The sequence below is a fragment of the Spodoptera frugiperda genome, chromosome 23, assembly GCF_023101765.2.
Source record: "Spodoptera frugiperda isolate SF20-4 chromosome 23, AGI-APGP_CSIRO_Sfru_2.0, whole genome shotgun sequence".
NCBI classification, from domain to species: domain Eukaryota; kingdom Metazoa; phylum Arthropoda; class Insecta; order Lepidoptera; family Noctuidae; genus Spodoptera; species Spodoptera frugiperda.
In genome coordinates this window covers 4,570,878-5,531,234 of record NC_064234.1, presented here as the reverse complement: position 1 = coordinate 5,531,234, position 960,357 = coordinate 4,570,878, and the positions used below count along the sequence as shown (strand labels likewise).

General features: G+C 36.2%; 31 protein-coding genes and 2 non-coding genes across 73 annotated transcripts; 20 read left to right on the top strand and 13 right to left on the bottom strand.

Annotated features, from left to right (window-relative positions):
* Positions 1-20,105: 20,105 nt before the first annotated feature.
* On the bottom strand, positions 20,106-21,799 carry LOC126912152 (uncharacterized). Its single transcript, XM_050702839.1, has one exon. The coding sequence runs from the start codon at positions 21,736-21,738 to the stop codon at positions 20,299-20,301; it is 1,440 nt and encodes a 479-aa protein (XP_050558796.1). The 5' UTR covers positions 21,739-21,799; the 3' UTR covers positions 20,106-20,298.
* A 479-nt stretch (positions 21,800-22,278) lies between these two features.
* Positions 22,279-30,906, top strand: LOC118267140 (NCK-interacting protein with SH3 domain). 2 transcript variants are annotated; one of them, XM_050702837.1, is made up of 10 exons: positions 22,279-22,453; positions 22,534-22,718; positions 22,800-23,109; positions 23,301-23,512; positions 23,857-24,090; positions 24,346-24,468; positions 24,749-24,932; positions 25,446-25,667; positions 26,030-26,202; positions 26,606-30,906. In XM_050702837.1, the coding sequence occupies exons 1-10, from the start codon at positions 22,426-22,428 to the stop codon at positions 26,795-26,797; spliced, it is 1,863 nt and encodes a 620-aa protein (XP_050558794.1). In that variant the 5' UTR covers positions 22,279-22,425; the 3' UTR covers positions 26,798-30,906. The 2 variants fall into 2 exon arrangements, with proteins under 2 accessions (XP_050558794.1, XP_050558793.1); XM_050702836.1 differs by having other exon boundaries at positions 23,289-23,512.
* A 352-nt stretch (positions 30,907-31,258) lies between these two features.
* Positions 31,259-120,173, bottom strand: LOC118266706 (transmembrane ascorbate-dependent reductase CYB561). 9 transcript variants are annotated; one of them, XM_050703343.1, is made up of 6 exons: positions 120,040-120,173; positions 104,212-104,641; positions 39,398-39,633; positions 38,194-38,396; positions 36,717-36,886; positions 31,259-34,034 (listed from the first exon to the last, which is right to left on the bottom strand). In XM_050703343.1, exons 2-6 carry the CDS (start codon positions 104,364-104,366, stop codon positions 33,884-33,886), a joined length of 915 nt encoding a protein of 304 aa, XP_050559300.1. In that variant the 5' UTR covers positions 104,367-104,641; positions 120,040-120,173; the 3' UTR covers positions 31,259-33,883. The 9 variants fall into 9 exon arrangements, with proteins under 9 accessions (XP_050559300.1, XP_050559301.1, XP_050559303.1 ...); XM_050703344.1 differs by having other exon boundaries at positions 120,026-120,154; XM_050703341.1 differs by lacking the exon at positions 31,259-34,034 and adding an exon at positions 35,670-36,387.
* Positions 120,174-126,036: 5,863 nt separating this feature from the next.
* LOC126912158 (uncharacterized) lies at positions 126,037-131,279 on the bottom strand. The gene is made up of 6 exons (XM_050702922.1): positions 131,022-131,279; positions 130,263-130,454; positions 129,588-129,799; positions 127,962-129,332; positions 127,619-127,872; positions 126,037-126,439 (listed from the first exon to the last, which is right to left on the bottom strand). The coding sequence occupies exons 1-6, from the start codon at positions 131,119-131,121 to the stop codon at positions 126,115-126,117; spliced, it is 2,454 nt and encodes an 817-aa protein (XP_050558879.1). The 5' UTR covers positions 131,122-131,279; the 3' UTR covers positions 126,037-126,114.
* A 1,071-nt stretch (positions 131,280-132,350) lies between these two features.
* LOC126912207 (coenzyme Q-binding protein COQ10, mitochondrial) lies at positions 132,351-134,104 on the top strand. The gene is made up of 3 exons (XM_050703269.1): positions 132,351-132,577; positions 132,704-132,841; positions 133,461-134,104. Exons 1-3 carry the CDS (start codon positions 132,522-132,524, stop codon positions 133,924-133,926), a joined length of 660 nt encoding a protein of 219 aa, XP_050559226.1. The 5' UTR covers positions 132,351-132,521; the 3' UTR covers positions 133,927-134,104.
* Positions 134,090-135,334, bottom strand: LOC126912208 (peptidyl-prolyl cis-trans isomerase H). Its single transcript, XM_050703270.1, has 3 exons — positions 135,070-135,334; positions 134,796-134,972; positions 134,090-134,408 (listed from the first exon to the last, which is right to left on the bottom strand). Exons 1-3 carry the CDS (start codon positions 135,151-135,153, stop codon positions 134,115-134,117), a joined length of 555 nt encoding a protein of 184 aa, XP_050559227.1. The 5' UTR covers positions 135,154-135,334; the 3' UTR covers positions 134,090-134,114.
* Positions 135,335-137,180: 1,846 nt separating this feature from the next.
* On the bottom strand, positions 137,181-207,457 carry LOC118266873 (NAD(+) hydrolase sarm1). 5 transcript variants are annotated; one of them, XM_050703264.1, is made up of 13 exons: positions 206,865-207,457; positions 203,745-203,962; positions 156,626-156,682; positions 146,072-146,227; positions 143,618-143,808; positions 142,785-143,235; positions 141,392-141,640; positions 139,910-141,231; positions 139,571-139,806; positions 139,082-139,371; positions 138,826-138,992; positions 138,512-138,706; positions 137,181-138,333 (listed from the first exon to the last, which is right to left on the bottom strand). In XM_050703264.1, the coding sequence occupies exons 1-12, from the start codon at positions 207,409-207,411 to the stop codon at positions 138,547-138,549; spliced, it is 4,044 nt and encodes a 1,347-aa protein (XP_050559221.1). In that variant the 5' UTR covers positions 207,412-207,457; the 3' UTR covers positions 137,181-138,333; positions 138,512-138,546. The 5 variants fall into 5 exon arrangements, with proteins under 5 accessions (XP_050559221.1, XP_050559223.1, XP_050559224.1 ...); XM_050703266.1 differs by lacking the exons at positions 203,745-203,962; positions 206,865-207,457 and adding an exon at positions 164,357-164,380; XM_050703267.1 differs by lacking the exons at positions 203,745-203,962; positions 206,865-207,457 and adding an exon at positions 161,936-162,456.
* A 4,925-nt stretch (positions 207,458-212,382) lies between these two features.
* LOC118266975 (putative fatty acyl-CoA reductase CG5065) lies at positions 212,383-226,917 on the top strand. The gene is made up of 9 exons (XM_035580668.2): positions 212,383-212,599; positions 218,679-218,878; positions 219,334-219,456; positions 222,280-222,465; positions 223,236-223,431; positions 223,990-224,188; positions 224,661-224,900; positions 225,484-225,741; positions 226,398-226,917. The coding sequence occupies exons 2-9, from the start codon at positions 218,687-218,689 to the stop codon at positions 226,555-226,557; spliced, it is 1,554 nt and encodes a 517-aa protein (XP_035436561.2). The 5' UTR covers positions 212,383-212,599; positions 218,679-218,686; the 3' UTR covers positions 226,558-226,917.
* Positions 226,918-227,757: 840 nt separating this feature from the next.
* On the bottom strand, positions 227,758-242,165 carry LOC118266976 (macrophage mannose receptor 1). Its single transcript, XM_035580669.2, has 5 exons — positions 241,999-242,165; positions 241,622-241,885; positions 238,355-238,549; positions 229,647-229,898; positions 227,758-229,341 (listed from the first exon to the last, which is right to left on the bottom strand). Exons 1-5 carry the CDS (start codon positions 242,054-242,056, stop codon positions 229,139-229,141), a joined length of 972 nt encoding a protein of 323 aa, XP_035436562.2. The 5' UTR covers positions 242,057-242,165; the 3' UTR covers positions 227,758-229,138.
* A 1,272-nt stretch (positions 242,166-243,437) lies between these two features.
* Positions 243,438-253,548, top strand: LOC118267044 (macrophage mannose receptor 1). Of its 8 annotated transcripts, none has more exons than XM_050702985.1 (12): positions 243,438-243,557; positions 245,302-245,562; positions 245,788-245,970; positions 246,630-246,890; positions 247,334-247,510; positions 248,219-248,479; positions 248,708-248,905; positions 249,734-249,814; positions 250,404-250,664; positions 250,890-251,084; positions 251,204-251,455; positions 252,769-253,548. In XM_050702985.1, exons 1-12 carry the CDS (start codon positions 243,503-243,505, stop codon positions 252,996-252,998), a joined length of 2,415 nt encoding a protein of 804 aa, XP_050558942.1. In that variant the 5' UTR covers positions 243,438-243,502; the 3' UTR covers positions 252,999-253,548. The 8 variants fall into 8 exon arrangements, with proteins under 8 accessions (XP_050558942.1, XP_050558943.1, XP_050558945.1 ...); XM_050702986.1 differs by having other exon boundaries at positions 245,788-245,972; positions 246,635-246,890; XM_050702988.1 differs by lacking the exon at positions 247,334-247,510 and having other exon boundaries at positions 246,630-246,694; positions 248,284-248,479.
* A 466-nt stretch (positions 253,549-254,014) lies between these two features.
* LOC118267067 (ecdysone receptor) lies at positions 254,015-515,423 on the bottom strand. Of its 5 annotated transcripts, XM_035580825.2 has the most exons (11): positions 515,071-515,423; positions 501,773-501,962; positions 464,889-464,947; positions 406,684-406,728; positions 362,267-362,560; positions 261,738-261,908; positions 260,670-260,962; positions 259,866-260,045; positions 259,015-259,170; positions 258,674-258,896; positions 254,015-258,550 (listed from the first exon to the last, which is right to left on the bottom strand). In XM_035580825.2, exons 5-11 carry the CDS (start codon positions 362,499-362,501, stop codon positions 258,249-258,251), a joined length of 1,560 nt encoding a protein of 519 aa, XP_035436718.1. In that variant the 5' UTR covers positions 362,502-362,560; positions 406,684-406,728; positions 464,889-464,947; positions 501,773-501,962; positions 515,071-515,423; the 3' UTR covers positions 254,015-258,248. The 5 variants fall into 5 exon arrangements, with proteins under 5 accessions (XP_035436718.1, XP_035436717.1, XP_035436713.1 ...); XM_035580824.2 differs by lacking the exons at positions 464,889-464,947; positions 501,773-501,962; positions 515,071-515,423 and adding an exon at positions 432,294-432,767; XM_035580820.2 differs by lacking the exons at positions 362,267-362,560; positions 406,684-406,728; positions 464,889-464,947; positions 501,773-501,962; positions 515,071-515,423 and adding an exon at positions 281,307-282,062.
* A 6,478-nt stretch (positions 515,424-521,901) lies between these two features.
* Trnar-ccu (transfer RNA arginine (anticodon CCU)) lies at positions 521,902-521,974 on the top strand. Its single transcript has one exon. It is a non-coding gene; the product is annotated as a tRNA-Arg (tRNA).
* A 4,558-nt stretch (positions 521,975-526,532) lies between these two features.
* Positions 526,533-526,605, top strand: Trnar-ccu (transfer RNA arginine (anticodon CCU)). Its single transcript has one exon. It is a non-coding gene; the product is annotated as a tRNA-Arg (tRNA).
* Positions 526,606-607,347: 80,742 nt separating this feature from the next.
* On the top strand, positions 607,348-657,684 carry LOC118266705 (patched domain-containing protein 3). Its single transcript, XM_035580204.2, has 11 exons — positions 607,348-607,672; positions 646,330-646,606; positions 647,802-648,019; positions 651,983-652,164; positions 652,674-653,017; positions 653,276-653,476; positions 653,574-653,711; positions 653,790-654,103; positions 654,261-654,473; positions 654,600-654,809; positions 654,888-657,684. The coding sequence occupies exons 2-11, from the start codon at positions 646,330-646,332 to the stop codon at positions 655,992-655,994; spliced, it is 3,204 nt and encodes a 1,067-aa protein (XP_035436097.2). The 5' UTR covers positions 607,348-607,672; the 3' UTR covers positions 655,995-657,684.
* Positions 656,896-668,110, bottom strand: LOC118266703 (telomere-associated protein RIF1). Of its 3 annotated transcripts, none has more exons than XM_035580201.2 (12): positions 667,994-668,110; positions 667,471-667,721; positions 667,145-667,378; positions 666,488-666,738; positions 665,598-666,381; positions 665,107-665,282; positions 664,529-664,772; positions 663,947-664,136; positions 663,127-663,347; positions 659,632-663,051; positions 658,730-659,551; positions 656,896-658,639 (listed from the first exon to the last, which is right to left on the bottom strand). In XM_035580201.2, exons 2-12 carry the CDS (start codon positions 667,717-667,719, stop codon positions 658,328-658,330), a joined length of 6,903 nt encoding a protein of 2,300 aa, XP_035436094.2. In that variant the 5' UTR covers positions 667,720-667,721; positions 667,994-668,110; the 3' UTR covers positions 656,896-658,327. The 3 variants fall into 3 exon arrangements, with proteins under 3 accessions (XP_035436094.2, XP_035436096.2, XP_035436095.2); XM_035580203.2 differs by having other exon boundaries at positions 667,990-668,100; XM_035580202.2 differs by lacking the exon at positions 667,994-668,110 and adding an exon at positions 667,843-667,983.
* Positions 668,111-669,111: 1,001 nt separating this feature from the next.
* On the top strand, positions 669,112-676,333 carry LOC118267221 (uncharacterized). Its single transcript, XM_035581077.2, has 3 exons — positions 669,112-669,998; positions 672,501-672,693; positions 675,265-676,333. The coding sequence occupies exons 1-3, from the start codon at positions 669,605-669,607 to the stop codon at positions 675,449-675,451; spliced, it is 774 nt and encodes a 257-aa protein (XP_035436970.1). The 5' UTR covers positions 669,112-669,604; the 3' UTR covers positions 675,452-676,333.
* Positions 676,334-676,803: 470 nt separating this feature from the next.
* LOC118266832 (tropomyosin-2-like) lies at positions 676,804-681,905 on the bottom strand. Of its 2 annotated transcripts, none has more exons than XM_050702994.1 (6): positions 681,777-681,905; positions 681,404-681,643; positions 681,029-681,131; positions 680,573-680,679; positions 679,670-679,795; positions 676,804-677,996 (listed from the first exon to the last, which is right to left on the bottom strand). In XM_050702994.1, the coding sequence occupies exons 1-6, from the start codon at positions 681,864-681,866 to the stop codon at positions 677,649-677,651; spliced, it is 1,014 nt and encodes a 337-aa protein (XP_050558951.1). In that variant the 5' UTR covers positions 681,867-681,905; the 3' UTR covers positions 676,804-677,648. The 2 variants fall into 2 exon arrangements, with proteins under 2 accessions (XP_050558951.1, XP_035436308.2); XM_035580415.2 differs by lacking the exon at positions 680,573-680,679 and adding an exon at positions 680,242-680,348.
* Positions 681,906-682,289: 384 nt separating this feature from the next.
* Positions 682,290-683,925, top strand: LOC118267043 (heat shock 70 kDa protein 14). The gene has a single exon (XM_035580789.2). The coding sequence runs from the start codon at positions 682,467-682,469 to the stop codon at positions 683,883-683,885; it is 1,419 nt and encodes a 472-aa protein (XP_035436682.2). The 5' UTR covers positions 682,290-682,466; the 3' UTR covers positions 683,886-683,925.
* Positions 683,926-684,452: 527 nt separating this feature from the next.
* On the top strand, positions 684,453-692,372 carry LOC118267212 (multiple inositol polyphosphate phosphatase 1). Its single transcript, XM_035581059.2, has 9 exons — positions 684,453-684,712; positions 684,998-685,129; positions 686,234-686,409; positions 686,732-686,857; positions 687,142-687,292; positions 688,358-688,458; positions 688,926-689,035; positions 689,471-689,656; positions 690,626-692,372. Exons 1-9 carry the CDS (start codon positions 684,559-684,561, stop codon positions 690,807-690,809), a joined length of 1,320 nt encoding a protein of 439 aa, XP_035436952.2. The 5' UTR covers positions 684,453-684,558; the 3' UTR covers positions 690,810-692,372.
* Positions 692,373-706,148: 13,776 nt separating this feature from the next.
* On the top strand, positions 706,149-726,965 carry LOC118267016 (uncharacterized). Of its 2 annotated transcripts, XM_035580734.2 has the most exons (5): positions 706,151-706,342; positions 706,454-706,538; positions 709,119-709,151; positions 715,751-715,933; positions 725,077-726,965. In XM_035580734.2, exons 1-5 carry the CDS (start codon positions 706,332-706,334, stop codon positions 725,464-725,466), a joined length of 702 nt encoding a protein of 233 aa, XP_035436627.2. In that variant the 5' UTR covers positions 706,151-706,331; the 3' UTR covers positions 725,467-726,965. The 2 variants fall into 2 exon arrangements, with proteins under 2 accessions (XP_035436628.2, XP_035436627.2); XM_035580735.2 differs by lacking the exon at positions 709,119-709,151 and having other exon boundaries at positions 706,149-706,342.
* A 23,018-nt stretch (positions 726,966-749,983) lies between these two features.
* LOC118267291 (extracellular matrix organizing protein FRAS1-like) lies at positions 749,984-753,326 on the top strand. 2 transcript variants are annotated; one of them, XM_050702993.1, is made up of 6 exons: positions 749,984-750,148; positions 750,927-751,038; positions 751,414-751,484; positions 751,632-752,330; positions 752,588-752,708; positions 753,167-753,326. In XM_050702993.1, the coding sequence occupies exons 1-5, from the start codon at positions 750,057-750,059 to the stop codon at positions 752,688-752,690; spliced, it is 1,077 nt and encodes a 358-aa protein (XP_050558950.1). In that variant the 5' UTR covers positions 749,984-750,056; the 3' UTR covers positions 752,691-752,708; positions 753,167-753,326. The 2 variants fall into 2 exon arrangements, with proteins under 2 accessions (XP_050558950.1, XP_035437105.2); XM_035581212.2 differs by having other exon boundaries at positions 751,629-752,330.
* A 1,896-nt stretch (positions 753,327-755,222) lies between these two features.
* On the top strand, positions 755,223-757,677 carry LOC118266833 (uncharacterized). The gene is made up of 4 exons (XM_035580416.2): positions 755,223-755,564; positions 755,730-756,335; positions 756,677-756,810; positions 757,150-757,677. Exons 1-4 carry the CDS (start codon positions 755,482-755,484, stop codon positions 757,218-757,220), a joined length of 894 nt encoding a protein of 297 aa, XP_035436309.2. The 5' UTR covers positions 755,223-755,481; the 3' UTR covers positions 757,221-757,677.
* Positions 757,678-771,918: 14,241 nt separating this feature from the next.
* On the top strand, positions 771,919-809,857 carry LOC118267294 (ras-related protein Rap-1). Its single transcript, XM_035581215.2, has 3 exons — positions 771,919-772,161; positions 797,434-797,866; positions 806,839-809,857. Exons 1-3 carry the CDS (start codon positions 772,073-772,075, stop codon positions 807,154-807,156), a joined length of 840 nt encoding a protein of 279 aa, XP_035437108.1. The 5' UTR covers positions 771,919-772,072; the 3' UTR covers positions 807,157-809,857.
* LOC118280913 (uncharacterized) lies at positions 800,982-803,102 on the top strand. The gene is made up of 3 exons (XM_035601305.2): positions 800,982-801,469; positions 801,679-801,875; positions 802,079-803,102. The coding sequence occupies exons 1-3, from the start codon at positions 801,339-801,341 to the stop codon at positions 803,053-803,055; spliced, it is 1,305 nt and encodes a 434-aa protein (XP_035457198.1). The 5' UTR covers positions 800,982-801,338; the 3' UTR covers positions 803,056-803,102.
* Positions 803,092-805,292, bottom strand: LOC118280912 (uncharacterized). Its single transcript, XM_035601304.2, has 2 exons — positions 804,842-805,292; positions 803,092-804,665 (listed from the first exon to the last, which is right to left on the bottom strand). The coding sequence occupies exons 1-2, from the start codon at positions 805,037-805,039 to the stop codon at positions 803,286-803,288; spliced, it is 1,578 nt and encodes a 525-aa protein (XP_035457197.2). The 5' UTR covers positions 805,040-805,292; the 3' UTR covers positions 803,092-803,285.
* Positions 809,858-850,492: 40,635 nt separating the features above from the next.
* Positions 850,493-873,842, top strand: LOC118266945 (gamma-aminobutyric acid receptor subunit delta). Of its 3 annotated transcripts, XM_050702992.1 has the most exons (11): positions 850,508-851,122; positions 864,109-864,176; positions 865,568-865,635; positions 865,811-866,031; positions 866,616-866,698; positions 867,257-867,418; positions 868,021-868,219; positions 868,914-869,124; positions 869,247-869,357; positions 870,122-872,488; positions 873,333-873,842. In XM_050702992.1, the coding sequence occupies exons 1-10, from the start codon at positions 851,031-851,033 to the stop codon at positions 870,344-870,346; spliced, it is 1,440 nt and encodes a 479-aa protein (XP_050558949.1). In that variant the 5' UTR covers positions 850,508-851,030; the 3' UTR covers positions 870,347-872,488; positions 873,333-873,842. The 3 variants fall into 3 exon arrangements, with proteins under 3 accessions (XP_035436496.1, XP_035436498.1, XP_050558949.1); XM_035580603.2 differs by lacking the exon at positions 873,333-873,842 and having other exon boundaries at positions 850,493-851,122; positions 867,257-867,391; positions 870,122-872,172; XM_035580605.2 differs by lacking the exon at positions 873,333-873,842 and having other exon boundaries at positions 850,505-851,122; positions 864,113-864,176; positions 870,122-872,172.
* Positions 873,828-875,433, bottom strand: LOC118266946 (mitochondrial inner membrane protease ATP23 homolog). The gene is made up of 5 exons (XM_035580606.2): positions 874,956-875,433; positions 874,797-874,842; positions 874,627-874,708; positions 874,218-874,442; positions 873,828-874,134 (listed from the first exon to the last, which is right to left on the bottom strand). The coding sequence occupies exons 1-5, from the start codon at positions 875,188-875,190 to the stop codon at positions 873,940-873,942; spliced, it is 783 nt and encodes a 260-aa protein (XP_035436499.1). The 5' UTR covers positions 875,191-875,433; the 3' UTR covers positions 873,828-873,939.
* A 524-nt stretch (positions 875,434-875,957) lies between these two features.
* Positions 875,958-877,884, bottom strand: LOC118267293 (protein-lysine N-methyltransferase EEF2KMT). The gene is made up of 5 exons (XM_035581214.2): positions 877,541-877,884; positions 877,106-877,426; positions 876,641-876,899; positions 876,158-876,373; positions 875,958-876,075 (listed from the first exon to the last, which is right to left on the bottom strand). The coding sequence occupies exons 1-5, from the start codon at positions 877,628-877,630 to the stop codon at positions 875,966-875,968; spliced, it is 996 nt and encodes a 331-aa protein (XP_035437107.2). The 5' UTR covers positions 877,631-877,884; the 3' UTR covers positions 875,958-875,965.
* A 147-nt stretch (positions 877,885-878,031) lies between these two features.
* On the top strand, positions 878,032-888,599 carry LOC118267001 (S1 RNA-binding domain-containing protein 1). 2 transcript variants are annotated; one of them, XM_050702984.1, is made up of 12 exons: positions 878,032-878,608; positions 879,436-879,589; positions 880,346-880,572; positions 880,673-880,918; positions 881,368-881,602; positions 881,767-881,888; positions 882,135-882,282; positions 885,669-885,752; positions 885,954-886,096; positions 886,326-886,538; positions 886,662-886,918; positions 888,346-888,599. In XM_050702984.1, exons 1-12 carry the CDS (start codon positions 878,160-878,162, stop codon positions 888,531-888,533), a joined length of 2,466 nt encoding a protein of 821 aa, XP_050558941.1. In that variant the 5' UTR covers positions 878,032-878,159; the 3' UTR covers positions 888,534-888,599. The 2 variants fall into 2 exon arrangements, with proteins under 2 accessions (XP_050558941.1, XP_050558940.1); XM_050702983.1 differs by lacking the exon at positions 888,346-888,599 and adding an exon at positions 887,537-888,011.
* On the bottom strand, positions 888,583-897,695 carry LOC118266999 (cilia- and flagella-associated protein 65). Of its 2 annotated transcripts, XM_035580700.2 has the most exons (26): positions 897,382-897,695; positions 897,059-897,278; positions 896,703-896,857; positions 896,356-896,475; positions 895,224-895,506; positions 895,040-895,121; positions 894,795-894,966; positions 894,611-894,717; positions 894,374-894,506; positions 894,011-894,174; positions 893,762-893,929; positions 893,617-893,683; positions 893,370-893,540; positions 893,045-893,233; positions 892,890-892,966; positions 892,530-892,800; positions 892,202-892,441; positions 891,927-892,097; positions 891,035-891,178; positions 890,615-890,730; positions 890,060-890,179; positions 889,767-889,899; positions 889,555-889,692; positions 889,263-889,375; positions 889,016-889,138; positions 888,583-888,738 (listed from the first exon to the last, which is right to left on the bottom strand). In XM_035580700.2, the coding sequence occupies exons 1-26, from the start codon at positions 897,508-897,510 to the stop codon at positions 888,642-888,644; spliced, it is 3,903 nt and encodes a 1,300-aa protein (XP_035436593.2). In that variant the 5' UTR covers positions 897,511-897,695; the 3' UTR covers positions 888,583-888,641. The 2 variants fall into 2 exon arrangements, with proteins under 2 accessions (XP_035436593.2, XP_035436594.2); XM_035580701.2 differs by lacking the exon at positions 897,382-897,695 and having other exon boundaries at positions 896,932-897,077.
* Positions 897,696-898,115: 420 nt separating this feature from the next.
* LOC118266895 (activated Cdc42 kinase Ack) lies at positions 898,116-912,372 on the top strand. Its single transcript, XM_035580512.2, has 11 exons — positions 898,116-898,269; positions 898,391-898,576; positions 898,728-898,978; positions 899,617-900,034; positions 900,497-900,698; positions 901,942-902,137; positions 902,657-902,782; positions 903,646-903,722; positions 906,193-906,423; positions 908,226-908,357; positions 908,711-912,372. Exons 2-11 carry the CDS (start codon positions 898,490-898,492, stop codon positions 909,802-909,804), a joined length of 2,814 nt encoding a protein of 937 aa, XP_035436405.2. The 5' UTR covers positions 898,116-898,269; positions 898,391-898,489; the 3' UTR covers positions 909,805-912,372.
* Positions 912,373-917,729: 5,357 nt separating this feature from the next.
* Positions 917,730-938,025, top strand: LOC118266635 (receptor-type tyrosine-protein phosphatase N2). 8 transcript variants are annotated; one of them, XM_050702976.1, is made up of 23 exons: positions 917,834-918,328; positions 925,463-925,552; positions 926,514-926,567; positions 927,283-927,346; positions 927,664-927,798; positions 927,922-928,018; positions 928,097-928,226; positions 928,996-929,499; positions 929,585-929,731; positions 930,031-930,183; positions 930,910-931,012; positions 931,104-931,193; positions 931,309-931,388; positions 931,485-931,552; positions 931,684-931,899; positions 932,113-932,264; positions 932,343-932,397; positions 932,587-932,808; positions 933,142-933,339; positions 933,801-933,967; positions 935,110-935,163; positions 936,107-936,284; positions 936,570-938,025. In XM_050702976.1, exons 2-23 carry the CDS (start codon positions 925,468-925,470, stop codon positions 936,684-936,686), a joined length of 3,069 nt encoding a protein of 1,022 aa, XP_050558933.1. In that variant the 5' UTR covers positions 917,834-918,328; positions 925,463-925,467; the 3' UTR covers positions 936,687-938,025. The 8 variants fall into 8 exon arrangements, with proteins under 8 accessions (XP_050558935.1, XP_050558933.1, XP_050558938.1 ...); XM_050702973.1 differs by having other exon boundaries at positions 917,836-918,328; positions 928,993-929,499; XM_050702974.1 differs by lacking the exon at positions 917,834-918,328 and adding an exon at positions 918,420-918,471 and having other exon boundaries at positions 928,993-929,499.
* Positions 938,026-939,982: 1,957 nt separating this feature from the next.
* Positions 939,983-946,167, top strand: LOC118266636 (glyoxalase domain-containing protein 4). The gene is made up of 5 exons (XM_035580108.2): positions 939,983-940,251; positions 941,008-941,057; positions 941,373-941,638; positions 943,460-943,615; positions 945,337-946,167. The coding sequence occupies exons 1-5, from the start codon at positions 940,162-940,164 to the stop codon at positions 945,627-945,629; spliced, it is 855 nt and encodes a 284-aa protein (XP_035436001.2). The 5' UTR covers positions 939,983-940,161; the 3' UTR covers positions 945,630-946,167.
* Positions 946,168-960,357: the final 14,190 nt, after the last annotated feature.

Here is a 960,357-nt window from a genome sequence, read left to right as displayed (position 1 = left end):
GCACAACTCCAGACTCCGTGCTACTATAGAGAAATTAAAAAAAAAACGAGCAATGCCCAGCCATGTTTTGCCCGACCCGGGAATTGAAACCAAGACCCCTTGCCGAGTCGTACTTGCGAGCACTCGACCAACCAGGCAGTTACTTTCATTAAACAATACCTCGGAAGCTATTACCATACTTCTATAATATCTAATCTAACTAAACAAAACAACATCACATAAACAAAATGTAGATTTAACAAACCTAGCAACAAAATGAATAAACAAATATTACCAAGAATAGACACAGATATGCATAACGTTATTATGATAATATAAACTTTGTTACTGGAACGAAACGTTGAATTTCTAAGTTAGAACAACTACGCACAGATATTCTAGCAGAAATTGCTTAAATTATTCTCGAAATATTATAATAAAGAATAAAGTTTCTGTGACTTTGTTTAGATTTTTACTAATTAGATTGGGAGTTGTGTAACAATCATGAAGTAAGAGTAAGGTCTTGTTTAACCTTGTTCTAGCTACAACACGGATGATAAAAATTACAAATCTATTTAGTCCATGGATTAGGTAATGAAGAAATATTAGACACAATACTTACATAAAACGAATTAAATCTTAGGAGAGTGAGCTAATTAGGTACGTCATTTCTACGTATAAAGCATAGCTAGATATACCGCATGCGAAATTTTAAATAAATATTTCGTACAAACTGTTTGTCTTCGTAAGACATGAAAAATTTCGGACATTAAAACAAAAATTGGGCATCAACCCTGTTCATTAAAGGGATAGGCAGATATGATCTCCGGGTACCCTAAGTGCGGGGTAGCACCCGACCAGAATCAGACTCAAAGAGCCATCAGACTACCACAGTTGAGGTCCAGTCAGGTTGATGCCGACACGGAACTGCGGACTGCCTAGCGGGTTACCGGGGCTCCGGCTCCTTAGTTTACTATATAGAGGAGGATATTGAACATAATGTTATGCTAAATCCTAAAGATACATAAGTATAAACTAATCAGAAGATACTACACAACTAGTGTAACAGTAAGGGTGCTTTTCCACCAGGGATGTGCTATGCTACGTTGCTGTGGATGTGTTTGGCTTCCACCAATTATATTCATTGGTTCACATAACTTACCAATGATGGAAACGGAATCAGCTAAGCTATGTTTTTTTTTTATATGGAAAGATGCGTGCTATGGATGGCTTCCCAACTGTCGATACATCGTATACTCCAGCAGCGCATCTTCCACGCACAGCTACATAGCTTAGTATCAGTGAAAACAGTCATATAGTTTTACAACACAGCACAGCACATCTCTGGTGGAATATCCCCCTTAATGCAGCGAGCAACCGAATGCTAGCGGTGTGTGGTAGCGCAGCTAAACTCTTTGCATAAATCACTACACCGCATCGAGTACTGCTAACTTTGTTCATTAATTGTCCACTGAAGCTAGGAATATTGCCAAGATTATTCCATTGCTGTCCCAGATGGACGGGACTTAATTACCGTGTTAAGAAACCGGTTAATGTTATTTTAAAACGAGTCCCATACATTTACTCATTTATTGTCGTGGACGCGTTTATAAATAAAGAATTTCATAAACACAAGATTCGGACAAAAAATTGTGGTTGATCCAAAGGATTATCTCTTTAATCAAGCCTGTGCTTCATGTCGCAGTAGACGAGTACTGGGCGCCCAGCCATTGCGACAGTTGTGGAGTCTATTTATAAAGAAGAAAATTTAAAGTCTAAAAGGTTTGTGCAATAATCAAATATTTTCATCTAATTATGTGGTGATACAAAATGTTAAACAATAATATGATTAGCTAATGAGACCTCTGCTATTAAAACTTTTATTAGACACCTATATATGAACCTCATTACTAAGGAAAAGTAGGTAACTTTTACTATTACAGAGAAGACCAAGGCAAAAAAGCAAGTTCATTATTTAATTATTCAACTGCCTATATTATCCTAGAAATCTCATTTCATTTCATTCCTTACCTCAAAGCCAACGAAATGCAAATACACTCAAATTACCATAATACGTATCTACATTCCTAGAATACTAGAATATTAGATTTTCAATTATTTAGTTCAGTGGACACATTGTTCGTGGATCGTGACACACGTCCCAGCTGTGTCGTCAGTCGTTACGCGTCGGTGTGATGCGCGGCTGTTTGTTGTGAGCTTCCCCCAAGCGTCTCGTTAAACTCAACACTCGCGTCGAGACCGATTTCACACCGTCTACACAATTTATACGCGCTGTTTGGTAATTTTAACGCAAAAATCTTATTTGTTTACTCTAGCTGTACCTAATAGACCACTTTCGATATTGAAGCCTCAAGGTCGATTAATATTGACGTGGTCTTATTTGTCTAATTACTTTATTGAAAATCGATCAGTATGAAAGGGAACGTTATTAATTTTGTACCTAAACATTTGATAAGCAAACAAATTTAATATCTAGACTAATAAATAAAATTGGAGTGTCTACTCATATTTGTAATTTTGTTGAAATAATCGCGTTTTATTAAATGCATAATAATATGTATTTTGTCTGTCGGTCTGTATGTTTGTAGCGGCTAATCTCTGAAATGGTAGGACCAATTTTGATGGGAATTATACTTTTAGGTATTTTTTTATAGGTAGCTAATGCACTAAGAAGTAATGTTAGTATAGTTATGCTACTTTAACAAAAAAGATTACATTTTAGAAAAAACAAAATTCTGTCAGAATTTTTAATTCTACGCAGACAAAGTCATGGGCAACAGCTAGTCACAAAGCTTTTCAAAGATAAGAAAACGATAGTAAAGATTTAAATAGGCCATCTATCCGGTCAAGAAGGATCAAAGAAAGTGAATTTTTATTGACGTTCGGAAGCGGCACGAACAAATATGTCTCATAGGATCGTAATGGGGATTCCAGTCGGACATAATCTCCGACATCTGCCATAAATAAATCATTTATCATCATTGTTGATTTTATTTATGGCAGGACTTTTTGCCATTGTTTGTTTTAATTTAGAGGACTGTGTGGTGACGGTATAGTAGATGCTTTTTTATCACTCCTACTCTTCACGTGGGTGCCAAAAGAAGCGACTAAAGGATGACTGCACAATTGATAGAGATTAAACAATACCACTATCTAAAAACTACCTTTTAAACTGTGACCTTCAAGTCATCTACCAAATATAAAGCATGGAGATTATGGTAAATCTGCTTATCTATTCTTCTATCATTACTAGCTGTTGGCCTTTACTTCATCTGTATAGATTCCACGCATTATTCTATGCCGTAGAATAATGGCGTCTGACAGAAATTGGGTTAGCCTAAGTTACTCATTAGTACATCAGCTACCAGCCAATATAAGTCTCGTCAAAATTGGTCTATCTATTTCAGAGATTAACCAGAACAAATAAACAGACAGACAAACAAAAAATATTTTGTTGTTTGTACATAACGTATGTATATTCATACCCACGTACTAAACAGTGGTTATTCCAATATTACAAACAGACACTCCAATTTCTTGTTGTTGTTTTGGATTAACATTTATGTAATTAAGTAATCAGTAAAGAAATAAATTAATACAAACTAATCTCTCATTACCTTCGTCCTACATACATAACTATATCCAGATTTCCTCACAAACGTTCAAAAAATAGTTTTATAAAAATAGACCTATAAGAATCCGGTCTGTAATTACTTTACGTAACGTGAGTACAATTTCATAGACAGTAGACACCTGTTTGGAATAAGAATCTCCATCTTATTACGTTCTAATAAGGTCTTAAGTTAATTAATTATTGCGCGACACTTAGGCCCAAAATTGTGCGCACATTTACTATAATGGATGACGTGACACTTCTATTTACTTAATTGCTATTTCTTTTACAACTACCATAAATTGTCTCTTCATCTATGCTAGTTGAACAATAGCTAAAACAAAAACATTTAAGTTCTCTTCCTTTGCGAAGCCGACAAAAAGTTTGCCATCGTCTTAAGGTAATGCCCGGTTTACATTATTCCAGTCCAGCGATCCAGTCCAGTACTGGATTGCTTACTGGAAAAATGTAAACCGGCACTGGAATGAACTGAATCCAGTAAGCATTCCAGTCCAGTAACTGGATTCGCGGTCTACTTTTCGGTCCAGTGCGATCAATCCAGTGCAACTGGAATAATGTAGACGGCCAATCCAGTGCCATTCCAGTGCTGATGAAGTACACACGTGTTGGTTGTTTTTGCGGACTTTTTTTGCGAAGAAAAAGGATTTAACAATGGTGAAGAAGTTATCTGAAGACGAAACTATAAAGTTTGTCTCTATATACAGAGATAATCCGTGTTTATGGGACATAACATCAGAAAATTATAAAAACAAAGCTATGCGCCAAACTGCTTTGCAAAATCTGTGCATTAGTATGGAAATTGAAGGATTTACAGTGGAAAATGTGAAAAACAAAATAAAAAGTATACGTTCGACATACTAGTTTACATATTTCGACATATTAGTTACTAGTGAGCACGTTTAAAACATTTTCGAAACTGATCTCTTCTTGAAATCATTGCCACTGTAGTGCGGTTCGGTAACGGCTTCTAAATAACTGGAATAATGTAGACGTAACAGATCCAGTCCAGTAAGCAATCCAGAACTGGACTGGATCGCTGGACTGGAATAATGTAAACCGGGCATAAGCGTCCACAGGTCCGCATCGTACGCATCACACGCAACGGATTTTAGTTTGTCTTGTACAGAAACTCAGACAACTGCGTCCATTGATCCGCATCGTACGAACCGCTCATCGGCAATTGCATGCGATGCGTCCCGATGACGTCATACGGAATGCCGATGCCAAATATCTGAAAGAAAGTGAGATCGGCATTCAATTGCTAATACTCGCGTCGGCAATCCGAACACTGCCGATACAGTGGACGCAGTCTGAAAAATTTATCCGATGCGTACGATGCGGGCCTGTGGACGCTTACCTTTAAAGGCGCTTTCTTCCAGCGCACCTTTTATAAAAAAGTTATAAAATATAAAACTCAACTTTGTGAGTATGAAATAGTAAAAAAATATCAGCCAAGAAACCACCGGAGACTCGTTTGTTGAATTTAAATAATTTTATTCCACGGTTGATTAAGCAAAGTTGTTTTTTTGTTTCTTTTCCTTTTGTGGGTTAAGCAGTGTTCCAACTACGTTGGGAGCATGACAAATGGTAGTAAATTTCTTCAAGTGACTTTATTATAAGTACTGTATAACACGTTGTAGTGTTTACTGTTGTAGTAATGACATAAACTAGTTACAATAGGGCTGATGACGGGGTATGAGAATTAAAAATCTATTTAGTCCGTCAGTTAGGCAATGAAAAAATATTAAACATGTTTTTTTTTGTCATATAAGTTAGCAATATTTAGATAAAACTAATCAAAGTTTAGGGTTCGGAGCAAATACATCATTTCTACGTATAAAATGTACCTAGAAGTGACGACATTTCAAATCGATATATTTTCGAAAGTATTTTTTTCCGTAAGAAAATAAAAATACGGTTCTAATATTTTAAAGTAATCTACAAGACGGATATTAAAATAAAAATTAGACATCTACACTATTGCAACATTTGTTAGGGACGAATAAATGATAACTTTTTAAAACCCTCTGCCGCATACAAATTAATCACTAATTAATCACTGAGCGAAAACAAGGTTTTCTTTTCCGTCCAATAATGCTCGTAAACCACTTATCCGGCTAATTGGAGCCGCGGGTACAGTTAGTATAATAATCTGCGTAAGTGTCCCATTTGCTCCAGTTGACTCAGCTAGAATAATAAGTTTTCCTCTACAACTGATAAACTCTGGAACTCCGAAGAATAATCCAACAAACTTAGTTCTCTAGAAACTTCTATCCGCAGATTTTCCTGCGCACTCAACTAGGGAGTTTATTAGATTCTATTTGTTAATTAAATGCTAAGATGTTACTCTCAGATGCACAGCTTCAGGCAGTATTTAGAGAAGTTGCATGTATTGTGTGAGAGCAAAGTTCCCAGGTGTCACGACCACGTCGCGTCAGCCGGGAACATAACGAAACTTGCCGAAGTTTGACGAAGTTCCCCGAAGTTGGCAACTCTCCCAATCACTCGGTGTATCGCCTGATTGATACCTAATAAAATATTATTGCCCTCATATTGTTTCTTTGTTTTTCTTGTTCTGTTATTGAAGGTATATGACGGGGAAGTAAAATGTGTCCAACTTGTGGACGTGTTGGCGTTTATTTGGACAATTATTCGAAGTTAGTTATGGCTGGGAAGGTGAACAACTTTTCTAGTTACTTCTAATTGCATCTCATACTTTATCACACGTACGTTGCTGTTAATAACTTCTGGTTAGACTGAGATAACTGTATAAAGTTGCATTTCTCCACAACTCAGTCCATTGGCGTAAATACAAATACTATGCTAAAATCACTATAATAGTAGCCACATTGGAAAAACTAGAAGAAAACTCTTACTCCTTGTTTATTACTCCGTAATGAACAAGGAATAAGCTCTTACAAGTATGTGGAGGCCAGTAGATATATATTCTCATATAGTTAAGTTTACAGCTATACAGAATGGACGCAAGTTCTCGCTAACTAAACCTATACAATTTAAACTTACTCTCCGACTGTGCTGGTGATTTCCTACTACGAGTACTGCAATGATCGTAATGCATGGATAATACTACCATATTAGGTCAGAATTTTCTTCGAGTTATAGCTTTAATTCAGTAAGAATACTTAGTCGTAAAGTTTTTGTAATACCATCCATTGAAGAGCCACTGCACCACAGATGGGGCTCAGTAGGCATCAGCCATGCCTGATCCAGAGCTACGGACTACCTCATGTGTTACCATTGTTGCAGCTCAAAGCAGGAGTAGGAACGGGGTGGTTTGTAGTCAATAGGAGTTTGACTCTCTATCTCGCCTCACCTAAGGCGGAAAAACTACTTGGAAGATCGTGCCCCCTCGAAAAAAAAAGACGTCCATAATAACATTGCGCTTTTCATCCCCGAAGGAGATGGTACAGCAGCCATAATACTAAACCATATCATAAGTTCAAATGCCTTAGTAAATAAAGTAATTTACAGTCGAAGTCATCATCATATCAGCCATAAGACATCCACTGCTGAACATAGGCCTCCCCCAATGACTTCCAGATAGGCCAGTTGGAAGCGACCTGCATCCAGCGGCTCCCTGCAACCTTAATCAGATCATCTGTCCATCTTGTAGGTGGACGTCCTACGCTGTTTCCAAGTACTTAGACAGAAACATTTATCTGTTTCATGTATAGAAATGTTAATTTGCTAAAGGGACTAATAAGTAGCCTTGGTGGAAGTGGGTGGGTGGCCCGTTTGGAGAATAATTGACATGATATTATTTGATATGAAAACTCGCAAGCATAGTTATCATGCGTAGGTGTAACTTTAATCAACGGTACAATTAAAATGGTACTGGACTTTAAAGGTCAGCTTTCAGTTTCAGAAATTAACAAAAGCCAGTAGTACTTATAACACCCTCCCACTAGTTTCTAGTAGTTTCGTACTGAAATGTCAACGTGCACTTTAATTACGAACAATATTCATGGGAAACTTTGAATTAGTTAGTTATAGGGTAATTATTACATGTTTGATCTTTCTAAATTTTTTTTAATCGTAACTAAGTACCTATATCAATATGAATACTGTTTTTTTCTGATTGAAATAATTCATTATTAAATTATATACGACTCTAGCGTGGAAGACGTAACGTGGAAGTCGGGTGTTCATGGGAGGCGGCGATTGCTTACCATCAGGTGATCCGTCTGCGCGTATACCGGCTTATACCATAACAAACATCGCATGCAATCAATCATCTGATAAGCAAAAACTTATTTATCAAAACGTTTTTTCCATCTGTATTGTAAACTGAACATTACATAACAATTATTATATTAGCTTATTTAAAGTCATCAACCTTTAAAATGCACATAAAATTGTTTGACACGTCACTCTAGAATTAATTAAAGCCGCTCGCAGCACGCAGTCCTATCGTCAAGCTAACCAAACACTCCATTTTATGCAGAAAGGGCATTTTCATTGCGCTGCATTTAATTAGTTTGCGACACAACAATGCTTTGAAAATGTCCGCTCTTTCACTTTCAAGCAAAAAGAACAAATATTCAGTTGGCTACCTTTCGTTTATTTAAAAGAAATACTTGGAGAATATTAAAAATCTTTGTTGAAACTTAGAGATAGACGTTTTAATTAATTTCGTTTCGTTTATAGTTTTAAACTATTTTCTTTTATGTAAATTGTAAGAAACTTAGTCGATTGTAAAAATTATTATAATAATGAAAATATAATGTTCAATATCATTTGTAATATATCTTTTCTATGAATCTGTGTACTGAATTTCAAGAATGTAGTTCTACACCAATCATCAACTATACCTACACAATTACACATGAATAGTTTTCCACTAATAAACATGAGATGTTACATAAAACTTTCCCTGCAGCATTAAACAGCGCTTTATTTAGTAACCTGCTACGTATTCTATGTGGGAACCATCCTACAACCAATTTACACGAACCATAAAGGTGGGGTAAGTGTTGGAGAGTGAAATTTAAGTTTAATAAGTTCGCATTGCGCCTCGTGCAGAGAGGCTAGCGCATGTAATTCCCATTAAAAATACAACAGCCCGATACTTACTTATATATTGAGAATTTTAGTAGGCACGTGTACCACGTTCTGATCGCAAATGGTCTTAGACGGGAAACGATCGTACGAGCGCAGATTTAAAATAAATGAAATTCTTTTCGAGTGTAGATTTTCCATTTTCATATCTGACAATAGGCTATGGATTCCTTGTATATTGTTCCTTCGTGCTTCTATGTATTTATTTAAGTCTTACTTTTAAGATTACATGAGCTCTTTTCTATAAAACTAGTCATTTGTCGTGTCTTCGCTCGAGTGCTTTTCCTCGTATAGTGCACATTAGTTTATTAATACCACGCCTTTGCTATAAACCGTAGTTAAACTTCATACTATTATCGATAACCTGGACTGTGTGAACTGAGTAGTTACTTCCATTTCATTTTATATTATAGTGAGCCTATTACTCAGGACGACATAGAGGAACAACCTGCTATATGTCTGGAAAACCGACCCAGAAGTCTCTCATTTAGAAAGGCTTTTGTTCTGCAGTAGATGCATGATTCCTACTGACTTGATCACGAATACAATACTATAATTGACAATTCAACAAATGGGATTTACAACATAATATGCAAAGTGGGTGTACATTGTATAGTCGTATTACGTGCCATAATGTGCACCTCTGCCTACCCCTTCAGGGATTAAAGGCGTGACGAATTGGCAATTCCAGTAAATACGTAATATACATCAATCTGAACTTTACTGAATTACCTGAACTTTCCTTGGAACCCTTAAACAATATCTCATTGTATGCACTTGCAATTTTACAAACCCGCAAATAAACTTAACATATTAGCAGGAAAATTCACAAGACCAACAAATATACATCAAACAATAACAAACTTAATGACAAAGCAAATAAGAATGAATATGAAAGCTCAATAACTGTTTGCTGTCGGTTAAGAAATCATTTGCAGTTGCATAAATTACTGCGGCTGGTGTACAATGAACGTCGCACGGCGACTCTATGCAAATATTTATTAACTTTTTTATTTAACTCCACAACGAATTGAAACATAAACAAGCCTTTGTACTTGGAAAAGAATAATTTTTATTCTATATTTGTAGTTTTTTTAACTTTGTCTCACACTAACTATGCGTAACTGTCGTAACTGTCGTGAGTCAGGTTTTCAATATTGACCTCTAGAATAGGTCAGTAAAATCTGAGAATTTATCACTAGTTTTATCATTTTTTCAATCGATTTATTTATTTATATTTCGTGAATTAAAATTAAGAAATTGTTGTTCTATAACAATCATTCATCTTCTAAACGTGTTCTTCTGTACAATGTATGTAAAATATAGGTATTTGTGGCTTGTTTCCTATTAGCAATTCAGCATATTATGTAAATTGTACCGTGTGTGACTGTGACGTATGTCATATATCTGGAATCTGAAAGCATTACAGTCGGAATATCACGATGGAAGCGCGAAAATTGAGGGTATGCAATTGTCACAAATCAATGTTTGTTATTGAGTTTATTTGGAGTATTCTGCAAACCAATAAACATTTATTTGTCAACGTTTTCTGTTTACTTTTCCGTATTTAATAATGTTTAAAATTAACGAGAATCTTTTGTGAATTAATAATAATAATTCCTCCTTAAAACTAATAGGCTTACATGCTCAGATTATAGCAGTCAGGTATTAAGTTTTGTTTTCATAAGTATCACCAGAAGATACATTTTATCTTCATTAAATGTGTAATTCTTATAATCGTCAACATAACTCTTGATTCTTGATCCCATATGTATCAAATTTACAATTGTAGAAGAATAGCCAACTTAAAAATACCAAAAAACCATTATTAAAGGAATCAGCAAACTTACGCAAATACACATACCTACATACAAAAACTTTCATTCTTATTCCACCAAGTGAGATACAGGGTCTTCAATCAAACAGACTTTACAGTCCAGTGCCCGAGCTTCGCAGCGCAGCGTGATATCCCCCAGTATCTCAGGCAACTTATTCCCAACAACTTAGAGTACTCTTTACGCCATTTATTCGTGAACTTTAGATCGACCTAGTATCCGAGTACTTTACCTAAACGATCCGTTGCCTTATTTAGGTCATACTCAACACGCTAACGTAGAAATATTTAAGGCTGTTAGCTTGATCACTTAAGAAATGCAATTTTGCAAGTATGTTGTTTAGCGATTTTCGTTTAAGATAAAAATTTTGTACTTAACTACATATTATGGAAAAATACATACATACAAGCGTACGCCTGTCTCCCATGGGGGTAGCCAGAGATAATGGAACACCAATTGTTACGAATCTTACATACTTCTTTCGCTTCATCAACAGTCATCAGTCTTTTCTTAAAAAAATAATGTGTAGTATTCATTTTCCTTACCCTGTCTTATTTTTGGGTAAGGCAAGAAGGAGTGTCAGACTCTTACAGACTGGAAAAACTATCCAATTACTACTCCTGCTTCGATCCGTTGCACCGATCACCCGTTAAATCTTCTGTGGCTCCAGATCAAGATACTAACCTACCTACATACATAATCGATATCATTAATATAAGGCTGCACACCACACTTACCACAGTAACCTAGAACAGAAATAAAAATAAAAGTAATAAGTAGCACTATTAATATTATGAGCATTGTGCGACGTCGTTGGTTAAGTGAGTCGCACTCGCTCGCTGTCAGACATTTTTACTTAAATGTGCATTTATTCTTACTCATTCCCAGCCACCATCTTGAATTTGAAATATGGCTTTAATTTCGTCTCTTGTGACCAAAAACTTCACGTGTATTGCGCTCTGACAAGAAAATCTGATATGAGAAATTGAAAAAAGTTGGCGCGAAACATTTTATTTTTGGAATGACTGACTGGCTGAGATTACACGTGCACATTCTATATTCAAATAGCATTCGAATTTTAATTCGTTTGGTACCAAAAAGTGCAATGTCATTCTTTGAATTTTAGTAACATAGGAGTAAATTGAAGCTATAAAAGAAATGATAAATTTGTGATACGGCTCAAGCGTTATATAAATTAATGTGTACACCATAAGTTTTAACACGCTTTTATTTTTAAAGAAAGGATCTAATCGCATCACCTGTCAATTTGATGTTATGAAAATCCACTTTTTTATATTTTATTACTTATCCTTATAAATACTACATATTTAGTTACTCTACACTTACACTTTACAGTCTGATGTGTTTATCACATTTGTGATAAACCGCAAATCAATCTAGATTTTCTATTTATCACAGATGGGTCTTGTTTTCTTAGCGGTTGTGTTGTTACCAATCAATAAAGTACGTTCGCCTTTCTTCAATAATCCCTCGTAACAAGGCTTGTCCGTTTAATACTGAACGTCCTGATCGACCTTTAGTTAGTTTACAAAAGTGTCTATAACTTCAATAACTTTCAACTATTTTTCACTAAGGTCGCTTAGACAAAGCGTAGTTATAAAAAAGTTATACAAAATGTATTCGCATTGACAATCCAATACTGTGAAAAAATTTACTCTATTATTCTATGACACAGTGTCTTCGCAAATGCTTTTAAAATCTACATTTCACTACAAAAGCAATTTGATTATCGTAGCTATCTATATATTGTTCACACTTTTTTATCTGTCACGACTAGACTAGACAAACATATTACAAATTCAATGACACAAAGAAATGGGTGAACCACTGAAATAAAGAAAGAACTTGTTTTGTAAATAATTGATGGAGTTTCTTTCGGAATGTGGGACAAACCAAAAAAAATATTAAATGTTTATTCTTTGTTGCAGTGTTTCTGAAAGCTCTGTTGTCTGGTTTCAACTGCGTATTTATTAAAGAACATACTTAATATTAGAATGTCCACAAATAAACTATTAATATTCAAGAAATTACTTAATAAAACATTATTGGCCGGATGATGGAGCCTCGTATCGACCCCCGGGGACTGATGCAGTCCAGTTTCCGACCACCCAACCAATAAGGCAATAATTCACAACTAGACAAAGCTAAATAAATATTATACTCATTGATATAAGGTATATTATTGTAAGTCACACACTCAAAGCATTTCTATAATTCTATCATACGAAAAAGAATCACATTTCTGTTCGGAAGAAAATGTCGCAGCATTTCACCATCAATAACGGTTACGTTGAAGATAATCTAGATATATTTGCAGTGATAATAATATGGCAGGAGTGGTGCACTTGCAGTCACGTCTCGTACTGCTGCAAAGCGCTTTAATATTGCATCGATGCCGACAACAGCTTGGACGGACGCCACCAGAATTATACTTGCACTCGGTGGACCTTCCGTAATGTCAAATATTATTATGTTACATATTTATGTGGTTTCTTTTAGAGATATGAGAACTAAAATTTTGTCATTTCACTTATTTTGTTTATTGTTCGGGTGTGATTATGATTTTTGTGTCTGGACATAGTTAGTTTTTGTTTGTGACATAGGAGGTTTTAAGTGTGGGAGAGCCATGCTTCGGCACGAATGAATTAACTGTTTTGACGTGAAGTAGTAACAAACGAATATACAAACTTTCGGTTACAAGATTGGTTTTAATTTTCAGTTGGTACCTACCTACGTTAGTTTTAACTACTTTTTTATATGTTGCATATACAAAAAAGAGGTTTCATGAAAAATAGCACACATTAAACAAGAACATAAACCATGCATTTATCGTCCGAACATTGGATAATACAAAACATGTAGTTATTTAATTGGATTCCAAGCTAATCATTGACAAACTAATTAATGGATGTCAACTACAGAATTTAACAACCTGTTTACAATGCATCGAGTGTATGCCCACTATTCGCGTTATTTATCCTACATCCAGTTTGTTACACGGTAATTACTTTTATAAATACGGGGATACGGTTCACATTTCATTGTTTGTAACTTTTTTATTGTCGCTACTATTTTATTTGTATTTACATTTGGGATTTATGTTCGTTAAAGCGTGATATGGATACAATATATTCGTATGTAATACTCTCTAGTATTATCGCGGATTACTCTTATTTCACTGTTAAGTATATTAAAATATATATACAATAATATCTGTTTTTCATTCAGTTCCACACGATTGTAACAAGTGTAGTAAGTACACAATAGTGGTCGTACTTAGTTCTCAAAACTAAACTCAATAAATAACTAACAGCAATACTAAGAAACCACTCCATCTTAGTTTCACAATATCTATACCCTTAGTACCAGTTTGCTTTACGTTGAACCAAAACGAAACGGAAACGCTTTCGGCCCATTGGCCGGACCGAATAATGCAACCAATCAAAGAGCCAAACGCGTCTCGATCTCATGAAACGTAAAACAAACTCGTACTTACCCGTCAGATTATACTGTTATTAGCTTACCTAACACTTTTAATACATTTTGTAGGTACCTATAATACTTTAAACTGTCCGTCAGTACGACTACAGAAACTAAGTAGGTACAAATATACGATCAATAACATACAATTTCAAAGATGACAATATGTTGACAAAAATGCAACTATTCCTGTATATTTCAGTACCCATCTCAGTACTTACTTTGTAGCATGTCTTTGCTCCTTAATACGAGCATAACACGGAACATCTACTTTACGACTTTTAGAAAAATAATCTTCTCACAAAGTTAGCTCGGTGAATACTCGTACGTGTTGGAATGTTTTTTACTATGTACTGTACACTTATTTCAGTATTTTTAGGGTTCTGTACTACTGGGACCAAACCGTTAAAATTCTGTTAAAAAATCTACGTAGCTACAAATAAGTGCATAGTTTTCTTCTTTAAAAAAACAGAGACATGATCGTCATGACGAGCGCGAAGTAAATACTGCCGTACCATCCTTTACTGGAACCACTTCGCCGTATTTTAGACTCCAGACCCCTATTTGACAACCTCTGGATAAGACCAGAACGTTGGCCGTTGTGTTGTGCCCACTAACGTATAAAGAATCTTCAAAGACCAGTCATATAACAGTAGCTTTAATAATAAAGAAATTGCAGCAAGGAACGTTTGACTTGGCACGATTTCATTAGGTACTTTTTAGAGATAAACTAGCAGCTCCATTGAGGCTAAGCTGGTTTTTACAGAATGTTTTTGGTGGATTGCACTGTCCTGAATCTTAATTCCATTAACTTAACTCGTGTGCATACAATGACGGCGAAGCTTGTTATGGATTTCATATTTACTTAAATCCCTTTTATATGACAAAAAGCAGTTGTAGCTTATCATCGAAAATTTAAGCAACAATAGGTCCGTTTAATGCATGTAGGAAAAGAAAAATTTGATTCTCTATTTAAAATATATTTACCTCTTTTAGGAGCAGATCACTTACCTACAAAATACATTTCAAAATGTCACACTTATTTAGGTATACTGCAATAAACTACTCATCTTTACACTACAGAACCATTACCCCTCACTAGCTACAAGGCTACTACCACTTACTCCCATCTTCCATACAAGTACACATAAACACATGGTTTTTACTGTTGCATAAACACATGGAACTTAATAAGCTGACACTATGTTCGTGACTTGCAACAAAATGAAATGTTGTGTTTTGTTGTACCAGTGAGGTTATCAGAGAACCCCCGATTCCCCAACAACCGTTAAATTCCTAACCCCCAATAGGCCGGAAACGTGCTTATGTCGCCTCTGATGTTACGGGTGTCCATGGACGACGGCGATTGCTTACGATCAGGTATTCCGGCTTAAACCACAAAAAAAACCTATATATAATAAATGCTTAAATGCATCAGCAATGTTAGCGGTGAAGTTGTAATTACATTAAGCGTACGTACAACGTGAAGTTCCATTAGTGTAATTATTATTGTAGTGACAAGTGACAAATATGTAAACAGCACATCTGCTCAGTAAATGTTGCAGTATTTGTGCAAATGATCAGCGTTGCTACTGAACCCCGTATTTAATGTAGAACTAATCATTTTAATGGAAGTGCTAACGTTTACATCGAAAATGTACCTACGTGCAAAATTATTGTACATACAAAATTAGTTTATTAACTGCGCAACACGTATAAATTGCATGCATCAGAATTCTGTAGACAGAGGATTAGCTTAAAAAGTGTGAGAGAAAGTGCAAACTAATAGATACTAACATCCTAAAAAATTAAGTTTTTAAACTGGCATGGTCACTAACACTAACATTAGAACTTAAGACGGTTAAGACTCAGTTCATCCGTGATCATGGCGCTTGCAACAGTGCCGAAATATAGGAAACTTATAGACATAAATAAACATGGTAAATATCCCGTCTTAAATTCTAATGTTACTAAAAAATTAACTCTATGCGACGAGTAAATAAACACATACTTTTATTTAGAATTTAAGCCGTATTTTATATACAGTAATTACCTTTATTGGTACGGAAAATATGTGACATTATTACTCCCAATTATCGGCAAGAGAAACTTTAATCTCAACCTATTTCGAAGCGACAGAACACAATTAAGAACAGCATCCTCAGAATGCATACAACTTGATTAAAATTAAGTCTTTGTTGCATAATATTAAACGGTGCGCCAGCGGCACCAATTCTAAATAGAAGCGGGTTCTAGAAATTTCCATCTTGAATACTGCAGCTAAGTATTTTATCGATGCAAAAACCACTAACTATGAGGAAAGCCGAACCTTTAATGGTACAGTCAGCCGAGCTATTTCAGGTAACAGCAAAGCTATTTGATACACAGGTAAGAAAATAAAGATTGATTTTGTATAGTGACAGTAACTATGGGTTGTCTTTTTACCGGGACTCCGGCTCGAAAAACAGCAGAAGGAACAGCGTGGTTTTTCGTTAATAAGAGTCTGACACTCCTTCTCACCTCGGAGAAGTAAACGAATGATTTTCCACTCTCAAGAAAAAACTGAAAAACTGTGGGAGTCTACTGAGCCAACCAATGGTTTCAAAAGATAAGGCTTTCACAAGGTACACAATCTATTATAATCACAGCCACTGTCTTGGTACTGAATCAATCATTATTTTTTTACCTACATACTAAATAAATTGGCTAACTGTACCTACGTCCACTCCCGGAACTACTTACAAAGGGTCCAATTTTCTAACCAAATCCATACCCAAAATGAGGTGTTATTATGCAGATTTTTTGTCGTAACGAATAATAATGGAAACAGTTTCAATTTGATACTTATGCACGAAATGTAAATCATGACTTCCCAACAAGATTTCGTCACGTTACGTCAATTATTCAAAAAGAAAGTTGTATATGTAAGCTTTTTATGATACAGGACGTTTTTTGTATGTAACATCAAGCTACATGAAATATGTACTGAGATAACATCTCACATCTTATAAAAACGCTGTACCTAAGTAATAAAATGTGATCCAAACAGTGATTTTGAATCTTCTTAGGTACCGTATCTACATACTTATACCTTATAAATTGCTATTGTTTTTCGCTAGGTACAGATAAGCTTAACCTTAACCTAATGTCTGAAAAACAAACACAGACAATTTAACGCTACTTACGTTTACAACAAGATAAAAACTTCACGCAAATGAAACACCAAACACCATACTTCACTATGGGTATCCATAAAACAAAGACCCATTTTTAATAGCAGGTACCTACGAACATAATGTGTGCAATTACTTTCTCGAGTCTGCGACACGAGCCGTTTGTTGTGAGCCATATAATTACTTTAATTACTTAGCGACTATTGTGTGAATTACTTCGCAATGGCAATTACACATTTCATTCAGGTGTGCAAGAATTGAGATACGTTTAATACGTGCTCAGTAATTGAGATAACTATCGGCTTTTAGTGACGCTTTCGTTAATTAATTTGTCCTTGTTCGACGTGACGTAAGGTCTATTAGTAATGTACTTAGACACTTTTAGGTACTACATCTGGACCTATATACAGTCTAGGCAAAGATCTCTATCTAAAGAACTATATCGAATACAATTTTTAAACTGACATGGTCACTAACACTAGTATTAGAACTCGAAACGGGATATTAACCATGTTTTTCTATTTCTATGAGTTTCCGATATTTCGGGACTGTTGCAAGCGCCATGATCACGGATGATGCACGTAACAGCCTGTAAGCGTCTACTGCTGCCCAAAGGCCTCTTCTCCTTCTCACACAGAGGTTTGAGCATTCAATACGGGTTGCCGATTTCAAACTTACAATTAGAAATTATAAGTCCAGGTTTCTTCACGATGTTTTCCTTTACCGTTTGTCAGTGGTGTCTAAGTAACCTTAGAAAGTACATAAGTTGGAAATTATCACATTGGTACTGGGTTTCGAACCCTCATGCATGAGAAGCGTCTTTAACTTCTGGGCCACCACGACACTTCTCCTCCACGAACTAAGCGTTACTGTGTCTACTTTCTCCAAGTATTAAATTCCAAGTCTCATTATGCGATAAACATTTTTTAAACAAAAAATATGATCCAGGAAAATTATTGAGCATCGGATCCAATTATACCTATTTCAGTGAAATGACAACGTTGATCCGAATCAAAGAGAATCTGACCCTCAAGGGAATAACCACTAAAAGGAAAAGTACATAAGAATTTGCGTATCTATAAAATATTTATCTCTTATTTACATTGAACTTTAATCTTTGACTTTAGTCATTAAGCCATATTTAATATAATCTCGGGATTAATTAATATAGATAAGATTGCCTTTATCACACTGTGATCAGAAGGAAGACCGTCCAGCGAATGATTTTGGGTTCACTTTTGGACAATTTTTTGTGACATTGAGTTTATAGAGGTGTATTATAATAAATACTTTTGTTTGTTTATTGGCCTTTGTTCAGCATAGGATGTCTCTCGGCTGATGATGATGATGATGATGATTGTAATAAATATAGCATTGTCATATGTAAAGACAACGCTATATTTATATAACATCGTATACCTACAGTGAATAGATAAATCCTAGGTTACAACTAGTACCTGTGCATATTATTTTTGAGTAGTTTTAACAATATTAGTACCTACATAGACATTGTACCTACTCGTACGTAAGCTATAAGAAAACATTATCAAATGGTACATCGTTACGTTACTCAATACATCCCAAATTCTTAATAGGTAACATGAAATAAAAAATCTCATTTTTATAATGCTATCTCGAAGTCATTGTTATCAACAATATTTGCAAGTTTATGCTATTCTTGTGCGAGGGTCCTGTCCGTTTAACCCTCATGAATAATTCAAAGAGACAGACCAAGATCTCAACTCTATACCGCTCGAACATGACCGGTCGCGTAAAAATCGCAAATGTATGAAATGGTATTGAGGTCATTAAACTAATACAAAGGATAAAGTAATGTATAGGGTCCTACGGAACTACTGAACAAAAAATCGACTGGATGTGTGACATTTTTTTTGTGTAGTATTTATAAGACTGATATAAGATGGTAACCAATTGTCTGCCATCGACACCCAAAACACCAGAGGCGTTGCAAGTGCGTTGGCGGCGTTTTGGAGGTTAGAAATTTGAGGATTGTTGGGGTTTTGGAGATGAGGGTAATTGTTCCATAGAAAACCATTTCTATGAGATTCTAGTATCACTCCGCATACACAGAGTTTTGATATCAATGTGTAATTTGACTCAATATGTAGGTACAAAACCCTTGATTAACTGTTTTTTCTTGTCTCTCAAGTTATTGTATACCTGATTGTTGGAATATTGCGAACGCCCACAAACTTGAAACATCTCTGTAACCACTGGCTTACAATAAAAACAACTTTGACTTTGACTCCGGTCGAATTACCTATTTATGCCAATATTTTAGGTACAGAATGATTTTCTAGAACATGGTTTCCACACATCACAAGGTGATAAAAGACTTTGTGCTAAAAATAAAACAAAGCTTCGGATTCCGAGTACCGCCATCTCGATGCCACTCGAGTTGGTGTGACTGAAGACGACTCTCAAGGACAGCCCGTCCTTCGTAACCTCTCCACAAACAAAAGTATCAAGATTTTCGTTTGACAGTGTCGTGGTACGATAGGTACCTACTAAGAACCTAAGTTTTATGCACGCATTAACCAAATTAATTTAGGTAGGTATATCAACCATAAAAAATGTCATAAAATATTGTCAGAAAGAGTCTGACTTTATTTATTTACTGACTAAAAACCACCCCGTTCCTTTTAGCCTCGGTAACCTGTAAGGTTGTCCGCAGCTTCGGTACCCTGTATCTGATGGTGTCCACCCCCCTGAGGTTGAATGAGGTAACAATCTCACACTCTATAGCTTCTATCCACCTAGTAACTAAATTGAAACCACAGGCATTGCAAAAGGTACAAGCAAACTTTTGTCACTAGAGTCACCACTTCATAGTTACACGAATAAGAAATTAAAAACAAGAGATTAGAAAGCAACAATTTTATTTTTCTGAAGTACCCTATGGTTATAGTGGTTAGGTTAGGTACGAGTATTACAATATTGAAAGATAATTGAATACCAATTCTCCAATATTTAACAAAACTGAAGGCTTGTAAACATAAATAATATGATGCACCTAGTACCTAGGTAATTAGGTACTAACCTGCCGAACTTCTATTTAGATATCTAGTTGTTCCACACTTCTGGCCTCACGTGCCAGTGTCTCCTGGCTATCGAGGTGCTCCTTACTGGCAGCTCCGAATTGTTCCACACTCCTGGCCTCACGAGCCAATGTCTCCTGACTATCGAGGTGCTCCTTGCTGGCAGCCCCGAATTGTTCCACACTCCTGGCGACACGTGAAAGAGTCTCCTGACTATCTAGGGGCTCATTGCTTGCAGCTCCGAATTGCTCCACACTCCTGGCGACACGTGACAGTGTCTCCTGGCTATCGAGGTGCTCCTTACTGGCAGCTCCGAATTGTTCCACACTCCTGGCGACACGTGAAAGAGTCTCCTGACTATCGAGGTGCTCCTTGCTGGCAGCTCCGAATTGTTCCACACTCCTGGCGACTCGTGACAGAGTCTCCTGACTATCGAGGTGCTCCTTGCTGGCAGCCCCGAATTGTTCCACACTCCTGGCGACACGTGACAGAGTCTCCTGACTATCGAGGTGCTCCTTGCTGGCAGCTCCGAATTGTTCCACACTCCTGGCGACACGTGAAAGAGTCTCCTGACTATCGAGGTGCTCTTTACTGGCAGCTCCAAATTGCTCCACACTCCTGGCGACTCGTGACAGAGTCTCCTGACTATCGAGGTGCTCCTTGCTGGCAGCCCCGAATTGTTCCACACTCCTGGCGACACGTGAAAGAGTCTCCTGACTATCGAGGGGCTCATTGCTGGCAGCTCCGAATTGTTCCACACTCCTGGCGACACGTGACAGAGTCTCCTGACTATCGAGGGGCTCATTGCTGGCAGCTCCGAATTGTTCCACACTCCTGGCGACACGTGACAGAGTCTCCTGACTATCGAGGGGCTCATTGCTGGCAGCTCCGAATTGTTCCACACTCCTGGCGACACGTGACAGAGTCTCCTGACTATCGAGGTGCTCCTTACTGGCAGCTCCGAATTGTTCCACACTCCTGGCGACACGTGACAGTGTCTCCTGACTATCGAGGGGCTCATTGCTTGCAGCTCCGAATTGCTCCACACTCCTGGCGACACGTGACAGTGTCTCCTGGCTATCGAGGTGCTCCTTACTGGCAGCTCCGAATTGTTCCACACTCCTGGCGACTCGTGACTGTGTCTCCTGACTATCGAGGGGCTCATTGCTGGCAGCTCCGAATTGTTCCACACTTCTGGCAACACGTGACAGTGGCTCCTGGCTATCTAACAGGAACTGTTGATGGCTGAAAGTATCTCTTGCATTGCGCCGATTGTATCCGGGATGGGTTCGTTTAGGATCTTTGTAGGGTTTATGGCCAATGCCTGCAGGTGCAGGACTGGAACTGCGTGAGCTGCGTGTCTCTCGATGATAAGAAGATTCGTATGTTGGGTGACATATTGTTTCAGCGATGTATAACGCGGATATAATTGCGAATACAATTGTTACTTTTAACATTGTAATTAACGTATCTCACAGTTTCCCAGTTCGTATCGAAATACAGTGTGCATTTCCAATGCTAAGTATTTATACTGCGGATCGGGGATTAACTATTAAAACTTTGTTCTTTGGAGAAAGGGAAGTACCTAATGGAGATAGTACCAAGTCGTAAATATTATTATCTTTTGACCTGACTCTTGAACTCTTGCCTGTGAATTTATATCATTGAATTATAAATAACGTCTTTGTAAACTTACTTATTATGTAAGTTTGTGTAGGTTTATAAATTACGATTACGAGTAAAACCAATTCTTCGCTTATTTTTGGTTGGGGTCAGCAGTAAGTACCTATTCAGACTATTCACCATGCTTCTCAAAAGACAACCATAAAACTGCTTCTAAAGTTTATCTCAATTAATTTAGACCATAATTTATGAAGAAAATATCTTCTGAAATTAATTTCATAATTAGGAGTTTAAGTTAAAGAACTCAATTTATTCGTATCCAAATATGGAAAATTTACGAAAGTAATATGTCATTTGGTCAGAGATTTCGTACTGTCAAATGGACTGTCAAAAAAATTGATTTGTTGTGTTGATTTCAGATTGGAGGTTGAAAATTGTGAGATACAAATAAAAAAATGTGTTAAACTGAACACAAATGTAACAGTAATATTGTTTATATTGTTGTGGAAGTTTTTATTAAAATGATGGGTGACCAGGCGAGTCCTTTGGGTAAGTTTCGGCTAGTTATATTTTATATTCGTATATAATAATTGGGTGTGGGTATGGATAAAAATACTGAATATTTACAGAGGAAAATGAAATGCTTAAAGCATTATATGACTTCGAGGCAACATTGGCTAAAACTCTTAGCTTTACGGAAGGAGAGTTTTTCTTCCTTCAACAAAGTAATGCGAAGCAGAGGAACTGGTGGCATGTTGTTAATAGAAAAGGTCAAGTTGGTTTCGTGCCCTCGAATTACGTCGCCGGAGTCAAGGTAATAGGCTGAACTCATTACGACAATTATCACCACACATACCTCCTGTAATACTCAGTGTTTGGTTGAATTCTGTTGTAGGTGGAGCCAGAATTCTATTTGGCATTCCTTAACGATTGTATGAAAAGTATCAGTGAGAGTGGTACCATGTCGCAGAAGCAAGAGTTGCTAGCTAAGCTAAATGAGAAGAAGAAACAAATTCAGTTAAGTATAAAGCCGCATGGGAAGAAGGCGCCGGCTCCCAAACCTCCTCCGCGGCTGGATGACTGCACTCCACCTAATGGTGTGTCGCCATGTTTTGACTTGAGACCTGTAGTGTCTCAGCAGCACATCAGTGAAGACAGAGAGTCCTCCCCATCACCAACTAAAGCTAATAATAATGTGTCTCAAGGTAAGCTTCCAATAGCTCAATAATGTTCATAAAACAAAATATATCCTTGCATAAACAAATATGAAATATCCTTGGATAATTAATATTTAGATTTTCTTAAATAAATAAGCTTTATTTACATATGTTTATCTTGATATATGACAGCAATTTCTACAAATAGTATTATAATATAATTGTAGAAACAATTACAGAGGATGATGAGGTCCGTAAGAAACCAGCGGTGGGCAAGACATCCTCCAACCAGGTGTCTTCGGACACAGACAACCAGGATGACAGCCAGGACAGCAGTGAGAGTATAAAACCGAATGCCATCTATGAGATAGTGCAGGCTGTACGCAAAGAGACACAACTTAGCCATGACATGTCCAAAGTGGCTGTGGAGACAGTGCTCATATCACTGAGAGTAAGTTATTTTTATTTTATCCATATTTTTGCATGGGAGCAGTGAAAATAATATAACTACATGTTGTCTGTTAGAATATGATTATTAATTATTGTCTGTGGACTTTCCTCTAAAAATTTAATAGTATATTATAGTTAGCATATTTACTTTTCCATTTTTCCTGATTAGTTAGTCATAAAATAGAAGGAAAGACTGTAGTTATAGGTGTTAACACACTAAACTTGGTTAGCCTGTTTTTGCGAGTTAAATTATTTTTAATAAATTATTTTTAGATGACATTTGAATTATTCCAAAGTGAATTATTACCTGTGTAAATATGATGAATTTGTAACATTTATTTCCAGGAGTTCCTACCAGGTGGAGCAGCACGATCAATCATTGATGCTTTGCTCCGAGAAGCGAATAGTAACATTACATGTCCAAAGAATGCTATTGATGCAGCACCTGACGCATTACGGATGATGACAGCTCTGAATGCTCTGTCGAAGGCTGCCAATGACGCCCAACAAAGAGGCTGGGCTCTACATGATGATGCACATGACATACAAACACAGTTGTTAGAACTTATCTCTGTTATGGTAAGTTGTTAGTATAAAATATGATATTTGTTTTTGTTACAAATAATACAAGTCAAGAGAATATTGTGTTATAGTAAAGCAATATTTGATAGCTGATGGTAGAATACCTAGATCTTTGAGTAAAATTGTATTGCTTACATATCAGAAGATATGGTGATCTGAATGTTGCTTTCCATAGAAACTTAAAACTTTTAGAACCCAGTGATTTTTAGATTGTATAATAATCTATTTTCTAAATAATATATTTTTTTACAGTCAAACGCCGACGTGAACATTTCTCAACATGTACTGAGCAGCCACAAGTATGCATATGTGACGACCTTAGTGCAGTACTACCAGATGGAAACCAGGTGGCCATTACGACAGCTGCTGCTTCAGGTATGTATGATGATCACTTAGCCTCCGCCGCGGCTAGCCGCCGGTTAGATTTCTAGTACCTTTAAGTTTCAACATCAATAGCCTGTAACAATCCTTGGCTGCACGGTTGGCACGGGTCCACGTCTAGCAGGCGGGTTGGCGATTGTAGTTCAGATTTAGCAGCTAGCGTTATTGTCCCTTTAGCCGGTGCCCCTCGTTACCAATCGATACGGTTCAGTCACTAAGAAACCGTACCTAATTGCTTTGTAAATGTAGACATTTTGTATGAAATAATTTTCAGGCATTCGGTGTAATGTGTGGCTTGGAACGCACAGCGCTTGCGACGCTAGCTCTGTCAGCCCTGCCGGCGGAGATAGCGCGCGACATGAGAGACAACCCTCGCGCCGTCAGCCGCCTCTCCCACTCCGCACTACTACTGTCCATGGTACTATCCATGGGTGATAAGCTGCCTATCACACATTTTGGTAAGTGCCTGAAGTTTTAGGAGCATAAGTATCGATTATGGACCCCCGGCGTGACTGGAAAGTAGTTAAGTATTTCGTCAACAGTTGCGCAAGTAAGTAATTTAAGTGAAAAATATTAGGGAAAATGCGATACAGGAAAAATGCATTTTATCTTAGTGAGTCACTTTTATGCTATTACTATGTAACACTTCATCACTTAATGTTTAGTTGTGTGTTTCTGGCCTAATACTTGTTGATAACAACGTAATCGAATAATAACTCATTATTTTTATCAAAGGTGAATAATTGTACCAAGAAATATGTATTCAAAGAAATCCCAAATATCGAAAAAGGTTTTTTTTATATTTATTATGGCTATGATGAGACATACTATGTCAATTACTTTCATTGGTTCTGTATAAACATTTATGACATTAATAATTCAAAGTTATTTAACAATGTTAATGTTACATTTATAAAACAATGACTATGTTATAAAACAATGTTTAAAAAAAATTAACGAAATTATTTCAGAACAATTGGGAGTAGATTTCGCTCTCTTCCTACTGGAGTTGATAGAGAACCCTCCGGAGACAGATGTGGATGAACAGATTCCAGACCTGTTCCTCACGCTAGTACTTGCTTACAATCTGCAGTTTGAAGAGTCTTTTGATAACCTCCTCCTCAATGCCTTGGAGACCAGGGAAATAGCTAAGACTTTCTGCGAGAAAGCTCTCTTGCTGCTTAATCGGGAAGGTAAGAAAAAGGAGTTTCTTTTTATAATGACCTTACTAACAACCTATACAAATATGTCGGAAATATCGAATATTGAATAAGTGGCCTTGTGGACCAAGACTTCAATACTTATTTTATGGAATCGGCAAGTAATGTGGATCGAAAAGAATCCCTTATTCATTTTGATGTAAATGCAGGAGGCCAACCGGCCTATCTGAAAGTCATTGGAGGAGGCTTATGATTAGCAGACGTGCTGTAGCTGATATGATGATGATGATGATTCGTTTAAAACAATCAAATTAAAAACAGCAGCAGAAATTAATTTATACCTCCAATCAATGTTTGTCACATTTAAATCTATAATTTTGCTTTGAATATTTCAGAGGATCCAGTCCACATTTTCGATCACGAACCGGCGCCCGCGCACTCTGTACTAAAGTTGATGATTGACGTGTTCAGTCGTAAGAAGACTGCTGAACACTTCTATACTAATGACGTGAAGGTCGCCATTGACATCATTGTGAGGCAACTAGCGGATCTCTCTCCTGGAGACTCGGTGAGTAACATGATCTTAGACTTGTGATGACCAGATACATCTGATAGCATCGACTGCACAGTTGGCGCGGTGGCTGGGCAACTGGCTGCCGTGCAACATATCGCAGGTCCGATTCCCGCACGGAACAATTTTGTGTGATCCACAGATTGTGGTTCCGGATCTGAGTGTCATGTGTATGTGAAATTGTATGTTTGTAAACGCACCAACCACACACAAATTCTAATGTGGGGCAACATAAAAAAATAGAAGCTAAATAAATTAATGTGTGTAAATTCATAGCAGGCTGCATTCTGTAGCTTATTTTTAAAACCGTGTGTCAAAATTACGGTAATAGATTAATATCGTATTTAATTGAATTAGTGATGTTAGTAATGCTTACCCAAAGTATGCATTCTTTTCACAGCGACGCCAGCAATACCTACGAATCCTTCAAGGTATAATCCGCAACACAGAGTATGGAGCGCACGTGCACCGTCGTGACGACCTCCTTCGATGCTTCGCTCGTATCTTCTGCGAGGAGGGCGAGTGCAGCCGTGAGGATCAGGCCCTCGTCAGAGCCATCTCCAACGAGTTCCCTCAGTACTTCAAACCTTAAGGCCTAAAGGTAACACTTGGCTTTGATGGTTACAGATTGTCAGATCCCCAGTGGATACATTCGAGAAACTTCGAATTCAAATAAGTTCCAAACCTCTTTTTTAAATCAATCTATTTAAGCAATACTTTATCTGTGGTCAATTTTTAAAATAAGAATGTAGTTGTTTCTTTTTTTTTATTGATGTTACTGGTCTGGCAATCTTTTTCGAAAATGGAATCTCGGAAACAAAACTGTGTTCAGATTATCGTGTGGGAGACGCTTGGATTGGCTGTGCTATTGGTAGAGGAGATTTGACGAAATTGAATTCTATGGTATCCAACTTACGAATCATATTAGCTTGTCGTTTTATGATATGATGTTTAGTGTTGTTAAGAGTTGCATGTTAAAAGTGGAAAAATACAAATGTTTTAGATTGTCTTTGATAACGATGTGCGCCTAAAACGTAATTCCTAGTTCAGGCTAATGACTATTATCTTTATAAGATTAATTAAACCAAAAATGAATCATTCCTTCTACAAGAACTCAAGAACTATGTCGTATAGTATCAAATGCAATTAATATACGTAAAAATGTTCACGTGAATGTTATATAGGTAATTTTGAAGTGAAATTTGAACTTGCTTTGCAAAATGTATCCTTATTATTCTAGTTATAACGTTGCACAATTAGAATATAATTTGCATGGCAACTTGTATTTGCACAGAACGAAACAATGCAATAGATAATAGATCTAATTCTAAAACAAATCTTTAAAGTTACTCATTGGATTTCTATTACTAAGAATAAGTAAAAAAATCTAATATTTATCAGAGATTACTGTCTTATATTTAATAGAAAATCACTTAATTAATTAAAGTACTAAAATCTAGTTCATCTCATATTAAAAAAACAGTATTTACACTGCATTTACACATTGTATTACGTCACATTAATATCTATTTTAAGTTACTTTTAACATAGGAATTTAAGCATTTAAAAAAAGATAGTATCTTTACTATCGTTTATCCATCAAAAAGCATAAAAAAATGGAACAGTTTATGAAAAACACAAGAGAATATAAGATTCGCATCCTTTAAGGTAAGCGTCCAGAAGCCCGCATCGTACGCATTCCGTATGACGTCATCAGCACGCATCACGCATTGCTGATGATGCGGTCCGTACGATGCGGATCAGTGGACGCAGTTGTATGAGTTTCTATACAAGACAAACTTAAATCGGTTGCGTGCGATGCGTACGATGTCGATGACAAACTTAAATCACCAAAAATGCACGCAGAATTAAAATTTAATTTTAAAATGTACGTATTTTTGCCATATTTCACCAAAGATATGAGGATTCCTAATAGCAGTACGCTCGTTTAACAGTCAATTAGTAATGCTTTAACAGTAAGTCCGATCCAGCGTTTGCATATTATATTTATTTCAGTTTCCTTACTATGAGTTTGCTTTTCGTTTAAAGTGTGTGCGTGTTCGACGCCCTGATTGTCCGAACGCGCTATCGTTTCGATTACTTTCAAACTCGTACTATGGGTACAGGATGTGCTACAACGCAACATAGAGAAAATATACAATAAATACCGTAGATAGAAAATTTTACTGAAAGGAGACTTCATTTAATTTTCAAAAATTATTCGACATACAATTTTATTATAGCTTTTTAAACAACTGCCTTTTTGATTCGGGCATTATTGAAATAAAGGTTCTTTCTGTAAAATTGACTATTTTACTGAATTTAAGATACTTTCCCTCAATGTCGCGTTGCTATAGGACATCTTGAATCAAAACCTCTGCAGACGACTGTAATTTATATGGGACATTATCATTCAGTCCTGTAAAACAGGCATATGCCCCTTGGTAGGGTAGTTATACCCACCTCTTTATCAGCGATAACAATTATAACTCAGGTGGTCAGTATCGCAAAAACAATAAAAAAACAACTCTCAGTATTGGGAAGTTCCAATTGCAAGCTGACGTAGCCAATTTTTTGGCCAATATAAGCTTCTTATTAAGCCCTACAAACGTACTTGCATGCATATTGCTTGCTGTCTGTCAAATTTGTACCGTCTGCAGGGTTCTATACATTTATAAACTGAACATTCGGCCTAAACAATCAGGATCTACAATAGGGACAAGGTGGAAGTATTCCTGTGCCTAGTAATATTTTGTATTTGTTTGTTTGTAGTTAGATGTCCATTAATTGAGGATAGTGGGATAGTGAGATTAGTGGTGTATCATCTTGATTGTTAGTTAAATATACTAAAATTGCTTGTTAGATGATAATATACACGGCCTTTAAATATTTTGGTACCTACTCAAATATTATCACAACATAAATCCCCACCGTGGACCCCCGTGAAAGGTCGGAAACGCTCCTCTGGAGTAGTGGATGTCCATAATATGCGATACTAATTATTTGCCATCAGTCCGGCTCGAGTAAATCAACCAATCAGTACCAGTACTTAGTATAAGTACTGATTCTGTCCGATTTTACATAGTAATTCTATATTACTTGAACTATACCCACTATCCCACTACCCTTAGAAATAAAGATATAATGTGAGTAATTAATTTAATTCAATTATGATACTCTGTGCCAAGGCTTTCGTAATGTCTGCCCCATTGTTTTAACTAGCTAAGTATTATGACTGCGTTTTGTATATCGTAATATTTAAGTAAGTATATCAAATAATTATGATATTATTATGTTTACGTTAAAACCGTGTATTAGTATTTATATGTATCATTTCAACTGTAAAGTTGTTTAAGAGCTTCATGACATTTTTATCCAAGTAATTAATTTAATTCGTTTATTATCCACCACTAGACGTGTTAAAAGCAATCAGGCCTAAATATTCATTACGTAAGGTACATACTTTAAACAATGCGTTCGTACTTATAAAACAGAGCAATATTTTTCTAGTCAATAAACTGATATTTAGAGAAAAAAAAAATAAGCATTCATTAGATGATAATTCAAAATAATCGAATTCTCTGTTATCCAGTACTATTATTCTTCTTATATAAATTAAGAATTTCTGTTTATTGTATAGACGGCGGCGGTGTCATAAATGCATCACTCTTTGTAAACGCATGTCACACAGGTTATAAAATACTTGAAAACAACGCCATCTATATTGAGATTGTGTAAACTATTTACTTAGTAAAAAATGGATTCTTTGTCTATACATTAAAATACTCAAGAATACAAATATTTTCACCGTCTATTATTATAAAAAAGAATTAATAATTATTATGATTCTAGTATACTCTTGTTAAACAAATTCATCGTCGACCAACATTTCAGGGTGTCCGTAAAAATATTACAAGTAATATTACGTAGATCATTTTAAATGTGCATGATTAAATCACAAAATATTCATTCGACAAATGTATTTATATTATAAATTATTCAAAAATAAACTCTATTGTCATACAATTTGATTGGAAATGTTATTAATGTTCATATTGTCTATTTCTATTGGAAAGTTATGAATTACACTTCGATTCTATTTAATGATGTTGGCCTAAATTAAATTTAGTATTTAATAATATTTGTTATTATTATGAGCTTAGATTTTGTTTTAAATAGCTCAATTTAAAGCCAAATTTTATTGTATTAATATTCGATCTAAATTATAAAAGTTATTTCAGCACAATATTACATTTGAGAACGGTGTTGCCAAATATTTGTATGTATTATTTGGATAGGATTTATCGTAATCTATTGATTTGGTAGATTTTTGTGGTATTCCAGATGATTTAAATATTGAAGACTTCTAAATAATATGTTCAAATAATTGTAATTGTGTTAAAATAAGATTTATTGTAACTTTCATAAATTACTTGGCAACATCGATACTGTGTTACCTGAGCGAAAAATCAATGGCAGCTAACGCTTTTTAAATGGGTTGTAACTATGTGCTGTCTAGTCAGTTGAACAAAAATGAACTCTATGTCTTATGTAATAAAAACTATGTATCATGATGTTGTCTCATTAGCTTCTTTGCGCAAATTATTATATGCTAAGTATTTATTCTTATTGAATGCTCTTTATTATTAATATTTAGAAGGAAGGTTGTCAATATACATAAATAAATGATGTTCAATCGTATTAAGCGTTTAATTTTAAAATAGTTTTAATCTCCAGTTTGTTTTACACCTTGTATTTTTTTAATAAACTTTGCCGTACACTAGTGTCTTGTGTCGTGGGTCACATACACACAAACTTACAAGTTCACGTACACATCATGACATCCAGACCCGAAACAACAATTTGTGGATCACACAAAGAGTTGCTCCGTGCGGGAATCGAACCCGCTACTCGTTGCATGTCTGCAAACTGCACGGTTAGCGCAGTGGCTTGATCCTCATTTCTCCTAGCTAATTTTATTTATGTTTCAGCTACTTAATTAGATTCTATGGGTAGGTAGGGATTCAGGAGTACACAAATAAAACAACTCATATTAATTATTACAAGTATTTAATGTACCTTATGAATGCCGTATAAATATTTCAAAATGTAAAACAGTGATAAAATTCATATTTTAACCAATATAACTTGTAATAAACGTAGTAACTAAGAATGCGAAATTATATTTCAATATTCAAAAATTAATTACAATTGAAATAGTAATTATGAAACTTATCTAACACTCGCAACATATGGATACAACTGGAAATCATTTATTGTTACAATATTATCCTTACCTAGGTTTAACATTAATAAGCAGGTACCATATTTAAATCTCATAGTGCATTTTTTTTTCAAATAAAACGAAGCGTCGGACTTGTTTGTGTTCAATGTAAATTGATAATAAACTTTGTCACTAAGTAAACTGTAACAAAATCTGCCTCAATAGTACGCACAGACAGTATAACTTGACCCCTCTGAAGTACGCTGCAAGCGTATTGTTGTCTCTTTCACTCGCTGTTACTTTAGCATCGCAGTATCCTGCTCGCTTAGTTCAATGGCTAACTTCAGACAGGTCAAGATACATTGGCCGCGCTGTACAGTTAGGGTCCATATAATGATATAAAAACTTGGCCCCAGCTTTTGAAAGGGATCCACAAAAACTAGAATTATTTAAATTTGTAAATATCATTTGCAAAAATTATAGCAAATCCTGTAATTGAATACAAAAAGACCTACTTATGCAGTCTTAGTACTGTTGTATATCCATCAAAGAACGTTTATAGACATCGAATGCTTACATGGAATGCAATTTTATAAAATTGAATTCTTACATTATACATTTTATTATATAAATTTAAATGAAACGAACGCGTCGGTACCCCTCGTATAAAATTAACACGTTGAGCGTTATCCTACAATTATTGATAAACATGCTACTTGTAATACGCAGTAATTAATTGATTATAACAAACATATGACCACTTGACTTTACATCGAATTTGGCAACTTGGATGAACACTTGTCTTACACAATCTATCATAGTACATGTTCATGTTACGGTGTCCAGATAATTCATTGAGAATTCGCTGTTTTTATTAGAAATTTTGTTCAAAGATGTTTTAGTAGTTCCAATAAACTACACAGCTACAGTCAGCGCCAATCTATTAAAATTTTAAGTATATATTGTAATACATAGTTATGTTGATACTGATCATAATAAATATTCAAATGGTATTTTGCCACTACTCCATCACATTCTACAACTATCGAACACTCGCACATTACATTAAATTAGATTAAAATTTATATACAAGTTACAACTAATATATCTTAACTAAACAACCCTACGCAGGTTAGTTTGATACCAACAAAGTGTATCATGTGTATGGCCTCTGACTTCGTTTGGAAACAATAGATTATATGGGTATATTGTTTGGTACTGATTATGTTTTGACAATCCGTTACACACTCGGTTTCGTTCCATACTTAGCTTACACGGCAATGTCCTAACGCTAACCGCTAATAATATTACTTCACAGAACAGCGAATACGTAGTTGGAAATTAAAACGAACCTATCTCCCACTTATTCGATGCTTCACCTCAATTCTCCTCATCCGTTGCATATTTTAGTTACTAATGTTCGTCAACTGCTTTCTTCATTAGCGTATAACAGCTAGGTACTTACAAAACGTTGTTTATTTGCAAAGAAACGAAATAAACACTACAGTTCCAATATCAGTCGAATTAATTTTGACTAAGACGGAATCAACTCACCCATATTTTTATCTAAAGATTTAAAAAATGGAACAACGCACAACCCCAAGAACAATCATAAATAATGATACCACAATAGAATTTGTAAACCTAAAGTTAACAAATTGAGCTAAATAATTATATTCTTTATTTCAATTAATCGAATATAGATTTCACAAAACACAATAGGAGCGTGTCTGAGAATAAATACATGTATTTGTCTTTTATTGCGCAAAATTTTTCTAGATAATAATACTTAAGGAAAATTGGAAGAATTATTTTATTATTCGATTTTATGCTTATGATATAATACTAATCCATAGTCATGGTGTTCTTTCGCGTCGAGCATAAAAACGAACTTACAAACTGATTAAAAATGGTAGAAAATTGTTTGGTGACAAATTGTTGTACCTATCGATCTCAATCCACAAAGATGTTACGCTTTTCAAATTCTTAAAACATAGGTTTTTTTTATCTCAATGACAACGCTACATTCGACAAACTAAATTGATGTGTCAAATCTTTACAGAAACGACCCTGAAATTATTTAACTATCCATGAAAATTTGACGAGTGTGATGAATTGTTAAGTGGTTTTGGGAATTCCTAACTTGCCTATTCGGATAAACAAACATGCTAATGGCAGTTTAATTGGTAGCTAGACATTTATTGCTATAATTTATCCATAGTTTGGCCACGACGTTTTTATTGCTACTACCAGATACTTCCATACATAACCACCATCCTCATATTATGAGACTAGAAATCTTTCGAGAAAAATTGCTTACAAAAACACAACACTATTGATCGTTTCCAATATCCAATTCTTTCTACCAGCAAATAGACCACACTCATCAAGTTTTCTTTAAGAATTTGTCACCAAACTGTTGTGGATTATGTCTACGGCGATAGTCCCGGGTGCTTAGCTGGGGTGCTGCGCGGCGACCTTGCGGAGACGGTAGCCACCAGTGCCGCGGACGGTGTACAGCACCAAGATGGCCACAGCGACCACCGACATCCCGATGGCGTTGACCAAGATCGACTCGTTGTTGAGCGTCGCATACACTTCGCTCCTGTACACCGCATGCCCCAGGTTAGTAAATAACGCATTAGAATTACATAAGTATCAAAATTGCTAAGGCTTGACTCTTAAATGCAAGGTCATATTTGAAAAAATTTACTTTACGCAAATTTACTGTAATAGAGTTGCAATGCCTGCAATCTAGGCAAAGATACTTTTTCTTTAAAAATCAGGCTTTAGTAGAGGGATAATTAAATTTGATAATTGTCTTCAATTCAGTCGTGATTCGCTGTAGTAGTCATGGTTTGCAGCGGTTAGCAAGAGCCATTTTTAACTGGCAGTAATTTACAGAAACTCTTTTCGCATTACTTATAATCACAGGATGGTATTGCTTATAGATTCTTTTTATTGTTAAATACTTATCATTGTTAGTATGAACTACTATGTAATAAATATTAATTGTTTCTTGAAACTTCAAAAAGATTACTTAGTAATATTGCAAGGATTAGTATCTAATTGTGCGAAAAGATTAAATATCAATTATACATAAGTTTACACTATTAGAAGCATTGTTTAATTGTAGATAAATATTTGATTGATTACGGAAATTGGAATACTATCATAAATCAATAGACTTTAATTACAAATTAGGTACAAAGAAACTTGAATATTTTCTAAAGAATTATCGTCATTAAAGCGTGAACCAATAACATCCACAACCCATTACAAGAACCTACACATGATTGCAGGAACAACAACGAATAAATAATAATTTATTGCTACAAAAATATAGTGTGGAAACACATGTTTATGTAATATGGAAGTGCAAGTATATGAGAAGAACATATAACATAATAATAGATAACGATGATCGTGCAGACACAAAACCACAAGCATGAGAAAGCATCCATTACAAAGCAGATATACTTACTGATACTTACATAATATAAAGTGGGTGCGTATTCTATAGTCGGTTTTCGAAAAGATACCACAATAATGGATCTCGATGGTATGGTCTTGGACTTTTTTTAATGGACTCTTATTAATATAGATTTAAATTATGTTCATGTAATCGAAATATGTGAACCTGATTGAAAATTAGAACCTATGGAGTTTCTTGTTCGTTCTTCTCCATAGGTATCTAGCGTGAAGCTATTTGCTCGTTCCAAAGTGTATCTACACTTTGGTACACTACACTAGAGGACTGACCGACAAACAGACATTTTGTTTTTTTTTTATACTTATTGTAATATTTGCTTTGACGTTCAAAAATGCCTTCCCGGTACTATTTGAAATAAATAACTTTGACTTTGAATAATAAAAAATCTAATTCTGAAACTCTTTTCATGTTAGGTACAGGTACCTACATGAGCATGAAAGGTTTTCTATATTGCGCGTGCGAGATGGCGCTAGTGAGCCGTAAAGTCGTATTAATCCAATCATCTTGCCGAGCGCAATTTGACTGACCAATAAGTCATTCGTCATTCAAATTATGCAAACATTCTTTTGAGCAATAGATCTAATCAAAGCGACACTAGTGGTGCCAATATCCTGGTTGAATACTTACTTAGCGTGAAGCTTTTAACAATTATTGTGAGGCAAGAGTCATACCATCGACAAATATAAACATTCCAACAAAGTGCAATAATAAAAAAGGCAGGTAAAACAAGATTCAATAAATTAAAAGTCAATGAATACTTACGTTTATTTTAATGCAACAAAAATACAGTGTTGTTCCTTAATATTACGAAGTCATTTATTTGTCCTATATTATTTTATTTCTACATTTCCTAAGCTAATGCCTAAGTTATTTTGATCTGATACAGATCAAAGCTGATACAATAAAGCCTCGTTCATATGTTTTGTGTAAATCGTTAAAAACTTTGTTATTTGTATACTTTATTTACTTATGTACCTATCTCTATAATTAGGTACGGAAAATAATGAATAAGTCAACTTGAAATAAATGTTTAGTTTTTTGTGTTATGCCAATTGCACTTATGTACATGTTTATCAGAAAAATAGTAAAAATGCAAGTTGCAAAATTTATTTAAAATATTCATAATAATGTTTTGTTACCTAATCTAAACTTGAAACTCGGATATCAGAGCCAATGTTCGAAATAAAATAACATTAAATAAGTTTTTTACATATCTAGAATTAACATTAAAATCGCATTTATTACTTAAACTAATTAACTGTTGACTCTGACATCGGAGTTTTGATAAATATGGGAAGGGATCTAGAGGTCTACTGAGGCCCTTATGTGTTGTCCGCGGGATTCTGGTGTACGGAACTTGTTCCTCGACAAGATATACATGACGACTGCCAAAATGGCGATGCAGGCGACTCCGATGGCGTTGATGATAATTCCTTCGTCGACCATCCCGCTGTATCTCTCCACGCTGTGGATACGGACACTTACAAGCAACTCACACAACACAGACAGACAAGAGACAAGAACTAACATGCTAACATAGAGGTAACGTGCAGCGTACATACACAAATTGACAGTGCAGCGCAATGATGTGGTTGAAAGGGTGAAAGTAATTTTGACCAGGAAATAACTATTCGTACTTAACAGAAAAACCCCTACACATCTTTTTCTAATGAAGTAAATCAATTGAAAATCCAAAGATATTCCAAAATTGCTCTTCTACGGTGCCAAAATTAAAGTTTGAAGCAAAAACCATGCTTTTCTGGTTTTCTTTTCTTTAACTGAAGGTTTACGTACCCGATGCTGAAGAGAGCCTTCTCAGTAAGTCCAGTGAGGCAAGCACAGACGCCAAGTACGAAGGTGAGGATTCCGAAGGCTGCGTGGATGGGTACCAGGGAGGCACGGAAGCCAGCAGTTCCCTTATTGCAGATCAACAACAGCAAGAAGCTGAAGAAGCCGACAGCGTACTGTGGAAAACATTTTCAAAATATTTAAAAGAAAATTCTTTATTTTCTAGCTTGAATGTTATAACGAGTGGACGATTATAATTTGGGTTTTACTTAGAAAAAGGTAACTCATAGTCTTATATTCGTTCTCAATATTAATTAAGATCATTTACCGATGACATAATCAGTTTCGAGATAACAGTAACTTCATTGATAAAAGCTAACCGTCTTGCAATTATCTAATAGTGCCCCTTGGAATATTAATAGTCTTGATTGACAGTCAATTTTGTTACCGACCAAGCTCCGGTGTCAAATCATTCGAAACTTAATCTCGTTTCATTAAACGTAGGGTCTGAATAAGGACTATTTGTCTAACGTGTCCTGTGTCAACATTAGCATTCTCAGTATTAAACCTACTATCGAATTCGGGATCTAAAATATCAAAGCCCTGTCATTACTTATCCTTATTAGACCTGTCGCTTCAAATATCATGTACCTAACGTGTTTAAGGTCATAGTCATCAAATTCCAGACTAATCTTTCTTTACAAAAAAAAACAGCAGCTTTTTTTGCTAATGACGTAACTGCTTTATCAATTTCGAGACAGACATGTGATCTGCAGTTAGCTTATCGCGCCCGTCGTCAATAACAAGCCAGTTGCTTATCAGCCGCTCTGCATCACTTAGCATTTATCTTCACGCTCGTTTAGCCAACTAAACTCGGTGATGTCAACTTCCAATCTCGTCCCATTCGACAAGGAAGCTATTTCACTAGTTAAGTAATGCGACGTAATATGTTACTCCACAGGCTCTTTCCTTGGTTACTATAAGATATTAGAAAGCTTATAGCCTTCCTCAATAAACAGGCTATATTATATCAGGGATATCCGTTTGACTGGATCCAGCGATTAGCGTGTTTAAATAAACCAACACTGACTTTGTAAGTTAAGTAAGCTTTTAATAGTGGAACTTTAGTTCAGAAAGGGATATACAAAAGTGTTTCAAAGATGTGCATGTCACTTTAGTTTGATTACATGTCTGAAAAGCTAGTCTTTATTTCATTGCCTCTATTTATTTAGCCTTTCCTTTTAATCCAGTTTAACATCACAAATATTCCTTTGCCCGTTTGAGTAAAAGTACTTACTTGCGTTGTGTTTCGTTGTATGAGTGAGGTTACCGGAGGCCCAATCCCCGATTCCCCAACAACCCTTAAATTCCTAATCCCCAAAAGGCCGGCAACGCACTTGTAACGCCTCTGGTGTTTCAAGTCTCCATGAGCGGTGGCGATTACTTATCATCAGGTGATATGTCTAAAACAATGAATAATCACCTGTATTCCAAACAGTCCCATAGCGACGAAGCCGATCCAGCTGTGTAGCGAGTAGAAGTTGTTGATGCCCTTCTTGTTGTGGTAGTCCAGTACAGCCAGGAATCCGATCACGATGCAGGGGAACGCCAACGCGTGGAAGATGGCGTGGAGCAACTTGACGTAGATGCGTCTGAAGCATCGGCAGATGCGGTACAGGAGCACGGCTGTTGATGGTTAATGAGAATAGAGAATCCTGGAGTTAGGAATGATGACACCAATATTTGATGGTAAAAAGTACAAAACCAAATTTTATGTCCTATAGTAGGTGTTTCTTTTGAAAATTCTAGAAAAAATGTAGATCCCTTATACGTGAACTATTTAAACAGTGAGTAAATATGGAACGAGGTGAGCTTGGACACATATACTGTACAATAAGAACTGGATTGAAGTGTTAATTTTGCGCGTGTCCCAACTACTTACAAAGTAGGCCATATCCTGTGGAACAGCCACAAGCTCAATGTGAATGCGACTAATATTGTTTATGAATAATTTCCTTTTTTTATGTCTACTTTTTTATAGCTTCTCCATAAAACATTTTTAAACACCTCAAAATGAAATATTCGTATGTATTTTAATCAGCTATTAAGTCAAATGACGGTAAAATCTACCTACCTACGTATCTAAAGCTAAACTAGTCTAAAGTAACCCTGCATGCAAGAAAACCGCTTCAGTAAAATATAAAATCCGTACCGATATTTTCAATAGCAAGAATAGGTATTGTAATATCTCCCGCTGTTGCGTTTTATCAGCAAAATGCTCCCAGCCATCCTTTTCATTCTTCTCGTCTTAGAAAACTGACTACAAAACCATTTTAGCAGACAGTTTTCAAATTCAAATATAACGAGACGCTATATTATCGTCTTTAAAGAAAACTTGCTTTATCCCTTAGGTTTACTTGCGATAATATACAGGAAAGTGACTTGCATTTAGCATAGGTACTATGGAAATTGTTACTATAGTAACAATTTTGAGAGCATTTTTGGGTATGAAGTGTTAAACTTAATTTTTTTGGTACATAGCTCATTCTTAAGTTCAGTAACTAAAGACATTTTATTTATAAGTTATCATCTGTATATTGGCGCTAAAAGTTAACCAAAGACATAACGCTACACCGATAACCTACTCCAGCGCCTAAAAACATGATCAAAACAGCCAAAATACTCACAGAAACCGCTGAAGGTGATAAATCCAGCCACCATAAGCGTAGGGTGCAGGTTGAACTGCTTGTCGGGCAGGTCGTCAGCCCAGGCATAGCCCTCGCGGTAGTAGAACACCCAGAAGACGGTCAGGGCTGACACGCCGATCAGCAGGATGGTCGCAAGCGTGATGACCAGGGCATACTCGCACCATTCGCACGCCCCCCTCTCATGGTCGTCCGACTCGTACGAACGACTGCGTTGACTGCAAAAAATAAGAAATAATTTTATTATTTACTAACCTAAGAAAGTTAATCTCGAGGTATGAAAGCCACAGTTGGGCTTTAATATAGCCATAATAAGTTGAAATGTGAGATAAGGCAGTTTGACGCCACGGGAGTAATCCGTTGAAAATAATTTTGAAACGTTTTTGTAACGAAGTAAATTCTTAAGTAGGTATGCTTAAATAAACAACCCTAATCTTAAACCCGCTCAGCACTTTTACTAATAAACGAGATGATAAATATTTAACATTTATTTACCAGCTGAACATCCGAACCAACTTTAGCCGAAATTTAACAAACTTCGAAACTTCGGCATCGCAAACAAACTGTCGTTTGCGTATCAGCGTAAATGTTTCAATTAATCCGAGCGACAGCCAAACATCCTTCCTTGATACAAGGATCGATAAAGTTATGAACTTATGATCCGCACTGAGCGAAAACCGCAGTAGATAAAACGGTTGAATTGAATAGACTAGTGCTAGGTAACGTTTGAGGCAAGTCGAGCGTTACCAAACTTAGTCAGAGCGATGAAAGCAGTCTCATTCAATACTCGGCTAAGTCAAAGCAGGTTAGTAGACAGGAAACCACAGCTCCATTGATACTGAGCTAGCCGACGTAGTTACATGTATGCAAAGTTGAGTCCTCCGGACCACACAAGGGTGTCGGGTAGCGTGAGATCGTTCGCGCGACAACGCCGGATGCCCGCCGCGTCATGCTACAGTACATTTATTAAGTTTTTTCTCAAATAACCTGCTAACTTTTGGTAATAAGATGAACAACAATTTGTGCAAAATCAATTGTAGGTGAAAATAAGGTACGTACTATTGACCATTACATCAAGTAATACTAAAAGAGTAACCTACTATAAATATCAGCATTTTCTCTACATAATATGTAGGAGTATATATGAGAGATATGTGAGACATTTCCTTGCATCTGTCTTCGTAAGGTGCAGAAAACAAGTAATAGCTGTCCGCAGAAAACGTGTCGGCGGGCGCTTGGAAAATGTTGCCATTTTTCATATCCCCTAGCAAACCGACCAACATTGAGTTATTTGAAATTCTATCCACTTATCCTCGTCTCTATTTTTCTTTTTCAAGATACTGTCCGAATAGCAACAACAGATGTGGAAATAATTTTGTCACGTATTGTCGTGTAAGGTCGCTGTGACGCAGGTGTCCATGTAACAATATTATAAATAAATACCCTTTGCTCAGGCACAGGTCACTAAGCCTTTGCGTAAACCTTTTGTGACCTATTTAGCACTTTAGAGGTGAAATATTGCTTTTCCATGGTTAATATTTGAGGATGAGATTTGTCTATAAATTACATAATAATTTAAAGCCCAAAACTTCGTCAGAACTGTACCCTTAGTATGAGTTTACTTTAGCGCGTTCGGCGCACTGATTGGCCGGCTCGAATAAACCAACCAATCAGAGCGCCGAACGCGCTCTCGTTTCGATTACTTTAAACGTAAAGCAAACTCGTACTAAGGGAACTGACCACTTTATTGTTTAAACAGACCCGACCTGATGTACAAATAAATGTCCGGCATTAGGTGGGTTCGTCAACAGGATTTACGTAACGAAAATAAACAGAAACCTGTATAGCAAGTACTGATAAAGGATTAGCAGGCCGACACGAATGACAGCGCCGACTTATATTCCTTTATTTAGCTGGCCTCGTATGCCGAAATTAAGTTGATTAAAAATGCTTGATGGAACCCTCAGAGGTAGGAAATTCTTTTACGATCCCTTTTTGCGCATTCTTTTCGTGGAAAGAGGACGGTTAAATTGTATTTTGCATGAAAGTGAGATTGGATTGCTTCAATATTTGTTTCAAATGGGATTAGATTGGGAGTTTCTTTTTGTTTTTTGGAGTCAATATTTTGTTGAATGGTGTCCTTAGATTGTGCTGATCACATCAGTACGAGTAATAAGACGATGTATGTCAGTATTACCTAGTTACAGACAGGTGAAAGTTGCGTAAAATGCAGAAGTGACAGGTGTCCTACCTTCAATGCTTGCACTGAAGGCTCCGATTGTATGTTGACATACTATAATGGTTTTGTTCGAGCACACATTGGCTTATTGCCCAAGCTTACCATAAGCCTGTCCACGACACAACTGATTTGTAGCGTTTTGACTTGGCGGCAGAAACAGCCTTATTTTAGTATCTTGCTTATACTTATATAATACAATTTAGATATGAAGATATTGTTTGAAATATGTTGCAAATAAGAAACACGCCAGATGGTTACGTCTCTACGTACCTTAGCTCGGAGTACTTTGTAACACAATATGAGCTTTCTCTGTGAACGACTGCATTCAGAATAGAAACGTTGTATAAAGAAGCAACGTACGGCTTATGTAATATAATCCAAAAGGCAATGACTCCGTATTTTCTGCTACATTTTCATACAAACTTCTCTATTGCAAAATAATACCCTAAAAGGTACCTTTTGAGAAGTTGTACACCTTTTGTTCTATTGCTATTGTCTCTAAATGAGTTTAAACTCATTCGCTCCGGAATAATGCTCTTCGTAGGTACTCACTACTTTTATTACGAAACTTTCTTCAAAGAATTGAAACATTTATTCGACATAAAAAGCTAGAACAATTTAAATAAAGCAGTAGTTTGAGTGCAAACAATAAAATCAAAACGTGTATCTTGTTGTACGTACGTAGTTGAACGCAAAATGCGAATGGAATTTGCGCGGAATTATCGGCAGGTGATTTGCAATGGCCGTAAATCGCAATGACCAGACTCGTGATAGGTCAGTCGAGAAAGTGGTGGAAATGCAGGTAGTCATGCTATGTTGCAGCCTCGGGCTTCATGTCAAACTGTACAGCTACGTACGTCTTTATTTTGTTGTAAAAACATGTATGAGACGTGACTCGACTGTTGAGGCCGTGCGTTACTGCGAGTCGTGTGCGGCCCTCGTTTGTGGCTGTAAATGAGGTTGCTCGTTTGTACTATCGACATAGCTTTATCGCACACCAAATACGAGAAGAAACGTCTCCCAGTTGAGTGTTATCTTGCTCCTTCCATAATATTTTTTCACGACCGACGCTCGAGTAGAACCCTTCTATAAAAATCGCAAACAGTAACTCCAATTAAGGAGGAAATGACCAATCGTTTGGTCACGTCGGTGCAGCCCGTGCCCACCAATCTTTGAGATAACTCGATTAACCTCGATCACGATCTGTGACCGCGTAACTTATAACTTCGTCAGTCGGCCAGAACTCGCCGAGCATCTCATAAAACCGCATAATTTGCCGACAAACTTACCATAATTACAAGGTATAAGTACTCGAACGAAAACCAACTAAAATTGAGTACTGTGCTATTAACCGACAATGGGATTCCGAAGCTAAATTGCTAAAACAGCTAAAGGCGTACACGTGCTGCACGGCTGCTTTTGAAACTCGACGCATACGCAAACGATCGGTAAAATGGACACATATGCTGTGAACGTTACTTTCTCCGACTATTCAAGCGGAGTTCACACATTACTACAACAATCAATTCATCTTTAAACGACATAAAATAACTGTTTGTAAAGATTTCTAATTAAAATCTTCGGATAAAACTAATTACTTTGGATCTGGTAGAGCTACTTAAGTGGATAACTTGCAGTGCGCCTGAGTGGAGAAATGTAGTAGTGCAGGGTCTAGAGTTGTCGCGGAGAGGAGGGGGAGGGAGGAGGTCGATGACCTCGACGCCCGTGGTACTCCTGGCCTACATGGGAAACGGAGAGCACGAACACGATCGCTCTTACCATAACTTGTATTAAACATTTAAAATGGACATCAAAGAAGAGCATTCAACTTGAATATTAAAGGGGGAAACAGAAGATCCGCGTCACAATTCGTTTGCTCAGGGATCAAGTTCTCCCTGAAACATTTCACAAGTTTGTTTTCATAATCCTTCTTCAGACAAATGTTTGCAAGATTGTGTAACTGTTAAGAAGAACCGTTAAATTAACCACATTCATTCGGAAAGTTCTTGGAAATTCGCCTCAGTCTCTAGTGTCCTTATCCAGTAATTAATTTGCCAAACGAATGAAGCCCTTAGTTACTTTCGTGAACTTTATCGGGGTGAACATAAGAGTCATATTCGAGTTTTAATTGCGAGTTCCATAAGTCATAAGTCAAATTTACTTTACTGAAGCGAATGGAGAAATGGAAAATTGCAGAAACTGTACGTTTAATAGTCGAACGTAGTAAGTTAAAACTTTAGTTGAAATTAAAGTGTTCGGTTGTTACGAAATAATTAAAATATCGATGTAACGAGTTCCGTTTTACGTTTAAATCGTGGTGTAATTTCACGAGTCATGCTCGAGACAGCGTTTGATGTAACAACAATACGACTTTGATGTGGCGGTAACAAGCATCAAATCTTGGCTCTTCTAACAAAGCTTTTCTTACTTGACATTGCAATTAAAATGTTATACAAACAAACAACGGCCTATAATTCTCCCAATTTTAAAGTCGTAATAATAAAACGCTATTTTCAGAACAGTTTTCTTTTAAGTATTTTATTATTTCTTAAATTACGTTAGTATTGTTTATTATGTGTTCTGTTCTGAGTGTTTACTATGACTGTCGCCACCCATGTTTCTCCGCAAGGGACAGGGACGGTCTGGCAGAAATTCAGCATAATATATCCGAAATACAAAATAAAAATATATTCGCAATAATCCGAAGAACTTCTTCAATCTTATTTAAACAAATAAGTAGGTTATATTCGAAGTACACTGCCTCAAAATTAATGACAGTTCAGTTGTTTCTTTCATTTTATACTTTTTTCTTTCGCCATTTCGAAACGAAACCAATTTAGATCGATACAGCCGTTCTAGAGTTATATAAAGGTGACTAGTGGAACTAAACTGGTAAATAGATATCCCCTATATCTTTCCAACTCATATTTTCAATATAGCACCTCCAAAAAGCTACTACTATTTTTGTTATTTGTATATTTCAATTGATATTATCAATAGCCCAATATCTGGATTACATAAGTGCATTACATTGACAATGAAATGTAATAAAATTGTTGTACAGTTTTTTTTGTAACTCATTTAGTAGAAATTGTATAAAAAGCAATACCGTACCAAGTACGTGTTAACATGCCTATCTTTACCTACTACAATTTTGGAGTAATAAGTTTTTACGAGTGACATTTTTACTGACAGTTTTTTTACTACAAAAATATCAGATTTATAGTTCGTAAAGTTTGTAATATTGGTACAATATAATTATGCTTGCAAGCCAATGGTATGCTTAAATAAATATTATGTTATCGGCTTACTCACGTAACTGTTTGACGAGAACCTCGACTAGTTTCAAGCCATGCTTGAGGCTCATGTTCATGAGCAGCATTCCGCGACACACGACGCGGCCATTGTCGCCCTGCTACTCTATATGAATACTTGTGGAGTAGTTTCAACAAAAATATTAAATGTTCGTCATTTAGTACATACAATATAGTGATTGCATTTTTATTTTAAACAAGTGTTACATAATTGTAGATAATACATAATTTAGTGCCGAAAAGTAATTGGTACTCGATTACCAAACATTTGTGAGAGTGATAGTATGCGTTGCAAAATGCAATGACCGACTTGACATATTTTTTAATCCGTGACTAAATAAGGTTAAATGTAAAAATTCGTAGCATATTTTATGGATATGGTCCCTTTTATTATCAATAGTAGGTACTTATAAATTGAAATCAAATTATATAATTTCGTATATCGATAAGAAAAATATAATGTATAGATATATTTTTCGTGTATTGTAAACGAGTTAAGTAAACAACAATATAAAAATCTCCTTCGTTACTGGTCATCCGTAGTCTGGCCATCGGTGACTGACTGATTGATTGATAGCTTCCAACTAAAACTATCACTGGCAAAATCCCTCAGGAATGTGAGAAAGCACAAACAGAGAATCTTTGCCTACGACAATTCCTAAGGGAACAGGAAGATTTATTAGATAAAGAATCAAATAATATAACCGAGGGATTGTAAAAAAACATTTTTGTAACAAAATAGTAACAATGGAGTTTCTTGCTCGTTCTTCTCCATTCGAAGCTACACTTTGGATTGAGCACCTATCTTCACTTTCAGTCGGACCGACGGGCAATTTAATTTGACGTTTCAAAAATGCCTAATTAAAGATTCATTGAAATAAACGCTTTTACTTATGAATGTTGCTTATTCATCTAAAAAATATTTGTTAATTTCTTACAAAGAATTATTGTGTGACTAGTGTTCACATTAGTCCGTGTACATAATACCGGTCGAATCTCACCGCTGTACTTAATTGCAACTTGTTTTCTCTTAACATTGAGTCGGAGATAATAATCTTGACACTCATATTAATGTCGCTTTATTTAAACTAGAGCAAGCTTTTGAATCATACTCGTATCTTTAGTATGTCATATGCTTTACAAGATTTGCGTTTATCAGATAACTGATATTTAATGTTACTTAAATATAATAAAGATTAGCTGTATTTGTTTTAATTGTTTTTAAGAGGCCTTTTGGGAAACCACAGTTTATATTAGGAACCAAAATATACTTATTTGTCATTTATATGTTAGCGCAGAACTCGGAAACGGCTGAACTTGGTTTAATACATTTTCACCTAATCAATAAATGCAGTTCAAATCACATCTTTAAGAAAGCACCATGAAAATAGGTATAGCAAACTTCAACGATAACTCTACATGAACGTTATTTTGACTTATTTATATGATTTATGAGTAAACCATTTCCCAACATTAAAGTTTAAAGGTTACCTCAATGTAGTCACGAACACTAATGCGATGTTTAGTAGAACGCATCAACTCAAACGGACATAGCAAGTTAGTGTCGGACGCGTCGGTCAAAGTACTATTTTCTAAGAAACGCATCTATGTTTTGTAATTATAAATATCTAGTACAGAACATCTGTTATTCTGGGAAATATAGTCGAACTTGCATTTAATGGTAAGAAGTTATTTAAGTCTTTTTTGATGGGGAGAAATTCATCCAATGACTTCTCCCGCCTTGTGAGAGGCAGTGTCAGATTCTTACTGACTAAAAACCACCCCTCTACTCTCTCCGAGCCCCGGTAATTGATATTGGGTTATCATAAGCTCATAAGGCTTTCTCCTCAAAAACTTAGTGCCTGTTGAAGATTTTTTAATCTTACCAAAATAAAGGCGGAAATACCTAGGCATACCAAACGCTAAACCGTACCTCATTTCACGAAACCTTTATACGAACTATGATCCACATAATCACCATCATAATTATCGATCGGTGAATAATCTTTTTGATTTCTTAAAGCCAGTTTTATTTACATGTTGTACTAAAAAAAAATAAACAAAATGGGAATGCACTATCTCTCCGTAGCGGCGTATGAAAGTTGTCGTGGAAAACCGATACAAACTAGATTTCCATTACTGCAGTGGAAAGCTACGGTCCTTTAAAGTTGAAATTATACTCAAATGAAAAGAACTTTGTTTAGTTTTATTATAACTTTCGTGACAGTAGCAGCGCGACAATCGCCGCGTCGTGTGTCGCGGAATGCTGCTCATGAATATGAGCCTCTAGCATGGCTTGAAACTAGTCGAGTTCCTCGTCAAAACAATACGTGAGTAAGCCGATAACATAATATTTAACTTTGTTTAGGATACGTAAAATAGTGTATGTAAGTTAAACACCATACTAAAATTCAATCTATTAAGCTAAAGGACATCACATCCTATAAGCGGCCACTGCTGACCACAAGGAGGAGGTTTAAGCGTTAATCACCACGATTACCTACTCAATGCGGGTTGGTGATTTCAAACTTTAGCTAACAGAACATAAAGTTCCCTAAAAAAGGAGGATACTCCGATCAGGCGAGGTGATCATGGCTTGCTCCTGCCCTATGGTAAAGCAGATTCACAAAATTATTCAATAAACTTTCGCATCAGAAAGAAAAAAAAAAACGGCTCACAAAGATTTATCAATGCCTTATCTCCAAACATAATAATGTAAACCTACCTATCTCCCAGTACTACAAACATGAGCATAAAGTACCTTAATTATTTGTTAAAACAACACAACTAAAGTGAAGTTATTTAATAATCTTTGTTGGTAATGTCCGTCAGTCTGTCTCCAGCTTTTGTTTCTATGCAGAGCTCGGAACGTTCAACACAACACAAAAGCATTCGTTTGCACTGCGCTGTGGTTCGTTCCATTTAATGAGGAAGTGCTCTAGAAAAACTACTCTACAATTATTATTACGAAATGCTACCGTTCCGCTGCTGTGTATAATTTGTACCGCTTAGAGTTACAGTCAAGCAATCTCCCCCATACAAGATTTGTGTTACGAGCGGAGCCATTTTTTGCATATTACTGAAATTACATGGTTACACTAGGCTACTAATGTTACACTAAAATGTTGACAATAAGTCAAGCTCAATAACTACTACTGCAAAATATGTATCTAAAAATAATATCTTAACTTTAACCAAAAATCTTAAAAACTCATATTAATTTCAAATGCTTCGGTATCAGTCAAAAAGTAAAACTATGTCAGGTACAGAATAAAGCCGTGTTCCAGTGGAAACGATTCAAACACACGCCATGCAAGCCCACAGCTTTGCTTTCCTTATCCCCTTCCCATGAATAAAGCAATGGGAACGAGCAAACATGGCGTATATTTACGACATGTCGTGCAGCCTCCCTGACCACAGAGTATCGAACAAAAGAAGTCTTCATGTTTCAATGAAATGGCCGTCTTTCCAATCGGACATTAACATTAATCATTTCTGATTCGTTGCGTAAAGCCAAAAACAAATTCCAAAGATTCTTATACATACACTAGCTTTCCGCCCGCGGCTTCGCCCACGTGTAATTCGGTTATATATAGCGTTTTTTAATGATCTCGACAGGGCTTTTTCTTCCACAGGCTGAAATCTTGTTACAACTGGAATTAAATAAAGCCTGTGTTACTCAGGGATGCATTTGTGCATACCGATTACGTCGAGATTTATGGACCGATTTACGTGATTCTTTTTTTGTTCGGTAGAGTATACTTTCAAGTTGGTCCCGTTGTTACCTAGTCAGGATCTGATGATGGTATTCCAGGGAAATCAAGGGCAAACCTCAAATTTACAGGCAATTACGTTTTTGTCAATTTCATAGATCTGTTAAAGTATTTGCGTCTGATAGTCATCATCCCATGTGAATGAGCTGATGATGGAAGGTACAACTCCTCAACGGTTAGGAGTTGAAAGAAAATTCTTACGAAGTTATACGTACATGTGAGGCTATTAGGTTGACCTGATAATAAAAAGTAAATCTCATTAACGTTAAGAATTTAGGTGAAAATGGATGCGAACAAATTTCGTCTCTTCACTTGTTTCCTTTTAGCTGTTTGTATGGGTAGTGTTAACACAAAATAGGGATTTAAAGGCGTGATGTTATTAATGTTATGCATGTATGTACATAATTATGTATGTTAAAGAGACGACTGAAAGTTGTCATACAAAGTCTTTTTTTTTAAGGATGGGAAATCATCAAATGACCTCTCCCGCTCTGGGTGGAACGGAAGGGAGTGTCAGACTTTTACTGACTAAAACCCACCTCGTTCCTTCAGTTGCCCTTTGCGTTCCGGGGCCACGGTATCTCGTTAGAACTTTCCCGCAGCCCCGGCTCAGTTTATCCCGTTTCCCCCCTTGGGGGTTGACATTTCAAAAATCCCTTCTTAGTGCTCACTTATGTTACTAAAGGAACCTCTGTTCAAAATCTCAGACTCCTATACCGAGCGGTTTCGGCTGTGCGTTAATAAATCAGTCACCCAATCGCACCCCTAAATCACGATTGGAGGGTAGTTTGAAAAAACTTATAATGTCAAACATATTTCCTTGCCTATGTACGTGTTCATGCCAAGTTTCAAGTTTATAAACCCAAGGAATAAGATTTTTCATAGAAACGTTTTTACCCCTTTTCCCCCCTTGGGGGTTGAATTTCCAAAAATCCTTTCTTAGTGCTCCCCTACATATCCCAAGGAACCTACATTCCAAATTTCAGCTGTCTACGACCAGTAGTTTCGACTGTGCGTTGTCTGTCAGTCAGTCAGTCAGTCAGTCACTCAGTCACTCAGTAACGGAAGAGTTTTATATATATAGATTTCTTTATTTGTTATCAAAGTTATACAAGAATTGCTTTTAAGGTTTCTTAATTTATAAAGGACTCATTTACATAGTGTATTTAATCATTTACGCCCCTTACGTAAAAAACTAACTATAGTACTCCATTTACTGACTATTCCATGGTCATGATCATCCTTCGCTTCTGTCTGTTGTCGTGGTCGTAGCTTTGCATGTGTAAAGTCATTTCATCTCCATTATATGCAATACAGTGACCCAGTTCTCACCTACCCATCACGAACATCTGGCGCATTTTCTAATCACAATAATTGCCAAATGGTAATGGCCGAAATATTGAAACTAAATACTTAATTGTAAGATGATGATAGATAAACGATACTTCATTTTTTGTGGAACGCAAAAGCCCCAATATTATTGAATTTTAAACACGTTATAAGTACCGTACGTTTTTAACGTTATCAAATTACTCTATCAACCGATGTATTGACGCAAATTGCACAAAGCAACAAACCTCATTCTGTCTTTCAATCCTCACTGCGCCATGTCAGTTTTTCGTATACTTTTTATCGATGTTATGAAATTGTTTTATTTGTAAGACCACCCATTATCCCGTTCACTCTCGCTTGCATCATGTCAGCGATGCGCACACTTCATTATGAATATCTTAATTACAGAATTAAATCATATTATGTAGTGTTGCGTCAGCGATGGCCGGCGACTGTTCGGACCGAAGCATGCGGGTTATAGCCGATAAACAATATTAATTGCGTGCGGTGCGACTTGTGCGCGGTCGACTGGTAAATTGAGCTCACTTCAGCATCGATATCCCACGGTCTAGCGATCTTACACCTTACAAAACACTACAGAAGTCCTACATTACACTTTATTACGTTTTCATGCGTGTAATCACATTCGCACTTGTTTCAAAACATTAATTTTCGCACATTTTTTACACGATTTAACGAAATCAGTTCTGCTAAGATCAGTCTACCGTACTAGTAACTGAATTTTAGCTGGAAAAGCGAAGTTTCAAGACTAACTTCAAAGAACTTACCTTCAAGTTTCCGTGTCCAAAGTTAGGCGTGCAGCTCACAATGGGCTTAGCAGTTAGACTCAGAAACTCGAACTTGATACACACAATTTAAATGAAATCTTTTGAAAAATCTACTTACCGTTCTGTGGCTGGCCGTATGATAAATTCGTGCTTCATTGTGACTGACTTAGTACAGAATGTAAAGATATAAAAAAATAACTTTGTGTCTAAATCTGGATTATCTTTGATTGAATGCCTATATCTGATATTGTACTGAGACTGGAGAATTCGATGTCTAAAATCTCCAGTAACTTACTACAAATTGTTTTAGCTCAGACAATAAATACTGGTGTTCTATTTGGATTTTTTCGGAAAACTGGGAATTTATTCCGTGTTTCTATACATGCTTGTATGCAAATAACAACAGTGCATCTATGATAAATAGGCTCATAACTTATTAAATGTGACTAATCAAACCACAAAGGCTTTTTATTAATCATCATATTACTATAAGTCGCCGTAGTGACATCTTCTTTCAACTTCCAATAAACTGCACCAATTTTAATAAGTCTTTATTTAATCTTTCGCTATGTTCGCATGTTTGGAACAAGGTCTATGTGAAAGTATAACTTCTGCAGCATAATTTGCATGCAGTATAGTGCATTAGAGTTACCAAATGACATTGAAATGGTCGGTGCAGCAAACAGGTTGCGTGCATTAGCAGCTTTTTATACTCAGTACTTTTAACCTAGGTATGTAATTATTTCTACCGTGGAAATACTTATGAATAATATTTCCTCTCGCTGATTGATATTATTATAACGTGCAATGTGACCTAGGGAAATAGGTTTAACCTTGATATTTTATGTAGGGGTTTTAAAGTTTTTTTTTATAAAGCTATAATTTATGGGTTTTGCGAATATTTGAGGGAGATATTGAGATGAGGGATCCCAAGTTTGTGTGTATGGAATTATGTTATTACCCAATGCATGCACACATTTTAAATTCTGACTCGGTGGTTTCACACTCACTGATTCGTGGTGGCCCAGGTTTAAGGCCCGCTTTTTATGCAGAGAAGAGGGTTCGTAACCTACCAACAGCAAGTACCTACCAAAAAAAGGAAGGAAAAGGAAACCATCGAGAGGAAAGCTCAGTTTATAATTTCTGATTATAAGTTTAAAATCGCCAACCGACATTGAGCAAGCGTGGTGATTAATACTCAAACCTTCTCCGTGTGAAAAGAGCCCTTTGGTCAGCAGTGGCCACTTAAAGGCTGATGATGGAGTTCTCACTCCTAAATCGTGGCAATGAACTCGGTCAAAGAGTGAGTGAATGAATATTTGAAACGTTACAAGTATCGTACAATATTGAATGACAGATAGGCGTGCGAGTATCAATTTATTCCAATCAATTCAATTTTAGGTTGGTGGCATTGAACTTCCCTGTGAGTAACATGAGTATTGAGGTTAGGAATGGTAAATTGCATTAAAATTGAAGTCATATTGAGTACAATTGGAATTAAACTTCGGTATCTTGTTATGATGTCATTGTTTCATCATTAGCATCATATCAGTCAAAAGACATTGTTGTATTAACAAAGGCTTTCCTCAGGGTGTTCCAAATTCTAATCGTATTATAAAACATTAGGGTGCTTTTTCACCAGAGATGATGGGTAATGCAGCTATGCTACGAAGATGTAATAGCTAAGCTGTGAAACTATGTGACTATTTCCACTGATACTAAGCCACATATGTAGCTGTGCGCAGCTCGAGTATGCGATGTATCGATATCAGGGAAGCCGTCCATAGCACGCATCGTTCTATATGAAAAACATAACTTAGCTGAGTCCATTTCCACCAGTGCTAAGCCACATAACTTAGTACCAAATATGATTGGTGGAAGCCAAACGCATCCACAGCAATGTAGCATAGCATATCTCTGGTGGAAAAACACACTTATAATTTATTTTTGTCACACGTGTAGAAAAACTAGTGTGGGTATACTGTACAAGTGTACACATAGCCTACAACTAGACAATATTCTCAAGTACACTACCTTTACTTGTATCACCTTCACTTTAATACAAAAACAAAAAGAACCCTAAGAACACAAGACGAAACAAGCCTAAACAAGATAAGTAGAGAGGATTACATTCGAAAACTTTTTCTATGTACGAATTATCGAGAGAGTGCCGAGTTCACTCACACATGAGTGCGTATCGACTCGTACATGTATCGGATAAACTCACCGTGGGACGAACGGATATTAAGCCCACTACGCAACGCTTGATGATCGTGAGAATGAATCGAGAATAACTGCAAAGGCTTTTTAAATCGCCCCAGGTCAAGGTACAGAGAAATGAACCATTTGTTTTTAAATTTCAATGTTAACATAATGCCGTAATATCAACCTTGACTTTGAAACCATATGCAGTGGAGAAAGTTTAGAAATTTTCAACTCAACACGCGAAATGCCTGTTTTTGTAGCAAATATAAATATTTCACACTGCGCTGTCTAAAGAATTTATGTGGAAATAAATGCAGCGTAACCTCTATTGTTGTTGGAACATAATTTGTACATAAAATGTTAAGTTTATGCTTAGCTAGATTGATAGAACAAGAATTAATTCGGTGCATAGGCAGCTAAATTGTTTGCAAATCTGCTTTTTGCCGAAAACGAGTCTTTAACTTTAAACAAACGTGTTTTCTTGGCCCACATTACATTAATTCTTGTTACCCAAGGAAGTATAACAGACAGTTTAGCGATGCGCCCAATAAATGGTAAAAAGTGGCCCACTGACCGTAGACTAACGGTAAAAGAAACTACGTCTGTTTTCACTATCGGTTTTGTGGTCAATCTTGCTTACCAATGCGAGAACCTGTTCAGTTGTTGTCTAGAATGCAGGTGTCGGATGCCAGATTATGCCACTTGGCTGAACCAACCAACCAGCCAGCTACATACGAATTATTTCTGAACTCCCGTCGCTCCGCATCAACCTACATTCAAGGCAGATAAAGGAAGCTGTGTGGGTTATTTATACACTGCATTACCCATATTCCTACGAAATATGTTCTGCATATTCTAAAGCAACAAAACTCCTATTTTTGCAACGTACGAGGAGTAAAATACCGAGTTCATATTTCTAAACTCTAGTCTTCTTTTTCTTATATTTACGTAACGCTACTGCTTTGTAATTCTTGCACATTTCAAAGTAGATTGTGTTGATATAACAAAGAACAAAAAATGGATACTTCATTTGCTTATTGCATTCGGTTTAACTATAGATAGGTTTGATATTTCTCTTTGTAGCACTATTCACTCTATTATAAAGAGCCAATTGCAAGATTAGCATTATTTAAATCCTATTACAGAACCAGACCGGCCCAAAAAGAAATGGCGGGATGAACTCGACATCTATAATTGGCCGTAAAAAGAAGGCTTTTGCAGCCAATTATAGATGTCGAGACACATACACAGAGAAGAGTGGAACGAGACCTTTGCCCTGCAGTGGGACGATCATGGCTGAAAATTCACATAGTCAAAAAGCCCTAAAGTCCGTTTATAATTCACCTAGCAATCAAATTTGCAATAAACAAACTAAGTATCACACAAAACACCCAATCATCAATACAAATACAAACCATTAGAGCCACATACGCAATATTTAGTCTAACTAATATTCCGGTAAAATTAAACAGAGTTGGACGCTTTTGATTACCTCTCGCTAATACCTGGATGTATGAAAAGCCAGTCAGACGACTAATTAACTATTCAGAGACACGTGTTCGAATGAAAAGGGTGAACTGCACGTGTGTTTTACACATGTACAGAGCGCTAAACATGAACTTATTACTATCTAGTATAAATTGAACTTCGAATGTGTGGAATGGTCATGCAAAGTGAGACCATGATAGGCTGGTTTTGTATAACTCTCTGTGTTGTCGTGTGTACCTATAATAAGTACATAGAAATGCTAACTGCGAAGTTTAGTTTGAAACAATATTTAATATTGGTTTCAAAATAATTTTTAAAGTAGGGTTTTCGATGCCTTTTTTAGACTAGGAGCCTGTACTCTAAGTACGAGTTGACTCTCTGATTGGTTGGTTTATTCGAGCCGACCAATCTGAGCGCCGAACGCGCTCTCGTTTGAAACTCATACTAAGGGTACTGAATTTTGTACAAATAAGATATATAATATGATTCTAAAATTATCTTTAATAACAAAGACGGGTTCACTTTTATATTACAATTAAAGCAAAATTAGATACCAAAACCAAATAATTTTACTCTGCAAGCTACAATAAACTTTACGAGCCTTATATCATACCCATATTCATATCAACATACATAATAATCTTACAACCGTATCACATAGTAAACTGACCATATTATTACATAAGCAAGCATGCATAACATAGAAATACAACATGTGTAAATAGAATCATAGTGGAAATAAAAACAAAAGAACAACGACTATAGAATACATTACATTACCATGTATAATAACGGTAATGAGATGCCAAAAGAATTCTTGTAAGGGCCTGCACAGAATACGGGGTTTTCTCTTAGTATAGTTCAAAAGTTTTTCGATATATGTAGTTCAGTAGTAGGTATAGAGTGTCTTGGCCCTATATAATTTTTCGTTTTTAAGGGCCTCCTTTTTTTGGGTGCTGGAAATTCATCCAATGAGGCTATCTGCTGTCTCTCAAGCCTCAGATATAAGACTTGTCGATTCTATAACAACGAGCCCATGATTGGGGGCCCTTGATGTCGTTAATTTTTTTGGGGGCTCTTGATGACGTTAATTTTTTTAAAGTTGCTGCCAACTTTGTAACGCATGAAAAAAATGCTTTACGCGAAAAAAAGGAATTGATTATTTGGACTTTTATAATTACTGACATTAATTTTAAAAATGGGATGTTTTTATTTTTATCTGTCCTCTTATTAATATGTATTGTATTGTATAATTGATTTTTATAACATCGAGAACAGCCAGAAGAGCGTAATAATTTATTTTACTTACGCACTATAACTACACAAAAATCGAACCTTATCCTCATGATGCAGTTAACCCAAGTTCCTAGTAAAGCTTTTTCACAATCTTGAGTTGATTTTTGACATTTGTTCTTCGTCTGCACGAGCCCTTAGAATCATTGATGCGTATAAACAGGCCGTTATAGTCGAATGTATGTTTTTTTGTTGTCTTAAATGGGATGTAGTGTGAAATGTGAAACTAAGGTCGGTTCTTAAGTGTAAGGGTGTGGATTTGAAACCTTATAGCTGGTACCTTCTAATATGACGTTATAGTTTTTAGACGGATATTTTATCTGGCTCGTTGGTTTTGTGGTGTCGAGTGTGATTTAATAAGAGTATGATTCTAATGTTTCAGGAGTTCTTATTAATTAAGTTGTTAGGAGATTTTATTAGTGATGGTCCTGAAATTTTCACCATCATCATATTCTTTATCGTACCTATTAGCCACTTAAATATATAGGCATTCCCCAATGACCATCAAATTACCTGGTTGCAAATCTACCTCTGTTAATTCAGAAGTGTAATGTTCCTAGTAAAATAGTAACGAAAAAATCTGATTGCAAACCTTCTTAGTTGGACTTGATCCTATTAGCCAGATCATTCTAAAATATTCCGACAAATTACGTATCATAAAAGAGTATAAGTAGGTACCTACTTATTAAAGTAATAATTTCCCATAGCGATTTGCTGCGTACATATTGCGATCGATGTTCAACATTCATTCTGTGTAAATAGTGACTTTTTGTGATAATGTATGGGAATATCGAACAATAACTTTCCACTTCCTATGTTACTTGGAACCGACACGTAATTACACCATGTGAGAATATTGTTCAATGAGCTATTTACACCTTCGTGGTAATTACTCTATGATTCTTCAGTCTAGTCGATGCATCGATTAGATGTGATTTATGTTTTCTGGATGTATATTAAAAAAGATATTAACTTAAAATCGACATGTATTTGGCCAACTTCCGCTTGCTAGGTAAGTAGTTTTTTATTAAAATAGTCAATGAAACGTAGACATTTCATTATTCAATCAATGCCAAGCTCTTTGAGGAATAAGTTAATATCATGATGTCCTCATAATTAGTTTAGTAATCCAATTGATACCAATATTTCCAGATAAAGTTTGAACTTGTTTCATTGCCCCAATGCATTGCACGAAGCATTTTTATTTTATTAAGATACATTAAAAGAAGTTGACGAAAGATTCTGAAAAAGGTTTTATTTAAATGTCATAGCAATTACTTTATTTTAATTACCTACAGCATAAATTTCGTGAATAACTTAAGTAACAAGTTTTACTTAACATTATTACATTTTAATTCTTATAAATGTGTTAATTTGTCTGCAAACTTCAGCAGTTTTAACTTTTGGACTAATTTAAGTAGTTTTACATGTACTTGTACATACACAAATATATGAAGAGAATGTATGTATGTATGTCTATGTAAAATGGTATCAGTTATATTTAAACAGTTGCGTCACTCAGTGGCAATGCGACGACAAACAAGCAATAAAATGTGATTAAACGACATAATTAAAGGTGTTAAAACTAACCGTGTAACTTACTGATAATAATTTTACCTGTTTTATACAACAAAAATACTGTGTAAACTGTCTGAAAACTCTTTATAGCATACCAGCTAACATCCGCAGTTTCTTTTGCGTGAATTATAGACTTATTAGTGGCTTCATTTTCTAAAATAAAACTAGCCTAAGTTACTCATTAGTAATCATCAATCAATCAGCTACCTCAAAATAAAAGTCCTGTCAAAATCAGTCCAGCCATTTCAGAAGTTACCCGGAACAAACAGACTGACACAAGTAATAAAAAAGTTAATTTGGTATATGTATCGTATGTAAGTTCTCATGTATCTAGCAAAAAGCGGTTATATCAATATTACAAGAAAATTTAAAGATCTTCCCTTTAAAAAACAAGACTGACTCTCCTGCCTTTCATATTAAAAAAAAAAAGTTTTATTAAAGCTAGTTGGCGTAAGTGTACTTTCCAAGTTTCATAACGAAGGAGTCTTAATATCAAAATGTGGAGCGACAGGTAACTGCCTTCCATAACCTATATTTAATAAACCATTAACCGTTTTAATTCGGAACGGATCATTTATGTATTTCAAACAAGCTATGTTTAAATATGATTGATGGAAACTAGATCTTATTTCCTGTATTGATAGTACCACTATTCAAGTAAGCTATGACTTGTATTTTCTTACTATTTCAGTTGACTTGCGGACTACAAGGAGTGGTGCGTACGACTGCCGGACAAGGGTTTACCGATTCCCGGGTCGAAAAGCGCTGTATTAACGGGGTGGTTTTTAGTCAATGGTAGCACGGAGTCTGGAACATAAATTGTGAAATGTGGGTGTACATTGGCATTATGTGCCATAATGTGTACCTCTGCCTACCTCTTCGGGGATTAAAGGCGTTATAATAAAAAAAATCTAGATTTCAGTATAGATAGAGTCATTTTCCTTCTCCGACGTACTATACAAACATAAATAGGTATCTACATATGTATGTAGTGCAAGAATATTAAGTTAAGGTGCAAAGTGCTAAGCAAAGGACTTATAATGGGCTGCTAATCAGTTTGTAACCTACTGCTCTCGAAGGCTGTGTACTGGTGATACCGTATATACATAGTTATAAGTACATATATTAATGCATATGTATAGTGACGTATGTATTATGTTACAGTACCATATGTACAGTGACGTATGTATTATGTTTGTTACAGTGACTATTTGCCCATCAGGCGGTCCGTTAGCTACTGATTGTAGCGCTTTTGCAGGCATATAGGCAGCACTATAATATGTAGTTTCATAGTAATGTTATTCTTTGATCTATAAATAAGCAATGCTGGCGAAGAATGTCTCCCTCAAAGTGTCCCTGGAGCACTGTCGAATGTTACTTGAAATCAAATCAAAAGGTTTTCCGATGAGGAACAAACCATCCATCATATTTTTTTCTTGGTTAAAACAATACTTGTAGGATAGTCACAGTAGGTCTTGATTCAGAGCTGCGGACTGCCTAGCGGATTACCGGTCGTTTTTAGTCAGTAAGTCTGACTGTCTGACAGAAGTAATTGGATGATTTCCCCCCTCAAAAAGGTACAAGAAGCAGGATAATTACTAAGAACCTCCCTTTATCCAATTTTACATATCATAAATATAATATTCAAAAAACATCTTCTAAACAAATTGACATACTTGTTTGGACGATTTGAAGAACCATACTAACGGTACCTATTAGCACGTAGGCCATAATTTCGAATGTAAATGAACTATTTCGTGTTCACTCAGAATTTGATTATTTCCTTAGTGGTCTCAATACAATGGTAAATAACTGAAGGCTTTTGACATGATCTGAATGTATGAATGAGGATTGTGGAGCCAATGTCTTTATTTTGTTATTTTTATGGTTGTATGTGATATTGGATTGTCTATGTGTCTAAGGTTGGTTTACCATCAGAGATCTGCTATGTAGCTATGCTACGAAGATGTAATAGCTAAGCTGTGAAACTATGTAACCGTTTCCACTGATACTAAGCTATGTAGCGGTGCGAGTAAGATGTGCTATGAAGATGCGCCGCCGCAAAGTAGCTGTGCGAGGAAGATGCCCAGCTCGAGTATACGATGTATTGATAGCATTGCAGTAATATCACCGTTAAAGGGTTCTGAAGCACAAATACCAGTAATTCAAACCCTAAATCATTAACCTGTAACCTAATTTATCGACCTCAAAACACAGAAAGATCGTACTAAATAACCTACATTACAAATCGAAATTACTTTTCTATACCTAGTTCAATAGGAAACCTATTTCTTGCCCTCAATAAGTACGTACTTAAGTATCAAAACTGGCACCCAATCGCTTCTGAACCACATATTCAATTCCCAGTAAAGACAAAAGCACTTCAAGCTATACCAATCTACCATTAATCGAATTTGAACTGTATCCCTTAAAGCGTAATGTCGAAAATCTATTAAATGACTATGCCCAATTTTATTGTGCGTCTACGTACGTATAAGTTCAATACACGCATGCGCAGTAGGACACCTGCTTAGTATTCCGAGCAAGACGAAGCGACACGGGAATCTTTCACTGGCATACCTCCATCGATGGTGAAGGGAATGTGGTTAGCAGTTGTCATGGATTGTATTGTTGTTGGTACTTACTCGAGTTTGAAGTATAAACCCGTTATTCCCCGTAGCCCTACCAATTGCCAAAAGTTTAACTATTCCGTACAGATTCAGAATCGTTTTTACTGCATAAAAATCGAAATTAATATACCATTTCCCGAACTAATAGAAGGTTCTATGTTTTTTAACAGGAGGTGAATTAACCAATAACTTTACCCGCTTTGGGCGAGGTGCGAGTAAAAACCACCCCGTTTCTTACTCCTGCTTTTCGAGCCGGAACCCCGGTAACCCTTTAGGCAGAACACAGCTGTGGATTGGCTAAAGATAGAACCTGAACCTAATCTTTAAACAAAATCGATTCAGACCAACAATACAATAATTAATCGTCAAAAATAAACATTTAAATAAAAAAATCTGCAACTCAATGTATATTGTGTCAAAGTTTCAATATCAACAATAATGTATACCTAGGTAGGCAACCAACATAAGAAATAGCCAATTCCGAATAAATAATTAGCACTGATAGCGAAACACGTCCAGTTATTTATTATTATAATAAAATTATAGTTTCTCCCAAGTTTGTAGCAGGTTGTTGATTTATTTAGACGTGCTATCATGAAGATTTATAGTCTTGAAATGAGATAAAACCTTATTCAAATAGAAGCATAAATTATAATGTCATGTTGTAGTAATTTAGGCTGTTTAAATGCTTGGGAAGGATAGAGGAATGTACTGAGAAATTTAAATATAAATCACGAGTTAAACGAAGACAGAAAATTATAAACAGGGAAATATTTCAAAGCCTTTCATGGCTTACATAGATAAACAATGAAGAACATCGCAGCTTCAAGTACCATAAGTATGTATTACTAAAAAACAGGTAGGTAATTTTATAGGTCAATCTACAAAACAAAATCTGGCTGATCGGAGTATAGGAAAACCCTCACTCACTTACACACATAAACACAACAAGATAAATCGAAATGAAATCAACGAAAATATTTATTCATACGTAAAATCGACAAAAGATTTCGTTAGAACGCTATGGAAAACACGAGACGAGATCCATCTATCACTTATATTCTGAGGTGATCAATCAAAATTGTACACTTTGCAAACAAGAAAAACTTCCTTAGTGATGATAACTAATAATACAAGGTCATGTTTCGCACACAGATTCTGTGATAAGGACCGTCGTGACACTGATAATGAACGGCCTTCGAGATAACTGATGTGTTTAAAAAGGGTTTTAGTACATTTAGTTTAGTTTTGACGTAGTTGCGACTAATTAGACCAAGGTTTTGTTGAGATTTTGTTACTTAAATACATGGTAACAGTTGTCTTACATGTAAATTGTGTTTGTATAATGTCTTCCTCAGATTTCAAGTGTAATTATGCGTCTTGTTTCAATAATAGTAGAGTTTATTTTTGATTTGGACAGACTTGTTTAATATTTTCCAGAGTTTAGAGAACTTTTGAAGTTGCTATTTTGCGTAACAGCCAAATACTAAAGACATGTTGTAGTTTTGGTTATTAAGTACAACATATTAAAAAGAAATAATCACATAATGCATCAATCTTATGAATGGAGACATTTTGCAATAAAACGCGGATTGCCAAAGTAGTGTCGTTGGCCCAGATGTGTGAAGATAAGTCCTCATCATCGTCCATCGTGGACACACGTACACACGACTGCACATGTAGCTATACACACCCAATATAAGCTGACCTTTGAAAGTGTAGAATACCTATAGAAAACGAGTCCATGCTAAACTGGTTTTGTATAACTTGATGGTGCACCGACGCATACATCAACGATTCGTGACAGATGTCCGAATTGCAACACTGCAGGCGATGTGGGTGGGACCTGCCATTGTTTGCAACCTGTTCATATCCATGTGGGCTACGTCCTCGAACTTTAAGAGAAAATACTTTCTAGGGCACATACTTGCATTTTTTTAATAATGAGGCAGGTACTGGTAATTACCGGTCGTCAAAACGTGGGTTCTAATCACCAATAGGTTGTATACGCTTGCAAAAATGCTACCATTTTTTTTGTTTTTATAATTTTAATCGTTTAAGTTTTCGTGTTATCAAGCAACATCAGCTTTAAGCAGTTAGATTACAACTATTATTACATAAAATAAATATTAAATTCCTTTTTTTTTGACGTTTTTTTCAATACCTTGCAGCGTGTGGGAGCGTTCCATTTACACCCTGTATACGACATGTCATAAATAACAAGAGCTCAATGCTCTAAAAGTGGCAAAGCAATCAAATAAAATCCTAATCATACACCTATTAAGTCTACATTAAAAGCTATCAAACGAAAATTGTCATGAAATCATAAATTACAACAACTTTGCAAAGAATATTAAAATTAAAAACAGTATTCAGAATGAAAGACCGTTTAAAACAGATACGAACAGATAATCAACTTTTTCAAAGAAATTAAGACATCGTGATTGCCTTTCTCTGGTCAACGCAATGCCCGGTCACGATCGTATCGTATCAATGTTACCGAACAATAAAAGGTTTGATAACACTATAATAGTGGCGCAAGCAGTCACTGACCTCACCAAGTCTCCGAATGGTCTTTATATTACAGATCAAAGGGATTATTTTGAGAATTACTGCAGAATGCACGTACGGATGTGAGAGGAAAGTTATGAGAAAATGTATAGAAAAAGTATCTCTATGTTTTGTTATTACGGACATGTATAAGAAGTATAACACTGGTAAGAAGACTAACACAGGAAACGACATACATCGTTGGAAAATCTGTACATTACATATTTGCTTTTCCCCATGACGGCTTACTAGAGAAAATTATGTGTAAATAAGGTTGAACTATATTATATGTTACGCCTACTTTGTGTTTCTCTGGACGAGTGTCAGAAGTAAAGCGAAAGAATAATTTTAATATGCTTATAATCAAGAAGATTTTCTATACGATGCCTTCTGCTAAGGAAAAGCTACCAATGACTTTTGGTACACTGGTTGAATTCACAACCTCAGAAAGGTCGGAAAAATGCACTAGATTCAGAACGCGCCCAATTCCCAGGTAAAAAAAGAAATAAGAAAGCAAATACAGTTTTCGCATTAAAAATACGCTATTCGCTACCGCTTGTGCAGCAAACCACACCCTTACACACATATTTTGTTAAACCCTAGACGTGATTGCCAAACACGTTCGCATCTCCACTTTATATCTATATTCCAAGTTATGTTTCAGCTTACATATGCAAGCTCTATGTTATACAATAACTATGTAGCGATGAAAATGTCTGCACATGCACTCAGTTAACTGGATTGAATACAATTTGCTTCTGAATCAGTTATAAAGTTGGTATTTTTCATTCTGGATTCTAGTTATACAATGTATCGTTTTTTTTCCGAAGGATAGGCGAAAATGCACGATATGCAAAGTCACATTTACTTTACTAGAGTATGTTGTAATAATAATTGTCTCTAATAATAATTCCAATCTCCGTAACATTACCAACAAAAAAAAAATTTAATATCGAAAAACTAAAATAAGGCTTGCCCGAACTCAAGACTCGAAACTCTTAATTATGACCAAACGGCCGAATAAGACAGTAAACACGTCTATTTGACCAAAAATGTGTTTTAAACAGAATTTGGAGACAAAAAGCAGCAAAATGACTAAGTTTATCGTTAAAAGGAGTTAAGGAGTTATGTAAAATTGACTACAAACTCGATAACAATAACGTACGCTTTACGTTTAACAATTAGTTAAGGTTAACTACGTTTCGTGTTATCTAACTCAGTTTTGTTAATTAGTGGAGATGAGTTAGGAGGTTCAACTTTTAACTGGTTTAATATAAGTTTATTTATTTGTTATAAATACCAGTTCCTTTTAGAAAATTATTCGTATATCAAGAATCACCTGCTTTGACAGGTTTTTTAAAAATAAAGCTGTAAAAATATCGCTGCTTTACGCTAGGTTTTCTCCTCTCAAACACATTACATCCAGACTCGATACAAAAATCTATGGATTACACAAATAGTTATTCCATGCGAGAGTGTAGAAACAGCGACACATTATAATATCACCATCATATAAGAATGTTTGAGCAATTCTATTCTCACAAATTAAAACGAAAATCATCATGAGATTTAAGTACAAAGCAATCTACCATAAGTCAAGCTCAAAGTCATCAACTTTACATACAAGCATAGCAACGGGACATGACGAGCACAACTTGTAAAGAGTGCTTATTTCTTGGAAAGTGAAACTGGGAGTACATAGTATGGCATTTACGTAATTACGGTACGCACAGGCCGTAGCCATCGTCACCATGGCAACGCTCTGATACCTCATGAAAGTGAAACTAAGGACGATGACCTGCTGATTAAGATGTTATACATTTTAACCCAATTAGGAAAATACGATTGTTAACATTCAGCATGGAAAATCATACTTTTCTTATTTTCTTTTCTAATAAGGTATATATAGATATGTTCAATCTTGAAAACTTTTACTAAAAAAAATCATTCAATGACTTATCCCGCCTTGGGTGAGGCGCGAGGGAGTGACAGACTCTTACTGAGTAAATACCACCCCGCTCCTACTCCTGCTTTTAGACGGAGCCGGTAACCTGCTAGACAATTTGCAGCTCAGGATAATCTCCAGAATTGGAATTCTCAATTTGAAAGGTTCACGTGTCCTGAGAATGCTGCTACCCAGTCCGAGTCTCTGTCCAATGTGTAGTTAGTCAGTTCTTAAGACACCTTCAAGAAGAGAAGGAGTGGTGACGAATTTTAATGAACATACATACATACATATCGTCACACCTTTAATCCCCGAAGGGTTTGGCAGAGGTGCACATTATGGCACGTAATGCCACTGTGTACACCCTTTTTTCACTATTTATGTTGTTAGTCCCATATAATAGGGGGTAAGTCTATTGCCATATTGAATATGCGAAGTACTCTTGTCATTACCACACAAAGCTGTGTAGTTAGTTAACGCTTAAATAATTTCAATTGTAACTACTCTAATCGTGATTTATAAATAAACTGTGCCTTGAAGGCCGTTCCGCTATTGTAGCGCAAATAAATTCAAGCAAACTAAAAGAGGAATTTGAAAATGAAAGTTTGAAAAGCGAAACTATGTGACGCGACATTTTAGAATTTATACTCTGTTGTCACTATGTGGGTGTAAAGTATCTTGCAAAGTATGCATTTAATAATCTGTGGGCGTATGAAATTTATTATTAGGTGTTACATTAATTAATTATGTGCACCTACGTAGCGTTTTATGTGGTTATTGAAGCCAAATACAAAAGAATTTGGTCTCTACAACACTAACACGACAGGTTTGCTTTTATTTTTTTGTATCTAAGTCCCCAAATCTCCAAAGGTTCTCAAGTAACTCACGTCACTATACACCTAGATACCGTAGAACCTCACGCTATAGTCACATACGACTATATCTCACAACTCGTAACCATAAATTATGAAAATCGCTGAAATCTCGATGTTTTCCCGCATCCTGTAGTCTATTATTCATGAAAACCTGATGTCATGCAATTTAGATAAGCCGGCCCGGCCTTTGATGCCCTGGAGAAATTTAATTTGCACTTTTAAGCTTCGCCACTAACAAAGCCGCGAGCTATTTTCTTCTGGGAAAGCACTATTCAAAATTCTGCCTTTTATAAAAGTGGGCGACTATGCAGACTTGTTAAAGGCGAATGTACTTGGATTAAACTTGGAGAGAAAATGTTTTTATATTTTAATTTTTCATTCAACTACATCTACAGTTTACTTCAACGTCCCGTCATAAAAATCTTCATTTTATAACTTAACGTAGATACAAAATAGATTGTAATGCTTTCAATATTCGACATCACTTTAACAGGATCATCATGAGAAGTACCTCCATCGACATAATTGTCCTCTCCCAATAAGTACCATACGGTTAACATAAATGCTTATAGGACACGTTCGGTTGACTCCTCTCCGCCGAGATCAAGGGTCAATCATAATTGAGTTTGTCGAGAGGGATCCTCCCTCACAAGTCAATTTATATACCTTTGTATGTGCTGTATTGGATTTCAAATACTATGCTCTCGGTGTATTTCCAAAGCTCAGTGTGAAGGATGCTCTATACTAAACTTAGGTAACAACTAGTTGCACATGTTTGCACGCTCAACTTTAGCGAAGTACCCCGAAATTGTTCGTGCGGGGCTTGTAACAATACGTTGAACATTGCAGAACAACGGTCGCTAATTGAGGTGTTGTAAGTAAATAATAATTGAGCAAGTCTTGAACCCTTCCCCGGGCGTCATTACCAGTACACGAGCACACGAAGCCACGCCACAGACGCATGCAGACCGCCAATAGCCATTACATTAGACATGCGCCTATCAGACACGCTCAAAACGAACGCTTTACAATATGTAGAACCATTTACGTACCGCACATAATGCTAGAGTTCTGTGTAAGCCCTATAAACGTCAGAGATTTAGCCACTTAGGCACTGGTAGTAATATTCCGACATTCCGCACTTTATAGCCAATTAAAGTAGACACGTCTAGCAGATTCGTAGTGCGGGATGGTTGCGCAAGAGTCCGCACACTCGGTCGCAAATCATCGTACACGAGAGTGCCTACGATTAGATGCTGACCTTTATCGCTGTCCAGGAATTAGCCAACGTGCAACAGCGGAGATACAGCGCACACAATGCAGTAATGTAATCGCTTCACATAAGGAAACAAAAAGACTGATCAATGTGCCAAAGAGCGAAATGGGTATGTCACGCAACCATCGAGTATGGTGTATTAATGCATAGTCATGATCTGTTTATTTAATACTCACACTGAGGTAGTGTTTATTCTATACACAGGTAGGTATATACGTTGCTGCCTCAGCTATGAATACGGATCCCATACAAAAGTAAATATTAATTTTTGGATCCGATAATTGTTACAAAGTAATAAAGATACCTAGTTCGATTATTATTACTTTAAGTGCGTTTCGTAACACAATTTTACAATCAAAAGTGCACAAATATTTATCATGACCTTACAAAATATTGTTCATATTTCGATTGTAATATTTATTCTCATAAGATCTAAAGTAACGAATCATTGTCGAAATTATAGCCACTTACGCTTCACCTGCTTGATGACATGAATTTGCGTCATTTCTGTAAACACTGGTAATTTGTCAGCAGTTATTTGTTTAGGTAGTTCACCGTAACAACATATACTAAAATGCTAAATCATGTCTGCAGCGTGATTAAGATATTTACAACATGAAGCACCAAAGAATCTTTTTTTATGGAACACTGGTAAACGAGATGGTAAGCTTGCCGCCGCCCATGGACACTTGAAACACCAGAGCCGTTACAAGTACGTTTTGGGGGTTAGGTAGGTATTTAAGGGTTTTTGGGGAATCGGGGATTGAGAAGATTGGGAATTCGGCCTCCGGTAACCTCACTCACACAACGAAACACAACGCAAACGTTGTTTCACGTCGGTTTTCGGTGAGGCCGTGGTATCACTAAGGTCGAGCCGGCCCATTCGTGCCGCAGTAAGGCTTTACCACACTTATAAAAAAAAAAATCTTAAAATAAGAAAAGATAAAATTGAATAGACAAAACACATTTCTTCCAACAAAATATTATGTGAATGTCTATATTATATTTGAGTACAATAATCAAATAACAATTTTATTACGTATCTGGTGGCCTATACGGTATTAAAAAATTCGATTCGAAATCGGCATTGGCAAGGCAAAACAACATACAAAACGTAATTCATTAACCGACTACATTCTTCCTGCGTTCACCGGTACACCTTGAATGTAGTCGATTGTTCAACGAACAACTTGCATACCGCGATTACCAATATCACAATGAAAATATTCAGATATTATCTATCTATCTATTTGCTTACGTTATCTTGTTTCGAAGACAAATATATTCTTAAATATGTTGTCGAATTCATTATTGAAATTAAATTTAAGTTATCTGTATTGTAATTTGTGCTGACCTGTGTGGTTCAAAGTTATTCTATTGTGATGCTCTTTTGATGCTCAATAGTGTTAAGTTTTTTAGAAAATAAACCAACAGATGGATCACCTGATGTTGGAGATTAGGGCATCCCATGAAGCAATGAGGAGATGCCATAATGTGATTGTACACTGTGACAAAACACGGTCCTGCCAATGACACCAATTATAAAAAAGGCGTAGATAAGTTAAAGCGCTCAGAAAGTGACATATTAAAATGTAGACAATTGGCAACGTTTTTGTAGTATAGGAATGCATGATGAAAAAGTGAGAGGGGCATGGTTTGTAACGTCCTGCGCTCCCCGTAAAGTGCCACGCATGTTAAAGGGAAATCCAATTATGACATCTCCTCTTTGTATTTGCTTCATGGTACAACCCATTGACACCTGCAACCTGCCTTTAAGCTCGCTAATTACCTATAATAATTTTTTTATGCTAAAACTAATTTGCATACATGACTTAACATGATTATAAGTTCATACTATGAAGAGATTGTCGGTCCAGTCATCAAGGATATCCGCGTTTGGGACAGACTGTTCAGTGTGCAGTCGACCGGTTCATAGGTGTCATCAGTATCTAATTGCACCTCCAGAGGCACTATCAAAGTCAAATTACTGTGTGTTTGGTATAAATGGATAGATGGCTGTGCAAACAAATGTACAGTATGTTTCTTACTCGAAAGATATCATACCTTTGGAATAAGGAAAAAGGAGATATTCAAATAAGAGTACTTTCTTAGCTTCAAACGTCTATATGGACAGCTAAGTGTAAGTTGATATTTTATATGTAAAAACAGACCAAAATGGTGATGTATTTGTAGGTTACATATTATGTTTCAATCCGAAACTCACAGTACTAATTACACGTTACCTAATAAAACATAGCAAAAGAACAAATTAAATCTACACAGTACATCACATCCATTAAACATACCCTCATACAAGATAAACAAGCCGAAACGTTACATAATATGAACATGAACACGAAGTAATTAAACTAAAGTAACTTCTGCCGAGCATCCGAACAAGGGCTCTCGCGGAAGAGCTACACGCCTCCACCTAACTATCCAACTATATACGTAGCTCCGTGGAACACAAATTAGATTTACACACTGAACTTTGTACTCCGAAAAAAAAAACAAAACGCAAAGTCCTCAAACAAAATAAAACCGTACTATAGTTTACTGGAACAGGGTAGATGACTTTTTTTTTAAAGTCCGTCTTGTAGATAATTTTTAAACATTAGACATTTATTTTTTATTATGTTAAAGACACAAATATTTTAGGAGATATATTGATTTGAAATATCATGTGAAGGCATTACTAGGTACGTTTTATAAATAGAAATGACGTGTTTGCTCCCATTCCTAGAAATTAAGGCTTTCCCGCTAGCGTCTTAATGGCAAGCAATGAGAACTAGAAGAGGTTTTTGAGTGAGTAATAAAAATGCTCGTTAACTTTTCCTTTCTTATATAAGAAGAAAATTGCCTATTACGGATTATTCTGCTGCTGTTGACACTTTAATGGAAAGTTCTTAAGACGTCTGATGTGTAGTGGTTGCTAGCACGTCTGTTCTTGTGGTACGTTTCTAAATAGAGATAAACATTAATAAAGGTCTTATAATTGTGGACCTTGTACAATTTAAATCTGTTTGCAATATAACTTACCAACATATTCAGCAATTATCGGTTATTTAAACCAGTAATTGTTTTCCATACAAAATCATTACTAAGGAATATTTTAAGTTATCATTAAATTACTCTGAGTACGGCAGTAAATGGTAATTCATTATTATTCCTCATTAAGTATTGAAGCAAAAGAAAATCGTCAAAATATTATCATATATCTTTTAATTCTTACGTTCTTTAGGACCAATAGATGCATTAACAGAATTTGCAAAGCGAATGGTGTTGCATTTGACATGGCCATTCCAATTATTTGTTTTGTGTATTATATAAAACTTATTTAATCTAACCAAAGGACGAATAATGAAGTCCAATAGCATTACGATCTGCACCACAATGACATTGAAGGTAAATGCGTAGTTAATACAGCTGCATTGAATTCATGACTCGGGTGCTCATGATTATCATTAATAACACACATCATGATTCCATGGTGCATCATAGGTAGACGGACAGGTGTGTAGGAATGTTCTCTACCTACGTAAACAAACAATTAGAATGCATTGCTATTTGCTATAAGTACTGTATGTTAAAAAAACTGTATTATCATTATAAATGAGTGTGACTGTAGGCTGTTATGACTTACATAGCCCTTAATAATATTGTAGCTGAAGAATATATGTACCTTTGTATCAAAAGATGCTTCAAAAATAATGTACAAACAATAATCATTGCAAACGTATTTAACGTTTTTTTTAAGGGGGTAAACCATTCAATGACTCCCGCCTTGGGCGAGGTGAGAGGGAGTATCAGACCCTTATTGACTAAAAAACCACCCTGAACCTACTTCTGCTCTTCGAGCTGGAGGCCCGGCAAATCCGCTAGGTAGTCCACGGAAAACGTATTTAATGCTAACAATTATTCGAAGTTTGGTAGCCATTCTCATGCCATTATCACAATATCTAAACTTAAAGTCAAATTAAGGTAAATAAAATACATCATTCATGAAATCTCAGACCATCTCAGTCTTTAATCTCGTATAAAAATGACAAACTGTACCTCAAAAAACTAACTAGGTATGTCTCATTGTGCAACGTTATTGAATAACAGACAAAATTGTTACTCGCAAAACACCTGTGCTCATACTATTTACGCCGTACGAGCATTTACGCGCATTCAACTAGTTTTACACTCGGCGTACGAGAAAATTGCTAACCCACAATAGTAGCAATTTGTCCCAAATGTTGTCTTAGGTAAATTGTAACACCTACCATTGTTGCAACTCACACACGTTTGTTCTAGCAAAAAGTGAAATAACTCGAAAAAAACTCGCTGCAATTTTTGTATTTGTCAATAAGTATATAAGCTGCTGATTCATTTATTATGATTGTTGCATTTTTGTGAAAAACCAATGTTTTGTTCATATACTAATAGACATTGTTCTTTAGCAGTGCTATGATATTTTATACTGATTGAATTTGAATACAGTTGTCAACATCCCTGTTATCACCTAATACAGACGTCAATTGCACATCAATGATAATGATTTCTTGGACAAAACCCAATTTTATACGGTATCCTGTAAGCTTTAAGTTAATTTTCGGTTTTAAGAGTTGCTCAAACGTTTTTAGGTACCTCAGTAAACTCTATGGATGTTTTTAATGTAGTTTTTATTTTTTAAATTTTCTCAGTATAAGTACAGAGTCTGAAATTGTGCCCATTGTATGGTAATAGGCTTTCCCCCTATTACGTAAGACATATTATGGTGAAAAGTGGATGTACATTGTACAGCGGCATTACGTGCTATAATGTTCACCCATCCCTTCGGGGAAAAAAAGGCGTGACGTTACGTTTTTAATAATGATGATCCAATTGAAATGGTTCGCTGAAACAGCCGGCAATCAACGGGTTTCACGGTAACTTTGATATGTCAGAGTGTTTTATACGAAACCAGTCGTTCGTTAGCGGTAATTGCTTAGATGTGAACAAACCGAACGTTCGGAAGTTTTTTACAACAATGAACTATTCACACTTGAATTGATTTTGATCGAGTTACATTAGTAATTTGCATTTTGTTTTTGTGGACACGTACTTTGTTAGTAGGAATTTGATGAAATATTGCATATTTTATAGTTTTAATACTTTTAAAATACAATAATCAGGGTGAGAATTTTCTTTAACACATTGAACGTCGTGGTGGTCACCGGTGACCGACGTTAGCGGAGGCCTTCAACAGTTTTCTATTGCCAGTCAAAGACTTAAAAAAAATATAAGAAGACGTCCAACTAAAGCACCCACTTATTATTAGATATTTTTTTTAGATTATCAGAACTCATGTATTAATTAGGTACAAAATGCAAGCCTCTAGTTAAATTTTGATAACAAAATAATCTAGAATCTTAAATAATCTAGCACTCTTATAATTTAACCACGTTTTTTATTATTTTCAACCAAGACTTGGCAACATGAAAACAAGTTAGTAGAGCTTAATTTACATATCAATTAAAACGACGCCTCGCTTGCAACCAGCCCTAATGGCTAACAACGAGCCTTTTACCGGACAACTGTTGCGAACCATTCCGCATTCTTGTTCGCAGCCACCGGCGCATGCGCAGACCCACGCTTCCCTTTACTACACTATCAAATATTTCGAAATGACTGCCCTTTAGAAAGGTAAATAGGAAATAGTATCATAAGATTGGAATAAAATATATATATTTACTTTCTTCTACTTATTATATAAAGCTGAAGAGTTTGTTTGTTTGAACACGCTAATCTCCGGAACTACTGGTCCGATTTGAATAATTCTAACTCAACTGGTTTCGAGTTTGGTTGGAGCCAATAGTCAGGAGTTGAGCATCAACCGTGTTTTAATTTACTTAAAAGTGACCAACTTTTTAACAACTTTAGCTACTTAAAAGAATTAGTTATTACTGTAAAAATTATCCCATCAACAATTTGATTACCTCAACACTTAAGTCTCAAGAAACAGTCACGTTTGCCACAATTTGACCGACAAAACAGTTAATCCATAGGAAAATAAAAAAGTATGGTCTTTTTTACTATAACAATAAGAGCTATAGAAATGACAAAATGTCTACATTGATAAGCGGTGCGTATTGTGTTTCACAATTTCAGTTACGCGCTCCATTGCGTGGTTTATTCCGAACGATTATTATCTGTTTATGTAATTGTTGCGTTGGATATAAAATTAGGTAAAGCTGTCGTGGAATGGCGTACTTTAACTCCTTATTCTTCTGCTTTACCTGCTGATCAATTCTTGCAGTCTAAATAAATATGGTACGAAAACCTACCAGCGGTAAGTACTAATGTAACTTTTTCCGAGTTACTTATATGTAGTTTTTAACATTATTTAGACACCACTGACAAAACGGTGAAGGAAAACATCGTGAGGCGAGAGGGATAGTGCCAGACTCTTACTGACTAAAATCTACCCCGTTCCTACTCCTGCTATTTTTAATATTTGATTGTATACCTAATGATAGTTCAAGTAATAAATAAAAACAAATTTGTTTTTTTTTCATAAGTAAACACTATAATGTAATACACATTCATCAAAAATATTTCAAGTACCATAACAATCAGAAACGGAAGTGACAATAACCTTGTGACGGTTTGACTCCCAGCGGAAGGTCACGGGTTCGATTCAAGTACAGGAGGGGACCAGTGAAATTACAATTTCACACAATTCATTCATTTTAGGTCTGTTCTTTCTTTTCGTTTTGGAGTTTTTATTGATGTCGCCCGCATCGAGTTTACGCTTAATTTACGTTAAGTACCTACTTTGTAACGAAACTTTTGTTTTTTTCTATATACGTAATGAATGAAAGGATCTTCTGTAGATAATAATGCAGATTTTGTGTAATCTAGTAGGTTTTGGAAAAAGAAACCTAGTTTGTATTTAAACTTTTTTATGTATTTAAACTAGGTTGTGGATTGATTGCTATTTTATTGACATCAATCATATTTACGAATTATTAAAAAAAATCCTGTCCGTGTGAAGTAAGTTCCTACTTACACAGAGAAGTATAGGAACAACAAAGGAAAAAATATTTTTAATTGTGGCAAATAATACTTAGCCCAAAGCGGAAGAAGTCATTGAATCCCCGTCAAAAAATAATCCTAAGTTAATTATTCATATTCCAAAAATTATATTTATAACCAAGGTGTTATAAATATCTATAATGCCAATTACACAACTGACAGCTATAACGACGCCATCTTAAATCTTAATTCCAAATTCGAATCAACTGAATTTAGCTGTCAACAAAGGACAGTTCAAAGCCGTGTTCGGATTGCTAAACATCCTGCAATCAAGGAGTTACACACAGGAATACTCAATTACATAATCACTACGGACTCTCAAGCTCCATAAAGTAGGATGGCCCTTATCAACCAGATAAACAACAACTATTAAAGCCATAAAAACTATCATTCGTATCGTCTAAGGCTTTATGGTCATAGTTTTGCTTCTATAATTGAAAATAGAACAGTTTTATGACAGTTTTATTTATTTCTGTTGTTAATTAAACAATAAATATTATGTATAATGTTTTATTTAATGAATAAAATGAGCAGTGTCGAGTTTATTGTTTACTTTTCTCAAGGATAAGTAGATATATTTCAGCTGAAACGTCTTTGTTTGTAACATTAAATAAATATGTTTTGTTTAAATAAAGATATATTGAAGTGCGAGGTAGATAAGATATATAAGTTTTTGTGGGTTTTTTTCTACCTTTATTCCCATTAAAAAATAAAAAAGTGTTTACTATCACAATTTTCATACAAATAAATTTACTGCCGGGTCTATCTCCAGTCCAATTGGCACAATCAGTCAAAAACTTAGACCCGAAATTACATTCGAATGAAACTAACGTGAACTCACACTGGACCAACCCAATACAGCAAGGACAATTTTATTTATTCTAATTTATGTGTAGGTAACTTCTCTAGCATACATTTTAATGGCTGCACGACCAAATTCGACCATAGCAATTAAGGTCACTTGATGCGAATAACTAACTATTTTTGTACGCATCAGATGCTTTATAATACAATAGTACGGATATTGTACATGACGTATACATGTTACATCATGTAATTTATTCATTAGAGTACAATATCTCCTTTTAGAACTGACTCGTATTATTTTATGAGATGGGTTTTGATGCAGAGTATTAAAGTGCAAAAATAACTCTTAATGCAATCAACAAATTGATTCCAATTTCGTATAAACTCTTGAAAACTAAAACTAAAGCTAGTTCGGGTGTTATTTCGACTCTCAATTCAAGTAATATCTTCTCTCTGGGTCCCCTAACGTCACGGGTGGAGAGAAAAATAAACATTTCTAAGTCACTACCGATTCCCAACCCGCATTATCTAAAACCATCAAAGTCCATATACTCCTACATCGGCAGTACATATATACAACGTTCCCACAGGCGTTGTAAATGTTGAGTAAGGGATTTTCGGGTTCACGGCTTCCAGCATTAATAATGATATCCTCAGAGAAAACCTTATCTCTCAATGGATTCAAGGTAAAAGGCTCATAAAAATGGCTATTTAATCGACACGCTCTTAAATCTTGAAGAAACATTACCAAAGAGAGTAAAAGTATAAATTCTAGTACCTACATTACTGGCCGAATTTCTTATGAAATGCGTCATGGTAATAAACTGCCTTATCTCTGGAATCACGGCGGCGAATAATGACAGTGTAAACAAACCGTCTCGTTATCAATCAAGTCTCCGAGCACTTACCTGAAACAGAAAGATACATACAATGAACAAACAAGTATAACGAAGCTGCAAGGATCCACTGCGGGCACAAGTTTCCGTGCTAATACTGAGCTCGCAGTGTACGGGCCAGCTCTGCTTTGAAACAAGACAATTATTGTTTGAACACTCGACGAAGTTTTCCGTCAAACAACGTTTCCTATTACAAAACATTCAACAACTTCACTGCTTGTAACTTTACTGTAACGCTGATTTCTATTAAAACCTGCTGACATCTCATTATTTTCGCGCATAAGACAACGTCCTGACTACCTAATTACGGCTGCTTTATAAACAATGCTCAACACTTGTTGGTTGTAACTATTATCGAAGCCAGCATCAACACTCGTAAGGAATGCCATTGTTAGCATTATCTGTGTTACTTTCTAGCCATTGTATTCAATATAGGCATTTGTGATCGACCACACGTATGGGATTTCAATGTCACAAATAACAACACACTAAAAAAGCGGTCAACCGGTCAATGTATGCAGCGAGCTTTTGTTTTAGTTGTGCACGTAAGTAAAGTATACGTACGGTCTCTGCTTCAGTTGGTATCTCTGACGCATTGTGACGACGGTTGACTAGAGGAAAGTAGTTAGACACAGTATTGCAGGCGAGATCACTATAACATGGGTTATTCACTAGATAACCGCACAGGACGCCGGGAAGTCACAAGCGGTGCCATCAATCGCCACGGGCTGCACGAGACCGCGACCGACTCGACACTGGACAACTTGTTATAGAAAATTAGCAATTAGATCGAAAAGTGCTAAATTGTCCGACAATTACGGCAAGCGAGGATGTAATTAAGCATTACGGGTGAACGTGTATCAGTCGGTGGGTTGGGCGCGCGACTGCGGCGGGCATGCGCCGGCGCACACCTCGCCCGTGTCCGCCACGCCAGCCCGTGGCGTGCAATCAATTTATGCAAATTACCGACGGGACGGTCTGCTCGCACGTCCAATTGACTATTAGCTATACCGGGAACGCTGCGAGCTGCGACCTGCGAGCCTCCGAGATGCAAACGGCATTGGTGCCTGTTATGGAGATAAATAATTTAACGCGTTTAGACAAGTTATTTATTAGGTGCAGTGAACCCTGTGAAGTGTGCCAACTTCGTGAAATAGATGTTGTTGTGGTAAGCAGAGCTGTCACAACAGTGTCCGCAATTCGGCAACTGTTCCGCTCCACTGCATGGCTAGGACTGCCGCTGAAGGCTCTACTGACACTTGTTCCTATTTCGTTAATTAGTGTTCGTGACTGTGATTTATCTATAACAGTTTATAAAAGACGGTTGTAATACAAACTCCTGAAATCAGTTTGACTGCGCGGTTGGCACAGTGGCTGGGTAGCCGGCTGCCGGGCAAAGTGTAGCGAGTTCTATTCCCGCACGAGGCAACTCTTTGTGTGAACCACAAAATTGTTGTTTCAGGTCTGGGTGTCATGTGAACTTGTATGTTTGTAAACGCACCTACGATGTACGAGAAAAATCCTAGTCCCACACTGAGATTTTCATATAAAAAAGGCAACGTTTTTTTTTTAAGAAAGGAAAGAAGAAATCGTTCTTTCGTGTGAAAGCATTAAAATTGTACCCATATTTCTTTAAATAAAACAAATATATTGTACCGTGAATGTTTGTGAAATTGATAAAGATCCGTTTAGCTTATATTTTTTTAACATTTTCACTTTTGCAGTGTAACAAGAGTCGCGACGCATGAAAATGATTTGCATCACAAAAGACCGTGACCGGGCTTTCAATAAATAATACGGACGTGAAATATTGCATTTAAATGTATGAACGATCTCTTTGTCCGAATTTCAAAGGTTTTTATAGACTTATTAAAATATACTTAGTAGTAGAATGGAATAGCTTTATTGGGATCGATGTTCTTATAATACTACTTTTAATATACTTACGCTGAAAAATAATTGTTATCGTCATTAATATCAAGATCAATGTCAATTATTTAGTTATTTAATCAAAATCAATTATTCAATCTCAAAAATATTGGCTGTTTGGCCCAAACAAATTTAAACTCTTTTAAAAACTTTAGTATTATCTAATTGACTCCCTAATGTATCACTTAAGGTTACCGATGGAAAACTATTTTTGTAATACACTCTTTATATTGTTAGGGTTATTCAAATGAATTAAGGCACTTATATCATATACCCTATGCATGTAATATCTCTGAAATCATGTCAAATACCAAAAACAAGGATATTTTTTAAATAATTAAATCCCACCCCTACTTTTTATGACATGATTGATTGTTCCCATAATGTAACCGTTAATGTCAATAGGAACTCCCCCAATGTCAAACCTCGGACTGATAATGATCACAAAGTATAAGCAGAAATGATAAATGATACGTTTTTATTGCTAGGAAGAAAACTATTAAAGAACATACTGTTATGGCACGTCTTTTATTCTCTCATAGGCAAGGAGACGTAAACATTTTCAATTTGCTTAATACCTATTTTGGACCAGTTATGTTACAAGTCCTATACCTATATTATAATAAGGTATGTGCCTATTGCCTATACTGGGGATATTTCCAGGTTCCGTAACATTTCGGAGATGCGGACTACCCAGCAGGGTTACCGGAGCTCCGGCTCGAAAAGGAGGAGCAGGAACGGCGTGATTTTTAGTCAGTAAGAGTCTGGCGCTCCCTCTCGTCTCGCCCAAGGCGGGAGAAGTCATTGGATGATTTTTCCCCTCAAAAATAGGTTCAGTAATGTTCAGTTCAGAAACACTGGACACAATTCCAGACTCTGTTTACTCCAGAATAAAATTGTACTCCAGAAAATCCAAGTAATATTTTGCCCGACATAAAAATAAAGCTGAGAATCCTTCCTCAAGGCATACTGAATATATCTAATTGTATATGGCTACTTGGCTAGATAGTGATGTAATATAAGTTAAATTAAATAATTAATCATAGCTCGTGCTCAGTGAGGTCGTGCTGACAACAGAATGCGTTCGTGTAATCGTTAATGTTATATGTGCCTTGCATACTTATTAGTTAAACTTGACTTTGTTCGTGATATTACGAAGAATAGTTTACATTAGCTTTGGCCTAATGTAAGTTATACAGCCAGAGATGTGCTATGTAGCTATGCTGCGAGGATATATTAGTTAAGCTGTGAAATTATGTGACCGTTTCCACTAATACTAAGCTATGTAGTGGTGCGATGATGATGCGCAGCTCGAGTATGCGATGTATCGATAGTAGGGAAGCCATCCATAGCACAAATCCATAACACGCATCCTTCCATATAAAAGACATAATATATCTTAGTTGAATCCGTTTAAACCAGTGCTTAGCTGTGTAGCTATGAAATAATATAATAGGTGGACCCCAGACGAATCCAAAGAAACGCAGCATAGCACATCTCTTGTGGAAAAGCACAATAAAGCCTTTATTATGTACAAGCTACCTATCTGCTAGTAAGTAAAGTGATAGTTAGTGTACATAGATAGGTGTGCATAGACCCCAAACGCTGACGTCACAAGAGCACTCACACAATTGCTAAAGTGGGTCACAAACATATCAATTGATATCTCAAATAATGCGCGTTCCAGAATAACTAATGACTTCATGATATGTTCACTTGTATAAGTTATTTAGACCAACTAGAGAACATTAAATGTAGGTAGAACATACCTATTAATAATAGTTTACTTTCTTGATATAGGTAAGTACCTTTCTAGAATAATTCTGTTAAAGATTATGAGGTCCTACTATGGGCCCGTAGGTCTATGGGATATAAACAACATTTAAAAATCTAGCAACTATGATGTTTCGGTTTAGTTCTCCAGCTCAGCTAAATTACTATTAAATTAATTGATTTGTTCCTTGCAATGTTAAGTACCTAATGCCTAAATATGTACTATCTGTGTAGGAGAGCTATGCTACGGACGCACGAATGGGCCTCACAGAAAACCGATGTGAGACAACGCGTGCGTTGGGCGTAAGGTAAGTAATTGGGCGAAGGCCCAATTACCCCTTCTTCTATCACACCAAGTCCCTGAATCTCCAACAATCCTTAATCCCTAATTCTTAACCCCCAAAAGGCAACGCACTTGTAACACCCCTGATGTTTTGGGTTCCACGGGTTCGTTTACCGGCTTATCCCAAAAAAAAACCTACTAGTAAATGTCTATCGTTTAGATAACATCTTCTATTTTTTCCCACATAACAAACCTACGTTCACTTCTCCCACAAACGGGTTAAGCCACAAAACTACAAATAAAACATAACCATAGGAAAAGTGGCGAAAACCGACAACTAGTTGTTTAGAAATAAGAGAAAGGTGACGATGAAAGTGTTTGAGAGACATCTCAGATAATATCGTAAATAGAAAATGTGTTTGTCACATGACAGTACTTTTATATTACTTAAAACTACATTTTTCATAACATGTAACATTTAGGGAACTAGTTGGGCACTTTTAGTACGAGTTTGGTGATTGGTTGGTTTATTCGAGACGGCCAATCAGAGCGCCCAACACACTCTCGTTTCTATTACTTTAAACGTACGTAAACTCATGCTGAAGGTACAGTAAGAGATTACTTTGTGCAGATTAATGACAAATCAAGATTTCTTTAACACACTTTAATCATAACCTTAATCAACATCTACACTAATAGATAAAGCTAAAGAGCTGGTTTGAATGTGCTAATCTCCAAGACTTCTGATCCTATTTGAAAATTTCTTTTTGCGTTGGATAGCCATTTATCGAAATAGATTGTAGGTTATAAAACATCACGCTACGACAAATAGCATCCAAGTAGAGCGCGTGTAACGTGATACAATGCCCATTTTTCACCACTGATTGTAAAACTATGAGTCCCATACAATAGGAAATGAGCCATTTGCTATAGTACTGGGTACATTTTCAAATTCCCAGCTACTATTGACAAAGCTTTAAGATAAATATCACAGAGGACTAGGTACCTATATTATTTTATAATCAAATCACTCCCTTGTCTCAACCACTTACTCCAACTATGAGCCAACCCCATATTATCTTATCTATTCATTTAGCATTCAAACCCTACACCACTGCACTGTAAAATAAACTCTACACATATTACAACAACGTTAAAATTCCAAGGACACTTTTAACTTGCATAAACGAGGTTAGTTTTAATTAAGTATTAAAGCAAGAGAGATGCTATTGCACATAGCATATAGCAACTGAACTTTTAATTCGAAAGGTCATTGCACGTGAAAGCAGACTTGCAGACACACACACAGACGGATGATAGTTAATGGAAGGGTTCACTAATGAACCGCACAGTTGCCAATTAACCGGGCTTCGGTCATGTAACATGAACTCAATAATTTAACACTCAAATGTGATACGTATTTAATTACCGTTAAAGTTTAGTTTCATAATTTATCAGTTATTTATTAATAAATTAGGATGATAAGCTACTACATAGTCGTTGTGGTCCGGAGGTTTAAGACAGACCACTAACAAACGATAAAGAAAAATATCGTGAGAAAACCTGGGCTTATAATTTCGAATTATAAGTTTGAAATTAATTAATGCTCAAAGCCTTCCCCATGCGAGATAGTACATTCTTAAAAGTTTCAAAAATTAATGTATTCCACACAGAACAGAGAAAAATAAGTAGAAGTAGTGTGTAGGCGGGGCACGCGTAGCCCCTGATAAGTACAGATATGCTTATGTTCGTCATTTAGACGTTTGTACGCATATCAGTCTTCGTTGGACTGTAATAACGTCAACTAGACTTGGAAAATAGCGTCAAAAATCGAAAAAAACATAAAAATGACGAAATGTGCTATTTTATAGTCAAAAGATGAAAGCCATGACAAAAATGTGCCTAGTAGTGGTATATCGTATCATCGGTAAGTGCTATTTTATTTTATTTTAATTTATATTTGGCTTAAAACTAGTGACATATATTTTTTTAAATCTACAAACTAAATATAAGTTTATGTCTAAGATGATAGGGTCTACTTTCTTTCAAACGCAAACCTGCTGTTCTAGAAGATTTCATTCGTGACATCTAAAATTTTGCTACCCGTTTAGGGATTGACATTATCGATAACAAGTTGTCGATATAATTAAAACTTTTTATTACGAATATAGATAAATACAAAAATAATGGATAATAAGTAACTATTAAACATTAATTATGTTGTTTTAGATTTCCGAAGGATCCAGAAATAAAAGGAAAATGGATCGAGATGACTGGAAGACAAAATTGGTTTCCTGCCACTAACTAGTACAATTTGTTTGGACCATGTTGTACAACAAGATATTATATTATGAGTATAACTGAAAAAAATGCGCAATTTTTTACTATAAATAATCAATAAAATTTCCAGATTGCGCAGGCAGAAATACCTAATCACGTTATATAATATTGGCCACCAACTGAAGGGAAGTAACTTTGTTTAATGTTCAGTTTTATTTTCTATTTTTTGTAACTTACGACTGTAATAAAAAAATAATTTATATATAAAGTGTGATTTTTTATTTTTGCAATACAAATTTTGTTAGAATACTACGAACGGCATGTGACTCTTTCCGAGTTATATGTACTTAACTAAGACCATTAAGACACCACTGACAAATGGTGAAGGAAAACATCGTGAGGAAACCTGGGCTTATTATTTTCTAATTACCTATTATAAGTTTGAAATCGACAACCCACATTTGGCAAGCATGGTGATCAATGCTCAAACTTTCTCCGTGCGTGAAGAGGCCTTTGGTCAGCAGTGGCCACGTTTAGGCTATTGATGATGATGATAGATAGATAGATACTACTACTTTTTCAGTCCAGTTTCAGTTTGCTGCGCCCGATGTGACTTGAAACTAGTACAGTGATAAACTAATGTAGAAAAGTCTACATTAGTTTATCAGAGGACGCTGCTTACTTCAAATACATATATACTTATTTTATTATTCTGTATACTAATAAATCTAAATCCTTCAACTATTATCTCTTTAAAATTATAGTTTAGAAAAGAAAAACATATATATTTACAGTTTTACAAGGAAAGATGTTTATTTCTATAGAAAGATAAAATATTATAATGTATACGAGTATTAAAATGTGTTGAACATTTTAATTATATCGATAAGTAAGCTTTCGATATCAGAACATTACTAGAGAAAATACAAGCGATAAAGTAGCTAGTTAAACAAATGTCAACCTTAACATGATAGCAATACAGCGTAATTGAATGCATTTATGATAGTGACATCTAGCGTCGAGTAGCAGAACTTGTTTTTGAAATTATGTTGCATTGAAAAAGAAGATTCTTTATTTTAAAATTAGTAGACAAAAGTCAACTCTATTAATATGTAATTAATGTGTTTTTTCAAAGTGGTGACGGCTGATTTAAAGGCTATTTAACACGGACCAGTCACAGAAAGATTTTGCTAGTGTGACATATTATGATTATCCTGGAGATGTGTTAATTTGGGCGTGGCTTCAGAAAAATTGCCACGCTGGTTCTGATACTAACACAAGCGGTATACTATTTCTATCTCTTCTTCTCTATTCTGTGGTATTCCACTAACAGAACATAACAAAAAATCGTTAATTAAGTTTTAAATCACACTTTAATTCAAATATTTTTGCTAAATTGCTTGTTGGGAAAAACGTAATAAAAGTACAAAACTTTGACTTTTCATAAAACTTTCAGTGGATGTATGTTAAACACAGATTTGGATTTTCATACATAATGCATAAGGTACAAAATCTGTTTGTCTGTGCATGCATAATGCATGGAAGTAATTAGGTAAGTACTCGAGTTCTCGCTTTTTAAGTTCACAACTTAAATTAGGTTTCTTAATACGAGTCCATATATTATACTGATTTTATTCATAATAGTTTTGAATAGTAGCAGCGCGACAATCGCCGCGTCGTGTGTTGCAGAATGCTGTTCATGAACATGAGCCTATAGCATAATTTGAATCCAGTCGAGTTCTTCGTCAAACAGATACGTCAGTATGCCGCTAACATAATAATTAATCATAGTTTTGTTTTTAGAATATTCGCAAGGGTGTCTGTCTTATTAGAAGTCTAAAGTTCTTAAACTTAAGTCTTGGGTAACAACGCGACCTAGGTTTGACAAAGTACTATAAGGCTTTTACGGCATTTCAGTAATAAAAACAAAAATTATTATATTTGCTTTGACGTCCAAAAGTGCCTTCTTGGTCTATCTATTCTCTATTTGATTCTATTTGAAATATAGATATTTTGACTTTGACTTTGACCTTGTAACATTTTGAGTATACAGTACCTTCTCGTACCTATCTTTCAATAATAATTTCACAGTCATTGGCAGTTACGCCATTATAGTTTCCAGCTAACTTGTGTAACATTACACTTATTGCTTGATCAGGAATGTGATCATGCGCCCAACTGTCGTTTTAATTTGTCTTACATTGCTTTGAATGACAATACTAATGTTTTACGGCTGTTTTATTGCGGTTTTGCGTTATTATTATGAGTCTCTGTTGCACATTTTTAAGATAAAAGTATGTGGAATGTATGACTTTTAACTGTATTAATTTGGTTGAGTAGAAAATTTCGAATTTTCTCTTGGACAATGGAAGTAGCAAAAGTTTATGTAGGTAATGTTAACTATGATAGTTATACACTGTACGTCCATTAAAAATAAAAGGGGGCGAAACAATATCGTAGAGCCTTCAATTTTCTTTACCGCCTCCTTGCTTTTTTTAAGTCAAGTAATATACGGTACCTAAAACCTTCTTTAAAAGTCTGAAAAATACTATGCTGAAAACCGCACCAAAATCGGTTAAGACAAACATACATATGTACATACATACAAGTGAAACTAAGAACCTCATTTTTTGCAGTCGGTTAAAATACAATTTTACCCTAATTCATGATTTCTACCTAAATTTCTACCTAATAATTTCTACCTAAATCATGAATTACATATTAGCTTGCCGTACTTTTTCTAACGTAGACAATATTCCTTACACAATTTCACTTCCAAGAAACATCTTTGCCAACTCATGATCACTTCAATTTCATCTGTAAATGAGTTTATTGCCATTTGGAAAATATTGTGGTAACAAACTGCAAAGTCTACAAACATTATGTTGTTCTCAATGTGTTTTCGCATTCATTTGTACAGCTGGTTAAAACAGCTACATACAGCATTACAGAGCTATTCTTTTAGTGACTAAAAAGTGAAAAATAACCAGAGTCAATGAATACATTTACATCATCTTCTATACTTATAATAAATCTGTAGAGAGGTCAATTCTGTACATGAAATATATTTTCAAAATAACTATCAGCGGGTGATTAGTGATCGATACTGACGCCAAAAATGCAATCAGAAAAATTTTTGTCTGTCTGTCTGTCTGTCTGTCTGTCTGTCTGTCTGTCTGTCTGTCTGTCTGTCTGTCTGTCTGTCTGTCTGTATGTTCGTTATAGAAACAAAAACTACTCGACAGATTTCAACGAAACTTGGTACAATTGTTCTTCATATTCCTGGGCAGGTTATAGTATACTTTTCATCACGCTACGATCAATAGGAGCAGAGCAGTGAAGGGAAAACAGGAGAACTTACTCCATTTTTTGAACTTCCGTCGCGTGTGCAGCCTTAATGGTTAAAGCTACACAGTAATAATGTATGACGGAAATGTTCTCCTTAAAATTGTTTAAAAAATATTCCACGACAGCAAATGTCTATCTCTTATGGTTGACTCACAATAACACGTTTTCGATATTTCCGGGATTAAGCGAAGGTTAGCAAATTTAGTATAAGTAATAACGTTTGTTTGCGACGGAATAGTAAGTAGGCATCCAACCTAAATGAATTATATCTATACATATAATAAATTTGTAGAAGGGTCAATTCTGTACATTAATATACTGAAAAAATAAATAGCAGGGGTTGTTACTGGATCGATACCAAACCCAAATATGTGATTAATTTTTTTTTGTCAGTCTGTCTGTATGTTCAGGCATCACGTGAAAACTAACGGTTCGATTTTGTTGTTCGATGAAACTTGGTATAATTATACCTTATTATCCTCGGCATAAAATAGGACAATTTTTATCTTGGAAAAATTCGTTCGTTTTATACTACAGAACGCGAGCTCAACAGCAGTAGCTCAATTAGATTATAGGCCTCGCCGTGTTTGGGTCCAATAGATGTTTATAAGATATCATTGTCAGAGTTACTCAAAATGGAGAAATGAAGCATCCACGCGAAGACCGACATCCGCGCGGACGGAGTCGCGGGCGGAAGCTAGTATTTAAATAAATAAATAAGTAGTCAAAACTATTTTATTTTCTATTACATTTTCTAGGTATATTTTTAAGAATAACATGTCGTAATTTTTAACGAATAATGCAAGCCAACGCCATTGGCAAATCCGCATTTCCATGGGTTAAAAAGTATCCTATCACCCAAGTCAGCTCATATCCTGTCTATATACCCAATTGCATCAAAATCCATTCAGTAGTTTCAGCGTGATTGACGAGCAAACATCCAAACAAACTTTCACATTTATAATATTAGTGTGATAATATAATCTATGGCATGGTAACAACCAAATATATTTTGCCAATAAGATCATGAAGATAATCTCTTCCTCATCTCGTAAAGATAAAAGATTATATCTAAATACGAATAACTTATCGAGATCGTAGAACAAGACCGAACAATGTGGAAAATGTAGGTACAGAATATCGGAAAATTCGGAAAACCGATTTTATACCCTGCTTTACTTTTCCTAGTGAGTTTCAGGGATATTGGCATGAAAATTACGACCTAGCTAGCATTGTATAGACTGGGTTCTCTTATGTGGAGTGATATAAGGTTAGGTTTTCTTAGAAAGTAAAATGTTAAGTTACTAGATACGATCGACAAAGTTGGCTCACTCATCACGAGTGATCACAGGGAAAATGCCCGGTGGAGCCAAGCTTGCCATTGGGATTTTATTTATAAAGTGTACTACCGTACTTTACCGATAGTACCTTATTAATGTCCACATGAAAATCAACAGAAAAATAGGAATATAATATTTTTCATTGCCATATTCATTGTAAATTCCGAATCCTTAAATTAGAATTTGCTAACGATTTGAGACATTATAAAGTCTGACAAAAACCACAACTAACATTACATAAAATACTCGTAAAATACACTATTCCAAAATAAGAAAATGAACAAAATATTTCAGTTTTCTAATACATTCAAACCCCGTTCTTTTATCCAAGGAGCGACGCGACGTTGTCTAGCAAGAAATAAAAAACGGAGTTTCAAAGCAGACGCCATTGTGAAGGAGAAAAGATATTTGAATACGAAATATCGTAATATTCCGGTGACTACCGCGTTTTATTTCAACTTGACAGACTTCTAAGGGAGCCTTAATTGCATGGCCACTGCAGACGGACAATAGACGAGATTGCGCAGATTTATCTTTACAACTTTATTTTTTAAAACATTCCAGTCTCCTTTTCAGATTATGTTGGTACAATAAAATTACGTCAACCGAAAGTAAAGTTAATGTCGTGTTTTATACGGTGTTTTGTTTTTTAATTGCAACCGCGGCGTGTCTCGTTTTTTTTTTTTACGGACACTTAGATACGGGGTGTATGTTTTCTGTCCACTTTTGATTTGAAGTTTAAATTATATCCGCATTATTATGCTAAGAGCCATACATCGTATATTTATACCAAAGTCCTTTTATTTCATTTAGTTCAGAGTTTGGCTTTTATTTCAAGTTATTTGGATACCTACTTCTCTATTCTTTCTTCCCCATCTGACGTCATTCATAAAAACTATTTTCTCTTTAATATCATTCCCCGCAGAATCAGCTCATCATTTCCTACGACCATCCTCTTCCTTTCTATTCTCTCACTACTACATTTCTATTACTACATTTAAATCCATTACTCACTTCCCATCCCAGGATGAAATAAAGGATACATTCCCAATCAGTTTGGTCTAGATTTCTAGATAGATGTAGGAGTGGGTGTCGGGATTTATGAGAGGATACAATTGATTGTGCCAAGGTCTGCACAATGACAGATGTCCGTCTCAATATACTGAAGTGGTTTGGATTGTCGGTCGTCCGCTGTTCAGTGCAATGTGTCCTGTATAACTATGCTATGTAGGTGCTATTTCATTTAAATAATGTAATTTCACGCCTTAGAAAGCAAGTGTAGCGAAAGTACGTAAGTAAAGGATATGTACTGTACATTGTACCGTCAGACAAGTTATTTGGTGCACAGATAGCAAAAGTAAGTAAAGGACTAAAGGATAATTAAGCCAAGGATTAGGGACGCTATGATATATATCGGCGACATGACAAGTGAATTTTCACCAGACAAGTTATACAGTATAGTATACAGGAAGAAAATAATATTGATTCAGTATATAAAACTACATAACGAAGTATTTTGTCACAAATAAACAAATCTTGCCTTAGTAGAAGACAAAAAAATATATTTTTTATATGTTTTAATTACATATATGTGTATGTGAACTTGTATGTTTGTAAACGCACCCACGACACAGGAGAAAATCCTAGTGTGGGGCAACGTTTTTTTTTTTTAAAGAAAATATATTTATATATATATATATTATACACACGCACCATTATTTGCTTTACCATAGCACCAAGACATTATAATTCGTTTTATAATGTCATATTACATCAGTTTATACCAAATAATTATATAAAATGCAAGAAAGTCGAAAGTTAACATAAATGTACTGGGAGAAAGTATAAGTTATCGTATAAATAAGTTTAGAGGTAATCTTTTGCGACGTCATTGCAAATTATATGAAGTTTAAATTGTTGCCTGTGCAGTACTGTTCGATTATATTATTATGGCATATGAAATTCGTGACGATAGGCCTATTTTAGACTAAAGTGGCTTATTACTGTGGATGGAGAGTAGAAAACATAATATGCGTACAATGCAAATTCCTGCAGTTTTTTTTTTTATGGTATAAGCTGGTAAACGAGTTGACGGATCACCTGATGAACCGAAACACCAGAGGCGTTACAAGTGCGTTGGGCCCTTTAGGAATTTGAGGGTTATTGGGGAATCGAGGATAGCGAAGATTAGGAAGGCGAGCAATTTGGCCTACGGTAACCTTTCTCACACAACGCAAGCGTAAGTTTATCGGATTTTATTTTAACTAACTTTTTATTCTAGGCACCAAAATACTAAGTAAGAGTCTCAAATGGGACCCGCAGTCTTTAGACGATAAACATTTAGCTCTATACATCTTACTATAACAAGACAAACAGAGGTCTCATTCTTGTTGTTAAACTGCAATTCAGTTCATGAACTCACTATGTAGTCTGTACTGTGTTAATGACATCAAATAGAAAAAAAAACCGTCACTTTCTTTTTAATGTCACACATTAATTTAAGACCCATCCTCTCTTACACAAATAACATTCAACCTAAACACAAGACAATAAGCTTCAAAATCCTAAAAAGCTTTCGAAACAAGTGACAAACAGTGTTCTTTGAATTTAACCGCAATTTATTATGAGCTTTATTCGTTAAAAGATTAGAGCTAGAATGGTTTGATGGTTGATTTATTTGCTGATTTGCTGTGTTTGTGTATATGATGTGAATGAGTAGTTGTCACGTTTTCAGTGACATGTTGATAGGGGGTCAGTAATGACTTTGGGGGGGATGTGACGTGAAAACTACCCTCTGGTAGTTGCAGTAATATTGTTCCCGTGCGAGTGACAGGTTATCGCACAGATAATATCAGGAACGATCCATTACGTGCAGTGTCTATGGTATTTTGAAAGGTTTTCCTTGTACATTTTTTTCAATAATTACTACTCTGTTTAGTGGTAGAATCATACTAATTATGCACTAGTACGTTACGAGGAAATTTAAAAATAACTGATTATGTGGATGGTATAATTATTAACATATTATTATGACATAATAACACGAATTTCCCCCCAATTTTACGCTGATTTATGTTTGATATTTACTCTTTGCAGCTGTTACTGTGTTATGTAGCTAATTTATGTATTAGGTACCATTATACTGCTGCAAATGATTCTTTATCGCAACATAAAATCAACAACAACAGGCAGTATAAGCCTCCTCTTCATAAGCAGATCGTAGACGGGGTGAAGACAGCACTTTTAAAAGTTCAGATTTATCAGAGAGAACCAGTGGCAGCCTCTATCAAATTTGTATCTATCCAGTTAGGCTTCTTAAGTAAGCTCGGTAAAATTCTCGCCTGTCATTGGTGGAAATTATTCTCACAACCAATGACATGGCACACAAGCTCTCGCAAGGCGGACCGCGATCGACTACACTTCTTATCTTTTGAATTGAAAGTTACAGCATACCTAGCAGCTCTTACACTGCCCACAAAAAATGGTACTAGTAACAAATGTCTCTGTCACCATATACTACAGCTTGATAAAGAATTGCATGTAAACAATACACAATGCCAAGGTCATTAAATTGCTATCCTTCTTCTAACTCAATCTACTTGTAAAAAGAGAAACGTGAACTAATATCCATTTAACTGTAATCGAACCTCCGGATACGGTTAAGCAAACAGGTGTTGAATCGATTAAGCAACCGAATTGAATCCTAATTCAATACGTTGGTTATTCGTTTACATGTCAGCCTGGGTAGGCTGGCCATTATTGTGGGTTTTCTGGGATAAATCCCGATATTATTATACGAGTAGATTTAAATATACAAATGACTAATAATCGAAATTTAATTCAATTTTAACCCATTACAGCATACAGTTTATTATAGCACTTATTATGATTTTAATTGAATTAATTAATTATTCACTACGTCATGGTATTTTCTAGCGTCCAATTTCACTGATCCGTATCGAAAGTTATGCTGTAATGGTAACCCATTACATTTCTTTTTATCATTTTCAAAGGTTTCGTTTAGGTATTAGTCCAAACCTTTGCCTTATTGCCTACTTAAGAGTTTTTTCTTTTTCAAAAAATGGGCCTGCTGTTGCTGCTAATCACATTTTTATAACCCACCTAGGTTATAAGCGTGATAATATTATTTTATCAAGCCATAGATTGCATGAACTGGTATAATACTAGCTGCAAGGCTTACATAATGTTCACAATGTTGTCGTATTTGTAAACAATTACCTTCCAATTGTGCGCGTGCATAGTTGGAAGTTATGTCAACTGCAGGTACACATGTGGTGCATCAGTACTGAATTAAAGATTATTCATTGATTCTGCTTTACAGTATCCATATTAATATTATAAATGCGAAAGTGGGTATGTCTATTTAGTTGTCTATCTTTCACGAAAAATCGGAGCAACGAATTGATCTGAAATTTTAAATGAAAATAGTTATCACAATCCAATCATTTTAGCTTCTGTAACCTATGTAGAATTGGCCTAAAATCAAAAATCTAAATTCTAACTTCATACTAACAAACAATAAAGAAATTAACACATCTTGTACTTAATAAGGGAACGAAATACAGAATCTAGAGCTCATAAATCACGCTTACAATACAACTGACCGACGAATATAAAACTGTAGCAAAAAGAATACTCGATTACTAGTTTTAATACTTTCATGACTTCACACACAATGAAGAACTTGTAGCAATTTAGCTTCATATCAACAACCCTTTTTTATGTTCTACACGCAATGTTGTAATAGCTACCTAAACACGCGCATTATTTGGTAAGAGTGCTATAAATTATAAGTGGTCATGAGACAGAGAAGCAGGATCGTCTAGTAGTTGGCTTCCGCAATAAATCAGAGCAAATGTGTTGTCAGACGAGATTTGCCGGCTTTTGCGGATACCTCCGCCTCTACTATCCAGAGACGGATCTATCTATAGGCCTTTTGAGCAGCCCAGGGCCCGAGCAAAGAAAGAGATAATGTTCACAACTGTATCTATAAACATAACTTATATGGATACGTGGATACGTATGTTTATTATGGTATTAGTTCTATTGTAACTATCGTGAGATATACTAAATTAATTATTATGTTATCGACTTATTGTACAGTAGCAGCGCGGCAATCACCGCGTCATGTTTCGCGGAATGCTGCTCATGAATATGAGCCTTTAGCATTACTTGAAACTAGTCGAGTTCCTCGTCAAACAGTTACGTGAGTAAGCTGATAACATTATAACTAATTAATATGGTTTTAGTTGTTTTTTATACCGCTATTACTTCACGTTAGACCAAAATTACACTTTAGTTATTTAAGTGGGCCCAGTCATCTATCTATGATTTAATGGTGTGGGGCCCACGAAAATCCCTGTCCGGCCCTGTTATACAACCGCCTCTAACTGCTAACTAACTACGCTTTATGCTTGTATTGTTGTGGTCTGTTCCTGAAGGCGAGCTTCGTCCTACTTGATAGTTCATCACTTTGTAACGGGAACTCAAGTTGGTATTACAACCAATTTTCTATTTTATTTTATTACTCTTAGAGTTCCATTTTGAATTCCTGTTATATTTCACGTAAAAAGTTTGTTGTCGATTTTCTTAGGCATTTAGTATAAATTCCGATAACGATAAAAAAGTGAATCTATTATCAAGCACTGGACGTGATTTCTGGCTAAGTCTTACTACTGATGATTTCGAAATCGAAAACACTAGGTATATTACATTATCTAATACACAAAACTACTATTATTACAACAAAATCATGATGTTATTTCTATGTCATAACACTTGCATTTCGATTAACCAAATCACTATACGATAGGTATTCGTGGTACATGCAATACCTTTTAAGTTTTTTATTTTCAATTTACGCTCAGGGTCAGTTTGTCGTCCGATGCAATTATGTGTTCATATTTACTACATAGAAAGGTTAGCAGTAATTTATAGAACAGGAACTTTATATGTTAGATAAAGTGCATGAGTATAAGACAAACCAGTTTTTATTTTTATTTATGTCTTAGCATTTACCTTCAAAATGAATTAGTTTATTAAACTCCTTAGCATTGAAGCACTTTAATGTATGTGCTCGATAACAGGCCAAGTGCCTAGCAATTGTATAATATGTTGTTACATTATGTATATTATCTATCAACCGAGACTAATTATAGGCAGCGTAACCAAACATTTGACGGTAGAGACTATGTTTGCACTCATGTTATTCTATGTATGTAGAAATATACGTCACGACCGCATTGTTCCTTACTTTAAGGAATATTTCGTGAAGGTTATGACATATTATGATATTAAAGCGAGGTATAGAATGTACCGTTTATATATTGACTTCCTTCAAAACAATTAATTTAAGATTTTATTATAACTTTCGTGAGACATACTAAATTAATTATTACGTTGTCGGTTGTTATCCTATAATATATAACATAATAATTAGATTAATTTAAGATTCGATTATTTTTATTTATTCGCATCTAAAAATCGATATCAATTATATTTAGTCCCATTTGAATAGGTCTCTGAACTTATACGGATAATAAAACTTCGGAAATTTCTATTAAAACCAGAAAAGCGGATAAAATATAAAACGGAACATATTGTATTACGTCAAGCGTGTGCCTACTGCCTACACGGTAGACCGATGCGAGTACCATCTCACGGTCTCATGTGTCCCGCCAGCAATAAACGGCGTCAATTTCATTCCATTTCCTGAGCCCCAGCTCCCTTCCCTGCGACCCACTCGACGAATTATTGAATTTAATAAGATAACACTTGAACAACACACCCGTATCTGTGACCGCAGTCTGTCGTTATGTGGGCTTTATACACAGAACATACCAATCAACATACAGATTCCCAATTTTTTTGTTTTCTTTCTTTTTTTTGTTTTCTTTTTAAAAAAACGTTATTTTACATTAGGATTTTCTCCTGTGTCGTGGGTGCGTTTACAAACATACAAGTTCACATACACATCACGCCCAGACCCGAAACAACAATTTGTGGATCACACAAAGAGTTGTTCAGTGAGGGAATCGAACCCGCGACACGTTCCCCGGCAGCCAGTTGCCCAACCATCGCGCCAACCGTGCAGTCAAAAAGATTCATTCATTCAGATTCCCAATTATTTATTATTTTATCGATGAAATGTTGATACTACGGCCAGTTTAGAGACGATTAATTCTACCAAGTCCCGTAAGAAGGGGTGCGGTGCCAGAAGACCTCCCCGTGGTGCACCCTGGGTACAGGTAATAGTCCCCCTAACGGGGGTGATAGGGTTGGAGAGGCTATTGCCTGTAGCGAACTTTTGGACGAGGCGGAAGAACCCGAGATGGGTCCTGGGGGCGGCAGGCTTTGTGCTGACACATGGCCTGCGCCTCCGAGGGGCGTCACTCCGCACGTCTCTCTGAACCTAGCAGAGAGCGTGGCGGAGAGGCAAGGACGGTGCTCGTTGTGCACTCACCCTGCCAACGAGCAGCATCGGGGCACAAGTTGTCCTCGATTGCAACCGTTGACATCGTAATCCGGGAAGAGGTCATAGTCATGTTTTATGACTCTGAACGGGACGAGGGTCTTGGCTTGATCGCCCGGACCGCGAGGAAGTTAACCTCTATAAAAAATTCCTCCAATACCAAGTTCTGGTGCGCGGCGAGGGTATGCGTGGCTGAGGAGTAGTGTCAGTCTCGAGCGCACCCCCAGCTAGGGGACCGGTGGACCCTCTAGTTGGGTTACAAATATACACTTACCCAGGTACAGGGGGCACTGCCTGGGTGGACTGAATATTTCCCCCACACTCGTGGGAACTATATGCAGACAGAAAATATAACCAAAAAACCACCAGAGGAGGAGAAGGTAGACGAGTTTAGCTCGTCTGCAGTTGTTTTAGCTGAGGGCCCGAGTGGCTCTGGTGCCCGTGGGGAGGCGCTGGACTCGTCCGGCAAGTCCCACACACGGGTCCCAAGTCGGAAGGGATCGGACTCGGAGTCCGACTCCTCATCCGTGTCTGGCGTGAGCGTGATTTTAAAGCGCCAGACAAGGTCAACGTTTAAACGCCCCAGGACGGAAGAAGGTCTGGGTCTGTCCTCGTCCTCCAACGCGCTGGAGGGCCCGGCCCCCCCTAAAATCCCTACAGCTGTGCGGGGTGGAGGCAGGGGGAAGGCCAAGAGGCGGGCAGCCACTGCCCGGTCTAAGCCGGCTGAGTGTCCGGCTGCGGCGGATACCACCCTGAAAAGTGCAGCTCAGTCAGACTCCTCCGTGATGGAGGTTTTGGACGTGGAGGGGTCAAAAGGTGCGCGCCTTTCTGAGACGCTTCGCCAAGCCGTCAGGGAGGGGCTCCGGGTGGTAGCGGGGAAGAAAACCCAGTCCGCGAGAGCCGCTCAGCTAAAGTTGGTGGAGGCCGAAATTATGGCGGCGGCCTTCGATGTATGCAGAATTCCCTCAGCGGGAAAAGTCCATCAGGAGTTGGCCGAAATGCGGCGAGAGCTGGCTCGCCTGTCGGTCTCGAATGCCGCTCTGGAGGCCGAGCTTCGGTCCACCAAGGCTGAGCTTGCCGCTTGCCGTAGAAGCCAACGCCAACCTCCAGCGCAACCTCAGGCGGAGCCCGATGTGCTCGGGCTGTTGCGCAGGGAGATGACTGCTTTCCAGCAGCGCTATGACGTTCTGGAAAGTAGGCTCCTCCGACCCCCGCTAGCGGCCTCAAGCACATACGCAGCTGTTGCAGCTAGGCCGTCGTCCTCTTCGGGGCAAACTGGCCGCGGAGCTCAACCGCCGGCTAGGACAGGAGCGGCTCCTCCAGCGAGGGCCCCAGCGCCCCCTCCGACGCAGGCACCAGCTGTACAGACGACGAATGCGTCGGCGGGACGCAGAAAAAGGAGAAGGGGCGCAGCGGCTCAGCAGATAGCCCCAGCCACAGGCGTGCCTACCCCAACAGCAAGGGGTAGTGAGTGGCAAGTAGTAGGCGAGGCGAGGAGGGTCGCCAAAGAAGCAAGGAAGCGCCGCAAGAAAGAGCAGCGGCAGCGGCGGCAGCAGCAGCGCAGAGAAAAGCGCGCTGCGGCCTTGCTTCTCGCCCCTAAGACCGCGGCTGTAGTTATAACGCTACAGCCCGATGCGGTCCAAAGAGGTGTGACGTATGGCGACGTCCTCGCCAAATTAAAGGGGGCGGTGACTCCCGCGGAGTTCGGGGCCCCTGACGGGTTCGCGATGAAGGTGACGGCAACAGGAGCCCGTCTACTTGAGGTCCCCGGCGCGACCAGCGGTCCAACCGCTGACGCTCTAGCCGAAAGGATTAGGGCGTGTCTCGGTGCGGACGAGGCTCGCGTGTCCAGGCCCACCAAGTGCCTAGACCTGCGAATATTGGGCCTGGACGACTCCGTGACGGAGCATGAAGTGGTGGCCGCTGTCGCCAGGATGGGAGGGTGCCCTGTTGACCAAGTCAAAACAGGCACCATCCGTCCGGACAACTCGGGGCTGCGCACGGTGGTGGTAAGCTGCCCCGTGACAGCGGCCAAAAAGATTAAGGAGGGCAGAAGGCTCCTGGTGGGGTGGGTCTCGGCGCAGGTCAAGCTGCTCGAGGTCCGGCCTCTGAGGTGCTACCGCTGCCACGTGGGCCACCACGTGAGCGTTAAATGCACCTCGGAGGTTGACCGCAGCGACCGCTGCTTCCGCTGCGGTCAGCCCGGTCACAAGGCCGGTACGTGCACCGCCCCGCTGCACTGCGACGCATGTGCAGCGGCCGGCAAGCCGGCCAATCACCGGGTCGGGAGCAAGGCCTGCTCCCCCCCTACCAAACCCAGGGGTAAGGGTAGGCCCTCCGCCGCCCCCGTCGTTTCCGCCACCGCCGCCGCCGCAGTCGCCACTGCTACCGCCGCCGCGGCCACCGCCGGCCGTAATGCCGCCAGGGAGGAGGTTGTGATGGATTGTCAGTAATGAGTCCATTCCGCCTCCTCCAGGCGAATATCAACCACTGCGCCGCCGCTCAGGACCTTCTACTCCAGAGCATGGCGCAGTGGTCAATAAATGTCGCTGTGGTCTCCGAGCCGTATTTCGTCCCGCCCAGGGATCACTGGGTTGCGGACTTGGACGGCTCGGTGACCATCATCTCGTCGGCCGCCGCCGGTACCCCGACTCTCGAGAGCGCTCAGAGAGGCCGGGGTTGTGTCGCAGCACGGTTCGGAGAGATCGCTGTGGTGGGCGTGTATTTCTCTCCGAACCGAACTCTCGCCGAGTTCCACAACTCCCTGAGGGAGTTGGTCGCCGTCGTCGTCGGGTTCCGTTCCCTCCCCGTGCTTGTCCTCGGGGACTTCAATGCCAAAAACTTGGCTTGGGGTTCCCGGCTCACTGACGTTCGGGGTAGGATGGTGGAAGACTGGGCCCTGGAGACAGGCCTAGTCGTCCTGAACCGGGGTTCTGTCCCCACGTGCGTGCGGATGCAGGGCGAATCGGTGGTGGACATATCGTTCGCCAGCCCCGCTCTGTCACCTCGTGTCGTTGACTGGCGCGTTATGGAGGAGGTGGAGACGTTCTCGGACCACCGGTACATCCGGTTTGACGTCTCCGCCGAGTCCGCAGACCCGCCAGTCAGACAGGCCCCATGTGGCCCGCGTTGGGCGCTGAGACAGCTGGACCGGGAGCTTTTCCTGGAAGCCGCAATCGTGCAGGCCTGGGTGATACCACCGGACAGGCCTGCCGACATCGACGAGGAAGCAAGATGGCTCCAGGACGCCATGTCCAGAATATGTGACGTGGCGATGCCCCGGGTCCGTCCAGGTCAGCGCAAGCGCCAGGTGTACTGGTGGTCGCAGGAGTTGGCTGCTATGCGCAGTGCTTGCGTTGCTGCGCGACGCCGGTACACCAGGCACCGCAGGCTCCGTATCCGTCCTTCAGATGCGGAGGTCAGAGAGGCGGAGTTGTACGAGGGGTACAAGGCGGCAAAGGCCGCCCTCAAAGCGGAAATTTGGCGGGCTAAGGAGGAAGCCCGCCGAGAGATGCTGGAGACTCTGAACAGAGATCCATGGGGGCGCCCCTACCGGATGGTGCGCGATAAGCTCCGCACCTGGGCTCCCCCGCTGACTCAGAGTCTCCGGCCAGAAGTTGTGGAGGAGGTAATTGGCGCCTTGTTCCCCCGACTTCGGAGGGGTTTCACCCCTCCATTCATGACTCCGCCCCCTGCGGTGCCCAATGCGGGCCACAGCGACGATGACGACGACACCGTTCCCGAGGTGACCGAGGCAGAACTGAGAGCGGCGGTGCGCCGGATGGGCGCCAAGAACACCGCCCCAGGACCCGATGGCCTACATGGCAAGGCGTGGGTCCTGGCCTCGGAGGCTCTCGGGCCTCGATTAATAGGTCTCTACAGCGCATGCTTGGAGAGGGGCCAGTTCCCGCTTCAGTGGAAGACGGGAAAACTGGTCCTCGTGAAGAAGCCGGGGCGCCCTGCGGACTCCCCGTCCGCGTACCGGCCCATTGTGCTGCTCGACGAGGTGGGAAAAGTCTTCGAAAGGATAATTTCGAACCGCCTCGTCGCGCACCTGTCTGGATTTGGGCCGGACCTCGCGGATGGCCAGTTCGGCTTCCGTAGAGGGCGCTCCACGGTGGACGCCATCATGCGCGTAAGAGACCTCACGACGGGGAATGCAGTTTCCAGGGGTAAGGTCGTTGTGGCGGTGTCTCTGGACATCGCCAACGCTTTCAACTCACTACCTTGGAGCTGCATACTGGAGGCACTCCGGTACCACCGGGTGCCTACCTATCTTCGTCGTGTTATCGAGGCCTACCTGATGGATAGGTTTGTCACCTACCCCGGTCACCAAGGTGAGTGGAACCGGCGAGAGATGTCGCGCGGTGTTCCACAGGGTTCGGTTTTGGGGCCGCTCCTGTGGAACATTGGTTACGACTGGGTGCTGCGCACCGACCTCCCGAACGGCGTCAGCGTAGTCTGTTACGCCGACGACACGCTGGTGCTAGCGCACGGGAGGTCGCACCAGGCGGCGGCCAATTTAATGGCGAGAGCGGTTGCGACAGTTGTTGCAAGGATCCGGCAATTGGGACTCGAGGTGGCGCTCCACAAGTCCGAGGCCATGTGTTTTCATGGCCGCGGGAACGCGCCACCTCCGGATGGGTCCCAAATAACGGCAGGAGGGGTTACCATCGGCGTCGAGACGACGATGAAGTACCTAGGACTCGTCCTCGACAGTCGATGGAACTTCGTGGAGCATTTTCGACGTTTGGCTCCTAAGTTGGAACGGACGGGGGCTGCACTTAAGCGGCTCCTGCCCAACCTCGGGGGGCCAAATGCCTCCTGCCGGAGGCTGTACGCGGGGATCGTGCGGTCCATGGCCCTCTACGGAGCCCCTGTGTGGGCGCCGAACCTGATGCGGCGGCCAGCCCGGGCGCTGCTCACGTCCCAGAGGGTCATGGCCATTCGAGTGATCCGCGGATATCGCACGATCTCCGGAGAGGCGGCTAACCTCCTTGCCGGACTCCCGCCGTGGGATTTGGAGGCGAAGGTGCTCGCGCGCGTCTTTAATTTGCGCGCCGACGCGCGTCGCCGGGGCGAAACTCCGCTGCCGCGCCAGATTAGTGCGTGGCGGGACGAGCTCCGGCGCGATCTCATGGCGGAATGGCAACAGCGACTGTCGCAACCGAGGGCTGGGCTCGCTGTCATTGCAGCGGTAAGTCCCCTCTTTGAGGAGTGGCTAGAGAGGCGCCACGGCGTCCTCACCTACCGCCTGACGCAGGTGCTTACCGGACATGGAAGCTTCGGTAGGTTCCTGTTTCTGATTGGGCGGGAGGAAACGCCCGGGTGTCATCACTGCGAAGACCGCCCGGAGGACACGGTGGAACATACGCTTGCGGTCTGCCCTGCGTGGGCTGAGCACCGCCGTGTCCTCAGGGATGAGGGGGAAAAAAAAAAAAAAAAAAAAAAAAAAGTCCCGTAAGAACATTAACCGGGCAATAAAATCGACGGAAGACACGATCTGACTTAAAAACCGTTACCCCGTACTGCGGCGAGCTATGAATGCCTCGTGTCATCCTCGTATCGATAAAAAACATGGTCACATCAACAGCAGCCGTACTTGGACGAGTAACTAGTAAATAAATGGTGTAATTGCTGACTTCCCGTAATATTACCGTTCTCACCGAACGTGTGGTTACCCTACCAATTATCCTGTTGCTTGTTTTAAAAGTATTTTTTAGTTTTAAAAGTTATAGTTTAAAATAAACTTTCACTTTGATATAATATTGTTTAATGGTGGATAATGATTTACATAATTGGATATAAAAATATTCGGTAATTTTTTGTGCAGAAGAAAAGTCGAATTACGTCAATAGTTACAGCTGAAACAGCCATAATTGTGACTGATAAGGAAATTTTGCCGTTATACATCCTTGAAATGAATTTCTAAGTACTTTTTATTAAGTAGTTAAGTAGTAAATAAGTAAGGTATCTAGGTAATCCTGTTGATTAACATCTAAAAAACATTAATCCTAGGTAGCACTCAAAGAATTTTTTGGAAAATCAATTACCTAAACTCAAATGAGTTAGGTATTTAATTGTTATTACGTTTGTCCAGAAACAAGACTCGCTTATCACTCACGCGCATGTACTAACTAATTTAGACAATTGAGAAACCTAAATAAAGATCTACAATTGAGACAATCACAGAAAATTTTTAGTACAACTACATATTTATTTTCAAACCTCCTGCTTTAATATTGAAGCTATGGATTTTTAGTTACGTTTCTATAAGGAATAAAAAATATTTTGACTGTTTCTATCAAATCTATTTTTTTTTTTTCTAACTACGCAAACAAATATTTTTTAAAGTCCGTAAATAGTATGACGTGGGTTTAAGTATCTACATTTATGTTACAGCCTTAAAATGCTTTATACTATATAATAATAAGTGAATTAAATAAAAATACATACGTTTGACTCTTTCCTCGGGCCATTTCTTCTTATTGCAATTCACAAATCAAGAAATCACAATGAGAACTATAAAATAATTCTTCGAAACTCACAACAAAACACAAAGCACAATCGTTCGTTTTAAAAAAATAAAAATGTCGAAAATAAAAGTTCGAAAATTAAATTATGAATTTTGGCGGCAATTCGTCATACGAGCATGTTTCCCGCGAGGTGCGTATCACCACTCTCCGAGATCTCGACTCGGTCCGGACGCGGCAAGCGCCCTACTTCAACGTAACCAGTCTTTCGTGTGAGACAGAGACGGCCAATTACAGAAACAAACGCGTTGGACAGAGACAAAAATACATTTTTTATACTCCAATAAATCCAAATATTTTGTGTTATTAAACAGTAATGTTACCTCGCCTATTGTTTAATTCACATTATTTTCTACTGTTGCATATTTCTTGAGACACCAAAATCGATCTCTAACATACTACTAGCGCCATCTAGGGAAACTACGATGTACCAATTTGTTTTACGTTTGGCTCCATCTAGCGTATATTTAACAGAGCTGTCGATTAATCAATCAAAGATAGCTGATACAAAAGTACTTTACACAAGATACGATACGTAGATGGCAGCATAAGTAGTGTTATGGAATGCATTGAGTGCACATTGTGTTGAAAAAAATATATGTACCATGAAACATGAATTTTCATCTTTTTTAGTTGTGCGAGTAAGATGCACAGTATGCAAAGCAATGTATCAATAATAGAGAAGCCATCCATAGCATTCATCTTTCCATATAAAAATAGCTATAGCATAGCTTAGCTGAGTCCGTTTCCACCAGTGCTAAGCTATGTGAATCAATGAGTATGATTGGCGGAAGTCAAACGGATCCATAGCAGCGTATCATAGCACATTTCTGGTGGAAAAGCACGCCTATTTAGCTCTACCGACACCCACGTAAAGAATAATGATAGTAACTAACATTACCTAACTAACGATAACAATATGAGAAGGTTAATAAAATTCATCGTCATTTTCTTAAATAATCATGAATTCACAGCTGTGTACCATTGAACGGAGCACCTTCATATCGGATGTTGTTCACTTAAACATCGGCTGAAGATTGTTTGATACAATAACAGCTCTTATTTATACGATACGATCGAGATCAGTTGTCAAACTGATGTTTTGGACATGACGTTCGTATTGATACTTTAGTTCACTTCACTCAAGCTGCTCAGAGAATTTACTTTAATTGTGGTACTGTTTTGTTTCATGATGAATTTGTCAAATTCAAATTTTTTAGTTGTTACCTTAGTTGTAAACCTATGCTGCGCAGATTAAAGTCTCAGAGGTAATAGGGACCGAGCCAAATACTATCTGGTGAGAGAGTACTAGTGAGATTTTCTATTTCTAAAACCCTATCTCTTTATCAGCAGAATTTGACTCAGGGCCTTCACGCCAATCACATTATCAGCCCATGAGAGTTTATTATTAACCTACGGGACTCATCTTCTCTTATTTTTGCCATAATGTCCAAAGTCCATGTTTGGTTAGCAAAAACCGCTTCTGCGGTCTTTATTAAATATGTAGTTCCTTTATCAACTCTTACGACAACCACAGAGAAACTAGAGGTTGTAACCACTACGACACAACATGTTTTATAGAGCGTAGGACATCCTATCACTTTAAGCAAAAATCTTTACAAGTCACTCAATTCTTGACCAATCAACTTTAAGTTGGTCCCAAAAGGCCAAACAGCAAAGGCTTATAACAATAATGTACCTACTAACACAACTTGATCCTTGACTCGGCTCCAAAAAACCCAATAATCTTATAATACACCTTTAGACCCTTTCCCAGAACGTAAAGAGTGCTTTACCAAAGGGATTGGTGTTCAAGGAAAATCAATATCCGGGTATATTGAAGCTCTTTTCTTATTTACCGTTTCTTAGTATTTCTGGTACCGGTAAAATGTTGCTGAAACAACGTTACAAAATACTCAGTACTTAATACTCGACACTCATTCAATACTTAGTCATTAATACTCGACACTCATTCAATACTTAATACTCAATACTCAATTCTCTATCATGAATGTTTTCGATCACTCTTTCAATCGAAAAGTAAATACGTACCGTATAGGATTAGTTACTTTCTTTATGTTTGTTTAATTCAATGTATCTTTGTTTATACATATAAGATGAAATAGCATTTATATTATGTAGAAAAATATGAAACTCTTTGACTTCGAAAGCAAAGTACATTTCTATGAAATGTTAGCATTCATTAATGGTTATTACTTATGTCAAGAGATAAATTATGAACTTGTAATTGTTAATTGAAATAACTTATAATTTATTACTTCACGCTCTTATGTATCTGTTGGGATATTATATGTCTTCAGATCATTTTTTTAATAGAAGTGTCGGAGAGTCATGCTTCTGCACGAATGGGCCGGCTCGAACAGAGTGATATCACGTCGGTTTTCTGTGAGGACAGAAAACCGTGAAACAACTTGCGCGTGTTTCGTTGTGTGAGTGAGGTTAAAAGTAATACTACACTATAACAGAAAATAAAAACAGACAGACATCTCAATAAAGTTCCACTTAAATCTTTAAGGACCAGTAGTAATTGTAAGGTACGTCAAAAATAGTTTAATGAAATGATTACTATGGCCCACATCTTACATTAACACAAAAGAACACGAACAACGGATGCCTTCTGCAGTCGACTGGAAGACTTTGTAACAGATCTGAAGTTGACTTTAAGGAACGAATGGTAGAGCTAGAAAAGGTACGTAATTATAATTCTTCAAACTAAATTTAATAGCTAATTCCCTATTAAAGCGTATTAGACAAATTAAATAAATTAATAAATTGGTCTCGCATTAAAATTACAATTATATCTATGTTAAAAAAACCTTCATCAACATCCTGTCATAATCTACTGCAGAGTCATAGTCTCATATTATACATAGTCTACATAAGAGGGCATGTCACTATGTTTAATCTCCATGCTCATACTAGAGGATTGGAAATCGCTTTATAAAAGGTAACAGCTCCCGTCCGGTCACTGAAAAATATGTACGAAATCGGCTGCTACGAATCTTGGGGCATCGACTAGGGTTAGCGACATATCTATTACTCTAATCTACCGACATCACACATTAAAAAACACTACTTGTATCTTAACTACTCTTGTTTCTACCAAGTCCTTTCATTGCACTTTTCACTCGACACCTATAGATGTCGATGTTGGTCGATCGTAACATCTATAGATTGGTTGTAAAGTTACGCTTCCCCGTCCATAAAGTATTTCTCAAATGTAATAAAAGTGTGGTAAAACATCTAGTATGAGTAACACCCGCCATTAATGTGATGTCTTACACAGACACTTCTGCGCGAAGCATTAAAATTACACTGAAGTTTTTTAGACTCATAATTAACACATATGGATATTTATGTACAATTGGATAGAATTTAATTTCATTTACTTTATCTATTTCACTATAATATATGCGCAAATTTAATTATAGTAGGTTGCCATTACCTGTATGCTAAACTTTCAAAATTAATTAATTTTAGCGTCTACTTACTCTTGAATTTCTATATACTTATTTACTACATTTTACACAATACCCACATACCTTTGTTAGCTGAGATGTGGCTTTAAAGTTTCGACTTACATACGTGAAAGATAGACATTACGACATAGTTGCGAAGTTACAGTTAAACTGTTCGTTGCTAGAACCAGGAAAACTTTAGTCTGATCTACTGGGGTAATTGAATGCTATAGGAAACCGCAATATATTTTACAATTCAATACGTAATGGATATAAATATGTACTTACACTTTAATTTTCTTCCCCTCCGCCTGCGATATGGTGGCGGGCGGCGGCGGCAGGTCGTCCATGGGCACTTCCTCGTTAGGCGGCGACGGCGGAGACTTGTCGAACTCAGCTATGGGCGCTAGTTCCGGCATGGGAGACACCGAGTTACTGTCCATAGCCGACAACTTTATGGGAGACACTTTGGCTATTTTGATAACCTTTTCACACCTCCGGGGAACCGGAGGAGAAGTTCACACACAAGTCCTTAACGCCCGCAGCAGCGAACTAGGAGCAAACAGCACGGTTTTCGCGGTGAAGTCCAAAGTTCCGTATTTAATTAAGAGCCGCGGCACTAGTACGTGTTACTGCTACAGTCCACGCACGATACAGCACAACTTTCCCGATAGAACGCCAGCAACTTTCGGGATTGGCTCCGGACGAACTTCGGGACCTGGAAGCGATTAAAGAGTTATTTATTGTTGTACTTTCGTGTTCGTTCGACGCGAGAGTGGGACTAAGTAATGATGTATTTATTGTGCGGACGTCGTTGACCGGAAAGTTGAGCGTAGAAATATTATTACGGAGTTGTATTGTTTGATGGAAGAGTTACCTGAGGGTAACATTTTAAATGACGTGGGGAAGGAAGGTAGGAAGCGCGCGTCCGCGTCTCGCGGCCTACTGGCTATTATTCAACACTCGCTTGACGTGTCGCCTCGGAAGGGACGGATCCCCTCGAATATGACGTCCCTGTTGTTTATAGTACCACCGGCTCGTTGACCACTACACGAAGGGAACAGAAATAGCTGCACACTATTATCGTGCTTTACGTTTCCACTTCTCGCAAGATGGCACGTTATGATGTTTTAAGACGTAAGACTGAAAGATAATAATTTTGAAAATAACCGAATGATTAGCGGTTTCCTCGTTAATCTCAAAAAAATAATGTTTTCTCGTGATATTTATTTGTACCAATTAACATAAATTTTATTTTATGTTCGTAGGTAGGTGGATACTTACTACATGCTACATGCTTTATGATTTTTGTCAAATCATTAGGTACAAATAGGCTCCTAAATAGTAATTCTTGTTTTAACTTTTTCTTTTTTTTATAAAAACGTTGCCCCTTTTAGATTTTCTGCTGTGCCGTGGGAGCGTTTACAAACATACAAGTTCACATACACATGATACCCAGACCCGAAACAACCATTTATGAAACACACAAAGAGTCGAAACCGCTACACGTATTCCCAGTCGGTTGCCCAGCCACCGCGCCAACCATGCAGTATAAAAAATATATTTCTATTTAATTATACATAACTAAACAAGTTTTATTACACGTAATGCATTTCTACATGACTTAACGCTGCATTAATTAATTTAATTAAGAACGATAAGGTACCTTAACATTAACACGTTAAACGCCATTGGGGGTACCAGAAACCGACGTTAGTGTAACAGTTTTCTAATGACAGTCATAGATTAATAGCGCAATCCGTCAGTAAATAAGTATTATAGATCAATAAATGGAAAAGAAAAATTATATTATTCCTTAGAAAGTAACAGCAGTGGAATTCCACTCTTACGCACAAATATTTCGTTCGATACATAATGGCATACATTCTACAATTATGACTATTGTGTAAGTAATTGTTTACTCATAGCACTATGTAAACACTAGGTAACCTTTGACTGCACTGTAGCGTATTTAATTCCACAAATTGTTGTTTCGAGTCTGGGTGTCATGTGCATGTGAACTTGTATGTGTCACGATACAGGAGAAAATCCTAATGTGGAGCAAAGTTTTCATTGAAAAAACTTGTTTATTGTTGGTATATTCGCTTCCATTCACGAAACCACATCGTCCCAGACCTTTGGAAGGCATACGAGGAGCCAAAGCCAACTCGCAGAGGCCCGTTGAACAATTTTAATTTATGTGAAATTGGGCATCAGGCGCTAACTATCCCTGTATGCACTATGGAAGTGCACCAAAGGACAATCCCATTATTATTATTAGTCTAAGTCTAGATCTATACTTAGACTAGACTTTCACTATCATCGTGTGAATACTGCATCATTTGCATTTATTGGCAAGTTCACTGATAATGTGATATTTGTTGTCAAACAAGTTTACATGAATAAACATGCTTCTAAAATAAAATTATAAATGCGAAAGTTTATGAATATGGATGTTTGTTAGTCTTTCACGCAAAAACTACTGACGGGATTGGGATGAAATTTGGAATAGGGATAGATTATCGTCTGTACTACAAATACAATAAACTGTGACGTGGTCACTAATTAGATGTTGAATCCATGATGGAATGTTCATCTGTGATCATGGCGCTTGCAACAATACCGAAATGTCGGCAACTCATAGACATAAATACACATGGTAAATATCCCGTCTTAAGTTCTAACGATGGGATAATTTATTGGTAACTATTTCTTTTTCAAATTGAAGTGTCATTTCTTTTTAAGCTCACCATAGTTGTTAACAATAGAAGGTTCCAAATATCCATTAAGAAGACGTTTACATGTTCCTTTTTGTCAATGGCGAATTTGGGTTAATAACTTGGTTACTTGGCAAAAAAAAACGTGGTCTAAATAAATAGCAGTGTTAGAGTTTTTCTTATTGTATGTGGAAAAGAGAAAATAACTACAGACATTGATGATCATCATTATCAAAAACTGAAAGAAAAATTATTATCTGAGCCAGTTATTTTTGGAAAATTTTGTCATATATTGCTTACTGCTTACCTATAATTCGATGGAAAGTTAATGCCTTTCTCGATTAGGCTTAATGATGTTCATGTATAAGTAATGCGAAGGAATGGAAATAAGACAAGATATATCCTTACTAATATGTATTACAAAAATGAAAATGTGTTTGTTTGTAAATGTGTCTCTTTCACTATTTTTTATCTAGTATGATTTTATGTGTCTGGAGAGAGGAGGTTGGAGACTGATATTGGCTACTTTTACAATACTTCAAACGTATAACCAAAACAGACTGTATATAATACCTCAGCCACTACACTTTACTAAAAAAAATACAACATCACACCTATTCCCACCAGAATTACGAAAGAGCGCATAACCGCATTTTCGCACAGGAGCATACCGGCACCCTAAACCCATTCGATACTGAATTCTCACCCCTACACATAAAGTCATGTTTACTTTGCAATTTAGTGTCAGAAGTCACACATTACTTCTTATATACAGGGGGTTGTTTGTAAGAGCTAAGAGCCAATTCGTACGAGTTTGGATAAGCACACTCGTATACTCGTACAAGAGTAGATACAAGTTGGGGGAGTAAGTAAGAATAGGGAATTATTAGCTTACATTAATTAGAAGTTGTTTTGCTTTCATAGATTGTATTTTGTTTGGTAGAATTGTTTTTGTTTTAGGTATAGACAAATTAATTGGCTACTTTCCTACTAGTCAAATTCAATACTTTTTTCGAAACGTCAAAAACGATATTTTCTATGAACTTTGTATGAAATAGTGCGTTATGACGTCATAAGTTTTTGACGTCAAATAGCAGACTTATTTCTAGAAATTTAGCTAGAAAAAATCGAAAATTAAATAGTTCATTAAATTTATGAATGAGAGTGTGATTATTTTTTAATATTTTATTGTATTGAAAAGTTGTAATAATTTATTTTTGACCGAGGATAGTACCCAATTTTGTGACTACACGGTTGGCATGGTAGCTGGGCAACCTGCTGCTGTGAAACGTGTAGCGAGTTCGATTGAAAAATCTAAAACTGATTTATTAATAATTGCTTGATAGATTTCTTTTTCGCGATAAAACTAAAGCCACTAACATTATAACGCACAATATCTTAAAACACAAACAACAAACGCTTTTAACCCATCACATCCAATTTAAATACAACACGAAAACACATGACAGTACAATTTTACACGTAAAGTAAAGTAATACAAGATATTTCACGGTGGCCTGTTATGAAATACTTGAGCAATTCCTATCTCCGGCTCGGGAGAGCTCCCGACAAGAATTGCTTAGACGTTTACTAGCATTTCTTGAGTACCTACGTACATAGAGGTATATAGGTGTTTAGGTACATGTCCTACTATGTGCCTAAGCATGTAAGTACTCCTTGACATTTATTCTAAAGCTCGTTTCATATGAAGTCGGACCGATATTTTCTTTTAAATTTTATTTTAGGTCGGAAGCTTAGTGTTTTCAACTGATGGTAAGCGATGAATCTGTCTACGATGGAGCGTTTATAAAGGTCCTATGCTTTAACATCCAGGTACTGTCAAGGGATTTATCGAAAGTTCAGCCAAAACTTCGAACGGGTTTGACTGTTTGAACTACTCGTCTCTGAAACAATGGCTTTTCTGTAATATTGAATTCGAAATATTGAAAGAAACCCGATCGCTGTAATATATATCGTTGAAATATATTGGTTGTGAGATGTTCTCGACCAATAACTGGTGAGAATGTGATTGAGCTCACTTCGATCTCTCGAATTGGACATTACAGAATAACCTTAGCTGATAACCGACTTCACATTAGATTTAAATCGGCAAAAATATCGGTCCGAGCCATTGTGAACGAGCTCTAAAGCAACTATTTTCTCTCTATGTTCCTAGTACAATTTGAAACAATTTCGTACATAATGTACTGTAGTAACTTATCAAATACAGCTGTAACTAGCCGTGAAATGCTTGCAGCTACAAAACAATGGTTTGGTCGGTTTGTGGAATTGCATCTCTCTTTGTAACGTCTTTATATTTTATTTTGTTTATGCTTTATGTAGCTATTTTTGCATAGTATAGTGTTGCTGCTAGTGTAAGTTGTGACATTTTTATATCTATGTTTTATATATATTTTTTTATAATTAATAAATTAAATGATTTTTTTATAATAATATAAAATAATTAAGAACATGTACAAAAAGTAACCCAACAATGTCAAAGAAAAGTCCTTGTTACTATTAGAAGTTAAAATTATGTATCATTTTTAACCGAATATGAAACAAACACCCATTTAAAACAAACATTTTTTTTTAGCCCGCCATAAAAAAGTAACTCGTTTAAAATAGTGTGAGGAAATGTCTACGCCTCGGAGTTAGATAATGATGAGTGCTCTAAGAGTGTGGTACGGAGGACGTGAGTGCAGAGGACCGAGGAGTGAGTGGCCAGGAGTGCCGAGCCTCAAATGAGGCTACGACCCTCGAGCACGTCGATGGCAACTACTGACTCCTTACCACCGTTTTATTACGGAAAAGCATGCAAGAAATTATGCAGGGTTTGTTTAGAAATGTAGAATTTTTGTAGTTTAATTATTGTACTACTATTGGACTAATTTATTTAAAATACATAATATAAATCTGGCCTTTTAATGGACATAAGGGCACATTATATATTAAACGAGAGTAACTCTCCTGCGATAAATCGGGCACCAAAATCTTTCATTCAAACTTTATAGTTTATACTACTAGGTGCTTTAAAAAAATCGAAATTAACTCAATACTTTAAACAAACAGTAAGTAAAAGTCATGTTGATTGATACATCAATTGATCTTACTTAGGTATAACGTGTAACTTCTGATAATTATCTCATTGGAGATAAAACCAACACACGGTTAGGTTTAGTAAAAGTCGTACAGATGTTTTTCTATAGCCGATTGATGGAAAATCAACAGCCAGTTTTAGTTTCGACTAACTAGGCTACATTATATCGCACCTGTACACACATTTTAGATGATTTGCCTTCTAAACACTCTAAAAAGGACACATTTGTAACTGCACGATGTATTATGCAGACCACAGTTCTATTGTCGCTTTATATTGGCCACGCATCATCGGACAACATCCATTTATTACGAAATAATACTCAATGAAATAAACTACGTCTGATACTCAATCATTTAAGGAAACCACTACAGGCAGTTATCCAATCGTAAGTCCGTGAAATAATCAAATTGGATGACGACACCCCTTGGTACAACCAAAATGGGTGCTCCATTGCAGTTGATTGTAATACGCCTACTGAGCACTAGGCAATTTCATCTGTCAGTAAAGCGAATTTACGAGGTATTCTAAAATCACGTCTCTTTTTATGATATTAAAGTCGAAACTGAAACGACTTTACTCACCAAAATCCATTATAAAGTCACAACACAATTGCCTAATTAAATTGCATTAGCTGCAGACATAATTTGAGCTCTAATCAAAAACAATAAACTCCAATATCCACAAATCTGAATAAGTTATTAAGAACACCTTTAAATGTCAAGTGTGAACGAGAAATGGAAGTGCTGCGAACGTATTGTGTTATTGGATCAAGGTCCCCGAACTCCGAACTAATACCGGAACAATGAACCACTAACCTCCACACCTGTGGGGACTAACGCCTTACAATCGGAATAATAAATGTTTTCCATGAAAACCGACTATTAACAACCTTACTCGGCAAAAGCACTTGGGAAATCGATAAAAGTTTTTTCCCGACACTATTCATCACATCCCATAATTCACCTATAGGTATGTATAGAGCGAATGTGTGTTACCAACACAGCGGTGCAATTCGTCATCCTGATGGCTGCAACTACTCCCGTTCCCGGGGTCCGTGTGTTAAACTAAACTATAACTTATATGCTCCTATATAGGTTCAGTAATTGAACAGCAGTGGAGCGAGGAAGAGGACAATTTGTGGTGGCCTCAAATCAGTACGCTGGGGAAGACTCCTACACGACTAGATCCGCCCTACCTCGTGTTACTTCGCAATTTATTTATGCAACACATGATCATTTACTGTGCTATAACATGTGTAACCTCTGATTGGAGATTCACATGTTTCAATTGAACCGAATGATACCAGTATTCATTTTAAACTTCGCAGGACGAATATAGACTGCAGAGTGAGATATTAAAATCCCTGGATAGAAACAAAAACTGGTCTAATGATATAGTAATGTTGATAAGTTGCGAAAAGTGAGTAAAATGTGAAGAACTAGTACGATGTTATGTCATGTGAATTCACAGCACAAAGTTATGCAATTCCACTTGAACGCACATGTATGATTGCAATAAACACGAGCGTCGACGAAGGGGAACCATCGCACGGAGCAAAATGGGGGTGTAATTACATTATATTCATATTTTATGAGATGTCAGTCCTGTTTACCAACTTTTTTACGTCCTTAGTATGCATAACTACATAGATATTTTTACAAAAAACCTCGGTTACGTAGAGGAGAGTGTCACAAATCAATTAAACGCGTTCCGTTACAGGGAGGGGACAGCGGAAGCAACTAACAGAATGTAAACAACGATTTGTAAAGTAATTCCCCCTAGCTGTCATAAAAATGTGCCCACGGAAGTGACAGGGGTCGTCATTAAAGCGTATGACGTGAAACTGTGACACTCCCGCGTGTCACACCGTGACAAACGTGACAAAGGTGCACTAGGGACCGATGACAGTGAAAATGTGACAGGTCATTTTGCTAATTAACCGAGGGATTCATTTAATTGTGTCCTTTTTTGGTCTTTAATTAAAATAGCATCGATTAATAGATGTTGTTGTGGTGGATAAATTTTGTAAGTCGATGGAATTGTCATGGATAAGTATAAGTGCAAGTAATCACTGTGTTTATTTTCCCATAATTATTTTTAAGTGATCCCGTGCCCAGTTGTGTTATTTCCTTTTGCTTATTTTCCCCACAAATCTTTATAAAATAGACGCATAAAAACTATCCCAATCTACATTCTCAATAGAGGTAACCACCGCACTACCAACATAGCCTAAATAGTACGACGACATTTAATTTTTAGCCCATATGAGAGTAATTAAGACATTAATATTCAAGGGGAAAACTCCACAATAATTCAACGAGTTCCAACGCGTAAAGTGCTGCGGGAAATGGCCATCAGAGTAAAAGGGCTCACTCAAGCTCCCACTTGATTATATTCCACTCTAAGTACCCAATCCTGGGGACCCACAACGACCTTAGCCAAACGAAAATAAAGCATAACACAAAGTTGCAAAATACATTCTCCTTCAACAAATCTCATTTAGATACTCGTGCCGAAGTATGCTTACGAAGTTCCCAGGTTATTTCATACAGAATTAAATTTGTAAATTGAGAAACATGGAGGTTATTTGTGTTAAATGTTGCTATATTGGGAACAGATATTGCTACTGTTGTTAAAATAGGGTGGAATTTTGTTCACATTTATGGGTATTTTCGCGTTTTCATAAGATTTGTTTGTGTATTCTCAACGGGGTATATAGTTTGTAGTGCGAAACTGTTACGGTACGTAAGAACTTTTATTAGACAAATCGTCGATTATTATAGTCGTTAATTTATACCTTATGTTATGCTAACTTATAAATGAGATTGGGATTATCTTCCAATACGAAATTAATGTTGCAATGTCACACTGCAGATAATTTAAAATGATAAAAAAATTACATCAGATGGCAAAATTATTTAGATTCTAATATACAATTTTTATGATCAAAACCGGAAAATTCCTGTATATTCAATAGGAGAATTAGCTAAAACAACAGCTAAATAAGTTATCAAACAAAGTAAAAGCAAGCTTCGTAAACTGAATCCTTCCTAAGTTTGACCGTCAGCGGTCATTCCATCTATTTTAGTTTCCATCATTCAATCTCCAAGACCGATCCTAGACTATGTTTCCTTAACAAAACAATCTGTAACACTAATTTAGCTTTTACTACTTCGAAATAGAATTGAAAATTAAGTGGCTAAGTTAGAAATAGCGAAGTTTTAGCCGCGGGCGTTAACTTCAAATAATTTTAACGTAAATATTTACGGAGAGAGGGCACGTGGGGGAAGGGGGAGTAATCTGTCTTTGGCACAGCTGTGTGGTCCTTTTATGACTTATTGTTTATTTATCCTTGCCACTATTTTAGTTTGTAAATGTTTATAAGTATCTACGTAAAAGTTTGTGCTGTCGATGGTTAAGTTTAGCTTATTTTTAAATTTGATACTTTACGATCAGAAAGGTACTTTATTTTGATTTTGGATAATGGACACAATATTTTTTGTAATCTCTGCTTGTTCACGTGGCTCGCGGACCGGAAAACACAACAAAAAGTTCTAATTTATAGATCACTCTGTATTATAAGGTTTTATGTAGATTCAAATTCAATAAATGTCATCAAAACAGATGAAAATTCTCAACTGATTTAACCATAAAATCTTTAGAAACAAGAAGGGCACAATTACATATTCATACATATCTACGATAGACAAAGTATTTTGCATTTACCAAAGAAGTGCCACGAATCGCATGTTTAAAACAAAAGTTTGTCTGTGGTTCGCTGTGAGAAACTATCGTTTGAGCACCTCCTTAGACATGGAAATGATCTCTTCTACATTTTGATCCATAACAGTAAACTGTGCACAAATAAGAGTAATGAGGTGTGAAAATATTTATAAGTAATTTTATATAATTACCGATAACAAACGGAACGTCACGCCTTTTATCTCCGAAGGGGTAGGGCGGAGCTACACATTACGGCACTTAATACGGATAATATTCACACTATTATGTTATGAGGAAAGATAGAAAGAACTGAATATCACCCCACTTACTTTTACTATGACTTTTACACATTACTTCGTCTTATAAAAATGTTTTTGACATGGAAAACCTTACTTAATAAAATTTATTATAATACCATGAAACGAATATTATATCAATTTCTGCGTATTATTTTTCATCCTAACCCAAAAAAAAATCCTATATTTTACCTCAAATAATACATTTACACGTCCCAAGTCTGGCGCAAAGTTAATTTACAGTAACCCACTTTCGCACAATGCGTACAAAATCAACAAAAGACCGTATGACGGTTGAATAAAACCTATAATAACATACACCTATTCACGTCGACCTTGTAGCGCTACGTAGCAAAGCCTTCCCGTACCTTGCTACGAACTACGAAATTCGTAGCAATTTGCTACGAAGACCCCAAAAATGCGTTTAGATAAAACACATACGAATCTAATTAAAGTAAATTAATCCACTTTAAAGATTATTAGATGTTGTTAAATTGACTGAAACTCCTAACAATTCCCAAAAGAATTGATAAAAAGTAGTTTCTTTCTCCTCTGCCTGAAAGTCATGATATTTCCGTAAACATTATCTCGACTTTTCCACAATGGAATAAAAAAGAAACTGCCATTGAATGAATGTGTCAGAGCACAAAAGAATTACTTCAGCGTAAACAAGACGTTACTCTTGACAACAACAGGAAATACCCGCAGACCTGACATTCTTTGAAACTTACGATATAATACAATTTTAGGTCAAAATGTAACTCCGATATGACACATAAGTTTCACACATGTAGAAGTTTAAGGAAATAGATAGGTACATTAGTCATGTGTATTTTGGGATCGAACTGTGAAATGCCAAGTCACATTTGTCCTGCGAACATTTAGGGCTTGTTTCACAAATATCAGATTATGTTTTGGTTAGTCTAACATAACTAAACGGATACGATTTGACGTGTTTTTCATGGTCGAATGTGTACAAAAATGTATTTATTACAAAAATCACACATCAACAGCCTGTAGGTAGCCACTGCTGACCAAAGGCCTCTTCTCACCCGGAGAAGGTTGGAGCATCAATCGCTTGCTCAATGCGGACATCTTGAACCTCCGGAACACTACGACATTGCCATTATTACATGCCCAAATATAATAAAATTATGCCCCTCAATAATAAAATTATATCGGTGTGGACATAATTAATTTTGTAATATTATATCGAAGTATTTGAATACAACATCTCAATTCCTTCGATCAAACAGAAAATACTATACAATCTCTTCTTACAAATCTGTACCAATTGAAACAAAGCAAAGTAAAATTTCCCTTTCATTTCTCCCAACCACTTTATTCGCAGTTCGCATGCAAATTACTTTAAAATATCAATGAAACCGTTGAGAAATACGTTCAAAGTACCGCTGGAATCTCTCCAAAACTCATCAAGCGCATTGAATGCAAACTACGATCAACAAGCGATGCATTTTATCAGATATTGCATCTTTACAGAATAAAACTTGAACTGAATAACAATACATAGTATGTCAACAGCCACCGCTGAACTATTTGCGTTCTTTTTTTAAGAGGGAAAATCATGAAATGGATATTTTTTTTTCCTGTGTGAGGTGAGAAGGAGAGTCAGACTCTTTACTGGCTTGAAACCATCCCATTCCTACCCCTACTTCGAGTTGTCTGCAGCCCCATTGAGCTTCCTAATAAGAAGCGTTTACCATCATATTAATGCTCCGTGTTCCTTCTCTGTGTGAGAAGAGACCTTAGGTCAGCAGTGGCCACTTACAGGCTGTTGATGTGAAAGATCGCGGCTACTTAGTCTCAGTTAATTACATCTATCGGCTCTTACGACATTCTTAAGACGAGAATAAATGTATTCCATTCTATGACCATACGGTATAAGAATAATAATGCAAAGAAATATACATATAGGTTCTACTTGTGATTGGCAAAGCATTCGCGAACCGAGAAAGTAAGACGCGACAAGCATTGTTTTATCACTGTATATGTCTATAGAAACTAAGAACAATGTTATGTTTGTATATGTTTTCCTAGAGCTGTCTAACTGGCAGATAACGTCGGCACATAACTAAAGGTTCCTGATAATAATACCGTGCCAGTTTTACTTTGTGAATAGACAGTAATTTATTTATTTAATTAAGTAATTTAGCTTGGACAACCAGTACTTCTTAGTTTTTTTTAAGGGGTAAAATGATCCAATGTCTTCTCCCGTCTTGAGCGAGGCGAGGAGTGTCAGAATCTTACTGACTAAAAACCACCCTGTTCCTATTCCTATTTTTTTCGAGCCAGAGCCTCGGTAAACACAATAGGTAGTCCACAGCTCCGGATCTGGTATTAGCCGTACTGGTCCCCATCTAATAATTGTTAGATAAGGACTTATATCACAAACTTGCGTAATAATTAATTGAATTGCACAAAATTTTAAGGTGTCACAACATGCACTAAATAAAGTAAAAATGTTATCTTAACTCATTGGACCTGCTTTTCTTGTTTGGTTATCTGGTAAAATTCAGTTTACGGTTTATTAAAGGAGTTTCTATACTTGCTCGGTTTTCCTTCATATAATCAAGAGTTGTGAGGTCGTTTTTTGAGTTAGAAATTTAGCTAGAAAGCCAAAATCGTTCATCATTATTTACCACCCGTGATAGTCCAATACGAGACTAGTTTACATGGCAGGGTCTGCCATTATCTCTAACCCACCTGCCAAGTATTTGGAGGTCGTACTAAAGTAATTTATCACTAAGTACATAGTAAATAACAACTCATACAAGTGCCACTTCTTTTAGATAATAAGCATTATTTATCAGTATGCACTTAACTATATTAATATTCATGAGTTCATCAAGGAAACTGAAAGAAATTAATCAATTTGATAGCTTAAGTAGTCATAAATCATTGAAATTACTCTAAGAAGACTTTTAATTGCCGAATGCATAGAAAAAGTGCACATACCTTTAAGATGAGAATCAGTTTTCACTAAATTGCCGTATAATTGATTATTAGATCCCCCTGTACCTAATTGAGGTTAATCCTTTTGCCATACACCATTTTAAACTTCGATAATCGAGAAATTTTCAAAACATTTGTTACATTTTTCGACAATACTTTGCCCAACACGAAAACCGAATACGAGACCCCTCGACAGCTAAAGCAGTCAACTGTACTCTCTATTCTATTTGTTTTATTTATTTCGATGTTTGATAACAGTCCATTCAGTTGCACAACATTGTGTTATAAATAATCACATAATGATGCACTACAGTGCAATGTTGCTAGTTTGTAACTGCAATTGACTTGTTTCCTACAGTAGTCCAGGGATGGCGAACCATCAGGTTCATATTTTCTATGAGTTTTATTGCTACCTGTACCCTTAGTACGAGTTTGCTTTACGTTTAATGAGATCGAAACGAGAGCGCGTTCGGTGTTCTGATTGGTTGGTTCATACGCACTGGCTAATCAGAGCACCGAATACGCTCTCGTTTGGTTTTCGTTCAACATAAAGCAAACTCATACTAAGAGTACTGATTCAAGGTCGTTGACCTCAAAATATATAATAAGTAGAACACTTATTAAGTCGCGTAGTAACTTTAGTCACCATCTTAGTCTTCCCACGGGCGTCATTGGTGCAGACTTAGGTACTAAAAGACCGAGCAACAGCGCTCTCTAATTAATCTGATCCTTTATGACCAATAGGAACCGAGCAGTACTGGTGAAACCGTGCCTGAGTGAGTAGTCGTGAATATGGCAAATTGGCAAAGCCTTATTTTATAGAAGATACGCATATCCCAGCAATAGACTCTAGGATGATGATGAAAAATTTTTGAAAATATGACATATCGACGGTTAAAATGAAGTAGAGTATAAGCGATAAAAAATTAAATGTTCAGGAGAACCGTTTAAACTCGTCAGTCTTGAAAGAATACTAAGAAAATGTTTTTTTTGCTATAAACGCCAAAAATGTCATCGTAGAGCCATGAGAGTAATCGCATTCAAAAGAGCGGAAAATTTTACATAGCATAGCATAATAAACTCATTTTTGACCAAAATGTCACTTCAAACCGTCGATATGGTTCCCAAGGTTCATAATACCTGATTTTTATAGCTTCTATAACACATAGACTAGGTAACATAATGTCTACGATCAATCCGCTATCTAAAGTAGTGAAAGTTATTCATTTGTGAATTTATGATGGTTACGTGGATGCATGTTCCTTGTCGCGGCAAAAAACCGGTTCTGCATCGCTTTTACATTGAATCATGTGAAGATAGGAGTCCTATCTTCATACTGGAGGAAATACTAGGTCCTATTATAGGGTCCAGTATTTCTTGAGGATAAAATTAATGGGTGGGACCCGGGTATATCCTGAAACAATAACCAGCCATGATAAAAGGGATGAATAGACAGACAGACATTTTAATTTTATTTTAATTTTATAAAAGTGACTGTATAATGAGTATTTGAAATTAATGCTTTGACTTTGGATAGCTAGCAGTATCTTTTAAATCTGTGATCGTACTGCGATCCCTCTAGTTGTCTACCAATTGTCTATTATGGCAAACTCGCTCTCAAGAGAGACGGCCGTTGTCCAGCAGTGAACGTATTTAGACTGACGTTTATAAGGATGAAAATTTTCATTTCAAACTAGGATTTCTGTGACAAGAAAAGCCTAGATCATACAAAATAAATAGTGTGAAGTGCGTTAAACGAGCGTTTCCTCTTCGATAAACTGATTTGACTGCTCCGCTACTCGCTATAGTTATTGGCCATAAACATAACTACTGTGACCAAGTCACTTGCACTGATTTTCGCGTATAAAGTTAATTGATAAACTTACATAAATGTTTTAATTCTCAAAATTATTGCACAGATTTTTTTAAGGCGGATAAATCATTCGATGATTTGCCCCGCCTTAGCCGAGGCGAGAGAGGGTGTCAGACTCTTACTGACCAAAAACCACCCCGTTCCTATTCTGCTTTTCGAGCCGGAGCCCCGGTAAACCCGCTAGCTAGTCCGCAGCTCCGGATATTGTACAGACGACGGAGTTTACTTAACGAATAACATGATTAGCAAAACTAGAGCTCATGTCACACAAATGTGTTCGATGCATAGTAATAAATCAACCAGTTCTACTATGGCTAATTTCACCCGCATTTTGCGTTTCATAGCTCAAGTTATTCGCAATATCGTCGCCCATCACACCAACATGTAACACGGAACAAGGCACGTTAATAAAAGCCCGTAGCACATGAACAATGTACCTCGAGTATTGTTTGATGTTGATTCATTCACGTAATATTTGTATGGAATCCCACACATGTTACGGATATTGTATATAAATAGAAATATTTCGCAGAAGATATCGTCTGTTCATAGGGCAGTATTAAAAGTACTTCGGTAGATTTTAATGTAGCTACACTGATTTACATTGCAATATAATTACGTATTACACAATTTTATTCTATTGTAAGTATTATAAAAGAGCTGCCAAATACAGTCATATATCAACACTGATTGCTGATAAGGAAATCTAATATTAGGTTCATTAATTACGATTATCCATTAATTTAATTAAGGAAAATTACAATAATGTTTAATAAAATGTGATTGTGTCTATAAATTCAATTCGGTACGGTCTGATGGAGAGCCATCTAATCAGTTTGCTTGTTCCATTAACCAACACGCAAGTTAAACCAGTTGCAAACTATTATTTAATGTTATATCACTTCGCTGAATACTTAAGCCATTGTTTTCTGTTTAGTGCAAATACAAGCAATTGAATCGATGTACAATATCTCACAATAGTCGCCAACTTGCTACTTCCGCGGTTAAATACGAATTCAATTCACTTTGTATAAGTACCCTGTACAGATTGCAGCGCAACTATCAGTATAAGTGCTATATAAATGTGTTATTGAATGGAAGAAGCAGTATTTATCTAATAAAGCATAACGCTAATTGAATTTCCCGGTAGTACAAGGAGGAATAATGAGATCGTTTCGGTTGCACCGCGGTGGCGGCGGGTAGGGAGAGCAACATGGCGAGCGGGCGGATGCTGCGCGCTACAGCCTCCGCCACGGGCGTAGTACGCCGAACAAAGCCGCGTCCCACCCTACTCGCTTCCTGCCTCCGTTTCAGCCGCTTCCGGTCAACTCGTCCGTAGCACATTTTCATGTATGAAACTGACACTGATTTCGATGTATATGATATGAACATTCACTTTATAATTAATATATACTACCGATATCGACGTACAGTGATAGATAGCTGTAGATGAGAGCAAGGAGCGTGTGTGCGCGTGTGTCGTCGAGAGCGCGGTCCGCGGGCTACTGGCGGCAGCCTCCGAGCGGGGGCGCGGGGGCGCGGGGCTGCGCGGGCCACGCTTTTCATTAAGGAGCGGAGCTACGCCGCCGTAGCAACGGTCGCCGCCCCGGCCACGGGAAAGCTCCCAGCCCTTGTGATTTATCTCCGAAATCTCTAACAAACCAGCGGTGTTTTCCCGAAAAGTGGTTTACACTTTCATGCTACAGTTCTGCTGAAACAGAACTGAATTTATTTTTTATTACTATCTCTTAAATAAGATGTAGTAGAATGTATTTAAAACATTATAGGTACCTAGGTAAATTAGCAAAAGTTTATTTAACATAAACATGGGCTCTTTCGTTTTACTTACATTATTTGCCACGAAGCAATTAGCGTAGATTTTATGTATAAATTAATACATAAGTATCGTACATTTATATACCTACTAAGCACAGGTAGTATTAGGAGTAATTAACCAGCATGATATGATTGCATTTCATTCAAAGCTAAATGTTTACGACAAAATAAATAAATGTTTATTTGAAGGGATCTTCTATATATAAGTTTACCTGCCAACTAAAGTACCTACTCATTTAGGTTACCAATATTTGTTCGACGTCCTTGTACCTACAACCTATACAATCAAAGAAGTAAAGAGTTAAGTTCGCCTTTTATGTGCAACCAAAGAAGTAAAAAGAGTTCTACCAATCTCAATAAATACTATGGCACAGCAATAGTTTTTTATAATTTTGACACGACCTTATTGACATAATACATTTTCCTAACCAAACATACTCAAAGTTTGTTATCATTATATTTTATATAAATATACCTATGTAATTATTTACCAACCTAAATACTGAATATGAATAAGCGGGAAGCGAACGTGTTCTTATTTACCATCGCTAAAGAAATTCAGCACTCATTCGCCAGTCCTGTGATTTTCTTTACGCTTAAAGATTATGCTGACAACGTCTTTGATGTCTACAAAAATGTTCGTACAGCTTTACTGGCAAATGAGGGTCCAGATACTATTGTCGATATTGTTTACGCGTTCCACATGGAATGGCTGCAAGCTGTAGACGAAATAGAAGATTTCAAAGAAAGGGTGAAAGAAACTCCGCGAAACGCTATTCTCAAAGCCATCAGTTTTACCATGGAATGTGTCGAACAAAGATACCTGAGCATCCGAAAATATATTGAACAAATGCAAACTTCAATGACAGGCGACGAATATACTCTGATGCAAACTGATCTCTCAATAATTAAAGACCTGCAGGAAATTGTTGCCAGTTCTCTTACTGAGAAGTATCACTATATTAATTCTCTGTCTGATCATGCGGATTACTATGCTAGAGTTTACGACGAAATAGAAGAACTTTTATTTTGGCTAGACAAGTTAAATGACAATGTGGCCGTTGAGTTCTGTAATATTTTAAACTTTAAAGTGCCTTTGGCTCCTGGTAATCTTACAACAACGCTGCAAGAAATAGTTGAAGATGTTGCAGCCAACCCAAGCCCAGAAGCCCAAAGAATCCTTGAAATAGTCCACGTTAGAGGAAGTTTGATAACTTCTTCAATACGCCTTAGTAGCACCAATGAAGTAGAAATTTCTAAAATTATTGAGAAAATTAGAGCACTAGAGAATCGTATAAAACGATTACAGACACAAAATTCTTCTGCTTTAATGGCTCTGAAGCATAAAACGACATTTTTGGAAGAACGTCTGCAGTCACTGGAAAATATAAAAAAATCAATAAAGAATATGAAGCAGACACAAGATAGTGGCGACCAACGTGTACCTGAAACCCCAATTGAGCCTAAAGATATGCATATTTTTACCCATTTACTTCCACATCGTGATCGTTACCGTCTTGTTGATAAATTGCTACAATTATGGAAGAGCGCAATGACCAATGAATCTGAGCATCAGTCGGTAATATCTATACTGAGTGTGGCAAATTTAGATGAAATGTTCACTGATGACAATGGGCAGTTCACTGTAGACATACATGGAAGAAAGATTTACCGTAATGCAGACGATGACCGATTGTATCAATTAAATGAACATAATAAACTGGTCCCTCTCAAGGATGACGATCAACATATATATTTTTATGATGCTTGTGGCAGATACTACATAAATGAGGAAAGGAAACGAATTTATAAAGATCACGACGGTGCCAGCGAATATATACTCACTAATAATGGATACCTCGTTAAGTTCTTGGAAGAAAAAGATGGAGTACAATATTTTTATGACTGGTTGGGCCGATATTATATTAGGAAAGAAGATGGACATCAAATATACACTGAAGAAAATTCACCTGACGAGTATGAACAGGACGGTTTAGGTAATTTAGTAAAAATTCACCCAGAACCCATTTTTTATGGACCATGTCCGGAATTGGAACCGATAACTATGAAAGAAAATGAATATCTACAACAGGAAGTCGGCCAAGCTCTAAAAAAATGTATATCACAAGTAATTTTAAAGCAACCTAGTGACCCCATCGGTTACTTGGCAGATTGCTTGACCCGATATAGTAAAAACCTTAAGGCACATGAGCAGCTTATGAAGAAAGAAAAAGAAAGATTTGAACTTAGCCAACTATTGCATCTTAATACTCCTAAAGATGTTTCAGTTGTATGTTCTAGTGCAGAAGAAATGGAAGATTTGAACTTCATAAACTATGGACATGACACCGATACGAGTTTTAGTACTAGGTAATTAGGTAGGCAGTTAGGCACTAGAAAATACCACATGATGTAGGTTATTGCAATCATAATTAATGGAAACAATATTATTTTTTATGATATCGTGAAATATACTAAATCAAATAAAAATTATGGTTTACTCGCGTAAAATATCAGTAAGCTCACGTACTCACGTCGCCGTTGCCCACGAGGAAGAGTCCCTCTGTAGCTCGAAACTAGTAGAGCTTATCTAAGTAGGTACCTATATTTACGTGAATAAATCGTAATTTTTATGAAACAATATCACCTACCTACCTACTTATGTACCCAGATACTTCTTCTCGCGTTTAAAATAATTAGCTTGTAATAATTATTCTGCTTCTCAGTAGATTTGTATGAAAATTTTTCTTTTTAAAATTGTTAGGTATCGACTTGTTTATTTCCTAGCTATTATTCTTAGATCTATTTATTTCCTGGAAATGTTTTGTAAAAATTTAGTTTTATCATGTAATACCTACTTGTAATTTATTGTTATTTTGAATGAAAACTAACTACGTTAATTTTCTGAGTTTTCTTAATTTTTTAACTTAGTTTAGTAAATGGGTAATAGCGACTTGTCGTTGCTTCCCACAGTTAGGGTTGCCAGATGGCCGGGGTTTCTGGGATTGTCCCGGAATGTTGTGTGCTGTCCCGTGGCCAGTGCAGCGTTTAGCGATAGAGATCTTTGAATAGTTACAAACTCAACTGTTGCGCAAGATGTGCAACTCCGTTGATAATTGTAAATTAAGATAAAATCAACTGAGGATCTTTGAGGACTATCGGTGAAAGTCTGTAAAAGAATTATTCATACTATAGCGCCCTATCTGGCTATGATTTTTAATAAAAGTATAGATGACGGGGTTTTCCCTGACCTTATGAAATATAGCAAAGTTATCCCACTATTTAAAAGCGGTGAAACCACAGAACCTAATAATTATAGGCCTGTATCTATTCTGCCAGTCCTCAGCAAGGTGTTTGAAAAGTTGATATTGTCTCAGATGCTTCATCATTTTAATAAAAACTCTATCTTCCACCATCAGCAATATGGTTTCACTAAAGGTCGTTGTACAACTGACGCCGGTGTTACTTTAATAAAAGAAATATTTGGTGCCTGGGAGGAAGCACAAGATGCCATAGGTGTTTTTTGCGACCTCTCAAAAGCATTTGATTGCGTTGATCATGAGACACTTTTGCTGAAATTAAATCATTACGGGATTAGAAACACTGCGCTCCGTCTATTGAAATCATATTTAGAGGATAGGCAGCTGAAAGTTCATACAAACGGGGTTAATTCACAAGGGTCTGAGATAAAAATGGGCGTTCCTCAGGGTTCAATATTGGGTCCTTTTCTTTTTTTAGTCTACATTAACGATTTGCCACTCATATTCGAAAATGAACCAAAAATGGTGCTGTTTGCAGATGATACATCATTGATTTTTAAGATAGGTCGACGTATGAATAATTTTGACGACGTAAACAGCTCCATTCTTCAAGTCAATAATTGGTTTACTATTAATAACTTGGCGCTTAATGAGAAAAAAACCAAATGTATTAAATTTTGCTTGCCAAACGTACAAAATAACGAATGTTATGTTGCTTTGAACGGACAAAAGTTGGAATTTGTTAAGGAGACTATATTTTTGGGTATCACACTAGATGACAGATTACAATGGGGGCCCCACATAAAAGCACTTTCGGGGAGACTAAGCTCCGCTGCTTATGCAGTCAGACAAATTAGGCAGCTAACGGATGTAAATACAGCAAGGCTTGTTTATTTTAGCTATTTCCACAGCATAATGTCTTACGGCATTTTGCTGTGGGGTCGGGCCGCGGATGTAGAATAAATTTTTATTTTGCAAAAGCGAGCTATTCGAGCAATATATAACTTGCCCCGTCGTGAATCTTTGAGAGAACTTTTTAAAACTATAAATATTCTTACAGTGCCTTCTCAATTCATTTACGAAAATATTATGTACGTAAGAAAATATCAACAATTGTTTGAAAAAAGAAGCGACAGACACAATTTTAATACGAGAGGTAAAAATAAGTTGGCTATACCGCAATTCCGATTGTCCAAAGTGCAGAAATCCTTCATGGGTTTTTGTGTTAAATGTTATAATAAACTGCCAACTACCATACTGAATCTGAACGAGAAAAAAATTAAATCTTGTATAAAGCGTGAACTGTGTAAACAGGCATATTATAAACTGTCAGATTATATTGAGGATAAAAATGCGTGGCAGCATGTTGGTCCGGCTCCACTGGACACTCGCTCACACTAGACAATGCTCAAATACGATCACTAGTTACACGTTAACTTAAAGTATTAATTTATTCCAATGCAGTCTAGGGATCCTGTGGCATCAAGCAGATATATTTTTTATGTGAAAGATTAAATTATATATTATTATTATTTGTATAGAAGCATTATTTCAAAATTGTAAGTGTACATATGTGGGCACTATGTTTGAAATAACCCGCTATTTTATTTTCTTTACAAATTGGTTTTAGTGTCCCGTTAGTTTTGACGTATTGTAGTTACATTGTTCCTACATAATATATATACAATAGATAAATAGTGTATCAGAGAAATTGTAAAAAACTTCTTTTTTAAAAGAGTAACGATGGAGTTTCTTGCTCGTTCTTCTCCATTCGAAGCTACACTTTGGAACGAGCGCCTAGCTTCACTGACAGACAGACTGACGGACAATTCAATTTGACGTTTCAAAAGTGCCTTATTTAGGATTAATTGAAGTAAATGCTTTGACTTTGACTTTGACCGTCCCTCTTGCACTGATCAATGATCGACCATTCTGACACAATTGTAATAGCAGACTAAGGGCCCAGGTCGATCAAAGTAATAGGTACTGCGAATCGTTTGGTGATTAGTTCTTGATGCCCAAGCCACTGTATGATTTTGGGAATGCCTTTAAAATTTTATAATTATGGTTTGCAACGTATTTGGACCACCTCTTATGTTGCACCTACTTATACTACGGTGTCTGCCTACTATCAGGTCAGGCCCAGCCCATCAGATCGCCAGAGGCGCTCTAGTGTTGTTTTTGTTCAAGGTAAAGCAAACTCGTACTAAGGATACAGGCAGGTATATACAAGATCGTACTAAGGGCACAGGTGTTAGAAGACTTTCGATTTAGAGTAACGGACATTTTAAATAGGTACTAAGGTACTACTCAAGAAATAATAAAAAAACAGTTATTGAAATGAAACAGTTTTATTACGAATATAATAAGTATTTATTCTTACAATTATTATCTACTTAGTTATAGTAGGTTACTTATTTGCAGGTTTGTTTTTATTTTTCTTTTTCTTTTTGCCCTGTGCATTTGGGGATTGACTGGTGTTAATGCTAGTGTTGGGGCTTTTCGCTTTATCTGTTTGTGCGGCATTCTGCTTATTCTTGTTCTTTTTATTTTTCTTTTTGCCTTGTGCATTTGGCGAAGGAGTGGTGTTAACGTTAGGGCTTTTCACAGTGTTAATGTTGGTGTTAGGGCTCTTCGCACTATCTGTTTGTACTGCATTTTGCTTATTTTTATTCTTATTTTTCTTTTTATTAATTTTGTCTGTGGGCTGGACCTTATTGTCGGCTTGTGCTTTGCTGTAACAAATAAAGAAAATTGTTCAAACATTTTTAAAAGCTTAGGTTTTAGTCGCGATTATATGCTTGCCTCTGTTCAAAGTCAAAGTCAAAGCATTTTACAGCTTATTAAGAACTACTTATTTAAGTATCGAAAATATGTGTGAAGATATGAATGACGAGAATAGCGCAATGCTGCTGATGAATGTAAGTCAAGTTACGTGAGTAAGTCGTTAGTTTAATTAGTATAATAATGTGTTGAGACAGAGCATAAGAAAGATAAGAGGATTCACAAGAAACTACATGGCTATTAATGTTCAATCTTACAAGATTCTAATAAGAATTTATAAAAGAAGTCATCAGGTGTGTCTTCTACGAGTCATCAAAATCATATTAAATGTTTTCCCAATGTCCCCTTATTCGACCTCTAGTGTGTCATAATTCTAGTGGAACTTCAATTCAAATATAAAACGTCAGGACAATAACCATCATGATTGCAAAACGACTATAGGACTGCACGGTTGGCGCGGTGGCTGGGCAACTGGCTGCCGTGCAACGGGTAGCGGGTTCGATTCCCGCACGGAGCAACTCTTTGTGTGATCCACAAATTGTTGTTTCGGGTCTGGGTATCATGTGTATGTGAACTTGTATGTTTGTAAACGCACCCACGACACAGGAGAAAATCCTAGTGTGGGGCAACGTTTAAAAAAAAAATAATCCTTACTATAGTCGTTTTGTGATCATGCCTGCATGATTTGCCCATGATTGGCAAATTATATATTGTTTCCGAGGATCTTAAATTGATGACAAAAATAAAACTCTTAAGTACAAACAACAAAATGTTATGTTATATCGAAAATTAAAAAAAAAAACACTAAATCCTGCCCAACAACTGTGTCATGGTTATACCTTGCTAGGAAATTTATATAATTTTTAAGAGATTTCGGAAGCAAATTACATTTTCAAGTGACGTTTATTGCATTTAAAACTTTCTGTGATGAACCAACTTAAATACATGAAAAATGATAAAAAAAATGAATGAAAACGAAACGACTTAAATACATATATTTTGTAAAGGTAATTGAACTTTATTGTTAAGAGTTAAGGTTTATAATGTTAGTGGGTGATGATGTTATGTATAAGGTGTTGATGATTCTATGAAGAGTTGATGTTGATGATCTATAATAAGAGAATTTTTACTTGTTTGTAGTCGTGGCCACTTGAGGGCGTTTGGCTTGTACGTTAGGTTTCGCCTTCTTATGTTGTGGTTGAGCGCCATCTGCTGGAGCGGGTCGTTTCACAGGCCCCTGTTTCTTTTTCCCTTCCGATTTCGGTTTTTCTTCCGATTTAGTTTTTCCTTCATCGGAATCACCATCCACATCGCCATTTTCTGTGGCTTGCTCTGTCGTTTTACCGTCAATTTCTTCATCGTCTTCATCTTTGAAAGGCTCCGGCTGAAATGATACAAATGTGTTATTAAAGAAGACTTATACTTGTCACATTTTGAACAAATTAACGAGTTTCTATCACAGTCAATACTTACAATAACATTGGAGAATTTCTTCAACTTCGCCACATAGAAACCATCCATGTTATGAGTATGAGGATAAAATCTTCTAGTCAGCTTCAATGAGGGATGGAACCTATGGTGCCTGTACTTCACAAAACCTTCAGTACCAAAGTCTAGTCCAGTGGGCACCAGCTTCACATTCCTGCGTTTCAGAGCATAGTTCACAACCCATTCATTTTCTTCTGGTAGAATTGAACAAGTTGAGTATACAATGTAGCCACCAGAACTAGACTTAGCGCTGCAACAGTCAATGGCAGCAAGAAGCAACTGTCTCTGTATGTTGAAACACCTCTGGATATCCTTCTGGTCTTTAGTTGTCTTCACACTAGGATCCTTGGCGATAACTCCAGTACCAGTACACGGAGCATCCAGCAACACCCTGTCAAAACCTTTCATAACATCAGGGAACTCTCTACCATCATGGTTACAAATAACAGCGTTCACTACCCCCAGCCTGTGGAAGTTACCAACAATAGCTTTTGTCCTCTCCTTATTAGCGTCATTGGCAAATAATGTGCCCGTATTCTTCATAATAGCTGCAATGTGAGATGCCTTTCCACCTGGTGCAGCACACATATCCAATATCCTCTCATTTTCCTGAGGCGCTAAAGCCATGACAGGTAAGAAACTAGATGCACCTTGTAAGATATAGTGGCCAGCCAAATACTCAGGAGTTGCACCAATGGGTACTGTAGAGCTGTATACAACCAGACCCACTTTGCTCCATTTACCAACTGGATCCAAATTGACACCTCTGTTGATGAGGGCTTGTGCCAAGTCTCGCCTTCTAGTCTTCAGGCTGTTAGTTCTGATGGTCACAGGACGCGCAGTTTCACTGGCTTCCAAGAATTCGACTAGTTCTTGTACTGGAAAGATTTGCATGAGTACTTCCATCAGAAATTCATTGTAACTGTAATATGTGCACAGGTCTTTTAGAAGTAGATCAGTGTATTCACACCGAGATCTGCCTTCTTCTTTTAGGCGGTTGAAATCTCCCAAAACTGTGACAACATCTTTAATTCTTTGATGTACATCTTGGAGGCTAGCTGGATTCTGTAGTTCCTCTTCAGATGGGAAAGCAAATACATCTTGTTTAGCAATGTTCAACTGCATTTCTTCATCAGCTAGTTGTTTGTCAATCTTTTGTTTTTTCTTTAATTTTATATTAGCTTTTTCTATGGGCAACATATCATCATCATCATCGTCGTCATCACTGTCCTTTTCCGCAGCACTTGAGTCAGAATCATATTCTAGTTTACCACCACTCTCTGCTCCTTCATCCTCAGAAGATGCGTCTCCATTCTCATTGTCTGAATCCTTAAATAAGTCGTCCAATGTTCCAACCTGAAAAAATGATTATACATTATTAGATTTAAAGTGACCCATCTTATTTATAGGTTTTTGTGCAATATATGCAATAGTTTTATTTTTTTATGGGTCGACATTTGGCCACTACTGATGGTAAGTGATGATGTGGCCTATGATGGAGCATGTAAGCAACCTATTCAAAAATAAGTAAACAATATCTTTTTGCAGTCTGGTGATTAAAGAAGATAATGTCATGACATTATACATCTGTATACACAATATCATACCAACCTTATACTTCTCTCCTCCGACTTTCTTCTTTCCTGAAGTATCGTCTTCGGAATCCACTTCCATTTCTGATCCATCATTGTCCTCATTGCCACTGTCGTCTTCATCATCATCCTCATCTTCAGACTCTGACTTATATGTTTTAGGTTTACTCTTCTCTTTTTGTTTGCCTTTCTGTTTAGGCTTCAGCCATTCTTTGTTATCATCTGTGAAACCTGTTACAAAAATAGGTACTTAGTATTAAAACTTATATATTCTATAATACAAACAATCTATAATCACCCCTAAAATAAAAGATTAAAAAAAAACTTTAACCAGAGCATGATTAAAATTCCTAATTTCAGTAAGCGCATATTTCACCACCTTCATATGAGTGCCTGATAAACTTATATTACAGATAATGCATACAAATTACATTCTTAATTCAAAGTTATCTGATACATAGCGGCTATCCAGTCATTGTGAAACAAGTCATAACTAAATGGACAATATCTTATTTCTAATTTACTGTTGTTTATTCATTTGGTTTGGGAAATAAAAACCTCTCCTTTGGACATTGACAAAAAGTCTTCTAAAGACAATAATATATGGTACTTTTTAACACTACAATTAGATTGTAGATCTCTTGGAAGCCAATTGTTCAGATAAAATCTTAAGAAGAAAGAATTATAAATATACCTTGTGGAGTTTCTTCATCGGAACTGTTGTCTCCTTCATCCTCAACAGTAACTTCTTTTTGTTTCGCAACATTTTTCTTTGCTTGTTTCAATGCCTTCCTCTTTTCTGCCAATTCTGCCTTCTTTTTTGCCCTTTTAGCTGCTCTCTGCTTTTGTCTATGAGTGAGTTTCTTTTCTGTTGTATCATCTTCCACTGAAATAAATATTGTGTTTATAAGAATCTAAATAATGCATAGGAGTGTTGTGGTGTCACAAGGGTGACAGACCACCTGATTAAGGTTGTAGGGAGTCGCTGAATTCCAACCAGTTTATCTGGAAGTCATTGTGGGAGGCCTATGTTCAGCAGTGGATGTCTTATGGCTGATATCATGATGATGATGATGAAGCATGGGAATTATGAAAACCCCTCCTATATAAAAGAGGCCTATAGTCCAGCAGTGGACAGTTATGGAGTGTCGCTGATGATAAACTAAAGTATTATAGGTTAGCACCAGTCTGAGAAGTCACATTAGGTTAAAATGCCTTAAACAGGAGTATTGGTCTGAGAATTTGTTGTAACACTGAAGGATGAAACATTTTATATTGAGCTCTAGACTTATTTAATGTACAAATAAACCGTTTTCACATGGTATTGCTGTGAATGTTGTAATGTTGCAGTCAATACTTTAAATCACATGATGTTCCAAATAAATGGCGGTGGCCATTTATCTATTGAAACGAATCTTTCTTAATAGGTTAATAGATATTCAAGTTTACTTACGAAGTTCTTTTTTGAATACGGGATCGGGCTGCTTGCGAGCTTTTCTGCCGGGTCCCTTTTTCACTTTCTTAGTTTCATCAAACTTTGCCTTGCGACCCATGTTTTGTTAGACTAAGAACACTTACAACAATAGTATTTGCTTATAATATTAATATAGTGTCAACAAATCGGTTTATTAACTTAAAACTTGATTTTTATCAATCTATCACCATGCCCGATTTCAAATTGACCACACGTGTTCTCAAACAAAATATGGTTGACAAGAATGACATTTTATTATTTGACACTGGCAGTGACAATTGCGAATAGTGTTGCTTTATCTAAAATTAAATTCATAATTTCATTTATCAAAAGTAGATTTTTGTAGACTTTATTTGATGCTACCGTAATCGATTAACATATATTCTAAAAAGTGTTTTTGGAATAAATGCAATCGTATATTTTACGTTATTTTGCATTTAGATTATATTTGTCGCCATATTAAAGATTCAAAACTGTATTTATGCACTTTTCTGTAACTCCTGTGATTTATGTTTATTTTATAGGTAAATATACATGCAGACCTAACAAACAATTGAAATATAATTTCAGTAATTTATATTTATGTAATTTAGGCGATGTGTTTTAAAAAAGTGAACACATAATTATTTCGCAAGTAATTGGTAGCATTTTTAATTTAAAAACTGGCAACAATTATTACGATACTATGCATAGTTGCCAGCTTAGGTCTTTTACCCCTAAATTTAGGACCAAGGAGTGCAAATAAGTACATTTTAGGGCCAGGAATTTTTAAAGGACTTTTTGGGGGTTACAAACTTAGGAGTCATATTTTCAGTTTTATACGTAAAACTAATACGAATAATGCGAACTGAAATTAAAATATTACAAAGTTTGCTTCAGCATTATTGACGCTGGCTGTAGCGAATACTTTAATTTGTTGAGTTGTTGTTTCTTTATTATTTTTATATTAGAAATAATCTCAGCAACAGATTTTAGCAATTCAAATGGTACTGATTATCATTATGGTGCGATTTTCCCTAATTCGACTAGAACGGTAATCCGACTTCAACTTCTTTCTTCTTTTTGTAGTCAGTTAAGAATAAAATAATAAAGTTGATTAATGTTCTAAATCCTGCTTCTAAATGTAACCAATACTTCGAGTGTAAAAATCGATCGAGTCAATTGCGAGATTATCAGGGACAAACATAAATACATAATATTACATATTGATCCAACAACCTCATTTTTTGAAGTCGGTTATAATTATATTATATGGAAGGGGGAATTTTGATGAGAGTTGGTAACATTGATGCCATGTTGCAAAATTGCGATGACAGTGACATCTGACAATCCCTAGTCAAAAAAAATCGCCAAAAGTCGAACTCCGAAGTCGGAAAGAAAACATTACTCAGAAAAAAATTAAGTATTTTGGAATTCTAGTGAAAATGCTTTAAATTTATTGTTCCTTTAGTTCACAAAAGTTATCATAATTTATACACAATGGTTTTATTAAAAAACAGCGCTAGAGTTTTATTTCAAAAGCATGGTTTATACAGGTATGTATTTAAGATTTTATAACATATTCGTTCGCTAGACAGATTTATTAATATTTTGTGTGGATTATCTTGTTGATATGTCTTATTGTTACCTTAATTTAAAGTATTTAATTCCTCTTCCTGTAGTTTTCAGGGTCATTACGTAAATAGATTAAATGATGAAATTAGATGTCAATGTCAAGGCACAGGGCAACAGAAAAGAAACTTATTTAATTTCCCTAAAAAAGAACGAGTTCGAGAATACCGGGGAAGGCAGCTGGTAGGGTAAGTAATGCAGAAAATATTATAAAAAAATAGTCTTAACTTCACCAAAAAGTTTTTAAGTACTGTCCATGTGTTATTTTTTATTGTAATAATTTAATAACATCACTTAAAGGTACTTTAAAATTATAATGTCAAAAATTAATGACTGGGATAATGACTTTAGACAATTTGAGAAGCATTTGCATAATGCCTATCTATGTAAATTATTAACATTTCAGTGAAAACAGCACAAACAAGTCCTCTGTAATAGCTGAATATGTTAATTTTCAAACAGATTTACATATTTAGTTATCAGTGAATATCTGTTTGAGATTATCATATTCAGTTATCAACTTGATTGTGCTGTTTGTTTTCTAATGCTATTTGGTTCTAGGTTTATACCCAACAATTCAAAAGCTGAGCCTCAAAAGTATTATTATAACTCAATCTAGAAGCATAAAGAATCTAAATACTAATGCCATATGACATCATTGTTGGAATATTTATTTGGATTAATAAACATACTTTATACTTCAATTTAGTGTTAGAACATACTTGGAAATACTCTGAGTTTCATAATAAACAGATAGCTCTTAATAAAAAACTATAATTTTAAAATATTCTCTTTTGTGCATTTCAGCCATACAATGGATCAAATGTTTGAGGTTGTCTCGGATGTTGATAATTACCATAAGTTTCTTCCATGGTGCAAGAGGTCCATAGTCAAAGAGAGGAATTCACAAAATCTAAAGGCAGATTTAGTCATTGGATTCCCTCCGATAAATGAGTCATACACTTCAAATGTCACCCTGCTAAAACCTCACTTGGTGAAAGCAGAATGTAAGGACGGCAAGCTCTTCCATCACATGCTGACCCTATGGAGATTTAGTCCTGGCCTCAAAAGAGAACTACAATCTTGTGTTATTGATTTCCAAATTAGTTTTGAATTCCGCTCCGCCTTCCACTCACATTTATCAAATTTATTCTTTGACCAAGTTGCTCGACAGATGGAGAGTGCTTTTATACAAGAAGTTGGTAGACGGTATGGACCTGCTTCCATACAACCTGTAAATCTACTGCTGAATACCAATACTTACAGAACTTGATGACACTACCACATAGACTATAGCTCAAATTACCATAGTGTAAATGTATTTATTGTGATTACTTGTATTAAATTTGTGATTGTGATTAAATTGTGACATTTATGAATGTTTTTACCATGAAGCTATGCTTCACCTATTGTTACTGGTTAAAAAAATAAATGTATTATTTATTTAAAAATAGTTTTTATTCACATTTGTCCACACTGAGATATTGTAACTGGTATTTTTGGTTTGTTGTTAGGTCCAGTAGGAACATTTTCTATTTTCCTCATAACAAGTAGTCCGTCAATCACTCTCCCGAACACTACATGCTTATTGTCTAAAAAGTTGCACTTAGCACATGTAATGAAGAACTGGCAGCCATTAGTATCTTTACCACTGTTGGCCATTGACAGTAATCCTGGGGAATCATGTTTTAATACAAAGTTTTCATCTGCAAATGTGCTGCCTCCATATATGCTCATAACACCAGTACCATCACCCTGAAACATGACATGGATTTATCAATATAAACTGATGCTTAGCATATAATTTTTCTTGTAAGATTAAAATTTAAGGCTGGAACTAAGCATAAGTTGTAATGCAATTGTTATTTCAGAAGTTTCTTGTATAATTTTAAGTTATTTCTGCAACTGTTACTGTGGTTGTACTGAAGGTACATTTTATTTTATTTAAGAACAATGAAACAACAGTATATTAGACATAACACATAAATGAAGTAGTAAAATAATAGATTTAACAATACACTACTCACAATGTTGTCACAGATTACATATGTAGCAATAACAATGGGGAAAACCTAAAGCTATCTACATTGTTAAGATAATGTGATTTAACAGAATGAACTCATAATTAAACCGTAAACTTACATTGACAAAGTCTCCACCTTGGATCATAAAGTCCTTTATGACTCTGTGGAATGTCGCTCCTTTATATCCTAGTGGTACACCATCTCTTCTGTATTCTCCTGTACAGAATTCTCTAAAGTTTTCGCTTGTTTTCGGCACTACATCCGCAAACAGTTCAAATATCATTCGCCCTATTTCCTGTAGGAAAATAAATAGTAAATATAAGTTTGGATTGAAATTTCTTAAATAATACATTGATAGTATGAATAATGATCATAATATTAAAAGTACTTACAGTAGTCCCAACAGTTATATCAAAAAATACAACTGGATTGTTTGGGTTTCGAAGTTGAGATTGAATTTGATTCCAAGTTGGCATTTTGTCAGTTAAAGTGGGTTATATTCGTTAATGACACAAAGCTTAATACGGTTGAATAATCATTTAAGAATAACTGCTAATATTTTCACTTTTAACTACCTATGTAAAGTTTCTTAAATCCTAACCTAAAACCGAAACTACGCTACCGACTGTCAAGTTGACAAACATGAAACAACCTCAAACTACAATTCAATCCATGCAACTTCCAAACTGTACGACGTACCTACCTTAACAAATCTTTGATTAAAAGATTCTTATCTTTTGTAATCATGCCAATATTCCCATGAGAATGAGATGTATTACATGGTAAGTAATTTACAAACTACACTTATATTTTATCGATAAAGAAACAAATAGACGATTATATAAAATCAATTTATGTTATTCCTTTCTACGCAAAACGGAACAGGATCCTCTGCTGTTTTTTAACTGTCAACTGTCATCGCTCAGTCCATGTCAAATCCGCATGCGAATGTTTTGAGGTGCTCGAAAATGCAAGTTCGAATTTTAATTTTACTTACAACAAACTGTAATCGTTCATATCTGTTGTAACTCCTGTGTTAGTCGTGTTTTGTTTTTTTATCGACTGTTTCTATTTAAAGACAGACGAACATTATTTGACGGTCAAATCCTCAAAACCATTTTATTGTTGGGGAAGTTCATTCAACAGCCTGCAGACTATAGAAAAAGAAACTGAAATCTGAAGTAAAACAACTTCTAAGCCGAAGGTACATTTTACTATTTCTCTTAGCTCAGATAGAATGGAAGAACCCTTTGTAGACTATTACAAAGTATTGGAATGCGAGAGAACAGTTTCAAGTGACGAATTAAAGCGGAATTACAAACGTTTAATTCTGTCTTCACACCCAGACAAGAGTGATAATCAAAGTGATGAGAATTTTCTTCTTATACAGAAAGCATGGTCTGTTCTAAAGGATCCATTGACCAGAAAACAGTATGATGCAATGTTGTCATGTCAGGAGAATAGTGAATCTCTGTTGTATGACTCTATATCTATAAAAGACATGGAATTTGACTCGAGTGAAGGAGTTTATACTTACCCGTGCAGATGTGGTGGTACTTATGTGTTAGATGGTGATACTATGACTTCTAAAGTCATAATTGGATGTGATGAGTGCTCATTCTCTATTCAAATTGAGAAACCTTTATGATGATAACTAGTATTAGAACCTTCTTTGTGTATACATAGTACTTTTATATTTTTTTGTTTGTGATATTGTCTTGTGACTGAAGCTACAGGTAACTACTAGCCACTTTTTGTATCATGCATGTATACATAATATTTATGTAATTATGTAACATAAACAATATAGTAAAACTTTTATTGTAACAATAACCATCTTGTTATGTTTATAGAATTCTATAGAAAATATTGTTGTAGATTAGTTAAGAGTAATATTGTTATAGTTAACATTTATGTAATGCATGTATTGTTATGTAATATAATGTTTTGAATATAGAAATATATTTATAATTGTTTTATAAAGTTTTCTTTTCATTTTAATATAGTTAACTAGCTTCTGCCAGGGGCTTCACCCATATACCTGTGGGAAAGAAAGTAGCCTGTATGTTATTCTAGACCATAATCTACTCCTGTTCCAAATTTCGTCTCAATTCCTTCAGCCATTTTGATGTGAAGGAGTAACAAACAAACAAACTTTTGCATTTTTTACATAAGTAGCATTATGTAGGTAAGTAAAGGGACAAAATAGGATAAACATGCTTTATAACAGAATCAGTTTCTCGACATATTTTATAAAGCTCTCTGAACCAATCAGGTTTAAATAGTTATGTCTTTTCGATACAATAGGTATTTGTTTTGATAAGACTGTGCGTAAGCTTTCTAATACAACAGTTAGAACTGGTTTCACAATGTCTGGATAGCTACTATATCCCAGATAACTTTGAATTATGAATGTTATTTGTATGCACTATCTGTCACATAAGTTTATCAGGCACTAGTATGAACGTGGTGAAACTGTCACTTAATAAATAAAACGATGTAGTTATATATTTTAATAATGCCATTTATTTCGTGGTTAGAACTAGGCTAGTACATAAATACAAGGTTTGACGGAGTACAATGATTTATATTAAGGTTAACTCATAAAATGACTAAAATAAAATCTACATCTATAGTAAAATTTTGTACAGGTTCAAGTAATAATACCTATTACTTAGTTTGGAAATTATTTCATGCGGAAATGAATTCATTAGGTACATACTAGCAATATATCGATATTTTCGAGAAAAATCTATTTAAATATTTTATACATTATAGAAGATCTAAGCTATCACATAATGTGAATTATAATTTCGTAACATTTTGCTTTTTACAAATACTTCATTGGCAAGATACTAATTTTACAATAAAATAGGACATAAGTAAATTCATTGTAATATCTATAGAGAGTGAAGGGATAGAGAGATAATAAAATATTACCAGAGTCAGATAAGCAATTTGCTATAGGTAGTACTACAATAGCAAACAGTCCTATTTAACAATCATACCACCACCTCGTGCGATGCTCTTGAAGCACGGCAGGGTGGTGGCATCTTCTCATATAACAGCAGTATAAAATAATTCACAAGCACTCATTGAGATTACGATCTTATTAGATTACCAATATCAATGTGTTGACACACACATTGAACATTTTAAATTATAGCCATACACAAAATATATACACATTGTGCACATCTTTGTACTTTAAAATTAGATTCACATAAATATGTAATTAAAGTCCAATAATGTCACCAATCATACACACTTTGCAGCGTGTTGGTTTGTTCATGTGCTTCCGAACGACCGTTACACCACTCAATCAACACAGTCTCACTTTGTTCACGCATCTGTCCATGAAATTTCTTTTCCTCTTCGTTTGTGTGGCAGCATCTAAAGGCGTGGGCAAAGACAGCTGTGTGTGCATTTGTTCCTCGGCTTCTAATATGCCTTCGCAGCTACGGCATCTACGTGAAGGTTTCTCTACTTCGTGACAGTCTATGTTATCACTACTTTCCGTTAACATTTCAGGTAAACTATAAAGTGATTTTTCAGGAGACGTGTTCTTAGAAGTATTACTACTAGTAGGTAATTGTTCGCAGCTTTGTGAGGAGGCTAAAGATTTTCCCAAGGAGGATTGGCGGCTTCTTCGTGGTCTGAAAAACGAAAATATTTTTTATTTTAAAGGCATTAAGATTCAATTTTCGTCACCATTAAACTCAGGTTTAATACTGGGTATAAAAATTATTGTACATTAATTATTTATTATTTACTTTTGAAAGTATGTAACTAAAAACCTAACAGCGGATAACTGACAAGCAACACATAGCGTACCTAACAGGCGGCAGTGTGTGTATGGGTGGCTCTAGTCAATCTGCTTTATCGCTTCCTCTGCTCTCGCAGGAAGCCATTCGCTGATAGTTCGGTGGTCCTCGTCCAATGGTGGCAGTTCCAGGGGTTACCGTGTCTCCACGACCTCTCAATTGCCCATCAAGTCGGTTAGCGAGATTGGATTTTCCTCGGAGGAAGCTGGAATATAATATTTCATTTAATTTGCGAACTGGATACAAAAGCACTTAGATCTTTTATTGTTTTTGTGTAAAATATTACGAACAATTTGTTGGTAGTTTATAAAATATATATTTTACCTTTCTAGCTTATCGACACATGCATCTTGGTAGTCATGTATCCATCTCACGCCGTTGAAGTGACATACTGCTCGCATATCCTCAGGAAGTTCTTCAGCTTTAGGCCACTCAAAGTTGTCGATAATTGGTACAATATTGCATTGTGATTGCAACGCTGCCACTATCTCCTGCGACATTAAATATTGGTTAATATTCGGTAAATATAGATGGTTTATAATATTAAAGACGTTTGGCTAAATAACAGATAAAAACTTACTCTGTGAACCCAGTCTTTTCTATCAGTATCTTTTTTACACCTGTCAAGTGCATTTGGTGTCAGGACAAGCAAGAAATGTTTTGCCTGGCGAATGCTCTGCAGTAGATTGTTGTCGAACTTTCCAGCTTCTAAACGTTCCACGTCTATGAACACTGTGAAACCTCTTAGTTGAAGGTGGACCTTTAGTAAACTAGCCAGTTGAGATCCGTTAGACCTACGGTAGCTAACGAACACGTCCAAATTCTTCTCCATATTTTCTTCGCCCTTACTCAACAAACATGATGCATATTCTGTAATAATAAGAATAGAAATATTACAACTTGTTACTCAGACTCATAATTGACTATATTATTAAATTCAGATATTGTGCCAAATGGAGCACCTTGTAATTAACCGATAAAACACACTGTGAATCACCTAAGCTTATATGCGAGGTTCTTTGAGATTAACTGTACTTATTACCTTAAATACTTAATTGAATTAGCTTACCTTTAATAGCATCTAGGATCCTTAATCTATGTATACTATTCTTAATTCGACACTCATTCTCTAGTTGTTCATCACTAAGATGTCGAATGCATTCTTTGTCAACACCAGCGTTTAGCATTGAATATGTATAAATGGTGTACTCTGGTCCTATGCCTTGCAAAAAGTCGTTGAGACTGCTTGTGTCCCGTGAAGTGTAATCTGCCATTTTCTTGAGTTGCTGAAGTTCTCTCGTGAATCTGTAAATATAATTGGTATTATTCATTGATTCAAATAATAGACTAAATAAATACAAAAATAATAATCATGTGTAATTTATTGCTAAACTAAACAGATTTGTACCTTTTCCGTTTGATTCCGTTTTGCAAACCGATATCTTCTTTAAGGTTTTCTTCACTTATTTGTAGTAACAAATCACCATCGACTCTACTTTCATAAAAGTTTGTTGCATATTCTGAGAAACCTATCTGTTTTACCCATTCTCTAACATCTTCAATGGACCAAAGAGGAACTTGCTGAGATAATTTATGAGGCACTTCCTCCCCTATCAGTCGTAAAGCTTGTGCAGCATATTTAGATGCAACAGCATTTGGACAGCTGGCCACCTTTTTTAACGATTCTATTGCACCAATTTCCCTAAATATTTCTGTGTTTCCCTGTTGCTTCTTAATTCCGGCCTCCATGCAAAAATGGAAAGCTGCTAGATTTCTGGCTTCTTCTCTTTTTGAACTCAATACCGGGACTAACCTTTTTAGCCAGTTCTTACTTTGACCGTGAGCGTGAGCAAGATTTGATCGTGCAAACTCAGAAGGATTATGTGAAGTGACAAATGGTTCTACTAAATCCAGTGTTCCAGACTTAAGGACGGCGGCTTCAATCTCTTTGTTTGCAACCAAAACAGCTATGGCTAGGCAAGCATAGTATTTAATGTTATCGTCATTATGGAACGCTAGTGGGAATAGCCACATCGGCACTTTCCTCTTGATCATTGCTTCTTGATTTTCAGCACCACCATACAAGGATAAGTTAGCGAGTGCTGTTGCACAATGCCTGAGAGTTTCTATATCATTCTTCCGACATTCAAATAGGACTGCATCTAAACCTCCTAGTTTGATAACGTCTCCACAAGTACTTTCACTGTGTTTGAATAGATGTTCCAATATCCCTGTACCAATTCTAGCATGAGATACTGAATTTGTGGGTTTTGTACAAAAACATGCAACGTTCACTACCTTTTCAAGACCATTTTGTACTACATGAGCTCTATTTTCAGTCGTAAGGCATTGTTCAAGTAATTTCGCAGACGAGAATTGTAATTCAGGATTGCTGTATTCCATACAATTGGCCATAAGTATATCAAGACCTCCAGATTCTCTAAGTGTGTTACATAGAGAATATCCAAGTTCGTGGCCGTAAGTTGGCACCGCCCACGCTCGACGTAACATTTCATTTAACTTGTTGAAATGCATTGATGCATTTTTCATATCCATTTGATTATTCTTAATAGATGTTATAAACGCATTCAATCTGGACGAATATTTTTGAATAGCCGTTTCTACATCTTTTTGGTTTGAGCTTCCATTTAGTTTTTCTAAATCGTCAAATGTTAAATTAGTTAGATCTTCGTCTCCTGGTTTGATTGCCCCATTCAGTAGTTGACTCATCTGAAATGATATAATGGTTTTATTTTAATAACTTTTAATACTTTTAATACGCGTCGCTGCCTGTATTGTGTAGTTACTATCACTTGAAACAGTTATAAATACACTTATGACTTTAGATAACACCAAATGAATGTAGAAAAACAACAAGAATATTACATACCTGTGAGGAAGTATGAAGAGTAGACTTGGTTGACAAGTTCTTACTGGAAATTGTCATATTAGAATGAGCGACGCTGGAGTGTTCCTTATGACTAAACATCCCACTCGAGGTAACTGTTTGCCTAGCTTGTGCCGAAGCCATTGCCATTTTCTCTGCACTGAAAGCTTCAGTCTGAAGTCTTGAACTGGAAGTCGTCATGTTGTTTGCCTCCTGTGCTGTTACTTCGCCCGCTTTCAACGACCTTTGTTCCTAAAATACACAATAGCACGTTTATTTTACTGGAAAACTGGTACTGATTATCTGTTAAAAAGTATATTTATGGAGAAAATAATTTTAAAAATTTGTTTGACATAAAAATACTGTTTTCAGTTCACAGTCGAGAAGACACGGATGTTATCACTGAAATCACTAGTGTTCTTTTAAAACAACACATGATTCACAAAGTAAATATTTGATAGTTACGGCAATAGCGATACGTAATTTAGGTCTTGAGCGACGTTTTGAAGACATGGTTGTTTTTTGAATAAAGTCGCGACACGTTCGCTCCGGAATATGAAAACTACTTTTATATTGGACAGCGGTCCGCGTCACGGCTCGGATTGTACGTCCTAATAATTCCTATTGGATATAGGCCAAACGTATGAAATTCGTGCGTTTTCTATTAGTTTTGAAGTTTGTGTACACACGTCACGTGTTTTGAAGGTCGTATGTGAAAATTTCCGAAGAAACGTACTCTCACCGAAGGATTTTGTGATCTTGGATGAAAGCGTGACAGGACGCCGCGGTGTACCGGCCACGGGGCGGACCCCCCTCCCGCAGACATTCTGTATCTATATTTAAAACCGACTATTCGAGTACTCGTGCGCGCACGCGCAATAATTGACTTCCGCGTGTGCTCGCGCGCACGACGTTCAGGCACTGACTGAGAGAAGCGTGGTTCAGTTACTTTGGCGATAAGCGCCTGGAGATAATGAGCTCACCGCTCCAGGCGATCCTCCGCGTCGCAGCATCCTGCCAGTCCACGCGAGAATTCGAGCAGCCATAGTACGCGACAAAACTATCGCGTGATTTTAAAAACATTCACATACTGGATGTTATCGTTGCAAGAAATCCCACAACACTGCGCGCTTCGCCGTGGTGGAGGCGGTTCTCTATGATATCGATCGGTCGCTTTCACGCGAGGTCACGTCCTTCGACGCGCCTTTTTGGCTCCGCAGACGTTACAGCCAGACGCCCGAATGTGGTAGTCGTTTGACCTATTGTTATGCTAACTTTTTACTTAATCACTGTTGTATCATTACAACAATCATAAATAATTATTATATTTTCACATTAATAAAAAAAAACTGATTTGACTTTTGAATAAATTACGGACAAACAGTATATTACTTACTTGAAGAGAAGCAGCGTTTTGTTCTGCAGTAAGGCCTTCTGCTTGAAGTAACCGATGTGATGCACTAGCTGCACTGCGTTCAGCATATTGTAAATCACCGTGTTGTAGTCTGCGCATTTTTGTGCTGTTGGATGCAGACCGTGATGCACTGTACCCATCAGCAACAACTCGTGTAGAACTTGCAGATGTCATACGTGCCGCACTATATTTAAGTTCATTTGCTGTGCTTGATCCAACAACAGCGCCACTGCTGGAAAGCAGGCATGGTTTCTCCGTTATGGGTGGTGGCGTATCAGACTCCGGAAAAGTTACAAGGGGACCTTCGCCGGACAATTCTCCCATGTCACTAATATCGCCCATGTCGTCCATATCACTCAGATCTCGAATAACGGGCATATTCCGATCAGCTAAGTCATCTTGATCAACGATATTCTCCATTGAGCTTCTTATTCTGGAAACAAAACAACAAATATTGACGTGGCCTTTTTTAGACGCAAACTATTTTTTTATTTAATGTATGCGATAACCGCACGAGAGCTCGAAAAGGGATGCGCGGAAACTGTAGTGTTGCTATTGTTTGTCGGCGTGGTACTGCAAACACAGAGTAGAGAAACAGCGGGTGGGAATTGGACGAAAGCCAAGGTCGCTCAGGTGAGCTCGCATGTACAGGTTCGTGGGTAATGGCAAAACTATCTTTAATGTTCTCGGGAAAACGTCTGTGTTAACACCTATTGACTAAACACGAAACACATTATTGGCACGTTATGGATTTCTTATGTAAGTAATCGTAAAAAATAATTGTAGGTAATAATTGGCCCATTCTAGACACTAACCTTTGACTGAAATTTTTCGCAGCTGTGTTGCTCAATGTCTTCATCTCAGAAATAGAGCTTTTAAGTTCAGAAAGATCAGACTTCATTGAGCTCGCTTTCCTTTCAGTGTTGGCCATGTGCGCGAGTCGCTGCGATGAACTCTGCAACCTCTGGCTCGATGAGGCACTGCTTGAAGTCGTACTTGACACCATCTGAAAATAGGAAAATATAAATCTTTGAGAAAATGACCTATATCTAGTAGCTTTTAATTGTGGAAAGAAGGGTTCGAAGTATTAACCTTGGACTATTTAAATTATAGAAACCTGTCGTAAAAATTTAAGAAGGCACAATCTACGTATTGTTCCTTCAAACTCGTTATCTAGACTAGGACTGTAGAGGAGTTCAGTGCCAATGCTAGAGGAGATTGTTAGTTGGGCGTCACTCGTCTTGGCGCACCTACACGAATGAAGTAAATAAAGCCAGGGCTATACAAAATAGAAATACAGAAATAACAGGGGCATTTTAAAATTAGCACACGTTTGAAAAAATATGCTCAACACACATTGCTATTGTAATGTTACCTAATTGTGAAGGGTACTAAATATAATTTATGGGAGTATAAGGATAATATTAAAAAATAAACAAAATTTTTGAGATAACTGTGATACTCGTCACGTAGCAGTGCTATAAAAAGCAATCTTTAATTATTATCTATAAACGAAAAGTCTGCTTATAATAGTCCCATATTTTGGCAATGAATACTGTGATTGAGAAGCGAAAAAATGATTCACCGAGTGTGGGCGGGCGGGATGCAACAAATCATGCCCTTGAACCTCACGCGTACTTGGTATACTGAATGTTGTGGACCCGTTAGCGACGGTCCTCTTAAATAGCGTGGGTGATCGTGTTAATTTTGTTGTTAGTACAGATTTTTTGTGTAGGTATTCTTATGATGATTAAAGAGAGGCAATTGGCAAGAGAAACACAATTGTTTTTGCGGCTATTCTGAACAAATGTAGAACAGCAAATTGTTCACTCTCTAATAGATAATAACAAAACAACTATCCGGAAGTACTCTTATTTTTAATTGCCTTCAGTAGAGCCAAATTACGAACAATACATAACAATTTAATGACTGCTACTATTGAATATTTGTAATGAATGGAATGATTGATAAGTTAGTGATGAAAGAAAAGTGATGTTCGAGCTAGCCCAAATATGACAAGAGGCCCTTAGGGCACGTTGTAAAACATCGTAGCCTGTCGTCCTACGTTACAACATGTCACAGAGCTCTTTGGAACTGAGCCAATTTTCATCTACCATGTCAGTTCATGTTCATTCGCAGCTAATATCAGATCGGACGTTCATTTTGTGTTTATTTTTCTATGATTTAGCATGCTATGAATGTCATCCTTTTCTAGCTAACTTTGTCTCTACTTGACCAAAATTGTTACAACTGCTCAAGTGCGAAGTAAATAAATCTTGTGATTTATTTTATACCTGCTAATTTTTAAAACAAAGGCGTACTAATTTTACACAGCTTGGAAATAATTATGCATTCTGACGACCTCGCCGTCATTAGTGCCGACAATAGGTACATCTCGCGGGCAACGCGGAGTCGCATTTGCGTTAAATTTTATTTTTCCCGTAACTCGCGTTGGATGAATTCAAAATAAACATACACTGTTTTATAAACCGAGGCCGAGACTAATATAACTCACTACCTATATTTAAACCCAAAATTACGTTCAGGGTAAAATGGTTTTCAAAATTTGACGCGAAATAAGGAATAACATACACAAATGAATAAAAATTATATGCACAGTCAGACAAAAAATATTTTTCGCTTTCTTTACAAACATGCTTGCCAAAGCCTTTTAAAGATTTTATGTGAGAAATGTGGTTTTAATCTCAACCACGGTACGACCTCCAATGCATTCTCATAATTAGGTTCAATGCAATATGGGTAATTCCAGCCACAAATGATAATACAAAACCATTATCTCAAACGTATAGAACAATACGTAGTTAATATTAATATTGTTTATTCGCATTCGCACATTTCAAATTAATAGTGCAATACACATAATACTGGCGATAAAGCAGATCATGAAATGCATATTTTATATTGTTCATAGTAAAGGAGTTTTCTGTACCAGTGATAGGTTATTATCAACTTTAAGTTCCCGTTGTGTTGTTTGTACTAATTATTCGCCACCGATAACCTTATATGACCTTCACGGCATGTTCTTCCCATCCATTGTTCTATGCTTAAATCCCAGAAGCCCAGACGTCAACCGTATGATATATTTATGGCTCATATTCCACCGAAAATTAACACAAAAACTGTGTATTTATTATTTCATCCTTGTGTATACTATGTTCTTAGAAAACTTAGAGGCAATGCCGTGAATTAGGGACTGCAATATTTGTGTGGCTTCAATCGTGTAAAATGATATGGATATAAAGACTCACCTGTTGTGTCGATGAACTGGTAGCTTGGGTGTTCAGAGTCTGATTTTGTCGAGACATGAGATTGCCTTTCTTCAAGTTTTCCATGACGGAAACCAGATCCTTGGCGCTGCCGTTTTGTTTTATACTGTTGCTCCCATCGAGCGAAAACTCTGGTATCTGTAACAAGGTAAACTTTTGTTATTTTATGCTCTTAACAAAACCAAAATGCATCAATACGGTTAAAGGGAATTGAATTTACATAACGTTACATAAAGGTGTGGTTTAGTACCTATGTCTAATCACTACAGATTGTTTTATGACCATCATAGTCTATGTTTATTATGGTTCTTGGAACGGAGTAACTACAGTAAATTCAGCACAAGGACAATTTACTGCACTTATTGAACCCGTTGAATAAGGTCAAAGGACCCATTGACGGTGTAATGTAATATCAATGCGTGAGTCATCGGATAGTCCGGTAAGAGGGCAACGCTATTAATCAGAAACTCAGCTCACGCGTCCGATTGTCGAACGCAAAGACATGCTCGACGCATATTGATGGGGCCGCCTACGATACATCCGTACCGTAGATTGTTTGCTTATGCCTACGATTTCTAAATATGTTAGTCAACAATCCTAACTCAACAATGAATATTTAAACAAGATATTCGCAATACCCTTAAATAGATCAATTAATCAAATTCTAACTTCATACAAGTGCTTCACGAGTGTACATCAATCTATATTCCTATGATCAAAGCAGATATCTTTAGGGTTGTGTAACATCAGAATTATTAGAATTGTAACGTCATCTGCCATTTATAAACATTATTCTAATTTATCATTCGCATAAACACAAGATTTAAATAATGATAACGTTGTTGATTGGCTGTGTGACACCGCGATGATTTAACCTATCATGCGGGAGAAACTGTTCGAGATTCGCACTGGATGACGCGTGGTGACGCGGCCGGTGCTGATGTCATGGCTACGCCGGCCGGCACGGCGTCATCATAACGTCTTCAAGCTTCTTGTTATTTACTAAATTATAAACATTCCTACTACAATTTGGACATGCAATTGGTATTTTAAGTTTGTGTCAATCTGCTTTATTGGGTCAATGACACAATTGCGATTCTTTACTGATCAATATTCCTATTCGGACTATCCGAGTCTTCTAATTGCGGTTAAGTAAATGCCCATCTTGTGCTCTAGAACGATCTTTGCCCCTGTCAGTTCAAACTGGAGATATAATATGAATAAAAAATGCAACAAAACTTTTATCTTTTTGGCTGCTGAGTGCTGATAAACACGTTGTATACATTACAATAAAAATAATAAATCGCTCTTTTACATAAATAATGTCATAGCTATTACGTGTATCCATTGATTGTGTGCGTAAGTGGTCTGCGTGTCTCGATGAGTAATGTCGATGCAAAAAAGAAGCTATTCAACTGGAGATATACACAACAGGTCAATCATGGTCCGTGAGATGACTCATAGTTTGCAGAAATGTCGTCACAGTTCCAGGGGCATCATATAATAGGTACCTATATCTGTTACGCAATTAGATCACAGATTTCAAGTATTAAAGTGTCGTCACAGGATATGATACAATTCATTGTTATGAAACTACTACAAGCGGCAGATAAAGTTATTTTGCATAGGTAGGTACAACATGTTGATAACGATAAAATTTCTTGATTATGGGTACATATTGAAACTCGTGTGCAATGCAAATCGCGAACGAGATAAGTTAAATCAATCTCTTTGTATCTATTTATCTGTTATTTCCATTTTAAAATGAACTTGTTAGTACTTGCACATAATCAAATATTTGTGTACGTAATTGATAATTGAGGTCTTTTAATAGTCATGTTCAGATTTTTTTATCGATGAATTAAGCATGTAAGAACTTGAAATATATTGATTACACCTGCACCGTTGTATGTGTACATATTTACAACTAAGAACTCCTAAAAACATATAATAGTCCGCAGGTCCGCATACTGATGTCTGATCTGGAGCTGCGGACAACCTAACAGATTTATTGGGGCTCCGGTTCGAAAAGCAGGAGTAGGAACGGGGTGGTTTTTAGTCAGTAAGAGTATGCTCTTCACCCCGTTCCTACTAGGGAGTGTCATAACACTCCCTCTAGCCTCGCCCAAGACAAGAGAGGCCATTGGATGATTTTCTCCATCAAAAAAAGCAATGTTTGTATGATAGGAAGTTCAGTACTTTTTTCCCGTTACCTATATTATTTCCATTCTCTAAAGTTGATCATAAAGCCATTACAAAACTCAAACAGGAAAAATACATTTGAATACGCTTGAAACATTCTTAATTAATTTCAATACATTTAAGCTAAATATAAAATAACATTATACGCACTTTGTTTATTATAATTACAACTACGAAAATGTCAAAAGGTAAACCACTCAAAAACAAGGATTAAGTTATAACTTACATCTACAAGGTTGACTACGAAACGAACTTACTACCGTACTGCTAGATATATCGACATTAACATAAGGTTAGCTTGCTTTAATAATAATTACCTTCTAAATCTACTTTATTGATTAGTAATCAAAATAATACTTATTAGTAGTTTATAATATAACGATCAAATTGAGAATAACTTATTGGTTATTTACGCAAAACCAAACAGATGCACAGCTGTCTAAAATGTACTGCAGTATCCTCGTAAACAATAAAGATAAGCAAAACGGGCCGTCGCCGTCGTGCAACAAACAAAAGTCAATAGGTACACGACATAAATCGAAATTAATGAGCAGGAAAATAATACCGCAATGCCTATGCCCATCACGTCAGTGTTCACTACACTGCTCACTTCTAAGAACAGCTTTCACGGTTAACTATTCTGCATTTTGAAATTGATTTTATTTTCTCGCCACACCCGAGCCGCACTACTTCGAAATTGCATCTTGTGCCTTCTTATATTGACGTCAAGTTCCTATGCACGGTTGACCGTCCATTTATAATGCACCTTAATGTTCTGGCTAATGCCAGATGCAGCACATTGCAGTGACCGTTGCATGCCGATCAAGGAGCATTATTACCGAAGGTCAGTTTGCATGCACAATCATTTTGTATGTAGTATTATAGGGAAAACAAGAGAGCTTTATTACATAATAAACGCTCAGTACTGACTACATGTAATTTGTATGCATACCTGTACGGAATGCAGGCTGATTATAATCAATCATCTATTACCAATAATGCCTTTGAAACTTAACGGTATTATAGAATTTGCAGAGTGTATTGTTTTAAATACAGTGCGGATTTTACGGTTACTGATTTTCATACGTTACTTTTCATTGAAATTGTCAAGGCATGTGATCTTTGAAAAGGTTTCGCAGTTGGTTTAAAAAGTTAACCTTTAGTTGTATGTAATATGAAATTGCTATATATATATATATATATATATATATAATCCAGATAGTTATCTAACATTCCAGAACAAAATATACTAATTGTCAAGCGCATTTATATAATCTCTAAGAGCTGATTCAGGTACTAGATTAAGACAGGTTTTGATATCAATTTCTACAAATTACATACTTTTAATGGTGGAGGCTAACATGTATATTTCAAAGAAACGTTTCTCTCTTAGTATCCAATCAAGATTTTAATATATTCTCACTAATTATGAGTTATTTATATGCATTTTTGTTAGGCACAAGTAAATACTTGTTACTGCAAAAGTATTTTAGTGAAACACAACCAGTACTCGATTACAAACTACCTATTTACTATGGAACCTACTTACTTTGGACATGGATTTGTTGTATCCGCTGATAGCCGTACAATGGTCCCAGTTTTAACAGAATACGAGTAGATCATAATGGCTTTACCTTGTACTGCGCCAACCACAAACACTTTAAAAACGTGGAGTCAAATGTTCAACAGTTTGATTCACATAATGGTATAACCAAAACGAGATAAAGTTAGTCTTTATCAACGAAGAGCACTGTCGATCACTTATCGTCATCACAGTCGCGTGTCTGTGTGTAAACGTATTGCAACGGTACGTGTCTCTGTGACGGCGGCTCCGGCGTGACTGCCGGCCGGCCGGCCGCAAACTTTAACTGGCGACCACAATGGGCTAATTAGAATGGGCGAGTCGAGTGAGGCGCGGGGTAGAGGGGCTCCACCCACGGACCTTTGCATCCGCCTCACGGATAACTTGATGAAAACTTGGATCTTATCAATGTCTCCTCCCATATTGACTAGTTCAAAATACAATCTCAATTATTGAAGGCTCAACAACTCAACAAGACAATAACATCTCGTACTACTCGTACTCTCTCACACAGTGCTATAAACTCATCGATTTGTTTTATTCGACAGGAAAGGTCAAACAAAAATAAAAATTCAAAAGGCAAATATGCGATAAAATGTGTACTTAGTATAAATGTGGGAAACATCGACTGTAATTTATAAGGAAAAATGGTGAAAAACTTACTAATATGGAAGTAGTGTTTTAGGTCATTGTTGTAGGTCTTGTGGGATGTAATTCGACACGCTTTTGGATTATATTATAACGTACAATAGATTATGTTATAAAAAAGCTCAGCAAGGGAAGGGAGACCCAGCCACTTCTGTCGTCCGTCGTAATAAGTCAACGACCTTTCAATGTCAGCAAGATACTCGTACAGCGAATCATCGGCACAGATAATTAAGCGAATATTATATATCTGATTTCCTTTCAAATACCGATTTCATCTATTTGATGATGACAGAATAATTTATTATTGGCACTGTCCATTTAAATGTAATCATTAGACTGAATCGTTATTACCTTATATGGGGTTTAATGTCTTTCATTAATCGATAACTTCAGTCAATCGAAATAACCTTTGTATTAGTCAAAGATAATCTGCTCATAAAATGTGTTTATCACTTGCTACTTAAGAAATCAGATAGTGTCAAAATTGGATAAGAACGAATCTAACTTATGAAAACAAATACGGACAAAGACTTTTTTTGAGAGCAAAGTTCCAATTTTGTAAACGTGTGTAAGTAGGTACCTACTTTCTTGAAAGCAATAAATGTATGATTCATAAGCCTTCATACCTGCAGCCAAAGCATACGATTCGTCTCGGATCACCGTATCAAATCAAATGTTTACTAAATTCGTGAGTAACCACGCTTGATTCATTTCTTTAGAGATTATATTTATTATATTAAGCGAAAATGTGGTTTGTTTGGTCTACCACAAAGACTAAATTGATTCTTAAATTGGTTTTTAATTAGAACTTCTGTTGATTTAGGACAAAGAAGTATGTGTTGTTGGTCTGTTAAATATAGAGAAAAACAAGTTTCTGTTAACCTAACTGTGACTTAAAATATGTGCCAATTAAACTAAGAGAAACCTGAGTAAGCCGATAACATACTTAATTAATTTAGTATGTCTCACGAAAGTTATAATAAAATTATAAGATTAACCTAATCAGATTTTATTAAACTGGCCTTTTTTTAAATAAGACAATGATTAAATTCAAATTCAAAATTAACTACATAAATACTATAAGTACCTGGACATATATTCTAGTACTTTAGCTTCTGTTTGTACAGTATAATGGAAAAAAATATGAATTCAGTATTCATTAGTTTTCACGATTCGAAGAAAATACTTATCTTGCTTGTTTAATTTAGTGAGAGCAGTCTCATACCGAGAAAAGATCACTAATTTATTTGAGACCAAAAATGACATAACCGTTTATCAATGTTATAATAAAAATATTTTAGTTTTATTTGTTACTACTTTGCGACCTGTCCCAGCTTCGGATGGGTGCAATGGTGATATACTATGTATATAAACCTTCCTCTTGGATCACTCGATTAAAAAAACCGCTTCAAATCCGTTACGTAGTTTTAAAGATTAACCCGTTGTCTGTCTGAACGCAGATCTACGCGAGACACAATGTGTTTTCTATTGTGTCTCATATACCGACAGACGAGAGGTTAAAGCATACAAAGGGACACAGGGACAGAGAAAGTAACTTTGTTTTATACTATGTAGTGATGATACGTGATGTGACACCTTATAGGATACTCAGAACAAAATTATTGTTTGTAATTACTAATATAGTTTATAAGTAATTTTATACAATATAAACTAGAATACTGAATAAATATAAGACAACAACACCTACATATACACACAACTTGAGTCATATCGAGTATTATGCATTTACAGTTCTCCGTAGAACAAAACTGTTTCACAGTCGTATGACTAAACACAGTATGAGTAGTTTCATTCATAAATGATTTTGGTTTTCCAGTCATGGCTTGAGGATTATTTACTAGAACTTTATTGTCAATGGGCCGTGAAATACTGTGTCGTGGTAGATAACATGTATTACAATATATTATTACAATAGTCAATGAGATAAGTTATTTATGACTAACACTGGATAACACATCTGGAATGCTGAATTGTTCATTCAAATTTAATAATACTTCGAAAAATTTCGGCTTTTTTTCTAAGGGAAATTATCCAATGACTTCTCCTGCCCTGGGCGAAGCGAGAGAGAGTGTCAGACTCTTACTAACTAAAAGCCACCCCGTTCCTACTCTTGCTTGTAGCCGGAACCCCAGTAAACCCGCTAGGTAGTCCGCACCTCCGGATAGTATGCAATAAAATATGATTGCAAACCTAATACCTAAGTAAACTTAAACGCAACGGTTTCCTACTAAGTTTTAAGCTATCAGCAAATGCATTTCTTGAATGCACAAGTCAAGTAAAGAACCTAGTATGGGATTTTTCATTAGTTAAACAACTTGTAGTTTTATTAAGAAATTGTATTTGTATTATAAATAAAATACAAAATACTGGGTATACACGACTCACCCATGTGTATTTATTGACGGAAAATTACTTAATTCCTGAAAATTAAGAAGGAAAATTTATATTAAGCATGAATGTCTAGGATCATTGATAAGTCAGTTATAACGTCAACTGCTATCTATGAGTATGACTGTACCATCAAAACTGTCTGTCAAAATGAACTTTAGACAGTAGATTAGGTATGAAATGTCAAACTTTATCGTTATTTGAGAAAAATATTGTACTATTTTAGTCATACCTAAATATAGATTTCGAAAATTCAGGAAAAAGTGATAAGATAAATCTTTTCAAATAACATCTTGATAGGAGCGGAGCCAATCAGCTACTGTTCTCATTTAAATAAGACAAGGCATCGTTTAAATCGGCAGATACAGCCAATATATTATTTAAATAGTAAGCTTTAAAATCTGAATTGGTTAAGATACGAGCGATATAAAATTTCACATTAATTATGCGATTGACATAATGAAATCCGGACTCCTAAGTCGCTGAGTCATCAGTTCACGTGGCCGCTTATCACCCTACATACATATTGTTATTACGCCACTTATGTATAGTAGATGTTACCTGCGCGTGCGCCGATTACAACCAGCTATGAGTCACAGTACATCCTGTTCGCCTTTGTGGGACTTTCACGAATATTAGCACCATTCGAAAGCTTTTTGTATACAACTTCAATTTATACAGACACTATTATCAATCTAGTTATCTCTGTTTCCATTATCTAACTTAGATTGTTTAACTTACTAAAAAATTAAGTAATGCACTTAGCTTTATTGACATATTATCTTATCACGTTGTTGTATATTGAATAATTGTTTAAGTACACATACGGAAATGTTTGTTTATTTATTTATTTCACTACGTATAATCTATGCCTACTTAATTTAGCATTCCAATGATTATTATACAAATTCCGTTGATAATAAAATACCTATCTCCGTTTAAAAGCACGTGTGAGTCATATAGTAGTTTTGTCGGTCGATGATGATAAAGGATAAATATTTCTACTAAGTATTTCACAAAAAAATATGAGATGAAGTCATACAATAATTGATAATGAAGTTACGCTCAATAGCATCATCGCCTGGTTTGTTGATAAGCAAGAGGCCGGGACATGTCAAAATATTACAAGATTATAGCTGATTATGGATTTACCTACAATAAGAAGTTAGAGGCGTGTCAGAATTAGCATTGCTGTTTCTGATTACGCGATTCTAATCATTTTGCATGGTCACAACAGTGTGATAAATATTTGTCACATTTTAGCGAATAGACGGTGGCTTAAGAGACTTTTGCTGAGCCTAGACCTTAAATTAAAAAACTACACATTTAATAGAGACAGTCTCTAGTTAGTCGACGTTGTCTAGTAACTCGCGGTTTAAAACGGAAAGATTATTGTAGACTCGTCTAATAGCGGCTGCACACCTTACGATTTAACTGTGCAGTTTTAACTGTTTAGTTAAATGCTCAGGTGTGTAGAGCAAACAGTTAAATTGTATAGTTTTTACTAAATCGAATAAAGAATAGATAAAACTATACAGTTCAATAGTAAGGTGTGTAGGCTGTATAGACCTACTATTTAACTGTTCAGTTCGACTGTACTGTTGAATCGTAAGGTGTAAAGTGTGAATTATGTAGAGACCTATAGTCTAACATAAGAATTTCACGAGCTCTTAATGATTTTGTTCAACAACCAAAATATAAGAATAGTATTGTATTTATCATACTTATATATCTCTATCGCGAATCAGCCTATTGTTATTGTAATTAATGATAATTTATCCAAAATGCGTCTGCGTCAAATCTAATTACCTAGAAAAGTATATTTAAAGATAGCTTTTGTATACATAGAATGTACTAGAAACGCTACATTTTAAAAGATTTTTAAACATGCTATGTTATGTTATGTTTGTAAAATAATAACTAAATAATCCATGCTGAAAAAAAAACTGTATGCCGAAAATTAAAATATGCATGCAGCTTTATTCTTAATTTATGAAAATATTTGCATATCTTTAAATTATAATTAGTTAAGTTAGATTTGAGTACCTACGTTCTATAAAATAAAGCACACAAAAATGAAATCATCTAGTTCGCTATTCGCTATATATCTATCTGCAAGATAAAGAACGTCTGTATGTACGTTCAACTACAAACAACACTTGATTTACAGAGATCTAAGGTAATTATTGACCTAGATCATTATCTAGGATAAGGAAGAATGGTATTACTAAGCGGATGTTATTTTTATCGTGTTACAGTATATAGTCATTCTTAGGAAATATGAAAAACAACATATCATTCTATTACCTTTTTCCTGTACCTTATCTTTAGTTTACGGAACAAACAATTTGACAGTACAATCGTGTACAAGCGAAATCGTGTACAAACAGGTTTGAAATAATTATCATAAACTGATTTGATAACCATTATAATATTTTTTTTATCTGTGATCGTTTGACGTGAAGGTATACAGTGTACAGTGTACACCCACATTAAATTAGTCAGTATTGTTAGCCCTTTGAATACGTGAGAGGCAGGCCTATTTATTTGTCAATACATACCTTCTTAGGTACATTTTAATGAAGAGAGAAAATGCAGTACTTTGCAGTCTTATTTGAGCAAAGCGTTTAATTAAGTAAATAACCATAAGTAAACGAACTTCATTTTGTTAATCAACTTGATATGTACCTATAATAAGCGTGACTATTTATAATTAGCACCAATCCGATTGCATAATCCATTGTTTGCTAACAATATCTACCGAATAGTGCTAATCGGGCACAGCTTACCTAATTTAAGGTATCTAAAGCAGAGGCAGAGGTGCACATTACGGCACGTAATGCCGCTATACAATGTACACCATTATTTTATGGTGGGGGTGAGCCAATTGCCTTATACTGAGCAAAATTCTCATCACTCCTTGCTACTACTGAGAAATTTTCGAAAAGCCGAAAAAAGCACAGAATACTTAGCTCGACACGGGAATCGATCCGAGACCACTTACTTTAAGACACCTTAAAAGGAATTCTTTGCTGGACACGGGAATCGAACCCGAAACCACTTACTTGAAGGTGTCTATTCTCTGCCTAAATTTAGGTTTAAAAGTGTTCAAATATAGTCTGAAATATGCAAATAAGTTTCTGGAGTTGTCCAAGTTTGTTTAAAATGATGTTAAATATACGGCCTTTGTGGCATGGCAGGCGAGTTCCACATGTGTTTGTACTGTGACGCAGCACACAACGTTTCTTGAGGTATGTTTCGCGAATATGTTACTCACTCGCCGATCCCACCGAACAAAAACTTGTTTAGTTGATATACTTAGAAGATAATAACGACGTAACTAGTTTTCGAATGATTATTTATAGATAACTACATATTCGTAGCCTTATATGGCCATATTTAGTCTAAGGTTTTGACGCTTTTGGGGGATATTACTGCTATAGGTGTTTATTTACATTTGTTTTCAAATGAAATCAAAGGCAGTTTACATTAATGCGACTGTTGAATCTTTTCCTAATAAGTAGAGTCTCTTTTATTTCTATTTTAGTGACAACAGTTGCAGGTGAGCGTGGCAATTAATATGTAAATGGCATGTGTCATAACGAATTCGGAATATTTTAAATAGCAATTAATAAAAAAATAATACGTTTGCTACTAAATTACCCGCCACCATATTATTGCAAGTCTCAACATACCCATCGTGAAGTTTTTGACGGTTTTTCCGGGGAAAGAAGGGATTCTTCTGAACGTACCTGAAACAAGAATAAGGCTTATGAATATAACAGAAGAAAATGGACTAAAATATAGCTACAATATTTTCTTCCAAACTAAGAAGACTGCTAAAAATTTCTATCACAGTTTTGTTTGAAAAATCTTGTAAATGTTATAGCGTAAGAGTATCTTCATATGGTGAGATATTTAGGTATCTAGGTACACAACTCTATAAATTATTCACCCTCCCTGTTTACCCTCGCAAGGGCTGAAAAAGTTATGCGTAGTTTTTGCACAATCCCCTAGGACTTACTACCGCCCTTCTCATTTCATTTTGCCAAAGTTGTGTAGAACGAGGGTGCCAGTAATTTTATGTGTCTGCCGATAGGGCTTGTACCACAAAAAAGAAAATTAGGAGAGTTTCCATCAGTTCAGTAACATCAACAAACCTCCGAGCGATTAATGTGTACTTTTCATAAAGGCTATAAAATAACAAGCTTAATCAAACTTGACTTCAGAAAACAAATTAGCTGCATAAGTCTTTATGAAACGTAGACAAGAAGGATTAATAGAATGTAGTAAGTATTGCAATGATTTAGTAAAAGAAAGGACAGAGATAAGAAGAAAAAGAAGATAGAATATGGATATTTCTGCATCATTTCATTATCCTACTTCAAAATTGCAATATGGTGTAGAGATAAAGGCATAAATGCATAAATTCTATTGTCTAACGGCTTAATAACCGATATTAGGGGTGAGTGCGTATTTGCTCATCTGTCGTTTCTTGTGAGTCATCAAAATATTTCTGTATCCGTGACTCATAGTTCGTTTACCTGTTAGTGTTTATATACTTCATTTGTCGTATAACAGATTTTCAATTGTTATACGAATTGGACATAGTTTCTGCCGTGTGGTATCGGTAGAGTATATTTTTAAGTAGCCCTATTCTTCTCGCGGGTTTCGTAAGTGCAGACTAAGGGACTTCACATTTATTGACAGACATCAGGTAGATAGCTGATGAAAAAAGCCTTTTCATCCGCGATTTCCAAGCCTCAAAGATTCGTTCTGAGAACTGCGGACTGCCTAGCAGGTTACCAAGGCTCCTGTTCGAAAAGCAGGAGTAGCAACGGATTGGTTTTTAGTTAGTAAGAGTCTGACACTGCCTCTCGCCTCGCCCAAGATGGGAGAAGTAAAGCCTCAAAGATTATGGCAAACCCTCTAATGGAAATAGACGACAGCATAAAGGAAAGCAGTAGGCAATCACGTGCTGTTAATGTTAATAATAATTATTGGACACCATTTATTCTGTCTTTAAATGTTCAACGCATTGTTCAGTACCAATATGGATCTTTCAAATGCGTAGGTGGTCCAAAAGCAGGGTGTGGTAATGATGGAAAGTTCATTCATCCATAATTCAGGAATAAACTAAAGTTAGTTGAATTAAGGATGGAAAAGAAATCTTTTCTCAGAAATGCCACTACAGAAACGCTGTTTGATTAATTAACGTTCGCTTAAAAAACCAAGACTAAAGCTGCTTTTACATCATACATGTGCTATGTTGCTGTGGATGCGTTCGGCTTCTACCAATCATATTCGTTTCCACCAGGGCTATGTACACGTAGCATAGTCCTGGTGGAAACTGGCTCAGCTAAGCAATTTTTTTTTATATAGATATATGCGTGCTATGGATTGTTACTGTTATCGATACATGGCATTCTCAAGCTTGTATTGATGGAAACGATCACATAGTTTCATATCTTAACTATTACATCTTCGCAGCATAGCTTCATAGCACATCTCTGGCGGAAAAGCATCCTAATCAGGAAAGAAAGTACAAAATTACACAAACATGTGATTGCCACGTGTGCTACTAAAAATGCACATGTTATAATCATGTTCATAATCATCACGGTGTCTCTGAAGTGTAATTTCCTCTAATTGTTAGTGTCACCTTTATATGTTAGCTGAATGAATTTATTTCCATCATTTGGCTGGCCAACAAGCAGCATTATTACCTCCAGTAAATAAATAAATGTAACACTTGTGTTATTTAAAACTATTACTTGTCGTCCTATATCTGACCTTAGGTGTTCTTTATACGTTCTTATTTAAGATCGAAATTGCAATATCAGCGTATACTGTACTTAATTATATCGGAAGTAACATTAAGCGAATCTTTTATGTCTGTATGTGTGTTCCAAAATGAGGATAAAAAAACAAAACCAAAGTCGTTTCTACGGAAAATTATGCATCATCGTTGCGTAGTTCCTTATTTGGTTTTATACATATCTCCAACCTACGCAGATGCAGTGTTCCGTTTAATTCTGCGATAGTATTCTACCTACGTTCTCTAGAAGCGTAAAGTTGCATATTCACTTAAAATGTTGTAATGTTCATGTCAAATAACTCACAAGCGGTTTATTGGCTAGTTTCCGTTTTATGTTCTCTTGTCGCAGTAGTTCTATTAACTAATGTATTAAAGCAATCAATTCACTGAAGGTAAGGCATAACTGGTTGCATCACTGCACGGACTATACATAAGGTCGTCCACGTTGTATCAAGTTTGCATTTCTTTGGAACTGTCTGAATGAATCCCTTAATGGACAATGATTTCAAAGTATGAGCAATTTAATTCAGCTTAAGAGACAATGCGTAGGCACATTGCAGCTCATAAGTGCGTTGTAAACTCAATAAGCGTCGAGACAGCTGTAGGCGGCCGGAAAAGTGGACCGTCGAGTGTTAGTCGACTTCCTACTTAAGAGTGCTCAGTGTTCGGGCGGAAACGCTATTTTTGGCGCCCACCGCCGCTTCCTCCGAGGAAAGTTCACTTGTTGAATGCAATCACTTTTGATCAAATCGAAACCATCATCCTTCTTTACTTAAATACATACTTAAGTCAATTACTCTACATTTTTTTTTTATTATTGTAACAGTTATGTCCATGCTCAGACAGGAATTACTGCCAGCCGGAAAATTACGATTGTGCGCACAAATGACACTGATTACATTTTCTTACACAGGAAGTACTACATTATTATTGCTTAGTTGGAACTAGACATGGTTTGTTATTATCATTTACAAAGCAATTATGCTACCCACCCACACTGATGACAAATCGTGCTGATAAAATCAAATCCTTATTAATTTGTGTATACGACGTAACTGTGTGAAATAGATAACTCGGTAACATATATGTCCTTCCTAAAACGAATAACTGTTTTATACAAAAAGCAAGGAAGATCGTCTGCGCATTCCTTACTGCATATTTGTACCCTTACGGATCCCAAGCAGCATTCCCTTCACTGTGTCCACACGCCCATAATGACGCGCGGGGAATGCACTGGGACTCCTCATTCACCGGAACACCCATTTATGGCACCACAAAAAGTAAAGTCCACAATACGGGATATTTATTATGTGAATTTCTTAATGTTGAATCAAGATTTGCAAGTTAATGATTAAACGAAACATTTGGATTGAATACCTGCTGATTGACACGTAACCCATACATATCAGGTTTTACTTTTTTTGGATGGTTCGTAAAACGACAAACGTGGCGGATTTTTTATTTCAAAATCCTTATTTTGGTAAAAGATTAATTACGTGACCAAAATTTTTATTCAATTATTCACATAGTACCTACATAATTGCTTTGCCACCTATAAGAGTTGACACCTACTTGTCTTTGCTTTTGGAAATAATGACTATTACTAGACATTTACAGAGAATTCAAAATTTTCCGATGCGGTCTATGAATAATCACGTATTTATTTAATTACAAACCGGCTGTAACGTAGTTTGGAAACAATTGGCTTTGTTATGCTTGCAAGAAGGTTTGGTGCAGATAGTTTTAGACACGTACGCCAAATACCTGCGTTAGCTATAAAACTATGATACGGCGTCCTTTGATTTCTATCTCCAGTCCACAATGCCAACCATGGCCTATATAGAAGGCAATCAATTATAATTTTGCACCATACACGGCGAGACTGCAGTTAATGTGTGCCCATAAAGCCGGAGGTCTGATGTGAATGCGCAGTTAACTCTTATCAGAGAGGGCGGTCATATAAAAGGAAACAATATTTAATAACGATTTAATTTCTTGTCATTATAACAACAAGGCCTACATTCATTTGTCTCGTGAGTTTGCCCAGATGTGAGAATGGTCCTACCCTTTGACCCGCTTGTGTGGTGGAAGAATTTAGTCCTTAACAGCGCTGACTGTGAGTTCAATCTGACGATTCAGTGCATTTGTAGGTCACCGATATTGCACAGGGGACCTTGTGTAATAACCAGTATCTCGAACGTACACGGATGCTGCGTGTGAACAAGAGCGCAGAGAAAATTAACAAACCTTAATTTAGAACAGGAAATAAGCAAAGAATATTAATGAACCACTTTATAAATGATTCGAAATGGACAATTTTGTGTCAAGTTTCAGTGCATGTGATGTTTCTGGTGAAGTATGATCAAAACCAACAATGGCTGCTGCTATTACTAAGAATCGCATCAAGGCCAAAATGTGAATATTTTTGAAGTAGGTCGACTAAGTGGAACGTCTTACACTTTAACTGAATCATAGGTTACGTGAAACACTATCATTCACACGACGATAAATATCTGTGTAACATAGTTCATAGTATCGCCATGGAATTTGTACCTATGGAGATTGTAAGTATTTGATTAAATATGTTTCATTTATAGTAGAGATTCGTGAAAGCCTCTAATAGTTTCTGTTTGTACTTAAATCAAGTGAAAAGAACTAGTTTCATAATTTTATATGGAGATTAATAAACTCGTTATAAAGCAATCTCTTTATTTATCGTTTTACTACTATATCTACATCCGCTATACGTTTGTGTTCAGATAGCAGTTCTTATGATACAATAATTTATGTAAATTTTATCCTGAAAGTTTATTTACATCAATTTCTATTGAATGTTGTTGAAGTTTCTTATTATTTTTGTGTAAATCTGCTGTCTTTTCAATCCTTAAAATATTCTGTTTTCTTCCCAACATTTAAATTGAACCCCATTAGCATAAAATTGCCACGAAATTATTAAAGCAAAGCATGCATGTTACTGAAAGAGAAAATGAAGTTTCTTGGAAAATTGCATTGTAAAACTGTCATTATTTCTAGTTACAGGTAGAACCTCTTTGATCTGCATTGACTTTAATTACTTACGCGAAACAATTAATGTAAAGGTGTTTGTTTACATCGCTTTTGTTATCTGTTACCATGTCGTTTTGAGTTAACTTGCGACTCACTTGATAAGTAAGGAGGAGTGTCTTACCTTCTTTGGAAAAAATATTTTCGGTTTTCCCGTGTATGTGGAGTATGAGGCCATGTTATCGAGTTTCGTCACAACCATAATTTGGCCAAAAACACAAAATCCGGGACGATGAAACACTAACCAAATAGAGTAATAGTTGAATAAAACGTATAATTTCCTGTATTTTCGAGAATTTTCGACGATCACGTGTTTAGCCGTGAGAGTGAATCTGTAGTAACACTTTATGATTACAATTGTACGGTACGCATTAAGATCACTACAAAAAGTTTTTGTTCGAGTTGGTTTTCGTCGCAATAAACTTTTAATCCTTGGACGCGACGCGTCCACGTCAGCGTCGTCGTCGCGACGGTCTGTCTCTTACGTTGTTACTGTGTTCAAAATTCGATAGTACACACTATAAAACAGCATTAAAATATTATTCGTAGCACTCATACAATATCGCTGTCACATCTTAACCTCGCCGCGATTGTTTACGAGCCACGTTGTACGGGACGCCGCGCGCTGTTTCTTTTCAAACTGAATTTTCGTCGCGTTCAACAGTTGCTTTTATCAATTCATACGTAGGTTCTCCCCCCGCCTGCCTCTCTGTCTCACTCGCTCCTAAATGTTGAACGGATGCGTAGAGAGTGATAGCATAACACGGCTCACGCTGCGTATTACATAACCACGACAATTGTATGTATAGAACATAATGCATGGAATATATTCATATGTTTAGTCTTTAGTGTGTATGCGATGTAGTGACGCTACGTATGGAGTTACAAAGTTTGGAATTACTTTTTAGAATACTTATTTTGAAAACAGTACAGTATTTACATTAATAATAATTGAATTCATCTTCATATGCCAATTTATTTTTGTGTCTGATTAATATTTTGGCATTTTATTGCTTGTTCGAGAGTTCTTTATTTACTAAAAATTAAATTCTAAACTTCAAAGCTCTACATCAAAACATAAAGCAAAAGTTGTTTTAACTCTATTTCACAATAGCCTTGTTTATGAAAATAGAATTAACTGCATTAAGCTCGTAACTAATGTGTATTACGAACGAAATACTGGAGACACGACCTTTTACAATAAAGACATTTTTATAGTGCACTTAGTAAACATTATAGGCATGAAGACAAAGGAAAGGCCGAAAACACGACACACTAAAAAGGTTCAAGCAAAAATAAACATTTTTAGTAATAATCAATTAGATTACTAAAATGATTAAATTTCATAGAATTAGGTACGGATATTTTATTTTGATCATCATCGCCCAGTCTTGAAGGATAAGGTGGGCATCATAGGTGGTACTCATTGGCGCCTGTTTCGAAATAGAAAGGAGTGACACATCAGAGGGGCGACGGCTGTCGGGACAACTGGCGCCGACCATGCAAGGGGACATGATACATTTGGATTTATTTCTCAGATACAACGTATTTCACTGAAAGTAAATGCAGTGTCTAACATTGACGAATATAGGAATACACTACACTCTAAATTAATACGTGTGTCTAATACGTTTTGAGTGTAAAATTGCAATTACATGTCTTATTTTAATTAGTATATTAATTCTGTCATCGTATAAGTAAAAGAATATATAAAAAAACATAGACGTAAATGCAGCGAATTATACCTAATATTGAAACTGTTTGTTTTTTTTTTAACTGACATGGTCACTGACGCTATCATTAGAACTTGAGACGGGATATTTGCTTATAGAATAATATCGGAAACTCATAGACATAAATAAACATGGTAAATATCCCGTCTCAAGTTCTAATGATAGTGAAAAAATTCGGTTGCGAAAAGTTTGCATCAGAAAATCGAATAAATTCTAGAAAATATTTCACTATAACAAATGTCAAGTCATGAAAAAATGTCTTACATTATTGGACTATTTATATAGATTAATGTAATGATAAATTACCCAATACTTATATTCACGACCCATTCAGGAATCTGATAAGATTTTACAAACGATGACGCAAATTATTAATACTGAGATACGATTTAATTTTGTGTTTAATTAGCTGGTATTATGGTGTAGTTAATATAACGTATGCCATACCTTAATTGCGTTTGATGTGGTTATAATAAACTTAGTTTAGTATAGAAACTGTTATTGCCTGTAAACCAATTTACATTTTGGTATTTAACTCGTAATATAATTTGACAACAGCTAAATGTAAAGATTTATTTTTATTATCTTTATTAATTTAGGGTCTTTTGGCCACACAAAGATAATGCCAGATCCATGGTACCCTAAACGTAGTTACATTTACTTAAAAATTAGGTAATCTTATTTATAATTTAATACATAAAATGGCTGCTTTGGATAACAGCTGTGACAAAATATTAAGTATATATTAATTAAATGTAAAGAAATGTAACGTAATTATTCTAGAGCTTACTTAAATAAGAAAGTGCAATTACCTGCGGCATAATTTTGGTGCTGTATTTAATACAGAACGAATTCCCTCTCATACAACATGTCACTGTTTTCTTTAACTTCATATTACACGATATTAATACTTCTTGAACACAAACCTCCCGTATCACGTAGTAATATACACAGCACATTTGCGGGCGACTGCATCAAATAATGCTTCGGACAATTATGTCGCTAAGTAAAGCAAAGAAAATAATCCTGACAGCGTATTTCATAAAAATCAGCGAGAATCATTTACTCGACCGACTTAATTCTGCTGTTTTGCAATTTCGCTCCTATGTCTTATGCAATAAAAAGTAGTACATGACACGAAACATGTTTTTCCTTGGAGGACAAAGGTAGCATCTTGCTACGTTGCCCAATATCATAACGGTCAAACAAGTGTTTTGATTATTGTAAGACAAAAACAGCACACAATTCTGCTGGTTAAAGTACTTCTTAGTTTTATACGTCGCGTCGCTTAAATTATAATAAAGAATTTATTTAAACACCTAAGATTGTTGAACTTTACTGAGATGGATGTCTGCGATCAAAGGAATGAATGTTTTGATTAATTTATCAAAATTTTATTTATTTTAACCACGCGTGTTTTAAATTTATTCATACGTTAGTCACGGCAGGTAGACTTCCGAGCCGGGTCAATGCACTACCTGTCATAATATCTATTACCATTTATGCATGCTTTTTGACACCCATTAAAGTGCAACTCAATCATAATATACAAATCAAAGGTGCACATAGTTCATTGACTGACTTCGTAGAATTGATGATTACTAGGTAAGTTGATATTATTGAAAAATTGGCTTTAAGCCGCTCCTTTTTACTGCAAACTGTTTTTAATTATTATTATAATCCTCATAATTAGTTTTGTACCTATTTCGAAGTAACACAATTGTATCTATTATAAGTTTCTAAGCTAAGGCAGTTGTCCCACCAACGGCGAGTGAACGACTAACTATCGGCTATTTTCTCGCTCAAGCGTACAATAGATATACTTTCCGTGTAAACAAAAGAGATGCATATACAAGGCCGGTGGGACAACTGCCTACAGTTTGATCTTGCTCGCTTCACTTGTTTGTTTTTGTTTTCAATCTATTTAATGACAAACGCAGGAAAGTCAAATATCACACACTTTTTTTCCATTTGTAAATACCCTGTTCGTCATAGGTCCATGAATAAGTAAAAATGAAACCTACCTAATTTAATTTCACTTTCCTAACAACTTTATTACTGAATATCTTGACATTAATTAGATATATCGTAGACAAATGTAGTTTCTACAGTAGGTACATAGTAACAGTATAGTATTACATGGCAATCAGGTACATATATGTAAGTATTCATACAATACACGCGTCGCCATTTCCCCGTCCATATTGTTTACGTTTGGAGTCACGTTGCTGTGGAGATGCACTACAGAGTGCAGCACAAAGACACTAGCCATCCGGAACAACTAAAGCTGCTTACTCAGTCTTACTAAGCTAATAATAGACTTATCTTCGGATCAAAGTCCTTAGAAGAGAAACTTACTAATGTTATAAATGCTAAGTTAATCTTACGGGACAATCAACGCGCCTGTTACTTCCCTGGTGTTGCGGGTGTCTATAGGCGGTGCTGATCGATTATCGTCGGGTGATACATCTGCTAGTTTGCCCGCTATCTCATAAAAATATTATTATATCCTAGTAATATTATACCTACTTAAATGACAAAGTCACTTATAACTCTTTCACGCAAAAACTACTGAACGAATTTGAACAATATTTTATCCTATCAACGCAGGGGAAGCCGCCATCTTAAGCTAGTAGTATTATGAACATGGTTTACGTGAGCTTTGCACTGTTTTGACCTCTAAGTTACTCTATATTCAGTTTTAGGTCATGCGCAAACGGTTACTATTTGCGTATGACATGAGGTACACCGTATTTTCCACTCGTTCGTCACCAACTGGTGATGTGATTACAATGACATGCAAAATGCCGTGTACCTATACCTTCTTAAATAATACCAATTATTCTTTTTGCTATTACGAATCTATCCTTAATACAAAGGAACAGGTAACATAACGCCAACTCAATCTCGGAAGGAAAATGCAGTCCCATAGGTATTTTTATTGAAATACCAATTAGGGTAGGTCAATTTTTGACCATTTATGGTAAATCACGTCATTGTGTCGCTACATACCGTGCATAATTCCAAGTATATGCTGAATAACTCTTTATATCAAACTTGATCCAGTCCCGGCATTATTTTTAATATTAAAGCTTTCTTTAAGTGAAACAACTGTCTAAATATGTTCAGTAGTTTATGAGCCTTTAGACTACAAACAAACTAAAAAAATCTTCTTTATTATATGAATATTATCAAAACCTTTAACATCACCGTAGGCATGTATAACGCAACTAATTTGATATTCCAAGCCCTGCGTAATTTGCTCTGGGCGATACGCAACCTCACGCAAAAATGTTAGCAACACAAGCAAACATGGTATCGCTTGCATAAGGAAATCAGATATCATACTGAGGACATTTGTCAAGTCTTGGGTGCGTGGGAAACAACAGAAATATATCTTTTTTAAGTAAATTGTGTAAGATTCATGTCGGGTGATAACAACACGTTAGAATATAAACAACCATCCCTATTCTTTCCGCGGTGTTGTCTAAAGTTTAGTAAGGGACGTCTACAGAGACTGGGTAGCAGTTTTCTAATAAACCTGGGGCTTACTCTTAAATACAATTCCGATCGATCAACATCCATTATTGTGTTATGCCCATACTCTTGAGTTGCAACACTAGCGCCAATGCATGCGTATTTTGTGGATATTTAGGTTTTATATTCCGTATTCTGGATATATGGTATGAGCTGACTTGGGTGATATAATACTTTTAACCGACTTTTATTATAGGTATACGAAGCCACAGGTAGAAGCTAGTTTCTAATAATAATAATTTTGTTTTAGCTTTGTAGAGTATTTCACGGACATTAAATAAAACAATAGGTATACCTATTACTAAAGAGTGTAGTGAATGGCAGAAAAAACACGTGAGTGTGTGTTGGTAACAGTTTACTGCTGACAGTTATGTTATATTATAACTTACAACTGTTATCTAAGAAGCACGTGCCTCTAATGTCAACACGGAGGGAGATCCGTGTCGTCACGGGAAGTGCCGACGGTCATTGTAAACCATTTTTTCTTCCAATATGACAGAATGACTGAGATGAGATCTTGATTAGAATAATATCTTTTAGCTAATGTAACTGGTTGCAAATGTTAAATGTATGTCAGGGAAGTATTCGATTTGTAACTTGTATTGTTTTTTTATAGTATAAGCCGGTAAACGAACTGACGGATCACCTGATGGTAAGCAATCGCCGCCGTCCATGGGCACACCAAGTGCGTTGCCGACCTTTTGGGCGTTAGGAATTTAAGGGTTGTTGGGGAATCGGGGATTGGGAAGGGTAATTTGGCCTCGGGTAACCTTACTTACCCAACGCAAGCGGTTTTCTGTGAGTAAACGAGAGAGATATCACTCCGGTCGAGCCGGCCCATTCGTGCCGAAGCGTGGCTCTCCCACTTTTGGTTTAAGTAATTGATTTACTAAGAATTACATAACGATACAAAAAGGTTTATAGGGAAGGAAAGTTTTCCTAATTCTTACTAAAGAAAAGAATTAATACTTATGTAGCTGGCGTTTTTCGGAAAAACGGTGATAGAGTCATCATTTTCTAACGAAAAAGATTAATACTTCCACGTGAAACTATATTGTAGGTAATGCGTAGCACGCATTTATATTTTCTAGAAAAAGCGTGATTAATATCTTTTTTGTAAAAGTAAGTTGAGCAATTAGTAGCGGAAACAAAAATAATATGTAAAGTATAATACTTATGTACCTATTAATAATAATTAGATGATTATTAAGTTACCTATAAGACAAATTGCTACGCCCTAACAGGATCATGTACTGTACTAGTAGTATTTAATGTGTGGAAGTGCTTCTTAAGTGTGGGAGAGCCATACTTCGGCACGAATGGGCTCGACCGGATTGATACCACGGCCTAAAACCGACGTGAAACAACACTTGCGTTGTGTTTTGTTGTGAGTGAGGTTATCGGAGCCCCCAATTAACCCCCTTCCCAATCCCCGATTCCCCAACAACCCTTAAATTCCCCCAAATGGCCGGTAACACACTTGTAACGCCCCTGGTGTTTCAAGTGTCAATAGGCGGCGGCGATTGCTTACCATCAGTTGATCCGTATGATGGTTTACCGGCTTATTCCGCAAAAAAAAAATTACGTTGTCCAATAAATGAATACATAAATAATAAAACTTTGCCACTACTTAGTCGATATCTTCACAGCTGTAGGTATAAGTAGAATTAAATTACATTAGATGCTGACTATCATATCAACTTGTTTTCTACCTAAAGAACGTATTCATTAAAAGCATTTAAAAACATCCAACGTAACAATTTGAACTTAATGTGGAACTCGACACAGTTAAATGCATAATTAAATTCTCAGCGGCAAAAAAAAACAACATTGCATTAAATTAAACGTTGTTTTTTCTACTTTATTTGCAGTTTGCGTGATGGAGAATATATATACGATTATATAAGTTGATATCTATCTGCTAAAGCAAGATTATATCTTTCCCCTCTCTTCAAATTGCTAAACTTTGACGCAGCATAGGTGAATGCGTTCACACGGACGCACAGAGGAACCGGATCGGAATTGTGAAAACCATATGACTAAATCCAACGGAATATCCCCAGGGCCTCTTGTTGTAACTTGTAACAAAGTACACATCAACTGACAATTGTCAAAACATTTTTACGTTATGAAAGGTGTAACCGAATCAAAATATAGCTACACAATAACTCTAGGCTAGCTTTGTTAGTAAATATAGGCAGATTTAACCAAAACAAGACGGTCGGTTCCACGCCTCTATCTCAATGGTGTGTTTGAGAACGGCTAACTGAATATTGATAGTAGTGAATAGTAAAGACGAGGCGCTACTCGTGTGGACTACAACAATCATTGTATTCACTGTTATATGTTTAGTATTATTTATTAAATGACTGCCTCGTTGGTAGAGTGGTCGCAAGTGCGACTGCCGAACAAGGGGTCTCGGGTTCGATTCCCGGGTCGGGCAAAGTATTACTGGGCTTTTTTCGGATTTTCGAAAATTTCACGGTAGCAGCACGGAGTCCAGGATATGGCAATTTATCGCTGCATTACATGCCGTAACGTGCACCTCTGCCTACCCCGTCAGGGATAAAAGGCGAAGTTGTGGGTGTGTGTATTATTTATAAAACTATACTGAACTTTGATATGTTCAATTTTATTCCGACGAATAATTTAGATGGATCCTTTCCTTTATCATTTTTCCTGTTGTTTAGTGAAGCACATCCGAGCCTGGCCTATTACATTGTACAGCCGAGGTTACAATTCTAAATTGAATCATTTTGTTTGACATTGCCATAGCGTCCTTAGCGAATTGTAGGCGTCGACTTAAAGCCTAAATTGTACGTAAACATAATAGCAGTCGTTTTCCAATTGGGAACACAAGTAATTCTGTGTTGTTATTACACAGTAATATGTGGTATGTAATCCGACACAGTTGTGCACAGTCGTTTTAATACGGCGTTGGGCAATAAGTACTGGTGCAAATAAACTTGTCGACCGTATCGCTGGACAGGACATCCCAATAGAGTGGACGTAAAGTTATTTGTTTAAGTTTAGTATCGTCCCACGTTGTACTCTGGGATAAATTAGAATATTATGCTTTTATCTACCACGTTCATTGTCCACTTTAAGTTTTTACTGCTCCGTCTTTGGTTACAATCGTTTAAAAAATTATGAATACGAACTTGATTAGGTAAGATGTATATGTTAATTTTTGTAAATCATTAAGTTATAGTCGCGTGAATAGCAATGTAAACACAGACGTTTTAATGAAATCGTTAAAAACGTGTTTGAAGTATTAAATTCTAATAATTAGGTACCTACTAAAATAATACTAATGTTTACGATTAGCTATATTGATTGTGAAGCATATTCGTAAAATACTCCTTTGGACGACACCACATAGTTTTCACGTAAATCAGATGATTTAAAAGAAACGATTTTAACGATTTTTAATTTTTGCGTCTGTTGTACATTCGACTCATCAAAGAACCTGATCTAATATGGAAACAATAATAAGTATAGGCTTTTTTGTAATTGACAAATTGATGTCGCATCACCACATACAATACATTTCGACAAAACTTGATGACTTCAATTCAACAAAGGATAACGAAACAAAATACCGACATTTTCCTGCTTCCTGGCTTCTTTATCGTTAAACTTAAGTAAGCCAGTATGAATGAACGTAAACTTTCACGTAATGCCCATTCATAGTAATCATAACTGAATGAGTTATTGTCACAATTTTGTGAATCATTTGTTAGTACATTGTCAAGAAATATTTCCTTGTTTTTGTTGCAGTTGATGTGATGCATGTGCTGCGTAGTGACGGCAGAGTTCACTATTTGTCACCACACCTATCGTTCCGCAGCAGATGTCATAAGTGCTACTAGCTAAGAGAGACTAATAGCTAACCTTATCGTGTTTCTAAAGGCTAAAATTATTAACATAACCGATCATAATGCGTACGTACTCAAAGAGCCATCAGACTAGACGATCCCCAGTAGGGCTGATGCCGACCCGGAGTTGCAAACTGCCTAGCGGGTTACCGCGGCTCCATCTCAAACAGCAGGAGTAGGAACAGGGTGTTTTTAGTGAGTAAGAGTCTGAAACACCCTCCCACCTCGCCCAAGGCGAGAGAAGTCATTGGATTTTTCGCCCCCATTAAAATTAAAAAGCCCTCAATTATTATAATCCAAAAACTCAGCAATCCTTCTTTTGTAAAGGAGTTTTATAGTTTAGAAGTAGACTGTCAATAGGCTGTTGATGAAGTAATATACTACTTCTTTCTAGGTAGCAGGTAGGACAAAAATCTTTGGCTCTTATCTAACTTCAAAGTTACGATAACAGAACGTATCGTATCAGCCAATCAATAGACGAATGCCGATAATTAGGTTCCTTTTCCCTGTACTATTAATATCTTGCCATAGATATATTTTTTCGATAAAATACTTCATTGCGTAGATAATTAGGTAATAGGTATATTGGTACCGCGACACTTCCTAGTAAACTGTAGGAAATGATAGTCAGTTTAAATCTAGTTATTTACTTTGAGAGTGACTTTAATTCTTTGGCTTGAAAAAGGAACTTCGCAAAACATGTTATTTTGTTTTATTTATTTTATAGTTGGTACTTATTTTTTAGCTAATTATAGATAAAATAGATGACCAAATATTATTATGTTATCAATTTCTTAAATAAGGAAATGTTTGCTAGTCTGCAGATACATCTGTCCTACTCTTTAATTAATTATGCAAATGTATACTAATAAGAATAACGATGTCTCTATATAAAACAAACTAAATCGTCACGTGGCACACTCGTATCAAAAACAAATCGTTAAGTTATGACATAAAATCTATTTTGCCTTATATCTGAACACTTTAAGACGACAAGATAAAATTCCTGTGATACCTTTGTCTGATAGGTTTGCCTTAAACACAAATATTCATGATATCATCCAATTAATATTCAGTATGCAAATTTTAGAATGTCATACAAAATGTATAACACATATAATTACTAAATTCCTTTGGAGCTATTTAAATGAATCACTGGAGCGATGATTTCATTAGTTCGTACGTAAGTTGATGTCAAATGATCGAGTTCATTCATAAACGTAATGAAATTATGTCAGTGTGCGTAAAATATGGGTGTGTCATTGTTCTTTCTATTAAATGCTCGTAAACTATTTATGAGACGTTTATAAAATCTTTGTAAGACATGCTTTAAGTATGATTTAATCAAAATTACGTTGAAGTTACTAATATTATTCCTCGGAGCTACGGACTACCTAGGAGGTTACCGGGGCTCCAGCTCGAAAAGCAGGAGTAGGAACAGATTAGTTTTTAATCAGTAAGAGTCTGACACTCCCTCTCACCTCGCCCAAGGTGAGCGAAGTCATTGGATGATTTTCCCCCCTTAAAAAACTTATATTATTCAGAAGCTATCGATTACATCTTTTTACTTTTGACGATGATTTAACAATTTTTTAACGCTCTCTTATAATATTTTTAATAAGTTTGGCAAGAAAACAACTGTACAGATTCGATCTAAACTTTTCTTGTACTTGTACCAATATTTTCGCGTTCATACATGATTGGTGTATTTTAAAGCCATGAACTGCCCACTTCTCGTTCTATTTCTAGAATATGCGCCCCGCTTTTAAATTGGCACCCATTGTCGTGGGAAAAGCAACATTTATAGCTATAAAATGATGTCTAAATGAAGTTCATATATTCTCTGCGCCTACGCGTATGCTATGATCTAATATGGAAATAACTGGTGACTTGTTTACTCACAAATTGCATCTTTTACCTGTTTGTATCGTGTATATGTTGCCGGCTTCTAAGTATTTGAGTCATATTACGATCAACTGTATCGAAATGTGAACTCACGATTTTTATGATTTCTCTGTTAAAACTTTAAAGAAAAATGTTATCCTGTGACCACATCGCAGTGTAACGCTATCGCATGATTCATGGTTACTCAGGTTTAGGATAAACCTAACACTGTTTGAACAGTTAGTAACACACACATTATCGTACGATGGTTGTTCATAAGAAATAATAAGATTATACAGTTTAGTCAAAAAACTTCTTAGTAACTGCTTCAGTTGTTATCGAATAGCATTCATGCATTGAATATATCACTCATATTCGTCTTGTTCATGTGTATGGGGTGACAAATTTCAAACTAATATGAATTTTGCAGATGCAAGATAATCATAGCAAATATTGCTGACTATCCTATGATGAGTACGTGATCGATTTATGTGAAATCTAATTCATAGTAATTCAATTTCTAGGGATTTTGAATTAATCAGTGTTTATGTTTATAGAAGTTATAAAGTATGCGTCATCTATTAATAGTTTCTCCCCTACCTTAACTTAAAAAAAATTTGAATATTTATAAATATAGAATTCTAATTTTTATATTCGATACAAATTCAAAATTAAGACTGTTTGTAATATTTACACAAATACAAATTCATTTATTTGCAAGAAATACATATTTTACAAAAAAAGAACTAACAGCCTAAAACTCATTGTATTCTGTCTGCAAGCAAGCGTGCAAAGTATTAACATTACAAATTAAAGTTACTATTACACCTAAACAGCTGAACTGATCTTGATAAAAATTGCTAAAGAAATAGACGAGATAATTAAACAATGACGGGTTGGTATTACTAAAGTATGGCAGTTTGCTATTCACGACTAGTCATAGTAGGAGCAATTAAGCATGTAAAATAGTTTTAAATTATGACATAATTGGAGATATATCTCGAAATGATAATGCCTATAGGTAAATTTTCGTATCCTACTGTTATTAAGAGGTTGATTCATATAGAGTTGCTCATGTTTTGACGTAATAATTTTACGTAAACTTTAGTCATTTTATTGGACTACCACCTGGTTTAGGTAACCTAATTTATGTCCTTATAAGGATAAAATGTATACTAAGGCATTTATGATGCTGCTACATATTTAGGTAAGTTACAATGTGAGAAAACCCGTATGAGTCTTCTCTAGAGAGAATGTCAGACTCTTACTGACTAAAAACCACCCTGTTGCTACGCCTGCTTTTCGAGCTGGAGCCCCGGTAAACCCGCTAGGTAGTACAATGCTTGGATCTAAATCTCAAAATCTTGTAATCGAAAAATCGAAGTAAAAATACTATCATATCCAATCCAAAGTCAATGAGGTCCCATTTAGAGAGAGATAAACATAATATACAGGCATTATGTAACATAAACCCAGATTTAAATTTAAATTGTTACAGGCAGCGGATTTAAAAATAAACTGTTATAAAATACATCTATTTCTACATCGGTATTTAGGGCGGATAAACAAACAGACAGTCGTCTTCCTATAGGCATTTGTTTAAGTAACTTTCTAGTAAATTCACTCTATTCTTTATATACAATTTCTTTCGATATTTTTAGATCAAAGAGCATAGTTATGTAAGTTATTTAAGAACCATCATTAACAGCCGGTGGTTGGCCAATTCTGAATTTATAGACTTCCTACTCGTATCTACATAAGATGAGAATTACAATTGTAAATTTTAAAGGTTTTGGGTCTATCAGAGAAAGCTGGTGACAGATTTTTAGAAAATGTCTTTTGATACCGCGTGGTAATGCTAGTAGGCTGTTTCTATACCTCTGGGATGAGTGATAGTACTATCGTCTTGCGGTTTATTGTACTACGACTGTTAGGAATTTAAGGATTGTTAGGGAATCGGAGGTTGAGAAGATTGGGAAGATTGGGCCTTCGGTAAGCCTCGTGTTTCACGTCGGTTTTCTGCGGCCGTGGCATCTGATTAAGCCGGCCCATTTGTGCCGAAGCATGGAACACCCACACTTAATAAATTAAGATAAGAGCCAGTAAATATTTTATTTTTACAGATAGGCAACAAATAATTACCATTTACAAACAACAAAACAAATATCTACTGATCAAAGTAAAGGAAGAAATTATCTTCTATGGTACCGAAGTGATTGTTTCAGTTCCTTATGTGGTACCGACTAGGTCATACGACAATACGGCGCCTGCGCACAAAGAAGCAACTGTTTTCTATCTTAGTAGCAAGATTTCAAGGTACATTGTTACTGATTTATAGACTAGTTAACTAAGGACTTGTGTCACAATGTCTGGATAACCACTATGTATCAGATAACTTTGAATTAAGATTGTAATTGTATGCACTATCTGTCAAATAAGTTTATCGGGCACTTATATGAAGGTGGTGAAATAGGCCTTAAAAATTAATTAATTAAAAAAGTTACTATGTTAAAATTTGTCTTTCTTTCGATATTTATTCCACGAAGGATTAGCTTTAGTGTTTGTGCAAGAGCAAAACCCGCGTTCTGTGTACCTAAGAAGGGAAAGTCTATTGCTTTCTACCTATTAGTCATATTTCTGAAGTGAATGTTAATGCAAAGAATTTTGAGAATCGGAAATCCCCCCCATCATAATAATTTTCCGACCTTTTTAGGTAAAGGTGGGAAGAGCTTTGGCACGCATGAGCCGGCTCGACCGGAGTGATACCACGGCCTCAATAGACCAACGTGCGTGAAACAACCGAAGCGTAGTGTTTTGCTGTGTGAGTGAGGTTATAGAAGCCACAATCCCATCCCTTTACTCTAATCCCAAAAAGGCCGATAATAATAAACACACGATTAAAATTCTTAGTTGCCTTATACGTAATGAACGAACATTTTAGTTGAATTATAATTAGCATACTAGTATTTAGGAAACAGAGAGTAAAGTTCTTTAAGAAAAGGAGGATCCTCCGACCAGGCGAGGTGATCATGCCTGGCGGGCTTTCTGCCCAACTGTTAATCGTTGGGATTTTCTATCCGTGTTAATTCGCAAGTAAATTTCACTTGTGCGATACAGGATATTTATGACGTCATCCGTTGATTTGCTCGTCGATAGTCTATGTGCGACTTCTGTCATCTGTCACTTGTCAGGTGTCGCCACAAGTACAAAGTACAAAAATTACCTACTATTTACCAATCAAATAGTTTTCATAAGAAGGCAGACTTTACTTAAATAGTGATAAATCAGCCATGTTGACGGAGCCACATCCTGAGTTCGTTGGCTGTTCTTTGCTTAATGACTCACCACTCAGCCCAAAACCCATGATAATGGCTACAGTTATGTTAATTTGGTTTGGTTTGGTTAGACTAGCAGCTAGCACCATGAACAATACAGACTAACCCAGTCTTTACTGACCTTCGAGTTTCATTGACTTTGGAATTGTTTAACACATTTGAAGTTCCTAATCTAAAGAATGGTCTACAAATTGAGGTTTTGTCCAGATGTTGTTGCCTAAAATGTCATGGTGTTCTCTATATGTGTCATGTAATATGTTTTATATGTATTAAAATCGCTACGAATCTTGTATCTAATCTCGTTTTAATTTAATTTTATTTATCACTAGTTTACGTGCACAAATTGTATAAATTAATAAATTTATCTTATGATAATATCTTATATGTGCACTGATTATTAATGCCGGGTTACAATCCATGTCTATTAGTTATTCAATAAATAATGCATTGTATGACAAAAGATAGTAACGCCTGAAAAATAAAGTAAAGCAAAATGTAGCTAGCGTGCACATTGCTGACGTTTGTATTGTGGCGTTCGACTGGAAAATGCAGTGGGTACGTGTGCACTATTAAAACATCGACATGTATTACTGATGAAATTATATATCAATGACTCATTTTAAGGAAAGGTGAGAATATTATGATTTACTGGTAATTTAAACTGTGAAACAAACTGCAAAACATATAGAAAATAGGAGGTAAAGACACAATAAAATTATCTAAAACTCTACAACTATCTAAAGGAAAGCCCAAAAATGATGTACAACAAACAAATCTAAGAAATCCTCTTCCTCTGGCTAAGAAGAAGTTTACTGAACATACAATGAATTAAAACATTAAAATATCCCGACATATTTAGGTCGGCACGTGCTTTGCCCAAACGAATCTGTAAGTCGGCTAATGCCCACGCTGTCCAACAAAACCGGACATGTCAGTCTTGCGCGGACGCAGGGAAATTGAATAAAGAGGAAATATGACACCGGCTGCTTGCGACAGAATTTGTGTACCTAGGTTTATAGTGCACCGGCGACGCCGCCGCCGGTCGTCAGGGGCAACGCACTTTGTTGAGAAGACAACAGACTTCTCACAATGCTGTGACGTATAATTTATATATTTTTTTTTTTTTTAATGGGGAAATCATCCAATGACTTCTGCCGCCTTGGGCGAGGCGAGAGGGAGTGTCAGACTCTTACTGACTAAAAACCACCCCGTTCCTTCTCCTGCTTTTCGAGCCGGAGCCCCGGTAAACCTGCTAGGTAGTCCGCAGCTCCGGAGACGTATAATACTTACGACCGAATACTGAAATGCTACTCAATTTTAAATTGTACTTAAATATCGTGCTATCTCTGTCATTTTATAAAGAAATGATAGGGACATAACTAGTTTTGAGAGTGTCTTAAAATTGAGTAGCGTTTGAGTATTCGGACATCAGTATTGTTCTGATAAACGATCGCTTTACGCCTGTTTAACAAATTATGGAGAAAGTTGTCGCAGTCAGTCAGAATGTCTGTTATTTCAAGACTATGTCTGTTCAACAAGTTGTAGCTATAAACATTAATTCTTTCTATTTTTATAAAAATATCTCCTCTATTTATATGTACTCGCCAATTAGCTGTATGACTGATATAGTTTCTGGTTTCATTCATCATCTACTTCAACTCTTAGATATTCATATTCTACGACAAACGCATATGTATATTTGTACTACATCTTCACTATATAAAAATGCTAAAATATGCCCAATATACACAGGCTGAAGGCCTCAGGAACATGCTTATCTCTTAATCCAGCGCAAATGGTAATGTCGGTCCAATCTCGCCTTCCGTTCCGTAACCATAATTGACAAATTACAAAACGCTCCAGTACCTACTTAAACTGTAAAATGTGGTTGCCACCGAAAATTTGTGACCACCCGAGATTTCGTAAGACGATAAAGAAATAATCTTTATAAGAATGCAATACGAAACCTTCGATTTATTATAGTATAATCGATAAACTAAATAGGATCGAATGATTTGATCAGTATCTACGATTATTAATTAATTTCATTGCGCATACTTAGACAGTGAATTGGCAGACTTAATGCCTTAGGTATTCTCTAAATGCCTTAGGTATTATAGAAAGATAATGCAAATCCATGACACACGATGCATTAAAATATTTTTTTATTGAACATTCCAAACAATATCGCTTGTTTACTAATGCAGTGTGAGATTGTGTGTGTATTATATGTTTTCATTGATTTCTATAATCTAGTCAATCAAAGTAAAGAAAATGTAATCAATTGTCTATCAAGCAAATTGTAGGGGCGAAAATCATCAAATGTCTTCTCCCGCCTTGAGTGAGGGAGTGTCAGACTCTTACCAACTAAAAGCCACACCGTTCCTACTCCTGCTTTTCGAGCCGGAGCCCCGTTAACCCGCTAGGTAGAGCGTAGTCGCATCAGTAACATCGTTTCGTCACAACTATGGATAAGGTTGTTCTATACTTACTAACAATATAATAATCAAACATCGAAACAACAGTAACATAAAGAGTTTTTTTACAACATGCATCTATCATTACTCATCTCCTCATTTCATAATAACCAATCAACAAAAACCTAACGTGACATTTACAATGGACATATAAACTTAATTACTTAATCATCATCGTCATCGTCACATCTATAATGGACCAGCATTACATTAATTATCATAATCAGATTGCCATTCATTAATCTTGTAAACAAAAGTGTGAAGTAACAATTAAGAATCATGAATGGCCGTCGGTCGGCCGACGAGCTAATTCCGACTCATAGGTTTAAATAAGATTGACACTGTTTATTAAGATCATCAATGAAACGACCTCGACACATTGTTATGTGGAGGAGGCAACCCTATTAATATTAGCCACTCGATTGTCGAGACCACACGCGGCAAAGCGGTGAAAAGTCAACGTGGTAATTGAATGCCATTTACTAAGTGCGTGTTTGTTTCCAATGTATATACGATTTGACGTACGATACGTCACGTTATTTTTAAGAGATAATAGTATTTTCGTGCCTTTATGATTCTTGAAATGTCTATCATTCAGTTATTACAGGCATATTTTTTATCAAGATGTAAAACTTAGTGCAAGTATTTACATTCAAAATAGAGCAAAACAGAAAAAATGCCCCCAATAAAATTGATCTTTATTATATCGATTGTGGGCGATTATGGAACACTACGAGATTTGCAGAAAACTTACGCGGCGTCTACGCAGCTAGTACGCGGTGTGTAGAAAACCTACACAGCGTAGGTGCTACGACTACCGCACATTGACTACGAAACACTATGAGTTACACTACGTGTCGTCTACGGAGTTACTACGCCATCTATGTGGCTACTAGAACTACTACACATCGACTACGAAACTACGCGATGTGAAGCAGACCTACGCAGCGTATACGCGGCTACTACGTCGTCCATTTCGGTGCTGCGACAACTGCACATCGTCTACAACTGCGTAGCCGCAGCGTAAACGAATTTTAAGTGGTACGTAGTCGCCGTAAAAATTATGCATAATCAATCGTTTAAATAAAGGTTTTTCTTTTGAAATAAACTGAAATTTATTAATTACATGATAATCTCATTATAATTAAACAAAATTGGTTGGTAATGAGGGTGATTGTTATATAAATGCTATAAAAAAAGGAACATACAAAACGGAACACGAGACAAAATATAAGAAAGAAATATACAACAAGTAAATTAGCCACCACTAATATTTTTGTAAACCTAAGCTCATGCAAAATTGGCAACTGTATGTAAAAATACATAAAAAAGGCGTTGTAAACATTTTCTAAGATCAAATGCCAAATGAAATGACAGAACGATGATTGTAATAAGATACTTTACGTTTTGCCGCCAAACGCATATTAAATATCAAATAGCATTTAATATGCGTATTATAGAAATTTAAATGTCTACTGTAACCTTAGCATTTACTTTATTATTTTATTTTTGTTGTATATTTATTTATATTATGCAATTTCAATATTATTGAATTTTAACTTGGCACTATAGAATATCACATTTTTTAATCCCTGAAGGTGTAGGCAGGAGGTATACATAATAATAATGATGATATGTAACACCCACTTTTCACCATTTATGTTGTGTTATGAATCCCATGTATAAGATAAATGGGATTGAGGATGAGCCTATCGATATGTATCGGGCATAATTCCAGATTCCATACCACTTCCTAACCGAGATTTTTTTTACTATTACTGAAAAGACTGATGACTGTTAATGAAGCGAAAGAGGTATGTAAGATTCGTAGCAATTGGCATTGTCTCTGCTTACCTCCATGGGCAGGCGTGAGGTTATGTATGTAATGGAAACTGAGAACAGTCAAAGAAAATAGAAAAAACAATATTTCCAAATTGCACACTCACACACTATTAAACTGACAAACAAAAATAAAGTGTCAAAGTTCACGTTGACTGTATTAGCCAATAGCAATAGTTCACGAATTAGCCAATAAACACATTGGTATAGATATGATAATTAACTACTATAATATGTACTCAACATCTGTTCGCAATGTCTTGTAATCATATTATATACGATGATATTATAAATGCGAATGTATGTGTGTATGTTTGTTACTCAATCACGTCAAAACGACTGAAGGGATCGAGATGAAATTTGGAACAGATGTAGCCAGATTATGGTCTGAAATAGCACATAGGATACTTTTTATCCTACGAAATAACGGACGAAGCCCCTGGAAGAAGCTAGTCAATATATAATCAATATTTATCAACATCATCAATAGTCCACTGCTGGAGTTTGGAACTTCTCTTCATCAGAAGGTTTGCCATAATCTCTTCGTTTGGTAGATGGGTTGAAGATTTATCAGAAAAAAAGACACGAAGAACCAGCTATGGGTTGCCATCCACTGCTGGACGTTAGGCCTCCTCTATATAAGAGATTCATAGGTCGGTTGGAGATTTATCACAGAAAAGGCATGAAGAACCAACTAAGTGGTGCCATGCACAGCTGTACTGTAGCCTTAGGCCTCCTCCATGTACTAAAAAAGGATTCAAGCTTATCACTCATCACTGCTGCCGATCTCTATTAAATATCCCCTTTAGTACACCTTCACGATACCCACTAGAAGAGCGAGGATGGTGACTGTCGATAAATGTATTACTATTTACATTCTGCTCTTTCCATAAACATACGGAAATACACTCTTACCTAAGTACTTACACTTCTACTTTAAAGTGTGAAGTAATTATTCTAATGACATGACAACGTTCGCCGTATATTAACGTCAATATACGTTGGTACTTCTATACTACGTAGGTAGGTGTCTACTAAATGTAGTGTAGTATATGTAGTACGGTGTTGTCATCGATAAACAATAGTCAATAATAATGTACAGGCAGTCATCAGTATATGTAGTTTTAAATACAAGTTCTACGAAAGAGTACACATTTCTAACATTTTACATTAATAATAAACTGTATTTTATCAATGAAAATAGGATTTGTTTGTCTGATTCAAAAATGCAGGATTTTTTGGGCAAAACTTCCAAATGTCAGACTCTTACTGACTAAAAACCACCCCGTTCCTACTACTGCTTTTCAAGCCGGAGCCTCGGTAAACTCGGTAAACGGCATCAGCCCTATTTCCATGTGTATTGAGATTGTTTTAAAATGCGCATGTATTCTTTTTACAAGAACGTAGTTATGCACTTTTCGTGCTCAAATAATTGAGCAGTAAAATTGATTTAACCAATCAAACTTCGACAATTTATAGTTTAAACAGTTTGGTAACAATCAGAAATTGTCGTATAAACGTAATTGATTCTAATTGTAATATATCGTAGTCTAGAGCACACAAGGTCGCCCATACATTATATTTATTCATTTTAATGTTTATATTGAATCGAGCAACGTCGTGGGCGGTTAATTATCTCGAACTATTTAAATTGCTCATCTATAAATATAGTAAGAGATGAATCATAATAGTAAAAGCATGAAAAACAGTGCCCTACTTACGCCCGAATACTCAAACGCTACTCAATTTTAAGTTGTACTTAAATATCGTGCTATCTCTGTCATTTTATAAAGAATTGATAGTGACAGAACTACATTTGAGAGCGTCTTAAAATTGAGTAGCGTTTGAGTATTCGGACATGTTATAAAAGAACTGTTAGTTACAATAACAAAATTGGAACGCAAACCGCTAGACGTTGTTCAGCGAACATCTGATAGAGAAATGTTGCGATCACCTGGATCTCGCGAATAGTTAGAAATAACTCAAGCCAGCCACTCGTATTGTGGAATTATATCACAGATCTATTTTCAGAACGCGATATTTGGTTCACCAACATCAACAATTCGTGGAGAGTGTACGGTTGGACTTTGGACTTCCCTACAAAAGAGAGGCAACCACAATCTTTACGATTGGCAGACGAGTTGGACATCGTAGTATAAAAGGATCAGGTATCTCAGAGAGCGCTTTGGTTTGCTCATCATCACCAACACCCTGTGAAAGTCCGTCTCAGGTCTCTGGGCCGCAAACCTACAGCCTCAACAAAAATGGTTTGGTTTTAGGGAGGGAAAATCAACCAATTACACTTCTCCCGCCTTCAGCGAGGCTAGAGGGAGTGTCAGACTCTTACTAACTAAAAACCACTCCGTTCTTACTCCTGCTTTTCGAGTCGGAGCCACGGTAAACCCGCTAGATAGTCCGCAGCTCCGGAAATCTCTGTGCCTGGCGGGTTGGCTTCTGAACGCATTTTAAAAGGATCCAGCTTTATCTTTGGTTCACCTATCGAGGTCAAAAATGGTATTCGTTTTTAAACTACGCACAACAATCTTGGCTCACATTCATTCCGTACATTTGTTTACTATGGGTTATAGTCGTAGCATGATAAGATGCATGAGTCACAGCCACTATCACGCAATGAGGATACTTCGAATCGATGACGGAATGTTTATATATCTATTATCTACATAAAAAAACTGAATGGCACCGGCTTACCGGGATCCGGTTTAGATTTTCATACCTATTTACCTAAACTAGTGGTCGCCTAGTGGTCGAAATTCAACCATATACGATTTAATTTACAATACCACTTAACATACGTTCAAGGATAATTTTTATTTAACTCAAACTCAAACAAACTCGTTTGTAAAACTCTTTTCATATGAGACGTGAGAATATCATCGCAATGTCTATAGATTTTGACGTTTTGTCAAATACGATCAGATACTATGCATGTGTGTGTAATGTTTTATTTATTGATTTAATGTACTTTATAAGCATTATTTTTGAAAAATATTAGCGTCCTGCACTTCTCCTACACATAAACTAAAAGTGATACCAAGATTTTATGCTCCTACGTCCGGACTTTTCGTAAAAAGCGGTCCAAAGTTTTCAAATTAATATATAGATAATTCAGAAGATTTGAGATTTTTTAAGACTGCCTCGTTTGTCGAGTGGTCGCAAGTACGACTTGGACAAGGGATCTTGCATACCATCTTGCATTCGAAAATTAGTAGTAGGACGGAATAAGGAAATGTGTCCATTATATGGCAATAGGCTCATCCTATTACATGGGACTTATAACACAAATGATGAAAAGTGGGTGCCCGTATTGCATAGCGGCATTACATGCCGTAATATGCACCTCTGCATACCCTTTCGGAGATAAAAAGGCGTGACGTTGTATATTAATAATTTAATATTGTTCTTAAGTAGTATTTTGTAAAGGTTTTCCTTGTCTAGTCGAAGAAATTTCTAGTAACAGTTATCCATGACTGAAACGTTATTTATTATCTTTTTCACAGTATATAGAAATTTTCCGCGTATCGGCTCATGACTGGCGTATTTATTTAAAAACCTAACGATTTTATATAGACGGCTGATTGATGTACAAAGTAAACAAGGCGATAGACATGCCATAGATTTTAAATACATCGACGAACTTGCTAGACTTCATATCAATATTGCTTATATTTAATGTAGCATAGATATTATTGACATCAACAGTTCGTGACTGTTCACTACTGGACTAAAACATAATGGGGGTATGCCATTATCTCCCTGCTTCGCAGTGCTTAGCATGTGAGTTGGTATAGATGATTCCTTATATAGATGATTTTGGTTTCATCAAAGAGCACTGTTGCTTTTTTTAACACATTGAACGCCATGGTGGCGGAGGATTTGCCTTCAACAGTTTTCTTTTAGCAGTCAAAGATTTAGGAACGTAGTGGTTTTTATTCAGTAAGAGTCTGACACTCCCTCTCGCCTCGCCCAAGGCGGGATGAGTCATTGGATGATTATCATCCCTTAAAGAGCAAGGGTAGTAGCAAATCTATGCTTCAATCATACAATCCACACGGCGTAACAAACTGAACATAACAAAAGAACAATTATCAAATTCGGTGCAGCCATTCCAGAGTTACACACGTAAAAACATTTCGACGATTATCTTTATTTAAATAGTCAGCTTAAATATTCGGTTCGCGTTCTTAAACATTGTTAATTCGTGATTTACGGATATGTAAGTCGTGTGGACAATGTGTCACCTTGTCCCTTCGCTCACTAGTCCGTACAAAATTATCACAATTACGTAATGCCACAATTATTGCGATGATGATCACGTCGTTGTCTGTACGTACGTAACTACGTATGTATGTTTGTAGCCAATGACAGAGTGCCACGTCACGAATGGTGATCCCCAGTTTGTATATGTGTGACACTAATTACCAATTCAAACAGTCGAACAGATATTTACGTATTTCTGTTGTTAAATACAGATACGAAAATGTCTTGATTGGATTTTCTTCTTAGTATGAAACACAAGAATATATTCTATGGTTTTCTCGCTAAATACAATACAATGTTAAGAGTTCTTTGTACATAAACAATGATAACATTACGTCTACTAATAGTTTACTTTGAGGTAAGTCTACATAACATCAGAACATTTTAAATATGTGCAAAGAATGAGCAGCAAATCAACCTACCCCTACTATCGAGTTTCTCTTTTCAACGTTATTGTTTTAGAATAAAGTCGGAAATTGAATGAAAAGTATTTACAGATTGGAGTAGGTTGATCTGCAGTACTTATACATCTGTGAAATTTAAAAGCAACATTTAGGCAATGTCTTCACTGACACAATTCGGGGACCGGTTCTTAGTACCTAGACAGTTACAAGGTACGAAGTGTCTTTAAGAGACACAGTATTGCTAGTATCTATATATTAATACGTGATGCAAAAACTTTGAACCCCTTTTTACGAAATTTGCGCGGAAGCAGGAGCATAAAATTTGGCACACTTATAGTTTATGTGTAGGAGAAGTGCAGAACACTAATATTTTTCAATAATAATGCTTGTAAAGTACATTAAATCAGTAAATAAAACATTACACACGCTACCATGTGTAGTATCTGATCGTATATCTGACAAAACGTCAATATCGAACGACATTGCGATGATATTCTCACGTCTCATATGAATAGAGTTTTCCTGTTCATGTTGCGCCAAAATATGGTAACTTGAATTTTACAAAACTAACAGTAATGCGTTCAATAAAAATTATCCTTAAACGTACGTTAAGTGGTATCGTAAATTAAATCGTTTATGGTCGAATTTCGACCACTGAGCGACCAGTGGGCGACCACTAGTTAAGTTTAAACACATTATGCAGTGTATAAACAGCAGTTAATATGATCATTGTCCATGACATAATGAACGTGATTACTCTATCTTGATGTATGGTTTTAGAATTTGAATGTGACTAATTAAGAGATCGGTATCTGGTAAAGTAAATTATCACTATTGTTCGAGTTTATGTCACATGTGTGACTGCCAAGATAAGAGCTCTTAGTTTAGATCCGGAGTCGTTGTCTTATTCAGTTGATAATTTACAATTATTACTAGTAACCAATAGGCTCAAGCCTATTACTGCAAAAGTAGTGAACATTAACGTTCATGAGATAATTATCATTGCAAAACAGTAACCCTTAGCACGAGTTTGGTTTACGTTTGTTTATTCGAGTCGGCCAATCAGAGTGCCGAAACGCGCTCACGTTTCAATTACTTTAAACGTAAAGCAAATTCATACTGAGGGTACAGATAAGGTATATAAAGCTTGTAATAGTATGGAATAGTTCTCTATTGCGTTTACAGACGAACTGATATCTATGATTGAAGGTGCTATTTTTGCGCTATGAGCAATTGGAAAACAACATCTATTTCTGAATAGCGTGATGGGAACATAGTCATAACATAGCAACTCTTTTCCTCGAAGGTGTAGGCAGTATGAGTAAACTTTCACATTCAATTTTCATTAGTGATGTTAGTCAGTCGACCGTATTTTGTATTTGGGATTAAATTCGAGCTATATCTATGAAATCTATGAAAATTAAAAACAATATTGACTTCTTTAACATGTTTGTTTTCAATTATAACTTTCATGAGATATACTGAATTAATTATTATGTTATCGGCTTAATCACGTAACGGTTTGACGAGGAACTCGACGAGTTTCAAGCCTTGCTAGATTTTTTATATATGTATTTGTGATTGCATTAACGAAATCTCAAAAAATCCAAGTTTTTTTGTAGTAGTAACTTAAGAAGAATCATACCAAGCCTATCAATAAAAGCAACCAAAGTACTCAAAGGCAACAAGAGAGATATTTGTAATAACATCTCCAAGTTGACATTAGAGAATTAAGCATAAACTACAATCTCAACATAATTAATAACAGAGAAGACATTGTTTCAACCATGCTTTGACTAGAGGGAACAATGGAATAAAATAGCCACTGTGACCAGATAGAAAGTTGTTAGGCCACATCTAACTTTGTTATGATTTCATTGTTACATTCTGTTCAAACATTGTGACATAACACAGCGTCTTTGAATCCCCGAAGGGTTATAAAGATATACGCTACAATGTGACACTCAGTCCCGTGTAATAAAGGGGTGCGCCTTTTGTTACAAACCGGACGGTTACAGGCTCCGTGTTGGTCGCAATCAGGACTTTTAATTAGATTTTAGCTAGATTTCGTGTCTAAAATAGAAATACGTAGTAATATGTTCGATTCTTCCTCTCGTTTTAACGAAACGAGCTAAGAGATTTCGAAACGTAAAAAGCTATACATATTTTTTTTGAACTTTGTATGATTTTTACGTCAAATAACTGACAGATTTCTAGAAAAATCGAAAGTCATCAAATCTATGAATGAAAGTGTGATTGTTTTTGAATATTTTATTGTATTGAAAAGTCGATATAATTTATTATTTACTGAGGAAACTAGCCAATTATACAGTCTTCATCTTTAATACAAAGGTATAAGGTATTAATAATTATTAAAACAATTCATGACAACATGTATAATATTATATGGGGTTACAAGAGCTAGAAGAATGACTCATCTTAAAATGAGTAATGTTGATAACTGGTCTAGTGGTGAGATCTATCAATTATTTTTTGTGGAGCTAATTTGAATAGTTATGAGTTTTTTGAGAACGACATAATAATTATTACATTAAAGTTATCGCCATTTTAATATAGTGATGAGTAATAGATGAACTAATTTTAAAATATTATATAATTTTTGTGGTTTGTCCTGTTAGTTCTGTGGTTAGTTTTTGCAAACGTGAATGTGCATTTTTCCGAGTCTAGTTAATACAGATAAATCACTAAAACTTTTTTTAGAGGTGGTAAATCATCCAATGACTTCTCCCATCTTGGGTGAGACTAGAGGAAGCGTCAGACTCTTACTGACTATAAACCACCCCGTTCTTACTCGTGCTTTTCGAGCTGGAGCCTCGGTAGCCCGCTAAGTAGTCCGCAGTTCCGAGTCGGCATCAGCCCTGTTGGGCCACATATGTGGTGGTCTGATGGCTCCTTGACTGGTTCTGGTCGGGCGGCGAACTAAATCTACCTCAACACTAGATAGTAGTTTGACCCATTGTGTTTTGTTTTTGTTTTCACAAAATGCTTTGCAGTGCAGAACACAGGGAATCTGCCTGGTTACGTGGTGCTATATCATTCCTAGATAATTATTTATATGCAAACACAGCACATGTTATTAGACAAAAACTAATCTTTCGCCACCACTTTAATTCAAAGTAAATATTTAACAGTGTCGTGCGTAAAAAACAAATATTAAACATGTAATATTAATGAGTAATTATAATGAGCACGTACATCTATAGAGATGGTGGAATTATCAATGACATCATCACAAAGGAGATCCTATTATTCGTGTTATTACCTAACCGTTTTAGACATAGCATAATACAGACGACAGCAAGTCTATCTATCCATCTGTCTGATTTTTTTTCAATGGATTTACGTCTTTATATAGAAATGGTAAAGTTGAAAATCGAATAAAGAAATTTAACAGAAAGGGGTAGGTTGACATGCTGGCAAGTGTACATTATCTAAAAATTGCGATTTAGTCATCGCATTATTATTTATTTAGAAGACCTCGTGTAACCGGTGACACAACAAATGTTACTGAATATTTTCCCCAAAAATATCTCTTGAATGTAGACTTAGTATTTAGGTACGTGTATTCTATAAAAAGCTTCATTGGTAATCTCTGAGTATTGCAGTTAAATAAACACGTGTGATTCATGTTGAACCGAAACATCCGAATTTTCCTTCATAATGTTATGAAGAAAAGATTTTCTTTAAGGGATATCGTGGCCAACGAGCTGACAGCAGATCACCTGATGGTAAGCATTCGGTGCCCGCCATGGACACACGCAACACCAGAAGAGTTAATTGCCAATCTTTTGGGGGTTACAGATTTAAGAATTTGGGGATTTAACCTTCAAAATTAAATGTTTTTTGATACAAGCGTGTAAAAGACTGGTTGGTTTTATGGCCACTATTTACAACATTTCGAAAATCAGACAGGCTTACAGCCGTTGCTGTTAGTCAGTTATTAGACAGACTTACAGCAGTTGCGGTTAGTCTGTCCGTCAGTGAAACTAGGACATAAGTTAACTAAAAAAAAACGGTTTACCTACGTAAATATACTGAAAAAACTTCTCAAGTTTTGAATCATACATGAGGAGGAAGAAAGAGGATGATGCTGACGAGGAAGAGTCCCCCTGTGACTCAAAACTAGTAGAGCTTGTCTCAGTATATTTACGTGATTAAACAGTTATTTTTAGTTAATTTACTACGTCTCACGATAGTTATTATAAACATAAACTGCCGATTGATGATAAATGTTATTCTAAAGTTATTTATCGATATGATCACTTCGAAGACATTGAATAGCCTTTTAGACATTGAATTCTTTTATTCAACAATAAATGCCATTTACAGTGCCATTTACGGATTACATAAATACAAAAACATAAGTTAATCACCTCTATTCAAATGGTATGTAGTTACAGATTTTTTTAAACACATGTATGGGTGCGGCATCTTCTAAACTGCATGCCAGTCTCAGCTGAGTATCACGATTGAATACTGATGTGTTTACCGAAATTATGACGTCATGCGCCATTGACCTGCCCTGCCTGTGTCTGTCAAGGCAGACGGACAAACGGATATTTTGATAGTAAGACAAATACATAGATTCGAGATAAAGATATGGCGAAGTAGATCAGGAATTTCCTCTGAAATTGATAAGAGATTATGCTTAATCGGTCATGTTTTGCTTGAAAGTTAGTGGTAGAAGGAAAACTGCGCAGATTTCTTTCAATGGCCTTATACACGACTACGATTGTGATTTCTTTAGTTATATCTTAATCGTACCGTGCAAGAATGGGTCTTACTTTACTTTTCTTATTTATCGACTAGCTGTTGCTTGCTACTTCTTCCGCGTAGAATAGACTTCTAAAAGAATTTGTTTTTTAAATTTCTTTTCAAAATAAAATATTTTTTACGTTACGTTACAAGTTACTTATCAGTATATCGTCAGCATTTAATACTATTGAAACTATCGCTGATGTCGTATTACGTTTCAATTTTTTTCTGCTTTTAATAATTGACTTATAACAAGATTGACTGTATAACACAATGGCATAAGCTGTGTAATTTAGTATACGTAAATTTGTAAATAAATGTATGATGTGAAAATAACGTCCAAAATTATGTTTTTACTTTACTCTACAGTTAGGAAAGATAAGCAGTGAAAGTCTAGAACAATCTTAGGTAAAACACGGCTAAACCTAATTCGATTAAGCGTAATTAATTGATTTTACGGCTGTTCTCTGTTACCAAGAATTTAGAAAATAATGGTGGCTTTCTAGAGCGTATCACAAAATTTCAGAAAGTAGTTTCCTGTTTGTGAATAACTATTTGAATGAAAGAAATATAGAAGGTGAATCCATTGTCTCTGCCTACCCCCATTGGAGACAGGCGTGAACATATGTATATACTATTTGAATGAACAGGTACAGTAGTCTTAATCCTAACCGATTGGCTCTTAAGACATTCGCGGGAAGGGTACAGGAAGCGACGAGTGATTTATTCCTTTATTCACTTAATTAAAGTGTCGCCGTCACGCCTTTCATCCCTGAAGGGGTATGCCATAATGTCACTGTACTATACCTATATACTATGTACATCCACCATTTGTGGCGGTCGCACTTGCGACAAACTCGACCAACGAAACCGCTTTAAAAAAATAAGGTAGGTAATTAGTATTGTTTGACAAATGTTTTTGGCTTTAAAAACATCAAAGTACAAACATTAATCACGATCCCAAATTACATTTCTGGACTTTCCCAAGACAAACAAAGTAAATTTCGAAAGAATACCTATTCACATGCTTCCAAGATATTAGTTGGCACGTTTTCAAAATTAATATTACGATAGCTATTTTAAAAGCTATTACTATTTTATAACTATTCATTACTAGCTTTTGCCCGCGACTTCGTTCGCGTGGAATAGTGACTTCCGGCAAATTTTTGGTTTTAACCACATAGTTCCCGATCTCGCGGGATCTCTTCAAAAATGAGATGTGGAAGATATTCCAGGGAACTCTTCAAAAATCAACATAATGAGCTCTGCGTTTGAATTTAATAGATGTATACTCACTTAGGGCATTGAAAAAATAGTTTAAAAACGGACTTAAACTAACTTAAAACTAAAGAAAGCTACGAATTACGAATTTATAACAATTAAAAAAGAAACTATATTACAACCTATCCTCTATGCTATAATAACCAAGCTTAAACTAAATAATTTAAAAGAAACGACTTAAATCTAATCTAATTAAAAAAAAATTAGACTTACAATTTTATTAAAAAAACTAACTACAGTAACTACTAATAATCGATATCAAACTCCTACGTTAAATAGTTTAACCAAAAAACCAGGAAAACCCAACAAATAAACTTATTAATTGACAAATACAACGAAACCAATTTAGAATATACGAAACAGCAGGACCACTACAGACAAATAATCATACGACTGATAATACACTTTTTCTACGATAGTAAAGCGCTCGGCCGATACCCAACCAAATGAATGTAACGAAACCATAGCGCGATCTATTTCGATCCCAACTTGGATTATTTATTTATACTCCGTTCGGGCATTTTCTTTGTACTAAAAGTTTAATTATATTGATATTATTTTTTTCATACCTTTTTACTATTTATTTACTTTTTTTCGATGAATTAAAACAATAACATGAACCGAAGTCGTGTAACGATCGACATAGAATTATCTATACTCCGTTAGAGCATTTTCTTTGTACTAAATGTTTTATTATATTGATATTATTTTTTTCATACCTTTTTACTATTTATTTACTTTTTTCGATGAATTAAAACAATAACATGAACCGAAGTCGTGTAACGATCGACATAGAATTATTTATAAATAATTTATTTCTTATTTTTATTTTTTGATTTTTGAAATAAAAATATATCTATGTCCTTTCTAAGGTTCTAAACTATATCTGTACCAAATTTCAACCAAATCCGTCAAATAGTTGCGGAGATTAATGGTATAAGCATAGAATGTTTGACGTGATTCTTTAATTTGACTAACTTTTTTATTTATGAACCGATTGACATGAAACAAACACTAAATGTAAATTTAAGCATCCCACAATATATTCGTGAAAACCGCATCCAACTCGGATCAGCCGTTTCTGAGATTAGCGCGCACAGACGAACAGACAAACAGACAAACAGACAAACAGACAAACTGACAAACAGACAAAAAAAAAGTTAATTACATTTTTGGGTTCGACATCGACATAACAATAACCCCTGCTATTTTTTTTATTTTTATTTTCAATGTACAGACAGCACTTTTCTACGATTTTATTATATGTATAGATATTGCAAAGTATTTTGATTGTAACAGCTTAACTAATATTATGAAGTGAGAAATGTATTCGTGTGTTACATTTTGGTAACTAAACTGTTGCACTGAGTTCAATTCATTTTGTGATTTATAAAGATACTAGGTTCTGACTGAGGCTTTACCCTCGTTCCCATGGGATAAATAGCCGATGCATTATTCCAGACCATAATCTATTCTTATTCCAAATTTCATCCCGATCCCTTCAGTAGTTTTTGCGTGAAAAGAGTAATAAACATCGTGTCATCGCATTTATAATATTAATAAAATATTGAATCTTAAAGATTCAATACCCTTTTTACTGTGTTCTAAAAAACTAGAGGTAGCAAGTATGTATTTGATACAGGTGCTCAAAAAACTTACCCAAAATTCAAACTAAAAAAAATAATAATAACGCATTCCCAGATTGAATTAGTATGCGATACCTAGGTATGCGAAAAAACTTACAAGATACCTGTGTCTCCATCCGGTCCTGCCGTAGATATTTTTGACCGTTTTAGATTCGTAATTAAGGAAACACCTACCTACAAGCATATCTTTACAGCCTAGATTTAAAGATATTTAATATCTAGACCTTTTTAGTCGACAATTAAGTTCCTAGTGGTTGTAGAAGTAGTTGTGTTCTAAACATCGTATGTTCAAACTAATCAATATATCAATTTGACAAGCGAGAAATTAGCTCAGTTTCTTTACATTGTGAAAAGAGAACAATCATTTTCCGAGACTTCGGTGACCTAAAAATGTTTTCTTGAAATTTCGTCTTGTTAAAATACCCGTATGTCTTAAAATTACAAGGCCATCACCGATTTACGAGAATATTATTTTCCACTGGCCTTCCCAATTCTTTGTATTTGTGGTTTTTCATGACTTTTACTCGTATGTGTAATTTTGTATATTCCTTGTTTACTTTTTTTTTCTTTGTTGCTTCAGATGTGGGGATTTCTATGCTTTTCCGGGGGAGTCCGGAATTGCGTCTCTCTACTCTCTATTACTTGGGACTCATATCATCTGTCTGGTGAAAAGTGGGTGTTATATTTTTTTTATTGAATAGGTGGCAAACTACCAATCGAGTCACCTGATGGTAAGCGATTAATTAAGTACATATAAAATAAGTACTTCTGCATTAAAAGCTGACGATACTTATGTTATGTTACTTACAATATAAATTGTGAAAAGTGTGTATAGCATTACGTGCCGTAATAACAACCTATGTCTTCCCCTTCGAGGATAAAAGGTGAGACGATATTTATTATGATTGTAATTAGTTTCATAATATCATGCAAATGGTATTTGTGTCATCTAAAAAGGAGGAAGACTGGTTTATTATTTTTGACCTTATCTTACTAGTCTGATTTTACCATACTAAAAATAGTCAATGTTGTCAGTTCTTAAAAAATAGACGGAATTTTTAATCAACCTTCATATATTAATCGTATTATTTTCCTTTAACGTCGTGGGGCATGCATATATATAGTTTAGTGTCAAGAGCACAAGATTAGTCTTAGAGTGTTTTTCCACCAGAGATGTGCTATGCTACGTTGCTGTGGATGCGTTTGGCTTCCACCAATCATATTCATGTTAGCATAGCATTGGTGGAAATGGACTCAGCTAAGCTTTGTTTTTTATATCGAAAGATACGTGCTATGTGTCGAGCTGCGCATCTACCTCGCACAGTTATATAGCTTAGTATCAGTGGAAACGGTCACATAGTTTCACAGCTTGGCTATTACATCTTCATAGCATAGTTACATAGTATATCGCTGGTGGAAAAGCACTCTCATACTTGACATTAAGTAAGTACTCCGGGGCTTCGGACAACCTTGCGAGTTACCGGTGGATTGAAGCAAGAGAAAGAACGAGGTGGTTATTAGTCAATAACGCGAAAAATATCATTTTGGTAATTTTTGTCCTTCAAAAAGCAAATAAATACTCGTAACTATCGTGAGACATAATAAATTAACTAAAAATCACGGTTTACACTCGTAAATTAATGGAGAAAAGCTCTCAGTTATTAGGCTGCGCAACGTCACCGCGTCTGTGCACGCTACTCATGATGCAGTCCCTCTGTGACTTGAAACTAGTAGAGCTTTTCTCTATTAATTTACGTGAGTAAATCATGATGTAAATATTCGTAATATAGACAGTGATGGAGTAATTCAATGGTGTTGTCGAATAAAATAAGGTAGTTGAAACCAAGTTATCGCCCAAGGCTGTCTTTATTGTGCTAAATGATAAAGCAAAATACCCTTGAGTGCCGCGAAGTGGGGTTTTTGTGTCGATTTATACCATCATGCTATTAAATCACAGTATATTGTACTCTATTACAATCATATTGGAGTGCAATTTTGTATGTAAAAGTGATTAGTTACTTGAGAATTTGAGTGTATGTAAGATTCGTTTATGTTGTTTTAAATAGATTTTGTTATCGATGAGTTTAATTGTGTTCTAGACGTCATTTGTGCGATGACGATATAAATCTACATAATATAAATATATAATTCTACATATATTATAATAAAATTCATCTGGATTTATAAACAAGATAAAAAATGTTTACTAGCAGAAAAGTTTACTATACTTTGAATGAATTTCTGGCTGATACTACTTTTTGTCATTTTTTTTGCAACGTCACGTTTTTTATCCCCGGAGGGGTAGGCAGAGGTGCACATTACGGCATGTAATGCCGCTATATAATGTACATCCACTTTTCACCATTTGTGTTATAAGTCCAATTCCGCACTCCGTGCAACTACTGAGAAATTTTCGAAAACACCGAAAAAATCCAGTAATACTTTACCCCACCCGGGTATCGATCCCGAGACCCCGAAAGCAGCAGTCGCAATAGCGACCACTCGATAACGAGGCAGACTTCAGGCAAACAAATGATCTTTAACTTAAATCTTTAAATCGCCAAACATAATACAATTATAATTGAATACATTCAATGTCCTAGACGTTGGATGCAATCAGGTGCGACCTTCTTTTTACCACAAAATAAAAATTAATATATTAATAAACCATGTAAACAAACAATTGGAAATCAATCAATCAACCTGGGATCCGGGTGTTCAAATAAAATCGCTTACCTAGACCACAGCAATACGTTTAGTTGAACAATTCATGTTACCGACCGCGACATAGCATATAAAATAAACATTTTACGACAGGTCAGCCGTTGGCGTATGCTATCGATGCACTTAAAATAATGAAACCTAGTTACACGAATAGCTAAAGTATTTAAATCGGTTCTAGTAAAGTGTTGTGATAGATGAGTCTGAGTAAACTATCAAAAGTTGTTGATGAATGTCTGATCGTGGCTGCTGAGTATGAATTTAATCAGATTTTTTTATAAGCCGGTAAACGAGCAGATGGATCGCGTGATGGTAAGCGATCGCCGCAACCCCATAGATAAGCCTAAACACCAGAGACGTTACAAGTGCGTTGCCGGCCTTTTGGCGGTTAGAAATTTAAGGGTTGTTGGGGAATCAGGGATTGGGAAGGGTAATTGGGCCTTCAACTACAGCTCAAGAGGACGGTGCGCTGTCCACCCGCCGTCAGCATTTTTTTTTGTATTGATGTTATCAAATGTATTTAAATGACAAGTTAATTGCTTGGTTGGAGCGCTGCTTGTTATGTGTGTTATAACCTTAACTCTGAACTTAACACTACTATTAACAACTAACCAAATATTTATTGTTAAAAACATACAATTTACCATAAGAAAAGCTATTGCCTCTATACAGATTCACTCTTAAATTTATTATCTGAAAACCATTTTGCATACTATACTTATGGCAGATAAATAATATGGAGTTATTATCACTAGTTAGTATAAGAAGTTATGCTAAACGTCAATGATGGACTGCTAACAATCTTTATATGGAAATGATTTCATACATATATTGTGTACCTATGTATATTTGAAGGTAAACACCGATTATTGAAAATTCTCAGTATAAGAGTTAGTAAAACTTAATACTCCTTCTTATTGGCAATTAAAATATCTTGAATGTAATTTTATTATGTTATTAGGTTTTATTCTGAATGATATTTTTTATATTTACACTTTGACCTACATTTAAAGGCACATACATACGACATACATACATAAAATATAATTGTCCTAAAACTATTTAAAAGATTCGAATCTGTGCTGTATGCGTTGATAAAATCATATTTATACTAGCTGTTTGATAGTAATAGTTATTGTGTAACAATTTAATTGGACAGTTTTAAAGAAAAATTTCCGTATCCACGCGACAATTCCGATACTACACTGCGATTAAGAAACATATGTTTTTAGACGGCGACGTAAACTGGGACGTACGCACACAGGCGTAGTAGTAAGCGGAACGAACTATTGCAACCAATGAAATCTTGCATTAAGTCGGAACAGTCGAAGTTATTTCGGGAAAACGTCTGGACTCTCTCCAAAAAGTGGAGGGAGTTGAATCAAAACCACTCGGTCACTTTCCTCGCTGTGTCAATGACATGTGTGAATAAGACAGGATCAGAAACCCTGAAATCTGTACGAGAATGTGTTTCAAAGAAACTATCTACCTATATTTAAAACCCCAGTGACGTATCCCCGTATTCCCGTATTCACATTTAATTTTTACGCCCGGCATACGCGTGGGTTTCGAGAAAATATCACATATAAGCGGAATCGGTGAATCAATTCAGATAAATAACCAGACAGAGGGGATAGAAAGCAGGCAGAAAACGTTCAGTGCATACAAATAGAAAATGTGAGTCAGATTTTTGGTAAAGATCTCACTTGTACTGAGTTTCAATGTGTTTTTCCACCAGAGATATACTATGTGGCTTTGCTGCTAAGATATAATAGCTAAGCTATGAAACTATGATACTAAGTTTTGTAGCTGATTTGCACGTAGAAGATGCGCAACCATAAAGTAGCTGTGCGAGGAAGATGCGCAGCTCGAGTATGCGAAGCCATCCATAGCAGGAAAGCATCCCTAGCACAGATCCTTAGCACCTTTTCGTACAACAACATATCTTAGTTGAGTCCATTTCCACCAGTGCTAAGCTATGTCTACTAATGAATATGATAAGTGGATACCAATCACATCCACAGCAACGTAGCATAGCACATCTCTGGTGGAAAAGCACCCTCATGTCGTAACCGTGATTTACTTAAAATTTTACACAGCTATCTACCATTACTACCGATATAAGAAAACATAGTAGATCATATATTATGGAATATGGATCATATATAATGGATACGTACATATAGAATTTGAAACCTTGATACAAAATACAAAACAACTAAGTCTCACGTAAATGCTAAGGTAATATGATAATCGATGTGTAAACATAATTATTTGAAATGACCTATGAATTGAAGAAGATAGCTTTAACTTTCTTACTGGACGTTTATCCTTAGTTCTTTACTGGTAAATAATATTCTTTTAAAAAAAGAAACAAAACCTTAGATGGTGGTGTATTTTTGTCAACTGCACCCTTAGTATGAGTTTGGTTTACGTGGAACGAAAACGAAACGAGGGCGCTCTGATTGGTTGATTCATTCGCGCCAGCCAATCAGAACACCGAAAATGCTTTCGTTTCGTTTTCGTTCAACGTAAAGTTAACTCGTACTAAGGATACTGAATGCACAACCCAAATTAAATGAGTCCTTGCCTCAAATGAAAGATTTACGAAACATTTCATCCGACATTGTGATAAATGTGTTTTTGTAATTAATTAAAATTCAGAAGGCAGCATCGTTTACACTAATATTTATTTATACTTTGATTATCTTAGTTTATGATCCTTGATAGTCGATAGTCATAATATATGCATTAGCTTTATGATTAGATCATCGTGAAACCTGTCCAGTAACCTTTAGGTAAGTACAGTATCACGAATGGTAATGAATATGTGAGGACATTTGAACGAAAAATTTACGGAAACTCAATGGCATATTATCATCACAGTTTCGAAGCGGTGTTTATATTTCTGTAGGAATATTAAAAACATTTGATTGCATTCAATGGGTTCCTAAACTAGTAATTAGACCAATTTCTACGCATTTACAGGGCTTATACCAGTGGTATAAAATGCCTCTATGTATGTATATTGCGCAATAAATAAATATATAACGATTGATCGATTTGAAAATGTCTATCACCATTGAAAGGTAGGGAGGCCTTTGCCCTGCAGTGGGACGATCATGTCTGAAATCTACATCTAAATCTAATTGGAAAGTTCACCTTTTGAGAGTATAACATTTTATCCCAATATTGCTACCAAATCAGAAAGTACTCAAAACTCTTTTTCTAAAGTCATCTTTATCTATCTAGTATTGTTTTTATTTTAATTATATGTAGCTACTGTTTGTTTTAAAGTCTAATATGATTACAATCTTGTTTCATGAGAAGCATCTTTCAAATCTCATCATATAAAAATAGTACACTTTATTATTCTAGTTACGTAAATGCATGAAAAACAATCTTTTTTAATTAACTTTAGGATAAACGTTTCTTCTTCTACTCTTCAATAGCTTGAAATAAAGATGGCATAGTTATTTCCATCTTAAGTGTTTGCATAAATAATCTATGTATAAGGAAAAAGTGCATGATATTTCACGATTTTCTCAGCAGGTATTTTCCTATTTTTCTAACGAATTATAACTGTAGATGTTGATGTTGAATTTTTGACTAGTGGACTAATGTCATAACAATTAAAATAGTTACCTAATTCTTTACAGTTTCTATTCAACTGCATCTCAAGTCTTTGCATAAATAAAATAAACGACAATACAATGTTCCGTGCCGAAATACGACTTGAGCAACCCAACCTAAACAAGTTTTGGCTCGGTTCAAAAACAAACCATTCAGACGACACTGCTCGTCCCAGAAAGCAATTAGCTTGTTATAATATTATTATGGTTAGACCATTCAACCACATGAAGGTACCACAACAACCATATGTTACAAATGAATACCTACTTCGAGATAATTAACGGAATGCCGTGAGCTATTAAATTGTACGGACGTCTTCAGATAACGCATACATCTGTTTTATTGCCGGCAGTCGATACTCTTAAGATAATGCACGTAAACAGATATCGTTCGAGAGTTATCATGAGCACAGCATTAGCTGATGTAAAGCAGAGCGACCTCCGAGTCGGGAGATTCGTTCCGCTACGATAAAGGGATTAGTTCGTCACGGCGCACGGCATTTGTTATATTCCTGTTGCTATACCTACGTGCTTTGAGGAAAACGTTTATGCTTAGATATGTCGATAAGTACCTGGCCAAAGAATCGTTCCCTCGCAGCCGCCATACTCTCCGTCCGAGGTGAACTTGATCCTGATCTACTATTATCGTTAGCCTGTTGCGTCTCGTTCTCCTCCTGCCGCGGGGACAGCCCGTCGGGCACGTCCACGGCTGTCGGAGCTGCCTGCACCAGCGTCTCCGCCGGCGCAGCTTTCTCGGAGCCGTCCTCTGCCATCGTCGCCACTTTCTGCACGGCTCCGTTACCTTTTCCACTACTCACACTACTATTCTTCTTGCTGATACCCTTTAGTCCTTTCGTCTTCTTCTTTTTCTTCGCCTCTTTAGGCGGCTTGCCCACTGGGAAGCGTCCGCTGGCGCAGCACTGCACGTTACCCATGACGGTGCGCGCGCATGTCGCGGTTTACTCGATCGGCGGGAGTCGGCTCGGTCGGTCGGTCGTTCGAAGCGCGTCGGCGTCGGCGCCGGCTCGCAGAATGAGTGCGGCGTGAGAGTCCCCGGCGTCGCGGCGCCGCCCACCCGCCCCGGAATTTTCGACGTACTTCAGAATCACACTGACCGCTGATTACGCGGATGCCGTCCGCGAAGGATCGCACCCGAAAGCCGAACCGCGAGCCGGCCGCGCTGGCGTCATCGTGCGCCCCTGCCTCCCGCGCGCCGCAAGGTCAAGGCGCGCTCATTGTTCCCGCTGGTGCTACTGGCTAGACGCGCGCCGCTCCGCTCAGATGCCCGACAACTATGGCTGGCGCACCACCACCACCTCAACACGCGACCCTCTTCCAACTGCTATCGATCACGCGATGTTTATGTTTGGCTGCCACGGGAACGGCACTGTACCTCGTCGATAGCGTCACGCCATTTGAACACCCCAGGCTTGCATATCGTTGACACGGTTGCCGTGAAAACTGTTGATTTTTGCACTAGTACATGTGTTACCGTGAATGTTGAGTTACTAGTGTTACTGCGGCGAGCAATGTTTTGTTATCGTGCGCGCGAGAGGCTGATAGTGCGAGAGGCGCACGTGTCGTGTCCGTCGCCGAGTAGCCGTAGTAAATAAACCGCTGCTGCTCGTAAACGACATGCGTCGCGGAAAACTGACGTGTAACTGCACAATGATACCATCAGTAGAGTAAATATAATAATATTATTCAGTTAATGAACAGGATATCCAACCGCGATTTGTTATATATAGAACACTGATTAGTTATTATTATGTAATTAAAACGATCATAGGCATAAATACCATTTACCTAGTACTTACACCACAACTTTTTTTAATTATTACAATATTGTCATCGAAAGTACATACTTAGACACGAACCTCAATAATAATTATTTATTAATATAGTTACATTACTTTAATATTTTCATTGATTTTACAAGAACCAAGAACCAAGACTTAAATTGAAAGAATACGGTACCTACCTATATTTAACAACTTTTAATTACGTAAACGGTTAAGGCGTTTATGTTGACGGTGTCCCAATTCCAGTTAAGATGCTATAATGTATGGGGGACAAGCTTTTAGTAAGTTTATACCGCAACCGTGACAGAAGAACACACGATTTATGAGTGCACTCTACGTTTATGTTGTTAAAAGAAAAAAAAATAAGTCTCCAAAATTAACTTCTTTGCTAATAGTGCGTTTCATCCTAAAATACTTTGGAAAGTGTTTGAATTACGCTTTTTTCATTTTGTTAAAAACCTACATAACTGAACTGTGAACTTAATACAAATATTCGTTTCACATATTAAGAAAAATCATCATCATATAAATAAAATAATTACACGCAGTATCTTAGCTTCTATCATTTTTCCTGTCAAAGGTCTGCAGGAAGAGATTTCTTCGGGAATATGCAGTGACTATAGACCTACCACCTATGTATAATATTCAAGAGAATACTTTTGAGAACACACACGGACATAATACATAAATAAATAAAAGTCCTCAAAATTATTTGACTTACTATTTTTTGTAGAATCACTTAAGGACGATGACATATTGTCCTATCCAGTAAATAAAATCAACCTAGGTTTCATCATCTACCTATCTTTAGTTAAATAATAGTACTTTAGTTTAAATTAAAACGTGGTCAACGTGCCAAAATATAACAAGGAAGGTACTCCACAGCATGACAGTACACTGTGTTCCAGTTTCTCAACTTTCCATCGCCATAATAAAACACAGCGGCGCCGACCGACGCACGCGCACACCAATACACATGCTATTTATGATTCAGATATGGGACGCGATTTGACCGAGAGCGATAATGTTTATTTATTGTGAATATTAAAAATATGCCAGACACCTTGATCGTGGTTTTATGATCGAGCTTTATACATAAGATACTGACTTATTTACATTTGTTTTGCGAAGAAATTGCGAAGGCCGGTAACTGGCCTCTAGTCTTTTGCTTTACATCATTACCGCTGTAGTAAATTTGAGTAATTAACAATGGAGCATTTCGTCCAATTAAGCATTTTTCTTTTCAATAACACTGTCACATTTCTTTTACGACAGATTACCAGATACCAGAAAACAAGTCAATCTTAAAATATCAGTACAACAAAAATCTTCCTATTCGGTGGATTTCCTGGTCCGGTGCAAAAATAGGTATAGTGTCTTATATTCCCCGAAGCTGCGGACTACCTAGCGGATTACCTCTCTCTGTCTTGAAAAGCTCTCTGTCTCGAAAAGCTCCTGCTTTTCCCACTACTGTAGAAACGGGGTGGTTTCAGTCAGTAAGAGTCTGATACTCCCTCTCGCCTCGCCCAAGGCGTGAAAAGTCATTGGATGATTTCCCCCCTTAAAAAAGGGTCTTATATTTGCCAGTTTTAATAACCTATCTTCCAAAATATTTAGTTAAGTTTTTATACAAAATGTTTTGGTCAAAATGACTGGACCAGAAATAAATACTACACCAATTCAGAAAAACGTTATTAAAGTGGGCGAAAAAAATCAATGGCGGCTTTGTATTTATATTTCTGTTTAATACATATATGAAACCTTGAATCTAATAATAACTATATTTACTGTGTATTACGGTTCAAAACACGGTAATCACCCAGTTATGATAGTTGTGGATAGAAACGTATAATATGTGGAGTTAAAGTTATATCTCTATATATAAAAATCAATTGCTGTTTGTTGGTCTCACTAAAACTCGAAAACGACTGGACCGATTTGGCTAATTTTGGTCTTGAATTGTTTGTGGAAGTCCAGGGTAAGTTTAAAAGGCGATACAAAAATGTTTGTGGCGATACGAAGTTTGCCGGGTCAGCTAGTAATAAATAAATAACATACATTTATACCTAAAATTTTCACAGAAGTATACATAGCAAAATCGCGAAAATTCATAGTATTTCGTAACTGAGGTAAAAGCGCTTCAGTACAATACACTACTACACTTTAGTTCGCTTATAACAAAGCTATTTGTGTCCGCAGTAACTACGATGTTTCTATTTTTGGATTCATAACAGACTTAGCTGAAACTCTACAATATCTAGCTACTCAAATCTTTAGCTTTGAGATATTAATCCAAACTAATATTACAAGGGTTTTATAAAAATGTGAAAGCAAATGAAGTTTGTTTTTTACCTCTATATGCTTTATCTGCCCCAATCAATCTGCTTTAAATTTTGCGCGCACCTTTTTGAGCTCGAAAAAAACCGCAAGTAAAAGCGGGTAATTTAATTTTAATAAGGTAAATTGCTACTTTTTTCTTACATTATAACGTTCAATTTTGATAGTAAAATTGTTCTAAAAAACAATAAATCGTTTGTTTGTTTGTTGAATCAACAAGTGCCTACTAATAGACTAGTACATTGTACATTTCAAGCCTTCGATCAACAATTTCAAGCAGAAAAAATCGTAAAATTCTATGGATTAAAAAAACGTAAAATCCTCTGGATTTTACTACAACAAAATATTTAAGCAAGATTAACACTAAACTCACCGTATCTGCATCACTTTCTTCAGTAGCTATAGCCACCCCTTTCTCCAAATGCTGTTCAGCATTGACCAGCTCTCTATCCAGCTCCGCAGTCTCCATCTCTAGTTGAGGAGACGACTGCAGTTCCTCCACTCCTGGAGACGGAGGATCAGGGTTTGTTTGGAGCATGTGACGAGCTGGCATCTTTACTACCAGAGGTCTGAAGTTCAGACGAGAGGGACCTGTAAAGGAACGGTATCTATTTAAAACTTGTGTGTAATATATTGATTCTTATTTTTTATTTGTAGTGCGGTAACACTCTTCCGAGAGGTCTTGCTTCCCAGAACTTATTAAGAAGATACACATTGAATAGAAATTGACCGTCAAATGACGCAACGTGGACAGTTACTCTTAAAGCTTCTATAATACATGTAGGTTTGATAGGACTGCCTGGTTGGTCGAGTGGTCGCAAGTGCGACTACCGTACAAGGCATCTCGGGATCGATTACCGGGTCGGGCCAAGTATTACTGAACTTTTTTCTGTTTTTCACAGCACGGAGTCCGAAATTGTGTCCAGTATATGGCAATAGGCTCACTCCCTATTACATAGGACGTATAACACTAATGTTGAAAGGGGTGTCCTTTACGTGCCGTAATGCAATTCTGCCTACCCCTTCGGGGATAACAGGCATGACGTTGCAATTTTCATAGTTTCTACGCAAGATGGTAAGCATTCGGTTTCCAATCTAGTCCATTGAAATGTTACATGAGCTTTACATTTTTTAGAGGACGCAATTTTATTTTTTGATCATGTAGGGGGGTCAATAGAAGCTTAACTTGAAGTTTGTGGGGTCGCCACCCTTGTCCCCCGGCCGCCATCTTGGAAAAAGGGATGGAAACCCTTTTTTTGCTATATCTCGGAAACTATGTATAGTAATAAAATTTTTAAAATCATAATTTGTAGAAAATTATTTTGCCTACAAATATGTTTATATAACTTTTTGCCCTAAATTAACAATTAAAGAAGTAAAAAAGTGAAAAAATATTAATAAAATTTTCTTTTTTGCTTTATAAGTTTTTTTTTACATTTTATAAATAAATGACTTCAGACCGATATTGTAGAATATTTATCGAGAAAAATTTTTCCCTACAACTGTTTTCAATTTCATTCATTAGAAACTCAGTTACAGCGCTCCGAAGTTAACCGGGTTCGTCAAATTAGTCCAGTCAAATAAGCTTAAATTAGGTAAGAATCTCGGAATGCGAGATGACCAGCTGTAAGTTTGTATATACTTGTATATTGACCCCCTAAAACTTGTCTCAAAACCATGGTATATATGGTAGGGTGTAAGCAACTCTTAAAATTCAGGGTCAAAGGTCGCAAAACTCGTTTTTTTGCGGTTTTTTTTGGAATTAACTAATTTCCTATGGGTTTTTGGTATTTATATTCATTATCAATATTGTAGAATACAAAATTCTCTACAACTTTTGTCTAAACTTTTTTTATATGGTGAACCGTTGTCGAGTTAGAGGGCGGAGAACGCACGGTCAATTTTCCACTTTGGAAGCGTTTATCTTTCAAACAATTGAATTTGACGAAAAATGGTTTTAGAAACTATAACGTCTTTTTTAATGTCCTATCCATAACCAACAATCACGGATAGGTTAGCTGAAAAAAAAAATGTCTGATGTGATGCAGTGACCGCGCGTTCTCCGCACTCTAACTCGACAACGGTTCACCATATAAAAAAAAAATTTAGACAAAAGTTGTAGAGAATTTTGTATTCTACAATATTGATACTGAATACAAATACCAAAAACCCATAGGAAATGAGTTAATTCCAAAAAACCGCAAAAAAAAAACATTTTTGGGACCTTTGACCCTGAATTTTAAGAGTTGCTTACACCCTACCATATATACCATGGTTTTGAGACAAGTTTTAGGGGTCAATATACAAGTATATACAAACTTACAGCTGGTCATCTCGCATTCCGAGATTCTTACCTAATTTAAGCTTATTTGACTGGACTAATTTGACGAACCCGGTTAACTTCGGAGCGCTGTAACTGAGTTTCTAATGAATGAAATTGAAAACAGTTGTAGGGAAAAATTTTTCTCGATAAATATTCTACAAGATTGGTCTGAAGTCATTTATTTATAAAATGTAAAAAAAGTTATAAAGCAAAAAGAAAATTTTATTAATATTTTTTCACTTTTTTACTTATAACTTCTTTAATTGTTAATTTAGGGCAAAAAGTTATATAAACATATTTGTAGGCAAAATAATTTTCTACAAATTATGATTTTAAAAATTTTATTACGATGCATAGTTTCCGAGATATAGCAAAAAAGGGTTTCCATCCCTTTTTCCAAGATGGCGGCCGGGGGACAAGGGTGGCGACCCCACAAACTTCAAGTTAAGCTTCTATTGACCCCCCTACATGATCAAAAAATAAAATTGCGTCCTCTAAAAAATGCATAATTCGGCCTTCAAATTGTAACATTTCAATGGACTAATCGTCAATTGACGAAAGCGTGCGTATTACATGCGGTTACGTGGACACACCCGATAGATACCCAAGAAACGTTATGTTATAATATATTACGTTCATGTTTCTTCAAGTATTAACTTGTACTGGCAATCACGTCTACTAAACTGTAGTTCTAATCTCTCTAATAACTTTGTAAACAAATTACGCAACCCACACGTTAAGTATGTTCAGTTTAACCTTGGTGTGAATTAAAAAGAGGTTAAATTGTATTCTTATGCTATGCATGTTATGCTAAGCTTCAGTCAATAACAATTTAAATGTGATTTTAAATGCAATTCTATAATCAGTAGTTAATTAGCGATTTTTCATATGTTTTACAAGTATAATATATGCGTCGCGTTGTTTAAATGCTATTAAATATCATTCCATTCTTTCTATTTTCAATATTTCATAAACATGGCCTAAAATACTTTTTCATTCTGGGGTATTATAAAACCTTTTTCTTTCAGTACCTCTACCATGAGTTTGAAGCAATAGTATTTGTCGATAGTCGCTAGCGACGACGTAAATTTTTTGTATGGCAAATTTTAGTTCCACACGTGACCGGTAGAGGCGTTGTAAAATTTTTCTTTATAAGCAGTTAGCACTCACCTTTTCCATCATCTTTTTGCAATTTCTTCATAACATCTCGTGCACTATGGAGCGTCTGTGTTGCAGTCGAGTGGATGGGCCTTATGGACACACGCTGCAGCCCACTGCCAGGCAAAATGGACGTCACCACTTTCCTAGGCTCCTCTCTTTCAGGACTCCTATACTGAGTGATCAAACCCTCATCCTGATCCGCATCTATATCTATAAAGCATTCCTCAAATTGCTCAAAGTTCTCCAGATCAGAGTCTAGTTCGCTCCTCGACCCGTGCATTTTGGGCCTGTAAAAAGAGTCCGAATTTCTCCTGTAGTCCATCTGCTTTGGGTCTGGTGTGGAGTAACTGCGTATGATGTAACCTCTTTGTACATTTTGAGGGGTCGCATCTGGATCGTTTTGTGGTGCTGGGGAGGAGTAGCTTCGCGGCAGCAAGCTCCTTGTACTCTGTGATTTGCGCTGCTGTTGCTGCATAGTCCTCGTTGAGATCAAGCTCTTCCCGCGACCTGCACTCTGGGCCTGCTGGCAACTGGAACTCGGCTCTTTACGCCGCATGGCGCAGCGTTACGTTTGTTACAGTTTGTTCGTCTCCTCAACGTGTGGAACAGTATGGATCTCGGCACCAACTGACATACGGAATAGCACGGCTGCAACTTGTAAGATAACTTTGTGATCTATTGATATCGAATTCCAGCTGATTGGATTACAGTATCGCATAACAAGGCCGGGTGCAGCCAGATGATATATCATATGCTAAGGAACAGTGAACACGATTACTTATACTTCTGTACGCAGATGATAATTTGGTGACCCACGCCCTGATTTTTATCTATGATCAGATTCATTTATTGTAATCTCTGTTTCACGTTTCACGGCTTGCTACTGGAAATGTTGTTTCAATTACAAAATGAGGTCTTATCCACGTGTTTGATATCGCACTTGTATGCACCGCAAATATTTATCTGTCACTTATCTTGGACACTTAACTGAGTATAAATATACAGACTCCTTTTGTGAACACCGATTGTTTCTAATTCACACGCACATGTTAACTATTACTGCGATAAATTATTGATATCTTGTAGCTACTTATTTATATTTATAGTACTGAAATGTTATATTATAAGTGTATAGCGTGAGATATGCAACATACAACTAAGCTTGATGTATTGAAGGTATACGAAGAACCTTGCTTACGCGCATCGTAGGCGGACAACTTTCTCTTTTTAGGCCATGCTCCATTGATATTAAAAGCATAAGAAACCACTTATGGCACTTGTTGTTCTACCTAGTAACTACACATTAACGTATTTACATGTTTATTTTATACTAATTAAATAGTAGGTACCTTCCCACTGTTTGCAATTGAATTTATAAGAAAAAACTCAAACTGCAAAGATTAAAATAACATTAAGTATAACCGCAAAGAAGTAACAACATAATTGTCATACGTGATACATACCTACATAACTTAAATCCATTTTAATCCTTGAAAGTACCTAACACCCACATCTCACCAGATAAGGCAAGAGACTCATTTAATAGAGGGTGAGCCTAATGCCATACATTAGACACAACTCCAGACTCCGTGTCATTCTTATGAGTTTTGAAAATTATGAATTCCATTAAAACCAACTTGTCTTATAAAACAATCATTTAGGTACATATTGCAATATGTCTTCTTGCATTTTACTCTACATAGAGGACACTTCATTAAATGTTGTTCTTTTACATATCCCATTATCTAGATAGTATTCTTGCATAACCTCTTCCTTTCCATCTTTCTTCTTATCTAGCTTTATAATATTCATCCCTTCTCATTTCATATTATTATGTGCAAGAAGAAACTGGCAAGTTAATAATATGTTTTTAATTAGGTACAGTTAATAACAACATAGAGTACACTTTAAAACGTAGCCATAACCTATGCCATAATCTGACCCAGTTATTGCATATAAAGCTGCTACTACACCAAGGAATGCAACGTAATGGCCTACAATAAAGTTATGGTATGTTAGCTGCCGTGTAAGGTTGGATAAGCAATAAAATACCAATATGTTCTGAATTACAATTTATTAAACACACATACAAAAGCGTTGAATGCGAGAAATTCATAGTAGTACCTACAAGTGGCTGAAATCATAAAGTGATAGGGACACGAACGCTTTTTTGATAAAGTATAGAGGAGTACCTATATTATAAGACACAGGGCCTGATGGTTGCGACCCCCTTCTCTGCGCTCTTTATAGATTGTGGAACTGTCAGGCCGGTGAGGTTTTTGACAGCATCTAGCAAACGGTCCTTTCCTGTAAACCTGACCAATAACCACCTGCTTCTCCAGTTTGTCGGAGTTTTTACGAACAATGTGGCCAAAATAGGTCAGTATTCAGTGGAGATTATCGCAAAACAAAGCCTATGTATGTCGTGGGCTTTTAATGCGATATATCTAGTTCAAACTAAGAATTTCACCACCTCATCATGTAGCATTTACATATTCCAGTATTAGGTGCTCATTCATTTACGCTATTGTTATTTAGATATTCTTGTAAACAACTGAAATAGACAAATCCATTTGAATCGTAAACATTCTTAGTTTTGTTTACCTCCTTTTCTAGTATCTATAGTCATACATACTATACGATCATTCGTGAAGAAAACTTTTAGTATTCTGCGCCATCTATACAAATATGTATGAACTACATAATGGTCTCGGTTGCTTGCTTCTATTTTACTTTTGGCAGATATCGCTAGGTGGGGTTATTTGTGTAAACTTGCCTAATAGTTCAATACACAGTATGTATGATATTATGTATGACGATGTGTGTTATGATCTCTATATATAAAAATCAATTGCTGTTCGTTAGTCTCGCTAAAACTCGGAAATGGCTGGACCGATTAAGCTAATTTGGGTATGGAGTTGTTTGTGGAAGTCCAGGGAAGGTTTAAAAGGTAAGAACAAAATCTTCGAGGCTGTACGAAGTTTGCCGGGTCAGCTAGTATTATTATAATATATAGCGCCACTGTACTGTAGCGTAAAAAATAATTCCAGTTGTTGCATGTCTTCATTAAAAAGCTACATACGCTGTCCGTCTATGTGTTTGGGTTTATTTGTGTGATAATATGATAGGTGACAACGAATATAATATGAATATACGGCTAATATTTTAATTATCAAGAAAATAATAGTTTTTTATGTTATAAGCCGGTAAACAAACAGATGGATCACTTAAAGCAATCGCCGTCGGCCATGGACACCCAAAACACCAGAGGCGCCACAAGTGCGTTACCGGCCTTTTGGTGGTTGAAATTTAAGGGTTGTTGTGTAGAATATCGCTAGGTGGGGTTATTGTGTAAACTTGACTAATAGTCCAATACATAGTATGTATGATATTATGAGGATGTGTGTTATGATTTTGATATATAGCGCTACTGCATTACTTCTTACCACTCCGGTCAAGCGGGCACATTCGTGATTCTGTGCCGAAGCATGGCTCTTCCCACACTTGTAAATATAAAGAGCTTTTTTCTACTTAAAACTCGATTCTTTTATTTCTTTTTTTACAATATCGACGGCCTCTACATAAAGTGTCGAAATTGTAAAAAAACCATTTTTGTTTTATTGCACTAATAGTAAGTAAAAATAGAGTCGCATGATTGTGTATAATAATGATGCACCATTTTTTATACACTGTTTTTCCATCGAATTGAATCGAAAGTGCGGCTTGTAGTGTATTATGTAGTCTACTTACAAAAAATATGCAGTAGATCTGTAGTTACGATAACTGTATTACCGTTTTGTGTATACCTAAGTAAAATAGAGTAGTATCCTAATTCCTTTTTAATGTCCGTCTGGTATGTTATATTGGTATTTATTTTTTTAATTTCTTACAAAATTAAATACCTACTTTCGACGATACATTGATTTGAAATATCGTGTGACATCATATCATCACGGTTTGATACAATTTATAGGGTAACGTGACGTATCGACTTTCAAATCCTAATAAATTTGCTTTGATGACCAAATAAAAAGTACCTACGTGTTTAATATTTTTCAATAATGTAACTTATTGACTAATTAGATTTTTAATTTTCATACCTTGTCTACTACCCTATTACTAACTCAATAACCAAGCTACCGGCAGTACTTAGGTACTGTAAGTACCTGTATAAAGAAGAGAAAGGAGTCTAAACTAGTTTCTTGACTACTAGAGACGTTGCTATTCATAACTATAGCATATCGATAAAATATTAAAATAGAACTAGAACTATCTGTATAAAAAAGTGTGGTAACTGTGATATAAAAATACAGCTGTTACAAATAAAAACATAACATGATATAATAAATTCAAGATATGATTTTTTTTCCCATATGGTGGAAAATAATCCAATTACTTCTCCCGCCATGAGCGAGGCGAGAAGGTGTGTCAAACTTACTGTCTGAAAATTGCCCCGTTCCTACACCTGCTTTTCGAAGTAATCTGCAACTCCGGGTCCAAGACAAGACCTACAATTTTATTGTTCTTGCAATTTTTTAGGTTTTTGAAAGTTTCTCAAATAAAAGTATGAAAGTGGAACTCTTTATGAACAATTTTTTAGACTTCCTACTACATGCAATAACATATTTTAAAAATATCACTTTTTCAGTCATTAATTTTATGATGTAGTGACATCATAGGTAGATATAGTAGTTACCTATCTACCTAATTGTTGAACTATTCTTTCGATTTAAAAAAAATATGTATTTGATTATTTATCAAGTACCCAATTACGTAAGTATCCAAAATAGCACATTACCGTCAAATCTGTATCGTCAGATGACAATGACACGGATAACTCGCGTTATTTGTTCAAGAAAGCAGTTACTAAATACTTTATACGTACTTACTCCTACACAAACAGACCTGTCAAACTTCCTCAATAGATTATGAACCTTATAACGTAACGACAAAGTTGAATATGTAATAAATATTTTTGACAGGTTTTATGATGGTGTAAGTGCATTACATCGATATACGGCTCGCCTCAACTCGCAGATCGTTGGTGTTATACAACTTAAGGGATGAGCTGTATTTATTATAACAGGTATAAGTAACAGATATTGTATAAACAATAACAAATAACAGTTATTCATTATTCTCACTGGTATATGTAAAAAACCAGAGTTGTTCTAGCGGGTGGAGCACAGCTCAAATCTCAACAACAGTCACAAATTAAATCAAAATCATACCTAAAATAGCCGCCGTTTATATCATTATCTGTAACCGTATGTAGTAGTAAGAGATAGGTATACCAATGTACTTATTCTCTTACTCTTACTACTACTACTCTTAGTCTTACTCTTATTACGAGTACTTAGGTACCTATATCTTATTTTGTATTACTATCCATATTACTTACATCCAAAAAATAACAGCCCGTTATTTAATAACAAGTATCGCATACTGTTATTATTACAGTACAGTAACAGAAATATTGTGGAGGTATTGTGTTAGACCTGTTGCAACCTAGTACCAACTTCAGTTAGCACGCGGCTGTGCCAGTCACGGCGCGTCTCGCATAGCTGGACCACTAGATGTAACCGGTGTTCACGCGTTCTGCACAATTTTCACTTTTCGTTGCGTCTGCGCATATAGTACTAGTACTAGTATTTACTTAAGTAAAGTTAAGTACACTTATACTGTTGTGCTGCGGTTTTGTGTGTGATTTTTTTTTTAAGTTGTGCTCGAATTTTGGTGTTTTTGTAAGTATTATAGAATTATGTTATGTTTAGTTGATAGATAAGTTAGTAGCTTAAATGATTATAGTACTTAATAGTTTAGTAGTTACCATACAATGATACCTGCCTCCCACTGTAGATTGTAGAGGCAATAGAAAAACAAGTGCCCTGATTTTGGCATACCTACCTCTTTTATTTTCGCCGATATAATATATATTGAAACAAAGACCATATTTAATTACAACTTAATACTCATTATAGTTTTATTAGGATATTATGTAGCTTATTGCATATTTGAATGTTATTATGCTAATACTCATAACTCTGCAATTAGGGTGTTTTTTGTATAATGTACCACATTCTATCTAGTATCGGTAAGAAATCAAATGAAAATGAAAATCTCTAATTAATTTTCTTTTGGTAAAAATAACGTTGCTCCGCACTAGGATTCTCCCATGTGTCGAGGTTGCGTTTACAAACATACCATTTCACATGCATGCATGATCACATAAAATATAATTAAACTATCTATGAAAGCTAAGAAATACGACCAAAGCGAAACTAGTAACGGACCTCTACTTAGTAACGGTATACCGTAATTGAACGCTCTCGGCGAAAATGATTTTATAATTGACTTTTCTATGGATCATCTTGTCAATCATAATTATGGACCGTCTTGTCCACCGATTCATTCATATTTCATTTGATAAAGTGGCAAATGATTGGTCTTACCAATCACTTGATCGTAGATAGTCTATGGACACCTGCATTACCAGAGGAGTTACAAGTGCGTTGCCGGCCTTTTCGGGGTTAGAAACTTAGAGTTAGGTCTCCGGTAACCTCACTTACACGACGAAATACAACGCAAACATTGTTCTAAGTCGGTTTTCTCTGAGGCTGTGGTATTACTCTGGTTAAGCCAACCAGCCAATCGTACCAACATGGCTCTTCCACATGCTCCACACAGTCTTTGTTCCATGAGCAAATCCTAATTCTTTAGCTTCTATCACTTTTTGAAAGGGGAAAATCATCCAATGACTTCTCCCGCCTTGGGCGAGGCGAGAGGGAGTGTCAGACTCCTACTGACTAAAAACCGCCATGTTCTTACTCCTACTTCTTGGGCCGAAGACCCGGTAAACCCGCTAGGTAGTAACCCAGCTACAGATTAATCACTTAAATACGTCTCGAAACATAAGCACGCCAGTTTATAAATCCTAATAATAGTTTACCCTTCCTAAAGTTTTCCATGACCTCTCGCTTAGAACAAAGCAAACAAAAAATAAAACTTAATTATTATAATGTTATATACTCGTACCTAATCCAACTAAAACTAAAATAATATTATAATGTTACAAACATACCTATTAAATTGACTATTTTTATTTAAAGACATAAACAGATTGACTGCTTCATTGTTCACGTGGTTGCACTAGTGATTTGATTTTTTTAAAGGTCGATATTACTTCCAATACCTATGTCATAGCTATCACTTTAAGAATAAAAATGCGTAAAAAACATCTACAGAACAAAAAGTACGACGTTATACATACATACAAATATACCTTCTCGATCCGGTTTACTAAATAAGTACATAAGTAAGCATATGTATAAGTAAGAAACGTCCTGCCAGAACGGAAAATAGATTCTTGTTAAATATTCCTTTAAAACTATGTACCTTCCTACATGCAAACAGTGTGTATATATAGATATGTACATATAGATAACACCCATAGCAAAAACATTCACAACAAAACCTGGGATTTCCACTTATTAAAAATACATAATTACTCGTACTTACATTCGAATTTTAAGTCTTAAAGGTACAGATGGGGCCCAGTAGGGCAGATGCCTGATCCGGAGTTGCGGACTACCTAGCGGGTTTACCGGGGCTCCGGCTCGAAAAGCAGGAGAAGGAACGGGGTGGATTTTAGTCAGTAAGAGTCTGACACTCCCTCTCGCCTCCCGGGCGGGTGAAGTCATTGGATGATTTATCCCCCACAAAAATTGTCTTAAAGGTGCTTTCCAATCATATTCATTGGTGCACAATATCTTAGCACTGGTAGAAAAAGTTTGTTTTGTTTTATCTAAGTATTGTTATCTTATATGAAAAAATAAAAAAATACGTGTCTAATATTATGTTATATTTACATTACCTAACTGATGAACTAAATAGATTTATAATTTTCTTACGCCTTTATCATGAATCAACCCTTTTTTTTGAGGGGGAAAAAATTATCCAACGACTTCTCTTGCCTTGGGCGAGGCAAGAGGGATTGTCAGAAAAGCCACCCCGTTCCTACTTCAGCTTTACAAACCAGAGCCCCCGTTAACCCACTCAGCAGTCCGCAGCTCCGGGTCGGCATCAGCCCTACTGGTTGTATGAATCATCCCTATTGACTATTAACTATGGAATCAAATACCGTAACTAAAAGTCGTGGTTAACTTGCTCCATTAACATTCATATTGTTGCAAGCTACCGTGTTATAATTCCATTACTTCACTACAATCTTGTACAATTGTGTATGTACAACTTGTGTGGAGCAATAATAATTAATAAGTGCTTTAGTTAGCGTATCGTGTCACGCGATCGACATAAATAAAACCATCAAAATGTGGCTACCGAAGATAGTGAAGAAAAAGTAAGTATGTTAAAAGATTTTTTTATGTCTGTTAGTTCATGATTTAGTTAGTTAGAGAAACATTGTTCTGAAAACTACATCAGAAACGGTTCAACAGTCGTGAGATAATTCCGAATACACACTACTACACAAGTTACTAATATTATAAATGCCAAAGTTTGTGGTTTATGCGTTTGTTTGCATGTTTGTTACTCAATCTCATCAAAATGGCCCAAGGGATCGGGATGAAATTTGGAACAGGTGTAGATTATGGTCTGGAATAACACATAGGCTACTTTTATCACAGCTACTGGTTGAAGCTAGTATGTCAATACATACTGGTCAAACATAAATCCTTATTTTGTTTTGAAGTCAACTTTAAAATTACGATTTCTTACATAAGAGGGTGACGCTTCGGCACGAATAGGTCGGCTCGGCGTTATACCATGACCTCATAGAAAACAGGCGTATTATAACGCTTGCGTTTCGTCGTGTGATGGGATGAGTCAATCATTGTGAGGTATAATAATACTCTGAATATCATAGAATCTAATATTTTTAATATGTTTTAGAAGAAGTACACTCGTTTTAATACATTGAACACATCGTAAAATCTGATTTAAAAGCAAAAATGAAAGAACGAAAACGCAAACAAAACGCGAAACAAACGCATAGCTACACGCGAAAACTGAATGTACCCATTCGGTAATAATTTAGAAAACTAACAACTCTCACAGAAGCTGGCAGTATAATAAAACTGTAGTTGAAACAACAGTTCTGTTTAAACATTAACATTACATTTGTATGGACACGTCAATAGACCATAAAATCGACGACCTAAGAAACTACGGGTTTGACCTAGGCAATTAAAATAACCAATTACTTACTCCGTTGTTCATAAACTTTGTTATGTTTTGACCTAAAAGCTAGTTTGTAAAACTGTATCCATTGTGTCTGACATGCATAGGTTCTGGCAATAATACTTACCTTGTTAGCAGATACTAGCATTTGCTAACCTGCTCAGGTGGTTTACATTTTATACATCACCTAAGCACTTCATGAAATATTTAAGTATCGTACTTTATGTGGGAGATCCATGCTTCGGCACGAATGGGCCGGCTCGACCGGAGTGATACCACGGCCTCACAGAAAACCGTCGTGAAACAACGCTTGCGTTGTGTGAATGAGGTTGTCGGAGACCCAATTACCCCTATTCCCTATCTTCCCAATCCCCGATTCCCCAACAACCCTCAAATTCTTAACCCCCAAAAGGCCGGCAACGCACTCAGCCTCCGGTGTTCCATCAGTTCTGCTTATTTACCGGCTTATTCCATATTCTAGTTAGACAGACTGGAAAATCGATTGGTACATTTTATACTTATACACAGTCTTGAAATCAAACGACACTTGACACAATAATCATCCTCTCTTATTACACATCAATTACAAAATACGCAAGCACCTGACAGATGACAATTTCAAAACGCTCGTATTAGTCGACTCGAACTAATAATGCACGCGTAATTTACCCATTTAATGATGGTATCCACCGACTTCTAGATGACACAACTGTTACGCAACTAACACAGGTAAGTTAAAGTGGGTTGACATGTATGCGGTTACGATATCTCACTTGAAATACATAATAAAAATATTTAACACCTATTATGTAATAAAGGGTAGGCCCCAAATCTCAGAGTATGATCCGTTGTTTTTGAAAAGCGTCTCGCCATTTAAGTTTAAGCCCTTTACGAAATACTCGAATGCTGTGTCGGACACGCTGTTGTTTCGTAAACAAAGAATAATGCAAGATGGATGATTTTAGTTATGATTTATGTGTGTGTCAACAAACTTCATATTAGCAGTTTTTGAGTGCGGTCAAGGTTGCTGTAGTGTATGAAGAATGGAAGATGTCAAATGAAAGTAGCTATTGTTTACAAGATTGCTGTCCACGACTTCATTACCTTTCTAAATAGTGAATTTCTTCTGGATACATACATACATATCCTATATCCATTTATTTGTAACCTATGCCAAAATATAATCTCAATTCTGTGACGATACATTTAATGTTTTAGAATAAAATAATCCTTTCACTCATTCATTCATACATTTGAATCCTCACATTCCCATCATTCATAAATGAATATTTACTTCTAGAAAGTACTTGGTACTATCAAGTATTATGTTACTACTATTTACATTTATAGTATTTAGTAACTAGTTGGAGAATGTAGCTAGACAAGCCGGTACTGGATATCGAGTTATCGAGCCCAATTCAAAACACCGTGGCTCTCCGAAGTTTCTCTTTCAACGCTTAAACTTAACTCACTTTCGAGTCTAAAATTTTTTGTTTGTTTTGGCAATTATTTCATTTTGATAACTGTTGTAACTATGAAGTAAATATGTGGGTGAAAGCAATATTAAGCTGATAGTCGTGTACCTAAATCAATCTCTGGGTCACGAAATGTATGAAGTGCTTTCTGTCTTTCGGTTTTACAATAGCAAGAAGATAGCGCTATATTAAAACATGTGCATTTAAATTTCCAGCCCGATAAATATAAAAATACTCTTTTGATGGCCAAAAAATGTAATGCGTTTAGTCGTTTCTGTTCACTCTAAATCTTAGATTTTCTATAGAAAAATAGGAACGAGGCAGATACCTACTCAATGATCACTTTCTCACTTCAGAAGAAAAATTCGTCTTTAAATTATACTTATTTACTTAATCATACAAACACTGGTTAAGTATATAGTTAAACCAAGTATTTGCGTCACGTTAAACTAAGTATTACTTAACCGTCTCTCAGATACTTGACGTTACCGTTTGTTGATGCAATTGCTCATATTACTTGAAGGTAGATTGTGGCGTTACAACTTACAAGATTGCATTACGCGTGTCCCTAATGTGATGTGCGGTGAGGTTCGCAGATGATCATCATTCAGGTCACTATAATACAACTTTGATATGACCTTTTAAGCGGTCAAAAAACATGAGCTTATGTAGAGAGGGGCACTTCTAGATCTATGGTTTATACAGGGTAATTGATAAAATATTACATATTTAACAGTCTCGCATCACATTGTAACAATTAAACTTCTAAATCCCCTCAAAACTCATTTTACCAAGTCATAAACTTCTCATAGCCGGAGCCTACCTATCGGGTTTACCGTCGCTCCGGCTCGAAAACCAGGAGTAGGAACGGGGTAGTTTTTAGTCAGAAAAAGTCGCCTAAGGCAGGCGAAGTCATAAGATGTTATTTCACTCACACGAAGCGACTCTTTGTGTGATCCACAATTATTTGTTTCAGGTCTGAGTGTGATGTGTATGAGAACGTGTATGTTTCTAAACGCACAGGAAAAATCCTAGTGTGAAGCAAAGTTTATTAAAAAAAAAAAAATTTAATCAGTATACTACATATTTATCTAAATAAGTTCATAAATAATTTCTGTATTGAAACTAAAAACATCTTTCTTAATTTCAGATCTCAAAATGGCGTCAGAAGTGAACGAGTGGTATAAAGGGCGAAGCGTCTTAGTGACAGGTGCCCTGGGGTTAATGGGCAAAGTGTTGATTGAGAAACTGCTGTACAGTGTACCCGACGTCGGCTGCGTGTACGCACTGGTACGGTCGAAGCGAGGCAAGGCACCGGAGACACGCATCGAAGAGATGTGGAAACTGCCTGTGAGTAAAGCAATGCTTATGTACTTGGACGATGCAATTGAAGTCGGTTCAGGGTTCTTTGTACTTCATTACGTAAATTGTACGATGGATTAAATATTATGAAGGATTTGAAATTCGTAAAAGTTGTTTTGAGTATCAACTATTTCTTTTTTTTTTTTGTTAGTCTAATGGTGACAGAATTTTGCTACGGTTTTCCCAAACTAATAAGGATTCAAAAGTAAGTGCTTTTATTAAAAATGTGATACTTAGTGTATCATGATATGAGCCTCACGTATAAATTAATATACCTTGAAGTCAGTACAACGTCACGCCTTTTATCACCGATGGAGTAGAGGTGTACATTACGGCATTGGCACGACACCTTGAAGAGCAATATATAAGTACCAAATATTGCACACTTATTCGGATCTGCTTAAACTGGAATTCAAATATTTACTTACACCTGATATTTACAGCTATTCAAAAGAATAAGAGATGAGAAGCCACATGTCATGAAGAAGCTGATCCCAGTAACTGGCGACATCATGTACAATGAACTGGGCATATCTGCTGAACACTTGAACAATATCTACAATGAGGTAAGATGTATTTTATAATTATCTTTTCGCACTAATAAATAGTTAAGTGTGGGAGCTCCATGTTTCGGCACGAATGGGCCGGCTCGACCGGAGTGTACCACAGCCTTACAAAAAACCGATGTGAAAAACGTTGTGTTTCGTTGTATGAGTGAGCCCAATTACTCCTCTACTCTACTTACTCAAAGTTACCGGAGGCCCAATTACTCCCCGTGGTAAGCAGAGGTGCACATTACGACACTTAATGCCACTGTACAATGTATACCCACTTTTCACCATTTGAGTTATTAAAAGTCCCATTTAATAGGGGTGAGGCTATTGTCATATTACACCCAGCACAATGCCAAACTCCATGCTACTACTGAGACGTTTTCGAAAAAAAGCCAGCAATACTCGGTATCTGCAATACTCAGTGTCTTCAAGACATATTATGTAGTCCATGAACCAAGTCTAAAACGCGGAAAAAGTAGGGGTAACGACTCTATCGTCAGCTCACTCCACAACACAAGATTACATATGTAAATCTGTTAATAAAACAAATACATTGACTTTACAATTATACAATCTATTGTCTTCTTAACAAATACTTCGACACAGTACATTGAGTGATGTCATAAGTCTGACCTCTGTTAGGGTCAGGGCTACTACAGATCCTATATTTATACACATAAACGTAAAGTTACATAAACTCTCAATAGAGGTGAACAGAGACAATAGAAAAGGTTGTTAAATTATAAACACATTGGAAGCAAGCCTGAAGGTGCTTTTGCGATGCTACGAAGATGTAATAGCTAAACTGTGAAACTGTGTGACCGTTTCCACTGATACTAAGCTACAAATGTAGCTTTGAGAGGAAGATGCGCCGCTTGAGTATGCGATGTATTGATAGTAGGGAAACCAACCATAGCACATATCCATAGCAGATATCCGTAGCACGCATCCATAGCACGCATCTTTCCATATAAAAAAGATAGCTTGGCTGAGTCTCGTTTCCACCAGTGCTATGCTATGTGTATGTTGTCTTTATTGGGTTTATAAAACACTGTGAGACGATGTTATAACCAGATATTTCTTAGAAATATACATATATATTCCTATGTAAACAGTGAAAGCGATAATGTAAAGGAAAGTGCATTTTGCGACCATATCATTCTTGATACTAAGAGAAACCTGTCCGCGCAGCACCGAGACTCGACTTCCATTTACTGATGATATCACACAATGACACAAATTATATGGTTGTCTTGATCATAATCATATCAAATTACTAAATCTTTTTTTTATTTTATATCAATTTTTTTGGAACGACGCCTTTAAAAGGAAAAAAGAAACTTTTAGGAAGAAAGACTTGAGAGTAAATCCCTTTATACATATAGACCTTTTTGGAGGTTTAGAATAATTACTTTATCCAAACTTAGTGTAATACTAGGTTAGGTTTGACCAAAAATAATGGTGGCGTTGTAGATATTATTATAATAATATCTACATATCTACCATATAAAGAAATTCCCACAGATAAAAATACATATGAATTATACATATACTTATACATATTAATTAGCACTTCTTATTATACACATAATATGTTAGACATGGATTATTATTTATATTAGGTATACAATCTAAGTTTATTTTAAATAAATTGATAAATTACAACTCTTATGGGGATTATTTTTAACCACTTTTATTCCCATTGTTTGTTATTCTTCATTCTCGTAGTACTTAATGGCATTTCACATTAATCATTCTTAAGATTTTTTTACGCGATGTAAATCCTCGTGGACTTCCTTCGTCGTGAGGACGACAGCGAGGCGTGCCGGACTCTTACCAGCTAAAGCCACCGCAGTTTTCCTCCACTGCCTGTGACCGTGATCCGGGTTCCCTTTGCGGAATCAATCACACCCGGCAGGCTTCGACCTACCACTACGTTTGTGACAAGTCCCATCACGTTAGCGGCCCAGGGAGGCTACTTGGCTACTTTTCTTCTTCAGGAACCGTGGAACACTATTCTAATGATCATTCTTAAGATTGGAATAAAACCTCTTTAATTTAAATAATTGTTAACTTTATATCACAATACAAGTGATAATTTTATGAGTTTTAATGAAAAATTCTGTATCCTAAATCTAAACCTAAATTACCTAATTATAAATTGCATGAGAATCGTGAATGAGCAGCTCTGCTATTGTTACTCTAACACGAATAGGTACCTACGGGCCAAATTCTCAACATAGAATTTGTAATTAAATTAAATTAAAAATTAAATCTGACGCACGTATAAACTACTTCTACCTAGTATGACAAAATATAACATATTTTATTTTATTAAACGACGATCAACGATTGCATTTCTCACATCAACTTATTAGACAAAACAGACAATATCATAATAATTTAGACGAAACATCATTAATTAATATGTATATTGTATAAAGCTATATAATGTTTCTCTTTTTGACGTATAAATCTTCCACCAACCATCTATTTGTTTTGTCTAACACTTTCTTGTCTACGAAATTTTCACAAAAAAGAATGCAACATTTTAAGTTTATAATGTACCTTCTATAATGTTATACCTATAGATTAGACTAGCAAACTCTCACAAACTGAATGATTTTCCGTTTTCCTGCTTTTCTCTTAAATTTTTCCTGAATTTTCTTTGAACTTTCCAACGAATGCAAAACCGTGGAAATCGGTTCGTGCGTTCTGGAGTTATAGCGTCAGGAAGGAAAACCCGATTTATTTTTATATTATAATAGATAATACCTATTTTCATATCAATTTATCTTAACCATGCAATTACTTATCCCATATCCTTGTTTCCAGGTGTCAATAGTGTTCCATTTCGCAGCCAGCTTGCGTCTAGAAGCGCCCCTGAAGGAGGGTTTGGAGATGAACACAAAGGGCACGCTCCGAGTCCTCGAGATGGCCAAGAAAATGAAAAGCCTCGTCGCTTTCATACATTTGTCTACAGCTTTCTGCTATCCAGATTATGAGAGGATGGCTGAAAAGGTAAAACTGATCATAATCACTAACATTAGAACTTAAGACGGGATATTTACCATGCTTATTTCTATGAGTTTCTGATATTTCGGCTCTGTTGCAAGCGCGAGATTACGAATGATTAGTGACCATGTCAGTTTAAAAATTGATCATCATCATCACCACATCAGCCTGTTCTCGTCCACTGCTGGACATAGGCTACTCTAATGACACGCTACTGAATAATACATGTTCAGATATACTAACTTGGTATAATTATTATTTTTTATCAAAATTCGATGTCGCTATTTTCTTTGTTTTTAAAATATAGGAGGTCACGTCTTGGTTCAAGAAAACAAAACGTAATAATCAGTAGTTTAGTCCATTCAAGGTACACGGCCGCGTAGACCCATAGAAAAGAGAAATACCATTTTCTGTTCTGTGCGTAAACCTAAGACTGTCATGAAGTTCACACGTAACTTGTATAATACTGTGTAACGTAGTCTTTATGTAAACGCACCCACGATACAGAAAAACTTCCTATGATTGGTCAAATCCCAAGTAAAAAAGTTCTCCTGTAGTGCACGGTTTACAAGCTAACAGCACTAGTAACTGTGTCTTGGTGGTTTTTCTCATGCCAAGTCTGCTATGATAGTTTTATTAACAAAAGTATGCTTATAAAATGGGCCCTTTCTCATGGTTAAAACATTTACCACCCTGTTATAGACCTGGCCCAGGAACCACTACAAGATCATATTTTGTTACTTGGGATGTTATCATTATTATTATTAAATTTCCAGGTGTTCGATCCCCCAGCGGATCCGCACGAGGTGCTCCGCGCAGCCAGCTGGTTGACGGAGGAGCAGCTAAACCTTCTAGCACCTTCCATCTACCAGAAACACCCCAACTCCTACACATACTCCAAGAGATTGGCTGAAGCCCTGGTCCGAGAGAGCTACCCGAATTTACCCACCGTTGTTGTTCGACCTAGCATAGGTGAGGGTCTGGTTCTTACTTAGTACCTACATATTACATCCCAAACTTATATGCTAATATTATAAATACGAAAGTTTTCTTAGTTAGATTAGAGTATTAAAGCACTTGAGAGTACAAAGAAGGCTAATTTAAATGGAAAATGTCACAAAACCAATGAGTATATGACCGATCAAGTAAAACCTGTAGGCCTACTCCGGTTGTCGAACTCGAAGTTTCGTTTAATCTTCGGCCGTAGGTTTTATTAATTTACTAATAGAATTACTTGAAATAACGTTTTATTTTTAATTTATCTTATTTATCTTCATTTCATTCGTTCATTTTTGTTCACGAAAGTTCGCAATAAATAGAATTGTAGTATGCAATCTGCAAAGTTTTTTCGTTCGTTCGTTGAATTAGAGTAGGCCCCCTGGCTTGTGTGTAATACGTTATACGTTTATGTTTTGTAATCTATCTATTTAGTAGGATAATATTAATATGTTCTACTATCTTACTATATACATATAATGACATCTACCACCATCATAAATTTAATTTTCACTTATCTCTTGACTTTTCCAGTAACTCCATCGTACAAGGAGCCTACTCCAGGCTGGGTGGACAACCTGAATGGTCCTATTGGCCTCATGGTAGGTGCTGGTAAGGGCGTCATCAGATCCATGCACTGCTATGGACACTACCACGCAGAGGTCATTCCTGTTGACCTAGCCATCAACAGCATCATTGTCATCGCCTACAAGACTGGCAAGGATACTCAAAGGTACAATTTCAATTATCATAAGGATCATCGCACAATAACGGCACGGCGTTTTTGCTTTGAAAACAATACGAAAATGGCTGTAAGGGCGCTGCCAATGCTCGGACGGCTCGCTTACAGCCTTTTTGATTTCTACGTTACGAAATATATCATATGACACAAGATTTTATGTTCATATTGAAATAACAAGCTTATCGCTGATTTGGACCGGTGCTAATAGAGTGTGATACCTACGTATTTAAGTGTGTATAAATAGAATTGATTATTTTCAGCACATAATATTTCGAGTACATAATTGTAAACAGCTTATTTAATTTTATTCAGCTTATATTTGCCCAGTAACACTTTGCCCGACCCAGGGTATCGAACTCGAGACCCCTTGGATCCGTGACAGTAAACTGCACTTGGGACCACTCGAGCAAACTCTTTTTCGAGACAGTATTTTAGTATAACCAGAAAAATACATATCTTACAGGCACCCAGAGATCCCAGTGTACAACCTTACGACTGGAGACGACCGCAATACCACGTGGAAGCAAGTCCTGGACATAGGCAAGGCTACCGTCCGCAAGTTCCCCTTCGAAGGTCCCCTGTGGTACCCCGACGGAAACATCAGGCACAACAAGTTTATACACGACCTCTGTGTGTTCTTCTACCACATCATACCAGCCTACTTCATCGACTTCCTCATGTTTCTCTTCAGACAGAAGCGATTGTAAGTTTCTTTTTTGTTAGGTATGTGTTGTACTATGTTTTTTCATTAATGGGTCAGATAATGGTATTATGAGCATCCTTCATCGGAACTTTTCTACCAGAGATGTGTTATGCTACTGTTAGCTATGCTACGTAGATATAATAGCTATGCTATGTGGCTGTGCGAGTAAGATGTGCTAAGAAGATGTGCCGCCACAAGAGATATGCTATGTAGCTCTAGCTATGCTACGAAGATGTAATAGCTAAGGTGTGAAACTATGTGACCGTTTTCACCGATACTAAGTTATGTAGCTGTGCGAGGAAGATACGCAGCTCGAGTACGCGATTTATCGATAGTAGGGAAACCATTCCTAGGACGCATCTTTCCATATAAAAAACATAGTTTAGCCGAGTTTGTTTTCACCAGTGCTAAGCTATAATGTACCAATGACTATGATTAGAGGATACCAAACGCATCTGCAGCAACGGAGCATAGCACATATCTGGTGGAAAAGCAGCCTCGTACATATTTGTCATATTATGTTCATTATTAGAGAAAAGTCTTTTTGACGTTAGAAGTTTAAAATGTGTCCATCTCCTTCCAGCATGGTGCGGATTCAGAACAGAATCTCTATCGGTTTGGAAGTCCTTCAATATTTTACCACTCGGGAATGGTGGTTCGATACAAACAACTTCAAGTCTTTGGTTAATATACTGAATCCTGTTGACAAGGAGACGTTCCCAATGGATACGACCATCATAGAGGATGAGCCCTACATAGAGAGCTGCATGATAGGTGGCAAATTGTACTGCTTGAAGGAAAAACTTGAAAACTTGCCAAAAGCCAGATTGCAGAATCATATGTAAGTAGTACATTATTTCATTATTATTATCAAGCTGAGAATCATCTTCTATAACTTGAATATGTGAGACCAGCACCATACCAGTTTTTCTTTTTCTTTTTCTTTAAAAAAAAACGTGGCTGGCACTAGGATTTTCTCCTGTGTCGTCTGCGTTTACGTTTACAAGTTCACATATATGTTTACATGATACCCAGACCTGAAAAACAATTTGTGGATCATACAAAGAGTTGTTCTGCCTCAGTTCAATTTTTCTTGCGACACGACAGCTGATTGGGACAGAAATTTTCGATAAATCGAAGAAAGCCCGGCAATATTTTGCCCGACCCGGGAATCGAACCAGGGACCTCTTACCCAGCAGTCGCACTTGCGACCACTCGACCAGCGAGGCAGTCAAAGGCAGTTAGTTCAAGAGACTAATTAAGCTAATTGACTGCAACACATAATACACTAGCTACTTCCACGCGGTTTCACTCGCTCCGCTCGGCTCTTATTGCGTGATGTTTTATAGTCTATAGCCTTCCTCGATAAACGCACTATCCAAAACAAAAATAATTATTAAATTCAGACCAGTAGTTCCTGAAATTAGCGCGTTCAAACAAACAAACTCTTCAGCTTTATAATATTGGTATAAATATATGTTATTGTTATTTTTCCAGACTGTACATCATGGACCGCTTGGTATCCTTGTTCTTCTACCTCGTGCTGCTGTACTGGATCGTATCTTACTTCGAACCAGCTCGGGAACTGCTCTCATACGGCGGCCCCGCCGTTCGATACCTACCTTTAGTTGGCAAAGCAGTATTCAAAGATGCGTAATAGAAGCAAAATTGTTAAATATTAGTGTCCGACCGAAAGTTCGGTTTCGGTTTCGGTTTCGGCCGAGTTTCGGCCAAAAATCAAGTTTCGGCGAAAATTTCGGTTTCGGCCAAAATTGGCCGAAATTTTTGCCGAAACCGAAACTGATTTCGGAAGTTGTCGTGCACGCTCGCCTAACGTCGTTTCTCGCAGCAACGCTTTGGCGGCCGCTGGCGGCCATGTTCGGGAATTGTCGTGCGCCGTAATTTGATTATTCATAACTAATAAATATTTTGCTATGACAACTTTATTTGAAAAAAAAAAATATTATTAATATTTTTCTATATTATATTAAATAATAAATCATTACAAGAAAATTAATATACTGTGTTGAAATAATGCAGAATAATCGATAAAATGTACCAAATTTCAGTATTCTAAGTAATTTTATACATGACCACGTGAGTTTCGGTTTCGGTTTCGGTTTCGGCCGAAACTAAAGCCACGGCCGAATATTCGGTTTCGGTTTCGGTTTCGGCTGGAAAACCAGTTTCGGTCGGACTCTAATAAATATGTATCAATTTCTAAAATAATGAGAATTCCATTTCTTGGTTCAGGTTTTGTTAAGATGGACTTGGTTAAGTCTTTGACTGCCAATAGAAAACTGTTGAACCTCCGCTAACGTCGGTCACCGGTAACCACCACGGCGTTCAATGTGTTAAGTAAACATTAAATAACTCTGAGTTCGGCGGTTAGTGAATCTTTGTGCTTAAGTAGGTACCTAATTATAATGTGGTATGCGTATATTTTAATCGTATTCGAAAATAATAAAAATGATGCAATATCTAGTACAGTTAGTTACTACTTACCTTATATATTTTTATTTTTTGGAAAATAAGATATTAGACTGAACTGGATTCGTCTTATGTTATAATTTTAAGTGTTATTCTTTCCTGTACTTAATTTTGGAAAGTACCGTAAGTTCGGGTTACTTTGACCACAGAATAATAAGTCTTTGACCCTACGGGTAACTTTAACCCAAACTTTTAGACCAATAAAAACTGATATGCGCTTTGTTCTGGATTCCTATTGGTTATAGAATTTGGGTCAAAGTTACCCCCCAGCGGGCTATATTTAATCCGAACATGGTGTATGGTTTAAATATTTAAATGTCAATAGAATGTAAGGTGATTCCGTCCACGACAACAAAAACCAATAATATATAATTATAATGTCATAGTGATATTTTTTCAAAATTATATTATACATTTTTTATAATACTCGTACCAAATATACGTTTTAACAAGTATAAATTAGTTTTACTCTACCAACTATGAAAGACACAATTAAAATTTTGTTATAAAATATCTACGACAGGTAATATGGTTTCCTTTTACTTAAGTACTACAATCATATTCAAAAAAGTATTATAACTCTCCACTTCATAAAATTGTATATAATTATTCAATGAGTATTTTCATTAATGTCCTTAGTCCTTACTAGATGGCGCTGTTACTACTTAAAGCCCTGTTAATCTTATAACTGTAGCTTACAATAGACGATAAACTAGTAAATAATGGTTTGGCAGTGGCAACTAGCCCATATATACAACCTGTAACTTAAAGGGGGTATACATATCAAGTGCACCGCTTCTATTTTTTTTATTTTTTTTAAACTGAAATTTCGTGTAGGGATTCTATTCAACCTGTATTCTTCAGCGCTTCTTGATGTATATGGTTATTTTGTTACACGTTGTATTAATGTAAATCTATTAAAATATCACTAAAATAAACAAGAAACAGTCATAAAATTGAGTTAGGTTAGGTTAGATCAAAATCTTTACACGACAGGTCGATTTTTGACATTAGTTCTGTAGAGTTTCTGTCAAAAGTGAGGATCCATCCATATTTGATGATTTTAAATTAACATCAGTTGTTTAGATAAATTAGCAGTCTGTAGAGTGTAGGTACATAGACTTTTCGTAGGTATTCAAGTAAATATAAACCATCAAAAACATATCCTGTAAAAAAGCCTAAGTCTCGCACCTCAGTTTGTCCGTAAACAGTTTTGAGATCCATGTAATACCAAGTCGGTTATTTTATTTAGTCCCTACTTAAGGGACCTTCTGTCTTAAGTTATTACGTAAATTGTTATCATATCAATATTACATTCATTTTATGTTTTAAATAAAATAGATCCGACTTGGCTATCACACTTAATCAAGCAATAGACCATCGTGATCTGTAATCATGAAATAGACTAAACAACAAATAGACTATACGATAAATTAATGTCAACAATAATAGGTACGGTATACTTGTGTTTTCATGCGATGGCCGAGTCAATCAAGTATTTTATTTAAAACATAAAATAAATGTAATATTGATATTATAACAATTTAACAAACAGCAAATGAAAAACCTGACTTGACTTGTGACTGAAATCTTAAACTAGAGTACTGAATAATAATAATAAACGCATAGATCCAGTCAAAACGAGTAAAGATTGAAATCTAGTTAGGATTGTATATCGGAACACAGATAGATCTACGCGAGACACAATGTGTTTTCTATTGTGTGTCATAAATCTGTCTACAGACCAGTTAAACCACGGCGTCTCCAAAACGATCATCCAATGAGGAACTTAGAGAATCCACCTCATGTTCACAGATGAAGAAGGCTTTCGTATCACAACTAATGTCGTTCAGCAGTCCATTGTAAAACATGGACCCACATTGCTCCAGGTCGCCTCCATCAGGCTGATTTGTGCCCCAGCACGTGTACCCAGTGTCATCTAATGCTGTACCTGTAATTGAAGAGATATTGTCATTATTAACACATTGAACGCCGTTGTGGTCACCGGTGACCGACGTTAGCGGAGGATTTGCCTTCAACCCTTTTCTATTGGCAGCTGACTGACATCTGGCTGCCTCGATGCGGCAAAATGTGGGCAAAGTATTGTTGAACTTTTTTCAGTATGTCGAAAATTTCTCAATATTAGCACGGAGCCTGGAAATGTGACCGCTACATAGCGTTTGGCTCACCCCCTATTACATGGGACTTACAACATAAATGGTGTACTAATGAAAATAAAACTAAATTAAAACATACCTCTAACAGCCTGCCAACCCTCATTAGCCCTGTTATGGAAGCCCAAGTGAACGGCACCTCTCATGAAGTTCCCTGGTACCCTGTCTTTGGGTTTGGATTCTGTTAGGGCCACGAGATAATCAGCTTCTTCTTGCGTGTTGATAACAGCTAGGTATGACTGCTCAGCATTACATACAGCATAAGCATCGGTCCAGTTCATTGGGGTTAGGTGGAACTTGTAACATCTGCCAAACTGCTCATTGTACACGTAATCTGGAAGTTAAATGATAAATGATAAATGATAAATGATATTTATTTCTGTAAATAGATTATAAAATAACACTTTTACACGTCAATATTTCAAATAGCTAGATGAGGCCGGCATTTCCTATCCGACTACTCTGAGAAGAAATGCCGAAACAAACTCAGAGGTCATAGTCTCTTTTAAAGTCCAGACAAAATCAATTAAAGATGTCGGAGAACCGTGCAAGTTTATTCTGTAGTGGTCTTTTGAGGAAAGAACCACAGCAGTTTGAGCGGACCTGTTCAGATGGCAGCACGCATGTGTCAGTTTACAATGAGCTCAGCTGACGGCTGTTGCTGAATGATCCGACGAACAATACCTACCAAAAGAACATTTGGGTAGGCCACACAAATGCTCACACTGTCAGAATATAATTAACTAAAAGTGAAATGACTAGGCAAACTCTCGCACGGTCCTCAAACTAACAATTTTAAAAATAATATGTGAAAACAAAAAAATATCGAATGATATTAATGTATATCATGTCAAATTGTATAAAAATGTAACTTGTGTTACAAACATGTCAACATGACCTGTGTGGACATTATAGCGGCTCACTCCCAAGCCTGACTATCATCTAAGTAGTCTTTAATTTTATAAAAAGCTTTACTATACAGTTTTTCTTTAATAACATTTTTAAATTTATTCAGGCTCAAACTTTGAATATCGCTGGGAATTTTATTGTAAAAGCGTATGCATTGACATCTGAACGAACCACTTATTTTCTTAAGTCTAGTAGTGGGAACAATATATTTGTTTTTATTTCTAGTGTTTATATTATGTATATCACAATACTTTTTGAATAAATTAATGTTTTTGTGAGCATACACTACATTTTCATAAATGTATTGAGAAGGAACAGTCAATATATTAATTTCTTTAAATAATTCCCTAAGAGAGTGCCTCGGACTAAGATTATAAATTGATCGAATGGCTCTTTTCTGCAGCACAAAGACAGACTGAATGTCAGCAGCATTTCCCCACAGGAGGATACCATATGACATGATACTATGAAAATAACTAAAGTATACTAATCGCGCTGTATTTACATCGGTCAAATTTCTAATTTTTTTAACGGCATATGCTGCAGAGCTGAGTCTTTTCGACAACTTATCTACGTGTGGAGCCCACTGTAGCTTAGCGTCCAGAGTTATACCTAAAAAGACAGTTGAATCTACAGGGTCCAACTCCTCGCCCTTGATTAGCACGCTGGTTTTCACATGTCTAACATTTGGTGTTGTGAATTTAATGCATTTAGTTTTTGATTCATTAAGTAATAAATTATTGGCACTAAACCAGCGTACTATTTTTGAGAGAGCACTATTTACATGATCACTGACTAATTGTCCACGTTTGAGTTTAAACAATAAAGATGTATCATCAGCAAACAGTACTATCCCATGGTTATCCTTCACAAGGTAAGGTAAATCATTAATATAAATAAGAAAGAGAAACGGGCCGAGAATTGACCCCTGCGGAACACCCATCCTAACAATAGACCCGGAGGAAACTTTTCCGTTAATGTCGACTCTCTGAATCCTATCACTCAAGTATGAAATAAGAAGATCCAGAGAGCTGCCCCGTATTCCATAATGGGATAGCTTCCTGATCAGTGTTTCATGAGAGACACAATCGAACGCCTTGGATAAGTCACAAAAAATACCCAATGCGTCGGCCGAGTCCTCCCATGCATCATAAATGTTATTAAGAAGTTCAACACCGGCATCAGTTGTTGAACGACCCCTTGTAAAACCAAACTGGTTTCCATGTAATAATTTATTTCTATTAAAGAATCTTTGCAACTGATATAGAATAATTTTTTCAAAAATTTTACTGAATGTAGGTAGTACTGAAATAGGTCTAAAGTTAGTGGGGTCAGAAGTACTACCCGATTTAAATAACGGAGTTATTTTACTATTCTTCATGAGATCAGGAAACACACCACGATCGACACAGTTATTAAAGATTAGAGCTAATACGGGTGCTACAATATCTATTACAGAGCCGGTAATGTACACAGAATTACCCCACAGATCTGCAGTCTTTTTCTTGTTCAAGGTATGGAACGTTTTGACAATATCTGTATAATCTATGTGTTCGAAAGAGAAGCCTAAATTGCAAGCTGCAACATTTTCTTTTAGTAAAGATTCTGCAACTGTGGGAGATGAGTTCAAAGACTTAGTAGTGGATACAGGAACGTCCGAAAAGAAGTTTTCAAATGCAGCTGCGACTTCTGCATCCGATTTAATTACATTATTATCAATTATAAGACTAAATTCACTACTCTTCTCTTTAGACCTCCCTGTTTCACTGTTAATAATACTCCAGGTCGCTTTAATTACATTGTCACTGTTTTTTATTTTAGAGCTCAAGTATAACGATTTTGCAATTGAGCAAACTTTTTTAAATAATTTAGAATATTTCTTTACATATTCACTAAATTCAGTTGTATTAATATATGTTCTCTCGTTATAAAGTTCATATAGGCGTTTCCTACTCTTATAGATGCCAGTAGTTGCCCATTGATTGAAAGACGCATTGCCATGAGCTGGTATGGTTTTAGGTGTGAAGGTGGACTTAAACTCGGTATGGTAAATGTTAAAAAATTCATCACACAAGTTATTAGAATTTTTATTCCTTAATAATAAAGGTATTTTGTCAGTGAGTTTAGATTTGAAAGTTTCAATGCGTCTTTCAGTCTTTGGGTTAACAATAATATGTGGTTTCGACACTTTATTTACTTTATTTGTTATTGAAATTAATTGTCCACAATGATCTGAATCAAGCAATGATATTATTTGTTTATTAGTTGGTACAATGTCAGTATAAATATTATCTAGGCAAGTGGCACTAGTAGGAGTTATCCTAGTGGGCTCCAGAAACAGGTTCGTGAGGTTAAATGAGGCAAATAAACTTACAATTTTTGTACTTAAACTAGAATTTTCTAACAAATTTACATTAAAATCGCCACAAGTAATGATGAATTTATTTGAACTACTGAGTTTATTTAGTACTTCATCTAATACTGTTTCAAAACAGTCATACAAACCAGTAGGTGGTCTATACACACTTAAAACAATAAACCGCTCTAATTCCACACAGGCTATTTCAACAGTACGTTCAACAGAGTAACTAACTATATCCTTGCGTTCTTTAAATTTAAGTTTGTTGTTTAGTAAAATTAGTGAACCACCATGTATAGCGTTCTCCCTGCTGAACGAGCTACCAATCTGATGATTACCAAAGTTGAACATTAGTTGATGAGATTTCAACCAATGCTCAGTAATGCACATAATATCAATACTATTACAATTTAAAAATAGTTCTATTTCTAATTCCTTACTCAAAAAACCTTGTATATTTTGGTGAACCAGATTGATAACATTACTGTTATATTTGCAAGAGGTGGACTCTCTTGTCTTATTTTTTAATTTAAATTATGGGGAATGTCAATACTAATAGAATTATTTTGAGCTATGTCAATATTTGAATGTTGCTCAATAGGAGCAACCTGTTTAGCCAAGTTTTTGGCTGTTATATTAATAAAATATGATAGCGACACAGCTATCTGTCTTAAATAATACCTGGAAAGATAGTACCTATCTTTCGTCAAATATACATGTTTACCAACATAATTGTTGGTGTCAATAATATGTACATTTGTGTAATTGCATAAATTATAATTTATGCAATTACACATTGCAACATTTAATTTATATCTATGGTTATTTTCTTCCTGTGGCAAGCTATTGCTGTAAGGTAATGTAAACAAAATTATTTGCTTTAGTTTAAGTGCTACAAGTGAACTATGATATTTAAGAAAATTATTTTTATTCAAACTACCTCTATTTGCACAAATAATTATGAGGGTAGCATCATGATTAAAATTATAATTAATAATTCTCTCCAAAATATTACCAAAAGTACAGCCGGGCATACAGTGATTTATTATTGATTGTCCAGGGTATTTACTTGTCAATAAGGAACCTAAGTTTTTACCAATCTCATCACTGAAGATCACAACATTATTGTTATTACAGCTAGAGTTATTATTACATTGGCTAGGAAGTAATAAACTGGCACCATGAGACAAGGTGGTATCACATGGTGGCAAAGTACAAGCAGGCAGTACATTGCTGGAATCACATTTCTCACATTGGTTCTCCTGTGATTGTGACCGCACTAACTCATCCATCGCCAACATGTATTCTCTCATTTGTTTTTCAGATGCACTATATTTGTTGGTCATGGTGTGCAACTTTGCAGTTAAATGGTCTAGTTCTAACTGTAGGTTGTTGGTGTCAGTTTCATACTTCCTGTTATTTTTATTTAATCTTGAAGAGTAAATATTTAGTTGGTTTAGAAGCGGAAACGCTCTTTATTTAGTTTAACATTTTTTATAAAAAACTTTTGTCTTTTGATCAATCTGTTGGTTTTTGTTATAAATTTATTGATCTTAATATATTTTTTTAGTTTATTATTACTAAAACAAGGATTTTTTTAGAATGACATGAATCACTTTCACCTGTTAAATCTATAGTCAATGGATTCAAGTCTATTTGTTGTGATTGAGAAGCACGGGCTGACACCAATTCGCTGAAGAGACTGTTATTCAGACTGGCCGTGATGTTGTGGTTAATCATTTCAAGGTGGCTAATTTGATTATTGGCCTCATGTAGCTGATGTTCTAGAAGAGCTTTACTATGTAATGTTTGTTCGTACTCAATGCTACACTGACTGAATCCGTCCACAACAAATTGGAGCCTATCCCGAGCCTCAATGGCTTCAGTGTGTTGAGTATGTAACTGAGCCATTTCACATTTCAGTTTCTTATTATTATTTAAAACGTCTAAAAATTCCTTCTCATTGTCATCTCTTTCCTTCAGCAGTTGATCACACAACTCTTTTGAAGCCTTTAGTTCGCTCAAAGCCAGGTTGAGTTTTGACTCCTCTTGGCGAGCATGGGCTTTGCGAGTTAGAATCATATTGAAAGTTAGAGAAGGAGACAGTAAGATGGAAGTTATGTTAATAATATGAAAAATTGATGTTGATTTAGTTAAGAAAACTGCTAGAAAAGTTAAGTAGTTTCAAACAAAGGAGTTGTGTCAACAACCGCAAAGAGGTTATGTTTACTAATATTTTTAACTTATCAGGCCTTATACTTGAATTTTATTTAGTGATATTGTTGTAAATACGATTATTATAATGCAAAATAGCCTATTTCGTTCAAATTATACAACATTTTACCTGATATTGAGATGACAGTTTAACAAATTCCTTACGCCGGTAACCGTAAATTTTCCAACTTCATCAATTTCACAAAATCACTTTAAAAATACGAAATCTTCTTAGTATACACTATATATTATGTATTTCCTCAGTGTTGAGATTGTTTCAGAGATTAATACACTAAAAAAACATAAATTAAAGAAAAAATAATACGGACAGTAACAAATCAGCTGTTTACCCCAGTGTTGCCACAGCAAAAAAAAAACGCTACGTAGTTCGTAGCTCCGAATCAAGCATCAGCCCTACTGGGCCCCACCTGTGGGGGTCTGATGGCATTGCATTATTGATATATGATTTATAACTAAAATAGTTTAACGTTTCTCGAAGATTCTTCTGTGAAATCTATACCTAAAGGAAATCTGATCATTAATGATTGTATTTTCCCACTTTATAAAAGGTTTCTCGAAACCAAAAAACCCAACATTCCACGACATAACTCAAATCTAGACTAATAAATAAAATTAGAGTGTCTGTTTGTATTATTGATATAACTGCTTTTTACTACATGCATATGAATATACATACGATACATATGACAAAATGTTGTTAATTACTATTTTTGTGTGGCTGTCTGTCTGTTTGGTCCGGCTAACATCTGCAATGGCTGGACCGATTTCGACGGGACTTTTATTAGCAGGTAGTTGATGCACGAAGAAGCAACTTAAGCTACTTTTATTTTAGAAAATGAAGTCATAAGGTCCGAAAATCACGAGCGAAGCTATGGGCATCAGCTTGTCATACATTGCTTAAGAATTTCGTGGCGTAGTTTTGTAAACCAGACCAAACAGGTTTTATAACTACAGTAGGTACCATATGTATTAGATGTAAATACGATGTTTGGTAAAAAAAAAAACGCCCAAATAGCTGAATGTAAGAGAAGTAAAAATAAGTCTGGTTTTCCTGCCTAACGCTATAACTCCATAACGAACGAATTGATTTTTTGCATTCGTTGGAAAGGTCTCGGGCTCCGTGAGGTTTATAACAAAACAAAAATTAAGGAAAAGTTTAACATTGGTGGCGAAACGGAGTTCGTCGGGTTTGTTAGTGTTCTATATGGTAGGTACAAGGAAGAGGTAAATTATAAATACCTAATAATTTGATACAACACAACACATAGTTTAAGACGCGCATTGTGTATTTTCATCAGTCATGTTATGGTAATTGAAATCAGATGTACTTTTTAGAAGAAACTACACAGGAGAATAAAACAAGAAGTTTGTGTTAATTCACATCAAACCTTTAGTACGAGTTTGCTTTATGTTGAACGAAAACGGAACGGGAGCGCGTTTGGCCCTCTAATTGGCCGGTGCGAATGACCCAACCAATCAGAGAACCGAACTCGCTCTCGTTTCGTTTTCGTTTCCTCAGATCCAGAACAACAATCTGTGGATAAATTATTATGTTATCGGCTTAATCACATAACTATTTGATGAGGAACTCGACTAGTTTCAAGCCATCCTAGAGCCTGATATTCATGAGTTATCGTATCTAGTCGTGACGTGAGTAAGCCGATAACATAATAATTAATTTAATATGTCTCACGAAAGTTATAATAAAACAATTTGTGGATCATACAGAAGTTAATAATATACGGTATATAAACGCTTGCCGTTTGTTATCAAATCTTTATATATTATTATAACTTTTAGCATATAGGTACTGCATAAAGTATCCAATCGTAAATAAAGGTCTAAGGTCAATGAACCACTGATAACAAGGTATTTTCCCTCAGATACGTAACGCCTTATATTCCCCGATTTAATTAAGAGATGGTCTAAAGTGCAAATTGCTTATCATATTTCGCACACAGTTTTCTTCTAAAATTTTCGAAAAAGATTTAAGGGTGCTTTAAAACCAGAGATGTGCTATGTTACGTTGCTGTGGCGTTTGGCTTCGATCTATCTTATTCATTGATATACACAGCTTTGCACTGATAGAAACTGACTGCATATATGCTTACAAACATTCACATTTATGAAATAAATAGTAAGTATCTATAATGTTTAGTTTATGCTTTCAAAACTTGTAATCCTTGCTGGTAGCCGCGGATTACCTACCGCTGAGTTTTTGGAAGTCTGAACGTTAAACAAAAGTTCATTCACCTCGTGTCTGGTTTGCAGTTGCATATAAGTAATATGAATATTATTGTATAATGTAATTAGCTAGTTCCGCGCGGTTTCACCCATTCTGATCGGCTCCTCTTTATCTTAGACTGATGTATTATAGCCTATAATAACCTATCCTTATAGGCTATAATAGCCTATAACCTTCCTTGAAAAAAATTTTCCAACGGACCGGTAGTAGGAGATTGGCGCGTTCAAACAAACTAAGCTACAGGTTTATATAATAAAAATAAAAGAAAAAATATATGCTGGTTTAAATTACAGGTAGTGTGTATTTCAATACGAAATCAATCTACTTTTAATTGAGACATTAGTATATGCTAGCCAATCCATTAAAAACAACTTTCGAATTAATTTATCTACGTATTACGGTTATAAAACAAATTGCAGTGCTTGCATAAAACAATGTAACCCGTTACCGGGGCTGCGGCTTCAAGCAAGATACAGAACAGGGTGGTTTTTAGTCAGTAAGAGTCTGACACCTCGCCCAAGACGGGAGAAGACTATAGATGATTTTCCTCAAAAAAAAAAAACAGATTCCACGTAGTACCAACTGCAAAAAGTTCGAAATGGAACAGAGAGAATTTGTTGTTGAACCGTGTTAGGAGACACATTCCTGAGATTTAAGAATTTTCTCCTTTTTTAAAGTCGGTAAATAATTCCAAAGGCGTTCTCGTGACTAGAGGGTAATTTTTTCGACAGAGGTCATTAAACATGGCAATGCTGCCAGCTAGCTCCGGACTGCGTAGTGGCTCGAAAAGCAGGAGTATAAACGGGGTGATTTTTAGTCAGTAAGAGTCTGACACTCCCTCTCGCCTTGCCCTGGCGAGAGAAATCATTGGATGATTTTCCCCCCTTAAAAAAAAGTCTGACATTTCCTCTCGCCTCACCTAAAGCGGGAAAAGTCATTCAATCCTCCCTCAAAAAAAAAGCTACCCGCTAACATTTTCCTTATTTTATCAACGAGGAAGAGTTACCTGCGTACCTAAAGCATATTATTATAAAAATCATACCTAAGTTGGGGAAATTGCACCTCTGATTCCATTCCAAAGATTGTAGACTCTTTTTGCATATAAATGGGAACTTCTTAGTGCATTGGTCATCATTAAGGGTGCCATCTTGTCTCAGTATCACACAGTCTTCGACACCGCCAGCATCGTTCGGTTCTCCTGGACCCCAGTTGTTGTACACGTCTGATACTGGTAGACCTGTAAAATAAAATGTATAATAAATAAATAAATAACCTTTATTGTACACCTTTACATAAATTCAGCATAAGTTAACATCGTATAGGATGAAAGTGCACAAAGGCGGCCTTATCGCTTATAGCGACACTTCCAGGCAACCTTTGGGTGGATGGAGCTGTTGAGTGGTAGTGTCAGTAATGTATGTATGCAACATCACGCCTTTTATCACGTTACGGCACGTAAAGCCACTGTACAATGTGCTTTTCACCATTTCGTTTATAAGTCCTATGTATTAGGGGCCTGTTGCCATATTTTCGAAAAACCGATTAACCCATCGTATGCCGAAACGTTGATCCACGCGAGACACAATGTATTTTCTACTGTTATACAAGGGGTTGAAGTCCATTAGTATTTTGCTTGACACGGGAATCAAACACGAGACCCCTTGCCTGGCAGTCGCAACTGCGACCACTCGAACAACGAGGCAGTCTTTTATGTATTTATTGATATATTTTAATTGTCGTGTTGGCGCGGTGGTTCCAAATATGGCAAATATCGAGGTGACTTTTATACCTTATATGTATACTTTCTAAAAATTATTTAGATACCGTGAAGGAAAACGTGAGGACACCTGGGCTTATAATTTATACCTGGCTTGAGCAAGCGTGGTGATTAATGCTCATGTCGTCACCGTGTTAGGTGATTAAAGAGAATTTACTTTATATCTTAATGTCATTCTTATCTTCAGTTTTCAATAAGTCTCTAATTACAGATTTAATAATATCGGAAATTCATAGATGATAAACATGGTAAATATCCCGCTTCAAGTTCTAATGATATTGTTAGTGACCATGTCAGTTTAAAAACTTATATATATTGTTTAGTAAATGCTGATTACATGAGACGATAAGGTCATTAATGCCTAACACGACGTCTGCTATTATTTTATGAGGTAAACTTATAGAGACACAGATCTTAGGTAAACTTAAAACCTGATCTGTTGATCTGACGAAAAATGAAACATTAGGTAAGTATTCTAATCGAGGTATTCCTCGAAGCGCACCTCTCCAAGCGCACCTATTTTATTCCTCGAAGCGCACCCGTTAGTTGCGCTTCAAGGAACTATTAAAAATATTAATTTTTATTTCCTCGAAGCGCACCTATGTTTTATTTTCGACTAGAGAGGGGATGCTAACTGAAACTATCGATAATAAGGTATCGATAATCTGATATAAGTAGCGCTATCTATGAGCAAATAAGGTTAAACCTTTAAAAATAGTTTCTTGTCGATGTATGACATCGCAAAATGAAATGTTCCGCTTGAAACCGCCAATCAACGACTTTTATTAGTTATTTTATACAATATTCAAGAACTCTGTACTCGTCGACCATAGATTGTTATTTTTTTACCCGACAGCGCCAGAAGGAGGGTTATTACCCGACAGCGCCAGAAGGAGGGTTATGTTTTTCGAGAGTATGTATGTATGTATGTATAATTGTTTGGCACGCTCTGCAGCCTAAACGGCTTGATGGATTTTGGCTTAAGAGGTCTCGTTAGATTCGTATTTACTGTGAGAGTGACACTGGATATATCAAAATATAAAAAAATACAAAGTAGCGTATTTTTGGCGCCAAATTCGAATATTGTTCACTTTATAGCCTGAACGACTCGATGGATTTCAGCTTGATAGGAGTCGTTTGATTTGTATTACTGTGAGAGTGACACTAGATATATAAAAATATAAAAATAATAAAACTAAAAGAAAATAAAATAAAAAATGTAATTTAAAAAACTAAAAAAACCCGACTGCGTTTCTTTATAAGGGGTTTTTTTAGTTTTTTCATTTAGTAATGATCCTAATGAGTGAACAAAGACCTCAACCGAAAGTATTAGTATAATACGTATAATTATTATTACTTACTTGAACATCTGTTGGACATTTCCCAAACAAACGTTGAAGTCCAAGACTTTTATTCCGTTTATTATACAGTCCAGTTTCAATATTTTTAAATTGAATATTGTATAAAATAACGTCGTTGATTGGCGGTTTCAAGCGGAACATTTCATTTTGCGATGTAATACATCGACAAGAAACTATTTTTAAAGGTTTAACCTTATTTGCTCATAGATAGCGCTACGTATATCAGATTATCGATATCTTATTATCGATAGTTTCAGTTAGCATCCCCTCTCTAGTCGAAAATAAAACACAGGTGCGCTTCGAGGAAATAAAAATTAATATTTTTAATAGTTCCATGAAGCGCAACTAACGGGTGCGCTTCGAGGAATAAAATAGGTGCGCTTGGAGAGGTGCGCTTCAAAACAGTTGCGCTTCGAGGAATACCTCTTCTAATCAAGATCTAGTTAAACACAACTTATGAATAAAGTAACCCACCGGTGCAATATATAATACCGAATCACACTAATATTAATAAAAATGTGAAAGTATGTTTGTATGGGTATTTGGTCGTAAATCACTTTATAGTTATATAGTTTTCTATTGAACGTATTTTGATGAAATTTGGTATACAGACGCGGAAGCCGCTGGCAGAAGCTAGTTATGAAATAAAAATGATGATAACTTCTTTATCGATGACACAACCGAACCCAGTGTACAGAACATAATAAAAAACCTAATGTAAGATCAGGTTTCTTTATCCCTAGGGGGTAATTTTGACCTAAATTCTATAACCTATAAGAATCCAGACAAAGCGTATATGTATTATATTTTCATTGGTCTTAAAGAAAGTTAAGAAACCCGCTCTTACGGTACTTAAATAAATTCCTCGCGTTAAATATTCACACTCGCAATAACAAAAGTAACATTTTTGTTTTGTTTTTTGAACAAGAACTTACTGTAAATTAATAAATAAAGAACTCAGTATTGTTACAGTAAAGTGACCATTACTGATTACACATAACTACATAATATAATAAGTATATGATACTGTTACTATGTACATGTACATGCCAGTTATATCTTCGGGGATTTACTAACTACAAAAGGTTATGTCGCGTCAATTGTTTATACAATAACGTTTTATTATCAACGTATAATAACAAACACAGTGTGATAATAAATATATGCTTACCGTCAATAGTTTCAAAAACTCCTTTTACTATTAAATCTGATATTCCCACGTACACCCAACGGTATGGTTGGGTAGCGTTCCAAAAGGAAAGTACCGCGTGCGCCTCATCGTCGTTTTCTGGGTAAAATAAACTGGCCCCTTCTAATGCACACACCCGCTTCGCTTCAGGCCAAGTTTTATGTAACGTGTGGATCTTATAGAAACCTTCAACTGCCTCTAAATACTTATAATCCTTACGGAAGAATTTTTTGTCTCTTTGTCCATCTGCAAATTGAAAAATGTAGGTATTAGAAAATAATATTATCTTTCTGTTAGAAAAGCGAATATGAATATATGAATGTATAACAAAATAACTTTCAAATGACATGTCTACTTACATGAATAATCCGATACAATGTTGACTATGATAAAAAATAACAAAGTTCTGTGTAACATTTTGAGGACTGACGCGACAAGCGTCGTGTATCACTCGAAGCGAACGTATGAGGTCGCGAACGGATTCTCCGCGAGTCTGCACAATTTACATAAAGATACATATAAAGACCAATGTATATAAGGATCTTTATCGCGTGTCAAATGTTATTTTACACGTAGGTATGTTTTGTAACAGGAAAAGTCATACAGTTAATCAGCTTAGAAATGTTTATGGTCATCTTGATTTAAAAATTAATTTAATTTCTATTACCTCCCATCTTAAACATATTATGTATATCCATTATTTGCAAAACGTAGGTGGGGAATTCACAGATTTAACTAAAAAGCTTACGAAAACGAATACAGTTATTCGAAACAAAAAGTATTTGTGTGGCCACTACCCACGTACAGTAACCTCAATATTCGTACTCGTATCTTTTTGGAATGGAATAAAGAAGAAATTCAAGTGTGTGAAGGTCCTGCTTCGGCACCAATGGACCTGCTAGACCATACCACGGCTTCACAGAAAACCGACGTGACACAAAGCTAGCGTGTGAGGTCACTAGAGGCCAGTAGATAATTACACCCTTCGCAATCTACTCAATCCCCGATCCTCCAACAACCCTTAAATACCTAACCCCAAAAGGCTGGCAACGTACTTGTAATGCTTCTGGTGTGTCGGGTGTACATGGGCGGCGGCGATTGCTTATCATCAGATAATGTCTCCTCGATTACCGGCTTATACAATAAAAGAAAGAAATCACAATATACCTGCCTAATACCCAGTAGTGCAGTCTCTTTTGTGCTTTAAGGCTTAAGTCATTCTGTCTCCTGCATTAAATTCACCGAGGGAAGTAGAAACTATCGTTTTGTTTTACTTCTCCTCTAATAACATCTTCTGATTTGTTTCGTTGCGGGATACAAGACAGTCATTAATTTCCCTGGGACGCGCCGGACTTCAGTGTTCCGGTATTTTCATGTTTGGATCTACGGTATGGGAGAGTGTGGCGGGCTTGTCCAAAAAAAAATACCTGCCTAATACACCTGCATATCGCTGTATATAATTTACTTCTTTTATTTCTTAGGGTTTTAGGACAAGGCTTTATATTACTTAGGTTGCATAATTAATATACTAAAGCCTCAATAAGTAAAAATGTTCAATGTTATGGAACATAATCTGCAACTACGTCATTGTTGAGATAATTTTAAATTATAAGTTCTGGTTCACTGAAACTTAAAACTAATTGCATGTTAAAAAATAGTGTTGTTTTTTTTTACAAAATGTTCAGTGCTTATAATCGCCTTGTAGTTTTAACCTGTAGACCCTGTAGTATCTTGGACATTAAAATTATTATCAATAGTATCTATATATTATAATTATATACCTATAGAATGATATGTAAATATAAATGGGATGAGACTGCGCACTTACTCTGTTGCACGCCCCACGTGCATCAATCAACAATCATGGATTCTAATAATTTGTTTATTTTACTTGTGCTTTACATTTCGGAATTCTCTGGTAAGTTTTGCAGTAATAAGTTAATAAGTATTAGCCTTCTTCTTCCTTCGCACTTTTCCACCAGTGATATTCTATGTAGCTCTAACTATGCTACGAAGTGAAACTATGTGACCGTTTCTAAACTGCCATAATTGCGTTGTTAATTTGCAACAGCGGTTAAGTGGAAAAAGAAGTTCCCGCAATTTCAGTGATGAATGAGGGGAAAGATTCCATCAAGAAATTTGCACCATGAAGGAACGATACAAGGGCAGATGGGATGTGCAATAGATTTTTAAGTGTGGGAGAGCCATGCTTCGGCACGAATGGGCCGGCTCGACCGGAGTGATACCACGGCCTCACAGAAAACCGACGTGAAACAACGTTTGCGTTGTGTTTCGTTGTGTGAGTGACTTGAGTGAGGTTACCGGAGGCCCAATTCCCCCCTTCCCAATCTTCCCCATCCCCGATTCCCGAACAACAACCCTTAAATTACTAACTCCCAAAAAGCCGGCAACGCACTTGTAACGCCTCTGGTGTTTCAAGTGTCCATGGGCGGCGGCGATTGCTTACCATCAGGTAATACGTCTGCTCGATTACCGGCTTGTTACATAAAAAAAAAATTGATGGCAGATTATGCTGGAGCTTGAAATGAGATCTCCCACATGAATCTCATGCAAGAAAATCCTTCGAACGTGATCTTTGTATCACTTTGGAAAATAAAATACTTTTTTACAAAATTATTAAGTACTAGCTTCCGCCCGCGACTCCGTCCGCGCGGATGTCGGTCTCGCGTCGAAGTTTTATTTCTCCATTTTAGTAACTCTGACAATGACATCTTGTAAATGCCAGGTCCATAATAATTAAGGAGATCCCTCTATTGAGCTACTACTGTTGAGCTCGCGTTCTGTAGAATAAAACTGAAAAATAAAGATTTTTTTCTACGTATTTTTCCAGGATAAAAAGTATTCTATTTTATGTCCAGGATAGTAAGGTATAATTATACCAAGTTTCATTGAAATCGAACCGTTAGTTTTCACGTGATGCTTGAACATACAGACAGACAGACAGACAAAAAAAATTAATCACATATTTGGGTTTGGTATCGATCCAGTAACACCCCCTGCTATTGCTGCCTGCTTTCAATATTTTCAATGTACAGAATTGACCCTTCTACAGATTTATTATAATATGAATGAATGAATGAATGAATGTGTTATAAACTTAAGAGTAGACAAATATAATCAGAAAGCTCCGAACTGCTAATAAGCTATCGGGAGTTATACGTGTTATTGTGAGTCAACCATAAGAGATAGACATTTGCTCTCCTAGAATATTATTTAAACAATTTTAAGGAAAACATTTCCGTCATACATTATTTTTGTGTAGTGTAAGTATACTATAACCTGCCCAGGAGTATGAACATACAGACAGACAGACAGACAAACAGACAAAAAAAAATCTGATTGCATTTTTGGCGTCAGTATCGATCTCTAATCACCCGCTGATAGTTATTTTGGAAATGTATTTCATGTACAGAATTGACCTCTCTACAGATTTATTATAAGTATAGATAAATATAGGTATACCTATATATGCCATGTCTCTAAAACTAAAGCTGATAGATGAAAACGACTTTTATTTTCAAAATCAGGACTCAGAATAATGATCAGGATGTCATATTATGACTACAATGAAAGCTAATTAACCGCCTGGAAAAAAACATGTGTCAATTATTTATTATAGTTTCATTGCTTCTTTTTTTCAGGGGGACAACCAATCGTTTTCCGCCCTGGTTACACATATATTGCACAACAACAAAGCTTCTACAAGGTTCACTTGTCCAGAATGAGCTGGTTTGAAGCCAAGCGCATGTGTGTTCTTGAAGATGCCAGTCTATTCTACCCACAAAATGAGGAGGAAGCCAAAGATGTCCTGTCGTTTATTACACATACTGCACCAACGATACCATCAATATATTTGTCATTAAATGATCTTGACACAAAAGGAATGTATCAGACCATTGATGGTAATTGGCTTACTTATTATTTCACATATAGTTTCTACTTCACTCTGTGTTTTATGAAGAACCAGGTTATGCCAGCGACTTCGTATACTACTAAACGTAACTGAATCACCTGCAAATCCACCTAATCCTCTATCCTCTGAGTTTTCGACCACTTTAATAGTCATTGTTTCTGAACTGAGGATCTGTGAGACAGTCTACATCAGTTATACTTGATCATGTTTGTAGGTAAACCAATCTCCGATGTATACCACAAGTGGAGTCCAGGTGAGCCAAACAATAATAATGGCGAAGAAGATTGCGTTATCTTAATATTAGAAAATGGACTATTTAATGATGGTAACTGTAACACTACGGAATATTTTGTCTGTAAGAAGCCGCTTGATTCGAGAAGCAATATGTCGAATTCAGGTAAGTAACTTATTTTATTTGTGCTTTACATTTCGGAATTCTCTGGTAAGTTATCCAGTAATAAGTTAATAAGTCGCCTTTCCTTGGAGACGGGTCAAGTGCCGATCGCATGGAAGATGGCCAACGTGCAGCTTGTGCCCAAAAAAGGTAGTCGTGCCCACCCTAACAATTACCGACCTATCTCAGTCACGTCCATACTCACTCTGCAAGAGTATAGAACGTGTACTTAACATGAGGCTCCTGGCATACCTTGAAGGTAAAGACCTCAGCGATCGGCAGTACGGGTTTCACAGCAACTGATTTACTGGGGCCCTGCTTGCGTATTGCCACTCATATTTGGAGCGAGGCCATGGAGAAACACGGGGACATTAGCGGTCTCGCTCGATATATCTAAGGCCTTAGATAGGGTATGGCACGACAGCCTCCTGCTGATCGGCAAGCTTCCTGCTGATCTGTGCAGATGGATTGCAGACTTCTTGAGGCATCGGTCAATTCGAGTAGTCATCGATGGCTACTGGACATCAACGGCCTGCTTAAATAAAATTATAAAGCTGTGGAGTTTGTTCACAAAATTAATATAATGCCCAAAATTACTGTTCTTAAGTGTTCTTCTTAAGTGTTATTTATTTATTATAGTTTCAATGATTCTTTTTTTTCAGTTGGTCAAGAAATCATTTTCCGACCTGATTACACATATATTGCACAACAACAAAGCTTCTACAAGGTTCACTTGCCCGAAATGACATGGTTTGAAGCCAAGCGCATATGTGCTCTCGAAGACGCAAGTCTATTCTACCCACAAAATGAGGAGGAAGCCAAAGATGTCCTATTGTTTATTAAAGATACTGATCCAATGATATCATCAATATATTTGTCATTAAATGATCTTGACAAAAAAGGAGTGTTTAAGACCATTGATGGTAATTGGCTTACTTATTATTTCACATATAGTTTCTACTTTACTCAGTGTTTTATGAAGAACTAGCTTATGCCAGCGACTTCGTACACTACTAAACGAAACTGAATCACCTGCAAATCTACCTAATCCTCTATCAAAGTCAAAGTCAAAATCATTTATTTCAAATAGACCAGGAAGGCACTTTTGAACGTCAAAGCAAATATAATAATATTAATAACGTCTGTCTGTCGGTCAGTCCTCTAGTGAAGCTATTTGCTCGTTCCAAAGTGCAGATTCCTATGGAGAAGAACGAGCAAGAAACTCCATAGGTTACTCTTTTTCAATCAGATTCACAATACAATTCTTGGTTACATTGTTTCGATTACTTCAACTATGTGATGTACTATCCCTGAACTGAGGATCAGTGAGATAGTCAATATCAGTTATACTTGGTCATGTTTGTAGGTAAACCAATCTCCGATGTATACAACAAGTGGGGTCCAGGTGAGCCAAACAATCTTGGCGATGAGGATTGCGCTGTCTTACACCAAAATGGGGAACTAAATGATTTAAACTGTAACATTAAGCAACGTTTTGTCTGTAAGAAGCCGCTTGATTCGGGATGCAATATGTCGAATTCACGTAAGTAACTTATTTTATTTGTGCTTTACATTTCGGAATTATCTGGTAAGTTTTGCAGTAATAAGTTTAATAAGTATTAGCTTTCTTTTTCCTTCGTGCTTTTCCACCAGAGATATGCTTTGTAGCTCTAGCTATGCTAAGAAGATGTAATAGCTAAGGTGTGAAACTATATGACCGTTTCCACCGATACTAAGAGTATCCGATGTATCGATAGTAAGGAAGTCATCCATAGCACGCATCTTGCCATATAAAAAACATAACTTAGCTGAATCCGTTTCTACCAGTTAGCTATACTATGTGTACCAATGAATATGATTGGTGGAAGCCAAACGCGTCCACAGCAACGAAAAGCCGCCTCATCCTTTTTTATTTAGGTATTTCGTTGTCATGTTCCTTGCAGTCCATCCTCATAACCTTATTTAAAGGAAGTATCGCTTTGTCATATGATTTTCCTCACTTCTTGCGTCAAAGAAGAACTCTTCTCTCATTCCTAACTAAATGGGTATAGGTACCATATCGTGATATTGTAACGGCATAGCGTATAGGTACTAAAGATGTCTAATGTTGCAACGTAAGCTTCGATTATTTTAAACGTGAAGGAAACTTGCACTAATTTAATGTCTTTCGTTTGGAAGCGATTTAGTAATCGCAGGTCGATTAAAGAAATATTATTTATTTATTTTAGTTTCATTGATTCTTTTTTTTCAGTTGGACAAGAAATCGTTTTCCGACCTGATTACACGTATATAGCACAACAACAAAGCTTCTACAAGGTTCACTTGTCCAAAATGACCTGGTTTGAAGCCAAGCGCATGTGTGCTCTTGAAGAAGCAAGTTTATTCTACCCAGAAAATGAGAAGGAAGCCAAAGATGTCCTGTCGTTTATTCAAAATACTACGCAAACGATACCATCAATATATTTGTCATTAAATGATCTTGAGATAAAAGGAGTGTATCAGACCATTGATGGTAATTGGCTTACTCATTATTTCACATATAGTTTCTACTTCACTCTGTGTTTTATGAAGAACTAGCTTATGCCAGCGACTTCGTCGTACACTACTAAACGTTACTGAATCACCTGCAAATCTACCTAATCCTCTATCCTCTGAGTTTCCAACCACTATAATAGTCATTGTTTCTGAACTGAGGATCAGTGAGATAGTCAATATCAGTTATACTTGGCCATGTTTGTAGGTAAACCAATCTCCGATGTATACAACAAGTGGAGCCCAGGTGAGCCAAACAATAATAATGGCGAAGAAGATTGCGTTGTCTTAGTATTAGAAAATGGACTATTTAATGATGGTAACTGTAACACTACGGAATATTTTGTCTGTAAGAAGCTGCTTTATTCAGTGAGACGGAATTCGGGATGCAATATGCCGAATTCAGGTAAGGAACTTATTTTACTTGTGCTTCACATTTCGGAATTCTCTGGTAAGTTTTGCAGTAATAAGTATTAGCCTTCTTCCTTCGTGCTTTTCCACCAGAGTTATGCCATATGCTACGAAGATGTAATAGCTAAGGTGTGAAACTATGTCACCGTTTCCACCGACACTAAGTTACCTCCTCACGCCCCAGCCGTCGCGAGAGACACTCCGGGCGTCGGAGATCGCGTGACGATCTCCAACCACCGTAGGTGCGGGTCTGCGGACAGCGAGCAAGGGTAGCTCGCCGTCCGACCAGAACCAAACCCGTGCGTGAGGCGCATCGCGTTCCGCGTGTGCCTTAAAGAGCCATCAGACTACCACAGATGGGGCCCAGTAGGGCCGATGCCTAATCCGGAGCTGCGGACTACCTTGCGGGTTTACCGGGGCACCGGCTCGACAGGCAGGACTAGGAACGGGGTGGTTTTAGTTAGTCAGAGTTTGACACTCCCTCTTGCCTCACCCGGAGATACGCCCCACCGAGAGAAGGCATTGGGTGATTTTCCACCCTCAAAAATAAAAGTCTCTCAAATATGAAAGAGATACTTGTGCCATCAAATGCATATGCATTTGCCCTATTTGCAAGAAAATCATTAAAAAGATCACTTTTGAAAATTGAATATTTTTATAGTATTACTTTTTTACAAAATTATACCTATATATGTCATATCTCTAAAACTAAAGCTGATAGATGAAAACTATTTTTATTTTCAGAATCAGGATGCCATATGTCTACATGCAATCTAATTAACCGCCTGGATTTTTTTTAATGTGTTATTTTTTTATGGAATAGGAGGCAAACGAGCAAACGAGTCACCTGATGGTAAGCGATCAGCGCCGTCCATGGACACCCGCAACACCAGAGGAATCACAGGTGCGTTGCCGGCCTTTTTAAAAAGGAGTATGCTCTTTTCTTGACGGTTTGAAGGTCGTATCGGTTCGGAAATACCGCCGATGACAGCTCATTCCACAGTTTTGCTGTGCGAGGCAGAAAGTTGGGGGGTGATTTTTCAAAAAACTTTAACTTTTATTAAACAAATCATTAATCTCCCGCGTTATTAAGCACCGTGTTAGCTTATTATCATCCTTATTTTTATTGAATTGGTTGAGAGCAGTGTCACAGCTTAATATATTGAAACCAAATTTTGAGTTTCAATCGGCAGAATTGTTAACTTTTGGTTGAGGATAATGACGCCGTTAACATTTTGTGTTTTTTTTCGGAAAATCACCCGCGAGAAGCTCACAGTTGTGGCCCGCCAACCATCTATGATGGGGATGGAAATGCTGTCGTGTAGGTGGATGGCGAAAAGAAGCGGCAGGTATAAGACCAAACAATTCCTCAGAGCACTCCCCGTGGTACCTATAGGCGATAGAAAATGCACAACGAAGCTACATCTCTACGCATTGCCAAAGTGTCAAGTCGATTTGAAACTTATTATAGTTTCATTGCTTCTTTTTTTCAGGGGGACAAGACATAATTTTCCGACCTGATTACACATATATTGCACAACAACAAAGCTTCTACAAGGTGCACTTGCCCGAAATGACCTGGTTTGAAGCCAAGCGCATATGTGCTCTCGAAGACGCAAGTCTATTCTACCCACAAAATGAGGAGGAAGCCAAAGATGTCCTGTTGTTTATTAAAAATACTAAGCTACCGATTCATTCAATATATTTGTCATTAAATGATCTTGACATAGAAGGAATGTATCAGACCATTGATGGTAATTGGCTTACTCATTATTTCACATATAGTTTCTACTTCACTCAGTGTTTTATGAAGAACCAGCTTATGATAGCGACTTCGTACACTATTAAACGTAACTGAACCACCTGCACATCTACCTAATCCTCTATCCTCTGGGTTTTCGCCCACTATAATAGTAATTGTTTCTGAACTGAGGATCAGTGAGATAGTCAATATCAGTTATACTTGGTCATGTTTGTAGGTAAACCAATCTCCGATGTATACAACAAGTGGGGTCCAGGTGAGCCAAACAATAATAAAGGCGAAGAGGATTGCGTTGTCTTATTCGAAAATGGACAATTTAATGATGTTAACTGTAACAATATGAAACATTTTGTCTGTAAGAAGCCGCTTGAGGCAGTGACATGGAATTCGAGATGCAATATGTCGAATTCAGGTAAGTAACTTATTCCTACGTGTAGGTACCTATTTGGCAGATTTAGACAAATGAGTTATGTTTGTTACCGTTAGTTGTGCATTAATAAAAACTAGAGAAGTAATATAGTATGTCTTTAGGTTACATATTCAGCGAGGAGACAGGCAACTGTTACAAGTTGCACACGAAGCCTTTGAACTGGATTGATGCGTATGCCACGTGTCTGCTTGAGCGAACTACCCTGGCCGTGATCGACTCCACGTCAGAAAGAGATTTCCTCGCAAATCTAGCGATACGCGCGGCGACGCATCTAATTTCGGAGACTTATCAAAAAGGAATATTTCATTTGGGTTTCCATAACAGACATAATACTGGTTGGACAACAGTTAGAGGTATGTGACGTGCAAACATTACAAATAATTGCCTTCAGTACAAGATATAAAACTATTGTTGTAAGGTATTTGTTGATTTGAACTAGTCTTATTTTATTATACCTACCGTAGGGAAACCTCTTATGACGTTATTTAAACCACATATTTGTTATCATCTTGGCTGAAAATATACGAATAAATGAGCGAAATAGGCCCAGTAGTTAGGCCAAAAGTGCATTATTCTCTTTGAACTAATTTGAACACTAGCTTCCACAGGGCCGCATCGTACGCATCGTAAGCATCGTACGCATTACGTATGACGACGTATAGGCATTGCCGACGAGCGGTCCGTATGATGCGGATCAATGGACGCAGTTGTATGAGTTTCTATACAATACTTACAAGACTAATTAAAATCCGTTGCATGCGATGCGTACGACATTATAACAGCCGCACCGCGTGTCCGTAACATTCCTAGACAACCTACAACATTACAGATCTTCTGTCGGCAATAAAAATGAAGTTGATCTCACAGAATTTAATATTTTATTAACTTTGTTTGAAAATTTAATTTTCGGTTTTCGTTGAAATATTTTCTTGCCGACAGAAGAGTTGTAATTAGGCTTACGAGTGCGGATGAGTACTACTCGTAGTTTCATTTAAATCATAATAATATGAGTGATCTCCATACTGTATATATGGAACTAGTATATAAACACTACAGAAGTTAGATTAGGTACCGTACTTTTTGTTTTGTCGGTTTTTTTTTAATTTGCCGTGCACGGCATGTTGATATTGCCGTATTCAAAAACATGTTCCGAAAACAATTGCTAATAAGGACTGAGTAAAGTAACCATTAAATGACTAGTACAGCGTTAAAAGTGAAATATTTTAATAACGGTTCATTTTAATAACGGTTCAAACATCTATCGGTTTGTTCGACAAATATTTTGGCAACGTTCTATTCTATAACTGATGCCTCGTTGGTCGAGTGGTCGCAAGTGCGACTGCCGAACAAGGGGTCTTCGATTCCTGGGTCGGGCAAAGTATTACTGGGCTTTTTTGGATTTTCGAAAAAATTTTCGGTAGTAGCACGGAGTCTGGAATTGTGTCCCAGTATATGGCAATAGGCTCACCCCCTATTACATGGGACTTACAACACAAATGGTGAAAAGTGGGTGTACATTGTTTAGCGGCATTACATGCCGTAATGTGCACCTCTGCCTACCCCTTCGGGGATAAAAGGCGTGACGTTGTGTGTGTGTCTATTCTATAACCCCACAGAAGATTATGCTGTAGGTAATAACAAGTCACTTTGTAAATATTGTTCACAGGAAATCCTATAGTAACTGATAATGAATACTGGTGGGGCGGCCACTACCCTGGTGAAGAATGCAATAACAAGTGTGGTGGTATGTTCTACGATGGATACCTGGTCAACAACGACTGTGAAGTTAAGAGTTTCTTCATTTGTGAACACCAAGGAGAAAACCATGTCGGAAAGATTAATATGGACCAGCAATCGGTTGCACTGGTTCCCGAGGTGGTGACGCCTGAGCCCTGAGGAGCCTACCTTAATAAAGCTAAGGCTTCCTTGCCCTTCGCCGCTCGTTCGGTGTGAGTTGAGCCTAAATACCCCGTCATCATCCCTACTGCTTCCACCAGCCTCTGCCAATGGCTTTGCTCTTATTCCTTATTTATTTATATTATTATTATCTCATGTTGTTCCAGTTCAGACTGTAATCTATCTCTGCGCTAAACTTCATCAAAATTCATCCAATCGTTTCTTCATTAAAGAATAGGTAGCTAACAAACATAAATGTCCTCACAAATTGAAAATATTTTAGTTTTCTCGGCCTTTTTAAGATGGAGGTTCAATTCCACCCTAATCATCCCAAACCCCGATTCCCCAATAACCCTTAAATTCCTAACCCCCAAAATGCCCGCAAAGCACTTGTATACTGTATAGCCTCTGATGTTTCAAGTGTCCATGGGCGGCGATTGCTTACCATCAGGTGATACATCTGCTCGTTTACCGTTTAACGGCGAATTCCATAAAAAAGTGATATAATCTATTTTCTTGTTTATAAATAAATTGCAATTTAGTACGTTTATTTTATACTGTTTTATTTGTATGTCCTTAAATTGGAAGAAATACATGGCACAGTACACAGTAGAAAATGACTGTACCTAGTGCGAAAAAATATCTGGCTGGGGCCAAAATTCAGGTCTAGAATATAGGTTATATAGGGTGACTGGTAATAAGTGAAGGATATTTAAACACGTGTTCGAGCGCGAGTAGCACCGAGGCAACCGCGCCTTCGTTTTTGAAAAACTAGTTCAGATTATGGAACTTTACGCGCGCGCGCTAATGAAACTTTATCGTTTTGTTATTGTGATAAAAATAAAACTAATAAGTATACAAAAGAAGTTTCTTTGGGAAAGTTGTTTGTAATCATGAGTACAAGTACAAGTCCTTCACTAATTACCAGACACCCTGTACACAAGAGTTCTGTGCCCAAAACTGTGTTGTAGGGTATTTTTTAGTTGGTTCGTTGACATGAAATAAAAGACAGAAGATATTTTTTATAATTTTATCTTGAGGTGTAAGTTTATTCGCATTTAACAATGTTTCATACAAATTTCCTCATTTTGTACACACCTTTCTTGGTTTTTGTTTTGTAGTTATTATCTTTTATAAAAGTTGTTTCTCTAAATTTTAACATGTCGTCATGTCTGTTCCCTATATCTAATTCGCTTCACCACTGTTGTTAAACCATGTAATATTAACAGAGGATTTACTAAGGCAAAGTATTAGGAGGAAAGTAAAATAGTTACTGCGGACTAATAGATTGAAGAAATAATAATTATACAAAATTATTGTGTTTCGATGAACACGGAATGGGCCCTTATCTCGTAATATCAGCCTTCCCATCGTTCGACGTGGCACTACTGTGACAGAGTCGGCTTGTGAGACAGCACTCGGCCGCCTCTATGTATTACTAGACATTGCACACATCGCACTGGTATCAGTGGACTCCAAGCCAGTCCACGAGGCTGCCAGTTACATCTAATAAGAAAATTCGTTACTAAATAACAACTAAATCACTTTAAAATCAATTCAAAATGTACATTATTCATCTTATCCATGTAAACAAATCTAATCTGCTACAAAAAATTAGCAAATTTAAATACAAAGATCACCTAGTCCGTCTATTATAAAATTAATCACTTAAGTATTAGAAAAACACAATAGTGAGAGTGTATGTTGCGACGCAACCCACTTGTGATATCGTTTATTATGCCTTCTAGTGTACATTCAACGAATGAATAGTGAAACATATTGCGTTGACACATTAAAACTAAAAAAATGACTGTACATGTTATATTTAATATGTAAATATTTGTACATATTGCACTCTGAAGTAACAAAATTAAGAAACATCTGTCGAAACGAAGAATATATACGCAGAACAAAAAATATCTCAGTAAATACAAATTCAAAGTAAATAGCAATCACAATGTTCGTAGCTCGTACACTAATCTAAGTCCCTATGGCTTACAAAGCTTACAAAAGATAAATACAGAGGTCATTTACAAAAAATATACTTCTACCCAAATAATATAAAAATAACAACAGCCATCTGTACTTTCTTAGATGAATAAAATTAAACGTACATATGTCAAACATATGACAATAGAATCTAAAGGTACCTATGTACAAGTTTAATGGACACAGTAGATTATATCAAATCCACCATATATTATTTATTAGACTGGACGTGCCACGTTTGGTCACTACAATACTCAGTGCTTCCGAACAATATGAACTAAAGTATAGATCAAAAGGCATTGAAGAAGGTATCAGCTCGTTACATCGGCTGTGAAGTCGGTCCAGTCTCCCCGCTCACCCGCTGCTGTACCACTTGTATCGTGTCTCCCACAACTACATCTCGTCATCTCGTCAAGCGATATAAACTTATTATCTTACTAATGTTCCATTATCAGCTAAGACACAAATTATATTAGGGTATCTCATTACTTATTACTTTCTCATGTGAGATTATTACATACTTAATAAATCTATTACAATTTCGAAATTGAATAATATGTATCAAATACGACCGGCTGTGCACCGACAGAAGCCGAAATCTAACAAGCTATTTATGAAACTACGCGTCGAATGATGTATATTAATTACTTATCGAATGGCAGTTATATTTGTCACAAACTTGAGATGCAAAACAGTCGCGACCGAGCCCGCGGTGTCTCCCGTACCTCCAAGAGTTTGAGGGTACCCCGCAGGTTCGCCCGTCGTGCACCTCAGTCATAAGGCAACGTATCGTAGCGCTAGATTTCAATGAATGTTCATTCCTATCACCTACAGTTCACAACAGAAACATATTCATCAATAGAAAAAACCCGCTATAACACGCATACAAGATCGCACCATGCAATAATTATACGATTATAATGGCAGTGTGTTCGTTATCAATACGCCCCTATTACACCAGAGGCACTTAAGACACTCCAGTGACGTTTGTGCTTCGTTTGCTATTTTAGAAACGCCTAATGCTACAATAAAATTATACAATGTTAATCGAAAAGATCGTTTTAAGCGGCCTAGCGCGCGGTCCGCGGTGCAAGCCCGATCGTCTCACGCTGATTTTATACGTATATTAAGAAATGCATTTCCAAAACTCCAAACACATGTTATTATGTAAATATACAACACACTTAATGGCATGTAAAGAAGACACATTCAACACGCACCAAACAGACACTTACGTTACTTATTTATCGATAATGTTATGGATGGTGAAGCTTCGCGCGGTCGCGGGACTCGCGAGCTGTGACATGGAGATGAACGTTACACGCGGCATTGGTGTTCTAACTATGAATATTGCGACAGACAGAAGGCTTCGAGACGGACGCTGTACAGAACCATGAACGAGAAATGCGCCGTCGACACAAGCTAACAAAGGTGAACCGACACGACGCGAAACGCCAAGAACGGAAAACACGTCTAACGTATTCTTTAACAACGCTTACCGGTAATTGAGATCGATTAATTTTATGTTCTATATACTATGATTTGTCGTCAACGATGTAGGTACACAACACAGGTAACGCGAAATAAAGCATTTCGTATAGGAGTCATCGCTTTACGGCAGTATTTATGTGTCGAATGTGTATATAATAATGTGTTCATATTGCTACGAGGTTCTTACTGTATGTGGACGGCAGACAGGTTCGGCCCCGCTACGGCCACGTTGCGTGCTCGTCGTCTATCAACATGTTACACTTTAGTGTCTACTACACCAATATTGTTCCCATAGAGTAAGCTCGGCCAAATCGACACTAATTCACTATTACTTTTTTATATTGAAGCCATAGAATAGAGGTAATTCAGCTGCCATTTTGTACTTTCATATAATATACATAGAATTAAGTAAAGGAATGTTGTATCTAAACAATAAAAATAAATACTTACAAAGATTAATGTTTTATTTTAGGCTCTACCGTTATTATTCCATACCTACGTTACAGCTGCCTTAGAACATGCACGCAATGTCAGGTCCGCACAACGAGTACAGCGGCTCTGTACTCGTATACAGGGACCTGAACAATTAACTGGGATTCAGCCAAACCTGTCTCCGTGTACTTAAGCGTAATGTGACACAAATAGACTATTTCACGTACGTCTAGTTATTTTATTGTATGATTATGAAAGTAACCTTAAATTGCACTGATATTTCAATTGTTACTGGCTTCAGTATCTACGTTTTAACAGTTAACAGTATGGTGTATTCGTTTAGATACCAAAGTCGTGTGATATTAGTCGTGTATGGTGAATGTACATCGATTATTATTATATTATTGCGGGCCGAGTGTCCATGTCAATTAAACACGTACTGAAACTAAATAGAGGCTTGCATGTGTGGAAGCTATCAACGACACACAGCTTGTATTGTAATAAGTCGCACTTACATCAGCCTACAGTAGATCAACATGTCATAAATGTAATCACAGCAATAAATTATAATTAGTCATTTAGTCGAGGGACGCGGGCACAGGACGATGGAACATGAATCGGAACTAAATCGACAGGACACGATAACACGCCTCACATCTACTATAATATAAACCAAGTTGTCGTAGTCACCACGGGGACGTGGCCACGGCGGACTACTCGACACAACACAGTCGACAGCCCAGTGGGCTAGACGTATTGTTCATTTTGGTAAATAAACATAATATAACTTTTCACCCAATAGAAACACCTTTTCATATATTACTTTGTCTCTAATTAAACTCTCGTAATTTATGTACGTATGTGTAATTTAGGAGGTGTACTTATCGAACGAAGTCTTATCATACAGTCGTATCCGAGTGACCAACTCAGTATCCAGTCGAAAACGAAATAAAGTCGGAGCCGCGGCGGGCGCCGGCCGAGCTGCCGGCCGGCGGCGGCGCGGGCCCGTAACGATCAACACTAATATATATTCTCCAAACGTTCAACAACACATATATTCACTAATCTCTCGCACATCATCGTCGTCGGTCACCGAATACGTACGAAATCGGGCACAGGTGTACCCTCTTAAGTGGTAAAATTCGCAGTCCTTATAAATAGGTTGATCACGTCCGACGTCAGTGTCCGTGCACTTCACTAAAACTAGCCAGTCTATGAGCGTTCTCTCCTGAGGGCGGCGGGCGCAGGCTACACGTGGCCGGGTCCCCGCCGGGGCCCGGGGGTCCGCGGGGGCCCGGGGGGCCTCGGGGGCCGCTGCGGCCGCGAGCGGCGCGGGGGCTAGAGCGCCGCGCTTTCCGTCACGGGGGCTGCCGGCGTGGCCGTGGTAGACACGTCCGCCACGTCCCAGATCTCCTCGAGGAACGGCGGCAGCTTCCTGTTCTTCAACTTGAGCGAGATGCACATGTTGGAGTTCTGCATGCCCAGAGTGCGCAGCTCCGTCAGGATGCCGAGGATCTTGCCGAAGATGACAGGGCAGCGCGGCGACGCACTGTGCTGGTTCAGGATGTACACTCGCAGCGTGTTCAGGTAATATCTCTGGATCTCCTCCACCAACAAGGGTTGCTCAAGCCCGGGCCGGTCTGGAAAAACATTCGATACATTTTCAAAATGGGTACATCACGAGTAAATAGTCTTTAGTCATAACTCAATGTGCAATAAGATGCAGACTTTAAACCCTAACTCAAACGCAATATACAACTGACCTGAGAAAATGACGATGGCGGTGAGCAGTGCATAGTGGACGTTATCCATCATCATGGCGTACATGCACCTACAGAAGTGCAGCAGGTCCTCGATGACGTAGGCCATGCCTGCCTTGCGGTAGTTGTCGCGAGTGTACGCCTGGTTGTTGGCGAACAACACGCTGTCTGTCGCCGCGTCGTACCGCCGAGCCACTCGCAACATCATCACTTCACTCGAACAAGCCTGACGATTCAACAAACACATCATATTAGACACGTCGCGCAAACATTCATGTTGACGACAAAACATTGAAAGATAATGTCTTATAGCTTGTTTTTTATTAGTGATGTCAAATTGGTACCTTTAATAACGTGATCTGATCCGACTGTGAGATCTTTGCGAAGCCTGGTAGGCCCTTAGCGAATTCTACAATGAGCTGCACTGTGAGGATTGTCATCTCGGTGATCTGACGGAACGGCATGTCCGACTCTTCTTCGTCTTCATCCGACTGCCAGGTCTGAAAGTGATAGATATCATTAACGATATAATACAGAATAAAACAAGAATGTTACTGAGGCTGTTCAACAAAACTGTTACGTCATCAATGAAAATTAAATAAAACTTAGTACTTTGTTAGTGGTACTAATTTAAAAAAAAATAATGACGTTATTACCCATAGCTTTTACAAAGCTATGGTTTGTGATTGCCAATTGTGTACAGTAAAATTCTTATTTTATTAAATTTTGAAAACAATAAAAATAATATTGTATGTAATGTATTACAAGAATGATGTCCCACGCACTGCCAAAACCGCTCTCGATTAATTTCTTAATTATGTAATTCTGAAGTATTAAAATATGAACCCAAAAATGCGGGTTCCACACAGCTTGTAACGTGTGTATTTAAAAAGAATAGTATTTTTGAAACGTAAAGCAAATAGAAATGTGTTAAATATAGTTCTCAACACACAGGTTAAATACATATAACCCGAAAGTTGACAACCAAAATTCTTATATGCACCGCACTGTTGCGGGAAGAATTAAATTTTGAAATTAGATCATGGTTCATTTATGCGTATAATGCGAAAATAAGGTGCGTATAATGTATTTACTGCGTGCGTTACTACTTGTATTTAATGTACAAAAACTAAAAAACCAGATGAGAGTCGGCTTGCGCAGGAACAAAACAAAATTATACACCAAAGTTAATTACCTGTGTGACTCTTTTTAGGTCCTCTTCTGACGGCTGTTCGTAGCCTTCTTGGTACCAGACCAGCCTCGCTATTAGGGACTTCTGGTTGGCGGTGAGGGGGGGCACATTCTTCAGCCTGTTCTGTTCCATTAGCTTCTCATTCAGGAACCGCGGCACCACCTCGTGCTGCAAACATTCCAGCTTCACGTAGGAAACCGCCGGGTCATTATTTGCTTCAAATATTAGGTGTGAGGGAAACTAACTTTGAATTTTATGTTGGTTTTGTAATGAACTTGGAGTCTAATGTGTTATTTGAGGAATAAAATGGTGTCTTAGGAATGGAATGGAACCGATGAACTCATTGAACATTTTATAATACTAACGTGGACGTGGAAGGTGTGTCTTTTTAATATGAACTTAATTTTAAATGTATTGTGTTCCTATTTGTTTCTTGGGAAGGTTTAGTTTCCTACACTGCATGCATGAGGTCATGGTAATACAAGAAGCAAAAGACATGTAGCGGGGATGTTCGTCCCGCGAGCGACAGTGACATTTTTCATTTACATTTCAAATAAAAGCTAACGATTACAATTCATAAAACCCCACAGCGGTCTCACACAGACATGAATAATGAAGCAGAATTCCATTAATTTTGCTTTAATATTCCAGATAACGTTACAAAAAAAACATGGCGACAATATTCCAAGATTGAAGATGGAGCTTGGATACCATTGAAATGTCTACAACCGTTGATATCGTAGATGACAAAATATTTCCATAACATAGACGATTATTAATGAAGAACAATATGTCGAGTGAACTTACAATTCTTGCAGCCTCTGGGGGCGGTGGATCACATTGCATAATGGGAGGCATGTGATCATCTACTGTCGTTGTACTGACGGGCAACTTGTCTTTTTCCCTTTGTGCCTTTTTCTCTTTCCGTTTCATTGCACACTGGTTTTCTGGCACCACACACTCGGGCCTCATGCCCACTGCCAGACATTTCTTCAACCGACACTCCTGACATTTTCTCCGCATATACATGTCCATCTCACATGCATGCCCGAATTTGCATATGTACACTGCATTTTTGGTTACACTCCGCCTGAAGAATCCTGTAATTAGCAAAATCACGATTATTAACATGCGACGTAATCCAAAGATTTCCTACAAGTGTCTACTTTAAAACAATGAAAGATGCCGATTTGTGGGACCTGTTTTAATGATACAGTAATGGACTCATCAACGTAAGGTCGCCTGAAAGACGAGGGTCATTGACAGTAGCACGAACGCAGATTTTATTACAAAACAAACAAGATAGATAGCTCTCAAATGACTTGAATTGAACGTAATTGGTATGAACAAGGTACGAGCCTGTACAACATAGGCAGATTACGGTCGCATTCGAGTTTTATTCAGTGATCTGAATTAAATAGGCATATTTATTCTCGGGTCGACAGTGAAGGTTGGCGGAGACGTACGGAGATGTCCGATAGGCGACTGTGACTTGTGAAGCAGACGCCCTGCAGACAGCTATTGTGACGACTAACTGTCTGTTCATGCACGCGCAGCTCATAACAACCTCGGCACAATGCGCCAATTTAAAGCTGAATTGGCACATTCGTGGGCGAGCCACACAAGGGCTGTGTATGTGTAGACCGTGTAGTAATATCTAGGTTAGCTACGCACATGACCTAGTTGCACTAAAAGTGTTAAGAGAACATTTTTGCTGCTGCATTAGTTAGGATCTGCAACCGTCTGGTGGGCGTGAGTTCGGTATTTATCGTGCTTTAAATATATTGAGTACAGAGTCCTGTTTTGCATGAAACAATGGATTTCAGAGTTATAAGATATTTATCACACTTTGCTGTCACACCAACGGTGTCGTACCTTTACACCCTTCACATGTGAGCGCGTTGTAATGGTACCCGGAGGCTCTGTCGCCGCAGACGAGACATAGCTCCTCTTGTTGCCGCGGTGCTGGGCCTTTCTTCTGCCGCCTCGCCTCGCCATCTGTGCTGCATCCATTAACACTTGAAGCCGGTGACAGTTCCTCACGACCTGAGAACAAAAACAATTGATATTTAGCTTATGTTGAAAATGCAACTGCGTAGTAATAAAGAGATCCGAGTCCGGTGGCCGTGCGGCGCCGTGTCGAGAACATCTAAAATCGGATGCTATAAAATTTGCATACATTTCATGAACCATTTGTCGTGTCGGCGAGCGAATGAAGTTCATTTTATTTTTCGTTTTTACATTCGGGGCGATGGTCCTTCGTCGAAGAGTTGTTTTCGTAACGAAATACTCGCAAGTAATTTTCGGCAGCAGCGTGGACATTTCCTGCCTAAACAAAGGTGGCTAGAGCGAACTCCGCATACTGATGAGCTCCAGTATTCAGTATTGGTATTCGACCGGTGCGGGAGCGAGCAGCACTGCGCGTTGGAAATGTAATCGGCAATTGTCAATCACGCAGTCGGAACTCCATAAAAAGTAACGATGGAATTGTTAATAATAATAACTCCTCAGCATCGTGTTCGGTACTACCACTCTTAGTTGGTATCTAGTGATAATTATCCTGAAGTTTATTAGCTTAAAAATTAAGAATTTTTCAAACATGGTAAATTAACATTCGCGGTTCTGTTTCGACGCCTAAAAAGTGTAAATTACGCTTTATTTGTAAGGGGTGAGCGGATAAACAAATGCCAATGATTAAGTCGACCACGTACCTACCGGCCTAGCGTATTAAACGGGGGTCCATTTAAGCTTCTCCTCATTAATTTTATTTACGTTTTATGGTGTCCATTAAGCGTCGCGGCCGTGGGTCGGTGGCCGGAGCCGCATGTACCTGCGTTACGCAACCGGCCGAAATAGCCGCTGCCAAAAAACTAGTTCCACGTGGGATCCGAGCCAGCGCGAGCGGCATGCTTCGCAGAACGCTTACCGCTCAGATAGACTCATCTAAATGACCCGAAAACCTCGTATTACGGACATATAATAATTCTATTAAAAGCTTCAATGATATTTGCGTAGGAAATGTTCGTGATCTATCATTGATGGCATTGTAAACATGGACGACTACGATAGGCTAGATGAGATCCACTTGCGTTTCATCCAATGTGTGCCAATTCTTTTTTATGAACTTCACGGTGATTGCTGAAATTATGTATCGTGCATGGCGGGCCGCAATAATTCACTCGATAAAAATGTCTCAATAAAGAGGTCAAGTGCGTTGTTTTATCGCAATGTTATTTACTCGACGTGAACACCTACTTGTTCAGTACAACAGTATCTTCACACACAGTACATGCACTGACCTACGCACTGTGAGTGTATGTATACATAGGACATGCAGCCATGGAGGAAAACCATAAGTCCTATATTCATTGCCCACATTTTGTGGTAAATTTATATTTAGGTTCAAAATGCTTTTGTAATTTATTTTTCTATTACTGTATATTACTGTATTTTTTTTTTTATTTCCATGCTCTTTTATTAGTTATTTTTTTAAACTTGACCGATTGACCGTTGGCCGAGGTGACACAAAACTTGGCTCTGCTTCACAGGCGCTTCCGATTAAGATTGACGACCGTTAAACTATTCATTTGATTATCCACATTATTTTTGAATTCAACTGTTGAAAGTAATATTAGCACAGTATATAAAAATATTAGCACAATATAAAAATATACTGTACTAATATTGTCATAAATAAAAGTACTAAATTGGTTTACTAATATTAAAAATGTTGAAGCTACGCCACGTCAGTTTACCAACGAATGCTAAATGTAATTTAGAAGATCTCGTCGCGTTATAGTATGCACGTAACCAAACTTCTATAATTAGTGGCACTATCAAATCATTGCCCGTGAAAAAGAAAGCTAATCAAAAGTTGAATGCACGGATGACCGAGTCAGTGTGTTATGTTATTACGTCTCAGCTGTTCAGTGTGTTGCGCTCGCGCATTGGAAGGTCTAGTTCGTGGCAGTTCGGCGACGCTCGGGCGCGGTCGGGCGTGCGAGCGAGAGGCTCTTAAAGAGCGACAAGTGGGGCGCGATCGTCGACCGGGGGCAGCGTGCGGCCTTGACTCTTGCGTCCCCCCTTCCCCACTTCCTCGCCACGCTCGCCGCGCAGCCACATTATTTATGATAGCATCAGAGCTCGAAGCAAGCTCGCGATTCTCTTCGACTAATAATAACTCGTTTTTCCTCTCACGCCATTTCATTTTTTTCAATCACCAAGTCTTTAACAGACCATGTCCTAAACTGAGTTTTTAGTTTATAAATAATGCTAACGTTTACCAAACCTATTTTTCCAACTAGAAAGTAACACAGCCGATTTTTTGGCTGCTACTATGAGCTGACGCATATTGAGATACTGACAAGCATTGATTAAACAATACGCAACTTTCACTGACCTCAGAAAACAGACAACGCAATAATTTCGCAGGCGCGCCGCGTAAGCGACTAGTGAAAGTTACCCAAAAGTAGGTATTGCACAAGCCTACATGGCACACGTAATTGAAATTCGGGTGCGGCGAAAGTAAGCTGCTCTATGTATTGTGACATCACATTTAGGGCCTGTTTAACATTCACTGAAGCTGCGGCGGACGCAGTTAAATCGTATTCTACACAAAATCCAGTGGCACTTGCCTAGATAATGCAATGGTCTTTTGTAACAAATTGCATGACCAGTTACATGGTAGATAGTTATTTAACGTAAGCACTTAGGTATTTAGTTGTATTAGATTTTTAGAGAAACGTGTTAAACATAGAGAATCGAGAAGAATTCCAGTAATCTGAAGTTGGCACGCATTGGTCTGATATAAGCGGGCAGTCAGGCGATAGAAAAACTGAAGCAGAAAAAGTGGTATACACGTGATCGATGCATCGGCTGGGCGGAGACAGAGTCGCGATGTTACTTTCTACGATACTTTCTAGCAAGAGATGTGGGCCGGAGCCGGCGCAACTAGAGCGATCGGTTTCTCCGCGCGCCGGGAAAATCGGATTGAAATAGAAATCGCATCGCGGAGAAAATCGCCATTTTCACGTCACTACACACGCCAGCGTGGAAACTTGGTAGATTAAATACATTTCAATTAGTATCGTTGGTAGTTACACAGCTCTTACAGCAATATTATAGGAATGGTGCAGAATCGTTAAATGTCAGCAGCGTTAGTAAGGAAGCTGCGCATATTTCCTTTGGTTCGTGTGACGTGATCTATATTTGAGGGGAATCAGGAAACGAGCGGCTGATGCTGGGAGTGATCTTCAGCGAGGGCGGACGTGTCGGGCGGACGCACGTGGAAGTGTTTACATCCGTCGAGACTCGAGCAGTGCCCACTGCCGAGTGCACGCCATCCGGTGTTAGCTGCATGCTCGAAAATGTCTACTGTAATTTTTTATGTCTACCTCGAACCACTGATCTACGAATATACAATGATTTTGCAAGAAAATAACTCACTTATATGACTTCCTTATTGCACAGACATTTTTCAGAAAACCTTGAATGAAAATATCGATTTTATACATACGGTGTTGAATGGTTTAGTAAGAATTTCCTCAAATTATCGCATTAAACATTGTTGGGACAGTGTCCAAATACTCCTGCTGGTTTCGACATCACCCAAGCCGTAAAATAGAAAGTGGTGGCCGGTTATCACGTCGAGGCTCACACTACGTGGTTGAGGTGAATGTAATGGATACGCCACAACTCCCCAACAATAATTTGTTGACACGAGCACTGGCACATCGAGCCCTCTTACTTCCCCATACCATACGTAATAGATAAAACTAGGTTTTTTGTCTCTGTCTACTCCCCAATTTAGTTGAGCGCGCACCCACGCTCCGGCGCGCCTTCTCGAGTAAACATGGGAATGGTAAATAGAAAAGGGAGAGAGATATAATTAGAATAAATGCTGCATACTTTCTGAACTTTACTTAAACAACTCGAAATATCTTTGGCGTTTGATTTATGAATTATATTATTTTAAACAAGTAAGGCTAGTACTTTCACTACCTTCGCGAAATATAATTACATTGTGTTTTAATTGAATATACAATAATAAAACGATAAACTGACCGCATAATAAAAATAAAACAAAAAAAGATAAGGAAATTTAATAAATAATTTATGTGTTTCTACTGCTGCCCTACTGTAAGAGTGTAAACTTCATACGTAATATAAAATTGTCATTCAAACTGCATTTGCAGTAGCTGTCTACCTCGCGTGGATGCGGAGTGGGTTAATATCTAATATCTATGGTTATAGCGCTAACAAAAAACCAGTGTCAGTTTTTACTAAGTAAAGAACTGTTTTGTGACGCATTAGGGCCATCGTGCATCAGACCGTGACTCGGTATCGCTGCCCTTGCCCTGCGCCCGCGCACCACACGACCTCGTGGCCATAAAACACAACCGCTGGCTTCAACACTGTCAACCATACTTACTTAATCCGTTCACTAACATCGACTGTTAACTTTAAATCATTATCGACAATATACGCCATTTACCTCAAAAAAATAATTTAATTATTAACCTTTTTTACCTCGGAAAGTAGGCCAAGGTACGATAAACGTCAGTGACGCCGAATCGCCTACATAATAGTCGCCTAAGGGCTAAATTAAAAGGACGCAGTCTACCAATTAGGTCAACGACACTTTGCTCTTCAAGCTGATAACTTATCTGACAAAACACGCTCTATTTTTGTACGTAAAACTGAGATTCTAATAAATAATAGAACAATATAGTTGTGTTAAATATTCGTGTTCAACGTTTAAAATCTTCCATCGATGTTGTGGTCGTCTGTTTATTGTTACCTAGGTATATCATTTCAATAACATTCTGTATGTAGGTCATTAACACTGAATTTCTGAGAAAATGGCGAACGTAAACGAGGAAAATAAAGTGACGGCATCATAATGTAGGTCGAGTAGCGCTCATCGAGGAATATCGAGGCTGAAATAACAAAATGTTTGTCCCAGTTAAGTAACCGACGCTAGTGGCACATTCACGTTTCATTGCTACGTTTATTTTTGGCAATATTCTCGATTACTGAAAATACTCATCAAATTAATTATGGTATCGCTCGCCGTCAAAAATAAGGAGCTTTACACACTGCACCGAAACTACAAAAATGCGAAACACTAAGAAAAATGTAAATTCATGAATGTCTTAAATATTCGTCCGGGTACGGTCGAGGTCACTGACCGGGTATCAGCCAAGATAAGCCAACGCCGAGGCGCTTATCACCGACAAAGACGTCTTTGTTTTCAACACATTTGACGCCAGACGACCGCACTGATTAGATCAATCACGTTGCATACCAATTGTAATTTCCAAACACTTTTATCTACCTAGACAGATTATTGGCGAATGTGCCCATTACACACAAAAAAACAGAATTTTAGGGCATTGATAAATAATTTGCCTGACTTGACCTGCCATTTTAGAGATAATGGTTAAGAATGGTAGATTGTGGTATCGATTTCTTTTTCGAGATAAGATAGAAATAGAAAGACAAACAAAATTATCACTAAGGCCGTGTTCTAAGTGTATTGCTATCAATTTTAGCAGCTGAGTTTGATACTTCATGGCTAAATGTAAGTCGTTTCATAATAAAGTGGTCATACCAGCAGAGCCTCAACCGCGTGACCAGCTCCCAGTAACGAGCAAAAACTTTGATACATCAACTATGGCGGACGCGAAGAAAAAACGTCTGACAGGTATTGCTGGAAACAAAACTGTATGGTACATTAGTGGTGAGATTAGTGACTTGTAACGTCCAACCTCGTAATTTTCTACGCTAAATACCTACCTAATAATTATTTACACAGAATTATATTGTACAATATTATTTTAGAATACTACAACAAATTAAATTGTAATGTGCAATACCAGAAAACATTATGAAACAAAAAATCTGATTTGTTAGATATAAAAATGTAGAATGAAATTAGCCATAGTGTAATAAGATGAAAGCAAGTATGTTTGCAAATATCAAGGAATTCGTTTGTAAAAGTGATGGGACAGAAATAATCGCGAGTAGTGGCACATCCCGTGAACTGTGTCATGGGCTCGGCCCACGCTCGGCGGAAGGTCACCCGCCCTCCAAGACGGACTCATTACTCAATAGTCTGCCGTTTACGACCGAAAGCCAACAGAAAATTCCATGAGTCACACAACCTACCGGACGTAAGCCATAACATTTTTGGTTCTACATCTTTCTCTCTATAGGTACATATTACTTAACAAGTCGTTAAGTACACGTGTCATTTTTTCGCGCAGTAAGTACCTATGTGAATAAAATTACACCACGCATCAAAATACATATACCTATGAAAATGAATTATGAGCCCCAACAAAACCCTTTTCTAACCCCTATCCGAATTTTTGTGAAAGGTACGCGCAAGTACGCGTTGGTAGCGCAGTAATAATAATCGCTGCTGTCAGTATGATGGATGGAGCTGCGATGACGAGGCGTGGTGGATGCCGAACTTCCCCGACCCTCCCTCGCCTCCTCAGTCCATTCAACGCCGTTACCGCTAACAAGAATATGGACGGAACTGCTAATCACCTCATAACAATCCTTTACAAAACGCGGCATCTAACTTGTAAAGACGTTTTACTGTAACGGTACCACTTCTCTTTGTCTTGACTAATTTTTGAGTAAGGTGCAAACAGTTTCCACACGTCCCAATAAGTGAATTGTCTCAAGAACACCATTTTTAACTTAGAAAGTAAATAAGGTTGATAAATTAGATTGATTTCAGTTCTTGTCCGCCGTGTAGGTACTCCTACTTTAATCTTATCATTGCGAACTTCAACTACTTTTCTTTATCCAACATTGTTTTTCGTAGCATTCGAAGGAGACATTTCCGATTAGCAATGATAAAAACCATTAAAACTTGAGTCTTCCTGCCAATTCTAACGGAATCTCCAATCAACAGCACCTACGCCTTACAGATCATGTGAGAAACATGGCCATTATGTTGTTGCATCGTACATCAAATCTGTAGTTATACAATTATACATTTTGTATTGCCGAGGACATGTTTGATTACGTATTACCTTATGAGCGCAATGTCAATTCATCAACTCTAAACAAAAATAACACTTGTCTAGGCGGCATTGTTAAAATTCGGCAAACGGCCAGGTAGGAAGGTCGTCGACATTACGAAGATCAAAGCAATATTTGTAACCTATAAGTATGTAGGTGTCGCACATAACATTGAAGGTTGGCTCCGTTTGTTGCACGCAGTCATTGTTCTCGAAACTAAAATGATAGAACATGTTGCTTCATACATACAGAAACATTTTCGCATTCTTCTAACATGCATTGGAGGTATAAGAATAAATTATTTTCTACAAGTACGTTCCCACGTTAAAATATCGTTCAAAAACACTTGGTTATTTATTAATCCTATTAGAGACACTACAATGCAACTGGCGAGGTAACGAGCTCCAATTGAACCTCCATACGGGGAGAAGTTTTATTATAGCTGCTACTGAAACAAAATACATTGTTAGCGCATTTGCAATCGCTGTCGGGCTGTGATAGCCAGTGTAGTTAGCGAGAGCAAGAGCATTCCTGTGGGCCGGCCCGACCGGTTCCAATCTGCCTGTTTATGGTTGGACCAGATATAAATAGAAGCGCTGCAAACCATCCGTCTTAATGCTACGTTTTTAAATGTTTTACACAAATATTGAATAGTGTTTCATGTTACAGCTCGATACCTATCAAGTTATAGTCCTACACTTCAGAGCAGAACATTGGTATGTGAGCGAGAGCGACCCGACGAGGATCAAGTACAAAATGTTGCAGATTTCAATTGGTCGATAGTTTGAACACAGGATACGGTTCGTGATTTATCATTTGAACGGGTCTTGTTCTCTCTGACATATTGTGTTGTTAGAGCAATTTATTCGTCTATAGACAACTACATATTATCAAGACAATAGGCCTTGTTAAGAGTTGACACGTTGACAGAGCTATAAAACAATCTAATCAATGCAGCAAGTAGTCAGATATGGAGTGACGGATTGCCACTGGCTGGACAAGAAAGCCGCGGCGGTTAGTTGCAGATCAGTATCTGCAGACATTATTACTGGCATGCGAGTAGTTCATTGCCGACACTAGTTAGGAACATTGTCGATAACATCTGTTAAGTAGAGTTACAAACGGGCAGTTGCTCTCGCGAGCGTACTCGCGGTATTCACTTTCACTGAGAATACCAATCTACCCTCTCCCGCAAACGTTTCGCGAGCGCGTTACATTCCCTGCGCTGCAGGTGACCCAATAACATGCCCATGAGCTTGTCGACTTTGAAGAGACACGACCGTTGCATAACGAACCAACCACGTGGAGAGGGGAGCGTTGACCCCGGAAAACGTGGTTGATAGACAAGCACTATCACACAGACATACGCACCTGTACTGGAGATAAGCGCAATATTTGGGTGCACGATAACGTTCGACAACAATGAACACTCCCATCAGAAACACTTGAGTAATCAAACCGAAAGTCGAAACACATCGTTCAATTTCGGGTCATAAACGCGAGATGGCCTTACTCAACCATTTCTACATTCTGTGTGCGCTGGAGTCACCCACTTTATCCGTCGTTTGCCAATTCGTTGCATAAACGACCCACTAATGTCAAAGGAGGTCATTGTCGCATTACACGAACGTTTCGCTCGCAGCCGCAGGTTGAGACTAGAGCCGTACAACGCTAGTTGCAGGTTAGATAATTATATCGATTGAACTTCAGTCTCCTTCGGCGTGTCTGTGACCCCGATGTAAATAACTTGAGGCGGTTGTACTGTAAACAACTGACGCCGCTTGCGTCAATCGCTTGCACGGTGTAGCGACGCCCGTCTCGGCTCTTATAGCCATTGATGTTCGCGTTTGACTTACTGCAGTACTATTTAAAGACATAAGAACAATATCCACCTAAGAGTGGAAAACTTAGAATACGAATTATGACGCAGTCTTATTTTAGACTGTGACCTGTGACGCCTCCGTCATTTCGTCTCATGAATCTAATGACGCTACGTCAATTTACGTGTAAATGGTTATTTTCCTTTGTAAAAATTATTCTGGCAAAATTTTAACAATCTAACATAAAAATAAAGTCGCGATTTCTTGAAAAGATAAGCTGCCATGTCAATTAGCGACATTAGTGCCACTTTACTTTGATATTAACATCAACGTTCCGTGTTGTTTCAGGACCATCAACTACAAAGCGAATGGGTATCTTTCAACGTAATAAAATGACATCGCGGTCGTTATTGTTGAGCCGCGTTCAAGGTGTAATTACTTGCTCGTATTTGTTCTGCGACCGTGAGCATTGAACGCATTAAGTACCTCTCTAGGCACTGGCACTGGGAAATTGAATAGCGCAAGTTGGAATCTTGTGGGCGCCCCGCCATGACGCGACGCGACGAAGCGCTATTTTTTTTCTTTAAATATTTTAATCAAGACCTTGAATGTACAAGCGAACACTAAAATAAAATGGATTCGGTAAATGCATAAACAGTACAGCGTTGTATATTAATACTCGTGCAGCGCCGGTGCACAGCTAGTGTAACGACTATCTACAAAGTAAGGTGACCTAAATGATAAGATTATTTCAATACCCACTACATAGGCACACAGATGTAATGTGTGAGTGTGTGTGAATTTGCATCGGGTTCGCTCGTACAATGACATTGTCGACCTTGACTACTGCCTCGTATATCAGACACACACAGACGCAGCGGTGCAAGCAATGAGTGCCCCACAAATGTTATTTGTCTGAATAAAACATAAGAGTGTTTACAGACTAGCTAAAACTATGAAAATGCAGGAAAATACTTGTCTTTGTACAAACGTGTGTGTGAGATGTATAGGTCATTTATAGCTTAGAATTAATGATTTTTTTTTAAGAACGCTTGACATATGTAATCGTAATTTTGCACTTGGCACAGTAATAAAATTCCGAGTTTGTCTAGACTGCAATGTAGGTCCGCGTCTGGTCGAATAGATACAAAACAGTTCAACACACGATAAGGCGCCCAGCAACCAAGGCCAAGCGAACTAAATTATCACAAGTGCGATATAAACGAATACTTACACTGAAATCATAATAAATGTTTACACGTAAATATACTTTTACTCTTCCATTTATTTATTGCAAATGTGTTTCGTTTTTGTAAGAAACCAATCGGCCATTTTGTTTTGTAGTAAAAAGATAAAATGGCAGGCCTTCTCATTCTTAATTTAAATGGTTCTAGTGGTACATTCTATTTTGAATCAATTGAATATCGAATAAATTCTTTTTATTTTTATTATAAGAATAGAAGAATATTTTTGTTCATAATGGACTTCAAAATGACGGAAGTTTTTACCTGTCTTTTACTTATGCCAGTGTCTTTGTGACGGGTAAAACACATTACTTATTCACATAGTGCTGTTTTTGTTTGCCTCATTAGAGCTCGGGACACACGAGGATGTTTTCATCCAATGACATTATCATTAAGACAGCAGTTAATTAATATTAAAGCAATACGATATAATTAATAAGCAAGCTTAATTTGCATTATTGACGATACCGACTCTTTGTTTGGAATTGTAACTGTGACCCTCATACCTACAAGTATTTACACGTGACGTGACACAAGTTTAAAAAAAATGAATCTACAGATATTTTACAAGAAGCCAAATTAAATTCAAAATCACGGTTCAAGAAGCAAATAGGTAATTATGCGTCATTTTATAAGCTAATGATAATTAGCCATAATAAAATTACCATAGCACATTATTCAACGTCAACGATATTTTTGTGAATTCCGTTTATTTCCGTATTGTTAATACAACTCATATGTCAACGTACTGGTCACAAACAGGTTTGGACTTTTAATAGACATTACTAGGTACGTGTTTGAAACAATTACCTAAGTTTTAGTGTGAGAACAAAGTTCGTTCGTCATAACCATAATACAGGGCGTCGCCCTCCATAATAACGTAACACTTTTTTATATTCGAAAAAAGAAGAAAGAAATAAATAAATATTAAAATGTCGGAATTAGATAAACCTGATAGTGTATCATGTGAGACTTTTGTTGTATCACGACGACATTATGCGTCATTTGTTTTTCTTTGCATTTGCCTACGTCGGTGATTGTCAAAATTCAAATTTGGAAGTCGAAATTGTGGCCAATCACGCGATATTTCGATCATTTCATCTGTCGCACTCGCACAATTATTATGTAAACGTTACTTTATTCGTTTTGACTTGGGTTTGTACGAAACTAGTCTAAAATTACACAATAATGTGTGAGGCAGGCCAACGTGTGGTGTGGTGATTGTCGTTCACAACGTGTTTTGAGAAGTAACCTCTAAAAAAATATGCGTTTAGTCACGTAAGCGCACTTAACACGACTTATTTTCAGACTGTTTGCATTTGCACAAGTTATCTCCGTATGTTAAAGCCACAATAGTCTTAAAAATATAGAAAAATAAATGCTTTTCGTTACCTAAGTATTGATCAGAGAGATCTTGTGTTGACAGTAATTGGCTAGCAACTTCTCCTTTATGTAATGGGTGGCAACTGGTGACGCGTTATCGACAAAAGACAAACGGTTTTCCTTATCATCATATCTTAATATATTTTTGTTGTTGTGGTACGCCTAAACATCTATTAGACAGTTCATGATGTACTCCGATAGCGGTTTTGATTTAAAGAACCTCTGAAATAATTTTATTGCGCACGATTCTTATTAAACGTGCTTCGTTACTGTTCTCGATTGAAAATAGGTATCCTAGGCTATAGGTTGTAGGCCTATACTTACGAAAACTGACTTATTACTTTCGTGTAACATTTTAACATTCATATTATAAATCCTAGACCAAAAAATTCTGGTTTATCGTGACTTAGATCTTATGGTACAAAATTAGCGTGTTAAAATAAATCCAATTACATGTTCTGAAGCAAATTGCAGGGTTGTGCGCTAATAAATTCATATAACAGGTTAAACTTGTGGGGCGTTACAACAATACAATGATCATAAAAGATCATCGCCCTACGTGAGCCAGGTCTCTGATTGACAATGCCTAAAGATACGCATTTTACTTATACAATGTATAGCTATGTATTGTGTACAATGACATGTAGAGAATTAGCGAGACCGTTATGATCACTCGATTTAGATCGATATTCGTGAGATCCGGGATGTGTACAGTTGAACAGTCACATCACTACAACAATGCTAACTTTGTTCAAGTGAAATCATTCGATTGATAGTATCGATTTAAAGAACTTTTTCAATTGTTTAGAACAAATGATCGTTTGACCATCTTTTAATTCTAATCGGAAAGCTATCGATGAACATCTAAAGATACCTACCTGTATTTGTAATAGATAAAAATAACAATTGAAATGTTTTATGCCGTTAATTTTTAGTTAGGTTTACACCTATCATGACCTAATATTGTGTTTAGTTACTATAACTAACAATAAGTAACAAAACAAAAAGCATGTCGTATCGTTAAAATTTATCATAGGTAAAAAGGAGTATTCAACATATCAAAGTACAAAATATAAAGATAAAACTATAATAAAATGTTGGTTTACCAAGAAATTCTAACTCCAGTGATTTGTCCTAAGATACTCGATCTCAAAGATGGTTACAGCGACCGCCTCAACTTGAGATAATAGAAGTAACAAGCGACGCGATGGCAGCGCGTGCGCAGCCGAGCGAGACGCGCGCTCGACCGCATATCCGCCGCTATGCCTCTTCCTAGATTCACTTTATCGTCATTAGGAAAAAAAGCTCTTTCTCTACCTCTGTGATTCACTTTTCAACGTAGATAACCCCCTTAAAATAATTTTAAATAGGTTTTATTGGGTTATAAGTTAAGTAACTACTGTAAGGCTAATTTTATTTATGAGGTTTTGTTAACTTTTTTAGAGAAAATAAGACAATAAGTAAAGTAAAAATTCGTCAACAAAAATACTATTATAGCTAACTATTACAGCGTCGCCGTCACAGCACCAATTACCTAGGTCTTTTTTAAGCACTAGACGAAACAATACAGCTTAGACCAAGTTATACATATTTAAAACCTTGAACACAAAATTACGTGCTCCACTCAAGGAAACGGCTATCAGAATACTCTAGTACTCTTTAGCATTTTACGTAATTGTTGAACACTTATCAACTTGTGACATCAATACGTTAATGAAGCCTTCAACGCTACTTACAAGCCACTAACTAAAGATTCCTATTAGTAACTACCTATTTATTATACATTACGGACCTCTTACATTATACTATCAAATTGAGAAAACTCAAATGACGTGTGTTCTGTTTTAAAGCATAAATATCAACTAAGTGTCAATGAACTCCACTTCAAACAGATTGGAGAAAAACTACCTACTTGAAACTGGCATTTAAACATAATTTTTATTATATTAAACGGCAACCAGTTCTCTTAATTTTTGGTATATCGATGAAAAAGTACATTAACGTCCGCGAATTAGATGTAAACCACTCCTAATTCGAGGGGTCCTAACAATAAAATAGTTACGACTCAAAAAGCGTGCTTAGAAAATAGGGGGTCAGACGGACCATTAGATTATACAGTCAAAGGGTTGCCAAAAACGTTTTTATTATTGAAAATTATATATGACCCTCGCAAATGTTGGAAGCAGCTGCCGTTTCTCTATAGAGTAGTTATAGATTAATATTATTCTAACACTAAGCCCGGCTTAGATGTAGTTAAAGCGACTAGCGACCGAGTTGATCGGATTTGTATAATATGCTAATTCTGAGACCAATTATAAATGGATGGAAACCCACATTATGGTATTAAACGAGGTATATCTATAATACTATAGATATGTATATTTAAAAAATAACACACGAGTTACGTGACTGTTAATAATGATATAACAAGTTTTATTTAAATCAGATGAAGTCATAAGCTATCACTATGTTCTCCGGCGGGTCATTGACCCATTTGATTAAGGAATCATCAATCATACATAGCTCGACAACTGAGAGGGTATCGCATTTCACACATTGAAAACGTTTGCTCGCACAGAGCAATCGTTATAAATGGGATTTTGGTGTCATGTGCTGTAATAGTAACTAGGTACAACAATTCTAGTGGTCATATCTATTATACAATAGCGCGTCACACAGCTATTACGCCTACAGCTAGAAATATCTGTGCTACAAGCAGCATACATTTATGACAAATTAATCACGTACAGATTAGTCGGGTTTTCAATAAAAAATATTTTTCTAGAGGCAGCTGTCAAACCGACAAGGTCCTGCCGAGGTCCGTAACCCTTTCGCAGCGATAAAACAAACGATTATTTATTCAAATTGAGAAACAAATGATTTCCGGCTAAGTGAGCCGGGTATATTTAGTGGCATGAAATAATTAGTGCCGTGTACACTACACTATACTGGCTGACTTCTCGACTATTTATATGCGACGTGTCAAAAAACGGCTGTGACCTTGGCGCCCCCACGCGGTCGCCGCGATACATTCACCTCAGGTGAGGCCCGTGGGGTTCTACAGTACCCTACGTTTATTTTGCAATTTATTTCGTAACTATCGATAATATAATATTCGTACGTCACTCATTAGATCGTAGCGAGAGACGAGAATGAGAGGCTAGCGATTTCTTCACAATCTTCGCCGTTTATTCAACTAGTAACATTCTGTCCTCAAAAACATACCAAGTTTAATGTACTACGAATTCGTAATGTAACAAATAAATTCTACAACACATTCCTCAGCTTCCAAGGTGATCTGAATGGGATTCGTTTGGCCTTTCAGCCACAGACAAAACAGCTTAATGATTCGGATCGCTTACTATAGAATTTACAAGAGCGTTGATTGACCCAGTTCATTTCTTACAGATGAATAGGCATCAAGGTGTTAATGGAACCTTTTTAACTAAACGATCTTGTTTGATCTACTAATTTTACTTTACAAGACGAACTTTAAAAATTAGTAAAATAAAACGGAAATTACCTATTCCTCATATTTTTTTGTATTGTAAAGCAACAATAAGTGAGTACATAAAATATAACCCATTTACTTGGATAAAAATCTGTATTGTTACCTAATGGACTTATTACATTTACTTCGCTAAAAGCAAAAATAAGTCTTTACATCGAATTGAATCAACCTATTTAGAATTAACCTTTTTAATTTGCAATTCATGGAAGAATACCGTAAAAGTATTCTTTTTCACAGATTTGAAAATGGAAGGAGTAGTACATTGTCTATGACCATAGGTAAGGTTTTAAATAATTTACATATTTTATAAACTATTTTCTATTTTCAAACAACTAAAAACTACCATTAATCTATATATTAATACGTGATGCAAAAACTTTGGACCGCTTTTTACGAAAATTGCGCGGACGTAGGAGCATAAAATTTGGTACATATTTTATAAACTATTTTCTATTTTCAAACAACTAAAAATAGTATCTACCATTAATTAATCACTAGTTATAAAAGAGTTTGTTTGAGTTTGGGTTAAATAAAACTAACTTGGTACTTCGGTGTTTGGACATTTTTACTTGGTACTTCGGTGTTTGGACGTTTTTACTTGAAAACTTGATATAACGACATTGACCGATAGTTATTAAATTATTCAGAAAAATAATGAGTTAACCACGTAGTTACTTGAAAAGTAGCTTAGCTTATATTTCAGAGCATGTAAATCTTGATGGATTGGCCGGGCTATAAAGCTATAATGACGAAGTATGTACCGACTTATTATTCGCTCAAACGTAATTTAGTAACAACACTTTTTACCCTGAGGTATAAAATGAATCATTCTTACATAAATTCTTATAAGCATATTAAATCTTGTCGGTAATATTTCAAAATACAAAAAGGGATACAACATGTACAAAATGAAGTTGGAAAGATGTAAAACATGTATCCACAATAAAATGGCCCGCATACGCGTCATTTGAAGTAAATGCGTCAATAAAACTGACTCCAAAGCCTCGGATAATAGTAACATCACAGATAACTATTACATGCGGGTTTGTTACCATAACATTTCTCAGTATTCTTTAATGAGGGAAAGAAAGCAATATTTGGAACAGAAAGAGACCCCTTAGGACCCTAAAATTGTATAATTAATTGAAGGGTTTTAGCCCCGTCGCGTCGCAAGAGGGTGACTGACCATCTGGCATTGGTCTGGCTGTGTTAACAAACCAATGAAATAAAGTTTCTGTAAATATAAACTACACCATTGTCTCAGTGCTGATATTGATATCCCAACTATATCCAAAATCTATAAACCGATTGAACAGAGACTCTTTCTGTAACTGATTTCAAATATCGAAATTGGAATCCAAAGATTCGATAATTAAAATCCGTCATAGGCCAATCACAGATCTTAAAAAATGAAGTATTGAGCATGACGTCAATGTGTACCAATTAGCACAGGCATGAGCATTTACTTTAGGACAAGGAAGGACATTGAGTAAGCTCTGCCAAACTCGGAAGACCCTGGCCAGCTCGAAATAGCAAAGCATACATTGTAATCTAACCGCAAGTTTTTACTTAACAATAGGTAACCTCTGAGTAATGTACTGTTCATCTTTCGGGGGTTTCAAATCTGAGTAACTAAGTAAATTATTTATTAGTACAGATGCCGAAGCAAATACGAAGGTAACTAAGATTCTAAGTATCTACAAAAAAGAACCTATTCTCTTAGTTTTAATAACTAATCAAATAGAATCTTTAAGGAAAATTTATCTTAAAAAATCAATCAACGACACGCTAATTTTGGTTCCTCTAATTCTAAAGAAATAACCAAAAATTGCCTCAAACTTTTTCACTTGATTGATATATTGCTTAATTTTCTAGAGAGCTGAATCTGAATAGGTAGTTAATTAATTATGAAACGTAAGCAATTATCGAGATATGTACCACGTTCGTGAAACTTGAATTTATCGCATGGCCGCGCATCGAAGAAAGTGGAAATCTGCAAGGGGTGACGATTTTACACTACAAGTGTTTCTCTTGAATTGTGCGTTGATACTTCACTGAGGCATTTAAACTAGTACATTAAAACTGTCTTTTTACCATAAAATATCCAATAGAAAATGAAAATAACTAGGTATGGACTTGGCCAATTTATAGCAAATGTATTAATGCGGGCTTTGAAGCCCTTTTGTATGGAAATGATTTATCGAATCTTGCTTATATTCAATTCCAAAAGCTTTTGAATCACTCGGGTTGCGGTACAAATTGATACAAAGAAACACATCATTCAAACAAACACTATGAAAGGTTACTAAGACAAAATTGAATTGATTTCTTTCGCGTTCAGAGATTACAATTTGGATTCTCCGACTTTTTTTATTGGTAACATCTTCACATATAGTTTGTTAAAGTATATCATGTGCATACGTGCCTTGTCAGGCGATTTACCATCAGAAGTAGTCTCGAAACCGGTTGGACCGGCACGACCGTGGTCGCTTCGACGAACCTCCACTGCAAGCTCTCTTAAATTGTTTAATACAGTATTTCTTAGCAAATTGAAATAATTTCAACACTCACTGCTGCGAGGTTCGTTCTTTATTAAGTTGTTTTCCATTTAACCTGCTGCCGAGATTAGCAAAGTTGTTCTACTCTGTAGCTGTCTAAAATATAACTTACGTTACTGCTATTTATTAGCAAAACGCTTTTAAAATATTTTCTCGAGACAAATGGACATCCAAACTTGTGTTTTCAATGGCTGCATACGCTGAATATTAAGTAGATGTTTGTCCAATAAATTCGACAAACGTAAGAACTTACTTTTGTTTTGGAACATTCTTTCGTGCCTCGTTATTTTAGTAAATAGCTTAGTTATAAGAATAGATTGTTTTACTTGGGTGAGAGGGTGCGGCCCTCTTTCCTTCCCTCATTTGCCTCCCTCGGCGATTGATGTTAGATTAAGCATTAGACGCACTTTACTGTGCATTACCAGTTTATATTTAGTGTCGTTTCTGTAAATCCTTGAAGTAGTTTTAGAGTTTGTGAAGTCATACAATTGTCGCTATGATTAGTCATCATTAGATGCACAATGACGTAATATGCATGCAATGTTATGATTTAAAAACACGTGACATAGAATTTGAGTTACGAGGTCAATTTTGATATCTACTTTAATTAGGTTCAAGCCAAACAAATCACATTAATGCATAATTAGCGTACTACATAGTGAATCATTTGTAAGCTAATTAGTTACTTTGTATTAATCAGGCAATTTTTACTGATTCTGCCAATCATTTATTGCAAAATAGTTGGCTTGTAAAGTATTTATTTATCTATGCTACATTCTAAAGATGCAGTGTTGTCATTAGGACTGATAAGACCTGTTATTGATAATATTAAAAGTATATTATTAACGTTTTAATGTTGTGGTTTGCATTAATGGTATACAACAGTTATTAATTAACTAACTACTGTTATATTAGGAATATTGCAAAGAATCCAATTTCACAAGCAACATAGGTACCTAACTAATAAATTTTCCGCTTTAACCTTGAATGTAAAGCGATAAGAATTACTCATAGGTATAGTACTGATCCTCCTACACTCACCTATGGACGATAATCAAACGCCTAGAAGATGTAAATTGTAAACTATTGTTTTCCAAGGAACAAGGTATAATTAACACAGATTAGAAACCATATGCGGAAAACATAATAGTTAACTTTTAACATAGAACTAGTAACTAGTTATTTTTGATATCATTAAGTAATAACGACTTCCTTATAAAATTAGCACATAATAAAGTGCACCTGGATGTCACTGTTGCTAATGCATACCTACGCGTTTGTAGTTTGTACCTATTAGGTATGTACTACCCAACATAAATAGATACTCAAGTATTTTTAGCAGCGCGCCCACAGTCGATCATTCCTAGATTACTCAGACGAACACTCGCACATTCAAACGTATTGTTATGGTGGTGTAATAAAATGCAATCAACATAGCTTGCGTACCTACCTACTTGCTATATTATTCGTTAAATACCTACATCGATAATGCGCACCAGCCATCACATATTTTATAAAATAAAGCGTGGCTAATTTGTTTCTTTCTACAACTCTTCGCATCAATAAAACGTACATAAAATGCACAGACGTGTTATCTAAATGCTACAACAATACTACAAAACATGATAACCCTTCCATTCGTTGGACTGAATGTAGGTAAACAAAACGATTGTGATTGTTGTAAGGGCAAGGAGACATCGGCTCGTAGCGGCCGGTCAAGGTATCCGGGCCAAAGGTCGATGACAGCCGCAGCTCGCTCACTCGCGGCCGAGCGCTATGCTTGCCGCCAAAAAATACGCAAACTTTTCGCAAGTTACCGCGTTCAAAACAAAAATAATCTACACTCTGCCTGATAATTATTTTAGTACATATATTTTTCTACAACTAACCTGATGACATCGACTCATTTTCTGATTTGGGTGTTGTAGGCGGCATGGGTAACGGCATTGATGGCAACGGCTGAGTCTGTTGGGGCTGTTGCTGCTGCTGCGGCTGTTGCTGTTGCTCCATTGTGCAAGAGCCCAGCGACTGTGCCATGCTATATGTTGTAAGGCCATCTTCATAGCCCCACAGCTCCAGGCCGCCGTATTCTGGCGACGCGAGCGATTCCGGGGACATCACCATAGCAGGAGGCAAACCTAACGCTGAAGACGAAGTGACTTCAGATGAGCTCTCCTCGAGCATTCGCAGCGTCTGGAAACCTCCGTTGTTATACCAGCGTCGTCTCATGTCTGCGAGCGTGTCACACGCTCCGGTATCCACGAGCGCCGAGGGACATCCTCCGGCAAAGGCTTTCACTTCACTTTTTCCTCGCACTAAACTATCTAAACGCGACTCTATGGACATGCACCACTCGTCTACGCAACGTTCAAACAGAAACGAATTGCTATCCACTGTCTTGACTTTCGTGCAACAATCCAATAGGACTCGGAAGTCTTGTTTGAGCGGCGACAACTTTTTCTAGTCACAACACAATCCGAGCAACAGGTGAGAAGAGCACGCGAGTCCCACGAGTTCGTCCGGTGATGTGGAGACGGGGTTAACGCGTCGTTCGAGCAGTAAAAACGAGTACGTTGCGCGCGCGCGACCGTCGTCAGCGGAGTACGTAGAGCGAGCGAACCAGCGACGCGGCCGCTCTCACTACTCACTGCCACGGTCGGCGTGACGTCACGCGCCCCGCGCCCCGCACTGCTCGCCCGCCGGCCCCCGCGCGCAACCGTGGCACAGAAAGTCAAGCCACCGGCGACAGAATGTAGCGCGCCGATAAAACACCCTCAATTTATGAAGACTCGTTCTATCAAAACAACTTCGCTGTTTGTTACGCAACTTTTGAACTTGAGAAAGTTATTTGTGAAATTATCTAATGGTAAACATTCCTGATTTCCTGTTTATCCGTTATTGTCGCTAGTTATTTTGCACGATTGAATGGGTTAATGATTACCGACGCTACCTGTTATGTTGATATCGTAATATAATGTTCTACTGCACTATACCTATTATATATACTAGGTATACTTATTTATAAGTATGAATGTGTATATTTTATAATACTGAAGTAATTAAAGCAGATCTTATGCAATATTATAATGCCATGCAAATGTAGCTCTATGTAACCTCAAAGTCACTAGTGCATTTTAAATGCTAGCACGTAGATTCTTCGTTCTTTATCCATTTGTGTGATTCTAATGACTAGACTGTAGGTATCTACGGTCGGCATTATGCAGTTTATTCTATAGACACGCATGTACTATGAACTACCTATCAACCTATGTTATACATGTTTATAAACCCAGATCGCTTGTTTTGTTGGGCACACATGCGACTATGTGACACATTGACACGGATCACTACTGATGTCCTCCACCGAAAAATGGGCCGACGGCCTCAATTGCAGCATTCAGGTTATCTGACTACTCTGACTATGTCTATGAAGGTGTGGTGATAGTTTTTATTTGCCGAGCTGGGCGATAACATCGGCGTGTTTAGATTACATTTCGTTGCGTGTTCCGTTTGGTTAGTAGCGTGTTTTCGTGTGAGCAACGATGTATAACGATTTGTTTGGGCATCGTCACCGGCTAGATTAGATTAGAAGTAAGAATGACGAGTGAGCCATGATTGTGGCGTTCGCTGTTTAGCGTCACAGCATCACGTGTCCGCGCAGAGCATTGACCCGCCATGTTTTGGAAATACACCGCCATCGCCATCGCGGTGTCCAGTGTATCCGTCATGCAATAAAAAACTATTTATCTGCATACACTAGTTGAAAATGAATAATTTATTATTTTTGTTTAGCACCCATTCTGTAAGCGAACACGTAGGTGTCAGGCGATTTGTCTACTTCTCGTTATTGATTACGTAGTTTTAAAAAGATATATGCTAAGCTAATTTGAAAATATCTGGAATAGCTACCGAACTTTGCTATGATTCAACATTCTTATTCTTGAGTAGGAAGAGGCTATTCCATCATCCCTGCCTGAGGCATTTCCTTCGATTCAACGCTATTAGAATAAAGCAGAGAACGTCTTTTTATTTATTCGATTTATCAAGTCCAATCGGAAGGATAATTTATGAGTCCTAACTCGTAAGTCGTAACACAGATTACCAAACATAGTTTCCTTTCGAAAAGCAAAACGAGTTATTTCTCGCCATTAACAGCCTCATATTATATCAGAGTTACCTCAACAAAATAATGTTTTCTATCAACGTTTTCATTTTTATCTTTTTCCATCCGATTACAAAGCGTCTACCGTGGATTGCTAAATGACAAGCCATTTTGTTTGTAGCTATGCGATTTAAAACATTTCGTCATGATTTTGTACACTCATGTACAGCAGTGACATATTAGAATAAAAAGAAATAAGCTTAAACATTTGGCAATGTTATCCCAGATATGTTCCAGGATTTGTAGTAAAGTATACACTTGACTTTAGGTATTAATTAATTACCAAACATAAAACTGATACAAGGAAACCATGTCCCATTGTGGAGGCTTCGTTTAACCAAAATGAAAAACGAACATACTCATACCCGAGGTAGCCGCAACCTTATTTACAAAACAAATAAAAATCAAGAACGTCCGAAGTCTTTTTTCCTCGTCTGTACCGTGCAAAGTGTTTGTACAGTGGAGTCGTGAGCTTCAATCGTGCGTGCAGTAAAATGCTCGAATGCTCGATTGGTTCCTGTACCTATCCCCCCAAATCGTCCTCTTTGCCAAATTGTAGCAACCTTGCCGACCAATTGATATAGATAGAACATCGGCCTATTTAAAATAATTTAGATAGCTCTAGGAATGAATGGAAAGGTATTTCAGTGAGACAATAAGAATTGGAAGACAAGAACCTTGTTTGTGAAAGAAGGTCTGGAATGTATTTTATCAAAAAGTCTTACTTAAATAAGTTTTAGCATTCATAATTATCAGATATTATTGTATAGGTATAATCCTAATCCATTTACGTAAGCACTAAGTACCTACCTTTCAAAACATTAAACGTTACGCTATGCTTATATGGGTACCAGTTCCACAATATACGCATATGAACATTGTAAGTAGGTCCAAGTTTATCAACTTTAAGCCGCACTGCAGCCAAATGGCTTCCAAGCAGTTGTTTGGCACTGATTGTAGCATTCCAGCTCTGGTTAGGATTACTAGCCTCATTCCTCGCACCTATGTAAATTGCTGCCACTGTAAAGTTGTGAAGGGGGAAATCAGGTTAATGTGGCCTCAGCCAGTTAGCATTTACATGGTCTCTTAGTGAACTTACTACAATAGTTTACCTAGCTTTCCCTTCTTTCATAAGTTCATAAAACTCTGCAAGACTTCAGAAATCATGGTCTCCTTTTAATGCTCATACATATGATGCAGACGTTAAATTCAAATCGTCTCGTTGCAATATAATTTTCTGGATTATCCTCCATTAATCACCGCAGCCCATTGTTCATCGAGCTCGAAATGCTGGCATTACCACTTCAATACGAATCCAATCAAGATTAAAGATAACGAAGTTACTTTTGAAGCGAGCTAATTACATACACTGCATGTATATTTTTTACAATTTTCTCATCAGTAAGAGTCGATTGACAAGAATTGCAAAACCATAGGAGTATAGATTACGATATCTCTTTAGTTTACTGCAGAAAAACTTGTATGGTCTGAAACGTATTCCAGCCGCGATTCGATACAGCCTTGTGTCTGTATTCCGGTAGGTACTTAGCTAGCGCTGGTTGAGTGTTGCTATTTTTTGCTATTAACTTTTCCATTAAATGTAAATTAGAGATGAAATTGATCGATCTCAGTGCTGGTTTCAAGGTTGCCAGAGATAAATACTTGTCACTTCACAGTGACGTCACGTTTACTAGTTTTTTCGTTAGCATTACCTGTTCAGGCGCTCAGTTTGTTTTCTTCATTTCCTTTTACATTTTATTGGAATTTATTTTTAATTCTGTTTTAATAAAAAGCTTTTATGGTTATCACACAAATCGATCGCTAATGGCTAATATACACACTTTGGTAATCTTGTTGGTCCATTCAAGTTTTTAATGATATTCGTGGACATAAATAAAACTTTTGTTTTCTTTTATGTTGAGCTATCATTAGTTGGTATGTACAGATTTATAAATGGCGAGTTTTACGTACCGAGGAATGATTAATATAGCCGAAAGTTGGCTGTAAGCCATCAAGCCTTTGTTGTGGTTTTCGCGAGAAAGATGGAAAACATCAAGTACTTACGAAATATATATTTTTACTTACTGCCTTCCGTGGAAGCTTACATCTACTTATGTTCTCAGTAGTTTCGTAGTATTCAGTTTCACGCTTTCATAATGTGCTTACCTGAAACAAAAAACAAATAAAATTAAATAAAAAGTCATACATAATGTCAGTTTTTATGGTTTATTCACGCTGCCCTGTCTGTTTCTACTTGAAACTTATGCCATTTCGTGATCATAATAACAAGAAAGCTGATTTATCGAGTAAGATCTGCAAAGGATTCAGAATGTCTAAGTGTGGCTTTCTCGGTAGAGCGCACTTGAGGTAAACCAACGAGTTTGAGGAGCTGTCGACCAGTTGAGTGTTGTACGAGTTATGGCACCATTTAGAGCTGGCTGGGTAGGCGTCGTTGTCGTGTTTTTACTAGCGATGTGCAGGCGCATAAAAAGTGGCCGCGGCGGAATGGTCCGAGCAAGCGCAATTAAGACCAAGGTCTCCGGGTTATCAAACCCGTGTCGGCTACTCGCGAAGCCAGCCGCACCTCGCTGCGGTCGCAAAAAAAATGTAGCGAATAATGAAGTCGATGGTATTAAAAGATAATAGCAGGGTTAACACGCCGGCTGCATAGCTTTAACTGGCCACGTCGCACCGGCCATTCGTTCAGCATTACTGCGACATAATAAGACGACAGCCGCGCCTAGACATCTCATTCCGCTTTGGACGCATTTACCTTTAATGTGACCGGAATCGAGTATGCGGGCGCCGGCCATGCTAATACGGAGCTATTCTGGTACAAGCTCAAATTTATGGCTTATTATTAAACAAAATAATACAGGAGTTTCCGAAGACGCGTAGTGGGTCAGTGAATGGTTCTGGCTGCGAGCCATGCCAGTTACTGGAGGAAGTCAAGGCTACGATGCGTCTATTGCATACGCAATGCTAAATCCTGTTCGTTGACTCCTATGCACTTGACAGCGACTGATGTCATTCGCACCAATGTGACCTGCTAAGGAACCATGTTACCGTTCCTCGCAGTCACACGAACACTTACATAATGCAACCTAGACAATGTTAAGTCGCGTTAAGTAAACTTAGACTGTTTGTGAAAAGCCTTGGCTTCACTTTCGCTTGCAAGCATTTCGCAGAGAGCTGCTCAAGTATTCGCATACGAATGAGTCTAGCAGGTGTGCTTTAGGCAAATGGAACTTTAAACTTGTTGTAACAAGCTCTTCTTTAGATCGTCGTGAGGATTGGTGTAAGTCGTTCTTGGTATATTGCTTTCATACTATCATTTACGTGATGTAACTATTGAGTCCGAGCACTGAGTGATATGAAATTGCGAGTCGGATCGAGGCCTGCAGGTTTCCGACGCATTGTAGTCCTTGGGAAATGGCCTATGAGGTATTGAAGCGTGCAGCGCACTTTGTGCCAATTACTACTGAGGTGCTTAAACGCACAGGCATCTAACTGTTATCTACCATTAACTATTTACAATCACGATCGAATATCCTATTATATGCCTCTATTTTCTATAGCTTTGCCAGTACCTACAATGTAGGTAATACACGTAAACACGAAAAAGGTTACCATCTAATTTGAAAATTCATAAAATATCCTTTTTTGACATCGCGGTATGCCTAAGCGGATATTAATCATGATTAATGTCAGCAAAATGTAATAATTGGGTCCAGCAGAGCTTTATGAGCTTATTTACGATTTCTGGGCGCGAACGCCTTTTTTCGCGAAAACAAACTTAATGTGAAATATCGGTGTTTGTTTTAGGCATTTGTAGGCTTATGAAGGTGTTTACGTAAACAGCCAAACATTAAAGCTGTTTATAAAACAGTAGCACACATGGGAGTGCGACGATAATATTATAATCTTCAAAACAAATTCTCCTACAATTCACGTTGCTCGCAAAAATACCGACTTCAAGAGATTATTTTTAGCAAGTGAGCTATTAATTGCTCCCTTTTAAACACTACGCAAGAACTGACTCATGGTGGTCATAGTATTCTGACCCATTCACTCCAATTCTAATAAAAGAACACCAAATAAAGTACAATAGTGTTTACTGGAATCAAACAGCAATTGGGTCACAGAAGCTACGATGCACCGGCGCGGCTGACCGTTGCTCGATGCGCGTGCGACGACTACCGATGCAGGCGCGCTCGTTGCGTAATGCATTGTCTTCGCTACTGGTAATATTAGGTGCGATGACACAACGATAACATGCATTTGGGTCACTTTTGTTGCTAAGGAAGCACATTCAGCACTTTTTGCACTTCAAAAATAAACAGAAATTGAGCTGGGTCGCCGGAGTTTAAATTAAAAAGTGCTTAAAATATACCCCTTAGAATTATCTTGAACAGCAATTCTTCATGATCACAGCGGAACAATGAGATTGCTAGATATTTTCTTTAATTTTAAAATCTATTAAAACAACCTATTTATTTCGCTGACATGAGCCGTGTCGACTGTCAGAGAAAACGTTGACTCCGTGCAGAGGAGGGGCTTATGCCAAAATGAACAAACTTGTGGGTTATAACAGTAACGGACTGACAGCCTGTGTCGTCTGCCACTTCCTTGCCAACTTTGTAATTAGAAAAAAACTAGCCACCAGCTCTACATTAAAATATTATATGACATGTGGGAAGTATGATAATTTGCACGTTTGCTTTAATTACTTTGAGATCATAGTTCGTATTTAGACCACCACACCAGATGTCATGCAACTGTTCATTAGAGGCCGAGCCAAGGCCTGAAGATTTTTTACAAAACTTGTTACATCTACTACGTCTTGTTAGTTCACGTTACATTATCGGGAAGGGCGAGTTACGCAATAAAAATGTAATTTCAAGCTAATAAACTTCCGCGGTAATCTGGCGAAGTTTAATTTGCGAAGGCAAAATAATTGCAGAGCTAGTCAGACATCAGTCCAGACCACAGCGAATAACATTGGTAGCAGCACAAATTGAAGGTAATTATATCTAATTGCGAGTCATGGTCATGGACAATAAGCACCAATAAGCAATAACATGGGAAGGTAGAACGAAGGTCTGTCGTTTCCTTAACTAAGTTATTACGTGTTCATATCTGTTCACATCTCGTGTCGTCGTCACTGTTATTTGTTTTACTCTGTGCTCGTCTCAGACGGATGGGTTGCCTTCCTCATAAATCCAAGAAAAACGATGTCGACAATGTGCAAACAAGTATGAAATAAGATCTACATCTTTGATGTACACTTCAAACAGATTCATAAGCGGCCGTATGCATTCATGGAATAGCTGAGCATTTGTTTTCAAGGAGCAACAGCATTTCATTCACCCGTGCAGTAACTCCTGAGTAATTTATGTAGTCAGCGTTGAGAATTCCATATAACCTATTAAGGCGATTGCCAACAAACGGTATACCGATAGTCACCTATGAGAGCTTGCCCCAGTTGTGCTGGAACAACGCCAAGGCCTTGTCTAGTCATGGCTTTGGGCATTCGCAAATATCTCTATTCGTGCGAGGTTCATATCTTAATTCCATAAATACAAATGGCAGTGAGGCGCCTCTAAGTGAGCTCCGTAAATGATGTAATTTAAATATACGACCAGTGGCAGCGCCCCAGTACAATTTGAATAGCAGAACCAGTCGAGCTTGTTCTTGTTTACACAAACTTCGAACGAGAAAGTTGTAGTTGTGGACGTAAAGAAAATCCAATAAGATTATTTCCATTTTCAGTCACGTATGCGGCTAAAGTGCGTTTATAGTTCCCAATAACTCAATCAAAACGTTGTACACAAGCAAAAATATGAAAATAGTGCGTTTAGTTAGCGTGGTGTGTTGTGGCGTGCGCGCGCGCCGGCCGGGTCACGGGCACGTCCTGCCGTATTTATAGCATCGTAACTTGCACCAATGATCGGTGGAAGGTAACAAAACCGGCTATATTACCAGCAGGCCTATTGTTCGTGCTAGGAATAAAAGTTGAATAGTCGCAAAGGCTTGCGTCGCAAATAAGTGCACTTGTTTTAACTTCTCTTCTCATTCGTATTGGTAAAGCAATAATACGTGAGCTTTACTGCCGCATTGCGCTGCATACAACTATGTTCCTGACATTTCCTATATCGCAGATGTTTTGTGTCATAGCAAAGCGGTTTGCTTGTGTGCGCAAAATGTTGAGTAACGTTTTAATTGTAAGATTTATTAGTTCAGAAATTGTAAGATGTCGTCGAACTGCAATTTATTGGTTGTGAACGTATAAGAGAGACTTGTAATTACGGGCGACCATAAACAAGGCGCGATGGTGAAACCTTTTGACTTTTAATTATTGAACAGACCCAACAATAGCTCAGCCTGAGAGCTGGCTCACTGCTCGGGGTGCTGCCCTTTAATAAACTCTTGTAAATCATTTTGCCAGACGCTTCATTCACCCAATACGAAATCAAGATAAAATTGTTGCCGTTGTTGAACATTTAGCTGACACAAAGAAATGTTGCATTAAAATTCACGCTTGTGTTGTTTTGTATTCTGTCTCTGAAATTACTGTCATATATTTTTCTTCGGCGAATTTCTGCAGTAAAATTGTTGGTATTAAAATATTGTCGTGCGCCATCCCTTGGGGCGTAGGTAGTAATTTTATCAACCGTTGGTTATTGTTGTGAATGAAATGGTATTTACTGCGCTGGCAGTTTATGGTGGCCAATCAACATAGTTGATAGTACCTATAACAGTTTTTTATTACCGTGCAACAAAATAACAAATTGTTTTCCTCTTTGTGGACACACTCGCAGAACACGTCCACGGCCGATGTCGACTTTTTACTTAAGCTTTTATACTGCACATTAACTCTGACATTTAAACGTCCACCTATCGCCATAATTACTTGCCATAATATCTTCCGTCCTTATCTTATCCTTGGTTTACGGTGTTCCGTCCTTGTCTAACGTCTAGCGTCTAAATAATTAGTCGGGGTTGTTAAATACTAACTCAGGTTACTGAGGAATTGCATTATAACTTTGATCGTTATAGTAGTCTTAATGCACCTGGGCCTAATGCATCCGTAATGCAGGAAACGTCATTTCATTCTTGTTAGTTTAAATTGTATGTAGTAAATATTAAACTTTAGTAGTGCACACTGCACTACGATACTTCGCATCTATTTATGTGGTGATATTGAAATTCGAAAAAAATTAAGGAGTCAAATTGGGTTTATTTATTTATGTGATGTTGAAATTCTATATAATATTCAGATATTCTTGTTTCCAGCCCGTGTCTTTCTGTGGACTGCCTAGTAGGTTACCAGGGTTCTGGCTCGAAAAGCAGGAGTACGAACGGGATGGTTTTTGTCAGAACGAGTCTGACACTTTTTCTCATCTAGCCCAAGGCGTGAGAAGTCATTGGATGATGTCCCCCTTTAAAAATCAAGCCAGTAGCTTTACACAGGCTGTCAAAGGATTATGTTTAATAAACGTATCATATTCGTTTATAAATTAATCAATATTTTAACAGGGAAGAGGAAAGTATACCGAGAAGATCATGTTTGCGTACTATTTTTACCAAGTCACGTCTTTTAACAGCCATATTACGCTAGGGAATATGACCTCATATTTCTTTACTTTACCAGAACAAAAATAGTTTCTTCTTTAAATAAATCCAGACTTTTCTGAGACGTGAAGTAAAGACAACTGTTCCAAATCATATCAGTACCCTTAGTATGAGTTTGCTTTACGTTTAAAGTAATGGAAACGAGAGCGCGTTCGACGCTATGATTGGTTGGTTTATTCGAGCCGGCCAATTAGAGCGCCGAACGTGTTCTCGTTTCAATCGTACTAAGGGTACAGGTACTTACAAGAATCGAATGATGATTAATAGAAATATTAGAAATAGACCATTCGCAGATATTGGCGCGCGTAAATCGGAACATTATTTTTCCGAAAATAGATTTCGTTTGGCTGTTAGTTCATTGAGGCGGAACGCCATTCGCTTCACTGAGAGTTACATTTAAGAATATCTTAAGTAGATGTTGTTTTATTGAAATTTAATACTTGTACCGCTGTCTGAAGAATATTCGTATTTATGGTGACAAACAGAATCTTCGGAAAAATGTAAGATGTAACAAATGTCTTGCAGTCTATTCCTCTTTGTCCACAAGCAGCGAAAGCCTTTCGAATCACACAAATGTGCATTTCTAATTTCTGGAAGAATTCACTATTGAATTTAATAATTATCTAGTTATTGTAATTATTTAATGCAATAGTTTGACTACACGCTTGGCGCGATGGCTGTGCAACTGGCTCTGTGTAACGTGTGGGTTCGATTCCAGCACAGAGCAACTCTTTGTGTGATCCACAAATTGTTGTTTCGGTTCTGGGTATCATGTGCATGTGAAATTGTATATTTGTAAACGCACCCACGACACAGGAGAAAATCCCAGTGTGTTGGCATTACAAGAATAGTCTACTTAGCTATGTTCTTAACAACTCTATCAGTTTGTCGGAAGTTTGCGATCATCTATCTTCGACTAGAACTCAGAACTCTAAAATAGCTACTTAAAATCGTCAGTAAATTACTCAGTAATACGTTTCCGAGTTTGTAAATCATCATCTTTACGTCCTCGTCGTAGCAGCACATCAAGCTATCCTAAACTATCAAATAGCTTCAAGATATTTTCGACTTTATTACAAAGAGTTACTGTTCAAATTGTATTAGCTTTTGTTGTTTTTCTGTGTCTCGTTTATTCTGTAACAGGAGTTACCTCGTTACGTTGTCTCTAGCATCTTATTATCCGCAAGAGCATTAAAACCTCATTTTTGATACTTTACAAATGACGTATAGGTGTACGAATCGTGGGCGGAACGCGGCATAAGTATAATAAATCACAGTATGTAGGTACCCACACTAATTATGGGACCTGACTGTATTTTTGCATCGAAGTGAATGCATAAATCTGTTTGTCAGAGGCAAACAAGCATCGCTTTCCAGTTTTTTCCATTTAATTCGTGAATGAATGTCTTTTTATTCGAGATTTATTATCTGCCGATGTTTTTAGAGTTCAATTTTGTTTATTTTCTTCGTGTCGTGCTCTAAAATGGTATGTTTGAAAAGAGACATTTTTGGTACCTCAATGTCAAGTTAATTGTGAACAGCGTCAACATTAACATTATCTATGGAATGCAGCATAGACTACAGATGGTCGTGTGTGATGACGACACACTCATGTTCATGTCATTAACAAGTTGCTGTCCTGCGCGAGCGCAGGCCTGGCCTTGAGTGCGATAACCAAGTGTTTGTCGATAGGCGAGCAAGGCTCGGTTATATAATGTTGCAAGTTACAATACATACATAAATAAATAGGTGAATGTTACGTAAAGAATTAAATGAAATACTTCAATGAACTTTGTGTAACCTTTTCATTAAACGACTACACTAAGGCAGGTACTAAGAGACATTTAATGATTACTCATTCCTTAGTTACGATTTTGTTCCTAAAATATATGCTAAGGACTGGGTTAAGTAACCATTAAATGACTGAGTACGGCAGTTATACCATGTCGTATAGCAGTAATATTATGTTTTTTTAATAACAGTTTTAATAATAATCAGCTCGTCCTGTGTCACAGTAGTCTTACTCACTAAAAGATCCTACACCTTTACCGCCCTCTTCGATGACTAACCAGATGAAGTTAAAACGAATGATTAATAGCCAAGAGACTCAGGATTCAGTTACGAACATAAATTAATAAAAACTGCAATTGCAGTCTCCAATTGATGGCACAGCTACTTGCAATACATGAATATCATTAGAGATCTGATTGTAATTTATGGCATATTCATGGCACCTACAAGGCATAGTACGATTGGTTTATGATATATTTATTATAATTACATATGAACTATTTTAATTAGTTTTAAAGTCGTTAGTCAGAAACCAGTATTTTTTTATAGAAACTTGAGACGGTAAAATGGCGTGTTTTTATTTCTTCGACGACAATACAATATATGTACAAATACGAGTAAATTGTACGTACATAAGTCATTATGTACGTACATCTTGAAGTGCAGTAACACTTTTCATTTAAATATATTTTACAATCTTTTTCTTATGTTATGTTATGTTATGACTCCTTTATTTCTACAATAACTATGGTATGACATACTAAATTAACGATTTTCTCATGGTAAATAAATAAAATTGAGAAAACTTCGTCTGCGCACGGTGCTCATGATGAAGAATCCCTTTGACTCGAAACTAGTAGAGCTTTTCTCAATTTATTTACGTGAAGTAAACCGTTATTTTTGGTCTCCTTAAACAAGAATCTTTTTAAACGTCTTGAAATAGAGGAGGTTCTCAGTTTGACCTGTATGTATGTATATGCGCGATTATTTCGCGATTTACATTTTAGAAACCTTCATGTTTTTAACAAACTAATTGTTTCATACAAATGTTTCTTTATAATCGCTTGAACTCTTTAGATTTCTGCAGTCGATAATGCAACAATACAATGCAGCCATTTTGATTCTTACGTGCCGTTATAACATCTATTTCAACGATAAACAGGATAAACGAAGTTAAATAATCTTTAGTATCTTTACTGTTAGATTGTTCTCTGTCCTGTAGAAATACACTTAAGGGCAGATATTTAATATAGAGACACAATCGTTGACAACATTTATGCTAAATAACATCTAATATTCTCTATTTATTCGCCTGCTTTATTCATATCAAAAGCAAAGTATTATTAAGTATTTTTTTTAAGTGGGGAAAATTATGCAGTGACTTCTTCCGCCTTGGGTGAGGCGAGAGGGAGTGTCAGACTCTTACTGACTCAAAACCACCCCGTTTCTACTCCTGTTTTTCGAGTCGGAGTCCCGGTAAACCCGCTAGGTAATGTGCAGCTTCGGATGAAGTCCGCACTTTCTTGTTCCAATTTTGTAAGTTATTTGGCTTACAAAATGATCAACAAGAAAAGGATTGTATTTACACACACCCTATCGAAGTATGAAAGCTACTAAGTATTTACCTATATAATATATGTTTCCCCAAAAATAGGTCAATCATATAATATAGAATAACTAACACAAATCTAGACAATTGCTCTAGTTGGAAGTAGGTAAGTACTTGGTAATTGCGAGGGGATGAAACTGGGTCACGGGTGTCATAAATTGCGATCCATTGACAAGCCAGGTCACACTCAAAACATAGCCAATAATACTTATGTTAGTAATTACATGGAGGTACTGTATTTATGTGTTAGAACGTAGTATTTATTATTATGGAATATTTCCTGCAACGCGTACCATGACGTGTTGCGTTGCAGGACATTTTTCTGCGTAACGTGGTCTAATGAGCGATTGCATCATATTGTGTCTTATGTCGTAACTATTATAGACGTGGAAATTTACTGGACAATAGAGCAAAGAAGTCTTATTTAATATACAGTTATTTTTTTCAGAATTGACACAGAAATTACCCAGTCCAAAGTTCTCAAAGATTATAGAAAAGAGATGCACGATACAACAAGTGACGTCGTTGTCATATAAGATAATGTGTCGGAGAGAGATAGCGAGATATCCCCACCACGTTGCCTGAAACTTTTCTATGAAGATACAGGACACGTTACAGGTCGTGTTGCGCAACACATCAGAGGACATTTGATCCCTTGACGCGAATGAGGCTTTATGATATATTACACAAGGAAAATAAACATGCGCACATTTAGACGTAGTCAAACTAGGCGACCATTTTATGGTCTTTTGTTTCAGAGGCGTTTGTATAAAATATGGTTATAACTGAGAATATTACCGCGGAAGTCATTTTGAGGGTAAACAAATACGTATTATTGTTCGTCTCAAACAAACGGAATTCTTTACAGACTGATAAGACGTGGTCTTAGTACGTTTAAAATTGAAGGATAAAACTTTGTTTTTCTCCTAATCATACTACAAGTAATACGGTTGTAAATGTTCTGTATCATTATCTTTCTTACTCATATCCCTCGCTACATTATGTAGACCTTATTACTTGAGACGCGACGTCACACAACCAACGTGAGCAAAGTCTACACCGAAGCGTGAATAATAAACGTAAAACGACATATTTAGGCGACTGCAACGATATTGAACTTCAGTGAAACCGGGCCAGAACTGTCAGGGCGTCGCTTGCGCAGCCTTGACCCCGCGCATGCGCCGTGAGTCAGCGGTGTCGCGCCTGCGCCGTGCACTTCTCGTGCAGCGCTGTCATCGGGCGACAGTAGCCGGCTTCCACTGTCCTGCCTGATAAGCGCCCACTCACTGACGTCAGCAATACTACTAATCAACCGACATGCACGGAGACCTAGCTACAAGTACTCTATAGGTACTACTAGGTACATATTCCATGAATAATAGCTGTAGCTCGGTTTTCCTACCTAGATGAGTATTGCAAATAATTTATTCGTTATATTTATGTCATGACCTTTGATAAAACAATCCTTGGCCAATTAATTATTTACAGTTAGGTGACACGTGAAATTGATCATCATAATTATTATCAACATGTGGTAGTTGGACTAATTACCACATGTATGTAACTAATTTAAAACGGTCTTGAGTTGTATCGAATCGTGTATCTGGCAACTGAAATCACAAGGTAAGTTCATGAGGTGCGAATTTGATGTAAGAGAAGATTCAATCAGGCCAACAAGCCGCTAAAAAGCGCATCCTGCTGAACAGAGCAGCGGTAACTGGGTCGCGTATCGGGGCCAAGGCTGGCGAGGACACATTATTCTATCAAGCGCACTTCAGCACCGCCGCCGCTATTTCTGGGCCTGCAGCGGCCTCCACGAGTACTTGTGAACTTCCATTCAACCTCACCATTTGCTCCATAAGATAAATATAAATCTCTCCAAACATTTATCGCCACTTACACTTTAGTTCGAAAACCTTTCACAAATAGACTACTTAAAACCGTTCAAGCATGACTGGATCACGTTAAAAATATCCTTAAATGCACACACACAAGTAATGTCCCAAATTATCATGCCTTATCTACGAGGTCAACCTTGGAGTTCTTTACCGACATGTTTACCGAATGTTAAACGGATAAAAAATGTGACCATACACATTCGTATCGATGTCCCACTGATAACCGTCTCTATAATTTGGCAGAGTTATAGTGGATCGATGTCTTCCGCGTCCACTTAAGGCCGAGATAAATTCTTATCAAACACGACCTCAGTATCAAGGAGTAAAAACAAATGCATTTCATGTTATCAAGACCTTCATAATTTAGCAGATTATTTTGTTAGCTATTGTAATCTGATAAAAAGGTTGTCTACTGGTTATATTTATGTAAACACAAGTTTTATTGTTACATATATGTATGTACATTAATCGATAATATTTATAAATGTAAAGTTCGAAAACCTTTAACCTATTTTTAATGTGATTATTGTGACCTGTGGCATTTAGATTCAATCATAAATTATTATTCACGGATGATTTTTTATAATCTGAGCGGTATTCGTATGGATAGGTACAATGTACAATAAAATTGGAATTTTAATAAAATTTTAAACGAACAATTTAGCTGTCCTTACCTGTCAAACGTAACCTTACCGAGATTACTGTTTATTTATGTATTCTAATGTAATAAAGTGATCAATGATCAATCATGCGTGTTTTAAATATTTTTTTTTATGATTCGTTTTTCATTGATTTAACAACTTATACAACCTGTCTTAATTATAATAAGGTGTGCCTCTTTGTGAAAAAACGATGATTTATTTTTAAAGTTCCTTAGTTTATAGTAAAAGAAGACGTTTTTACTTTGTATTTAGTGGTGATTCGTGTGGATATCCCGTTTCAAAGAAAGGTAACTAAGTGTAAAGCTTTTATCGACAGCTATCCCTATCCTTGTATCGATATAATCCTCAACTATCCTACTATTCAGAAAATAAATATCCCTAGAAACCGTTACGCAGTTTGCTTGTAGAACACGCGAGCATTCTGCTCAGATGTTATTAAATAAAGATATAGATTAACCGTATCAAGTAGTATTCAGTAGATACACACGCTCTGAGGTCAGGGGTTCACGCTATCGACAACTCACACGGAATTTATAATTTAAATTCGTGAAATGTCGACTTAAAATGTAAAATTTATACATTTGTCACTTGCAACACGTAAATTACATTATGTAACTAAAGATTTACATCGTTAGATTAATATAAGCAAATGACAATTTATTGCAAGATTATAGTGATTATTACTCTTTGTCACTAAACAGAAAATAACTAAAAAATCTGGTTATTTAGTAATTCTATTGCAATTTAAGTTTACGAGTCGTTTACCGACATAGTTGGGAATTAGACGGCGGGCAAAGTGAAGTGCACACTGCGACAACCTTGCGTTATCTGAGTCCAGTGCCCTTGGTCCACTTACAGCGCTATCTCGGGCACATCGTCGCCATCTGATAAACATTCTTGTTTGTTTGCCTCCTGTGCAGATCGTAACTCATATTTGCAGTCGTGTTGTGATAATATTAAATGTATTCATGTATCTGGTTCGGAATGCAAAATAGATATGCGCATAGAAACAATGTTGCAACCGCCGCGCTAACACAGGAATATAAATTTCAAACCACGTAATGCAACAAAAAGAATATGTAACTAGTAACTACACGTCGACACGAAATGGAATTCGTACAATGCAAGATATAATGATCACTGTATACGGAAATAACCGAATAAATAATTCAATAGGCACAAACACTTTGTTTAAATACAAAAACCAATCAACTCTACGTGATTCGATTTAGATTCTTAATGCGGTTTTTTCATCGAGTCTGTCGATTCTACATCAGATATGACTGCCGAAATTCGTCTCACAAAAAACGTACAATGACTATCTAGCCACAGATCAAATTATGTACGATTAGGGTTTTTTAGCATAATGACGGGGCTGGTGTAGCGGTAACATAGGAGTCTTAGAAATAGCGCTTGTTGTGCGCATTTCCTTAGGACATAAAGTCTAAATTCCGAAAATCCATTATGAGACGATGATTCAACTTTGGAACAATGAAGCTCAAACACGAAAAGATTATCTGACAATGAGAAGTAGCAATTAAAGCGAAGGCTGCCCAAGTGTAGGCGACGGAGGAAGCATTGTACCGTTCGATCGTTTCAATCCGACGACTTTTAACGTCTCAAAACCAATAGAGCCTTGAGCATGTTATGACAAATTCGTTAGTGAGTTCCTACTAAGGCTGCATCTAAATGATACTAACATTGTATAGTTTGTAGAACATATTTCGAGTAAGGAAATATAAATGCTTCCTGCATTGAATTTTAATTGCAATCGATAAGGATTCAATGACGGTGCAGAAGGACAGCTGAATAAAACGGTATATTTGGATTTAATTGATAATATTAATGGACTTATCAGACAAGGAACAAAGGAAGAGTACATACTAGATCCAGCCAAATACAACTAAGATGAAGTAAACAAAGCAGCTGCAATTTCTAAATCCATCGTCAGAATTAACATTCCCAGTGTAATCCCAACAGAAACGGAGGCGATATTGTGTGGAAACTCCATCAAACTTGTATGATTAATCGCCGTGTGGTGTCGTAAACAAGTGATAAAAATACACGGAGCCTGTAGAAGCTAGTAGAAACTGTGTTTTTATGCAAAGTTCATACATTGCAGTGGACAATGTGACACCTGCGCCGCCGCCGCACCTGGATGGAATTTATAAATAGTTTCAGTTAGATTGCTACTTACACGGACCGAGTTTTAGCAATGTACTACCCATTGGTTACTTTGTAGTTTTTAGACATTGTTTTCCATATTACCTATCACATCAACCGCCTGCTGACCAAAGGCCTCTTCTCGCACGGAGAAGGTTTGAGCATTACTCACCACGCTTGCTCAATGTGGGTTGGCGATTTCAAACTTATAATTAGAAATTATAAGCCCAGGTTTCCTCACGGTGTTTTCCTTAACCGTTTGTCAGTGATGTCTAATAATCTTAGAAAGTACGCATAACTCAGAAAAAAGACACAATGGTACTTGCCATTGGTAAGTTTCGAACCCGTACTCTCGTACATGAGAAACGGGCGTATTACCTATACGTTTTATTATATCTTCTCTGTCAACTTCGTTATTCACAACTAATTTGTCATTGCTATCCAAGCGTGGTTCGTTTGTTTTCATTATTTTTGTTCCAAAGTTCTTATTTTCATTTTCCATTACATTGTTTACACACGAGAGTATAAAAATAACAGTTTCGTTCAGAATAGAATTATTTGTCGAGTTGTTTACCAAATGATTGAGTCTTTTATCAACTTTTGTTTTATGTTTGAGATGTTTCTCAGAATTCAATAAAGTAGTTAAGTGGTCATATCTTCAACCTGATTTTCAATTCGTTCTATTCGTGCTATGGATTTTTTTACCAAAGAGTAAAGTTCCCTAAGAAAGGGAGGCTCCTCCGACCAGGTCTGATGATCATGCCTGGCGGGCTTTCTGCCCAACTGTTTCTCATTGGGATTTCCTATCCTATTAATGTGCGATGTAGAATTTATGACGTCATCCGTTGATTTGCTTGTCGAACGTTTATGTGCGACTTCTGTCATCTGTCACTTGTCACGTGTCGTTACAAACCTATTAAAATTCTGAAATGTTAACATGACATTTTGCCAAATTAGTGGCATACACATCATCGCATTTTTCTGCGAAAGGATGACACCCTTTAGTGGTTAATAGTCCTTAATAACAGCATAATGCAATGGCAACTTAATGGGCAGCTGTTACTTCGATATAATGTGACATTTATATTCCTTCGTCAAGACAGTTGCATCAAATGTCACTACTCATTAATAAACAGGTATCTACTTGATCCTACCTTACAATATTAACAACTTGATATCTGTCACTAAGCTCTCATATTTCACATTTGTCTACAACAACACTTATTTTGTGCCGACTTGTTTTAACACGTCGTGTATTACACCGTGGCGACCCTGAATTGCCAGTATAATTCACCTAAGTGCAACAATCAATAATATTTATAACTGGTCGGTGTGATACACGTCTAATTAAAAGGCAGTATCTGGCAGTTTGATGGACGGCCAGTCAGGGGTTGCTGACATTTGCCTATCGGCAAGAGTTTTCCACGATTCACCGTCTTATCTATTTGAGGTTACGATTGTTTACACGTTTCTTTACGTATTACATTATACACATTTAGATTATTAAAACTGTAACGTTTATTTTGCAAAGAGATTGTTAGGCGTCACAAAAATATCTTAACTTAACCTTTTTTTTATCAAAACTCACGTTTCTGCGAATTCATTCATCAATTCGGATAAAGAAATTTCATTTTCATAAATTGAAATTACATCAGCCTGTCAGTTAGAAGAAGGATATAATTTGATAAGTCTAAATATTCTCGAGAACAAGATGCACGTTGGAATCAGTGGTTATTGCGCTAACCGTACAGACGTAATCCAAAATTATAATACCTTCGTCTGGGAGTGTAACGGACCGTAATTACTAGGATTGATGCAATAACCGCACCTCGATAACGATACATCGGACGAAATAATCGCAAAACATAACTTTATGGTAGAACATTACTGCCTAAGTCCAGATAGGGTAGAGGGAATACCAATTAAGGAAGGAGCACGTCCATGAATATCTTGCTAACTAGAAACATAATTATAAACATAAAATCAAATTATAAATCCCAGCACGAATTGATATAGAAGATGTTATTATCCATTTCCCTCACGAAGAAGAATTAGTAGAATTATTTCGAAAACAACACTGGTTCAAAGTAAAAATAGGATTAGGAGATACATAATATGAATTAGTTTTCTTTGATATAACTCAAATGAAGAATATTGAGAATAATATTCGAAAGCTAATAGAATATAAAACAGTAAATGGTAAATATTCCATTAAGAGATACATGAGATGAAACAAAGTGATTTGATCAATTTCTGTTAACTTATTGGGTGTGTCTGTTGATAAGAGCTAGTTAGGAAGTCAAATCATTGGATACGGATCGACCAAAGTATAAATAGATAAAATTGATACGATACCAGTAGATGTAATCAAAATTGTATCCATATTAAAACTAAAAACGTTCACAGCACCATTTCATAGGTCAGAAGGTGAACCGATATAAACTTCACAACAGTTTTACGACTACTTTAGTGATAAAATAAAATGAGAAGACGATGCAATTGAAATGAAACAAAATGTTGCAGCAGTGTGCATAAACAAAGTATTTGTTTGTTTATTATTGGCCGACAAACTGACCTAAATACGTTCTGTTCGTACGAAACTGGAGAGGAAAAATGTTAGTTCTAAGTTTCCACCGAACAGACTATTTATATCTTAAGAAGTTTTACTGTGTCAAACGGCTCAATGATTCTCAAGATCTATATGTCACTGAAAATCCTCGAACCAAAACCAAAAGCAGTTCCTCATACCAAATCCTAGGTCCATGTAGACCAGGTGGTCATCCTATACCTAAACTCTGTAGCAATTATATGATCAATTCTAGCTTGTAAAGTGCAGACAAAGACATCACATTACCACAGGTATAGAGAACAGTCAGTCATCAGAGAATGATTAACAGAATAGGACATTACAATTTTCTCTTATTTTCTACACACACAACGAAGTACGAAAATTCAGTGCCAAAGAAAGTTGCCAAAATTCACAAGTAATGACTGACAATAGTTTTATGTACCCAGCAACTTGTTTATTTTTGGGCACAGTTATTTCAACAAGAGCTAATACAATTTCCATGGAAGAACTATGTTTGAAACTACGACACACCAAAAATTTCTATTTTATGATTTTCTGCCAAGTAAGTAAAACATATGATACAAATGTGAATATAGTATAACTGACCAAGTTACACAAGTTATCGATGTAACGGTAAACGTCTATGATATAATGGGGGCATAGCATCCAAATCTAGTGAGAAATAACCACTCACACAGTGGTTGCGTAGCCATGTCGCAATATACGCGTTGGACTCTTCTACGAAGCGAGTGTTTTATACACCATCACTTTTGTTAGATATAACTGTTCACGTGATTATGAAGGCGTACAAAATTGACGATTCTGAATACGAGAAATGGATAAGTAATTAGAAATATCAAGGATGAAGAATCAATTGAAGCTTAATGCAAAAAAAGCAATCTATAAAAACTTGTTCATGATAAAATAGATGTCTAAAAATAGAGTCCATTATAAAGTGCAGCAAATTAAGTATTCAAGGAAACTGTGTGGGCATTAGGAAGCAATGTGCTGTTATAAGTAAACACTGTGAAGTTTGCTAAAAATTGAAGGTCTCGCCAAATTTGTTCATTAACATCTCACACGTCACTGTATTTTGAGTCACGAGCAAATTGCATTGTCACACTTATTCAGAAAGTTCTAGATCTGCTGTTTGTTACTTACATGTGAAATACCTTTTCGCAGACATTTTACTGTTACTCAAATTTGATTTGCTGTGAATGTTAGGAGAATTAATGTGAGAACGTGGTAGTGATATATGCCACTTGCGACCAAAAACTTTAAGGAATGAACGAATTCTTACGGTCATTAGTAATCTGAATAATTTGTCGTCATTAAAGTAAAGTTTATTACATTCTTCGGGTTGTTTGGTGTACAAAGGAAAAACATTACAAAATGGCTGATCTTAATCGTATAAAGCTGTATCTGAGTTGCGCAAGATCATGCTTACTGACCCCAACGGCGCTCAGCCCTCCTCGTCTCGGTCGAACGCTACACGTGGCACTGGCGGACTCGGACCAATTGGACAATCATGATTTTATACTATTTCAACATCAGTGTTTTATCCAAAGCCGGCCCAATATTTGATTTTATCTAAAACTCCAGATCTACTTCGGATAGATACCGACAATATTCTATTTGATTAGGTAGAGGACTTATTGAGTCAAGTTAAGGCGTGAATATTTAGGGACCTGTAATTATTAGTAATGCCGATCAAAGCCAGATTCGGACAGTATTCCTTCAGGAAGTATGAAGTTAAAGGAAGTAGACTGTAGAATATTTGAAGGATGACAGATTAGATGACGAAGGTTTAAAAGCTGACGCAATGATAGGCAATGGCTTAAATTTTCACAAGGTTAACAGTGGCAGTATTACTTGTCGTAATCAAATTGCTTAGTCCACTTCCGAAATGGGAGCTGTTTGGTATAATGCGTGTATCTTTTTCATCCAACCACGGCAATCTCAAAGGGGGAGGTATGATTTAGTGTATCGTATATGTAGTGTATATGTACGATCATTTGTTCCCATATATCTCAAGAAGTACTTCTCATAATTTGACAAATTGTATCCGTTAGTTTAGGCTACATGACGTCAGCACTACACCAAGATCAAAATTGAGTGCTAGAGGACATTAGTTTCCTTTTTTTGGACCATGAACGTGTTTACTGATATTATTTAAAGTTTCAAAGATTTCGCTCGGAGGCTACAGTAGTCGTATGATTCGAACCTAAGCTATGCTAATCCATTGAACTGTCAGTCATGGTGAACACTCATTTTGTTGTAAAGGTTTTTTCTAGGAAATCACGCACGATATTACTAACCTTTGGAGCTAGTTAAGTAGATGGTAAAAACGAATATCATGGAGGTAGAGTAATTAATGAGAAAGGTCTTTATACCATCGTTAGTTTTTCTTTACCAAAGGGTCCTTAGAAATGCCAATGTGAACGAAGGCGCGGGAAAAGCATACATACCTGAAACAAAGAAATAAATAATGTTTAGTAAGTCGTAAGGAATTGTACAATAATCTTTTGGTAATAATTTTACATTCAGCTTGATAGGAATATGATACATTCATTCTTGAGTAATTTGAACTGTTCTTCAATTCAAAACTTTATAGAACAAAATTGATAATATAGCCTAAGATTGGAGTGGACAAGAATGGCCGAATGACAAAACTATTAGGCCGTATATGAAACTATGCCTTAAAGACACTTATGGCGCTGCACGAAATCAACTTCTCTGATAAGTTAGTAGCAGTTTAGCGCCATTATTATAATTGACAGCCACGTAACAATGTCCGCAATGTATGTCAAATTAATGAAACAAGCCATGATTTGAAGTATTCGAACTAAGTGGTGATGCAGACAGATTTATGTGTATTTCTGTACACATTGTTCCACATCAGGCTAAGCAACCAGTATAAACTGAGCTTTGAATGTGCGGTAAGATTATACAAAGTAAGACCATGATAAGCTGGTTTTGTATAGGTTGATGTGTTGTCGTCTGTACAGGATTCGGCAGCCATGTTTTTATCTAAACCTACTGTAATTAGTGTTTACAAAGCTGTTGTGTTTGTTTTTTTGTTGCATAGCGCTAATTGCGGTATTGTGGGTCTTGGATTTAAAGAAAATATTTTTGTTAATCTTGTGTAAGATTAAGTGTTCATATGGATGGGGAATAACATAGAAGCGCATGGGCTTTCCACTGTGGACTAGTCAGAAAATTATGGTAGTCTTATGAACAGTAAAAAGATCTTATAAACTTTTTGTAGTTATCCGACCCTGTCTTATCCCAGTATTTTATGGATAATAAGGGATGGGCAGTCTTCTAATGCCTTCAAAGCGTGGTTAATATGGGAAACCAATGACTTTTGGTGGAAACCTTAGATAAGAAGTTACTTTCAGCTGTCGATAATGATGATAAGAACCCTCTTTAACAGGAACTTAAAGAGATTGATTACAAAAATTTAAAAATGAGTAACAATTCCGCGATTCCATACAAAGACAATCACACATTTCACGTTGACTCTGGAGCCCAGACTGTGATTCAAGAGATAAATAGCTCACAACACAAGGGCAATGAATGTATAATACCCATTTTTTATCAAGTACTTAATCCATTTCGCAGCAATGTAGGCAGATAGAAAACACATATCAATAATGCATACGTGTAGATAGTGATGTGACATTCGTACGTTGTGTGTGTGTGTCTAGATATCGCGTCCGTTGCCCCCTAACAACTCGGTGACATTGGCGGAGCACAAATAAAGTGATAACCGCACATAAATAATAATGTACAGAGATATCTCGCATCTCTGTCTATAAACAACGTATGTCATCATTATTCATTCCGTTCGTCTATTTAATTTTCCCATGTATGAAATGAACGATTCTGATTTACTTATGAGCGTATTTAGATTGGGTATGAATATTTTTAGACACCCATCCATTTTACCACCTCATTTTTCCAATACTGTCAAGCCTCATAAAAATATTATAATGTGAAAGAAATTGTTCACTGATGTATGAATCGATCCAAACCAGTTTTCATGTTCGCAATACCAATCGACTCGAATATTCTCGATTGGATAAATTTAACTTACAATTCATCCACATTCATCTCTGGGCGAACGCAATGATCGTTAACGTTAACATGGATTTTCGAGTTAAAATTACTTGAAGTTACTCGAGCTATGTTTAAACAACTTTTCATACTAAACTTTGACAGGAACGTCCACTCAATCCAATCCAAAATTCAAGTTTTTATGATAGATGCTGCTCATACGAGGCTTTTCAATTAATTAAAAGTAATGTATACGTGTAAAGTCATGTATCGCGGCTAAGTGTACGTGAGCAAACTAAATAAACAGCGTCAAGGTGCGAGATCAAACTGTTTGTTTTTCACCAATAAAAACGAGTGGGTGCGAACATGAAAGACGAGATGATTGAATAATGACTAATGTGCTCCATCCATGGTGGTGCAATGATCTCACAACATAACGCAAGAACGCAAACGGTCTGTTCGCTAGTGTACAAATTCGGTTATTATGGCGTCACTCAGTTTACATATAATAAAGGCACTTGGCTAACGTACGACATAACAAAAAACTCGGTAATATTTAGAGTTGCGATCATAGAACTCTGCTCAGAGGCTATTCATCTAAACACACCAAAATACAAAGTGACGTAATCTGTAAAGTTTAGTGAACGCTCGCGGCGGTACTGTGCCCGCGCGCACGTTGCCTCGCTCAAGTCTGTGTGCTCTCAAGGTCTGCGCGCGCGCTTGATCAAGGCCATCAGTGGCAGGAAGGCTCGCATCGTGGCATTCGTGGCCCAGCCTGCGATTGTTTCTCCGTACTCGCTAGTAAGTTACACCATACTACCTCGTTGCCTTCACATATTGTATCTATTCATACTATTGCATACTTCACTGGGATTTTCTTAGAAAATTTTCTTTGATATCTCTTTATAGATATTTTTGCACAATAAATACCTACTTTACTGGCAATTATTTTAGAGGCGCGCTGTTTTTGAGCACGGTCTCACGTAGAATTGCGTCATTCGAAACTCTAAAGGACAGGGACGGATAAAATTTAATCAAATGCCAACAGAGCGATGCCAAAAAACTGCATGGAATGTTGTTTACACACTGCTTGCTGCGAGGCGACATTATGTGCGGTTTTAGAATTAAATAATCTATTCATATATTTTGTTTGTAGGTGTTTGGAGGAAGCGATTTCCGATCGACTTCCTTGTCCAAAAAGAACTTGAGTTTTATACAAGTTTCCAGTAGCCGGTGTGAACCAACCTACGTATATTTTTTGTTCCACTAACTTCTTTGAATTTCGATGTAAAAGGAACAATGGTTTTCTTTCTGAACAAATCTATAGAGTCTATAGAGTAGGCATTCACTTCACAAAACTTTAATAATAAGTTCATCAAGTTTTTGCGACTACTTTAATTTTATTTTAATCATGTTTTATTGAAACTTGATTGAGCATGTCTTACCACATTTTATGACGATATTAAGTAATAAATTGTTACATAATTATGTGTTAGAATTTAATATCTGCATTGAATTAATTTTCTGTGGTTTCGTTCCAATAAATCATGTTTAAAGTACTTATTATGAACTGATTAAAAACATATTGTATAGTTTAACGAAGCTACTGGGCTTATAATTGAATAGAACGTGATTAAAATAATCCAACATAGTATTTCAGTCATGGGAAGTGAGTTTTAGTTTTTGTGGCGTCAGAAACGTAATTATTGTCAGGTAGCGATGGATACGCGATTATGTGGCTTTTTGTTTTTATTTCCTCAATGGAACTAAAATGGGAAAAACCGAGTGATGTGCCTTTCAATTTAGGATTCGTTGGTTTAATACGAAGGTCAAATTGGTGCTCTCTCTCTTTCTCTCTAAGTAATACATACACTTTTATGTTGGCAGTTTGGGGTTCTCAAGACTTATCTGCTAGTTTATCTTCGTTAATAAGTTCATAATAGGTAATTGATAAAATATTCAAAGTTTGAAAATGATTTTTGGTATTAAACATAGCAAGTAGCCTTTGGCGTACAAAGGCGGAGGATCTTTTGACATGCGCAATTGCAGTTGTTAATATTTAATTGTTTTGCTTTTTTTCATATTTACAGCAGAAAATTAAATAAAACAGCGGGCTCCTGTAGTTAATGTTTATTCAAGCTGAAGGCGTTACTTGCCTCACCAGATTTATCGCAACGTTCTCGTTAAAAAAACACGTATAAACTATATTGAAAAATACTGGCCAAGTAGTATCTGCAAGGCAGTCGTTAAAAAAATAAATCCTCAATAAATTTTCTTATAAATGATTAAGGAAATTTCTATGCAAATATATTTCACGCTTATCTCAGCAACGCCCACGGGTTAAGGCCATTGGTTGGGTCAAATTGGCCTTATTTTCTCCTTTCTGTTCGGCAAACATTCGGCGTTCGGCCTTTCGGCACTGATGTACGATAAAATTGAAACGCCAATATACACGGGCGAAATGAGCCATCATTATTTTAACATTTACGTACACGTTATACGAAGGTTGAAGAAAAAACGAGTAAAAAACGAAATCTTATATGAATTATGAATATCGGTGTAAGAAGAGAAGTTTTTTTTATGGAACACGCCAGTAAACGAGCAGACGTATGTACGATGGTAAGCAATCGCCGCCGCCCATGGACACTTGAAACACCAGAGGCGTTACAAGTGCGTTGCCGGTCTTTTGGGCGTTAGGAATTTAAGGGTTGTTGGGGAATCGGGGATTGGGAAGATTGAAGAACCTCACTCACACAACGCAAGCGTTGTTTCACGTCAACGGTTGGGAAAAACGATAAAATTGTCGAGTTTTCTCGACTGTATAGAAAACTTTTTCTATTTCTATTGTAAGCCCTAACTATTATATGAACGATTTATTGTGTAGTGCCAGTGAAGGTTCAGCTCTTTATTGTGTTTTTGTATCGACTGGAAATTGGATAAAGATGTCTTAAAGAAGAAAAGGTTTTTCTCAAAATAAGTATTGAAGTATTGAAAAGTTTTAGGGTACTTAATTCCTCCAGAGATGTGCTACGCTACGATGCTGGACCTTAGCTAAGCTATGTTATTTATATGGAAAGATTCGTGCTACGAATGCGAGCTATGGCTTCTCTACTATCGCATACTCGAGCTGTGCATCCTCCTCGCACAGCTACATAGCTTAGTATCGGTGGAAACGGTCACATAGTTTCACAGCTTAGCTATTACATCTCTCATGGAAAAGCACCATTAGTCACAGTTTGTCTTTATACTTGTAGGTATCTTAATAAAAATAAACGTATCTGTCCGCAAATAAATCACATTATATGTAGAGTATATCTTAAAATATCAAAGTAAAGTCATTATTATTCTTGTATTTTTATCTCAACCATGAAATTACCAAAGAAAATGTAATAATAAATGAAAGACCTGATTATGATATTCAAGCTTTCATTAAAATTATATTATATAAAATGTAAACCCATTTTATAAAATGTTAAATGTAACGGTCGAGTTGATATAAAATATGAATAGTTTTCTGTGAATAAATCACTGGAATTTTTGGATTAATAACGCTAGAGTACGTGTTTTGACATATTGTTGGCAATGTAAGATTAAAAAGATATTCTTTATTTCATCTTTGTCGCATATTATGTTAAATGGGGCTTCAAAATCAGAACGCCACATAAAACCCACGATATTTTACAAAAACTTATTTTATTTAACCGACTTCAAAGAAGGAGGTTCTCAGTTAGATCTGTATGTATGTTTGTGCGCGATTATCTCGTGTTTGGCTGAAGCGATTCTGATGCGGTTTTCAGCATAGTATTTTTCAGACTTAGGAAAAGGATTTACGGATATTACCTGACTTTAAAAAAATGGAGGCCGTAAAACCCTTTCTTAAAAAAGGTTTATTAGAATGTCCTTGTTTTTTCCACACCAGCTGATTCACGTGATTTAAGGCACTTACGAAATTAATTTTGAGCACTACACAAAAAGTCTTTTATTCGCCAAAAGTTCTGAAACAAGCATTTTTTAGGGCGTAACCGTATTCATGGTTCTTAGTAATTTATGTGTATTGTTAATGGTACAATTATTTGCGAAGGCTTTTTATTTATTTTTTCCAGTCGAGCCAAAGGCCCTACTCCACCTCTTTAAGTACCGTTCGCCTCTTATCTTCGCATTAAGTAACCAAACCGTTACTTCCCACCTCAGCTTAATATCGTTCAGGCATGTGAGCAAACACAGAACTCAATAAAAATACTCTATTGCCTACTTGAATAAACTGACCTACCATGCGATGGGAATTAATTTCATATATGGTAACACTAACTAACATTACGTTACAGGGCAACACCAATTAAATAAATTCACAAACTTATTGATAAACTCGTGTTTAATTGCCGTGACCGCGGTCGTTACGAACCTGGCAACACAAGTATGAGCTAATAATTAATGTTGCTATTATATTAAATGTCTTTTTTTTTTATGTGGAGAGAGGAAATTAGTTTGCACTGTTTCCTCTATGAGTCTTAAGTTGATTATGACGTAATTTTCCGTTACAGGTAAAAATGTGCAGAAACTATTCGCACTACCTAAGAAATATGATAAAAACTAATATGATTTATATATCTTATTTTCCTGTATTATTAATATTAATTCTCGATGTAGTTCAACGAGGCCTTTGTACCAGGTAAAGAAATGATTCAGAGATTGAGAGAACACAAAAAGCTTTAAAGGTTTTTTAGGGGGTAAAATCATAAAATGCTCCATCGTAGGCCGCATCATCACTTACTATCAGGCGAGATAGCGGCTAAACGTGGACCCATCAAAGGTAAAAAAAAAGACTTCGTCCGTGTTGGGCGAGGTGAGAGGGAGTGTCAGGCTCTAACTGACTAAAAACCACCCCATTTCTACTTTTAGGCTTTAAGCTTTATAGGTACAGTCCATAATGGACTCTCTGTCTCTCTCTGACAGAAATAAACAGCAGAAGTCAGCCTCAGGGTAACATTAAATTGCTTTCTACGCCAATGCCAAACCTCAAGTGATTTCCCTTACGCATCATTTTATAGAAAGTCTAATGTTGTGAATGGGCCCTCGTTTGGCCCAGTTGGCTTATTGTATCTAATTTGGAAGGCTTTAATGTAGGTATAAATCTTCTACTTTGTTGGTATATTAGGTACTTTTGATCGCGTTACCATGTTCAGAACATTATTAATTAAAATATTCTATTCAACTCCTCTAACATTTTTGATGAAAAACTGGTTTCATAATAACGTGACGTTATTAATCTCACAGTAAGCTGTGAAGTTATCAATAAAGCCTATATTCCCAATATTGTTTTCCAGCTCGAAAAAAATAATTCTCCGTGTAATTTTAACCTTCTAAAATCCCTCCGGCAAATCTGACATATCAATTTGACATCCGTCGCAGGTTCTAAGCCGATTAACATTTTCGGCTTACAGTCGACACACACAATGTCTACCGGAGATTAAAACTATATAATATAAACGTATGTACGTATCTGTAGGTATACGTGATACGCTACAAAATGAGTATTTATGATGCAGATCAAATGACAGATGCTGAGTTTTTGTCAAGACCAAGAGCCTGCGGTTTTAGTTTAGAAAAAGTTTCACATGTCTCGTCATCTTGACTTACGACGGTTAGAACGTTGTTATGTTCCGCCAAAAACAGACAGAATAAACACAAGAAGAAGCACTTCAGTAACAAAAAACCAAACAACCCTTATTTGTTGCCTCAAAAACGTAGAACACTCTACAAACAACGGAGTCCATTGACGAGGAACACCTTAAAAGAAACCTCATACATTTTAATAAAGTTCACAGACAGCAATTCGTTTAACAGGACAGGATTCTCGGTTTCACGGTCACACTGAGACGGTGGGACCTTGAAGCAACAGATATGTAGTTTACGTTACCATCCTCCTTACAAGTACACCTGATCAAACACATGGGCCGATAAGCGGGACACTTGATGAGACTCCTCTGATAACGACGCCTTCCTGGATCGGAACACACTTGAACATTACACACTTCAAACTATCCGTTTGATTGTGAACAGACTGAAATGTAACAGGCGAACACACTGTCCATGTGTGGGTGGACATTGAAGTGTACCGGTTATATTTGTACATTGTATCTAGTTACATACAGACTGTTTGGTTTTTATACACTTTATTGACATTTTTGCGATCAGTATTTCCTTAGACGGAATGACTTTATGGTCGTACCATTCTCCATGTTTAAGTGCATTACTCGAAACGCCATGTTGTAATAACATGTCGTAAAATACAAGTGTGAATTTTTCTTTCATTCACGAAACAAAAGAGGAATAAGTATAAAGCAGGCGTGAAGGCAGCAAACAGTTCCACCGACAAGTGCGCTGCAGTGCCATGAATAAGTCTGAAGACCTTGGCGTGTAAAGCAAACGGCGAGGACTTTACTGCACAAGTGGTTGTAAAAATCAAAACATTGAAGGAGTCTCGTTTCATATGCAAATCGCTATTGATATGTGCATGCGAGACACACAGACGCTGCACATAGCTAGCAGCAAACTGCTGCAACGAAACAAAATAACTTACATTTTACAGACGCTATATTTGCCGCCCCGACAGAAACATGTAGGAGGAAAACTATAACTACAAAGGATAAAGATACGTCGAGCTTGAAGAAATAAAACTCGCTGGACAGATATGTAAGCATAAAATAATTTACGGCTAAAGGGCTATAACGTAGGCAAGGGTTTTTATGATATATTTTAAGCATCCAAGACATTTTATGACACCTCGGTTCCATAAGTTTGCTGAACTTAGAGCGCATGTGTTCGTGTCAGAGCAGACCACTTTTTATAGCGGCTATTGTAAGTTATTGTGAGGCTGCTTAGTATGCGGCGAGTCTCCGAGCGCAAAACTGATACAATGTAGACAGGTAAATAGGTAGACACAGACTCGACTGAGATAAATGGACACCGGCTAGTGGCAACAACGACCACGTCTACCAAAAATGCTCGTAAATTTAAACTGCAAGTGAATACACGTTCGTGATCGGTCCATCAATTGCTTTTAAAATGCGGCTATAAAATGAAGAAGATCGAATGGATAATAAAGCACGATTAATTTACTATTTCATGCTTTAACATGACTGAGAACGTGAACATGTTAAGTGAGCCCAGACACCGACACAACTATTCACAGCGTTATCTAAAGTCATTGGAAGGACCTAATGCCAGCTCCCTTTAATTCAATGGACCCAGGCGGAATTGATGTCCCATTATATGCAAGCCAGGCAACTTGGCCATGGCCAAAATTTCAATAGCCCAGAGCGATTGAGCTGGCCCGGCACGTGTAACTTTTTGTGCAAAACTCCTTGGAATTCTTCGTAATAAAATATCGGAAAAGGTTCTGGGTTGAATATCTTATTATGCAACATTTTAATAGGTTTCGGACTATTTCGAAGTTTTTTAGTTGTAAAATTAGTAATGTGTTTGAAATTATAGCCGTCATCAATCATATTTTGATCGCGTGTCGCTATGTTTGTGGTGTAAACTAATGAATTAGTTAAAGGATCAGTCAGTGACAGGTCGGGAGAAGGAGTGAATGAATCAAACGAACTATAGTTAATGTCGTAGTAGAAGCAGCGTGCGGTCGCGTCGGCAACTTTCTACGCGACCTCGAAATGCTGCATTCACTTTCCTCACGACTCGACACCGGTTACGCAACGACACCACGACCGACATATCGACGGAGCGAGCGCACTACTACTGCGGCGGATGACCAGCGCACTCAGTATTCACAACGCATGCTCTCAAACACTCTCCACTCGAGGCTCGAGCTCGACACCATCATTAACGAGCACCTGCTATCATCACCCCTCCTTAACTTCCAAACAAACATTCCATTACATCACAGCGCGTAACAAAAGCGCCAAAAAAACGTGGAACCACTTCACAATGAAGGGACCTGGAAGAGTTATAAAATAAGTTCGCAATTTATTCGAAGGGCAAATAAAAACGCCAGGTGCCATGCCTCTTGTGTCCAAGGTCAGCGTTTCCTAGAGTTGCATATAGGTATTCTTTTTATTCGTTGCATGTCCCTTCGCCGGGCCCGGCTAGCGTGTTCCAAACCAGTTTGATGCTGTTCTCCATTCCACTGGTAAGGCTGAGCGCCTATTACATCGACTTTTTATTTTTCTGTTTTAATGAAATCTATGTGTAATTAAACTACGCTTTACTATTTCCACAAGTATTTTAACGACATTTTAATTGTTCTTCGGCATTCAATAGAATCATACTCGCATATAAGAGAGTACCTTTCTGCATAGTAAGTTATAGTAGGTACTCTTCGCATCATCTACAAAACGAATTTGAAAAAAACCAGTTATTTTACATCATAAATGTTATAAAACATGTTGTTGTAACGTTTCATTATATTCAAAACAAAACGCTCAAGACTGGTCGGTGGGCGTGGAGCCTTAGTTCGTAGCCGGTAAAATTGGTGAAGCAATGGGAACAAAACAATAGACGGCCTGCGAATTTGGCTTTTTCTTAGAAGCCTTCGACAACTGCAAAGCGCGCCAGCAGGAAGTGGGGACGGACTAAGTTTATGTAACCTAATCACCTGCCGGGCTCGAGGCCAGGCTCGCTGATTCAGAAAAAACCAAGGCCACGCCAGACCGAATGCGAGCTTAGTCCTAATATGTATCTAACCCTCCCCTGCCTTAGTGCGTTCGTATACAGCAGGATGTTGCATAAGCTTCGTTGTTTTGTTATTCTTAATGTACAGACCGCATCGCATTTTAGATTAGTTTTTTGTGGAGACGCGGGCGTATTCTTCTTATAACACGAGACACACGAAATTGAACGTTAATAAATAAAGCTGTAGAACTATTTTTAAAGCAAACCGCATCTCGACAGTGGAAGGACTAAAATATTCACTTCGGAGTTAGTCGCGATGCTCAAAGTTTGCTGAGACCATCAAACTATTCTCATTCCCACGTCGCGCGTCGCCGCTACATATCTGTGAGGTGCGCTTAATATCTTAAAAGTGTGAAAGTGCATCGTTTTTCATGTAACTTTCCCGATTACAGAGCGTCTTATTTTGCTCTTTTCAGAGATGCGAGTGATTCGGCGCCAAGGGAAGGAAACTTTTAGACTAAATGACCTGAATAGAAATTGAGTATGTGCTCGGTAAACTTTGGAACGTGTGCGAAAACGACCACTGGGATTAGAAATATTTTAGCTAGAAATGTTCTCAAAGTTCACCTAAGTGTTGAACTGTGTTACGTAAATGGAGTTGTGAACAAACACTTAAATCTGGGGATGTTCTGTGTGTCATCAAAACTATGAAAAAACGAGAGTAAACATTGAAGTAAGCATGTGAAATGAGTTTTGACTCACGCATCCGTATGGGATCGTATGGCCGCCGTATCGTATAAAAAAGCTTCGCCGGGGGAATTCCGTGGTGAGGTATTTTGTGGGTGAGCCGAAAAGGGCACCATCCCCTGTGCATGGGGCGCCGTTGCCCCGGCAACGCGCACTATCTTTGTATCAACGAACACGCTGTATACAACGCAATTTCATAATAGAAAATGGACTTGAATAGACAATGTATAATTGTGTTGCTGTTGACATTATTTGAATGATTCGGGGCTCGAGAGAGATTTATAGTCAGCTGCGTGAAATATTGTAAATTATTATTTAGGAGAGACAAACCGTACAGGATATGTGATGTGGCCATGCCGGGGCTTTTTATTTATTCAAGTGTTTAGTTTAATGACACATTAAGTCAGTATTTTATGTCTAGCGTTATTTAAGGCATCGTTAAAGATGTAAGGCTTAATTTTCAATGCGTATCATTCTGACGTTTGCTTGTTTATAGTCAGTAAATAAAGACTACAATAAATAATATAGAAGACTTGTAGTAAATAGTGCATTTAAATTATTTACTATCAATGTCTCACAAATATAGACTATGTGTAGAATCAGCTGTTGTATTGTGCACACATTGTGCTAAACTTTAAATACGTCGACTTTCATTGTAGTTATGTACTTAGTTACATTCAATACACAATGTATTCTATTAATACGTCAGTTATATGTAGATATAAAATGTTAAAAACAGTAAGTATGAGTTTTGAAGTTCAAAGTAAAGACAAAATAAATGAAAGTTACGAAATGAATAATTAGGTACAGATAAGTTTAAAATACAGTCAGCAGTTGCATTATTGTCCACTCAACCAAAGATGTAGACAAAATCATTGTATGTATAATATGTTACCATAATATTATATTTTATCAAGTTGTGGTGGATCGCAGATTTAAGACGCTCGCTTCTCATGCACGAGGGTTCGGGGTCGAAACCTATCAACGGCAATTACCAATGTACTTTCTAAGATTATTTAGACACCACTGACATACGATGAAGGAAAACAACACACAATCTGCATTGAGCAAGCGTGGTGATTAATGCTCAAACCTTCTCCGTGTGAGAAGAGAACTTTGGTCAGCAATGGCCACTTATAGGTTGTAGATGTATGTATATTTTATCATGAATTTTATAATACACACAGATCCAACTGCACTTCATAAATACTAAAATGTTTTAAATTACAGACGTTTTAATTTAACAGTAACAAATTATTTGAGAGTAATCTACACACCCGCTTAAATTGTACAAAAGAAAGAAATTGCCCGCAGGTCTTAATTAAAATTATTTTAATCGTTTTACTTTTTGAAAACATCTGTTGCAAAGGAACGTGGGTCCGCGTATCGCAGACAAAATGATATTTAGCAGACGCAGCCTGCAGGTGCAAAATACATAATACATAGGTAGGTAACTAAGTTGATAACGAAGTTATTATACAAGTGTTTTTATATTTAACCTTTTCAGGCACTCCTGGTTAGTTCTTGTACCTACAATTATCATCAATGGGTCGGGACAGTTCACTGCTGGATAGGCGAGTGGGATCGTAGGCTTAATAGGATAGTATCCTAATATTTTAACTAGCCTTTGCCAGTGGCTTCGTTCGCGTTCGTGTGGCAAAAGTATCTAATCACCCAAGTCAGCTCGTACCCTGACATGGTCACCATGCATGGTAAAATAGCAAATAGAATGCAATTTATTAGTAACTGATGGAGGTGTAAGTATAATAGGGTAGATGACTAATTTTTATTTTAATGTCCGTCTTGTAGATTATTTTAAAATATTAGACACGTATTTTTTATTTTCTTACGGAAACAAATACTTTCGAAGATATATCCATTTGAAATATCGCGTGACGTCACTTTAGAGTACGTTTTATACTCTATAGTGACGTAGTTAGCTCCCACTCCTAAACTTTTATGCATTTTATCTAAGTACTGTTATCTTATATGACAAAATAAAAAAATACGTGTCTAATATTTTTTCATTACCTAACTGACGGACTAATTACATTTTTAATTTTCATACCCCGTCATCATCCCTATTTTAAAAACTGCTTCAAAACGCAAAACGAATTTCCATCTCCTGGGCGTCAATAATCCAAACAAACTGCTTTCAGTGGCTACTTTATTTACTTATGCAGTCAAACGTATTAAAAATCCTAAAGATTTTAGTAAAATTCTTTAATTCATTCTGTCATGTCACATACCGTTACATTGCGTTCTCGAGACAGCACTGCAGACTCTTGGAATATGGGATTTTTGCAACAAGTCTCCCTTGGTCGACGCGGAAGTCTGCTTAGAAAGGAATTCAGCATATTCCACAACTACGGGCATTTCAACTAAGAACTTAGCTAAAGCTAACTCGTCAAAATATAAATATGAAAAGGTAAACCTTATTACAATACCTATATGATACATATTACATAGTTAACATTACCATATCAAGTGTTCCCTTGAAGTTTTTACTAGTACCAGTGGCCAGGCAACGAGTCTCAGCAGTGAGTTTTATGTCGACATCTACAATTATAATGCGCCCGCGCTGTCGACCATAATATTTTTCAAAAGATCTCCATGAACCATGAATTATTTATTCCTCGCGTAGACACCATTACAATTATTTCTTTTCTACTTGAAGGAAACGACTTGTGAATAATAAGTATTGAACATTTGAAATTGTAAAATGTAAGATAAGGTAGTCACGTCGAAATATATTTTTATTTCTTTTTATTGTATTCGTTGTGTGTCAGTGTGTCTTTTTGTTTTATAATGCACCTAATTAGCAAGAAGGTCTTACGTTTTATAGGTTGTGACTGTGAATAATTTTCGAGTATATTTCACTGAGGAAATAGTATTTTATATTTTCTTTGACATTTCTACTGTAAAATATGAGCAAAGTAGGTACTTGCAGTCGTAATTTTCTTTCGAACAAAGCTATAAAATCTCATGTTTATTCATTAAATTATTTTATAAGTACTCGCATTCATCTGCACTCCTGCGCACGGCTGACGAAAACAAAGATAAGTGACACAAATATAGCCGTCCATATTTAGCATGACAGAACCGTTAATTGCAACTTTAAAAGTTGACAAATTACTTGTTTGCTGAGCACTTGGCGCATCAAAAGATCAAAGTGTTCGGCAAAGACTGGTCTTTTGATGCACAAACAAAACAAAAAAGGTCCTTTCACAAGTGTGGTCGCGAAAGAGGTAAACGTAAACAGTGAGGTCATCGACCTGGGTTCAACTTGACACATTTTTGGTCGGCCCCAATTGTACGGGAGCGCCGACCTGCGCCGCCGACTTGCGCAACGGGAAGCCGGTTGTGCCAATCGACTTTGGGAATCGGAACCGAAATGGAACATGTTTCCTGTGATCTGTCTCGGATGAACCGGGATTAAGGGTCACTATCTCACACGCTTTTGGTCCTGTTATGCAAATATTTAATAGAACTGGGAACTTTTGTAAGGAGTGGAGAAATTCTCAGGATTTTAATTAAAAACTTACATTGTATTGGCAACATTGTTATTGGCCTTTACATTTTTCATGAAACTCATTAGGTACCATTATTCAAGAAAAAACAAATTTTAAATTCATAAAACGAACATACGGTACCAGATGAAAGTCCATTAAAAAAATAACGAGGCCTGTACATACAAACAAACAATAACATTATTTTGGCAGCAAAATTTTACAATGTTTTCTTAAATCAATTAAAATTAATTGGGCACAATGTGATTCATGTCGAATATCTAACTAAAATAACATTTACGATGAAAAAAATATAGTCGCGATTCGTGTGTGTCTGTTTGTCCATATATGTACATATATAAAATCTCAATCACCTAAAATGTCTGACGAAACTGTGTGACGCAGTCAAGTGTGTACTTACATAAATTAATGAAGGTAAGAATGCGGTCTTGCCACTGAGTCAACAAACTGATTTCAAAGTTTGAGTTGATAATTTTTAATTTAACATCATTCATAACTTTTATCATTGTAGATAATTAATTTATGCGTAAATAAAAGACTGTACTACGTCCATTCTTTTGTTACTTGTTCGATGCAACAGAGGGGAACTCTATAGCAATATATGGGGTTCGGATCGCTCTATGCCAGTGACGTTTTTACCATTTTGCCATCGAAAATACTGAATAATGTATGTTTCTATGTCACATCACGTGTTAAGACACGATAGTCCAACATGACTAAACGTTCGGCAGGAAACCAGACCTATCTAAAAAGTACTAATTAAAACACACTTGGAAGTTATTAGACAAAGTATGGCCAAACTGTTCACACATCCGTCGTTCAATACAAGGTTAGCTGTGAATGTTCCGGGGCAACAACACTAACAAAAACTAGACACGGAAGAGTTAGGAACGGTCGAATGTTTGTAAACGAAAGGACTATATCCTTTTGAAAAGAATCCGCTAATGTCATGAGGGGATGCAGGAAAAAATGCAGGTAAGGGCCCGAGCATCGACCCCGGGGTTTTTGGACGGTGACGTCATTGCTATCTCAATAACACGAATGTGCACCAACCTTACGTCACGCGCTCTCTTGTAGTTCCTTTTTTTATATTATAACCCAACAACTTGTGGCTTTGCGGTTCCATATTCCATATCTCAGCATCACGACCGTGAGTCGCACTTTTGTTTCGAAATAAACGCAATAAAAAAGTAAGTAGATACTGAAATAATGTAGAGGCATCAAATTCTCATTCTGGTCCGATGTCGAAATAAGGATAAGCGTACAGAAAAAATAAACACATTCGCGTTCTTGACAGTTCCCTAATATTCTGAGAATTCGACTGAGCACGCATGCGGATCCGACAGCAAAATTGATGTTATTTTTTGCTTTTCCAATGTGTAACTATACAATTTGCACTAGAGGCCCGGTGTCGATGACCTCTCGCCAGCTGTTTGACTATCGTGGTTTACAAAGCAAGGTAAAGGCGGGTTACTAAGGAATCGTACGCAGTACCGGTATACGCTTTTATACGAACCGTAACAAAAGAGCCGTGAATAATGACATCATTATTTTCTTATAATCAGTAGGTACCACAAACAATGGTAACCATGTAGCTAAGTACCTCGCAGATTCGGTTGTTTAAGAAAATTCTGTTATTCCATGACGAAGTAAAAAAATCAAACATGAGTAAAGAAAGACGTAAAAGTCGGTATAGGTGTGTTAACAATGCCATTTGAATGTATGTATATTTCTTATTTAGAAGGTGTTTTGAATGGAATATTAAACAGGGCCGAGGCATGGGCTTAATGTGTCGCTGCTATAGTGTGTAGAAGCGTGGGTCATGAGGAAGCATAAATTTAGAGGAGCCGATAGCGGCACAGCTCCACAAACCCACAACAGCTGTAGACAAAACGCCACGCTCACCAACACATGCGCGCACCCCTGCAACACGCACACTACGACACGCCACCGAACACGTACACGTAACGTAAACACACGCAGGTTTATGTACACCAGATGCCCCTACGCCGAGCGAGACAGACATACTAATAAACATAATGTTAGAGCAGAGTGCACCATTGAGGGAGTGAGGTTCGGTTTGACAACATGCAGACGTCTAATTAAATGTAGTTGAAGGTCGAAAAAATAAGAGGATACATGATGCATTATACCAAGCACTTGAATGTATCAGATGTAAGAAAGAGTCGGCCACAGCTGTAGCGACCGGTGACCGTGTGCATACGAGCCGAATAGCAATACCTTAAGTAGCGAGTGTTTCGTAGGAACGAGCTAATAGAAAAATAAACAGAGCCGGTCTGACCGAGGCCGTTGTTAATTAACATACAGATAGTTTAATAAAAGGCAGGAAACAGGCAGCGAGGGGAGTAAGCAATGAAGCGGTAAAAATAGAAGCGGGGGCGACAGAGACGCGCAGGAATCGATCCGACGAACAATGCGACGATGCATCGTTTCATGCCAATCAATAATAGATGCTCCTAGCGAGCCACAAATTCGAGTACACTACGCTTGCTTGGATTATCGAAATTTATATCCTTTATCCTGCTTATATAAGCCTACTTATTAATTCGCTTGTATTTTATTCTTCTCATTCTTTCTCACATTTTGTATTCTCGTCTCAATTAAAATTTGAAACCGATAAATTAGTCATTTTATTGCCGAACAAGTTTTATCTAATTTCCGTTAATTATACAGTTGATAATTTGCAAGAATGTATTTTTAATTTTTAGTACACAATTTCCTCGTTACTATTAATAGAGCCCTGCGTCCAAATTTAATTATTTTATTTATACGCAAATAATTATTACTATGTTATTGCGTTCACAGACTTGAAAAACCCATAAATCGGGACCATGACTGAACAAGGACATTCTTAAATAAAAATATTATTTGTGAATATAAAATTCGAGCAGTTCAAGTAATCAATTTAAAGTTTCGAGGAAGTTCCCAAGTCCCAAACTAGCAGTAGTAATGGTGCAAGTACGTTAATTAACGAAATGAATCGATGGCGAGTGCGGAAGTGGTCGGGGACAGCCGTCCCGGTTATTTTAGCCACAGCGCACAACCGCCGCACATTTGCCGTAGGTCAGGCACAGGCATTCGAGCAAGCCCTAAGTGCTGGGGGAAAATATAGGTCATACAGCAACATGAGACGAACCGTGACGCGCTGTACGGGTTCGCTGCAAATTGGGAGTTTATCACTCATGCGGCAATGTTGCGGCAGGTCTGGAGGTCATTCACTTTGATAAGGTTCACTGACGTAATTCAATTAGCTATATATGTTCGCTGTTTGCATGAACTTTATTTGTGGGTGTGCATCGACTAATTATGTTACTGGTTTGACTCATTTTGGTATCGTTTTAGACATTATGCTAACATTGAATCACGTTATGTGGTTTTAAATTAACCACAATAAATCTATATTCATATTTGCCGGTGAAATAATATTAGTGTCATACTTTTATTCTTATTGCGATGCCATGACACGGTGTCTGGATTAAAGAAATATACTTTTTTTCAAACCGCGTTCACCGCAGTGGGAACACAGCAGGAGTCTACCGCGAACTGTACACGAGCGCACTCAGGCAAAACCACGTCTAGACGCCTCCCTGTATACAAATACTGCCACTATACCCAGACCCGCAATATTCATTTACTTTCCTTTATTTAACAAGGTTGAATTAGCACCGGTCGGGCGTTGAGGATCAATTTACATTGGCCGTCTGATATTTATTACGAATGCGTTTGCAGTTTTAATTTGTTTTAAGCCCTGCAAATCGTGTATCGTGTCGGGTGGTCTGGGCTAAAATTTGCAAGCGTGTGTCAGTTTTTACTACCAAACTCATATTCTCTGGCGAGTTTACTTTACGACGTCCTTTTAGCATGTCGCGGCCGTGCTAGGTGTGAGTCAGGTCGTAGGTATTTAAGCAACCCTTTGTTATGGTCGCTCACTGTAAACGACGAGTACAAAGGCAGTCGGGCGAGCCGCCCTTCAGCTGACTGAGACCTTGGCTTGATTTAGATGCGGTTCGTTGGACTCCCCGACGACACTCGATTTAGTTTTGATGTTGATTTGGACCTTTTAAAGCGATTGGCACAGGAATGCAACACGCAATCTCGGATGGGTTTCGATTTTTTTTTTTATCTATTTCGAAAAAACAACGCTTGGAATACTTGAGGCATTTGGAATTCTCAACTCGGTTTTTTCGTAACCACAGTATAAGGTCAGTGTCCGCTGTGGGACCTTGGCCGATTTTAAACGCAAGTTCGACGTTCGACGCCTGATCGGGCGCGTTTGCGTCGGCGGCGTGTGCGTTTTATAACTTTCCCCGGCTAGCGATAAAGTTCATGTTTGAACTTTGTTTCCTGATGCTCTGTGAGGTTTATAAATAGACGCGCATCTGCCAGATGGTAGGTGAAGACGGTCATAAAATGTTTATGGAAATATTTAAACAGTGAACTGGGCTCTGGAAATTGAAAATCCAGCAATTATAGCTCGTGATTCAGGGGAGAGTGAAACGAACGGGAGCTTATGAGTACTTAGTTCACGCTAATGGTTGCTTTCAATTGAAGGCGAAACACTTAGGAGACATCATTACTGTTTCTGCTAAGAATGTTGTATGAGATTCGTTCAACAATAGCAATAACAAACCCTTTTTTGTATTTAGTCTATTTGTAAGCGTGCTTGGGATACTTGAAGTCTCGCCGGTAGACCTTGGCCGAATTTAGCCGGGGGTCATCGCACTGCAGGTCGCTTTCTCCTCAGTCGCGCATGCGCGATGCAATCAGCGCTGTCTAGCTGAACTTGGTTCTATTGTGTACGACTTATGAGATAATAATTGTATGACGTAATATCTAGCAGTGGAATGGAATGAAAGTCCTCACTTATGTCAGTAAGATAGTAGATAGTTGTAATAGGTAGTATAAGGTGACTTGTATGGATTCTTTCACTTTTTAGTTCACTCTGTATACTAGATACTACAAACTTGCCTAAAGGTGCACTGTAAGATGGTACTGTCATATTTCAAGGGGTCAATGCACCTATGTTAAGAACCTGTTTTTTTTTTGCTTGAAATGTTGCAGAACAATAATGTCTGCTGCACTCTAGACAGACAGTTCAAAGTTTCTTATAGGGCTGTTAGTTTTTTAAACGGTTTTATTTAGCTATACCTGTTTGTTTAAGTCAAATTTAGTAAACGATATTTAACCCTCTTCCTGACGTCCGATGGAAATGATATTTGGTACACACTCTTAATCTTGATAACCATACAATATAAGCCCATTAATATATTTTTATGTTATGTTTTACTTGTGTTATTATATTTACGTAATTATACACAATGTCTAGCCGTATTGTGCATCTAGGATAATAATTGATGAACGATATACTATCAATGGAAAACATAATTTATTCACCAGCAGATTTCTGCCACAAAAATGTCTCATTTTTAAATTAGAAGCGTAGACATAACACATTATGATACTTGAAATAAAATAAATGAATAAACAAACAACAAAACGTTCTCAATTCAAATGCAAGTTGCATAATAACAATAATATTATAAAACAATGTCATCTAAATACAATTATACTAATGTAAATAATTCTAGGTAGGCTATGCGTTAGATTTGCATATCAAATGATCTAGATTTTATTATATAGCTATGAAATTAGGCTGAGGTCGACTACCAACTATTTGCATATCATTATATCAATAAGATTATACTAAAGTTATGAATTCAACTCACCCCATTATTGTTTACGAGTTTTATATGAAAATTTGCTTTTGCTCGTAATATTATTATGATGATAAAGTCCAATATCATCATGATCATCAGCAGGTATATGTTCATTGCTGGAGGAAGATCCTTCCTACAGAGTGGGAGTGGGGTTTTCATTTGCCATAATCCTTTAACTTAGCCGGCGGTTTGAGTTACGAATTTAGAACAACAAATATCGAGGCAGTATTTGACTCCAGCAGATCGCCTGCTTCTATATAAGGTATAGGTTCGGTCCTACATGGTATTCTATGTTACTGTTTTTCCTATAACTATCAGGAGATCTGACTTCTCACTTGCCCCTTATTCCATAACAAAAAACTTCTATAAAGCCGAAGATAGCTAGTCGCAATTTTAGTATGAAGATGTGTGTGTGTGAGTGTCTGACTTTAGACATGTGTATAAAAAATCGATTTAATCCATATCGGATGCATATGACCTCTGTTACTTCGTCAAATTGATCAGTCTTGCTTTTAAAGCTTTTTCAGTGCAAAAACCAATTACATCATCAAGCCTGTTATCTTTATAATATTAGTGAACATGTTTTAAGTTAACTAAAATTAAGACATATTTTTATATTCAAACTTATTATAAAAACACAGGAAAAGCCAGTAACACACTAGTCACACACTTCCCTCACCATTACATCCGTGATTAGGATCGATTGACGCATTCGGAATATTGATACACCACCAACGATTGTTCGATCATAATCGAATACTCGAGAGAATATCGATATGCGATACTCGCTTAGAAATCGAGATTGGTTCTTAAACAATAACTCGGTAGTTTAATTGAAATATGCGAAATTAGTGTGTATTACTAGGAGTTTAAAGGCTAGCTACTTGATGTCTCGATTTGTACGTAATCGATACAAATTTTGCGAATGACTTTTATTACAGTTCTGACGTACATCTATAAATCTAAATTGGACTTGTGACTAGCAAACAAATGTTTAAGACCTTCCTAAAAAATAAACATGGCCGATAATCCATTTTAACTATTTCCTGTGTTTATTTCGGTAGCGGGAATAGTATTTGCGATTCCAATCAATGATCTTATTAGAAATACTTAAAGATTGGCGATTGCCATTCATGCTAAGATTGTTAATTTTTTCGTATTTGATAGCATTCCTAGATGTAGCATGACCAGCGAGGACTATTGACTTCCCCGTCTTGAGTGAGGTGAGAGGGAGTATTAGACTCTTACTGACTAAAAAAACCCATTCCTACTCCTGCTTTTCGAGCCGGAACCCTCGGACACCCGCTAGGTACCTAATCCGAAGCTGTAGTCTGGATTATTCCATGACAATGATCTTTGTTAAAAATATTTTCAAATACAATTAAAAGGCTCTGCTGAATCATTTTACTTATATAGATAGCAATAAAGACAGTTAAAAAATTATTGACACAATCTACTATAAAAAATGAAGGTTAAAATAATAATACGTACAGCCTGGAGCCTGGAAGCAATCAATCGTGGACTTTTAATTAAATAATTAAGGTGTCCGACCACAATTTATAGGAACATTTTGTAATAAGTCGAAACAACGGTTGCTAAGCTATAAATCATCCGGAAACACTAACCTCGGTAATAACGAATTTCATTTGATATACGATAAGCTAACTCGATTCGTAGATGAAAATCTACCAATTTTGTTGGCAATTTTTCTTTTATAAATAGCTCGGCTATATTCCCTGTATGTATATGTAGAAGCTTTTTTACAGTATTTACATTTTATTTCTCTTTTTAATTTTAAACTTTAATCTGATGGCGAAATTGTCATATAACTCTCATATGTTATATATTGTCATATGACTCCAGGAATGTTCGTGCTATTATTGAGAATGGAATTAATACAATAAGTATTCCTTAATAATAAATAACGTGAGACATACTAAATTAACTAAAAAGCAGTAGTTTCCGCGATGTCCTCGCGTCTGCGCACACTGCTCATAATGAAGACTTCAGTTCTGTGACTCGAAACTAGTAGAACTTTTCTCCATTAATGTATGATGAGTAAACCGTGTTTTTTTGCTATTATGTATTCCTATCTAGCACAATTTAGCAGAAGAAGGGGCTTAATATGGCTCTTCCCAAAGATCAGATATACGACCTAGATAGTAAGTATATCATGAAATGGGAAAACCCCATAGACACATATTATACTTTTCCTGACTCTAGAATGGTAACCGAAAATTTGTGTCCACTAAAACAACGAGGATATTTTTTTATTTTATGAACGTAACATAAAAACGTCAGCTGTTTTTTGTGGCCATGTTTCTCGTGGTTTCTAAGCAAGATGCCTTTGTCAACCTTGGCGGTTGGCCTAAAAATGTCAACCTTACTCGTGCTAATGTTATAAAGTTTTATTTTATCCGGATAATGTTCATAGCACAATGTTACGTTGTTAGGATATAAAATTGTTTAAATATGTTGCAGAGAGCAGAGAAAGAAATTCTGATTTCGTGTTTTCCCAACAACGCAGCGGTAATGAACTTGTTACGCCTCTGGTGTATTGGATGTGTCCACGGGCGGCGGCGATTGCTTACCATCAGGTAATCCGACTGCTCGTTTACCGACTTATATTGCTGTCTATCGTTCCATTTCCCTAATAAAAATGTGATCTTATTTTATTGTTAAAATGTACGTACCTAATCATTCTGTAATAGTACTTGTATACCTAGTTACATCATTAGAAAACCTTTCAACAATCTAATTCAATATCAATTTGTAATGTAAATAAACTGAGCGGACATTAAAAGGGACGCAAAACGCTTCGCCTCATAATATATAAATTGAGCATACGGCATACGTAATGTTAGCAAATAACGTTATAATGATTCCTTAATCTGCTGTCCGTACACACGCCCACCCGCCATGTTTGATTTTAAGTACAGAGAGCAAACAAATTCAATCCATTTATCTGAGTTTACTTTGCGAAGTGGCCTAACCTTGGGACGAATGCAAACACCGAAACATCTCAATTATTTATGTATTAGGAGACTACCATATTCATTTTGTGGTTAAAAATACGACTGATGCATGCAAGGTCTCTTTTTTGAAACTTATCTTATATGTATATTAAAACTAATTGCTGTTCGTTAGTGTTGCTAAAACTCGAGAATGGCTAGACCGATTTGGTACAAAAGTTTTAGCCCAGAATTTGCATTTGTGAAAGTCCAGGGAAGGAAGATGAGAAAAATAAATGTTTGAGGCGGTACGAAGTTTGCAGGGTCAACTAGTATTCAATTTTATCTCACGTGTTTGGTTTTATGACGAATGGGAATTTCTAATAATATTAGAGGTGAAAAATTAATCCGACTGCTTCCTACCTCTTCGTAAAACAACATTTTCCTACCAAACGTTCAGACGAATAGATGTTTACTGTTTTTTTTTCTTGTACAGTTTGGGTTTTCTCAAATTCAGATTACAATAGGAGATTAGATCTGTTCAATGTTAGATACGTAGTTAGTTTCCAATTTGCGTCGTTACATTATTCATGAAATGTTGCTGTTGCCTCGAATTAGTTTCATTGTTTCTTGTTTATATTAAACATGGATTTATTTATGTTAATTCACGCCCATTTAATGCAATTATCGAATGGTAAGTACTTGAATAGTTCATAGTTTTTATTCAGTTTCGCTTTTTCTAGCATCATTCTGTCATAATGATAAGTATTGTTATACTTAGATACATATAGGATAGCATAAAAACCGAATTCAACATTAAAATTGTTGCAGTGTATTATTAAGAGTAACCTATGGAGTTTCTTGCTCGTTCTTCTCCCTGGGAATCTACACTTTAGAACGAGCAAATCGCTTCACTAGAGGACCAACAGACAGACAGACATTTAGTTTTTTTTAATATTGTAGTATTTGCTTTGACATACAAAAGTGCCATCCCGTTCTGTTTGAAATTAATAATTTTAGGCTTTTATACACACGATACTTGTTTTTATTTACCTGAAATATAAAACATACGTTTTTGAATTAGATCTATGTATGTAGTATCCTATAAGTACAGAGTAAATAGACCTAAATAGGCACGACTTTGCAAAAAAGGTTTCTCTGTCCAACTAACCAAAGGACAATAGCTAGAAGGATAACGTTTTGAAAGAATAAGCCAACGAATTGAATACCATCAGATAAAAATGATTTCGAAATGTCAAGGTTTATGAACGAGTTTTTTATGAATGTGATACACCCATGGCTTTGAATGTTAATTCACTACTAAATATATTTCTTCAACTATTTTCTTTAGATGTGAACATAACACGTTATACAGTGATATCATTTGGCGAAATTGTTTCTGGAATATTTGTATTAGATTGTATTTAGTAGCTTAGTTAGAGAGAGTGAGAGAAACTACTGTGGATATAATATCATTTCTAAAGATAATGGACTATGCTTTTGTTTTAATTGCGGAAAATCATCCAAACACTTCTCCCGCCTTGGGCGAGGCGAGAGGGAGTGTCAGACTTTTACTGACTAAAAACCAACCTGTTCCTACTCCTGCTTTTCGAGCCGGAGCCCCGGTAAACCCGCAGCTCCGGTAATGGACTATGTCACCAAGTTACTTAAAGCTTTTAGCTAAAAAAAAAATTCATTGCATCGATCACATCAACAGCCTATAAGTGACCACTGACCAAACGCCTCTTCTCTTACTATAAAATGACTCTGAGTCTGAGTACGGCGGTTAGTTTAAAACATACAAAAGTTACTTCAAATACAACTAATGTATGACTAGTCTGCAAGACTAAGTCTAAACGGTTGGTGCATATAAATAGTCGTATCTGATTGGAAGAGTCCAAGTTTACTAGACAGGCAAAAAATATAAACGCTGCAAAGTTAATTAAAGTTGTTTCCATGTATGTAGTTATATAAAAGTTTAATATTATTCAGTTCTATGTTTTTTATGCAATACTTAGGTACTTATTTAAAATAGATCTTGTAAGACTAGATGCATGAATGTGGTGGAAAGCTGAAGAAGTATTTGAGGATCATAGTTGTGTATAATAGGATGTACCTATTATACACAGCACTTTGGTTAAGTGTACTATGTAACATAGGTAATTAGGTACTATAAATATTGATTAGACTTATTGTTTAAGATTTTTATGCATTTAGATACATTAATAATGTATAATGTTTTAATTGATGAGTTATTTTAGCTGGCTTCGTAACATTTCTATTAGAAAAGTCTTATTTACATTGGATAGTCATGTATTACAAGAACATGTATATAATTTAACATTAGTATTCAGATATGAATAAAGTTAAGTAATCTATATTTCATCCTAGACTCCGAGTGTCCATGGTCGGCTGATCAAAGACTTGGTCACCGGAAACCAAGGAGGTTGGATGACGTCACATCATGTAGGTACGTTAAGAACTATTAGATTTATAATGCTGTTCATACCCATCATTTATCATAGATTAAATAAATTAATCATTTTATATAGGAACGCGCTGCCATTTTGCGCAGTCTGTCATGTAATGCCAACGTGGGCGGGTAATGCTGTTTTTATATGATCATCACTGTTTTTATATGCAGAGATATATCTGTAGTAAATAAAACATTTTGTTTTATATTTTTCTCTATTTTTTCACTGGATTTTTAGCCAGCAACTTCGCCTCATGTATCAGGGTAAAAAGTAGCCTATATGCCTAGACTATAATCGATCACTATTATTGTATTCCAAAGCCCAGAACACAAGCTTAACGTTGCAAGCCAACGGTTTTTTACCGGATACATTTTGGCGAGTGTGCAGAGGAATTGCACATCTTGATTCTCCTTAGTCCTTTCCATCATCGAACCACAAGACAATTGGCGAAGCGCCACCGCTTCATAGTAGATATCCTACCGACTCGCACGAAGCGCTTCGATTTAAGCTTCCTTATGCCAACTGCTAAGCAGTGGAATTCAATTCAGTCAGTGTTTCCTGATGGGTATAACCTGGGTGTCTTCAAAGCCCGCGTGAATAGGTTATTTATGAGTAGGTGCTCCATCGTAGGCCGGCAAAATAGTGGCCAAACGTCGACCCATCAAATATATTAAAACAATACATAAAAAAATCCAACACGGTGGAGAATCTCACCTTTTTGAAGTACATAGAACCAAATAAATAAGCAAAGTAAAAGTAATTTGACTTCATAATAATTATAATATATGAAATATTGATTTTAGTACAGAAAATAAACTACTACCGAACACATTTCTCTATCTAAATACTAATTAGCGATCCCTTCAGACGTCCGATCTTATAATTAACAGCATCTCAACGCGTCTAGACTATTCAGTTTATTTAGCGTTGGGAATAAATTAGCATTAATTATGAAAAAATAAGTGCATCAGCTAATTAAGGAGAAAGATACCTTATGTCTGAGGTTTTATATAGAAATACTTTCATTACAGAAACAAGCTACGCTTTGTTTTAAACGCATTCGTCTTTTATTTTTATTTCAATGCATCGATCAGTTTATTACCCTGGATGGATGTATGTTTGTTGGTACGCAACACGGAAATTGCTGAGCAACTATAGATGAGCTCATAATAAAATAGCACATAAACACAAAATGTCCACTTCTATTTTACAAACAATGAATTATTGATACATTTTCGTAAATAGTCCGACGTTTTTAAACTTTTGACATTAATAAATATTTAATTATTCGTTTAACGCTTAAGGAGTAATAACCTCTGTATTGTGACTAATATAATTGCTAAATACAATGAATTGTAACTAGGAGTTTCTTTACTAAGTAACACTTTTTTAATTCGAATCTCTAGGAATGTAGCTTTTCCGGGTTAAGTATTTTTGGGCTTTTTTCGATGTTTCGAAAATTTCCAAGTCGGAGTATAGAGTCTGGAACTGTGTCCAGTAAATGCCAATAGCTTCACCCCCTATTACATTGGACTTATAACACAAATAGTGAAAAACGTGCCGTAATGTGCACCTCTGCCTACCCCTTCGGGAGTAAAAGGCGTGACGTTGCCTGTAGTTTTTATATCTTACAAGTCAGTACATAGTCGAATGAATGAATATGGCGTCGCGTCCTGGCTATAGACAACTTATATATCATGTATCTTTATTATTTATGAGCAGATGCAGATATAACAATATTACAATAGACATGTAAAACACGTCCCGCAAATGTAAATAGCATCAATAACCAGACAGTATTGAGTCCGACGGGTTTTTTATATATAAGACAAGCATTACACGACCAATGCGTTGAATCCTTATGAAACCAAATAATGCTCACGTTCACCTTCATTATAAATCCGTACTGAAAGAGGTTCCTTAGACTTCGCCTCAAAGAGTCATTAGACCACCACAGATAGAGCCTAGTAGGGCTGAGGCCTGATCCGGAGCTGCGGACTACTTAGCGGGTTTAGCGGGGCTCCGGCTCGAAAAGCATGAGTAGAAACGGGGTGGTTTTTAGTCAGTACGAGTTTGACTCTCTCTCTCGCCACGCTCAATGCGGGAGATCATTGCATGATTTTACCCCCTTAAAAAAGCCCCAAAGACTTAGCGCATAACACCGTCCGCCACCCAATCAGCTTTAATTGAGTTTCACAAGGGACCTTTATTTTTTAATCAAGAAAATTCTTACATCGCTAATTACTCAATTCATTGCTCGCACAAAAGGCTCCGTGTCTCATAAATTGCCACAATTCCTTCAATTAGAGATCGACGGATAGCGCCCGCGTATAATTTATATAAGAACAGCGACGGAGCATTAATCACAATAAGGTCGTTGCAATATAGTGATGAGATCATTTCGCCGGGCGATAAAATTGACAGGATCTGAAGATGGAGGGTCAAGACCGAGTAAAGGACTAAGGAGCGAGACAAAGTTAAATTAGACTCGCATAAATTGTGAGGTGCGTGCGTGACTCGATGCAAGATATTTATAAATCAATAAATTTATCTCGGGACAGGACAAGGTGCATGCATAGAGCTCGCGTTTCTTATAGCTTCTTATATTTTAAATTCCTCAATGATGTGTAAATGCAGACGTTGCGAACGATGGAAATAATTGCAATTTTAATACAAAGAAAGCAGCCATTCAGTTCACGGTTGATTGGAGCTGAGATGTAAGGGTTAGGGAGGCTAGCAGACAGGATGGCTCATTAATTTATCGATATTATTAAATGTGAACATTATTGAACAAGCCACAGACTAATTATAATGTTCCTGGGCTCGTTGCAGAGTGATTAAATTTAACAATGATTAATTAGCTCATCATGTTGTTAATGTTATCATGATCGTTAGTAATGGCCCGTTCGTGGTTTGGTTTTAGGTTAATGGCGAACATATTTTTTTATCTTAGAATACATATTTGTGGTATTTGAGCCTTGAATGTGAATAGAGTTACAAACAACATCGTATATGACATACGACGTTGTTTTTTTTACATTTAAAAATATTTTATCGCGAAAGTGTTGTAATGTACCTATAATTGAAGGCAGAAAGTAATTAATGTTAATAAACACAACGACCGTTGACTCCGTGCTAAAAGTCAGGCAAACTACCTTGACTTTTAACTCGAGCGCAACCAACGATAAACATATTAATATGCACACAAGCATAAACACCGTTTTAGCACACACTCAAGTTTTGAAATAGGTACATATTTAATCTGTGGCAAGTTTCTTTTAAACGTTTGACATCTGACATTCGCGCTAAATTCTCATACCTACCTTTGCAACAAGATTTTTCGTGAAATATTTTTCTAAATTTATTTATTTTAGCGTTCTAGAGAAACTAGAAAACAAGTAGAAAATAGGTAAGCTTTGATTCATGTTAGGTGTGCTAAAATATTTTGTTTTTCATCAAAAAGTAGGTAAATTGAGTATATTTTGCGGCGGCACTGATTAGGTATTATACTGTACATTGACTAGCGATGACATTTCCAAAATAATGGTAACTAGAAGTTAAAAATTCACACGCTATTTGCATTTACATTGTGTAGAAGTTCGGACTGGTAATATAGCAACAATGGAATAGTTTCATTAAAATTCTTATATGTAGGTACTCTGGTTTTTGGGCATAAAAATGGTTTACTCTTTTAAAAAAATATAATGTTGAACTACTATAGTTTGACGTCCTTGCCATAAAATATTAATCTAATACCTAGCCTGCATCTAGTGAATACTAGATTCTTTAGTTTTCACTCTTTTGACTTAATAAATAAAAATACATATTTTTTCATTATTAATAAAAAAAACTTTGTATTTGCTAAGGATAATTCTATGTTTAGATAGTACTCCTGATACTAAGTCATTCTGCCACGGGAATACAATGACTAAAATTCCAATCGCATTACAAAAAAAAAAGATTATTTATCTAATTTGAATAACGAACACTTAGACTAGAGTGTACCTATTAAAAAAAACCAACGTCTATGATATTGTTGCCATAATTTCTTTTATTTTTTACTTTTTGCTGTATCATTGTTCTAGAATGCTTGCCAAAAATTCTTAAAGTAATTCCTAAAACGGATACCTATTATCAAATCATTATTTTCAATTGAATGAACGATTCTTTTAACGGCTGTGTTGCACGTGGCGTTCCCAGAGCGATTTATTGATTAAAACACGACATGCCATGTTTGGCGGTAGTGGTACTAATCAATATAGGGGTGGACACGATGGGTGCAGTTCCGTAGGGATCAACATTTATTAAATTATTTATGTCCAGTCGTTGCTAAGGCATTGTACGAGTAGGTATTGCGTTTCTTTTCTTGCGAAATATTATAAATTTTGTATTCATTAAACAAGCTACTTATTAAGAATACGTATTATTTGGTATTAATTCGACTATCCATACTTATTAATACGTATAATTATTACTATGGTTGAATTTAATTACATAATTATGGACTAGTACCTACTGTCACACACTTTTTATAAATTTTGTATAAATTGAACAAGTTACTTATACTTATTAAGAATACGTATATTAATATGGTTGAAATTTAATTACATTTGGATTAGTACCTACTGTCACGTAGGTACTTTTTATAAATAAAGTGTACTTTAAGTACCGACTAAATTATTCTACGTTTAGTATTTTATACACATAAGTAATCGCCAAGCATGAAGTTTAACGACCATGCTCGAAATCAGCGGCCATTTTAATTATATTGTTCTTACTTATCTACCTATCTACAGTATCTATGTTAGTTTACTCACGTAAATTAATGGAGGAAAGCTCTACTAGTTTCGATTTACAGAGGGACTCTTCATCCGAACGTCTGCGGTTTTTAATTGAATATGTCTCAACGATAGTTATTGTAAAAATATCTATGTCGTGTCTACCATAATTATACAATACAACATTGAAATAGTTATTCTTATAATTAGTAAGACTTTAAACTTGGCAATGCTGCCAGTTATTTGAGCAACCTACCACAGAATAATAAGTAAAACCTTACCTCACGCTACGACTCTGATGGCGATTATTTCTTCGACGCGTTAAGTTAAAATTTTAGAAATAGTTATTATTATTATTTAGTTAATATAGTTTAATATAGTATATTATTTAAACCAGTTTGTTAATGAATACTAGCAAGCCTAAGACATGACAGGAACTTATTAAATATGTATTATACCTACCTATAAAATATCGAGACGTTTAAAAACATCAATAATGAAATTAGCGCCGTCCATCAATCACTGTTATCTGCTAAGTACTGAGCGAGGCTTTTAACAATAATTTACATTGGACGTTTATTTATTTATTTTTATAGTTGACTGCATGAGAAATTAATTATCTTAGTGTATCTAATACATAAGAGTAATGCGCGAATAGTAATATTGGATTATGTATAATATAATAACAATAGGGATTAAGATAGTATCCTAATTATTTTTAATATCTGTCCTATAGATTATTTCAAAATATTACACATGTATTTTTTAATTTCTTATTGAGTTTCTTTCGACGTTACATTGATTTGAAATACCGTGTGACGTCACATTGTTGGTACTTATAATTAAATAAATGCATACCTACTAACATTCGTATAAAAAAACAAAGTAACAAACAATTTATTTGAATTTCAATCGAAATGTGACATGTTGTTCGATATTTGAATAATATTATGTTTTTTATTTACTAAACCGCGCTATTTATTTTCGGCCAGTGAGATAGGTATAAAAAGGCCTTCGGAAAATAGTTTGATATAAAAAAGTATCTACTTAATCGTTATCGTATTCTGCCAAAGAGCGTTAAAAGTAAAATAAACAGGTCGGAGCCAAATTGATTTTAAAAACAAGATTATAAGATTTGGGAGGATCACTCCTCGATTCGTTGTCCCTTCGTGGTCAGCACATAAAAATTCCTAAGTACACACATCTTGTGTTTTATTATTATTCTTTTTACGATTCAATGTCATTCCGAACGAAAGACCGATTTGGTAGGTTCCAACGTCGTGAATCTTTTCGTGACTCTTAAGGTGTTAATTTAATTTCAATGCAACCTTTGTGTTGTGTTGTTGCCCGATCTGGTTAAACATAATGCACAAACTTTTAAATCCCTATAACAGCTTTTAAGTAAAAAAGACATGCAAGTTTCAATTTGATATGACAGCGCCATCTATCGGTGTTCGGCTACATTAAAATGAAAATGTACTAAAATAAAAACTGTACCTACGCAGCTTGCGACAAGCTGAATTTTAAAATTGCTAAGAAATTATAATTATCAATTATATTGAGTAGATTACTAAAAAAAATAAAAATATATTTCATGACAATTAATTTAGAATCTGTTCTATTATTGAAATTTTGTAAAAAAACAAAAATGTTTAAACGCAACATTAAAATTAACGTTTTGTTATTGTTTCTAGGCATGGTTGCGCCATATAGGAACACGCTCGAAGCTACTGTTGTGTTGTGTTGTGTCACGGCGGCCGCAGCGTGGCGTCGAACGAACTCGGAGTGCTCAGTCAAGAACGTTCGTTAACCGCGCACGTCACCCGTTCCATGTACCAGTGCCCCCATCTAGCGGTCAATGTCGGCATGACGTAGCGATACGACCGAGTTCCACTGTTTTGTAAGAGATGGCGCTGGTAGTATGTTTTTACGATAATTATTTTATATTCTTGTAAACTCGTAATTAGTAACCTTATGTGTATGTAATACGTGTGTTTTTTAAAATAAAAATTGTAGTATCTAATAGCTATACGTTTTGATAATTGTTTCAGTAGCTTCAGAACATGTAAAGAAGAAAGAGTCGTATATTTATGTATACAAAATATACTATACAATGTAATATCGCTTAAATTAGCAATTGCTTTAATCTACTCGAAATTTATTACACAAATTTATTAAATCCAATCTCAACAATAGAATTTAATTCACCAATGCACTTGCATTTGACAGTGCGAAACTTCGCCTCATTCATAATTCGACACACCAGTCGCAAAGACGATGGAGATTCGCTATCGTGTCTTGTCTAATAGTAGGTACCTACTTTCATCTAGGTATCAAGTACAAACAAACGGGTACAACTGTGTACTTTCCTTAGTCAAAATCAAATTGTTTTAACTTTTATACACAATGAAATATTAAACCATTTTTAAGATAATAAACCTTTTAAATTTACGATTTATTTATTATTGATGCAAAAAAAATGTGACGTCATGACGACGATTGTATGTAACAATCTAGGTTACAACGCCATCTATCGATTTCAACAATCCAAAATAAGAACCTATTGCATTTGACCAGTTGTCAAGTACCGAAACGCAATGAGTTTGGCAAATGGCCGTTGCGGCAACATAGTGTAACGACTTAGTTGTCGGCTTAGAATTAGCATCGTCGAAAGTGATCTCACCAGTACCATTACTTATTGGCCAGTGGCAATCACACTGTTGCTCACACGTCCAACTAAAATAGATGTTTGAATGCGCTAACAAACATTTAGATCTATTTTCTTTACCGTTTTTGTTTTTGCATTCATTTTCATTGAGTCTTTGGTTATCTTTAACTTCTTCTGTGGCGAATATAACTTTGATTTGTTTTTTGTATCTCTATTTGTGCACATTTATATAGGGTGAATGGTAATTAGTGAAGCATTAAATATCTTTTATTGTTATTATGATACAAATAAAACTAATAAGAAAAAGTTTCTTTAGGAAAGTTGTTTGTAATCATGAGTACAATCACGTGTTTGAATATCGTTCACTAATTTTCAGTCACCCTATATTGACTGTGAATTGTGTAATAGGTACCTGTGTTGCTTCAAAAACACATCATTGTTTAGCAAATTGTCACGTATTCAGATTCAGAGCTAAATGCGAACGAACTATTTGACAAAAGCCTTATTGAAATGAAGTTACAAAACTAACGATTATTGTCATAACAAACGTAGCAAGCATTGTTGTTGCATCAAGAGTTTTTAATGACAAAATTGAATACTTACCTACCTATGTACCCTACACAATAAGTTTCACTAAAGTTGCAACACGAGTTTTAGTAATGACACTGTCATTACTGTCATTACCTGACACAGTAGAGAGGACCGCGAAATACGTTGATAGCTGTGACAAAATTTAAATGAGGCCATTTTGCGCTGACGTCACACAGGCAGTTAAACCATGAAGTACTGAGATTCCCTTTATAGTCGTAACGGTGGTAAGCATGTGAGGTATCTTGATAAGCTACCCAATCACGATCGACCTAAAATTCCCTTGACTCCGATTGGTCTTAGGTACGTAATTTTAAAAGTTAATGTTACACAAAATCTACCTTGTACACAGCGAATTAGCTTTTAATTAAATTCAATGAGCTCTTGTCGGTTCCTCTTAAACGAATTCCGCTTTTCGGTCGTGTTTAATGGGCTGAATTAACTTAATTTTTGTTTGGAAGGCCTAATGGTACTCAATCATTACTAATCACTAGTTCAATGACTTTGGTCACGGCATTTGGCGTCCAAACATCTAATTCGGTCAAGTGTATACTTACCTTAAACGAAGGCAAGTAATACATTTTTAAAGTATAATTATAGTATAGCGTGACATTGTGATGAGGTTTCGAGATAAGGTCAGTCCACAATAGAGGGCGCGTCTGCTGCAACTATTGTGTCGCATAATACCGCGCCCTCTGGCGGCGCGACGACGCGTGACCGCCAAACAATGCGTCCTGTAGCAATTAGTCACCTCTTGTAATTATGTGCGATTATATTTAGTGTCCAAGTAGGAACGTTGGTATAGGTTATGGTATAACTTAGTCATGTAATCATCAATGAAATAAATGCCGAAGCGGGACTAAGCGACGTAGAAAACGCAGACGACAAACTTGTCTTCCTCAAAAATTACGCAAAATATAATTGTCAGTCAATTTGTTTCAGTAAATTACAAAATTACGTGTTCAGCGATTGCAGTACTTGGGTGCAATTGGAAAGTAATATGAACTGAGTTTGCAGATGCCTAGTTTAAATAAGAGGGCGTATCTAGCGGCTAACCACGACACTTTCTACTACGATTTCACTGCGTTTTGCGGCTTAGTATTAGACGCAAGTATAGCAATTATTAACTCTATGCAACGCGGATTCTTCTTCTTTGTTATTGAGTTGCCTATGTTTTCATAATGAGGTGGTGTAATATTGTTATCCGCATTTATTATTGTGGTGTGGCTAGCATCACAAGTATCATTATTATCCAATGCTGCCTCAGAAGCGACGTTTTCTTTTACATGAAACATTTTCTTACCTCCATTTGCTTTTGCAGCTGTCTTTGTAAAATCAACATCAAAATGCATACCTGTAACAAAATAAGAAAGAAGTTTAATTTTGCTATCTGGTTTGGCTGTATTATGTGTCAGAATATGTTGTCATTTTCTTGTTTTTACCAAAGAACTTATTTCTACAGCAACCCAAAAGAGTACTTAAGCCATAACCAAAGTACAGTCAGCTGCAAATACTGTGGAATTCTGCACCGCAACAATAGTGTCCCTCAGAGAATAACTGCAGAGTGGCTGCACATAGCTCAATGATTCCCAAAGGGGGATTATTATAGCACTCTGGAATTGATTCTCCAGAATAGAATAGAAGTAAACAGTTCCTCCGAGAGCTCTATTGTGCTCTGTCCTAACAATGGTTTGTGAGCTCCGAAGGACTTTTACTTCTTTTTGCAGTGTTTGCGACAATTTATGTTTATGACGAATATTTTAAAGGTGGAAATTTTAGTTCGAACTGTACTTTGCGTTTGTTGGGGGCTTTATCGCGCGATGAGCATGCAATCCCTTCAGCTCTTTGTGACGTTGACAGCGCAGAATATATTTACACAAACAACATCCATTGAAATGGAATTATTTACGCGGATTATCTTGCTTTTTATTTGACTTCTTTATGGTTTGCTTTCATCGCTCTTTGAACACGTTTCTGTGCGCGATGAAACTGATTTAAAATGATACAAGGTTTTTCTTTTCCAATGTTATTTTCAGCTTTTGCGACTAAATTATTTGTTTACCTGTTTACCAACCTAATTTTAATGTCATATTCAATGCTTTGTTCGAATTAAAATTAGGTAAACGTAAATTAACCTACAAGGATTTAACACATAATATATGAATAAAGGGAAAAATAAATATTGTCCGATTGCTCATTCTAATGTCCCATAAATAGAACAAGTAAAAATAATTCTAGGTTTTCAATTCGCACTAGTAGATATTGGCAATCAATCAGGAATGTAAAGCGGTGATTGATTGGTAGACCACGGTTGTATGGGCGACGGCGATTGATCGATGCTAGTTGGACACGTACTAAATAAAACTGCTACTCAACATTTACATATTTTGATTTAGGTAGTGGCACTAAAGCAGGAGTACCTACGTAAAATATTCTACCAGAAATGACTGCAAAATGATTTATACTCGATTGCTACGTTGGGCTAGGTGCAAGCACGACCATTGACTAAGCTATGAAATCGGATTTCAATTTTAAAATTCAACTGTAGATTGCAGTTACATTGATGCCTGGTTTAAATATAGAAATTAATTTTATTGCAATATTTTCTCCCGTAAACATTTTATACTTTCTCATTCGTCTTCTGCGATGAAATAAAGAAGAGTGCACTTTAAGTTATGATTGACTATTACGTAAATAATTAATAGTTCTAGTTTGGACTTCTGATGCCAAGTGTAATGCATGGAACTGCGGCCTAGCAAGTTACCGAGACTCCGGCTCGAAAAGCAGGAGTATGAGTGGGGTGGTTTTTAGTCAGTAAGAGTCAGACTCTCCCTGGCGGGAGAAGTTTTTGGATGATTTTCGACCCTCAATATCATTTCGATTCTATGGAAGAAATTAGATAGTTTGGTGTGTATGTGCCTAAAATATTAAAATAATACTCCAAAACACTCTTCAACCATCAACAACAGGACATTTCGACCATTCATAAATCTTTTTCAATACATAATCGTATCGAAGTTTCCGAGAACCAGAGGCGTTTCAAGGGGAGTCGAACATGCAAATAATTGTTTTGATTTTATAAGCAACAACCATACGGAGTTTTTGCGACAAGAACGTTTAATTCACTGGACTGGAGGTCACAACTGAATATGATAATTGTATCTATCACTCGGAAGCCTCGGGAACGGAAAACATTTTATATATTTTTACTTATTTTTGGATCCATGGTCAAGAAATGGTAGTGTGATTAAGAAATCCTATTTCGTTGACGATTATTATTCTTGTCTATCCATTGATTAAAAGAACATTGTGCAAGTGTATTTGATTGAAACTATACATCAACTTAGACCCTAGACTATGACGTATACGCATTTGCTGATGCTGCTGGGTGTGAAATTTCCTCTTTAAAGATTCCTGAATTATTCCAATTGAGCAATCTTTAGATGTAACACGAAAATTGTTTAGTTGCCTCTTTACGCATACTATTCAATTTACAAAACTACAGAAAGTGCATACTGGTGACAAACACGTGTAACATAGACAGAAGCCAAACATATGCAACAAGCTCTCAACATTGTTCACGATATTGAAAGTTGTGTCTCAGAAGGTAAACTAAAACAGTTAATTGCTAAACATCAGACAGAACAGCTGTAGCCATTAGCCAAGCGACACAAATAATTGGACTTTCAACTAGGACAGAAGATAACAATCAGACCAGACAAGACCCATTATAGCAATAAAGGATCGCCTTCAAAAAGTTCAAATAGCTGAAGAAGGAAACCACACAGTAATGGGTACTGACTTTTATAGTAGTCAATTTACAAATGCTTCCAAGGTTCAAGGTACCAGAGCCCTATAAATTGGACCGACCTCGATTACTCGTGGTCGTTATCTCTCTTCTTTTACGGACGCTCAAATTGCCATTATATATAAATAATGCAGTCTTTACATCATTAGTTATTTTAACGATTTAATTGACCATTACAATTTGTATTAGAAAGTTAATTGCGCTTTATAGAACTGTCTTGTCGTCTTCTGGAAAATGTTTTCCATGAAATATTGAAGGTCTCATTCATAACTCATAGAAATTTTCCTACGGGTTCTAATTTTATGAAAGAATTTCGAGTTTTGTATGCTTTCTCAATTCAAATTACTTCGTCTACGGCATTAATAACTTGGTACTGAACTGACTATAAAGTACTTAGTGAACTGCCCAATAGAATTAAATTCGTATAAGTAGAATCTGTTGATGTCTCAACAAGGTACAAATTCCAACTACAAACAAACATGTTTGTCCATCAAAGAGCCCAATTCTTTCAGCAAACAACTGCTTTTCATCGTTGAATTACGTGATTGCGTCACCTGCATCATGATCGTTCTGTGTTGGCTGCAAGCGGTCTGCTCGCCCTTGAATACGGATGAGCATACAACTGCTCATATGTTATGTATGCACACTGCAATCGCCCTCGCTTCGACCTATCTTGTCTTTGTCGATCTCGATTTACTTATTTTGTAATTTAATTGCTAACGTACCTCGTATTCGATTCTTTTTTTTCTTCATATTCTTTATTTGAATTTTATTGATTCTAGAAATCGATTGAGTTAATGGTTTACTCGCTAATGTTTATTAGTTTGATGTTTTGTTGTGGCGGGAAACAACGTGGTTTTGCGTGCCATAGTGCTTTTTTTTCAATTTGTTAGTTTATCTTTCTAGATAACTAAATTAGTTAAAATAGATTCTATAGTAGGTTAGGTATTAAGTTGAAATTGAATTAGGTTTCCATTCGAAGCAACAAAAACCTATTTATCATCAAATTTTAATTGCCAATTATTGTTTTTTTAGGATCATCAAATTCAATATCACGATTTAATGTTCTTGTTGCATCTTGTGCAACATTTAATGATGGTTGCTGTTTGTTATTCATTGATTCCATGTCAAAATCTGTTGAGAACATTTCGTGACGACTATTGTTTTTCAATGGACCTCTTCTACGTCATTCGTTCGGTTTTCAAGATTCATCAATGGTCAAATATTCAAAATATTCTCTTTTCGAATATCAATGTGGATTCGTAACGTTTTTTCTTTAAAGAACCGTTGTGTGTTCCGTATTTAGTTTTTTCTGACGTTCTTTTTTTTAAAATCAATTTGGTATACTGAAATAAGTATGTCTGTAGTCTAGTAACACAGCTGAGATTGTTTAGAGATTGAATTAGAGAGCGGATGATGACATGGTATGAAAATTAAAAAAAACTATTTAGTACGTCAGTTAGGTAATGAAATAAAATTAGATAGTTAGTTACGTATTTTTTATTTTGTCATAGTTATAATATAACAATACTTAACGAATCAAAGTTTAGGAGTGGGAGCAAATAAGTCACTTCTACGTTTTATGTACCTAGAAGTGACGTCAATATTTCAAATTGATAATAATATATCTTCGGAAGTATTTGTTTCTGTAAAAAAAGGAAAAATACGTGTCTAATAATTTACAAGGCGGACATTGAAATAAAAATAAGTCATCTTGCCTATTTTCACCAGTTAAATAAGGTAATTTGTACGATTAATCACAATAGGATCAAATTCTTTTACGGCTTATAAATAAAATACCAAGTATTCCAACAAAAATTGCTTTAAGTAACCCGTTTGTTATATTGAAAGACATATCCATTAGTCACAATTAGACCCTATATAGCTATCTATGTACTAAATAACTGATAACAAAGAACTTAGAATTTGATATCCACCATCCGCCTACAACAATTACCTAGTCTAGACTTCAGACGAATATATACCTTATGTATTATATATTTATAGTGCTTTTATCAATGTCATTATTTCTGTACGGTACCTGGATATTGTTAACCTTAACTTCGACCCCGGTCCCGGTGAACGGGAGGAGCTGATGCTTTAGGATTTTGATTTTTATCTTTATTATTTTTAAGATTGATATTTGAATGCTTTTGTTCGTATAGATATTGTGCTAGACAGATTCATAGTTTTTTTTTTAAGAAAAATGTTGAAGGTTTCTTTGACTTAGTCAAGCGTGAATGTTGATTACAGAGGTCCTAGGTTAGATTTTAGGGTCATGCCATTTAAATGTTGTTGATTGTCACAATTGAATTTTATTTCTAAGCTGTTATATGTATAATTACACTTTACCAGCCAAGCAGTTACTATCATAAAGATTTTTTGTCTAGGGGGGAAATCATCCGATGTTTTACGCGAGGCGAGACGGAGAGTCAGACTCTTACTGACTAAAGACCACCCCGTTTCTATTTATGCTTTTCGAGCCGGAGCCACGGTAACCCGTTAGGCAGTTAACATCTTCGGATCACTATAATATAGATGGTCGATGAATATTACTGAAAATCATTTGCTGCAAATGAAGTGGTACTTATGTGATCAGTTTCAAATCACTATCATATACGTAGATGGTCGATGAATATTACTGAAAATCATTTGCTGCAAATGAAGTGGTACTTATGTGATGTTTAAGTACAAAATTAGTAATCTACAGATATATAGTAGATAGTATTAGAAAGAGAAAGAAATATGTTTTTGATATCAGCGAGGCCATTTTAGTGCAGCACTCAACTATTTCAGGCCATGGCCTAAGGCGGAAGTAATTCGAGTAGCCAATGACCAACGAAGCCATCTAACTCCCTCTATTTACTACAACACTATCGATAGTAGTTTGTATACAAGCTATTATGTACTCTATTACAATGGAAGATGTGTTTAAATCGTTTGTGCTACATAGATGTGGTAGGTCGTCAAAACTGCAAGACCTTATTAAGACTTTTATTTTCGAAAAAAATATTACGTTCTTAATTTGAATTTAATTAAAAATTTATTTTAGAATTCTTTTTTAATTCGGGATTAAAGAGCTTAGAAATTCTTAATATTCTGTGTGCGTAAGTACAAAACTTTGTCTCATAACTATTTTTTAAAACTAAATAATTTTTAGTAACAGTAACAGTTTCTAAATCTAGTAAATAAAGTCCCTACGTGAATCTCAAAAGCGAAAGTTGATATCAATTTCGCACTTGAAACGTAAAACAAAAGGCTTCAGATTTGATTACAAGAGCTAGCAACAAAAGGACTTACCTACAATGTACGGTAAATTTCGGTAAACGGTAAATAAACCGGGTTACGACCGGGTCACCGGCGAGCTATCCCGGTACGGCACACTGACCCGTTAAGATGAATAACAGGAAAACCTTATTGAGATAAATTATGTTGAGTAAATTTTTTTTCTATGTGCATCTCAAACTTTGTTTCTTTGTCCTATGAAGTAGGAAATATCTACAAAGCGCTAGCTAGCTTCTACGATCCTCGGCGACGACGACTTCTCGCGTCTGGCATTGGTTCAGGCCATGGTATGGAGCGAGAAGGATTGGGATGCCGTCTCCTCCTTCTGCAGTCATGTCTAAGGAGGAGACGGGGCGCGTGAGAGAGCTCGAAAACCAGGAGTAGGAATCGGGCGGTTTTTAGTCAGTAAGAGTCTGACATTTCAAGGCATTAGAAGGATTGTTACTTCCTCAAAAAATATACCACTTCTCAGATTGGGCCTTCGATAACCTCACTCACACAGCGAAACACAAAGCAAGCGTTGTTTCACGACGGTTTTCTGTGAGGCCGTGGTATCACACTGGTCGAGCTAGCGAAGCATAACTCTCTCATACTTCTTTGTTATAAAAGGGAAACCCTTTATTCTTGACTGACTGACTCCCACGCAATATCTTATGAAAATTAAGTTTAAGTTCATACTTAGTGTAACTTGTGCTACTGACAAGCTGACGTCTTTATACTTACTTTGGTGTCTAATATTACCTGCTTCTTGTATAATTTAATTTTCAATGAAAAAGTAATTTTCCAGTTCAAAGCTTAGAAGGTTTGAACGGCTTATCAGAAACATTGCATGAGTCAAACATTTATCTATTTCTTCTACCTTTATAATATTACAGCTTTGTAATTTTACCACCAATGAGTTTTTAATCTTGATCTAGACTAATAAATAAAATTGGAGGGTCTGTTTGCAAATGAATATTATACGTATGATACATATACCAAAATAACACTTTTTACAGTTTTTGTTTGTCTGTCTGTTTGGACTGAATTGATGTACTAAGGAGTAACTTAGCCTACTTTTTATTTTAGAAAATAAAGTCATAACGTCCGTAATCTACGCAAGCGAAGCTGTGGGCATCGGCTAGTGATCTATATTAATTAAGGTATTAGGTGCCTCAAAGAAAATCGTCGTGAAAAAATGCTTGCGTTATGTTGTATACATGTAATCCCTCAGGCGTTATGATGACCGAGCAAAAGATAAATAAAGACAAAGCAATAGAATTCAAAATCGTATAAAAACTATAAATAGTCTAACGAATGACCCCCGAATCAAAATAAAGCTAATAATACACTGGGTACTTAAGTAAAGTTTCCTTAAAGTGGTCGATATCACAAAGGCGAGTACACACGTGTATCCATTGCTTTGGAACTGGGGCACGGAGGGAGGCTGGGCGTTCCAATTCGCAGGGTCATACCGCGACCTACCCCACGCGACCTGTTTGTTGCTGACACGTTTAGGTACGCTGACGTCATAGGTACGTATCCTTTTTTTAATTGGGCAGGAGATTTTTTTTTGTTGTTGTGAATATTTTTTTTTTAATTGAGTAATTTTGTTTGCGGTTTGTTGTAGGATTTTTATATTTATAGGAACTTGTATTGCAAATCAAAGTAATGATTTGGTATACAACGAATGCTGATTTACTTTGAAATTTAAACGAATACTTAGTTAATAATTATTTTGAGACATAGACGTATTAAGTACGTTTACTTTTTTTAAAACATTGTCCGTCAGTATGTTTTTCTCCTGTGTCGTTCCTGGGTGCGTTTACAAACATACAAGTTCACATACACATGACACCCAGACTCGAAACAACAATTTGTGAATTAGACAAAGAGTTGCTTCGTGCGGGAATCGAAAGTCGGTTAACCACTTTGTTAGAAAATTGGGAAACTCACTGTAAAATTCGAGTGTATTACAATTAACCATAACCAGTAAGCAAGTCAGAAATTACATCATTTACTTAAAAGTAAAAATAAATTCTTTACAAAAACCTACAATAACTCATTCTCACACAAACTTCACAAGTTTGTTTACTCGAACAAAGAGCCGACCACCCGCAAGCGTTTGCATTTCAAAAAGAATATTTATGTCTCCATTTTTCAGCTCCGTTTACCATAGTGGCCCTAACGATACTGGTTAGATAGTGGGGTTTAAAAAGAGAAATGTTTCAGTTAGCACGCAACGTTACGAGATAGTCACGATTGTAGCGTGTACCAACCCTAATGGTCTTGCTAGGGCTTGTACGGGGCGAAGGATATTCGGAATATGTGTTTGGATATTGCCTGTCTAGTAGGATATTCATTAGGTGTTGTGTGATATTTTTGTAGTAAAGTTAATATTTGATAGAACTTGTTTCACAATGTCTGGATAACCGCTATGTATCAGATAACTTTGAATTAAGAACGTAATTTGTATGCACTATCTGTCACATAAGTTTATCGGGCACCATAGGTACTTTATGTATATGAAGGTGGTGAAACAGGCGCTTAATGTCATAAATAAATCCGAAATTGTTAATTACATTCTTAGACTTTAAGGAAAATAAATCAAATGTGTATCTAAATTAGTCACTTGTTGACAAAACGTAATGGGCTATTTTTGTAATAATTTACGTGAGTAAACCGTGATTTTTAGTTAATTTAGTGGTGTAGTGTTTAATAATTGCAATTTTTTTAAATTATAAGTATTTTTTTAAATTATAAGTAATGTTTGTTTTGTTGTAGTTACTAAACTGAAATTATATCTTAGATTTTAAGTGTAGATAACATAGTGGTATTTGCGTTAAATATAACTAGTGGTCGCCTAGTGGTTGAAATTCAACCATATACGATTTAATTTACAATACCACTTAACATACGTTCAAGGATAATTTTTATTTAACTCAAACTCAAACAAACTCTTTTATAAAACTCTATTCATATGAGACGTCAATATCATCGCAATGTCTATCGATTTTGACGTTTTGTCAAATACGATCAGAAGTGAGCATGTGTGTGTAATGTTTTATTTATTGATTTAATGTACTTTAAAAGTATTATTTTTGAAAAATATTAGCGTTCTTCACTTCTCCTACACATAAACTATAAGTGTACCAAATTTTATGCTCCTACGTCCGCGCAATTTTCGTAAATAGCGGTCCAAAGTTTTTGCATCACGTATTAATATATAGATATCTTAAACTTCATCCACATCGATGTAAAGAAGTCTCAAAACAAGAGTTTATTTAGCAAAAACCTAACATTTTAAGGGACATTCTACGTCAGATGTCAATTAACGAACAAAGGTATCTCGTATCGTAGCCGTCCCGTTACGTGTAGTTGGATTTAGCAAGCAATTTGGCTGAAGTTAGCGCCATTAGGCCGCAGGTAGCATTCGTGACTATTAACGTGGAGCGAGGCTTGTACCCAGTGTGTTCCCAACTTTACTAGGATTACCTACCTCCAGGCATTTACTTGAGATAATCACCGGAGACAACAAAGTTCCTTAATGACTCTATTTACATAGCAGTAAGGTGCAATTTTGAAGTAGTTTTGTTGACCTTTCTGGATAAGGCTTGGTGTGGATTCTTCTCTGTTATATTATGATGTTTTGTTCTATTCAATGATTGTGAAATTTAGTTTTAAGGCCGGTTCACAATGTCTGGATAGTCGCTATGTCCGATAACTTTGAATTAAGAACGTAATTTGTATGAACTATCTGTCACATAAGTTTATCGGGCACTTATATGAAGGTGGTGAAACAGGCGCTTAATATATTAATTGATATTTAAGGTTCTAAAAACTGTGGAATGTAAGTAAATGATTTCTTATATGACATATGTATACTGATAAATGTCAATAAAACTTAATATTGACGTAATTTTAAATTAAATTGACGTAATTTCGAACTTGGCAATGATGTAATATTTAGTAATAAAACGTATGTGTGATTTCTTGGTAAATATCTATTAATAATAATTATGTATTTTGACAGAGGGCAGAGGCAGAGGTGCACATTATGGTACGTCCTGCCACTGTACAATGCACACCTACTTTTCGCCGTTTGTAATGGAGGTGAGCCTAATGCCATAATACTGGGCACAGTTCCATTAACCCAACTTGCGAATCGAACCTGAGACCGCTTACCCAGCAGTCGTACTTGCGACCACTCGGCCAACGAGGCAGTCATTGATATCTTCCGTCTACATTCACAATTTTATTAACCGTCCAATTTGAAACAAACTCCTTTTGACAAGAAATATAGCTCCAACTTCACTTAGATCCTTTTAAGTCGCAATAATCTAGGTTCCTTATTCAATAAGTGCTTTCTTTTGTATTTCTGGTTGAACATAAATTGGAACCTCTCTTCTTTATGTTGTTCACAATTTACGTACTTACTTCTTTAGTCATTTGAAGTATTTTAGTCAAATTGGGTGGACATTTTGTTAGATTGGATGACTCTATTAGTTATTGTTCTTGTTTGTGGTCGGTAAGGTGTAAAGAGAGAAGGTTCTTTTATAGTTTTCAGGATCTGTTTTCTTATAGCGAACTCCGGAGTAGGAGATTAATTTCGTGTTCTATTCTTCCTGGATTATGACATAAATTTTTTTTTTATTCTTTTAAGGGTGATATATCCACTGGGCATCAGGTTAGGAGTCCTAAGTAATATCGGTAAAGCTCATTTAGCCTGGAGTCATGCTATACTTTGCCCGAGACTCTTACTCGAGAGTTGCACTTGCGACAATAAATAAAACTAGGTATCAAAAAATATTATAAAATTACTTGCACTTCAGAAGAGAAATCATTCAAATCGTCGAATCATTGTGCACTTATAATCAAAGTGTACTTAATAGGTTCACGTTTTTTAAAACTATTAAGTCCCAATGCACTGTAATTTGGTGATTTTCATCCATAACTGTGTTAAATATGATACAAGAAATGTTCGTAATACCTATAGGACTTAGAATTTCATGAAGCTAACGGTGGGATATAAGTGCAAGTGGTAATAGATTACTGGTAGCGAGAACTGGTCCTGCACTTGCCTCCGCATAACCTGTTTCTCGCAACGCAGATTCTTGCATTCGGTATTTCAGTTAGAAATTGTTTCGATACCTTTCTCGTGGTTCCGATAAAATAGCTCAAATATAGGTAGTAATTTTATTTATAAAAAGCAATGTTTAATTTCAACTATTACATCCCATTTTATTAGTATCATTCTATCAGCATAAAATAGCCTGCGAATTTTAAAATTAGAATCCAATTTTATAATAACGCCTCAAAATCGTACGAATTTCAAAATCTATTTTTTACATGCAGCCATGATTATCAATAAATACCATAGACTTAAAATCGTTCCAATTTCAAAATCTTTTTTTTTTAGAGCAGCCATGATTTTATCAACAACATAGAGTTGGGACAAAAAAGGTTTTATAATAAAGTTTTTATAGCATTAAAATGCAATGCAGTTAGTTCTTTAATTGCAATATCTAACTCTGATTGCAATTATAAATACTAAATACTAACACATGGCAACTGAAAGCGAAAACCATCATGGTGATTACATCAATCATACCAACTCTTGCTATATAGATGGTATCGCTTATATACTTATATAAACTAAGCGGAGAGTAATTTCATGCATCGCTGCTTGTAAATAAACAATACAATGAGTTCCCATTGTGTGATTCTATAGGTAGGTATATGCATGTATATAGAACATTATTTTATGTAATACAAAAGGTTATGTGTTATGGTTGCCGTAGGATGCTGACAAGAATCGTTATATATTGCGGTGTTGATAAAGGTTTCTATTATTTTAAGAGAATGAGAATATGGTTGATAAAATGTAAACATGGAAAATATTGTATACTTTAATATATTTCCCAAGTAGCTTTCTAGTTTTCTAGCTCAAGATCTTTTGGACGAAAGGAAATTAGTGAAGAGATAGGTTGGATCTCTATGGTCTCTATGGTTGGATTTTTATCCACAATTTATAACTAAAAAGACAATAAAAACAGCTATAGTCAACCCTACGATATAGTGCAATTGTTCGCGCATCAATTCTGCGCGCGCGCACGATCCCCAACAATGGAATTTGTCGGCATCGTTTGTAACACGCGTGCGAGTCATTATTCGCACTCAGACCTGCGCCTACACATCCGATCTCCACTTTACTACGATTTCCGCCATTTTATTGTAAAATAAATTAAGTTATAGATGGATAAATTGAATTCTCATGTTCACTTTGTGTTTAGCATTAAGTTTATGTTTTTGTCGCAGTCTATCTGCGATAAGGCAACCTCAGAATATAAGACCTCACTTCTAAATGTGGAAATTATAGAAAACCCTTGAAAATGTACGAATAATACGTTTTCATACACCCTTTTTGGTTTCAACCTCTTAAAACCTAATGTGTGTTCATAAAATTAGATGAATAGAATGTTAAGTACATATGTACTGACATCAGCAGGTCAACCTTCTCTAATCTGTCTTCCTTTACTACATTTTCAACTCTATTCCTTGCACAATATAGTCGAAAATCTATTGAAGTAATTAAGTACATAAAACTGTTTTTCAACATGAAAGTAGGTGAGCTCTGAAATCTTTTCAGCTTCTATATAACAATGTGTGACCTATTTTCCTTTGAAACTCCCAAACTATTCGCTTTTTGTGTCACGGAAACACTATTAAGTTTTTTGTAATAAAAGTCAGTTGGTATGCTGGGATTATTTCTTTTTGTTCATTATTTTTATTCCCTCTGTGATGAAGGCATAAAGGAATATTATATAGAACCTTTTTTGAAGTCGCTAAAACTGCCTACGGGCAGGATCATGAGATTTAGCTGCTAGATCGAGAAAAGGTGTTGAAATTGTACATCTAATCACACTAATATTATAAATGTAAAAGTTTGTTTGTTTAGATGTTTGTCTGTCAATCACGCTGAAACTACTGAATGGATTTTGATGAAATTTGGTATACAGACAGGGTATGAGCTGACTTAGGTGATAGGATTTTTATTCCACAGAAACGCAGGCGAAGTCGCTGGCAGAAGCTAGAAGCCTAATATTTATACTTAAATTACCAGAAGTATAGGAACTATGTCTTTTACTTAACCCTAGTTATGATAGATTTAAAGAATCAGTAAATATTAAACCCTAACTTTGATATCCGATGCAAAATACACCAGATATGACATACAACGTTTTTCTTCTACATCATTACATAACGTAGGTATAAAGATGTCATTGCCATTAAGCTCGTAGTACTACGAAATACGTAATCGACCTTGGCGTAATTCATGAAACAAACTAAATTAAATACCTACTCATGTCTATTATTAAGTCGACCGCTACACGTGTTTTTAGACAAGAAAAATAACAAAGTATCTATCTATTTGCTAAGAGTAGCTTAGATATCTGGAGCTGCGGACTACCTAGCGGGTTTACCGGGGTTCCGGCTCAAAGAGCAGGAGCTGGTTTTTAGACAGTAAAGGCCCGACACTCTCGTCTCGCCTAAGGCGGTAATAGCCACAATTAGAAATTATAAGCCCTGGTTTCCTCACGATGTCTTTTTTCACCACTGACAAATAGTGGTGTCAAAATAATCTTAGAAAGTACGAACATATAACTCGGAAAACGTTACATTGGTACTCGCCATTGGCAGGTTTCGAATCCGCATCCTCATGAATGAGAAGCGGGCGTTCTAAACCTCCGGGCCACCAAGACATTCACTCGTCATACACTGACTGAAAGACAATATTATATTGTACCAAACACAAATAGGACGGTATTGAACCAATGAATCACTAAAAGTGCCATGACCAAAATACAGCACAGGCATCTAAATCAGTCGACTATCAACAATGTCATTGATGACAACACAATGAGAGTACCAACGTACGTCGCGTGTCACCCTCCGCCGCAAGGTCGAACCACACTATCACGCATTCACTACACACAAACGACGACCGAGTACAATCCATTCATCACTTTTTTTACAAAGTCACTGCAAAACCATCATAATCTTCCTTAGTAAATCAAAGAGCCGGCTTTTGGCACGAGTGTGGACTCTGGATCAGTTATTCAGTATCATTACTCAGGATTAGGTTTGTGATATTTCGTTTCTTACTGAGAATAAATATTTGGGATAGGTCACAGAATAAAATAGTGCTTGCAAGTGGAGTGGGTGTTTTGGTCTAAACGTAAGTAATGACTTTGTGTTTTCGCTATGAATCAAGCAATGCAGGCTACAGCTACACTCCATATATCGCCATTTATATACTTTTTAGTTTTCAACTACAAACATATAGTACCTAAATTCCTTTACGATAGAACTAACAACATTTATAATGTGTGAAAGTGGAAAAATGGTATGCTTTCCCGCACTAATTAAAACCATACAGGAGACGATGGCACCAAAAAAGAAGACACGAAAGAAAGACCAAAAAAGGTATTTTTTAATATGGAAGTACACAAAATTCTAAACAAAAACAATAGGAAAAACGGTTCATGGTATCATCCTGACAATAAAACGGTCTATAAAAGCAGTAGTAAAGCGACTATAGGGGTGTAATCTGAACTAACGAGCATTAGATTCGGTCGATATGTGGCGTTACGAGGCGAAGATTGCGACACGGTTCATACGAGTTCAGGCGAGCGATATCTACGGCCTTGGCCCTCGCGATAAACAGGCGATGGTAATTATGACATCGCGGGCGAAAGCACGATAGAGGTACACAAAGAAATAAGTGCATAGAAGCTAACCAACAATGTTTTCTGTACATGAGAAAAGAAAAAAGAGTGAAGATATGCACGATAGAATTTAACTGCATATTTAGTTCAGTATGAGAAATGTTTAAATGTCTAATGTGATTTCATAATCTGATTTTAATTTTCAGACTATGTCAAGAAACAAGGATTCTATATATATTAATAGAGTTGCTTTTAGTTAGATTGTCATTTTAAATCACATCGTCATAACATCCACAGTCTGTAAGTGGCCACTGTCAACCAAAGGCATCTTCTGACACGGAGAAGGTTTGAGCATTAATCTCTAGGAGTTATTCCCTGTACATACCCATCTGTTACAAGCATAATGTAATTGTTATGGTATATTTTTACAGTGACATAATTAAGGTTGTAACTTACTTACAATTTCCTTCAAAATTAGGGCAAGTCTACTTTTAAAGTAATTATTTCGTGGTATAAAAACGTTATACGGATTCCGGAGTATGAATAGAAAAGTTTATATTCAAGTTGTACTTCTAAAATAAACTTCTGCTCGTTTAAAACAAACTTTCCTACCTTACAGGGAACTTTTAATATAGACATAGTGGCCTGAATTAATTAAAAGTAAAACACAAAACATCTTAAAAATACCATTCAGCGTGCTTTTCCACTAGAAATGTACTATGTATCTACGCACGAAAGTTGTAATAGCTAAGCTGTGAAATAACTTGACCTTTTCTACTGATACTAAGCTATGTAGCTGTGCGAGGAAGATGCGCAGACCGAGCATGCGATATTAGAGAAACCACACACATCAATAGCACGCATGTTTCCATACGAAAAACATAGCTCGAGTCCGTTTTCACCAGAGCTAAGCTATGTGTAACAATGGATATGATGGGTGGAAGCCAAACGCGTCCACAGCAACGTAGCAAAGCACATCACTGGTGACAAAGCAACCTTTAACCCACGTAACGTTTCGCAGTTTGGATTACCACATGGAACTATTTAAAACAATGTTTAACTTTAAATACACAAGATTTTTATCACATACATCCAAGACATACTAGTAGAACAGTATCATCCTTATGCGTTATGCAATTAAACGAATCGATGAAGCACTATCGTTGCCAACTTGGCAAACTCTGCTATAACTCGAATGTTCTCAGTATTTTGACCTATTCCTATATTATTTACTCATAAATAAATGTCATATTAATAATAAATTGTGATGTAGGGACGCTATTTATGTATTTGTACCTACTACCTATTACATTATTTGAAAATAATGGGTTCCTCACGTGAACTAATTGAGAAAAGCTCAACTAGTTTCAAGTCACTGCGGGACTCTTGTTATATACTATTTGTACCTATTACTATTTCTCTTTTAATTCAAAATTGAGATAATTTCTCAGTAGCAAAGATTTATTTATGTTATTATTATTTATTTAACAGTAGCAAAGATTTATTCATGTTATTTTTAGCATTAGAGACAGGTATGTAAATAATGTGAGTGGTAGGTGTCACTCATACCTTCTTCTACCCACGATTTCGGAGAAATATAATTATTATGCTAAGAGATTTATTATTCAAAATGAATTTTTAATTATTCGAATACGGATCTAGCGTTTATATAGTATTTTTTTCCAGTCTAAATATTCATTTTGGTGATTCACTTTTGGTGAGTGAAAAACTGTTTATGCAACTAATTAATTCATCGTTCTAATCGGACCATATCTAACTCAGACTGAATAATATTCAACAACTTGAAATTCCGTCTAAAGCACCAAATATAAACTAGTCGTAATCTATTAGTCTGCTTACAATTATGAATAATTCATTTTGACTAATCATCTGTCTAAACAAATAGTTAAGGAATATATTCTGGTGCAATACTTTTTAGTATTATTTACAGTCAGTTAAACTTTTTGGTATGCAGTCAAGAAAATAAAGCGGTTACCTGAACACCTTGTAGTGGACAGCGACTGTCATGACTGACTGTCCAGCTAGTCTTAGCTAGTCTCTAGCAGCAAACTCTTCTTTTAAAAGGTATATAATACTGTCGATTTAAGTAGATCAAACGCCGCATGTGGGAATGGAATTTTATTATTAAGAAATGAGTTAGATTAGTTAAGAAGCGAGTTTAATACCATTGACCATTTTTTTTTTCAATTAAGAAATCATAAAAAATCTTAGGCGAATCAATGCAGTGAGGCAACGTAATGAGGAGACAAACGAGTATCTATACTATGTAGTGATTCCATGTTCATATTTTTTTCAACAATCAACAATTTACGAGTCTCATACAGTCTTTACAAAACAAAACATTAATAAAATCTTGATATTTTAGATACATTGCACATTGAAACTTCACGAGCATACACTTTAGACGCTGTAAAATAACACAACTATAATATTTATTGATGGTGCGAAGGTTTGAGAAAGTTATGGCTATTGATCTGTCTTCTTGGACATGAGGAAAATTTTATTTCTTTTCATTTTATAGCTTATGTTAGAAGAAATACGGTTTTTGTTTCATTGTGACTAAGTTATGTTGTAGCCACGATAACAATAGGGCTGGTTAAATGTCGATCATTTAAAATACACAATAAGCTTCCTTGTGCGAACTGCTAGAGAGTGGTATTCTTTGCCGGAGTCTGTGTTTCCTAATGGGTAAAATCTGACTATCTTCCAAACCCGAGGGAATAGGTTGCTAATAGGCTGACGTACTCCGTCGTAGGCTGCATCATCACTTACCATCAGGCGAGATAGCGGCCTAACGTCGACCAATCAAATGTAAAAAAATGGCTATAATTTTGTTGAGTATCGTAAGTTGTCAGGCAGCGTCCTACGCAATGCATTTAAGTGTGACCGGTTCGAAAATCGAATTAGAATTCTTTAAATTACTCGATTAGCGACCTTAATGGCTCGAGAGATATGTTTTTGTTTTTTTTTCTTGTGTTTTCGTGGCTGTCGACCCGGCCAGCATCTCACACAAAAAGAACTAAACGCTTCTATCAAAGATTTTTATCGTAACTGACATTTTGCTTAATTCATTCTTAACTGATCTTCCTGATTTATATGAGCGACTGTTTTATTAATATTATATTATAAACAGATTTAAATTAATTTTTGAATCGTTGGATTGTATCTTGATAACGATTTCAATTTAATGTGTATTTTTATGCTAATTAGTTTCCTACTCGAGTGTATCTACGCTTTTAAGAAAAAATATGGTTTAAGTATGCTTTTTGCTTGCATCCTCTCGACATTAGCGTCGGTCTGTAGCCGTAGGTATTAGCACTCATTTGCAAAAAGCACTCGCGGGTCATAAATATCTTTGAAGAAATCTTAACGAGAAAATAATGAGGCACATGCAACATGATGCTTTTAGAGGGACAAGGACAGACATATTATTATTCTTTTAATAAAACTTATTCCTAATTAATTCTCGGAAACGCCCCAGTTTTCATCGTCGGAACTAATAAAAGTCGCGTGAATCATGATGCTGGTTCCATCGGCAGTAGATCGTAATGGCGAATTAAATTCAGGTAGCCGAAACGGAATCGGTCCATTTTTGTCCAACGATGACGTCATAATGTTTATGGAGGATTGGTAATTCGGAACCGTGTTAACGACTCACGGATTTGTGGAATCACTTAGATCGAGTTAGAATGTCCCACGCACGTTCCGACTCCATCTTGAAGTTACGACTTCGGTTCGTTTTTTGTTTTTGTACAAAGTCTGCGTGTATTTTTTATTTCGTTTTACAGTCAGATTCAAAGTCGCACCAGAGGTCGCGGAAGGTTAACATATTTAAAAATATCCGCTCGGTTTTAGCATAGGTTTCGGTGCGAAGTGTGAGCTCCCGCACCACGGCGCGGCGCTACACGCGCAAGCCTCTAGTCCTCATTACATACATCAATCCACGTCTGTTGTGTTCAGACATTCAAATAACGTGTTTTCCTAGGTTTGTTAGCGGAGGAGCGCGAACTCGGCCTGACCTCGAGGCTAATTTGACTTCGTATACGGGTAATGGAAAATCTCCGACTTGACGTTAACGATTCACCAACGCCCATAAGAGTCTCATTTTATTTTTGACTTGTTGTCGGTATGTTAATGGGACTAGTGTCATGGAAATTAGCATTTAGTGGCTTTCTCTCGTTTTAATTTGTATTACACTTTTACGGCTGATAAGGGAATGAAAATATCTCCATGACGGCATTACTATCTAAATCACGCAATAGTCAGGTCGTTGCCCTCATTATCGCTTTGCACGATAACGTGGAACACGGAAAAAATCCATCCTCCGACTGATAAAGATGTCGACCAGTGTTAGGAGAACTCTTGCGATTCCCGTCTGTCTTGAGGAATGAGGTTGGTCAGTGAAAATAGAATGCGACTTTAGAGTTCTTGGTAAAATGGGTGTTGAATGTGTTATTAGCACGAATAGTTAGAGTAAACAGAAGTATGTCCTTGGTAGCGGAGTGCGAGCGGCGCGGGCGCGGGCTGCGGGGTCGCCAGAGGTCGCAAACACTAGTGTAAATATTTAAGCTGCCAACCTGTAATCTTATTATTACTTGTTTTTAACATACTACCGTGTAAAACGTTCTAAAGTTACTCATCTGTGTAAAAATTTAACAGGAATTTAAAATTCTATGTCTACCATGAAATCAAACTGTGACTAGCTGACAACAAGCCAATAAAAACGCATTATTCTGAACATTTCCAATCAACTTGACCGATTATAATCTACAATCTGTACTGCATTTGAAATCTAATCTTAACCTACATGTAATAAGTGGGTAATTTCGATAGCACATAACTGTAACATTATGAAATCACTCTGTATAGCCACGTGATGATTGTTTATCGCTGTTATCACTTTCTTTCTCGTATCTCTTAGTCATTGGGAGCATGGCATACTAATTTGACTTAAGTAGACCCGGTTTCGTTCTCAGATTAAAAATTTCGAGTGAATTTTTTATGCATTTAGATTGTAGGTACAGTAATAAAGTTTGCTTTTACTTTTAAAATATCTTTAACTGAAAACGAATTTATTTTATATCTAACCTATTCCTGACTTACTCCATTTCCTTATATTTTATGGCCTTCTCTTCATGCAAATAGGGAAGTCTAAACATTTATTTCAATTATCATGACTTCTGAAGAAGAAGTCGGTCTGTCAATTACTAAGTGAAGCTACGTATCTGTTTTTCAAAGTCGTCGAGAGTTAACAAATGATTTGTAGTTTACTATCGGCAATGGAAAGTGACTCATAAGATAGCTATGAAAATCTACTACGTGATAAACGTTTTAGTGGCCCATAAGTACCAGTTTCTTTGTTTAGAAACATGGGTTTTCCCCGGATTGCCTCCAGCATACTTAACAGCGCAGTTTCTGATTAACACCGCCGGTAAACCCCTATTATGTCACAATTAATTAATTACGAGAATATTCATACATACATGTGTTAGCAATAAATATTTATATATTATAAAATGAATGGAAAAATGTGATAATTTATTTGTAAAAGTAGATACAATTTGCGCGTAAATTGTGTATATGAATCTTTCATTTAGTACTTAATCCGTGTGGAATCATATATTAGTATTATCGTAACCATATTTTGGGATTGTTTACACAGTTTGTGAGAGTTAAGCTGCTTGTGTGGGCTCTGCTTCAAGTTGTAAGTCTAAAGATAAATGATGATGGCATATTAAGCCGCTCAAAGGAGCTCATGACAAACTAACGGCCGCACAGATTCTGAGTACTTCGTGGATGGGCGAACTTTATTTTAGCATGTGTATGTATTTGTGCTAAGGATGATTGGTAGGCTTTCAACACTTGGGATAAATTGTCTGAAGTAAGAAAGAGTAATTTAAGAGAATAGAGGGTAATGTTGTCAAAGCAGTGCTCAATTCCGTTTTATAGGAAAAAGTTTAGAGAAAAATGTATAGGTAAGAATGTTTATGTCTGAAGATGCAACAGTTTATTCAAAACTTATTGGACCTGAAAAATTACTAAAGAAAAGTAACGAGACTCTTAGTTGACTAAAATACATTATATTTGAAAGAAACTAAGACACTACCTATACAAAAATAACCAAATTATCATAACTATATCGGATGACACCATTTTTCATTGATATCGTTCATCTTGACACCCTATTCGACAATGTGGAACTATCAAGTTTAGTAGGAGTGTGAAGAAAATTGTCTTGGCTACATAAATCGTACTAGTCTATCTTATGATCCGATCAAATGTCAGAAGACACCTTCGTCAGTCATTTCGCAAGAATGGTCAAGATACGTACGAGTATATATGTAAAAGAAAAGGGACACCCTTTTCTTTTCGAGCCTAGATCGAGTACAGAGATATGCAACGCAACGTCACGCCTTTTATCCCCGAAAGGGTAGGTAGAGGTGCTCATTACACGTAATGCCGCTATACAATGTATACCCACTTTTCATCATTTGTGTTATAAGTCCCATGTGATAGGGGGTGAGCTTATTGCCATATACTGGCCATACTTCCAGAATCCGTGCTACTAATAAATTTTAGAAGAACTGAAAAAGGCCCGTAATTCTTTGCCCGACACAGGAATCGAACCCGAGACCCCTTGACCTAGGCAGTCGTACAGAGTACAGACCAGCGAGGCAGTCAGTACAGAGATATGCAATGAAAAGAAATATGGTTTTGTAAATTTTTGTAGGGCAAGATTTTTTGTTCCACTTCCATACTACATTATAGATATGAAAATGTCGTGTTTTGCAGTATCATAGCTTCTTTTTATTTAATTTAGTATCGCAATATAAAGGCTAAAAATGGAACAACCTTTATGAGTACCTTTTCTTTTTTTTAAGTATGAGTACATATATGGTTATTTTACTTTAGTTGTGTGTTTTAAAGTCGTAAAATTATATTTAAACCTTCCTAATTAAGTATGCAAGATGCAAAAAGGAATATTTAAATCCATGAATTGATTTTCTTACAAACAGAATTAATGGTATTCGCACATCCTACTGTATCATTTTCAAGCATCTTTGCGAGCAGTTGTAAGTTTTAAAACGACTCTAACAAATTAGGAAGGAAAGAAATATGTGAAACAATCAGTTCATTTTCTTTAAGGGTAATCACGCACCCTCTGTTATGAGAAGTGTCTTACTTAAACCACCACTACGCAATTGACACAACTATCAAGGAAATGGCATTTTCTAACTGTTACAATACAAGTGCACTATATTTAATACTGCCCATTAATGGTTGAAGGTTGTTGGGAAACGATCCCAGTGTATTTCTTTGTTACGCATGTAGGTCACTCATTCAATGCAGGATTACCGTTCTTCACTAAGCTCCCTGCTGTTACACAATTATGTTCGGTCACATTATGAAAACTAGGTCGACAACTGACATTGTTTGTTAAGAAATAACACGTATTTTACTATGTACATGCGTAAAATTGCTTGTGAGCATTCATGGGTAATGTGGAGTGACAATTAGTGTCAATCACGCTTCATTGTGCCTGGAGTCTTGTGAAAATAGTTGGAGCTATTAATTATATTGGTAAGGGAAGTTTAATATGTACTGGAGGTGCGGACTACCTAGTGGGTTTACCGGGGCTCCGGTTCAAAAGCAGGAGTAGGAGCGGGGTGGATTTTAGTCAGTAAAAGTCTGACAGTCTCGCCTCGTCCTAGTCGGAGCAGTCATTGGATAATTTTCTCCCCTCAAAAAAAGTTAAATATGAGTTTTTTTTTTTATTGTTAGCGCCAAAAACATTTTTAGAAAACTCACTTAAAGCTGGTTTTACGAGTACTCAAATATTTGTTTGCTAATTTTTTTGGGTGTGTCTATTCAAGCCTGGTATCGGATCGTTCATAAATCTCTCAAGCCCATTTCGTAAGTCAAAATAGAACTTGCATATAGTATTTAATGGCAATATTTTCACCAGTTTACTCGTGTTCTGTCCTCCTTGATCATACGTTTAGTTTGTCTACAACAGACTGTAAACGCCATCAAGGTCAACGATAACTTTAATCAGTTGTTTTTGACAAAATTTGTAAAAAAATGAATAAATTTTATGGAGCAGTAAATAAAATGTTTACCAGTCCTTATCTTAATATGTCTGTAATAATATAATTATATTTCCAGACGTTAGGTAGGTACAGTGTTGTTATTTGATAGTATACATTTGAGAGATGCCTAAACAGAATTTCTGCTCTTTTACATCATTCAAATATTGATAGCGTGCTAGTTTGGTTTAGTTATACATTTTTCATCTATCTGTGTTTTGTCTTTAACTTATCAAAATAATACTAACGTTTTAGATAGTCTCATCGACGAATATAAAGGAACTGACCTATTTTTCCATTTGGGCTGTAGGGTCCGTAGCTGCCTGAGGACAGGGGCGAGGAGTACCCGTTCGGCTGCGGCTGCACCGGCGGGCCGGGAGAGGGGGACCCAGCGCCCGCGCCGCCGGCCATCCAGTCGCGCACGTGGCCGTTGGCCTGGTGGCCGTTGTGACTGACCCCTGGTTCGGCCTTGACCGCGCCTGGCAGCACGCCGCGGTACGCTACCTCGTGCTTCAAGTCCATGCCGCTGCTACCGCATGCTGTACCTCCACCGCCGGCCCCGCCGCCCGCACTCCACACTTCTGCGAAAGAAGATTTGGATTAGAACAATTTCATCGTTGCTAAGTGATAGAAGATTCTGTTAAAGGACGTTACAACAAAATCGCTAATTTTATATTCAAACTGTGCTCATTCAACATAGTTCATGATGTACTACGAGTTTTAGGTGTCTAGCAATATTTAATTCTAAAGTTTGCCACCTACTATTACAGACGTAACAGATATACAAAGCATCGGTTACTATGTATTACTCATCATCAAAAAGTATACCACATCAAATCAATCAACCGCGTTCCAAATTAAATAGACAGACGATACTTTAGCAGCTTATCTCAGGTCATTGTTACAAGAGTAACAATCGAAGTCCGAACAGTATAGTTCTCAGGCTGCAATCTTTGATCTCATCGAAGATAAACAGTGTCGGTTTGGCAACAAAGGGATTTGTAGGTGAATAGAAAGTTTGTTCAAGAGCTTGTGTGATTGAGTGACAATTGTTTGAGGAGTCAGGGCCAGTTTTACATCACGAAGTACGTGATAGTCCACTGATGAGCAATATGGCGCTCCTCTACATAAGGGGATTAGCTATAGTCCTCATGCTACTGATAAAATTAATGAGATGCTAAATGGTAGGATAGATCATATTGCGTTTGCTTATAACATCACTGAAAATGGCACGAGCATTAGAAAATCCGCAAAAAAATATGAAGCGAAATAAACAAAAACCTTATTTATTTGCAGAAACTAATTTATTTTCACAATTTATGCAAATAATAAATGCAAAAGCCTTGCAGACTTCTTGAGACGTTGTTCAACTGAGAGTAGTGGGCGAATTCTGCATATTATAATTGGCTACTTGACGTAAGTACTAGTCATCTGGAAATTATATTCATCCTAAGAGAAAAGGGAAGTAACGGGTGTCCCAATAAGAACGCAAGATTTAAATTTGGCGCCATTCGAAGTATCATTGTTTGACATTTGAACAAGTGTTATTTTTTGTTAGTATAAGGTACGAGGTTAGTAAAAATGGAGCGCTACACGATTAAAAATGAGCCAGGTCAAGCGCAAACAGTCAATCATGGTGTTCGGTATCGTAAAATGATAACCAGTCTTTTCGTACCTCGAATTGAAGAAATGGATTTGGAAGGCATGTGGTTTCAACAAGATAGCGCCACATGTCATACAACCAGAGAAACAATTGAATTGTTGCATCAGTCATGTCCCGGTCGTATTATTTTACGTTTTGGAGACCAGAATTGGCCGCCTAGATCATGTGATTTATCACCATTAGACTTTTTTCTTTGGGGTTTCTTAAAGTCGATGGTTTATGCGAATAAGCCGACGACGACTCAAGTCTTAAAAGGAAATTGGACGCTGTATTAATGAAATACCGCAGCATTTATGCAAAACGGTCATTGAAAATTTCATTGAAAGATCGCGTATGTTTCAGCAAACCAGCGGCAGCCATCTGCCCGATGTATGTTCCATAGATAACCTCATACTCTCTACTTTACGATATTATAAAGCTTTCACGATTTTTTTAAAAATATCTGCGTTTTATTTAAAATTTAAATCTTGCGTTCTTGTTGGGACACCCTTTATAATTCCTAGAAACAATAACTTGTTTCTCTTGAATTAATGTTGGTAAGATTGAATTGACTTCGACTCTTTAAACGTACAAAGAAAATCATTTTGAGCAAAAGAAAGATGGAAAAATACAATTTAACTGTTTCCTGTCTCTCTTCTTTTATTCCAAGAATCTCATTGTTAGTGGAGTTTTTCATTTGAGTTGTATATAATCCTATTGTAAACTTAACTGTCATGAATAAATTAAAAAACATAGCTGATACACCTATATTATTTAAATATGTTCATTAAACTTTTTAATGTGTCTACACGGAAAGTCTGCTAATGTTTTTATCTAACCATTTCCTACAAATCTACCAGATGGGTTTCCCAAAGTGAAGATTATCATGTTATGTGACCTTTATTATAATTAAATAATGATCCAGTCACCAGTTACAGACATTAAAAAGATTTTTTATTTTTATAGAATTTTTATTTAGTCACGGTATTTAAATAACATTATTTGACTCTTTTAAAAATTGTATTACATCTTTAGAATAAGTACAATTTTACGCTTATAGTTTTTCAAGAAAGTGCAGCATTTGAGCTATCATGCGCGTCATACTGAACCTATATATACTTTACAAAATAGATATAAACCAGTAAGACAGAAATATCACCTCTAAAATGAATCCCCACTTAATTATCCTAATCCCCATCAATAATCCCATGCCACAATTACGCCTCGCTCTAATTACCAGTGCATCGCCTTGGTCACCGAGATTAAATTCCAGCAAACAAGATAGTAAATCTAGTTGGAGTATCAGGATAGAGGTAATAAACCGCAGCGTCCCGGGATTTGCCGGGATCGCTCCGGGATGACGGCAATCCCGGGATGTTAACAATTGTCCGTGCTTTGCTGCTTTGTGTGGATCGTAAAATGGATACATGGTTTTATAGTGTGATGTGTTTTCGTATAAGTTTTAAACGGAATTTGCTTTCTTGGTATTACTTGTGTTGTGTTATTTGAAGGCGGATGAAGTGTGACTCTGCTTTGTTTTACTCGTATACTTGCTTTTCTTCCTATGGGTTTGCTTGAGGAGAATTTAAAATATTTTTCTTGAATAGGTCCTGATCCCGTGGGAATATCGGCGGGGAAAATAAGTAGGAAATATAATACGTTAATGTGTTTTTGTAGTATATACCAAGTATTTACTATAGGATATTCATTGATTATCTATAATTATGATATTTATATATTGTAAGTACAAGCTTATTTCTGTATACCTACGTATAATTAGGATTATTATAGTAGGTAGATAATTTCAACCAACTGATTGATCAGGTTTATTATACATAGTTAGTACATATTATGAACGTCATTTCAGACCGTATTGTAAGTAATTTACTTCGAGCCATATTTGTCACAGGTTATTGACCCCACTTATTTCTAATGACAAATTATTTCCTATTGAAAGAGCTATACGGATATTAGATGTACAGATAAAAAGCTGATATCGAAAAATCGATTTTATGAGGATAGTTGTTTTTTTCCTATTGATATTGGTATGATACCATACAGCTGGAGCTCATCCGTATTAGTTAGTTAAAAAGTTTTTGTTGAGTCAGAAAAAGGAACTACATGTGACAGAGACTGATCACCATTATTAGCCAAAATGTTTTAAATTATGATCATCAGCTAGCCTGCCAAACGTTAATATTATGGCAAACCCTTTCATTTCACAGGCTGTCGATGATGATGATGACATTATAGGTATATTCTATCACTTTTATTTCTTAACTCAAATACAAAATCAGCATAAAGATACAATAATTATATGTAATTCAAAATTTTATGTATTCAATTGTTTGTAATATCTATGTATAGTATTTTTCTATGGGCCTTAGATGCCTGAAGCAAATAAATAAATAAATAAATAATTATTGTCCCATGCTGACTATTCTGGGCCACAAACCAAGAGTAATGAATTGTGGTCACGAGGGTCACAGTATAATCCTAACTGGGACTCCAAGATTATCTCAGGGTGACCTCTCGTGCCTAATCGGTCCAACCAAATATCAGATTAAGTATAAATAAATCCCTTCGCCAGCTTTTGTTGACTCAGACATTTGTTTCTGATAAAATAAGGGACAAATGGATACATTGCGATATCAGAGATGGTTTTGTGGAATTTATTTGTCGTTCTTGTAAAATATTAAAGAAGGGCCAAATTAAAAGTAACCTTAACCGACGAGCATTCATGAAAAGACTAATGATTTTTGATAAAGCGAAAGAGGTATGTAAGATTCCTAGCAATTGGCGGTCCATTGCCTCTGCCTACCCCCATGGGAGACAGGCGTGAAGTTATGTATGTATGTTGTAAAGGTTAAGAAGCAATAAGGTTTTAATTCTGTAGTTATTTAGTGTCTTCAAATTAGTAAGTGGATTATAGCATTAAAAATCAACAGATACAGCCAAATTGATAGTAATAGTGTATTACAAGAAAGATGACATGTGTAGATGGTTAAAATGTCCTTGATATATTCCGGGAATACGTCATTGTCATCATGTCAACCACGAGGCGTCTATAAATTAATATAGGCCACTCCCCCCTTGACTTCTAGATCGGCCAGTTGGAAGAGACCTACCTCTCTCTGTAGGCTATCTGCGACCTGTGTCAAGTCTTCTAAAGTTGTTACCTACTACTAATACAAGTAAATGTTTTGATACAGAAAGCAATACTTTAAAAAACTGTTATTCATAAAATGTAAATTTAAATAAGCAAAACGTTTATGATTTTTATGGAAACTGTAATATCTTTTGTACATCTGTATTTTATACAAAACAATAAAACAATGTATGAAATGTTTTATGAGGGTCCTTTACTCAGCATGTTTGTTGATACAAATATTGTTTTACTTAATCGTTATTTTATTTGAATTCTCATTCAGAACAGTTTCATTAATAATGTTAATCCTGTCTGTCTAGATAGGTTTAGTATTATTGTTATAAGTACCTATAATATGAAAAACAATACCCTCGATACAGTCGGGTAAAAATACAAGGATGTGTCCACATATATGTTAAAATTAGATGAAACCACACTTGATGAGTAAGAAGATAGAGGAAGGAACAGTTGTAGGTTAATACAATTCCAAGAAGGAGATAGCTAGTAGGTATAAAATAGTCATCATCGATCTAACATATGAGATACTATATAAGATAGATCAATTTCCCATTACAAATAGAAATGATATAATAGAGAGTAATGAATCACATAGAGATGATAACACCGCTAAAATAAGCGACGTGGACAAACTAATATTATTCAACTTGTTTCCTACAGTTAGGTACTTTCCTATGAATCAATTACATGATGACGTACGTTTGACATACGTAATTGAATTAATAGAGTTGGCCATAACCATATCTACTACTAAACCTGTTTGAGGAAAGGAAATTTCATTAGAAATGAAAATAACACATTAGTGAGTTTATCGCTGATTCACGAGGCTTTCTTTGATGACGTTGCTATGTGGGTATCCCACAGGTCGGTAATTAAGGATTGTGTGTATAGCAGTGACTGGCTAAGATAAGCAATGTTAAGGAAACACTTAGTAAATGAATGACTCATTCATTGAGTACAAGGTGTACAGAGTTGCATAAGATTGAACATTTTTGTTCATTGATCGGTCAGGCCAAAATGCAACATGAAGGTGCATTGCCGCTGATTGCAACGAGCAGCGCAGCAGCGGCGCGGGCGTGGTTGCACAACGCGCGCGCAGAGAAAGCGGGTGACGTCACGACCTCGACACGCTCACCTAGTTGCGCGCGCGCCGCCGCCGCCTGCACCAACCCACTTCTGCCGATACCGGCCCAATGTCGCCGGGCTTTCTCTCACCGTGTAACTCTTCACGCAGACATAAACACAACGTAATCGATCAGTTACTATTCAATGCGTAATACCTCACCACACCATGGGAAGTGATACGCAAACATACTCTAAATACGGGAAAAATAAAAGTGTTACCACTGACACCGTTTCGCTGCGTTGCCGCATCTTTTTACGCCTTTTTTGCAGCCAGTGAAAGTTGATATTTTTAAATTTTATACTATAAACATCAGCGGGTGTCTAGAGGTTGACCTGATATACCACTTTCGCTTCATCAGAGCGAATGCAAGTGTGCTGGTTTAGAAGCAGCTTCTTTATGAAGTGCACGGCAAATATAATGATGGACGAAATATTTTGCACACCTCATTTCCTTAAACAAATTGTCCTTGTACTTTGACTGTTCTTCTTAGTTCCATAAATAATAATGCTTTTAAACGATAACATTTAAGAGACAAAATAATTTATGTAAGTGCATTTGCAAGTAATAAAACGAAGCACCAGCGGCGCCACTGTAATCATTAAACTAAATTGCATCCTGTGGCGCGGCACCTAATTTTTCTCAAATCGCGTCTTTCTGTTATTCGACAATTGGCACGGCTGCGGTGCCAGCGTCGCGGTGTGAGCTTTGTCCCACACTCATAACATCAATGTTCCCGCTCCATTGCATCCCACCTTCAGACCCAACCAAAGATTCACTTTTACGACGTGAGCAATAAAATTTTATGACTCATTACGATAACGTTAGAATAAAATACGCGAAAAGCAATCGAAAGAATGTAAGTGCTAGCTCGTTCCTTACCGGGATCGTTCGGTTCTCTATTTTCCTTTCAGAAAATATTCATCGCGAGGAGTCGCTAGTCATCGCGATTGCGATCGTCTGATTTATGCGCGGTACTATACAAGAGCTGGAGCTCAGAAAATATTCTGTGAAATAAATCCGGTGCGGTTCGGTGGTTCACGCGGAGAACGCGCGTATAAAGTATCTTCGGTGCGGTCAGCACATATACTAGCGCATATAAAAGTATTATGGAGAGAACGAGGACGTGCCGGCGACGGTCCGAGCCATCCTGAGAACATTCCGGAACGCATTCAGCTCGCTCTCGATGGCACTGATGTAGTGTCGCAGCCTGCGTGGCGCGCAACCACTATTTGACTCATGCAGCTTCGCAATATATTTATATGCAAAGCTTCGTGGCCCTCGTTCACTGCTGCGGCATTAAAGAATAGTCGATGACGCGGAAATAGAATTTACGAGTGGTGCGACCCCACCAGCGGCGTGTGATATATTGAGCGAGGTCACTGGCTCGCCAGCGGCGTGCTGTTGCTATTGCGTCACTGCTAGACTAATGGCCTTGCATATTATACGTTTATCTAGGTATAGAATATTTCTAAGTGGTGGGTTCGATAACCGTGCCCTGAGGTGGGAATAAACCGTTTGTGTTGTTCGCCGTAATTAGAGAGTCTGTTCGGCGCAGCGGACGACTGACGGGCTTCATGCATTATTGAGTTGAGCGCATGGTAGGCAGACACCGGGCTCAGGTGATTGCGAGCAAATTGTTATAGTTCCCACGGGACTTATAGCCATGTTTGTGGGCCTTTTACGTAATATTAATGAAATTTAAAGAGAATGTCGCATAAAATTTATTACTTTGGAGCGCTAAAAATGTGTAGGTACGACGTTAAGTTTTTGTGAAGAATTTATGGAATGGCACTTAAAATTCAGGTAAATTGCGAAAAAAGAATTGCTCCTTGTGCGACATAGTTTAATTAAGCGGACACCCATTTACCCACAGAGTGTCTCGTTCAGAACTTTCATCACATAAAGAAGTTAAACGACATTCCCAAGCAACCCACTTTATATTACGAATGCAGAATTCTTGTGCAACTGAACGAATGAAGGATCAGGACGTTTCTCTAACGAAACTACATTTTCACTTTATTGTCTGCGAGAAATGAAGATTGGCTTTCAGCAATAACTATAGCAAACAAGAAACGAATTTCATAGTAGTAAAAATCTAGTGAAATAACCTATCAGGGAACGATAACTATATAAATCTGTTCGCCTTATTCAAGATATTTGAGACTGGCAATACGGCACTTATATCCGCGAGGGAGTGCTTCAATAATGCGATTTCTAAACTTAGTCTGAATGTAAAGTCGTTGGATATTCCCGCCAGCTGACAGTCCGTGTGTTTACTGCGTCTTTGCTGGAACACGAGACGATCCGAGCGGATGGGGAGAGATGAAAAGATTGGAGGATCCCGCGCGGGGAAATCACGTAGCTATTTTATCGGCGCATCGTACCGTCTCGATGGTCCGCCACACTGCCACTACTTTTTACGAAAAAGATTTCACTACACGCTGAGATTTTAAATATAACAGTTCAGACTTAATACGTAACTGACGAGAAAGTTCTGGAAAAATATCGTCTCATGTATGTTGGTAGGTATCTAGAACCAAATCGGTATTGCAAAATTTGAATTGTGCACATTAGTTAACATAAATTCGAAGCTGTCAATGCCTAATTACGTATTACCATAATATGGCAATAAATTAGGGTGTATTTATCATATCTATTTATATAACGACACCAGCAATTTATACTACGCTAAGTCCAAAAAGCGTACTTTACAGTAGAGGCGTTTAAAGAGAAAAACGTGATAACTTTTACATTAATTAAGATATTTTTTTGAAATTTGGTATGCTTAATATTTAATTCATTCATTGTAATATCTCATATTTATATTTCCTTAATTATTTCAATTTTTTGATTTAGCGCAAGTTAGCCGTATATAAACGTAATTCATCAAAAAAATTTTACATCTTATACACGTCTAACTTATGTTAGCGTAGTGTAGTACGGGAGGTCGTAGTGCATGATCAATCATCTGATGCATATTTCAATATTTTTATAAAGAACATGTACTTACTTACAAAAACATAGTCAACATACCATTAATAAACTAATTAATACGTTAACACATAAGTATTTACTATGTAAAAGTCGCTAAGTCGTTCATTTTACAAACGAACAAGTATACACACGAACGCACTAAACTACGCTAACTATGAGTTAGTGCAGTGTTGCACGGACTTTGACCAAAGTGATCCCCGCGCACACTCCGCTAATAATAGTTGGCGTAATATAAATCGAGTGATTTCAAAAAGTACCTTTACTTAGCGTTTTATAAGATTTGTAACTTTCTTATTTTTGCATATTTCCTTTCAATTTTTTTATGACGTATGTAAACACACATTTTAAGCAACTTGGCATAAAAAAAAGTTTTTTCCTAATTTCGAGTTAGCGTAGTATAAATTGCTGGTGTCGATAAGAAATATCAATGAATTTACAATAGTTGAGGAAAAGGTGACACAAAATATTAAAAAATTAAAACACATGGTGCAACAAGTTAAAACGAGTTTTATGCAATTAGTCATCGATGACGATGCTGTAAGTTTAAGTCAGTTTCGTCCAAGATTCATAACAATCATTACGCGACCGTTTAAGGACAAAAGATCCAGAATTCAAAAGCTTACAGATGTAACACACATGTCACAAACTCTTTTGAAATCTAAGCGCATGAGCAAAAGATATCGGATTATGTCTTATTAGATGTACTTCAATACAGTTGCGTCAAACATTGGCCAACATAAGTCAATGAACACAATTCTTTTATTAGAACCGTGCCAACGAATATGGGCACAATATATTATGAAGGGGACCAGTTTGATTATGTTTGACAGTGCTTCGTTAACCATTACGAAAGTGGCAACTAGATAAACTAATAAGGGATCTCTATGAGAGTTTACACAATGATACACCTTTGTTCGATCACCGACATGTTTGCAGAGGCGGAGTACAAGAGGTAGTTTGTAGATTGAAAAAAGATTTCTACCGTTTGCTTTGTATTGAAGACGAAGATGATTATGATAGATATGACAGAATTGTAGGCGGCAAACGAAACGCTTCCAAACAAAGTAGGGCTGCTACTTAAATAAAAGAGCTTTATTTATCCGGCAATCTATCTTAACACGACTATCCTTGTAAAATGCAGCAGTAGATTTAATTAAACCGAATATTCAAGAGTAAACAGTGAACAACAAATGTTCTACAGCAGTACAGATCTCAAGCAAACAACTTAGATTTATGAAAGGCCCTAGTATCATCCGTCTTAATTTGGGGAACATCTCCCGCGACTAAGGCAACGAAACTCTCCATTATATCAAGAGATAAAAGGCCGACCCATTTCATTTTTACTTAGGGAGACACGTGCCTTCAAGAAATTCGCAGTTCCCACGACAACGGGGAAATAATAAGAACGAATGTAGAACAAAAGGGGGAATTTGATATCAAGTATTACCTCCGATATTACTTATTCAAGTACGAATAGCTTTGTTTTCTTCAAACGAAACGTTAAAATTGTCGAAAGCGAGGAAGTGAGCGTCCATAAAGTTATTCTCTACATGTTTTGAATTGGAATCCTTTACATAAATTTTCGCAGCGTACATTTTGTATATATCCTTAGCTTCAATAGACTATAATTTTACAATACCGATGTTAATGGCTTCTTGTGTGTCATCCTACAGTACATTTTTATTTTCTTTGTTCTCTAGTTACGGCGCCAAGATTAAATCTGCATACCTTCGATGTTTGTGTACTTTAAGATTATTATTGGTACTGATGCCGTGCGAGATAAACTTGCAGAGTTCTGCTAATAAAGGAACACTATTTAATGCTTGAAAGGTGTTCGTAAACTATCCTTGTTGATGGGTTGTAATTCTTTGTAAATAAAGGCCGTGCTGAGGTCGTTACACGAGTCCACGAATGGTAGAATATTATGAACGTAATATTTTTATTTTCATGGCACAATGTTGTTGAAATGTGATGACTAGTAAGGCTTTGGGATTCAAGTTATGGCGTTCATAAAATTAAGTGCCAAACGTGCTGACATTTAAAGTATAAGTAAGTATCAAATATCAGAAAAAAAATACAAAGGGACATTGATCCCTACAAGAGCAAAGTTAGGTAAATAAAGGCGAGAAAAATTGTCACGTTCTCTTCAAATAGTTATTTTATTCCAAAGGAAGTTCTAGAACATTCTGTAGCAGTGCTTACAGTGGTTAAATGCATTGATAAAACCAAGGCTAATCAAAGTGCAAGGCTAAAGCAAGGGCGGAGGGACCTTGCGTCCTACGGTACTACCAAGCTTTCATTTTCTCGTTTTCACACGCAAACTCTAGAATTTACTGATTTGATTAAAGTAGAATAACACACAACTACAGCTTGTGCTCTGCTTTTAAAATTTTGCAATATTGAAACAGTTATTTAGAAAGGAATTGAAAGAGATAACATAGATACATTTAATCAAAGTGTAAATATTGTTGTAGCTGGCTAGAGCTAAGAACATTACGACTTATCTGATGATAGAATAGCCAATACGAAGGAAAACAATTATTTTGTACATGATACGAACGACATAGATGGTGCTATAGTCGCAAGAGTAACTACTGAACATGGAGATGTTGATTTAGAAATTTTACTAGAGGACACGTTTGGATTAAACGGTTTTTAGTGTATGGCAATAGTTTCGACTTTTAAAACAGATCTAGAAATTGGAAGAGGAGTAGATTGAAAATGAAATTCTGAAAGTGTCTTTTATTTGAGATTTAATCGCTAATAGTTTGAAATATTTAGCCGAATACATTTTTAATAATAAAATCTATACTATTCTTAATAATACCCATGCGGAGTAAGATGAGGAAAATTTTAGTACTGGAGACATCAAAATTCGCTTCTAAAGCGACAAAGTTAGAAGTTCTCACATAAAGTTGCAATTGTTCATTGTTCGTACGTTCAAGTTGGACTGTTTGCATAATAGTTCCTATCTCGTGTACCCTTGCATTCTCTACGAATATTATTGGAAATTGGAAACTCTTTAAATTTCGTTCAATAGAATATTTTTACGATACTAAATTGCTTTCATGTTTATTTCAGTTGTTTGCGAATGGTATATTCGTTTTATTGAAGTGTAATATTTATTGGGTTTGCTTCTCCTGTTTTGTTCAAATATGCTTGTTTAGGTATAGCAGTATTGTTAGATATTTGTTTGTAAGATATGGTTTCTGGTGAACTGTATTTGGGGTAAGGATTTATGTTATTCTCGGAGTGAAGTAACTGAGTGGTAGTATTACATAAATACAAGCTTTTACTTCAGTCATTTTGGCAACAAAAAGATATTCATTCATACCATTAAATCCTCAGATAAAAGACTTATTAAATACTAACTTGTAATGTAGTATGTGTATGATACCTGCATATCATAGCTAAACAGCCGTGACGATTATAATAAATTGATTTAATAACTATAACATTAAGGGGATATTAAAAAATTACTCGTCGAGCGAGTCTATGGCCTTGTAAATTTGACAAACTGCGACCAATTTTTTGCAGTTATTGCTTGCCATATTTTAACACCCACAAAAAATTATAAAGAGAATAGTAATATCGTATTTATGTCAATATTGTCTCGCTCATAAGGCCTTGTACTCTCCTATAACTTATCTACCTACAGTAGTCTTTATACAATTACTTTGCAAAATTATTACATACGTTTGTTTTTCAATTAATTCAACGACCATGAATAAAGGATAAGATAGTGGGCAGAAAGCACTCAAACAATTTGATTTTAATTGCAAGAAAAAATCTTTACAAATCCTTCTATGGGTAGAGCGATTAAAGCCCGAACCTTTCAGGTCAACGACCTCTGAATCCGTGAAATAATGACATTAAAATATAGTCATAAAATCACGCGTTACTCATTCATATGCGAAATGCGGCTGTCTGTAATTATATGGGACTTATCTGGATGATGTCCTTTGTGCATCTTTTATGGTCGCCATAAATAAACGCCCACTTCACAACACGGAGATTTATTGCGTAGAAATTTAATTAAGAATGTAATATGCGATATGACGGGTGCTGCCGCGACCCACACCCTGTAATCAGGACATGCGCGAGGAGACGGTATACTGTACCCAATACTTCGCACATAGAAACATCATATTTTTAAACGAAGGAGTTAATGCGAAAAAGAGCTTAGACTGACTAATGTAGTCGCTACTGTATTTTATAAAAGGTATCTATCAAGCTTACTGGCACAAGCCTCTTTTTTGTAGTATTTGTCATGTCTAACTGTTTTCCTTTTGCCGTATTCATAAATGTCAGTTGTATTTATTAGTTTGGAACTTAGAAACTGAAATATCGTTTTACATTTAAATAGATTGGAACACGTAAAGTCATTTAGCGTGCTACAGCGATATTGCACAGAAATGCACAACTCCGATAATGCTCGTTTGTAAGCAGATCACATACAAATGTGCAATTTGTCTAGATACCTACTGCGCTAGATAGATAGCGATACGGAGACTCCATTCATTGTTTCATCTTTGTACCGTCTGGTTGATAAATCTTAATTGCAATCTCTCTAATTAATCTATAAACATTTTATTTCGACAAGCTTCATCATAAAAAGTATAAAGCTATCTATTGCAATAATTGATGGTTTAATGGCTTCTTTAAAATCTTTATGTTGTCCCAGTAAGAGTTGTTCACATTTAAAAACAAACGCGAATTGATACGTTTTCCTTAACAAAATTAATAACAAGACTTTGTTTCTCAGAATATTTTCCAGTCTACCCAACACGATTAGACTTCAGTAACAAAGACATAGTCCACATTGGATTTGCCACATTTTTCGTTAATGTTTGTTACCAGGAATTTAATTTCCGTGTGTCGGAAAGTAGGCCGCTGAGCGTATCAGCTGTGAGTCGTCCACTGTTGTTTAAGTAAACAAAGAGAAACAGGTTAATGGTGCTGTAGGTAATGCCAATTCGTATGAACAGATTATTTCAGCGTGATTTACTAGTACTGCAAAAAAGTATAAAGTTGTTGATCAAAGTAATGTAATGAAAGTAGATGATAATGGTGAAAATGGCAATAAAGATGTTGTTAAACAACGTTAAACAATTAATTCCAGAATAAAAACACTTCTAAAGTCCAAACAAAAACAAATGAAAACACTAAAAGAAAACGACTTATTGTTCTCAGACAAAAACGCAGACGATTTTCACGAAACCTCTGTGCAAATATCCAGCAAAGCAAGTTGATTTAATAAAAGAGAATAAAGTAAACATTCGTCCATTAATCAGGGGACACAAAACAGAAATGTTACCAGCATTAAAATTTATTATACGGAACTGTTACATTACCATTGCGAACGAATTATGGCATGAAACAGATATTTTGTCGTCAATCTCGCAAAATAAAATCGCTATAATGTTCAATGTTCGCAATAAACGAATATTTACAGAAATAACAATTCGAACGAACCAATATCAATAGTTTGTAGGAAATCCTTATTCTAATGTTTCCTTATTACTTATTGCTAGAAATAAAAGTGACTTGTTTGTCGAATATTTAGAGTCCAAAATGTTACAGACATTCAAATGATTCTTTATCATTTCTCAGTAATTTATAGGTAATGCAATCAATGAATTAATGATTTGAGGTTTTCAATAGATGAACTAGATTGAGGTTAGAATCTACTAGTAAGGCTCAGTCTTTCACGTGCAGCTCAGTCTTTCACGATTTCTAATACAAGTAATGAATAATGATTATTTGTAGGTCAGTTTTTGAAGAATATAATTTACTCATCAAAGTTCGTTTAAAAACCACCGTCATTCTCATTTGTGTGTTATTGCTAAAGCTAATTACAATTTCCAATTTATATTCGTGTCACTTTATACCTAAGTGATGGTGCAATTGTTGTTACTGAATATTCCAAATGTGTCATGAATTGTTTGTAAGTTACATCATATTAATAGCCTGTGAGACTCCAATGCTGGACTTTTGGGCCTCTTCTGTAAGAGAGATGTTCAACAATGGATTGTTCAACCTTTCTTTTGTGTGTGGAACTGGTGTGGACTTAACAGGCGGGTTGGAAATCGCAGTTTAAAAACGGATAAGGTTTATCAGAAGACGCTGCTGCCTAGTTGTTGTTAAATATGTAGTCGCTAAGGGTGCTTTTCTACCAGAGATGTGCTATTGCTGTGGATGCGTTTGGCTTCTACAAATCGTATCCATCAGCTTAGCACTGGTGGAAACAGACTCAGCTAAGCTTTGTGTTTTATATGGAAAGATGCGTGTTACGGATGGCTTCCCTACTACCGATACGTCTTAGTCACTTATGATATCCGTGGGAAGAGTAAGGGCTGACAAATGTATTCTACTCTGTGACACAACGAAAATATTAGTATTCAACGTAAACACAGGTAAATAACAAGCGCGTGCATCATCTCCAGCCTTGAAACTGCAAGGGGTCAATAACCTTAAGGCCTTCACACCTTACAAATAATAACGTATTTGTAAAGGTGTTTTCCAATACCATTTACACCAGAAACTCATTGTTGTCATGCCGTTAAATAGATTGCTGGCTCTGACGTCTTTTGTGTAAATTAGAGCCAATTTTGTGTGTAAGGAAATAATACGTGTCACTGTTGTGGTTTGAAGGAACCTTGTGTGGAAAACACATTAGTTTTGGTGGCGGAGTAAGGCTTTAGCTATGTTGGGATAGAACGAATATATCGGAGACAAAAATCTAAAATTTGAATAGGGTCAGTAGCCTAAGATAGATTGATGAGCAATCAAGTTGCATGTCTAGCTTATATAACTCTGTTTGATGTTGATATTAAAATTTAATTGCTATCTATTCTTAATATTTTACCAAACAAGCCAAATTCAATACATACGCCAGACGGTGAAAAAATAAACGAACACATTCACGATACGTAAACAAAACGAAACGACTAGAATGTTAGAATGTTCGAGTATATGCTCAAAGGACTGTTTCGAAAATGGACAGAACATTAGCCCTTAGGGATACACTTCAATGCAGTTGCAGGTATCACGTTATATTTAGTTCTCTAAACAGCCGTTATCGTGGCGCTTTTGTCGTTCTAAAGGCTCCTAATGTCTTTTATTGACTGTTTCGTCGAGCGAGTGGTCACCAGCACTACTACTGAGCTGGAGATCTTAAATCTGATTCGTTGGTCGGGCAAATGATGTTGAGACTCTTGGTATTGTTTTTTTTTCTTAATTAACATATAGACTTTTGAATAAAGCAGTAATGCTTTACGGGAACAAGATTGCTTTCCTTGACGCGAAAAGTGGGTTTACTTTAAGTATATTTACGCATTTTTGAGAGTAAAAGCTTATATATTATTATTGTCCTAATAAGCAGGGTCCTAGACGCAAAATAAGGCTGAGTGTGCCGCCGTACTGTTGTGTCTGCCAGTCTGCCGTTATCGATCCGGCGCCCTCATTTCAGGCCGACTCGGCTGCGCCCACAATAACGCAAATGTAGCCGCTTCAGGACTATGTATGCAAGCGATTGTTACAATGACTGCACATTTTTGTTTTTGACGGAACAAAAACGGACTTTTAAAGAAATTTGTACCTTATGTTAAAAGTAGTGGAACTTAAAATCGATATGTGTGGATGTGTGGATAGTGAATATCAAAATAATGTTGTCCGGGAATTTTGCACTTGTCTGTAATAGTGTATGGCGTCTCTCTGTCGCCTCGGATATTGCTATACATGTGTAAATGTGTTCATTTTATCCACGGATAACATTTCTGTATTCCCTTTGTATTTTTAAAGTTATTTCGTACTGGTTAGTATTTTCACACAGTAAACTTCCTTCCTCTGGCGTTTTTCCAACTAGGTTTGGGTTGGTAGCGACTGAGTCTCGGCTGGAATTATGGCGAAGTCAGTATTTTATATGGAACAAAAATCATCTTCAACTTTTCTACAGACAACAATCTAAAGAATGAGTAACAACAGAACACTTCACGCTAGAAAAGTATCAATATTTCTAAATCTCCAATAGCTGCTTCAATACGTCGAGATGTGAGATATTTCCACTTGGAAACGCTAGCGATTCGAGTCCTTCGAATTTTCGATTTCCTCGACAACTGTTCTGTACCTCGGAATGCTATCCAATTTCCTGAGATAACGTGTTTATACTTTCTCAATTTCCAAAGATCCTTGTGTATGTGCATTGCTTGTGGCCACAACGTAGATATTTTATTGTTTGCTGTCTTATCATCAATATATTGGAAACTATGAACATTAACTAAAGGATAATGAAACCTTTCAAAGTTACCAGTTCCATTTTATTACCTTTTAAGGGTAAAATGTTGTTAGTAGAGCTACTTTGGAGAATTTCTACATCAATATTCCATGTGCAATCAAAGGGACAGATTTATCTACAGGCAGTTAGACTTCTGTGTCTAGTTTCGACACAATATTGCACAAAGTGAATGTAAAAACTAGATGGTACTGTATCATATCTAATTCATGATTAGCCGAGGAGTTACGTGACGGAACCCATGCATGATATTATGAGCATTACTAATAACGAGTGAACATTGCGAAAGTCTTGTTTCGTAATAAACTTTGCAATTCCGGTGACAGAATTTGTTAGGTTTAGGGCCTTTAACTCAAGAGTAGTAGTAACTAAGAAATTAGTGAGACTTCTCTGGCTTCTTTCATTTTTAATTGAATAATACTTTATAATATTTAATTGGCAATGACAGCCATGACTGCGAAAAGAGATAAACAAAGAGAGATAATCAAATTGTTAAATTTTATAGACGTAATAAATAAACTCAACAGCAACCTGTACCTACTGTTGCTTGAGTCATTGATCCTGAATCTGGCTTCTGCTAGATCTTATCCAACTGTCATTTATTGGTGGAACAGTAATAAAATGTTGTCATCGATTTATTCAAGTTCGCGTCACATCATTTTTATTGCTATTCACATCCCTGCATACAGATTACTTATGATGCAATAACTTCTTTAAAAAAGTTATTTTGTAACATTATTCAAGCGTGATTTTCTTCAGCTTACGTCAATGGTCCTTCCTTCACTTAATCGTGGCTTTTCAAAGTGATAAACACATTCAAGATTCATTGAATGCGGCGTCAATGCAGTGGAGTGACCCGCATTTTTGATGAACCGACCGGCCGACTGCTTTCGTGGTTTCCATCGTTAAACCGATGAAAGTCTATAGCCGATCGATATTGGACGCAGCCTGTTTATGCCTTGTAGGTCCGGTTAACTGCATAAGTTTCTTACTTAATATTGACTTGTTAAGAAGCCTAATCTGTAGTCATATCTGACTGTCCCCAAAGGGTAATAGGGTCTGTTATTAGAATCCTATTTAAACACATTGGGCACAATAACAAACCTCTCTACATACACACTTCTAAGAATTTCCAAATCGAAATACCCAATAATGTGTGCTTCATCTGACCGCCCAGTATCCGTTGAACCAACAAAGAGTTCTAAGTATTAAGTAAATTTCCAAGTTTCTATCCAATTTAGCATCGTCTTCGTACTTTCAACATGTTTTGTGAATGGATGGTCTATTCGATGCGATGTATTTGGAGCATTTCTCTAGTACCCGCATTCTGTACCCAATATTGCCTAACTTCGGTATTTCTTTGTGACGCAAATAGTTCAGTGTGAATACTTAACTAGGTATTTTGAAGTAGCGCATTCAGCGATAAAGCAAATACTTGGGCTGTCGGTTACATCATGGGCGAGGTGTCCTCTAAAATGCCAGTTAAATCATACAATAAACCTTTGCAAAAAGCCATGAATTGTGGAGTTATGTTCAGACATTATGTTCGTGTCAATGTTATTCAATAATTTCAAAGCACCGGATCCAATACAATCGCATAAATCTTTGGTCTTCCTTCCGTAGCAGTTGATACATTATGTTTACCAGCAGTGTAACGGGTTCAATCTGTTGATTGGAACTCAGCACCACTATTTACATTACCCCTATAAATTCCAACGTCCTGTTTCGCAAAACAGAAACCATTTCCCTAATTGAATTTGTGTTGTTTTTGCTCTTGTGGAAAATTGGCTTTGTGCATTCAAAGCGGGCGAGCGTGAGAAAGTGCATAACTTGTTTACATAACCAACACAAATTTACACAGAGTTTCTTATTTAGAAAATGTACTTGGATGTCTGCTATGATTGGTTGGAGGAGCAACGAGATGAATAGCGAGTGAAACATTACGTGCTTGTCTGTTTGCCAGACGGTGTATAATTTGGTATCTGGTACCTACGAATAAGGTCTGCCTTACCTGCGATATGGGATAATTTCAGTCAGAAATTCAATGTGGAGCCAAGTCGAGTGTTATCAAATTATTCTAACTCATACTTTGTTTTTCGATTTTTTCACCATAGGATTCACTCTAGAATTTTCTCCTGTTTCGTAGGTGTGTGTACAATACAATTTCACGAGAGAATTTAGACGAGACTCTAACATATTTAAACCATACGTAACGGCTCTCAGAGCTCGGTTATTTAACATTACACATAATATATTAAAACAAAGTAGACTAAAGAGAACCATTTTTACTGAACCCTTATATTTCAGTTTTACAGGAAGGACAGAAAAGAGGACATCATGTACGTACCCATTTACCCGACACCTTAAATATTAATGAATTTAGTTCCAAAACAACAAACTTTATATCACATTCCAGGTTAAAAAGCGTGCCAAAATTGACAAAAGTGGGTCTGCGTTATAATATAGACATCTCTTTAGTGGCCTATAAATTCGCTGGGGTACAGCCCATACAATGTTTCTCTTTGATTCTCGACTAGTGGTAATAATGTCTTTGACTATTATTTATGGCCGCTGTAAATACACGTTTCTGTGTATACAAAGTGGCCAGTCTATTAATTTAACATTCTTGCTGAATGGTGCTGTTTGTGTCAACGGCAAAGTATTCTGTAGCCTTAGTACGAATTTAATTTATGTTGAACGAAAACGAAACGTGGAAGCGTTGGGTACTCTGATTAGATGGTTTTTTTCGCACCGGCCAATCAGAGCGCCGAACGTGCAAACTCATACTAATGGTACATATTGGCCAGTTGTTAAACGTTCATGTGAAAGATTGGAAGTGACTTAAAAGGTATGGCAATAGGAGTTAAGGATTCAGTCTTTGTAAGTTTTTCTACCTAGGAGACGCCATAAAGATCTTTATACCATTTAATAACATTCCTTTCCTATGGGGCACTTTACTCACGTGATAGTTTCTCCAAAAAATACCAATATGAATCACTTAAATCTAAAAAAAACCAATGACCTACAACTGTCCACAATTCGTAGTTTTGCAGTGACATATTACTTAAACAATGTATTTTTATAGGTACGGTTTACGATCGCGTCGGGCGAGGGGTAAACAAAGGGCGTAGCTGAAGTTGCCAGTCTCCTTGCCGAGACGCGGGTCACAGGGAGGTCTTGCCAGGGCTGGCCAACAAGTATTGAAATTATTACAGTGATAATTGTTGTTTTATTTATTGTTTTGTGTGTGAATTTGGATGTATTTGTTTTCTTGAAAGTATGTTGGGAATGTTTTATGTTGCTGATAAAGATAGAGAAAAAGATGAAGTGAGTTATGACATATTTTTTTGTCAAATTATGCGTTTTTTGCCCTAATGGTAAGGCTCATATTCATGCAGAATGAAATGCATTTACTTAATAAATAAAAAACCCGACTGCGTTTCTTTATAATATTAAAATGAAAAAACCCTAAAACAAGAAAGTCATCGTAAAATTGAAGCAGTCGGGACCCATTCTAAATATGGGTACATACGGCTGGCTTTGTAGAATGGGTCCCGACTGCTTCAATTTTACGATGACTTTCTTGTTTTAGGGTTTTTTCATTTTAATATTATAAAGAAACGCAGTCGGGTTTTTTAGTTTTTTAAATTACCTTTTTTTATTTAATTTTTTTTTAGTTTTATTATTTTTGTATTTTTATATATCTAGTGTCACTCTCACATTCAATACGAATCAAACGACCCCTATCAAGCGGAAATCCATCCAGGCTAGAGAGTGAGAAATATTCGAATTTGACGCCAAACATCCGCCATTTTGTTTTTTTTATTATTTTGATATATTCAGTGTCACTCTCACAGTAAATACGAATCTAACGACACCTCTCAAGTTAAAATCCATCAAGTTGTTTAGGCTAGAGAATGAGAAATATTCGAATTTGGCGCCAAAAATCCGCCATTTTGTTTTTTTATTATTTTGATATACCCAGTGTCACTCTCACAGTAAATACGAATTTAACGACACCTCTCAAGTTAAAATCCATCAAGTCGTTTAGGCTAGAGAGTGAGAAATATTCGAATTTGGCGCCAAAAATCCGCCATTTTGTTTTTTTTATTATTTTGATATACCCAGTGTCACTCTCACAGTAAATACGAATCTAACGACACCTCTCAAGTTAAAATCTATCAAGTCGTTTAGGCTAGAGAGTGAGAAATATTCGAATTTGGCGCCAAAAATCCGCCATTTTGTTTTTTTATTATTTTGATATACCCAGTGTCACTCTCACAGTAAATACGAATCTAACGACACCTCTCAAGTCAAAATCCATCAAGCCGTTTAGGCTGTAGAGCGTGCCAAACAATTATACATACATACATACATACATACATACATACATACATACATACATACTTACATACATACATACATACATACATACACTCGAAAAACATAACCCTCCTTCTGGCGCAGTCGGGTAAAAAGTATACGTTGTTTTACAATTTCGAAAGCACGGAAAGCACAGATAACCTTCAAATTAATTTATAGTTACCACCTTATTCAATAACGATACACTTAGCACATAATAATGACGCAATCATAACTTAGCCCAAGGATGCACTCGAGCCAAGGACCGCGCTGGCGTGGCAGCCCTGCCTCAGACTATTTACGTTGACGAGGCGAGGCGAGGTGACCTACCCGTGACCTTTGACCCGCAGCCTGTGACCTACATCGAGAGACCAATCGATACGCACCCCGCTGTATCTGTTGCCTTCGATAAGGACGCACTTCATTAAAACTTTTGATTGCCCGCCGTCTGCAAGCTTAGTGATAAAACGGTAATGTATTTCGTTTTGATTTTTTCGCTCGATTTCTATTTTTAACCGAGTAGTGTATGTCGAATGGGGTCAGGAGCCGGAAGCGGGGATGTGACTTTTCTATTTTGTTCTTGTTTATTTGATCTTCTGACGTATAGAATTAAGATTTTTTTAGGAACGTGTAGTGACATTTAGCTGGCTCTTTGCCTACTAGTATCATTAATATTGGCGTCTCTTTCGTTACGAGTTTGCGCATCTGAATGAAGATGTAGTGGGTATCGTTTATAAGTGTTTTCTTTTTTTTAGATCAAGCTAAAGTTGTAGGTGTTGGCGTAGTGTGGTTTCTTGGTATTTTATTTGAAGATTCTTAGATATCTTTTCGCTACGTGTCCCATTATTGTTTTTAAGACAACCTTTGCGTTACTATAATCTACCTAATAAACAGTTATTCTTTGTTTCTTTCTTCATTATTAATGTTGTATTCAACAGCAATGCAGCAATTGGTACAGTCAAAGTCAGATTTAATATTCCTAAGTTTAGAAATATCACATGATAAAATATTGATTGTGTAACATCTATTATTGCAAATTCGATTAAACGAACAATTCCGATTGTCTCTTGTTACATTTCGTCCAAAATATTCCCAAGGGTGGAATGGACCACCAGCGAATGGAAACTAAACATTTTTACCAATAACTCGATAAGTGGGTCGCTCCGAGTAATGCTTCTAGTGGAGTGCCTGGAGCATTCAAAACCGTAAAACCTCGGATTAGAGTTACAGTGAATGAATTAATATGATCGATGTGGGATATTGTTTTTTAAACTATAAATTGCAATGTTTACCCAAAAATTTTTTGTGCACTAAATTTTTTAATTGTTTAAACAAATTATTATAAAAAATTAATGTTTGACCATATATTTTCACTTTAACCAGTATTTTTTTTAATTTATATGTTAAATCTTACCTGAGTAGACATATAGGAACATTTTTCAAAGATACCTGTGTATAAAAATAGCAGTATCTCGAACAGGTAGAAAAACTTGGAGGGGAGAGCGGAGCGACAGCTGCTATGTACAATGGAACTTCTTGGCCAGTTTAATTATAAATGAAACGCACTCTATTGTGTACATTGAAAAAAATACGGTAATTAATTATGACTAATGAAAAGAAAAAAACATTGTACAAAATCTGTTTATTTAAATATATTACATTGTTGTCTACATCAAATATTTTCTTCTACTTCATCTATCTGTATAATAGGTGAAGTATTGGAACAACTATTTCCGCTGCACTGTAAACATGATACACTGCAGTATAAACTACACTCGCGAGCAACCAAATCGAATCAACCTACATGTGCGCATTCGAAGATGTTTTCTTAAAAATATACTGAATTGTTTTTAAAAACCGATATACCATTAGAAAGCTTACAACTTCAGCTTTATATTGGTACCATTATTATAAAAATTGTATCAGTACTTTTTAAAATATTTAACTTAATTCAGCGGACTAGAGTATTTGCTCACTACGACTCCAACAAGTTATAACACAAACTACCCCTATAAAACCTCCACATTAAGGTTAACTTTATCTGTAGCTTATCGAAAGTTGATCGTACACATCTCCGCAAAAACGCTTCATTTTATTTCCAAAAATTTTGGATACAACACCAGAAGAAGCCGCTCAAGTCGTTGCTCTACTGGAACAAGGACTAAGTCAGCGAAGAGTTGCTGCTCGTCTGAGTTTGAGCCAATCTGCACTATCAAGAGTGTACAGAAAGTATCAAGATACTGGTGCCTTCAATCGAAGACCAAGAATAAGCCGCCACCGGTCCACCTCGGAGAGAGACGACCGTTTTATTATTTCAACTTCACTACGAAATCGTCACTTGACCGGTGTCGATGTTCAACAGGAACTCAGAAGAGTTCGAGGAGTGGCTGTCAGCGAGTGTACAGTACAAAGACGGTTGAAGGAAGCCAATCTCATCCCTAAACGGCCTGCCACCGGCAAGCGCGCATTCAATTTGCCCGAGAACAACTTGATTGGAGCATGGACCAATGGAGGCCAGTCTTATTTACTGACGAATGCAGAATGTGTCTGCACGGTAGTCGTCCCACAAGTGTTCAATTGGATTCATGTTCGGGCTAAGCGCTGGCCAGTCCATTGTCCGTATTCCGCTGGCGAACTGGCCAGGTGTTCTCGGGCAAATTGAATGCGCGCTTGCCGATGGCGGGTCGTCAATTTCGGGCCTGTGGTAGGCCGTTTAGGGGTGAGATTGGCTTCCTTCAACCGTCTCCGTACTGTCCACTCGCTGAGAGCCACTCTTCGAACTCTTCTGAGTTCCTGTTGAACATCGACAGCGGTCAAGTGACGATTTCGTAGTGAAGTTGAAATAATAAAACGGTCGTCTCTCTCCGAGGTGGACCGGTGGCGACATATTCTTGGTCTTCAATTGAAGGCACCAGTATCTTGATACCTTCTGTACACTCTTGATACTGCAGATCGGCTCAAACTCAGCTGAGCAGTAACTCTTCGCTGACTAAGTCCTTGTTCCAGTAGAGCAACGACTTGAGCGGCTTCTTCTGGTGTCGTATCCAAAATTTTTGGAAATAAAATGACGCGTTTTTGCGGAGATGTGTACGATCAACTTTCGATAAGCCACAGATAAAGTTAACCTTAATGTGGAGGTTTTATAGGGGTAGTTTGTGTTATAACTTGTTGGAGTCGTAGTGAGCAAATACTCTAGTCCGCTGAATTAAGTTAAATATTTTAAAAAGTACTGATACAATTTTTATAATAATGGTACCAATATAAAGCTGAAGTTGTAAGCTTTCTAATGGTATACCTATCGGTTTTTAAAAACAATTCAGTATATTTTTAAGAAAACATCTTCGAATGCGCACATGTAGGTTGAGTCGATTTGGTTGCTCGCGAGTGTAGTTTATACTGCAGTGTATCATGTTTACAGTTCAGCGGAAATAGTTGTTCGAATACTTCACCTATTATACAGATAGATGAAGTAGAAGAAAATATTTGATGTAGACAACAATGTAATATATTTAAATAAACAGATTTTGTACAAATATTTTTTTTTCTTTTCATTAGTCATAATTAATTACCGTATTTTTTTCAATGTACACAATAGAGTGCGTTTCATTTATAATTAAACTGGCCAAGAAGTTCCATTAAACATAGCAGCTGTCGCTCCGCTCTCCCTCCAAGTTTTTCTACCTGTTCGAGATACTGCTATTTTTATACACAGGTATCTTTGAAAAATGTTCCTATATGTCTACTCAGGTAAGATTTAACATATAAATAAAAAAAAATACTGTTTAAATTGAAAATATATGGTCAAACATAAATTTTTTAAAATAATTTGTTTAAACAATTAAAAAATGGAGTGCACAAAAAATTTTTGGGTAAACATTACAATTTATAGTTTAATAAACAATATGCCACATTGATCATATTCATTCATTCACTATAACTCTAATCCGAGGTGAAAACCCCCAGACGCTTCACTATTCGCAGACGAAATATTATACTCTTACGAAATATGTTTCGTTTCGATTCGATTGAGAATTATTTTCGTATGTTCTGCAGTTTGAATTGATTTGTTTACGTTTTCTTTGTTCTAAGAACTAGCTTCTTCCAGTGGTTTCGCCCGTTCCGATGGGATACAAAGTAGCCTATGTGTTATTCTAGATCATAATCTCCTCCTATTCCAAATTTCATCCCAATTCCTTCAACCGTTTTGACGTGATTGAGTAACAAACGGACAATCTCACAAAATTTCGTATTTATTATATTAATAGTACAGATATTATGTTATTATATGTCTAAAGTTTGTATTTCAAGTTTGGAAAGCCAATGCCTCTTACACGCAAGAATACTAATAATATTTTTTTTAAATCAATTCATTTTTATCTAATATTTGCATACAGACGGTAGACACTTTAGACGTTACACACTTCTAACTAACATTTTAAGTAATACATATTATATTAACACGATTATTAATTCTACGAAAACATTCAATATTATACGTCAATACATCTATAGACTATAGACCAACCATTCATAAAACACAGAATTCTTGTTCCATTGAATATCTTACGTAACAATATTTACTCAGCGAAAATTGAAACGCGGCTGACAATGACAGGGACACGTTCCATTGAAGCGTACAAACCAATATAATGTAGATATTTATGTACATAACTGTACATGGATGCTGACATAATGTTTGCGGCGAAAATATCGCGGGTTATTCGAAAATGGTTAACGAAGTTGTTTTTGCTTGTTGTTTGTAGGTTTGATTGGAGTAATTACCTATTTGTAATGACCAAAAGTGCATTTGAATATATGAGAATCTTTGTTTATCCTGTTATGGAATAATACTTAATAATAAACATTAGGTTTGTTCATGACCTACAACAACTCAAACAAAGTCATTACGTACCACTTTTTTCCTCATTTCATATACCTAAATACCAAAATTTATAAAATTTACTTCATTTTGTGGTCTTTGTGAAACAAAAGGTGTACCTATCATTAAATATGAATATATTTATAAAACAAGCCGTATAAAGTCGTAGCGCGTTAAATTACAGTTGCATTTGCATCGCGATAACCTAATTTAATGCATGAGCAGAAAGCATTAAAGAAAAACATTCTTGCAATTTTATTAAAAAGGTCTACAAGTTATTTTATTTATTGATTTAAACTGGCCACCAACCACTAAAAAGTTTAAAATTTAACGAAACTTTTTTATGGAATAGCTAGCTAAACTATAACATTTTTTAAAAATGTAGTTTGAATAACACAGTTCTATTTTCAAATAATTAAAAACGCGTCACAGTTTTTACACAACATTATGAATGTTTTTGAATTTCGAATACCCTAAAATTTACCTATCATGAATTTCCGTATTTACAACTAAAATGAATAATGCAATTTTGTCACAATTAAACGAAAATACATGACTGCATGCTATTACTGCGAAATTGTTGGCAAAATTTCCAATAGGTAATTTTATTGAAAAACAAATCAAAATTAATATTAAGAGGTAACTAAACATAATAGGGACGCTTTCCTCAATCATCAAGTAACTGAACAACATTAGCAATCCCGTCATCAGAGTAATAGCGACGTAATCAAGTCATTACGATTAATTTGCACTTACAATCATGTACACAATAACGCACATCAAGTTCTACAAAACCAGTATAAGCTGACCTTCGATTATGAAGAAAGATCATACAAAGCGAGACCAAGATAAACTGGTTTTGTATAGCTCAATTTGTAGCCCTTAGGTTCCTTTAGTCATCAAGTCTAATTAGGCTGTCTCTTCTAGCTATTACAGGTTAATTCGGGTCAAAATGTTCGATCTGTATTCTTCGACCGATCGCAGTGAGTAGGAGTCTAATATATGAGGAATTGAAGAGCAGTATGAACTGCGATTACGAAGAGTAGAATAGAGCACTTGTGAACAAACTAGTCGTGGTGGTCCGGATGTTAAAGACGTCCGCTTCTCATGCATGACAGTGCGAGTTCGAAACCTACTAACGGCAACCAATGTGACTATTTCAGATTTATAATGTACTTTCTAAGAATATTTAGACACCACTGACAAACGGTTAAGGAAAATATTGTGAGGATTTGTAATTTCTAATGATAAGTTTGAAATTGCATTGAGCAAGCGTAGCGACCTTTTCTGTGTGAGAAGGAGCCTTTGGTCAGCAGTGGCCACTTATAGGCTGTTGACGTGAGGGAACTTACTCTTTCTGTGAGTGTCGTGAAATTCGACTAAGGGACAACATTTGAATGGGACCGAGCAGTAGCGCCCTCAGATAAACTCTTCCCAACGCTTGCGAAGCATGGAATATAATATGGAAAACCATCCCATGTAGCGAAGGCCCATAAAATAAAAGTGTAGTAGGTACGGACGGACTTTTGACATCGTTAGTTAATAAAACTAGCTTTTACAGAATCCCATCAATAGAATTTATTCGAAAATTTCGCCAACAGGATTATAATTTAATGCTAATTTATTTGACGCGAGCTATAATTAAAAATATCCAGTCTTATATTCCCTGGCCATTAATCAAAGTTTAAACATATTTTATGCATAATTAATGTTACACTACCTAAGTATACATAATTAGAAGAAAATAAATCTTAAGAATTAGTAACTGGTTGAAAATAATACCCGTTCTATTTTCGAAATATTAATTTATATTTTTTTATTTGTCATTCGGGCTTGCAAAAATACTTATAGCAAACAATTTTTACGTATGTGTGTGTATACTCCTACGTGGTAGAATTAGTCACATTCCTAATTCAATTTTAAAGTCTCAAGCACCAAAAATGCGCAGTGTGCTTTCCCCATCATCTCATTCACCGTTATTTTATTCTTTTTTCGAATCCCTCGTAAATACATCAGAGTGGCTGACGCAGCGATACCAAGAAACCGGTGACCGGTTCCCATTTTCCTCAACATATCTTTTTTCGTCCAACGAATTATTTTATAAGATATTTATTATACGTTCATACGTTATACCATCCGTGTTTCACGCTCACTTAAGTTGGTTTAAAAAAGGTAATTAGCAAAAATTTTGCAGTGTGTAATTATATGTATGTGTACTATTTCACAACACTATCAGTTACTATGTTGAAGTTTTTATTTAAAATTAATGAGTTAATAATACAATGGAGTGATGTGTAAGATTGAGAAGATTAGCTGCGTGAAATAATTGTACGAAGGCTTTTTTTAAAACGTCTTAATTTATCAGATCAAATCTTCGCTAATATACTTAATATAGACGCGAAATAGTAGTATTTAAAAAATGGAACGCAGATATTCTATTTTTAAAATCGAATTTTTGTTTTAAAGAAACAAATAAGTTAATGGCCGTCTTTAAAACTTTTGATTTATTTTATGGCTAACCTTTAAATTTTTCTAATTAAATTAAATGGTAAAAGTAAATATTTTGCATAAATTAAAACTGGAAAGTGGTCGTTAAACATTATTTAGTGTAATTGGATGAGTTCATGCCATTATCCATTACTGGAGCAAATAGTATGGTAGGTGAAGGCCTTAATTACTGTTTCTATTTAAAATAGACGCACAGACAAAGAGCTAAATAAATAGGCACTAAAACATGACTAGTAATTATTGAACACTTTTACAGCTTGAAGCTAGCATAAATCTTATAAGATTGATTAAAGAAAATTTGCCGCAACTCTTTTGAGCTTGTAATAGAAATGTGGCTGTTTTAAACGGCTTTCTCGGTGAGTCTAAGGGTTTATGAAAAGTCATCCTTATTCAAATTATAATTAAAAAATAAAATATAAATTCCTGTTTGTAACTGGCTGAAAAAAATAGAAATAGGTTTTCTATTTTTAAATTAGTATATTTTTTTTTGTATTCCAGATTTTTTGTGGATTTAAATATGCCTAGTAGTAATGTTTGCTTACTATGTTATGATCGGGTAATTTAATAGATCGTTAGATTGATTTTTACACTGCATGTACTGAGGGTAAAAATAATTATTAAATTGTTTACCAAAAATAATCGTTATTATTTGGTGACACACATCGGGTATATCCTGGCTGGGCCCGGGCTGCGACCGGGTCACGTCCCCGCCCCGCGTCTCATTCCCCGCCCGCCTCTGCACTTGAACTGGTTCGTATACTTTCAGTTTCTCTCGCCCGGGACTCGGGAGCCTGACCTACCCGAAGATGTACGGTAAGACGCCTGTATGTAGGGATCGGCGGTACTCCCATGTGAATAAGCTCTTTAAGCCACTCAGATTTGTCAATTTATTCAATATTTTATGGTTTTTTTTTACAAAATAGTAAATCGAAGATCTACTTAAGAAATAGTATAGTCTGGGCCTATTAAGGTAGTGGCACCTGTTTTTAACCTACTATTTTTATGCCTAAACAAAAGCAATTTATTTCAATTTCTGACTGATCTTGCAACTCCAAAAATCGGACTCAACGGAAATTCCAGCACAAGGACTAATGCCCATTAAAAATGGGAGAAAATGGGGCCAGACAGAACAGAATCAAAACAATATGAGAACAATCAATAAGGGCACACGATGCTAGGCATTACAAAAGGCAGTAATGAGGAAGGCCCACGCTACAATGCGTTATTTCCTGACATTATCACATGTCTATTGTCGGACATAAGCCTTGGCCCCATGGGGCGTGAAGGCATTCAGATCATAATGGCCCAAATATGTTGACATTACTGATGTGGACAGCGTAATTCGTGTAATCAATCGGCTTTGTATTAGAGCATACGGATCCTGTTGATATTGGGAGTTGGAAATGCTTCTGAGTAATGGTCAGTGCCAATAACTCTTCTAGGAAAAAGATATTGATATTAACTTCATACAAAATGGGGAAAATCCTATCTCTAGTAGTCCGATTGATGCAAAACAGTGTTACTTGATAGCTGACTTTTAGATTCCAAATATATCTGGCATAATCTACGATGAAAGCCTATTTCCAATTAATATAGATTAGAAAACAAAGGGTGCAACTGGAAAGAACATAATGTATAGTGAAATAGGACTCCGCATTTCGTCTAGTGTAGGCACAAACACTAACGGAACAAAAGCTCAAATTACCACCCTTTTATTTCTCATCCTCACACACGTAACTGCTTTTACTAAAAACAAAACCTAAAAGGCCATTTTTCTCACCACTTAATGGCCCATTTTGCCCCAAATACAACAATTACTAACAACTATCTGTTGTATAAGCATAAACTTCGTATAAGTGGTTCTATGACACAAGCCTTTTTACACGACAATGACAAATATAAAGAAAGAATGTTCTTACATTACTCATGGAAGACAAACTCTGTACTAAGAATATTTGCTTAAGAAAACAGTTCCCGTAAAAAATAATAGCTATTTGTAAAGTGAAGCGAGCTTGTTCGAACAAGGGACAAGTTTGTTTTGTACAGGAAAATGACGCTTTGTAAGTTTTGAGATAAACAGTTTCTTAGTTTCTTGTGTATAAATCAAGTTGGATAGGCGTTTTCAACATCAGGCGAAATCAGGAATAACACGGTTCCTTTAGATTACATCTTAATAGTTTAGGAATCGGTTTATAACTAACGAAAACGCATTCTAATTGGTGTCTTTCAGAAAAGCTATAAAAGTTACGTTAATTATTTGTATTTTATTAGGTATAATACGTCCACCAACCATTGTTTACACAATTTCAATATTTTCTGTTATTTAGGAAGAAATAAAACGAAATTGTTTTTAAATATCAATATAACCTCTTAAATGTGACGTTTGACATTAGTTTGACGTTTGTATCGTGATTTTTGTAATTTCAATTATAAAATACTTGCTTAACGATAATATTACAGTGTAACAACCACATATAATGTGAACATCGCATGCGTAAATTAATATCAGACCAAAAGTGAAGCTAAGTTAGTTTCATTCCCTTATAAGCACATACCTTGATAATGATAAAACTAACAAAAAAACAATCATTATTAAAAATTAAAATCAAAGGTAAAAATAAAATTTAATTACTCTTAAAACATTCGAAAAAACGAGTAACAGTAGCTTTTTTCCTTCCTTATTTTCAAACCAAACTTTTTGTAAAGATATTTACACTAATACCATAACACGAACCGCCCACGAATATTTTCTATAAGACGGGATTAAGTAAAAACAAGAGCGTATTTTTGTAGGCGTTTGGCCAAAGATAGAACACCCTTTATTATGTCACGGAAAACAAAAACATGGTAGGTATTAGCTTACAAAGGCGTCGACCTTATGCGTGTATCTTTATTCAAGTAACCAACGAGTTGTGTCTTGCTGGGGCTCTTAAGTAAGCGATTTCTTACCCTAAAGAAGATCAGTTAAGGTTGAAATTATTTTGTTACAAATATCTATGTTTTTTTTTTCTTGATTAGCAACTGACCTACGTTTCTATATACAATAATCCGAATTGATAATGTCCTTCTTTTAAAGTCGGTTATACTAAAAGTTTTAGAAAATTCGTTTTCATCAGCTCTGTAATTTATCCGAATTAATTGACGCTAAATCTAAAATTAAAAAGGAAAATGCAAATTTTGGTAGTCTATTGTGAATTTCGAAAAAAATATATTATACTGCCGCGAAAAAACCAAATGTAATAAATGTTTTTCACACTTGTCTAAATACCAACTTGTTTTAGCCTTGAGACTACAAAAATCGGCGACATTTTTATTTCAAATTGAAATTGATGGAACGACATCTTCACTTATATTTATTGCCTAAAATATTTTTTTTGTTTCAAAAATGGAACCTTCTCTACCAGGCTAAGAATTTAGTTTTTTTTTCTTATTTTTATTTCAGATATCTGTCTTTCTGTCAAAAATGAGGTCTTAAATCTTCGTAAACTAAAATAGTTCAAAGAAATAATTTATTTTATCACCCGCTTTCTTTAAAGCCACATCTGAACATATTATTACTGCCCCGTCACGTTCTATGAGGTCGACCTAACTACAAATTTGTCAATGTATGACAGTACACGTGTCCGTAATAGATTTATTTATAACTAGTTTTTACCCCTGGCTCGGTTTGCGAAGCTTTTTGTGCTTTTGTTGCCGGTCTAGCATTCAGATGTGTAGCTTTTTAGGTGTTGACATTTTGAAGTCGATTTCTATAGGTATTTTGCGTTTTTTTGCAAACACGTCGGCGAGTATTCTTTCGTTTCGTTCTTTTGAAATGAGTTTTTATATAGAACCTGAATAAACACATTCATGTTGGTTTAATGTATGCGACAGACTGATTTCTCGCAGTTACCTACAATAGTATTCATAAGTCTAGTCTAGAACTTCTAAATCTAAACTTAGTTTGACCCCAAAAGGACTTCTAAAACCGTCGATATTTGAAGCCACATAAATATGTCTATAAACAAAATACGGCTTCTACGGTATACTTCTATTAACACAATATATTTATTGTTCACTTACACAAGTTTGTAGGCACATAAATAAGAACAATATTGACGCTTGGGGTATAGATTTCATTACTAAGCTCAAGTGTCTGACATATCATGGTCAACGAATGTTCCAGATTAAATATAATGTAACAATTTCTTTATATTAGGCTTTATGATTCATATTTTAATTACTAACGCATGCATTGGTGTTCGAAACGTCAATTTGAAATTGGATAACGCCTCGATTTTGACAGCTGCGCGCGCCATGTTTGTTTTTCTTTTTTTTTAATGGTTGTCAGCATGGAAACAAGCTATACAGGCTATGTTCTATAAATTATTTTATGATCATAGAATTAAGTAATAAATATTACATTACTTACTCTATTAATCCCTGTGTTATGTTATTTACTTCGTTTTCCTCACTTATGTTGGTATATAAAGAAATTATGGGTAAGCAATCACGGTATGAATGGTTTTATTACGAAATTACAACTCATACATCTTTTGTATGATGATTACATTTCCGAGAATATGAAACAAGTAGAATATAATTTGTTGATTTTGGTCTTGTACCAATAATATCATTTGAGTTGATTTCGAATGTCAATTAGAATTATTTTGACATTGGAATATGACATGCGTAGATATCATGTTCCATGGTATTTGATTGAAAATAATTTTCTTTTTCTGAATGAATCGGATTTCCTAATCAGTGAACATTTTAATTCCGATATTTTTTCTTTTAAGACCGTTGTTTAAATGTCAAACCCTTATTTTTTAATGTTTGTTTAATCTGCACATAGCATAAAAACAATCATCTTACCTATTATACCAATTAATTTTAAATTCATTTATGCGTTAATTTCCCTTAAAGCAACTGTTATGTTTGTTATGACATTTTCTATTTACGTAAATATTATATTCATTACTGTTGTATTTCATTTAGGAGTAAATTAAAAACGTTTTTCACGCAACCTGCTTTCTTAATTAAAAAACATTTAAGTTAATTCATTAGGATACAATTAAATTAGTGAGTTGGGCCTGAATGGTGAAGAAAAAAGGACCTGAATTGTTTTCTTTTTATTTTTTAATTGTAATTTACGATGGGGATTGTGACCATCTTTATGTTTGTGTAGATATAAGAATTTAGAATTAATGACAGCCGTACTCAGAGTCATTTAATGGTTACTTAACCCAGATTGTTAGCAAATGTTTTCGGAACAAAATCTTTACTAATGAATAGTTTCAGTAATCATTAAATGTCTTCCGAATGCGGATGTTATTGAATTTAAACTTTTCTAACATACATTTATAACTTGAAAACATAACATCCTTTAAGTATACATCAAAATAATTTTAGACTTTAAAGTATTAAGCACAGAAATTAATTTTCACCACACAAACATATTTTTTTACTTCTAATCAAACCACTATGAACCTTATACTATTTACTCAAGTCACTAGTAGTGTAGCATCTCTAATCCTAACAAATTAATACCTATATCCATCGATATAAGACATTAAATATCGTTTAATTTGTCCGTCTATCCAACAGCATCATTACTGAATACCTAAGTGCAAAGCTTAGATTGCAGCAAGCGACAAGTCGTAATGCGATTGGCCAACCCATTTCCTCTGCCTCACCTTATTTGAAAGTACATGAATGGCTAACCAATTGACTTATTTATGTTACCATGTATCAGTATACAGTATAATAATTATTTTAAGACTGTCGTGCTGCTATGTTTGGTAGGACAATCATAAATGAACCTTTTTGACGAAAAGGTAGAGTTTACATTTCATATATCGATTGGGATCTTACCTATAAGTATGATCTCCCCCCTATTACATGGGATTTATACTACAAATGGTGTGAAGTGGGTGTACATTGTATAGCGGCATTACCCGTAATGTTCAACTCAGCTTACCCCTTCGGGGATAAACGTGACGTTACTATATCTATTTGCCTAGCAATACTTTATAATAATCTATCGTATCAATCACTCTTAATTTGCAAAGATAAACAACTTACTTATATAAAACTTGTAACATCGAGTAACTTGGCACTACATACATAAGGAGATTAGCACATATCCGAGTGAGAAATGAAACCGTTTTCTCCGCAAACCTGCTAATGTGTCATGGCGATAAAATCAAGCTACGTTGCTACTCGGATAAATCACCTATACACAGATATATAAAACCAGTATAAAATGATCTTTGAATGTACGGAAGGTCCATATAAAGCGAGACCATGATAAACTGGTTTTGTATAGCTTGATGTGTTTAGATGTAGATAATAGATTCGGAATTAATGACAGTTCTTAGCTTGCAAGATTGGATCATTGGTCGAGTAGTCACAGGACTGCTTAACGTGAGATTCCCAGTTTGGTCTCTAGGATCGAATAAATCGTTTGATTTTTTGAAATTGTCATGAAAACGAGGTTCATTAGGACTCTTATTTCAATAGAGATAAAGTGTATTTTTCAAAACAAAGTGCGAGATCTAGATTAGTTCGAATGAAAAGCTAATTTATTCTAAAACAATTTTCGGACCGATTTTTTCAGTATGTATTCGTCCAAACAAAACGCTGACCGATAAGAATCAAAGCATTGTCGACTGTTTTGATTATAAATACAACAACTATTTAAAACCTACAATGTAAAATCAGATAAGGGTTATAAATCAAAAAATGGCTACATTGTAATAGCTAAGTATAAACACGAAACAATTGAGGAAGTAGGCAAAATGGATTTGGGCTCATTCCGGAAATGGGCCGGTTGAAACAAAACGATCATTTAGCATTTTCTTTGTGTTGCTTTCCAGCCGATTTCGCACGCATACATTAATTTAATGCCTTGTTCGCACTACGCTAGTTACTTGGTCGAGTAGCGAATGTTTAGTAGTTCTGTACCCTTAGTATGAGTTTGCTTTAGTTTTAAGTAATCGAAACAAGAGCGTGTTCGGCGTTCTGATTGGCCGACACGAATGAACTAACCAATCAGAGCGCCGAAAGCCCTGTTTTCGATTACTTCAAACGCAAAGCAAACTCGTACTAAGGGTTCTGATTTTTGGTCAGACGCGAGAGGGAGCTACTGTATACTCGCTACTGGACTCAAATACTAGCGTAGTGCAAACAAGGCATAAGGCCACTGTTGCTACCCGGTTGTTTATTCAACGTTCTTAAAGCAGTGTAATGAGTTGTTTATCTGGGCAACTTAACTACTTTATGTAACTAGTTCAGGGAATTATTCTGCTGAAAAACATCTTGAAGGCAATTTTGTGACAACCGCTATAATTATAATGAGGTGGAAGCTCCAGTTGGAAAGTAAATACCTATAAATTAACATAAGTAGTTACCAAGACATAGGTATTAACTGCCAGAAAAATAACACGTTACTTTATGGTCTATAGGACAGCTTCATCTATTCACCTTCAGTTTAATGTATCAAACAACAAGTAACGCCTATTAAATATCAATCCATCGTCAAAACCAAACGTCTAAACAAATCATAACAAACACACAAACAAAAATCAATCGATCATCCATCACTCGTTGAAAAACGGTTGAATATTTCATTTCAATCAAAATTCACTTAGGTACCTCGAACAGTACTCTACTGAGTAGAAATCGAGTTGAAACGAACGATTGACGCACTATCCTCATTCGATGCATCGATTAAAATACATAATCGTTTATGTTCCATCGTTTGAACGCATTGACCACCCAGGATTTATCTGAATATTTATCTATAGAAGTGTCATGTTTTACGTAGGTGCAGTGCATATAGGTACCATTGATCTACTACTGGATGCGTCTTCATAGTAAAACGCATAACAAATTCAATAATATGTATCTGTATTATTTAAAGAACGGGTAAAATGAATTATATAATATAATCGGTTTGTATTTCATGTTTATTTTATTAGTGACATCCGGTACTGCGATAATATGTGCGCATACGTGAGCGTCGTCTAAATAAATGTATGTCAAATACTGACTGTATTTTGATTGTCCAGATTCATGTTGTATTATATTATGTATCTACAGTTTAAACATTTATAATATAAACCTTTTTTTAAGGGGGAAAATGATTCAATGACTTCTCCCGCCTTGGCGAAGGCGAAAGGGAGTGTCAGACTCTTACTGACTAAAAACCACCCCGTTCCTACTCCTGCTTTTCGAGCCGGATCCCCGGTAACCCGCTAGGTAGTCCGCAGCTCCGGAATAATATAAAGCTACGGTCTTATGGTATCACCTAAAAGTTACGCCCTATATACAATGTCGAAAATTGCATGGTTTTTGGCATAGTAGTTTATGAGTACAGTAACACACAGACGTATTATTGAGTCTGTTATCTTTCAAAGCTGAAGTTTTCCAGTTCTCAGTCATATAGTCCACTTTCATTTAATAACCGCATCGTGTTTGAACATGCTGTTAATGAGACTCGTTGCGCCTGCTCAAACCAGTTGCTGATTTCTCTGCAGACCGACGCTAATATAGGACTAGATATATACTATACATTATGTATGTATGTAGTTTATAAGAACATAGGTGTGGACCATTTAGGCTTAAGAGTTTAATGGTTAGGAACACTTAGCGTAATTTTCAATTTGAATGGTTAATTTTCTAGATCAAACGATTTGAATTGGTAAATATTCTAGATGACCTGAAATCTTTAGTATCTGTAGAAGTAAAAACATCGATGATGTGTATCTGGTTTGGTGGTACGACTATGTCTACTAAATCGTCATAATTTATGCAAAATCGAATAAATTGCTACGCCCTAACAGGGTCGTGTACTGTATTAGTAGTATGTATTGTTTCAATGTATGTACATTGTACAATAATTAAATAAATATAAAATATTATAAATAAATAAAGTTACTTAAATAACTTTTCAAGTTCTACTAAATGACTTCTGAAAATCGACGGGAAGTTTTTGCTTTGCCTAGATACCAGGTGCATTTTCGCTGTGATCTATGCGTAAGAGAAGCCGCTCCAAGAATGCATACCACTATACTCGGTCTGCATTTTATTAAAGAGATAACGCACCGGAGGAGTTGGGAGCGCACTCAAACGTGAATCGTGAGCAAAAATAAAGAATCTTCTTATCTCAGAGTTCCAATGTTGGAATCTACATAGTACACGGATTTCAGATTGCTTTTGCTCATCCCTAGAAGTTTTGATATAGGAATGAGTAGCTCTTTGTATCTAGTTTTCATTTGATGTAGGGTTAACACGCGATTTAAAGCAATGTGCGTTTATGGTTTTATACGCTTGTAGGTGATACAAATGGAAATACTAACTAATTTTCAGTGCTAAGTACTATAATTATAGAAGTCTATATCCTACAGGTTTAACCTTAAACCTTAAAATTCAACCTTATTGTTACAGACATAAGAGCTCTTACTTAGCAGTCGCATTTACGACTACCATTCATAACTTTTCTAGAATATTCTTTATATAAAATTGGTACCAAGGAAATATTAAACTAAACTAAAGGTAAACGAATGATTAATTCATGTTTATTTTCCGTGGTGCTACATACTCATCAAAATTGATAACATATGCTACACAGAATGACGTTGTATCTTCAAAAACTGAGATAGAAACGAACGATGCTTTTAAATTGAATTCGGGTCAAGGATGAGCGTGCTAGCAACAAATTATATAGCCAAACAGCTTGTCTAAGATGTATTAATACTCTGTTCGAGATTGTAATTTTAATTCTTGATACTTAGTTGTTTTATTGCTTAAAATTGTTAGATAAACTATGTATTTTTTATGGTATAAGCCGGTAAACGAGCAGACGGATCTGTGCACGGATGCACGGTATGTGGTTACCTATGTATCTATGTATATTGTTATGGTTATATAGAGATCTTTTTGTTGAATTTTGGAATGTTTTAGTCTATTTTTTTTTTTTGAGGGGGGAAAATCATCCAATGACTTCTCCCGCCTTGGGCAAGGCGAGAGGGAGTGTCAGACTCTTACTGACTAAAAACCACCCCGTTCCTTCTCCTGTTTTTCGACCCGGAGCTCCGGTAAACCCGCTAGGTAGTCCGCAGCTCCGGATCAGGCATCAGCCCTACTGGGCCCCACCTGTGGTGGTCTGATGGCTCTTTAAGGCGCACGCACGGGTCTGGATCTGGTCGGGCGGCGAGCTACCCTTGCTCGCCGTCAGTCTATAATAGCGTGTTATGATGATTACTTTAAGACTATAACCGCTATACTCAGAGTCATTTGATGGTTACTTAACCCAGTTCTTAGCTATTATTTTTAATACAAAATTGTTAAGTAGTAAGGAATAATTTGAGTAATCATTAAATGTCTCTGTGCGAAGCAGTAACTGAAAAAAAAAATCTCGAAATACTCTCTCATATTTTTCTAAAAGAAACCATGTTAAAAAAGAATTAAACCCTCATAAAATATATTTTATTTTCCTTAAAAAATCGTTGCAATAGTTTTCGACACACACGTAGCATGTGAGACACACTAACACACACACATACAAATATCGGAAGTATGTAGGCAGGCGCGTTGGCGAACGATAACGTTATCTTAGTGGGTTAACAACCTATTGCCCAGCATTGGAATATCGTGCAATCAGAACCACTTATCATCTTGTCTTCTAAGGAAACCCTTTAGTTATGAAACTGGGAATTATATGGGCGACTTTTGTTAGTGATTTTATGTTATGGCATTTATTTTCTTAATTATAAGGGCCTTTATTCACCTTTTTTAAAATTTTATTGATCAAAAACTTCGACCTAATAACATACATTTTAATAAAGTTTTAATCAAGCAACAAAGCCTGGTTTTACAGGGCCCAATTCATATTTAAACTTACCGAACAGTACCCTTAACAGTACGAGTTTGCTTTACGTTAAACGAAAACGAAACGAGACCGCGTTCGGCGCTCTGATTGGCCGGTGCGAATGAACCAACCAATCAGAACGCAGAACGCGGTTTCGTTTCATTTTCGTTCAACGTAAAGCAAACTAGTACTAAGGGTACAATATGTACGTATGTATGAATCAAATAAGGATCAAAATCAAAATGAGAAAACAGCAATATCGCGAAATAGGATCAGCAATTTTATTGTAACAATGGAAGTCATAGATAAATGTTAGTATTTCTATTTTCTAGTACATATTTTGTTTGTACAGATAGGTATTGAAGATAGATAACCTCGATATCGAAACGATAGACTACAACTATCTTTGTAAGCAAACATCTAATACGAGTATTCAATAGAATAGAGATCAATATAAATATTTCTTGTTGTCAATAAAATTGAGGAAACGGGAACAATATTGTTAAATATAAAATACTTCAGTATATGTATTAAATAACTTCATATTTGTATTATTAATTGGATAATAATTACATTTCACGTAACAGTTCGAGGGCCCTTGACAAGTTTCAAGCCCCCACAAGGGCTCATAATCACCGGAGCTGCGGACTAGCTAGCGGGTTTACCTGGGCTCTTGCTCGAAAAGCAGGAGTAGGAACGGATGATTCCCCCCCTACTCCCTACCTTAAGATTTATTAAGCAAATCGCGTGTTTCCGAACGGTTTACGATGGTAAAAGTTTTTAATTATGACATAGTACAAAACATTATTTTGATAATAGCTGAATGCTTCCTGTTAATTAAATTATCTTTCATTTGGATGAATGATTTTAGCGACTTTTCGTATTTTATACCTACCTACGTGTATTGTTCTACTAATTTAAATAAATTTGTGTTTTCCTCATCCTATTTTAAGCTCATTGATTCAATATTTATTATTATACAATGTTCCTATTCCAAGACTAGTATTGGTGTTGATTTTATTTATTTTTATTCCGCTAGATTATACGTATTTTAATGTGAACTTTAACTTATTTTGTTATGGTTCACATTTCATACACGAGTAAGTCTCTTTTCATGAAAATATTGTGCGTAAAAGGATAATTAAAGCCTTGTTACGTAGGGACGTATGGAAATGTATTGAATAAATCTTTTTTTTTAACTTTTATAAGAGACAAAAGTTAGGAAGTTTCACAAATCCTTTGATAACAACAAGAAGTTACTATGTATGCTCACAATATCATTCAGTATCAAGAAATTGAAATAAACTAGAGGCAGGTGTTCACATCTGCAATCTGTGGATATAATAAGAACACGTAGCTTGGGGTGCTCACGATTCACTAGATACATCGTTCCTACATAAATTCGGTCGTGAAAGTGTTTTGACAGCCGCCATTTTGAATTACACCTGGGAAAATATGGACGCCGTGAGCTAATCTGAGGTGTGGTCAAATTAAAATCTAATTTTGTGTTTATTGATTTTAAGTGTTAAGGTTGGAATGTATTTAATGGCTTCGTGTGCATGCAATCTAAATTATTGTAGGTGTGTGCTTTCGCATGTAACTGTTTTACGAGGTTACTCGATTAGTTTCAAACCACAACAGGGTCCCGTAATTATGAGCAGCATGTACGACAATCGATGCGGCGAGCGTCACGAAGCCAACTGACTTTGTCTTAACACAGATTGATATAAATTATCTTCAATAAATAAAACTCAATTAAATTTTATTTTAACCTGTCAGGATATACCTAAATAGCAAGAGACACTGATAATAGAAACACCTACACAATATTTATTTGTTCTACTATTTTTATGTTATCCTTCAAATAACCAATAACGCCGATGTCACACAAGGCTGGGTTTTATAGAACTTTCATGTGGGTGTCATAAGGATAAAAATATAACATTATAATCGTAGCTCTTTTTCGCTTTGAAGGTAGGGAAAGGTGCTATAAGGTAGGTTTTTATAATGCAACACATGTGTAGATATTTTAGGACCCTTAAATTGGAATTTTGCCGTGATCTCCGCCTCTTTATCTGGGGAACCAAGATGACTATGATATTTGTTCTGATCGAAACAATTCTGGTGATTTCATAATAATCTAACTATTTTGTAAGTCTCGATTATTTCTAGATTTTCATAGTAGGCTCTTGGCTACATTTGAACTTAGACCTAACAATAGTTTGATTGGCAAGGCAATAGGAAGGTTCAAGCATTCATCACCACCACGCTTGCTTAATGCAGGTTGGTGATTTTAAACTTATAATTAGAAATTATAAGCTCAGGTTTCCTCACAATATTTTCGTTCTTGCTTTGCTTGAGAAGCGGGTCTTAAACACAACCAGATTAAACAAAATACAGTAGCTACTAATTTCAATAATTTTGAACAAAATCTAAAGTTTCAAATGAATAGGCCTATTGCTATAATTAAAATAATATCCAGCAAAGTTGTGCGAGGCTAGTACAACATGTCCGCCCACGCTAACGCAACTCATTTATAAATTTATCTAATTATTTCTAAGCCTTACGTTATTTATTGCCGTGCGATTTTTCAAGACGAACATCCACATTAATATTCTTAAGGTTTAATATAATTTTGTATTATAATAAATATCTTCTGGAGTTAAGTATCGCCATTAGCTTTTGTTGGAAATACAATAACAAATATACCTAATGATTCTTATTCCTTGATGGGTTTGGTAGCGATGTTGTCGAGTTATGCAGCTAAGCTATAAGCTGCGGACTACCTATTGGGTTTACCGGGGCTCCGGCTAGAAAAGCAGGAGTAGGAACGTGGTGGTTTTTAGTCAGTAAGAGTCTGACACTTCCTCTCGCCTCACCCAAGGCGGGAGAAATCATTGGATGATTTTCCGCCCTTAAAAAAGGCTCCTCTGTAAGTTTCTATTCGAACTTAGGAAATAAGCTCGATCGCATTCTATTTATTTATGCTGTATTATAAGCTTAAAAATGACTGTTGCAAGATCATTAACATCAGAGATTAGAAAGCACTATAGTCAAGATAAAGATGACTTCTTAGAATTTAAAGCAATAGATGTTTTAGAAAACAATTTGATTTAATTACTAAACAATTAATTTCGTACTAATTAAATCAAATTTTCCTAGAAAACTTCAAGTATAAATTCATCCTACTTGACTGTTTCTTGAATATTGTTTTAATCAGAAATGTTAGAAAAGTTTTCTAATTTAATTTATGTAATAATTAATAAATAAAAATAGGTATGACAATAGTCTCACATTGACTCAATATAACAATAGATTAAAAAGTTATGTCACTTTGAATTATAATATTGTTCATTTTGAGGATTAAGAGGTAAAGTTAGGTCATTTTTCGGTTCCAAATAATGCTATGCTATGCTAGCAAGCAAAAGGATAGTGTACCATAATAATACAATAGTTTTAAACCCATAATACAAGATAAAAAAGCATTGGTAACAAAGCTTATCATGAATTGCAATGAACTAATAATTTCACTGAAGGCTTAGTATTTCACTGAAGATTATGGCTATTGCTAGGGTATACAAATTAATGGTTGGGTACCTTTGCCTATTATTTCGAGAATTTAAGGCTACTTATCCTGGGTCAGAAAATTGAGAAAATCTTGAAGATCTTTTACTAATAATATTACTAAGAAAATGGTGAATGAATTAAAAAAAAATTAAACTCTCTAAGTCAGTCGGCTCGGTACCCATGAAAAGAAAATACCTCAACATTAATGGTGCAATTATGTCTAATCATTTTAGAGAAGTTTATTAAAACCCTTAGATAACTTGCAACTTAATTAAAAGTGTAAGGCGTTTTTGTCTCAGTAAATTGATAAGAGAACCATGATTACCTATAATTTTGTAATAATACTGTAATAGAGGATTACAACTATATTAATTAAAATCGAAATAGGTTTTAATGCAACGCCTACACTTAGATGCAAAACCTTAAAAGCAAAAAGAACCTATGTACATTTAAACTACAAGTATTTTTCCACCTTATTTAATTCGGTATAGAGTTGAAATTGGACTGCAATGGAGTGTATATGCTTCGTTTTTAACACATACATATCAGTGTAAGGGGTATCTTAGGGCATAACACATATTAATTTCTGTAATTAAGCTTTGAATGTGAAATAGATTTTTAATTCGAGTTATTAAATTGAAACGTTTGATGCAGCGTTCATAATTTTGTATTAATATTCTGTCTTGAGGAAAATTTACATTGTTATGTGGTTGTGGTAGGCTACATATTAATTATAAATATTAGTTAATCAATCAATAATTTTAATTAAACTAAATATACAATACGTATGGTATTTAGTGACTTAATTAATGACTGATCGAAACTAATAGTCGCAAGAAACCGAAAGGCATTATTATAGTTTTTTGAAAGTGTGTTTAGGATTCCAAGATTTTCTGAAATAGGCTTGTTTCCTCCTATTAGTCAAATTCAATACTTTATTCGAAACGTCAAAAACGATATTTTCTATGAAATAGTGCGTTATATCGTCATCAGATACTTACGTCAAGTAGCAAATTACCTAGAGAATCTCTAAAATTAAGTAATACGTCTCATATATGAAAGCAAGTGTGATTATTATTAAAAAAAATATTGTATTGCAAACATGAAATAATTTATTTTTCTCTGAGAAAACTACCTAATTATTTCAGGAACCAGAAAAACATTCTTATGTGCCAAACGTCACTTGTTTAATTTCGTGTCAAAGCTTTAGTCAACCGTCATGTCACAAACCACAGATAAACAATTTTTTTTCAAATTTCGAATATGCTATTTTTTTCAAGATGGCGGACGTCTAATAGTATTTTAGGTATCTTACCACTGGAGGCGTTTTCCGAGGCGAACAGCGGGGCGGCGTTGTAATCTGCAATAAATCATATTTCAAGGTTAATATAGAATCAAAAATATAATAGTATAATCTTAATTAAGTGAGCTTTTTTGAGTACTATTTTAAAATACATAATAAAAAAGTAATTTAGATCTTTATGAAATCCTGTTCAATTTGAAGGAGGCGTAGACTAAAGATTAAAAGAAAACTAGATTAGAATTTTATAAGATGAAAGAAAAGTAGTATACTACAACATATTGTTGAGGCTATTATAGTACTTATTATATTAGTATTTAAGACTATAATAGTCTAAAATTACACAGCTGTATCGATTTTAGTGCTTATGTGGTCTACATTTTGTTTTATGTCATAATTGCTATTTGTTGTGTATTTATCTTTGTAATTATATTTCCTGAAATCACTTCAACGTGACTTAATTAGTGATTTAGCTGATGTTCGGGCTTATTACAGTTTATTTATAAAACCTTATGTAATAAATACCAAAGGTTTTCCCGATTTAGGTACTATACTCATAAAAGGTGTGAAGTATTGTTATTCTAAACAAGAATACAACATAGAAACTCGATGAATCACGTAATATGATAATGTGTTAGATAAACGGTTTTTCCTAAGGCTACGCAAGGCAAATACTGCAAAAGTTAGATTTTGTAAGATTTAAACTGTTTCAAATAGGTCGCAGTTAGCTGTATATTATGCTTTTGTTGTATTGGTAATTGAAGTATAATTTTGCATAGTTATTATTAACATTCTGCAAAGTTGAAGGCAGTGTATGTACAGTGGAGGACAGATCCGCCTGATCATTTTAAAATGTTATTGCTTGAACCTAGCAAAAACATTAAGCCATACCCCATAAATGTTTCATCTAATAGAAAAACGATAACGTCACAGCTTAGTGACGCAATATGTGTGGTCTCTTAGTCAGTAGCGCATTTGATGTTGGTTGCTTGTGATCAATGGTGAAGACTAACATAAAAGCTTAAAGTAGATTCTAGTGTTTAGTATCGTATCCGGAGCTTGTGGACTACCTAGCGGGTTTACCGGGGCTCCGGCTCGATAAGCAGAAGTAGGAACGGGGTAGTTTTTATTCAGTAAGAGTCTGACACTCCCTCTCGCCTTGCACTGGCAAGAGATGACATTGGATGATTAATTCTCCCCTAAAAAAAGTGTTTAGTACCGTATCATTAAACCACCATCTAGCACATAATCTAATTGGCTTTTAAATCATATAGGAATGGTCATGACCAAGGAACTTAGGACATAGGCCACAGATGCACAGACAACTCAAGACATAAGTCTTCAAAGTAATTACTGTCATCTGGGTAGGACGGCGTAGGTGTCGGACGCCTTCATGGCCGGATAAGCTCAGCTCATTGGAACTTGGAACTATCTGAAGGTGAAGATACGAAAATTTCTATGAAGTATTTATTCCAACCGTGCTGAGAGTAATTAGTACGACGAATGTTTGGTTTTAATTGTAAACAAGTCATTAAGGGTGCTTTTCCAACAGAGATGTGCTATGCTACGTTGTTGTGGATGCGTTTGGCTTCCACCAATCATTTTCATTGGTACACATTGCTTAGGACTGGTGGAAATGAAGTCAGGTAAGCTTTGTTTTTGTATGGAAAGATGCGTGCTATGGATGGCTAGTCCCTACTATCGATTCTCGCCCAAGGCGAGAAAAGTCATTGGATGATTTTCCCCCTCAAAAAAAAAAGTCCCTACTATCGATACATTGCATACTCGAGCTGTGCATCTTCTTCGCAGGTACATAGCTTAGTATCAGTGGAAATGGTCACATAGTTTCACAGTTTAGTGGATAGTTTTGTGCGATAACAAAGAGAGTTGTCTTTATGGATCATTATTGTTAGATTTTAAGTCCTTGAACGTTTAAACCCGATTCTTAATTCTAACACGGTCAGAAACCTATTACCCATAACCTTTAATCAGTTGTACAGTCAACTAACTTTGTACTAAACGTCCACTTACATGTAATTCAGGCAGCCAGGCTGTTCCTACGTAATTTAACAACCCATCAATTATTTACGGAAAGCCTTAATAACTAAACCATTCGTTCGATATAAAACCTCGAATATAATTGACAGAAAAAGGAAGTTTTGACTGAAGGCCGAGGGGTAAACGACACTAGTATTCGACCGATTACACAACGACTACCGTCCGTTTAACTTTGACCCCCATCCTTGTACAGCGTGTAAACAAAATAGTATGCCCGCGGGGGTTTTCATATAATGGACGTTTTGAACACCATTCAATTAGGGACTGTCGGTATGCAGTTTTTGTTCTGTTGCGAAGGTCATTATGTATTATTAGGGGAATTAAAAGCTATTAGGAGACGAGTTTAGGGTTATTATATGTGTATCTAGTAATAGTAGCTTCAACATGGTCTATAAAACAAACTAAAATAAAGATGAAATAAATTTTAACGTGAGGAAAATTTATACAGCACTTATCAATCAATTTATAATCGTATTCCTATAACGTGAAAGTACTAATTTGATTGATCAAAACGCATTTCTAATCAAAAGGTAATTGTTTAATTTAGAACTCGATTGCTACAAATTGGTTTTGTAGAAAGTATTGCCTAGAAAGATAACGATATTGAAGTTCTACTTTCTGTTTATAATACCTAATCAAAGCTGAGACTTAGTAAAGGACGGTAGAGAAATTGTGAACAAGGGAAAAGACTGATACAAGATTCTGAGTTACTTTTCCAGTATCCAATCCAATCAGAACCTAAATTTGCTGTTCTTAAGGTCCTTTTTAACTTTTGAAAGAAACAACCTAACTACTAGTGTGACACCGCCAAAAAAGTTTTCATTTCGTCTTCGTCTGTTTTGTCAGAAACAGAATTGACTCAATCAAGAAGGTTTTCTGAAGAAACTGACGAAGTTTCCAGAACCTTTTTCATGACTCCTACGTCTGGAGTCTTTGGAGTCATGGGTACTAGAAACCAAACAATGGAAGCCCAAAACCATAGACTATATTACTCTGTTACGTGGGGATCCTGACTTTGGTCAAGAAATGTGGTGAAGATATAATCATCATCATCATCAGCTGCAAGAAGTCCACTATTGAACAACCCCCTTCCCCTTAGTCCTCCACGTAGAACGACAAGCAGATAGAATAAATATTACATTTTATATGCACCTCTGATTACATCTATAGGGTATTGAAAATCATGTCGCAATATAACCTCAATAAACAGTAGGTAGGTATACACCATAGGTATCCAAAAACAAAAGGAAAACAAGGGTATCCATCTTTTCAAAAGACAGTTTGACATTTACGTCACTCGATGTTTGCGAGTACCTTCAGCTTGGATCGTGTACCTACTGTCTAAAGACCCCGGGGTCAATGACCATATGATTTGAATACATGCCAAGGTACTACACATTAACGATTAGTAATTGATTTACTGACAGACAGGGAGACAGAAGAAATGGAGTTTCATGAGTCATTAATTAATGACAGCTTTGAAGTTAGGGTTCTTTATGTCGTATCGTAATTGTATTGAGCTTATTTCTTTATATAGAACGAAACAGAACAATTACACTACTCAACATATTATTATATGAACCTTTTTGGTGTAATATCTATCGCTATCAGACCACCACAGATGGGGCTCAGTAGACCTGATGTTCGATCCGGAGCTGCGGAGTACCTAGAAGGTTTACCGGGGCTCTGGTTCAAAGAGTAGGAGCAGGATCGAGGTGGTTTAGTCAGTAAAAGTCTGATACTTCCTCTCGAACACATTGGATGATTATCCCCCCTTAAAAAAAGTTATTGTGTTTTTTTTTAACTTGCCCAGGTTACCCAGGTTAGCGCCAGTAACATTACATAATACTTTTTAAATAGTCTCTTCAAATGTCACATTGTTAACCTTTGGATCGTCATTTTGGCAACTGGCTGAGTGTCGGCGTTAAAAGGTGAGGTTTCCGTGTCAAAAACTAGATATTTTAAATATCTCATCATTAATTAGGACATCAATTTAGAGTAGTTAACGGGTCATAGTACTGTGTTTCTCAGAGCATAGATGATGTTAAACTATGTATGCAATAATGATATGTAAATGAATGTGATTAAGACTCAAATTGACCACAAAGGCCTACATTTTGTAATTGAAGCAGCTTGCAAGAAAATATTGGTTATCCAATGGTTAAGCTGCATTATCTTACATGGGGCCCAGTAGGGCTGATGCCTGATCCGGAGCTGTGGACTACTTCGCCCAAGACGAGAGAAGTCCCTGAATGATTTTCCCCCTTTAAAAAAACCTGCATTATCTTGATACGAACGTATAAATTGAGATGCATCACTCACACACAAGGATAAAACATTGCCAAAATATTGTCAACCAGTCCATTTCCAGTTTAAAATAAGAAAGCAAACCATTGATATCAAAAACAGTTTACATAAAATGACATACTGATCGGATACTGAGCTCAGTTGGCTACTTTTTACATATACGCTGTCTACAGTCGCATGCAAATGTATTATGTATGTCTCACACACACGACTCACGCACACACTCACACCGTGTTTACGGAACATAATTCTAATACTGGTTTACGCACACTATGAATGGTGTACATGTTACAGCCAAAGTAATAAATCTTGATATTATATATACTGTCTAGCAATTATATATAACGACTACTCAATTTAGATAAAGTGATAAATGACACAAAATTAATCACATTAACTAGCAATTTTATATACTATCTTCGAAGACTTGGATAATGTAATAAAACGAGCAGCATGCAAGCAAACATGCAGCATGTAGCAGGCAGGGTTTCTGTCATGGCTCCGGCGCTGCGGGCCTCCGGCGGCCCCACGCGTGCTAATCGTCGCAGACGGCTTTCGCTCACCACCGCAGCTTCGGCTTGTTGGCCGGCTTCGCCGGCCAGCCTCAGCCGCGGTGGCTCGCTAGCAGCCTCCTGCTCCTCAGCCTGCGGGCCGCCTCGGTTCTACGCGCCTACGCGGTTTTGAATTGCACTCTAGGGATAGGACAAACAAGACTACGTGGAGTCGGTTTTGTAGCAATTCGGTTCTGTCACTAACTTTTGTTGCACAGCATATTAAATTAACCGACATTATTATTTAATTGTTACAGGAACTTATAGCAAATTAGTTTGATCGGAATTACGTATAGGGCACTACAAGTTCACTACCACCATTTCCTATATAAGTCATTAGGCCTACTAACGTTATGACCAATTTTTATTCTTACAAGTTATTCTTACTAGTAAGAGTCTTGTGACATTTTGAGTCACACATGTATTATTACTTTGACTAACTTGGACTTCCTATTATGAATAATGTCCAGATAAAGTGATTAATTTATTACATTATCTAGTGAATTTGGTATTTATATACAATTATTCATAATGACCAGTAGTTATGAATAATTGCTATTTAATCACTCTGACTGTAACATACACACAACTACATCTCAAGCTGTACAATACCAGTGTAACTTGACCGTTGAACGTGTGGAAAGGTTTTATAAAGCGAGACCATGATATACTGGTTGTGTATGTTGATGTGTTATGACTATGCGTGTAGGTTAGTGGTCTGTAGTTATTGTAACGAAATGTAGTGTCAAGTGAAAATAGTTGTCGTTATCTCTTCTAGTAATTTGTTTGCATAAGTATTAGTCATCGGAAGGATGACTGGATCCATTGATTGTGCTCTTCCTTTATCTATTTCCACGTGTATTTTTGTGTTTAGTAGACGGAATAATACCTTTATAACCCAATTTATATTCTTTCGTACAGTTTCTGAAAGTCTTTTAATTGTTTTATTGAAAAGAAATTACAACTCTCATTTTCTTTAAAAGTATAATGGATAGAATGTTCCAGAAAAAGTTTCCACATAAACCAAGATGGGCTCTTTAATAAAAAATAAACTTTTGACAGTTTTATGCCGACTCGACCAAGTTGCTGTAATCACTGTTGGGTCAGGCGATTCAATTATTTCATCTCCACTTTTTTACACCAAGAAAAGTACTCACAAAGTCGAGTCGGTCAAATGGAGATATTTTCGGAAGGTGACTTCTTTTAGGCAAAGCGTGAACTTGGCATAACAATAAATCTACCATCCAGGTACTCAGACACCGACATAAAATCAGAATAAAATTTTATATCATCGTAAAGGTGTCTATGCATAACACTATGCAGTTTTAAACGAAATGCGAACTTCTCTATTAAAATTCCGAATATCTTCGGCAATTCCCGAGCATTCCCGAGTACTCCCGAGTGCTCCCGACCTATGTCACTTAGGCACGTTCGTGTATGGCCGACTGACCGTATGCATGCACAAATATACGATGTACGCTGTATATGTGTATGTTACGCACACGCACAACTTGCGCCCCTATGTATTCATTACGACTCCCCGTTCTCGCTTTATGTAACAGGTTAGGGCTTGCGCCGACGACCTAAGTTTTATGCTGTTGCTGACTAATTGTAGGTTAGGCTTTGAGTTTTAACGACACAGGTTTTAGTCGGGTTTCTTAGTGCAAGAATTCATAGTTCATGGCAAAGTTATATTATCGGTTATAACTTAGAAATAAATTTTGCATGGTCCTTCTTTGAAAACGAATTTGACCACTGACTTTGAAATTCTCAGTTTTCTAAAGTAAGAAATACCTTAAAAAGTTTAGTGAGTCTCTAAGAAACGCTATTTCGATTTTTTTAACAAAAATGCTGTTAAAACACTTGAAAAATAATCACTCAATTTTATAAACCAACCTCTATTCACAATATCATTAAACAATACCTCTATATATCTAAATAAATAAAAACCCATAAAACTTCAATAAAACCCCATAAAATATTAAACAGGTTAGTATGCTACCAACACATATTTGTCTAGACCAGACAAATCCCCTTGAAGCCTTCCCCAACCACCTAACAGCGCTCCGTTGAGCGTACCTAACTCAATTTCAAACAGGCGCCCTTGGGAGATAGGCAACCCTGGTTGAAAGGGGGGAGAGAGGGGGGTATAGTCCTGACCACGCACAACTGACTGCCACTGCGTGCACCGTCCTATATTTAGCGTTGCAGTTCTAAGTGCATGTATGTATGTGTATGTCTATTTATTGAACGACGAAACTACGTTTTTAGCTTTAGTTTGCAGCAAAAATGTGTTTGCTAGGGTTTTTTGAAGCTGTGGAGAGTGTTAGTAATGTATTGGTTCTTTATGTGATATGCAGACGTGTACAGGTGCAATTACTTAATGATTTAGGCATTCCCAATGTTTTTATTTTTAACGTTGATAAGTCAGTATTTGGTCTCCAACCCGCTTACTGCCAGTACTGCTTACTACTTAATGATTCGACTTTTAGGTTATAAACAAATGAGCTTGGTATGTGATACTGCGTTATATGAATAATATTATAATATAAAGCCTAATAGTTATTTTTTTTTTGTCTTATGCTTATGTTCTAGGTATTTAAATCACAATTTAATTTGTATAAAATAAAGTTAATGTGCTGTTTTTTTACGAAATCAAGTTAAGCATGTTTTTTTATCTTCCTTCCCACATAAATTAAGTCTTTTCTGTGAGAAAATTATTGTTTTATATATAAGTTTGAATGAAATAAAGTATTGTATAATGTTTTGTTATCGATAAAAGCTAGACTACTAAACGAGTTTTCCTTAAAATATGCCTAACAGAATTATACACAAACTAATTTATGTGTATAAATAGAAAATCATTCTAGAATTACTGCATCAATTTGGATAAATCCTTTTTTTCTGTCGAACATAACTTTAGCATACCCATATCCCTAAGTTTGTGTAAAATAAAAAAGAAAACAAAGCCAGGACAGTTCTCTAGTCTATTCATAAATGTTCAATGATAGACGAGACTCTCAAAGAAAGTGAATGAAAGAAATAAAAGCAAACAAATAAAGAATAATACTCCAATATGTCTTGGCGAGGGTAAAACAAATATACCAGTTGTTTTATTTCCAATCTTGTTCATTCATTGATACTTGACATTACAATATATGATTCGTAATATTTGTATAAGAAGTATTTAAGTTATTATATGTATATTGTTTGTTTATAAGATCCAATTTATTGGTTTTAAAGTGAAAAATGAGTGTTTCTTAACTTATGAGTAAATAGCTTATGACTTATATGAATGTCTTTAGGTAAAATTGTATTTAACTTAACATTTTTCAGTTTTCTTAACTTAGATACTTAATTAATTCATTTTTTATCTAAGTCTATAAATCCTAACTTTGGACTAGGATATTAATTGCTAGTATTCTAAATAAATCTTGAATTCTTTTTCTACTACTTTTTCGGTAGACGAGAGTCGTCAATAGGCGAATAATAACTCGTCACTCGTCTTTTCCATAGCTTTTGAAACTTAAAAGGTAGGCTTTCAAGTCATCCATACCAAAGAAATATAATTATACAAAAAGAAAAAAGAAATACAAAACACAATTACCGACACAAGTAATTAATAGTTACCAGTTACCTACCTATATCACTTTCTCTTGACTCTTTTGATTACAGACTATTTATAATGCAAAGATATTTAACGGTGGCTGAGTTTGCAATTGCTACGTTTATTTTATAACTACAGGGCGGCAAATAAGATAGGGACAAATGGACAAACGCCCATTTCCCTTTCAAGACCCTCGATGCAAGCAATGGGAATATTTTCCAAACACATTATAATAATATGTGTTTAAATATCTTTATTGGAATATTGGTTGACAAAGGAGCCATTTTTAATTTCAAAACTTGCTAAAAATTGTGTCATAATTTGTTTTTATGCTATTACAGTAGGGGTTGTATTTAATAATATCAGTCACGAGTAGTCCACTGCTGAACATAGGACTCTCTCATTGAATTTCAGATCGAACGGTTAGAGGCGACCTGCTGTCAAAATCAACATAATTCTCTAGAAATCACGTACCGTAAATTAATGGAGAGAAGCTCTACTAGTTTCGAGTCACAGAGGGACTCTTCATCATGAGCAGCGTACGCAGACGCGGTGACGTCGAGCCTACTTAATTATTATAATAGAATAATTCTCGTCTATCTTTCTAACAAAATCCATAAAAAATGATTCAGCAATATAAGCGATTTGAACTAACAAACAATAGCAACAATCGTAATAACATTACCGGATACTGTAGATAATACGTTTACATTGTTATAACCCAATAAAAATATTAGATACCTATACTTGAGCAAACTTTTGTCGTTTTGTCTTTATTCTACCAATCTAATATTATCTTCTTACCTCCAAATATCAAAGTTTTATTCCCAGCTAAGATTATTTTAGTATCAAATATCTTGGCTAAGTACTTCGGTATTAAATTCTCTATCCAATTCTTGGCTTGTTGTTTATCTGGGTTAGGCTATTATTATATTATTTTTATTCCATTTATTTTTCTATAGGATTTGGCCTAAATGATATAGAGATGTTATAACCATAGCCATTCCCGTTAATTATTATTGTCTAAAAACATCTTGAAAAGTATCTGCTGTTTAATTGAGATCATGACCTATTAGTATGATAAAAATATCATCTAAATTAGTCCCTCAGTTTTGTAGTTCTTTAGTACAAATATCTCTATTACACTTTTCCCTATCTATCGTCGATTTAATCACGTTCAATAAGATCCACATATATTTCTAAAACATCCTACATAATGTAATATAAGCACCTCCACCTTTTCACTATCACCCGTCTCCATGAATTACCAGAGGTGTCATTAAAACTTGTGTATAAACTCATTATACGAGCCTTTATTTGTAAAGACTTGACGTTTTATGACACAAAACACGAGTTGCAAGTTGCTAACAACATATTATTATTATTGCCTATTGAAGGGAAAGCTATAACTAGCATGTTTCTGTTGCTACGACACTGCACTGTGAGAAACCGACGCCCATTTCCCGTGTGCACTGCTATAAAAATTGCATTTAACGAAATCTATAATTTTTACGTTTTATAAGGGGATCGTTGATCGTTTTTATGACATTAAAATTGTCTGTCGGTGCCAATGGTTTTACTTTTTGTTTTTTGTTCTAAAGTGATACGAAAAACAACCTTTAACTCGACGGAACAAGGAATTAAAGAGTCCAATAGACCAATATGGAAGACAGTTTGAGTCCTAAAAGAAGTCTATATTACATATAAAAAAGAAAACAAGATAAAACAGTATGTTGTAGGTGCTTTAGTGTAGAAACTACTGAACAAATCTAGATGAAACTTAATTTGTCAATGTCTCAAGTTGACATCAAATAGGTATTTGTAATAACTATCGTGAGACATACTAAATTAACTAAAAATCACGGTTTTATTTACGTAATATTTATTGAGAAAAGCTCTTCTAGTTTCGAGTCACAGAGGGACTCTTCATCATGAGCAGCGTGCGCAGACGCGGTGACGTCGCGCAGCTACTCTAGAGTAGCGTCTGCGCGTTCTGCTCATTATAACTAATACGTTCTATTTTTCTAATTTAGGCTTAAGTTATCACTGGCGAAATAATTTAACATAACGTATAAATTGGTCCTAATGAAGTTTAAAAGTTATAAAACTCATTATTTCAATTACTCGATAAACAATTTCATGTCATAACAACGAGAGGGTGTTGACTCAATTTAATAACTTGAAAAATGTCCATAAGTTTTGAAATATGAGAGAATGATTTAATCACAATTTTGTCTTATGGACCAAGTTAAATTAAGACAAAGAATGTAATAAGATAACTTCAGAATTCTTAATTAAGTATTATAATAAGTAAAGACTTTCATGAAAGTCAGACAAACAAGTTTTTTTTTAAGACCACGAAGAAATAAGATTAGATATTAGATTATGAAATGTAGCTGTAGGAGTAACTAAGAGTAGAAGTAAAGTTTAAGTCTATGGGAGGCACAACAATTGTTTAACATTGTCCTTTATGGAATATCTATAAAATGGTCTTACAGCATGTTCTTTAGTTCCAAGTTTCCTATACAAGCACCATAGACCTCATCTCACATGGACGGCCATAATGTTCCCGTATACATCATACTATACATAACCAGTATATCATGGTCTCGCTTTGTATGATCTTTCCACACATTCAGCGGTCAGTTTATACTGGTTGCCTAGGTCTATGTGTAGTCGTGTGGACAATACCGTGTTCGCAGGTTATGCGACTATCTGTAATGGCCGCTCGTCACCTCTTAAGGTGTCATCGCGTGTGTGGGTGTGCCCCCCCCCCTCCTCCTCCCTTAGGCTTCACTTCACCCCCTGCCCCCCCGTCTCGAGAAGCCTATGCAACACCACATGATTTATGTCAATAGATAACATTGTTGGGGAGTCCAATATGTAACTGCCAGATGATACATTGTCCTTGTGAAGAGGTTTTATGTGTTTATTTTGTGTGCCTGTAAAATTAACTTGAAACGTTACGTTAACGTTGTTATAAAGAACTATGTCCATTGGAAATTCAAATTATACTTTCTATTGAAGTGAGTTTGTTGAGTTTCAATTTTATCAATCAAATCCATCCTTCATAGAATCACTTCATCGCAACATTACCTTTACTAAGAAAAACCTCGGAAATTCAACTCAGTTTTTCAAGTTTACTCATAAAAACATTAATTGCTCAATACCGATGTGGGTACTACACCGGTTGTACGTGATCGGAACAATATCTCGAGTGAAATCATATTTTCCAACAAGTTTCACTCGGTTCGAGCTTTCTGTGAAAGAGAAAACGAGCGCGCGCAGCGGAAAATGAAGAAAAACTTTATGAAAAACACGTTAAGGCAGGCGGCGTGACACCACGTCCTACACAATAACATAAATCGATAATAGGAAGCCCTCCGACTAGTTCAGCAGTGCGTGCGAGCGACCTAATACACCCACTACGGCGACCGCATGCAATGCGGGCTAAATATACAGGGAGCCGCCGCGTTCCTGCGTTGCAGCGTGCCGAACGGAACTTATGTCGCAACGACAACGTCCACAATTGCTTGTTCAGAGAAAATAACCGGTTTCACTAACGCGACGCGCGATTCGCGACCCTGTGGCGTCGGTTTGCGGTAGTGTTCGGATTGCAATGGGCGCGGAAGAAGGCCGTTTCGCAAGTCAGCCGGCGCGGTAATAACACAGCTAGGTGCATTCTCGCTGCAATTTCGCTCTCGGTCGGGCTGTGTGTTTGTGGCGCGCTGAAGATCAGGGCTAACGATCGGCGTGCGTGCTCCGTCTCGGTCGCACCCGCGCCGCTGCGAGCGTGTCTCGCAAAAGAAACGCTACAACTTTATCTGACAGCGACGCGACGCGACGCCCGAGAGGCTTTTGTGCGTTTTCCATGTTTATGTTTATAGGAGAGCACGTACAAGGGGTGCTTTGAACGCCAGTTGCTTGCTGTTGCGTGGTTATAAATTCTGCGATGGTCTTGTTTTTATTTCAAAGCGTGTGTTTGTACCGAACGGTGCAATGGCGGTGTAGTTTTCGTGCAATAATCTTGTTAGATCATAAGATTTTATTATTACGTCGGTACGAGGTGTAGGTGTATTGATTGTGGGAAGAATTGTAATAAATGGAATGCCAAGTTTATTGGCACGTAGCTTATAATGTCGGATAATAAACCTTTTTGTTACATTCTTAGGGCGCGCAAAGCATAATGTGAAGCGGCCTTTATGGGCATGTTAATGGTTTTATCTGAACAGGAGAATATTTTCATTATTACATCACATTTTATCATCAGCAACAGTGTAAATCTGACTTAAATATATCTGCGATTCGTAAAATAGACAAGGGGTAAGCAAATTTAGCTTCATTTAAATTCGATGACCAGGGATTATCATACGAAAATAGGTACGTTTTGGCAAACGTGATGTGTTTAGTCATGTTTAGGATTTTGGACGGGTAATAATAAACTAGAACTGATTTATAGAAAAGATCTGCTAATTGTGAAAACTGATATATAAGTCCAAATGATTTTAAGTCGAGGAAAACTATTTTGAAGTCCAAAGAAACATGATTACGATTGATTAATAAAACTCTTGGATTTATTTAAAAAATAAAACAAACATGCCATTTATGTCAAAACTTTAGAAAATTTATACTTTACGAACACACGATTTATCATACAATTCTCAATACTCGTCACTCAAATTCCGGACTCGTATTAATCCATTCCACTTAAACAGCAAAGGAAGTCATTCAGGGCCCATATATTTTGTCCAGAGTTGTCCCTTAGGTTTTGTCGCTAAGAAAAACGGCCCGTAATTACACACATCTATTTTTATGAGTTTGTTGATGTGAAATAATGTTGTTCCCTCTTGTTGGCTTATTACGTCCACGACTAGTAAATAAAAGGAATGCCTGACATATGTCAGATCTTTGATTAGAAAAACGTTGTTATTTTACGTTTAAAGTTTGTGTGAATATTTATTGTTGTAGAAATAGTACAATGTTATACTAAAAAGATACTAAATAGGTACACACATAGGTACATCGTTTTTGTAATCGTTGGTTACAATTTTATTGAATCTATCTTGAATTATCTTAAACATACTACAAACTTTGCTATCTTCCAATATTAAGGTGTCTTAATCCTAATAAAAATTATGAACTTAATATTGATCAATGTGACAATGATTCACCATAGTTATAATTCCCAGTTAATCCCCACCTAGCTGCATAAAATGGCTGCGTGCCAGCAATATGGCTGATTCAGAAAATGTACACACACGAACTAGAAGTAGAACAGACGATCCATAGTTATGTAATTTGTAAATAACAGTTTTGAACCTTATTTAGGAGTAATTAAAAACTATTTCATACTAATGAGTACCTTAATTTGTCAATTAAAATGTTTCAGAGGCTTCACAGAATTGTTGTTGTTATAAGTAAAAGTTTTTTTTTTTTATATTTGTGCTGTTTCCGTAGCAAATAGAGTTGTTGTTCCCTTTTATGCGCATGCGATGCGACTTTTCTACATAACCAGGTACAACGTGTCGTGCATATCAATGTCGTGTCTCTTACACACTAGACGAGCATCCGGTACAAAGTCGACGCATCCGAGCGTCATGCGTCAACTCGACCGCAAGAAAGCAGCTCTGTTATAAAATCTGGGATGGATGCCACAAAAATTACTGACGGAATTCGGGAAGGACACCATTTGGCGGTACGTTACGGCACGATGGCGTAACGGAACGAGTACTATATTTACTTTCGGGCACGTGTTCAGAACTGAATGGGCGAAGACCTTGCCCTTGAACCCGGGGGGAACGCACGCCGCCCGCGGCACGCACCGCCCGCCCAAACGGCGACTGGCCGCGCCTCTGCCCATACCCCGCGCCCCCGCGCCCCGCGCCTCACCCCGCCACCCAAACTGATCAATAGCCTACTTCCTATTTACATTGCTTCCTTCTAACTTACATGAAAGATCCAATTTGTTCGACACAAGAAATTTTAACTTAAAAGAAACTTATTTATCGGAGAGGATTTAATTAATTAAAGACTTCGCCGTAATTGTTAAACGTTAACTTTTTCCAATACTTGTAATTAAGCTTTTGTCTTTATTGGAGGTGTTTGGAGCATGGACGGGAAACTTTTATTACGCAGCGAGTGAGTAATTACAGTATTATTTGATGTATTTAGTTACTAGACAATTATGTTATCGTCCGAATTGTGTTGTTCATTGAATTCGCCGTATACTTGCGGCTTCCCACGAGAATGATTACTTTTTGCATTTATTACTGGTATAAAAAATATAAACTATTTCCGTTTTAGTGTAGTTAGCGTGGTGCAAATATTCTTGGTCACGCGAGCACGATAAGGTGCACAGGTATAATTACATGGTCAAGTTAGGACCTTAGACCTTGCTGTAGAGTGTTTGGGGCCGATTGTGGTATTCAGAGACCTGAACACATCAACCAACATCATTCTATCAAACTTTACAACTGACATTGAACCTTATTGTTTTGTAAACAGAGTCAAAAATACATAATATATTATCCAGACGAGGATAGCTTGTTTTGGTACACAAACGTTCGTAGCATTCTTCTACAACCTACAATGTTGCTGAGAATTGGTGTGTGGTCCCTCCGAGGTTTACAAGCTACTTTGTATGAACAGTATACATAACTAATATATATAATACATAAGCCATAAGAAGCACTCTGTGGTTGATTTTGTTCGCTCAAGATTTTACGACACAACAAATGGCTGCGTTGCCAGTCTTAGGTTTGCTGAATGTCGTGTTTTGTAGATGGGCATTTTGAGCATTATTTTATCTTATTTGGAATAAAAAGGTCTTTTTCACTATCACTATAGTAATCCTTATAAGGTCTTAATTGATTTAAGGATAAGAATTTGTAGAATACTCATCACTCGTATTCACATCACTAGATTTCCTATGAAGATGAAAATGGTCATCTACATTACATTATTTTCCTGTTCGATACATTTCATCGAAACTGCAAATAGTGATGTTATTAATAAATTCCTTTTTGAGTTATTTTGTTCATTTATAAAGTCTATGAGAGATGTTTTACTATAAAATAAGCAGGCACTTAAGAGATTGACGAAAAATTGGTAACTTGTAGGCACAAATTACCAATTTTCATCTGTTTCTCATACAATTGGGTTTTTCACCTTCTAAACTTTCCTATGAACATATAAGTCTCTAATTAAGCTATTAAGTAATCGTATAGCATAAAGGTGATGTACATATACGGCTGGACAGATCAATAAGCCGCCGTCTGTTGTGTTCACAGGACTGCAGTTATGTATGGGAATGTTTTCAACTGTGTTACAAAGTTTTACCCAGTTGTGTAGAAGTATTTATGAGTTTGTTACTTGGCATACGTAAATAGTTGGAAAATATAGGGCTTTTTTGGTTATTGGGGCAAATGTTACTTATTCTTTTGTTTTTTTTTTAATACAGTAGGTGTTTCTCCTGTGTCGTGCGTCCGTTAACAATCATACAAGTTCATATACACATGACACCCAGGCCTAGTTATTTGGTCGCTCTAAAGTGTAGATTCTTATGGAGAAGATTAAGCAAGAAAATACATATATTTATTTAGAACTTTATGTTGGTTCTACTAATTTCTTTTTCTTGGTGTTTTTCTTACTCTACCTGTAAGCTAAATTTTAAATATAAATGTGTGATGTTTATGTGACAGTATAAAAAAAGAAGAAAGTTAAGATTTCAAAATAAATCCTATTGATAACAAACTCTTACAAGTAAAATACTTAATAAATTATCGTAAGCTCTGACTATGTACCTAATTCCAATGACATTTAAGATTATGTTCGCCTGTCAAACAAATAGGATTTCAATATGCAATGAATAATAAGATTACACTTTCATTAACGATTTAATGTCATTTAGAAAGGAATCTTTTGAAATGAAATATTAGAGTCTATTATTGATTGAGGTTTGATTAGACACAGCAATGGATGACTATGCAATAGTATAGTATTAGCTTTGTGTTATATACTTAGCAATGTACTCAATATCTTCAAAAACCAATGAGTCTGAATGTAATTACTTGCAGCAGATTTCCACACACACACACATTTTCTGTCAATAGATAACCTACGCATCGTTGAAAATAGCCGAATTTTAGTCGATAAAAAAACAAACAAAATAACATATACAGGGTGTAAACGGAATGCTCCCGAAAAACGCCACTTTTTTGTTTTTATAATTTTAATCGTTTTAGTTTTTGTATTAATTATGCAACATTAGCCTTAAGCAGTTGATTACAACTATTATAACATAAAATAAACATTGAATTACTTATTTTTTCGAAATTAAAGCTCCCTGTATACCATCCATCAAAGCAAACTTTTCTATTTCCTAAAAGTTTCCTTTAATTCATAAATCAACAATTAATCTTATCTAATAAATTCACCATTGACACACCATTAAAAACTACTAACGTCTAAAATTAATAGGCGTCTAAGCATACATAATTAAAAATATCTTTTTTATTACCAACCGTAACACTTGAACCATATCTAAATAGGGCAATGATCAGTCAATTATACATGCAGAGAAAAAAATTAATCACTTCATACAATCCTGACCCATTAATTACATTAATGGCTACTTTATTATATGTATTTGTAGAAGTAGCATTAAAGCACGGTTTCTTTGTAATAAAGCATAAGTTTATTAAAAGCCTGTCACATAAATATAAATCAGAATAAGATCAGGTTAAGTCACAAGTGACAAAACTGGTCTTAACCTTGGCCAGATTTCACAGCTGCGTCTTGTCGCTCTGATGGACAAATAGGCCGTCCAGGCTTGACCGTTGTCTATAGTCACTGCGCAATCTTCTAAACCATTGTCTCACTTTGAAACTTCCAATTTATATTGTCTGTCTATCAAGTGCTTGAAAGCATCCGACTTAGGAGTCACAAGTTTCGAGTGACGTTGCCATCCGTCTGTTTTAAATGGCGTTACAAATTTTGCAATACCTCTTTGTTTAAGGGGAGAAATATCATTGAATGACTTCTCTCGGCCTGGGGTGAGGTGAGAGAGAGAGAGAGAGAGAGAGAGACTGTTAAACTCTTACTGATTAAAAATCAACCCGTTTCAACTCCTGCTTCCAGCTAGTAGACCGGTAAATTCTTGGGCTTTTCTTTTGCCCCGATTGAGCATCGACGCTACTGGACCCTATCTGTGGTGGTGGAATATCTTTGATCACCTTCAAAACACCTATATTTTTAGGGGGAAAGACTAAGGAACTTCTTTATCATCACCTCTACGCGGTACTAAGTTCTTTTAAAGACCTGTTTGTAATACCTAATTCCTAAATGTCAAATGTGAAAAATGTGCTTCTAATCGCCAATCAATACTTATTCATAGTTTATCTTGGTAAGCAATAAAGATGATGGATTTTGTATGTTATTTTGACGACAGAACTTAATTAACAGTTTTATGATTCAGTGTTTTTCTATAGACGTTGTTCTTAAAGAGTTTGCAAGCTATTTTTTGTTAGAACACGCTTCTTGAAGTTGTATTTGGGGAATTTCCTTTTGCATATAATTACAGTTCAATAATAACAATTATTAGCTGTGTATAACATTGTTTTATGGGATTTGGGAACGAGAAAAATATAATCAATAGGGTATAGACGACTAATTTTTATTTTCTTAGTGAAACAAGTACTTTCGAAGATGTATTGATTTAAAATATCGCGTAACGTCACTTTTCTGTACGTTTAATACTCAAAAGTGAAGTATTTAGCTCCCACTTTTAAACTTTGATTCATTTTATGTCATCATCCCTATTTAGAAGATATTGTACTTGATCCTTTGGCGTGTAATAAAAATAAATGTCCCCGTTCTCATTTATCATTTAATTTAATCACAAAACGAACCACTATTTAAATAGGTTGATTTAAATCACATATTTATTAGTTTTGACGCAACACAATAAACTTGACAGTCAATTGTTACTGGGTTTACTGTCACAATAGATACTAAAGGTCTTCTCGTTCAAATATGGTTCAGTACCCTTAGTACGAGTTTGCTTTACGTTTAAAGTAATCGAAACGAGAGCGCGTTCGGCGCTCTTATTGGCCGGCTCGAATAAACCAACCAATCAGAGCGCCGAACGCGCTCTCGTTTCGATTACTTTAAACGTAAAACAAATTCATACTAAGGGTACAGTTTATAACACTTTGTAAAGATCATTGACTCTTAATTATTATTCTGAACATCGAAGGCTATAGTGAAACGTAGCCTTAAGAAGCGAACTAAACAATAGAGATGAATAACTGGTCGATTACAATACGTTATTGTAAATTCAACCTTTATGTGATTTTTATATGCTCCATTTTCGTGATTCGCTTAGTTAGTTGAGCTCGAAAAATTGTTATGTGGTAATTTATGTTTATTCGTATCAACAGGTATTTACATAAATTAATTCTTATCTAAAAATAGGCATATATTTACTATAATCTATCGAAAGAAAAAAAAATGTGAATAGTTTCGGGTTTAATCGAAAATTAATTTAAAAATGTTTGTCACTGATTTTCGCAAAAACGGCTGAGTGGATTTAGATGCAATTTGATAATAATAAACCATAACTTTTATTGATGACTAGGACGTAATATGCCAATAATGAGGACAAACTAACATTCAATAAAAATAGTTATTCTTAGTACAAATCTATTGCGACAGCGTCTATTATATAAAGAGCTGTGAATCACGATCGAGTTCCCAATTCCTAAGCTCCATTTATGTTTATTTTTTAACTCGGTCAACGGCCGTGCGGCCCCATTGTGCCCGTTCCATTGACATCCATTGCAAGGGTTAGAATTAAAACGATAGAAATAAACTTTACGAAGGCTGTCGGTAACATTCATAGTGCTTATAAAGAAATATAGGCATTATTTTAGAAGTAGGTGGTATTATAAACTTGTATGATATTGTGTTAGTATGTGGTCCTTGTAGTTTTCTATATGTGGTCCTTGGTTCCGCGTTAAGCATTTTGGTCTTATAATGGGTGAGTCCCCCCTTAGTAACAGGCGCGAATCTTGGTATATCCATTGGAAAATGATATCTAGGGCCTAATAGTAGTAATCATACTAAAATGTAGAACCTATGCGTAGGTAAAAAACTTTAACGTTTCCAAATTGTTAGGTGAAAAATCATAGTTCATACATAAGTATGTCATGTCACGATAAAGTAATTTTAAATGGTGTCTCTAAAAACTGGAAAGCTATCGAGTAAATCGTGAACGGTAGCGTAGAACCGTAAACTCGAATAAATGTTCCGCTTAAAAATCCATTACAGTTTTAACACAAAACGGTTAAATTATTCTTACGAGCGTACAGATTTCAAAACCCACGCTCGATTCGCTCGTTTTTTTTTTCAAGGTTTTTTTATGAATCGGCCAGTCTACAATGCTATACAAATATTCCCGGCATGGATCAGTAAAAACTATACCGATTAATGGGAACTTTAACCCCTTTGCAACGGATCCAGTTAACGTTAAATTATAATTTATATTTATTTTAATACACATAATAACACGAACTGCGAGGATGTTATTCGGACGCGTGTCGAGCAAAAAACTCGAAGCGTTTTGTTTTAATAATTTTTATCGAGAAAAAAAATATACAGGTATCTGTTCTGGTTACCCATTAAAATTATTTCATATTAAATGAACGAGAATTTGTAATGCTGTTTTTTTTTCAAGGTTACCTAGTATTTTTATCGCTTTTACCTAGTTTAAGAATAATGGCAATGATTTTACTATCTCCGTTACATTTTTTCTGTTTCTATACTTTCGAAAACTGCAAAAAATCTTTGCAGACTAAGCGACATTCTTTAACAATTGCGTTTGCTACATTGGAAGCACTAAAAGCATTTGTGGTTAATAAAAATAATGTATTTGTTCAACCACGACGTGATGCGACTCCGAGACGAGCAGACGATCATCAACAAATGCACCAATAGAAAGTCAGTATAAAAATTCATTGTAACCATTCATATATTTATAGTTAGGTCACGGGGCAGTGTTTGGTCTAGGCGTACGTTGGTAACGAGCGTGTGTTGACCTGGCGATTCACCTTGAGACCGCACCTCGGTTCTTATAACCCCACCACGGCGAAATACCACTGGGCGGTCGGACACGTGTAGAAGTCTGCAGACGACGTAAACTGGCCGCGTACCACGTTTGGTACAATGCTTAAGACCGGTCTGTGAGCTGTGGGTGAGCGAGTTGTGGAATGCACGGGACGAACCGACACACCGAGATTTGAAAGTCTACTATACAGCCTACCGATAATTTTTTAATAATATATATATATTTTTAATATAGCGTTCACAAATTTTCAATTCACTACACCAGCCTCAAAGAGAATGTTAAACATTAAAACTCACAAAGCGTGAGTCTTTCATTTTTTTCCACCGTGCATAATATTGAGGCAACCAATTGTTTGGTAACTCAAATAACCTGTAATCACACGTTGTGATCTTCATTTTATATTATTACTGTTGGTTGGTAATCAAATTATCATATTTTGTACATAAACACACTGTAAGTCGCACGCGCAGTGAGTCGGGCAAAAAATTAGGTTTCGTTTGTGTTAGAAAAATAATTATGATAATTTTCTGTCAACAGTTTTCTTGTTTTTCAACGAGACTTTTTAGATTATGTTCTGGTGTGTGTATATTAAAAAACAACGAGTTAATAACAGTTATTAATATACTCTCGAAAAAATTACGAAAAACGAAACTACTGCACAAGAGGCTACATCAAAAATTTATTCAGAATATTCAGAAAACATTTTTATTTACACACATACAACATATTCAGAAATTTGTAGTAAACACGTCTACAGCAGTACGAAAATAGACTATAAGCATTAATCCAGCGAATGTTATAACAACTAAGGTTAAACAATTTGCTAAAGTAATCAATCACAATTTCCTCGACCGAGCGTTGCGAATCGGACATAAAAATATAATCAAGCTTCCTCATACTTCTTTATTTACTCCTACACTGTTCCTACCCGCCTCATTACTGTTCTACTAAGAACTACTTACCTAGTTACCACTTACCAGTCATCCTATTATAATTCTAACGCAGCACATTGAACCTACTTTACGTAAATGCTCCGTGACGCAATTGACATAAGAACTGTTTTGCAATAACTGTTTAATGATATTATAAAGTTAATAATAATATGAATAATTAAAGGATTATCCGCTTTAACACATATGTTTGTGATTAGGTTGAAGTAATATTTGATAATTTTATAACACATTGTTATATAGTAGATGAATTTTAAGGAAACAGTTTTGTAAATGTAATATCGCCACAGGAAGGCATTATTATGTGATGAACCAGTTAACTGTGAATGATTTATAACTACGAGCGTCACTGAACACGAGCCGATATTCGAACTAACAGGAATTAGCAACCATGTATGTAAACAACCATGAATCTTTAAAAATAAATGGCAAATAAATTAAAAATCGCGTCAAACGTCAGATCTTTTTACGGACCAATAAACATAGAGCTCTAGTAACACGAGCCGTAACCCCTCCATGTTCTACATTCTAGTGTTTTAAGGGAAGTGTAGGAGTTCTAATGAAACTGGACATCGTTTTAGTGGACGTAGGCTCGCCCCAATTCTGTTCGCCGGCGTCGGTGACGACGAACGCTGAATAAATGATGACACTAAACGTGTCTCGTAAGTGTTATGGGACCTCTTTACTGATACAGTTACTTTGTACGTAGTTAAAAAGGGTAATGATGCTAACTATACTAAAAAGTAAAAGTCGTGAATAATCCACAACGCGTAATCCCATTTGAAGCTCCAATGACCTAAAGTGAAATTTGTGAACCAGTTCACAATCCGCCACGTCCATGTTTAACTTTCTCACGAAAAGGGCTTTCCTTCGATACCTTTTTTGGACTAGAGACCATTCACCAGAACTTACCTACCTATGTTATTAATTGGTTTAATAACTCATAGACAATTACTGAACAAAACCACGCTGGAAGTTCACAAATGACCTCATCGCTTATGGCATACTTAAGAAACAAAATTCTTACTCCAAAGAAAAAATGATCCAATCAGGCCTCAACGTAAAAAAGTTACTATGTCTAATCCATCCTAGTGGCCCGACAATGTCTTATGATTTCGACCATTAATATAAGTCGAGTGTCGGCGTGGTGGCGTCGACTTTGTCACTCACTCCTACGCCCCCGGCATAGAGTCGAGGATCGAGTGACATAAAAACGCCCACTCAGGTGTGGCGTGTAACTATTTGTTTTCATCGTACCCACGACTCGGAAACCCCGATGTTTTAACGTGCCGCCCCAATTCAAGTACCGAAATAACCGGGCTTCTGTCCCAGATTTGTCCCCTGTTCCCTACGACGGACGTGCGATACGCAATGCCCGATTGTGCCCCGAGTGTTGGTCAAATGTCCCCCAGTGCATTGCTTTTACAATCGAATTCAAACTTTCCATTCCGCTTGAGCAATCGATCAAATCGGAATGATATGATAGAGGGGAGATAGCTAGAAGTAAGTTATTAGGTCTCTATGTTTGCAGAAACTTGTATTGAGGCAGATTTGTATCACGATTTCAGATAAGAGTAAAAACAATATACATTTGCATTCTTTTTGGTTTCGTGACTGAAGTTTTAACACAAAGGACCAAAAAAGACACCAAGCAATAAATCTTAAAATCAATTCGCGACATCAAATTAGTGATCAAGTCGGTTGTGTTGGGCGACATGCCTCGAATTCCCTTTTGTTTCCAGCGCGACACGTGTCGACCGTCGCGCGTCCGACTGAGGCCCGTTATCGTATAGCTCGCTATAAGTATGGGTGGTATAGTATCCGAATATCGGCGGCGTGCGGGGTGAACGACCTCTCAGGCACCTGCAATCGGCCGCTGTTGACACAAGCAACTGACGGCCCTGACGCTTCTAAGTGATAATGAGTGTCAGTGCAATGTACTTGAGATTTCAGTGCGACTAGAAGAAGCTAAACTCAACGATTATTGGCTCCCGCTCCTCAAATATTTGATCTGATGTGTTTGAGGCTTGCTTACTGCCTTGTGTTTTGTCTGGTTCAAACACGGTTTGTTTGTATCGAGATAATTATATTTAAACAAGGAAAATAATATTAATGATTTCCTCTTTGTGACGCACGCAACATTCATTTCAATTTTTTTTTGTCTTGGCTTCTGAACTTTACGTTCGTCTATGGTTCTTCTGCTTGCCTCGTTAATTTATCGAGTTAGATAATATAATTAACAATTTGTATAGTTATGCAAATTAGGGTGTGAATGTTAGAGGACACTCACGCGGGTGACAAAACAAAGGTCGCAGCTAATGTATCGTCACAATGAACTTTTACGCAAGGTCAATTCACCATCGCCTATTCGTATCTGAGCAACCGTGAAGCTCCCATTATTAGAGGCGAAATCTTTAACTTTACAATCAAAACTTACTTTCGATCAAAGAGTAGAAAATATCATGTTACTTTACAGACGTGTATGAATTCACAATTGAGAGTTTATTACGCGATCCACAGTTTTCCCGCGCAGAGAATGAGGGCGCGGCCTTGTCCTGCTTCTCATATTGGCACATTTTTATCTACTCTTTGAACTATAGCCAACGCCAGACGGACTTTTGATTTGATTTATACCGTATCGTAATCACATATTTAGAAAAAATATACCGAGCAATCACTATACAAAATCACCTTTTCTATCTAAACAAAATCAGAGCCTCTTCAAATTCGAAATCGAATCTTAGAGATTTAATATTTGGAACAAAGAAAAAGTTATAGAAGCAACAGAAAAGCAAGTATTTCAAAATAATTATAATCAGAAACAAACAATACCCGCAGTCGAACTCAATAGCCTTACAGCAAAATTGTTTTAATTTCAAGCTCAAATCCAAGTTGGATTATTTGATATCAAAATTTTAATTGTAGATGAAATTGAGAGAATTTCATCAGTTGGATTGTTTTGTAAAATATAGTAACTGGGGCCATTTTCTTCAATATCTGCAACAACCTTATCTTTAGTTCCATTAGAACTATTAGATCTAATAAGAATTTTCCACAAATTTTTCTCTACGTTCTAACATTTCATTATCAAAGTATTTCATCTGGTCCTTTGAGTCGGATTTACTTCAGAAACATTGGTGTTTGTGCAAGCGATCCGTTTATCCAATGAAGGCATTAGTATAATTCCATTGCAATGGACTTGGCTTTACTAATTCAATTTGCAAAGACTAAGCTATTTACGTTGCAAGTTGTTGACCTAAGTCCAATATTAGGTAGCGAATCAAACAAACTGTGAAATTTATTTAAATACCTCTCCGATCTACGTTGTGCAATATCGTACACTTATTGCATATTTAATTTCCATACAGCTAAATATAGTGGGTAGGTAGGTTGCGAAGTTCAATGAAATATTTGAAAGGTGCGTGTGTTCGCCGTGTTCCAAATACAATCTCTATTTTTAGAATAATTCCACGAACAGCAGTTTTGTAAATATTCCGCAGAAGGATAATTTGAAATTGTTATAAAGCATGTATGAAGAGATTAAACTTCCAAATTCAACCGACAAAAATGTCATCAGTAAGTACAAATGAATGAAACTAGGATAACGAGCAGCTAACTAAGAGAGAAAGCATCCTGTGGGGAGTTAAAATATTTGTGTAATTGCAATGCTGTACACAGTAGCGCAACACTAACACGTGTATCCTGTGTCGTGATGACCGCTGTCGACTCTCTCTGTTCCACGCACTACGATCAAATAACGCTGAATGCATTATACCTACATAATCACTAAATCACGAGGAACAAATGCCATCATAATTGGCCACAACGAGCTCAATTGATGTGAGGTGTTGCTGCGTGAGAAAACAAATCAGCTGAGCGTCCCTGTCATTCGGAGCCGACTGCAGCCGACCGTCCTCTTACCCACAACAACTTTCAAACTTGCATGCTATAAATATTCAACGTTGGTCTGCCAGCAGCTCTCACTGGCTACACTACTTTATCCATCCGTCATAAGTCACGATACCTACCTAGATACAGTTTGGGCTCAATTTTGACGACCCGCTTTCGCACTTAGCCAGAAATACAGACGAGTCGGTGGTGGTCCGCGCACACACTGGCCTCTGTCTACTCATCCATCACTGCACATCCGCACGATACTGCGAGACTCACGATTTCACTGTCACAGCACGCGGCGGCCTGGGGCCAGCCGGAGTCACGGCACGCACCAGCACAGACGTTTCAATAGTACCGCGGCTACCGCTGCAGTGGAGTGGACGACGCGGGCATCAGTCGGCGCGCGAGGTGAAACCGCGGAGGACCGAAACTGCGAGGCGCGAGGTCGACGCGACCTCCACGCTCGAGAGCGTGAGAGCCGGCAAAGCCTGAACGGTGGCAGGTGTGCTGCGCGAAATGCAGCGCAATGCGGAGAGAGCTGTACGAGACGACGCGCGTGACTCGCCGCCGCCGACTGACGGGCGCGCCGCGACGAGCCTCGGCTCACCACCACACGCGCACCCGCGCACACTCGCACCGCGCCGACAAGCCGACACAGAGCCGCGCTACACCGACACACCGCGCCGCCAACCCACCACACCAGATCCAAACATATTTTAAAGTTTCATACCCAATTTGACTTTAAAATCTCATCGAGCCCGTCCAAGACGCGAGCCAGTCTGTCAACCTGAATATTAACCTGAACAAAAGCATTGCGGTGCCCCACTGGACGCATCGGTTGCGCAGTGAATGGACAGCGCGTGTAGAAACACCGAGAGCGCATGCGCCACGCACACTCCTTCGAGGCGCCCCTGTACTTACTAAAAATTCGAACAAGTGTGACTGTAGTGTAGCGTGTCCGAAACAAGGCTGGGAAATTGAAAAACAAGCCCGTGAAACTTGGAAACTTGTAGTTTTAAAATTAGTAATCTATATTTATAGGAAAGAGATACGACGAGTTCTAGGAAGCCTGGGTTCAACTGACTATATTGATAAAGTGTTTGAAATGGAGATCAATGGTCAATTAGTGAAATCAACTTCGATGCAGTGTGCGCCGTGTACTTATACAACACACAATAATATCACTGCATTATGCAGTCCGTGCAGTCACAGTAAGGTCATCGAAATGTTGTAGATGCGATGCTACAAATTGCGCAAATAGATGTTCCAATGAACTCGTTTAATAATAGCAGGCGTAGTGAGGGCGTCACTGAAGAGAAATACTAGTCGAGTAGTCGCTACTCGACTCTATGTGAGACTGGCTCAAGGTTGCACTACACGTACGTTGCCGTTGTCATGGAACACTGCTCACGAAAACACTGTCATAAGATATTCAATGATGAGCTACACACATTGACCTTTCTATTTCTAAACATTTAAAAGGAACATCCAATGAGTGGAATAAAAAATAGGTGTTGTATGATGTTTAGAGCGGGCTTGCGGCAATTAAAAGTGACATTGCAGAAATTAATGATACCAAAAAGAGAACCGGCCTCATCAACGGGGAGTCGTCACAGTACGTCAACTTTTAGCGAAAACAAATTTGTTCTTTTATTGGAGCCGGCTGATGATTCTGAATTTGACGTGCAGAATATGAAGTTTAAAATTGGACATGACGTACTATAAAAACTGAGGAAATCAGAGGAAATTCACAAATTTTGTGCGAAATATAAAACAGAAATAGTAAGTGAATGAGTAAAACGTTATTAAAAAATTAATTGGTAAAACCAAAACAAATACATAAAATACTATTGATGAGACAAACAACCCTAAAGATATAAAAGAAAAAGACGATGATTATATCAAATTAAATTAAAAAAAAAACCAAAAGTATATTAAGTTACAGATAAACCCATTCATTTGGACAAAAAAGATCAATTAGAATAATTTCTTGAAACGTGTCGTGTAGTAATGAAGTCTGTAGTCAAAGAGCTGTTTAAAGACCAGACAAAGATGGGTTTGTTTGCGAGAGGTGGTCGCCCGGGATGCCAATCCTAACTTCCGCCGGCGCCCGATCATTGCCAGAAACACTTAGGGGAAAACCTCGAGCATAAAATGCTTGGAATTATATCAAGAAAAAAGTCTGATACGATTTAATTGGTGTTATTTAGAGATACGTAAACAACTCATTGATGTTACATTCATAGGATCTGTTTCACAGTGTTTAAGTAATGGATATTTTGAAGTATTTTCCTAACAAAATGCATCAACATTTATATCAGTTTAAGTAACATCGTGCAACAGAAGCATTTTAAAATTATATTAAGTTCGTTTTCTGTTGACGTAATTCAGAAATAACTACGTAAAATTTTTCGTCGTTGATTAAAATTCATTGGAAACGGACGTTTTCTTTCATTTGAGACAAAAATACGATGCAATACGAAGTTGGAAATAAAAATACAGCGTAAAACTTTCAGTAGCGGGACGCGCGGGCGCAACGCGTGAAATTCCAAGTCAGCTGATTAATGCACTGCACCACTGACTGGCAGAAGTAAATACTTTTTCTTATTTTAATAAACGTGACAGTGCAGATGTAAATAATTTGTAAGAACTGTTATGACACACTGGGTAAAGAGGATTAGTTGCCACATTTGTGTCATTCCATTTCTTACTGGCATTAAATTAATTTGCAAACAAGACAGTTTCATTTTATTTGTAAGTGACACGGGCTCCAAAGAAAGTATTTTATTTTTAGTAAAAAATATGCTTTTATAAGTCTATTTTTAAACGCATTATTCAGAGAGTGATAACAATAAAGGCGGTTTAATAACAGAAATAAATCTCAGTCAGGTGAAGGCAATGTAAATGAAACAAGGCAAAACACAAACATTAATAAATGCTGAATATTGTTGCTAAATGGACGATCTGGAAATATTTGTGTACCAGATGGAACACAAAGACGCTGTTTGACTTTAGGTCCGTTGTGATGACTGGATATCGAGAATAGAGGCTAAAAAAGGAACGCTAGCAGTTTGGTCTTTTGATCACACAAATGTGTACTTGGCTGATGGTTTATAGGACTGTGCCTTTTGAAAGACCTAAGCCGACGCTAACAAAAGCCTTCTGATTGGCTTGAACACATCACGGGCCGGACAATGCGACATAAACGTTTGTATATTTCTGTCGGACGTCAAAGAAACATTTTCGCATTTCTACGACCCAACAAACAGTCGTAACTGTGTACAAACAAGCTATTTACACGTGGAACTTGAAAAGCCGTTACCATAATAAGGGGTTTTCACGCGATTGTTCGCGACCGACCCTCAATGAAGGAAGTCTGCGGTACCCTTTGCGGCGATATCTTCGGACAGTCGACCTCTGTCCGACAGAGGCGCAGGCTCCATTCCATTTGATGGTGAGTCAATGACCCGCTGGGTGATGTCGAATAACATCGATATTTTTGATCTGAGAACCACTTTATTATGTGATGCACTCCAGAACCTTGATCATTCATGTAGCGCGAATTGTCCGTTGTGATATAATTGGACTGAAGCCTACATGGAATGTATAATATCAACATTCATTTTACTGCGACACAAAGTAATGTTTACACTTCAGAGAGGGCTTTTATTGAATATATCTTTGAGACAATCCTAGTGAATATAAATAAAAATTGTTGCAATATCGTGTAGGACGCCACCACCTTGTGCAAAGTCGCCATCAATTAACTAGTTAGTGGTAATTTGTCACTGTACTCACCGTTGATGCAGACTAATAATTTACTACAAAGGATGAATGACAGAACGACACGTTACTTTATACAAATTGCAGCTTGCCGTGTGTCATGGCTGCACTTAGGTTATTCTTTTTGCAAAAAAAGTTTCGCAATTAACACCTGCAAAGGTCGGTTCGGTAACGAGCGACCCAACATCGGCGCCTACGCACCCACGCGCTTCCAAATTAATGTCAATTGTGCATATAAATCAAATCGATCCATCAGAAAGTTTACTTCCACTGTATTATTACGAAGAAGTATGATTTATATGTTTTTTTAGCAGCTGTTGTTCAAATTGTTCATTATTGTGTATTTTTGTAAGTTTTGTTTGGCTTCCATGACGAGGTCGATGACTTTGTTTAACAAACAAGAGATGATGTATTGATAGAAAATATTACAGAAGAAAAATACAATAAATAAGTTTCGAAGTTAAAGTAAATTGATTTTGGATATTTCTGGTTTCGGAAAAAACAAACAGCAAACAGAATTCTTGGAAGTTTGACTTCGTGATGAGGAAGCAAGGTTTCCTTCGTCTCCGTGTCTATTGACGAGATGACTTGAAGCTTTGCAAATGTCAGCTCTACTTTCACTTCTACTTATACTTAGAAATTTAAAAAACTAGAGTGAAAGAGGTAAAGTGCGTCAAACATGAAAGTGTTTTTTGCTAACATTTTGAGACACTACAGTAACAATAGGATTTGGTTGTAACTTCTGAATGTTTTTATTGAATTTATTTTATTTTAGTTGAATTGAATTTTAAAGTAAAAAACTAAAAGTATGCCCGTTACTATTGATTCGGAACTGCGGACTACCTAGCGGGTTTACCGGGGCTCCGGCTCGAAAAGCAGGAGTAGGAACGGGGTACTTTTTAGTCACTAAGAGTCTGAGGAGTCATTGGATAACTTTCCCCCCTCAAAAAATGTAATTCTTCTGTATTCACTATTACAATTATTTTAATTCACATCTAATATATCCATCTAATGAGTTATGATCTAAAACAGTACATTAATAATTGTAATGGCTACAATTTGTAGTAATAAATGCGTCGGTAGTCTCGCGTATCGGTTGCGGGCACAAGTAGGATTTCCTTTTTAGTCCATACTCGTCCATCATTGGGTCAGTAAGTGAATACATGCCGATTGGAGAGTTGGAGATATTTTCCAGGAACTGGGTTGGAAAAGTAACTAAATTAAGTTGTTTGAATCAATGTTGTTGATACGAAAAGTTTAGTAAATGAAAGACTGTGAATCGACACAACTGATTGGAAATACGAGATTCTATTATTGCTGGTATCTTAAGAGGCTTTTATAAGTAAGTAAGTGTGGGAGAGCCATGCTTCGGCACGAAAGGGCCGGCTCGATCGGAGTGATACCACGGCCTCACAGAAAACCGACGTGAAATAACGCTTGCGTTATATTTCGTTGTGTGAGTGAGGTTACCGGAGGCCCAATTCACGAACAACAACCCTTAAATTCCTAACCCCCAAAAAGTCGGCAATGCACATGTCACGCCTCTGGTGTTTCAAGTGTCCATGGGCGGCGGCGATTGCTTACCATCAGGTGATACGTCTGCTCGTTTACATAAAAAAAGTAAATAAGACGTTGAAGTGAGATATGAGATTCTATTGCGAGTATCTTAAGAGGCTTTTATAAGTGAGGCAGCAAATAATATACTAATAAATTTACCAGAATTAATACCCCTTCTATTACCTAGCGGTACAGATCAATTTACTAAAGAATAGGTGTCATATTATGTTATGAATAATCTCCTTATAGAAGTGTCACGATCTTAAAATTAGTTGGCATTTACGCAGACCTGACACCATTATGGTGCTTTTCCACCAGAAATGTGCTATGCTACGTTGCTGTGGATGCGTTTGGCTTCCACTAATTATATTCATTGGTACACAATATCATAGCACTGGTGGAAACGGATTTAGCTAAGCATTGTGTTTTATATGGAAAGATGCGTGCTATGGATGTGTGCTATGGATGGCTTTCCTTCTATCGATACATAGCATATTCGAACTGTGCATCTTCCTCTCACAACTACATAACTTAGTATCAGTAGAAACGGTCACATAGTTTCACAGCTTAGCTATTACATCTTCGTAGCACATTATGGTGGAAAAGCACCTTTACCCAGTCCAGCCCATAAATAGCATTCCGTTTAAAGCATTAGCTTCAAATAAATGATCAAAACCTCATGAATACTAAAATTCAAAGACAGATTAATAGATTAAGCTATTTAAGGACAGAGCTACAACGATAAATTTAAATACACTATCGATTACTGCCAAATAATTTTGAGTCTAAACAACATGTCCGATATTATTACCGTTCATTGTTGTAGAGTCATTGGCTTAATGCAAAACTAATGCACTTGGCTGTATGTACACGTGCACCTTTGCCAAATGTATATTTAGTAAAGAAACAAGTTTAGCTTAGTCGATTTTATAATGTCACTATTAATGTGCTCAGTTCTGTCAACGTCAAAATTGGCGCGCTTATTACAATGTCAAAATTTATTAGTGACAAATGTTTTAGCGGGAATTTTAGAATTTAGGTATGCCTTGACCCCGCTTACTGGAAGGTTGGTCTATTTAATTTGTTGTCAAATGTACTGAATGATGGAAAATTGGCCAACTACAATGAGAAAAGATATTTAATAAACTAATCGATTGGCTATGACAGTTCGATAATCAATTTCATTAATAATTTCGTCAAATAAGCAATAACACACACATTCATACATCGTATGCTCATAAATAGTCGTATAGGTATTATTTAATAGACGAAAGAAGTTAGGTCAATAATAATCAAATATCACAAAGCCAAAAATACTGAACATTCTTCCATTTCCCAATACCAAGTAGAGCAAACAAATATTTTCTATACAACAGCTCGTACCGTACCGTAGTTCTAATATTAAACATAATCGTAGTACACACACTTGCGTCGTCTTATTTCTTATTTAGTGTGAGTGAGTCGTCCACATTTCGAACGCGACCTAGAAAGGTGAACAAACGTCCGATATAGTTGAGTTCAACCCAAATTTTTGACCCGATTCGATGTAAAAACGCGGCGAGGCGGGCTAACGACCGCCTGACGTAACATCCAATAGACAAATAAAACATGACACGGAATGCAGCCAGTTTTTTTAACCTTTCCTCTCGACGTAACGGGAATAAACCCGCTTGAGGAGGACACAACCATGACCCTACCAAAATATGTTCCAATGCTCTATTGAACAATGTTCTACGTGTTTATACGTGCCAATAGGACGTGTTCTTCCAATCATTTGTTTATATTCTATCGATTAACTAGGTTACGATACGTACGTAGGTACATTGTTATCCCTATTGACATATGCCTAAATGGCGTGGCGTATTGCCAAAAAACCAAAATAAATGTGACAACTGGCGTTTGCTAAGACTAAAATATCCGTTATTATAAATATATTATACGTCTAAGAATTATTAGAAGACCATTTGGATTAAGGCGTTGATTTCATTAGAAATTAATTGAAAATGTAATTTATATAGGATAGAATACTATTTATTTAAAGTCAATCAAATAAAACCATCGGTTGGTTCAACACAACAAGTTTTCCATCGACGCCATTAAGTCTCGCGCTCTCTCTGTCTTATTGAACGTATGTTGGAGAGACGAAAAAATAAAATAAAACAAGAGAATTGATATTCTTCTATTATTTGACTTTGTTATGTCAAAGTCAAAGCATTTATTTCAATTAATTAATCCGTAATAGGCACTTTTGAAACGTCAAATTGAATTGTCCGTCAGTCTGTCTGTCAGTGAAGTAAGTTGCTCGTTCCAAAGTGTAGCTTCGAATGGAGAAGAACGAGCAAGAAACTCCATCGTTAAACTTAAAAAATAAACATTTTCCTTACCTACTTTTAAACCAAATATTAAGACTTAATTTCACTTACGATTGATTAGTGCACAACATTAAAATATGAACTCTATTAGGCAAATTCGTTTATGTAAACTACTTAGATAAACCATAAACCAACTTATATTATTAGTAGTACATTTGAGGCATGAATCCCATAAAATGTTTCCACCGTGAAACATGTCAAGGTATTTCAATTAATTACATAAAATAAACACTGAACTAATGTTTATGGAAAACTACATTTCGTTACAAAATATTGAATTTTATTGGGTCAAATGCCACAATAATAAATGGGTGCTATCAACAGCAATGTCTTTACAAAATGCAAGTTGGAGTTTCAAATTGCAATTGTTTTAAGTTCAACTACATTTTAAAGACGGTTGTTTCCATATTAATTACAATCGGTTGTTAATTATTCGTTTAAATATGTAGTTTCTCTTTAATGCATTATCATTAAAAGCCAATAGCAATTCGGTTTGCAACGATAACATATTTATATATGCGGTTTTAGTTTTGTAAAGGCGCCGGGACTGGTTACGGGATAGCTATGGAGACTTCTATGGGATAATAAATAGGCTTAATGTGATTGGAAAGATGAAATATTATGAACCCAATGCTAGTTGTTATAAAGGTGTTTAGTTTTTTAAATAAGGTGTACCTTGTTCAGTTCTTTATTAGGAAAAAAGTAAAGTATTTTTAATCAACTAGAGGTCAACACTGAGCATTATTATCCAGGTGAATGACAATTGAAGTAAGGACTGTCATGACTGTCATTTGTCGACTTTTTTAAACGACTTTTAGACTTGCGGGCGTTATTTTGTAAAACGAAACTGTTTGACAGAACAGACAAACTGCATTTAAAAATATATTGAGAGTTATTTAATGCAATATTTATGATTTTAATTTTCGACGTAAAAAAATAGGTCACTCCATTTTTGAATTTGTGATGAAGTTCCAAATTAGATTTTTTAAATTAAAATATGCAATAGAACGAAACGGTAATGGATCCGTTAAAATGAAGAAGCATTCAGATATTTAAATATATTCGATTAAAGCTGTTTTTCCGGTGACCTGTTTCTGTCAGTTACTCTCCACATTAAAACTGTCTCACAGTTGAAAAAATAATTACAGAAATAAAAATTTCGGTTGAAATCTTTGGATATTTTTAATGTAATTCTGGAATAAAAATGAAAATGATAATCTTATGACTTATTTCAAGTAAGTACTGCCGGGTCTCAAGATTGTGAGCTGTGTTTTTTTTTTTTATTTAAGCGCTAATCTCTCAAGCCGGTAGCTCGATCCCTATGACATCAAATAACCCAAACAAAATACGTTACTAAATAGACAACTTTACAGCAAAATAGGGTCAAACATGCGTCTAACAAATCGGGGTAGCTTGATATGCTGATGTCATTGCTATAAACCACTGTATTAGTGACTTTCTTCTGACGCAGAACTTGAATCAATGTACCTAACCTGGCCTGATTCATAATCCTACCTACTACACAAATATGTCGGGCACGTCCGTAGTGCATCAGGGCAATTTTTTATTCCTCCATTTTGTAACCTGTTTTATGTTCAGTTTATGGAAATCAGCCATTAATGCAGTTTCGAAAGAAGTTATCCTTAAATGTTTTTAAATTTAAAAGTAATAACCGTTAGCTTGCATTCTTCTTCTAAGTCTGTTCTGGTTTGGTTACTTAAGTAAGAGTAAGGGTATTGAGCATTACCTGAGGGAAGTAAATGATAAATGATAAGACGAGAGCGCGTTCGGCGTTCTGATTGGTTGGTTCATTGGAGTCGGCCAATCAGAGCACTGAACGTAAAGCAAACTCATAGTAAGGGTACTGACGGCAATATGTATTTTCATACCTATGTAGCGACATGACAAGTGACAGATGACAGATGTCGTACATTGAGGATCGACAAACAAATCAACGGATGACGTCATAAATCCTACATCGCATATTTATGAAGTTTACAACATGCGAATAAACATGGATAGAAAATCCATACGAAAAAACAGTTGGGCAGAAAGCCCGATAGGCACAATCACTTCACCTGGTCGGCGGATCCTCCTTTTCATAGGGAACTTTACTCACTGTTCCCTAAACCCAAAACATGCTCTATTAATACTTTCATGGTTCGGACAGGGTTATTTTAACATGTTAAAAGTACATAAGGGTTTGATACAAAGCCGATATTTAAGGACTATTATTTATATTAAGAAAAAAAAATAACAAGCATGAAATTGACAAGGGTCCCAATAGAAATGAAATACGTGGAAATTTTGAACAAAGAAAAAGAAATAAGTAGTTACGTGGATAGAAAAAATCAAAGCAGGATTGCGTATTAGAAATTCTGAACGGTGCGTCTAATGCACGATGTTGTGACGTGGGTGATTTTGGAAAAATTAATCGTTGTACTTATATTTTGGTCGTTTTCGTTTTGATTTATTGCTTCTTAGTGCAACTACTGAGCAAGAAGCGTTCGATACCGATTCTCGTATTGGATAGTATTATTCGGTATTCCGATTTTTGAAATGAAATTAGTAGTCTGTACCCTTAGTACGAGTTTGCTTTACGTTTAACGAAAACGAAACGAGAATGCATTCGGCGCTCTGATTGGCCAGCACGAATGAACCAACCAATCAGAACTGCTCTCGGTTTCGATCACGATTTACGTAAAACAAACTCGTAGTAAAACCCTCTTACTCAAAATATACTTAATTGCGCTGGTGCTTATACTTTTCTTCGGTTACCTGATATAAGAAACGATATTATTTCTAAAATTATTTAGAAATAATATCGTTTCTTATAAAAAATCAGTCAAAAAAAGAAGTTGACAGCCTGGAAAATAATGTTTCCTTGGCTTTTTCTCAAAGGAGCAATGTTGAATCTATCACGTATGTTATACGTCGTATGTGCTCATTTCCCAGGCAGCATCTAAAGGCTACTTTATAAGTCCTTTTAACGCTCATTCAATATTGTGATTGAAATAAAATATTGTTTATTTTTTACATATAAAAGAAAACTGACTATTTTTATACTTACATTGATACAAAAATAAAATCGTTTATTTGTTCATTCATACTTTTTTGGCTTCCCGGAAAAAAACGCCCACATACAAATACAGGTAAATTATTTCTAAATTCGATTTATTTTTTCGAATAAGAAAAATCTTTCTAAACAGTGCAACATTTTGGCTTATCTGCCTTAGACAAGGAAGTACATTAGATAAAACTTTTAGATTATTTAGTTCACTCTAGGATAACTTCCAAAATACGCCCATTAAAAGTTTAGTGACGTTACGAAAACAAAAGAGAGTTATAATGAGTTTCGTACTCGAGGAGCGAAACTCTTTTGCCGTCGACAAAGTTTCGCGATGTTTTATCAAACTCCACGAAACTCGAAAAAAAGAAATCATTCCAAAATTCTTATTCATCGAAATTAGTTCTGTTTGAAGCATTTATTTAATTCAAATTTCTTTGGTCTGTTAATTAAGAGTTTTAAGAACATTGCGAGAGGCGGTTTCGCAAACATCGTTGGAGCTCTTTCCCGGTCTTGAGCAAATAGTTCTTTGACGAAAACCTTGGTGCTTACGGTATCATTAGGCTGCTTATTAAACCACTCGAGTGCACTATAAAATACGTACTTTGAAATTTAATTACCTTGGAATAACATGAGAATTTTCCAAGCATAGTAAATATCAGTTGAGAGTTTCTTAGTGTAGACGAATTAAGTTTAATGAATTCTGAAGCATAAACATTTTATAGTAAATTAACTAAAAATAACGATTTGCTCATGTAAATATACTAACAAAAGCTCTACTAGTTTAGACTCACAGATAGACGCCTTATCATGTCGCGCAGCCTACGTCGTAGTCTGGCATGGTTAGGCATAACATCAAAAATAATTGAACAATAAATTAATAATATTTATGACATAACCACATATTATTATATTTTCTTTATAAATTGGTATCTGAACTTAATTTATCAATCTGTCTTATGCATAGAAAAATAAGTCGAATCACTTTATTTGAAATGTCAAATTTTTCAATGGAAAATCATGCCTATCACAATTTTCATTTGTATTCTTTCTTGGACCAAAATGGCATTCAATAATAGACTCATCAGATACAAGATTGGGGATAGAAATGTTTTCTTAACTAGAATTAGTTCGGGGAACGGTTAATCGGTTCGGGCTCCCGGGGATCGTCTATTGAGTGTACAGACCAGACCCACCGATAGATAACATGTCATTATGTTGTTATTTTTTAGGCACTCATGTTGATTTGGTTCTGTTTTTCTTAGTATACACATTGTTTGCTATGGAATTAGTTTATTTTTAGTCTATACTAGCTAGTCTGGCAAACTTCGTACCGCCGTGATCATATTTTCTTATCTTTGAAACCTTCTCTGGAAGATTACCCAAACCCAAACCCAAACTGACTAACGAACAGTAATTATTTTTTATATATTGAGATTATTGTGACTTTTCTTTTTGAGGGTGGAATATCATCCAGTGTCTTCTTCCGCCTCGGGTGAGGTGAGAGGGAAAGTCAGACTCTTACTGACAAAAAATTACCCCGTTTCTAGTCCTGCTCTTCGAGCCGGAGCCCCGGTAACGAGCTAGATAGTTCGCAGCTCCGGGTCGGACAGCAGCCCTACTGGGCCCTATTTGTGGTGGCCTGACGCACGGGTCTGTAGTCTGTATTATTGTGAGTAGAGTTGGTATCAAGTGAAATGTTTTGTTTATAAAAAATACATGAGAAAAATAATACTCGTTTGTTAATAACCAATTAAAATAAAATTTAGCCTTGTTATAGATAAATACAAACAGCTTCTACAACTATTAACACTTTAGTTTATTTTTAGTTTCCATTATTTTCTAAAGTAAGTTTCACACACGGTTTCATAAAAATGGTACTTTAATTTATTTCATCACGATTAAAGTTGTGCGTCGTTAATTATTATTAAAATTTGTACTATCTACACTCCAATTATACGCCAGTTACTTGCACTTTTATTGCATTTCATTTTATGTTTTTCGTCAAAAAAAGTTTGTCTATCTGGTTATAATATCACCCCTCCTACGAGAAAGGTAGAAAGAAGTATAGTGTTAATTTGCTCCTTCATTTTATACCAGTCATAAGACCGTTTTATGTACTTTTTTAAAACCGTTGCCCTACACTTGCATTTTCTCCTTTTCACCTTTCAGGTGCGTTTACAAACATACAAACGTTCACATATACATCACACCTAGTGGAGGGAACCTACTTAGTTTGTTAGTTTGAACGCGTTAATCTCTGGAAGTACTAGTTCGATTTGAAAAAATATTTTCGTTTTAAGAAACGTAACACCACGCTACGACTAATAGGAGCTGAGCAGAGTGGATGATAAGTACCGCGCGGGAGTACTTAGCTGGATATATTTAATTTTCAGCAACAAAAACAAATGATTTCAATTAACAGCCACGGCGCAAATTTTCATTTATGTTAACATTAAAGCTTTAGCAACACAATTATACCAACTTTCAAAGAATGAAAGAAAGAAAGAAGGAAATAGAATAAAGGAAATCTAACAAAAGTCGTATTCAAAGTAATTTTGTTTTGTCGTCTCGTAATTCTTTGATTGAGCTACTTACTCCCTTTATGAATGTAATCCATTTTCCTCCATATAATGCCTTGGAAAACCCAGAAGTGTAAAAACCATACGGCTTTCTATTTAAATTAAATGTTTGATGTTGTAACTTAATGTAATAACAATAGAATTCGTTTTTGTTTACCACAGTTTAGTAAGAACAAGGTTCTGGGTATGCTTTTGATGTATTTTTGGGTTAGAGACCATTATAAGTTTGTTTTTTTGGTATCAAAAATGTCTCAGTTAAAATTTACAATTCGAGAGTCGCTTATTACTTCTACTTCCGATCCAATTCAATCTTGGAAACCTGAATTTAGAATTCGGAATAAAAGTTAGAAATGTATACTCCAACTTAAGTCATATATATACTTATATAGTATGTAGCGGACATGCGTTTAAGCGCCTGTTTCACCACCTTCATATATGTACCCGATAAACTTATGTGACAGATAGTGCATACAAATTACATTCTTAATTCCAAGTTATCTGATACATAGCGGCTATCCAGACATTGTGAAACAAGTCCTTAGTCTAACAAAAAGATTTTGCTTCGTACTTCCAAAAATCTAACTGTTTCATTCGCTAAAAAGTAAAATTGGCCCAAAATACTTCGGCAGTACTGTCGTAAAATTTCGGAGAACTAATTCTGCATCGACTAATAAACCAAGCTGCATTGAAAGTGCAAGCAGAAAGGAATTCACTCCTTCTACTTGCGAGTGGGCCACTGTGCGTGCTGTACCACAAGAACCAGAAGGGCACATATCACAACCAACCTCTTTGCAATAACGACTGTATTTTGTAAGAGTTAAGGTGCAGATTGCATATTTGTTGTGATGTGTTTAAGTTGTTTATAATGTGTTGTTAAGTAACTATTTATAGAAGGACGAGTAGCAAAACCTGTGTTGCAGGATAGAGCGCATAATGAGAGAAGCGAACTTGGATTATTGAAACAAGTACGGTGTGAGTGACGCCTAAACTTGGTTTCGTTCGATGAAAGTAAAGACGGTGTATTTTAATCCCTTTCTTTTATTTAATCTACGTTTTAAAATTGAACTACGGTAACATTAATTCTAATAGTTAAAAGTATGATAGTGAGTTATAGGTTAACTTTTTTAGTCATATATGAGACAACAGCAATTCTAGACTCCGTATACTAATACTATTTAGTACAAATCGTAGACTAGACTTCAAATTGTTCTGGAGCTGCGGACTACCTTGTGGGTTTACCGGAGCAGAAGTGAAAGCAGAACGGGGTGGTTTTTAGTCAGTAAGAGTCTGACACTGTATAATAGTGAGTAGGTTAAGTTTTTTAGTCGTAAATGAGACCACAGTCAATTAAATTTAAGTAACTGACACCTTCTCTTGAACCATCAAAACAGCTTATATTTTTTGGAAAGGAATTTACAGCTTTTGTATTTAGTCAGGAAAGTTTCTATAATCTATTCTTACATGTAAATTAGAATCTTGCACATATACTTTAGTTATTGTTTAGTAAACATGAAATTACAAACGATAAATTTAAGGTAAAATTAATGTTAAACAAAATACGAATTAACATTTTTAACACATCCAATCTGCACTTACAAATACATCCATTTGTTTATTTATAAAAACTCAATCAGCCAGTCATTTTAATGGCTAGCATGGGGTTTGATATCCATGAAACAAAGGCTATTAATACTGAAGTAGTGAATTTAAATAAAATCGTGATATATCATATTCGATCCGTATAATCTAACCTGAGGAAGATAGGGCTCTATGATATTTTAATAGTTTCTGAACAATAAAAGTTCCCTTTTTTAAGACCAGTGGCCACACAGAGGTTTGTTCTATAGTTCTTTGCGACTGAAGAATATATTGGTATTCTAAAATGGTAGGTCAGGTTTCATATACGTGTTGTCGGTATTGAATTAAATTTTTAGATTAATTCTTTAAGATAAATCGCAAATGGGAGCATAGCTTTCTTATGTGGAAGCATATTCTTATATTTTTTTATTTATGACTGAGAGATCAGGCTTTTAATGGATAAACTAGCTTCTGCCAGCGGCTTCACCCCTGTTCCCGTCCCATCCACCCAAAATCGCTGCAAGTCCAATAATCTAGAGTATAAGTAAATACATGCATGAATGAATGAATGATACGTGAAAACACCGAAGTCCGGCACGTCTCAGAGCCATGCATAACCGTCTTGGATTAAACAAAGAAATAAATCAGAAGATATTATTAGAGAAGAAGAAAAGAAACGACCATATTAGCAAAGATTCAGTTATATTCAGTAAATTATAAACTTATCTACAAAACAGTCTATGACAGAAATAGGTAACATACATACCGACATACCGATTACAGAGTGTATCGAATGTTTTGACAGTTATCTGTTACAAACTATTATTGTGAACGTATCTAGTGCAAGCGTGCTCTCTGATAACCAAAGGCTTTCTTAGAAATCTCCTCTCACTCCGGCTTGTGTAGCCTACATATCTTCGTGTACTAGACATGTGACCCAGGTTCATATGGTCTTAATTTTGCTACAAAATATACAAAAAAGGCAACGTCACGACTTTTATCCCCGAAGGAGTTAGTGGCACAGTGTCTGGAATTGTGCCCAGTATATGGCTTCACCTCCTATTACATGGGACTTATGGCACACAAATGATGAAAATTGTATTTTTAGGGGATGGTAAGGGAAATGAGCAGATGGTAATCCACCCTGATAGTAAGCAATCAGCAACGCCCATCATTGATTCCTTGAACAGAGGAATTAGAAGTTTGTTGACTTTTTTGGAGAATCGGAGATGGGGATCTAGAAGATTCTAAAAGAATGTGTGAAGTTTTACACGAATTGTTATTGGTGACAATCGTATAGAAACCTGTTCAGCAGTTTTTGAGTTTTGCCGCTATATTTTAGATCCAATTTTCATCAGTTTGTTGATACCTTGACCCTACACAAAGTCTTACATAGTTTTAATCTTTGTTCCTATTCTTGACTCAAGTGTCAGTTTAGGGCTTTAGACTAGGTATCGAGTTTCTATGACAACATAATAACAACTAACCTGCTTATTACAATCAAAACATATAAATAAAGCAATCTATCTCGGTGCTAACCTACTTCAATAATCACTTGTGTACCATGGCTAATAATTACGAGCTTGACAATAAGCCTATTTACATTTCATGGAATCCATCTTGAATTAACATAAATGCTACCGTCTCAAGGTGAGGCTGGTGTCAATGACCGCTGTAGGGCCAATCTCCTCAGATTTTTGTTTAAATCATTTCCTATTATAAAAAAAAACCTTGCATGAATGGCTATGGGACGGAGTGGATCGTTAAACATTCGGTTGCTGTTTCTTTTTTTGCGAATACTGTTGGGTTTTTTTCCTTTGTGTGTGTGTCTGTGTGTACCTTTACCTACCTGTATTTTTAAATACTTTTTTGTTTTTTACCTAAGTGTTTGGTTAAAATACAGTGATATATTATATACTCCTACAATGTAGTGTGATCGATGATTTTTTTAAATGTCATGTTTATTTTTATTTGTCCCGAAATAATGCTATAACATTTACTTATCACGGAAAATTTTCAAACTTAGTACTAAAAAATTTTACGTACAAAATTAATTACAAAAGAACAATGGTCTCGCCTCATTGCTATCATATAACAGTCGGCTCAATTTCCTTCATTACAATAATAAGTGAAGGTTATTTGCTAGTGTTGGTGTAATTATTCAGTGCGAATGTACTGCGCCCGCGCCGCCATGGATCGCGGTGCGCCCGCGCACAACACGCTGCTCCATATAAAAATTAGTTCTACTTCACGGTTTACGCTACGTTATACGTACAAGTATTCTTTGTGTTCATGAATAAACATTTATTTTAATATCCTTTAATGGTCTAGTAGGTTAGACTGTGATGTAATTATGATAGGTATTTAAAAGATAGGTCACACATATATCGATTCGACATCGACTAAAATAGTTTTTAACGACATCAAAGCCATAAAATAGTTAATAATATTAAAATCGTTAAATGAATTGAGTATCTAAAGAAAACCTTTTAACGCTATTAGGTCTCATGTTTATTTATACATTTTGTTTATATTTTGTCTGTCGATAAGCTAACCAGTTATTTAGATCAATACATTTTACGAAGTCAAACTGTCTAACTGTACTCTAGATTTGACTTAATTCGCCTTGTAAGTAGTAAGTGAATTTTAGTTTTTTTTTTATTTCATTTAGTTGTTATGTTATAATTAAATAAAGAAGAGGTTTAATAGTAAAAGAGAAACGCGGCTAAATGCTTTCAGGGCCAGTAGTGCAATTGTGTAGAACTAAAATAGTAGTACAGACTCATAATTAATAATAGACGTCTCGCACCTAATAAATCCGACCAACCTTTAAAATTACAATGGAGGCCACAAACTCAGTCACCTCTTTCAAATCATGTCTAAAAATGGCGTCCGATGACATCGGCCCAATACATCGATCTTATCTTTATTTACCAGATCAACATGGACGTCACGAGCGATGGAAAACAAACCATTATTTTATTCAACAATCACGTTCTGTAAAATCCCCCACTTTTATATTTAATGTAGCAGTCTAGTTATTTGTCTTTTACGACATTAATATTAATTCACTCGGCCGCTATTAAATATATTAATGAATATTAAAACCAATGATAAATAAGTCGTTTGTCCATTGTTGTTTTATTGCACTCGGTGTCAGATATCGACGTATTGTAATTACGGTTAAAATAATACCGAAGCATGTTATTGTTTCTTTCCATACAAATTAAAGGTAAAGGGACATTGAGGTTAAAACTTTCTACATTTAGAATCAACACAGTTCAGGTCGAAGACATTATCGATGGCATGATTGATGTCATTGTTTATGTCAGGTTGCCGGGGTGACGCGCGGCGCGCGGCGGCCTGGCGCGGACGCCTCACAATTGCAACATCCGACGCGCCGTCTGCCGCTTCAATTGCGCCTGGGCACCAAATTGCTGCACCCAGAAAACGGCTGCCGAGAAAACTGCAACTATGACCTCATCCTATTGTCAACCGCACGTAGGAGTGACCGCTAAATGGATGTAACGTTACTAGTTACCAGCAATTAAGGACTCGTTGATGTATTATTGTACTACGACAATGCGTGACCGAACGCTATCAATTTCGCCGGCAATTAAGAAAAACATTCGGAGCGCCAGCAAGGCCGGTCGATGACCCCCCGTGGGCCCTGCTATTAGGTGCCTGAATTATGAACGAATCTGGTAAACGTAAAATATACCAATAATTGTGATTACGTGGTTGTATCGTGCGGCATTGGGGCGTTACCTCATACTCGTACACTATGTGGACGACCTCTTTATCGGTCATCTTGGACGTTACGTGCATTTATTATTTAAATTTCAATGTGTCTGTGACTAACAGCCTATAACGTACGTGCTCTGCGAAATAAGTTGTTCTACCTATAACTTTGACACTTAGTTGCCTAAATATTTAGTCTGTAATATGAGTGAAAACATTCGTGCTGCTACTCATAGCTTTGTTAAATTGTTATTACTTTCAGAGTTTAAAAATGGAAATTAAAAAGTGAAAATAATATGTTGTTAAGTTTCTATTTTTGTATCTTGACATTTTTATACTGAAATACGAATATCATATTTAGCCGCTGCTAAATGCTAGATTTATAATCTACTGAGATCTCATTTTACAAGTCTTTACCTACCAAGGCCTGGTGCTGGTATACCCATGATTTCAGTGGCGTAGCGTGGCATGGCGGAGCCCCGTACAAAAAGTTGTTTGGAGCCCACCTTTTTATTTTTTGAGGGGTAAAATCATCCTATGACTTTTCCCGCTCTGTCTCTCAAGCCTCAAACAGAGGACCTTTATCAAGACTTTAATTTTCCGAAAGTTGCTGCTAACTTTTGAAAGTAGCACGCTTTTACGCGCAAATAAAGAAAATGATTATTGGGATTTTTGTAATTAAATTGATGAAATGAAATAAAAAATTGGGAAGTTTTTATTTTTATCTTACGCACATTAGGGGCCCACGTAGCCCAGGAGCCCCGTATAATTGATATGACAATAGCTACGCCCCTGCATGATTTGTAAAATGTTCGTAATAGGCTTTTCATGTAACATTTACACGTAGCAAGCTGTAAAATGAGTCGTTTCTACTTTTATACGCCGTGAAATACATTTTACACCTTTCGAGAATTTTCTGGAACATTAGATTTTAACTATAGCTATTTAGCTTAGCTTATATTTAAGTCAGTGTATTTATATATGGGCCTGGTGGGGTCAAAGACCTGTTTTGCTTAGCCTTTGGGCTCAAAATTTGACAGGTACTAATGATTGATTTCTGCCCAAGTGATTGCACTTTAGATTAATGGTTAATCTTATTATGTTGTTGGGAGTTACTGGTAGCGTGTTCAATATCGGTTTGGTGCTGATTTATTGTGTTGTTTATGATTTTTTTTAACCAACTTCCCAAAAAGGAGGAGGTTCTCAATTCGGCCGGTATGTTTTTTTTCTATGTACCTACACCGATTATGTCGGGGTTTATGGGTTCATTTGTGTGATTCTTCACCGTCTTCTAAACTAGCAGTGGGTAGACACAGGCAGTACAATGAATAATAGTTATTTTTTGGTTTTCAGTTTAAGGTTTTTAGTTTTTTCGTTTACAAGACAAACATTTTACCATGGTCTATCAGACCGACTGCTACTGGACGTTCTTGTAAATAACTAAAACAATAATTTTTTATCATTATTTTAACTGAGTCGTTGAGAATGCAATATCTAATTACCAATTGCTCATTACACTAACGAATCCAATGAACCACAAATTCAAAATAAGTGATTCGAAAATAATTAATATAAATCAGTCATTCAATTATCCTTTACAGTAATTACAGAGGCATTAAATCGAGTCAACCGAAATCTCGATTAATTAAAATGTAACCTTTGATCTTCATATAATTGCGGTCCACCGGATACGACGAAGGATTACAATCGATTACTATTCTAATCGAATTCAAATCGATTCGATACCGAGTTTCTTGTTTATCTAAGTACAAAGTTAGGTGTTACCAGCCTCTGGATATTTGAAGTTATGTTATATCCCGAAATGGATTATGATAATTCTGTTTTTCTTTTGTTTCTGGTTTTTAGTTTTTATGTTTTGTTTTAGCTTTTTGTTACGTAGGTGAGGCTTTTGATGCCTATTTTTGAATTGTGACATTATTGGTACCTAAAATAGTTTCTGTAGATAAATATTTTTTATCAAAAAGACGTTGGATAATTTCTGTGCTTTGGAAACGGTTGGTAAAAATATTATGTTTAGTTAAATCTTATAAATCGTTTAAATACAGAAATAAATATAATATGCAGTTGGTAAATTGTTATAGATTTATTAATTATTATTAATTATACTTTATTGCACACACACAAATACAAACAGATACATACAATTTTGAAAGCTTATGTACAAAGGCGAGCTTAACCCAGAATTGGGTTCTCTGACAGCAAACCTTAAAGCTAAACAGAGATTTTATATTAATAGGCGGGTAATCAACATTTTGATTTATGTATTTAAAGTGATAATAAGTGTCTTCCAGTACAAGAATCAAAAGCGACATACGCGTCCTAAATTAATTGCAGATCAGCCCACTTCGAATTACTAAAACTTTTTTCACAATTTAGAACTTAGCGGAATTTTATCCATTGATTCCATTGTCTGATAGAGGGCGCCACTGGATGTTCAAGTTTGTCCATTTATCTTCTATTGTTACACGTAAATGCTAACAATGGCTCCTTCTCAGCCTAGATAGTGATGTGACAACTTCGCGAAATTAGTTTTTTGTCGAAAATCTAAGTTTAGATCGAAATTTTTGAGGTTTTATTTTATTTTCTTTGATAGAAATTGATGCATATAGTGGAGAGGTTTTTATGGAACAATTTCTGAATTGCATAAGCACTCCTATCCTTAAACCAGACTTCTACTGATTTTTTGTTCCACACCTAAACCATTTGTTTTCACCAAAGGCAAACCCTGCAGATAGGTACATATTCATTACCAGCTTCTGCCATTCTGCAATCAGCTGAAAGAAGTCCAATATTCAACAAAAGCCTCCCCCTTAACAACTTGTCGTTCTACGTGGAGGACTCCATGTAGAACGACAAGCCACCAGCTTGTCGTTCAAGTCAACTCATAACCTGTCCAAATCAAAATCTGTTCAGTAGTTTCAGCGTGATTGCCGGACAAACATCCGAACAAATAAACTTTCACATTTATAATATTAAGTGTGATTATTAAGACATCAAGCTGTTTTTATCAAAATCCGACTAGTAACACTTCATCGTGGACCGAATCAAACTCGAGACCTCGAAATCCACAGTTGTGTCTACAACTTAACAAACGTAAAGTATCAATACAAAAAACAAAATATACTGTAAACAAAACAAACAATAAGCTGTTATTTTCTTTTATAATTAACAAAACAATGAGAGTGTTTCGTTTCATCTATTTCGGGAATAATGATTTTATGTTCTAATGCCTTTATTATAAGCTTGGTTTTTGTTTATTATTAGATTGACGTGGGTGGGTAGCGTGTCAAATGTATTTTTAGGTTAGGTATTAGAATGCTACAATGACTGAGTAAGTCAGAATTATGACAGTAGAGCATGAGGTCCCTGGTTCGATTCTCAAGTCTAAAAAAAGGCTACCGTACCTATTTGGTGTTTATTATTTTGTTATTTTTAGAAATAGGAAGGTCTAAAATGCTTGCGGCAGAAACTTTTTGTATAATCATGGCTACACGAGAAATGAATGATGATAACAGATGGAGAAGAAGAGCAGGACCGTGTAAGAAGTGGTCAGTAATACAATCGTGAAGATTTTTTTTATGGTATAAGCCAGTAAACTATCAGACGGATCACCTGATGGTAAGCAATCGCCGCCGCCCATGGACATCTGAAACACCAGAAGCGTTACAAGTGCATTGCCGGCCTTTGGGGGTTAGGAATTTAAGGGTCGTATCGGGGATTGAGAAAATTGGGGAGGAGTAATTGGGCCTCCGGTAACAAAGCAAGCGTTGTTTCACGTCGGTTTTCGGTGAGGCCGTGGTACCACTCCGGTCGAGCCGGCCCATTCGTGCCGAAGCATGACTCTCTCACACAAGAGCAGAAAAGTTTTTGACGGGGCATAACACCTAAGTTACTTGGGATAGGTGTAGGAATAAGAAGAAAATATCTGGGTTTATATTCTACCAACAAAGTATAGTATAAAAATGAATGCACGACTAAATAAGTGAATAAACTGTTAACCTTTATTTAATGCTAAGTAATTGTTTTGTACTTTATTAAGTTAACAAACTCAGTTTCAAGATTATATAAATGCGATAGCCATCAAAATGAGGTTTTTATGTCAAAAGTTTATTACCGTGAAAACATTTTAAGTGCTAATTTAATATTTTAATTGTAATCATACAATTACAATAATTACACTGCAATAATCTTTATATATATAATTCTTCTGTAAGTGTGTATGTCACTGAACTCCTTTTAAACGACTGGACCGATTATGATGAAATTTTTTGTGTGTGTTCAAGGGGATCTGAGAATGGTTTAGATTCACAATTTTGTCCGCTGGACAATGTTTTTTTAAATAATTTTTAATTTATTGGTAGTTGTTGATTTTGGAATGTTTTACATTGGATCGGACAGACGGCGCTACCATCGCAGTATCAAATATTAATGACGTTAGATATTGTCATAACATTTGAATAATAATTTTCATCAAAATGGTCCAGAATGTTTTAGCTTACGAGTATTAAAAAAAGTTTAAAATTTTCTAATTAAAGACGTGTAGACAGGACAACGTCTGTCGGGTCTGCTAGTATATATATACATTTTCTTAAGGGGGGACGATCATCTAATGACTTCTCTCGACTTGGGCGAGGCGAGAGGGAATGTCAAATTCTTACTGACTAAAAACCACCCCGTTCTTAATCCTGCTTTACGAGCCGGAGCCTCGGTAAACCCGTTAGGTAGACCGCAGCACAATAATATACGTAACTCCTTTTTTTTAATGTAAAAGATGGTAATAATAATGGTCATTTACATAAACTGTGGTCAAAACATTGGTTTTTTGTAAATGTCAGGTACAATTTATTAGGTTTCTTGTTGTCAAAAACACAGACTTAATATATTTACCACTTTAGATTTACTTAAACGTGCCTAAATCCTAAAGCAGAAATGTATCTATAACTCTCATAAACTCTCATAACTCATAAACTCACCACTATTCTGTAGGAATGTGACATCAAGCCTTTTACAAATGAATAAACTATTTTATAACCACTTTACTGCTGTTTTAATTAACCTACAATAATATCAAATCACAAACAATTGTTCTGTTGTGATTTAAAATACATTACGAATAATTAAACCAGTCCAATCACAAGAATATTAATTACAGACTGTCGCGTGCTATTCCATACTGTCACTCTGTAATAATAGAAAAAATAAACGCCTAACGCTAGTCGAACTCGCGAATAAAGGGCTCCGTAGGATTCCTTCTTTTATTCAATAAATGGTATTAAAATTCTGTGCTACATTTATTTACAATAATTTACATAAAATTTCTACAATCTAGTTATCGTAGAAAACAAGTGACATTTGTACAATTTTATTATAACTCTCTTGAGACATACTAAATTAATTTTTGTTATCAAAGATTGGATTATGTATTAAATCCATATTTCAAAGTATATGGCGAAATGGGACCAGTTCATGAGATACAGATATATTATACAGCCCGATGGACAGCGGAGTCTTAGTAATAGGGTACCCATTTTTACGCTACGTCTACGCAACCCTAAAAACAACATGACCGACGATGACCATGATGAATAGACATCAGTATTCGAGACGAACAGTGTCAGATTAACCGGCGGACTTGCGATACGTGACACAAGTTGCAAAAGGTACACACAGACGTACTCGTACTTGTAACAATTAAAATGATATAAAACAAGACGTTCAGATACACTGTTAAATATAAATCGAGTTTTTTTCCCTTAAAAACTGATGTTTCAGTTCGCACACGTACCTGTTATTTGCAATTTCGATGCTTTTTGATCGATAATGTTGTTATATTGTTTTTCTTTTTGTTAAATTCAAGAACAAAAGGTAATAAAGGTCCGGTTTGTCGAGCTTTGGTGGGACTGGTTAAAATGATGTACCAGGATAGCAGACGAATTGAGGAATGTCTTCGAGTTTTCGATGTAGCCCGTCTGAGGTCTGGTTATGTAATGAGATGACTTATTTATTTGTTGAGTAAATGGCTAAAAATTTCCAGTGGGAGAAAAAGAAAGTTTTAATGTTTGATAAGTAAACTATTCAGACAGTATTTAACCTACGTTTTAAAATCACAAATTTCAACCAAGCTAGGGTTAATCCAGAACAGTCAATATCTATGTAGATGGTCCAGAGGCGTAAAAGATGGCCCATTTGCCTAAAACTGAGTAAAGTGTGAATTCTTATTTCTTTTTCTTCTTTCTTTTAATTAGACCACTTCTTTTACCACTAATGAAGCTTCATTCACCCTTTCAGTAGGTATTAATAATAATCCTTTAGACAGTTTAGGGACACCAAAATCAATAGACTTAGGAAAGTAATTAGTCATAATTGCAGGTTATATTTACTAAGAGCGACACTGATTCTGAGTAAAATAGGTTTTATCCTAGAACTATGAATTAAAATGAATTGCGTTGAAAAGGTTACTTTGTTGTTTACGGTTTTTATGTGATTACCGAGAAAATGAAAACCAGAAACATGGTTTTTCTATTTCATTCATTATTGATAGTAATGGATCTGAGTTCTAGTAACTCTCTCCACGTGTATGACATAAAGTAATACATAGAGACATAAAGAATTTGTTTTAGATTTATATGTAGACTAGCTTAGCTTCTGATAGGAGCTTTGACCATGTTTCCATTGGATAAAAAGTAGCCTATGTGTTATTTCAGACCATAATCTACTCTTTGTTCCAAATTTAATTCCGATCCCTTAAGTCATTTTGAAAACATGACAGACAGACAAACATTTTTATATCACTTTTTTAGTTTTGTTGTTCGCCCAGTAACGCTATAACACTAACACACACACGTAACCCTACTAATTATTTTTTTTATACTTTTAATGTACAATTTTAGACACTTCTACAGTTGTATTATATGTACAGATACAGATGTTGTTGTGACCATTCGCAAATGCCTCCAATAAGACGACCAAGCAAATCCTTCCATTACAATCCCTAAAACACATTATGAACCTCGAGCCATAAAAAGGCGTTGTGTACTTGTAGATCATAAAAGGGATCGTGCGGCCATTATTATTGGTATTGCTTTAGGCTACAAATAGATATAATGAGTAAGGGCCAATGCCAATGCACAAATAATGACTAGCCGTTTAGATCATCGCCAACCACGATACGGAGTCATTTTCTTAACCACTCAATTTACGCGATCTGCAAAAATAAACCCCAAGTTTATCAGTTTATGTTGGTACCTTGAGCCTATAAGGTCTGTTATAAATTCTATGGAGTACGGTACGGAGTAGTATTTTAGAAAGAGGTGTCAAAATGTAAAGTTTAGGTGTAATAAGAACTTGGCTAGGTGGCATTTTCCTCGTTTTGTTTGTCTTATAAGTAGCTCGTTCCTTGTTTGACTGTTAAAAGGTCTTGGTTTTGATTGTTGAGGTGGACTAAATATTATTTAGATTTCAATAAATTATTCCACCTTAAGAAACTCTCAATGTCATACCACCGTACTCTGACTCATTTAATGCTTACTTAACCCAGTGCTTGTTTTCGATACAAAATTGTTAATAGGGAATAGTTTAAGTAATTATATTAAATGCCTCCGAGTGCAATTAGTTCAATTTAGAACCAAAATTTTAAAGCGTTAAATATGCATAAAAGCAAAGCTTTTTAAACGTATGGAGAACAAAATAAGTCGCAGTTTAAATAACAAAAACGTCTACAAGCTCAATAAAGAGCATCTGAAAACCAACACAGATTCTAATTTAGTTTCTATTAGCAGAAAACATTTGACACAAGTAAACGTAATGTTTGTATGAATAATATGGAAGTTCGGCCAGTCATTACGTGTTAAAACAATATTTACTTTGGCTGGGTGCGTGGGGAGCGCCTGTGTGACTTAGACATTAAACTGTACCAGTATAAGAAGACCTCTCCTTGGGCAAGATTTTTGTATAGTGAGAGGTTAACATGAACTGGTTATGTGAAGTCTGATGTGCCTTTGCCTATGTAATTGTTAGTACCTATAAGATTAGGACTAAGTTGAGCATATTCGCAACCTTGCAAGCTTTTGAGCATTCTGTGCCAAAAAGGATTTTCTCCGTCTGCAAATTAATATTTCCATCTTAAAATATCGAGTCCTAGGACTTGAGTTCAACTTGTTCGTAATGCATTAAGGTATCTATGTTTTATACGGAGATTTCTTTTACTTATTTTTTAACAAAGCATTGCCCCTACACCAGGATTTTCTTCTGTACCGTGGGTGCGTTTACAATCATACAAGTTTATCACATATCCATGACATCTAGACTCGAAATAACAATGCGTGGATTACAAATTTTCTGAATTTTGAATCAGTCGAAGTAACAAGGCCCACCAAAAGTCCAGTCTTTTTATCGTAATCAATTAGTTTAATACTATTTTCTTATAACCAATTTCTTCTAACACCATTTTCTTCTCCACCATTCTCCAGTTTAAAGTTTGGTTTAACTTAAACATAATCAATATAAAAAAAAATATACAAATTCAGACAACAATGCGGCATATAACAATTATGATATAATAATGGCGGTCGGTAGATAATGTGTTGAAGCCAAAATAAAAATGGTCACAGTAATTAGAAACAACCAACTTCAAATTGGAAAATGGAAGAATGACCGAAGTATATAATAGCTATTACATGACTAGAATGTCAAACAGGTGTTACGTTTTTTTAATCATCTTCGTACATAAGTACACTACATATATATGTATGTATGTATAAAAAAGGTGTCAACACAGGTCCACATTAGTGCGAACAAAAAAAAAACGTGTCAGCCATTTGTTAGAATTGTGACAACGGGCTTTTACGTGTATTAAAATATAAAAGTAATATTATACTGGAAAGTTTAGTAGCCACGTAAATATTATACTTATTACAATAACATTGGGTTTTAGTAATTTGTATAATATGCTTTGTTTTCATATATTTCTAGGTAATTGTTTCGTTGGTTTAATGGTCACTGGCATTATTAGTGAATAATAGATCTAGAATTACACAACATAGGGTCGACATTTTAGATAATAGCGAGGGATGTTTTAAAAGAATGAAGTTATCGTAATTATCTTTTATATTATTGTGTTCTTATTTGGACTTGGTCGAGTGGTCGCAAGTGCGACTGCTAGACAAGGGGTCTCGGGTTCGATTCCCAGGTCGGGCAAAGTACTACCTCAGTGGTAGCACGGAATCTGGAATTGTGCCCACGGCAGTACAAAGCAATAGACTCACCCCTTATTACATGGGACTTATAACACAAATATGTAGTGAAAAGTGGGTGTACATTGTATAGCGGCATTACGTGTCATAATGTGTACCTCTGCCTAAACCTTCGGGGATAAAAAGGCGTGACGTTGACGACAATGTATCATTTGGACACTTTTTTCTTATATCAGCTAAATAAAAGAGGAAAAAATATACAAGAAAAGGTTTTAAACGTAATTCCATTTCTCAATCGACACCTAAAACGTATTTTGTCTTGACTGACGCGTTGAATGACTTGAATTTCACAAAATACCTATAGGTAACCAAAGAAAAACTGTCCCAAAAATCTTGGCTGACGTTCAAAAATGCATCTTTATTCTTCAGCTTATGATATTTTATCATTTTCCTGCGATGCTGTCATGGCGTCTGACAAATGAAGCTTGTTCGGAGGTTGTAGTGCGATCCGTCTTCACAAACTAACGTCAGATAAAGTTTGACAGTTTGTGTATCGTGGCGTTTCGTTTTTCTGTTTTCGTGATACTATGAAAATATGTTTGCTTGTTATTGTTCCTTTTTTGCTTTAGATTTTCGTCTAGAGGATGAGCGATAAGTTCCATTGTGTTGAAAGTCAGTTTCTATCTCGAAAGATTGCATTATTCTGTCGAATTTATTTTTTAAGCGGGGAAATTATCCAATGTCAGACTCTTACTGACTAAAAACCACCCGCGTTCTACTTACTCTTGCTTTTCGAGCTGGAGTCCCGGTAAATCCTCTAAGTAGTCCGCAGCTCCAGATCAGGCATCAACACTACTGGGCCCCATTTGTCTGTCTGTGGTCTGATGGCTAAGTGTAATTGAAAGGTTTACTTTTTTTTTAATTCTAAGAAAGTACCAAAAAGTTAATGCACCCCATAATTTACAAAATTGTGGTTATCGATCGGTAAACTTCTTATGAGAAGCATTGATATTCATTAGCCCATGACCATTTAAAACTTAAATCAATACGTAGTTTTTAAAGTGCACTCAAACTAATTAATATACCAAGTTACTCAATAAGTACGTTACAAATAATAATAATTTTAGCAATTGAAATTAGTTTTATTTACAGTTTGAACACATCATTGTGAGTGAGGTCAGTGTATGAATTAATTTGCTTTGTCAATACCATTTAATATGGATCCTAATAAATTAATTGTATTGTGGTTCAATTTTAATGTCGCCGTAAAGTCTCGTGTAATGTTTTTAAAAAGTATTTTAAAGTAATAGAAGAATATGAATGGTGTGACAAAATGAACACGAAATCTAGAAACTATATCTACATTTTTTTAATAATATCTTTCGACATTTTATCATAACATTTCATGTAAGAAATAATTAATCCAGAAAAATAATTAAAGCTTTTAGAAAGTAAAATGTCACATATTTTCTTGCTACTAAAAACATTATGAAAATAACTCGGTCAAACAAACTGAAAGCAAATATGCTAGCTGGCTGGCTATACAAATAAATTAATAAGTAAAAAAATATTTTACACGTCCAATGGTTAGACAAACAAGATTATTTCATTACGTCGGCGACAGCTTCCATTATGAATTCTGGTTTAAAATGTTGTTAGAGGTTTTTCGGAAGCTTCTAGAAAGGGTAAGGCCATCATGCCTAAATCAACTTACAAGCAAATCAACCCTTGTTACTATACCAACAGTCGATTTTCTACGTGTCAACAAAATTACTCGACAAGTGTCATCGAAGCATCGACAAATCGCGCGGCCGCCATCACTGACTCGTTTTTCGGGAGGTCATTGTGCGCTGAGGTGACGTCATAAATGACCTTGACGCGTTCGCAGCCCGCCCCGCTCGCCGCGCGTCTCGCTGCACGCATGAAAAATGTCGCTGTCAAAATGCGAGTGTTAACTGTGTGCCCGCCGCTTTAGAGCGGCCATGTTGTTTTTTTATTTTTTTGTATTTACTTTTTTTTCGAATGTATCCAGCCTATGTTGTACCTGGTGATAAATGAGGTTTGTATAGATTTATTAGGTCCTATTTAAGCTGTTTAATGTATCGTGTTTAACGAAGTTACACGTGGTTTGTATGAGTATTTTTTACATACATATGCCTATACGATGTTTGAATTAAAGGATTACGTACGCTAGGTACACATTTGGTGCTTATCTAATCTTAGATCACAAATTAAGGTTCGTTTATATTTACCGACGTCAGACGTGGTAAAAATGCCTTACAGTTGCTATACGATTTTTTTACTTACCATAGTGGTGTTCATGGTGTAACGATTAGAAGTATATTTGAGCTTGAAGATCGTAACTTGGGAAAACAGAAAGTAACATTAAACCAATAAAAAAAAAAACACTAAAAACAATGTCCTCTTTTCGAAAAGAACTCTGTACGAAATACGCCACTATTTTACGAGTTCAATTGCCAATTACCTAATTGGGAATGACAGAAGACATTGTCCTTTTTTATTCTTCAATCATGTTGTTCTCAAATTGTGTGGACATGACGTACATTTTTGTCATTAATCATAATCATACATTTCCAAGCAGAATACAAGTACATATGTAATACATATTTTTTGTGTCATGAGTGGTAATGACCCCGATTTGTTGATAAGTCGAGTGCTTATAGGCATTTGTTATACAGGAGGTAAGTACGCGAAGTTAGGACACTGAATTTCATATGATATGTTTTAATGAAGATTTTTTTTCTGATTCTTTTTAAAGTGTGAAAATTATGCACGTAATAGGATAAATAAATAATGATTAACTAATGATTTCGCCATATTATATAGACTTCTAAAAAGTGCATGTTTGGAATTTAAAAAATGTCTGTGTTAACGCTACTCATACTACTAAAACAATAATTAAAGACTAGTCTAATCGACCCCGAACAACGAAGAAAATCATTATATTGTAACAGTATTTATCTATCAGTGTAAAATTTTAACTGCATGATTGGCATCTAGTAGCTTTGCTATTCGTTGTAGCATAAAATGTTCCAGGTCTGATTCTATCCGAATCCTGTATAGGATTATGCGATATGTATCTGGAATGGGTGTAATAAACACTAATACAGGAGAGTACTTAAAAAAATCAACTTGAATAAGTCAAGGTCAAGGTCAGATATTTTTTTTTTTTTTAAGTTCAATCCCGCCTTGTTTGTCGAGTGGTTTGCAAGAGCGACTGCTGGGCAAGAGGTCTTATTCCCGGCACAAGCAAATGCTCAGTAGTAGCACGGAGTCTGGAATAGTGCTCAGTACTTATATTGCAATAGGCTCTCCCCCTATTACATGGGTCTTATAACACAAATTGTGAACATTGTACAGTGGCATTACGTGCCGTAATGTGCACCTCTGCCTACTTCTTCGGGGATAAAAGGCGTGACGATACGACGAAATTCAATCCTTTCATCATATGACGGGCCATCATCGCATCTCGTACTGCTGGTCCTGACTCCCGGGAGCATTGTGATTAATTACCAATTAGTGTAGTAAAGGCCGGGTGAATCAACTGTCTGACATTACGCGCCCTTGCGCCGTCCTCCTGTAAGTTAAACTGAGGGCTGCCTCGAGTTTGTACCGATTTTAAAATGCTAGAATTTATGCTACCTTGACTTTATAGTGATTTTAAAATGGTTGTCTTTTAGTGAAGAGTATGTGTTTCAGAGTAAGAAAGTAAACATGTTTATGAGATGTATTGACTTATAAATTATAATTACATGGTGTGTTTAGCAGAAACAGTAGAATATTGCGTTTAGAAATATTCACTCTACGATTAAATAAAAACGTGACTAATTCATCTTTAAAGTGAAATTTTCAGTGGCCTTAAGTAGTGTAAACCTCATACCCGTATCTCACAGTATCAGAAAGTAGTGTAGATCTCACACCAGTATCAATTTAAACAACATCAAAAATAGAGTTTGCTCAAAAAACATCAAATCAATATTTAAAGAATTGAAACGTTGTGAAAATATTCGGCACAGCCCTAGCTAAGGCCGGCGTCATACCGAGCGGTCAACTCTGTTGTTCTTTATTTCTATACTGATAAATGTCAAAACTGCACGTTATATTGCATACGCACGAAAATTTTAGTAATTTTAGACATATTAATATAGTTGTTTGCGTATACAAATCTAGATTAGAATTTTACAGCAGCACCCTTTCAGTGTTCAGTGATATTACAGAAATGCGCAAGCATCATGCGTGGGAATCATGGCAAACCTCCGATTAAGATGGAGGCTTTCGTATTAAAGTTGTTGCTTTTTTTGAGGGGGGAAAATCATTATATCACTTTTCCCACCTTGGGTGAGGCGCGAGAGAGTGTTAGACTCTTACTTACTAAAAACCATCCCGTTCGTTCCTACTCCTGCTTCGAGGCGGAACCCCGGTAACCCTTTAGGTTGTCATTCAGGCTTCTTCTAATGATGAGTTTTTTATACCTTTTCTAGTAAGTATACCTAATAAAAATATGGAACTTTTATGGCAACAACTATAGGTGCATTTTGTCTTGATTACTTGAAATCTAAGGGTAACTACGTTAATGTATGGTAAATTAAGATTATTCATGATGTTTGGTATGTAATCATTATGTTAATTTTGAGAGCATCTTGTTATGATTGCGTTTAATGTAGAAATGTGTATTATGAAAGTTAGATTTGTAAAATACAATTTGTCCTCTGAAAGTCAAAAGCGTGTTTGGTTTTTAATACAAACTGGATTTAATTAGCTATGGTAAGAAAACATGGTTCATTTCATGTGTTCCTGGAAAATTCACAGAACTCACCGTTTATCAAAGAGAATCCGTCGGAAGCGTTTGTTGATATCGTCAGAATAACACTGTATCTGTGAACAAACAAATAAATACTTTGTTAGTACCAAGATAAGACACATTTCTCCTTGTCTTAATAGGAAATGTTATTGTTAAATTAGCGACTGTTCATTTGATTGTTATTGTTCGTAATTAAGCAATAATAGAGTCTGTTTTAATCCAAAAATGTTGATGAGAAAGATAAATAAACATGGATCTTTAGGGTGCTTTTCCACCAGAGACGTTGCTACGTTACATACGTGCACCAAACATATTCATTGGTCGAAGCTATCTATATCTATAGCTTGAAGGGTTGAAAATCATCAAATTACTTCTCCCGCCTTGAACGAAGCGAGAGGAAGTGTCAGACTATGACTGACTAAAAACCACCACGTTTCTACTACTGCTTTTCGACCTGAGGTCCCGGTAAATCCATTAGATAGTCCGCAGCTCTGGATCATAAATTACATAGTACAGTGTTAGTATTAACAAAAACAATTGGTTTGTTGTCTAGTAAAAAAAATACTTTACTACGTACTACGTAAACAGTATCGATCCTAATCTAACATTCATATCAGTAACTCTAACTTAGTAAACAACCACTAAAATCCATCCTAAAGAGAATAATAAATAAAATCAATGTTAAGAAATACTTCATTTATATGCCTAATGCGCCTTTTTGTCGTATAAGAGGAATTTATTACGAATCAAAGGGACTAAATTGCCACTCATATAGGTAATTGTAATTCTAATGAGGTCTTTGTATAATAATGTTATGTACTGCCTAATATTTTGTATGTTGTTAACCAAAGAGTTATTTATAGTTCACTTTTAAATACATAGAATTGGGTTGATTTTCAAAAGTTATATTGAAATGAACATAATTGTATGAAAAGTTATTTTTACCAATCCCTTTTTTCATAGTTACCTACTGAAATAATCAGAATAATTCTTAATGTTGGATGCCCATGTTTTTAATTTCTATTTTTATTTTATATTCACTGTTTTCTTCTATTTGGCTATTTCTTTGTTATTGTATTCACTCTTTTAAGTTTATTATTATTATTTTGTATTATATAAGTATTTGCGTGTCTTTATATACCTTTATATTTGTGTGCATTATTTTCCGTCAAATAAATGCTATTTATCTTTCTAATGCTGCTTCTTTATGGACGATAAATTATAAATCAAATACAATTAACAAAAGTCTCAGGTTTTCATTCTTCGTCGTTGTTATTGAGCACCCCACGTTTTATCGATTTCAATTAAATTTACATTAGTATAATAATTAAAATAAACATAGGAAAACATAAAACATTGATTCGAATTGGTACATTCATTACTCTTTTTCTTGTGAATCTTCTAACATAAAATATTGATTCGAATCGATAAATCGTTTTACTCTTTTTCATGAGATAGATTCACTAATTACTAACAATATAACAACAATTGGAGATAGCAACGAAGTTATGTAGGCGCATGTCTTAAAATGGCCAATTTATCTACACTACAAAATGTCCGATTTTAACGCAAAATACTCTCTTGAACGCCGTATTCATATAAATCGAGTGAGGCAAGTAAATTTATAAGACACTGAGGAGCTTTAAATCGTCAAGATTGTTGTAATTATACGTATTTAGTACATGTTAAGATGTTGGATGTCCGTGAAATAATTACAAGATAATGTAAAGCTATTCTTTATATGATACTAGCTTCTGTCAGCGGATTTGCCTGCATCCGTGTGGGATAAAAAGGCCTATGTGTTATTTCAGACCATGATCTACCCTTCTTCCAAATTTCAGCTAGATCGCTCCAGCTGTTTTGACGTAATGGAGTTTAGGGAACAGAGAGTAAAATCCCTAAGAAAAGGAGGATCCCAAGGCCTGAGCCTGGCGGACTTTCTGCCCAACTGTTGGTCGTTTGTTTGATTCGTTGATTTGTTTTCTATCCATGTTTATTCGCATGTAAGCTTCACTAGTGCCATGCAGGATATTTATGTCGTTATTCGTTAATTTGCTCGTCGATAGTTTGTGTGCCACTTCTGGCATATGTCGCCACAGCAGTAACGAACAAACATACAAACTTTCGCATTTATAATGTTGGTAGGATGTCGGATATAAAGTCAAGTAATTGATGTGCATGTCTGTTTTAAGGAAGGTCAAAGAAAGTTTTGTTTGGGAAGTAATGTATGAAGCCTACTTTAATTGTATTGTAATGACACGCATAAAACTGTCAGCTGTCCTCGTCTTGTCCTATATAGTCCATCTTTGGGTGGAAGTTTGCATTAATATTGTACTTTGTTAATCGCTCTGAATTCGTTATCTTAGAGATATTTTCTTTCAGGGAGCTTCTTACTTGGGCGGGGCGACAGGGAGTATCAAACCCTTACAGACCAAAAACCATCCCGTTCCTATTCCTGCTTTTCGAACCGGAGCTACTTCACTCGCCTTTTCGCAGAATAAAAAGCCTATGTGTTACCTATTCCAGACCATAATCTACTGATCCCTTGCAGATTGGACGTGATTGAGTAACAAGCACATAAACACAAAAATTTTCGCAAATAGGTATAATATTAATATCTATTAGTAAGATTTACTTCCTTAGCAGAAATTCAAACAAGACATTGTGAGGAACACGTTCGATGCCTCTAGAATAATTAGTTAAAACGTACTACATGAAAACAAAAGTATGTGACTAAGTGAAGAGTCTTTATTATGATAATTATGTTCGTGCCTTTCAATTTCTGAGAGGAATTAACGAGGTAACTTGGTCTCTGTTTGCAATGTATTCAGTATTAAGAAAGAACGGAATTTAACAAGACAGGAGCAATGACTTCTCGGTTTCTCTTTCAACATTTATTAGCGACGCGGTTATGTAATTTTTGTTTTATTATTTTGATGAGGAATTTCATAATGTAATGATCTTATTTTGTAATGCCGAATACTCTTCTATCAATTAAAAAAAAACAACCGGAGTGATACCACGGCGTCGCAGAAAACCGACGTGAAACAACGCTTGCGTTGTGTGAGTGAGGTTACCGGAGGCCCAATACCAAATCCCCGATTTCCCAACAACCCTTAATTTCCTAGAACTAAAAGTTCTAAAAGGTTGGTTTTTTTTTTTTTTTTTTTTTTCAGGGGGAAAATCATCCAATGACTTCTCTCGCCAGGGCAAAGCGAGAGGGAGTGTCAGACTCTTACTGACTAAAAACCACCCCGTTCCTTCTCCTGCTTGTCAAGCCGGAGCCCCGGTAAACCCGCTAGGTAGTCCGCAGCTCCGGATTAAGCATCAGCCCTATTGGGCCCCATCTGTGGTGGTCTGATGGCTCTTTGAGGCGCGCGCGGAACACACGGGTCTGGTTCTGGTCGGGCGGCGAGCTACCCTTGCTCGCCGTCCGCAGACCCGCACTTACGGTGGCCGGAGATCGTCTCGCGATCCCCGACGCCCGGAGTGTCTCTCGCGACGGCTGGGGCGTGAAGAGGTTCGTTCTCTCACGCGCCCCGCCTCCTCCTTAGCTAGCATGACTGCTTCGCAGAAGGAGGAGACGGCATCCCAGTCCCCCTCGCTCCGCACCATGGTCTGAACCAATGCCGGACGCGAGAGGTCGCCGTCGCCGACCACATCCCTGAGGACACGGCGGTGCTCAGCCCATGCAGGGCACACCGCCACCGTATGCTCCACCGTATCCTCCGGGCGGTCCGCACAGTGATGACACCCGGGCGTTTCCTCCCGCCCAATCAGAAACAGGAACCTACCGAAACTTCCATGTCCGGTAAGCACCTGCGTCAGGCGGTAGGTGAGGACGCCGTGGCGCCTCTCTAGCCACTCCTCAAAGAGGGGACTTACCGCTGCAATGACAGCGAGCCCAGCCCTCGGTTGCGACAGTCGTTGCTGCCATTCCACCATGAGATCACGCCGGAACTCGTCCCGCCACGCACTAATCTGGCGCGGCAGCGGAGTTTCGCCCCGGCGACGCGCGTCGGCGTGCAAACTAAAGACGCGCGCAAGCACCTTTGCCTCCAGATCCCATGGTGGCAATCCGGCAAGGAGGTTCGCCGCTTCCCCGGAGATCGTACGATATCCACGGATTATTCGGATGGCCATGACCCTCTGGGACGTAAGTAGCGCCCGAGCTGGCCGCCGCATCAGACTCGGGGTCTAAAAGGTTGGTTGGTAACGCTCTCGTTACGCCTCAACTTGTCCGCTCTTTTTTGGTTGTCCATAGACGGCGGCGATTGCTTACCATCAGGTAATACGTCTGCTCGTTTACCGGCTTATACCATAAACAAATCTGTTTTTCTGACTTCGAAATTGATAGCACTAGACAGTATTTGTGTTAAAATATTCTTGCATAAAGTTCAGTAGATTACTGTAATGTTCTCAAGTAAGCTTACGTAAGTTATTATATGTTAATTCAAAGTTACAAACAAACAAACAAACACATTAGTGGATTGGGAAACTTTTTGAATTACGATTTATATCAGAGACATGTTTTAAACTTGGAATGATAAGTGTTCTGCTCGCTCGTTTCATCACTTTCCCTCCAAAGTTATAACGAAGATTTATTTATAATCTGTGCTGTACGATTTTTGGCGCGTAAACAATTTTATTTGGCAAATTCTTTACCGGTTGGTATATTTTTTTTATGGTATAAGCCGGTAAACGAGCAGACGTATCGCCTGATGGCAAGCGATCGCTGCCGTCCATGGACACCCAAACCACCAGAGGCGTTACAATTACGTTGCTTTTTGGGGGCTAGGAATTCAAGGGTTGTTGGGAAATTTGGAAAATTGGGAAGTGGGGTAATAGGGCCTCCAGTAAACTCACTCACACAACAAAACGCCAGTGTTATTTCACGTCGGATTTCTGGGAGGCCGTGGTATCACTCCGGTCATTTACGCCGTAGAATGGCTCTCCCATACTTGAATATGATATTTTTTTTGGACATTATAAATGATGTCTGTAGATAATAACTATTAGTTTACAATTAAACATTGAAAATTAAAATAACTGCGCCAATTACATTAAACTACCAGAAAAAATATATTAGGACATCGATGAATTAAAAGAAATTTTACGATCAATTATGAGGTTTACTTGGCTATTGTAGCTTCGTTTTAATTAAGTATCTACTTAGAATCTGTCAATTAAAACTTAAAACAATAAAGACTTAATCCTCAAGACACTAATGGGATTGCTATTGTTTAAAGTAAATGAAAATTAATAATTCACGCCGTCTTACCGCACATATACGGATTCCTCGGTTAAAATAGTTAAGCTGTTTATATTGTCGAACTTTCTAGAAATTTGTGCTGGTATATTCCATTCGTAACAAAACGTCTGGTCATTAACTCAGCTATAGAGAAACTGAGAATGTTCTAGAATATAACACCTATCTTACTTAGTAACCTAATAGGTAATCTATTGCCGATATGGTAAGGTTAAATTTTAAACTTAGGTGTAATAAAACTTTTTTTAAATAAAGAGAACAACCTTCAATTTTTTTTAACGTTTCTATTTTTAGGTAAAATTTCAAAAGCCTTCTCCTGAGTTTTAATATTGTTTTAAACGTTGCCCAATTCTAGGATTTTCTCATGCGTCGTGGGTGGTTTTAATAACATACGTACGCATGATACCCAGACCCGAAACAACAATTTATGGATTACACAAAGAGATACTCCGTACGGGAATGGAACCTGCTACACGCTCGGTTCAGCCAAACGAGAGATAATCTCGCACAAACGTACATAATACATACATACAGGTCAAACTGAGAACTTCCTTTTTTTGCAGTCGGTTAATTACAAAAATATATGTATATCATATTCAAAATCACATAAAAAGGATCACATAAAATCACACCGAATAGAGGATTAACGATTATAATTACATTTTATAACTTACAATAATACATAATAATTGCCAACGAATTTAAATACCAATAGGATATAAGCAGGGTGGTCTAAAATTTTGTTTTCTCACGCAAATCAGTTGAAGAACGAGCAATGGTTAATAATGTTAAGAAAATGAGTATTCATATTAAAGACAATTAAAATTTTACTCATAGCAATGACTTAGCGCTTATACTCGACAAATTATTCTTACGGCTTTTCATTATAAGTTCGTATGAAATATCCTTTAAGGCTTAGTTAGATATATTATAAGGTATTCTAATCTGCCACGGCTTCAATGTGAGGAAGTGTTAAAACAGAATATAAAACTGTCCGTTTTGTTGAGCCTCATCATATAAAATATTTATTGTTATGAAGAATAATAGGTACCTATGTCAACTAAAACAACGGTTTACTTACGTAAACATATTGACAAAAGCTCGACTAGTTTCTAGTCACAGGGGGACTCTTCATCATGAACAGCGTCGGCAGACGCGACGTCGCGCTGCCTACAAGGACTAATCCTTGCGTTGAAGTGAGTAAACCGTGAACCGTGGGTAAAATATAGGTACGTCCATACGTAGCGTACAGATAATAGCATTTTTAGCTGACTTCAAATAAAAGGAGGCTTCTCAATTCTATAATTATGCTCCTTTTAACAAGAATCTTTATCTTAAACTAATGAAAAACGTTTTCGATTACGTATTCTAAAAAGATAAGTACTAAAAAAAGTAGTAAAAGGGTAATTTTCTTCTCACAAAGTTCCTCACAAAGGAAAGTGAAGTTTTAGCATTCCGTATGTATGTAAAATGTAAATTATTTGGCTCACTCGCGGATTGTAAAGTTTATTGGAGTGCTCACTATAAATTTTAAGAGGGAATGAAGAAACAAAGAGTATTTGTTGCATCTTGTCTGATTAATGCAGTGTTGCATAAAAGGACGCATGGAGCTGCTGGATGCAAGACGCTTCTTAGGGGCTGATCTGAATCTGCTGTTTGGCTGTGGACGTGTGATGAGGTAATTTTATTTATTTATTGGAATATAACAGTACAAACCAATGACACTATTCAATACCTTACAAAAATTAAAAATAGAAGAAGTAAAAATATACAAAATTTAGACAATGTAATGTTGCATGAAAATGATTCTTTTTGTCTTGAAATAAAGATTTCTATAACGATTTATAAACATTCGTTCATAGTGATTATATCACATATTCACTTACACATATTCAGTGAAATCGACTGAAATTGCCAATAATTTCGGTTCTAATTGAATGCGTTCAACCGTACAGTTTGTGCGGAAGATACACCAATATTTCATGTGCCTATGCAAGTTTAGAGATTGTCATACATACCAGCATTAAAATCTAAATATATAATATATTGTAGCGTAAATGAAAATATATATAGGTACAGTACTTTAAAATATAGGTAAATAAGTAAAATGATTTTTTTTACGTGGGAAAATCATTCAATGGCTTCCCAGAAAGGGAGGGTCAGACTCTTACTGACTAAAACCACCCCGTTCCTACTCATTATTTTCGAACCAGAGTGCCGGTAACCCGCTAGGTAGTCCGCAGCTCCAGGTCGGGCATTAGTCCTACTGAGCCTCATCTGTGGTGGTCTGATTCTGACGCAGTATTATAACTACAAAAACAATCTAGAGATATTTAGTTCATATAATTTATTGAGAGACATGTTATTTTATTTCATTAACTACCACTATTACATCGACAGCATCGTAAGCCTGACACTAATATAGTACACCCTACTTTTCTCTACCAACGTCTCCCTTAAAAAATACTGAAAACTAAAGCACTTGTCTTCTCAAAGCCTCGCTTTCACTTTTAGCTGAAAGAAGCCTAAAGTTCAAACAAGGTTGTGTACAGAGGCACATAGTGATACAGTTTTTTTTCTTTTTTTCTAGAATGTTGACTACCTCCTTAGTCAAGTGGGAATGCTGAACAACGTTGAATTTTTAGGCCAGGTAAAAAATTAAGGGACACATTGATTTTTTTTGTAACAAATTCTAATCTACGATTTTTAACTAATTTCAAAAGAAGGAGTTTCTCAATTTAACCGGTATATACTTATGTTTGTTTGTCCACAATTATCTCACGATTGTTTAAACCGTATCATCATCATTGTATCAGCTACAAGACGTCCACTGCTAGACATAGGCCTCCCCAAAGACTTTCAGATAGGCCGGTTGGAAGCGAACTGCATCCATTATCCTGAACAGAAATTTCGCGAATTTATTTTTAATAAATAACAATAATTATGTAAATTACTGTGCATGTGCACCAGTGCCTAACCGTATAGAGAAAAAATCCAAGACCCCATGATATTTCAGTCTTAAGATTTTTTTACTGCATTCTTGTCTTTTTTGCCTTGCATGGTAGTTGCTACGGTTAGATGCATATAGTTGTTATCATCAGATTTGTTTTTTATTCGTTAATGAAGATTTTTTGTATCAATTATACATTTTGTTTCCATGTTATTGATTATACCTACTTGTATATCTTGAGGTTTTTGTTTCATTTTTTCCTCAACCTTTTTGTTCTTGAGTGTATTTTTGTTTTATGTATGTAGGTGTGTATGTGTTAAAATAGTTACCGATTAAGTGCGCTCGATTGATATCGATAATGTAAAGGATTTCGGTTGAACGCGGTCGGTGCGGTTTTGTGGTTGACTTTTTTAAGTAGGTTATCAAAAAATTGGCACATTTTTTATGGTAACACATAGGTGTAGGTGCCATAAAAAAAAATGGTAGGTGTAGGTATAGACAGACCTACACCTACAGAGCAAATATGAAAAAGCTGCGTAACATTATGGTCTGAATGTAAGGGTTGTTAGGGAATTGGGAAGGGAGGTAATTGGGTCTACGGTTACCTCACTCACACAACGAAACACAACGTTTTTTCACGTCTGGTTTTCTGTGAGGCCGTAGTAGTATCACTCCGTTCGAGAACCGGCCCATTCGTGCCAAAGCATGGCTCTCCCACACTTATGTGATGGATGATAAAAGATTTAAAATAACAAGAGACCGATAAATGTACAGAAATTTGAATGCACAAAAACATACAAACAAGCGTTACACAGCAATAATAATTTAAAACAAATCATAATAATATATTTTTGCATGGTGACGGGCGAGGGCGGTGTAAGGGCGATCGCCGGATGTGCGCGTGAGTCGACGTAATCCGCGGCGCGTTTCATTTAGTCACACCGAAATACGATACATAAGCTTCCCTTTGATGTTATTTGATTTTCGTCTGACATTCACTGAGGACTTGAAATAAACTGTTGTTCTGCAACACAATTTATTTGGGATGGGTAACCAAACACGATGATTTATGGTAATTGTTTTTCGTTGATAATAATGACGGTATTTTTGTACCCTTTCAACAACGTGTTCGAGAGTAAATTAGTGTTATGTGCAATTCTCGAATATCAAAAGAACTTGTCTTATCGCGCTTACTTAGTGAATTCTTTAGAGAGCTTAGCACGAATTTGCTTTACGTTTCACGAAATCGAAACGAGCGCGTTCGGCGCTCTGATTGGTTGGTTATTGCGGCCGACCAATCAAGGCGCCGAACGTGGGTTTCGATCGCATAAAAGTAAAAGAAATTCGTACTAAGTCCTCTGAATTCTAAAATGTTCTTGCTACTAATATGTCCATGTACAGTCCATTTCCACGATCCTTTTTTGTTTAATAATAAACGCTAGAAAACCAGAGAATATTACGGACAAGAATGTGATTGAACCGCGGGAAAATTGTAGGTAAACGTAGTTACAATAGAAAAAAACAAAAGTGAACCAATCGTTAAAATGTGTCAACATTGGATGGTCGAACAAAGAATATGTTTACCAGAAAATTCTATCCTGAGATTTTGTTGCTACTTATAGTACGTCAGTGTAGCTACACAAAACCAGTTTATTGTGATCTAGCTTTGTATTACCTCTTCACGCATTCAAAGGTCCTTCTATACTGGTTCTGCGTAGCTTGAGGTGAAGTACCTATAACTTGTTAATTATAACAATAATATAACTACTAAACACGTGACTTCGCTTGTTTAAACTTAAGTCACGTGATCAATACCTGTGACACCGTTTGCGGGTAGTTTTGGCATTGGTATAAACAATTTTAGCTGTTTAAAACTCTCATTTTTTTTTTATTTTCTTGTTTAAGTCCAGGGTGCTTACTTTTGAAACCAATCTCAATTTCAATCCAAAAGAATCTCAATTATTCAAAAGTATACAACCCCAATCGTTCGCCCGTTTTCCTGTGGATAAAAAGTAGCCTATCACCCAAGTCAGCTCAAACGCTGTCTGTATATTGAATTTCATCAAAATCCGTTCAGTAGTTTCAGCGTGATTGACGTACAAACATGCAAACAAACTTTCAGATTTATAACATCAGTGTAATAAAGTGCAACTTGCAAGTCTCTGCTAACCCACTTACAATTCTGTCAAGAAGACACTGTGTTTAACAAGATATATTAACTTAATACTTCAAACAAGTTAAGTGAGGTTCAAGTTACCTAAAGTAAAACCGCCTTTGACTACTGGTTTTAACTTTCGGTACAAAAAAGTGGATCATCCTTTAGTAAAAAATATCTAGACGCCTGGGTAGATAATGAAGGTGATTTTGTTTTTTCATAAAAACTTTTAATAATTGTAGAAGTTTCATAATTTTGTTGGTACAGGTTCAAGGTCAAATGGACGAACGCTAATTTTTTTGTAACTTCACATTCCAGTAACTAATATGATTGGTGGAAGCCAAACGCATGCACAGCAACGTAGCGTAGCACATCTCTGGTGGAAAAGCACCCTTAGCGTTACCTTTATGTAACTGTATTGTGACGAATATAATATATTTATTTGTAAGTACCTAAATGTTTTGAAGAAATTGTTCCCATGGGACTTGAGGGATTTCTGTACCAATACTTGTATTCTAAGTTAAATCCAGTATAAAATGACCTTGATCTATGCTCAATCTCTTTGTAGTTACATACCAGCTTAAGCTGGATAGTATAACTTGATATGCGCCCTGTATTTGGACAAGGACAAACACATAAGCTGGTACAATGTATGTGTACCAGCTTATGTGTTCATATGCCTATGTATCAGGATCATTGAGTTCAATCCGAAGTTTGAATTTGATTGAAAGTTTGGTATTTTCAATATTTCAATACCTATACAATCTCCCGCTTTAGGTGAGGTGAGAGGGAGTGTCAGACTCTTACTGACTAAATACCAACCTATTACTACTCCTGCTTTTTGAGCCGGAGTCATGGTAAACGGATATTTGTTACACTTCGGAGCAAGGTTTAGTATATTAACCGACTTCAAAAAGAGGAGGTTTACATCGATTGTTTTTAAATTATTGTCAAAATCAAAGGGATATTTAAGAAAATTTATGAAAAAGAAAAACAAGGATTTGCCCTATAAGGGACTGGTGTCACTTATAAGGTACATACTGAATGGGAGTACCATTATCTTATCATGTTGACAATCTAAATATAAACAAAAACACACGTGGGTTCGACCATGATCTCTGGTCCCATTCTGAGTACCTCACAAGGCAATTCACAGGCACCGTACCATTAGGAACAACAAGTGCTGTCCTTGTGTACTACAATGGCGTAATAAAATTTTCCATAATATTATGTAACAGTGATGTGATACCGTGAAGAAAGAATGAATTGTATGAAGATATGAGAGAAGTTGGATGGTGTGAAGCTTAAGAAATATGTGCCAACATTTGGCAAAACGAAGCTTTATGTATATGTTATAGTGTTCTTAATGACTATGACACCAAACAATGTGCTCTTGTCCATATCGAATAGGTGAGTTCTATCAAGTTATTTAGGTATGCGATGGCCGGCGGGAGAGGTTGCGTGTCGCGACCGCCACCGCACATCAATCATCGACGCTCAAACCATTCTAGCGTGCCAACGTGCCATCATCACACGCCTTCATATCCCACAATATTTTACATAAACCCCATATATTAAATTCCATTTCATGTAACGTCACGAGACGCTCTGCACTACAACATGAATAAATTACTCGCACGCTGCACAATTTTCAGCTCGTATTAAACACATCAATCATTCGCAGCTTTTTGTAACACAAAGGAGCAATCATAAAAATAAATTGAAGCTCGTTGTCTGAAACCAAAGTAAAAAGGATAGTTTGGGTAAAACACGGCTTTTATCAGTCCGAGACGGATGAATAGCCCGGAGCGATGCGGGGCTCCTTATCCAGAGCTTGCTTCCCTCCCGCGGCCTCCCCGCGGTGCAACTAGATAGAGCGTGCTTAAGCCACGATACCCGAGGGGTACTGCATAGTAAGAACAAAGGTGCTCGGCCCTGACCCTGTAATAGTCTCCGGCCACGCCTGCCCTTAATTACCCGCAATTTGTAGCTCTAGCTTTTGTTTCTTCCAACGTTAAGCTTGTTTTTTATCGAGTGTAGTAAGTGTGTCAGTTCGGCAATTTCAGCAAAACACTCGGCGACAACAAATGCGTGTGCCAGTGCGAGGAATCGTTTGGTACTCGCAATAAATCGTACCGAGCTCGGCCGTAAAGTACGCGTTTATCTCAAAGCTGTGTACCGAAGTAATTATATTGAGTAAGGGCATATAACTCGACGAGTTTTGTAAGTCAATATATTTAAAGGAATTTAATTGGGCCCTCAAAGCTGTTTGTTGACTTAGGTATAAGGTTTTATAAAGTACATATAAATGTCATAGGTAAAATCAATTAAATAAACTTAAGCAAATTGCTCATTTATTTCCATATACATTTATAATGTTCATGTTAACGTGCCAAAGCTTTCAAATCAATTGAAGTCCTCTACTAAACCGAAACTGCAAATTATTTCCAAAAAATCCTTTGGTCCTTTAACTACAAAAGGCCGGAATCAGGAAGGGTCGCGATCAATGTTGCGTGTCAATGTTCGATATCGTCTCGTTGAAGGTCAAAATTGACAACTATTTAGTGTGACTCGCTGGGGAAATCAGAGCTGTATTCGCTTATCTCGCGTCATTAGGCAGCCGCCGTGGTACTAGCCTTAGGACAAGGGCACCGGGCTTTGGCCGTCCGTGGGGAACGGACCGAACTGTATGGTAAATCGATTTATTACGATATTACTGGCACATCACTACCCTATATGTATGTAAAGCTTGTGTACCAAAATGGTTGGATAATCGAGTGGTCAAGTTCTTACAACCAAGGCTCGGAACCGGTTTAAAAAATACCGGTTAATACCGGTTTATATCGGTTTTCCTCCGAACTTTTCTTAAGAACGTGAACATTAAAGAACTTTATTTTAACCTAAATTAACCGGTTTATTCGACGAGGGGCATGTCGGTACACGCTTTGAAATATTATTATTGAAATAAGCTGAACAGCGCGCGGCGTTTCTTTGATGTGCGTCGTATTAACCGGTTTTTATTGCTCTAAACCGGTTAATCCGAAAAAACCTTTATGAAAATACTGTTCCAAATACCGGTTTAAAAAAACCGGTTTCGCGAACGAAACCCAATGTAAAGGTTTTGCGTACAAGTACATAATAACGGTTTGAAAATTTAACCGGTATCCGAGCCTTGCTTACAACTGCTGCATTGATAGAGGTGGTTTACAGTGGCGTAATAGTGCTTAATATTTTTTTAGTAAGTATTTGATGTTCTCAAAAACGTGGGCCTTTTTTTGGCTTTCAGGAAAATCATAAAATGACTTTTCCTTCCTTGGGCGATGCGAGAAGAAGTGTCAGACTCCCACTGACTAAAAACCTCCCCGTTCTTACTCCTGCTTTGCGAGCCGGAGTCCTGGTAACCCGCTAGGCAGCCGGAAGCATGGACCCTGAAACTGGTGTTTTGAGTATATCATCACTGATACGCTACACTGATACCAGTGGGCTCACGCCCAGAAGCTTCACCAGTAATGTGGATTTCTAACAAAAGTAGCAAAAATTGTTGCATATAATATACACCTTTTTACACTAGAATAAAGACGTGTAGTATGTTTGTCTGTAATATTGACTGTGTGTATGAAGACTTCTTCCCCGAAACACGTTAATGGACATTTAATTAGACTCTGAGCAACTAAATTACAGGTTGCACTTATTGTTTATTTATTTGAACGGATACGGGCCTTAAGTACTATGCCGATACTATCTGTAACGTTTTTATTGAACCATCGTTTTTGTTTATTTGTAACATAACAATTCTTAATGTTATTCTTAAGTAAAGAAACATAATATAATATTATTAAGGTTAAATGTATCTTCGAAACTTTTAAGGCGTAAAATAAAGAGATATAGTCTAATATTTATTAGTTTTAATTAAAGCAAATTTTACATACGTCTTGTGTGAACGGCTATCGGCAAGATAGAGAGTACAATATATGAATGTCAAACGGCAACCTATAATTTAATCAATATCCATTGTAAAAAGTTGTAAAATCTCTAAAAAGTATTTATTTCTGAGTGAGCCTTTTAAATAAATCCAATTGAGTAAATTTTTTGTCCAAACCGGGATACAATCTGCAATTCAGCAACCATAACACACACAGCTTAAACCAATCCTTTTTAATTTCTATCCAATTTATTTTCTCTAACAGATTAAAGTGCACATTTAAATTGAATGGATACGTACTCGTAATGTTACCCTTTAAGGATTTCTCTAGAACAAAACGCTCATCTATCCAATTCAATTACGAAAGAAAATACCAATGGTGGTGCAGCGAAAGTTCCACTTTCTTATTCAAATAACCCTTTGGCTGAGCGGGGAACAAAGCGAGCTATTCATTAAAATAATCCTGTGCAACTTGCTGCAACTGGGGTTATAATAATACCAGTAGATACGAGTAGGTACGATATACATTGCGCGCTTGGCGAATTACTAAATGGAGACGCCTTGGTGTTATGCATCGAGGTATGTTGTACTATTTATACGTCTCGTGGCTGTGTGTATAAGGAAAATTACTAACATTTGTGCAGACAGACAATGATACTTCGCTTGTTATAGTTTCGTGGGAGATATTCACTTTAAACATTACATTCTTAGGCTATTAGGAGATCTAACATAAAATAAACAAAATCAGTAATGATTTCTTGATTGACATTAAAACGTAAAACGCATTAAAAGAGGCACAGACTAACAGTATCTAGAGGTATTGTTTGATTACCTATTGGGAAGCAAGGTATAGGTACCTAATTGGTTCTGATCCGGAGCTGCGGACTACCTAAAGGGTTTACCGGGGCTCCGGGCTCGAAAAGCAGGAGTAGGAACGTGGTGGGTTTTAGTCAGTAAGAGACTGACACTTTCTCTCGCCTCGTCCAAGGCGGGAAAAGACATTGGATAATAATTTTCGCCCCTCAAAAAAAAAGGTATCTGATTTCTTAGTACATGCCAATAACAGGTTTAAGTAATATAATTTTGAAGGTTTTGTTTTAAAGAAATAGTAGAATCATATCCGGACTGAAATTGTATCCAATGTTTTGGAAATTAGCTAAAATGTACTTAATGTAGATACTCAGTTGTTTCAAAATTAAATAACATAAGTATACCTTATGCGGTGAATTCTACGAAGCATCAAATTCATAAACCTATGTGCATACCTTTGAACAAATATATACGCTAATTGTACTATACTGCAGGATTCAAATTTACTTAATAATTTGTGCAACTCTTAAGTAATTAGAGAACTGTTTAATAAACATTAACTAATGGTTTGTGTGACTCCCATCCCTTTGAAGTTTCTAATTAGTTTATGTAATGTGTTGGTTGGGTATGAAGTATAATAATACCTATTCGTTTTGAACACGTTAGTATTTATTTTAATCTTATGAGCATTAGAGTTTTAATAGTGGTAGTGGTTTTGTTCATTTGTATGTGTTATTATAATAGTACCGTAATTAGGTACACTTTATTGAGCTTTTGGCTTACAATTTTAGATCTTGTTTTTTTTCTACATTACATACCTAGTGGGATAAGGTTCAATCGATGCATTCAGCTATATTTCAACAAATCAAAACGCTAGTTATATATTATCTAGTCGAATCAGAAGCATTAAAGAGCCCAATACTTTAAATGTGTACCCCTAATCTTTCTAACCTCCGATTCCCCAACAACCCTTAAATTCCCAACCTCCAAAAAGACCGGCAACGCACTTGTAAGGCCTCTGGTGTTTTGAATTTTCATGGGCGGCGGCGATTGCTTACCATCAAGTCATCCGTCTGCTCGTTTACCGGCTTATACTTACCATAAAAAGACCCAAAATTTAAAACTATTACATATTTATTTAAAACCGCAACAACTTTAATACATACAAAACCCTTTATAATTTAACTAGCAACCTCCAAACCTAATTACATTTTCATGCACATAAAACGAATTAACTATGCACACAGTCAATGTCATCAACTCGATCTTCCTTTATGCAGTTTCTGCGTCCTTCGAGGAGTAAAGGGGTACTTTTAAAGCTTATACACTATCTTTGGAGATTGAGATATCCACGGTTGAGTTCACTAAGTGACTTGTATAATAAAGTCTTTGCTCAAAGTTGCTTGTAGATAGAGGGATCTAGGTACGGAGTTAGGTTTTTGAATGAATATTTTTATGCGAGTCGTTTGAAATGTTCCAGTTATAATAATGTGGAAAATGTTGAGTTTTATAATGAGTTAAGCTGACTTAATCAAGTGTGTCTTTTGATAATAATAATAAGTGTGGGAGAACCATGCTTCAGAACGAATGGGCCGGCTCGACCGGAGTGATACCACGGCGTCACAGAAAACTAATGTGAAACAACGCTTGCGTTGTGTTTCGTTGTGTGTGAGGTTACCGGAGGCCCAATTAGCCCATTCCCCAACAACTCTTAAATTCCTAACCCCAAAAGGCCAGCATCGCATTTATAACGACTCTGGTGTATTGGGTGTTCATGGGCGGCGGCGATCGCTCACGATCAAGTGATCCGTCTGCTTGTTTAACGGCTTTTTGCAACATAGAACAAAGAACCCAAAAATATAGTTTTTGTTTGTGTGAAAGTGAATGTTTCTGAGAACTTGTTATTTTAAGGTCAAAAGTGCACCATGTCATGCGTGCATCTGATGCATTACATTCCCAACTCAAGATAGACGAAATAAAAACACGTTCTTCACAATTACTTTGGATATGTCTGGCTTCATTTTTAGAGTTGTAGCAAATACAATTCATGGGTGTACAACTGTACATTGTACAGTGACATTACGTGCCATAATGTGCAACTCCTTTGGGGTTAAAATGCGTGATGATATTTATTTATATTAAATCTAATAGATCTTTTTAACATGGATTGCTTCTACGGTGAAAGTTGACATAACAACTCTATTAGTCCAGTTATAATTATGTGACGATAATAAAATGTTTTATTACTTGTAATTCTATGTAATTTAGACTAGATGTCATCTACTATCTGTACGATAATAGTATGCAAATATACATAAATATTAAAAATAATGTAGGCCTGTCACTGAACAATGGCTTGACAGTGACATAAAACATAAAAAATATTATTATTATACAACGTTGGGTAATTACTCAAAAACTATATTAATGATAAGATATAGTACAATATAAGTAAAGCCTATTTTTCACTAGTTATGTTATTATTTTCATTTAATTAAACCTGCCACAATAAGTAAAGAATCTATATTTTTATAGTTAGTAATGTGAGACATACTAAATTGACAAAAAAAATCACTGTTTACTCACTCACATTCCTGGAGAAAAGCTCTACTAGTTTCGAGTCACAGAGAGAGTCTTCATTATGAGCTACATGCGCAGACGCGGCGACGTCACGCAGCCTACTGGAGGAAACTATTAGATCTTTATTACTCCATTAATGTACGCGAGTAAACCGTTTTAAATTAACAAAATTCTATATTTTTGCTTGTATGTATGTTGTATGTTGTAGCTATTAAACATCCAAGGAATACCTTGAAACAAGAACAAATAAGTTTGAAGACAAAGCTCAACACTAGCAACACCAGTGCGGAGATATGAAACAACTTAGATTTAAGTAATTATGTGGCCAAGAACTAACAAACTGACGAGACAAATGTATGAACGTGTTAGTTCCTAACTAATTTAGAATTCGTTTCATTCCATAATGGTGATAAACTTTGGATATATCATCAATTGTCTTATTAAAAGCAGAATCTAATAAACCTCGTTGATAGAGTAGTCGCAAATGTGACTGCCGAGCAAGAGGTCTCTAAATCGATTCCCAGGTCGGAAATTTTCGGTTTATCGAAAATTTTAAAGTACCTAAAAATTGGACTCAGTTTCAGGCGACTCTGACTACAAAATTAAGGCCGTCTCAGATTATAATGTAATTAGCTATAATATAATGTATCGAGCTACTAGCTCTACTAGCTCTTATCGCTGTATAACTAGCTACCACAGACAGGAGCAACACTATCACACTAATATTATATAAGTTCAAGACAACCAAAGTAGGCTTCGCTTCCAGTGTCCTGAATCCATTTACTTTACATAAAATTAAACCTTTCATTGCTTGTAATTAAGTTCAAAATAACTAGCATAATTGAAGCAGTGTCAATTTAATTTTATAGTTTAACCGGCTTTTGTTTTGTGAATTAATAATGCCAGTAATGAATTAATTATGTATCTTGTTACATCAAAGTAATTGAGTACATTGTTCCTATTTTGGGACATTGTTAATGTTAGTCAAAAATGGATCGGAGAATTTATTCGTTTTAAGTAAAGTAAATATCAGTAAATACAGATTCTATTAATGGAATAAGGGCTTATGGTGTTTCTAGAAGCAAATTGTCGTATTGAAGTATCATTTGAATTAACCATCTTTTATAAAAGCCCACGAAAGTCCACAGCTAAACAGGTGTGGACTTTCGTGGGCTATTATAAAAGATATGTCTCCTCTATTTAAGAAGGTTAGCCAACATTTTTATTCTTGGTATTGGTACCAGTTCATATTTGGTTCCACCAGTACAAACGATTCAGGTTTACTTACCATATCTGATGGCATAGCACTATTTCCCTCTCATTCGGTTGTCGGATTAGCCACAATGGATTCCACAAGTTTTTAACAACTATATTCCATTTTAAAACACTTCGGGATAGTTCGGAACTCCGCCCATAACCCGAAGTTCTCCGATTGTAATTAAGAAGTGCGCGGTGGAATGCAAAATCGGTGCAGTCATAGTTTCAAGGTAACTTCTGACTACAGATGCTACGTGACTCTATTCTGAGACTTGTTTTAATTGAAGGAAGAAATGGAATCTTATGGAATTTTCTTGGAAGAAGAATTAAGGAACATTGGACACATTCCAGTTGGAAACACAATTTATGTATCAAGAAGAAAGACTCAAAAAGGCAAGAATAAATAGCATTTTGTTATTACTTACTCCAAACGTTTAGTTTTTGTTAAAACAAAATTAAAATAATATAAACGCACTCTTCCTTTTATTTAGAAGCAGGCAGTGCATCGTAAAATTTCCAAATATATTATTTGTCGCAGAAAGATCTAATATTCTATGAGGAAAACTAACCAAAATAAGAAACGACGATCTTATGTCTGTGCAGATCAAAACAGATTCAATAATTATTATAAAAAAATCAAATCTAGATTTTAGTTTATCTAAAACTAGAGAACAAGGAAAAGAAGACTAAAAACTACTCTATCTTTTTAACCATAAATTACAAATTCCTCTAACCGCATTCAATACTTACTACCTGGTTTATACCTCCAATACCACCAAAGGCAGTGCACCCTATTTTTAGCCAGAGGACCTTTGAAACCTTTATAGTCCATAATTAGAGGAAGGTTGTTGACCCGTGGTATCCCATCTAAATAATAACCTGTTTTCTCACGACCATTTTACTATACTCTTGGGATGTTCATGTTACCGTCTTATGAGGGCTTAGTACGACTTTGTTTTACGTTAAACGAGATCGAAACGAGACCGCGTTCGGCGCTCTGATTGGTTGGTTCATTCGCGTCTGCCAATCAGACTGCCGAACGTGGTCTCGTTTCGTACAACAAAACAAACTCGTACTAAGCCCTCTGTTATACATATATTGTAAATTTTTCTCTGATGGGTGAAATTTGATATTTATTTTGAATATTCTTTGAAAGCGAATGCCTTGGTCGTTGAGTGGTTTTCGTGTAGAATTTTAAGATTATCTGTCATCATGATGAATAGAATTGTATCCTGATTTGAGTAGGTAATTGGTCGCGTATTTTATGGGTTAAAAGAGTATAAACAATATAACACATCTCTGCTTATCCTCCTGAAGATATAAAAAGCTTTAGCTTTTAAAAGAAATTGCAAGTTACTCACAGCACTAAGTAATTACGTGTGCAGTTTCAACGAAATGATCGAGTTGTATTAAAATCGATTTTATTATTCTAGCAACTGCATTACGTGTCACTCTATGAATACCAATGCCTTAATTTATGTGTCAATTTAAATCGTTACTCAGAAGCTCTAGTTTACGTATAAATGTTTTGATACCTATCATAATTTATTTGCTATTGACTATTTCTTATATTTTGATTGATGGGTTAAATTAATATAACAACCGTCACAACATTCAATAAGGAAGATGAGTATTTTTTATTTTAATGTACGTAAAATAGGTATTTTAAAATATTAGACACGTATTTTTTATTGTCTTACGGAAACAAATTATTTAGAAGATATAATGATTTAAAATATCGCGTAACGTCACTTCTAGTTACATTTTATACGTTATGACGTCTTTGGTCCTAAACTTTTATTAGTTTTGTCAAAGTATTGTTACTATTTCATCATCCCTATTTCGAAGCCTCGTTCTTATCCTTAAAAAGGACACTTGAGTACATTTTATACAAGTCACTTATTTACAACATTAAAACACTATAAAAACTCACATCAGTAACACACATCAAATCGCCATTTACCTGAGAAACACCAACAAAAAATAAACGATAGCCTAACAACAGAATGCGTTCGGGCAAAAAACTAAAAAAAAAAATGTGCACAAGATCACCGGGTCATTGCCCTTTAAGCATCATTTTAGTGCCGTCGTGAGTCATTCAAATGCAGTTTTGAATTTATTCTTAGAAAATAAGAAATAGATGTGTGACTCATGCGTCATTAGCCAAGGACTTGTGCGCGTAATTCCGACGCATGCCCGCGACGAACGACATCGACACGTTATTTTCGACGCGAAATAGATTCGCTTTACGAAATAGAAACGTATTTTTTAACGAAAAAAGACAAGAAAAACTGGCATTTAGAACGAGGTGAGTGATACATTCTTTAAAATTTATGCATTTTTTTAAATCTTATTTTTGGTTATGAGTTTTCTTTTATATTTTGACTATGGCAGAATGATTTACACGTTTTGTTTCTAATTGCAGGTTCTGTAGGTAAGTAAATAGAATCAATACTATGTCGTATAAAATAAGTATATTGGAAAATTGTCTGCAGTTAACATTAGGATTTCACTCTTCTAAAAGTACTACTAAATTCTACTAAGTATTACTATTACATTGCTGTCATACAAAATCATATACATACGCATTATGACATGCATGTTTTTATTCAATTGTAAACGATTAAAATTCCATTCGTTTGAAAACAGAACACAATAGAGCTAACAATAAATCTGTGTCACAACCACAGATACATAAAATGAAATAAAAATCCATTTTTATTTGAAAGTGGAACAGAAAAGCGGCAATTTTAAGTGTCGAATACAGTGTGGCGGCCATTACGTAACAAATTATAACGGATATCCGAAATCGGCGTGACCAGCGAAGTGGAGGCGAGGCGAGGCGACCATCCGTGAATGTCAGGACGATATTCGCGTTAGATTCGCCTTGGGACATCCGCACAAACACGTGCTCCTTAGATTGTGGTTAAAGCCTAGTGATGTGGTAAGTTTGCTCGATGAAAATTTTACTATCGATAGGAATACAGATACTTAGAGAAAAAACTAATGTTTGTTCTTTATAGTACATACATTTATATTGCCTCATAAGGCAGAGACTATGGAACGCCAATTGCTGCGATCGCTTCATCAATAGTCATCCTTTATAGTATGTGAAATAAATCGAAACTCAAACACGTAAACGCAATATAAACTACCATTTAAAAAGTTTTATACACATTAAAGTATGTATTTGTTTTGTATTAATTTCTATTATAATTATTACATAACAGAGGTTCATGTAATGATGTTAAATATTACGCAATAAATCATTGTGTTACACTGACGTGATCTTTGATCTAACCACATGACATAAGTTGTTAATATGCAGATTTCTCACAGCTACATTATTTATTACTGGGTAATCAAATTATAGGCCAATACAATTCTTCCGTAACTGACGGATAACTCATAGCCAGACAGGGCCTCAATTCTGCTATTGCAATAGTGTCAATCAGAAGAGTTCCTTCTGTTTGGTAGTCTTAACACTCCGATTTCGAATAATCTTCTTTTAATATAATATTAATTTTTAAGGCTTAAAAATGGTCGTAGAATGCTGCAGGCACTCTTCAGGGCAATATTTTAAAACCTTAATGAACGTTGAATGAAAACCCTTGTAGAAGAACCAACGTACCTATTAAAAGGTACCAGCTATTTCTGATCAAAGTGTTAAAGAACTTGGGCGTTGTTGACACCCCTACTCGAGAAATCCCTACATCTCATGGATGATAAACCGCGTTAGGAAACGGTAGATTAGTTCCTTTAGTATCCTGTAGACCGAGTGTGAGGATCCCAGAATAAAGTGGTGTAACCGAAAAAAGAAATTAAATCGAGCATGTTCCCGATTTTTCTAATTAAATGCTTCCAAAGAGTCTGTACTTCGATTGGTACACATGTACTTATGTATGTATGTACCTATATGTATCCTTATCGTTAAGTACGGATTTAGAATTGATATTGTGACTAAGAAATTCGAATTATTCGGTATATTATTTTGTTGGTTTCAGAGCTCCAGCTGTCAATAAGATATTGGTACATCGGATTGAAAAACATCATCAGATGGAAAAAATCATGCATTGGTAAGGCAACTGAGACAAAGAAACCCAGTACTTTCAGATGCTATGAGGTTTTCAAAGACCTAAATACTGTGAAACGGGTTCGTCAGGCAAATATGAAACAGTAATAACAAACAAACATTACTAATATCTGTGCATTAACCGCGTAATAAGGCTGTTAACTTGTTCTAAAACATAATTTTAACGTGTTTAACAAACCGGTAACCTCATTTGATGTGAAGACTTCATTACAGATACTCTCCCACACCTCAACTTCGCACTTGAGCAAAAATAAATTGGAATTTACACTACGTATGACTTACATAATTACCTTAATGTTTGATACATCCATAATTAAGATAACTGTTATTATATAAAAGCGAAATAACTGTGTTTACAGGTCGGAAAATTAAGACTAATTACTGATGGGCAAAGAGCGAGTAACGAGAATATTGAAGCGTTTTAAATTGACTATTAGTGGTACTTCAACCATATATTATTATTGAGGTCTACATTAAAATGTTTTTCTGCTATTTCTTTCTATAGTGACTATAATATTTTTGATGGTATAGTGTCTTGAATGATAAGTGTACCGATCAGCAGCTCAATGATACTTTCAAGGACTAGATCGTTCAACTAACAAAACATGTTCATGCTTGAAAATATTTTATTATTTTTTGTTTAAGGTCTTTGTCTTCAGAATGTATTGAAATCATATGATTTTACAAGTGATATGATAAATTGTTTATTAAAATCAGTCTCAACCACTACTAATAAATGCAATTCCAGCGAGGTGTCAAAATTTATAAGAATACAAATGTAAGACTAAGGTAAACAACCAACGGTCTGTTTCGATTTAGATCTATCCTTTTAATACCAATGACATTTTAATGGACACGAAATTACATAGACATGGAACCACCTAACAAATTGATTACCAACTTATTGTTATTACCATTTCCACCTTAATTTAATACGGCAGATACATCCCGGAGATGCGGCTTCAAAAAACCAGCAGACCACCACAGATGAGGCTCAATAGGACTGATGCCTAACCCGGAGCCGCGAACTACCTAGTGGGTTACCGGCCCTCCGAATAGAAAAGGAACGGGCTTCAGCAGGAATAGGAGATGAGGTGGATTTAGTCACTAAAAGTCTGACACTTGCTCTCGCCCCGCCCAAAGCAAGAGAAGACTTGGATGATTTTCGCCTCTCACCTAAACTTAATATGAAAAATGTCAAAGTTATAATAACCTAATGGAAGGTACACAATATTTTCTGATGATATTATAGGATTTTGTTAAAGAAATATTAACTAAGAAGAATAAATAAATGAATAATGTAAAAATAATAAGACTGTACGATTCTTAGTAAAGACAGGGATATGAGATAATGCATAATTTTGTCCTTTATTTTGCTAAACTTTATTCTTCCGTAAAAAGGTAAGGATGGACAAAGTGTACCCAAAATAAACATGATAGAAACTCGAAAAGGAAGGGTTATCTTAAAAATAAACCTTACAAATACGGTAACATGTATATAATAATAATAACGTCCACAAAACTTGGGTCAGGTGTACATATACAACTCTATACTTATATAAATCTTTAGTTTAGTAACCCTATATAAATCTTTTGTTTCTTTTTGATTTAAAAAGCTGGCTAGCTTACCTATGACATATACTTTGTTAGATTTACAAGGACTGTGGAAAAAATATTACAATTCTTTAACATTTTCAGATGTCTAAACAAAGAGTTAGCGGTGGCTTAACATTTTAGACCATTTTCTCCGACCTTACAACAAGCGCCGGTCTGCTTTGTGTTTTGTGGAATCAAACTACAAATGTAAGAGAGTCAGAGAAGACCAGAAAAACACTTAATACAACAAACACACTGACAAAACAATCAACGCATTCTATAAATTTCGATTACATCAGCTCCTGTTTTCAACAGTATTAAAGTAACGGCTAATTGAATAAAACAAACATTTAGTTCTCTTTAATTGCAGGTACTGTAAGCGCCTGCGTGCGACCTGGTCACGGGATCTGGGTCACCCCCCTCCAGCCTCGATGCCCCCCACAGCCTCTATGTGGCCTGATTTAACATCGCTCCCGAATAGTGGCCTAACATGTATTTTTGACGAGCTTGACATAAGTCTTCGGTGATAGGTCACCTTATTAAGGAGATACTTTGAAGTTTCACCTTCATAATATTATTTAACTAAGCATATTGAAGGGCTGAATTAAACTGGAATGTAGGCAACAACTGATTCCAATAATTAGGGAGTTATTGAACTCGAAAGTCCATTGGGTCCACCTCCGAACCTTGCTTCTCTTTCAACCGACCAAAATAGATTACTCAACCTTAAACGCCATTCTGGATATACAACATCAAATAAAACGCAATTCCTTTGTCTTTTATTAACAGAAGGAACTTTATCTTTGATAAAAATAAATTTCTATTGGATGAAATGAAGGGAAAAGAGAGCTGTTCCCACGTAATTTGCGAGGATCAAGGAGGGTTACTTAATGACACTTACAGGCGGGAGAGGCTAACAATTTGTCTCTGTTTGTAGACTGTATATCTTCTACAGTAAACGTGTATATGTGCACTGTGGGCTGATGGAGTAAACAGTCCGCCAATTGTACACAAAGGTGTACCTTGAGAACACATTGAAATATTACTGCCAATTTTCTTGCACACCTTGTATATATTGGGTGTTGAGATTTGACAAAATTAATCTTTCGACTTGGCGACATTGTCGCTTCGTCAGTAATATGGTAACCAATGTAATTCTGATTTTAATTACAAAAACAGAAACAGTGGTTGATAAAGTTATTCATATAAGGATTCCTCGATCATTCTCAGCAAACGTTCTACATAAGCCTAGAAGCCAAACATTGCTTTAGGACCAGTCCAATTTTGTCCTAATTTACCCGCAGAAAAACACACGCGTGTGTGACCAACATTGGGCTTTGTATACATTGGGTGGAAAGTGGCCACTGGGTAACCTTATATTACGCAAGTCGTTTGGGGATCGAAGAGTTCAAGCCTTAGGTCACGGCCGATCTTAACGTGACCCAAATGTCATCAAAACAGTGGCTTTTTTGGTAAAACGCTAATGTAGGGTAAAAACATTTGATATTATTTCTCTGTTTTTTCATGCTGTTAGCTTACAAAGCAGTGGGTGTTTGTTAGTTAAAGTTTTAATTGCTTTCAGTGTACCTGTGTAGGAAACTAAAAGCTACTATGGTCGCTTTTAATTTTTACAGTTTGCCTAATATTTTTTGAGAGAATTAAAATTTTGGAAGCCCTCACACTAATTTAGAGTTGGAATTTTTCGTTTAAAAAGTACTTACGTTGGAGTACGGCGACATTACATTTTTTGGTAGAATACAAAGTAAATAAGCACTCTATTTCAATTCCTGTAAATACAATTTTCAACAACAAAATAAAAGCAATCCTGTTAAACATTCGGTGTTTTGATATTGTCAACCATATTTTCGTATCCTTCCGTTCCTCGTGCGGATTCCGGAGATGTCGTGCCATATCTTTTGTTTGACGCCTCCCATCCGCTCTCGCCCTGCTACGGTCCGCCCCTAAAACGCCCTCGCTCCGCCTACTGTGCGACGAGGTTTATATTGAGACGTCCGAAAAAAAACAAACAAAGGTGCCTGTATTTACCATAGGATAAGAGAGAGATACGAAAAAAAATTGGGTGGATCCTTTTTCCAATGGCAGTAAACAGCCCTTTAAGTTTGTCTGCTTAGCTGGATAAACATTAGGAGCAAGCTTAAGCACCTTTTACGACCCACCCAGCCAGGTTGTGTAACAAAAGTTTTTTTGCCAAAATGCTAATTGTGAAAATCACTTGAAATCTTAATGTTGTCACTTTTTGTTTTTATGGTCCGTTTCAGCAATAGTTTTTTGGTGTGATTTGTAATTGATAATAGTTTTTACTTCTAGATGGGTGTGGGGTTACAAAAACCGATCTTAATACAACGAAATAGGGTACACCTTTAACGAATGACCATGAAAGTGTACAAATTCTGGTTGGTAGTGAAATGAACGGTGCCAAGAGTAATATTGATAGTGATAAATAAGTTGAATCGGCCATTTGTCCGATGAGAGTCAGAAAGGCCTAGTGCGAATTTGTTTCGCGTTAAAGTAATCGACACGTTTATGAGGTTCGGCGCTCTGACTGGCCAACACTAATTAGCTAACCAATCACGCGGCAATGTTTCGATCGCGTTAACGTAAAACAAACTCGTAGTAGGTACCCAGCTCGTAGGTCGTCCCAATAATTGTAGGGTCATTTAAACTGTCAGTAATCGGAGTCAATCAAGCGATGAGACACAACCGACGTACAGAATTTACTGAACTTAATACTTTGGACATAATTGGCGATGAATTCGCTAGTGAATTGTTTTTGAAGGTTTTATTCGAGTGATAAATTACGAAATTCTCAGTAGGGATGTGGAGTTGGTATGTTGGAGCTACAGCATGGCTGCTTTTTTTTGAGAGGGAAAATCATCCAATAACTTCTTCCGCCATGAGTGAGGTGAGTGTAAGACTCTTACTGATACATTGCTGTGGATGCGGTTGGCTTCCGCCAATCATATTCATTGGTACACATAACTCAGCACTGGTGGACACGGACTCAGCTGAGCTATGTTTAATATGGAAAGATGCGTGCTATAAATGTGTGCAATTGATGACTTTCCTACTGTTGAGACATCGGATATTCGAGTTACGCACCTTCCTCGCACTGCTACATAGCTGAATATCAGTGGAAGCGGTCACATAGTTTCACAGCATAGCTACATAGCATATATTTGATGAAAAAACATACTTAACGGTTCAAAATTTTTCATGTAGTTATTGACTTATCGACCCGTAGTTTCTAAACTTATATACCCAATTACACATCCCACATTCATATCACGCACTCCACAACAATCAGAAATCATTACCTAAATTAATACTAACACGACTCTGTAATTACAGCAGTAGACTCAATAATTATACCCCATAAACTAGAAGGCGATAGAAACTAAAGTACATAAGATAGATTAGATAGATAGGAGTTAGTTTGTGAACAAGAAATAACTTTTTCCAAGCCTTACAAAAACCCAACAGTGGAGTTTTACAACACCCTCGGGAGTCCCTTGTAACTACACATTCAAGCTCCTTTTTATTATTACCGAAGTAAGTTTTAGGCCTCAGTTCCTTTTAATTTTTGTCGACGACACAACATTTCCTAGAAAACATTTAACAGCAATTTATTTTCTTCTTTCGTACATTTTTGCTGTTAATTTTGGTATGTTAAAAGGTTTATTATGTTGAGAAATGTAAATAGCATTGATTATCATACTTCACACTGTATTGTTAATGTGAAAATTTGTTTGCTTGGGCGTTTCCCGTCAATCACGCTGAAACTATTGAATAAATGTTGGTGAAATTTGGTTAACAGATAGTGTATGAGCTGACTTGAGTGATGGGACTTTTTATTCGATGAGCAAGCGAGTGAAGCCGCTGGCAGAAGACTAGCCTTAAATAAAATCATCACCAAGAGGCAATTGAATTGCCTTTACCTCAAAAATATTTCGAAATTGTTTAAAGTAATAAAAGTCTTACCGACTCATAAATCATTATTAAATTGTAGTAAGTTTTTATTTTCAAAGAGCAACTCGTTTTCTCAATGTAGCGTGAAGAAATCGAAATCGAAGTAATGCGTAAAGTTGCAACCGGAATCCGACATGACACGACAGCTGATCAAACTACACGAAACTGCCAGTTTCTTTAAAGGAATGTCAATTTTACTGCAAAGTTCTAAGGTTGATATTTAAGTAAAGAAATTGGACAAGTGGAGATACTTTGATATGCTGCATACAAGTATCTTCCCATGACAAATTGTGTAGAAAGTATGAAAATCCGTACGATAAATATCACGACGATGAACAATGAGAACATGTATCTTGGCAGACAGATATAAAAATTTAGGTTAATAGCAAAATAATAAACATTGTATTAGCAATAATTTCTGCGTTTAATAACTGCCTAAAGACCTCAATTCGCTTCTAAGGTCAAACAATATAGATTTACAAATTAATATGACACGTTTTCTGTTTTTTAAAAACGTACGACAAAACCGTCGTCCGCGCATGTCTCTCAAGCAATCAGCGCTAACTGACTTCCCCTGTGCAGTTCGACTGCACCCGAAATAGAGTTCGGGCATCTCCGGCCGCGGTCGGGCTAGATCGTTTATCTTTTTCAATCCGCTGTAACACAAACAAAAAGGTCAGAAGCCGACGACCTAGTTTCGTAGCGAATCCAAAGGTCACCACATCAGTCCGGGAAGCAATGATAACGGTTGGCAAGGCTATACACGCTTGTTTGTGCAACTTATGTAATATGATTCAGTGGCACGCGATCTATCGTCAGTAAAACGATCTAAGAATTACTGTACGCCAAATTGTGGATACGTTTCAATGGTACGCAGATCCCTATTACAGATTTGATGCTCTATTTCATGCGAATAGACTAAATAGATGACCTATTTGGTTTATCTTGTGGATCTAGTGTAAGCTGATTTGATTGATATTCTAGACGAGGCTGTTAAAGTTGCCGAGTTGATCTTATTTCTATTTTATTGGAAACTATGTCTACATACATCTTCTTCATCAATATTTGTAGTGAACACACATCATCACTCAAAGTCTCCTTTCCTGGGCTGGGCTTTGATTCCATCACCAGACTTATTAAGCTGTTCAGAGTAGGCGGATAAGTCCTTCAAAAATTAGAATTGTCTGTCTACAATTTTAGGACATAAACGAGTCCAAGTAAATAAGAACGTCTGAATAAAAGTTAAAAGTACTTAGGTCTCGATTCTTTAATTCGGAGACAGTCTGGCGATCAAAAACAAAAGGCTATAAGACATTTGGGTCAGACTTCCTTTAAGTATTGCGACAGGATACCTTTCAGTGATAACCTCAATTATGAATCACCCAAACGCCGTTCCGTTTGATCAAAATGACGTTTAGTAAATAAATTACGAGTGACAGACGACAACGGGTTTACGATTGGCCGCAATAAAGTGATTTATGTGCCTATCTCCAATCGGTGAAAGTGGATGAAATTTAAATACAAATTTGATTTCGCAAATATTTCATTAGTATTGCCGGGGTTATCATAGATACCATCTGTGATTGTGGATAACGGAGAGACCTTAATTATACTTCGATTTTTGACCAGCTGTGTGTAAACTGACCCGTTTTTTGTTTTTAAAATACCTGAGACTTTTCTAGTTTCAAAATTACTTGAGAATCTAAAGAACAACGAGAGACTCAGTAAAAACGAGGTTTTGACTGATAAAGTACTAGGATGGTTACCGAGTTACCTACTTCCACATCCTAGACAGAGCGGACACAGGCAATAATGTAGGAAAACGACAAGATAAAGCACATAAACGTAGGGAAGAACATGATTAATAGTGCAGAGGGAATGTCGACCTACAAAGCATTAGAAAACGAAAAATTGGCTCTGGGAGTCTTAAGATCCGGAGCTGCAGACTGTCTAGCGGGTTACCGAGGCTCCGGCTCGAAATGCCTAGTGGGTTACCGAGTCTCCGGCTCGAAATGCAAGAGTAGGAACGGGGTGGTTTTTAGTTAGTAGGTACGACGATTATCCATCGTAAAATTTTTTTCTTCCACAGAGTTTGAAATCATAGCTATAGATTTATTCAATTCTACGGTATATGAGTAGACCTAAAAAAATAATGTAGTCCTCTCTATCTACCTCGTATACTTACAAAGTAACAACTAGCATTCATTTACAACTCTTTGTCTAGTTTAACGTGTCACACAAACTATCCAAGATAACAACTCTTCTGATTAAACAGCAAACTAAATAAAAAACAGCACTTACTTGCACCAAGCAATTTGTTTACATATTTAATGTTAATGCTACTCCTCGTTGAGAAACTCCTTCGTTTAAAGTCAGTAACGTCCAAGCGACCTTAAATTGCTAATGTAAGATACATGTCGTGCAAACTTGGTATCGTGAGACAGAATCTTCATACTAATTTAACACTTAGATTAAGTTCTTATTTAAAATGTTGATATTTACAAGGTGTTTTAGTATGTATCAGGTTTCAAGGAATTTTGTTTGGTGTGTTAAGACCAGGTGCATCGTTGATGTATTGGTCAGAATTGTGGATAGCGTGTGTTAGTTGGTGATATGATATTTTAACGTAAAATATGCCATAAAACAGTTGTATCATTAGTCTCATTTTAGATGTTACAGTACCTAATAGCAACTACAATAAGTCTAGATACCTATTCGTATTCAAACAAATATTCTTTATTTCATCGACAACAAACACGCCAGAGTTACCCATCAATCTATTGAAACATTAACTCATATAAAACGATCAAAAAAATTCATTTTCTTCGCAAAAAACGGCCTCATTACATTCAGAAAGTAGACATCAAATAAAATCTGAGATAGTCTAGTGCTCATCGGAAGCGTGAAATTGTTGGTTCGGCAGTGACCTCGACATGATTCGCCTTCCATTTTTATTTAGAATCAGGTCGACAGGTCTTTAAGACCTTGCTTTATCTTAAACTCAAAATTATTATTAACTGCCTCGTTGGTCTAGTGGTTGCAAGTGCGACTGCCGGACAATTTTCTCGGTTTCGATTTTCGAATCAGGCAAAGTATTACTGCGCCTTTTTCTTGCTTTTTTAATAATTATGTAGGATATTGCACGTATTCAAGTGTGGGAGAGCCATGGTTCGACCGGAGTGACACCACGGCCTCATAGAAAACTACCGTAAAATAACGCTTAAGTTGTGTGGTTACCGGAGGCCCTTATACCATAAAAAAAACGTTAATATTGAGATGGTGTATTTTGTCCTTATGTTTAGTCGAATCAATAAAATTAAAGATCTAACAGAATCATTATTCTAAATAAAGTATACAGAATAATGAAAATATAATACAATTTGTCAGATACCTGTTTTTGTAACAAGATATCGTGTTGATTCCAATAAAGGATTGAAAAAACAAAGAGTAACATAATCCCAAATATTTTAATTATTGATTAATGTTCTTATGAGTTTCAGAGGTTCTTTTTTATATGTAGGTAAGTACCTTATTCTGTATAATTTAAGTTGGGTTCTTAGTTTTATTTTCTGTGGCAAATAAATTACAATAGTTGTAGCAAAAAGTAAAAAAAAAGTATGGCGTAACACAGTAGCTGATAGAAGAAAAATAACTATTTTTTTAAGATTGTCAACAACATAGCTCTTTCAGCTTAATTTATTAGCGAACAACTTACAAAAACAATATTTCTAATGCTTTTTTTTATTTTTTATGTATTTGCTCTAGTTCTTTGGATTTAAATAGGTTTCTTAATTTTCCTTTGTAAAACTTCTAAAAATAAATGTCAGTCAGAAATTCGAAAAGACTGCAATTTAGGTACTTCACACCACACATACAACCAACCAATTATTTGTTGTAAATAAATATATCAACGCCGAACAAAATCTGGCCTGGAAAAGCCTACCCACCCAAAACATAAATGTGAAAGGCTGCCAAGTTCGATAATATTGGAATGCTTCGCCTATAAAAGAAGTGAGATCTAAATAAGTACCAAGTTCCATAAACAGACCTCAGTTAAAAATGATATAACTTGGCAAGTTTTAATAAAAAATTATATACTTGACTCATTGCGTTTAGTAGGTTTATAACAAAGTGTGTGAAAACTTGTACATAGAAAGTAAAACAAACTTGGCAAGTATAATTTTCTATTAAAACTTGCCAAGTTATATCATTTTTAACTGAGGTCTGTTTATGGAACTTGGTACTTATTTAGATCTCACTTCTTTTATAGGCGAAGCATTCCAATATTATCGAACTTGGCAGCCTTTCACATTTATGTTTTGGGTGGGATTTCATTTATTTTTGTAAGGTTTATTTTATTTTTTTCTTATTTTACTTTACTTTGACTAAATACAAACCTTCGTAACGAATTTTAGGTCGGTACGACCATTGGAAGATATAGATATTTTTTTTGTTTCAGTTCCTTAGGGTTATGAATTTACACCTTCATTATTTTTAAAACCGACTCACACTTGGTCATTTTCAGATTTTTTCCTTTACCTTGACCTAAAGACCTACCTCCATGCCAAATTTCAAGTCAATACGACCATTGGAAGTGGTCTAGGTTTTTGATGAGTGAGTGAGTCAGTCAGTCAGTGAGTGTATAGTAAAAATAGCGATTTTCTGACGTCAATATCTCAAGACCTACAATAGGTACATTAATGAAATTTTGTATTTTAGATAAGTAAGTAGATCTCGACAGATACTAGAAATTTCATATGCGTAGATAAAATAGATTTTGAGTTATAGGTGGGTCAAACTTGGCCCGAAATGGTTCGTGTAATATAACCCACGGCCGGTGTGTCGGTTTTTTTGCTCGAACTTGGCGGACACACTGCCGTGTGTCTAGATTTTTTAACCGAGTGAAACCTTCAAATGACGCCTAGTCTTTTGGAGAGAAAGATTAGGGAGTGTGAGAATTTCACCTCACTAAAATCACCCCGTTGGCCACCCTCAGTACCTGTAAGGGGCACCTGCCCCTAGTACTTTCACCCTTTTTTATAGTTCGTAACAAGGTATTCCAATTATAGACCCACCAATCAGATCATGACTATTTGTTTATGATCTGTCAACGGGCTGAGCTAACAAACCTTTGTTCTCCTGTCAGATTGTCCCTTGTTTGCATGTACCATTGTCTCTTGACAGTTTGATGAGGATCACCAAACGATCCATTGGCGGTAACGTGGGCAGACAATGATATTTAATTAGCTAAAATCCTTAGCTTTATACCTGAATCAATGTTTATTTTTATTAACGCATTTGTTATTAGGTTTTTTGTTGCATCTTAATCAGTTCGGGTGTATTGATTTGTGCGATGTCATTTTTGTATTATTACGATTTTGTTATTGGGTTTCTGCACTTAGTATGATGATTAATGTGTTAAGATTCATTTTAATGTTGATGATGATGATAGAGGGGATAAAAGTTTCATTGGCTCGATTTAATTTCAAAAATATGAATAAGACGATTCTATAAACTTACCTAAAAATCACGATTTACTAACGTAAATTAATGGAGAAAATCGAGAAAGCTCTATTAGTTTCGAGGCCCTCTGTGACTCGGGTTATTATGGTCTGGAATAAGACATAGGATTTTTATCCCAAGAAAACGTGGGTAGAGCTGCTGGCAGGAGCTAGTGACAAAATAAGTATAATAAGTATAGTTGCAAAAATAATATGCAAACGCTCTAAATCTTGCAAAAAGTCAACCAAGGCCCCAACTTTTTCACATACATAAATCAATAAACTTTGAAATGCCTTTGTAATCAGTTACAAAATCGCATAAAACTGTAGTAACAATTAGCAGATGTCTGTAATTTAATTATCATTGATATAAGAATGAAGTTAGTCAGTGGAAAGACTGTTGCTTTGAGCTCGTTCCATTTAAACATTTAGCAAGTTATTTTAGGGCGCGTAAGTGATATGGTGTCCCAAAAATTGTGCTAGAAGAACAGAATTAAAACTACAACTTTCCATTACTTTTCAATTTAGCAATAATAGCACATCAAGTTACTACTAGCTTTCGGAGCTGCTTAACGGGTTTATCGGGGCTCCGATTCGATAAACAGGAGTAGGAACGGGTTGGTTTTTAGTCAGAAAGAGTCTGACACTCCCTTTCGTTTCTAAGTCATTAAATGATTTTCCCCCTCAAAACAAGAGTTACCACCAGCTATGGATTTATTTTTTATAGAGTTTTAATTATCTACATTACTAAAACTAAGAAGGTTAAAAATGTACAGAAACAAACTACAGATTACTTCAATTCCAGCAATGATCAGAAAAGACGTTTGCACACACTAAAAGCGGTATTTTTTGTTCTGGCTCTTTGATCTCTTTCAGATTGACAGATCAGCAGTTTTACTACCCATATGTCCGGAATAACTCTTTTATGGTAACCGAATTACCACTGAATAAAATCAAGATCGTAAACTGAAGAACCATAAACCATTTAAAAGTAGGATCCATACATCTCAATTCTAAGGTTTTTTGAAATCGTACTAACTTTACATAATAGTACATGGAACTATCTACAGTTTGAAATATATAGTCTTTGTAGGAACCTATGACATTTTAAATTGCATGTGTTATAATATACGATTATCATCGCTGAACGGTGCCATTTTATGGGTCCATCCTGTCACCACAGACTTTAAATGAGATACTAATAATAAATTCTCATAATATTCATGTTTTTATTCGATTCCCATCAAATTATAATGTTGACGTGGCCATAAATTTTGATTGAGGACATAAAATATAAACCAATAACAAATCGAATAGGTTTCTTTACATAGAGGTAATTCATTATTCCATTCGTTTCGTTTATTTTTTTATTGGATGGCAAAAAGGCTAGTACTCCGGATGGGAAAGGTTTATGTCATCGATTAAAATGCCACAGATTATGTTCAGTTAGAATACAAGCGAGTTATTACATCGTATTTTTTCATCTAGACGACAGTTAAACCGAACAGATTTTATTTATTTAGTTTAATTTTAATATCTTCTGATTAGATAAAAATATATTAAGTATGGTAGTGGCGTTTTAACATTTTCTGATCAGTTTACTGATTTTTTTAAATGGGTCTGGTTTCGATCATTCTCGGTGTCGGTTTCCAGATCAGGGAATGATATTTTGAGGATTTCCTGTTCGCAAAATGCTCGATACTTAATAATAATTTTCAAAAGTATTACAGAGATCCGCTGGAAGCAGATGCAACTCTGATACTGTCTACGATCCTCAGACAAGAGGGAATGATCAGAGAAAGCGAGAGAAAGCGAGAGAGATCTATTACAGATCCATTTTAAACGTACATATAGCACCTACTTTCAAGTACTAACGTCGAACACACACAAAAATAAAACATAAACGAATAATCACACACGAGTATAGGCCAGGTTTGTAGTTCAACAGACCCTTAGCGCGGTCAATATGCAAATAATCTTTTTTTCCTTCGTGTAAATCTACAAAATCGTGCCTCAACCGCTTAGATAATGGATATAGATAAACGGATACGTGAGCAAGCCGCTAATTAATCACACTGCATCCAATGCTCAGCTATTTCCTTAATTAAAATACTAGTTAATGTAGGTACACGACAACCGCAGGTCAACATACCCCTTTACTACCCAAAATAGAATTTTCAACCTTACACTTCAGTTATAGAGTCGACAATCTATTGCAGAAAAGTGACAAAGTGTATTAAGTTGATGTGGTGTCCGTCCCTATTGAAAAACTAATTTGCTAATTTGTTTATGAGACATTAAAAAATCAAGTTGAAATTAATGTTTTGGGAAATTATTTTAAGGGAAACATGTTTTTAATTTATTAAGGCAATTAATTTGGGTGTTATGTAGTGTGAACTGATATAGCTACATGTTAGGAAGGATGTTAAAAGTATTAAATGCGTGAACATTAGTAATTAATTTATCTAAATGTGGTGTGGTCATTTTGTCTTTTAGAAGTGAAATAGAGTAGTACATATTACTTAATACAGGATTTGAATCTGTAACCTAAAAAAACTGCACATTCTAATAATAAGAATTCACGCGACTGTTCGCCATGTACCCCTAATATTTTTTTGCATATCAAACTCTGCAGACAATTCCAGAGCTTATTATAAGCTAAAAGGAGGAGCAAATAAAAACCACTTTCCAGAAGTCGAAACTCTTCAGCGGATATGCATCAAAGTAAGTGCAATTTGAAACTTTATGTACTAGAAAATAGGGTTATGGATATAGGTACCTGTCTGTCACCGGGGTGAACCCGGTGTTCCTCTTGGCAGCCGTTATGTTCTCCACTTTTCACTCTTCACTGAACAGCGGCCGTAAATCTAAACTTACACTTTTAGAATTGACTGAACAATATTTGCAACTACAACATAACTTATATTAATATTTCGATACACCCGGTTTGAAAGCGTTGATATTTAGACCTGAAACAAAAAGAAGACCATGTTAATACCTATTAAAAGTACCAGTCTAGTCACGATTCAATTTAGAAATGATAAAAATACAATATCAGGCGGACCACACAATAAAAATAAAATAAGTAAACACAATGTCGTGCGCGATATTCTGCGGTCCGTTTTAATCAAGGCGAATGCATGTGGTGCCTATTTAGATGCCGCTCCACGAAATATATTGAAAGTGATGACTGCCACGAAACAATGGGTTCGACCGCGAATTCATATTCCCCGACAATAGCGAATAAGTCTTTCGGAGTCGAAACGGTCAACAGATCCGAACGAATAATCTCTACCCTTGCCCTTGAGTACGAAATGCACGGTCATTATGAACTGCGAGCGCGGGTATCGAATGCAATCTCCGGAGAGCTGCAGTTTAGCTAAACCCGACCTTAATTCTAAGTTATTTGGCTCGTAAATCGTTTGTGAGGATGTCATGGACCTGCATTTGGCCGTCAAGTGGATATACCGATGCAATGAGTTAGCTAGACTGTCTGAATGTCAAACCAATGATCGGCAACGTCTGCTGCACCGACGCAATAAAAATATAATTTATTTGCGTCCGACTTAATAAGATAATGGCGCGAACAGATATTTGGAATGAATAGCAACTGGAGTTGTTACAGCTTTGTTCCAATTCGGAACATTTGGGAAACGGCCAAAAAAAGTTAAGTGCGGATTCCAATTCAATTGTTTGTTTCCAGTGTTTTGGCGTATGTATCAAAAATGTTGCTTCACGCTTACGTTACCATTGATACACAGGTTAAGTCTGGTTTCATTTTCTTTTATTCTATTTATTTTTAAAGCACCTATAAAGCTACGTGTCTGACAAAAACAGACTCACACAAACGAACAAAATTTATTCTTCCTAGATGTTAGGTAATAAATAAACATTTTGGACAACCGCAACGAATGAAATATATCAACATTCCATAAAAACGATGTAGCTAAAATGCCATGTCCATTCCAAATTAGAGCGTCGCCTTTTTTAATAGTGCTTAATAATTATTTATTGATTTATCTAAAGCAATAAATATTTTATTCAAAAAGGTGTTTGAATGAATAACGATAATGGGACGCAAAGGAACCGAGGCCTTTTAGTAAGTTAGAGCCTGTTTTTTTATGGAATAGGGGGCAAACAAGGAGACAAATCATCTGATGGTAAGCGAACAGCACCACCCATAGACACACGCAAGACCAGAAAGAGTCACAGGTGCGTTACCGGCTTTTTAAAAATAATAAGGTATTTTCTTGAAGTTTTGAAGGTCGTATTGGTTGTACCGTCAACTACAGCTAATTCCAGTTTTTACATAAGAAGGTTTGCCATAATCTTGAGGTTTGACAGGCGGGTTGAAGAGCGTTAGTTTAGTAGAGATCCCAGCTACTTGGGCTCTGCCAAATGTGTAGGTAATCCCTTAATCGACTCCTATGACCCACGGAAAGTGCAAAAATGATGATGTTTGTTCTGCCCTCACCACTCGTCACTGGAAATAAGCAGTGATCTGTTGCCATGGCACAAAGGTAAGAGTTATATTAATTTTGAAGTAATAGAAATATATGTCTAAAAAAGACATTAATGTATAAATATATCTTTATCTTACACGTGATATGTCATGCAAAGAAAGAAGGGAACTAATGCTAAGTGCTAGTAGGTACCATCAATCACAAAAACTTTAACTTTCACGACGTATCCGAATATGATCGATGAATTTTTATACATATAAGAGGAAGTTTAATACGAAAAAGTGCTTCTTCTTCATAGAAACTTGTGTGTACTAAAAGTATTATACCTAATACTTATTTTTATTTTATATGATACTTTTGGCACAAGCAACACAAAGACAAAAAATTTATGCCAGGTTTTTTTAGGGGGAAAAAGCATCCGATGACTTCTCCCGACTTGGGAGAGGCGAGAGAGAGTGTCAGACTCTTACTGACTATAAACCACCTCGTTCCTACTCGTACTCTTGGAGCTGGAGCCCCGGTAAGCCATTAAGTAGTTCGTTCTGATCATCCGCCGTAACGATGGCTGATGATAAACTACGTAAGCGTCTGTTTGTGATAAACTAAAAAGCTACATAACGGATTTTAATGTAATTATCACCAGATAATGATTCTGAATCAAGAATCAGATCTTAGTACCTAAATCTTGCTTAATAATTATTTCGTGAAGATTTGAGGAAAGAGAATGAAGAATGCGTTGTATGGAACCATGAAAGAGTGTCTGTAGTTAATATTCTTAGGCCCATTCGAGGGATATTATAGATACTTATATAGACTCCTACGAAGGTAGAATTGACGTACATAAAAGTTAGAATCGATCATTAAAATTGGAGTTCAAAATCCTCAACATAGACAAAATCCAATGACCTATCGATGGCCTGTTATTATCCACATATTCGATATGAATATTAAATGTGTAAGACAAAGTCAAACTTAATTACATATGAGGAAAGTCTAAAATAAAAACATAAAAATCCATACTTTGTTACGCACCGCCCCGCGATCACGCACTACGATACCATAGATACTTCAAACGATGTCATGGAGATTCTATCGAAGGGAACATAATACATATCAGTATTGTCATGTTACGGTTTACTAATAATTCATTCAGAAACTTCAATGGAGTTTGTATTCGTGTTTTTACTCGAATTTGTGTACGCCGCGTCGTGCTGAAGGTCGTCACTTGGAGCATGGATCTAGTGAGGCATTGAACTATGAAATATAACCGGAAGACGGGGCCGATGACTGATGGACTTTAATTCGAGAGTAGTAGGGTTGTAAATGACTACTACAAATTATCCTGTTGTACAATTGATAGGCAGCTGAACATTTATGTCAAAACAGTTGTTTAAGACCCTACAGAGGATATTTTTATTACATTTTAAATAAGTATTTGCTTTATTTTTATGAATTAATAACCTGATTAGATATGGACACAAAAACTCAATACATACGCAAATTTCAACCCAAGTTCAATTACTTCTTTAGGTCAATAACAAGGTGTTTCGCTTGGCAACAGTTAGCAGCAACCCTATTGGCAATTTTGTTTGTGCCAAAGCTGAAATGAATTTGAATATGTAAGTCATGATGTCAACGTTCCACGTAATGTGTATCGAATCGGTAATAAAATACAATTGAATGAATGGCAGGTATTCAAATATCGACCTATTAAAGAACTTCCTTTATTTCTTCTTTCCTCAACTCGTGCAAGAAAGAACGTGTATGTGATTCGTCGTAAATTATGCGTTTCGGGTTGTTCAGGACCAATAAAATTTGTTTTCTTTTTTTTTCTTAGCTCATGCGATTTTGCAGTGTCGGTACAGTAGTGGATTCCCGAATTCGTGATCTCGAATCGAAAAGAGACGTAGTCCAGATTTCCGACCGGATCGGGGCAAAAACCCCGCTATCCGAATATTTTCGGAACGTTGACCGCAAGTATCTTTTATTTTTATTTAGTTTGAATTTATGTACGGTGCAGAAAAAATGGTGGCTCCTACGTTGTGCATGTTTTCGCAGAAGTATGCCAGGTACAATGCAAAGGCCAGGCATTTCTCGCAGAAAGTGTTAAAAGCGCATTTTTCCACAAACACATTACGAATGTAAAGAATTTGTCGTCACTTGTGGCTTGTGACCAGCTTGTAGGAAAATGACCTATGGAAAAACTTCACTGTCTAGTGTGCGTACTATGCGTATGTGCAGTTGTGCAGGTCTGCACGTACGACTGCCTTTGTCGGTAACTTGGATAATTGGCTAGGAAGAACTGGCTTCTACTGCTTAATGATTTGATAGATGCGTGTGGTTGGTTTCTGATTCTGACTGTGAATTTCTAAAAATAAACGTTCTTACATAATTAAACATTCAAAAATATTGAATGTTACATGAATACGGATAAGCAGAAAAAGAGTAAAGCAAATTCATAATTAATTTGGAAGATTAATTTTGACTTTCAATTTCTTTAGAAACATGCGCACACGCGCATTTTTTACAAACCAGCTTATACATTTAGGTATGAGATTGCAAGCGGCGTGCATTAGGTCAGTCAGCTACATTTTTGGTGAGCTCCGGTCTCCAGGCAAGTAGGTCGTACGAGCGCAATTATTTTTTGGCCAGGTCGAATATAAGTCAAATGTACAATTACAAAGCAGAATCACGTTTTGGTTGTTGTTGCGCAGCCTCAGTTGACGCAAGCCCACATTGTTTTAGTATCAATACACCCAAAACGTAACCTTGACGGTGTTAGAGGACATCGTGAATGATTTTTTTGGCTTTGAAACTTTTTGTAGGATACATATTGTCTCACAATGGAGCTCACTTTGAAAGGAATACATTAGGTTAGCGGTCAATGGCTTCGCACGAAACGAGCCTTCGCTTATTTAGGTACCTACAAATTGGATGCTGATACCCGCAATGCCTCAATACTAATGGGCTGAGGATCCAAGACAAAACCTTTACGGGCATAGGAACTTGTTCATGTGAACATCCGTGCGGTCAGTAAATTACATGTAGGCCCCATCTCATTGGTGGAATTTAATTTACAAACGGACCGCCGTAATTGTGTGCAGATTAATGTGAAGATCGCGCCTCCTAAATCAAATAACAATGGCGAACAAGATAATTAGTGATAATTTAATACGAAAATGGGGACGATGTCTTCGTGAGCTGGAAATAGGTGTTATTATTAAAAAAATATACTAAATCGAAAACAATGCTGCTGAAACACGGGTACTTAATTTAGAAAAACGATTTAATAGATGTTTATTGTTGCAAAACAGTTAAACAGTAATCGAGAAAACTAGGTTTTCGAATTGCAACGTCACTGTTCATAAACAGGGCTGTTAATTCATACTTAAAGCCTAGTCTAGGCAGGTAAAGCATTATTAGGTATTCAACACAGAAACTCTAGAGTAACATGTAAGTCTAAAATTGTTCGAAATTATAGAATCGATCGAAACGAGACCGCGTTCGGCGCTCTGATTGGTTGGTTCATTGGAGCCGGCCAATGAGAACGCCGAACGTGGTCTCGTTTCGATTTCGTTAAACGTTAAACAAACTCGTACTAAGCTCTCTAAACAGTTTGCGATTTTGCTTGTCCCTTGTTCAACAAGGGACTAAAAACATAACTAGTTAAAAGTAGATTCAGCATAGGAAATGAGAAGTGTCTTGTTATGTCACAAATCATAAATAATATATTACGACCTAACCAAATGTATTTTCTAGCTTTCACAGTCCAACCAATAACTACCGACGTTTTAACTTGTTCTTCCAATGATCATACAAAGGATCCCATGACAAACGAATGGCTTTCCGTTATCACATGAGCCAAATTAACTGCGTATCGAATATCGACACTTTCTCCTGCGACCTTGGCGTGCATTGACCGCAGAATCCAATCAAGTTATTCACTGGAGATTGATACCGACCTTAGGAGCCTTATTGGAAGATATTTGTCACTGTAATTAATCTTAGCTTCCTGGAATTTATTGGGTAAGGGTCGTTTGCATCAAAATTGTTGTGGGTGTGAATGTAAATTGGTTCTAACATTGGGTAATTAGCTTTAAAACACTTCCGCTCTTAGACATTTCTAGGAAGGTTTGGAAAACAAACAAGTGATGAGCCACAGATTGAGAGAGAAGTTATCATTCCACACGAATGGGCTAACTCGATCAGAGTGATACCACAGCCTCATGGGAAACCGACGTTAGCAACACTTGCGTTGTGTTTTGCCATATAAGTGACATTGCTGCGGACAATCCTCAGAAGGACTGGAACCAACAAGTGATTGGTTTACTACTCCCTACCACATAAAAAATTGTGATTTATGACTATCCTAAACTTAGTGTAAAGTTTATTCACAATCTAGAACACATACAAATTAAGTTAAATAAGGAGAACGTAGCGCCCTCTATGATAATAAACTAATAATAAATATCGAAAAGTGGATACGGTAAATTTGGTACTTCTCTCAGGAGAATTACTGGCGTAACATTAGTTATATATGTATGTACTAGTTTTATGTAACGTGTACTTGTAAGTTGTTAGCTTCTACACAATACATAAACCTTTAAACCGACTTCAATACTTAGTACATGTAATTTTCCTCAACGTGACAACAGAATTTCTATGGAAATACAGGAACAGAGACAGAAAACTTAGTTTTCAATAGCTATAAAACCTTGAACCTTGGCTTTGTGTTCTTTCCTTTGAAAGTCCACAACAATTATTCACAAAGCAAACGATATTTGTTAGCTATTATTTAGGGGCTTCCTATTCGAACAGAAAATAACCTTTAGTGATTAGGTACAATTTTAGCAATGGCGGCTCCAACGACCTTGTCTTACGATTTGCTTGGCATATCCTGCGATTTTGCTCGTTTATTATAATACTCCTTAGATTACACAGACAATCAGATAGATTGTTTTCATTGTGCTGCTACGTGGCATGACTGAACTGACAATTCTTCGATCTTATGTCAAACACACTTTTAGATTCTATGCTACCAATTAATTTTCCTGGCTGGGAATACATTTTTCACCGATAAAACCCATACTTCTTTGCATTTTTTAAGGGGAAAAATAACCAATGACTTCTCGCGCTTTGGGTGCGACACGCGACAACACTCCCATGTCAGACTTTTACTGACTAAAACCCACTCCGTTCCTTCTCCTGTTTTAAGTTGAGCCCCGGTAACCTGTTATGTTGTCCGCATCTCCGGAGCCCAAATTGTTCCTGACCTACAAATAGAAAAAACTACAATCCCTTACCAGACAGTAGCGCCGACCAAGGAGGTAATGTTCTCAATCCTCATACAATTATAGCCTGTCAGCCTGTCATAATAAAACCCTTATTGCCAAAAGGCTCCCAAAAGGATTGCAAGCTCCTTTCCCCAATTTCTCGCTAGACTTAGCCCTCAGGGCTTACTATGAGTTATTTAAATGTGCCCGTCAAAAGGGCTAGAAAGGGAATGGATTTCAGTCTGTCTGAGATTAATTCGCGCAAATCTTTTTGTCTGAATTTACATAAGCGTTGCGTTGTACGGAATAAATTCTTGCTTTTAAACAAATTGGCCTTTGTTAGATACAAATATATATCTTACAGTGAGTCATGTATTGTTTTTGTTTTTAGTGTTAAATATGTTCTTTGTTATATTTGAAACATCTGTGGATAGCTAATTTAATATAAATAGAAATGTGTTGTTGCTAAGAGCGAAACAAGAGAACTGTTGAATCAATTTACCGATTCTTAAATTTCAATTTCTCATTGACCTTCGTCGAATTTCGAGAAAAGTCTACAAATCATTGTTTTTTCTCTTCAACATAAAAAAGTATAAGTAGGTATCCATCTTTACGTAACAATCCATTGAGTATAACTTAAAAAAGTGGTCTTTTGACCTTAACAGTTGTGGATTTTATTAATGGACGTACTTTCCAATACTTGGTATATGAGTATAGCCGCCATAACTATTTTAAATATTGTGACAGTTTTCAAGGCAAACTTCTTAACCATTTGTTCGAAAAAATTATCATATTTATTGTCAATATATAAATATTTTAACCTGTTATTTTGTTGCTATGTATGTTTGGACTATGTACGTTGATCGAGTGGACTGTTGTAAATGGGGTCTAAAGTTTGGTGCCTAGTCCAGGAAAATTATTCAGTAAGTATTAAGTTTACCACGGCCTCACAGAAAACGGGCGTGAAACAACGCTTGCGTTGTGTTTCGTTGTGTGAGTAGGATTACCGGAGGCCCAATTCCCCCTCCTACTTCCTAATCATCCCAATCCCCGATTTCACAACAACCCTCAAATTCCTAACCCCCAAAAGGCCGGCAACGCACTTGTAACGCCTCTGGTGTTTCAGGTGTCCATGGACGGCGGCGCATACCATCAGGTGATCCGTACGCCAGTGTACCGGCTTATAAAAAAACAATTAAGTTCTTAATTTGAACTCTCTAAGACAGAGAGAAAAGCTGACAATTAAAATATAATATACAGTACAATAGCTATCACACTAATATTATAAATGTGAAAGTTTATTTGATTGGATGTTTGTCCGTCAATCACGCTGAAACTACTGAACAGACTTTAATGAAATTTGGTATACAGACAGAGTATGAGCTGATTTGGGTGATAGGATACTTATTATCCAAGGGAACGTGGGCGAAGCCGCTGGCAGACGCTAGTGTAAAATATTATAATGTAGTTTTTACTTCGAATTAGTTAAAATGTATATTGTATGTATAATATACGTTCCTACAGAATTCTTGTTACACGCCTACTTTTCATATAACCAAAACTACATATGGAACATTCTAGAAAGTTCGATGTAAAACTTCCAAATAACGTTAAATTACTATTTAATAACGAAATTCAATTAAGTTATAAAATTAATTTCGTGGTTACACACAAATGGGAACATTTTCCGCTTTATATTTGTGTAAGGAATTAATTTATGAGAGATTTTAATATGTACTACATAGTTAAATCAACCGGAACCCTAAATAACTCGTTGATATAATAATAACTTTATGTTCCATGAATTTCAGAGTTCAAAATCCACTGGTAATAAATGGAAAATTCGAGAGTGAGCTCTATTGATTTTACTGACGAAAATAATTCTGATGAAATAATTAAACTGATTGATTAAATAAAATAAAATTAGTGTCGTAAGTATCAAAACCTATTTTCGGTAAAGCCGTAATACTTTTACCAATTTGTTTATAGTACTAATTTTATCTGTCGACATATTTAGATACTAGCTTACTAGCTTCCGCGAGCAGCTTTGACCACGTTCTTGTGGGATAAAATGTAGTTAAGTTTTGAGTCCTCGTGAAATAGGGAATGAGCATTAGCCTATTGCCAGGCATTATTTCAGACTCCATGCTATTACTGTATTTGGATCCCACATCGGGTAAAATATTATTGATGTCTTTTCGAAAAATCTGTACTTTCAGTAAACAATAGTATCTACGAGCTTCTATCAGCGACTTTGCTCTCGTTTTCGTAGGATAAAAAGTACCCTATGTGTTATTCCAGACCATAATCTGCCCCTATTCCAAATTGTGTACAAGACTAGATGCTAGTAAAGGCTAGATGCCATTAACTCTTTTGACGTAATTGTGTGACAAATATATACACAAAATTACAAATTTTCGCATTTATAATATTAGTAAGTGGATTTAAAAAGTACCTACGTATAATTTGCGATAAGGGTAATACATTATACATACATTTCTTTACTTTTATTTATGTGTTTTCAATCAATTTATTTTGTTCCGGCTACACAAAAAGTAGTCAACAATAAAACATCTAAGTAGGCTGCAGATGTTATCTTTAAGAAAGTAAATGACAAACACACATACTTACAACTACTTAGTACATAAAAGTAACAAAAGCTTTGGAGAAAGTCTAGATTTAGTCACGCTGCGCTGTCCATTGAAACCTAATTTATTTTTATAGTTTGTTATTGATTTTTTGTAACTAGCTCTTTGGTCTACGTAAGTGCTGTGTATGAACCTCATGGTTTTGATTTTTTGGAGATTCTAATTGAATTCGACTGTTCTTAATCTTAGATCATGAAGAATTTTAGTATGTGTTTGATGTATGAACCCTATACAATTTGATATTTAAGTACCTACCTAATTGCCTAAGCACTTAGGAGTGTTAAACTTTAAGTAAACAGAAGTAAGGAATTTTAGTACAATTACGACATAAAATCAGGTATTACGATGAAATATTAAATTAATCCCATGACCAAAGACAAAAAGCGGTATGTACTTAAAGCATACATATCTCTACCAAACACCTCCAGGAAACCACAACCCTGATATTGCACGTTAACTCAAGCTAACCAGCTACCGTACGAAAATGGAACAAAATGACCATAAATACATCGGTTCAGCAATTCATTACTTAAAGTTAAACAAGCAAATTGACTGTATTTGTTAAACGTGGCGTTAAACAAGGGCATTGTGCTCGAGGCTCCAGCTATGACGTGCCTGCTCGAAATAGCATATGCTGCATCGAGCGATGACGTCACTGCCCAACAGCTTTCATTAGTGTAAGTACAGAAAGTTTGTCACTATTAAAAATGAGTTTGTATTGACCAGTCTCTACTGGTGGAAAAATTATATGTTTTTCAATTTCCTCAACATGTTTACGGCCTTTTGGGGGTTAGAAATTTAAGGGTTGTTGGGGAATCGGGTATTAGGCAGATTGGTAAGGGAACTTTTTGGGCCTCCGGTAACCTCACACACACAACGAAATACGTTGTTTCACGTCGGTTTTCTGTAAGGCTGTGAAGAAAAATAAAATCTTAATCCTCTTTGTTCTACGAATACCAAAGGCCCATTTATTTTATTCATTCTAGTTAAGTTTATTTTCTTCATTTAATTTACGTAAGTTAAACATTTTTTGAGCATAATTTCTAAATAATATTAGTTCAGAAACAAATTAAAGGACCGCCCTAATACCTTTTTTCAAAAGACCACACCACATATAGGTATACCTATAATAACAATAATAAGACCCACCAAACGGCTATACGCTTCACAGAAACTTTCACACACTAAATAGGTTCTTTCAATGGACTAGTTCCAATTATTGGCGTAGGTAACTAGATAGCAATCTATTCATAAAGAAAACTATTCAGAGAGCCTATTACGAGTTATTTTTTACGTTAACGCAATCAAACCGTTATCGCGTTTAGCCCTCTGATTGGTCGGTTAATTGGAAGTGGCCAATCAGAGCGCCGAACGACATAAACGTGTCGATTGCGTTAATGTAAAACAAAACTCGTACTGGGCCCTCAGTCCACAATAAAATACTCGTTATGTCTGTAGCCATTTGTAGATCATTTCACACTGAAATGAAACCGGTTTATAAATACGAACATCGGAAATGAAAGGGTTATTATATTTAAATAGAAAGCAATAAAATAAGGGAAGAAAGTACCCTATTGTATAAAAACATTTAAAAGCTAATTGGACAGAAAGTTTTAAAAAAGAATAGATAGAAAATAATAATGGTTCTATAGTTAGATTAAACCATTACTAAATGGTTGAGCGGTACGGTAGAGTCTTGCCAAGTCGAGTAAAATATGATTAAATTAATATATTGGTAATATGTTGGTGTAGGCATTGTATTTAAAAAAATGTATAACGCATTTAACGTCGATGCTTTTATATTTAAAAAAATTATCTTTGTTATGTATAAAAAAACTTTAGGAAACACCTTTCACGTCATAAAACAACAAAACCCATTTTTGCTTAAATATCAACATGCGTACTTACAATTATCAAAATGGCACATCACAAAATTTGCAAAGTAATTTTCGACCTAATTGACATTTTTATTGAAAGGAAGTTGTTATCGAAAGTGGTGCAGCATTTTTATGGTCGACTTTACAATTGCATCGTGAACTTGGCCCATTTTCTCACGACACTGAGGGCAGGGCACAAAAGAATGATCGTTGTGCATAAAAGACACGAATTTTATTGGTGCACAAAAGTTTGCAGTTTGCAGAATGCACCGTGCGGGTAATGCGTTTTTGACATTTATTTATTCAAGGGGGAGGGAGTGAGACGTTTTGTAGGACAACTTTTTTAAGAATATGGATAGTATAGAGGTACTATGATTTGTTTGGAATTTTAATAATACTTTGCTAGAGATTAGACCAGGTGAAATGGTAGGTAAATAGAGGTGTGTTAGAATTTCGCGAATTACGTTACGAGGTCTATAATAGGCAGTATAATATACAAATTGAAAAATAGACGATAAGTTGGTGTACCCACACATTAATACGTTCCATGCTATTACTATGTTTTCACGAAATATAGTAGGCATTGATGTTTTTCCCCTATTTATTTCAACTTTTATTATAAAGCAATATAGATATGTACCAGACTAGATTTTTTTTTAATAAACTGTTAATGTTATTGAATAAACTTAAGCCTATGTTAGTAGCACCTGAGTGAGTCACTTCTCAGCGGTGGATCTTACTCGCAGCCTGCAGCCTCTGGATCAATGAGGCAGTCTTCTGTATTTGTCAACAAGACAAGTTGTTTGTTTGTCAACAGTTTTAATTAATTTAAAAGTTAACAAAATGAAATTATTGAAATGCCATGTGAATTTGTGTATTTTGATAAAACCAGAGAAATAAGTTTTGAAAAAGTTATGTATAATTATACAGTGGTAACAAAGGTCTTACTTTAATTAATTCATATTTATAATCAGTAAAATGGACTTTACTTTCAAATCAGTCGACGCCCTGAACTAGTCTTCAAATACCCACACAGTTCCACAAACTATTTTAAAGTAATTGGATTTGACATAGCTTCTCTAATAAATGTAAATACCACAGCACCGTAAGTAAATAACGCTCGTGCGTGACATTCCGAGTTAAGTAATTAACTAAGAAATAAATATGTCTTAATGATGATAATGAATAAAACATAGAGACGGATTAAACATTTTATTATGCAACCAGTCATTTACCTTCACGATACTTCATGATTGTTGAATTACTAAACTCGAGAAATTGAAAATACCTTTTATAGTTTGCGAATCGAATCCAACTTGAATCATTCGCCATACACCTACTAGTGCTAATAGCATAGTGCAACAACCAGACGTGGAATCTATGCACGCCGCCTATAGGCATGCGGTAAGGTAGCCAGTTATTCGCCAAGTTTTCGTAACCCGACCTATTACTTACTATAGAATAAGTTGCAACATGTTTCAATACTATATCAGCCGCTCGCAGGTTTTAAACTGCAACCATATGCCGCCTATGTTTATACTGGTGCATTTGGCTCAACATAAACATTCTAACAATCAGCAGCCTCAGTTACACAAACGTCTAAAGATATGCACGTACGATGTTGCTGAAAGAGCGCGGTAAAAATCAGAGTTTATTTTAGAGAGTGTCCTCATTCCTGAGCGCGCTGCCCAGCGAAAGTAACCACTCACATACGCTCACATTACCTAGATAATACTTTCCAGACACCCCGCTTCAAGTCTTAGCACATAAACAAGCACAGGCTTACAATAACATCACTCGGTGCGTTCACACTTACCGTTTGTGAGCTTCGCGTCGCCAGCCCGTTTACAGCACCATCAGGAAATAAGTGTTTATAATGTAATAATAAACAATAACAGCGGAGCCGAACGGGGGGATCGCCTTATTGACGTAATCGTAACGACGTTTTAGGTTAAGTATTTGATGAGCGCGCGCGATGGGCTGCGGCCAGCGACGCGGACGGTCGCGTCACGGCATGCGTTATTGAACAGGATTTGGATAAATTTGGAGGGTTTGTTTTGAGGAAGAAAGAAATATTTAGATGGTGTAAATGCAGTATTGTCGCGGGGCACGGAGCGTGCGCACTCGAGTCCGGGCGGGTACTGGCGGCGTCCGACAGGCGGCGCTGTGCTCGCCGCGTATTGATAAAAGCGCAAAGGGCGCGCGACGGCCGGGCCTGGGCCGGGAGGATGCGATCGCGACACTGTACCGATGCCGGTGTAGCGGCGACCGCTTTCAGCGCGACCAACCTTGAACCCGCCACATCAAATATTAGATAATGTGGGATTAGATAAAATTATGCCGTAAGCACACGCGAACTGTGCGGAATGTCTGCGTCGCGTCGCGTCTCTGTTTACATTACAGTGCGTTCGCGTCTGACTGCACGGACATGTCGAGTACTGCGTTTGTTCTGCACAACACTGAGTATGGCCGATGGAGATTAATGAACTTGGCATTTGTATATTATTGGCTATTCACGGAGCACAAAATGAAACACACGACATCGACTTGCATCTAACTTGCGGCCGTTTTCGGATTTACTTATGCAGATAGGGCTTTATTTAGTGCTTAAGTTACGAGGCTAGTTTGTTATATAGATAGTTGACTATGTTTAAGCTTACACAGTATGTAGTATGATAATTTTGTACATTTTCGCAAGGATTTAGTGGGACTCGCTTGTTTATATTTATATACCAGTAGATCGTGAGACGTCAATGACTTGCCATTTGAATATTCATACGCATAGGTACAATATAATCTTCCATGGAGGACGTGACAAGAATTAATTATGATACCAACTGAATAAAACATCGCAAGATAAATTTTGTTAATTTTTTAATCTCTACTTGTTATGTACTTACTTAATTATGAGGCAATTTGCCTTTTATGAGATTTTGGACAAAAGTTTATTCAGTATATTATGCATTTATAAATGAGTTTTCAGTTGTTGCTATTTACTTGCTACTTAAAACTCCCTTGTTCTTGTTGTTTACATAAATTACTTTCTTTCATAAGACACACGACTTGGTTGGTGAAATGGCGGGAAGCGGATAACCTCCAAAGGAAAAACGCGCCATTTTCTACAAAAAGAAAAGACTGTTTTGTCTGACATTGTTATGGTATAGCATCAGGCTGCATTTCCACCAGAGATGTGCTATGCTACGTTACTGTGGATGCGTTTGGCTTCCACGAATCATATTCATTGGTACACATAGTAAGCTATGTCTAGTAAGCACTCTGGTGGAAACGGGTTCAACTACGATATGTTTTTATATGAAAAGATGCATGCTATCGATGCGAGCTATGGATGCATTTCCCTACTATCGATACATCGCATACTCGAGTTGCTCATCTTCCTACAGCTAGCTACATAGCTTAGTGGAAACGTTCACATATTTAGTTTCGTAGCTTAGCTATTACATCATTGCAGCACACCTACATAGCACATCACTGGTGGAAAAGCACCCTTAAACTATTATACAGTCACCCACACTTTATAATTGGTACACAATATTACTTTGCCTATCTACAAAACCAATTGATATTACAAACAAAATTTGCAAAATAAACTCATAAACAGTCGCTTTCCAACGTCTCTATTATCTTAACTAAATGCTTTAAATCACTAATAAATCGAGGCACTTGTTGCCACTTGCCACTACTTGGTACTTATGGGCAATCCGTGCTGGTAGTGCCACGTGACCAGAATCGTAAAAGAGTTAGAACACATCATTCGTTCCTCGTCAAAATATATATAGTTAGCTAGCTTTGCGCCTGCGGCTTCGTTCACGCCTTTAAGGATTTGGGTCAGATTTCCATAAAGTAACATTTTTTGTTAGCCACAAATAGTCCACACTCTCATTTAGCATTCTATCTTGAAAATTGCAATTGCTCTAAAATGAAAATTGCGGCTGCCTTGCAATGGCAAGGCATCCAGTTGCCTAGCCACCGCACAAACCGTCGTAGCACTCAAAGTTTGGATGTGATTGAGTAAGAAACAAATACACAAACTTCATAACATAATTTATTATTATGTAGTAAGATTACTTAATAATATTATCAAGCAAATAATACCTATCGAGAATATCTAAGTACGATTTCAACGAGCACTCCGTAAAGTCTACCAGAATTTATATTAGAAATCGATAAGGGCTTAAATCCCGTACACTTAAGTAACGTAATACCGACACGAATACTCTCGTTTCTACAAAACAAATATCTAAAGACGAATCTTTCGAGGAAATGGTAAATTACGAAAACGTGAATTACCCCCAAATCGTAAGTGTCGTCTATCACTAAGCTACTATTTTTGATAAAAATATGGATACATTTATACATTTTTCACCAGACTTTCGAAAGTAGTCTTGTCCAGCAACTGTCATATCTCCTTTAAAGGACCAAAATACTATTGAAGCATGGAAAAACGAAACGTCTGAAAGAAGAATTTGAAAACCAACGTGAAACAACGTTTGCGTTGTGTGGTAAATGAGGTTACTAGAGGCCTCTGAAGTCAGATAAAAATTGTACATACTTTTTCTATGTAGTTTTTGTATATTAAATCCATTAATTGCTAAATTCCATCCAAATCCACCCAGCAGTTTTTGCGTAGAAAGAGCAAAAAATATCTTCACTTTCCACGTGTATATTAGTAGGTACTAGGACAACATACATGAGTAGTACTTTATATTAAGTGCGTTCACCAACGTTGCCAGTACCAAAGTACTCCGAAAATACTTACGGAAGCATTCTATTTACCTAATACCACATTTGCCGCACAATATCACTTTGCATACTCATCCACTTCAACACGTCCAAAATAGCATTAAAATTATCATTCTCCTCCTATTTTGTTGTTGCTTAGTTCTTATAGTACTTCAGTTATTATATGTTCAAGTAGAGTTTTATGTTAGTAGAATTCAATACCACACACAGAAAAAGTGTGGAATGAGCTGTCGTCGGCGGTATTTCCAAACCTGTCGGTTTATCGACCTTCTAACCTTCAAGAAAAGAGCATATTCCTTTTTAAAAGGCCGGCAAAGCACCTGTGTTTTCTCTGGTGTTGCGGGTGTCGGACCATCAGGTGACCCATCAGTTCATATACACTCTATAATAAATATAAAAATGCTCTTCTCCTCTTCCTGACATGGATATCATACGTGCCTCTGAAGAACTACATATTTGTCGAAGACCGGACAGCAGCGCCATTTGACCAATCTGAACCTTTTAAAATGCAATCTGCATCAGGATCTGCTAAGCGTGAAGATTTAAAAAAAAATGTTTTCATGGGATTACTAATTACAAATTAAGAACGGAAATCACATAAATTCAGAGAAAACAAAGAGGATAACTTCTTAAAATGAAGCTGTTCTATCTTAAAAGATTTACGGGGGCGTTATCAAAGCTATTGACTTCAGTACACACACGAGGCAAGGGTTAAGTCACACGATACCGTGTTAACAAAACTCATTAAAATTATAACACGATCGAAGTAATCCTTTACTTTTACGACACTTAATCTCTACAACATTGAACTTGAGTTGACAAACAACCTTATTCCGTGAACTTGACACTCAAAAATCGAGGAAATACTCTACTAGTTTCAAGTAACATCAGGACTCATACTCATGAGCAACTAACTTTAATAATTCACGTGACGTAAGTCGTGTGTATATTACAATTGGACAAGTGTGTCTCACTACAGTTGCCAATATTATACAAAAACCGTCAAAAACTCAAAGAAATTCGTGTAAATAAAGAAACGTATCTATCTATAAAAGCGATAGTGTAAAACCATTACCATTTGTTACACGTGTAGACGGCCGGTATATCCGTTGATACATATCTACGTCGCAGCGCATGGTAAAACGTTGAGCGCTGTGCGCTGTGCGCTGTGGTGCGGACCGAGACGCACCGACCTTGAGATGTTGCACTTCTACACCCCCCTCCCTATCTTACCCCACCCCACCTTCCTTCACCCCCCTCCCCTCCTCAAAACCCCCTCTCCCCATTTAGCACCACGCTCACAGCGCTTAGGACTTACGATTGCCCTAACTTACGCTTAGCCCGCTATATTTACAAGTTTTGTAATGGACATCCAAGAACAGTGCTGGCTTGTGTCTGGGCGCTTTTTAAATTCAAGACGTTGCTTCTATATTTTATATAGCTTTTGCAACACTTTTTTTATACGGTATATTTTTAAAAAACTTAATCAGAAGGAGTAACGATGGGAGGTACCTACTCGTACAGCGTAATTGGTTAATAAGGTTTCATCATAAATATAATTTAAGCGTATTAATTTATAATATTAAGTATGCTGAATCATTGTAATTCCAATCCTTAATTATCTTCTTAAGGTCGGAGTCAATAATCGTGTTCAATAATTTGGGTGCAGTCCGCACAATACCTTTTAGTACGGAGCGGATATTATTCATATTCGAACCGAACCCGACGGTGATTTAACAAGATTATCAAGTGGACATTCGGCACGTTGCACTTACCTACGCGAATATATCAAATTGATGAGGGTTTAAACTCAGGGTCGCTTTTAGGTTTGCCAGTCCGTAGGTACCTACGTGGCACAACACGATCATTTTTGAAACATTAGCTTATAATGATTAATTATTATGAAAATGATGGCCTACAGGATCAACGAGAACCCCTAATTTATCGCCTGTAAGATTGAAATTCTTTTTCCTTTTTTATTTTCACCGTTATAAGCAGGAGTGCTATGATTCGTGAGGACTTTAAATAAATTATGGCATGTACGCCGAGTTAAGATGCTTACGGTTTAGAAAGGTCTTGAATTTTGTTTTCCAACGTTTTGAAGTGTTAATGCGGATTATGCTAAGTATTCTTAAACTAATACCTGTTTTCTTGCGTATCGAGATTAAGCTTAGCATATTTTTCACGAAGAAATAATGGGAAAGTGGGAATTTTTAATACCATCACTTTTCATATTAACTGTTGGGAAAGTAATGAAAATTCGATAAATAGATATCAATAAATAAAATGGTGAGGAACTAATTATATTTTATTCGTTGAAACATCAAATTATATCGTGGATGTAAAATGTTGAAAGAAATGAAGACATAAACAACTAATTTGCACTAAAGCAGACGTGATTGCAAAATTACGTAACCTAAAAATATTTCAAGACAATTTATCCTGCACAGCTATCGTTCAATCTTCAACTAAAATTTAAATTCTCGTAATAAAAATATGAAGTCTTATTCGTCGGTACCTACCGTAGCGGTCGAGTGGAATGGCAGACAATTTGTCAGTCTGGCGGACTGACCGATGTATAGTGCTCCAATACTGGCCGCAGTTTTAGACTTATATTTTATTTTTGGATAAATTCTGACGACTAATGGTCGGGTCTCGTGTTTACCAGCTCCGAAACCCGCAGCTCTTTGAAAATTATACCCTACCATGATAAACACAACACATCATAAATATGCCTAAGTTCAAACCGAAATATTTTTTGGCATGTTTCGTCAGAAACTTAATAAGAGAGCCCAGGTGGGTGGGTGCTTCTATTAAACTCGGTCGTGCGTTACACATAAAATATATGGAATATAAAATGAATTTTATGTAAGTACCATATAAGGTAAGTTATAAAGTCGCAAAACATATTTTATTCAAGACATGTCATTCATACCGAGCTCCATAACAAAGTGAACCCACCGCTCGTCAGCTTCATTATATTCACCTTTTTCAATAAGATTGCCAACTATAATTTACTATCATTAATTTGGCATAAAATGATATTTAAAGGTGTCGACATCCATCGGAAACAATATTTTATAGCCATAATGATGGAGTTGGAGAGAAATATGGAAATAGTCCAAGGCAAACGATTTTGCGAGAGCGTCAAATTTTCGTTGAGCTGTGGCACCCTCTGTGGGGAAAGACGCATTAAAGTAAATATATGGTGATCGAAGGGTCATGTTATGTTGGTGGGATGGTGTATGCAAGAATATGCAACGAGTACATCGTTGCTAATGACTGTTGATTGATATTTATGAGTTTGGATACGGCGCACGTATCGTATGACAACGAGCCATCTCCACGCTTCAATCACCCGAGAATGACTTAACTACGGTTAACTATGTAGTAGAAGCATGTCTATGAGCTACTAGCGAGAATTATGCTCTTCAACTTAATTGCCAATTTTAACTTTGACTTTGAAGTTTTTACTTTATTAAAACTTGCAACTGAAAAACTTTAGTTTGTTAATTAGATGCGTCAGAATTAAGATTTAGGAATATTTCTCCTATTTTCTACTTCTATGTAATATTTCTTCAAATTTTAATAATAATGAATGAAAGTATTAATAATAATACAACTATCGATACATTAATAAAAAAAAATGCATAATACATTTTAAATCACATAATGTCCGCTTAATTTTCACCAGTTAAATGTCCACAGGAACATAATTATTATTATCTCAAAATAATCAAGGACAAACTAAATAAAATAAACTATTTCAAAATCAAAAGTTTATACATAACAAGTCATTTGCTTTTTTTAATTTAAAAAAAGCAAGCTTTTTTTTCTAGCCGTAGAGGGATACGTAGTGGCGCAAATATTCACACCTCTAACCACCGCCCCTGTGGCCTAATGGATAAGGCATCGGCCTCCTAAGCCGGGGATTGTGGGTTCGAGTCCCACCAGGGGTACACTTCAAATATGTTTTTTGTGTTAATCTGAGACTTGTATTCGTAAAAGATTTTTGTTTTATTAATGTATCGATAAATTTTATTTTATGTTTGTTTATAGTTTCAATATTATATTGTAAGTAAATTCTTGATAAAATGAAATGTAGATTTTATTAAGATATAACATTAAAAAATATATAAGTAATTAATACTTCTTAAAACACAACACAACTGTATGTTATCTTTAAAGGAGGCGGGTAGAGGCGTTTTACTACTTTTGACAAAAAGCTATTTTTCGAGATATTAAACCTTCTTTGAACATGAATCATAAGATCGGTAAGGTCCACTTTAAGCTCAACTAGCCCCTTCAGAATATATAGACTCGTATTATAATATCCGCACTTTAATTAAATATCGCAATAAGTACATAACTGATTAACATCAGGACTATAAAACTTCTACATCCAGTTATTAATTTATATTCTATTTCTTAGTAATAAGGACTATGATTATAACGCCGATAAATCTAAATATCACCCCAGGTGTACTGACACATCAAGCTATGCAGAACCAGTATAAACTGACCGTCGAATATGTGGAAAGGTCATAGAAAGCAAGACCATGATAAATTGGTTTTTAGTTTAGCTTGATGTTAAACTGTGCACTACTCTGGTTTATAGTTAAATATGCAAATGTCTGCAACACGTTTAGACAGGCTGAAAATTAATCCTAGACTGTTATCGATTTACTCACGTTTTAACTGTTTGACAAGGAACTCAAGTAGTCTCACTCGGCGACAGCGACGCGCGTTGTTTGTCGCGGAATGCTACTCATGAATATGAGCCCCTAGCATGGCTTGAAAGTCGTCGAGTTCCTCGTCAAATTATATAGAGAGCCAGTTATAAAGAAAAAAATAGCAATTACTCTGTGCTGTTAGTCAGGATTTATTTAAAGGAAAACTAAATAAACCTTTTAAAAACCCGAGAATGTCCTAAAAATAACGGAAAGTGATAGATACCAGCTTCGGTAGAACCCCATGCAAGCTAATTTCATCTAAATTTTAAGCCTAGCGGGTTGCCGGGTTCCGGCTCGACAAGCAAGAGTAGGAACGGGGTGGTTTATAGTCAGTAAGAGTCTGACATTCCCTCTCGTCTCGCCCAAGGCACAGAGAAATGTGAATAAATCGTTACCAGATATTTACAAGGAAACCTAAATTGACAGAGTTCGTATGTATCTAGCTGGTGTACACATTATGTATTTAATAAAAATACTTAAAAGCTTGCTACGTATTAACTCAGTCTTTACAGTTTCCAATTACTTACAGTATATTTACTCCAGTGTCGTTCCGTTTAATGACGCCTTACACAGGATCGCGGCAAATTGTTTGCTCTTAAAAATTTCTTGGTCCATTATTTTTGGACTTAAAACTGATTGAGTAGGCAACTAATTCGTTCTTGATTACCTACGCTACGAAGGCTTCATCCAGACCTTTCTTGATTGATTAAGTGGTTTAATGGCAAACATTAAGTAAAGAACTAGAGAAAAGATTTAGAAAAAAATAGTTTTCTTGCTTATTATTTGCAATATAAGATCTTTTTTGATGACGGGGGGAAACCATCAAAAGGCGCCTAGCTTTTTGGGGTTAAAAGACTAGGGAGTGTAGGATTTTTACCTCATTAAAACCACCCCGGTGACCACCTTCTGCACCTGCAAGGGGCTCCGGGTCCTCTAATAGACCTGCTCCGGAATATAAGACCTATTGTATATTTTGTTAGTTATAGGCCTGCTCGTACACAGGCAACGGCACCCATGGATACCTTCAATAAAACAAAAGAAGTGCGATGTCGCGCGCCCTTTTAAAAAGAAATTCGCCATCGCTAGTTAACACTGCTTTGAAAATTTTAAGGAAAGATGAAGAGTTAGCGATATATAACAAAATATTACATACATCAGTAATGATAAAACTAATTAGAAGTGTGTTAACAACATCTTTGAACTTATCCAATCCAGGAAAATGAAAGCCTTATGTTTCGATATATTTTCGATGATTTAATAAAACATAGTTATTCAAAACCTGAGAACACGTAGATATAATACGATTACATACAGGAAATAATCAGAAAATATTTATTTCCCATATGTATTTACCGCTGTGAGAATAGACAAAGAAAAAAGTATTATTTATTTCTATACTGAATCATGAAAGTTTTTCTGACAGTCTGAAAACGTGTTTACATCTCTATATCATTACATAGCAACACTTAAGAAAATCAATAAATTCTATAGGTACAAAGTGTAGCACAAAGCCTAAATATATCATATTTTTTCATTACACTGTGTAAATGTAGTTCTAAATCTTAGTAGGAAGATCTAGTTTGGTACTAGTATCGTCATGTTTTCTATCCCCGAAGGGGTAGGTAGAGGTTCACATTACAGCACGTATTGCCACTGTACAATGCACACCCACTTTTGGTGCTCACAATACCATTTGTGTTTTTAGTTCCATGTAATAGGCGGTCAACCTATTGCCATGTACTCAGTAAAATTCTAGACTCCGTGCTACTACAGAGAAATTTTCGAAAAGCCGAAAAAAAGCAAGCTATATACATACTTTAGATATACTATACTCTTTGCCCAGCCCGGGAATCGAACCTATTCTAGTTTAGTTTTAGTTTAAGAATTCTAATTTAGTTTTAAATGACAATAAAGGTACTGTTTAAAATTACAAAAATTATTTCATCTAACAAAAACTAACTAGTTATGTATTACATAAAATCACAACCAGACCACGGCTACCCAACCCGGCCTATATAGGTATAATACAAAATGTTACATCGGAGACTGACAAAGGAAATTCCAGCCCAAAATTAGATCTAGGCCATAATTTGTAATCAATCAGGCTTAAACGCTTACAGGCTTATGAAACTGGGCTGTAATCAAAATTAATTTCATAACTCTGAGACTGTCAATCGTTATCGGCACCGACGCCTCTTTGTGTTACAAACTTTAGGGTCATTTTCCACAAGAGATATGCTATATAGCTATGCTACAAAGATGTAATAGTTAAGCCGTGAAACTATGTAATACTAAGCTATGTAACTGTGCGAGGAAGATGCGCAGCTCAAGTATGCGATGTATTGGTAGTAGGGTAAGACATCCATAACGCGCATCTTTCCATATAAAAAACATAGCCTAGCTGAGTCCGTTTCCTCCAGAATTAAGCTATGTGTATGAATATGTTTTATGAAAGCCGAACGCATCTATAGCAACGTAGCATAACACATCTCTGGTGGAAAGTGTTCGTTTCGACTTGTCTGTATAACGCTTGTTTGAAAACGCGTTATGACAGTTAAAATTTTGATCCTGAACACGAATTCTGTATGAAAAATATTTTACTTCGCTAAAATATATACACAATTTCATTTCAAAACTACGAATTGACGGTTGCTATAAAACGAATTTTAGGATCCACACAAAATGTTTCTATTTAATTTGAATGTGGCATAAAAGCATTTTCCGACCTACAACCGACTTTAAACCCAAAACAAAAGAGAGTAAAACTGAAAATGCAAACACCCCTAGTCTAGAAAAAAAAAAGATTGAAAAACTGCCTATCATCGGTTGACCTGAATACTGTCTCTTTGATTTAGGGATGCACCCGACGCGAGCACTCTTCATCAAGAACACTCGAGTATCGCTTGCATCTGCCGTGCCAACCCTGATGACGTCAGCGGCGATAAACCTCGACAACTTCATAGCTTTTTGTGTTCTTGTAGTAAGGAATATTGATTTTTATGTGTTGGGACTTTTTCTATGTAAGTATTTTAAAATGGTTTAGGGTAATTAAGGTCCAGTCTTGCTTGGCTTGGATAAAATTAATAGTATTAATTGAATAAAATATTTAAATGAATGTGTATCATTAACGGGTAACATGTTGGTTGTGGATTTGTTCATACGTGAACATTGTTACGCTAACTCTAAGCCAAATCGAATATACTTTATTTTAAAATAGGAATAATCATCCAATGACTTCTCCTGCCTTGGGCGAGGCGAGAGGGGATGTCAGACTCTAAATGACTAAAAACCAACCCGTTCCTACTCCTGCCCTTTGAGCCGGAGCCCCGGTACACACGCTAGATAATCCGCAGTTCTAAAAATTATACTAACCAGTAAGTACAAATCACTTATTTCACTCAAGCCAGTTGTCAAACCTTCATGGAAGTAAGCCGTAGCAGCCGGCCAAGAATTTCAACGAGTTTTCCATATTTTATATTAATCTTGATTTGAACGCTTATTAACATTCTACAAATATATTTTTAATAACTAATAATTTAGAACTTTTTTAAAATCAGTAGCTAATAACCAATATCATTACTGAAACTAACTGACAAATGAGAAAGATTCGTGTAAACGAAACAAAAACTCTCATATTATAGATACGTGTTTATTTTCAGTATTAAAGAAACGAAATTACCGTTGTATTTTATGAAAAAAAATATCATCACAAAAATAATAATATACACAAACACACCCTTTCATTTCTTACTAAGCGTACTGAAATTCAGACCGCTTCAGCGTAGCCCTTGTGGCCTAATGGATAAGGCATCGGCCTCCTAAGCCGGGGATTGTGGGTTCGAGTCCCACCAGGGGTACAATTCTCTTTTTACAATAGGTTACAACATTGTTGTTTGACTGAAAAAAATTCAGCTTCATTTACACACTAGAAACTAAGATATACTTAATAACTCTTTGAAATGTATTTTTTTTTTCTCATTTTAAATATTTTTAATTTCTATATATAAAAATCTATTGCTGTTCGTTAGTCTCGCTAAAACTCGAGATCGGTTGGACCTTTTTGATTAATTTTGGTCTTGAATCAGCCGTGCAAGTCCAGGGAAGGTTTAAAAGGTGGGAACAATATGTTTGAGGCGGTATGAAGTTTGACGGGACAGCTCGCGGTCTCGGTTTTGTTGTCGACGGATTAACTCTTTGTGTGATCCATAAATTGTTATTCCGGGTCTGGGTGTCATGCCTATGTGAACTTTTATGTTTGTAGAGAAAATCCTAGTATGGGGCAATGTTTTAAAAATATAATACTGTGGTGGGGATCAAAACTGAAACCTAATGTTGACTGTTACTCTTTAAACTACACATCATTAGCATGCATGTAATAAAAATAAATAAATTTAAAAAATTAAAAAACCCGACTGCATAAAAAACACTTTAAATAAAAACTGAAAAGTAAAAAACAAGCTTAGTCTAAAAGTGTAGATAGCAATGCTATTACCACAAAATTAAATAATTTCATAATCAATACACAAAAAATAATAATCTTATGCGAAACATAATTGAGTGCAACAGTCGGGACCCATATTGAATGATTTTAGTCTAGTTTATTTAATGGGTCCCGACTGTTACACTCAATTATGTTTCGCATAAGATTATTATTTTTTGTGTATTGATTATGAAATTATTTAATTTTGTGGTAATAGCATTGCTATCTACACTTTTAGACTAAACTTGTTTTTTACTTTTCAGTTTTTATTTAAAGTGTTTTTTATGCAGTCGGGTTTTTTAATTTTTTAAATTTATTTATTTTTATTTAACACTTTTTAGTTAGTTATAATACGGCTATGTGTTTCTCAAGATTTCACCCGCGACACGAAACGACAGTTCAGAAACCGCTAGTCAATCGCGTCGCGTAGTACCTATACGAATATTTAGTTTGGATAATAAAGAACCTAATTGCACATAGTATTTTTTTTCTATATGTCAGTGATATACCATTTTGGAATCCTCATGATGAGCTCTTTAATTTGATACCCATATTGTAGCAAATAAAAAATTTTTTTTTTTTTTTACTTCTATCTAGGGCGCCTCACGGCCGCCATGTTGGTTTTTGTTTTACGTCACATATCTAAGAACACTTGGGTAATTAAGACGAATCCAACGATGCCCTGATTGTCGAAATCCAACAAGCCGTTTCGAAGAAATGAGGTAATAAAGAATATTAGGCTCATACATACAAGATACGCGCGAAAAACATAACCCTTCCTTGGCAGTCGGGTAAAAAAAGGAACAATAAAACATTTGTAAACAACGTATTTAAAATGAATCTCTCAAAAATATTTTCAAAAAGGATAATAAATTAATCCACTTTGTTTAAACAACAAAAGCAGCCATGAATCAGACTAATTCATTTCATATCGTTTAATATCTGAACGTACGATCATTCATTTGACGTTTATATGTTTCTGTATATGTATGTATAACTCTACATTAACTAAAATCCCTTTCAGGTTTACGCACACTATCAAAATTACAGGTACATACATATTATACAGTATGAGTCTTTATAATGTGCACATTTTTAAATGAAATAAAGGTCAGACTGATAGTTTTAATGAAGAAAAAATAGAAATTTAATATCAACACCATTCTATAAAATATGCCTCGTTTTTCATAGTTTTCTATTTATTGTTAATTTTTAATATTAAAAAACAAAAATGTGCCCTAAAATGTTTTTATTAATTTTAATTAGAATTTATTCCTAGCTTTTCCATTTTTATTTGTTTTTCTTCTACAAAATTAAGTATAGACTTCTTCTCTATACGTGCACATTAAAAACACTCATGCTGTATAAACACTCATACATTATTATCTATATAAATGTATTAATGTTTCTGCCTAAAGTTTATTGGCCGCGTGTATGTACACGGTGCAGGTATTGGTGCGTGCGTGTGCGTGTTTACGCGTGTGCGCGTATCGTCTGCGACCTTGAGAAGGGTCGCCTGAAATTCTGACTGAAATACGTGCGATGCGGCCCGTGTTCGGGAATAGGGATGGGTATGGAGTAGGGGAGATGGGCAGGGGTCGATATTCAAATTTTAATCACTGAACAATACGTACTTACGACGTATTTTAATTCTTTTTTAAATTTTATTTCTCTATTTCGCTTTTCAGCTGTTAGGCACGTGATTTGTTGAAGAAAAATTTATATTTTTAGTTTTGTTGAATACGGTTTTTGATTATAACTTGACTGCACAGTTGGTGCGGTGACTGGGCAACTGGCTGCCGCGCAACGGGTAGCGGGTTCGATTCTCGCACGGAGCAACTCTTTGTGTGATCCACAAATTGTTGTTTCGGGTCTGGGTGTCATGTGTATGTGAAACTTGTATGTTTGTAAACGCACCCACGACACAGGAGAAAGTCCTAGTGTGGGGCAACGTTTTAATAAAAAAAGAAAAAAATGAGAACTTTTTTATAGGCAACTGAACTGTAATTTCTATTCATCAATTAAAATTTGTTTTCTCTAAAAAAAGCCTGGAATAGATTAGACAAGAAATCTTTACAAGAACTTCTAACTTTTTCTATATTGCTTCTATAAGCTTTTCATAGCCCTTTGTTAATATAAAGATTCTCTGATGTGCATCCCCCACTTCGAGATTTGAAGGGGCTTTCTCAGACTCTTAATGATTCAGACCACTTAGTGCTCTTCCCTTGGCTTTAGCTGACTAGATGAAAAAATACACATTTCCTAATGAATTGATACGACCATTATACAAAGCATTACATAAGCTTAAAGATATTTCCTTTGTGGTAAAGAAATATAGAGAAATTAATTTGAAAGCTGTTCTCTTATTATGTAGCTAGAAAACCTACCTATATCAATCAATATTTTTAACCAAATTAACTAAAAAAACACGGTTTTACTCACGTATATTAATGGAGAACAGCTCTACTAGTTTCGAGTCACAGAGGTAGAGAGTAGGCTACGCAACGTTGCCACTTCAGCGCACGCCGCTCATGATGAAGAGTCCCTCTGTAACTCGAAACTAGTAGAGCTTTTCTCCATTGATAATATGTGAGTGGATCATGTTTTTAGTTAATTTAGTATGTCTCACGATAGTTATTATTTAAACCATTTTATGAAATGAAACTTTCATATTGACCTACCCTACGTGAAGACATATCCCAAAAGAGAAATTAAACATCTCACAACACACATATCTACCCTAGTTATTATAAGCAGGTAGGTATATACAAAACAGTACAAGCAGACATATCTACCCTAATAAGCAGGTATATACAAATATGTACCGTACCTACAATACATTCCTCGAAAACACAATTTTCAAGTTCAATTTCGCAAACAAATAAATAAATACGCCAGCGATACACAAACAGGGAGCGAAGCCTTCTAAATGCGTCTTTTGTATAATGTAATGGAACACTCAAATTTCAATCACGAATCGAAGTTCCGCAAACAAATCTGAAAAGCCCAATCAAACGCCAGATTTTGATTAGAGACAAACAAGGAAAACGACACCACCAAAGTCGTACATAGACTTCATATAAAAAAAAAATATTGACTGAGAACTTGCTCAGTATATAGTAGTAGAAATAATAATATGAAATATACTTTTCCACCAAAGATGTGCTATGCTACGTTGCTGTGGGTGCGATTGGCTTCCACCAACCAATCATATTCATTGGTTCACACGTAGTTTAGCTTTAGTGGTAACGGACTAAGCCAAGTTATGTTTTTTTATATAGAAAGGTGCGTGCTATATATGGCTGCCCTACTATCGAGACATCACATATGCGGGCTGCAACTTCCTCGCACATAGCTTAATATCAGTGGAAACGGTCACATTGTTTCACAGCTTTACATCTTCGTAGCATAGCTACAAAGCACATCTCTGGTGGAAAAGCAACTTGAACTTGAGAACGTTGGTCAGGTTTACTGGCATGAGCTAGTCACTCACGCTCACAGCTAAAGCTTGTTATAAATTATAATACGTTTGCTCCATTGGGTTTAATATTATATTAGACACCAAATTGGAACTTTCAATTAAACCGTCTAATACTACATTTGTTGAACTGATGAAATCTACTGAGCCTAATATTTAATAGTCGTCCTATAAAATCATTCATAAACGAAAACAATGAGAAGATATGTATTACATATTATCACTTTACACTTAAAGAGAACAAAGGAGAATTTCATATCTTCTTCGATGTTTCAATATTGACTATTTTCTAGCTGCTATTTATTATTTATCATTTTCTAGCTGTTGTATCTCACAGATAGATCTAGAAAAAGACAAACCTATCAAGAGATTAGATGATCCCCAGAGTTTTAGGTAACTCTGAAATTTTTGTCACTATGTACCCATTTACTGTTTCTACCCAACTTTTTGTCCTCTGTAGGATTTAAATCAAATTGATTGGATTGTGGTCCCCTCCATATTGGATTCCAAGATTGATCCTGTGACCATTAAAGAGCTTAACACGAATCTAATGGAAAGTCGTTTGTCTGAGGTTGTGCCTCCATTTAACTTTTAAATTGGTATAGTGCCAGTACTTCTTTGTTGCTAGGTGCTGCCTTATTTAGGCCACTGTTTACCAAATACTGCATCTTAAATTTTTCAATCAATGTTTTCTGGAAAAGTGTGTAATGCAAATAAGTTTTAGTACTCTCCGATTCCATGTCGATGTTTGAAAGGCTAATAGATCTAAGCGACATATTTTGGCGATATTCATTTATATACATATTCTTCAATTCTCAACCTGTCGATGTTAGTACTAACATTTTTAAAACTTCAGTGTACATTCTAGAAACTGACAAAGAATATTGAGCTTCTGATTGTTATTTAGGAGGACACAGAAACGAAGAACACCTTGGTCAAATTATATCGTTATGACCACAAGCAGAAGTGGTTCTTCTTTCGTTGCAAAATATTAAGCTACAAAACTGAAACTGACCAGTTCATTGTTTGCAAAAAGATTTCTCACGCCCGAATACTGAAATACTACTCAATTTTAAGTTGCACTTAAATATCGTGCTATCTCTGTCATTTACAAAGAATTTGTAGGGACATAAATATTCTTGAGCGCGTCTTAAAATTGAGTGACGTTAGAGTATCTGACCATCAATTGTTTTTTCTCAAATTGTCAGTTGCCATTTAATGAGAGGGGTGTATGATTCTAAATGAGCAAAAAGTTAGTACCCTTAGTGCTCTTACATTCAGGACCTATATCAAACCGCGTCTATCTGTCACTTCAGCTATTCAATGCATTTATCATTGTAACAACATTGTGTCTTTCAATTTGCTACAAGTTTATTTCGAAATCTACCTTGGACATGATAAGGATAAAGTCTATATTTACATGTACATGTTGAAGGTATCTACTAGAGTACTAGAGTTAGGTTCTATCGACCTCTGACGACGGCCAACGAACGCCTATGACATTGGCCGGGACACGGGTAGGCCCCCACCACCCAAAATATGCCTCTAACTTGCACTCCCTTAACGACCCAGCCCCCTCCTCCAACCTTCTGGGTGGTGGATGAATTTCACAAAAATCGCCGCCAGCAGACGCATTGTATGCGTCGAGGGGTAGGGGGGAATCAAAGCCCGTTTAGCGCTATTTTACGTCAAATTTTATCTATCTACCTACCTAAATGTGTAGTCTAGGCAACATTTTACTTTTTTCATATCATCGCTTCTCACGCTCCATTAAATAAATTCATTGATGTTTTCTCCTAGATAATGGATTTCGAGTTAAGCTATGAGATGGGTAAACTATAATTTCATTTTTAGGAATATTAATGTTCACTTTTATTCATTCGGACTATTATTGATTGTTTGTCTTTGCACACAACAAAAACTACACTACTATTTTCTATCATCACCATTTCTATTCATTGATATTTTTAGCATTGTTAAAACTAATATTAGTTACCTAACAAACAATACCGAGCATTTCCAATAGTTTTCATTGTATTCCAGACTCTATGCTATCACAGAAGAAGTCGAAAATCGAAAACTCCTTAATAAACTAGATATAATATTTTATTGTTACTATATTTCTTAGAACATTTTCTACAACGAAATTTCTCAGAAATGTTCTTAGCACAAAGATAGCTAGACAGCCTTGTAACTACAAAAAATCTTAACTAAAGACAAATAATTTCTAAATTAGTCCCTGTCTGGGTCCCCTTTAAATACATAATATTAAACTATTACAATACATACTAGCTTCTGCCCGCGACTTCGTCTTTGGATAAAAAAATCCTATGTCCGTCTCCTGGTTCTAAGCTACATCCCAACCAATTTTTTGCCAAATCGATTTAGCCGTTCTCGAGCTATAAATATGAAACGTCACGCCTTTTATCCCCGAACGGGTAGGCAGAGGCACATTATGGCACGTAATGCCACTGTACAATGTAGGTACACCCACTTTTCACCATTTGTGTTATAAGTCCCATGAAATAGGGGGTGAGTTTATTGCCATATACTGGGCTCAAATCCAGTTTCCGTGCTACTACTGAGAAATTTTCAAAAAACCGAAAAAGGCTCATCCAGTAATCCTTTACCCGATCCAGAAATCGAACCCGAAACCCTTGTCCGGTAGTCGCACTTCTAAACACTAGACCAACGAAGCAGTCTAGTTATAAAAAGTGTACTTACCTAACTAACACGACTTTCTTTAATATTATAGATGTCTTACTCCCACTTTGCAATACCCAACATCAATGTGGGCGTAATAAAATCTTGTATGTACTTTACTTTATATTGAATTTTACCTGAACTTTTTTATATAATTTTAAACTCAATTTACTTGTAGTAGGCAACTTTACATTGATATATTATTATATCATGATGCCCTCTTTGACTGCTATTGTTTCAAGGTTAAAAGTAATAAAACGTTTTAGTTTAAGTCAGTTATTTTGTTTTAAAAAGTTTTCTAATAGGTTCTAACTTATGGAAAAAGTTTACTAAAATTTTTCGTTGTCGTTAATACGATTAAAAGTAATTAAGATTATGAATTAGGATTAATGCTGTTTATGTGTTATTTTATTTGACTGAATCTGAATTGGTGTAATGTAAATAAGTAGGTACTGAAATATTTTTTGAGTAGCTATAACATCATCATCACGCACGTACTCCCTTGTGGAAGAATGAAGATAAAGGTGTAAAACGAGCATACTTTGGTCAATGAAACCTAAACAGACAACAATCGGTCCTGGGCGTTGAGATAGGTTTAACAAAATAGTGCTGATATATACAGATGGTATAGACAGACTTGAGGGAGTTCCTAACTGTTTGTTACCAGTAAGCCACTAGTAAACTTACTAATTAACTAAATATATAATTGAATTTTAAATTCTTCGAACATAAACTGTACGCTTAAAATAAGCGTCTACTCATGTTTTTTTTATTAGACAACTTTAAAAAAATACTTATCTATCTAATCAACGTCCTAGAATAATAAAATATTTAGAAATACACCAATAATAAAATATTATTTAAAACGCCATCTGTCGGAATTATGTCACACTAATTTAAATTATGTGTAAGCGCCATCTAGAAGCCGTAGAAAGAACTGTTTGAATTGCTCAATCATGCTTATATTCTCTACTTCTTGTAATAGCCACTAGATGGCATAGCATACTTTACTGAACAAAATGATTTCTGTTAATTGTTTATTTACCTAAGGAGAAGATTTAGATATTTCATATCCAAATTGGGATAGCTATTTTATTGCTTCTAATGCAATTGGAATATCCTAGCCATGTGGTGACGGTGCAACACACTCTTCAACGATTTTCAATCCAATTCCAATTTAACCAATATTAACTAACATTTAAACAATATTTACCAAATTACATTTAATTCTACTTATTACCGTGATGGGCACTTGATACGGATGGGAGACTAACAGTCCATCAGACTCATCACATGCCCATCAAATGACGAATGAAGTTCCAGACGATTAACTTTAACGTAAACAACGATCTACGATCTGCGTTGAGTACCATCATTAAACTATTAGAAAGTAAATACTCTGAAGTACTTGTTTTATCATAACATAATGTCGAGCCTTTGAATCCAGATTGGCAGAGGTCCACAGCCCTAATACTTATATGCAGTACCTAGAAAGGGGACAACCGCAAGTGTTACCGGGACTCCGGCTCGAAGCAGGAGTAGAATAGGGATAGCTTTTAATGATTTTTAAATAAAAAAAAAATACTCCTACATTAGTATGAGGCATTTGAGCTTCGGACTACCTAGCGGATTTACCGTCTTTCTAGCTCGAAAAGCATTAATAAGAACGGGTTGGTTTTTAGTCAGTAAGAGACTGACACTCCCTCTCGCCTCACTCAAGGCGGGAGAAGCAACTGGATGATGTTCCTCCGTCAAAAAAAAAACGCTAATAAATACCCAGGAATTGCAGAACTTGATCCTCCTTGCACTCCACCAACGAAACAGACAATACGTGCTATTGTACTAAAATATAGGTACCAATAATTATTTTTTAAATTACCTTACTAATAAAAGGGCTTTTTATGTTTAACACAGATAATACCTGGTCACCTCTTCCACCAGTACATCATGGTCTACGGATTAAAGAGGAGTGACATAACATCAATATGGCGTTTCGCAAACGGCAGCGGTGCGCGGGCGCCGACGTCTTATGTAACACTTTCTTTAGAACAGTCGATTACCAGCCATGTTAGTAATGTTCCGACTATTTCTCACTAATGCACAATGCCCTGTGGATCTACTTGCATTAATATGTAGGTTAATCATTGCGGTTGGAAAAACAAGAAACTATAATCTCCCTAAAGATAGTCACGAACAAAAACCATTGGAACGAACGGAACCAATGGAAGAGGTGAAGTTCCACAGAGGAGATAGGTACAATCTAATAATGTCACCATACCCATACATGTCACCATACCCACACCCATACATACAAGTTCACAATTCCCAATACATTCTAGAAAAACAGTAATTTAATTATCTAAGTTAGAAACATAAAACATTTTCGACCATTAAGACGCGTCACTTACAAATACAGTAAAATAAGAAAACTACTTTAGCTACAGCATTATTTTTTATTATCTCGAACTTGTTTTTGTTGTTTTACATCTTATTTGTAATTCATAAGATATTTACAAATTATTCAATAACTATAACGGGTTTATTGGTTCTCAATGAATAATGCAATTTATTAGATAATGCCACAAAATATTGGTGCATCTTAATTCTTCCTAGGTTTTTAATTAACATAATCGTGTTATATTTGGCCTTAGAACATAATATAACAGTTCTGTTGCTCTTCCCAACAACCTAAGGCCTACCGTCCATCTTGTATCATTAAAAAACGATCCCACCCAAAACATAAATGTGAAAGGCTGCCAAGTTCGATAATATTGGAATGCTTCGCCTATAAAAGAAGTGAGATCTAAATAAGTACCAAGTTCCATACACAGACCTCAGTTAAAAATGATATAACTTGGCAAGTTTTGTACATAGAAAGTAAAACAAACTTGGCAAGTTTTCACACATTTTGTTATAAACCTACTAAACGCAATGAGTCAAGTATATAATTTTCTATTAAAACTTGCCAAGTTATATCATTTTTAACTGAGGTCTGTGTATGGAACTTGGTACTTATTTAGATCTCACTTCTTTTATAGGCGAAGCATTCCAATATTATCGAACTTGGCAGCCTTTCACATTAATGAAATTTTGTATTTTAGATAAGTAAGTAGATCTCGACAGATACTAGAAATTTCATATGCGTACATAAAATAGATTTTGAGTTATAGGTGGGTCGAACTTGGCCCGAAATGGTTCGTGTAATATAACCCACGGCCGGTGTGTCGGTTTTTTGCTCGAACTTGGCGGACACACTGCCGTGTGTCTAGATATTCGGATCTAACGTTGCTACTTCGTGAATAGTTTTGATTGTTTTTAAGCAAGATGCAAGCACTAGTCATCTGTAGGCAATCTATTGTTTGTGAAGAATGCATGCAACGTGCACATGCAGTTCCCCTCAATTTTAAGTCTGAGACACCAGACAACATCCAGGTCTTATTAAGGTCACAATGATTGAAGGTCTCGTGCTGTCAATCTTCTACACCAGTTTCTCAAGCTGACTCACGATCAAGCGTAATTCCTAATGATTATCCAGTTAAGACATCAAGATTAGAGGAGGAAATTAGTAAATTGGCAGACAGGACACCATTTGCGATCTCCCCGATAAGGCGATAAGTAATAAGGTACGGTTTCGCTTTACCAAGAAGAAGTAGGTGGTGAAATTTGATAATTGCTTTAATCACACTCATGCAATACTAAGGACTAAGATAAGACAAATAATCATGATAATTCTAATGTAAATGTTCCTCCCTTTAGTACCAGCAATGAGACTTTACTTCGACTGCACCGCCTTCGTGTTAATAAAACCAAATAATTTGAGTTACAAATAAAAGACCTAAAACATGCATCGTAGTTAAGTTTTTGACCAAATTACAGATGTTATCACGAACAGATATTGAACTGCTTTTCTGAAAAAGTCCAGACGAAAAATCTGTTTTGATTTTTTCACAGATAGATTTCACAGTGAGGTGTCACAAGGCTTTTGAGTGCGAAGTTCTTCCTAGTTCGACCTAGCGGGTTACCGGGGCTCCGGCTCGATAAGCAGAACTACTCCTGCTTCTGAGAAGGTGGTCTGAATTTCGAACTGATTAAGTTGTCAAAGAGACAACTTAATCAGTTCGCAATTCTATTGGGTGATTGGCAATAAGCTGACATTTTCTTACTAATTCCTACAACTAATACAACATACTACCAATTTATTTTAAGTATTTACCCACGATCTCACCTCTTTATTGCGCATTGAAACATCTAAATGTCGAACTATAAGGAACTGAATCTAAATGTTGCTTCTTCGATCAACCGCATAAAGACTATTGTACACACAGTTTTAGATCAACCTATACTAAACCAGTATAAACTGACCTTCTATTGAGCAGAAAGGTCACACAAAGCAAGACCAAGATAAACTGGTTATGTATAGCTCGATTTGTAGCCACGTACATTTAACAGAGCACCTTACTACATAAGGTATGCGATAGAAGTGCTGACGTAATAATGTATCGTTAGCAACCCGTCGTGTGTACACAACCTTAGTGTTAAGAAATGCATTTATGTAATAGATAACAGATGAATGCTATTCTGGTTGTTCAGAGAATATCGATGTAATTGGGTAACTGTTGTGTTTTAGTAATTAATTGATTTTGACCTCTGCACCTTTGCTATCTCCAAAACGTTTGGCAAGCGTGGAGATTATGATAAACCCTCTTATGTAGAAGAGACCCATAGTCTAACAATGGACTGGTATAGGTTGTAGTTGATCTCTTACTTACCCATTATATGCTTCATACTTTAGCAATTTAGTTACGTAAGATAGCGCACCAAACAAGCTGATTTTAGTAGTGTTACTATACATAATTATATATATCGTTCATATTAGGTACAAAGTGTTATAATACACGATCTGGAATAATGTGTATCAACGTGCTAATATACTTAACATCCACAAACGCGTGTAAGAAGTACACCTACGCCTTTAAACCCTTCGGAGAACTACAAACAGGTGTCATATTATATCTTATATTATATATTTTCCTTAATAGTAAATCCTTATCGGCTTCTTATTGCTTAGCACCATTTTTCAAGGTCCATTATATAATTCTTATAATCCGTCTAATATAATAATTTATATAACACATTAAAGGCCTTGAATTAACCATTTCGGCCATTAACTTCTATTTATGTTAATATTCCTACATTTTGCTTAGATTTCAACGTGATGAACACGTGCGTTTTATATGTTAACTGACATGGAAACTGATAATATCAGTGAGTTAATGAAAACTCTCATTATCATCATCAACAATCCGTGATATTTCTCTGTAGGGCTATTGGCCTTCTCTAAGGGCTTATTACTTTACCGGGACACCATGGTGGACGCAACAAGTCGTGTACTAAACTACCAAAATAGACACCATACAGACACCAGAGTCGTGACATCACACTGCGACTGTATAAAAATGAACCTCGAAGAGAAAGCACTGACGGCCACACTAGCGGCTGAGTGATACATTATACAGCGCTATAGTAATTAGTGGTGGCGTGACCAGGGTCTATCTATGGATCTATTTTTCAGCAAATAAAGAGAGATAAAAATATCCGAGTAGGCGAATATTAGTAACGTACTTTTCACACTGAAGAGGAAAACAGGTGTGTGATTAGTAACCGAATAAAAATTCTAATGGGCACATGTCAGTACCCTTTCAAGAAAACCGGTATGATCACTATCAACAAGTATACCATTAATTGCTTGACCTCAGATATTCATAAAAACAAATTGAGTAAGATCGAATTGGCCAATGGTTCCTTATAATTTTGACCATTTGATAAAGACAAATAATAAATGGTGGATCAGGAAAATGAATCAAAATTATATCAGCTACTTTGCTTGTTGTTTATATGTCTATGACCATAAATATTATACGAAACTATAGTAGAAATTTTCGATTTTTTTCATGCAAGTGCCTATTTTTCCTCCTAAACGTTTCCTGTGGTTTTATTGATTTGGTGCAGCCGTTCGTACGGCCCCGTACATTTTTTCTTGTCTTTTTAACCTTCCCTGGACTTTCACAAATAATTCGAGACCAAAATTTGTCATATCGATCTAGCCGTTTTCGAGTTTTAGCAATACTAACAAACAGCAATAGATTTATAGAGATTTTAATACCCGAAACAAAACAACAGCGTTTATAGAATCAATATCATTCCAATCTTTTTTATATGTATAAAAGTATCAAAGTACTTTGTTGTAGAAATTCGATATCGAATAACCCACGAAGTTAAAATTGATATTGCCCTTTTGGGGCCCAAAACAAAAAATGTCGGAGGATGTTTGAGAAAATTGATTGTGACCAGTTTTTGTACTTAGCTTGGTCGCAGACAAGCAGGCTGTTGGTTGTTTAATGCTACAACCAGTTTTGAAATTAATACTGTCTTATGAACAATAACCAAAGAATGTATCTATAACAGATATAATATTTACAACATTATAATTATTCTGTATAGTGTTAATGTAGTGGTATTCGTGTGATTTGCTAACGTGGACCCGGCTACGAACTGAAATGAGCAGCAGTGTCTTAACATTGCCTTACCTTTTTTTAGTGGGAGAGACTAGAGTGGGATTTTTACCTCACTAAAACCACCCAGGTTTCAGCACCGATAAGGGGCACCGACTCCTCTTATTAGACTTGCTCCGAAGCCGCTATCTTACAACGCCTGTTACGGCATACTTTGCCTCACCTACCAACAACAAACCTACAATCAATCAGGGTGTATGCAGATTACTGCATGATAATAATGATGACATAAAAATTTACAATAGGGATCTATGATGATAAACGCGACACAGATGATAAGCTTGATTATTTCTATTGATATTTTAATATCACTAGCATGGATCTGTGCCTCGTGTTAAACCAAAACTATCTACTGCACTTATTACATAATTTCCTTAAAAACTGTCCAATGTAACACATTCAGGTCCTGCCTAATCCTTTCCTTATTCGTGACATATTCTAGCAGACTTTCACTTCCCCTTGATATCGGTCTGTATCGTTATTTAGTGAGCTACTTACTTGGGCTAATGTACTAAGTGTCACCGGCCTATCTGTTCCCTATAGTCTACCATGTTTAGTTTGTATTGTATTCCTTTCTCCTTATGTGGTCACTGGTGGTAATAATGAGTTTGGTTTAGAGTTAATTTCTTTAGGAACGTGCCGTTATTTTTCTATACAATTAAATAGTTAAAGAAACCATGATAAGTGCTGGCTAATCTGGAATTCATTGGAGAGGGCTATATTGTAGCAGTTTCTTTCTAAGATTATTTAGACACCACTGACAAATGGTGAAGGAAAACATTGTGAGGAAACCTGGGCTTATAATTTCTAATTATAAGTTTGAAATCGCCAACCTGCATTGAGCAAGCAACCCGCATTACATGGCGAATGTTCACATACATATATGACACACAGACCTGAAACAACAATTTGAGCCCACGACTCGTTGTGCGGCAGCCAGATGCCGTGCAGTCAAATCCAGTCAGTATTATCACCACCCAATAAAAACAGCAGCAACCATATGATTATTTACAAGTAAGCTTATTACAGAAAACAAAAACCACAGATCTTTATCTATCTAAAAGCGACATATATGTAACAACTCGTCTTTCTCTCATTACATAATACAGCTTGACGATACTTGTATGCAGATTATAACACCTCCATTTTAAGATTACCTGCGCAATCAGTTGCTGATCAATTTGCTTTATTTTCGTCGAAACTCCATTATTTTTGAGCATGTAATACTTTACTTGCGTCATTGTTATTGTTAAGAAGACTTTTTGTAATGTGTTTTCGATATAAGTTAGTTATTGGCGGTATTTTAATAACCTAGTTATTTATTTTCATACTTGAGTAAAGAATAATATGGTATTTCTTTATTTATTTTGGCCTACATAGCCAGATTGTTATTAAATAATTTCAAGCGTATTCAACAAAGTTTTAATATTAATAAGAAAGTTTGCAGTCAAATCTAAAGTGCATTTAATTGAATTTTACAAGAAAACTTACGATACGACCTTCAAACATTCAAGAAAAGAGCGTACTCCTTTTTAAAAGCAACGCACTTGTAACTCAACTAGTATTGCGTGTCCATGGGCGGCAATGCTCGCGTACCATCAAGTGACCTGTCTATTAATTTGCCACCTATTCCACAAAAAAAAACTAATTTCAAGGAACCTACGCAAGATAAAACCTAGGAATGTATACAGCGTTCACTTCTTGTTAAAGTTACTTATTCAAATAAGTAAAAGATAGTGTTCTTACGTATTTCTCAGATGTAATTAGTACCTACGAATATTTTTTGTATCTTATGCTACAAATGAGAATCCTGAAAAGGGAACTAAATATAGCACACTTTTTCAGACTAAATCTGAATATTAAACCTAGCACTCAACATTTGACTTTGGACTGCACGGCACGAATCCCGCACGAAGCAACTCTTTCTGTGATCTACAAATTGTTGTTTCGGGTCTAAGTGTAAATATGTGTATGTGAACTTGTACGTTTATAAACGCACTAACGACACAGGAGGAAATGCAAAAGTGGGGCAACGTTAAAATAAATAAAAGAAAACATCTTTCAACGACCATCCACGAAACCTTAGTAAAACAAATCCAATAAAAAGTGAAAGTTAAAAACAAACATCGGATAAAAACGAAAGTAATTTACTCGAGGTAGAGGGAATAAATAAAAAAAAAACAACATCAAAGTGATGTAGTCGCGTCGTTTCGTCAAAGTAAAGTATAATAGTGGTACGTTTTACATAACTAAGGGCCGGTCGCCACGGTACGGTCAGTGGGCCACGGCGGCCGTTGACGGAAATCTTGGTCGGCGTTTGCGCAGATCTATGTCAGTGGGTGCGCGCACGCAGGTGGGGCTCAACAAAGCCGTTAGATAACTTGACCTTTGCAATATTTGACAACATTGAGATGTAAGACATTTGCGTTTACTTTCGGCTTAGCAGTGCAATACTGGGTGTGCATCAAGTGATATAATTGTTAACTAAAAATCACGGTTTATATATAATTTAGTATGTCTCACGATAGTTATTATAAAAATATGATATAATCGTTGTTTGATGATACTTCATTTATTGGCTCTAAAAAAATATGAACACCGGCCGCTATCTTAAAGAGAAAACAACCCAAGAGCAATGAAGGCACTTAAAACCTAATGAAATATTTTTAACAAGGATATTAATCAGTATTTTATCCTACTAAAATTTGCTCTCTGTGCATGATAAACAGGGACTGGCCTGCACAAAAAATCCGGTTCAAAAATAATTATGATGTAAATTATTTTATTCACAATACGAGGAAAAACGTAATGAAATGAAATAAATAATCATTTTAAATGATAACTGGTGAAACGTGGGAGTAGGTTGTGACTACACTATCTTGGGGAAAAACATACAAATTAAATATATTATGAATCCTTCCAATAAAATGTAAAGTCTCATCACGTTTAGTTTGTTTATTTACTACCCGTATCTGTCTCAATCAACCTTCGTAATCAAAGCCTTATTCTAATCACAAACATACTTACTTAATGGAATAATTTGTAGAGCATCTACCATGAAACTTAAAAAAGGGAACCGTCTGCAATTTTCTTTACGGGCTCCAGGTTTGGGTATATTACGTCAGGTAATATACCTAAAACCTTCTTCTAAGTCTGAAAAATACTATACTGAAAACCACATCAAAATCGATTCTGCTAAGCACGAGACAATCGCGCACAAACATACATATACAGGTTAAACTGAGAACATCCTTTTTTTGAAGTCGGTTAATAAACCCCCATCTCATATTTTAATGTTAATTTATTTTAAGAATACTATCACTCACCTCTAAAAAAACTAAAACACTTTATGTAGACTAGCTCTAAAAGCCCTTCTATTTCAGTGGTAACCAAAATAATGGAACAGTTAACAAAATATGTTTTACGTCATTCAAACTAACAATCTCCTTTTAAATCTATTTGTTGCCAAAATTCTTACTCTTCGCCAAAGTGCTGATAATCATCATATCTTATTCGCTACTCTGCTTATCGCCATCATATTAATTTTAAAATGACTGTCAATCTGTAAATCACTTTCACTTCAGTCAAAAAATAGACTGAGGGTCGAGTTTGTTTTTCGTTTAATGAGATGGAAACGAGAGTGCGTTCGGCGCTCTGATTGGTTGGTTCATTGGAGCCGTCCAATCAGAGCACTGAACGCGTTTTCGTTGAACGTAAAGCAAACTCGTACTAAGGGTACTGATCGAAGCTGTCGAACTACACGTCAAATTATAAAATGCAATGGACGTATCCAATATTCAAGTGTTGCATAAAACTGACAGTTTTTTGTCAGACTTGATGCGGATGCTATAATTATCTTATTGACTTCTTGTTACTAACAAGGTAAGGACAAGGTATTCAATATTTATGGGTAAGTGATAAGTTTTATCCAATCAACAAGTAAAGGTTAATTCGGTTGAAAAGTCTTTTTTTGGGAATCTGCATGAGTGCCATCTGTTCTCCGAAGCTCAGTAAGAGAGTTATATAGGTGCTACAGATTTACAGTACATTAAGTGTGTACGTAATTATAGTGTGGCGACACATGACAGAAGAACATAGACGATCGACGAGCAAATCAACTGATGACGATGATAATGTGGGGCAACGTCTTAAAAAAAGACGTCATAAATCCTACATTGGATATATGAAGTTTACATGGATAAGAAATCCCAACGAACAACAGTTGAGCGGCAAGCCAGGCACGATCATCCCACCTCTTTCCCTAAAATAGATTGTATTCAATATTTAACATCAGTGATTTTTCCTCTGATATTTACCCAAGTACCGAAGTGATTAGAATTCAGGTCTCACTTTTAACTAGTGGTAGTTATAAGTGTCAGGAATTCTTGAATAGATCTTATAAATTATTTTTAGTTTTACTATGTTTTTTTTTTTTATGGAATAGGAGGCAAACGAGCAAACGAGTCACCTGATGGTAAGCGATCAGCGCCGCCCATGGACACCCGCAACACCAGAGGAGTCACAGGTGCGTTGCCGGCCTTTGTTTTTTAAAAAGGAGTATGCTCTTTTCTTGAAGGTTTGAAGGTCGTATCGGTTCGGAAATACCGCCGACGACAGCTCATTCCACAGTTTTGCTGTGCGAGGCAGAAAGTTGCGCGAGAAGCGCACAGTTGTGGCCTGCCAACCATCTATATGGTGGGGATGGAAATGCTGTCGTGTGGGTCGATGGCGAAAAGAAGCGGCAGGAATAAGACCAAACAATTCCTCAGAGCACTCCCCGTGGTATAAGCGATAGAAAATGCACAATGAAGCTACATCTCTACGCATTGCCAAAGTGTCAAGTCGGTTTGAAACTTCCTGACACTCAACAATCCGAACCGCACGCCGCTGAACGCGGTCCAGAGGATGAAGCTGGTACTGGGGTGCCCAAAGATGAGAGCAGTATTCCATATGGGGCCGAACTTGCGCCTTATATAGAAGCAGGCGATGGGCTGGAGTGAAATACTGCCTCGATCTGTTGAGCACACCAAGCTTTTTCGAGGCTAATTTAGCCTTATCCTCCAGATGACCACGGAACTGGACGTCGCTCGAAATGTTGATGCCAGGGGTACTTTGAAACTGAGGTGAGACGACCAACGGTAGTTTCTTAGCGGTAAACACGCAGACCTGTGTCTTAGTAGGGTTAAACTGGACCAGATTAAGTTCACCCCAATCTGAGATTCTCTGCAAAGAAGTCTCGATTTCTGACACAAGTCTGTTTCGGCTTTCGATGACGTTTTCCCGAGAAATGTTAGCGCGGCCGGTATAATAGGCATCACCTGTACTGTCATCCGCATAACAATGAATGCCGCTGATTTGCAACATATCATTGATATGGATGAGGAACAGGGTAGGTGATAGCACGCAGCCTTGAGGGACACCTGCGTTCACAGACAGAGAGTCGGAGCATTCCCCGTCGACAACGACCTTAATGCTTCTGTCTGTAAGGAAGCAGGAGACCCATTCGCACAATTTCTCGGGAAGCCCATAGGAAGGAAGCTTCGAAAGAAGCGCTTTATGCCAAACCCGGTCGAAGGCTTTCGCCACGTCCAAGCTCACTGCCAACGCTTCCCCCTTAGACTCGATCGCCTGTGCCCAACGGTGTGTCAGGTAAACCAGAAGATCCCCAGCCGACCGACCTTTACGAAAACCGTATTGTCGGTCATTGAGTAGTTGGTGATCTTCTAGGTACCGCAAGAGCTGGCAGTTAATAATGGACTCCATTATTTTCGAGAAGAGGGAAGTTATGGCTATCGGTCTGTAGTTGGACGGATTTGTTCGATCGCCTTTTTAGGGATCGGGTGGACCAAGGCCGTCTTCCAGGATTTCGGTACTACGCCTAAAAAGTAAGAGAGCCGAAAAAGACGTGTTAAAACTGGTGCCAACTCCGGAGCGCACATCTTTAACACAAGGGGTGGAATCCCGTCGGGCCCACTCGACTTTTGGACATCAAGGGACAGGAGCGCCAAACGTACCGAACGCTGGTGGAATCGGATATCTGGCATATGCCACCCACACCACGGCACGGCAGGCGGCCCACGCCCCCGTCATCCAGTGTCGAGTTGGACGCAAAGATTTTACCCAAAAGTTGGGCTTTATCCCTTGCGCCATGAGCCCACGAATCCCCCCATGTGCAGAGGTGGAAATGACGGCCTGCAGAAATTGCCTTCGATAGCTTTGGCAAGCGACCAGAACGCACGAGTTCCCGAAGGAAGGCGTTCAAGCTTCTCGCCAATTCTACCGATGTACTGAGACTTAGCCCCTGCAATAACTCTTTTGAAGGACTTGGAAGCAAAGTTATACTCCTTTTTAAAAGTGCTGGTATTTACATCCCGTGCCACCACCGCATCGGCCCAGGCTCGATAGGCTTCACGCTTCCTGCGTGAGGCCTTTCTGGAAGACGAATCAAACCAGGGCCGATACCTGCCACCGACAGGGACCAGAGAGGATGGGACGAACAGCTCCATCCCCTGTAGCACCACATCGGCGACAGAATCGGCAGCGGCGTTGGGATCATCCTGCAAGAAGCAAACCTGTCTCCAAGGATAGGATGCAAAAAAGGACCGCATCCCATCCCAGTCTGCCGACCTATAGTGCCATACGCGGCGAAGACGTGCATCTTCTAGACGCGGCGAGCGCGTCCAAGATACAGAGCTCCGGACGAGACAATGGTCCGATGAGCCTAGGGGAGCAACAACGGACACACTGTAGCCGTCCGGGTGAGAGGTCAGCAGAAGGTCCAACAGTGAAGGCCTCTGGTCTTCCACATCTGGGATGCGCGTAGGCGCGGTAACCAGCTGTGTTAGGCCAGAAGCAAGGGCTAGGTCGTGGACAGATCTCCCCGCGTGGTCAGTTCTACTAGAACCAAGCCAGTCGGCGTGGTGGGCGTTAAAATCGCCAAGTAGAACGACTTCTGCAGAGGGTATCTGCCCTTGTACAGAGTCTACAGCCGTCTGGATGTGTTCCATGAGTCGGTCAGTCTCGCTATCACCACTATGGGACCTGTATAGGCACGCATAGACACGGGGGTGGTCGTCGTTATCTACACGCAGCCATAAGATGGAGAGGTCCCTACCTTCAAGATTTCTGAGGCGACGAAAGCTGATATCGTCTCTAATGTACACGCATACCCCGGCCCTAGGCAAGAAGGAATGCTCCAGTCCATACCCAGGGTAGGTGAGGTACGATGTGTCCAACGGAGACGATATCTGCGTCTCAGTTAAAAAGAGCAAGGCGGGCTTTGCTGTCTCAAGATGGTAGTGGACAGCGTTAAGGTTGGAATGGATTCCCCTGATGTTGCAGAAGTCCACATTCAGCGTGGCAGGGGGTGCCGAAGTTATTTTGCTCTTGCCTCGAGCTGTAATGCGCGCAGTTTTGCCCCCCCCAGAGTACGATGTGGGGCGGCCTAGACGTCCACGCTCAGGGTGGTTGAACTCTGAGTATGGACGTCCAGAGAGGGATTCTCCAGTGTAGTTGGTACCCTCCTGGGGTAATCGAATTGAGTTGAACTGCGCCATTACGTAGGGGGGATGGTGGGCCTCCGGTACCCTCACTCACTCGGTGAAACACAACGTGAACGTTGTTTCACACCGGTTTTCTGTGAGGCCGTGGTATTACTCCGGTCGAGCCGGCCCATTCGTGCCGAAGCATGGCTCTCCCACGGTAAATGTTGTTTGTTAAACTCATTGTATTCTTATCTAGCGAGGACGTTGCTGTAGTAAGTGGCACACATATTATACCCTAGTATGTATCTGTGTCAATTTCTTACTTACAATGTTTGTGTTTATGTTGTTGATATCCCGTAATAAATAAATAAATAAATAAAATTATTTATAGGTGTATCTAATGACTATCATAAATATCAAGAAGGCAAACGAGATCATTTATATCGATTTCTGCTTTAAAATAGGATTAGATACCATTTTTATCCGCGATGCGGACTACCTAGCGGGTTTACCAAGGTTCCGGCTCGAAAAACAGAAGTAGGAACGGGGTGGTTTTTAGTCAGAAAGAGTCTGACAATCCCTCTTGCCTCGCCCAACGCGGGTGAAGTTGGATAATTTTCCCCCCCTTAAAAAAAACATGTGAACGAGTTATTTAAAGAATTCTTGACATTTCAACCAAACTGTTAGTTACAAAGTCTAATAGAACAAAGACTATTACCAAATCTGTGTTTCACTAGAATTTCTAACAAGTTTAACAATTCTTCTTTGCAAATTCGTGTGACTGTGACGCGTGTCCTAACCATTGACGTCATCGCCGGATTCTTGTGAATGCGACAGTTTTGTGTTATCTGTGGGAGTATTGCTATCTGTAGACAAACTTTAAGAAAAACGTCACGTCCCCGTGTTGTCATTCCGCCTACTTTGTATTCTTGGAAAGGTTAGACAGAGGTGCACTTAAAGTACACCCACTTTTCACCAGTTATCGAATTAATGTAATGGAGGACACATTTTTGCTGAGTACTTATTGGATAACTATACTTTCCATTCTAGGATGTAGTACAGAGCCTGCGGACTGCAGAGAAACCTGCGAGTTACTGGGACCATCCGGGTTAGAGCAACAGTAGGCACGGGGTGGTTTTTTAGTCAGTAAGAGTCTGATACACGTCTTCACATAAGGCGGGATAAGTCAGGAGAACCTTTAGGAACTTACACCGTTACCAATATGAAAAAATAAAATACAGAAACGTGGGGTTAGTGCGTCATTCTACAATCAAGGCCCACTAAATATTTGTTTACGACTCATGGTCTTTTTTAAGGAGTTGGCGGCAAACGAGCAGGCGCATCATCTGATGGTAAGCGATCAGCGCCGCCCATGGACACCCGCAACACGAGTGCAGTAATAGGTGCGTTGCCGGCCTTTTAAAAAGGGGTACACTGTTTTCTAGAAGTTTTGAAAGTCATATCGGTTTGGATATACCGCCGACGACAGCTCATTCCCCAGTTTTGCTTTGCGACGCAAAAAGTTAAAATAGTTGATGAAATCTATGGTATAGAGAGCCTCCGTATCAATACATCCAATCGGGTCACTGATCCTTAACTTTCATAGTCTGTAAGCCAATGAGACAGTGGTTGCTACATTTTTTTTTACAAAATATTCGTTTATAAAGTTGTAAGAGTTTTGCAATGACGTAAAACTTTTTAATTTATATTCATGATGCGTTCACTTTTTCGCTCATTCATTTTATATAACAGTTCAAGGTGGAATTAAAAGTTCTATCATTATAATTCTCCTTGCAAACGTATCCAAGTTTATACTAAGCATAGCTTTACGTGATGTACATGTTACTTACATACATAGACTTAATTATTTATGTTATTCCGTGTGTACAATCAATGGAAATTTATGTTTTGCTTACAAATGAATGATAAGTCATCGAATTACTATTTTAAGTGGGTATTGAGCAGCTTAAAATGTTTTGATAGTGAATTACAGAAACTTTCGGTAGACATACTAAATTAATTATTATGTTTTTCGGCTTTACTCTTATGTAGCATTCCGCGACACAAGAGTATAAGTCTGAATGAAATAGTCGAGTTCTTCGTCAAATAATTACGTGAGTAAGCTGTAAAACATAATTATTATCTAATATATTGTTCAAAATTTAATAGAAATGGTTTGTTGCGTCTACTATAGATGATTGCAAGTATGATTTCTGAGATTGAGGTTGTATTTACCAGTTCCAACCACTCTATTTGTTCATCCAACAGGACAAAAAAGGATTGACATGTATCTATATCTACTCGTACCTACTTCTAAATTCACCAAATATCTTGCAGGTTCCGACAATAATTTAAAACCTCCGTTTAAGCCGAAACTACTCAATTTTAATTTAGCTCAACAGACCAAGTACCAAGCCTAGGTACTAGATTACCTCCTTATAAAACAGCATTGGCTAGATGTTTCTTGAAACTAGACGGAACACTTAATTAAGGACACATAGAACTGGTTATAGCTAGTCATTAGACAATTTCGGTCTATAAGCCTAAACACCAACACGTGTTTGGATAAAACCAGATTTTTCTGCGTCCAAAATGTATGCAAATCTATTTAATCGATGCCTAAATTCGAATCACATTAACTAAGTACTTACTCAAATAGGCAGTTACTGCGTGGTAGTTAATACTTACTTTATTCTAGATCGTATTTGATATCTAGGAAGGCAGGTAAGAAAATAGAGATTGACTGAGTACAGAGGTAGTAGTTTTTATTACACTAATTAGTATAACCAAGTTTTTATTGTTTTAACTAAGCCATATCTTCTGTAACCATTGGTCAGTTCAATAATCGACCTTAGTACGATTTCAAAATAACAATTAGTAATTATAAGTCTAGGTTTCCTCACAATGTTTTCCTTCACCGTATGTCAGTGGTGTCTAAATAATCTTAGAAAGTACACATGACTCGGAAAAGTTACACTGGTAGTTGCCGTTGATAGATTTCGATCCTGCGCTCTCAAACATGAGAAGCAGGCGATCTATGTTAGATAGTATTAATTCATAGTTTTATTTCTCTCTTAACAACATAAACTTAGATAACACTTTACGTAATACTAATAGAATTTCAACAATTCAATCGATATGAGAAATATGGTTAAAACTTAGTTACATAAGTGCTATATTAAAATAATCAATTGATTAATCTGAAGTAATAATACCTAATACTAACTACCTTTATTACCACTAAAACTGCATTACCACGTGGTATATTATCGTATTCACGTGAATACGATAATAATACTTAATATAATAAAAGATTCAAAGCGCAAAATCTAATTAACAAAACCACGTTTAATTGAAAATTTCCATAAAAACATTACCTACACACACGTGATGGAAATAAAACTTTTTTAATTACATAATTGATTAAAAACATTCATTACCTACTTATATAATATTTGTTTTCCACGAAAAACTATTTAATGCTGCAGTTTTCCTTATGCCGATGACCTTAAGAGCCATTCTTGGCTAACTTGTTATGTTAGCCAAGCCTGATTAAACTGAGGTATTTACGATTAACTGGGACAGACATAAAAGACATGTGATTGCAACAACAATAACATACAAATTAGGATGCGTATTATCAACGACTTAATATAGGGGGAATCCTGTTTCGCTGTAATTCCCAGATAATCACTCAATGTTTCCGTAATTTGCTTTATTTACAGGCCAGTGACACTGTTATCTATCCAGCGTAGAAGCTTAATAATATGTATTATATGCACACTAAATAATATTTGCATATCACAATCAGTACATTCGGTGTTGCTACGCGACTCCAAACAGTGATATCTCTGCCCTTTGAAACGGATGAATCAATAAAGCTACATTTAATTAATCAAACAGAAGGATCGTGTAGCCTATATAATGTAGATAGATACTGTTTGTGTATTTATTTACAAACGAGGACTTCTAGAATTAATGTTGCAAGAAATAAAGACATATTTTTGTCATTTTCGTCAATTCCCTTACGATTGTAGGACAGATATGACCCGACTCGGAGCTACGGATTACATAGCGTAGGAACGGGGTGGTTTATTTAGTCAGTAAAAGCCTGCTCGCCTCACCTAGAGAAGAGAAAGGGGACCGGGAGAAGTGATTGCATGATTTGTCTCTAAAAAAAGGACAGATAAGTTAAGACGATTACTAGAGAGATATTAAACTAAGATGAATAAAAGAATCGTAATCACAAATGTTCTCAGAAACTAGTAAAGAAGTCAGAGCTAAAAATAATAATTACAAAACTATATATAAGTCTGACCGATTCTATCGATGGGATAATCCATCTAATGATAAAGAAACACATTTAGGTCCAAAATGATTAGACAAAAATCTTAAGAGTGGGATCAAAAACAGAGAATAGGGTAATTTCATAATAGAGTTTTTTTTTTATTTTTCACTATTTTCAAGCAGTCTTACCGTAAGGAAATAATTCCATTCGTATTTAAATCGTACCAATATTCGATCAGTGTCGTACGTCCCAGAGAAAGTAAAAGTAGGTACTTCTTATCCTTATACGTTGTAAACTTTCGACTAAATCAGCATTCTTAACAATAAATCGTTGATTTCTTCGCCCTTTAAGGCTGAATAAAGATGAACCAACTTGTTTGTTGAGATGCAAAGTGAAAGTTTTTTGCTGCCTCGTCCTAAAGGGAAAACAGGGTATTAAACCTAAGTTACAAGTGCTTACTTCGAAAGTTTGCATTGGACTTTCTCTAAAAATATAACAGGACTGGAATAAATAGCATCCTTAACGAGGTTTTGTTAGGTAGTGACAACGTAAACAGCCCTATAGAGTCCCCTGCTGAACAATGGGTCTTCTTTACAAAAGAGGGGTAATCTCTACACCCGTGCGTACGGCGCGTACCCGTGGGTACGGTGTCCTGATGCCACCACAGATGGGGCCCAGTAGAGCTGATACCTGATCCGGAGCTGCGGACTACTTAGCGAGTTTACCAGGGCTCCGACTCGAAAAGGAGGAGTAGGAACGGGGTGGCTTTTAGTCAATAAGACTTTGATTACATGTCACTACCTATTAAAAAACTCATATTCGAAAAACTGCTAAATTCATTTTACAAAGCGATATCCTTGGTAGACCATAATTCACCTTTGTTTCAACATTGACAATATCCCCACGGTAAACTAACCAGCCTAATAATTACACTTAAGTATATCGTTTAGTTTACGCAAGCGAATGTTAGCAAATAACAATTTTACCCGATCTCCTTGGGGTCTCAATGTCATACCTTGGCCATGCTCAACTACACCACTATTAAAATATCATAATAGTGATTAAAGTCTAGTAAAATATTGGTCAATGATATGCAAATATCTATTTTATTTAATAGTTGTATTACCAGTTGTTTAATGAGAACAACTTGTTGAAGATTTATTGTATAGATCGTAAATGATATCGTTTAATATTGGCAATTATCTAAATAGAGGTCTTTGTATGGGATGAGGCGGTAAATGAGCAGACCGTTCACTTGATGGAGATGATACATAGTTGGCGCCGCCCATGGATAGGTGGTATGGACACCCTTAAGAGAACAGAGAGTAAAGTTCCCTAAGAAAAGAAAGATCCTCCGACCAGGCGAGGTGATCATGCCTGACGGGCTTTGTGGTCAACTGTTGTTCATTAGGATTTTTTATCCATATTACATAAGTGCGATATAGGATTTATGACGTCATCCGTTGATTTAATGGATTTAACAGTCGATCATCTATGTACGACTTCTTTCATGTGTCCCTTGTCATGTGCCACAACCATAAGAGTTGCAAGTGCGTTCTGGGCCTTTTGGTAGTTCAGGAATTAGGGATTTAGCGAGGAAGAAGGATTAGGCCTTCGATAGCCTCACTCACACGGTGAAACACAACTCAAGCGTTGTTTCATACAGGTTTTCTGTGAAGCCGTAGTATCATGGTTTCTCCAAACTACTTACGCACATTATTACCTTTACAACATCTACGTATACGTATACGAGGTCATTTTCGTATAAAAATGGCTTCGTGTGTCATAGTCCACACCATTGACCCGGCCTATGACACCTCTAAACCTGTAGTCAGTACAAAATCCTACCTTAATACGACACGATAAATTACAATGATTATAAAAATTACGGTGTTTTGCGGTGAGCGGCGTTTTCTTGTAAGAATTATGCCTATTAGTTATGAAACATAATACACTCATCACCACAACATTGTGCAACATTTTAATGTGCTACTATTATAGCTTTAAGTAGCGAGTAATTTAGTTTTGAGGTTTATGTTTTATAGTTTTAAAACGTCCTGTCGACTGAGATTCATTTACCAAGTTCTTTTCTATTTCTTTTTAAAAACGTTGCCCTCACACTACGATTTTCTCCTGTATCGTGATGCATTTACAAACATACAAGTTGCTCCGTGCGTGAATCGAACCTGCTACACGTTGCACGGCAGCCAGTTGCCCCACGCCAACCGTGCAGTCACTTTCTTATTTATCCCCGTCTGTAATTAATTAATTTACAGATTTTTTTTACCGATAAATACATTAAGTAGATAGGTTAGTTATCATTAATCACTAAAATATATAATTTCCGAAGCTTTAAAACATTAATTTATTTATTTATATTATTGCATATACTTTCATTAATCAACTCGTATGACGGGTTCTTTGCCTAGAATCACAGAGTTTTTATCATTAGGATGTGTCGAAACCGACGTTTACTTGCAAAATATCCGTTTTCAACAAGGGCAGTAATTACGTACTAGGTACAAATTATGCAGTATTTTTCAAAACGGTCATAATACTTATGTTGGAATGAAAATTATGAAGATAGGTACATGCCTCATTATTAAACTATTGCGCCTACATAATCTACTTTTAATTGTTTCTTTAGTTAACTGACGAGAATAAGGATCGATGTAACTTATTCTAACTTTTATTTTCGTTGTAAGCCGGTAAACGAGAAGGCGGATCACCTGATGGTCAAGCAATCGTGGCCGCCTATGGACACCAGAAACACTAGAGGCTTAACAAGTGCGTTGCAGGCTTTTTGGCGGTTAGGAATTTAAGAGTTGTTGGGGAATCGGGAAGTTTGGGAAGGGGAGATATCATTTATAGCTTAGGTACACATTAGCTATATCATCCATAAATGATAGAAATAATATACTGAATAACTTATTAAATACTAAGCTCCAATATAAAGAAGACATAATCATGGGTGATTGAATATACTGCGTAATGAGTAACATTTGGGTAATTTTCTGAGAGTCAGTGTCAGCAATATTAAGGTGCAGTTTAATAGTATATTTACGTTCTCTCCATTGATCAATATAACCTTATTACAACATTAAAGTAATTAAATTAAATTCCATCGAGTAGAAATCATGTTTGTGAATAATTTAGGCGATAGTTTCATTGCGCAGTGTTAGGCAACCCTGCGCAAGGGCATGCGCACTTGAACATGCATTTAAAAGATAACGTTTTCGTTGTAAACTTTGGTTTGTGAACATATGATAGCCAGATGAATAAACTTTGTAATTAGGTACCATTGTTTTGCTTTGTGACTAATCCTTACGACAGATAGTGCTTTTGAGAATATAAATACCTAGGTATAAAAAGATTATTAAGTTGCCCCTTAAAACATGGAAAATATCGCTTATTATGGCATGTATAAGATATGCATACTTCTTCCATCCCCATGAGCTGCCTTCGGCGGTATTTCCGAACCGATACGACCTTCAAACCTTTAAGAAAAAAGCATACTCCTTTTTAAAAGGCCGGCAACGCATCTGTGACTCCTCTAGTGTTGCGGGGACTCGTCTGCTCCTTTGCCATCTATTCCAAAAAATGCCGGTTCATGTACTATGGCACAAATACTATTCAACTTTTTGATCTCCGTAGGGATAGGCTGCGGTGCACATATACAGTATAATTTTCAGTTATATTAAGGGCCCGTGCAATAGAGAGCCAGGCTATTGCGATACTTTTTGGTATTTCGTCTAATTAATTCAAAATATCTACATACTTAACTACTTACGTGTGTATATAAGTAGGTAACCACATAAGCATTTACAAAGAATACATATTTACAAACACGCACACATTCATTATGTAAACAACGAAGCTTATTTAATTCAGCCTAAAATACAGAATTATGTACAATAAGACTTTGTATGTATGTGTTGTAATACATAGTTATTATATATAGCACGCACTTACACGTAATAGGTATATACGTACGTCCGTACATTTGTTATTATGCAGTAATTAATAATTAAGGTAGTTTTATGTATGTGTTTATCTTGATTTATAAGTTCTTGTCCATAACTGGATATTTACAAACAACATGATACAAACAAGGCTCTTCTTTGTCGAAAGAAAAGGAAACGGGACATAGGATAGAATATGATAAGATGGATTACTTTTCGCCATTTACCCCCCTTCCCAATCTTTCCGATCCTCGATCCCCCAACAACCCTAAAATTTCTAACCCAGACGGTCAGCAACGCACTTGAAATGCCTCAGAAATTTGGGTGTCCATGACCGGCGGCTATTGCTTACCATCAGGTGATCCGTCTGCTCGTTTACCAAAACGTAGTTCATATACAACAGAGTACATACCTATTATTGGCATAAATTTGTGGCAACATAATTAGATTTCTATTTAACCCCTGAAATTTTTATAAGATGCTTATGGTTATGTACCAACCCTACACCACTTATATTTGAGTAATGAATAGAGCATTACTCATAACTGTCCCATAATGTTTCGACTCGTTACTGCGATAAACTTCTCGGGAATATACCTAATCAACTCTGACTCATTTTATACGTCATACAGTATTTAGTGTTATTCCCTTTTTTAGATATTTTAGTGAGAACTTGAGAAGGCAAACCAATACCCAACTTCCTGACTAACAATACATCTGATACAAAATAAGTTAATGTTTGTATGATATATCTATAAATGGCCGTCTCCTCCACTGCAACAGCTGCTTTTTTATCGATATTGACATGGTGGTGTAATAAATGAATATGGTGTCTACATTTTGTAAAGATGTGTTTGTGTTTTGTGTTTATGTTCAATTAATATTTAGGTACCGTACTGTTTTTTTGTTATTTAATTGTATCTCTTTTGTTAGAAATTGTATTAATTTTTATTTTACTTTTTAATTTCTTCTTTTGGCTGTATAACGTAATGGCGTAAACTGTAATGTTGTATTTGTGAATTTGTAAATAAATAAATTACTGGACACATTTTTAGCTTGTCTTATAGTTAATTTTTCCCAAAAACATTTATTATTCATCATACACATAAATCTTTTCTACTCTCTAGGTCATGTGCCACTATCACTAAAGTCCTAACAATGTCTAAAATATGTTTCTATATAAAAATTACCGTTGTATTGATTGAGTGGATTTGTTCCTCGCTTTATAATTGTTTTCGTAAATATTATTCGTTTGTTATATGTAGGTAGATAACTGTTTATGTGGTCATTGAACTCACTGAGATCAAAACGTGAGTATGGACTCTTTAGAACGGAGCGATGCGTATTGTTAGATAGACGTGCTATGATTTATATTTTCTGCAAAAAGTTAATGAATATTATTATGTATTAGCTGACCCGGCAAACTTCGTGTCACTATAAACATTTTTTTCTCACCTTTTAAACCTTCTCTAGACTTATACAAATAATTCTAGATCGAAGTTAGCCAAATCGCCGTTTTCAAGTTTATGCGAGACTAACGAATATCAAATCATTTCTATTATTATAAAGTATGTAAAAATTAAATACTAAGACTGACGATATCCACTATTCCTTCATAAGTTTCAAAACAATAAATATTAAGGTAATCTCAATCAGGCATTTTAAAACAGACCTTCAATTGCTAACACATAAGTACTACTAGTCAGATTTTAATCTTAGCAAGGTTAATCTCAATCTATCCTTAGATTAGTATTCTCTACATGGGTTAGTGATGTCTTAAATGTCCATAAGCAAACTTTGTGATTCAAACTTAAATGACCAGAAAAAAAATACTTTAACAGTCTCTAAATATTCTTACAAATGGAACTTCAGCAACAAATGCTCTATTTTCATCATTTCCAATATCAACTTCCTCAACTTATTTGCTTACATTCATTGATTCGCAAATCATTGCACTGAATAGCTCCATTTGTACGAAATAAATTGAATCATCATACAAAAGCCCATGCAAATCGATTTCTTTGCAATTTTGTAATAAGTGGCAACACTACCAGGCTGGCCCGCTATTGGTTAATATTCTGATAATAATGTGGATATGACATTGTAGGATATGACCATATCCGTATATTGATAATGTGTGACTAATTTTGACAAGAGAACTCGTTAATCCAATAGCTAGTATGTACCATAACGTCATCATACTTTAAAGAATTGAGAACCTCCTTTTTGGGAAGTCGGTTAAAAGATATATTTACAATACAATCCTTTTTCGCACTATCAGTGTCAATAAATTCTTAATCAGAATGGCAAATGTTATAAATGCGTCTTAATACTTTACTTTACTTTACTTTACTTTAGGTCTATTCTACACTGTCAAGTCTCTCTAAGAATGTGCCAGAACTGACTATTTATAGGTGGTAGGTTTAGTGAGATGACATTATCAAACTCAAGGGAGTTAGAGAGAAAGGTAAGGACCTTTCTTTTCAAAAGAAACCCCTGTCAAGGGTTTCCATCCGTCATAAAAAAGGTACTGTACATTTCCATTTCCACACTAAAAGATCACCACATTTCTTGCCTCTCACAACATAACTTTTCCCATTATTCGCTATCCGAATAGTACGGTTACCGAACCCTATAGCAATTCATTTCAGCCACGAACTACTCAATAATCTCTACTTATAAACGCCCTATATCTAATTTAGTCCTTCCTTCAATGTGTGGCGATGTAATATTAATATAGTGGAACCTATTTATGTATGAGTGTACGGAACATGTGCCCACGCTACGCTGCCGGCCCGTCGAGGGGGGCCCAGCATAAATTGGCGATGTCCGCTCTTTCCAATCAAATTGGGCACATGTAGGTACGAGTGAACTACGCGTTACGTACTTAAGGTCACATTTGAAAGTAACAACGCGTAATATCTGTCGTTCTTTTATGAAGGAGGAGCAGAATTTTGTAGGAGAATTTTGTAGAGAATTTTTGTTAGCATTTCCAATGGTAACGTAGACTACAATTTACGGACAATGTCATCAATCTGTGGAATGCATGACGGTGAATTAATTCATCACAACATTCAGTCAAAGTCAAAGGGTTCATTTAAATAAATCCTTAATTAGGCACTTTCGAAACGTCAAATTGAATTGTAAAAGTGTAGCTTCGAATGGAGAAGAACGAGCATTCTACATTATCTAATCTTAATAGTATACAAAACTAACGTACAACTAGCACATGTCCTTGATATTTCCACATTTTTACAACTTTATAGATGGCATTTAGGTATGATATTTTTTTATGTAAATTCTTGATTAAATTATTGGTGTTTTAAGTGCATTAGAACTAACATCACAACGTTAATTAAATAAAAAGAATTATTCGCTATGATTCCGTATATGGATATAAAAGGATTTTTTATGCGATAGCAACTGCTATAAGCCAGGATCTACAGTAGATACAATCATGAAAACACTGGAAAACTGAAGTCTCATAGACATGAATAACTGTCTTGAATCCCATAACGAAATAAATCAGAAGATATTATAAAAGGAGAAGATAAAAAACACTACCTCGTTGTCCGAGTGATTGCACGTGCGACTGCCGGGCAAGGGGTCTTGGGTTTGATTCCCGGGTCGGGCGAAGTATTGCTGGGCTTTTTTCTGTTTTTCGAAAATTTCTCAGTAGTAGCACAGAGTTCAGAAATGTGCCCGATATATGGCAATTGGCCCACCTATTACATGGGACTTATAACATAAATGGTGAAAATTGGGAGTATCAATATGCACCTCTGCCTATCCCTTCGGGGATAAAAGGCGTGACGTTGCAAGAATATTGAAGCAGTCTTAAAACGAAAGACCTTTATATTTATGGAGATATAAGGAACACTAAATAATCAAAACTGGTATTGGGTCGTTCCCCTAATCAACCATATTTTATTTTTAGACAGAAATTACCTTTTATACATTCTTAATGAAATCATTACAATAATATGCATAACTCAGAAATGGATTCTTTGTGTTCGCGCGATAGTTATCGAAGAATCCCATAATTTATTCCCATTAATCGTTTCTATTAATAAACGACTACTTAGGTACTTAAAATCTAACGTATTTCCTTACACGTGTTAATTTCAAATGTATTAAGAAACATGGCATAATCTATATATTAATACGTGATGCAAAAACTTTGTAACTCTATTTACGAAAATTGCGCGGACGTAGGAGCATAAAATTTGGTACACTTATAGTTTATGTGTAGGAGAAGTGGAGAACGCTAATATTTTTCAAAAATAATGATTATAAAGTACATTAAATCAATAAATAAAACATTACACACACATGCATAGTATCTGATCGTATTTGACAAAACGTCAAAATCGATAGACATTGCGATGATATTCTCACGTCTCATATGAATAGAGTTTTATAAAAGAGTTTGTTTGAGTTTGAGTTAAATAAAAATTATCCTTGAACGTATGTTAAGTGGTATTGTAAATTAAATCGTATGTGGTTGAATTTCGACCACTAGGCGACCACTAGTATTAAGAAACACGTGAAATAATTGAAATTACTATTAAGTATTGTTTTTACCCAAGTAACTGTTTGACGAGAAACTCAATTAGTTGTAGCTGCGTGACAGTGGTGGAATGCTGGTTATGAATGTGAGTTCTTAGTATGGCTTGAAACTAGTCGAGTTCCTTGTCAAATAATGCGACATGAGTAAGCCGAAAAAAAAAAGTATGATTTAGCATGTCTCATAGAAGTTACAATATAGAAATTGCTTTTATAAATTTACCCACATAAATTAGAAAAACATAAATATGTGATACAAATAAGAACAAAGAACTACAAAAAAAAAAAATCAATACATACAACTGTTTGCCCTTAGAGAAACAAATCCGAGACTCATTGTTCAATGGACACTATCGAAGAATTCAGCCAAAAACAATATAGTCCAGCTAAAACATGTAATTTTTTTAAGTAAATATGAGTATAAGTTTCTACTCGGTCACATTTGGTGCGGCGCAGACGCACGCCAATCAATGTCAAGCGATTTCACTTACTGATCGATTTAGATGAAGAAAAAGTGACCGTAGCCTTTTAATTAGGCGTTAAGAACGTTTAGATAAAAAAAATTATTACGCTTATCACTCAAAAGGGTTTTTGCAAGCATTAATAACAGTTTTTCTGCAAAAATTAAGTCATTGACCTGATAGTGGAACGTCAAGTTGGATGTCTTTGTGTGTGGTTTGGGTGTCCAATCGTTTCTACAGGTAGGCCACCCTCAATGACTTTAATAGAAATGTTTATTACTTAAAGCTAATAATATTTTTTTTAAACGTTGCCCCGCAGTAAGACTTTCACCTGTGTCGTGGGTGCGTTTACAAACATACAAGTTCACATACACATTACATCCAGACCCGAAACGCCAATTTGTGGATCTACCACCTAAGTTAGTACCTAAGTATAATTTATGGCAGCTAATAGCTATACATCTTCCCATCAATTGTGTATATCAATGTCCTTCCTTTATTGTATAGACGTTCAGGTAACTATCTAACAATGAACAACTTTCGAACTGTCACACCGAGCCCTACTGTATTCAATAATGACCACAACTAATGGCAGAGTTCATTATGCTATCCTAAATCGCGATATTAAAGTTTTCGGCGCCCTCTGCATACGGTAGAGCGACGAAGTCGAGCCAGTGGGAGTCCATCTGCTCGCAGGAAGGCAGTTTAGTGGAGCTGTTCAGAGTCCACTGCCACACGGCATGTTTATTAGTGCTACGTCACACATAGCACTCCGCCTATGTACTCGAGGCGCTTGGTGTTGATACTATTATAACATAGCGCTCCATCAGGCCGAGAGACTTACAGTGCCGGAACTTCGAGTTAATACCTTATAGACACTAGATCCCACGTGAGCTAAGTGTTATGGTATTACAAACCCCCACTGCGAGGGAGATGTGACTCCCATTTTTGCATTTTTTTGCCATTTTTGTATTGTCGTGTTATGGTGGACCGGGGGAAATGACCGAGCCTTAAACTCGAAGAGCTCTCAAGTTGCAATGTACCATTTCAGACAGATTTTACAGACTTTTTTTTCAAATCAGGAAACCTGATAGGCCCTTATACATTTTACTGTTCATCAGTTTCTTTTCAAAAAAATAACACAGTAATTTAATAATTGACAAATCACCTGACTGACATTGTTGTCGATACGAAACAGATGACCGAAATGACGCAAGCGCATCGCGTTTACGCACGAGTGCGAATTCGGGCCAGTGCAGTGCATCAACCTACCTCACTTCAAGTAGCGCTTAGTCTTGCTTTATATACTTAATAATAAATAAATCTCCTACACAGATAGTACGCCTTGGGCGAGGCGAGTTCAATGTTTTTTTTAAAGCGGGAAAATCATCCAATGTATTGAATTCTCTCGCCTTGGGCGAAGCGGGTGTCAGACTCTTACTGACTAAAAACCACCCCGTTCCTACTCCTGCTCGTTGAGCCAGAGCTCCGGTAAACCTGCTAGGTAGCCGGCAGCTCCGGAGAAGATAACCCTACATCTTACTTTTTAGCAGGTTCCTTGCCTCCGTGCCTCGAAACATTTTACTCAGCAGTTACACTTGTGATCAATCGCCCAAGCGATAAAGAAGCGAAAATTTTGAAAGTATAGGGCAGAAATGCACTAAACACTCAATCACACTGAGTTATTAATAAATCAAACCATATCTCTTACAATATGTATACGATAATATGGTCTTTAAAAATCTAAATAGTAACGTGTATAAATATACTTTGCACTACCTAGTATTTGGTCTCTCCGCAGATGCAGACGACCTAGCTGATTGCTAGGGGCTCCGGCTCGATAGAGGAATAGTAACGGGGTGGTTTAAACTCCGTAAGAGACTGACACTCGTAGGCGTAGCCAGGTTTTAGTTTCGGGAGGGGTTCAAGAAAGTCGACCCATGAAATGTGTGACCAAAAAAACTTCCTTCATACATGAGAAAAAAAACAATTTATGTAATATATAATAAACAGATTCATAGATAGTCGTATGACTTTGCCAAACAGGGGATGTACTAAACATAACGCTCTGTAATGTCTAGGTACACATTTTTCGGGGGGGGGGGGGGGGTTGAACCCGCGAACCCCTGGCTACGCCTATGCTGACACTCCTTCTCCCTACAAAATAAAAAGTATTAATCTCAGACGAGACAGTCTTCATTGATAAAGAAAATCCAAATAAAGCATCGCGGTACCAGTTACGCTACTTTGTGCCATGTCGAAATTCAATTTTAACTTACATAACTTTAAACGATTCAATTATAAAACTCGATCGGATTAATCTTGGATTCACATTTTTTAATCCGCATTTTTATTTTATTAACATTTTAATTTATTTCGTTTATCGAACATTACGTTTAAAAAATAATATCAAAAATAATAAACTAAAAACACGTGTTAAAATGTGAGCCTCCGGTTTTTAAGCAGCGTAATATACTTAAAACCTTCTCCTAAGTTTGAAAAATACTACGCTGAAAACTGCTTCATAATCGATTCTGCCAAACGCGAGATAATCGCGCATAAACATACATACATACGTTAGTACTGGTAAAATTAAGAACCTTTTTTTAAGTCGATTAAAAAGAGGTGAGGTGTTTTTAAAAATTCTAATACATATTTTACTTTCAATTATTGTAAGTTGGTAAGGTAAGTTTTTAAATAGTCAAACGTGGAGTAACAGTTCTGTATAAAAACACAAAAGACAATAAAATTCGTAGAACATAATAATCGCTTTACTTCTAGTATGAGTGACAGTCTTTATTCAATGAACAACTACTCCTAAAGCAAGCCGCCATCTCACACCAACAAACATACATACATATATTGTGCAAACTGCATCTATATATATCAGGTTTATGATTTTGTTTTTATTCAACTTCTGTTTACAGATTAAATCATTATATCGTAACGTTACTCCACTGGCCTCAATGCATATTTATAGAACTCGTATATTCTGCAACTACACCGGCTTGTTGGAAGTCCCTGGTGGGATACCGAGAACATTATATAATAACGGAATACTTGATCAAAGGCTAGACTAAGCTTTTTAGAAAATCCCAGATTGCTAAATGGAGAAACCAAAATGAATTGCTTTATAATTTTGTTAATGTACGCATATGCAATTGCCTTAATAGTTACATCTATGTACGAGTATACTAATCTATATCTATACTAATATATAACCGGAGCTGCGGACTACCTAGCGGGTTCACCGGGGCTCCAGCTCGAAAAGTAGGTGTATGGTCTCGTCTTGCCCAAGGCGTGAGAATAATTTTCCCCCTTAAAAAAATCTGAAGCGATTGTTTGATTGAACGCACTTTTCTCTGGAACTGGTCCAAATTGAATAAATATTTTTTTGTTGGATAGTATGTTAATTGAAGAAGGTTAAAAGCTATAAAACATCACGCTACAATCAATAGGAGCCGAGCAGAGCAGGTACCGTACGGAAGCAGTTAGTAATTATAAATGTATCTTGAGTCTTGAGTCCAAGATCGGTTCAGGCCAGATATAATAAACCTATGTAAAGATACACTGATTCCCATAATTATAGAAGAGATGTATTTACTAAGATTTTTTTATTTAAGACGTAGCATTTCGATGAATGCCATGTTCTTTACGTGCTGACGAACCTGTACAGTGTATAGTTCAACTTCTACATATGGTAACCAGGCCATTTTAACTTAAATGCCAGCTTAATGTGACAAACAAACCCACAATACATATTTAACAGTTAACACCCAATGCATTAACAATAATGTCAAACCTTGGTTTTAAGACGAATATAATTATTCAAAGTTCATTTATGTGCGAAATGTTAATATGTACCTTTCAACATTTTGGAGTACAAAAGGTTACTGGAAACTACACTATATACATAAATATATACAGATATTTATACATACTAGTGGTCGCCTAGTGGTTGAAATTCAACCATATACGATTTAATTTACAATACCACTTAACATACGTTCAAGGATAATTTTTATTTAACTCAAACTCAAACAAACTCTTTTACAAAACTCTATTCATATCAGACGTCAATATCATCGCAATGTCTATCGATTTTGACGTTTTGTCAAACACGATCAGATACTATGCATGTGTGTGTAATGTTTTATTTATTAATTTAATGTACTTTATAAGTATTATTTTTGAAAAATATTAGCGTCCTGCACTTCTCCTACACATAAACTATAAGTGTACCAAATTTTATGCTCCTACGTCCGCGCAATTTTCGTAAAAAGCGGTCCAAAGTTTTTGCATCACGTATTAATATATAGATAAGGTGTTCAAACACAACACTACCTCACGCACTACCATAGCAAATACGTCATTCATTTCTACGTATAAAATGTACCTAGAAGTCAAGTCACGCGATATTTCAAATCAAATCGATATAATATATCTTCGAAAGTATTTGTTTCCGTAATAAAATGAAAAATACGCGCGTCTAATATTTTAAAATAATCTACAAGGCGGACATTAAAATAAAAATTAGTCATCTACACTAATCAAAACCACGTTATTTAAAAAAAATATATAATTATATAGAGTTCCCGTAGTATCAACACATTACGTTTTTGTATTCAAATCAATGTGCAGTTCTAGTCAAAACAATTTATAAAAACTAAGACTGACCAGACATTTAACGTAGACGTACGATTTTCTACAAACAAAAAACTGTGGGTATTCATCGATAGTTTACGTCTGCGCGTGAGTGCACTTGCAATCGAGACGTGTGCGCAGCGGCGCGTGCGACGGTCATTTCTCTACTCTAATTCCTATTCATTTGAATTATAAATTACATTTCAAAGACTTGATACTTTTTTGTAATGGAACAAAATTGTTAAAGAAATATTTGTTACAAAAGCGTTTAAGAAATGACAATATACATAGAAATCAATTTCAAAATTATTTTGTGACTTTATTACTTTTTTTTTGGACGTGTAACAATGCGATTTTGTAGTTTATCTACAGAAATAAATAAATAAACAACATTTATCATTTATTTATCCATCTAAACCATATAACAGAAAACCATAGGCCTCAAAGAGCCATCAGACCACCACAGATGGACTCAGTAGGGCTGATGCTTGATCCGGAGCTGCAGACTACCTAGTGGGTTGTCAGGGCTCCGGTTCGAAAAACAGGAGTAGTAACGGGGCGGTTTTCGCCTCTAGAGAGGTAATTGGATAATTTTCCCGTTTTAAAAAAAAAACATAGAACATATTAAGCACACAATATCCCACATTACAACATTTTCCATGCCATTTCCACATAGACACATAGACATTTCCTTCGACACAAAACATGTCATTTACATAAAGTATACCATGTAGAAACTCATAGAGACTACACAATCCGGTTCCTCGTATGTCCTCACTAATAATAATACTGTAATAATAATAATGGTTTAAGTCATTTCATTGGTCGATGGTCCAAAGAAAAGTGGCCATGTTCTACTGACAGCTAAATGAACAAGTTTCATCGTGGACTGCGTACACAAGATACACAAATCCAGTATAAACTGACCGCCAAATGTACGGAAAGAGTCGTACAAAACGAGACCATGATAAACTGGTTATGTATAGCTTCATGTGTAGCCGCGTTTACCAGGATTTTCCTCGATCACTTTCACTGTGGGGTTGTGTGTGTGCGTGCGTGCGTATGCGCCGATTCGGTTGCAACAGAATCCACTATATCTCGCTTCGTTGCTTGATGGTCAGTGAGAATGAAGAATATCCGTAAATGCAATCTTTTATGCGTTGCTGGGAAAATCTTTTATGATTGGAATCGTTTGAGTAACTGAGAAATGTGTGTCAAGCGTATGTTTGTTAAATGTTTCTATAGAGATGTCAGCCATTACGGCAAGTTTAAGTTTCATAATACTAATCATTGATGTGTAGTAATAAAGAAAGATGTTATGTTTTTTTTAAGATTCTGAGTTAAAGTCGTCATAAGTTAGTTTGAGTATGTAGTGACAAAAAAAGTAAAACGAATTCATATAACACCCAAAAATCAAACCTCGTTTAAACAAAGAAATATTCTGATATTCACTTATATAAAACCGAAGTTGCTAGCTTATAACAAGCCCTACTAACAACTCAACCAGATAAAACAATTTTAAATGTCCTTAAGAGTTCACTAGTTCAATCTGGGCGCACCTAGAAAATTCTACGGGTCGCGCATGCCTGTGCGCACTTGCGCACTGCGAATGACTAGAAACATCGTTCAATGCAGTTTGTCACCCATTAAAATGTTCGCGAGTAGAAATAAACGATTTAGTTCTTAACACTCGACTACGTTTTATAGTTTTTTTTTTATCTATACTAATATTATAAAGCTGAAGAGTTTGTTTGATTGTTTGTTTGTTTGTTTGAACGCGCTAATCTCCGGAACTACTGGTCCGATTTGAATAATTCTTTTTGTGTTGGATAGTCCATTTATCGAGGAAGGCTATAGGCTATAAAACATCACGCTATAACTATTAGGAGCGAAGAAATAAAGTAATATGTGGACAAAACGGGGGTAATTATAAATTTTTGAGGGCTTCCGTTGCGTGCGCTGCGAAAATGGTTCAAGATACGAAAATTATATGTATGAAAGAATTGTTCCTCTTAAAAAGATCTAAAAAAGTCCGCGACAGTATATGTCTATCTTTTAGGATTAACTTACTAGAATCGTTTTTATGGTAATCAAACTGGGTCGAAATTAATGCATTATTTGTTAAGAGTTGTATTAACGAAAAAATATTAATCTTTATCGAAATAAATGTGTTATTCATTAAGAGTATTTAATTGTGAACAAAATTGTCTTTGACATCACTAAACTTCAATAAACATCTTAGAAGATATTACAATTTTAAAATAACTCCGATATAAAATTCACCCGCGCCGCATGATGTGCGAAACATGACGCTGCCAGGAGGAGAGGCATTGTTTGCGAACGAAGCGGAGCCTGGTGTAACTATACTCAAAAAAATTATAGTCTTACTAACGAAGTAAAACATTTTTTGATCATTGACCATCGAAAGCGTTTGTTTACAGCGTAGAATAGCAAAAAAGCGGTTTACATTTTATTGTGGCTGTCTAACAAAGTACAACCAGATTCTACGTACCTATAGTGCAATAATATCGGCTGAAACATTTGACAAACAAAAAAATCCAATTCTTCAATTTATTGTCATAAAAATATGATAGGGTATAAAAATATAGTCCTTAAGGATTTCATAACCTTGCGTCACCATGTATGAAAGAAAACATTTGTTCTAGAAAGTACTTTCTTTTTTTTGAGGGGGGAAAATCATCCGTTGGCTACTCCTGCCTTGGGTGAAGCGAGAAGGAGTGTAAAAATCACCGCGTTCTGATTTGAGCCGGGGCCCCGGTAATCTTTTACGTTGTCTGCAGCACCGGATCGGGCATCAGCCCTATTGGGTCCCATCTGTGGTGGTCTGGCTCTTTGAGGCGCGCACAGAACGCGACGCACGGTACGATCTGGTACGTCTGGTTGTGATCGGGCGACGAGCTACTCTTACTCGCCGTCCGCAGACCCGCGCTTACGGTGACCGGGGATCGTTACGCGATCCTCGACGCCCGGAGTGTCTTCTGCGGCGGCTGCGGCGTGATGAGGATCGTTCCCTCACGCGCTCCGCCTCCTCCTTAGCTAGGATGACTGCTTCGCAAATTAACCGTGGGTAACAGCTATACATAATTTATGAAGCTGAGAAAGTTCTTTGCAAAAATAAATATAATGCCTAAAATAACTATACCACGCGGACGAAGTCGCGGGCACAGCTAGTATATATATAATCACGTGTTCCTTATTGTTCTAACACAAACAGAAAGTCTAATTGATAACTGTTTAGTACTTTGTCACGCGAAATTGCTGAATACGTTTTGATGATATTGATTATAAAGATTGAACATAACTAGCCACCTTAGAGAAATGGTATAAATTATTATTATAAATGTTGCAATATATGACTGCACGGTTGGTGCGGTGGCTGGGCAACTGACTGCCGTGCATCGCGTCAAATGTTCGATTCCCGCACGTAACAATGTCTTTGTGTGCTCCACAAATTGTTGTTCCGGGTCTGAATGTCATGTATATGTGAACTTGTATGTTTGTAAACGCACCCACGCCACAGGAGAAAATCCAAATCCATCGTTTTAATAAAAAAAAAATGGAAAAATAAATAGAAAAGTCAATGTATGGACTTCTAATAAACTTTAATATACCGTAACTAACTCTTCGAATGTCAATGGCTTTTCCATTTGTAAAATACATACTGGATCTAATAACATGATCTCACTTTCCTGGCCCATCATTGCATGATGGCGGCTGTTATGCCTATCCGGATACCTGTATTGATGTCATGGATCAAAAATTGAATCTTTCCGAAATGATCATTAAGTTTATACAACTCATGAAGAACGCGTGTTTTAATTACGCATCCAATTAAATTTTATCATTTGTAATAAACATTACAATTTATTACCTCTTGCACCTTTTTTGGAATTAAAAAATCAGATTTTAATGTCAATTACAGGTATTCGAATAATAATGCGGAAGGATAATAATTTATTGTTTAATAATGTTGTGAAATGAATTCTGAGTTTTATTTCATCAATGCTTTTCATAAGGAAAATTAAGACTATATGTCTGTGACATGGTTTTGACGAAAGAGTTTTTTATGGTATAAACCGGTAAACGAACAGACGGATCACCTGATGGTAAGTAATTAAAGTAAAAACACCCGAAACACCAGAGGCGTTATAAGTGCGTCTCTGGCATTTTGGGGGATAGGAATTCAAGGCATGTTGGGGAATCGGGGATTGGAAAAAATTGGTGATTAGGGTCCTATGTCGAATTTTTGGGACGGTATATTTGTTTATACGCCTCTGAGGTTTCGGGTGTCCATAGGCGACGGCGATTGCTACCATCAGGTGATTCGTCTGCTCGTTTACCGGTTTATACAATAAAAAAGACTCCACTTTATCAAATTCAAAACTTATAACTATGTACGAAATAATCATCATCATTATAATGGCTGCCTGCCAGGGGACGGTCAAAGGTGAAGCTACTGTAATCGCAGTTTGATGTTGTTAAAGAGAAACAATGCAGCCTTGTGACACATCATCATTCTACGACCTTGGCGTCATCAGGATTACGGCTAAATGCAGAAAACAAAACAGTTATGACTGTTACCAGTCTGATGAAAATATGAATTAATTTGTCACAATTCTTACTCTTCCTCCATGTTGTAAGAGCCTACTATGGGATTGTTTACACAAATGTGACAGCTAGACCGGCCATTATTGGAAATGCGATCTCCAACCCGCCTGCCAAGCATGAAGCGTGTAGATTATGGAAACCCTCCTATAATGTAAAGAGACTTCTAATCCAGCGTGGGCTGTGACAGACTGTTATGTTCATATTTATGCGGCAATTTGAATTTAGGTGACCAGTAGCCTTAGTACGAGTTTGTTTTACGTTTAAAGCTATCGAAACACGCGTCGAGAGCGCGTTCGGTGCTCTATACTCAAGACATTAAAACATTAACTGCCTAAAGAAAACTATTGAAGGCAAATCCTCCGCTAAGCGTCGGTCCCTGGTGTTAATAGATATAATTTCCTATAATTATACATTGTTGAATTTATTATGTTTCTTTCTATTTTCGATTTCATTAATAATACAATTGTCCCTGAATTACAACAAACTCCGTCCTACTTAAAACAAAAATTCATGTGGAAACTCTGCCCTAGTAACCACTCATTGACCCAGCGTACCAAACAAACATGGCGCCGAATCACTATTGCAATAACATTATACAGGTTGATAACATTAAAAGTAACCAATAGTGACCTTGAATGACAAGGAACTAGCAGTCACACTCACACTCACACACACACTCACACTCACACACACACACTTTCACAACTCTTCATGCAATAGTGGCGCCTAAATAGGACGAACGATCATTTCTCCATAATGACCGGACCGGCGGTACAGAGAACCGCAAGACAACCTACACCAATCTCCCAAATTCCTTCATTGAATTCTCGACTTTATATCAAATATTATAAAGTTGAAAATGTATTGAAGAAATTCGACAGAAAGGAGTAGGTTAACCTGCTGTGTTCTACACTAATGAATCAGACCCACCGGGCCTATCGTTCGCGCAATTTTCGTAATCCTATTACGTAAATACGTTCGTAGTAGTGCTGACAAAATACACTGACATAACACTCAAATATAATATGAACTTCTCATAATAATTGCAGAAATTTTGTACCAGTATAAATATATGACACTGCATGATCTAGTGATTGTACATATGAACACACTAACTACTGTGATTTGAGTATAATTACTATATTTATTTCTGAATCTAGATTAGTGCTTGAAGCAATACATACGTTGTTTAATGACAGAGAAATATATTATTAAATAGGTGAATAATAGGAAATAATGCTATTTATAAGCCACGATTTGGTCCTTTTCTTTTATTATACATTTTTTTGTAAAAGTTCGTTGTTTGTAAGTTTGACTGCCTCGTTGGTTGGTTGCATGCGACTGCCGGGCAATGGGTCTCGGGTTCGATTCCCGGGTCGGGTAAAGTATTACTAGGCTTTTTTCGGTTTTTCAAAAAATTCTCAGTTTGATATTGTGCCCAGTATATAGCAATAGAGTCACCCCGTATTACATGGGACTTATAACACAAATGGTGAAAAGTGGGTGTACATTCTACAGTGGCATTACGTGCTTTAATGTACAGCCTCTGCCTATCCCTTCGGGATAAAAGGCGTGACGATACCAGTTTTTGTAAAAGTCAACAATGCGTTATAACCAGCTCAAAATACGAAAATTAAAACTTGATTAATGACAAAAATAATAATTACTGAGTGCAACGACCTGTACAACCTCCTGACATGACATTGTAATAAAAGGATAAAAGAGAAAAAACATGACGAATGAAGATGCTAAAGATAAAATAAATAACAGTAAATATTAAATTGTTGTTATGTCATTAACTTTTCGTCTCAATAAAGCAATAATCTCAAAAACTGCACGACAGATATGAAGAAATCGTTTAACATTTTATGATTTAATTTCTGAAAAAAAATTTGGTATTTTTAACCATATTTTACTAATACGGAGGACTTCACTGTCCACTGCGTCAGAGATTACTTCAAACGAGATGGTGGTATTATATTTTAAGCAGAATAAAATAATAACAATGAGTTTTATACTAATCATGGGCAATAACCCCAATAACCCTTAAATTTCTAACCCCAAAAGTCCGGCAACTGGTGTTTCAGGTGTGCATGGGCAACGGCGATCGCTTACCATCAGGTGATCCGTCTGCTCGTTTACCGGCTTATAACATAAAAAAATAGACGTAAACTTGGCGATCAAGCACTAACATAACTTTATTCTGAAAAGCTAAGTCCATTTTCAATAGATACTCTTAATCAATTTTCTTTGACATAACAAAAAATAAAAATGTACGTGTCAATGACATTGCATTTATAAGTGCGAGTATCGACCTCAGTCACCGTTACCGCCCTTTTTGTGAGCAAAAGAAAAGGATACATAAAATTAAATGTATTTAATCAGACATTGACCCGTAAAGATTGAAAAGATTCAAAATTAATTCTCGGAACCCATGAATCGAGCCTCAGATACCGTAATCACAAATTGAATGTCGATTACAAAGATAAAACATGGTTTTAAGGAAACACTGAGCGCTATTTACCTACTTAGTTATTTTTTTTATTTAAACTTATCCCTACTGAACAATACAACAAAGAAAAACCGTTTTTGTTCAATCTGGCGTAGGTAGTCCTTCCTTTATTATATTGACGCACAGGTAAGCCTCCAACAAAGAACAACTTTCGAACTGTCACACTGAGCCCTACTGTATTCAATAATGACCACAACTAATGGTCGAGTCCATTATGCTATCCTAAATCGCGCTATTAAAGTTTTCGGCGCCCTCTGCATACGGTAGAGCGACGAAGTGGAGCCAGTGGGAGTCCATCTGCTCGCAGGAAGGCAGTTTAGTGGAGCTGTTCAGAGTCCACTGCCACACGGCATGTTTATTAGTGCTACGTCACACATAGCACTCCGCCTATGTACTCGAGGCGCTTGGTGTTGACACTATTATAACATAGCGCTCCATCAGGCCGGTCAGGAATACATACGGTCGCATGGATAATACCTTATAGACACTAGCTTCCACGTGAGCTAAGTGTTATGGTATTACAAACCCCACACTGCGAGGGATATGTGACTCTCATTTTTGCGTTTATTTTTTGCCATTTTTGCATTATCGTGTCATGGTAACCTAGAGGAGAAAGCCGAGCCCATAAGCTCGAAGAGCTGGCAAGTACCAATGTGACTTTTTTTTAATGTTGCTCAACACTAGGATTTTCTTTTGTGTCGTGTCCGGTGCGTTTATAAACATACAAGTTCACATACACATTACACCCAGACCCGAAACAACAATTTGTGGAACACACAAAAAGTTGCTCCGTGCCGGAATCGAACCCACATAGCGCGGCAGTCAGTTGCCCAGCCACCGCGCCAACCGTGCAGTCGAAAGTGGTTTGTGTTGTCGAAGAAATGTTGGAATATAATACAATATGTTTAATCATACGTTATACTATTAACCAATCAACAGGTCAATATCAAAAGATTGAAAGATGATTTATTAGAGAAAAAACATGACGAATGAAGATTTTTAAAGATAAAATAAATAATAGTAAATATTACATCGTTGTGTCATACATAAATTTTTCGCCTCAATAAAGGAGATATTCCACATTGGACACCCATTTAAATGGCATCCAAGCTAAATGGCACCGGCGATGTTTCACTTACGGCACCCATAGGTATTTTTCGTGGGTGCCATTTGTGGAATAATTTTTAATTTTATTCCACATATGGCACCTGCGCATAAGTATAGCCTCAGATACCGTAATCACACATTGAATGTCGATTACAAAGATGAGGCATGAATTTAAGGAAACACTGAGCGCTACTTACCTAGTTAACTTTATTTTTTTTATTGAAACTTGTCCCTACTAAACAATGCTACAAAGAAAGGTTTTTTTTCAATCTGGCGTAGGTAGTCCTGCCTCTATTGTATAGACGCACAGGTAAGTCTCTAACAATTACTTAAATAATTAACTTTCGAATTTTCACACCGAGCCCTACTGTATTCAATAATGACCACAACTAATGGCCGAGTCCATTATGCTATCCTAAATCGCGCTATTAAAGTTTTCGGCGCCCTCTGCATACGGTAGAGCGACGAAGTGGAGCCAGTGGGAGTCCATCTGCTCGCAGGAAGGCAGTTTAGTGGAGCTGTTCAGAGTCCACTGCCACACGGCATGTTTATTAGTGCTACGTCACACATAGCACTCCGCCTATGTACTCGAGGCGCTTGGTGTTGACACTATTATAACATAGCGCTCCATCAGGCCGAGTCACATAAGCAGCCAGATAAATGAGTTAATACCTTATAGACACTAGATCCCACGTGAACTAAGTGTTATGGTATTACAAACCCCCACTCACTGCGAGGGATATGTGACTCCCATTTTTGCATATTTTTTTTTTGCAATTATTGCATTGTCGTGCCGTAGTGGGCTAGACGAGAAGTCGGAACTTGTAAGCACGAAGAGCTGACATGTACCAATGTGACTTTTTAAGTTATACATAGAAGTTTATTTAGATGTCACTGACATCGTGAGCAAACCACAAGCAGGTTCGAATCCTGCACGGAGCAACTTTTTGTGTGATCCACAAATTGTTGTTTTAGGTCTGGGTGTGATTTGAACTTGTATGTTTGTAGTAAACGCACCCGTATCTAAAAAAATACCACTTATTCTATAACATAATATCAATTGACACTAGAGATGTTTTGGCAGCTAACAGCTATACTATATCTTCCCATCAGTTGTGTATCAATTTCCTTCCTTTATTGTATACTAGCGGCCCGCTCTGGCTTCGCACGGGTATAACATATATATGGGTCATACACAAAACGGCTTAAAAAAATAACAGCAAAAAAAAAATTATTTTTTGTTCAAAATAGTTTCATTTGTTGGGTAATGTTACAAGTAATAAGATATTAGTCAAAAACCAGATCGTTATTCAAATTTCAGCAATTTATTTAACTTTTAATTTTTTATATGTCCACAGGAAAGATTCATTTCCACAAAAGATAAGTTATTTGTCTGATTTGTCATTTATTTGCTTTTTAAATTTTTACCTATATAAGTACTTTGGAAAATACAAACAAAAAATCTAACATTTTCTTTGATAGTTAGTTATTATTTATACTTCATCTTAGTTGGAATCTTAGCGTATGCTGTGGTCTCCTATAAGTAAAGGAGTATACCTACAAACTACCCTATATACTTTATTAATGTATAATTAACTGTGAATATTTTCTTAATTTAGGTTTATATTTTATTATTTATTTTGCTATTTTTGCTATTTATTGTATTTCAGAAACATGGGTAACATCAATAGGAATTATTTACTAATGCTAATATACTTAGTACTTTAAATAATTATCTTTCAAACAACTGACATAAGTTATAATATTTTAGATCTCTCTTAAATGTTACCCTGCCGTGACCAGACGATCCTTTCTGCATTGGAGATTTTGCTTATATAACTTAAAATTATATGAAACATATTTTTGTTCCGAAATTGTGTTGTAGGCACTTAAAATATGTAATTCTTTAAGTGTGGTGAGATCATTTAACTTTTTTCAATTATAGGCGTCATATTTACGTAAATAAGAACGGGATCGTGTCTAAACCATACAGAAAGATATTTGTTCACAAAAACAGCAATATTTTCTTCTTCAGTTAAGAACCTAGTTCGGTTTAATCGAGCCATTATACCTAAAACAAACCACACCATGCTAAGCGCCCTACATTTGGAAAAATAGATATCAAGCATTTGTTTTGGGCGTCGATACCAATAATGCAGTATTTAAATCATGCTACACCACTTATCCGTTTGTTTGAACAACATTGTAGCTTTGTTAGCACGAAAACCAGTGAAAATGTTATTTTTTGTAAACGTGCCTCTTTTCTGTGGACACTTAAAGTCACAGGAAAGATGACCACCAAAGCGAGATTTTGAACTAAATTCAAAGCTGACATTTTGTTTTTATGGTTAGAAGAGAAACAAAAGACATTTTCAAACTATTCCTCACAAGACATATCGGCAGTATATTTACTAAAATATTAAATAATAACTTTCCAAAATACAACTTGAACAAAAAAGACGCAATGATCTTGGACAAAAAAACTTAATTTTATTTTAAAATTTCGTACGTTAGAAAATAATAATAGAATAGAAAAGAAAATAATAAAATAAGTAGTTGTACTTATAATGACTCCAACAAACGCGGGCTATCTGGTTTTGTCAATTAAAAAAATATTCATTTTACGGTAGCATTAGCAGACACAAAAATTTTGTGGGTTATAAGAATTTAGGTCCACCAAAATGACCTAAATTCTTATAACACCATGTTTATTGGATATAAAAAAAATATCTTCTGCAATTATTTACAACTATCTAGTAAAAATAATATTCATTATATATTAGTTTAATACAACAGTCATGTTTTATAAATATGTGACAACATAATTCCTTACATCTATCTAAACACACACCACGAATCCGAACAGTCCACACGACGAGACTTTTGAAACATTTTATTTTTATTTTTAGTATAAAAAATATCATTTCATAGCTAGAAACATTATGAGTAAATAGAAAAGTGACTATAATTTAGCTAAAAAATAAAAATCTTCAAATATGGACACACATTTTCAAGTTATTTTATCTGAACACCCATATGTGTATGACCCATATAACTATGTAATTGGATAATAATTAATGATGAATTGGTTAAAATCGCTTCAAAATTTAGCCACTACTTGTCGTATTTTTTTTATTAAAAAAAAAAACGTTGCCCCACACTAGAATTTTCTCCTGTGTCGTGGGTGCGTTTACAAACATACAATTTCACATGCACATGAGACCCAGACCCGAAACAACAATTTGTGGATTACACAAAGAATTGTTCCGTGCGGGAATCGAACCCGCTACACGTTCCACGGCAGCCGGTTGCCCAGCCACCGCGCCGTGCAACCGTGCAGTCGACATTATATGACAAAAAAATATTGTGGGATATCCATAAGAGATAGACATATAGCATCGCGGAGTTTTCTATAGACCTTTTTAATGTGCACCAATAATTAGTACAGTATTTTGATAAATCTCGTAGGGTTTAGCCTGCGTTTGCAATGTAAGCGGAAAAAATGATAAATAACGACATCACATTAGAAACCTCAAAAATAACAGTACTTCTCCACAATTTAATGGATGTTATTATACATATAAAACTTCCTCTTGAATCACTCTAGCTATTAAAAAGAATTAAGATAACAAAGGGAAATAGGGACAGAAAAAGCAATTTTGTTTTATACTATACATATACGTTCAGGTAAACCTCTAACAATGAATAACTTTCGAACGGTTACACTGAGCCCTACTGTACTCAACAATGACTACAACTAATGGCCGAGTCCATTATGCTGTCCTAAATCGCGCTATTAAAGTTTTCGGCGCCCTCTGCATACGGTAGAGCGACGAAGTAGAGCCAGTGGGAGTCCATCTGCTCGCAGGAAGGCAGTTTAGTGGAGCTGTTCAGAGTCCACTGCCACACGGCATGTTTATTAGTGCTACGTCACACATAGCACTCCGCCTATGTACTCGAGGCGCTTGGTGTTGACACTATTATAACATAGCGCTCCATCAGGCCGAGACACATACGGCAGCTGGCATTGAATAATACCTTATAGACACTAGCTTCCACGTGAGCTAAGTGTTATGGTATTACAAATCTCACTGCGTGGGATATTCGACTCCCATTTTTGTACTATTTTGCCATTTTTGGTTAATAAACATACAAGTTCACATACACATTACACCCAGAACCAAAACAACAATCTGTGGAACATACAAAAAGTTGCTCCGTGCGGGAATCGAATCCAGTACACATTGCGCGGCAGTCAGTTGCCCAGCCACTGCGCCAACCGTGCAGTCTAAATTGGTTTGTATGTCGAAGAAATGTTGGAATAAATTACAAAATGTTTATTCATTAGTTATACGTTATACCATTAACCAATCAAGAGTTCAATATCAAAAGATTGAAAGATGATCCACTTGAGAAAAACATGACGAATGAAGATTTTTAAAGTTAAAATAAGTAACAGTAAATATTACATCGTTGTGTCATTAACTTTTCGTCTCAATAAAGCATTAATGTCAAAAACTGCACGACAGATTTGAAGAAATCGTTTAACATTTTATGATTTAACGTTTGAAAAGAGTTTTGGTATTTTTAACCCTATCTTACTAATACGGTATGCTTCACTGTCCAATGTTCTGTGCGTCAGAGATTACTTCAGACGAAATGGTGGTATGATCTTAACCAGATAAGCAAAAAAGAGAACAATAAGTTTTATACCTGATGAATAGAAAAAGTGTGTAGACGTAAAGGGGGCAAGCACTAACATATTTTCATTTATCAGAGCTTTTTTTTTTGAAAGGAAGAAATGATCCATTGTCTTCTCCCGCCTAGGGTGAGGCGAGACGGAGTCTCATACTCTTGCTGACTAAAAATCACCCCGTTCCTACTTCTGCAAAACTAAGTCCATTTTCAATAGGTTCTCTTAATTAAATTACTTTGACATAATAATCAAATGTGACATAATGTTTTCATTATATCATATTTGATTATTATGTCGATTCAAAATTAATTCTCGGAACCCATGAATCGAGCCTCAGATACCGTAATTAGGGAATGCAATCCGGACTATCCGTAATCCGAAAAATCCGGATATCCGCACATTTTTACTCTAGTTGTCAATCAAATTGAAGGTCGATTACAAAGATGAGGCATTATTTTAAGTAAACACTGAGCGCTACTTACCTGGTAAATTTTTTCATTGAAACTTATCCCTACTGAATAATACAACAAAGAAAATAAACCTTTTTTGTTCAATCTGGCGTTGGTAGTCCTTCCTTTATTGTATAGACGCACAGGTAAGTCTCTAACAATGAATAACTTTCGAACTGCCACACTGAGCCCTACTCTATTATGCTATCCTAAATCGCGCTATTAAAGTTTTCGGCGCCCTCTGCATACGGTAGAGCGACGAAGTGGAGCCAGTGGGAGTCCATCTGCTCGCAGGAAGGCAGTTTAGTGGAGCTGTTCAGAGTCCACTGCCACACGGCATGTTTATTAGTGCTACGTCACACATAGCACTCCGCCTATGTACTCGAGGCGCTTGGTGTTGACACTATTATAACATAGTGCTCCATCAAGCCGACGAGATCCCACATACACATCCGGCACGTAAGTTAATACCTTATAGACACTAGATCCCACGTGAACTAAGTGTTATGGTATTACAAACCCCCAATCACTGCGAGGGATATGTGACTCCCATTTTTGCATTTTTTTTTTGCAATTATTGCATTGTCGTGCCGTAGTGGACTAGACGAGAAGTCGGAACTTGTAAGCACAAAGAGCTGACATGTACCAATGTGACTTTTTCAAGTTTTACATAGAAGTTTATTTAGATATCACTGACATCGTAAGCAAACCTTAACTTAGCGGGTTCGAATCCCGCACGGAGCAACTCTTTGTGTGATCCACAAATTGTTGTTTTAGGTCTGCGTGTGATTTGAACTTGTATGTTTGTAGTAAACGCACCCGTATCTAAAAAAATACCACCTATTGTATAACATAATATCAATTGACACTAGAAATGTTATGGCAGCTAACAGCTATTATACATTTTCCCATTAATTTTGCATCAATGTCCTTCCTTTAATGTATACTAGCGGCCCGCTCTGGCTTCGCACGGGTATAACATATATAGCCTATGTCACTCAGTGAAAAAATGATTAAAATCGATCCAGTAGTTTTGATTTATTCATTACTGCCCCTGGTCCGCACGCGTTAAATTTGGAGTAAAACAATTCCCCTTTTCCTATACCATGAAGATTTTCTGCTATCATTGTATAACAAAATTAATACCAATTTTTTTAAACGTCACGCCTTTAATCCCCGAACGGGTTGGCAGAGGTGCACATTACGGCACATAATCGCAATGCACAACCACATTTCACAATTTATGTTGTAAGTCCCATGTAATGGGTGGTGAGCCTATTGCCATATACCGGGCATGTTTCCAGACTCCGTGCTACTGAGAAATTTTCGAAAAACCGAAAAAGCCCAGTAATACTTTGCCCGGCAATCGAACCCGAGACCCCTTGCCCGACAGTCGCACTTGCAACCACTCGGCCAACGAGGCAGTCAAAATTAATACCTATATTACTTATTTATTTTATTTTTACAACAATTATTACATTACAGAATGTCTTTATACACAACATTGACAGCTTCCTTGTACAAGCACACTGCCGCCGCCCCGGCCGGCCAGTACCGCCGCAAGCACTACGTCCTGCAATTTTATATCTGTAATATCTTTGAAAATATTCATTTAAACCTTGTGTTGTAAAGGACTATTTAGATCTATATTAAACCAACAATGTATTTGATTGGATAAGGATTAATGATGTATTGGTTAAAATCGCTTCGAAATTTAGCTATTATTTAGACACCAGCAATTTATACTACGCTAACTCGAAATTTGGAAAAAACTTTTTTATGCCAAGTTGCTTAAAATGTGTGTTTACATACGTCATAAAAAAATTAAGAAGAAATATGCAAAAATAAGAAGTTACAAATCTTATAAAACGCTAAGTAAAGGTACTTTTTGAAATCACTCGATTTATATTACGCCAACTATTATTAGCGGAGTGTGCGCTAACTTATGTTAGCGTAGTTTAGTGCGTTCGTGTGTATACTTGTTCGTTTGTAAAATGAACGACTTAGCGACTTTTACATAGTAAATACTTATGTGTTAACGTATTAATTAGTTTATTAATGGTACATTGACTATTCTTTTTGTAAGTAAGTACATGTTCTTTATAAAATATTGAAATATGCATCAGATGATTGATCATGCACTACGACGTCCCGTACTACACTACGCTAACATAAGTTAGACGTGTATAAGATATATATATTTTTTTTGATGAATTACGTTTATACACGGCTAACTTGAGCTAAATCAAAAAATAGAAATAATTAAGAAAATATAAATATGAGATATTACAATGAATAAATTAAATATTAAGCATACCAAATTTCAAAAAAGTATCTTAATTAATGTAAAAGTTATCACGTTTTTCCCTTTAAACGCCTCTACTGTAAAGTACGCTTTTTTTGAGTTAGTATAAATTGCTGGTGTCGATTTGTCGTAAAAAATAAATGACAAAAAAATAATATTGTGAGATATCTATAACAAATAGACATGTACAAACGCGGAGTTTTCTATAGACCTTTTCAATGTATACAAATAATTAGCACATTATTTTAATAAATCTCGTAGAGTTCGCAATGTAAGGGGAAAAATTGATAATTAACGACATTTCACTACAAACCTTAAAAACAACAGTATTTTTTTACTACTTAATGGATGTTATTATAAACATAAATCTTCCTCTTGAATCACTCTATCTATTAAAAAAAAACTGCATCAAAATCCGTTGTGTAGTTTTAAAGATTTAAGATTACAAAGGGAAATAGGGACAGAAAAAGCGACTTTGTTTTATACTATGTACTTGTATACGTTCAGGTAAGCCTCTAACAAAGAATAACTTTGGACTGCCGCACTGAACCCTACTGTATTCAATAATGACCACAACTAATGGGCGAGTCCATTATGCTATCCTAAATCGCGCTATTAAAGTTTTCGGCGCCCCCTGCATACGGTAGAGCGACGAAGTCGAGCCAGTGGGAGTCCATCTGCTCGCAGGAAGGCAGTTTAGTGGAGCTGTTCAGAGTCCACTGCCACACGGCATGTTTATTAGTGCTACGTCACACATAGCACTCCGCCTATGTACTCGAGGCGCTTGGTGTTGACACTATTATAACATAGCGCTCCATCAGGCCGAGACACATACGGCAGCTGGCATTGAATAATACCTTATAGACACTAGCTTCCACGTGAGCTAAGTGTTATGGTATTACAAATCTCACTGCGAGGGATATGTGACTCCCATTTTTGTACTATTTTGCCATTTTTTGTTAACAAACATACAAGTTCACATACACATTACACCCAGAACCGAAACAACAATCTGTGGAACATACAAAAAGTTGCTGCGTGCGGGAATCGAATCCGGTACACATTGCGCGGCAGTCAGTTGTTCAGCCACTGCGCCAACCGTGCAGTCTAAATTGGTTTGTGTTGTCGAAGAAATGTTGGAATATATTACAAAATGTTTATTCATTAGTTACACGTTATACCATTAACCAATCAAGAGTTCAATATCAAAAGATTGAAAGATGATTCACTTGAGAAAAAACAACCCGAGTGAATATTTTTAAAGATAAAATAAGTAAGAGTAAATATTATAACGTTGTGTCATCAATTTTTCGTCTCAATAAAGCATTAATGTCAAAAACTGCACGACAGATATGAAGAATTCGTTTAACATTTTATGATTTAACGTTTGAAAAGAGTTTTGGTATTTTTAACCATATCTTACTAATACGGAGGGCTTCACTGTCCACTGCGTCAGAGATTACTTCAGACGAAATGGTGGTATGATCTTAACCAGATAAGCAAAAAAGAGAACAATAAGTTTTATACCCAATGAATAGAAAAAGTGTGTAGACGTAAAGGGGGCAAGCACTAACATATTTTCATTCATCAAAGCTTTTTTTGAGAGGAAGAAATGATCCATTGGCTTCTCCCGCCTAGGGTGAGGCGAGACGGAGTCTCAGACTCTTGCTGCCTGAAAATCACCCCGTTCCTACTTCTGCAAAACTAAGTCCATTTTCAATAGGTTCTCTTAATTAAATTTCTTTGACATAATAATCAAATATGACATAATGAAAAGATTCAAAATCAATTCTCGGAACCCATGAATCGAGCCTCAGATACCGTAATTAGGGAATGCAATCCGGACTATCCGTAATCCGAAAAATCCGGATATCCGCACATTTTTACTCGAGTTGTCAATCAAATTGAAGGTCGATTACAAAGATGAGGCATTATTTTAAGTAAACACTGAGCGCTACTTACCTGTTTAATGTTTTTATTGAAACTTATCCCTACTGAATAATACAACAAAGAAAATAAACCTTTTTTGTTCAATCTGGCGTAGGTAGTCCTTCCTTTATTGTATAGACGCACAGGTAAGCCTCCAACAATGAATAACTTTCGAACTGCCACACTGAGCCCTACTCCATTATGCTATCCTAAATCGCGCTATTAAAGTTTTCGGCGCCCTCTGCATACGGTAGAGCGACGAAGTCGAGCCAGTGGGAGTCCATCTGCTCGCAGGAAGGCAGTTTAGTGGAGCTGTTCAGAGTCCACTGCCACACGGCATGTTTATTAGTGCTACGTCACACATAGCACTCCGCCTATGTACTCGAGGCGCTTGGTGCTGATACTATTATAACATAGCGCTCCATCAGGCCGGTCAGGAATACATACGAAAATCGACTGAATAATACCTTATAGACACTAGCTTCCACGTGAGCTAAGTGTTATGGTATTACAAACCCCCACTCACTGCGAGGGATATGTGACTCCCATTTTTGCATTTTTTTTTTGCAATTATTGCATTGTCGTATCGTAGTGGGCTAGACGAGAAGTCGGAACTTGTAAGCACAAAGAGCTGGCATGTACCAATGTGACTTTTTCAAGATATACAAATAGAAGTTTATTTTGATATTACTGACATCGTGAGCAAACCTTAACTTAGCGGGTTTGAATGCCGCACGGAGCAACTCTTTGTGTGATCCACAAATTGTTGTTTTAGGTCTGGGTGTGATATGAACTTGTATGTTTGTAGTAAACGCACCCGTATATAAAAAAATACTACCTATTATAAACATAATATCAATTGACACCAGAGATGTTTTGGCAGCTAACAGCTATTATACATCTTCCCATTAATTTTGTATCAATGTCCTTCCTTTAATGTATACTAACGGCCCGCTCTGGCTTCGCACGGGTATAACTACATAAACATATATATGGGTCATACACAAAACGGCTTAAAAAAATAACAGCAAAAAAAAAATTATTTTTTGTTCAAAATAGTTTCATTTGTTGGGTAATGTTACAAGTAATAAGATATTAGTCAAAAACCAGATCGTTATTCAAATTTCAGCAATTTATTTAACTTTTAATTTTTTATATGTCCACAGGAAAGATTCATTTCCACAGAAGATAAGTTATTTGTCTGATTTGTCATTTATTTGCTTTTTAAATTTTTACCTATATAAGTACTTTGGAAAATAAAAACAAAAAATCTAACATTTTCTTTGATAGTTAGTTATTATTTTTACTTCATCTTAGTTGTAATCTTAGCGCATGCTGTGGTCTCCTATAAGTAAAGGAGTACACCTACAAAATACCCTATATACTTTATTAATGTATAATGAACTGTGAATATTTTCTTAATTTAGGTTTATATTTTATTATTTATTTTGCTATTTATTGTATTTCAGAAACATGGGTAACATCAATAGGAATAATTTACTAATGCTAATACACTTAGTACTTTAAATAATTATCTTTCAAACAACTGACATAAGTTATAATATTTTATTATTTACACACCATGCTAAGCGCCCTACATTTGGAAAAATAGATATCAAGCACTTGTTTTGGGCGTCGATACCAATAATGCAGTATTTAAATCATGCTACACCACTTATCCGTTTTATTGAACAACATTGTAGCTTTGTTAGCACGAAAACCAGTGAAAATGTTATTTTTTGTAAACGTGCCTCTTTTCTGTGGACACTTAAAGTCACAGGAAAGATGACCACCAAAGCGAGATTTTGAACTAAATTCAAAGCTGACATTTTGTTTTTATGGTTAGAAGAGAAACAAAAGACATTTTCAAACTATTCCTCACAAGACATATCGGCAGTATATTTACTAAAATATTAAACATTTGACATTAATGCTTTATTGAGACGAAAAATTGATGACACAACGATGTAATATTTACTGTTCCTATTTATTTTATCTTCTTTCGTCATGTTTTTTCTCAAATAGGTCATCTTTCAATCTTTTGATATTGAACTCTTGATTGGTTAATGGCATAACGTATAACTGATGAATAAACCTTTTTATTTTATTTTATTTTACACTTTCGGAAAACTTACAGTTAACAACTTAAGATAATTAAAAAACAATAACTTAATGATGGCTAATTACAAGCTTTCACAAATACTAAAAAACAATAGACAAGATATCAATAACAGTAATTTTACCTAAAATGATACTAAAAACAAATGTAACGTATACAGAGTGTGGTGAATTAACAAACATTGTCAAAGTACTTCTTGCATAGTGCTATTTTAATCTTTGCAACGCTAGTACAGTTAATGTCGATGTCAACCTCCCGGCTAGCAGCATTAAACGCGCCACTAGCTCTTAACAAAAATGAGTTTTGTCTGCACATGCATTTAGCATTCGATGTGTGAAGTAAATCAAACCTACGTAGGTACGTACAATATATGTTGTAGATTTCAATAAAAACTAACAACGAAAATTGGTTTGAACGAGATATAAAACATTTTCAAAAACCGCAAATATAACTTTGTCGTTCATACAAACACTATGTAAAACCAAGTTATTTTATAACTTTTATAATATGTCATCTACTTGCTGTTACGGAACCCTTAATGGGCGAGTTCGACTCGCACTTGGCCGGTTTTTTCTCAAGTGGATCGTCTTTCAATGTTTTGATATTGAACTCTTGATTGGTTAATAACATAACGTATAACTAATGAATAAACATTTTATTTTATTTCATACTTTCGGTTAACTTACAGTTAACAACTTAAAATAATTAAAAAACAATAACTTAATGATATCAGTAACTACCTAAACATACATACATACATACATAACCTCACGCCTGTCTCCCATGGGGGTAGGCAGAGACAATGGAACGCCAATTGCCACGGTTCTTACACACTTCTTTCGCTTCATCAACAGTCATCAGTCTTTTCATGCATGCTCGTCGGTTACCCTCTACCGACTATAACTATATAACTACCTAAAATGATACTAAAAACAAATGTAACGTATACAGAGTGTGGTGAATTAACCCAGGCTAAACATTGTCAAAGTACTTCTTGCATAGCGCTGTTTTAATCTTTGCAACGCTAGTACATTTTTTTTTTTTGAAGTGGGAAAATCATCCTATGATTTCTCCCGCCTTGGGCAAGGCGAGTGGGAGTGTCAGACTCTTACTGACTAAAAACCACCCCGTTCCTACTTCTGCTCTTCGAGCCGGAGCCCCGGTAAACCCGCTAGGTAGTCCGCAGCTCCGGAACGCTAGTACAGTTAATGTCGATGTCAACCTCCCGGCTAGCAGCATTAAACGCGCGACTAGCTCTTAACAAAAATGAGTTTTGTCTGTATATGCATTTAGCATTCGATGTGTGAAGTAAATCAAACCTACGTAGGTACGCACAAGGCACACGCAGCCCCACTCTGCTCAACAACTCAGAAACATCAATCGATCCGTTCATGATTTTAGACAGAAAGGTTATATCAGCTATTTTTCTCCTTTCGTAAAGAGGAAGTATGTGGTATTTTTTACAACGCACAGCATAACCAGAATAATACGCTCCAGCACGAAACTGAATGTATCTTAAAAAAATCGTTTGTATGCAAAGTCAAAGCATTTATTTCAATTAATCCTAAATAAGGCACTTTTGAAACGTCAAATTGAATTGTCCGTCAGTCTGTCTGTCAGTGAAGCTAAGCGCTCGTTCCAAAGTGTTGCTTCGAATGGAGAAGAACAAGAAACAAGAAACTCCATCATTACTCTTTTTAAAAAAATGTTTTTTACAATATCTCTGATACATTATTTGATCATTTACTTATTGTATATATATATGTAGGAAGTGCTCTCTAAGCGTCAATATATACATTGAATTTGGGATTCCAGACTTGAGAGCAATACTCCAGGTGGCTACGAACAAACGAACAATACAATATTTTGATGGCCTTGATGCTCCGATTTTGTAAAATATTCCAACATTTCTTCGACAACGCAAACCAATTTCGATTGCACCGCTGGCGCAGTGGCTGGGCAACTGGCTGCCGCGCAATGCGTAGCGGGTTCGAATCCTGCAAGGAGCAACTTTTTGTGTGTTCCACAAATTGTTGTTTCGGGTCTGGGTGTAATGTGTTTATAAACGCACCGGACACGAAATTGGAGAAAATCCTAGTGTGGAGCAACATTAAAAACTTGCCAGCTCGTGCTCGGCCTTCTCTTCCGATCGACCATGATATGACAATGCAAAAATGGCAAAAAATAAATGCAAAAATGGGAGTCAAATCTCCCTCGCAGTGGGGGTTTGTAATACCATAACACTTAGTTCACGTGGGATCTAGTGTCTATAAGGTATTAACTTACATGCCGGCTGTGTATGTGGGATCTCGTCGGCCTGATGGAGCGCTATGTTATAATAGTGTCAGCACCAAGCGCCTCGAGTACATAGGCGGAGTGCTATGTGTGACGTAGCACTAATAAACATGCCGTGTGGCAGTGGACTCTGAACAGCTCCACTAAACTGCCTTCCTGCGAGCAGATGGACTCCCACTGGCTCCACTTCGTCGCTCTACCGTATGCAGGGGGCGCCGAAAACTTTAATAGCGCGATTCAGGATAGCATAATGGACTCGACCATTAGTTGTGGTCATTATTGAATACAGTAGGGTTAGTGCGACAGTCCAAAGTTATTCTTTGTTAGAGGCTTACCTGAACGTATACAAGTACATAGTATAAAACAAAGTCGCTTTTACTGTCCCTATTTCCCTTTGAAATCTTAAGATTACAAAAAGGGAAATAGGGATCTTTAAAACTACACAACGGATTTTGATGCAGTTTTTTTTAATAGATAGAGTGATTCAAGAGGAAGATTTATGTTTATAATAACATCCATTAAGTAGTGGAAAAATACTGTTGTTTCCAAGGTTTCTAATGTGATGTCGTTAATTGGGTAGTTTCCTAGGTCAAAAATAAATTATTTTGATATTTCAATATAATAAAATATCCCAAAATAATTGTATTTTCATTCATTCATTTGACGATATACTTATTTATTTAATTTTTCTTGCTATTTTTGCGTAATAAGTATGCTATTTGACGCAAAAAAAATATGACGTCATAATTTGCAATGTCATACAAAATTCATAGAAAAGTAACGTTTTTGACATTTCGATAAAAGTATTGAATTTGACTAGTAGGATAATACCCTATTATCATTTTTTCCGCTTACATTACAAACGCAGGCTGCAGAGATCCCTACGAGATTCATCAAAATAATGTACTAAAATGTAAACTCCGCGATGCTATATTTCTATGTCTTATGGATATACAATATTTTGTTGTCATTTACTTTTTACGACAAATAATGGCTAATTTTCGAAGCGATTCTAACTAATACATCATTAATCCTTATCCAATTAAATACATTGTTGGTTTAATATAGATCTAAATAGTCCTTTACAGCACAAAATTTAAATGAATATTTTCGAAGATATTACAGATTTAAAATTGCAGGACGTAGTGCTTGCGGCGGTACTGGCCGGCCGGGGCGGCGGCAGTGTGCTTGTACAAGGAAGCTGTGAACGTTGTGTATAAAGACATTCTGTAATGTAATAATTGTTGTAAAAATAAAATAAATATACGTAGGTCCGTTTACAAACATACATGTTCACATCACACCCAGACAAAGAGTTGTTCCGTGCGGGATTCGAACCCGCTAGACGTTGCACGTTAGTCAGTTGCCCAGCCACTGCGCCAACCGTGCAGTCTCAATTGATTTGTGTTGTCGAAGAAATGTTGGAATATATTACAAAATGTTTATTCACCAGTAATAAGTTATACCAAGAGTGCAATGCAAAGAGTGCAAATACAATTTTTTTTTCACTTCTAGCTACCAGCGGCTTTGCCCGTATTCCAGTTGAATGCGTTTACAAACATATAATTTCACATAGGTACTCAAATGACACTTAGACCCGAAACAACAATTTGTGGATCATATTTAAATCTTTTGATATTGAACTCTTTATTAGTTAATGGTATAACGTAAAACTGGTGAATAAACATTTTATTCCAACATTTCTTCGACAACACAAACCAATTTCGCACCGGACACGACACAGAAGAAAATTCTAAAGTGGGGCAACATAAAAAAATTGGCACATTGGTACTTGCTAGCTCTTCGAGCTTACGGGCTCGTCCTTCTCCGGTCCACCACAACACGACAAACATGGCAAAAAATAAATGCAAAAATGGGAGTCACATATCCCTCGCAGTGTAATACCATAACACTTAGTTCACGTGGGATCTAGTGTCTATAAGGTATTACTCATGTGACTCCGGATGTGTGCATGGCCGGCCTGATGGAGCGCTATGTTATAATAGTGTCAACACCAAGCGCCTCGAGTACATAGGCGGAGTGCTATGTGTGACGTAGCACTAATAAACATGCCGTGTGGCAGTGGACTCTGAACAGCTCCACTAAACTGCCTTCCTGCGAGCAGATGGACTCCCACTGGCTCCACTTCGTCGCTCTACCGTATGCAGAGGGCGCCGAAAACTTTAATAGCGCGATTTAGGATAGCATAATGGACTCCGCCATTAATTGTGGTCATTATTGAATACAGTAGGGCTCGGTGTGACAGTCTAAAGTTATTCTTTGTTAGAGGCTTACCTGAACGTATACAAGTACATAGTATAAAACAAAGTCGCTTTTTCTGTCCCTATTACCCTTTGTAATCTTAAATCTTTAAAACTACACAACGGATTTTGATGCAGTTTTTTTTAATAGATAGAGTGATTCAAGAGGAAGATTTATGTTTATAATAATATCCATTAAGTAGTGGAAAAATACTGTTGTTTTTAAGGTTTGTAGTGAAATGTCGTTAATTATAAATTTTTCCCCTTTACATTGCGAACTCTACGAGATTCATTAAAATAATGTACTAATTATTGGTGCACATTGAAAAGGTCTATAGAAAACTCCGCGTTTGTACATGTCTATTTGTTATAGATATCTCACAATATTTTTTTTTTTTTTCATTTACTTTTTACAACAAATAATGGCTAATTTTCGAAGCGATTTTAACCAATACATCATTAATCCTTATCCAATTAAATACATTGTTGGTTTAATATAGATCTAAATAGTACAGCACAAGATTTAAATGAATATTTTTGAAGATATTACAGATGTAAAATTGCAGGACGTAGTGCTTGCGGCGGTACTGGCCGGCCGGGGCGGCGGCAGTGTGCTTGTACAAGGAAGCTGTGTATAAAGACATTCTGTAATGTAATAATTGTTGTAAAAATAAAATAAATATACGTAGGTCCGTTTACAAACATACATGTTCACATCACACCCAGACAAAGAGTTGCTCCGTGCGGAATTCGAACCCGCTAGACGTTGCACGGCAGTCAGTTGTTCAGCCACTGCGCCAACCGTGCAGTCTAAATTGGTTTGTGTTGTCGAAGAAATGTTGGAATATATTACAAAATGTAACAGTAAATATTACATCGTTGTGTCATCAATTTTTCGTCTCAATAAAGCATTAATGTCAAAAACTGCACGACAGATTTGAAGAAATCGTTTAACATTTTATGATTTAACGTTTGAAAAGAGTTTTGATATTTTTCGCTAGCTTCACTGTCCACTGCGTCAGAGATTGCGCGGCAGCCGTCGTAAGTGGTTTGTGTTGTCGAAGAAATGTTGGAATATAATACAATATGTTTATTTATTAGTTATACGTTATACCATTAACCAATCAAAAGTTCAATATCAAAAGATTTAAAAATTATTAATTTGAGAAAAAATATGACGAATAAAGATTTTTAAAGATAAAACAAATACATAGTAAATATTACATCGTTATGTCATCAATTTTTCGCCTCAATAAACGAGGTATTCCACATTAGACACCCAAGCTAAATGGCACCGGAGATGTTTCACTTACGGCACCCATAGGTATTTTTCGTGGGTGCCATTTGTGGAATAATTTTTAATTTTATATTTTATTCCACATATGGCACCTGCGCATAAGTAGAGCCTCAGATACCGTAATCACACATTGAATGTCGATTACAAAGATGAGGCATGAATTCAGGGAGACACTGAGCGCTACTCACCTAGTACCTAACTTAATTTTTTTTATTGAAACTTGTCCCTACTAAACAATGCTACAAAGAAAGGTTTTTTTTTCAATCTGTCGTGAGTAGTCCTTCCTTTATTATATACACGTTCAGGTAAGTCTCTAACAATGAATAACTTTCGAACTGTCACACCGAGCCCTACTGTATTCAATAATGACCACAACTAATGGCCGAGTCCATTATGCTATCCTAAATCGCGCTATTAAAGTTTTCGGCGCCCTCTGCATACGGTAGAGCGACGAAGTGGAGCCAGTGGGAGTCCATCTGCTCGCAGGAAGGCAGTTTAGTGGAGCTGTTCAGAGTCCACTGCCACACGGCATGTTTATTAGTGCTACGTCACACATAGCACTCCGCCTATGTACTCGAGGCGCTTGGTGCTGATACTATTATAACATAGCGCTCCATCAGGCCGGTCATGAATGCATACGAAATCCACTGAATAATACCTTATAGACACTAGCTCCCACGTGGGCTAAGTGTTATGGTATTACACTGCGAGGGATATGTGACTCCCATTTTTGCATTTATTTTTTGCCATTTTTGCATTGTCGTGTCGTAGTAGGCTACAGGAGAAGGCCGAGCCCGTAAGCTCGAAGAGCTGGCAAGTACCAATGTGACTTTTTTCCAAGTTATACATATCTTCTAAGTTTATTTAGATATCACTGACATCGTGAACAAACCTTAAGTGATTAATGTCATAGCTGCACCGTGTGAGAAGAGAGAAAGAGCAAAGGATTGCTCAATGATGATGTGTTAATTTTGTATGCGATGTAAGTAGCTAAATAGATTTCCAATAGATTGAATAGGTAAGAAACCGTATTTTGATAAAAACATAAAATACCTTTCTCTCACTTCCTGTCCTATTACAAAATGTCAGTTCAGTGGGTAATTATACATGTCCCTTCCGTACTATAGTATGTACCTATCTTTCCATAATGACTATCTTTAAATACCCTTCGAACTGTAGGAAGTCATACACACGAATGTGACTTCCTTGGTTATTGTAAGCGCGTCTCTTGAAATGGAATCGAAAACAAGCCGTTGATCGACCAATAAATGGTTAATGGTATAACTGATACATAAACATTTTGTATTATATTCCAACATTCCTTCGACAAACACAAACTAATTTATATTGCAGGGTTGGCGCGGTACCTGGGCAACTGGCTGGCGCGCAGCGTCTAGCAAGTTCGATTCCCGCATGGAACAACTCTTTGTTCGATCCACAAATTGTTGTTTTGGATCTGGATGTGATGTGAACTTGTATGTTCGTAAACGCACCCACGACATAGGAAAAATCCTAATATGGGGAAACGTATATAAAATGTACCACCTATAACATAATACATAATATCATTTGTTCCGTGCCGGAATCAAACCCGCTACACATTGCGCGACAGTCAGTAGCCCAGCAACCAACTGTCCAATCGAAATTGGTTTGTGTCGTCGAAGAAATGTTGGAATATAATACAAAATGTTTATTCATCAGTTATACGTCATACCAATCAACAGGTTAATATCAAAAATATGAAAGATGATTTATTTGAGAAAAAACATGACGAATGAAGATTTTTAAAGATAAAATAAATAATAGTAAATATTACATCTTTATGTCATCAATTTTTCGCCTCAATAAGAGAAGTATTCCACATTGGACACCCATTTAAATGGCACCGGAGATGTTTCACTTACGGCACCCATAGGTATTTTTCGTGGGTGCCATTTGTGGAATAATTTTTAATTTTATTTTTTTATTCCACATATGGCACCTGCGCATAAGTATAGCCTCAGATAGCATAATCACACATTGATTGTCGATTACAAAGATGAGGCGTGAATTTAGGGAGACACTGAGCGCTACTTACCTAGTTAACTTTAATTTTTTTTATTCAAACTTGTCCCTACTAAGCAATGCTACAAAGAAAGGGATTTGTTTCAAACTGTCGTGAGTAGTCCTTCCTTTATTATATACACGTTCAGGTAAGTCTCTAACAATGAATAACTTTCGAACTGCCACACCGAGCCCTACTGTATTCAATAATGACCACAACTAATGGCCGAGTCCATTATGCTATCCTAAATCGCGCTATTAAAGTTTTCGGCGCCCTCTGCATACGGTAGAGCGACGAAGTCGAGCCAGTGGGAGTCCATCTGCTCGCAGGAAGGCAGTTTAGTGGAGCTGTTCAGAGTCCACTGCCACACGGCATGTTTATTAGTGCTACGTCACACATAGCACTCCGCCTATGTACTCGAGGCGCTTGGTGCTGATACTATTATAACATAGCGCTCCATCAGGCCGAGTCACATAAGCAGCCAGATAAATGAGTTAATACCTTATAGACACTAGATCCCACGTGAACTAAGTGTTATGGTATTACAAACCCCCACTCACTGCGAGGGATATGTGACTCCCATTTTTGCATTTTTTTTTTGCAATTATTGCATTGTCGTGCCGTAGTGGACTAGACGAGAAGTCGGAACTTGTAAGCACAAAGAGCTGGCATGTACCAATGTGACTTTTTCAAGATATACAAATAGAAGTTTATTTAGATATCACTGACATCGTGAGCAAACCTTAACTTAGCGGGTTCGAATGCCGCACGGAGCAACTCTTTGTGTGATCCACAAATTGTTGTTTTAGGTCTGGGTGTGATTTGAACTTGTATGTTTGTAGTAAACGCACCCGTATCTAAAAAAATACCACTTATTATAAACATAATATCAATTGACACCAGAGATGTTTTGGCAGCTAACAGCTATTATACATCTTCCCATTAATTTTGCATCAATGTCCTTCCTTTAATGTATACTAACGGCCCGCTCTGGCTTCGCACGGGTATAATATGGGTCATTCACAAAACGGCTTAAAAAAATAACAGAAAAAAAAAATGTTATTTTTTGTTCAAAATAGTTTCATTTGTTGGGTAATGTTACAAGTAATAAGATATTAGTCAAAAACCAGATCGTTATTCAAATTTCAGCAATTTATTTAACTTTTAATTTTTTATATGTCCACAGGAAAGATTCATTTCCACAGAAGATAAGTTATTTGTCTGATTTGTCATTTATTTGCTTTTTAAATTTTTACCTATATAAGTACTTTGGAAAATACAAACAAAAAATCTAACATTTTCTTTGATAGTTAGTTATTATTTATACTTCATCTTAGTTGGAATCTTAGCGCATGCTGTGGTCTCCTATAAGTAAAGGAGTACACCTACTAACTACCCTATATACTTTATTAATGTATAATTAACTGTGAATATTCTTTGTTGGAGATCCAAAACAAATAAATATATTACATTGTGTCAAATCAAGGTTTTAAACTAAAAATATTTGAAATATTGTGATTATTTTTAATTTTAGTCTTTTATCATAATCTTAATGAATACAACGTCCAACTAATTAAAATATAGGTAACTTAACAAATATAAAAATAGGTATCAAAAATTAATAATATAAATTACTTAAAATAGATATATAAATCATCTAGGGTTGTTTTTATTTTCTTAATTTAGGTTTATATTTTATTATTTATTTTGCTATTTTTGCTATTTATTGTATTTCAGAAACATGGGTAACATCAATAGGAATAATTTACTAATGCTAATACACTTAGTACTTTAAATCATTATCTTTCAAACAACTGACATAAGTTATAATATTTTAGATCTCTTTTCTATGGAAACAGAATTGTTATATGTTACCCTGCCGTGACCAGACGATCCTTTCTGCATTGGAGATTTTGCTTATATAACTTAAAATTATATGAAACATAGTTTTGTTCCGAAATTGTGTTGTAGGCACTTAAAATATGTAATCCTTTAAGTGTGGTGAGATCATTTAACTTTTTTCAATTATAGGAGTCATATTTACGTAAATAAGAACGGAATCGTGTCTAAACCATACAGAAAGATATTTGTCCACAAAAACAGCAATATTTTCTTCTTCAGTTAAGGACCTAGTTCGGTTTAATCCAAACTATTACTAACCATTATACCTAAAACAAACCACACCATGCTAAGCGCCCAACATTTGGAAAAATAGATATCAAGCACTTGTTTTGGGCGTCGATACCAATAATGCAGTATTTAAATCATGCTACACCACTTATCCGTTTGTTTGAACAACATTGTAGCTTTGTTAGCACGAAAACCAGTGAAAATGTTATTTTTTGTGGACGTGCCTCTTTTCTGTGGACACTTAAAGTCACAGGAAAGATGACCACCAAAGAGAGATTTTGAACTAAATTCAAAGCAGACATTTTGTTTTTATGGTTAAAAGAGAAACAAAAGACATTTTCAAACTATTCCTTACAAGATACATCGGCAGAATATTTACTAAAATATTAAATAATAACTTTCCAAAATACAACTTGAACAAAAAAGACACAATGATCTTGGACAAAAAAACTTAATTTTATTTTAAAATTTCGTACGTTAGAAAATAATAATAGAATAGAAAAGAAAATAATAAAATAAGTAGTTGTACTTATAATGACTCCAACAAACGATAGCTATCTGGTTTTGTCAATTAAAAAAATATTCATTTTACGGTAGCATTAGTAGACACAAAAATTTTGTGGGTTTTTAGGTCCACCAAAATGACCTAAATTCTTATAACACCATGTTTATTGGATATAAAAAAAAATATCTTCTGCAATTATTTACAACTATCTAGTAAAAATAATATTCATTATATATTAGTTTAATACAACAGTCATGTTTTATAAATATGTGACAACATAATTCCTTACATCTATCTAAACACACATACCACGAATCCGAACAGTCCACACGACGAGACTTTTGAAACATTTTATTTTTATTTTTAGTATAAAAAAATATCATTTCATAGCTAGAAACATTATGAGTAAATAGAAAAGTGACTATAATTTAGCTAAAAAATATAAATCTTCAAATATGGACACACATTGTTAAGTTATTTTATCTGAACACCCATATGTGTATGACCCATATAACTATGTAATTGGATAATAATTAATGATGTATTGGTTAAAATCGCTTCAAAATTTAGCCATTACTTGTCGTAATTTTTTTTATTAAAAAAAAAAACGTTGCCCCACACTAGAATTTTCTCCTGTGTCGTGGGTGCGTTTACAAACATACAATTTCACATGCACATGAGACCCAGACCCGAAACAACAATTTGTGGATTACACAAAGAATTGTTCCGTGCGGGAATCGAACCCGCTACACGTTCCACGGCAGCCAGTTGCCCAGCCACCGCGCCGTGCAACCGTGCAGTCGACATTATATGACAAAAAAATATTGTGGTATATCCATAAGACATAGCAATATAGCATCGCGGAGTTTTCTATAGACCTTTTCAATGTGTACCAATAATTAGTACATTATTTTGATAAATCTCGTAGGGTTCAGCCTGCGTTTGCAATGTAAGCGGAAAAAATGATAATTAACGACATCACATTAGAAACCTCAAAAATAACAGTACTTCTCCACTATTTAATGGATGTTATTATACATATAAAACTTCCTCTTGAATCACTCTAGCTATTAAAAAGAATTAAGATAACAAAGGGAAATAGGGACAGAAAAAGCAATTTTGTTTTATACTATACATATACGTTCAGGTAAACCTCTAACAATGAATAACTTTCGAACGGTTACACTGAGCCCTACTGTACTCAACAATGACTACAACTAATGGCCGAGTCCATTATGCTGTCCTAAATCGCGCTATTGAAGTTTTCGGCGCCCTCTGCATACGGTAGAGCGACGAAGTGGAGCCAGTGGGAGTCCATCTGCTCGCAGGAAGGCAGTTTAGTGGAGCTGTTCAGAGTCCACTGCCACACGGCATGTTTATTAGTGCTACGTCACACATAGCACTCCGCCTATGTACTCGAGGCGCTTGGTGTTGACACTATTATAACATAGCGCTCCATCAGGCCGAGACACATACGGAGCCAGGAAATGAGTTAATACCTTATAGACACTAGATCCCACGTGAACTAAGTGTTATGGTATTACAAACCCCCCACACTGCGAGGGATATGTGACTCCCATTTTTGTAATTTTTTGCCATGTTTGTCGTGTTGTGGTGGACCGGAGAAGAAAGCCGAGCCCATAAGCTCGAAGAGCTGGCAAGTACCAATGTGGCATTTTTTCACACTAGGATTTTTTCCATGTCGTGGGTGCGTTTACAAACATAGTTCACATACACATCACACCCAGACAGAGCAGTCAAGCGCGTGCCTTCGAAATGGATTCGAAAACAAGCCGTTGATCGGCCTAGTAGGCTATCTTACGCACATCTGTGACAGTAAGAAGCCCTAAAATACTGCAGTAGACAATAGGTAGACTTGTTAGTGTATTGTAGATGGAAAATAGTTTCTGTTCGTATTACTTTCAATACACTGTCTGCACGGTTGACACGGTGGCTGGGCAACCCGCTGCTGCGAAACGTGTAGCGGGTTCGTATCCTGAACGGAGCAACTATTTGTGTGGTCCACAAATTGTTGTTTTAGGTCTGGATGTGATGTGAACTTGTATGTTTGTAAACACACCCACGACACAGCAGAAAATCCTAATATGGGGAAACGTATATAAAATATACCTATAACATAATACATAATATCAATTGACACTACAAATGTTATGGCAGCTAACAGCTATACATCTTCCCATCAATCCTTTTCGAGAGAGGTCCTACGAGCACTTGACATTATTGTAATAGTAAGAGCACGTAGGATGACATAATGTAACAATGCGCGGTCGCTGCCCGGAAGACGGTCATAAGCAGCTAACTAAATAACCGAGACTTCGATGATGCTACTGAGATTCCAAGCTACCATAGAGCTGGGAATGTTTTTAACCGACTTCGAAAAAGGAGAGTATTAATTAAACAAACATCCGAACATTGTAAAAAGGAAAGTAGTAAAAATGTGTGTTTAATACGAACAGATTGTCAGAGCAAGTAGAGTAGTAAGAAAAGTGAATGACCAAACCATAAGTTATTAATTTGATTCCCGGGTCGCGCCAAACATCATTAAATTTTTCAATCTAAAAAAAGCAATTATCCTGTTTTCTCCATAACCATAAGTAAGAACAAAGATCTCAAGTTCAATTTTCGAGTCAATCAATCCAATGCTCATCTCAGTGACATGATAACTCATTTGGTTATAATATAAACTGACGTTCAAGTCCCATGAAATTTAATAACAACGGGACATTGATACGCCCCAATTTGCTTATAGATCACCTACACAGCTCACACATGTGATACTTGACCATTTCACTGTGAAAATGACCTAGTAGGCAGTAATTACGATAAATTAAATACAAATATTGCAAAAAAAGGTTAATAACAGTCGTTTTCTCTTTTAAAACTACGCGAATACTGGCATAAAATATTTTTTTTTCTACGTATTCTTTTATTTGAAAACTAACTTTTTCCGGCGACTTCGCGTTAAGAAGTATAATAAATAATATTATTATTAATGGAATTTATCAAAATCTTTTCTAAGGAGATGCCTTCGTCAATTTAGCAATAGAGATGTTAGATTTTACTTCATATTAGTATTACTACATGCAATTTCTAGACAAACAAAAATAAATAATTTCACGAAATCTCTAAAACTAAATCACGATTTTCAATTAATCAGTCATAGTCACAGTCACGTTGGCTCACGCTAACGAGTCAACGTCAACTACTCATCATCATCACAATAAAATATCACGTTTCTCTTTTCAAAAAAGGAACGATAAAAAACAAGACTCCCTCGTTGGTCGAGTGTTCGCAAGTGCGACTACCGGACAAGCATTACTGGATTTAGTCTAGAATGCCAGTATATGGCATTAGACTCACCCCTTATTACATGGGACTTTTGAGACAAATGGTGAAAATTGGGTATACATTGTATAACGGTATTGCGTAGCGGTAATGTACAACCCTGCGGGGATAAAAAGCGTGACGTTGTTGTGTTTTTAAGAAAAAAAAAGTGTAAAGAAACACAATAGATAGTTTTTTTTTTTTATTATCTCTTGTTATCTTGGAACCTGTGAGCATTACATTATTCTATGTAGGAGAGCAGGTTTACAACCACGCCTGAACTGAGAATTAAGATAATAGTATAATACAAGTGTTAGGAGTCGACTACATTATGTACTGGGATAAAAATGTTCAATAATAGGCAGGAAATTGTTTTAAGACCCTCGTTGGTGAACTACGGATTGTTTAGCCGGATGGCAAAAATGCGAGTTAGTTTTTAAGCATTGAATTTGTACACTGCTGATGAATTATTTATGTAACAGAACTAATTTCAACTTATACATATAAGTTGATACGTATACTCGATACAGTTTATCATTTATACATATACATGATAAAATTTAAACAATAATTAAGTACCAATAAATGTTTTCGAAATCGTAGAGTTTTTAATGGGAAATAGTAAATTTTCTTAACAAATTAGTCAAGTAACCCCGACTTTTGTTTGCGGGTTTTCACTTTCATTGCTCTACCTAATTTACTTTAAAGTTACGTCTATTATAAATGTGTATTCCACAAATGTATGCTAAGTAAACTAAGGCCATGACAATGTCATACAAGTTCAAAGGGCTAGCAGTTACTGCAATAAACCACTTTTATGATGTCTAACAATATAATGAAACCATAATAAAACTCGATATTATGTTGTGTTTTATACTCTAGCGAGAATAATATATTATCTATGTAGGTACAACTTCACATGGCCTTAGTTGCATAAAACCTTAATAAATTAAAACCTTCTTCAAGAATAAACATACTGTCCATTTACACGTTCTATATTTAAACAATTATGACGATTTGTTTAATAGTTTTTGAGTTAATCATATACACTAACAGTCAGTTGCAGGAACGATCATTAAATTTTTAAAGTGACTTTAAATATTAATGAAGCTTTAAAGTGTTGCACAAAGAAGTATTTCTATCTCATTTTAATGCCGGATTAACTTTAATTAAAGAAACGTCAAATCGGGACTTTAGCCTATTTTTTACGTTGCACAAAACGTCATTAGCGCTAAAGGAGCATTAAATTGACAGTTTGGGGCTATAATTTTTAATGCCTAGTCAAACATCCATTAAACTTGTTATTAAACTCTCAATTCTTTTGTAAATAGTGCTAGTAATATTTTTTTACTTTATTACAGTATTATTTATAATGTCCCTTTCAAGCCTACCATCTTTATTCGCTCCTTCCACGACGACGTCGTGTACCAGATAGGATTCATTTATTTGAAAAACATGACGGAGAAGAGTTTCGTGTGAGATACAGGATTTCTAAAGCTTTACGCATTTGCGAGATACTCAATTTAGAAACTGAAACTCGAAGAAATAAAGCTATTGATGGCCTCACATAGTTATTGATACTAGTGGCCGCCTAGTGGTCGAAATTCGACCATATACGATTTAATTTACAATACCACTTAACATACGTTCAAGGATAATTTTTATTTAACGAATTGCTATTCGTTTTGTAAAATTCAAATTAATATATTCCGGCGCATCATGAATAACCAAACCTCTTCATTATATTAACCTCCTTCAATGAGAAACCTCTTTTCATTTCTTTTTCTTTTAATATCATCGCAATGTCTGTCAATTTGACGTTTTGTCAAATACGAAAGGGGAAGGTGGGGGAATTAGGAACACTTAACTTAAAAGGCAAAAAACAGTATTTTCTCTTAAAAAAGGAATCAACTTTTATTACTTAAAAACATTATTTATCTGTCTGCTTATAACGGAAAAAATATTTTTTCATTTCATGACACATATCACACACGTAACTTTTGCTGGTCTCTCTGGAAGTGCATTGCACATGTGCCCAAAGCTTTATCGTGGTTATGTGAATCTGATATTTGAACTGGTGGTGTCTGGTTCAGTCTGGCTGCATCAACGTCACGCCTCATCTAAAAAAATTGTATTGTAATAAAAATATAAAAACAAATTGTAAATATGAACGTTCCCAATTACCCGCCACCCACCGTTCCTAATTACCGGCAGTCGATAATTTGAATAAAACTGGTCGCGACCTTCGATAGCATTATAAGTGAATTCTATAACACGTAAAATTTTAAAACGGATTATCCATGAAATAAACTTACGAAATATGGTGTCATTGTACTCAAAAATATGACATTTGCATCTAATGTATGAAAACACAAAATTTATAACAAAAATGCAATAAAAACATTTTGACTCACCGTGTCAAGATGCGTGCATCCTCCAGTTCCCACTGTCGCTTGCGCACTTAGGGGCGGGGGAAGCATACCTCGAATAGCCGCGAGACGGGATACGGGGAGGGGAAGTGGGACTTATCAACGTGTTCCCAATTACCCTACCTTCCCCTACTATGCATGGTAGTGTGCGTAATGTTTTATTTATTGATTTATTTATTTATTGATTATTAATGTACTTTATAAGCATTATTTATGTAAAATATTAGCGTTCTGCACTTCTCCTACACATAAACTATAAGTGTACCAAATTTTATGCTCCTACGTCCGTGCAATTCTCGTCATATAGATGTTTGTGATTCTTCGCTACTGGATCTGCCGAAGATCAGCTTCCTGCCAAACATAGGCCTTCCTTAGGTATTTCCATATCATGCTCGGGGAATAGGTGTATTAATAGATGTATATACCTTGTTCTTTATAGAGACTGGGTAAATGCTAAAGAAGTGTTAACTATTAAGTACTTATTTTTAAGAATAAATAAAACGACTTATCTTGTTTTAAATTAATTTATTTTATTATATATTTATTTTACTAAAATACCAAGCCACCGTCACCTGGGGGTAATTCGTACTTCCTCTGTGGGTGCAATATTACACCATTCTTTGGTTAATTCTTTGCTTAAAAAGTTAGAATAAGGGCGATGCATACTGCCTGAACCAGCCTGTGTTGCATCAGATACCATGGTTAATGAATAATACTGAAAATTCTTTCTACAAAAGGAAAACTCGAGACGAGTCCAATTCTCAATTAATCACAACAATAACAAACACCTGAAAGCTACATTAAATCTTCTCTCTTACAAACGGTGTTACGATACCAATGAAATATAATTCAACACCACATTAAAGCAATTGATAATATTTTTATCGTAAAAAAATAGGATTTTTCCTAAATACAGAGATGACAGAAACGCTCATGATGACATTATTGACAACTAGGGCTGGTCAATGGTCATCTAGGATTTTATTCCCGCGAACCAAAAAGGTTGATACCTATTTTAAATCGGAACACATAATTGAATCGGTTCAGGGAATTAGAAGAAAATTAGATATTTATATGTATTCCACTATTAAGACACCACAAAATACATTTAATAGTAGCTAATTAAAATAACACATATACCTAATATATTAAATATAGAGATATTTAATCAAATACAAAATATAGATATAGGTATTACGTAAAAAATGTGATTAGCTCTGGAAAAACTCATAACTAAGTCTTAGTTTACAAGTAACTAAGTAGTAACAAATGGTATTGTATTGATTTTTATAGTGTCCTTTAACTACATGAAATAAATCGAGTCACGATCGATAAATCGTTATTTTAAAAAATCGGTTTCTTTCGAAGCGGGATTCGCATCCTTCCATCCTTAATGACAATTTACATTCAATCAGTTCCACAGAGTATACAAATACTACGTAATCAGTTCATTCAAAATATGTGTTTTAACTTGCAACACTTTTTAATGTCGTCTTTAGTTAAAGTCCCATTAAAGGGACCCGCAACAGTTTTGTGCAACGTCTTTAAATTTAATGGAATATTAGCGATAATGACGGATTATCTAATGTCGATTTTAAAGACAGTTTTCTGCAACTGACTGTAAGACTGGCTGAATGTCATTAACAGATGTTACAAAAATTAATACAATACGGAAATGTGCAGACTAATGCAAATTCCTTTTGTACTATACATACATTAATTCTGAAAATTGTAAGTCCAAATTAGAGACACATGAGTAATTTAATTATGACTAATATTACGCTGAAAAAAGAATGACCAAAGAAATAGATATGAGTAAAATAATACATCTGAATCGCCCGTGAATCTTGCACACCCATCCTAACTCTAAGTGTAGGAAGCTCGACCCTGTACCTACACGAAATATTAAATAATAATATGATTCAACAATTGCAATGAGCATTAAGCACATTCTTCTGCCACTCAAGGCCAAAGAACCTCGTCTCCAGGCAATTCCTACAAGTGGAAAGGTCAAACTTGATAATGTTTTAGTGCATTTGATGGTCCTTTGATGTCACGGAGGAAGTACTTTAGCACTAGTTTTGCACTAAGTGTGATGTACAGAATACAAACAACCTTGGATTGTTATCTATTTCGTTATTATTGTTAGCTTACAAGTGTGTATGATGATTGCTGGTCAGATTTGACCAAAACATTTTACAACTTGACTAATCAATAGATTAAAACAGTCCAGTTGTAATTTTTTTATGTGTACCACATTATTATGTGGAACATGGATAACCCTTACTGGAATATGGAAGATAGCTTATAGTAAATCTATGTAAGATCAATACCTTCCTTCCTCTTCTCGCATTGGGAAGGCTTGAGCATTAATCAATTCGCTTGCTCAATGCGGAATGGCGATTTCAAACTTGTAATCATGAATTATAAGCTCAGGCTGCCTCTCAATGTTTTTCTTTACCCTTTGTGGTATCTAAATAATATTAGAAAGTTATAACTTAGAAAAATTCACATTGGTTACCGTTGGTTGTTTTCTAGTCTAATCTCCTCTTAATTAATATACAGCCTTGGCCAAAAGTATTGAGCACCCATGACATCTTTAAGTTTTATGCGAAGTATCAAATAGAAATAAAACAAAACTTTTTTTAAAGGTTTATATTACTGTTTATTAATTGAAAATTAATATTTTGTAGGTCCACTCATTGCCTTTATTACGGCAGAAATTATTTTTGATTTAGAGCTAATAAGATTTTTACAGTCTTGAGCAGTTATCGCGTTATATTCTAGGCACAGGTGGCGTTTCAAATCTTCTCTGTTGTTAATTGTGTGGCGCCTACCTCTGCGCTTTACTAAAACCCATAAATATTCTATGGGGTTTAGATCTGGCGACTAGGCAGGCCAGTCAAGAAGCTCTACGTTATTTTCCCGGAATCATGCCATAGTGCGGGCAGATTTGTGGCAAGGTGCGTTATCCTGCTGGAATTTACCAATATCCATGTTCCTGTCGCCGAAAAGTTTCGTGAATGAAGGCAGGAACGCAGTTTCTAGTAAATTTATGTACTTAGAAGAGTCCATGCGGCCCTCTCACACGAACAATTCGCCAACTCCAGAATCGGTCATGCAACCCCAGACCATTATGCTACCGCCACCATGTTTTACGGTTGGTACCACACACTCTGGATTAAAATCTTCGCCCACCCAGCGACGTACAGAGGTCACAACGGGGGTACCAAAAATCTGCTATAAAGAGAAAAATATTAAGTTCCAGAAAACAAAAGAACTTCATCTATGCGTTTGGATTTTAAACCATTTTATATTATTTTATTAGGGCATTAAATATAGTTACTTACCTCTAAGTTAGATTCGTCTGACCACACAAAATTTGACCACTCTGAATTGGTGAAAGTTCGATGTTGTAAGGCCCATTTATACCGAGTTTTTTTTGTTTTTGTCGGGAGCCATGGTTTCTTCCTAGCGTCACAACCTTTTGGATCAGCTTCCTAAAGTCTTCTACAAGTAGTTCGAGCAGAAATTGATACCTTATTTTGTTCTGACAACTCAGCAGCGAGCTCTGAAGATCATTTTTTTCCTATTTTTAACGACTCTCTCGGTAACTGATGATCGTGACGGTCTGTGGTGATGCGTTTGCGCCCTGTTTTTGGTATATTTTGATGTGATCGGATAGCATAGAATCGCTGAATAACAAATTGCAAGGATCGGCGCGAACATTTCACAGTTTTGGAAATCTCTACTTGTGATTTCCCTTGCTCATGCAGAAGCTGTACCTCCACTCGATTTTCTGAAGAAAGTTCGTTTCGTTTTGGCATATTACAACGATAATACTTATAACTTTGAGATAAAATACCAAAAACGCACCTGGATCACGGGATGTTGTCAAAACGAACGATGGTAGCGAACTGATAAATAAATACAAACATTGCAAAAATCACATTTTATTACACCTAGGTGTTTTATTCCTAGCTACGGCATAAATCATTGTTTTTAAATCTTTGTAGATAGCCGACAAACAAATACTTCAACAGTAGATTTAGTTTTCTGCCATACTTACCGTGATCGAGCGAAATTTGTAAGGTGCTCAATACTTTTGGCCAAGGCTGTAAGTCTATGGACTATGACATTTAGAAACACTAAGTTCGCAGGTGAAACCAAGATACAAGCTAGTTATGCAATGTTACTTAATCAAACCCTGATACCCAGTCTTTCACATCGTTTATCCTTAATAGTAAATATTAGTATTCGGGCTACATTAAAGACACTCTGCTTTTAATGTCGCTTTAACCATCAGAAGCCATTCAATTGGCTATAACCATAAAACGGAATAGACTTCGCCAATTTTACCTGATCTCTCTAACGGATGTAACTGTCTACTGCCATTCAATACCATACAACTTTATACTAACTCTGCTTCGCGGTTTCACGTGCATTTGTACATGTATGGTGAGATCTTAACTGCAACGTGTCGCAATACGGTTATACAGACGACCTTTATCAGTAACTGGTTTGGCAAATATCAGATTTTTGCAATCTTAAGACTACTTCGAAATATTTATAGAAAAAAAAATTAGACTTCCAAATAAAAAAAATAATTTAAAATCGTATAATATTCGTTTTAAGTTTAATATTATTTAAAAAAAAAATATTATAGAATTCAATTCACCATTACCTTAAGAAACATTCACTAATCATTAGATATTACTATTTACTATAAACGTATTGAACGAATATTCAATGAAAAATAATAATTCAGACAAACAGAAGAACAAACTCTATCACTTTACATTTAACTAGCATTTTGCATAATAAAATAACACGCAAAAAATACTCATCTCAATCTTTTTGACCATTCAAAAGAGTTCATCATATCATAGTTTTGTAACTATATAACTATACATAAACAATAACACAAACTGACATACTTAGTAAATACTTTTTACCTGTATGTGTCCTAGAAAAAATATTCGTTCTTAGAAGTAAGTACGAAGTAAAGCAAGCTGTTAGACCATGTTTACCTTGTTTAAAAACACGTACGTTACGTTTGTGGTATGGATCAATGAGTATTTAGATCGATATGGGTCAAACCAAACCAAACTCGATTATACGTAATCTTTATTGCGAAACTAGAGGTCTGGTTATAGTTGGAGTTTTAGTATTAATTTTGTTTTGAAAGAAACCTTTGCTTTGTCAGGTACGGTAAGAGTTGTGTGCGTTGTGTGACTTCAGCGCGAATAATTGCAATTAATTATAGATAAACCGTGACATACATCAACATAACAGTAGGGCCGAAACTGTCGACTATTTTCTGGCAAAAAAAGTAATTTTGAAAAATCCAATCCAAAACCTGCTTTTAAGGGATTATATAAAACCCCTTTTTATAAATAATTTGTGCCTAAAACTGATTGTTTAAGTGCATTGGCATTTTAATCTCGAAAGCCCATCAAAGTAATTTAAAAAGGGACATATTATGAAGCACCTCATTAACCCTGCATAATAATCACATAAAACTGAGGGCTTGCACTCAAAAGCCCGTATGACAACACTAGAGGAAACATCTCACAAAGGAGAAGTATCTAGTTCCTATTACATGGCCTCTTGATCACGTACAACGTATTCAAGAATATCTATTAATAGACAAAAGTTTCCCAATTCAATTCAGTAATTTCTTCTGCTCGTAAAATGTCCATAGATTAGATCACAAAGAACTTTTTGACGAAACTCATGTTTGGACTCCCACAATCAGGACCACTTTAGTAAATCGTCACCATAATGGATCAGGTAACGTAATGCATTTCGAAAGAATCAAGAGAATACGTAGAATTCCACTGACAATGATACGACAAAAAAATTGTGTGACAAAGTTCATAGACTCCTCTCCCGTCTCATAAAGGATTAGGGCGCAGCGGGAAGCGGTAAGTGGAGGTGGTCCTTATCTGAGACTGTTTCAACAGCGCAGTCGACGGCGTAGTGGGGTACTCGCGCGCCACCACTTCGCGCTCTATCGCGACTGACGCAAGCCGCGCCCGCGCAACACGACCGCTACTTTCAAACGAGCCATTTTCGATATTCAACTTGTAAAAATGTATTCGAATGAAGTGAGGTGAATCGATTGAAACTGTTCAGTGATTATTTAAGTGCAAATAATAAACAAGTGTTTTGGAACAAATTTTTGTGTGAAGGATTTATTTTTGTTAAGGAGCAACCCTTTACAAATTCAAGGTAATTTTCGTTGTTTTGTTATTTTAAGTTGTTGCGGCAACAGCGACGGTGTCGAGGAAAATTATTGCAAGTGCAGTTTCGTTTTGCGGCTACCTATTTGCAACATACGTCGTCAGAGTGTCCGGTTTAAATCGGACTTTCTCGCACGTATTTTGTGGACAGTTCCTACCTCAACTAAAATTAACTATTATAATCCATAAAATTTAATAATGTCCTGCTGCTGATAATTTAAACTCATATTGACATAGCTGGAATTCTAGCGTTTGGTCCGTATTTATAAATCTAGTAGATTAGATAAATGTTCAGCCTCTTGAAGACACCTTTTTCCGTTGATATTTTATTTATAATATTATTGTGTATTTTTTTTTTTGTTAACAAGCCCTCAGTGGTCAGTCACTTTGTCACTTAATTTTTTGCTACTAAATTGTCACGTAGACCAACAATAAAAAATTTGCTAGTCAGGATGCGCCAGATGTCATTTTATATATACTTTTTATATCGATTCGTCCGATCTGATCTTGTTGATACAAATATCCCTTTTTTTTAAAAAAAAGGGAACCGTCTTCAATTTTCTTTATTGGCTCCGTTTCTTTGAAGTCAGATACCTAATATTCATAAAACCTTCTATAATTTCTTCAAAAAATACTATGCTAACAACCGCATCAAAATCGGTTTGGGCAAAGACGAGATAATCGCGCACAAACATACATACAAGTCATACAAAGGAAACCTTTTTTTTTGAAGTCGGTTAAAAATAAATTTAAATTAAGTAGGTATATTACTCATCGACAAAGTATAAAAATCTAATTTACCAAACAAATAACAAGAAAACATTATAAAATTGTCATTATGCAATGAAGTAAGTCTAATGGTAGGTGATTATTTAATAGCCTGATTCATTTGAATCATTGTTGATTGGTCATGCTTTGATACTTTCCTTTGATGTCCAATACATTTGTATAACAAAATACATTATTATAGCATTGTATGGGCTGCTGAGTAACTAAGTCTTTGACAAAGAATGCCACCGACTTTATGCTTTAGTTCATATGTAGGGTGCGCAAATTTGCCCATTAAACCAACATAATGTTTATGTGTCTTGTGTAATTGGTTGAACATTCACTTCTTACAATTTGTTAATGATAGGAAAATACCACATTTTATACCATTTTTCATATTATTCTTCAAATTGGGTGTGAAAGGATCTCCTACTGATAAAAGTTAGTTTTAAAAAAGACTTTGTTAATCTTTAGGACTACTAATTATTATTATCATACTATCTTCTGCCAGCGGCTTCACCCGCGTTTCTGTGACATAAAAAGTATCATATCACCCGAGTCAGCTCATACTCTGTCTGTATACCAAATTTGATCAAAATTCGTTCAGTAGTTTCAGCGTGATTAACGGACAAACATCTAAACAACTGTCACATTTATAATAGTGTTAGTTAGTGTGAAGTGTGGTATTGCAAGCAATCATTATGTATTTAAATACATATTAATGTCTTTAAATAAGTTATTATACGATAAGGATAATGTGGCTAGATCTGTTAAAATACACAGAAGCTAGAAATAAAATCCACAGCAAGTAACTACGAGTATTATTATTAAATAGACATCTATTGAAGATTTTCCTTCTCAAACCTATTTATACAAAGATATCTAAACGAAACGTGGGAAAATAGAAACTGTATTGATCTAATAAATATTCTCATATCCCATCTATCAACGTCAATTTTCTCAAGTGCACCGTAATTGATATCCAGGGAAAGCGCTTGAGAAATTCTCAGACATATCACTTAGAGTATGATACAAGTAATGGAGTACTAACTTGAAGTATTTTTAGACATTATTTTCTTGTTAAAAAAAATAGTTTGCAAGTCTGGTACTGTTGCGACGTCGCCGCGTCTGCGCACGCTGCTCATGATGAAGAGTCCCTCTGTCACTCGAAACTAGTAGAGTTTTCTCCATTAATAATACGTGAGGCAATGATTTTTAGTTAATTTGTTATGTCTCACGATAGTTATTATAAAAAAAGTCAGGTACAGTCAGCCAAATGTATTGTATACATAAGTCGGCTCAGTAGTCAACCAATTGATGCTGTCTTTCTACTGACTGAATAAATCTAAATTTTCTTACTTGTATACCAAATTCTTGTGCTGACTGTAAAGTCAGTCACGTGCATAGTACATAATGTGGAACATGATTGGAGTGGAGACTACACAATAATTTCTTGCAAAATCTTATACAACTGTAAAAATTTGACCACCTGTGGACGTTCGTTTAAAAAAACACAATGACAAGTTATTTTTAATACTTTTACAAAGAATGGTTGCGACTTAAGTAAATATTTCAAAAGAGAATTTGTTAATATTTTATACAAAAACTTTCACTCTCCACCGTTTTATTGACTACAGAATAATGTTCAATTAAGTTAAACACTTATTTTCTTCATAAAACTACCGGTATATAACAGTGAACTGCGAAAACGCTAAAATTATATAACAAGCTTTATTTACGCGTTTTTTTCTCAGCTATAGTCTTAAGCATCAACAAATGTCTCAATTATCTCACTGGATCGGTCCATCGAGCCGCCATTTTAGCAAAAAACACGTTGTTCCTGATTGTGTATGAGATACGTAACACAGGTGGAAACTAGATATGACATCTGAGATCGCGCAGTGTAGTTTTATCCCATCAGTTAGATCATAGAGAAAGTAGGTGATGCTATGAACGTGTGAACAAATCCGCAAAAAAAAAGAATAGCAACCATAGCGTTCCACTTTTAAAAAGTCGTGTAGGTATTTTTTTTTCTTAATAATTTTCTTTTTCTTTATTGCCAGTTATAAAATGCGTTGTAATGAAACTATTTTTCTCAGCTTGTAACTTATGGTTGTTGTTAATGCTGGCTGGTTTTTTGATAAACGACTTTGTAGTTCGAAAAAATATGTGAAGTTCATCGTTACATCGCTTCATTATAATAAACTTTGAACAAACATCGTTTGTTTTTTTGGAAATACAAGGTATACCGTACCGTTATTTATGTTTGTAACATTGTCAGAAACATTTTTTATATTGATTCAGTGTGTAAGAAAGAAAAATACATATTTCTAGCGACGTGATTTATTGATTTACGTTGTTTTTCCTATTCGTTTTTCAATGTATCGTTTGTGGTACCTTGATCTTGAAAATATTGCATACAATGTAGAAATTGAAATTTAATGCTTCTGAAGTTTATTTTGTGCAAGAGCAACATGCTATTTTTCTCCGATCCCAAAATAAGCTCCGAGGATTTTTTTTTTTTTTTGAGTAAATTTAAGACTTTGCTTGCCAAAAGGCAAAAAACAAAAAAAAACATCGGTCAGTCGCAGGTAACCACGTGATCCGGTGCCACCCTTAAATTTGAAAAAAGAAATCCTTTTGTTCAGCAGGTACCGGCCATTTTAAAATATAGTGCCAACTTATCTGTCGATTCGGACCAAGTGCAAAAGTGTAACAAAAAAAGCAATAAAGGACTCTATTGTGTAGAAATTAGAGACGCTATTGGCTGAATTGTTAAATTTGTGACACAGGTGACTTTATAAAATAGACACAGGTGCGAGGGTAGGTTTTTCATACGATTGCATGTAGGGATTCCCCGGTGTAAATTCTCGAATCGAAACCAAAAGTTTTTCTAACGTTTAAATTGAGAATTGTAAATAAAAAAAAAAAATTAAGTGACCGGCCCTGATACTTCTTCGTATTGTTATATCATAAATTCAATGCAGATTACGACTAATGGCTAGTTTAAATATAGAAGTAATTTTGAATATAGATTGGCTGTAAACTGTCTCACGAGTGACGGATGGCATATTTTTGTATTCTCTTTGAGGCCGATCCTTCGATAATCCATGTATGTACAATTAGCTATGTATCATATATCTTCTCAATGCTCCTACGTCTAACATTTAAATCCTTGATCCGAGTTTGCCGAATTAATCGAATAAATTGAATAAAACTTATTTTATCAATCCAACTCACGCACCTCCTCGATCATTGGGTTTATTTATGTTCCCAAATTGTATTGGAAATTACAATACTGTATTTAAAACACATAAATCTTCCATGTTTAAATTTTAACTATAGCTACATTGACGGCGGTGTTTTCTCATGGTATTTTAATGTAAAATCGCGGATTAACATTGGTAATTCATTAATATTTTTGTCACACGTGCGTGTAACTTTTGTTGGCCACAAACATTCTCTACGTATTTCAAATCGACTACATTCGTTACATTTGATGTTAATTTAGAAAAAAAAATATTCATGGACGTTAAAATAATTAGGTGTTAATAAATCTTTGAATATTAAACACAAAAAGTTTCTTATGTGTGACATTTTTTATCTGTTAAATAAAAATGCTGGCCGATTAAGTTCGTTTTTTATTTATACCATAAATAATGAGATGAAAAAAGACTTCCTTTTTCAAATACTTGGATGTAGTCTCCGTGACTACCTCATTAAGCATGTCATGTCTACACCTATTTTATTATTGTTTCATTGTGCGACCCGACCAACTCTAAACATAGGCAGATTCACTGAAGCGCGAAATTCAGCAAATAAAACAGTCTTGCATGACGTGATGAAACCAATTGAACAACCCGTAAATAGTTGAACGAATATCCTCTGAGGAGAATAATTAAAAACTAAAAAAAAAACATAAACTGTTTGATAACATTGAAAAAAAATCTCTATTAAGTAGCAAATTTCCGTTATTGGAAAATTGCAACACGAAATTTTATTGATCAATAAAACAGAATCTTAACATCACATAAAACCTATTCACCAATAAAAACTGCATCAAAATCGATACATTATTTTAGGAGGTCGAACACCACAAACACATTGAGGTCAAAAAAAGTGTTTCAGTAAACAAGTCCCGGTTTCTTAATGGGCGATACGTAACACGTAGCACTTAATAAACTAAGACGTTTATGGTTTGTAATGTCCCATACAATTAAAGGAACAATACATCATGATCAGTGCCCATGTCACGTCCTCTTGCATAAATTCTGATTGGTTAGTTAAGAACTAACACGCGCACCTGATCGTTTCGAAAACTTCAACTGCATGTATCAAGGTTGATGTTGTGATTTCGAGAGAAACCGCCTTCGTACCTACACAAAATGGCTTTTTACCATATGTATTGGTACGCCTTTAATCCCCGAAGGGGTAAAACGTACACTGACTTTTCACAATTTATGTCCCATATAATAGGTGGTAAGGCTATTGCCATATACCGGGCACATTTCCAGACTTGGTGCTGAGAAAATTTCGAAAATCCGAAAAAAGCCCAGCAATACTTCGCCCGACCTTGAAATTAAACCCGAGACCTCTTGCCCTGCAGTCGTACTTGCAACCACTCGGCCAACGAGGCTGACACACAAAATGTTACTTCACCAGTTTTCTTGGAATAAACTCCTTTTTATGCAAAGAATATCGTAAAGGTAAAAATAGGGTATATCGTCGTTCTTTTTTTAAAAACAGTCTCATATGTTTTGTAAATGTATCTGTGGTTGAACTTTTATAATCTGGTCAAGTGACTGGGATTACATTTCATAACATACTGTAGATGCATTGATTTTTTATTCAATACGGACTCTTCATTATTGGGGTATGCAAAAAAGTGTCTTGTAGTGTCATCATGAGTGTGAATCATTGTGATATGACAGATAGATACTAAGTAATAAACAATGCTTATCCTTATATTGTTCCATCTTAGGGCAGGTTTAATACTTTCCCAATTTAATAGTTATGACCTATTCAGCCCATATAGCTAGTTTTTCAACTATTTAAAAAAGGAGTTTCTCAGTTTGACCTGCATGTAAGTATATGCGCGTTTATCTCGCATATGACGGCACCAATTGGGATGCGGTTTTCAGCATAGTATTTTTCAGATTTGAGCGGTCTGTTAAGTTTTACTACTGACTGAAGGTTCCGATCTTAGAAAGGTTTTGCTACAGTCCCCAAGCTTGACTGGTGATAAGGGATAGTAGTTGAGTTACAAAAAATGTTGTTTTTGCGCCGTTCACCCCACGATTACTGTTCGGAATTTTAGCACATACCTAACCGGTTTTAAGTGGGTTATTGAAGAAAAAAATTGTGTAAAATATCTTAATCTGAATTCAAAATAAAAATAAAAAAAATGCAACTAAAGTAACCTAACTGTCTATTAATCTTTGACTCGACTATCGCATCGGTCGAATTAAAAATCTGATTGCGAAAACCTTACATAACATCTTCGAAATAAAAATGACTGTTTAAACTATTAAGGTTATATTTATACAGAGCTGCGATCTTATGCAATTTCTTCTTTTAAAAGTGAATCGGTTTTAGTTTAGATGGTTGTACAAAGTAACCGATATTTTACGTGATACTAGAGTGATATATGATTCTATGAAGATTATAATTATTATGGTAACGGCTCACTCACGTTACTCGTTACGATTAATTTCAAGCCATGCTAGAGGCTCATATTCATGAGCAGCATTCCGCAAAACACGATGTGGCGACTGTCGCGCTGCTATAATAAAATTATTGTCTATGTAGAATTTTTATATGTATTGTATTGTACATTGATCCATACAGAATCAGTTCAGGAGATTTAGTATGGAAGAGTAACAGGTATCCATACATACTTACCTCTACACATTTTGTTCTTCCTTTTACCAAAAAAAAAAAAACTAAAAATCACGGTTTACTCACGTAAATTAATGGAGAAAAGCTCTACTTGTTTCGAGTCACCGGGGACTCTTGTGCGCAGACGCGGAGACGTCGCGCAGCTTACTATCCATTAATTTACGTGAGTAAACCGTGATTTTTAGTTAATTTAGTACGTCTCACGATAGTTATTATAAAAAAGAGAATGCCTAATTTAGGAACTTGTTCAATTTTGTTAAAATACGTTGCCGTTGACGCCATCGTTGGCGCTAGGAAATCCAATGCACTTAGGTAACGATGCAATATGACAATCGTTCTTCGTTATTATTTCTCTGTAAGATATTAGCAACGGAATATTATAATAATACAAATAAAGCAACACGTTGTGAGTTTGTAAATGACTCGTTTGCAACATAGTGAGCGTTAGAATTTCTCAATAACGAGCGAAATAAGATCAGAGTGTCCGTTCGTCTGGCTGTCACTGTGATTTCAATGTTCAGTCTAACTGGAGTATTTTGTATATTAATTACGTATTTATAGAAGCCTACATTTTCTTTAAGAAAGAAGTAGGAATCCATATTAGATCTAATATTTTTATTTTGGGTATCGACTAAACAACCAAATCTCGACTTTTATTGTAATGCAATTGCCTAACTAATTTTTATTATAATTAAGAGTTTACAGGCTCATATTGAACTAAAAATCATTACGAGTATGTCACTGTCACTTTTAACGCAAGTATTTTTAAATAAACAACCGAGTTACAGTCAGTTGCAGAAAACTGTCTTTAAAATCGACATTAGATAATCCGTCATTATCGCTAATATTCCATTAAATTTAAAGACGTTGCACAAAACTGTTGCGGGTCCCTTTAATGGGACTTTAACTAAAGACGACATTAAAAAGTGTTGCAAGTTAAAACACATATTTTGAATGAACTGATTACGTAGTATTTGTATACTCTGTGGAACTGATTGAATGTAAATTGTCATTAAGGATGGAAGGATGCGAATCCCGCTTCGAAAGAAACCGATTTTTTAAAATAACGATTTATCGATCGTGACTCGATTTATTTCATGTAGTTAAAGGACACTATAAAAATCAATACAATACCATTTGTTACTACTTAGTTACTTGTAAACTAAGACTTAGTTATGAGTTTTTCCAGAGCTAATCACATTTTTTACGTAATACCTATATCTATATTTTGTATTTGATTAAATATCTCTATATTTAATATATTAGGTATATGTGTTATTTTAATTAGCTACTATTAAATGTATTTTGTGGTGTCTTAATAGTGGAATACATATAAATATCTAATTTTCTTCTAATTCCCTGAACCGATTCAATTATGTGTTCCGATTTAAAATAGGTATCAACCTTTTTGGTTCGCGGGAATAAAATCCTAGATGACCATTGACCAGCCCTAGTTGTCAATAATGTCATCATGAGCGTTTCTGTCATCTCTGTATTTAGGAAAAATCCTATTTTTTTACGATAAAAATATTATCAATTGCTTTAATGTGGTGTTGAATTATATTTCATTGGTATCGTAACACCGTTTGTAAGAGAGAAGATTTAATGTAGCTTTCAGGTGTTTGTTATTGTTGTGATTAATTGAGAATTGGACTCGTCTCGAGTTTTCCTTTTGTAGAAAGAATTTTCAGTATTATTCATTAACCATGGTATCTGATGCAACACAGGCTGGTTCAGGCAGTATGCATCGCCCTTATTCTAACGTTTTAAGCAAAGAATTAACCAAAGAATGGTATAATATTGCACCCACAGAGGAAGTACGAATTACCCCCAGGTGACGGTGGCTTGGTATTTTAGTAAAATAAATATATAATAAAATAAATTAATTTAAAACAAGATAAGTCGTTTTATTTACTCTTAAAAATAAGTACTTAATAGTTAACACTTCTTTAGCATTTACCCAGTCTCTATAAAGAACAAGGTATATACATCTATTAATACACCTATTCCCCGAGCATGATATGGAAATACCTAAGGAAGGCCTATGTTTGGCAGGAAGCTGATCTTCGGCAGATCCAGTAGCGAAGAATCACAAACATCTATATGACGAAAATTGCGCGGACGTAGGAGCATAAAATTTGGTACACTTATAGTTTATGTGTAGGAGAAGTGCAGAACGCTAATATTTTACATAAATAATGCTTATAAAGTACATTAATAATCAATAAATAAATAAATCAATAAATAAAACATTACGCACACTACCATGCATAGTAGGGGAAGGTAGGGTAATTGGGAACACGTTGATAAGTCCCACTTCCCCTCCCCGTATCCCGTCTCGCGGCTATTCGAGGTATGCTTCCCCCGCCCCTAAGTGCGCAAGCGACAGTGGGAACTGGAGGATGCACGCATCTTGACACGGTGAGTCAAAATGTTTTTATTGCATTTTTGTTATAAATTTTGTGTTTTCATACATTAGATGCAAATGTCATATTTTTGAGTACAATGACACCATATTTCGTAAGTTTATTTCATGGATAATCCGTTTTAAAATTTTACGTGTTATAGAATTCACTTATAATGCTATCGAAGGTCGCGACCAGTTTTATTCAAATTATCGACTGCCGGTAATTAGGAACGGTGGGTGGCGGGTAATTGGGAACGTTCATATTTACAATTTGTTTTTATATTTTTATTACAATACAATTTTTTTAGATGAGGCGTGACGTTGATGCAGCCAGACTGAACCAGACACCACCAGTTCAAATATCAGATTCACATAACCACGATAAAGCTTTGGGCACATGTGCAATGCACTTCCAGAGAGACCAGCAAAAGTTACGTGTGTGATATGTGTCATGAAATGAAAAAATATTTTTTCCGTTATAAGCAGACAGATAAATAATGTTTTTAAGTAATAAAAGTTGATTCCTTTTTTAAGAGAAAATACTGTTTTTTGCCTTTTAAGTTAAGTGTTCCTAATTCCCCCACCTTCCCCTTTCGTATTTGACAAAACGTCAAATTGACAGACATTGCGATGATATTAAAAGAAAAAGAAATGAAAAGAGGTTTCTCATTGAAGGAGGTTAATATAATGAAGAGGTTTGGTTATTCATGATGCGCCGGAATATATTAATTTGAATTTTACAAAACGAATAGCAATTCGTTAAATAAAAATTATCCTTGAACGTATGTTAAGTGGTATTGTAAATTAAATCGTATATGGTCGAATTTCGACCACTAGGCGGCCACTAGTATCAATAACTATGTGAGGCCATCAATAGCTTTATTTCTTCGAGTTTCAGTTTCTAAATTGAGTATCTCGCAAATGCGTAAAGCTTTAGAAATCCTGTATCTCACACGAAACTCTTCTCCGTCATGTTTTTCAAATAAATGAATCCTATCTGGTACACGACGTCGTCGTGGAAGGAGTGAATAAAGATGATAGGCTTGAAAGGGACATTATAAATAATACTGTAATAAAGTAAAAAAATATTACTAGCACTATTTACAAAAGAATTGAGAGTTTAATAACAAGTTTAATGGATGTTTGACTAGGCATTAAAAATTATAGCCCCAAACTGTCAATTTAATGCTCCTTTAGCGCTAATGACGTTTTGTGCAACGTAAAAAATAGGCTAAAGTCCCGATTTGACGTTTCTTTAATTAAAGTTAATCCGGCATTAAAATGAGATAGAAATACTTCTTTGTGCAACACTTTAAAGCTTCATTAATATTTAAAGTCACTTTAAAAATTTAATGATCGTTCCTGCAACTGACTGTTAGTATCCATTCATTTTAAACATAATGCAGATTTTAAAAGAACTGGTTCCAGAACTTGAATTTGGAAATTCAAACTCACGCTGAATCTGTACGGCATTCCAAATTCGGTTTTTGAACTCACAATAACAAAAATAAAGAAACATTTTTCCGAAGATGTTTACGCCTGCCAGTATTTACATCCTCGAAGTTGCAATAAAAGAATCAATACGAGTGGTTTTAATTTAAAAATAAATGAGAAATACTGTCAAATACCTTCAACCGACTTTAAGTTCTATTACAAATAGAATAGAGTTCAAAATTTGTTCAAACAAAGACAGTTTTGGGTAGCTTAACGAGCTGTTTATCTATAGAGGTCCACAATCGAATGTAGCAATCGACTAATCTCTTGTATCCGCGTAGAACCACATAATAGTATATTCTTTTTTCTTTTACATACATACATAATGGAAATTCTTTTCCATTTACTTGTCTTGCAATACAAGTGTGTCGTACTAGTGGTACATTTAATAGTGACTCGCACAGTTAGGTAATATCTTCAGTATTTATGTAATCTATTGTTTAATACATTCAAAATCTTCGCATTCTCATCCCAGACTGCATTGTTTATGGGTGATTCCTTTTTTAATTATATAACGTACTCGTATCTCTATTGTTTCGAATCAATTATTTCGAAATTCAAATATTTATTATTTTGGTAATTTTGGATTGTATCTTTGGTCTAAAAATGTCAGAGCATTAATCGTCTGGTTTGATACCTAGGTCAGCTAAATTCAATAGATTTGTATTTAGGAAAAGGCGAATAGTGAAAACTATTGTAGACATCCATATATCGCAACCTACATAAAACTTCTTACACATCACACGCATAAGTGGATAAGGACACTGCTAACGAAAGGCTGGTTTGTTCTGGCTTATCTCTGAAATGGATGGACCGATTTTGATGGGACTTTTATTGGTAGGTAGCTAATATACTAAGGAGTAACTTAGGCTACTTTAATTTTAGAAAAAATATTTTATATTAGGAAAAAAATTAAATACTAAAATCCTGTCAGAAGTAATTATTATACGCGGACGAAGTCGCGGTCAACAGCTAACTTATGAACTATAATTTACGACTTTAAAGACGAAGGGAATTATAATAATTTTTAATCATTTGATAAAAAAAACTTACACACGTGATGTGTTAAAATGACACCTGTCACCAACCAGTTTTATATACATATTGTTGGCAAGTATATAACAGAGCCGGTTCTCTCATATATAACATTGTTAATAAAAAAAACCATAAAATTAAATAAATAAATCCGCGAAGTCATAAATATTTACAACGTATTACATTATGTTTTATTGATACGACAAGTTTACATAAGAAAAATGAATTATGATAACTATTGTAAAACTGCTAACTGGTAGAAAAAAGTTTTATACATAATATTTATGTCTAGGCAGAGCTAAATATTGACAAAACTTTTTTTAGTATAGGCTAAAGTTCAAGTTACAACTGTACAAAATTTATAACTTTAAATTGTACAAAATTTACTTTGAAACGTAGAACTATGTCATAGAATATTTCATTCTTATTTCTACGTGTCTGATTATGTCATCCTTACATTAGGGAACAGAGCGTAAAGTTGTCTAACAAAAGGAGGATACTCTGGCTATGCAAACTGATCGTCTTTAGCGGGCTTTCTGCCCAACTCTTAGTCATAGAGATTTTCTATCCATATTAATTCATATGTAAACTTCATATGTGCCATGACATCGACGATTTATGACGTCATCCAATGATTTGGTCGTCTTTTTTCTTCTTGATGGCATCTGTCGATCGTCTATGTACAACTTCTGTCATCTGTCATATGTTGCCACATTACCACTACTAGACCGAAACCGTCAAGGAAGTTATAGGGAACTATAATATTATAATTTTATATTTGTAAATAAACAGACAAATTCGCACGTGTCGTAATTATTATTTGTAATAAATGTTCCAAGAATGCGGAAACTATAACACACCTTAATTTAAAAAACCAAATATATGTAATATCCTTATAGCACAGGTAATTGAATAATTCAATCACCAAATAAAATACATATGTCTCATTAACATATACCATAATTGAATTTACATGATTTCTCAATGAGATTAAAAACTTCGTTCATTCATTTATTTGTTAACTAGCTTTTGCCCGCGACTTCGTTCGCGTGGAATAGTGACTTCCGGCAAATTTTTGGTTTTAACCACATAGTTCCCGATCTCGCGGGATCTCTTCAAAAATGAGATGTGGAAGATATTCCAGGGAACTCTTCAAAAATCAACATAATGAGCTCTGCGTTTGAATTTAATAGATGTATACTCACTTAGGGCATTGAAAAAATAGTTTAAAAACGGACTTAAACTAACTTAAAACTAAAGAAAGCTACGAATTACGAATTTATAACAATTGATTAGTATTTTCTAAGCACTTTCTGATAGGTACCTAGCTATCGGTAAATGGGCTCGCTGTCATTGCAGCGATAAGTCCCCTCTTTGAGGAGTGGCTTGAGAGACGCCACGGCGTCCTCACCTACCGCCTGACGCAGGTGCTTACCGGACATGGAAGTTTCGGTAGGTTCCTGTTTCTGATTGGGCGGGAGGAAATGCCCGGGTGTCATCACTGCGAGGACCGTCCTGAGGACACAGTGGAACATACGGTGGCGCTGTGCCCTGCATGGGCTGAGCACCGCCGTGTCCTCAGGGATGTAGTCGGCGACGGCGACCTCTCGCGTCCGGCATTGGTACAAGCCATGGTGCGGAGCGAGGGGGACTGGGATGCCGTCTCCTCCTTCTGCGAAGCAGTCATGCTAGCTAAGGAGGAGGCGGGGCGCGTGAGAGAACGAACCTCCTCACGCCCCAGCCGTCGCGAGAGACACTCCGGGCGTCGGGGATCGCGCGACGATCTCCGGCCACCGTAAGTGCGGGCCTGCGGACGGCGAGCAAGGGTAGTTCGCCGCCCGACCAGAACCAGACCCGTGCGTGCGGCGCGTCGCGTTCCGCGCGCGCCTCAAAGAGCCATCAGACCGCGACAGATGGGGCCCAGTAGGGCTGATGCCTAATCCGGAGCTGCGGACAACCTAGCGGGTTTACCGGGGCTCCGGCTCGAAAGGCAGGAAAAGGAACGGGGTGGTTTTTAGTCAGTAAGAGTCTGACACTCCCTCTCGCCTCGCCCAAGGCGAGAAAAGTCATTGGATGATTTTCCCCCTCAAAAAAAAAAAAAAAACGCCATCTATCGAGGATAAAGACAACTTGGATTATTTATTTATACTCCGTTCGGGCATTTTCTTTGTACTAAAAGTTTAATTATATTGATATTATTTTTTTCATACCTTTTTACTATTTATTTACTTTTTTCGATGAATTAAAACAATAACATGAACCGAAGTCGTGTAACGATCGACATAGAATTATCTATACTCCGTTAGAGCATTTTCTTTGTACTAAATGTTTTATTATATTGATATTATTTTTTTCATACCTTTTTACTATTTATTTACTTTTTTTCGATAAATTAAAACAATAACATGAACCGAAGTCGTGTAACGATCGACATAGAATTATTTATAAATAATTTATTTCTTATTTTTATTTTTTGATTTTTGAAATAAAAATATGTCTATGTCCTTTCTAAGGTTCTAAACTATATCTGTACCAAATTTCAACCAAATCCGTCAAATAGTTGCGGAGATTAATGGTATAAGCATAGAATGTTCGACGTGATTCTTTAATTTGACATAACTTTTTTATTTATGAACCGATTGACATGAAACAAACACTAAATGTAAATTTAAGCATCCCACAATATATTCGTGAAAACCGCATCCAACTCGGATCAGCCGTTTCTGAGATTAGCGCGCACAGACGAACAGACAAACAGACAAACCGACAAACAGACAAACAGACAAACAGACAAAAAAAAGTTAATTACATTTTTGGGTTCGACATCGACATAATAATAACCCCTGCTATTTTTTTTATTTTTATTTTCAATGTACAGACAGCACTTTTCTACGATTTTATTATATGTATAGATTAATCTTCAGGTCGGTTTAGTCCTCTGCTCCATTCCACCTAACCTATGTGACACTAGGACTAGGATTGTCTACATATGATCTCATCAAATACAGAACTCAGTTTAAGTATCAAACTATATCCTAGAAGTAAGTAAAAACGCTCTGTCATCTCTTAAAATACTGACGTTAATGGAAATCTGGTGAAAAGTAATCGATGGCGAAGCGATCGAGGTAAAAATCGACACAGATTATCGATCAAAACTAACAGAGTAAAATATCGGAGTTGTAAAACACAAAATTAATTTAAAAAAAAATGACTTAATAAATTATGATCTACATAATTTCAACACGTATTAGCTACAAATAATCGAGGGTATCCGAGGGCACTTTTTATTCAGTGCATTGCAGTGCAATTCAGTCATTGCTTATTGCTTCCAACCATCGGCATGATAGAAAAAAAGAAACATCCACAATAAAAAATAACCAATTTAAAACCGTTTACTGGAAATTTTCCAAACAATTATAAAACTGCGGTTTTTTTATAAATGCCAATCTACAATTATTATACTCGTATTTTTTTGACATAAAAATTCATCACAACATCGCACCCTGAATAGAAAATGTATTATATTATCTACTTTATGTCTTTCCTAATACGTGATATTTTTATCTTTCCTCATCTCGTTCAACCGCATTGCAATTGTCTCAATAGACGAATGAAGGTAAACCGGACATCTTGGTACTAAGGAGGCATAACTAGCCAGATACCAATATACTATACGGAAGCTTGGACTAAAGGAAGTAATTACTTCTCCATAACTTTTCATATAAACTCGCAATCAGTATATCAACAACGTCAGCATTTTGAAGGCCGACGCCTTTCGATTATCATATAAAAAGAATATAAACACGTAAAAGTTAATCGTTGGTTAAAGTTCGTATACAGCACCTACCTTTTTTTTTTTTTTTTTTTTTTGAGGGGGTAAATCATCCAATGACTTCTCCCGCCTTGGGTGAGGCGGGAGGGAGTGTCAGACTCTTACTGACTAAAAACCACCCCGTTCCTTCTCCTGCTTTGAGCCGGAGCCCCGGTAACCTTTTACGTTGTCCGCAGCTCAACCTACCTAATTTCCATGACATTTCATTATCACAATTTATTATGAGAATTTATATGAAAATTGTCACCAGTGCCCTTAGTACGAGTATAAAGTATCCTATAAAGTAATCGAAACGAGGGCGCGTACGCGCTCTGATTGGTTGGTTAATTCACGACGGCCAATCAGAACGCCGAACGCGCTATCGTTACGTTTTCGTTGTCAAGCAAACTTGTACTAAGGATACTGGTGTCCTATAATTTTCTATCAAAATGTCATCATTAATGGTTTATAATAAAGTACCTGATTATATGAACTTTGTAAGAATTTTAAACAGGCTTCAGAAAAGGGCATAGAATCAGAGTTCACGGCAATGACCCCCGCTGAGTCATTTTTGATGGGTATAGGCTCATTTATATCTCAATTTCCTGTTTAAATTTATTTTTTATAGCTAGGCTTTACCCATGGCTTCATACGTACTTCATAGTTTATTTCTTAATAAACTTTCATTAACTCAAGTTAAGTTCAGTTTCCAACATCCAATAGTTTATATTGTACTCAAAACGGTAGAAGTCATTGGATGATTTTTTCCCCCTCAGTAGTTTGTATTTTGTGCATTATCTGTCATTCAAAAGTTAGATGTATTTTGTATATTCATGAAATTTCGAGATATATCTACCTATATAAAAAAATAAATGACATTTACATGTATACGGTCACGTATGTATAGGTATTATATACAAAACATGTAGTACATATAACACAGTACAATTTCACGCTTGCTTACACTTCGATCGTCGTCAGATAAACATGCGATCTCCGTTCGAAACAATGACTGATCCAATTTAGATAGCCTATCAATGTAGGTATGTCCAATCATATTTTTCATACACCACGCAACAATAAAAACATGCTATTTTAAACTATAAATGTATTTCAGGTCACTTTAGATGTTATTGAGAACAACGGTTATCAAAATGGCGGAAATTTTCATTTTTCTTTTTTTGCATTTTTGTTCATTGTTTTTTGTATACTGCCTCGTTGGTCAAGTTGTCGTAGGGTAGAAGGTCGCGGGTTTGATTCAAGGGTCGGGCAAAATAATACGGGGCTTTTTTCGGTTTTTTTTAAATTTCTTAGTGGTAGCACGGAGTCTGGAATTGTACTCAGTATATGGCAATAGGCTCCTATTACATGGGACTTATAACACAAATGGTGAAAATTGGGGGTACATTGTATAGTGGCATTAAATGTGCAACTCTGCCTACTACTCCTTCGGGGATAAAAGGTGTGACGTTGTTTTTGGATACAAAAGAAGTTCGTTTTTATTATGGTCTAGAAATTACTTTGAAATTTTACCTCTAGTTAGCTAATTAATTGAAAATCAAATACCAATTTATAATATTGACAGTCATAGTCGATTAAATTTTCAAGCAATTGGAACGTACACAAAGCATTATGTTAATAGAAAAATAAATATTAAATTAATACTTAACATAATGATTATTTAAGCTGCGGATATCTCCAAACCGGTTCATAGTTTTAATTCACCATAAGTAAGTAAAAGTAAACGTGTCAAGATAATATAATATTAATATATTGAATATAGCATCATTCCTGCTAAACGACATATAATTTATGTATCATATACAATTTCAAGGCCTCTTCATAAAGTAGGTATTACAATTATATAAACCAGTCCACAAATAATCTGAATAAAGTACTGACATTGATTGAAAATTAATTTTATAGCTTCACATAATTACATTCACGTTTTCTCAATTAAAAATAATCTCGTGGTTATAAAAAATGGCACGAGGAGAGAAACACCGTAGACCCCATAATCTTCTGCTTTTATTGTTCTTAATAAATGTATGAACTCATGCTAGGATTCACTCACGTGTACAAAGTACCTTCAGTACTAGTTAGCTTTACGTTTACGATAACTTTGCCTAATAAGCAAACTCATACTAAGGGTTCTAGGTGCTTAAAAGTGGCCACCGGTGACCGACCTAAACGGAGGATTTGCCTTTAACAGTTTTCTATTGACAGTCAAAGACTTAACAGACATTAAGGGTTTTTGGGGAATTGGGAATTGAGAAGATTGTTATTTGGGCCTCCGGTAACTTTACTGACCCAACAAGACACGCCACGTCACATCAATTCCTACTTACGTTCAATCGTATCTTAAGCAATTTTCAATGCAAATTTCGCTTCAAATTAAGCTGTCAAGCCTGCTAGGCAATATTTCGTTTAAAAGTTAATTTATACCAAATCTAAAGGCCACACTGTGAACGGTAGATACAGCTAGCATGTGATCGGTTTCCTGAATTATTATGCGATTTAATTTGCCGTGTAAATCACTTGTGTTAAACTTTGGTTATCGATGATTCAATGTCCAATTAAACTAGGTTTTTCCACAAAGTTCCTGTGCATTCTACAGTCGTAAAATACTCCGTATTTGTGGAGTTGCAAGACTCAAATTGGCTTACATAAATTATGCAAAAAGGAGTACCTAGACATTAATAAGCAGTACTTGTGTCTTTTTAAATCAAAACCAGTATAATTTGCGTTAATTGAATTACTTAATATCAACAGCATCGAGTCCTTTCGTACTGTATTTTTATACAGAAAATACGTAATTTGCAAAAAAAGACTATACAGTTTGTCTTCAAAAACAAATGAAGCACTACAAATAACCAGACTCGGCTTGTGTTCGACCACCTCAATTTAGCATGACTTAAAACGTGATCAACGTGCCTTAAACTTGTCTTCAACAAAAAAAAAATACTAGTAAGTAGAAATACAAGCTTCTATAAGGCTGGTTGTAACGCGGCCACCATTCCGATAGCCTCATAAACTAAAGAACAACTCTTCAAAAATGCCTTGATGAAAAAAAAATGCGCGCGCAAAAAAAAAGAAACACGTTTTTTTTCAACCCCGTCCAAGCTTCACGGTCAACAACCTAAAGCGAAACTATTACAAGAATTATCGAGGTCTGTTTTTTTTTATACATGGTGACAATATAGAGTACAGTACGAAACGTTTAAAGACACATTGTGGTTGGCAGGTAACAAAAGTGAGCGATTAAGCGACCAGCGCTCGGTTACATCACTACATTGCACCGCCGCCGTCGATTGTCGTACGGCTTGCGACAACGCTTATTAAACCTCCCACCGACACTATCTTCCTGGACAATACAGGTACCCGTACCTGAAGTAACACTATAGGTGTTTAAGAAACTTATAACATTAATATTTTAGCATATTAACCGGTTTGTCCTACTTATAGGGTTTTCCGTCAATCACGCTGAAACCACTGAACGGATTTTGATGAAATTTGGTATACAGACAAGGTATAAGTTGACTTGGATGATAGGATACTTTTTATTCCACTGGAAAGCGGACGAAGTAAACGTACTAACCACCATTAGCACGTGGTATTTTCTGGAATTATCTAAGTAGATAAACGTCAACAGGAATGCAAAAAACTAAAATTAGACACCTACTTAATAGGTACGGTTTAAGAAAGTGTCACCAACTCTATTTACAGTTAAAATCAGGTAAAAACCTGAAACGAAATTGGCAGACACGTTTATGTTAAACTTAAGTTAAACCAGGTACCATTGCTGTGTTAATTAGTCACACAATACTGTTACCGTCGACTGCTTTTGTTTTATAAAAACAGGCAAAACGTTAGAAAGAGACAAACCATCTTCTTTTTTAGAGATTACAGAAAAAATACCTTGACAAAGTTAATGGTGTAAGTGAAATATGACATTGCGTTTTTGAAACAAAATAAAATAATTAATGTTATGGGAGAATAGTTGACACATCGGTCGGGTCAATGTCTTCTTAACACTCAAGTAATCTCGGCCACAATTAGTTACAATGATGAAAGACATTTAGGCAATTAACGAATGTGACTTTCCCTGTTTTTGTCGCTTTAGTCCTTTGGTATTCGTAGGACAAAGAGGATTAGGAAGATTAAGCGTAGGTCTTTGTTTAAAATGTCGTTGATATTGACTTGATTTTTCTACTAATCGTGACTGGATTGATACCACGGCCTTACAGAAAACCGATGTCAAACAACGCTTGCGTGTTGTGAGTGAAGTTACCGGAGGCCTAATTGCCTCCCATCCTAATCTTCCCGATTCCTCAACAACTCTTGGGTTCCTAACCCTCAAAAGTTTGTTGATGTTTCGGGTGTCCATGGGTGGCGGCAGTTGATTACCATCGGATGATCCGTCTGCTCCTTTACCGGCTTATATCAAAAGTAAACTTCGACTATCATTAAAAAACTAAGTAAGTAAGCCACCATGCAACAAATACTTACCTACGTCTTTCTAAAATGGCTACACTCATAAAGTAAAAAAAAACAAGCGGAAACAGTTGGAGGATCGAATACATGCTGTAACCAGAGTTAACGCAATATTCGTTGTTGCAATCGACGGCACACATAACCGATGGCCGTAAGCTTGTGCATAGAACGTTGCATGGAATGAAGATGCTTGATATTACACATAAATCATTTATAGTATAAAATGCCACTGTACAACGTACACCCACTTTTCACAATTTATTTTGTAAGTCCCATGTAATAGATGGTGAGCCTATTGCCATATACCGGGCACATTTCCAAACTCCGTGCTACTGCTGAGAAATTTTGGAAATACCGAAAAAAGCCCAGTAATAATTTGCACGACCCGGGAATCGAACCCGACACCCCTTGCCCGGCAGTCGCATTTGCAACCACTCGGCCAACGAGGCAGCACTCGGGCAACGAGGAGTATAATTGTAAAACTGCAATAGCACCAAATAATGTTAGTATTTGGTCTACAATTACCATAATTCATAGTCACATGGTTATGGCGGAAAACCAAAAGCGCGGCAAATTGGACTGTCACCGACCTGTCAACTGTCATGTCAGCTCGCAGATCTAGTGACGTGCAATAATATGCAATACTCTAGTGTTGTGAATCAAGAAATCGAGTTTGGTAAACTAAATATCGAAATATATTATTATGATTAGAAATAGATCTATGTACAATTGTACAAGTTGCAAACTTTAAATCAATTGATTTCTATACCGCATTTGTAAACTAGTGCCGTAACTGTTTCTAAGAATCCTATAGTTAATGTAGAAATAATTTTAAGTAGTCCGTGTTTGTTCAACTCTTGCTACATTCTACAATACAAATTCTTCGTAAAAATTGCAACATCATTTAGAGCCGCAACTTAACACAAAGCAAACTATGAATGACATACATGTTATATAATGTTAGGTGAACAATGGACATGAATTCTTTTAGAGTACGCGGCTTCTGGTTGCCCATGCGTCGGTCGTAGGTCAAACAGGACGACTTTCATTGCCGTGGGCGGAGAAATGACACTTTAAATAGACAAAAGCGTACTTAAACTTACCATAAATGTAAATCGTGTTGTAATTGGCAACGTTTGAATACCAACGTAATTGGTGAATGCATTGCACGCATGACTTACTTGAAACCCGACATCTTTGTCCGGTATTTCATTCGCAAAGAACACGTGTTGGAACTTTGTTACTTTCATAAACTACAATGACAAAATAGTTAAAATAAAATCGTTATTCTGTGGTAAATATTATAATTGCAGCCATAATGTAGCGATATTGAGGATAGAAAGCGACTGCAGTGCATGCATGCGATGAAGCGCGTGCGCATCGGCACGCGACGTAGGCGCATTGCTCAGACTACTACATCGCGATTAAGAATAATTGCCGCGAAACAAACAAAGCACCATCTTGTGTCAACAAGAGACTAACCAACTACTGAAGACAATGGAGTTTCAACAGCGTCATTACTGCTAATAATGAGATCTCATTTGGCCATAGTAAATAGCGCTACATAGTAAAAAAATGTTTGTCAACACAAATGAGATGAAAGTTTTATAATGCAATTAAGGCTGCAAGTAATTAGAGCTCAGTGTTTATGAAAGTGAACAGAAAGTAACAGTTTTATTAATCCGGTTAGCCTCTCAAGTACGTTGTTACTGGAACGTGCCTACACGAGATCGTTAAAGAAACTGCTGTGAAGACATTCAATAATGTAAGACAAGGAAAAAGGATGATGTTAAGGGGAAAACCGAAAATAAAATAATGATGACCATATTTAGAAAAGGACGTGTGGAACTAGGGCTAGCCGAGCATAACAATGGTCTACAATTAGTGTTACGGAAGTGGGTGGTGAATGAGGAAAGTCCACCAGTGCGGAGCCTCGAAGCAACCTCGTGTGCACCATTTGCCTCGACTCAGCCACGACCCAGCCTTGAATGCGACCTCGTTCCATTGACTCAGCCAAACGACATTAGAAATTTTGGTGCAGATATTGCAACGAACGACTCAATAGACACCTAGGAAAAAATGTCTTCCTTATGAACTTAATAGTCACGTACAATAGTAGCTTATTGGTGTTTATTCCGCTGTAATATAAAATAGAATATCTATAAAGTCAATTTTCCTTGTCGGCGCAAACCGAAACATAACTTTCGTAGAGAACACACGCACACTGATTGGCCAGCTCTAATTAACCAACCAATCACAGCGCCGAACGCAATCTCGTTTCGATTACTTTAAACGTAAAGCAAACATGTACTAAAGGTACTAATCGCAAGGCACTCAGGAAAATTACCAAGAAGACTATCGAACCCTTAAAAGGAACAAAGCCCAATACTCAGAAACTACACCAACACAGGAAAAAGTCTCAGCAGATAAAACTGAAAACAAAGTAAACGTAACACAAAATAAACTTCACACGTTCACACGTTAATATCCGACCATTGCATAATTGGATCAAAGTAAAAACATATCCGTTGGTCAGCCCACTTTATAAAAGCGTGAGATTAAGCAATAAAGAGATTATTAGATTTTAGAGCTTTACCACGCTTCGACCTTCTAGGCATATAACTATCACTACAGCTAATGTACACTGCAACACTTAACTGTCTGTTGATTGCCTGTTTAATGCTCTTGCGCATGCAACACTCTGTGTGACTTCTGCCTAAATCCTTGAAAGCATCAAGACTGTCTTGTTAGTAGAGAATAATCACTGCTGTCAAGCGAGAGGTACTCGTATTATGATGAGCATTTTTTTTTATTCTCAGTTAATAATAGCCATCTAGAATTTTACATTATCATTTTTGTACAGCTTTTTTATGAGGGGAAAAATCATCCAATAACTTCTCCAGTATTAGACGAGGCGAGAGGGAGTGACAGACTCTTACTGACTAAAAACCACCCCATTCTTGCCTTTCGAGCCGGAGCTCCGGTAACCCGCTAGGCAGTCCGCAGCAATAGGCACAACTTGGGACCGGAAAGTTTAATTAGAATAAGTAAGCGCTTAATTTGTTATGCGTAGGGAACCACTACCGAGACTTACGAAAAAAACACCAAACATCAAGGTTCGAACGACCCTAAAAAAGAAAAATAACAATCGAAATAGAACGCGCGTACACGTACAGTGTGTCGCGAAGAAAATCATTTCTCATTGTTTTGAGGTCTGTGGTGTGTCATCCGTCAGCTATGTGGTTTATTTGACAGGTCGAGTGTCATACCTTCTGTTTGTGTTTGTTGTTTACTCATAAACAATTCTTGTGTGTTATTATTTATTTGTTTTGTTGAACAACAGGAGGTCTTGACTTTCATACCCCAGTTGTAGATTTATTGAGGTTCCTGATTTCGTTATTTAATACATAATCAGTACGTAGTTACGTACGTAACACAGTATACTCACGTATCACGCGACGTCACCGCGTCTGCACACACTGCTCATGATGAAGAGTCCTTGTTTGACTCGAAACTAGTAGAGCTTTTCTCCATTAATAATATATGAGTAAACCGTGATTTTTAGTCAGTACAGTACGACCTTGTTTAAAATGAAATAAGTTTTCATGGTATGTACTTACTTACATTATTTAATCTGTGGTAGATGATAGAAGTATTACAATAACAAATTAAATTTATTGACATCAGGAAATAATTTTACAAAACACTGAAAACCGGAATTCAAAATTGACTATTTTTATGTACGTTCCTAATATATAATTTACTGTAAGTACCTACATATCACATGAATATCCATATAATTATAATTTCTAAGGCATTTTACATATTGTATGTAATGTTGGAGTTTATTATAATAATATCAATTATTAACTATTGTCAACTTAATAAGTTATCATTGCCGTGGCCTTTTCATTTGAAATATTACTACAACTTACTAATTTATTTATTTCCATTGCTAATAAATATTTCAGAAGCCTTCACAATTTCGCAATTTTTATAAATTATAATACATAAAGTAAATAGTGACCTCTAGTAATACCGTTATATTACTGTTCGTTTTAATAATTAATCTTGAATTAAAAACTCAGTTTTCAAAATCTTAACGATTCTCCTCGTACGATTCTAGAACACTCAAAATAAAATACGTATTAAAACTTCAATAACTCGTTAAAAACTAACTAAACCTACAAGAAACCACGCTTGCATTGCGTTTCGTTGTGTGAGTGAGGTTACCGCAGGCCCAACTACACCCTTTCCCAATCTTTCCAATCCCCGATTCCCCAACAACCCTTAAATTCCTAACCCCCAAAACCGACAACCCACTTCTGCGTTTCAGGTGTCTCTGGTGTTTCGGGTGTCCTTGGGCGGCGGCGAATGCTTACCATCAGGTGATACGTCAGCTCGTTTACCTGATTATACGACAAAAAAAATATAAATAGAATACCATCTCGAATCTCCACTACAAATATTCGTTCGTCGAAATTTAAACAAAACCTAAAATTTTACGTCTCGTTAAAACAATGTAGAAGTGTCCAAACAATGTTATGAACATTAAAATTCTCTACAGTTGAACACGCTACGTCTATTTACAAATAGGATGTTCCTAGGCTACGAAACCGACATAAGGCTTAGTATACACTTGACAGAACTAACGCAGTGAAAAGTGAAATACAAGCTTTTATTAAGTTTGTTTTTACATTACACAGTTCGTAAGCTGTTCTATGAGGAAGTATGGGCCTTCTCCTGCCTTGGGCGAGGCGAAAGAAAGTGTCAGACTCTTACTGACTTAAAACCACCCCGTTCTTACTACAGCTTTTCGAGCTGGCCTTTTCCCAATTAACAATTAAGAATTCGTGCCACGCATAATTCCTCATATATAACAATTAGGATCACAGTTTAACTTTTAATCGCTACCTCAGAAATCACAAACAATTTTAGTCGAAAAACCTTGAACAAAAAATATTGCTGACTATACGAGCGAAATAACCAATTTTCCAATCTGTTCGCGTATTTTCTTTAAGTGTGACATCGGCTTTATAAAAACTTGACGCGAACCGAACGCTAGTGATTGCGTGCGTGTAATTAGAAACGCATATTAAGAACATAGGCAATAGGCAACCCTAACCATTATTTAGGAACAAGGTAACATCAAAGACGACACTCTGACCCTAATCTTACGTAATTTAGTTAATAAACCTGTTATTATAATTATATTTGATAAGTTGATAAGACTGACAGTTATTGCGGTGCTTATTTTCGAGGATGGAATATGCGGGAAAGGAAATATAGAATTTTGAAATAATTGATGTCATATTAATGTTATTTTTCTTGAGAATAAGGTTGGTTTTCCAGCTGAGATGTGCTATACTACGTTGCCGTGGATGCATCTAGCTTCCACCAGTCATATTCATTGACACATATAGCTTAGCACTGGTGGAAACGGACTCAGTTAAGCTATTACTTACTTATTGCTACTTACCTATTACTTCCCAATTCACGATTCCTCAACAACCCTTAAATTCCTAACCCCTAAAAGGCCGTCATCGCCTCCTCCGGCCGTCCTTTAGTGTTTCGGATGTCCATAGGTGGTGGCGACTGCTTTCCATCAGGTGATCCGTATGCTCGTTTACCGGATTATAACATAAAAAAAATCAACTAACCTAGGAACAATAACGTATATTCATAGCTATCTATCCACTTAATTATTAGTCAATAATATGTTTATTTACAAACAGTTAAGTAAGATTTGTATAACCTCAATGTTTATCTCCTGTGTCAACACAGCGGCTGCTTAGTAATTAACACTAATATTAAACTATGAAGATACTAAGTGCTAGAGTTTAAAAGTTATTTGTTTTAAAAACTAACGCTACGCAGTTACATTAAGTAGCGTGTTACGTATTATTTGTTGAAGGTAATGTAATATAATAACTAGGTTTTATTGATACAGTTAAACGTGTTGCATTCACTATTTGATTGAAATAAATGATTAAATGTTATAATAATATTACAACTATTTATTTGCTACAATTGAGAAATACATACTGGTTGCTATAGAGGAAATAATCTTTGTGTGTATTAAATATATGAAAAACACATTGAACCTTACATTTGTTCGCTTTAACGCCTAAACGGCTGAACTGTAATTCATAAAAACATATAATGGTCTTTGAGTTTATATCGGCATATAGTCCATTAGGAAAGGCCATCCTCACCTCATTTAGTTTTTTTTTTTATAATAATTTTCACGTGTAAAAATACTCTTTTGTAGCCTATTTACAAAAATAAATTCATTGTTTCATTGACAAAAGTTTCAACAGATATAGGTAAGAGTGAAAATCAACAGTAAATGATATAATCTAGTTCTCGCAAGCTCGTGTGACCTATGACTAACATTTAGATAGACCAATGCACTTGTTTCATAAAGTCAACAACCTCGAGACCCAAAACATATTATATATAGACAAGGCCATCCGGTTATACTTATGTATATGAGTAGGTACATTTGCACCCAAAATGAAAAAAAAAGATAGACGTGTATGTTTTGCAATAATCATCCTAATTATCATATCAAGAGGTTGCAATTTGTAATGTCATCTTGATTATAATCAATATTAATGTCGGTTTCATTATTTAGCTTCGTAAATAGCAAGGTGGACTGTCTCATCTATACTAATATATAAAGCTTAAGAGTTTGTTTGTTTGTTTGATCGCGCTAATCTCCGGAGCTACTAGTCCGATTTGAATAATTATTTTTGAGGAAGGCTATAGGCTATAAAATATTACTTTATGATCAATAGGAGTCGAGTAGCGGGTGTAACCGTGCTCCCTAGGTATGTGCCGTAAGTAACAGACCAATGTCTTTTACGGCACATAAGTGCAGACCTGCTGTTTGCACCGTGGGGGCTCCGGAGCAGATCTACTAAGAGCACTCGGTGTCCCTTACAGGTGTTGGTTTTAATTTAATGATGTAAAAATCTTTTATCCCCAAAAAACTAGGCGCCTTTGGAAGGTATCCTCCTGTCATAAAAAAGGGTGTAACCGCGTGGAAGCGGGATTAGCTAACCCCGTATACAAATAGCACTAAACGCTTGCAGAATCAAGTGATACAAGTCAATGTAAGAACTTGAACTGCTTCAATAAAAGCGGTCAATATATCACTAGACCATTCATTGTCTAATCAAGAAAGGTCACATCAATAAAAAAATTGCGATAAAGATATATATTTTAGGTTTAAGTACAACAATTTCGCAATACTTTAAGAAAATTTAACTTAATTGCGAAAGTATAACCGTCTAGTTTTATTGTCAACAATTATACTAACCGATGTCAAGGTTTGACAGACTGACAATGACTCCTAACTTATAATTAATCAAGTATTATGCTGAAAAAATGATAATGCTATTAGAATAACTACGACTGAAATCATAAATCCATTTGAAGACAGGTCAGGGTAAGAAAATTCATGAAATTAGCATCGAAGGTTGAGTGTGATGTGCGAAAATTTGTCTTAGATAAATCGAATTCAATGTTGCTAGTGACGTTTTTGATTAAATCATTTTAATTGTTAATTATATAGGGTTCGTTAGGTTAGTGTTCTTGTCACTAGCTTTCCGTCTGCGGTTTGAAAGATTTCTTTAAGATTATTTTATATACACACTAGCTGACCCAGCGAACTTCGTACCGCTTTGGCGTAGCAATGATGCTCTACTTTATTTTGTATAGCTGAGTTATGTATGAGTCCCTATTCAATTTTAATTGGAATCTATAAATATCCTCCATATAAAAATGAATCCATAATTTCCTGATCTCACTTTACCTGAAAAGGACTTTACTAATTTAAAAAAAAACAAAATATATTTTCATAATAGTGTTTATTTCATAGGATTCAATCATTTCACTGTCCTGCAGGCGCCTTATCGGCTCTGATGCCAATTTTGTGATTATCTGATGGCATGCGGTCTAATGCATTTGTGAATGTCTAATGCATCGGTCTAATGCAACTAATTCATTGTGTTGAAGGAAAAATGTTTGAAGTTGTTCATCACAATGGATCTCTTTACTGAGTTGTGGTGCGCGCAACGCTGATCGACTTCTCTTGCTGAATTGTCCATAAAATATATTTGCAAAAATGTATAGTCTTCAACAGGCACTGGCAATAAGGAACCTGTTTGATGATATATTTGAATCCCTGAATCTGCAAGAATATAAATATGTATATAAATAGGTAATTGTATAGCAAATTGTACCTCGGCTGGCTCGCAAAATACTGCCACAATACTTTACATCATTTCAAATTAAAACTACTTTTAACCTCGACATTAAACAGCCTTCCACGGCAGCTTTAGGTAGTAGGCTTTACCAAGAACATCTTGCTCATGCCACTACAAAATACAACATGTTATAAATGTTGTTGTTGTTGTCTTCGGATTATAGACTATTATTATGTATTTGATTTATTGTTTACAAAATAAACACATCACTGACTCGACATATTTTGCACCAGCTACATGGTTTTAAAACTAAAAAAAAACGTTTGCCATTATACTTACTTGCTAAAAGTAGGCAAAAAATTGTCTCGTATAACTTTTGTTGCCCCAAATAATGTCATTTGAAAGCAATTATTGTACTGCTGGATATGAGTCAAAAAATGAACCAATGAATGTAGTGGCTCTGGTGGCGGTACCAATGGCGTCAATTTGACTTGGCCGCTGGCGCAACATAATCCAGAGGCTTCATTTTTTAATTTCAATCCCAATGTGGACACACAATGTTCATTAGTCCAATAGCAACAATTTGCTCTGAACTGTAATCAATTGCCACATTATAACTGAATGCAGCTTTGTGGGGATTAAACACAACATTTCTATCTTGATATCGATTCAGTTCAAGTTCATTTCGCGCTTCGCGTTGCTCATCAGTTTGATTTGCTCTTGTATTTCTTTGACTTGCCGTATTTCGAGTTCTGCGGCCTAAGCTTGTACGTCTGGTTGGTAGCATTGTTAAAAACGAAATTCCAACTGAAAATAAAAAGCTCTCATACATTTTCTGCATAACCGTCTATACCAAATTGTAGTATTGTGTAGTCACCAAAAGTTACTAAAAATCAATAATGAAGATGTGAACTTACCTTGATTAACAAACACTTATTAGCAAATAAAAATCTTCTTAGTCTTTAAAACTCGAAGAAATATTAAGATAATCTCTCAGAAATATTGAAAAATATACATTTAATTTTGCATATTTTAAAAAACGCGCAATACGAATGTCAATGTCATTCACACCAATAGACTATATTGAAAGAGCATCGTTTGTTCGAAAACGTGAATAGAAACTTTAATTTACACAAAATAAATTTCTGAACACACGCGTAACTGTTGATAATTTGTCATTATTTCTGAACGCACGCATAATTAATATTTGAGGAATTTCTATTAATGCTTAATGCACTTTTCAACATTTTCAATAGATTAAAAAAATACAGACAATTGTTTATTCACCCTTTTCATAGTTTATGCATAAATGTCAATCATTATTTACAGAATTTGAATTTAGAAACAACAAATATTTGACATGTACAAATGAAAATTTATCGAATCTAGCTTTTGCCCGCGACTTTGTCTGCGTAGTGGTGTTAGTGGTCAAAATGCTGCCGTATGTCATCTAAAATGTGAATTACTTGAGAATATGTTACTGTTAGCATTTTTAAAGATATGTATTCCAAAGAAACCACGACCGCCGATTCATCATTTTATAATCATGATGAAAAGTAGCCAAGGTTATCTATATTATTTTCCTTTAATTTCCTATATATTGCCTATCAATAAAAAAATACATTGTTTCGTTGTTATATTCCAAAAAAAAAAATCATTCGTGCAAGCGTAACCTCAACACAAACAGGATTACTTTCGCATTCATAACATTAGTATGGTAGTAGGGATATTGGCGATTTAAATAAGTATATGTGTATTTAAATAAGAATCGAACGCGAGTGAAGGCACAGGCAACGTATTAACGAAAATGACGAATTTTCAAGCAAACATTAATCTCCTCTATCAAACATACTACGCCTTCTACCCTTTTTATTAAAAAGTAGCCTATGTTCTTTCGCTCCTCATTAAGTGTCTAAATACAAAATTTCACTGTTACAGCTTTAAAAATGACGAATTTCCATATGACCATTTATCCCTTATTTTTACCCATTCTCCGCTATTTTTTTGCAATAAAAAGTATCAAGGTCTATTCTATCTCAGTACTAAATTCCATCAAAATCGGTTCACTGGTTTAGGCTTGAAAGCGTAATTACAGACAGACAGAGTTACTTTCGCATTTATAATATTAGTAGGGATTCTGTGCTCCAAGTCACCAACGCACACTTATTCAATAGCATTTGTTTTTTAGTATCCAATAGCATTTATCCAACAATGAACTTTATCCAATAGCAATAAAGCTCAAATTGACTCTACGTATTAGTTAGAAAACGTTTGTATGGGATAAAGGAAAGGGCAGTTTTTAGGGTTTTTCCGTCAATTATTTGATATTTTCTCACCTTTTAAACCTTCCCTGGACTTCTACAAATAATTCAAGACAAAAATTTGCCAAATCGGTCCAGCCGTTCTCGAGTTTTAGCGAGACAAAGGAATAGCAATTGATTTTTATAGATAGATAGATAGATAGATAGATAGATAGATAGATAGATAGATAGATAGATAGATAGATAGATAGATAGATAGATAGATAGATAGATAGATAGATAGATAGATAGATAGATAGATAGATAGATATATGAAATTGAACTACAAAGGTACTACATGCTCCTATTGAAATTTCTTCCTGTAGACAGTTTGTAATAAAATACAGACAAACAACATAGAAAAGAGACTTAAAACTAAACATATTTAAAAAATAAACTACTGACGCATAAGACAAACAAAATGAAAAAAAGAATTAGGTTTCTTAAAATGTGGAAATATCGGAAAAAAATATAAGTAAGTAACCTGTCTCATTCGTCAAAGGTAGGCTAAAAGCTAAAGTAAAATAAAAGTACCTAATATCCCATCATCTCATCATAATAGCAGATAATCCTATGTTTAGAAAACTATAAAATTAACCATATAAACTTAACTTAAGCACGTATTAAGTGAACGTTAATAGATACGCGTCAAAATATCAACACGACCATCGTTGACCATTGTAAGTAGTACCTATCAAGAGCAATAATATAAATTAATGGAGGCTTATTGTTTTCAAAGTGATGTGTAAAACATCGCTTATATCTTGTACGGACAAATTCATTGCATATAGCGTAACTCTAACTTAAACCGTAAAAACCCGGAGCTGTAGACTACCTAGCTTTGCAGTTTCTTGCTTGTTTTCCCCATTCGAAGCTACGTTTTGGAACGACCACCTAGACTGAGGGACAATCTGACGTTTCAAAAGTGCATAATTTAAGATGAATTGAAATAAATGCTTTGACTTAGCGAATTACCGGTGCTCCGACTCGAAAAGCAGGAGTAGGAACGGGGTTGTTTTTAGTCAGTTAGAATCTGACACTCTCTCTCTCCTCGCCCAAGGTGGAAGACGTCATTGGATTTGCCCCAATCAAAAAAAAAATACCGTAAAAATGTAGTTGCATACTCTTTGATTTTGTAATCAATAACATTTAATCAGTATGTCCAATGTCCAGTGAATGTCGAAGCGTTCAAATTGATTTTTTCTGACTTAAACAGTAGTAGAAAATTTATAATTGTGATAGATATCTTTCTCTAGACTATTCTAGAAAAACCTGTTTTTGTTAGATATTCAGTAAAGTGTTTATACTTTCCATAATCGTCTTGAACATCAGTTAAACAATTGGGTATCTACATACATATTAGCTCATTTGGTTGTAATAAATTAAATGTTCAATTTAAAAAAGATGTTTAAATCTATTACTATCTAAACCTCTCTTATAGCATGTATACTTATTGTTAAATACCTAATATGAATATCGGAAGATATGATTTGCTTACAATCGTCTAGAGCAAATCTTTAAGATGCAATATACATAGATAAAAAGACAATCAATGAATATTTAATTAAACATATTGTATCACTGTTTTATAAACAACAAGTGAAGGATACACAAAGACAGGACAATCGCGGCCCGCTGCGCACGAGTCATTTGACACATGACGTAAAGAGCCGTTGACCGCACTTTCACAACACCGACTGCAATCTACTTCTATTAAGTTGTTGCAAACACGTACTTTATGCTTTATAATAATCCTAGGAAAATAGCCAAGCTAGTTAACTTGGTAAAATTCACAGAACAGAGAAATACCAAAATTAGATATATCATATAATAAGGTTTCTTCTCTACACTATTATAAACGTTATCTCTTAAACTAAAATGCATATTATACATATAGATATCAATCTTATACGAGGCAATTTGAAATAGCATGTTTAACATGAGATTGGACCTTTTAAGGGGGGAAAATTCTCCTTGACTTCTCCCGCCTTGGGCGAGGTGAGAGGGAGTGTCAGACTATTACTGGCAAAAAACCACCTCGTTCCTACTCCTGCTTTCCGAGCCGGAGCCCTTGTAAACCTACTAGGTAGTCCGCAGCTCCGGATCGACAGCCACATTTAGATCGACATAAAATACTGCGTTCTTCTTTAATAGTATTCTACCAAAATATACCAAAGGATACCTTGCGTCGATCCTTATCCATAAGTTCATTCCTTTGTATTTTACTTCCAATTCTCGTCAAAATATATCGTCTATAGGAAATATTCAAGTTTTACAATTCTACTAATATTTATCCCATTTAAGTATTTCCTAATTCGTACACTTTAATTTGACTAATAGCAGCTAATTTCAATCGTTTAGGAACTTGAAATTAATGGAATTTACGAAACTAAACTTTAATGACACTATTTATTAAGCTAGCTCTTTTAGTTTAAATCTAGGTATTATTGATGCAATACGAAATCAAAATTCTGCATTGAATAGTGGCCTTTTACGAAGATTCCGTTCACGGAGGAGGGCAAAAGAGTAACAACCTCTTACGTAAGTAATTACGTTATTTTATTATGCAAACTATCTTCGTCTTCATCTGCAGTACCCTTACGGTCCTTTCGTTTCCTAATGAGCTGTGCTTTTGACCTCATTAGTTATATTGTACCTACGTCAGTAGCATGAAGGAACGCGTAAGTTAGGGTGCGTCATAGTACATAGACGTAGCCATGTTTTAGAAGTAAAACAAACAAAACTACATAACCCTTCATCAACTACTAGTTGATATAACCAACCAACTACTAATTAACTAACATTTTTTTCAGTCTGTTTATCTGTTTATTCTGGCTAATCTCTGTAATGGCTGGACCGATTTTGACGGGACTTTTATAGGCAGGTAGCTGATAAGACGCTGGTATCAGCCACATAGTTCTAAAAAAAAAATATTTTCTTTAGAACACCCGTTCCCTTATAACCTCAAACATTTAATTTACCAAACCACATACAAATTAGACAAACTTATACATTGTTTACATACATACATTGCAAAAAATAATGCCAAATTCTGACCTACATATATTCAGCCTGATACATCTTCATCTAATCAAGTTCTTTTTATTTAACATGGCCGAGTAACCTGTGTGTAATGTTTTATAAAGTTTTACACTTAATTATAAGTGAAAGGTATATCTGTACGTACGGTCAAGGAGGTCCACCTGATGTGGTCTACATACATAGTAATCAGATTTGTGTTCTTAATCAACCGTTTAGATTTATAAGGAAAATTCGAAATACTAGAATCTGGTGGAGTTTTCTAGAAACTGTTTTGTTTACTTTTTGTTTCGGCTAATCTCTGAAATGGCTGAACCGATTTTGACTGGACTTTTATTGACAGGTAGCTGATGTACTAGGGAGTAACTTAAGCAGCTTTTATTTTATAAAAATATTTTATTTTGTAGCTTAATTACAAAGCCCGTAATGCACGCGAACGAAGTCGCGTGCACCAACTAGTTAGTAACAAAACTTGAATCAATTTCTATGTTACTCTCCAGAGTCAGATGATTTTCTTGGTCCCCTTCGTTTAGTTCCATAGTACTTAGTTAGAAAGGTAAAGGTAAAAAAAATTGCAGCTCTTAGAGAACTGCACATTTTCTTTACCAATCATTATTATAATATGGCTGAAAAATTTATAATAAGTACTTTATAAAAAAAAACCTTCGCATACAGCGAGCCCGATTTATTACGACAAGCATATTTAATGCTTGAGTAAAACCAAAATAGCTATCTAATTAAGAAAAGAAACTAACTTAAGGTTAGAGGATACGGCCGTGCCTAAGCATATAAAATAAAAAATTAATACCCATAAAATGGCAATTACTGAGAGTTTTTAAGAGGGCATAGCGAAACTTCTCGTTCAAATTGAGCTGTTCAGTGCATCCACCTTGCAGACCGTAGTAAGAAATTAGATAGATAGAGTAAACTTTATTGTATACCAATAATAAAAAAAAAATACAAGAAATAATCATTAAAATAATAGGCACAAAGGCGGTTTTATTACTGATAGTGATTTCTACCAGACAATCTTTTGGTGGACATAATGGAAAAGAAAAATGTTGATGAGATGCGAAAGATTTTCAAATGTCGTGTGTATTTCTGACAATCGGTGAGGTTACGAGAACTAATTGCAATACGGCAGATAATGATTCTGATAGCAGAGAAACGACGAATGGCGAGCATAATCTGTCCTTGCATTTGCTATGCCTTTGAACCGCAGCCTATGGGTGTCGCCATGAAGTTTACAATGCACATTATTCCTTTTGCTGCATGTAAAGTCCCTTCTTTAAAAAATCTAGGGTTTAACAGAATGTGGAGGAAGGTGTTGCAAATATTCTTTAGCTACTGAATTACACCAGGTGCATCACAAATCTTTAACTGGTGTAACTAATAAGTGGAACAATTTTAGTAAAATTTTATCTAGTTGAATCAAATAGACCTAAAAAATTAATTATATTGCCACTCATTGTAATTGTAATTATTTAATATAACTTATTAATATGCCATCAAGAATTAAACTAACGTAAAGTGAGCGGATACGACCCGCACCTAATTACAATTTATAAATGGCTTAAAGTCAATAAATATGGTCGTTACTGAGATGCGAGCTGATTTTGGCCAAGTTTCGTAAACAGTGAAGTACTTCCCTCGCTGAGAGCTATCTTAGAAACTTCTTGCTGTAGGTATGTATTTCATTAAATGGTTACTTAACACAGTTCTTCGTAATTCTTTTCGGAACAAAATCGTTACTAAGTTAATAGTTTAAATAATCACCGAAGGTGGTCTTCCGGAGTTGCGGACAACGTAAAAGGTTACCGTGGCTCCGGCTCAAAGCAGAAGGAACAGGGTGGTTTTTAGTCAGTCTGACACTCCCTCTCCCTCACTCAAGACGGGAGAAAACATTGGATGATTCTGCCCCATCAAAAAAAGTGGTCTTATGTTAAAAATATAAGCACATTGCCCACGAGTTTTTCACGATGAACAAATAAAATAATGATCATGAATGTACAAACTCAACTTGTGACCCCTATTTATCTTTAGATATTAAGAGGCGATCGGTGGCCAAATTACTATTGGTTGTTGCAACTGTTACGCCTCGGTGTTGCAATGGCTCGGCAAAGAAAGTCCGCGACCGTGAGATGACCTCCAGTTCACGGATTAGAGACGGTTTTGGCAAAAACACTTGTTTCTTTTATATAGTTTTAGTTATCTAACTAAAATAGTCATATTTCGACTCATTATTAACCGCATTTATATTGAAAGTTTGCATATGATACTTATAACGAAGCAAACCGAAACTAGGTGAAAAGCAATTGAATTTCACATTTACTTATTACATAGTAATCAGTTTTAAAATATTTATGTGCAAAATGTTGTAGTTGGCGTTATATGCCACAGTTTTATTACTAATCGAACTGCTTCGCATGTCATTGATGTCCATCGATTACCTACTGAAATGTATGTCCATAATGAGCTAACAGTTTTCTTACGGTTGCTCACTACTTATATTATCAGGCATCATTGTAAATTAGCGTTGTAAAACCTAAACCACGTTCTAAAACGACTCCGTGGACCAACCACAAGTAATCACAGTTATTGCAGTCCTTTAGAGTCACCGTAAATCATTATACTTTAGTATTCTTCTAAGCTTTAGCACCTTAAAAGGTTACTTCACTCGTAAGTCATAAATGGTGTTGCAAAAATGTTTACTGCTAAGTATATGCATCATAAAGATGTCATTAACAATGATTGCCTTCAGTGTGTGCTAATCAGGCTGCGGTTCGTTAAATTGTACATAAAATTATAAAGTATGAAGATCACTCATATGATTTAAATGAAACTACAAGTAGTACTCGTCCACACAACTAAATATTTCAAAGAAAATAGTTTTCAAACAAAATAAATCAAGTATTTAAATCTGTGTGAACAGCTAGATGTCCCTTGACCATAGAAGAGCTGTAATGTTGTAGGTTGTCTAGAAATGTTACAGGTATGTAGCACATGTGTATAATGCCGTATTTATAAAGTGTTTAAATTAGTTCAAAGAGATCTGCACTTTTTAACTACCCACTGGGCCTATTTCGCTCAGTTTTCGTATATTGTCAGCCAAGATGGATGGATTTCGTATATTGTCACAAAGATGTGGCTTAAATTAAATCATAAAAGGTCTCCCCATACAGTATAGGTAATTGACCTAGTTATTTCGTGAAGATTTTTCTATTAAAAGAGGCCTAAACAAAAACAAAATATTATAATTTCATTGACTTTCACTATTCTGTGCCATGTAACCTTTATTTCTATAGCTATGTAATTAGGAATAGGCCTCCACTTTGCAGCTTAATTCGACATTTAAGGCTAAGTGTAGCAAAGTAAGCGATTTGTGAGAGAAACCCTAGATTAAGTCAAAACCGCAATCAGGTCCAATGCGGTAACCTTAGCGTTAATACAAATTGAAAGACATTATGGACTATTCTTGTAATATTTTCTACCACACTCGTATTAAGCGTAATATCAGTGCTGATTTGTGCTACATTTTTGTGGGGAGGATCTAAACCAGAATACTCGAAAGTATAATGAGGAAATAATTGTAATTTTATCACAATGGATAAGAAACCATATAATTCAGAGACAAAGTGGACACACGACCTGACAAAGGTTGCGGAGCCGTGGAAGATTTAACAGATTGCCGGGGAACGGGGTGGTTGTTAGTCAGAAAGAGTCTCCCTCTCGTCTCACCCAAGGCTGGAGAAATAGTTAGATGATTATCCCCACTCAAAAAAGGGGAACCACTGATGGTCACTACAGACCTACTACAGAATACTAGCCCAACCTGGAAGTTAATAGGGGAGGCCTACATTCAATAGTGGTAGTCTTATGACTGACATGAAGATGCCGATTAAATCAAATCCAAAGAAAATTACATGCCTATGTTAGGAAAATAGATCATACGTACTTACATAGTGCTAAATGTTAAAAATATAATCTCATTGCAAAGTCCGTCAGAATTATTTGTTCCGGCGACCGTTGACACCATTTTTATTTGCCTTCGTTTTATTGTAAAACGGTTCCTATTTGTACATCCTATTTTCGCCTCAGGACGGACCTTTTGCCATACATCTGACAATATTAAGGAAATTACCTCCTTCAATTTAGTCATAAATATAGCTCTTTATTTTATTCGCCTTTAGGTACTCATATACACCTAAGTATAGTATCAATAAATAGATTATACTACCTAATAGTATCACTACATAGTATAAAACAAAGTCGCTTTCTCTGTCCCTATGTCCCTTTGTATGCTTAAATCTTTTATACTACGCAACGGATTTTAATGCGGTATTTTTAAATAGATAGAGTGATTCATAATATATCACCATTGCACCCATGCGAAGCTGGGGCAGGTTGCTAGTTAACAATAAATAATTCCTCTTTGCAATGTGTTAAGAATAAATTAGTAACTAATTATTTTGCGTTTATTAACGTAATTGCAATGCTAAGTGCAGCAGATGAGGCAATTTATCTATTGTGTCATACAATTTGTAATTAGGTAACTACCTAATGAGTGATAAAATAAATGATCTTTAGTCTTTTGTAGAATATCATTAATAACAGGTATAATATGAATGCAAATGTATGAACAATGATTATAAAATCGGGCCAGATTGATTGTTGAATACTAGCTAAGTACCCAAAGTGGCTTGTTTTAATCCGTGCCTAATGTTGAGTAAACTGTAATTTGGAGCAATTATGTTATCGATCGGATAACGTTCAAGTATCTTGGAATTAGGTTTGAATATATTAAAACGTGGTAAGTCTTCATTAACATGATTGTCCAGCTATATTCTGGTGTTATCTATCTTAGGGACAAGTTACAAACTGAAATTGGACAAATTAATCACTAGAATCTATAAACTTTATAATACTTAGTTTAATGTTAAATTAGTACTTACTAAAGTAAGTATTTTTAGAGTCACTTAATTCGTAAGTAGTTATAGTGTAAGCAAGCATTCGTTAGTGCTGTTTTTCCTATAGGTATGTCATCTACCGACCTTTAACCTAGTCAAAGAAACACATCGATTTCGTACAATACTTGTAAACTAGTCTCAGTTTTTGTACCTAATAGAACATTATACCTACAATCTCATGTTCATTGTAACCAACTAATTCCAAATCTCCTTGTTACAGATGGGTTGCAGATTAACAATCGTGGACGATGTCCTTAACAGATCCTTCTACAAACTCGGTTTGGTCGTCGGGAGGCAACCTGGCTACTTCATCATCATACCAGTCCTCCTCACACTACTCATGATCACAGGCTACCAAAGAATCCATTATGAAATGGACCCAGAATACCTGTTCTCCCCCGTCAGTGGGCAAGGCAAATACGAGAGGAGAATTGTCGAGGAAAATTTCAAAGTGAATTATTCACACCGGTTTAATGTTGGGAGGATAACACGAGCAGGTTAGTTATAGCATAACTATTGAATGTGATCATTATCTATATATTAATACGTGAAGCAAAAACTTTGTAATTCTTTTTACGAAAATTGCGCGGACGTAGGAGCATAAAATTTGGTACACTTATAGTTTATGTGTAGGAGAAGTGCATAGCGCTAATATTTTTCAAAAATAATGCTTATAAAGTACATTAAATCAATAAATAAAACATTACACACACATACATAGTGTCTGATCGTATTTGACAAAACGTCAAAATCGATAGACATTGCGATGATATTCTCACGTTTCATATGAAAAGAGTTTTATAAAAGAGTTTGAGTTAAATAAAAATTATCCTTTAACGTACGTTAAGTGGTATTGTAAATTAAATCATATATGGTCGAATTTCGGCCACTAGGCGACCACTAGTTTATATTATTGGCTGACCTTATCGTTTTACTTTAGTTTTATAGTCCTTTTTAATTGTTATACAAACCTGTTAAGGGTTTAGAAACTATAAAGGTTTCGGTTGGATTACAAAAGGACAATAACTCTACGTTGTTATTATGCTTGTTCCTTCTTTTAAACGCGTTTCGCCGATAAATCTTTAAAGGATCAATATTTGCTAAGTTCCTATTTACCTACATAGCCAACGGATCGTACGCTTTTGTTCTGTAAACCAAAAGAACGTGAGTTAACACACACAAGCAACCGACTCCATCAATCATTTTCGTAGACATGGTTTAAAACTCATTTCGGAGTATTTTTCACTTGGCAATTATTTGGCAAGCGAGACGTTGAACTGTTTTAAAACAATAGCAAAGTACCTCATAACGATTTGACTAGCAACTAGTGCATTACGGAGAACTACGTAGCACCTGGGATCAACGTCCTTAAACGTGAAGGAAACTAAGACTATGACAATTTTTTTTATAATATTTCTCACTTGTTAGTTACCATGCGCTTACTTAAGTTTTAAACCATAGTGTGAAAAGTGTAAGCCTATTCATATATACAGTTCGTTGCTCCTTGCTGTTACTAAAGATTATGTATGTACATAGGTGCCTGCAACAAAAATATCAGTACCAGGCGCAAGCTCAGAATACCTCAAAACCCTCAGAAAATTAGGAACATCCTCCATAAAACTAATAAATTAGCACTTATTAGGTGTTATTTTGGCTGATATTTTATTTCTAATTTTCTTTTCTTTCCTGCAGGACGTTTCGGCAGAGTAATAATCGTGGCGAAGGATAATAACACGAATATGTTACGAACCGAAGTTTGGAAGGAGTTGCGACAGTTAGACGAGCTTGTCCAGAACATGACGGTGACGATGCCAAACGGAGACACCTTCACTTACAAGGAAGAATGCGCGCGATGGGAAGGACAATGCTTCACCAACGACATTCTCAATTTGGACAAGATTATTGGCGAGGTAAGGGAAATGTAAACAGTTTAATTACTTAGTGATTAATGGTATATTTATTTATCTTATGATCATGGTACGGTTAAGAATATTTTTTAATACTAAATAAACACTTCAATTTCAAATAAGAGCGATTGTTTAGTGAATCACGCTGTTAAGTATTCTGCAGAACAAATACTTTAATACGATCAAACACAATCAAAGAATTTCCAGAGTCAAATTAGCAACCGAAGATCTCTAGAAGAATAGTATATCCAAGATATATTCATCAATATTTCCAGAACGTCACAATCGTAACACTAATTTAAAATAACCTTGACAAAGTAACCCGATCCCAAGCCCCAGTCCTAATAGGTTTCTAGAAAATTCTACATGTCATCATTTCATTTATACTGAGCATTTATTTTGATTAGCTAACAACGTGTTACTCGTACACCGGTGCCACATCCTTACATGCTCTGATAGTTGGGTGACAATTTTCAATTTAGAAAAAATAACTTGGCTCTTACTAATAATTCCAACTGCACGTAGGTTTTCGTATTAAGTTATTTTTTTATAGTCGAGACAGCCCTGTCTCATTCTTTTTTGAGGGAGAAATCATTAAAATAATCTTCCGTCCTGGATAAAGCAAGAAGGAGACTCAAGTGTCTATAAACCGCCCTGCTCCATCTCCTACTCCGAACCGGAGACCCAACAACCCGCAAGGTCGTTCGTAGCGCATTTTCTAGAAATTTCTGCTGTGACATGGGACATGAGTGCAGTAATTTACAAAAACATCGCACATTCAATTTGCGTCTTTCTGCTACAATCAATACAATACAATATCCCAAGCTCAGAGAATTGTTTCACTCTGTTTGTGTCATCATGATAAATCAAAGGAAATAGGTATCTAGTTGTGAATTAAAACATCATCTTCCACATGTTGTGAGACTTCTTGTCTGCACGGATTTCTAAGATCAATAGGTGATGGCAAAATATTGTCAGCATTCACTGTTATTTTTACACGGTAGGTAGGTTACTTACTATAAAACAATAGGTTAGTTTCCTACTAGGCAAATTCAATACTTTTTCGAAACGTTAAAAAGGATATTTTCTATGAAATATTGCGTTAGGACGTCATCAGATATTTACGCCAAAGAGCAGGTTCATTTCTAAAAAAATCTAGATAAATTGAAAAATTAAGTAGATTATCAAATCTTTGAATGAAAGTGTGATTTTTGTTTGTATTGAAAAGTCGAAATAATTTATTTTTGACTGAGGAAACTACCCGATTAATTTATGTGGCGTGTTATAAATACACTATACCTATCTAGATTTTAGTCTGCGAACAGTTTTTGCAGTTATTTGAAAACTTATTCGCTCCTCAACATGATCTAATTACCCATGTCCCAAGTGTAGTCTAAGTTACGGCGTAGCGTAGGTTAGGTATTCTTCAAACAATGAAAAGTGGTCATTCGTACCACTTACGTCTTATACTGTTATAGTTTAGGTTAAACAAGACACGCAATTGTGTCAAGTAAAACTAAGAACGGCACACATGTCCCATATACATACATTCATACGTAAATATCAACAATATGCTTTCGATTTCTTTGTACTTTCTCTTCGAAAACGTTTCTTGAAAAACAGGTGTGCATAATTGCGCTATACTTGTAGGTAGCATCACGTTTCAAGTAATACAGGTTGCAGTTTAACCCGAAATAATTGTTCGTAGTGACCTGGTCATACAGGTAACTTCTCTGTGTGAGATTCTGGTGTGGTTTGTCCAGAATCAGTCACCATATTGTATGACCAATGCTCTTAATTCATGTTTTTGCAACTGTTTATATAGAAACATGTCCCACTTTGCCAATTATTGTGCAAAAGTAGCATCTAAAGTACATAGGTACAAAGGTAACGAACCAGAAAATAGCAAGACAGTGAACTCTGTAACCACAGAACATGACTGGATCGTCTTAAATACCTTGAAACAATGACAATGGGAATCTATTTTCGGATAGTATATTTATAGAATATAGAGCCACTCAACTTTGATTTTTGGTCATACAAATGGCACTTTTCTTTTCGTAGTAGCTGGAGTTACAGGATGACTTAATGTGCATACCTCACTTGATCGCATCAAAATTCTGACAACTATGGTCCCTCTTACTCCAACTCCAACTTAGGTATAACTAAAGATATTAGGTAATCCCTTCACACATTTTAAGTGGACCATGGTGTTTATTCACAGCAGCGGTCGCGTAAACCAATTTTGTGGCAATTTAAATTTCACACTTTAATGGCAATGCGTTTCAATAAAATAACACATTGGTACCACCTGATACAGCTGTGTGACGGCAGGACTTATCGATTTACTTTAGATGAAAAAAAAATATTTCAAAATTGTAAAAAGAAAATAGATTTACTGCTCCCACGCTATCGAAATAGGGTTCACATAAACGCGACGATTTTATTGAATTACGAGTCAACTAAATTGGTTTCGTGTTTCGAATACGAACTATTCAGAGTTAGACGAAAAAGGAAAACAAGATAGATTCGATCTACGTAACTACTATCTTCAGCTAAATAAAATCCTGGGGTTTTTTGTCCAATCAATACAATACAATGCCGTCAATGGCGAACCATGTCAATGACATTGAGGCTATCAGGAAATTCGCGTCAATATCATGGGTTTTTGACACCTGCTTTACATTCAATTCATACCGAATCCACAGACTGAGTCAAGGCAAGTTTGGGTTCACTGAATCACTGCTTACAAAGAAAAATTAAACAACAATAGTGCAGATATCTAACAGTTCCACTCATAGGCATTATGCACCTTTGACCGCAGACCACAAACTTGGCTGTCAATGTTCACATTGTTTAACATCGCTAAGGAACGCCGACACTCGAGTAAATACAAAAAATAAATAATTTTCATACATGCAATTCTACTGCATTAACTGTAGATAAGAGGACAATAACAGATTCCGGTTTCAAAAAATATGGAGTTTGCTAAATTTAATATAACATTTGGGACATTATTTTAACACATTTTAAAGACCCGGTTGCGCTTACGAAAAAAGGTAAGTAGGTACCTACCTAAAGATATAAAGACCACTGAATCCGCGCCATTAAGTACTGTGTTGGTTTTATGAAGTAAACAGCCATACATATTATAACACAGTGCATCTTACATCATACCGCCATGATGTGCCTTTCCTAGCCATAAAGCAAACAATGACAAATAGCAACGAACGCAATTTGGTTACGGTATAATTTTCAGTTACTGCAATATTAGGCAAATACGCGCTTTAAGATTACACACATGGTTTTGAGGCAACATTCCTATTGTTATCATAACAACAATATAATAATACCACAAGTTATAAAATCAACCTACGTACAATTAGTCGGTTACAAAGCACAACAATATTAACAATGTGTCATTCTTCATTTATATTCTAAGCATCCTTCTCTAGAGATCTTGTGCCCACAAGGATTGCTCATGTCTGTCGTAGTTAATGGAAATTCTTTGTACGTGTGATTAGGCGAATGTCATGCCTTCACAAAACATGACTGTCCTTTGAAGTACATAGTAGAACCTTTGCATTGAGAGATTGGTAGGTACTTTTTAACCTCCAGAGAAACGTTTAGCTTAGCGCTTTTCCGGCGAACTGCTAAGGTCGGCATGGTAAAGGAACTAAGTACACGCGGTCATAATCGCAAGCGCACGAAAAATACATTTATCTGTAGGTACTACCATTGATGACCATTTTTGTCTATCCCTGTTTGTTTGCAAACTGACAACACAGACTTCCGTGGACATTAAACGGTCCATACGTAACGATATTGAATGAATAGATGATTATGGCTTCTATTATATTGAAGGAACGATTTGCGTATTTCAGAACATCACAATAGTTATACAGTAGGGCCCTTTCTCACGTAGACGTCAATCGTTTGATTAATGATTTGTTCCTTGTCTTACAGGTAGAGCGAGGCGAACTGAACTTAACGTTTCCCATAATGTTCAACCCTGTAACATGGGAGGCCCATGCATTCCCAGTGTTCTTCGGAGGCTCCAAAGTGGTGGATGACATTATAGAATCAGTGCCGGCAGTACAGCTAGTCTGGTTTGTGAGAACAGACACTAAAGCGCAATTGGAGGGAAGGTAAGGAATATTTTTTATTAACCTCATAAAGTGTTACAAACAACTTCAATTATAATTTTACAGTCAGACTGAATCGTGCGTAGATCAGTATTATCTTACATGTAATGGAGGATATCCTTTATAAAATAACTTACTGTGAAACAATCAGAATAGCCACGCATGCAATTTAAGGAAGATATGATTGTAGCAGTCATTATTTTTTGGAAGGAAACAATAAACGTTTCTATCGTTTCTTAATAGTACTTATTATGTTCACTCTGCTTCATTTAGCTTTACTATGACTTGTTTTGAATTTCAATAGCATTACAATTTGCGTAAATAAACAACGTTATAACTTAGATAATAGGCTTCGATCTTGACACGCTTTTAAAAAACCACTGCGTAATATTGAACTGGAATGAGAATGGAAAGGTAGTTAAACAAATTGTGAGTCAACATTTCGTAAAGCGTATGTTTCCTCTTTAAAGGCCTATAGGAGTCTGATGAAATACGTTTTTCTACTATTACAGAGGTGCAGCTTGGGAAGATGCTTTTCTGGACACTGTCGGTATAGCGGAAGATACTGGCCGCTTCAAACATATCTCCGTCGCTCGTTTTGCCTCACGAACCCTCGACCACGAACTAGAAAAGAACACGAGAACCGTCATACCATTCTTCAGCTCCACTTTCATTCTCATGGGAATATTCTCCATAGTCACTTGTATGATGGGCGATTGGGTTCGCTCAAAACCATGGCTAGGTTTGCTGGGCAACATATCTGCTGTGATGGCAACTGCGGCAGCGTTTGGATGCGCCATATATTTAGGCATTTCCTTCATTGGCATTAATTTAGCTGCTCCCTTCTTAATGATTGGTAAGTAAACAGTAAAAATAACTTTGCATTATTAATGTGATTTCCGACAGTATATTATTTGTCAGATAGCATTCTATTTCGGAAGCTCTTACTCAGACTGAGACATTACATTCGGTTTTATTACTTTACCTACACATGTGATTTCTTTGTCACGTTTTTCACCTTTTATGCATCATACATAACTAACAATGAATAACTACTGACGCCATTCTAACCACATGTTCTCATAAGTCTTTAATTTTGTACTTCTATTTCCAGGTATCGGTATTGACGATACATTCGTGATGTTGGCGGCGTGGAGACGAGCATCTCCGAAGCTTTCAGTACCGGAGAGGATGGCTATCATGTTGTCAGAGGCAGCTGTGTCCATCACGATAACCTCCGTTACGGATATGCTCTCGTTTTTCATTGGCATCTTCTCTCCATTCCCGTCGGTGCAAATATTCTGCATGTATTCAGGTTTGTACAATGGAATTGCAAGGCTATTTAGCAGTTTGTTGAAGCATGTGACCCAAAAATAAACCTCCGTAACTTATTCACCAATGTTTAATTACAGGTCTCGCCGTTTGCTTCACATTTGTGTGGCATCTGACGTTCTTCGCTGGGTGCGTAGCAATATCGGGCTATCGCGAAAAGCAAAACAGACATACGATAACTTGGATGAAAGTGCTGCCTGAATCAAGAGCCAGGAAAGGTAAGACAATCATATCTAAGATTTCAATTTTAATATCACCTTAGTTCGATTTTCTTAACAATATGCTTTTCATTACAGAAGAGAAATCGTGGTTATACAGAGTATTCTGCAGTGGAGGCATTGACGCAGCTGATCCTGATAATCCGATAGATAACAAGGAACACTGCATCATGGCTTTCTTCCGCACAACCATGGCTGATTTACTGAACAATGGCTACGTGAAAACCCTAGTCATCGTGGTCTTCATCGCATACCTGGCAGGGGCAGGGTACGGAGTGACCAATCTCAAAGAAGGGCTAGAAAGAAGGAAATTGTCCAAAGTGGATTCATACTCTGTTGAGTTCTTTGATCGTGAAGATCTGTATTACAGAGAATTTCCTTATAGAATTCAGGTAAGACTTTGAAATTATTTAATCTTTAAAGGTCACCAGGAAAGCCTCATTGAATTTCAAATGATATTGAATGATGCTTCCAATATGTCTGTGTCAACGACAATTTGTCTGATGACGTCATCGAAGTACAATAACTAATTTGCTCGTTCCTTTTTAGGTGGTAATTAGCGGCGAATACAACTATTCTGATCCAAAAGTGCAAGATCAAGTGGAAGAATTAACGAAGAGCTTGGAAAATACATCGTACATATCAAATTCATTATACACTGAGTCTTGGCTTCGAACATTCGTCGATTATGTATCGAGAAACAACGATTACTTGAACGTGACTATCGATAATGAGGATGAATTCATTCAGAATCTCAAAGAAGTGAGTATAAGATAGAATTAATTGTAGATCTTTTTATCACTATAACATGTGACTGGCAATATCCACTTTTTCAATATTTTGCCTTATTTATATTATCTCTTTTTCATCTTCTCCTTTCCTTTTCAGTTATGGCTGTTCCCAGCAAACCCATTCTCTCTGGACGTAAGATTCAACGAGGCAGGAAACCGGATTGTTGCTTCAAGGTTCCTAGTTCAAGCAGTTAACATCAGCGGAACAAACCACGAAAAGGAGATGGTGAAAGCACTAAGAGAAGTCGTCGCAAAATCTCCTTTGAACGCCTCCGTATTCCATCCATATTTCGTATTTTTTGATCAGGTACGTTTGAATACATTGTTGTTTACCTACGTATACTAAAACAATACTCTGTGTAAAATCATATTCGTTTCCTTTCAGTTTGAACTCGTGAGGCCAACATCTCTCCAGAACCTGTGCTACGGAGCTCTCATGATGATGATCACGTCCTTTGTATTCATCCCCAATATCCTCTGTTCCTTGTGGGTCGCATTCAGTATCATATCCATTGAAATAGGTGTAGTAGGTTATATGGCCCTTTGGGATATCAATCTCGACTCAATATCAATGATAAATTTGATTATGTGCATTGGTTTCTCTGTTGATTTCACCGCACATATCTGCTACGCATACATGGCATCTAAAGCAAAGTCCCCTGACGACAAAGTTAGCGAATGTCTCTATTCCCTCGGATTGCCCATTGTTCAAGGCTCTTTCAGTACAATTCTCGGTGTAATAGCATTGCTCCTAGCTGACAGTTACATTTTCTCCGTATTCTTCAAAATGGTATTCATGGTAATATTCTTTGGAGCTATGCATGGCCTCTTCCTACTTCCAGTCCTGTTGTCACTATTCGGTCCTGGCTCTTGTACCAGAAAGAAAGATGACATCAAAATGGCAAAGTTGGAAAAATGTTACCCAAATCCCTATTGCATACCACACCCACAGCTCGTCTTAAATGACCAAATATACAACGGAAAGAATTTAAATCCTAATGGCATTTATAAGATTTATGGCGATGATAAAGATCTTGGAATAGGCACATCAGGGGAAGACACCAGCGAAAGCAGTTCCAACCAGTCACAACGCCGGCAAATCGGTGACGATGAGAACAGCCGTAAGAAATACGATGATGGCTGGAAGCGATCTAGTTATTGCCAGAACTCTTCAAGCCAGTTCCAACCTTCCGGCGAACTAGATCTTTATGGGCACGATATGGATCGTAATTGGCAACGACAGCGTTATGAAGACAATCGTCGAGTTTTCGACAATTACCGGAAACCTCCAACAGCGTCGCGGACGCGCGATGATGACTGGGTCTCATCAACGCGGAAATCTAGTGACGCCGGGCAGCGTCGCGAGGGTACCTACAGAGTGACGCGAGCTCACTCTCACCACAACATCCACAGGTCGCGCGCTCCTCGCCGCTCCAACTCTCACCATAACTTAGAACATTTAGACTACGTCGCAGAAATGCGTTTTCCCTGACAGTGACCGCTTACCTCTCTAAATAATGTTTAAATTAACTCGAGTGCTCAATTTATGGACCAAAGTATTATTCTACATTCGTAAAAACGAAAATAGTAGTCTAATTTCCTAGAAGTGAAGAACAATATTGTATGAACACTTTTTCTTGAAGGTGTGGTGTGTTGTTCGGGAGTGATACAAACTTTTCATCATTGTGTAATTTAAGAATATATACCTAAATGGAGCTTTGACTAAGAGCCTTATGCCAAAATCAAAATATAATCTATGAGCACGGTCTACCTACATACTCCATACCGGTGTTCGGTATAGGTAAATAGATCCATTATTTTACAATCACAAGTACGGAGTGAGTCGTAGGTAGACAGTGTTACAAAAATATATCTATGTAAGGTTTATATTGAAGCGTATAAAAGCTCAGTAGTACACCAAAGTACGATCGGTTCAATAACGACATTATCTGTAAGTAAGTTATTGATTCGGGAGACAAAAAGTATGTAATTATATTATAATCTTAGTGAATGTAACTGGTAGTTTTATAAGTATTTCGAGATTTTGGTACAAGGCTGAATAAGGAGAGGTTGTTATTGATTATATCGCTAAATGCCTAGTATATTCTGTGAAAGGCCGCCGAAAAATTATGTGTAGGTAACGTAATTAAATACTTTTTGTTGTGTATGTGTCATGGAATGGTAAAATAATAGAAAAAAATATAACTAAAAATGATTGCAATTCAATTCAAGCAACACCACTCTCATGGTTTCAATGCAACAAAAATACATTTGTATTGGACAATCCCAGCTATGCATTACCTACAAAGCAATAAACAAAATGGGGGTGTGGCCTAAAATTAACATAAATCAAAAACTACGTGATGCGAAAAGGAGCAAGTGAAACATATAACTTCTTTATAAAATAATTTATTACAACATAACTAGTTCCTACAACTTAAGCGAATAACTACTCTAGCAAATCAGTCAGCACTTGCAACAATCAAACATAATTTGGCAACAATAAGGTCTATTATAATAAAAACGTCTTTTTAGTGTGATATAAAAATGGGATGGGTGATATATAAGAGGGTGTGTAAATAAGTGTGTAAGGCAAAGGCGCAATAATAACTTTATGGAAACTGGTGCATTTGCATTTTAATAACTATCCATTATAATTTAAAGATTCAACAATCGGTGGTTACAATAAGTTCGCATTGTTAATTTACTTTTCCATGCGATTTTTTAATTGACTATTATGTATAATAAAATTTACCTACAAAAATCGACAGTACAACTACCGAACAGTTTCCAAAACAAAGTTAATATTGTGCCAATATATGAAACATTTTAAGTCTTCGTTTACAAATAAAGCTTTAACCATTACCTACCTATGGGTTGCTGTAAATATTAGTTGTGATAATATATCTCGATGCCATGTTCCATCTCTCTTATCTATTATATTTACTGCTATTCTACAACTAATATTTTACTCGTATGTCTTACAAATACATAAAATTATAATATGTCGTCTGTCATGGCATGTTCTGTCATTGCATTTGTGGTGATAACAGCAAGTGACTCTAGTGTTTGTTCCGTGTGTTATGTAAGAATTTAATGTTTGTGGCCGCTAGCGGTCGCTCATCATGACTGAATAATGTAAATATTACCTGTTTTACATTAAATAAAAAATAGTTTTATTATCTTCGTGTTTTTATTGAATTATCTCCGAATTCAAATATATCTATCACAATTAGGTACAAGAATTAACTAATACTAATATTACGATAATTAAAACATCGCATTCAACGAACAATATGCGACTTTCTAAACACATACATTACAACAATACATACACATACACACATCACAATACAACTTGATACTGGTGTATAGGATAAACATATACATTAAATGAGATTTAACGTTACATAGGAGGCTAAAGGTACGCGTTCACAGGCCCGCATCGTACGCATCGCACGCAACGGATTTTAGTTTGTCTTGTATAGAAACTCATACAACTGCGTCCACTGATCCGCATCGTACGGACCACATCATCAGCAATGCCTACATGCGATGCGTACTAACGTCAAACGAAATGCGTACGATGCATACGATGCGGGCCTATGGACGCTTACTTTAAACAATCGCAGGTCTTTGTAAAATGCATGAAGCGATCATAGTGATGTCACGTCGTAACTATGGCGACCAGATGCGATCCACGTTTTGGTAAAAAGTGCTAATTGTATATTATAATACAAACAGTCGTGCAAGCCGGTGAGGCCGCCATCAACACGAAGCCGTACGTGGCCAAACATAAACATAAACAGCTCTACAATAAAAGCATCAAAACTTAGGCAAAGCAGGCTTATCATATACAGATTTCAGTACCTCGCTACAGAAAAGTATCAAATCTTTGGAGTCAAACCTCTCACACATAAATTCTCGAATAAATGATAATTCTTTACTAGTGCGCTTTTCGTTCGAGGTTTTATTCCACTGACTTTCCAACACTCTGTTCAAAAGTGACTTGGCGTCTTTTGGACTGATCTTCTTTACTAACACGTCAGTTATAGCACTAACTGATAACTTTTCAGTTATTTCTTGCTTAGAAGTATCTTCTAATTGTTTGCTAACTTGTTTCACGAAGTCTGGTCTCTGGAAAGATAATGAACAGATTATTAATATTAGTATAGAAACTAGAGGTAATCCCACTTTTTGATCAAGCAATGCCAACAAAATACTAACCTCTTCTAAACAGGATTTAACAATATCTGCAGTTGAAGTACTGCCTGATTGGTCTGTCTGCACAACTGCGTGTGTAGTTGCAGTAGTCTCGGTCTGTACATAAGTAACAGAAATGGGTGTCTCAACTGTTTGCATCTCCATATCTACGGACACGTTGGCGACCGTCTGTACTTCCATATCAGCGCTCCCCACGCCCGTTACCTCAGGTTCTGACATAGGCACCTCTTCCACTGTGACCACCGCCACTTCACACTGAGCTTTCTCCACCCTCTTAGAAGCATAGTCTGACAACACTTTCTTCGCCACTTTAATCTTAGGCGCCTTAATGCGCAACCTGTTTACTTCAAGTTCTGTCATCTTTGCCAAGTCACCCACTGTCTCCACCTTCCCTAATAATTCTCTAACAAGCAACGACTTCATAACTGGAGACGACAGTTCGCCCGCAATGTTATCTATGGGATCCTTACAATCTACCAAATCGGGGTAAATTGGATCACTGTCATTCAACTCACTAGCTCTCACAATTTCAACAACTGGTGTCTCGTCTAGAGAGGATACTTGGGTGTCATCGGGAGTATTTACAGATACTGGAGTATCCGCGAAACTTTCAATGGCTTTATTTAGTACCGTGTTTAGTACTGTTTCTAGTTTAAATGCATTTTCTAGTCTTTTGGGTGATTTCATGGGTGTGTGTTGTCGTAGCTGTCTTTCAAGACGTTTATGCATAGAATTCGATGGCGATCGTACACCACCTGGTTCAATGTATTTCTGTACTGATACTGTAGTTGATACTGGCGGGTCGTGGAAACTCACTCTCTTTCTCTGCAAAAAATGTAATAAAGATATTAGTTTTTCATTAAGCATTTAAAAGTAAAAAATCTTGAAAAGATTAGTAGACTTACTTTGCTGGCAGGTGAAACTGTAGCCTCATCGGAAATCTCTACAAGTTTCCTCTTTAATATCGGTCCTGATGGACTGCTGTCTACCGCAGGGAGCGATCGTCTAAACTTAAGGAATTGCTCACTGTCCTCATTTTCACTGGGAGGTTCAATATTTTCACTAACTGAATTATATAACATTCGTAAATTTCTTCTAGCAGGTGTACTTGATGTACTAGGCTTCTTAATTTCTTCAGAGTCAGTCTTTTCTTGGTTTATAATAATAGCTTTATCAGGTACGCAGCATAATCCTAACATTTGCGCCGCCCGTCCTCCAGAACGCACTTGCGGTCTATTCTTCTTTAGCGATAGAGAAGAGCTGGGACTAGTGCTAGTCACAGTTACTTCTACTCTGGGCGGCGACTGATCCCTTTTATCAGGGGAAATCTTGTCCTCAGTAAAAACTTCAGGAGAAGTACATTTTTCAAAGGGTTCTCCATTACTGTGCACAGGCGAGGACAACGTTATAACCACATAATCAGTGCTAGTTTCTGGAGACGGTGATTTCTTATTTCTATCGGGACTCATATTTTTAATTGGTGATATCTCTAGAGTATTATTCAAGAAATCTTGTTTTCGCTTAGCTTCATCACCAAATGACGAGGGGGATGAAGCTCCTCCCTCTGTTTCTAGCTCAATAACCACCGACTCAGGTAACGTTAATGTGGTGTTGTCTAAAGGTGAATTTGGCTTTTCCTGAATTGATTGTTCTTTAGTCAAAGAGTCGTCTTTGAGGCCGGAACTACAAGTGTCACTGTCTGCAACAGTCACACTTGCATTCTTAGTCTTATTCACAACATCGACTTCCATAAAGTCATTAGGATTAGTTGGCTGGGTGTCAGCTTCAGCAATTTCTTGTGTTGCTTGGCCTACGTGTGATTCGTCACTGCTAATTGTTAGAGGAGGCGGAACCTCTTCAGCTATTACGATTACAACATCTGAATACTCTGTGTCAATAGGTTCCGTATCCATGTTTTCTGTAAGATCTGCCTGTGTTTGGTCTTCAACAGCAGTTTTATTCACGGACAATTCTATATCATCTCTACTGTCTTGTTTATCTTTTGAAGGCCCAGCATTACGCACAACTACGGTATCTAATATACTCTGTGATTCAGGTACATTGTCAGATTGATCTGGGATGAGCTTTATTTTTTCTAAAGCCACAACAGGGACTTTCACACCAGTCTTTTTAGTTGACTTAACTGATATGGTTGTTATTGTCGAATCTTGCGAGCTCTCAATAACATCATCGGAATATGGCAGTTCATCTGTGAAAGAAGTATCTTTACTTCCTGTGTCTCTTTCTTGGGTATCTTCAACAGTGACCGAGGAGCTCGAACTATCACTTTCGCTTTTGTCTTTACCATCTTTGTTTTTCTCTCTAGTTTTTTTCTCGCCTTTAGCTGGAGTGTTTGGATCCGATTTTGATTTGTTCAACTTATCAAGTAAAGTCTTCCTCCTGCCAGTGGTAACAGCTTCTGAAGCTCTTCTAGTCACACGACTTTGAGACTGCATTTTTAAGAATGGATGTCCTTCTACCATGTCTATTGCTAATTCTTTCTCAATCCTTGATTTTCTAGGCTTCTTAGTACTTGATTTTGGTTCATCAATTTTATTTTTGTTAACAGTTGGCGTTGATGGTCTTTTACCACTTTTGACAGGACTTTCTTGTTTTTCACTTACATTTTGATCTTCTTTTTCACTTGTTTCTTCTTCCCTCTTATCTTCTTTTTCGTTTGAATTTCTTTTCTTTTTGATAGGAGAGCTTTGTTTTTGATTGACATTAGAATTGTCATTTTTCTTGGTTTCTTTGTCCTCGTTAACGGTTTCAATCTCTTTGATGCTCGGACTAACCACGTCCCTTGCCTTTTTATTGCCACTTTTCTCATCCTTTTTCATAGGAGAAGTTTCATTTTCTTTCGATTTTTTCTCCTTTTTGTTAACATTCACCGGTATATCATTAACTCTGGTACCATTATCGCTATAGTTATCGGATTCTTTTGAATTCGAAGTTTTCTTATTACTGTCAATATCCATGTTTGTTGGTGCATCAGCACTAACGCAGTTTTCTTCACTTATACTTTCAGTAATCTGTGTTTCAGTAACTGTGGTTACATCCTCTTTATTATTTTCCATAACTTCACCTTTATCCAAAATATTTTGATTTTCAAGAACTTGTACAGCATCAGATTTATTTGCTTTCTCGAGGTCAGCTTTTGGAACCATTGATGAATCTTCTTTACTTACACTTTCGTCTTTATCTGTAGCGTCATTTGAAGAAGTCGACTCAGATGTAGATTGTTTGCCCAAGTCTGTTGATTTAATATTTTGTAAAGACTGGCGTTTCTTTTTAGCATTTAATGACATAAGCTCTTCAAATTTTCTAGGCTTTCTTTTAACTCTTGATGGCCTATCAGCAGACAGTAATGGAGGAGCAGAATTAATGACATTGGCTGTATCATTACTTTTGGACTGAGTGGGAGTTTTTATTATGGCCCTGTCTGTCTTGTTGAGATCGTCAGATGCATCCTTGTTCTCTTTTTGTACTCCTGACTTTTCTATTAAATTTCTTACATTACGAAACACGCGGTCTTTTAAAGCCATTCTTGGTGATTTAGTGCTTTGTGGTGTTGTTGGGTCAACTTTAGCAGCTTCTTTTGTTGGTAGTGCATCTTTAGTACTGGGGGAACTATCCTTCTTTTTATTTTCAGCAAAGAAGTTTTCTAGTATAGTGGGCACAACATTCGAACTTGGTAACTTCGAAAGTATTACCGTAGCGGTCTCATCATTTCCTAACTTTGAAGATTTACTTTCTGATTTACTGCTGTTGGAAGTGTCTTGTGAGTCTGTCTTCCAGGACACAAGTTTAAATTCGTCCTGCGATTGTGATAAATCTTGATACAAAGCTGGAATATCTTCTCTTTTCCTTTGCAATTTTTCTTTTTGGTTTTCTGTTAATTTTCTTGGATTAAATTTCCAGTTGGACTTCACTACAACATATTCTTCTCCATTTTCCACAACAGTATTTACTATACTTGGTTCTTTTTTCTTAACCTTTTTTGTTATAGTAATATCTAATGACTTAGGGGCTGTGAATGTAATGTCTTCAGGCACTTGATTCTTACTTGGGCTCTTTTCTTTATGCAAATCTTCTAATATTGCGTTTATTTTTTTAAATGTTGCATCTGTTTCCACTATTTTAAGTGACAAAGTCTTCAACATAGAAATAACTGTATTTTTCAATAAGGACTGACTTAAAAGGTATGTGGATATGTCTATTAACTCATCAACAATAACTGGTATAAGTTTGTGATATAGCTCAGATTGAAACAGAAGAGTTAAGTCATGCAATGACCTTTCAACATATGACAGTATGTCTATGGCCTGAAAAAAAAAATATCTTTAGTATACACATAACACAAAACATAATAACATTATCAAAATTATGTTGATAAATACCTCAGGTGTCTGTTTGGTCGCTTGGATCAAAATTTTCAGTATTTTCCTCATAGTAAACAGAGTATATCGAGCTACAATTTCATTGACGTCACTCCCTATTGTGGTCGATACACCCAACACTCTATCAATAAGTATTGGAAACAGTTTTTCATAGGTCTGATAGGAATTAATGCGACCAGTCAACACATGTAGAAGCTCCATCTCTTTTTCCACTGATGCACCTGTAAAAATTAATCTATCTTAGACCACAAAAATATATAAATTAATGTTTTTATTTAAGTCTAGTAGAGCAACATCATATTACTAAAGTTTCATCAAACACCCGCCAAGGTTACAAGCAGAACCCAAGTTGCCACGTTAAAACAAATTATGTGCAACAATTCATTAATTCTATATTAGACTTTACATTAGAATTTATACCATTATTGCCAACTGCAACAAAAATATTGCATTTTTATTGTGATAAACAATTAATTAACAACAAAAAAGAACTATAACTACATTAAAATGAATTAAATAGAGAAGCAATAATTACTAGAATTAGAAATTATCGAAATTTAACAATGCAATATCTTTGTTAACCTATTTTTTTTTTCGAGTTATTAATGTCTCACTGATATTACAATGAACAGTAGATATAAACTACAGTCACCAAGATTACAATGAGCGGGTCTTGGGCCGAGTCTAAGCTTAGTAAACACTTGACAGGACTTTATGGATGCCTTTTTCTAATCATCTGTTGCTCTTATATTAAACCTAAGGGAATAGGTTTATTTCTTTTAAAAAATATAATATAGTAAATATAGTAAAAAATACTCACAACCCTCCTGAGACAGTTTGTGTTTTATAACACCAAGTAGAACACACAGTTTGAAAAATATATAGGAATGTGTCATATCTGCAGAATTGTTCAGAAATTCTGATAAAGCTGAGGGGAAGACATCAGTTTTCTTGAGTTTCTTATGAAATATGTCATGCATTGTGTACCATGTTAAGGCTGCAACGTCAACCTGAAATACATGAGTAGATTATAATAAAATTTAATCTTTTTAATTTGAATCAAAGCTAAGGGCTTTCAGTATGGAATAATTTATTGTGTAATTCACAAATTGTGGTTGTAGTGTGGGTGTGATGTGCATTAATGAGATTAATGTACAAAAGCACCAGCAAGTGATTATAAATGTGAATATTTGTGTGTATGTTTGTTACTCAATCACGTAAAAATTACTGAAGTGTTTGAGATGAAATTTAGAATTGGAGTAGATTATAGTCTGGGATAACACATAGGACAGTTTGTATCCCATGGGAACACAGGCGAAGCCACTGGCAAAAGCTAGCATACCACAAAACAGTTGAAAAAGCAATGTTTTAATTGTATTCAGTAGGAAACTACAACACTTACATTTTTAAACGATTGCACCCTCTCCAATGGCCACATCATGATGTTACACAGGCTTAGAGCACAAATGTCATATTGTGTTTCACAGATTGATTCCGACAACGCAGTCCAGAATGTCAAAGAAATATCTGTGGCAGTCAAGTTCTTTAAAATGTATCCTATGGCAAATGTTGGCGAGCAGTAAGCTGGGTCTAACAGCATGTTTGTTAGAGGCAACAGTTTTGTTACCATCTCTTTGAAGGTACAACTGAAATAGAAAAAATTTGTGTTGTATAAGAATATGACGATAATTATCATATAGACAGACCAATTAGAATAATAAACTAATGGTAAAATACACCTTCCAAAAAATTATGGCGACATTTTCAAGTAAAAACTTTATTCACTTGTAAGTTCAGGTTGCCATAGTACACTGAACTTTGACCCAAATTCTATAACCAATAGGAATAGAAAAAAGTATATCTTAGTTTTTCATTGGTCTAAAAGTTTGAGTCAATGTTACCCTGTAGGGTAAAAGAAAACCAATCTTACGGTAATGTTTATACAATATCACAAAATTTAAAATCTATCGATTTTTTTACCTTTGATATGCAAGATGCAATGCAGGATTCAGTAAAGCTGATGTGATCTTACAAAGTGGATGAGTGACATCATTCTTTGACTTCATTAGTTGTTTGATCCTTGCATCTCCATCAAAAAGTGACACGAGTAAAGCATTGAATACTATATCCGTCAGCTTGCTGTTATTTTTACATTCCTGGAATAAAAATTATATTTATTACTTCCTACTCTGGCATAGTCTCACTAGCTCTACTCGGCTCCTATTGGTCGTAGCGTGATGTTTTATAGCCTATATCTTCATCGACAAATACTTTATACAAAACGAAAATATTTTTTCTAATTCAACCAGTCATTACAATAATAAGTATATAGAGATTAGATTGATATAATCTCTTATCAAAGGGAACTTCTTTTCCTAAACAAAAATACGCAATAGAAAATTATAAGACTAGAGAATATCCACAATCAACTCATCAACAACTATCTGCACAATGAGAATAATAATAATTACCTGCACCAAATGTACTAATATGGACAACATTTCAGAGAACAAATCTTTTCGTATGGTGTTTTCTGGCAGTTCACCAATAGTCAAGAGGAATGACTTCCACAAACAAGTCATCTGCTGTTTTGTCAAGCCTTCGTCTGAATTTGCAGACATCATTATGGTCGAAGTCAATGAAAAGATCCAGTGATTCCAATTATCCACTAAATTCTTAGTGTTTATCATTTTTCCTTTTAGTTTAGGCAATTCTGTGCATCCGTCACAATTAACATGACCCACCAAGTCTACAATAGCCTGAATACACAGTTTTTTCAGTGGCAGTGATATTTGTCCAGGCACAATAATAGTCTTATCCGTGGCATTGTGCTTTCCAAAGCAGAAATGTAAGAATGTGACCAAAATTGTGTCAATGAATTTATCTATTTTGTTTTGGAATTTCTCTAATAAATGCCACCAACACTTAAACTTGGCTAGAGCAGTTTCCTCAGCTTTAGCATTATTTGACCTGAGCGGGATGATTAATAGTTTGATCCTTTTGTTAATGTTGCTTTCATTTGTTTCAGTTGAGAAACTGTCAATGAGAACCATCCAGCATTCAAATGCCTTACATCTGTTGTCCACATCGAGTTTGAATGCGGCTTCAACAACTGGTAACATTGAATTTATTGGAGTACCAATGCTGCCCATTGCTTGTGTGATTTGATGTTTAAGTAGCTTAATGTATACCATCCAAACTCTGTGCCAGATACCACTTTTATGTATCAGTAAATTTTTCATTATTGTTGGATACCTGAAATAGATGGTATTAATATTAGTTTTAAAACTGTATCAGTTTAAAATAATATTTACCTTATTAACAACATTTACAGATAACCAAAAGTATAGTTTAAACTTACTTCTGTGGATTGCAGATACATTCTAAAATATAGTGCCACTGGAGATTTTCAGTGTAATCGAATGCCACCAGTTCTTCAGTTAAATTCTCCAATATTTCTACAGTCATGTCTAGTTCTGTCATATCCAAAGCCAAGCTGTTCATTAGAGTAGGAAATATCTTTGAAAACCAAACAGATATCCCTTTCTCCACAAACTGTGCCTTCTTTTCGGGTTCCAGTAATTTTAATATTTTGTGTAGTATAGCACATGCCTGAAAACATTGTGATATGTTTAATTATAAAATTAATTACACAATGAGTGTCATTACTAAGTTTTCTATTAAGTTTGTGAATATAATTTTCTAGTACTGCAATTATTAAGCAATTCTGCAATGTTTATAATGATTCTACTGTTTATTTAGAGGTAGATAGACATTGTAAAACACATAAATAAATATTCTATATGACAGTGTTTAGCTGATATAGGTAATTTATGATATGCATAAGTACTAATGTGTGCTAAAGCTTATCATTTACCAAAGAGTCATTTGAATTTTTTATGATTATCTAAAAATGCTCTCATTTAACAATTCTCTTTAGAAAAGAAACACATATCTGCTAATTAAATTAGGTAACTCAATTAACTCTTAAAGTTAGGTTATAAAAACATTTAGATACCTGGAATTTAATTTTACTGGGTATTCTGACATGGCAGTAGAGATTGAAGATTTCCATGACTTGTTCATGGTGATCTGCAAGAGCTGCAATAGTTTCATCAGGGAATGAGAGCAGTGTATCATAACACAACTGTTTCAGAGTATCCACTTTGCTGTGTAAAGCTATAGTTGTTATTATGTGAATCACTGCTAAAGCTGATGGTACCAGGTTTGGACATTGGTTGTAATTGCCTCTCTGCAAAGTTAAACACAATTAGGACATCTCATCTTTACAGTGACCTACATTACCAATACAAACAAAAGTATCAGTAGATGTGAATTAATTACCTGTACTCTGGTCACTATGATAGAAATAATATTCATGAGTGTGGCGGCGTACCGCAGCTCCTCTTTTAAGTCCCGTGCACATATTGCCAACAACTTGTCGGTTTCCGAAACGCTCAATACCGCGTCTTTACCCAAAGCATTAAGTAATTTTTGATACTCCTGTGATCTCACTATGTAGTTCTGCAAACCATTGTTTTCCAACCGGTCTAAAATAGATTTCACGTCCGTACAGATGTTTTCGTCCGGCATTTCTGAAACACGATTCCAATGTAAGTTGCACGGCGAGTCACAAACACGGAGCAAAGTGAGCAACACAAGTTAGTTCGAAACTGAATTAGGTGGTTGAATGCACATAATATAACACGAACGTACTCGTTCACATCAAAACTGCAGTACATCTATAGTTACAAAAAAGGTATAGTCGTACGAAACAAAACCAAGCCGATGGTTACCACCACTTCACGTGTACCGTATCTTTGAAACTATATCAATTCTAAAGACTATTAAAACACAAACAACCTACTTAAATGGACGAATCACCATAAATATCCTTAAATGCACAGTACTTGTTATCACATTTATTCAAAGTCGAAATAATACAGACATTTTGACACAAAACGCATTTCTGGCGCGAAGTAAGACAGCTAAATAGTTGCCATAATAAAAAAAAAATTGCCATAATAAATACCACATGGAGGATTAATAATTTATTCTAGTAAGAGCACCTTGTAAGTACATCGATGTAGAAGTACTAGTAGTTCTAGTAATACTCTACTTAAAAAATGGTACGGACTAAATCACATCACAATCGAAAAATTACATTACATTTTTATCATCCAAGACCAATACAAATGGGAACTTGTCACATTGTCACTAGATTGCAGCACTAGCGCCGTCAAGATAAATAAAAGTTTATAACCGTTTTTCGTCAGGATTTACTATTTAGACAAGTTTGAATCTGATATTTTTTTGTTAAATTGCTCTATCTGCACTTACATTTTTTACCCCATCCCAGTTGAGGACACTCCAGTATGTAAAATCATAATGGAGTGTCCTCACCTGGGATGGAGCCTGTCTTTGATTAAAAACATGCTATCAGGTTCTTACTGACTAAAAACGACCCCGGTATCCCGTGTCTCTTACGTAGGCACAGAATAAAACGTTAACGCAATGACGCTGTGAGAATGAAATTCATCAAAGTATTTTTTTTTTTTACCTATTAGCGTAACAATTATGCTTATTGTAGTTAGGTCTATAATAGTTACTGTGATCTAATGAATAACTAGGACCCTACTTATCTAGTATTTATCATTAGGTATAGTATAGTAGGTATAACCCCTTACGTTCCTTGATACCGTACATACTCAGTGCAATATTAAGTCATTAATAAAACTTTTTTATTTTGCCACGATTTCGCCGGGAGTACCTGGACTCAGCGCTCGGCAATTATAATAGCGTCCACTAGACCTACAACGCAAACGAGACCTTCAACCTATTATCCACCTACTGCTTATTAATATTTCATCTCCACCCACTCATAATGCCTAACGAACTCATCATCGCACGTCCCTGATGAGTAAGGATTTGTATGCCTCCATGTCAATAACTACCCACTTAATATTATAATCACGGTTTGGGTATTATTATTATAAAACTGTTAGTCATCGTATCAATTTGTCAAAACGCTACCTTAAACTGGTTTCAAATTGTTAATGATTTTAAAATAGCCATAATAAGTTAAAGACTACTTAAAGTTCGCGTGTGAACCGCAGTTCGTTTACATTTCTAATATCTATTGCATCTTCTCCAGCGCACGTTACAGCGGCTTGCACACACCTCGCCATTTGAAGACAAGTGCCGCGGCGTGCGCCCGCGCATATGTGCCTCGTGCCGCGTAACTCTCCCGGCGATTGCAACGTTCGTTTGTCGAATGTCCCCGCGATCGTGCTGAGCATAACAAACAGTGTTTTCAAGCAAAGCATATAAATTACACACAAGACCATATCAGGCCGAGCGCGCGAACGTGTGGTGATAGTTATGTGTCCAAATGACTGGTGCTTCAGTGTGCAAAACATCCTAGAATCGTTGTGACGGCTCACAACAAACAGTGTTAGTGTTCACCTGATCAATAGCAATGCCAGGACACGCAGGAAGTCCCTACTGGGCTGCTGTAGATTTCGATAGTGAAGGAGAAGAAGCCCAAACACCTCCAAGCAATCACCGGGTGTACCTGGATCCTTGGGACAACGAAGCCTACGGAATGATGCAAGCAGAGACAGCAGAATCCAGTCAGGGAGAGAATTTCAATTCGTTTGCCGGCGAGCCAGTCAGTGCTAGTTTTTACTATGTGCCCACTAAAAACTATGATTCTGGAGAAGAGCCGCCACTACCACCGCCAAGATGGAAGAGGGCTCCGCCTGAAGAAATAATTGCCCCTGGCCCTGAATACGCAATTTATGGCCGGAAAGCATCCCGAACTATGGTCCCTGACTTTCCTCCTGAAGCCATTTATGGCGAGAGACCAATAAGTAAGTGTTCGTTACCATTCAGCTAGTTTAATTAACATAGGCATAAGCAGATAAGTAGTGGCAGGCATTGTCAATACGTGCATGTTTGAATAACTTTTACTGTAATGATCACACATAAGATGAGAAATTAAGTATTCACGTATTTATTGCATCCATAATGTACACAGGTTAATTAGTAGATGATGTTACTTTGTACTTAATTAACTTTCGTTTAGGTATAGTCAGATAAAAGAGGCAGAACCATTAAAATATTTTCTTCTTACCACGTCATCATAATTTTAATTAATGAATTCTATGTTTTAATTAATGTAATGCCTGTGAGTTAGTCATGACCTTCGTGAATTTAAAACGGGATTAGGACCACCTACGAGTACGTACCTGTGCCCATTTTATTACTTCTAAGTGTTAAATTGCCGTAGGCATTAAGTCCACCCATTGTAAAATATGGGCATGACGCTTATTAAATAAAGAAATAAAAAATAGAATGAGCAATACTTATTATTGTTAGTCTCGTTATTTGAACAGTAAGAAATCTTCATTATGTATTTATTTTTAACCAAAATATTTAATACCTCGGTACCATACGCAATTTCTTAAATTGTTTATTATATCGTTACGCTATCTAAGTACATGCCTATAATTATGATCTTGCCTTGAAGTGGCAGAGATTTCATAAACAGTTTAATTATTAAATGCAATTTAAGTTTTTAGTTAGATTTATTAATCACTTACACAATAAAAAAGAAATTGATAATTAAAATCAAATTTAACCTAGTTGCTATTATTAACTAATAAGATAGACAGGAATTTTAAGCACCTGTTTCCAAATGCGATGTAGGTATTATTAGTAGGTGGTAGGTACGTGCTATAATTTGGCATTACCATAATGATATCGACCGACGATCCGTTATTTATATTAGTAGCTTGAGAATATTATGGCGTGGGTGACATAATCAATATTCCGTTTAAACTACGCAGTCAATTTTTAACAATTCATCAACGAAATAAGGTCTTAGTAAAGATATAGATACACTTAATAAAATACTTACTTTATAGGTACGCTTACTATAACTGCAAAGAATATGTTGTATTGTGAGTTCTTTGAAGTTATTATAATAACATGCCATTTAATTACTGAAAGTAAGACAGAGACAGACGTCCCAAATTAAATGTTACACTCTTTTTACCAGTCATATTAAATGAGTTCCATGTAAAGGGATGCAATAAGGTAACATTGAGAATATTCGAGAATTGAAAGCCCAATGTTATTTTGCCCAATCCGGGAGTAGCACACGGAACCCCTTAATCGGCAGTTGCACTTGTCACCACTCGACGAATGTGGCAGTAATTTTTACCATTACTATAGATTCCAGAAGCACAGAAAGTTAAAGGGTTGAAATTAGGATGACTCAATAATTTAAGTTGGTTCTGTTTGACGTTTAAGATATTTTGGATCTGCTTTACTTTGCTTTACTAAAAAAAAGTAATATTAAGCAACCATTCGTTGCAGTAGCAAGGAATGTGACCTTCACAAACGAGTGTTAGAATGCAACAATATGATATTAGCATCTTACTTGCATTTTTCACTGTATTGCCTAATTAGCAAGATAGACTAAATCTTAAATAATAGGTACCTACCCAATCTAAGATGATTGGACGAATCCAAAAATTCTTTTGTTTAACGTCGTTTGAAAAGGGCAATTAGGTAATTATCAATCTAAATATAGGTAAGATTCTTTATGTTGTCATTCATTAATCATAATGGATGACCTTTCTATAGTTACTCATAGATACTTCGTATAAATGCGAAAATGTATAATTTGGTTAGATGTTTGTTACTCAATCACGCCAGATAACGGCTAGAATAGAGGTGCGAGGTCCTGTTACTTCAGTAGCTGTAACACAAGTACTTCAGTAGCTGTGACAAGACGAGACGGAAAATTTTGGCACAACCAAAAGACCACGCCCTCATTGTGCCTCAGTAATTCTGTACCTAACCAATACTATGCGAAGTTGATCACAATAATGAATTGCTTGGTAAATAACAATATCACTTAAGTACTTTCGGTGTTTTATGGATGCAAAATAACCTAGAATTGAAGGTGTATTCTTATCACATGAATACCTACTAAGTATCACTAATAGGTAGGTAGGTACTTAAGATTCTTCTTAATCTTCACGCTCATTTTCGAATGAATCGATATCTTATTATGTTCATAACTGCCGATATAGCTTCAATGTTTTGCGCTACGTTGACATTTAATATTTATTAAAAAAAAAAGATTATATTTCTGCTATACTGTGGCCGGCAACACGTTGCCATATAAATAACTTCTGGCCTAACTGATCAAACCCAAAAGTAACTGAACTAATTAATGAACATGCAGCTGATCCTTCAAACAATAACAATTGTGTCTTTACCTACCATCCTCATCAACAGCCTATAAGTGCGAAGACGGAGAAGGTTTTAAGGTACTTACTTTTGTGTGTTTCATTTTCCAGGAGACAGAAGAAGATCGATGTTCATAGAAGAACCAACGTATGTTCCTCATCCGATGTTGTATGAGCCACTCTACGGTGGGGTGATGCCACCAGGGTATATGCCTCCCCCTCCTAGAACTCGTATGTCACTCTCCCATCCTCCAGAATATGTGATGGCAGGTCTTGGTTATCCGAACAGTAGGAGGCATTCCAGGTAAGGGTTTTTAGGATATTTTTGATATTGTTATTTGAAAACCGATAAAAATGTACCTACTTAAATGGAGCTGGTTATTTATTTACTTTCGAAAAACACTATAGTAGACAAGTCTACCTGCTCAAGTGCTCATCTCAGAGTAAAAGTGTGTAGAAAAAGCCGCTGCATATGCGTAGCATAATACATAATCACTGACGTTTATGATCATAGCTTGCACTTACAAAGAAATATGATATCGTTTTATTCTATTTATAATGAGCATTTCTATAAAAAGTAGATACATCAATGATCACTTTAGTACCTGCATGCTCAAGGTAGATGATTTCTTAATTGCCAATGTAATTATATGTCTACGCTCTCGAAAGTCCAATAAAAAGAGTAAAAAAACGTGGAGACTGGAGACATGTTCTATTCAATGAGAAATTCAATGTACTCGTATTTATATAACCTTTAGCAAGAGCGGAGTTACACGATCCTGGCATTTACCTTAGTGTATCTGGGTACCTGCGTAAAGTTCTCACAAAAGTGTAGCAGATAAAATTATTTAGATATTCTGATTTAAGAGACCGTACCTGCTTTCTTAGTAGTAGGTAGTCAACTAACTCAGTACCAAAGTACTCGCATCGCATCCGTATACTTATTGAAAATTCTGTTAGGTACTGATTGCTGTACACAATGGCAATCACCCACAAATTGCATATCTAAGTCATAAACACTAGATGGTGTCTATAATAGTCACAAATTCACGAGGGTGGTGCTTAAAGTTCCATTTGAAAACCTAAATAATCTAGTTGAGGTATCTATACCTATCCATAACAAAAGCTGCATTATTTTCATAAAACCTATAATCATAGATCAAGAAAGATGAGTAAAATATTGTAAATAGCGAATCTACTTGAAGAGTTACGCGCTATGGTCACGACATCGCATCACTCCAGCCGCCAGCAACCACGACAAAACACGAAGATGTTTTCACACGAATGAGATAAATATTAGACATGCACGGGTAACGTCTGTGGATTTCTACACTTGTACAGCACGTAATTACTACAAAGACAATAGTAAATGCTCAGTCTCTGTTAGTGAAAATGTTATAATAAAATCTTCATAATAGCATCGAATCAGAGCGAAGATAGTAAAATATTGATTACGTGATTAACAATATCAATTTGACACATAAAAGAAGTTTCGTTCACACGACAATACTAGTATGACTTGTATAAAGAGATTTGTTTATACATAGCAAGGTTAATGGATGCTTGTCTCATAAAAATGATGGCGACCCGCGGCAGCCACTTGCCATTTCAAATTGCATATCTGTGAATGGGAAGTTCGCGTTCCCAGCACTTAGGCGTGACTTTAGCTTCCACGGAAAGTTCACCGGCAAAAACGGTCATCGTTAGTAGAGGTAGTGTGAGGCGAGCGATTCTGTATTATAATAACAAGCATTGTACATCCGTCGTGTGAACGCGCACCAGTTTTTTGTTTCCTACAAATGAAAGTTGCACATGTGAGAATGTACCTCAGCTCGTGATAATGTGTGTAGGGAAACTTGTTCCTAACATTGACCTTAGTGGGCGTTATAATTACGTAATTAACTCTGTACATTGAATCCATAGCATTTAGGTATAGTTATGATGAATAAAGACTGATGACCTTGTCCGATTGCTGCCAGACGTGACAAACTATTTTTGTCTGCTATGGTAGCATTTTCCAAATTAAAAGTTGTTGGGCAAGGATGGCCACGATACCTACTCGATATTGAAAGTTAAAATATTTTATATGTCTGCAAGAAATTCTGTTTATAATTTGGTATTCTGAACCGGTTCACTTTCCATATCAATCTGTTGGTTTTGTTTGCCAATACAGTTTGTACCTATGCACAGAATCAGCAACTTGTTACGATTACCAAAGATTTATTTGTATGCGGCCAGTGTGCGTTTCCTTATTCGCCATAACAATTAGAAATAGCAATTACGAAATTATTTTTAATTGGTACTTACCGCCGAATAAAGTTGTACTGGCTGGTTAAACCAGTTGAGGCATCCATTAAGTTGCATAGTTTACCTTTTTAAACAACAGGCATCATACTATAGCAATTATTCGGGTAGCACACCACTTTCTAGTCACGGATTACGTGAATGCAGCTTTGTGAGGTAAATTTAGCGGATAACTAGAAAGTCAGTCAAGCCACTCATGGTGGGCGTATTCTCCATAACGTGAAATAGCGCGAAGTACTGTCACTAAGTAGGAAATAGTCCGATTGTTATCTAATCCGCTTTGCGATCATGTATTAACACGGATCTGAGATTGCGTGTGGATACTACGTACCTACTGTTGGTTTTAACATTAATCCGTGATGTCCATTCCATTATAGTAACACGATTGCATCGCCCGCATTACCGGAGTAAAAGTATTCTGCGTGATAATCCAGCTCATTATCGCTATTCTCTATGATTATTCTAAATTCCAGTCTTCCTCGTACTTTTTTTAATAGACTGGCTATTAAAATAAACTATCGCACTGAAAAATAAATAAAGAAAATTAACAATTATCTCTTCTTGTCCACAGGATGACTGAGGCCTACGAACAATTTGCTTACGAGAGCCTGTCTCCGGAATATGAAGATTGGGCACGACCTTTCCCAAAGACCGCTCCGGATAATTTCCATTTATCAAGATATGGACATCTGCAGATCGACTACTCTTGTAGCTGGAACTCACTCGATAGGCTCATTCGTAGCCAACACCGAGGATAATTAATAAGAAACAAAATCGTTTGTAATTCGAGGACTAAGAATTGTGTACCGAAACGCATAAATTATGCGCATGATTCATGCATGTCTAAACAGAGTGTGTGTAAACATAGTGATAGTTACTGCAGTATTTGCAGTAGGTACATATTATTTTTGTTTTAAAATCATGCACATTTTTCTAAATTAACTGAAAAATGTAGAATAGATAGTTACGCTAAAACTAGTGTGCTCACTGCCAGACGGATGGAACGGTTTGAAAGTTTGTTCCGGATATTCTAAAAACTCCGAACGCATCCCTGCACAAGCAATGCTACTTTTAAACGAACATTCCGAATCGAATTGTATGTAAAACCGTTACACGTAAACCGTAGTTTCTATGTACATAATCCACAAATGACTGTATTTTGGACCCTTAAAGAGTTATTTTAACTGCCCATTTATTCGGTTGGTAAATGACAACTATGTAATCTTTCATCATTTGTACGGTTTAGAAATGTAACTTCCGCATTTTCGCTCTGTTTATAATAATCAAGATCAATTTAATTTTTGTTTGTACTTAAGGTATTTTAAGTATTGTGAGAGGCTGCTGGCTTACGTAAGTAAATTGAATTGTTTTTAAGTAAAGTGCTAAATTTGTTGTTATTGTTCATCTTATGATATAATCTGAGAAACTAAATGCTAGCCAAAGATAATAAAATGTATGCTAAAGTAAGTGTATCTATTATTGTTTAAGTTTATCTAATATCTAGCTGGGTACTTGAGCTACTCCTATTGTGCTTTAGATTTATTTTGAGGCTGAAACCAATGTACGATCATGTGTTGTGTGCTTACTGTCTATAAAATATAATAACTTTATTGAGGCAACAATAAATGATACCAAAATTATCCATTTTCTTTTACTGTAGTATCTTAACTCTTGCCTATTTACCAGATATGAAAGTCTTAAGAATCACCTTGTTATTACGTACTTATCTGCCTCATTATAATAGAGCTACCATCGCGCTTTCTTATGGCACGAGTTGTCGTTTATGTTATATTGACGGCAATTTCTGTTTATTATCCTATGGTGTGGTTAACTTTCAACATTTTCATTATATCGAGAGCCTAGACCAGATAAGCTTAGCAATACATCAAGCTCTCTACACTTTCACTGTGACAGCATTAAGTCTATTTGAACTGACTGTGTTTGTACTTTCCTATCGCGTGTGTGCCAACATCTGTTGCATCTCTACTGTTTTAGACTCATCGATTATGTCCTCATCAGTTTACTCAGAAAAAATGTCCTTACATTACGTACTGTTTGTATCGATACCCTGATTTTACAGAATCCACGTTTAATTTGCTTTATAATTTTGTATTTTTTAAGCAACCTTCTTAAACAGATTGAAAGCAAGATGCAGGTACATAAAATTATATGTCTGACTGACTAACTGATGAGTTTTACATGCATTACGATAGATGACACTGAATCTCCGTTTCACTTAAGATTATACGGTTTCCCCTAATTATGCACAGATAATTCTGGGTAACTTAATGTGCCGCAGATTGCGTGTGCAATTTTAGAAGGTAAATACACTAATACGTATCTAATTCGTGGCGATTTGTAATTACAGGGTATAAATTATTTCTAACCAAATAAAGTGGCTAATAAAGCAATTCACGCTTCAGGGGAAGTAGGTAGGATTTAAACGACGATATGTGGGTCATATCGTGATGTAACTTATGAATATGTACCACCTAGGCTTGTAGTTATTTTCATAATCGCATTCTTATTCGTTGTAACAGGTACATATCAGATAAGGCAACGACTAATTTAGAAAGAGCCACCGTTGCTAACATAATTGCTTTTTCGTTACAAATAGTTATTGTGGCGAGACTGACTAGTAAAATAATTACTGGTCATATTTTTTGTTATATAATACTTTTAATAGCGTTGATTATGATTAATTTTGAAAGGTCTATTATTCTGACGACTTTTATTGAAATCTTGAAATGCATACAATATTATGTTGAATCATTCTGCTCTATCGTTACGTAACTTCTTGGTATACAAAAGGCACTAGTGATTACTAATTGTTAAATAAGGATGATGCGGCGAGTGCAAAAATAAGAGATTTAAATTGGCAAAACATGCATTTATTAGAATTTTTGTTACAAATCTTAAATAACATAGGTAACGTCTATGCGTAGCTATAACAAGTTAAAAATCCTGAAAATCTTTGTCGTTGTAAAGTTTCCTTTTCTTCGTAATGTGAAATAGACCTTTTTTCTCCGAACTTTTTGGTTTAGGAGTTTCTGCGACGTTTTTATCGTAATAAATTACTTGCAGACTATTTGGCTTCGGAGCCTTAGTTTGTGAAGGCATAGCAAACTTTGTCGTAGGTATATCTTGTACTGGATCCGAATCTATACTATGATATTCTGTATAGGGCTCCCTATTTGCAGAGTAGGGTCTTTCAACGTGATTTTCATACTGCGAAGGGTAACTGTTCTGCAAATATTGCTTGAACTGGCTTTGTTTTAGTTTCTCCTCGAGTTCTTCCAGTCGCTAAAACGTTGTTTATGTAAGTGAAAGCGTATGTATTATGTTATTGCTAACATTATACACTGTGATGATATATTTACGTGCCGTTTTAATGGTCAATGACGGAGGCTACATGTCATTATTTTGCTATGAGCTAAATCAGTGCAAGTATTATGAAGTAAGTTATAAGACATACATACATAATGTTACTTAAGTATAGGGGAACGCCGGAAGCTACTGGCAGCTCCTCTCACTTAATACTCGTTTAATTTAGATAAATTGTTGGAGCATTGAGGAACTAGGAAATGGTTCCTAATGATAAGTATGGAAATGTAAGGAAGTGTCTCTAGTGTGTGTTATTATGATTTCTGATTGATGATACCGGAAAAATGCAAGAGAAATATATAGGTACAGTGGAGGACAGATCCGCCTGATCATTTTATTGCATGTATTGCATGAACGCAGCAAAACACTAAACATTAACTTAGTGGTGGTCAGGCGTATGTGACCACCATTGTACCTAATAACGCGGTAAATGTTTGAATTTTCAACTTTTAAATACACTTCAATGACCGGCTCCAAGTGACTTAGGACACATAAATATTGGAAATAATTAAAGGACTTTTAGCCAAATAATACATCTAGACACAAACGATCAACTCTTAGGCCGCGTTTCCATTGAAGCGGAGCGGGGCGGAGAAGAGCTTAGCGGTGCACGAATTGACCAATCACTATGCTCGAAATCTCCGCTCCGCTTCAATGGAATCAGCATGAGCGGGGCAGAGCAGAGCTGAGCGGATATTCATAAAAATATATAGCGAGACGATGCGGTGCGGAGGGCAGCGGGGCGGTGCTATGCGGAGGACAGCGGGGCGGTGCGGAGCAGTGCGGTGCGGTACTGTACTGTACTTAAGACAAGGATAGTGACACTAACACGACGCCAATGCTAACGTGTGACAGAGACATATAATCGAGTACCGAGTATTGTCGAATAAGCACGAAGATTCACGAAGTAACCAAAAAGGGATGTCCAAGTAGCGTGTGTGAGGGTGTTGTTTATCGATTTTCTTAAAATCGATTTCTACGAAACAAATTACTTATCAAACAAAAATATATTTATTTTCAATGTTATATTGATGTTTTAAATTTTCTTAAACAGTCGTTACTCAAATAGTCGTTAATGATAATTGATATTCAAGTAAATCATAACTTTCAATTGAGAAAATACTTTCTTTTAGTTTTATTTTCATGTCGAAATATCGTTTATAAAATTAACTATATTTGTAAATCTTATTTAGTTTAATATATCATATAAAAAAAAACAATCTCTAAATGAAAATATCGATTGCGATATTTGATCGATAAAGGGTCTATTGTATTTAGACATGGTCAATCTCTCAATATGATTCCAAAAGTATGCTCCGCTCCGCCTCACTCCACTCCGCTGACCATTTTTCACCGCTCTTCTCCGCCCCTCTCCGCCCAGCTCCGCGTCAGTGGAAACACTGACAACTTTTCACCGCTCTTCTCCGCTCTTCTCCGCCCCGCTCCGCGTCAATGGAAACGCGGCCTTAGCTACTATCTGAAAGCAGTAGGTACCTCTAAGTACCTACCTACTTAAGTTATTTCTAAGATAACCACGGTGGTATAATTAGCTCTGAAGCTATTAAGAATACATTACTGCATGCATTACTTACTCGTCTATAAGCGTCAATATTAAGGTCCGTCCTCGCCGTCTCCCGAGCTAACTCCTCTTGTAGCTGCACCACGCGAGCAGCCTCGCGTTGGATCTTCTCTTCATATTCCAGAACCAAAACGTTGATCTGTAGAACGTTTTTCGTAAAATAAGAAAACAAGGAGTGCTTCAGTTCAGATACTACAGAGACAGTTGGTTGACTTTTAAGTAACCTACAGCTGACCAATTGTTAGTTATAGCTAAGTAGAAGATTTGACTTCGATAAGAATAAAAAACATATGATTAACTATAACAAAATATTAGATAGCTGTTGTGTCTGCATAAATAACCAATAGTTGCATTTTGCTACGTAAGATCAGAAGACTGCCCTTAGCACGAGTTTAGAGCGCGAGCGCTCTGATTGGTTGGTTTATTCGAGCCGGCCAATCAGAGAGCCGAACGCGCTCTCATTTCGATTACTTTAACCGTAAAGAAAACTCGTACTAAGGGTACAGAAGATGATTTTGGTACTTTATTCATCTTGCATATGATCTACGTTTATGTTATGTAGGTGTAATTAACAGGTAACGTAACCTTTTCGCGATGTTCAGCCTCCATTTCTCGCATCTTGGCCCTCAGCTCTTCGATGGCACATGTAAACTGGGCCACCTGAGCGTCGCATTCGTTTTGAATCTGTTGAACTAAGTGTTACATAAAATATTACGATCTCGATTCGATTTCGTTAAACGTACCTTAAGCAAACTCGTACTAATGCCTTGTTCGCTTTACGCTAGCATTTTAGTTGAGTAGCGAGTATTTAGTAGCTCTCTCTCTCTCATTTCGATTTTAGGACAGAAGCGAGAGAGACCTACTCTACGTTAAGCAGAAGATATGTTATGTAGGTGTAGTTAACAGGTAACGTAACCTTTTCGCGATGTTCAGCCTCCATTTCTCGCATCTTGGCCCTCAGCTCTTCGATGGCACATGTAAACTGGGCCACCTGAGCGTCGCATTCGTTTTGAATCTGTTGAACTAAGTGTTACATAAAATATTACGATCTCGTTTCAATTTCGTTAAACGTACCTTAAGCAAACTCGTACTAATGCCTTGTTCGCACTACGCTGGCGTTTTAGTTGAGTAGCGAGTATTTAGTAGCTCTCTCTCTCTCGCTTCGATTTTAGGACAGAAGCGAGAGAGACCTACTATGTACTCGCTACTAGACTAAAATACTAGCGTAGTGCGAACAAGGCATAAGCGTACTTTTCATATAAAAGATTAATACATAGGTTTCTTGCTGACGAATCATATAGAGGATCAGTTATGTAGGTAATGTAGCTAAGTATGTAGGTGTATCGTTAAATTTTATATAAAGTTTACCAACTTTCCCTTTTATTATCAGACTTCATATCTTCAATTTGCTTCTCATAAGCACTTCGCAGTTTCATTATATTGTCATTCTGTTTTTGTATAACATTCTCTTTGTCCTGAAAAGTAGGAGGGCATGTACTACATATATCTAAGTAGGTAGGTGGTACAGTAAATGCTATTTAAGTCTTTCAATTAATTAAATTTAAGGGTGATTAAATTAAAACCGGTTTTACGATATGATTTTGAATCTAGATGTAGTCTGGAAGCTGAAGTGAGCTAGCCAATTAGCCATACCATTGACAAAGACGTGTGCGGGCGGAATCGCGGGTGGAAATTAAGTGGCTAAGTCTTATTATGTACATACTTAAATCTTCTTAAGTACACCCACCTTTTCAACATCTGCAATATTACTTTCTTTCATAGATAATTGTTCCTTCATCTTTTTCATTTCCCTTTTAAGATAGACGAGCTGTGAAACGGTCTCTTGAAGATTCCCTATCATTTCCCGAGACGTCAATAGGTGATAGCGATGGGACTTCTCCATCTCTCGCACCTCTTTTAATTCAACTTCTAACTTCGAATTAGCTTCTCGTAATTTCCTGCACTCTTCATTTTCATTTGTGAAATCCTGTTTACGAGGGATTTCTTTCAAATATCTCTCATTATTGAGTTATGATCAATGTTAGAAACATTGATCATAAACTAAAAAGAGATAGGTAGCGAGCTAGTAAACATGCAAGTTGTAAATAGAAAATGCTTACAATTTTGCACCTTGATAAACTGTTTAAAATATTTTGCAGTCGACTATCAAGGACATTTTTTTCTTCTTCTGGCTTAGACTCCATGTTCATTTATTTTACCTTTAGATAACAATATAATTAGGTATTGCGTTTACTGATTATGTATTCTCACTTAGTCATTAGAACTACTACTATTAGTAATAAACTCTTGAATAAAAATATGTCTACGCAGACACTTTGATTTGTTCCCGCTCAAAGTTTATTTTTTTATGCATGAGAAGTGTTGAGAAATTAATTTATAAGTTCTGCAAGCCACTAACTAGTTAGTTAAGTAAAATATGCAAAAGTAACTAGGTACATTATGAATATTACTGTTGCGAGATATTCTACTCTTCATTAATTATTTTTCTATTTTATTTTATTTTAAAATCACAATTTTATAGTTCTCTTGAACCTCTGCTCTATACCTGAACGGTATTCGGGAAAAATGTCTATGGACACGACTAAACGTCAATGTCACTGTTAGGTGTTGTCATTTTCATGTGACATTTCTAAAAATGTGCGGTCTGTGTGGTGTTTTAGTGTAGGTTATGGTAAATTTTATAAATCTTCTAATTTATTTGAAGTTGACTAGATTTGTCTGTGATAGTAAAAAGAACTTAAGTTGAAATTAAGTGTATTGCATAGTGGTATTATAAAATCAACGTTAAAATGGCTGCGGCATATGGAATACATTTAGGAAACAGTTCGGCTGCCTTGGCTTCTTTCTCTAATGGAACACCGTTGATTATTGCCAATGATGCTGGAGACAGAGTTACTCCTGCTATTGTTGCCCTGAATGGCACCGAATGGGAGATTGGGTTGCCGGCAAAATCTGGACAACCTTCTTCTAAATCAATCATCAAACACAACAAACGCCTCATGAACAATGACTTTAACGCTGATGATCTCGCCTACGTTGAAACATCCTCATCATGCCGCATTCAAAACGAAGACAAAGTGGTTTATGAGTTTGAAACTAGTGAAACTACTCTATATTCTAACCCTGATAACATTGCTACTAAAATTTACGCTAAATTGTTTACTATTGCGAGCCACGCTATGAGCAACGAAGGAGATTTAAAGTTAGTATTGGCTGCACCATTGCATTGGTCGACTGAAAGTACAGAAAGGCTTGTAAAGTGCGCTGAACTTGCTGGTTTTGATGTTCTTCAAGTTATCAGTGAACCGGCCGCAGCTCTCCTGGCTTATAACATAGAGGAATCTGTTGAAGATGTCAATGTATTAGTCTATAGACTCGGTGGATCCTCATGTGATGTCTCTGTAGTGAAGGTGTCAGGAGGTTTCATGACAGTTGAGAAAAATATCTACCGATCTGATTTAGGTGGTCAGTGCCTCACAAAAGATTTGGCTGATTACATCGCTCAAGAATTTAGACAAAAATGGAAGTTAGACCCTCAAGAAAGTAGAAGAGCCATGGCAAAATTACTTATCCATGCTGATAACTGCAAACATGTTCTGTCAACCCTTAACTCGGCACATGTGTTTATTGAATCACTCTTAGATGGTGTGGATTGGAGCCAAAATGTATCACGCGCCAGATTCGAAAATGTAATTTCATCCAAGATAAGTGCATACATGGAACCAGCTCAGCAAGTAATAGAAAGCTTTAATGGAACAATCCACAAAATTGTAATTTGTGGTGGAAGTATGAAGATACCAAAACTTCAGTCTGCGATTGCCAATTTGTTGCCTGAAGCTGAAGTACTTTCTGGGATAAGTCCAGATGAGGTTATTGCTGCAGGCTGTGCTCGTGAGGCTGGCTTATTGTCAGATATCCCTGAATTCTCGCTTAACGACTTGAACACAGAAGTTGAATTCTTAGGAAAAGACATCTATCTAAAGTATTTGGATCAAACAGTACAACTGTTCAAAGAAGGAACACCACCTTATGCACAGTTTGTTCAAAATATAGATGCTGGCAGTGAAACTAAAATCAGTTTTTCATTGCATGAAGATCCCGAAAGCAAAGAGTTTGCCACAGAGACCTTTGATGTAGAAAGTTTAAATAAACCATTTACATTAAAAGCAACATTACAGCAATCAAATGTCCTTTTACAGGTGGAATAAAATTTTGTAAATGACAAAATATAATTACTTTTTAAATAAATTACTTTTTTATTTACACATTTACCCATACTCACACTTGCTTAATATTTTCTATTACCTCAGGAAGTTTACGACTGAATACTAAAAGTCGCCCACTTTTTACCGATTTCGTGTTTCGTATACGAAAACACAAGATACGCGCGAAAAACATAACCCTTCCTTGGCAGTCGGGTAATAAGCTTTTTGTATACACCAGTCACAATTCTGAATTTAATGCTGTAATTGATTGAATTATATTAATTAATAAAAATAAAAAAATATACTTATAATTGAAAAGTTTAGTTACTTGTACTTATTATTCTGTGGTTTAGTGTTCGTTGTAATATAGCATACGTAACGAAATCCCGTATTAGTTTAATTGACCTTTATTATTATTATTTACCTTTATAATTGGAAGGCCTTTATTCAATAGTTTTGTTAGGAACCAATTTTCTTTATTTACCCAAGCAACATGAAAAAATAAAATCTAGGATTTCATTGTGTTGTATCCGAATGCACAAAATGTCATTGTCAAAAATGTGTCGGGTGTCAATCTGAGATTTGTCAACATCACGATACAATATTTATTTTGAAATTCACAGAGTAAAGTTATTAAGTTTTTAATAAAAAGTAAATAAATATTTAAACACACATTATGCAAGTATTACTTACAGTGATTGTTTTAGCTTTAATAAATTACATAGATCTAGTAGGTTCTTTAAAAACTAGCTTTATTCGACAACATTTAGGTTCACGCACTCCGTACAGGTTTCGAGCGAATAAAAATGATTCCAGAATAAAATATCCAGGTAAATTGGTTCTAATTTATTGAATGCGTCATTAAAGAGTCTGATTTGTTGCAAATTTAGGCTTTCTATCATGATATCACAACCCTATTTATGTAATTTAATACAATTAATAAATCTTGTTTTTTGTTATTGTTCTTTATATAGTGTTTCAGTACTCATATAATCGATTGAATATAATTAGAAACTCTTAACTTCAAGTGTTATAAGTAACACTTCTTGAAAATATCGTTCATTTACCTATAAGTATACAAACATAATATTATACTTCTGTGCATACAATTTCAGGTTGCAAAGATACTAAAATATGGATGGTGATTCGTCATGGCACCAGATTGCCGAGTCGAAAAGATTTAAATGCGGTTTCAAAACTAGTTGATTTAAAGTATGAAGTGTTATGGCAACATGAGTATGGAAAAGGTTTGTAACTATCTCCTGTTTTATTTGCATTAGCAATTTCTAGTATTTGTGGAACAGACATCTACAAAAATATCACACAGTCACACACATGTGCCACAAAAGAGTAGGTCCATGTATTCCAGCAATGGACTGTTACATGCAATTTAAAGTAGAACAAGGCGAAAACTAAAATAAATTGTGACACAACATTAAAACTTTTCATTGTAATTGAAACATAAAACTAAGAACTTAGTTTAGTATTCTTTGTTTTCACCAATTTTTTCCGTGCCCGTGTTTCTCGACCACATGATGCAGCTAATTAAACTCTAATCAGTAACATCTAATAAACAAATTCTTAAAATATTTCGATTGGCTATCTCTCCTTTATGGTCATCTACCCTGGACTTATCCGACTGTTGTTCAACCACAATTGCAAAGGTTAAAAAATTTATGTATAAAAATACGAGTAACTACTATAGATACATTACCATACTAAAAGAAGAACCTTGAGGACATTTTTATAGTGTAGGTATATTTATAGAATTTATTACCACAAGTGCCACAAGTTTATCCTTGTTGTTACTCACCAATTAGACCTATTTATTTATTACTCATGCAATGTAAGTGGTTTATTTGTTTAAATAACAACTAGAACACTTGTTTTGATATATTGTTGTGTTTTCATGTGAATATAATGTTGATGTTTATTATTTTTTAATGACAAGGCATTTATTAAAATTATTTTGACCATTGCTTGTGAGTTTAAGAATTACATAATTAAAATCTATTATTTTTGTTGATTGACCTTAAATGACACCATTCTAGTAAGTAATATTAGAATTAATTTGTTATGTGCCAAAATGCTGATCCACGCAAGATAGAATATAATTTCTATTGTTTCTTATATACAGCACTCAAGAGGTTAAACTTTTGATTCTTACGGGAAGAATGCTATATAGAATAAGTTAAGAGCTTATTAGAAAGAGTTTGTTTTACGTTTAAAGAGTTTGAAACGAGAGTGTGTTCGGCGCTTTGATTAGTTGGTTCATTCGCACCGGCCAATCAGACCGCCGTCGTACTAGGGGTACTGATTGTTCCAATTTAGAAACTTATTCTAATTTTCAGGTCAATTAACCAATGAGCAATTCAATAGTCTACAAGACTGGAGACTAAATATTGATCCTGATCAGGATAGTTACCTGACATTAGAGGGACAAGATGAGATGATATTAATGGCTGAAAGAATGCAAAAACGATTCCCGAATGCCATCAAACAGAAGTATAGTAATAAGACATTTTTAGTAAGTTTAACTTTTTAAACTTTCCCTTAAGTTAACAAGTTAAGACAAACAATTTTTCTCAGGATGAATTCTGTATTTTGACTAAGACAAGGCTGCAAAACAAGATAATTTTGAACATTACTCTACCAGGATAAAGAAAAACATGGACAATCATACAAGTATAATAAAATAGTTAATCTTTGCTAAACAGCATCTCATGTCATATTGGTACTTCAAGAATGTAAGATGCCTAACCCTAGCCCAGCACTTACATGTGTTTAGTAAAACGTTGAAATTAATTATATTTAAATAAAAATTCATCTTAAATTTTTTCACATTCCAGTTCCGCTACACAGCAACACAGCGAGCTCAACAGAGTGCAAGATACTTCACTAATGGCTTGTTTGAAAAGAAAGATGCCCAAGACATCATATTTGCACCAGCAACGCGAGTTGATCCTGTTTTAAGGGTAATTTCTGTTTTTAATTCAACCCTATTACTTTCTCTTACGATTCTGTAACTTTTATTATCTGAATTTATATTCAGATGCATGCAGGTCAACCTACTGATTATTGGATTATCGACCTTTTGTTAAGAAAGTTAAAGATCAAAATCGAATTAAGAAACTTATAAGAAATAAGTAGTTTGCCCTGCTAGCCATTGTACTTTAAGCCATAACTGAATGAATATAAGGTAGTGTTTAGTAAACTATGCCCTTCTAAGCTTCTCCTTCAATAAGTTGCAATTTTTCAGTTTTACAAACACTGTGACAGGTGGTTATCGCAAGTAAAGAAAAATCCTGACACTTACAACGAGACTAGACTGTTTGGTCATAGTCGTCTAATGAACGACACGTTGGAGTCCGTGTCTAAAAGACTGGGCCTCAGTAGAGTACTCAGATTGGGTTCGTAACACAATAAATGTGCTGTAACGCTGGAACTTGCTTTGCTTTCGCTACATTGTCACATTTTCTTCACTTCACTATTGTTTTACTTCTCTCAGGATCACATTTACGATCTTATATTTAGGTTTTCGTAGTGTGTAGTAATGTTGTTCAAATTAGTACTAGTTTTTGTCTTCGATGCTCACTTATGAGGCGAAGGTATATAAACCTGTTGAGTAGAATACTACTCGCACACACTAGATATTATAACTTTCGTGAGATACTAAATTAATTTATTATAGTTTTGGGCTTACTTTTAGTATAAATTATTAGATTAATTTAGACATAGATAGCCTATGTAGCTATTAGTACTTAGCTCCATTTCAGTATCATACCTAGAATAGTTCTAGTTTGACCGAAATCGTTGTACCGCGCCTTAGATAGGCATGGCGGACAAGGGGGAAGAGGGCATTGGCTGTTGTTGTCTGCCAATCTGATTTGAATATCAACCTTTGTGAGACTTATGTTCTATCTTTCTCGATCCTCACCCTGCCTTGCATACTATTATATGTACATATGTATTAGTATTAAATGTGATCCTGACTCAATCTTTTTACGCTTCTTAGTAACTGTATGTAGTATTTACTGCATGGAGTTGTGTTGATTCGCATCACAGGCTGTACTTCCTGCTTTTTTACTATGATAAGTTTTTATCACTGTAGATTATTGTACTGATCAACCTTGTACAATTGGGTAGTCTCCTCAGTAAAACATAAATTATTCGACTTTTAACCTCTTGTATGTCGCTATATAAGACACAATAGAAAATACATTGTGTCTCGCGTGGATCCACGTTTCGGCACACGGCGGCATGACAATCTTGACATGATACTGATAATAATGACGATTAATATATAACTTACAAATGCTGAAAGCTTGTTAACATAGTTAAGATTACATTGTATTTCTACCATCCCTCGCATAACTCTCAGCCTTAACTCTATGTACTTTTGTTCACTAATTTTCCTGCTTTGTTTGATAGAAATATTTATGTAACAATATATCATTAAATGTATTTATTTACAGAAACTGTGGAGTTAATGTACAAGTTCTGTGGCTATGAAACGTCGTGGGACAAGCATCACATATCGCCGTGGTGTTACGCTTTCGATGAAGATAGTATGCAGGTAATAATATACTTGTAGATAGTTTAATTGGTATCTGTACCCTTAGTATGAGTTTGCTTTACGTATTATTAAAGTAATCGAAACGAGAGCCCGTTGGTTGGTTGGTTTATTCGAGCCGGCTAATCAAAGCGCCGAACGCGCTTTCCTGCCAACTCATACTAGGCGTCCTGGCGTTTGATGATAGACTATAAATAATAATTAAGCCATAAACATTGCTGTGGGTTTTTGTTGACTGGAGATAATATCGAATCTATCCCAGTCGATGGCAATTATTCGATACAAAAACGAATTAATTAGAACTTGCTAACCTTATTTGGCCAGGGTGTTCTTGAAACTTCAGTTAATTAGAAATCAGAATTAGCGTCTTTATTTCTTCACTAATAATAACTATAATCTACTACTAACTAAAAAGGGTTTCCACAGCCCTTGTTATTCGAAACCGTATTTTATATTTTATTATGTTTTAGGTGTTTGAATACTATCACGATCTGAAGACGTATTGGCTGGATGGCTACGGACATGAGCTGACGTATCGTCAAGCTTGCATGTCTATAAAGAACATGTTCGAGTTTTTTGAGTAAGTGATTTTGATTTGTATTTCTAACTGTTTAAAGTCTATTCTTACTCCTACATTAAGTGTGTTAGAGCTATGTTGTGTTTAACCATGAGAGCGAGGTTACCGGAGGCCCAATTTCTCCCTTTCCAATGTTTCTAATCCTCAATCCTCAAATGCCTCAACCCTCAAGTGTTATGGGTGTCCATAGACGGCGCATGTTGCTTACTATTACGTAATATGTACGTCTGCTAGTTTGGAACGAGCACCTAGCTTTACTGACGGACAGACTGACAGACTATTATTTATTTCTTTATTTGTTAACATTTCAAAAGTATCTATTTATGGTTTAATTGGAATAAATGATTTGACTTGATTTTGAAGATCTATTCCCTAAAACAAAATTAAATATTTTTTCTCCCACTATCTCATAATAATGGTCAATGTGTTATCCTGCAGCAAACGTGACGGGTACCAGTCAATCTTCATGTTCAGTCACTCGGGTACTATTCTGAAGATCCTGACGCACTTGAAGCTCTACCAGCCATCGTCTCCGCTCCGAGGGGACGCCATTGTCAAGGATAGACCGTGGAAACTCTCCGAGATTGACTGCTTCGCCGCTAATTTGGCATTTGTGCTGTTTAAGTAAGTATTATTAATTTTGGTACTGAATGGGACTTTGGTCTCTAGTGTATATCCTGAATCAGGCAATAAGTAGTTTTTAGTACTTTAGGGAACAGTGAGTAAAGTTCCCTAAGAGATTGAGGATCCTCCGATTAGGCGAGGTAATCGTGCCTGGCGGGCTTTCTGTCTAACTGCTATTTATTGGGATTTTCTATTCATGTTTATTCGCATGTAAACTTCATAAGCGCGAAGTACGATTTGTCGATCGTCTATGTGCGACTTCTGTCACTTGTCACTTGTCATGTGTTGCCACAGTACAAATTACTTACTGCAAATGGAAGAGCATCATGACAATAGCTTGCACACAAACTGATAAGTGATACATTAATAATATACAGCATTATTACTGTTTATTTTCGAAATAGGTCGTTTCCAGTTATACACGATGTAACTAAGAAAACGTCTTGTTACTGAATGAGGTGACCTACAATGATCAAAACATAGCATTTACCTAATCTACATATCGATTAGTTAAACAGAAACACTCATATATTAAAAGCAACTAGATTTCAAAGAAATACAGATTAATTGGCACTTTAACTCGCTAATGTAGGCAACAACTCGTATAAATCTCGCGTAAAATGGGACCGCCCGCCTGCTCAGTGCGTTGTAGAATATTAACTGTTGTTCAGAACAAATAGGTTAATATATTGTTTTACTATTTCATTGTAAATTCAAGAAACAGAACGCTGACGTAACTTATGGATTGTTTTAGTAATAAAACATGTTGTAATGGCATAAGTGATTTTTAGACTGGCTTGTTAGTATTTGTAAGTGCCTAACAAGGCGTCGATAGGATTTAACAATCAACACGGTCCGAAAGAAGCGAGCAAAATATTTCAGGTGAAGAGAATTTATGACAATTTTTCTCTCAAGATTTCATTGGTTCTGGCAACAATTTGGATTTTATTGTTTCTTGTTTGTCCACAGATGCAAAGACGGAGACCACGTTTTAACTCTACATCAAGAGAAAATAATCAAGTTACCGATGTGTAAACACGAACTGTGTCCACTGAAGCACTTGAGGGAATATTTCCATGACAGCATATTCAAATGTGACTACACGGACATGTGTAGTCTTCAACCGAATAGTACAAATAATAAGGAAGATTAAATAAGAGTACTTAGACAAAAACAAGAAATCACGCAAGAACTAACTTGTTACATGAGAAACTGAGGGTATATAAGAACCTTTTTTTTATTCTGCCGAAGTGAAAATAGCTGTTATGGAAGTTGAAAATAGAAGGCGCGCTACGTCAATTCTTTGTCCATTTTGGACGTAGAAGTGACGTAATGTGAACAAATATGTCGTACATTTTTGGGTCGAAATAAATGGGAAAAAAGTCGGAAATGAAAAAATCTTTTGTGATTAAGAGGTGAAAACAGCCGAAAAAATATATTTGCTAATAAATAAATATTACTTTTACATCACATCACATATAAAATAATTAATGTTTATGAACAACTAGCAAATTCGGCGAACTCCGTTTTGCCACCAATGATTTTCCGATTTTCTGCTTTTATCTTGAAATTTTTGCGAATTTTCTTTGCTATAAACCTCACGGAGCCCGAGACCTTTCCAACGAATGCAAAACCGTGGAAATCGGTTCGTGCGTTCTGGAGTTATAGCGTCAGGAAGGAAAACCCGACTTATTTTTATATTTAAAACAATAAAACATTCCAAATGTATGTACAAGCTTCTTAGTTTGTAAATTTTGAAGAAAAGTACTTTTATAGAATGAATCTTGACATCACAAAATATAAAATTGTTAAAGATGGCTTTTTAGCACGCTGTGCTTCAGCTGAGAACAGAACACACTAAAAGCTTTACTGTTATTAATATTGCACAATATTAAGCATAATATTTATATATTTTTTTACTGTTTTTCACGTAACTGTTTGGTTCCTCGACTAGTTTCAAGCCACTGTAGGGCCCATAAACTAGTACGAGTAATGTCGTCAATTAATGTAGTGACCCATGCAACGTAATTGAAAAATAAATTTCAATTATAATTTGTTTAGGTATTTATTTTATTGTATATCGTCACAGTTTAGTGCTTTTCAAGTACGAGTGATATTTATATATTTAACAAAATTATAATAAAATACCAGTATTAGAAAAAGGAATAATTAATGAAATTAAGTGAGATTAATTTAATACAGATGTACTAGCTTGTCGCGGCTTAAGACTTTCATTATCATAAATGTGTCAATGTTGTAAGAACGTGGGCCAAATTAGTTGCTAAGTATCTTTTTTACCTGTATTGTCGGAGCTACTAGGACTAACACATCACACCTAGACCCGGAACAATACCTGTACATCACACAAAGAGTTGTTCCGTGAATCAAATGCACAGCAGTCAAGCGCTTAAGCACTGCACCGAGTATGTAGAAAAAACATGCTTATTAGGTCTAGTTTTGAAAAGACTAATCAATTTTACAGTGAATTGAAGAAATTAATTCCTACCTATTATCGATGAACCCAGAAACACTATAAAAAGTAGATATCGTAACGAGAAAAAGTGTACAATTATAAAATTGTTATACCAAAAATATAGCTTGAAGTTGTTTTATACAATAGTTTTAGAATGAATTTCATGTTTACATTGTTATATTGAGATGTACAAACGAACATTGTTGAACTGATCATAATAAATGCTACGCTTTGAGTGCACAATGTATTTTGATTACCTTTCCCGTGTAGTGGGTGCTATCTCGCCAAGTAGGTGGTACTGAAACGTCTTTGTAATGATTTACTGTTATAGTAAAATTGTTATGTTTACATTTTATAGATGTGGGACACGAGGATATTACTTTATAGTTTCAATATTAGCAGATATGTTAAAATTATGGATGATTTTGGTATCTAATTTGGTGTATCAGGTGGGTGACCTAGTCTAAATTCTAGATAATTTTTATGGTATAAGCCGGTAAGCGAGCAGCCGGTAACGGATCACCTGATGGTAAGCAATCGCCGCCGCCGCCAATAGACAGGGTTGTTGGGGAATCGGGAATTGTGAAGATTGGGTTAGGTAAGGGGGTAATTCCTCCGGTAACCTCACTCACACAACGAAATACAACGTAAGCGTTGTTTCACGTCGGTTATATCATCGTAAATTACCTTCCTACACAAAAATACAGAGTAAGTACCTATTCTTCTGTACACATCCTTTATCAATAGGGTAAATGACGAATTTTTTTGTAATGTTCGGCTTGTATATTATTTTAAAACATAAGACACGTATTTATACAAGTATTGTTATCTTATGTGACAAAATGAAAAAAAATAACGTGTCTAATATTTTTTCATTACCTAAATGATGAACTAAATTGATTTTTAATTTTCATACCCCGTCATCATCCTTATTGTAGATAGGTATGCTAGTAGTTAGGTACCTACCTAAAACACGAAGTGACAACGGCTTAGCAACTCGACGCAGAACTTCAATCAAACTTAAGTCAGTGTAGTTGAAAGCTTTGATGGTCTCCCGGATTCTAGTTTAATACTTCGAAATTCACTCGAATCTTGATCGGCAAACGGATCATTTGTGAGTTGTGATGAACGGATTATAAATAGAATAGAATTGTAGGCGGGCACGTAACTTGTATACCTAAGATTTAGGTAGCTTTGTGATTCTTATACTTATAGCTTTAGGTTTTTTTAAGTGATTGGAGTCGCCATTATCTATTCGGTTTTTGGTATTGACTTGTTAATAGGTAGGTAAGCTGTGCACTGCCTGCTGGGTTACCGAGGCTCTGGGTCGAAAATCAGGAGTAGGAACGGGGTGGTTTTTTAGTCAGTGAGAGCCCGACACTCCCTCTCGCCTCGCCCAAGGCGGGAGAGGTCATTGGATGACTCCCCCGCCTCAAACAATAAATAGATAGATACCTACCTAATGCTGGTATGGAAGTGTTGGCACGTAACATAAATAATATTACACCAGAAAGTCATACGGTCAATGGAATTTGCTCACCTTTATCTGATTTTATTTGCTTACTTCAACGTGACGACAATTCGTGTTCGAACTTACAAAGCGTTTTTTGAACCGATAAATTAATAAGAAAAAAACATTTATCAAAAGGTAGACAGGTAGGTATTGATTTTGTGTGGGAGTCAGCGAGTTATTTGTAAAGAACTTTAGTTATGAGTTAGGTACCTTTACGTAGAGTACATAAGTAGACACGTACGCTGCTAATATTCTCACAATTATGTAGATTTAGATAGGTACAATTTGCTTATAGACTTCCTACCTCTTATTATGATAGATACATAGCATTATATTCCTGCATTAGTACCTAAGTCACAGAACAATGACCTAAGTGTTATTTGTTGGATATTAGATAACATTCCCGGTCTACCCTTTTAAAATAAGCAACACTCCATTCACCCAAAGGTTGCCTGGTAGATACCGCTCTTAGCGATAAGGCCGCCCTTGTACCCAACTTATGTTACCTATGTAAATTGTAAAATTAAAGCTTATAAGCTTTATTGTACCTACACCAATTAAGTCTATTATCAATTTTTTTGTCATTTTTACACATACATACATAACTTCATGTCCTGTCTCCGATGGGGGTAAAGCCGAGGGAATCCATTCTAACCGCTAATTGCTACGACTCTTACAGACATCAGTCTTTTCATGCATGCTCGTCGGTTAAACGTACTTTTAATTTGGCCCTTCTTTAATATATCGCCAATCTGGTCTCTATAATATGTCCGTCTAGGGCGTCCTCTACCGACGGCCCCATTCATATTCATTTTTAATAAGCCTCACCACATTCTAAATTATTGTAATTAAAATAAATAAGGAACTTTATTTCTGTCTTCTCGCTACTTTGTATTCATTACTGACAAACAATTCAAACCTAGTATCAGAAAACAGAATTTTATATACTTAATTTTTTGAACAGAAAAAAGTATAATGTAGTGAAAAACAGTACCTATAATAATACTGTTTTAACAGGATCTTTGGCAACCCCTACTTTTCTTAAAAAATGTTGCCACATACTAGAATTTACTCCTGTGTCATGGGTGCGTTTACAAACATACAAGTTTAGGTACATACACATGACCCGAAACAACAATTTTTGGATCACACAAAGAGTTGCTCCGTGCGGGAATGGACCCGGCTACATGTTACGCGATAGCCGCTTGCTCAGTCACCGCGCCAACGACGGTGCAGTCGTAAACCCTAAACGTACCTACTTAAGTACGCATCCATTTTTAGAGCGAACAAGGAAAATGTTGAAAGGACAGTAAAGCTGCATTTTATACGTGACCCATGAGCAGGTCCCGTACAGACAGGCCTGTATGTTAACGACCTCTGCCATAAAACCCTCGTAACTACAACTAGACAAGCAACATTGTTCACACTGGGTATAACCTCCCAAAACGTTTTACTACCCACTTCCTTGTAAATATATCGCTTTCATACAAATTATCATCATAAAACATACACGTTAATGTCGAAATTTCTCTGAAAGCTTTGCGAGACTTCGCGGGAAACAGCTTTAAATTCATGCTGGCTATTTTGGCGCGAAATATAGCGTCCTTCCTACAAAACAATAATGTTCTCTCCGGTATGAGCAACATAAAGAGTGAAAATGTTACCGCTTTTAGCTGTGTACAGCTGACTTGTCGCTAAAGTTGGAGAAAAGCGGAATAAAATATAATAGCCGGCTTGAATATAACTGATGCGTCTCATGCGCGAAATTCCTTTGTGTCTACGGTTCCGAATTTCTAAAGTATGACAAAGACTGCCTGATTCAAGGTTTTACATGAATACTAAAGTAATTTTATCAATTGCTGTCTATTTCTTAGAAAAACTTTATCAGGGTAGATTCTAATAAAGATATCTAACTAGGTGCCAGTTAGAGTACTAAATGCGTCTTCCTATTTTCACATAAGTTTATACATAGAACAAAAGCTTAAATATTAGGTAGGCACTTTATTTATGGACTTGTTTATAAGTGCAAAATTATGCTAAATTGCAGAGGTACTATGCATTTACCTATAGTATAAAATTTCAATATAGATCGGCTGCTGGTAGGCTGAATCTATAAGCTGAGCTTGAGAATTTCGAATTGATTCGAACAAAACACTGCCGGGTTTCCAACACAGAGGCACAAAGTGGAAACCTTTTTTGACATCCTTTGAGCTCAGTCTGTGAGCCCGTGGAAATTGGAGCACCCATTTTGTTTTTTCTGTTTGTTCGTTACAATTTATTACTATTAGGTAGGTAGGTAGGTACAATTTCCGTAAACACGCTCTCGTTGGTAAAATTAATTGTTTATTTTTTGCCTCTGATTCATCGCTTCAATGATGAAATTCTCCGAAACCGTTGAAAACAGTCGATGCGATTTGTGTACATACGTAACTTTTAATTACATTTACTCTGCATGTAATGTAAACAGAGACTTGTATTAATGCGTTATATCTTACTTAGAGAATCTGATGTTCATGTGTTTGTATTCTTACCTGCATTTCTCTTGGAGTTACAGGAAAACAGGAAAATAATGTTCAATTGCGGTAAAGAAAGTTTATTTAGGTAATGTGCTGTGTTTATCTTGATACATAAGGAAGTAGGTAAGTTATTTAATGTTAGGTGCAGTTAGTTTTACGGTGCTTCTTGATCCACGCGGGCCTCAAAGAACCATACCACCACAGATGAGGCCCTGTAGGACGGACTGATGCTCGATCCGGAGTTGCGGACTGCCTAAGAGTGCACTGCGAGTTACCGGGGTTCCGGCTCAAAGTAGGAGTAAAGACGCCAGAAGTCATTGGATGATTTCCTCTCTCAAAAAAAGGTGCAGTTTGTTAAAGGATAAGTGGCAAATGCGTATCGTCCTGATGTCAGTTGTAACAATTGTACTTCCTTCACACATACCTACCTATAAAGTTCCATAGTATTTTAAGCTGAAGTGGCAGTAGGCGGGACACAGGATAGCACAGAGAACCGATGACCGATCACGATGTGGCAAAAAGGTTTTTGAATGGACGACACGTATCTACAGACGAGCGCATTCCTTATGTGTATGGAGCGGAGCAGAGCGGAGGATGTCTACCCACATGGTGGACGGACGACCTGGCAAAGGTCGCAGGAAGCCGTAGGATGCAGGATACTTTCAACCGAAAATCTGGAAACTATTGGGGAAGTTTATGTTCGGTAGCGGATGTCTTGTGATTGATATCACATCAGCATTAGGCTGTAGTTAGTTTTATAGGTAGTTATTATGTTCGACAGATAAAATTTTAGGTCATGAAATTACCTATTTAAAACAGTAAATTGTAAACTAATCTATAACCAATATCAGAGTTGCGGACAAAATTTTCATTTCATCGAGATCGTTTACAAGAAGAAGTTTATTTGTAAAATATTTCAGACTGTAAATCTAGGTTCTTAAATCACCTTTAGGTTTAAAGGACAAAGGTATGCATGAGTAAGTACTTTGTTTAGCTCAGAAAGTCGTTTCGTTATGACGGTTTGTTACAATAACATTAACTAAAGTTTATTCGGGTCATGAACGTAGGACGTAGGTATTTAAATCTTTTGTATAATCTGTTTTGTAAAGCTTCATGAACAATTGCTTTATTTTATGGCCCATTAAATGTACACTGTAACGAAATTGTGTAATTACGCTGAATAATATCAAAAAGATACTATTTTTAGAAACGTTATGAATTTATTTTCTTGTATTTTAAAGGTAGATAAACTTTAGTTATTTTTATATTAGAGTAAGTACTTGGGTGCTGAGGTAAAAATGTTTAAGTAATTGGAAAATGTGATCTGAGTTAAGTAGGTAGTCAGGTATAAAACATTTAGGTAAACGACTACTGAAAAGCTACGCATAAGATGTAAACACTTAAGTGAAGTTATTTATTTAATGTTATCGATATTTTAAATAGATTAAAATAGACCTAAACGGTATCCTAACTTCAAGTTATTTATTACACCGCGTGAGTACGTAATTCAAAACTCAAAATATTTATTTGCACGTTAAGGTAGGTATTACAGGTCTTAATTTAAATGTTAGGTACATCTTAACTGCCTTTTTCAGGCGTTGCAAATTTGAGGGCTAACTTATCCTAGATGACGTAATTATACAGTATTACCACATAAGAGCATAAGTGATTACAGTAGGTATTTAAGTATTTCATTTACATAATCTTCTTCCGCACATAGATTCCTTCCCCACACATAAGTAGGTATATCTATCTCTTAGCATACCCACACATAATGCAACAGTAATAATTATATCAACTCCCACCCGTACACAATAATTCAGCTATTGGCGACACTAGTATTGAATTAGCCGGAATTAATGACATGAATGAAGCCTATCGATACAATATGTGTGGGTATCATGTAGATTATAATTATCAATTTGGTTTGCTTAAATGTAATGACAGAATGTTTAACATCTCTACTGTTAATTTCAAAGTTTTGTCATTATTTAAAATATTATATTATTAAGTTAGGCTCAATACTAACTCGATGAAAGCTTGACGTTGAAGAGGTGTTAAGTTTTATTCCATGGTCGGTAACTAAATTCGGATTTCCATCCTTTTTATCTTCTATGGAAATTGTCTGTAAGCAGTCACATTTACAACCACAATGTATATGAAACTATTAAATATTTATGGTCCGGAGAAAATTTCATTCAGTTGCATTGCATATTGCCATGTCGCGTGAATAAGCTTAAAGTTAGAATAAGTTTTATTTCAAAACATTCTCTCGTGTGGAGATCCGCACATTGTGTAAAATAGAAAAGGTTTGGCGGCATACGAAATTCGACTACAATTTTCAGTTTCTCATATCGGAGGTGCTCAACCGAAATGAAATTTCGTTGCAAAAATACGGTTTGAGCTGAAGCTGGAACGACATCCGATTTCGTTGGACACTGGGTCCTAAACAAGTATGTGGCATGAATGGTTCTGTGTGTAAAAAGTAAAGTGGTGTGTGCAGTTGGCATGCTCGGCGGCGCTCAGTTATGGTGCCACGGTGTTGGCAGCGTCCCCGACTGCCCGGCTCGGCAGCGTGCCACAGTTCAACGGCACCGCTACCCCACTTACTGAACCAACGATCAGCAATTGATTAAAACTTCCGACACTAGATTTATTACACACACTCACCTACATCTTTTAATATGTGCATAGGAGAATCAAAAGTTTTGATCTGGTATGTGTATCCAACCAAAAAGTGGGCTTATAATTAATTTCTTTTCATTTATATTTTTTAAAAAAACCATGCCCCATATTAGGATTTTGTCCTGTGTCGTGGGTACGTTTACAAACATACAATTTCATATAGACATAGCACCCAGACCCGGAACAACAATTTATGGATCACACAAAGAACCGAACCCGTGACACGTTGGAGAATCTCTCAACTCGTATCTAACTTAATTTAAGACACCTTAATTAAAGGAAAGAAAATACACATTTCGTTTGTAGAGCATATTCTCTTCTTCGAGGCTCATAATTATAGATATAACAGAAACAAATAAGATCAGATATAAAACCATTTATACTGCAATAAAAATATAACAAAACAACAGTAATAATTTTATAGAGCAGTGTTAAAATTCGCAGACAAGATGACAGACTTCTGCACTGCACTATTAATCTCGATATAGGAACCTAGAAATACATTGCACTGGGTTGCATGGCTCGTTGGAAATCCATATCGAATATGACAGGTGGTGTAACCTATACTGGAGCTCAGGTGCTAATGCCAACGTCTAGTAATTGGGTAGTTTCCTACGTCAAAATTAAACTATTTTGACTTTTGAATGCAATATATTATTATCCAAAAATAATCGTACTTTCATTCATAAATTGACGACATAATTATAGGTACTTATTTTCTGTATTTGTATAGCTAACTTTTGAGTAATAGGTGACGGGCTTGAAAGCAATCGAGCTCATTTCGAAGGTTTCGAATTGACGATTATAAAATAGCTTAGGTTTAGCTGGTATGAGGGCAAAGATTGTCACAAATAAAATAAAGAGTTCCTTATCAATGTCTATAACGTCAACGGAAAGTGGTTAAAATTGTTTAGTAAAGTCGTCTATCAATTAGGTATGTGAAAATTCTTTTGTTAGAAACAAATAGGTATGTAGGTACCTTGAATACACTTCGATTAGGCTCACACCCAATTATAACAGGACTATAATTTATAATAACGCACATATGTCTGTCTACGTCTTCTAAGAATAAATCTTGATTATGCAATGTTTATATTGTATCTAATTATTATGATAACAGTAATATATTTTAAATGATAGCAGACTGCTTAAGATTGGCGTGTGGGCCGCTTGCATTAATTAATTAAAGTTACTAATGCATCGCGTGTTCAAATATTTTCTGCCTTAATTTTATATTAATGTTGCCTTCAAAACGCAAACTAAAGAAATTAGTTCTAGAAGACACTATTTGCAATTTTAAAACCCTCATTTAAGTTATTATTTGAAGTAAAACTATATTCCAAAAGCAGTTCTATAAATCGTAAGTTATGTGTCAAAACTACTCAAGTAAAAGCTAAGTTATGAAGCTATTAACATTATAAAGTGACGATTACTTCATTTTATATGATTTGATTTTGCATTTTTCATTGGCATCTGTCAAATAAAGACTTTAGTTATTAAATCGTATTAGTCACAATAAATGCCATTCTTGGGGGGTGAAAATCATCCAATGTCTTCTCCCGCCTTGGACGAGGTAAGAGGGAGTGTCAGACTGTTACTGACTAAAAACCACCTCGTTCCTACTCCTGCTTTTCGAGCTACAGCCCCGGTAAACCACTAGGCAGTTCGCAGCCACAATACATGCTGAACGCAAAAATTTCGTTTCAAATAGGTATCAGCTATCTGACGTGAAATGATATTTCCGTTGACCTTTATGTAGAAATAAAAAGCAAAATGTATGGTTATCATATTTCTAGACCTTGTAACTGGAAAACTCGAGCAATACAGGACCACAGAAATCTGCGCAATACAGGTATAAAATATAGGTATTAAATAATGTAACTAGAAATAATTCTGAAATCAGTTAAAACTCTTAAAATTCCCATTCCCCAGAAACTAGGACGGGTAATTATTTATTTTAAGTGAGGGATGAGGGAATAAAATGTGATGAGTTTTCCACAGATTAAACTGCCGCCCCCGTATTGAGCTCGACTCGCCTAGTCGCCCACAAGTTAAATGATGCCCATTATTTACAAAGGAGCGCTTGTAACGATAGCTTAGAATTACTTTTTAAATTACTGCTTCGAGAACTTATCGTCGAATTTTCGAAAGAAAAATATTCTGCTTAAATTGGAACAGTACCAAGTAGTTTAAGCACCGTCCAATTGATTTTGAAATGTTTTCTTGTCGATGTGTAAGTCGATGTGTGTTGTTGTGGAGGTTTTACTTATCGTATTATGTATTTAGTTGCACTGTGTAAGTATTGGATAATCGACTTTAAGCACATACACCTACCTTCTTTTAGGATAGTCTAGGGACAAGGTGCCTTAAGAATAAGGTGTGTCGCGTTCCACGCGCACCTCAAAGAACCATCAGACCATAACAGATGGGGCCCAGTGGGGATAGTGCCTGATCCGAAGCTGTGGACTACCTAGCGGATGTACCGGAGCTCCAGCTCGCTAAGCAGGAGTAGGAACGGGGTGGTTTTTAATCAGTAAAAGTCTGACACTCCCTCTCGCCTCGCCCAAGGCGAGAGAAGCCATTGGATGATTTTCCCCCTTAAAAAGGTGCTTTAAGATGCTTAATAATTATAGAATAAAGAGAATAATTAATTTGTTACAGTTGAGATGATGCCAAGCAAAATCGTAATACTCGTAGTACTTAAGTAGTACTCGTACTCGTAGTACTCGTAGTACTTTGCTTTCTTTACCTTTTATATGACACGATTTGTTAAAAAAAAAATGTTTTAAACTTAGAAAATACTATAAAACCGGCCAAGTGCGAGTCGGACTCGCCCATGAAGGGTTCCGTAACAGCAAGTAGATGACGTAATATTTAAGTTATAATATAACTTGGTTTTACATAGTGTTTGTATGAACGACAAACTTATATTTGCGGTTTTTGAAAATGTTTTATTTCTTAAAAACTAATAATGATATCTTGTTCAAACCAATTTTCGTTGTTAGTTTCTATTAAAATCTACAACATATATTTTTTTTAGTTTTCTCACTCTCTTATTTTAAAAGTTAGAGGGGGGGGGGGACAGTCATTTTTCCACTTTGGAAGCGTCTAACTTTCAAACGGTTAATTTTGACGAAAAATGGTCTTAGGAACCTCAATGTCTTTTTTAGAGACCAATCCATAGACACCCATCACGAATTGGTTAGCTGAAAAATTTTTTTTTTTTGAATCAATTCCATGTATGGAGTTTATTTTTAAATTTATTAAATTTTATTAAAAAAAATATCCGGATTAGGATGATGTATTTAATCCGAAATACATCATCCTACAAAGTTTCAACTATGTAGGCCCAACAGTTTTGGAAATAAATGGCTGTGACATACGGACGGACGGACAGACAGACAGACAGACATGACGAATCTATAAGGGTTGCGTTTTTTACCATTTGGCTACGGAACCAAACCATAAAAAGGGAAGAATAGATAAATATAAGATAATCTTTATCAAATTTTTTAAGAAAAAAGATATAAAATTAAACCCACTGAACGGTGAAACTGCTATGGGTGCAGTGTAATATTTTCGAGTCACTTCAACGACGTAATAATGTACCAAGCTTAGCTATGGAGCCATAAAAAGGATTTATTTGCCTTTTCTGGATTGCAAGTAGGAAAGTACAGTCGATATTATATGAATTTGGTAACATAGAGTATAGGATTTAATACAGTTGTATACAACATCAAGAAAAGCAACAACACTTGCGTTATGTTTCACCGTGTGAGTGAGGCTATTGGAGGTCCAATTCTCCCACACTCAAATCTCCCATCTCCAATTCTCAAATTCCTAACCCTCAAATGGCAATGTACACGCTAATTCCTTTGGTATTGCGGGTATCCATGGGCGGCATCGATTACCTACCACAGGTGATCCATCTACTTACTGCCGTCTATACTATACATCTTTACTATAAAAAACATGTAGCAAAAGTGGGAAAAGCAAATCGATGGCTTCCGATCAAAAGAGGGTAAGCGACATTTTATTGCGATTTTAAGTTTATATAGTTAAGAATCAGCAATTTTTTTCTCCATCGAATGATGTGTATAACTCAATATTGCCAAAAAAATTAACATCACGTCCTTTACTCACCGGAGAGTGAGGCAGAGGTGCCCATAATTAAATCTAGCATCTATTTTTCACTAATTATGTTATACTACGTTCCATCTTCCTACATCTGTCCTCTGAGCTGCTGCCTCATACGTGGCTGGTTTACTTTACAAAGAAACAAAATTTATTGTTTTGTAATACCAGAAGGTACGCTGTCTATTGGTAGCCGATGTTTATTTGCGAGAGAGCATTAGTCACTTCGTTCAATTCGAGACGAGTTGGCTACTCTAGTCTACGATATATCGATGACTAATCAACAGACAAAATAATAGATATTCAACCTTACATTTCGGTGGTAGAGTTCAAAATCTATTAAAGTATACTTTAACGTGCTGCTAATCTACACCTGTACGATTTTTCTGTAATTATCTATGAGTCAGTATACATGCATTCGTTTTTTTGATCTTGTTTGTTGGTTTATTTTCCTTGATTGACTTGGTCTGACTGTTGAGTGTTCTGTTATGAATATAAGTTATAACCAAATTAATAGCAACAAATATTTTTCCATATGTTTTGCAGGTGTTAAATACACAAGAGTGAGTGAGTAAGAAATGAAGTTAAACACAGCACAGAATATATGAAAGATGCATTCAGATGCAATGCTAGGAAACGTCAACCCTATAGCTGAATAGATACAACATAAAATATCTATTCACAATATTGTAGATATTAAACTGAGTGTAACTCCTTATTTACAAATAGTAAGACAGAGAAATGAGTACTGGCACAAAAGAGCCTTTAACGTTGGTTCCCAACAGTAATGTTCCTTTGAACTAATTTCCTCTAAACAGTACAAAACATCACTGTATTTAGGTTTACTATTTAACCAAAACAAGCTTTTAAACACCGCAAAACTAAGAAGAAATAAAACATAGTTAATTACTGGAGTCCTTTCATTAAAATAATTTGTACTAATTAGGAAACAGAGACTGAGTTCCCTAAAATTGGAAAAGGAGGACCTTTATTTGACGGGAAAATCATCCAGTGACTTCTCCCGTCTTGAACTTGGCAAGAGAGGATTGTCAGACTCTTACTGACTAAAAATCGCCCCGTTCCTTCTGCTTTTTGAGCTCGAGTCCGGAGCCTCAGTAAACCCAGACAGAACTTTCTTTTTGTCATCGTCTTTTAGTTATTGTTAAATGATGCCGCACACTACGTTTTGTATGCGGGAATCAAACCAAGTGATATAACATATAAGTATAAAATGCTTGCAGTATTGCTAAGTATTCCTAATATAATAGAGTTTCTGGAAAAAAGTAGGTATTTTCTAAATATTAAGGTTTGTGTATTCTATTAATATACATGGGTACTTATGGATAAGGAAAATGTTTTTCTCCATTATTTGGTTACTACAAAGTAAACTAGGTTAATAGCCTTTGATTTCTTTTTGTACTGGTATTTTGTTTATTAATTACTCATTGTGTAAGAAATTAGTTTATTTTTCTTTCCACATCTTGTAAGTAACAGTTAATTATAAAATTACACTGTACGTTTTATAAACATTTTTAATATCCCTGCAAACCTTACTCATGGTAACATCTGTTATACAGAGGTAATATTGTATAAGTATTGTACTAAAACTAACAAGATAGGTTCATGTAGTGTAGAAAAGCAATCTCACTCAAGGCAGTGGGCGTATAGAAAGCTTGGCTAAGCATAAATGATTTGACAACCGTGCTCCCTTAAAGTTTGATCACGAGAAGCGTGCAAGGCATTGGACAAGTTCGAAAATTTCCCATGTCGTAGGCGTGTTGATGAGCCCAAATTTTACATAGTAACCAACATGACTAGGGCCAATTATTTATGTATTTATGGACGAAAATCTGTCGCGTTGCCTCCTGGAAACCTCCTGGTTCTAATTGTGTTTACACATTCGCTTATAATTCATGTTATAATTTGGACTCGATGCTAGAGTGTTGTACTAGATTTTTTTTAAACGTAACGTGTAAACGAGCATGCGGATCTCCTGATAGTAAGCAATCGCCGCCGCCCATGGACACAGGAAACACCAGAAGCGTTATATGAAAGTGCGTTGCCGACCTTTAGGGGCTTAGAAATGTTAGGCTTGTTGGGGAATCGGGGGTTGGGAAGGGACCCCCCTTTTTTAATTGGGTTTCAAGTAACCTCACACAATGAAATACATCGCAAGCGTTTTTCTGGGCAGTCGTGGTTACCCAGTTAGCCGGCCCATTCGTGCCGAAGCATAACTCTCCCACACTAGATGTTTTGTGTCCTAAAAAAATAACAAAAATATTTTTCCGTGATACGATAAAATTGTTAAAAGTCCGCTCCTTATTCCTTTACTGGGTGTAAGTAATGGAAAACTTTGGAACGCGTTTAACTGCGTGTTCTGGTCCACATCATTGAGTTTAACGACACGCTCAGGCATTTCATTACGGTATTACGCGTACGTTATGTCAACTTTACCGTTAGAATTTAATTGCACTCAGTAAACAGAAGTTTGTAATTTTATTATACTTTGTCTTCTCTCTATACAGTCAACGACTCAACGCCCACACAATGAACTTTATATTTTATGTATTTCGATGTGTGTCTGAAGAGGCAAAGAGAGATTAGGTGTAGGGATCTCTATTCTCTCTAATACTTCGGGGTTTTTCTTTAACATTAAGATTAATGGGAAAGTCAAAACAATAAGATTTACTACGTATTAGTTTTGACTTTGGTGGCGATATATTACGAACTAAGGATGTCAACTGTGCAATACATTGATGCAACTTTGTTCTCTTTGCTATTTGTCTACAAGTACTATTATTAGTTAACGACGGCTGGGTAGATCAAAGCATTCCCTTCGCACAATAGTTAATCAACTAAGAGCTTCCCGCAATCGTTTGCCAGTAACTGTAAACAGTACTGAAAACTTTTTTACGGTTATTAGTGCCGTGAGTGATTTAATCTAACACCTCCGATGTTAAAATCGACTGGAATAATCTCGCGAATTCTTCGTTTTTAGCGAAATTCTTTTATAGATAGCATGTGGTTAGCAAAACCATAAAATTGAGATCTGGAAAGCTTCAGCTGCTGATATTTACGTGTTAGTGATTAATGGCATCATTGTTACAGTGTCTGGTGTACAAGGAACTATAGTCAGTATAGCTGTCTGGGTGATAGACTACTTATAGGGATTTACTCGTTTTTTAACGAGCGGAGCAAGCAAGGCGTAAAATGATTATGCAGTGCCGTTTATCCCGTTTGCAGTGTAGTCGTGTAGTCGTGCCGGCGTGTCGGTAATACGCGCACACGCACTCCGCGATTCCCGCCTTTTCGTAGTGTTTGCTGCGACACCACCGCGCTTTATAGTCTGTGTATATGAGTGACAGGTGCGTTGCTATAGCAACGACTTTTGAAAGAAAACATTTCGCGCGTAATTTATTAACCGTTGTTTTTGTTTAAAGTTTTTTTTTCTGATTAGTCGCTGTTTTGTGTTTTAGAACCGTGGAAACAATGAATCTGAAGTTGAATAATGATATCAAAGGCTCGCCAGCACCTCAGAAATCATCAGATTCTCTTGTGAAGGTAATGCACACGAATATAATTTCTAAAAAGCAGTTTGTGTAACTAAACATTAACAGGTACGTGTAACTGTAGTTACATTGTGTGGTACAACTATAAGATAACTTCGCTTTGTTATCGTATAAGTTTCACTAAGAATTTGCTTGTCACTGCGTTCTGTAACAAAGTTTCAGGTACTTAGGTACTTGCGTCTCCCATTGTTCACATTACTTGGAGTTTATTCGCGCTTTACAAGAACATAATTATGCTCATAAATGTATGTATTAAGTATATTTAATTTAATCTGGTACATACAATAACATTATTGTTCAATTATTTAACAAAATGTATCATGATGACATACAACTTGTTGCAACTGTGTATTTTGTGATTAAATAACCTAATGTTATAACGACGGTTGAAAGGCTAATAGATCTAAGCGATATTTTTATTCGCTGATTCGAATATCGCGTATAATACCGAATACCACCCAACATCGCAAAAAATATCGCTTTTATATCAGTTCGCCTTTCAACTAATATTTTAATAACGATAGGTCCTATTCAAAATCTTAAATAAATCTGACACAAGTGTTAATTAGAACCTTAAAAAAGAGAAAGAAATGGGTGAGAATAAAAACGGTTCATTCTATAAACTCATTCACAAAGAAATCGTAAAATATTTACTAGATCTGTGTATGTTACGGCGGTGGCTACAGACATAAAGTTGCTAAAATGAACAGCATTAAAGAAAACAAAACAGTTTCTTGTGTAGTGTAAAAAAAGCTAATTAGGTAAGTATCTATATCTGTTGGATAAAATTATTTCTTCAACGAGTACGATTTATTAGATTTTTTATGGTATAAGCCGGTAAACGAGCAGACGAATCACCTGATGCTAAGCAATCGCCGCCGCCCATGGAGACGCGAAACATCAGAGGCGTTACTAGTGCGTTGCGTGCCTTTTGGGGGTTAGGAATTTAAGGGTTGTTGGGGAATCGGGGATTGGGAATTGGGGTAATTGGTTCTCCGGCAACCTTACTCGCACAACGGAAGCGTTGTTTCACGTCAGTTTTCTGTGAGGCCGTGGTATCACTCCGGTTGAGCCGACCTATACGTGCCGAAGTATGGCGCTCCCACACGTAAATCTCAAGTATTTTGTCGTAATGTCATTACTATGGTACTAGCTATGAAAAAGTGTGATATCCAAATTTAGTATTGTCGTCAACTTTTCATAAATTAATCTAAAGTTCAAGTGCTTTAATCAGAATAGTACATGCCTATATACCTAGATATTATTGTCGTTTACAGTCAGTGAACGTATTTCTGATTTTCAAAGTAAATTCAATTGAAAGAAAGCCTTTGATCGTCTCTCATTATACTTTTGAGTTAGTTGAGCGGAACAATTACTTTGATGACTCTACGTGGGTGGATTCATCCTAACATTTTTACAATTCCAACGTTTTAGGATATCATAATAAATTTGAAGCCTTTGAAATTTCATCGAGGTTTTCATAAAAGATCGAAATTATACGGGAAATCCCAAAACGGTCGTCCCAACGAAACCTTTAACAACCTATGAAGTTTTCTTGTTAAAAGTCTCTTATTCTTGTGTTTAAGTTGGGAGAGAGAAGAACCGCGTCGATAATAGATAAAGCATATCTTAATTTAAGGGAACACTGTTTATTAGACGGGGCTCGTGAATGCATGTAAACGAACAAATGATATAACTCTCGCCCACAACTGACCATAATTTTCAATGCAAATCTATTACCATTGACAGGCAAAGAACGGGCGCAGTTTTTTAAATATCCAAAAGTAAAAATACTGTTTGTATTTGTATACGTCGTAATTTACAGTTTAGTGAAAAGAGAATCAGATGTAACATAAATATGGCGAAAGAATGATGAGGGTTTGTAAGAAAAACAGTGGTTAAAGTTAGTGGGTGATAAAGTGGGCGAGTTTCCGTAAGTCTGACACTATCCTTTCGGTCCTTTGGGGGCCGAGTTAAGCCGTCTGTCCGTGTCTACTTCTCGTTGTATTTGGCCGCGGGGAACTTTCAAATACCCAACTAAACTATCACAGCTTTGTGGTCACGGTAATACGAAATTCCAACCTGTTTGTGATGATGTAATTATGTAGCCTCTATTACGAGAAGTGTCGCCTGCAAATAACCCATTGTTGGCCAATGTAATAAATAGATAGACGGCCCTGATTAAAAATAGTTCAATGCAATAATTTAATAATCAATTTTAATCTAGTAAGGTTGCAATTGACGTCGTTTGAGTATTTTTGTATCATGGCAATGTTTAGTAGACTATGAAGGCGTCTCTTACATATTAGGGAAGAGTAATGGACCCTCTTAATTTTCCTTTACGTCTTGATTAGGTTGTCTTTTTAATTAAACATTTTTATTAACAGTGATATTTTTCTTGGTAATTCAAACAGTGTGGTTTTTAATAGCTTATATTTTTTGCTTCAGTATATGTGATGTCGGCGATATTTTAGAACAAGACAAATCGATCCTGAGATCACAATTTGGTCGAAATTGGCAAAAAATTGAAGCAAAGTACATGTAATTATATCCCCTTGCTCTTCTTTTACAGGATGAGCAGAAAGCCAAGCGGTCTCAACGGGAGGTACGTTAGTACATGCTAACATACATAGTGCTAACTTTTTAAAATACAATTGTACCTCACGCTTGTAACAATTTAATTGAACTCTGGTCTAAAAGGACTGACGTTCTCAATTCATAACCATGCTTGAGAGTTTTCATACAATAGGTACTGTGAATACTTATCTGTTTGATAAAACATGGTCATAGAAGGTTGATTCAAATCTTCTTGGGTCCATAAGTCCCATATCGAAGATCATCGTTCTAAGGCTTACTGAGTATTGAGTATGACAAACAATTAATCGTGGTCATAATCACCCTTTATAAAATTCATCGTGTTTTTGCCTCCATAAGGAACGTTTGTCGAAGGGACATGTCTCCTCAGAGACATCGGGCGATGTCGAACGATGTCGGGGACGTCAGACGACGTCGCCGCGTCATTGTTGACTGTGCGACAAGGCACAGTTGTCTCCAGAGACACATGTCGTTTGACAAAATGTTCCTAGTGGGGAGGAGGTCTTTGTATTATACTCTTTATTTTCAATTTCACTGTCAAGTTGGTCTTAATATTTCTTGATTAATAAAAAATCTGCCACATCATATTCACCTTACTCAACTTTACCTGCTTGTACCAAAGTGGGACACTAACGCAGACTTATTTCTTTTTTGTTTGAATTTTAATTGTTTTGTTTGGTTTTTAACTAATTTCTGTCTGGTTTGGTGTTAGTGTGATTAATGAAAACTATTTTTTCAACTCCATATTTTTCTTTACATTTTTTTTTTCTTCATAAAAACCCACACTAGGAATTTCTCATGTATAGTGGGTGCGTTTACAAACATACAAGTTCACATACACATTACACCCAGACCCCAAATAACAATTTGTGGATCACATAAAGAGTTGCTCCGTGCGGGAACCCGCTACACGTTACGCGGAAGCCAACCGTGTAGTCTTACGCATTTGGTACAAAATTTGTTAGGCTCCTCTAATAGAAAGCAAGTCAGTCGCTATAATTAGTCCTCGGCTCCAGAGACAGGATTAGAGCCTAGCCTTAAAATAGACGGATTTATTATTATTCTAGTTCACAACCTGTCATTCGCAGATAATAACAGAATGATAAACAAACGCTAAGTTACTTAATCATTACATAAATAGAGGTTGTTTTTGAATGAAAGCTATATCGGGAATCTATTATGGGAATGAGATCATTCATCATTATGTTTGTATCAAGTGATATAATTTTGTATGACGTCAATAGATATTATTGTTGCCCTTATTTGTAATCTAAAGACATTTAATTGTTTTCTCCAAACTCCCACAGTTTGCTGCTTGAATGGGTCACCTACATATTTTGCTAAAATTTCCAACTTTGGCGGGTGGGATTTTGAATATTTTTGAAAGGTTTAGCTTTCTTCTGTCCGGTCTCTGTTAAATGTGTAGACCCCAAGTCATTAACAGTAGTAGGAACAGTCAGTAATAGCTATTACTGGCTATTAATGTTAGTTTTATTCAAAAGTACGTGGTGCTTTAGGGTTGGGTCTTTCAACTCCTGTAGGAGTTGTAGCGGTTTTTTGAGGTTATGACGATTTAGATTTAGATACATAGATTTCAACCATGATCGTTTCAAAGGGCAAATGCCTCCCTATCCTCGTTTGTGCCAAAAAAAGTAGTAAGAACTATAAGATGCATTTTACAGTCTACTCTACTACGGCTTATATAGAATGCATATCTTTGTAGAATTTCGGAAAACCACTGGCGCCTTTTGACACAAACAAAATCACATGCAAAATTTATTAATGTCTCTATAAATGTCAGTTTGCTGTTAAAAGTATTTCTTTCGATCAGAACTTTCGATAAGACAAACATTAGCTGTTTGATCTTGCATTACATGGCCTCGTGGAAAAAACTCCAATATTATGAACTTTATTTTGTAAGTTATAAGGATGGTTTTCGTGAGACCAGGGTGTATGCTATCTCAATCTGTGGGTGATTGAATCAGGGTTCCTGATTGATAGCTGATGCGGTTCAGAGACGAGGCCCACAGGTGGCCAGGGACGGTCGGAATCTAATCACCGCCCTAACGTTGTTACTGGTTATATCGCCCTCGTGTTTTGATGATACCCATCTTCTAAATATAGATGACAGTTTATTGACGGGAAAATATTCCCATGTTTTTCAACAAAACAATGGGTACGTTATGTATTTTTCCTGTAGGTTACGTGCGTAGAATTGTTTATGAAAATGTGTACATAATTTTCACTTATGTTATATAAAAGCTTATCATGTTTGATCCGCAAAAGAGAAAACGAAATGCATTGTCCTTTTCCATCTCCATGTCAGAAGGTAATTACTGAGAGAGATTATCGAAATTTTTATGAGTAGATACTATTTACTTCTGAAATGAAATAAAAGATACTACTGTGGTCTGTGGTTGACCTTGTGCGCATCGAACTCGAGTAAGAACAAACCACACGCACGGGATGGTACTTACGTATCTACTTACCTACATTGCTTTTCTCAGGAGCAACAACGATCCGATATAATAAAAAGTGGTTTCAATATACATACAATTTTTACCTACCTTTCTTTGAAATGAAGTATTGTTTGTTTATTTTTGTTCACATATAGGACTCACTTAGTTTTAATTCAGATTTCCGTGGTGCTTGGCGACTGGGCTTCTCCCAGTTGTGCAGTCTCTTTTTGTGTCTTTAGGCTTAAGTCATTCTGTCTCTTGCATAAAATTCACCGAGTGAAGTGGAAACTATCGTTTTCTCTTTCTTCTTGTCTACTAATATCTTCTGATTTGTTTCATTCATGTCCCTGAGACTTCAGTTTTGCGGTGTTTTCATGGTTGTTCCTATTGTAAATCCTGGCTTAAACGAGTTGCAGCGGTTTTGGGAGGTTAAAAATAAATTATAAATTTTTTACATTATTTAGGTACAGCAATAAACTTTCAAGGAATTATATTTCTAGATTTTATAACAAACAAACGGGTCCAGCTTTCGCTAAGGACGCTAGTTGTTTGACCACAAAGAGATTGGTTTTTATAGGTACAATAAATATAAATTAGTTCTATTTAGTTTGCCACGGAACCATTTTATGTCCCAAACGTTAAACATATGACGAGATTTATGCCTTTTGTAAATGATTAACAGCGCTCATGATTTAACAAGGTAGCTATTTGGGTACTTACATTGAAATTCCTCATTCTTGCAGCAGTTCGGTGATTGGCTACGCATGAATCAACTAATCAGAGCGCCGAACGCGCTCACGGTTCGTTTTCGTTCAACGTAAAGCAAACTCGTACTACGGGTGCTGTCAATTTTATCTACTCGACTTTGGAAATAGTAATTATGTATTGTAGAATATTCCCAACACTGATTTTATAAATAATTATTTAACTATTGTATAAATTAGCGAAAGAGGTAAGGAAGAATTGTAGCAATTGGTGTTCCATATTCTTTGTCTATCCCCAAGGGAAACAGGCGTGAGCTTGTACGTATGTATGTGTTAAATATTCTGAAGTCGTTATCACTTAATCGAAATAAATAAGCTATAAAGATAGCTTATTTATTTCGATTAAGTGCAGTTTCCATAACCATCAAACATTTTTACCAAATTATTTAGTATCGACGACATTTTAAGCTATCTTCTTTTCAACTGATTACTTTCATAGCATCTATTTGTTGGTATGTGGGGTAACCATGCAGTGATTTTAAGCACTAGATACTTAAAAAACCTTAAATTCTCTTCACAGATATTTTTAACCTTCAAAGTGCAAGCTCGTTGTTCATGAATCCTAAATCCGTCTTACTATTTTTAATTTCTTCGATCGCTTGTCTTTGATCAATAGTCCAACAACGTAACGTAAACGTTTATTGGTAAATCTAAAAGCATTCTTTTTTTCTATATTATCTGAATAACATCCGGGAGTATTTAGAGACAGTTATCAGGGGCGGACTGTACATAGTGTAGACTAGGTATGTTCGTAGTTGATCGCAACTCCGTTCACGAATAAGGGATGGTTCATATCTGTTGTAAAATACGTTATATAAATATAGTTAATAAAAAACGATACGCGATAGTCGCAGTAACATAATTATCATCGGTTGAGTGTGAACGGTCAAATGTTTTTCTATACATACTCGTATGTCTGTACCCTTAGTATGAGTTTGCTTTACGTTTAAAGTATTCGAAAAGAGAGTGCGTCATACTAAGGGTACTGGTCTGGCATTACGCGGCCGATAATACGTGATTCATGTTCAGATGTGAACACTCCTTAAAAGTATAAAAATCTAGTTACCCGTCCTCATTAGAATTTCTGTCTCTGGCGGCGTGATTACCCAGTAATATTTTATTAATATATCCGCGTTCTAATATGTGTGGTCCTCCCTAAGTTAGAGTCCAAGACCAAAAACAAGATGATATATTTTTATTATATCTTCTTTGGGTCACTATTTCACAGGACCCTCTGACCCAATTCGACCCTGCCAACAAATAAGCAACAGTAATATCAGTCTTCGTTTAAAATTCTTTACAATTTATTTTCCAACATTTTATAAAGAATCGGTCGTGCACGTAAATAAGCGAGCGAAGTTTTAACATTTCACCAAAGAGATATAAAGTTTCTGATTCGTATATATTAAGAAGTCCTCCAGCTTTATATTGTGGTAGAAGTAATATTATATGTTATGTAATTTCTAACTGTGTACGAGTGAAGAACATTTTGTTTAAGACAAAAGATAAGGGGATAATAAAGGGGCCATGTATGTACATATGTATAATGATTTAAGTCGTGTTTCTATTGCTATCTTTGGTACAAAATATCCTATACTAAATTGTTCTGGTTGCTTGCTCATCCGTGAGCCACTTGGGGCCAGTAGAAGACTAGTTTAAAGCCCTGTCTTGTACATGCTGGACTGGTCTCATTAGGAATCGTCAAATCTTTGCATAAACTGTATCTACACACTATTACTTTTTTTTTGCGTGTGAAATATAAATGTATTTTCATTATTTTTTCTTTCTATACGATTCCTTTCGATTTAATTTTAAGACCTATGAGCGATTAATTAAGGAATATATCTGTCTGGCTGGGAAATTCAAGCAGCATGTCAATTTACTCCGCCAATCATCGTTAACGCTAGAGCGGTTACCGGTAACCGGTGACAATTACAGGCTCGTGGACATTTCAAATTTAGATAGAAGCCACACGTGTCAACTAGCTGCTGCATTGTAGTGCTGCTGCATTTTGAATCTAGTTCCCTTTTGAATAAGTTACAATTTTCCGTAGTTCCGCATTTCATTCCAGGTTTGTGAATAGAATGACCGCTGTGTCGTCGCTGCTCTTTTGGAGTATAATATGGTCTAATCTAGTATGATATTTTCCTTTTACGATGGCAATGCGTCTGGTTGGAGTAACCGATGTTTTATTGTGACGGTGATAATTTTACAGTTTCAATAATACACTCGTAATAGCTAAGCTTTTGTATATATTATAACTTCCACCTCTCTTTCGACAACATGAGTACATTCAGCGTTTGGAATGAACCTAGAAGGATATCAGAACAAAAGTAATATAGCTTCTTTAAATAAATCTTTATCTATGTAAATATTTTCATTCAAACATTTTTTTTTATTTCTTATTAACCATGCTCATTAGGTAACCTGCTAAGCATGTTTTACGAAAACTTAACTTTAATTTTTGTTCTGATTGGACCCTTGTAATCACTACAGCCCGCGTTGCTATACTTGACTTCACCAGACAAACATCAGAGAGACACGTGTTAGTCGTGTAACAGAACATTTTATTTATTTTTGAGTTGTCAGACATGTCGACTGAGGTTTGTCGTGTCGTGCCATATTGCCAGAGACAACACACCGGACGTATATCATTTTGTTACCCGGGAAACCGGATAAATGGTTGAATGAAACATTTCGAGAACATTTCAAATGCTTAATGGTTTAAACAAGTCTGGTCTTTATCTAAATGAAGGGAGAAAAAGAGAGTTATCTCTCTATCTTTTAAATCACCGAATCTCATTACTATCACCATCCAGAAAACAGACGGAAAACGTCCACGACTGAACGAAAGCTACGTGGACGAAGTCGCGAGCAAAAGCTAGTTGATTACTAAGAAAGGAGTTACAGTTCTTGCAAAAAACTCTACAACATACAATCAATCACTAAATCTCATCTAATAATTATGTTGCACCGACAGATACGTACGCTCATACAGTCTCTATCTGCCTCGAGAGGTATTAGGTGTGACTGCTTGGTTATGCTAGTATTACAAGTTATATTTTGGATTTTCCAAATATTTCTGTAAATAGGATGGATTATGGAAGTATGCCCGGTGTATAGCAAAAGGATAGGATAGGATCATAGGATTACCTCTTTTCACATCAAAACTCTTCACTAGAATTTTCTCCTGTATCGTGGGTGCGTTAACAATCATACAATTTCACATGTACATATGACACCCAGACCTGAAACAACAATTTATGGAACGCTGTGTGGTAGCCAATTGCTCAGCTACCGCAGCATACAGTGCACCTTTACCCCATTCGAGTCACAAATAATTTATTATAAACCTTAACTTAAACTTCATACGACACACTTTACAGGAAGAACGGCGTCGAACGGGTCGGTACATGGCCATTCTGGTGGGGATATCTCTCTTCATACTTGCGCTGTACCATGCCTGGGTCCGGCGCATCCCCATAGTGGCCAGCCTTGTGGTACCAGCCCTCATCATGTTCGTATATGTCGCCTGGATCCTCTACACAGCCTCCAGGGAAAAACACAGGGTAATTATTATTATTTATAGTTAACTAACTAACTAGTGTTGTGTTGCGGTCATCTGATAGTGCAGTGCGTTGTAGAATTATTAAGTTGATTTGCTTTATATGTGTTAGCTGAGTTATTGCTTTGTAATTAAGTAACTGAAGGTGGTTCAAAGTCACGAAGTTATTTTCTTAAACACGAAATTCTTATATCGAATGTTTGTCCGTCAATCACGCTGAAACTACTAAACGGATTTTGATGAAATTTGGTGGCCATGGTGTGAGTAGACTTGGGTGATAGAATATCACAATTTTATTCCACGGGAACTCAAACGAAGCAGTTGGTAGAAGCTAGTCAAAAATCTAAAATTAATTGAGAAATTGTCAGAACAGAAGAAAAAGAAACACAAATGAAGGTTAATGAAGTTCATTATCACATTCCAGAGAAACAAACTTTTCAATGAATGTTTTGCGAAACTGTCAGTATTAATGTGTTAATATTGGAATGTACCGTAAAATTGAAAATGAATGCTGATGCAAGAGAAACAATGTTTCGTTAAGACCTGTACCCACTGTTTTGTAGTCTTTACGGCCTTTGTGAACAGTAAACATCATTGTATATGAGTTTAAAGAAAACATACAACCGTTGGAACATATAAAAACAAAATGTAATAAGCTTTTTTAATTACAACTTTATTTTTACTCGTACTACTCGGACCAATATTTTCAGATCAAATATTGAGTTCCAACTGTTTTTGTATGAAGAGAGCACATATAAATGATATTCATAGATGTGTCTGTGTGTCTGCATTTGTATTGTTTGTTTAGTTTTATACTATTGTTGATCTTTTTTTAACCAATCATAATATAATTTTAAAGTTTATTTATTATTGTTACAAAAAAACATACAATAATACAGCTGGTATGTAGTTGTTCTTAGTAGGTACGGTACATAACCTCAAAAATGTCCTGCCGGTACTTAAAAAAGGAAAACCTATGCTATAAGTACCGACACCTTTCTAGTTTTACAAGTGTAACAGAAATCTGGAAAGTTTCTACTACTTTTTGCAGGATTACATTACATATTATTATTACAGAAACCAATATAATATAACTTAATAATAATTTGACATTAAATTAAATTAAGTCATCATATTTTAATGCGTTAAGCAAGTCTGTTATAAGTCCTGGCAGTAGAAACGCTCCCAATATGGCTAATGATCAATACCATATAATCTGTTTACTTCGCTTTAAATAAATACAAAGTTCTACACGGGTAGAAGAAAATATTTTACTTAATAAAAAGATATTTACGAAATTGAAATGGAGAACTGAATTTTTCCAATTTCAAATAACGAATAAGCTCAGAGCGACGCTCTTATTTCCCGCTAAAATAATAATCTGCGGGTGCAATATTGCAGACTACTGCAGCCGTCGGATGCGGTAGCATCTGATATTTTGCACTAAGTGACTTCGATGGCACCGCAACCCAATTAGAGGGACAAATTCTGTTACAAAGTCTCACCGGTTATCAGAATTCCTGAGCAAACAGGCTTTTTACCCACAGCATAAAATGTTTTTAAAGGCAATCTGGAGCGTGTGTACAGTGAGCTATAATTTTGAAAAGGTCGTTTTTTCCTTTGAAATATCCCTTGCTCATAAACCACGCTTGCGAGCACTAAACTAACGAAGTACCTAATTATAGGGATACTAGCGGACCCGACAGACGTTGTCCTGTCTACACGTCTTTAATTAGAAAATTTTAAACATTTTTTAATACTCGTAAGCTAAAACATTCTGGACCATTTTGATGAAAATTATTATTCAAATGTTATGACAATATCTAACGTCATTAATATTTGACACTGCGATGGTAGCGCCGTCTGTCCGATCCAATGTAAAACATTCCAAAATCAACAACTACTAATAAATTAAAAATTATTTAAAAAAACTTTGTCCAGCGGACAAAATTGTGAATCTAAACCATTCTCAGATCCTCTTGAACACACACAAAAAGTTTCATCAAAATCCGTCTAGTCGTTTAAGAGGAGTTCAGTGACATACACACGTACAGAAGAATTATATATATAAAGATTACACAAACCTACTTAGTAACAGAACATTTTTCTTACAGTTACTCCTTAGAACAAGTCAGACAGTTTAATGGTTAGAGTGCACATAGTATTCTCCTAGTTCTATAAACCCGACATGTTTATGAAACTGGGAAATATTTTAGCTGGCCACGGGTCACTATGCGGCACATTACTCAACATGTTTGCAAACAGGCATGACGCAACGTATCCCCAGTGAATGCAAACATTTTGTCAAACGACAACTTCCCTGCCACAGTATTATTTATATTATGATTCATCATTTTAAGAGTCCTTTTTGTCCGTTACGACGAAGTTTTAATGTCTTTTTTGCAACCGAATTCGTCATAAAGTTCTGAGTACCGGCTGCGATGTTATGTTTATGAGTTTTGCAGTTATTGTATTTTTTGGAAAGCTATTAATTTGGCCGGGTAGGCGCTTTAACGACACTGGAGGGCTTGTGGCGAATGAGTATGATTGACTACGGAGTTTTGTAATAGAGATGTGTATATTTTTATAGCTTAATACAATTAGAAAGATGATTTATCATCTTTATAACCAGTTTTCGAAAGAATGGTATGCCCATTCAAACAATTTTATGAATGGTTAAAAATGTTTTTATAAACTAAAGAATTTGCAAACAAAACATTACAGTACCTACGAACCAGAGGGCAAGGTAACGTGGTATCTCCGGTAGTCGGCAGTAAACGTTATCTGAATCACCAGCGAACCTGCGTTTATGCAAACGCAAACATCTGCGTTAACGTTAGCTCCCAATTGATGCTGCTTTGACAGCGTGTTTACAGAAACCGGCGCGAAAGATTAAAATGTGATGTGAAGTACTGTAGCTGATGAGTTTCTTTATAATGTGGCGAATAAATTACGTGATAACTATTACATATGACGCATTCTCTAACTAATACATACCAGTACTATACGTATCAGCTTCCCATCACACACATCAACAGCCTATAAGTGGCCACTGCTGACCAAAGGCCTCTTCTCACACGGAGAAGGTTTGAGCATTATTCACCACGCTTGCTCAATGCAGGTTGGCGATTTCAAACTTATAATTAGTAACCATAAGCCTAGGTTTCCTCTCGATGTTTTCCTTCAGCGTTTATCAGTGGCGTCTAAATAATCTTGGAAAGTACATATTATGACTTGAAAAAAGTCATATTGGTACGTGTCGTTGGTAGGTTTTGAATCTGCACTCTTATGCATGAGAAGCGGTCTTAAGCCTCCGAGCCACCACGACACGATACCAGCTTCTCTTCTCATTTACTCTCACAAAAACCATTTTCATGTTCATATTTAGATTGGTCACGTGTTTAAGAAAAACTTGTAAATTCTAAGTGATTGATTTCGTTCCAGAAGTCTTACGTCAGACTTGCATTCGGGTTTTATTTTTTAATTTAAATTAAATTTTACTTGAATTTTATTCGACCACGTCATGTTCACGTTTTTTGTAATTTAGGTCATGTCTAAAACTAGATAGGTAGATAGTTAACTTCAGTCTAGTTTTAGATAGTTATCTGGGGTAATAACTTAACGAAACGGATGAAATAACTGGTTGGTGCTTCTTTATACATAAAGTCTGATACTAAATTTATTTCTTTTATATTGGATTATCCAATCAGGTGTAAGTTATGAAGAGGGTTTTATGTTTTGTGTTTTGTCTAGTTGAACGGTAAACTTTTCCTCGGTGCAGCGGGCAATGCTATTAAATTGAGCTGTTTTACGTTGTTATGGCAGAATTTTAGAAGTAATGCATAAAAACCGAGGATAAAGGAGGTTTATACGAGTATGAGCACCAGACTGTTGGTTATTTGTTTTAGTTTATCTGCCATTGTATTGCTTTTGTTAACCGAGTTCATGTATGTTTATGGGCATACAGTTTTAAGTATAGTAGCTTAATCAGGAGAAGGTTTTAGGAATATTACTTGGATTTGTTAAAAGAAATTGTAGCCCTTATACTCAATAAAATGTTTTTACGCATCTAAGAATCTAAGATCGGTCTACTAGTTTTAAATCCGTAGTAGGTAGGACGTAAGTAGATTGCAGATTAAGAAACAAACCATATTTAGGAAAACGTCCTTACATGGAAAAGATAAGACCAAATAATATTAAAAGTTTAGTCTCAAAACAATTTAACGACACGACCAATTACTTGATGCAAACAATCATGTAATATTGATCTTCATAACTATAACATTTAAAACACACGTAACTGTTAGACGAGCAACTTTGACAAGTATCAAGTCCCACTCACACACAATCACAAGCAGCATGAATGTAATGAAAGCATAACAAGAATGACTTGAAGGCTGTACAATCCAGTCCACGTGTTTAGTCTACAGCTAAAAACAACAACGGCATGGAACATCAAATTCATGACGTTTTTGTTACGTACCTAGTACATGGGAAAATAACTTGTACTGGATTGTTTAGTTTTTTTTTTAATATTAATGAACTTTGGTGACCTAACCTGAGCATTGGAGAGGCCTAAGTCCAGGAGTGGACGAGAACAGGCTGAGGATAATGATGCTGAACCTGAGCAGCTAGCCATTAAGCGCTTGTCTATAAAGACTAGTAGTAGTAGAAAACTAAGTTATAATGATGAGATTAACGTAATTTTTTACACTTGTCATTGTCTTACCCATACATTTAGTTTTCTACTCTCTCTGTAGACAATCGCAAAAGTATCGTTTGGCTATATGCTCTGGGAATTTATCTTTAGAGTTGACGCTTAATTATTACGTTCGGGAATAATCGATAATGAGGTAGTTTGTGAATGTACTGATATCTTGATAAACTTAGTAAAAATTGGACACCGGAAAGAATTCTATAGCTATGAACCCACTGTATAAATATTATTGTAGAATAACTATAAACAAATTGTTAAACAACGTGAAACTGACGAAGAAAAATTTGGATAGATGAGTCAGTCAGCATGATTTATTTACACTTACGAAGACTCGTTTTGATAATCTATTCAAATATTTTGAAACAAAACAGGTGTTGATTAAGATCTGCGTAGTTACAGTTCGTATTAATAGATATTCGCAAGTTTTTCAAGGATTATAAATATAATAAGTTTGTCTATCATTAGTCAGTTAACAGTCTGCGCTCCTATTGACAGCGGTTGTAAAGTTTCGCAGAATTATTTACCTTATCAACACATTGTTTACAAAATTTAAATTATAATGGCAACCAAGGTTATACAAGCGAAGTCAAGTGCGCTAAAAATATTGTCTTATTAATAAAATGTTAATAAACTCCGAATGTAATATTTACATCATCAGCCTAATAGTGGCCTCTGCTGACCAAAGGCCTCTTCTCACACGGAGAAGGTTTGAACATTAATCACTTATAATTAGAAATTATAAGCCCAGGTTTGCTCACGATGTTTTTCTTTCACCGTTTGTCAGTGGTGTCTATATAATAATCTTAAAAACTCGGAAAATGTCACATTGGTACTTGCAATTGGTAGATATCGAACCCGCACGTAAAAGAAGGCGGGTCTTAAACCACTGGGCCACCACGACATGTAATATTCAGCATCGCAGTAAGTGTGAAAAATTTAGTGTCTATAAATATAAAATGGCTTTGCACGATCTGGTTATTCTGACAAAATGTTTGCAATAAATCATGTTTCAGACGGTATTGTTTGCGTATTTATAAATACAAGTACAAAAATAGTTACATTGGTATTATATTGCTTCTGTATAAATATGTATATTTTCAATGGAAAAGCTGGCGTGTTCATCTCTGTTTGTTGTGTTATTGTGGTTGCAGAATATTAGCATTATCGTACAAAATACACCAACTGCACCAATCAGACTTAAACTTTTCCTTAGCAGAGATTTTGTTCCGAAAACAATTACTAACGACTGGGTTAAGTAACCATTAAATAACACTGGGTATGGCGGTAAGATTAGGTACTTATAAAGACAAGACTAATACTAAGTAAGTACTGCACAGATTTTGCATCTGAGAATTGTCCTATTAAACAGGTGTTTATTTCTAGTATTATCTGAAAGATTAAACGTTCATAAATAGACGAGGTAGCGTAGGTACGACTAGAAATCTAATAAAGAAGAAAGACTAAAATCTATTACATTGCTATTACAATATAACAGTTTGCAGTATTTCATGAAAATAGCAATTGCGGTATAGCCAGAATACTTAGAAAAAAGGTTATAAAAGTACGACTGGTAAATTTATGTCATAAATACAACCTTTGGTAAAAGTGAGTGGCCAGAATCAGTACCAATATAAGGAATGCTGCAATAAATCTCTGGCTAAGCGAACTTTATTATAAACGTGAGGAGAAGCTCAAGTAACCCCCGAATGCAGTACCCTTAGTACGAGTTTGCTTTACGTTTGAAGTAATCGAAACGAGAGCGCGTTCGGCGCTTTGATTGGCCGGCGCGAATGAACCAACCAATCAGAATACCGAACGCGCTCGCGTTTCGTTTTCGTTCAACGTAAAGCAAACTTATACTAAGGGTACTTACTGGTCCTAACTGGTAAGTCACGGATCATATGTTGGCTTAAGGCCAAGCGTGGCTGACCGACACTAATCGTTTCCGCTCATTTGTAACTAGCGACGGTCGCCTAATGATCGCTCAATATCTTTTTGAACGTGCATTGCGTAGTTGCCTTGCAAAGAAAACTTTCTTTTTTAGCGTTGATAAGTCTACTTTTGGCCACCAACCCCCTTTCTGCCAGAACAGTGAAGCGAAGATCTGGCTGAAGATGGAACACACAGACTTAGATAGTACCTTGTTACTCTGACCTTGAAAATACCCGGGTCGTGGAGAAAGTTCATGTAAACCAACTGTAATACCAACTATATCTATATTCAAACTTTTCTCTAAATTAGTTTGCAAGTATTTTAGACGAGACAGTTTTAATGACGACTTTTTTCGTCCCAGACACAAAAACGTTTGTCGGGACGAAACCGCATCTCAGATAATATGATCCGATTTCTCTTCTCCCTCAAGATTTCTTCCATTTTATGCAAAGCAGTTCTATATCTAGGACGAACGGTAGACTATTGATTTTTTTAGAAATATTAAAGGACATCTGTCGTTCGCAGTAACAGCGGTTTACTGAAACTCGGGTTATATAAATCGTTTACGTGCCGTGAATGGCGGCGCGCGGAGTGCGCCGTATCGAGAGTCTCGTTGTAAATATTCCTTTTATTGTATATCGATATCAACGATAATTACATTTTAACGCATATTTGTTCGCATTTCAGTTGATGTGTAAATATATTTTGGACGGCAATCACATTTAATGGTATCATGTTTTGCACACTGCTCAAATTGCCAGATAATTTTGTAAATTGCCAATTATAGTCGCATGAGAAGCATCGTCGACTGTATTACACATTTTTTACGAAATGTCAAATATAAAGGTGTAGCTGTTGACAAGTATAACTTTATACTTATACTTACGTATCTAAATATACTTTCGGCGTTTATTTTAGTAGGTCCATATAAAAGAAGACGACGCTATTATGACATAACGAACACATACACATTACAACAGAAAATTTTAAATGAAAAATGGTATAAAAAATATTATAAACATACTTTGTTTATCTTACAAATTAATTGAACAACTGAGAATGTGATCTAAGTAACAATATAAGCTGTTAATCAAGACGCGAGCGAGATAATCGTATAAGGACATTAGTGTCCTTTTGATCTTAGCAACGGGACGTAAGAATCACACGATTCGGGTCAACTTACAGAGTCGAATGTTATTCCAGAACCACATAAATCTCATTACAGCTTAATTACAATCGTTTAACTAACAATTGGCCAGTGATCCGTAATCAATGAATAATGAACGTGGAAGATTTAGCTTCATTAGGCCACTATTCTTGTAGCGTTAATCGTCGTCCGTTCTAGAGACAGAATACTCGCGGGATTTGTTTCGCATTACGGTTTTACGATGCCCGTCGCAACGCTGTGGCTTCTTCCAATATGTGAGCACGTTTGTAACAAGGTGTATTTTGTCCATTGATAACGTTTTTACCTCACCCCGTATTAATTAGTACTTATAACATATGGTAAAAAGTTAATGTACATTGTACAGTGGCATTACGTGCCGTAATGTGCACCTCTGCCTACTCCTTCTGGGGTAAAAGGCGTGACAATACGAAGATAACTTTTTTACAAATTATTGTCTTTATTTGACGATGTCTTAGGTAAAAATATCGATTGTTACTATCTTTTACTGGCTACATTCTCAGGTTCCCTTAAGAATTTGGGAAAAAATATCATCCACTAAGATGGGATTTTCGAAAGAAACTACTAGTTGTATTTGTGAGCGTGTCAGTCACCAAGTTACCCCAAAATTGTATTTTTATTGATATTTTCCCTTGGCATTTGATGTTAATCGTGTAAATATAAACACGTACGTATATATAATCTTGGCGTATAAAGCGTGTTTGTATATTTACATCTCTCACGATCTTAAACGTTGTTTGTTGGTTCCAAGTTCGACAATGCTATATGTTGAAGAGTAATTACCGCCACAATGTTACGCCTTGTACTCCAAATATAATCCGTAATGAATTTTCATTACAATTTCTACACCGTTCTGGTTGGCATTGAATATAATTTCACTGTACATTTTGTTCGTACTCGTTCTACATAAAGTTTATTTTAAGCTTTACCGATGGTTGATTAATTTTATAATAATTTATGTTGAAGAGATTCTGTGTGGTCGACTCGAAAATGAGACCGCTGCTGTGATAGTCCATTAAATTAAATTAAATTAAATGTTATTTTGGGATTATTCATGTTTGGACTTAAAAGAAATGTTGAAGGTTTTAAAATCTAAGTTAGTTGGATCAAAGAAGGTTCTTTGATTGCTTGGCGTAACATAAAAATATTTCATTAAAATAAGTGCAACATCTTAAAAACCGTGAAGCCGTAACAAACGGGCTGCCTTTTGCATTCACAACAGTATCCCAATAAATCAGCTACAAAGTTTAATATCAGATATTCTAGAAATGAAATATTTCAGTTCAATAACGCTTTCTGTTTATAATTTCAGTTTCGTCTGTTCGACGTAGAGGTGGGGCAGGCTGGCGACGAAGCCGAAGGCGACATGGCTATATCGGAGCTAAATCAAAACAACATCGACGCTACTGTTGTGTCTGGAAAAGAATCCACTTCAAGCCCTGAAGAAACAAACTGGACAGAAATATCAACAGCACTCATGAAAGGAGATAAAAATACAAGAACAGAAGTTGAACTCAATCGGCTACCTATCATCTTAGTAAACGACAAACCGCCTGAAGATTTAGACCAGAAATGGCTGAATATAGTAGAACTCTCTAATAATGATAAACTCAAAGTTTTTCATACTAGAAGAAGATATAAGAGGAGATTCTGTAGGACAAGAAGGTACGCTGCCTTCAAACGGTCTTACTCGATTGGCTGATGTTGTTTAAAGCATTGTACATGATTGTATGTATCTCGTAGTTATATTACTGTGATTGAGTATCTTTAAGAGGAACAATGAACTGCCTTATACTTATATAGCTATAGTAGTAGGTATCTGTGCTTATAAATAGGTGTTATTAAGCTGAACAGCTGTTGTGTTTGTTGCTGCGATGTCGAATTATTAAGTGCCTGTTCTATAATATCTGTTAAGTTTATGTTAGACTAGTTGAAAGATTACTTGGAGTAGGTATTATTTAAGTTACAACTTAGTAAAGCATTGTGAGACCTGACCTGAATAGCTATACGTTATAACATAATAAATACACGGTGAACTAAGGGTCCGTACTCACATACGAAATTACTCGATCGAGCAAAACTGTCGATTAAAACCCATGGCATGGGCTTTCGTCCACACATTCAGCATTAATCTATCGGGTGAGGCGCGCCGTTTAGTATTCATCGAACAATTTAAGCCAAAGGATATCCATGCACCAAGGAAAGAGCGAAAGATCGACGGCTTCGAGTAGGTTCGAAGGAAATTACTTTCATTTAATTCCATCGAGTTAGCTCGGTGGCAGCACACGTTGATTTTTACTCAACTTCGACTAACACCGTATTTGAGTATGGACCATACTTCTAAGGAAAGGTAAACAAATGACTGATCTCGTATTGAAGTTGTAGCTTTTCCTTAATATTTACAAATTAGTTAATCTAAATTCAATTTCTGTACAGTATAGTCACAATGAAGACGTAGTTACTCCAGTCCGTACTAGTAATAAAATTGTGTCAAAGGGGCTCTTTCCTATTATTTTGTAAATAATTTGTTTTGTTTTGTTTGTATACAAAGAACTAAGTTTTTTTCCCTATACAACTGTGGTCATAATCAGTACCCTTAGTACGAGTTTACGTTACTTTATAGAAACTAGAGCCCGTTCGATGCTCTGATTGGTTTTTTATTCGAGCGCTAACCGCGCTCGCGTTTTGATTACTTTAAATATAAGTCAAACTCATACTAAAGATACAGATGACTTCTTTACTATTGATCAATTTAAAGGAAGATGAGGGTTTTTAATGAGAAACATTTTGTTCCTTTAATTATAACATGTGTCTGTAGGTATTGTCAGGTATTAAGTACAATATTATGTCCGATATGTGTGGTCTATCTATGTCATATATGTATAGTTACTATGTTGCTGCTGTATATAAAAACCCAGTACATTATTCATGTGTATGATCCCGATTGTAACTTTTACATCTACTACTCGTATTACTATTTCTACTTGAAATGTACACATTCCTATTTTGTGTTGTTGTTCAAAGTACATAAAAGTAAATAGCACGGAAATTAATAAATTGTATTGAAACATTTGATTTCTTTTCAAAGCCCGACAAAATATTGGGAATAAAATAAAAATCGTGGAAACATGAAATCGGTGGTTCACAAAGCGATATTGAATTCAGAGATGTTCTATATTATTATTATATTTTTTAATACTTTTTGCCTACTTTATTTGCTGTGTTTGGTGAGGGTTTGGTTAATGATGCAAATGATATGATTTGCTTTCAAAAACTAGACTATAGAAATAATATTATTCAATATAGGTAAGTAATAATTATAATAAAATATCGATGATGTGTTTATCATAAAAAATAAAGCAAAAGAATTTAAGCGAGAATTTAAAAGAAAATAAAACTATGTTTTTAAAAACTGACTTCAACAACTTTAAGTGCGAACCTCATTTTTTTAAGTGGTGTTAGATACCTAAACCCTTTTCTTAAGTCTGAAAAATACTATGTAGAAAACCGCAACCAAAGCGGTTCAGCCAAACGTGAGATAATCGCGCACAAACACACTTACATACATACAGGTCAAATAGAGAACCTAATTTTTTTGAAGACGGTTGAAAAGAGCAGAAATTTGACTTGCTGTTACCCATCTGCTACCTATGGTGGAAATATTAAGGATGTGTATAAAAATGTTAGAAAAAAGTACATCACGCTGACTTTATGTAGGTAACTTATAAAGGTTAGGCAAAAGTAAAGATTTATCAATAGTCGGTAGAATAAATAAAACTTTCTTTGATCTTCATCGAAAAGGTAAAATTGAAATATCGCGATCACTGTGGGCAGTGGGCGTTTGTAATTATAAGTTTCAGAACACGAAGGCATTTTAATTCAAATATTTTGTTTGATTTTAGTTTGGAATGCGTATTAATCTTGAATTCTATTGTAGCAATACACTATAAAGCCCAGCCTAATTTGATCTGAACAAGATTGTAAAATTTTATTTGAATTAAATTAAATTACGAACTTTTTTATAATAAGAATAATAAAGTTTATTTATTTAGACAACTGAGATACACAAATTGCAATAAGGACTACAATTAATTAGTTAGTACGGAATAGAAAGTAGGGACTTAGTGCTTTGCACTAGTTTCCACATTAGTGGACAGTCATGTCTTTTTTTACGGGGTGAAACCTTCAAAAGGCGCCTATGTTTTTGGGGATAAAAGACTAGGGAGTATGGAATTTCTACCTCACTAAAACTACCCGGTTGGCCACCCTCTACACCTGTAAGGAAGACCAACACCTCTTAGTAGACCTGCTCCGGAGCCCCACGGTGTAACGGCTGTTACGGCATCTCCGTTGGGACTGGACGGTTATGCCTGTCAGCTATAGCACTCAAGATGCTGTGGCGACTTCCACGCAGAAGACTGATAAAGGACGCGGTCTTTTTGCGTCATATTGCTGTGAACGGTGTGAGCATTTTTGATAAACAATAATGAATATTCATACAGCTTAAGAAACTTCTTGCTTTCTCGCCAGTTATGTGACGAGTCCTATATAAAAGGGTCGAACTTATGTTTGACTTCATTCTATTTGTTACAAACTTTTAAAAATCTCACAATGCTTCGTCAATCTGAGAATATTCTTACCCTCACCTCCAGAAACCGCACGGTTGGCGCGGTGTCTGAGCAACCGGCTGATTAAAGTGTAGCGGGTTCGATTCCCGCACGGAGCAACTCTTTGTGTGATCCACACTTTAATTGTTTCGGATCTGGGTGTCATGTGTATGTGAACTTGTACATTTTCATGACACAGGAGATAATCGAGTTTAGAGTGGGGCAACGTTAAAAAAAACTGTGACTCTTCTGATCTTGCCAGTGTCCATCGGCGGTGCCGATTGCTTACCTTCAGTTGATCCGTATGCTCGTTCGTCAGCCTACTCCATAAACAAATTCTCACACTCATTTGCAGTTGCGATTAATCGACTGACTAGACAAAGTAATTCTATCAAATATAATCAACAGTTATACGAATCTGATATATCGAGTTTCAGATTCACTCCAACTGACTTTGTTGACTAAGTAAGATCGATTAGACTACGTCCTGACCGTTGCACTACTGCTGTAATTGATAACGACTAACTGCATTCAAACTAAAGATATCAAGCGTAGTTGTAAATTGGATAGGCTAGTTCATGGTATGGAAAATTTATTACCTTTAGATGTATCAGGTACTCTGGGATCATCTAACTACGTGACTTACATATACAACACACAACATGATGCCTTTTTATCCTCAAAGGGGTAGGCAGATTACATGGAACTTATAACAAAAAGGTGAAAAGTGGGTGTACATTGTATAGCGTAATGTGCACCCCTGCCTACCTCTTCGAGACTCCTACATACTAGTAAAATAATTAGAACAAGTTTATAGCACCAAAACTAAACCTTTCAAGTTATCAACATAAAGATATTACGATAGAGCATAACAAAGCCGATTGCTGTGACTTAGACATGTCCCGGGTCAACAGTTGTTCATAGCCAAACTAGGATAGTGGCAGGCATTCCTTAATTGAATAGTTTCATTGACTTCGCCCTCGGTTAGATTACAATCAATTTGCCGGAGTGGGTACAATGTGTACCGCAGAGAGGCGTGGTCGGCAGAGCGCGCCAATTAAACCCTGTGTACGTCGCAGGCCCCAAGAGATACGCTTTGAACCCGTTAACCCACGCAGTAAATAGACAAGCACAGTATTGTATTCTGTTGAGCATAATGACAGGTAATACGTCTGCCGTTTAGAGGCCACTCGATTTTTTATTGCTCCCTGCGTCTACCATTACCGAGGGAATTGTTCCAATCGTGAACAATAAATTAATTGCTTTATTACCGATATTATTGTTTAACTGAATTGCTGTAATATCGATCCAATGTTATTGTTGGTAATAACTAAGCTTGTTGGGTATTGGTTTTGTTTATCTGATTTTTAAGAAGGTGAGTAAGGCCTAAGTATAATTTCGTAGTTTAATGTTGATTCAATTTGATTGTGGTAATCTAGTGCTTGGTGATCGATCAGATTGGCCTATGAGTTCATACTACCGGGGCTGCGGACTACCAAGCAGATTTACCGGGTTCCAGCTAGAAATGCAGGAATTGGAACAAGGAGGTTTTTAGTCAGTAAGAGTCTGACACTCCGCCTCACCGCGTCTGAGGCGAGAGAACTCATTGGATTATTCCCCCTTAAAAAAACATATTATATATAATGCCATGTCCTGTATGTTCTATTACTAATTTCCCTAAAACTTTTATGGAAATATAAACACTAAATCAATACACATGATGAGGTTCTATGAAATATAATAAAAATATATTAAATTGATACAAATAGTACGTGGAACACAACAACAACGGTGTTGCTTTAAAAGGGATCAGTTTTCATAACCCGCTAGCATCAAAATCAGGTTCAGACAAACGAGGCACGAGGAGCCTTGATTTGGCCAATCAGGGAACACGAGGCGTGCGCTCTGTAGACCTATTTGATTCGCAAATACCAAGAACTCACTGATATTTTGTTACTTATTTGAATTCCGTGCATACTCCGGCGGGATTTGGCGTTGTGATCCTGATCGTTCACTCAAAATGGTGTACTCGTACTATGAATATCAATATTTTTTTATATATCGACCCACAATACTCAAGTAAATTGAAATCCGATTTATAAAAATAGCATCATGCATGGTTCTGTCTATACCTGATGAATGGAATTCATTGAAATATCATTCACGAGCTAAATTAAATGTTAGTTAAGATTTTTCGTACCCATTTGAATTGACGCGGGCGTTGAATGTGATTCAATTCTTTTCATCCGCGTCTATTGAATAAAAGAGTAATTGGATTTTTGTTTTTGTTTCGTTCAATGTTCTTGTTCAGTTAATTTAATCTGTATGCGTGGGTGAAGAGAATGTTTCGTTTCGTTTTAAGTTAATTGTGTGTAGGGGTGTCATAATCATCTTTGTTATTGGTATTTAGGTAAAAGGAAAAAGACAAAATATTTGTCACATAAAAAATCAAATTACAATCAATTAAATTATTTAGAGGATTTTTATAGAATTTAAAGAAACAATAAATTATAGGTAGGCATCACCATACATAAGCACAGGCCTAGTGATGCCTGTGCTTAAGGTAAGCAAGCACAAGTAATAATTTTTTTCAACTGATTATTTGGTATATACAGGGTGTCCCTGAAGTCGACGTCCAACAGGCACCAGATGATCGGCAAGGTTCCAAATGTTATCAGAAAAATATAAAAAAATTCTAAGTCCTACAGTTTTTAAATTACAGTGACTTATGTGTTATCCACGAAAAAGTACACCCTGTGCCAGTCTTTTGACTCTTGTTGCTACAAATCTTTATTTTTTCGTCTGCAGTCTTCCTTACATTATCCTGAATAGTGCTCCAGTAATATGGAATCATAAATTCTTAGCCAACTGCTTTAGATTGGAAAACATTGTTAGTTTTAGAGGAACCAAATAGTCTGAATAAAATTTTCACCTTACTTTAAGTGACTGTACTGAATAAATTATGTATGGCGCTAGTAGTGGCAAATTTCACTAAAGTTGGCGCATTTAATAAGGATTATAAAATGGTATAGCACTTTGCAAATTATTTCTTAAATTCGACACAAAAAAAGATTTTTCAACGAAACTCCGTTTCGATGAATTTATTTGAACTTACTAAAAATTCTTCTAGTGTACTCAAATCATACGTTATAACCTCGTATGCACTAGACAGCACTTTGCACGCTATTTGTTATCATCATGTTGAAAATCAGCGAGGATCTCTTGTCAAACAATATTGTCTGTTTACCCGTGATTTCGCTTGCAGCATTCGTCGGCAATATTATCGCTAGACGAACTGGTGTTGTGCATCTCGAGCCATCGTACTCGGGCTTCGGCATTTTAGCTGAGCACTGGCTTTTTTGCGCCGTGTTGATTATTTTTTTTTTATTAAATTTTTTGCTTTACCTGCAATTCCTTGTAACGGTGCAAATAACTCTTTCTCGACAAACTAAAGAATATTTGATGCTTCATCCCGCATTTGATCACAAGGCATGAACACGTAACTTAATCGGAGGATTCACCCATTTCTTTTTTTTTTTTTTGATGGGGATATGACGAGTAATTGTGCGTAAGGGCTCATGTACACCATACCACTACCGCGTCGATATGCTGTATACATGACGCTGCCGCGTCCGTTCCTTTTGATTTTACTACACATTTGATAATGTGTTTGATGCACTATGAACATCATATTGCAATCATTCAATATTATTTAGTGAAACGTGATACACAACATCAGTTCCTCTAGTAAGTCTAGTAATATTGCCGACGAAAGCTGCAAGCGAAATCATGAGTAGACAGACAATGTTGTTTAACAAGAGATCCTCGCTGATTTTCAACATGATGATAACAAATCGCGTGCAAAGTGTTGTCTAGTGCATACGAGGTTGTAACGTATGATTTGAGTACACTAGAAGAAATATTAGTAAGTTCAAATAAATTCATCGAAACGGAGTTTCGTTGAAAAATCTTTTTTTATGTCGAATTTAAGAAATAATTTGCAAAGTGCTATACCATTTTATAATCCTTATTAAATGCGCCAACTTTGGTGAAATTTGCCACTACCAGCGCCATACATAATTTATTCAGTACCGTCACTTAAAGTAAGGTGAAAATTTTATTCAGAGTATTTGGTTCCTCTAAAACTAACAATGTTTTCCAATCTAAAGCAGTTGGCTAAGAATTTATGATTCCATATTACTGGAGCACTATTCAGGATAATGTAAGGAAGACTGCAGACGAAAAAATAAAGATTTGTAGCAACAAGAGTCAAAAGACTGGCACAGGGTGTACTTTTTCGTGGATAACACATAAGTCACTGTAATTAAAAAACTGTAGGACTTAGATTTTTTTTTATATTTTTCTGATAACAGTTGGAACCTTGCTGATCATCTAGTGCCCGTTGGACGTCGATTTCAGGGACACCCTGTATATGTATAAGAAATCTTTGGTAATTTGAGATGTCTTAATGATTTTGCTGTGCCCGACAGGGTCCATAATTGTGACTTAATACTGTATTTTTTAACACCTGTGTACATTATGGATGCAATAAATACTTGAATACTTGAGATTGGTCCGTAAGTTTCCCTTATAGTGCAGTTATTTTCGTTTGTTGTGTAACTCGGCACAGTTTAGAGTTTTCGTGGGGGCACCATTTAATAGTTGAAGCATTAGATTCAATTTTCGTCAGCGTCCACTATTTCAAATATAACTCCGTGTGATAACGGTCGGTTAGCCGTAGCCGACAGTTGAATGCTAATAATTATGAACAAACTAATAGAGTTAACAGTTCTGGGTGAGATGTGACTGGACTGACGTAGATTGGAAGTGTGACTGTGTTTAATTGATTAAATGAGTTAGTTATGCGAGAAATGGGTCAAGCAAGAAATGCTTAGATTTTCATGTAAAAACAGATATGTGTGTATTATGTATCTTGGTGAATAGTTGAGGTTACTGCTTGGTCAACTCATGGCCGTTTTCACCACTCAACACCTTTTTTTGAAGGGTGGTAATCATCTAATGGCTTAACACGCCTAAGGTGAGGCGCCATTTCTACTCCTGCTCTTCGAGCCGGAGCCCCAGCAACCCGACTCAACTTTAGCTTAAAATTACTTAGAGTGACGTAGCACCTAAATTAACCCATTATCGGTCCTGTTAGGTATCACTTATAGGTTAATGAAAACCAAAATGGAACCTACCTTAGATTAAGTGTTCCTTAAAATTCAGGTGAGGTCAGTGAAAATAGGCATCGGCGACACATTAACATTATGGGTCATTACATGTTGACTGTACCTCTAACTCAATTAACTAAGTCTATATAAAAAAATAGAATATTAAAGTTCCGTTTTACAAAACTAATTTCAATGTTACTTATATTAGATTTTGATACTTAAAAGTACTTAAAAGCTTGTTTGAGCAATAAAAAAACGTATTTATGAACGCTTCATACGCAGGCTATGTAATTATAATATTAAATATCTCGGCATGGTATCATATTTCGCAATAATAATAATTTATTTATTTTATGTTCTGTGTTGGCACGTTGGATGAAATGAACGTGATTTTCGCGACACAAATTGGAATGCATTTCGAAATACGATCGTTATTTTTTTAATCGCACACCAGTCTCGTGTACTTAATTATTTTTATTTTAATTAATATCTAGTTTTATTTCGTCAATACATTGGGACATCATTGAATTTTGGCCATATTTTACTGTTACATAGGTACATACATATAAGTATTTAACGTTCAGGGGGTTGGTCTTTATCTTCCAAAGCATTATAATAAATAACAAAGTATATTCCCGATCTAAACTTTGGAACTATTTTTGTCAATTGTCTGACATTTATTATGAACTAGCTTCTGCCAACGACTTCGCCCGCGTTCCCGTAGGTAATAAGTAGGCTATGTGTTATTCCCGACCATCCCTGTTCCAAATTTTAGATTAATTGATTCTTTCAGCCGATTTGACGTGAAGTAGTCAAAAAACAAACAAACATTCGCATTTGTAATATTAGTTGGATTGATCGTTGTTGTTCAATCAGTTTTACATATTTACTAAGCAAATAGAGGATTTTAAAAATAGCCTTCATTGTATACCCTAAACAAACCTAGCCAGAGTTAATCCTTAGAGTGGTCAACGCAGCTGTACCCTCGCTTTGAACTCCAATTCAATTGAATGAATATAAACCCACCCAAAACATAAATGTGAAAGGATGCCAAGTTCGATAATATTGGAATGCTTCGCCTATAAAAGAAGTGAGATCTAAATAAGTACCAAGTTCCATACACAGACCTCAGTTAAAAATGATATAACAAGTTGGCAAGTTTTCACACACTTTGTTATAAACCTACTAAACGCAATGAGTCAAGTATATAATTTTCTATTAAAACTTGCCAAGTTATATCATTTTTAACTGAGGTCTGTGTATGGAACTTGGTACTTATTTAGATCTCACTTCTTTTATAGGCGAAGCATTCCAATATTATCGAACTTGGCATCCTTTCACATTTATGTTTTGGGTGGGATTTCATTTATTTTTGTAAGGTTTATTTTCTTTTTTTCTTATTTTACTTTACTTTGACTAAATACAAACCTTCGTAACGAATTTTAGGTCGGTACGACCATTGGAAGATATAGATAATTTTTTTGTTTTAGTTCCTTAGGGGTATGAATTTACACCTTCATTATTTTTAAAACCGACTCACACTTGGCCATTTTCAGATTTTTTCCTTTACCTTGACCTAAAGACCTACCTCCATGCCAAATTTCAAGTCAATACGACTATTGGAAGTGGTCTAGGTTTTTGATGAGTGAGTGAGTCAGTCAGTGAGTGTATAGTAAAAATAGCGATTTTCTGACGTCAATATTTTAAGATCTACAATAGGTACATTAATGAAATTTTGTATTTTAGATAAGTAAGTAGATCTCGATAGATACTAGAAATTTCATATGCGTAGATAAAATAGATTTTGAGTTATAGGTGGGTCGAACTTGGCCCGAAATGGTTCGTGTAATATAACCCACGGCCGGTGTGTCGGTTTTTTTGCTCGAACTTGGCGGACACACTGCCGTGTGTCTAGATATCTTTCAAATTCTGTAAAATATATGAACTGAAACTTAAAAAAAAAATTATACTTTAAAAATCTGAATTTTAAAGAAGTTTTTTTTTGCTTTAGGCTCCATTTGAAATCGCTAAAGTAATAACACAAATACTAACTTTCGTAATTGGAATAATTTGCTTTCAAAAATAATATAAAGAGAGAGAGAAGAAAAAGAAATAGTGAACCATTGTGAGATTTAATTAATAAAGCTAGTAAAAACAAATTTGTGTTTTCTTCAATTGTTCTATAGGGCATATAGAACACAGACGTATGTAAACAGAGACTACAAAGTAGGTACATAACTTTTCCTCGCCTTTTAAGGGTTGGGTCTTTTTTAAAATAATGGTAATCATCCAATGACTTATCTCGCTCGCCTTGGTCGAAGCGTGGCAGTGTCAGAATCTTACTGACTAAAAACTACTCCGTACCCACTCCTGCTTTTCGCGCGGGAGCCCCGGTAAACCTGCTAGGTAGTCTGCAAGATTTCCAAAAACAGCGATTTAAGATTTTATAATATTTGATTAATAGACCGCATATCAATTGTTAGCTTTATCTACCTACAATATTACGAAATGTTCAAACGTAGAAACTTTGCTCCCCTTCCCCTCCCCAGTTTAGGGAAATGGGAATTTGAAAGGTACAGAGGGTAACTATATATTTTTACCTCAATTCCTTCAAACTTCATAAATTAAAAAAAAAACACGTGAACTCGTCACTCGTGATATTTATATTGCCGTGAAAAACAGACAAGCACACAGATTCAAACATTTTCACGTTTATTACATTAGTGTGGATGTTAAGGTGTTGGGCTGATGTTGAATATTCATCAAATTCTCAAATGCGTAAGCTGTAATTAACCTACGGAGATAACACACACCCACTCACTACCAAGAAGTACTACAACACTAATATAATACGGATTTATAGGATTCTGTGTACATTAATAATCCTGAGCTCCGATCCGAGAATCGAGGAAGAGGTGGGAATTATTTAGTTTGTTTGTCTTGTATGTATATAGTATTCAGTAGTTTCCCAGGTAAGCGGATTGAGCGTATTAATGTAATTTAAAGTCAATACGATCGAGTCAATTAATCAATGAGTTTTTCAACATTTTTCAGTTTTTAAGTCCTCAGTATATGGCAATAGAATACCAATATCTACTGATCTTTCCATCAAATTTCCAATGAAGCTACGATGACCTTCTATTATGATGTCAAATCAAAAATGGCCGAAGCCGGCTATGAAAGCCTATTCACATGATTCCAAGTATCTGGAACAGAAGCTCCGGACACGTCTTCGACATTTCCGACACCCTGCGAGTTGTGAAAAGAGAAACGAAGACGACTAAGTAATTATTACTTTCAAAGGGCCCGTAGCTAACAGCTCACAAGTACGTCATTAGTGAATTCTCAACGAACGGTCCCTTCCCACCGAACCGTTTGTCATTGTCATCCCGCTACGCTAAATGCTACGGCGTAGCTTAAATATGTCAAATTATATTCCAACAGAATTAAATGTTAGTCATTCAGCACCCAATTAGGATTAAGGCTGCTTTCCTAAATGTGAGAGGTGCTCTAAAAGCGTAATTATATTTTTTAGAAGTAATATAAAATGTTTGTTCAAGAATAAAATCGTGTTTCTGTTTAACTAGTTAGCTGAAGAGGCTTATGCTACGTATTTTTAAGAAACGGATTTAACAAGAGGTTACTAACTCTACACATGTCTGGAAATCTAAAATAAACATTGCTATTTTTACACGGACTTCTGTGCTCCGTATCGTCTCTGATAGTTTACAAAATTGCACAGTGAATACAGGTAATTTGGAAGTGATGCGGAAACTCTGTAGGTAAGTTAGTTTACAGTTGGCTGCAGAAATATCAGTGAGCTAAATAATTGGCTGGCAGTCGCAGCTGTGTAGCTCCCGACCTTACTAAATTATAGAGGTATATTAAGACGTGGTGCACGCAAAGAGCGCATCAGATTTGACAGACATGTTCATTAAACCCTCAGCCCGCCCCTCCTCTTTACAACACTCATTACGGAGTACCCTCCATAAAAGAAGAAAGGAAAATCTCCCTTCTGAATATTTAGGTCACTAGTTATACAAATATATGTATAACATTTATATGCCAGAGTTTGCTGCAGCAAAGGAATTTGGAGATTTTTGTTTTAATTTATGACTTCTAAGTTATTTTACCAAATGTTCACAGTTCACATATTATCATACACATTTTCGGTTTTTCGAAAATTTCTCAATAGTAGAACGGAGTCTGGAAATGTGCCCAATAGGCATTCAACCGATCTCCATATTGTTGTCACTGTTTTACATCACACAAAAAAACTCTATTCAGAATTAGGAATTCTAAATATATCTATTATTACATTTATATCATTTCATTGAATTAAATGTCATTTGTCTAATTCTACCGCAGTCAAATGTGGAATAAGTATGCTTCCAAAGGATTTGTAGAAACAAGCGACCCCAGGACCTGTGGTGACACACTTTATTTATTATTCAAGTAGTCAAATTGTGCGGTTAAGCAAAATTTATGAATCGTTCCAAAAGATTTGGGCTCTAATCTGTAAGCACAGAAAATCATCGCACTAAGGTTTAATGATACTTATGTGTTTATATGTAAGTCCTCTGGGACTTTAAATTGAGATACTTTGATGGGCAATGGAGCGTGACTCGGTTGCGGATTTAGTCAAACGAGGATTATATTTCAATTACGCTTATATATACCTAGGTATTATCGTATTAACTCGATCAGGTCACGTGATGTCACTCATATGCGCACACTATCTGCCGTACTCAGAGGCTTTTAATGGTTACTTAACTCAGTCCTTGTGTAGAAGTAATCATTATATGTTTCTGAGTAAGATAGAGTTCGTTAGTACAATAGCGGTACGTATTGCTCGTTGTTAATGAAGTCACCAAATGTATGGAGAATTGTGCCTAAACGACGCACACAGGCTCATAAACATGCTACGAACGTCATATTGTTAGACGTCGATATATTCTCAAATGAGGAAACTTTAATTAAACTTTACCGTTATCATAAAATATAGTTAATTTAAAATAATTTACAATTGAACATTAAAATAATTCATGTAATTGGAACCTATTTCGTATATATTTAATTTGTTCTTTTATGATTATTATCCTATTGTAATTTTTATAAAAAATATTTTAATTTAATATTTAAACGTTTTTATATATAAAATTTGAATCAAAGTCTTAAGTTAAGAATAATTATATATATTTTTTATACGAAAATTAAGTTTGGGAAATGACGCAGTTCTGATTAGAGCACCTCGAATAAGGTTCACGAGTAATATTATTTCATTAAATAGCGGAGGGTCACCGAGATTAACTTATTAAGGGGGTGGAGTGGTGGAACAGCGGACTAGCGGACTGGCGGAGTGGCGAACTTTTTCCTTAACTGTTTGTGTCCCAACAGGATGGCGAGAAATAATTACGTCGTTTCAATTTTAAATACCAATCTGTGTATTTATAAATACGCATAAAGAAAGTCAGTGCTCTTAAAGTTAATGTACCTTTAATGTGAATTTAATATTTCTTGATATGATTTGTAGCGTAAAAAGAAGTTGGAAGAACTTATCGAAATACTACCAAGGTTAAGTGAAGTGTTTTGAGAATTTTCATCTTTTAAAATCTTAGTAACTACAATGAGTCACGAATTGTGTTTGAAGCGTGAAAAATAAGTGAAATAGGTATATGAATAATTGATAGTAGTACCTTATGGCACCTAAAAGTACCTATATAACAAAAGTTTCAAAATCAGAATATCGACACACCTTTCAGGTAGACGTTGACCATGACAATGAACGAGTCACCATTAATGTTTCCATTAAGATAAAATATTATTAATTGCCACACGCCGACGGCCATTCGTACATGTCTAGTAATTCGTACATCATACCACAAAAAGCTGACATAAAATATTCCCTGGGACATGTGAAATTCACATAGTAATCTTTTCAGCTGTAACGGCTGACAACCAGTTACAGAATGATGAATACTTGGCGTGTAGAGTACGTCGGCGGACGCCAGCTATCTCTTTTAAAGGAGATTGTGTTCAAGCGACAATGGTCCTTATTCTGTAGTGGTACAGTGCATTGTGGGACGCGACTGAGGATGTGATATACCAGTGGAAAGTTGACGTATGTAGACATTAGCCCCCACATGTAAACTGGCGCTGTGCCGCTAATGTACGATGTGCGCACACGTATTTGTTGTAGCACCTTCGTCAAAACTACAATACATCATCCACGGTGGTACATGTTAATGCTAAAGAAACATTACCGTACTTTATAAGATCATCCATCTCAGAATCCCTTAAAAATACACTCACTACCTCCAAACATTTCGGTGCTTGATTTCTGAAACAGAATTAAGTTAAGCAATCATGACATGAATTTCCAATTGACGTGGACTTCAGTAAATTAATAAAGCAATCTTGATTTTCAAATAAACGAATTATGAATTGTAGATTGAATTAGTTCGTTTCAACATGATTTAAGAAAGTTTTAGGAGAAATCTGGGAGCTTAGAGTTAGGGATTTTTGTTTTTGTTATTTTGATTGTGAAACTTGTATAATGGCAGGTGAGAGTTATTGAGTGCTTAATTATAAGTGTAATTCAACTTGATATTTTCTTTGAAACTAAATAAAATATGGAAATCGTTGTTACAAAGTTGGAAATTGTTCTCAGTCAGCGTTCCCCAGGGATGTGCCCTCTCAATTTGGCGACTAACATCGCGGTGACTTCACAAAACTTATAAATCCCTTTTCGAAACTGTTGGAATACATATATAAAAATATAGTGTATGCCGTTGTGAAAGAAATCTCCTCCTCTCCCAATATAGAATTATTCGCATTTGTTGAATATAAAATATGTACCAACATAGTTCCTTTATTTATTTTATTCGGCTTTTTATTCCATATGTTGTATTTTTATATCTGTCAATTTATTTCTCAATTTGATTAGTATCATTTAGCATTAAACAAAAAATATATTTGAAGAAGTTAAATATCAAAAGAGTACGAAGTTATAGATAACTACTGTTATTATAAATAAGATTATTACTTAGCTACTTAATAAAATTTTCTAAAAGCAATGTTATGACGCACACAAAGTAATTTAAATATTCCATTTAACCGAAAATGTCGTGTTCAAATTGCCGCGGGTCTGAAGGAAATCAGGGCGGGATTACTTTTTCTATAGGTTTTTTTTCGCAGCAATTCAAGTAGAAATGTTGAGTGCTTATACGCGTTATCTGAGGGCAAAAGGTTCTATTGTTCACAAAGGATATGTTAGAGATACTCGTGCGGTTAAGTCGGCGAGTTAATTTGGTAATGTAGGGAGTATCTTGTAAACCTTAACCCGTAGCCCGTAGCCCGTAGCTCGTAGCCCGTAGCGCGTAGCCCGTAGCTCGTAGCACTATATGTTTACGCATTCGGGTGTAATCTGGTTATTGGTCTGCTTGCCTGTATTATAATTAATTCCTTTTAGACATTGTCTATTACATAAGGCCATTTTCATATACACCGTTATTCCCATTTAAAAAAACAACCGCGTAATTTGACGAATTACGAGTTGTATAAATTCATTATACCGATTGCAATCTTGCGATCTTCCCTGTCTTTATAAATAGTTGTTTCATCACTGACAAGGCAATGTCAATTCACCAAGCAATTCATAATACAAGCATCAAATCCGTACATTTTGACAACAAAAGATGGCAGCTAAGTTTAGCTACATAAACTATATTGCGATTACTAAATTACGTTCCAAGTTGTTAACTATTCTCTTGCATTAATAATACCACAGTTTAAAGTTTCTAATTGGTATCTTAATTACATAATCTGTCTTGGCTCGGCAACTTTGGGCGAGTTTATCTTAGAATTACCGCGTCCGGACGTTGACCTTCACAGCTTATTTGAGATGTTCGTCTTAATAATTAAATCTAGTTATATAAAATGTTATCGCTTTTATTCTTTAGAAGATTTAAAGTCTGCTATGATTTTTACAGTAACGTAATATTACTAAAGTTAATAAATGTATAAATATTGCTAAAGTAAAGTATTTGTATCAGTAGTTTTGTCAGTTTTCGCTAATTACGACTCATACTGCATCAAGTAAGTCTTTACAAGGCGCAAGGAGATACAAGTGCGTTGTCGGCCATTTGGGGTTTAGGCATTTAAGGGTTGTTGAGGAATCGGGGATTAGGACGATTAATTAGGAAGGGGGCTAATTGGGCCTTCGGTAACCTTAATCACCCAACGAAACACAACACAATCGTTGTTTCACGTAGGTTTTCTATGAGGCCGTGGTCGAGCCGGCTCATAAGATTTTCAGAATCTAATCTAGAATTGTGGCAAGTTGTATATATGTATAGTCAAAGTTAAGGCATTTAATCCAATCAAACCATAAAAAAGGTACAAACTTTAGAAATGTCAACAAATAAATACATAAATAGTCTGTCAGTCTGTCCGCCATACTGGCTATATAAAATTCAGGCACAATATTTAAAACTTTGTACCTAATCCTTTCAATACATAATCACATTTTTCTTGTTCTTTCAATAAGTAGGTTTGTATACAAAAGTATTCGTTCGTATGTTACTACATCTCCAGGGTGGGTTAAGTAAGTTCACTCACTGTAGTGAACACTTAAGCTACAATTTACCTCCTGCTGAGTTAGATTACAGTCTTAGGACCGCCTCACATAGCTACTAATGTACCTAGCTTATTGAATCATATTTTTTGCTTAGGTTTATTGTTGTTATATTATGAGGTATATCGTAAGTGCGACTGTGCAGGGAAAAGCTTTCAATTTATTTTATGACTATTAAATTAACTATTTAAATGTTATGTTGTAAGAGTCTACTTCGCTTTTCGCAATTTTAAATTCAGGTAACTACAAGAGTACTAATTAAAGCCTGACCAAACTTAATTTTGTGATGTGACTTTTTCAAATTAGAAATCGGTCTCAATAGGCACATTTAGGGCCGCAAGATTACATTTAGATACATATCCATTACACTGAGATTTTAAATAAGTAGTTGAAATTAAACCTATACTTTAAATAGGCATATGTATCCCCTGTTTTAAAAGACATTGCAATACAAAGGTCAAAGTCATTAGTTTGGTGGATAATTTCTATATATCTTCAATTCTCCATAGAAGGATCCCATTCAATAGAAGGACATCCTGAAGGAAGGGACCTCATCGTCCCGGCGTCCAATTGGATAGGATTAATTCATCAATAGAAGCTCCACACGTACCTAATCGAGATCGGACGGTGAATAGGATCATTGTGCTTGTACGTGTTATGTCAAAAACATGAGTCTCCTACCAAATCTCAAATTATAAGGTACAAATAATATACAGAACTACATATGTAGTGTGAAGTGTATACGGTACTTCGTTATGTGTTTGAATTGGTCTATTAATTATAATATTTTTGATGAGTATTTCTATAAATATCGACTCACCTTTTATTCCCGAAGGGTTGGTTAGGTAGAGTTGAACCCGAGACCATATGCCCGGCAGTTGCATTTGCAACGAGACAGTCTTAATGAGTATTTCTTTATTAAGAAAAGCAAAAAGAGAGATCCGATTACTCTGTCCAAGCTTCTCCTTCCAACCTTGTAATAAAATACAAAACCTAGAAAATCTCCTGCCTGTATAATCCATACCTAAACAATAAACTAGTGTTTAGTTTCACCCTAGTTCCTAACAATAACACCTACGACATAAAACCACTTACAAAAGGTATCGATGTGTAAGCCAATGAGTGCATAATCCACTGCCCCATTAAATTAGTTACCTTCCCTTCGACTGCCCATTAACTAGATAGCGTTGTACCTATTTATTGCTTCACCACATCATGGAGGTAGTGTCGTGTGCTACTTTACGTAAACTAAGGTTCTTGTTAGATGTAATAGAATTATTATTATTGGAACCATAAATATTAACATTAATGGTATTTCTTTTTATGTAAGAATTTGGTTATTTTTTATTCGCAATTCGGCGACGCGGCGACGCTGCTACTGCTCATGAATATGAGCTTCTAGCATGGCTTACAACTAGTCGAAATCTTCGTCAGTTACGTGAGTAAGCCGATAGCATAATAATTAATTTAGTATGTCTCACGAAAGTTATAATAGAATTCTTTAGTCTTATGTTAGTTTAAGTCGTCGTCATATCTTGAAAAAGAGCAGTCGATAGTGTCTATTAAGTGGTTATTTTATAACGAAATCAGACAATGGAAGGGAATTGGAATATTTCATTTCTCTCAGGTTATCTAAAACAATACAATTTGAAATCAGTAACTGCGAATAAACCTATAAATAAGGGTCCAATGTTATAAATGGAGTGCTTTACTTACTTTGTTATTAAATCTCGCCAAATGTCAAAGTTCACACTGTTCTTCTTCACCATCCACTTTTCTGTTTATTCAAGTGATAAAGTCGGTCCCTAAGTTCGACTAATCTCTCGCTGGGAAACATTCAATACCGCCTTTTCCCAAACAAACTCGAATAAGTTTTATTTCGAGAATTTATTTATACTTACTTGAATACTAAACCCTCGGACTTAAGTTAAAATAGGTGTTTTAAGTACAGTTTCAATTCAATCGTCTTTAAACTTTAAATGTACGAATCTAATTACTTTTCTACAGAAGAATACACTGCAATAGGACTGTGAAGAAAGTATTTTGGTCTAATAAATCCTTTGATCGGTTTCCTTCGACTTTTTCCAACAAATTGATTAAATCCTGGGAGGCGGCCGATCTCCGGGTCGCGGCGGGCCCGCTGAGTGAAGACCTACAAAAACATTTTATTATCTTTTAAAACATTTTCCCTATGTCAAGAGGTAAATCGTCGCCCTTTAGATAGGCCTGTTCGATCATATAAGTCGTACATCGACCACCTGTCTATAACAAGATATGAGTTTTGCGTTTTCTAAGATCACGATTTAGGCTTTGTCAGCGGGCCGCGTATACGTTTTTTAACCGCTTGTTAGTACATAAATAGATAGATACTATAGTATATATAGTATAGATATTATAGTTATATCATTAATTTTAATTAAGATTGTAACAAATTAAAACTATGTAAGTAAAATCAGAGTCCAAATAAAAATAAATCACAATCACACGGTACTCTCCTAGCTATCATATAAAGATATGGGAACATCGGAAAAAGTGGTTTGAAAAGTACCTCAGAAAAATACAATGCTTTTACCGTCCTCGTTGAAAACATAATCAATACATTTCGTTCAGTCTCCGCGCCTCATCTGTAAAGATTTATGCAGCTCTGGTTTTGCGAGCGCCATTTCTTCCTATGCATATAAACTGGGAACAAAATTGTTTATTTCCTGTCTCATCGGCTACACAATGTGCTGTCGGATTCTCCCGAGAGCGTTTATATTCGTCAACTGTTTATCTTAGCTATTAGTTACTGTGACGAAAACATTTATTTTAGGCTCTTGGGCTTTTCAGATTTGAAGGATTCGTTTTAATTTTACTGACGTAATAGAAATCAAGAAACAACCGACGTCTGTTGGGATAGAAAGGTTCTCGAGTGGAGACTGTGTTCTGGCAAGCGCAGCGTTGGACGTCCACTTACAAGGTGGACAGACGACCTGATTAAGGTCGCAGGGAGTCGCTGGATGCAGGTCGCTTCCAACCGACCTATCTGGAAGTCATTGGGGCGGTCTATGTGCAGTGGACGTCTTATGGCTGAAATGATGATGATGATGATGAAGCAAATAACACTGTATACCCGCACCTGTAACGCGCCCGTTTTTGACGACAACGACGTTTTTTTTTATAATGTTTTTAAAAAAATGTTTATTGTTTAAACAGAGCAAATATAAAACTGCGTAGATAGCTAGGTATTCGATAGCAGGAATATACAGTTCCACAATGCGATCGCATAAAGTTGCATGAACGTTGACTGTCGATACCTGTTGCAGAATAAAGAATGTTAATACCGCTTTTTACTCTATAGTTTTCTTTTTTCGTATAACAACATACTTATATATAGAATAGAATTAAAAATATATATTTGCGGAAATCCATGCTATGTTACTAAAATACATTAGATTTTTAGTTTAAAAGTTAGAGGTATTATATTCTCAACAAACAAAAGAAGCATACTTCATGGTTGTATAAACTAGAGATATCTTGGCATATGTATGTAAAGTAAAGCAATTTCGATATGCGCATATAGTGGAGGTGATCACGGAGGCTGCGACAAGTTGACGGGTGTCTGCGGGCTAGCAGCCCGCCGCGCCGGCGTAATTGAGTTGTCTCGCCGTCCATCTTATTTCGTTACTCACAAACTACTGCTTCTACTAATTTTAACTCATTCTATCATTCATTCTATATAGTTTTCTGCACTCTTATCATGCCATTAAGTGGATATAGTACTTAATATTTTAAGGAATTTGATTTTACTACATGTTATACGCATAGACCAAACAAGTCTATTGTTATACATGTAGACTTTTTGCTATTAAATAGAAATTTAATAAAAGATTTCCATCAATTGTAAAGTAAAGTCATATAAGATTATATGACTTTACTGATGGGTTGTAACAACTTCCAGGCGTATATAGTAAGTAGAGTTGAATATGATTAAAGATGCCTTTCTAATAACTATGAGACTAAAAACTATGTGAAAGTTTCCACTGATGCTAAGCTATGTAGCTGTGCGAGTAAGATGTTCTATGAAGATGCGCCGCGACAAAGTAGCTGTGCGAAGAAGAAATACAGCTCGAGTATGCGATGTCTCGATAGTAAGAAGTACATATCCAAGAGTGCTAAGCTATGTATATCAATTAATATGATTGGTGGAAGCCAAACGCATCCACAGCAACATAGCATAGCACATCTATGATGGAAAAGCAACCTAAGATTGATATTCTAAATAAGAAACGCCCACGAGAAAGATCTTTGTGGTGCGTATGTAAATTAAATTATTAATACGAAATATTTCAGCTGCAAAATATGAATGATTTCAGTGTTACCACTGTGGTGGTGATTAATCATTGGCAATTAATCATTGCGCCCCCTCCTTCCCTCTTTAGGAATAAGTAATTAGCGAAGTGGAATTTCCACTGTGCTGTGAGTAATTTTACTAATATTATAAATGCGAAAGTTTGTGTTTTTGTGAGTGTATTTGTTACTCAATCACGATAAAACGTCTGAAAGGATTGGGTTGAAATTTGAAGTCGTTTATAGTCTGGAATAACACACGGACTACTTTTTATCCCAAGCTAACGCGGGCAGAGCCACGGGAAAAGCTAGTTAGCTATATAATGACATTCTACTTTAGTACATCGCAATAGGCTCACCCTTTATTACATGGGACTTATATCACAAATGGTAAAAAGTTGGTGTACATTGTATAGCGGCATTAGCCGTAATATGCACCTCTGCCGACCCCTTCGGGGATAAAAGGCGGAACGTTGAAAAAAAATCTTATTTGGCTTCGTCGCCAAAGAAGAATGTCATTATTAGTATCATACTGTTGAGTCTTTGGACGGACTGGGAATCGGACGTATCGCGCAATGTGCAAAATATGATTGAGTCAACAATGTAATAGAGGGCTGTCCCTTACTTATCTCTTCCTGTGGCGTGTTGTTTTGTTGTGAGTTTATCGTTATTAAAATGCAATTATCAGCTGGTCCGGTTTTTTCCTACCACAGATGATTTGCGTGTATAGGTATGGTGTAATAATAGTTAGTACCGGTTAAGAGTCATATAGAAGGGTTCCGTTTTATTTTATCCTTCGAGGGGTAGGTAGAGGCACACATTTGAACTTAATTCTTATGTTGTCGACTTATTCACGTTATTGTTTGACGAAGAACTCGACTAGTTTCGTACATTTGAACTTATTTCATCTTCGCCAGTTATAATTCCATGAAACAGGAGATGATACTTATTTACCCAGTTGACTTAGAAACCAAAGGGTTTGGCCTCTCATATGAGATTTTGCTAGTTCTCGCAATTCTTGGTATCCAACATTAAAAAAGAGCCAACAAGTAACATAGTAAATAACAAACTGACAGAAGTTTATGTGAAAGAGCGAAGAATTAACTTCGGTACATTATTAAAAAGATTTTTTGTTATATCGACACAGGACCCTAAAAGCCAAACTATTGTAATGTTGACAAAACCCGTGGTTTTACATCCGCTAAGAGGTCAGATAGTATTGTGTTATCTATACCCAAATAGATTGTGTACTAGTCGCTATTTTGTACTATGTTACCTAAAGCATTCAGTTGGCTATTTGTGACTGCCAAAGTTAGTTGCTAGAGACATTAAAAATGTTTAAGAATCCGTTGACGCTCATACTCTGTCTGACAGCAGTATTTTTGATTGTCGAGGCACAATCGAGGATGTGTAGCAAGGCCATACCGTGAGTTATTTTACAGTTTTGTGTCTTTTTGAAGCTCTGCTGTTGTGTTATTTGCGTAGTCAGCCACTGTGTAACGCAATGGGTTTTGAATTGTGGGTCTTGGGATGACAAAAACTGCTTGTGGATTTTTTTAAGTGTGTAACGCAAAAGGTTTTGAATTGTGGGTCTCGGGTGGACCAAAAAGTACTTGTAGATTTTTACAAATAGGTAGGTATTACGCGACGTCCTGCGTGAGCGACCTAGACGCAAAGAGGTTTGCGGTGAGGAACGGCGTTAACTAATAAACTGTCAATACCTCAAAGTACCATTAGACCACCATAGATGGGGCCCAGCAGGGCTGATGCCTGATTCGGAGCTACGGAGTACCTATCAGGTTCTCCGGGGCTCGGGCTCGAAAAGCAGGAGTTGGGGCATCAAAAAATTACATCAAAATCCGTTGCGTAGTTTTAAAGATTTAAGCATGCAAAGGAACTATGTAGTGAAGTGTAATCTATACTTATAGATAACATACGTATACAAGTAAGTAGGTGCAATGTACATACAATTTTATTATTTTTTGGTTTCAGAGAATCATACTTGGTGACAGATCAGATAACTTATAGTTATGTTACAAAAGAGGGTGACGGTCTGCACTCGCACAAACAGCTCAAGGTGATAACTAGAGTCGCTATGGTACGTACACTAAATACTAAGCAGTTATATGAATGCTTCTCATTGGTTGATTGAGTGTGTATTTTCAACGAGATCGAAACGAGACCACGTTCGGTGTTCTGTACTCTCAGTACGAGTTTGCTTTAAGTTTAAAGTAATCGAAACAAAATGCGTTCGGCGCTCTGATTGGTTGGTTAATTCGAGCAAACTCATACTAAATATTCTTATTGGTTGGTTTATTTGCATCGGCCAGTCAGTGCGCCGAACCCGCTCTCGTTTCGTTTTTGTTCATCGTGAAACAAACTCATACTAGGGCTGATTTCCTTTGGAGGTTATTATTACATTTTTATGTCTAAACAAAACTTTTTCACTAATTATACAATAAGAAGACGTTGAAATAAAGATATATAATTTATTAAGACGAGGCTTAGATTGTAAGGCGTAGTTTTTAAAATATCTTTCGTAATTTGTATCTGTTTATTTTCCAGAAAACCCGCCAGAAGACTTTCCGTTGCCATGGAAACTGGCAGGCCGAGGATAACCAGGAAAATTCTAAGCGATGAACAAACAAACAAACAATTGTATGGGTACTTTATGTTCGAGATTTTATGTTATTTGGAAAATAAAATATTTGCTTTGAAATGGCATGCTTTTTTATTTAGAACATTAATTAAAGTAATTCAAGAATTGAACAACACGCTTTACGCTCTACTAAGTTTTTCACTAGACTTTAGTTAGGTTTAGAGTGAGGAATAAACCTATTTATGTTGTAATAAGATATCAGCATGATAATTTAATGTTTCATTATTATTTTTTAATTCGTATTTTTTCCTTAAAATTACTGATCGCTGATGAAAAAAATGATGTACAATTTTTTCGTTAGTCATGAATAGTCCACAAACCTAATTTTAGCTTTTTACCTTGAACATTGCGGGATACTCCATACATACTTCTACCCCCATTTTAGGAAGGTGGAGGGTTAGAAGCGGACAAAAAGCCTAGAGCTCCTTTTATTTTTAACTATCCCAAAACCACTTCAATACGATGCTCCGTTTTGCCGTGAAAGACGGACAAATAAACAGACGTACACATACCACATACCACGATACCAAACCCAAATATGTGATTAAACATTTTTTTGTCTGTCTATAGATATTTATAAGATGTCATTTTCAGAGTTACTCAAAATGGAGAAATAAAACATCCACGCGAAGATCGACATCCTCACGGACGGAGTCACAGGCGGAAGCTAGTTTATAATATTAAGTTTGGATTATCCTAACATATTTAAATTAAACTAAACTTACATACGATTACTCAAATCCAGGGTCTAATTAATATCCGGCAGGATGTTAGATAAATCTGTTATCTCCGCACTAATATATTAAAACTAATCGTAATTTTGGATTATTTTCACTAAACAATTCAGTTGATTATTTGTTTCAGCCAACGATAGTCGATATAACATTTAAAATGTTAAGGAATTGTTTGGTCCTTACATTCTGTGTTACAGCAGCGTTTCTGATTGCCGAGGTGCAGTCGGAGAAGTGTTGGAAAATCAGACCGTAAGTGTTTCATTAATTTAATAGTTTTTATTTATAGAATAAAATAAACTATTAACATCGACATAGTAAGTGTTTTATTACTCTGTGAATTTAATATTGGATGTTGCACCAAAGGACATCATCCACGCTTAGTACAATTTTGAACCAAGTTTGAAAGTTTGGCCGGCGCGGCGCCAAGATGAAGAAATATGATAATTCGTTAATACTTGACCCCTTAAGCATTTTTTATTATGGCACCAAAACTGTGGAACCAATAACTTCGGTTTCATCCAGGGTTTAAATATACCATTTTGCGTAAAGGTGGTCAAAATGGGTGATGTTCCTTTTTCAGTATGTTATGTTATGAGTTCATATGATAGGAAACGTGGCTTGTACTTCGCAGACTTCGTGCTATTTGTTTTACTTACAGACAATCCAGTAATTGGAAATCTTGTAAAAATATCTAATATATAAAATTCTTGTGTCACAGTTTTCGTTGCCATACTCTTCAGAAACCGTTTGACCGATTTTGATGAATTTTTTTGTGCTTATCCGGTATCTATGAGAATCGGCCATATCTATTTTTCATCCTCATTTTTTTTCCGCGGACGAAGTCGCGGGAAGAAGCTAGTAATCTTATAAAAGTTATTTTGTATGAGAATCGATTTCGCTACCCATTATGCCACAGTTGATCCCAGCCAGCTCCTGCTATGCTCCTGCTGCTGTGTTAGTTAAACCTATTACTATAAAAGTCATAATAAAGTGTATTTGTTAATTAGTAAAAGTTTTTTGGTTTCAGGGAGACGTACTTGATGATAGATAAGCTTTCTTACAGCTATGTGACTTACGACCCATTTACTAAAATCATGCGTTCACAATTAAGGACCAAGACGATAACTAAAATTGGTCAGGTATGTACAAATAATTTATTTAATCAAATGGCAGCAGGCTTAACTACGACAGATATCTCGAATGGGCCGGCCCGACCGGAGTTATATCCCGGCCTCACCGAAAACCGACGTGAAACAACGCTTGCGTTCTGTGAGTGAGGTTACCGGAGACCCGATTCCCAATCTTCCCAATCCCCGATTCCCCAACAACCCTTAAATTACTAACCCCTAAAAGGCCGGTAACGCACTTGTAACGCCTCTGGTGTTTCAAGTGTCCATGGGCGGCGGCGATTGCTTTCCATCAGGTGATACGTCTGCTCGTTTACGGTGTTCGCAGACTACCAAGAGTTAAATTACAGTACCACTCGTTTTATGTAACTGTGACATTGTTTGCAGAGAACACGCAGAATACTAGTCCCTTGCAACGGTACCCAGCAGCCCGACGAAAGCCTGTTGGAGTCTAAACGGTAAAGAAATTAACATTTTTATATACGTACTTAACAGTAATGTATCTTGATCCCTTGATCTTATTAAAAAAAAAACTAGGCGATGTTTCAAATAGTAAAAAAACTAGAGCTTTATTGTATATCGAATTGAAATTTAATTTTCAGAAGACGTCACCAAAGGTTTAGGTGCAGGCCGAAATGTATCAATGGAGATTGTGATGTAGATGGCAACTGTTTGTGCTACAATGGCTATGCAGAACAAAACGGCACTTGCGTGCCCGTATGCGACCATTGCTCAAACATTACTTGTAGCACTCCAAACAATTGTCAATGTGCCTTAGGATATAAAATGGTGAACGGGTCATGTATACCCGAAAGTAATGCAACTGGTTGTTCCAATGGCTACATAGTGGTCAACAATAATTGTGAACCTATCTGCTCCAGTGGTTGTCCAAATGGGTATTGTGTAGGTCCGGAGAGGTGTTTCTGTCTGGACGGCTTTCGTGATGCTAAAGATGAAAATGGAACGGATATATGCACACCTATATGTCAACGTCCATGTGATGGATATTGTATCAGTCCAGATACCTGTCTTAATGATTGCCCTGAAGGATACAAGGCTGATTACTCGGACGTGAATAATAAAAAGTGTTTGCCTGTATCTGAGGATTGGAAGGGAACCTGTCCGAACAAATGCAAAGTAGAGGAGCCTCATGACGTCAGTGAGACAAGTACAGAGTCTACTACAGGTCCATACTCTACCGCCTCTGAGCTCCCAATACTTGAGAGAAACAATACAGTTGAACCCTTTGTTGATAATTACAATAAATCTGAAACTATACACGAAGAAATCTTAAGAAAATCGAAGTGAGTATTGGATTACATAACAGCATAATGATAAATTAATATAATCTTAATTAAAATTATTTTATTACTAGCTGATGCCCGCGGCTTTGCTCGCGAGACTAGTACGTCTAGTAGCACGCTTCGGTCCAGTCATTTCAGAGATTTATTACTATTTCGAATTAATATTTCACTATTTTTTCCACTTCATTAAATTATTAGATTTATTATCTTCTGTTTGGTGGTAAGGCACTTATAATTTAATGTATATTTCTTTTCAGAAATCAACAAGATGGAGTATCTATTTTAATTTCAATAATAATAGGTAGAAATAATTGCGGAAAATACAACATTTCAGTTTCTGATGGACAAGACGAGAATTAACTTTCAAAGGAATTTCAGGTAACATTGTTATAATATGTTCTTATTGCGTAATTGTTCCAATCTGCTAGGCAACAATTGTTGTGCAACACGTGACGCTCAACATGCTCATCAGCCTACCAGCGCGAGCACAGAATGACGCGCGGTATGTTGGCATAGCGAAGCAACACTCTATTGGTATGACTGCATGGTTGGCGCGGTGGCTGGACAACCGGCTGCCGCGCAATGCGTGTTGGGTTCGATCCCCGCATGGAATAACTCTTTGTGTGATCCACAAATTGATGTTTCGGGTATGGGAGTACTAGTTGTATATTTGTAAACGCAATTACGACACAGAAGAAATATCTAGTGCGGGGTAAGGTTTGTAAAAGCTAAAAAAAAATGAAAGCTTTCAAATTTCACTTGACCATTTATAATTGTTTTCTTTACATATAAGGTGTTCTAAAAGTGTCTGCCTCAGCCTGTTTGTTTCTTTGCAGATGCTTTCCTCTAGATTTCATACCATTGAGTGTTAAAGTCATTCTGAGCTTACTTCGTGTGCTGACGTCAGTTATCCTGCCATGCCGTGGTTTATTGGCTAACAGTTTTGCTAACAAAAAGCAGACTATCAATTAGCTTTTTATGAGATTGTTACAGTGAGGACTATCGTACCAGATTTTCTCACTATTGGTGCTATTGGTAACTAAGGTATATAACTACTGACAAATCATCAGATTTCTGAAAAACCACCATATGCTACATTGACGCCATTATTTCACCAGAGAGCTTAGTACGGGTTTATTTTTAACTGACTTCTATGTTTAACGACACGAAAGCACGTTCGGCGCTCTGATTGGTTGGTTTATTCGAGCCCGCCAATCAGAGCGCCGTTAGGTCCTTTCGATTTCGTTAAACGTAAACTCGTACTAAGAGCACAGAATACAACTTGATGCGTATATAATTTTTTAGTCGTGGCATCTGAAAAGAAAATAAAATAATCATTGATTTGTTTAATTCTTCATTTTCCATTAATTTCTGTAATAAACTTTGTTCTCATTTTTATTCGTAATTTACTTATCAATGCATTACTTACGCCTTTTAAATTGTAATTTAAAATACTTATTATTATATTGGCACTATGTATTATTTTGATCTTTATTGTAATAATGTCTTTGAATAAACTGTAAGCATAACTTTGTAGTACCTAATTTATTTGAACTTTTTTTAACATAATTAATAAGTTATGTCAATATAATAATAATAATGTTACGTCGTTTAATTCTAAAAGTGACAGACAGAGAGAGGTGCACATTTTCCATGTACAACAATTTCCTTCTATGGTAATCATGATATTGCGTAAAGAATTTTAAAATTGAGCTACTTAATTATTATACAACGTCATGCCTTTTATCCCCGAAAGGGTAGGCAGAGGTGCACAGAGGTGCAATGCCGCTATACAATGTAAACCCACTTTTCACCATTCCTGTTATAAGTCCCATGTAATAGGGGTTACTAGGGGCTAATAGGGGGCTCCGCCTATTACCATATACTGGGCACAATACCAGCCTCCGTGCTACCACTGATAAATTTTCGAAATACCGTACAGAAAAGGCACAATTGCAGATTTCGTGTTACCACTGATAAATTTTCGAAATACAGTAAAAAGCCCAGTAACTTTGCCCAACCCGGGAATCAAACCCGAGACCCCTTGTTCGGCAGTCGCACTTGCGACCACTCGACCAACGAGTCAGTCGAACCTAATTATTACATTTCAGTTAATCCAAGTTAAAACCTTGGGGTACATTAACTTACTGAGAAATGATTAAAGTGAAGAAATATTTAAATATTATTTTGTAAATACTACGCGGTAAGTCAAAGGTTGAGTAGAAAATATGAGCGTTGGCGTAAGATTATCTTTCAAAGTAATTATGTAATTAAAAACGAATAATCGCATCTAAATGTTATTAGGTACTCTAAATGTAGTCTGTTTAAATGTAGGTAGGTACCTGCTTAAGATGTGCCTTTCCACCAGAAGTGTGATATGTACCTATGCTATATCCTACGAAGATGTAATAGCTAAGCTGTGAAACTATGTGACCATTTCCACCGATACTAAGCTATGTAGCTGTGCTATGAAGATGCGCCGCCGCAAAGTAGGTGTGCGAGGAAGATGCAGCTCAAGTATGCGATGTATCGATAGTAGGGTAGCCATCCATAGCACACGTCAATTGACGCTTTACGTCTAACTGATGGGCAAAGGCAAAAGCAATGGGTGGGGCAAAGTTTAATTAAAATTAAAAGAAGTGAGCCATTTCGTTAGTATTACCTGTCAGTCATCTATTATTGTAGAGTTTGGAATTCACCTGGAGTCTTGAGAGAGAATAAGTCTGTTTACTATCACAATGTGACTTAAATAGTGAAGAACGGGTCTCAGAAAACGTGCTAGTTTACTCGACTGCAATTGGTAACTTCACCAATATAGGCATCCAGGTAGAGGGAATTTTCGAAAAAGAGAATACGATACCAGTTATTCCATCCCCAGTGTACAAAATTTTATATTAAAGTGTTATACCTACATGCGGTCGCTTGACCAACGATTCAGTTTTTCCCACTTTATCGGGGAATAACAACATTTACATTTAACTGGCGGCCCCAATGTTTCACTTTTATATATAGAAATGTATAGTTATCGTGGAAGGATGTGTTACCAACGGATATAGGTACCCTTAATCATTACTATCATCACGAAATTACCATATTGTATATTTTTTTGGAGTTAATCACATGTCGGTTTAGTAACTGCTGTGAGTTTAAAATGTTTGTTAATATTGTTTCTCGCACAATTCTCGTGGTGTTTTCATTAGCCCTCGTACCTTCTCAAGTTTATACACAAAAACGGTGAGTGAATTTATGTTGTTTATATACAATTCTCCTGTTACGAGTGACTGTGTGTTTGAGTTTGAAAGCTAAATTTTTACACAGAGGAACATATAGGTGAGCACTTCTTGAAATTGCTAACGAATTTAACAGACAAATATAATGGCCATGTACTATTATTTTCAGAAATGTTCATCAATTCTCTAATGACAAACATAGTAAATTGGACAAAGCAACGACAACCACTACTGTGTCATATTTTATGGACAGTCCAAGTTCTGGTGATGAAAATGTTGATAAACTAGAGGAAAATTCTACTGATATTAAACGTAATGACTTTTACAAAGTGACGACAACTACTACTCTGTCATATTTCGTGGATAGTCAAAGTTCTTCTCCAGAATCTGTTGATGACCAAGCCAAAATGCAAGAGAAAAATGTTACTAGGAAGAATCACAATGACGAGACGACACTAACAACTGCGTCATATTTTGTGGATAGTCAAAGCTCTAGTAGAGAAAATGTTGATACACTAGAGGATAATTCTACTGATAATAAACATTATAACTTTTACAAAGTAACAACTACTACTACTGTGTCATATTTTGAAGACAGTCAAAGTTCTACTGAAGAAATCGTTGATGATAATGTACGATTACAAAATTCTACTGAGAATAAGCATGCCTTTGGAAACGTAACATCTGTTGCTTTTGTGCCAACAGTTACTATTGTCGCAGAAGCAGAGAATATTGCTAATGACAATAAAACAAATATCACAATGAAAGATACATGGTGAGTATAACTGAAGATTTGTTGTTAAACTGCAAATAGTAGTTTCTTACCGGGCCTTTAAATGATTATCTTGAGAGCAATGACAATTATTTAATTAGTTCATTAGTAGTTGAAGATAAAAAGCAGGTTGCAGGGCAGGGCATTTTATAACAAACCCCTTGGGGTATGAGAATTGTCAAATCTTTTGCGATTGGCAATCGGTTTTGAATCGCAGTTACATAGGTCAAGGAGTGCAGCTTAAAATTCTGACGGCTGATCGAATACCGACAATCTTAAGCAGTAACGTCTTACTAATAATTAATAGTGATATTTTAAGCAATCATTATATTTTAACGTTTCAGGATAAAACGACGTGGATTGTTTATCTTGATTCCTGCTGTGTTAGTGGTAACTGCGGGAATGATAGCATTACTCATTTTGAGACGCGTCAATATTGTGACTTGTTTCAACAAGAAAGGGAGCTACGACGTCCAAGGTACATTTATAAGAGAAGACAAGACAATGTACTTCTCACTTTTAAGCCAAGAAGATTTATAATATACAAGTGGCGTATTAACACTTCAACACTTAATTGCATATACATATCACGACATGCGTTATGAATTTGTCTAGAAAAAAATCTTTGTATGATCCGTATTTTGTTTTACCGGGTCTAGGTACGATGTGCAATTGTACATGAGAAATTATGTGCTTGTAAACATAACTACGATACAGAAAAAAGCCTTTATGATGCAATCCTAATAATGTTTCTCCTTCTAAAGGCATAACCGATGTATAAAAGGACATGATAACGGCTTCTATTGTTTACTTTCAGGTCATTTCCTTCGTTTGAACACAAAATTTCATTATGATTCATTTGAAGATATTCAGTTCATACCGCATTAGTGAGTTAGCTGTCGCAGTATTGACGTATCAATTTATTTAGTCAGTAATTAAATTAACTTTTATTTATTTACCTACAATAATATTTAAATATGTAAATACATTATTTAATAAAATCATAGTTTAAAATACTAAATATACGCTTTTAATTATACGTAGATCCGAATCTCAAATGTTTACTAATAGGTAGATCACAGTTACTTCAACTATCTTCTAGTTTCATGGTTTCGATAGTAAATACCATAATATTGCATTGTCATTTAAAGCTTCGAAAGCTTCTAGACCAGCTTGTTGATTTGGGTCTTGAAATAAATGTGGATGTTCAAGGAAGATGGAAAAATTTGCAACATAAAAATAAAAAAATACCGACAATATAGTAAATTTTGGACTCGAAACACCTAAACCTTGTACCTATAACTGTGGCTATAAAATAAAAAGCCTCATTGTTTTAAAAGTGTGATCGTGAAGCTGAATATTTTATTATTATGACCTACTTAGGTTGGAATTGCTTTGCAATCCGATCAGAAAGGTTTTCCATGTCTTAATGCATATAATTACGGTAATGCTTTCCGTCCGACTATTGCATAATCGGATCGGAAAAGGTTTGACAACAGACGTAATAGTTTCACTAAGTGGACCAGTCTACCATTTAGTTATTATTGGACATGCATGTATAAATGTATATTCGTGTAAAACGCCTGTGTCCTATAGGTGTGGGTAGAAAGGTTAAGACTAGATTGATCCGTAAAATATCTTTACTAGGTTCCATCACATTCATGCACCTACCTCCGCTTATTGTGCGATAAGTATAGGTACTTTGGACTCGATTTTCTAGTCTCTGTCTTGTCAGATTCGCATAAGCCGGTAATCGAACATACGGATCACAATTGCCGCCCCGCCCATGGAAATAGAAACACCAGAGGCGTTACGTTTTTAGTACGTTGCCGGCATTTTGGGGTTTAGAATTTAAGAATTGTTGGATAATTGGGGAATGGGTAGTTTGGGAAGGGGGGAAATTGAAATTGGACCTCCGGTAACCCCACACACGCAACAAAAGCGTTGTTTTACGCCGGTTTTCTTTAAGGCCGTGGTATCACTATGGTCTATCCGGCCTATTCGTGCCGAAGTATGGCTCTCCCACACTTAAATGCCTTAGATACAGACCTAATATTATTAAACTATGGAAAAAAATATTATCTGCCTACCGAAATACATAAATAATCTACTGGTGACCCGACCGTTTTCGCTTGGTCTCAGTTCTGGCAAATCACATAGTACCCTTAATAAATAATACGCGAGCCTTTCTCATAAATCACTCTGTCCTTTGGTGAGAACCGAATGAAAATCCGGTCCGTGGTTCAGAGAGACTGAGCGGCGAGTGAGCTACTTTGTATTGTAATATGAGGGGCATAATAATATAGGTAATGTCAAAGAAACTGGAGACGACAGCGTATTTTATATGTAACGCTTTATTTCGATGATTGGTATAAGACGAATGGAGAAAACTTATTGCAAGTTTATCTCTCTCAAAAACTTTGTGTATATTTCTCTCCAATAGAAGAAATTACTTCATACACACTGGGAAACACCCTTTTTGGTTTTAGGGAGAGGAAATCATCGAATGGCTTCTCTCATCTCAGGTGAGGCGACATGGAGCGTGCCTTTTATTGACTAAAAATTTAATCACCTCGCACTCCTGCTTTGGTAACAAGTAAGATTGTCTGAAGCGGCGGCTCCGGTCGCACCAGGAATCACCATTGCTTAGCAGTTCTACGAGCTACTATTCAAACAACGCGGCAGTCATACATATTATGCATTTATATAGTACCTATACATACAAATCACAGTCATTCATAGCACGACAGGCAGGAAATCGGTTTCGAGTGAACCAAAAAGAAGTAAATAATAAATATAAAAAAAATATTCACTATCTAAAAATGAGGTCAACTGCAGTGACCCAGTGTCCCACGTTCAGTTGTAAATATTGCCAACTATTTATCAAAATGTAGGCAATAAGGAAAGCCGATGTTATCGTTACGTTTGCGATTCCTTTTCGTGAAAGTCGGTGATAGATGGGTATAGAATCGTTTGCTCCCGGCCAATTTACTTTTTCTACCGAATACCTTACGTTTTGGTACAAACCATTTATAACAAAGTGATCTTTGCTCTATTTGATTCGGTTTAGTGTGTTACAATGTGAGTTTATACCTATAATAAATCGTAGCTCGATATATTGAGGTTAGTTCTAGATGTTGTCTGTCTATCCGAACCGGGTAAATCCCAAATCAATTTAAAAATCATTATTCTTAATTATTATGTTATCGGCTTATTCCCGTAACTGTTTGACAAGGAACTCGACTAGTCTAGAATATAAGCCACTAGCATGGCTTGAAACTAGTCGAGTTCCTCGTCGGACAGTTACGTGAGTAAGTACCTAATCATAAAAATTAATTTAGAATGTCTCACGAAAGTTATAATCATTATTCTTATTGGCTTCAAGTTAAAGTCTACATCTAGGTTACAGAAACGTAAGTCGTGTTTCTATTTAGGTACTATTAGATGTTTACAAGGGTATACAAAACTAGGGGTGTTTGATACAACTTAGGGACGTACCTAACTGCTCATATAAACCATAGTAACTATGTACCTAACTAAACCTGGCCTCCTATTATGAACGACGTCAGGAATTTCCCTATGAACACGCGTTGCAAGATATGTTCACATGAATGCCTTCGCATAATTAAACAGCACACAATAATGTCGAATATGGCAACCAATTATGTTTAATACAGAGGCAGGTTAGGAGTCGTGTAATGAAGTAAATTATAGATTCATTTACATAGAAAATTATGTTTCTTACTAGTATTATTACTGAGATTTTATAATTTAAGAAAACTTTTTATTCACAAATCCTTATTTATGAACACTTAAAAAGCTAATAATTATTACACAGGGGAAAAGTAACAATGGTTCGTATTTTTTATAAACATACAAGGGACCAAACCTTTTAAGCTCCTTAAAATATCGTAAAGGTAATTCAATAAAAACGAGCATCGGTTGTTTCTTAGGCGGTCTAATTAATACAGGTCCCATCTTAACTAATTAGAGGAGGTCTCGGCGCGGCCGGTCACCCCACCACTCAAACTGAATACACAACCATACAATACAGCTCAATCAGGATTTGCGTAATTAGGTAACGTACTATTGACAGCGAGAGTGTGTCAACCATGTATAATTAGGGACCACATCGCTGGTATAATAAGCTCTTTAATAATACATATTGTAGTATCAAAGGATGTTAGCTATACATGAATATCTGAGACCTAGATGTTTGTTAGCCGCTGGCGCCAATTTGGTTTACTAGCACAGAAACTTGATATAGGGCGTTCATTCAATTACAGTTCAGAGATACTTCAGACTGTCTTCACAATAGGTGAATGAACGTCAGAGTACGCCTCGATCCCTTCCAAACAGACGGTAAAACTTGACAAGAGGATAGACTGGTGTTTGCACACGCTCGGCGTGTTCACGGTAAACTGACCTCATCTCAACAAGAGTCAAGTGTTTCCCAAAAGGTCAGAGAAGAAACAAAGTGTTCCTATTTTACACTCAATTTACTTATTTGTAACATTTCAAACTAAAAACAAAGTGTTACATTAAAATCATAAGATTTTGAACTGGGAAATTCTGCCAACTCATGTTTTGGCAATAACGAAGAATGAAATCATGCATTCTCTGAACGATCAATAAGTAACCTAGTATTCATTTGGAAACGTAAAGTTATTTATTTACTTAATAAGACGAAGTTTCCTTCTAAGGACACAGACAAAGACCATCTTTTATCTTAAAAATCACTGTGTTTCTATAGTTACCTATGTATATCGTGAGTTATTTTAGAGGGAAAAAACCGTGACATTTGTGTGCCAGTCCCTTTTGTCTCGCACGTAATGAATGTGGCAGAACCCTCGGTATATTCGAACTGAGGGACATCTTTATCGGTGCTATTTGTCTTTCAAAAGGTTTGCGAGTGGTTTTGATGCGATTAGATCGGGGAAGGAAGATAGTTTAAGTGCCAGTATAATAGTTTGACAGTTTAGTTAGTCCTTTGTCTTCAGCGCTGCGGAACTGAAAGTCGTATTTCTTAATTATGTTTTGCTAAAGCGCCCAGCTTGAGGCGCCCACGTACTGGGACCTGCAGATGTTCATTAGTTAACTGTTGAGCGTGGGTAATTTATGTGTATAGAGAATATTTAAAGACCCTCTGTAAAACTGGGAAGTAAATTGTTCTATTTCTAAGTGGAAGTTAAGCTTTTAAATAGGATATTAGATCGTATGTGTATAATATAAAATTCAGTTTTGCTTGTACAATTATACATTTAATATCTACCACTAATAAATAATTAATGATCAATTAATGCAGAATGACAAATTGATGTACTTGTTAGCAAGCTTGATTGTGAGTCATACTAAAAATACGTAGAGCTTGTTCAATCAAAATATATCTAGGTCATTTTAAATCGCCACAGTGTACAAGAATAAAGATGAAAAACTATTCTTAGTAAAGAATCTTGAAAGTTATTGAGAGGTCTCTCACCGGCCAACTGTGTACAGTACTAAATATAGATACAACAAAATGGTTTATAGACTTTGAACAAACTTCGTATCTTAGAAATGGTCTACAGTTTCGAGAGCTGGGAAGTGCTTTAGTCATCTAATGACCTTTATTACAAGTCTATAGAATTAACTGCCGCACTCAGATACATTTAATAGTTACTTTAACAATACTTTAGTAACGATTTTGTTCTGAAAAGAATTGCTAAGGACTGGATAAAATACTCTGAATACGACGGTTAGGCTTTTTTTTTGGCTGAATACGTGTTTTTGCATTTGGAAATTTAATATAAGGATTGATGAGCTGTACATTGCGGCAAGTAATGCCACTGTACAACGTACATGCACTTTTCACCATTTGTGTTATAAGACCCATGTAAAATGGGGTGAGTCTCTTACCATATACCGAGTACAATTCCTGATTCCGTGCTACCAGTGAGAAATTTTCGAAAAACCGAAAAAAGCCCAGTAATACTTTTCCGGACCTGAGATTCCTTGCCCAGCAGTCGCACTTACAACCACTCGACCAACGAAGCAGTTACGGCACACGATGCAACTAATAACCTCTAAAGAGGTAATTTTCCTGCAGAGAAAGGTCAAGTTCAAAGCAAATTGCATAAAGGATGAGCACATCCTTACCGTTGTAAGATAAACTACGACCTTTGTTAGTATTAAGGTAACAGAAACAATAAAGTCTGTTCTTGTAACATGTGGAATTAAAATTTTAATAATTCTCAATCAGCCAATTATTACACACATACATTATACACAACTCCGCGGACTGTCTAGCGGGTTACCCGGGTGCCGGCTCGAAAAGAATGAGGCTATCGGTGGCCCAAATACCACTTCCACTTCCCAATCCCCGATTCCGCAACAGCTCTCTACTTCCTAACCCAACCGCAAGGCCAGCAACGCACTTATAACGCCTCTGGTGTTCCGGTTGTCCTTTGGCGGCGATGGTTTACAATCAGGTGATCCATATACTCGTTTACTGGATTATATCATAACAAAAAAATACTCTACTACTACTACTGGATTGAGGTTAGTACTCGTTTTATTTCACTGTTCTCTGAGCATTCAATTACAAGTAAGATGAACTGTTTGCATGAACTTTCTCTTGATAAAGAAGTCTGACACTAGCAGGACCAAGTTACAAAGCAACTGAATACAACTGTTAATTACGTTGCCGTTAGTTTCACTGTAAAATGGACTAATATTTAACACAGAATTAAGAAAGGAACATTGAATTAAAAGTTTATAAGAATACCGAACTTAACTCGAACGTAATAAGGATGCGAGCGTCAACAATCGTTCTATTTTTATACATATCGATAAAATGTACGCATTTTATGTACATAGGACTGCTTAATACAGTAAGTCGATGCCTCGGGTTATTAATATCTGTAGTCCAAAAATGTATATCACACTAATGTTATAAATGTGAAAGATTTTGTTTGGATGTTTGTCCGTCAATCACGCTGATGACTACAGAATGGATTTTGATGAAATTTGGTATAAAGACAGAGTATGAGCTGACTTGGAAAATAGGATACTTTACATCCCACGGAAACGCGAGCGAAGCCGCTGGCCGAAGCTAGTAATAAAATTAGACAACAAGAAAAGTAATAAAATTAGAATGTGATAATTTCATGGTGCTTTACATCTTTGTCCTGTTACTTTTCTTTATACCTCTGGTGTCTCTTAACCAAAAGAGTATGAGGGTATCTAACCATCTACAATATGGTGGTGGTAACAATGTAGTGGCGGATAATCAGATACAAAGAAGAAAGACTAAACACATGCGTAACCGTTTTATCTTTCATACAAAATAAAACGTGGTTAGAGTTTATACGGGTAAAATAATTAAAACACGTGTAAGAGCTGTAGAAGCACCTCTATAGAATATTTTCTCGCAAAACATTTATCGTTGACTAGTCAGGCATTTAGCGTTCTAGAATCCAATACCTACAATACCTCAAGTCCTTTGTTAGAAATATTTATCTCAACTATCGTTCCGAGAACTAATTAAACGTTTTTGCTTCGACTGATCTCGATTGAACAAATTCTACGAATACTCCGATATATTTACCGTGCGATATTATTCTAAAATTGTAACATTATATTGAGACATATAAATAATTAATATATAAAAAGAGAATAATGAGCACACATAATTATATTACACATATACCTATCTCTTGTTACAAACATGATTGGGAATAAACATGATATAGAGAGATACATAGATTGAATAAATATGAATATATGAATTTGAGGAAAGCTTGCGGGTACAAGAGTGCGTGGCAGCTCATCGGTGCGATATATTTATCAAATTAAAACTGCACTTAATGGTTCAATTTACCAATGCACGAGGAAGCCTGCAGTGTACGTGGAGTGGCGACGAATTGTAAAGCTTGCCACCACATCTACAAGATAACCACGACGACTCTGCCAAGAGTAAGAAGAAGAATACGAATTCGTTCCTTTCGTCACAAACGCCGCATTGTATAAAAAGTTTACAAAGCGAGTATTAATCTCGTACCAGCTTGTATGTACAAACTGATTTATCATCTCATCCCATACAATAACACTTAAAAATCCCCAGAACAACCACTCTGTCAGGCTTATACCTACTATACTAACAAACTTTCAGAATACATCAAGCCTTTCACCAACTTTTCCTGCTCCACCAATTTTATTTATGGCAACACATATCGTGCTTGCTCATACAGAGATCATAAATCTCGTCTGGCTCCCCTTTTGGGGGGAGATTTAAAACCATCGCTATGTGGTATCGGAACGCATCTCACGTCTGTCCCCTGTTTGTTTAAGAACTTATTCTGATTAAACCTGATGGTTGAGAACACAGCGAGTCATTCATACGTTCGTGAAATCCTCGTGCGTTAGGAATATGAAAGTGTAACCAAATATTTGCGAAACTATTTCAATATTATTAGATCATGCAAAACTTGTCACTACATCACATATTTCGCTAACGTAGGTTTGTGATATTCTAGGTTTGTATTTGTCTGCTGACTTTGGTATATTTGGTGAGCTCTGGTTGACCTTTGGTAAACCTTAAGATATTTGTTACTTGTCTCGTAAAATACTAACGCAAAAAATCAAATGCTTCCGTCGTCGATATTGAAGACATCGTCCATCTTCGTGCTATCTATCACTTGGTTGCGCAGACATTTGCCCAGCGTCCCCTAATGCGTGATTACCGTATCCCGCCCAATTCCGTTCGAGTCCAACGCTTTTTTATGTGGTACTGTGGTAAAAAGATTGCCTTCCTTATACATCGACTATGTGACGGATCGGCAAAATTACCTTTTTGAATAGTCGACCCATTGTTTGAGGGGGAAAATCATCCAATGACTTCTTCTGCCTTGAGTGAGGCGAGAGAAAGAGTGTCAGAATCTTACTAACTAAAACCTACCTCATTTCTACTACTGCTTCGAACCGAGCCCTTGTAACCCGTTAATTCTGGGATTAAGGATAACTAACGGTTTAGGTATATTGACTGGTAATCCATTCAATAAAATAATAAAGAAGGCTGTACTTGTAGGTAAATGCCACAACTAATTACTAGAAGACAATAGGAGAAAATTATTTTAGGTTCACGAGAAACGAGCTTTGATTAAGACGATTTAAATAAAAACTAAAATAAAAGAAAATAATCTGCCGAGTATTTTTGTTTTCTAAAAATGATTCGTATTTTTGTCGTAATTTTAACGGCATCTCAATGAACATCAAAGTTTCTTAATTACAAAAGCTGTAATGAGTTTTGAAAAAGAAAAAATAATATATAAAGCGATATTACTTTTGCTTGCGACATCATAAAAAATGTAATTGTAATGAATCTGGGATGATGATGGTTGTTGTTATTTGAAACGTTTGTTTTGTACACATAGTCAATGTTCTTTTGTCGTTGAAAAATATTTAGTACAAATCTTATGTCTTGTATGTACGAATATTTATTCTATACCTACACACATAATGGCCATACATATCTACCCACTTAAAAAATAATGTTGGCGCGTGCGGCCGTGCAACGTGTAGCGGGCCCTTCCCGCACGGAGCAACTCTTTGTGTGATCCACAAATTGTTGTTTCGGGTCTGGGTGTCTTGTGCATGTAAAATTGTATGATTGTAAGCGTACTCGCGATACAGGATAAAATCATAGTGTGGGACAAGTAAAAAAAAATATTGGTAGCAGTAGTTCCACTAAGTTAGTAACATATTACTTAATTCAATTGGATAAATAAAACGTAGCACTAAACATAAGTAACCAAAGCTACAGCTATGCAAGTTGCCCGCGTATAATTAGATAACTTTGTTAATGGATTACCTAATGTTGTTTAATAGTAACGAAACCTATTAACTAAGTTCAATATGGAGCAGTAAGCTGGAGTTACGAGCCATACAAAGTTCCCCAATAGGCTACCTTTTGTATACCTTATGTGAAACTTTTAATTCATTAACGAAGTACTTAGATACATTGTCGGCTCATTTACATCACAATGTTCGCATTTATTAGTGTAAAAAATGCCTATCAACAATATCTATGATATTTTTGAAATTGCAGATATATCTAGTTAGTCTTTTGTTTTAAATCTTAATTTGGACCTTTAATTTAGTATGAAACCCAGTACAAGGGAGTTTCTAGTAAACATATGTACCTACTTACTAAACTTAAATACAACCTAAAATATATCAGTCATCAATCGGAAAGAACAACAGATGTTAATTACATAAAACTCTGGGTGCCTTTATCCTAAATGTGTCAGTTCCCAGTCTGTGGTCACGAAGGGTTAGTTCCTCACTTGTTGAGCGTTATTTTTCGCGCCGACCTGGGCAGGGCGTCTCCCTCCCCCTCCCCGCGCGCCGCACGAGCCTAATTTGCAATTCTCGGGCCTCCAGCGCCTCACCCCTTCGTCTTCATACGACCACTTGCGGAAGACACCCTAATTCACTTGTTTCATCAAGTTGTGTTTGACAACACCTTCATACAACCGAACGTTTTAATTGTTTGTTTAGGGTCAGCTCTCGACTTTGATTTCACGAAACATTTTTAATGACATCGTCAACAACGTATCAGATACTCGGTGACTCAGCCCTGTAGTCTGACAGATGACACAAAACAAATACACTTTCGAATGGCCGTGTCGCCGAAAATGTGACCTTTGGGCCAAGGGAATCTTCACATTTTTTATTAAAACGAGCGAAACGAAAAAGTCCTTAAACGTTAAGTCCTACGCCTACAAAGTTGTAAAATCCTCATTACGATCAAATAACCGAGACAGGTACTGGAAGCTTGGGAGAAAAACATCATTATTCTAAGTACTCACCTAAAACAGAAGAAATTCGTAATGTCTTGTGGTCATAAATATTTTATTTGTGAACATAACAATGATATAGGTGAGTGTTGTCAGCAGATAAATGCTTGTTTTGAATGGAATTTAAGTATGAACATTTTTAGGTAAAAAGCCGAAGATTTCAGTTGTTACAACTAGTTTCTAGATTTGGGAAAACGGCTGCCATTTACGAGGGATAACGAGTTACGGAGCGGACAATGGACTATATAAAATAGTGTATGAGGCCTATATGAACCCTCATTTCGAAGCTGCCTAGCGTCGTCGGGGACGCTGCTGTTGCCGATTGGATAAACAGACGTAATTCAACATTATCCAATAGGCTAGCCGCACACACTCAATAATATTGTCAATAAAGTACGTATTGTCAATAATATTGTGTGTGTGCGACCTGTATTGCGGTATTGTTCAATAATATTGTAGATTATCCAGAAATTCTGATTTTGTCACGTCAATATCGGGGGAGGCAGGGGTATTGTCAATAATATTGACGTGTGCGGGCGCGCGGCAATATTTTAGTTGAGGAAAAGATTTCAAGGCAGGCGGACGTTCGTGTTATTTGTTCAAAATGGAAGACGAAAACAGTTTCCAAAGCGAAAATAGTGTTGATACTGTTGATAATACACTCGGCGTCACAAAAATCGCACCTCTTTAAAAGTTCCCTTCATAGTCATTTTAACCCTATTAATCAATGGCAGACATATGACTGTAAGGTATCATTGGAAAGGCAATTCATTTAAATTTAAGAATAAATCAATGGATTTGGTTTTTTGTTTAGCAGGGAATAAAAAAAGCAAGCAAATGCAAATGATTAAAAAGTTACATTTTATTTTATCAGCAAATAAGTCCTTAAAACAACTTAAAACCTAGTGTTACCCTCCCTAGCCCTGATGACTGCTTCCATGCTTTCTCTCATGGACGAATTAATGTGACAACAGTCTCTTGAGGAATGTTATCCCATTTTGAATATTTAGACAACATTTTTTTAACGTTACGTGCTGATGAGATCTGTTATGTTTAGGAATTCTAACTGTTGTTAATTTAAAGGTCGTTAAACGTACTTTCAATTGATACCAATATTAATAAGGTGTAATGTATTCGTTACTGGCGGGACATGTTTTAAACTTAAATTTTCCAAGAGGTGCGATTTTTGTGACGCCGAGTGTTGTACCCTTACGGAAAAACATTATTTGTCAGTGTTTATTAAAACATGGGAAACTTATCCAGAATTATGGAATACATCCTGCAAAGCATATCGTGATACAGTTAAGAAAAATAATACGCTTGATAAGTTGCTCAAAATTTATAAAAAGAAAAACAAACCAAATAGTATAAGAGAAGACGTAAAGAAAAAAATTAATTCCCTACGAACAAATTTTCGGAAAGAATTAAAGAAGATTCACAAATCGAAAAAAAAATCACAAATTCACTCGTAGTTCATTTATTAGTTTTTTTTTTCTCATCCAATCCTTAATCCATCGTTTCTTTCTTGTTTGCTTTTTTTTAGTTAGTAAAATTAATGCAATACTCAATGCAACGACTTATTTCTTTCTTTCCATTATGTTCAACGTGCGCACATGAATCTAGCTGCGGATCGACTGAGTCAGATTGTACCATGAAAAATTGACAATAATATTGTGTAGTGTGCGGGGATCATTTTATTGATGAAGATATTGACAATCTTGCATTGACAATATTATTGAGTGTGTGCGGCTAGCCATAATTGGAAATAAAGTAATGTAGTTATCTTTCGGCAGCAGCACTCAGGTCTGGAATAATAAAAGTTTAGTAATGTGGCTGTAAAAGAACAGTTTTAAATAAATAATATTAACTTAGAGTGTACAGGACCCTAAAAGGAAACATGAAATTGTTCATAAGCGTGAAAACGGTAGGCTCTTAACAAAAATATATCTTACTTTTTTCTACGTTTTTTCAACACAGGGATTTTAACATATTGCGGTACCAGCGACTCGTGAAATAACTCGTAATGAATAGACATAATATTATATCATACCTTCTTTATTCTAAAGCAATTAGCAAAATTATAAAGAACATTTAATCACCTTTTCTCAGTATGATTTAAGCTTAGGAACCAAGTCTATTGTGTTTGGCATCGAATCAAACCTTGTTATCTATACCTAACATTAGGGAGAAAATCTATCCAGATTCGTGCGTTCCGCACGCGCCTCAAAGAGCTATCAGACCACCATACATGGGGCCTAGTAGGGCTAATGCCTGATCAGGAGCTGCAGACTACCTAGCGGGTTTACCTGGGCTCGGGCTTGAAAACCAGGAGTAGGAACGCGGTGGTTTTTATTCAGTAAAAGTCTGACTACATTGGATGACTTTCCCCACTTAAAAAAAGAAAGGGAGAAAATCTATCATTACTTCTATCTATCATTATCTAAAAAAAAATTAGTAATTTATATCGAAGACAAAACGAACTACCGTAACCAGTTCTAGCACTAGAAAAAAGGAATATTCATCAGTATTGCTTAAATAGCTTAATACAGAAACTAATCATTTCTTTTATTACGCAACCATAAATTACCATAACCAGATCATTGAACAATATTTATTTTTTAATAAATTCCAATACGTATTTCACTCAAGTATTTAATCAAAGTGAGTTTATTGATATTAAATTAAATTACTACTCAACCAGATTGTGGAGGTAAGGTTTGATAGCATTTCTTATAACGGGTGTCCCAACAAGAACGCAAGATTTAAATTTGGCGGCATTCGAAGTGTCATTGTTTGACATTTGAACAAGTGTTATTGTTTGTTAGTATAAGATACGAGGTTAGTAAAAATGGAGCGCTACACGATTGAAAATTAGGCAGGTCAAGCGCAAACAGTCAATCATGGTGTTCGGTATCGTAAAATGATAACCAGTTGTTTCGTACCTCGAATTAAAAAAATGGATTTGGAGGGCATGTGGTTTCAACAAGATAGCGCCACATGTCATACAGCCAGAGAAACAATTAAATTGCTGCATCAGTCATGTCCCGGTCGTGTTATTTCACGTTTTGGAGACCAGAATTGGCCGCCTTAATCATGTGATTTATCAACATTAGACTTTTTTCTTTGGGGTTTCTTAAAGTCGATGTTTTATGCGACAAAGCCGACGACGACTCAAGCCTTAAAAAGGAAATTGGACGCTGTATTAATGAAATACCGCATCATTTATGCAAAACGATCATTGAAAATTTCATTAAAAGATCACGTATGTTTCAGCAAACCAGCGGCAGCCATCTGCCCGATGTATTGTTCCATAGATAACCTCATCCTCTCTACTTTACGATATTATAAAGCTTTCACGGTTATTTTAAAAATATCTACGTTTTATTTAAAATTTAAATCTTGCGTTCTTGTTGGGACACCCTTTATAATGTGTGTTATATTAACTTTGTACGTATTTCCATCACGCACAGGCACTCATAGGAAATTTATTTCTTTTCTATTATGAGTTCCTTGCGTTTGGAAGTTTGCAATAAAAATCCCATCTTCCGATGACAATTGTATAAGGCTGTTATATATTCGAGAATACGTTTCTTGTACTGTCATTCGCAGTAGCTACGGTATGGCCTATATTCAGATCTTAATGATTGAGAGTGGTCAGGTTATAGGTTCATTTCCTATTTCAGGTAAAGTATTTTTTATCTATGGGTGTATCAATTATGAAATTATTAGTAAAACAAGAGAGATTGTGCCTGTCATGTTAATGACAGATTTACTCCTTAATGTAATTAGTTAATATAACAGGTTAGAAGAAAACTAATTTCACAAGACTATTATAGTCACTCACTGTAAGTTCATAAATACTGATAAATATAGTATATCTATTGATATTATTTTCTTCACCCGAACAACACACAATCATAATAAATCTTAAAGAAAGTTTACCCAAAGATCTCGAACACTCTACTTATTATGGGGCGGTTGGGCGCAACAGGCGGACTTATACGTACCTTCGTAGATAGATATGTAGGTACCTGTAGAAACCCTCCTCACTACGTACTTATTCTCTCTTCACAAGGATTTATTTGAAAAGAACCCAATACTCCACAAAGGTTTTCGAAAACGTAAAGCAGTAATATGATATCTTATCACACAGAATAGTACCTGTGGTAGTAATGTTATTTGTTACCTCTTTCCAAGAATTCGAGTGTATTGCCATATGCGGGACGCGAAATTAAGATGGATGTTCCTTCCTCATGGAAGCAAATTTCTAAAGTATAATTTGCCAACATGCTACACGCACAAACCAATCTAAATGAAATTGCTGAATAAAAACTCCTTTACAAATTCCAGTTTTTGCAAACACAACTTAATAGAAACAGACAGCCTTTTATCGTCGTATCACGTGACTATCAGATGTTTCGTTTATTGCATATTGATTGGTTCAATGCTATCGTTTGAGCCCGATCGATACACTTTATTGCAATCGAATTTCAATTTTGATTCAGCGACAACCGAAATTTGAAGCACAGACATTTATTGGTTCACGATTTAATATCTCAAATATTCACTTTGAATGGCTGAAAACTCAATTAATGTCGTAATCGATATGAAATCCGTGTTTGTCGGTAAGTGATGAGATTAAGTTAATGAATGTTAATTAAAATATGAAATAATTTGTTGTGTATTTTGAATAAATGCGTTCGTAGATGTAGCACGGCTCGTGGTGTCGGGTGAGGACGCGGCGTAGCGGCTGGGCAGCGGCACTCGTCCTGCGACCGCCCCGAGCCGCGCACGTCGCGACGCCTCCCTGCCCAGCGCGCCTCTCGGCACACGCACTCAAACATTGCGCTGTGAACTAACTACCGCTCTACCTAGTATGTGCTAAGTGAATTAACGATTGCCAATATGAAGGGTCGTCACCAGTTCCGACGCAGATTCAGTCTGCAACCATCGTTTATGAAAGAAGATCATGAGGAGGAGCGGAGACCCCACAGGTGATGATACAATTTGTTAATAATTTAGCAAAATAAATAATAAATATTAATAATATCAACAAGGCATAATTAAGTATGACTTAATATTCATAAAATATTCGTAGTCTTTATTAACTTCGTAGCACCATCTACGAAGGCGGGCGCGTCTCGTAGCGCTCGTAGCTGTTTTGTTTGGGTTTGCTACGACAACTTATAATATTACGCACACAATTATGAGCGAAAGGTCACGTTAGAAGAAACACAACCTTTTTTTATTAAATAAGGGTCTGGTACAAGTTAATGTATTCTATAACAAAGCGTTTGTTAAGCTCTTCAGTATCACAGTTTGTTTAAGATAATCTAATGCGCGTGTTCACTCACTTTGTTGTCTGATAAAATATTAAAATAAGCGTTGTGTTTGCGCGTCACATTAATAAGTTTCTTATCGTTTATCGTTCGCAAAATGCGTTACGTTCATACGACGAGCCCCACTTTCAGGGAACTCGTTATCTAAGAAAAGGGAAGGCAATTTTCTGCAATTTACCTTCGGCTCGACTTCATCTCTACGATAACATCGCGACGGTACACAATGTGATTTTTTCTCGCATAATTTTTGAAAAGGTTCCTTATCGGAATAATTTCGGGAGTTTACATTTGGACATTTTTATTTCATTCCCGTACATAATTATCTTGAGTTATTACATTCACAAGAATTTGACATAAATCTGGGTAAATTTTATTATACTTATGTATTTATTTGAGAACTTCTTATAATTATGAATACATCTGAATTAGTAAGTATGATAAATTGAAATGCATTCATATATAAAAGATTATCGAGAATCGTAAAGAACCTCTCGAGGTTCCTTTGATACATATACTTATTAAGATAAATACAAATGCTACATATTTACACCTACATACATACATTGGTTGAGCCTTACGTGTGTGTATGTGAGTATACGAATATCTCTCAATAAAGTTCAGTGATTCGAAGTTTCGATTAAATTAATAGTTCATAGGTAGGCCAAACCACTTAGTTTAATAACTTTAGTATTATGGATAACATCTTCATGCATTTCCTTAATACGATGTAACTACGTCTAATATTTTTTGTTATATTTACTAATTTTATAAATTAGTTTATTTGTAATCTTTTACATCGCGATGGAACTTTTTTATTGGGTTTTTATTTTACTTAGAGACAGACCTTTTTTGAGGGAGAAATATTATCCAATGTCTTCTCTCGCCGTGGGCGAGGCGAGAGGGAGTATCAGACTCTTACTGACTAAAAATCACCCCGTTCCTACGCCTTTCGAACCGGAGCCCCGGTAACCCGGTAGACAGTCAGCAGCTCCGGGTCAGCATCAGCCCTATTGGGCCCCATCTGTGGTGATCTGATGGCTCTTTGAGGCGCGCGAGAAAGACCTGGAGGATCAGAGAATATTGCCTACTTTTCTCCTTTAACCATATGAGTGAAGCCACGTGCGGAAATATAGTTTAAATACTAACAAGCTTCCTAGAAAATCTATTTTAGCAAATGAATGAAAGTCTCATTACTGTATACAGATGATACAGTAAAACAGATATTGCAATTAACTACATATTGACATATTATATATTTACCCTTTTGAATCTATTTGATTTTCATTCGAGAATTCCGTACGAAATATTCAGTAGTAATAATTAGTAGAAATCTGTGAATGGTTCAGGGCAACCGCCCACTGCACATTCATTATTTATGATCTATATATTAAGCTAAAAATAACTTTGTATATTAGTTCTTGTTCGAGCAAACATTTCTTTTTTTAATTATATGGCCTTTATGAAACTCTGACGGGCTGAGCTATAACTCAAGATGCTGCATAGTTAATCTTCTCGCAGCAGTTTCCACAGTCTCGATTTAGCTTCAACGAAATGAAACCTTTTTATATTTAGCTCCAAAGAATAAATCTGAAACGAGAACCGAACCAACTGAATATCTTTCATCTTCAGAATATGTTTGTATAACAAAAAGAATACCTTTAAAATTTCGTATCGAAAATTCTAGAATATATATCTGAAAGCAGTTTTATTTTGTTCTAATTTGAATACATTTTCGAATAAAACCTTGTGGTGCGCATTTTGCATCTGCATCGACTTAACAAGTCAATTTTCTATCGCATTCCGAGGCGGCTTACTGAGATTTGTATCAATTTGCTTAGCCGACTCAAGTATTGCTTTTTTCTTAGTGAAAATGCGGGTTTATTTTATAAAAATGTAAAGTTTATTTCTTTAAAGGGGTGCTGTATAAGGCTATTTATATGTTCAGTTTATTTTTATCGCGGGTATGCGAGTCGTTTGGCTTGGCTTGAGCCTTTTGCAATACAATACATGATGTGTCAGCGCTTTACACATGGAAACTATCGGTTTTATGTGATAATAAAACGCGGGGACTACGACGCGCCCCTTTCACCGCGCGGGTAGTTTCATACTTACCCATTGAACTGAAATTAATACATTTTTTGTGCCTTATATCGGTTGACATGATGGAGTAGAGTTATGTATGTATTCATGTATTACTGACACATACATATGGATTGGTTTCTGTGTGAGGTAAAGTTTACCTAATGCCGATATCACTGTCGACGCTTGCGATGATGAAATGTTGTCCACACTATATTGTTTACCGAATGTCACTCTATATCACGCACGGTATATGCCCATTTTCCTTATCACACAAAGCGTATTATACTGTTTACTTTCCTCGATTTTTCTTTGTAATAAATGTACCGGAATAGTTTGCTAGTGACAGAACTGTTGATTTAGAACAAATAGAAAAAATCCTGTAAAATTTTATCAGGTTTCTCAAGACTATTTGTGCAAATCATTGTCAGCCAGGTCTAACTTCTACTATTGCCTATTATAACCTTAATTTATTATAATGGTACTTCTAAGCAGACGTAACACCTAGTTATGAGATTTAAAAGCGTGATAGTGCGAAAAAAGCTGTTGGCTATCGATCGACATAAAATTACCATTTATAAAAATAAGTAATTGAGCCATGTTCGCGGCTGTAGCTTGTGAGAGGTGTGTCGGAGCAATGGACGCCGTAAATTATGAATATTATACCCATTACTCGCCAGACGTATTTAAATCTCCCCGGGTCGGTAAACTTGGAAAAGAGTGGAACTAGAAACTTACTTAGTAGATGTTTTTATACTACAATAACAGATTTAATGATTGTTTTTTATTTGTCTGCATAGCTTCAGTTTTCACTCCGGTTGGACAAAGATTCACAGTGAATTAACGAGGCTGTGTAAATAAATTTACTCATAATCCTAAAGTCCAACATGAGTATGACAAATATAGCAAAAGTAGGTATGCATATAAACGAATTGATAAATTAATCCGTAGGTTGAAAGCAGAATTTTTATCTATCATCAATATTCTGCAAAAAGTGTCCAATTACTGCGTCATATTCGGCACTCACGCGCCAGCTTTTCCTATTCTCAGAAATACAGAAATAGCTATATGCAATTTATATTTTTTATGATATAAGCCGGTGAACGAGCAAACGGATCACCCGATAGTAAGTAATCGCCGCCGCCCATGGACACCGGAAACACCAGAGGTGTTACAAATGCGTTGCCGGCCTTTTAGGGGTTAGGAATTTATGGGTTGTTGGGGAATCGGGGTTTGGAAATATTGGTGAGGGGGTTATTTAGGCCTCCGGTAACGTTAGCTTTCTGTGAGGCCATGGTATCACTCCAGTCGAGCAGGCCCATTCATTTTGAAGCATGGCTTAGCATGGTTAAAAATGTCACACTTAATACCTAGTATATTTTTTATTCAACATCAATATTCTGCAAAAGTCTCCAATTCTAGCGTCATACCCGGTATTCACGCGCCCGTTTCCTATTCTCAGAAATACAGAAATAGCTACATGCAATTTATAGTATCAAAAGACAGGTATTCACTTTTATTATCATGCTCCATTTTCACTGTGCGATTTCTATTTCTGTTCAATAACAGAATTCATTGATTTATTACTAAATATAACAGAGCTTTTTGTATGATACTTTCGAAACTCCTGGCTTATCGAGTCATATTATCTTGGCGCGATAACGTTCGTTGATAAAGTATACTCAGTCATACTTTAGTATATATGTATACATAGGTGGTATGTGCCTGCTATAGAGCACTGTAGATAAGCAAGATTTTTGTCACTCTTGAAACATTAATTATAGAAATGAATATTTGAATATGATGCCTATTCCGGAGCTGGGGACTACCTAGCGGGTTTACCGGGGCTCTGGCTCGAAAAGCAGGAGCAAGAACGGCGTGGTTTTTAGTCAGTAAGAGTCTGACACTCCCTCTCGCCTCGCCCCAGGCGGGAGAAGTCACTGGATGATATTCTCCATTAAAAAGAGTACAATAAAAGAAATGGATATTTATAAGGGATTACGGAACCAGTTATTATTACTGTAGAACGTAATTGCGTGATTGTTAAGCTGGTTAGTAAGCACGACGCTTTTAGCTTTTATTTCTAGATTCTAGATTGTAATTTCTATTGCGCTTGGTTGGACACATGATAGAAATCTAGTTATTGTTCAAATTAGTGAATATTTGTGTTTGTAAGTTTAATATGAGGAAAAGAGAAGGGTGAAAATTATATAAAATGTAGTGAATTTAGAAAATGAATGTAAACCTTGACTCATTTGACTCCACGCAAAAACTGCATGACGAATTAATATTTTTTATACTTGGTACTTCATAAATTATCCGGAGAGCAATTTTCGAAGCAGCCGCCACGATAATATTATAAAAATTTGTTCTTAAAACGAGTATATTTTCTTAAAAAACCCTGTAAAAAAGAAAATATGTGTTGCGGTTGCGGACTTCGGCGATACTTTCGCGAGATAATTCCCAAAGGCCGCGTTCTAGATGATAACGTTACTGCAATGTACGACACCGCACTTACTTGTTTCCTGCATGAATTCACGGACAAACTAGTGTAACGGCAATTTATAATATTTGAAGAGTTGTGTTATACACTTCATAGTCAATGAAACTTGTCTTCAGTTGCCTGCCAGCCTTATAATTACACGAAGTCGTGCCAAGAGATGTGTGATGATGTGATGATGTGCGTTGGTTTTTTATGGGATAGATAGCAAATGAGCAATGGACATTTTAATTGATACTTTGGAACGAGCAAACAGCTCTCAAGTGAAGCTATCTACTGACCGCCAGACATACATTTTATTTTATTTATTATAATATTTGTTTCGAAGTTCAAAAATGCGCGGTCTATTTGTACTAAATAATCTTGACTTTGACTGAATACATTCAATAATTATGTAGTTTTTTGTTTGTTTATACACGTTATAAAACGCATTTAATTATAAAATCATGTTTTACAGCGGTCTAAAATATGTTGTTCTTTTTACCAACATTCCTAGGCTGGTAAAGTCGCCTCTATCCCTTCAAACTTTCTACTTATAAAGGGCTATATAATTTATATAAGTATAGTTCATAAAAGAACAAGTTTTATGGTTCATCATTCCGCAACATTACATAGTCTGGCTTGTTTATCTTCAAGCAACAGTTACGTTTTTTGTGTGTCTACTTAAGTTTGGTATTCGAAATTATTTATGTCGACCCAATTATTTTTCCAAGAAAATAAGACAGACTGACTAGTGTTTGTTAGTTTAGTAGTGGAATAATAATAACTTAAGCTAAACTAAAGCCTTGTACTTAATTGCTGTCAGATTATTGTTAGTGAAAATTCGCACATGCTCTTCATTAATTTTGTAATCTAAACTTAATCCACTGGAATATAGGCGTAGCGTTTTGTTGTATTTACCAACAAATCGATATGGTAGCCAAACGTATTTGCATCGCTCTCGGGGTGTATTCACGGTATTTGTAAGAGATTACGATGGATTATTTGATCAACGAACATTGTTCCAGTCAGTCAGCCCCTAGCTTTAATTAACTCCAATGTTTGTTGAATGCCTTAAATAACTTACTAATTCAATCGGTTGTTTATTTATTTATTTTCTACTAATCTACTTTGTTGTAGACTAAAGTTATTGAACCTAACAAGCTTTAAATTGAATATAAGTTGCTGTAAATCCCTTCTGTTTGGCTGTCGTTCAATTTAAGTACAGTTTGTCTAAGCCTCTGATGTTGTTTAATGTATTTCATTGTTAATAAGGATTAATAAATTATGTACAATGTACAATGGCGGTCACATGCGCCTGACCACCACTAAGTTAATGTTTGCTTTCACCTGATAAGATCCACTTCCTGGCCCCGCTCCATGACCTTGAATTTACGAATGAAGTGAGGTTGTCGCACATAACCTCACTATCTCAAGGGATTACACGTATTGTGTCACTAAGCTGCGACGTTATCGCTTTTTTAGTAAATGAGACATTTGGCTTAATGATTTTCCTGGGTTCAAGCAATAAAATTTTAAAATGATCAGGCGGATCTGTCCTCCACTGTACGTATATTTTAATCACGAATTTTAGTTATTTGGTTAGCACTATCATCGATCTACGTTCGGTTAAAAGTTGGTAATGGAAACTCAAACTACAACAGCTTGTTTATGTTTTCAACTTTGAGTGCACTCAAACTTCAATTTTCTAATATTGTATAACGATTTTTATTTTCCTTTCAAAAGCGAGTGTTGCAGACTATAGAGCGAAATGGTTTTAAATTAACACATTGTTCAGGGTTCCACGTTCAATGCTTTAGTTTCAACCTGTTCGTAACCCTTAGTTACACCAATTTGCCACTAGGGGCGCACGGGAGCTTTTAAGTCCAAAGTCAGAAACGAAACAAAATTGCAAAAAAATGTAGAGGCAAAAATGTTTTGTGCGTGCTTTGACGGGGAGTGCCTTTGAAAAGGCTTTTTTCGAAATATCACCGGAATGTTAAAGGGAAAAATGTTTCACAAAGAATACGTGAAGGGAAATCGTTTATCTATTGTTTGTTCGTATGAATTGTAGCAAGAATCGTAGGTGGGTTAAGTCAGTGAACGACATTTTGTTGCTTGGTGGTATGTCTCCATAATCATCGTTAGAGAGCCGTAATAAGTACAGTAATAAGTTAGTACTGTTTTTGAAAAAAATAAATACGTTATTGTTTTATATAGTGTTGTTACGGTTTTTACGGCACCTGAAATCAAAAAATATTCTAGATAGGTAAAACTCATGCTAAATTGTAAATACTAATACATACAATTAATACATAAATAATAATACTTGTGTAATTAAGAAATAGAAGATATAAGAAATTAGACCTAAGTTGAATTTGAATTCTAATAAGAGTAACGCAAAATAGACATCACATCATTATAAATAAGTAAGTACTTACGACAAACGCGCTGCTTCAATCACGAAGTAACTTAAGAAATATAATGAGAATCAACATCAATATCAATGAAACTTCAACAAACTTAAAACTCAATTAATATTCCTTGGAAATTGATAAGCCATCAATGTCGGATGCAGTTACCCTTCAAAACTTTCTGATTACAATATTATTATCATTAAACATGGTTACCTACTTAGAAAGAAAATATTCACGCCTTGTTACCCAAAGCTACACTGACGGACATACTAACAGACTATTATTTATTTCTTTATTTGTTGACAAAAGTATCTTTCATAGCAATGTCACACCTTCTATTCCTGAAGACGTAGGCAGAAGTGCACATTCCGGCACGTAATGCCATTGTACAGTTTACACCCACTTTTCACCATTTGTGTTATAATTTTTGAAAAACCGAAAGCCCAGTAATGCTATTAAAAGTTGAAAAGTCTATTTATGGTTTAATTGGAATAAATGATTAATATTTGACTTTGACTTTGAAAATGACATCCACAATTACGTACCAGTATTACTTATTTTAATTCTGACAAAGCTAAACGTAACACAAATAACGCATTCATATAAAATAACAAAGTAAAAATAATTACGAATAAAATAATTAGAGAAATTGTGTATTCACTTCGTTTACTTTCGAATACAATAACTGTTTTCATGGCCTTTGCAATTAATTAATATTCATCGAATGAATAAATAAATCACTTCGACGTATTGGCACGTATTGTATGTTGACACCCACACAAATAACTTGTATATACGTACAAAGGTACGTGTTACCTGTGTGTGTATACAACTTATTTGAGTGTTGTATTTCGAGGAGTTTACTATACAACCCTTGTTGGAATAGTTGATTTACTTAACTAAGCGTGAGTTCTTTAGTTTACCAAGGTATCTAAATATCTAATGATAATTTTGACCAACTACCTCTAAACTGTCACTTACCTAATAAAAAAATTGAAAAGCGAAATAATGTAACCATCTTAGTTTAGGGGCTCCTTTAGATTTAGAATAGAATACAACAGGCATGATTTAATCAAAACTCTTAGGTAGTTTTTTTTTTTAGATAATAAATAACATCCAGAGGGCATTTAAATGGATCACAGAAAATAAGTAACAAACCGCCGTACTCAGAGTCATTTAATAGTCACTTAAACCAATCGTTTTCGGAACAAAATCGTTATTAAGGAACAGTTTAATTAATCATTAAATGTCTCTGAATGCGGCAGAATGAAAAAAGCCCCATAAAATTTAACGAAAATATCTTAATTAGCACATTTATATTCACAACACAACATTCCGACTTTATGTCGCTCCAAAATCCTTAAATAAACCGTGCTCGGTCATTGTTTTAGTTCAGCATTCCGGAGCAAATCTCTAGGATAACAGCAGCACGGACCGAACGAAATGAATGAAATGAACGATCTGTGAACCAAATGAATGCTGGGCCTCTGCGGCGACGTGACAGGAAAGCTCATTACTGACAACGGACTGAGGCATTTTAACTTAGGTGCCATAAAGGGCTTTACAGTCGAAGGAACATGGTTTTAAATACCTAATCCACTGTGAAATGGCTTTTTTATAGTTTCGCTACCTCTGGCTGTTTGAATGTGGTCAGCGTAAGTTTTGCTGATTGAGTGTATACGTATGTACATTCCAAATTATCATTAAAATCCATGGATAACTACTGCCTAAATATGATTATATTATTATCCATAGATGTAAAATAAATACCAAAAAATAAAAGACGAAAAATTCAACCGACTGGTTTTCCCTATATTATTCGTTTTAACATTGAAAATTTAGCCTCCAATATTTAACATATTCTCAACGAACTAATCATTATTTTGGTTTCTACGTAACAGTAGCTACTATCTAATATCAACAATAACAATCACGTCACCACTAGCCAGTAATACCAAGTTATAACGAGTCCTGTCTACCTAACAACAGGTTCCGCGAAAAGATTTTATCAAGCCTCAGGTTTTCTTATCACGACTTCGCGAGTGTCTATCATCTGATAATCGTCTTAATCACGTTTCAAAACGCCTTCAGGACTTAATGAGGTACCTTGTTCTATGTTCGTAATTATAATTTGTTATTTATGGAGGCAGAAATTATGATTTTAATTGAAAGAAGTATTCGTTCTAATTTGTACTGAAAACTGTCGTGCAAAATGTCAGGACATTTTTTCCTTTTATATAGCTTTATTTTTACTTTTGACTCGAGTTGCCACCTACGGTAGAAATTATGCTTTTGTTTCATTTTTGAGCGTAAATTAGTCTGGTTTTTTCAAATTGTTCTACAAATACAGTACCGTAAAACATGGCAACTTTACCATATTTTGGAACAAAAATCGAAATATATTTTTAACCATAAGACGCATAGAAACCAAAACTATATATTTAGAATTGTAATCTATCTGGCTCACTTTACCGGAATCGTCATTATATACAAACGCTTACTTTAGCCGTAGTAAAGAAAAAACAACATGGGTAAAGATACCAAATTTTTGGCAACTTTACCTACGCGCCGTATTCATCGTGTATTGCATATTAAAGAGTTGTTGAGGTACAGAGGGCTTCATCTAGGACCTCTTCGTATTATAATGCAAACAATATGAGGAAATCTATAAAGATAACGGCTACACAGACAGTCGGGAAAGTTGCCACGGGTTTCATCGTAATTTACATACAAATAATTTGTTACGCTCGGGGTTGTCAAAAAATGAGAATTATATATATATACATGTGTATATTTAAAAAAATATAAACCTTAAACCTAAAGTAAAAAAAAGCATAAATATCTGACATAAATATTGTTCCCTTTTAAACTAAATTAAGTTCTAAAATTTTAAGTATTTATGTTTAAAATTGTAAAAAAAGGCTACAAAATAATGTTTAATCTTTTGACTTTTTAATTTTTTGACTTCACTATCTCCATAGCTAATTTTAACATTACTTTCGTATACTTTTTATATTGTCTAACTCCGAGTTATCTGCGGTTTTGTTTCATGTGAGCCATTTTGGCTCTAAAACAAAAGGTATTATTAAATACATTATAACTTATCATCCAGGATATTCACTATTATGCTGGGAAATTTAGGTATTCGAAAATGGTTACATACACACAAACAAGAAAAAAACATTTATTGCCAACCCTAACTGTAGGTAAAGTTGCCACAAAGCAGGCCGTGGCAACTTTACCTAACCTGTGTCAACATTACCGAAGCGATTATTTATCAATAAATTAAAGAAAAAGCAATTGCTGACATTACAACAGTAATCCCAACTATATTATACATTCAAGATCAAAATTTCACTCACCTGTGACATATAATTAAGGCTCTGTGAGCACAATTTAGGAACTACTAACTTTTAGCACATTTTCACGCACTACACTGTGACGGCCATTACTGGCATAATAGCAGTCTTGCGTCTACGCAAGGTATAGTTAAAAATACTACTATTACAAAACAGAATTCTAGTGGGTAGATTTTTCAGATAAATTAGTTTATACCGAATACCTATAGTATGGTAAAGTTGCCAAGGGTCCGGTAAAGTTGCCATAGTTTACCGGTACGTGCATATATAGATGCTAGAGCTAGCTACTAATTTTTGGGACAAATACCAACAGGCCATCACTGTTTCACTCTAATTAAAAGTGATGTTTACGTTTCTCCAAAATTCCTAGTCGTGGACATTCGGTAATAAACCGGCGGCCGTGTATCGACCGGTACCAATCGCATAAACTGCTAAATCCTCGTATCACAACCGTGGTAGACTAGCTACTAGCTAGGTTAGAAGTGAGTCGGGTGTAATCCAAGCAAATCTGACATACATCCATCTAGATACTACGAGTACCCTGAGCTACAACACAAAATGCTGTGGCAATCTTGTAGGGATGGTGCCTTTATAATAATCATGTTATACTCGTAAACAATTGACCCAATTAAGTAATTACAATATTTGGTATTGGTGAAGGTAACATCTTATCCTCAAAATGTATATATTTTAATGTATTTTGCTAATGTCTTGATTTAATAAGGTTAAAAATTTATGAGCATTATTTGATGATAAAAATGTGTTCAATCTAAAGTTTAGTTTCTAATTTTTAATAACGTTTAACACGATATTTTCGCTACAGCACTACATTTAGCAAGAATATTTAAACCAGTTTGTTTTATTTATATCTTGACCTATTTAATAACAGAAAACTAACATACATTTTTAATGAATAAGCAACCACATTGAAAGTTTTTAAAACGAGGCTTTTTTTAAGTTAGAACTGTTTTGTGACCGTTTTAAACTTTGTGATGCCAGCCCAAGCTAGGAATTATTTTGTAAGTAAACTAGGGAAAAGAAACTTAATTATAAATAATAAAGGAAAGTTAGCATGCGGTATGCTCTCCACAAAACTTTAATAGAATTGTATAAACTAGAAACTCAACAAATGTTCGACTTGCAACTTCGCTGCGTGTTTCCTAATGACCCAAACTTTATTTCAGTCCCAAAGTAATTATACAAACGTGAGATACGTGAATTTATAAACTTGATGAAAAGAAAATGTTCCCTTTTCACCTGTGTTCTCTTTGGACTGAACTAAATACTCTCTAAATACGTATCTGGTTTTGGTAGTTTGGTTATATTCCCACCTATCTTTCCCTGGTAAATGACATTTAAAAGTAAGTTAAACAAGTAAATGGACAATTCTACGCATGAGATTAACATTGATAATCCAAAAATTATATCAAAATTTACAGTCAAAAAGATTCAGTTTAGAAAAAGAGTGATCACGAGGCATATTGTTTGCATGTTTGTTTATCCATCATCACGCTGAAACTATTGAACGGATTTTGATGAAATTTGGCATAAAGATAGGGTAAGCTGACTTGGGTGATAGAATACTTTTATCCTAGGGGAACGCGGGCGAAGGCGTAGGTAGAAGTTAGTAATGTATAATCATGTAATAGTGAATAAACTTGTAATAGTTATGTATAGCTATTACAAGTTTATACAGTATCAATATAACTTTGTTTTTTATAGAAACAAATTAAATTAATCATTAAGTATTCTGTTCAGTTACAAATCATTTTATAATTGAAAATCTTAACGCAACCGAACTTTGTTTGGACGCATAAATGAACATAGAACTAATAAATTAAACTTGGCATTTATTACGTAAGAACAGAGTATAAAATACTGCTCAACCAAAGTCCTTATTCACACAAAATTCAATTTCTCAACTCTTGTAGAAATTCTCGACTGATCAAACATTAAATTATAATTTATCTAAAATTTTCGAAATGCAAAGTTAAACTAAGACAATAAATTCAAGAGCATAATTTAATAGCGAGATTGTGATTTCATTACGATGCTATGTCAATGTCAGGCCGAGTTTGGAAATATTTGATTGCGCCGTGAAATAGAATTACATATTTCATGTCACATGATTTTGCAGTTAGTCTAAAGGGGTTTTTCCACCATGTGTTTTATACATAGCTATACTACGAAGATGTTATAGCTGAGCTGTGAAACTATGTAACGGTTTCCACTGATACTAAGCTAAGTAGCTCGTCTATGCAATGTATCGATAGGAATCCATCATCAGCACGCATCTTTCCTTGTAAAAACATAGCTTAGCTGAGTCCGTTTTCACCAGTGCTAAGCTAGGTGTACCAATGAATATGATTGGTGAAAGCCAAACGCATCCACAGCAACGTAGCATAGCACATCTCTGGTGAAAAAGCATCCTAAAAGCCTTGTTATATTCTATGAAGGTAAAACATGTTTTAAATGTTTTCCTAAAACCTTTACGCCCACATCCTTGGTCGTTATCGCTCGCCCGCACTAATAGACATTATTAATGAAGCGTTAATTAACGATCTTACACGCACTCAAATATGCGCAAATGTCACCAGTGTCACTTTAAGTACATTTAAATTTACCAAAGTCCCAAACTTTTCTCTTATTAAAATTTATTGACCCTTGAATAATGCGCAAATAACAACTTTAGTACAATGTTTCTGTTAAAAGTTAAATGTTGGCGTTATACACGAAAAGTATAAGGTTATTGACCGCATACAGTTTTATACAAACTCTTTGAGATAAAGTTTACAAACTGGCACAAGTTCAAAAGTTAACTACAATTTATTTTATGTTTGCATGGCTTCGCTGTACTTGCTAGCCAAGAGAGCAAACGTTGTTGGCTTGGAATTATGAAACCGTTGTATAAATTTACAACAGTATCACAATTCGGGTCTACAAGCTTTGATAATAACAGACAAAAAGTTTTCGACCACTCTGTTGATATCTAACGGGTCCAATTGGTATCTCGATATGTAATTCGTTAAAACAACAATGAATTTCATTTCGCTGTAGTCAAATGTTCCTCAAACAATTAACACTGGACCCACGTCAATGTGGAAACAAAAGAAATACTTTTGCGGGTCGTATTATTCGGCGAATTTGAGATAACATTTGTATCTGTGTAAGCGTCGGGGAACACCAGCCGTTCTCATTTTGTGTGGATAATCAACAGATGTAATCGTTAGGCACAGGTTACGAGCAGAAAAACGTTTTTATCCCTTTTTAAATGTTAATGTGTCAAGAGATATGAATATTTTTTCTTGTATGTTTTTTCGCCTGCGATACAGGATTTTCTTAGTGCGCGCATCTAACTTTGTGAGACCAATTCTAGTTATTTTAGATGTATTTTTGTATTATACATTTTTGAAATATAAAGTTTTATTTGTTTACTTATTATTTTAATGTGTCAATAACAGATTATTTTTAAGTGCCTAATCGAACTCTTATAGCTTTAGTCTTTAAGAAAAGTTTATAAGATTAGTTTAATCAAAACCTAAAATTATTTATACCACGTAGTTTACTTGAATTTATATAAAGATTAAAACTAACCGGCCAAGTTTCGCCCATGAAGGGTTCCGTACAGCAAGTAGATGACATAATATCAAAGTTATAAAATAACTTGGTTTTGCATAGTGTTTGTATGAACGACAATTTTTTTTTTTTTTTTTTTTTTTTTTACATTTAATGGGTCGACGTTTGACCGCTATCTCACCTGATGGTAAGTGATGATGCGGCCTACGGTGGAGCACGTCTGCCCATAAGCAACCTATTCACTCGGGCCTTGAAGACACCCAGGTTATACCCATCAGGGAACACAGACTCCGGCAAGGAGTTCCACTCCCTAGCAGTTCGCACAAGGAAGCTTGAAGCGAAACGCTTCGTGCGAGTGGGTGGGATATCTACCATGAAGCGGTGACGCCTCGCCGATTGTCTTGTGGTTCGATGATGAAAAGGACTAGGGGGAATCAAGTTGTGCAATTCCCCCGCACACTCTCCGAAATGTATCCGGTAAAAAACGGAAAGGCTTGCGACCTTGCGCCTGTGTTCAAGGCTTTGAAGCCGGGCCTCCACAAGCGCATCATCGTTGATGAGCTTCTTGGCACGCCTTTCAATGTGTTCGAGCGCATCTAGCTGGCATTTAGCCGAGCCGTCCCAAAGGTGAGAACAGTACTCCATACATGACCGAACCTGCGCTTGGTACAGGCTCAGCAGTTGTTTCGGTGTGAAGTACCGTCTCACCTTCGAGAGGATACCCAACTTCCTACCAGCCAGATGCGCCTTCGACTCTATATAAGAGCCGAAGTTTAGCGTTGGCGATAGAGTTACGCCCAGAAGCTCTAGATGATCCGATATTGGAACGGATACATTTCGGAAAGTAGGAGCCAGCGGAAATTGACTCCGTTTGGCAGAGAATAGACACGCCTGGGTTTTGGTAGCGTTGAACTTGACCAAGTTGGCGTCACCCCAATCGGAGACCGCCTTCAAGGACGAGTTCAACCGTTCGACCATGGATTCTCTTAGAGACTGGATCTGTGTTCCGCTAGTCCGCGCGTCGGACACATACCTTTCAACAACTGTGCTGTCATCTGCATACCCAAAGATACCGGGCTTAAGCAGGTCGTTGATGTGCAGCAAAAAGAGCGTTGCTGAAAGTACTGACCCCTGAGGGACTCCGGCGTTGATACCAAATTGGTCAGACGAGCAGCCATCGATGACTACTCGAATTGACCGATCCCTCAGGAAGTCTGCAATCCATCTGCACAGATCAGCGGGAAGTCCATATGCAGGAAGCTTGCCGATAAGGCTGTCGTGCCAAACCCTGTCAAAGGCCTTCGATATATCGAGTGAGACCGCTATTGCCTCCCCGTGCTTCTCTATGGCCTCGCTCCAAATGTGGGTGGCATACGCAAGAAGGTCCCCAGTGGATCGGTTGTGGCGAAACCCATACTGCTGATCGCTGAGGAGGTCGTTACCTTCAAGGTATGCCAGGAGCCTGTTGTTAAGTACACGTTCCATACTCTTACAGAGTATGGACGTGACTTGACAATGTTATATTTGCGGTTTTTAAAAATGTTTTATTTCTTAAAAACTAATAATGATATCTCGTTCAAACCAATTTTCGTTGGTAGTTTCCATTTAAATCTTCAGCATATATTTTTTTTAGATTCCTCACTCTCTTATTTTAAAAGTTAGGGGGGGGGACACTCATTTTTCCACTTTGGAGGCGTCTAACTTTCAAACGATTGATTTTGACGAAAAATGGTTTTAGGAACCTTAATGTCTTTTTTAAAGACCTATCCATAGACACCCATCACGGATATGTTAGCTGAAAAAAAATTTTTTGAATCAGTTCCATGTATGGAGTACCCCCTTTAATTTTTAAATTTATTGATTTTTATTCACAATTCGAATAGCGGTTACCGAAACACATCATCCTACAAAGTTTCAACTATGTAGGCCCAACAGTTTCGGAAATAAATGGCTGTGACATACGGACGGACGGACAGACGGACAGACAGACAGACAGACATGACGAATCTATAAGGGTTCCGTTTTTTGCCATTTGGCTACGGAACCCTAAAAACGAATTAGGTAGATATTATATATAAACATAGGTATAATGTATGAACAGAAATTCTAGATACTTAAACATTTTTGACAACACGTTGTTGCTAAACTAGTTCTTTGTTCGAGTTAAATATTAAACCCGAGAGACTCGAGTATTTGGGAAACTTTATATAAACATTTGGATTCGCTGCGTTGCGTTGGTACTCTGGTGAAACTCGTCACAGAAATTTTGCGAAATAAAAAAGTCAGACTTTTCAACACCGCCATTTACTTTTGTAGAGAAAATACGTTGGTAGGTACATTTAGAGTTCTTGGTTATATTTTTATTTCACAGTCGGTTACCAAAATTCTTGAATAAGTAAAATAAAATTCACGTGAAAAGTGCTGTTATAACAATTTTTGCTATATTTCTAGAACTCTTTTCCAATTTTTTTTCACTGCTGAACGTTTTCTTAAAAACAAAAACTTGAGCATTTTTCTTTTACTGGCTCTGGTTAGCGCTAATAAAAAAATGTAAAATAATATTATAGGGTAAGAAAGGGAACTTTCCTACGATATTTACTTTAGTGATACAATAGACTAATAAAATTAATACGATGCCACCCGCCGCTAAATAAAACGCTCCGATCGTAAAGTGCCAATAAGCACGTCTTCGACACTAATGCCATGCTCAAAGTAATTTACAACAGCTCATCTACGATACTGGCTCGAGTATTTTATTTATTTTATGGCTTCACTCAAGTCAAGCTAAAAATGGGCTTATTTCTAACCTTTTCCACGACTTAAATGAAGCATTCATTGATTCATGACGCGATTTGGATAAAAGACACTTTAGAGGTATATACTAGGTTTTTTTTAAAGTGGAAAATCATCCAATGTCTTCTCCCGCCTTGGGTGAGGCGAGAGAGAATGTCAGACTCTTACTGACTAAAAACCACCCCGTTCCTAGTCCTACTTCTCGAGCAGGAGCCCTGGCAAACCCGCTAGCTAGCCCGCAGCTCCGGGATATTATAAACCTACGTGTCATACATAACAGAACTGTATATTGTCCTAAACAATCTAGATCAGATGCTAGAAACAACACCTATTGTTAGTTAACTGGTCTTCTCACTATCTAAAGTGGTTACTCCGAAACTATCCAATATGTCAGAGGACGAAATACGATACCTCACGAACGCTTTTGCCGACTTATCACCACATAGAATGCCAAGCGTAGCTTAACATTAAGATTAATATTAACATTAAGATCAATAAGATTATTCGGTAAACAGCTATAAAGCTTTAGGTATTTGTGTTCATAAAAGAGTGGTTTTTGTTTCTAAAGCTATTTTGTTTCGTTTATTACAAAGTTTAATAAATAAATATGGTTTTTGAAATTATCAGCGTATTTTTATTACAAACCTGCGAGCTAGGTGGTAAAAAATAAGGTAGGCCTTATTTGGTGGCCTTACCTTACAATAAATAGACGAAATACTTTTTCTTCGTACTAAAATACTTATTGTGAACATCACTAGCTAAAAATAGTCGTTTGAAATGTAAAACTCGATAAGTGTGAACTGATTCCACTTGAGTTTGTTCGTTTCTTTGTCGCAGGTGTACGTTACGGTTCACAGGGCAAGCTTCAACATTGTAAACTGATGTTCTACAACGTGGATATATATTTTTATTATGCAGAATTCTAATATTCTCATTTCGGATTTGATACTTTTTATTTCGACATGAGCAAGTTGCTAGTGGAGGACTAAGGGACAACAGTGGACGTCTTCAGACGGATAATGATGATGAAGTTTCTAAATAACTATGAATAAAGATATTGTTAGATAGTTCTCATTCCCTAAAAAAATATGTTAACAAGAAAAACGCCTAAAATACCTGTGTAAACCTTTATTAAACAAACCCTTCAGTTGGTGGTAGACGATAACAAACTAGTAAAACTAGATATTACAAAGGCAAAATAGCTGCTACACCACATAAAGGGAAACTTTACGCAACTAAGCCAACCATACATATTTGTAGTTTCACAATAAGCTAGATGTTTTTAGCGAAAACTGCAGAAATACAATTCTATTACTTGACTAGACAGAACGTATTACTGTACAAATAATTTCCGTTTATTATTTCCCAAAAAAAATGTCAAGATTTGTGTGTGTGTGTAGATCAAGCAAATAGTTACGAATAAATTCGCCAATATATTGTACCAAACAAATTCGAGACTACAGAACTTCACAAATCGTTCAAAAGCCCCTACAATTGCAAATCCATCTTAAGTAAATTGATAACTCCTTCAAATAAACAGCGTTTCATCGCAGAATCAGCTTACGAGTTTCAATAATTGCCTGAAACAATCCTTGTGCTTACAAATTGGCCTTTACTTTGCAAACAGGATCTCTGAGCCTTTCACCGGCTAGTACCCTTAGTACGAAGTTGCTTTACGTTTAAAGTACGCTCTGATTGGCCAGTTCGAATAAACCAACCAATCAGAGCGCCGAACGCGATATCGTTTCGATTACTTTAACCGTAAAACAAACTCATACTAAGGATACAGGTTGCGTGATCTTCCCTCGTTTACTTTTAGGTGTGTACCTATTTGCGTAATGTTGGTATTTAGACGTGGACGTGCCAAGTAATTGGACCATAAAGGCTAAATATTTAGCCAGCTATATAAGCTAGCTTAAGCCATAAAATTATCTATAGCCTAACGTGTTAGTCTATATATTTCTCTTGATTGGAGTGATGTCAGCTGTTTTCTAACCTAAGTCTAGATTTGATATTAGATATATGATGTTTTTCGAAGTGAATAGTAGTGAAAAGTATAAAAAAGAAAATCTACACATCAAACACTGGTTTTTTATACTAAAGACATTTTAAACGTCCAAAATTTACACACAAGACTATCAAAACATATTAAAATGCGCATGAATGAATAAAAAACAATTCCATTTACAGTGCCAATAACAATCTAAATTCCGATCGTTCAATTTCACTTTGTAAACGTTTCCTAGCGTCGGTAGTCTATCTTACATTACGTGCGTAGGTGGTGCTCGATGGTTTTGGTAACAGAAACTCGATGCTGCGGTCTACTGTCACCTGAATACTGAAAATGTTCCCTTACTTCAACGTAACCTTTAGGCGTCAGGTGACAAACTTAAAATGTTTACGGCCTTTTATATTGTAGGTAGTAAGCCTTCCGACCTACCTGATTATCTGTACATGCATAGCAATTTTTTTTATTGATGCGTGAGATTTGTTTAGCTGAAGCAGAGAGAGTGCTTTTATGTATGTTCTGGTATGTTATAGCTAAGATGTGAAATTATGTGACCGTTTCCACTGATATTAGGTATGTAGCTGTTGCAAAGAAGATACGCAACTCGAGTATGCGATGTATCGATAGTAGGGAAGCCATACATAGCACGCAGCTTTGCAATTAAAAAATTTGGCTTAGCTAAGTCCGCTACCACCAGTGCTAAGCTATGTATACCAATAAATATGATTAATGGAAGGCAAACGCATCCACAGCACCGTAGCATAGCACATCTCTGGTAAAAAAGCACCGTAAAATATCGTATTTATAACATAAACTAAAACCTAATATCTATATTATTATGACACAAAATTACATATCAGTCATAAAATAATATGAGGCAGCGTATGATACATTAGTACGTACCGCATCCATTTAAATAACTAAATAACAGGTATTTTGCGAACGATATTGGAAGTTTCAATTAAGTATCGAAACGAGAACGGATGTGTTCCAAATTGGTATTTCGTAGAAACTTATATTTTAGTAATAAATATTTATACTTTATGTTATACCTGAAATATTTTAGCGGATATTAGGATTCTTATATACGTAGTTAGATCGTCGCGGTGGCCCAGACGCTTAAGACGCCCACTTCTCATGCATGAGGTTTCGAAACCTACCAATGGTCAGTAACAATGAGACATTTTCCAAGTTATATGTATTTTCTAAGATTACTTAGACATCACTGACAAACGCCGCCGTCCATGGACACCCGAAAAACTAAAGTCGTTAGAAGTGCGTTGCCGGTCCTTTGGGGGTTAGGAAATTAAGGGTTGTTGGGGCATTGGGGATTGGGAAGATAGGGAAGAGGGTAATTGGGCCTCCGGTAACCTCATTTACACAACACAAGCTCTGTTTTACGTCGGTTTTCTGTGACGCCGTGGTATCACTCCGGTCGAGCCGGCCAATTCGTGCTGAAGCATTGCTCTCCCACACCTACTATAATATCTTCAGATAAAGCAAAAACTTTTGTTACTATTTATTTTACGTTAAACATGAAAACAAGCTGACTGCGGTATGAACACTATATTTAATGATGAGCTCGTTCATAGTCCGTCTATTGTTTCAACAAATTATATTGTAAACAAACCTCCATTATATAATTACAGAAATTATAATTATCTTTTACAACCTATCTGTGTTCATTTTAATAACTATGTTGTAATTATTTTAAATTAATTTGAAATGAGGAGTGGTGTAAACATTTCAAATGAAATTCAAACAAAATGTGGTATAAGACAATATAATAATTTCGGTCGAGTTATTTCAGGGACCTAATTAATTAATGCCTTTGACTAGAAAGAGTATAAATAGAAACGGTTCAATTATTTTCCATAAATGTTAAGTAAAGACCTCTTTTGTTTATATAAAAGTTCGTAAAAAAGAAGATCATATTTCATCATCAGTCGCGTAATGCTGCTCATCAGTGAATATGAGCCACGAACATGGCTTGAAACTAGTTGAGTTCCTTGTCAAATAGTTACGTGAGTAAGCCGAAAAACATAATAATTAAGTACGTACTCACGAAAGTTACAATATAACACAGCACTTAAGTTTATAATTCTCTAGTTCAGGATTGTTTAGTTACGGTAAATAGAAGGTACATAACACTACTATTAGGTAATATTTACTACAAAACAAACTAACTACTAAAACCACAGCATTAGGGTACTTTTCCACGAGAGATGTACTATGTAGCTAAGCTACGACGATGTAATAGGTAAGCTAGTCCACTATGTGACGGTTCCACTGAAACTAAGCTATGTAGCTGTGCGAGTAATATGTGCTATGAAGATGCGCCGCTGCAAAGTAGCTGTGCGAGGAAGATGCGCAGCTCGAGTATGCGATGTATCTTTAGTAGACACGTCATCCATAGTACACATCCAAATCTCGCATCCATAGCACGCATCTTTCCACATGGCTCAGCTGAGTCCGTTTCCACCAGTGTTAAGTAATATGTACCAATGATTACGATTTGTGGAAGCCAAACGCTTCCACAGCAACGTAGCACAGCACATCTCTGGTGGAAAAGCACGCTAAGATATCGTGTTTATTACATTAACTAAAATATAATATCTATATTATTATGACACAAATTACATATTTATTGGAGGCAGCGTAAGAAACAATAGTCTCTGGTGGAAAAGCCCCCTTAAACACAAGAAACTAATCAGCTAAAATTCATTGGCGCGTAAGTATTGTTAAACAACAACTTTTCACCGCTTTAGTTATTAGTTCAAAGTTGCGTTACCTCTCTGATCCAATACATTAGAAAAGGTTACTTTATCCCAATAAATTGCCGATTAAGAACCAGTGGTCAGCTTAAGGAATTATGAATAGGGGTGATTAGGGGTTATATTTTAATATAGAGGGTTAAATCGACCCGTATTAGGACGGGTATTTACTATATTATATAAACTCTCAATACTTATATGACTAGTACTATATTTTTGAGTCCAAAACATTTGTTCTTTGTTTTGGCTTCGATGTCTAGGATGTGCAAAATTTTACCCACTGAGACAAAATAATGTCCACTAATTTCTTGTGACTAAAGTTTCTAACACAACGTTTCTAAAAATATTAGTGGGAATCTTTAATCAAAATATGACTACATATCTTAAAGGATCATGCCCATGTATTTGTATATAACTTCGGTCTCTAGATCGTTATAGCAATCACCACTCTGTATCTCAAATAATTCTATTAGCCGTATATACTAAGACCATATCACGTTTAACCTAATTACCTACAGGGTTAAGCGAAACTGGAGATCTTGTCTAGATAATCATATAAAGGTATATCTACGCAAATCTTATTATAGGTAGGTACATAGATGATACACAGAACTTACCTATTACACGCAATACGCTGTAATCGAATTAATTCCAACACGACTGTTGTTACGTTAGTATTACATATTCAATTAAACTTTATTAACTTAATAGCCCTACGATTTAACTCGAGATTTGGCTTTTATAACTACAAAATTGCTATTATTATTGTAAGTTAATGCTACTCCATATTACATATGTGTAGCGCTATAACATGTATATAGCTATATGTCTTTGCGGACGTGATAAACTCAAAAACTACTAAAGGCATTTTAATGCGGTTTTTAAAGGGGTTGGGAGATTTATGGTGAAGGTTTAGTTTGTAATTTATTACGGTTCCAAGTATTATGTGAACTGAATTAGATCGGGCTTTGTCGCTATTAGGTTAGTTAAAGGACTTTGCAATTGTTTATGGTAATGTATCAAGCATTTAAAGGTACATTTAACAAGTACGGCTCCGTCTCGGCACGGCTTGTGGCTACCGCTAGCTGCCAGCGTACTTACGGTGCGTCGCCCACGAGGTGCAAGCTTGCAGTCGGCGCGCTGACGACGAGCGATGCGACGTTGTTTCACTTGTGCTTGACGGGTGGATCGCCATCGCCTGGCGCGCTGTCCGCAAGTAGTGAGAACGTAGCCCGTGCGGTGGCAACCCACCGTCGACTTTTTTGTATCGTTTCGTTTTGTACGTTATTAAATATGTCATACGACATACGATCTAAAGTTCAAAGAAGAAGGATCGCAATCCATACTAAATCACCCCACGTTCTATTACAAAGTGGTCTAGTGTATAATATGACTAATAAACTACCTTTATATACATGGAAAATTTGATTTCACCATAACAATGGGTAGTGGAACTAAAAGTTAGGCATACGCCATGGCTTGGCTAGTTTCTACTTCACCTTGATACTTTATACAAACGCAATTTAAATTCCAAATGTAGTTTGCAATCTACTTCCATTGTACTGTATATATAAAAGTTATTCTGATATACAACTTACTGTATACATTTGAAACTTGACGGCCGCAAGCCAATTTGTATTGAGCTAGGTCAGGTATATTTGTTTTATTTCAGAACAGTTCGTTTTATGTTTTGTTAAGAGTAATATTTGCATGGTGGTCGCATACGATTTATATTATGCTTATTAAGGTACGGGTTTGGTTCCATGATCGAATGTGCATCTCTACCAAAATCAATAACATGTGTATTGTAAAACTTCGTCTATAACAATATAAGATTAATTAACTGACTGTAGTCAGTAATGATAATGACATGTCTTACGTCGCTTCGTACATAAAAGTTAGAGCACCTACCTAAAACTGATTTTAATTACGTAAATCTACAGAAAAACCAACCAAAAAATATATAAGACAACAAAAACCAAAAGACATTTTCGCCAACAATTTTCATTTGCCCTAAAACAAAATCCAAAACGACCCATTGTGGGTTCTCAATAAGAAATCACGGAAGATATCCTTTTATAACGAGGAAACGATCGTAATATTCTAAGTTTCCTGTTCTCTGTACCCTATTCCCAGTGTTTTATCCCCTGTTCCCGTTGTTCCTGTGTAGACGAAGGTGTGAACACAATAGCGCAATCAACACGAGCGGAAATATTTCTGATAATAATGAACGATCTAACTAGCCACCGTCACACCAGCTGACAAAGGAATAACTTCCCCGCTATATACTCCTATTCAAAGCATTAACTATCTAACGCGTTCACAACTGTTCAACTTCAATACACCGCCATTTTATTATGAAACATTGTTGAAATGTTTTCGTTCAAATGATTTATTTGTTATTGCGTTGTTTTAGATGAAAATAAAATTTATTAGACTGTCTGTCTGTAAAGGTAGACGCCAAATTAAATTACATTAAACCTTCTCAAACCAAAATATGCTAAAAACCAAATTGCTTTTTTATAATCCGTCTCATCCAGCTCATTCATATTGCTGACTTCTTTGCCTAAAATAGACTGTATATTAGTATACTGAACGAAGAATATATATTCAATCCTGTGTACACCAATATATTTGTCATCCCACGCAAGACAAAGAGTAAATCCAAGGAAATAGGTCAATGCGACGTGGAGAGGTTAGAAGCCACAATGTCTCTTGAATCGGGCGTTTATACCACTCGAGTGTCGTTGCAAGCGGGCATAATGTTTACATACCTGACACTGGGATAACACACCAACAAGTACTGACAAGTACGCCCATAATAACTTGTCAACAAATAAAAACACAAACAGTACGTAGTAAACGCCATTACCGATCGATCCCCCGATAAGCTGATGACACATCTAATTTATATTAATGACACACGTTGATATTGATATTCCAGGTATCTTATTTCTGATAAAAATTCATAATGTGACAGAATTTTTCCATCCTTCTGTACACATTGTACAGCGCTCCGCTAATTATTACACATATTTACCCGTTTGTCAATTAGCTGCGCCATATGCGGCCAAGTTCCGTTGATAAGGGTCTAGTGCCCTTGCCTAGTTATCTAACACCTACATGAATGTTACTAGACACGCTCGCAAGGCCATACTCGAAGAACTCGCCGTATCGTAAGCCCCGAACTTGATTTGCATGATTATCGTTCTGTTTGCAAAATACATCCCACACGTTGTCGTATTTATGGGAGGATATATTTCAGCCGTTATATTATTCAGTCTAAATTTAGTGATCTGTTTTCATGTTGTTGATAAATAACATTCACTTGTGTATGATAACACCACCTGTATAAGCCGGCCATAAAACAGGTTTACATCAAATCTCATGTTACCTAACATAATATTGTCGTACGAGGCAGTAAATATGTTTTTATTTCCAGGACCGAGCGGACGGAGGACACCGTATCCAGCAGTGGAAATCTCACCAACAACGCAGTGCGACATAAAATAGTAGTACTAGGAGCTGCGAAAGTTGGCAAGTCCTCGCTCATATCACAGTTTCTATACAACACGTTCTCGCCAAAGTACAAGCGGACCATAGAGGAAATGCATCACGGGGACTTTAACGTGTCCGGCGTGAGACTAACGCTCGACATACTAGACACGTCAGGGGCTTACGAGTTCCCTGCAATGAGGACGTTGTCTATGCAGTCCGCTGACGCGTTCATTCTCGTATACGATATCACTGACGCCAACAGCTTCACAGAAGTGAGGACTTTGAGAGATCAAATTCATGAAACTAAAGACAGCACGGCCGTCCCCATTGTCGTGGTCGGCAATAAAGTGGACCTGGCGGAAACTGGCGCGAGACAGGTAAGCGATTCACTTCTATGTCAAAGAGATCAATCGCAATATCTTGAAATGAGGTTTCATTGTACCTCACATGATATTGTCAAGAGACGTCTTTCTCAAATAATAGATAGTCGTCCGTAATTTTAGGTACCATTTCTTCACATCATATCCTTAGTTTTTTGTCCAAAATGTGCTAGGTATTTTTGGTATCTGTGTTTACAATATACAGCTATACAATTTAGTGTGATGAAGGCTAGATAACAAAGTGACGGGTGAAACGGATCAAGCGAGTGTCACGTATCACATAACCCGGAGGGATTTGTTCAAATATTCAAAGAAATCTATCGGCTGTAAGCTGTACAAAATCTCCTCGTATCTACAAATAACGAATTCGGTTGAATAAAAGCTTGCCTTACCGAAATTTGTTACGTATCAGTTTACAAACAAGCCTCGTAATACACAACCTGTAATTGAAAACCGCATATCATAACCGAGTGCAAATAAAATACGTACCAAATAATATAACCATCGCAAATCTCTTAAAACGATCTCGAGAATTTGACTGTGCATTTACTATGAAGTCGTTTCTAACGTGTTGTGAGGAAAATTGAATTTCCGCGATGTCAAGAGTTGCAATATGTGAGCGAAAGGTCGGAGGGAAACCTAACAACCGAGGTACTTAGACACTCCCCGGATGTCGCGAGCTCAACTGAAATGTTCCTCTCGAAATGATGCACGACGGTTTATTAAGGCTTGCATTTACAGAAACAAGTTTCCTTATTTGGATTTAAAAGAAACTACATACTGACATTTGTCATTCAAATATTATTTCTTGCATGAACTCGGAGAGAATGTATACATTGGCATACATTAAATTGTGTTTTAATATCAGACATAAAATATAACTGTGGCACAAAACGTACAGCAAAGCACACACATGTAATATAAAGTAGTAACTATTGCGAAAGCTGAACATTAAGTAACAAACAATGTGTTTATGTTTCAAACAAAGGATTTATATTGTTTACGAAGTGATTAAGCTAACGTGAATCATGTAGTTTGTCATAGTTAGCTCTGCTATGCGGTACCTAACATAATATAATTGAGAATTTACATTATCATAGCGTAGATGACAATTTTTTTAATGTCTGTCTATCAGAAGGTATTTTTTTTTCTCACAGACGTAAGTGCTTTCAATGATATCATTTTATTCGATGTTTTCGATGATTAGAAATATAAATATATTGCGTGACGTCACTTTTGAGAACGTTTTATACTCAATAGTGACGTAGTTAGCTCGCACTCCTAAACTTTGATTAATTTTATGTAATTTTAGTTTTTTTATACGATAAAATAAAAACAAATACGTGTTTAATATTTTCTTATCACCTAAGGGACAAACTAAATAGTTATTTAATTTTCATACGCCGTGATCATCCCTATTGTAACACTGGCTTATGTAAAAATTACTACCGCAAGACTACCACTAAAATTATTTCTAAAATTTTTCAAAAATATTTGATCTTCAGAATCTCTTAAATAATTCACAATCATTTTTTTCATCACAATGAAGCGGAAAACACGTTATCTAAAGATATCCTTAACGGAAATTAAAATTTAGGAAAAATTTGGGAAAATACGAAAACAAAAACATTAGTAGGTAGGTAGGTTGGAACAATCAAAACAAAAGGAGGTTCTTGCCGTTTTCGTTGTTTAATTTTAATTATTTAATCATCATTGTTTGCATTCATATTGACAGTCCGTCAGTCTGTTTTGTTTTTATAGCTGATTTAATTAGATCACCCATTTTTGGGTGTGGCGAGAGGGAATGCCAGATTTTACTGACTATTTATCACCTTCTTCTTAATCCTAGTTTGAGCCGAAGCATCGGTAACCCGGAAAAGACTTAGACATTACCCTGTGTTTTCTTTCTTGTGTAGAAAGTTTTGTTTGTATAACTTTATAATACGATACAAGAACTAGTATAATAAAGATATGCATGTCTGCATCCGATGTATGAGTTCATTGTACATATTCAATCAATTTTTATTTTAAATCAAATCTTTGGAACATAGCATGTAAATATATAATTCTAATTCATTCACTAATTTTACGTAAACAAATTAAAATCTTTTTAATATGTTATTTTTAGCTATAGCTAACTACATACATAGGTATACGAGCATAGAGTTTAATACCTTCACTTTTGTCCTATTAGAGAAGGCAATACGAAATAGTTCAGTAACATCGAATGGGATCTACAAAGCAAAGCTCTGTCCCCGGAACACAAAACGCTTAGCAAAAGTATTTTCACTTCAGCGAGTGAAAACAATGCTTCTCGCGATACAATACCAATTAAAAAATTAAATGGTTCGCGCAGAACCCTAACAATTTATAGAACTAGCAATTTCGTTTTCTCTTTCTTCAAATAAATTGATTCTTTGTTAATATACAAAATAGGGTTTGCTTTTATTTGTATTGTGCAATGAATGCGCATTGGCATGGCAATGTTTTCCGTCTGTATAATTGTTCATTCATACTTTTTAAACACCTACCTATTTACTTTTTTAATGTAATACGAATAACTATTATAAATAATTGGTATAATGTGACTATATCAAATAAAACAAAACAGTTTTCATTTTTTAAATCATTCAAAACTTTATGTGTAGTGAATAGCAATGAAATAATTTCATCATTTACCAAATAAAGATTTACTGATCCAATTTATCAACAAAATACAATTACATCAAAATGAAACTACAGCCAAATAAAACTGGAAATAGAGAGATCTAGCTAGAATTCAGTATTTCAATACAAAATTTACACGCAATGTGTGAAACAGAAGGTAATTTAATTTGATGAAACTCGACTGGAGTGCTTATTGTCAGGCACGTCGTACAATTTACAGGCTATCTACAACTTTCCTAGGCAACTCGTATTATTGTATAGCCGACCTATTTAGTAGCTCTGTTTGCCACATGTTGTACGAATTTTCATGAAACATTTTACAAAGCTAGTTTTGTACCGTCAGTCTGTAAACTACTTAATTCACATTGTCTGTTTAGAATTGTTTTGCAAACTGTCTATACATGTGTTCGCTTTGTATTATTTAATTAAATATTTTATTGTAGTGAATAGGGAATATGCATAAAAAATAAAATGGCCTGATTTTTTTTTCCCTAAGCTTTTAAGGTCGCAGTATTACACTCAATTCGTTATTTCCTAATTTAATATGCATTTAATTATTTAAAACTTAAATCAAAAAGTGAAAAATTTACGCGCGTAATTCAAATTTGTAAAACGCCTCGTGACGTCATAGGGCACATTATCGTCCTGTCAGTCAGTCACGTGTACCAACTAAACTGTCTGTCAAAGTGTCAACTCATGGTAGAGGTACAGCTTGTGTTTGAGAACTTTGAGAGAAAAATTGGTTGTATTTCTATACTAGCTTAGTTTTCTAAAATAGAAATATCAAGCATCATCAATAGCAATGACGGACAACGGTTTTGTGAAAGCACAGTCGGATAATCTTCCAAAAATAGATGCATTTATGATGACCACATATTTTGCGTCAAACCCAGATTTTACATCTGCTGAGGTTAAAGGAGTAAAAGCTGCAAGGTAATTATTGTCAAACATGGTATTTTTAAACTAGTAAACCTGTTTTTATGCATACGTGCACTTATTTAATTATTTCCCTAAATATAACCTCAAATGTTGTTTACATTCATTATACTTTATTAAAACACGTATGAATTAGATTATACAATCAATCGCATGTTTTTATGAGAGTAGGTAAGTAAGTAAACCTAGATTATTGTTTATTACAGGTCTCAACGAGAATCATACGGCGATTCAGCTGTAGGATATGTACAAATTAAACGAGAAGGGAACTTATGTGTAGTGAAAGCTCGCATCACACCAGAGCACAATGTTCGTCAGAAGTCATATGCAGTACAAGCTGTATGTGATGAAGCTGAAGAAACTGTAATTTCTGTGGAATGTCTGGATTGCGCAGCACACTTAGGTACGATCTCTTTTACTTACTTTGTGTTTGTGGCTGATGATATACTTGTTATCTAAGTAAAACTCTTGACAGTCATAAGTCATATGTAACCATAAAGATTGTCAAATTATTATGAAGTCAAGAACTTATAGCACCATTAGGTTAACCATTACTACCAGAATGATATATTGTGTAAAAAACATAATTTTATTCTTTTGTTTTAGGAGGATGTAAACATGCTATTGCATTTTTAGCATGGCTTCACCGACGTAGTGAAGATCCTCCAAGTACAAGCATTGAGTGTTATTGGAAAAAATCCAAGCTTTCTTCAGTTGGTACTAGCTTGAAGTTTATTAAAGCAAAAGATATTTGCAAAGCACCTAAAGTGAATCCCGCATCAAATTCCTCAAGCACTGGCAATTTTTTAACAGTAGTAAAAAATAATTGTGTGAGTGTTGGTGATACAAATAATCATCTGATGAAATTTTATCAATCTCCAAACAATGCAGAGAGACTGTCGATCCATCATTTAATTCTTGCAAGCAAGGCTACAAACCCTGTTGAGTTTGTTGAATATTGCAAACTGGTAATGAGTACAGAAGCATGCGAACAAGCTGAATTGATAACTAAAGACCAAAATGACTGTCCATTATGGCATGAGCTAAGATATGGAAGAATCACAGCTTCTAAGGCATATGAGGCTGCACATTGTAAAGTTCTGGATGGTTCCTTAACGGAGAACATATTGGGAGCAACCAAACTAAAGGACACAGAAGCTATGAAAAGGGGGCGATTTTTAGAAAGTCAGGTATTAAAAGAAGTAGAGAAAATTAAACAAATAAAAATAAATAAGTGTGGCTTAAAATTAAATGCGGCTCATCCTATAATGGGGGCTTCTCCAGATGGGGAAAGTACTGTGTACAGCATAGAAATTAAATGCCCATCATCAGAAAAAGCGTTGAGCCGTTATATTGACAGCAATAGTGAAGTGGCTCCAAAATATATGGCACAACTACAACTTCAGATGCATTTTGGAAATAAAAGTAAGGGTCTTTTTTGTGTTGCTGACAATAATTTTGAAACCTCTAAGAAAGTAAATATTATAGAGGTGGAATATAAAAAACAACTGTGTGAAACAATAATAGAAAAATGCACACTGTTTTGGCATCAAGCCATTTTCCCAAAAATAGGTAAATTGTAAAAACTTGTACTTTTACTTTATCTGAAATAAAACAAATGCATTCTTAATTCATTTTTTTATTAAAACATCCTGAATATTTACCAAACCACATGCCAATGTTATTGCATCATCAATGACAGGTATTAAATTATAGTCTACACAAGCATGAGGCAGTAACATATGAAACTCTCTTAATCTATTTATTACACGTTCAACATGAATTCTCAAAGCTGCTATTCGTTTTGACTGCTTTACTTCATCTTTGGTGCTTGGGTTGGACTGTGAAACAGAAGGTGGCCGGACGAGAGTACAGTCTCTGGCTCCCAGTAAATGTGATAAGTCTTTAAACCCTCTGTCCGCCATAACTGCTTTTTTGGAGGTAAGCAGTCTAAGTAACCACAGTCTTGCACTATCATGACATCTGTAGCTCTTCCACCATATCCATCGGATATAAAATTAATCAACCCATCTGGTGTACATGAAATTAAATACTTCAATGTATTACATTTTTTGTACTGTGACCAAGTAAGTGATTGGTGGACTGGATCGGAAGGTTTTTCAATCTGGATTTCAAAGCAATCAATAATAGAAATAACATTTGAATACCTAGCTCTAAATGATATAGGTAAATTTTTATATACCTCAGTTGGTGTTGGCCACACAATCAAGTCTTTCATTTTTGATGCGATTAAAGGTAAACTTTTATTGAATATTCTACTGATAGTGCTCTGTGAGTAGCCAAAATGTAAAGCAAGTATGCCAAAAGATTCATTTAACTTCAATTTCTTAAGTGTTATTAATATGTCTACAGTTGGAAGTGGAATGTTTTCACTTAATAGTTTTATTAAATGATATGACTGTTTATGTAATCCTAGTAACATTTTGGGTTCTCTATCTATGGCACTTAACATACTACTGCGCATTACATTTTTAAAATGTTTTTCATCATCTGAATCTGCTGATTCATCTTGCACACAATAACTTAAGTCAGATGAGCTACAGGGTTCATAATCTTGAGATATCTGTGAAGAAATGGAAGAAATAGATGTTGTATCCGACTTAGTAGGAAATAAATTTCTTTTTACCGCAGCTGTTGCAGGTTTTATTGGTGAAGTTCCAATATTTTGTGATGGAAGGGGAACAGGAGATAAAGCTACATTAGTCTTCTTTGTTGTTAAATTAACTTGAACACTTTTACTTCTGAAGTTTGGTCTCATATTTATTTGCACACACTTGTCACTAAGGAAGTTTTCTGTATTAGTAGAGACTTCAACATGGGATGTACTGGGCTCTATTACAGACAAATCCATAACAGAGGTACTAGGCCTCACTGGATCATTTTCACAGCCTTGAATATAGGAAGTACTTGGTCCGGCATCACAATAACTTGTTTGTGAAGTTTCACGTTCTAAAACATTTTCACTGTTGACTTCAGGTTCGGAGAAAGATTCATTTATAAGTGATAATCTTTTCTTCTTAGAATCATACATTCTCTCCTGTGGTCCTGGTGCATTTCGTTTTTGGCATTGAAATTTATGAGGCATAACTCCTTTATTTAAGAATAATTTAACTTTTTCGCCTTGTTCCTTCATGAGCTTGTATTTAATATAATTTACTGTATCTTCTTTGATCTGAAATAAACACAACACTTGGTGAAGCATCTTAGGATAAGTAGAAATAGCTCAGATGAAGAATCTTCTAACATGTTATGACATTCGTAAATAAGGTTACGAACTTAAATAAAGTTCTGTAACCTAGAAATTTCTAGAACACTACAAGATGTTATTTGTCCAAATATAATACTTACATTAAAATGATCTTCACAACAATGTAAACGCGATATTGAAGATACATTATATTCTCTTCGCATAACCTCACACCATTGTTTACGTATGTTCGGATCTCTCGGAACAGCAAAAAACACTTTATCTGGTGTACTTTTTATATTGTTAGGACACATTGGTACCATGCAATATCTATAAAATGGCTTTTTTTCTTCTTCCATGATTATTACGCGTGTTGTTATCTATCAAACTCTCAATGTAAACAAACAATACAATGACAGGTGTGCCCTATGACGTCACGCATCAAGCGCGCGAGAAATAGGAGCGTTTGAACTCGTCAAATTAAACCACTATTTTTAAAATTTTATAAAAAAGTAATTACTACTCTTACAGCTATGGTTTATTTTTTTTCTACATCAAAATGAAGTGAAAATTGAATAAAAAAAATAAAAAAATTGTCTGCATATTCCCTATTATACTGTGTTGTGTAATGTGTGTGTATATAGAGACTTGTATGTAATGTAAGCTAATACTGCTCTCTCGACAATCACATTAATTTCTTCAGTATTTGAAAACAAAATAAAACTGTCGAACGAATCAAGGTCTGTGGTTTAAAGTCAAAGGGGGATTTTGGAAATAAAGTACATTCAAATTATTCAACTGTTTTCATAAATATTCTAACCAAAAGGAACAGTTTTAATGAAAAACAACAGCGTTTTTAAGAACTTTATCGATAATGCAAAATACACAGTGTGGCAATGGAACGAAATCGGCTTAATTTAATTTGGTATCAGAGAATTTCGAAACTGTGTTCGCAGAGATTACCTTGGAACTCGGGGAGAGTATTAAATGCTTTGCCGGCAGCATGTATATTTCATAAGCCACGTGACGAAGTTAGTTTGTCCTCCCGGAACACGTCTCGCTGAAGCCGCGATAGCTGTGTGCGGAACAGTGCGCACAATAGCCCCAGGCCTCCGCTGACTCGCCAATATCCGCGCCGCGCCGCGCCGCCTCCACTTCGCACTACCATAACCTTGTTTTATTGAACACAACAGACGCTCTAATGGAGATTCGTAGTCGACTGACTTTTCGCTTTTATTGACGATTATACCGATAACTCTTCCAGTTGCTTCGTTATTATAGCTCTGCAGATACTAGAACACCGAGTTATTTTGCGACCTAACTTTGGATTTTAAAACTGAAACATAAGGAGTTTTTAACGAGTTTGACTTTTCGGTGAAATATTCGCAAGTCTGATTAAAGCCAAAACTGTGAGTCGGGTGTATCTCGTGTAGTTTCGGCGCACATATTTGGAGAATACTTTAAACTTAAGTCATAAAACAAAACTTAGCGTAATAAATCTGTACTAAACTCATTTGGGTTAAGTGAAACAGAAGTCGATACCCGACAAAGATATGCTAATTACCGACGACTTTATTCGTAAAACTTTGATCACGGAAAATGCCTTCTAAATATTCGCGTGGTTTCCAAGAAGTTTGTAACGAGTTTTCCATTCATCAAGGGTTTCTTATTTTGTATAAATACTTCAAACTTCAATACAATGCAAAGTAAAAATACCAAAAATCTTTGCAATCATTGCTCTTATTGGATTTTCTCCGAGGTAATATGTATTTAGTTTCAAATTACTTACTTCTATTTTAATTCATCTAAATATAGCTTGGAATTAGAAACGGACGACATTTTCGCTGATTCACATTTACTGAAATTAAAGGCAAAAAGCTTCGTGAAATGGTGACGCAGCAATATGGCGTCTTCGATATTTGCAACATAGGTAAAATTCTTTTGAAAGGTTCCAGATTAAATTATATGTCGACTAATACGAAAAGTTTTTATAGCTAGGCAAAAAACTATCTACGATTTTATCGGAAGTTTAGGTTAAAGTAAATGCGACATATTAAACATACATACACTTGCTCCTGATCTCAAATACGACAGAAATATTAATAAATAGGTAAACTTATATACTAATTTTTATTACAAAGTATGATTTGTCCTACAGGTAGAATTTCACACAACGGAATCAGTGGTGACTGTGGACTGGGAGAATGGATTCGTTGAGGCTTCGGCGAAGGACAACGTGAATGTCTCGCAGATCTTCAAGGAGTTACTGGTGCAGGCCAAGGTGAAGTACAACCTGTCGCCTGCGCTGCGTCGGCGGCGGCGGCAGTCGCTTCCCACTGGGCCCCAGGGACCCCCGGGGTCGAGCCCCACCCCGCCTGCGAATGCGCCCCACGTGCCGTCGCCCGCTCAGCTCGCACACCTGCAACAAATCCGCGAGCGACACAACAGTAAACGTAACTCTTGCGTCATCTCTTAGACAAGACGCGCGCGCCGATCTTTTCAGTGTTAGTTAAGGATCTCGGGTAACTTTCGAATTTTCTATACGTACCGATAAAACTATTTATAAATCTAATTAAAGTGGACTTTGTATTTGCTCTTTAGTCCGTACGTAGAAAGGGCATTTCTAATCACTGCACTGAAGAAATTGATCGTGTTATAAATAAAAGGTCAAACTGTATAAAAAGATCCCTCGAAAGTCTTTTCTTGTGACTTATCTAGATAACGTGGATTTTTGTGAATGACCTGTAGTGAAAATCTATTTAGCCAACATAAATCAAATACGACAGCGAATAAAAATAAATAAAATCCCGTAACATCGAACCAACAAAACAATTATTTATGGGCTGACGGTTTTGGGCGTAGAGTGAGTTGGATCAGTGAAACACCGCACTAAATTTATTCATGACAGCCTTCTTGCTAGTGATTGGGGGTGGTAGTTTTAGGCACGGACCGCAAGAGTACTTTGTATTAGATGTTCATGAAAATTCTCTGTCGTCGCTGTTTTATTCAATCTTCTACATAATTATAATAGCCCCGATTAATAAACTATTTCTATGTGAATTGTAACACTTGCAAAAATAATTAATCATAGTAAAATAAAGTAATCAATTTATCTAATGTCCATCACAAATGTAATATGAGTACTTGTAATATATGGTTGATGAAATAATTTGCACGAGCAGACGCCATCTGTCTCGCCCCGCCCAGTTCATCGTTCCACAAATTTACGATTATGTTAGGCAATAAAAACGTTTCTTAAGTGATATACTTAGACCCATTAAGATTTGTCCATTCCTTCGTGATGTTTCTACTTTATATGTGTAACTAGATAAGTAGTGGAAATAACGCCAACATACAGAAAACTTTTAAACTTAAGGTTCTAGTGTAACAGAGTGACAATGTAGACAAAGTGATAATGTAGAAGTGACGGGTATTCGTGACTGGTTTATACTCTAGGATTATAGTATATTCTAACTTATAGGTAAGGTAAGACGTAGACTTGTGAGGGAGGAGTCACGACACGACTGAGTTCCACGATATCATAACAAGCAGGTAATAAGTCGGTATCGGTCTGTCTTAGGCCACACTCGTCAGAGGCACGCCTATGTATGTACGATGATCTCGTTATATAAATTACTTCGGAAATAATAATGACCTAACGAGGGTGTGTTACAACCCCAAATGAGGTAACAACGGCTATCCGATTACTTAATGTAACGGTAATAATGCTCTATGTGTACGTAAACATTCCATTTGCCAAACAGTATTAATGAATTTGTGGATCTTATATCAATATTGTAACTAATCGATAAAATAATTCATTCAGTGTGTATTAGATTTAACAGACTTGTAAGTTGTCGTTGTTTGACTTGTTCTATTATCTGACTTCAGCTAAGCATTATATTGTAGGTAAAACTTTTATCATAACTTTAACATTAAGACGGAAATTTCTCTCTCTATTCCTTCTGTTATCTGAATGTGAGTACTTTTTACTTTCTGAAACAACAATAAAATAATTCGACGTGCAACCCTATTTCAATTTAAGATTAGTTGCAATAAGAAGTGCTTGTCGCGTATTTAAAATAAATATTGTTTGGCTCAAAATGATCTAGGCATGAGTATATTTATTTTTCTTGCTATATCGATAGTTTTAATGTTTACAGTTCTAAACCTATATAACACAGATTGCTTTGTTTCAAAATAACTTGATTATAGACTTCATTATTCATTGAACTTGAACTTATGTTATCATCATTTAAGATTATAATAAACTTGTGTATACTTAAGGTGGGATCAGGGTTGTCAATAAGTTGAGAATCTATTAAAACTTAAACTTAATACTACCAAACTAGTTTGGCCAAATCCGATAAAAGGTAAAATTAATTCACGAAACCTGTTCCCCAGTAAAAGCTGCAACCCTAATCTCATCGGGACCTCTTGAGAGTAAATTAATTACTTAGGTTACGCTAAATTTGATTACTGTAATCATTTTAAAAATGCATTGTTCTATGCTTTATCATTTGCAATTATGTTTTACTTTCATCGAGGATACAACTAGGAAATGTTATTCTTAATTACATTCTAATATTTCAAATTATATGGATGTGCCTTTTTTAAAAGATTAGTCTTCTTAGTTGGTAGAAATCGTAGATTTTGTTGTTATGAATTTAAAAATATTTATGTCCAAATATCCAAAATTGTGCTTGAAAAGAGAAATGTGTTCGCTTCCTTCTATTGCGTTTCAAAAACATAACGTAGTTTTAATGTTAGTTTATTAGAAGACAGGTAGATATAATCTATATTTATTATTAAATTTGAATAATAGATGATAGTTTTTCAGGAAATATGTGGTCTATCGGTGTTTGTACCTTGACGTACTTATAGCAGAGGTCTGCACATTTACTTGTGGAAGTTAATACATAGCAACATATTATGATCTAAGACATTTTTTATGATCCTTTGTATAAATATATAGGAACTGTTCGTGAAACTTAGCACAGAAGGATTTGACATGTGTAGTGTGTGTATAGATGTTCATTTACCACTCAATTTAATAGTTACCTACTTATCTAATGTATTACTTTTAATATTTACGTCGTTCAAATACAGGAATTAACTTTCAACGTTTGTACCGATGTAATACAATTGTCTCTGAATAAAATAACTAACTTCTGAAACAGTGATTTTGTTCTCATAAACACTTACATTTTACTTTTAAGAGAAAAACGGAAAAATACAAGGACTTTATTTCCCTGAACACTAAGAAAGACAGTTTAACTTTATAATTCGGTTTGTTAGAGGACAAAGTAAGACGATCGTGTCCAGAGCGCGTAACTAGAATACTTTCAAAGAAAAATAATTCGATTAATGGGCTTTTACTTTCGAGTGTCCTCTCAAACTCGCAAAGAGTACAGCCAAGAGTGAGGAGACAAAGGATGGAAAGCTTAAGATTGCGAACGTGAAATTGCAACGGAAGCAGATCGTCGGGAGGATTGGGGCGCGGTGTCGGAGTTTAGTTCAGGTAAGTCGTAAGTTCTGTACACAACTAGGTAACAGGGCAATGTATTGTAGTACATTTAGTTGTTAAGTCACAGCTAAATGTGCTCTTTGGTGTCTCGTGTCATGCAGTGCAGGCGCCGCGCACGTGTCGGACGAGTGCGTGCGACGTGCGACGGCGTGTCGGCGGCACGCAGCAGACGCCTCGCGACACTTGTTGCGCAGCGTGCGATCGATACCCTCCCACCGCCCGCCGCGCCCACCTGCCGCCTGCCCATACCTCCCTTACCCAACATAGACACTTTCCATTCACCGCTGAAACCATCCTCATACCCTTTGTCACCAAACAATTCACGTAAAAGAAAAATCTTAGCCACATTTATAAACCAAAATTTTATACTGTTTTTCTTCTTAGTAATAAAAAAGTCTTACATTTTTTTAATAACGATGTTCCCAAAATATCGCACGATTTTCAGGTTCTGTTAAGTGGCATTGTCAGGTTTATAGTCTACATAAATCGCCCCCACTGGGAGGCAATTCCGGTCGAGGGGCTTTAACTCCGCACTAATGAATAAAAAAGAGGAATTATTGCATTCCTTAGGGAACTTTGATCGGGGTATTTAGAGATATCAACAGGTACTAAATTGCCTTTCCAGATAACAGATTTATTTAACACTGTGTAACCTTAACCTTCGTTTTATCGATATTGTATAATAATACATTCAAGGTGTTATGTGTATAAATATAAATGGTACATGTCTACACATTATATTATGAATTGTAGTAACGTCTGCTACACATATGTATGTGCGCATAACTGAGCATTAATCGCCTCATTATGAAACTCAGCACGAACCGCGGTTCGCTCGTAATATCCGAACACATGTGCTACAGCCGATTAGCGCGCAAATCCGTAGCAAGGCGTAGTCGCGTAGCCACGTAGACCCGCGAACAATGCTTCCCTCATTCTGATTCAATGGACGCAGCCGTTCGATACAACGCGGTCAACAACTAACTGAAGCGTTGCAAAACTTTTATTTAATTCCAAATGTAGCACTTCCGTATAAATCTGACATTTCACAATATTGTTGTGTACAACGCGCGTCTCCTCGTCGGAGACTCTTTTCATAAACTTGCATGCATAATAAACAACACGCTTTGTGGTGAACTAGTCGTACAATGCCGGAGCTCTGCGTTCCGCTTGCTTTTACCATTTACAAAGGTAATTTATCTTTGCGAAGAATGTCGTTCAATTGTCAAGTTAAATAACTTTGTTGATTGATTCTATAAACCCGTCACCTTCAAGACGTGCTTTCAATATCCAGAAAGCTTGTGCAAAGTTGAGTATTTCAATTCAAACAGTAATTGTATGAGGCTTATTCAAACGGCGTAATAACATTCAGCGAAAATTTCCTTTACGTCTTACACAAAAGGTTTTACAAAGGTCGTAAACATTGTTTACAGCGAATATTCGGTATTACAAATCAAAGGAAATTAACGAAACGTTCCCAAAAAGTAATAAATATTAAGAGTTCTTTGGACGTTTTCCAAAGTTTCGTATCGGGATAGAAAAGTTCAATATTGAACGGAAACCGGGGTATTTGTTTATAGTAGGTTTTTTAATTAAATGACCCTTATCAGCGGGGTTCCGCGGAAAGTTTTCTCTGAAGGATCGTCTGACACAGCACTAAACCGTCGGAACAGAGCCAGCCGACAATTAATGTGGCCATTAATTCTGATACTATGACGGTTATATCTTTTTATTTAATAAAATACGCGTTAGAAATATTTTATGAGACAGATTAATCGTTCACGGAGAATAGTAGACGAATAAACCTGTAGGCGGCTCCTTAAATACAAATAATGAAATGAACTCAAAGGGAAATTTTACATTGTTTACTGACTAAAAGAAACCAATTCGTACTAATTTCTGCGCCATTTTGATTGACAAGAGTTCATTTACGTTCTGCTCCATGTTTGAAAAAGATTCATTATTTTTTGTTTTCTATCAGATATTGACGAATGAAACACGACACGTTTACTCACTGAAGTTATACATTTATATTTGTTTTAAATTGCTAATTGCAGCGTACGTATATTATTTACCTACGTCCATCAATCCGAATTATTATTATGTAATTCTTAAACTTCGATTTTAGAAGACATTAGTTTCATTAACTACAAAATCGTCTCCACTCAAGAAAAAAATTAAACAAATTTTCGAAAAGAGTACATAAAGGGGCAATGGTCTTAAAAAAAATTAGGTAGGGTACAAATTACCCAAAGATATCATCCACAAAAAGTATTTTTTTAATTAATGACCTTTTTATACCAGATTGTTAGAAACAGGTTGTTAAGTTTCACCCTCAAAGCCCTTTTTAACAATGATACCAACTAATCTTTATTATTCCTTCCCTTTCAATTAATTTTAAACGCTAAAATAAAAGCAATAAGGCGCAACGTTCTACCCGTCCCAACATTTCGCGTCTACAAGACAGTTAATTGCGTTTTTAATTTTCACCTAATTTACCTTTTTGGACATAAAAACTTAAATAAAAATAGAGCATTTTTTACTTTGAAGTTTTAATAATGAAATTGCTGCCTCTACCTACTTTTTAGTAGGTAAAAGAATTTTGTCTCTCCTATAAATATTTTTATAGATATTGTTTACTTATCTTTTTTTTATCAGTGAATATATTAAGAACTAGCTGCTGCGAGCGACTTCGCCCGCGTTCCCGGGGATAAAAAAATGTGTTATTCCCGATCATAATATAAATAAGAATAAATAAATGGGTTAAATAAATAATATAATTTACTGTAAGTAGTAGTTAGGATCGTATCGTAGTAATGACTCTTCCTATAGGCTATTCTGTCATGTCTGACGTTCGTCGGCTAGAAATCGTGTCCTCATTTACATTTCGGTAAAAGGCCAGCGTTCATTACACGTGGTTTTCGTCATCCAAGATGTTTACGGCTGGCTGTATGTCATAATTTAACTAGGAACCGTCATAAATGTCTGAATACGTGCGGTTTATGATTTCGTGTTCCTTTTACGGCGTACCAAATGAATATATAACTTCACACCTCACAAATAGTCGACTTGGGACAGTTGCGGCTGTTCCTTTCTGAATGTCATATTTGTTTCAATATTATCATACCAAATACCAATATGACAATAGCCGTAAGAAGCTGAAAATTCAAATAATGTTCTTTAATATATTATGGTATGTTCCTCAAGTTTTATTAAACAATGCGCTAAGTACTTAATCGTATCTAATATTGCATACGTACCCGGAAATCTTAAATTACGTTCACAATAATGTCAAGAGGTTTCAATCGACCTATTTTTCAATTTCTTCTTTACGCGACCCTTTTACTTCCGCAGTATTTTATTCATCTCATTTTAAAAGCAGCTTAACATCGGTTGTTGACAACTGATCGCTCATCTTGTCACTAGCAACCGAAGACATAAAAACCCCCACTTCATCGTCTCACGCCCTGATATTAAATTCTGATAGGAGGCACTTTTCCAATCATTTCATCTCAAAGGATGCTACTTTACAATACAGTCATAAAATCAAATGTTTTCACCTCTTCATTGTACTCCACTGTTTTGCAAACTTTGAGTTATGCAGTCCCTCAAGTAATTCTAATATTTTATTCGTAGACACCGTACTACATTCACTTCGGTCTAAATCTAAACGAATAGTTATTGCGAACTTGAGACATGCATTATCTCGAATCGGGAACTCCCTAATCTAGATATAAACTTGTTCCTCTCGACGTTCTCGGAAAACCGTGGCATATTGGACGGTCCATTTGATTAAATATCTTTGGTGCAAAAACTGTGTAACTCAAAAAATCAAGCGCTCGTGTTTTCGTTCGTTCACAACAAGTTTTACGCGCGACGAGAGTTGTACGGAGATCAAACAACGTGCATTAGGGTCAATTTATTACTCTTGCTCCCTGGTGTGGAAACGCAAGATGAAAACGTTTACACACGATGTGATAATAGGCAATAGAAAGGCGGGATGTTCCTGCACTCTAATGGTACACAGATTAGCCAAGCCGTGAAAATAATGCGACAACAAATTCACGCGTTTAGAATTCTTACGCATTGCCTTCGTTACTGACAATCTGATAATCTCAGATATGCCACACCCTCCCATACGGTTCGGTTAGCAGGCAGTATGTGCCGGGTGCCACGCGTGAAACTGTAATTACGAAAGCTTTCACACTTGTGGATACAATTCTTCAGATTCACATTTAATATTAAGCGTATACATTTATTTATTCCACGTGGTTGCTCGCATCTGAGACTGCGGCTTAAGATACGTTGTGGCAACGATAAATTGAAAAGGGCTTATAATAAACGAGTTTGGAATAAAATTCAACTGTAAAGTCTTTTGCGGTTTTCTTTAAAATTCATCCTACGCATCACACGTTGGTAATTTAAGGCATCTACTATTTGGTTTGGGTAAAAAAAAGTTTTACAAGATTTGCGTTAGACTGATTGACAAAAAAAATAAAAGATTAAGTAATCTTAAAATTTTGTATAACTACACCTATTCTACCATAGCATAGTATCGATTTCAATATGTACTTGAATAGCCAGAGCCGAGACATTTACCTTTTTAATTTGCAGCCAAAATATACAGCTGTGACTTATTAAACAAGTACACTGAGATAGGCATCGAAACATTAGCATCGCAATTATTTGCTTATCGAGGCCAATCGCGTGTGGCATGCGAAGAGGGTGTTAGGAACCTGGCCGGCCCAGTGGACGCCCGGCGCGGCGCCATAATTACTCGTCATATTAATTAGCTGTATGTGCCCAACACCAGACTATGGTAATCTGTGCTGCAATTTCTAACTCAAAATTAGCTTGTCGTTGGAATAAGATTAAGAATTTGAAAAAATAACATATTAGGTCATGATACGGCCCGTGTTTGTCAATCATTTTATATCATTTCAATATAATAATGAGATACCATAGGCAAAACTATAACCAGTGAAAATATTGTGAGAATATACACAATTATGTCGTCTACAATGCTTTTTTTAATGGGACAAGCCCGCTACAACCTCCCATACCGCTACAACTCCTGTAAGCCAGGATCTACAGTAGATAATACCATGAAAACACCGGAATACTGAAGTCCGGCGCGTCCCAGGGACATGAATGATTGTCTTGGATCCCGCAACGAAATAAATTAGAAGATATTATAAAGGAGAAGAAAAAGACAATGCTTAGAAATTTTTAGAAAGATACTTACAAACACCAATTGTCATTAAGTTCTTGTATTTATCAGCTGTATTACCATAGACGTGGGTGTAACACCCACATAACACCTTCTGCCAATATACTTTGGGCAAATAGTGATGTGTATTTATAAGATAAACCGACTTAGTTTAGCAACGACACCCATAAATCGAGTTAATCGTATCAAACTCGGAACTATTTCGCGGCTGAGACATTCGAAGAGGATAAATTAAATTGTCACTATTATTATAAAGGTGCGGATAGATTGAGAGGTCTGTACTTAGTAAGTAAGTAGGAGTTACCTAGTAGTACTCACTAACCCGGTAAGTACTAGGTACTTACAAAGGGGATCGGTATAATAATTTTCCATTATTTAGAATTAATCCGCTTTTTTATAGTTTGATGTGGGATTGCAAAAAATTATACTTGACGTACATATGAAACAGAAATAAAAAACATCCTAACTTGACGTAATTATACGCAGATTCAAAATACAATAGTAAACGTAAATAAGTAAAGATTATCTAGACACACGGCAGTGTGTCCGCCAAGTTCGAGCAAAAAAACCGACACACCGGCCGTGGGTTATATTACACGAACCATTTCGGGCCAAGTTCGACCCACCTATAACTCAAAATCTATTTTATCTACGCATATGAAATTTCTAGTATCTGTCGAGATCTACTTACTTATCTAAAATACAAAATTTCATTAATGTACCTATTGTAGGTCTAGAGATATTGACATCAGAAAATCGCTATTTTTACTATACACTCACTGACTGACTGACTGACTGACTCACTCACTCATCAAAAACCTAGACCACTTCCAATGGTCGTATTGACTTGAAATTTGGCATAGAGGTAGGTCTTTAGGTCAAAGTAAAGGAAAAAATCTGAAAATGGCCAAGTGTGAGTCGGTTTTAAAAATAATGAAGGTGTAAATTCATACCCCTAAGGAACTAAAACAAAAAAAATATCTATATCTTCCAATGGTCGTACCGACCTAAAATTCGTTACGAAGGTTTGTATTTAGTCAAAGTAAAGTAAAATAAGAAAACAAGAAAATAAACCTTACAAAAATAAATGAAATCCCACCCAAAACATAAATGTGAAAGGCTGCCAAGTTCGATAATATTGGAATGCTTCGCCTATAAAAGAAGTGAGATCTAAATAAGTACCAAGTTCCATACACAGACCTCAGTTAAAAATGATATAACTTGGCAAGTTTTAATAGAAAATTATATACAATTATTGTCAATTATACTCATTGACTTTAGTAGGTTTATAACAAAGTGTATGAAAACTTGCCAACTTGTTATATCATTTTTAACTGAGGTCTGTGTATGGAACTTGGTACTTATTTAGATCTCACTTCTTTTATAGGCGAAGCATTCCAATATTATCGAACTTGGCAGCCCTTACATCACACTATACCATTATAAATGTGAAAGTTTGTTTGTTTGGATGTTTGATGGATACTTGTCCACCAAACACGCTGAAACTACTGAAGGGTTTTTGATGAACTTTGGTATACAGACAGAGTATGAGCAGATTTGGGTAATACATTTATGCCACAGAAACACGGACGAAGCCGCTGGTAGAACCTAGTTATTCGTAATTCCACTAGCAGAAAAGCTAACGAAATTCTAATTAGGGTTTAAACGTACCGTACAAAAAACTGCGGTTTCATCACGATAAGTAAGGAGTATAAAATAGCGTAGAATTTTCTTAATAAGATAGTTAAGTAAAGGAATCCTCTACCAAGGCCACACAGAGCAGTAAATTACTAGAAGATTACACTACACGGCACCTTTCACGATATTTTTAATCGCAACGTATTACGAGAAGTGACCTTTACTTGTATCTATATTAACTTTAAATATAGGGCATAGGTAAACTTTGTACTTAAATAGATGTAACTGGATGAATCACGTTTACTTGATCTACTACTTTCTTTTAAACTTTCCGATACGAAAAAGATAATAATACTTTTCATAGTAATAGGAAGTTTTAAACGAGCAGCTTACAATTGACTTCGTACTCACACCTTTTTCATTCCCTTTTGCTAATCGGAAAAACTATTAGTTATTCATATACTACACTACAGCAACAAAAATCAATTATATGTAGATAGTCTTCATCTATTAGTAAATAAGTTGTCTGTCACTCAGTAACAGAAAGCGTTTCGTACAAAAATATTAAATGACAAGCACGCGGCATAAAATATTTCACAAAATCACCGTTCGTTTATTCCGTAGTGTTTGATAAATCACCAGTTTCTATATGTAGTACGTAGTGAATATATTTGCGTATAGAAAAAAGTGGCGTGATGAACTGATGACAGTATCTAGAGTAGGTACATGTACATTGCCCTCGCACTTGTTGAGCGCAGATAGGCCGCAATCGATATAATCACTCGAGTCACACGGGACGATTATGGCGAGCCATTTTCGTTCTCGTCCGTTACATTGCATCATAATTTAATGTAATCACTTCACCTTTATAATATAATGTAACGTTGAAGTGTCCTTAAAGATGTATTCATTGTTTGTACAGAACGACATTATAATAGATAATTACAATGAAATAATTAAAGTTTTTTTTTCAAAATGACATAAACCATGTGCTAAATAAAAGATTGAGAAGAGACGATCATTTATTTGCATAAGTAACATCTGTTATATATACAGAAAGCAAACAAAATGTTATTTGTTTAATTCAATGTCCATTAGGTACATGTTTTGCCCTTACTGACGTACAAATTCAAAATTTAACAAAGTCGTTTAGTAATACAACTTACATTTAAAAAAGTAATTAAAGTCCTGATACAAATAGAAAAATTCATATTCAAAATGTCAAAATTAATAACTAGATATGTTAAACATTTACAGATACATATGTACAAATCATAGTACCAGCACAGAACAACAATATTTGTTTCCAAAAGCGTCTCCATTGTATAACGACCAAATTTTATTATCGCCTCGAAATAGTTTATCGACAGCAATAAACAGCACACAAAGGCTATACATTAAAACTATTGCAGCTACAAGAAACACAATAAACATTTTAAACACAAACAGTATTGCGTTGACAACTAAAATAGTCTGTAAATCATAAAAGCGATGTACTGAGAAAAATATTATAGAGTATACAGTAAATCTTCAACACATGTGTTTTAACACGCGTTAAATTATGAGAACCTCTATTTTGTAAGTCGGGTAATATACCTAAAGCCTTCTTCTAAGTGAAATGAAAAATACTAACCGCATCAAAACGCGAAACAATGGTGGAGAAACTTACATACATTCCGGTCAAACTGAGAACCTTTAATTTTTGAAGTCGATTAAAAATCACTTAAATTATACTTCCAATTTAAATTAAAAGCAATCTAGAAAGTTTGTGAAGGCCAGATGTTATTCAGAAAAACTGAATCGAGGAAGAACAGGTTTTAATCTAAAGAGTTTGGGTAACAAACGAAGTACCTACCTATGTGTAGGTAAGTGAGCCAACTTGAGTATCGGGCAGCTTTGTGCAGTTGGCTAACTCTCTGAAGATGAAAGCCTTCTATCGAAATTGCTCTTGTATACTGACGGTAATTAATTTATTTTATGTTGCTGCTAGTGTTACAAACAATAAATTGGTGGAAAAGCACTTTCCACCAGAGATGTGCTATGTAGCTATGTTACGAACATGTAATAGCTAAGCTGTGAAACTATGTAACCGTTTCCACCGATACTAAGCTATGTAGATGTGCGAGTAAAATGTGCTATGAAGATGCGCCGCTGCAAAGTAGCTGAGCGAGGAAGATGCGCAGCTCGAGTCACATACGTGTCGATAGTAGGAAATACATCCATAGCATAAAATCAAAAATCTCAATCTAAAGATTCAAATTGAGACCTGAGAACCTTCTAATTTTCAACTTCCACTCTAATGTAAGACCATTTTTTTATTAGATTAGAAACGATAAAATGGAAGAAAAAGTTTGTATAGGTCAACACAATATTCTACACATAGATTTCACAACTTCAGCAAGCACCTATCAAAGAACACTGCGTAACATATTGTTTCCATGTTCCTCATATGATAAGTTAGTGAGGATATAACAATAACAAGTATGTATCCGCATCGATAAACAAGTTTCCCGTGTACCACATGAGAATTTCTCGCAAGTCGTTATCGGATGTTAAGCTGACAGGAGACGGGAACACGCTACAATTGCTTCCAACTTGCATTAATTCGCGTAACTTTGGTTACTCTTAGATACCATCAGCTCGTGCTCCTTCATGTGGTATACAGATTGTTTTAATTATGACTGACGTCATGGTTTCGTGAAACGTAGTTCAAAAGTATTATCAAGGCATATTTTGTTGTAGGTTTACCAGTATAACTTGTTATGCTATGGTTTCATATTGTTTCTAATTATTGGAATGATGTTTAATTCAATCAAATCAACAATTATGTGTTATACTTCGGAAAAGAATATAATTAATATATCTAAGGTTTGTCCCAGTTCCCGAAGCTGCGGACTGCTTAGTGAGTTACTGGGGCTCCGGCTCGAAAAGCAGAAGTAGGAACGTGGTGGTTTTTAATCAATAAGAGTCTGACACTCTCTCTCGTCTTGCTCAAGGCGGGAGAAGTCATCAATGATTTACATCCATGAAAAAAATTCTTCACAGTTAAAAGTGGCACCTACGTTATCTTTACGACACATGACACGGTGTTCTTTAGAAGGTTTAATATTAACTTCAGCACAAACCCTCAGGCGGTCGCCGCTCCCTTACACGGAAATGCGTGATGGATGCAAAGTAAAGAATAATTTGATGGCATGCGTAAACAAGCATGTACAGATGTAAGTATTCAATTTCCACGTTTCAAATTCCAACCAAATGTTTGTTGAAAAATACGTTCCAATGTACAAAATCACACATTTTGATATACTCGTAGGTAGGTTTGACTATGTGTGGGTATTTTGCAATTTGGCCATATTAATTTACTTAATATAGGTAGGTATGATTATGTGTTGGGTGTTTTATAATTTGGTCCTATTACTGAAATTAATTATTGTCATGTGATATTGCAGATAACAAGATTTTTTTACAAAACAGCTTGTAATGTTTTCATTACTCATTATTAATCTTTATTACTAGTATATTTGTATAAAATTTTAAACCGAAAGCTTGCCCTTGTAACCTTCAGTAACTAAAAAGGAAAAAAAATATTTAAATTACCTAGTCTTTTATAATGAGGTCAGATTTGCTTACCTAAACAAATTAAAGGTTCAACGAATAGCTACATAAAATTATAGATTAAACTTTATATTACAAAGACGGCTATATTAGCAAATAATTAAATCTCCCTTTTTTTAAAGGGGTGTAAACATTGCTCCTGGGTGAGACTACAGGGAGTATCAGACTCTTACGGACTAAAAACCACCCCGTTCCTACACCAGTTCTTCGAACCGGAGCTCTGGTAACCCGGTGTTAAGTCTTCCACGGATCCGTATCGAGAAACAATGAAAGCCCATTGTATTACAAATAATAAGTATTATGTAAATAATAAACGCAAATGTTAGTGAGAATTAGAAAATAATTTCTTCCTACCTTAATGTAAATAATGATCTCATCGAAAATTATAATTCTCAACCAACAAACACTCAGGCGAAACCTTTCCAAATAGCCAGTCAAAGTATATATAAATTTTCCTATTTGTATTTTCTCATCAAATCTTCAGAGCTGCACCTGTTCAGTCTCACATTATATCAACTGAAATTAGGTTAGCGTTCCGTGATCTCATTTATCTCATTACACGAAGAGCCTAAGCCTGATAATGCCAAGTATGAAAACTAAGAGAGAAAATAATTCGATTAAATTCATACCACTTCACCGTTGTGGAATAATTAAGTGGCAACACCTAACAATGGAGTTTTTCGAGCCGACCTACAATTTGCGACTCGGTTACAGGTAACAACCGCAAATACGTACCAAATTGAAACAATGGCGGAATGAGTATTTGTAAATACAAATACTTTATTATTTTGTCATGCTTTTGACCTCAGGGTCAATGATATTAGTATCATTGTCACCAGCGTTTTTGTCGTAGGTAGGTACTTAGTTGTAGCAATATAAATTGATTTTAATGTAGTAAGTTTTGGAATAGACTCAAGCGTTACTATGCGGAAATCCATGCTATACTAACAATAAAGTTTTAGTTTTCTAAAAAATATTGTATTGTTAGCGTAGTAAGTTTCTTAAACCATTCCATCGTCTTAATATTACCGTATTTTGTCAAAGGGCAATATTAACCAATTTCCACTAGTTAAGTTATGTTATGTTATAAGACTCTTGAAATGAACACAATTTATGTTGAAGTTCCATGTGGTAAGCCTATTGCCATATACCGGGCAAACCAGACTCTGTGCTAAACTGAGAAATTTCCAAAAACCGAAAAAATCTAACTAATAAGTATTATAAATGTTAATGGATATTTTCCCAATCACGAAACTCCTGAGAGATTTACGGACAGGGGAATCAGACTTCAATTAACAAAGGATATTAACCCAGATTGCTGATCCTAAATAATTTATTATTTCCACGTATATTCTGTTATCGTAAACTCACGAATAATTTTAGTAATTTTGCTTCATAAAATATATTGTAAAAATACAGGTATTTCAAAAATTATATTTCGGAATTTATCGGAAAATTTCGCGACAGCCGAATTTCACAACCGACAACAGTTAAAAAGTCGATTGTAAAATTTTTAAGATATTTTTTTTAATTGTGGAAGAATGAACTTTCATAATTTTTCGTAATCAAAACGAATTTATATAGGTTGTGTTATATTGCATAAACAGAAACACTTCTAAATACAGACGAGAAAACTAAAAGCACTTTAATCCGACCACTTCACATTTCAGATTAAACTTTCATGAACGAAAACCATTATATTTCAAGCGTCAAATTACTCTCATAAAGTCATAGCGGAGCTTACCGGGCGCATTATCACTACCCTCACGTACAAACCTCATTTGATTTATAAATATATACTTTAGGAATTTCCTTATTTAAACACTCAAAGTCCGCCATTTTTTCTCACCTAAAACAACATTTACCTTTAAAGGCCTTCGGTCGAAACTTTTATAAGTAAATTCAGTTTGCTTCCCCAGCAAAGCGAGGGATCAAGGATTTAAGATAAAGTTGTAAGACAATTTGGCCACGTGTTTGGTACATTGTTACAAGTTGCGAAGTTGTGTGCATACCAAATCTCTTGGCTGGAATTTATTGCAATGTATTCTTGCAGAACACACCAGTAACTAGTTTAACATAAACGTAGCAGCTCTATATTATTATTTATGTAAATCGTACAAGTCCCCAGCATATGAATTTACGTCTTAATCATGGCTTAAACAGATTTCAACGTGAAAGCGCCTGTTGCTTTTACTTTAATTGCCAACATTAATTTCATAGGTAGTCATGAATTATTATGAACAGTTTAGTTAAACACGTAATTTTCCATTATTTATTTTCTTTCCTTACCTCGTTTCTCGCCTTACTAATGAGATCTAATTAAAAACATTTCATTATTGAAAAACATATGAAATGTATACGCTTGTTAATTAAAAACGTTTCTAGATATACATAATAACGTTTCTAGACATACATAATTCAATAAAAAACTTTTCATTTTAGTTATTGGATTAGTTGAATGAGGAGAGAGTTAGTTTACTAACTAGATTTACAAACCAAACTTATTTATAGTAATTGTATCGCCAATTATAATACATACTTACAATATTTCACTTTCATTACCAACACAAATACCTAAGTTACTACTTATAGCCCAAGTGCTAAGTTTAATACTCACGTATTTTCGTTGCTAATCCAGTACACGCGACACCGATCATAGTTTTCCAAATAGTACCTATTTAGGGAACAAACTTTGCGCTGGTGGTAAAACGTACACGAGTTTCCTCTCTGAAACACGCCCAGAAAAAGTCAGAGAAAAAAAGGATTTCGTACTATATAAACCAGTATTTACTGAAGCTTTTGATCCCTTAAAAGTAAACAATTATGTACTAACGTTTTAAAACATAATCGTTTGACAAAAAGGTTATATGTACATTTTTGTCCAACAAAATATTCATCAGGCAGCTTTTAATAAATACTGCGAGCATAAAAACACGAGTGATTATATACTGAAAACGTGTCAAGTATTCGGCCATCCATTACCTTCGTGTGCAAACATTTTTCACGAACGATGATTGATTGCCGCGGAAGCTGCAACCGCGTCGCTGCGTCGGTTAAGTCACAGCTCATTAGTCAAAGTGTTATGAACGATGTGTGTGCCACACAGTTGTCGTGCGCTGACGAGCTGGCGAGCTGGCGACACGACGTATCGACGCGCGCTCATCCTGCCCTCAACAACTGACACTCGATTAACTACGACCATGTACTCTATTTTTTAATATCGCTAACGAGAAACTAGCTACATAATGTACGGAATATTTCCAATATTATGATGAAACCTTCTCTAAACTTGGATCACCCAACGATGCTTAGTACCCTGTTTAATTTAGCCCATAAATTCATGAAGGCTAGGTACACAAATAAAATATTACTAAAGGGTTTTATCAAGATAACAAGAATATCTATAACGAGCTCTCATACTAAGTACGCAATGTTATGTAATAATTATACAGCCTAAATTATGCTTTAATAGACGAAAATGTAATGGAGAGAGTATAATTTAATTAATAATACTTCAAAGCTTAACATAAACATCATTATGATCACGATTTCCAGGGTAAAATAAATGTATAGAGCGGAGTGGAATGTAGATAAAACAAACTGCAAAACTTTTAATTTCCGGAACAATACGGGAACAAACCTTGCGCTAGTGGTGGGTTATCGTAAAAAACATACACGGGCTTCCTCTCTGAAACAGGCTGACAAAAAGTCCATCAGCGCGCACAAAGCTTGCTAACTTCATGTGCGATACAAAAGAGAGTGCTACAAATTCTTTTCGAATCGAAAAAAAGTTAATTTGAAAAATAAAACAAAAACTAATTAACCGTTGCTTTAGCTGTGTCCAATGTTTTTTTTTTACTGAAAGACAAGTAAATACGAACAAATTTCACAATAATTAAGAACAGAAATTCAGTATTATCTCTAATTAAAATACTGGTTCGAATTCTAATATTATTCAAAGTTTGGATACGCTGAAATATTATTAGGAGGATATATTTCACCAGGACACCATTGCGGTGCAACCAGTCGTGCCACCGTAGTGTCCATAAGCCGACATGCGACTGCCTGCGACAGTATCAGAATTTACCCTCAAATGGATAACTTGGCGACCGGGTGGCAGCTACAGTATTAGTGGTGACGCGACCAGGATGGATACGTAACCAGTAACATTCTGTGTGCCGTGAGTTGGTAACCAATTTGGTTTGGCAGATACCAGGTGACTAACTCTCTATAGCTGTATGCAATATGCATACATTTTGTAGCGGTGACTGGTTGCGCCACCATAATATCCCAGTGAAATGAAAAGAAAAAACTGAATCATGTGAATACTATACTGTTCCGAAAAATCCTTCGGACCAAAAAAGGGCTATCAAGATAAAATGTCAAACGTTCATGTACTCGTATAATGTTTATACAGATGGGTCGTCGCGCAGCGTGATTTCACTTTTCATCTCATAATTACGAGTGATTAGCATTGTTTACGTGTTTGTTTTATTTGCGCGCTTCTGTTCAATGTTCCGAGTAATGCCAGCGTGGGCGGGTATAGAGGCACATTCGCATGACACTCGCAAAACGAACATCATAAAGTAAATTATTCTTTTCATAGAACTTAATGAAAAGGATTTATCACACGCGTATTTCATGCGAAGTTTTCGTTTGGCCCTGTACTGTTAACTGTATCTTTATTTCACAAAGGGAAGCTGTGTGTGACTGATTTATTTCCAGAGGTCCTTAATGTTTTACAGTTCTCGAGCCTATTTACAGCTCTGTTAATTAAAATGAACTTTGTGAGACATCTGTCATCAATGAAAATGTATGATTGCAAAATATTTTACATATGTATATCTATGCTTATATAAAACTTCCAATCTGACTTATTTGGAATCAGACCCGCTATGTACACCAGCAAAAGTAGTACATATACATATGCACTATTTAAGTATCTTCTCCTTATCACTCATGCGATATTATACACATAGAGACGTGTGGTCTTAGTGCAAATTTAATTTACTGGAAAGTCGTGAAACTTTAGTTTCGTAGGAGGTGTAATCATAAGCTATAAAGCATTTTATGATCAACCATTCGTCATAGGTACCTACTAGGAGCAAATTGAATGGGTGGGTAGACACAGTTCATCAGACGGTATAGCACTAATAGTACCTAAGATCTTCATTAAAATGTATTGAAGTGTCCCAGCCATACATAAAACACACCCTGTATCAAACTGATTGATGGATTGATAGAGTGATTGACATACGACGTAGAGCCGAAATCGACTTTTGGAAAAGTAGCAACAAGCTCCTTAACGAAGGATTTTATAGGATTTTTTCTTCAATCACGCGTGAGATTATTATTTTTTAATACCGCGGGCTCACAGAAAACCATCGTGAAACAACGCTTGCGTTGTGTCAGTGAGGTTACCGGAGGTCCAATTAATCCTCTGCCCAATCTTCCCACTCCCTGATTCCCCAACAATCCTTAAATTTCTAACCCCGAAAAGGCCGGCAACGCACTTGTAACGCCTCTGGTGTTACATGTGTTCATGAGCGTTGGTGATTGCTTACAATTAGGTGATCCGTCTGTTCGTTTAGAAAAAAATTACCCACTTTGTTCCCAAAACCGAATTCCGCCACTTTATTAAGTATAATTTTACTTAAAACATTCCTAATTAGCTAAGAATAAATTGTTACTTAAGTGCCTAAAGCCACACTAACCTTTTCTTTTATTCATTTTTATTTTTTTCTTTCATTATCGTGGGAGGAAGTCAATAGCACCAATTAGCTTATTTTTCTATAAGAGATTAGCCGCGAGCGCTCAAAGATAAGAAAAAATATTTAAATACACTTAATTAAAATAAAAAGCGTACTCAGAATTGTATGCCTCATTACAGGCCTGATTTAATTGTTTATGGTGGTTCTTATAAACTGTATTGTTTTTCTACTTTAACATCAAAAGCATTTTCTTGTCTTTATTAAATTGTGAACTTTTATACATATGTATACAGTTATACACTGTATATCTAGTATCTACACAGTATAACTGTATACATATGTATAAATGTCAGATCCTTTTACTATTCCATAATTTACTACACACACACTAGCTAAATTAGATAAAAAAGCATTTTAGAACAAAAACTTAAATAATAATATGGTCCTAGCAAGAAATAATGTTTTAATTAGTTAAAAGACTTCGCTATTGATGCTTACTAGTATTTATAACAATGGTTTACAAACCATAGTCACATGATATAAAAATCTTATAGATATACATAGATATCATATAGAAATATGGCTATAATCGGGATGTTTGATCAGCGCCCTAGAAGAAACGAACAGAGTTCCATCAATATTGATAGGATATCGCTACGTAGCAATGTCAGCGAAATATACCAGGAAGCGTTTACTCTACAGACAATATGTGACGAGAAATAATAACTCATTCGACAATAATGAGGTTCAATATAACCTGAGTTTGCATTTATATAGACTAGCAAAATTACAAAGAAAAAAATATGTATACCATTTGTTATAAAAAATAAAATAAAACTAATGGCATCTCATTATTTTATACAAAAGAGTATTATAATGACTGTAACAATGTCAGGAAAAAAATTAAGTAAGAGTATTAGTTTTACTATTATAGAGCAAAAAATGTTATATAAAAATAGTTTGAATCTTTTTTGTAATTGTGTGAATTATTTATTTTTATACTGGCTAAATTACTCAAAAAAAACGGTAAGAGCCATTTAATAGAAAAAAAATAAACAGATAAAAAAAATCTAATGGCATTTCTAAATTACTTAGACAGAATTAAGCCAGTAATCGTTTTTTATTTAATGCCACGAAAGAGTATTCGTTGCAAAAAGGTCTATTGTGGTAAGACGTTATTAATTTTTATTTCGTTGACATTTTTTTAGTTTTGTAGTAGTTTACTTACTTATGAATGACTTAAAAATGCTTATTACGCAAGTTTCGTACGTCAAAATTTTCATTTCACTCTTCATGCCATAATTAAGAGAATTTACAGTAAACTTCAATAATATTAAGAGCCCCAAAATTAAACTTCACAGTCTTGTTATCGCTCCTTCGCAGCTGAGACGGTGTGACGTAAACACTATCAGGACCTAGATACCATGACTATTTAATATGTCTCACTACAACGTCCTGACATGAGATGGGTCCTGTAATATCACTAAGCACTAATATAGCCAGGACGTAACATGATGCTGTCATAGATACTAGATTCATCACGCTGTCCTAGGTACAATAATAATATTATTCTGAAGTTTAGTCTGTTCCTAGAAATCTATACTATCTATACTAATATTATAAAGCTGAAAAGTTTGTTTGTTGGTTTCAACGTACTAATCTCAGGAAGTACTGGTCTGATTTGAATAATTCTTTTTGTGTTGGATAGCGTATTTATCGAGGATGGTTATGTATGTATGTATCGATCTGAGCAGTGCAGGTGAAACCGCGCGGAAGTAGCTAGTTTTAATATAACACTAAAGGCGAAAATGTGTCATTGGTAGCACTGAGTCTGGAAATGTGCCCGGTATATGTCAATAGGCTCACCACGTTACAAAGGACTTACAACATAACTTGTGAAAAGTGGGTGTAGATTGTACAGTGGCATTACGTGCCATAATGTGCGCCTCTGCCTACTCCTTCGGGGATAAAAGGCATGACGATATTTTGATTTTAAAGTATGTATTGAATTGTCAACCTATATACAAATATGCTACAATGTATGCTTGTTAATGTACGGTACAGAGGTTTTAATAAAATAACGATAACGTTTCAACTTGTATTTTTACTACCAATTTTATGATTGGTAGAGTCGGATTTTTCGAGTGATTGGTGAAACGTCAGTGAGGAATATTTTATAAGTATTTTCTCAATAGAACAAAAAGTGATGTTTTTATTATAGTTTGCAACATATTATTTATTACTCGTATCTGCGTTTGACGCTGTGATTTGGATGTAAGCTTCATGTCATCGACAAGATTCAAACATTTGTATCACCTAAAATTTATTCTAAGATTCAAATACATTTTTTAAATTAAATTTTTCATAACTTAACTAAAATTCACGATTTACTCACGTAAATTAATAAAAAAAGACGCGTCTGCGTACGCTGCTCATGATGAAAAGTTCCTCTGTGACTCGAAATTAGTAGAGTTTTTCTTCATTAATTTACGTGATTAAGCGGTGATTTTTTACGATAGTTATTATATAAATATATTCATAACTTATGTAGGTTTCGAATTTTTATTCGGTAGGTATGTATTATGTTTTTCTACGAAACATTGTACAGAGGCTTACTTAAAGTCTACCTTATTTAAAACCTCTACAATGACTTTACTTACCTTTCCATCAACCTCTGTCATGAATCTCAACTATCACTTACCTTACATTATTCCGACACAAATCAATATTATTTACCTTGGTATACAATATTGAATTAAACATAAGACTTACTGTCTAATAAATAAGGGTCAGGTTCGTATATCAAATGTATTATGTAATATGAGACGTCCAATAAGATATACAGACAGACACAAAGGGTTTCGATAAGGGTTCGGTCTGCGCGGCTAGAAATCATACACCAATACTTTCTTCTATGTATACCTAAGTACGTATTTTCTTTCACCCGGTCTGTTACCAAATCGGAAAATGTTACTGAGGTTATTGTTTCTCTAAATTCTGTTAAATACTAGTGCCATTACATTATCAATTCGATACGGAATATTTACCATGTTTTTCTATTTTTATGAGTTTCCGATATTTCAGCACTGTTGCAAGCGCCATGATCACGGATGAACTGCCCGTTTCGAGTTCTAATTAGTGTTAGTGACATCTGCTAGATGTTGATAATGTTTTTAAACTGACATGGTTCTCAATCTGACGTTAATTTGATCCATTAAAAATGGGTCTTACCGTCAGATGCCTCAATATTTTAGTATGAAACGTAGCCCACTGTTTATTTTACAAACAATGTAAAACATTAAGTGATAACCTCCAAACAACGGTACTGGTATTTCTGACCAATAATGCCAATCAGGCAATGAAACTTCAATCCTCTAATTCACTATTATACTAACCTCTAAACATACGAAGCAGTCAGAGGTATACATATATCTATGTATAATAAATAGTACAATAAATTTTGTTCACCGACCCGTCTTTTGTTCGAAAAATATATATTCATTATTCGCAATAAGTTCTTTTGTTCCCCAATACAATGATCTCGGCTGGTGTTATTCTTATCTCATTGATTTATCTTCCTTTTTGCAACCCTTCTGACATAACCACGCACAATTGATAAGTTGTCTTTGAAAAAGTATTTATTTTTATAAGTCTCTCTTTGTTTTTTCTAAAGAGAAATATAACGCAATGCTTTGCTTTTTTCTCTTTTTACATTGCGAATTATCCCACCACTCGTTTAAAGGTTAAAAATAATTTGAGACTATTAAACCCTTTACAGATGTAATACAAGCATTTTCTTTTTACTTACTCAAAAATATCAGTATTTATTTAAACTTTTAAAAGGTCACTCAAATCTACATCTAACCAAATACAAAGATCAAACACCTTCAGGTATTTAATTTGAAAAAAATATGAACAATCACATAAACGATCTAAAGGATTTCAATATTTCAATTTATATTCGCGCGTCTAAAATAACTGAACACAATAGAGGTTGAATGAAAGGTTTTATTTAGAAAAATAGTTGTAGTTTTGAAGAATAGATTTGAACAATGCTAGCTAACGACACAGTTAACGATGAAATGGTTTTGTATGAGAGTGTGGGTTGCACCGCACGCCACACACCGCACGCCTCGCTGGTCCACCTTCCATCAAATTCCAGCTCGTCATCCGCTTTTGTTTACCTGTGTTTTAGGTATTCAAATGTTCTTGCTAATTGCCCAACGTGTTTGGAATATGTTGTCACAATTGCGGGATTCTGACACCTCGTTTTGGAAAACAAAATGGATTGCATTATGCAACGGTTCGTTTACCATTGTATACATTTGTACTTAATTGCATAACACAACATTAGGATAATATAGAAAATTAATATGTTATTGTACAATAACATATGGCTTGTTATCTTAAATAACATGTTACGTTTGTTGTCATAAATTCAACGCATATTGTTACACTCGGTACTTTTTTTTGAGGGTGGAAAATCATCCAGTGACTTCTCCCGTTATTGAGGGGGAGTATCAGACTTTTACTGACTAAAAACCACCCCGTTCCTACTCCTGCCTTTTGAGCTGGAGCCCCGGTAAACACGCTAGGTAGTCCGCAGCTCCGGGTCTACATTCGATGCTGCCACTGAATATTCACATTGAAAAGCTTAAATTGTGACAATATGGCTTCATGCCTCTAGCCCTTCTAGCAATCTGGCAATATAGTCATTATATGGTATGATAATATATTCATAGCATTTTTTCGCAACATCATGTCCTCTCTCCTGAAATAAACAGTAATCAAATTAACGAACGACGCACCGCACAGCGTTGCCCTGGCTGGCCGTCCATGATGCAATTAAAAAGTAAAACGTCAAAGAACGTGCTAATAAAATTGCGCCAAATGTTCCCAGTCGTATTTTGTTAGCTTTATAAATTATTATGATTGTCTTGCTTGTTACAAATGTTTGTGTTGGACTTGGAAAAATAACGTTGAATCGAATTACTTAGGGTGCTTCAAATTATTTTAATTTGTTTTCGGGCGTTTTTCTGAATCTTTTTTCTGTGTTAGGTAGTGTAAAAATAGTATTATTTTCATTATATTTCTCATCGTTTCTACTTTTGTAACGTAAGCATACAAATTGAAGTTTAAGCTCCTTGGAATAAGTACGGATCATTGTGTGCGAGACATCGTCATAACAAAACTAATGAGCACACTACGCCCTAAATAGTTCAGCCAGACTTGGAAACGGGCTGTGAATTTATAGAACGGGAAAGAAAATTAACGATAAAAGAACTTGCGATATCTCGCCTCATTTTTAAAATATTTTATTTTTATGACGGAAGTCTTAACTTTTTTATGATCAACGTGTAGGTTTCTCGCGGTTGAGGAAACTTCAAAGTTAATGAGTTTCTTTGGATTAAAAAATGCTTTAGGAAATCTAGTTGCACCCACGCATTGCGCTGTAACTCGGCCCACGTATACTTACGTGTAGAATTTTTCATTTACTCTATGAATTAGTCGTAATTAATTTTCTTAATACCTATTTAATTTATTCCAGTAAGTCCCTGCGGTAGTTTTTATGCTAAATGTGTAAGTGCCTACGCCTAGTAAAAATGAAAGTAAATAAATGAAATGACGAATCGACCACACGTTAGCAGGTAAAAGAAAGTTATTGAAAAAAATGAAAACAAACTAATTGAACGAAGACAAACTAACAGAACAAAGATGATTGAACGGAACCTTGAAACTCAAAATTGTAGTCTCATAAGGCAGTTCTGAGTCATGAGTCATCATATTTTGAGCATATACATATAACATGTAGAAAAGGTAAGATTAAAGTCATCACAATAATATTAAAAACGCCTACACCGTGGTAGACGTTACCCAATTAAAGGCTCTACAAGGTGTCTTTCTAATTGGCGTTCCATTATATCTTCATAAAACGAAAATTTTGATATTTGATCGCAATAAAATGCTGCTAAATGACATCGGAGAACACGTTAATAGGGCTCTTCATAATTTATGTGTCTCATTACGGTGATAGGTATAATACCAATTTGAATGTTTGAATAATACCTACATCAAATACTTACTTATCCTATATTCGAAAAAAAGGGGATTTGGCATCTTCATCTCCATCCCCATTCATCTCTATACACACAATAGATTTTTAGTGCTAAAAACTTCAAATAGCTAATTGTATTATCATTCCAAAAATAAAATAGAACATGTTCAAAAACGAACATCATACAAGGTGCATTATTCTGTGAATAATAAACGAATACGCTTGAACAATTACCTAATTGAAAAAGTTCACAACATCGCCATCACAATTACTTTCTCCATTCAATTTTCGACGTTATTGTATTTGAAAATGATCACGTTTTCGTTGTTACCACGTTGTGTGTCGTGGAGATAAGGCTCAATAAATCACTCAATATACTTTATATACTCTTCTTACATTTTGGCACTAGAGTTTTTCGTGACATAAGTGCTATCAATTTATTATAATGAGTTTATTGCAAATACGAGCATAGAATGTTGTGTTAATTGCACGAGTTACTCTTTATAAATACTTACTATTTACTTAATATCAACGAATTAGCCCGGCAAACTGCGTACCACCTCAAAAATTTGTAATCTTTTTAAATCTACCCTGGATTTTTACAAATAATTCAAGACCAAAAATAGCCAAATCAGTTTAGCCGTTTTCGAGTTTTAGGGAGACTAACGAATAACAATTTTTATAAATCCTTATAGATTAAGACAACCAACATTTAATACAATTACGGTATACAAATTTGATACAACAACAAGCGTACAAAATTATGCCTCAGAAAAAAACATTAACAATAAAATATTTTTTTATATCGTTGTAGAAACAATATGGCTTCCATTATTACTTAACTAGACAATGTCTTATTTTAGTTAAAAAAGGAATATTTTAAAATATATATAACGAAGCCGCTTTGATTACATCATTAAGAAATCCCTTTGCTCTTTTCCTTTGGGTTTATTAATAAATTTTAAGATGTTGAATTAACTTGTGATAATTAAAACACTTTTACGACAAAGTGCCTTATTATGGAGTGGGTACTCGACGAAGGTGAAGAGAAAAAGGTTACAGGTCAAAGAATTTTGGCGCAAAAAAGACAACGATTTTTGTGGTATTCTGTCAGATACAGGGCAAACAACGAAGTACCTGGGTAACTAAGTATGCTACCTACCTACTTAGGTATGCTAAAATATTAGAACATCGAAAATAAACCTTTCTTTTTAACTTTGCCCCACACTAGAATCATCTTTTGTGTCGTGGGTGCGTTTACAAACATACAAGTTCACATACACATGACACCCAGACCCAAAACAACAATTTGTGGATCACACAAATAGTTGCTCCGTGCGGGAATAGAACCCGCTATACGTTGCGCGGCAGCCAGTTTCTCAGCCATCTGCATCAACCTTGCAGTCATCTAATCTAAGTCTTGACTATTTAATTATTTACTATAAGGTATACAAGTTAGATACATGGCATTAAAGTGTTTGAAATGAAAAACAAACAAGACTAGGTATTTCGATGTTTCAATTCTCTCTGTATTTGTTGGTAATGTTTAAGCAGATTGCTCTTTTATTGCCAATTCTCACGATGTATGATAGAAACATCTGTATTCAATGAACGGAATAATGCCTTCCCTATTTCACTGCGTTCCTGATATTCATCGCTACCAATTCTATTGAACTTAGAAAGACAATTTCTTATGAGTAACATATACCTATGGATTCAAATCAATTGGCAATATGTAGGTGTATAACATAGTATTTGCCACAAAACATGGTACTTATTCTTGTATAGAAATAAAAAAATATTATGAACACCGAGCAAACCTACCTATCGACCAATCATACCTAAATAATACACCTGGAATCACCAAGAAAGTTTTAGTTTTTAGGTAAATATCGAGTCTTTTTAAATAGGAACAAGCCCGCTACAACCTCCCAAAACAACGGAACCCTGAAGTCCGGCGCATCCTAAGAACATGAATAATAAAACTGTCTTGGATCCCGAAACGAAATAAATCAGAAGATATTATTAGAGGAGATGAAAAAAACTATAGTTTCCATTTCCCTCGGTGAAATTAATGCACCAAACATCGAGTTTGTTAAAAAAAATACCTAGGTATATTCAAGTACATAGCAATATAACACAAATAATGATACTAAAATAGCAGCAAAAATAAGCATCTACATTCATCTTTCAATCTTCCGGCGCCGGTCAGGTGCTCCTAAACGGTTCGGAGAGCCCGACGTTTGACAGCATAATGTTATTGTCCAAACTCGATTTGAGAACAAATTAGTTTTTCCCGAGCTAAACCGATTCATCTCCAGCGGGTAACATCAACGAGCTTAACCTGACCAATTAAATTATTCACTAGAAACCGTCCTGTATTACTACCTACTTCTTTGTCTAGATTGATCGTGAATTAGCTTTGAAGGAGGATTGTAAAGAAGCCCTTTTTAATAAAGGGGAATTGAAACGGTTGAACTACTCTTTTTTTAAGTCTATTATATCTCAAAAGTTACCTACGTCTATTCAGTGTACGTTGACTTATGTAAATATAGGCACATCCACCTACCCCTTCAGAGAATAAAAGGTCAATGTTATGTTTGTTATGCTCTTCAATAAATATAAATAATTCGTATTACCACGGAAATGATGATTTATATGGATTTCGCGGAAGGACCCTTCGACGGATACTTAGGTAAGTGAATCACATACTTATTATTTATGTTCCTTACTCGTTCACCTGAATAACAGTTACCTCGTGTAGATACCGAGAAAAATTATACACAATTTATGTTGAAATTCATGACGTTGATCGTCATAAAATAATGGTTATCTGTTAATGACGGGCCAATGCATAAGATATACGTGTGAGTGAAAACAAATCTTAGAATGTATAATTTAAAACGCATTTTGAACGCATGCTTTACACGAAAACAAAGTATTTGATATTTGAACTTTTTAAATTTCTGAAATTAAATTAAATATTGGAAGTTTTTATTATTTGTTTATGTAAGTTAAGATCCCCGTGTCCCGGATGCCCCGTATAATTAATACACTTCACTAATTCAGACACTGATAAAATTATTGAGTAGATAAAATTAATTTCAAATAGGCACCAGTGATAAACTCGTAACAGCTAAATCGATTTCACTATTTAGTTTATATTACCTTTCTTCTATTTCTTAGAAAAGGTTCTCATGTTTTTTTTTATTCTGCATGGAAATCATAATTTCCTCCTAGGCTAAATAGGCCTACCTGGTCTAGAAATAAACCTATCCACCACAAAAAACAATGCATTGTATCACTGCAAAGCACAAAAATTTCAAATAACAAAATACTAGATATAGAGAGCTCCATATAAATACGAGTATCCATTAAAAACTCTTCATTATAAAGGGAAGCTTGCATCAAGAGCCTGCCAGCCAGCCTAGATCGGTTCACAGTCGAGTGGGCAGGTGTGCAGCTGTAGCCTGAACACAAGTAAGCCGCGCCATCAAAGCCTCGGCGCTCGTATTAACCTTTATGCTTCCAACTGTGCTCTAAAGAAATTGCTGGGAATTGGAGCTAATCAGAATCTGTTACAATTTTATCTTCCTTAGAATTAGGTATTTTATTCCATTATTACTCCTTAGAATGTGTGTAGGTGTTAAGGTTAAGGTGTAATAGAAAGCAGCCTATGTGTTATTCCAGACCATCATCTACCCCTGTTCCAAATTTCATCCGATCCCTTCAGCCGTTTTGACGTGATTAAGTAACAAACATACACACAAACTCACAACCTTTCGCATTTATAATATTAGTAAGATAACCTATTTAATGTTATCTTACTACAGGCCTTACTATATATACCATAACGAGCTCTATTTTTAAAGCGTAGATAACAGTTTTATGGGTATTGTAATTAGTCAAAATAAGTAATGAATGAACTTCATTCTAATTATGACTTGATTAAACTTAATATAATTAACTAAATTATTCTTTGACAAAGTTGTTCAAACATTTTTGCATAACTGTTGATTAAAATCTAATTTATAGATAATGAAGTTTACACTAATTTAAACAAATCTTATTTTCTGATAACTTTATTAAAACATGACGGCTTGTTTTTGAATTAGGTACCTAATACTAATTGGGTTTGAGCACTTCTTAGGGCTTTTCAATTTAGACGGTTTGTGTCAGACCTCTGCAGTGCCAAAGCGGTGCGTTTGTCGTATGGTGCACAGATGGTCATTTGTTTTCATACACAGCACGCGGTGCGGCAACAGTGCGGTGCCGGTACTGTGAACGCGCGACAACAGTACGGCAACATCGCAAGCACCAGTTGTTCATTTCGCTGTTAAACGTCTTAATTGAAAGAGCCCTTAAATGACCTAAATGACATCCTCTGAAACATAATCACACCATCATTCTATTCTACCAAATTGTTCACTATTCTATTCTTTACTTAGCAACGAAACCTTTTTCGAAAGTATAATGGTGACCGGTTCTTCGCAAACTTTAGTGTTTGTTTTTATTAAGTACCTAGACATCTATCGAAGCTCGAAGAGGCACGCCCCTCGGTACCGTTCCTAAATGATCACGACACCAGTTTATGTTTTACCAAGTACTCCGTTAAACTTTTTAGGAAAATTTCTCAGAAAATAAGAATTGTTTCTAAGAAAAAAAAACTTCGATCAGTGATTTTTTGTTGAAAATAAACCTTTTACTTGGGTACCTATCCATAAATTAATCAGCAGAAACAAGAATATAAATAGAACATCCGTCAGTTACAGTTATTTTTTTTATGATATCAGCCTGTAAACGATCGGACGGATCACCAGGCTGCCCATGGACACTGGAAACACCAGAAGCGTTACAAGTGCGTTGCCAGAATCAGGTATTGGGAAGATTGGCATAGGGCATCCGGTAACCTCACTCACACAACGCAAACTTGTGTATCTACTGTAAACGTAATGTGTGACTGTTCATCCGACTTTCTTCTCAAGCATGATTTTTATAGAACCGGTAAATAAGCAAACGCATCCTGATAGTAAGCAATCGGCACTGTCCATGGACACCTAAACACCAGAGGAGTTACAAAGTGCATTGCCGACCTATTTGGTATAGGGATCTTTGAAATAAATAAAATAATACTATTTGTATAATATGATTTATTAAATAATAATCAGTAAGATATCGTTTTATTTGAAAATGCTGTAACCAATATTAAAAGTAGATTAATTGCAAACTTTCCGTGTCCATGAGCACGCGGCTTTCATCCGGCACGGAAGACACTTTCGACGGTTTTCCAATTAATTTTTACATTGATAAATGATCTCAACCAAATTACGGGACCGTGCATCGTCTGTAAGACGGAAAGCAAAGGTCGATGAGTTAATTAAATTCAACAATATCAACATCATTTCCAATATAATGTAAGAAATTCAACAATCTCATCAACATTTCCAATATAATATAAGAAATTCAGCTACATTATCAGTTTAACTCCATGTTGAGACCTGCGTAGAATGTGTATGTAACAAAGTAAATGTTTAATGATTCCCCAACAACCCTTAAATTCCTAACCCACAAAAGGCCGGCAACGCACTTGTAACGCCTCTAGTGTTTCAGGTGTCCATGAGCAGCGGCGATTGCTTACCATCAGATGATCCGTCTACTCGTTTACCGGCTCATAACATAAAAAAAAGAAAAAATCTAGTGTAAATAATGATCATTAAATATTTCTTAGGTACTTAAGTATTCATTTTCCCTAACATAAGTTACCGAACTGTCAGTACTTACAATCTAAAAGCGATTACAAAGTTACCTTTGTTGGGTACGAATTTAACCCTCAACTGTACTTACTTATACAGAACGTCGATCAAAATGTTCCCAAAGTCCTTTAATAAGTTGTGATAGTACAGGAAAACTTCTAGGAAGCTTTTTCAATCACTTTATTGGTTTAGTTGCTCGTTATTCTTATTCTTTTATACACTGCTTTCAATAATAGGACGCTGATTTAAAATGCTGTGTAGTATTTTAGCTTGGTACTACTCATATTCTCGACAGTTACGGACCTTTAATTCACAAAAAAAAAACTAAAACCAAGATCCACAGTATACTTACTAGCTGCAGCCTGCGGCTTCGCTTGCGTTTCCGTGGGAAAAACCTATTTTTCGTCACATCACTCAAACAAATTGATAATTATGATATTAATTTTGTCATATATTTGTCGCCACTCATAAATAGAAAACACATTGCACCGACAGTACGTAATTAGAGAAGTCAATAGGAATCTAAGCGAGAAACATCGACAAACGAGGTCATAGCCAAAATAGTTTCCTTGTATTTACATTTATAACATAATCTGTGGTCGGGATACGTCCGCTGCAGAATATTGGTTCGCCACCGACCGCAGCCGCAGCATTGATTAGCGTTGCTGACCGTATAATATACACAAATTAGTTAACACTACTTTATGTTAAATTATTTATATTTTCTGGCATCTCTTTGTGGTTCATACTGAATGATCTTCATACGTTACTCATCAAATTAGAGGCTGGTTAATTATTACCGAATTAACTGGCTAAGAAATGTAAATGTAATTGCGTAAATACATCTTGTTGGTACAATACCATTTAAGTGGTCCCTATAGCTTTAATTACAAAGGTTTGTTTCCTAATTCTTAAAATGACAGGACAAATTACATCGTCCCTCCTCACCGCAATATTATAACAACAATATACTGAACATGCTACAGTGTTCTGTTAAGCAAACCATCCCTACGGAAGTCTCACAAGAGGTTCCCGAGATCAATTACCATCGCTTCCCGGGACCTGTATCTATGTTTTGTTTGTCTTACTAACTGAGTTCGAGCTGAACTGTAAACTCTAACCGATATTAGATAATAAACACTCGCAGCGCGCCGCCACGAGTTTCATATTCTCTTTTATACAACATGAAAGAGTTTTGTGGAGTTTGAGGAGACATTAGTGTCGTTTCTTCAAGATTCTTGGACGTTAAAAGTTGGAAGGCCCTGCCTAAGGACAGATAAGCTCAACCTCAGGAGGTAATTCTTTTAAGAAGTTACTAATGTCTCCAGTCGGGGCGTGGGCTGGTTTATTGAAAATTCGGGCTCCTTCAAAATCTAATTTGCATGAGGAGCGACTACTGAAGAGTGTTTGATAGGAGTGGGACGATGTTTATTTGAATTGCGTCTCTATTGTTCTATCGAATGAACTGCTATTATGTGCTGCCGAAATGTGTTTTTGTTCGTTTTCATTAAATTATTGCCTTCAAATAGACATAAATTTTATCAACGTCAGAAATCCTGCCACACTAAAAACACAATATTAGGAGTAGCAAAGCTTTATCAATTTTGATTCTAGACGTGAAAAGTCGAGAGCTAGTGCACAAAGGCGAGCAAGCTTATGAAAAGTCAATCAGTATTTGTTGGGTGTATCGACGAAGGGTGGACGCGATGTGACAGTGGCTTTCAGTGGCGAGCTGCCGTCCGGCGGCCCGGGTAAATATTTGCTCGCCAGTAAATTTACGCTGGCCACTCGCCACGCAGCAAATTGAACAGCTATTCGGCCGGACTCGGAAATTATACGCAGCGATCAACAAATATTTTGACATGGCTTTACAATTGAGTTTACATGATGTGCCTTATTCATTAAACGCTTCTAAACAATGCAATTAAACCTAGTTTTGCGTTAGTTTTCCTATCATAATTTTCTAGGTGCATTTATATCCATAGGTAGTAAGTAGTATACTATAACGTACTTCAACATTAACTTTCTACTTATATTACTCTACTATATGTTACCTGTTCCTATATCATTTCTAAGAACATAAAAGAAAAATTATTAACTAGAAAGGGTTTTCATATCCTGTCAATTTCCGTACAATAGGTAAAACAATAAATATGCTAATCACACCAACGTTCCGGTTTGTTTAGGGAGGTCGGTACCCCTAGCGAAAAGTATCTCGAGACTCTTATTATTATTCAAAAGTTTTCCCAGGCAGCCATCTTGCGGAAAATATAGAAAACTTCAAACTAAACTGGTCACAACCAACGTAGTACTCGGAAAACGTCGCTGATGTTTACGCGCTTCGGTCGTAAAATTAGTTCTGGCATTTTCCTAAGACCATACTAGATGGCGCTGCGTGCGCCATTATTTTGTTATATTGTTCTACATTGGACATTTCTTAGTCCTATCGTATATTATTCTCTCAGTCCTTGATCGGATAGCTAAAGTCTATGTAACTAATCACAGGAACCATCTTAGACAGTTACACAGTATGTAGTACGGCATGTACTTGCAGATCCAATTCCTGGGTTTATTTAAATATTTTATATTTTAATTTTAAATACTTTAAAAACTTGAAGTCGAGAATTATGCCTTGTAAGTAAGTGGCCATAGTTTCATCCCCATGTTATAGACTCCGTGGATGATACATCTAATACCTATAATATGTGCACATACCTCCTTTCTATTTATCCCTGCCTTATCAGATTAAAACCAGTTTTTTTCCTAAATATGTACTGTAAAATTACACGTCCCAAAAAGTAAACAAAGGCACTAGTTGTGTGTGTAATAGTAATTGTGTTAGAGTCATCCATACAAACGGCGAACGTAAACGCTGCTGGAGACAGCAACAAATAACTGGTGAATCGAAAGAGCCTTGCTCGCAGTCACGCAGCCTAACTCATTAACTAACGTCCTTGAGCTCCTTTTTTGGCGAAAATCACACGCAGGCCTCACTGCGGAAGTTTCATCAGCAGTGTGTCAAACCTAAAACTTTATATACCTTATAAACGTCACCTCAAATAAAAATAACCGTTCGTTCAGCCTCGAAATACTTTGGAAAATTCTAATCTAAAGAACCGTTATATCACTAAATAAATAGCCCGTTTTACGAGTCTCAATAATTTAAAACGATATTTATGTTAATAAATTACAATATTTCACGCCAAAACATTACTCATGGGAGCCATGAAACCATGACCTACCCATCGGCTGTAAGCTAATGGAATATATAAAAATAGCAAACTAAATATTTTCTTTCCCGTCTTCCATGTTCTTACACCGTATAGTTAATGTAGGTATTGTTATAGTTCTAAATATAGGGAGACCGTTTTAGAGCTAACAGTATCCTAAACAAAATGATTGATTGCCTTGTCGTCTAAATTTGGACTTCATTCAAACGACCTAGGAATCATCGCGTACCTAGATATAGGTATATGAGTACACCTTCTAGTCGCATGGAAGAGCAAAGACAAAACATGCATAAGAATACAAATACTACATAATTGAAAGAATTACTTCTTTCATTTGTTATCATACGTGCCTGTATTTTATAAAACAGGCACGTATTTACACTACGTTAGAAAAAAACCCATCACATCACACTACAGCTGCTGATTATGTCAAAAAAAGAAAAATAAACTGTGTACATAATTCTGTAGCCATTTATGGACCATTGGTGCAAACTCATTCTATTAGCAACCAAGATGGTTGATGTTTCATGGAAATCTTAATCTAGAACAGATGTCGGTTCTTCCAAGTTAAGAATAATAATTGTAAAAACAGCAAATCATACCATGACATAGTGTTCCTAATGAATGTGCAGAATGAGCACTGACAACTGGCACAGTTCACCTCTACCCTTTAGATTCCTTTTCATGTATTTCGTGCTAAACCATCTAAAGTTCTTATAAAGGTAGTCATAATCAGTACATAAACACACATTCTCTAAGAAACAGTCTCATTATATCGACTCCTTTTGCTTGTATGCAGCTTAAACTTGCTGGAAACTATATCAGAAATCGAGTCAATGCGTCATCGAACTTCTTACGAATTGACGGTTAAGGTTTACCGAAGGCTTAAATAGTATCTTCTAAAATTAAACAAAATCAATAAGTTGATGTAAGCCGCGTGTCAGCGAGATGTCAGTGAGGGCACTACCATAGAATTTTAAAGTTCAATTTGGTGAATCAATGCGGGACTGGCTCGCGCCTCGCGCCTCGTGGCGATACACGAAATGTCTGCTCGTCGATAAATATGGCATTGAATTTGTTTGTATTATTTATTGCATGCATTTTGATCACGATCATAAAATCGAAATATTAATTTAATATTGGTTATGGCTAATTAAGATTAATAATATTAGTCTGCTTCCATTAATTACCTACATTGATATCAAACCTTGTTTTTATTTTATTATTAGCTGCAGCTACTACTAGATAGACATGTCTATCTTAGTAGAACCTAACATGAATCATGGCTTGAAACTAGGCGAGTCGAGTCATCAAAAAGTTATGTGAGTAAGTCGAAAAACATAATAATTAATTTAGAGTCTCAAGAAACTTATAACATAAACACAGGCAAGTATTCCCAGAAACAATGTTTCGAATAAATAATATTTGTCACATGCAATCAGAGATATATACTTGATATTAAAAGCAAACAACGCCACATAGTCTACATAGGTCATAATACACCAAAGCAGTGTACATTCATACTATTATTATCGAGCTACACAATTCATCAGTTAATTTATATGGGCAGCTTAGACCAGTTACAAAATTCTAATAATTTGTGTGAGCACGCGAAATGGTTCAAATACCAGGCATTGTCAAGGACGAAACAAGTGAAGGAGTGCGCAGCTTACGTCACAAACGTAACACACAACACATGATTCTCTCACATGCTTCTGATTGCTGGATGTAGTCTTTATATGGAAAAATCTTCTGCAGGACCTAGCTATTAAAAAATCAATCCTGAGCACCAAGGGCAAGAAGCAATGAAGATTTAGAAACTTCCAATTATTTTTATTTTAAAAAGAAAACTGTTAATTTCTCTGTACAATTAATATAACTAGTGGTCGCCTAGTGGTCAAAATTCGACCATATACGATTTAATTTACAATACCACTTAACATACGATTGTCATAAAAAAACAAAATAACGCATAGCAACCTAACATTTATTTTTACAAACTTGCTCCTAAAGCCAATCCAGGTCTTTGCACCAAATTCAGATAGACCAATCAGAATAAAGATCGTTTGTCAACTTATATTCCAACCCCTGCAAGGTAATCAAAGGATTCTCCATCCACTTTCTTTTGTTGAAACAAAGGACTGCATTGTATTGACTTGGTCTCGTGACCCAGTAAGTAGTGCGTGAAGACGGCGCGTCCTGTCCTCATGGAAATAACGTCACCACCAAACTTTATGGTCATGCAACATGGACGAACAAGCCGCTACGTCTGATTCCAAGATCGTATCATTCCTCAATATCGATTTTATACGAAAAGATACTGAAGATAACTCTTTGCTTGTTGAGAAACAGCTTGGAGTTATAAGGTTTTTGGGATCTTAAGACAGTCTTAACGGTCTGAGGCTAATCAGTAATGATACCAGACAACTTGTTGAGACATAATTGTTGTTTAATTTGTTGTTAGTGAATGAGATGTAAAGTTAACTACACAATTTTGAGTTTGGGCGGTTCTTGAGAATTTCTTTGGCCTTTGATGACTTATTTTGTTTACGCTATATCGTATTTACATTGTATTTACACTACTACTGCAGGTGTAAGTCAGTAGATATAGCGTAGTGCGTACGGAGGCACGGGTCTGGTTCTGGTCCAGCGGCACTTACGGTGGCCGGAGAACGTAGCGCGATCTTCAACCAAAGAGATTGAGTGTTTCTTCCTAAATACACGATGCTTAGGTTAGCCTTAGACATTCATCACATGTATTATTATACTTACATGTACCTACATAATTGATATAACAATACTGATAACATTCATTAAAGAACTATTCAAGTGAGTAGTAGAATAGTTGCCCTCTACTTGATACTATCAAAGCCAAAGTATTTGTTTTGAATCCTAAGTATTGTAAAGTTTGCAGTTCATTGCTAGTTAGTCACGCGATTTGAAACATGCTCAGCTTATGTACTTAGCTATAACAGGTGAACATGCTAGACAGAAAATTACAATGGATTAATGCTTAGGTAAAGTAAAGTAATGGTTTTAATTATTTTAATGGGAATATTTGTATAAGATCGTTAAAGTTACAAATTATTTATGTATATCAAGATATTTTCGTGAAATAAAACTGATATGGAAAAGATAAACATTTGCAGCTACATGTGTATGTCCATAAGGGAATTTTAATGTTGTTTCTTCATCTATTCGAGTAAGCGTTCATAGAACCAAATATGGTCACAAGAACTGCATGAGCTTTCTATTCATAAAACGTACAAAATACTCCATTATAAAATCAAAGCAAACTACAAAAGCAGTCACTCAAAATTGTCAGCTGCTTCTCATCTGACGGCTAGACGCATCCATCCATTTGCACCGACCTACAAATTCTACAAAGTGAGAAAATTCCCAAATTCCATTTCTCTTTTACCTAAGAAACAGCATCCAATGTTTGTTTTTATGCCCATGACACATTACAAGGTCGTTTCCCTCGAAAATAGTCTCAAGCTGTCAAAAATACTCCAGTGAATTATATGGAACTGACATTTTAAAGTCAACGCATTCCAATTATGAGCCAAATTCTTAAATCTACTGCTTAAACAAGACTGAGATAGTACATACTTGTAGGAAAAACGCCAATCATAGCTTTAGCTATTTATACAAATGTTCAATAAGTCGATGTAATGCATGATTATAATGATAAAGTTGAACCACAGAAAACATTAATCATTGACTCTTCAGATGGGTTTCACTATAATTTTGTTTGTATTAGAATTTCTGAACTTCTAAAGTATTATTTTTATACATCTCTCATCGAAAGCTTAAGAAAAACAAACTCTTTAAAAATTAAATCTTGATTGGCTGATAAAAAACCGGTTATTCTAGTATTAATTTAACCGCATAAAATTTAACTTTAATTAATTTAGCCAATTTTTCTGAAACACAATAACAAAATACAATTAGGTATACAAATCCTGTTTTTACTAGTTTTTGGTACGTTGATGGAAAAAAAATACTCTATGCAAACTTATTATGAAAAGTTTTTCAAATAATAGATCACAATAACCTTAATCTAATCCTTCATCAAATTAAGACGGGGGATTTAGATTTGAAGGTGTTAATTGTCGTAAGTGTAACCGGCTCACACCGGTTCGCGGCGCGTCGCACTGCGTCCGCGCATTGCCCGGGCGAGCGGCAGCGCGGCGGGCTGCGCGCACGCTGCTTCGATCTGGCACACACTCGCATGCCGGATTTATTTTGATCACCCGCCTGTAACACCCGAATAATTACATTTTTTGAATACCAGACGACATTACGTAATTCCAATTGACACCACCTAATGTCGTTGCAGCAGACAATGCGGCTGATCGCTGCGCGCTGTAGGTACAAACACAAGGAACAGTAAATGTTTCAATTTCATTGAAATTTTATGGCGACCATAACGTTGGTAAACGGTGATGCTTTCGTGTAGTAGTAGAAAAGATAAAAGAAGGTAAAAAGAGATTTATAACTGCATTTGTATTCTACAAACGAACACGATAGGGCAACTTTATAAATGCATCATAAACTTGCAATTAAGCGATGTCGCTAACCTCGACTGAAAAACAATGCGATGTAGGGTATTAATAAATTCAACATTGACAAAGACCGCCAAAACACCTGGACGGCCGCCAGACGAGAAAAAGACCGGCCTACGCTCCGTGCCACGTCGCGTGGTGGAACAATGCCTGTGACGCGACACCCTGCCGGTCGCCGCGCGCCGCTCCAATGTTGCAAATAACAAGCGGAACTGAAACGAGGAACTTGATTCGTAGCATAACATCCGAATACTCTAACAATAATCGATTAAAAAGTTTTTATTAATCTACATTTCATTTTTACTGAATATGATGTCATGAGCGTGACACTTAATGGCGTTTTGAAATGAAATCTTCTTTGAGGCTACGGTTGTAAAAGTCTGAAATACAAACCTCGTTATATGTGTTGCGTGAATAACGGTTCATACCTACTGTAAAGTTTGGAACGAAAACTTTTTACAATTTGTTTCCAAACGGACTATTTCCTAACTACACAACTGAACTACTACAACAGTAGTAACAAATCAAAATTGATTTCATTATCTCCGTTTAATATCAATGTGCTTGCTACTCATCAAAAAAAAACCATTCCACCATAACAAACGAAACCCTAAAAATCTCTGTGACTAAAGTACTTGAGAAGTTTTCCTCCCGCATCCTAACCCACCTATATATATTTAACCTAGCTTCCACTATCATGCCATAAAATAGATGCAAATATAACCGATATGGGTTTATCGTAAAAATGCATTAGTCGGAACTAAAACCATACTTTGTAATCAACAACTTGTCACATGGTGGCTCTCCCTTGTCAAATGCCATTTATTCATAGAATCTAGTCAATTCTTTTCTTAATCGATTTAGATCTAATAATAAAGAATGTATAGAATCTATCGAGATTAAAAATGGCTATCCAATAATCGATATTCGGCTTTAGAATCATTATCTCCTATTTACCAAATTATTGCCTTAAAAAGTGACCATTTTTTATTTTTATTTTTTTATTATTGGTATTTAGTAATTCTAAATTGTCAATGCAAAGCCCGGGTCTTCTATAGAGTATTTTTTTGACGGCGGATTATCATCCAATGACTTCTCCCGCCTTGGGCGAGGTGAGAGGGAGTGTCAGACTCTCACTGACTAAAAACCATCCCGTTCCTACTCCTACTTTTCGAGCCCCGATAAACCTGCTAGGTAGTCAGCAGCTCCGGGTCTTGTATAGCATAGAACTATATCTGTTGCTTATATACCGTCGATTGATATAATAAATAAAAATTAGGAGCTCTACATAGCATAGCCATACAGTTTTACTTCTTTGGAATACATTATCATCGTCAAAGACTGCAAAATAGTGTATCAAGTTATTGTTGCCTTTGTTTTACTAGTACCTTCATAGGTAGTATCCTAGCTACCTAGCTTCATAGCTAGGTATGTTAGTACTACTACAAACAAGCGTCTCCGTCGTCGCGAACCGTAAACAGGCCAGTCATAACTTTACGACCGCCGTCATTTGGCATGCAAATATATTTATTGTTAACAATGCATGTTATATAACCCGCTTATCGGCCAACCGTGAAGCAAATTAGTATAATTCATATCAATATAATAATAATGCACAAATCACACATATTTCACCAAATAAGATACCTGACTGATAATACCTTATTAATTCAAAATGAACATTAATTACATTACACATTAGTTAGTGAAGGAAGGAACTCCTACAAATATGTCGGCTTCAATTCAAGGGCGAGTTTACTCATAGCGTAAAGATTAGCTTAATGTATCGTATTTTTGTATGGAACATCCCTTTGCAACCTAATTATTTATTAGCTCTATCTAGAGCTAATTACGGTAGGTGAATGTTGAATTCAAGTCAAAGTCAAAATTATTTATTTCATATAGACCAGGGAGGCACATTTGAACGTCAGAGCAAATACAATAATATTAAAAATGTCTGTCTGTCGATCAGTCCTCTAGTTGTTCATTACTCCGTTACTCCTCCAGTACTTCTTCAATACTTTTTACTAAATTGCTTAATGTTTATTTACACTACATACAAAGAACTTGGAAAAAATGTGAAAACAATCTAGAAAGAGATTCAGATGTAAAAAATGGAAGCTGAAAAGAAAGACGAAACACGAGAGTTTGCAGGACTAAAATACCAATAAATGATCTTAATATAAAACAAGACCTTTGCATGTGTGTTTAGGAAATGTAGTATTTTCCGCATACAGGTAACTGCTAACTTCCGAACTGACATAAACACACTTGTAGTAAGTGGATCACACCGGAAAATAGCGAGCGGTTATCTAACCGCTAGGACGAAGGGAATCCGATCAAGTGCAAGTTTACATCGTGAGGCGTGACACGCTCCACTGGCACTTAGACTGGCAGCACGTTGTTTCGCAACACTACCTTATTTGCCTACTACCTGGTAAACTACACTGTTCTTAATAATTAACTAGGATGCTCGGATAAATAGCAATTTGTCGCAAAGCGATAAGTAATTTTTATTAAATTTTCTATTATCATGCTTCAACTCGACCGGAGTGATATCATGGTTTCACAGAAAACCGACGTCAAACAACCCTTGCGTGACTTGTGTGAATAAGGTTACCGAAAGCTCAATTGCCCCCTTCCGCATCTCAATCCCAAACCCCAGTTCTCCAACAACCCTTAAATTCATAACCCCCTAAAGGCCGGTAATGTACTTGTAACGCCTCTGGTATTTCGGGTATCCATGGGCAGCGGCGATTGCTTACAGATCAGATGTCATCAAATGATCCATCCGCTCGTTTCCCGGCTTATGCCATAAAAAATGAACTATGTATAATTGTGTGACTATTTAGAAAACTTTTCTGAATCTAAGGTAGCAATAATGAACTTGTAAAGGAAATTGGAAATTTGGTCAAACTACTACCTGACTACTGTAGTTAAAGTTTACTTCAGCGTACCGTAACATTTTTTTATGAAAGTATACATAGTATGCTTTGAAGAACGCTCGTGGAAAATCTTTGATATTTTTATAACTCTTGTATTATTTTCTAGTACTTCGGTACCAAGAATTATGAGCAAGTACTACCATCAGAATGCAGAAATGAAATAAGTGCTAATTATCTGGGCCCGCATGCCGGATGTTTTTAGAATCTATACTTAATTTAATTTTCCATTTGTAACGTCCTCTTACTCTTTACCGTGACATAGTTTTAATTTTATCATTACCGAGAAATATAGCATAGGTAGAAAAAATAGGCACTGACGGACATAAACGCTTATGAGCAGTTTTCCCGGATTTCATTATTTGAGTTGCTATTTGGAAAATCCCTAGAACACTTGTATTTGTTACCTAATTGCTTCAATCCTTCTTACTTGTAATGTGGTTTATAATGACTCTCAAAAAGTCTATATTGAGGTTCACTTCTGCCTTCCTAAGTAATGAAATAGTTACAAAAAGTCTACCGGTAAAGAACTTAATTCCTCTTGTAGACGGTATACTTACTAACATAGAGTTTTTCAGGCTTTGAGTGTTCATTCACGCATTAGCAAATACTAGTAGTTGCAGTTTTATTAATAAACCTAATACTAAGACTGTATGTAGTGCAGTTCTATATTAAACAGTGGAATTATCACGAATAAATAATACCGAATAGGATCGTGCACATCCCATGTTGGATATGTTCCAAACATGTCAGATAGTGGAAGGGCTCTACGTGATTATCTACATATACTATGGTTATTTGTTCCCGTTTTCCATAAAAATACAAGTTTATAAGACAAGGTACCAGCTAAAGTTTCAAAACAGGAAAAAAGTTTATTTTAATGATCAATAAAGACTGATTAGTGCAACAAATCATGAAATCTGTAATTATTTGTCAATAAAGGTGCGCTAACAAACAACATTGCGTTTCTCGGATTGGGTACAAACTTGGTATAACCCATACAACCCGATAAAGGCCGACCGTTCTGAATGGCATTCGAATCAATTTACCGTCGGTACGCAGCGGCGTCTCCTTACGATTCACTCTATTTGTGTACCGCGATTGACGTTACGATCAAATTAAATAAATCCCCGATGTTGCACGCAAACCGCGACCTGATGAGCGCCGTCGATATCTTGCCTAATTTACTGCTTGTACTTATGTGAATGCTCTCATAAAAATATCATCTCACCCGTACTAAAACATGGACAAACAATGCTACTTCTATTCAGTGTAATTATTGTTTGATATTTTGTGTATCCATGTAAATGTTGAATAAGTAATTGTGACATACTTTGATTTAAACAATAACCGGATAGAAAAAAATTACAACATGAAAAATAGGGCCATGGCGTTACTTGTGGTTGGTGCCCTTGAAAATTAATATCTTGTTAGCAGTTTATTCGCTTTTGTTACAGTCACTCAGAGTAGATTTGCGAAAGTCAAATGTTGTCTAACGATTGGGCACGGCAGGGTCTGTCACGCGAGCTCGACACGCCGCACGCCGCATACAGCACCGAGCATCGGTTTCATCAACATTAGTACTTTGTTGCAATTACTCGTGTACTAACTTAGAGGGGCGGGACTAGTTGTCACAAGTGTAGCACGTGGGCCAGGCACGTCACAGCCGACGTGCGCCACCAGCACTCAAATATGAATTAAACAGTTAATGATCGCTGATATCGTCGCAGACGCCGAACGCTCGTCTCGTAGTCGGTTGCGTAGCGATAGTTTTTCTCGCGTCGCGCGTCAGTCGCGTCACAGGGTGAGATCGCACGGAAGCGAAGGTTGCGCCCGTGACCGCGCCCGCCCGCCGCCGCCGATAACGGCCACCCGCCGCAGTCGCGCAGTATCGCGCCGCGCTCGCTGATCCTCGGAGCTCGACCCCCGCGCGGAGCCCGCTCGCCGCCTGGAGCACGAGGACCCTGTGTAGTGATGTGCCCGCGTCCATGCCGCCGATGATGTGTGGGCGGCGAGTGAGTGAAGTGAGAGTATGCGCGCGAGGTGACGCCAGGCCCCGGCCGACGCGACCGTAGCCCGACATGTGGACACTGCTGCTGCCGCTGCTGGCGGTGGTGGCGCTCGCCTCCGGGGCTGCCTTCACCCCCGACAGGGACTTGCTAGAGTGTGCGAGGTTCGTTACTGAACAATGCTAACAAACACTCCGATCATACCACGATAAACATTCCCATATAATAATAAACAAGTGCCCATGAAAAATGTTATCGCCAATCGCAAATTTCTGCTGGGACCTAGAAATGAGCTACCAAAATAATTTTAATGGGCACGCAATATATTATGACACGGCCTGCCCATTGTTACCTCGTACAGCTACGTAACTATTAGAGAAACGTTGTAATTAATTCAGAAATATGTAATTTAATTATGTGAAAGATTTGAAATATTTTTCTTTGTATTTTTTTGTTTCTAATATAAAATACCAAATTAGTACATATTCGTGCACTCGAAACTGAAGTGGGATCCCTGAAACAAAGTGACAGTGTTATTGTATAGTGAAGTTTTATTAATAAATACCTGATGAAATAGACATAATTTAAGTTGATGTGCATAACTTAAGACAATGTGGGGCGACATCCCTAATATGTCGCAGCAGCATCTCTGCCACTCCGTCAGATAAACCAAGACTCAGCGTTCCCATATAAATATAAATATCGCGTATGTACACTTGTGTATGTTGGTATAAATCTGGCAAGCGCGCGAGACGCTAGACGGTTGCGCGCGCGCCGGTGTCACCGCCACGGCCGCGTCGTTTGGCAAGGCTAGCTGGCCACTAGGTAAACACTAACACATTACACACCACAGGTGGAAGCTCTGATTCCCGCCGAAACAGACCATTATCTGACAATACTGATGATGATTAGGATTTATCACACAGCCAAAGGCGAAACATTTGAGGGGAACCCAGAGTCCCTTCTTGTTAAAAGAGGCCTTTGGTCAACAATGGGCACTTATAGGCTAGTGTTGTGTGACACAATCAAAACAGTTAGGGGACGATAAGTTAACGATTCCATCTTGGATGCTTTTGTAAGCACGTCAGAGACCAGAGACGAAAGCTAAATGTTAGATGTAACTTAAACTATTATAAATACACCAGAACTTTGACTTGAGCACAACCTTGCCACATGTTCTACATGAGCTTATTCACAAGTAACGTAACGTAGCCAACAACAGAACGTAATTAAATAAATCGTTGTAGACCACTTTCTGCAATTATCAAAATCTGGTACCTAGTCCAGATTTATTTCCAGAGCTGTGGACTGCCTAATGGGTTATGAAAAGCAGGAGTTTTAATGGGGTGGTTTTTAGTCAGTAAGAGTCTGACACTTCCTCTTGCTTCGCCCAAGCCGAGTTTACCTTAAAGGCGAGCTTAAGCTAAGCCTTACTATTTGCCGCAAGTAACTTATCACTGTTATCAGATGTTAGATGAACAATCCTCGTTTCTTTCTTATATGCCGAACCTAAAACTGGTCAAAACACAAACACACACACACACACACACACACACTTTTATTGAACATGTTCAGCAGCGGAGACGTCTCGTAGTTGATACGATGATGATGATTTTTATTGAGGCGAAAATTCTGAAATTGAAGATTACTTAATATTTAATTTAATCTCTTTAATTCGAGATGTTACTTTTCACCAATAGATAGTGTGATTCCTGTGGAAAATTTAGGGGTGTAATTTATTGTGATTTTTATCAAGCGCTGAGAAAGCTAGATGAATTTATAATATTTATTTACCTTACTTACATAAACCTAAGCTAACCGTATACTAAAGAGACAGTAAAGTAAAAAAAATATGCGAAATGTGGCTGAAGCAGCAGTCTATTTTCCATTTGAAATATTGACGCCTTTCCTGAGCCGCCTAGAAACCTCGATAAGTCGGAAACTATCGTCCAATATCTAAAGCAAGCATCAACATGGGCATTCCATTTCCTTACAAAATGCACCTTCTTGCTATCACTTTGTTTATTTTGTTTGTAATATAGGTAAATTACATATTTTTCTCTCGAATACTTGACTGTTAAGTATATACTTTTCAGCAGATAGTTATCTTTCGCACGTACGATGAGACTATCACGTATCAAATTTTACATACTATTTCCAAATTGACTGCTTTGAAAACTTTCTATAATACCATATAGTGTATAATAAAATACCCTGTGTTTTATAATATAGTAGGCTCGGTAAATTAAATGAGACTTGTATACATGACATATTGCTGAAAAGTTAATGTAAAATCAGTTAATTACCCCTGTAACAAAATCAATCGATATTCAAAAATCAGTCTACATTTTTGTACCTCACTTTTTTAATAAAAAATTATTTGGCTTTTCAGCTTGCCTCTAAAAGACAAATCTATCAATAATCTAGTTTTTATTTCTACTACATGCAATGTCACGCCTTTTATCCCCGAAGGGGTAGGCAGAGGTGCACATTACGGGACGTAATGCCGCTATACAACACTTTTTACCATTTGTGTTATAATTATTTTATTTCTACTAATATAAGAACTTTGAAATTAGACCATAATGAGATTTGAAGGATTGGATCTCAAACTGCATTCACACTTACAACTATTACACCTTACAACTAGCACCGATAGCGTCGATAGTGTTACTTTAAAGACCGTGAACCGTTGCGTGTGAAGGGAAAAGTTTAGTGCACTAAATAATCACAGACGTTGTTGTATTAGTAAACATTTCTAGGCTATTAATAACTAATATGTTTACTAAGATGCCTAGTACGTACCTTCATAGTTAAAACCTAACTTACAAAAACAAGGTATCTAGAACACTGAACTTTCAAAGTAGACGAAATCAAAATTCTAAGAGTCATGTCAGTCATAAAGTCTATTTCACTAATTGTTCTAAACTGTGAACGTGCCAAAAATAATTTCACCGGCACCTCCATCAGTCAACTGTAAGATAATCTGAATATATAAAACAATAACAGACGCGTGTAAAAACATTATGTATTGTTTTACTAGCTTTACACCTCTCTGTACAGAGAAAATTTTGCCAGCTATAAAAATTAAAATTTACTAATTCTTACTAATGATATCAATTTAAGATCTTCGAAATTTACTTGGCGTCTTCTGTCTACCAGGATCTAATTGGTACAGTGTACATACTCTCTTCTGGTCCAAGTTTCTATATATGTAGATTTACATCGTTCATGCTTATCTACCAAATGAGCCATCACCATAAGTTTCGCTCATTGGTCGATCCTACATGTCATCATGTCTGAAGATCGTAGCTACGGTGGGATGCAAATCTGGAACGGATCTGTCATCCTAACAAGAAACATAGTTATGGATGTTAAATACAAAGTAGGTTAACCATAGTTTAGTAGCAACATAAATCTATCTCGGTCGCACCCAAGATTCGCTAGTGTCCAGAGAAATGGCGTGAATCAAACAGCATCGTGTATATCAAATGTAATCCAGATACCAACCTTGTCAAAGAAGGCACTAATGACCTATTGACAACAATAGCTTTGGAGAGTGGCGAGCCAAAATTAAACCCGTTTATCACAGCTATTTGCGTCACTAATAACCCAAATATAACCCAAGTGCTCGGTTGCGGTAACTGTGACAACAAAAATAAACCCTTGCTCTGAATACCTCTTTGCATCGACTAGTAATATTGCGTCTGTTCGCGCGGCCGACTCGGTACGCTACATACAGCTCACACTGCAACATAATCAACCTGTATATACAAGGCAATACATAATTCTACACCAAATTACATTATCGAACCGATTCAGATATTGTGATTGGCCAAAATGTGTTTATTTCGTGTAAATAGTGCAGTCAAACGAATCGTTTACCATTCAACAAACTTTGGTTATGACGTAGCAATTTTGTTGGTGCTATTATGAAATGTATTTATAGTTGAAATTTGCACCAGTCGACTTTTTCAGTCGTCATGTGACCGTAAAACATTGTACCGGACGTGACAAGGAGTAATGATATGCAATTATTGTCTTTAGAGACCCCTGCCATACTATTTTGTGTTACATATCAAAGTCTGTGTTTCTCTCACGCTGTTAAGATGGCCGTCATAATAATAGTACTTTCCACGATGGCAATGAAACTATAATCAGTCCATCAGTTTGGCTTACTTCTACTCGTGTTGCGTTTAAAACTATAGTCCTTCACATTCGCTTCATATTAAAGTTTCCGATGCCTCTTCCGGCGTCAAAGGCCAAAGTAAATATATTTAATCGACGGCCATCAATTTGTAAATAGGTATTGGAACATGCATGTTATATCTACGTACGTACAATATATTATATACTTAGTATTTTTATACACAAAATTCTTTTAAAATAGGTACTAATATTTTTCTTTAATATTATTTTATGGAATTGTTAAAATGGCCTACCTATTTTTATTTAATTATTTAGCACGTTTAAAAACAACAATTAAAACTTAGATTGCAGAAATTAAATGAATCGTTAATGGAGCTTGTGGTAAAAGTATAATCTTCGTTCCATGCAAAACGGCAGTTAAATCTTTTCTGTTCGAATAAGGTTGCACACTACAATGGCTTCATAACTATAAAATAAAATAAACTAACAACACGAAAGATGATTAACTTGTGAAATATGTATTAGAATTTAATGAAGTCTTGCAAAACATACATTTTATAACACTCAATTCAGTATCTATTGAAATTATGAAATTAATATAAAGACTTAGTTAATATCCACAAATGAACTTGTATTTTATACATGCAACCTCTTCAGGTTTTCCAGAATGTTTTCCATTGCTGTTTGCTATGATAAGATAAGGATTGAATAAATCGAATGACAAAAATAATATCGAACATACAATATCTATATTGCTACAGTCGTTCTCTAGTTATTGCCGTACACATATATGTACAATTGTACATATATACTAAGCCACTACCTCTAATCATTATTTTTAACATAATATACCAAATGTAAGCTTTGCAGTTTCATAAATCAAAAACTTTAGTATAAAACCAAGTCATAATCTGTTCCTACTAAGCATATTCATGTACTTTCCGTAGTTTCTTTCTGTTACCATCGGTTACCCACCTACATAATGCATCTATATGTATGAAGGTGGCAGGTTCTTATTCTAAAAGAACACAATGTACATATGTAGTATTTAAACTAAAGTTTAGATGTTCACGTAGCATAGAGCGATTCATATGAATATCACAGCAAAATATAATTACTTGGACCTACAAGGAGATAATTTTAATAATTTAGCTATGTATTTCTTTCTCATTCGATTCCTGTAAATTGCTGTCTATTCAGACAATGTAATCCTTAAATTGACCATAGGTGTAAACTGCTTATTTCTATAAAGCGAAGAAATCTCTACTTCACACTTTTCGCAGTATAGTGAATATTTTACTCCAACAAAGCGAGCAATCGCACGCATTTGTATGGGCCTATATAGCCTCGCGAGACTTGAATATTCAACGTGCGTTTACTAATTTACAATTTGGACCAATCTCATCTACTCTCTAATGATATGTCCGGTTATATCCGGTTACTGCTAAGAATTCCCCTAATAATGTCCAAACGTTTGCTGCTGACGTGATGGTGATGCTGCGACCATCAATCATCGAACTTGACAAACTAATTGGTGATGACAACATGTCGTTAATTAGGCTGCTACGGCAGACTACTGGTAGACAGTTGTCCTTGCTGTAATTTTCAGAAAACGTTGTGATCGAGTAAATCTTCGGCTATTTAAAGATCATTACCTAGATCTAGAAGATTGTCGTAAATTCGGCGATGAGATTTTTAATATGATTTGAGTCATAAGCGTCTAAGCATGTGTGTAGTCCGTCAACCCCGTGTAGTGACATGAGCAACAATGTTGATATTTTTCCATCACGCGATAGGTCCCCGCGATATGTGGGGCGTGCTCAGACACAGACGGGCTGGACGCTCGCCAGCTCGCCGGCCATCGCGCCGTCTTCACCCGCCCGACACTTACAACACGCAATTATCAAACGAATACGTCTACCTCTGATGTTCGCCAGATTCCATAAAATTCATGTTTCCGATCTCACTAATAGAATCTGATACATCTTAAATTACATTTTTAATGTATTTTAACTGAAAGAGTAATGTTTGGGTTGTGTGTTTAAAGAAAGTCTTGTGTTTTTTTTATAATTAGTCACTAAAATACCTGGACATTTACCTACATCAATACAAAAATTGCTTTGGTTAAATCGTTAAACTCAATGTCTCTATCAAATAAAATGTCTTAAATTTAAAATTATTTTACCAGGTGGGGATTATAGTCTTGTTCATTTATGAATATAAATTGTTAAAATGGCCTACTTACATCACATTTCCGACTACAATAAACGCAACTATCACTTTTTTTTTGGGAACTATTTGTATTGAGAACCACCTAGATAATGCTGCTCTGCCAAAATTCTTAAATGTCTTATTTGTCGGACTTTAAGTATATCGTACAATAATAGGTTAGTGACATAATACATTATTAGGCAGTTGTATCTTAGATATTCAAATCAAAACGACATACGAGTACATAAGTGCGTGTAATAGCAGGTTGTCAAATTGCGTGCCGCTGCTAAGTATTTCTTCCGCCTATACTTTACCTTTCTGACTCGATCGTAAACTACACTGTCATCATGAATCCCATAAAAAACTTCCGCTTTGATTTTGGCAATTAAAGAAACATATATAATCTACGTCGTACAAGTATTATTTGTGAGGAAGATTACTTAATTCTTTTGTGAGATTCCTATATCGTGTCCTACCTTTTGTTATTACATTTTTGGCAAGTCTCGACATTGACAGCGGCGTCTGGGATCGCGCGACGATCTCCTGCTACCATAAGAGCAATTCCGCGGGCAGCGACAAGGGTAGGTCGCCGCCCGACCAGAACCAAACCCGTGCGTACCCGTGCTCAAACAACCATCAAACCACCACAGATAGGGCCCAGCAGGGCTGATGCTGACCCGAAATGACCTGAGGCTGGAAAAACAGCTCCTCTAAAAAGTTACTGAACCAAAATTTCTAGACTCACCGACAGCTTCATAAATTTACATGAAATCTGATATAATAACTATCTAAAGGAATTCAAGTCAATGTAAAGACTAGAGATAATTATAAAATTTTCCTTAATAAAAAAAAGTGTGTAAAAATATCGAAAAAGTCCTTTGTGCTAAAAATAAAAAAGTGATATGACACATATATCATAATTACCCGTATACGAATACAAATCAGTGGCAATTAGAACGGAGAACAAAAATAGAACAATTTATTATTGAACATCTTTATAAATAGCCTCGTAATTGTTTCTAGCGTTGTAATAAGTCTTTAAGATTCATCTTCAGTAGTCAAACCAAACTGAATCATGTAGGTAATTGAAACGATTGAAACAAATTGTAATTCAGCTTGGCTACACAAGTGTGTTTTGTATTTTTCTGTAACACTCTTTTATACGACAAGAAATATTGAGGTTGATGCTCCTATGAAATTCTTTTCAGTTATAAATTCTGCTGCTAAACATATTTGCGAAAATAGAACAATAAAGTACATTATAAATGTCAACTGCAACAATAGGATATATTTAGGGGTTGCAAATTGGAATGTCAATTGTCACATTAAACAACAGAGGAGACGAAGCTGTAAATTAACCTAAAATTTTATTTTTGCATGAAATTTCATTAGGAAAACAAAACACGTTCTAGATTTTCTTTCTCCGCTCATTTGTCAACCCTACCGGAGCTGCGGACTGCCTAGCGGGTTAGAGGGCCTCCGGCTCGAAAAGTAAGAGTAAGAATGGAATACTTTTTAGTCAGTTAAAGTCTGACACTCCCTCTCTCCTCCCAAGGTGGGAGGAGGCATTGGATGATTTTATCCCCTGAACAAAAAATGTAAGGGATAGTTCAGTTCAGATCAACCAGAATTTCTTGAAACTACGTTCAATCCTATAATTTTATCTTTAACTAACAAAGAAGGATACTAGCCTCTCAGATCTGCCCGGAGGACACGGTGGAACATACGCTTGCGGTCTGCCCTGCGTGGGCTGAGCACCGCCGTGTCTTCAGGGATGTGGTTGGCGACGGCGCCCTCTCGCGTCCGGCACTGATACAAGCCATGGTGCGGAGCGAGGGGGACTGGGATGCCGTCTCCTCCTTCTGCGAAGCAGTCATGCTAGCTAAGGAGGAGGCGGGGCGCGTGAGAGAACGAACCTCTTCACGCCCCAGCCGTCGCGAGAGACACTCCGGGCGTCGGGGATCGCGCGACGATCTCCGGCCACCGTAAGTGCGGGTCTGCGGACGGCGAGCAAGGGTAGCTCGCCGCCCGACCAGAACCAGACCCGTGCGTGCGGCGCGTCGCGTTCTGCGCGCGCCTCAAAGAGCCATCAGACCACCACAGATGGGGCCCAGTAGGGCTGATGCCTAATCCGGAGCTGCGGACTACCTAGCGGGTTTACCGGGGCTCCGGCTCGACGGGCAGGAGTAGGAACGGGGTGGTTTTTAGTCAGTAAGAGTCTGACACTCCCTCTCGCCTCGCCCAAGGCGGGAGAAGTCATTGGATGATTTTCCACCTGAAAAAAAAAAAAAAAAAATCGCCTCTCAGATCTCTCTAAAGCCAGTCTCAACACTAACCCTAATTACGGAACTACTACGTACTAAGTACGGAAAAAATATTTAATTTTCTAAAAGCAGAAACACTAGCAACTTATTTGTAAAATAATAATTCATACAGTTCCATACGTATAGCGCTAACAGACGTTCTAATGCCTCAAACATTTCAAATCCATTTATGAAATAAACAGATGAAGACGCGGACTGATTGCTTACTAATCTTTAGATTTAGTTCAAAGAACTGGCCAATTTATCACAGGATTGATGGGATTGGCTCATTACTAAAATGGCGATACCAATGCTTCTTGAAATATATTGCATAAACTGTTACCCGCGACTTTGCATCGCGCTCGTGCATTTAAATTCCCATGTTTTCCCATTACTGTTCAAACTGCTCTTTACTGTACACGACGTCAACTCCAACGTGCTTATGATGCCCTAATACTTAAACACCCTACGTATCACATTCGATATTATTTAACGTGCTGAGAAACGTAAACTTCCCAACAGTATCTGCTTATGCGCAGGTGCCATTTATGGAATAAAATATAAAATTAAAAATTATTCCACAAATGGCACCCACAAAAACACACCTATGGGTGTCCAATGTGGAGCATCTCCGGTGCCATTTAAACGGGTGTCCAATGTGGAATACCTCCTTTATCTGTTTAGTACCAACTGGACTACGATACTTATAGATCGGGTAACCTAAATCTGAACGTTTATGAGAACTTTATTATTTGGTAGCACCACAAGATGAGCGTCGAGCGGGCATAAATCTTAGTGACGTTAAATATGTCCATTTCAAAATGATAGTGAAATAAAAAGTCCATCGTTAACTGTGCCAGATGTTTTGCGTATAGTTCGTAGTACCGTAGTATATTTATATGGTAAATAGTTAAATACATCTTACATGCACTTAATCGCTTATTATGACGCTGAATATACTCTATTATTACAAATAAGTGAATACGTAATTAAAATAGTAGTATAAACAAATTGTGATTGCTTTTGTTTCTCGTTTCCACTAGTGTTAAGCTATATGTACCAATGAATATAATCACTACCAATCGGTGAAAGCCAAACGCATCCACTGCAACGTAACATAGCACATCTCCTGCCTGCTCGACACTCATCTTGTGGTAAAGAATTTTATAATAAAATAATAAAATTCTCATAAAAATTCAGATTTAGGTTACCCGATCTATGAATTACCTACATAATAAATACATAGTGTACATAGCTACTAAATACTTACTTAAATCCCCCGTAAGACCTTCTAATACGTTCTCACAACCCATAATAATCGTCGCGTGACAATATTAGTCCAAGTACTTATATTATACAAAAGAAAGAGTTGCAATGATGACCTAGAACGATAAAGTATTATTTTTACTACTATTCGTCTTACTTTGTTCCGGGTTGTTTAGCAAACATGCGACTTTTCACAAGTTACCTTAATTACTTCCAGCCCGGTCGGCAGCTAATGCATACAAGGTTAATTTGTGCAGCAACATTACGCTGTTCCAAGGAAACTCATTATTAATAATACGTCATAAAAATATGTCATTAGAATACTAATGAATAGTGTTATGAAAAACTTTTATAACATTTGTTTTTAACGTTGCCCCGCACTAGGATTTTCTCCTGTATCATGGGTGCGTTTACAAACATACAAGTTCACATGCACATGACACCCAGACCCAAAACCACAATTTGTGGATCACACAAAGAGTTGCGACGTACGAGAATCGAAGCGGCTACACTGTACAGTACTAGTACAGTGTAGCCGCTTGCCCAGCCACCACGCCAACCGTCCAATCAAACTTTATACTTTTTATTACGTATTTCACTATGCACAAAAGTTAAAAGTTGATTCCTAAGATATACAATTATGTTAAAGAAAAATGTTTACCTACTTGCAAAATTATTGAAAACTTGTTACATACTCGTATATTAGCAATAATACACCTGCCTAAAACCCTCTATATTACATTATTTACTAAACATATACCTATAAACATTGCCATTGTACCTCGCTACCGTGTACGTAGATAGTAGATACACAAGTACATACCAGTCTTTATTAGGTCAAATATCCCGCACCCAGTGACACAATAAATGCCATCTGCTTCCAAAAATATTTCCTTTTTCACTAGAAACCCTATAATATCAGGGAAAGCTATTTCTTTAATAAGCTTCATTGTTTATCTTGGCCAAGTATTAGTCAAGTGTAATGTTCTGGTGTCAACGATGTACGGGGCTCGGAATGAGCATTGAGTTATTGTCCAATTAAGTAGAGGTTAATCTTTATAATATGTCGTTATGTCATTATATCTATTTGATTTAATCACATCATCATACTGCTTTCTGCTCGGCTTCTCCCGAATTCTTCTAAATGTTGGAGATTTTACGGTTATTTTGCTAGTTATTTTACACCCGGTGGCTTATAACTTTTTAGTGGTTATTATATTACAAATCTAAAACCGTACCGACAAAGTTAATGATGAGACAAAACGATAACGTGTTTAATTTTGGATAGATGACGCCAAACATTGATGGAAAGCTACCCTGAAATTTGTATGGGAAAAAGAACGACTAGAGCCTTAACGTGATGAATCCAAATCAGTTGCAGTAGCTCGCCTCACGAGATTATGTGTAGGTAGGTGCACCTGCACATATAGGTATAAAATAAAAATAACTTTAGATCGCAAGCACTTGTTATTCGTGAATTGCATCGTCCACAAATAGGCTTACCTTACCTCCTGTATTGGTCATAATCCACACATGCAACGTAACTGCTTACCTTCGTCTGTAATTGGATTACAGCTGCGCGAGGCACACCTAGTGTTGTAATATCAATTAACAGTATCCAAATACTTAGGTATTAATAATTGTGAAAAAGTCATCTTTAGTTAGTTAACTAGGTATTACCTATAATATCCGTTGTTATATTTCCAAAAGGAACCGTCAAAGAAGGGCAGCTGTCTTAAAGATGATGAGAAAGATGTTTTGATTATAGCCATTTGTATATTGAAGCTTTACGCAGGACATCAGATTACTTTAAATGAATTCATTGGTACAAAGTTTTCTCTACACGTAGTTACATATGTATGCAGTTACATCTATCCAAAAGAGCCAGCCGCTACGAAAATTGAAAGTGACAAAAATAAATAATCTAGAACAGTCAACCTACATCCGAAAAAACTTTCAAAGAAAGTCTACAAAAATATTGTCGCAACTTATGAACAGGATATTTGTCTAATTAATTACTGAGAACGTGTGCACACCGACACGGCGCAGATACAGATACGTCACACAACAGTTACTTACGAGAGATTAAATCCATTATTGGGATTAAAATGGTTATTATATCTACGATATAGGTGATCAGTACTCATTTCAACCAATCTTCCTTTGTTTGTTGCTAATTTCGAGGGGTCGCAGGCCCTTAAAGTAATCCTAACTCAATTGATTTGTAGATTTGGTATATCTCAATCAATCTTCACATATGAAAGTCTTGTACAGATTTTAGTACAGATTTCATCCTTTATGAAAGAAGTTATAATCCACAGCACGACACAGTCCACTTCGGGACTAAAGATAGATCTCCTTTACAGAAAAAGGATTTCCTACAATAGGAATGATGACGGGGTATAAAATATAAAAATGTATTTAGTCCGTCAGTTAGGTAATGAAAAAATATGTATTATTCACGTATTTTTTGTTTTGTCAAATAAGATAATAATACTTAGATAAAAACGAATCAAAATTTAGGAGTGGAAGCAAATATGTCATTCCTACGTAGAAATGACGTCTCGAGATATTTCAAATCGATATATCTTCGAAAGTATTTGTTCCCGAAAGAAAATAAAAAACCGTGTCTAATATTTTAAAATAATTTACAAGACGAACATTAAGATAAAAATTAGTCATCCAACCTATTGTCTAATATTGACAGGCATGCTATAGACTGCAATTAAAATTGTTTAAGTTTAACAAAGAACGTGGTTGCATGTGTAATCCCTGAGTCAGTTCTTATAACACATGCGGAAAAAGTAGCGATGGTTACAAATATAATTTACTCTTCTTTGAATTGCATTTTTAAGGGTTCATGAATACCTGCAAAACTTGGGTACATTTATTCAGTACTTAATTTCCTTATTACTGAACTTAGAACTTGCATAGTGGATTAACTATTCCGCTCACGTGTCTGTCTTTTAAGGTTTCGTCAGTTCTTACTTAGACAAAAGGAAATATACATAATAAAATTTAATTAAAGTATGTACTTCCCTGCTTGTCAGAGAATACAAGGCGTAACGTTTACGCTATTACATTTTAGACTCAATTTCCAGTGACCCTCGTGCAGACGCTCGTTTGCTACCTATTCCATAAAAATCGCACCCTCACTCAATGCTTAATCCTGTTCGTTTGGTGCATATTTAGGTGACTAATTTATCGTAACTTTTTTTCAGCCAGATCCTGTACATGGACCAGCATGTATACGATATTCCAAAAAGCTACAACAGAAACATTCCACCCGGTAAGTCCACATTACTAGTTTGTAAAATTAACGTTTAACATTTACTTTAATCTTAAACCTTCAAAAATGAAAAATAGCCATATTAGGTTTAAGTTTGTAACCTTTGTTCAATGACGAACTATTTTTAAAAACACTTAAATTAGATTTTGGGCAGGTCATATTTTTATAAAGTCACGCGTAGATACGGTCGCAGCGCGGCCCTCGGCTGAGCTATCCACTTAGCACCGGACATTATTCAGCACAACTACGCCAGTTGCCGGCGCTGCCCGCAAAACCAATCATTAGTCAAGCCGTAGGTGATTGTCGTACGACAACCATCGCTGCTAATTATAACCCACCTCCTTACCAAGCAACTTATAAAACCACATTTAGAAAACATGTTAAGAGAAAATATGGTTAAAGAGGAGGCACATTGAAAATAATGAAAAATAATAACTGAGCTAATTCATTTCTCTAAACAATAACCAAATTAATTTTACACGCGCCTCTAGTTTTGACGAATAATTTACCGGATTGGAATAATTATCATATTTTAGCGACGAGACATTCTGTGTCTAAAACAAAAGTAGTAAAACTGAAATCCAGTAATCCTAATGGTTCTGCATCACGAACCTTCACGGACGTTCGTTTGCCTATAGATACTAGCAATATCTGGGTATGTTGAACGACCACGATTTACTAAATCTTCTAGAAAAGACTTTTAGTATGTTATAGTTATCAAGATCTAAGAAAAGTAAATAGCTACTTACTTACTTAGTTTAAATTCCAGAACATCTTTGATTTCATGGTTTTTCCTTTCCTAGTAGGTCTCAGTGAAAGTTTTCATTATTCCTTTCACGAGATCTCAATGGCTGAAGTGACATGTTTATCACGCTGTTACAGTCAAAACATTTGGCAGCACTACTTGTGACAGAGTTCAAGGACCCGCCCAGGGTTAGGGTGACCGAATACTAATGCACAAAACAATCCGAAATAAAACAAACAGTAAACAATTGACAATAACGATTAGGATGACTTTAGATATTGGCATAAAATTATACGGGATGATCGTCTACCATTTTTAAGAGAAAAAATCTCAATTAACTACTAACATAGGTGGATAGATTACAAGCTAAAAAATGTCTCATTTATCACTTAGAGTCGATTTATAAACATAATATTTCATATACTTAGAGTAGGGAATTTCTTTTCTCTTTTCATAAGAGTTCGCCTAAAGTAGAGGGCTGACTTACGTGAAGGCAGTGGCCTACTCGCTTAGCTAATATTGCGGCTTTCGGCCGTGATATCTCCGCTGCCGTACAACCATTGATTAGGCGCTATTATACCCGAACAATGTGTCATTATTTTAAGGAATGTAATACACAAGTTTTCCATTGTTCTTTTTTTTTCAGATAAAAACACGACAGTTTACGTTGGGGTGAATGTCAATCGGGTATCTGGAGTAGATGAGAATAAAGAGGTAAATACAATTAATAAATTATCTTATCATATCTGGCTTCTGTAATATAATCAGAAACCGATAGTTCATACTAGACACCATTTAAAAAAAACATCAATCAACTAATCCGCAAATTCGTGGTTACTTGCCTTACAATTATGTTTAGTGAATTGACTAGATATTTTGTGATTCCCAGGAGATAACACTAGACGTGTTCCTGCAAGTATCATGGGCAGACAGCAGGCTGCACGTGCCACCAAACATGCCCTTCATCGACCTACCGTGGGAGTTCCGCGCCCTCATCTGGACACCAGACCTCTACATCTGGCAGCTCCAGACCATGAGGATACTCTCCGTCCTCCAGGAGATGGCGTCACTGCGCCTCTACTCCAACCGCACCGTCTCAGTCAGTATTGGGTTCGTCCATCACTTTATATATTATTTACAATCTACATTACTCTCTACTACATACACATAAGTCAGATTAACTTCCAAACATCATTATAATAAAACTGTCGCGTACAAAGATTTATGTTTTCACCACAGAGGTTTATTTATAAATCTTATTTATACAATTCATTTAACGCATTGCCGACAATAAGTCGTAAATTCTAAACTTGATAAATGAATCTCTATTTTGATGTAGGTATTACAGTACCTACTTAGACATGATGAAGCCAAAATGTCACATACATTGCATAATGTACATAATATGTATTTTTTCTAACTTAAAACATGTTTTTCTCATTGTTATTGCTAAAAATAAGTTTTGACTGTGATCGCAGTTGAATCTTTAATTATTATCATTGTTATAAAAACTACATAATGTACTCACAATATATAAGTATTTTATGATATTCTTTACTGTGTAAATTAAACATCTGGACCGATTTGAGAAAAACTAGAATTTGGTTTTTAGTGATTTACGCGCTCGGCCTACTTACCAGCTAATTTATATCTACGTACATAATAAAACACAATATTCCAATTTACGTTTGCAGTGCGACAATAACAATTAAGTGCGAGATGGACTTCGTTCTGTATCCCCTGGACGTGCAGAACTGCGCCATCGACTTTAGCAGTTGTAAGTATTTTCTGATCTTATGTATATTATGAAAGTGTTTATGGTGTACCCTTAGTACGAGTTTGCTTTACGTTCTACGAAATCGAAATGAGACGCGTTCGGTGATCTGATTGGTTGATTCAGGCGAGTTGGCGAATCAAAGCGCTGAACGCGCTCTCGTTTCGATCAGCTCCTGGCGACGGTGCACTGGCGACTTCATTTTGAAAATGAGTTAAAGCGCGCTTGTTTATTTGAAATGTGAAGAATGTGGAACAAAATTAATCATTCGAAACTGTCCAGGTCAAGTACCCACAGTCCCACACCCAAACAATTAACACAGTCGCGGTCTTTGAGAAACTCAGTGCGAAATGTTTCAGAATCATAAAATGTGTTTTGATTTCTTAATGCTAGACAAAATTACATGTTTTGTCTACATGCCAGTTGTTCGACTTTGGATTCTTAAATGTTTTTATAGATTGCCGAGTCTCCACTGAAATCGTTTACGATATCACTGTTAGACGTTTACAAGTTTACGATGATTGGGTAGACGTTGTTTAATGCCAGTATTTATTATTTCAGACAAATACACGACGCAAGACGTGCGCTTCGAGTGGCGCGAGGTCGCGCCGTGGCTGGGCATCGGCCCCGTGGGCAGCGAGCAGCGCAGCCAGTTCCGTCTGCCCAAATATGTGGTCACCTTCGTCACGGACAAAAGTAATCATATTCGCAATTTTGGTGAAGGTAAATGTATATTTATTGCTTTGCGCTTGTGTTTGCGCCTCGTAACTAACTATGTACCTATTAACGCTAACGTGCTGTTGCTATACGCTGGCATGTCGCCCGCACTGCTTGGCGCGGATGATCGCGATCGCGATGGGTCGGTATTCAACAAGTATTACAAAATGAAAAAACAACCATCTAACAAGAATATGTATATACCTACATCCGTGCCTTGCAACATCTTAGTGTCTGTGACTGTGTGTGACGCACGATTTGATATTTGATGTTGTACCTATGTATTGTAAGTCCGTATAAATATAAGTATTGATGGCAATCATTAAATGACCATTTGATAAGAGCAGGATCACCCCAGATAATGAACTATAGCACGATGTTGACGCTTGCTCAGTGCTGAGCCCGGTGGTAGGGCCACTGGCATTCAGAGCAAAGCGGTAAGTGTAGCCGTACCTATAGTACTAGACAGCACCGAGTAAGTAGGTGTTTCATAGTTGATAGTAAGTGTTCTAGACTTTAGGTAGGTAGTTAATTTAGCACTGACCACTAAACACGAGTAGATAGTAATGCAGTATGGAGGCTGAATTTGGTTTGTTTGGCGGTGGTAGGGGAGCACTCGGCGGCGCGGCTGCAGATCAAGCTGTCTCGGGAGCTGCGCAGCTACCTGCTGGAGAGCTACCTGCCGTCCTCGCTGTTCGTCATCATCTCGTGGGGCAGCTTCTGCGTCATCCCGGAGATAGTGCCCGGCCGCATGGTGCTGCTCGTCACCACGCTGCTCTCACTCGTCACCATGTTCGATACAGTCAGGTGAGTCTCCTTACTATCAAAAAGTAACTAGGGTTTCATAGTGAGCCTAGTTTCCCACCATATATTCCCCACTTTTACGGCGCATTCCAATAAACTACGGATCGGTAGATTTGCTTACGAGCCGTAGAATTTTGACACATTTTGTATGGAGCTTATGTCAAAATTCTACGGCTCGTAAGCAAATTTACCGATCGGTAGTTTATTGGAACGCGCCGTTAATCTATAAGCCCTAATTTTACACTTAAGTTGCAGCGAAGTACTACAACCGTAGCTCGTAGCACGTAGGACGTAGTGCATATTTCGTAGCATGTAGCTCGTAGCACGTCCCTGCGTTCTCTCGCTATTATTGGCAGACGCGTCGAGTGAGTCTACGTTTTGTGCGCGTACAAAATTAATTGCGGGAAAATGCTGCTACACGCTACGAACTACGCGCCACAAGATGCGGGTGTAATATTTTGTCGCAGCTCAAGTGCAAAATAGGGAGATTTAGGGCTGGCGCATGTACCTATGAGTAGAAACTTGGCTCTATGTGTAACCTGATTACTTTTTGACAATAGTTTGGTCTTGGCCAAATTTTCCTTATTTTTTTGTGAGATTACCACAATTATTCATCTAAACTTACTGTTGAAGACATAATAAAATTTTACGTAACAAAGTACCTACTAAAATTGGGACTTCTTATTTTACATTTCAGCACAAACTCGCCAGACGCGCTTGAGCTGAAGTGTATCGAGGTGTGGTTGATATCATGCACGATATTCGTGTTCCTGGCGCTGATGGAGTACTTTGTAGTGTTGTTCGGTATCCGATACGACAAGAGCTGGAGTCGACGGCGAGCAGACCTGCGCCGAGCCGCCTCCGCCGCGCAGCTTGCGCCGCCGCCTCTACACATCAACCACTCGCAGGTGCGGTCCTATCTTCTCTGGCACTGTACAGCTACCCCACCACAATACTTACCACCTAACAGCCCCGGTCTCTAGCGCACGCTTGGCACGGCGACACTAACGCGCCAGATTTGCCTTCGCAGAGGCTGAGCACGCCGGTGACGGGCACGCCGCAGGGCGGGGTGTTCTCACCCACATTGAGCGTCGAGGATGACGGCTTCAAGCAACAGATGGAACACCAAACCATTCAGAGGGTAAATACCACCAAGCCTGACCTCGCCCCAACCATAGAATAAATACGTAACTCCCGAGTACCTCAGTGTAGCATTACACTGCATGTGAAATATTTAACATACCACGTATTATTTAGGTGCATTAATTTTTAAACTTAGGCCACCAATTTCTAGTCTCTCTCGGGAAGGAATTGGAGACAAAATAAGGTTGGATGTGAAACAAGATCAGTCAGCAAGGTAAAATATGAATTTAAAGCAACAACACTGCACAGTGTGGCTATCGTAAACTTAACAAGCTGCAAGTTACACAATAATGTAATTATGTACAACAATAACTAGCTTAGACTGTATTTTCCTTGGGAATCTGATGTTTGGCAAATAATAGCAGGCAAGCATATTTAGTGCATGCCAAAAGATTACAAACAAATAATTATTTTTGTTAAGTATTCTTGGTATTCTATTGGTGGTGGTATGATTTGTAGAGTACTTAGATACAAGATCCACACTGCAGTAAAGATACTTAGTTACTAGTTGCAGTAACTCGGCTAATTTGGGCTAGTAAAGCAGTACCTACCAACTTACGTAAAAATATTAGAAAAGGCAAATTAAACTCGCACTGCTTATAATCACTGTTATTGTGGTAGGAATACTAGGGCTCTTGACGTATGAGTACTTAGAAATGGCTACAGTACCATAGTCTGTGTGTAGACCGTGTTAATATATTGGAGAGCTGTAAGAAGAGCGCGGCTTAGATATTGTGAGAATGATTATTTTGTTATTTGTAGGACTCCCCGATACTGGAGTCGATGCCGTCGGGCGGCGGCGGGCCGAGCGGCGCGGTGGCGCGGCTGCGGCAGGCGGTGGACCGCGCCGTCATGTTCTGCGGCGCGCAGCACGGCGCGCTCGACAAGTTCGCGCTCATGGTGTTCCCCATGTGCTTCTGTCTGTTTACCGTCATATACTGGACCACATACCTCAGTGAGGCGCACCGCGCCTCGCGGCTCAAGTGACCATACAAGTGACAAGTTCTCGCACGGTTACATCACCTACTTGTGATTACAGTGCCTATGCAGACGTTGTGACGTTGTTGTACATATTAGACGAATTACTAGTCAAATTATAAATATAAACGTGTGACCCTCTATTTGTAAGTCAAAGCCTTTAAATACTTAATGAACAAGGATGAACATTTTAGCGGGAAGTCGAGATTCTTCGTGAGCGAAAATGCAATTGTAAAAGTTCCAATGAAGTTTGTTCATAGTGTTCTTAAAATTAGAGCTGTAAATGTGCCTTGTAAGAATACGGTTTCAATTTTATAAGATTGAGTACTGTGACGCTAGCAAATTCTAAAATTATTAGATATCTTAGAAATGCTCAGAACAAAGAAATCAATTCGTGAGATTTAAAATCGTATAGCACAATATGAAAAAGAAAGATATCGTTAAGTACGTAAGCGGGCAGCATGGGGACCACAGTTAAGCTCAATAGTACAAAACTATTATAAGAATAATGCCTTTTCTGACTCGGGTGCCTTTTGCCTTGTGTTTTTCCAACGAATTTTGATGAAGATGATTTTCTCTGTCTACTTATACTCGAAACAAATGTCTTATGCAACGAATACGCGTAACATGGAGTGTTTCTATACTGCTTGTCTATTGCGTCTCCTGAATACTTATACTTAATAGTTAGTTTCTATAAACCTTTTCTTGTTTTCGTTTTTAATGTAATTTTTTAGTCATAACTTTGTAATCCTTGTTTCCTTTTTATTTTTTGAAAGCCATTTTCCGTATAAATTAGATCATGTCTGTAATTGATCCCAAACTCGTAAATGGCATTTAGACAAATGCCTACCGGTAGGTGTACATTGTAATATAATGTATCATAAGTCTAGCAAGTAAATACTTAATGACTAAGGCCTGATAATACCGATATCATAGAGATCGTAGTGCTCATTTAGTTGTATTAACTTATTATAAATTAGCTTATAGGTTGTCATCCTAAGATAATTTTATACCTTACACATGTTTTAGGGATTAATTTTATGGAAACAAAAAGTTGTGTATAATTTAATATTTCATTGCAACTAGTTATGAACAGTCGATTATGCCGTTTTCGCACTATTTTAGTCAAGTAGCGAATATTTATATTAGCTCTTTATGCTTCGATTTTGGGATAGAGGCGAAAGAGAGCTACTATGTACTTACTCGCTACTAAAATACTAGTAATGCGAACGAGGCATTGAACCTAGTCACACTTTGATAAATTTTGAACTCCAAATGTTCAATCGTGTTTATGTCTACAGGTACACTTTTAATTACTCCCAGTAATAAATAGGAACCTTCAAGAAATATTTGCCTTATTATTTATGGTTAATCACGCAAATCAGCAAGAGAGGTAGCTTAGTTCCGTACCTACTCGCTAATTTGATTTTAATTGAATCGACTTTCTATGTCTATCATATCTACAGTACCTAGGTACCTAACAATTGTCAATTTTAATAATTAGGTATTATACTAGCTTCGCGAGGCGCGTTCAATTTTTATTATCAAAGTGTGGCCAACAGAAATCAGTAAATTGCCTAATACGTTATTAAAAAAATATTTTCTGTAATTTGTTCCATCTAGTCACATGCGGTTACCATAATAATAATTTATATTGCATACATCATTATTTCATATTTAAGTTCATATATTAAACGCAGCACAAATCTGTTTTACGCACAAAGTGTTTCATCTAATCATTTCACAATCTTGTTCCCAGTATAGTTGTAAGTTAAAGTTACTAAGTACTTATAGTTTAAGGACGAAGCATCGTGTGATAATAAGATGAATCATTAGTTATCGGTTTGTTATTGTTTTTTCATACCGCCACAGACGTGTACTTTGTATTGTACACCGAATTTGGGAAAAAATAGTATATTGCTGAACAGACGACACTCCTCAGGGCTGTTAAAAGCTCCCTGTCTATCTATACTTGGGTCAAAATCAAAGTGAAATCTTTTGTAAACAAACCACAAAGGTAAGATTAAATCTGTACCCTTACTTACGTTTATCGAAATCGAAACGAGACCGCGTTCGACGCTCTGATTGGTTGGTTAATTCACACCGGCCAATCAGAGCGCCGAACGAGCTCTCGTTTCATTTTCGTTCAAGGTAAAGCAAACTGTACTATTTTTTTTTTTTTTTTTTTTTTGAGGGGGGAAAATCATCCAATGACTTCTCCCGCCTTGGGTAGGCGGGAGGGAGTGTCAGACTCACTGACTAGTTCCTTCTCCTGAAAACCTGTTGTCCGCAGCTCCGGATCGGGCATCAGCCCTACTGGGCCCCATCTGTGGTGGTCTGGCTCTTTGAGGCGCACGCGGAACGCGACGCGCCGTACGCACGGTCTGGTTCTGGTCGGGCGGCGAGCTACCCTTGCTCGCCGTCCGCAGACCCGCACTTAACGCGATCCCCGACGCCCGGAGTGTCTTCTGCGGCGGCTGGAGCGTGAGGAGGTTCGTGCCCTTACGCGTTCCACCTCCTCTTTAGCTAGCATGACTGCTTCGCAGAAGGAGGAGACGGCGTCCCATTCCCTCTCGCTCCGCATCATGGCCTGAACCAAAGCCGGACGCGAGAGGTCACCGTCGCCGATCACATCCCTAAGGACACGGCGGTGCTCAGCCCATGCAGGGCACACCGCTACTGTATGCTCCACCGTGTCCTCCGGGTGATCCACGCAATGCCGACACCCGGGCGTTTCCTCCCGCCGAATCCGAAACAGGAACCTACCGAAACTTCCGTGTCCGGTAAGCACCTGCGTCAGGCGGTAGGTGAGGACGCCGTGACGCCTCTCTAGCCACTCCTCAAAGGGGGACTTACCGCTGCTATAACAGCGAGCCCAGCCCTCGGTTGCGATAGTCGTTGCTTCCATTCCGCCATGAGATCGCCGAACGAGCTCTCGTTTCATTTTGCGCGAGCACTTTCGTCTCCAGATCCCACGCGGTGATCCCGCAAGGAGGTAAAGCAAAACTTGTACATAGGTCGCACACTTGTAGAGTGTGAATTGTCACCCAATAAAGTGGAAATTGAAGAAACGAAGTTTTATCCTTATGGTTACAACAAACATTTCACATCGAAAGCACTGTTATTGTTAAAAGTGGATGGATCGATCGTTTGATACTAAGTTTATTTAAAAAATAAAACTGCTTCGGATCTTATGTTTAAAGATAAAATCAAAGCATAAATTGTAAAATGCGAAATGCTAATAATTCAGTGTTAATACATTGTGCACACTGTGGCGGATAAACATACCTAACTTCTTCACTTACTGAACAAATTTGTGCCTTTTCAGTCATTTACTTGCCTAAATTAAGACATAGGGTTACGCTTGTGATTCATATCTGTTATCTAAACTAAACTGTGGAAAGGCAGTATTAAAAACCTTACAAAAATCTTAGGCAATACATAATAATAATTATTAAGTGAATTAAAAAAAATAATGAAATAAAAGACATTATTTTAAATCATTTTCCAGCTGTTTTATTTAACATATTTCTCTATTTGATTGTATTGTACATACATATATTACACTATCTACATAATAACCAACAATTAGTGCTATTAAACTATTCATACCCATAATATGCTGCTTCTTTGAATGCCTTGAGCATATCATCAGAGTTCCTTCTTATCCTTCTTCCTATTGGCTCCAGGTCCTCATAGCATTTGGGGAAGACTTTTTCGATTATGTCCACAGCCTCTTTCATGCCAATTTGTCTGACAGCCAGCACAGAATATAGAGCCTTGGTTTTCACACAATCCTGATAAAGAGTGTTTATTATGAGTTTGTCTCTTTACACAAACATTTCATGTTCTTATAAGAAATAATGAGTAAGTTATTTACCTGATGTGCCTTTTTAATTTTGCCCCATGAAGCATCACCCTGTGACCAGGCACTTGCAAAGGAGCAATGTGTAAGGTTAGCTGCCCTAATCTCCGTGCAAGCTAGATGTTCCATATTCTTGAAGTCCAGCTGGTTCCGGCAGTAGTCAAACATGTGTATCATTTCATGTGCTAGTACTCCTTGCACCATTCCTTGACGGGTTGAAACATTTTGGCAGACGACTATCTGTAATTGCACACATTCAATGATTATTTTTAAGATAATACTCAATTATAAGCTATAAATATTTGTCTCATCTTCATACTATTATAACACTGCGGTTAATATTAGTTATATATGAATATAATTTGACTATGTTATTGCAATACATTGCATCATACTTCTGTTATGTAAAAATATAAGTTCTAACCTGATTCAATTCTGGATCATAGCCCCCACTGACAGAGTAGTCACATATTTCACATGATATGTGTCGCCGAATGTCTATAGGGCTGTAAAAATTAACAAAATTAATAATCAACTTTGATTGATAACTTTATAATTAATATTATCATTGTTTACTGTAGACACAATACTCACCATCCAGAACTTTTCAAAGCGGCCATCATTACCTTTACAATAGAACCTAAAACGGAAAATAAGTTTAACTTTCAGAATGAATTAGGTACAGATTAGTAGGCAACTGTTTTACTATGGAAATAACTTCTGTTATTAGATACAAAAATCGAAAGTACTTACTGTTTTTGACACACTCATAGACGTGCTGTTCACATTTAAACTTATCAATGTTCTCTTTTCCTTCTTTACCGATCAGAATATTACTTAATTTCGGTGTAAAGGTACCGCGTCTTTCGGGATACAAATCGTAACCCCAGGCTTCATCCTTCTTTGGTGCAGTCTCCGATTGGCTCTTATTAGTATCATTTGATGCAGGTTTTGCTTCTGCAGACGACTTATTCTTCTCTTCAGACATTTTTAAACGATTTCAGCTGATTATTGTTACAATGTTAGGTTATGTTCTCTTCTTTCGATGAAAATGAATGAAAAGTTATCGTAATATACAAAAATATAAATTCACAGTATACTCAATCAAAAACAACGATATTTAAAAGAAATAAAAATGGATTTTTCATTTAAATAATCCTTTTAATTGCATTATATATTACAAAAACCCTAAACCCCAATGTTATTATTGTATAATTTGACAACTAAACTGACGTTTGACGTTACGTCTAAAAAAATTACAAACTCGTGATATAAGTTTTTTAATAAAATATTACAAAACTTTTTGAGCACTGCGAGTCTGCAATTAACGATTATTTAAAAATTATTCTTATAAAAAAACTTTGCAACTAAATTCAATGCAGTCCTTCTGTGTACTTTAGATAGGTATATGAAAAATATATCAAGGTATGACTGTGCCCTCTTTGTCGAGTACGACACGACACTGGCAAAAGTGGCATCGAGGGTTCAAATACCAGCAAGGCACAGTGGCTATTATTGGTTTCTATGAAATATTGTAACATCAACAATAAATTGAAGGACTAGAATTGTACTCAACACAAGAGGTAAAATGGATGTTGGTAATATTGAATTAGTGTGGCTCTGCTTAAGGGAATTACAAATGTGATGTTATGATAGTAGAAAGTAACTATTTTAAAAGACGAAACGTTTAATTTATCCGTTTATAAGCATCGAAGCAAGAAGGGCTACAGGTAGGGAATAAATAAAATTACCACATTAGTTATTTATTTCAACTTAGAATATATTTTCAACAAACTTCTATTTATACTTTGATTCCATTCAATGTGAACACATTTTGGTAGTTCGATAGTTTCATAGTGTAGGTCCATTTCCCCTGAAAAAAAAAAAAAAAATTAAGAAAATTATTAGTTTTTTTTTTAAATAAATATACCTTTAATGATATACAATGTGCTCACCTAGGGTTTTTAAGAACCCATTGAAAGTGTCTTCATTTCTAATAACACTTGCAATATAGACTTCTAATTTCTTATTTCTTAAACAGAAGGTTTGAATAACATTGGCCAATGGCTGCAATATTGATGGGTCATACACTATATCCGCTCCAATCAACACATCTGGGACCAAATCTTCTGGTAAATCATCAATGGCATTCCAGTCTAGTGGCATTATGCCTACAAATAAGAAAATTAAAAAAAATATTAGGAATAAGTTTTTAAATGATTAGAACTTGAAATTACCATGTTTATTATTTTCTCTGAGTTTCCAATATTTCGGCTATTCATCCTTGATCAAGGCGCTTGCAAAATTGCCAAAATATAGGAAACGAAAATATTAAACATGGTAAATATCCCATTTCAAGTTCTAATGATATTGAATAAGTACTTGATTATGGTTATAACAATTAAATTGAATTAGAAATCAAAAATTAATTTACCAACCAAGTGACTTATCTTGGTCCTTAAACCAAGTAATATTATTCTCTTCCTCTTTTTGCAGTTGTGGAAAGTTAATGTGTATATTATCACTTATAGTCTTCAAAACATCATCATGACAATCAGTAAGCATCATCGATTTGGCATTGCAGTACTTAGAAATTGATATCCCAGTGAATCCTACTCCAGAACCCAATTCCAACACATTTTTATTTGAGAAAATGTTTTTATTGCACAGTGCCCAATCAGATAACATTAACGCGGCCTGAAACAATAATAATTTGTTGATAAATGTTTAAAAAATGACAAATTAAACAGATATTACAGTAGAAAAGTAACTTTGAATAACTGTATGAGTTATTTGAATAACTATTGAAATTTGAACATTGTTGGACTGAGAAGTTTTTGTTTGTTAATAAAATCAGATATCAAATCAAATTAATAATAACAAACCTATTAAGTTCAAAATACCTCCCAAGTCTTCAACCCCGTTGTACCATTGACCACCATATTCTTTGTTTCTTTTATAGTAATGGCATTATTTATATCATTATCTATCAAATAGTGCCGGTAACTAAACCCGTCTTTATCTACATTATTCATACTTGTACATAAATGTTCATAGAATTCATCATGGACCTCCTGATTTCGTTCCAAATGCTGAATTATTTTCTTTAGAAACAAGCTTGCAAACTTGCCGCTTATTGGATACTCTTTCAATAATTTACTGTTCACCGTTGCATCCAAAAATTCCTGTTGCCAATTCCAATCCATTTTTTCCACATCCTCTGGCTAAAATTGAAAATATGTTTATATTGGTAAAAAAATAGATTACTTGACACCGAAAAAAATAAATAAATGAATAAATGAATTAGAGAAGAATATTAAGTGGTCCATGTGCCTTACCAATAAACTGAAATTAAGATTTCCTTGATAAAAATATTTGATAAACTTTTTTACAGAACTTTCCTGACATGGTTCGGACTCGGTGGTCATTATTAACAATGCAATTGATAACAACTTCGTTAACTCTGCAACTAATTTATTATAAAAATAATTTTATTGTGCTACAACAGAATAGCTATTATTTTATGAAAGAAAATAAATTAATATTTACGAGTGCGGAGTGATAAGTCTGGTAAATATCTAACTCAAAGCACTTCTATCACTCCGCCTACTACGTAATAATTAAATTAAAATTAAACAGAAGTTTGGGAAATAAAATAAAGTTCACAATAAATTCACAAAGTTCACAATTACTATATTTAGTCTATGCCAAAACTGTCAAATGTCATCTTTCAAATCTAGAGATGTGGCATGAAGCATAGATAATTAGTCGAGTTTCAAAAAGTTAATTACCAGTGTTGCTTGTAACAAAAATTATGTATCAAATAAATGTCAATATGTGATTCAAAATTTTAAAGTTGAAGTTTACATTTTTATAGTTTTGCTTGTTTACGTTTTACGAAACGGCAATTTAGTGATTCTTTAAGTTTTTCCTCTAGCTAGTAAATAAAATATAATCATGGAAACCGCGAATCCTAGATTAAGGAAGCGCAAAGCTGTGGAATATATCGAAGACGATGATAATGATAGTGTTGATGAAAAAACTCCAAAGAAAAAAGTTAAAACTGTCGCAAAAGCAACAAAAGTTAAAGAAAAAGTTACAAAAACTTCTAAACCTAAAGCAAGTACAAGTTCGAAACGTACCAAAAAGACGGAGGTAAAAGAAACGAAGACATCTCGGAGTAAAGTAACCAAAGCAGCTGTTGAGAAAGATGTAGATGATATTAACTTTAATGATAACAATGACCATATTCACAACATATGGGATGAAGCTGAAATGCTAGCACAAGTGGAGAAAATCCCCCTGCATGTAGCAAAAAATTTAATAGGTCTTCTTACAGAAGGCTGCACCTTACCGTTTATTGCCAGATACAGAAAGACTGCTGTGGATAATTTAATGCCAGATCGGTAAATATACTTAACACAGAGTTATTGGTAATATTTTGTTTACAATCTACTACTAAGAATTTTATTCTGTAAATTTAACTTATAGTAATTAAGGCATATTTTCTGTTTTACTTTGAATTTATTATCATTTGGTATTTTATAAAAATGGTTACTTTTGTTAGTGATACTAGAAACTGGCATTGTTACCAGCTAAAACTAAATACCTAGATTTTTTTTTTATTTATTGTGTAAACATGAGTATGCAACATATTTTGTGCAAGGTCTTAAAATATACATGTAATCAGATTGGTGTGTTTTACCAGCTGAATATTAGTCAGTTAGTAAGACACAAATGGGATTGCGTTTACATAAATTATGAACAAAATCTCATATATAATGTGATAGGGGTGGGACTTCTAACCCGTTAAGGCTGAGTACTACATCTAATTTTACCGACAAAAAAATAATATGGGGTGTTGAACCCCTAATTGAAAATATTGAAAAATAGTGATTTTTTCGGTAAAAATAATTCACAAATTATTTTTTTTTCTCACCAAAACATTATCAAACATATGAAAAAAGTAATGAATTAGTTAGCCAAGGTTATTAGCTACCGTTTGTCGTTTTTTTTTGTTTATACGAAGCATACAACCTTTGATATCAAAAAAAGTAAAAAAAATATTAAAATAGCCATAATTTTTAGGGGGACGACCCCGATACCGACGACGGGGCATTCGACCCTTCGACCCCCGACTTTTGTCGATAAAATTAGATGTAGTACCCAGCCTTAACGGGTTAGAAGTCTCACCCCTATCACATTGTATAGTATTTATATATACAATTCTTAGCCTGCAAGAGTTACATGAAAGTTATGAAAACATAACACATCTAAAGAAGAAAGTGAAGTCTGTCATTGACACTTTGAAGAAATCTAAAAAGCTGACACCAGATATAGAAAAAGGTGTATTGAATGCTCGTAACTTATCTGAACTTGATTTGATTGTAAGTTTTATTTCATTTTTGTATGATTACATCCATTGGTATTGGGGCTTCATCTGTGCTTTTTGGGCTTCATTAAAATAAATTTCGTGAACATCTATTATGTCATGCTTGTTATTAATTAAAGCAGATTAAAGGTCTCAGCACACATATGGGATCGGAAAGGGATCGTAACCGTAACGCCTTTTGCCTCGCTGTCAACCAGGCGTCAACCTACCGTATGCACGTAACGAAAGCGTATCAGCAGCGCCTGTACGTCAACTCGGCTACGGCTAGGCGACACCGCGCTTACGCCTCGCCGTCCCGTCGCGGGAGGGGAAAGGGGAAAGGGTGGACGAAGAGATGTGAACTCGGGTACGGAGAGACGTAAGCGCGGGGACGGAGAAACGTAAGCGCGGGGACGATGAGCCGTAAGCGCGGGAATTCAAGTTCGGAGCCTGTTCCGAGGCGAGGCGATTACGTTATTATTCCGATTAGTGTGCGTTGCAGTAGGGAGTTTAATACAAACCATTCTGAACGGCTCGAGGCGATACGGTGACGATCCCTTTCCGATCCCATATGTGTGCTGAGACCTTAAAGGTAAGCGCTCAAACCTTCTCCGTGCCAGAAGAGGCCTTTGTTCCGCAGTGGCCATTGAAAGCAACTTTAACCACATAGGAAATAAAGATACATTAAACATTTTTGTTTTTTTTTACTATTTAATTTTATTCTAATATTTAGGTACATTGTACTTATTAATTTTCTCTTTTCATTTTTCAGTATGCACCTCTTAAATCACATTCATTATCCCTTGCTGAAAGGGCCCGCAACCTTGGGTTGGAGCCACATGCAGTGAGGGCATTGAATGGAGAGTACATTGATATGAATAGTTTGTGCGGTACTAATGAAGAGCTGAGCACAATTGACAAAGTAGAATCTCATATAACTCATATTGTAGCCGACATTATTTATAAGGATACCAGGGTTTTAGAACATATGAGGAGCCTGTAAGTAGAACAGGATTAAAAAATATTCGATATTTATTATAAATACGAAAATATCTCGTATTTATGTATCTTTACTATTTTACGCAAAATCATATTTCAGTAAAGAAGAAACAAGGTTTACAATAACAAGTAGTAGAACTAAAAGTTCAACAAAGGATAAAGTAGACGATAAGAAGAAATTAGATACTAGGTCGGATCCAGACACCTACAAACTGTACTTTGACTGGAAGTGCCCCAGTCACTTTGTCAAACCACACCAAACTTTAGCACTGAATAGAGGGGAAGATGAGAAAATACTATCTGTCAAAGTGATTGTTCCTGATTGGTTTTATAACAGACTTGAAAGGTAAATAAATACATACTATTAAATAATAGTATTTTAATCTTTCTTTCTTTAAAATTTTAAAGCTAAGTAAATTAGAATCGTTGTTTCTCAGAAATATTGAATCTGTGTAAGACTTAATACGAATTTGTTATAGAAACGTTACCGCGTTTGGCGCTCCGTACCCTTAGTACGCGAATGAACAAACTAATCAGAGCGCCGAAATGCTCTCGTTTCGTTTTCGTCCAACATACGAGAACGTAGGACGAGTTTGCTTTAAACTCGTACTAAGAGTACTGATTGGTTGGGGCTAACTTGTGTAGATAATTGTATGATCAACAATTTTTGCCTGATTATACCACAATAACAATTTATGTCAGAAAAATACAATTTTTTGATAACTTTGACCTTATATGTTTTGCACATATGAGTAGCCTTGAGGACTTTATTATTCCATCATTAATTTTTTTTAGATTTTGTCTGACGTTATGGAAAAGTAATTTCTGGGTGCACAAAGGCCTTGGTGATGCTTATAACCGTCTGATCAAGCCGTGGCTGTCGAGGCACGTGAGGTCCGACCTCACTGCTACAGCGCAGAAGGAAGCAGTCAAAACATTCACCACTAATCTAGAGAAGTATCTTCTAACTGAACCTATCAAGAATAGAATCATTATGGGTTTGGATCCTGGTTTCAGAGCGGGTTGTAAGGTATTGTTCAAATGTCTGTGGAATCTCAAGACAATTCCCAGATAAAGTGAATTGAAATAATCTCATTATATGTTTTGTATAAAACTTTATAACACTAATATAATATGCTCCTATAACACTAATATGCTTAGGTATGTATTTCATATTCATTCTATGTATTTCAGGTCGGTATAATTAATTCTAATGGAGAAAAACTGGACGCGTGTACCATACATCCAGATTTGAGGCAACAAAAAGCGTTTGATCCCGCGGCCAAACAGATAAAAGACATGATTAGTCAATATAGGTAAGCTTAGCTGCTTATGGTATTTGTTATTATCTCAGTTTACAAAATAACATACATACATAACCTCACACCTGTCTCCCATGGGGGTAGGCAGAGACAATGTAACGCCAATTGCTACGAATCTTACATACCTCTTTCGCTTCATCAACAGTCAAGTATTTTCATGCATGCTCATCGGTTAGTGACAAACATAATTGTTATTTCTTGTATAACTTAAAATGTTTTACATTTTATTCTTTTTTGCAGTGTAGAGTTGATTGGTTTAGGAAATGGTACAGCTTGTCGTGAAACTGAATTATGGCTGAAAAGTAATAATATATGTGATAAAGTTCCTATTATTATTGTTCCCGAACAAGGCGCCTCTATTTACTCTGTAAGCAAAGAGGCTCAGAAGGTGGGTTTGTATCAGTTTTATTTACGTTAAAATATGGTTGGCACACATCCATTCTCTAGTCTAGTTATTACAAGTTTATGGTAATAAAATCAAATTAGACTTGCTTCACATGTCATGAAACCACATTGCTTAGAAAAATATTATATTACTTTAAGGCGCGGTGAATAGACAACTTTTATGTATTTGAGGGGGTGAAGCAGGTGAAGTGGGTCTCGTGTACTGAGGGGTGCACCGTGCCAATGTCATTGATACGCGTATTCCATTTTATTTAGGAACGTAATTTCGCTACTATAGTTTCATGGACGAGTGGCCCAGTGCGTTGCTGTCTAGATTCGCGTTCTGTGATCCTTAAGATCGAATCTCATTACTCGTATTAGTTTTTGTTTTCTTATTTTTTCAATATTATGTTGTATACATTTTTATTTTATTTTTATTTATTTTTTTATGACTAAAACCGAAATCGAACAATAATTTACACAAACTTACTACTACTATAGTTTTTGCGCTAGTGACAGTTGCCTGTATGACGTTGACGTCTCTCAGTACCACATGATTAGGGATGGACATTAGAAAGATCTTTTTTTATCGCTATCGATACTCGCAGCATACATTATTTATTCCATTAGATTTTATTTGAAGACTAGAACATTCTGGTTGGTTTTAATTTAATTTACTATATTTACGAATGATTTAACATAATATGAATGTGGTACAACTAAAATGCTAAGGCATAATTTTTAAATCGCAGCAAAGGAGAAGGGGACTTCTCCATACATTTCTGGGCCCAGGTGTTAACTGAATCAAACTAGCCTTATTTGTAAGAGGATATAATAACAAGGCCTCACTGAAAATTTGGTGAAATTTGGCTATCCAGGAATCAAGTTATACGTACCTAATGTAGTAAAAGTGAGGTTATATTATAACATTGCAGTTTTTATGTGTTTTTTACGAAATACTTTTGAATAGTTTTGGTTGTGTTATGGTTTTAAGCAAGGAGTGTGTGTGTCGTGTCGAAGATCTGACACGTTTGGCTCTCCAGTGCTCCAAACAGTCGCTACAGTCGAAGACAAGTTTTTACATTCAATATTCTGCACTTAGGGCCTATGCACACCATGTTTTTCTCCTACAGTGCAGTTTGTTGTCGTTTGTATCGATACAAACGCGCGGCACCAGCGCGTGTGTATCAATAACACGCGCGTTTGCATCGCTTCCGCATCGCTACACACGCGTGTCTGTAATGTATCGCTACAAACGCGCGTCGACGGCGCGTTTAAAAAACGTGGTGTGCATAGGCCCTTAGAATCAGTAGGCACTAATCTTTTAAAAACGGACAGGAGGATATATAAATAAAACACCAATATTAGTATAAAATATGTATTATTCATCTTCAATAATTATGAGAATGTCATCTAAGAATTGTGTAGGGGGCGGGGTACGTATATTTTCTTGGTATCTTTCCCAACTGAGATACCATATTATACAGGCTGAGATGCACGCCACTGACGAATAACTGATAAAATCGCCACATCTTCCAAGACTCTTCTGCCAATACGAGTTATTGCGACCAGTCGCAATCGTACAATCTACACAGCGATCCATGTCGTCAATATCCGATTGATAGGCTTAAACAGTTGTCCAAAATAGAGAGTCAGGTAATTTACGGCCCGGCCACAGTTTCTGGCGGTGCGGGGCGCGGTAAGGCGAGAGGCGCGGCGGGCGGCGTGATTTGCGGTGGTATGCCACAGCTAGACTAGTAGCGACCACGGCGGCGTCAGCGGTGGACGTATTTAGAGAACGGTTAAACTATTAAAATGCTCCTGTCAAAACTCATTATTTTATGTTAAAAACATGCGGTAGAAACAAAATTATTTGTTTCGGTCGCGCGATAACTGAATGCGTCCGCCGATGCCGCCGCGCGCGCCGCTCTGAGCTATGGCCGCCTTGCTACTCGCTAGTACATTTGTTTCACTCGCACACCGCGCAGCCCGTCGCCGCCGCGTGCCACGCGTCTTCTCCCCGCGCCGCAGGTCGCGCCGCGCTGCGCGTCGCCGGTAGCTGTGGTATACTTCTTAAGTTCTCTACCATTTGTTTTCGCCGCACACCGCTTGCCGCGTCTCAAACCGCGCCGCAATCCGCGCCGCTCTTGGCTGTGGCCAAGGGGTTAGAGATGCAAGATCCGTCAAAAGTCCTTTATAAAGCCGAGGTCGTGGGGTTTAACAATAAAACATGGAAAATACGTGCGCACTCAGAACGAAACACAACGAACGAGTGTCATCTGTCAATCGGTGACTGACTGATCTCAGACAGAAGTGTTTTAAGAAGTTTAAATCACAGAGTACGTATACGCATAAATGATTAAATAATCATTAATGTTTTATAACTTAATTTAAGTTTTCTCGCTTCCCAGATAGAAACAAGGTACCATATTTTGTGATTTCCCTTAGAAAAATATGACGGTTTTTTTAATATACATTTCAACTAGTTAACTGCTGGGCCCAAAAGTCCCCTTCTTTCAAGAATGGTACGGAACGTTACTGAATGTGTCATCTGCACCATGCTACGCGGTAATAGTATATGAAAAAAATAATTGTATTTACACAACTTATAATTCAAATCGATTTCGTACAAAAAATATACTGACAACCCAACTTAGAAAAAGCTAATTACAAAATAAAATATTACAAACAGCAAAAAGATATGTTAGTGAATGATTATTTTCTGAGCGGCGATTGACACAAACTGACATAGGTCCACCAAGCAGCGCGCCTCAGCGGTCACTACCGGTCCGCGTAGGAATGAAAGAGAAACGAATAGATGTCATGATCGGACGACGTTTTGTTCGATTCGTTCTGAGTTATTTATCATGAACTAGCAAACTCGGCGAACTCCGTTTCGCCACCAATGATTTTTTTTTCAGAATTTTCTTTGCTATAAACCTCACGGAGCCCGAGACCTTTCCAACGAATGCAAAACCGCGCAAATCAGTTAGTGCGTTCTAGAGTTATAGCGTCAGGAAGGAAAACCCGACTTATTTTTATATAATGAATTATATTAATTCTTACAAATATCTCATTTCAATCGACAAATAAATAAGGCAGTTCCCTTTATTATTTTAAATTACGTCACTGTTATTAATTTTATTAAGATATGTTCATAAATAATATAGTTACAATGGCTAGAATTTCAATTTAAATGGTAAGTTTATGATTTTTTTCTATCGAGAAAATTTATAGAAATCGTGTTTTGAAGAAGGTGGTCCATTCATAAAAATGATCAAGATTAACATATATTTTTTTTGTTGCTCTAACATGTAAACATTGGGCAAAAAAACTGTTGAATCAATCCTATTTTGACTATGCACAGCGCCTTAACATTTGTAATTGCAGGAACACCCAAATATGGATCCAAATTTAATATCAGCTCTGTCAATCGCTAGGAGAGTGTTAGACCCCTTGGGAGAACTTATTAAAGTAAGTTTTATCATTAATATTATACTTATTAAACATTTGTATAACATGTCTTTTATCATCATCATCATATCAGCCACAAAATGTCCCATGCTGGACATAGGCCTTCTCCAATGTCTTCCAGATAGGTCGGTTGGAAGCGACCTGCATCCAGCGGCTCCCTGAGACATGTGTTTACTGTAATTGTTTGAATTATATTCTTAGGTAGACCCCAAGAATTTAGGCGTTGGAATGTATCAACATGATATTCCTCCAAAAATGCTGGAGACAGCTTTGGATAGTGCTGTGGAGAAAGTAGTCAGTCTTGTTGGGGTCGACATCAATACTGCATCGCAAGCCATGCTAAGGTATATATCTATAACTTACTTTTATAATCTGTCCATAATAATTATAGTATTATTCCTAAACTCGCATCTGAGCATGCTGCTCATGAATAAGAGTTCCAATGTGACTTGAAACTGGTAGAACTCTTCTGTTATTTCACATGAGTAAACCGTTATTTTCAATTAACACTGATATGCTATTATCATTTCCTAAGGTACGAAAAACTTATTTAATTTTCATGTTTATTTCCAGGCGCATATCAGGCTTGAACGAAGGAAGAGCTAAAAAAATCATCGAATATCGCCAAGAGCACAATGGTTTTGAATCAAGAGCAGAGATCCTGAAGGTTACAGGCATTGGAAAGATTACATTCCAGCAATGCGCTGGATTTTTGACGGTACTGGGTAGTTCGGAGCCGTTGGATACCACTATTATACATCCCGAGAGTTATAAAATAGCAAAATCGTGAGTTCGCATAAACATATTATTTTGGTTTTTTTAAAACGTTCTTTTTCAGTAGATAGCGCTTGCATTCACAGTCTCCAAACACAATTTGCAATAAAATACTGACTTTCGTAATAATTTCAGATTTGCCAAAAAGATTGGAGTAAATATAAAAGATCTCACAAAGCCACACTTCCCACAAATGGTTGAAACTAAAGTATTAACTATAGATATAAGTGAAACGAGTGCGGAATTGAACACTGATGTGTGTACGCTGGAGCTCATAATCAATGCGTTCAAACAAAAGAAATATGAAGACAATGTGATTACGTTCTGTAAACCCGTTTATTCTGTTGCCGTGCAAAATGTGGATCAACTAAAGGAGGGTACGAGTTTGACAGGTAACACATTAATTGTATTACTTTTCATTATATAATCTTAGTTATCTTTTCTATAAAAATCCATAGTTTGGTACTCATAGCACCACCATTCACCTTTTTCTTTATAAACGCTGCCCCACATTACGATTTTCTCCTGTGTCGTAGTTTCGTTTACAAACAAACGACTGCACCAATCGTGCAGTCGTCAGTTTATACAATGTTCTGAGTGCCAAGTACGAATAACTATCGCATTCGTAATGTATACGTATCGAGACGACGAAACGTCATGTCGTATTTCACATTACCGGTTTTCCATAAGATAAGATAACAACTTTAACATTGTTACATTTAAAATGAGGACGAGTCAACTCCAATATGAGTTAATGGTAGAATTTAAGGAAAAGTAAGTAAAGATTTCAAAATGTTTGCTTGATTAGCTCCTTTTTTATGTGCTGGACAATAATTTTATGTGCTTCAATTTTTTATATCAGGAATGGAGATTTGTCTAAACACTCCGGTGGTCCCCGGGGTCGCAGTTACATTCAGGGCAAATGGAAGGAGCCATACAGTCAGCAGCGGACAATACGTTCGTGCAAACATTGCCTAAGCCTTTAATATTTGATGTATTATCTATTACAGATTGGAATATTCCTGGGACCAGCGGCGAGCCTACTATATTCCCAGCACTCACCGTTCCCCACGCAGCCTGCCCTGCGCCAGCGCCTCCACCAGCGAAAAAAACTAAAGCCAGTTTAATAATAAAAATGTGTATTGAGAATGACAGGAATGCTAGAGAGTATGCTAGGGAGCGTGAGAAAAGATATGATATGAGAGAACAAGAGCGTTTGGATTGGCGACGAGAGGAGTTACGAATAAAAGAGATGGAAATACGAGAGAGAGTAAGACAGAAGGATGCAGAGCTCTTATTACAGGCTCAGTGGCAGGAAATTATGAAAGAGGGGTTGAATGTGTTAAAGAAGTATTTAGAAAAATAGATGATTAGGTAATTTGTATTTGTAATTTTATTTTAATGTTATTTTGTATATAAACGTACATTACATATTTTTAGGATTAGGATAAGATTAGGTTAAATAAGTTTTTAAGTTTATAGTTATTAACTATAAAAAGAGGTATTTGTTGAAAAAAAAAATAAAACACTTGAATTAACTATGAGTCTATTTATTCTGTCCACCAAAATGTTTTGATATATAGTGTTAGTGATTTCATAGAAAATTCTTTCGATTGCGATACGAATACTTTCTCGATAGTTTTCGTGCTTAGCACTCTGAAATACATAGTTTCGTGATAGTAACTTAACAGTTAGAGAATTACGAAATGCTAAATTGAAACCTTTTTATACTTACCTTGAAACTTCTAACAGGCGTTGCAGTCACGCTTGCAAACACTCGACAACGAATCCAGAATATTCAGCTAACTTGTTGTTCTAGGTGTCGTCCGCAATGTAGTTCCTTTCGGCTGTTTTGTCGACTGCGGCGTGGGCGACAATGGTCTCATCCACCGAAGCAACTTAGGTGGCCATCAGACACCAAAACTCGGAGACAGGGTGGCGGTCACCATCATAGGATCACCAAAACCCAAGAAAATACAATTAAGATTGGACAAAATCCTAAACTAGACTGATACCAGTATGTATCTTAACTTATTGATATTGTTGATTCAGTAAATCAGTTTTCAAAAATAACGGTTTATTTAATTATAATAAACGTAGGTAGAATAACAATAATCATTCCGCTTCCATGATGGGAGACTGCTTAGCGTTGAGGCCGAAATTGTGGAACACTGCCTTGTTGACAATGGCATCACATATCCCAGAAGTGACCCTGAAAACACGGGTAAATAAACGAGAAATAATCGCTATCGTGAGACATACTAAATTAACATAAAGTTACAGTTTACTCACGTACATTAATGGAGAAAAGCTCTACTAGTTTTGAGTCACAGAGGGACTCTTCATCATGAGCAGCGTGCGCAAACGCGGCGACGTCGAAACTAGTAGAGCTTTTCTCTATTAATGTACGTGAGTAAACAGTGATTTTTAGTTGTCCTTTTTAAATCACGGTTAATTAAAAAAACTTGATATATAAACGTCTCCCATACCTTCGACTCAATTTCGGCTTGACTTCCCGAGTGTACACTCGCATTACTTGTTCATAAGTCGGTATTTCCTCTTTTGAATAGTATTCTATCTGAGATCTGAACATTTTGCTGTGCATGGCGTCCCTGTAATTAAACAGAAGGAGAAAATCTAGAGTTTAAAACACGTTTGTTTAAAAAAGATTGCAAAAAGGACCTTATACTAAATCCGTATAAGGAGAAATCTTGTAAAGCAGAATGAAATCATTACCATAATATGCCGTCGATAATTCTGAGTAAATCTGGAATAGTCATGGAATTGCCTGTGGTTGGACGTTCCGCGAAGTCAGTCACGTCTGATGCTAACAAATCGTAAGGCGGGGGCTGAAAATAAAATCTTTAGTCAGCAGTTTGTCACTCAAGTGGAAGTCACTAGTGCAAGTCACTAAGCTCATGAAGGAAAAGAAAGCCAGAGTTATGATTTAGTGAGAAATGATATCTGAAAGAAAAATGAGTGATGATTTTATACGAGAAAATTGAAAGCAAAACATATTCTGCTGTACCTGTGCCCACATTTCTTTTAACAACAATCTCGGGTATCCATCCCGCTGGCCTTTCGAAGACACTGACACCGTCATTGCCAAGTAACTTGGTTGCGGTTTTTCTAAATCCAGCACATACGGCGGCGAATCGTTTATACCCTAAAGATCGTAAAAACATGCAAATTTAACCTTTATCAAACAGTAACAAGACTGAAAATGTTTTGTACACTCACAGGGTGGAACATTCCTTCTTCAGTTATAATAAACTCTTGGTTACATTTCTCGATCTTGCTTCGCCACAGAAGTCTATTTTGTTGATAAATCTTACGATTCGTCAAATCTAAAATCTCGCAGGCAACAGACGTCCTGTTAAAATTGCAGGAAATAACAAAAATAGGTAAGTTTTTGTACTCAATCTTTGAAAAGCCAAAAACAAAATAAATGGGCCCAGATACCATATTCATGTGACTGGAATCTTAGATACTATTTAAAATTATCAGAAGATAATAATGTAATGTTATCGTACGTGAAAGTGGCAGGCTCCTGGAGTGTGTAGGCAGTCATTGTAATCCACTCCGAACTCTTGGGTTGGATCACTCCCCAGCACGGCGTCATCACTACGTTCAATATATTCGCTATTCTTTCTCTACAAATATAAGTAAACATAAATATGTTAAAATTACCATATCTTTTGCCCAAATATAGTCAAACTCTGTACACTACAGGCAGACCGATGTTAGACATAATTATTACTAGTCAATAGAACTAAACTGCGTTCTATAACATCTACTCGTATCCTTATCAACATCATTAGCCAGAAGACGTCCACTGTAGAACAAAGGTTATGTTGTCGTTCATAGTGATAGGGGATGGTGCTCTAATCCCCACGCTTGGCAGGCGTCTTGGGGATCGCAGTTAAATTACCGATACATTTTGAGAATGCTATCGCCCATTCCTCGGTGGCTGGTCACAGTTTTAGGACGTACCCGGGTCAATGCGTATTCTATTTCTATCTAAAATGATATCAGATCAAGAAGATATTAATTTGGTAATATGTATAATACGCTTTTCTGCAACTCACGGTAGCCAGATGAACCTCATGACGTGGTCAGTGTCATTGCAGATGCTTATTATGTCCCTCGATAAGGAGTGCGTCGGCATCACCGGTATTGTCAGATGTTCCGTCGACAGATATACCTGAATAAAATGTATTATTGCTCTTTAAACATTTTCAGTAATGAATCTTTCGTACGATAATAAACTAATTTGACTGCACGGTTGGTACGGTGAGCAACTCTTTGTCTGATCCACAAATTATTGTTTCGCGTCTGGGTGTCATGTGTATGTGAACTTGTATGTTTGTAAACGCACTCACGACACAGGAGAAAAACCAAGAGTGGGGTAACGTTTAAAAAAAAAATCATTCATGTACTCTCTCTTTGATAATTTAGGGACAGACTTCAGGGAGAACTGACAATATAATAAACATTTATTTTCTTACCACTTCTTGCCTGTGAGCCTCTCTGATGACTCGCTCAACAGGCAATGGAATGTCCAGTCTGGTTTCAATACAGTTCGGCAGACCTCCTTCCCCTTTCACTTGAATCCTTTCATTTTCATAGCCGAAGGAACAGAGGAATACCACCTAAATGATTTTATAATAAGTAATTGTATATAAAATACTTACTGAAAATATTAACAAACGCACTAGTAGCGGCTAAAATTTTTAATATTTTTTCTGGTTTCTCTGGTATCCCATCACCAGATTCTAACCCGTTGAATGAACAAGTAAAAAAAATTTGACGTTTGACCGGAGACCTGACTTTATGACTTATTTTTTTTTTATGAGACATGCCGGTAATCGAGCAGACGTATTACCTGATGGTAAGCAATCGCCGCCGCCCATGGACACTTGAAACACCAGAGGCTTTACAAGTGCGTTACCGACTTTTTAGGAGTTAGTAATTTAAGGGTTGTTGTTCGGGAATGGGGATGGGGAAGATTGGGAAGGGGGGAATTGGGCCTCCGGTAACCTCACTCGCACAACGAAACACAACGCAAGCGTTGTTTCACGTCGGTTTTCTGTCAGGCCGTGGTATCACTCCGGTCGAGCCGGCCCATTCGTGCCAAAGCATGGCTCTCCCACACTTATTTTTAATACTTAACTTATATTTTTTTTAAATCGGTTTATAAATACGCATATCAACTATTTTTTCATAACAGCGCCTGAATCGTTTAGTTACGTTTATTTTCATAGCAGTTTTTCAGCTTATGAAGTTTTAAATAAGTGTTAGGAAGAATGCCATATATTTTTTTTCAATATCATACGTTTTATGCACGTTCGGCAACGCTGATCCATCTTTTTTCTTTATTTTAGAAATAATTCTTCTTACCTCATATTGTATCATTTCCGTGGGCATAAAAGCAAACGGTATGGCTAGTTTTCCAAGGGGCGGTACTTCGGCAAAGTAGAGCAAGCAACGAATCACAGAATCTGGTTTACTATTACCGCGAAGTAAACGCCAAGTAGTGAACACATCAGTGGGGTTGTACAGCCATACGATCTAAAATATGTGTAACAATTAACTTAATAGTTTCATAATAATCGTCGGGGGCTGTTTGTATAGAAACTTATCCTAATCTACATTTAAAATCCACAACCACTCACCCTTATAACTGGATCCAGATTATTAATGGGTACTTTACCACAGTCCATGACCGCCAAATACCCGTCTACTCCAACAGGTCGACGCAATGGCGTCAACAATCCCCTTGTATTCAAATACGCGTAAATATGGACGTATATGTAAATTGTTCTCTGATTCGGCATCGTCATTACGTAACATAACGTGTTCATTCCTTTACTGGAGTACGTGAATTTTAGATAGAGCAGGTTGGGATTGTCAGGCTACAAAGGTATTTGGTACAATGTTATTACCTTAATTATACTTTTTCTGTAGACACATTTGTTCACAAAAATGGCAATAAGAAATTACCGAAACAATTCCGCTTAAAGGGTACAATTCCACCAACTCCCTATGCACGCAGGTATGTCTCATTTCATACCTAGAGGTAGCTATTTTCACTTGTACCATCTCACAGTCACAAATCTTCTCTCTACGGAGATTCCAAGGCACAGGCACTTGGTACACACAGCCCATCACAAATACGAGCTCGACGTGGTCAGCTCGGACACATAAATCAGGAGCGTAAATATTCACCCCGATTGGTTCATTTGGTCGACAGTCCACGAAAGCCTGATTAAGACTAGAAATAATGTAGTCGTTTAACAAATAATATAATAGGTAGCTCTTAAATAAACTTGACTGTGTAACTAATGACAAATTCTTACTTACTCTTCAACGTTGACGATATTCCAAACACAGTGATTGCTGAGAATTACTGGACATTTATTCGATAGTGTGCGCTTCACCTAAAATCGTGTATAAATGTTATAAGAGGTACATCCTCTAATCAGACAAGATCTGTGCACCAATTTCTTAATACTCACCTTAATTGTAGGATAAATCCCATCGTAATAAATGGTACATATCTTAGTTTTTATCGGTTGTATCTCCTCAACTTCGTCATTTTCCGTGCGGTAGAGGACAGTATACTTGATACAAAGTTTCCGTGATCCTGCCCCATCAGGGGTCACCGTCATTTTAACGGTGCAGTGGTTCGATGGTTTCAAACTGTTCTGTATTTGGATAAAGATATTTAAAAGGTGAAAATCTGAGAATGTTTCTAGGTCTTTTGACTATCTAATGTATAATATTCCTTGTTTTAGAAATGCTACAAACTTTGCATAAAATATGTACCACAAAACAACTCACCACTGATGAATCGATTTCGAGTCTATCTCCTGAGTAGTCATCTCCCATACCTCTAATAGTATGGTACAACTTAGACGTAAAGTAACAAGAGCCATTGTTGTACAAAGTCACGGGCAACGTGACGCTTTCTCCAACAACAACGTCATGGAGATTATTGTCCTTTGGCAAAATCTGCAGGTCGGAAAAGATGACGTTGCAAGAGCGGACAGAATTAGAAAAAAAAATGCCTTTTATTTCATTTACTAACCCTCAAATCGGGAAATTCCGAAAAGCCAGAAATGGCAATGAACACTTCTGTTGGTTCCCCAACCGCCCTAAAATAATTTGATTTTTAAACATATTTTTTAGAGTATTGGTTCATTGTACACCAATAGACAGAAACAACAACTCACTCTCCTTTGATCAAGCAGACACAACTTAAAGTTATGGTCGTTTCATACACTTTGTCAGGGATTTTCGGGAAGAACCACCAATGATAATGTATGATTTCTTTAGGTGGCAAAATAATACATCCGCAGTCATCAGCTCCCATCCAGTCGACATTACATAATACCCGTATACTAAAATTAGAAGAAAAATTAAGTGTTGCTTTACCAAAACTATATTCTCAGCATTAAAGTAAATGGGCATATTGCACATACTGCATTTCCATCCTAGTGAGGTTGTGAAGGTACGAAGTGCAGTAGTTGGTGCAGCCAGTGATCGTCGGGGGGAACTCCAGCATCGCATGCGTTGCCGGATGGTATCCGTGGGACATTACCTCCACTTGACTCATTTCTGCGTTTCCCGTGAAGCTGATAGATGTCTGTTGAAGTTACAAATAATCAATGCTGTTCAAAGCAGAGATATAATTTTTGGTTCTGACTCAATCAGTCTTTATGATTGACAATGTGAGGAGATTAGTTAAGCATCTTTAATATTAAATTAAGTAATTTTTGTAGGCTATAATAAAATTTTAACCGACATTGTATCTGGAAACAAGTGAAAAAGCCACACCTACTAACCTTTTGCACTTTGTTAATAATAAGGTCCCACGCTTCACAATAATCCCCAAAACATTTTGGTTCCAAAGCTACTGATATAATCTGCCATCCTCGGCTCGGAACGATTCCACAAACTGGCATTACTACGTAATTCCTTTAAACAATTTAAATATATGAGAAAGCATCAACTAAAGCGCACTTTTGTAGTTCAGCTCATAAAATATACATATATAATGCTGATAAATGTAAGATACATACGTGCCATATGGTGGATCAAATTTAAAATGCATAGGAATTTCAAACTTGTTTGACAGCATGAAATTAGCGAAAGTGGTCCTGGTTGGTACTGTTGGGGGCAGAATTACCTAGAGCAAACAGCAGTTGATATACAACAGACATGTAACAGCAGGGAAGACTCATATAAATAGGTGGCCGTAAATACCTCCGAGGGACAATCCCATTCCGTCACCCATTCGACGCATGGCATCCACGTGTTGCCTGTACACGGAATGCGGAACAGTAAGTGCTTCAGCCTGATCTCATCGCTTACAAATTTCTTGACTTGATAGTCTCCACACATGAGGTACCCATACACTTCGTTTTCAATTTTAGGCCTAATCAACAACAATGGTTAAAATTTAGTCGTAGTTTTTTAATATTAGCAAGATCAAAGATTGTAATACATACCTGTATCTGACAGTAAAGAGTCTTGATTCGTTCGGAGGTATAACAGAGGCGATAGGATCTACTAGGAATACGTTATCTGGATCTGTAAATTAGTTAATTACTTGATAGTAGCATCAAACCAAGACATGGATAAGTATAATTGACTATTTCTTTTGTTAAGCACGAGGCATTAATTGAAACAAACCTGGCATCCATTGCATATAGCCCTCTTGATCTTCATGATTAGTGACACAAATTGTTTGTGATATGTTCCTGGTGACGTCAGTAACACTGCCAGTACCGAAGTCAAGGTACCTTTCGAACACTGAAGCAGGCGGTATGTAAATTAGTCGGTTCAGACTATTCTCCATCAAATGGACGGAACGAGACTTCTGTTTCCAACTCTTCACATACACATGCTCTCGGATACTAAGTAATGGGTTTCCAGGTAAAACGACTGTCGCATACACGTTCAGGAATAAGGGATGCTGAAATTACGCATTAGTAGCGTTTATCCTTGTGGACATAATAAAGTATCTAATGGGACCAAATTGGATTCATTGTAATGGACGAGAAAATTGCACCGTTTAACCTATCGAGTCATTTGAAGAACTGAAATGAGCAAAACTGTGATGCCAGTCTATTGTATAGACTTGGATATACTTTACATATACTACCTAGGTAGGTATCTATTTAATTCTCGTAAGACACTAATGGTGACACTGGGAGGGGCCACTCTAAAAGATCATAATGACGGTAACATATAAGGGCGCGTTCACATATAGCGTCCGTTTTACAGGTCCGTTTAAACGTCACATAATACAGTATTCCGTATCCAGTAAAAAATACCGATTCGACAAAATAACAGCAATCCGTTTTACGGGTCCGTTAAAACGTATGTGTTATTAGCGTATGTAGTTGTATGAGCCAGTACACATATAATACAGTATTCCGTATCCAATAAAAATACCGATTCGACAAAATAACAGCCATCCGTTTTACGGGTCCGTTAAAACGTATGTGTTATTAGCGTACGTAGTTGTGTGAGCCAGTACACACATAATACAGTATAGCGGATCCAGTATACTGATCGGTTTATCGGATCGAACTGCGCCAGGCTTGGCACGGGGTCTAATGGATCCTGTAAAATAGACGTTCTATGTGAACTCGCCCTGAATCACCTCCAGTAGCAACGGATCCGTTAAAAAGGATCCTATAAATGCTGTGTGAATACTATCTCCAGTAGCGACGGATTCGTCAAAACGGATCCTGTTAAAACGGACGTTATATGTGAACGCGCCCTAAGATGATTAGTTTGAATAGTTCCGGTACTTTACCTGATGCAGGACCAAACAAACCAGCTCTCCAGTATATATTCCAAGAGGTATGCCAGTGAACATAACCGTTGTTGTTATAGTTTCGAAAGCTCTGATGAGACCGCAGTTACCTGTTGAAATCTAATAGAAATTTGAATAGGTTTATTAATCTATATGCTGTTCGTTAGCTAAAACTCGAGAACGACTGGACCGATTTGGCTAATTTTGGTCTTGAATTAGGTATATGTAGAGGTACAGGAAAGGTTAAAAAGGGTGAGAAAATGTTTGAGCCGGCACAAAGTTTGCCGGATCAGTTAGTAACTACTAAAAACAATTTTCACTGAAGAATAGTTAGTAAGGAGTCATACTTGGAAACATCCTTGTCCAGAAGCAGGCATGTACCACTGGTATGTCGTATCCACAGACGAATGGTTCACAATATTGATCACCTCCTTTCTTTGTTCCGTTACATTTTTACAAATCCGAAAGACCAATTTCTTTTTATCGAGCTTTACTTTCGGTCCTATAAAAGTAAGATACCTAGGTGAAGAAAATGCACATAGAAAACATTGGAAAACGCAAGAACTACCTACCTACCTATATTGACTGATTAATATTCTTCGTCTATGAAGATTGTTGACAAAAACTACAGGCAACTAGGTACTCCTATCAAACAGGGAGTTAGAAATATCAGGCTGGAAATATTGCAATAGCTGGATCTCACCATAGCTTCTGCCAGTGACAGTGAGCCTATACGTATTGCCACTAGTGTCATCCACAAGATAGTATTCAGTGAACGACTGTCCTACAATATTGGGCTTGAACACTATCTTGATTCGAGCAGCATCACCAGGCTGCACGTAGCTCGATGTTATAGATATGTTGAACACATGATCCACGCTGTTCAAAATATAGATATTTGACACCCTGTACGTTAGACCTTTCTGTAATATAATAGCAGATCTTCTGTTACTAAGGGAGAAGTCCTAAATAAGAATAAACAATAAATCTTATTTTTTGTGGGTAAACATATAGAGGTTAACTTACATCAGTATTATTTTTAATAGCAATCGTTTTCTCGACAGCAGTATCTACTGGAATACTCCCAAAAGCTACTAATTTGACATCAGATGTGTGTTCGTCAAATAAAGTCTCCAATTGGTTATTAGATTGCATTTTTACCTCGTCGTGTTTGGCTTTAAATAAGCAATCGATTATAAGTCAAATATGTTATTTAACTGTTTATCGGTTAGTCAACAACGTAAAATTCAAAGAATTTATAGTAAAATCAACTGTACTATCATTATTTCCATTGTTATTTTATTTTTAAAATTAGCGCCTATGACCACAGACAAAATAACTTCTAGTTAATCTCCAGTATCAACCTGTTCCAACTATTATCAGTCTAAAATAAAATTATTATGAAAGAACTAGCAAACACGGCGAACTTCGTATCGCCAGCAATGATTTTCACTGTTTTCCTGCTTTTTTTCGTGAATTTTTCCTGAATTTTCTGCTATAAACCTTACGGAGCCCGACACCTTTCCAATGAATGTAAAATCGTGCAAATCGGTTCGTGCCTTCTGGAGTTATAGCGTCAGGAAGGAAAACCCGACTTATTTTTATATAATAGATATTGGATTGAATAGTTATTATTTTTGTGAATAAATCAAGAAATGCAATATGAATTTAAGAATTTAATTATTATTTTGAAGTTTTACAGATTTTTTCTAGTGCACTTTTGTTTAGTCGATTATTACATAGTATTGCCATATATGAAATAAACCAAAATGAGGGCTTACTCTACGTTTAAGAATAGAAAGAAAAGTAACAACTGTCAATCACGGGTAAATATGAAAATAGGTGTCTCAATCGAGTCTCAGTCAATCTTATTTATAATATTTTTTTCCTAAATGTGAATACATCGAAGAAACAGTAAGCATTTTCTACTACGCTATCTTCTAATTGCTTGTGACAAAAAAAGGTTTTGCTGTCAATATAATTTTCCTAGAACTTCCATAAAAACTTGCAACCATAATTATTCTGGTTTGTGCAGTAACAGCCATCGGACACATCCTTTGCAACGAACGACTACTTCCTGCTCGAGATGCGTTTATTCTACGTTTATCCAAATTGCAGTGAAGCATAATTTAAAATGGATTCTGGGACAGATTGGCTCTGTGAGATTCTGCAGAATGTTCAACTTGAACAGTTTTATTTACCCATCAGAGATCAGTTGCAGGTATGTTATAGTTTATTATAAATATTTTTTACACTCATTCTTGGAATGTAGATACTATACAGCCAGTTTAATTTATCCTTAAGCAGTTTTATTTGTTTGGAACATATTGTTAGACTCAAACATCCCATGTTTGTTATTGTTTATGATTTAGATAACAAGACTAGCACATTTTGACTATGTGCATGCTGAGGACCTTGAAAAGCTGGGCATCAGTAAGCCTGGGGTGCGCAGGTTATTTGATGCTGTCAGGAAAAAGAAATTACAACTATGGAACAGAAAGTTTTGGAACAAACTATTTGGTTCATCATCGAGCTCAGTTTCTAAGGAGAAAACTGATGTAGCAGTAAGGACATCACAAGCAGACTCGAGAACAACTTGTATTATACTTGAGAAGGACATTATGTGAGTACTGGCCTTGTATGCTTTTATGCTTTAGAAGAATCAGATGGATTTTCCTTATGGTTCTATTAATTTTTGTAAAGATTTCCTGTTTCTACAGATAAGGCAGCATTAATATGGCACTCAAAATCTTATTGTTTTTTTTACGGAACCATCAAGGGGCAATCAACAGATCCATAATTAGTAATGAGTAATATCAAAATAATTTTCTAATAAGACTAAGCTTAATTACAGAACTATTAGCTGAACTTAATAATTTATAGATTTTAATATAAAGAGATCTAGATTTGATGGATTGGATATTCTCAAGAATATGTGAACTAAAATATTTTTTATAAATAATAAAAAACTGATTGTTTTGTTTGCGAAACTTGACTTGATCTCATTTAGTTATGAAGTTTATGTTAATTAAATAAACTGAGAAAACAACAACATCAAAGTCACATAATATGGCTTCCACATTGTGTTATTATTGTTTTAAAGTTGTTGACTTTCATTGTTGTGATATTTAATCCATTATGCACCACCATCAGCCAATAAGACAGTACATTTGCCTAGGTCAAACATGTGACAGATTAATACATAATATGAATTAGGGAAAGTATAACATATTGATATCTTATAAACAAATTTTATTGCAGATTGCACAGTGAGATTGGTAATGGGTCATTTGGTGTTGTAAAGCGAGGAGAATGGAGGGTGTCTGAACATCCATCACAAACAGTTCCTGTAGCAGTTAAGGTGTTAAAGGCAGATGCGTTCTCACAACCAGGAGTTTATGATGACTTTAGGAGGGAGGTAGAGGCTATGCACAGTTTGAAACATCCCAATCTCATCAAACTCCATGGTGTAGTCTTCCATCCGTTGATGATGGTGTGTGAGCTGGCAGCTATGGGCTCTCTACTAGATTATATTGTTGCACAGAACGGCAAAGTGTCCCTGAACTACATCTACAAATGGTCAGAACAAGTTGCATCAGGAATGGCGCATTTGGAAAAGCACAGGTTCTTGCACAGGGATCTTGCTTGCAGGAATATTTTATTGTCCAGTGTGGATTTGGTGAGTTACCTTTAAAATGTGACTAATAACTATTTATTTGTTATGGAATATCTTGGAAATGGTGACTAAGCGTTTTAATGGGATGGGCAGCCAATCCTTATAGTGCTGTACTTATCAAATATGGTTTGAGTGACTGAATGTTGGGTGTTATGTACTATTATCCTGTTATCATATGGGATTGGCAATGATAAATTTGAAGCAGTAAAGAGACAAGCAGCACATACAATATTTACTTAACAACTTTTAAAATGAATTTGAACAATTATCTAGCATTTAAAGCTATAAGAAACCTCTTCACAATCCTGATAAAAAGCAGCATTGTTTTGCCAATGATAACAATCACACAGGAATCACATCTTTTACAGCTATATCTAATAAGAAAACGGACTGCGTTTCAAGCTTCTAAATACTCCTGAATTTGTATAAAAGATCAACATTCTATTTCTTTTCTGTTGTTACCAGGTGAAAATAGGTGACTTTGGTCTAATGCGTGCACTACCGGACGCGGACGATTGCTACGTGATGAGTGAGGGTCGGCGCGTGCCGTTCCCGTGGTGCGCGCCGGAGTCGCTGCGCAGTCGACAGTTCTCACACGCCTCCGATGTCTGGATGTTCGCGGTCGCTCTCTGGGAAATGTACACCTTCGGCGAGGAACCTTGGATAGGTAAGCAATGCAACTATCTACACGAAAATTTCCCACACCTTTAAAAGATTTTTGTTTATGTCTCTATTGTTATAAAGTTATGCCACGCGAGTGAAAGGTCTAAAAATTTCAGAATAAAGTCTTATAATAGAAAAATGTGAAACGCAATTGCACAAATACAATGATGTATCTATGTTCACATGTCTGTCTTATTTATGTAGATTCTGGCGTACAGACGATAGTTCCTTTCCTCAATCAAAGCTATATTTAATTGAAATCGCATTGATTGATTACGAATGAGTTTGATTTGTACCTCACTATTAATTCAATTAACATACCTATGTAGATATGACTACTGCATTACATTCCGACATCTCCATTCTGATTCAATTGATAAACGTCGAACGATTTATTTTTATTTTCTTTCAACCTTTCTATGCAAAAATACGGAACCCTGCAGATTAGTCATGTCTGTCTGTCTGTAACATCCGACCGTATGTCACATCCATTTATTTCCGAAACTGTTGGGCCTACCTAGTTAAAACTTTGTAATCATGGTTTCATTGACGGTAACTGCTATTAGAATTTTGAATAAAAATTGTTAGCAATTTAAAAATTAAAGTTGGGCACTCCATACATGGAACTGATTTTTTTTCAGCTAACGTATCCGTGATGGGTGTCTATGGATAGGTCTTTAAAAAAGGCATTAAGGTTCCTAAAACCACTTTTCGTCAAAATCAATCGTTTGAAAGTTAGACGCTTCCAAAGTGGAAAAATGTGTGTCCCCCCTCTAACTTTTAAAATAAGAGAGTGAGAAAACTGAAAAAAATATATGCTGTAGATTTCAATGGAAACTAACAACGAAAATTAGTTTGAACGAGATATCATTATTAGTTTTTAAGAAATAAAACATTTTCAAAAACCGCAAATATAACTTTGTCGTTCATACAATTCTATGTAAAACAAAGTTATTTTACAACTTTTATATTATGTCATCTACTTGCTGTTACGGAACCCTTCATGAGCGAGTCCGACTCGCACTTGGCCGGTTTTATTTTCTTTCAACCTTTCTATGCAAAAATAAAGTGCAGATTACTATCTATAGATAGTAACATTGACTTATGAATCCATTGTTCGACTTTACAATTAAAATGTTAATCACCGTTTCATTGACGGACTGGGATTTTTTGTTTGTTAGCAATAAAACTGAATGTGCTATGCATGTGTAATGTTTATTATATGAATAGTTATTGACCTCCATCAGGTTTGAACGGGTCGGAGATACTGCGGCTAATAATGCGTGAAGGACAAAGGTTGTCGGCTCCGAATGCCTGTCCGCCGGACGTGTACATGCTGATGATGCAGTGCTGGGACCTCAACCCCAAGGAGCGGCCGACCTTCGCCGGCATCCAGCGGTACATCGAGACCAACAAGTTCGAAACTGCTATTGCTGCCCTCAGGTGAGGAAATAATGCAATTACGTTTGACCTTACTTCTAGAAAGCAGTATAATGCTCGTTTTGCTGAATGCGCATTTAGCTCCACTAACACAGATCTCCGCGTATTGGTATTGTTGAACCAATACCACCTAGATTCAAGAAAACAATGTTTTCCTTTTTAAAAGGCCAGCAACGCAACTGTGACTCCTTTGTGATGATCCGACTGCACGTTTGCCCCGTTACCATAAAAAATGCCCAGTTTTGAATAGATAACATTGGAGAATATGTCATGTATTTATAAAAATAATATTTATGTACTGTCTGATAAATCATTTATTAATTAAGTACCAAATATATAGGATGTTAAACATCAAAGCCGCTTGCGAAATGCCATACATTAATAATGATTCGAATAACTGTATCAAACATTGACACGACAATGCTGCATAGTTCATTGTAAGCGCGTCTCACGCATAGCAATATTGTCACGCCATAATACATAAATACATAGTTTATGAATTGGTAACTTTCTTCCCAACAGCTACCGGCGACCGGGCAAGATGACCATCGACGCTGGTGACGCGATCATACTGATAGACAAGCGACCCGAGCTACATTGGTGGAAGGGACAGAACCAACGCACTTTGGAAGTAGGACTCTTTCCCAGGTAAGCTCTTTTACTTTCATACAAAAAGTCAAATTTTCTTAATACTTATCTACTTACTTTTATAGCATGAACTCTTAACCCTCTAAATCTCTATGTTTTTGTAATAACTCAATTGACATACTCAATTAACTATAATTTAAAAAACTAAAAAACCCGACTGCAATTCTTCATAATATGAAAATGAAAAAACCCTAAAACAAGAAAGTCATCGTAAAATTAAAGCAGTCGGGACCCATTCTAAATCTGAAGACATAGTGAGTGACATACGGCTTGCTTTCTAGCATGGGTCCCGACTGCTTTAATTTTACGATGACTTTCTTGTTTTAGGGAGATTATGAACAGCAGTCGAGTTACATTATTTTATTTTATTTTCTTTTAGTTTTAATATTTTTATATTTTGATAATTATTATAAGTATCTAGTGTCACTTTCACAGTAAATACAAATCAAACGACCCCTATCAAGCTGAAATCCATCCAGTTGTTCAGGCTAGAGAGTGAGCAGTATTCGAATTTGGCGCCAAAAATCCGCCATTTTGATTTTTTATAATTTTCATATATCCAGTGTCATTCTCACAGTAAATACGAATCCAACGACACCTCTCAAGCCAAAATCCATCACGCCGTTTAGGCCGCAGAGCGTGCCAAACAATTATACATACATACATACATACATACATACTCTCGAAAAACATAACCCTCCTTCTGGCGCAGTCGGGTAAAAAGTCACGGCTTACACACTTAAATTAATGGAGAAAATCTTTAAATCTCACTATAGATAGATGATAAACTTTGATAATAATTTGAACTGTTTAAATGAAAACTATAATTTAAAGTAGATATTAACATTTGATTTTTATTGCAGCACATTAGTAACGGTTGGAGTGAAGAGCGGTAAAAACAATCAGGCAGTTAAGAAATCGCAGACGTTGACACCTAGAGGTAAGTTGATTTCTTACTTTTTGATTAACCCCCACCCCTACCGCATGTACATTTTTTAATACACAAAATACAAATATGTTAACATTTTTAGGTAGTTTAAGAGTTAACGTATAAAAATTTCGCTTTTGCCGAAAAAATAAAGACACGTGATATTTTATTAAACCCTTCTCCGTATTATTAAACGTTACGAAGCGGGACCCTCGCTCGCTTGCCGCGATTAATGGACACCCCCTATGTTATTATTACTTAACATACCTATCTAACTGATATAAAGTGGGTGTTACATTTCACTGAACTCCATTACCTACCTCTTTAAAAAACTAAGTGCATAGCTATAATATTTGAACTAAATAGTGTAACATAAACATAACTCATAAGCTATATTAGTAAACACGTTCACTTTTATATGCGACGTGCGTGTGTGTGGCGTATTATACTTTTACTTTAGCTAAAGAAAGTAAAACTATTGCACAGTAATACGATTGTGATGTAATTACTTATTGTATTACCGTTACTTGCTGGTAATTATAATCATCGCGTTGAGTTGCACTTAGTGATGTGTAGGATGAGAAAAATTATACAAATATGTAGTACCTTTTGATAATTACTGTGCTACATCCCTAATTTATTCCTTTAGTATAAATATGACTATCATATCTCTATATATAAAAATCAATTGCTGTTCGTTAGTCTCGGTAAAACTCGAGAACTGCTGGACCGATTTGCCTAATTTTGGTCTTGAATTATTTGTGGGAGTCCAGGGCAAGTCTAAAAGGTTAGAAAAATATTTGAAGCGGTACGAAGTTTGCCGGGTCAGCTAGTGAGGAGATATATTCTTGTTTCGCCACTTATTTCTTTTTGAAAAAGCTATTGCATGTTAGTATGCTAAGAAAAAAAAACCTTTAATCAACATGATAAGTAATATGAAACATATGAACACGTGTTTATTTCTTACAATAACAAATATGTAAATATTCATTATACAATTACATTCTATTATAATAGGGTTTGCCCTATACTGTTTGCAGTATTAATAAATGACTTAGATATCAAAAGACATTCATGCAGAAAATCTCGAGAAGTTGTATGCAAATTGCATCATACGCCGTAACACTGTCGTGTGAGACGCACTTAGCATTGACAATCGCTAATCTATGACTAAGTGAATTTTATCACCTTTGAGCCATGAAATCTGTGTGACTTATGCAAACATGTCACACCTGGACATGCTACACATATCTATCGGTATTTTAGATAAAATTATACATTATTATTATTATTATCTATTATATATGCAACGTCACGCCTTTTATCCTCGAAGGGTAGGCAGAAGTGCACGTTACGGAACGTAATGCCACAGTACAATGTACTGTTGAATTATGAATACTTTTCACCTATTGTTTTATAAGTCCCATGCAATAGGCACCCCCTATTGCCAAATATTGGACACTATCCAGACTCCGTGCTGCTACTGAGATATACTAAAATTTATGCACGCACTTAAATTATATTCTTAACTGACCATTTTACATTTCATCTTACGAACGGGTTTCACCCGCTCTGCTCGGCTCCTGTTGATGATAGACTTCCTCGATAAATAGCCACCAGTATAGACAGTAAGACCCAAAGTTGCGCTATTCTAACATTTTTGTGGTTTATTATTTTAAAATTCTAAAATCGTACCGACAAAGTTAATGATGAGACAGTGTCAGAGCCAGTGTTGGAAAAACCCCCACGAAATTTGTATGGGAAAAAGAACAACTAGAGCCACCTTTAACTCTGTATTTGAACTAATACTGCGATACCACTATTATCACTTACTTATCTATATGGTAATAAAGCACATGTGTGCATGAGTCAGATACAAAGTGAATTTATTTATTTTTGCAATGCGCATCTGCAGTGTCTGTGTACCGAGCACTTCAACATTGAGTTCAAAATGTTCACGCTACACTGTTTGAGTATGACGTAATATTAGTTTTACGTGTTTCAATGACAGAGATTGAAGTAAAGTGTGTTTTTGCGAAATAGTATAACTTGCTGAAATGTTTCTTAAACTTAAGATGGAAAGGTATACCTGTTTACAGTTTGCGTCTTATTTTAAAGTATATTAAATCTTGTTACTTGCCTTATAAATAAAAAGTTTACGAACAGCGAAAAGCTAGAAGGCAATATTTATTATTTTGGCCTAGTTTATATTCCTCGAAAAAAATGTATACCTTAAAGAAACACCCCATTTTTCTTTGCTTTGGAGCCATTTACAGGCTGGTTGTTTATGTAACTTAATCTAAGACAACACGTGAATTAATTAATGAATTTAGACACAATGTACAAAAATGTACCTATCTACCATAAAACTTTTAAATCGTGATCATTTCACTGCAGGGCACAATCATATTTACCTTCCTTCCACTGTTCTCTATATAACATTTTGTTCAGCAAAACTAATGAGAAACACAAATATTTCCAGCCCAAGGGACATCGATAGCCTCATCATCGAACGGCGTGTCGGACGACATGGCGGTGATACTACGCAAGCGTCGCACGATAGAGTCGACGCAGCCGTCGACGACGCGCGGCGGGAACACGGGCAACAAACAGTTCAACTACAACAAACTCACCAACGACCGCGTCGCCACGCTCGCGCAGGAACGAGCCTCCAGGCAGACTAGGGACGCACATTCCAAGAGTCTCAATCAAGGTATGGATTCTTCAGGTATATTTATAATCATAGCAATGTATGTAGAATGCAACTGACTGCACAGTTGGCGCGATGGCTGGGCAACTAGCTGCCGTGCAACATGTTGCGGGTTCGATTCCCGCACGGAGCAACTCTTTGTGTGATACACAAATTGTTGTTTCGGGTCTGGGCGTCATGTGTTTGTAAAGTTGTATGTTTGCAAACGCATACACGACACGGTGTGGGGCAACGTTTAAAAAAACTACTCGGAATCTTGAAGAAGGTTATTTATTTAATTAGAAAAACAAATATTGACTTGTATTAAAACTGTATTGCAATGCAAACAGGTTTATTCTCAAGTGCTTCTGTAGACTACTAAATATTCAGATGGAGATTTGATCCATATCATCCATACTGATCACTTCATGAGATTTATATAATTATACGCCGACTACTAAGTTCTTAGAACGATCGCTATTCAAAATTGCATAAAATATACTTATGTACATACTGATGTTACGAATATTCGCACATTTTTAGATATTAGCATTCGCAAAAATTTAAGTTTTGATGATAAGATAAAGTGATCTAAATTCCTAGTCGGCAGATATTCGCATTCACGAATACCTAAAATACGACATTCGCTACATAACTAGTACATACTAAAATATTAAAATTACGAGGAGCACAATTTGTATGTTAGCTAAATGTTTGGTACAGTAATCAAATAACGTGGATGTAGTAGGTACTTCATAAAAAATAATGTCTTATATGACGTCATGACGACCATGTTATACTGTACACTGTACAGAGTGTATTGAACAACAAGTCTATTGACAGGACTGGCGATACTCTAATTGCTAATACTCACGCATTGTTAGCGTCCGCACTCAGTATGGTGATACATTTCGCGAGAGCGCACAGTTTGCGTCTCACACTGCCATAGTGGGCGTAACTAATTGAAATTACGTTACGTACGTTGTTGTGAATCACATTTATTGCATTGACGTTGTAGAATTGGGTAGTTAGTTAAATGATACAACAGTTGTGAAGTCAAAATTAAACGTATATAATAATATAATTGGACTAAAGTTTGATGAGTGATACAAAGGTGCGAGGTAGCACACGCGATGATTATTGCATTACTAGTGCATGGTTTCACCGTACAGATGTGATTATATCGATACAGGTAGGCATTAGAATGTATTCATGTTTGTTTTCTTTCACGTTATTATGATTCTGAAGTTAGGTTTGCTTTCTTATGTATGTAAATTGGTCGGTTTTCAGTTGTTATATTTTAAGTGTGAAATAGTGTAGTACGAGACTTACTGTCGTGGTTGTAAAGTACTATAATTTCCGTTATATCTAGGATCTATATCTATACTTAATAAAGCTAAAGAGTATGTCTTTTGGAACGCGCTAATCTCCGGTACTTCTGATCCGATTTGAAGAATTCTTTTTGTGTTGGATAGTGCATTTATCGAAGTAGGTTTTAGGCTATATAACTTTACGCACAATAGGAGCTGAGCAAAGCGTGTAAAACCGCGCGGAAATAGCTAGTTACTATATGTATATTATTTATTGAATATTACACATTCCACTTAATAATACTTTACTCTTGTTTGTGTCTGGAACATTATAACATTACAATCGAGTTATCATGTAATGTAGTTATCGGTGTAATATAAGCTTACATGTGTTTTCTATGTATCTACCAGATACCAGATAATGCTTATCCCAAATGTTCATAATTGAATTTTGACAATGAATGTAGTCAGTCTGAAATAAAGTTTTATCACTGTTTTTTTTTTATTATATTTCAGTAAAAGAGGACATATTGATCGACTTGGACCTCCCACCCTCGACTCACCTGAGCACGCCCACTAAGAAGTCCAGCCCCACTAGTCCCAATGTTGTCTCTATTCTTGACGAGCCCATAGATGTACCTGAAATTGGTAAGTAATATACTTAAGAATATATTGATTTAAGTCATGCTGTGAATTTAGAAACTTCAGCAATATCATAGTAGTATAAGTGGTTATAAAAGTACCACCTAAAGTTTTTTTTTATGGTGTAAGCCGGTAAACGAGCAGACGGATCACCTGATGCCTCTGATGGTAAGCAATCGCCACCGCCCATGGACACCCGAAACACCAGAAGCGTTAAAAGTGCGTTGCCGGCCTTCTGGGCGCTAGGAATTTAAAGGCTGCTGGGGAATCGGGAATTGGGAAGGGTGGTAATTAGGTAACGTTTTGAAAAACAAAGAGTATGATTTATTGTTCATGTCTGTTTTTGTTATCTGTTACAGGACTCGACAGTGACTGGGGCGAGCAGAGCATAGAAAGCTTACCCAGTGTCTCTGCTTCGTACAATGTACAGAACTACGCCATCTATGGTGCCAAGTCTCTAGACAACTTGTCGACCCCTCTACAACTGAGTACACCACAACCAACCCCACAACCAGATCCATTCGACACATCACAAGTCTGGCCCTCCAATGCAACTAGACCTAACTATGATTATACTGGAACTAACATAAGTGATATATGCAAACAGATAGAAGAATCTCTCAGATACTCAAGTAACGACCACACGGCGTCTTCCAGCGAAGCTTCACATATCTACAACAACTTGCCTTCTACTAGCACTACTAGCAGAACTAGAGCCGCCGCGGGTGCTAACAACACGTATGGTAACACTCCGTCACCGTACGCCATGAACAACGCTCTCTCATTAGAACGTAACAACATCTCGCCCAGTGTGGCAACCTCACTGGCAAACATGTCGCTAGATGACAGAATCTCAGAATCTCTTAACCTTAGATATAAATGCAACAACACTGATTATCCGTACAGCGATAACATGTATAACGCGCCGTCTACTTCAGCCGCAGCCAGCAAAGTCTCTGGAGATAAGAATTACGGCGACATTCCTATCTACAACAACGACGACATTACACCGGTGCAGCAACAATTTATATTGGAAACTAAAGACTACTACACCAAGCTATCGACCACATCGAAAATGAACAATAGCGATGAAAAGAACATTTATGTGCCGAAGTACGAAGAGGACGGCGAGAAGTTGGAGAACTTTAGCGACTGCGTTGAGAATTCTAAGAATTACTCCGCGTACAAGTACCAGAATGTGGACTATCAGTATTCGAATTACGACAGCTTCCGAGGCAGCCTGGCGTCGACGTCGCGCGCGCCCGCCGCCGCGCTGTACGACGAGGTCAACGACACCGCCAGCAACCTGTACAGCGAGATCGGCGAGCCGGCCGCCGGCGGCCCGTACAGCGCGGCCGTGTACTCCAACTGCAACCTGTACGACGAGGTGTACGAGGCCGCCGCGCCGCGCCCGCACCGCCCCGCGCCGCCCTGCCCCACCAAACCGAAATAATCACACGTCACATATCTCATTAGTGCCCCATAAATCAGTCTACTAAAATGTTGCAAAGTATACTAATTTTAAGTTACCAAGCGATGAGATATTATCTGTGTGCCTTTTAATTCTCGAAACAGAAAGATGACTGATTGAAAGGTTGACATTTCATAAGACGTTTGTGCTCAATCGAGCATTCATTGCACAGCACATCGTTTGTTAGACATGGTCTACATAGAGACTTAGGTAAAGCTATTGTAAATAATATCGTAATCTTCTGAAATGTCAATTTACATAAGACTGACAGCATTTTAAAGTCGCAGGAAAGAGAATCGTATGACGATCTGTCCCTCCTAACCTTATTCTAATTTTATTCTAGTATAGTTTGTACGTTATTTTGTTGATCCTAAATCTATTCCATTACGTTAACACAATGTGTTCTAACTGGCCTCTAGAACTATCGACCCCAGCATGCAACATTACTAAATACTTATACTATAACTGATATTAATGTTACTGCATACTTCATGTAATTCGAATGTCGACGTAGCAAACTGTAAATAAGAATTTGTCTATATAATCTCAAAGTGTATATTACGGAGTGTTATTTTTGGAACGGTGACTATATTTTGGATACTATTGTATGAGGAACAGACAATAGAAAGTATTATATTATTATAATATAGTCAATTGGCGTCTATTTGTACGTAGATAATGTGCTCGTTGTGAAAATGGCGATGATCATTCCCCGTGTTGGCATCTCAAAAGGTAGCTTTATTGACCAGTGAAATATTGGTTAATTAATAGTAGTAATTGTATTCTTATTAATAATTATTAAATTGTTCACCAGTTGTATACCAGAGCAGGATTGTTTTTATTAATCTATGAGGAGTGTTTGTATGAGTACCTTCTCAGATACTCACACGTTCTATAAAAAGATATTTAAATCTATAGTATTTCTGCAAGTTATCAAAAAATGCATGATATTTGAGCTGATTAGCAGCTGATATTGACAGCTTATTTGTTAAACTCGAAGTTATCTCGAAATAAGTGTGAAACTCAATGTTTACAAGTTTTATTACTCACTATTTTTTACTCATTTTTATTAGTTTTTATCATTACTACTGTTTTTGAACATTAATTCAGTGAATACTTTGCTAAATATCTATCTCTTCTGCTTCTAATGTGAAATTCTGAACTTTACAATGAAACAGTGATATCAAATTGTGTTTAAGAAGTAGTTAACTAACAACATCATTGATAGTTTCTACATTAATTTTAAAAGAACTCTTCAATCGGATTCTATTGATCAAGCAGTTTGTAAATACTTCTATACATATATAACTGAGTAAGTGTTCACAAGGCAGTGTATAAACGTGCTATTTATTTAGTTAGGCGATACTCGGACAACATCACACGGTGCCTCACCAATAAGTACCTGCTAGTTTAGTTATTTTGACGAAAGCTAAGTTACTGCGTCACTGGCACGTTTTAAGTCATTTTTGTAATTATTTATTAATATTATTTGTAGTGATCTAAGCTTGCCTCGAATTGCCGGATCGATGGGCCTCCCTAGCATAATTTGCAAGTGTAATGTTGTTTATGAGATGTCATGAATGTCAGAAAGCTTGATATTAGGTAAACTTATAAAATAAATAATCCTAGAAGAAATGTATGACGTAAGTTATGTTGTGTATATGTTATTTGTCTACGGCGATGAGCCAGTCTAACTCGACGTACGACGTTGATATACTCAATGGCAAACAATTAGTGAATATTAAATTTTATTGTCAGTAGATCCGGTGTAACTAATTATTCGTTGTTGATTAAAATGTAGATTTAAGCGTAAACGACTAAGGCAAGTTTTACCTAAAGTATTTTTCTATTTCACGTATTAATTGGCGTTTAACATTTAAATTAAACGGTTCCCTGTATTGTGTGTACATTTTACGTGAACAAGACATTGATGTGTAAAACCCAAAATTTTAGTTTGGATGGAAACAGTCGTGGTTGGCCCGATTTAGACATTTTTATATTTTTAACCGACCTGAAAAAGTATAATCTCAGTTTCACCTGTATGTATGTTTGAGCGCGATTATCTCGCGTTTGGTTGAACCAATTTTGATGCAGTTTTCAGCACCTTTTTTAGATTTCAGGGCTATGAAAGAAAATGCTATGATGAAGGCGGTTCCCTTTTTTAAGACAATGTTTTTATTCATATTGTACTTTAACTGCATTTGTAAATTATTGAATACAGATTTTATAGTAATCACATTTTTTATGACACTAAAGTACACCATGACTATGTATTTCATGATAAAGGTGCACTACAAGTTGAAATACTAATTCAAAGACACAATCCACAGAAAATATAGAAGTAAGCGATGGACGATAAAATCACGACTGTCGATAAATGTTCTAATGTCTCTCGATGTACTAATACTGTAGGTAATGTAAACATAATGTTATCTATCCGTCTTGCGAGAGTTTGGAGTCTGTATAAATAAATGTACAGTTCTTGTAAATATGCTTCAACATCTAAGGCTGCTTGGATGAAACTAATAAAACGTCTGTTAGCATCACAAATTGTATTTTTTTTTTCAATAACCCTACTATAATTCTACAGTGTTCACAGAAAGCTCTACGAAGAGACGAGTGGAAGGAAGGTAGGGAGACCTTTGCCCTGTAGAGGGACGACCATATTTTTTTAATAAGCAGGTAAACAACCAGATCGGTCACCTGATGGTAAGCAATCGCCACTGCCTATGGACACTTGAAACACCAGAGGCGTTACAATTGCGTTGCCGGCCTTTTGGGGGTTAGGAATTTAAGGGTTCTTGGGGAATTAAGGATTAGGAAGGGGGGTAATTGGGCCTCCGGTAACCTCACTCACGCAACGCAAGTGTTGTTTCACGTCGGTTTTTTGTGAGGCCGTGGTATCACTCCGGTCGAGCTAGCCTAATCGTGCCGAAGCATGGCTCACACTTGGCTTGGCTGATAATGATAATACCATGACGAGAAACTCGTGAAAACTGAGAAGGATAAACTTCTTAACTTGGCTCACGAGATTGTCGAATGTAGATCCAGCTATCACTGTGCCAATAGTCGTGTCGACCAATGCGTTGATCCCAAGTCTCGACATACATTATAGGAGGCTGGCGTTAGGCGGGTGGATCAAGGGCCTGATACCGAAGGTAATTTTCCTGGAAACGGTGCGTATTGTGAGGAGGTTTCTGTCTGGAGACCTTAGATAGGCTGTTGATGTGATGTGATTTAATTAGAAAATAAAGTATGTTTTCTTATAATTAGACGCAGGTGAGAATAACATGTGGCCGTTCTTAAAACATTTAACGTCGTTGTCATCCACATAAATATTGTTTTCTGGTGACGCATTATCTATACATATAATAAAATCGTAGAAAAGTGCTGTCTGTACATTGAAAATAAAAATAAAAAAAATAGCAGGGGTTATTGTTATGTCGATGTCGAACCCAAAAATGTAATTAACTTTTTTTTGTCTGTTTGTCTGTTTGTCTGTTTGTCTGTTTGTCTGTTTGTCTGTTTGTCTGTTTGTCTGTTTGTCTGTTCGTCTGTGCGCGCTAATCTCAGAAACGGCTGATCCGAGTTGGATGCGGTTTTCACGAATATATTGTGGGATGCTTAAATTTACATTTAGTGTTTGTTTCATGTCAATCGGTTCATAAATAAAAAAGTTATGTCAAATTAAAGAATCACGTCGAACATTCTATGCTTATACCATTAATCTCCGCAACTATTTGACGGATTTGGTTGAAATTTGGTACAGATATAGTTTAGAACCTTAGAAAGGACATAAGATAGTTTTTATTTTAAAAAATAAAAATAAATGTTAAATTTCGGTACATTCATTTGGTTGGGTATCGGCCGAGCGCTTCGGTACTGTTGTGGAAATAGTGTACTATAAGTCGTATGATTATTTGTCTGCAGTGGTCCTGCTGTTTCGTGTATTCTAAATTGGTTTCGTTGTATTTGTCTATTAAAAAGTTTATTTGTTGAGTTTTCCTGGTTTTCTGGTTAAATTATTTAACGTAGGTTTAGTTTGATATCGATTATTAGTAGTTACTGTAGTTAGTTTGTTTAATAAAATTGTAAGTCTATAATTTATAAATTAATTAGATTTAAGTCGTCTCTTTTAAATTATTTAGTTTAAGCTTGGTTATTATAGCATTGAGGATAGGTTGTAATATAATTTCTTTTTTAATTGTTATAAATTCGTAATTCGTAGCTTTCTTTAATATATTTAGTTTTAAGTTAGTTTTCATCTTAAGTTCGGAAAGATTATAATATTTCTTTAGTTTAAGTCCGTTTTTAAACTATTTTTTCAATGCCCTAAGTGAGTATACATCTATTAAATTCAAACGCAGAGCTCATTATGTTGATTTTTGAGGAGTTCCCTAGAATATCTTCCACATCTCATTTTTGAAGAGATCCCGCGAAATCGGGAACTATGTGGTTAAAACCAAAAATTTGCCGGAAGTCACTATTCCACGCGAACGAAGTCGCGGGCTATAATAAATCTAGAAGGGTCAATTCTGCTCATTAAAAATATAGAAAAAATAAATAGCAGGGTGTTACTGGATCGATACCAAACCCAAATATGTGATTATAATTTTTTTGTCTGTCTGTCTATATATGTTCAGGCATCACGTGAAAACTAACGGTTTGATTTCGATGAAACTTGGTATAATTATGTCTTATTATCCTGGACATAAAATAGGTTACTTTTTATCCTGGAAAAATACGTAGAAAAAATCTTTATTTTTCAGTTTTATTCTGCTCAACAGCAGTAGCTCAATAGAGGGATCTCCTTAATTATTATGGGCCTCGCCGTATTTGGGTCCAATAGATATTTATAAGATGTCATTGTCAGAGTTACTCAAAATGGAGAAATAAAACTTCCACGCGAAGACCGACATCCGCGCGGACGGAGTCGCGGGCAGAAGCTAGTTCTTTAAATAAATATGTTCCTAGATGAAACCGTCATCACATTTAATTTTATATGAAATCTTAATTAAGGTGTTAATTATCGCGGTATGCCCTACACCCTACAGTGGCTCTTGTACTTTCGTATTCACGGTAGGCTTAACCCAAGTAGGTACTCATCTATTTTAAGCTCAGTAATTGGAACCCTCATTATAAGCTGAAGTCGTGGCCGTTACACTTTACGATTTAAAATTAACAGCAACGATTATTTTCTATTAAGTTATTTTAAATACTGTTTTATTTATAGTACGTAAGTTAATTAGTAATTTCTTTTTATTAGTTATTTATTCTTCCACCAATCATATTCATTACACATATCTTAGTACTGGTGAAAACGGACTCAGGTAAGCTATATTTTTATGATGTGATGTGGCTTCCCTAATATCGATACATTGCATTGAGAGCTGAATATTTTCCTCGCACAGCTACATTAGTATCGATTGGTGGAAACGGTCACATAGTTTCACAGCTTAGCTATTACATCTTCGTAGCATAGCTACATAGCACATTTCTGATGGAAAAGCACAATTATTCCTAGTTTTATATTGGTGTAGCATACGAATAGCTAAACATACCTACGTAGGTACCTAGCGATTTTATTTCAATCATAGCTCGACGTACTTAGTAATATTATTCAAATCGACAAATTGATATTAAAGTGACTCGTAATCTAATCTCAAGTAAAGAAATCCTACCATACCTAACCTACATAGGATATAGTATACATATTAAAGTTAAGTTCGTACGTAAGTAATATAGTCACATACTTTCAGATCGGGACACGATATTGCACATCTCGGCGCAGTGCTAAGCTTCCCTACATATCTATAACAAGTACCTACCTATAGAATTACCTATGTTGGACTGAAGCAGGGATGTCTCCATTTCATATCTACGAAAGTAGGGTACCTACTAGAGCCATTGTCATTGTCAAACAAACTTGCTTCTTATCTCCTGATTCAGGTATTACAGGTTTTTGTGTTTAATTTTAAATTGTCTATCCACTAGAATTGAAGTTACCTACCTACAGTACTTACTGTACGTACTTATATATATTCTATTACTATTTAAAAAAAAAAATTTAACTCCTTTTTGCTCAGACTTATTATGACGACAAATCGTCGTACTCAGAGTTATTTAATGGGTCGGTACTTAACCCAGTCCTCAGAAATTGTTTTCGATACAAAATCGTTAAATAAGGAATAGTTTTAGTCCTTAATTATTAAATGACTCTGAGTACGGCGGTAAGTCTCGGGAATTCCCGAGAATGCTCGAGCAGTCACGAGCGGCCGCTGGCAATATCCCGCCCCTCGCAATAATAATTATTTATATGTGCAATAATAATTAAATCCAAAATACTCATTTTCACTGCATAAACACAAGTTTCCTCGAGTTTTATTGAAAGTGAACTGCGCATAGAACGACCCGTGAATTCATCGCGTGCGGGCTCGAGATGCGCGCGGTTCCCGCGACTTCTGCGCATTCCAGCGACTTCTCGAGCAGTCACGGGAATCCTCGCGCCTTCTCTACCGAGCGGGTCGCTGCGCTCCGCTGCCCTTCGCCGCTCTTTCGGTGTGAGTTGGCCCTTAGTTATACAGTGTTACGGTCTAGAATAATGACAACCGAATTTATACCTACATATTATCATAACATACGTAGTTAGATTAGAGATAATAATTATGAATATCGACATTGAGAATTTGATGAGTAGAAGTGAGAAGTATCTCGTTTTAGAAATGTGCAATTTCATCATTGATGGTTCATAACATTAAATATGCTCGCCCACCAAATATTACCCAAGAGTAAGAATATCGCAGGCCCTAATCCTATGTTTACCGCCCAACAAAGTGGGGGTGTGTTAGCTAGTTTTCAATAAAATCAACTAAAACGACTATCAAATATATAAATAACTATTTTGATTTCATCGAAATGCCATTAAAATTCCGAATACTTACCTAATCTGGCGTAACCGAATTTTCTTTCGTTCGTTAAATGAATTAGAATTAGAGATTATGAATTAGGGTTTAACGACAAAATCCTTCAAACTTTGTTCGTATGGACGAAGTTTAGCATAAAAATAGAATTGTAGGCAGTAGGAAACCTGCGAAGTTTCGATCGAAACTCTGATTCAACGAAAAACGAAGTTTATTAGTTCTTGAGAGTTCGAGCATATAATGTATAATTTCGTCTTGACAATATTTCACATGAAAATATTTTGTGAGAAAATTATATGAAAGTATCTGAAGTAGTTTGTTAATTAGTAAGCTCGTAACTTGCAGACAAAGATCATATCATAATTACTTATATCAAGACAGCAAGTTTCCCAGACCATAATTATACATGAGTGCAATAACACTAAGGCACTACCCACACTCCACAAACTTTTAATAACGATGCTGGATGCTGTACACTTAATTACTCGCTTCTTTGTTATCTGAGTAAGTTCTACGTACTTTATAAACAAACTACGTAGTCGCTCCACAGACAGCAATTTCATTAACATTTTACTAAACTTGTCTAATGTCTTGTATAATACCAGTTATTAAGTTTTCGGTTTGACGCTGTCGAAGTCGTGACCATGTGGAATATATGTCACGTAATTATGTATGCATGCCACATCGTTGCAGCTGCTTCGTAGATCTTTATTATCTGCTCGGCTTACGATAGAGGGGACCGTAAGTTAAACCTTCTGTATACATATAATTTAAAATACATAGTCTTCTGCCCTACATAGCTATAAAAATGTTTATCTGTAAATTGAATGATTTAATTAAACAGTCAAACTAGTTAATGTTTAAGAAAAGGAGCAAGGTTTTAGAATATAATTCAGCTTGTAATTTGCACTTAATTGATTACATAACAGGTAAACGAAGACCTATGAGTACCGACAAATAAACGGCACATAAAATTAATGATAGCCATTGTAGCGGCAGGGAGTTAGAGCGACATTGGCGTGGCCCGAAGCCGTGTTATCGTAACTACGTCATTTACATGCAGGGTGGCGATAACTTAGCGTGGGCGAATGCCGTCTCCAACTGACTCGCTCGTATTTACTCTAATGTGATACTTCTATTAAATAGCACACTGCTCTGTGCGGATAGCTCTCTAATCCTACCTAATTCTATCAGATTACAAAGCAAACATTAAGTTACGCAAGAATCGAGTTTCAGAAAGCTTTATTTTTCATGAAAGTTTCATCGATAAAGTCGTAATTGTTGTCGAAGTGAAGTGGTTCAAGTGTGAGGCTCGCAGTCCAGTGCTAATATCGCGTTATCTAATGATGATTAGTGTGTAACATCGGCGCGGTGCGTCGTTATGTAGGCGGCGAAGTGGCAGCACGTGAATGGACGGGCGCAGGATCGATAGAGCTGAGTGCGCAGGCTCGCTCCGCCGGTACACAGCTGGCGGCTTCGCACCCGCTACCGACTCGCTCAACCTGTGCCTCAGTGTCCACACTGAGGGGGCCAAGTGTATCAGCTGTATCTCGAACATGTTCCAGTGTTATCGGCGGCTCTAAACGGTGCGTAGAACAATCTTTACATTAGCTCTGTCTATCCGCCCTTTTCGTGTTGGTACAGTGTAGATATTTTCAGTGGTCGTCGCCATATCTGCATATTAACGGGAAACCTGTTACACGAGTTCACATAATAATTCATTAAGACTGTGAGTGTTTGTTTATAAACTAAAAGCTTCTGTGAAATCTTTAATGTTTTTCTTAAATAACTGAATTCTTTTGCCAGTTTAAATTTAGCTTCCGCAATCGATAAAGTGACATTTAAGTGGACGGGGCCCCTGGGTGCAATGTCGGTCGATCGCTAAATTAGTGTTAAATGTTTATTTTCCGTAAATATTCGTAAGAGTGCTATCTAATATCGATAATTACAGTTAATGTTTAATAAATTCAGTAATAAAATGGTATCAAGATACAATTCGCGTGGGAGGTAAAGGGCATGAGTGCCTACGTCAGTGGATCCAACATAACAAACTATAGAACGTTGTATCTACGATCTGCGCAATTTTCGCTTTTATTCCTATGTGCGTGGGGTCGATATCTAACAATTGTTTGTGGAGCGATATTTCTAAAACCAAAATTTATTCTTGGTAAATATAAAAGCTATTTATAACCGTCTATATGTATAATTGACGGAAGCTTTCACGATAATCGTTCAGGTTAAATATAAATATATCTAATTTTCTATGTTATTGTCGTATTTTGTGGGAGAATGTCTTGATATATAATTTAATCACGTATTATTAAAATCAATGTTGTGTGTGCTCCTTCAATCAGTGTAAGTGGGGGCTATAAAACCTTTTTACTGACTTAATTACTGAAGCAATAAAGTGTTGATTAATGGTGCTGTACAGTCGGGGTCTTTTAAAATGCAATTACAAGTAAATTAACACCTTTATTTGAATAGCAGTACCTGAATCATAGACCGTATATGTATAAACTATTTGTTAACCATACAAGTGACAGAATTTAATTCTGAAAATTGCTGAGAAGTTGTAAAATAAATATTGGATGTTTCGAATTACGGTCTGAAGTAAATATCGTTTTAGAGAAACGTCATAAATTAAACACACAGTGTCCCCACCTATAATTTTCTAGTTGATTGACATAAATAAATTAAGTTTCTTTCTTTGTAATTTATTTATACTTACTGGCTGAACCTAATGATGCCATCAATCAAATGAAAGTAATAATTCGGTTATGGACGAAGACTATTATTATTAACGGGATATTTTTCAGCCTATACACCTTAGTCTGCCCCTATCACCTATACATACATAGAATTAAAAATGCAGTACATTTTTTAAATGTAAATTTTAAATGGAATATAGTATGTGAGTGTGTATACTTACTATTAAGAAACTAGTCGAGTTACTCGTCAAATAATTACGTGAGTAAGCCGAAATACATAATAATTATCACATTTTTAAATAAATAAATAAATAAATGACAAATGATCAGAACATTATTATGATTTTTTAAATTTTCCGTAATGGCACGGTGTCTGAAAATGTGAAGGGTCTAAGTAGGACAATAGGATCTCCTATTACTTGAGACTCACTCAAAATGAAAAATTGTCTTAACTAACTAAACGACAAGATCTTACAAAATTAACTGTACTAGGAATATTCCTGTGTCACAGGCGAAAAAAGAATTTGTATTATTACATTTAGGTAATACAATGTCGAATCAAACCCTGATTAATTGAAATATTATCTTACATACTACACACTCACAGATACATAACACTCGTCCAAAACCAATTCTAAAATTAAAAATATCTTACACAGGCAACCTAGAATCCAGCAGGCATTCCGTAGTTATGAAGTTATTATCAAGTCTTCATATTCCAAAGCAATAGTCACATTCCACATTCGTTCAGCGACCTTCAGAGCTAGCCTGCAATCACATAAATATTCTAGTCCATGCCTGCAACTCTTGGTATCGATTCTGAAACTTCTTAACAATTTATAAGAGAGTTTTAACGTTCAATAACTTCGAGCAGCGAGCTCTATCGTATTGAAAACTCGTGCTATTGAAAGGGCTTTTAATAACATATCGGGTTCTAGGTAGCACTAATAGATATTTTTCTAAGTAGTGCCTAGGTTTTTCTTAACACTTTTTGTTCCTCAAGTGAGCATTAGGCACAGTTTGCAAAATAAACCTTACTATTTAGCATTTGTTTTAATAAAATCATACTCCGTATTTAATAGAAAATCATCGAAAAATTAATAAAAAGCACAGTCATGTTAATTATTAGATGATTTTTATTTTAAAGAATCTTTAATATTAATTAATTCAAGATACCTACTTAAGGACGGTAAATTCGTAAATATGTAAAATATGTCCGTAATATGTAGGTATACTTATCAAAATAAAATGCATAACAAATAGTAAGTATATAGTAGTATACTTAGATACGTTTATATGATCATTTCAAATTGACATGACCCATAAAACCCAAAACTTTTTGATTAAATCTGGGGATAACAAAAATGTTTTATTCGAATCATTTTTATAAAATATTCATGTAAGGTACAGTCCATATCATTGGATTAAGAAGTTCTGGGGAGTTTTGTCATCCATAGCTGTTCCATACAACATCGGTATACCTTCACTGTCGACCCACGCGTGACCTTACACATTACAATTGAATTCAACTCTTTCAATCCAATCTAGAAGGATTACTACGTACATCTACCTATGAATAGCTGCACATAGACCTATATAAACCAGTTTATCGTGGTCTCGCTTTGCATGATCTTTCCGCACATTTGATAGTCAGCTTATACTAGTGCATTTGCATAGCTTCATGTGTAGTGTGTAGGTACATAGTGTTTATAACTGACTTATGTAACGAGTGTATAAATTGTATAAACGGTTTTGGGTTAAATAGGTTTATTTGGGTTTTATCTCGGAATTCCCCCGAGATTGAGATTTACATAGGAAAACGTTGCCACGCGTACGGAGTCGCGGGATAAATAATTTAATTAAATATTGAGATTTTCGGGTTACAAATTACAACAACGTCTTGGGAAAAGCACGATATTTGAAATTGTATTTTTATCTCGCCCTCTCTATTGCATGGGAGTTTCTAACCGCTTAAAAGTGAATTTTGCTTTTCATAACAAGTAAAATTATAAGAGAGTTGAACCTTTTACGTGGTGCTGTAATAAGTTTACAGAATGTTTTTGATTTGTATTTTTCGATTAAGTATATACTTTTGCTTAAATACAAAATGTAAAAGTTTAATTAATTATCCTCCTGTAGTCTATTTCAATCTACGTCGATAATTTTATTTTATGCAGTTGAACCATAGTTTGAGGAACATACCCGTACAGAGTACTGCCCAGTGCCTAGTGCTTACTTTCATTCCAATATACCTACTTGTTTGGCTTCCTACAAGTTTTTATCTAAGCACATCTAGCTAGGTAAATAAGTTCTAAAAATATTTTCTCATGGCTTGTACTATTCGTATTATGTTTCTTATGGTTGTACAGATATTAGGTCAAATATTTAAAGTTATTTAGTAAACTAACCTAACCTAACCTGACTATTATCATCAAATATTGGATACCTACAAGGTATACTAAGGTACCTATCAAATGTAATAGGTACACTTATCATCTTTATTCTGCCAGCAATATCTCCACTATTGCTACCACTATCGCTGTGATCAGCCCATAACGTTTATATCCCTTTTAGTAGAAGCGAGTACATGTGTATAAGTAAAAGGTAGGTGTGGGGGTAGCTGCCAGCACTCAGTGGATATTGCATTTGGCATTTTCCGATAGTTCACGTCCAAAGTGATATGAGGTGGCCCGAGCTACCGGTCCCTGTTTACTCTGCAACGTTTCTACTTTAACTTTATACGCTCCGCAAATGTTATCAAGATTGAATTCTTTCCACGTTTATTGAAACTTGAAAGTACAGGTCCCTGGAAATATATACTTTATTTTCTTTAATGTAACTTACATAATTATTTTACATTTTGTATATTGGAAACTCCGTTTTCAATGGATTTCTAGTTAGAATGACATAATATACCATTTGTTTAAATGTAATACAATTGAGTAATAGAACATTCAATTAAACCAATTGTTCACCTGTTACACACCTGTTTTACTCGCATCACGCTTACGTAACACATTAGGCAATAGAAGGTTAGTAATATATAAAACGGTTATTCTGACTAGGAACATCATACTTTAAAATATCCAGTCAGGTCATTATAAAATGCCATCTACACTGAACTGACCTATGTAATAAACTTAGGTACGTCGAGAGAGCTAGCTGGAAGCTCCGCTATTTAATTAAGTTACCTGTAGGTATATAAGTAGGGCTGTCAGGTGCATAGCACGTCGCGTCGGTCGCCAGCCACCGCCCACGTCAGCTCCGTGTTCGTACGTTCAATGTAACCCCTAACGAGCTACATCGGTAACGTCCCAACAATATGCTTTACAATTAATTGTTTTGTCAGAGCTAATTAGTTACACATTGTTTGTTCTTATTTTCTATACCTAGATTCGTTGGTTAGTCCTTTAAAGACAGAGGCTTTCGGGTTATAATAGTAGCAATGTAGTATTCTCTAAATTTGTTAAAAATTCCATCACTAATAACAATAACGGGTACGTTTTATAAACATGGTTATCGATATACAGTCGACACTCGATAATTCAAACCTTCGATAATTTGGTAATTCGAAGTTATCACGAGGTCCCTATAAAACTAACTCAATACATTTTTGTACACTCGGTAATTCGAACAAAAAAGTAATTGGTACGTAACGAAATAACTCGTTAATTTTAACTTATTGACATCAAATACGATAATTCAAAGTTGCAGAGAGAAAAAATCGCTTGCAAATATTGTTTAGCGCTTTCATAAATATCATAGCAAAATTTTTATTTTTACCTATTTAAAATTAAGAGCAAAACAGTATATTTATAATAACTTACATGACGTTTCATATCTTGAACTGACCAAACTATATTCTTATCAATATTCCGTAGCCGTCGTAGCAGACTACGTGCCTACTACGAGCGCTACGAAACGGACGCTCGGACGTAATACACGTAGAAAACTAGTATTTATTTATATTTAACTAAGAGATACTTTTAATTAAAATCTTTAACGACGTCGACATTCTCAGCTTTTCTTTGCAACTAAAAATAAGTTGGGATTGAAGAGGTTTTAAAACTGCGAGCTTGGTTTATTTATCTCAGCACTTCGCCTACGCCCATCTCTCCGAGCTAGTAGCATACGCCCACTACTGGCCTACGTCATAAGTCAATAGCAAATCGAGGAAATGTATCCAAGTTGTAGGGAATGTAAACACGTTTCGACTATAAATCACAAGTTACGGAATAGGACTAGAACCCCTTCTATCGACTATACTTGATGCTATAATATGTAACTATAGTTGATTGGAGTAGAACCTAGATAGATCGGTATTCTCTTTTCTCAAACTGTGTGCTAGATTTTGTTGTTTGTATTAATATGATTTAGTTGAAAAAAAGAGATTGCCTCAGTGTCGAGTAGTTGCAGGTGCGACTGCTGGACAAGAGGTCTCGGGTTAAATTCCCAGGTCAGGCATAGTATTACTGGGTTTTCTTTGTTTTTCCAAAAAAATCTCAGTAAGTAGCACGGAGTCTGGAATTGTGCCCAGTATATGGCAATAGGATCATCTCCTATTACATGGGACTTATGACACCTGGTGAAAGTGAGTGTACATTGTATAGCGGCATTACGCGCCGTAATATGCAACTCTGCCTACCCATCGGGGATGAAAGGCATGTCGCTGCTATTTAAAAAAAACCATAATTAATATTTCTTGGAAACAAGACATGTTCTTTTTAAAAACGAACAGCGATGTAGGTACCAAGTAATAAGTTTGTAGTCTATGCATTTTCTGTATCTTGACCGCCTCTGATAGACTAACTTTCCTTTCCATACTACATAAAAAGGGCATTGACATTGTTTCCAAATATCCCAAAATAGTTTCACCTATACCTTTATTTTTGGCGAAACTTTGCTAAGAACATAATGTGTTTAGAACTTATCCAGATATAATCTGATTGATTTACAAAGTTTGGTTTGTGAATAAGTAATGCGATATAAACAAGGGACTAGCACTCTCTGCCCTTTGCTTATGTTTCAAACACCAATATCCACTGATATCGGTGTTTTAAACAAGTAAAGACGCCTACACAAGCTCTCTGGTCCTTACACAATTAATCTGTAGCGAGGTATCTAGGCCGTGTTCTTCCAAACAAAGATAGATGGATCTATCTAAGGCACTGATTGTGGGATTCAACCTCATATTTTGCCTTTGTATAAAGGAAGGAAAACTGTTCCGTAATTCCATTTAGTTTTAATTAAGATGTGCTACCAATAGTGTTACGTGTTGCGAGTTGATTGGAAATGTCGATGACCTTTTACTAACCGTTACGGTCCCTGTTATGTACAGTTAGTCCTTTGTTACCTGAGTTCGCAACCAATTAAATAATTGTAACGTTTTAAAAGTTCATTGATGTGACCTAGATGAAGCATTACTGGGCTTTATTCGGTTTTTCGACAATTTCTCAGTAGTAACACGGAGTCTGGAAATGTGCCCGGTATATGGCGATAGGCTCACCACCTATTACATGGGACTTACAACATAAATTGTGAATAGTGGGTGTACATTGTACAGTGGTAATCCGTGCCATAATGTGCACCTCTGCCTACCCTTTCGGGGATAAAAAGCGTGACGATATATGATATGACCTACAGTAAGTTTAGTAGGTATTTCGGGTTCTATTATACATATTATAGAGAATTCATTCGTTTCTAGAATCACTGCCGCCGTACATCATTAAGCACTTTGTAACTAATACTTTTGTCGGAGGTTTACAACTATTAGTGGACATTGTTTCTGTTAATGTGCTGTTATTATAGTTGTAATGGACAAAACACATCAAACGGCTACATAGTACCTATTGCTAGGTAAATACTAGTTATTTATAGAAACGATAGAGAATAATAAAATATAATTCTATTAAAAAAGTATTTCCTTTGCTATCCTACGTACTTTTTACCCCACCTATTACATAGCTAAGTTTAGTACTAAAATAAAACAATTTGTTTGTTTGTTGTTCGCAGATGTGATGTGCCGCCTGTCCATACGACAGGCTTTTTGGGCGCTGGCGCTGCTCTGCACGCTGGCGCCCTCGCATGCCGATGGAAACATAGGTACGTCTGATTTAATAAAACAAATTATACTTATTATGAAGTAATGAAGATATAAAATGTATGACTAAAATGTTTTCTTATATAAATATGATGCTTAAGGTACTTTGCCAATACAGATGTGCTTTGGATGCGTTTGGCTTCCACCAATCATATTTATTGGTATACATAGCTTAGCACTGGTAGAAAAGGACTCAGCTACGCTATGTTTTTTATATGGAAAGATGCGTGCTATGGATATGTGCTATGGATCTCTTCCCTACTATCGATACATTGCACAGCTACATAGCTTATTATTATCAGTGGAAACGGTCACAGTTTCACAGCTTAGCTATTACATCTTCATAGCATAGCTACGTAACACATCTTTGGTGGAAAAGCACCTTTATACAAATACGTGTACAATGAGTGATACAGGATTATAGAAGATTACATACAACTTTATAAAGCCTTGAGCTGTGTGTGTTTGGATTCCTATTTTATCGTAGTAGGTAAATATATTCTCAAAGCAACTGTAAGCCCAGAATACCTTGAGCACTGAACACTGAAGGATATCTCAGTACTTAGTGATCCGTTGTATCTGTGAGATTTTCTCTCCAATGGTAAAGGAAGCTTATTCTTGTCTCCATCATATTGTTCTCTTTTCGTACGAGTATGGTAGTATCGTACGAGTTTGCTTTACGTTGATCGAAAATGAAACGAGAGCGCGTTCGGCATTCTGATTGGCTGTTGCGAATGAACTAACCAATCAGAGCACAGAACGGGTTCTCGCTTCGATACCTTGTTAACTTTACTAGTACTTTAATAAATAATATGAAACCATACATTCTGCACCAACTGCTTTAATTTGGAAAAGAATGTAATTAAAATATTTAATTTTAGGAATTCATCAATATTTGCTGTAACTAATGCTTTTGTGTGTGTATTATGTGTGTATACTAACAGAATGTTGTTTTTTGTCCAGGTTGCTTATTCAGTGCATCATTATGCGTGGAGGGTGCGGAATGGTGCTATGACGGTACGCAAACTTTTAATGGAAAATCTTTTTCACTACAACCTTTACGCAAATGCGGTCGAGAGAGAAAACAATACGTGTAAATCAACACTCGGAGTTCGTAAAATGGAATATTCCAGAATTCCGAGTAATTTTATTTCAATGAAATGAACTCCATTCACATTGTCATTGTAGTAATTGGATCAAAAATTCCATCATACAATTGACATATTTCTACAGAACGCGTCGTGCCCAAGATTTTTAACAGTAAAACGGTTGCGAAACAGTTGTGTAATAATATTAGTGGTTAGTGTAGCGTGAAATATCTTTATAATAATTATTATTGACTGTAAAAATGTAATTAATTCAAGGGCACGAACCGGAGTCTGTGGAAAACAAATAATTCTTAATGAATATATAAAAACACAGAAAAACGGAGTGAAATAGATGTTTTTGTTTATAAAGAAATAGATATTTAAGAATGAGAGCTCGTATATTATTTCGTCGCCAAAACCGCAAAGAGGCTAACCTCACGAAATTGTATGAGGTTCGCCCCGATGCGGTGTTGGCGACCAACTTTGTCACAATAGAATATAGGAGACACTTTTACATAGTATCTGTTTAGATTCATGATGAATATTATACAAGGATACACTATATGAAACTCTTCTGGAAAATTCCTGTGAGTAACATAACTTTAGTCAATAATTTTGACACTTTCCTCATTTTCCTCCCTTAGATTTCGCCTTCGGTAAATGTATACCGGTGTACGAAAAGGAGGTCGAAGAGGGATCCCTTTATCAGTAAGTGAATTATATTATTCTTATCGCACCTGACACATAATGTATTATCAATATTATCACATCATGCTTTAGGCAAGAGCAATTGTTTTATCCAAACTTATTGAACAGGCTAGAAGGACAGACAGACAGACAGACATGACGAATCTATAAGGGTTTCGTTTTTTTGCCATTTGGCTACGGTACCCTAAAAAATTATGACACCAAATTACCTATATACTTATTTTATTATGCATTTTCCAACCTATTTTGTGTAAACGTCTCAAGAATCACCATCATATTTTTTTTAATAAAATTTCGACTATACCTGTTTTGTGCAGGTATGACATGAGTTCGGAGCAGCTGCAGTGGTTCGAGGGCGAGCTGCAGCGGCTGGCGTCGCGCGGCTATCGCTGGGAGCATGCGTACACGCAGTGCGTGCTGCAGGCCATGCTCTACACCCTGCGGCAGGAACTGTTAGTCCAACACATTATTATTATATCGTACTTTCATACAAAAACAAACTTTGTAAAGATTATCCATTATATATCAGTTTACCGTAATGTCGAATATTGTTTTATTAGTAATTTCTTTTTTAGCGATCCAGCCACTGTCAATACAAAAATATGTGACCATTTCGCTGATCCCAAACTAAGTTCCGACACCAATGAAAACCCCGAAGAAAATGCTGAAGAAGTAAGTTGGTGGATTAAAATCAGTAATTTATGGGTAATACAATAAAATATCATTTTTAACAATTATTACAAATTGCAGATTGACCCGGACGAGACGGCGTATGTACGCTTCACGCCTAATTCGGCGATTTCTGACTCAAACTTCGCAAACGAAGTTTATAATCCGCCATTGACCCCCGACGATGACCCAATCCCATACATATCTCAAGGTACAAACATAACATTACCTACTCATAGGGATTATTATATGTATAAAACTGTGAACCGTTGTACAGTCCGTCAGTTAGATAATGAAAAAAACTCATTTAATAAACCAAATGAATGTAACGAAACCATAGCGCGATCTATTTCGATCCCAACGCCATCTATCGAGGATAAAGACAACTTGGATTATTTATTTATACTCCGTTCGGGCATTTTCTTTGTACTAAAAGTTTAATTATATTGATATTATTTTTTTCATACCTTTTTACTATTTATTTACTTTTTTCGATGAATTAAAACAATAACATGAACCGAAGTCGTGTAACGATCGACATAGAATTATCTATACTCCGTTAGAGCATTTTCTTTGTACTAAATGTTTTATTATATTGATATTATTTTTTTCATACCTTTTTACTATTTATTTACTTTTTTTCGATGAATTAAAACAATAACATGAACCGAAGTCGTGTAACGATCGACATAGAATTATTTATAAATAATTTATTTCTTATTTTTATTTTTTGATTTTTGAAATAAAAATATATCTATGTCCTTTCTAAGGTTCTAAACTATATCTGTTATTTATGTTATACGAAAATAAAATAAAAACTGAGTTAAAACAAATAATCGCCGTCATAAGATAACATCAAGACAAGTGTTATAATTGTTATTTCTAGTGTTATAATTTGTCATAATATGTCAATTACTGTAATTTTTAAGTAAGTGAATATTAACTATTGATTTTTTATTTTATTATTCTTGTCACAGTAGATGACGACCAAACCGAAGGCGAGACAGCAAGTGATAAATTACGCGATCTGATGATAATGGGTGGCAGCGAGGAGTCCCCAATTATTCTGCCGTTTTCTGGATTCAGAGAGCGAATCTTAGCTGAAAAACAAGCAAAAGCCATCGACAACGTAAACCCTGTGCCTAGGGTAATAGTCGAAAAAGCGAAAAAATCTTTCGAAAACGAACCCAACATGGCATACTCTGATGAAGAACGGGTCGGAGCCCACTTCCGCAAGTACAAGACTAAGGCGCCACCTTTCACCGCTGAATTTATCACGAGCAACCGATTTTCTCCTCTAGACGAAGAGATCCGTTCCAATGCTCGAAAGAATTATAAACAGAGTTTTACTGAAAAACACTTCCCCTTCGAATACGAGAATCCCGGAGAAATACCCGAACCGAGAGTCTACAATGATGACGACGGAATCGATGAAATCCCTATTGATGCAGGTAGTGGGGAACTAGACCCTTATCATATCAAAGGTACACTATACAGATGTTTTAGTTTACTACGTTTTGTGATTAAGGTATAGGATAGAAGGATATATTATAATTTCTTGCTCTGCAGAAAATGCGCCGCCACTAGACGCTGAACATACAAAACAAATGCAACAATATATTATGAAATACTGGCGTGATGTATTTGATTCTAAACAAAAGCCAGATAGTGCCGTGTATGCTGAGGGAGGGCCGCTGCCAGCGGAGGAGTTGCAAGGTGAGTGATGTGTGGCGCAACTTGATGCGTTAGCGGTAACTCCGTGTAAAGACGGCAATTTGTGTTGCTTTCTGCTTCGTTTGCATTGTAGGTACAACAGCAACATTATCTCACTCATTCTGTTAATCTACTAACGTAATAACATTTCAATTAATTTCCCTAATTTTTACTTCTCAGTTAACCAATGTGTTGTTTTAGTTCTTGGCTATTTTTTTCACACTAGCCCCTTGATATCAAGAACCCATAAATGAGATTCAAAGCAGACCGAGGGTGTTACATGAATACCGACGATGTTTCAGGTGAAAGTCCAAAATTTTATCCCGAGGATATTCAAGATTTACTTGATAACGAATGGGGCTTTAAGCGTAGGGAAAGAGACGATGTTAAAAAGCCTGGGCCACGCCTGGACGCAAAAACATTAAAGATTTTATACCACAATAAATCAGTGACAGGTTAGTGTCACGGCGGCCTGAGATCATTCTTTTAGATCCTATCGATGTTCCCTCGAATAGAGTCAGGCTACAGGCTAGAGCTGCATCTGAATTAAAGTATATTTTTTACTACTCGCACTTCCACGTCTTGTATAGAACACCGCACTAAGTGTTTCCCAGCACATTTTGATTTATTGTGAGACACGACGCATGGGCTGCAATAGTCCTTTGTATGAATTGAACGTGATGCCTCTGTATGATGATGGTGTATAAGTGTTTTATGGCGTTTCCTTGTAATCTTCGATGTTTTCATTTTGGGCTACACGTTTTGGGCCCGGTCCTATAATTTATGTTGTCATAATATCAGCTTCAATGTCTATATAAATATATATGTTAAATGTGAAATTTGTGTTAAACTTTTTATTATCTATTAGTTTTGTTTTAATTTTATGCGCTTCATTATTTCTTCTGACTCGATCACGCATGTATTATAGTCATCGAAATGCAAACGTGATTGATTTAGAGATTAATGACGAATGTGAGCTCCTTTAATGTTTCTTATTTTATCCCAGTGTTTGTAATAATCTCTCTTGATCTGCTATGTGTACTTCTTTGGCAATTATATTAATTCAAAACTGCTCTTCATCAAGAAAATTGCATGCTTCAAATTCCATGTCGGTGTTGTCAAATCCTTCAACATGTATATATTTTTCCTCTTTACAGCGTTCGTATGATTTTATGTTTCAGCACATGGCGCACAGCCTGCTGAAAAGGAAGAAAAGCCTGGAGACCATGATCATAATGACTTTGATTACGATCCATCTTACGCTTATGTCTTGTTCAAGAATAGGTAAGGTTTTAAATATCATAAAGTATATCTAAAACAAAATATAAATAATTAAAGTTACCTTCCAACTGACTTTGTGATCGGTTTGCCTCAGGTTCCTAACTGACTGGGAGAAAGGCATCTCATTTATTTCAAGACTAGAAGAAATGCTTGGTTTAGAGAAAAACACTTTTACAAATCCTCGGTAATTTTGATGGAATGTTCTTTAAATAAAATATAAAGTTTAAAACATTTTTTAACTTTTTTCTTATTTTTTATTTAAATGTTGGTAAACATACTAAGGAAAATAATTGTTTTAGGGTTGATACAAGTGAAGTAACATTTAAAGTTGAGAAAAATAATAAAGGGTACAATGCTGTGGATGTAGCGCGTCACGTTGGTAAGACGAAATGAAACATTAATAAAGTCGAATGAAACATTAATAAAGTCGAATTTATTATTGATTCAAATAATTTAACGCGTATGATATTTACAGATGAAATAAAAGACGATTTACGTCGAGAGACAGGCGCTCAAATACTTTCAACTGGTATCGGTGACCGAGTAAGTGGTATAAGAGATTATAAATCCCCTATTATTGAAAACCACAAAAGAGCCAAACAACCCAACATTAGATGTCCTTTGACAGTTTTGTTGTATTCCTTCACTATCATATTCATTATTTACAATTTCAGAGCAAGCGTCCCGTGAGCCACCACATGGATGCACCAGAACCTATCCTAGGCTTGGACATGCCAGTACTGTCAGCCCTGATCGGAAGCCTGCTGGTACTGATAGTAGGAGCCGTGGTCTTTGCTGTGTTGCTAAAACGTGACATGAGTGCTAAGAGGAAGATGAACGGACTGTCTTCCGCAGCGGAGATTGATGCTGAAGCTACACGGGATTATCAGGTAAGAGGAGTTCTTCGCGAGTACCTCGAGTACCTCGAGAGATACTTCGGCTTATTCATTTAGACCAAAAAGGCAATTTTGTTGTGGAATGACCACCTTTTTTCGAGTACACTGTAGATGACGTTTGGTTCCGTTGCATTGGGCACCATTAAAGTCAAAAAAATACTTTTTAATAGCTGGATACTATACATTTATATGCTTTCAACTTTTCAGGAACTATGCCGTGCTCGTATGTCGGGCAAGTGGACAGGCCAGCAGGCGGCTGCTGCTCCTCCGCACTCGACTGAGCCGCCGCAGCGAATCACCTCGCTGTCCAAGGAACCTGAGGGCAACTCACCCTCGACACGGTCCAGCACCTCGTCTTGGTAAGAATTGAACTAATACCTAAGTTCCGAAATGAATTAAATCTTTATGAACTTCATGGACATTTTGTTGTATTTCAGGAGCGAGGAACCGGCGCTTACTAACATGGACATCTCAACAGGACACATCGTTCTGGTGAGTATAAAAGCCAATTCATTGACTAATGCTCTAAGTTAAAGTCAAAGTCAAAATTATTTAGTTCAAATAGATCGGGAAGGCAATTACAATATAAAGAAAACAAAACGTCTGTTTGTCGGTCAGTCCTCTAGTAAAGCTATTTGCCGAATAAATATGCTCTATTGATTGTACTCATCTTACATTCAGGCTTATATGGAGGATCACCTGCGTAACAAGGATCGCCTCGAGCAAGAGTGGCGCGCCCTGTGTGCGTACGAAGCAGAACCATGCGCTACCACCGCCGCCCTGAAACCAGACAATACTGGCAAGAACCGCTACGCTGATGTACTGCCCTACGACCATTCCAGGGTTACTTTGAACACGCTCTCGAACCACCTCGGCTCCGACTACATCAACGCTTCTACTATTGTAAGTCTGTTGTTTTTTTGTCATCAATATCATTAAAACTTAAAACTGGATATTTACCATGTTTATTAGTTTTTCTGACTTTCCGATATTTCGGCACTGTTGCAAGCGCCATGATCACGGATGAACTGAAAAACAAATTTAATCAGCAATTAAAAAACAAAATTTAACACGTTAACTGCCACGTCGTCGGTCACTAGTGACCTACGTTAGTGGAGGATTTGCTTTCAACAGTTTTCTGATGGCAGTTAAAGGCTTAAAACAGAAATTGACTCGTGTTCTTTAAAAGCCGTTAAGAACCTATTTTAATTCTACGTTTTTAATTCTATTCTGTAGACGGATCACGACCCTCGCAACCCGGCGTACATCGCAGCAGCCGGCCCCATGGCCCACACGGCGCCTGACTTCTGGCAGATGGTGTGGGAGCAAGGCAGCGTCGTCATGGTCATGCTCACGCGACTCACTGAGAACGGACAACAACTCTGCCACCGCTACTGGCCTGAAGAAGGATCTGAACTTTACCATATTTATGAGGTACCTATATTTTATTTTCAATGACGTATCGTGTCTAATTTTAATGTAAACAGAAACTAAAACATCGATTTGAACTCAATCCTTAATCAGATCTAAAGAAAAAAGCTCCTATTAAGTTAATATAAGATTGTTTTAGTGGTAATTAAAAACAAATATTGACTATTTCAGGTGCACCTGGTGAGTGAGCACATATGGTGTGATGACTATTTGGTACGAAGCTTTTATTTGAAGAACCAAACCGAACCCGCACTGTCACACAGTTCCACTATTAAGAACGGCGTCCCGTAAAGGCTCTTTTGGAGTTTAGGAGGTAAATATCATTCTTCCCGATTTAGGTACAATACTTTTTAGTGTTAGGAAAAGTTTGAGTGTTACAGCGCAGTAAAACTTAATGAGGTTTTAATCCAACTCTAATCCGAACACTGGCCAGTGTAATTAAAAACAAATATTGACTATTTCAGGTGCACCTGGTGAGCGAGCACATATGGTGTGATGACTATTTGGTACGAAGCTTTTATTTGAAGAACCAGCGCACCGGCGAGACCCGCACTGTCACTCAGTTCCACTTCCTCTCCTGGCCTGAGAACGGCGTCCCGTCTTCTACTAAGGCTCTTTTGGAGTTTAGGAGGTAAATATCATTCTTCCCGATTTATTAGTTTTGTAATTGTAAAATCTTGCTGCAAAAGGTGTCAGAAATACATATTAAAATTTTATAGTGTTAGGAAAAGTTTGAGTGTTTAAACTAATTGAAACACTGGCCATTATTGCGCAGTAAAAACCATTAATGAGGTTTTAATCCAACTCTAATCCGAACACTGGCCAGTGTAACTGAAAAAAAAAATACCTACCACAATTTATGTCAAAATTAAAAAGAAATGCTTTTTATTTTTATTTTTTTATGGCGTACACGAATAAAGTATTGTTGGTCAGTATTAATTTTATTTTAATGAACGCCCGGTTCCTTATTTTGAACTCAATCTTTAATTATTTATTTTTTTACTGTTGTAAAAGCAACGCAGTAAATAAATAATTTTATTTATATATAATAACACACTGGTCATTAGTTAAAAAAATGCACTGCCATTTACTTGAATAAAAAACAAATCAGCATTATTTTTTATTGTTTATGGTAGTTATCAATAATTGATGGCCAACACTAATTGAAGACAAATTTTAATAACTATTTTTGTTTTGTAATTGTAAAATCTTGCTGCAAAAGGTGTCAGAAATAAATATTAAAATAATATAAATATATTAAATTCCACAGCGATAAGTTCAAACACTGTTTAAACTAATTGAAACACTGGCCATTATTGCTGAGAAAATCAGACAGACAGACACGTCAAACTTATAACACCCCTCTTTTTGCGTCGGGGGTTAAAAATATACTTGTTTTTTTTTTGTTTATGGCATATGGAGATTTTTTTTTTTTGTTTATGGAGTGGAGTGATGTACAGAATTAAATTAATAATTATAAAATTAAATAATTATACCCAAGGACTAGCTAAATTAAAAATAATCATCAGTATTTAAAAATAATAATTTTAGATTAGTTTAAAAAAATAAGTAACGGTAAATCTAATAAATAATAAATAATTAAAAATAATTAAAACACTAGCCAAGTGCAAAAAAAAATGTTCCGATGCCATTAATTAGAGCAAATAAAAAAAATACAAATTACTAATCTGTGTAAAAAAAACCACTACGTTACATAAAAATAAAAACGAAAATAGGAAAAGATTCCGTAATTGTTGTTATTTTTGTTTCTAGAAAGGTGAACAAGTCGTACAGAGGAAGATCCTGCCCAATCGTGGTCCACTGCAGGTAAAATATTTATGTTACCGAATCCATAATAACTTTATTTTTGTTGTTGCTATTCTGTTTGTGATCGAGTATGTACCAAAATGATACTAAAACTATATGAATACCTATAATATCCGGCTGGTAGATTCATTTAAAATATATTAATGTACGTATTTTATTTATTTTTTAAGTTTTCAAAGAATTTCGACACTGACATAGTGAGGTCTTACTCGTAAACTTTAGTTCGTTTTATCGAGGTACATTTTTCATATTTCAATAAAACAAAAATTGTGTATCTACATACTAGTATTTAAGTAGTACATAAAAACATCTAAATAGATATCTATGTAATTGTTTTCATAATATGGATGGAATTATCATCCTTATTCTATTTGCTACGGCGCGCCGCGTAGCAGTTCGTAGTAGTTGCTACGAAATTTGATACCGTTGTTTCTACGAGAACTAGAATCAACGATGAGAATCTCCGATATTAATCAGTAAATGATTTTCAATAATTACTTATATTTTTTTATATTTTGTTTGAATAAGTATGACGTAAATAACTATTATTGATGTACGTCTAATTATCGTAAACGATAGGCTTTAGCTATCTCTGTATCATAATGTATACAGGAAAAGATAGCATCAAGAGACGGAATATCATACATTAGATCTATTTGTGATATAGATTATTGATAATATAGTATTCAGTTAGATACTAGATAATGTAATTGAACTGTTAAATAACATTACACCACCTATTTTGCTCTCTAAACTAATGCTTTATATGTTGTGTGCTTTATATGTGGCACGAATGGGTGAGGTCGACCGGATTGCTTGTCAGTAAGGCTACCGGAGATCTAATCCTCTCCGCATAACCCAAATCCTCCTAATTCCCAAATATCTAACCCTTTGAGTTCGGCCTTCACATTAAGTAACATAATTGACAAATGTAACGTTACAGTGACGGCGCGGGTCGTTCAGGCACGTACTGCCTCATCGACATGGTACTGAACCGTATGGCTAAAGGCGCCAAGGAGATCGACATCGCGGCCACCCTGGAACACATCCGCGACCAACGCACGCGCACTGTCGCTACCAAGCAGCAGTTCGAGTTCGTACTGATGGCCGTCGCTGAGGAGGTACATATACCTATACTTATTTATAACATCGTATGTTAGGTGTATAACAATCATACAGCCGAAGAGATTGTTTCCCCAGAACTACTGGTTTAAATCTGAAAAGTTTACTGTATTGGATAGTCCATTTATCCAGGAAGAGTATATTCTACAAAACATCACACTACGATTACGGAGCTGAGAATTGGGTGACACCGCACGGGAGTGATATCCATATAAAACCATAAAAAGTTTCTGCCTTTTTTTCCATAAAGGTTAAATGGTGTACTTATTTAATACAATTTTCAGGTACACGCAATCCTAAAGGCTTTACCGGCGCATCTGCAGCAGCTGCAAGAGAAAAAAGATAAGGAAAAGGAAAAAGACAAAGATGGCAGTGACAAAGAAAAGGAGAAGCCGAACTAACCCGCGCACCCGACACGAATATACGAACACGTTACGTTACTTATTTAACATATTATTAAGTATTCTATCATTGTGGAATTGATGTATTTCTGTCAACTCCGAGTTGAGAATTTCGCAAGGCAAAACGAAACTTTGCACTAGGTTACACTCATTAGTATCATTAAAGTCTTCATTCAGATTCACTCGGTTGCTATATTAAACCCCAAACAAGGTGTTTCAGGACTGCATTATCTATTGTTTCCTCACAATTTGAAATTCTTAACTTCGGATTGTCTTCGCTTGGTGGCGATATTTACTGGCGCAATGCAAGGATCAAAACTGACTGTGTCTACTTGAGGCGTGCCGCTAACTATATAGCATTTATTTTTTAAAAAGGTTTTTAATATTTTCATAAGGTAACACACGAGCCTAGTTATTGTATTAAGAATATGAAGAACACAAACTATTAAGTTTATTTATTGTTAGCTTTTTATTGGAGCGTTGGAGACATGGTCAATTGTTAGAGTATCAATACTAGTGGGTCTCAACTGTGTTGCGAGTACTTCAGTTTATTTATTCCTGTTTAGTTAGTTATGTTACGTATTACAGCAGCTGAAATAATGTCGACTGCTATTTATGTTCTAGGTACAACTTTAGTTTTACTTTATGTTTTATTGCCAAGCATGTAATGCGATCCTGTGAATTGATCTAGTCAGTTACAATGTTACTTAAGCCCAAAATTATACTTAGTCAGTTTATATTTATACTTTTAATGAATGTTTATTTAACTTGTACTTAGTTATTCCAACAATGGTCAGATGCCATCGAATATTAAATCTGTAGCGTTATTTTAAATAAATTTTGTTAAAGTAGTTATTTTCAGATATTGTTACAATATTGTAAGTGGCGTGGCGCTGAACATTGTTGCAATAAATGTCTATCGTAATGGATTGCTTTCTGTTTAGTCACTGTGTCTAAAAGTTTTAAGTAATATTGTAAGTACATTGTTATATGTATAGATCTACATTTTGCAACTTATACTAGTACTTATGACAACAAAGATAAGATCTATCTTTCACTATCATATCCTGAATCAACGGAATACCTGAGATTATAATCAGATTTAAAAAATCAAAATAAAAATATTTACAGAGTGTAGCAGAAACCATATTCATACTACTACGTGTTATGTACGAGATTTATATAAAAATATATTTATTGCATATTAAGTGGAAAATGTAAAAAAAAATAAAAAACCTACCCACGAAATTATGGATGTAGTATTAGTTATAAGAGAAAATATATTTAACCGTATTTCTGTATGAAATTATATGTAGTTTTTATGTGAATGATTGAATAATGGATTTTGATTAAATTGTTTTAGGGAATAAGATAGAAGTATCCTAATTTCCCAAACTAAAAATCCTTTCTACTTACAGTCCGCCATTTAGCAACCGTTACCTACACATACATAATACCATATCTTTTAAAGAAGATTTTTTCACACCCTGTGAAAGTTTTTAATTTTTTCAAGTTTTTCTGAGTTCGGAACATCATCAGTGTGACTGAGTGCTGAGGGCGCCAATGTCATTTTCAGGCAGGGCTGAGGGTATCGTACACTGAATTTTTTTAACCGCCTTAAAAAGGCTTACAATTCGTCGGCAACTTTTACTAATTTTCTTTTTTATTATTTTTATGTATGTCGATTTTAATAATTCTTTTGTGGTTGCAAGGGTATACAATAGCTGATGGTCCCATTGTCACCAAGTCAGGGTTTGATATTCCATGCGTTAGAAGTTGAGGGAAAAAGCTAGTAATGTATATTCATAGGGCACAACGACCCAATGACGTGCCTAAAAGGCTTTTGGCGAGTAGGAAGGTATCTTATCTACCTACAAAGTAAAATCAAAGTTTTTGAATATTTAATTAGTCGGTTGCTTTGTTTGCTATCATTACTAATCAGGTTAATAATATCGATAAAAACAATTAATAAAGACCTATATCGATAAAGAACGTGATAAGTACGTGATGCTCGCTAGGCGAATGTAGGTACACACAAAGATAACAAACAATTGATTTTATCAGGATCATTTGAATACGCATTATCAGTTTACGTAACCGTCAGTTTATCAAATTCACAGCTCAGATACCTATCGTTACGTAGGATATTATTTTAATAATTTACATACTAAAGTACATCCCCGATAGTGTCGGATTTTCCATTGTGATATATTTAGGTTTATTTTTTATCGTATGGGCCGGTAAACGAACATATGGATCGGCTGATGGTAAGCAACCTGTGCCGCCTATGGACACCCGAAACGTTAGAAAGATTGCTGGCCTTGGGGGTTAGGAATTCCAGGTTTGTTGGGGATTCGGGGATTGAGGAAATTGGGTCTCCGGTAACCTCATTCATACGGCGAAACACAACGCTATCGTTGTTTCACGTCGGTTTTCTGTAAAGCCATGGTATTACACCTGTCGAGCCGGCCCATTCGTGCCGAAGCATGGCTCTTCCGCACTTAGGTTGCTACCTATACCTATATAGGTACTTACCACTAACTACGAGAGTAAAATATGGGGCGAAAGTAAGGGGGGGGGGAGGGGTGCAATGGCCAATCGATTACAAACATGCATGACATGGACAATTTGGGACATTTTGTATGTTGTATGTCATTTATCAATGTTGTTATGCCTCAAGCACAATAACCGCGCTCTCGCTATGGTTTATCTATCTGTAGGGTAAGTAGGTAAATACCTAAATAAAATGATGAAAATAAGAATACAGTAAAGTCATGCTTGCTAGGTAACTACTTTGGGTATTCTGTGTTTGTACCCACCGACACTCACATTAACATTATGTGGGTAGTATGGAAGATTTAATGTTATAATATACATTCGAGCTACAAACATAGATATATTGTATTGAATAATCAACAGTACCTAATTACTTTTATAAACCTACCTAAACAGTACACAGATTCACAGATGATAGTAATAACTAACCGACAAGCATATTTCTACGTTATTTAAAAATATTTGGATTTGCTGATGCCATATTTTGATGAATAGTTAAAATAGGTATCTATGTATTAGGTAGGTACTTGTTTGTGTTATTTTCAGTTTGATTTAATTTGTTACAGTAAAACATTACTTAGTTAGATGATAATTTGTAGCAACCTGTTCCTAGACAGGTGAGATTAGATATCAGAACAATAAAAGCTATACGTACCTAACGGTAATCTTTAAATAGTTTAGAATGATAAGAGATGATGAAATACTTGGCAACTCCAACCAGATGCAGATTTACGAGTGTCAAGTTGACATTTAGTAAACTTGACGTTGACAGTGCGTAGCTTCGTGTGGACCGATTTGAACGTGTCCATGTATATTGTTTCTAAATAATATATTACTATTATATTAGATCTCTAACTTTATAATAATTTACATAAGTTAAATTTCTTCAGTAATCTCAATAATTTGTAAGAAACTCAAGATGATCAACGGACGTGCTTTACATTTCGTGTTCAAAGTCGCCGACAGGACTCTGACTGCAAAGTTCTACAGAGAGATTCTGGGAATGAAGGTATGGTAATAAGATAAATAAGGGACATTAACTAAATATTTGTATTGTTGAATATGTACATATTTGTTTTTTTAGAGATATCGAAATGAATCTTATTCACAAACGATCAGCATCAGTAATTATATACAGTAATATTTAGTCTAGTAGGTTCCACACAGTAACCGGTAAGACCAAGGCCATACAGACTGCTTTGTCACAGCCAATTTGCTGTGTGCTGGCCTGTGTGACTCAGTTTTTGTTAGAAGTTGTAAAATTGTTGGATCAGTAAAAAATGGCTAGGTACTTAATTTATTTCTCAATTGATAATTTTATACTCAGTTCATATACGTTATTTATTTAAGATGAGTTAAATAAATTAAATAAAATGAGTGAAAGGGATATCAAGTGGATAGCCTTTTCTACCAAATTAAAATAAGTTATATTTTAATTACCTACTTTGAGATCAAAAAGACTATGTTGAAATGAATATACCTACCTATTGTATCAGGCAAAAGACATTTGCTTATTTACTGACTTATGGATAAAAAAAAAACCTAGCCAACTTGACTAAATACCGAGATTATCAAATTAACTAATGAATATACATATAACTTCTATACTTAAATTATTGTAATGCACACTATACTTAATTAGTAAATAAATAGATAAAAGATAGTAATCGGCTCCCAGTAGAACTATTATAGATTTTGCTAGGGCTATTTCGTAATTAATAGTTGAAAATATACTTTTCTTTATTTCATATTTGCTTTTTTACAGGTCTTAAGACATGAAGAGTTCAGTGAAGGATGTGAAGCTGCCTGCAATGGGTGAGCAATTTGACATTTTAGTCCCATTTATATAAAAAAATAATTTAATTTTATAGTATACCCAATTATAACTGCTGAGTTATCATTCATAACTAAAGGTGTTTCTGATATAGAAATGGTCACAATGTTATTAATTCAGCCAATTATACGTAGATAAGTAAACACACTGCGAAGCAGAAATATAGGTATCAATACCTATATTGAATAAAACTTAGGTTATTATTGCTTTTATTGTTCACTACCAGTAAAACACACGATAAACCATATCAGTTTGCCCAGTAATAGTGTTTGTATATAAATAACCATTGTTCTTAGGCCTTACGCAAACCGATGGAGCAAGACAATGGTTGGTTATGGACCAGAAGACTCGCACTTTGTTGTGGAGCTGACATACAACTATGGTATCACACACTATGAACAAGGAAATGACTTCATCGGTCTCACAGTTCAGTCCAGTGAGAGTCTAAAGAGAGCTGCAGCCAACAACTGGCCAGTGAAGGAGCAGAATGGTCAAAAGTATCTTGAAGCTCCCGGTGGCTACAAGTTCTTCATTGTTGACAAACCCCAGCCAGTCGATAGAGGTATGTTTATTGAGATAGAAAATTATATACTTAGATAGGATTATGTACTTACTATATTTATTATTGTTTCGGTAGGTGAAATGGCGTATGTTGTTATTTGAGAAATTTCTGAGGGCTTAGTATGAGTTTGTTTTATGTTCAACAAGATCGAAACGTTACCGCGTTTGGCGCTGTGATTGGCCAATCCACCAAGCTTCAATAAACCAACCAATCAGAGCGCCGAACGCGGTAACGGTTCAGAAGACAGAATTGTTCTTCCGTGCGGGAATCATACTCGCGATAAGTTGCGTTTAAATTGATGTTTAAATTAAACTGGATGAGACTGATATATTTACAACTAATATAATAAAATAGAAATACATTGTATTTCTATTTCTTTCGTCTCTACCCTGGACTAAGATCTGCTCAATTAACTATTCAAAGTTTAATCATTTTAAATCCAGTCATTAATGACTGAAGACAATATGTATACAAAACTTTGTTGTAGCTGTGTATAGTACGGGACTAATTTTAGTATTTACTTAATGGTGGATCTACCTAACTCTAAACAAAATCGATGTCGGTTGCGGACTAAAAAAACCAAGCGTGGTTGTTACTCAGCCTCTCACTAAACAGCTGATATGGATATTAGAATATCGTATACCAAGATGTAGGTAACTTAGAATGAATCACTAGTCAAAAGCTGTAACATCATGCTAACAAATCAATAAGGCATGTACGAACTTGTTTTAGCTAAACATGTTTACCATTAACATACAGTAAACGAGTGATTGTCATCGATGATAATTATTATGAATTGATAAGATAAAGTACATACAATCTGGTAAAACATCACAGTCTGAGATGTTTTTTTATCATGTGATGACACGTTTGTTTCGTAGATAAACTAGGTGTCGACGGTAACTATTGCTCGTGCGGCAATCATGTGATCGTTGCATGATTCCACAAGATGATTTGATTACAAATGCCTCTCACCGGTGTATAAATATACACTATAAATCATATTTATGACTAAATACAATATACCTACCTAGAATCTTTTATTTCTCTCTCTCTTTTAAAAAAAAATAAAATACATATCGTATACAAGCATAACTGAGACGTATACGTTTATGGCGGTGTAAATCGAATCAATTGAAATTGTTAATGTAGTCGAAGTCCACTATTATGTGAAACAATGAATTAATTTATGTAAATAGGCTACAAAATAACACGTGAAAATCATTATAAGAAAAATATGAAATAGATGAGGTCGGCATTTCCTAACGGACTACTCTGAGAAGAAATACCGAAACAAACTCAGAGGTCATTGTCTCTTTTAAAGTCCATACAATACTAAAAAAGAAATGATGTGTGGGAACATGGAGAAGTTCGTTATTTAATGGCCATTTGAGGAACGAGCCACAACGGTTAGAGCTGGCCCGTTCTGATGGCAGTACGCATTGGGATGTTCGCACAAATTCTCGAACTATAAGAACTAGAATTGTAGTTAGAAGGGAAACGGCAGGGCAAAATCTCGCACGGTCCTTGTATATGAAATAAAAATAAATATTGAAAAATTTTGTCTGGACTAGGATATAACATAATTGTATAGGTGGGAATCGTAAAAGACAATTTTATCACCAGTTTTCTATGTTTCCACAAATCAACATGAAACAATTTCTATTAAATAATCTAAGATCTAAGTAAAAAGGATTTGTTTGTTTAGGTCATGATGTCTGTCAAGCGTAATAATACGCTTTAGAAAGGTTTTAATTAAACCATTCACAATTATTTAAATTTTCTTTTATACTAATGTATCGTATGTATTGTGATTCCCAGATCCAGTTGTGAAGGTGTCACTCGCCAGCTCAAACTTGGAGAAATCCATCGCCTACTGGAACGGTCTGCTTAGTCTGAAGATCTTTGAGAAAACTACAAAAACTGTCACTCTGGGCTTCGGCGGAGACCAGGCAAAATTAGAATTAGTTGACATCGGTAAGTACAAAACTTTCTAGTTATTTTGCTTGTGTTCCTTGACTAGTTTAACCTAGGCAAAAGTAATTTGTTCTGTACCCTTAGTATGAGTTTGCTTTACGTTTAAAGTAAGTAACTAATCAAAATCGTAAACGAGAGCGCCTTCGGCGCTCTGATTGGCCGGCTCGAATAAACCAACCAATCAGAGCGCCGAACGCGCCTTCGTTTACTCGTACTAAGGGTACTAAAATCGGTTTTGCTGGTAACATAGTATCTTAAAAAATATTTATATTAAATTATTATCAGTGCATCATTGTATTGATATTTCTCTACGTAAGTTTACCCAAAATAAACAAAAACATTACTTTTTCATGTGACTAAAATCGGTTTTGCTGGTAACATAAAGTATCGTAACAATATTTATATTAAATTATTATCAGTGCATCATTGTATTGATATTTCTCTACGTAAGTTTACCCAAAATAAACAAAAACATTAAGGTGCGTTGGGGTAAGATCGGCGCAAAGAACGTACAAATCAAATATCTCACTTATTTGGCTAATTTTTTTAATGCTGATCACATTGCGTGGCACGTCATTAAATTCCGCTCCGTGTGTTCCGGTCAACACGGAGTGAGATATCTGATTTCAATTTCGTTTGTAAATTGAATCAATTAAATAAAGGTCGCAATGAATTGTTAATAATCAGTTTCTTCGCCGTGTGTTCAAGTAATTCTGTTTCAATCTCGTTTGTAAATTGAATCAATATATAGAGTTGAATATTGCACGGTATTAATTCTTGTCGCCATAATATGTATGTAAAATTGGTGTTTATAAACACATGCAAAACACAGGAGAGGAGTCGTAGTTCACACTTGGATTAAATCCTATCAGTGCAGTAAAGTTAAATATAAGCGTGTAAAAATAGGTGTTGTTGTCTGGCTTTTGTGTTTACATTGTGTTACAAATAGGTGTCATAGTTATTAACGTTCCGAGCCATTTCAAAACTGGCATTACAATGATGACATTGTAAATTGTATGTAAAACTTTATCAGAAAATATTCCATGCGTTTCTTTCTAATATTGACATTATCTTCGTACGTTGTATCTGACGTAATGTAGGCTACATGTCTAGACGATGGCGAACCTTTGTAGCTGAAATGCCTAGTTTAGGCATTGCGTCTACCAGCACTATCACGCAGCGTGGCAGACATGTGACAATAGGTTTATCTATCCACGTTTCTGACAACATGTAATTTGAAACACAATTTAACACTTCACACTTAGTACGAGTGTTTGATAAAACCTTACGCATGTAAGGTGATTTCCACTCAAGGACCAAGAAAGTTATATTTAGCGTTGACTACTTTAACTGTGGGATAGCCATGCTTCGGCACGAATAGGCCGGCTCGACCGGAGTGATACCACGGCCTCACAGAATTGCCAATTACCTACAAATACCTATTTTAGGTAAACAGTTTCAACATACAAAACTTGAAGTAACTGTAACCTCATTGTACAATTACCTTGTCATACAAAAAATCTCGGTAAACTTGAAAGTGTTCAATTTCGTAATTTATATAAACCAGTTCAAACCATAGTATGAACAAGGACGTAACGAACATAAATGTTACTCTGTTTAAGTAATTCACCTCTATTTATACAATATTTTTTTAATTGGTTGGATGATATATTGATTACTAGTAACAAATCGCGAATAACATTAAATTTATTTAATTCCAGGTGAGCCGGTGAACCGCGCTAAGGCATACGGTCGTATCGCTTTCTCGTGTCCATTCGACGAGCAGCCAATCATCGACCAGAAGATCCAGGCGGCCAAGGGCACCATCCTCACGCCCCTGATATCGCTGGACACGCCCGGCAAGGCTACTGTCAGAGTCATCATCCTAGCCGACCCCGACGGCCACGAGATCTGCTTTGTGGACGACGAGAGCTTCCGACAGCTGTCGCAGGTGGACCCCGCCAGCGACGCCGACCTCGACAAGTTCATCAAATCAGACAAGTCCCGGGCATAAATACACCTTCCATCCGTTTCTTAGCTATCGGGCAGGGGTACAACATATTATTCTCTTATATTATTTCTTCTCGTACTTAAGTTATTTTCCGCTTAGCGTCACAAGATACGAATTTATGAATTCTATGTTGTATACTATGTATGCAAACGCTCATACTCATTGTTCTGCATATAAGAATGATAACAAATATTGTACAAGTTTTGTCGGCTTCTTACAATGTAAGGATAAGTAAATTATTTATTAAAATTTAAACCTTATGTGGTAACATCAAAGCTCATTGCTGTATGACAAGTACAATTTGAATAGCCACTTCATTGTTGTGATAAGTCTGTGTTAAGATATCTCTCTTCAGAATAGTTTAGCATTCCGTGTTGTTTTAAGTGGCTCTATAAGTATTATTGTGAATTATGTTAAACATTGTTGTAAAGTAATAAGAATATTATTGTTTATTGTACAATTGTACATGTTTATCATCTATTGTTGTTCCAACTACACAGCAATATGTTAACTAAGTAATAAGAATATATCGTTTAAATCACCCAATTCTTATAATTTATCGAGGTCCTTGTAGTATTAAGAAGTAGATAGATTACAGGAAGCCACATAAGACGTGTGTCGTGATACATTTGGCACACACGTTGTCATGTACATACATGTGACACCCACACAGAGAGGTACATTACAATACTGTGTCCCTACATTTACAATACTTTAATTTCTATATTTGTATTTCACGATTTTCACGAAGTTTATGCCTATGAATGAGTAAAAAATAGGGAGAGACATTTATTAATTTTCATTCAGACTCGCATCGCATTCCGAAACGAAATCCAAGGGTTTAAAACAAGTGAACAAACAAGTACTATCATTAGATGTCCGAATTCGTATGTTATATACAGAAATGTAAATAAAAATAAATAAATGTCCTTTGGCGACCGGTCCTTCATTAGATGAACCGCAAGCGAGTAAGGCGGCCGACTAGAACCAGACTCCAAACTAGACGACAGCTGAATGCAAACTGCTGTACACGCGAGTCTCAAAAACATTTGGTGTTATCAGATGTCCTTTGGCTAACGGTCCATCTAATGATGCAAAAGTAGCTGTAGCTAGCCGCAAAACTAGGTGGCCAGTAGGCCAGTAGGCTGACCAGAATCAGACCCCAGTGCTCGCTGAATAAGAACTGCCGTACACGCGAGTCTCAAAAAAGTGCTATGGAAAATATGATGGAATAATTAAATTCGCGTATAATTTGTATCGTCTAAAAGTAACATCGTAATGTTACTTAACACACACGGAGTCTGACGCTCCCTCACGCCTCACCAAAGGCGGGAGAAGTCATTGGATGATTTTCAACCCTCAAAAAAAGTTGTATTAGGTATGCCTAAGGCACACTAGACTAGTGCCTAGGATGTCAGGTTAGGAAGGAGCACCGCGTGCCCAAAGGCTCATAGAGTGGCGGTAAAAAAAAATCGAGGCGCCTATAAGGTGTTTGCCTAGAGCACTTTCTAGATTTAAGCCGTCTCTGCTTTGCCCGGTCCGGGAATCAAACCCGAGACCTCTTGCTCAGCAATCGCGCGCGTCACATCTCGACCAACGAAGCAGCCAATAATTTATCACTGCGGCCTTATATCGATATTATTAACTTATATTCAAGCACTTATTTTAAGAATTATTCTTTGTATTTGAAGAAGCATCTCCATCGGTGTCAGAATTAGATGCCGTATCTTGTGTCCAATCTAAAGGCAAATTCGCGTGATAGTGGCTACTTAGCGATAATCGTCTAGATATAAATCGCGAAGTGAATCGCGGCGAGCAGTTAGCGCGCCAAATGACTGGACCGTATCGATCAAATAGCTCATAGAGTTGCGAAACGGCGGGATCGCGTGCCGCCGCGGCCCAAACTATGTAACGCTGCGGGCCTCGCCTACATCCGTGAGAGAAGTCGGGAAGTCCTGTCTGCATTCCGATTACAATGGATTTACATAGCGCCAGTATGTTCAAAGCATACCCACAGCCCACTGGCTAGGGGCACTGGCTGTCTATTTACACAGTTGAACAGAGCATGCCTATTAACCATGACCTAAGGATATATATGTTCCGGAGCTGCGGACAACCTAGCGGGTTTACCGGGGCTCCGGCTCGACAAGCAGGAGTAGGAACGGGGTGGTTTTTAGTCAGTAAGAGTCTGACACTCCCTCTCGCTTTACCCTGGCGAGAGAAGTCATTGGATGATTTTCCCCCTGAAAAAAAAAAAAAAGGATATATATGTTCTAATTATAATGCACCGATGTAGACAGCTTACTTTGCATTTCCTCAAATCTTTTACATCATTTCAATTGTGTAATGAAAATTGACGTTATAAGTTGATAGGAAAAGTTTATTAAGTGGTAAGAAATGAAAAAAAAAACATACCGGGAGAACTGTTTTTATTTTATCTAAGGTGAATTCGACATGCGATACGTTAAACTGGGAGTAGGTACCTACCTGTAGACTCTAGAATGCATCAGCCCAAACCGTTCTTAGCTATGTATTTAGCGCTCAATCCTCAAAAGATAACGGTAACTGCAAGTACTGAAGTGCAAGTAGGTATTAATGTACCTAGTTGTAACACTAACAATGACACATTGCCCTACCTACAGAATTCCAAGCTAAATGTTTAGAATAGATGGAAATAGCAGGCAATCAATAACATCAATGGTCGTAAATCTAGGTAAGCAGTAATCTGGGATAGTTAGCTATGTAAATATCTATTCCCTGCTCAAATGAAACTATCACTTGGGAGACATACGGAAATAGTGTTAGAAGTAGGTAATATAATTATCTACCTATAAATGAGACATATTTTTTTACATATCTGTAGGTACAACTGGTGAACGATTTAGAACTGACCACAGTGACATGACTAATAATATATTTAACTGAAAAATACTTCAATAGTTTCTATAGTGATCTTAAGACCGTATTTGAGGATGTGTGCTGTTTTCAATTAACGATTGGGCTCCATATTTTTAGAAATTAAACAAATATAATCAAGGAAGCGATCATTCCGTGAGTGTAGTTGTTTCAGTAAATAAAAGATCGTCAACAGACGGTAATTAATTGCCAAGACAAACAAATAATATTTGCTTCAACCCAATTTCTATTGATAGAGACAAACAGCTAATTTAAGAATTAGGTATGGATTTTGAAGAAGTTTACTATTTAGTTCAGTTCTGGCCTTTTAGAAAGACTCTAGAGTCGCTCGATGACTCGCTCTATCTAGAACGAGCGATAGAGAGGACTATGCTCGGAGTTATTTTTGCGCGACATAATCAGAAATGTGCAAATTCGCTAAAAAACCATAATTACGGACATAGCTCTAAAAATCTGCAAGCTGAAACGGCAAGCAGATCATATTGCTCGAAGTACTGACGGCCGCTGGGCCAGGAAAGTACTCGGGAGACGATCACAGACTGAAAGACGCGCGAGCGTGGGCAGGCCACCCGCTAAATCATTTGTTGATCATATAAAAAAGTGATCCGTGCGGGAATCAAAGCCGCGGCATATTGTACAGCGGACTATCACTCAGGCACATAGTTAACGGGATACCAGGGCTCCGGCTGGTAGAAACGAGGTGGTTTTTAGTCAGTAAGAAACTGACACCTCACCCAAGGGAGGTCAGTGGATGACTTTTCTTCCTCATAATTATCGTCTGCCAAGTGTATCATAATTTAACTATTGTTGTTATGATTTTTTTATGTACAAAATGTTCACAGACTCGTTGTATGTGTTCCCGTTATTCGTGGAATGTACCCAGGTATTACCTTACACAGGGGCGGCCTGACGAATTTGTGGGGCCCCTGACTTTGATAGTCAACAAACAAGTAGACACACCTAATTAATTAAGAAGACAAGCTGTCAGAAAAACGTAATAGGAAATATACAGGGTGACTTTGAATTCGACGTATTCCTCTCGGGAGGTGATAATACAACTAATTTCCTACAAAATTAGCCCTGAGGTCCTTGGGCGGAAAGTGGCTAGTTTCTGAGATATTCAACATTTTTGGTTTTGGTAAAAAAATCCCGAAATGATTACAAAAACATCAATAAATAAAAAAATACTGGTTGGATTTTAGTAGTTTTAGTTTTAATCAGTTGCCAATACATCAGTTATCATTTATAAATACTAATAATGGCAGAAATATCATTCGTTTTAAAATAGCAAGTAATTTCTTATCAAATTTTGTTTTGTGTCACTAATTTGGTCGATAGAAAACTGGATTTATTAAAAAAAAAATATATGACACTAAGCGTACAAACTATTAGAAAAACTTCCTTGGTTTATTAGCTACCCAGAAACGTAAAATTATTTACAAAATTCTCAAAAACAAATGAATTAATTGATGATAAGTAGAGTGTGAAAAGAAAAGGGCAATTTCAAAAACATCTTTATTTACAAAATTTTGTTCAAAGTGACCTCCCCTATGACGAATACATGCCCGAAAACGCTTCCTGTTCTCTATGACGGTCACTCTTGAACTGAATATGCGTCTTATTTCGTCACTAAGTTCAAGTATGTTTCGGAGAAGAATTTCGATGCACGGCCAATTCCTTCTGCATAAACAAGGGACTTCATGTAAAAATTAACCGGCCATGTAGTCATGTAGTATAATAATATAACACGTGGGAACCGAGACATCCTACCATTGCCGCACAGTAGTTCGATAGTGCGCTGGACAAACTATCACAATATCCATTATTAGCCCCAAAAAAGTCAACGAAATCTAAAAAAGCAAAACTAACAGGTCCACGGATACGGTTTTGATTCAAATGTTTGGATGGGTATCATTAATAATGACTTGATTGGGCTCTACTTTTTACCCAACAATTTAAATGGTGAGAATTAAGATTAATTTTTAAGGAATGAGCTAGGATCATTGTTTTAAATTTGAATTTAGAAACAAGATTATGAGTTTATTCAAACACGACGATTGTTTAGTGCACTATCGAACTACTGTGCGGCAGTGGATGGATACATCGGTTTTCAGGCGTTGGATTGACAGGGCTGTCCCACTACACGACTACATGGCATGCACTATGAACAGAACCTAACGCCGGTCGATTTTTACATGAACTCCCTTGTTTATACAAACGGAATAGGCCGTGTATCGAAATTCTTCTCCGAAACATATTTGAAGATAATGACGAAATAAGACGCATATTCAGTCTAAGAGTGACCGTCATAGAGATAAGAAAGCGTGTTCGGGTATGTATTTGTCATAGGGGAAGTCACTTTGAACAAAATTTTGAAAATTAAGATGGTTTTGAAATTGCCCTTTTCTCTTAACACACTACTTATCATCTATTATTTCTTTTATTTTTGAGAATGTTGTAAATAATTTTATGTTTCTGGGTAGCTAATATACCAAGGAAGTTTTTCTAATAGTTTGTACGCTTAGTGTCATATATTTTTTTCGAAATAAATAGAGTTATCTATTGACCAAATTAGTGAAACAAAACAAAATTTCATAGGAAATTACTTGCTATTTTAAAATGAATGATATTTCTGCCATTATTAGTATTTATAAATGATAACTGATGTATTGGCAACTGATTAAAACTAAAATAACTAAAATCCAACCAGTATTTTTTTATTTATTGATGTTTTTGTAATCAATTCGGGATATTTTTACCAAAACCAAAAATGTTGAATATCTCAGAAACTAGCCACTTTCCGCCCAAGGACCTCAGGGCTAATTTTGTAGGAAATTGGTTGTATTATCACCTCCCGAGAGGAATACGTCGAATTCAAAGTCACCCTGTATATATATATTTTTTTTTGTAAAACTTTGCCCACTTTAGAAATTTCTCCTGAGACGCGAATGCGTTTACAAAAAAAAGGTAATTTAAAAAACTAAAAAACCCGACTGCGTTTCTTTATAACATGAAAATGAAAAAACCCTAAAACAAGAATACAAGAAAAATTTAAGCAGTCGGGACCCATTCTAAATATTATGAATTATGGTATTCTAGAATGGTTCCCGACTGCTTAAATTTTTCTTGTATTCTTGTTTTAGGGTTTTTTCATTTTCATGTTATTATAAAGAAACGCAGTCGGGTTTTTTAGTTTTTTAAATTACCTTTTTTTATTTCATTTTCTTTTAGTTTTATTATTTATTATATTTTGATATATCTAGTGTCACTCTCACAGTAAATACGAATCAAACGACTCCTATCAAGCTGAAATCCATCGAGTCGTTCAGGCTAGAGAGTGGGCAATATTCGAATTTGGCGCCAAAAATCCGCCATTTTGATTTTTTTATTATTTTTATATATCCAGTGTCACTCTCACAGTAAATACGAATCAAACGACACCTCTCAAGCCAAAATCCATCGAGTCGTTTAGGCTAGAGAGTGAGCAATATTCGAATTTGGCGCCAAAAATCCGCCATTTTGTTTTTTTAACATTTTGATATATCCAGTGTCACTCTCACAGTAAATACGAATCTAACGACACCTCTCAAGTCAAAATCCGTCAAGCCGTTTAGGCTGCAGAGCGTGCCAAACAATTATACATACATACATACATACATACATACATACATACATACATACATACTTACATACATACATACTCTCGAAAAACATAACCCTCCTTCTGGCGCAGTCGGGTAAATACAAATAATTGACAAACCACATCAAAAAATATTTTATTGTTATTGTAAAATCTCAATGCGGACCGTTCACATGCCCAGAGACCTAGGCCGCAAACAGACAGACAGGTAAATCCGTCCCTGTTATCCGGACCAAAGAAAGGCTTATTGACAGCTATTGAAGTTATGCGTTTCTTTCTAGATATGCAGCTGATGAATTAGACAGCTTTACCGTCTACCTAATTCCTAGTTCTTGACTGCATGGTTGGCGTGATGGCTGGGCAACTAGCGACCGCGCAACGTGTAGCGGGTTTAATTCCCGCACGGAGCAACTTTTTGCCCTGTCTGTATCCACAAATTGTTGTTTCGGATTTGGATGTGATATGTATGTGAACTTGTATGTTTGTAAACGCACCCATGACACAGGGGATAATCCAAGTGTGGGGTCAAAGATTAAAAAAAAAACAAATAAATAATCTGCATAGTGGTGATAGTAAATACACATAGTCAGACGGGTCTGTCTGTTTTACTGAAGATTTTAGATGTACTCGTAGGTACAGCGCATGGATTTTCGTCGGTCAACGACAGGAGTAGTGGGGGTGAGGATTCGGTAAAGCTGCGTTTAAGTGTTGTAGATATTTAGTTTTTTTATGTGTAGTTCTAAGAGTTACCTTATTACTGCAGAGGGATAATAATAAGTAGGTATTCGGTAGGTATGTTGCCTAAATCTCCAGTGTGATTATTTTTGTTTAGAGTTTTGGAATTCTCGTCTATATAGTATTAGAAACCTGAACTAAGGTACCTAATAACTCATCAAGACGTTTTAGATGCCAATCTACTTTGCTAAAAGTTACTTGTAATGTTTTGGAGCCCTTCACGCAATCTACTTCCGATTAAGAAATCTGTGTGTTTATCGTGCTGCCTTTAATTATTATCCTCGGCTTGGACGGTATCACGTCGATAATAGATCCACGACCTGTCATAAATTTCATTGCAATCGAGGATCCGGCTGATCAATTTGGGTTGTCTGGGCGGGCGGGGGCGGCGCTGGGGCGCGTGCGCGGGCCCGGGCGGCGGCGGCGGGCGCGGCCCGGCGGCGGCAGTGCGCGAGTCGTCGCCGCCTGCCGCGCCGCCGCTATGGCCGCGCCGCGACGCGACCGCTGACCGCAGCGTCGACCGCGCCCGCCACCTCGCGCACACCGCGCTCTGCCGCCGCTAGGTAAAGTATCGCCGACTCGCGGCCCCGTCTGCCAGCTAACCTCGCCCGTAGTGCTGGGCCGCGCTTTGTTCTGCGGAGTCGGCGCCGGGCTCGGGCGCCGCGCGCGCCTCGCCTCGCGCCCCGCGCGCGTCACCCGCTCGCCGCCTGGTTCATGACGATACGTAGGTAACGTTGTCGACTACGAAAACAGTTGTTATAAAATCCTTGCGGACTGTAGCTCAGGACGTCACCGCGTCGCTCCGTTTCCTTTGACTATCTGGACTGTGCCTGTCTATTCAACCCCGGTGTGTACCCGTAACCAACGGTCGTGTGTTGCGCAGCTGACTGCTCCGATGTTCAATCGGTTAGTTTTATCTTTTCTCTCATCTTAGTATTAACGTAGAACAACGCTAAAAGTTAAAGTTTCAGAGAGCACAGATATGTTTCAAGTCAGTAGTTAAGTATTTAAGTTAGTGCTTAAGTAGCGGACCTTAGATGGGTGTTACATAATGGAATATCGGTCGATCTCGTCGAGTGAGCGCGCCACAGCCACTGCGTTACGGCACAAGAAACTGTTACGGAACGTTGATTTTCTTCACACTGATTCGCTGCCGTGGATACTCGTTGTTAATATTCTGTTACGTTTATATGTATGTGCTATAAAGAGAAATGAAACTAGCTTTGTCCCCGCGAGGTCAACTTGTAGGTTTAGACAGACGTTAGAAGTTTAGGATATAGTAGGTAGTTGTAATTATCGATTAAGTCCTAGCATGTTAAGATGTTAGTTATAGTATAGTATAGAGATACAACTGCTTATTATTCCCAAAGGCAGTCGAAGAGATGCACACAACGGAGTCACAGAGGTCGAGTTAGCGGTAATCAGTGTTAATTGAGTCGTAACGAGTCGCCCGGGGCCGGGTGTAGAGATGTGCGAAAGTGTCCATGGGAAGAGACGTGCCTCTCGTCCGGCGCGTGTCGCTCTGCGGGATCGTTGGCACCCCTCCCAGATGCGAGGTACCTACCACATTTTACTATCAACTCTGTTAGACTAAGAACCTGCGACTCCCAGACCTACATTAAATTATTTGAACTGTTTTTTTTTTCTACATAATATGCTCCCTATACCTATACGTATAAGCAATCTGAGACTATGGAACCTGAGTCGCGGTTGCTTTTGGAAGGAACGGGTAGTGAAAGTAAGTAAAATTGTGGTTCAAATTCGTCACAATAAAGCTTAGTATTCATATATTTTAATTTTCAATCATATTAGAAACCGCCTCGTCTATTGCCGGACACTTCAGACGGGAACAACCTCTTCGCAGACTCCCTTAAAGTCTAATTATTTATAAACCTTCTTTCCTCATGGTATAAAATCTGAGTTTTATGTATAGGTATGTTATTCAGATAACTAACTATAAAAATAATGTTGTCACAATTCCCAGACACATTGAAGTCTACTCTAGGCGTGAACGCGATGAATATAATAATACTAGCTTCTGCCTGCGGCTTCGCCCGCATGTAGCCTGTGTGTTATTCTAGACCATAATCTACCTCTGTTCCATACCGATACCTTTTGCCGTGAAAGGGTAATAAACATACAAACTTTCGCATTTATAATACTACTAGTAGGACATCCACTCACACGTCCAAGCGCGCGAGTGACAATCGTTTCCATCTTAAGTGTCCAGCAATAGACGAGGCTGTTTCTAATATGATTGTTAGTTAAAGTATACAAAAACTAAGCACACGAATTTGAACCACAACTTTACTCACCTTTACTGCCCGTAATCTCCAAAAGCTACCGCGACACAGGTTCTATAATCTGGGTTTGCTTATTACCTTTACCTATATAGGGAACATATGTAGAAAAAGCAATCAGTTTGTATAATTTAAGGAATATTTGGGAGTCGTGGGCTCTCGCTCTATGTGTGCAATTGTTACTTTCTTCTCCGTAGCATTAACTATGACACTCATAACGCTTACGTGTTCGCTGTGGTCTCAGTATGGATGTATGAGTACAAGCGAGGTACTAGACTTCACTGTCAGTCACTGGATGTTCAATGTGTTAGATCGGTCTCCTCATCCGAAGTAACGTCGCTAAGTGGTTCTTTATGTCAATTGCTTCAACATTTGTAGACGGAAGCAATTAATGGGCGGCAGGTGTCCCCGTCCAGGCTTTAAAACTCATTTGTTTGTGTGTGCATTTAATGTGCTTTGTGCAATGCCAAGAATGTTTTATCGTTAGTTTACTAAAATTAGAAAAGTTATAACCACTGAAATATAGTCGTCTCTTGGTTCCATAGGATTGATTGGAAATTGAATGGTATTTTGTGCTATGGGTGATATTTCCATGCATGATATGAGTGGCCCTGAGATCGCGACTAATGCCTAATACCTAGAGGTGATTTGATTATATGTACTCTATGGAAGAGAAAAAGTTGACCTCAATAAATCATCTTCATAAATGGTTCAATTAATTGACCCTACGTTGATGGTTGAACAACAGATAAGACTTTGGATGTAATTACAAACAAAAGTAGGACGGCAAAGTATCTGAATAAATAGTTAAAATCTTTTTGAATGAAATCTGTTCAATGAACGAAACCAATCTAAAATTAATTCCGCAAAAAATGCTAGAAATCTCACTCAAGTTTCGGTTCCATCTATCTATTTCGAGAGTTTTATTTTTCAAACATTCAGCGCAATGTACTTTGGCAGTTAAAAGAAAGTGTTTATTAGGACTATTTACGGTTTCGCAGCTACACGCCTGGTTTACCCGTACGTAAACATTGCGTGAATAAACAGCGATTCAGTGTTGGCCCCTTAACCGCCAGTCAGTGGGCACTAACGCAATGTATTTTGCATAACTAAACATTTTTTATTATCTGGTTAATAACATGCTTTTTACGACTATCACTTGAGATTTCCGGTGATTTGCTACCAGAAACATTTTAACTTCACGCCGTTTGATTTTATATGTGGTTTTGGAAGTCTAAAGGAGAACGCCCAAAAAACCCAGCGTCGATTAAAATCATTTTTGAATAGTATAGGTAATAGAATAGTAGTTGCAAATTCGCTGTTAGTTTTGGTTTAACTAGAACCGAACGAGCCAGCAGCTTGCAGCCAGTATATTGCACAGCTGCGGACTGCCTAGCAGGAATAGGAAGGGGTGTTTTTTAATCAGTAAGAGTTTGACACTCCCTCTTGCCTCACCCAAGGCGGGAGAAGAACTGATTTGCTAGCATAAGCTAGCCATATACGCACATGTGCCCGGTGGGTGCCTGTCAGATCTGATCCGCCCTCAGTCACGGGCCTCGGTCTCCGGCATCAGTTGAACGTACGACTTTATTAAAAGTGGATATCATCTCTCAGGAGCTTAATATAGATAAATATGTGGTGGATCTGACTACGAGAAAAAAAGCTTAGTAGAGTTTGAATCGACTAAAAGATTTGTCAATAAATTTGCCTGACGATTATTTATTTTTTTAAAGAATGAATAAATTATTTTTTGGATGTTTACTTAAAACGTGGAAGTCTTTTATCAATAATAAAAAACCGACTTAAAAAAACTAAAAACAAAAAACAAAACAAAAGGTAAAAACTAAAGGCAAAAAATAACAAACTATTATGAGTACTGATAAGTTACCTACCCACAGATAGGTTAGCAATACACGCACAGCTATGCCCGACAGATCTGCCTGAAAAACGCACGCAAACCCTCAAATCCGAGCTTTAACCGTGCGTGTGCGCCAGATTGACCACAACTTGTGCTAGTTTTCGAGGAGTAAACACGTATAGTTTGCTATAAGTAGATCTCGTCATCTAAACGGCATTTAGCGACAATAAACTATTCTGAACCTCTTTCATTCAACTTTATCAATCGTTACATTGCTTATGGAAGATTAAAGATATGATAAGATAATATAATACAGGTATTTAAGTAAAGATCTGAAACAACAGTGTGAAAATAGTAAATCGCTACTAATTTCTACTGTTTGTGAAATATATTTTAATCAACGTCAGTGCCGTTAGGGGGGCGTGATGGGCCGATGGCCCAGGGTGACAAATTCTGAGGGGCGCCAAAAACATTAAAAACTACTACTAACACTTGATATTGCTTCCCTCAAGTGGGCGCCACAATATTTTCGCCCGGGGTATCAGTGGCCCTTACGCCGGCACTGATCAACGTGTCAAATTACTATGATGTTGATGTAAATATGTGTTCCCTATTTACTCAGTAATATCATTCCAAAGCTGTACTTTAGCAAATTAGTAGTTAAAAAACTCAAAACAGGGTTTTCTTTCACTCAAATGTATTTCTTCAGGGCGGTCACGAGCTATTTCTCAACAATAAAAAACATGGTTCAGCCCTATGTCCTCGACATCAAGGGAAGTGGACATATCTAATAAACCCAAACACGATATGTTTACTAAGTAGTCCAAAGTTCCATCAAGTTTTCTTTTTTTGAGGGGGAAAATCATCCAGTTACTTATCTCGCCCTGAGGCGAGAGGGAGTGTCAGATACTTACTGACCAAAAACCACCCCGTTCTTACTCCGTACTATTTCGATTCTGAGTCCCGGTAAACCCGCTAGGTAGTCTGCATCACCCGATCAGGCATCAGCTCTACTGGGCCCCATCTGTGATGGACTGATGGCTCTTTTAAGGCGGGCGCGGATAGCGACGCGCCGGTGTTCCATCAGCTGCCTTTCAATTTCATCATCGGACCAGGTCGATAGCACTATAGTATTATACTGTATGGTCATCTAATATACATACAACTGCCAAATTTCATGATGATGCAACAATAAGAAGGGTGTGTTATTTAGATTCTTAGATTTTATTACATAGTCCATTACCAGTCGATCCAATAAGAGTGTTATTTTTATAAGACCCATGAGTTACCTATTTGAGTACTTTAGTAGACATTAAGATTGACGCAACTTCTTCAGGTCCATATATGACATGGTTTATACAATATGAAGTTATTATAGCTTTCAAACCATACCCGGATAATAGCTGTGATTGTTATACGTGTATGGGTATCGTGGACACGTGACTGTATACGTACATACCTATATAGGTTATAAATATAGTCAGTGTTAAAATTGGGAGCTATATCAATCCTTATACAATGTTTTAAGTCTTTTACATATCGCATCGTGTTCATCGGTACAATACTTAGGTAAGGTTAAGGTTAGTCATCTTGACCCGCTTGTCTTCAAGTCCTATGTCCCCTAGATGGGGCAAAGGGCGGCTACAGAGGTCGTCCATCTCGATCGGTCTTGAGCTTCCCGCTTCACCTCGCTCCACGTCATTCCGATGCCCGCCGCTTCTGCTATCACTGTACACCGCCTGATCTGCCGATGACGGCCACACTTCCTTTTCCCTTGAGGATTCCAGTCCAAACCTTAAACCTCGGCAATGGTTTTGTAAACAAATAATTCATTTGTTTTATACTCTTGCTAATCCAGAACTCGGTAAAGGATTTATTGTCAAATCTGATTCAGTTTTGATAATAGTGTCACCTGGTTTTCATAGATAGGTATGTGTAGTAGTTTGTTGGTAGGCAGTCTTATCTTCATTTGAGTTTCATTAATACCTACCTACCTATATTTTACGGCAAAGAGATCACTATTTCTGCTTTGTATTTTTAATTTTAAGTACAATCTCCTTCACTTTTGAAAGCAAAAACTGAAGTTAAGAAATCAGATAACATGTAAAATGTAGCTATGATCAGTAAATTCACCATTCCAATAAAATAAAATAACTACAAGCGGAGAATGAACTGCGATTAGTTCGAAATCGAAGGATTACTGTGTGTAAATAAAATACGATAATATAAGAAAGTCACATTGCGTTTACTCTAACTACAGCTACATTGATGCACTACTATTATTACGTAGTATAAATTCAGTATTGGTCAGCTCAAATAAACCAACCAATGAGAGCGTCGAACGCGCTCTCGTTTCAATTACTTTAAACGTAAAACAAATTCGTACTAAGGGCTGTAAAAGAAGGTGAGGCACAACAACGTAACTAAGTGTTGTTTAGTTCAATAAACTTTAATAAAAAAATCTAAACACATACCTTGGTATGCATTTATTTTCTATTCTCCGATTCCGTTAATTACCTAATTAATTTCAGTTCTTTTTTTTGTGAAAGGATTCAATTTAGAATGCTTATCATTCTAAATAGGAAATGACTTCCATTGGCATCTAATCTTTCAGATTGTAAGCGCTTTGTCTTACTTGAAACACATTCTACAGCCACATTTTTGGCGCCTGTTTCATCACCTTCATTTATGTGCCCGATAAACTTATGTGACAGATAGTGCATACAAATTACATTCTTAATTCAACACTATCTGATACATAACGGCTATCCAGACGTTGTGAAACAAGTCCTTAGTGTTGTACATTGTGTATCTGCGTGACGGATCCGATATTAATACATAATACACTATCTATGTTTTTGCTACCTATTTTCCAAGGGCATTAAAAACGCGAGATGGTGAACACAATATACATAATATCTAAGTATTTACCTATTTATCAACTGTAATCGTATTTCGGTTGAATGACAAACATACCTACCTAGCTTAGGTTTACATTTGAGAAAATAATATTGTGATTGAGTCAGCAGGTACTTACTGCCTCCATCATAAAATAAACTGGTACCTACGCAAAAAGAAATACTGAACAAGGTCATGATTTTCAATGCAACGTAACGTGAGATGGAGTCGTTACAGCCTACGGAGTTATTATTCATATGGGGTGCCTCTCGCGTACGGCGACGTCGAGCACTTATCTCACTTATCTTAAGGTGCTTAAGCCTCCCAAAATTCCCCTATGACTCTAAAATTTACGACTTGAGGAGAGATTTAACGTTGGACGCA

What these genes read in the sequence shown, in the direction of transcription:
- LOC118267043 (XM_035580789.2), top strand. Translation starts at nt 682,467, where the DNA reads ATGGCTGCGGCATATGGAATACATTTAGGAAACAGTTCGGCTGCCTTG.
- LOC118266833 (XM_035580416.2), top strand. Translation starts at nt 755,482, where the DNA reads ATGTTTGTTAATATTGTTTCTCGCACAATTCTCGTGGTGTTTTCATTA. An exon ending in CAAGTTTATACACAAAAACG is followed by an intron (nt 755,565 to 755,729) that starts GTGAGTGAATTT and finishes TATTATTTTCAG; the next exon opens with AAATGTTCATCAATTCTCTA. An exon ending in AGGGAGCTACGACGTCCAAG is followed by an intron (nt 756,811 to 757,149) that starts GTACATTTATAA and finishes GTTTACTTTCAG; the next exon opens with GTCATTTCCTTCGTTTGAAC.
- LOC118267291 (XM_035581212.2), top strand. Translation starts at nt 750,057, where the DNA reads ATGTTAAGGAATTGTTTGGTCCTTACATTCTGTGTTACAGCAGCGTTT. An exon ending in AAGTGTTGGAAAATCAGACC is followed by an intron (nt 750,149 to 750,926) that starts GTAAGTGTTTCA and finishes TTTTGGTTTCAG; the next exon opens with GGAGACGTACTTGATGATAG. An exon ending in GAAATCTTAAGAAAATCGAA is followed by an intron (nt 752,331 to 752,587) that starts GTGAGTATTGGA and finishes ATTTCTTTTCAG; the next exon opens with AAATCAACAAGATGGAGTAT.
- LOC126912208 (XM_050703270.1), bottom strand. Translation starts at nt 135,153, where the DNA reads ATGCCAACTTGGAATCAAATTCAATCTCAACTTCGAAACCCAAACAAT. An exon ending in ATATAACTGTTGGGACTACT is followed by an intron (nt 134,973 to 135,069) that starts GTAAGTACTTTT and finishes ATTTTCCTACAG; the next exon opens with GAAATAGGGCGAATGATATT. An exon ending in AAGGTGGAGACTTTGTCAAT is followed by an intron (nt 134,409 to 134,795) that starts GTAAGTTTACGG and finishes GTCATGTTTCAG; the next exon opens with GGTGATGGTACTGGTGTTAT.
- LOC118266975 (XM_035580668.2), top strand. Translation starts at nt 218,687, where the DNA reads ATGGCGTCAGAAGTGAACGAGTGGTATAAAGGGCGAAGCGTCTTAGTG. An exon ending in TGAACAATATCTACAATGAG is followed by an intron (nt 219,457 to 222,279) that starts GTAAGATGTATT and finishes CCTTGTTTCCAG; the next exon opens with GTGTCAATAGTGTTCCATTT. An exon ending in TGTTGTTCGACCTAGCATAG is followed by an intron (nt 223,432 to 223,989) that starts GTGAGGGTCTGG and finishes TGACTTTTCCAG; the next exon opens with TAACTCCATCGTACAAGGAG.
- LOC118280912 (XM_035601304.2), bottom strand. Translation starts at nt 805,039, where the DNA reads ATGGAAGAAGAAAAAAAGCCATTTTATAGATATTGCATGGTACCAATG. An exon ending in GTTGTGAAGATCATTTTAAT is followed by an intron (nt 804,666 to 804,841) that starts GTAAGTATTATA and finishes TGTTTATTTCAG; the next exon opens with ATCAAAGAAGATACAGTAAA.
- LOC118266706 (XM_050703341.1), bottom strand. Translation starts at nt 104,366, where the DNA reads ATGGACAGTAACTCGGTGTCTCCCATGCCGGAACTAGCGCCCATAGCT. An exon ending in GAGGGGAAGAAAATTAAAGT is followed by an intron (nt 39,634 to 104,211) that starts GTAAGTACATAT and finishes TATTTTTTGCAG; the next exon opens with TCAACGCAGTCGTTCGTACG. An exon ending in AAGGCTCTCTTCAGCATCGG is followed by an intron (nt 36,388 to 36,716) that starts GTACGTAAACCT and finishes CCGTATCCACAG; the next exon opens with CGTGGAGAGATACAGCGGGA.
- LOC118266999 (XM_035580700.2), bottom strand. Translation starts at nt 897,510, where the DNA reads ATGCAATCTAATAACCAATTGGAGACTTTATTTGACGAACACACATCT. An exon ending in TTATTAACAAAGTGCAAAAG is followed by an intron (nt 894,175 to 894,373) that starts GTTAGTAGGTGT and finishes TAACTTCAACAG; the next exon opens with ACATCTATCAGCTTCACGGG. An exon ending in CTCACTAGGATGGAAATGCA is followed by an intron (nt 893,930 to 894,010) that starts GTATGTGCAATA and finishes TTCTAATTTTAG; the next exon opens with TATACGGGTATTATGTAATG.
- LOC118266832 (XM_050702994.1), bottom strand. Translation starts at nt 681,866, where the DNA reads ATGAACATGGAGTCTAAGCCAGAAGAAGAAAAAAATGTCCTTGATAGT. An exon ending in GTCTGATAATAAAAGGGAAA is followed by an intron (nt 680,680 to 681,028) that starts GTTGGTAAACTT and finishes TGTAACACTTAG; the next exon opens with TTCAACAGATTCAAAACGAA. An exon ending in AGGCTGAACATCGCGAAAAG is followed by an intron (nt 679,796 to 680,572) that starts GTTACGTTACCT and finishes AACGTTCTACAG; the next exon opens with ATCAACGTTTTGGTTCTGGA.
- LOC118266976 (XM_035580669.2), bottom strand. Translation starts at nt 242,056, where the DNA reads ATGTTACACAGAACTTTGTTATTTTTTATCATAGTCAACATTGTATCG. An exon ending in GTGCAATTTCCCCAACTTAG is followed by an intron (nt 229,899 to 238,354) that starts GTATGATTTTTA and finishes TTTAACTTCCAG; the next exon opens with ATTACGTGTACAATGAGCAG. An exon ending in GGGTTGGCAGGCTGTTAGAG is followed by an intron (nt 229,342 to 229,646) that starts GTATGTTTTAAT and finishes CTTCAATTACAG; the next exon opens with GTACAGCATTAGATGACACT.
- LOC118267016 (XM_035580734.2), top strand. An exon ending in CATCAGATTCTCTTGTGAAG is followed by an intron (nt 706,539 to 709,118) that starts GTAATGCACACG and finishes CTTCTTTTACAG; the next exon opens with GATGAGCAGAAAGCCAAGCG. An exon ending in CCTCCAGGGAAAAACACAGG is followed by an intron (nt 715,934 to 725,076) that starts GTAATTATTATT and finishes TTATAATTTCAG; the next exon opens with TTTCGTCTGTTCGACGTAGA.
- LOC118266636 (XM_035580108.2), top strand. Translation starts at nt 940,162, where the DNA reads ATGATCAACGGACGTGCTTTACATTTCGTGTTCAAAGTCGCCGACAGG. An exon ending in TGTGAAGCTGCCTGCAATGG is followed by an intron (nt 941,058 to 941,372) that starts GTGAGCAATTTG and finishes CATTGTTCTTAG; the next exon opens with GCCTTACGCAAACCGATGGA. An exon ending in ATTAGAATTAGTTGACATCG is followed by an intron (nt 943,616 to 945,336) that starts GTAAGTACAAAA and finishes ATTTAATTCCAG; the next exon opens with GTGAGCCGGTGAACCGCGCT.
- LOC126912207 (XM_050703269.1), top strand. Translation starts at nt 132,522, where the DNA reads ATGGTTTTATTAAAAAACAGCGCTAGAGTTTTATTTCAAAAGCATGGT. An exon ending in CAAAAGCATGGTTTATACAG is followed by an intron (nt 132,578 to 132,703) that starts GTATGTATTTAA and finishes CTCTTCCTGTAG; the next exon opens with TTTTCAGGGTCATTACGTAA. An exon ending in CGGGGAAGGCAGCTGGTAGG is followed by an intron (nt 132,842 to 133,460) that starts GTAAGTAATGCA and finishes TGTGCATTTCAG; the next exon opens with CCATACAATGGATCAAATGT.
- LOC118267140 (XM_050702836.1), top strand. Translation starts at nt 22,426, where the DNA reads ATGATGGGTGACCAGGCGAGTCCTTTGG. An exon ending in TGACCAGGCGAGTCCTTTGG is followed by an intron (nt 22,454 to 22,533) that starts GTAAGTTTCGGC and finishes GAATATTTACAG; the next exon opens with AGGAAAATGAAATGCTTAAA. An exon ending in CAGTGCTCATATCACTGAGA is followed by an intron (nt 23,513 to 23,856) that starts GTAAGTTATTTT and finishes ATTTATTTCCAG; the next exon opens with GAGTTCCTACCAGGTGGAGC.
- LOC118267001 (XM_050702983.1), top strand. Translation starts at nt 878,160, where the DNA reads ATGGAAACCGCGAATCCTAGATTAAGGAAGCGCAAAGCTGTGGAATAT. An exon ending in GATAATTTAATGCCAGATCG is followed by an intron (nt 878,609 to 879,435) that starts GTAAATATACTT and finishes TACAATTCTTAG; the next exon opens with CCTGCAAGAGTTACATGAAA. An exon ending in TTTTATAACAGACTTGAAAG is followed by an intron (nt 880,919 to 881,367) that starts GTAAATAAATAC and finishes AATTTTTTTTAG; the next exon opens with ATTTTGTCTGACGTTATGGA.
- LOC118267294 (XM_035581215.2), top strand. Translation starts at nt 772,073, where the DNA reads ATGAAGGGTCGTCACCAGTTCCGACGCAGATTCAGTCTGCAACCATCG. An exon ending in GAGGAGCGGAGACCCCACAG is followed by an intron (nt 772,162 to 797,433) that starts GTGATGATACAA and finishes TTTTATTTCCAG; the next exon opens with GACCGAGCGGACGGAGGACA. An exon ending in CGGAAACTGGCGCGAGACAG is followed by an intron (nt 797,867 to 806,838) that starts GTAAGCGATTCA and finishes TTTGTCCTACAG; the next exon opens with GTAGAATTTCACACAACGGA.
- LOC126912152 (XM_050702839.1), bottom strand. Translation starts at nt 21,738, where the DNA reads ATGTTAAAAGTAACAATTGTATTCGCAATTATATCCGCGTTATACATC.
- LOC118266946 (XM_035580606.2), bottom strand. Translation starts at nt 875,190, where the DNA reads ATGTCTGAAGAGAAGAATAAGTCGTCTGCAGAAGCAAAACCTGCATCA. An exon ending in GCTTTGAAAAGTTCTGGATG is followed by an intron (nt 874,709 to 874,796) that starts GTGAGTATTGTG and finishes TAATTTTTACAG; the next exon opens with CCCTATAGACATTCGGCGAC. An exon ending in ATGATCCAGAATTGAATCAG is followed by an intron (nt 874,443 to 874,626) that starts GTTAGAACTTAT and finishes GTGCAATTACAG; the next exon opens with ATAGTCGTCTGCCAAAATGT.
- LOC118267293 (XM_035581214.2), bottom strand. Translation starts at nt 877,630, where the DNA reads ATGACCACCGAGTCCGAACCATGTCAGGAAAGTTCTGTAAAAAAGTTT. An exon ending in ATCTTAATTTCAGTTTATTG is followed by an intron (nt 877,427 to 877,540) that starts GTAAGGCACATG and finishes TTTCAATTTTAG; the next exon opens with CCAGAGGATGTGGAAAAAAT. An exon ending in CGGGGTTGAAGACTTGGGAG is followed by an intron (nt 876,900 to 877,105) that starts GTATTTTGAACT and finishes TTATTGTTTCAG; the next exon opens with GCCGCGTTAATGTTATCTGA.
- LOC118267212 (XM_035581059.2), top strand. Translation starts at nt 684,559, where the DNA reads ATGCAAGTATTACTTACAGTGATTGTTTTAGCTTTAATAAATTACATA. An exon ending in TTCCAGAATAAAATATCCAG is followed by an intron (nt 684,713 to 684,997) that starts GTAAATTGGTTC and finishes ATACAATTTCAG; the next exon opens with GTTGCAAAGATACTAAAATA. An exon ending in GCAACATGAGTATGGAAAAG is followed by an intron (nt 685,130 to 686,233) that starts GTTTGTAACTAT and finishes TCTAATTTTCAG; the next exon opens with GTCAATTAACCAATGAGCAA.
- LOC126912158 (XM_050702922.1), bottom strand. Translation starts at nt 131,121, where the DNA reads ATGGGTCGCAAGGCAAAGTTTGATGAAACTAAGAAAGTGAAAAAGGGA. An exon ending in CGTATTCAAAAAAGAACTTC is followed by an intron (nt 130,455 to 131,021) that starts GTAAGTAAACTT and finishes TATTTATTTCAG; the next exon opens with TGGAAGATGATACAACAGAA. An exon ending in CGATGAAGAAACTCCACAAG is followed by an intron (nt 129,800 to 130,262) that starts GTATATTTATAA and finishes TTTTTGTAACAG; the next exon opens with GTTTCACAGATGATAACAAA.
- LOC118280913 (XM_035601305.2), top strand. Translation starts at nt 801,339, where the DNA reads ATGACGGACAACGGTTTTGTGAAAGCACAGTCGGATAATCTTCCAAAA. An exon ending in AAAGGAGTAAAAGCTGCAAG is followed by an intron (nt 801,470 to 801,678) that starts GTAATTATTGTC and finishes TGTTTATTACAG; the next exon opens with GTCTCAACGAGAATCATACG. An exon ending in GGATTGCGCAGCACACTTAG is followed by an intron (nt 801,876 to 802,078) that starts GTACGATCTCTT and finishes CTTTTGTTTTAG; the next exon opens with GAGGATGTAAACATGCTATT.
- LOC118266945 (XM_050702992.1), top strand. Translation starts at nt 851,031, where the DNA reads ATGTGGACACTGCTGCTGCCGCTGCTGGCGGTGGTGGCGCTCGCCTCC. An exon ending in CGCCATCGACTTTAGCAGTT is followed by an intron (nt 866,699 to 867,256) that starts GTAAGTATTTTC and finishes TTATTATTTCAG; the next exon opens with ACAAATACACGACGCAAGAC. An exon ending in TACACATCAACCACTCGCAG is followed by an intron (nt 869,125 to 869,246) that starts GTGCGGTCCTAT and finishes TTGCCTTCGCAG; the next exon opens with AGGCTGAGCACGCCGGTGAC.
- LOC118267221 (XM_035581077.2), top strand. Translation starts at nt 669,605, where the DNA reads ATGCCAGGACACGCAGGAAGTCCCTACTGGGCTGCTGTAGATTTCGAT. An exon ending in TTATGGCGAGAGACCAATAA is followed by an intron (nt 669,999 to 672,500) that starts GTAAGTGTTCGT and finishes TTCATTTTCCAG; the next exon opens with GAGACAGAAGAAGATCGATG. An exon ending in AACAGTAGGAGGCATTCCAG is followed by an intron (nt 672,694 to 675,264) that starts GTAAGGGTTTTT and finishes TCTTGTCCACAG; the next exon opens with GATGACTGAGGCCTACGAAC.
- LOC118267067 (XM_035580820.2), bottom strand. Translation starts at nt 281,763, where the DNA reads ATGTCCATAGAGTCGCGTTTAGATAGTTTAGTGCGAGGAAAAAGTGAA. An exon ending in CCCCAGAGGCTGCAAGAATT is followed by an intron (nt 260,046 to 260,669) that starts GTAAGTTCACTC and finishes TCCTACGTGAAG; the next exon opens with CTGGAATGTTTGCAGCACGA. An exon ending in ATCAGATCACGTTATTAAAG is followed by an intron (nt 258,897 to 259,014) that starts GTACCAATTTGA and finishes TTGAATCGTCAG; the next exon opens with GCTTGTTCGAGTGAAGTGAT.
- LOC118266895 (XM_035580512.2), top strand. Translation starts at nt 898,490, where the DNA reads ATGGATTCTGGGACAGATTGGCTCTGTGAGATTCTGCAGAATGTTCAA. An exon ending in TATTGTCCAGTGTGGATTTG is followed by an intron (nt 900,035 to 900,496) that starts GTGAGTTACCTT and finishes TGTTGTTACCAG; the next exon opens with GTGAAAATAGGTGACTTTGG. An exon ending in GAAGTAGGACTCTTTCCCAG is followed by an intron (nt 902,783 to 903,645) that starts GTAAGCTCTTTT and finishes TTTTTATTGCAG; the next exon opens with CACATTAGTAACGGTTGGAG.
- LOC118266873 (XM_050703264.1), bottom strand. Translation starts at nt 207,411, where the DNA reads ATGCGGCGTAAAGAGCCGAGTTCCAGTTGCCAGCAGGCCCAGAGTGCA. An exon ending in CGTCAAAAACTTCACGATGG is followed by an intron (nt 146,228 to 156,625) that starts GTATGTTGAGAC and finishes ACCTTGTTACAG; the next exon opens with ATACCAGAGTTTTCGCTCGA. An exon ending in GCGAAAAATTTCAGTCAAAG is followed by an intron (nt 143,236 to 143,617) that starts GTTAGTGTCTAG and finishes TTTTGTTTCCAG; the next exon opens with AATAAGAAGCTCAATGGAGA.
- LOC118267044 (XM_050702985.1), top strand. Translation starts at nt 243,503, where the DNA reads ATGGATTCTAATAATTTGTTTATTTTACTTGTGCTTTACATTTCGGAA. An exon ending in AAGCAATATGTCGAATTCAG is followed by an intron (nt 245,971 to 246,629) that starts GTAAGTAACTTA and finishes CTTTTTTTTCAG; the next exon opens with TTGGTCAAGAAATCATTTTC. An exon ending in ATGCAATATGTCGAATTCAG is followed by an intron (nt 251,085 to 251,203) that starts GTAAGTAACTTA and finishes GTATGTCTTTAG; the next exon opens with GTTACATATTCAGCGAGGAG.
- LOC118266635 (XM_050702973.1), top strand. Translation starts at nt 925,468, where the DNA reads ATGTGCCGCCTGTCCATACGACAGGCTTTTTGGGCGCTGGCGCTGCTC. An exon ending in TATGTCTTGTTCAAGAATAG is followed by an intron (nt 931,013 to 931,103) that starts GTAAGGTTTTAA and finishes GGTTTGCCTCAG; the next exon opens with GTTCCTAACTGACTGGGAGA. An exon ending in CCAATCGTGGTCCACTGCAG is followed by an intron (nt 935,164 to 936,106) that starts GTAAAATATTTA and finishes GTAACGTTACAG; the next exon opens with TGACGGCGCGGGTCGTTCAG.
- LOC118266705 (XM_035580204.2), top strand. Translation starts at nt 646,330, where the DNA reads ATGGGTTGCAGATTAACAATCGTGGACGATGTCCTTAACAGATCCTTC. An exon ending in TGGACAAGATTATTGGCGAG is followed by an intron (nt 648,020 to 651,982) that starts GTAAGGGAAATG and finishes CTTGTCTTACAG; the next exon opens with GTAGAGCGAGGCGAACTGAA. An exon ending in ATTTCGTATTTTTTGATCAG is followed by an intron (nt 654,810 to 654,887) that starts GTACGTTTGAAT and finishes GTTTCCTTTCAG; the next exon opens with TTTGAACTCGTGAGGCCAAC.
- LOC118266703 (XM_035580201.2), bottom strand. Translation starts at nt 667,719, where the DNA reads ATGCCGGACGAAAACATCTGTACGGACGTGAAATCTATTTTAGACCGG. An exon ending in TGTATCTGCAATCCACAGAA is followed by an intron (nt 666,382 to 666,487) that starts GTAAGTTTAAAC and finishes CATCTATTTCAG; the next exon opens with GTATCCAACAATAATGAAAA. An exon ending in TATTAGTACATTTGGTGCAG is followed by an intron (nt 665,283 to 665,597) that starts GTAATTATTATT and finishes TTTTTATTCCAG; the next exon opens with GAATGTAAAAATAACAGCAA.